The 1,153,433-nt window shown below is 45.2% G+C and overlaps 1 protein-coding gene and 1 long non-coding RNA gene across 4 annotated transcripts; both read right to left on the reverse strand.

Moving 5' to 3' along the window:
- Window positions 1–58,652: 58,652 nt before the first annotated feature.
- Window positions 58,653–852,071, reverse strand: AHRR (aryl hydrocarbon receptor repressor). 3 transcript variants are annotated; one of them, XM_085606921.1, is made up of 11 exons: window positions 851,763–852,071; window positions 849,899–849,971; window positions 788,892–789,070; window positions 414,119–414,231; window positions 313,382–313,471; window positions 208,704–208,833; window positions 123,067–123,200; window positions 105,793–105,992; window positions 97,660–97,760; window positions 72,338–72,479; window positions 58,653–62,878 (listed from the first exon to the last, which is right to left on the reverse strand). In XM_085606921.1, exons 2-11 carry the CDS (start codon window positions 849,958–849,960, stop codon window positions 61,756–61,758), a joined length of 2,274 nt encoding a protein of 757 aa, XP_085463047.1. In that variant the 5' UTR covers window positions 849,961–849,971; window positions 851,763–852,071; the 3' UTR covers window positions 58,653–61,755. The 3 variants fall into 3 exon arrangements, with proteins under 3 accessions (XP_085463047.1, XP_085463048.1, XP_085463046.1); XM_085606920.1 differs by having other exon boundaries at window positions 61,626–62,878; window positions 788,892–789,073; window positions 851,763–852,064; XM_085606922.1 differs by lacking the exon at window positions 849,899–849,971 and having other exon boundaries at window positions 59,304–62,878; window positions 788,892–789,073; window positions 851,763–852,067.
- A 41,933-nt stretch (window positions 852,072–894,004) lies between these two features.
- On the reverse strand, window positions 894,005–918,202 carry LOC146822727 (uncharacterized). Its single transcript, XR_014961826.1, has 4 exons — window positions 917,975–918,202; window positions 912,188–912,558; window positions 911,699–911,758; window positions 894,005–895,175 (listed from the first exon to the last, which is right to left on the reverse strand). It is a non-coding gene; the product is annotated as an uncharacterized LOC146822727 (long non-coding RNA).
- Window positions 918,203–1,153,433: the final 235,231 nt, after the last annotated feature.

A 1,153,433-nucleotide genomic window follows, 5' to 3' on the forward strand; every position in this document is an offset into this window, starting at 1 on the left:
TCTTCAACATTTACATGGAACCACTCACTGCCATTCTAAAACAAGCAAGCATCGCCTACCACCTCTATGCTGACGACACCCAGCTGTACCTCGAGATCTCCTCCCTCAATGACATCCTCCGCCTCAACTCCACTCTTTCAAAAGTAGAAAATTGGCTAACTCTGAACAACCTCAAACTCAAGCAAGAAAAAAACGAAATCCTTGTCTTCTCCAATCACGAACAACCCCCTCAGATCCAAGAACGGTTAAACAACCTTGACTCCCTAAACTGCAAACTCACTCCAGCAAACTCAGTCAAATCACTAGGGATCTCTCTAGACCCAAGCCTCAATATGAGCTCTCACATCAAATTCACAGCAAAAGGCGCCCTCTACAACGTAAAACTACTGAACAAAATCAAACCTTTCATACCTCCCAATGACTTAAAAACTGCAACCCAATCTCTAGTTCTGTCCAGACTTGACTATGGTAATGCCACACTAACCGGGATAGCAAAAACACACACAGCCCCCATGAGAGCCACCCTAAACGCAGCAGCAAGAATGGTCTCCGGTACCAAGAAACACGACCACATCAGCCCTGCATTACAGGCTCTAAAATGGCTACCCTTCGAGCACGCTGCGCCTTCAAAACTGCCTGTCTCACCCATAAAGCCTTGCACACCGGCAAACCGGACTACCTCGCTGCCAAACTCAAAAAAGCTGGATAATCAAGAAACCTAAGAAGCTCCAACTCGCTTCTCTTAATCCCCCCAAAAAGACATAAACAAAAAGCCCTCTCCCGCTCTTTCTCTGGGAATGCCCCAAAAATCTGGAGCTCTCTCCCTACCCACATCAGGACTAATCCCTCCTTCACGATCTTCAAGAGACAACTAAAAGAACTTCTCCTCAACCGCCATCTCAATGCATCTGGCCAATGACCTTGATCTTTTTGGCCCCCAATATCCCAGATGATATGTACTATATTGCTTATGTTTTCTATTCATGTATGTTGTAAAGTGCTCTGATACCCCCGGGTCTTGTAAGCGCTATATAAAACTCTGAAAATAAAATAAATAAAATATAACTATTTGAAACTATGGGACATCCAGGTTGCCCTGCAGCTGGAAACACATCTTCTCCAAGGAGAGGTAGAGAAACTGCGTAGGAGATGGAGAAGGCACATCTATGTGACCAGCTACTTGGCCTATGCTAGGGGCATGCTAATCTGGGTGAGATCAGGGGTACCTCATGAAGTGTCCAAAGCCCTGATGGACAGAGGGCAGAGATATATTAATTACTGGGAAATTAAATGGTCGGGATCTCTCCATTGGCCATGTATATGCCCCCATCAAGACCAAATGGCCTTTCTACATAACCTCTCTGCACAACTGGCAGACCTCACAACAGGACCTTTGGTATTGGGAGGAAACTTCAATTGCAAAGCCGATACGGCACTAGATCGCTCACACCGCCTCTCCCGGGAACCCAGACTCACCGTACAGTGGTAGGGTTTAGAGATTGGAAGAAACATTGGGAATAAGATGACATCTGGTGGGTGCAACATGCAACAGATAAGGAATATTCTTCCCCCCCCCCCCCCATATACCAACTGCATACAAGGCTGGATGTCTTTCTGCGAATACTTGGAGCGGACATTTTCAGACCACAGCCCACTACTCATGATTTATCAACCATCGGAGATGCGTCCCCCAATACCCATATTGAAATGTAATCCTGTAATGCTGGAGGATGTCCCCTTTAAGGAATCCCTGGGCAACTGTATTGACACGTTCACCACAAATACACAGACGGCTTCCTTGCTGTTGATGGAATGGGAGGGATTCAAAGTAGTAATTAGGGGTCACTGTATAGGGCAGTCGGTCGGGGTGCAGAGGGAACTTTATAGGGAGCTGAACGAACTGGAATGACAATTGCGCAAGTTAGACAACCTTCAAGGTATGGATGTCACTGCCCAGACACAATTGCAAACACTGAAAACACAATACAACAAGACCCTGGAACGACTAAGATACCACGACTTTAAGGGCCACCTCAGTAAAGTGCAGGAAGAAGAGGGGAAGGAGGCCGTCGCATGGCTGGTCTGGCCAGAATTGAGAGGAACTCTGATCGTGCATGTTTGCTCAGCTACAGACACACCCATACGTGATCCAGAAGCAATAAATACCCTCTTCCGGGAATATTATGAGGATCTATATAGGGTACCTCCATCAATTAGGCAGGAAGAAATCTGAGATTTCTTTACACCATTGCAGCTTGTCAGTCTGGACAGACCGGCACAAGTGACACTGGGAGACCCAGTGACATTACAAGAGATGCGCCAGGCTATAACTGTCATGGCCTGTGGTAAAACACCAGGGCTTGACTGCCTCCCCGCTGAATTTTACTCAGCCTATGCTGCTAAACTGGCACCCCGTCTGGTATCTCTTTATGCTGTATCTCTGAGACTCGGACACCTCCCTGACTCAACACAGAACGCACTTGTGATCCCACTTCCTAAGACGACAGCCCCGGAAGCTTTTGTAGTGGGTTACAGACCCCTATCTGAAAGAGACAGGTTAGTGATAGATTCCTTACCTTAGAATATCCCCAGGCGTCAGACTGGATCCGGAAAGTTTTTGTCAGCACTACCCTTGCGCGTCAGTAGGTGTCGTACAGCTCCGCGTACGTTGCTGGCGTCGTAGTCGCCGAGATGACGTTGTCGGAGCTACTTGGACTCGCCCACGCTCGCAGACGTCAGTTCTTTTTCCGCGCCAGCAAGCGCAGATCCGAGAGAGAATGGTACTCCTAGTTGATATTTTAACTTTATTTCGAGAGACTTGTTTCTCTTGTTTTGTCGAGTTCTCGACTTCTGGTGCAGTAGAGATGCCCGGGTTTAAGTCCTGTCGGGCCTGCTGTCGGAACATGTCAGTGGCTGACCCACATGGGGTGTGTCTTCTGCTTGGGGCAAGCCCACGACCCCGAGGAATGCCCCGATTGTCGGGCCATGGCGCCGAAGGCTTTGCGGAAGCGTTCCCGAAAGTTGTTGGAGGCCTGGCATTCGGTTCCGCGATGCTCACGATCCCGCGGAAGGTCAAGAGATTGGTCGCGGGGCCGACACCACCGTACGTCGGAATTGGGGACAGGTAAGTCAAAGCGCCATAAAAAATCAAAGAAGCGATGTCGCTCTTCGTCTACCCCTCACCGGTCACGGGACACTGTGGAGGAGGCGGAGGCTCACTCCCCCACAGCTCCGGTGGAACCTGCGTTATTGCCTGCGGCCTACCCGACTTTCCCAGGGCCGTACGCGACTCCGGAGGAGAAAAAGGTATTCGTGTCGGCCATGGGCCGTTTATTTGCCCCATCGGGTCCCTCCGGTGCACCTTCGGGCCCCATGGACCCGTTGGGTGGTTCTGCCCCCGTACCGATGCCTTTGGCCTCGGTTACACCGGCAAGATACCCTGTGGCGCTGTTGGCTCCAGCCTCAGCGTGGCTTCCGGGGCCGGGGCTGGAGCTGGCGCCGGACACGGCCCCGTTGCCTCCAGGACCGGACTATTTTGAGCCTGGTTTGGTTTATTACTCTCCAATCCCTATTCCAGGTGGAGAGTTTACCCCCTTTCTCCAGGCCCCTCGCCCTTACCGGCCTCTTAAACTACCGGTGGACGAGGGAGAGTACTGGGAGGGGTCTGAGGACCCTCTCGCAGCCCAATGTGACGACGAACCGGAGTGGGAAGATGAAGTCGAAGATCTAGGCGATATGGATTTCTCTCTGCACCATGGTACACTGTCTCCTTCGAAAGAATCAGGCAGAGGGCTGTGTTTAACAAAGCAGCATTCCGAGGGGAGCCAATGGTAGAATAATGTGGTGGACTTTAAATTTAGAACTAAAAGGATTAGTCTGAATGTTGCCAGAGGCTTCGCACTATAAGTTGGGGAACGGAAGTCTCAGTGTATGGACAGAGTTAGCACAGCAAGCAGGGAGTTTTCAGCTTGGGCAAAGCAATTCGCATTCAGTTTAAATAATAGAAGTATAATTTTGCGTATTAGAAAATGATTGTGTAATTAATATGTGTGTTTATTATCACTTGTAGTGACCCCTGACGAAGGGCCCCAGTAGCCCGAAATGCATTGGGTATTTTAATAAAAGCTGCCTTTGGATGAATAAGATGCGTCAGTACGTGTTATTGTAAAGAGGTCCGGATGGGCACATCAATGACATTAGAAATCTGGAAAATTGGCATGATACTGCACCTGTGGATCAAACTGGAGTAAAGAGGAAAAATATGCAAGCGAGTGATTACATGTCTTAAAATATGATTAATTGGTTTCAACATTAACTGAGGATTCAAGGATTAGAGTGCTGTGCCTTTGGATTGGGGCGGATGTCGCCCCAAACTGTTATTCACACTGTCTCCTTCTTCCATGGCCACGGAGGAGGTGGGAACTTTTCCTGTGGTGTTTTGTAGAGCTGCTGAGGCTCTTAACCTCAAGCTCCCTTCCGTCCCTGTTAGGACTAATCTCCGGACTGAGGTGCTGCAGCCGGCGACCTCCTCCACGGAGCTGCTGCTGCCCTTTAATGACGCGCTTAGACATTCTGTTAAGCACCTGGGCCAAGCCTAACACAGGGGTTCCAGTGGATGAAAGTGTGGCCCCGGGCGATCGCAGTTTTCTCACGCAACACACAATGCCTGAGAGTCTGGTTGTCCAGGCCTCTGCCTCTCCTAGTGCATTCCCTTCCACACCTCCAGATAAAGAATCTAAAAAACTTGAGCAGTTTGGGAAAAAGATTTTCACCTCTGCCAGTTCTGGGTTAAGGGCGGTCAATACTGCGTTCCTATTAGGCCACTATTCCCACTTTGTGTGGGACACTGTAGCACAGGTGCTGCCTCAGTGTCCGGTAGAAGCTCGAGCGGTACTCTCCCAAGCTATTGCGGAGAGGAGAGATGCCGCAAAATTCCCTATCCATTGTGGTCTTGACACAGCAGACTCCCTAGGCAGGGCGATTTTCACTACTGTGGCGATACACCGTTATGCGTGGCTCAGAACCACTGGCTTCTCGGGGGATGTCCAAAACACTTTGCTGGTCATGCCTTTTGATGGGTCACGCCTCTTTGGTGACAAAGCGGATAGCACCTTGGAATGCTTTAAAGACTCCTGGGCTACGGCCCAGTCCTTGGGTCTTGCCACCACTTGCTCTCCCTCGGGGTCTTTTTTTCGCTCCCTTCGAGGTCAGGGTCGAGGCGCCCAAACGCGTTCCTTTCAGAGCCGCTAGCCAGCGCTGCCGCAGTGTCAGCGCAGCCGGGGTGCCCACCGAGGTGGCTCACCGGGCCAGCGGGCGGGTCGATCCACCACCACCCCTGCCGCCGCTGCCTCAAAACCTTCCTAGTCCGGTGTTTCAGGCCCACTAGACGCCAGTGGGCGGCAGGATTCGCCATCACCTCCCCCACTGGTGCACCATCAGACAGGTGGGTTCTGCAGAGATTCCGGGACTACTCCCTCCCCTTCAAGACTACCCCTTCAGCCATGCCGCTCCAGTTCCACCGCATGTCGGGGGATCACTTGGCACTTCTCCGGCATGAAGTTGCGGCCCTCTTGGCCAAGGGGGCCATCGAGCGCGTTCCGACGCCAGAAGTAGGTCGTTGTTGTTATTCCCACTACTTCTTGATTCCAAAGAAGGACAAGGGCCTACATCCTATCTTAGACCTCCTGAACGTCAATCGCTTTCACCGGAAGGAGAAGTTCAAGATGCTCACGCTTGCTCACGTCTTGTCTGCCCTAGACCCACAAGACTGGATGGTAGCGTTGGACTTGCAGGATGCTTATTTTCATATCCCCATCCTGCCGGCCCACTGGCGTTACCTGCGGTTCACGGTAGGCCACGAGCACTTTCAGTTCACCGTACTCCCCTTTCGCCTTACCAGCGCCCCTCGGGTGCTCACGAAAGTGATTGCGGTGGTCGCAGCTCATCTGCTTCAGTCTTCCCCTATCTCGACCCAGGCAGTCGTCTCCCACCTCCAGACTACGGCCGACCTCCTGCATTCGCTGGGGTTTTCGCATCTGATTCCCTCACAAAAGCTCCTCTTCATCGGAGCGGTTCTGGATACAGCGCAGTTTCGGGTTTATCTTCCCGAACAGCGAGTCCGAGACAAACTGGCTATGATTCAGATCTTTCAGCGCTGGTCCTGGGTTTTGGTCAGGAAGACCCTGAGACTGCTGGGCCTCATGGCCTCCTGCATCCTGCTGATCAATCATGCCAGGTGGCATATGCGGGCTCTGCAGTGGGACCTGAAGTTCCAATGGACGCAGCATCGGGGATACCTGTCCGACTACGTCCAGATCTCGGAGGGCATTGCACAGGATTTGCAGTGGTGGCTCACGGACCAGCGTTGGGTCAGCAGCAGATCCCTCTCCCTTCCCCACCCGGAGCACACAGTGGTGATGGATGCGTCCCTCCTGTGATTGGGGGGCCACATGGGGGAGGCGGAGATCAGAGGCCTCTGGTCTCCGGCGGAGTCCAAGCTCCATATCAACATTTTGGAGCTCAGGACGATCCTACTTGCACTGAAAGCATTCCTTTCTTCTGTCAAGGGGAGTGTAGTGCAGGTGTTCACGGACAACACCACTGCCATGTGGTACTGCAACAACCAAGGCAAGGTGGGGTCGTGGACCCTATGTCGGGAGGCTCTGGGTCTCTGGACATGGCTGGAACGTCAAGGCATTTCCTTGATTGTTCAACACTCGGCATGTTCTCTGAAAGCCAGGGCGGACAAACTCAGTCGCAGGTGCATGTTGGATCACGAATGGCGTCTACACTCTGACTTGGCACAAGGTCTCTTTCAGCAGTGGGGGAGAACCTTGGTTAGATCTATTCGCCACCGAAGAGAACGCTCAATGTCAGCACCTCTGCGCGTTGGAGCTTCCAAGGCGGCACTCGCTCGGAGACGCTTTTCGCCGTGAGTGGAGTTGCGGTCTGTTGTACGCCTTTCCGCCTATATCACTTCTACCCAGAGTGCTGAAGATCAGGTGCGACCGGGCCCAAGTCATTCTTGTGGCACCGGACTGGGCTCGAAGGGTTTGGTATCCCGAGCTACTCAGTATGAGCGTGGATCCCCTAATCCGACTGCCTCTTCGGGAGGATCTCCTGTCGCAACACCAGGGGACGGTCCTCCACCCAAACCTGTCCAGCCTCCACCTCCATGCGTGGAGATTGAGCGGCAACAGTTTATTCCATTTGACGTGCCTCCTGAAGTCTGTAATGTGATTCTGGCAGCCAGGCGTTCCTCAACTAAAATTGTATACGCCTGTCGGTGGAACAAGTTTGTGGCATGGTGCGCTGTGAAAGCTGTAGATCCCCTTTCTGCCCCTCTTTCTGAGGGCCTATTTTTTCTTCTCTCTTTGGCCAAGCAGGGCTCCGCTCTGGGCACTATCAAGGGCTACCTTTCTGCTCTTTCAGTCTTTCTCAGGCTGCCTGATCAGCCCTCTCTTTTCAAGTCCCCTGTTGTCAATAGATATTTCAAAGGCATTACTCACCTTTTCCCTCCTATTGCTTTTGTGATGCCTCAGTGGGACTTGAACCTGGTTCTCACATTCTTAATGTGCGCTCCCTTTGAGCCTCTTCATAACTGTCCTTTCAGGTTACTAACTTTAAAAACTGTCTTCCTGGTGGCCGTCACCTCCGCCAGGCAGGTGAGTTAGCTTCAGGCTCTTTCATGTAAACCTCCTTTCTTGGTGAAAGTAGTCACTGCCTTTCATCTCGGGCAAACTGTCACTCTGCCCACTTTCTTTCCGCCTCCGCATGCTTCAAAAGAGGAAGAGAGGCTCCACCGTCTGGAACCAAAACGTGCGCTTTCATTCTATCTCAACCGCACACAGCAGTTCGGGGTGGATGACCAGCTCTTTGTTGGTTACGTGGGTGCCAAGAAAGGTGGGGCTGTGCACAAGCGGACTATCTCCCGATGGGTTGTCTTGTGCATTAAAGCCTGTTACTCTCTGGCAAAAAAGGAACCTCCGGTTGGGCTGTGTGCCCGTTCTACCAGGGCGACAGCAGCTACTACAGCATTAGGACGAGGTGTCCCTCTGCAAGATATGTCAGGCAGTGACGTGGGCCTCGCTGCATACTTTCACTAAGCACTATTGCCTTGATAGTCCGGTCTGGAGAAACGGCTTCTTTGGCCGGTCGGTTCTCCATGACTTTCTGGTGTGATTTCACTTCGCAGACCTACCACCGGGGTTGGTATTGCTTGGGTATGTATTCTAAGGTAAGGAATCTATCACTAACGTGTCTCTTTCAGATGCACAAGTTACTTACTTGTGTAATGATATATCTGTAAGAGACATTAGTTAGTGATAGATTCCTTATCGCCCGCCCATCCTCCCCATTCTGCAAACTGTTTTCTAGGGTTCAGGTCAGGGCCCTAGTTCTATTGCACCAGTAGTCGGTCTCTGACATGGCTCTGCGTTCCTGGCGTGGAAAAGTCATGTACAGCGCGTGTGGGCGCGTCTAAGTAGCTCCGACAACGTCATCTCGGTGACTACAATGCCCGTGACGTACGCGTAGCTGTATGACGACGCCTACAGACGCGCAAGGGTACTACTGACAAAAACTTTCCAGATCCAGTCTGATGCCTGGAGATATTCTAAGGTAAGGAATCTATCCTAACTAATGTCTCTTACAGATATATCGTTACTGTGAGAAAGTGGCTCTGTATATACTGTTCGCAAATAGGTACAAGGTGCACAGAGTCCACAGTCCCCAGAGGCTTGGCAGAGGCTAAAGTTGGATATAACCTTACTCTCTAAAGTGGTGGCTTGGTCGAGCAGTAAGGCAGTATCAGAGGACAGTGTAAAGCATTTGTTGTACACATTCAGTCAGCAAATGGTCTCACACACTCAATAACTGAACTCTAGGCCAATGGTTTATATATAAAAAATATATGCTTGTTATATTTTAGAACCAACAATTGGAATTAAAATATACTTTCTGAGAATGAGATTCTTTATATAAATACTTTTGCAATATGCAATTGACTTTTGTAAACAGTTACAAGTGGTTGCAATAGGCAACACTATTTTAAACACAATAATGCATTGAGTTCAATGGAAGTTTCATGTTATTTGCCACAGATTACTTTTAGGATTACTTTTGGATTCAGTCCTGGGTCAGTACTTATAATCAAGTGATGAAAGTCGACTTAATTACTGAGATGATTTTTAAACCATATTTAGCTATTTTAAAAGATGACACTTAGAAAATATTTCAAAGAAAACAGTCAATGATTCCCTATGGAAGAAAATTCAAGTTGCAGGTACAGTAGGTTTTCGTTACTTTTGTAATCCAGTACTGGGTGCCTAGACTCAGTACTGGGACCTTTATACAAAACAGGTAAGCAATTACGTTTTCAGATATTATACAATTTTTAAAGAATATTTAAAGATTGCAGAAATTGACACTTAGAAGAAATTTCACAGAAAATCAGTCAATGATTTCCTATGAGAGAAAATTGGGTTACTGTTAAGTACTGTTGTAAGTATTTTCCAGAGTCCGTGCTGGGCATCAAGATCCAGCACTGGGAGCTCACCTAAGAGCAGGTGAGTATTTTCGTTTTTGTTACTCGGCTGATTTTTGGTGAATATTTTAAGATTTGAAAAGTCCACACAGAAGAAATTTCAGGAAAAAGCCAGTCAATGTTACCCTATGAAGAAAATAGAGTTATCGGTTTAAAGGTAAGTACTCGACTGGCATAGATGAGGTTCTGGGCATAGACTCAGGGGTCCCCCAGGGTCAGGTAGGTACAGTTGGTTCACCCTCAGCGACTCTAGGGCGGCCGGGTGCAGAGAGAGTTAGGCCCAATGTTATCCTATGAGGGATAGGGGGCCTTGGTTGGTGGCTGCTGAGTAGCAAGACACGTGGCTGTGGGAGCTGGGCTCCTGGTCACTTACTCAAGGCAAGTGGGGAAGTAGGTAGGTGTAGAGGTTGCACTGCCAGGGCCACTCGGGCGGCTGGGTGCAGGGTGCTTTTGAGCCTTCGGGCGCTCAATTGGTTTCAATGGGAAATCTCCGGTTTAGAAAAAGACTGCAAGCTCGGGGACGAGGATTCTTCAGGTGCCACCACCACTTCGAGAGGTAAGTTGGGTAGTTGGAGGATAGGTAGGTACCCCGGGATTGGGCACAGGGGGCCGCGGGGTGCCGCATGCAGGTGTGCCTTTTGGTGTCGGGGAATCTTACCCTCTGTTGATCGCGGTAGGGGGGAGGGGACCTTGTTCTGAGGCTGCAGGCTTCTTCAGGAGTGTCGAGGGAGGTCCTTGGGTGCCGGACTCGGGGTCACAGTCGCCGTGGGGTCGTCCTCGTGGTCTTTGTTCACTCTGGCACTGGCCAGGCTTGGCTGGTGCAGAGTGTGTTGGGTTCGCGGTTCCAGGCTGCTGCCAGGGATTAGAAGTAGGTTTTGAGTAGAGCCTCTACTCATGGGAGTCCCAGGGGCTTAGAGCCAAAAGGTAGCCAGGTCCTCCGGGGTTTGTGAGGTTGCTGGCCACAAGAGATGCCGGGTTGGAGCAGGAGCAGGTTCGAGGGTCGACAGGCCGGTAGGGCTGGGGCCAAAGCAGTTGGTGTCTTCCTCTTCTTAGCAGCTGCAGGGCAGGTCTTCTTTCTTCTTGCTCTTCTTTGTATGTTGGAATCTGGAATCTGGGGAAGGAAGGTTCAGGGTGCCCCTAAATACTAGATTTAGGGGTGTTACAGGTAGGTGAAGGGCAGGGGCCAATGGGTCCCTGTCCTGGGGTGGGTACACCCCCTATCCTGCCTCTCTCCTGTGGGAGGGGGGCAGGAGCCTAGTCCTGATTGGGCAGGGCTTCCCATCTTCAAGATGGCGAGAGCCCGGAGATGTGCTTCACTTTGCCTCCCCCACCTGAGGGGTGGGGTTGGCAGGCTGGCACATCCCCTGTCCTTATTTGGGGTTTCCGGCCAAGCTTCCCGCCAGAGTGGGGGGTTGCAGCGGCCTGGGGAAGCTCACAGAGGCGGCATGCCTTTGAAGCTTCCCCCTGACTATCCTGGGGGAGGAGATTTAGCACCTTGCCCAGGATGTGCATTGTTGCAGACCCAGGAGATCAGGGGCTCTCCTACCCAGGGGTCCAGCAACATGTCTGCTGTGTGGCAGCCGAGGCAGCCTCAGAACAGACGTGGATTGTAGGTTTAGGTTTCAGGGGGCCTCTCTAAGATGCTCTCTGTGGTGCTTGGTACATTAAATCCCACACTGGCATGTGCTGAGCAGTTTGATACCAAACTTCTCAGTCTTCAGTGCCTCCATTATGGAGCTGTGGAGTTCGTGTTTGACAAGCTCCCAGCACCATATACTCTTAGATGGCAGCACTGCACTTACAGGACCCAGGAATGGACCTGGGTACTGTAGGGGCACAGGGCTCCTGCCTCTGAACCCCCTATAGTTCACTTCTACAGACCACAGCACTACAATGCTGGAAGCAATGCACATCTAAACTGGCTGCGACCCCCCCCCCCTCCCCCCCTCCTTACACACCAGTGATGCCATTGTTCGGTTTGCCGCATGAAATCCCACGATCGATATTCACAGCTAAACAAATGCTACCATGGATGGAAGCTGGATTAGAGACAGTGGGGGACTGCTATCCGGAAAGTGTAGTAATTCTGTTTGAGGAATTGATAGAAACCCATGGTATCCCAACAGGACTGTTCCTTCAGTATGTGGTATTGGTTCGTTCTTTTGGGTTATTATGGGGGAAAGGTCGGGAAGAACCTGAGATGCATAAAGTATTACATGCACTACTTACGCTGGGTACAGCTGACCACCAGGTAAAATGGTTTTACGCAGCCCTGATAGAAGCATCTCTCAAACCACTGAGTAGGCTCAGAGGTAGATGGGACAAGTCCTAACCAGAGAACTTACAGACCGGGATTGGGGCAAAGTTCTGCCCTTCCCCAAAAAGATATCACGCAACACTATACTAAAATATTTATAGATTAATTTTACACACGACCTGCTTGACCCCCCACCATCTCAATGTTGCATACAGAGAGGTCATACGTAAATGCTCGAAATGCAGCCATGAAGATGCAGACTTAATACATATGGTTTGGGCCTGCACTGCGTCCTTTTTGGGATGAAGTAACATTAAAAATAAACACAACATTAGGGCGAGGGTTGAATGCCTCCGTAGAGATATTTCTACTAGGACTCTACCCTCGCCAGCCAAAACGGAAAGTCCTGGAAATCCAGTGCTGAGCCAAACGTAGACAGCTGGAAAAGAGATGTAACTAACTTGACAGGGGCTGAGAGCAGGGCCTCGATGAGAGAAGCGGTAAGAGAACTAAGGCACCGTCCCATAGCTGACCAATGGAAGGAGCTGCTGACGGGCTGGACATCTAGTGAAGATGTAGGGAACCGAAACGCAGAACTAACCAACCACAGCTAAGTTGAAAGAATGTGGGGTCAAATTACGGAGGGCATTACTCCTAGAGCATAGAGAGGGTGCTGGGTCCCCTTAGGGGATGATGTAAGCTCAGTGCAACTGGCGGGAGCGACCCTCCTGGAAGGTTAAAACCCCCCCTAATTACTCCGAAGGAAATTTACTATACCACCTTTGACTGCAGAGTGAAGCTCAAAACGTAACATTCTTTCCTTTTTTATCGTTGTTATTTTTTGTTTCTTTGGGGATTTTTTATTCTAAGTTTCCCTCTAGTTGATAGTTCAATAATAAAACGCGGAACATAGCAGGCATCTATAAATCCCCTGAAAGGCCTGTACCAGTTATCTTTATTGTAGCCATGGCCAGAGACAGTGTACAACCCGGAAGAAAAAAACGAGCGAAAATGAAGGGAATAGATAATATGACAGAGGGCAGAATGCATCTTACGAGTTATAATATACAAGCTGTATAACGTGTATTATGCAATGTCCTCACTAAAAATGTGTACATGAGAAAATGGCAATAAAAATGCGTATCAAAAAAAATCCTCCTACATGAGGATTGTAGTAAGTGCTGTTTGGATTAACTATTGCTCCAAAAGTGTTTACAAAATGTCAAGTATACGTGGCAGATCATTAACGGCGATACCAAATTCGTATTTCCATACCTGGATGATGGGCCAATAATCTGAGGTGGACTCTACCGTGTGATGCTACACTGTTCTTTGAAGAGAACACCAAGGTGAAGGGTAATCTGCAATGTTGCTGGGAACACCAGGTCCAAATAAGATGCTTATGCGCCTGTTCTGTACCAACCCTGATAACAGGCACCAGGACTGGTTGTTTAATACCCATTACTATGGGTTGATCTGTGCGCAGCAGGGAGCATACATCAAGATGTATACCTTACCTCTGTTCACCACACAATGAACCCATCAGAGCAAAAACAATGTTGGATTAGATGCGACAAGTTGCTATCTGTTGGGTTAGATGTGATCAATTGCTCCATAGCGCTTTTTGGAATCCTCAGACCATGTAAACATGGCTGTCTACAAAATGTCAATTTTTTGGTGTTGCTCTTCTAAAACTCTGGTGTGTATTGCATAGCATATATTACACTTTATCCTAACTTCCAACTCAAAGGGCACTGTGTTTAATTGGCATAAAGGTTGTCCAGATAGTAGGTATACACATGCATGAATGCACCCATTCCCACCTTCAGCGACATCCTTGCTACACGCTTGAAGACCGTCTGACATACATATACAACTCTAAAAGTGTGCCCAGGTAGGTCTCAATGTGCTCATATTTCCTAGCCACCAAAAGTAGCACTTAATGCTTGGGCGTCCTATCCCTGCCCCTCTTTTGTTTGAGATTCCCAAATGGTTCAGTCGCAAAAACATAAGAGCACAACTGTGGCTGCCATGCATAATGTCATATGGTATACAGCCAACAGGGTAGGCATGCACTTGTAGCACTGCCTCAGTGTAGCATGCTACTATTCTGCAAATATGCTTCTTTGTTAAATGCTCTATAAATGCAATTAAAATACTCCACTCTGGTGAACTCTTCCTCCACACCCTTTCTGTTTCCTTCCCATCCACCACATCCTTCTTGCTCCAATATTATCTACTCTCCTCACATTTACTAACAAGGCTTCTCACCTATTCGCCCTCATGTTCTCACACCTCTCCCACTACTGACCTCTACACGTCACTCCTCTTTTGATCTTCCACAATGCTCTCCATCTTCACCCAACCTAAGCCCGTTTGCTGCAAATCTCGTCCTGCCTCTCAATTTTCAATACATCTTACTTCCTAGATCCTATTGATGGCAGATGATCCCTTTTCCACACCCTTCTACAACTCCACTAACTCTCCATTTACTAGAAATAGTTAAATTTCATTATATATATATTATCTACTGGCGAACGCCAGTAGATAGTTATAGTTAGGACCTATTTTCCATAGGAAATCCGCAACATTCTATTGGGAATTTCTTTGGCGCCGATTGACGAATCTTCGCAAAATTCTCCAAACGTTTGACCAGGTCTGCTCCGCTCCTACCCTGAAAGTTTCGTGGTGATTCGTCAAGCGGGGGCCGAGAAAAAGGGGAGTCCCAAAACGCATTTTCCCTATGCAATTTCCCATAGGATCTGTTGTCGCAGCTACAGCCCGAACCGCTGAACGGAATGACACCAAATTTGGCAAAGAGGTAGTCCTCAGTTCGGACTCGTGCCTTTTGCATATTTGGTGTGAATCTGTTCAGTAGTTCCTGAGAAAATGAGGGTAAAAAAGTTAGTGATATCTATGGCCGCGGAGGATCTACAACTCCACTAACTCTCCATTTACTAGAAATAGTTACATTTCATTATATATATATTATCTACTGGCGAACGCCAGTAGATAGTTATAGTTGGGACCTATTTTCCATAGGAAATCCGCAACATTCTATTGGGAATTTCTTTGGCGCCGATTGACGAATGTTCGCAAAATTCTCCAAACTTTTGACCAGGTCTGCTCCGCTCCTACCCTGAAAGTTTCGTGGTGATTCGTCAAGCGGGAGCCGAGAAAAAAGGGGAGTCCCAAAACGCGTTTTCCCCATGCAATTTCCCATAGGATCTGTTGTCGCAGCTACAGCCCGAACCGCTGAACGGAATGACACCAAATTTGGCAAAGAGGTAGTCCTCAGTTCGGACTCGTGCCTTTTGCATATTTGGTGTGAATCTGTTCAGTAGTTCCTGAGAAAATGAGGGTAAAAAAGTTAGTGATATCTATGGCCGCGGAGGATCCACGGACCCTCCCCGCACCGTAAGCGAACCCTCCCCGAACCGAGCGCGCACCCTCCCGATCGCGCGCTGAATGCTAATTGGCTGTCGAGCGTCTCTCTACATTCGAAACCAGGAACTGTTGGCGGCCATTTTCTGCCTCGGTAGAAGCGAAGCTGAAGAAGCAAGGGGAATAAGTGCGTAAAACATATAAAGGGGGCAGAGTGGGAATACTCTGACCCTCTAGAGGTGCTTAGGGGGTCCCAGAAGGGCCCCCTGGGGCCCCCCTTTTTTTTAAAAGCGGCAAAATGCGCGCACAGTGCGCGCATCCTATCGCGTTGGATGCACGGATTCTCTCGCGGTGGGTGTGTGGATCCACGGCAACGTTTTTTGAAAAACGACAAGAAATCATTGGTTGTATAACAACTTTTTACACTGAAAGGTAGGGTGTATATTTTTGTTTTTTAAAGGTATGATTCTTATTGGTTAACAAAAACAGATTGTAAGGAACATTATATATGATAAGCTGATATGTTGAAAAGTCAAGCACACTTCCTGTCTTGTGTAGGAACATTGTGTGCTGAACTTGTGACCTGTGAGCTCAGTGCAGTGTTCCATGACCTGTTTCTATGGTAACAGGCAGAAGGCAGATTGGGGGGAAGGGTTGAAATGTATTTCAGTTGGAAAGGGTTGAAATGTTTAACCAATAGAAATGTGTGTTTGCTTTTGAGTTTATGTGCGAAGGATTGTGATTTGATGTTTACATGTATATGTGTGGAAAATGAAAGGGAAACTTTTGCATTCTTTGCTTTTGCTGAGAGGTGCACAGTGCAGAGATTCTGTAAAAGAAAATATGGTGAGTGATTGATATACTCCTTAATCTACAAAAGAACTTGAAAGATGAGTTATTTAATTGTGAGGGGATGTATGTGGACTATTTTGATTTTAATCAGACTAATGTATTTTCCCTGCTAAAGTGTAGGGAGTACTTTTTTTCTCTACAATGTGTGTGCATGTAGAAACCATTCTGTGTTTTTCATGTGTTTGTAGAGAGATAACTGTGCAGTTTTTATATTTTGGTAGAATTAGAAACCAGTCATTGTTTATGAATTTGTTAAATGAGTTATGTTATGTTTCTATACTAAAATGTAGTACTACTTCTAGATGAAGAAATGTGTTTTCATATAGTGCAAGGGATAGTGTTGTTTGTCTAGAACCACACAGTGAGTCTGTGTGCATTTGGGAACCACTGTGAGAGAAGCATTTGGTAATATCGTGTATTTGCTGACAGATAAGTGGTTTAAAACCAGTCAAGTTGTCAAGTTTTAGTAGCATTAGAAGACAGTTATGGCTTATGCTTTCATTAAATGAGTGAGGCATTGACAGTAAATTGCAGTCGTGAAATATGTAGATTGTGTGCAGTTCCCTTACCACTTGCACTGTAGTGAATGAGTTTTGGTAAGCTCATAGGGATAGTGGTGCTTGTCTAGAATCACACTGTGAGTTAGTGTGTATTCGGGATCAGTGTGAGAGAATCATTTGGTAACATCATGTATTTGCTGACAGATAACTGTTTTAAAATCTGTCATGTTGTGAAGTTTTAGTAGCAGTAGAATCCAGTCTTTGCTTATATGTTGATTAAATGAATCATGCTTTGACACTGATGTGTTGTACTTAAATATGTAGATTGTGTGCAGTACCATTAACTCTTCCAGACTAGTGAATGAGTTTTGGTAAACTCCTAGGATAGTATTGCTTGTCTAAAATCACACTGTGAGTCTGTGTGCATTTGGGTAAGGATTGTGAGAGAAGCATTTGGTAACATCGTGTATTTGCTGACAGATAACTGTTTTAAAACCTGTCATGTTGTCAAGTTTTAGTAGCATTAGAAGCCAGTCTTTGCTTATGTGTTGATTAAATGAGTCAGGCATTGGCACTAAAGAGCAGTCGTGAAATATGTAGATTGTGTGCAGTTCCCTTATCACTTCCAGTGTAGTGAATGAGTTTTGGTAAACTCCTAGGAATACTGGTGCTTGTCTAGAATCACACTGTGAGTCTTTGTGCATTTGAGAACCACTGTGAGAGAAGCGTTTGGTAACATCGTGTATTTGCTGAGAGAAAACTGTTTTAAAACCTGTCATGTTGTCAAGTTTTAGTAGCATTAGAAGACAGTCTTTGCTTATGTGTTGATTAAATGAGTCAGGCATTGGCACTAAAGAGCAGTCGTGAAATATGTAGATTGTGTGCAGTTCCCTTATCACTTCCAGTGTTGTGAATGAGTTTTGGTAAACTCCTAGGGATACTGGTGCTTGTCTAGAATCACACTGTGAGTCTTTGTGCATTTGGGAACCACTGTGAAAGAAGCGTTTGGTAACATTGTGTATTTGCTGACAGAAAACTGTTTTAAAACTTGTCATGTTGTCAAGGTTTAGTAGCATTAGAAGCCAGTCATTGCTTATGCTTTGATTAAATGAGTCCGGCATAGACACTAAAGTGCAGTCGTGAAATATGTAGATTGTGTGCAGTTCCCTTACCACTTCCACTGTAGTGAATGAGTTTTGGTAAGCTGCTAGGGATAGTGTTTGTCTAGAATCACACTGTGAGTCTGTGTGTATTTGGGAACCACTGTGAGAGAAGTATTTGGTAACATCGTGTATTTGCTGACAGATAAGTGTTGTAAAACATCTCATGTTGTCAAGTTTTAGTAGCATTAGAAGACAGTTATGGCTTATGCTTTCATTATATGAGTCAGGCATTGACAGTAAATTGCAGTTGTGAAATATGTAGATTGTGTGCAGTTCCCTTACCACTTCCACTGTAGTGAATGATTTTTGTTAAACTCCTAGGTATAGTGGTTGTTGTCTAGAATTACACAGTGAGTCTGTGTGCATTTGAGAACCACTGTGAGAGAAGCATTTGGTAACATTGTGTATTTGCTGACAGATAACTAATTTAAAACCTGTCCTGTTGTAAAGTTTTAGTAGCATTAGAAGGTAGTCTTTGCTTATGCATTGATAAAATGAGTCAGGGTTTGACACTAAGGTGCAGTACCATGTACTATTCTGTTCACGGTCGCAGAACTGAAAATGTAAAAGTTTTACCTAAGCACTGTCCTAGAAGTAGTCTGATTATTTAGTCAGTTTCTAAGTACCAAATAGATTGCTTCAAATAAAAGTGTTCTGACATACTATACACTTGTCTTTTACACCTTCAATTCCCTAGTCAGTATCCATACACTTCCAGGAAACATCCTGTCACTTCCTTTGCAGTCCTCTAGAGACCCATTCAACAGCATGTACTAATCCATTGACTGTGCCAAAACTCAAACACTTATAAATTCACCTAGACACTCTCTTTCCAGTACTCTAATGATTCAGTCACTGCCTAAGTATTCATGCACTGAGCCAGTTCTTAGCACATGGACTACGTCAAACCCATATCCACTGTGCATGCAGTCCTCTAACCACCTACACACTTGCCTTTCACACCTTCAATTCCCCAGTCAGTATCCATTCACTTCCAGCAAACACCCTGTCACTGCCGTTGCACTCCTCTAGTGACCCATTCAGCATCATGTACTAATCCATTCACAGCGCCAAAAACTAATAAATTCACCCAGGCACACTCCTTGCAGTACTCTAATCATTCAGTCAGTACCCAAGTACTCATCCAGTGACCCAGGCCTTAGTATATGGACTGCTTCAAACCCCTATCCACTATGCATGCAGTCCTCTAACCACCAACACAATTGTCTTTCACACCTTCAATTCCCTAGTCAGTATCCATATACTTCCAGGAAATACCCTGTGACTCTCTTTGCAGTCCTCTAGTGACCCATTCAGCACCATGTACTAATCCATTCACTGTGCTAAAACCCAAACACTTATAAATTCACCAATATACTATCTTTGCAGTACTCTAATCATTCAGTCAGTGCCTAAGTATTCATACACTGAGCCAGGTCTTAGCACATGGACTGCTTCAAACCCCTATGCACTATGCATGCAGTCTTCTAACCACCTAGACACTTGTCTTTCACACTTTCAATTTCCTAGTCAGTATCCATACAGTCCAGCACTTGTCACTGCCTTTGCACTCCTCTAGTGACCCATTCAGTACCAAGTACTAATCTATTCTCTATGCGAAAAGCCTATCACTTATAAATTCACCTAGGCACTCTCCTTGCTGTACGATAATCATTCAGTCAGTACCCAAGTAGTAATGCAGTGAGCCAGGCCTTAGCACATGGACTGCTTTAAATGCCTATGCAGTATGAATGCAGTCCTCTAATCACCTACACAGTTGTGTTTCACACCTTCTATTCCCTAGTTAGTATTCATACTCTTCTAGCAAACACCCTGTGAGTGACCAAGTGCGTCTCCTTATACTACTGTAATCATTTAGTCAGTTAGCATGTAGTGTTTTAGTGAGGTAGGCTTTAGGGCATGAACTGCTTCAAAGTAGTATGCACTGTGCATGTAGTTTTTTAATGATCGTCACACTTGTGGTTCAGGGCTATAGTTTCATAGTCAGTTTTTATATAAAATGTGTTAGTACAGTAATGGAATAGTATAAATTTGAAAGTTATTAATATACATTTATTTGTGATTCTATTTTACAGATACAGAACAGGAGTGTTTCTCATCTGTTTGCACTCTTCTTGTGCAAGATTGTTTGGATGAAGGGTCCTTAGGTGTTTCATCATACTTGCTGTGCCGCACGGGTATTTTTTGTTAGGATCTCCTTGTAACAGAACTCTTTGGCAAATCTTGCGAGTGGCGAAGGTGGCATTGGTCTTTGTTTGCTTTTTGGAAAAAGTAAAAAATTTCCTCACCACTGAAGAAAAACGTTTGTGGGGTGCCTTCTGCAAAACATTTTCTTCAGATTCGGTAAATATTTTAAAGCGGCAACATTTACAGTTTTTGTAAGTTAAACTTATAAAAAATTTTGTTAGCAGTATGCATTTTATATATCTGTGATTTGTTTCTTGAGGTATTTTGTTGAGAATACCATGTTGTTGTTTTTTTAACAATCTTTCTTATTTTCCAGGTATGTCGTCGACATCCATTGTCCCCACAGTAGTGTTCCGCCTTGTTGTTTTTTATTATTGTTGTTACGTTTTGTTTATTAGTTTATTGTTCATATATATGTTAATAAAAAAAAAGTTTGAAAATAGTTTTTCGTTTATATATTTATTATTATAAAAAATAAAGTTTGAAAAAAAAATTAATAACGTGTTTGGTTGTTCTCTTAACTGCTGTGTGACTCTTTCTTGTTCTTATTACTGTTATTTGATGGAGTCCACCATGGTGTTATATTTTGGGGGAGTTATCGCTGGAATACTGGTGATATCTGCAGTTTGCACTAACTTCTGAATAGTGTGTTAGATTTATCTCAACTTTACTTCCGTTAAAGTGCTGATAATGAAATGGAGAGTAGCCGTTCCCGTGCAAAAGGACACGAGGTGCACCTTTCCAATTTATTCTAAATACTAAAATCCTGTATTGAATTGCACTGAGGTATTGGCTGCAGTTACAGTGTACACACAAAATCTATTAAGAAATCTCATTGTATTTATATTGATTGGGAATAGTGCGTCAGGTGCTGGATCTTGATGAGATACACTGCTGAGTTCGTATATTGTTCTGCACACGAAAAAATCACATCACAACTTTCACACCAATTGCAATGCGAAACAAATTCCGGCGATAAGACACGTTAGCACCAGGGATTTTACACATTCTTTCTGCTGGTGTTAAGCAGGACAACTACCTGCACCATGAAAGGGAACACAGCCAAGAGCCACACCAGAACACCCACAGGTACCATAGTCTATGAGCATGATACAGGGATACCCATGAGGGACAGAAGACTCATCTCAACAACTCCAGGACCGCCAATGCCCCCCAAACCCACATCTTAGTAAGTGTGTCCCTGTGGTCATTGTCTTAGCATGATAGGCACGAGCCCTGCAACATCACAGTGTGCTGTCACCTCAGCGTTGGCAGTGAGCCTGGATGTGTAGCTACGCACGCATCCTCCTGCATGCACAACTGACATGTGCTGGTCTGGGGTTCACAGGTCAGTGCAGGGGTGTGCCTATCCGGCAAGGGGAACGGGGTGTCTCGGACATGTCCGTGTACATTAAGTGCGGTAAGTGTGTCTCTGTGTTCTGGTGTGGCTTGCTACAAGAGCCGCAGCAGTTGATGTTGTAAACTGGCATGCACCACCTCCAAACGGCACTGTGATGTTGTAGTTGGAATGTAGCAGGACATGCGCAAATAGGCATTACAATGGTGTGCTGTACAAGTGCACGAGATACAACAGCGCACCGTACAAAAGTGTGGGGGCTTGTGGGAGGGAGGTGCAGCCGTTTGGCAACATAACACACAGTGAACTCGACCATGTGCCACATGCTGGGCATCTCATCCATGATGACCACGGTCGCAGACATCCCACAACACCAACGACTGGCCTTTGTACACATGCTGTATGAATGCAGCGTGGTTTTCACTTCTATGCTCGTTCAGTGGTGTGATGTTGTCAGGTTGTGTGACTTGTGCTGCTTGTTGGTGTGTTTCATTTTGGCCATTGTTAGTCTATATGTGTGTTGAACTTAATTGTGCATGTGTGCCATTCTGCCCATCTCCCCCCCTCCCCCCACTCCCTGCTTCTTCCTCTTCCTACTGCTGTTGTGTCTATAATTTTGTTGCTGCACACATAAATACATGTAAAGAATAAATTAGAATAGTTCCTTGATTCTATTAGGTTTCAAAACTTCTCTATTGGTTTCTTTTTAATTTTCCATATGAACCGTTTTTTAAATATTGAACAACACATAGAAGTCAGAAGTGCAACATATTCTATCAACACACTTTCTAGAACATTCTACAACACGTGCAGGTTAAAAGTTCATAAATTTTTTAAAACTTAACGATATTTTTTGTAACATTTTCTTGAATATTTAACGACACATGCAGGTTAAAAGTTGACGATTGTTTTAAGTTCGAACAGTGCCTTTCAAATGCAAGTAGCAGGTGCGGTTGATCTGAGCAAATTTTATCCTTTGATATGTACTCCACGTTGAAACTGCTTTTTCTTAACCAATCACAAAGATGCTTTTCCACAAAACTAATGAGCACCCTACTTTTAAAAAAGAATGCTTTTCATGATATCTTGAGAGATAAGTTATAGATAGGAATTAGCATTTAAAAAACCTTTGAAATTCACTGAAAAAAATATAGGTTTCAGGGGCGTTATAGTTAGGAATTTGCATTTAAAAAACCTTAGAAATTCACTGAAAAAAACAAAGGTTTCAGGGGCGTTCTAGTTAGCTGGACATTTCCCTCGTACAAAACCCTAGAAATTCCCGTTATAGTTAGTTCAGCTAACTATAACTCGCGCCCCCGCAATGCACTGCTGATGACGTCACATATTACATCACTCATGACATGGTCAGTGACATCACTGATGACATCACTGATGACATCTCAAATGAAATCACTCATGACATCACTGATGACATCATCCATGTGATAAATTAGTGCATCTTCTCACACCCTAATATAACCTTTTATACACCAACTCAAAATTTCAGACGGCCATTTTGAAAATCATAGATACTCCAATACCAATAACTACATACCCACTCATTAACTCTTAGGTCTACATACACCGCCACTCACTCACCTGTACAGTCACTCATACTTACAGTCACTCCGTACAAGACTATCATATGCATTTATACACCTATATAGACACTCACACACCGCCAATCATCCATTGAGGTACTGACACACCTAGTCAGTCGAGCAAGTAATTAAACACAGTCCAATTTACTCACCTACACAGTTAAACACACTCAAGTTCACGTACTCATAAAAATAGTACCACATTCTTACGCTCTAATAGAATCATTGATACAAGCACAAACTCATCCATACAGCCATTCTCACAATCACACACTCTCACATATACCCACTTATATACTCTTACACACATATATACTGCCTTTCACATATGTAGTTAGTCACACATGTACCACTGAGATATACATTCAATCCCTAACACACCCATACATACACTCACCCAACCATACAGTCCATCACAGATGCACTCTTAAAACCATGCACCCATAGAATCACCCACTCACACATCTATGCATAGTCACACACACCCTACCCACACAAACACTCAGGCACCCATACAGATACTCAGACAACGAATCAATAACCCATATAGACACTCATACAGCTATTCACAAAACCATGCAGCCACTTATACACCTACACACAGACACATACAGACATTCACACAGTTTAGTCACTAGTCTGCAGTAAGATACATTTAATGACTCACTTAAAGAGTCAGTTACGCACCTACAAAATCATCCATTCACACACTTGTACACTCACTCATTCTTCAACAGACCTTTCCCTATATATATTAAACATATTAAAACTGTACAGAAACACATACCTACTGGATGATGTCATCAGTGATGTCATCAGTGATGTCATTTGAGATGTCATCAGTGAGGTCACTGACCATGTCATGAGTGATGTAATATGTGACGTCATCAGCAGTGCATTGCGGGGGCGCGAGTTATAGTTAGCTGAACTAACTATAACAGGGGAATTTCTAGGGTTTTGTACGAGGGAAATGTCCAGCTAACTATAAAGCCCCTGAAACCTTTGGTTTTTTCGGTGAAAAAAATAAATAAATATATATATATAGGAGGGCTGAAACGCGTAATGGCGGCATTGGTGTTGGGCACTAAATAAACGCTGGCACAAATTCATATTGGGTACGCTTCGTCTTTTGCCAAGGATTTGGTTACCTGAAGGCGTTTTCTCTTCATATATATATATATATATATTACCTACTGGCGGTCGCCAGTAGGTAGTTATAGTTAGGACCCTGTTTCCATAGGAAATCCGCAACATTCTATTTGGAATAACTTTGGCGCCGGTCGACGAATCCTCGCGAAATTTTCAAAATAGGTGGGGCGCTACGCTCCGCTCCTACCCTGAAAGTCTCGGGGTGATTCGTCAAGCAGGGGCCGAGAAAAAAGGGGGGTCCCAAAACGCGTTTTTCCCATGCATTTTTCCATAGGACCTTTAGACACAGCTACAGCCCGAACGGCTGAACAGAATTACTTGAAATTTGGCAGAGAGGTAGCCATAAGGTCAAGGAAGTGCCTTTTGCAGGTCTGGTGTAAATCTGTTCAGTATTTCCTGAGAAAATAGCATTTAAAAGCATATATATATGTGGGCGGAGCCTAACCACACATCTCATCCTGAGATCTGATTGGCTGTCAGCACTTCATCCAAGAAGTGTTGGCAGCCATCTTGGGACCAATATACATGATAGCACCTCATTAAAAAGCATTGCAGTTAATAGAAGGTTTTAAGACTTTAGTTACATTATAAATCATTTGTTGATGGTACCATACACATTTTAGGAATTGTGGTATGTTCTAAGGTGATTTCACCATGTGAAAAGCCTTCTGCTGGGATATCATGATTGAGAGAAAAATATTTTCTCATGCTTTTACCACAGAGGTTTGGAAGGTGATCTATAAGCTAAACTGAGAGCTTATTTTCTGTAAATTCACATTATCTTACTCAGTCATGTGAGAATGAAGTCTGACATTCTCAGTAAAACATGTACATCCAACAAGGGCAGAGACTGTCAGTTGATTTCTTTGTGTTCTACTGCAGCTTCCCAGAGTGTTCCAAAGAACTACTAGAGCGCTAACAGTCCTACTTATGATAAACGTATGGCACACCTGAAGCCATCTTGCTTGGTTTAAAGTGGTAACTCTTAAAACATTTAATTTAAAAAGGAACAAAATGAGGGGGTTCATTTTTCCATAAAAAGTATGATTAGTGCTGCAGAAAGAAAAATTAGGGCACATTTTGAGTGACTTCTCAAATCCTCTTCTATTTCATTTTCTGACATGCAGACTGAAACATGCACTTTCAATACCAGCAGCAGTTTTCCCTGGTGAGCAGTAGCTTTACTACAGTGATCTAATGAGCAAAAAGAGTGCTAACATTCTGAATTTATGGCAAATGTGTGACACATCTGAATGCTTTCTTGATGGAATCAAAGTAAAAAACTGAAAGTATTTCCTACTGAGGAGACTGCAGTAAATGAGGAAATTAGGAAACTTCATAACAAATAAGTCTCCCAAGATGGCCACCAGAGACAAAAGAGCCCAAATGTAGCCCAAATATCACCCAGATGTAGCCCAAGTATAGCCCAATGACAGAATGTCCCAGAATGTTCTTAAAAACAACTAGAGCGCTTACTGTCTTCATTATGACAAAAGTATGGCACACCTGAAGCCATCTTGATTGGAATAAACTGGTAACACTTAAAACATTTAATTTAAAAAGGAACACAATGAGGAGGTTCATTTTGCCATAGAAATTATGATTAATGCTGAAGAAAGAAAATGAGGGCACATTTTGAGTGATTTCTCAAATCCTCTTCTATTTCATTAAAAAATTCTGACATGCAGACTGAAACATGCACTTTTAATACCAGGAGCAGACTTCCATGGTGCAGTAGTTTTACTACAGTGATCTAATGAGCAACTAGAGTGCTAACATTCAGAATTTATGGCAAATGTGTGACATATCTGAATACCTTCATGAAGGAATCAAAGTAAAAAACTGAAAGCATTTCCTACTGAGGAGACTGCAGTACATGAGGAAATTAGGAAACTTCATAACAAATAAATCTCCCAAGATGGCCACCGGAGACAAAAGAGCCCAAATGTAGCCCAAAATCACCCAGATGTAGCCCAAATATAGCCCAATGACAGAAGTGTGCAAAACACTTATTATTTTGTGTTTTTGCAGTGTTATATAGTGCAGACTTGTCAGGTATTGGAGTGCTTTACATGAGCATTGGTTACATCACACAAGAACAAATTCATTTTGGTTGTAGACATGGGGAGACTAAGTGATTTGACCAGAATCACAGAATGTCGAGCTGAAGCAGAAACTTCAACCTGGTTCCCCAGTTGCAAAGTCTGCAGTTCTGGAAGTAACACCACATCCTCTCCCCTAAGTGCAACATTTAATCAAGTGGTCAACTGGATAAAAAAACATAAAGATAACAAATAATTTAAAAGTGCTTTGTCGCTATTTGAAAACTCAGAAAATATGTCCTTATTTTAGTCTTTTAGAGCACTAACCATAATTTTGATGCCAATAAGACCCTCTCATATATGTAATTTCTAAAGGAAATGCTCTAGGTATTACAGTTTTGATTACATCAAGATGATGTCAGGCGTTCCACACTTTTGTAATAAATATAGAATGTTAGCAATCTAGTTGTTCATTAGGATACTGTTGAGAGGCAGAGGCCAGGGGCACGGACTCTGAAAATTGAAGGCAGGTAGGAGGGTGCAAAGGCAACAATTTAACCACACTGAGCAGGCAGGAAGGGCCGTGGAAGCACAACAGACTATGGAGGGCAGTGGAAAGGGGGGCAGGGGCAACAAACCAACAATACAGGACTTGCAAGAGAGGCTGTTGGAGGGAAGATCTATTACGGGTCAAGGAAGCTAGGGGCGGTCCCCAGATCCCCGGGAGCCACCACAGAACTGAGCAGGAGAGTGAGTCAGGGACAAAAGGGGCACCTTAATTTGAGCCGGGGTGCCTAGGAACGCTTGCTCCAAAAATGAAGAAAACAGACATATGAGACATGGAATTGGAGGCAGAATACAATGGCAGTTTAATGAGAAGATGCAACTTCAAAGAAACCGCAGAATAGAGACATAAAGTACAAAATACAGAATCCAGATAATCATACAGCTGTCATAATATTCTCTGTATCTCAATTAATGTACTGACAGAGAGAGAGAGAAAACACATCTATAAATGCATCATGAAAAACAAGTTACACCAAGGAAAATGTTACCTAGGAACACTCACGTTTACTCTTAGAGCAAGCATTCCTGCAATTACAATACAAAATCTTTTAAATGCAAAAGTAAAGAGAACAATGGTTAAACATAACATGACATTTCATATAGGTAAAATAGAATAAGATACTTCAAGCAAAGCAGAGCAAGACATTTTAAGCAAAGGAAGACAAGAGCTCCCAGCTCTTGGGGAAAACCTGCACTGCCTGTTAACCTACATACAGACGGCGAGGTAGTCCGTCGATATCTGTGGGTGCTCCCTTTTTATATCATTTTGTGGGCTCCTTTGCACGCTACATCTACCTACGTATGCTACCCAAAAGCTTCGTCTGCAGATTTTACCAGACATTTCGTCATTTACCCACTTAATGCTGACAATGGACTGGGTGAAAAGGTCAGTCTCTCAGGCCAATCGCTTATCGTAAGTTCCATAGAGCAAGCAGAAAATAATGGGTATTGTACGGGAATTCAATATGTTCATGTATGAAATCTCCTCAGTTCTCCTAACTTGACGCTCTGCGGTTGCCACTTCCTTAAAAGCGGGAAACCTGCCCAGGAAGCAAGTACCAGTCCAGGATGCAGCCTACTGTATGTCGACAGCTTCAGGGGGATGTTGAACTTTGATACCGAGCACGGAGCACTCAGGTAGGGTGGGGGCTACTAGTTTGGATCAGAAGGCCTCGCAGACCTGCCTTCAGACTGCTATACACTAAAATTGCAGAGCTATGGTCAATTTAACAAAGAGGCCTACATATTGAACAGAAGGGCCTACACAGGGGTTTTATGCTGGCTGAGTGGTAAGGATGTCTCAGGATAATTATATAGCAACACAGGACCCGCTGGTCAATTTAATACGGCCTACAAATGCAGCTGGCAGGGCAAGGACAAGGGTCTCATACTTCAGGTGTGGACAGAACGGGCCAGGGGCCCCCTGTGATACAAAATCTACCCTCCTTCAAGGCTGTGGCAATGTAATAGACCATTGTGGGCAGAAGGAAGAGGCAATGGTAGTACAACCATACATGCCAACAGACCCGATTCAGCCAGGAAACGTCCAATGTTTTTAAGCTCAAATGGGCTTTATTTGATCTGTCTCCTGTCTACAATATCCTCTTTTTCAATGTAACTCAAAGGGGAAAATCAATACCCCAGTTTTTTTTCAAAATCTCCCTCTTACCAAGTTCAAAATGTTCGCAAGTATGGTACATTGGATCATGGAAGGAAATGGGATAGGGACATGGACTTGGATAACAGAGGACAGGAGGGACATGGAGAGGTGCACCAAACTGACCCTGCAGGGCAGGCATCAGGGTTTGCAGCAGCACAATACACCACACAGGGCATGCAGGACGGGAGTGCAGCACAACAATCCATAGAAAGCAAGAGGGAGGGGACAGGACCATGCACATGGACAACAGAGAACAGAGGGGCAAGAGGCAATGGTAGCTAGCTGACCATAATGGACAGACAGGAGAGAAAGCTGCAGCATAACAGACCATAAAGGGCAGGAGGGACGGATCAGGGGCATTACAATGGAACAGACAAGCCAGGAGGGAGGGAGTAGGGCTGGGGGCAAGGGGGCAGGGCAGGAGCAGCAAGATAGCCATGGAGGTCAGGCAGGATGGGCACTAGAAGCAAGACACACCATGAAGAGCAACAGTGAGACTGTGATGGCATACACACAGACCATGGAGGGAAGGTGGGAGGGGGTCAGGGGCAGCTAACTGACCACACAGGGAAGGTGGGAGGGGCCATGGCAGCACAGAAGACCATGCATGGCAAGTGGGAGGGTTAGTGGCAGCACAATGGCTATGATGGGCAAGAAGGAGGGTGGAGGGGCATGCACAAAGGACGATGGAGGATAGAAGGGAGGGTCAGGACCTGTGCACAGACAAGAAAGTTCAGGGGAAGGGACCTCACAACAGACCACACGGGGCAGGCAGGAGGAGCAGTTGCAGCACAACAGACCAGGGAGGGCAGAAGGGTGTGGCAGTACAATGGACCATGTAGGACAGGAGGAAGAGGATAGGGGCATGGCATGTGGACAGGCAGGGTGGAGGTGACCGGGACAGGTTACAGTCATCTGACAATGCTAGGCAGGTGGGAGGGGAGTGGCAGCTCAACAGAACACTCAGAGTAGATAGGAGTGGCAGGTCCATGGGACATGGTGGGCAAAAAGGATGGAGCAGGGGCATGCACAAAGACATCGGAGGGCAGGGGGAAGGAGAATAGGGGCAGCAAGCTAAGCACAGAGTTTAAGCAGGAGGTCAATGATGGGGCATAGAATTGGGCAATGGAGGGCAGGAGGAGTGGACTGGTACATCATACTAAATTGAGGGCAGTGGCAGCACATCAGACCATGCATGGCAGGAGGGAGGAGGCTAGTCCATGGATTCACACAACAGAGGATAGGGAGGAAGGGGATGGGGCAGCAAGCTAACTGTTCAGAGAAGGCGGGTATTAGGAACTTTATTGTTTTTAAAACATTGTGTCTGTGCGAACTACTTAAAATATGAACAAGTATGCAGCATAATCTCACTTTTATTCAGGAAGAAGAGGACGTTTGTGACTGTGACTCCGGGCTCACTTGGCAGGAACACCCCCTGACCCTCCACCCCCTATCGCAAAATGTAATGCCCGTGAAAAGGGTAGGTGAACACAGTGTTATATAGAACATAGTCCTGAGAGCACGATTGAAAATGAAAACTAGATATAGTGTATGGTATAAACTATGCACCAAAAAGTGTGATATAAGATGAACCGGGCGTGAAATATAATATGCAATACATTGTGCGCAATGACAGATTCATTGGAGAGCGCAAGATAGCACAGGCACTAGCGCGTGCTATGCGATATGCGCCTTGGAGTGTAATATGCACAGGGCAGTGTTGTGTAACCTAACTAGTCTCTAAAGTTGTAATATAAAATATGTGCTGGGGAGTGTAACGTTGCATATGCACTGTGACAAAGATATGGATCCCAGATTGTAATATGTATGGCATAGCACTGTGTGTTATAACATAGGCATCGAGAAAGGCACGTTAGATGGGGCAATATAACCCGTGCGAAGACAAGTGTGGCATGACATATTCACGGGGTGGTGTTACAGTGCACATGGGCTAGAGAGTGTCATAGCATATGCACTAGCTAGTGGAATACAACACAGAGGTGTGTGGCACTCGGCAGGCAATGGTGGGTGTAACACAGCATTGGGCTCTGTCAGGAGCACGCTGTGACTCTCAAGTGATGTTCGTCCCCTTTCCAGAGAGTAAAATAAAAAGTATTACACATCCGGCAGTGGATGTGTGTTTTATTAACCGTGAGGGGGGTTTCTTGCATAGTTTTGGTCGAATTTTTGTCGAATCCCCTTTGAATGGCTTGGTGTGCATGTGTATTAAATGTGCCCGTCAATAGCTACCCATGTTTGTATAAATAAACGACAAGGGTGTCTACCAGGATTAGGCACGGTAGGGCATCAGACATGTCAGAGCTTCACTAGTGGTGTAAATACATTCCACGTGGATTCATTGCATGCATAGTCGCCTTTTAATGAATATCACGCAAATCGTCATGGTGATAGGTACGTACGGTTTGTCCAGCATGTCCTAGGTGTGTCTATAAATATATATTTTTTAAAAATAATAAAAAACAGTGGCCGGCCCTGGGGATTGGGGTAAAAAAAATATAATTAGGAGACTGGCCCTGGGGGATGGGGTCATCAGGGCCAATAAATTAGAATAAGAAGGGGAACCAAACAGCCCCCCTTCTTAAAAAACTAAACTAAATAAAAGACTGGCATCGTGCCGGAGGCCATGCCCCCTCCGTGCAGCACTCTGCAAACGCGCCCCCAACAGGCATCTCCAGTATGCGCAAGGGAGCTGCGCTGCAGCCAGGTGTTCTGAGGCCAAGCCCCTTTTTACACCTCTCTGCAACGCAGCTCTGTGGCGCTTACTGGAGGTACCTAGTGGTCTAGTTTGACCCTAGGGACCCTTAGGATTCAGGGGGACTTAATCTCTCAACTTAGAACAGCCACAGGGCGCGTTTACACAGTGGTGAAGGGAGTTGGCGGGGCCTGAGGTGACGTGTGCAAACACGCACTATGGCACGTTTTAAATTGGGGATATAATTTCCCTTCAATACTGAGGGCCCCTGGGGGCTAACTAGCCCACCAAGTGCTTCCAGTAAGCGCCACTGAGCTGCATTGCAGAGAGGTGGTCCAGGCCGTGCCACTTTTTACACCTCTCTGCAACGCAGCTCTGTGGCACTTACTGGAGGTACCTAGTGGGCTAGTTGGACCCTAGGGACCCTCAGGATTCAAATGAACTTAATCTCCCAACTAAAAATGGACACAGGGCGTGTTTACACAGTGGTGAAGGGAGGGGACGGGGCCTGAGTTAACGTGTGCAAAAACGCCCTGTGGCCTGTTTTAAGAGGTAGTTTTAATCCCCATGCCCTATTATACACAAGGGGCTTACAGAGGAGGTCATGCTAATCACAGGGGGACCCCAACGCATAATGTTCCCTAGTGTATGTAGGTGTTTTCACTGTATTCTAAGTGTCTTTTAACATAGCACTGGCTCTAGGACTGGTTAGTCAGACTCAGTTACCACCAGTATCCGTCTGAAAAAGTTGAGGGTACAGGATAATTTTGCAACAAGGCTTCTTTCTGCTCTTCTTTTTGTTCTTTCTGCACGTTATCCTTCTTCCTGCACTTATCTTCGTATTTGAGGACTTCTGTTGCTTCTTTCTGCACTTCTTTTGTTTCTTTCTGTGCATTTTTCTTCTTTCTTCACATGTCCTATCTCTGTAGGCATAGTTAGAAATTAGCATTTAAAAAACCTCTGAAATTCACAGAAAAAACCATAGGTTTCAGGCACGTTATAGTTAGGAATTAGCATTTAAAAAACCTCAGAAATTCACTGAAAAAACCATAGGTTTCAGGGGTGTTATAGTTAGCTGGACTTTTCACTTGTACAAAACCATTGAAATTCCCCCGTTATAGTTAGTTCAGCTAACTATAACTCGCGCGCCCGCAATGCACTGCTGATGACGTCACATATTACATCACTCATGACATGGTCAGTGACATCACTCATGACATCACTGATGACATCTCAAATGACATCACTGATGACATCATCCTTGTGATAGAGTGGCAGACCTCCTCTCACCCTAATATAACCTTTGATACACACATTCAAAAATAGAGACTAAAATTTTCAAAACAATGGACATACCAATAACAGTTACAACAACCTCTTCAGTAATTCTAAGATCCACATACACATCCACTCATTCACCAACAGTCCTATACAGTCACTCATACATGTACTCACTCATCATATGTACTCATACACCTATACATCCTGTTACACAATGCCACTCATCCATAGAGTTACTCACACACATAGTCACTCATGCTAATAAAGAATCAAACATACATTTACTTGCATATACAGTTATACACACACCACCATACTTACTTCTACGGAAACTTACACATACTTAGTCTTTTAAACAATCACTTATAGAAACACATACTTATTCATACAGGAACTCTTTCAATCTCTCACTCTCACATATACTCACATATATACACCAATAGTCACATATACTAGTTTAAAACATATGTAGTTTCTCATAAAGACACTATTGAGACAGTCATTCACTCACTAACACACCCATACACACACTCATCCACCCATACAGTCCTGCACACATGCTGTGTTCAACACATACAAACAGTGAGTCACTCATTCATGCACCTATGCACTACGTAATACCCCCCACCGAACCATGCAGACACTCAGACTGATACTCAAAAAACCAACTAATAACCTATATAGACACCCATGTAGCTACTCACCAACCCATGCAGCCACTTATACACAAAGTGAGAGACTGATACAGATATTTACATATTTAAACATTACTCACTAAGCCATGTATTCACTATGATACACTTAATCAGTCAGTTACACAATCAATTTTTCAAAAACAAATCATCCATTTAGACACTTATATACCCATTTATTCTTCCATCGACCTTGAGATATACATATATAAAACATATTTAATTTTCAGAAAAACACACATTCACTGGATGATGTAATCAGTGATGTCATCAGTGATGTCATTTGAGATGTCATCAGTGATGTCATGAGTGATGTCACTGACCATGTCATGAGTGATGTAATATGTGACGTCATCAGCAGAAGCATTGCGGGCGCGCGAGTTATAGTTAGCTGAACTAACTATAACGGGGGAATTTCAATGGTTTTGTACAAGTGAAAAGTCCAGCTAACTATAACACCCCTGAAACCTATGGTTTTTTCAGTGAATATATATATATATATATATTCACTGAAAAAACCATAGGTTTCAGGGGCGTTATAGTTAGGCATTGGCATTTAAAAAACCTTAGAAATTCACTGAAAAAAACATAGGTTTCATGGGTGTTATAGTTAGCTGGACATTTATCTTGTACAATAACTATGTTACAAAAAGTGACATATTTCAGTTTTTAAATTTCCTTGCGAATGATAAAAGTAAGCACAGAGTTTTGTCTGCAAAGATGTTCAAAGAAGAATGATTGAAATGATTGCGGTCCTTCAACACTTAAAAACCTGAAATATTATGAACCCCTCAAATCTCTTTTTTTTCAGGTTACATGATATCTGATTATGGTCAGATTTCAAAACTACACAAACAGAGTGTTTTTAGAAAAGTGTTTCAACTTTGTAGCTTCTTGCAGGCCTCTTCATTCTGCAGATTGAGACTTAGTTAAACTTACCTTCACAGTAATAGGAATAAAAAATGGTATTCATTTTTTGCTGTTTTTCATTCAAATATAAATTGTTAAAAATTGCTTATTTTAACATTTGGATCTGTGAAAGAAAAAAAAAACAAATTATAACATATAATAAATTTTTTACAACACAACATAATTTCCACAAAGTAATTTGTTTGCCTTTTTTGCTGTTCTCAGAATATATTGAATTTCACTAGAAATAGTGATTTCAATGGTACTCATCACTTAACAGCGGGCAAAAAAAAAACAATCAGAAAGATTGTTAAAAAAAAAAAACCATACTATTCTCAGTAAAATACCAGAAAATACAAATCATACATATATGAAATGCTTACAGATTACAAAATTGTATAACTTTAACTTATAAAAACTGTAAATGTTGCCGCATTAAAATAATCACCGAATAAATGACCACCAAAAAGTCCATAATTCAAAAATATACCTTTCCTTGAGGCCAAATAGAATTTTTTCACTTCTTCTTTATGTAAATTGTCCAATGGTAGTCCTATTAAATTATAATAATAAATTCCTCAGAGAGTGAATTATCTTCCTAAAACTTTGGATTTAAAAATATTAGGTAGGAATTTTGAAATTCCCTAGGCAAACGTGAAAACCAACTGGGCATCATTACAAAGTGTCCAGCCTTTGTCACATTTTAGATAGGCATTGTAATGTCCAGACGTGGTGGAAGGACCATCATGGAAAATTATTGCAATTGCTACAAAAGTCCTTCCTGATATTGATACTTGTGTTGCTACAAACTGCTTCCAATTTTCTTCCATCAGCTGTACAACGTTGCATCATTAAAATTATGTATTTTCCATAATTTGTTAAGAATAATGTGGATAACATTTCTGATTTACATTGGCTACACTCCATGTTTTGAAATGCACCTTTCACTAATTTATTGAAAGACACTGATTTACAGTCTGGTAATGTTAAATACAGAAATCTCTCAGTGTCTACATTGGTGCTACATGTATACATGCAATTTTCACAATAATGTTCCCATTTGTAAGAAAGGCCAAAAATATTTTCTATTTCTACACCTTCATTTTCAAACATTGTAAACATATACATTAAAAATTCCTGAGCATCTTGTTGGATATTTTGTGTAAATTGTGTAGAACCAGAACACACATCCAAAAGATTACGAACATCTGAAACAGATTGTATTTTACTTCTATCTGTTGTCAATTTTTCATAAACCGAATGCAACAGAGAACAAAATCTTTTTTCCCGATTCTGCATAATTTGTGCTTGCAAACCTTCCAGATATAAAACAACATTGACCACTACATTAGCATAGCAGTTGACACCAGAACTATTTTCAAACTGATAACCAACAATCTCTTCAACAGTGTCCAATTTCTTTTTACCAGCAATCGCAACATTATCTTGTTCTTTTCCCTTCTTGACATCTTCAGTACAAATATTCTCTAACCTTCTTTTTCGACCAACCACACGCTTTTCAAATACAGGATATTGACCTAAATTTGGAGCATACACCCTTCTCAACCTATTATACTCTTTTACACAGTTTGCATCTGCAGTAACCTTTGTCTCATCAAAATCAATCAAAAACAAACCAGATAATGTTCTGACTTGCGAAAAAGCAACATATGCCATACCCTCTTTAAATACAGTAGATTCAATGTTCACCAATGAACTGTCTACACTTAATCCTTGAGTTTATGAATAGTCGCTGCATATGCCAGAGAAAATGGAAATTGTTTCCTACGGACATATAAATCTTTAACAAGCAAAAAACGAACTGAACAACGACCAATATCTTTAACGTCATCAATCTGATCAAATTTAATTTTTTTAAATTCAATTCCTTCTTTTTTCTGATAATTCACAAAATCCACCACTTTACCCATTGCACCATTAACGAAACCTTTCTCTACATCCAAATTACGCCGACAGTTCACACACACATACAGTGTCTTTTCCAAACCAGCAGTTTTAGATATTTTTTTTTCTAAACAATCTAGTTTTGATCTCAACTTACCCGTCAAAATAATAGTGATTCCTTCATGTAGTATTTTATCGATGGCTTCCATTTGAACAATTTCTTCATTTTCCAATTTTAATAATTCTTCGTTGAATATTGAACACTCACGCAGTGTCGGCATTAAGCAAATCACTGACTTATTTTTAGCAATTTCCACGTACACTTTTGCAGCAACTGCATTTTCATTTGGAAAGACATTGCAAAGTAATCGACTCTCCAAAGCTTCTTTCCCTTTTTTTGAAAGAATTCCAATTCTTATATCTTTAAGAATACTTCCATATTCAGCATCATTTGCCTGTCGCATATTTGTTGTCAGTTCTTTGTATTCAAAATTACTCCAAATGTTCACATTACCAACACTGCCAAGAGACTTTCTGGTATCTTCATGGGCAAGTGTTTTAAATACCGGTTGTCCTTTTACCGGTGTCAGTTGCAGTAGATCTCCAAAAACTATGACGTGTTTTCCTCCAAATAACACGTCATACTCTGTTTTAAGAATTTGCTGCATTCTTAAATGCACAAAGGCAAGCATCAAGTTTGAAACCATGCTCACCTCATCAATAATGAGAAGTTTCATTTTCTTTAGCACTCTTGAAACTTCACAACAAGCTTCTCCAGATAGCTTGTGGTATTCCAATTTGTTCTCATGCTCTACTGGAAGCATTAGTAAACGATGTAAAGTAATTCCTTTAATGTTATGTGCTGCCAACCCAGTTGGAGCAGTGACAACACAAGACAAATGCGACTCAGTTGTTTTTTTGCAGATAACTTGTAATTACTTTAATTAAGACACTCTTTCCTGTTCCAGCTTGACCACTCACATACATTCGGATAGGTTGAAATGATGTACATGAGCACACTCTCTTTTCATGAAGGAATCCATGGTCAATCTGCTCTTTCACTTGCTGATATATTTGTTTCTGTTCAACATTTAGTTGCTCTTCCAAGTTTCCTAACTGTATTGCATCTTCTTGTGCTTGATACATTGCTGTTTCCACCTCATTCATTGCAATCGCTGCTTCATTTTCAACAATTGGTTGTCCTAGTGGATCTTGACTCAGTGCAGCAGAACTTTGACTGTCTTGAGAACTGTCTCTAGCAATCTCAGCTGCAATTGTAGCTTCTTGATCAATTTCATCATTCAACATTTTCACATAATTTGCGAAAGCACTGCATTGTATGCTATCTTTACAAGCATTAAATGAATCTTCATAGCTGGGAAAATCGCCAAGTAATTCCAGTTCAGAACGCCATGGTTTGAACATTTGCAAAAGGGCTAAATAGTAAGATTCCATTTTGTCAGCAGTGTCGCAACTCAGTTTTCTGTGATTAATTAAATTTCCTTTCCTTTGTTTCACCAGACATCCTTTAGAACCAATAACTCCATATTTTCCATCGTTGATGTTCTCTGTAATATTCCGTTTGAAAGTGTAGTTTTGCAGCACTTCATAGACACACATGTTCTCAAGATGATGACTTCTCTTTGGATAGTATGTGTCCAACATATTGGTTTTCAAAATATCTGTACTTTCAGGGTCATTTTCTGCTAAATATTCAATTTCTTGAACAGATTTCAGTACCCGATTTCGCATTCCCGCAAGACCTAGACTCACCCAAATGATTCTTCTACTTTTGGAATACAGACTTGCAGATGATAACCGATCTGAACATTCATATGCTCCAATTTCACGATACTGAATATTCATGTTAGCGTTCCACATGGATAAAATAACTGGATTGTAGTCATTTATGTATTTTGATTCTTCGCTTCTTCTTAAGTTGTAGGTGTTTTTCGGAGACTTTCTTGTGATGGTATGTCGTACAGCTGACATAAAACTGTTCACTCTTCCTTTGGCTAATACAGGACATGGAAATCCAAAACGACATTTGGTATAGAACTTATCCTTTGACTTGTACTTTCGTCAACAGTATTTTCCACACCTATGGCTTTGAAATCGTAAGACTTGTTGTTTTAAGTTTTTCTCTTCTCTGCTATTTGGAAGAGCACATGTAGCATAATCTTCAATGAAAGACAAAACAGTTTCATCTGAATCTGTTCCAAATTTTGGGGCGTCCTTGACCCATAACAACATATGTATGTGAGGAGCACCTCTTGCTTGATACTCCTTTCTCGAAAAGAAATCCACTACTTCTCCAAGAGGAGGATTCTTTTTATTGCAGATGAAAGACATCATAGCTTCAAATCAATGATTGAAATATCTGCATACATTGACAGGATCCAAAGAGCACAATTCTCCAGGTGTCTTGTATTCAATATTTTTTATATTGGAATTGCCTCTCGAAGAAATTCAAGTAAATCATCCCAAGCATACTCAGCACAGCTTAGTGTAACAAACCATGTAGGAGTTCCCTAGTTCCGTAGCATGCATTTCAGTTCTCCATGTCGACGGTACCAATATTCATTAGTCCCACGCTGACATACCATCAGATTAATCAACTGAGATTCTAAATGATCATCTCTCTGATGCACTTTATCCATAAAATCCTTTGCAGTTACATTTTGAAGATGCATTCCAGTTTTTAAAATGTGATTTACTGCATATGAAAGTCCAGACAAGTCACTTTCAAACAGAAGATGAAACATATAAGGGATACATTGTCGAAATCTTGGATCTTCTGCATATAATCTTGTTGTCCGATATTCAGATGCAGGAATATGCACAGGACGTTCATCATTTTGTGCACCTTTTCCTGTTGGAAACAACTGTGGGAAACAACGAGCTTCCAAGCTCTCTTCCCATACACTCATGGGACTTCCTGTTGCTTTTTTCATTTGAAACAACACAATCTTATTCCCCATCACTTCTTTGGAATGAAGTGGATGTACACTGTAATGGTTATAGATCTCTTCACATCTGGACATGTCCACTTTTTCAATTTGTCCACTTAATGTTTCACTATCTTCTACTGAATATATTTCTTCTTCTCCAACAAACACATTTCTATAGTACTCATTATTTTTTAACAGATACAATGATGCCTTTTGCACTTTTCTAACATCCACTAACTCTTGCCAGATTTTCTTATTCTTAGTAGGAACACCATTAACTAGAATGACTAGTGGCTCATTTTCTGCATGATCTACACCAATAGTTTCAACATTTTTCCTTAAATCCAATGGTAAATACACTCTTCCTTTCAATCCTCTTTGCAACTCTGATGGAGGTAATTTACTTGTTTTGGGCTCCATCCGAACAATAGCCTCAAACGGGTGAACACATTGTATCAGAATAGACTCATACGTATTTAAATCAATCAGCTCTGGAGGAATAGCAACCAACTCTAGATTATTATGAACAGCTCTAGCAGGCATTTTATTCTCATCTAAATTATTATAACAATATTTGCAAATACGCTGCTCACATCCCAAATCAAAACAATCCTCTACCAACAAATAAGTTGCAAATTCCATCCACTTATCATTATCTTCTATTTCACTTTTTAAATACAGATTGACACCCCTAGTCTGATTTTTATAGTGATTTCGCTGACAACAAATACAAGAAACATTTGGTCTTTCACCTGAAATTACCTTAAACTTTGTGATTTCATCCTCAAAATTTTCTGTAATTACAGGTTATACATTGTCTTCAACATTTTGTTCTACTAATGTGTCAGTTTCTTCACTCTCTTGCTGAGGCCCAAAGTAACAAAACTCAATATCCTCACAGACCTGCCTCACATCTGAAACTGACCCACAGAAAAGAGCACTGTTCAACTCACTTAACTTTAGTGCTGGACTTTTTGCATAATACAACCTTCTCACTGACTTCCGCATTTGAGTATGATGTACTGCCAGCATTCTGAAATGGTGAAAAACACTTTCACAAACTTTCCTAGAAAGACAAGCCAGAGAATGACCTTGCAAACCAGTATGTTTTCTCACTCTGCAAGGGTCTAGTCCTTGCAACAGCTTAATCTTTTGTTTTACACTTTTTTTAGTATAGACTCGTAAAAAACTACATAGTTTTTCAATAGATTCCTGTCGTACACTACAAACACTACTGTAATCCCAAGTGTACACAGGGTTTTTAGCACGTCTCCCTAAAACTTCATCAGCTATCACTTCTTCTGCATTTCTTTCAACCATTTTCTCTTTCTCCATTGGACAACCATCACTAACCTCATAATCTCTACCACTGGTGTCAACTGCATACAATAATTTTTCACTTAGTGAATAACTCTCTTCATTAAAAAAAGGCTCTTAACTAGAACTGTTTCCATTCTCCATTCTAGTGATCGAATTCTGTTTAACAGTAAAATAAACAGTTTCCTTTTTACTTCAAAAGCCTTTTCCACAATGCTTTCAACATGCTTCTTCTTTTTATAAAATAAAGCTCTCTTTTTATATTTCTTCACATCTTTCAGCAAATTATGCACTACTTTCTTGTAAAATATTTTTTTGCGTAATTCCTTGTACTGATTTTGTCTTCTTTTACCATACTTTATCTCCTTTGACTGAACATTTGCTTTTTTACTTTTCCTCCTATTTTGATTTTTTTCTTACTTAAAAAAGTTTCTGAAGTTGCAGCATTCTCTACATTCTGTTTGCTCCTACAGACATTTTTAATAAATTGCTTCGTGATCTTACCAGAATTTTTTTTCCTTATAGCCACATTATCTTGTTCATTCAATACTTGTGGTTGATGTTTCTTCAAATAATCCTCCTGTCTCTGTTCTTTTCTTTTTCTTTTTTTTTCTGGCATAATTTCTCAATTTTAACGTTGAAAAACAGTATCTGCAAAAAAGAATCACAAATAAATGTATATTAATAACTTTCAAATTTACAGTATTCCATTACTGTACAAACACATTTTATATAAAAACAGACTAAGAAACTATAGCCCTGAACCACAAGTGTGACGATCATTAAAACACTACATACATAGTGCATACTACTTTGAAGCAGTTCATGCCCTAAAGCCTACCTCACTAAAAGACTACATGCTAAGTGACTTAATGATTACACTACTAAAAGGAGACACACTGGGTGAGTACCAGGGTGTTTGCTAGAAGTATATGAATACTAACCGGGGAATTGAAGGTGCGAAAGACAAGTGTGTAGGTGGTTAGAGAACTGAATGCATACTGGCTAGGCATTTAAAGCAGTCCATGTGCTAAAGCCTGGCTCACTGCATGAGTACTTGGGTACTGACTGAATGATTAGACTACAGCAAGGAGACTGCCTGGATGAATTTATAAGTGGTAGGCTTTTCGCACAGGGAATGGATTAGTACTTGGTACTGAATGGGTCCTAGAAGTGTATGGATACTGACTAGGGAATTGAAGGTGTGAAAACAACTGCGTAGGTGGTTAGAGAACTACATGCATACTGCATAGACATTTGAAGCAGTCTATTTGGTAATGAATGGTTCACAACATAAGTACTTAGAAACTGACTAAATCATCAGACTACTTCTAGGACAGTGCCTGGGTAAAAATTTTAAATTTTCAGCTCTGGTGCAGTGAAGACAATACTACATGGTACTGCACTTTAGTGTCAAATCATGACTCATTTTATCAATGCATAAGCAAACACTGGCTTCTAATGCTACTAAAACTTGACAACATGACAGGTTTATAACAGTTATCTGTCAGCAAATAAATGGGGGATGGGAGCACACTGCCACACCTCCCAGCACAGTTCGCCCCTTAGCATTGTGGTAAATGCAGTTCACAGTGATTTCTTACTTGATTTTTAGCTGTAGTGGTTCACCAAAGGTGGTGCAGGTTAGTGCTGTGAATCTCTAGACACATGTGTTTCTGGATATTATCCGTCTTCAGTAGAGATAAAAAACTAAAATTCTTTCTGGGGTTGCTGGAAAGGCTGCCATAGTCTCTCAGGTCTCAGTACCTCTCTCTGGCGCACAGGTGCATCGCCATGAGCTCGTCAGCTCAGTGGCTCAAGGGAGCCTTTTCAAACAAATGGGGGATGGGAGCACACTGCCACACCTCCCAGCACAGTTCGCCGTCGCCACTACATTGACCACAGTTCCTTGGGGCAACTTGCTGGTGTGACGAGCAGAGTGCGACCAACTTTTATTCATTTATTACGGCTCCCTTGAGCCAACGGGCTGACGAGCCTTGGACCTGCACCTGCGCGCCATGAGAGGTACCCTACCTGTTTTAATTACATTTTGGCAGTCCACGCGGCACCCCTTTACCCTGACCTGCTCCCTGCTGACGAGAGGCAACTACCTCGAAACACGTGTCCAGGGATGGCTAATGCGACACATACTTTTCTACATACACCGTGGCATAGGCGTACTCGCCGTCGCCACTACATTGACCACAGTTCCTTGGGGCAACTTGCTGGTGTGACGAGCAGAGTGCGACCAACTTTTGATTCATCTGTCAGCAAATACACGATGTTACCAAACGCTTCTCTCACAGTGCTTCCCAATTGCACACAGACTCACAGTGTGATTCTAGACAAGCAGCACTATCCCTAGGAGTTTACCAAAACTCATTCACTACACTGGAAGTGGTAAAGGAACTGCACACAATCTACATATTTCACAACTGCACTTTAATGTCAATGCCTGACTAATGTAATCAACGCATAAGCAAAGACTTGCTTCTAATGCTACTAAAACTTGAAAACATGACAGATTTTAAAACAGTTATCTGTCAGCAAATACACAATGTTACCAAACGCTTCTCTCACAGTGGTTCCCAAATGCACACAGACTCACAGTGTGATTCTACACAAGCACCACTATCCCTAGGAGTTTACCAAAACGTATTCACTACAGTGCAAGTGGTAAGGGAACTGCACACAATCTACATATTTCACAACTACACTTTAGTGTCAATGCCTGACTCATTTAATCAATGCATAAGCAATGACTGGCTTCTAATGCTACTAAAACTTGACAACATGACAGGATTTAAAATAGTTATCTGTCAGCAAATAAACAATGTTACCATATGCTTCTCTCACATTGGTTCCCAAATGCACACAGACTCACAGTGTGATTCTAGACAACAACCACTATCCCTACGAGTTAACCAAACCTTATTTACTACTATGGAAGTGGTAAGAGAACTGCACACAATGTGCATATTTCAAAAGTGCACTTTTGTATCATTGCCTGACTCATTTAATCAACGCATAAGCAAACACTGGCTTCTCATGCTACTAAAACTTGACAACATAACAGGTTTTAAAAGAGTTATCTGTCAGCAAGATATTACTAAATGCTTCTCTCACAGTGGTTCTCAAATGCACACAGGCTCTCTGTGTGATTCTAGACAAACAACACTATCCCTTGCACTATACCAAAACACATTTCTTCATCTACAAAGAGTACTACATTTTACTGCAGAAACGTAACTCATTTCACAAATTCATAAACAATGACTGGTTTCTAATTCTACCAAAATATAAAAACTGCATAGTTATCTGTCTACAAACACATGAAAAAAACAAATCCTTATCACAAAATGGTTTCTACATGCACACACACTGTGAATAAGATTGTAGAGAAAAAAAAGTACTCCCTACACTTTAGCAGAAGAAATACATTAGTCTGATTAAAATAAAAATAGTCTACATACATCCCCTCACAATTAAATAACTCACCTTTCAAGATGTTTTGTAGATTAAGAAGTATATCAGTCACACACCAGATATCAGTCACACACCAGATTTTCTTATACAGAATCTCTGCACTGTGCACCTGTCAGCAGAACCAAAGAATGGCAAAGTTTCCCTCTCATTTTCCACACATATACATGTAAACATCAAATCACATTCCTTCCCACATAAATTCAAAAGCAAACACACATTTCTATTGGTTAAACATTTCAACCCTTTCCAAATGACATAAACTTCAACCCTTCCCCCAATCTGCCTTCTGCCCGTTACCATAGAAACAGGTCATGGAACACTGTACTGAGCACACAGGTCACAAGTTCAGCACACACAATGTTGCTAATCAAAACAGCAAGTGTGCTTGACTTCTCAACATATCAGCTTATCATATATAATGTTCCTTTCACGCACTTTTTGTTAACCAATAAGAATCATGCGTTTAAAAAACAGGAACATGCACCCTACCTTTCAGTGTAGAAGGTTGTCAAACAACCAATGATTTCTTGTCTTTTTTCAAAATTGCATCTTAGCCACCATTTTAGAAACATCTTACTTTCCAAACTGCCATTTCATTTTCAGAGACCATCTGAGTGCATCCAGACCTCCTTACAAGATGCTTACAGTGTGGATTGTGGGACACAGCTACATTTTCTGGAGCCAAAGGTATGCAGAAAACAAAGGCATTCACAAAGACCTAGGTTTGCCAAATGTAGACATTAAATGGATTGGACAGAGAGGGTTAAAGTGGCACCAATTGATGCCATTGGTGAAATCCTTCATGCAAATCCAACACCCTGACCTCATAATAGTGCACTGTGGTGGTAATGACTTAGGCACTTTGACTGGGGTAGTTCTGGAAATGCTTATGAAGGACACCTTTGCAAAACTGATTTCACTTTTCCCTAAAACTGCCTTTGTGTATTCTAACATATGCCAAAGGCAGAAATGGAACTGGTCCGATCATTTTTGTCCACAGATTGAGAAAGCTAGGAAACATGTGAATAAATCTGTTTCTGCTTTTCTCCGAGACTACAGAATGGGGTCCATTTACAATAACAATCTGCGCTTTCATATGCAAGAGATGTATAGGAGAGATGGAGTACACTTTACTGATGAAGGAAACAGAGTCTTCCTCAACAACTTTAGACTCTGTATAGGTACTTACTTATAAGTACCAAAAACTCTCAATGAACACAACGGCTCTTTTTAGAGCCACTCAATAACAAAACACTTAAGCTTAATCTTTATCTCCCAACAATTACATTTTTTTTCCCTTGGATCCGCGAACCCACCGCGAGAGGATCCGTGCATCCAACGCGATAGGATGAGCGCACCGTGCGCGCATTTCGCTGTTTTTTTTTTTTTTTTTTAAGGGGGACCCAGGGGGTCCTTCTGGGACCCCCTAAGCACCTCTAGAGGGTCAGAGTATTTCCACTCTGCCCCCTTTATATGTTTTACACACTTATTCCCCTTGCATCTTCAGCCTCGCTTCTACTGAGGCAGAAAATGGCCGCCAACAGTTCCTGGTTTCGAATGTAGAGAGACACTCGACAACCAATTAGCATTCAGCGCGCGATCGGGAGGGTGCGCGCTCGGTTCGGGGAGGGTGCGCTTACGGTGCGGGTACAGTCCGCGGATCCTCCGCGGCCATAGATATCACTAATATTTTTACCCTAATTTTTTCAGGAACTACTGAACAGATTCACACCATATATGCAAAAGGCACGAGTCAGAACTGAGGACTACCTCTTTGCCAAATTTGGTGTCATTCCGTTCAGCGGTTCGGGCTGTAGCTGCGACAACAGATCCTATGGGAAATTGCATAGGGAAAACGCGTTTTGGGATCCCCCTTGTTTCTCGGCCCCCGCTTGACGGATCACCGCAAAACTTTCAGGGTAGGAGCGGAGCGGAGCTGGCCAAAAGTTTGGAAAATTTTGCGAGGATTCGTCAACCAGCGCCAACGTTATTCCAAATAGAATGTTGCGGATTTCCTATGGAAAATAAGTCCTAACTATAACTATCTACTGGCGACTGCCAGTAGATAATATATATATTATTAGAGAGGGGGAACTAATTCCCCTTGAATACTGGGGGTCCCTGGGGGCCAACTAGCCCACCAGGAACCTCCAGCATGTGCCAGGGGGCTGCGTTGCAGAGAGGTGTAATGAGGCCACACCCCTTTTTACACCTCTCTGCAACGCAGCTCCGTAGCGCTTACTGGAGGTACCTGGTGGCCTAGTTGGCTGCTAGGGGGACCTCAGGATTCAAGGGGACTTAATCCCTCAACTTAAAATGCGCCACGGGGCGCGTTTGCACAGTGGTGAAGGTAGGGGGCGGGGCCTGAGGTGATACTGTGCAAACACGCCCTGTGGCGCGTTTTAAGTTGGGGAATTCATTCCTCTTCAATCGAGAGGTCCCCTAGGCGTCAACTAGCCCACCAGGTACCTCCAGTAAGTGCCACGGCGCTGCGTTGCAGAGTGTTGTAAAAAGGGGCGTGGCCTCTGAACACCGCTCTGCAACGCAGCTCCCTGAAGCATACTGGAGGTACCTGGTGGGCTAGTTGGCCCCCAGGGGACTGCAGGATTGAAGAGGAATTAATTCCCCAACTTAAAACGCGCCACAGGGCGTGTTTGCACACGTCACCTCAGGCCCCGCCCCCTTCCTTTATCATTGTACAAATATTCCTCTAAAATCAGCCGAACTACGAATTCCGATTTACTCACCTGTAATCAGGAGAGAACCCAGGGCTGCATCTTTTAGCCCAGCACTGACCCTGAAAAATAATTTTAAGCGTACTTACCAGTAACTTGTATTTCCTTCCATAGGAATCCATTGTGTGGTTTTCAGCAGAAAAGTTTCTAAGTGTCCATTTTTGAAACGTACAAATATTCCTCTAAAATCAGCCGAACGACGAATTCAGATTTACTCACCTGTAATCAGGAGAGAACCCAGTGCTGCATCTTTTAGCCCAGCACTGACCCTGAAAAGTAATTCTAAGCGTACTTACCAGTAACTTGTATTTCCTTCCATAGGAATCCATTGTGTGGTTTTCACCAGAAATGTTTGTGTCCATTTTTGAAACGTACAAATATTCCTCTAAAATCAGCCAAACTACGAATTCCGATTTACTCACCTGTTATCAGGAGAGAACCCAGGGCTGCATCTTTTAGCCCAGCACTGACCCTGAAAAGTAATTCTAAGCGTACTTACCAGTAACTTGTATTTCCTTCCATAGGAATCCATTGTGTGGCTTTCACCAGAACATTTTCAAAGTGTCCATTTTTGAAACGTAGAAATATTCCTCAAAAATCAGCCGAACTACAAATTCCGATTTACTCACCTGTTTTCAGGAGAGAATCCAGGGCTGCATCTTTTAGCCCAGCACAGACCCTGAAAAGTAATTCTAAGCGTACTTACCAGTAACTTGTATTTCCTTCCATAGGAATCCATTGTGTGGTTTTCACCAGAAATGTTTGTGTCCATTTTTGAAACGTACAAATATTCCTCTAAAATCAGCCGAACTACGAATTACGATTTACTCACCTGTTATCAGGAGAGAACCCAGGGCTGCATCTTTTAGCCCAGCACTGACCCGGAAGAGTAATTCTAAGCATACTTACCAGTAACTTGTATTTCCTTCCATAGGAATCCATTGTGTGGTTTTCACCAGAAAAGTTTCTAAGTGTCTATTTTCACAAACTAAAAATATTCCTAAAAAATCGTCTGTATGACTTAAACACATTCTTTCAACTGTTTACAGGAGGTTGGCCAGTGCTGGATCCAGGATCCACCACTGAGTAAGAAAAAGTAATGATAACACTACTTACCTGCTAAGTGAATTTTCTGCCATAGGATAACATTGGTGATTCTATGTGAAAACATTTCTAAGTGTCAACTTTTAAAATACAATAATATTCCTTAAAAATAACTACTGTAACCAAAGCGCTTTTACTCAACTGTTTACAGGAGATGTCCAAGGACTGAATCTAGGATCCAGTTCTGTAGTTAGAAAAGTAATCCATAAAGTAACTAATTGCATTTCACTAGAAATTCACATTGAGCTCAATGTTGCTTTGTTTTTGAAATTGTGTTGCCCATTGCAACAACTGTAACTACTGTACTTAAAAGTCTGTTGCCTATTTGCCAAGTATTTAAAGTAATTCATATTGAGAAAGTATATTTTGTATTGTAATGTATAATGTAATTATAATGTAATTAAAAAAATATATCTAAAAATAAATAGTTTAAAAAATATAGTAAATCAGTATAAAAAAAATCTGTATAACAATTAATACATTCAAAATTGTCATTTACAAAACCTTTGAAATTCACTGAAAAAACATAGCTTTCAGGCCTGATATAGTTAGGAATTAGCATTTAAAAAACCTTTGAAATTCACTGAAAAAACCATAGGTTTCAGGGGCGTTATAGTTAGGAATTGGCGTTTAAAAAACCTTAGAAATTCACTGAAAAAACCATAGGTTTCAGGGGCGTTATAGTTAGCTGGACATTTCCCTCGTACAAAACCCTAGAAATTCCCCCGTTATAGTTAGTTCAGCTAACTATAACTCGCGCCCCCGCAATGCACTTCTGATGACATCACATATTGCATCACTCATGACATGGTCAGTGACATCACTGATGACATCTGAAATGACATCACTGATGACATCATCCAGTGAGTGTGTGTTTCTGTAAATTTTAAATATGTTTAATATATATATAGAGGGAAAAACCTATGGAAGAATGAGTGGGTGTATAAGTGTGTGAATGGATGATTTAGTAGGTGCGTGACTGACTCTATAAGTGAGTCATTAAACGTATTTTGCTCCAGACTAGTGACTAAACTGGGTGAATGTCTGTATCTGTCTGTCTGTTGGTGTATAAGCGGCTGCATGGTTTTGTGAATAGCTATATGAGAGTTTCTATGGGTTATTGATTGGTTGTCTGAGTATCTGTTTGGGTGCCTGAGTGTTTGTGTGGGTGGGGTGTGTGTGACTCTGTGCATACATGTGTGAGTGGGTGAGTCTATGGGTGCATGGTTTTAAGAGTGCATCTGTGAAGGAGTGTTTGTATGGGTGTGTTAGTGATTGAATGTATATCTCAGTGGTACATGTGTGAGTAACTATATATGTGAAAGGCAGTATATATGTGTGTAAGAGTATATAAGTGGGTATGTGGGAGAGTGTGTGATTGTTAGAGTGGCTGTATGGATGAGTGTGTGCTTGTATCAGTGATTGTATAAGAGTGTAAGAATGTGGTACTATTTTTATGAGTAAGTGATCTTGTGTGTGTATAACTCCATAGGTGAGTAAATGGGAGTGTGATTAATTATTTGCATGACTGACTAGGTGTGAGAGATGGTGTGTGAGTGTCTATGTAGGTGTATAAATGCATATGATAGTCCTGTACTGACTGACTGTAAGTATGAGTGACTGTACAGGTGAGTGAGTGGATGTGTGTGTAGATCTAAGAGTCAATGAGTGGGTATGTAGTTATTGGTATTGGAGTATCTATGGTTTTGAGAATGGACGTCTGAAATTTTGATTGAGTATATCAAAGGGTGTGAGAAGATGCACTAATTTATCACATGGATGACGTCATCAGTGATGTCATTTCAGATGTCATCAGTGATGTCATCAGTGATGTCACTGACCAAGTCATGAGTGATGTAATATGTGACGTCATCAGCAGTGCATTGTGGGGGTTTTCTCTCAAGCATGAATCATGATATCACAGCAGAAGGCTTTTTCACATGGTAAAATCACCTTAGAATTCCTAAAATGAGTATGGTACCATCAACAAATGATTTATAATGTAACTAAAGTCTTCAAACCTTCTATTAAATGCAATGCTTTTTAATGAGGTGCTATCATGTATATTGGTTCCAAGATGGCTGCCAACACTTCTTGTATGAAGTGCTGACAGCCAATCAGATCTCAAGATGAGATGTGTGGTTAGGCTCCGCCCAGATATATATGTGATTTTACTTTTGATTTTCTCAGGAACTACTGAACAGATTGACACCATTTAAGCAAAAGGCACATGCCTGACCTGAGGACTACCTCTTTGCCAAATTTCAAGTAATTCTGTTCAGCCGTTCGGGATGTACCTTCGACTAAAGGTCCTATGGGAAAATGCATGGGGAAAACGCGTTTTGGGACCCCCCTTTTTTCTCAGCCCCCGCTTGACGAATCACCCCGAGACTTTCAGGGTAGGAGCTGAGCGGAGCGCCCCATTAGTTTTGAAAATTTCGTGAGGATTCGTCAACCGGCGCCAAAGTTATTCAAAATAGAATTTTCAGATTTCCTATGGAGACTCGGTCCTAACTATAACTATCTACTGGCGACCGCCAGTAGATAATATATATATATATATATATATATATATATATATATATGAGCAACCACTGCTCTGGACATCGCCATCCCTGACGGCTACACAATCAGCTGCAAGGACCTCCCTGACCGTCCAGGAGGAGGCATTGCCTTAGTCTACAAAAGCTCACTTCGACTCACCACGCACTCTAATGACCCAACGGTGACCATTGAACACCTCCACTTCCAGATACGGACCAACACCACCCTCGTCTTCAGGCCCCCCAGGCCATGAACCCACAGTCAATGATGCCATTGGAAACCTCATTGCACCCCAGGCTCTACCATCCACCGACTACATCCTGCTCGGAGACCTGAAGTTCCACCTGGACAACTCCAATGACCAGAACTCCAACCCCCTCCTGTGGAACCTCACCAACATCGGACTCAAGCAGCTAGTCACCGCACTAACCCAAATAGCCCGACACATGCTTGAGCCCATCTTCTCCGCCAGCGGGAACTTCAACTACAGCCACACCACCGAACTCTCCTGGACCGACCATCATTGTATACAACACGCCTTCACAATGCCCACCATACACTACTGCCATCATCGCCCCCACCCGTCTCAGCTGAATCAAGGCCACAGAAGACCTTCCCATCAACTCCCTCAGCACCACCACTCCGTCAACACTTACAGACGACAACATCGCAGCACTTAACATCCACTGATGGATCTCCAACTGCGTCAACACCCTGGCAACCCTCTAGTAAAGACTAGGCAAACAACACTCCAAGAAGGCCAACTGGTCAACTCCCGCTCTCCACTAGTCCAGATGCACCTTCAGACGTCGCGAGAAGAGATGGAGCCACAACATTACCCTGAAACTCACACAACCTTCAAATCCGCCGTAAACGCACACTACAGTGAGGAAGAGGAAATCCCCTGGATTGATAGGTTTTGTGTAGGTAGGTGGCCCTTCCTGCACAACATTAATCAACTCCGCAACACCATGGCCCAAGGGTGCTGGCGTTGGCACATGGCAGCCATTGTGTGTCAATTCAGGGGGAAAATACAGGGGGGCTCATTAATGAGCCCCTTCCCAGTGTTTAAAGCCGCTAGTGCGTCATTTTCTTGACGCACTTGCAGCATTAATTTTGCACTGCGTTGCGCCGTATTTGCAAAGTGACGCATCTAGGCATATGCTTGACCTTTTGAAGCCCTGTGCCACATTTTACCTGCGTCAGGCATGATGTATGCAGGGTGGGCGTACCAACGCAACAAAGCCTCATAGAAATGGGGCAGTGTAATCCATCAGATTTCACTGTGACAATTCTAGGATGCCACAGCGACAGAACATTACGCCTGCCTCACGACTGGCGTAAGGTTGACGCAGTGCCACAAGGATAGGCTGGCCCCATGCATTGCTGGAGTTGCGTCATGCTTGTGACACAACTGCAGCAATGCGTGGCTTTAGCGCTGACAGATGCGTCAGGATTCCAGACGTATCTGTCATTAATTGCAACATGGAGCGCCGTACAGTGAATACAGTGCATCCATGGTGTGCTAGAAAAGGGCAGTGAGAAGTTTTGCAACATTGTTTTGTCGCAGCGCTGCAACACGTTTCATGGATGAGGCCCAGGAATGCGCCCTATCTTTTCTTCCTGCCCTTTTGTTTTGTCGCATGGCAGCATTCCTTGCAGCGCTGTCCAGCACCAAAACCATCTGAAATGAGGCCCCAAGTGTTTGCACCAATTTTAAGACCAGCTATTTTCTGGTCTTAAAAAACTGCCTCTAGTTAGAGGCAGTTTTTTGGGATTTGCACCATACAAGGAATTCCTTGTAAATATCGCAAAGTGGAGATTGTGACAGTTTTTGCACAGGAACGCCCACCTTGCATTTCATTTTCGTTAACTCCCGCTAACAGAAGTGGCGATCTTAAAAATTCACGTTTACGCCGTAAAAGTCCTGCTAACTGCAGTTAGCGGCAACTTGTAAATACAGCGATTTAAAAAAAAAAAAAAAAAGCCTCTGTAACGTCAAAATATTTACGCTACGGCTGCGTTAAGTCCTTTTTAGGTCTCGCTGAGTCAGCGCACATGCGCTGCTCGGAGAGACTTTCGTAGGTGAATTTTCAAAGTGCTGCTGGCTGGCGACAAGCTTGTGTGCACGCGAGCGTGCACGCGCGAACTGCCAGCTTTCAGCAGCACTTTGAAAACTCACTTACTAAAGTCTCTCCGAGCAGCGCATGCGCGCTGACTCAGCGAGACCTAAGACATGCTTTACTTCACCTACACCCACTTTACACCCCCCCTCCCCCTACCTCCACTTAGAAAGGTTCAGGTTTTCTTCTCCTGTCGCAGGAGACACTCACCCACGTATCCTTGGTCAATCTTCCTTTTATTTCCTCGCAGTCTCACAAACTCCAAATGCTCAGGAAGCAGCCGTCTCTGCTGCACACGCGCGCTGCATGTCACACAACTGCTGGCTCGGCAGCGAATTGGTTTGCGATTGAACAACGCACCACGTCAATCATCACGAGGGGCTAGTTTAAGCTGTTTTACCCAATTTACGGGGGGGGGGGTGCCGCTAAGGCAAGCCAAGAAGAACAGTTCATAATCAAACATAGAAGAAGGACCACTGCAGTTAGTTTAGTTGGCATTGCTAAAACTGCTTCTAGTCTCAGGGCCTAGAACGCTAACCTCCATTTTCAGTGTATTCAAAAGCGAGGTCTCGCGAGACCAATGTTGTTGTATTTATTATTTAGTTATGTGGTTTTATTTGGCGCTGCTATTACCTATAGCCGCCAGAGCCATTTAAAATAGAAATTGCACGTTACATAGGAATACTTCATTTTGCAAGCGTTGCATTTTGCAAGCGTTACATATTGAGTGATAAAAGATAAAGCAGTTACGAGTATCATGCAATATCCGTTAATTTATTGTATTTGCAGTTTTACATAGCTCAAATATGGCCCCTGGGCATTCAAGCGCTTTACAAGAGAACGATTTGTGGATAACTATCAAGAATAATATAAGCAAAACAATGCAGAAGTGGTGAACAGGCAGACACCATGTCCATGAAATTTAAGTTTAAGGGCGAATATAGTTTTAGCAAAATTGTCTTTTGAATTACTTTTAAATGTTGCCTGATGGTGTTGTGCAAAGGGCTAAGGGGAAAGAGTTTCAAATCTTTGTAGGCTTTTTGAGTAAGGGGCGTGGCTTAACTACCAGAGCTCCTGACTTTGGAACAGGGTCCAGGCCTCCACTCAACATCCTGTGATTGTTGGCAAATCACTTAATCTCTTCAAGTCTAAAAATGTCTAATGTAATCTGGCTCTCATGTAAGGCACTCTACTGCCCTTTGACCATGTTTGCATTACATAAAACTGAAGGAAAAAAAGTTCTTGCTTGAATGTGGGATGCCAGAAAGGATTCTGTGTTTCTTGAAGGGCGTTGATCACCAGACATTTTCAGTATTCAAGATAAATAGAAGGGAGTCTTTGTGCTGATACAAACAGTTTTAAACTGAGCTCTGGCTTTAATGGGGAACCATTCAAAGGTAAGCAAGATGGGAATGATGTGGTTAAAATCCTATGGCCTTTAATACAAGCATTGGCATAGCCAATAGGTCTCGCCTTTGGGACCTTATAAGTGTTTAACCATGCAACAGTTAATGTTGTTGCCCCAAAGATATTGTGCTGCATAACTAAATATTTATAAGGTCCCTAAAGCGAGACCTATTGGCTATGCCAATGCTTGTTCATTTATGCCCCTAAGTTCCTATAATGACCTCAGCTCTATATCTTGTGATTCTGGGCCTAGGGCAAAAAATGTAAATTTAGAGGACAGCAAATGTGACAGAGTACAATGTCTGCCAAATTAATGGTATGCTCACTCTATTTAGGGTGAGGAAGACCTTTCCACTGACAGATCCCCCGTTGGCTCCATGGATGGAAAGCTTCCTCTGACAGCCCTACAGAGCATTTCATTGCCTGTCCTGTTTAGGGAGGACACGGTTATGCCAGGTTTTATGTTGCAGTGATGAACAGAAACAAAATGCCCCCCCTAATCCCAGGGAAATAACTCCCTGGGTGAATGGGTCATTCGTTTTTTGCTCTTTAGTAACAAACTCCTACCGTGGGAGTTTATTTATTTATTTATTTTTTTTTTTAAAGATCTTTTTATTAACTTTGCTCACGGTCACCAACAGAATACAGCCAGCGTTACAATGCATAGTGACTAATTCCCGTGCATGGAACCCATACAAGTCTACATAATAAACCAGGGACATGCTCATAACTGAACCCCCTCTGCCCCCCCCCGAACACCCCGAAACCTCTTCCATGGTCCCCACACCCTTTGCCACTTTTTTGCACAGCCCCAGGCCTTATATATGGTTTCTTCAGCCCTCTGACACCAATCCAAGTCCCTGAGCCATTGATCCCACTGCGGCGGCTCCTGCGCCCCCCAGCAACTGGCAATGTTACGTTTCGCTACTCCGGCCGCCATTGCAAGCCACATTTCGTGATATCTGGACCAGTCTGTGGGGCCTTTAATCATGAGAAGAAGCCATTTGGGCTCCACCGGGACCTGCGAACCCACCACGTCCGACATCGTCCGAGCGACCTTCGTCCAAAAGGGTACTATGTTTGGGCAGTCCCAGAGGATATGATAAAATGACCCCTCCTCCTGACATCCCCGCGCGCATAAAGGGGACAAGCTCCTACCCCATGCGAAAAGGTGAGTACGCGGGTAATACACCCGATGCAGGATTTTAAGCTGCACGAGGCGGAATCTTACCCGAATGGCCACCTCGCGCGGGCTTTGCAGAGCATCCTGCCAGTCATCATTCTCGAGGCGACCAATGTCTACCTCCCACCTCTCCCGCAGGGACTCCAACGGATCAGGCATATTGTTTATGAGTTTACAATAAATAGTAGCCGTAGGCCTGCCTAAGATGGGATCTAACAAAAGCCTGTCCTCCATGGGAGAATACTCTGGGATGGAGGCGTCCGGGCTCACATGGAACCGCAGGGCATGCATAAGGCGAAGGTAATGAAACCGCGGAGACTCGTGCATTTGGAATTCTCGTTGGAGGTACTCAAAGGATCTGGGGTCCTCTCCTTTCCAGACATCCCCTAGATACTCTATTCCAATCAACCTCCAGCCCTTAAAGCCCACGAGTCCCTTAACCGCTGGCAAGTGATCCTCCACCCACAGAGGGGTCCTCCCGGTCAGAGCACCAGCCCACCCCAGGAATCGATTCGCCTCCCACCAGCGCTGCAGTACCACCCCCGTATGCGAAGGCAGGGCACCATGCCAGCGGCGCGAGTAGAGGAGTGGCTCGCAGGAGCCTCCCGGCATAACATACCTGTCGACCCGATAGGCAGGTTCTGAGCCCGGCGCATACACCCAATCATTGACCACCTGCAGTTGGGAAGCCCAATAGTATAATTGGACATCCGGGAGGGCCAACCCCCCATCGTACACTCCTCTTGTGAGTTTACACATCGCTATCCTCGGGCTGCAACCCTCCCACAGTAGTGTGCGGACCGATCGTTGGGAGTTTATTTTTGATAACATTTGTTAAGGTTTGGTGGACTTTTATCAAAATCAGCAGCAGCCATCCACCAAACCTTTTGTATCTTGACAGAAACTGCCATGAAAGCAGTTCCTGTCAAGGGACAGAGACCACTGAAGGGCCAGATGTGATCTCTACATCTGTCAAGACGATAATCCGTCAGGGTGGAGGATGAAATGTCTTTTGCCACTGTGACAGATGGAGTACTGTCCACCACACTTTAAATCTGACCTTTAATCTGCCTGTGCTTATACAAAGTGTAATGCAATCCCATAAATGTATCAGTCTGTGTTACATAGTGGCAGCTTTGTAATTCGAACAAACAAGTCTTATTGTGGGTTCGCCCACGATTACATATATATCTCAACTTTTTACAAAATAGTGAATTGTTCAATCAATCAATCAGGGACTTGTAAAGGGCGGCTACTCACTCGTGAGGGTCTCAAGACGCTTGAATTATATGTTGCAGAATTATATTTTACCTTCCTCCAGAGAAAGTCTTTAAAAGTGTTTCATGGCCAAAAATAGACATGATAAATAAACGCTTTGATTAGTTAAATAAGTTCATAGCAGATCTAACTCAGAAGAGGTGCCATTGACCTCCACTGCTGAGACATTTGCTCTACAAATAGCCCATTCTGCCTCTAAGATTCTGAAACATTTGCAAATTCAAGGGCATATTTACAACAGAATGGAGAAGAGTGACCTTAAGCAAACATTGCTAGCGCCAAGCTTCTACATTCTGAAAACGCAGGGATGTGCCGTATTCACAAGAATGTAGTGCATCCCTGCATTTCCCCCTGTGCTGGTGCTGAGATCAGCTGCCTAGCGCCAATGCAGGCACCCTTACACTATGGTGCCTGCATTTGGGGAAAGGTCCCTTCCTGCAAATAAACAATCATTAATGGCATTTTGAAACTTCTATGTGTGCTGCTAAATGCAGCACACAGAGAAGTTGCAAAAGTTAATTTTTCTAATTGTTTATGTGCAGGAAGGGTCTCCTTCCTGCACATAAACGATCATAGGCAATTTGCTGTTTCTATGTATGCTGCACAAGGCAGAACACATGGAAACAGCAAAAACGGGGAGCAATAAAGCATTTCTGCTTGTTTCGCCTGCTTAAAACCAGGTTTTCCCCTGCTCTTAAGTTTGGCGCTGCCTCCTATTTATGCCACCCTTGTAAATAGGGGGCAGCATCAACATCAATGGGTGTTGCGGTGGAACGCCCACCACAACACCCATTGCTCTCCACTTTCACGATAAGTACGGCATGAAAGGGTGCCTTATTTACAAGACAGTGTTAAGCCATGTTAAGTGGCTTACCGCTGCCTTGCAAATAAGGGGATGCCCCTATCGCCAGCACAATGTCACTAAGAGTGATGTTGTGGTGGCGATAGGGGCTTGCAAATATGCACCTCAGTTGCCAACGCACTTTCCTGATCTATTGCACACTGTGTTTCATGTTCAGACAAAACTAGTATTATACTTTTTTTTGTTTTTGCAACTATTTGATCTGAATTATTTGACAAGCTCCAACCCTATTTTTGAATCCATTCCTACCTTACTTGTATTTTTATTTTTCAACCCTGCTTTGTGAAATATCAATAACTATTCTTATCATGAGGCATGCAACTTTTATTTTTATTTTGCTTAAGCAATCGAGATCAACATTAGCAGCAACACACCCTATCCGACTGAATGTCAATGTCGCAAAGCTATTGCATTCTATCTCGCTGGAGAACTGTGAGACCAGTGTTTCAGTGTTTGAACTGTTTTCAAACTGTCATCTTAAACATTTCATTGGAACAACAAGCTGTGCTTCCTGTTGATTGCTGGGAATTAACTCGGCCGATCGGACAACATCAAGCATTTTGCAAGGCATTGTAATGCTGCTTCCATTGAATTTTTAATTTTGCTGACAAATGTTAACTTGTCTGGAACTGACAATCACACCATTTACAGATGCACTCAGATTCACGTCACAACACGACTTGATTGCTGCAGCTGCAACTTTGACTCTGCCTCTGACGCCATATTCCTCTGTGCCCTCAACAGCTTCCATCTTTGATCGTATTCTGGCTTCACCATCATGTACAGCTGCTGAGTACTAGTTTCACTGTCACCAGTCCCAACATCTCCAATTTTCCTGATGGAAATGGGACTTGTTAAACATTATTGTCTCTGCCAATGGATTCTCTCTACAATGCGGTAGATTTGTAGATGTCCATCTGTTTTCAGAATTAAATCAATTTAATATTTAATACCACAAGAGAAAGACAATCAGTAGTTGCTACTGTTTGTAAATATGCCGTCTTGATCCAGCTTTTTGCTTTTAATCCCTTTTCGATTCATTTTTGATTTCTGTACCATGCGGCTTAGTCGAATTAGGCACAAGGGCCAGACGTACTAGGAACTAGCCGCAAAATACTGGCCGCAATTTGCAACTGATCTATGCACTAATAGGTAAGTCTGAAAATGATTGATTCATGCTTTGTCGCAATTCAAGCTACCTCATAAATATTCAAGAGGAAGGTTGCAAACTGCAACCCACCAGGAATCACAGATATCACAGGGATGCTGGATTGCTGATGACCGCAGACATTATGTCAGTGATCGAGTTTAAATTAAGTAAACACCACCACCCTAACAGACTACTGTCTGCCAAATTTAGAGATCACTGTCGGCCATTGGTTTTGATGGCTATTCAACAAATGTTTTCAGAGTTTTTTTTTCAGAAACAAAGTTGCAAAGCATGTGTTTGTTTCTAAAAAGCAAAAAATGGATAACCCCTACACCCCTGGGCTTTACTCCCTGGGTGTGAGGGTCATTATTGTTTTATTCTTTCCCTCATTGATAGGGCTTTCCTGTCGGGGATGGATAGATTAAAAATACATTACACCATCCACCTTAAATAGGGCAGATGGTGTAGTGTCCTTACTTCTACGGCCCCTACTCCGTCGCACTGTTGGAGGAAGCTTTTTGTCAATGAAGTCAACGGGGGCTCAGCTGAAGGAAAACTCAAGGTCCACCCATCTCTAAAAGAGGCAGACAGTCCGAGGGTTTGGTGGACAGGGTACTCCGTCACATTTATAACACCGTACCCTGTCCGCCAAACTCATCAGGCCATAGGTATTGAATTAGGGGTGTTAATAAGGTGTTCCCCCACCATAAAATGAGAACCAAAAGCACAACAGGTTATTCTTTTATTTACAATGGATCAACAATCTGAAATAACCCACACATAGAAAAGTCCTCTTCTGTTCCCTGGCAGACTTCTTATAGCTGTACATTTTGTTGCTAAACAGTGACTTACAAAATGCTAATTAAATGTGATAGCATATTCACGGATGAGAATGGTACTATCTCAGGCTAAGTGGTTGAAAACACCTCTGATGAATGGTCAAGGCACATTGGATAACATAGTTTACACACTAGCGCTATTGTGGTACTGGCAACATTGCATTTCTTCCTTTCTGTAAAAAAAAGTAAAATGTTCAGCATAAAAAGCACTGTGTTTTCGTAAATGTGGAAAATAGCACTCTGTTACACCGGAGTGCATCTATCCCAATGAATGTACACATACAATGTTAGTGTGTGTTTTTGAAGAACAGTGTCTTCTTCGAGAAAAAAACATACACACCAATATACAATTTGGAGATTGTAACTATTATTCTTCTGTTCCATGTACGAGTCAAATGTCACAACTGTAGAATAAAAAAACATAATTTACACTTCGTAATATGTATATATTTTGGACCACATTTTTTTTTTAATTCACTCCTTTAGACTGTTTTTGTCTGGTGGCTTAACTGTCTTCTCAAAGACCTGATTCATTTAGGCTTTTTTTTTTTAAATCATTTTTTATGGGCTCTTCTGTATTTATTGGATTAAATCGGGAATCAGACAAGGAGAACAAGAAAAGAATCAAAAATCACAGTAAAGCAACATAGCCTTCAGCTGTAACTGGAAGGCAGTTGAAATGTTATGAAGCCTCATGCAGCAACCGCAGGGCTTTAATCCGTTCAAAAATAAACATTTATGTGCCACTGGCTACAAGAGGCCTTCAGTCATATGGCTCACAGGAAGAATACTATGGCCCTGATTTAGAGTTCAGCAGATGGGTTACTCTGTCATAAACACGTGACGGATATCCCGTCCGCTGTATTACTAGGGCATAATTTCCATTCACACTTGTAAAAAGGCAGATGAGATATCCATCACGTTTGTGACGGGGGAACCCGTCCGCTGAACTCTAAGATGCTTATTTACAAGCCCCTTGCGCTGTGAGTGCGTCTCTTTTTCCCATATAAAAAAGTGACGCACTGGCTGCGCAAGGGGCTTGTAAATAAGCCTCAAAATCAGGCCCTATGCCACGAGGTAGGATCTCTTTAAAGGCAACATTTCAAACACACAAAAGTAATTTGATGTAGCACTCCTTCCTGTTTGTTTGCCTACGCTAAGCGCCGTAGACAAAGAGTGCACTGTTTAGTGTCTCTCGATGTGCCTGGCTGCAGTGTGCACTTGAGGCAGATGTTGTTCTTAAAAGAAAGACAAACAGCGGTGGTCCGTACAGGTAAGCGTGGTGGGGCGGTCGTGGGGTGGAGCGGAATGGGAGGGGGGGAGTCGACAGATGATGGAATAGGGAAAACGAATAAATAAGGGGCATATCAGCAAGGGCCGGCGATAATTATCGCTCAGCACTCTTAGCGTGAGGATAATTATCGCCGGCCAATTCTTAGCAACGCATATCTCCAAAGCGATAAAATTCAGAGCGCAAGCTGCCAAATGTGCGATTATCGCTGGAAATCCAGCGATAATCACACAACTTTTGGCGATAGCTTGCTGATAGGGCCGCACATACTTCGCCATGATATCCACCTTCCATAGGATATCATGGCTAAGTCAGTTTCAAAGCAGGCATAAGGAAAGTAGCGATAACCTCTGTTTTCGCTACTTTTCTTGTCACTATGCTGCTTTGCGTCAGGCTTGATAATAGGAGAAATGTCGCTGTTATCTTGGGGAGGAACACCCACTTTGCATCTCATTAGAGATGCAAAGATGGGCGTTAAGGGAAATGGCGATCAGGCAAGGTTTCACGCGATAACGTGACCTTGCTGATCAGGCGATAAAATTAATCGCCGCTTTTCGTCCGAAAACGGACGCAAAAGCCGCGATAATTTTTTATCGCCTGCTTGCTGATATGCCCCCAAATAGTTCCTATTCTGAAGTCTGTCGACATCCCCCCTGCCCCGCCCCACCGCGCTTACCTGCACGGACCGCTGCTGAAGACAAAGCTAGTCTGATTGACTTTGACAGCGATCGTTTAGAAATAATCTGCTGTCTTGGACATAAATAAATATAATGTAAATGACAATCAGTTTAGGTTGACAGCTTAGGTTGACTGGTTCTCCTACCATAATTGTACGTTAAAATGTTTTGTATGCTGGTTGTACTCCATATATCAGGAGATTGTTGCTTTCTGTTGGAAGTGCCTGGTATCTTCCAGACCGCTTGTTATGTCTGACATGCTATAATTTAACACGTGCCCCCACTAAAGCTATAACCTGCAAAGGCTCTGCGGAGCACAGTATGGGGAGAGACTGAAAATGTCTGCAATACTTAAGATATCAAATTACACCCCTGGAGTGTTGGGTACAGGGACCTTATTGAGTCAGTCTTACCTTAATAGTTCATTATTGCAATACAATGGCTGCATTAATTTCAGGTGCAAAGTGGAGCTTGTGTTTGGATGTGTTCTGGGTGCCACAGGAACACGAATATCTTAGCTGAGAATGCAGATTCTGCAGCAGCCATCTTGTAAAATTCAGTCACTGACATTGACACAACTGGTACTAAAGTTGCAAGTAACTAGGAAGCGGGAAGGAGAAGCAATTCAGCTCTTCTGTGGTTTGGCAGTGGTTACGGAAGGTAGCCACCAACAACAGCCCCAAAGATGTTGCTAAGACACAAAAAAAATGTTTCGAATTTCTGGTGTTGAAATTCTCCTGCTTCTTCCATCAAAGACCCAAAAACTAAACACAAAAACTAAAAACTAGCACAAAGGAAGCACCGTCTAGTTCTTTTGGTGACCTTTGCATTAAGACCGATAGTATTCCCTTAAGGCAGTGTTCGATCAACATGGAAGAGAATTTACATGGTAGATATTGCTAAGAAGTGTATAAAAACATGGTGTTGGGGACCCAAATGAGATTGCATAGGAATGTGATCTCTACATAGCTAAAATAGTGCAATTTCTTTCTCTAAACAGGTATTAAACCCCTTTATAAAAACGCTACTGCAAGAAGGCAAACTCTGTGGCCTTGTGGTGCATGGAATTCTGCAGGTAATTTGGAAGCATGTGTTTTGCAAAGTTTGTGTGCACAGCATTCGGTTCTCTGTCAGGCCATGGCGGCGAATCCAAGGGCTCTCTCTTGATGGTCTGAACCACGCCATGACCTTTGAGCTCATACTGCAGCTTGTAATTTGGATCGCCCAGAGATTTCTGCGTCATTGAACCAGACCCGTAGAATTGATTGTTGTAACAGTCCGAACTTGAATGGGTAACCATGCTATCTAGAAAGGAACATTTCTGAAGGCAAAATGGAGTCACTTCCTTGTGAAATGTTCCTTTGATCGGCCTGCAGATGTTTACGCTATTGGAATGCGAAGGTGTGGATTTGTAGTGTCCGTTGTGTGGGAAGTGGGGCAAGTACTTTGGTCTTTGACATGCAGACTGGTGGTCACTGTGGTCTGGTTCAGTCTTGAGATAGAAGCTTTCTGGCAAATTTACTAGCTGTTTCTTGAACACACTGCACTGTCCTTGCCACATGTGGTTCTGTGGCGAGCTGTACAGATCAGGTCCACTTTCTGAGTCAGAATCATTCTCAATTTTGATGGGTAAGTCTAGAGGCAGCCCAGAATCGTACATAGAGGACATCAATGCACCCTCTAACTTGACACCCTCTGTGGCATAGCCCTCCGAAACAAAGTGCTGTGGACCTGCGTGCAGCGGCTCCATGCTTCCTCGCTGGACCCGGCAATTGGATGATGGATTTATATCACTCTGGTCACCACTGTAGAAAGACTTGGCTGTTCTGTTGGGAAACTGGCTGATGTGCTGACTGATAGGCCGAGAACTGGTCGGCTTCATTATGGTGCTGTTTGTTGTGCAGTGGTGTTGGCTGCCAGAGAATGATTTACAGAAGTTAAGGGGCTCTTCTTGTGTGAAGCCACTGCTACTTTTGTTTAGTTCAAACTTGGCTTTCATTTCTTCCCTTTCTTGTTTTGCCATTGTCCAATTTAGTGTTGTTGTCAGTCCAGCTCCACTGGAGGGGCTGTTGTGCTGCATCTCCTGGGTCTCCCTGGCCCCAAACACAGGGCCTGACCTCTTCAGCGCCTCCTCTTCTTCCCTGTCACTAGGAAAATCAGAAGAATCAGTTACAAACCAACACGTCATGATTTTTACATGTATTCATATGTGTTGTGTATTTTGATCAGTTTTAGGTCATTTTTATTTAGCGTATATGATCGGCTACTGTGCATTTGTAGGTAAAAGTTAATTTCTTTCCAAAGTTTATAAATACATTACATTTAACTCCGTAACTCATAACACTGGCCTTGAAGTTCTAGAGGTATTTGACATAGGAGTAATCCATGGTATAAGATGGCATTAATTGCAAAATTCTGACACTGGCCAATTGTAGGTAACGTTTGGCCCAAAAGTGCACCCATGGCATTCGAGGGGGCACCTATGACAAAATGCTGTCCCTGGCACAATGGGAGCATCCATAAAACATTGAAAACAATAGAGTCAACTCCTCAAGGGTGTTAGGTTTCATTGGCTTGGCGCAGAATGGAAGGACTTGAATATGAACAAGTGTCCTTTCAGAGCATATGGCTTTTTAGCAAATATATGTTGAGATTGTGCTTTTTAATTTGACTCCATTTCTTTCCAAAGTTTCCTGGGGGAGAACCCCCAAAGCCCATCTAGAAGGGGTCTGGCTCACTACAATTCAGAGTAAGTATTACATCCCAACACTTTCAAATAGAATGTCAGCGCCTTAGTATAGGTGGTTTCTAAAATTGACATTTGTCTCTTTTGTATTATACTAGTTATGCAGTTACTACATAACTTCAGGGGAATATGCCTCCTTTTAACGCATGCTTTTTTCCCACTGGCAATTACAACGTGGTCGTTACAATGACCACGTTGTAACAACACATACCATTACCCCGCAAGTCCTAACACGACTTGCTCTGGGGCGGTGCTGAATGTTGGAATAGTATAATTTACTATTCCAACTCCAGTACGTCAACAGTATGGAAGGTGTTGGATAATGGAATGCGTTGTTACAATGCGGTCGTTGTAACGACCATGTTGTAATTGCATGCGGAGAAAAGGATTTGTGGCAAACAATATTTACCCTTCAGGGATGTCAATTACTCAGATGACTTCGGGATTAAGGCCATGTGACACCTGGAGACATTTGGGGTCAAAGATCACATGATGGCACTTCCTGTGATGTCATTAAGGTCAAAAGGTGTGTGATGTCACCTCCGCTACCCCTTGTATTTTGGTGAATCGATGTCCATGCTGACTGCTCCAGGAAAGGAAGCTGAATGTATTTCACCAAACATGGCACGCAATTATAACTAAGGCGCCCTGTTTTTACAGAATTTTACAGATAAAAACAGAAACATTTATTTTCTTGTCTGTATTTATTTTTAAATGTGGATGAAAATAGAAATAGGGTGTTTTGAGTGATTCAAAATACACTTTGTCATGACTGCCAGGCAAATAACTGTGTGGATTGATAGCTAAGGGGGTTAAAAAAAACCGCAATTTTAGTAAAGAGGCTTAAACTGCAGTAGATATGCACAAGGCTGATACTGAAATGTGCATATTTTCATATAAATGCATTGATTTATCTTCTGCGGGTGCTCATATCACAGAAACCTGGCAGGCATTCAATGCGGAAATATACCAGTTTCGGCTTGATTTTTTTTCTCACAAAACCCATAATAAATATGGATAAATACAAATAAAGTTGACAAAAACATAAATATGGATAAATACAGACGGAAATGTCCCAAAAATGAATACCATAAAACCGGGAGCCCTAATTCTAACTTTACTCAGAAAGCAAGTTTTTTGTGGTTTGGTGTAAATCCATTCAGTAGTTTTTGAGATATTAGCATTTGAAAAAGTTTCCTGGTGGCATTAAAAGGTTAACACTTTTGAACATCTTGGCTATTTAAAATTGTGATTTCCAAAATCACTATTTCTTATGAAGATGATTACAGTCAAGCACGTATACCCACACATTTCTGTAAGACAATAGCAGTATCATCTAGCGATCAGCGGAGTAAAGAAAGACAGCAAGAATGCAATCAAGACATATGCATCAACGTGAGAAATTCGGAGAGCTGGGACCACTCTCACCATGGTTCCTAGTCCCTTTTATATTTGGCAACATATACTCTGCAATTATAGACATTTACTTCAGCTTTGGCACAATGATCAATCCCCATAGTCCACTCACTGAGATGGGAAGGGGTGGGAGGATCACTGCTTCTCCAGTGAGCAGTGGCACACATTATTATTCTTTGCATAGAAAAAACTATCTCCAACAAGGTACAAGCAGATGTGGGACCACCCCAGTCATCTACCATTTCCAACAGAGCAATCTTGGGATCTAAAGGTATCGGCCTCCCAAGGAGTCTGTCCATTATTGCATGTATCTGTGTACAGTAGTTATGAATCGTTTGGCAATCCCACACAGAATGATAAAATGTTCTAAGAGCTTCTTTACATCTTAGGTAGTTTGGATTTGGGGATTTGCACATTCTCCACAGTATCACTAGATCGCGGCACATCCTGTGGAAATAGTTCAACTGAATAAGTCTGGGTCTACACAAAAACAACGAGAGAGGAAGGGAACACAACCCGGCTACTCCCCTCGAGGGATAAATCTAAAAAAACAACGAAGTCCGTGTGGTTTATATACAACCTCTTAGGGTCAAAGGAGCACAAGTCTGCTGACTCAAAACAACACTGTATGTTGTTTAAGGAGTGAAAACCTAAATAGGTTTTATATAAAGCCCTCACTCACCAACCTGGTTGGTGACATGCTTCATCATCGGGCTCCACTGGGTATGGCCGAATGCCATCCCAGTGTGCTGCAACGCCAGGTTACTGCGGAGCGGGGTTCGTGTGAGGTGACAGTGAATTTAAAAGCTTCCAATTGAGTCAAAAAGGCAATTTTATTTGTTTTGCTAATTGGAAATATTAAAAAGGGAGAAGAGTGAGGGTCAAAAATTAGACCAGATTCACTCTGTGGCGGTCAACATGTTTCTGCCTTAATGTGTGGTATACAGGCTTTCGTCGGGACCAGAGTGGGGGTGCAGAGTCCCGGTGGTATGAGCGCGCTAAGGCTCACCCTGCCGAGGACTGTGAGTGTGAAAAATTATATTAAAATTTACCCACCAACAATTATAGTGGTGGAGAGAAACAAGTTTATCCTTGTGACCGACAGACACACAACAGAAGACAAAAAATGAAAGCATTATAAGTATTAATGTCCATACTGTAATCAGTCGCTGCCAAGTCAGCCAAGCAGCAAACAAGGTGCTCATTCGGTGATGTGCCATTAGGTTGTACCACTGGTGCACTATTTGTGCTTGGCTGACTTGGCAGCGACTGATTACAGTATGGACATAGCTTAGCGCATTTTGTCTATCGCTGAATTACATCGCCGTGTTAGCGGCGTATTAGCAACGCTTTGCTAACAGGCGATGTTCAAACCAGCGATAGACGGCGATAAACATCATTAGCGTGTGAAATCAAGCTATGATTTCACAGCGCTAATGAAAAGCTTGCAAATATGGGAGTATGGACTTGATTTGTCAATCCACCTCCCATTAAAAAGATAGTTAAGTCAGGATTTTACCTGACGTTAGATTCCTGCAATAACCGCGGTTAGCGCGGCTATTTTTATCGCATCGCGTGTCCGTGTCCGGCTTGTTAATAGCGCGATGTTGTCTTTGTGACTATTTTGCTGTTGTTTTGTGAAGGAACGCCTACTTTGCATCTAATTAGCGATGCGAGGCGTTAGTAAAACTGATGCTAACATGCGCTAATGCATGTTAGAGGCGCATTGATGATATGGAGATAAATATATCGCCACTTTTCCGGCTGAAAACGGCTGCTAAAGCGGCGATGTTGGACTTGATAATATGCCCCTAGATATTTAAAGTGATCCCTGGCTAGATGTAGTTAGATGCATATCAGACAGTGTGGAGGAGCGCTGGTAACTTGCCCATAGGTTGACTTTCACCAGTATACTTGTAATCCCAAATGCATCCCTAGAAATATGTAACATCAGCATCAACTTAGGCTGGTCACTGAATGAGAAGCAACATGTCATCTGCATGTAATGAAACCCTGTCCTCGGCCACATCTCTCCACTGAAAGTTTGTGAGTTGGGCGTCTTTCCTGACCCACTCTGCCAATGGCTCTATGATCAAAGCGAACAATATTGGAGATAGTGAACACCCTTGCCATGCACCTCTTCCTATAGGGAAAGGGGGGCTGAAGAGCACCCGGTACACCCAGAGCTGCACTCACAGGGTATTGTATTAAATCTTTAAATCCATCACCCCCCAATTCCCTCTACATCCTATACTTCCTACTTAGAGGCATCTGTCACCCTAAAAAGTTACCCAAAGCACTCTAATCTTGGTAAATCGATGGGAATATGCGCACTGTTCCTGTTCTATACTTTGTCTGTCATGATAAGCTCCTGATAGCATTTCACCATTGCCTTGCATGAGTATAGCCTTGGGTCAGAGGGTTGAGATTCCATGATGCAGTCTCCATTATTGCAAAGAAAGTGCTTCACGAATGACAAATGAAATTTGCAGCTGTTGCCTCATTGCAAAATCATTTTTATAATTGTTCAGCCCAAAGCCTAGCAAAGAGGAAGACATACCATTAACAAGTGCTCCCGTGGCATTTGCATGTTTAAATATTGTGCAACACCAGTGTGTAATAAACAATTTTCTTCGGGAAAAAACTCTAGCGTCGGTCCCATGACCATTTTTGCATATACATTACATTTTTAGTTAGAATGATGCAAATCATTTGGAAATGATCACTGGACAATCTTGGGAAGATACAGAGGTTTGTGTGGCTGGCTCAGTACTAATATTTATGTGGGATCCTTCTACAAAGGGTTCTCAGAAATACATTTTCCAATAAACAAATAAGTTACTTACCTTCAGTAATGCTCTTTCTGGTGGGTATCAATGTGCAGATTCCTCACCTTTGGTATCCTCCCAAGCTGAGGATTAGATCCAGTACTGTTTCAATAGCGCTTACATGAGAACAAGAAGCTGCATATAGGAACTACCCCTGCGTGCTGAATTCATATGTCCTTCTTTTTCAATGCTCTCAGACACTGAAACGTGACTGAAGATACTGATGTGACAACTGGCAATGAGCAAATGTAACTTGGAACCTCATTAATTCCGGAATGTCTACAGAACGGGAGGCAGGCAGCCAGTGGGGAATCTTCTGGTAGATAGAGTTACAGAAGGTCAATAACTTATTTTTGGATGGATACTTCTCAAAAAGATTGCTTACCTTTTGAAAATACTAAAACATTCCCTCTCCCCGAAAGTAGGTGGGCCCGAGGAGTGGACCTACACCAGGAAGTTCTACAGGATTGAATGGGCAAATTGGCCAAATTGGCATTTCACACGAATCTAAGAATCGATAAAACAGAAAGCATGAGCGGAAGCTCATGTAGTGGCCTAGTGGATGTCCATGACAGGAGCATCCAGGCCAGGGCCATAATTGCAGCCTTTACTCTAGAGGAGTGAACCCTGCGGCCTTTGGGAGCATCCAGAGCAAAGGACAATCCAGTGGGATAAGGTTAGCTTTCAGACCGGCTTAACCTTCCTTACCACTGGCAAAACCAATGAGCACCTAATCATCAGTGGGGCGCTTCTTCTTCCTATCAATATAGAAACAAAGGGCACATTGGCAGTCCAACCTGTGTAATCCTCCTCCTCCTCCTTGGATGGGTATGGGGGAGGAAGAAATATAGAAGTGTATGGATCTGAAGAACTAGCTACACTGGGAAGAAGGTTCTACATGAAAGATGGACCGACAAAGCTTGAAACTCACTAACATCGCATGTGGAAGCGACTGTACTGAAGAATAGTTTTTAGGGAAAAAAGCTGGAGACATGCATTAGTGTGGCATCTGGTTTAAGATGTCCTTTCAGCTGGAATAAAACATTCGTTCTTAAAGAATCTTCTGCTTCGGATTGAATATTGCACACTTTTGAATTAAACACCAGTGAGACATGAATGATGTATTTGTCCTGCCACTAGGTGCTAATATTTGCCCAAGAATGAACTTAAACAATTTTGGTGCGCTGCCATGTGGGGACTGATGGTGCCCGTTTGTACCTCGTCAGACCCATAGGGCCTGCAAATTCTGCAATAGATCACAATAACAGAAAACTAGGCACCTGGAATAACCTTGAAATACCAATAATACTGGTGTAATGCAGATGCTGTGGAAGCAGGGTCCAGAGAATGCATGATATTATGACTACTTTCAAATTTGTCAAGAACAGAATCAACTTTTTCATCAAAGAACCAGGCGCCATCAAAAAGCATGACCATCAGAGAAGCCTCGATGTCTCCAGAAAATCCTGTAGAGTGCATGCAGGTGTTTCTGTGGGTGATGACACTGGTTCCAGTGGGAAAGGCCAGAAAATATGAAGGATCCAGACCAGAGTGTAAGATTTACTTGCCATCATCTGCCCATTCTGAGTTGTCTGCGAAAAGAATACGTGGAGATCATCTGGTAACACAGGTAGGACATCCCATGCCATGCAACCAAGTAGTATCCCAATAGCAAGCCAGCAGGCAAGAAGCATTCAGGTAATACAGTGCCAGGTTCCCATGGAAACAACATTCTTGCCCATGGCATTCATTTGCTTAGACTCTGTCTGGAAGAGTACAAGAAAATAAATTAGCCTATGCCACAAAATCTTCAGGTGTTGGGTGTTGCGTTAGAAAGTTCTAGAATCCGGTTTCTGGTATATGACATCTGGCAACAGGGTGGTTTAAATTAGGAGATGAAAATGTCTTAGATCAAGCTGCCTTTCGTTAAATGTGAGGAGAGCCTCAGAGTTAGCGAGCCCATGCTAGAGGTAAGCATATTGGCCTTTGTCTCCTCTGAGGGAAGAGAAAGTTGCAACACCTCCCCAGCTCTGCAGATGTCCACTGCAACATATGCATTCTGTGTGGGAGGGGGATCTCCTGGAGCATGTAAAGCTGACTCGGATGAGGCGTAAAGACCACTGGTGACTTTAAATCTACGTAAAGGTCAATATCTGTATATTGTGGGGATCACATTGTCCTCATCACGACCATTTGAGGCATCTGATTTGTATCCGAAAGGAAAGGGCCTCTGTTCTTATGCAAAGATGATGTTGTGAAAGAAGAGCCATCAGAGGAGCTATCTTCAACACGGTTGTGGTTTAGTAATGGTATAGCATCACATAGTGTGGAGTCTGATTCCACAGGCAATACCTGCTAATCCAGGACTGATGTCTCTGGAGCAGATGGGGTGCTGGTGTGATGGCATAAAGTGAGGCCTTTGACGAAGGAGCTGGCGCACGGCCCGGCGCTGAGGGTGAATCAGGCAGACTCTGACTGGGATCAATCAGGATTGGGCAGGGCCCTCTCAGGGTAAGGCTCTCTGGGGTTGGAAAGTACAATGGATAGAGGTGGAATCATGAAATGCTTATGATCTGAAAACTCCCCAGGTAACTCAGAGTGTCCCTTTTCCAGGATCGGGATAGGCGGAGGAAGAAAAAACGAGAGTTGGGTCCCATGGATGCTAACTACTCAACTTTATCCGTGAAATGGCGCATCTGGAAGTTGACGAGTCTCACTTACACATTTTGGGCCTTATTTACAAGGAATAAACGCAACGCGGTGCCACAAGTTATTTGGCTGCGCTGCGTTAATTCCAAAGCAAAGGGATGCGTCATATCTACAACGATCTGATGGATCCCTTTGCTCTTCCCTGCGCTGGCACACAATTAGCTGCCATGCACCGACGCAGGCATACTTGCACCATGGTGCAAGGGTGCCTGTGTCACGGGGATGATTGTTTTTGTACAGGAAGGGAAACCTTCCTACACAAAAACAACAATCACAAGAGGTGATTTCCCCTTCCTACGTGTGCTGCAGAATGAAGCACACATCTCCTCGTTGCACCTCCCTACATCTCCCCTGGGGAGGCATAGCATTCTGACACACTTCTAGGTTTACAATTTCTTGTAAATCTGGAAATGTGACGGGAGCCATGGGTGTTGCGTGGGAACACCCACAGCAACACCGATGGCACGTCCATTTCAAGCATAGTGCTACATGTAAAGGGGCCGTAATTACAAGGACACGAAATGCCACGCAGGGTGGCTTTACGTGTCCTTCTAAATATGGGGCAGCAAGACGCACTGCCAGTGCATCACAAAAAGAGACGCACGGGCGGTGCACGGGGCTTGTAAGTAAGCCTCAAAGTGCTTCTTCTTAGACGCACTGTCCCTAGACTTTGACTTAATTGATGGAGGAGACCTAGAAGGACAACACTCTTGTTTATTGCGTTCAGTCATGTATAGTTCCCCCTTGCCCTCATCACCCTCAGATGCACAAAGGAGTTTTTGTTGCAGGATGTGGGAGCCAGGTTTGTCCCGCAGACACCACCGCCAAACGTTGTGCTGATTTGTGATTTACAATATGCCTGTGACATGTAAGACAGGCTTTTAAACCTGTAGTCCTCAGTGGTCAACATCTCTGCTACACTGCCAGAATATATTTATTTCAATATTTGTTGTTGAAATTAAAAGACGGGAACTCCGGATCTGTGTCAAAGGGCACTTTAAAAAAATGCACTGATGTCAGTGTATTGGGGAGTCCCAGTGTTGTCAAGTCCAGGATGAGATGGAATCATACCGGAGGCCTACGACACCACTTACCGGTACTTAGGACGTTTTAGGGGCCTCATTTATGAGGCTCCTTGCGCCTCCTGAACGTCACTTTTTGTGACATTCCATGGTGCAGGAGCCTGCTTCATATTTACGAGCCAGCACTAAGCCACTTTTTTGGGCTTACTGCTGCCTCGTAAATATTGTTCCCTTTAACACAGTTTTCTGCATTAAAGGGGCGTGCAATGGGTGTTGCTAGAGGCGTTAGCAGCAACAGCCATGGCTTTTTGACACTGCCCAAAGTTTACGAGAAATCGTAACTCTGAGGCAGCTCCAAAAACATATTCCACTTCAGGGGAGGCGTAGGAGAGGCACAACGAGGAAAAATATATTTATTTCTCCTCATTTTTCCTTTAGATATGTGTGCTGCAGAATGCAGCACACAGAGAGTGGAAAAATCCCCTTCTGATTGTGTTTGTGCAGGAAGGTTTGCCTTCCTGCACAAAAATAATCATCCCTGCAACGCAGGCACCCTTGCACCATGGTGCAAAGGCGCCTGAGTTGGCGCACAGCAGCCCATTGTGCACCGGTGCAGGAAAGAAGGACAGGAATGCATCGTATCTCATTGATACAGCACCTAACCTGCCCTTTACATTTGCTCATAGGGCCGCGCAGCAGGAAGGCATGAGGCACTGCCCTACTGCATAAACTCATAAATGAGGCCCTAAGTCTTTTTTGGATGCTGCTTCACACCTAGGAGGATTAGAAATGTGGGGAATCTGCAGATAGAAGTAGCCATCATGAGGAACTGGATTAAGTGAAAAGTTATTATTTACTATTGATTGAGACAACAGGACAAATTACCTTTGAGGTTGCTGAGGAACGATGACATACTCTGAGCATCCATTTCTGTACAAATGTTGAGTGTTGGCTTCCACCCAGATCCACTGATCATCATTTGTTCGAACCTTGAATAACGAGACGCCATTTTCTCCGCTATTCATCACTGTTAGAAAGGCCAGAAAACAAACTGTGAATTCATAATCTATACCATTACTACTAAATGTCATTTTGGCTGATTACTTCTGATTACATATTTTCTTAACATCAACTTATTTTCTATGAATGATATTAAACATTTATTTTGTACACATTTGCTAGATCCATTTTCACTTTCCTTCATAACCTTCTGTTTTATGAGTTCTTCTAATTCATCAATAGGTTTTGGGTGGACTAATTAGAAAGCTTTGACAGAGACCTCTTTTATACAGTGCATACTGATCTCTTGCCTTCATACACCATAAGGGAAGGTTAACAAATATGACAAGCTATTCTCCACATTAGACATTTTTCAGTTTACTCTTCTATTAAAGTACATCTTCTCTTATCATCTTTAAATATTTTTCCTCTCACCCTGTTCCGATTTTGGAGAGATTAGATTGATTACATTCTTTATTGCTTGATTAACAAAAATTATTGAAATTAAAACATCTTAAAAAACAAAACAGTATATAAAAACATTATCACATTCCCATAGATAGTAGGCGCCTATAACACAAATCTATAGTTACAGGCCATACGATAACTATAAAACCATTTGTAAGCTTCTATTTAAAACAACCATACAAGTAGCCTCAACAGTTTGTAATTACATTCATAGTTATACATTAGAATCCAATGAACCTTATAAATCAATATGTATATCATCTGTAAAATCTATTAAGACATGGACTGGATCATTACACATGGAAGTGCAGTAGTGCGGTAAACAATAATTCCATTGTGCAAACAAGCTATAAAACTGCATCAGTATCTTCCATTGTGCAGACAAGCTATAAAGGTGCATCAGTATTTTTGTTATTTAAGTTTCTAATAAATTGCCATAACAGCATAAACACTAAATCTTTCGGGAGGACGTAGTGTGCAAAACAAGTAGTTAAAATGCATCCATGTATTCAATATTTCTCTTAGAATTATTTAATTTAATTATAGTATATCTTAAGCAAACAATCCCAAACATTTTTCAACAGCAACTAAAAACGTTATCAATTGACATAGCAGTGGAATTGACTCGCCAGATAGACATAAAATAAGAGCCTGATGTGACAATCTTACCCCAAACTTCAAAAATGAAGGTTTTAAAAGAATGCAACGTATTTTAAGCCATTTTGGGCGCACGCATACTATATGCAATAAAGATTTGTGTGGCCACCCACAAAGTCTACAGTTGGTACTAGGCCACTGCTGAATCCAAGTCTGTGTGCCTTCCTTGGGTCTAATCCCAATCTAATTTTTAAAAATGTTTTTTTTATTGAAGCCGAAAAGTGGGCATTGAGGTATTTCTGAATACGCAAAGACTGATGTGAATTGATCACAGTCCATGCATGAGTTTTTGCCGCTAAAATAGTTTTATCCGTATTAATTAGTTTTGATGTGTTTTTTTTAGGATCCATTTATAATTGGGCATAATCAGTTCGTTAAGCCCAATCTGTAAACCAATTTCATTTAGACAAGTTAAAATATATGATCTTAAGGTAGCAGTATAAACAGATTTAGTTATTTCAAGCCAGCAGTTGTTCGCTAAAGAGACCGGGTCGGATAAAAACATAGAGAACATGCATTTAAAAAATGCCCCATGTGACCAGCCGCGGTCCGTGCAGGTAACGGGTGTGGGCGGTGGGGCCGGGTAAGGGGGGATTTCGAGGGACGATGCAGAGGGAAAATTAGTTATTTATTTAATTTTCCCTCAGCATCGTCTCTCGAAATACCCCCTTACCCGGCCCCACCGCTGTTACTTGCACGGACTGCGGCTGCATGTGACACTGTTGGACTTGGCCCTTTTTACAGGGTCATCCCAGAATGTTTTGCCTTCCTCCGGTATTTTTTCTGACCTGTCGTTGGTGGTTTTAGGACTCTGAGCACTTTATCACTGCTGTTCAGTGCTAAAGTGCATTTGCGCTCTATGGTAAACTTGTTAAGATTGGTCTACACCTGTTTGGCATATTTAATTTACCTATCAGTCTCTTGTAAAATGGTATCTCATATACCCAGGGCCAGTAAATTAAATGCTACTGGTGGGCTTGCAGCGTTGCTTGCGCCACCCACCAAAGTAGCCTTTCAAACCTATCTCAGGCCTCTGCCATTTCAGGGCCTGCGCACACAGTTTACTGCCACTGTAACGTGGCACATAAAGTGGTTGCCAAGTCTGTGACTACCCTTTTACTACATATCAGTCACCCCTAAGGTAGGCCCTAGCTAGCCCTATGGGCAGGGTGCGGTGTAGGTAAAAGGTAGGACATGTGCCTTAATGTGTGGCATGTCCTGGTAGTGACAAACAGTCTAATTGGTTTCTCACTGCTGTGAGGCTTCCCTCTCTTAGGAATGCATTGGGGATTCCCTGATATGTGCTTCAGTGGTAATTCCTGACATGAGAGGGGTAGCATGATCAAGTTTAGTATGTTTGGAATAGTGGCGATAAATGCTGCGTATTAGTGTGTGCTGATTTATGATCACTATTTTAGAAATGCCACTTTTAGAAGTAAGAGCAAATGAAGGGCAAACCCAATATACCCTTGAGGGCTTGGGCGGATGAATTGAAAAGGTAAAAATGCCAACAAGGGATTTTATTTGAAACAAACTAATTAGTTGTATATTTCAAAAAATTCATTGGTAGGTGTATTTAAACAAATGAACACCGTAAGGATATCAATCAACTGATATAGTCGTCAAATATAAAGAGCACACACACGGGAATTCTTTTTGTGAATTGAACACAAGTCTTTTTATATATAAATCAAAGTAAAAAAGGAGTACAGGTAAACCATTGGTTTGAGCAATACTTCATGAAAAAAGGAGGTTACATCAAATCCGCATTTCATCAAGAGACATCTATTCCAATGCAATTAAAACAGAGACTAATGTCATTCTTGAGAACATAATCAACTATGTATAGCAAATAATCTGAAAATAGATGATAGAGTCGACGTTTCGGTCTTGGGTGGTGTCAATCCGTCAGACCATCTTCAGGACAATTATTGCATAAAAAAGACCCTTCATAAATCACAGAAATTTCACGATACTCGTTTAAAAAATCGTGGTATAGGCGTTTCTAGTTGGTGCGGATAGTCTTCAACATTTCTGACAGCAAAAAGTCTAAGCGCGAGGGAATCCTTCCTCGTATGATTTCACAGATGTCTTGTAGAGAAATACGGACGCGTGAAGGTCTGTCCGGGTCAGGAAAGCCTGAGCTCTTTATATTTGACGACTATATCAGTTGATTGATATCCTTTCGGTGTTAATTTGTTTAAATACACCTACCAATTATTTTTTTGAAATATACAACTAATTAGTTTGTTTCCTATAAAATCCCTTGTTGGCATTTTTACCTTTTCACTTTTAGAAGTAGGCATTTCTGTGTGCTATGTGTCTTTGTGCCTGCCTGTTGTGTATTGACTGTCTGGCCTTGGAGTGACAGGGGCTGGGGAGGTGCAGTGGCATCAGAGAGTCTGGGTGAGTCAGCGCTAGGCTGAATAGGCCTGATCTGCATCTGGAGTGGTGGGAGGAGTTGCACCTGAACCTGAATAGGGCTGTGTCTGCCTTCCACAATGATGGCTCCGCCCCCCTGTGGTGTGTCTGGGGCCAGGGCCTACACTGACAATAGAGGTGATTGTGTACTTGAAAAGATATGTGTAAGTGTCCGCCAGAACTGGTTTGGACTGGGCACAGAGCCCTGTGCAAGGGGGAAGAACAAAGACACTTGGTACTATAAGTATTGGGGCTGTGATCCCATGTCTGTTGAACTCAAACTGACTTGGACATGGAGGAAAACTGCCAGGAGGAATCGCCGTGGGGCTCAGCCCCCGCCTGCTGGAGGGTTGAAACAACTGCCCTCTGCCAAGGGGCTCTGTGCGCTGGCCGGCCTGTGCCCTGTTCTCTGCCCCCTCCTGCGCTGGGGTGATCATAGCGCTGGTGAGCGCTTTCTAAAAGGAACTGGCTTGCACAGGACTGATTTGGGGAGGAGCGCTTTTTGGACCTGCGGCATGGGCAGCGCCCTGCCCTCCTCCTCTGCGGCCTGAGCCCCAGGTGTGGGCTCACACTGCCCGGAAGCGTGTGGGCCGCTTCATTGTTTTGCGCTCAAAAACGATGTGCCCCACAGCCAGTTTCATCCCAGAATCCGGCCGAGAAGGAATGTGTTACAATGAAGGAAGATACGCAGGCAGGCTTGTAGATAAAAGTTATAGATTTTTTTTCAAGTTACTTCATAGGTTACAGGAAGATGGTAAGATCCATATTATGCCGCACCAGGAGCAGCCTCCTTGCTGCTCAGCCCATCCACTCCAACTGATTCTCCCTTCAACACAAACACTCAGAACATTCTAAATTACATCACCATTGGCTGAGCAGCAAGGCAGAGAACCACAATAGAGAGGATGCATTAACCAACAAGTAGATTATAACACATATTCCCCCTTATAATGATTATAGAAAATCAAATGTATGCAAGATTTTAAGACACACTTTCAACATATTCAATAAAGTGTTACATTCTTTAAAACAGTGGATGCTCACCCACATTAACTCATTCCCCATACACAACTTAGCATAAGGAATAACTCACTCTTGAAACTACGGGTACCACACCACCACACAACACAGAGTACCCATCTCACCTCACACTCAAGGCACAACACTACGTCAGGACCAGGGACTCGCACACCTACTACTGCACTTACACACTGTGTAGCATCACAACCCTAAGACAGTGGATACCTAACACCACCTTGCTTCACATTCAAGGCACAATACTAATGGCAGAACCAGGAATTCCCAACCCTCTGCTGCACTTATGCTGGAGCGGGTCATACAAAATTTTGTATACCTCCCCATTCTGCATGTTTATATTAATCAGAATAATTAATTAATTGTAATATTATTAATCCGTTTGAAGTGATAACTCACCAATTATATTAACAAAAGAATTACACGTGGGAATTGCACCTTGCATGGCTATATTAATTGTGAACTAACTTGAGTACGCATATTAATAGTAGAAAACTAGAATATTGCATGTTTTGGTGACGTATTTGTGATTTGTGCTTTATTCAGTGAGTGTAAACTGCTCTGAGTATTGCTTCTGCTAGATAAATACACACACATATGGGTATTAGCTTGGGAATAACATTTTATTAGCCATTTCTATGTTTTAATTACGTTTTTGTGTTTCTTTTGCTTAAGTTGACCATTTCGGCATATACAAGATGGCTGAATGAGACGTTAAATGTGACTGCCCTGACAACACGAGGTTCTGGGTGAAGTGCGCAGGCGTCACTGCCAGCAGCAGTGGCCTGGACCTGACCCCGGGAGAACATGTACCCTTCAAGGACGCTCCGGGAACCTATCCAATACCAAAGACAATGCTCGATTTAAAAACTGGAACTAGCAAGTTTGATGACTTCATCGTTTGACACACTGAGAACTGTACCTCGCGACCCCAAGTAGACCAATCAGGACTTTCTAAACCCCGATCTTGATACTTTTTGACATTATTTTCATTATAAAATTAGGTAGGGAATTGAACTATTTGTTCTTGCTCTTCTTTGACGAACTAGATTTCCTGACGTTATGCTGACGGAGAGGACGGGGACACTACTGGACAGCTGTTATCCTGAATCTTTGAGAGACTGAATCGCGGCCTAACTTAGCTGAATAAAATTCTTCTTGACTGACTGACTTAGAGGACGACTTTAGCCAGAATAGGTAAATATGACGCTGTGAAATGCTGATGATGATTTCTAATGTTTCTTGCAATATTCCTTAGATAAAGAATACTTGATTAATTGACAAATGTGTTGTGTCGATTATTTTAATAAGAGAATAACGGTAAAGAAGTAAATGTGTAGATAGATGAGTTTAGTCACTAAAATCATGGACAACAACTAAATGATCCATCTCCTTATGAGAGGGATATCTTAGGTCTGAAGTCTGATCCATGCAAGTCATACTTTGAGAATTCCAAATCCAGTTGACTGTAAAGAAAAGGAGTATTTTGGTGAATCAGAATCCAGTACTGAGTCAGATGACGGAGAGCCAAAAGATAAAGAAGGAGAAAACTCTGAAAGGGGGGAGACAGAGCCAAGGTTAACTTTGGTCCCCAGAAGTAATTCCCTGAGGAAAAGGTTACAGATTTCTGATACCAGTTCAGACTCAGAGACAGAACAAAGAGCACATTCGTCCAAGAAAGAACAAAGGAAGAACAAAGAAAAGGACAGTGGAGAGACAATAAAAGAAATCCGTGAAAAAGAAGTGCCAAATGAAAGATTAAGAGAAATTCCACCTAAAACAACACCTTTAGATGGACAGGTGCCAGATACAGAGAGAGAGGGAAAGATTATTGCGGAAGACCCCCGAGGAGGTGTAGGGAACTCCAACATCCAGTTAGGAGCAGGGACAAGTAGTCAGCAGGAAGATTGCGTGACGTAGATTCGAGGAGGGACAGAAGTAGGGAAAACAAAAGAAGAAGTGGAAAAATAACTCATTGAAGGTAAAAAGCAAGTTGAAACAGAGTCTGAGGAAAGCGAAGATGAAATACCGGAAGACCGAGTTCTGAGAAAGAGAGCTTGGAGAACTGAAAAGAATGATAAAGGGAGTAAATTGAAAAGAGCGGCAAAAGACGAGGTGTGGACAAACAAAATAAGGAGACTGAGATATCGACTGACACGTGTAAATTCGCCAAGAGCTGAACAGGTGAATGAAGTAACGAGTCAGGAAAAATCGAAAGAAGAAGAACAAACAGTAATCAAAGAAAACAAACGAACAAGAAAACCTAACCAGAAGTATAAATCACCGGAATGGACATATGTGGCCCTGCCTGAAGTGATGGAAGAGGCGGATAGCCAAGGAAATCCAGAGGTGGTTGTACCGGAAGTGGTTGAGGAAGACGAAGAATCGGAAATCCTGAGAGTTATCTTGTCCAATATTGGAGAAGAAGCGGATGTTCAGGACAACCTGTATGCTGAAAACGAGAGGAAAGTGAAAGATGATGAGACTACAGTGGATAGCCCGCTGGTTAGCGGATAGGGGCCGGGAGGATACCGCGACAATGCTGCCGCCATACTCGCTTGAGCAGTTACTGGTGCTTTTCCACCCGGCCACTAGGACTGCAGTGCCAACCCCGCTCCTCCTGGCTGTGGCGTATCGCTGCTTCCGCAGGAGTCTATTCCTCACTCGGCACGTGACCCCATATGCGCCGGCACTGCCGCTAGAAGGCACTCACAGGGTGGCGGGACCGCTCACTTCCCGCGCGCTTCTACAATGGCGAGAGGTAGATATTCAGACCCTGGGAGATTTGTACCGAGATGGAGTGCTCCTCTCGTGTGACTCGCTGGTGGAGGAGTGGGGACTACCACCGGGACAATTCCTGACTTATCACTCCATAGTTACGACCTTGGTAGCCAGATGGGGAGATATGGCGGCGGAGCCCAACCAGCACCTCACCATACAGTATCTACACGTTATGGGGAGAGGCCGGTGGCTGATTCATTGGTTTGCAGCGTCATTGCGGACACACACAGTGATCACCCTGGAACCGCTTAGGGGCAAGTGGGAAACAGATTTGGGGAGACAGCTGGCAGACAAAGAGTGGGAACGCATATTGAAAGGCCCAGTGCGTATACCTAGAAATATGCGCCTCCGACAGATACAATTGTTTGTACTGCACAGGGCGTATCTCACCCCTGCGGCTCTCAATAGCTACTTTCGCTGTACTGATGCAAAATACCCTAGGTGCGCGGAGTTGGGGGCTGATCTCATACACATGTTGTGGGGCTGTTGTAAGTTGCACTCCTACTGGAATGCGGTCCATGACTCCTTGTGCGCTATAACAAACCGTGACATACCTTTTGACTGGGTGGTCCACCTGCTGCATCACTTTCGCAGAACGCCGTAAACTAAGGTGACGTCTCGATTCCTAGACCTGGGACTTGCGGTCGCAAAACGCCTCATAACTAGGAGGTGGAAGGCACAGGACCCACCTCACCCGTGGGCATGGAGGCACTCGCTTGCTGCATGGGCCGGAGCGGAGGGGTCGGCTATCAGACGGGAGGAGACATTAGGGCTGAGGAAGACGCCATTAGCCACACAGTGGGAGGAGCTACTCCGGGCACTCAGACATGCTGAGGAGGTGGATGGCGAGGGCAAGACAGCAAGTGGGGAGTTGACTCCAAGACGGGCGCCGGGGAATCCGCCGGAGTTACTTCGTGGTGTTCCACATATGCTTTACATCTAGGCTAGGCACTACGAGAATACGCATTTAGATACAAGACTGTGAGTCACAGCTGAGCCACAGCACATTACCATGAGAGATAGGGAGCAGACGGGTGGCAGGGACAGGGATATGTACAATGGAGCTGGTCCAGGGTTGAGGTGGTTGAGGTTTTACAGGGGGTTTTTGTTTTATTACTATTTGTTGGAAGTAGATACAGATTCGGCTGAGGGACACAATGGGGCAATACATAGCACTGCTTAAGATCTGCACTGTGTCAGGGGTTCCGAGTAACTGGACAGAGCTATCAGTCTATAAACTGTTATATGACTATGTCCCTTACATGTGCGATGTATAATGCTATCGATAAGAAGAGTTCCGACACCGGAATGCATATGCCAGTGAGCTGAAAGTTTATAACTGTGTTTGAAAAATCAATAAAAACAGATTTTATAAAAAAAAAAGAGGAGAAACGAGTCCAACTATGGCTTTAATTGGCCTCAGAAAGGAATATAAGAAGGAATCAGACGGCGTATGACAATTATTTCCTAGGGAATAGTGAGTGCCATGATACATACCAAATCATGAGAGGATAGGGATTTAAAGGTGGAAGAGATCCATTCTTTCCAGGACTGTATTTCATTTGTGGGAACAAGGCATATTATCGTTTGCCAGACCATTGGTATGGCACATGTTATGTTGGCCTGGTTTTTCCAAAGATTTTCCACATGGATAGAGGAGAAGATGGTGTACATAGTCTAGGTAGTTATTTAGCACATAGCAAGAGAGAATCTTGGACTGAAATTGTGGGTGACATTTTTGGAGCACTGATACCCGCAGTGGGAATATCTCTGAATGCAAATAAAATTAGAAAACTTTCAACAGTAGTGGATCACTTGTCAACAAGCACCGCTAGAGGATTCTAATTGGTAAATACAGATATGGTTGCCATGCGTGCTATGGTAATGCAAAATCGACTTGCCCTTGATATTTTATTGGCAAAAGAGGGTGGAGTCTGTGGAATGCTGAAAGTTCAACATTGTTGTACTTACATTCCTGACGAAAGTAGAGATTTGAAAATTTATATTAAAAATATTACAGAATTGCATGACGAAATTGTACCACTGGAAGTTGAAGGTGTCTGGGAGAAGATTGGTAAGAAAATATCAGCTATTAAAGACTTTGTAGTAAAATTAGGTAGTACATTTATAGGTAAGATATTATTTGCATTAACTTGTGTGATTTCCTTAGTATTAATAATTAGACTAGGTTGTATTTGTTGTAGGAAGAATAAAAATCAGAAAAGAATAAAAAGAGGAAACTTAAGGAGAAGGGATAAGAAACAAGAAAGAGAATTTGAAGAAATAGAACTGGAAGAGTTAAAGGATAGCATGTATAAAACAGCAAAAAGAGAAGAAACAGGGGAAACTGAAATATGAACGAAACAAGAAATCAATTTCAATTTCCGTAAAAGGATACACAATTTTCAATTAGTGTGGTGATATAATCACCAAAGGGGGGATTGCTGGAGCGGGTCATACAAAATTTTGTATACCCCCCCATTCTGCATGTTTATATTAATCTGAATAATTAATTAATTGTAATATTATTAATCCGTTTGAAGTGATAACTCACCAATTATATTAACAAAAGAATTACACGTGGGAATTGCAACTTGCATAGCTATATTAATTGTGAACTAACTTGAGTACGCATATTAATAGTAGAAAACTAGAATATTGCATGTTATATGTCGTTTTGGTGACGTATTTGTGATTTGTGCTTTATTCAGTGAGTGTATACAGCTCTGAGTGTTGCTTCTGGTAGATAAATACACACACATATGGGTATTAGCTTGGGAATAACATTTTATTAGCCATTTCTATGTTTTAATTAAGTTTTTGTGTTTCTTTTGCTTAAGTTGACCATTTCGGCCTATACAAGATGGCTGAACGAGACGTTAAATGTGACTGCCCTGACAACACAAGGTTCTGGGTGAAGTGCGCAGGCGTCACCGCCAGCAGCAGTGGCCTGGACTTGACCCCTGGAGAACATGTACTCTTCAAGGATACTCCGGGAACCTATCCAATACCAAAGACAATGCTCGATTTAAAAACCGGAACTAGCAAGTTTGATGACTTCATCATCTGACACCCTGAGAACTGTACCTCGCGACCCCAAGTAGACCAATCAGGACTTTCTAAACCCTGATCTTGATACTTTTTGACATTATTTTCATTATAAAAGTAGGTAGGGAATTGAACTATTTGTTCTTGCTCTTCTTTGACAAACTTGATTTCCTGATGTTATGCTGACGGAGAGGACGGGGACACTGCTGGACAGCTGTTATCCTGAATATTTGAGAGACTGAATCGCGGCCTAACTTTGCTGAATAAAATTCTTCTTGACTGACTGACTTAGAGGACGACTTTAGCCAGAATAGGTAAATATGACGCTCTGAAATGCTGATGATGATTTCTAACGTTTCTTGCAATATTCCTTAGATAAAGAATACTTGATTAATTGACAAATGTGTTGTGTCGATTATTTGAATAAGAGAATAACGGTAAAGAAGTAAATGTGTAGATAGTTGAGTTTAGTCACTAAAATCATGGACAACAACTAAATGATCCATCTCCTTATGAGAGGGATATCTTAGGTCTGAAGTCAATGTGTTTAGTGTAAGGTAAATGTATTCCTTTCATGTCAGCGATTGGAAGCTTATTTCCCTAGGAAAGCAGATCAACGGAGTGTAAGTATTGGTGTTATGAGCCCCACCAATGAATGTATATGAGTGAATTTGATGCTGAGGTATTTGGTCTGTGACGGAGGGGGAATTTGATGTTCCACGCTGCGTCACTTACACACACAACTCACAACAGAACAGGCCAAACCTCAAAGCAAAAGGCTATGACCCAACCCATACTATAACAGGGTACCTTTAAACCGATCCCAATCAGAGGGTATCACTAAACTCAATACATTCCCACTAACACAAGGAAATTCTGAAAAATGTAGTACCCAACGCACAGTCTGAACACGTCACCCACAGGGTATTTAATAACCCCTAAACAGAGTGTAAATCTCCTGAAACAGTGGTATCCCCCTGTCACAACAGCATGACAGAGACACAAATCTCCTTCTCCGGTGAGCGACCATCTCACCCGAACAATGTTTCCTCAGTATCCCCGATTCCAGTCAGCACAACATCTCAGAACATTACAGTCTTGAAAGTGAAAGACATTCACATTTGTCAAATGTACCTTGTCTTGAATCTAGGGAAACTTGTAGAAACTGCCTCCAAAATGTCCAAGAAACGAAGAACAGATGAGCACTGTCAAGGCTATCAAAAATGATGGGGAAAAAAACCGAAAATGAGACAGTGCCTGCTGGTGTAACGAGCACTGCAGTAGAACGGATTCAAGGCGAAGGTCAGACAGAGTTGCAGCTACGTGAAAACGTGAACATCACCTAAGATGGCCGCACGTAAACAACGCTGAGCCGGATGGCTCTCCGCACGTCCTTGCAGCAGAGCGTCCCTAGGCAGCTCAGGAAACGAGTTAGTATCCAAAGACGTCACAGTGAACAACTGCGGCACCGCACGAGGACATCACGCCAGGTAAAGTGCACGTGCACAGTTTTGGTTTTAAATTTGAACTTATCAGATAAAACAGCTACACAGCAGCTGTGATTATAGAATAAATTGACATCAATGGACACTTTTAAACCTACTCACATGGTGTGAAAACAATGCCAAAACAAGTCGGCTGCTCTGTGACAGAATTAGGCAGCTACATTTCAACGTTATGCCTGTAAAAACAATTCACTGAAACTATGAGAAAAACTTGTCAAGTCGCTCCTCTGTACAATCCTTTTTCTTTTAGCACAGCGGCGTTCCCAAATCTCACGAGTCACTCCACCACGCACAGACTGCGGGACTCCTCCCCCTTTCCTCAGTACCTATTGACACATATTCAGGGGACACATCATCCAATGGTACTGAAGAAGACAGGCTCAGGGGGCTCCTCTTATTTTCTCCTCTTTCTGTTTGCTCCTTCGTGACACGGAGACTGGGGACTCCTTTACATGACACACAGTGGGCTCCTCTTCCAAATGTTGCTTCAAAACACAGACACGGGACTCCTCTTACATAAGAAACAGCATGAATTGCCACAGCTCCATTGATAAAAGAGCAGGAAGACAGAGCAGAAACTGGCACACCCGGGTTGGGGCCGACCGGTCATGTGGTCACTGGTGGGGCTCAGGGCTGCCAGCTAGCTTCTTCCAATTCCGCTTCTTCAGTTTCTAGTGACTTTAGGTTTCATAGGTACCAGTCCATTCAAGTAGCACACGCAGGTTCTTTCAGTATCGTCGCCACTGTTACAATGAAGGATGATACGCAGGCAGGCTTGTAGATAAAGGTTATAGATTTATTCTTCAAGTTACTTCATAGGTTACAGGTTACAGGAAGATAGTAAGGTCCATATTATGCCCCACCAGGAGCAGCCTCCTTGCTGCTCAGCCCATCCACTCCAACTGATTCTCCCTTCAACACAAACACTTTGAACATTCTAAATGACATCACCATTTGCTGAGCAGCAAGGCAGAGAACCACAATAGGGAGGATGCATTAACCAACAAGTAGATTACAACAGAATCCCGACGCTGGGATTCCTCTGTGTTGCCTGGTTGTCGGCGGGCCATTAATCCAGGAAGCCTGATCCTGGGCGGTGCTCCCGTACAGAAGAGGAGAGCCCCGCGAGTTTCCTCAGCCTGGTTGGAGGCGGTGCCCAGACGCACACGGGAGAGACTGGAGTCTCTCGGGCTCCATTCAGCCACACCGGGCGGCCCCTCCTCTCCAGCGAGGGAGCACCTGTAGCCGCTGAGAAAGGAAGAAGGCGGGGCCAACCGAAAAGAGGAATGCGAGGCCGCAGTACCTTTGCCTTGGACATCGGGAGGCCTGACAATGTCCCAACACCCAGGGAGGACGGTGCAAGGCCTCCCCGCTAACTTGGCAAAGCTTTGGTGGAGAAGAGTTCTGTGGGGATACAAGGAACTGCAGCTGCCGTGCCGGTGCACTGGTAGCTATACTTCGTTCTACAACCATAAGGGAGGTACGTGGTTGTCCTCCACCTCGACAGGCTGCATTTGCACCTGGGCCTTTGGGTGCTGGTCGTGTGCCCTCACAAGGGGCAGAGGGTAGACCTAGTTCTGGGCTACTGGCGCACCACGGAAGAGGTGTGATGTGCAATAGTGCCCAGCTGATGTTCGCCTGTATGCTGGGCTAAGTACCAAGATTGGCAACCTATGCATTACAACGGTGACCTGCATATGCCTAGGAGGGGCATGATGTGTTTCTGGAAGTAACCTAACTACCTGCCCTACGTTCAGGCCCTGATTATGCTGCAAAGTTGTTGTGCATAGCTGGCAAGGGTCAGCAAGGAGGGTGTTCGCTCACTGAATGGTGATTACATGTGCACTGTGGCATGTGTTTACTGTGGTGCATTGTGCTGAGGATGTACATGTGTAATGTGCTATGCTGATTATTATCACGATGTTCATGCCTCATGCTTTGTGCTAAGTGCACTCTTACCAGTACTTACTGGTTGTCCTCCCTAATGGTCTTTACGTACTGATTATGGCAGTGGCCCAATTGGCCTGGTGATTTATGCTAATACCTGTAAATACATGACAAGTGCCTGGTGGCACAGTGTATATCTGTGATATGTTCTAATGTGTTTTATGGATAATACAAAGGCTATTTTTGATATAACCTTGTGTGGCGTTTCTTTTGTGATATGCCTAGTGTGTCGCTGCTGTGTGAGTGTGTTGCTCAAACGCTTTACACATTGCCTCTGGGATAAGCCTGACTGCTCTGCCAAGCTACCAAGGGGGTGAGCAGGGGTTATCTTCAGTGTGTAACTCTCTTGCCCTGACTAGAGAGGTGGTTTCTGCCTGGCTTAGGCGCATGCCCTAGCCAACCAAAAATCCCATTTTAACAGACACCATGCACTGTCTTTGGAGACCAACCTCTAATCCTATTCACTGACCTGGGGATCCCAAATGTTGCTTGATAAGCCTTGATTACTAATAGATCCAATAGCTTCGCATCTTTTTCCCTGGTGATCGGTGAGCCGTATATAATAGTTGGCTGGAGCTTTGCTCACATGACTTTAAGAAGATGTTTATATGGTTAGCAGTTCAGTGATTTATGCAGGTATTTAAAAGCATGAATATTAAAGTTACAGTTTTTGCCCTTAGACCTTTAAGATGATTCTTAAACGACACTGTATTTTCAAATAAAATACCTAAATATCTATAGGTTTTTACAACTTTAATTGGCCCACCTCCGGCCCTCCATGAGTTAGTCTTTAATTTTGCTAGACCAATTTTCATAATTTTAGTTTTTTTCACATTCAATTCCAGGCCATTCATTAATATATAATCATCAAAAGCATTTATCAATCTTTGTAGACCTACTTTTCTAGAGAGCTAAGTAGCTGCCTCTGTGCTAATGTATGCATGAGTGCATACATGTTTTACCAAAGTTTTTATTGTACAGCTACATTTTACAGACCCTTTAGGAGTTTGCAAGTTCACGACTAACAAATCAAAATCAAAAACTGTGATTTTTTTAAGATCCTGCAACATCTGAAACAAATAGTTGGTTCAACTCTCCCTTTATTGGCCACTGGGCCAATACAAGGAGTGTGCCTGAGAAAGGTCCTTTCTTCCCTTTTCTACTGCGCTACGTGGCCAGTGACACCATTGCGAGTGTCCTGTGAAGAAGGAATCCTAATTCTGGGAGCTTCACACATACCACCAGCACAACCAGGGCGGAAAGGATGCTGAAGGCTGGAACTCAGCTGGTATGTGAACACCCCAACCTCCTTTGACAACCAGCCCCGTCCCACCTCCCTCAGCTACAGCATCCAGTGTCCATCTTGCCTCATTTACTTTGGCCAGTCTTGCTAAATGGTAAAAAGTAGGCTTGACTAGTACTGCAGCAGAATCCGCTGTAAGGTGCCCAAAAAACCCCTAGTTGCACATTTTACAAAATTACAACACTTGGGAAATTATCTCAAGTAGAAAGTAGTTGAGATGGTCAAGACCAGACTCAGAAGTTGTAATGTTGTAAAACTCCTCTACAAAAGAGAGCTGAAATGGTTCCACTGCTGCAACTCTTTTAAACTTAAGTTTAATACTGCAAAGAGCTAGCATTCTCTTGTATAATCTCTAGTAAGCACTCTAATTAACAAATTACTTTGGTACCCACATACCAGCTTCCCGACACTGCTCTCTTCGGTAACAATGCACTCGACCCTCAGTTGATTCTATCTGGCATGCCTCCAGGAATTATAAAATTTGCACCATGGAAGAGTGGTATGATTTGATGACATTTCCCTCCACCAATGTTAATCTGCTTGTACCATTATACTGTATGAGATATGATACCCTCAGAAAACCTATTTACTGCAGTGTACTTCCTCAGCATGACATACTCTAAAATGCAACATATACCAGTATGTTGTTAATGACTACCTGCTTTGGGCATGTGATTTCTGGATTTATTAATACTATGACTCTCCTGAGCTGTCTAATACTATCAGTGTTGTGCACCTATTTACAGCAGTGCATTTTTCAACTTGATGTACCTCACATCATGACATTTGAAAATGTGTTTCAATGGACTATCAGATTTGCTTAAGTGATCACTGGATTTACTCACAGTGGAGGCCAGTCACAAAGGTAAATTTATATGTGAGTAAATATACACATGTAAATTTACTCTTACACTTCATAGTAAATGTACTTCTTTTGACTATTCACCATTTCTGATTGTACTACAAATGTACTCCATGTCCCTAAATTCCGAGGGTGGAGCCTAATTTGCACATCCAAAGTTACTACTAGTACCTTTTCACATGTAGGCAGAGATATCTGTCACCAGAGGGGGTGTTGGACAAGGGGGAAATTCTCCCCAAGGTAAAATATAGGAAATATTAAAAAGTAGATTCAACTTTTAAAACACAAGTAGTAAAAATATGTTTATGATAAATATTACTCAATATTAATTTTATATATTTATTTTTAATCTGGAAAAATATTTAATAAACATTACAGCACTATTAACTTAATTTTGAAATAAATATACAATTAATTTATATACAGTAAATGTAACTACCATATTTTTTAAAGATATATTTTAAGAAAAAGCCCACCTAAAGTAAACTGTAATGGACTGCAATTTACTAAAAGTTAAGTATAGAATTAATTTAAATGAATTAAATTATTTAAATATTAAAGTAATATTTATTTTTTTATTTTCCATGGGTGGGAGCCGCAGTACCAGTAGCTGGCCATGTGTGGTGCTGGACTTACTCTAGGTTTTAGCTGGTGTACGTTTATGACTGTTTTTGGTCTTTTGTGGCAGTGTGACTTTGGAAGTACGGTTTGTGAATTACAATGGATTAACCTTTTGTGAGTGGGTGTTTGTCCCTCCCTAATTTCCTAAACCCCACCTTAACCCCTCTTTACCTATCCCTAAACAACTCCCGTTTAGCAGTAAATATTCCCCATTTCCCAGACAGTTCACCCGTTCCTCCCACATTTACTACTAAAACATAGGCATATGTGTGCTGAGATCTCTGCATATAAAACATAGGAGAGGTAGAAACCTACGCACATTGGTTAGTAATTAGCATTTTGTAGTAGTACTCTAGTACTCGTAACATACTACAAAATGCAGTTTGTGAACAGGCCTTTAAGTGTGCACCTCTTTCTCCTGCTTCCGTGTTCCCGCCCCCAATACCCTGTGGGATCCTTTTCTTTCCCACTCATCCACACACAAACCACAGCATTTAATATTTGAACGCAAGCTCAGCGCTCCACTGTCCTGTCGCCCGTACTGCTTCTCAGGCAGGTTGTGCTCCTCCTGTTCCTTTTTCACCTTCTCTTGAGTGGTTGATGCTTCCTTGCAGCTGCTTATTTACCTCAATCTATGCCTTTAATTAGATTTGGTGTAACCCCTTATTCATTTAGCTCCCAACACTGTACTGTACCCCTGGTTACTACGAGTAAAGTGCCCCTTTCAGATGATACTTTCTTTGCTCCTGCAATTGTGTTTGTTTTTACTGAGTTTCCTTTTCCTTCTCCCCTTTTAAGAACTCCATTGCACAGGACGTACCTCTTTCCCACATGTATTACCTTAATAGTGTGCTCACTCCCACGCTAGTAACCACCGGTTTCTTCCCTCTCATTTTTTCCGGATTCTGGACCTGTATCCTCTCAGTAAGTACCCCCTTCTCAGGGTCCTGGCTTTTCTTTTGCTCTCTGCCTGTCAGTTATTTGTCTCTTGTTTCTCTTTCCGAAAACAGCCTTGTTCCAATTAGCCAATTCGTTTTTCGTCGTAATCAAGACTTCCTCAGGGCTAGATGTCTGTGCAGGCGGCGTAATATGAGAGATTACCAGTCCTTCTGACGTATTAGCTGTCAACCTAAATCTTCACATACAACCTAGTACGATGTCCCGTTGACAGTACTACTCCACGTGATAAAATCAATTTTGTTTTATCACAGAGTAATATTCAATCGCATTCTAGAATCTGAGCCAAACATCCCGGATACGGGTCGGTGTTATGTTCAAGGGAACACCCCCCCGCTTACGCGAGGGTGGTCCCGTCTGTGACCCGGAAGGGCTTAGGTCAATAAATGGGGGCTGGACCGGATGATCCGGGTCAGTGCACCGAAGCGCAGTACGAAGCGTAGGTGTGTGTTTATATTCTCCTCCCCGATCCCGGAGTGCATGCTGCCCGCCTACCTGCCCGCTGTCCTTCTCAGTCCTGCACAGGACGTAACAACTGGCGACGAGGGGGTCTCTCCGGACTCTCGCAACACGACGGCTGGATCCTCGCTGCCTGACCCGCTCCGGTGGCGGCCGCCACACGGAGCGCTGCTGCTCGCACGTGCGTGCGTCTACACGCGGCCTGTCCCTGCCGCCTCTCTGCCTTCTCCCAGCTCCCGGTGCTGTGTTCTCTTCCTCCTCGGCCCGCATCGAAGCTGCCGTCGTGCAACAAGAGCACGTGGGAGCGCTCTCATCGACCGGCCTGCTGCCTGGCTGCCCCATCGCATGTGCCTGTGTCCTGGCGGTGCTGCATTGAAGGACGCCCCCCCTACAGCCTACTCTTCCCGGTCAGTTTGCTGTCTGTGTCTCTGCTGTGGTTTGCTGACTGTGGTGGCGGCATCGGTGTGACGCATAGGCTGCTGTGAGGCGGAGGGGTGTTCGTGTCTGCTGATTCCTGCCCAGGGGGTCTTACCTGCCACCGCCTGGTGCCACGTGGGGGTGCTCTCCGACGCTCGACGCCCGGTCCCTGTGGCCTGGATGCTGGGTGCCTGTAGGCCGCATCTTGCCGCGGCCTGCGCCGGAAGTGCAGAGTTTTGGCTGTCTTGACTGCGTCCATCCCTGAAGCGCCTCCTCTGTCGTGTCCAAGTCTGCCTACACCTGCTACTGTGGTCCTCCCGCCCAGTCGGCGTCAAGATGACGACGGTCCCCCCGGTGGAAGCGTTCATAGTGGACGGCCCGCCGTCCGCCCAGGTGGCCAAGTGGAAAGAGTGGCTGGAGCGCCTGGAGAATTATTTTGCCGCAGTCGGCCTCAAGCCTGAACGACATCGGCCCATGCTCCTGCATCTGGGTGGTTCTGCAGTTCACCGATTGGCCAAGTCCGTGGTGGAAACCGGCCCTCCCTACACCTATGCCACGCTCAAGGCGGCCCTGACCGCACATTTTGAGCCCTTAGCGAATCCAGATTACGAACGTTTTCTCTTACGTCAAGCAAGGCAACAACCGGAGGAATCAGTTGACACCTTCTATGCTCGTCTGAAAGAACTGGCAAGCACCTGTACTCTACCGGACACAGATGACGAGCTGCGGGCGCAGTTCATCCAAGGCTGTTCGTCCGTGAAGTTGAGAGAAAGGGTCCTCGACTGCCCGGAATCTCCATGGCTGACATTCTCACCATGGGCCGGTCCAAGGAATTGTCCAAAGTGCGCGCCGCACATATGGAGACGGCCCTCCAACGTCAAGTAAAAACAGAGCCAGTAAACGCGGTGGTGGCGACTACCCCGAAGAAAGCGTCTACGAAGAAGCCGGAACACGGAAAACCACCACCCTCGTCTCGTTCCTGCTACATGTGCGGAGGACCGTACCCACACCAAGGTCCATGCCCTGCGCAAGGAAAAAGGTGTTCGGCGTGTCGTCGTCTGAACCATCTAGCCAAAGTGTGCCGCTCGGCGGGACGTCAGCGGCAACAAAGTCGGCAGATCAATGCGGTGGATGCCCCTCCACCCGAAACTGAGGAAGACGACATGGATGACGATGAGGACGAAGGCACGGTCCATGTAATTCACGCCCTACAGCCTGATGGATGTCCGAGACGAAGGGCACCGAAGTGTCACGTCAAGATTGCAGGGCATCTGACGCCGGTGCTGATCGACACAGGTGCGTCCATAAACATAATGGCCCAGTCCATGCTGAAATCCTTCCCGACTCAGCCCGTCCTGAAGCCAACGTCCATACAGGTGTTTGCTTATGGCTCCGGCACACCACTCACGGTGGTAGGCGTCTTCACCACCGACATCGCCCACGAGGCCAACTCCGTCCGCACCAAAGTGTACGTCACCAAGGAGGGTACGGGGATGCTGTTGGGCTGTCGTACGGCGGAACATCTGCAACTGGTGGTTTTTGCATTCGCTGTGCACCTGGAGGATGTCGAGTCGTTGGTGGAGGAATTTCGAGACCTGTTCAACGGAATTGGATGCCTGAAGGACCACCTGGTACGGCTGCATATAGACCAATCAGTACAACCAGTTGCTCTCAAGCATCGGAGAGTAGCGTTTCATCTGCGGCCCAAGGTTGAAGAGGAACTAAGAAAATTGGAGGCCGCTGACATCATTGAGAGAGTGGACGGACCAACACCTTGGGTTTCCCCCATTGTGATAGCCCGGAAACCAAAACAACCAGGTGAAGTCCGGATATGCGTGGACATGCGTTTGCCGAACCACGCCATCAAGCGGGAACGCCATCTGACACCCACAGTCGACGACATTGTTGCGGAGGTCAGCGGATCGCGCTGGTTCTCGAAGATGGACCTTCGGGCGGGCTACCATCAACTCCTGCTGGATCCCGAGTCAAGGGCCATAACCACCTTCTCCACCCATGTGGGCCTGCGCCGCTACAAGCGCCTCAGTTTCGGGGTGTCCAGCGCGGCGGAAGTGTTTCAGGATACCATCAGAGGGGTGTTGGCTGGCCTCAGTGGAGTCATAAATGTCAGTGATGACATTCTTGTACATGCGCCGACTCTGGAGGAACACATGAACTGCCTACGATGCGTGTTCCGGAGACTCCAGGACAGTGGCCTCACGTTGCATCGCGAGAAGTGCGAATTCCTAAAAAAGGAGATAGCGTTCTTTGGATATCACTTTTCACAACAAGGAGTGTCGCCCGACCCTGCCAAAGTTCGTGACATCCAGACAGCACCGGCCCCGACCACAGTCACCGGAGTGAGAAGCTTCCTGGGCATGGTCACCTACTGTGGTCGATTCATCCGGAACCTCACGAATCTAACAGCACCTCTACGGGACCTCACGAAGAACGCCGCAACCTGGGAATGGGGCCCCATTCAAGAGAAGGCTTTTCAGGACACTAAACACGCTCTGTCCGCCGAAACCACCCTAGCGTACTTTGACCCCACCCGGGAGTCCGAACTGTCGGTGGATGCCAGTCCCATCGGTTTGGGTGCTGTATTGTCCCAGAAGCAACTGGACGGGGAATGGGCCCCGGTTGCCTACGCAAGCCGGGCTCTGACAGAAACTGAGCAAAGGTACTCCCACATCGAAAAGGAGGCGATTGCGATACATTGGGGGTGTCGTCACTTCCACCTCTACCTATATGGGCAGCCATTCACGGTTCACACTGACCACAAACCGCTGATCCCTCTCTTCATGGGCGTGTCGTCGAAACCACCCCCAAGAATCGAAAAGTGGATCCTGCAGCTGCAGGAATATCAATTCAAAGTGGTCTACCGCCCGGGGACGCAAAACCCGGCGGACTTCCTCTCCAGACATGCCCGGCCAGTTACCCGAGAAGAGGAGTCGGAAGCGCAGGAGACGGAGGAGTATGTCAAACTGGTGGTGGAACGCTCTCGGCCCCTGCCTATCAGGCTCGAGGACATCCTGGAGGCGACCAAACAGGATGACTGCTGGGAGTTGGTGATATCAGCGATTGGATCAGGAAGGTGGCACTCCCTGTTGGAGAACCTGACACACCGCACAGACGATGCACAACTGGCGTTAAGGGCTCTTCACAACGTCCGGTCCGAATTGGCCGTGTCCCCCGAGGGATGTCTGATGAGAGGCACGCGTCTGGTTATCCCCAGGTCACTACAGCAGCGAGTGGTGGACTTAGCTCACATTGCGCACCAAGGGGTAGTCAAGACAAAATCACGTCTGAGGAGCAAGGTGTGGTTCCCTAATCTGGACAGTGTGGTGGAGAGGACTGTCCGGTCTTGTGCGCTCTGCCAAGCGGTAGGCCCAGCGGATCCGCCGGCCCCAATCCTGACGGAAGACATACCTCCTCACCCGTGGCACCGGGTGAGTGCCGATTTTGGGAGCCTACCGGATGGCCGACACATGCTTGTCGTCATTGATGACTTCTCAAAATACCCCGAGGTTGAGATACTGGACTCCATTACTGCGAGCAATACCATACCTCGTTTCGAGAAAATTATGGCCAGCCATGGGCTAATCAAAGAGCTACGCACAGACAATGGTCCGCCATTCGCCAGCCATGAGTTCTCTGAATACCTCCGATCAAGAGGTGTCCGTCATGTGAAGATCACACCACGGTGGCCACAGGCTAATGGTGAGGCCGAGCGTTTCATGCGCACCCTAAACAAAGTGCTCCGGATAGCAATGTCTCGAGAGCAGAACATGGAGTGTGCCCTGTACAATTTCGTAAAAGAATACAGACTTACGCCTCACTCGACCACCATGGCCAGCCCTGGGTTTCTGTGCAATCAACGGGTGCTGAATGATGTGTTTCCCCAGGTGACACCATCCTTGCCTGCGTATCGTCAAGTATCCGAACGCCTCCGACAGAGGCGGGCTAAGAATGACCGAATGTCCCAGAGGCGCCATGCCATGAGCAAAGCGTTGGTGGCCGGTGACATGGTGCTGGTGAAGAATCGACATCCACGAGGGAAGTTCTCCCTTCCGTTTGAACCGGAGCCCTGGGTGATTCAGACAATTAAGGGCACGATGGTCACTGCCCAGAGGGGCCACGAGACAGTCACCAGGAACATCTCCCAATTCAAAAAGTACCGGTGTCCGGCACAACCAAGTGAGATGGTGCCAGAGTCTGAGGGTGGCGAACCGACGGGCGACGCTCTCGATGAGGAGAGTGGTTCACCTGGGCCAGTCCCCCCACTGCCTGGGGCAGTTGTGGAACATTCACCAGGGGCGGCTAGAGCTGAGGGCCGTAGAGATGGGAGCGACGGTCGAGGTGGACACAGATATCATCTCCGAGCCAATCCAGCGGTGTCGTCTCGACTGAGAGGTTTTGTAATGGACTAAGGAAAAGAAATGCAGTGTTTTTCCCGTTCTTTTGTTTCTCTCTCTCTCTCTCTCTCTCTCTCTCTCTCTCTCTCTCTCTCTCTCTCTCTCTCTCTCTCTCTCTCTCTCTCTCTCTCTCTCTCTCTCTCTCTCTCTCTCTCGTTTTGAACTGGAGCACCCTTCCAACCGGTGTTGTGTTTGTTTTTGTTGTGCCATGATAAAGGAGGAATGTTATGTTCAAGGGAACACCCCCCCGCTTACGCGAGGGTGGTCCCGTCTGTGACCCGGAAGGGCTTAGGTCAATAAATGGGGGCTGGACCGGATGATCCGGGTCAGTGCACCGAAGCGCAGTACGAAGCGTAGGTGTGTGTTTATATTCTCCTCCCCGATCCCGGAGTGCATGCTGCCCGCCTACCTGCCCGCTGTCCTTCTCAGTCCTGCACAGGACGTAACAGTCGGCTCATGCAAATACTGAAAGTCATTACGCCCGAATCCCAGTAACAGTTCCCAGTCAATGCACGAAAAATCTCCCGTAGCGAGTACCCAACGGTTCACTGCGTTCTACATTACAATACCCAGACTGCATTGCAACAGCCTACATAAAATACTCATCCACGATGTCCTCCGTTTTTTGGCCAAGCGTACCAGAGATTTGCGAGAGCCGAAATTCGGCAGGCGCCTGAATGCCTGACTTTATGATGCTACTATGCACCTCTACAGATGTCCGTTCCCTATCATGCCGAATCGTTTGTCCCCACTAGGGATGGCTTTGCAGTGCTCCCATAAATAATGCTTGCAGCACATTCCCTAAATAAATGGTGGCGTGTGCTATGTGTTAAATACTTTTATTCTCTTCCTACTTACTACTGGCTCACAAAAATTCTAACCATACCCACTGAAGAAAGTCCGTATTTCTTTGTGTTGGACAAGATCCCCATTGCTTATGGGGTTACCATTGCCTGCTCATACACTGTGATTTAGCTCTGCAATCCGGTTCCCATTCATGTCTGTTTTGCCTTCTGAAGAGTCAATAAATTTAGGGGCATATCATCAAGGTCAGGTGATAATTATCGCTCAGCGCTCTTAGCGCGAGGATAATTATCGCCGGCCAACGCAGAATTTTATCAGCTATCAGCAACGCTTATCTCCAAAGCGATAAAATTCAACGCGCAAGCTGCCAACTGTGCAATTATCGCTGGAAATCCCGCGATAATCGCACAACGTTTTGCGAAAGCTTGCTCATAGAGCAAGGCAGACTTAGCCATGATATCCACCTTCCATAGGATATCATGGCTAAGTCAGTTGAAGAGCAGGCGTAAGGAAAGTAGTGATAACCGAGGTTACCGCTACTTTTCTTGTCGCTCTGCAGGTTAGCGTGTGGCTAGATAATAGGAGAAATGTCGCTTAACGACATTTCTCCCGTCATCTTGGGGTGGAACGCCCACTTTGCATCTCATTAGAGATGCGAAGATGGGCGCTGGGGGAAAGGGCGATAAGGCAAGGATTCACAGGATAGCGTGACCTTGCTGATAAGGCAATAAAATTATCGCCGCTTTCCGTCCGAAAACGGACGTTAAAGCGGCGATAACTTTATCGCCTGGCCTTGATGATATGCTCCAACGTGTACAAAGAAATATAGAAATTTGCACTGTGATTGTAACATGATGAAAAATGGCTGACGGAATTTACTAAACTTACTAAGGGCTAGTCGGAGGCTTTCCGCCTGACACCAATGGTTTCCCTCTGACCGTGGTATTACATTACATGCAGTCGGAGGGAAACTGGTGGGGATTCTGCTCCGCTTCAGACAGGCTCACAGAGACCGTTGGGGAGGCAGGCGGAAGGATAATCCAGAATTAGGATTTCGCTTTCCACCTGCCCTTTCATGGCGGTCTGCCCGCCATGAAAAGGTAGGTGGAAAGTGACTTTGGGGGCCCCTAGCTGGGCCCTCTGCTATTGGGCCTAAGAGGCACCTATGGTGCTTGCCACTCCGTGCAGGGATGTTTGCAAATATCCATTTTACAATTGTAGCTTGTGCTGCAGGCCTTTTCCGCCCACCGCACAGCCTGCAATTGTAAAATGGATGTTTCCGACCGCCCTTAAGGCGGTCGCATCCAAATTCAGAGGGTGGAACTGCCGACCTATGGTCTGGCAGTTCCATTCTGCTATGATGTCGGTCAGACGCTTGCCTGACGAACATCATAATTAGGCCTTAGTAGTGTTGTAGGCGTTAGTAACCTCTTAGAGAGGGTGGAGAACAAATTACATTAAGAGACACGGGCTAATATACATAAACATCAGTATACATATAATATGCTTACATTTAATCTGATTTTCAGCACTGTGCAGCTTTTCAGAGAAGCCTTGGTAACCAGCCCGTCCTTCAAGCTCTGCGTCGCCCAAACCTAGAACCGATTTCGATCTGAGGAAAGGAAGAGATAGGTTTTTGTTATTGTGATTCAGAGTTGTCATATTTTACAAGAGCTCTCTCGTTCTGAGACTGCCATCAGGAAAGAAAAAGTGAGAGAAGCAATGGGCATACCGCTCTTATAGAGAGGATTTAGCGGACAGGACTGTCTTCAGCATTCTGCAGCACACGTAGGAAGAGGAAATCACCTTCTGTGATTGTTTTTGTGCAGGAACGTGCCCCTGCCTGCATAAAAACAATCATCCCTGTGACGCAAACATGATTCAAGGGTGCCTGTGTTGGCGCATGACAGGTAATTGTGCGCTAGTGCAAGGGAGAGCAAAGGGATCCGTCATATCGTTGTAGATTTGACACATCCCTTTGCTTCAGAATTAACGCAGTGCGGCGCAACCAAATGGCTTGTGGCACCGCGCTGCATTAATTCCTTGTAAATAAGGCCACAAGTGCACAAAAGAGACGAAGCAAAAAGAAAGGTAGGGTGAAAGAGTCAATGGACAGGGAGAATCCGAGAAGGAGGTAGAGAGTGCTAAAGTGTTAGGTGTCTCCCTCAAAAGGACACACAGCATTTAAACAAGCATTGACAAAGCTAATAGGACTGGCTTACTTTTAAAGAAAGTACTGACTAGTTGATGGATGAGTTTGTGGGTGTGCTTTTGATTGATTGTCTGGATGGGCGAGTTGTTGATTCCATAGATTATATAAGTGGGTGAATCTGCGATACTATGAAGGTGTAGGCTTCAATGCATGAAAATTGATTTCCAGAGTGCTGCTCTTACCCGCAGGGGATCCTGGCGCTTTGAATAATCGCCTTACATTCGGGAAACGCTGTCCAGTTTGGGAGCTTTGAAAGAGCCACGCTTTAAGCTTTTATTTTCCAAAACAACAGGTTTTTACTGCTGCTGTGATGTATCGGGTTTGCAGGAAAAGCAACCTTGAAATGTGCCTTCTTCCTGTGAGACAAGGAAGCTTGTTTTACTGCTGTCAGGTTGTCATTTTCTGTAAGGGAGGGAAGCTTTACTGCTGAAGCCTGATCTGTACCTGTTCTGTGGGGTTTTCACTTACGCTCCCCAAAACTTTGGCATTCTATAGGAAAAAGGAAAATGCCTTAAAAGCATAGTTTTTGTACAGGAAGCGACCCCTTCCTGCACAAAACCTATGCTGAGTACAACGCAGACACTCTTGTACTTTGGCACAAGGGTGCCTGTGTTGGCGAATGGCTGCCAAAAATGCGCCAGTGCGGGGAGAGAGCAGAACAACGCCATTTCTTAGTAGATATGCACAGTTATGCTCTCTCTAGTTTGTGCAACACAGCGCAGCAACTTTACTTGCTCTGCTGCGTTACGCAAACTCTTTGCAAATCTGGCTCCAATTCTGTAACTTGCACCTGCTGTGCCCCGCCTGTTGGCTGCACCTCAATGTAACCAGCCAGCATATATAGACTGCCGGTGCAGGCACCAAGCAGCTGTCGCCTGCTCCTACCTACACTTGGAACCTGTGGCCTGTCGCTAAAAGACCAGTGCGCCTGTGCTTGGCCATGCCGGTGCTCTGGAATGGTGGCCCTCTATTCCTGCAACTGCTCTTGGCTTCAGCCACTCGAACTGAACATATGGACCTGCATATGTGAGAGAGACACCCTCTGCAGGAAGGTAACTGCATAACATGGGGCTCGGCAGGGGATCTGCATGCCCATAAGCCTTTGCTGAACTTGTGCATACCCACCTCCCTTGGTATGGATCTTGCATTTGTGAACAGATGTGTGCTTTATATATGAAGTCCTATAATTCAAGTTCAGTTTGCCAGCTGAACCACACAGTCATGTTTGACGTCCTGTTTCATTTAACCCATACAATTTCTTTAGGGTCTAGGTGTTCACTTGGTCTTAAAAAAATAGGTTTGGTGGCAAATACCAGCTGCGTTGGAAGAGCACCGCCACCATATGTGTGCGCTCAAATCTTGATGCCTACAGCTTTTTGTATGGGGCCTGCATTTCTGGTTCCTTATTCTTGTGAACAGTTTTGGCTTTTTTTTTTTGCAGCACTACCATTCACGCCGTGATTGCCCCATAACACATCATTAAAGTGAACGGCATAGTAAGATTTACAATTCTCCTTCTGTAAGTTATTCATTTCACAAAGACTAAGCAACACATTACTTTCATCTACTAATACAGCTCTGTTTCTCACTTGCAGTTTGTGGTAGAGCCACAAAGCAGCCCATATTGTTTACACCCAGCCGTGTTTTCATTTGCACGCTTCCACACCCACTGCACCAATAACAAGCATTGGCATAGCCAATAGGTCTCGCCTTTGGGACCTTATAAGTGTTTAGCTATGCAACAGTTGCATAACTAAATACTTATAAGGTCCCAAAAGCGAGACCTGTTGGCTATGCAAAGCGGCCATGCGGCCGCGAAAGTGATCGCAATCGCGATCACGATCAAACATCAAAGCGGCCGTACGGCCGCGAAAGTGAAAGTAATAGCGGTAAAGCGCGGCGCGCGCTCCCGCGCTCCCGCGCACATGCACTGTACCTCTAGGCTGGCCTGGTAGCACTTTTTGGAGCCCTCTCAATAAGTCTCGCCAGCCCAGCGCATGCGCTGGGTCAGGCGAGACCTAAAAATCACTGCAATCTGTGAAGAGAAAATACTCACCTGGTCTGATCCAACATGCGATGAACTCTTTCAACAAGCAAAGTCTGTAGGAGGCTGAGCCCCTTTACATTATTTTTTTATGTTGGTGACATGAACTCTGGCAGAGAACCGAAGATATCTGTAGTCAGATCTTTAAGAGGACAGATGAGGAGTAGTGGAAGGTGGGGGGCAGAGTAGGGCACAACGAAAAGGCAAGGGAAGTCCCCAAATGGGTTTTGTGGGGGACATAGGAGGGAATGGAACAAAGGCAAGGGAAGACACCATACTGACAGCTTACCACCAGAAAAAGGAGCAGGGAATGCATAAGTGGCAAAAGAAAACACAAACATGCAAAAAGAGATAATAGCATTTGTGACTAGAAAGGGGACCTCTGGGCAGTATTTAATTTTTTTTCCAAAGTTCTGTTTATCGAAAAAAAAAGCAACGAAAATTGCATTGACAATAGGCAGCATATATCATAAAGGTAGGAGTGGTGGTTGCTACGGAACAGAAGTGGTGAGGTAGAGGAGGGGAGAGAAAAAAAGAAAAGAATACTTCCTGCCAGCCGCCACCTCTCCTCCATCCTCTTCTGTTCCTGTTGCATCCCGGAAGCCCACAGGCTCCCAGACTTCCCTAAGCCAATCACAACTCTGCAGTCATGTTGGTAATAGTATTACCAGCATGGCAGCAGCGTCATGATTGGTCTGAGGGGCCTGATTTGTCACTCAGACAGTGTCTGGGAGCCTGGGACTGTTCTCCAATTGCTTATACAGCCGGGTGGAGAAATGCTAAGTGCGCATTTCGGTTTGGCCGTCCTAAGTCGGCCAGCCAAACAGTCATGCGCACTTATGGTGCCCACCATTCCTCCTCCCTGCTCCGTGATGACAGCCCGCCCTGCCCTAAACTGGCTCAGTGCTGAAAAATAAAATAATAATAACATTGTGCTATTATCTTTTTATTTGTCCTTTTTGCGCTGCTCAGACAGCAGTGGGGCAATGCCCCTCTGCCTTAACGCAGGAGCCGCCGCTGGAGACGAGGAGGGGATGCCTTAATAATTTACCAGTAATAGCATTACTCTTAGTCCTTCCCTCTCTTTAATTCATTACTTAGTTACTTCCCTCCCGCTCTATTATCACCAGGCTAACTGATTTGGTCTATGGTTTGGTAGAAACAAGATGACATGGGGGGTGGGAGATGACATGGGGGTGGTGTTATGATTAAAATATGTTTGCCGATTGGTGTTGCCTTCCAGCGTTGACAATGGCAGTACCAACACAATAACTAATTATCACACTCTTACATGTGTGACAATTCAGCTTACTCTAGGCCCCCCAAGCTATAAGAAAGGTATGGGCGGCAGTCAATAGTCATTTTTAACAGCGCCACCATGTGGCAGACTGGTACAAGCCGAGGTGTTGATAATTAAGTGCCGGTTCTGAGCACCGGAACCCACCAGCTCAAATTAAGCACTGCTACTCAGGCATTGAACTCATGCATGAACCCCATTTTTGAGCCCACCAGGTCCCTGGACTGAAGCACTATAGTTGCTAAAGCTGGAGACGCAGAGCAGCACAATGCGCTGCAGCCCTTTCATAAAACAACTTGTCTGAACATTGGCAGAGATGCCCAATATTTCTGTGCAGCACATTCTTTATGAGGCAGCAGCCTAGTGTAGAGAAAATTATGCGAACAGAATCCCCATGTCCTTTTTAATCGAGCATCATATACGTGTGCTCCTCTCCATCCCTCTGCCTTGCTGAAAGATTATGCAGGAGACGACTTATAATGGTTGTATGATGGAACAACGCAGGGAAATACTCTGCATGCCTTTACCATGCATTTTTAACCCCACATTTTTTTTTAGATCACATATGCTTTTACAACGCATGATTTTATCACGCATTGTTTATAAATATATTTATATATATAAACAATGTATTTGTGGGGGGAGACCCCCACACCCTCGAACTTACCTTAAATGCGTAGTAAAGGCATATGTTGTAAAAGAATATGCGTCCTAAAAACATGTGTGGTAACAGATGTGTGGTAAAGGTACAATGTGTTAAAAACCTCGATGTAAAGGCTGTTTTCCCGTTATAATGAGCCTGTCCGGGCTTGTTCTGCAATGAAAGCAGCACAAATTAGACTTGCCATGTGCTATCCATCACTTACTGTCTGCAGTAGGACAGTACCCTCGCTCAAGACTGTATGGGCTGTTCCAATCCAAGGAGACCGTTCCCTCTGCATTTATTGATTAATGGCTCCTTGCACTATCTTCACGTGAGGCTAATGGTCAGAAAACGAATTCATGTCTCCTGCAGCAGCAATCAATGGAAAGGTAATTGCATGCAGACCCCTTAATACTTTCATTACAGTTCCGTTTGTATTACAGGTTGCTTGAACAGAACTAGTAACAAATGGAGCCCGCATGCTTCTTGTTGTTCTAGTTGCAACTTCCTAGTCAAGGAACAGAGCCAAGCACACAGGCATTTAAAGGCCTTTACCTGTTAAAGGAAGATTTCAAGCATCTTTCCACAAGCCACTCCGCAGAAAACAGCTGCGTCAGTGTTAGCCCGGGTACCTTATTTTAATACATTTAACTGTACTCTAGAACATTTGTGTGATTATTGCTACAGGATTCTGCCTTCGAAATATCTGGGGTCCAGTGGCGGCCGGCATGTCCTGAGGGTGGTGGGTTGGTGGAATTTTTTTTAAAAAAAGATTTAATTAAAAGTACTTACCTGCAGCGTGACGTCCTCCTCGATGGTCTTCTCTCTGCGAGGCAGGCTCCAAACTGCCAAGCCAGTCCTGGCGCTGCTTTCACCAGCATGAGAGCAGCCCAGCATTGGTGGGAGCGGCCTCTAACAGCGCTAACAAGAGCACTGGAGGCCTTTGCTTCCTCTAACCCTGCTGTCTTAAGACAGCGGGGTTAGAGAGGTTTAAAGTGTACATGTGTGGTTGGCCGTCGCAAGATGGCCGGCCAAAAAGACAATTTAAACTGAATGTGCCTTGCTCTCTCTGTTGCTGCCCCACCGTCCTGATGCGCCGTTCGGGATGGGGTGACGGTAAAAAAAATTATAATGAATTAACTTCATTACCATTTTATTTTTTGTGTCTGGGTCATTTTTGTGGGGCGAAGCTCCTCTGCTCAAACGGAGGAGCTGCCCCTAAAAGATAGGACACAGGCATTCAGTGACAAACTCCTAACTGTTTTTAAGAGTCCTGCGACCCCAGTTGTCTAGCCAACAATTCACAGAACAGTGGCATAATCCAGAGCTCCCATTTCAACAAAACATTGTGATTAGTACCCACGATAAGAAAACACAGCTCCACCCAATATGCATTTCACTTTCCCCAGATTTTAGTCCATTTGTTCGGACAACCCCTGCTTTCGTAGACTACCCTTTCAGCCTACATACACCAGTCCATGTCCCTCTTCTAATCCCTCAGTTTGGGCGTTAGTCCGGACTCCACATACTTGCAATGTTCCTCTTAGCAACCATAGACCACAATGTGAGCCAAAGGCGGTCCATGAGAACCAGGTCGGTATCAGCCCATATATTTAGGAGGCACCATTTTGCTGATAACCTCAAGTCACTCCCACAAATACTGTTAAGACACGCAACCACTGCTACACAATATTGATGGAGTACAGGTAAGCCCTTTATCATTTAAAACCAAGTTACCTCCTGACCACATCCCTGGGACACAATGCAGTCTTCATTTTTTTCATCCCTACCTTCTCCTTTTCTCACAGTTTTTTCTATCTTTCTCTTCCTCCTTCTTTCCCCTTGTGTATTTTTGTCTCTCTTGCTCTGTGTGGGGCGCACCTACAACCACTGGCTCAAATTAAGCACTGACACTAGGTACATTTGATGTGATCTGAACGAATAAAAGAAACTTGGACATCTTTTACATAAAGGACAACATTTACCAAGTTATTTTCAACAACAGCGATGAATGTCATTCATTTTGAAAAATTTGTGATAACTAGGTGTTAGATAGGTTCCTCCAGAACAAGCTTCAACTAACATGCTTGCCTTCTTCAGATGCAAAAAACAACAAAGTGATGGTAGGAATGCTTGAATTGTTGAAGCCACTGGCCATCACTTGCGCCATATTACAATCCCTTCTACAAAATACACTGGACAAAAAAGTCTGTACTCGGTGGAAGGGAATCTGAGGTTTATAGCCATCCACAAACAAGTGCATTGCATTATTTTTAGAATCAGTCAGTCTCCCTGGTTCAAAAAGAGAGCATCAATACATTTGAAATTCCGAGCACACTTTCAACATCTTGGTTCTATATATCTATATTCTATATACTATATTCTATCTATCTATATATTTGTTGAGCACTGTTCTAAACCTATTGGGGAGTTTCATGCTCGATTTTTGAAATACTACAATGCTACATGAGATGCTATACTCCCTGGTATGCTTTGACCAGGCACCACACAGTCAAGCCTGTTATAGCTTCCTCTGTAAGGAACGGTATGGGCCTTTTACGGGCAGATGATACTAGTTGGAGCATCTCTGCTGGCCCATTGGAAATGTTGTTCTTGAGCCAAATGAGGGTAAAACCAAAAGAGGTCCTAGTTGGCTCTTTCACTATATCCTGAATAGGAGCTGGAAAGCTCAGTATTCCTGATGCTCCTGGTGCAAAAGTGGCGCATAGCTGGGGTGTGTCTCAAAACAGACGCAACTCTAGCAATCTGTTGTTACATATGGGCAAGCCCCATGTGAAAGGGCCTGCATCAGTCTTATGCCAGCTGTGAGGAAGGCATTGGGATCTGAAGCTTTGGTGTCCTAAAAGTGCTGCAGTGAAATCTCATAGACTTCACTGCAACACTTCTACGATCCTTTGTTGCGATGGAACGCCCACCCTGACGCAGGTATAATGTACCGCAGGGGTTTTCAAAGTGACGCATCTGCTTAGATGCATCGCTTTGTAAATATGTCGCAGTGTGGTCCATATTTTACGCTGCCGGTGACGTACCGGCGGCGCAAGGAGCTCATAAGTAAGCCGCCAGATTTTTAATGCCTACATAAAATAGCTGAAATAAAATAATCAGTGTGCCAGTAAGGACACAAAATACCCACGAACCCTAAAGCCATGGAAGAACAGCTGGTAGACGCCTACTTCAGTAATTGCTGTTACTATCATGTTTAAAATCACAAAAATTTACTTGTATCTTTTATGTTTGAAGATGGTTGGACTCTTAGTGGGTACTTGTTTGATGTGCAGTACAATTATGGCAATATATCTATGGTAACAATGACGCAATGTGGCGTGTTACTTTACTACCTGGTTCAAATAAAAATAATAAAAAATAATAATCCGGAAATAAATTGGGTACGTCACTGAAAAGCAAACATTTTTAGTAAGATATTTACTTGGTGTCCAGGGTAGGTGAAGACCCAGCTTTGAACGTTGCCCTCAGGAGCATGCTCTTCATCTTCAGTTCTGTCAGAGAGGGGATCAGGAGTGGTACCGCAACGCAGAAGAGGGCCAGCTGAGGAGGTACCGAGGCACCCGAGGACGGCTTCTTCTGTTGCCCAAAAAGGAACTTCAGTTTGCCTTGGAACTGCATGGTCTGCGGATCAAAAGGAAATGTCATGATTGGTGCAACCCAGAGAAATAGGGATAAAATAACAATTACTTCAATTTTTTCCAAAGAAATCCACTGACTGCCAGGTTGTGAAGAAGGTAGGGTGAGCTCAGTGGCCATTTGACAGAAACATTGTAAACCTCTAAAACTTACCAACGTGGAGATTTTTAATGTTTGCTTGTGTTATAAAATGGAAAAGTATACGCTTGAAATGGTTACACATTTTGTATGTTTCCTGGTGCATGCATCTGTACAGTAATCTTACGATTGCAGATTGTCTACTCTACAGACATTACTCAGGAGTAGCGTTACAATAAGTTTAAAATTTTACATCTTTTCTTTACATAGAATATACTTTTTCTTCTGAAGACTACCCTATCTTTTGTACCAAGAGGTAAATACAGGATGTTCCTCGCTTGAGATGGAGAAAACGAAATGTAAACACGTCTATGCAGATAGAGGGTAATACAACAATTACAGGCGCATTCATTTTTCAAAATCGTTGAATTGTTGGGTGTACCACATCCTTCTAGAATTGCAAGGGTATTCTCTTGCACTGGTATATTGAGAAGAGAATTTAGGGCCTGATTGCGATGCATGCGGTCAGACCGCCGCCTGTCCTCCGGTGGCAGTCTGACCGCCAACAGCCCATCGCTCCAACTGCCGAATTAGGATAGTAGTGGTCGGACCAATAGCAGCCGGAGGCCACACGGCTGCCACCACCAGGATCCTGGATCCCGACAGTGCCGCAGCCGGAACACCAGCAGGCAATGGCGGTGGTGCCAAGGCAGGCATCGCCATCGGAATTACGAAGTCCCTTTCTGACAATGTTTTAATGGCGGGGTCCCTGCCATGAAAAGGTTGTCTGAAAGGGCCTCAAACAGGGCTCCCGGGTGTACAAATGTGCCTAGTGCCCCCCTAGCATGGCACTGTTGTGCGTGCTCTGTGTACCATGCACGATATGGTGCATGGCACATGGTGCACGCACGTATGAAGGCGCTGTACGGCAGTGGTATGCGTTTAAGCCTCACCTATGGGTCAAACATACCGCTTTTGTGACACCACGGCACATCGAGCCATGGATTACACTCGTAATCCAGAAGGCAGGAAACTGCAGGCTTGTCGGTTAACATCCCTACTTTGCGTCAACTGCCTTGCAAAATCCTGTCCACGCTCCAGATTGGCCATTTCTAGAACTACATTGCACTTTTATAATTTTCAAAGGTTTGGAGCATTCATATTTTTCTGTTTGTTTTTTTCAACACATTCCATGACAAGATCCCTTTCCGAAGAAATGCAGCTGTCTATTTCCGTCTACGACGGGGTCATTTTGTTTGTTTCAGGTATCTGTCGTCTAGGGAGACAGAAGGAAAAATTCCTGTGATGGAATATTGAGTGGTACAATAAATCCCAGCCGTATCTTGAAGAGCTTTGTACTCAGGTATCACATTCATTTTGCTAAACTGCAAACACTCTATTACCATTTTGTTAATTCTTTCCACCAATTAATTGGCTCTTGGGCAATGAAGGATTGTCTCTAAATTAGTGGCAGACATTTATTTTAAGAAATAACTCATATCAGTGGAGTTAAGTTGAATATTATTGTCAGCCACAAGAATTTCTTATATTATCACTCTCACAAGAAAACATGTCCTAAGAAGTTAATCAAAAGTTTGCAATGATGTTGCATACAGATCTTTACACAAACCAAGGAGAATGATAGACAATCAGAACAAATACAAATCAACCTCTTAATCTGATACAGTTCCGTGGACTGAAAATGTTCAATTCAAGTTTATTCCACAGTTTGGGGCAGCTTCAATGGTTAAGAAAGGTTTATTTTTGCTCCTGTTCTGTTTTATAGTGTCTAATCCAAGTCAAACGTACCACAATCTTACTCTGGGCTTAGTTAAAGTATGTCCTGAGAGTCATTTGTGGGCAATTTTGGTAGTCTTCTCAAGCAACATTCTTTGGGGAAGAAATGATTTGCTCCAAAAGAACATAACATCAAGTAGACTCAAAGATTCAATTATTTTTATTACCTCCAAAAAATGTCTTCAGGTTTTCATGTACCTCATTCTTGAATGGGCAACTTTTTAATACTGTTTCTTTGATTAAATTGCACATATTCTTCGTATGATCAATCTCAATTTGCCCGTCTAATAAGCTTCAGTAACACAGTTAATACCACCCACTTATTAGATCCTTCAACAAAATCATTATTACTCAGAGGCATGCAGAAGAGGTAGTCTCCAGCCATACTTCTTAGACCTGGTAAGTATGTTGGAATTTTTATAAGTGGCCCAAATTGTCTGAAAAAATATTGTGGAATTCAGCACATATATCTTCTTAACACAGAGATCTTTCAACTAAGAGGACAAGGCCCGCTTCATTGTGGTCAAGTTTAATTCCCAGCTCTCACAGTGGTATCCATCCATGGAGATTGGATTCCTTCCTTCTCTGTTATGCACACATAACCAACAGCAGTCCTCACTTTAAATGAGGTATGCTTTTTTAGCATTCCTTCCAAAGGAATATGGTAGCCAGATGTACGACCATTGACTTTTGCGACTCGCAAATTGCGCCAAATTGCGAGTCGCAAAATTCAATGTATAACAGTGTCTGAGACACTGTTTGCGGTTCCCAATGGGGTCGCAAATTGCATGCCTCATAAATATTAATGAGGCTGTCGCAATTTGCGACCCCATTGGGAATGGCTGGAATGGTGGTATGCTGGGGTCATCAGACCACAATTTCTGGGACTGCTTTTAAATAAAGCAGCTTTTTTCTTTCAAATGCAGCCCGTTTTCCTAAAAGGAAAACGGGATGCATTTAAAAAATAAAAATGAAACTTTTCTGTTTTATTTTTTAAAGGCAGGCAGTGGTACCCTAGGACCACTGCCTGCCCTTAAAAAATATTTACGCATTCATTCACAAAGGGAAATGGGTCCCCTGGGGAACCCTTCCCATTTGCAAGTGCTTTACCACCCTTCTGAGAAGGGTGGTAAACTGTGAGTGTTTTGTGACCGCAATTGCGGTCGCAAAACATTCTTACATAGGGTTCAGACCCGCTATTCGGAATGGACGCCCTCAGAACGCCCCTTCCTAATAGTGAGTCGCTAACCCTATTTTGCGAGTTGCTATTTAATTAGCGACTCACAAAATAGGGTTAGTATATGGCCCACAGGTTTTTTGCATGCGCAAACTGGTCTAAATCCCATTTGCACATGCAAAAATCTGTCGTACATCTGGCCCATGGTCTTTATTATATCCCCTGGACTAATATCACATTTTTCGTAGACATATCATCACTGCCGAAAATATCTGTGACAATTGAAGTATACCGCAAGCAAGAATCATCTAAGGCTCTAACCACTCAGTTGTGTACTTTTATCTCACAGCTAGGCAAATCAACACTGTTATTTTCAATCACTTGGAATTCAAATTCGTTTACTCCTTCTTCAATGTCCTTCCAGAAACACTTGTTTCTTGCTAGTATCGCCAGCAAATGTCCCATTTTATCACTGCTTCTACAAACTGCATTTTTGGCATAACAGTAAGCACTGTTGGATAAATGACCAGGATTGGCACAACAAAAACAGTTTAATTTAACATTGTCAATACTTAATTTTTTTGCCAGCTTGCTGCAACTCCTTTGCCCTTGAAAGATTTGTCTCATTTTTTGTTTTGTTTAAATTTGATTATTCAATTTCAACAATTTTGATACAATTTAACAAGAGTCGCGTACATGCACACATTGCACAAAAAGACATATAGCATAGGTAGTCTGCATAGGGAGGGCATGCATGCCATACTTGTTTGCGCAACTCATAGTATGTATTGAGTGAGAATGTTTTAAGAAACAGGCAATATATGAACTGGGATAAAGTTGTGTTGTACCATTTTGACTCATGTGACAGCATCTACATGGTGTTCCGCCGTTTCCCCCGCGAGAGATTTGTCTCCTTTTTAGGTATATTTTATTTCATACACAGCTTGCTCTGCTGGCATTTTAATTTCCTTTATGCAATTTGCCATTTATTCTATACTTTTGACAATTTTAGTAGCTTCCTTTAGGTTGGGGTTCCATGTTAGAATCATTTGAACAACGCGTTCCTTTTAGGAGAGTCACACCAACCACCAGATTGACATGATCTAGAGAGAGCTCTTGATAGGGCAATATAGCTTACACATTTTCATTTTTCCTTTTGTATGAGCGAAAATGTCTCTAAATGTAGGTTAATGTTACCCCCAAAATGTTCCTTTAGGTTTTTTAATGTAATTTGGTGTACATCACCGGGTTCACCTTGACCGGCTTTTTCCAATGGTTAAGGCACATTTTTGTTGACTGTTCTAACTTCTATATCAAGATTAGGCTACTGAATATATTGTCTCCAACTTGTGTGATTAAATAGGAATCAAATTATATAACCCATTCATTCTAATAGAGAACTGGTTCGTTGGAGTTACTTAGGAAAGCATGCTAGCTGCACGCATACCTGGAGGGAAATGTACGGTAAAAATTAAAATTAACAGTAAAATAATAAGCTAAAAGAAGGACCTAAAATAATGAAATGTTCTTATGTATTATTAATTTACGGACTTCTGAGTACATTCCATAGAATAAAAACAAAATAATAAATATTTTGTGATTTGCACACTACAAAGAGAAAATTGTTCGAAGGGATCACTTCAACGCATATTCACTATTGCATAACATGCCAGATTGCTCAGAAGCATGACATAATTCTATTAATATGACTTATTCCCAATGAAATGTGCTTTCCCACTAGAATTTTTTTTTATCTCATACCAAATGACTATGATCCTAAGGCACCAGCATGTGAAAGACAGACACATTCTGAAGGAAAGAGATGTGCAACAATGTGGGGGGTCTAGAGGCTGGGCAGATGATACCAGATTGCCACCTAATACCCATTGGAACGCTCTTGGTCAAGGCAGTGTATTGGGTACACCAGCCCTGCAGGGAGCAGTAGCGGCCCGTGCATGGAGTGCCGTGGGGCGGTGGGGTGGGGGAGGGGCAGGCTGGGAATTTGGCGATGCAGCGCGTGCAACGAAATTAGTTTTATTGATTTAATTGTCTACTTACTTGCATTCATCCATATCCCAGTGTTTACTACCCCCACCCTGCCCCTCCCTCACCCCGCCCCACTGCCCCACGGCACTCCCTGCACAGGCCGCTACTGGCAGGGAGACAGTCTCACGTCTTGCAAGTCAAAAGACCCCTCTTGTATGAAATGCACCATTGACAGGCAGACGAGGTGCACAAGGCACATAGAAGAATAATGATCCATACTCCCAATCTATGGCTGTTGGTGATGACCTGGTAATGTATATTGAGCATAGAACTGATCGATATTAAGAAACAGTCATGGCTAATGGAAGCAAGAATCCTCTTGGGAGAATTATCTGTCTAGGAGGATGAGCCTGATTACTAAGTCACTGTTAAATGTGTTCACAAGAAAGACAAGTCCTCATCATTAACTTTAAAAATCAAGACATTAAGGGGCTTATTTATGAGAAGCTTGCGCCATTGGAGCATCACGTTGTTTATGCTGCAGTGGCGCAAGCCTCTCAATCATATCTATGAGGCCAGGAAAAGCCACTCTGCAAGGCTTTTCATGGCTTCATAGATATGGAGTAAGACAAAGCAGCACAAGTTACTGCCTTGCCTTACTCTGTGTCAAGGAGGTATCCATGGGCTTTGCGGTGGGTTTTCAGACACAACACCCATGGATTTTGACTCTGTCCTAGATTTACAAAATCATGTAAACCTGGGACTGCACTAAAACCTCACGCCTCACAAGAGCAGGCGTAACGAGGAGAAATATTTTTATTTATGCTTGTTTTGTCCTCTTTCCATGTATGCTGTATTCTGCAGCACACATAGAAAGAAGAAAACACCTCTTGGGATTGTTTTTGTGCAGGAAGGTGCCCCTTCCTGCACAAAAACAATCCTGCCTGCAACAGAGGCTCCCAGGCACCCTATGTTGGCGCTAGGCAGCAAAGTGTGCGCCAGCACAGGGAGAAGGGACAGAATGCACTGTATTTCAGAAATACAGTGCATTCCTGTCCTCTTACATTGCTGTAGGGTAGCGCAGCAAGAAGACTTACAGCGCTCCCCTATGACAATTCCTCATAAATGAGGCCCTCAATTTGTAAAGAATATCAAACACCATACAGAGTTCCAACTCAATCACTTTAACCTCCTCCATAAGACCCACTGGCACCAGTATCAGGAGCACTCTATCCAATTACTAATGCTGCAGACTAAATTGATGCTCTCTTAGTGTCCACAGAATGAGGAGACATACAAAGAGACACATTTCTAAACTTAAACTTTGTGACCGAATTCTGGAGAAACCTCATGCTAAATAGACAAGGATATTGGAGTCCCCTTCAACTACAATCTCTGTTGCTTAGTCATGAATGGCGGACCTGCAAATCATACTGTCAATTTTAGATTCTCACTATGTTGCCATCCTCTTCCTACTGGCCCCTAGGCAGCGCTTGCGCGGTGTCTTCGAGACATGCTGTATCTAGGATATGGGCTTGAAAAAACGCCCATCTTTTTGATTGGTTCCTGTTGTTGCCCTTAGCAGTCCCCCCTTTTGGAACTTCGTAACCTCCCATCAGGACTACCCCTCTTACATGTGTTCTTACTGCCAAGGCTATTTATACTTAGAGAAAACTTTAGTTGGCCTGCCTCTTTGCTCCTTAACTCTTCTGTTTACTTGTGCAATGAAACTTCTGTCGCATCCTTTGCTTGCCGTCCCTTTATCTCCCCATGCCTGCCCCTACCCCTCCCACAACACTGCTTTAGTTGCTTCATATATATCCCTTAATCTCCCTGTGCCTCCCCCCTCCCCCCTCCCAGAACACTGCTTTAGTTGCATCATATCCCTTAATCTTCACCTCCCTCTACCCACAACACTGCTTGCAGGCCTCCACCACCCCTCTGAGGCCGCTGCTATTTTGCTCATGATTTTTGTTCCTTTACAAACACTCCTATCTATATAGCACACCTAGCCATGGGCTCGGGGAAATTAAACAATAAGCTCCTATCACAGGATGTTGAGCCTAATAGCAGACTTGAATCGGGATCCCCAGCTCACCAGTCGGCAGCTCTCACCACTACGCCATATCCTTTGCCTAGCCATGCTGCAGGGTGCAGTACCTTATGTGGTCAAAAGAGGTCCCAATGGGGGTTCATATTGGTTCACTACACCCTGCAACATGGCTAGGTAAAAAACATTGGTATTTATAATGCCAATAACTCCAACAAATGCGAGACCTGTTGCATTTCCAATGCTTGCTTCAAATTACTAACCTGCAAATGGCCAGCACCTACAACAACAACACATGGACCTTGCTACAGAGCACACATGCACAAAACAGCAACCCATGTAATAGGCGATTACGCTGAGCAATGGTCAACTACACACAACAGCCGAATGAAATAAATACCCAAGTCCTACAGCAAATACATTAACATTCATGCGCATAATACAGCAGGCTCTCGTAGCTGGAAAGCTGGTATGATAACCTCAGCATTGGAATTCTTCTCCAGCCCCTGAAGCAGTGCATTTAACACTTTGTACATAGATGGTGAATGTTCAGCTGAAAGTGAGTAACTTTATTTTCTTTTGATGTCTTCATCTCTATATAAGTACATGCACTATTAAAAACATGGCCTGTATTTGGAAACAAAATCAGCATTTTTTTGCTAATGTGCACTTTTTAAAGTTCATTTACAGAATGGAGGAAATAGGATGTGGCGTGGGTGTGAGTTGACAAGCTTACCACATTTGACGCGTTTTTATTTCGGTTTCAGTTAATTTAAGGTGTTTAATTTTTGGGAGAAAAAAACATTCTGCAAATCATAATTTTCATTAAACACCATGGTTTTTAGTACACTTTTCAGCAAATGATTTCTATTAAACAATTTAGAACAAAAAATAGTGTAAAGATATTTGACTCAACGCCATATATGCAATACGTTTGTGTGCCTTGGTCTTAAATATTCTCACACATACCTTATAAAACATTGTATTTTGTTGTATTGGAGAATTCGTATTGTGCTTCATACCCCTGATGTCGCAAATACACGTTCTAAATAAATAAAACTGTGACTAGAGGTGTATTTCTCAACTATATTTGGGACGCTCTATTACTCCCTTTAATGACCAAAAAGTGTAATTGATTCTATCTACTTTCTCTAGTGCTTTCCCAAGAACACTTCAGCATTGACCCTCTCTATCTGATCCTATCACTGGGTCTGAATCATAGTTCTAGGAGAGATTACTTCATAGTAAAGTTTCAGAACTACCACTGACTATGTAATTAAGTTACATTTAAGGTTGTTGTATTTAAACCGTATGATGTTGAGATCCTAAAAATCTGGCATTCATTCATTCATCCATTCATTCATCCATTTTTGTTGTGTGTTGAAAAACCCTTCTATAACGCATTTCTGCTGGTATAAGATACCCTGAGAGCATTACCATTCCAAGATGGCCACCACATTCAGAATCAGGTGCCATGTCAGGCTTTGACAGTTGCTATAACTACCAAAGTCTCAGTTAGTGCCACAAAACTCTGCGTCTGTTGCCATACCCTCTTGGTGGAAGCAGCAGCTACATGGGGTTTCTTCATCTGAAGTGAATGTGATGCTGCAGGCAGTTGCTGTACACACTTCTCACAAACTGCACCCTCTTATGGGCATCAGCACTGGAAGAGTGCATGGGTTTCCACTGCTGTGAATGAGCCCACAACTTGAAAGCTGAAGCCGCCAAACTGATGCCAGATCTAGGGAATGGGTGCACCGCACAGGAGCATTCATGCCCACTACAATAAGCTGACCACAGGTGGTGCACAGTCCTTATATGTCCTTAATTCTACCTTCCCCAACATTATGTTGTCCTAATAGGAAAAACACTATTGGCGCATTAGCATATGCATTAATCTCTCTTTGGCAGAGTGCACAAACTTACAGACAGCATTGATCTGCTGAAAAGGCTCATTTCATGAATAAATAACCATTCCTGAATCCTCAAACTCTAACACCTGATTCTGTGTGCATAGGTTCCCCTGCATGGTTTCCTTCCTTACTTATGCGATAGGATTAACTCCGTCAGCACACATCATCTTGCTATTGATCAACATCTACTAGAGATCCACACATAAGCACTGCATCTCTGCTCCTTCTGTCAGCCTTCCTCAGGTTTTATACTTGTAATTTTGTCCATGAACAGAAGCTCCCAATCTCCATCCAGCTCAATGATCACATGCAGACACATCCTCTAAAAGCCATTTGTAATATCCTATTCAGTCATACATAGGTGTAAACACAACATAACCTTTTCCCTAGCCACAATCATCTCTCTCCTTGCCTACGCAGACTGGGCTTAGGGGGCTGAAATCTATCTTTATCCAAATAAATTCCATTTGATTTCAGCCTCCCTTTCAAAAGTTGAACCAACCAATCAAGAGTTAGGTCATCACACTGTAAATGAATGTGATTGAGTGAATGAATGAAATGTACCTATAGAGAACACTGTTACCCTCAGGAAAGTGTTGTGGCACTAGGGAGAAATGGCAATGCAGATAAGTACATTTGATAGCTGGTAAAATGTTTTAGATAATTGTGTGAAAGATGATAATTAGATAAATTGTACTTGTAAAAGGGTAATGAATGCCTATTTTGGGAAGGTAGGTAGACAAAAGAGTGACCTCTCGTCCTACGACCTACCTCATCGGGTCACCAAATAGACTTCAGAGAGACCAGTCCTCCAAAGATCAGAACTTCTGTCTTGTCACTGTTAAGCTTCAGCGAGTTGAGCTTCATCCGAGCTTTCGCAGCTGACATAATATTAAGTTTCTTGAGTTCAAGGAAGAACTCTCTGGTCACTGCAATGGTATATGAGCCTCTTTTCTGTTGAACGCTCCTAGGATTAATATAAACTTATACAAAGTCTTTCTTGGAACAGATCAAGAACATACTATTCTAACACACTGCTTGATATGTTAGAGGGAAACCCACAGATATGAATGCTGTAGAGTCAAGAATAAATGATATGCCTGCTAAGACAATTAACTTTTTTGCTGTTGCAAAAACAGAATGTTGTTCTATGCACCTACCCCTTCCCTGACCTGGTCACTGGCATTAGCTTCAAGATCAGTCACTGCACCAGATGTTACTGCTTCTTTTAGCAACCTCACTTGAAAATTCCAGAATGTTCAGAATGCCGCTGCCAGACTACTCCTCTACCTACCACGCCACTTCCACATCAACCATCACCTACGGACACTACAATGGCTCCCCGTTGAGAAGAGAATCACCTTCAAGCTTCTAACCCATGGCCACAAGGCCCTCCACAACACCGGACCCACCTACATAAACCGCCGGCTCTGGTTCCACGCACACAAAAGATCCCTCCGCTCAGCTCTCTCTTGTGACAGTACCAAGCATCAAGATGACCAGGACAGGAGGACGATCCTTCTCCCTCCTTGCGGACAAGGCATGGAACGCCCTCCCTCTTCCCCTCCGACAGACACAACACTCTCCAAGTTCTTTTTTTTTTTTTTTTTTTTTTTTTTTTAGCTTTGTTTAATATTCTTTTTTTTTTTTTTTTTTTTTTTTTTTTTTGAAAAAGTTTTTATTGAGCAACAATTCGGTCACAAGTATGGGCCTACAACCACCCGGGCCGGCCGCTAGGTACATAAGGAAATATACACATATCAAAGTTGCAATCCGTTCCCAGGGCACTGCCCCGCAGTGGCTCAAGATAGTTCTCGAAGAACAGCAAGCGTCAGTCCAACAGTAACAGAAACAAAAGAAAAACAATAAAAACAAAAGGCGAGTTACGAGGGATACCAGTGCGGTTCAGGCTCCCCCCGGGAAACTCCAGTCAGAACATTTGAGCAATCCGCTAAAGAGAGGAGTACCGGGAGGCCGGGGACGGAGGGGGGGGGGGGAAAGGGGGGTCAAGGAAGATGAACGTCCCTATGTAGTTGTTACAAAAAGCGCCAGGAACCGTCGAGGGTCAGGGGGACATGGCGATATCAGTGTCTACCAGGGGGGGCGTACAGATGCCTCCGCGATACGCATTCCATTGGCCCCAAATTCTACCCCATGCCCCCGGCTTGCCACGGGCCACATACACTGTCTTCTCCCGAAACATACACCAGTCCATATTCTCCTTCCATACTGACACGGTGGGCGGCCGTTGAGCGCCCCAAAGTTGCGCTATATCCCTCTTGGCAATCATGTTCCCTAGGGCCGCCCACCGAGTCTGAGCCGCGTTGTAGTCATTGGGCTCCCACACATTCAGGACACAGCGACGCACCTCCGGCAGCAGTACAACCCCGGTGACCTGTCCCATAACCGTGTGGACCCGGCGCCAATAGTCCGCCACCTCGCGACACTCCCAAAGGATATGAAGAAAGGTGGCGCTGAGCCCGCAGCCTCGTTTACAGAGCCCGTCGTCGGAAAATCCCATCGCGACCAAGCGCGGACCCGTAACATACACCCGATGGAGAATCTTGAGCTGTACCAACCGGAGACGAGCCGGAATGGCAACCTCCTTGGGGGACGACAGTGCAGACTGCCAGTCTTCGTCATCCAATTCGACCCCATCCCCAGTCCAAGCCTCCCGAAGGCGCACCAGGAGATCCGCCCGGTGATTAATCAATTTTTTATAAATTAAAGAAATAGTACTATCAGGGACATGTCCGTCAAGTACGCGGTCCTCGAGGGGCGAGGAAACAGGGACCGTGGTCCCCTCCCCGAAGACCGAGAGCAGGGCGTGTCGAACCTGGGCGTAGCGGAAGAACTCCCTGTCGGTCAGCTCGTATTCGGCCTGGAGCACCGCGAAAGTCTTGACCGCGCCCTTGTGCCACAGGTCTCCCACTTTGCTGATACCAATCGTGTCCCACTGGTCAAACCCCTTGGTGGTCCACAAGCTGCCCAGGCGGTCGGAGGCAAACAAGGGAGTAGCACATGTCATTCGCTCACTCCAGCCCGTGGCCGCAGTGGCAGCCCTCCAGGTCCGCACAGCAATCTTAGTAGGACCCGTAAGGGTCCGGTCAGCCAGGCGGGAATAAAGTGCCCTGTTGTAGTTCCCGCCGGGAAGCAGGAACTTGTCCATCTCATACGCCGGATTCAAGCCGGGCGCATACGTGGCGTGGTTAATGGCAGATAGCTGCGAGGCCCAATAGTACCTGCGAATGTCAGGAAGCGCGATGCCCCCGTCATACCAGGGGAGAGTGAGCTTGGCAAGAGCAATACGCGCCCGGCCGTTCCACACCAGTCTCCTCTGCAGGCTCTCCACCTCCCGAAAGTAGGCCACTGGGATAACGTCAAAGGAGTTCTGGAGTGCATAGAGGAACCTGGGAAGGGACATCATTTTAAACAGCGCTGCCCGACCCAGCGGGGACAGGGGCAGCCTGCACCACCGGGCCGTGTCCTCCCGCAGCCGCCGAAGTGGACGCAGAAGATTCTGCTCGTAGCGAGCCACCGGGTCCAGCGAAACGTATATCCCCAGGTACTTAAAGCCGCTCAGAGATATTTGAATCGGGAGCCGAGGCGGCAGGAGAGGAGGACCACCAGCGATGGGATAAACGCAGGATTTAGACCAATTGATCGTGAGACCCGAATTGTTCCCAAAGGAGGTCAGAACGTCAAAGAGGACGTTGAGTGACTGCCGCGGTGAGGTGAGGTACAGGAGAATGTCGTCCGCATACAGCGAGACCCGATCTTCAAAGCCCGGGCCCCACCGGATCCCTCTAAGCGAGGGCTCCCAACGGAGCCAGGCAGCGAGTGGCTCCAGGGCGAGAGCAAAAAGCAACGGGGACAACGGGCACCCCTGCCTCGTGCCCCTGCCGAGGGCAAAGGGCCGAGAGACCCGCCCATTCACCACCACTTGAGCCATGGGTCCCGTGTAAAGGAGCCTCACCCAGCCAATAAATCCCTCCCCAAAGCCGAATTTATCCAAGACGGCCCAGAGGAATGGCCACTCAATAGTGTCAAATGCCATCGTGGCATCCAAAGAGACCAGCACGGCCGGCTCGGTGAGGAGCTCCGCCCTGGCGAGGACCCCGCGCAGACGCCGCAAGTTAAGAGCGGTGTTGCGGTGCGGGATGAAGCCGCATTGGTCCGGATGAATAAGGTCGCACACGACACTCAACAATCGATTGGCCAGGACTTTCGCCAGGATTTTAGGCTCTGCATTGAGCAGTGAAATAGGCCGGTAAGAGGTACAGCGGTCACGCGGCTTGCCCTCCTTGGGGAGAACGACTATAGTGGCCAAGCGCTGGTCGGCCGGAAGGGAACCCGCCGCAAGAGAGTCGCGGAACATGCGGCCGAGGAAGGGCGCAAGCTTATCAGGACGCAATTTGTATAGTTCAATGGGCAGACCGTTAGGACCCATAGCCTTGCCCGAGCGAAGGGAACGAATCGCGGTCGCTATTTCATCCGACGATAAGGGGGCGTCCAGCCGCTCCCGGTCCTCAACGGACAGGCCGGGCAGAGCAATATCTCTCAATAGGAGGCGAGAGTCATCTTCGTCCCTGTCAGTCACCGGGGAGTACACCGCCCGGAGGTGGTCAGCGAAGCATTCCACAATCTCATCCGGTTCAGTCACACACCCACCATCCGCAGCACGCAACTCGGGGACCACGCGATTCACTCTCTCCTTTTTGTCCAGCCACGCAATCAACTTTCCCGCCTTGTCCCCCGCGTCATACAATCGGCCCTGCTGCTCCCTATACATAGTTTTGGCCGCGTCAGTGACCAGGGACCTATATTCGAACTGTTTCAGGCTAAGGGCATGTAGCCCGTCCGGAGTAATATTCGCCTCCAAGGCCGACTCCAGCCCCGAGACGTCAGTCTCCAGCTTCACCACCGCCTCGCTCCTAACCTTCTTGGCCACCACTATCTGGGCGAGGGCGTGTCCGCGTATAACAGTTTTAAAGGCTTCCCAAAGAGACAACGCAGACGACACCGACCCCTCGTTTTCACTGAAGTATTGGTCCATGGCCTTAACCAGGCTGTCACGAGTCACAGGGTCCCGCAGGTACCAGGGGTTAATGGGAGCTATCCGCCCTGCGGACCGCGGCCCGGTGTCAAAGAGAAGCCACAGCGGAGAATGGTCGGAGATACCACGCGCCAGGTGTCTGACCTCTCGAATCCGACCAGTCTGCGCCGCTGGCATAAGGAAGTAGTCTAACCTGGAGAGACTCCCATGCGCCCCCGAATGAAAAGTGAACTGGCACTGGGTCGGATGCAGTAGTCTCCAACTATCCACCAAGCCGAAGGTCTCCAACATCCCACCCAGCCATGACTGGGCAGCGGGGAGGGTCCTCGGTGGGTGACGATCCAGTTCACCCGAAACCACAGAATTAAAGTCCCCGCCCATGAGCAGGAGGCCGTCCGGGAGGTCAAGCAACATTCGACCCAAATCAGCAAAGGTGGAGTTCTGGAGGCCCGGGGGGACGTAGACTGAAACCAGGGTAAGGGGCTGCCCCTCCCACCTCCCAATCAGACACACATAGCGCCCTCTGTCATCCGAGACTATCCTCGTGATCTCCACCGGAAGGGAGGTTCGCAGGAGAATGCCCACCCCCCTGGAGCCAGTCGTGAAACCAGAATGGGCTACGAGGCGGTATCCCCCTCTGTGCATCGCATGGCAGACATTGCCGACCAAATGCGTCTCCTGGAGAAACACCACATCAGGAGTCAAACGGCGCAAATATTGCAGTACAACACCCCGCTTAATACGGTCCCCCAACCCATTGACGTTCCACGACATAAGCCTCAACCCGTCTCCCCCCATCCCCTCCAATAGAGCAAGAAGCCCCCAGCCCGCAGCACCGCTCCCAAATATGGATAAAAATCAATTCCTCGCCCTGTAAATAAAAAACACACAACTAAACAACCCCTCTTCCCCCCCAACCCCACCCCAAGTCCACCGCCCCCCACCCTGCACCCCTGCGGGCCTAAGACCCCCCCCAACTTGCAGTGTGCCTGTCGCCCCGCTAACCCCATTCTACAAAAAGACCCCGGAGGAGGAAAGGGACCCGAACCCGCCCGCACCCCTCACGGGTCCTGGTAAAACACAGTATGCAAAAGAAGTAAGACCCAACTGTACAGTGCAAAAACGCAAAAGCAAGGACCAAAGGTCAGTCTAAGGGGACCCGTCACCTGCGGTGCCCCCAGAGGGCCCGGGCCGGCCACCCCCGTCCGGCAGCGAGTCCAGCCAGTCACTTGCGGCCACAGGAGTGTCAAAAAAGACTGTCCGCTCTCCATGCTCCACTCGAAGTTTCGCCGGGTAGAGCATCGAATACTTCAGGCCTAGCTCGCGGAGACGGCGCTTCACCCCCTGGAATCCCATCCGCTGTTTCTGGACCAGTTGCGTGAAGTCCGGGTAAAAGTTGACGATCGAGTTCTCGTAGCGGACCGGGCCACGGGTCCGTGAAGCCTGCAGAATAGCATCGCGGTCCCTGTAGTGGAACAGTTTAGCCACGATAGGCCTCGGGGGGGCCCCCGGCCGCGGCCGGCCGCCAGGAACCCGATGGGCCCGCTCCACAGCGAAGAATTTACTTAGGCCAACCGGGGACAGCTGCTGCAGGATAAGTTCCTCGACCACGAGGTCCACCGGGCGGCTGTCGGAGGACTCCGGTACCCCAATGATACGGATATTGTTGCGTCGGGCCCGTCCCTCGAAGTCCTCAAGCCGCCGGGCCATGTGGTCGTTGACCACTCTAATGTCCCCAAGCGCGGCCCGCAGATCCGACACCTCCGCACCCAAGGTGGAGGTCCGTGTATCAAGGGCCTGGACCTTCTCGTTGGTTTTAGAGAGGTCGGCCCGAATCAGGGTGACGTCGATCGCGACAGTGTCGATCTTACGGGCCAGGGCCTCATATTGCGTCGCGATAGTTTCCCTGATGCCCTCGATGGCGCCCATAATGTCCTGTAGGGAAGGTTCCGCAGCGACGGTCGTGCCTCCCCCCGCAGCATCCGGGGAGAGGCCAGCAGCGCCAGGGGACCCCCTGCCCTGGGTATAGCGGTCCATGTTGTTGCTCTGGACCGCTCCCCCGCGTAGTGAAGCCTTGGTCTTGCGCCCCTCCGGTCCCCCTTTGCCCGCCATGTGAGCGCCGTCACTCAATGGGACCTCCGATCAAGGGGCGCACGGGTGCCAGGGAAAGGATCACAAACTGTCGGTGTAGGGGTCGGAGGCGTCAGACCCGTCCGTAGCAGATGGAAGCAAACCTCGGGCAGAGGCCCAAGAGGCACCCCGCCACCTTGAGCACGCACGCCAGCTGATCTCCTGAAGGCCAAAATCGAAACCGAAAGTGCTGTATCGGTGACTGGCACCGCGCTGAGGCCGCTGTTGTTCAATTGCAGCCCGGCCCCACGGGTCACCTCCACCCCGGCCTCCTCCGTCGGGTGGGTCCCAAAAGTTCCGGCGACGATAACTCAGGATTCCCAGGTCCGATTAGAATTTTGGAAAGAGATATATAGTCAGCTGGTCTTCTTCTCTCAGATTCCATACACCAACTCAGGATAGTCTCAGGATTTATTCCGAGGAGCAGAAAGGGTCCGGGGAGCCCTGTGCTCACGCGACCATCTTGGATGCGCGCTAGGCTCCTCCTTCACTCTCCAAGTTCTTGAAGGACATTAAGGCCTGGCTCTTTGAAGAATCCCAGTGAACATCAAGGAGTGACCCCCTCCAACCCCCCAGCACCTTGAGACCCTTTAGGGTGAGTAGCTGCGCTTTACAAACCTCTGATTGATCGCTTGTATAGCAACTGTCTTGTCTGCACACTTTTTGAAAATATGTATGGGATTCCTTACTGGTGGTGTCCCTAATATCAAAGATGTTACATCTCAAAACCAGGATAATTGTTTTTGGTGACCATGAGTCGCATCAAGAAATGAGGCAATTAGGACTCATTAGACAGATGAATTTTTAACCCACAATTCGCTCTGTTGTCGCACCCATAGAAAGGATTGTTTAGTTCCCCTTACTTTACTTACCAGGAACCCTGAAGTACTGTCTAACAGACACCGCACTCGACAGATGAAGCATCGGTTCAGGAAGGGCGAGTACTCGGCCGGCGTGCTCTCAGACTCCTGTGCGTTAAAAAGCTTGTTAAGCATGTATTCGTCACCTATAGACAAAACAGAAACACATGATGTTTAAATGGGCTTTGGAAGAAACAGTTCTAATACATATTTTTATTTTATTTATTTATTTGAAAGGTTTTATATAGCGCTGGCTAGACCCGGGGGTATCAGAGCGCTTTACATGTGCAAAGACAGGAGGATTACAGGAGTTGTTCAAGGGCACAGTATAACAGTGGTAAAAAACATCACTCCAATTAAATGTGCAAAGACAAGAATTACAGAAAAAGTTCTCGGGTACAATATAACGATAAGTAAATACAAACACTCCAATTGAAGACTAATAAACAGATATACAGCTAAAGCAGATACATTTATATATATAGTGGCTGTGGTAGGAACAGGATTCTGGGTAGAGCTGTAGGTGAGGCAGGAGTAGGAGTTAGGAGGGTGGAGGGAAGGGGGTGGGGGTACAAGGGGGAGAGAGGGGGGGAGAAGTGATAGGGGAGAGAGAAGGGGAGGCGGGTAGGGACAGAGAAGGTACGTAGTCCGAATTAGGGGCCCCAGTATTTGCAGAGGAGGTGCAGTTTAAGGTCTTTTTTTAAGGCAAGGTAGGAGGGGTTGCAACGCAGTTCCTTTGGAAGGGCATTCCACACGATCGGTGCGTTTTCAGAGAAGGCCTGAGATTGAGTGGTTTTCTTTTTGAATAAGGGGGAATGAGGAGGAAAGTGTTAGTGCTCCTCATCGTTCTGGATTCACCCACTTTTTTGAGTTTATTTGTGATCTGAATCACAAGTAAATGGCATTGATTGCAGCAGCCAATCAGAACAGTGCAGGTTCTCCTTGCCTTGTGCTCATTATTTAACCGAAAGTAGCAGGCAGAGGAAAGTTAGATGGAAAGAAGCAATCACAGTAAAATAAAAATATTAATAAACCACACAGAGAGTCCGAAAGGCAGTATCCCTGTAATGTTTGTATTTTATACCTCCCTACAGTATAGACTAGCTAACGTATGTCTCAATGTACAAGGCAAGACTGCCACTAGCCAGGGGCTCAGCTTTATCATAGACAGGCGGCTCATTTGTAAATCAAATGTAGCTAAATAAAGTTAGTCGAAATTGTACCAGCAGTTGCCCTGGCAGCCTTCTGTAGAAGTCTATTGCACGGTGTCCTCTAGCTTATTTCTATGTACTATCTTCCATGCTACAGACAAAATGGTACTATGTTTAAGGAATAAGCCTATTACTCTTTTAGAAAAGTAATGAAAGCGTCATTTTTTATTTCAGATTCTCCCGTGTTGAAAGTACAAGTGATTGTAACAAGTACAATCGTTCTCTCCTTAGCCTCTCTTTCTGAATTATGATCTGCAATGTGCATTTGGACAGATATTAACACGTAACCCCCTTTCTTGCACTCGACCCGACAAAACCTGATCAAGAACACATCTTATTTCAGCGGGGCTTCAGGGCACGCAAAGAATTGCCCCAAAACAGATCTGTCTTTTTCTTACAATCTACCCCATCTGTGAAATTGAAAATACACTGGAAGTAAAGGAGCTAAAATTTGTAAGAGAATTTAGAGGTTGTAAAACAAATCCTGACACCTGCTTCATCGCCAGATCATGACTAACAAAAGACATTACTGATGGCCCATTACATAGTGGCTCACGACTGCTTTTTTGCTTTCTTTTTTTTTTTTTTACTAAATCAGAGTACTGTTTTTCAGTCTGATGTCTGTGTGAGTACCCCTTCCAGGACAGGCTGAGGGAGTTATTTAGTGTGTGACCAGTGTGAAACATCAGTCAGATTTTGGTGCCAACCTCCCCTGAACCTACTTAGAGTGTATACAAATGCTTACTCACTAAGGGGCATATCAGCAACAACCGGCGATAATTATCGCTAAGCGTACTTAGCGCTAGGATAATTATCGCCGACTAGCGTGGATTTTTATCGCTGCGATAGCGTGCTATTAGCAATGCTTATCTCAAAAGCGATAACAATCCTAGCGCTAACTGGTAAACGTGAGATTATCGCTGGAAACCCAGCGATAATCCCACAAAGTTTGGCGATAGCTTGCTGATTGGGCCTCACATACTTAGCCATGATATCCACCTTCCATAGGATATCATGGCTAAGTCAGTTTCAAAGCAGGCGTAAGGAAAGTAGCAATAACAGAGGTTATCGCTACTTTTCTTGTCGCTATGCTGCTTTGCGTGAGGCTTGATAATAGGAGAAATGTCGCTTAGCGACATTTCTCCCGTTATCCTGGGGTGGAACGCCCACTTTGCATCTCATTAGAGATGCAAAGATGGGCGTTAGGAATTCAGGTGCTAAGGCAAGGTTTCACGCTATACCGTGACCTTGCTAATATAGCGATAAAACCGAAAACGGCCGCAAAAGCCACGATAGTTTTATATCACCGCCTTGTAGATATGCCCCAAAATAAGGCGGATGAGGCATTCACAATTTTTTGACAAATGATCTATATTCGTCAAATTCTGAACTAATCCCCAAGTGCTCTTCTTGGCTGGAGCCTCAAGCACCCCTTGACATCCTTTCATACCCCTTGGTCTGTTAAATTGTGATTCAAAGGTTGTTTACTCCCAACTCACAGTGCAATATGGGGCAGGGGGTGGGTCAACTTTACCCATTGGCTACTTTCAATATGAGTGACCTCAAACAGCTTGCGCACATTATTCACATCCACCTAATTGTAGTTCCTTTCTCTTTGTGAGAAATGTGGTTCAAAGTGTGTTTTGTTTTATTCCTTTCCTATACTGAATTTAAATACTAGCTATACATTTTGCCTGCAGTTTGAGTGCTCATCTACAAAGTGATTTATTTTCTTTCTCCTTTAAAAAAAAAGGCTGTGAAGTGTGCAAGTGACGTTGAAATGTTGTAGATTCCTTTGGTGCGAGGGCTTCATTAGTCATTATTTATTAATTTATCCTTCACAAATAATAATAATAATAATAATAATAATAATAATAATATAAAAACATACTAAAACAGAAGGCTTGTTACTTAAAAACAACACTTTTAAAAGTCACATAATGAATGTTTTTTCAATGTTATCATTTTTAATGTAAACATATTGCAGCCACATTTAGATGGCTGCATGCTCCCCTTTTTTTCGATTGTTTTGTGTCTTGCAATAAAAAATAAATAACTTATTGGCTTTTCCAAATCTTGTTGCTGTAGACACTGAGCACAATTAGAAGGTCCTGGACAATGTAGACTCTATTACCGACATTACCAGACAAACACGTGTACATTTCGATTGTACTAATGGTATCTTTCCGCTGAATGTAAATTTGCTGTGCTATGACATTTCTCACTCAGGAGTTATGTTAGTTCTTGCTTCTCCACGCAAGGAATAAATGCTGACCCCAAAAATATGTTTATGACGCTGTATTTTTTCAATAAAACTTTTTCTAGTTCAGTTTAATTCTGCTTTTTCAAGACCAGCACGGATAGCAAAAGTTGTGTGTTATAATAAACCAGTTTAATTCATTGCTCATTTTTCTTAATTACACACATGCGACATGCATTAAAACTAAGAATGTTCAAGTATGTTTAATGTATAGATATCTCTCATTTTGTTCATTCATGTTTCAAACTGAAGGATTAAGCGTACATCAGTTGGGCCTAGTTGCCCATATATGTTATCCATGTATATTCTTAATAACAAACATAGTTCTCTCCAGCCAGCATTGAGCTGAAGTAATTTACTACTGTTTTGGGTCACATTTTGGCTCTGGTAACTTTAGAAGTGCAGTTTGTGAATAGCAGTGGGCTTGCTCTTTTGTGGGTGGATGCATGTTCCCTAAACGGCTCTCTACCCCTCTTGCTATTCCTCCCTAAACAACTTCAATTTAGTAGTAAGTGTGACCCTTTGTCCAGTCACTCCTCCTGATCCATCCCACTTTTACTACTAAGTGGTCCATTCCAATCTCGGTCGGAATTGCTCCGAATCGGAATTGCCGAAACCGATTCGGAGCCTATGTTTCTGACCAAATCGTACCCCGTTCCGAATGACCAAGTATGTTGTGAAGATCTCGTCAGCGTCGACCAAATCGTTTATGAACCTGAACCTGTCAGTCTGACTCGTTCTGAACCAAATTGTGCCGCACAATGGACCCATCTTTCGAAAGAGCAAGTATGATGCACGATTCGGACAGCGGTATTGACTCGGTCTCAGTGAGACGAAAAGGCTGTCAGAATCAGACTTCGGGGCCGTAGCAGGCCCCCCTTCAACCCAGGCCCTCTGAATCGGTCACAGGGGGGGTGCCCATGGGTCCCCTTAATCCAAGCATGCACAGTGTGGCAGTCACCAGGGGTGCCCGCCACAGGGTGTACGCTTTTCCCCAACCACCCCTTTTTGCTATGGGAGCCTGTGTACGCAATCGGTATACAGGCTCCTATAGAGCTCAATGGGAGTCCGAGTGAACCGAGCCCATCAGCATACAAATGCATCGTACTCGTTCGGTTAGACTCTCACAGCGCGATTCGCTAGGAAATCCCTCCAGATCCAAGTCGTACGGAGGGCTTTCCTAGCGAGATCGGAATCGGGCCCTTAGCAGTACACTTATATGTATGTGGATCCCCCATAGAAAACATAGGAAAGGTGGAGGTGGAGCTTTACACTCATAGATTTGTGAATAGCATTTTGTAATACTTTAGTAGTACGTGTGTAGTAATACTAAACATGCAGTTTGTGATAAAGGCCCCCATATGTTTAAGCTTCACCCAACTGAGCTATTTCTCAGTCTAACCATGGGAAACGGCCACTACAACGCGGCTGTTTCCACGCATGACAATAACCATGCATGCTGTACAACGCATGCGTGGTTACAACGAATAGCCTTTACCACGCATACCTTTACTACGAGATACGTAGTAAAGGCATGTGTGATAAAGGTAAAAAAAAAAAAGAGGGGGCTTTGGAGGGGTCTCCCCCCCCCAAAAAATAAATAAAAATAAAGCGTGGGTTTAAAAAAACGCACCAGTTTCCGTCGTTTTAAGTTAATGAAGAGAAACGATGTGGAAGCAATCAGCGTCGTTAGAGGAAACGGAAAGACACTTCCGCTTCCTCTTAACGACGTAAAATGCAAATCAGAAGTGCTTGGAGTGGAGAGGTAAGGGGAATGGAGGTGGTGTCGTGCAGGGGTAAATTTTAAGGGTACATTAGGGTTAATTTGTAGGGATAGGAGATATCCTTTAACATGAAAATGCAATTAACATGCATAGTTTAACAACGAAAAACGTTGTAAAAATATGCATGTTAATGGCATTTTCGTGATAAAAGATATGCGTGGTGATGGCATTCCCGTTGTAACGCATGCATGGTAAAGGCATGCGTTGCAACGGAATGCGTTGTAACGTCATACAACCTCTAACCATAGGTCAGGTAGCAGACATCTGAGCTATATACTCCATCGAAGATCAAGAGCCACAAAACATAATTTCTACTCGATTTCCTCAAAAACTGCCACCTGCTCAGCATTTAGTGAATAAAGGCACCCACTAAATATATTGAAAACATATGCATGCAAGATATGAGTGAGTAATTGGTTACCTATAAAGTGCAATAAACGTCCTTGGGCATCTTGGCACTGAGCTGACTAACAACAGAGAGCACCCACAATACACTTTGCATAAGGCAACAATTGCATGGGATCAGAAAAGCGGAGTGGCTTTGAGGGCTGGGGCATCAATTAGAATCATTGATAAAACCTGATGACAGAATATACAATCTTTTCTGTTTAAATAGTGCCTATTGATATCAATGGTTTCAAAGGATTAAGAGAATAAAACAAAGCAACGTTAGTGCCATATCGGCAGGGCCGGACTGGGAACCACAAGCGGCCCTGGCAAAGTGCTCGCCCGGCCCCCCTCCGGGGGGGGGGGGTGTCGCCGAGCTCTTTGCCATTGCCCGGCCCGATACGGCCAGTCCGGCTCTGCATATCGGCACTTAGAGGTGCTCAAGGGATGGTAAAGTGCTAACCAAATGACGATACAATATCACTGTCTCTCTTCATTACATTCTGATGGATTCTTTATTTCTCTGTATTTTGTTGATGACATTCCCTACCTTTTGTTGAAGATAAAGTGTGGTTAGGTACCCCTACTGTGCATTTGTAGATGCGGTGGGATCTGACAACAAGGCCTTGCAGCCTGCTGATCTACCGCCGGGCACTTTAGGTAGTCCATAATGGAACAATTACAAGTGGCACCTTACTAGCAGGCTGCAAACTCCGTACCAGTAATTTTCAGTACTTTACGGTAACAACTTATCATTATTGTGCAATTACAAGTTAAACTCCATGGAATGGGGATCACTGTGCGGACCTGCATTTTCCAGGTAGGGTTCTGCATGGTATACCCGTGATAAAGAAACCACGCTCGCCAGCTTGTAAACATCATAATGATACTAGTGATCTACTAAGCTTGGGGGAATTATGGTCAATAACTGTAAGTCAAGATCAATTAAAAAAACTGCATAAAAATCTTCCAAATCCTTGCATCACTTGAAGACAGCGCCACCCTAGCCAAAAGGTAAGATGGCTGGGTCGTGCTAAACAGTTTCACAACCTTGAAACCTCGGGATTACCTGGTAAAGCACTAAATCCCAGCATTAAAAGGAAATTTCTGACCTGTCCACTGGGAGAACTTCTAACACTACCGCCCAGTAAGCCCTGGTTGAGGGCACCAGTGGAAACAATCAGCAGACTATGCGGCAAGGCAACAGAACCTGGTTCACACCATGTGCCTTTGCGATAACACCTTTGGTATCTGGCGCAAACTCTCACAGCCTCAATGGATCCAGCAAGGGGCACACACCTACAGGGAAGCCATTCTGTCCTGCTTCAATGCATCAGATAAGGGATCTATTGCCAGAACCGTCAAGTATTTACAAGGGGTCGAGAAGGCCCTTAAATTGGGAGAACAATAGAGCGGCCACATACACAGACCTATCCCTATAATCAACCTACTTCAACTCGGTTTTGCCCTAATTTTACCTTTCAGCTACCTGCTCTCTCCTCCTGATGCACAAAAACCTTTAAACGCCCACTTGCTCCTCGCATGGTTTGTTTTTACTCCTGGTCATTTTACCCCAAAAATATCTACAAAACTTTTGTATGTCTCCACCTCGGTTAATATTCAGTCTAGCTATTTTATTTTAAGAACTGTATTAACTGCTGCTCCTTACTTTTTGCACATGACTTTATACCTGCTATTTTTATAAGATTGTTTTTGAAATTGCTCTACAGTAAAGATTTTAAATAATCACACAATAAACTTAAACTTACAACTTACAAGTTAAACTCCGTGGAACGGGGATCACTGTGCGGACATACATTTTTCCGGGTAGGATTCTGCACGGTATATCCTTTTCCAAGGAATTTAACACACACTTTTATCACCTGCTGTGAGAAGACGGTAAATGAGCACGGGGCTCTGGTAATAGAGTACAAGGGGCTGTTGTAAGGCAGGGGTTCGTGAAGGGGTTGAGGAGGGTGAAGAAAGGAATGGAGAATGTTGGCTGGTAGGGAGGAGCATATAATGCACCCCGGTGCCTTGTCTAAGGTTTGGGCAGCAGTTAAAGAAGGGGTAAGGGCTGCGATGCATCCTTTTCTTGCAGGGATTTTACCTGCTGGATTTTCTGGCCAGTAAAATTGCTTTTGCTTTTTCATGAAGTATTGGAGTATTTTCAGAGTAATTTGGAAGTGATAATTGAAATTAGGGGACAAGTGAAATGAAGGAAAAATTGAATAGATTGTGTGAATGCTATAGTCTCATAATCTATGAGCATTATTTGTATCCATAACACAGAAGTATGCGCCAAACGAACCCAGCCCCCACCTGTTTTTTGTAACTGATTCTATATGTAACCATTTACTGTACTCCAGGGGGCGGTAGTCTCTTGTTCCACCCACTGTGTCCTGTACATGTTGTTCTCACCACTGCAATGTTCTGTTATATAAAACTGAAAAATAAAGATTGGTGAAGCGAGACATTGTGAGGGCCTGGAAGGACACCTCACTGCCATCCCTTGGGGCCTGGAAAAGGGGCCTAGATTTTTTTTTATGGGGTTAGAGATACCTGTATTAGCTGTGCGGGGCTGCCCCCAGAAACACCCCACGATATGGAGGAGATGGGCAGACTTCTGGGGAATTTACATAGAACCTATACCAGATCGTCCGATAGACTGATGTTCCTCATGCCTACCATTGGGTTGGGTGCTCGAGGTATTCATGACCTAATTCTTCACTCTGGGGTTGACTCGACATGTAACATATCACAGATGGGATATATGACACTTCAGTTGATTGTTAATGTAAAATGTTGTTATGCATATGATTATTTTCTGCATAGTTGGACACAAAATGTCGACATCAATACTTGTATTATGTATATTTCGCTGCTACGATATATGGCCTTAATGGGCGTACTCTGGCCGTTGACAATAAAATTTTGGTTTGAAAAAACTAAATAAAAACAATGGTGGCTTGTCCACTTCTGCCTGCTCTGTGTAGCCAATAGAGAGGCAGACAATGAAAGAGGAAACAAGTCTTCTCGCCAGGATGACTGCTACCTGAAAGAAATGTATATGTGTGCAATTGGTTAACCAGTAAATCTAAAAGCTTAATGGGAGACAGTATAGGGCTTTAGTTGATGGAGTAATTTGAGGCCTCATGGTACAAGCATTTATTATTTTGAGATGTAATGTAACAGTTTTATCAGTTATTATTATTTTTTATTTATATGGCGCACGAATCATCCCCAAGGGGATCTCTCGGCGCATGGGAGGCAGGCTTCTGAAAGCAGAGCGTATCAGTTGAATAGCCAGGTTTTTAGGTGCTTCTTAAAAATAGTCAGCGAGGGGCAGGAACGCAGCTCTAGAGGCAGCGCATTCCAGTATTTGGGAGCCAGATAGGAAAAGGCACGATCCCCCATCTTAACTTTTTTAATTCTCGGCACTTGGAGAAGCTTTAGGCTACTAGACCTTAAGAATCGCGTTGGAGTATACCACTCCAACTTCTTCGAGAGGTATTTAGGTCCCTGTCTAGAAAGTGCTTTAAAAGCAAGGCACAAACGTTTGAAAAGTGCCCTCTTTCTTATGGGCAGCCAATGTAGATCTCCTAGTAGTGGCAAAGAAGGCATACGAGGGGGTTTGTTTAAGGCTAAGCGGGCAACCGTGTTTTGCACGACTTGTAGCCTAGAAAGCAGGTCTTCCCTCAACCCCACCAGCAGAGCATTCCCGTAATCCGGTCTGCTGACTAGCAGCGCCTGGATCAGAGCCCTTCTAGCGGAGAGAGGAATCCAAGGGAAGGTCTTCCTTAACATGCGTATCATTTCATTTCATCATCATCAGTTGATTTCTTGATCATGTTATTCTAATGGAAACTTATTTAAAAAAAGGGTTTGTAGTAGGTACAGTCTGATTGTGCATTACTAAAATATATATTTTTAAAACACTTGTTTTATCTTAAAGAGAAAGGTATAGATTTACAAAAAACTCATGCTGTGCTGTGTGAGAGGAGCAGACCAGGAAAGCACCATATCTACTAAGATATAACAATGTCCTATTCTGTCTCTAGCACTGGGACACAATCAGCTTGCCTTAGCACAAAACCTTGTCTACTATTGTTAGTAGATAAGGTTCTGCATCAAAAAACCAGGGTGATTGCCTGGGAACGCCTATGTAACTCCCATGAAATGCCCCCTTGATGCACAATAATGGAAATCTGTGCAATACTGTGTTGCTTTCAGGCAACCTTCCAGGGCAAAGCAAGATTTGTGCTGGAAAGTCAATTAAAAAAATTGCTTTTTTACATCACTTTTGTGATGTAACCCAGCGCAAAATATTAGTAAATCTGCCCCTACATCTCTCTGAACATTTTGAGGCAGCATATCTCATACTGTATGTAATACAATTTTAGAATAATTACTTGCACATTCACAGTGCTTTCAGTTGCAGGCTGGGACTTCAGAGCAGTATAATGAACTGAGCATTTCTAACCTAAAATAAGGCATTTAGCACGATTACTTTAACTTGCGTTTTTTTCATTGACGTTATGCCGTTCACGTTATATTTTATATATATTTACAAAAGGCGAAAGGGCAACAAAATTGTTACAGAATGTTTTGTCATTTTTAGTCACTTCTGTGGACCCTCCCCAACTCCCTGATCCTGACCATATTTTACTCAGGGTAACATTGTTAGTCTCCATATGTTTATTTTATTTTATTTTTATTTAAAATATTTTTTTATTTTATTTTCACCATCACTTTTTTCCAATCATCATTACAAAGCAACATCGTACAATATTATACAAAATTTTTCTCAGGCTCCAACAACCTGACGAGTAGCTTTATCTTCTTCAGCAAAACTGCGGCGAGGCTACCAGAAAGTTCAATAAATCTTCTATGTTCAAAAATACAACCTCCAATCAATAAAACATATGCAATTCTTTTTTTCCCCCCTTTTTAACCAAAACAAAACCAAATATTATAATTAAAAATTATGGGTGGGGTCGCTCCAACCTGGCCTTCCAATCGATAACTGGGGCCCAAATACGTTTACCCAGTTTCTTAGCCTTCCACCCTTTCTTCTCGTAAAGGGCTTTTTCCAAACTATAAATAGCTAAGAGCCGTGATACCCATTGTTGGAAGGTAGGAAGATTAGGATCCTTCCAAGCTGCTGCAACACAGATCCTAGCAACCGCCATAGCTAAGAATAAAAACTCATAATGGGCTACTTGGACACCAACCCTACCTACGCCTAAAACCAACAGTTCATTGGTTAAACTGATTTGGATCCTCAAGGTTTGTCTCATAAACTGCTCAATTGCCCTTTTTAACGGATCCAACCTTGGGCAGGAGGCAAACATATGTACCTTGTCAGCCTCCGTGCAGCTACAGCGCGGGCAGCAAATACCCATTGTCCCTCCCCACTGAGCTATTCTTGCGGGGGTATAATAAAGTTCAAAAATGGTTTTAAAGTGCTGAGCTTGTAAATTAGCTACCTTCAATACCGTGCATCCTAACTTAAGAGAGACTATAAACTCGCTCCCTTTGATACCAAGCTTCTCCCGCCACTTCTCAGAGTATTTATCCAAATCATCGTTTTGATATTGGCTAAGCTCTTTATAAATCTGGGTTATAGAGCACCCCTCGGGATTTTGCACCCTATCCATAACTGTGTCTCTGTTAAAGGCTCTTGTTCCCCCACTTTTCTTTACAAGATCCGAACGAATCTGTAAGAATTTAAAGAATTCCCTACGATCCAAATTAAACTGGGTTTGAGCTCTTTCGAATGTGATTATACCATCAGGATCTATAATGTCGCCAACTGTTTTAACACCCAGCCCATCCCACCGCCTCATTACACTATCATGAAAAACCTCGGATAAGGTTGGATTCCCAAATAAAGGAGGGTAGTGGTTCAGTCTTCCCAATCCCAGCTTATTCCTGACAGAGGTCCAGACTGATATTGCTGCTCCTAAAGTCTTAAATTTAACTTTTTTGTAATAGCTGGCCTCACTAAATTTCAGAAGCCAATTACGCACTTCACCGTCTATAAGTAGGTCGTATACATCCGGTACTACCGGATCCTCCCTCCACCTATCAATAACAATGCCTCCCAGCAGCCCACGCAAATATTGTAATACCGCGGCCCAGTAATATACTTTTAAATCATGCACTGCCCAACCTCCTTTCTCCCTGGGAAGTATCATGAATTTAAGAGCCCTTCTCGTCTTCCCTTGTGCCCAGATAAACCTGTTTATCATTCTTTCCATTTCTTTGAACCAGGAGTTGTCAAACTTCAGGGGTATGGTTCTAAACAAATATAAAACTTTTGGAAGAAATATCATTTTGATAATATTACATCTTCCCACAATTGAGAAGTGTAAATTATTCAGCCTATGAAGATCCCTTCTTGACTTCTGGATCACAGGTGCCAAATTCATTTCAACAACTTTTGTTAGGTCTGACGTAATAACAACCCCTAAATAGGTAGCCGACTCGGTCACTCGTGAGTCTTCCAGATTAATCCTTGCGTTAACAACAATTTGCGTCTTTACCTGGTTAAGTCTGTAGTCAGAAACTACCCCGAAACACTCTGCCTCATGTTCTATTTCACCTAGCGCTACAGAGGGATTAGCAGTCGTAATTGCAAGGTCGTCAGCATACACCAAGATCTTTGTCTCAAATCCGTTAAGCCTTATTGGGGAAATACCTTTATTTAGCTCTATTCTCCGAATAAAGGGATCAATATAAAAGGCAAAAAGGAGGGGCGAACACAGACACCCCTGCCTGGTTCCTCGCTTAATGTCTATTGAATTACTCTGTCCTCTCATTAGGCGAAGTCGAATCGTAGGATTCTTATACAGCGCCTGTATAGCCCTTATACATCCCTTGCCAATATTTACACTCTCCAGTACCGACCAGAGAAAGCCCCACGAGACCCTATCAAACGCTTTCTCCGCATCAAGCAGTATAAGCGCCATAGGGTCTCGTGTGGCTGATGTACCATCAAACAGGGCGCAGACTCTCCTAATGTGCTCCGCGGTCCCCCTCCCAGGGATAAAGCCATGCTGGCGGGGCGAGATCACCTTCCCTATAATTATGCTAAGACGGTTTGCTAAAATTTTAGAATACATTTTTGTATCACTATTCATTAGGCTAATAGGCCTATAAGATCCTGGCTCATTTGGGGGTTTACCTTTCTTTAAAAAAATAATCATGCTCGCTTCTCCCCAAGATTGCGGAGGAGTTTGTCCATTCTGTACCTGGCACATTAAACAACATAGAGCTTCCCTCAAAACTACAAAGAAAGTTTTATAAAATTCTATAGGAATAAGATCAGGGCCTACCGCCTTGCCCGACGGTAAATCTTTAATAGTTCCCTGGATTTCCTCATCCGTGAAGCTAACATCCATGGCTATAGAATCTCCTGTAGAAAACATTTCAATAGGGGCTAACTCTAGGTAATCCCTTATATCTTTAGGATCCCTGGCAGTATCCTCACTATATAAATTTTGATAAAAGCCATAAAATACTTTACAGAACGCTATAGGGGTAGTAGCAACAGTCCCCTCAGATGTTTTAATTTCAATGATATCTCCCCTAGTAGCTATCTGTCTGGTCCTCACTGCAAGGATGTGACCAACTTGCTCGCTAAACTCATGGTGGGTTTGTTTCCAAGCTAAATATTTTCCAGCAGCTTTGGCAGCCATAATATCCCCTAAGGTAGCTTTAGCTAGTGACAATTTCTGTGCAATCTCTTCAATATTAAGATTAGAGCCAATTGCACTAACTAATACTTCTTCTAAGTCCGCAATATGTCCTTCGATGGCCTCCCTCTCCAGGTTTTCAATCTTATTCCTTTTCAAAGAGTAGCTCATGGTTTCCCCTCTAATGCCTGCCTTGAGAGGGTCCCAAACTACCCCAAGGCTGGCACTCCCCTTGTAAATCTCAAGAATTTTTTTAAGCCAGTTATTCATATAATCAATGTATTTCACATCCTGCAATAAAGCACGCTCAAACGTCCAGCTTGCTGTTCGTATAATCATCCCGGAATACTGAATCTCTAAGATTATGGGGTTATGATCTGATATCAATCATGGTAATTTTTTTATTTTACAAAGGGAGAGAATAGAAGAGGAAACTAGAAATTAATCTAAACGAGCAACAGCCCTATGAGGAGCTGAATAATACGTACTACCAGTTCCCAAGGGGTTTGACTGCTCCCAAACATCTATAAGCCCGTTATCCTCCATCAATTGAATTACGGCTCTATGACCTTTCTTTTTGCGGCCTAAGAATTTCGCTGGGTTCCCCTTCCACAGCCCATTTAAACCATTAATATTAAGATCCCCACATACAATAATCGGGAGCGGCCAGTTAGCCAATTGCATGTTAACGTGGCTAAACATTTCGGGATCATCTACCGTGGGTCCGTAAACTGAGCAGAGCGTAAAGCTACGTCCTTGCCATTGACACTCAGCTATTACCCAACGGCCATATTTATCTGATAGCCATTTTTTGGTCATTAAACCCCCTCTTTTAGCGAGTATACCCACCCCCCGAGTCCATGGCCCTTGCGAGGTACAAGCTATTGGATAAAATCCAAGCTGATCTAAAAGAATCTTTCGCGACCCCTCAATATGGGTCTCCTGCAGACAAACAATATCAACCCTGAGGGTTTTGAGATATTCACCTACCATCCTTCTTTTAGCTGCATCATTTAACCCACATACATTAATAGTTACTATTCGCATATTGTGTGAGATTTGTCATACTGCCGATTGCCTGCCACTTAGTAAAGCTTTCCCTGTCCCCCCCCCCCTTTTTTTTTAAGTGCCTGGATTCCAATGTTGCATTCCTTACTAGATGGTAAATTTTTTCCCCAGTGTTCCCCCCCTAAAACTCCCCTCTTAGTGTCGCCCTGCCCTCCCTGTCCCTGAACCCAGCCCCCTCTCTCCTCCCCCATCTATAATGTGGAGCAAGCAGACCTAAGGTCTCTGTGATGGAGTCTGAGATTTGGCCCCCCTTGCTGCCCTCCTGTCTAGTTTTACTGTCTGATTTACTGAATGCCCAACTTTTCTCGCTATCATCTTTGTAGTTATTATTATTTTTATTTACATTTTTTTCCCCTTTTAAGCTCCGCCCATCCTCCCAATCTCCCCCCTGCAAGCTTTCCCCCCTTATCTATTTTTATTGCAATATTTAATTTTTAAACAATTCTTTTTCCCTAAAAACTCAAATGACCCATTTGTAATCTCCTTCCGTATTTCAAGCCAAGAATATCCAGTTATCCATCTCTTTAGGGTTTCAGTGAATCCATATAAGATTTAGCTTGAACCTCAGAAGTAAAAACCCTAGATATATTCTTGTAGATAATCTTAAGCCTTGCAGGGTTCATCAAATATGCCTGTGCTCCCATGGCTTGATCAGCTCTCTTAATCGCCAACGTCTTTCCACGGTAACATGGCAGTAATGTGGTCTCGTAAAAACAGACTGGTTCTCAAAAACCCGTTTGGCATTTGGGCGTGCTTTGGTATAGACCTCTTCTTGAAGCAGAAAGTTTCCAAAATAAATTAAAATTGCTCTTGGCATAGCAGTTCTATCACTACTAGGGTGTGGTGTTTTCTTAATCATCATAGGAAAGCGGTGAACACGCAGAATCTCAACCTCCCAGTTCCATTGGTGAAGTTCTGGAAAGGCGCCCTTCATCAGCCTCAAAATATAAGCACTAATATCATCACTTCAATGCCTTCTTCAATACCTAGAATACGGATGTTGTTGCGTCTTTGTCTGTTCTCAAAGTCCTCCATTTTCCATTGGAGATCTGTAAACTGCTTATCATATGTCTCAGCATGTACCTGAGCTTTCTCCATGCAATCCTCTAATATACTTGTGCGTTCTTCCACATGGGTCAGCCTGGTATTTATATCTGTGCAAGCTTTAGCCATTTTCCTTACTGCGCCCTGAAGCTTCTTTGTTGCCAATCTATTTTTCTTTCCATCCTTACGGGTCTCCTCCTGCAATTGTTTGATTGAATCAAAAATCATTTTTAGAGAGGGTGCCGCTTCGTCATCTTCCTCACCCCCCTGGCCAGTTTGATCGAGGTAAATGCCCCTGGTGGCGGAATAATCCCATTACAAAGCGGTGTCCAAGCTTCCTCTGCTTTCTCTGCGATCGCACTCCTCGCTTTTCTCCAGCGCTTGACCTTCTCTCTGTTTTTTCATAAGTTTCCTTTTTCTGACCACTGTATCTCTCTGTGGCATGCTGGAGCAGGCTGAGGAGCTGGAGAGCTGAATATAACTACTCTCCTCTGCTTCAGAAAGGCTAAGTTCAGACCCATAAGTGACTGAAATTTTTTTATCCCCTAGGTCTAGCGTGTCTTCAGGGTCATCATTTGCTACGATCTCCTCTATTAGTTTGCTCGTATTCAGCTGATCCTTGTTGGTTTGAGTTCCTTGCACTAGGTGAGCATGCACCGGATTAGTATTATCTGGCAAGTTGCTATTTACGCCAACTTGACTAGTATCAGCCAAAATATCAGCTTGAGTCACATTCGCTACTGAATTCGCTGGAGGTACAACCAGGATAGGACTGAGCTGGCAGGGCTGCGGTTGAGCTTGCATCCCATGTATTACCTTAACCGCAATTTGCCCGCTTTCTCCTATGGGAATGCCATTTCTAATAATTGAATTGCCACAGAAAAAGTCTACTATGCTATTTCGCATTCCCACATCTTTAAGTCCAGTTCTTGTCCCTTTAGCCCCCGCACCGCTGCCACTTATTCCACTTGTTCCTCCCTTATTATAGGCATCACTGCTCTCACCTTTCCTTGAGACTTCCTGGGAGACCTGGGTAGCTAATCCCCTGGTGCTGGCAGAGCTCGTTACTCTGCCTCCCTTGGCCACCGTTGCCCCTGTGTGATCCCGGGCTTCTGCCTGCGCATCGGGTAATCCCACGGACTCCTCGATTGGACTTTGGAGGCATCTTTCCGGCTTTGGGTTGTTTGGTGCACTGTGCATGTGCGAGCCGCCCGACCCCTCCAGTAGAATCTGCCCCTTCGTTCCTTCGCTCACTCGCAGACTGGATCCGGCAAAGTTCCGCTAGCACCAGCCGGGCAGACGCAGCGACCATAGCCAGAAGCTCCGCCACTAATGCTAGGAGATCGTAGTCGGCACTCCTCGATCGGTAGGTCATCGGGGGACACCTCTAATCACTTATTGGGGTGTGCCGATCTGTTTAGGCATTCGTTAGACAGCTTAAGAAAAATCCGGCAGCAAGGGGTGATTGCCGCGGCCGTCAGTCAGGCGCCATCTTGCTCCTCCATATGTTTATTTTAATGTACTTTTTTTATTTTCAATGTACTTCAACCTTCTATTGCAGCAGTCCGGGCTAAGACTCACGATAGGGCTTGGAGGGGGGTATGAAACCCTTTTAATCCAATGGGCGTTGCACAATTGCTCTAATGCAATGTTTAAATGATGCAGCGTGTCTTACAGGGCGTTAAACTAACAACTTATATATTCACAGTGCCTTCTTTCACAGGCTGTGACCTAATTGCACTATAAATGCACATCACTGCATCAACAAGGATTCAAAGTAGGGAGGAGACACACACGCAAACACACAAGCACGACGAGAACATTCTAAATTAACAGGCGTTCAGTCCACAACATTCAAGGATAGTTTACATAATGTGCACTAGATGGCGCTAACGCGCTAGAAGCTCAAAATAGTCATCCTGTGCTGGATTTATGAAAGGTGCATAAAATGGAGATGCCAATTATTACCAGCCAATAGTAATTTGTAGGCCGAAATGTCTGACTTTATAAAACGGGGACTACATTGCGATTGTGTACTGTAGTAAGATTATTTCAAGCTAAAATAAAAGTCTCAAAACCTAAATGATGTTTATTCAGAAACTAAATTAAACATTATTATAGCACACGTGAAGCAATGCATATCTATGCAATGTGTTTTTAGAAATGGCTACCTTCAGAGCAGAGACAAGAGCAAGCAATTTAGGGGAATAATCCAAACTATTGTGTACTCTTAAATAATCAAAAAATAAATGATCTGAAACTTGTTAGATTAGCCCTAAACAAATACATAATTTTATAATTGAGAAGGAAACATGTCAGCCAAGAAACAGGGATTTGGGAGACTTTATCCATACGGATAGGGAGTCATAGTAAGATCTAATGTATCTAATGACTCCAGGGAGTTGGTAAACATCGTAAAACCAAAGGGGATGATGGACGGAATGTTGAACATTGCAAGCACTCACCTCCAGTCAACTGATCCATTTTTAATCCATCATCATTCTTTAGCTCACTCCGCCACCCCAGTTCAGACATGGCCATATGCAAATCAGTCTGACCCTGTGCCTCATGGGAACAGTCCAACCCGAACTGCCAAGCCATGTCTTCCCTGGACCAGAAACAAGCATCCAGGGACCGGTTTCGGGTTCATAACCCTCATCAGCCAGGCTATCTTAAATCCAGTGGCAGAGTGAGCAAGGGACCCACGTCTGAGCATACCCAGATGTGGCAGTTCAGGCTAGAATGTTCCCATGAGGCACAGGGTCAGACTGATTTGCATATGGCCAAGTCTGAACTGGGGTGGCGGAGTGAGCTAAAGAATGATGATGGATTAAACCCAGATCAGTTGACTGGGGGTTAGTGCTTGCAATGTTCAACACTCCGTCCATCATCCCCTTTGGTTTTGCTTTGTTCGCCCTAAATTGGTAGGGTATGTCCAGATGTGGGTCCCTTGCTCACTTTGCCACTGGATTAAAGCTAGCCTGGCTGATCACAGCTGGTTAGCCAGAAACCTTTGCCACTGGATTCAAGCTAACCTGGCTGATGACGTCTGGTTAGCCAGAAACTGGTCCCAGGATGCTTGTTTCCGGTCCAGGGAAGATATGCCTTGGCAGTTCGGGCTGGACTGTTCCCATGAGGCACAGGGTCAGACTGATTTGCATATGGCCATGTCTGAACTGGGGTGGCGGAGTGAGCTAAAGACTGATGATGGATTAAATCCAGATCAGTTGACTGGGGGTGAGTGCTTGCAATGTTCAACACTCCGTCCATAATCCCTTTTGGTTTTGCTTTGTCCATCATCCCCTTTGGTTTTGCTTTGTTCGCCCTAAGTTGGTAGGGTATGCCCAGATGTGGGTCCCTTGCTCACTTTGCCACTGGATTAAAGCTAGCCTGGCTGATCACGGCTGGTTAGCCAGAAACCTTTGCCACTGGATTCAAGCTAACCTGGCTGATGACGGCTGGTTAGCCAGAAACTGGTCCCAGGATGCTTGTTTCCGGTCCAGGGAAGATATGGCTTGGCAGTTCGGGCTGGACTATTCCCATGAGGCACAGGGTCAGACTGATTTGCATATGGCCATGTCTGAACAGGGGTGGCGGAGTGAGCAAAAGAATGAGGATGGATTAAACCCAGATCAGTTGACTGGGGGTGAGTGCTTGCAATTTTCAACACTCCGTCCATCATCCCCTTTGGTTTTGCTTTGTTCACCCTAAGTTGGCAGGGTATGCCCAGCCGTGGGTCCCTTGCTCACTTTGCCACTGGATTCAAGCTAGCCTGGCTGATGACGGCTGATTAGCCAGAAACCGGTCCCAGGATGCTTGTTTCCGGTCCAGGGAAGACATGGCTTGGCGGTTCGAGCTGGACTGTTCCCATGAGGTACAGGGTCAGACTGATTTGCATATGGCCATGTCTGAACTGGGGTGGCGGAGTGAGCTAAAGAATGATGATAGATTAAACCCAGATCAGTTAACTGGGGGTGAGTGCTTGCAATGTTCAACACTCAGTCCATCATCCCTTTTGGTTTTGAGTTGATAAATATCATCTTTTCGAAGTCATACAATTTGTACAAAAAGCAGGCACAGTAAAAAAATCCCAAATGTCTAGAAATGGGTACTTGATGAACAATCAATAATTAAATAGGGACCTGAAATGTACCACCAGGATTATGTGACTCCTAAAGGAAGGCTTCTAATTTAACTGATCAGTCAGAAGCTTTTGTGGGGTTCACGGCAAACTTAGTTGTTGGGCCCCACCCAAAGAATGTGGTTTTAATTGCGGCTTCCCAGTTTGACCAAAAAGTGTCCTGGGCAAATACTTTTCTTCTGTATATCTCCTTTTCCACGACCATAACATTTGAAAGCACCTTGAAATAATTCAGTTTAAGGTGCACACTGTACAAACTCCTCTCTTGTATATGGTTTCATAATGTTGCTTCTCGCATAACAACAATAAAGAACACTCGGTGCAGTTATATAATCTAATGTGATATTAAGAGAATCCAAAATACACTTAAAAAAAAAATTATGAGTTTGTACTTCAGCCGTACATCAATCAGAGCAGAGTGGTGGTCTAGACTGAGCTAAAAGCTGTTCTGCTCAGCTCCATAGTAATACTAATCCATACAGGATGCAACACAGGTGGGATGCAGAGAAATATGGGACCTGGTCATCAGTGCCTCACAACACCTGCTGTATCGATGCTGGTAGGGAGGTGGGTGATGTTTAGGATTTCACCATGGTTTTAAGACCTATGCATACCTGCCTGTTTTATAGTGTGAGCTCTGGTGCAGACAACCCTACCCACAGAGTGCCGCTCAGGGCTTCTTGAAGGAGCATTGCCTGCTGGAAATTGCCCCAGTCCCCGTCTGAAGGTGCTGAATTTATAGGCTATTGAGGGGGAAGTCCAAATCAACATTTTATTCTGTAAGGTGTTACTAATACGACTGATAAAATGGTTTGAAAAGAGGTTTTGATATGTTCCCTCAGTAAAGGAAATCCTTATGGTACAGTGGAAGATTTGTGTAGGAAGCAAACAGTGCCTTTTTTTAAACATAGTTTTATTGTTTTAGCCATTTTTCAATCACAAGTTCCGGCTTAATGTATTTTCTTCTACATTTTATGCACATCTTTGAACCTGTGTCGGCTGAAGACCTTTAAAAGTGGTGGGGGGTAATCTATGGCTCGAATGCCAGTGAGCGAGCCTGACTTCTCAGTGGGTTCGGAGAGGCTCACTTAGTCCTACTGTGACTCACTCACTCTTACTCAGTATTACTCTGTTTCATTCACTCTCACTCAATCTATCTTTCTCTTACTCACCTATCACTCAATCTGACTCCCCTAGTCTTACTTATTCTCACTTGATTCCTCTAAGTCCTACTTATTCTGACTCACTTAGTCTTACTCTTTCTCTGACTCACTTAGTCTCACTCATTCTTAGCCAGTCTCACTAAGTCCCACTCATTTTCGCCGTTTGCAGTTAATCAATCTTACTCTGATTCATTCAATCTCATTGGCTCACTAAGTCTCAATCTTTCTCACTCACTCCTACTAAGTCCCACTCATTCATGCTCACTCTGGCAAAATCAGTCACACTGATTCTGACTCTGTCTCACTCAGTCTTGCACACAGTATCCCTCACTGACATTCTCCCTCACAGTAACTAGCACTCCCTGCCATTGACAGTTACACTCATTATCATTCTCCCTCACAGCTACACTCACTGGCATTCTTCCTCACAGTTATACTCACTGTTATTCTCCCTCACAGCTACACTCACTGCCATTCTCCCTCACCATTACACTCACTTTATTTTCTCCCTCAGTTACACTCACAGTTATTCTCCCAGTTCCACTCACTGTTATTCTCCCTCACAGTAACACTCACTGTCATTCTCTCACAGTTCCACTCAGTCAGTCTCTGTCACTCACTATCATTCACTCATACTCACTCTTCCTATCACTCATTGTCCCTCACTGACTCCCACCACTGATTCTCTCACTTTCACTTAGACACACACAGACAGCCCCCCATGCTATTTCTCACAGATGCAGTCTTACTCACAAGAACACACACTTGCCAATATGCACAGCACACAACATTTAAAAGCTTTCAAACTTTTTAATTATCTTGCAACAGGTCATGTTTGGGCTTTGCTCTTTTCAGCTTTCTGAGCTGGGACATGAACCCTAAACTTCAAACCTGTGCAGTCACAAATTTGGGGTTAGTCTCTGCTCTTTCACCCCACCCTTTCCCAACACAGTGACCAGTTGGGAAAGGGTGGGGTGGCATGCTGATGGGCATGTAACCTTGGGCACTGCAGGGCTTAAGCCTACAGCACCCAGGTCTACTTTCAGCTGTGACGCCTAGCACGCCACAAATGGGGGAGGGACAGAGGTGTGCCAGGGCCCCAAGGCCAGGGATGGGATTTCGCTCACTGTAGTGATCTCTCTCTGATGGCTGGTGCAGACACCTTCGTTTGACTGCGCCAGCCATTAGACAGAGACTGCTGCCAGACCGAAGGAGGTTGGCATTTGCATTATACTAAGAGTGAATAAAATATTATATTAAAAACAAACAGGCCAGCAAACAAGGGCAGTGTGGCCCCTCAGTGCGTTTAGAGGAGCCGCCACTGCTTGGAAAACATTTTAATTAGTGTGAGTTCTTTTGAGAAGGATCTTACTTGTAACTCTTTCCAATCTGACGGTCATTGCCTTATACAGCACAGGCTGGACATTATTATCAGTATTTTCTAGATACCATATGCACAACTAGGAAAATAGGTCAGAAAAAAAGAAAAAGAACAGTAACCAAAAAACTATTGGCGCAGCGTAAAGTTGTCCACTCTTCACACGTCACAAGATATAATAAAAAGTGTTCACAGAGATGACATGAACGAGCGCCTTGCACGTTTCTTAATTTGTTCAATGATTTATGAGAAAGGTTACACTCAACATCATTAAAAGAGTATATTTATTGTAGAATTAGAGAATTTACTTGTGAGAATATGTTTAACCATGCCGATTAAGATGTTTTAACAAAGCTTGATTCATGTAGAAACCATTCTCGTTTAAAGCTAATGTACTTTCATCGATGAAGTCCGACTTTCCTAAATGTGTGCTACATTGTCAGTATAACATGTAATCATTTGCAAATCGTTAACAATCATCCTTACATGTGTAAAAGACTTCTACAGGTGAAACGAAAAAGAAAATGTAATGTGTGCACTAATGTCACATGTATGCACATTCAAAAGTAGTTCTCAGTCATACTTATCTTTGACTACTTTGGATTATTTACAGTATGATTTATCCAATATGAACTAAAATGTATTAAATAATTTATGTTTGTTTATGATATATTTAATGGTTAACTTAACATTATATTTTAAGCCTGTATTTCACTGTGCTGCATAAAGCTGATTTAATTTTCTGTTAATTTGGCTTTCTTGCAGGTATTCACATGCATTGTTAGTTTAGAATAGAAACATTTCTGTACTATATATAGATACATAGGCTGAGATACAGACCTTGACAATGGGTGAATGGGAAACCTGCAGGCGAAGGAAAGGACTATTCTATGTGAACCTGAGTGTGAGAAAGAGATGTCGTTCCCATGTCTAGTGTGGAACTTTGCATGGTTGTTGCAGTCTACAATGTGGAGAATGAAACAAAGACAGTGGACGTTTGTCAATAATGTGACCAAAAGGGTGTCACCTTCGAGCCTTTGGATATAATTTACAGTTCCTCCTGGCTGACTTCAGAACTATCGGATTCCTGCTCCTTGAGGACCGTTTGCGGACTCAGTTGCTAAACCCCTTTCTGCAGACCCAATGCAGAACCTTCCTTGGACTCCTTACTGGCCCTTTTATGATTCAAAGCTGCCCCTTGAATGGACTTTGAGAGGTTTAGACTTCTATGTTCCTTTGACTTTTACCCTAAGTGTGGCTTACGGTAACACTTATTCCTGACCTACTGAAGACTCTTGACCGAGCTTCTGAGATGCTAACGCTTGTCCTATGTATACTCATGAGCCTTATCTCTATTTCTTACATGGAACTCTTTGATTCATGAAACTCTGAAGAAACTCGAAGCATTCCTGTGCCTTGGACTGTGCTTCAAAGACTTAGATTACTAATGTATAGCAAAGACCAATTCAGATTGCTTTCTGAGAATCAGACCTTAATGTTATTGTTCTGTATTGCAACTACAGAATTGCTTGTCTGTTTAATTCTGGTTCACCTCAATTTCTTCAGGAGACTTGGCTTGCTTGTTGTCATTTTGTACCTTTATAGCATGATCTTAAGAGTGATTTATTTGAACCTGATTACTAATTTGTAATAAACATTGTGGTAAATAAAAATTCCTTTTCCGGGACTGAATTTGATACAGAAACATTATAAAATAGCTCAGTAAAATGAGAGGCAGAATCCGTGATATTAGAGTTTCGGAATGGGCTTTATTCCGGTGATCGATTATAATCGGATGCTTCAAGTTCCATCACCACGGGGGTTCAGGAAGTGAAGTACATACTTTATTGACAAGAAGTAACTTTTATAGTACATACATTATAATGAAGTGAATACAGTAGGCGTAACAATTGATAAGGACATTGACGTTTGGTCTGCGTAACCGAAAATGGGTGTAATAATGAGTAAAAAGGAACATGATTGGTTATGATGTAATACATAGGTGGATCTATAACATAATACTTGGCATAGATGCGCGCGCAGCAGTATGACGTGTAATTGACGTGTAACTAGGGGGTGACGGGGACTTGACATTTAGCTCTGTATGTGGAGACGAGAAGTCTGGGGGGTCAAGTCAACCTAATCCCAAATCATATCTAACATCCTATGTTTAAAGAACTATGTTATCCATAAAAGAGGGACTCTCGGACAGAATCTATTCTATACTGACTGTGCGTGCGTGTACAAGCGTCTAAGTGTCTACACTGAATGCGAGGGGGTAGGAATATTCCATGGTAACAGGGCTATGAATTACTTGCATGAGGACAGAGAAGATGGGCCTTTTTGCTTGGTAACTGGAAGAATGTTTACTTAAACTACTAGGCAGGAATGCATCGGCTGAGGGGGAGGCAGATAATTCGAAGGTGAAATACAGTTCTTGGCAGAGAGTAGGCTGATGTCAGGCTTCGTGAGCCGCGCAGAGAATGAGACAAAGTTCATGGTCACAGATGCAGGCTCGGACTGGAGCTTTCAGAGGCAGAAGGCAAGAGGAGTTTTGATGACAGAATCAGGGCCTACTTGCCTGGACTGTAAAGTGGCATAAGTGAACCATATAAAGCCGGTGGCCTTTCATATTTAGGAATGGAATATCCGGCCTATTCATGGCGGATCTGTCAAAGGACATGTTGACGGTGGACGCACATGTATTTGCGTCTTCATAACTGGAACTGGAGGGAACATACATGTACTTGTGACATGCACATGGAACCGTTGGGGTCCAAGATAGGGGACATAACTGACCAGAAAAATCCATATTTCCACATTCCCTCCTTGTCCCCTACTTGCCCTTCAAGAGATATCAATCTTCATCAATCCATTGATCTGTTCATATAGCATCATTTGTTCTTCTTTCTTCTTCCGGGATCTTGAATGAAAATCTTGATGTGGAATGCACGATGTGGCACACAGACCACAAATCGCTGGTCCACATTGTAGACATAGACAGCAACTGAATAGTATGAGAAGGCCAATACCTAGGAAGGATAAAACTCTCCATCCCCAGGCTCATACCGCATTCCAAAACCAACTGGACCAAGTCCAAGTGCCTGGGTTCTGGTGTATCTGGCTTACAATCTTATGAAGGCGAGTGATGGCTTTATATACAGATGGCGAATTTTCTGGTATGAATACGCAGCAGCTTGATCCGATGACCCTACAAGCTCCGCCCCTATCAGCCAGGATGACGTCAAGGACAAGACGATTTTGAAGCACAACAATCCGCATAGCAGACTGCTCTTCCGTTAAATTGCCTAAGGCGGAAATAGTCTCATTCACTACTGCTTCAAGGGTTCTAGTTAATCTACGTATCAGCTTACTATTAGTAACAGTACCTATATAGGGAAAGATGCCTTTATTAAAATCTACATACTTGTCCCATGCCGTCTCAGTGTAATCGACAATGGGGAGATCTCTCCGTTCTCTGTTGTGTACTAAATGAATATTTCTGTAATAATCAGGAGGAGCTAGGAAAACAGGTGGCAAAAGGAATGCAATGTAGCAGGTACCATCCCAATCTAGAGGTAGACGCATATATGCAGTCTGACCACATATAAAGTAGGAGTGGCGAGAAGCTCTAAATGAAGATTTTCCTTGATCACTGAATTCTACTATAGTAGTGCATTTACTATGGCCCATATGTATGGAACCAACCTTTCTTACACACAATTCACCCTTCGCTGGGAATACTGACATGGTGGGTAAGACTAGTTCAACCTCGGATACGACATTTAGAATCATGAGATTAGGTGTAAAATTTCCTAATCCATATACTTCATTTTCTAGATCAGTTCCTGTTCTTTTGGGGCGACCCTCCTTGTCAGGGTAACAGACCTTGAGTAAAGCTAGGTTCAGATTTCCCCATACCCAATGATCTTGGTAAACTGCTGTGTCTGAGTCTATGGAATTAATTAAACTAAACCATGCTCCACAGGAGCCATTATGTGTAAATGGATGTGGAAAGAAAGGCAGGACTCCTTCATAATTCTGATAGGGAGGGAGTCGGCCACACACCCAACAATTGGTGGCATTACTAGTCTGATGGGAATGATGTAACATACTAATGAAAGTGTTATTGCGCAGCGCAAGTCTATAAGACAATTCATGCGGAGGTAAATCACTAAAAGAATGTTCAGCAGCAACATTATAAACATGTCTAGAAATAGGGTAATATATGTGCAACAACATACTTGTAATGATTATTAAAAGACTCAATAAAAACAAAATTAATAATGTCACTATGCAGTGGCTACGCAGTGATTTACAATACGCCTGTCGTTTCAACATTTTTCGGGTATTTTCTCTACTCAGGTCCAAGGGATACATGTCAGAGACAATTCAACCGCTTCACCTTGGAGAGGACTTAAACAATCAAATTGCTCGACTTGGTGGGCCTAAGCTTTAGTTTGTAATTTTCAGATTTGTTCGGTTCAACAAAAGGGAGTTTTGTATCAGTCTGTGAGGGAGTGCAGGGCACAATGTCTATATCCGAGGATAGTCCATGAAATTTCTTGATGTGGCTTGAATGAATCCAGCCCTTGCGGCCCTCGATCTTCACGGCTGTTCTTGTGGTCAACAGGACCAACTTGGGTGCTTTCCACCTGGGCTCCAGCTGAGTCTTTCGGTCGAAATTCCTCACAAAGACAAGATTACCCGGAACAACGTCATGGGATTTCACCTCAGTGTTGTCGGGAAAGGCTGCAGCTACCTGTGAACGAGAAGATTGTAGTGCAGACATCAAGGAAGCCAAGTAATCTGTCAGCATATTACAGTCAACATCAGTTATTTTGTGTGGTATAGGCGTCCCCCACATATTTGGTGGTCTACCGAAGATCACCTCATACGGGGATAGCCCTGTTCGAGAGTGTGCTACCATTCTCATGTAAAAGAGTGCAACTGGTAACGCTACTACCCAGTCGACACCTTTCTCTCTGCATATTTTGGACATTCTAATTTTCAGTATCTGGTTATGTCTTTCTACGAGACCTGCTGCCTCGGGATGTCGGACACAGTGGAATTTCCACTGATATCCTAACAGAAGTGAAACGTGTTTCATTAATTCGGATGAGAACGGCTGGCCGTTATCTGAGTAAACAGCACGTGGTAAACCGTATCGTGGGAAGAATTCTCGAACCAACTGTTTGGCAGTAGTCGGGGCAGTGTAATCTGAAACGGGGTATGCCTCCGTCCAACGGGACAGAGCGCAAACAACTACGAGAACATATTTGAATCCTCGACATCGTTCCATCTGGATATAATCCATCTGGAGTACTTCAAAAGGATGATTAGGAGTATGAAATCCACCCTGTTCTACGGGAACGCTTTTTCCTGGGTTGAACTGACAACAGATCATACAGGTACGGACCTTTTGTTTTGCTGCTGCTCGTAAATGTTTATTGAACCAAATGTGTTGAATGCTGTCTAGCATAGCTTTTTCTCCTAGATGTGCTGGACTATGTATAGTGTTAATTATAACTTGGACCATTGAATCAGGAAGGAACCATACAGACTTTTCCTTCATCATCCATCCTTGGTCCGTTTGGATCCCTCCTAATTCAGTCCATTTCTTTATTTCGTCTGGTGTAGCATGTGTCTGTATGTCAATTACGTCAAGAGTAGGATCTTTAACTGTCATACAATGTGTCGGTGTTGGGACTATTGTCTTTGTCATATCGGGGGTTTGAGTTTGAGCAGTCAGTTTAGCTGTTCTGTCGGCTAGATCATTGCCTTGGGAAATGATATCAGTAACCTTTGTATGGGCCTTACATTTCATAATTGATATTTCAGTGGGTAGATGTATTGCATCTAATAATGCATGAATGAGGGGTCCGTGCTGAATGTGGGCACCGTGGGAAGTTAAATAACCTCTCTCTCGCCACAGCACGCCGAAGTCATGTACAACTCCGAATGCATAACGTGAATCAGTGTATATGTTGACTTTTTTATTCATGGCTTGAATACAGGCTTGTGTCAGAGCGATAAGTTCTGCGGCTTGAGCTGACAAAGTATTTATACGATTAGTTTCAATGACCTCAGTATCTGTTGTGACTGCGTAGGCGGCTACTAACTCTCCTGTACTTGTTCTCATGCATGAACCATCTACATACAAGGTCAGGTCTGGATCTGACAATGGGACATCTGTCAAGTCTTGTCTGGGTTTTGTCGTTATAGTAATAACTTCAATACAGTCGTGGGCTAGTGGGTCTGTTCCGACTACTGGTAAAAGTGTGGCAGGATTCAATGTGTTACAGCGTCTGATTTCTATATGTGGCTGAAACAATGTAAGCTCGTATCCTGTAAGTCGCGCTATAGTCAAGTGTTGTGTTTGCGTTCTATTTACAAGAACCTCTACTGCGTGTGGTACTTGAACTGTCAATGGATGTCCTAACACTATGGCATCGCTTTGTCTGATTGCTAAAGCTGTTGCTGCTACTGATTTTAGGCATGCAGGCAAAGCCTGAGCTACGGGATCTAATGTACTAGAAAAATAAGCACATGGTTTGTGTGCTCCTGCTTGTTCCTGTGTGAGTACTGACAAGGCAGTACCTTCGCGTTCTGTAACAAAGAGTGTAAACTGTTTTCTGTAACATGGCGTTGCTAAAACGGGTGCTTGACATAAAGCTTTCTTTAAGCTTTCAAAAGCATGTGTGTGTTCCTGAGTCCAAGGGAGAACAGTCGGTGTGGCTGCCTCCTGTGTTGTCAATTGAATGAGTGGTTTTGCTAGAAATGCATACTGAGGGATCCACTGTCTACAATATGAAGTGAGGCCTATGAAAGCCCGCACCTCCTTTTGTGTCTTGGGTATTGACATGTTAGCTATCAACTGAATGCGGTCGGGTGTAAGCTGCCTTCCCTCCTTGTCCAGCGAGTGTCCAAGATAAACAACTCGCTGGACACAGAATTGCAGCTTAGAAGGGGACACCTTGTGCCCTTTTTCGGCTAGAAATTGTAAAACTGTCAGTGATGCTTTTTCACATTCGGGTTCGCTTCGGGCGGTGATCAGCAGATCATCGACGTATTGAAGCAAGGCGGTGTTAACTGGCATGTGGATACTGTCAAGTTCTCGTTTCAGTGCTTGGCTATAGATGCTGGGGCTTTCTGTAAATCCTTGAGGTGCGCGGGAGAATTTAAAGCTACGCCCATTTAAACTAAATCCGAACAAATATTGACTTTCCGGATCTATTGGGACGCTGAAAAAGGCATTTTTGAGATCAATTACAGTAAAGAATGTTGCTTCGGAATCAATAGCTGTCAATAATGACGAGATATCTGGGACCACAGGAAATTGTGGCACAATGCATTTGTTTAACTCGCGCAGATCAATAACCAATCGATATACTGGCGGCGCTGTAGGATCTGTTCGTTTAAGAATCGGAATTATCGGTGAATTACATACATTGGAGTCTGTTTCTACAACTACTCCTTGGGCAATAAGCTCGTCAATGATTTGTAGTAAAGCCGTTACAGCATCTGGTGGTAGCTTGTATTGTCGCATTCGTGGTAGCACCACTCCTGCCTTTAGGGTGATTCGATATGGTGTAATATTCATGCAACCAACATCAGTAGGGCCTTGTGCCCATAGATGTGTAGGTAAAGTCTGCAGTCGGGGATCCATGTCTCTAGATACATAGTGACCTTTAAAATCACGTAAAAACAACCTTACTCCTTCCGGAGAACAACATATTATGGCTCCTAGGGCTTTCAACGTTTTTATTCCTAACAAGTTTTCTGGACATGATTTAGTAAGCAATAAATCTGTAGTTCGGGTCAGAGGTCCTATCGTAAGTGGAAGAGGCTGTGACACTTCATTAACAATAGGTTTTCCTGAAAAACCAAGGGAAATATTCTGTGAGCCTGAGAGGGGTGCCCCTGGGACTTCACTTCGTTTTATAGTTGTTCGACTTGCCCCTGTATCGAGTAAAAATTTTCTATCTTGACCTAATAATTCACTATGTACATAAGGTCCTTCTTGATCTACAGGAATCTCGATAAGGGGTAAGTCAACTTCCCTCTCTAGGCTAGTTCATGCGTAACGTTGATACTCCGGATATTCATACTGTGCAGTCTGATACATTTGTCGTGTTGTTGTCTGTGTGGCAGCAGCAGGCAACGGTGGTGCAGCTGGCACAAACTGTATTGGCTGTTGTGCGGCTGGCATGGCCTGGGCATGCTGCGTAGCTCCTTGTTCATTCTGATCTTGTCTTAGTGGCCGTGATCTTTCTTGTGTTTTACCTATGGCGATATTATGTTTCAGCACTGGACAATCGTGTACGTAATGACCTGGCTTTTTACAATAATTGCATGTCCCTTTTACAGGTCCTGCTGAATCGGAATGTGTCATACCCTTTTTATGTCCTTCAGCTGGAACTGTCTGGGAAACTAGCATTTTCATTTTCGTGTCTCTCATGCGTCTGTGTTCATGTTCTTGTTCCTCTTTAATTCTATTGTGGTGGTACTGTAACATTTGTAACATTTGTGTTGGAGTATTACCTTGCCAGGTACTCTCGAATTTTAATACTCTATTCTTTACTGGGGGCAGGGCATTTTCCACTAATTTTGTTACAAACAGATGCGGGTATGATTCGCTACTTGCTCTTATGCCACTATTTATACCAAAACATTTCTCGAACCGGGCATAGTAATCGCTAGTGTCTTCATCTTGCTTCTGTTTACAGGCTGAAATTGTACCCCAATCTTCCTTTTTCGTAGTTAATAAACGTGGCAGTACCTGTACTAGTAGACCTGGTAGTGCTTTAGTTTTGTCCCCAAGCCCCGAACCTGGACCTCGGGCCCTTTCTTCTGCTTCTAATGCTGACCATTCTATCTTTTGATCACCTACCTCCCACTCTTTTTCCTTGAGTTTCTCATAAATGCCAGCAGGCATCAACACCTTTAATATTGTCATGATGTCGGGGTAGGTATACTCTCCCATGAGTAACATGTCTTTAATTTCTCGGTGAAAACCCGCTGGGTCTTTGTCATGACTGGGTACCACTTTCTTCATTTCTAACAATTCTATTTTCGATATGGGCGTATATACAAATACGCGTTTAAACTGATTGTCCTCGCCTTTTATTGGGTGTACTTCTCGTAAGGGATTCTGTCTATCCAGGTGATACGTCGTTCTTTCCTTGACAGGCAATGAGACATGCTCTGAGCATACAAAAAGAATATACTGTTTTCTAGATACTAGAATTTCTTTAATTAATTTGGTACCTGGACCTCTCCATTTATTCATAAGCAATTCAGTCAATATGTCAGGTAAGGGACCAGGGTCCGAATGCTGACTCTGATATAGTATAATGAGTTGTTGAATCATATAAATCCCAGCTAACCTCTGCTCAGCTGGGGTGAGATTCAAAAATGTGCGTACTACTGTCTCATCACTATATTTTCCGGGACTGTCCACCCAATGAACAGCTGCCCTTGCTAAATCTTGTTCATCCATAGAATAGAGAAAATGATAACCCCTTCGTTCTCGGAGTAGTTTGTCGGCGGTTTGGAACGAATGCTCGTTAGACCTTATGTTAATTATAGGTATTTGGAAATTCCTGTCATTATCTGGACATATTGGACGTATTGAGTCAGTATGACATCTAGTCTGATCCCTATTACAAGATCTTCCTCTACCTACATAGGCTATGGTGTCCGACTGTCCTGCGGGCAGTCCTGACCCTTCTTCCTCGCTTTGCTCGAACTCGTCTGTCTCTAATCTCTCTTCGTGTAGGCGTTCTATTTCTTTACGGATCTTTCGGCACATGGCTATTATACAATTTTGCTTATCGTGTCTCCCTTCTGATATATTCTGGCTCCATTTTGTAAGAATTTTCATTGCTTCCGGATCTACCCCCGGTCGGTCTTGATTTCTGATCACACAGTTTATGAGGAAACGTAACAGTTCCCCCTGTATCTCTACTTTCTGCTATTCCATAGCTCTGTTAATACATTCTGGATCTCGCCCTGTTTGAACAAAATGATATATTTTATCTAGATGCGCAGTCATTCCTGGTAGCTTCGCTAAATACCCTGCGGCTCGTCTGATACGTAATGATGCCAGGATCATTTCGTCCTCTTTACCGAGCACCGGGTCATATCTACAATCTATAAGAAGTTCCTTAAGCGTACGATCACTTACGAATTTGGGTGTACGTGAATGCGCTGACTCTTGGAAAATAAGTTTATTTATTCTAGGTGGCGTAGAAAAAATATTGGTAGCACCTCCCGTGGCCCCGTCTGGGGCGTCGGGTGTGAAAGGATTCGTCGAACGTGACACAGCAACTATAGGTGTGGACTCAGCTATAGAAGTACCTGTAGGAACAGATGCAGAAACAGATGTGCTTGCCGGAACTTGTGACTCGATTTGTTGCTGTAGGGATACGGGTGCTGGATCTTGGCGTTGGACCTCCCTGGTATGCGGTCTACGTGGGGCGGAATTAGCATACTCGGGAGCTGCGTCATCTAAATATGAGGAAAGAAAAACATCCTCTGCGGTTCTAGGATGCCCCTTAGGATGTACCTTGATTGGGAATAATGGGGGTGGCAAGTCTTTCGGTATCTCTGGAGTAGCCTTAGGTAATCCTTCGGCCAGAAGGGGATACATACCATTCATAAGGGCATTTCTTTGTCTGTCTACTTGTTCTGATTTCACTCGGATACCTTCCTCAATTAATAGATTCTCTCGAACTTTATTGGAATTCTCTTTACTCTTCTCTTCCTGTCTACGTGCTTTTTCTGTTCGTCTATGTGATTCTTTACGCCACAATTCAACGGCGTCTTTCTGTGACTGTCTGACTTTCCTTTTCCATAACTCTTCCTCGACTTTCATGATGCACTCTGCATCCCAGGTCCCCGCTGTGGGCCATCTCTGACTTTCTGGTAATCCCTTGGTGTAGTCTACCCATAAATCAAGAAATAATATAGCGTCTAAGCCATGTTTGTGATACATGAAGTGCCCTGGAGTATCCCTAGGAGGAATAGGGACGGCTTCTTCAAGTACCCCTTTTCTAGTAGTGATCTGTCTTAATTTCGAAAAGAGCGGCATGTTGACAACTGATCTGATACTTAATCTTGAACACACTTAATAAAAAAACACACTTAATGGACAACCATTCATACCACAATATGCAGGACGTTTAACACATTTAACATTAAAACATTAAACCTTTAACTGAAACAACAATGATGATCGTCTGCATAACTAATCACCATGCTTAATTCTTGACAATAACTAGATACTTCGGAATACTTGATATACTGCTAAACAGTACAGATACACTGCTAAAACAGTGCAGACCGGATTTGTGTACCCAAACCCGTCTTGACCGGCACAACCTATGTGCACGTCAGAAATGCCTCCCCAGTAATGGTACTCACCGGGTAGCTTCGGAAACGGAAGGCCTCAGTAACTTGAACTTGACTCGGACTGGACTGGACTCGACTCGACTCGTCGGACACTGGGCTTGACTTCGGACTGGTGGGTCTCTGTATACCTCGGATCTTGCTCTCTCAGCTAGGCTCTGGTCGGGATACTTCGCACTTCTCACCGCCTCGTCTGGGTGTTGATCGCAGTCTCAGTCGCCCCCGCTTGACCGGAGGGAGATACAGGAAATCCTGCTGGTACGCGTTATTGTCCGTCCAGCTGTGGCAGGAGACCGGGCCTGCAACTCACCGCCGGCGCGTGAGATGAGAAAGTGTCCCTGTTCGGGCGCCATCATGTGGTAAATAAAAATTCCTTTACCGGGACTGAATTTGATACAGAAACATTATAAAATAGCTCAGTAAAATGAGAGGCAGAATCCGTGATATTAGAGTTTCGGAATGGGCTTTATTCCGGTGATCGATTATAATCGGATGCTTCAAGTTCCATCACCACGGGGGTTCAGGAAGTGAAGTACATACTTTATTGACAAGAAGTAACTTTTATAGTACATACATTATAATGAAGTGAATACAGTAGGCGTAACAATTGATAAGGACATTGACGTTTGGTCTGCGTAACCGAAAATGGGTGTAATAATGAGTAAAAAGGAACATGATTGGTTATGATGTAATACATAGGTGGATCTATAAGATAATACTTGGCATAGATGCGCGCGCAGCAGTATGACGTGTAATTGACGTGTAACTAGGGGGTGACGGGGACTTGACATTTAGCTCTGTATGTGGAGACGAGAAGTCTGGGGGGTCAAGTCAACCTAATCCCAAATCATATCTAACATCCTATGTTTAAAGAACTATGTTATCCATAAAAGAGGGACTCTCGGACAGAATCTATTCTATACTGACTGTGCGTGCGTGTACAAGCGTCTAAGTGTCTACACTGAATGCGAGGGGGTAGGAATATTCCATGGTAACAGGGCTATGAATTACTTGCATGAGGACAGAGAAGATGGGCCTTTTTGCTTGGTAACTGGAAGAATGTTTACTTAAACTACTAGGCAGGAATGCATCGGCTGAGGGGGAGGCAGATAATTCGAAGGTGAAATACAGTTCTTGGCAGAGAGTAGGCTGATGTCAGGCTTCGTGAGCCGCGCAGAGAATGAGACAAAGTTCATGGTCACAGATGCAGGCTCGGACTGGAGCTTTCAGAGGCAGAAGGCAAGAGGAGTTTTGATGACAGAATCAGGGCCTACTTGCCTGGACTGTAAAGTGGCATAAGTGAACCATATAAAGCCGGTGGCCTTTCATATTTAGGAATGGAATATCCGGCCTATTCATGGCGGATCTGTCAAAGGACATGTTGACGGTGGACGCACATGTATTTGCGTCTTCATAACTGGAACTGGAGGGAACATACATGTACTTGTGACATGCACATGGAACCGTTGGGGTCCAAGATAGGGGACATAACTGACCAGAAAAATCCATATTTCCACAACATTCTTAAACTAAGCTACCGCTTCCTGGTCCTCACTGTGTAGCCAAATGGTTTGCACTGTAAAATATTTGATTAAGATTAGACACTGAAAAGACTAAGGGCCACATGTATCAACTCACAATGGTTTGCACTGTTAAATATTTGATTAAGATTAGACGCTGAAAAGACTAAGGGCCACATGTATCAACTCAACCAATTTTGCATTTGCAAACGGGCCCATTCACTGAATCGGTCCGTTTGCGAACGCAAAAAAGGCTTTTTACAGGTATCAAATCTTATTTAATGATGCAGTAACCTGTTACCGAATCACAACATGGGTTTGCGATTCGGTATTTGGAAGGGGTGTGTTCAGGGCGTCCCTTCAAAATACCGAATGGTAACAGTATGTATGAAAGTTTTGTGACCGTGAATGCAGTCTAAAACATTCGCAATTTACCACCCACTTCAAGTTAGTGCTAACCCATTCACAAATGGGAAGGGATAATTTTTTTTATGCGCAACCCATTTTCCTTTAAGGAAAATGGGCTGCATTTAAAAAAAAAGGATGTTTCATTTAAAAGCAGTCACGGATATGGTGGTCTGCTGACCCCAGAATGCCACCATGCCCATGGTTTTGGCAATTCCTTGGGGGTTGCACATTGCGATCTACTACATTAAAATTAGTGAGGTAGGTCGATTTGCGACCCACTAGGAGTCGCTATAAGAAATCATGGAGTTTCATATATTGCACATAGCGATTACCTAATTGCGATTCTCAGATAATCGCAATTAGGTAATGCCTATTTCCAAGTTTGATAGGGGAATGAGGCATGCCCAGGACCAACCCTTATCAAAGGTCCCTGTTTGAGGCCATGGACCAACATCAGCGCCGACTTTGGGAGCCACCCTGATGGTCAGGTAACGCTGGTGCAAGTAAACAGTCACTCCAAGTACCCATTAGTTGAATTAACAGCCTTAACATCATCCCACAGTGAAACCCATTTTCGAAAATATTTTTCGCCACATTCAGCCTCCCCATGGAGATAAAAACTGACAATGAGCCACCTTTACAGGGGCTCGTATTTAAGGAATGTCTAGAGATGCTAGGCAAATGCGCAGTGGTGGCTCCTCCACTATGGCGAAGGAGCGTCGCCCCACTGCTTTCTCGCACTGCGAGAAGCAAAAACATAAAATGGTAATAACTTTTAGATATTACCATTTTTTGTTTACTTTGTGAGCGGGCGGGGCAGCTCTGCTTACATAGCAGGGCTGGGGAGGAGTTGTTTACACACTCCTGAGTGCGCAATGACTGTTTGGTCGGCCGTCTAGGGCTGCCCAAACCAGTCATGCGCACTTTCCCCTTCTCCACGCAGGCTGCATTGCAGCCTGCATGGAGAACATGCCCACCCTTCCAGCCACTGCTGAGCACCGTGTCACAGCGCTAAGACCAATCACAAAGCTGCATTGCAGCATTGTGATTGGCTTAGGGGAGGGAGCCTGGCTACTTGCTTCCTGTTCCTGTCCGAGTCGGAGGCAGGAGAGCAGAAGTAGGGAAGACGCGGGACCCGGCCTCAAGGTAAGTGTTTTTTATTTTTTATTATGACCCTCCCGCGCGACACCCCACGACCCGCATGCCCAACCCCCACCCGTAAGCCACGCTAGCCCCAACTGCAAACACTACAAGTAGATAAGGCCACAATGAGAATAGGCGAACAGCGAAGTAGAAAGATTCATAAGAATATTAAACAAAGCCCTCCGGATAAGTGTTGACCAAGGCTACAACCAGGAGTGGGGTTTGACTCAGGCCTATTGGCACATACCACGCAGTGAACTGTGTGCATCCAATGTATTGATGTTCCAGCAACCTGTCCGTGGAAGACTTCCAACTGAGCCGCCATGGCACATGACCATGCAGGACGTCAATGCACAACAAAGATGCCAGGCCAAGAATGTTTGCTCCAGTCGGGCATGAAGAGCAGAACTTCTGCTACTTCGAGCTGGGGTCTTTGTCATCATGGCTGGAAGTTCTGAACGCTCTTTGAAAGAAAACCATGGCACGTACAGGAGGTACAGGGCAGCACAGTGACGGCTATTTGGTGGCCAAAGAAAGTAATCAAGAATGTTTCCTGGATCAAAAGATTGGCTGGTCCAGCAACCCAAGGTGATAAAGAGTGAGAAGATTTGTCAGAGAGTTGGGACATGGCCGTCACATCCTTGAAGCAGACTGGACACAGCCAGAGGTCCTGTCACACCCCGCCGGGAGCGGAGGGGTGCTTGTAACCAAGTTCAGGCTGATGACACTAAAAGTTCGAGGGGGCAGGCCAGTGGGAGCAGAGATGTCCGGTGGAAGGTCTACCCAGAAATCAGAGATATAACCTATGGCCTAAAACGGCTCTTAGCAAAGCCCTCAAGAAGTGGGACAGATTTATAAGCCCCTTGCGACACTTTTGCGCCACTGTAGCGTCACTTTTGTGACGTGGCGTAAACAACGTGGCCAATATACAACATGACACATCTAGGGAGAAGTGTTACGTTGTAAAGCCCTGCGTCACATTATACCTGCGTCAGGTATAATGTATGGAGGGTAGGCGTTCTCACGCAGGAAAGCCTCGTAGAAGTGACGCAGTGAAATCTACAAGATTTCACTATGCCACTTCTAGGATGCCACAGCGTCAAAAACATTACGCCTGCTTGAAGCAGGCATGAGGGACGCAGTACAATGTGTATAGGCTTCCCCATGCATTGCTGAAGTTGTGTCGTGCTTGCGACACGACTCCAGCACTGTGTGACTTTTGGGCCAACAGATGCGTCATAATTTCTGACGCATCTGGCAATCCTTGCACCATGGTGTGCTGTATTGTAAATATGGCGCATCCATGTTGGCGCAAGGGTATCGCAGGCTGGCGCAGGGACACTGACGCATCTCTACAGATGCGTCAGTTTCTTGTAAATCTGCCCCTATGTATGCACCTTCAGACTAATGCCCGTCCAGAGGCTAGTGTGCCACCCAAATAACGTAGAAAGGGATGTAGAGTGCCACCTGGCCTCTACTGTCCCTGATGTGATGCACCATGCCCTCCGAGGCGATAAATAAAGGGGTCGTGAACCACTCGTGGCCGCTCCCATATCAGTCATCCAGTGCGTGGTGTATGTTATTGGTGCTGGTGGCCTAGGGTAGGTCCTGTAGTCTAGGGCCTGGCCCTGGAAGTCTACACAAGCTAAAGATTAAAAAGCACTGACAAAAGCTAGTCTCTGTTTATATTTAATCACGGTTGGTTTATTCACTGTCACCCATTAAGCAGTCAGACTTTCACAATGGTGACCTACTGTGCTCAAGCAGGGTTAGGAAAATGGGGACAGTACCTCAAAAAGTGGTTCTGAGGAGGCAGCATTGAAAAATTGGCTTTGAGAATTTCCCAGGAATGTGGCCAAAGAACCTCCCACTGACCAGAACCTTCTGTTATCACTCTGTGTTCTGCTATGGAGGTCTAAGGGGATTACTAATGTCAGGAAAGGAGGTAAGGGGGGAACTACTGTTCATTGAAAAGGCATCCAGTGAGGAAAGATGGCAGACGCGCCCAGATTGCTTCACTTTGACAAATACCTGCATCCTCTCAGTGTCAAGTAGCTGGTCCAAATCTTTAACTGCACAAGAATACACACACTTGATAATGTGTGTCTTTTGTTAGTGTTAGGCAGTGTAAGCCAACAGTTTGAAAAGTGTTATGAGGCTGACTGTCACAGCAGGTTTATGCTGATGTAACTCCGGTATACATTAGCACCAGATGTGTTGGTTTCCAATTCCCCGTGCTCTCAGGGAACCGTTTGCATAAGGTACACACTGCGTTAAACCACGGTGAAGCTTTCTAGATATTTCTCTTAATAATATCGCCCCCTGTTGACCTACAGGTGCATCAATGACGTCAGCTTTTAAATGTCGTACTGCACCCCGCAAGAATGTGTGAACGAGAGGATTAGCACACAGGGCCAGATGAGTGTAATAGTTCATGGGTGTTTTTTCATCTGATAGCCAGCCAATTCAATCTAGCCTTTTGTTTTAGTTTATTTTTAAACGTAAGCTCCAAACACAACCCCAAGAGCTTAAGCACATCTGTGCGCAGTAATTGCAAAGTTAAATGAAGTTAAGGAAAAGTAAAAACTACAAGAAGAAACTGGAATAGCGGGTCGTGGGACCAGCTTTAAGCACTGGACTATCTCTTTTTCAGCACCCCGCCCAAATTCACTGCCAATTTTCTCTCTAGTTCTGACCCACCACAGTTAGGCCACAGACTTCTGGCCCATGCACAACTTGACCCATCCAATCCCAGTCAATTCAATCTAGCGCCCCCTTCCTGCCAATACACTGAATTTCCATAAGCTCATTAATATGTTACCAGTTGCCACTAGCACATACAGGGTGTAAATAAAAGTCCCATACTGCAGCGAGTGAGTGCAGCCTGCACGATTGAGCACGATACATTCCCAGATGTGCTAGGGAATGTAGGATGTAACTAGTGCATTCCTCCAATCGGCTTTTCTAAGGTGCCCCAGGCCCTCCTCATGTAATTCCAGACCCCCCGAAGGGACTTTACTCTGGGAGGGCAGACAACTGGTGGTGGGATACTTCAAGAGCGTGCTTTGACCTGGGCTACCTAAACATTTTAATTATGAAGCTTGCACTATTCCTTTAATGCTGTGAAGCACTTCACACTATTCCCATACCATAAACTATCCAATGTGATTCCATATCTTAAATACTTCTTGCGGTGCCATGTGCCCTGTCCAGTTCAGATAATGCATGAAAAGCAGTGTGTCATCTGTGTAAACAGAAGTGCACTCTTTAATGCTTCCCCCCATGTGAATCCCTGCACTAACCCATCATTTCTAATCAAGGCTGCTATTGCTCAAGGGCAAATATCAGAGGGGAAAGATGGCATTTTGGCCCTGTGCCTCTAACAATGCAGAATTTTGATGCTCCGGGCTTCTACCAGCCATTAGAAGCCCAGCGCACCCGATTGTCTTCAATGGAGCGCTCAACATTCCAATGTTTTAATAAAGAAGTAAGCATTTTTTGTGTGGTTGTAAATGGGCCACGGCCAGCTTTAAAGCTTTCTCCATAGCAGACTTAAACCACTGTGACTCTGGCACCTTCTAGTGACGAATGATGGCTTTGATTTACAAAGTGATTATCTGACTTCATCAGTCATAAGACTGTCATTTCCAATATGTAAAAGGTTTAAGATTGTCTTGCGCCAGTGGAAAGCCTCAGCAAATCACTTCTGTGCTTTTTGAGTTCGAATGATCTTTAACCAGGGAAAGTCTGTCATAAATAAGGGACTCCAGGTTTTGGAACATCCAGTGTTTAGAAATCATAGCATACATGTAAGGTTGGAGGCAATATAGTCAAGAGTCTAGACGGTAAACTATTGAATAAGGAAACCTGGGCTGAAATTCCTGCGTCCACCACTTGATCAACCTGGGCGATTCAGGGAAAATCAACTTTCTTCTATATGTCCTTTTATTTTCAACGGGCAAAATTGGGATCAGAAGTTATGAATTTCAGATAATGTGCACTGTAAACAAAAACCTAACTTTTATATAGGTCAATGTACTCTCAGTGACAGATTTGAAAAGGTCTGGACACACTATCAATCTCAGCATAGGGCCTTATTACGATGTCGGTCGGAAAGCCTCCAACCACTGGTCGGAGACTTTCTGACCGACATGGTAGGTTTACACTCCGACCGTCGAATTTCAGTGTCGACGGTCAGAGTGTAAACTGGCCAGGGAAAACAAATCGGTTTCGACGCAAGGCAGAATTGGCACATAATCCCTTAAGGACGGGGTATCCTCCATTGGGATTATGATGTCGGTTTCCCACAGCCTTTCCATGTCGGCCTTTCTGACATTGAAAGGCTGTCGGAAAGCGACTTTGGGGGCCCTTAGCAAGCCCTCATCCTCTCTGGCCGTCCAATTGTGGCTCTCGGAGGCACCATTGGTGCCCACTTTCACATCCCTGCACCATGTGGCAGGTACCATGAGAGGCCTGCCACACGGTGCAGGGATTTGCAAAAACTTACATTTTACAATGGTAGTTTGTGCTGCGGGCGGTTCAGACCGCAGCACAAGATTTTATTGTAAAATGGAAGTTTGCAACCACCAAGTGCGGTTGCATCTTGATTGCGGTGTCTGGACCGCCGACCATAGGTCGGTTGGTTCAGCATCCGCTGCGATCTCGGTCGGAGGCAACTCCCACTGACATCGTAATAAGGCCCATAGTGTGCTGCCACCACTACTATATGCATTATACCCAAGATTGAGACTGGAGTCCTCTGTCTGCTATAAGGACCTTGCATATTCAGGGAGGGGCCTAGGCCTCGGTGCACATGCTTAGATTAGTGTGACAAAACAAAAAGTCAGGATACCAGATATACACGCAGTCGGGCACTCGGGGCAGGGAAAATCACCTGTATACCATTCCTCACCAACAACAGCCACTTAGGGATCACCCAGTGAGGATTTATCATAAAAGGACTCAGTGGATGTAGCGCCACAAGGGAGAAGTGCCATCACAGTCATTGGCTTGTGTCCTAAGTTGTGTGAGTTAACATTGCTATATGGTCAAAAAATATTTTCTTTTCCTAAAAGACGAGCACTGGGCTGAACACTAAAGTTATTGAGGCTGTTGGTTGATTGTTCAGTCTTGAGCTACTGTGATTCACACTACCTGCCTGAGAAGCCTGTAACTGCTCGCCTTTACTACCCTGAGAGTCAAGTGTGGAAGGGATTGCATTTTGCAGACCAACATTAGGACTGGCCCACCAGTGGAAAACGACCTCAATCACCAAGGTTAGGGCCCAAAAGCCCCTGATCACTCCTGTGACCCCCTGAATGTGGCCTGACACCCATAGAGAAAGGTTAGTGTGAAATTGCGACAGAAATAAACGTGAATTTTCTGATAACACCTCATCCTGATTTTGAGTTATAAGCAACCCAATATACTGAAGTTTAGGTATGGCACCACACTATAGTTGTTAGAATATCATCTAACTAAACTATCTTGTCCTAAGTATTGTTTATAAAAATAGTACCCCCTTGGAGTTAAAAATAAAACATCTTTAACAAATGGGATAATTTTTTTCAGAAGGATATTTAGGACAGGATATTTTCGTCAGATGATGATATTCCTGCAACATTATTCTGCCATTGAAATGCAGCTCATCTACCTCTTTGTTAGTGTCTTTGCTATCATGATTCCCTCATGTGTGCACTGTTTTCTCAATATTAACTGTGTAATTTGAAAAATCGAACATTGTACCCATTTGCCAAAATGTAATCCATTCCTGAACATAATTGACAAATCAAAAAATACTTTTTCTGCCTACATCACATGTTTTTTCTTATAACTGTGCCATTTTAATCCAGTAACATATCTGCTGGATCTCAGTCTTACATAAAAGGTTCTGATAAACAAAAGAACAAAATAAAGAGTAAAATGGACAATCCTACCTGGATGCCGCTTGTACTCTGAGCCCTCAATACAACAAATTATTCACAATCACAGTACTCCTGGGTTTCTATGGAGCTCTTGAAGATTATATGTAAACCTATCTTCTAACCTCATGCCCCTTAGGACATCCCACGTAAATTCCTTTTATAAGCAGTGTCAATCAGGACCACAGTTAAAGACTCAAAATTTGCTAGATCTACAATTCTTACCTGAGAAGGAGTTTGAGTCACCTCATCCCTACCATAGACCTTCCTGTGTTGCTCAAAATGTATGGATGTTTGAATGAATATACTCTTATATCACAAATATAGCCAAAAACTAGCAGAGCGCTTTACCTAGTCAAAGGATATGGTAGAGATAATGAATGATTGGAAGAAAAGTTGGGTTTCGAGATCCGTACAATGCATGTATCAGTCCAGGGAGCCACCAGACATGGCTACTTTAGTCTGTATGGAACTACAAAGAAATTAATGTTCTTCCCCCACCTGAGAATACAAAACATGTATGGACAATGACATGCCAGACCAATCATCTACAGGTAACAAAAGAGCTACACTGTTTTAAAAAAATTCTTACAAGACAATATAGACCCCTATTTCAATGATTATTTCTGTAATTGTGATAAGTCACACCTCAGAGATGGATCTGACGGATGCTAAATATTTTTCTTTTTTGGCAAAGGAGGCTAGAAGTGTAGACTGTACATTGGTAAGTGGTTAGTAGGCACTTTCACACAGGTACTTGCTGTTCAATTCAACAATATGTTTAATTGTTACTAGTGCCTTTACTCAGGACACAGAAACCAGTCCTGCCTGATTGATGGAAGTATCAAAGATTCCTCTAACTGAAATAAAACTATTTAAATTACATGTAGATCATATGGCTAGCACATCAATTTTTTAGGCTACTTTTCAATCACCCTTTTTGCTGTCTCACTACATCATACCATAATGCATCTTGCTTTTAGTAAACCGACCCCTTCTCAGCAGGCCTAAAAAGGTAGACTTACGACTACTAGGTTTACGACTGTGGAGACTTCGCAGTCAGGGAGGAGAACTCTGTGCATGAAAAGATAGGCCTGTCCTCTCTTTTTATGTGCAGAGCTCTTCGCTCTGACTGCAAATCTCCACAGTCGTAAACTTACTATTCACTTGGAGTTTGTGATTAGCAAAAAAAATTGTAAACTTACACTAAGTGTAAGTTCACCTTTGTGAATTAGGCCCGAAATTAATAATTTATAATGTAGTAGATGGCTGAGGGGTTTGTAGGGGAATATGGCAGGAAGTTATTCAAACAATAATTTACTGGTTTTTATTTTTTATTTATTTTCATGTTAACTAAATATTTATTTGATAATTATGGTCATTAGTTAATTGATTAAATGTCTTTTAAATTCTTTAACTGTATTGTCATTTTCAATCTAATTAGTTTCCTATATAGTTTATTTACATATTTATAATTTAGTAGTGAGATGTAGTGTTTGTGAGATAGGAAGTTATTTAAATTATGGTTTATTATATTACATTGTTATGTAACTTAAATATTGATTTGGTAATTAATTGTGTAAATTATTTAATTGAGTAATTGTTATCTTAATGATTTGGGGCATTTTGTAATTTTGTATGTATAGTTTATTTTTCTATAGTTTCATTACTAGTTTATATTTTAGTAGCAGCTTTCTGGGGTTCTAGGGAAATAGGATGGAAAGTTATTTATATCCTTTTTTTTTACAATTCTTTATGTTACTTATGTATTTATTTGATAAATAATTTATTATATTATTTCCACTGTTTCTTGGATTGGAGTAGGAATAGTAAATCTAACCCCTCCAAATTCCTATACTTTCCCTACTATTGTATAGATTGGCGTGGGAATAGTAAATGTAACCCCTCCAAAGCCCAACACTTTCTCTAATTGTGCTTATGTTTGAGTGGGAATAGCAAGTCTATCCCCTCCAAAGTTCAATTCTTTCCCTACTGTTGCTTAGATTGGAGTGACAATATTAAAGCTAATCCAGGCAATGTCAAAAAATGTCCCTACTGTTGTGCAGATTGTAGTGGAAATTGTAAATCTAACCCCTCGAAAGTCCAACACTTTCCATAAACATTCCCTTCTGTTGTACAGATTTGAATTGGAAGAGTAAATGTAAGCCCTCTAAAGTTCAACACTTTCCCTACTTTTGCTTATGTTAGAGTGGGAATAGTAAATCTAACCCCTCCAAAGTGCAACACTTTCCCTTTGTTTATTTATATTGGAATTACATTACTCATTTTTGCTAATGCTGTTTAATTGTAATTTTTGTTTTAAATATTTTACATTTTTTAAAGCTTATATTTATTTTGTTAAATGTATTATGATTAGTATTTTTTTAAACACATATTTTACTGACACCATCAGGATATCTGAAAAAGCAGTGCCCCAACAGTTCAAGTATGTCTTTTACATCACATAACAACATAAACAGCAGTCAGACATTGTACCCTCCTAATCATCTCATTTCTCCCTCCATGAGCCCACCCCCCGAAATAGTTTTGTGCAGGATGGAGCGTTATGAAGTTCCTCCCTATCAGCTCACTCTCCATAGTTCCTCATTTCCATTTATAGATGGTCAACCCCTGACAGTATTGGGTCTAAGCGTAGTCCCCTGTAATCCGCCCACGCCTGCCAAATGTTGTTGTATTTACGGGTACAGCCCCGGGCCACGTACACTGATCTCTCTGTCCCCATACAGTGGTCTGGTCCCTTTTTCCACTCCCCCAATGACGGGGGAGCAATGGCGGCTCCTCCGCTAAGGTGGAGGAGCGTCGCCCCACTGCCTTCAAACAGGAAAACAAAGTCAAAAAGAAAATGATAAAAACGTAATGTTATTATCATTTTATTTTTTTCGTCCCGCTGCGGCAGCTTGCATGAGGGGGCGGGGCAGGGCTGAAGAGCAGGGGAGGAGGGTACAACCATCCTAAATGCCCAATGGCTTTTTGGTCGGCCCTCTCGGGCCACCCAAAACAGTCATGTGCACTTTCAGTGTTCTCTGTGCAGGTTGCATTACAGCCTGCATGGAGAACATGCCCACCCTACAGCCCCTAGCTGCAGACCAATCACAACGCTGCATTGCAGTGTTGTGATTGGTCAGGGGAGCGAGACTGGCTTCCTGCTCCCTGTTCCTGGAAGACGAGAGCAGGAGCAGAGACACGCGGGACCCGGCGTGAAGGTAAGTGGTTGAAAAAGAGAAATCGTGACCCGTGCCCCCCCTACACACGCCCGACTTCACCCCCGACTCCCTCCTGCCCCACCACCAGCGAGCTGGGCTGGCCACCACTGCGGGGGAGCCATGTCTTTCCAATGTTGAGTTATTTCTTGTTTTTCGACTAACAGCCCCAGTTGAACTAGTGCCCATTTGTATCTATTCTTATCTAAGTCGTCGCTTGTGTGCAGTAGAACGAGTTTAGGGTCCATCAGGATATTTCAGCCCAGTACTGAGCCTAGTCAGGAGGTGACACTCATCTAGAATGGGATCAGTCTGTCGCATCTCCAGACTATATGTGTGAAATCACCCTCATCAGCATGGCAGCCGAGGCAAGAGGGGGACTCGATCACCCCCATCCTCCACAACCTCTGTCTGGTGAGGAACATCCTTTGGAGGTAGTTTAGTTGTATTAAACGGAATCTGGCTGCTATTACCGAGCCCTGGGGGTATGCCCTAGCCTCCGCAAACTCCTCCTTCATAAGTTACCCTATGTCTGTCTCTCAAGTGTTGAGCAGTGCTCTGAAGGGGTCGGGTTGATGAGGAGGCGTGAGTGAAAAATCTTCCTTAGTTTATGGTCCTCCATCTCTCCCATAAGTAATTTGCCCTCCAATTTGTTGAATTCAGGGAGATCCCCTAACTCTGAAATGTAAGGATTTAAGCATGTCTGAGTTGTAGATATTGATCAAATTGCATCCGGTGTAGGGCGTATTCTGTCTGTAGGGTTTGGAATGATTTAAGGGTAGTGCTTTCCATTACACCTCCCACTGTAGAGATCCCAATGAGATCCCATTGTTTGAACCCCTGCAGTGCTGACATGCATCGCAGCCAAGTCCCCCACCCACGGAGCTGTCTGCTCCTTATGTCTACCCTCCCATCCCATCTGTTTCAGGGTGGACTTCCATAGCTTCAATACCACCACGGTTGCCGGCTGTAGCGTCAAACCCCTCTACCCTCCGTATAGAAGGAAACGGAATGGGATGCTTCCCAGGATGTGTTTCTCTAATGCATACGCTAGGTCACGTTGGGTATCACTCCACCATTCATTGACAATCAATAAGTGTGATGCTCTAACATTTAGGCTGCCAAAAACTCGTCCAAGGAGCTTTTTAAATCAGTCCAAGCCCTATCTAAGCGTAAGCAGGCCAACCAGTTGAGGCCTGACCAAGCCTTCTGTAATAAGATGGCTAATTTCTTTCAAACGAAGGAGCAATTAATTTACAATGACCTCCTCAATACAGCCCCAAACGCTGCCAAATCTAATAGGCTGCCCTTTGAGGAGAATGCTACTCAGAGCAAACTAACTAGCTTTCTGACCCTTACACACTAGAAAGTAAAAACCTCCTTCTAACAACTAAATCAGGATCTCCCAACCGTCCCTGCCCCCCCCGCCATTCTACATCTGGTCTCAGAAAAGATTAGCTCCCATTTAGCTCCCCTCCTAAACAAAGTGGTTAAGTCAGGGATTTTTCCCTGTGCTTGGAAAAAAGTTAGTATCAGGCCTATCCTGAAAAAGCCTGCCCTGGACCCGACTGAGGTCAAAAATTATCGACCGATATCATGCTTGCCAATAGCAGCCAAAAGTCTCGAAAAATCAGTAAACAGCGAGTTAACTCAACATCTTGACTCCAATAACCTGTTAGACTCCAGCCAGGATGGCTTTTGATCACAGCATTCTATGGAGTCGGCTCTGATAATGGCTATGGAGGAGATTCGCAGACCTATCAGCAACATTTGACACCGTGAATCATACGGTGTTAGTGCGGTGGCTGGAGGCTGTGGGTATTAGGGAGATGGCTTTGGCCCTCCTCTCCTCCTTTCTAGCCTTTAGGGAGCAGAGTATACACTGGGACAATCTATAATCTGATATCTTCCATCTCCCTTGCGGTGTACCGCAGGGATCAGCCTTATCACCTACTCTATTTAATATCTATGTCACTCCGCTGGCCAGACTTATCAGAGAGCACGGTTTCACTTTGGTCTCGCACCCGGATGACTCTCATATTGTCATATCCGTATCTAAACACCCGGAGGCCACTGCCGTCAGCATTCATAATTGTATGACCGAAATCATGAGCTGGATGAGTCAACACTTTCTTAAAATTAACATCGATAAAACGGAGGTCATGGAGTTTGGCAAGGGCCTAACCCTGTGGAATCAAATGTGGTGGACAACAGAGGCGGGTGAGTGTCCCTGCCGGACAGCTAAGGCCAGGAATTTAGGAGTGATCCTTGATAATCAGCTAAATTTTGCAGGTCAGATCAACCGCCTAACTTCTTCCTGTTTCTCTTTATTGAAGATTATACGCAAGATTTTACCCTACATCCCACAGGAACTCAGGAAAACTGTGGTAGTAGCCCTTATCCTTTCCAAAATAGACTACTGCAATGCACTCTTCCTGGGCGCAGATGACTAACTTACAATCTTTACAAAATGCCGCTGCACGACTGCTATTAAACATTCCTAAAGGTCATCCCACTTCTGCTGGTATAAGGTTACTACATTGGCTCCCTACCCAGCAACGAGTGTAATTCAAGGCCCTCTGTCTGGTTCACAAGGCACTACACGGAGGAGGTGCTGTTGATATTCAGAAACTATTTTTATGGTATTCACCCACGAGAAATCTCAGATTCACTAACAGGGTCTCGTACAAATTCTCAGGATTCGTAGAGCAAGATGGGGAGGCAGGAGTCTATCCCATTGTGCAGCTAAACTATGGAACAAGATGCCAGCTGATATGAGGCTGCAGCCAAATAGGCAGCATTTCATGAAATCGCTCAAATCCTGGCTGTTTCCTTCCAACTAAGTTGCAGGATCTTACGGAGCAGCTCCCCCTCACCCTTCTTAGCACCAAGACGCCGCAGCCATCGAGCGCTTTATAAATCTATTTTATCTTTATCTATAATATGCTTCAACATTTAGAGCCGCTATTCCTCCAAGGTATGTCGATTGATAGCATTTGGCGAGAGCAATGGGGGGGAATCTCTGATTCCACAGGAAGCTGCACAGCATGGAGCTCAGTTTGTGGAAGAGGCAACAGGGGACCTCGTAGGGGTAGTTCTTAAGCTGATATATGAATCCTAGCAGAGATATCATCTTGAAAGTGGCGGACCTGACCAGCAGCGATGGGCAGAGGGTACCATGTTTTAATGTCTGAGGCTAACCTCTCTATGAGTGGTTGGATGTCATACTCCCAGGCCAACTTTGTGTACAATGTGATATACACTCCTAGGTAGGGGAGCCCTTGGCATCCCACCTGAAGATCTGCTGCCCAACTAAGGTATTGGGGTAAGAATTAGCTGGGAACACTGAGGATTTTTCTTTGTTAAGATGCAGAACTGAGGTCCGGCAGAATATCTTAAGGATTTGGCTCTCGGACTTGTGACTTCGGAGTCGGTCAGGAAAATCAGGATGTCATCTACGTATAGCGCCACCTCAAACTCAAACCTGTGCATCTGGGAGTCCATCCAGAGCCATACTACCAGGGGTTTGACTGCTTGAAATTATTTTTTATTTTAATGTTTTCTATTTATGTACTTGTTATATGTTTTTGTTAATGTTTTATATTAAAAATTGTAATTATTGTTAATATTACTGTCATTTTTCAAATGATAATAATTTTGTTTAAATACTGGTTATATCATACTACATACTAGTTTTACAGTAGTAATTTAAAATATATTTTACTTTTTCATTGTAATATTTAAAGTAGGTTACACATATGTGTTTGTTATATATTGTTATATGTATGTTTGATACTTTTTACTTTTAAACTACTGTTAATATTTTTAATTTAAAATATTTAAAAGAATTGTGTCATTTTTATATTTTTAAAGAAAAAAATATATATATTTATTTTTTCTCCAGAAAAACGTTATCCTCGCTTGAAGGCACACATAGCGTCAGGTTTAAATATTTTAATAAGGACTGCAGCAGGGACAGCTAATGGCCACCAGAAACATCAGGCGAAAAGCGTTTCGGGCTTCCCGGCCCTTGATCACTGGCCAACATGACGAACAGCGAAAGTTGCAAGGCACTAATTCCATAATTTAAATAGAGTCCGCCCTCAAGTGGGCCTCCTGTGAGTCTCGGTGCATTCTGGTAAGTATAGTCCAGCAACTCAAATTCACCCCCAAGTGGGTTCGCTGCTCACAGCATGTCCAAAAACAAAGTTCAATGCCCTCCAGTGGGCTCTCTTGTGCCCCATTTAGTCAGCTTGTTTTGTCCTTTTTTGTAATTCCTAAAATCGTGCTGATATTTTAGCACAATATTTGGACGGTCTTCAATACCAACTCTATTTAGATTTAGTCAGACTGTGAAGTAAGAAGTAGAGCAGGAGAACGCCCTATGTGAACCCAGTTTGTTAATCACTAAAGACTTTATTGGCAAAATACATTTCTTAGCAACAAAAGCCTGTGCTTACACCTAATCCTATTTGCAAACCCAAACCAGGTTCACAAATGCCTCAGATATGCTTCATTCATAATTGTTCATAATTACAGTTTTATATGCATTATTTTTTCCTTCACAGCTTTCCATGTAAACATTTCAAATATGGCTTTGTTGTATGAACTTTCACACATTTCAATGCGCTTTTTAAGTCAGCCTGAATGAGCCAGGCATAAGTTTCAGAAAGTGCACCAAATTTCCCCTATTTTAAGGGGATGTTAACGGATATGACTTTTTATCGAAATTCATTTTCCATATGAAGGTTAACAATTTCATCAATCTAAACTTCAAAGACAGACTGTTAGCGAAATGTATAAAATATCTTTTTCTTCCTATATTTTAATAGAAAAATTATTTTTCTTTAAGCGTTTCTTCTTCACCTATGCATATTGAGGTAAAGGAAATTTTGATACACGTTCCCATCAAACAACTCTTCCTCCAGATTCATTTAAGTGTAATAGATGTGAAGTTAAAGGTATAGTGGCTTAGTAGAGACATGTCCTTGCAGCAGACTCACAAGATTACCTTAAACAGAGCAAATGAACAGTTGGCTAGATTAGTGACTGCTAACCTTACGTAACATATATGGGTGCATAGTTACAGATACACTGATGTTTATGACTGTTACTTTCAGCTAAAAAACGTAGAAGTTTAAAAAATAGAGCATTGATAGAGTGCTTTTTAGTTTTGTGTACATCAAATTAAGTAATTAATATGACATATTTTGGTCTTCAGCTGTACTTAAAATATGTTCCCATCAAGTAAGCCTGAGTGAAAATGTAATTGCATTTCTTTGTCTTCAGTCAGATGGTGTCTTGGCTGTGGATGTGGCAAAAGCCACTGGAACTGGTAAGCTTGTCCTCTACATAGGTGGGGTTGCCGGTTGTGATAGCTTTTTAGATGATATCGCCAGTTTAGAAGATCCTTTGCATGAGAGAGTCACTAACGATAGCGAGCAGGGGTGAAGGAGCTTCTCTGTAGTGTGTTTTGATGCGGAGCAAGCATAAGACATCATCTTTATAGGTGGTGGTTTTGAGAGAGCTGAGGATGTGGGCAATGCATGATCTAAAGGATGATCATTATGCAATGCAGAACAGAGGGGTGGGCTTCAGAGTAGATGCAGGCTTGGTGTTGTCTACCTTTTGTTGAATAGTCTGCATTTGTTCACTGAAGAAGATGACGAGGGAAATGCACTCGCTTCTCATATCAGCCTGCATCAAATTCAAGTCCTTATGCATCATGTACAAATAGGTGACCACTCACAACCCTGTTGGTCTTAAAGGTGAACCAATCCTAACCAATGAGACTCTTGCCAAAGACAGCCCCAATCAAATGATCTGCCAAAGTCCAAACACCCCGGAAAAGAATACAAGTAAAAAAGCTTTCATCTGCTTTTTTACTTCCTTCCGGAACAATGATTTTCTCAGAAAGGTATGTAAACGCCTGACTTTCATGAAAGAACAGAAGACCCTCAATCAATCAATCAATCAATCATGGAATTTATATCGCGCACTACTCACCCGGAAGGGTCTCAAGGCGCTTGGGGGAGGGGGTCTGCTACTGCTCGAACAGCCAGGTCTTGAGCTGTTTCCTGAAGGCGAAGTGGTCCTGGGTCAGCCGCAGGTGGACGGGCAGGGAGTTCCATGTCTTGGCCGCTAGGTAGGAGAAGGATCTTCCTCCGGCGGTGGCTCTCTGGATGCGAGGGACGACGGCGAGGGCGAGGTTTGCGGATCGTAGCTGTCGGGTGGGCGTGTAGAAAGTCAGGCGGTCGTTGAGGTACCTTGGGCCCAGGTCGTGGAGGGATTTGTGTGCGTGGGTGAGGAGTCTGAACGAGATCCTCTTGTTGACAGGGAGCCAGTGCAGGTCTCTCAGGTGGCTCGAGATGTGGCTGCGTCGGGGGGCGTCCAGGATGAGACGGGCAGAGGCGTTCTGGATACGCTGAAGTCTTTTCAGAAGCTTGGCTGTTGTGCCGGCGTAGAGGGTGTTTCCGTAGTCTAGTCTGCTGGTGACGAGGGCCTGGGTGACAGTCTTCCTGGTCTCGGTCGGGATCCATCTGAAGATCTTGCGGAGCATGCGGAGGTTGTGGAAGCAGGATGAGGCCCCTCCCCTGCTCAATGTATCTCCCTGACCCCTGAATCCTATGTTCAAATTTTCCAGTCTGTAATTGACAACAAAACGTTCTGCAGATGCATCCCCTCTTTTGAGATTACTCTCATCTCTTACTGGTACCACACACTGTGCCTTTGTAACCAGCTTGCAATGCTGGATAATGTCCAGAAATCTAGATATCTGTAAATCACTCTTCTATCCCGCCCTCTCATTCATTAGCAGTGCCAGGTCTGTGCTATTTAAATACCTCCAAAATAGAAATAAACCATCGGAGTACAGTTGGCCATAGCCACGGCATCCATTTGAGCAACTGCATTTCTCGTTTAAGTTTGTGATTGGTATTGTGAAAGTCAACCTTGCTTTTTTATGAAAATTGTAGACAATTGCATACGCTCATTCAAAAAAAAAAAAAAAAAGTAGTAAAAAATGTCAAAACTGTGAATAAATGACTTTTTGGGCGAAGTAGATGGATTAAGTTTAATTTATTTCAGGCAAAATTAAAAGACTGGCATTTGGATGTAATTTACACTTTCTTATTGATTATATTTTAATCTTAGATTTAAAAAAATAGACTGCAATGTTATGCAGGATTAGACTTTGTATTTAATACAACAAATTAGATGCTATCCATGATCCGTTTCAGCATGTTAGATCATTTGTTTTTACTTTGATCATGTTTTATTTGGTTTAGCGATACTTGCAGCATTTGTTCTGCTGAAAGTACTCCATCTCTCCAGTTTGATCAACCCTACAAGGCTTTGAGTCAATAAAGATACATTTGACTGGAATTCAACCTTAAGCATGCACTTCTTGTGAATTTGCCACTACAGATATACCTGTTAATCTGAAGTTTTTTTTTTATCTTTTGAAAAGTTTTTTGTCATGCTGTGTTTTTATGCAAAGCATGTGGGCTAATGCGAAGAAGAGCCATCGGGGATGATGACTTAGGAACTGGAGATCAGACACTGATTAGGGTAACTGACAGGCTCATCCAATCCATGCACAATAGATCCCAGCAGGATGACATTAAGGAACTAAAAGCAGGTAAGCTACCCTGAAAGTCAATGACCTGCTGCATAGACCGCTCTGATCTGCTTTTAAGAGTTATTAACGTTATAGAATGTTGTCCTTAGTGTGAGTGAAGACTGCCTCCATTGATCCATGGCTTCCTTCTACTTTGGGCTAGAATTTGTAACCTCGTATGTGTTATGATAGAGCCCTGTGACACTGTGTTCTTGTGTAAGAGTAAAACTAAATCCTTGAAAATTGTAAGAATATAAGAATGCCCCTTCCCTGAATCATGGGAACTTCCACTAAAACTGCACTGAGGGCCGATGTCTCACTTTTAATTTTCTTCCTCAGATCTGTCATTACTTATCTCATGTTTTCTGGAAAAACAAACACAATGAAACTTTTCAGACACTCACCCCCAGTTAATATTAGATCTGGGTTGAATCCATCATCGTTCTTTTGCTCACTTCGCCACCCCAGTTCAGACATGGCCATATGCAAATCAGTCTTGACCCTGTTCCTCTTGGGAACTGTCCAGCACGAACTGCCAAGCCAGGTCTTCCCTAGACCAGAAACAAGCATCCTGGGATCGGTTTCGGGGTAACACCCCTCATCTGCCAGACTGAATCCAGTGGCAAAGTGAGCAAGAGAACCACGTCTGGGCATACCTTGCCAACTTAGGGCAAACAAGCAAACACAATAAGATGATGGACGGAGAGCTGAAACATTTCAATCACCCCCAGTCACTATTAGATCTGGTTTGAATCCATCATCGTTCTTTTGCTGACTTCGCCACCCCAGTTCAGACCTTTGTGTTAAAAGCCAGATACAGAATCACACAAGTCTAGTGAAGTCTGCAACTAACATCCATCTCCAAGTTTCATGCCTTGATAGGTAGTTTATCCGTTATGGTACTGTGCCCTTGGGATCATTTTGTCAATTGCTTTGGGAGTGCACTGTGTGCTTGTGTCCTTGCATGTGCAAGTTTTCACATTTGTAAATTCCTTAACAATAGCAGCATGTTTCAGCGTGGAATGGCGACTTCTACATGCTGAACCTGTAAGTGCATTTACATGGTCTACAGGCTTGCTGTTGGTAATGCATTTTGAGAGGAAACATCCTTTACCACGCAGTCATTACCACAATCTGCCTTTACAATGCAGTCACTACCCCAACTGCGATGTTACCACGCAAGTCATTACAATGACTTGCTTTAGAGGGCTCATTTCTGGTCAGGTGTTGGATTTTCAGTCCAACACCTTTCCCACTGTTGTTTATACTGGAGTTAGAATAGTAAGTTATACTATTCCAAAGTCAAGCGCCCCTAAGGCAAGTCGGTGTAACGACTTGCGTGGTAAAGGAACACGTGATAAAATCGCAGTCGGGGTACAGACTGCGTTGTAAAGGCATGCTTAGTAAATGCATGTGGGGTCCTGTCACACATCACATTTTGAGGAGTGTGTTGACAGGCTTGTGGTTGTTCTGTTATTGCTAAAACATTTCTATGGTTTTTTTTGTATATACTTTACTTACACTTTGTCATCCTAACATTTGTTGTCCATCCTGAAGTGTATTTTCACCAGTTCCTAATGACTTAAGACTCTATGTCATCAATTGCTTCATCACACCCAAAATAACCTCTACTTCTGGCAAAATAGTTTGGATGAAAATGGTGAATCAGACTGTGGAAGAAATGTCTCCTTAACAATCCACATCTACAAAAATATAGGGATTCTAACCAACCAGCAGGCCGTCTAATCAGGAGTACACTGTACATAGACAGCTGAATTGTAAATCTGTGGTCACCTGTCACTTTTTCAGGCACTGTGTCCAGAAGAACCTGCAGTATATTCAAACCCCCTTCCAGATGTGGTAAGTCTTGGCATGAAGTTAAGAGATTCAGAAAGACTTGTTATTATCACATTTATTAAAATTGTCTGGGTGTCAAAACATTGCATGATTATTACTTAAGAAATATCAACATTTTAAGTTATACTTTTTTGCTATACAACGTTAACTGTTTTTCTCCTGCCTGTAAATGTATTCCAAAATACATTAAAATTTACAATGAATCCGTAGAATCTTTAAAAAATTTTTTTTTACAATGTATCCTATAAGCTATGAGTTAATTCTTTTTTCCACAACCTAAAATCAGAATGATCAGAGAACTGAGTGAAGTCATTGACGCGGGGAAATAACAATCAGTAGAATTAGAAGACTTTTGAGAAGAAAGCAATGAGTAATGTGTTATGATGATCGACAGGTTAAAGAAACGATATATAAAGTTCTCAAAGATTTCATAGAATCCTATTCACAAAGTGAGTGCAACCTACTTACTCTTGAATTTCCATGAAAACAAGTTTGTGAATAGGACCAATTGCAAGGATGCTTGTGGAACAACTAATTACACGCTTTAGAACTGTTTCCATCCCCTCTGTAGGGCTTTGGACACACTGGGGAAGGATGTGACAACGTGGTACCGATGTAGCTATAGATATTCCTCTGTCCTCATGTAAACCATACTTCAGCACAAAGATAATGCATTGCAGCACAGCATAGCGTTATTTCCTCCCATGACAATCAAAGTACAAAGAAGGGGAAATGATGAATACCACATCCGTTAGCACGTCTCGAAAACTGTGATCTTGTGGTTTCCCTTTGGAAACCGCAATCCCGTCGCAATGGTCGAAACTTGTGAGAGGTGGGTGGAGCAAGGAAAGGGGGGATTCAATCACACTGTGGTAGCAATGTCCTAAGGTTTCTGGTACACAGCCAGCATTTTAAGGCAGACTTTTCTGTTTATGGTCTGCAGCAAGAACACGTATTTGCCTCCTGTCAAATAGTGTTCCTTGATGCTTAAAGTTAAATTAAACAAAAAGTTGTGGTCAGTTCTAATGTTTAATTATTTCTGAAAGCATCCTCAAAAATCTAATGCTGAACTGCAACATGTTTGTGAATCTATTTACAGCTGTACCGATAAGGAGCATTCACTCCGCACAAGGTTAGAGGATGTGACAATTAAGCCACTATTTTAGTCAATGGCCACTTCCCACGTCTTATAGATGGCTCCTGAGTCAATTGAGAAATATACAAGGGGGCTTATTTACAAGCCCCTTTGCGCAGTCGGTACGTCACTTTTTCCTATATTAAAAGTGATGTACCAGCAGCGCAAGGGGCTTGTAAATAAGCCACAAAGTGCGTAAGGATTACCTCACACAAAGCTTGTGACTGATGATGGTCTCAACATAAAATACATCTGTATTGGCATTAGATTTAAAAAAAAAAAAGACAATAGTGGAAATATTTTATTTCATAGTTTATCCATAAAAAACGTCTTGTAAAAACCATGCAATAAATACTATTAAAATGCCACTGGGATCCCACACATGCAACCTCAAGGATCGTGTTTCATGATCAAATGTCTTAATGCCATGTACACCTCTTGCTGTTTTAAAAAGTGTTAGTAAATTAGTGCTATCAGACAGACTCTGTTGTTACTCAGTGGCGTTAAGTGCACAGTGGGCTAGGAGTCCCAGTTAGTGCAGCTGGCACTTCTTTATAGCAACAGTCTTAATGTTTTAGTAGCATAAATGTGAGCATTAGGTGGAGAGGATCTCCATTCATGAAGAACCAAGCCCACCTTAGACACTTCATGGTGCAATTGCAAGTTCTGCTGATGTACACAGATGTATCCCCTCCCAATGGTGTCTCTAGTGGTTTTTAGGTGGGGGCCACAGATAAAACTGATGGGGCCAAGTACAATAAACAATTGTGAAGCTACGAAATGTGTGCGAGTGCGTTTTTTATATATATTCACTGAAGAAAAGCAAGGGGAAAGGCATACTTATCTTTGGTTAAAACGCCTTAACACCTGCTAAAAAAAACCTCAGAAATGCACTGAACAAACACAGTTAAAGTGAAGTTATGGTTATGAATTAAAATCAAAAATATTCAAACGCTAATGTGTCAAAAAGTAGGGAATGGATTTACATCGAATCAAGCAAAGGCACTTCCTTGAGTAAATTTCTACTTTCATGCCAAGTTTGGCGTAAGTGCATTCAGTGACTTTTTTGTATTAAAGAGCGAATATTCCTATGGGAGTTAAATTGGGAATGTCACTTTTTTTTACCCCTGCAATGGAGTTGTAAGAAACTTGCTATGCCAAACTCAAAATGGAGAAGCAGCAAAAGGCACCACAGTTATCAAGAAACAAAAAATGCTTTTTAAATGGAAACTCAGCACTAACCATAACAACACAGTTTACAGTGCGTTGACATTCACAAAGCTTTTTACATTGTTGCACCTGTTTCTCTCAACATCTTTATTTGTAATTATTCCCTCCAACATGACGGTTATGCAATACATCAACAAACCTACAAACTAATGCTCATAGATAAGGGATACTTTCTTATTAGCAGTATATAACAATATATAAATTTCAAGCATGAGTCCCGATAAACCTTCTACCAGTCGCCAAATATTCCATTGAGTACACATGTGGACCTCAACAGATTGAAGCCACATTTGTATATGACGTTTCGCAAGAAGTAGGCCTAATGTGAATTTTTGTTTCATTGCCCCTGCTAGGGTTTGGGTACAATACCTAATGGGAAGTGACGCATTGATGTTTGGAAGCAGACATGAGACACTTGTTTAAGTTATGCCACAACCTCATCCCAGTATCCTACCAGTGTTCTACATGTCCAGGTCATACGAAGGAATGAGGCCTCTTGCTCTGCACATTTTGGACAAGTTCTAGTGGGCGCCAGATACGTATGAGAAATTAAATTAAAATGTGTCAACTTGAATCTAGCGTAACAAGCCACATCTTGAACCTGAACCCAAGCTTTCATCCAACCTTCATTATTCACGGGAGACTGTAGGTCCTTTGTCCACGCCTGCCTTCCCTTCAACACCACTGGCAGTCTGTCCTCTTTCAGTGCTTTGTAAATTCACTGACACTAGCCCCCTTCCTCTCTTACCCTGCAAAATCAGCTCCAAAGTCAGGGAGGCCAATGGTACCTCCGGGAAGCCAGTCCAAACCTCTCTAGCTTTGCGTGTCAGCTTAGCAAATTGCAGAAATTGTCCTGCAGTCACTTCAAATGTTTCTCTAGCCGCCTCAAATGTTAAGTACACCTCTCCAGGGTCGAAGTCTCCCACGGTCAGAGAACCACCCTCCCTCCAGGCTGCTAGTGACATTACTTCCCTTTTTTGGTGAAACAGCTGTAGCCATTGAATTGGAAGACCTACTGAATGGTGGACGCCTCACCTAATCGCCCACCCCCATGTCGCTGCTATGTGTTTAATGACCTGTGGGTTTTCCACCTACTGTTTTGTACCTCACATCAAGCAAAGAGATAGTGTACACTCCTCTAAGGTACCTTCAGAAAACCGGAGTTTCAAATTCGATTCATCATCACATCACTAAGCTGCACGCTGCAGCTGTGAGCCAATGTAGTAAAGCTCTAGGTCTCGTTGGCCCAGCCACCACGCATCCTATCCCTTTTCAGCAATTCCAGCTGGAACCTATTCCTTTTGCCTGCCAACACCTATGATACTAGGAGGCTATTCAATTCCCCAAAAGTCCCCTTGGCATCACGTACATAGTGTTTTGTAGTATATAGAGGCAGCACCACCGTCTTTGTTAGCGCCATGCTACTACTCATTATCCTGAGTGGAAGTGAATTCCAAAACTTTACGAGGCCCCAAATCCCTGCAAGTTGGTAATGCAAAGCAAGAGTACCAGTCAAGGGTACCTGTCACCCAGATTCCTAAATATTGTAACATTCTCTGCCCCCAATGTATTTTGATGGCTGGCAGAGCTGTCTGGGAGCTACCTCCTATGCTCGCACTTGGGTAAAGTACAGTTTTCTGCTTATTTACATGGCCGGCCAACATCACCACAAATGAACGTAAATCCTGTATAAGGACAGGGACAGACTCCCAAGGCTGTGTCAGATACACCAGGGTGTCGTCTGCATACATTGAAACTATATGCTGGGGGTTTCCTACCCTCATTCCCTAGGGTTGCATTCTCAAGCAACATTGTATGGCCAGGGGTTCTATTGCCAAGGCAAAGAGCAGCGGAGATAGGGGGCATCCCTGCCTCGTACATCCCTCTACTGTCCATTTTCACGAGAGTGTGCAGTTTGATTTGACCTTCGCAGTTGGACTCTTATGTAAGAGCCGCGTCCATTTCAGAAAGTTTGCACCAAAACCCATTTGAGCCAATACCCGAAATATGTACTACCAGTTGATTGAATCAAAGGCTTTTTCAATATCAAGCACCTCGAGGGCACCCTCCAATGGTGAATTCTCCATGCATGCCATGACATCACATAAGCACCTAAGCTTTGTCACTGTATTGCGCCCCGGAGTAAAGCCACATTGGTCCTCGTGTATTAGAGCCCCCATTATGGACAGGAAACTGGTGGCTATCACCTTGGAGAGCACTTTTGTATCTATTCGGAGACCTATATGAAGCACTGAAAAAACTCTTACCTCACTTTACCTCTTACCTCTACCTGCCGCTGAACCCCAGAAACCCCTTACTTCCTTTCACGTCTACCTTATCCTGAACCCTAAAAGCACCTTATCTGTCTCTACCTCTATCTGCCACTGAACCCTAAATTCTCTCTTTCCCACCTTTACCTCTGCCCATCATAATGTTCCTCACATGCCAGCCCAAGTGTCTCCCACTAATAATAGTGAGATAAATACCCACCTGGGCCTAGGCCAGGCAACTCCTTTATGTCCTTGGTACCTCTGTGCCCTTGCAAAGACTGTTATCCAACTTAGACCGCCTAAGGCTTGCAATCTTGCAAGGGCTCCTACCTGCGCAGTTCGCTCATGTGTCAGGTCTGGATCTTCCACCAGGGAATAGAAACTTCACTCTCACAAGGTATGATGCCATTCTCAGCAGAGCTGACAGTGGCAATGAGCACTACACCCTTCTCTTCACAGAGAGGCTATGAACTTCCCCCAACTAATGGAAAGTTTCAGTCACTCATACACCTGGTATCTGCAGCGCAGCTATTCAGACAATGGCTACCTTGCAAGTTGTTATGGAATAAGTTACTTTACCACAGGATGGACCATCCTATCCTCATGAAGGAGATACACTATTCACTTCTTTCAAGGACTGCAAATAAATGACTTGCTTCATGGTCAACTAAACAGTGCACATGCAGTAGTCAGGCCACTCCCTGCTTGCACACTCCTACATAATTTTAGGGAAGATGGTCCTAAATGTAGTTCATATGGATGTATGTCGTTACAACGCACACTTTTACAACGCATGCACTTACAACACATTTTTTACAACGCAACATCCACTACAACGCATTCCATTACATAGCACGACACTACAACGCATGTTTAAAAACTACCTTTACAACGCATTCCATTACATCGCATACTACCTTTACAACGCATACCATTACAACGCATAATATTAAATTGCATTTAAGGTAACTATTGGATAGTATAGGGGTAAAAATTACTATTCTAACTCCAGGGGGTGCAACAGTAGGGTAAGTGTTGGATTGCGTTGTAATGGTATGCGTTGTAAAGGTAGTATGCGATGTAATGGAATGCGTTGTAAAGGTAGTTTTTAAACATGCGTTGTAGTGTCATGCTATGTAATGGAATGCGTTGTAGTGGATGTTGCGTTGTAAAAATTTTGTTGTAAGTGTAGTGCGTTGTAATAGTTGCGTTGTAAAGGTTGCTCACCAGTTCATATTCCTATTTGCTCTCTTCTGTCTACTTGTTTTACTGCTATTGTAAATACCCTGCAGACAGTCAGTGCTATATGAATACCACCAGGAAACAAACATACTTAATTTCTGAAGTACATCCTTGGTTTTAGTGGCATCTTCTAAGTTAATGGTTCCCTGTCACTATCCCATGGAAGGATTCTGGGCATTATGGGTGTCACTGCAAAGGACAGTCTCCTTTAGAATTTTTTGATTTTTCTTTTCTCTTGATGATAAGCTCTGACAAATGTATTAGGGCCTCCTGGCACACACCCCAAATCAAATAAATCCCTTGGTGATCCGGTTACTCTAGTATCCTGATGCCTAAAGTATAAGAAATAAGGTTATCCCATAGGACTAAGGACATCCATGAAAGGTCTTGGATAGGGTGGGCATGGTCTTATAGTAGAGGGGCTACTTCATTCATTTCCAATGTAATCTGATATCACTTGTCATTTTAGAGCATCGTGGCCCGTCCATACTCCACGGACCAAGGACATACCCATACAAAGCCTTGACCAGTATTCTCATGCTGGTACAAGAGCACATCAATACCAGAGGGACTCGGACCTCTGGCATCCTACACCTTTAATGCTCCTGGACACTAATCACTGTCAAACCCAAAGGTTCTCTGCAAGCTAGTAGTGATGAATATTGTACTCCACATAGTAATCAGATATTCACTTGCTATTGCACCAGAAAAGGGGAAGGGCCTCGACTACAGCACTAGACACACATACTTTAGAAACCCAAACAAAGCTCAGGTACAGCTTTGAGCATCTTTCCTAGAGGAAGGAAACAAGTTTACTGCCAATGTGGTCCTCACCTTTTCACACGTGTAAAGAAAACAGAACAGGCCTGGCCTGTTTTGACTATCTTTGTCTGTTGTCTCTCCTGACATTGGGGTTGCATTATAGGATTTATGCATAGCTTCATGCACCTGACAAGGCCTTGAAGTGATCCTCATCATGCTGCTACTCCATCAAGGGAGTGCCGTGCATTGGGGCGTGGCTTAAGGGCCGATGCGGATGGTCGAGTGAGCTAAGAGCTCCGCGCCAACCCCGGCATTTCTCCTGCTTAGGGGCCGACTCTGCCCCTGCAAAAAAGGTGCTGGCGGTGTGCGGAGCCGCCCTGGTGCTTGCTGCGGTGCCTAAGGGCGACGAGATTGTCGCTGAGGGAACCGGAGGCGATATGGTGCCGGGATCCTGGGCGCTCAAGATGGCGGTGGCGGTGGGTACGGAGGAGCGCTGAGCCGATCTCAAGTGGCAGCAGCTGGCTGTAAGCTGACCGCTGGGTAGAGGAGCCCTAGGAGTGGTCCCAGCGGCAAGCAGTAGCGGAGGTACCGGGTGGCGGCGGCTGCCGCGGAGCGCAGAGCTCTCCATTCCCCCGCCCCCCTCTGGCCTCCGTCCTCCTGGTGCAGCGCGGGGAGGCTAGAGCGACCGCAATAAGAGAGGCACGTTGCAGTGGGGCGCAGCAGGACATGGATACCCTGTGAGGTGGCGCTGCAACGCGCATAGACTGGGAGTGGAGGTGGGTGCAGACAGCCTATGGTGTGCGTTCGGCCACCATTGAAAGACTCACGCATTGTGACACCATTGAGGGCCAGGAGGCAGGTGAGAGGTCGGCGCTTGCCCTGGAGGCCTGCAAGTAGGGGGTGCACCCCCTGTGGGAGAATACTACCTGAGATGGACCCTGAGATGTGGCGGGACTCACATGGTGCCTCATTGAGAAGCCTGGGGTGATGGCTAGGTGAGCTGCTGACTTGGCGACTGGGGGGGTGAGAGGTGGTGGCGGAACCCTGCGTGTGCTCCCCGGATTGGTGGCCTGAGCGGCCCTGGGGCAGTGGAAAGCTGTGAGTGGAGGTTACCCGGGTGTCCTAGTGCTTATGGTCTGCAATTGACGACAAGAGTGAGCACATGGATGGACTGCCCCTGCTGTTACGACAAGGAGGCTGAAATCTGTGGGGACGGCACGGCGGGCAGGGACTGAGCCCTGGGCGACGGTGTGCGGCAGAACGACGGCGGCCATGCATGTGGTTAATGGCCGTGTGCCCAGGATTTGAGGTGGGACTGCCGGAGATTGTTGGTCTAGGACCCAGACCATGGTGATGTACACTCAGGAGCGTGATGGCCTAGGGGACCAAGTGGACTGTTGAGCACCACACTGTGTGGCACCGCGAGCTGCGAGGAGCAACCAGGGGAGTGACCTGGATATATTGGGGGCTGAGTGGCGGCTAGCTCTCTACGGCGGAGGACGTGCAGAGCACTCCGAGGCGTGGACCATTGCGAAGACTCTCCGGCGAAGGAGGAGGACGGGGGAAGACGTAGAACGGCACCGGCTGGGAGTTTTTAGGCCTGCAAGGAGGACGATCATGGGCAAGCCACGGGGTAAACAGGGGGGGGTAACCCCGGAACAAGAGGAAGAGGCGATGGATCACCAAAAAACGGAGGCATCAGAGTCGCATCCAGAGGGGATGATGCAGCAACAAGTTGAGGTGATACTTAAAGCTATCACGGACACTAGAGATGCTCTTCAGAAGGATATAGCACAGGTGTCCGTGGGGCTGGTCATTCTCCGTGCTGATCACACAAAACTGGCAGACCGGGTGAAATTAACCGAAGCCACGCTGGGAGACCTGGAGCCGGCGCACAAGGCTCTGGAGACACAGATGGGGGACGTGCACCGACGCCTGCAGGCTTTGGAGAAGAGGGCGGAGGAAGCCGAGGGGAGGAACAGAAGAAATAATGTACGCGTGGTGGGCCTGCCCGAAGGAGTGGAAGGAGACAGTATGGTGGACTATCTAGAGGCCTGGTTGAAGACGGAAGTTGTGCCAGAGGGACTGTCCTCTTTCTTAGCCCTGGAGAGTGCACATAGGGTGCCAGCACGCCCATTGAACCCTGGGAGGCCGCCCAGGCCTGTGGTGGCACGCCTATTACACTACAGAGATAGAGGCCTGCCTCTGAATAGAGCGCGCACCGTGGGCCCCTTCAGGGTGGAAAATGGTACTGTGACGTTGTTTCCGGACTATACTTTCGAGGTGCAGTGACAGCGGGCCTCCTTCCTGGAAGTAAAGAAGGCATTCCGTACAGAAGGGTTACAATATTCCCTGATGTTTCCAGCGCGATTGAGGGTGGCCATGGACAACAAGACCTTTTTCTTTAGCACCCCTGAGGAAGCATGGGACTGGCTGGAATCCTACAGGGCAGGACAGGGAGAGGCTGGCCGCAGATCGGAGGCTGCTGGGGGGCCCCGCGCCCTCCCCCACCAAGGCGCACTGGAAGGTGTAGGCTCATATCCCAGAAGCCGAAGGTCTCTCAGACGGAGACGGAACGCCTAGAGCGCTGAAAGCAGTGACAGAGATATCTCATGAACAAGAGCCGGAACAGAGGGGAGTGACTGACTCCGAGAAGGGATCGGCTGGGACGGCGTCTGAAGAATCGGACTCGGCGAGTGTTCCTGTGCCTCATGTCACTCCAGGGACTGCTGATGAGATTACTGATGCATAGTACAGTAAGACTCTCTCCGGGACTGGAGGGTGCTTTTGGTTACAAACATTCTTCCCCTTTCTATTTGTTGCTGTTTTCTAGGGTGTGATGTGGTGTGGGTGGGGGGGGGGGGGAGGGAGGACTTGGGGAGGAGTTCCCTTAATCCAGGGGGCTACAGTGGTGCTGTAGCATTAGCGGGGACGGGGTAAGGCGTGGGATGGTTGACTGAGTTGGAATCGGGGCCGTCTGGTTCTTGGCCACCTCCCCTCTATTGTGAGTAGAGATCCCTGGTAGCTACCGGGGAAACTGTTTAGTTGAGAGTTTGGATGGGTGCTGCTTTGATGGGGCCTGTTCTGGGGTGGGGCTGTTGGGGACTGTTAGATGGTTTGTTTGGGGTTGTAGGAGCTGCCGGTGTGTCTGTAGGGAAAGTGCAGAGGTGCCAAGGGGTAACGGATCAACATGGGGACAATACTTGATTTTAAATGCCTGACTTGGAATGTGAGGGGGATGCATACGATGAGAAAGCGCCACAGGGTACACGCCTATTTGATACGGAGGGGGGTGCAGGTGGCCTTTCTGCAGTAAACCAACATTAACAAAGCGGAGGTCAGTGCGTAACAACGTAGATGGCGGGGGCTAGTTTATTGTACAACATATTCTGCGTTTGCGAGGGGGTGGCTCATATGGGTTAGGGCGGGAGTACCCTTCCAATTTGTTGACCCTGAAGGGAGGTGATGTGGTGGTGGGGGGGCGGCTGAACGGCCTGGATGTAACATTGTGTAGCATATACGCCCCTAATGTTGAGCAGATGGCCTTTTTTGAATGGTTGTCTGGAAAGTTGGCGCCTTACCTGACAGGGTCTATGATATTGGGAGGGGACTTTAATTCGATAGCCGATGTTGTTATGGATCGGTCACACCCACCATTGCCGGAGGCTCCGATACACAGGATTGCTAGGGCCAGGAGGGAGTGGCAGGAGAAGTGGGGGCTTGTAGACACATGGAGAATGCAACACCTAGACGATCATGACTATTCTTTCTTCTCAGCCTTACATGTCTTGCATGTGCGCCTGGATGCAATATTGTGCACTCCGGATGTACATGCAAAGGTCCTTCACAGTGAGTATTTGGCGAGAACGCTCTCGGATCATAATCCGCTATTACTAACAATTAGCTGGGTTCGGGAGAGGCCTGCAATACCAATGTGGCGATTACGCCCAGAGATGTTGGAGGACGCGGCCTTCCGTAAGGATATAGAAACGTGCATTGAACAGTATTTTACAGAAAATGGGGGGACGGCATCTAATATAGCGATGGAGTGGGATGCCTTCAAGGCGGTGACGAGAGGATTGTGTATCGCCAAATCGGCGGGAGTGCGAAGGACGCTGCTAAGTGAGGTGGAAGCAGCAGAAAACAGGTTGCGCGAAGTTGAGAGGGAGAGGCCTGAGCACCCCGAGCAGCAGGAAGAAATGGTGGGGGCTAGGGAAGAGGTGGCGACTCAGATAGAGAGATTACGATGCTACGATCACAGGGCTTATCTGGCACGGGCGCATGCGGAGCGGGACAAGGCGAGCACGTTGCTGGCTTGGTTAGCTAATCCGGCGCCTCGGGGCCCACCTATTTTGGCGTTGAATTCATCGTTGGGAACACCGGTCTATACCCAGAGAGGGATTAATGATCTGTTCTTAGAGTATTACGAGGGCTTATATAGGAGTCGGTTTGGGGGCGCTGGCAAGGACCTGGAAGACTTCTTGGCTGATATAACCTTGCCCCAGTTGGAAGATGAAAAAGCGAAATTGTTGGGGCAAGACATTACTCTGGGGGAAATACGGAGTGCCATTAAGCACATGGCACGTAACAAAACACCAGGCACAGACGGTCTGCCCATTGAGTTTTATTCCACTTATATTGATTTACTTGCTCCACAATTGGTGGCGGTCTATCAAGAGGCGCGGGCAGAGGGGAGGCCATCGTTATCCCACTTCCGAAACCAGGAAGGGACCCATTAGACAGATCGTTGTATCGCCCGTTATCTATTCTGACATCTGACTATAAGATTTTAAGTAGAATTCTGGCGACTCGGCTCCTACCCCACATGGTACGACTGGTCCACTGTGACCAGGCGGGTTTTATCCCGACCCGGAATACGGCCGGTAATGTGCGACGCTTACTTCACATACTGGACGCAGATCACGGGGATGCTCCAAATGCTGCAGTATTGTCGGTGGACACAGAGAAGGCATTTGATAGCCTGGAGTGGCCTTACTTGTACCGAGTGTTGCGCGCATTCGGCCTTGGGGAGGCGTTTGTGGGATGGACGGGGTTATTGTATAGCACGGCTACTGCTAGGGTGCAGACGGGGATGGTGATATCCTCCCCCTGCTCAGTAGAACGAGGAACACGACAGGGATGTCCGTTATCGCCACTGCTGTTTGCGTTGGCCATCGAACCGTTAACTGAGCATGCTAGGAGGGGGGCGGTACTATAGGGGCCTGACCTTGCGGGGCGATGAACAGTATATATCTCTGTATGCTGACGATCTCCTTGTCTTCTTGGCTGACACTGGAGAGGCGCTGGAGGGGGCGACAAGCCTGCTGAAGGTTTTCGGGGGGATCTCGGGCTGGGAGTTAACTGGGGGAAGACTTGTCTTTTTCCGGTGATCCCTTCAACAGCGGGCTTGGCCCCGGCACCGGGCATTCGGTGGAAGCCGAGCTGTTTACCCTATCCGGGGACCAACATATATCATGCACCTGCTGATCTACTGGAAGGGAACGTGGGAAGGGCTTTACGGGGACTGCGAGGTAACTTGGCTTTTTGGAGCACTCTTCCACTGTCTGTGGCTGGCAGGGTGGCACTCCTGAAGATGGTGGCGTTCCCCCGCTTGCTATATTATTTTAGGACATTGCCGTTGTGGATACCGGGGGCTATTTTCAAGCAGATTAGATCCATTGTTGGCGGCTTTATATGGGGACACGGGAGACGGCGGGTGGCTTTGCCTACGATGATGAGACCAGGGTCGGATGGGGTGTTAGCGATACCGGACATTGAATTTTATTACTTGGCTTCTCAGCTGCAATGGCTTACTCAGGCGGTGGCTCGAGAGTTCAGGGGCCCTGACGGTCCAGAGGGCCGGTGGATACAGCACCACGTGCTATCGTTTACAGTACTACAGCAGGGGCTGCGTGTCGGGTCACTAACCGCGGAAGAGCGGACGCTGAGACAGTGTTGGAACAGGAGCCAGCGTAGAGCGGGAATTAGTTGCCCGTATGCTCTGGAGATACCCTTGGGCATGTGTACTGCTCTCCCACATGGAGGGGATTGGTCGGCACTGGCAGACTGGGAGAAGATGGGAGTCCAGGTAATGGGGGATTTGTATGAAGATGGGGTGTTATTGCCTTTTCAAACGCTACAGGACAGGTACAATCTGCAGCGAGGAGATTACTTATTGCATGCAGCCCTGGTCTCAGCGATACAATGCCACTGGAAGGGAGGACTATCAGAACCACAGACCTCTATGGCATGTCAATATGTAGTGATGGCGGCGGGAACGTTTAAGGCGGTCACTTGTATTTACAAGCGACTGGTCACTGAAGGCCTGCAACCTTTGCAAGACCTGCAGAGAAAGTGGGAGGTTGACCTTGGGAAGGAAATACCGGACGCTACATGGGCGCAGTTGACCCGGAGGGCTTGGAAGAGTTCTAGGAACGCTAGATTTCAATTAATACACTTCTTTATACTGCATAGGGCCTATTTGACGCCGGCTAAGATTAATCAGTATTTCCAGATAGGAACGGCCCAGTGTCCACACTGTAACCTAGAGGGTGTGGAGCTGCACCATATGTTGTGGAGTTGCGGCCAGTTAGGAACGTACTGGCAGGAGGTGGTTGGCCTATGTGGGGTCACGGAGCGACAAATAGAGGCTGACATAGGCACCTGTAATTTGCATTGGTTTCCTCATACTCCCAAAACGAAAATCACGAGCAAGTTTATAGATCTAGGACTGCTACTGGCTAAGAGAGAGATCACCGCCCAATGGAAGTCACGACGAGGGCCTAGCATAGAGAAGTGGAAATCAGAACTACTTATGTGGGCTAGGAGTGAGGGCACAGTTAGATTGCAGCAGGCTATACGCACTAATAATGAGAAGGCGATGGAGGCAGCAAGGGTGTGGGAGGCACTAGTAATAGCGCTGCAGATTCCAGAGACTGGCTCGGAAGGGGGTCCTGTTGGGGAGGTTCTGATGGGCTCCCCATGAGGAACCAAGAACTGAGATAGGAATATAGGACTAGCCCTGTGACAATGGAATGGGGGGTCAAGAGGAGTACCGGGACCAAGAGGTGATGTCTCCCGATCGTCCTGAATCATGACGCGAAGGAACGGATGCTGTTACTATAATAAGGTGAACAGGGGTTCGGACACACTGGCGGCAGTGGGAGGGGGGAGGGTGTTTGATTGTGATGGCTTATAGTAAAATATACGACTTGTGTTGGTAATTGCCGGCATTTAAGAATATAACACCCTGTATTATTGTAGAACTCATGAGCCCATTGGGAAGATTTTCGCAGAGAGGATAATACTGTATTAACATTGTAAAACAATAGTGGCTGAGTAAGGAAGACCATGAGGGTGCTGGGATTGATAATGTGCTGAGAGTTATGGAAGTTGATCATTGCTGTAAATTGGCCATGTGTTGATTTGTAATTTAATTTAAAAAAAATTAAAAAATGTTTTTAAAAAGGGAGTGTCGTGAGTTCCCTTCAGGGCCCACTTTAGCCTAACTGCAAGTTGCAGGCTGCTTTGCTTTGCACACACTGCACTCAGCATATACAATTTTGTGCCACAATATTATTTTAGCAAAACACTGCACATGTTTTTGGTATTGCTTCTTCTCTCTGGGACACAGTCTGAACATCTCAAACATCACAGTGCTCGGTTAGCAATGCAGCTTGGCATGTAGACACAACATAAGTTCACATCTGCTAAAAAAAGACACCCCGTAACGTATACACGGAGGCGTGCCATTTGAAAATAGAGAGAGGAATTCTTGCAGGGGAAAGGTCCTGGAACGAATGTGCCAGCCTTACGCAACCCGAGATGCAGATTACCTAACAATAATATAGGAATGGGGTTCGATTCTAATCCCAGAGATCTATGATATATCACTGTGCTCACGTAGTGAGGATAAGCGGAGGCAGATATAGCTTTAAACATAGTAGGGCTTCTCATTGCATACAGTTTACTTGTGATGTTACTCATTTTATTGGCATGCATAGGTTTTATAGTTGCAGCGCAATTGTTTTATAATAGAGCACAACAGTTTCAATAAATATTGTAAACTGTTCTTGTGTCTTTGTTTTGTTTATTATGGACATGCATGAGTGAGAAAACGAAAAGGTGACTATCTGTTTCCACGGTTCCCTGAGGGAACTAGAGTGTTGTGTTCTGGGGTGCCAACTTACCTGTCATTCTGGGAAGGTTAGGAGGGCAGGTAAGACACAATGAGCTAGTCAGAATTTGGGCCCATAGATACTGATGTGGTATGGTGACTCAGTCCCTACATACTGACGTTCTGTGATCCCAGGCATAGTTCTGTTTACACAGAATCCCTGCAACAGGCGAAGGTGCTTCCTGAGTTAAGCTCTCCATGCATTAGCCTGACCTGCCTTCTATGACTGTGATGTGATGCGCCCCTCAAAGATGGCAGGGGCAGAAGAGATTTGTATGACTTGGATATTTACCATTGAGATGTATTTAGATGTCTGAAGGGTGATTTTGGGGGAACGGGATCTCCCCAGTTTGTTGAGGTCTGCCCATGGTTGTATGCCAGAATATCATCTACAGGAATATCGTCCGACACAAATATTGTGTCGCAAATGTCCTTTATAAAAATAAAGTCTCAGTGGGTGTAGATTTTCAATTATTATCTTCAGTTGGATCATATTTTTTAACATTATTTAGGATAAAACACTTAGAAGAAGTTGATTGCCACAAGTAAGTGCATTAGCTGAGACTCACTTTGAGAACTTGGCTCTCTAGTCATCACCCTGAAGGAACAGCTTCTTTCCCGATCTAGCACTGATATCGTGGAAGCACGCTTTTTTCCTGGGTAGTGTGCTCGTTCTATTGGTTTAATCCTGTTGGTTTCCCTAAAGTTCACGGGTCTCCATGGGTATATTTGACTTCCCTTAAGTTTGCCAACAATAAAGGCCATATTGTGCCCCACCAGACAGATGGAAAATAAAGATACAGAATGTTCACTGTGGCAAATCTCTTAGAATGACAACTGCAACAAACTGAGGCCTGCCATGAGCGAGTTGCACATTATGTATAATTACAGGCCAAGCAAGGGCGGCTCCTCTGTTTGAGTCCCAGAGATGAAAAATAAAATGGTAAGAAAGCTAATTTATTACCATTTTATTTTTCATCCGCCCGTCCTGACTCCAGCGTCAGGACAAGGAGGGGTGGAGTCTGCTGCATGACAGCAGCAGGGAGGAGGGTGGGCTGCCTGGGCACTTCATTTCACAGTGCGCATGTACATTTGGCCGGCCGTCTTGTGACGGCCAGCCAGACATACGCGCTTTGAAACATCTAACCCAGTTGTCTTAAGACAGATGGGTTAGACCAAGTCCATGCCTCCAGTGCCCTTGGGAGCGGCGAGAGAGACCGCCCCCTCCAACCCTGGCGTTGCTATCAGCATTGGAGCAGTGCCAGGATTGGTTAGGGGAGTTGTTGAGGGTCCCGCATAAAGGAGAATACCGGACCGGAGCGAGGCGGACGTTCCTTCAGGTAAATGAGTATTTAGGGGCATATCAGCAAGGCGAGGCGATAGAATTATTGCTGCTTTTGAGGCCGTTTTCGGATGAAAAGCGGCGATAATTTTATCGCCTAATTAGCAAGCACACGCGTGAAAACTTGCGTTAGCGTAGGAATTCCTACCGCCCAGCTTTGCATCTCTAATGAGATGCAAAGTGGGCGTTCCTGACCTGACATGACAGGAGAAATGTCGCTAAGCGACATTTCTCCTATCATCAAGCCCCACGCTATGAAGCATAGCGGCAAGAAAAGTAGCGATAACCCCTGTTATCGCTACTTTCCTTACGCCTGCTTCAGGACTGACTTAGCCATGATATCCTATGGAAGGTGAATATCATGGCTAAGTTTGTGAGGCCCTATCATCAAGCTAACGCCACATTGCGTGAGATTATCGCTGGGTTTCCAGCGATAATCTCACGTTAGGTAGTTTTGAGATAAGCGTTGCTAATAGCACGCTATCTCAGCGATAAAAATCCACGCTAGCTAGCGATAATTATCCTAGGGCTAAGTGCGCTTAGCGATAATTATCGCCGGTTGTTGCTGATATGCCCCCAATCTCTTTATTTTATTTAAAGTGTTACTCACCCACCACCCATTTGCCCGCCCCACCACTATTTAGTGCAGCCAGCCACTAACTACTGATGCCAAGGGCTCACAAAACGAAAGAGCATTTGCATGAGAACAAATGTCAACAGATACAATGGCACACTGCCAACAGGCTCGCATGGTGGAAAAAACATGAAATCGTTACAAAATCAAAGGAAACTTGAGGCATTGCGCGGAATCATGTCCCTTGGCCCAGTTGCCAACAAGCCCCTCTTAGAAGGCGATAGGAATGTCTCAGACCCGGCTTACACATGTGACTGGACGCCATGGCAGCTGCTTGGGACTTCGTTGGTGGCGCATGTGAACACTGTCGGTGGTCTCTGGACGGCTTCAGCAGCAGAAAATACGGGCAAAGTCAAGAAAGGCCCTTCGCAGAGGTGAAAAAACTGTAAACAGACTACTTTTTTAAGGTTTGTACTAGCTAGTAATGAAGAGCAATGAATGAAGGAATCAAATACATAAAACCCTTTTATTTGTAGGGTGGGTTACACTTCAATAAAGAAAAGTGCGGTATCTGCTCGCTTCATCTTATGGTGCCCGCACACATGGTAAACCGCAGGGGCGCAGCTCAATAAAACAGATGTTGAACTTGGATTAAAAGGTCTGAAAAACAGTAAATTACATTTTAATAGCGCGTAACGAAAAGGATAGGAACAAAAGTGGCAAGGAAATATACAAAGGGGACATCACATGACGGCCGAATAAAAATAAACATTAGGTAGGGGGATATTAGATTTAAGGTTCAACCTATTTGATTTGCTTTACATTTAATGAGAGTGAAAGGATGAAACAATCCAAAAGCCTGGCCGCTAAAGCCAACAGTCAGAGACAAAGAGTGGAGAAAGAGCCCTGTGGTGTGTAAAAAAGGTGATGATAAAACACACAAAATTCAAACAAGTTGTGTGAAGAATGTACATGGCTAGTGTTAAAATAAAAACAGCAGAAATGAGGTCACCGCAATCACCAATTCCAGTTTGCATATCCTATCAAAAAATGTATCATGCTAACAAAGAATATGAATACTTGGCTACTTATAGTGCAGTACATGTGCTTATCATATTTTCACGATTTTAAGGCCAAATCACAAAACATTTTTGGCAGGTGCAATTTCAAGCCCTCTGTGGTAACTAAGGCAGTGTTTGGTGCAAACACCTTTTACTACTGTGTTATGAAAGCAGATTTGTGGCAGTGGTAATGTATGACAAGAATTTTTTGCTTATTTTATTGTGTTGCACTTTGTTGTGGGGTTGAAGTGGTGTTTAATTTAGGTTTTTTTGTTTTGTGCTGCATTATTAAATTGTGTTACTGTAGAACTGTTCTGTGGTTGTTGTGCTTATTTCTGTTTTGCCTACTATTTTTGTGTTGGGCCCTGTGTTGTTTTTCTTGTATTGTAATTTGGCTTTGTGTTTTGTTATTGTGTTGTGTCCTGCCTTGTAATTAGAGATATGTTGCTACACTCCCAGCCAAACATTTCTTTTAAACTCCAGAGACAAACAACCATTTCCCACTATCAATGGTGGTAAAATACCACTGCTTCAGCTCTTTAACTATTTAAGACACCAATCAGCCCAAAACTGACTGACAGGCAGCAGACCTGTCTTAAATTACCACTTGCAGTAGTCAATTGTGTGATAATTTCAGCTAGGCAGCAGCAGAAAGCAGTGATTGACAGGGCACTTAGGTTTAAAGAGTGCATGTCTTTTTTGCCGATTGTCTTGCAACGGCCAGCCAGACATGCGCAGTTTAAACCTCTCTAACCCAGCTGCCTTATGACAGCTGGGTTAGAGACAGCATAGGGCTCCATTGCCCTTGGGAGAAACAAGAGAGGCCGCTCCCTCCAACTCTGGCGCTGCTCTCATGCAGCATGAGAGCACAGCCAGGATTAGTTCCTGCAGTTTCTTGAATTTTTTTGTTTATTTTTGTCCCCCCCGACTCACCACCCTCCTTCATACCAGCCGCCACTGAACTGGGAGGAACTCTAGGACTTTCCACGAAAGCTTCCACAAATACTGCTCAAAGGCCTTTTGGTTATCTTTGCGCCTATGTTGATAATGTGGCACAGTTCTTTAGGAACAGTTAGTCCATTACTTGCTTGAAGCTATACCCCTGTTTAAATAGAAAGCTCACATGACATTGCACGGACACTAATTTGTACATACACAATGCACATTGCAGAAAGGGCAGCACAAGCATCTGAGGCCCTATTACCATGGTATGCCGTGAATGTTAGATAAAGGCCCAAAGCTTCTCTAGTTCGTGACAGCATTGCTAATACTGCTCTCAGGGTTTGCTCCTGCTTCTACCTATATCATGTATTTGGCAGAACAAGGGCCATATTTACTAGAAACTGGCGGAGCGCGGTGTTACTCCAAAAACCCCAAAACCTTCAGTTTCAAAATGCAGGGATGGCCCGTATTTACAAACAACGGAGCACCCCTGCGTTTTCCCTAGCAATGGTGCTAAAGAAGCTGCTTAGCACCAGGGCAGGCACCCTTGCACCATGTTGCATATGTGCCTGTACTGCAGGGGTGATTGTGAATGTGCAGGAAGGGATATCTTTCTGCACATAAACAATCTTTATAGGTGAGGTGCGGTTTCTATGTGTGCTGCAGAATGCAGCACATATGGAAAGAGCAAAATACGAGGAGAAATGAAACATTTCTCCTCATATCGCCTGCTTAAGACCAGGTATTCCCTGGTGATAGTTTTGGCGGTGCCCCACACCTTGTAAATATAGGGGAAGCATCAAAAAGCAATGGGTGTTCTGGCGGAATGCTCACTGCAACACCCATTGCACGCCCTATTCACGCTAAGTGCTACGTGAATAGGGGCATTATTTACAAGGTGGCGTTAAGCCAAATTAAGTAGCTGAACGCCGCCTTGTAAATAAGGTGAAGGACATAACACTACCAGAATGTCGGAAAAAGTGATGTTCTGGTGGCGTTAACTCCTTGTAAATATGCCACCAAGTTTGCTGCAATTCGCATTGGGAACATTTGAGCACCTTTTACTTTTGAATGGACTGGGTTATTTATTGGCTAGCCCCTATCAAACGTTCCCATTGATAACCTGGACTGTGAACAACCAGAGGATATCTATTCCCATGTCTCTCAGTTTCATGTACAGGACTCCTCTATCAACTAAAGTGAAGTCTGTCTGGAGATCCACAATGTCCACTTTAAGGAGTACTCCCTATAGATGGTGTGTTTTTCAACTGCTAGCAGGAGCACTTGTTCATCAGTGCCAGTGCCTTCTCTAAACCTTTTTTGATGTCCTTGATAAAACTCGTAAGTGTGAGTGACATGCCCTTAATAAAATGACTCTGAACACCATGCTAGGCCACTTCAAGGCCCAGGAAGGAAAGACATCTATTTTTTAAAGCCTTCGGGGTACGATTTACCAACCCTGTAATCCACCCTCACAATGGAGTCTGCATATGAGGGCCCTCCCATCAACTATGCATCCAGGTGAAGGATTGGTTGTTAGCACCTGGCTTTGGACCTGGAGCCCTTTTTAGGTCTCGCTGAGTCAGCGCGCATGCGCTGCTCGGAGAGACTTTAGTAGGTGAGTTTTCAAAGTGCTGCTGGCTGGCGACAAGCTTGCGTTCACGAGAGTGTGCACGCGCGAACCGCCAGCCTTCAGCGCCATGTCTTTCCTCTTGCATGCTCCCTGCCTCCTCCCCTCCCGCTGCTGCTGCGTGCGCATCCCTAGCGTGCTTTAGCGCGTCATCGCGATCACTTTCGCTTTCAGAGTGATCGCAATGACGTTCGCTTTTACAGCTGCACGGCGTTACTTTTACTGCCGCGCGGCCAATGCTTGTTTAGATAGTCCCAATGTTTGTAACTGTGTGCAAAGCTTCACACAGAATATCTTTATAAGGAAACATGTTCGAGTCTTGATCATGTACATGACCAACATTTATATCTGGGCTAACATTCGAGCACCATATCTTTCGTACTCTAAATAAACATCAGCCAGCTCTTCCCATCAGATTCCTATCACCTGCTTCTGGTGAAAGGTATCCTTGTGATCTAACTCGCTCAATGGAACAAAATGTTTAATTTCTCCTTATTTATATTAAGCAGGGGCAGGCGCCTGCTAATAATTAATAATTGTTTTGCAACTCTTTAAAAGCACTTTCTATTTCTGTACTCTCTGCTTGCCTGAAAGAAACCCTGCTTGTCCGAGCGTCACCTTCCCAGGCCACGCCTTTGACAGCTGATTTGATAAGGGTTCCCCCAGACATGATGACGCAGCCGTTCACACTTGAACTTATTCCACACATCTTTGCAATAGCATCTGCGCGCACAAGATGCCTGTGTTTCTGTCGGCCACAAAGAATTTAAGAGGAACAAAAGAAGGCAGGACAACGTTTCTGATGTTTTTGTTACACATTGGTCCTACCTTCCTCCATTGTGCTGTATGGAGATCATCTCTTTATTTGGCAAACTGTCATTTTCTTCTCTACCAACCAAACCCGCCCTGCTGCTTTGGAGGGCTTGATAGCGCTTGCATGTATGGTGCCTGTTAAAGTCTGGCTTTGAGCAGCTGTCACATGTTCAATATACTTAGGGGTGCATTCAGCCAGCTCTCATCAACCAGTCACCTGTTATTGTGTCATTCACATTTCGGTATGCCACTGCAGATTAAAACATGGCAAATGGGTCAGCCCACTTCAACTATTGGCTAACTTCACAGCGATTAACTGCATTTTGCCCTTCTACAAAGTAAAAAATAAAGGGAAAGCAGAAGGAGAATTATTATAACTTTTCAACATGCTGCACAGCACCCATTCTGCCATACAATATACCTTAAAAACATTAGCAAAGCCAATCCTCTGGCTAAACACTTAGAGGGTCCAGAAAGCGAGACCTATTGGCTATGCCAATGCTTGTTATTATAGCAACTACTATGGCTTGTGGCCATGATTCTGAAATAACTCATCTGCAAGGTTAGCCCAGCGACCTTAGGGGGTGGAAGATGTTAAAAAAGGTTTAAAGGTGTGATGTTGTGAATCTATCCTCGTTGTGAATCTTGTCTTAGATTCTCTCCTGCCCTGTGTTCTTGTTTTCTCTTTCTCTCGACCAACTGTGCTGTTCTTCTTTGATTTTTGCTTATTGTTGTACAATCTTTGGAAGATGCTCTTTATATAGATGCTCTGCATCAATGTTGTTTGCTTGTGCAGCGTGCTGATACTCCTGGTTTGTTTGCTAATCAATAATTCAATAAATATATGTCCGATCCTGGGGCCATATTCAATTTTTGCACCTAAAGGACTTGTGCTATCTCCTCATTGGAGAATAGGGGATGAGTCTTGTAGGAGACTGGCTTAGTATATGGTGCACACTTATTTAAGCGAAGCACCTTGCACTAATCCAGACAACCCTTCTGGTGATATATATAGGAAGGTAGGATCTTTCTAGCATGGTTACCAATACCCCCACTTTTTTCCTGGTGTCAGTGCATTTTTGACTATTCTGACTGGGATCCTGCTAATCAGGACCCACGTCACTGTGCTTCTTCCCCAAATTTGACATGGTAAGTACTTCTGTACCTCCACAATTGGCTACTGGTGTACCCCTATAGGTCCCTAGTACATGGTACTAGGGTACCCAGGGCATAGGTACATGAGGAATCTCCCAAGAGCTGCAGCATTATGCCACCCATTAGAGATCACTCAAATTGTGACTAAAGACCTGCCATTGCAGTCTGTGTAAGCTGGTGACCACTTACGACAGATATAAGTTTTCTTATATCTGAGATCACTACACTTAAAACCTATAAGTCATTCCCAAGGCAGGCCTTTCAATGCAGAAGGCAGGGAACTGGGTTATAAGTGTATGGTTGCCCCTGCATGGGCAGGACACCCCTACAAGGATTCCCAAGGCTTTATAAGTGTGGTCAGCCATTTTGATACATATAGTGGCCATCCGTCATTACGCGATGGCTAACTATATAGTGGCTGTGCCAAACCTGGGCATGTTTGATATTAAACATGTTGGAATCATACGCCAACACCATTACTGGTGTTGGAGGTATAATTCTATGCACTGGGGGGCTCCTTTGGGAGGCACCCAGTACTCCAAGTAACAGCCTTCCAGGGTCTGCCAGCAAGCTAGTGCTGTAGAACAATAGGTTTCCTGTCATAGGAAAGTGTGACCACCTCCCAGACAGGAGTTAGTGTATTTGGCTGGGGTGCTTGCCAGCGCCACCAGACTGCTTTGAAGGGTAGATTTGGTGCCCTCCTTGCATACTCCGGTTTGAGCCAGTTCATGGAGCCCTTAGCTCCCACTCTGGCACAGAACTGGACAAAGGACATGGAACTATCCTCCCCTCTGTCCAGCCCCTCCTCTAGGAGAAATCCCTGAGTCATCCTAACCCCTTCCTTAGGGTATAAAAGGGCTTACCTGTGGATGGGTCCTCAGATTCTTCATGGGACAAGATTCAAGCCTAAAATCATGCCACTCTTCGACCGTCTGGACACTTGGACTTCGCCTGGACCCGAGACTGCATCATGGAAGACTGCTGCTGCTCCTGGTCTCGCTGTTCTGCAAGTCTTCTTCGTTGTCTGTGATTCATCCAGGATCTTCAACCTGCTTGTGGGCCTCAAGGACACCCAAAGTAATCTTCCTTGGCGTGAAGGTGTCACTCCCCTGTATCTACAGGCACCACTACGAAGCTGACTGGTCTGCTGCTCCTGACTTCCTACGGCTCAGCAACACAGGTGGTGGTGCTGGATCTCCCTCGAGGCCTGACCTGTCCTCTCAGCAAGTTTGAGGCCAGTAGCCCTCGTCAGAACTGCTTGAACCGAACCCCTGTGCACCGCGTCGACTTGCCGTTGCCAAGGCTTGTTGGCTCTACACTCCAGAGGTCTTCGGGCTACTAGAATCTCCAGCCTCCAGCATCTCTTCCTGCCAAGATGATCATCCTCCGCACCATCGGCCTTCATCTTTGCTGAGCTGCTTGAGGTCCTCTTAGGACTCCTCTGCTTTGGGCCTGTGGGTCCTCTTGAGGTTCTTCTCATGTTTCAGTGGGCTCCCCTACTTGTTCGGGGCCTGCTCTTACTCTCCTGCACTTGGTGAGTCCCTTGGACCTTGCTGGTCTCAATGTTGCTCCTTCTTCGCTTTCTGCGCTTGTTAAAGCTGCCAAGGCTTGTTGGTGCTCCCGCTCGACACCGACCCCATGTTTCAGGACTTCCTCCGTGAGACAGCTTGTGTATTGCTCTTACGTGCCTCCTGGTCCGCTCCGAGTGGCATAGACTCTGTCCCCTCTGTTTGCAGGTTCTTCTCTTCAAGAATCCATCCTTGGATTTCACCAGACTCTTGCACAGTCTTCGCCCGCGGCATCTTTACTGAAGTCCTCAACTGTGGTCTACGGTGGTTTCCGACATCACTTCGCAACTATCCGCCCAGCTTCCCTGCTATAGGTATCCTGGTTCCTGGGGTATCCACGGGTGGGGTGACTCTCCAACCTTCTGTCGTCCATGGGCTGCCTTCAGGGTCCACTGGGAAGGGTCCTTCCTCTTCAAAACTGCAACCACGACTTTCCCGTTGACTTCTATTGAGTACGCGGCTGTGTTTCCACTCTGCACACAGCCTCCGTGTGGTTCCTGGGTACTTTGGGTGGTTCCTTGTGAACCCACGCTCTTCTGAGTCTCCTGGTCCAAGTCCCGACTTTGATCACAGTTAGCATTCCTCTTTTTTAGTACATGGTTTGGTTTCCCCCTGGAGACCATTGTGTAATGTGCATACTTACTTGCCAAGCCAGGTCCTCCCTGTACCGAAACAAGCATCCTGGGACCAGTTTCTGGGTATTCCCCTTCATCAGCCACGCTAGCTTGAATCCAGTGGCACAGTGAGCAAGGGACCCACGTCTGGGCATACCCATCCCACTTAGAGTGAAAAGTGCTACGCAAACAAATGATGGACGGAATGCTGAATAAATCATACATTCACCCCCAGTCAAGATATCTGGGTTAAATCTATCTTCTTTTGCTCACCATGCCACCCCAGTTTGGACCCAGCCATATGCAAATCATGGTATGCCAAGACGTGGGTCCTGGGCTCACTGTGCCACTGGAATCAAGCTATCCTGATTGGAGAGGGGTGAAACCCCGAAACCAGTCCTAGGATGCTTGTTTCCGGTCCAGGGAGGACCTGGCTTGGCAGTTCGGGCTGGACTGTTCCCATGAGGCACAGGGTCAAGACTGATTTGCATATGGCCAGGTCTAAACTGGGGAGGCATGGTGAGCAAAAGAATCATGGATTTAACCCAGATATCTTGACTGGGGGTGAATGTTTTGATTTGTTCGGCATTCCGTCCATCAATTGTGTGTCTTTTGCTTTCTCGCCCTAAGTGCGCCAGGTATGCCCAGACGTGGGTCCTGGGCTCACTGTGCCACTGAAATCAGGCTATCCTGGCTGAAGCGGGGTGAAACCCCGAAACCGGTCCTAGGATGCTTGTTTCTGATCCAGGAGGACCTGGCTTGGCAGTTCGAGCTGGACTGTTCCCATGAGGCACAGGGTCAAGACTGATTCGCATAAGGCCAGGTCTAAACTGGGGTGGCATGGTGAGCAAAAGAATGATGGATTTAACCCAGATCTCTTGACTGGGGGTGAATGTTTTGATGTGTTCTGCATTCTGTCCATCAATTGTGTGTCTTTTGCTTCCTTATATTCTACAGCATGCCTAATCTCTTAACTGCTCTTTATGTTTTTTTATTAGCATCACTATATATTAGACTTGTGAAAACAGAAATGGCATGGAGTTCTCTGGTCTTTCCTGTGTATTCATGGCCAGCGTGCTGTCTTCTCCTCTTTGCTCTTCTTATCTTACCAGCCTCACTGCTTCTGGGATCGTTTGGGAGTGGCTGCATTTGTCAAATACAGCAACATACATGTAAGTGACCACATTTTTAACAAAACGTTCATCAGTCTTCATTTTTGGCCTCTTCGATTTTGTAGGGAAGGCAGGGCCTTCCATTCACAAAAAATAGTCTCAAATTGCAAACAACTGTTTGTCACCTGAAAAAGAATTTTGCCACCATAACCAACTCAGACAGACTGTATTTGTTCATAAGCCTTCCCACAAGGCCCCATCAGGTATACCATAATAAAATTACAAATGCATACAAAACAGAGTTGTCAAAACAATATCAAATCCCTACCAATAGAACCAATATAACTATTATCATAGTGCAGATTATCTGTCCCCATGGTTTGTTTAGGTGGGCCACCAACACCAAATCTCTTGCCTGCCTATAGACTTTAGCACAATATAATAGCAGTTAATCCTTAAACGCCTATTGTCTTTAACCCATGCTTTTCGCAATAGGTAGATCAGGCCACTGGCTTTGTCATAATGTTTCATAAATAACAGATCAAACCTATGAAATCTGCCATGGCTTTTTCCAATTAACTCTTTACCCTTTAAAATTGGCTTTACACTTAACACAACACCGACCTATTCAAGTGCAGATATAATGGGAAACAACATGCATAGTTATAAAATGACAAATATGTAGCAAAATACATCTTGCAAAACAATACACAACAGCACTCAACAGAGCCTAGTAAATCTCATCACAGTGAAAAATCCAAGGGTTTGTCAGAGTGGGTGGCAAATGTTAAAGCCCTTGCCTACCATGGTGATCTGTGAGATTACCTCTAACAAAATATCTTGCTAAAGCCTGTAACACAATGTGATCATAAACAACTGTTAAATGCCTACTGGCTTAAAAATATGCGTTTCTCAATTAGTAAACCAGACCAATTTCTTTGGTCAAAATGTTTCGTAATAAGTAGACCAGACTTATGGTATCGGACATGTTTCCAGTGCACCAAACCGGCATATAGCTAGCTTGTAACCATAACTAACTCAGGTTTTGAGTGCAAGCGTTTCCACAAGGCAACCACCAGACACACAGTCTTAAAATTAGAAAGGTGTACAAAAGTACAGTTAGTTAAGCCAAATACTATCTCTCCTAAGAAGACATAACAAGGATTCTCACAGAGCAAATCTTCTGTATTCATGGTTTGTCATGCTGTGTGACCAATAGAAAAACCATTACCTACTATGGTAATCTGTGCATTCGATGTCACAAAATACCTATCTGTAGTCTTTAATCTAGTGTAGTGAATCACCCATAAATGCCTTAAGACTTTAACATTTGCTTTTCACAATCAATATGTCAGCCTTAGTGCCTTTATCATAACATTTCATAATAAACAGATCGGGTCTATCTATAGTCACGATTATTGGCTTCCTACCATAACCAACTCAGTCCTGCTGTGTCAAGTATAAATTTTGCCACAAGCCAAATAGTGCAATACAAGCAGTCTGCTTCGATCAAGCACACACATCCGGCCCAATCAATCCTGTACTCAGTGGAACTAAGATGTGGTTGAAGCCCAAGAAACTCTCAGTATGACTCTGAAAGCTCAATTTTGTTGCTCGCATAAGGTCAGGCGGCAGTTGCACTGTCAAGCCATAAATTTAAAATCCGTGTTGATCAGTGTCGCCTACACAAAACTGCACTCAGAAGTCTAGAGTTAATTACTGCCGTCCCACCTCGCTGCTGTCAGAGTAAAACAAACACTAAACTATCCAGTTATCTAAGACACTTCATTAGCTTTACACAATGTCATATGTGTGCCCCTGGAGGTTAAAGCTCAGGCAGCTGGATAAATAAACAAAATGATCACAGGTGCATGGGAGCAAGCACCTATTTTGTGGAAGCACACAACTTCGGCCCAATCAAAACACAAACCTCTGGCTAACAACAGTGGGCAAGCCCCTCTCCTTGTAGTGCTTCTTGAATTAATTTTATGGATTAATCACATAATGTCAGGTAATAGCTGCACTGTCAAGCCAGACCTAAAAATGGCTCAACAATCTTTTCCCACAGACTAGATCTGAATTGTTGTGGTGCAAATTAAGGCTGATATTCAGGAGTAGAGTTAAATTTCCAAACAATTTACCAAATGATCAAACCTGAGAACCCTTTGCAGGGTTGAATTCCTCTAGACAGTTGATGGTTCCTTTGAGCCTTTTAATTTTTCACACCATATTAAGGTTCAGAGCAAAGAGCCTGATTTTCTAAACCTTTTGCACCACCATCTCATTTAGTTGCACAAAAGATTTGAAGCATTTGTAAACTGCAAACTAGATTCCTAGAATTAAGATTTGCTAAGTCTCTGAATGCAAAATTAACGTACTCATGTTTAAAAGTGTGTCTAACGGGTCAACATTTATGCATATGTTCGTCTGCGTCAGAGGAGACAGTGGTAAGTAGCCATATTAATGCCTACCATGTTGAAACTTTGTGGCCATTTTCAACTGTTAATCTAGGAGTTTCCCACCTTGGAAGCATACCAAAAACTACTACTGGAAAAGGCATAGAAACCTTTGTTTCCCAGGGAACAAAAGGGAGAGAACAACAACATTGTTTTGGGGAAGTGGGAGAAGGCATTTCTTTATAGTGAAAACGAATTCAGAGTGGACAAGAAAAGATGCAAAAATTTACAGGTGAAAATGGATATTTTGGCTGTGTGTATAATATGAATTATTCACCAAGGCCATCATTATGAGTTGCTCGGAATATTACCCATTACTGCCCACATGACTACTGATACCCCGAGTGCCAGCCAATCCAGGAGGATGGAAGAGGGTATAACTGATTCGGGAATATGTTTTGCTTTATTTCATCTGGATACTACGTTCGGGTATACTTGGGACACATGATATTTCGGTAAATTGGAATTTCGATCGGACTGTATTTGCCGTCACTAGCCCCATTTGTATTCCTGTGCCACTTGTAACGAGGGCTCTAGTGGAAAATCAGCATATCGTAAAAAGAAGCACTGACTACCCAGTTGGAACGTTTATTGAATTAATAGTTGAATTGTACTAAATATAGAAGCAAACCCACAAGGAGTAGATTTACAACTTTTCCCAAGAGACTTTTGAATCCTGCAAAAGCATATGTCTGGCATTTTGGGTACTCAGCATTTATTTGTGTGAGTAAATGGGGTGCAGTATATGGTTTGGTTGTGCAACTACACCGTGTGAAACACCTACCATTCCCTTTAGGACCAGTAGGTTACGTTTGTTCAACCCTCTAGCTCAACCCTGGGTAGCTGTGGCTCTGAGCAGCAATGCTTACACAAAGGAACAAATGTAAAGCATGTTAACAGCACCAAAACAATTGAAGAAGAAATCGAGACAATCAATAAATCAACACCAATTTATGAAAAATTAACTGTATTTTTGGACACCACAACGAAAAAGATGCACTTTAAGGTTCCAGAGGTCTAGAATTTACAAAGTATAGTTAATCAAATCATTTCACTCAACCGTGAACAAGCATTGACAAATTCAATGGCTTTGACACAGAAACTTTTTGAGCAAAAACTTTGGCTAGTTGTATTGCAGTTGGTTCAAGTTATTTTGAGCGGCCACCTCGGACAGTGAGGCAGCCAGGAGGACCAGGAAGGCCCTCAGAAACAGTTGATGCAAGGGATATAGGATGCTGAAGATGCTCAAGGATGCGTTACGGTAACTGGCTTCTTCTGTGGCTACTCCTCAGTCCACGAAGCAGGTGAGGTGGTCCTGGCCATAGCGTTGACATGCCTTAAGGTCCTCTGGATCTGGGTAGAAGTCCAGTAGCCACTGGGCCACCAGTCGCCCTGCGGTATCATGGTCAGAGCTAAATACTTTCCTGGGCGATAACTCGTCTTCTGGGTGACCAAGCTGCACTCCAAAGACTCCCAGGCTCAGCCAACCTGGGTGCAACTCTGAGCGTCGGGCCCTGCACCATGGTCTACACAGCAGTGGTTGGCTACATTTTAAAAATTCTGGGCTACCAACTGGCATAGTACAATGTACTCACCGACAGCACATAGACAAGCACGTAAAAGCAATGAGGTAATAACTGAGGTGCAGAAAAACAATATTTGTTTTTTTATTATTTAGAGCATTTTAATAGTCCAAAAGACTCAGTTGCTCACTTGTTAAGTCAATCAACGCTTGGCCTCTCTGTGATTAAAAATCTAGGGGTCATCATTAGGGACTCATTGAGCTTGTCTGCAAGATGTGCAAAACGACCCGTGTATGCGGGTCACAAGGATCCAAACCAATTGAGTTCCCAAATAAAGGGTTTTAGGATTCTCTGTATTCTGGGTCATATAGCCCAGTCAGGTTGATTATGCACAAACAATTGAGTTAATTGAAATTTAATTATTAAAAATATATAAATTTTGCAATAACTGTGCATTTCTGGTCTACGGGTCTGCTATCCAGGTGCATTTCTGGCCTTAATGGTAATTGTATTGTTCATGTTTAAAATCCCTATCTCTTTCATATGAAGGAGCACCACACCAAGGATGTAAGAGGTTTGTGGGAAGGGTGTATGGTGTAACCAGGTATTATTAGGAAAAAAGTACCTCCGCCATACTTTATACATTTTGAAAGTCACCTTCATTTTCTGTGACCTTATAAAGAAATGTGGCCTCCAGCCTCATTCCTCTATGAGGTCACGGAACTCCTCTGTGACTTGCAATATCTTTTTAATGTGTTCCGGGGGTGCGTTATGTCATATATACACATACATTTATAATGAATCCTACCTGCTTCAGCCTGTGGTTCATGCCCAGGCTCCAACTGCCGTGGCTTCATGGCCCAGTGAAGCTGCTTGCAGAACTCCTGTCTATCATCCACATGAATGTAGTCATATACATTTTGGTGCATCACATCAGTCTGCAATATGAGAAAAAAATGCAGATTTAGAATCAGTTCCAATAAAACACGTTTGCTTTGATGTCCTGCAACGTTAATGAAGAAGTAGAATTGTAATCACATATGGCACAGTTCGACAACAGACCTTCCATTATTCCTTGAAAACACCCCGAAAGTGGGACGCTAGATATCTGACTTGATTTTATGTAAATTGTTTTTTTTTTTTTACAAATGATTGGGTTCAGGACTGCAGATCAAAGTGAGCAAAGAACTGGCAAACAAAACCAAAAAGGTTACATGCAGAGAATCCTTTCTTTAAGTGTGAAGTATGCCAAGATAATTGGAGATTATATATAGGGCTCCCGGTTTTATGTTTTTTTTTTTAACATTTCACTCTGTATTTATCCATATAATTTTTTTGCTCATCTTATTGGTATTTATCCATATTTATTTTGTGTTTTGCGAATATATGGAGTCATAAATTGGTATAGTTCCACATTTATTTAACTGATAAACATACACTCCTACTTCACTGCCTGTCGCGTTGCAGCTAATTAAGCAGCCAAATTTAGCAAAACACGACACCTTCAGGTAAATATGAGCATTATAATACAAATATATGTTACCATACATCTGCATTTAGGGAAATCTGAACCTATTTATAGCTTCTCATGCTGCCTATCTGCTCAGCTGTTGTCTTAAAAATCACGAAAAACAGCATGGAGAGTCACCCCCAAAAAGCACACTTTTCTGCATTTTTCCGTTTTTAAAAATAATTACAGACAGGAAACACTTTGTTTTCTGTCTGTAATTATCTGTAAAAAAACCCTAACAACGGAAAACCGGGAGCCTTAATTATAAAGCAACAAGGTGAGTAAAATGCCTCACACAATATCAACTTATATTTTTATGATTTTCAAACCACATTTGGGGTCAGATGTAAAAAGCATTTTTGCGGTCGCAAATGGCCCCATTAGCAGAATCTGTCCGTTTGCTACTGGAATTATTTTTCTCCAAATGTCCAAATGCAAAAGGTGATTCAGTAACTTGTAACCGAATCACATTTTGCATCAGTATTTGGAAGGGGCGTGTTTAGGGCATCCGTTCCAAACACCGAATCAGCATGCGACTGCGACTGAATTGCAGTCGGAAAACAGTAATACTTTACCACCAGTTTAAAATTGGTGGTAACCCATTCTCAAAGGGGAAGGGGTCTCCAAGGCACCCCTTCTGCTTTAAGAATGTAAATAACATTTTTTAAGAGCCCCACATACCTAAATTTCAAGTTTCACTTTTTTCTTTTTCAACACATCCCGTTTTGCTTTAAGGAAAACAGACTGCATTTAAAAAAAAGATTGCTTTATTAAAAAGCAATCACAGAAATTGTGGTCTACTGACTTCAGCCAGCCATCATCCCTGTGATGGTTATGATTCCTAACAGCTCTCAAACTGCGACCTAACACATTCATATTCATGAGGTAGGTCGATTTATGACGCACAAGGAATCCCTAAATGAAACTCAATGAGTTACCTAATTGCGATTTGGAGATAATTGCAATTAGGAAATCGGTATTCCTAATGTTTGTCCATCTGGCCCCTGGTTTCCAGTATTTGCTGCTATGGTCTAGGTTGGGTGGGAAATGCCAAAGGGTACCTTGAAAGGGGAAAGGTAGAAATGTCTTAATGTGACCACAAATAGAATATTGGTAAGTCTTTTTTGTATTGATTAAGGCACTGTTAACCACTCCATGAATATTAACCTGGAAACATCTTTTGCCAAATAGTTTTATTTCGGAGTCATATTCAATAGGAAGAATATGCTTATTAATCTTGCTACATAGCAGATCAGAATCTGACTGAGTGTCTGGTTGCAGATCTTTAGGTAGGTGAACCACTGTTTATGAATAATCGAGACTACAGCATAGGTAGCCCCTGTAGAAATGACGAGAAAGCAATCACATAAAAGTGCACTATGTATTGACCTCAGCAAACTCAACAAGATAGCATGTAATTTACTGGCACTTAATACAGAGACATTGTTGATGTTACTGGGTAAAGTTGTGGTGTTTGAGACTTTGGATCGCACTCCAGTGTACAACCAGGTAGAATTGCACCCAGCTTGATTCTGTTCTTCATTTCTGGAGAATGCCTCTGGCTTATTATCAACAGATTAGGTGTAACTGTTCCGAGAAAACCGACTTTTTAAAATAATCCAAAATATTAGCCTCAAAATTATTGGCAAGAGGAGATCCACATAGACTTGTAAAGAAATCCCTAAAAAAACCATGGTACAACAAGAATAACTGTTGAAAATCAAGCATACAAAAAAATCAGACACATGGTTGGTCTGTGTTATTACCTTTGGTAACAAATCCAGCAAAACGAACAAAAAAATCTTGAGAAATCGGCATTTAACAAACTTAGGGGCATATTTACATGCCCATTTTGCCACAAGGACGTCACTTTTTATGACTTCAGTGTGGCGATAGGGGCTTCGCCTTATTTACAAGGCAACGGTAAACCACTTAACGTGGATTAACGCCGCTTTGTAAATAAGACACACTTTCACGGTATACTTAGCGTGAAAGGGGTGAGCTATGGGTGTTGCGTTGGACCTTCCGCTGCAACACCCATTGATTTCGACGCTTCCCCATATTTACAAGGGTGGCCTAAATATGGGCAGCGCCAAAATTAAGACCAGGGAAAACCTGGTCTTAACATGGAGAAACGAGGAGAAATGCTTTATTTCTCCTCGTTTTTGCTGTTTCTACATAGAAACAGCAAAATGCCATGAATTATTGTTTATGTGCAGTAAGGTGTCTCTTCCTGCATATAAACAATAATTACAAAAATGATGATTTGCAACTACTATGTGTACTGCACAATGCATATGCATATGAGTTACAAACAGCCATTTGTGATTATTTTTGTGCAGAAAGAGACACCTTCCTGCACATAAACAATCATTCCCCCCAACGCAGTCACCCTTGCACTATGGTGCAAGGGTGTTAGCGTTGGCGCTGGGCAGCTTAATTTAGCACCAGCACATAGGGGTGTACAATATCTTTGTAAATTCAGTGCATCCCAGTTTTTTCAGAATGGCGAGAGTGGCGTTAGCAAGTTTTGCTCAATGCCACACTCTGTTATTCTGTTGTACATATGCCCCTGAAGATTTGTTTATTTCGGAAAAACTCATGTTTGCATTTCAGAGAGCGAAAAACCTGAAAGACAGACAAGTGAGGACACTTAACCCAAGAAACAATCTCTCACGTAACTTTGGGGATTGACTCCAGTAATTGGACACAATAGATGTGGAAACTGCATAGCATGCAAACTACACAGGTACTGTCAAATCTTGTACATTAAATGGTAGAGAATGGACATTAAAACTCTTCCCAAACTGTGCTTCTAAAATGTTGCATACTGTATTGAGTGTCCTTGTAATAATTGGAAATAAATAGAAAAAAACCTCACAGGAAGTACGACCCCAAATGTTACAGCATCAATCACGTGCCAGGTGTTTGAAATGCACGGTTGGTTGAACTTTCAGAACGATGAACCATACTTTTGAGAATTGAGAACACTTTTTTTTTTTTTTTTTAAAACCTTTATTGACAGTTCAATAAGAACAAGTATGGGCCTACAACCCCCCAGGGCCGGCCGCTAATCAATCAGAGCAATAACGACAAGTATAAACACAGGCGGCACTTCGGGGAGCAAAATCGTACTGCTAATACTGTGAACAGCGTAAGTAGGGCACCAGGAGAAAGAGGTTTTCATTTTATGATGAAACAAAGCAGAAAGATCAGGTGACAAGCAATTTTAAAAACAACGATCACGGGTATGCAGAGTAATGAACGTTAGCGATTTACAGCAATCTATTCGGTCAATGGCGCAAACACAAGAACATCAGGATGGGGAAAAACATAGTATACAGTTGCGCCCGCAGTCCCCCGCCAGAACTCCCCAAGAACACCCCTGAAGTTGTGAACACATGGAACGGCAACGAGGCATAGCAAAAGGAGGTGTATCACGCTGATCCCAGAAAAAGAAAAACAAAAAGAATCAGAGAAGAAAAAGGAGGCCATGGAAAAAAAGGATGAAAGAATACAGAATCCCTTCCCCCAACCCCCCACCCTGCACCTCTGCAGATGAGTACGGCCCCCCCCCCCCCAGCAGTGTGCCTGTCGCCCTGGAACCAGACCCGAAATGTAGGAGAATAGGGAAAAAGAAGTAGGAAAGGACCCCCACCAGACGGGGGGGTAGAGAAAGTATTTATAAACTGGAGGAGGGCCTTCATAACAGACCCCCGGCTTCTCCCTCCCGCACGGTAAGGTTCCCCTAAAGTGAACAAGGAACAGCACAAAAACAATCTTCTCAAACCACGATGGGGAGCATTATGCACCTATTGTGCCAGTAGCCATGTCAGGAGAGCACACCACCCCAAGCCCGCCCGTCCACTAGGCGACCACCCCCGAGGGGCCAGCCTCATCCCTGACCACTCTGTGGAATTCTGCCCATGCCAACCCCTCGACCCAGCACCATACCCAATGTTTCTAGGCAGAGGAATGTCCAACAACGACAGAGAAGTGACGCACACAGGCGGGGTGGAAGTCTCTGAGCATCAACACAGTCCGCCGCGTGAGGAAACAGGCTTCCCAGTGCTGCCCCAGGATCTGCACTGCACGCAAGGTTCAGGAAGGCAGAAGCAGCCAAAGCAGACATTAGTTGCTGGAGTTGTCTCTGGGTCGCAGGAGGGCATGCACGGGATGAGGCCACCACATCCCACTCAGGTCCAACGCCTCCGGGACAGATCAGGCCCTCAGAAGGTCGAACACACTGTAGCACACTGGCCGGGGCGTCCAGTCGTGTACTAATCTCAGGGGTGGCCGCCACAACGTCCTCCTGCGCGCAGTGTGGGTAAACTCTGTGTTCGTGCGGACAGGCGGGCCGCCACTGCCCCAACTCCGACGCCACACCATCGAGCTTACTCCCCAAGATCACGAAACCATGAACCAAGGAGGAGTGAAGAGTACCAAGAGCCTCGAGGAGGTCGCCGTACCCCAGCTCAGCTCTCTGTGATCTCGCCGCCACACTCCCAATAATCGTACGCTCACAGGCCCGCTGCGGCCCAGCGGACAGGATGGTAGGCTTCATCGACCCAAGATGGCCGCCAAGTATGCCCGACCCTCACCGGGGCCGGGACAAGCGTCGCGATGGCCACGTCGCGGGTGACCGGGTTCCGGGGGCAGGCAAAAAACTATCCGTGGTCACGGGCAACAGTCGTCCCCACCACGGACCAGCTCCCGTAGAAATCCGGGGGTGGCCCGCAATGATCGGGGCAGGATACGGACGGCGGCCGGGCAGCTCACCAGCAAGGCAGGGGCAGTCACCGGAGGATCTAAGATTTGCACCCCCGGTCATGCACTCGGTCAGCTACACTGGGCAGTAGAAGCGAGCACGCTGAAATGTAGGCCGAGTTTGGCACCGCTCCGGTGGGCCGACTCCACCCAGTCACCACCGGCCGCTGTTGTCGCACTGCCACCCGGCCACGGCGTCCACTCGATGTCCCGGCTCCAGGGCCGCACAGGCCGTAAAGTTCCGATGCAGTTTTCTCCGGCGATAGCACGGCTAGAAACCTCGGAGTCACACAGTCGGGAGCCCCTCTCCTTCAGAAACACGACCACGTAGCACAGGTTGAGGATCTCAGGCAGGATGTCCGTGCGGGATGCGGAGGTTCACGGAGCCGGGAGTCTACGCTGCCGTCTCGGTCGCCATCTTGGCTCCTCCCCCCGAGAACACTTTTTGATGAAATAAAGTCTTTATTTAAGTATGTTCATAGGGACCCCCAGAGTCATCCTCTCAGCTCCTCTGCCAAGCTTCTTCTGTGGTTTCTACAATCCAGATTCCACAGAAGAACCTTGTTGCTAGGTGCTGATAGATCACCTTATATGAATGAGAATACAACACATCTTCCTTTCTATAAATACAATAAAAACACATCTAAAAACAAACTTAAGAACATACATAGTCATTCAACTTCTTAGGTCTCATTTTCAAACGTTCACTTGGAACTCTTTTCGCAATTTCGTTGGAATTGTCAAAACTAGAATTGTCAAATGCTTCTGTATTATTTTCCAACCAGTATTTCGTTTCAGCATCATTACACTTGGTAACCCTAGAAATGTTCCACCATTTCCCATCTGAAGTTTTAATTAAATTACCATTGACTTCTAAAATTTTCTTAGGCTCAGATAACTTTGAGTGTCCTTTCCTTACAATGTTGTTAGGACAAACTCTCACATAGTCACCTTTTAAAAAAAGTCTCTTGCAATTTGTGATTTTATCATTATGTCTTAACTGATAGTCTTCTTGATTTTTGATTACTTTTTTCCTTATTTCATCTTCTTTTATCATTTTCCTACCACTCCTACCCATCCAAGCAGGTACAGCAGCCGAACAAGGAGTCCTACCTTTCAACAAACAAAAAGGAGTTTCCCCAGTCACCGAATTTGGAGTTGTTCTGTAATTCCATAGCATTTTCTTTACTTGTGTTTTCCAGCACCTGTTCATAGATACTGCCAATCGAATGCTTTCTCCTAAAACATGGTTGAAGTGTTCAACCAAACCATTTCCCCTAGGATGGTACTCTGGTGTTCTTAAATGTTTGACACCCCATTTATTAAGAAATTCATCAAATTCATGTGAAGTAAACTGTGGACCATTGTCTGATAATAGTTCTGCTGGACAACCTTCCCTCCTAAAAACTTCTTCACAAAAGGAAATGACATTACTAGTCTTAACTTCAGTCATAAAGGCTACCTCAGGCCATTTCGAATAATAATCCATCATGACTATGGCATATTTTCCCACTGAACCTAAACCTTCAAACGGTCCACAAATGTCAATTGCAAGCCTTTCCCATGCCCTTTCAGGAAAACTCATAGGTGTTATTGGTGAATCTCTCATTACGTGAGATTTGTCGCTGCACATACAAGATATACACTCCCTCACAAACCTTTCTATATCTCTGTCCATGTTAGGCCACCAAAAATCCATTCTTGCTTTTCTTTTAACCGCAGACATGCCGCCATGACCTTCATGTAATAAATGCATTAACTTGGATCTTAACGTCATAGGCACCACTAATTTGTCACCTCGTCTTACTATTCCATTAACTACAGACAGTTCTTCCCAAACATCTTTATACATGGCAATGTCTACATCCAGTTTGCCATTGATCAGAGATGGCAAATTTTTAATTACCTTAACTAAAGAGTCATCAGAAGTTATAGCATCTTTCCATTCTTGTTCATTAATAGAATGATGAAGATCATCAATATTAGCAATTAGGAGATCTTCATCATCATTTTTTCCATCCAACTTATTATCCACTGGTAACCTTGATAAGCAGTCCGCATTAATGTTTCTCACACCTGGTACATATTTCAAATCAAACAAATATTCTTGTAATCTATAAATCCGTTTGGCTATGCGTGGAGTCTCTCTACTTGCACCCGTGGTTGTGAATATGTCTAACAAAGGTCTATGATCGGTGCGAAGTTCAAATCTTGTACCCCAAATATATACACGGAAATGTTGCACACCCCACCAACACGCTAATGCTTCCTTCTCAATTGTGGAATATGACAACTCCGCACCTTTAAGCGTGCGTGAAGCAAATGCAATCACATTTTCCTTACCATCACATTCCTGCATTAATACAGCTCCTAAGCCATATCCACTAGCATCCGTTACAATAATTGACTTATTTTGAGGATTAAAAGATTTTAAAGTGGTGGCATTGGCCACTGCTTTTTTAACAGTTTCAAAAGTAATTTGACATTCCTTTGACCATTGGAAACTGACTCCCTTCTTCATAATATCACGCAAAGGTTGTACAATATCAGAAAAATGATGCACAAATTTTGCATAATACTCGGCTAGACCAAGAAACGATCTTAACTGATCTTTGTCTAAAGGTGAATGAGCCTTTTCTAGATCCTCAACCAAATTCAAGTTAGGTTTTATACCTTTGTGAGATAACGTATGTCCCAAACATTCAACTTCAGGTTGACAAAATTTACATTTTTGCAAACTAATGGTAAGACCAGCAGCTTCAAGTTTAGACAATACTTCTTTCAAAACATTGTCGTGATGATCTTCACTCTTACCCCATACTAGTACATCATCTTGAAACACCATAGCATTTTTAACATCTTTCAATATCTTTTGCGTTATCCTCTGAAACACCGCAGATGCCGAGACTAACCCAAACGGCATTCTGATAAATTGAAATGCACCTTCAGGAGTGATAAAAGATGTTAGATGTTTGGATTCTGATTGTAAACGTACTTGGTGAATAGCACTTTACAAATCCAAAGTTGTGAAATACTCCCCACCGTCAATACAAGATAGCATTTCATTTATACGGGCAGAGGATACCTGTCCACCCAAATACACTCATTTAAATCTCTTAAGTCCACACACATGCAGATTTTGCCGTTGGGTTTGTGCGCGATCACAATTGGACTTAACCATTCTGATGCTTCTATAGGTTCAATGATTTTTTCCTTACACAATCTTTGCAATTCTTCTTTCAATTTCTCTCTAAAGGCCAAAGGTACATTACGTGCTTTATGCACTTTTGGAATTGCGTCTCTTTTGACTATAATTCGCTGCTCGAATCCTTTGAGACATCCTAAATTATCACTAAATAGTTTGGGAAAATCCTTAACCCATTTGATTATCTTGTCAACGCAAGTTAAAAGTACTTGTGAAGGATGATTTGGATTAAGGATTATACCCAAACCTTTTTGCTCCATCCACCCCAAAAGGCACCTGCCGGATTCTACCACATAAATATTTGCAAAGTCTCTCGATCCTTAAAATGAATTTTAGCATTAAAATATCCTATAACTGGTAATTTTTTTCCACAATATCCTAAAGGTTCAATATCAGTAGGAATTAATTTGGTAGATCCCAAACTTTCCCATTTAATCTTATCTATCAGAGTAAAAGGGGAACATGAATCGGCCCACATTTGTATCTCTGAATTATTGATAGATACTGTACATTTGGGAGGAGAATAAGATGTTGATTGACTGTTCTGCAATTAACTAACTTGTTCAATTACCATGACTTCAATATCCCTTTCATCTTCAACATCCTCACTATCTTTTACATTTGTCGTGTAAGCATTGTCTATTGTGTTTAGCGTTTTTTTGAAATTAGGAATGTCATTAGCTTTACAAGCTCTTGAAAAATGACCTATTCTTCTACATTTATAACACCGACTTTTGACAGCAGGACAATGTGTAGCATCGGCATTGTGTCTATAGCTCCCGCACCTATAACAACACTTCCTGCTATTTACCTCTTGTTTCCTTCCAAAATTTGTCTTGTCCTCACTATTACTTTTGACTATTTTTTTAGAATTATAATTCAATGCACATATCTTTTTAGAGTCGGTTTCACACTTCGAATTACTTTCAGCCAACTCTTTCACATATAGTGAAGTGTTTTCTATGCGTCTAGCAATTTCAATAGATTTGTCTAAGGATGGGTCTTTTAAATCTAGTAATTTCTCTTGTATCCTTTTGTTGTTGGTTCTGTTTATGTGCTGGTATCTAATGATTTCATCCCTAAAATCCTTAAATTTGCAGGTAATTGATAGTTTTCTTAAAGCAGATACGTATTGCTCTACTTTCTCCCTGCGACACAGGAATGGTGGACTCATCACACTCTTCACCGGCGCAGAGATGGACCACGCACTAGCTTTATCTTCCTTGTGGACACTTCGGTAAGACGCGCGGCCCAATTCGAACAATGCCATGGTTGCTTAGCAGGCAGTCACGCTCAGGTAAGATTATTTTTTGAATGGTAACAACCTTATGCTGGGAGTACGGGCAAATCCAATTAAGTTTACTTAATAAATAACTCTCTCTTCAGTCAAGCTTATCAAATAACAGGACTAACCTTCCGAGAAGATGTATGTTTAGCTGGGGGTCCACAATTCCACCTTAATTAGTGTTTCCAGGCGTTTTTCAGTCTTTTCCAATTAAATGACGCAGAAAATTCAATTCTTCTTCTGATAGGTTCTTCCTAGACAGAGCATCCCATCCTCGTCGCCATTTTTGAGAATTGAGAACACTTTTTGATGAAATAAAGTCTTTATTTAAGTATGTTCATAGGGACCCCCAGAGTCATCCTCTCAGCTCCTCAGCCAAGCTTCTTCTGTGGTTTCTACAATCCAGATTCCACAGAAGAACCTTGTTGCTAGGTGCTGATAGATCACCTTATATGAATTAGAATAAAACACATACTACTGATGATATTAGGTGGTTTATACAGGGTGTGGCTATGGGGTCAACAAAGAGACATGAGGTGGATTGGATACTCGTAATAAAAGAAAACAGATGGATTTGGGTAGGTGACACAGTAAGAAAAGGTATGAAGCAACAAATTGACTGGCATATATTGTACTTATTATAATCTATGAAAGCTAGACTCTTTATTCTTCCCTAGCAATAGCGGCTAGGATGGCTCGCGGGTGGGGGGATGGGTGCAAGGGGTTGCAGGGGGGTGGTATACACAGGGGGTTTCATGGGGGGATCACAGGGGTGTTGAGGGGATAAAAAAAGAAAGAAAAAAAAAGAAAGAACATAAACTTAGCTTTCCGCCGGGTCCCGCGTCTTCTCTGCTCCTGCTCTCCTGCCTCCAACAGGAACAGGAAGCAGACAGCCACGCTCCCTCCCCAAAGCCAATCACAACGCTGCAATGCAATGCAGCGTTGTGATTGGTAGGGACGGCACCCAGACAGGGGCTAGTGGGGTGGGCATGTTCTCCTTTGAAGGGCAGAGTGCGCATGACTGGTTTGGGCTGCCCGATAGGGTCGACCAAACAGTCTTTGTGCACTCAGGAGTGGGCAGAGCAGCTCCGCCCGCAATGCGCAAAGCAAACATCAAACGGTAATAACTAAACTAAACTAAAAGTGATTACCATTTTATGCTTTGGCTTTCTCGCATTGCAGTGGGACGATGCTCCTCCGTCCTAGTGGCGGAGCCGCCCCTGCTCCCTAGCAAGGGCATCTTTGCCTTCTGTGTTTTGTTTCCTGGATTCAGAGTAATATGAGTCTAGTCAGAAAATATTTTGAGGTGGGCAGTGCCCTTTTAACCCCTTTAACATAGCCTTTAGAGGATGAATTATGCGTCATATACAATAAAAATCCCAGAAATATTATAAAGTAAGATTGTAGGTAAATGCAGTGTTTGTAAACCTATTTGAGTTTTGTGAATTTACATTATCTCTATGGAAATGATTGCAATACTTCAACACTTCATTAATTCTGCATTGCTGCTGGTGCTTCGTTATAAAATGTCTGCTTTTCAATTAAGGCTCAAGGACCCGAGTTAAAGATGTATATTGCCATACACAATAGTTTATGGTTGACAATCTGTGTTTTTCACAATATACTGTTCACAATTTCCCAATGAGGAAGCTTTTTTTATTTGTAGAAGTTATACCTCTAATATTTTCCATTAACAATTACTGTCTATTAGATCCTAAGAGTTGTTGCACTTGAACACCGCTACCAGAACTTCCATTGGTTCACTCTGGCACTTCTTTCCCTTTCCCCCCACCCCGGCTACCCCCGCTGCATTACTTTACTGTTACTTTACCACTCCATTATGTTACAGGTACTGCTCCTCTCGCCATTTAGCGAGTACCCTGGACGTCACAGTTGAGGCCAATAGACCCCTCCTTCTAGGTGAGTCATTCTATACTCTCAGGCCATGGACTGGCTTGAAAGCGACACATGCTGTGGTATACTCCTGCGGTGGAACATCCCCACCCCCACCGCAGGACAGTCCACTATTACTGGACACATAGCTACGTGGCATAGCTACCGCATTACCAACAACATGCATGACTGTTTGATGTGTGGAACTGCATGCACTTGAACTTTCTGTCCAGTTTTTGAATTTGCACTAAAAAAAAATTATATCATGTCCTGCACAGGTGTCCTTCCCCGTCTTTTCCCTCCCCGGGCACTAGAATCTCCTGACTACTTGTAACCGTGGTTGTCTAACCATTTTTTTATTGTGCTTTTTCCCCCTCCAGGTGTTTTTCCAGAAGGTATAGATCACTTTACCTCGTTTTAATCAATTTTTCACTTCCATACAGGACTACAGCACGAGTCCAGCCTATAGGGGACATGACCTCTCTTTACACACACCCATTCCGTCCCCTTAGAGTAGATGAGGATCCCCTGGTCCTGATGATCCGCTTGGACAACATAGGACATGAAACATGTCGGCCTCCTGCACACCTTATACATCACCCGGAGCTGAAGCGGGTATAATTTTCCCTCTTCAGCCTCGACTTTCTAGTCTGGTTTTTTTACTCATTGCACAGGAATCCTGCTTATAAAATAATTTTCGAAATTCCTGTTGCTATTTTTAAATCAAACTCACATTCAATCCCTTCTACTCACTACACATACGCCCCAATATTATCTTTTAGCTTCACATCGGCAACCAGAGAAGACCTCTGACACAGAGCCCCCCTGCAGGGCCTGTTGGGCATTGCAGCGCTGGCCCAACGAGGAGCTGCCCAATGATGAAGCATGACACCCTCCGGGGTGTGTGAGGGCCCTTGCTCCTAATTGGAGCTATTCTTTCCTCTCTTTTCTCCTTACCAATACCTGGTTTCATCACATAGATCCTCCCCACTCCTTCTCCTTCCCTCTATTCCACTGAGGAACAGCAAACCCTGCTTTTTTCAAAGTTAACCCTCTTGCCAGACCCGAATCTTCCTTTTTAATACATATAACTCACCCCCTAAGGTAGGCCCTGGGCAGCCCCCTATCACATCTTATAAGTGTCATTTCCAAATGGTAAGAGATTGGAACCCAACGTTTGGTGTCTCTGGAATCACAATTTAATATCTTAACTTATGGTGAAGTGGGATTTTAAATTGTAATTCTGAAAATGGCCCTTTTGGAAAGTTAAAGACACTCAGATGATGGACGGAATGCAGAGAAAATCAAACATTCACCCCCAGTCAAGAGTTCTGGGTTAAATCCATCGTTCTTTTGCTCACCATGCCACCCCAGATGAGACACAGCCATATGCAAATCAGTCTTGGCACTGTGCCTCATGGTGACAGTCCAGTCCAAACTGCCAAGCCAGGTCCTCCCTGGACCAGAAACAAGCATCCTGGGACCGGGTTCAGGGCATCATCCCTCATCAGCCAGGCTAGCTTGAATCCAATGGCACAGTGAGCCCGGGACCCACATCTGGGCATACCCGGCACACTTAGGACGAGAAAGTATAAGAAACACAGATGATGGACACAATAAAGACCAAATCAAACATTCACGCCCAGTCAAGAGATCTTTGTTAAATCCATTGTTCTTTTGCTCACCATGCCACTCTAGTTTAGACCCAGCAATATGCAAATAAGTCTTGACCCTGTGCCTCATGAGGACAGTCCAGCCCGAACTGTCAAGCCAGGTCGTCCCTGGTCAGGAAACAAGCATCTTCGGACCCGTTTCAAGGCATCACCACTCATCAGCCAGGCTAGTTTCAATCTAGTGACACAGTGAGCCTGGGACCCACATCTGGGCATACCCGGCGCACTTAGGGAGAGATAGTAAAAGACACACAGATGATGGACGGAATGCAGAGCAAATCAAACATTCACCCCAGTCAAGAGATCTGGGTTAAACCCGTCATTCTTTATCTCACCATGCCTCCCCAGTTTAGAACCAGCCATATGCAAATCAGTCTTGACCCTGTGCCTCATGGGAACAGTCCAGCACGAACTGCCGCACCAGGTCCTCTCTGGACCGGAAACAAGCATCCTGGGACTGGTTTCGGGGCATCACCCCATATCAGCCAGGCTAGCTTAAATCCAGTGGCACAGTGAGCCCGGGGAACAGTGTCAAGACTGATTTGCATATGACTGGGTTCAATCTGTAATGGCATTGGGAGCAAAAAAACGAAGGATTTAGGCCCAGATCTCTATACTGGGGTGAGTGCTTGACATTGATCAGCATTCTGTCCATCAACTGTTCTGTTTACTTTTAGAAAATTGGCATTTTTTACTTTAAAAAATCCCTGAGTTCCTCCCTCTCAGAAAGGGGTTGTAGCCCACACTATGACTAGGTTCATAGTGCAAGGAGGTTACGCTATCATGAAGCATGCCACCTTCTGGTGGGTGAGGGAAACCGTCCTTTAAAAGTGACACCCCATTAGCATTTTTTCAGTTCTATAGGGCCAGGGTTTCTTTTGTGTCATTAATCCTTTTACTATAGCCATTCGGTGCTTGCTGCTTGTCTCTGAATACACATCTGGGCAGCAGCAGCTCCTTCACTAAGGCGGAGGAGCATCACCCCACTGCTTTTGAGCAGTGCAACAAAGGAAAAATAAAATGATAATAACAGATGTTATTATCATCTTATTTTCCTCTACGGAGCAAGGTTGGGCGGGTTGGGGCTGAACTTCTGTCATAGTGCCGGAGGAGTGCTATATGCACCTTAAGTACACAAGACTGTTTGGCCGACATCCTTTGGCCAGCTAAACATTTATGCGCACTTAGCATGTTCTCCACTGGGCTGTATTGCACAGCCTGTGTGGAGACCATCCACAGGCTCACATTCCCAGAGTGAGCGCTGACCCAGGATGCTCAGACCAATCATGACGCTGCTGTCATGTGACAGCAGCATCGTGATTGGCTTTGGGTAGCCAGAGTGTTTCCTGCTTCCGGGAGCGTGGAAGAGCAGAGGAAGCCAAGAAGCTTGTGTCGTGAACAGGTAAGTGATCTTTATTTTCAATCCCCACACCGCCACCCCTGTTTCACAGCAGCCACCACTGTGTCTGGGGAGGGTGACAGCTGGGCTTTGTGGATTTCTTCCAGATGGCCACACAAAAGGAGCTTAGGCATGACCTGATGGTACATCTTGGGAAGGATGGGAGGGAGGAGCTGGGCACAGCCCCACACTTACAACTGAATAGGTTGTATCCTGTCCCGACTAAAAAGGCTCCATACTCCCCTGTAGTGAGTCTGGAGCCAGGGCAGGAAGGGTAGGGACTCGGTCCACTTCAAAGGCATATCTTTGACGTTTCTCCTACTTCAAAGGCCAAACTGGGGTATAAGTATTAGACCTCACACATCACCACTTCAGTACACTTCTGGACCTGTGGATACTAAGCCAGGAAGGACTGCTGTGCTGCTGAAAAGACACTCTGCTGAACTGCTTCTCTGAAGGAGCTGCTGCCTTGAAGTGCTGACCTGCTGCTTGGTGTCCTCTTGCCTGGGGAAGAAGAACTGGACCTGGAAGCCATCTTGAACCCAGGACCCCAGACTGACTCAAAGGGCTCGTCTGATGGCCTCCTGATCTGAGCCTCAGGGACATGACAGGCTCCTCGCAGCTCCGAGAGCCGTCTTCAACATGCTTCTGACCCCAGGAGGCACCTCTCGGGTTTTGAGCCCTTGAAAGTGTTTTTTGGCTCCTGAATTCAATCTTTGGGCCTGTTTGCTTTAGAAGTGCACAATTCGCACAAAGGATCAGTGCAAGCAGGTGCAAGTTCGTCTTTTCGCACAGCACGTATTGCCACTCAGGACTGCAAGGCTCCAGCCCGTCCGTCCATGATGCCCGGTGGATCACTACCAGTGACGCTCTCCTTGCTCCCAGTGTACTTCTTCTCCGCAAACTGAACTCTTGGGACAGTAAAAGTTCAGTGGGACTTATATGGGACTGTAACCAAACCACGCTCCATCGCAGTTGGCTTGAACTTTTGGACTTGACCTGGTCTAGTGCAACCAGATATCCCTCTGGCTCTTTAGGCTTCTAAGCACTATATTCCAGTTTATTCTTTAAAAACTCATAACACCGGTTCTACTAATTGCATTTTTATTGTTTTAGTCTTGTTTTGTTTATTAAATCAAATTCTATTTTTCTAACCAGGTGTGGTATCATTTTGTGTTATGTTTTCACTGTTTTACTGTTTGAAGTGTTGCACAAATAATTTACACGTTGCCTCTTAGGTTAAACCTGACTGCCCTGTGCCAAGCAACCAGGGGGTGAGCACAGGTTAATTTAGGGTGTGTTTGTGACTTACCCTGACTAGGATTGTGGTTCCTGCTTGGACAGGGGGCATACCTCTGCCAACCAAAAACCCAATTTCTAACAGTTGTTGTTATTGTTTTGCAGCACACCACCAAATGTAATATCTGTAAATGATATGTATGCATTTAGCACTCAGGAAAGCAAAAATGAAGCACATTTGTTTTGTGATTCAAAACAAATCAAGACATTATTCATAGTGATGCGCAAATGGTAAATATTTACAGAATCCTGATGTCACACATTATTATTTGTATGCTATATAGTTTTATCAGTAAACCTGTATGCCTGAGCAAAGTTAGTGCCCATTTCAATTTAAAAAGGGCTGCCAGTGAATAACAATACTTTACCACAAGAAGCTTTAGTTAGATTGAAATATCACCCTTCCTCATGCCCCGTAAAAGGTAGGTAGGTAGGTCGCGAAAGTTTGTTGTTCTAAAAAGTGGGTTGTGGTTATAAAAATTTGTGGAGCCGCTGGATTAGGGTTTGGTATATTCCTCATGGTTAATGGTTTACTGGCGTGCTTTCTCCTTTATAGTGATTATATACATTTGGCTGCAATTAAAAGTGGGTAGAGCCCCTAGTGAAGTGTTTTCTCCTATACACAGCAATCAGAGGATTAATTTGTTTGGTTTTCGGTACATTTTAGGTGGTATTGGTTAAATGGTAACTAGATTGATGCAAGAGAGCTCTTCCTGTAACATTGGATGAGCCTTTTTACGTTTAGCTCCCTATCTTTAAATTCTTTTGACTTTTTTATCCCTGAACTATAGTGTTGGCTATTCACAATGGCTTTTGGTTTGGCCTTGGTTTATAGCATGCGGTTTGAAGTAATTGGTCCACATCATAAGTGCATATTGGCAAATGTTCTTGTTTTCTAAGCAGTTTAGATTTTGGATTGAGGTTTTACGTTTCCAAATTGGATTTTGAGAATGTGGGTCTTTTATAAATACTCTCTCCTGAAAATGGTCTTATGTAGTATAAGCTACCGAAACGTCTACATCATTCCACTACAACAATTTTTTAATGGAATACAATTTCAGTCCTTCTCAATACTGATCACAAAGGACTGTTTCTGCGACTGGTCAAGGGAAATTTTATGCTGACTTTAGTCACCACCATGTAGTATTTGCTTTTGGTGTCTACTGGGTCAGTTGAGTGTGTCTCTTATATGACCCGTGGTTCATTCTCTGATGTATAAAACATTTTCTTACTGTGATAAAAAAAAAACTGCTATAATGAATTAAATATTTATAACTGTTTATCCTTTTAATACGCCTTATTGTCATTTACATATGATAAAAAATTACAAATATAAAATGAAATTGTGTAAACAAAATGTCTCGTGAAATAACTACATGTGATCCTGTGATAGGATACTTTGGCTACCACTTACTGTAACTAATCATTTTTCTGATGGTAAATAATTCCTTTACAGGGCATAGTGCGCTTATATTAGTATCAGCAGCAACAGGTTTCCAAAGGATTATGACTGTGTTATTTGAGGGTTAAAAGTATTGTCAAGTGAGGACAATCAGAAGACGTAATTTACAGACATATCTGTAAAAACAATGTGTTTACTCTGGTTCGTGTCTATACATATATTTATATATTTTATTCTATAGAAGGAATTATTTATTGAATTCTCTTGCATCTCCAACACCACTTTTTTAATCCCTTTAACAATCAAACAATGTAATGCACTCATACTGTATGTTTTCATTTCATCTTGTTTCCTTATTTCTTGGGGTACTTCTTACATATTTTGTTATTCACTCAGTTCGAATTTTACTTTCCTATAATTATATTGGGCAGATTTACTAACACTTTGCGTCGGTTTACATCACAAAAGTGATGCAAACAGGCACAAAGTTTTGTTTTTGGATTTACTTTGCAATGCAAATCCTCATTTGCATTGAAAAATAGCCCTAAAGTAACACAAAGTAGCGCTTTGTGCTATTTTCATTTAAGGGGGCGTTCAATAGGTGGTACTTGCGAATCGGTATGCAACCACCCATGGATTTTGACCCAAAACCATATCTATTCAAAAGAGTAGACAGCTCTTTGTGCCTCCTCGAGGCTGACATAACTTTTCAGAAAAGTTTCCCTTTCTCAAAACTATTCCAACTTTGCATGTGTGCTTCACTGTACTTCACACATTCAAAATGCCAAAAAGTGTTAAACTATGTTAAAGCACAGTATTTTGAACTGGACGGGTACCCTCCCAGTACAAAGCGAATGCCTGCCGTCACACAACACCTTTGCCCTATGGTGCATGGGTGTGTGTTCTGGACCATGGGAGCCCACAGGGTGCTAGAACATGGGGAGAAAGAAACAGGTTGGCTTTTGGGAGCCCTTTGCCCCGCCCGCCGCTGGAGGACGTTCGTCGCCGCGCTCGCTATTCTAAGACAAGATGAGAATGGCCTGATTTGAATTTCCGCCTGTGAGCGCCCCGATCCACGGATACTGGACCTGAGTTTCAGTGTATTGTTAAATACTGGAGCCTGAGGAGCCCACCCGTCCATCACACCCTCATTATCACATTGATCTGTTGGATTGAGCTGGTCTCAACCAACCTTTCCCTAGTAAAGTCTATTTACCTGAATGACCCGCATTAAGGTGGTTCTTTCCTTGTGTCCCACATTTGATCTGGTCGCCCTAATGAAGGTGTGACCCACATTGGGTTAGACACCGAAACGTGCGTTGGCGCTGGATAACCTCGTGCCCCCAAATATCTCTACAACCTCCCACTGAGAGGACGCACAATAGTTTTTTTGTCAATATTAATCCCTTGTATAGGACCCTTAATTGCTTTGGATTTTTGACGACATTTCTTATGATAAATTGCTCTTCAGTGGTCAGAGTGTATGAGTATGTGTGTATTTGCGGATGTGAGTTTGTTTTGAGTGTATGAATGTGGGACCCTATTTATCTTAACAGATATGCCGCTGATGTGCCCCCTCTCTTTCACGCGAATCAGCTCAGCAACTCTTGTTGTTACATTCATTACGTGAATACTTAGCAAGCTGTCATATATTTTACTATATTGCCTCTACCTCATAACGACTAACACTGTTTCTGATTCTGTGTAATACTCTCTAATGGCGTACAGCATACTAGTTTGTGTTTAAAAAATCCAGTCATTTCAAATTAAATAAATAGCAATTCCCACTTCTGCGGTTCCTTGTTGCATTATCCTGATGCTAGATAACGAAGGCTTCTACGTTAATGATTCGACTCGGCCGGTTTCAGCATAGGCAGGGCTTTAAGTGGGATGAAAAACCTGGGGGGTCTCTCAAAGGGGCGTGGTCGGTGCAGTTAAGGGCATGGTTTAAAATGCGTAAGCGTAAAATCTCTGCCAAGCATAGTGTGCCGCCTGACTGGCATTTTGCTGCTTCGGTGATTAAATCCAGATATATAATACAATAAGTAAGATTCCCTACAACAAGCTAGGGCTATTGGCTTTGTCAATAGCTGTTAGTTGTATAAGATACATAAGTAACAACTATGGCTTTGTTGCATATAATACTGAAAATACTTCCGTTCCGAAATGACGAGACTGTTAAGGAACTATAACGAGTCTCTCGAAGTTACCTCAAAGGCAGGAAAGAGTGGCACTGCTGCAGAATTAAGATTTATTTCCCACCCTGAGGGCGAGGCAAAGATTGACTCTCAGAAGGATTCTGCAATTTCAGCATCTCATTCCTTTCAGCCAGGGGTTGGTTCATCACAATGGGAGCCTGGGGGGCAGCCGAGCACCGCGAGGTCTGCCTCCCGGGCAGATTGGGAGGGGGGAGGGGGGGGGAGTGGCCGAACGGCCATTTTGTAATAATTGGGCTACATTTGGGGATAGCCCAAATGTAGCCCAAATCCAGGGAAAGAGCCCAAGGGGTATTTAGGGAGTTTGCGCGCCAGCCCGGCCACCATTTTAGGCTTGGTGACCTGGTGGCTGGGCGCGCGAGTTTAAAGTTTTTCCCACCCTCCCTCCCTAAGGTTTGGGGTTTCGAGGGGTTGTGTTTCTAGGGGTCTTGGATTGCATTTCGCGGGGTTGTGGCAGCATTTGTTGGAACAGGTACATAGGGGCAGTTCGATGTATTGTCGCTTGGAACAGGTGCAAGCGGGGTGGTTGACAGTTGGCCGGGATTGGCTAGAGTTCGTTGTTAGAGGTTTGGTAATTTGGGTCCAGGGACAGGTAAAGGCTATACAGGTTGGATAAGTTTAGATTAGAGGTTGGATAGTTACAGTTGCACAGAAGGCAGGTAGGGGTTACGGTCAGGGGAGTTTGGGAGTTGGGAAAGGTTACATGGTGTAGGATTGGGTTATATGTTGGTTATGGAATGTTATGTTGTATTTTGGGGGATGGGGGAAATGATGTGGGGATCGTAGGGGTGGGGGAAAACACAAGGGGTTAGGAGGTTATTGTATAGCGAGGTGTTAGTTTTGTAAGGCGGTGGCCAAGGAGTTCAAATTGTGATATGCACCTGTTTCAATAAAGCGGCCTTTTTCACACACAAGAAAGTGGTCTGGTGTCGGCTTGCCCCCCCTCTCCCCCCTTAATCTCCCAAGCTCAAGGCAGCGGCTGCCTGGCTCTCAGGCCGGGAGCTCAGTGGATTCTAGGCATTCGTCCTAGGCGCCCGAGATGTTTATTTCACTTTTGCGATATAGGCAAGCACATCATAAATAAAACCCTGGCTTCCTGTTTCTGTCTGGAGGAGTCACCTGAAAACGTTTCCTCGTGCTTTCAGCAGTATTCAGTCATTAATAAGTGATGCTTTTTCCTCAACAGCGAACAAAATTCACTTCTTTCTGTTGTCTTACATCAAGCCTTACAGGCATGGGGAGGACAGCCGAGTGGGGCTAGCGGGGAGTTTGGGGGGGGGGGGTGAGGGGGGGGGGTGCTTTTTGCCCAAGGCACCGCTCTTTGTGGGCCGGCCGGCATGCCTGTTACGAACCGTTTCAATCGACCAAAGAAAGTAGGCCTGGCCTGCGCTTTTACAATGCAGCTAGCGCAGCCAAGCCACTAGGTGGTGCCAATTACTACGTTTTCTATCCCTAACCAATGTATCGACTAAAACCAGAGTGAGCCCCGCAAATGCCGCCGACCGCGGCCCCCGCATTGGGCCACTAGAGTGGTCGGCGCCCTAGTGCCGCCGGGGCACTGGTCACCCTTCCCCGCCCACGGAGGGGGCGGGGACGCCGGCCGGTGTCTCCCTCCCCTCTCTCTCGCCAGGAAGTGACGCACAAGCGCGTCACTTCCGGGCTCCTGTGGGGAAGGGGAGGCTATTTAGCCTTCCCCCACCCTCCTGGCGACCTCTTTGTTCGCCTAGGACGCCGCATGGCATCCTCTTTGCCCACAAACGTGACGCGGTTGAGGATCCGCTTGGCGATCCTCCTGGAGCGGCGGGTACCCCAAGAGCGGCAAGCGGTGAGTGTGAACACCCCCCACACCCCTCTCCCCCAGCGGGTACTTAAATGAGCCCGGCAGCCACCGTTGTGGGGGGGGTTAACTCAGCTCCCGGGGACACGGGCCTGGGGCTTTCTGGCCCGGCGCCTGGTACGCCGCGGCCTGGTCCTGATCCTAGTTTCCCAGCGGGGCTCTCTTGCAGGCCTGGGGGCGTGGGTAATGGGGTAGGCGGGGGAGCCACCTTCGCTGTGCCCGGTCCCTCCCTGTACAGGGGCTGGGGTTTCAAATCCGGGCCAGGGGAGGGGAGGCGGACACATGAGACAGGGCAAGCCCTTGAATCGTTGCGGCAGGGGGGGTGTGTGGAGGGCCTCACGGGGCTCCCCCCCCTCACCGCCGATTTGTCACCTCGGTTTTCGTTGGGATACCACCAGACGGGGATACTCACCTATCGCCCGCGTGTTCTGGTCTGATCTAAAGTAAATGCGGATTAAACCGCAGGGTGGCCCCGCACCGAGGGCTGCTCTCCCACAGCACTGCCCGCTGTCACCTATATTTCATGGGGAGGGGATGTGGTCCGTCAGCCGCGCTGCCGACTTGGGTGCAGGAAACCAGGGTTCGAGCCTCGAGGTCGCGTCCACACCCTGTGATTCTGAGCAAATCACTTAATTTCCCCGTGCCCGAATATGTATGTAAATACGGGGCTCATTGTACAGCGCTCCAATACCTTCGGGTCAAGTTTGCGCTGTGACTCTGGGCGAATCACTTAATCTCCCCGTGCCCGAATATGTATGTAAATACGGTGCTCATGTACAGCGCTCCAATACCTTCGGGTCGAGTTCGCGCTGTGACCCTGGGCAAATCACTTAATCTCCCCGTGCCCGAATATGTATGTAAATACGGTGCTCATGTACAGCGCTCCAATACCTTCGGGTCGAGTTCGCGCTGTGACTCTGGGCAAATCACTTAATCTCCCCATGCCCAAATATGTATGTAAATACGGTGCTCATGTACAGCGCTCCAATACCTTCGGGTCGAGTTCGCGCTGTGACTCTGGGCAAATCACTTAATCTCCCCGTGCCCGAATATGTATGTAAATACGGTGCTCATGTACAGCGCTCCAATACCTTCGGGTCGAGTTCGCTCTGTGACTCTGGCCGAATCACTTAATCTCCCCGTGCCCGAATATGTATGTCAATACAGTGCTCATGTACAGCGCTCCAATACCTTCGGGTCAAGTTCGAGCTATATAAAAGATAAAGCCCCTCTCCACTTTGCTTATGGCAGCTCACGCTCTTCCCAGCTCGGAGGTCGGCAGCTGTGGCCGTTAGGCCATACCCCCTTTGTCGATGCGGTGAGGGACGATTGGGGGAAGGGGGTCACTTAAGTTCGCAACCCCTAGACAGCAAACGCCGTATGATTACTGCTGCTATCTCGGGCGCCGGTTAAGGAGGTGAAATTTACCTCCCGCGGGGCAGCGGGTTCCATGGGAGCCCTTGTCCCCGCGCGCCCGGGGTTCGCCTGCCGATCGGGCACAGAGGGTTTGCCCTCATGAGCCACCCCACTTCTCGGCACATATCTATTGCCAGCAGCAGCTCCAACTTCGGTCCGCTGTTGGTAGGGCGCTTTGTGGGTTTAAAAGGGGCGGCCATCTCGGATTACTTGTTGTATCCCCAGCGAGGGCAGGGGGCACCGGCAGCCGCTACGGGTCATGGTGTGGGGGCGCTGAAGTGATTACCGGGTGCCCGATTAAAGTCTCTGGGCCTCCTGGCTTGTGCCGATGGGGCCGCTTGTGTGCCTCTGCTTTCCCGTAGTGCTGGGGCGCACCGGGCGCCCTACAAGGGTCCAGGGCTTACTGGCTTTATCCGGATGGGATAGGGGGCTCGCCTTAAACAGTGTGGGGAAGGTAAAAGGCTGGCAGAGTGCCAGCCGTCCAGGCTGTATAACCAGAGGAACTGGTTCAGAGCTGGTCTTCGCCTCCTCCATTCACGAGGGGGAAGGCGTTGGGCCCAATTATTCCCCCCCCCCCATTACACAAAACAAACATTTGCAACAGCGTCTTTGCACAGCAATGGCAAGGCAACTGGCTTATCTGGAGGGCTTTCGGTAATTGATATTGCAGTTCTTTATTAAGGTCAAAAATCAACTTATTATGATCAACACTTTGTAGTGCCCTGAAAAAACTTTACCTGACTGGGTGTTGTAGGTAAAATCCAAAACACAAAGCGGACATAATCCTACAGTCTATACCAGCAGAGCATGTATGTTATAGAAATACTGACATCACTTCCGACATCCAATATTACATCATGGATCAATGAATGAGGAGGATGTGTACAGTAGCACAAGCTTTGGTCCGAACCCATGCATGACGTCCCATTATGTCGTGTCAGAACGATGACCATGGCCCGTGCGTAGCACACTCTTCATCAGGGTTGGATTGGGATAAAAAATCGGCCCGGGCACACCAAAAAAAGATGCCCACACTTGCGTATTGCCTTTCTGCAAAACACTGCTTCGGCGAAGTTTTATGAAAAGAAAGGGTGTGGGGGGCATGTTTTATTAACTTCTTAGATAAAAAATGCACAGATTCGTTCACACTGCTGAGCCACACCTGAAAGCAAGTGAGGCCACTTCTGCCCAGGCCCCCTGCCCCGCTCAATCAGCATACATTAATGGGCCGGCCCAGGGAGAGAAAGGAAGTGATACTTCCGCCCATCAGCCTCTATAAAGGCCACTCAGGCACCCACTGGGCCGCTGGTGGCATCCTAACAGCACAGATAGCTCCCAGGCTGCCCAAAAAGGCAGCCCACAGCTAGAACTCGGCTACCAGCCCTTCAGCCATTTCCCGAGTGCCCGCGTTATCAATCCAACCCTGCTCTTCATGACTTATGACAATACCTATACCACAGTATATGTGCGGGAGACAGACATATGCAGTCACTGGCCATGGTCTTAGAGTGTTTGGAACACATCATAGCTTGTGTACGTGCCCTGCATACAATTCATAAAAACCATGTCCGACGTCGATGCCCTGTGCATGGTACATGTGTGCTGATATGTAGCTAGATAGACCTGTGGACGTTGTACAATCAATGATGTGATTGGTGGTGTCACGAGCTTATGCGTGATCTCACTGATGATATCATTTCTGATTTTAGCTGTGAGGCCATGTGAGGCTATGAGCAGTGCATGGGGTGCAGCGAGCTGTACCTTACCCAATTTGCTAATTTTCATGATTTATTGGTTTTAGATTGTAACCATAAGATATCTTCGGCCAACGTTTTTACGGGACATTTGAAAACCCAGTGCAAGGCTTAAGGCCTGTATCTGTGTTCTGTGCACACTGGTACTAGCCACATTGCATACTGGGCGTAGTATTGGCAGGGCAGGGTCTGTGGCATGCCCTTTGGGGACTAGGAGGGGCAGCACAGACCACCGACACATAGTTTGTGTAAAAATGGACGCCTTATTGAAACAGGTGCACATCACATATAATAGACCCTTGGCCTTTCGCTTTCCAAAACTAAAGCTCAGCCAGGCGTGCGCTTACCTAACCATTCCCTTTCAACCTTGATTGCTGCTGTCAACAACAATAAAATTGGCTAACCCATGCAAACTTCTCGGCCAACCGCCCATGCACCTGCTTGAATCTACCACGTATATATTCCATAACACCCTTGTACACCTGTTCCACCAAAGCTGATCCAAATAAGTCAAAAAATTGAGCAAACCCTAATCTCCTGAGCTTAGGGATGAGAGGGTGGGGGAAAGCTTCGCTGTCTAAATGCCACATGTACTCGGGAGACAGACCTCCCGGTGGTCGGCTGCCCCGAAGACCCAAATATCCACAACCTTCTCAAGCCCACTGCATGCCGCCGGAGAATCGGAGGAATAATGCTGCTACGGTAAGGGGCATGCTGGTACCTTGCACCAAGTACATATTGTGGATAAATAGGCCAACACCTGCACCCATGCCACATATGTACTTTGACCAGGGCATAACCCATATGTACCCAGTGGTCGAACAGCTTTAAAAAGGTATGGGACAGGGAGGAGCCTAGCGCTTGACCAAGATGGCCGCGTGAGCTTAGAGCTCCCGAGACCCTCGCGCGCTCCGTCGACTATCCTGACTCTAATCCTGATGGTATGCATGGCACCGTGTTGCTGAGTTGTCAGGGAGGCGATTGATGCTACCCGCGGTCGGATCGCCCATCGGGAACCGGACTTATGACTGGCGAAAGATTGCGGCCTAACTCCCGGAGATGCCAGGGGCTAGAGTTGGCAGGATGCCCGACTCCTAGTTGATCAACAACGGCCTGGTGAGGTGTGAACTACCGGACGGAGGCCCTCGCTCTTTCACTTTCGGTTTCGTTCCCTTTGTCTGCCCGGACACTGTAGTGCTCTGGGTGGCTCTAAAACCCCAGGGACGCTCGGTGGGCTACTTTGGCAGAACAAGGCGGACCTGCTCACTCTTTATACCTCTCACTGAGAGGGGACGGTCCTCACTGCATTGGACTGCCTGGAGTCCATTATGTCGGGCAAGGCAGAAGGAGATCGGCTGAAGACTAAGTCCACCAGGCGGGGAACGTACTCCCAAGTCAACAGTATGGACCGCTACGCCCTCCTGAAGACATCGCCGAGTGGATCGACACAGGCGCCGGATGCCCAGAAGGAGGACTCGCCTGGGACCCCGGAGCTCTCCCTGCAGGATGTCATGGGCGCGCTTGATGGGATGCAGACTTCGATGGGGAGGCAATTCGAGGCCCTGGCGCATAAGGTGGACGCCATCCTGGTGGATGTCAACTTGATCCGCTCGGACCTGGGCAAGACAAACGAGCGCGTTAAGGACCTGGACCACAAGACCACGGGCCTCACTGATGAGGTTGCGGACCTGCAGAACGAGGTCCGGAAGCTGAGGGCCGAGAGTGACCTCGCCGCCCGCCGGCTGGAGGACTTCGAGAGCCGGTCCAGGCGCAACAACGTGCGCGTAATCGGGGTCCCGGAGTCCTCGGATGAGGCTTCGGCGGACCTGCTTGTGGAAGATTTGGTCCTCAATCATCTGAAGCCTAAGGGCCTTGGGAAGTTTTTTGCGGTGGAAAGGGCCCATAGGGTGCCGGGCGGACGGCCCAAGGCGGGTGCCCCGCCGCGGCCGATTGTCGCCCGGCTCTTTCATTTTCGAGATCGGGACGCTATCCTGCAAGCTTCGAGGGTGACGGGCCCAGTCCCCTTCCAGAATGCGTCGGTGAATTTTTACCCGGACTTTACCCAACAGGTGCAGAGACAGCGACAGAGCTTCCTGGGGGTGAAGCGAAGGCTTCGGGAGCGGGACCTAAAGTATGCCATGCTTTTCCCCGCCAGACTACGGGTGGTGCATGAAGATCGGACATTCTTTTTTGACTCTCCTGTTATGGCCGATGAATGGCTGGACGCTTTGCCCCGGCGCCGGACCGGGGACGACACAGCTGAGCATGGAGACAGTGGCCGGGATGGACAGGGCTGACAACTCAAAGCCGGCCTGACTTGATTTGACCATATTTGAAGATTTTAATAGAGTGCAGTAACTGTGGAGGGTTGCGGGAGGACGAGGGGTGCTCTTTTCCTCCCTTGGGGTACTTTCTGTAGATTTTTGTTTTTGTAGGGCGACAGGCACACTGCAAGTTGGGGGGGCTTTTTAAGCTGCAGCAGGGGTGCAGGGTGGGGGGAGTTACGGGGAGTTTGAGTTTGTTGTTGGGGGGTTTATTTCTGCAAGGCATGATGATTATCCTCAGGGCTATTCCACGGCGGCGCCTCGGGTGTGGGGTGGGCCTCTTTCCGTTTGAGGATGGGGGGTAGAGGCCTAAGTGTTATAAGCTGGAATGTTAATGGTTTGGGGGATCGCATTAAGAGGGGGATTGTTTTGCAATTTCTGAAACGCTCAATGCCAGACGTTGTACTGCTGCAGGAGACGCACCTCATAGGCAATACGTGCTATGCCCTGAATAGGAAGGGGTATAAATTCATTGCACACTCTGGATTCTCTTCTGGGTCCAGGGGGGTGGGCATCCTCGTTAGAGTATCGCTGCCTTTTGAGGTGGACTCCACCATTGTTGACGATAGGGGGAGGTTTGTGGCGGTGGCGGGGCGGTGGGAAGGAAGGACTTTGGTTTTGGTTTCGGTTTATGTCCCGCCGGCCCTGCAGGCCTCCACATTTGCTGAATTGGGCAGGGTTTTGCTGACTCTCCCGGGGGGCATGCTGGTAGTGGGAGGGGATTTCAACGCTGTGGGTTCCGGACAGCTGGATAGATACCCGCCCAGGGACACAGGGGGGGCTCAGAAATGGCTTCCAGACCTCCTAGACACGTTTGGCCTGATAGACTGCTGGAGGCTCCGGCACCCCACACAGAGTCAGTACACGTTTCACTCCGGGGCGCATGGTAGCCTCTCCAGGATTGACTACCTGCTCACTCTGGCCGCACATGCCTCGTTGATATCCGAGGCGAGGCACATGGCACGTGGTATCTCTGATCACTCGCCAGTGTGGATCCGGCTGGATCTAGGTCGGGAGGGAGGAGGGAGGGTGGCCCCCATTAACCCTTGGTATTTCCGAGACCCCAAGATGCGCAGCGCCCTGGTAAAGAAGGTAGATAATTACTTTAAGGACAATCTGGGATCCGTGGACTCGGCGATCTCGCTGTGGGAAGCTTTTAAGACCGTGCTTCGGGGGGAGGCCCTCTCCCTGGTGGTGACCGCCAAGAATCGGAGGGATTGCGAAGTGCGGCAAGTAGAGGAGGAGATTGCGGCCCTTGAAGGGGATATGGAGGAGGAGGTCACAGAGTCCTCATTGCATGAGCTTTGCTTGAAGCAGGCGGAGTATAGGGACCTGGTGACGGACGCCGCCAAGACCCTCAGCAGGGAACAACAGGGCCGTCTGTATGATGTTGGAGATAAGGCAGGGAAACTCCTGGCGTGGCTGGACAGGAAGGAACGGGTCAATAGAGTGGTGCCAGAGTTGATTGGAGAGGGGGGAGAGGCGATTGTGGAACCTGAAGGGATTGTGGAGTGTTTCGCGGAGTATTTTCATAGGGTTTATTCCTCTGTGTCGGACAGGCCGCCCGAAGACTCGTCTGATCTCCTCCGTGATATCGAGTTGCCCTGCCTCTCTGACATAGATAGGGACGATTTGGATGGCGACATCACGGTTGACGAGGTGGCGGGGGCGATTCGCGCGTTGAATTCGGGTAAGGCCTCTGGACCGAACGGACTGCCGATCGATCTGTACAAACTGTTCCCGGATAGGGTCGCCCCTCACCTGCGCGCCATGTTTTTGGAGGCGCGGGGAGATGGGATCCTTCCGTTGGATCAGCGGCTGGCGTCGATCGTGGTCATACACGAAGAGGGTAAACCCCGAGATAGATGCGCCTCCTATCGGCCCATTTCACTCCTCAACGCTGAGCCGAAAATTCTGGCCAAACTCCTGGCTACCCGACTGATTAGGGTACTTGGCGATCTGGTCCACCCGGATCAATCTGGCTTTATCCCGCACCGAAACACAGCATTGAACCTTAGGCGTCTTCATGGCGTCATCGCCAGGGTGGGCACGCTGCGTGAACCGGCTGTTGTGGCATCTCTCGATGCCACGATGGCCTTTGACACGGTGGAGTGGGCATATTTATGGGCCGTGCTGGCCAAGTTTGGTTTCGGTCGCGGGTTTGTGAGTTGGGTCCGGTTGCTGTACGAGGGGCCACTAGCGAATGTTGTGGTGAATGGTCGGGCATCTGTTCCGTTTCAGCTTGGAAGGGGTACTCGGCAGGGCTGCCCCCTGTCGCCTCTGTTGTTCGCCCTCGCCCTTGAACCGTTGGCTGCGTGGATACGTTGGCACCCGGATATACGGGGCCTTCGGTGGTCGCCTGATCACGAGGACCGTATTTCGCTTTATGCCGACGATATCCTGCTGTATCTTGCCTCACCAAAGAAGTCACTTATAGTGGTCTGTGACGTACTCGCATCGTTCGGTAGGAACTCGGGGCTTGTGATTAATTGGGGCAAATCGTACTTGTACGTTCTTAGTGGCGAGGTCCCACCGATCCCTAGAACATGTTCGATACAGGTTGCCCAGCAAGGTTTTGTGTATTTGGGGATTTTTATATCCATGGATCCTGTTGTGCGCTATGAGAGGAACCTGCTCCCCCCCTTGGCACGCTTGAGGCGTGATGTTGAAGGTTGGCGGAGGCTGCCGCTCTCCCTTGTTGGGCGTGCGGCCCTGTTCAAAATGATGTCTCTTCCCCGCTTCCTCTACGCCCTCCAGAACACCTTGGACTGGGTACCGGCTAAATACTTTCGGGAGGTCGAAGGCCTCCAAAGGACGTTGCTGTGGGATGGGCGGCCGCGAATAGCTATCTCAAAGTTGACGCTCCCATGGTACGATGGGGGCATTGCGCTCCCAGACATCCGACGGTACTACTGGGCCACGCAGTTGAGCGCGATCAACCATGGGTTTTACGGCCCTGCCCTCAGCCCTGGGTATGCCATGGATAGGTGGCTGCTGCGCGGCGGCAACTACTACAGGGCGTTGTATTCGCGGTCCCTAGACTCGTCCCTCACGGGGCCCACAGGTGTGGCGGTGCGCGTATGGAAGATGGCGACCGACTCGCTGGGCTGGAAGGACAGGCTAACCCTCGCTACCCCATTGTTTGAATCGGAAAGGTTGGGAAGACTCTGGCATACGAAGGGCTTTGATAAGTGGGATCTGATAGGGATATCCAAGGTGGGGGATGTGCTGCATAAGGGGAGAGTGAAGTCTTTCGAGGAGTTGCAGACTGAGTTTGAGCTAGGGCCTTCAGAGTATTTTAGGTATATCCAGCTGCGTCACGCCCTTCGATCAGTCCTAGTGGAGGGTGAGAAGGTGCCGGAGTCCTCTCCCCTTGAGGATCGAGTCCTTGACGGTCATATGCCCGAGAGCACGATTTCGCTCATATATAAGAAGTTGATAAACGTCCGGGCAGACTTGCTATTGGGGCTGAGAGAACAGTGGACCAGGGATGGCCTCGAGTTGGATAATGAGGACTGGCAGTCAGCGGTTTCTTCGCCTAAGGAGGTTGCGATCCCGTCGCGTCTGAGGCTGGTGCAGCTTAAAATACTGCACCGGGTGTATGTTACGGGGCCAAGGCTGGTCCACATGGGATTCTCGGAGGATGGCCTGTGCAGAAGGGGATGTGGTATGGTGGGTACTTTCCTGCACATCATTTGGGAATGTGGGGTCATTGTGGAGTTCTGGAGGAGAGTCCATGCAGTTTTGGGGGAGGTGACGGGCATTGTGGTACAGCCGGAGGCGCGGTGTTGCCTCCTGAACGTTTGGGGGCCCACTGATCTCGATGAGGCACAGACCCAATGGGTGACTCTGGGTAACATGGTGGCTAAGAGGGATATCGCGCGATTATGGGGCTCCTCGGGTCCCCCTACACTGACCGCGTGGAAGGAGAACATGGATTGGAGCATGTTTAGGGAGAAGACGGTCTACTGCTCTAGAGGTCGCCCCCGGAAGTGGCATGCCATCTGGGGGCGGTGGAACCAATACAGGGGGGGAATATGTCTTGCCCCGGATCTGGAACCTCCCGAGGAACAGCTTTCCCCCTGACCTACCTTCCAGCACAGTTTGGTTTTGGTACCTGTTCTGGGCCTCTGCTGTTCCCCTTCTTCCTCCGCACACAGTCTTATACTTAGTAGATGAGTGGGGTCCTGCCTCCCCTGGGGGCTTTCGCCATGGGATTTCAATGTTCTGCCTTGCTGGGGTTTGTTGTGTGTTTTTTCTGTGTTTATTTAAAATTGGACCTTTGCATTACTCTTCGTACTGTATCCGGGACGCATTACTGTATCTAACTTGCAATGCTGCCGAACCTTCGGGCTGTCGGCTGAATAGCTGTGTCCTGACTTTCGAAATAAAGGTTTTCAAAAAAAAAAAAAAAAAAAAAAAAAAAAGGTATGGGAGTTGTGAATCTGAGTGTAATGTGGGGGGGTGGATTCGATGAGTATGAGGGCGGAGTCAGAGGCGTAGCTAAAAAGAGCAAATTACAGGGTAAACAATTTGTAGTTTATTCACCTACATATAAGTGCATACAAAAATATAAACAATTAAACACTTAACTGATAAATAGAAAAATGTATTTGATTTCTGCAGCATAGATTGTTTACATTTAAATACATGATGTGAAAAGGGTACATTTTAATGGTGGCTGTGCAAAGATATCTGAAGTAGGTGTGGTACTCCACTATTCTATCTCATTATGTTTGGAACACGTGACCAATGCGTGAACATACATGCCATCCACTGAGTTTGCATGCTTAAATTATAATCTGGGCTCCAGGATACACACAAATCTCTGCAGTAAACAGCAACCACTTTACTGAATTTCCTGGCTAGGCATGGAGTCTGTGACCTGAATCTACACCCGGTCTCTGCAGTTAGAGACAATGGGGGGAAGGAAGCTTGTGGCTGAAGACAGAAGAGTATGTTGTTCAGTAGATATTTAGTGAGAGCTGTACCAACTTCAGGTACAGTTTCCAAAAAGGCTACTGCGGCCTTGGATTTATATTTACTTTAAAGTTATTTCCCACAAGAAGGGCCACTGGAGGGGAAAAGTGAAGACCTTGTTTATTAAATTCCATATAGCATCCCCAATAAATAACTGAACCAACTCCGGTTAAAATGAGAAATAGTGTTCGGCCTGGTCCTTTCGGCAGGATTATCCCCTGCTAACCAGTGCTAAAGTAAATATGCTTTGTACTCTAAACATGGTAATATTGGCTTTTCCACAATTGGCAAATTTAATTTACTTGTAAGTCCCTAGTAAAGTGCACTATGTGTGCCTAGGGCCTATAAATTAAATGCTACTAGTGGGCCTGTAGCACAGATAGTGCCACCTACTCAGTAACCCTTTAAACATGGTTCAGGCCTGAAATTGCAGAGCCTGTGGGTGCAGTTTTAAACTGCCATTTAGACCTAGCAAGTTAACCTACATGCCAGGCCAAAACCTTCCCTTTAATTACATGTAAGTACCCCATACGGTAGGCCCTGGGCAGTCCCAAAGGCAGGGTGCATAGTATTTAAAAGGTAGGGTTCGCCTGCCGGTCGGGCACAGAGGGTTTGCCCTCATGAGCTACCCCACTTCCCGGCACATATCTATTGCCAGCAGCAGCTCCAAATTCGGTCCGCTGTTGGTCGGGCGCTAATATGCAGAGCCTTGTGGGTTTAAAAGGGGCGGCCATCTCGGATTACTTGTTGTATCCCCAGCGAGGGCAGGGGGCACCGGCAGCCACTACGGGTCATGGTGTGGGGGCGCTGAAGTGATCACCGGGTGCCCGATTAAAGTATCTGGGCCTCCTGGCTTGTGCCGAGGGGGCCGCTTGCGTGCCTCTGCTTTCCCGTAATGCTGGGGCGCACTGGGCGCCATACAAGGGTCCAGGGCTTACTGACTTTATCCGGATGGGATAGGGGGCTCGCCTTAAACAGTGTGGGGAAGGTAAAAGGCTGGCAGAGTGCCAGCCGTCCAGGCTGTATAACCAGAGGAACTGGTTTAGAGCTGGTCTTCGCCTCCTCCATTCACGAGGGGGAAGGCGTTGGGCCCAATTGTTTCTCCCCCCCCCCATTTCATCCTGCCCACGGTCAGGAACCGTACAGACTGGGGGCACGGGTCAGAGCGAGGGAGAGAGGATGGCATGAACCAGTGTGGCAATTGGTTTTCGGTCGCGTCCTCCTCGGCGGGCATTGTGGAGATCTAGCGCCGATGCCACATCTTTGCCTAGCAAGCGCGACTCTGGTGCAGGAAACCAGGGTTAGAGCCTCGAGGTCGCGTCCTGTGATTTTGGGAAAATCTCTTAATCTCCCCGTGCCTGAATATGTAATGTAAATACTGTCCTCATGTGCAGCCGCCGACTTTAGTGCAGGAAACCAGGGTTAGAGCCTCGAGGTCGCGTCTTGTGATCCCGGGGAAATCACTTATCTTCCCGTGCCTGCATATGTAATATAAATACGGTACTCATGTGCAGCCGTCTACTCTGGTGCAGGGAGCCAGGTTTCAAGCCTCGAGGTCGCGTCTTTGATCATGGGCAAATCACTTAATCTCCCCGTGCCTGAATAGGTAATGTAAACACGGTGCTCAATGTGTAGCTCAGTCAGTCAATTATCTTTATTCGATTAATAAAAATCATAAAAGAGCGAGCAAAAGTACATGTCATCATTTCATCAGATCACAAAATTTGACAAACAATCATTATAAAAAGACAAAATTTTACAATAAAATATGCATAAATATTAAAAAAATTAAAAAGAAGGGTTTCTTAAATCACGAACTCATTTGGGTAAAAAGAGAAATCATTAATCAGTGATAAAGTGCCTGTGCCTTATACGATGCTTGTTTAAGCGTGCTCCTGCAACTAGAAAAATAGCAACTGAAAAAGCTACTTTTGTGTTAGGAAGAAGTTGCAAAAACAACAGGGCTGGTTTAACCTGAATAAAGCCCTGATTACGTAAAATAGGGAACAAATATCTTTTTCTAATCTCAATATAATGACCGCAAAACATAATAAAGTGCATTGTGTCCTGTGTAGAAAAATGGTCGCAATCACATGGTTCAGCATCATCAGGTCTAGCCCAGGTTCTAAAATCGCCCAGTACAAAATGGATTAAATCAAAGCGAAATCTTGTTAAGAGAAAGCGGTGGTAAGGGTTTGTAACCGACAAAAGGTAAGGTTCCATTCCTGGGACAGAGGAAAGCATACAGTGTTTCCTTGCCATGATTTTTTTCAGCTCTGTTTCTTCCCTCTCCTGAGCATATAAATTTAATAAAGTGTTTTTGACTGGATTTAAATCTTCATGGGTTATTCCATCCGGAGATGAGAAAAGCTCCGGACGACCTGCTAAAGTAAGCTGGGTTTTCACGTGTCTTACCCATGGAATATTAAGGGCTCTATCCAGGGCTAAACAATCTTTTAAAATAATATGATTTAAAGTAAGCTCCTGGTTGAGCCAAGTTTTTAACCAGCCAATCACTGGAGCTAATTTTAGGGTGTCAGATATGTAGCCCAAACCTAACTCTGTATGCAATGAAAAAGTCGGAGTTGATTGGGGAACAGAAAGCAGAGATCTCAAAAATTTATTTTCTACGTTCTGTATTTTGGCAGAGCTAGTGTATCCCCAAATAGCAGAGCCATAGTGGGCAACTGACAAACATTTTGCTTTATAAACTTTGATGATACTTTCCATTGGGCGGGCGCCCAGTTTTTTAACGAAACCTAGCAGCCCTGCGGCCGCTCTAGCGACAGCGCTGCTTTTAACCAAAAGCTGGGGGCCCCATGTGCCCTTTTCATCAAAGGTCACGCCAAGGTATGGAAAAGAGGGGACTCTCTTAACCTCCTTCCCTGCGCAATAAAATGTTAGCGACTTTCTTTTCCTACCTGCAGGTCCAGCAATCATTACATGTGATTTTTCTGTATTAATTTTCATGTCCAAAGATGACATGAAAACTCCAAAGGAAGTAAGAAGTTTGTTCAACGCAACTCCGGAGCGTGCTAAAAGAACAGCGTCATCCGCGTACAGGAGGATGGGTATCTTTGTCTCACCTGCACGCGGGATGTCACTATGGGATTTTGACATTACCGCCTCAAGGTCATTTATATATAAAGTGAAGAGGAGGGGGGCGAGTATACACCCTTGCCTAACCCCCCTCTCTGACCTAAAATGACGAGTGCATCTTCCTTCCCTAGTGACTCTAACTGAGGTCATAAGATCCTTGTGTAGCTCAGCTAGGTATGTGACCAAAGGGGGGTCGAGTCCCGCGGCCAAAAGGATCCCCCACAGCTTTGACCTGTTAACCAGGTCAAAAGCTGAGGAGAGGTCCATAAAGGCCATGTATAATGAACCCCCCTTGGCGATTACATATTTATTTAAAATTAATTCTAAGTTTAGGCACTGGTCTAAAGTTCCCCTATTGGCTCTAAAGCCGTATTGTACATTTGATAAAATACCCTTACTTTTTAAAATCAAGGTCAATCTACCTAATAGGACTCTCCCTAAGATTTTAACGCTCGAATCAATAAGAGAGATTGGCCTATAACAGGCCGGGTCTGTCCTTTGTCCTTTCTTGAAGATTGGCACAATGGTCGAATTTGCCCAGCTAGGGGGGAAAATAAATTCCCTTGTGGCATTAAAAATATTAGTTAAAATGTTTGAGCTAAGTTCAGGAGCGCTCTTAAAAAAGTCTGCAGGAACCCCATCTGGCCCCGGTGCCTTTTTAGAGAGTGTGTCTTGAATTGCTTGTTTCACCTCTTCCTGAGTAAAAGGAGAGATTTGAGTTAGCGGTTTTAGGAGAGGAGTTTCGCGTTCTGTAGTGGTGTGAGTATAGCTATAGATGTTACTAAAGTGTGTCACCCACTGTTCGTCTGGAATTATACAGTCAGCTCTCTGATTATCTAACCCCACATAATATGGGTGATTTATAACTGCCCAAAATTTAGCGCTATCTTTCTGTGTCTCGGGCAGTAATAAATCATTCCAGGCCTCGTCTTTTATCTCAGATTTCCTCTTCCTGATAGCTAGATTGTACTGTTTCCTCAGTAGCGCTATCAGCGCTCTATCTCTAGGTTTAAGTTTTAGGGCCTTAAGAAGTGTTGAATGGGCCCTGGAACAGTTTGTATCAAACCATTTAGGACCTTTTATTTTGTTGGATTTTGCCTTTACAATTAGATCTAAATTAACTTGGTGGCAAATAACACTAAAAGGCTCAACCATAGTGACACTGAGGTTTGTATTGTCTAGACAGATAGCAATTTCGCCGGCGACTTTAGGCAGAGTATCCTGTAGGAAAGTTAGTGGGATAACTTGTTCCCATTTGAGCCTCCGATTTTGGTCTCTTAGCACAAGGTCTGTCGCGCACAGTGTGTCAATCTTCCTAGTTTCCAAGACGCCTTGAGCTAAAACCTCTAAAATCACAGGGTTGTGATCGCTAAAAACAGAAGTTTCTACCTTATAAGCAAATATGTCAGGTAGAAAACTTAAAGAAACAAAAATATAATCAATGATTGAGCCAGAATCGTTACCCACGTATGTCGGTAACCTCGGATCATTTGAACAGGTACATGATTCATAAAGATTGAGGGTAGCCAAGAGCAATTCCAAAACCTCTCCACTAGGTGTGTGTTCGAAATGTGGCGAGGGGGAATACAAAGAAAATTTCTCAGCTTCCCTCTGACAACCCGCCAGGCAGGGATGAATATTAAAATCTCCCATGAGGATCACCTCATACCCATGACAACTGTTTTCAATATAAGTGGATAAGAGGTCCTCAAGGGATGATAAGTGCTTGTTAAAAAATTGACTGGTCGGGGAATTATAAAAATTAACAAGTAAAATAGGATTACAATTTGGTGAAGTCAGTTCTACCGCTAAACAGTTTTTAGATTTAGACTTGATATGCCTAGGTTTACCTTTGATGTCAAGTGAAATGTATACAGCCAAACCGCCCCTTGCTCTTCCTGCTTTACTTGGGTCTGCAGGTACAAAGAAATGAGCATAGCCATCTAAGGCCAAACAATCTAGCGTTATCCAAGTTTCCTGGAAAGCAAGAATATCATAGTTCCTGATTTTATCCAACCAGATCTTGTCTTTGAATTTGGTTCTAAGCCCAGCGATGTTCCAGCTCATAATTTTGCAGGTCCTGGCGCCTGCAAAGGACTGTGCTGACGAGCCAAAAGCAAGATGTGGACCCTCTACATCATTTTCGTGACTTGTCAAAAGTCAGTCATTTTGGTCCATAGAAGATAGTGGCATGAAGCGGTTAAACAATTCCAGAGGCTGGGTATCAGGGTTAAACATAGAAGGATAGTGGCGAGGAGCTGGTGCGTTATTCCTTGAAACTTGTCCCCATCTGGGTTGCGAGTCCCAATTAGTGTTCCACCCTAGGGCAGGAGTCCTTGGGATAGATACGTTCTGCTGTTCACCATAAAAGAATTTCAAAGTAAGGGGAACCACAGTACCTTGTCTTCGTTGGGGAGGAAGGATATTTGCAAGAATGTTAGGAAGAACGTGTTGGTTTGAGAAGCTCACAGCCACACAGTCACCTTTGAGTTTTTTTGGCCGATTTCCCAGCCAGGGAACCCTAGTTGCTGATCTGATTGCGTTTGCCAGATGATGCTGTCCCCCGGGAGCTAACCGCATATTACTAGTTAGCCAATGTAGGGCTTTGCTACACAGTGAATTTGAACTTTCCGCCAAGCCTCTTTCTAGCGGAGGGACATTTGCGAGCACTAAAACCACAGGTGTAGCTTCAACGATGAATTGCAGGGGATCCGTAGTAAAAGTTTGGGCTTGTGCTTGTGTTTGCGCTGGGGGATTTCTAGCCGGGGGGGTTGGGTTTGTTGGGGGACATGATAGTGTAGGGCCGTCACTGATGGCAGACAGGGTTGGTGGCAATAAGTTCTCCCCAAGTAATTCACTTCCTTCTCCAGCCCCCAAAGCACTTCCGGTGGCAACTCCCCCAGAATTATTGGGCAAACCAGTAACTAACGTGGTTATATTTTCAATGCCACTTGCAACTGTATTTTGAGAAGCACCCAGCTTTTTAACCTCAGCTTGCAGTTTGTCAATCTTAGATAAGAGAGGTTTAACAATGGTACTGATTTTAGTCTCGATAAGATCTACAATTTTATCAAGAAGAGCTTCTTCAATAAGACAAGTAGGGTGATCCTCAACGTGAGTCACTTGTATGCGTTTTGGGGTGATAGCCTTCTTCCGCTTTGTCCCTGAACGTAAACCACCCCGCTTAGGGGGAACCTTTGTACAATGTTTCTTGTGTCTAGCTACATGACCTAGAGGAGATTGGTCAAGAGCAGAGGCCTGAGTCATTGTATCTTGATCAAAGTCATTTTCACTGTAGTTATCTGCATTGCCCTCAGCGGGTAGACCCTCAAAGGCCGGGATAACCTTATCCGGGGAACCAGATAAGATTTGGGGCGAGATATCAACGTACGTAGTGGTATTTTGCGTAATGATTTCATCTGTCAAAGTAGTATCTAGTGCGGGTGGGGACAGACAAAGCAAATCAGGAGATTGGCTCAACCCCAAGGACTCCCTCCTTTGCATATTAATTTTCTGTACAGTCTGGACAAGATAATTATTAATCTTGTTTTGTTGGACTTCACCAAGTTTTTTTGGCATAGCTTGTAATAATTGTAATTTATATTTCAAACAAACGTAAATGCAACTATCAATTCAGTCTTGTATAGGCTCGCCTTACTTGGGAAATGATGATAGAGATGGCTTGTGTAGCGTTTCTGGCCCTGCCCCTGCCTCCTCCTGCCGATGAGGGCCGTAGAGGGCCCGCCCTTTGCCCGGGCTTAGCCCGGCGCCACCCGCGCGCGTCCCGCGACGCGGAGGAAGGCGCGTGTTTTTGAAGCGCCTCCGGGCGCGTTGGCGGCGTCAGCGGCCACAGGGGTGCTTGGGGGCTGTAGTCTCCCCCCGCTCTCGACCGCAAAGTATGGTAATGGCGGTGGCGGGGGAGACAAACAGCAAGGAAAGCCCAGGAGCAACGGTGGCAGCAGCGCTGGCGTAGGGATGTCGTGAGTGGTTCCCTCTATTGCGGCAAGTTGTAGTGTCTATCGGCTCATTCCCCCGCTCCACCGAGGAAGGCGCGTGTTTTTGAAGCGCCTCCGGGCGCGTTGGCGGCGTCAGCGGCCGCAGGGGTGCTTGGGGGCTGTAGTCTCCCCCCGCTCTCGACCGCAAAGTATGGTAATGGCGGTGGCGGGGGAGACAAACAGCAAGGAAAGCCCAGGAGCAACGGTGGCAGCAGCGCTGGCGTAGGGATGTCGTGAGTGGTTCCCTCTATTGCGGCAAGTTGTAGAGTCTATCGGCTCATTCCTGTGATTCTGGGCAAATCACTTCATCTCCCCCTGTGCCTGAAGATGTAATGTAAAAGCGGTACTCATGTACAGCGTTCCAATACCTTCGGGTCGAGTCCGCGGGCCTTGCTGACTGAATGTCTAATCTAGAATGTGTGCTTCTAGTACACAAGACAGTCACTAGTTCTAGGCTTGCCCATGTTACAAATGGTATGCCACCGGTTGGCACTGTGGCTATGTTGTACCATCACTAAGCCTGAAAGAAGTGGTATATGGAGGAGATATGATGGAATTAATTTCCGTTGTCGTGTGCTGCACTGTTTGACTAATATTAATCATAGATGAGCATGTCTATTTAACAACAGTCCCACAGTATCGATGTCAGCACAGTCTACTGCACTTGTTTGAGCAGCTACGACATGAACCATGCTTCGCAGACGCCTTCACACATGCACACAATTTGTTAAAATTCGTTATAGGACCACTCAATGTAAATACAGTTAGGGGTACAGACCAAGTGGGAGTTCTTTCCAATTATGGGGTTGACTGTTGGAGCCATCGAGAGAATTCAAACTATATTGGCAGATTGCATCACAGGTCCCGCTGCCCTAACCTTTTGCTGAAATGTGCATGGGTAGGCTGTTATTGTTGTTGTTTGCTTGACATCCAAACCCCCAATGCTTAAGGCCTCGCGCTCCCAATTGCATTAGTCCTTGGGCAGGGCGGACCATAGTGGGGATAGTCCTAACGTAAAACGGTCATTGGGCTATGTTAGGAAACAGTTAAACATGGAACGCTGCCTACAGTCTAAAAGAGGTTTGCTATAAGTCCGCAACTCTGCCCCTCCAACGTGCTTATGTTGGCCTTTATCTGAGCACGGTGTTAAGATGGGATTGACACCTAAAGGAGCAATTTACAGCTGTGGGGCTACTGTTAGCCAGGCCTATCAGTAACGGTCACCATTGTCCAACTAGTCAGAGCTACGAATTGTATGGCCTAGAGACTACCGAACACGGGTATGTTTGTGTAATTACTGATATCAATAGGTCTGCTGCATCTGCATGGTTTGGTTTCGCTCGCAAGAAAGTGCCAGTCATAGGCCTTTAACTGTCCCTCATAGTTGCACAGATATGGTAAAAATCACACATAGCAAACTGAAACCTAGCCACCCAGGTGGGTGGCTAGCTCTTGGAGGGCAACACAACCGAGATAGAATGGTGGTTTATTATCTAATGCAAATGGAAGCATTGATTAAGCCAATAGATGGGTGTAGCTTAGTGCCCCAATCGTATTGAAATACAGGGATGCATTGACATAGCGGCAAAAGACTAAGTGCTCACTATTTAGCACCCACTAAGGCCAAAATCACAGCACAAAGTTTACCGGTGGAATTTGACCAAGTGGTTGCGGGTGCGCCGCACGCGAGCGAATTGCAAACTGGCGCTGGGGACAGTCTGCCACAAGTTAGTGCTGTCTGTATATTGTAGAGATGACCCAACAGGCATGGATCAATGCATTTGGCATTAAAATCACTGTTGCCAGCTGAACAAGCCATTCGTATAGTTTTGGAGGGCTTGGAACAGGCGCTAGTATCATGCCTGCGCGAGTATCAAGGTTGGTTGTGGTATTACTATGATGGACAGCACGGCAGGAGCAAGGTGTGGGCGATAGGAAGTGGCCGCCTGCCATGAGTCCTGGCATGTAGTCGCACAATTGTCAGGTGTTCCATAGAAATGCCTTGCGGCAGGAAGCGCGCGCGTATGCCAATTTCTAGTTTTGCGCAATTCGGTTCTCTAGGTACATTTTGCCGTGAATGGCTCTAGGTCGGAGATTGTGTGTCACTCTGCCTACAGTTGGCATTGCGGTACGTCTGCCTTGGTGGTAACCGGACGGGTAATTTGTCCCTTGACTTTGAGGAGCGATTCATTCAATGCTTTTCTTCATAGAACTATTCTCACCGTTGTGATTTCAGTGTTTTGGAGTGTACCTCTATCTCCAACCCACCATTAGTTCATTGTTAATCCGATGACTTGCTGTCCACCGGTCCTTGTTCAAGGCCGCCTCATGGCGCCCGAGTTAAACATGGACCATGTAGGTTTCAATTGTTCAATACCATTACCTACCATCAATCTGCATTACCGAAGCCCAACTAAAGGCTCCTTACAAGCCCGTCCAAGGGAGTAGGCAGTTTACACAAAACAAAAATTTGCAACAGCGTGTTTGCACAGCAATGGCAAGGCACCTGGCTTATCTGGAGGGCTTTCGGTAATTGATATTGCAGTTCTTTATTAAGGTCAAAAATCAACTTATTATGATCAACACTTTGTAGTGCCCTGAAAAAACTTTACCTGACTGGGTGTTGTAGGTAAAATCCAAAACACAAAGCGGACATAATCCTACAGTCTATACCAGCAGAGCATGTATGTTATAGAAATACTGACATCACTTCCGACATCCAATATTACATCATGGATCAATGAATGAGGAGGATGTGTACAGTAGCACAAGCTTTGGTCCGAACCCATGCATGACGTCCCGCTATGTCGTGTCAGAACGATGACCATGGCCCGTGCGTAGCACACTCTTCATCAGGGTTGGATTGGGATAAAAAATCGGCCCGGGCACACCAAAAGAAGTGGCCCACGCTTGCATATTGCCTTTCTGCAAAACACTGCTTCGGCGAAGTTTTATGAAAAGAAAGGGTGTGGGGGGCATGTTTTATTAACTTCTTAGATAAAAAATGCACAGATTCGTTCACACTGCTGAGCCACACCTGAATGCAAGTGAGGCCACTTCTGCCCAGGCCCCCTGCCCCGCTCAATCAGCATACATTAATGGGCCGGCCCAGGGAGAGAAAGGAAGTGATACTTCCGACCATCAGCCTCTAGAAAGGCCACTCAGGCACCCACTGGGCCGCTGGTGGCATCCTAACAGCACAGATAGCTCCCAGGCTGCCCAAAAAGGCAGCCCACAGCTAGAACTCGGCTACCAGCCCTTCAGCCATTTCTCGAGTGCCCGCGTTATCAATCCAACCCTGCTCTTCATGACTTATGACAATACCTATACCACAGTATATGTGCGGGAGACAGACAGATGCAGTCACTGGCCATGGTCTTAGAGTGTTTGGAACACATCATAGCTTGTGTACGTGCCCTGCATACAATTCATAAAAACCATGTCCGACGTCGATGCCCTGTGCATGGTACATGTGTGCTGATATGTAGCTAGATAGACCTGTGGACGTTATACAATCAATGATGTGATTGGTGGTGTCACGAGCTTATGCGTGATCTCACTGATGATATCATTTCTGATTTTAGCTGTGAGGCCATGTGAGGCTATGAGCAGTGCATGGGGTGCAGCGAGCTGTACCTTACCCAATTTGCTAATTTTCATGATTTATTGGTTTTAGATTGCAACCATAAGATATCTTCGGCCGATGTTTTTACGGGACATTTGAAAACGCAGTGCAAGGCTTAAGGCCTGTATCTGTGTTCTGTGCACACTGGTACTAGCCACATTGCATACTGGGCGTAGTATTGGCAGGGCAGGGTCTGTGGCATGCCCTTTGGAGACTAGGAGGGGCAGCACAGACCACCGACACATAGTTTGTGTAAAAATGGACGCCTTATTGAAACAGGTGCACATCACATATAATAGACCCTTGGCCTTTCGCTTTCCAAAACTAAAGCTCACTATACAAATGAGTTACCTACTTTAAACTACCCCACTCCTAAAATGTCCCTCCCACTAACTAAGGAAACCTGTTAATGAACCTTAAACTTCCTGCATCAGCCAGGCGTGCGCTTACCTAACCATTCCCTTTCAACCTTGATTGCTGCTGTCAACAACAATAAAATTGGCTAACCCATGCAAACTTCTTGGCCAACCGCCCATGCACCTGCTTGAATCTACCACGTACATATTCCATAACACCCTTGTACACCTGTTCCACCAAAGCTGATCCAAATAAGTCAAAAAATTGAGCAAACCCTAATCTCCTGAGCTTAGGGATGAGAGGGTGGGGGAAAGCTTCGCTGTCTAAATGCCACATGTACTCGGGAGACAGACCTCCCGGTGGTCGGCTGCCCCGAAGACCCAAATATCCACAACCTTCTCAAGCCCACTGCATGCCGCCGGAGAATAGGAGGAATAATGCTGCTACGGTAAGGGGCATGCTGGTACCTTGCACCAAGTACATATTGTGGATAAATAGGCCAACACCTGCACCCATGCCACATATGTACTTTGTACAGGGCATAACCCATATGTACCCAGTGGTCGAACAGCTTTAAAAAGGTATGGGAGTTGTGAATCTGAGTGTAATGTGGGGGGTGGATTCGATGAGTATGAGGGCGGAGTCAGAGGCGTAGCTAAAAAGAGCAAATTACAGGGTAAACAATTTGTAGTTTATTCACCTACATATAAGTGCATACAAAAATATAAACAATTAAACACTTAACTGATAAATAGAAAAATGTATTTGATTTCTGCAGCATAGATTGTTTACATTTAAATACATGATGTGAAAAGGGTACATTTTAATGGTGGCTGTGCAAAGATATCTGAAGTAGGTGTGGTACTCCACTATTCTATCTCATTATGTTTGGAACACGTGACCAATGCGTGAACATACATGCCATCCACTGAGTTGATTTGTACTCTAAACATGGTAATATTGGCTTTTCCACAATTGGCAAATTTAATTTACTTGTAAGTCCCTAGTAAAGCGCACTATGTGTGCCTAGGGCCTATAAATTAAATGCTACTAGTGGGCCTGTAGCACAGATAGTGCCACCCACTCAGTAACCCTTTAAACATGGTTCAGGCCTGAAATTGCAGAGCCTGTGGGTGCAGTTTTAAACTGCCATTTAGACCTAGCAAGTTAACCTACATGCCAGGCCAAAACCTTCCCTTTAATTACATGTAAGTACCCCATACGGTAGGCCCTGGGCAGTCCCAAAGGCAGGGTGCATTGCATTTAAAAGGTAGGACATGTACATTTGAGTTTTACATGTCCTGGTAGTGAAAAACTGCAAAATCTGTGTTTCACTACTGCAAGGCCCATCTCTCCCATAGTTTAAGATGGGGATTGCCTTAAAACATCTTATAAGTGTAACTTCCCATTGGGAGCAGATAGAAAATTGGAGTTCGGTGTCTCTGGACTTACAATTTAAAAACATATCTTTTAGTAAAGTTGGTTTTTACATTGCAGGTATGAAAATGCCACTTTTAGAAAGTTGGAATGTTCTTACTTTAACCATTCTGTGCCTCTGCCTGTCTCTGAATACACACCTGGGTTAGGGGACAGCTGGGTTTTGTGCATTCCTTCTACCCAATACACAAAGGGAGCTGGGGTATGATATTTGCATCCTGATGGCCCATCACTGGGCTGATGGGCCTTCCTGTGGTAGATTAGGAGGCAGGGGCTGATACCTGCACCTGAACAGGGCTGTGTCTGTCCGCACACAAACAGCTGCATACTTCTCTGTAGTGCATCTGGATCCAGGGAAGGAAAGGCAGGGACCTTCTGAGGATCAAAGACCTCTTTTGTTGTCTCCTCAATTTCAAAGACACATTTTGCTATAAGTACTGGATCTCTGACATACCCCCAAACTAGTTCACTTTGGGTCCCGAAGAGACTGCACCTAAGAGGAGCTACGCTGCCAGGAGGGACTGTCACTTTGTCACTTGCTTTGCGGTGTTGACCTGCTGCCTGCTGATTGCTGTGCTGCCAGGAGGGACTTCCACTTTTCACTGTGCTCTGCTGTGTTGGCCTGCTGCCTGCTACCTCTGCAGTGAAGGAGGACTCAACCTGCCTTCTACATCCTCTATGGCACCCACAAACTCCAAGTGCTTGTTGGCTTGCCCCCAGTTCTCTTAGAGGGCTTCAGGACATCAAAGATCTTGTGTCCCAGCTCACTGCAACCTGTGCACTCCAAGTTCCAAGTGCGTGCCTGTTCGGCAATACAGGATCTGGTGTAGTTCTTCATTCAGCCTTCACCACCCTACTGATAGTGAGCCTGCCTTCAGTAATTCCTGCTTGACCATGTGCTCCCGTTTAACCCCTTCCATGCTGCGCAAATTCCGCCGCTGTGCTGACGGAATCTTGCGCGGGCGTGGTCATGACGGAACGGTTCCGTCATGAGCACAGCTCAACCGTGGCTCATGACGGAACCGTTCCGTCATGAGCACCGAAGGGGTTAACAAGGCCAGGGAGAAGAGCCTCTGTTTGGGGACAAGCGGCGTGGACTATCGCTTTCTCTCAAAAACTCTGCTGGGAGTCCTGAGTGGAATGGGGGCCTTACCTGGTTGCCTGGCAACCTCAACGCCCTGGGTGCACACTCATCGGACTTCCCTTGGGGCCAGAGGACTGTCCGTGTCACCCAACCTCGCTGTGACCCAGCCCTGTCTGCACCTGTGCGGCATGTTGCAGCGTGACGTCTTCGTTACTTCTTGCCAATGCGGGCCCCGTGTGCGAGGCCCGACGACATCATCGTAAATTGCCCAGACCCACCTGCGTCTTCACAGCCATGCTCTACTCCCTGCAACACGGGCCCCGTGTGTGAGGCCTACCAACACCTGGAGCAGCACCTCCAAATCCCAGGTAAGGTGTCTCAGGGCATACATGGCCTGTTCTCAAACCCCACTGCACCACGGATAACCGAGGGAAAAAGGTATTTTACCACATTCCGGTGTCTCCATTTCCGAAGTGGAGGTGACCATTGTGACAATATGAGGATTCCTGTAAAGTCCTGTATAGAAGTGCACAGGCGCTTCCAACATTGTGCTAATCCCTTGTTGAGAACTTTGCCAAGGCCCCGGCATACTGTAATGTCCTGTATAGTAGTGCACAGGCTCTTCAAATGCGCACTGGTCTGCATGCCTGTCTTTAAAACCCATACCTCTTAGCAAATATGAATTGGATACCTGTCATTTGGATCTTGGTTTGTTCAGGGGCTGCCCGTGGCTAGACATATCTGAAATTATTTATACTTCAAACTCACGTTAACAGTTAATTTGCCTTCTCTGTTCGTACAGTAGAGAATCACAGATAAACAAATCCAGTTTTGACACTGTGGTTATGGTTTTCACGCATTTGATGTAATACTTTACAAGCATATACCTTTAACCCTGTGGTAGTGTTTATGCACTTCCCTTGACACTGTACAAACGTAATGACCTGAAAAGTACATGTATGATTTTTATCGTTTTGGTTGCCTTGTGATATATACAGTACAGTAAGCCTATTTTTATGTAAAACTGGTGTGGAGTCATTTATGTTTATTATTAACTGTGTTATTGTACTTAGTGTGCTGCACAAATACTTTACACATTGCTTCATTGATAAGCCTGCCTACTCTGTGTCAAGCTACCAGAGGGTGAGCACAGGTTATCTTATGTGTGTATCTGACTTACCCTGACTAGAGTGGTGGATTCTTCATGGCTTAGGTGTATACTCTAGCCAACCAGAAATCCCATTTCTAACTTACTGTAACTGTCTGCTTAAAAGGTACACATACAGAACAAAATAATGTATATACAATACAAAACTTTGTCTGCAGGGCATTAAATCCCATATTTGGAGAGAATATTAAAATTAACCGCTTTGCAGAGCTATCTTATGACTGCAGAAAGATCCTAGATACAGACACTGAAATGTATAGGGCCAAGATCTCTCTCCCTATGTGTCAGAGGCAATACACTGTTAGCAAAAAAGTGCCCTTTTCAACCCTCTCAAGTGGGCACTTGCACAGTCTTCTGCTATGGATAATGTGTCTCCAACAAGCACACCACACATTTTTTTCCCCAAAATTGGATTTTGCGGTCAAGTTCTACAGACCCCCAACGAAAGATTGTGAAAAAACAAACTCGGGACTCTGTAAACAATCCAAGTGCCTCAAAAGATTAAAAAAATGTGTCGGGACCATCCTAGAATTATAGCCATTATTTTATTTGAATTATTTTAAGCACTGCTAAGCAGATCATATCAAACTAAAACAGTGTCAGGCTCCAAGGGGTGCCTCGACAATAGTGGGCACAGTGTTGGGCGGAAGTCATTGGCCAGGAGGAAGAATACGGGCCAGAGGCAATGGCTGGACCAGGCTGAATCAGAAATGGAATCTAAAGATGGCCGCCGCTTTCTAATCATCGCGGCGGTCTAGTTTATTTTTTCCCCACAGGTGTTCAGAGGCAGTTTGAGGTGCGCGCGCTGGAACAAACGCGCACTTCACCGAAGAATTTACGAAGTACGCAGGTTTAGACTGTTTTACCTCGTCGGGTTTCGTCCGGTATTCATTCGCTACCTCCGTCGGAAGTAGACAGAAACAGAGTAAACAGTTAAGGTTCTCTCCAAGTTTTTTGACAGAAAAAAGAAGTTTGCTGAAGTATCAGTTGGTGGCGCCTCTTCCCTAGCAATCAACTATCAGCTGGTGAAGGCAGCTCACCGATGAATATCCAACGCTGACAGAACCAGAAGGAAGAAAGAAGATATAAGCTAAGTGACCAAAAGAAATGATTAGAACATGTCAGAACTAATTGTAAATCATTGTATATAGTTAGAGACTTAAAAACAATATCTATCTGAAAATAAGATATACCGCCATATTCCTGCAAGGCAAGAAAAGAACGTTAAAACACTCAAGAGACGATATTACAGAACAGCTAAGAAAAGACATAGACTACTACAGGTTAGGAAATAGATATAATATACGAAGAGTTCCTTCAGAAGTAAAGCACTCACACTCTCAAGTAAGTAAGATAGGCTTACCCCCAAGAACAAGAAAGCATAGGGGTAAATCAGGAAATAATTACATTAAGTGATATCTTGTTGACAGGTGAATTCCAGGGGTGCTTTTTCAAAAGAAAAAAGAAAAGAGAGGCAGTAACAAGAATAATAGAGGAGAGGCACAGTACTTGGAACTATGGGTAGGTAAGGAACATAGGAGGGAATAGAATGTTGGAATACAGTTAAGTGTAAAGATTATAATTTAATGCTTGATTTCTAGATTCTCTCAGTTGACCATGCAGTCTACAGATTGAATGAAGAAGCAGACGAAGGAGAGAAGACAAGTTTCAGGACCAGTCTCTTCTTGTTTATTATTTTATCCACTCCCCCTTCCCCCTTAGGGGTAGATTTGAGGGTCTAGATATTTAGCTGGACCACAGAGATATCCTTGAAGGGGAGTTGGGAATTAGCGTCTCTGTTCCCGTGCAAGACATCTGAAGAATACTCTTGAACCCTTGACAGAGTGAAGTGCCCACGTTTAAAAACTTGCACCTGAACAGAGATGGCTGAAGGAATAAACTTGCAAACCTTAGGAACAGTTTTAGAGACAATACAGAAGGAGTTGGTGGCAGTAAGAGAGGAAAATCAGAGTCTTAGACAGGAGGTGGTCAACTCTAGGAAGGAAACAGCAGAATTAGCTCAGAGATTAAGGCAACCATTTAGTATAGGACGAGAAACTTTAGACTCTCCCATTGAAGGTCCAAGTAGAATAGCAACACAAGTGATTCATTCTCTGGCCCCAGTTATTCCGTTAGCCCCGCCAGAGTGATTTAGCGGAGACCCACAAAAGGCGCAGATATTCATCACTCAGTGCTCACTACACTTCATGTGTCGCCCTTCGATTTTCCCAGATGCGCAGTCAAGAGTTGCCTTCGTGTTGTCATACCTAAGCGGTGATGCAGCGTCCTGGTCTATGCCCCTGGTTTCACGTGATGACTCCCTACTGCATAATTACGAAGCATTCAAACAAGAATTTCTTCGGATCTTTGACAGACGAAGAATCTCTCAAGCAGTTGATAACGAATTACTTGACTTAAGACAAGGAAACCGAGATCTCGTGGCATACTTAGCACAGTTTAACAAGCTAGTAGTGGAGACTGACTGGCCGGAGAGTAAAAGAGCAGCAGTCTTTTATAGAGGGCTAAAAGACGAACTCAAAGATGTGTTTGCGCAAATTCCAAATCGGCCCACCGAAATTTCAGAGCTGGTAGACCTGGTCTTAGAAATAGACTTCCGTCAAGGAGAGAGAAAAGGGGAAAAGAGAAGAGATTTTAAACCAATGGCCCCAAGGTTTGACAGGGCTCGGTCAGAAGGCGTCAAGATGGCGGACGGACAAATGGTTTCGGAACCGATGCAAATAGGAACTATAAGGGGTCCTTTGACCAAAGAGGAAAAGGAAAAGAGAAGGACAGGCAATTTATGCATGTACTGCGGCTCCAGTGGACACTTCGTTAGGGGTTGTTCAAAGAAACCAAAGACTTCCTTCAAGCCGAAGGAAAACTTGCAGCACCACCTGTAGCGGGAGTTGGACCGGTGGATGCAAATCAAAAATCAACTCCAACAGAACATCAAGTAGCGAATACTTTGCAATCGTCTGCCCCACATTTGATTTTATCTATGGTAATTAAGTTTCGGCAAGTAACATTGACCGAGGTTTCGGTAATGATAGATTCCGGAGCCACCGGAAACTTTTGTGATTTAAAATTTGCAGCCAAGGTAGGGTTGCGAGCAATATTAAAGTCTAGGAGTGAACCCGTCCGGGCGGTGGACGGAACGAATCTCTCCTCCGGACCCATAGTGAGCCATACGGAGCAAGTGCAACTAATTTCCAGCGACGGACACCAAGAAGTGATTCAATTCAATTTAATTGACGCACCCCAGTTTCAACTCATCTTAGGCCTACACTGGCTTACAGAACACAACCCAACCATCAATTGGAGCTCCAGGACAATAGTAATGGATTCGGAGTATTGCAAGAAGAACTGTTTTGAGACGAAAGAAAAAACCAATGGGTGTAATCCAGCTCATGCATTGTGTACGACTGCAGTATCTGTTTGCGTCATCAATTCCCAAGAAATTCCACAAGAGTATTGAGATTTTGAGGATGTGTTCAATGAAACGGAAGCAGAACAATTGCCACCTCATCGGGTGTATGATTGTAAGATAGACCTGGAACCGGGCTCTAATCTGCCTTGCAGTCGAGTTTATGCTTTAACAGAAAAAGAACATCGTCACCTGAAAGAATACTTAGATAAATATCTGGCAAATGGTTTCATCAGGCCATCGCAATCTCCAGTGTCTTCGCCTCTATTTTTTGTGCCAAAGAAGGAAGGTGATTTGAGAACTTGAATCGATTATCGCGCGATTAACAGGATCACCAAGAAAAATCGGTACCCGCTTCCACTCATTTCCGTCCTATTGGATCAAGTGAAAGGAGCACAGATATATACCAAACTCGACCTTAGAGGAGCTTACCATCTGGTCCGAATGCGTGAAGGAGATGAATGGAAGACAGCCTTCAGAACGAGATTTGGGCTATTTGAATACCAAGTTATGCCGTATGGTCTCTGCAACGCTCCGGCTGCCTTCCAACATTTTATTAATGACATCCTCCATGAATACATTGATCAGTGTGCAATCGTGTACATTGATGATATTCTGATTTATTCATCCGACAAGAATAAACATCGAGGGGAAGTGAGAGGAGTTTTACAGAAGCTCCGAGAAAACAAGCTGTTTGTAAAACTAGAAAAATGTGTGTTTAACGTTTCCCAGGTGGAGTTTTTGGGCTTTGTCCTCTCACCAACCGGAATAAATATGGACGAAAGGAAAATCAAGGCAGTGGTCGATTGGAAGTCCCCCGAAAGTGTTAAGGAGGTTCAGAGCTTCATCGGGTTCGCACATTTTTACAGAAGGTTTATAAGTGAATTCTCACGGAAAATACTTCCTCTTACAAAACTACTCAGGAAGGGAGTTCACTTTGATTGGACAGAAGAAACTGAAGAAGCTTTTAAATCTCTGAAGAAAGACTTCACCACTGCTCCAATACTTTTACATGCAGATCCCTCGGAACCATTTTATGTGGAGACTGATGCCTCCGATCTGGCAGTCGGGGGAGTGCTATCCCAACAACACAAGGAAACGGGCCAGTTGCATCTAGTTGCTTACAGATCAAGAAAACTGACATCTGCCGAAGTAAATTACACTATAACGGAGAAGGAGTTATTGGCCATTAAAGACGCCTTTAAAGAGTGGCGACACTACCTCATGGGAGCTCAGCATCTAGTAACGGTTTTCACAGATCACCGAAATTTAAAATTTCTGAAATCAGCTAAGACACTAACTCCAAGACAACTTCGATGGTCTTTGTACTTTGCCGATTACGACTTTGTAATCACCTACAGACCTGGGGCTCAGAACGGGAAGGCTGATGCCTTATCCAGACTAGGAACCAATAACCAAAAGAGTAACACGGAAAATCAAACTATAATACCAAGTACCAGAATTATTGGCGCCACCACCTCAACTGACCTGAGGGAACAAATAACCGAAATCATGAGTCCAGAAGAAATGCAAGGTTGGGTCGAAGAGGGCGCTGGAAGAGAGATCCAACATCAGTTGCCGTATTTCAAAGGAGCCTTGTATTTGCCTACCAAAGAGTTACAAAATCAAGCGCTGTACGAGTGCCACAATGCTCTTTTAGCGGGACACAAAGGAGAAGCTAAGACCGAAGAATTAGTTAAAAGACTTTATTGGTGGCCTCAAATGACCAGAGACGTGGAAAAGTACGTTAAGACCTGTGAAATCTGCGCTCAGGGAAAATCAGAACGGCAGGCTCCTAAGGGGTTGTTACAACCTTTGCCCACACCACCCTTTCCATGGCACACAGTTACGCTAGACCTCATTGTAGATTTACCTCTTAGTCAAGGTTTCAACACCATCCTAGTGGTAGTGGACACATTTTCTAAGATGGCAAATTTCATGGCTCTAAAAGGGGTTCCCACAGCTGAGCAATTAGCCAGACACTTCAGTACACAAGTAGTGAAGATTCACGGAATTCCGAAAGTTGTTATTTCAGATAGGGGTACACAATTCGTATCTCATTTTTGGAAAGCTTTTCTGGAAGGTCTGGGAATCGAAGCCAGGTATTCAACCAGTTATCACCCAGAGACAGATGGGCAGACAGAGCGGGTGAACCAAGAATTAGAGCAGTACCTAAGGTTGTTCCTGTTGAAACAAGATGGAGAGTGGGCAGATTATTTATGGGCTGCTGAGTTTGCACATAACAATGCCAGGAATGTCTCTACAAGCTATTCCCCATTTTACCTGAACTATGGCCGACATCCAAATTTCACAATAGGGCAGACTGATATTCTGGTCACAGCAGTAAAAGACTTTGTATCTCATTTAAAACAAGTCCACCAGACGGTCATACAAAATTTAGAACAGGCTAAGAGAAAATATAAGACCTATGCAGATAAAAAAAGACGAGAGGGCCCTCCCTTAGAGGCAGGAGATTGTGTTTGGTTGAGTACAAGGAACCTTAGGTTAAAAGGCAACAGAAAATTCCAACCTAGATTTATAGGGCCTTATCGGATAGAAGAAAAGATGTCTCAAGTTACCTATCGGTTAAAACTGCCCACCAAACTGAAGGTTCATCCAGTGTTCCACGTGTCCTTGTTGAAAAAGGCACCACCAGAACTGCGAAAAAACTTGCCTCCGAAACCCATTCCATTAGAATCTGGAGTAGAATTTGAAGTCAAGGAGATTTTAGATTCAAAAGAGGTAAAAGGCAAACTGTACTACTTAGTGGACTGGAAAGGCTATGGGCCTGAGGAGCGATCTTGGGAACTGGAGTCAGATGTTCATGCTCCGAGATTAGTAAAATCTTTTCATCAAAGATTTCCTACAAAGCCACGATTGAGAGGACCTCCTTTTTTGGGGGGTACTGTCAGGGCTCCAAGGGACCCCTCGACAATAGTGGGCACAGTGTTGGGCGGAAGTCATTGGCCAGGAGGAAGAATACGGGCCAGAGGCAATGGCTGAACCAGGCGGAATCAGAAATGGAATCTAAAGATGGCCGCCGCTTTCTAATCATCGCGGCGGTCTAGTTTATTTTTTCCCCACAGGTGTTCAGAGGCAGTTTGAGGCGCGCGCGCTGGAACAAACGTGCACTTCACCGAAGAATTTACGACGTACGCAGGTTTAGACTTTGGCTCCTCAGAATAGGGCAGAGTATTACCTCGTCGGGTTTTGTCCGGTATTCGTTCGCTACCTCCGTCGGAAGTAGACAGAAACAGAGTAAACAGTTAAGGTTCTCTCCAAGTTTTTTGACAGAAAAAAGAAGTTTGCTGAAGTATCAGTTGGTGGCGCCTCTTCCCTAGCAATCAACTATCAGCTGGTGAAGGCAGCTCACCGATGAATATCCAACGCTGACAGAACCAGAAGGAAGAAAGAAGATATAAGCTAAGTGACCAAAAGAAATGATTAGAATATGTCAGAACTAATTGTAAATCATTGTATATAGTTAGAGACTTAAAAACAATATCTATCTGAAAATAAGATATACCACCATATTCCTGCAAAGAAAGAAAAGAACGTTAAAACACTTAGGGGACGATATTACAGAACAGCTAAGAAAAGACATAGACTACTACAGGTTAGGAAATAGATATAATATACGAAGAGTTCCTTCAGAAGTAAAGCACACACACTCTCAAGTAAGTAAGATAGGCTTACCCCCAAGAACAAGAAAGCATAGGGGTAAATCAGGAAATAATTACATTAAGTGATATCTTGTTGACAGGTGAATTCCAGGGGTGCTTTTTCAAAAGAAAAAAGAAAAGAGAGACAGTAACAAGAATAATAGAGGAGAGGCACAGTACTTGGAACTATGGGTAGGTAAGGAACATAGGAGGGGAATAGAATGTTGGAATACAGTTAAGTGTAAAGATTATAATTTAATGCTTGATTTCTAGATTCTCTCAGGTGACCATGCAGTCTGCAGATTGAATGAAGAAGCAGACGAAGGAGAGAAGACAAGTTTCAGGACCAGTCTCTTCTTGTTTATTATTTTATCCACTCCCCCTTCCCCCTTAGGGGTAGATTTGAGGGTCTAGATATTCAGCTGGACCACAGAGATATCCTTGAAGGGGAGTTGGGAATTAGCGTCTCTGTTCCCGTGCAAGACATCTGAAGAATACTCTTGAACCCTTGACAAACAGAATGAAAATCGCAAAATTTCTGACATCACCTCAGATTTTTTGTTGGCATGTGCTAATGCATAGGAGTCAGGCCCCCTTTCTTACAATTACAGTGCAACCCATTTAGTTGCACAGTAAAGCTCATAGTCGATAAGTAGATTTGAGAATAGATTTATTACAAATTCAAAGCCAAAGTAATATAAATCAGTCTCGGAAACATAGTATAGCATTACAAGATTACCAACAGAAAGCCAAATTGGCGCACAAATGTTATCCTCAATAGCACGTAACAAATTAGGGATTCCGTAGTAACTGTGCAAAGTATAAAAAAGACTGCTTGATGGTTAGATTGAAAGCTTCGGTCCTCCTGCCTATGATGCATGAGGAATTTTAATTTGCCCTAAATAACCCACACTGAGAAATGTCAATGTCAATGTCAGAGATTTTTGTATAGCGCACAATTCACCAAAGGTCTCATGGCGCTAGCAACCAAGACAAAGAAACCGGGAATGACTGAAAGTGCTCATGCAACAACATTTATTGGGAAAAAAGCCAAGTTTTCAGCTTTCTACGGAAAAGAAAATGATCATGTATAGAGAGCAGATCCAAAGGAAGTTTGTTCCAAAGCAAAGGGGCTAGGTATGAAAAGGAACGACCACCATTGCGGACTGTCCGGATGCGAGGTTGAACAAGGAGAGGTTTGGAGCTGGACCGCAGGGGGCGTCCAGGAACATACCATTGGAGTTTTTTTGCCAGGTAAAGTGGACCAGTGCCATGCATTATCTTATGCGTGAGACTTAGAAGTTTGAAACGCCCTCTTTGGCGGATCGAAAGCCAGTGCAAAGTTTTTAAGGTAGGAGCAGAGGGGGTGCGGGAAGGAAGATTCAGAACAAGTCTTGCGGCCGTGTTCTGAAGGATTTGAAGCTTGGAAATTAAATCCTGGTTGAGTGCGGTGAAAAGGGCATTGCCATAGTCCAAGCGGCTAACTATAAGACCCTGGACCAAGGGTTTTCTTGCTTCAATGGGTAGCCATTTAAAGATCTTGCGTAACATACACATTATCCCAAAACATGTCCCAAGCACTTGAAGTGCTAAGTGAAACCCTAATTAGATCCAATAAAGTAGAAACGTGTCAGCATGGTAGAAATTTTGTAGAAGTTCTTCAAAGCAAGAATATCGCATAACATAAAGCCACACATAATAATAATAGCACATGGAGATCTATACATCTCCTAGTCTTAACAAAGCTAAAAAGCGTTGCCTGGATATACCCACAGAAGAAACCTTCTAGAATTCCCTATCAAAGGTCTCATTAGTGTCCAACTTCAAACAATGCTCTTTGGCAGTCACACTCGTAATTCTTCTTCTTTCATCCACATATTTGAACCGACCTTGGATTCTATCTCTTCATTCTGCACAGAGTGTAGTCCTCCCTTTGCTCGTTAATTTTATCATCCTCGCCTAGAGTACTCCTGTTAGACTTGGCATTTTAGGCATGGTTTTCCCTGACTTTTTGCCTCTACCACCTGTATTTTTGATGCAGTGCTGGATTTTGTTTTTGCTGGCTTAGATGCTTTGGGCACTTTGCCACTGCTGATCAGTGTCAAAGTGAAAGTGCTCCTTGTGTAAATTGTTATTACAATGGGTTCTCCCTGATTGGTATATTTGATTTACTGGTAAGTCCCTAGTAAAGTGCACTGAGTGTGACAGGGCCTGTAAATCAAATGTTTCTAGTGGGCCTGCAAAAGACACACAGATGATGTACCTGCAGCACTGATTGTGCCACCCACATGAGTAGCCCTGAAAAGGTTATTCAGACCTGCAACTGCAATGTTTGTGTGCAGTTCTAAACTGCCATGTCGACCTGGCAAGAGCACCCACTTGCCAGGCCCTAACCTTCCCTTTTCTTACATGTAAGGCACCCTTATGGTAGGCCCACGGTTCCCCCATGGGCAGGGTGCAGGTTATGTAAAAGTCAGGATATGTACTGGTGTATGTGACTAGTCCCCATAGGATAGAATGGGAGATACTTTGTAACATCTTACAAGTATAACTTCCCATTGGGACGAGATGGAGAAATACTGTTTAGGCTCTCTGAACTCAGAATTTTATAACACATCTTTTAGTAAAGATAGGTTTTAAATTGTGTGTTGGAAAATGCCACTTTTCGAAGTTAGGCATTTTATTTTTTAACCATTCTGTGTGTCTCTGCCTGATTGTTGATTGACTGTCTGGTTTTGGGGTGACAGGGGCTGGGGATGTGTATTCACTGTAGACAGCCACTGGGGGGGTTGAGGTGTGCCTGGTCCTCCCTGGATGGCTCAGAGCTGAGCTGAATAGACCTTGGCTGCATTTAAAGAAGTGGGAGGAGTTTTCCTTGCACCTGAATAGGCCCTTTCTCCCTTGAACAATGCTGTCTCCACCCCCGGTGGTCACACTGCACCAGTAACGACAGAACTGGATTGGACTGGGTTTACAGATCCTTGCACAAAGAGAACCAAGACAAAATGGGGTATAAGTAGTAGACCTTAAACCCCAGAACTTTAGATCACTTCTGGACTCAAGAGGAACCTTTGCCAAGGAGAAGAGCTGGAGAGCTGTGAGGAGGAGTACTGCTCTTTTGCATTGTGCGGTGTGGGGTTGGCCTGCGGTTGCTGCTTCTGCCAAGGAAAGGACAAAGAATACAACTTTGCTGTGAACCTGCTTGAAGGAGAATCTCCAAGGGCCTGTGTGTGCTGGCCTCTGGTGCTAAAGTCTCAGGGACACAAAGGCTTCACCCCCAGCTCCTCTGAACTCTACTTCAGAGAGTTCTGACCTGCCAGGAGGTGCCTATTCCAGTTTTGGGCCTCTGGAGTTTGTTCCTGCTGTTGGGAGCTAGAAGAAACCTAAGAGAAGTAAGAAACCCTGTCTCCGACGCCATCAGCGACACCGCTGTTACGGAGGGATCTGCACTGAGGCCCGGGAAACCGCTTGTGAAGTGCACAATGCACAGCCCGGCCTGCATCGCAGCTCGGATGCCCTTCAACGCCTGCTGATGCCTGCAGTTATCAGTATTTCCAGACGCCAGCGTCGCACCAACTCCGTCATCGGCACCGCATGCATCCTGTTATTGTGACGCCGATAACAGCCGAGGGTGACTACACAAATTAGCTGACTTCGTATCATCACCAGAACCAATGCCTCACAGCCGACGCAACTATCTTCCCCTGTCCTGGATTCGACACGTCGCCTCTTCGCAGACACGACGCCTCGCCTCCCCTGTGGCAGCCAGGGAGCTGCCCTCGGCACCGACGCCTCACCTCCACGGCACCGTGCATCATCATAGACTTCGTGTCCAAGGTACTGTTTGTTTGGGGGTCCATGTGACTTAGTGCCCGACACAGCGCTCCTTGCGGACGGCGCCCTACTTTGGATTTATTGTTGTCACGATGTCGCAATAGCCCCAGGTGGAGCTATTTGTTTTCTACAAACTTTATTTTTGGAATAATTCTGGGAGTGATCACAGATATGGAAGTGGCTGATTGCAGTGTTCTTTTTGGAAAATACCAGTGAGATTTACTTTTCAGATAATGTGGTCTGGATCCATGCAGTGCTTTATGTAACAAGCATAAAACCTTAAAGGTAATCCTTTTCCTGACAGGGAACCAGTGGATCTCCGCCAACGCAGCCATTTCGGACTTAAGCTTGGAAATTTTCTAGAGCAAGCATCAGGCTGTGTCCTGTAACATCTGAAGCTTGTTCAGTGGTCTCTGTTTAATGCCCATATAGAAGGCATTACAGTATTCAAGCCTAGATATAGCTTGGGAGATGACCACTTACTTTTGCAAATTGGGTGGGATAAAGGGCAACACCTTCCTTACCATTCTTATAATGAAAAAACATGATGATGCCAATTTGTTAATTTGTTCCACAAATGACAGCTCAGCGTCAAATAAAGCCCCTAGGGCCAGATGTAGAACCGTTTTATGTGGTCACAAACGGGAAATCGCCCCGTTTCTAACTGCAAAAAAGGGTGGTGGTATGTACAAACACTATTTTGCGAGTCAGTGACACATGCCAAGACGTCCCTTCCTAACAGCGAGTCGCAATAGTATGTACCATTATTTTGAGACCGCATTTGCAGTCGCAAAGCACTTGCAGTTTCCGACCTACTTCAAGTAGGTGGTAAGCCACTCACAAATGGGAAGGAGTTCCCAAGGGATGCCTTCCCCTTTGTGAATGGATCCAAACATATTTTTTTAAGATCAGGCAGTGGTCTTACAGACCACTGCCTACTGTTAAAAAATGAAATAGAAACGTTTCATTTTTTTTTTTTAAATGCAGCCCGTTTTTCTTTAAGGAAAACGGGCTGCATTTAAAAAAACTGCTTATTGAAAAAGGACAGGCCACCCTCCCTGTGAGTCCTGGCCATTCCCAATAGGTCGCAAATTGCGACCTGCCTTACGAATATTGATGAGGCAGGTCATTTGCAACTTGCAAAATGGAATGGTCGTACATCTGGCCTCCTAGATTTTTAACTTTAGAAACTGGCAGGGGAGGGAGGACAAGCAAATGGGTCCACCAAGATTTGTTCCAAAAGGTAACATCTTTCCCAAAAAGATAAAATAAGGATTCTTATTTAAATGTTTAAACATAGGAATTTCTGAAAGAACTAAATCAAAGTTTGAAAAATAATATTGAAAACTATCATGTCTATAGAATAAGCACAGCAAAAGACTACATGAGATTACAGGAGTCAAAGGAATATGATAGTATGAGATGCCCTCAGCTACAGACGCAGGCAACTGAGTGCACACATCTCTCGCATTCATAGTGTCAATCTACTCATAAAGCAGCCTAAATAAAAAATGGGAGGCATAGTCTCCTCTTGATAAATCTGTAGTTTACTATCAACTAAACTACCCCACTGGTACTCCCTAGTTGTCCTCGGCCAGGACCAGGCCCTAGGCCATCCAGATGGGTTTAGACCCTAGGTTGGGAGACTACTTCATGATCAAGAGGAACCTGTTGCCAAAGAGGACAGCTGAACAGACTGAGAGGACTGCCCTTGCTATGTGATCTGGAACTGACCTGCAGTTTGCTCTTCTGCAAAGGAGAGGACAAGGGACTTTGCTGTGTGCTGTGCCCCCCTGCTTGAGAAAAAGGACTTTGCTGTGTGCTGTGTCCTGAAGGCTGTCTACAAGGGCCGGAGTGAGCTGGCCTCCTGTTAGGAAGTTTCAGCAGGTGGGAGAGTTGTGTTCTGACGGCGCCTCTCCAAGGATGTGGGTACGGAACCCCAGAAGAAGAGGTAGGGGGAGGAGAGCCTCGCCCATGACTTTCGGTCAACCTGAGGGTGCGGACCCGAGGTTGGAGGATCAGTGACAGTTTAGAACTGCACTGATGAGGGGTAGAGTGGAGAATGGGTACTATGTGCCTGGGGTTACTGCCCCCCACTGTGTGAGATGGCAAGGACCAGATACATCTGGATGGCACACCAGGACTTCTGGGGACTCACACAGTATCCCCCCGAGGGTAACACATGACTCATGTGTTGTGTGACAGTCTGCCTAGGTGCAGATCTCCCCACCCCTGTCCATCTGACAGTGCGTGAAGATCCCCCAGGACAGAAGTGGTGTTGCCATGGTCACTTCTAGGAGACTCAACCCTTCTGGCTGGTCCCTGACCCACTGGTTCTCCCACTGGGGAACACATCCCCTTCTCACCCCTCAATCTGGACTTCTGCACCCTCCCAACTGGAGCGGCACCGCCAGACACCATAACCAATGGAGCTCCATTTACAGACGCTCCAGGTTCTCCTGACCCTAGGAGATCCTCCTCAAATGGCCTGCAAGGAGAGCCTAGGCCCCCGACCTGGCGCACCCTTAGGGAATGCTCCAGGCCCTGAGACTGGGTGTCTGGTACCTTGGGACACAGCCCACACTCACTCCTTCTCCATTGAGACAGGACGTGAGCCCCTACACCCCTCCCACTACACTGGGACCTAGCTGGCCTACTCTGAACCTCTTCTCCTGCACAGGACCGGAAGATACCTGAGCCACTCCTTTTGGGATCACTCCCCAATGCCTCTTCAGACCCTCAGACAAAGCCAGAGGTCTGCCTCCCGTGCAAGCTCCCTGGGATCAGAGAACTCACACTCCAACAGGTGTTGACGTAACCCCAGAAAACAAGTACTGAACATGTGCTATCTGACAACCAGATTTAACAGCCCTTCAAAATCATTTGCTGTGCTACTCATCACCCAACCTTTCAGTGCATCACAACATTCATCCACATACTCCCCCCAAGACTGGTGAGACAGTTTCCTACTGCCCCTGAACCCCAACCTATACCCTTCAAGTGTGACACCCTCTTCCTGGGAACTAGGTACCACGCTCTGGGATCAGAAAGTGAGACTTCCTACTCAGGCCTCCATATTGCTACCACCACTGGACACCACCCTTACTGGTGAATCCAGACAACTCAAACTACACTCAGGGGATAACCTATCCTCCAGAGCTAGCTTTTTCTCCTCCACACTCAGCAGCGCTAGCTCCACTTTGAGCCTTTCCAATGACAGCTGATGCTCCCTTTCTTCCCTCCTATCCACCCACTCCTCTGGGGTTTATGCTTTAACAGAAAAAGAACATCGTCACCTGAAATAATACTTAGATAAATATCTGGCAAATGGTTTCATCAGGCCATCGCAATCTCCAGTGTCTTCGCCTCTATTTTTTGTGCCAAAGAAGGAAGGTGATTTGAGAACTTGAATCGATTATCGCGCGATTAACAGGATCACCAAGAAAAATCGGTACCCGCTTCCACTCATTTCCGTCCTATTGGATCAAGTGAAAGGAGCACAGATATATACCAAACTCGACCTTAGAGGAGCTTACCATCTGGTCCGAATGCGTGAAGGAGATGAATGGAAGACAGCCTTCAGAACGAGATTTGGGCTATTTGAATACCAAGTTATGCCGTATGGTCTCTGCAACGCTCCGGCTGCCTTCCAACATTTTATTAATGACATCCTCCATGAATACATTGATCAGTGTGCAATCGTGTACATTGATGATATTCTGATTTATTCATCCGACAAGAATAAACATCGAGGGGAAGTGAGAGGAGTTTTACAGAAGCTCCGAGAAAACAAGCTGTTTGTAAAACTAGAAAAATGTGTGTTCAACGTTTCCCAGGTGGAGTTTTTGGGCTTTGTCCTCTCACCAACCGGAATAAATATGGACGAAAGGAAAATCAAGGCAGTGGTCGATTGGAAGTCCCCCGAAAGTGTTAAGGAGGTTCAGAGCTTCATCGGGTTCGCAAATATTTACAGAAGGTTTATAAGTGAATTCACATGGAAAATACTTTCTTTTACAAAACTACTCAGGAAGGGAGTTCACTTTGATTGGACAGAAGAAACTGAAGAAGCTTTTAAATCTCTGAAGAAAGACTTCACCACTGCTCCAATACTTTTACATGCAGATCCCTCGGAACTATTTTATGTGGAGACTGATGCCTCCGATCTGGCAGTCGGGGGAGTGCTATCCCAACGACACAAGGAAACGGGCCAGTTGCATCTAGTTGCTTACAGATCAAGAAAACTGACGTCTGCTGAAGTAAATTACACTATAACGGAGAAGGAGTTATTGGCCATTAAAGACGCCTTTAAAGAGTGGCGACACTACCTCATGGGAGCTCAGCATCTAGTAACGGTTTTCACAGATCACCCAAATTTAAAATTTCTGAAATCAGCTAAGACACTAACTCCAAGACAACTTCGATGGTCTTTGTACTTTGCCGATTACGACTTTGTAATCACCTACAGACCTGGGGCTCAGAACGGGAAGGCTGATGCCTTATCCAGACTAGGAACCAATAACCAAAAGAGTAACACGGAAAATCAAACTATAATACCAAGTACCAGAATTATTGGCGCCACCACCTCAACTGACCTGAGGGAACAAATAACCGAAATCATGAGTCCAGAAGAAATGCAAGGTTGGGTCGAAGAGGGCGCTGGAAGAGAGATCCAACATCAGTTGCCGTATTTCAAAGGAGCCTTGTATTTGCCTACCAAAGAGTTACAAAATCAAGCGCTGTACGAGTGCCACGATGCTCTTTTAGCGGGACACAAAGGAGAAGCTAAGACCGAAGAATTAGTTAAAAGACTTTATTGGTGGCCTCAAATGACCAGAGACGTGGAAAAGTACGTTAAGACCTGTGAAATCTGCGCTCAGGGAAAATCAGAACGGCAGGCTCCTAAGGGGTTGTTACAACCTTTGCCCACACCACCCTTTCCATGGCACACAGTTACGTTAGACCTCATTGTAGATTTACCTCTTAGTCAAGGTTTCAACACCATCCTAGTGGTAGTGGACACATTTTCTAAGATGGCAAATTTCATGGCTCTAAAAGGGGTTCCCACAGCTGAGCAATTAGCCAGACACTTCAGTACACAAGTAGTGAAGATTCACGGAATTCCGAAAGTTGTTATTTCAGATAGGGGTACACAATTCGTATCTCATTTTTGGAAAGCTTTTCTGGAAGGTCTGGGAATCGAAGCCAGGTATTCAACCAGTTATCACCCAGAGACAGATGGGCAGACAGAGCGGGTGAACCAAGAATTAGAGCAGTACCTAAGGTTGTTCCTGTTGAAACAAGATGGAGAGTGGGCAGATTATTTATGGGCTGCTGAGTTTGCACATAACAATGCCAGGAATGTCTCTACAGGCTATTCCCCATTTTACCTGAACTATGGCCGACATCCAAATTTCACAATAGGGCAGACTGATATTCTGGTCCCAGCAGTAAAAGACTTTGTATCTCATTTAAAACAAGTCCACCAGACGGTCATACAAAATTTAGAGCAGGCTAAGAGAAAATATAAGACCTATGCAGATAAAAAAAGACGAGAGGGCCCTCCCTTAGAGGCAGGAGATTGTGTTTGGTTGAGTACAAGGAACCTTAGGTTAAAAGGCAACAGAAAATTCCAACCAAGATTTATAGGGCCTTATCGGATAGAAGAAAAGATGTCTCAAGTTACCTATCGGTTAAAACTGCCCACCAAACTGAAGGTTCATCCAGTGTTCCACGTGTCCTTGTTGAAAAAGGCACCACCAGAACTGCGAAAAAACTTGCCTCCGAAACCCATTCCATTAGAATCTGGAGTAGAATTTGAAGTCAAGGAGATTTTAGATTCAAAAGAGGTAAAAGGCAAACTATACTACTTAGTGGACTGGAAAGGCTATGGGCCTGAGGAGCGATCTTGGGAACTGGAGTCAGATGTTCATGCTCCGAGATTAGTAAAATCTTTTCATCAAAGATTTCCTACAAAGCCACGATTGAGAGGACCTCCTTTGTTGGGGGGTACTGTCAGGGCTCCAAGGGACCCCTCGACAATAGTGGGCACAGTGTTGGGCGGAAGTCATCGGCCAGGAGGAAGAATACGGGCCAGAGGCAATGGCTGAACCAGGCGGAATCAGAAATGGAATCTAAAGATGGCCGCCGCTTTCTAATCATCGCGGCGGTCTAGTTTATTTTTTCCCCACAGGTGTTCAGAGGCAGTTTGAGGCGCGCGCGCTGGAACAAACGCGCACTTCACCAAAGAATTTACGAAGTACGCAGGTTTAGACTTTGGCTCCTCAGAATAGTGCAGAGTATTACCTCGTCGGGTTTCGTCCGGTATTCGTTCGCTACCTCCGTCGGAAGTAGACAGAAACAGAGTAAACAGTTAAGGTTCTCTCCAAGTTTTTTGACAGAAAAAAGAAGCTTGCTGAAGTATCAGTTGGTGGCGCCTCTTCCCTAGCAATCAACTATCAGCTGGTGAAGGCAGCTCACCGATGAATATCCAACGCTGACAGAACCAGAAGGAAGAAAGAAGATATAAGCTAAGTGACCAAAAGAAATGATTAGAATATGTCAGAACTAATTGTAAATCATTGTATATAGTTAGAGACTTAAAAACAATATCTATCTGAAAATAAGATATACCACCATATTCCTGCAAGGAAAGAAAAGAAAGTTAAAACACTTAGGGGACGATATTACAGAACAGCTAAGAAAAGACATAGACTACTACAGGTTAGGAAATAGATATAATATACGAAGAGTTCCTTCAGAAGTAAAGCACACACACTCTCAAGTAAGTAAGATAGGCTTACCCCCAAGAACAAGAAAGCATAGGGGTAAATCAGGAAATAATTACATTAAGTGATATCTTGTTGACAGGTGAATTCCAGGGGTGCTTTTTCAAAAGAAAAAAGAAAAGAGAGACAGTAACAAGAATAATAGAGGAGAGGCACAGTACTTGGAACTATGGGTAGGTAAGGAACATAGGAGGGGAATAGAATGTTGGAATACAGTTAAGTGTAAAGATTATAATTTAATGCTTGATTTCTAGATTCTCTCAGTTGACCATGCAGTCTGCAGATTGAATGAAGAAGCAGACGAAGGAGAGAAGACAAGTTTCAGGACCAGTCTCTTCTTGTTTATTATTTTATCCACTCCCCCTTCCCCCTTAGGGGTAGATTTGAGGGTCTAGATATTTAGCTGGACCACAGAGATATCCTTGAAGGGGAGTTGGGAATTAGCGTCTCTGTTCCCGTGCAAGACATCTGAAGAATACTCTTGAACCCTTGACAAACAGAATGAAAATCGCAAAATTTCTGACATCACCTCAGATTTTTTGTTGGCATGTGCTAATGCATAGGAGTCAGGCCCCCTTTCTTACAATTACAGTGCAACCCATTTAGTTGCACAGTAAAGCTCATAGTCGATAAGTAGATTTGAGAATAGATTTATTACAAATTCAAAGCCAAAGTAATATAAATCAGTCTCGGAAACATAGTATAGCATTACAAGATTACCAACAGAAAGCCAAATTGGCGCACAAATGTTATCCTCAATAGCACGTAACAAATTAGGGATTCCGTAGTAACTGTGCAAAGTATAAAAAAGACTGCTTGATGGTTAGATTGAAAGCTTCGGTCCTCCTGCCTATGATGCATGAGGAATTTTAATTTGCCTTAAATAACCCACACTGAGAAATGCTAAGTGAAACCCTAATTAGATCCAATAAAGTAGAAACGTGTCAGCATGGTAGAAATTTTGTAGAAGTTCTTCAAAGCAAGAATATCGCATAACATAAAGCCACACATAATAATAATAGCACATGGAGATCTATACATCTCCTAGTCTTAACAAAGCTAAAAAGCGTTGCCTGGATATACCCACAGAAGAAACCTTCTAGAATTCCCTATCAAAGGTCTCATTAGTGTCCAACTTCAAACGATGCTCTTTGGCAGTCACACTCGTAATTCTTCTTCTTTCATCCACATATTTGAACCGACCTTGGATTCTATCTCTTCATTCTGCACAGAGTGTAGTCCTCCCTTTGCTCGTTAATTTTATCATCCTCGCCTAGAGTACTCCTGTTAGACTTGGCATTTTAGGCATGGTTTTCCCTGACTTTTTGCCTCTACCACCTGTATTTTTGATGCAGTGCTGGATTTTGTTTTTGCTGGCTTAGATGCTTTGGGCACTTTGCCACTGCTGATCAGTGTCAAAGTGAAAGTGCTCCTTGTGTAAATTGTTATTACAATGGGTTCTCCCTGATTGGTATATTTGATTTACTGGTAAGTCCCTAGTAAAGTGCACTGAGTGTGACAGGGCCTGTAAATCAAATGTTTCTAGTGGGCCTGCAAAAGACACACAGATGATGTACCTGCAGCACTGATTGTGCCACCCACATGAGTAGCCCTGAAAAGGTTATTCAGACCTGCAACTGCAATGTTTGTGTGCAGTTCTAAACTGCCATGTCGACCTGGCAAGAGCACCCACTTGCCAGGCCCTAACCTTCCCTTTTCTTACATGTAAGGCACCCTTATGGTAGGCCCACGGTACCCCCATGGGCAGGGTGCAGGTTATGTAAAAGTCAGGATATGTACTGGTGTATGTGACTAGTCCCCATAGGATAGAATGGGAGATACTTTGTAACATCTTACAAGTATAACTTCCCATTGGGACGAGATGGAGAAATACTGTTTAGGCTCTCTGAACTCAGAATTTTATAACACATCTTTTAGTAAAGATAGGTTTTAAATTGTGTGTTGGAAAATGCCACTTTTCGAAGGTAGGCATTTTATTTTTTAACCATTCTGTGTGTCTCTGCCTGATTGTTGATTGACTGTCTGGTTTTGGGGTGACAGGGGCTGGGGATGTGTATTCACTGTAGACAGCCACTGGGGGGGGGGGGTTGAGGTGTGCCTGGTCCTCTCTGGATGGCTCAGAGCTGAGCTGAATAGACCTTGGCTGCATTTAAAGAAGTGGGAGGAGTTTTCCTTGCACCTGAATAGGCCCTTTCTCCCTTGAACAATGCTGTCTCCACCCCCGGTGGTCACACTGCACCAGTAACGACAGAACTGGATTGGACTGGGTTTACAGATCCTTGCACAAAGAGAACCAAGACAAAATGGGGTATAAGTAGTAGACCTTAAACCCCAGAACTTTAGATCACTTCTGGACTCAAGAGGAACCTTTGCCAAGGAGAAGAGCTGGAGAGCTGTGAGGAGGAGTACTGCTCTTTTGCATTGTGCTGTGTGGGGTTGCCCTGCGGTTGCTGCTTCTGCCAAGGAAAGGACAAAGAATACAACTTTGCTGTGAACCTGCTTGAAGGAGAATCTCCAAGGGCCTGTGTGTGCTGGCCTCTGGTGCTGAAGTCTCAGGGACACAAAGGCTTCACCCCCAGCTCCTCTGAACTCTACTTCAGAGGGTTCTGACCTGCCAGGAGGTGCCTATTCCAGTTTTGGGCCTCTGGAGTTTGTTCCTGCTGTTGGGAGCTAGAAGAAACCTAAGAGAAGTAAGAAACCCTGTCTCCGACGCCATCAGCGACACCGCTGTTACGGCGGGATCTGTACTGAGGCCCGGGAAACCGCTTGTGAAGTGCACAATGCACAGCCCGGCCTGCATCGCAGCTCGGATGCCCTTCAACGCCTGCTGATGCCTGCAGTTATCAGTATTTCCAGACGCCAGCGTCGCACCAACTCCGTCATCGGCACCGCATGCATCCTGTTATTGTGACGCCGATAACAGCCGAGGGTGACTACACAAATTAGCTGACTTCGTATCATCACCAGAACCAATGCCTCACAGCCGACGCAACTATCTTCCCCTGTCCTGGATTCGACACGTCGCCTCTTCGCAGACACGACGCCTCGCCTCCCCTGTGGCAACCAGGGAGCTGCTCTCGGCACCGACGCCTCACCTCCACGGCACCGTGCATCATCATAGACTTCGTGTCCAAGGTACTGTTTGTTTGGGGGTCCATGTGACTTAGTGCCCGACACAGCGCTCCTTGCGGACGGCGCCCTACTTTGGATTTATTGTTGTCACGATGTCGCAATAGCCCCAGGTGGAGCTATTTGTTTTCTACAAACTTTATTTTTGGAATAATTCTGGGAGTGATCACAGATATGGAAGTGGCTGATCGCAGTGTTCTTTTTGGAAAATACCAGTGAGATTTACTTTTCAGATAATGTGGTCTGGATCCATGCAGTGCTTTATTTAACAGGCATAAAAGCTTAAAGGTAATCCTTTTCCTGACAGGGAACCAGTGGATCTCCGCCAACGCAGCCATTTCGGACTTAAGCTTGGAAATTTTCTAGAGCAAGCATCAGGCTGTGTCCTGTAACATCTGAAGCTTGTTCAGTGGTCTCTGTTTAATGCCCATATAGAAGGCATTACAGTATTCAAGCCTAGATATAGCTTGGGAGATGACCACTTACTTTTGCAAATTGGGTGGGATAAAGGGCAACACCTTCCTTACCATTCTTATAATGAAAAAACATGATGATGCCAATTTGTTAATTTGTTCCACAAATGACAGCTCAGCGTCAAATAAAGCCCCTAGGGCCAGATGTAGAACCGTTTTTTGTGGTCACAAACGGGAAATCGCCCCGTTTCTAACTGCAAAAAAGGGTGGTGGTATGTACAAACACTATTTTGCGAGTCAGTGACACATGCCAAGACGTCCCTTCCTAACAGCGAGCCGCAATAGTATGTACCATTATTTTGAGACCGCATTTGCAGTCGCAAAGCACTTGCAGTTTCCGACCTACTTCAAGTAGGTGGTAAGCCACTCACAAATGGGAAGGAGTTCCCAAGGGATGCCTTCCCCTTTGTGAATGGATCCAAACATATTTTTTTAAGATCAGGCAGTGGTCTCACGGACCACTGCCTACTGTTAAAAAATGAAATAGGACAGGCCACCCTCCCTGTGAGTCCTGGCCATTCCCAATAGGTCGCAAATTGCGACCTGCCTTACGAATATTGATGAGGCAGGTCATTTGCAACTTGCAAAATGGAATGGTCGTACATCTGGCCTCCTAGATTTTTAACTTTAGAAACTGGCAGGGGAGGGAGGACAAGCAAATGGGTCCACCAAGATTTGTTCCAAAAGGTAACATCTTTCCCAAAAAGATAAAATAAGGATTCCTATTTAAATGTTTAAACATAGGAATTTCTGAAAGAACTAAATCAAAGTTTGAAAAATAATATTGAAAACTATCATGTCTATAGAATAAGCACAGCAAAAGACTACATGAGATTACAGGAGTCAAAGGAATATGATAGTATGAGATGCCCTCAGCTACAGACGCAGGCAACTGAGTGCACACATCTCTCGCATTCATAGTGTCAATCTACTCATAAAGCAGCCTAAATAAAAAATGGGAGGCATAGTCTCCTCTTGATAAATCTGTAGTTTACTATCAACTAAACTACCCCACTGGTACTTCCTAGTTGTCCTCGGCCAGGACCAGGCCCTAGGCCATCCAGATGGGTTTAGACCCTAGGTTGGGAGACTACTTCATGATCAAGAGGAACCTGTTGCCAAAGAGGACAGCTGAACAGACTGAGAGGACTGCCCTTGCTATGTGATCTGGAGCTGACCTGCAGTTTGCTCTTCTGCAAAGGAGAGGACAAGGGACTTTGCTGTGTGCTGTGTCCCCCTGCTTGAGAAAAAGGACTTTGCTGTGTGCTGTGTCCTGAAGGCTGTCTACAAGGGCCGGAGTGAGCTGGCCTCCTGTTAGGAAGTTTCAGCAGGTGGGAGAGTTGTGTTCTGACGGCGCCTCTCCAAGGATGTGGGTACGGAACCCCAGAAGAAGAGGTAGGGGGAGGAGAGCCTCGCCCATGACTTTCGGTCAACCTGAGGGTGCGGACCCGAGGTTGGAGGATCAGTGACAGTTTAGAACTGCACTGATGAGGGGTTGAGTGGAGAATGGGTACTATGTGCCTGGGGTTACTGCCCCCCACTGTGTGAGATGGCAAGGACCAGATACATCTTGATGGCACACCAGGACTTCTGGGGACTCACACAGTATCCCCTGAGGGTAACACATGACTCATGTGTTGCGTGACAGTCTGCCTAGGTGCAGATCTCCCCACCCCTGTCAATCTGACAGTGCGTGAAGATCCCCCAGGACAGAAGTGGTGTTGCCATGGTCACTTCTAGGAGACTCAACCCTTCTGGCTGGTCCCTGACCCACTGGTTCTCCCACTGGGGAATACATCCCCTTCTCACCCCTCAATCTGGACTTCTGCACCGTCCCAACTGGAGCGGCACCGCCAGACACCATAACCAATGGAGCTCCATTTACAGACGCTCCAGGTTCTCCTGACCCTAGGAGATCCTCCTCAAATGGCCTGCAAGGAGAGCCTAGGCCCCCGACCTGGCGCACCCTTAGGGAACCCTCCAGGCCCTGAGACTGGGTGTCTGGTACCTTGGGACACAGCCCACACTCACTCCTTCTCCATTGAGACAGGACGTGAGCCCCTACACCCCTCCCACTACACTGGGACCTAGCTGGCCTACTCTGAACCTCTTCTCCTGCACAGGACCGGAAGATACCTGAGCCACTCCTTTTGGGATCACTCCCCAATGCCTCTTCAGACCCTCAGACACAGCCAGAGGTCTGCCTCCCGTGCAAGCTCCCTGGGATCAGAGAACTCACACTCCAACAGGTGTTGACGTAACCCCAGAAAACAAGTACTGAACATGTGCTATCTGACAACCAGATAGAACAGCCCTTCAAAATCATTTGCTGTGCTACTCATCACCCAACCTTTCAGTGCATCACAACATTCATCCACATACTCCCCCAAGACTGGTGAGACAGTTTCCTACTGCCCCTGAACCCCAACCTATGCCCTTCAAGTGTGACACCCTTTTCCTGGGAACTAGGTACCACGCTCTGGGATCAGAAAGTGAGACTTCCTACTCAGGCCTCCATATTGCTACCACCACTGGACACCACCCTTACTGGTGAATCCAGACAACTCAAACTACACTCAGGGGATAACCTATCCTCCAGAGCTAGCTTTTTCTCCTCCACACTCAGCAGCGCTAGCTCCACTTTGAGCCTTTCCAATGACAGCTGATGCTCCCTTTCTTCCCTCCTATCCACCCACTCCTCTGGGGACAGGGTAAGGGATGGGGCACTGCCCCCGGCACAGGACCCAGCAAGAGACTCCCTATCTATGGGATCCTCCCCACCTACTGGCGTCCCCGCCATTGTCATTTACTCTCTCCTCCCGGGTTACTCCAAAAGGTCATCCTCATTATAGGTTAACCCCATCTTGGCAAGATACACAACCTACAGTGCAATAGGAGAACACAATAAAAAAAATGACTCTTTAGGAGAAAAACAAGCAGTAGAAACAATCCCCAAACCTATGATTCTCTAAATGCAGTGTTTGTAGTGCAACTAGTTGTTGCTGTGGTACTGCAAAAACGCAAATCCTATCCTCACCGCTGACAATCAATGGTAGAAATGGGATTTCTAGTTGGCTAGGGCTTGCACCTGAGCCATGCAGAAACCACCACTCTAGTCAGGGCAAGGGAGTTACACGCTGAAGATAACCCTGCTCACCCCCTTGGTAGCTTGGCACGAGCAGTCAGGCTTATCCCAGAGGCAATGTGTAAAGCGTTTGCACAACAAACACACACACAACAGCAACACACTAGGCACACCACAAAAGAAACTCCACACAAGGTTATATAAAGAAATAGCCTTTGTATTGTCATAAACACATTAGAATTATAATCACACAATATACACTGTGCCAACTGGCACTAGGCAATATTCACTGGGGATTATATACAGGACCAGGCCAATCTGGCCACGGTCAGAACCATCAGAATGCAGGTAGTAAATATGAAACACAACCAGTAACTACTGGTACCATAATGACCTAAGCATCATCACATTAACATTAGACACCATCCTAAAATATCATAGCATGACATTAGGTGTAAATACATGGTTCAGTGACTAAATATCGAGGGACATAATATAGAATGCCCAAAATATCGACGCCAAAATATAGAAGGACAGAATATCGACTCCCTATCTACAAACAGGTAAGTACTAAAATATTGATTCCAAAATATAGAATGTTAAAATATAGTTAGCTAAAATATCGAATTTTTTAAATGTATTAAAAATAATATAAAAGTAATTAAATATTAAAAACAATTAAATAAAACATACAGTATATAATATAAAAAAGCTTAAAATGTAAACATAATAAAAGTAATGTAAAAAAAGTAGAGCTTTTGTTGGATAGTGAGAGCGTAAAAATTACTATTCCCACTCCAGTGAGTGCAACAGTAGGGAAAGCGTTGGATAGCGTAGGGGTAAAAATTACTATTCCCACTCCAGTGAGTGCAAAGGTAGGGAAAACGTTGGATAGCATAGGGGTAAAAATTGCTATTCCCACTCCAAAGAGTGCAACAGTAGGGAAAGCATTGGATAGCGGGAGAGTTAAAATTACTATTCCCACTCCAGAGAGTGCAACAGTAGGGAAATCGTTGGATAGCGGGAAGGGAAAAATTACTATTCCCACTCCAGTGACTCCAACAGTAGGGAAAGCATTGGATAGCATAGGGGTAAAAATTACTATTCCCACTCTAGAGAGTGCAACAGTACAGAAAGCATTGGATAGCAGGAAGAGAAAAATTACTATTCCCACTCCAATGAGTGCAACAGTAGGGAAAGCGTTGGATAGCGTAGGGGTAAAAATTACTATTCCCACTCCAGTGAGTGCAACAGTAGGGAAAACGTTGGATATCGTAGGGGTAAAAATTACTATTCCCACTCCAAAGAGTGCAACAATAGGGAAAGCGTTGGATAGCGGGAGGATAAAATGTACTATTCCCACTCCAGAGAGTGCAACAGTAGGGAAAGCGTTGGATAGCGGGAAGGGAAAAATTACTATTCCCACTCCAGTGAGTGCAACATTAGGGAAAGCGTTGGATAGCGTAGGGGTACAAATTACTATTCCCACTCCAGTGAATGCAACAGTAGGGAAAACGCTGGATAGTGTAGGGGTAAAAATTACTATTCCCAATCCAAAGAGTGTAACATTAGGGAAAGGGTTGGATAGCAGGAGGGTAAAAATTACTATTCCCACTCCAGTGAGTGCAACAGTAGGGAAAGAGTTGGATAGCGGAAGGGTAAAAAATACTATTCCCACTCCTGAGAGTGCAAAAGTAGGGAAAGTAATGATTTAATTTTAAAATAAGATTACATTAATTATCAATACCAATAAAAAGTTCATTAAAAATAAGTACCAATTAATAACAATTAATTACCATTGAAAAAAATTAATTAGCAATTCATAAAAATGAATTACCAATTAATACAAATTAATTACCAATTAATAATTAATTATCAATTATCAATACACATGAATAAAAAAAATAATATTTACTTTATTATAATTAATTTACTTTCCACCCAATTCCCCTATAATCCCACAACCCACTCCCAATAATAAAAAATACAATTAACATTATCAATTAATCAATTATTAAAAATAATTTTGCAATTAATAAAAATAAATTAGCAATTCATACAAATTATTTACCCATTAATACAAATTAATTACCAATTAATAATTAATTATCAATTGATTATCAATACACATAAATAAAAAAATAATTATTTACTTTATTACAATTAAATTACTTCCCACCCAATTCCCCTACAAACCCACAACCCGCTCCTAATAATAAAAAATACAATTAACATAATTATCAATTATTCAATTAATATAAATTAATTACCAATTAATAATTCATTATCAATCAATTAATTATCAAAACATATAAATATAATTAATATTTAATTAACCATAATTAAATTACTTCCCACCCTATTCCCCTATAAACCCACAGCCCGCTACGGAATTAAATTACACAAAAATTAAATTACATAACATTCATTAGTTTAAATAAATTAAACATACATTACAGAAATAATACATAATTTTAACACATATACTACCATACATAACACAAAAAAAAAATCGATATTATAGATATCTATATTTTTTAATTCGATATTATGGTAATCTATATTTTAAAATTCGATATTATGGAATTCTATATTTTTAAATTCTATGTTATGGAAATCGATATTTCGTACCCCAATTTTGATATTCTGACCTATCTATATTTTGATAATTTGATATTCTGTCCACTCTATATTTTGAATTCGATATTCTGGGCAGTCGATATTTCTGAATCGATATTTAGGGTGTTCACCTAAATACATTAGGCCCAAACCTCATTAGCATAAACACATTACGCATCAGGCCTCACCAGCATAAACACATTATGCAATAACCTCATAAGCATAAACACATTATGCATCAGGCCTCACCAGCATAAACACATTATGCAATAACCTCATAAGCATAAACACATTACGCAAATAGGTATCACCTTGAGGCAATAACAGTAGGCACAAATCACATTAGCCTAAAACACAGTAGGACCTCAGGCCAACTGGCCTCTAAAGGGGCGGGCCCCAATGCCCTCTGTCCAGAAAGTCAGGGCGTAGCTGCCAATGCAGCGAAACTACTGCGCAAATGCACTGGGGCGTGGGGTGCAACTCACCCCCTGTCTCCTCACCAACAAAATGCCCCCAGACGTTGCAGCTCCCCACTGTCCGGCGGGCAGCTGTGGAAATGAGCCCTGGCACTGCCGTGCCTCCTGAGCCCCTACTGGGACTCTAAAATAAGATTGCCCAAAGATAAATGGCACTGGCACCAAACTGTGCCTCCAGGGTCCCCACTGGGACGTCCAAACCAAATTGCACCAACGTTGCAGCTGCCCACTGTCTGGTGGGGCAGCTGTGGCAAAATGAGCCCTGGCATTATCTGAGTCTTGGGAGCCCCAATCTGTGACTCTTAAACCAAATGCCCCTCTCTTGGCAGCTTCCCCCGCTGTTGCGGTACAGCTGGAGAAACTCCTGAACTGGCACTAACTGCCTGATGGGCACCATGCAATGGGGGGCCTGGGGTGCATCTCACCCCCTCCTTTATCATCACACCAAGCCCCCAAATCCAGCCGCACTCACCAGGCTTTTCCCCTGCTGCTTCTCATGGCGCCACAATGCTGGATGGCAGCCCCACTCACCGGGGCAGGCTTGGAGGCTTTGTCTAGTCTCGGGGCTCTTCCTGGATGTTCCGTCTCCTCGTGAAGTCCTTTGGGACTTCCCTTACTCCTCCGGTCTGCACGGGCAGATCCCCAGGCACCGACAATTTGCCTTGACAGGTCCCGCTCTTGGGACCTCTCCTAACTTCGCCTGGTCCCCCTCCTGGGACGCGGGACTTCGACGTGGAGCCCGCGAGGCTCCTGGACATGCGAGAGGCCGCAGGCCCCACCCAGAACCAGGCAGTTTTGCCTGACTTCCGGGTCGCGCTGGCAGCGGCCCGGCGGCACCTTTTCTCGGCAGCTTGTCAGTGCGGGGTGGGCACCCGCCCGTAATTAAAACCAAAATCGGGGTGGGCACCCGCCAAAGAGCATGCAAATGTGGGGTGGGCACCCGCTCTTAAAAATAAACACCAGTGCGGGGTGGGCACCCGCCAGATAGGCACTAATGCGGGGTGGGCTCCCACTTATCAATGAGCCCAAATGCGGGGGAATCCCCACGTCGGGATTCCCTCTGAGGATGTCGCAGCTCAGCGCTACACGACACACGCGCTCCTTCTTCGCCTGCAGTAAAAAGATGGGGCTCACGAGGCGCTAAGAGTCCTTTAAGGTTCAACGGGCATAGATGGGCCCAGGGAGGCCAGCACACCCTCGTGGCGGTTCCTCCTGGGCCCCAGCAGCAGCAAGCCCCAGTAAGCACAGGAACAGCACAACACATGGGGTCACAGCCCCTATATTTATACCACATTTCTCTTTGTCTCTAAAGCACAGGGCTTGGGGGAACCAATTCCAACTGGTTCTGGAGCACTCTGTTTACAGTGCTCACACCCTTCTTTGGGAGATGGGGGCTCTGCCATCAGACACACCACAGGGTGGCAGAGCCAGCATTCACTCAGGCAGGCACAATCCCATTCAGGGTCAGGGGACTACTCCTCCCACTACTCCAAATGCAGATGCCCTATTCAGCCTAGCACTGACTCACCCTGCCCCTTCTGGAGCCACACACACTGAACCAGCCCCTGCCACACCAAAGCCAGATATGCAATCCGCATCAGGCAGGCAGACACTTAGCACACAGAAATGCCCACTTCTAAAAGTGGCATTTCTAAAATAGTTATAATAAATCTGCACACACCATTGCATAGCATTTATTATTACTATTCCAAACATACCAAACTTGACCACACTGCTCCTCTCATATCAGGAATTACCACTGAAACACTTATCAGGGAATCACCAATGCATTCCTATGGGAGGGCAGCCTCACGGTAGTGAGAAACCAAAATGGCTGTTTGTCACTACCAGGACATGTCACACACTCAAGGTACCTGTCCTACCTTTTACCTATAATGCACCCTGCCCGTAGGGCTAGCTGGGGCCTACCTTAGGGGTGACTGACATGCAGTAAAAGGGGGTCACAGACATGGCACACCATTTAGGTGCCACGTCACAGCGGCAGGAACACTGCGAGCACAGGCGTTGCAATGGCAGAGGCCTGAGATAGGTTTGCAAGGCTACTTTGGTGGATGGCACAACCAGCCCTGCAAGCCCACCAGTAGCATTTAATTTACCAGCCCCGGGTATATGAGATCCACTTTACAAGGGACTGACAGGTAAATAAATAGGCCAAACAGGTCTAGACCATTCTTACCATGTTTTACCACAGACAGCACACGCACTTTTCACTGGCCAGCAGTGCTAAAGTGCTCAGAGTCCTAAAACCACCAACCACATTTCAGAAAAAAAGGCTAGGATAAAGGCAAAAAGTTTAGGGATGACCCTGCAAAAAAGGCCAATTCCAGCACTCACCAACACAAGCGGCAAAGCATCAGGCCATTTCAAAGACGTAGAAGCACACACTTAGGCAAGTCTCGATTTCAAAGTCCCATTGACCTGCTCCACCAGACCCGAAGCTTCAGGTCTGTAACTACAATGCAGTTTCTGTTCAACTTGCAAAGCAGTGTATTGCATCCTCAAGATTTCATTATTAAAGTGGGTGCACAGGTCAGATTCCAACGAAGTGGGGAAGCCAAACCTTGGTATTTACTCCCTCAATAATAATTTTGCTACTTTAAGACTGTCATTCCTTCATGTAGGGTATGCTTCAACCCAATGTGAGAAAATACACACAACTAGCACATACCTCAATCCATTACACACAGGCATGTCAATGAAATCCAACAGCATACTATTGTAAGGACCAACTAACCTTCCTATATGACTCAGTGTGACTGCAGTCCTTCCCCACACATTATTATGTTGACAAACAACACATCTGTGACATAGTGCTCCAGCCATCTACTAAATCCTGGGATTAAACGAGGTTTGTTGAAACAACCTAACCATGGCATCTCTCCCTACATGAGTTGGACCATGATAATGCCTTGCCATTGGGGGTAAAAGATTGTTGGGCAAAACTGGTCTTCCATCTGCCGAAACCCAAATCTCATCCTCATCCCTTTTGTCACAACCTGCCTTGATCCAACTCAGCAGTTCTGCCTCTGATACTTCCTCCTGCAACCTCTTGACTTCTTTCCAAGTATTAACTGTTGTTGTTGTAGTTGGTCTCATCTGTTCCCTCATTAGTTTATTCACCATTGAAGGTACAAGCATTGTAAGCACAGTATTTATCAACCTCATCGACATATCTATTGCCAACTGTCACGTAATCGTCACCCTTCCAATGTACCGGACACTTAACAACGGAAGCTTGTGCAGGAATTTGCAATGCTACAAGGAGTTTTTGGACTTGCCCCCTATTTCGAATGGGCGAGCTTGAGGATGTCATAAACACTCTCTGGGACCATAACTATCCAAAGTTGTGAACAACACCAAAGACGCATTTACTATCTGCGAAAATGGTCACCCTCTGCTGTTCTGAGATACGGCATGCTCTGGTAAGAGCAATCAATTCAGCCACTTGTGCTGAGTACACTTCTTCGAGCGACAAAAATTCAGCTACTCCTGAAAACTGTGCAAACTGCATTAGCAGCTTGCAAATTTCCTTCTTGGCCCCGTAAACATGAGCCATCCACAAACAATTAAAAATCAGATTCAGGTAGTGGCTCATCTAGAATATCTGGTCTCGGCTTGGTGCATAGTTTAATAACATCGAGACAGTCATGCTCCACCTCATTCTCTTTGTTGTAACTTTGATGAATCTGAAGCAGAGTGGCAGGATTTAGAGCAGAACACCTCTTTCATTTAACAATTTCAACTGCAGTGTGATCTGCTCATACAGTGTCAGGCGACTGCTTGTCAAATGGTGTGTGCAGGTATGCGTCAACAGTGTTTCCGGAAAGTAAGGCGCAAACACCGTTAAAGGATGAGCCATGAAAATGCTTTCACACCTCTCAATGCTGACATCAGTTGGATCTAAAGTAGCCGAGAAATAGGCGACTGGTGTACGGGCACCCACTTGTGTCTGTGTAAGCAGTGAGAGAGTGCAGCCCTTCCCCTTACTGCAGAAAAGCAAAAACGCTTAATTGTAATCAAGCATTCTTAGTGTCAGGTGCGGCAGCAACTTTCTCCCAACCCTAGGAAGGCAACCAAAAAATCATTATCCCAAGACACTGGATCTGACACATCATTGTGTGTCAGCCTTTGCAAAGGCTTGGCCACTAGTAACAAGTTGAATATCCACTGAAGACAGTAGCCACCATTTCTAAGAACATCCTGACCTTTTTCTGAGCATCCAATAACTGTGACACCTCAGAAGCTTTAGGTACTGCATTCGCACTAAGGTGCCGATTCCGATCCTGTAAAACCCGGGTACAAATGGTCGTACGGAGCGTTTTCTCCATACGACTCGTACCCGGGAATTCCACCGTACAAACCAGCAAGTATGATTCGTACAGAAATACCATTTCCGTACGAATCGTAAAAAACACCGTACGGCTAAAAAAGACATACAATTCCGATCCTGGACAGCGCGTACGCGACGTCCGCACGAAGTCAGGCAGCGTTTTACGGACCAGCAAGTACGATTCGTACCCACAGCACTTTGCACGGCTATAATTTTACGGGAGCCAAAAAGTGCCGGACAAGCTAAGTACGCCATGATGCACGAGGAAAAGGGGGCCCGCTACGCAATGTACACGCCATCACCCACATTGTACGTGTCATCATGTACGGTGCGTACCCCAACATTGCATATGTACGGACCGTACCCCCCACCCCCCGTATGTACGGACCGTACCCCCAGCCCCGTATGTATGCGCCGTACCCCCACCCCAGCCCCGTATGTACACGCCATACCCCCAGCCACGTATGAACGCGCCGTACCCCCAGCCCCGTATGTACACGCCGTACCCCCACCCCAGCCCCGTATGTACGTGCCATACCCTAGCGCTACGAGCTGGGGTTACGGCGCGTACATACGGGGCTGGGGTGGGGGTACGGCGCGTACATACGGGGCTGGGGTGGGGGTACGGCGCGTACATACGGGGCTGGGGGTATGACGCGTACATACGGGGCTGGGGGTACGGCGCGTACATACGGGGCTGGGGTGGGGGTACGGCACATACATACGGGGCTGGGGGTACGGCACGTACATACGGGGCTGGGGTGGGGGTACGGCTCATACATACGGGGCTGGGGGTACGGCGCATACATACGGGGCTGGGGTGGGGGGGCCGTATGACTCGTACCCCGGGCACAAGTGTACCCAGGGTAGGGGTCGTACACAGTTCGCTCTGTACGGGACGTTTTCCATACGCTTGTGCATTCGGAACGCCAGTACGGATCGGACTTGTGCGCTCGGACTTCAGTTTTACGACTCGTACGTAAAACTGTCCGGGAACGTCTCGTAGACTTTTCCCGAGGCGATTCGTATGTATTTTTCCCGTACGAATCGTACTTCACCATTTGTACGGTACTTGTACGATTCGTACGTAAAAAAATACGGATACGAGTCGTACAGGAAAAAAAATACAGGATCGGAATCGGCCCCTAAGTGTACTACTATGCACATTCAAAGACATTTACCATACAAATGAATCTAATTCTGACAATCCCGGAAATTACCTTAAAGGTACAAATCGTCCCTTTTTCACTGATGGATCTGCATTTGCACCACCAAGAGGAACTCACATTCATTGGGACAAAGGGAATAAACTTCACATTTGATTTGGTATGAGCTTTCTCTGGGACACTTGTCTCAGTCGGACTAGTCAAATCGCACGTAATGCTTCCTGTGGAGCTAGGATTATATATTCGTATTACAGGACCAACAGTAACCGGGACTGTAAGACCATCTGGAATACACAAGGCTGTAGAAACATTCAGAGCTATGGGGTGGCAAGGGACACAAATCCACAAACTTCCTGGTATTGTATTCTGATTCGTATTCATAGGGGCAACCCCCACTGCATTGGGGCTCACACTCATTGGTGCAGTAGCAATCCTGGAACTTCCACTAACATTTAAAATTCCACCTTCCCTTGCTTGTGTTTCATTGTACGGAGAAAGTCGCATCTAAAAGACAATCACTAATGTCACTGTCATCAGTTTCACCTCCCTCAGCTGATTCCTTTAGCCCACTTCCTCTCACTCTCTTTTTCTTCTCTTGTCCTTTTTTTCCCAAACTCCCCACCAGTCAATGCCGGATATAATTTAGCTCCCTCTATCATGTCTGTCATCCACCTCTTCTGTTCTGCATCCCATCTTGCGTCTGCATAAAGGCACAATGTCTTTCTAGCTCTTCCCTGATATCTCTCATTCTCTCTAGCATGTGCTGCATGCTGCCAAGCATTGAGCACTTCAAACTGTGTAGGTCTAGGTTGTGGATTCATTTCATATAAAATCCTTCTCAAGGTTTCAATAATCTGTATTTTAAATGTGCCATAGTGAGGAAACGCCAGTGCACCTCCCTTCTCAGTGATCTTGTGTCATTGTTTAAGGTAAATACAAGCATGATGCCCTACATTTATCACCATATAATGACCCGCAGTATCTTTAGTTGGCGCCTCTTCTTCCTCACTGACACATATTGACACATCTCTCCTAAAATTCTTAGTTTTTGGTTCAATGTGCCAACAGTCACAATCAAATTGTTTGTTTCAAACAGAAAATAACACTATTCATACACCTTGTGTTTCGAATCAGCAACCAGTACCAGTGCAACACTCTGAGATGTATCCAGCCAATAAAAGCGCAGCTTTACACCAACCTACGAATCCCAGTGCGGCGCACTGTGACGTCAATCTCACTCCTTGCAGCGATTCACCCTCCTTCACAATTTTCACAAACACACTTTCTTCAACAACTAGCATACAACAAAATGCAACAAATAATGACTGCCTGCTTTACTAAAGAAATAAACAGAACACAATCACACAAGAAAATACTATTCTATCACACATTCGAACTAAACTCCGACCTACAGGGACTAAACCAGATCAGTACAGTATCCCTCGGTTCAAAAGGTCTACTGCACTAATCATATCACTTTTATCACACAGAGTACCTATCTCAATTGGGCTCACGAAAAACCCACAAAACTCTAGCAGACAATTACAATACTGTGTTTGTTTTCTACACTTGAACATCATTCTGGGATCTTAGGCCATGTCGGACCCGTTCACAACTTCTCCACATTAAACACCACATTCACACAACATTTGCTACACCTCCACCAGACATCACACAATTATTACAACACTGTAAGCTAAGCACAAGCCATACAAACAACCCTACTGATACTCACTCCTACACTGCTATTACTCCACCACCGAACACTAGAACATCGCCGATTCTCTAAATCGAACCATAGACTGCGGAACTGGGATTATACTAAAACTGGGACTTTTATAACTATTATTTTGTAAAGAAACCTAACTATCTCAAGACCCAGCCATCCTCTGCTATCATTTTGCTAAAGCATAAGAGTCGGGCCCCCTTTATTACCCCCTGCATTAGACCTTTCTGGTGTGGTTGAGGGATAAAAGAAGTAAGGATCAATTTCAATTTTCAATTACAGTGCAACTCATTTGGTCACACAGTGAAGCTCCAGAGTCGACAAGTAGGATTAAGTATAGATTTATTACAAATTATTTTTATTGTTTACGATTTATCGCTACCAAACAAGAACAGAAACAATCTAGCTACATTATCTTTCCTAAAAACACATCAACTATAAAGATATTTTTTCCCTGAAAATCTACACGATAACGAAAACTCACTTGCAGCAATATGGACAGACCCAAAAGCTATGGGGTACAAGAAAAAGAATAGTAAAGAAGGTGAATGAGTGTCTTAGTAAGACTAAGGATGCAGTTCACAAAAAGCAACCCATACTGTATCATAACTGTCTTACAAGAACACTTTATGTTCACATCTCGACAAGAGTAACAAATCCTCAATCCAAACCTCAACAGAGAGTGGATATTTAGATTCCAATGCTTTAAGATAAGATTCTTCGCTACCATCAGGGCATTACACATCTATCATTGCTGACCATGAGTCAGATGAACATTAAATGGAAATAGTTAAAAATGTGTGGTCACCAATGGTCTTTTCACTATAACAGCAATGATCAGATCACTCTATCCAACACCACCATGCAATAAGTTCTTGATATTATTACACAAATATATTATGTGGCCTTAAGTATGTCTTTCTTTATTACACACCGCGTGAAGATCAGGTAGTAATAATCTAAGTTTCATCATCTAAACAGGTGTCTGTTAGTGAGGTCATATATAAACTTCAGAAATAAAAAAATAAAAACAGACATCTTTAACCATCACAGTTCAAGCAACAGGCAGTATTTCCAAAAGAAGTAGTTGTGCTCAGCTTCCAAGGTGGATATCAGGAGGCTTCTACGGCGGCATTTTTCTTTGATGCTCAAAAAGCATTTGACTTCGTAAACTGTGAGGTTTGTAGCTGGCTTTAAACAATTTCAGCTTTTCTTCTCAGATTATCATGTAAATTGCTAATTTGTATTAGGGAGTTTAGCAGGCCTTGACATAAAAGGCATTAGATCAGGGCAAATTGAGATTTTGAGGGGCACCACATAAAGGCTGCCTGCTCTCACGATTCCTAATTGAATTATCGATACAGCTGAAGGCAAATATGATATAAGAGCGGGCTAGACTTTCTAGGACCGACAGCACTCCCTATGGTGGTGAACATATGCTAATATGAGGAGATGATGTGGTATCCTACCTTGAACAACACAGATACATTTAGACAATGTCTTGATTTGTGCTTGATTTTAAATCAATGGCCCTGTGGAAATCACACAGTCCAGTGTGTTCTTTTTGTATGCACATTTCTCCAGGATTTTACCATACAGCACTTTCGGTGGCAATAAAAGCGCAATAGGGTAAAAACTGTTAAATAATATAAATAGCAGAGGTTGTTACTGCACGTTATTCCCTGTTGCATTACAGAAAACATCTAATTGGGTGCAGAAACTGCACAGGCGAAATATGATAAGAGTTCAAAAACGGTATTGTTCCCGAACACTGTAGTTTCAGGTGTATGGAATCTACAAGGTGAAAATAAACACGCTGATATATTTGCTGCAAAATCATTGTAACGTTTTTATATGAGACACTTTCAAATCCGTCCAGAATGCGTTGCAGCAATGCATATTGCGTCACCCTTTAGTGTAATGAACTCCAGCAGTAGAATGAATGAACGAACATACTGTTCTGGATTTCCTCTTTTTTCTAAAATCCGAATTTTACATCAAGGCCCGGAGCCCAATATTATGCATCATCCCTTTTATTGCTCCCCAAACAGCAGCAACAAAAAAACACTAGAATTTAGAATCCGAATAACTTCTAGAACTCTGAACATGCACATACACTTAGAACTAGCAGCCATCTTCCTCTTTTGTTGCTGCTCAGACACAGATAAGTCACGTTTTAAACTGTTAAAGTTTTATTATGATTAGGTATATATAAAATGTCTATTTTAGCATGAAACAATTTTGGGTTTATGTAGACTGTTTAGGAGTGGACTGTAAGTACGTTATTTAAAAAGAAAGTACATTTATTTTAACGGTATAAATTTAGAGGCTTTGGGTAATGTTCTAAATGGATTTCTTCTTTTTTGCTAAAATCCGAATTTTCAGTAAGCTAATTGTTCAGAAAAAGAGAACTGAAAAGCCAATTGTTTTGATTGTACACGCAGCAACTGTATTTCCGCGTATTGGCCTGCATTCAAGCTGTCACGCTGTCTCTGGCAGCAGTCATTGGGACATCAGAGACTACTGCATTACATAATGTCATGCACATTATTACAACACCGTTGTGATGTCAAGTTCTTATTACAGGCGAGTGCAGATAGCTCACTTAGACTGAAATAAGTAAATGAGATATATATACAGTTTTTAGAAACCTAGGCAGGCTCTAAAATATCACATTTGGTATAATTCGGTGCAAAATGTAAATTCGAGTATTATTTAGAGGAAAGCAGATTTGGAGTTCAGGGTGCAGTCAGCGCCTTTGAAGCACTCGATTTTAAGTGACATCGTTTTAAATATTAATTGCTCTGCACCCCAGTGCTCCTGCATTGGGCCCAGCACTTAAGGGAAAAAATACATTTTCCATCTCACCGCGTTGTAAGGTTACGAAGATGAAAACAACATGTGCGTTGCGTGCAACGCTCAAGAAAGTTTTCTCGTCCAAATCTAAATAAGAAATCCTCAGTTTAGACAGACATTTTTTACAGCGTGAGTCTGTGCTTTCTGTCATGAATGACAGATTCCTTTTCAAATATTTAACCTCTTCACATTTTCCAGCTCGCAGGCACGCAAAGGGAGCTAACACATGCTTTATAAAACAATTCAAGAACAAAACACCACGGCACCGCCACCAATTTAAAACAGTTCCAAATTTACATCACCAGCTGGATCGAGTGACTTGTGGGAAATCGGCTGAGTGTGAAAAAAAGCAAAGCGAGAAAAAACACAATAGGCGCTGTTTGTCCAGGCCTTCTCGTTCCTTCTCTTAAAAGAGTAATTAGCCCAGCAATTAAATTACCTAGGGGGCAGTCTGCGAGCGACATATCCTTCCTTCCCTTGTATTTCAACCCACTATAAGTAAATGTGTGGTAATACCACGCAGGAGTAAATAGATTTGTGAGTTCACGGTATCCTTTTGTGAATATCGTGCACTCACACATACAAACTACTTGCGCTCCTGACGTTGACTTACAAGCACATATGACTTTTTATATCAATCCCAATGTGCTTCTGAAATAAAATTCCGAAGAGACGTGAAAAACACCTTACACGTGCGCGCTTGCACATGTTTGCATCTGTGTATGTAGTCTTAGAAGAGTAGCATGTGCAGAACACGCAGATGAAAAGGGAGGGACGCTTGCTATGCAGAAAGCATTACAATCAAAGAAAATAGCTGAAGTACAACAGAGGAAAAAATGAGCATTAGCCTCTGGCACTTTGGGAACAGGGAACAGTCAACAGCACTTTCGTGTAATTGTGAGCAGATGCTCACATTCTGTACATTTCCAGATAAAAGGATGTGTCGAAATAACATGCAAGGGAACATTTTAATACATGGAAAACTGACATTTTTCCCTATCAGCAGCAATTAGGGCGCACTATGTACATTACTCTGGCATAATGGTGCTAATCCCTCCCCTCCTCACAATTTCACTTCATCATGCCAGAGTCACATGTACATGCCCTTCTAAAAAACAAGGGGTTTACTTTGATTACAAGCAGACCTTCGCGTTTATTTGTGTCATTTTTCACTTCCTTATACATAAACCATAATCCGGCTAAGACTTCCTTGTCGGCTGGTAGTAAATCACCTAACCTCATTGGTCCAGAAAGCCCGATCCACGCCACGTTTTCTTGATAACCACTATGTAGATGTGTTGCATTTAGATGTATGTAGTTAAATCTATGTAGGTAACCTGAAACTCAGGCATGGATCAGCTCCCCTGACATTGTACACCTTTGATTTAGAATAAAAGGCAAACATTGCATGATTCTCTCTCTCAGATGTCCATGTTTTTAACATAATCACCAACCTACTTTGAACTCTACACAACATAGAACGTGTTTGGTATTTTGGGTGGGTGTCTCCACAACTGCTTACTCTTCAATCATGCTTGAGTCTTATTTTTGCACCCCTAATTACTCCTCAGTCCAAGGAGAACATTTTATTTCCCCACCAGTTAAGTTACTGTAGGGATTTAAGTCCTCACAAATGTCTCACCCTGACCTTTCACTTGACTTTCTGTGAAATCCTTTGCTTCCCCAGGGGACTTAACATCTTGGAGCCCTCTGGAGGTGCCTCAAGTGTTTTTCTGTAGTCTACTTTTGCACCTCAACTAATTAATAAGTAAGGGTTTCTATTGCTCCCCACCAGGCAATAAAACATCTTGCAGCTCATTGCAGCTGAGAGTTTAGTGAGGGTCACAGGCCTATTAACTTGTATCATGGAGAAGAGTCTATGGAACCACTCTGAGTAATATCCATTCAGTCTCCCATGACCAGGGACCTTTTCTTCCACGAGTGCATGTTTTTGCTTAAATGTACATGGAAATCAAGTGTGGTATTAATCATATCATGCAGCACAGGTTAGTGGTTCTATGCTAGGAGTAATGTCATTCTATCTTCCTTTTTCTTGAAGTAGAACCTGAGTGTGCAGCAACACTGCAGAAGTCACCAGGCATATTCTGGTGTGGCTGGTGAAAGCCTACAATACCTCGGGATGCCTTACTTGCAGGTGGCCCAATGAATACATTTTGGGCATCTGCAGCCTCTAACTTCTGTTTTCTGGCTGGAAAAGGCATTCCCTCCCTACGAAAAGTTGATATTTTTGTAAACAAAATTTAGGACACTATATTTTTGTTAAAGAAATTTAGCAAACATTTCTTTAACAAAGACATCAATATTGTGTCACCACACCCTTGCGCCTTCAGATTCAGAATCTTAACCATATGTTTATTCTTTCGAGAAAGGTGTTTTTTTGTGCCTCAGTCATCTCTTGCAAAAGAAAAAATTGATGGACTGAATGCTGGAGTATGCAAACATTCACTTCCAGTCACAAGGATCTGGGTTAAATCCACCATTCTTATGCTCACCACACCACCCCAGTTTGGACCCAGCCATATGCAAATCAGTTTTGACCCTGTCCCTTGTGGGAACAGTCCAGCCCGAACTGCCAAGCCAGGTCCTCCCTGGACCAGAAACAAGCATACTGGGACCGGTTTCATGGCATCTCCCTTCATCAGCCAGGCTAGCTTGAATCCAGTGGTGTAGTGAGCACGGGACCCACATCTGGGCATACCCTTCCCACTTAGGGCGATATATGCAAAAGAAACAATTGATAGACGGAATGCTGGACAATGCAAACATTCACCCCCAGTCACAAGGATCTGGGTTAAATCCATCATTCTTTTGCTCACCACACCACCCCAGTTTATTTATAAAGTTTTATATAGCGCAAACAAGATCCCAAGGGATATCAGCGCGCTTTACAATATGATGAGAGGAAGGATATAAATGCAATATCCACATCAAGTAGGAGAGAGAAAAAAAAACCAGGAATGGTCGCAGATTACAAGACTATTGCTCCCAGGAAGGTTATACAATAAACAGGTGTAAGCGGGCAACAAGGGGGGGTCACAGTATGCAGTAAAGAAAAGCCCTATCAAATGGAGGTACAATGGTAGTAGGAACAATGTCAGCGGGCACGTGAGCCTATCCCTCTTAGGGTAAGAATTTGTTCATTACGAATCTTTTGGCTTCCAATTTGAACGCCGTCGTTCAAGAGATTCTGCGTACTTCCGGTGGAAGAGAATTCCATATCTTTGGGGCAGCACCGGAGAAGGCTCGGTGACAACTTCTCTTTTTGTTAAGGATGAGTGGTTTCAGGAGGAAGGTAGAGGCGCTTCTTGAGGCTCTGACACAACAGGATAGTTTATGTTTTTGCACAAGGTACATGGAAGTATTGAAGTGAAGGGCTTCTTGCATCAGAACAGCAATCTTTAAGTGAATTTGTGCTTCGTAGGACAGCCATTTGAGAGATTTTAGGACTGGGGATATATGTTGATTTCGTTTGGTGTCTGTAACCAGTCTACTCGCAGCGTTCAGTGATGCCCTTAGTGGAGCCAGAGGGTAGCACTGCCATAGTCTAGCCTCGGCAAGACAAGCGCTTGGACCACCTGCTTGAAATCATTTAGTGGAAGGAAAGGTTTGATATTTCTGAGTGACCTCATAAAGTGGTTTGCTCCTTACATACATTGCTGATATGATTTTTCATATTCAGGTGCTTGTCCATAGTGATTCCGAGAGACTTGGCTGAGTCTATGATGAGAGGAGTGCGGTTGAAAGCAGTGAGGTGACTCAGCCAGAGGTCTAGCTTGGGGATGTGGTTCGGAGGGGAGATGAGCAGGAATTCCGTTTTGGAAGTGTTGAGCAGGAGATGGTTCTCTGTTAATCAGTTTTGAGTAGACATTAGGGTAGTGTTGAGTGAGATGAGGTTTTCCGGGGATGAGATTTTCAGATATAGTTGCGTGTTGTCTGCATACATGTAGAAGAGAATGCCCATGGAGTTTAGTGAGTTAGCAAGAGGTTCCAAGAAAAGGATGAAGAGGATAGGAGATAGAGCAGACCCTTGGGGGACCCCCATAACTACAGGTGAGGTCTGGGAGAGAGAGTGGTTTGCCTTGACTCTTTGTGATCTGTGATGTAGGAAGGACGAGAACCATTGTAGCACCTGATCAGAAAAATCCATTCTGTTTTGCAGGATGGATAGGAGGTTGTCATGATTATCCGTGTCAAATGCGGAGGAAAGGTCAAGGAGGATCAGGAGGCAGGATTTGTTTTGGTCAAGCATTTTTAAAATGTCATCAATAACGTGAGTGAGAGCCGATTCGGTGCTGTGCCCCTTCCTAAAGCCGGATTGATGCTGGTCTAGGAGTTGGTAATTCTTTAAAATTATTTTTTTTGTAATAACTTTTTATTGAAAGATTTGGAACGTATTCCAAGGCCCCCAAATTTGAGACCACTTCTTCGGGCATCTCCTGGAAACAGATATAGGTATCCCAGTCACCATACACCAGCCCATGTCTTTGGCCCATTACGCAATACTCGGTGATGTCGGAGCTTTCCACAGTCTTGCGATATTCCGCTTTGCCACCATGAAACCCAATGTTGTGGAAAATGTATTCTTTATCTTGACACTCGCTCAGCCATTTTGTACTCTGTGGAAAAGTATGTCTGTTATCTTGCCATTCGCTCTGCCATTTTGTGGATTCACCCTTCATCACTGATCTTCTCTCTGTATCATGAACGCTCTGGGGCATCACTCTTGACTTGCCTCATTCCTGCACGGACGCCCACACCCTGTTCATGCCCCGGCCTGACCCCAAACTGACCAACACATGCTCAACCAGTCGAACAGGATGTTTCCCAGATGCTTATCGTCTTCAGCCTGCACACTACGCCCTGCAGGGACCCAACAGCTACCATCTGCAGACTTATCAGATGGACCTCTACTTGTTGTGTAATCATGCTTTTGGCCTATGCCCTGCAGGGGCCCAACAGCAACCACCTGCTGATTTATCAGATTGTCCACTGCTTGTTGTGTAAATTATTGGTTTTTGTTTGCTCTCCTTGCACGCACAGGGTGGGGATGAAGGGTATATAAGATGTGGAACCAAAGTACTCTGCAGATTGCCTCCTCAGACATCTATGGGTGCCTGTTGCCGATGCTCTCTTTCGCATGAGATTGCAATAAATATCTTTTCTCTCCGTGCTCCGGTGTTGGTCTCATTTTGTATTCCAGACCCGTGGACGATAGGGAGATCCTGCACCTCTGAATGGTCTTCCAAGGAGACCCCCAAATCCACAATTGGTGCCCAACGTTGGGCCCCATCAGTGACGCGGCTGCCCGGTCGAGGGGTCCCGACAAAGAAGTTGAACGGACGGTGGTGGGGTATACCTACGCAAAAAAGACCTTCATCCCTGTAGCCACCACTTGACCTTCACTCTATCTGAAAAGACCCCCACAAGTGGTGCCGGTCCTGACTGGGGCCCTCGATAGATTTGGACGATTTCTGCAGTAAGAGACCACCTGGAGGACAAGACAAAGGATTCTGGTAGGGTCACTAATTTGTGACACCCTTATAGCTCTGATTCGTTATTGTATTGATTTGTTTGGTTCACTCTTTGCAAAAAGTGAAGGCAAGCAGGTAATGTGGACTTTTTGTCCAACACAGGATCTTTGATAACAAGAAAAAGGTTTGGTAAAAAAAAACTATTGTAAACATGCCCGTGTGTAGTAAATTTGTAGGGATATGCTGTTGTATATCTCAGTCCGATATTTTGGAAGAAAGTCAACCAGCCCCTCCGGAGGGTACCCCGAATAAAGAAATGTACATAAAGTACGGTATTTCTCCCTTAATGTACAGCACATTGTGAAACAAATACACGTCAAAGGCTAGGGATAACACCTGGCCAAAATATGGCTCTTTTGACCCTCAGAAAATAGAGGCAGTAGAAGCCCAATTGCATAGGCACAGATCTAGACAATCCATGTTTGATTCCTTGGGGTTATGGAAGAAGGAAATTATAGAAAGGGAGAGGAGAGCTCAGGCTCGATCCCAGAAGGCAGTATGGAAATCAGAGAAACAAAAATTGGCGGAATTACAACAAGAAAAGGTGGCTTCACATATTGCCTGTCTAGATAGAGAACACCGGCTAAATGCCTCTGGCCAGTATCCTATGCAATATACCCCCTTAGCACAGTCATACCCCCATGAAGACAAATTACTCCTACACCCCCGCCACCACCATATCACGTACCTCCCCCTCTACTTCCCGCTGACGAACAACAACTCCCTGACGCTAACGGACAACAACCTCCCGATCCAGAATTGAGTCCCGACCCTACAGCTCCACCCCCATCTCTCTCTGGTCCCGAACCGGGTTGATTGCAGATTGACACATTTGTCCAAAGTGCGGAGAGATGGACGCCCCCACATTCACTTGGTGAGGTTGTTCTAAATGCATGCTTGCTCAATTGATTGAATTGGAGACACTTGTCATTTTGGGAGATTGGAGACTGGGATTATTAGTTACCTCATTTATTGAGTGTCTCAATCTTTGGGGACAATGAGTAAACTAAGCAAATGTATTTCTCATTCATTGTTATGTTGTTTTGGAAGTCCATATTTGGACAAATTGCTCCACCCCCCCACCCCAAATTGGAGGCTGTAGGTGAAATTTTGGGTGAATCTTTGGAATAGGGTTTTTTTGGTATAAAATATACAAAGGACAATGAAGATTTGAGTGGCTGCTGGACAGCTCCTTAGATTTAAACAAAAATACATTATTTATGTTTTTTTAAGGAAAAAAAGAAGGTAGGTAAATGGAAAAAAAGGGTGAGACAGGCAATATGGGAAAGCTTTCAAAAATGGGAAGAACATGCACCACATTAGCAGGTCTTGAAAAAAGTCCACTCATAATGTCGAGCAAGATCTAATATGGACGAGCTATTTTAGGGATTACCCTAGCGAGTTGACAACGGGTGTTCTGCTTACTCAGCAAACTGAATAAGAAATAACAATGCTTTTAAATATTGTTATCTTGCAACATTTGCGCAGCTTTCAGAAACAGAGGTCAAAAGTCAGTTTGTTTTTTGTGACTGAAGTTAAAGGATTTTGTAAAGTGAACTGAGTGACAATTGCACTGTGAAATGAAAGGCTGTAACATGCCAGGTTTCTTTCTTTTTCTCCAACACAGCACTGAAATAGCTAATAAGTGAACGATTCAAACATTTCAAATATGCTTCACCAATTACGAAGACACACTTTTGTAAATTTGTGGTGAAAGAAAAAAATATTTTGATAGGATCAGAACAAATTAGAATGGTTTGCTTGGTGATGTGCAAATTTTAGGTATTTTTGCTGAATGCCGATTTCCAAACGCTGTTTTTGCACTGTTACTGATGTATCTCTATGCTAATATCACTCTTGCTTTATTTATTTGTATACTCTTTATAAGTTCTGATTGACATCATTTGTGCCTTATTTATTAGGATAGGTAATCTTTTCTTTATGGAACGTACTGTGTGCAAATTATGCTGTTTTTTTGCACTAACTTTCTTTTTCTATTATCAATTTCTGAGACCTGATTGATATCTGACTAATGAATAACTCCTTAACAAAAATACTCACAAACTCATTAGTAACTACAATATATATTTGCATTTGGTTACTTGCCTGTGTTTATGAAGGAGCTTTTATGGTCAAAATATGGTAGCAAAGATTTCCGCACTATAAGCATACAAACAGACAGAAGCTTCTAATCTACAATGATGACTACTGACATTTGATTATAAGACCTTTGAATACCCTTCATAGGGCTGTCTAGGAAGGACAGAAGAAGGTTCATGATACCAGTTAATAAAGCTGGCCCCTATGTTTCTGTACCGCTGGGGAAAGGGGGGGGGGTAACATGAGTTCCTGGTGCATACCGGTGCTCCTTGTTCCTCTAGTTCATAAACCCTTTCCCCTAGGTCTCCCCTCTCAGGTAAATTTAATACATCTGTGGGATTTTCTGGCATTCTTGTTCAAAGTACAATTTTATATGTCTATCTAAAAGAAATAATGTGTATGTATATTAATGTTTTTATTTCTAGATTCTTCAGAGTTGAAGAGAATATTGTTGTAACAAATTACATTGTAAGGTGGAATGTGCTAAAATGCATTCTAAATGGAGTGCATTCACCAGGGACTACAAAGGATGGATAATATATAGTAGGATTACATTTATGTATTGAGGTTTAGTAATGAGAATATGAGTATATGTAAATACAGAAGGACAGTGTGCATTGAATAACTGTGCTTCATATTATACTGTTTTGGGATACAGTGAGTATAGATTTAAAATGTCTTTCAGTATACAGGTGCAGTCTTTAAAGGTGTTTGCAATTGGATTTCAAGGTATAAAGGATTGGCACAGTATGACAACTACGAGTATTTTGATTCCCAGAGGTGTTACTATGACAGAGATTTTCAACTGTATTTGCTGTTGGGACAAGCTATAGTACAATGTTTAAATCTTCTTTTGCTTTTGGAGATAATGGATTTCTTATTAAGCCAACAAATACAGCATGCACCATGAATAGCACAACTATTGCAAGGCCTGTTGCTACCAAAGTTTCAATTTTAGAATGTGCTGCACACACCTCCTCCGAGGACTATGTATCATGGGTGTGAGTACACAATGATTCAGGTTGCTTCTACTACACATATCATGATATAAAGATAAAGGATGATGATCTGTACTATGACCCTAAGTATATTATTGAATGGGCTGGGCGGAAGAAAGGGAAGAAGGAAACAGGGGAGAATGTATGCAAACAGAAAAGGAATATGGATTGGCCCAAATGGAAAGATATGTTTACAAACGATAATGCTTGCTCCCATGGCCCTACTTTTTCATGGTTCATCACTTGTAGGACGTGATGGAATGATCAGACGGTTTTCCTAAATGTTGGTACAAAGTTTAAATTGGAAAGGGTACTTCCACTGCCCCAGACCATTTCTCTTCCCCACATTAAATGGACTTCCTCAGCATGCCCCCTACTCAAACTACAAGTACGTGTTGGTTATTGTGTGCATGTTCAGCCCATGGACTGAGGCATACCGATCCAAGAACTGCAATGTACAAACAATTGCCAAATGCCTCCTGAAAGAATTCATACTGCGCTTTAAAGTACCTATGCTTCTGGGTTCTGACAATGGACTGGCGTTCATCTCACATGTGATTGAGGGGTTGTGCAAGGGGATAGGAGCTACACAGAAACTACATGTGTTCCACAGAAACTACCAAGTGAGAATGGTAGCCCAAGCTCATCCTGAAGGGTTGCACGTGCTCCACACAGTAGAGAAAGGAAGAGTGTGTGTAAGCAGACCCCAAGCATACATCAACTAAGAACGTATGGAAACATCAACGCCCCAACACCTCAGTCTACAAGGTGTGACAATGAGACATCTTTACCTTCTTCATCCCCTTTGTTTTCTTCATATTAAAAGTGCCTAAGTAATAGAAGTGCTAGTAACCTCTCAAATTATGAAGACAGGCACCAACGGTTACTTTTTCTGTTTACAGGTATGACCACTGAGGCTCTGCATTATTCCTCAGGAAACTTTTGAAAAGAGTAAAAGTACAGCAGAAGATAAGACAGTCTTCCAACTAGTCACACTAGCCACACGTACCAACGATTGGAACAATACCTCAAGACTTTCAGCATCGCTCCTGTCAAGAGGAGGGACTGTGGAAAATGTATTCTTTAGCTTGACACTCGCTCAGCCATTTTGATCTCTGTGGAAAAGTATGTCTGTTATCTTGCCATTCGCTCCGCCATTTTGTGGATTCACCCTTCATCACTGATCTTCTCTCTCTATCACGAACGCTCTGGGGCTTCACTCTTGACTTGCCTCATTCCTGCACGGACGCCCACACCCTGTTCGTGCCCCGGCCTGACCACAAACTGACCAACACATGCTCAACCAGTCGGACAGGGAGTTTCCCAGATGCTTATCGTCTTCACCCTGCACACTCCGCCCTGTAGGGACCCAACAGCTACCATCTGCGGACTTATCAGATTGACCTCTGCTTGTTGTATAATTATGGTTTTCGCCTATGCCCTGCAGGGGCCCAACAGCTATCACCTGCTGATTTATCAGATTGTCCACTGCTTGTTGTGTAAATTATTGGTTTTTGTTTGCTCCCCTTGCACGCACAGGGTGGGGATGAAGGGCAAATAAGATGCGGAACCAAAGTACTCTGCAGATTGCCTCCTCAGACATCTATGGGTGTCTGTTGCCGATGCTCTCTCTCTCATGAGATTGCAATAAATATCTTTTCTCTCCGTGCTCCAATGTTGGTCTCATTTTGTATTCCGGACCCGTGGACGATAGGGTGACCCTGTACCTTTGGGTGGTCTTCCAAGGAGACCCCCAAATCCACAATGTGACCCATATCCTCTCTTTGGCCGTAAGATCATTGGGGTCCCATACATTTAACAAAATCAATTTAATATCACATTGTATTTGTTGCCCCAATACTTCCCCCATCATTGCCACCAACCCTTCCCAGAATTTCTGAATCATCTCACATTCCCAGAGTGTATGGATAAAGGTACCCTCCTGCCCGCAGCGTCGTGTACAACCGAGCTGGTAATTCTTTATGTGCGCACAAAGTTGGGATTGTACACATTTTTCTAGGAGTTTCGCTAGGGTGGGGATGTTGGAAATGGACGGAAGTTATTGAGATCAGATTTGCCAGCGTTATTTTTTTTTAGTATAGGTGATACCTGCTTTTAGGAAGTCAGGGATAGTGCCTTGTGATAGAGAAGCGTTTACAATCCTTGTCCAGGTGGGGATGAGTGCATTCTTGATTTCTTTGAAGATGGAGGGGGCAACTGGTCACTGAAGTGGTTGGAAGGGTTGATATTCTGAAGAATTTTGTTGATGTCATTTTCACTAAATGGGGTAAAGGTGCCCCTTGACGCATTGTTCTTGGTGTTCGGGGTGGTCGATTTGCGCTTTTCAAAGGAGTCAATGGGTGAGGCGACACTGGAAGAAGGTAATAGAGCCTTCTTAGAGGTGAGGTCAGTGGAGATAAATCTTGATTTCTCAGTGAAGAAAGCGGCAAATTCGTCTCATGAGGGTGTTTTGTCACCAGGATCATAGTGGTTAGGACCAATGACTGATTGCTGTTTGACCAATTCGAAAAGTTTCTACGGGCGGTTTGCTGCATCATCCAGTTGGTGCCTGAAGTAGCCAGCCTTAGCACTCTTGATTTGTTTGTTGTAGAGGCTCCTGGCATCTCTAAGGAGTTTTAGTTGGTCCGAGGAGGGATTGGCTCGCCAGGAACGTTCAACTGCCCTAAGGTTGCGGCGTTCCATGTTTAAGTTTTCGTTATACCACGGTTTGGATATTTTTGTTGAGGCATTTTTTAGTTGGAGTGGAGCAATGTTATCCATGATGTTGGAGATGGTCGAATTGTACGCGTCGGTGAGTGATTGCACCTCGACCAGGTCAGCTTGGGAGGAGAGGGCAGATTTACAGTGGGCAGCTAGTTGGTCAGAGTTTATTTATCTGAGGTCCCTTTTCCATATCTTTGATTTCATTGGTTGAGCCTTCCTCATCAACACTTCCCTGTTAATATAAAAGAGGATGCTTTGGTGGTCAGACCAGTCACACGGGGTAATGGAATCTAGGGTGATAGTCTGCCCTTTAGAGATGATGAGGTCTAGAGTTTCTCCTTTAATATGAGTTGGCTGGTCACAGTGCTGAGTCAGTTCTTGATCATTTAAGAAAGATTTAAGGCAAGATACAGCGGGGTCGTTGGGGTTAGACCAGTGAAGGTTGAAATCACCAAGGAAGATTTGGGACACCGCTGAGTCGAAATTGTTAGAGATGATTTCCATTAGTTGCTCAATGAAAGGGAGATTGCCTCCCGGGCAGTGGTAAAAGGTGTGAAGTTTGCAAACCGGTAGGTTCATACTTGAGATGCTGAAGGCATAGAGGACTCTAAGTGAGAAATTGAGAGTGTGTTCCTGTGAATACAGGCTAGGCCACCACCCAACTTCAGAGCTCTATCTAGCCTAATTATGTCATGAGTGGGCGGTACTAGGAGGTCTAAGATAGGAGTGGAAGCGGGATTTAGCCAAGTTTCAGTGAGGATGATAATGTCTAAATCATTGTGTTGGATGAGGTTGAAGATATCGGAGGTGTGTTTACTGGCTGATCTGTACTGAAGTAGTACACATTTAAGTCATAATGGATTGGGGGAAGGGGTCTGGATGACGTTCACACAAGTGAGGTTGTCAGTATTGCTACATCTAAGATTGCGAGGAGGTTCTCTGTTCGGGTTCGATAGGATGGAATGTATTTGCCTCGGCGGGAACATGTTAAATTTGGACCAAGTAGAGCTAGAGTTGTAAGGGTCATGGAGATCAATGGACACCAGGAGGGACTCACATCCTCTGTGGCTGGTGGGGGCGTTGGGGAGGGGAATGGATTTAGAGATGGAGGGGGCTAAAGGCTGACCCATGTAATCACTGTCCCTAGTGGACGCTCTAGGCCAATTTGCAGAGGTGAGGAGAGAGCTGATCACGGGGAAAAGGTCATTTGAGAGGGCTTTCAGGCCATGTAGCTCAGAGGTGAGAAGGTGCAACTGTAGAGATATATCATCAAGGCGCGCAGCCAAGTCTGAGTGTTGGGCGAGGGGTGGAGGGTCTGGGGGAAAAGCGAGCGTTGACGGGGGGACTCGGTGTAAGCCTGTTGAGGCCTGTGGGGAGGATCAGTGCCCGGACTCTAGTCTAGCATGTGGCAAAGTTATAGGGATGGGGGAAGGGACATCGTCTGTTAATCGAGAAGACTGTAGGGCTTGAGGGATCCTCTCAGCTCGAAAGTCATCCTGTATCGGACTGACAGTCAGTGAAGAGACTGAGCCCATAGAACCGCCAACCAGCTGAGAGGGTGTTCTAGTGGGTTGACATAATCCGACTGGGGACAAGGTGGCTCTGGGATCAGCAAAAGGAGGTGTGGGGTTTAGGGAGAGTGGGGTACTCACAACTGTTAAGGGGAGAGTACTGGTTAAACCCAGCGGAGACATGGTGGTTGAGTAGGGGTCAGCAGAGTTGCCGTAAACCGCTTTTCTGAGAGTGGGGTAAATATTGGCCATTTTAGCTAGGTTGATATTAGAGGCTTGGATTAGGATGATACCATTATTGTAGAGGGTGATAGTGGTGGTGGCTTTGAGGGTGGACAAGGGAGACGTTGTTAGTTTGAGGCCATGTGAGGTTTTCTTAGATCCTGTTATTCGAAGCATGGAGTAGAGCACAGTTCACCAGCAAGCCAGTTTTCTGGTATAGAAGATGAGGTCATTAACCAGAGAACCTTTGTTGGTGCAGACGTAGGGGTCTGAGATTAGGGTTTCTGGTCTAGCTTTGAGTATGCGATGTTTGTATTTTTTTGCCGCATTTTTGGAGAGGTCAGTTGGGTAATTGATGATGAAGGCGTTTGAACCACTGGGGTCGGGACTTATCTCCATTGTGAAAAAGAATCTTAGTGGGGATGGGAGCCCAGAGAGGAGAATCAGGAGGTGAGAGAACATGATATCACTCCTGGGTCTCTCAGTGGAAAGGTGAGGGGGCGTAATGATAGCACATTGGGAGGTGCAGAGATCTAGCTGTGCAGTGTCAGTGATTAAGGTCCCCTAAGTCACTGCAATCGTGGCATCCCGTAACTCGTTTCGGCTCTATAGACTGGCACTGGATGGCCCACAGGGATGCCCATCTAGGATGATATAGGCAGAGAGCAGAAAGAGGTCTGCTCTGCGACCTGGGCACAAGACTGCGAATATAGTATGAAAAGTACCCAATAGACGCCGTTTTGAGGACAGGCAGTAAGGCCCCAGGTCTTCTGCAATCGTTGTGGGTTTGACAAAAGGATCACCCTAGTAATGAAATCAGTAGCGTGGTGGAGTGCTCCTCATGATATGCAGGCCTAGCATCAAGCCCATTGTTTATAACTAAGCATAAACCTGAAGGCACCCGACCAAAGCCATTTTAGGCTCCAGCAGTCGGTTCCTAAGGCTCTATCAACCATTATGTGCTTGACATAGGAAACCCATAGTAAAGAAATCAGTTGTGTAGTGGGGCGTTCCACATGAAATGTAGGAGCTGCAACAACACCACTATTTACAAGCCTGGTTTGCCACTCTCGATATAACTAGAGAAGGTACAGTAATCATGATAACTTTGTAACACCGCCATTTTAAAGTCAGGCAATGTAAGGCTATCACGATGTCTTCATATTGCCGCCATTTTAAAGTCAGGCAGTGTTCAGCATGCTAGACATATGGGCACTGTAACTGTGTGGACCCAGCCATATGCAAATCAGTCTTGACCCTGTTCCTTGTGGGAACATTTCAGCCCGAACTGCCAAGCCAGGTCCTCCTTGAACCGGAAACAACCATCCTGGGAACGGTTTCAGGGCATCACCCTTCATCAGCTTGGCTAGCTTGAATCTAGTGGTGTAGTGAGCACGGGATCCACATCTGGGCATACCCTTCCTACTTAGGGCGACATATGCAAAAGAAACAATTGATGGACGGAATGCTGGACAATGCAAACACTCACCCCCAGTCACATGGATCTGGGTTAAATCCATCATTCTTTTACTCACCACACCATCCCAGTTTGGACCCAGCCATATGCTTCAATCATCTCTTATGCACAGATAAGAAGACACCGTGGATGTGGAGGCAATATGAAACCAAATCTGGCCTTGTTTTGGAAGACCAGTAAGTCTATTATAAGTGTATCATTCCACCTGGTCACTCATTCTCATACTTCCACCACACAAAAGGCACAACAGTGAAGATGTGTTTTCCAGCAACATCACATCATTTAGCTCATCCTCGATTAGGTTTACTTTAGGCTTCTTGAACAGCAACTGAGTCCAAAACACGTCAGAGGAAAAAAAAGAAATCACTGAGAGAAAGATAGAATGCAGCCCAATTAAAAAGCCAAAGGTGATGGTGTTCTCAAATCTATCAAAAGCAGACTTGAGTGAATTGAAACAGAACTTCGTGCCTGGGAGCTTTGTTACGAGGAACATAAGAATCAGAGCCTTTTGAACCCTACGCGCATCTTCCTGCTGGAGTTCCGAGATGTGACATTTTTGAGTAAACTCTCCCAAGCTTGGAAATATGGGGAGGATGATAGACTGGGGCATGCACTGGCTATGCTGCTTAAACTCAGGTTGACTGCCAACCATGTCTACACTATAGATGACTTTGAAGGCCACCCTGTGCACGACCCTGATATGATCATATATGAATTTGTCACCTTTTACCAAAGGCTATACCCCTCCCACACTCAGGCTACCTCCGTTGACGTGACTGAGTATTTAAGACATCTCACCTTGGCATGGTTAGATCAGGAGGAAAGAGAGAGATCCTTTGTCAACCCCCAACAGTCACCGAGATCAAGCTGGCTATTTAGCAATTAAACAACGTCAAGGCACCGGGAAGTGATGACCTCCCAGTTGAGGAGTTGGCTCCTATATTATTAGAGGTGTATGTAGAGACATTCCAATCAGGCACCTTACCCTTAACTATGAGGGAGTACACAATTATTACTCTTCTCAAGCCAGATAAGTTTCTGAATACATGTGACTCCTATCATCCCCTCGCCCTTATTAAAGTTGACTGTAAATTTTTTAGTACATTACTGGTGAATCGGTTGCTTCCTTTAATGCCGCGGCTGATCTGTCCGGATCAGTCCGGCTTCATACCAGGATGCTTTACAGCGGATAATCTCCTTTCCCTGTTTTCCCTTACACATCAATTAAATAACCCCAGTAAAGAGATGAGAGTTTATATGAACTAGTTTTCTGCTCTGATTGTATCCATACACCCAATATGGTCCCAAAGATCACCCTCATACATGTTTACAGGGATTTAGAGGCACAAAAGTTTGGTCACAGGCTTTTAAGGTAGCCTCAATATGATAACCACCAAATTTGAAGTGGAACATAAGCTGCAGGTGCTGAATCCCAGGTGAAAGATATCTGTTGCTTAAGACCTGATTTTTTAACCTAATACCTAACTTCTCTGCCCATGGCGTCTTGATAATTCCCGCTGTTTTTGATCATTACTGCCACCCTTGAGCCTGTAGGTTACATTTGTATGGACTTCAGGAGAAGCTCTGCTTCACCAGCACAGTGGGCATCAGACCATGAAGAAGACTATGGAAGCTCTTTTTCTCTCAAGGCTGGGAACAAGGCAAGGACTAAGGACTGTTGCTGTACAGAGCACACCTACCTCCTGACCAGGAGCACAAGAAACAAGGACCAGCTGACTGACGCATAAGTAATGTCGACTCAAGAAAGGTATCCATCCATTACCCACGACTACCTTGCAACGGAAATAGCACTGTTAACTGCTCAATGGAAATTGTCACTTTAGACCGTTTTATGGTAAAATTTAAATTATGCATCACATCATGTGGCATTATTATCTAGTGAATTTCACAATTTATAACACAATTATGCAAAAGGATTGGTGGTGCTGCAAAAATGCAAGGGTTTCCTAAGAAATAAATTATAGACACTCAGAACATCCTTCAAAATAGTATTCACCACTACTTAATAAATTTGTCCAGCATAAAAGCACAGAAAGTCGTTGTTTTACCCTATGCTTTCTATTTCCCAGAGTAAAATAGAAGGTGGGAAAGTTACAATGTTGTACTCAGCAGAAAAGAAGCCCACATGTCTGCACCTCTTTCAGTTTAGAAGTAGAATGGCAGAATGGTCTGGAACACTCTTATATATTCTGTACATGACTCACTTGAGGGCAGGATAAGATTGAAACGAGTGGACTTTAGAAATGGGGGCAACTTGTTTTGGATTCTTCTACAGTCTGAGTTTCCCCTTGAAATAACATTTACTCTGAGAACAGTGCCTGTGATGTAAACATAAATTCACATGAATAGCAAAATGCAACATTATGTGACTCAGAAGAATCAGTCTTTTCCACCCTTGCAGGAGAATATTTCAGTGTTCAATTTTTTTTTCTGCTGTAACCAAAAATACTTTGCATTGTCCATCAGTTGGAGTATTTAACACTATGGCGCCATTACAAGTTGGGTGAAGCAGAATTTCCGCATAAAATTCCACTCTGCTCAGTCGCATGTGGATTAACGTTTCCAGCTAGCGACATTGGTTCTGGTGTTACACAACCTGGAACAATGGGTGCGCGTACAACTGACCCGATGACCGGCTGAAAATACTGGCCCAACATCACTTGAGGCTTTGGTTGCAATAGCAGCCAAGTGTGTGTCCCTGTTAAGGATTTTTTCGCAAAAGGTGTGTTCATATACTGCTTCCCCCTGCCAGGAGACCTTTCTCCATCCCCCCTACCCACTCAATGCTCCACCCTCCACTTCAGCCCAGGACCAACCCACGATATCGGGGGTGGGTGGGAGGATGTGGGAGGGCACGGGTGTGCTAGTGAGAAGCACTGCTCCCGCTTTTGTTACAGGGGGACGATATTGCAGCATTGCTGCGGAACTGGCCCCCAGTGTCAAAACTGGCCCTCACGGGTCCAAAACTGGCTCCCACACTTCCGGTTCACCGAGAAAATGCCCTGTGCCGACTACGGCCAGTCCGGCCCTGGACCTACCACCCGGCTCTAATTTACCATCTGCTGAAGGCAGATGTTAAATGTGAATGTTAATCCCTCTCGGAACAGGGAAAACCACGCAGATTTATGCCTGGTAAAACTGGGTCCTCACGGTTATTTCCGATTACAGGAGATGAACTCATAAATCCGCAGAACTGGTGGGGTATTACCATACTGTCAGTACAGTGCAACTCATAATTAGATCTAAAATAGGCCAAACTGACCCTTATGTAGGTGACCGGAAACAGCAGTCACCAGCTAAATGTAACCGGCTAACTTTTGTGAATTGTTCGGCACAGTGCGGTCCCTGTGCAGTATTTTAATAATGTTTGATCCGTTTGTCCTAGAAACCTTTTTGTTAAAATCTATATATTGTGCAGCAATTTTGGGAATATATGGTAAACACAGCAAACTCTAGTTTAAAAAATAGAAAAGCAGCAGCCACAGAATGACATTTTCTTGTATCCCTGGCTAAAAGCGTCATCATGTTTCTCTCCGCATGAAGTGTAGCTCACGTTTGGCTGTGGACTTCTGAACGTGGAAAAAGGTTTGATGGATTGTCAGATTTTTGGCAGATTCTAGATTGCCTTATTGCAAACCCATTGAGTATTTCATACCTTGCACCAAGCACTGCTGAGAATCTTTGACAAAGGGTAAAAGCCTCACAGCATATTTCATACAATGTAACATTCTGTCTGCTACCTTTACTTCCATTTGCATTTACTGAGGACTGTAATTAAAGTCGTATTAAGGGAACTGAGATCCAATTTTTTCCAATAAAGTTGAGATGTCTCCAGCCTCCCACCAGAGGAGGGCCTCATCTATAGGCTCCAAAGATATTTTGAGGTCAGCCTCTTAGCACCATAAGTAGTGGTGAAATCCTGACTTCAGAACTTGCTAGAATCATATGGTTAATTTTTCAGACAATAATACTTTTAACTATAATACATTACCTATATGTAAACACAGAAATGTTGTTTTTAAAAATATACAGTTCTTACTGTGCAGCACTGTATTTGAGCTACAGACCTTAGCTGCTCTACCAAGCTACTCTAGTCAAGATTACACATGAATTTACTTGGTTATTCAGCTGAAGTGCATTAGTATCTGACACTGAGAGGCACCAGTGGTAGGTAACAGTAGACTTTCATTTAGAGCCGATGACCAATGGCAGTCCTGGGACCCAGAGAACAGGTCGCAGAATCACTACATTCCAATCATCGACTTTCTGTTCTCCTTCCTACACGCATAATGGTATTTGTCACTCTCCCCTCTTGGTATCTTCAGAATGTAGACCATACATAATCTCTCTAAATCTGCATGGAAGCGATTGGATTTTGACTGTAGGTTCACTTCACATTACAATTGATTAAAGTGAACACTATAAACTTTCTATTTTGCTAAGGCACAATTTTGAACTCCAAAGATATTGCGAGAAAAACTAAAGGCTTCAAGCTTTGCCAACAATCTACTGACGCAAAAACAACGTCTGGGGTTATATATCATGAAGGCCACTATCTTGGTTCACACCACTGTCTAGTTAAAACAAAGTAAAATCTGCTTTGAATTTAAAAATACCTTCATCATTTTTGGAAAAAAAACGTCATAGGCTTATTAGGAATGCATATCTGGTTTCTCTAAAAGAAAATGTTAAGTTGTGAAGGGTAAATAACAACGGCAGAGTTTAAACAAAAACAGAGTAATACCACTCTGTACCTTTAGGTACGAAGGGCCCGATTCACAGAACTAACTTAAGACAAAATCCTAAACTTACTACCATTTTGGTATTCACAGAAGGCACTTACTCATTTTGGTATTCACAGAAGGCACTTACTCATTTCGGTTTTCACAGAAGTTAGAATCTGTTGCTCTATTCAAACTCAAACCAGCCGATAGCAAGAATACATAGATTTGCTTAGGTATGCCGGATCACCTTTGTAGGTTCAAGAGATATGACGGTTAAAAGGCCTGACAACAATCGGTATCTGCCACAAATATAACCAGACAAAAATCCAAACAAAATATCTGAGGTTGTTACAAATAACATTTTAATGCAGATGCCGCGCTCCACACCTATTGAATGTAATGAGGAACTTGATTCTGCACCTGTGTGAAAAAGTGCATGCACTTCCTGTCGCTGTTGCCATCTTCTAAATATTTTAACTATGTGAGGCAGCTTCAAGATATATGCAGGTTTATGCAAAGAAGTATAATAAGTAAATTAACTCATAAACGAAAAAATTAATTCTTGCTGGGACTACTCAGTTGATGTGCTAAAGGTAAGAGGGAGCAGGACTGGAGGTGGTCGGGAAGGTGTCGACATGAGTTAAATTTATGAACACATTTGAAGATCGGAGTATGATTTCTGATAATCCTATTAAAATACATAACAGAAGAAAATGTCCAATAGGAGGGCCACTGGTGATTCAAAGCTGTACACAGACATAAAAGCCATACTGTAACAGTGATTTTAAAGAAAGAATTGATGAATACTATATAACTTTCACTTACCTGATGAAAGCCAAGGTACTCAACAATTGTTGAAGATGCATAAAATATCATCCCTTCTGCGCTCACCACCAGTGCGAAACCATTGAGGGACTAAAATAAAAAATGTAAACACGTTCAAAATAAAATATTTATGCTATAAAGTACAAGTAGATATAAACGTATTTCACACATCGGACTTTCAGCAGTGGCACACAAATAGGCTCCTTTGGGAGGGTCAAGCAGATGGATCAATATAGGGGTTATTTTCACAGAAGTCTAGTGTAAAAAGTGCACTGAAAACAAAACAAGTGGCGGTGTGCTAAGTAATTGTAACAGTTCAATATTTTTGTTCACTGTGGTGAGTCAATACTTCAGCAACAGAACAAGATCTTTGTTGGGTCATACAGTACCTTCAAGGAAAGACTAAAATCCCGCCATTGCACGCTTACTACTTCTTGCTAAGCAATAACAGTCTGGAAAAGGCTTAAAGATATCTATAATCTGGCAGCATCTGCACCCAATCCTAACACCATAAAAAAACTTATTCAGAAAATAGATTTTAATTGTTCAATTGCCCAGCCGATTATTAGTGTTATACAATCCTACACTGCGAATTAAACTAACTCTGTTCTCATTAATGTAATGAGATATTATAATACATCCTTCTCTGTTGCAATATTTCCTGCTGTCCCCGTGCAGGTAAGCTGAGGTCTTAAAACCATGCTTCTCTGTAAAATTCGGTGATGTTAAGAATGCTTTTTGAGCAATCGTTCATCACATCATTACTCACTTTTCTTGGAATGCGAGTATAATCGCATACTATTTTCCTAGACATATTTAATACATTTCTGTAAGACTAAACGTAAACACAAATTAAAGGAAAGAATGAAAGACACTGTGTGAACAGCCAACCCTTCTTTCTAGGAAAACACAAGACCAGCCCAATTAGCAAACTATCTCCGAGCAAAGAGAAAAAAAGTGAGGTGGAAGGGGCAGAGAGAGAGACAGAGAGTGAGAGACGGAAAGAGAGAGAAAGCACAAGAGAGATGGAAAGGGAGAGAGAGAGAGAGAGAGAGAGAGAAAATGGTTAAAAGTGAATGAGGCCAGAGAGAGGGAGAAAGAGACGGCCAGCATACAGTACATAAAGCATTGCATGACGGATCACCTAAAGCTCTGATCTGTCATGGAATCCGAGAATTGGGTGGTGATTTAGCCACAGGGGCTAACAAGGCCATATAAAAGTAATCCACTGTACATTCAATTACGGTCTTATGTCAAGTCAAGTTATACTGCTGTGTCTTTTAACATAAGTCTTTCTTCCTTGGATCCCCTCTCCCTCCACTTTTCTTCAGTCCACCCTCATGCCCAACCACTACAAGTGACCTACATGGTCCAACACATCAGAAACCATGGATGTAGAGGATTACAAAGAGCTAGTATTATATGTGACTGTTTCTTATTGGAGGCATATAATGCGGCCTACTCTAAAAGGTGAATTTACACATGTAGATTTACTCACAGGTACACTTACTTCTGAATCTAGTAGTAGGTTTACTCTTTTTTTGCTAATCACCACTTCTGAGTATTAATTTATTATAGGTGCAGACATACATTTTCACTCCCTCAAAACAGGAGGTGGGTCTGCAAGAACAGGATTTTACAAGTGTAAAGTTACTATTAGTTACTTTTCACATGGAGGTGGAGAGCTCAATCACAGAGGCAGAGATTTCCATATGGTAAAGTATAGGGGGAAAAAATTAAGCGTCATCATTATTTAAAGAAAATTAAAGCTCATTTGTTTATTTCATTTTCAATAAATATATTTTTACTTAAAAGTTAAAAAGTCCAGTTTCATTAATTTTGAGAAAATATTAATCTACATTCTTTTAAATAAAATAACTTGAAATTGAATATAACTTTTAACAAGTTAAATATATATATATATATATATTCACTGAAAAAACCATAGGTTTCACACATGTTATAGTTAGCGGAAATTTTACTGATAAAAAACCAATGAAATTCCCCCGTTATAGTTAGTGCAGGCAACTATAACTCACGCGACCGCAATCCTCTGCTGATGCTAATACTGTTTTTAGACACTTATTTGCCCATGTCTTCTTCCATAAATTTTTAGCTATACATATATTACAAATATTTTTTTTTCATAAAGACACATATGTCATCAGCAGAAGATTGCGGTCACGTGAGTTATAGTTGCCTGCACTAACTATAACGGGGGAATTTCATTGGTTTTTTATCAGTAAAATTTCCGCTAACTATAACATGTGTGAAACCTATGGTTTTTTCAGTGAATTTGCAAGGTTTTTTAAATGCTAATTCCTAACTATAACGTGTGTGAAACCTATGGTTTTTTCAGTGAATTTGTACGGTTTTTAAAATGCTAAGTTACTTTACGCCATTCGTGGCGTGCGCGCCCACTTAACGCAGTTCGTTCCGTGCGCGCACGGTGCGCGCACGCACGGTGGGCACGCGGTGCGCTACGCGCACCGCGTGCCCACTTTACGCTAGATGGGCCATGTACGCACGATGCGCTTCGCGCACCGTGCGCACATGGAGGACATATGATGCACTTCGTTTTGAAAGGTACTATTTTAGTTTTTCATAAGCGTATTCAGCCATGCACAAATGGTGCACTTTGGGCACCATTTGCACACAGGGTGGGGAGAGTGTGGATAATTTTTATTTTTTAATATTTTTTTACCGTACGCGTACGGTAAGCGTAATCGGCGAAATTAGCGAAAAAATAAAAATTCCATTTTTGGCCTTGGGGGATCTTTGGGGACTCCCTCAACATGGCTAGGTGTTTTGGAGCTGCCCAAACAGCCCCTTTACATGTTTTTGTGCTTTGTGTTTTAATCCACACTATCAGTGCGAGAGAGAAAATGGCGGACGCCGCTTCCTGGTTTCGGACGATTCGAATGTTTACTAAGATCTAAGAGCCAATCAGAATCGCGCTCGCGCACGCCACCGTACGCGTACGGTAAGCGTACCGTAAGCGCACCGTAAGCTGGCTCAGATATATATATTGATTTAAAGGCTATTTTCTCAGAATCTACTGAACAGATTTACACCAAAGCTACAAAAGGCACTTCCTTGACCTGGGGACTACCTCTCTGCCAAATTTCATTAGATTCTGTTCAGCCGTTCGGGCTGTAGCCCTGTCTAAAGGTCCTATGGAAAAATGCATGGGAAAAACGCGTTTTGGGACCCCCCTTTTATCTCAGCCCCCGCTTGACGAATCCCCCCGAGACTTTCAGGGTAGGAGCGGAGCGTAGCGCCCCACCTATTTTGATAAATTCGCGAGGATTCGTCGACCGGCGCCAAAGTTATTCAAAATAGAATGTTGCGGATTTCCTATGGAAACGTGGTCCTAACTATAACTACCTACTGGCGACCGCCAGTAGGTAATATATATATATATATATATATATATATATATATATATATATATATATATATATATATATATATATATATATATATATATATATATATATATATATATATATATATATGTTAATTAACATTTAAAATACATTATTTTATTTAAAATCGTTAGTATTCTTTCAAGTCTATGCCTCAACTGTTTTCTATAGGAGTGCACTGTAGTATCTGAGTGGCCATGTGCGGTGTTGGACTTTCTCTAAGGCTGGGTTGTAGTACATTTTTTGGCTGTGGCAATTTTAGCAGTGCAGTTTGTGAATAGCAATGGGCTTACACTTTTGTGAGTGGGTGTTCATATTTGCATGTCCTTCCATAAACCACTACTTATCCCTCCCTAAGCCTCTCCCATTAGTAAGTATTCTTCATTTTCCAGCCACTCCGTGAGGTTTATCCCATATGGACAACTAGATCACATTCCCACATGTACAGAGATCTCTGCAACCGGGGAGGAGAACTCCACATAGGAACGATAGGAGTAGCAGAGGTGAAGATCTCTGAACATAGGTTTGTGAATAACATTTTGTAGTACTTGAGTTGTATTATTGCAATACTACTAAATGTACTATAAGGTGCAATTTTTGAAAAGGTCCAAATATGTTTTTTTTAATTGCAGAACCGAGGTCTTAGGCTTTTTCATCAGCTTTCTATGACATTTACTACAGTGATTTTAAAGATACTTCTTGCTAATGTAGCAGCTCAGAATTCTGGGAAAATAAGTAGCGAGCCAGGGTCTCATTTAGAGTTTGCAGATGTGGAACTTCTGCCAAAAAGTGGAGGATTTTGAATAAATCAATAAGTGCACTGGACATCTGCTGCTTTTTGGCAGATGTTCCGCGTTCACCAAACTCTAAATCCAGTCCAAGGAAAACTTTCTCTACTCACTATATCACATATTATGATGATGACAAACTTACCAAGTGCAATAATCAAATCATTTGCAGCCTAAATTATAAACATTATTAACATTACATGACCTAGAGACAGTTCAGACCTAGCTAAATACACCTATTGAGACAACATATAGAGGGCACATTTTGTTTGCTGCTGGATTACAAGATAAGTGGTCTGTAGATTGTTTTTCAATATTGTTTTTTAAGTTTGAATTAACTCTATTGATATAGGACGTTGGTGATTTGTTCTGTGTATTTCAGTACTGTAGGGTTTTCTTGCGCAGCCCATGGTACTTTGCCACAGGTTTATTTTATTTTATTGTATTTGAAGGTTTTATATAGCGCGAACATGACCCTTGCGGGTATCAGAGCGCTTTACATGGGTCGAAAGTAGGAAACAAAAAGAACACAGGAATACATAATTAAGTCTTGTAATACAAACATCAGATGAGGGCCATATGTACAATGTTTCATGAGAATTCTTTAAAAGTAAGGTTTTTACTTCTTTTTTAAAAGAGGTAAAGGAAGGGTTCCGTCTGGTTTCTGGGGGCAGTGCGTTCCAAATCCTAGGAGCGATTCCAGAGTAGGCACGGTTGTATGTTTTCTTTTTGGCAAAGCGGGGTTTCAGCAGAAGATGGCTGGTACTTCTGGAAGATCTGTTGCCACAGGAGAGCACCAATTTCTGGGCCAAGTAGCTTGGAGTATTGTGATGTAGGGCGTGTTTGAGTAATGCAAGCAAATTTTAATTGAATTCTGGCTTTGAAAGGAAGCCAGTTAAGAGCTCTAAGGTCGGGGGTAATATGACAATTTCTTTTTGAGCCCATGATGAGCCTAGCCTCTGAATTGAGCGAGGCTCTTAGAGGGGCCGTTGATGTGCTGGAAAGACTGCACAGCGTTGCACTCCCATCGTCTAGTCTTGGTATTACTAATGCTTGAACTGCCAATTTGAAGTCATTTGTGGAAAGGAATAGTTTTATTTTTCTAAAGCTGTTCCTCTGAATATTTGCGCTTTTTGTTGCAGCACTAATATGTTTCTGCATGTTTAGATTTCTGTCAAGTGTTAATCCCAGCGATTTTGCTGAGTCAATAATATGAGGTTGGCAGTTGAGCGCTGTTAGTTGTTTAAGCTATTCTTCGATGTTGGTAGTTTGGTTGGGAGGAGTGATTAGGAGGAATTCAGTTTTTGAGGGTGTTTAGTTTAAGGTGGTTGTCTGCCAGCCAAGTCTGGTTTTTTGTTGTTGTTGAATTGAGAGTTGTGATATTATCCAGAGAGGTGATCTTTAAGTATAGTTGAGTATCGTCAGCGTACATATAATAGTGGATGTTTGAGGAGCTGAGAATTTCAGTTAGTGGTTCCATGAAAGGGTTGAAAAGTTTGGGCGAGAGGGATGAACCCTGTGGTACTACTAAAGTGACTGGGACGGCAATAGACAGAGAATGATTGACAGGATCATTAAAATTAGTCTCCCTGATCCTCACATTTCCCTGTTTTAACCCACATGGCCTACTAGAACCTACACTTCTACACTTTTAGGGCCCCTTACACCCACTGCACCATACGGCAAGGAATAATAGATCTCCGCCAAAGAGCCCCTACATAGGGTGCCCGTCGGGTATTGCAGCGCCAACCCGATGAGGAGCATGCCCTGTGATGAAGCATGACACCCAGCGGGCTGGGTGTGTGAGAGCCCTCATTCCAAAAGGAAGGATCCCCTATCCTTCCTCTCGTTAGCCACCATTGGATCCCGCCTCACGCCTATCAACCTTTTTACCCCCTTAGGAAATCCATACTCTATTTGTTTGGCAGCAATAGGTTGGTACTAGATGATGAAAGTAAGTCTGTGCTGGCACTTTTTAGGTTCCTGTTCCATATTTTGGGTTTCATGGATTGGGCTGAGTGTATTTTTACTGATTCATTAATGGAGAATGTGATGCAATGGTGGTCGACCAATCACAGGGGAGGATCTTGTTTAGTTGAATGGAGTCAGCATTGGAAATGACCAAGTCTAGGATGGAGCCCTTGTCATATGTGGGGCTGTTGCAGATTTGGGTGAGGTTTAGATCCATGAGGATGTCTTTGAGGCTACTGATTATGGGGTCATTCCAGTGAAGATTGAGATCTCCGAGGAATATTTAGGGACTCTGTAGAGCAGTGTTTGTAGTCACAATATCCATGAATTGTTCGAGGAAAATGAGGTTGTTGCCTGGCGGGTGGTAGAATGTGTGCAATGAGCAGACTGGTTTGTTGTTGCTTGTGATGTCAATGCGGAGATATTCACATGATGATAGTAACGGAGAATGTGATCGGTTCACTAATAGACTGTTTCGGTGAATGCAGGCAATACCTCCCCCTGGTCTATCAGTTCTGTCTAGTCTGGTGATGTCTTGATTTGGGGGGACCAGAATGTCTAGGATAGGCGTAGGTGATTCATTTAACCAGGTTGCGGTCAGTTTTAAGAGGTCTGGTTCATGAGTGAGTATGAGGTCTGCTATATCAGCTGCATGTCTTGAAGCTGATCTACAGTTGAGTAGGATGCATTTGAGATGTGGCTTGATGATAGTTTGATGTTCTTGTGTGAGGGGGACTCGCATAAGATTGTCTTTGGATATTCCTCTAGGGTTGTGTTTAGGGCTCTGTGTGGATTAGAAGGGGTGGTTTGGATTAGGGAGTGTTTATTTAGGTTGTTGTTCGAACACTCCGTGCTCTGGGCGGGATAGGGGAGCTCACAGGAGCGGAGTAGGGAGTGTATATCATTGGATGATAAAGGGTCATTTCTACGTACAGGTCGGGTTGTGGCATTTGGGTAAGGGACAGTTCTCCATCTTGGGGGCAGACACTTCATGGGAGGTGGATGCATTTGGTGTGGTGAGTGCACTTGGTGTAGATGTGGGGGTGGTTACTATGGACGTATGTCGAAGAATCTTGAACCGGTCTTCTGATGTTCGGTGTATGGAGAATCAGGTCTTGTAGGAGTTGGAGGTCCTCTTTGACTTGTTGCAATGAAAGTATAATTTCATCAAGTCTGGTGTCCAGAGTGGGTTGTGAGTTTATTGTACGGTATGGGTGTAGGGGGGGAGGGTGGGTCCGGGTTGTGGCTTGGGGGGTTAAGATAGCCTGGGTCGGCATAGTGAGGTCTGCGTGGATGGTTAGGGGGAGAATGAAGGGGATGAGTGAGGGGAGGAGGAGGGGCATGTGGCGAGTGGATCTGAGGAGGGGTTGGGGCTGTGGTGATGTTCAGGGTAATTTGGGTGAGAGTGGGAGGAAAGCTACTGATTTGGGTGATAGGTGTAGACTGCTGTTGGGTTTAGGGATATGGTTATTGTAGCCTAGGGTATCTGCTGGGACTGGACTGTGTGAATATGAGAGATGGGTCGTAAGAGGAGATTGTCTCAGGGGTGCTTCAGCACAGATGTTCAGGGGCGTTCTGGAATTGGGGGAGCCAGGGGAAGGGGAACAGGATCTTATGACTTTTTCCTTAATTAGAGGAAAGATATTGTCAAATAGGAGTAAGTTTCGGTCTGAAGAATGTACGAGTATGATTCCATTATGAAAGATGGTGATAGTGGCTGCAGCGCTATAAAATAGAGATGGGATGATCGAGATCTTGAGATCTTGAGAACCAGAGTTTGGCTGGTTGACATGCTCCATTCATTACCTGCACCTTGAGATGAACTTTCATACCTGTCACATTCTTCCTGAGGCATGGCAAGGGATCAGGGGTGCACTGGGGGAGACCAAAGTGAGCATGTCTGGCACAAACACCTTCAGAGACCTGTAAACGGGACATTTGCACTGTGCTCATGTAGGTGTCAGTCTGATAGCAGTGTTATGAAGCCAGTAGACTGATTGAGGCTGCTCTCAGCAGAACATCCAGCCAACATCTTAAGAAGCTGTCCTGACGCCCATGCAACCTTTAGACATTCCAGAGCAGGTAGGGAGCACATACTGTGGTGCAATAGGATTGTTTAAGGTGTGGCTACATTAAGCAGATCAGAGACAAGCGTATCCTAGTGTCAGGCTTGATGTGAAGACACTCAGTTAATGCATGTATACTCTAGCCGTAAGACAGGGATGAGTGGCAGGAGGGTAAAAAGACTGTCTCTAATCACTGATTCCCATCACTGATTCCCTCCTAGTCTCTACTGTCCCAATCCAAATGAAAATAATTAAAATAGAGCAAGATGTTAACACTGAAGACTTATGCCGGATCTCAGTGGTCTAATGAAACTGAGAGTATGTCCAAGGGCAGAAGACTCATATTGACTTCCATTGAGATTTATCTGAAACTATTGATTTTTCACTACTGTGGTCTGTGTGTAGTATCATTATAAAAGCAATTCTCCCTTTCAACAAGCAATTCTAGGAAATTTCATACGCTAGGCCTCGGAAAAACACCCAGAATGGAAAGGATACCAGTAGGAGCCTCACTCGATACTTGTGTTATAGCAAGAGGTAACGCCCGAGTGCTGGAGGAGGGGAAAAGTACAAGCAAATGAAATTGAAATGTATCAGCATCACCACTAATAAAAGAACTTCGAACTATAATGTACTGATTAAGTGATACACCAATTGTGCGATAAAAGGAGCAGCACAGGTAAAATGCTTCAAAGCTGGTTGCTCACTCCAACTGTCCATGGTATGAACATCCTACTAGATTCTATATTCTACTTGAGTGGTTCCACATCTACATTCAGGTATTCCTTCACTCCACATTTCTTTCAAGAACACTATCACTCCAGCTAGTGACGATACGACTAGGACACTACATATCTTCCAAATTTGAAATTGATTAAACAAAATGTAAAATAAAAGATTGGGAAAAGAGGAAAATAGGAAGGTGATGTGACAGAGCTGGTTCTAAGACAATTATAGGTTAGGAAGCACAAAGTACTTGTTTACAAAGTTACTTCTTCACTGAAGTTATTAAACATTGGATTTCTCGTTAAAATTGGCCTGTGAAAACTGTATAGACAATGCCTTTTATTCATTTTGCTAGCATTTTACCAGGCAGAGATTTTAAAAAGAATAATATTTATAATTATTCTTTGGCCTTCTTCTGAAGAATACAGTCTTAATCTACACAGCAAAAACAGCTTTTGGGGCCACTGTCGCTGTGAGGTCACCTATTTCATTTATTGCAGTGTGCCCGTTTTTACATATTAGGAACCCTGCCCTCTGGGCTTGCAAGGCATATTTTTAGGATGACTTAATATATAAAAGTAGGGTTTCTTACATAGAACAGCACTTTACCTTTCCTTGTGTAACTACAGTGTTTTTAAACTGAAATCCAGCTACAACACAATGGTGCACCTGGCAGCCATTAACTTTTGTCATATATGTGGGTGGAGTAAATACACACTGCAGACCACATATGACATTTAACGTCTAAACCACTGGTGTAATTTTCTGAGCCATGTATAATGGCATTAGTGGAAAGTTAAATAGACCAATTTGGTGAAACTAATTTTAACAGTACAACTTTAGGACCAAACCACATGCATTGTAGCACTGGCACAGGGTACTAACACCAGCAAAAATGGGGTCCAGAAATAGGTGAAAGATCTGGGGTGACCATGTACAAAATGCACATTTCCTGCACTCACCCCTAAACAGTTTTTAAGTAAAGAATATTTTGATCCAGGTGTACAGTAATTTCCTTCTAATACCTCAACGTAAACTAAACACATCATCCACACACCTCACTTTATAGGTGGTCCTCCACACAAGATCATAGAAAAAATTGTGTTATTAGGATACTTAACGTTAAGTAAATACACAGTATGAATGTAAAGTGAAACAAATAGCAACAATCCTTAAGTCAATTGTATAGCAAGCTAAATACTGTAATTCATAACATTGTCATTTGGATATTTTATAATACAATTTCAAGAAATCGTGCTCCTTCCAAAACATAATAATAATAAAAATAATGCAATCTATAAAGCACATAGCTACATCATGTGGGGTGTCCCAGCACTACTAGGTACAGGCTCACAAGCCTATATGCAACTATTAAACCTTCATGAGTCCAGAGCTAAACAACCAGGTTTTGAGTTTATTCCTAAAAATATCTTCCGACTGAGCCTGATGGACCGTCAGGGGCAAAGCATTCAACACCACATAACTAAAACATCTCCCACCTGAGCACACTTTCTTTACCTTGGTAACAGTCACCAACATCTCACCTATTGATCTCAAATTTCTCAATGGTACATATGGTCAAAACTAAGATTGAAGTTAATGTGGCCCTTTGTTCGAAAAAGCCTTGTAACAATAACACAAGGCTTTGAATGAGGATCTCTGCTTCACTGGAAGCCATTGCAGCTTCTAAAGCACAGGCCTAATCGATGCGCGCTTATAAACATACAGTAGAGTTCTGCACTCTCTGAAGTCTCATAACTTGATAAAATGGTTCACTATTGTCTCATTTCGAGGACAATAAAGTTGATAAGCAGTAACACAGTTTCAAAAGCAATGAGCTTATGTATATGTTAAATGACACGTTTCCAGCCTTAAAAATTTTAAACACACCCTTTTATTTCAAGTTAGAAGAGTTTAACATGTGTGCTAGACAGCCACAGGACACACTTAACTGCAACTTGAATGAATATAAACATATAGAGAGGCAATTTTTAACAAAAATACATTATTCAGCACATTGCTGTGTTCATAGCAAAGGGGTGACACACCGGTTGTCTGTGTCACGTCATGTGCAGAATACGGGCATGTGGATTGAGTAAAAAGGGGATTTGACTTCGGACTACATACTCAATTTACATATTTAATGGAATAATTAGAGATTCTGACGACGGAGTCTTAATTTAAAGTGAGGTACCACCGTGGATGTTGAATCAAATGGGAGAAGTTGTGGATTTCTAGACACAACATACTGTGTTTGTTTCTGGCTCCGAGGAAGCCCAAATGCTGGGCAATACGCAGTGGCGTAGCTAAGGGGGGGCGGTGGGGGTGGTCCGCCCCAGGCGGCACTATTTTGGGGGCGGACAAAGGCATTCAGATAAGGCTCGGCTTCCTTTCGTGGACGTTCGGGGACGGGCAGACAGAGAGGGAATAGGACTCGGGCAATGTCCTCTTCTTTTTTGTGCTGGCAGCTGTCCCCCCCTCTCTTCCTATTTTTCCCTCTCTTTCTGTCTTGCTCCTCACTTACTGAAAACCGTAACTTGAAAAAACGGTTCACAACCTCTTTCCTTCTTTCATTTAGTTGCTTCCCTGTGAAATGGATCCAAAAAAGAAAAACACTCTTGCGGGAAATGCCCTTTTTCTGACATTTTTCTATTCCAAAGTGCAGCGGGATGGAGAGAAATAGAAGGTTTTAAATATGTAAAATAAATACATAACCAAATAAAGCAAGACAGAGGGGTTGCAAAGTGGCCAGATTGGTTTTATTCACATCCAAACACATCAGCCTCACTTGACAGACTTTGCAGTGAAGCGCTACTTTTGTTTTCTCGTCTTTCTTTGAACAGCATTGTTGTACCCAGGTGGGGAAGTGCATCATTCTTGGAGGTACTGCAATACCTGGTTGATGGATGGATTGGAAAACAAAATGTGTACCATGGCCCTGTTTATGGATGTGGTCTTTTTAAACCATACTGCTTACGTTTATTAAGGATATAAGCAATGGACATTGAAACGGTTCCCTTCAGGGCCCTGTAGTCATGTCCTTAACTTTTCAGGTAAAACCACTCGCTGATTTCTGAATAGTGAGTGATCGTTAAGGTAACCATGTTGTTTCTCCTTACATTTCACATGCTTTACTTAATTTTGCATTCCCTATGAGTGTTTGCTTTTACTTCAAGTGCATAATTTGAATTGAGCCACATCCAAGTGTTTATAGCGGGCACAATTATGTTGTAGCTGAAGGCAGTGCAAGTTTCTCTCAGTGGGGCAGTATGGTGTTCAGTGGGGGAGAGGATGTGACACTATGGCCAGAGCTGTCGAATTTGGAACTGGGAAACTGGGTTCAGCCTTCATGACCAGTCCACCAGACCACTCTACTGAGGGAGCATATTCCCATGCTAGACCTTACAAGGCCCCACTAGACCTTAGAAGGCTTGATGTCTTAGCACAAGCAGGTGTACCCTAGTGGTGTCAATTGTGAGTTAACCTTGAAGGCCTGTCCACCACAATCCATACTGAAGTTCATCTCCAGTCTTGCGGGCAGGCCTACGAAGCAGCACACCCTAGAGCATGGGTACTCACAAACTTTCTCTCGGGGGCCAAATTTACAGTGTGGTTTGTGGCTGAGGGCCGCACCGGTGGGGGTGGGGTCAGAGCGGGAGGGGCGGGGCTAAAGCAAAAAAAATTGTGACCGTGAGGTTGAACACAGGTGCCTGCAGCAGACGCCTTCGTCCACTGAGCCACCAGACCCGGCATACACACATCTCTCTCTCCCTCTCCCCCTCCCTCCCCTTCTCCTTCCTCCCCCTCCCTCTCCCTCTCTCCCCCTCCCTCCCTCTCTCTCCCCGTCTCTCTCTCCCTCCCTCTGTCTCCCTCCGTCTCCCTCCCTGTCTGTCTCCCTCCCTCCCTGTCTCCCTCCATCTCCCTCCCTCCGTCTCCCTCCTTCCCTCTCCCTCCCTGTCTCCCTCCCTACCTCTGTCTCCCTCTCTCCCTCTCCCTCCCTCTGTCTCCCTCCCTCCATCTCCCTCCCTCCGTCTCTCTACGTCTCCCTCCCTCTGTCTCCCTCCGTCTCCCTCCCTGTCTCCTTCCCTCCCTGTCTCCCTCTCCCTACCTGTCTCCCTCCCTCCCTGTCTCCCTCCGTCTCCCTCTGTCTCCCTCCCTCCGTCTCCCTCTCTCCCACCCTCTGTCTCCCTCCATCTCCCTCCCTCTGTCTCCCTCCCTCCGTCTCTCTACGTCTCCCTCCCTCCCTCCGTCCCCCTCCCTCCGTCCCCCTCCATCCCTGTGTCTCCCTCCCTCTGTCTCCCTCCCTCTGTCTCCCTCCCTTCGTCTCCCTCCCTCCGTCTCCCTCCCTCCGTCTTCCTCCCTCTGTCTCCCTACCTCCATCTCCCTCCCTCTCTCCGTCTCCCTCCCTCCGACTCCCTCCCTCCATCTCCCTCCCTCCGTCTTCCTCCCTCCCTCCGTCTCTCTCTCTGTCTCCCTCCCTCTATCTCTCCCTGTCTCTCTCCCTCCCTCTGTCTCCCTCCCCCTCTGTCTCTCTCCCTCTGTCTCTCTCCCTCTGTCTCCCTCCCTCTGTCTCCCTCTCCCTCCCTGCCTCCCTCTCCCTCCCTGCCTCCCTCTCTGCCTCTGTCTCCCTTCCTCTCCCTCCTTCTGCCTCCCTCCCTCTCCCTCTGTCTTCCTCCCTCTGTCTCCCCCAGACTGCGCCTCTCTGTCTCCCTCTCTCTGTCACCCTCTGTCAACCTCTGTCTCCCTCCCTCTCTCTCTGTCTCCCTCACCCTCCCTCCGTCACCCTCTGTCATCTCACCCGTGTGTGTGTCAGCCCTCAGCCCGGGCTGAGACAGCTTCCCAGCGCCCGCACACACAGCCGCACCCGAGTACTTCACAGGTCTTTAAAAGACCATTTACATGTTAATAAAGCTTTGTTGTATTTCACCTCTTAGGCCCCTGCATCTCCACTGTGACAATCACTGGAATCCCCCGGCCCCCACAGAGCAGAGTCTCAGAGTCCGGGCTGCTGCAAACGGCAGTGTTTGCTAACACTATTTTTTTTGTTTTTTAAAACACAGGTAGGATGTCTGCAAGGTCCGCGGCCGCCAAGGAAGGCTTGCCGGGCCGCTGGCGGCCCGCGGGCTGTACTATGAGTACCCGTGCCCTAGAGCAACAGTGATCCAGTCACTGTGACTCTGTCACTGAGGTCACATGAACCTGAGGGATAGCCCCGGGCGCCTCAAGCTCTAGCTACGCCTCTGGCAATACGCGTTGGCTGCGCTGAACTGTCGGTCATAAATAAGAAAATGTTGAATAAAAGAATCAATACAAGCAAAGAAAAGACCTCTCGTATCATCCTTTTGCTATGAATACTGCAATGTGCAGAATAATGTTTTTTTGTTAAAAGTTGCCTCTCTATATGTTTATATTTATTGAAATATGAAAGGTTATCATTGGCAGCTAGCTTTTTGAGGTGGGCAATTATCAAAAGTTCATCGTAATACTTACTCTTATTCAAAATATCTAACACACATAGTGGTGTGGTATCCAGGATCCCTTGCTGCCAATACTTGTTCAGTCTGCAACTTGAATGAATTCAGAATCCAAGACTAACCCCTACCCCATGCATGAAATAAAATCCTGTCTATAAGAGCACTAAAATAAAAAATAAATACTGGTAGGCTCCCACTCAAGTTCTTTCATTACTGATACTCTTCATTTGGTGCATCTGATCAGCAATCTGGAGTGTTACAACGTACTGCTTAAGTGTCGTCATGCGTTTGACCCCAATCATATGCGAGGCAGCAGTACCATGTAAAGGCTGGGCAGCATGACATGATATAGTCAAGCTGTCTTCTAGGTAAAGCCCTGTAGGTACAAAATGACGAAATTCATAGTGGAACACAAAGCACTCCATGAACCACAACTCTATTACGAAAGATTACAGAAGACCAGAGACAGGTGATAGATTTAAGAGGAAAACCCACTCACCTCTGTCATTATGGAGATTGGGAAATGTGGAGCTACTCATGTGGGGCCTTATGTAGGTAAATTACATTGACCGATTCTTAAATACCGAATTTTACCGATTCGGTATTTATGAATCGGTAAATGTAATGTAGGTAAAAAAAATACAGATTCGGTAAGTGTCGGTATTTTAGAATCGGTATTTACCGATTCGGTAATTGTAACCTGTATCTCATTGATTCCTATGGGCCAGGAGGCCCATAGGAATCAATGGGAAGCCAGTTACCATTACCGAATCGGTAAATACCGAATCGGTAATGGGGGGAGCTCAATCAACGGTGGCAGGGTGTCACATTGACACCCTGTTGCACCCCTGATTCCTGCATGTGTGCACATGTGGCACACATACATGCCCTGAGGGCATGTGTGTCTGCCACATTGCACACATCTAAGGGCCAAATAATGCATTAACAGAGACATTCGTCATTTACCACCAACTTTCAGTTGGTGGTAAATAACGAATCCCCACACCCACCACACACTCCCCCTACATCTCATTTCTGTATTCGGTATTTACCGAATCGGTAAAATTACCGATTCGGTAATTTTACCGATTCGGTAAATTACCGAATACAGAAATCATCCCCCTACATCTCAAAAGCCTAAATACCGGTCGGTAACGGTATATTTACCGAAAATCGGCCGTTACCGACCGGTATTGGGCTACCTACATATGGCCCTAAATGTCTTTCCACATTGTCCAGAGTATGACTCCATATAGTAATAGAACCACGAGGCCGGTGCCCTTGGCTTTCCTAGGAAAGTCATGCTAAAACCAGAACATCACAATCACCCTAGATGCTCTGCTGAGAAGAAATTCAAGCCAGTAGGCAACAAGACAAAGTCTGTAATGCCAGTCCCTATTTGATTAATGAGGGTGTTGCAGGGATTCTGTTTGAGAACAAAACTATGACTGGGATCACAGAACGTCAGTATGTAGGGATTTAGTCACCATACCACATCAGTCCCTATGGGCCCAAATCCTGACAAGCTCATAGTGCCTTACCAGCCCTCCTAACCGTGCCAGAGTGTCTGGTAAGTTGGCAGCCCAGAACACAACACTCTAGTGCCCTCAGGGAATCATGGTAGCGGATCATCACCTCTTGTTCTCTCACTCATACTTGACCATAATAATCAAACGAAAGACACAAAGTAAGTTTACAATATTTATTGAAACTATAGGGAACTATCATTTAGCAACTGTACTGCAATTAAGAAACATATGGAACTTAGTAACGCAATTAGCATTATCAGTAGACAGTACACAATGAAAAGCTCGATCATGGTGAATGACTAATTTGCCGAAGCCCAACCTCACTAAGTGAGCACAATGATATATCACAGATCTCTGTGATTAGAGCTGGACCCCATACCAGGCATTTGCCATTAGCCGGTCTGCATCTCAGACTGTGCCAAGCTGGTACTCTTGTGCCGGGACCTTTCCTCTGCTAGAAAATCCTCCTCTCTCTTTTCAAGACGGCAAGTCTTGGCTTATTTGATATAAATTGCCGTCTAGAAAACAGCAGCTCTATTATGTCTAGGTGTTAGTGTCCGACCACATAGAAAAATGGGGCACAATGTTGTTTGACCTTGTACAAAATATTCGGACTGAATCCCAGCAGAAGGACCAAGTAACAAAACATGTGCAGCTTATTTCATAAATAATAATGTGGAACAAAAATAAACGTGTTTCATCATAACATTTGCAAAGCAAAAGCAGCCTATGACCTTGACTGCCTTTATAACCCCTTTTGGAACTTACAAGTTCACTCGCCTCCCTTTTGGCTTGAACTCCGCAGCCTCCATATTTCAAAGACTCATGGAGGATGTGTTGGATGGTGTGGAGGGGGTTAAGATTCATCAAGACAACTTCCTGGCTCATCTCAACAGGAACATGATGAAAGGCTTAAGGCCGTTCTCGAGAGGTTTAGTGCGAGAGGCTTAACCTTGCGTGAGAACAAATGCAAGTTTAACCTCTCAGAAATTGATTATCTGGGCCACAGATTGACTGAAGAAGAAGTTAGACCTAGAGATCGTCTGGTGAAAACCATTGCGGAGCTCTCACAGCCACAATCCAGAGATGACCTAGTCACCTTTTTCGGGATGGCAGACTACTATAATAAATTTGTTACCCAGTTCGCGAGTCGCACCTTCGCGTTAAGGTCCCTCCTAAAGAAGGGAGTGAAGTTTTCTTGGTCTCCCCAGTGCCAATTGGAATTTAAGGACGTCAAGAAGGCCCTAAGTCTTGCTCCCTCCCTTCAGAGCTTTGACACTTCTTCAAGCTAGATTCTAGTTACCAACGCCAGTTAGAAGGGTTTGGGCACTGTCCTTAAGCAAGTAAGGGACGGTAAAGAAGTAACCATCATGTTTCTTTCACAAACACTTGTTGGTCCAGAGGTACAATACTCTGTGATCGAGAAAGAAGCACTGTATATCTTCTGGGCCATCAGGAAGTTAAAAAAATTCCTCTGGGGTAGTTCGTTTGTTGTCCGTTCCGATCACAAACTGTTAAAGGATGTGTTCTGTAAGAAAAGTCTAGATGCTGTCTCCTCCAGAATATGTAGATGGGTGATTGCCCTACAGGATTATGACTTTGTTGTAAGCTACATACCCAGGGCAGAGAACAAAGTCGCTGACTGCCTTTCTCGGTTAGTCGCCAAACAGTGTTGGGGTGCCCCAGATGACCCCGACGATTCATGGGAAGATGATAACTACAAGGTGTGCGAGATTGTGGAAGGGGTGATTTATGAGGTAGAATGGAAAGACGCTATGAAGGATGATGTAGTCATGAATGAAGTATGAAAGTTAGTTACTGAAGGTTGGCCTGGGACCATGAATTTGAATGAATGTGTCCCAAAGTTCTGGAGCGTTCGAGATGAACTCTCTGGGCCCAATTCACAGAACTATATTCAATATTGTGAAAGAACTTTCCAACCCGAGTCGTGTGACCCCACCTCTCATAGCCACTCAGGAACTTTGTAACAATCTTAATTGCTTTTTTGTGGAAAAAATTTAAAAAAATCAGAATTTTATTGACTCCATTAATAACAATTTCAAAAAAGACAGCATGGTCGATTCTAATTCCTCCTCTCTTGTCACCTTTCCAAAGTTGGACAAGAAATGTTTTCTGGATCTAGTAGTGAAGGTCAAATCTGGTTCCCCTATGGAAGAATGCCCTATCAACATAAAGAAAGAAATCTTTTGGGCCTTCCCTGATACCTTTCTTAACTTGCTTAATCTTTCCCTGTCCCTTGGCATGGTACCACCAGCTTTCAAGGAAGCAGTGATCATTCCACTTAAAAAAAACCAGGGAATGGATCCTAAAAAGCTGGAGAATTATGGACCCATATCATTACTACTGTTTCCAGCAAAACGTCTGGAGTCTCATGTAGCAGCCTGCCGTAGTTCCTTTTTAGAAGCGTCTAAGTTTTTGGACTCCTATCAGGCAGGTTTTCGTCCAGCACACTCAGCTGAATCTGTGGTTTTATCTGTCTTAGACGATCTTAAAGGACAGGCTGACATTGGCCGTTCCCAGGCCCTCATCCTCCTAGACCTGTATGCGGCTTTTGACACCGTGAACCACACAATTTTATTGGATCGCATTGCCACTGCAGGCATCGGAGGTTCGACTCTGGACTGGTTCAGCTCCTTTTTAGAGGACCGTAAACAATCAGTTTGGCTCTCACCTTTTAAATCAAATACTGTTGAACTGAGTTGCGGGGTCCCACAGGGTTCCTCTCTCTCGCTGATTCTGCTCAACATTTATATACGTCCCCTTATTTCGAATCTCCGGCAGTTGGGGATTAAAATCTTCAACTATGCTGATGACATGCAGCTAATTTTTAGTTTGGAGTACACTACTGAATCGAATTATTTTATCAGGAGCTCCATGCGGCATGCAAAAACTTGGATGGACAAGAACCATTTGAAACTCAATTCTGAAAAAACTGAGATCCTCATTCCTAGCAACAAACTGACTCTTTAGACACCCTCCTACTGGCCCCCTGAGTTAGGTGTGGCCCCAATTCCTAAACCCGTGATAAAGAGTCTTGGTCTCCAAATTGATTCAGACCTCTCTATGAGCGCTCAAATTAGTTCAGTTACTTCTGCCTGTTTCGTTCAGCTCCGCAAATTGCGCAAGATCAGACGTTTTTTTAGTAAAGAGGCCAGTATTCAAATTGTGATTGCCCTTGTTCTCTCAAAAATCGATTACGGAAACGCCCTTTACCTTGGTATCCCACTATATTTGAGGCATCGTCTTCAGTTAATTCAAAACTAAGCAGCAAGAGTAATCCATCTTAAGGATAGAAAAAGCCACATCACTCCACTGCTTAAATATCTCTACTGGCTCCCAGTGGAGCAGCGTGCGATGTTTAAAACTTTTTAAAGCCATTCATGAAACTGGCCCATGGTTCATTTCCTCTTGCATTAGTAAGCATCTGCCCTAGCGTGCTCTGAGATCAATGCATCTGAATCTTTTAACAGTGCCTAGAATCAGACGTAAACGCATTGGTGGGACCCGGTTCTCCTTTTTGGGCCCGAAGCTTTGGAACTCACTGTCTACCTTTATTAGGCTTGAGACGGATTATGTGCAGTTCAGGAAACTGCTTAAAACGTGCTTGTTCACCCTGGCGTACAACTAGCTTCTCATTGCTTGCTTTTTCTCTGTCTTTCTCTTTGTCTACCCTTTCTCCTCTGTGCCCCCATAGCGCTAATGGTGAACAAGCGCTCTACAAATTACCATGTAACATGTAACATAACATAACTAACTTAAGACAAAATCCTAAGCTTACTACCATTTTGGTATTCACAGAAGGCACTTACTCATTTTGGTATTCACAGAAGGCACTTACTCATTTCGGTATTCATAGAAGTTAGGAGTCCTAACTTTAGGACTCCTAAATGCCTTCTGTGAATATCGAAAGTCTTAAAGTTAGGATTTTTCTCAGTTTAGGAGTAGAAAAGTTAGGACTCCTAACTTTAGGACTCCTAAATGCCTTCTGTGAATACCGAAAGTCTTAAAGTTAGGATTTTTCTCAGTTTAGGAGTAGTAAAGTTAGGAGTCCTAACTTTACCACTCCTAAACTGAGAAAAATCCTAACTTTAAGACTTTCGTTATTCACAGAAGGCATTTAGGAGTCCTAAAGTTAGGACTCCTAACTTCTGTGAATACCAAAATGAGTAAGTTTAGGATTTTGTCTTAAGTTAGTTCTGTGAATCGGGCCCACAGTAATTGGGGGGCTTGCTTTGGAAGGGCACCAGACCCATCCCTCTCTCACAGGACCTGTGAGAGAGACAGCAAAGAAATGCGCAGCTAGGAGAAGCCTGCAAGGAGAGACAGAGAGACTTGACTCAAGCTGACACCCATTTCTAGGATGGTTCTTTCTAAGGCCAGTGACACGGGCTCCCTAATGCTCCTTGAGAAACAGCTGGGGTAATTGACCTGCTGGGGGCCTCTGGGGGTTCCCTGAGACTTCTGTGAACTGGTTCAGCAGCTGGGTAATCCCCATCAGGAAGCTTACCATTGACTCAGCTGGCACACAGGTGTCATGCAAGATAGCCAAAGTCATGAGAGATGGGGTATGCAGCAGGGAGTTGCAGCCAAGTATTCCTGTTTTCGCCTTGACTCAACATGGGGCAGTGGAGCAGAATCGTCAAGCAGTTAACGCATAAGAAGTGACAAAGGCTTAGAATACAATGTTAAAAACATGACACAAAATAGTAGCACTTCATGAACCTTACTGTCCCAGCAGAACTATATATTTAATAGAGTATACGTCTTCATTAACATCAGAATGTAAAACAATCAAAAATATCATAAACACAACAACAAGAAGTATCCATGCGCCTTCTCAGCTTGAGATACAGCCCAAAAATCTCCAAAGTGCTTACGCGATTAGACACAATAGCCACAATAATAAAAACATTAAAGTCTACCAGCAATATTGTCCTATAGGCTGGAGATCACATGTCCTCTGCAAACTATGCATATCCTTGGGTCCAGTGCTTAATTCTAGCCAGTGGTTTCTGGTAGTCAGCACCTGCACTTGTTTTTGACTAAGGGGCTCTTTGGGTCTCCCGGGTGTGGCAGCCCCAACAATGGAGAATGATGGGGCAGGCCGGGCTACAGGTTGTGCACATAGTGGTTCGTCTGTGTGGATGGGATGGCCCTGCTTGCATTGCCGGGCATGCCTCTGTCTGCTGCCCACTTGCACTGCTGTTATCTTCGTAACTGTCCTGCTGGTCTGCATCTGGCTGCAGGACCTTGCCTCATGACAGAAAGTCTAGGCTTTTTTTTTTTTTTTTAAATGTTTCTTTTTATTAAAAACAAGGTATCACAGGTAAAAACAATGTACAAGCATATCCTTCCGCAGTACTTCCATCAACACTGTTCCCACTAAGCACACAGTTCACCAATCAGTGTAAAACATTGCACCTTATGTCCAACTGGGAGCATATTACTCCGAATCATGCCTTTGTCTAGCCAGCGGCGGTTCACAGATCTCTCCCCTGTAACTGTTCCATTTGTTCCATATTTGTGTCCACTTGTTGGGGCAGCCTCTTGAAACATATACTGTATTTTTGGTAAACATACAGTGGTCCATATCATTTTCCCAAAGTCTCAAGGACGGCAGTTCCTGTGCCCCCCACAACCTTGCAATATTCCACTTAGCAATCATCATCCCCAAGGCCACCCATATTTTATCCTTGGTATTTAAGTCAGTGGGACCCCAAATATTCAAAAGACACAGTTTTATATTGCAATCAGTCGTGACACCCATTACTTCTGTCATACAACTCGTCACCCCCGCCCAATATTCTTGGATTGGTGGACATTCCCAGAGCATGTGTATGAACGTGCCATCTTGCCCACATCTCTTTGTAGAACCTGCATCAGTCCTATAGCCCATCTTCACAAGCGTCGGCCCTGAAAAGGTAAATTCTAGGCAGTATTTTGAGCTGTACAAGCCTGAGCCTGGAAGAAATAGCTGTTTTCCTGCGAGAGGCAAGAGCCTCAAGCTATTCCCCGTCATCCAGTCCCGCTAAATCATAATCCCATTTGGTTCTGAGACGGAGGAGGAGGTCAGGCATGTTGTTAACAAGCTTTTTGTAGATTAGTGGAATTGCCGTCTCAGGAAGGTGCCCATCTAGTATCCTGTCCTCTAGCGGGGATGACTCTGGTGGGGTCTCTCCCCCAGGTATTGCCACCTGTAGCGTGTGTCTAATCTGTAGGGATCTGAATAGTTCTGTATCAATTAGTTTGTGTTATTCCTTCAGTTGGGCAAAGGAAATTACCACCTCCCCCGCCCTCTATAGGTCCCCGACCGCAGAAATACCTATTAAGTCCCACCGGTCAAAGCCTTTAGTAAATCTTAGAGTGCCTAGTTGGGCAGCATCCTAGAGTGGGGTGGCCAGTGTGACCTTATCTTTCCAGCCCAAACTCAATCTTAGAGTGCCTAGTTGTGCAGGATCCCACAGTGGGGTGGCCAGTGTGACCTTATCTTTTCAGCCCAAACTCATCGTGGCAGTCTGCCACACCTGAACGGCATGGTCAGAAGTCTAGGCTGTTTTGAAGAAAAGGCAGACACTGAACAGCCAAGTGCTCTAAAGTTTAGTCTAAACCTGCAGAAGGCCTGGCCAGCAAAAGCTTCTGACTCAGTAGAGTGCACTTCAGCTTGTCCCGCATCTTCTGGCTCCTGGTAGACATTAAGCTAGAGCAGTAAAAGTGGCACCTGAAATCGATGTACTCAATAGGAATCTAACTCCATAGAATATTATACTGGCAAATCAGTCTCCAGAAGCTTTCAGCTGAGCTTCATAGTACTTTATGTAGACATACAGTGACTCGACCTACTCCCAGTAAGTGCACAGATCACACGATGTGCTTTATATTGGTCATGCTGTAATGATCAGATTGGTTCAAATCCGGAAACAACCAATATTATTACCAACCATCCCAAATGCCCCCATTTACTGAGATGAAAGACTGTGTTGGGGTTTCAACATGAGACCTGAAGGGTTACCCGAATTTTGACAGCAGCTGCATCTGAAGAAAAGCCACATGCTGAGGTAAGAAAAGTTTCAACCTGCTAGTACCAATGATACTAGGTAACAGGGAAGAAGGTTGAAGAATGAGAGGTGGAAAGTTCTGTATGAAGATGTGCATGAGACAACATGAAGAACAGTAGTTGGACCTTGGTATCCAGAGGCTTTCATTGATTTTAGTGTCAGCAGTAGGCTACACCCATGGTGCAGGTTTGCTATGCCATCGATGGAAGTGGTTGGGGGCTTCTTTGGGGAGATTTTGGGCACCAGCACTTGTGTTTTTACTTATTAATTACTGGCTGGGTCACTGATCCCTATCTTCGGTTTCAGTTTCATGAACATAGTGGCCAAATCGAACACTACAAAGTATCTTGTGTTCTGTGATAGTGTGGCACAGACCAGTCAGGCTTTACTAGAGGAACAAGTGTTACGCATTTCAGAGTACAAACATGGACAATAAGTAATTGAGATGGCTCAAAAGAAATTTGACACCAATTTATAAAAATAAAAACAGATTTTTATATAAATTTAGACACCAAAATGAAGACAAACAGATGAGAATAATCAGAATTATGGATTTTTAAAGGGAAAAACGCTAATGTTGAGGTCAATGGGAAATCACACAGTGAATAAAATCACATTAGTGACAATCAGCCATTTGCAGGTCGAGTTCAGTGGAAACCACTGGTTGGTAACATGATGTAGGTCCCAGGACCAGTGTCCAATAGTCAGTTGAACTTTACCTGGCTCGTAGAGCACAGGTGCACAGTTGTCCTAGATGTCCCTGGTGCTGAAGCAAGAGTCGCATGATTACTAGTTTTACAGCTTAGATGGGGCTGGTGAGGAAACAGGAGCAAAAGCTTGATAATGGGGCCATTGAGGCGGCGGGTTGAAGATGCTGCAGGGTTCCCTCATGGCACAGTGTCAAACAACGGTAGTAGTAGCGGGACTGGCCACCAACAAGACTTGGTAGCCTTAAGGTAAGCCATGAGCTATTTCACATCCTGGAGTCCAGAGGAAAGCAGTAGCCACTTGAAACTTGTTGGAGGTCAGGACTACATTCCCACAATGCACTGGACCATTTAGTTTTGGGCGATCGCTTGGCGGGCCCAATGGCCAATGATTCTTTGGCTCTGGGAGTGTGCTTTACCTGCAGTCTGCAGGGGGCTAGCACCTCTAGTCCAAGGGAGTTCTGGTGTTACATTTGGCTCTCGGAGAGATTCCTCTTTCCTTTGGAACCAGTCTCTGTTCTGGGACAAGTCACAGTCATGCAGTTGCAGGGTGGTTGCCACTGGCGCAGGTTATTGTATTGCGCCTTTGCTTTGTGCAGGTCCTGAAGTCGCAAGCACTGGTCTCTTCTTTGTACTTGGTTGCAAGACAATCAGATCTGAGGTTCTGATGCCAGGGGAGCCCCTTAAATCCTAGGTGTAGGGGCATTAGGGTTGTGGGGGCTACTAGGCCCAGGGGCTAATCTACCCCTGAGGTGACCACTTCCTGTAGAGGGTGGGACCTTTTCTACCCAGAAGCCTCTATTCTACCAATATTAAAAACTGGCAGAACCCTTCTTTGGCTGAACAGACCAGGGAGCCCACCTTAGGAATATGGCTAGCCTTCTGAGGGTGTACACCTCATGACTGCCTAACTTTCCCACCTTTCCATGTTGCAAATGTGCTTGGATGGGGGTTGGCTTATTCCTACTCTGGGAGGGATCTGGGAGATCTCTGGGTTGCATTTCAGAGGCGGTGAGGGCTTTGGAAACTCACAGCCTTAATGTCCCCCTTCACTAGCCATGCTGTCAGGTAACACCTCCCTCGCAGACAGGCCTTTGTTTCTGCCTCCTGAGGGAGTTCACACCTCTTGGAAGGTGGTCAGATTCCAGTCTTGGAGGCAGCAGCTGCAGGCAGGAAAGGCTGGGGCAACCAGGTGGGCAACTTCGAAGGTAGCCAACTGGGTGCATGTCACAATAAATTCGACTTTATAAAAAGGTCAGGTTTGATGAGAAAAGTTGTTTGATACCAAACGTGACATATTTTATTGGGAGCATAAAAGAGCTGGCAACCTCGGGATGCCCAAGCGCCAACCCATGTTATCATATGGCTCTCTGAATACTTATAGTAGCCCTTAATAGAAAGAGGTTACTTTAGGGACATATAAGCTTATAATTAACTGGCCACACCTTGGGCTCAGGAGGTCTACTTTAGGGGAGATTGGTATATATTATAAATAGTGCTGTGACCTTGCCACTCATGGTGAAGGCAAAGTCGGATGTGAACCATTTGCATTGCTCATGCAGTCTACAATGGCGTGAATGCTGTCCTCTGTTTACTTGGGTCACTCAGGGTGGCACAATCAGTGCTTCAGGCCCTGCTGCCACCTTAAACTCCCATGCCCTGGTTACCACTGGTACCATATTCTAGGAACTTATAAGGAGGTTATAATGCTTTTCAATCGGGGTTACCAATTTACATTCATCATATTTTAGAGAGACAGCACTGACACTGAGGCCCGGTTAGCAGGTCTCAATGTACTTTCAGAGTCAAAACTATCAGCATTTCAGTAAAAACCTTTTTTTTTTAGGAGGGGGGGGGGCCTGCAAAAAAACTGTTTCCTTACAGGCCCCAAAGACAGATCACTTCTTTGGGTCAAACTGTGGGATAGATCATGACGTATGCTGTAAAGTAAGACTTGGATAAAAGCATGGTTGAGGAAAACCAGCAGTCCTACCATGCAAGTTCCAACTAGACACTGTTTAGGCAGGCAGCATTGGATACCTAATATCAACACTCACCTTTGCGGACTTCATAGTTCTATTAGCTAAAACTTCAAGTGCTGCATAAAGCAAGGGACTTGTACGTGAAACTTACAAACTGTGAATTCAGAAACCAAAACAAATTGTTCAAATGCATACTGGAATACTTTCACTGGTTGGTGTGTGGAAATGTGGATTTTCCTGGTCAGTTATGTCCCCTATCTTGGACCCCAACGGTTCTATATGCATGTTACAAGTACATGTATGTTCCCTCCAGTTCCAGTTTCTAAGACGCAAACATATGTGTGTCTACCGTCAACATGTTCTCTGTCAGATCCGCCATCAATGGGCTGGATATTCGATTCCTAAGTATAAAAGGCCACCGACTTTATATGGCCAAGTTACTCCATTTTTACAGTTCAGGCGAGTAGGCCCGATTCTGTCCTCAAAGCCTTTCCCTGCTCTCTGTCTCTGACAGCTTCAGCTTGAGCTCGCATCTGTATCCATGAACTTTGTCCTACTCTCTGTGCAGCTAACGGTGCCTGCCTCGGCCAGTTTTCGCCTGTCTGCCAAGAAGTTGTATTTCACCTTCGAATTATCTATTTTGCTCTTCAGCCGATGCATTCTTGCCTAGTAGTTTAAGTAAACATTCCTCCAGTTACCAAGCAAAAGGCCAGGCTTCTCTGTCTTCATGCAAGTGATTCATAGCCCTGTTGCTATGGAAAGTTTTCTGCCCCTCGCATCTCATATAGACACTTAGACGCTTGTACACGCACATAGTCAGTATAGAATAGATTCTGTCCGAGAGTCTCTTCCTTGTGGATAACATAGTTCTTTAAACATAGGATGTTAGATATGATTTGGGATTAGGATGACTTGACCCCAGACTTCTCGTCTCCACATGTAGAGCTAAATGTCAAGTCCCCTTCACCCCCTAGTTACACGTCAATTACACGTCATGCTGCTGCGCGCGCATCTATGCCAAGTATTATCTTATAGATCCACCTATGTCTGATAATTCTAACCAATCATGTTTCTTTTATTCCTTATTACGCCTAGTTTCGATTATGTCACTGTTACGTCATTTTTCTTATCAAATGTTACGCCTTCTACATTCGTTTCATTGTAATGCACTTATTATAAAAATGTATGTCTGTTAATAAGTTATTGTACTTCACTTCCTGAACCCTCGTGGTGACGGAACCTGAAGGCCGCCACTCGAGTCGGCCATTTTGAATGGAATAAAGCCCATTAGAAAACCTCTTATACCACGGATTCTGCCTCTTGTTATTTTGAGCTATTTTACTTTATTTTAAGACTCCGTACGAAATTCAGTCAGGTAATATTTATTTTATTTACCACATAATGGCGCCCGAACAGGGACACTTTCTCATCTCACGCGCCGGCGGTGCGTTGCAGGCCCGGTCTCCTGCCACAGCTGGACGGACCATAAACGCGTACCAGCAGGATTTCCTGTAAGCTCCCTCCGGTCAAGCGGGGGCGACTGAGGCTGCGATCAACCCAGACGAGGCGGTGAGAAGTGCGAAGTATCCCGACCAGAGCCTAGCTGAGAGAGCAAGATCCGAGGTATACAGAGGCCCACCAGGTTTTCCGAAATTCCGACGTCCAGAGGGTCCGATGTCCGCAGTTATCGAGTCCTGTCCATTCTCTGAGGCCTTCCGTTTCAAGGAGCTACTCGGTGAGTACCATCGCCGGGGAGGCATGTTGACGTGCACATAGGTTGTGCCGGTCAAGACGGATTTGGGTACACAAATCCGGTCTGCACTGTTTAGCAGTGTATATGTACTGTTTAGCAGTATATCAAGTATTCCGAAGTATTCAGTTATTGTCAAGAATTCAGCGTGGTGATTAGTTAGGCAGACTGTCATCATTGTCGACCATTATTAAATGTTTAATGTTTAATGTTTAAAGTATTCAGAAAATGTCTTGCATATTGTGGTATGAATGACTGTTCATTGTTCACTGTTCATTATTGTGTTTCTCGTATTAAGTAAGTTCAAGAGTAAGTATCAGATCAGTTGTTAATATGCCGCTCTTCTCGAAGTTAAGACAGATTACCACCAGAAAAGGGGTGCTTGAAGAAGCAGTTCCTATTCCTCCTAGAGACACTCCAGGACATTTCATGTACCATAAACATGGCATAGATGCCATATTGTTTCTTGATCTATGGGTAGATTATACCAAGGGATTACCGGAAAGTCAAAGGTGGCCCATAGCGGGAACCTGGGATGCAGAGTGCATCATGAAAGTGGAGGAAGAGTTATGGAAAAGAAAGGTCAGACAGTCACAGAAAGACGCTATCGAGTTATGGCGTAAAGAATCTCATAGACGAACAGAAAAAGCACGTAGACAAGAAGAGAGGAGTAAAGAAAGTTCAAATAAAGTTCAAGAAAATCTATTAATTGAGGAAGGTATCCGAGTGAAATCAGAACAAGTAAATAGACAAAGTAATGCTCTTATGAATGGTATGTATCCCCTTCTAGCCGAAGGATTACCTAAGGCTGCTCCAGAGATACCAAAAGACTTGCCACCCCCATTATTTCCAATTAAGGTACATCCAAAAGGGCGTCCCAGAACCGCAGAAGACGTTTTCCTTTCCTCATATCTAGATGATGCAGCCCCCGAGTATGCTAACGCCACACCACATAGACCGTCTGGCGGAGGGGTTCAACGTCAGGATCAGGTATCTGTCCCCGTGCAACAGCAAGTCCCGACGCAAGTTTCGGCAAGCACATCTGTTTCCGCATCTGTTTCCGCAGTCGACTCTACAGGGGTATCGACACCCATAGTTGCTGTGTCACGTTCAACGAACCCTTTCACACCCGACGCCCCAGATGGGGCCACGGGAGGTGCTAGCAGTACTTTTACACCACCTAGAATAAATAAACTTGTCTTTCAAGAGTCAGCACATTCACGTACACCTAAGTTCGTAAGTGAACGTGCGCTTAAGGAACTCCTTGTAAATTGTAGATATGACCCGGTGGTTGGTAAAGAGGATGAAATGGTCCTGGCATCATTACGTATTAGGCGAGCCGCAGAGTATTTAGCAAGGTTACCAGGGATGACTACGCATCTGGATAACATATATCATTTTGTTCAAACAGGACGAGATCCAGGATGTATTAACAGAGCTATGGAATTCCAGAAAGTAGAAATACAGGGGGAACTGTTACGTTTCCTCATAAACTGTGTGATCAGAAATCAAGATCGTCCGGGGGTAGACATGAACGTAATGCTTACTCTTACAAGATGGAGTCAGAATATATCAGAAGGGAGACACGATAAGCAAAATTGTATAATAGCCATGTGCCGAAAAATCCGTAAAGAAATAGAACGTATTCATGCAGAAAGATTGGGAACAGACGAGTTTGAGCAAGATGAAGTGTCCGAATCAGGGGACTCTGCAAGACAGTCAGAGACCATAGCCTATGTAGGCAGAGGAAGATCCTGTGAAAATACTAGATGTTTTTCTGATCCCATACATTCTGTATGTCCAAATAATAGCAGAACGTATCCAACGCCTGTAATAAATCTGAAGTCTCCTGAACATTCGTTTCAAGCCGCAGATAAAATACTACGAGAACGAAGGGGTTACCACCTCCTCGATTCCATGGATGAGCAAGAATTAGCCAGATCAGCCGTTCACTGGATCGTTAGTCCTGAAAAATATGGTGATGAGACCGTAGCACACACGTTTCTCAATCTCAGTACAGATGAACAACGTTTAGCTGGAATCTATATGATTCAGCAACTCCTCATATTATATAAGAGCCAACATGCTGACCCTGGTCCTTTACCTGATATATTAACGGAACTACTTACGTACAGATGGAGAGGTTCTAGTAACAAGCTAATTAAAGAGATATTAGTGTCACGTAAGCAGTACGTCCTTTTTGTAAATCCAGATTCTCTCTCCCTGCCCCCCAGAGAAAGAGCACCGTACTACATGGATAGACAAAATCCTTTACGAGAAGTGCACCCAATAAAAGGCGAAGACAATGAGTTTCACCGTGTATTTGTTTACACACCCATATCAAAAATGGAATTATTAGAAATGAAGAAAGTAGTACCTAGCCATGATAAAGACCCAGCGGGTTTCCACCGAGAAATTAAAGACATGTTACTGATGGGAGAGTACACCTTTCCTGATATTATGACGATATTAAAGGTGCTTTTGCCTGCTGGCATTTATGAAAAACTGAAAGAAAAAGAGTGGGAAGTGGGAGACCAAAAGATAGACTGGACAGCATTAGCAGAGGAAGAAAGGGGCCGAACTGCAGGTTCGGGGCTCGGGGATAAAGTTAAACTATTACCAGGTTTACTAGTACAGGTACTGCCACGTTTATTAACTACAAAAAAGGAAGATTGGGGTGCAATCACAGCCTGCAAACAAAAGCAAGATGAAGACACAAGCGATTATTATGCTCGATTTGAAAAATGTTTTGGTATAAATAGTGGTATAAAAGCAAGTAGTGACTCATATCCACATTTATTTGTTTTATTTTAATGCATTACCTCCAGTAAAGAATAGAATATTGAAATTCGAGAGTACCTGGCAAAGTAACACTCCGTCGCAAATGCTACAAATGTTACAGTATCATCACAATAGAATTAGGGATGAACAAGAACACGAGCATAGACGCATGAAGGATACAAAAATGAAAATGCTAGTTTCTCAGACAGTACCAGCAGATGGTCACAAAAAGAGTGTGACACATTCTGGTGATTCTGCAGTTCCTGTAAAAGGAACCTGCAATTACTGTAAACAACTGGGCCATCATGTACACGATTGTCCAGTCCTGAAACGTAATATAGCTACAGGCATTACAAAGGAGAGACCACGATTAGTTAGACAAGATCAGAATGAACAAGGAGCTATGCTGCATGGACAGTCCGTGCCAGTTCAGCAACAGTCCATGCCAGCCTCACAGCAACCCATACAGTTTGTGCCAGCTGCACCATCGTTGCCTGCTACTGCCACACAAACCGCAACACGACAACTGTATCAGACTGCACAGTATGAATACCCTGAATACCAGCGATACGCATGAACCAGCCTAGAGAGGGAAGTTGACTTACCACTTATCGAGATTCCTGTAGATCAAGAAGGACCTTATGTACATAGTGAATTATTAGGTCAAGATAGAAAATTCTTACTCGATACAGGGGCAAGTCGAACAACTATAAAACGTAGTGAAGTTCCAGGGGCACCCCTCTCAGGCTCTCAAAATGTTTCCCTTGGTTTTTCGGGAAAACCTATTGTTAATGAAGTATCAAAGCCTCTACCACTTACGATAGGACCTTTGACACGAACTACAGATTTATTGCTTACTAAATCATGCCCAGAAAATCTGTTAGGAATTAAAACTCTGAAAGCACTAGGAGCCATAATATGTTGTTCTCCGGAAGGAGTAAGGTTGTTTTTACGTGATTTTAAAGGTCACTATGTGTCTAGAGACATGGATCCCCGACTACAGACTTTACCAGTACATCTATGGGCACAAGGCCCTACGGATGTTGGCTGCATGAACATTACACCCTATCGAGTCACACTGAAAGCAGGAGTGGTACTACCACGAATGCGACAATACAAGTTACCGCATGATGCTGTAGTGGCTTTGCTGAAAATCATTGATGAGCTAATTGCCCAGGGAGTAGTTGTAGAAACAGACTCCAATGTATGTAATTCACCGATAATTCCGATTCTTAAACGAACTGATCCTACTGCTCCACCAGTGTACCGATTGGTTATTGATTTGCGTGAACTAAACAAGTGTATTGTACCACAATTCCCTGTGGTCCCTGATATATCATCGTTATTGACAGCAATTGATTCCGAAGCAACATTCTTTACTGTAATTGATCTCAAGAATGCCTTTTTCAGCGTCCCAATAGATCCGGAAAGCCAATACTTGTTCGGATTCAGTTTAAATGGGCGCAGCTTTAAATTCTCACGCGCTCCCCAAGGATTTACAGAAAGCCCCAGCATCTACAGCCAAGCACTGAAACGAGAACTTGACAGTATCCACATGCCAGTCAATACAGCACTGCTTCAATATGTCGATGATCTGCTGATCACCGCGAGAAGCGAGCCAGAATGTGAAAAAGCTTCTCTGACAGTTTTACATTTCCTAGCCGACAAGGGGCACAAGGTGTCCCCTTCTAAGCTGCAATTCTGTGTTCAGCGAGTTATTTATCTTGGTCACTCGCTGTCCAAGGAGGGAAGGCAGCTTACACCAGATCGCATCCAGTTAATTGCTAACATGTCAATACCCCAGACACAAAAGGAGGTGCGGGCTTTTATAGGCCTCACTTCATATTGTAGACAGTGGATCCCTCAGTACGCATTTCTAGCAAAACCACTCATTCAGTTAACCACACAGGAGGCAGCCACATCGACTGTTCTCCCTTGGACTCAGGAACATACACAAGCTTTTGAAAGCCTAAAGGAAGCTTTATGTCAAGCACCTGTTTTAGCAACACCATGTTATAGCAAACATTTTACACTCTTTGTTACAGAACGCGAAGGTACTGCCTTATCAGTACTCACTCAGGATCAAGCAGGATCACGCAAGCCATGTGCTTATTTTTCCAGTACATTAGATCCCGTAGCTCAGGCTTTGCCTGCATGCCTGAAATCAGTGGCAGCGACAGCTTTAGCAATCAGACAAAGCGATGCCATAGTATTAGGACACCCATTGACAGTACAAGTACCACATGCAGTAGAGGTTCTTGTGAACCGAACACAAACACAACACTTGACCATAGCAAGACTTACTGGTTATGAACTGACATTGTTTCAACCACACATAGAGATCCGACGGTGTAATACATTGAATCCTGCTACACTATTACCTGTAATTGGAACAGACCCACTAGCTCATGATTGTGTTGAAATCATTGAAATAAAGACGAAACCTAGACAAGACTTGACAGACGTTCCATTGCTAGATCCAGACCTGACGTTATATGTAGATGGTTCGTGTATGAGGACAAGTACAGGAAATTTAGTTGCCGCATATGCAGTCACAACAGACACTGAAGTTATTGAGACAAATTGTATAGATACTTTGTCAGCCCAAGCAGCAGAACTTGTTGCTCTAACACAAGCCTGTATTCAAGCCACGGACAAGAAAGTCAACATATATACTGATTCACGTTATGCATTTGGAGTCGTACATGACTTCGGAGTGCTTTGGCGGGAGAGGGGTTATTTAACTTCTCATGGAACACATATTCAACACGGGTCCCTCATTCATGCTCTGTTAGACGCGATTCATTTACCGACTGCAATATCCATTATGAAATGTAAAGCACACACGAAGGTTACTGATATCATTTCTCAAGGCAATGATTTAGCTGACAGAACAGCCAAACAGACTGCTCAGAATCGCACATCCGACATGACAAAGCCAATAGTTCAGACACCAACACAGTGTATGACAATTAAGGATCCCACACTTGATGTAATTGACATACAGACACATGCCACAGCAGAAGAAATAAAGAAGTGGACTGAACTAGGAGGGATCCAGACAGATCAAGGATGGATGACGAAAGAGAAATCTGTATGGTTTCTCCCTGATTCCATGGTTCAAGCCATTATAGCTACAGTTCACAGTCCAGCACATTTAGGAGAGAAGGCTATGCTAGACAGCATTCAGCACATTTGGTTCAATAAACATTTACGAGCAGCAGCTAAACAAAAAGTTCGTACCTGTATGATATGTTGTCAGTTTAATCCAGGAAAGAGTGTTCCCGTAGAGCAGGGTGGATTTCAGCCTCCTGACCATCCTTTTGAAGTCCTCCAGATGGATTATATTCAGATGGAACGTTGTCGAGGATTCAAATATGTCCTCGTAGTTGTCTGCGCTCTCTCCCGTTGGACAGAGGCGTATCCCGTATCAGATTACACTGCCCCGACTACTGCCAAGCAGCTAGTTCGAGAATTCTTCCCACGGTACGGTTTACCACGTGTTGTATATTCAGATAACGGCCAGCCTTTCTCATCCGAATTAATGAAACATGTCTCACTTTTGTTGGGATATCAGTGGAAATTCCACTGTGTCCGACACCCCGAGGCAGCAGGTCTCGTGGAACGACATAATCAACTTTTAAAAATCAGATTGTCCAAAATATGTCAGGAAAAAGGTGTGGACTGGATAGTAGCCTTACCAGTTGCGCTATTCTACATGAGAATGGTAGCACACTCTCGAACAGGGCTATCCCCGTATGAGGTGATCTTTGGTAGACCACCGAATATGTGGGGGACGCCTATACCCCGTAAAATAACTGATGTTGACTGTAATATGCTGACAGATTACCTGGCTTCCTTGATGTCTGCACTACAATCTTCTCGTTCACAGGTGGTCGCAGCTTTTCCTGACAACACTGAGGTGAAACCCCATGACGTGGTCCCCGGGGACTTTGTCCTGGTTCGGAATTTTGATAGGAAAAGCCAATTGGATCCTAGGTGGAAGTTGCCTAAGCAGGTCCTGCTGACGACCAGAACAGCTGTGAAGATCGAAGGACGGAAAGGATGGGTGCATTCCACCCATATAAAAAAATTTCATGGACTACCTTCAGATATAGACACTGTGCCCTGCACTCCCTCACAGACTGATTCAAAACTTCCTTTTGTTGAACAAAATGACTCTCAGTGCTATAAACAGAAACTCAGGTCCAGATCTAAACTGTCGGACGATTTGATTGTTTAAGTCCTCTCCAAGGTGAAGCGGTTGAATCTGTCCCGACATGTATCCCTTAGGTCTGAATGATGCAGAGTCCAGAATCATAATGAAACGACATGCTTATTGTAAATTACTGCGTAACCACTGTATTGTGACATTATTAATTTTGTTTTTATTGAGTATTTTAGTAATTATTACGAGTATGATTTTGCACATATATCATCCTGTTTCTAAACGTGTTTTCAATATAACTGATGAACATTCTTTTAGTGACCTACCGCCACATGAGTTGTCCTATAGACTTGCGCTGCGCAATAACACATTCATTAGTATGTTACATCATTCCCATCAGACTAGTAATGCGACAAATTGTTGGGTGTGTGGCCGACTCCCTCCCTATCAGAATAACAAAGGAGTTCTGCCTTTCTTTCCACATCCGTTTACACGCAATGGCTCCTGTGGAGCATGGTTTAGTTTATTAAATTCCATAGACCCAGACACAGCAGTTTATCAACAACATTGGATATGGGGAAATCTAAATCTAGTTTTATTCAAAGTCTGTCACCCTAATAAGGAGGGTCACCCCAGTAGAACAGGAACTGATTTAGAAAATGAAGTGTATAAATTAGGTAATTTTACGCCTAATCTTATGATTTTGAATGTCAAATCCGAAGTTGAACTAATTCTGCCCACTATGTCAGTATTTCCAGTAAAGGGTGAATTATGTGTGAGAAAAGTTGGTTCCATACATATGGGCCATAGCCAATGCGTTACTACAGTAGAATATAGTGATCAAGGCAAATCTTCATTTAGAGCTTCTCGCCATTCTTACTTTATATGTGGTCAGACGGCATATATGCGTCTGCCTCTAGATTGGGATGGTACCTGTTACATAGCATTCCTTTTGCCACCTGTTTTCCTAGCTCCTCCTGATTATTATCGAAATGTTCATTTAGTACACAATAGAGAGCGAAGAGATCTCCCAGTTGTCGATTATACTGAGACGGCATGGGACAAGTATGTAGATTTCAATAAAGGTATCTTTCCCTATATAGGTACAATATCAAATAGTAAGCTGATACGCAGACTCACCAAGACTCTTGAAGCTGTAGTAAACGAGACTATAGCCGCCCTAGGCAATCTGACAGAGGAACAATCAGTGATGAGAATTGTTGTTCTCCAGAATCGTCTTGTCCTTGACGTCATCCTGGCCGATAGGGGCGGAGCTTGCAGGGTCATCGGATCCAGCTGCTGCATTTTCATACCAGAAAATTCGCCATCTGTATATAAAGCTATAACACGCCTTCATAAGATTGTAAGCCAGATACACGAGAATCCAGGCACTTGGACGTGGTCCGGGTGGTTTTGGAGTGTGATATCAGCCTGGGGATGGAGAGTTCTATCCTTCCTAGGTATTGGCCTTCTTATGCTTTTCAGTTGTTGCATATGTTTGCAATGTGGACCAGCGATTTGTGGTCTGTGTGCCACATCGTGTATTCCACATCAAGGTTTTCGCTCAAGATCCCGGAAGAAGAAGGAAGAAGAAATGATGCTCCATGAGCAAATCAATGGAATGATGAAGATTGATGTCTCGTGAAGGGCAAGAAGGGGACAAGGAGGGAATGTGGAAATGTGGATTTTCCTGGTCAGTTATGTCCCCTATCTTGGACCCCAACGGTTCTATATGCATGTTACAAGTACATGTATGTTCCCTCCAGTTCCAGTTTCTAAGACGCAAACATATGTGTGTCTACCGTCAACATGTTCTCTGTCAGATCCGCCATCAATGGGCTGGATATTCGATTCCTAAGTATAAAAGGCCACCGACTTTATATGGCCAAGTTACTCCATTTTTACAGTTCAGGCGAGTAGGCCCGATTCTGTCCTCAAAGCCTTTCCCTGCTCTCTGTCTCTGACAGCTTCAGCTTGAGCTCGCATCTGTATCCATGAACTTTGTCCTACTCTCTGTGCAGCTAACGGTGCCTGCCTCGGCCAGTTTTCGCCTGTCTGCCAAGAAGTTGTATTTCACCTTCGAATTATCTATTTTGCTCTTCAGCCGATGCATTCTTGCCTAGTAGTTTAAGTAAACATTCCTCCAGTTACCAAGCAAAAGGCCAGGCTTCTCTGTCTTCATGCAAGTGATTCATAGCCCTGTTGCTATGGAAAGTTTTCTGCCCCTCGCATCTCATATAGACACTTAGACGCTTGTACACGCACATAGTCAGTATAGAATAGATTCTGTCCGAGAGTCTCTTCCTTGTGGATAACATAGTTCTTTAAACATAGGATGTTAGATATGATTTGGGATTAGGATGACTTGACCCCAGACTTCTCGTCTCCACATGTAGAGCTAAATGTCAAGTCCCCTTCACCCCCTAGTTACACGTCAATTACACGTCATGCTGCTGCGCGCGCATCTATGCCAAGTATTATCTTATAGATCCACCTATGTCTGATAATTCTAACCAATCATGTTTCTTTTATTCCTTATTACGCCTAGTTTCGATTATGTCACTGTTACGTCATTTTTCTTATCAAATGTTACGCCTTCTACATTCGTTTCATTGTAATGCACTTATTATAAAAATGTATGTCTGTTAATAAGTTATTGTACTTCACTTCCTGAACCCTCGTGGTGACGGAACCTGAAGGCCGCCACTCGAGTCGGCCATTTTGAATGGAATAAAGCCCATTAGAAAACCTCTTATACCACGGATTCTGCCTCTTGTTATTTTGAGCTATTTTACTTTATTTTAAGACTCCGTACGAAATTCAGTCAGGTAATATTTATTTTATTTACCACAGGTGTTAGAAATGGCATCCTTTTTTTTTTTTTAAATGTTTTTTATTATTTTCAATTTCCCTCTCATCATCATCTCATCCACATATGTTGCATACAATACATAGTTATTAATTGCTCTCCCCTTCTCTCGTACAAAGTTGTTATTCTGTTCAACCATAGGAGTGCACGTTATTATCCATGCCACTGTTTGCTACGTCCCGTGGTCTCTCAACATTTTTTACACACTAATATCTGCTTCATTCAGCCCTCTCCAACCACAAAACTACTGCCCCGCCCCCCCCCCCCCTACCCCTCCCTCCAGTGTGCTCCCCCATTGTTAGAAATGGCATCCTTGGTGTGGTTTCCCCTGACTTTTTGCCTCCTGGCCTTCTGTTTTGCTAACTTCATTTTTGCTAGCTTTAGGATTCTGGGCACTTTACCACTGCTGATCAGTACTAAAGTGCATTTGCTGTCTACGCTAAACATGGTAACATTGGCTTATCTAGAATTGGCATATTTAAGTTACTTGTAAGTCCCTAGGAAAGTGCACTATATGTACCCAGGGCCTATAAATTAAATGCTACTAGTGGGCCTGTAGCACTGATTGTGCCTCCCACTCATGTAGCCCTTTAAACATGGCTCAGGCCTGCCATTGCAGCGCCTGTGTGTGGGGTTTTAAACCGCCATTTAGACCTGGCAAGTAAAAGTACTTACCAGGCCCAACCATTCCTTTTTATTACATGTAAGTCACCCCTAAGTTAGGCCCTAGGTAGCACCATGTGCAGGATGCAGAATGTTCAATAGGTAGGACATGTACGTTTGAGTTTTACATGTCCTGGTGGTGAAAAACTGCTAAATTCCATTTTCATTACTGCAAAGCTTATCTCTCCCATAGGTTAACACAGTGATTTATTTATTTATTTATTTTATTTATTTACGGGTTTTATATAGCGCCAGAATCATTCCATACGGGGTATCTCTGCGCTTTAGACTGCTGATTGACCACTGAGGAAGTGCGATTAGAAAAGATGGGTTTTCAGTAATTTCCTGAAGACCCCTAGGTTGGTACATTGACGAAGATGTAATGGGAGGAGATTCCAATAACGGGGTGCCAGATAGGAGAACGCCTTACCTCCCATCCGGGCAAATTTGATGCGAGGGGTTTGCAGGTATGCAAGTTGGCTGGATCTCAGTAGTCTTGTAGGAGTATATCTAACAAGTTTCCGAGCAAAATAGCCAGGACCCAAGTTGTGCAGGGATTTAAAAACCATGCAACAGATTTTGAATCTGACTCTCTTTTTTATGGGGAGCCAATGAAGGTCGTGAAGCAGAGGGGCTGACAGGGTCCTGGGAAGTGCGTTGTTTACTAATCGGGCTGCGGTATTCTGGACCACCTGCAGTTTGTATAAAGATTTTTCTTTAGCTGCAATTAGCAAAGCATTGCAGTAGTCCAATCTGCTGATTGGACCAAGGATTTACGGGTGGTTATAGGAAGAAAGGGGCAAACCCTACGCAACATGCGGAGAGTGTGGAAGCAGGTGTTGGCGGTACTGTTAACATGTTCTTCAAGAGTAAGATCATTGTCCAGGCGCACACCCAAGTCCTTTACAACATCTTTAGGGGACGGGGCAGAGCCCAATTCCTCTGGCCACCAGCTAGGGGACCATCTTAGTTTTGCCTCTCCAAACAGCATGATTTCTGATTTATCAGAATTTAGTTGTAAAAATTTTTCCCTCATCCAATGCGCAACATATTTTAAGTGTAATTTCCCATAGGCAGCAGATAGAAAATTGGAGTTTGAGGTCTCTGGACTTACAATTTAAAAACACATATTTTAGTAAAGTTGTTATTTAAATTGCAGGTCTGAAAACACCACCTTCAGAAAGTTAGCATTTTCTTACTTTAACCATTCTGTGCCTCTGCCTGTCTCTGAATATATGTCTGGGTTCGGTGATAGCTATGCTTTGTGCATTCTCTCTAGACAGTCACACAAAGGGAGCTAGGGTGTGGCATTTGCATCCTGATGGTCCATTACCAGGCTGATGGGCTTCCTGAGGTCGATTGGAAGGAAGGAGCTGACACTTGCACCTGATTAGGACTGTACCTATCCACACGCAAAGAGCTGCATACCCCCCTGTAGTGTGTCTGGAGCCAGGGGGGGAAAGGCAGGTACCTTGTGATCTTCTAAGGTCTCTTTGATGTCTCCCCCAAATCAGAGGCACATTTGGGTATACATACTGGACCACTGACATCACCAAATTAGAACTCTACAGCCCACTAAGTGAAGCTTTTGGGCAGTTTGCGACTGCGAATGGGCCGGTTCACTCCAAAACCGCATCGCTCACTCGAAGGTTCAACGCGCAAGTTCGTCTCTTTAAACAGCAGCCTCACCGCTCGCGACCACGAGACCCGAGTCCATCTGTCCACAACGCCCAGCAGCCCTTCGCCACCCAACGGACCATCACCAGTGGCGCTCACCATGCTCCCTGCAAACTCTTTCCCTGCAAAAGTAACTCTTGGATCAACTTGAGAAGGTAAAACTTCAGCACGACTTGTTTGGAACTGTATCCGACCCGCGCTCCATCGCAGTCGGCTTGACTTTTCAGAGTTAGCACAGTCTAGTAACCCTTTAAGACTATTTTTGGATTTCATCTTTAAAAAATGTATATCTCAACTTCTACTAATTGTCATTTTGTGCTTGTTTTAATAAGAAAGATATTCTCTCTTTTTCTAAACTGTTGAATCATTTTGTGGTGTTTTTACTGTGTTACTGTAATGAATGTGTTGCACAACTGCTTTACACATTGCCTCTGAAGTTAAGCCTGACAGCTCTGTGCCAAGCTACTAGAGGGTGAGCACATGTTGATTTTGGTTGTGTATCTAGCTTACCGTGACTAGGATTGTGTTCCCTTCTTGGACAGGCTGCATACCTCTGCCAACTAGAGACACCATTTCTAACCTTTTCTTGTAAATGTCTCCCAGGCATTTTAAGTACGATATGGAATATAGAATATGAGCTGGATGGAGATGGAAAATCCTCCAGTTTCTGAAAAATGGTATATCTTGAGGAGAATCCAGAAGTAGAATTCCACTCACTGCTGAGATAGTCTAGTCTGAGGGCAGAACTTTTGCTGGTGAACTCAACTCTGGCTTTAACGTTTCCTCCCAAAATTGGAGGATTTTCTTTTATCAAACTCTAAATCAGGCTCTTGGTAATCCGTTGCCTTATAGAAACGCAAATTAATTCAGATACTCAACTCCCATTTTATAGATACGTATAGGTCAAGTGCATACATAAAGTGAACTCTATGGGCCGGACTCTTAAAGAAAGCCTTAAATCTGCACCTGCATGTCTGTGGCCTTGTATGGGTGCAGGTTTTTGGGTTTCCGGGATTCGCAAAACATTCCAGATGGACGTCTTTAAACCTGTGGCCTGCGTAGGCTTCCACGTTTGTTCCTGTAAACATTTTATACATTTTATATTGCACGAGCAAAATGTTCTAGTTATGCTCACCAGAAAATCTGTTGAACAAATTGAATTGCTAACGTTCTTTCTGTTTTTTCTTTTACATTTGTAAAATATGTCTCGATGCGAAGAAGGCAGGCGCGTAGCTAGGGGGGGGCGGTGGGGGCGGACCGCCCCAGGCGGCACTGTTTTTAGGGCGGCCGCTCAGCACTGGTGGCCCGTTGCGGCTGCGGCGGCCTTTATAATTTATTTAGGGACAGATTTGACTGTCCCTAAATAAATTATAAAGTCAGCCGCGGCCGCAACAGCGCGCGCGGCCGGCGGCCCAGTTAAAAGTTAAACTTGTCTTCAAGCAGCGCGGTGAGCGCGCTGCGCACTGCACGCACCTGACGCTGACCAGCAGACCTACTTGTTTGTGGTGGCCAGTGCGTCAGCGCCTGCTGCAGTGCTGCCTTGCCATCATGACGTCGGTCGGTTCCGGTTCGGCAAGACTAGAGCCAGGACTTCGTATTGGTCACCCAGCCTGCTCCAGGGCCTCGCGATGAGAACGTTACGTAGTGGTGACGCGTCACGCGCTTCACCACTACGCACTCGTGAGGACCCAATTCTGTGTTGCACAGGTCGGAGTCGGATTGTCGGAGAAAATAAGTTTGTTTATTCCTATTCCCCTTTCCTGACCCCTGCAGCTGCTTATCGCATCAGGCTGTGACACAGAGTTCGACTAGTAGGTAAGAGAATGTGTTACTATTTTTTTTCTTTTAAAAATATGTGCAGGCCCAGCAGGACACATACTTCTGTGCACGTCATTTAAACAGTTTTTATCCTTCTCATGGCCGATGCAGGACACAATATGACAACGCAATTCAGAATGCCCAGATAACGCTAGTGATTAATGATCCTGCTGGAGAGCAATCGTTTGTCTGTTGGTAGTTTTTAAGTGCAGATGAACTGTATTTTATGTGGATAGCTCAGTGGGTTACTGCCTTTGTCACAGAGATCCTTGTGTTACTTGCAGTTCAGAAGTTACAATCCTAACATAGGACAGTGACCAATGAACTGTCATCAAAGAGCTGCATACAAACATGAATGGTATCGTTTTTTTTGTTTTGTGATATAGTTAGAGCTTCCTCAGTCTTTCATCATTCTAATGTTGCTAAAATGAGTATGTTTGAGCAGAGATACATTTTTATCAGTAAAGCTGATCCCCATGGAATACTCTTTTAAATCCTAAGGTTGTGTTTCCCCAGACCAAATCCTCTCAAAATATACTGCCCACCAGTATGGATGACATGTGATTCCTACACCTTGTAATCCTCATTGGCTTATGTGACATTCCCTGTAGACTGATTTACATACTTGTATGATTGATTGTCTCTGTATAATGTGTTTGTGGTGTAAAGTGCTGACACACTACACTACACTGATATGAGTAGCGCTAAACAACAAATGCATATGAGAGAGGGGCTACGGAGCGATGAGAGGCACTGGTGGAGGGTGGCAGTGAGGGAATCTGAGGAGGAGGTAGTTGGAGGGGCTGTGGAGCGATGAGGGGCACTGGTGGAGGGTGACTGCAGGGCTCGAGTCGGGGTACCAGGCGGGTGGACGGTGTCCCCTCACTTATTTTAACGGGAGCTCGATTACTGGAGCAAATGGAGCCACACATTTACTCTTTGGCCTCTCTGGGGCGAGATTGGAGCTCATTCAGAACGCTGCTCACGCGCTGGCTTCTCTGATGCAATGGCATCTAAGGGGTGAGCGAGGGGAGGCAATGAGTCTGATGGTGCAAGCCACTTTCGTCACATTACTTCCTGTTGTGACGTCAGCGTCCCCATACTTCTTTTTTTAGGACTTGTGCCCTGGGTGACAGTGAGGGAATCCGAGGAAGAGGTCATGGTGTGGAGGGGGAGCTAGGGTGAGATGAGGAGCACTGGTGGAGGGTGGTAGTGAGGGAGTCTGAGGAGGAGGTCATGAGGGGGAGAGGCTGCAGAGAGATAAGGGGCACTGGTGGATGGTGGCAGTGAGGGAGTCCAAGGAGGAGGTCATGAGGGGGAGGGGCTATGGGGAGATGAGGGGCACTTGTGGCGTGAGGCAGTGAGGGAATCTGAGGAGGAGGTCACTAGGGGGGCCATGGAGGGACGAGGGGCACTGTTGGAAGGTGGTAGTAAAGGTATTTACAGAGAAAGAGGTTATTAGTGTGGCGCCAAAAAAGACTTTTGCATCAGCGCTAAAGCCGGCCCTGTCATGGCCTTTCTGTTTTTGTTTATTTAATTAGCAGTCGGGTCATAAGGGCTACTGTGGAACATGCTTTAAAGTGCTGCTAATTATATTTACTGCTATATTCAATGTTTTAAGTTTTAAGGTGATTTTACTAATGTTTTTACCGGGAAAAAGCAAAGTGGAGCTCGATAGTGCCTGATATGGGGCTGGGGCCCAAGGACAGCTGTGAGAAAAGGTGCACTGGAGAGAGGAGTAGTGGATAATCAAGCCTGTAAGGGAGAGCGTTGCCGAGTCCGGGGTCAGCTGGAGGTAGTAATGAAGAGGGATCCTCCATGAAGGCTCAAACAGATGGAGCCTGAGTAGTATCACTTGCCTGATACTCCCACCTCAAAAAAATCCTCTTCCCATCAAAGGAACATTACATGGAAAAAGCACTTTTTGTGAGTGATAATATTTAGAAAGAGATTTGGAAAAGAGTGAGTTTTACTGGTCCTTATAAGGCTAAGAAGAGATAAAGGAGGGCTCTGAAGCAGGCCTGCCCAGACATATATGCGACAAATCGAGCCCGCAGTGGCCCACCCAAATGCACCCTTGGCCCACCCAAATAAAAATTCCTGGAGCCAGGCCTGATGTGTGGCAAAAATATTTGTGCATGTTTGTTATGTGGCATTGCTCTGTGGTGGTGACTGTTTTTAAGCTGCCTCATCTGGAGGCATCCGACTGGGCCTCAGTGGGTTTATCCTGCTGGCTACGATGCATGCTAGTATTTTACAATGAACATTTATGTGCGATGGGGATAGTGATATGTATGGTTAGGGTTGAATGGCCACACAGTGTTAAAGATCCTCAACCCTTTACGTTCAAAGAATGGGTGAGCACAGCTCTAAACGGTTTGAAGCTGAAAGGCTCTCCACAGAGAAGAGGCATGGGGCTTCAAAAAGCATTCCATAAGCGATCAATGACTGGGTGTATAATAATGTTAACAGACAAATCTTGTGGTTCCAGCATCTGAGCAGTACTTCCAAAATTAAGACCCATTACACACATTAAAATCCCACTCCACATTGAGGAAGAATGTAACAGCTTGGACCCAGGGGCTTAGTTGATCCTCGACCATTTACATTCAAACAATGGATGTCTGGAGCTGACAGCATGGCACTCCACAGAGCAGCCCTGCCCTGGCACTGCCTCCCAGCCCGTGTCTCTCTCGGCAGTGGCTCCCTTCCTGTGTCCTGGGTAGACTTGGGGGTAAGTTACAGGCTCAGCCCACAGGACAGGCGGCTCTCAGCTTCCCACCATTGGCTGCACTTCCAGCCCATTAGGAAAATGAAGACCCCTCTCCGGTTGCCCGAGCGGCTAATGCCGTTTTCTGGAAACCCTCCTCATTCTCTTTATCACTCCCTGGCCTCTCTCCCTCACACTGGCCCTCCTCATTCTCTTCCTGTCTCGCCTGTTGGTCGCCCCCCTAAGTATGTGCATCTACAGTCCCTCTACCAATTTGCCTGCCTCTACTCCTTCATTACCTCCCGCTGCTCTCTGACACAAGCCTGACCATGTAATTGCACGTTCTTTTTTCTTCCTGCATCGCGTCCTCTTCCATGAGGTTCCCTCCCTGTCCGGAGTGTGTCTTGCTGTGCATTGCCCTCCCAGGTTCTTTTGTGTCCTCCGTCCCCAGACGTGAACCAACCCCTGCCATAGAGACCCTGGCTCTGGCTGCCACCACTGTGGAGTGCTGCTGGAGGCTGAGTGAGGTAAGAGCTAAACGTTTTCAGAGGGGATATTTAGTGAGTGGCAGAGTGGCAGCATAGCTGCCAAGGTTTCAGATGTGTGACATTTTCTCATAACTTCAGTGTAATTATGATTGACATTTCAACGATTATGAGCATAGCTCCCAAGGTTTCAAATTGCTATGTGTGACATTTTCATAATTCAATTGTAGTTGTGAGTGACATTTCAACGACTATGAGTGACACTTCTTTGCGAGCAAAACTCAAGCAATGAAGACGAGGGAAACATATATATATATATATATATATATATATATATATATATATCAGTAATTACACCCATTTGAGCAATGAGAAACTCTAAGAAGACTAAAACTGGTACAAATGTCTGCGGCGGCGGACTCATAATTGCAATAAAATTATGAAAATATCACACCCAGCAATCTGAAAGCTTGGCAGCTATGCACTTTGAGGCTGCTATTTACCAACTGACGTTGGAACTACTCAAAACAACAATGTACAGTAGAACTCTTCTTACTGTGTATCATCTGTGACTTGTCCATGCACATCAAGGGTTGGATCTCTTTGGCAGTACCCCCATATAAGTCATATAGATTGCACAATTTTCTTCTCTAATGTATAATTCAGATGTAGCTTACTCAAATTATTTTAACTTATGTTGGTAATAGATTTTAATGGGCACATATAACAGGGGGGCACAGTAGTATAGCACAATACAGCCCATCCCATAATCTCCATGATTATCTCATGTACATCCAGGGTTCGATTCCCTGGCTTTACATCCCTTAATTTTCAGTTTGATTGTTATTGTCTTCTTTAATTTAGCCATAATGTATGTGTGGTATTAGTTTGGCAATATATTTAAATAGACACACCTAACAGCATCTCATGTAAGTTTAGCATAATGCAGCCTACCTGGTATGCTCAAGACTCACCTCTGTACATCTACTTCCTTTAATCTAGATGTATTTCACTTAAATTTTAGCAGCTGACAATCACACTTAACATGCTTGATGTCGTCTTTGTCTTGTATCTATTTATTTGCCCTGCACATTTCTTTATTTCGAAACATTGACCATTCTTGGCCGACATCACTGTGGTTTAATATTTCTTGTTTCTTCTGAATATTCAAGGAGTGCCGCAGCGCCGGAACAGTTTGTCCCGGGTCTTGGATAGAGTTGAACAAGTCCCCATGGCCCCCACAACTGTGTTTAAGGATTGTGATCATAATGTGTCGGCCCTCCCTGTATTTTAGCTTTGGGCCCCCAGGCAGGCTGTGCACCATGTGTGTGCTGAGGCTGCTGTGAAGGAGAGATGCACTATTACAAGCTGGTTTTGGGTACCAAGAGCACACGTCTTTTCATTCCCAGGGAGTTGGTTGCTGCTGCTTTGAAGTAATGACAGGGAGCGGCCCCTGGATGTTGCCTTTGGGCCACCAGAGTGGGCTTTGTATCTGGTCTGTGTTGGCAAGGTGGAGCTGACTGACCCCTTTGTGCTGCGTTTAGTTTTAAGGGCACACAGTGAGTCATTCCCTGTGAATAATTAATTTGCTGTTTTTGAAAGATAAAGAATCACAGGCTTCGACACTGTTAAGTTGGTTTTGGGTCCCCAGAGCACATCACGTTCGTGCAGGTCCCCACTGCTTTAATGGTGGGACCATGATGTATGGTCATTTAATGTCAGCTGTAGATGAAGGTTACATGAACAGTGTCATGTGTGTGCATGTTTGCATTGTGTTGAGGGGATTACCAGGTAATTGTTCACGCAGCTCTCTGATGGATGTCATATGAGGTTTTTCTGAGTCCCCAGATAGATCATGCAGTCTGTGTGTTCTCTTTTGTACTGCCAGTCACCGGTGTATTCAACTGTGTAGCCTTGGACCGTGTCATGTATGTGCATGTAACTTGCATGATCAAGGTAACTATTCGAGGCGATATTACGTTTTTTTCGGACCTCTTTGAAGTGCATGCCCTCCCGCCGGGGGGGGGGGGGGGGCGGCAATCTGAGGGATAGCCCCGGGCGCCACAAGCTCTAGCTACGCCACTGGAAGAAGGCCCTTTGATATGGTACCACCTACTGTGGGAGTATTCCAGCCATTTCCGACAAGCAAATTGATTTACCGCTGCCCTGATCAGAAGTATATTTCTGAACTTGTCCAGGATGGGATGGGGTAAGGAAGTTTGGTGGGCAAAAATAAAATGCACATTGCATTCTGACCCTGGATAAAACATTCTCTACCTATGAGAATAAATGTATTCACACAAAAAAAAAATCTTTGTGCAAGTAAATCCTTTTATGATTCCAAAATCAAGCGGTTTCACACTTTTAAAGAATGGCTATGTAAGTCAAACTTAAAAAGACAAACAGTTTTGTGAATCAAGCTGTTAACCTGTTAACTCATAATGTAAGATCAATAAAACCAGAGAGGGTGAATGGAACAGAATGAGAATTCCCACTAAGGCGCCATCTGTCATCAATTACTGCGATTGCAAGCACTTGCGCAACTTGTAAGAGTGCACGAAAGAAATGTGTTATTGCAGTGGAGATTAATGTACACCATTAATGTCTCCTATGCACCGTTGCTTTTACATATATTGAAGCATTTGAAATGAAACTCCTGCAAAACAACTATTTTAGCTCAATCAAAATAAATTCCTTTCAACAGAGTGGGAAAAATACCACCTTCTAATTATGTACAATCCCTAATCCATAGAAAAAAGGAAAGAGCAATAGCAGTAAAGAGAATATTTAAATGTGGTACTATATATATATATAATCCATAGAGAAGCTTCAACATCCTTTTATGTTAAAATTTTGAGCAAACGCCCAAACTAACCAGATGAGTTCAGCTCTCAGAGCCTATCAAAAGATCACAGATAGCTAGGACAAAGAAAGGAAACGCATGAATTGAGAAATTCAACCAAGGCACACCAATAATGACCACAAAAAGCATAAGGTACATATGCCTGCACCCCAGAACAGACAGCCTAAAGAGGGAACAGCCACCTTTTGGATCTGCAGTGTGGGACAGTTTCAGTTGTCTCACAGACCATTTTAATAAATGCATACATAATGTAAATACATAGAATGGTTTTTGGTCAGTCGGCTTCATCCATTTGTTTAATGAATCCTCATTCACATTTTCATTTCGCTGATGACCATAGCATACAGCGGGAGACAATGAGTCACCTCACTACACTCATTAGCTCCCTTGGATTTGAGTGAGTCACTGATTGCACTTCAGTAGTTTAATGAAATGGTGATTTATTTCCTTTCTGCTTTTTAAAGCAACTTTTTTATAAAGTGTTTATAGGACAATGAGCCGTTGTAGCTAGCTGAAAATGTAGTGCTTTGTTCGGTGATGGTTTCTTGTGTCACCGTCATAAAAATAATGGTAAAATGCATGGCACAACTGAAAAGCTTGTTTTTTTCTTTTAAGAAAATCACTAGTAAACGAGACACATCAATAAATGTTATTTTAAATGCAACATTTTTATTGAAAGCATGGCCGCATGTATGTGGCGGTCTGTGTTCTTTTCTGTGGCATATGCTTGCAGTAAAAAACATAACCTTTGCAGCAGCACAAGGCCAGATCTATTGACTTTGTCAATGCTTATTTCACCATTGTACAATCACTCTGACCACAGGAAACAGAAACTTCTTAACTGACAAACCTCAAAGGGAAGTCAGACAACAATAAAAAAAAATGAAGAAAAGGGATGCAGATAAATAAACCAGTTAGACCATAAATCCTTGATTTCCTCTAACTGTGACCGGTTCGGATCTACATGCCTGAGCATTTGCCCATCATCAAGTTTCAGCGCCTGGACTCATGAAATCAAATACCTGTAGTGCTACCTAAGAACCACCGTCCCTGAGCGCTCTCACCAGAACCAGCAACTTCACTTCTAAAGGTTGCACTAACCGAAGTCTAAGTTTGCTGCAGAAAGGGAGATGACTCGTATACGGGGATTTGGAAAATTCCTTTTTATTCATCCCACTTTTCAACCCACTCTGCAAGTATGTCTATATGACGACAGATGGTAACAGCACCAATTTTTCATGAGCTCAATCTTAGTTAGACTGATGGCCTCATTTAGAGGTGGGTGGTCATGGAAAATTTGCCAAAATGTGGTGGAAATGCTAAATAATTTGATGATGAATCGGTTGGCAGGATTACTAATGCCAAAGGCATAGTGTGGTTGAGGTACGTTCCCCAGTGGTTTCTCCACCAGAGGAGAATCCTACAGAAGAATATCTTGCACAGCATCCACAAATCATGGGGCCCGATTCACAGAACAAACTTAAGACTAAATCCTAAACTTAGTACCATTCTGGTATTCACAGAATGCACCTAGTACTTCTGGTATTCACAGAATGAACTTACTACTTTTGCTATTCACAGAATGAACTTAGTACTTTTGCTATTCACAGAATGGATTTACGACTACTAAACTTACGTCCGCACTCGGGCCGGAAATTCCGGCCCGGAGGCGGAGCTTCCGGCCCGGAGGCGGAGCTTCTGGCCCGGAGGCGGAGCTTCCGGCCCGGAGGTGGGGATTCCGGCCCATTTAGCTATGGCCAAAATATCCACCTCCAGGCCGGAAGCTCCGCCTCCGGCCCGGAAGCCCCGCCTCCGGGCCGGAAGCTCCGCCTCCGGGCCGGAAACTCCGCCTCCAGGCCGGAATTTCCGGCCCGAGTGCGGACGTAAGTTTAGTAGTCGTAAATCCATTCTGTGAATAGCAAAAGTACTAAGTTCATTCTGTGAATAGCAAAAGTAGTAAGTTCATTCTGTGAATACCAGAAGTACTAGGTGCATTCTGTGAATACCAGAATGGTACTAAGTTTAGGATTTAGTCTTAAGTTTGTTCTGTGAATCGGGCCCGTAGTATTTTCTGTCACCAGTCAGGTCTGCAGGTCTCAATGCAGACTTGCCAACTTCAGCCTCGAATTCTTATCCCTAAGTCCCCACCTTCTCAATTCGCAGCTTAAAGTCTAAAGGAACTCACTAACTTAAATTGCTTACTTTGCTTCGCGACCAGCTAAAGTCAAGGCTGGGCACTACTCAGGGAACAATTCTCATTGTACCCCAACAGAGTCCAGGAAAAATCCTATATTAGGATTTGGATCACTAACTGGAAGTAAAAGCAGCTAAGAACCACTGATACTGACTGGTCAGACCCCAATGTTATTGGCTTTTGTTATCTACACAGTTGAAAATAAGCAACCTAATACAATGTAGTAAAAAGATGATGATGTATTAATGTACAATGTAATAGGGAACAAATTAAAGTATTTTTAATAAATAAGAAGAAGGCTAACCATGCATGGGACAGGAGGCACGTGGATGAGTTCCTGGGTCAGGACCTCCTGAATCCCGAATATTTTTCAATAATCATTGAGGAAGAAAGTTATAAATTAGCTGATAGATTACCCTTGGCAGTGATGGAGAGGAGAAAGGAACCACTCCCCAGGGCCATCGGACCGGAAACACGTAAAGAAACCTGGGATGTAAGAAGGTCCCTAAAATGGCAGCCCTGAGGAGAACTGGAAGAGACAATGAGGTCAGGGGATGAAAGTTGCATTGAGGGGGCTGTGTGGATACCTAGCGACTGGGCAGAGCAGAGTCCAAGGAACTGGCAGGCATCACCAGGAGGTGGCCTGGTGACCCAAAAATTGATTGGCCAGTGAAGAGTCTGGGTCCGTGAGCTGACAACCTGCAGAGTGTGCTGCGTGGAGTATAATGGGATGAGTAAATGGCACCCAAGCAACTGGGGGGTATGTGCTGGACCTGGTTTGGTGCAGCAATAGGAGAAATGCCGAGCGGCATAAAAGACGAGAACTGCACAGTGACTTTGAGTAATAAGTGGGGACCGCGTGGTAGCATGTGTATTTGCCAAGTGTGCCCTTGTTGGAGTGGATGTCTGGAGCACAGGGGAGCCAAAGGCTTGGCACACCAGTGGATCTCTGTGGATGCCTGTACCGACTTGATGCTGCACTGAGGAGGCCAAGACCTGGGTGCTCAATTACAGCATTTGTATGGGGTGCGCTCCCTCCGGGTGCCAGTCTCTGAGGTGATGCATTTGATCTGCTTTAAAGTGGGTGGTCACAACTATACTTGTGTTTTTCTTCCCTGAATGAAGAAGGACTGACAGAACTTGGCTATAGGGGCTTTTGAAGCACCCCGGGTGGGACTACCTATAAAGACTGCCCATTGGAGGCCAGGGCAAGGCTTATCACCACAGGAGATTTCACAAGTGGCGTACTGTGAAAGCACCCCTGCACAATGGGTAACCATGGCACATCAAAGAGCCAGTGAGGGTGAGGGGACAAGGGATGTGACCCGAAGGTGGGATAAGGTGCCACCAGATCAAGCATTGCTCCCTAAACTCCTCTAAATGGACTTGAAAAAAGTACTGGTGACAATCAAAACTTTGAAGGTTGCATTAGGAACCAAGAAAGACCCTGTGACCTTGGAGGTATGGATGCTCAGGGCTGATCAGCAAGGGAGAAGTCTACGGATGAGAAATAGCTGAACTGGTACTGGACTGTAAAGCAACAAAAACACAGCGTGTTGGAGAATGGTATGAAGTACGCAAAGGGAGAAATTGTTAGAACAATGTGCATGTAGTGGGACTATTGGATTAGGTAGAAGGCCCTCACATGGTGGATTTCTAGAAAACAGGATGAGCACAGAGGTGGCACTCCAACCACTGCCAAATTTCTTTTAACTGGAGAGAGTACACAGAGTGCTAGTGTGGCAAATGCCTCCTCTGCCCTCCCAGAAAGTTCGCCCAGAACAGTCATAGCCAAATGCCTACACTATTGTGAAAGAAATGTCCTCCTACAGAGGACCAGAGAGGCTGGCCTGTTTAAAGTTGGGAACACATCAGTGACGCTGTTTCTGGACTACACTACTGAAGTGCAACACGGAAGGGCCTCTTTCATGGCCGTGAAGAAAGCGCTTAGAGAGGAAAATTTGCTGTACCCTTTTCTGTTTGCTGCCAAATTGAAGGCCCTAGTTGATTGCAAATCCCTGTTCTTTGTGGCACCAAACGAGGCCAAGGACTGATTAGAAACCTACAGAGCTGGCTCAGCCCATAGCCTAGCCAGCTCACCCATGACTAAGTTTCTGCAGGAGAAAAGGCAAAAGAAAAGACAAGAATTGAGGAGTGTCCAGAAGCCATCTGGGTTCCAATCCGAAAGAGACAGACCTGCTGCTATCCAGGTGGAAGGTAAGATCATTAGATAACAACAGTCAGATGGCGATAGTTGTGTGGCGTCTGGTTTCAAAACTTCAGAGACTGACTCAGAGGCTCCTTCCACGGTGGGGGAGAATTTGTCACTCATCACTCCCAGAGCTGCAGATGACTTCTGACATACCCACCCTCTGGAAGAGGTGGGTTGATACTTGGAGAGAGGGGCAGCCACTGCAGATTGGGATGGAATGGACCAGCAGAACTCACACAGACTTGATGATGTATATCCGGAGCCAAAGATGCAGGTTTTGTCTTGGGGACTCCAGGCTCTTTCAGATGTTGACTGTCGATTGTGAATGGGTGGACCCGGTACACAAGGAGCGTACTTCCATTCTTCTACATGCCCCTTGGTTTGCCTAAATTATAAATTGGGTGCGATAACCCAGAAACGTTTATCGCAGTTCTTGTGTTTGGGCAGGAGGCTATTGCCTTGTCGCTCAGAGATAATGGGAGTTGGGTTTACAAGTTCGCACACAAGGTCATTTCATGAACACCTGATAACAGAACTGCTGTGGGACTGGGGGAACGGAAATAACTGGGGGTGGGAGACTTGGGAGGGTCACTCTACACTTTGGTGGATGATGTCAATTTATAGAGGGACCGGTACACTGTACACTATACAAGTTACCATGGATAAGCATAAACATTGTTTCTTCCTTATTACTTGGAATGTTCGAGGCTTAGGCTCTGCAGTCAAAGAACACTGAGTTAATTTCTACCTTAAAAAGAGAAGAGTACAAAGAGTACATATATTGTGTCTAGAGGACACAAACGGAACCATGGTGAAGGGTACACAATCACAGCATGGATGGACATGATTACAGCACAGATGGAGACGACAAATATCTGCAATTGAATATTCTGCACTTGCAAGAGGGACATTGATTTGGTATGACCTGGAATCCCTTTCTATGCCTCACACATTAGGCCGGATCGAGAGGGCAGGTGGGTAATTGTATCTGGTAGATTAAATGGACAGGAGGATTTACTAGGCAGCATTATTGCCCCCCAACCAGACCAACTTAAATTCCTCAACTCCTTGTCTCTAGAGCGGGAAACATCCTTTACCACGCAGTCATTACCATGATCTGCCTTTACAATGCAGTACTACCCCAACTGTGATGTTACCACATGCTCCTTTATCACACAAGTCGTTAAGACTTGCTTTAGAGGAGGCGCCTTGTTGGACTGGTGTTGGATTTTAAGTCCAACACTTACCCTACTGTTGCGTAGACTGGAGTTGAAATAGTAAGTTATACTATTCCAAGTTCCAGCGCCCCCCTAAGGCAAGTCGTTGCAATGACTTGCATGGTAAAGGAACACGTGGTAACGTCACAGTCGGGGTCATGACTGCGTTGTAAAGGCATGCGTGGTAAATGCATGCGTGTTTCCGTCATACATCCCTCTAGAGCTGGCCCAGTTGGGGGTACCCCAGTTACGGCTGAGTGAGGATTACAACTGTGTGAGTGATACAGGAGTTGACCGCTCTGTCCCACCAGTTCCAAGCCCACAGTCCAGTAGTATAACAGAGGGATTTACCACCTAGATGAATTATTGGGACTAGATGGTTATATGGAGGATGCTCCACAGTACGACTACAGATTCTTCATTTTAATCTAGTCCATTGTTTCCCAAACTGTTGGTCCAGGGCTATTCCTGACTTATGGGGCACTAACCTGGCCGATGTAAAAATTGTGGAACACAAGAATCTGCACACCGCAGGGTGCTGCAGTTGCTTCTGGCAATGGGAGATAGTAGACGCCTGATAAACTTGTTCTATAGGGCACTTGATGGGATGGTATGAAAACATCTGACTAAAGCCAGGGAAAGGTGGGAGAAGGACGTGGGCCACGATTTTTTAGATAAAGAATGGGTCAGGATATTGACTAATACACAAACAGTGTACGGAACACTAAATTGAAATTTACACAGTTTAATTTTATGCACCAAACATGCCTATCTCCTGATATCTTTAAGTGGGGGTGGGGGGGGGGGGTGTTGGACTTGGCCCTTTTTTGCAGAGTCATCCCTGAACTTTTTGCCTTCCTCCTTTATTTTTTCTGACCTGTTGTTGGCTGTTTTATTACTCTGGGCACTTTACCACTGCTGATCAGTGCTAAAGTGCATATGCTCTCTATTGTAAATTGATGTATGGATTAGTGACTCCATGATTGGCTTATTTGGTTTACTTGTCAGACCCTAGTACGGAGTACTGCATGTGCCCAGGGCTTGTAAATCAAATGCTGCTGGTGGGCTTGCAGCACTGGTTGTGCCACCCACCAAAGCAGCCTGTAACGTGTGTCTCAGGCCTGCCATTGCAGAGCCTATGTGCAGTCTGGTACTGCCATGTTGACTGGTCAAGTGCACCCACTTGCCAGTCCCTAAACCTTCCCTTCTCTTCATATCAGACACCCCTTAAGGTAGGCCCAAGGGCAGGGTGCATTGTAAGTAAGAGGTAGGACATGCCCAGGTGTGTGTGGCATGTCCTAATAGTGAATTACAGCCATTTTCGTTTTTCACTATTGCAAGGCTACCTGTTCTCCATAGGCCAGAATGGGCAGTTTGATTATAACACCTTATAATCCTAACTGACCTAGTGAACATGGTGGAAATTCAAGTTTAGTATGCCTGAACTCAGAATGATACAATACATATTTTAGTGAAGTTAGTTTTAACATTCTGTGTTTGAAAATACCACTTTTAGAAAGTAGGTATTTTCTTGCCTAACTATCCAAGCCTGCCTTTGCTAGGTTATGTATTCCTTGTCTGGAGTTTGAGTCACAGGGGCTGGGGGATTCCAGGAGACAGGGTGAGTCAGCACAAGACTGAATAGAGAGATCTGCATGTAGAGTGGTGGGAGGAGTTGCACCTGGGACCTGAATAGGGCTGTGCCTGCCTTCCACAATGCTGTCTCTACCTCCTGTGGTGCGTCTGATGTCCCTGGACCACACTGTCAAAGGAAAGAAGGAGTCCTGTAAACAAAGTGCTCCAAGACTGACCAGAACTGGTTTGGACTAGGCAAAGGCCTCTCTGCCTTCAGAGAACAAAGAGAATAGGAGTAAAAATACTGGGGCCCAGACCCCAAGACTTTAGATCACTTCTGGTAAACAAGAAGAACCTTTGCTGAGGAGAGGAACCAGAGAGAGAGACTGCAGGAGGAGACTATCCCTATGCTGTGAGCTGTTTGAGGATTGGCCTGCGGTGGTTACCTGATTGCCAAAGAAAGGAGAAAGGACTTTCTGCTACTTTCATCAACTTGTAAGAAGATCTCCAAGGGTTTGAACTAGAGCTTGCCTCCTGCCTGAAGTCTCAGGGATACAAGACTTTACCAACCAGCTCCCCTGAGTTCCCTTACTGGGAATCTGAAGTGCCTGCTGTTGAGCTGGGCCTTCTGAGAGACTGCGTGTCGCTGGGAGCGCTACTCAAGACGAAGAAGCGTGTCGTTGCCGCAGCAGTTGTCGTCGCATCGCTGAGGAAGCGTGCCACCGCTGCCGCCATAGCATCGCCGAAGCGCCCCGCATCACTGAAGAAGAGTGTCGCCGTCGCAGCAGACGCTGTCGCATCACCAGAGAAGCATGTCGCAGGGCCTGTCGCGGCTCAAGAAGATTCACCGAGTCGCCGCACGGCCGTCGGGCGTGCACGCATTACCACTTTGTTGTCGCAAAATCAAGAAGACGTCATTTTTGTTCATTGCACCAGGTCGTCATCGCATCGCGGCATTGCTAGTCGCATCGCCACAGAAGCACAGTAAGAAACCGACGCATCACCTCCCCACACGGCGAAGAACCGACGCATCACCTCCTCTCCGGTAAGGAACCGACGCATCACCGTCTCCTACACAGCAGTAGGGAACGGACGCATCACCTCCCCCAAAGCAAGGAACCGACGCATCACCGTTCTTGCGTGTAAGGAACCGACGCATTGCTGGAGCGGGTAATGCAAAATTTTGTATACCCTCCCCAATTTGCATGTTTATTACTAATTAGATTAATTAATTAATTATAATCGTATTAATTGTTTGAAGTGAAAAGAACTAACAAACCTTATTAATAATTGTAATACACGTGGGATTGCATTTGCATGGCTAAATTAATACGTAAACTAAATTATGTACGCATACTAATAATAGACAATTAGAATATTGCATGATATATGTTGCCTTTGTGATGTATTTGTGATTTGTGCTTTATCCAGTGAGTATAAACCGCTTTGAGTGTCGCTTCTGCTAGATAAATACACACACATATGGGTATTAGCGAGGGAATAACATTTTATTAGCCATTTCTATGTAATAATTACGTTTTGTGTTTCTTTTGCTTAAGTTGACCATTTGGGCCTGCCACAAAATGGCTGTCTACTGTACCTAACGTGACCGACGACGCTCCACGAGTTTTTGGGTGAACTGCGCCTGCGCTAACGCCAACAACAGTGGCCTCGTCTTGACCCTAATCAGACTGTACCCACCAAGGTTGCTCTGGGAAGCAAGCCAGTTTTTCTGAGAACAATGGAATGTCTCTTAAAACCGGAACCAGCAAGAGTAATGACAACGTGAACCAAAGACTCATGAGAACTCTGTAGGACGATCTCTGATTATCTAATCAGAAGAGCCGAAAACCAATATTTGATACTTTTTGACAGTGATTTTACTATAAATTATGGTAGAATAGTGAGGTTGGGACTGACGCTGATTGCCCCGATCGAGAGCTTTTATTCCTGACGTTATGCTGACGGAGAGGACGGTGACGCTGCAGGACAGCTGTTTCCCTGAATCTTTGAGAGACAGAACTGATGCCCATATTTTGACTTAGAGGACGACAATTAGCCAGAATAGGTAAATATGATGATTGGCGGCTTGAATAAACAAATGATTTAACTTGCATTAATTAGATAAAGATTGAATTGACTAATTACCAAATGAGTTGGGTTGTTTATTCATAGAAAATGTATTAATTCAAAGTAAATAGAGAATTAGAAATTAACCTAAACCAGCAACTAGCAGATTCATCGCCAATTTATGAGAGGAATACCAAAGGTGGAATTCAGGGCCTAATGAGTTGTAGAAGGTTACGTAGATTTATTGCTCATTAGGGTAAAGAGGTATTTCCTTTCATGTCAGCGTTTGGAACAATCCTCTCCCGCGAAATACAGACTGATGATGAGTGAATGTTGGCACCAGCAAATGTATTGATTGAGTGTGTTCGTGAAATCTTTGGTCTGTGACGAAGGGAGGGATTTTGTATTCCATGCTGGAGCAGTTTTTCTGGTAGAAGAGTTATGGTTTGTTATTATTTTGGTTTGGTGAATTATTGCTTGTACATTGCTTATTGATTATTTGTTATTGATTAGTATTGATTTATGTACTAACACTCTATGTTGAGTCGCGTCAAGTTTTATGTCGTTAGCACGGCTTCTGGGAGGTAGGAAGTCGGAAGTTTGTAACTGTTCCGTAGTAAAGCAGAGGTAAGCGCTGTTCTCGGGAAAGACGGAATTGTTGTTGCCCTGTAGGTACACAGGGGAAACGTGTAACAATTGAAGTTGCATGACGCATTGTCTGGGTTCGATTCGGTAGCATCGTCGTGTGTTGCCATTAGAGACATTTTCTGTGTGAGAAAAGAGTGTAGGATAGCGAAGGTTGCCTGTGAAATTTTGGTCTTAGGTACCAGGGATCCAACTGGCATTCCGATAACGCTTATCACTGAAAAGGTAGCAGGTGTTCTCTGAGCTTGATAGAAGGACAAAGTAGAGGGAAGCGCTGCTTTGTTAACGAGTGTTATAATTCTGTTGTAGGACAGACTGGTCGCTGTTCTCGGGAAAGACAGAATTCTGTGTGAATGTACTACATTTTCTGTATGACAGTGTGTGTATGAAAAGGCATTCCGATTAATTGCGAAACTCTAGTTTTATTTCTCAGGAGCATTGGGTCTCCAACTAGGTGTCTTAATTCTAGAGAAGCGGTTGGTTGATGCTTGCTAGAAGGGTAAGGTAGGGGGATGTGCTACTTTATCAACGGAAGTAACGATTCTGTAGTAGGGCAGAGGTAAGCGCTGCTCTCGGGAAAGACGGAATTCTCGTGAGAAAGGTCTATTGCTATTCCTTGGTTAGCAAAGCGGACAATAATGGCGTTTTTATGTTGTTACTAACAGAATTGTAGAAATTGAAACAAAAGATTTATTGAGCGGATTTGTGAGGGATGGGTAGACAGGAGCAGGAGCTGCCGCAGCGGCTGCTGACGTCAGAACGACCGCGCTGGGATTGGACAGTCGGTCAGAATTGTAAAACGCCCTGGATTGGTGCGTTAGTGTGAGTCGTGCTGGGATTGGAAAACTACAGAGTTGACGTAGATGCTCCGGATTGGACAGAAAAGAGTACAGTTGTACAGAGAGACTAGAGATACACGGAAGACAGGAAAATGTATTACGATCCACCAGAAAAGGAGAAAAAGTCATGGTTTGGTAAAATTAAAAGGTGGTTTAAAAAGGACAAACCGATTGTGACAAGGGAAGGACAGTTACTTCTTCCACCGAAAACCCCCGCATCCTTTATGGTTGCGAAATATGGATATCATACTTGTATTTGGTTAGACAATTGGGTAAAATATACAAGGTACGATGGAGTCCTAGCTTTCCCAGAACATGGTTCATTTAATTTGGCAATTTTGAGAAACTTGAGAGAGAAAATGATGAATTTAGAACCAAGACCTACACCAACACAATTTGAGGCATTGACAGAATGGGAAGATGAGATGCATGAACGAGAGAGACAGAGAAGTGGCGGAAGATATAGGTACATGTTTGGTCGACAGTATGGACATGAGACTCATGATGATCGAATGAGAAGGTGGCGGAATGCGAGTATGACTGAGGGTTTTTTTCCCGTAAGCACTGCAGGAGAGAATGAAGGAAGAAAGTGTGTGGAAAAGAGGCATAATGTGGAATCGAGAGGATATGGAGTAAATGAATCAGAGGATGATGTTCTTGATGACATGTTTTATAAAAATCCACCACCGTTTCGACCAGAACCAGAAATATTAACACCAAGTGCCCCAATGAAAGAAACATTACGAATTATTAAGACAGAACCAATGTCACAAGATTTAGAAAAGAGTAACTCTATTAGAGAAGTAGAAAGAAAATCAGAAAATAGAACAAATGGTGAAAATTCAGCAGATTTGGCAAAAACTACTTTAGAATTGACAGAGAAAATAAGGGAATTGAGTAAAAATTTAGAAGCTGTAACTGTTCCAGTAATGATAGGTCCAGTAATGCCCATTTTCTATAAACAAAAAGATAGCGAACATTGTTTAACAGTTCCTTATAAGAGCCAGAAACAGATTGAACAGCCACAACCGAGTCAGAATGAAAATCCATGGAGACAGACGATAAGCATGATCGAACCAAATGTTACAAACAATCCATTCATAAGTCAGAATTTCCCTGAAAAGAGTAGAACGACAGTAGAATCATTATTAGAACCCCAAAAGAATTCAGAACAAGGTAGCATAGAGAAACCAGTAGGACCATCTACAGAAGAACTAAGTGAGTGGTTAAGAAGCTTGCAGAGAAAAGACAAAGAATCCCAATCAATTGATGTGGCCAAGTTACGAATGGTATTGGAAGAATTAATAGTAGGGACTATCCCCACAGAGAAATAAAAAAATTACCAGGATGAGGAATTACTATTTTTGTGCAAAAGTGTGACATGGAGAGCGAAAAACCTACATGAGAGGTTAGAAGAAGTAGCAAATGAAATGGGAATAGACATTGAGAAGGTAACAGCTTTGCAAAAACCATATCGAATTGATTTCACTGAAAAGGATATTGAAAATCTGAACACTACAGGACAGATAGGTCAGATTAAGGAAATAATTATCTTATTGAGAAAATGGGGAGATGTGGATAAATGGAGAAGTAGGTGGTATCGAAAACGAGATGATGCCCCAGATAAGACATTTGCAGCATTTCCTGTAAGAGAAAAGGAAAAGGTAGTGACAGTATGCCCTATGAGAGAGATTCCAGGAGGAGGATGCGTACATGTCCCATGGACAAGACAGGATATTTTGTCCTTTACAAATGATTTCCCTCGATTGCGCGAGAGGCACGTAGACAGATTTGTAAAATTGTCTAAAGTACTATGGATTGATTTGAATAGTCTATTTGACATAAGAGTACCAGCAGATTTATGGACCGAGTGTAAATTAATGATTAATTGGCCAACTCAGGAATACCCTAGAGATCCAAAAACAGGGGCTACAGACCCCGAGGTAATGAAGAAATATGAACAGGTTATGGCATTTTTGAAAAACAAGGTACCCCTAAAGAGACAGATTGGGTAAAAATTGACCGAATACATCAAGAAAGTAAAGAGTCAGTACATGCATATTATGAAAGGCTAATACTAGCTTTTAAACAGTTTAGTGGAGATGAAAATCTGAGTGAAAAGGATTTGAGTCATTTTGTATACAGATTTGTATATGGTTTATGTCCAGTAATTAGTGAAATGATTAAACAGCATCTTGTTGATTGGCAAAATAAGAAAATAGATGAAGTACTGAGACATGCTAAATACTTTAGTGATGAGATTGAGGCAAAACAGCGAAAACTGAAAGAAAAGGCTATGTGGGCACAGGTAAAGGTAGCGGAAAGACAGGAAGCTCAATTAGTGGAACAAGCAAATAACACAGGAACAAGACAGAAATGTGGTCCTGGGAAAGGAAAGGGCAATATAGAAGAAGCTAAAAAGAAGTTTCAATGCCATAATTGCGGTAGGATAGGGCATTGGAAATCCGAGTGTAAATTTCCCCCAAGTACTAACAATGAAAATCCATCATTGAACCCACAGGTACAGCATGAGGTGAGTGGTTAACTGCAGCAACAACAGCAGGTTGTTACCCCACAGAATCAGGTGCCAAAACCGCCTTTTCCACAGAGCAGAAACTCACAGAAGTATAGTAGTGAATCGGGATTCTACAATGAAGAACAGGTAAATAAGCTGCCACGCGCTAGCGCTGTTTCGCAGTATTGGCTGCAACGCGATGAAAGTGACTCAGAAGAAAGCTATTGACGGTGCCGAAGGGAGGAAGGAGAGTGCGTACTTGGCGCAACTCTAGAAGTAGACCAGACAGGACCATTTGTAGATGGGAAGGTTAATGATGAAAATATTACTTTCCTAGTCGATACTGGTGCTACTCGATCAACTGTTAGATCAGCTGATGTTAAGAATCTTCCTCTCTCGGATGAAACAATCCAAGTAGTTGGTGTATCCAACAGACAGATTAAAATTTACCTTACAGAACCAGTGAAAGTTAGCATAGGGAAATTTTCAGAAATGCACCGCTTTGTTGTGTGCGATACTAGTCCTGTGAATTTATTAGGTAGGGACCTGTTGTGCAAAATGAATTGCACTATATTCTGTACTCCGGATGGAATAGCATTTGAAACACCAGATGATAATGTACTGTATAAGATGACCATAGCTAACAGAGAAAATGAGGTTACTGAAACATATGCTGTATTCAACCCTGATGAATTACCTAAAGAATTAAAACAGTCTGTAAAAGCGAAAGTTTGGGATTTCACTGGAGAAGATGTAGGATTAATGAGAAATGTAGATCCAATAAAAATAACAGTAAAGGAAGGAGTAACATACCCAAATGTCCCGCAATATAAATTGACACCTGAGATAATTGAAGGAGTAACTCCCATAATAGAGAAAATGATCAGGCAAGGGATCCTCAGAGAAATAATGAGTAGTCCATGTAATTCACCAATAATGGGACTGAAAAAGCCTAATGGGAAATTCAGAATAGTGCAAGATCTGAGAAAGGTGAATACAATTGTTGTATCATGTTGTCCCATTGTACCAAATCCATCAGTGATCTTATGTCAGATTCCCCATGATGCAGAATGGTATACAGTGATTGATCTGTGACATGCTTTCTTTTCTATCCCATTGCACCATGACAGTCAGCAAATTTTTGCGTTTCGTTTTGGCGATCGTATTTTGGCATGGTGCCGAATCCCACAGGGGTATACAGAAAGCCCTTCGATATTTATTCAGCTATTGAAGAAGTGTTTGGAGAGTTTAGAAATGCCTGAGAATTCAGTGTTAGTTCAATACATTGATGACCTTTTGGTGGCGTCGAAAACACGTGAAGCTTGTGAGGTAGACACTATAGCTTTGCTGAATCATTTGGCAAATGGAGGACTTAAAGTGTCACCATCGAAATTACAGTTTTGCATAAAGGAAGTACAGTACTTAGGACATAACATTGAGAAAGGACTAAGAAAAATAACCATAGACAGAATCAGAATCATAAAAGGAATGAGAGCTCCCATGACTCAAAGAGAGGTGAGAATGTTTTGGGAATGGTTGGATACTGTCGTCAGTGGATTAGTAACTTCTCTCTTTGATTGCAAAACCGTTGGTACGACTGACGAGAAGTGATGTGAAAGACCCCATTGATTTAAGCAAGGAAGAATTGGCAGCATTTAAACGATTGAGAGATGGTTTGTGTGAAGCACCCGCATTAGGTATGGCTGACTATGAGAAAGAGTTTGAGTTGTATTGCAGTGAGAGAAATGGATGTGCACTTTCTGTGTTAATACAGAAGCATGGAAAACTGAGGAGACCAATTGCATATTTTTCATCAATGCTTGATCCAGTAGCTGTAGCTTTACCTGGATGTTTGAAAGCAGTAGCTGCAACATGCCGAAGTTTGGAGCAGAGTGAAGGAATTGTGATGGGATATCCATTGAAAGTGTTTGTACCTCATGATGTGGCGATCCTTTTAACAAGGAGTCGTACTCAGTATATGACACACAGTCGGCTGACTAAGTATGAAAAGGTCATATTAGGTGCAACTAATGTGAGTCTTGCGAGATATTTGAATGTAAATCCTGCAACATTGTTGCCTGATGCTGAGAATGTGGAAGTAAGAGATGAAGTGGATCATGATTGTTTGGATGTACTTGATTTTTGCACAAAACCACGACCAGATATAAAAGATGTACCTTTGCCAGAAAGTGATTTTGTGATGTTCGTTGATGGGTCTTGTTTGAGAACAGATGAAGGAGTGCTGAGTGCAGCATACGCAGTGTGCACAGTCGCAGCAGTAATGGAAGCATCCTATCTGAAAGGAGTAAAATCAGCCCAAGTAGACGAACTAGTGGCTCTAACTAGAGCATGTAAAATTGGGAAAAGTGTGAGAGTGACGGTGATAACTGACAGCCAGTATGGCTTCGGAGTCGTCCACGATTTCGGCCAACTATGGCTACAAAGAGGTTTCCTAACCTCGAGTGGAACTCCTATTAAGAATGCTGAAGTGGTTGGAAAATTGCTTGAGGCGATACAGCTGCCTAGACAATTGGCTGTTGTGAAATTTGCTGCTCATAGTCAAGGTGGTGATTATATCGCCACCGGAAACAGATATGCAAATGACATGGCACAGTATTGTGCACGAAATCAGAATTCGGTCAATCGGGCTAAGGAAAGACAAATGTCTTCTTGCTCATTGATGTTCACTAACATTGTGGGAACTTGGGAAGAAGTAAGACAGTTGCAAGAAGAGGCAGGAGATGAGGAAATGAAACAATGGGTAAAAGCAGGATGTGCACCAAGGGAAAAGGATCATGTGTGGGTCTATCAAGATGGAAGACCAGTTATGCCTGATAGCATGATGTCTACCATGGCACGGATGTATCATGGCCAGGGACACATAGGGAGAGACGCCATGATCAGGTAATTTAAACAGACCTCGTACAATGCAAAGTTCAGACTTCTGGCAGAAAGTCTTTGTCAAAGATGCCTAATATGTCAGCAATACAATCCTGGGAGAAAGACAGTAGTGAGTCTAGGAACAATAGGCCGAGAAGGAGGGCCTTTTACTAGAATGCAAGTAGATTTCATTGAGATGCCTCCCTGTAACAGACTGAGGTATGTTTTGGTTATGGTTTGCCTATTCTCTAGGTGGGTGGAAGCATTTCCAACAAGGAGAAATGATGGGATGACGGTAGCCAAGCTACTGCTGAGAGAGTTCATCCCTAGGTTCGGGTTCCCAGTGACAATTGAATCAGACCGAGGAGGACATTTCCATAATGAGATCGTAGGATTAATTTGTGAAGCATTGAATGTACAACAAAAACTACATTGTGCCTACCAACCAGAGGCTTCTGGTGTGGTCGAACAGATGAATGGTACTATCAAAAATAGAATAGGGAAAATGTGTTTGGCCACAGGTATGAAATGGCCTGATGTCTTGCCTCTGGTACTCATGACTATTAGATCAATTCCAGACAGAACTACAGGGTTAAGCCCACATGAAATAATCATGGGACGCGCCATGAGACACATATTTATACCAGTCAACAAGCTGATGACTATAACTGATGACATGGTGTTGGAATACTGTAAAAGCCTGGCTGACGCAGTTCATTCTGTGTTTCATCAGGTGGGAGCGGATGCCACCACCCTTGAAAAGAAGCCAGCCCATGATCTGAGCCCAGGAGACTGGGTAAGGATAAAGGTCCACAGAAGAAGAAATTGTTTGGTTACAAGGTGGGGAAAACCAAGACAAGTCATTCTGACCACGACAACAGCTGTGAAGTTTGCTGGACTGAAAAACTGGATCCATGCAAGTCATACATTGAGAATTCCAAATCCAGTGGACAGCACAGAATAAGAATATTTCGATGAATCAGAATCAAGTACTGAGTCAGATGACGAAGAGTCAAAAACACGAGAAAACTCTGAAAGGGGGGAAACCGAACCAAGTTTAACTTTGGTCCCCAGAAGTAACTCTCTGAAAAGAAGATTGCAGATTTCTGAATCCAGCGATTCTGGAAACGAACAAGAAATGCAAGGTTCCAGAAAAGAACACAGAAAGAAAAGAGAAATAGATAATGAAGAAACAATAAAAGAAATTTGTGAAAAAGAAGTACTTGATGAAAGACTGAGAGAAATTCCACCTGAAATAACCAATTTAAGTGAACAAGGGACAGGTACAGAGAGAGAGGGACAGATTTCTGCGGAAGACCCCCGAGGAGGTGTAGGGAACTGCAACATCCAGTTAGGTGAAGGGACAAGTAGCCAGCAGGAAGATGGCGTGCCGGAGACTCGAGGAGGGACAGAAGTAGGGAAAACAAAACAAGTGGTGGAAAAAGAAATTGTTGAAAAGAAAAAGCAAGTTGAGACAGAGTCTGAAGAAAGCGAAAATGAAATACCTGAAGGTCGAGTTCTAAGAAAGAGAGCTTGGAGGAATGAAAAGAACGACAAAGGAAGTAAGGTTAAAAGAGTTGCAAGGGATGACGTTTGGCAAAATAAAATAAAGAAATCGACTGACACGAGTGAATTCGCCAAGAGCTGAACAGGTGAATGAAGTGACAAGTCAAGAAAGATCAAAAGAAGAAGAAACAATTGAGAATAAAGAAAGTAAAAGAACAAGGAAACCTAACCAGAAGTATAAGTCACCGGAATGGACGTACGTGGCTCTGCCTGAAATAGGAGAAGAGGCAGATAGTCAAGGAAATCCAGAGGAGGCTGTACTGAAAGTGGTTGAAGAAGAGGAAGAATCAGAAATCCTGAGAGTTCTCTTGTCCGACATTGGGGAAGAAGAAACGGAAGTTCAGGAAATTCTGTATTTGGATGACGAGAGGAAAGTGAAGAACGATGAGATGCCAAACTGAATAGATCCTGAAAGCTGTCGATGAAGAAATAATAAATTAAGTCAAAAGATAGATACTGGTAGAACCAAGTAGGTGCTTAGAGCCTTGGGTTAGAAAACTAGTTGTGAAGTAGAAGAGGCTAAGTCAAAAGACACGGTCCATTTTAACGAAGATGGCTAACATAGATAGTAGCAAAGGTAGATGTACTTTCATGAAAAGATGGTGTAAAATGTGTTGTTGTTGTACAGGATTATTAATGCTTCTGTGGAGCATACTTGCTCTTTTAATTTCTTTTAAGGTGACTATAGACACACTAGAAGGACATACTGAAAACCTAACTAATATAGAAAAGATTCAAAGGGTAGTTCCGACTAGAATAGATAATAATTATTTACATAAAGACAGGTCTATAACTGATTTTTCTAATAATGTGTTTTCAAAATTATTGTACGAATATGTAAAGACAATGTATGTAAGGGACTGCTACGTATGCATGCAGTTACCTGCCTCTGTTGCAGAAGGAGTGACTTATCATCACCTTCCTAACATGTAGTGTAATAGCTAGTTTATTTTATCAGACAGGAAAATTAGAATATTATTTTTCAGATGTAGATAACATTTTTGCGTACGTGCCTGCCATTAACAAACTAAACAAGGTAAAACCTGCTAAGGTGAATTTTTCTTAGAAACTAAGGAACTAACATTAGAATATATTTTTAGAAACAATTTGACTTGCAGTTTGAAGAAAGAGGAAAAGACATTCTTAGACATGGTTGAAGAAAGGAGACTGAAAATGCAAAGAAATGCAGCAGAAGGAAAAGTGGAGAAAACAGTTTGGGATGTAGAAAGGGAAAAACATTTGAAAGGAGAAGCTAGTCCAACTATAGCTTTAGATTGGCCTCAGAAAGGGAAATTATGCATTAGAAGGAATCAAACTGTGTATGATAATTATTTTGTAGGTAATAGTGAGTGCCATGATACATACCGAATCATGGGTGGAAAGGGATTTAAAGGCGGAAAAGGACCAGTCTTTCCTGGATTATATTTTATTTGTGGGAACAGGGCATATTATCGTTTGCCAGACCATTGGTATGGCACATGTTACGTAGGCCTGGTTTTTCCGAAAATCTTTCATATGGATAGAGGAAAAGATGGTGTACATAGTTTAGGTAATCATTTAGTACGTAGTAAGAGAGAATCTTGGACAGAAATTGTGGGTGACATTTTTGGAGCATTGATACCAGCAGTGGGAATATCTTTGAATGCAAACAAAATTAGAAAATTATCAACAGTAGTGGATCGCTTGTCAACAAGCACCGCTGGAGGATTTTTATTGGTAGACACTGAAATGGTTGGCATGCGTGCTATGGTAATGCACAATCGACTTGCCCTGGATATATTATTGGCAAAAGCGGGTGGAGTCTGTGGAATGCTGAAAGTTCAACATTGTTGTACATACATTCCTGACAAAAGTAAAGATCTGAAAATTTATATTAAGAATATTACAGAATTGCATGACGAAATTGCACCACTGGAGGTTGAAGGTGTTTGGGAAAAGATTGGGAAGAAAATATCAGTTATTAAAAATTTCTTAGTTAAGCTAGGTAGTACATTTATAGGTAAAATATTGTTTCCACTAACGTGTGATTTTCATAATATTAGTGATAAGGTTAGGTTGTATCTGCTGTAAAAATGATAAAAACAAGAAAAGATTAAAAAGAAAAAAGTTGAGAAGAAAAGACAAGAAACAAGAAAGAGAATTTGAGGAGATAGAATTGGAAGAGTGGAAGGAGAGCATGTATGAATCAGCAAAAAGAGGAGACGTAGGGGAAACTGGATTATGATTAAGAGCAAGAAAGCATTTAAAATTCCGTAAAAGAAAGAACAACATTTTTGTTGGTATGGTGATAAAATCACCAAAGGGGGGATTGCTGGAGCGGGTAATGCAAAATTTTGTATACCCTCCCCTATTTGCATGTTTATTACTAATTAGATTAATTAATTAATTATAATCGTATTAATTGTTTGAAGTGAAAAGAACTAACAAACCTTATTAATAATTGAAATACACGTGGGATTGCATTTGCATGGCTAAATTAATACGTAAACTAAATTATGTACGCATACTAATAATAGACAATTAGAATATTACATGATATATGTTGCCTTTGTGATGTATTTGTGATTTGTGCACTATCCAGTGAGTATAAACCGCTTTGAATGTCGCTTCTGCTAGATAAATACACACACATATGGGTATTAGCGAGGGAATAACATTTTATTATCCATTTTCATGTATTAATTACGTTTTGTGTTTCTTTTGCTTAAGTTGACCATTTGGGCCTGCCACAAAATGGCTGCCTCCTGTACCTAACGTGACTGACGACGCTCCACGAGGTTTTGGGTGAAGTGCGCCTGCGCTAACGCCAACAACAGTGGCCTCGTCTTGACCCTAACCAGACTGTACCCACCAAGGTCGCCCTGGGAAGGAAGCCAGTTTTTCTGAGAACAATGGAATGTCTCTTAAAACCGGAACCAGCAAGAGTAATGACAACGTGAACCAAAGACTCATGAGAACTCTGTAGGACGATCTCTGATTATCCAATCAGAAGAGCCGAAAACCAATATTTGATACTTTTTGACAGTGATTTTACTATAAATTATGGTAGAATAGTGAGGTTGGGACTGACGCTGATTGCCCCGATCGAGAGCTTTGATTCCTGACGTTATGCTGACGGAGAGGACGGTGACGCTGCAGGACAGCTGTTTCCCGGAATCTTTGACAGACTGAACTGATGCCCAAATTTTGACTTAGAGGACGACAATTAGCCAGAATAGGTAAATATGATGATTGGCGGCTTGAATAAACAAATGATTTAACTTGCATTAATTAGATAAAGATTGAATTGATTAATTACCAAATGAGTTGGGTTGTTTATTCATAGAAAATGTATTAATTCAAAGTAAATAGAGAATTAGAAATTAACCTAAACCAGCAACTAGCAGATTCATCGCCAATTTATGAGAGGAATACCAAAGGTGGAATTCAGGGCTTAATGAGTTGTAGAAGGTTACGCAGATTTATTGCTCATTAGGGTAAAGAGGTATTTCCTTTCATGTCAGCGTTTGGAACAATCATCTCCCGAGAAATACAGACTGATGATGAGTGAATGTTGGTGTTATGGGCCCCACCAGCGAATGTATTGATTGAGTGTGTTCGTGAAATCTTTGGTTTGTGACGAAGGGAGGGATTTTGTATTCCACGCTGGAGCAGCATCACCTTCCCTGCAACTCTTTTGTTTGTATCGCGTTACGCATCCAAAGGCTAAGTGTCGCATTTACCATCTAAAGAGAACTAAGCTATTTCTACCATTTTTAAAGTACAGTATTGCGGATTTTTGACGTTTGTGGTCTTGTGTTAAGCCTATGTAAAGATACTTATTTTTTATAATACAACCTGTGTGGTGTCCATCTATAGTGTTGTCACTGTATTACTGTCTGTGTTCACAAATGCTTTACACACTACCTCTGAGATAAGCTTGTCTGCTCGTGCCAAGCTACCAAAGGGGTGAGCAGGGGTTATTTTAGGAGTGTACCCCCTTACCCTGACTAGATGCAAGGGCCCCTATTTGGTCAAAGGTACCTACCACTGCCAACTAGAGATTCCCAAATCTAACATTTGGCTGAGGCCCTGTTCAAGACATATGTCACTATGAGCGCTTTTCTTCCATAAGATGTGGAGGTGCCTAGTGATACCGCCTTATTGGGTGCAAATAGTCAGACACCTGAGCAGAACCCTGAAGTGAGAGATTGAGTAGTGACACCAGAGGTCTGCATTTTGGGAGGTTTTGCTCAACTGAAAACCAGGCAATAGGTTGTTGGATCTTGCCCTAACATTAGTCATGAAGCAGATAGCTTTGACTTGGAAGACGAGAATGGGCCCTACCTATACTAGATGTTGGGAGGAAGTGGAATTCTGGGCAAGGGCAGAGGAAGGCCAGCAGGATATCCAGGTGTCCTGTGTCAGACATGGAGAGAGGTGTCCCAGAGCTTCATTCAGTACTCTAACACACTAGAGATGCAAAATGAGACTGCCACTGAGTCTGTGAATGGGGTGAGAAAAACTCCACCCGTTAGGACAGGTGGAACTGTGGGAACAACAAACAGTATACACTCTGAACACATCAGATACTAGTAAAGTCAAATCCTACGACACAGCAGCCTTGTGGATGAAACTGAAGATACTTGACCTTGTGCTTGTTTCTTTGTTTCAATGTTTACACAACAGCAGAACCTCACTTATTTCATGTACATGTATATTTGCTACAGCTAGATATTTTGATAGATCATGTTAAGATGCATATGTACTCCTTTAACTTATACACCTAAACTAATGAAAATATATTTTTTTTAAATACAAACTACATTTCACTATTGATGCCTCAATAGAAGTTATAGTGAACAATTATACCAGCATTTTACTATCATTTCTAGAGAAATGTGCTTCACAGGGGATAACAAAACAAAACCATCTACCTAAAGCAAACATCTGGTAATATGACACACTAAAGAATTTGAAGTTTAAGCTAAGAAGTAAAGAAAGAACCTGGCGTAAGAATCTATCAATTGAGAATGAACAATATGTGAAATTGGCTAGAAAAAACATACAGACAGGCAAAACATATTAAAAATGTTTAAACAATTAAGATTAATAAGGGAGCAAATCTATTCTAGAAACATATCAAGCCTTGAAATATATAGCTGACCTTACTTACAGACCACTACAATAAAACAAGCTGGATGAATAGCCACAAGATGTTTTCAAGAAAACAATTCTCCAAGAAACAGAACATTTTTACAATATAAATTGTGTAAGGATTCTTCTGTAGGAGACATATTAGGACAAATGTGAGAGTAACTGCCTCCAGAAAATCACTGATTTCAGAGATGTCTATATAAAGGAAGTAGTGTATTTTTTAAGCAGGTTAAACTCTGGAACCTGTGAAAGGGTCCTCTATTCCTCAGCGCTGCTGCAGTAATAGTGTTAAGAAGAAATATACAAATTATTATTTTTGACACTTCCAGAAGCCTCGGCAACTCGTTTCTTACATAGTTGTGCCTCTGGTGCATAACACTTTTCTAAGTGCCTTAACTTGAGTTGACATGGGATTAGTCTAAAATAGAGACATGAAGAGGTAAATATTTCTTGACTGGAAGAGGTAAATGTTTCTTGGTTCTGAATCACAAAGCTTGAACCTAAAATTGCAGATTACACAACTCATTGAGCAACTAAATCCCCTCCTTAACACCATAATGATTTTGTGGCTGGAAAGTGACATATTACACGTGTGGGGTTTGTGGTTGGGAGAAACATTTCTGGAATGTGAAGAATGATGACCAGTGGTGAATGATGTCACAGGGCCTAATTCCAAGCTTGTCAGAGAAGCAGGTGCTTTTTATCGCACCTGATGAATAACGATACTCAAGGATACGCTAGTTATCGTGTGTGATAAGTAGCGCTTGGTTTGGGGGGATTTAACACAAAAGCAACTTGGGACGGTAAATAACACACACTTTTCCCCCTGTTACGTTTTACAAGGCCAAAATTTCACCTGGCAAAATGTAACGAAAGCTGAGATATTTAACACACTGCGTTATTATCAGGTACATTAAATACTACCCAACACAGAATTCCAACCTCTTTACAAACTGGAGTTTGCACAGGGGTCAGAAAATACAGACCGACTCACAATCAGGTCCTTAGTGTTTAACGCTTGCTGTCAATTTATTTCGCTATTATAAATATTAATGTTTTGTTCTTCCTCTGCTATTTCCTATTAAAATCAAAACTCCTTTGTACCGCAGCTGAAAGCAATGTATGAAGAGAGCCTGGAAGTAGGTAGTTTACCAGAAGATCAGCGACTAGCTACCATAGTGGTCATCCACAAACAAGGTAAACCGGTTGATCAATGCAGCTCCTACAGACCAATCTCGTTGATCAACGTGGAAGTAAAGGTGCTAGCCAAAGTCTTGGTTAATAGATTGGTGACAGTTATCACATCACTGGTCTACCCGGATCAATCGGGTTTTATGCCAGGGCGAAATACGGCCCTCAATATTCGGCGCCTACACAATGTGATGGCTCGCCGAGATTATATTGAGGAGGATGTGGCAGTGCTATCTCTAGATGCCTCAATGGCATTTGACTCCATTGAATGGCCATACATGTTTGAAGTACTTAAAAAGGTGGGTCTGGGCCATAAATTCGTGGCCTGGGTGCGGCTCCTCTACACTGGAGTTCTGGGACAGGTGAGGGTCAACAACTATGCCTCCCGGAAGTTTGAGCTTAGGCGGGGTACGAGGCAGGGATGCCCGCTCTCTCCGCTGATATTCTCGCTTATGCTGGAGCCTCTTGCGGCTTGGGTGCGAAGAGACGTTATGGTGAGGGGGCTGCAATGGGCGGACGGAGTTGAAGACCGCATATCCTTATATGCAGATGATATACTGCTGTATCTCGCATCCCCGCATAAATCGATCAGAGCGGTATTGGACATATTCACTAGTTTCGGTAAATATTCAGGATATGCCATTAATTGGCACAAATCTACACTGTATATGTTGAGGGGCTCGCCCCCCGACTCCCACCGGACTGTAGTGTGGCAGTGGCTAAGCAGGGGTTCCGATACTTGGGAGTCTTTGTCACACCAGACCCAGGCGGTTTCTATAGCTCCAACTTGGCTCCCCCTCTGGCTAGATTGCGAGCGGATGTGAAGCACTGGAGGTCGCTGCCCCTAACACTGTTGGGGAGGGCGGCACTCTTCAAGATGCTGGCCCTTCCTCGTTTCCTCTATATTTTACATAACTGCCCGCATAAAGTCCCGGATTAGTATTTCAGAGCTGTTGAGGGTGAGATTCGAACGCTGCTGTGGGATGGAAAGTCCCCCAGGATCGCATTTCGAAGACTGACGAGGGGTTGGTACGATGGAGGCATCGCACTCCCTGATTTGCAACGCTATTACTGAGCGGCGCAACTGGTCGCTGTCAACCATTAGATGTACCACCCCCTAGATGACCCGGCGTATGCGCTTGACAGATACCAAACAGACCGGTCCGGATATCTTGGTGCCCTATACACGGTCGATAGGAAAAGAAGGGAGAGTTTTTTCGGTCCTACTCAACACACCCTAGAGATCTGACATCTAGTCAATTCTAAGATGGGGTGGGCGGGAGCCCTCTCACGTGCCACACCGTTGTGGTTCTCCCAGAGGCTGGGCATGCTGTGCCATCAGCCAGGGTTCGACAAATGGGATCTTATCGGGATTTCGGCAGTGAAGGACCTTGTGCAGAAGGAAGAAATACTTACCTTTGAGGACCTAAAAAGGCGCTACCAGATGGCGCAAGGAGAAGTGTACAGATATTTGCAGATAAGACACGCGCTTATGGCGGCGTTTCCGTCATTCAAAGATATACCACAAATGTCGCCTCTAGAGGATCGTCTACTAGATGGACCTCTAACCTCAAAAGCGAAATCCCTAACTTACAAAAAGCTGAGCAATAACTTGCCGGACACATTTTCAAGGCTTAGAGAGACGTGGCAGGTTGACTTAGGCCCTATAGATGACGAAGACTGACAAACAGCTCTCATGTCCCCTCGAGAAGCGGCCATCACACAACGATTCAGACTGATTCAGCTGCGCTTATTACACCGATCATACATCACCGGGAAAATTCTGGCGCGAATAGGGGCCAGACCTGACGACTCCTGTGTGAAGGGGTGCGGACACCAGGCTACATTTTATCACACGGTGTGGAGCTGCCCAGAGGTAACTACACTTTGGGAGGGGGCCTCAGAGCATATGCAAACCTCCCTGGGGAAAGATATCGTACTGACAACGAGACTGGGACTTCTGAACATATGCGAGGAAACAGACCTTACAGAAACTGAGCAGCACTTCGCAACCCTGGGGTATACACTGGTGAAGAGAGAATTGGCTAGAGGATGGGGGGGGGTAGACCCACCACGAGTCACCTCGTGGGCTAACGAGATGGACAGATGCATGCTAGCGGAGACCGCAGTTTTTAAGGCTCGGGGATGCCCCAAGAAGTGGGATAGAAAATGGTCGCATTGGAACGCATACCGAGGAAATCCCTGTACATCGCCTACTGTTGAAATGGAACTGAATGAGAAGTTGGGAATTGGGGGGGGGGAGTATAATATGTACTGAGAACCAATGACTGTCCCTTACTATGCCTATATATCTTGGTTCTGTCGTTCCACAATGTATGCATGGCTGCAATGGAAAACCAATAAAAAAAAATAATAAAAAAAAAAAAAATCAAAACACCTTTAATCTGAAGATGTCAGTTCTATGACAGTATTAGTTTACTACTTAAATTGTGGCAGTTAATGTAGCTCTTCAATGGGCGAATGTGATTAAGGGGGAGAGGAGTGAAGTGCAGGTAATATTATTTGGTGGTAGACCTTTAGAATATTTGGTGGATAAGTTTTGCACAATAAGAATACTTTTTTTAAAAACTTTAATTTCATTGCTTTACAGGACATTTAGGACGTAACAGAGCCACAACATGTTGTGACCCATTGAGAAAGCAAGCAAATCTTTTGCCATTTTATATGCGATACACAGGAATTACCCCCACAATAGCAATACTTATGACATAATATGACACACCGACGGTTATTATGTGCAAAAGATTGCTTTAGTGTAGGATGCAGCAAAACTGAATGGCCGCTGGACATGTGGTAAATATGTCGCGTACAATGCTCCCCTTTTTTTCTCACAATGTATTTATGGTATGCAGATGCCACTACTACTGCTTGAGCCTACTACAGAAGGTTCAAGCATTACAACTAGATTTTACCGTAGCCCCTGGTTCCTGCACCAACAACAAAGTCGTCTCAGGCAAAGACAGACTGACTCTACAAACGTTTGAGCCTATTAGCCTGGACCAATCTCGCCAGGCGATTCTTGCTATTAAATCTGGCTCCAACTTCGACCCCTGTTCTCCCTCAATTTTACACGTTATAATTGATACTGTAAATCCAATCATAAACGAAATAATTAATGCCTCCCTGTCATCAACAAAAATCCCTATAGTATGGAAGCTTGCAGCAGTCACACAGAACAATACTCGTAAGATGGTGCTTGTCAGGTACGCTACCAGAATGATGTGCCCCAAGATAGGTACTGCGAACGCTGTTCGGTGTGCTCTCCAACAGCCTCACACAGGCTATGAATATATTTAATAGCGAGGATATTCCTGAATAACAACAAGCATTTGATATCTAGTTGTTCGACATATGCTACGTTAGAGTCTATATTTGGGCCTAGTATGCAGCATTACACTTTCACTGCTTCAACTTGGAGTCTTCCGATAGAGAGTTTTGCTATCTGTGGTTCTACACATACTGTGATCAAACTGACCTCGTGCCTCTTTTGGTACAAATAATTAAGAAAGGCCTCAACCAATTGGTATACCATACCTGGGCTACAAGAAGATGACAAGCAAATCGTGTTTTTGAATTTATTACATTATTTAGGGCAATACAAAACTTTACACACCACTGCCCTTAGCTGCTCAAATGCCTGTTACAAACCTATATTCTAGGTAGAATTGAGAAATTCTTTGGAGGAAACGAATAATCAGAATCGAAAAGTGGCAGACCAATATTATATGATTCCAATTTTAGTACATCATAAATCATGGTACAATGTCATAAAGACAACACTAGTGTGGATAACATGCTTAAGACGTTTGCCTTTAAATGCCACATTTTTTGGTATATTTGTATGTAACACACTAAATTTCTGTGTAAACTTGTTGACAGTTCTTGGACTGTTTGATGTAACACTGGTATTCTGAATTGGATTTTAATTCAGTTGTATTATTTTAATTGACAGCCCTCAGGAGTTGGATGTCTTTGATTAAATTAATAAAGAATTGCTTTAAATAATAATGAAAGCTCTTGAGGAATTAAACTGCATGAAATGATAACATACTTACCAAGATATATAAGAAAATCCTATCAGGAAGTTAACATTTATTCAGGGACTTAACAATAATGGCGCATGCTTTTTTAGTTCCCGAATAAACTCATGTTTTTACGGTCTTTGTGACGTTGACCCGAGGAGGTGGACATTGGAAACTTACAATATTTTTGATTGACTGAGGGATGCAGCATTCTCGTTAGAACAGTGGTTTCCAAACTGGGGTCCGTGGACCCCCAGGGGTCTGTGACACATTCCCAGGGGGTCCGCAGGCAGCAGTTTTAAAATCAATGCAAAGTTCCTTGTATAAACAGCAGTTTTTGGGCAGCATTAAAAGTGTCAAGATAACTCCGGTGATTAATGTACCTGCTGGAGAGAGATGGGGGGTTTGTCCAGTGGCAGCTTTGAGTTATCTTAGGAAGCCCAGATGGTTAATATGCCTGCTGCAAAGAATGTCTACCATGCATTAAAAAAACAGTATTTGTTTTGTGCATAGCTCAGTCAGTTCCTGCTTTTGCCACAGAGACTCTTTTGTTATTATGCAGTTCACAAGTTCCAATCGCATTTAGCACAGTGAGCTATGCACTGACATCAAAGCGCTGCAAGCAAACTGCATGGTACAAGTTAGTAAGTTATGCTTTTTTCCAGTCTTTCATTATCCCGATGCTGCTAAAAAGGTTTGTTTGAGTAGAAATAAATCCTTATTATTAAAGTCAATGCTAACCCCTGTGTTATGTTCTGAATCCTGAGTTTGTGCTCTCTAGACCAAGCACTCTTAAAAAATGCCTACCAGTATGGATGACTTGTGAATCCTACACCATGTAGTCCCCTTTGCCTTATGTAACATTTTCTAGTCACTGATTTACAGACGTATGATTCATTCTCTGTATGTGTGTGATAAAAAGTGCTCTGACACCCTACAGTGGTATGAGAGGTGCTATAAAACAAATTAAATACATGTGACAGTGGGGCTATGGAGAGATGAGAGGCACTGTTGGAGGGTAGTAGTGAGGGAATCAATGAAGATTGACAAAAGATTGTTGTATGCTGGTGAATAGTAAGGTCATTATTTCAATTAAATATATAATGACAAATGTGTTGTAAAATGCACCATTTTCCCCCAAATTTTCGTGGGGGAAGAGGCCGCCAATGCCCCCTTTGTAGTGGTCAGACTCACTCGCTGCACTTGGTGTGCACTGTATGGGGACTAGTCTGACAACATTTGCCAGATCAGCTTTAAGTTTCCGGTCCAGCCTTGGCAGGAGCAGGAGCCCTGGGCTGTGAAATAAAACCAAACAATGAAAGGTTAGTCACGAGATGCACCAACCTTCCCATTAGGAATTTTCTATTTTTACAAAAATTTTAATATAAAAATACTAAAATCTTTAGTAATTTAAGTCTAGTCTTTGTTTGATGTGCACAAGTGTGTTTTTTTTTTTTCGAATTAGTTTTAATGTTTGACATTTAAATCATACAAATTGCCTGGGGGTTCCCGGCTGCCAGAAGTGACTCAATGGGGGTCCTCAGGAGTGAAAAGTTTGGGAACCACTGCGTTAGAACCCTCCTTTGTTAAATAGCTAGGAATATTACCTTGTTTTTCAGTTGTTTGTTATGCTGTTTCTGTTGGTTGGGGCATGTCTATTACTTGCATCTAATTTTTAGGTTTCTTTGGATATATCACTTCAAGGGTCTGCATTCTGCATCTCTTCTACTGGATCTCGTCTATCGCCGTGGTGTGATGTCCCTTCCATGCTGTCCATGACTTCCTCTTTGACATCTTTTGTGTTGCTCTTGGGAGCTGCCTATCCTTCGTCCTCATCTGATGTTTCGGAGTCCCTTGAAATGTGAGCTGTTTCTCGTGATCCGGTAGGGGCCTGACGTAGCTGTTATCATGGGCCCTTTGACATTTGTTATCATTAGAGGTTCACGTAAGAAAATGCTGTCAGACTTCCTGGCTTGCCTTTGACGCACCAGTGCTAGGTCTAGGTCCCCTTGCTTCAGTGTTGCTGACGTGGGATGTCTCCGTGTGTCCGCGTATACTTTCATTTTCGTCTTCGCCTCTTGGTCTATTGCGGCGATGCTGTTGTGCTGTGGCGGCGCTTTTGCCTCTAGTTGGGGTAATCTCATCCTGCTTGAACGTCCTAACACCAGTTCTGCTTGGCATTTGCCCGTTGAGCCGTGAGGGGTGTTTCGGTAGTCTCTTAATATTTGAAAGAGTGCCTGGCCCACGGTGATCTGTGCCAGTTTGGCACATTGGACTGCTTTATTTATTTTTCCATGAATCTTTCCCCCATGCCGTTTGCTTGTGGCCACAGAGGCGTTACCTTCCTGTGGTGGATGCCCAAGTACACCATGAATTTGCGAGTAATCCTCAATTACTACTAGCAGTTAGTTGCCAGTGTCTAGTGGCCCGTAGAAGTCAGCAGCCAGTGTTGTCCACACTGCCCCGGGAAGGTCGGACATTCTCAGCTGCTCAGGCTTTGCTGGCCTACCCGTTATTTGGCATTGGTAACAGTTCATTATTGTGTCTTTCACCAGTCGAACCAGCCCCAGGAACCATACGCTTTCCTGTAGCATCTTCTTTGTATCTACTATGCCTCTGTGGGCCTCGTGCGCCAAATTCACTGTTTGCCGGGTAGCGTTTTTGGTATTATTCTTGCTCCTCTTAGAAGAACTCCTTTTTCTGTTTCTGACAGCTCTTCTTGTATCTGTTTAAATGTTTACACTTCCTCCCTTCTTACTCCTTTACCCATGGGGCTGCTATTGTTCACATGTCTCTGTTTTGTTGTTATTTTTACTGCTTGAAGAGTGGCATCACCTTCTGTCTGTCGCTCCAGCTCCGCCAGTGTTATTGGAGCGGGAGTTTTTTGTCTTAACACGAAGTTTAGGTAGTCTTCCGCCATGGAGGTGATCTCAGGTACTCTCGCAACGGATGTCGTGACATGTAGTCAGCTGGGTTGTGTTCCTTTCCAGGTTTATGCACTATCTTGAAGTCATAGTCCATCAGTCGTATTCCCCACCTTTCAATGACCGGTGGTATTTTTGCGTTAGGGTTTCCATATATTGGTACTAGTGCTTGGTAGTCAGCTACAATGGTGAAGTGTTTCCCGTATATGAACATGTGGTAGTGTTTACATGCCCATACCACTACCAAACTTTCCTTCTCGGGTTGTGAGTATGCCCTCTCAATGTCTGATTAACTCTTGCTTGCATACGCAACAACTTCCCTGGGCGAGTCTCTTACGGGTGTGTGTTGTGCTAAAATAGCTCCTAGTCCTATTGGGCTGGCATCGACAGTGAACTCGATGCATAGTGAAGGGTTGAAGTATGCGAGATGATCAACTGCTGCGACTGCGTCTCTGATGGCCTCAAACGCCTTGTCACATTCATCGGTCCAGAGAAATTTCTGGCCTTGCTTTGTTAGGTCTCTAAGAGGGGTGCTCACCGTGGCAAAGTCTTTTATGTATCGGGCGCAGTAGCTCACTAACCCAAGAAATGACCTCACCTCCGCTACATCTACTGGAGGCTTTGTTTTTTTCAGTGTCTCCACTTTGCTGGGTTCTGGCCTCATTCCTTTTTTTGAAAATATGTGTCCAAAGAACACCAGTTCACCCTACACCAGCTCACACTTGTGCTCATTTAAGGTCAGGCCTGCTTGTTCCAGTTGACCACAGACCTCTCGCAGGCCGTTGTCATGCTCCTCGCCTGATAGTCCGAATACCAGGATATCATCACTGGAGTTTAAACTGTTTTTTACTGGCCTGATCACCTGTCTTATTGTTTCTTGAAATATTTCTGCTGATGATGATATTCCAAAGCTGAGTCGCTTGTAGCGAAAGAGACCCATGACAGTGGAGAATGTCATAATATATCGTGATTGTGGATCAAACTCTAGCTGATGGTATCCTTTGCAGGGATCTAGTTTTGAAAACCGGCATGCTCCAGTGAGACAGCTGATCATGTCATTGAGATGAGGCCCCGGGTGTCTTTCAATTGCTATGTTGGGGATCCTCATGTCAACGTAGATGAAAATTTTTAAGTGTTTTTTTTTATACTGCCACTATTTGAGATACCCATGGTTTTGGTCCATCTGCCGGTTCTATGATGTCTTGCTAAAGTAGGCTTTTTATCTCCTCTTCCACTTGTGGCTGAAGGTGTATGGGCACTCTTCTGTGATGCTGAGCCACTGGCTTGACTTCTTCATTTATGTGTAGTGTTATTTGTTTGTCTTTCATTTTACCCAGTCCCCGTAGTATGGCCGGGTGTTCTCTCAAAATGTATTGTCGTTCTGACTTGTGATAGGTCATTGCTAGGAGACCCATCACCTGTGCTGTGGCATTGCTTAGGAGGCATGGTGCTGGGATGTGTGCACGGTGATAGCGGCGGTGATAGCGGCGGTTTCTGTTTCATCTTTTTATATTCTGACATGCACATGGTATTGCATATAGCTCCACTGTCTAGTACAAAGCTGGTGTTATGGTTCCCTACCTCAATGTTCACCGTCGCAGTCTTCTTTATTTGTTGTTTGTTCACCAGTTTGGTGTGCTCTGGTGTGCGACCTTCTGTTGATACGTCCGACATTAGGTACAGATTTGTTCCATCTGAGTCAGATGACGGACAGCGATTTTGTGTGTCCAAGTGCCTTGCATATCTACTTGTCGCTGTCCGTTGTCTTGCGGGTCTTCCTCGCTCACATTTGAATTGACCACTCATGCAGGCACTCACAAAATGGTTTTACCTGTTGCATTTCCTACACTTGTGACCCATCGCTGGGCAGGCACCAGCATGTGAGAATTCAAGCCCACAGCGATAGCATGTTCTTTCTTGTTTCTGCTTCCGGGGCCGCGGCTTTTTTTTGCGTTTTCTGGCATTCCCAGTGATGCGATTAGCTCTTCCACTGACCTTGCTTTTCTGTTTTTCATTAGCCGGACAAGTGCTGTTGCTCTGGCTTCTGCCCGGGCCATTGTTAGTATCTTCTCCAATGTATATGGTTCTTTTAGTATTCGGGTACGGAACGCCACTGACTGACAGCCTTCCAAGATGCACAGCCTTATGACCTGCTCGTTGTCAAATTTGTCAAATTCGCAGCATGTGACCAGCTCACGCAGTCTGGTTGCGAAATCAAGGGACTCCTCTGCCAGTTGGCATGTGGTGTTAAATGTGTACCACTCAAAATCCACATTTCTTTGAGGGACATCGTCAGTCCTTTGTATGTTGAGGTTTGTTCTGGGGGAAACGTCACAAGCAGGTCCTCGACCTCATCGCCCACGAAGTTTAAAAACAGGTCAATGCTCTGATGGCCTGTATACACCTTGCATGTCGTACGCATGTAGCGTTCAAATTAGCTAATCCATCTCTCCCAGCGAATGCCTTTCTTCTGTGAATCTGACATGCTAAATGGTAGTGGCCTGCGAAAAATTGCATTTGCAGAGTTGCTGTCATTGCTTTCCTTTGTCATTATTGTTGCAATGCAGGCTTGCATCTTCTTATTTGTTTGCCTGCCTTTCCTATTTTCCCAATGCTCTCTTTATTTGCCTTTTGTTTTCCTTTTATTTTTTGCCTTTTTCCTTTTATTTTTCAAGTTCTTGTGTGCCTTTTTGATTTGCCTGACTTTAAAATGGCCACCGGACCTTCCTCACTGCCTATTCGCTCTTGGACCTGACTTTAAGATGGCCGCCGCAGTCTTGCAAGAGCAAGATTTCCTTGTTCTTGACTTCGCCTGACCTTAAAATGGCCTCTGGGCCTTCCTAGGGGCTGATTGGGCTGATCCTGCCTGACCTCAAAATGACCGCAGTGTTCACATGAGATTTGGCTCAAAATCTGCGCGCGAGGCTCGGGCTTTTTCTTTATATGGTGGGCTGGGGGCACAGTCTGGAGCACCGCTTGCTGTCAGTCGGTCCCGGGGGAGCCTCTTGCCACTTTTTCTTCATCGCGGCTGGGGTGGGCTCCCGCCGTCGCACCGTTTTTCTCCCTTCTTGGCACTCGTACCAGGGTGAGCTCCTGACTCCGTCCCTTCCTGCGACCGGGGTGGGCTCCCGATGTCGCGGCGGTTCTTCTCCTGCAGCAGGCGGACCAGGGTGAGCTACTGGCTCCGTTAATGAGTCACATGTGACCTGGGCACGCGCGTCTGGTGGCGCTTTGTAATCCCATCTTTTCGTCGCCAGTTGTCGTGTCCCTGCAGCACCCCTGATCCCAAGGAAACACCAGGACACCGGTAAGGGTTTTCTGTTTCTTTATTTCGTGCTCCCACCTCGTGCTCGCAGTCACTTCTCCTCACATCTCTGATCGGCCACCAAGTCTGTCGTCCTCTCCAGGTCGTGTGCAGGGTCCTGGTGCCCTCTGCACCACATCGCTATAGGGATTGGGCCTGAATAGGATAGTGCAGGGCTGTGTCGTAACGATGGGGAACATAAGTATGGCCACACACTGGTTACTTGGTTCGGTCTGGAGACCACGCCTCGGATCCATTTATTTATAATTTCCCATGCCCCCACGTCACAGTCGTGACCATCAGGAATTGTGTAAAGGGGAGGAAACTAAAACACCCCTCCACGGATTACAATGGTGGGTATGGTCCACCCGCATGAACATAACAGTGCTGTATCTTTTTGCCCCAATGTTGTGCTTGCATTGAAGCACAAGGGGGACTTTTTCACAACTACGGGCACCTGTCCGCTCCTCATAGCTCGCCCCTTCTCCTTCCACATTCCCTCTAGTGGCCACACGTGGTTGCTCTCTCCCACCATTTTGCCTTAATTTTGGGTGTAATTCTTCTTTCCTTCAGCACCTGCCTCTTGTTTGCCCCTCCCAACTCTCCCTTCTCTTTATTCCAGCCTGCACCTAAGTCTGGTTCCTGCCTTTCCTCCTTCCTTTCCGTGTGCCACGCTTTGTTCCTTCTGCACTACCTCTCTTTTCTCTTGCAGCTTTTCTGATCTCCTAATTTTTCCAGTACCTTTCGCTGCCCTCACACCTCCCCTCCCTCATATCCCTCACTTTTCCCCTATGTGATACTCATTCCCCCCTCACCTGTCACTCCTTTTCCCCCGCCCACCCTTTCTTTTTTAATTTCCTACAAATTAAAGCCTGCCTGCATCGAAAACTCTGTCGCTTTCAATAGGAACTCTTTTTGTTCAAATGTCAAATGAAGGTCGAGTAGTAGGGGGACCTTCATTACAGCCCTTCCTTTTTATCTACGTTACAGAATACAAAGTAGGAGTATAATGAAGGCTACCTTTGCTACCCTACCTTTATTTACGTGGAAACAAAAACAGTACTGAACAAAGGCAAGGAAGCCCCCAATGTAGACAATATGTTGTTTCTTTTTCTGGCTTTAATGTGCTAACGCTGCATTCTGTAGTACACGAAAAGCAAGCCCTACTGGCTTTGCCAAATCTTTCTTATTCTGGGGTGACTATTATATAAATGTGAGTAGGTCTGAGGCATTGTTTCAGAAATGACAGTTGAAAGTGGGTTCCTGACATTTTCTGCACCAAATGGACTAGAATCGCCCAACAATTTGTGCAGTTCCTGGTGTGTAGAAGACTTCTTGCTCTGGCTTGTTTCTGTGTTTTTAGCAGCTCAATCAATATCCCTTAAAAGTATTCCCATAAAGTAGGAAGAAGCTCTGTGTTCATGTTTACCTTATTCAACACTGACAAGGAACGTGATGAGCCAACATCATAATTTTTGACTATTATGCAAAAGACACCATCTGACTGTGAACCTCAAAAACAATTACCAGCATTGGCAATGCCAATAGGTCTGGATTATTAATGCACTGTAAAACAAGACCTAAAAATTCATGTACGTTAATGATTGTATCCTCCTATCTGTGCTGCTGCCGGTACAAATACTGTAAATTATCTAGTTATCTAAGACACTTTAATAGCATTACAATGGCATGTGTGTGCCCCTTAAAGTTCAAGAGCGGGCATCTGGATAAATAAACAAAATGATCACAGCTGAGTGGAGGGGATGCATTTTTTTTGTGGGAGCACACTACCGCTGCCCAATCAATACATGTATTCCTGGCTCCCAACATGTGGGTGGAGCCAAAGCCCCTTTTCTGGTGGTTCTCACATAACTGTCTGGCTAGAGCTGCACTGTCAAGCTAGACCATAAACATGGATGACCTGCTCTACTTACACGCTAAGACACACAGCTTTACCTTCAGGTAATCTTGAAGTGATGGCCAGGCTAGTTCTAGCTTCTCTCTCTTGTCTGTTCTATTACCCAAAGTCTGATCCCCATTCATACATCTGACACGCCTATCCCACCATTTTGAGGTCTCGCCTAGGCAGTGCTTGAGCTATATCTCCGAGACATGCTGTATTCAGGATAAAGAAAACACAAGTAGCAAAGTGAGCAAGGGACCCACATCTGGGCATAGCATGCCAACTTAGGGCGAACCAAGAAAACACAAGGAGATGATGGATGGAGCATTGAAACTTATCAAACACTCACCCCCAGTCATAGATCTGGGTTAAATCCATCATAGTTCTTTAGCTTGCTTCGCCACCCCAGTTCAGACCCAGCTATATGCAAATCAGTCTTGGCCCTGTGCCTCATAGGAACAGTCCAGCCCGAACTGCCAAGCCAGGTCTTCCCTGGACTGAAACAAGTATCCTGGGACAGGTTTCGGGGTGACAGCTCTCATCAGTCAAGCTAACTTGAATCCGGTGGCAAAGTGAGCGAGGGACCCACATCTGGGCATACCCTGAGGGCGAACAAAGAAAACACAAGTCGATGATGGACGGAACGCTGAAACTTTTCAGACACTCACCCCCAGTCACAGATTTGGGTTGAATCCATCATCGTTCTTTAGCTCACTTCGCCACCCCAGTTCAGACCCAGCTATATGCAGTTCGGACTAGACTGTTCCCATGGGGCACAGGGTCAAGACTGATTTGCATATGGGCAGGTCTAAACTGGGGTGGCATGGTGAGCAAAAGAATGATGGATTTAACATAGACCTCTTGACTAGGGATGAATGTTTTGATTTGTTCTGCATTCCGTCCATCAACTGTGTGTCTTTTGCTTTCTCGCCCTAAGTGCGCCGGGTATGCCCAGACATGGATCCCGGGCTCACTGTGCCACTGAATTCAAGCTATCCTGGCCGATGAGGGGTGAATCCTCGAAACCGGTCCTAGGATGCTTGTTTCCGGTCCAGGGAGGACCTGGCTTGGCAGTTCTGGCTGGACTGGTCCCATAGGCACAGGATGAAGACTGATTTGCATATAGCCAGGTCTAAACTGGGGTGGCATGGTGAGCAAAATAATGATGGATTTAACCCAGATCTCTTGACTGGGGGTGAATGTTTTGATTTGTTCTGCATTCTGTCCATCAACTGTGTGTCTTTTCCTTTCTCGCCCTAAGTGCGCCGGGTATGCCCAGACGTGGATCCTGTGGTCACTGTGACACTGGATTCAAGCTATCCTAGCTGATGAGAGGTGAAACCCCGAAACCGGTCCTAGGATGCTTGTTTCCGGTCCAGGGAGGACCTGGCTTGGCAGTTCGGGTTGGACTGTTCCCATGAGGCACAGGGTCAAAACTGATTTGCACATGGCCAGGTCTAAACTGGGGTGGCATGGTGAGCAAAAGAATGATGGATTTAACCCAGATCTCGTGACTGGGGTTGAATGTTTTTATTTGTTATGCATTCCGTCCATCAACTGTGTCTTTTGTATTCCGGATCTGGGCATAACGTTCTGCCCACTTTCCGCCCATCTTTTAATTGGCTCATGTCCCTGTCCTTTGTAAATGGTGGCTTTTCATTGGTCAATAGGCTTAGTAGTCCCTCCTTAGTACCGCCTTGTCTCTTCTTGTAACCTCCCATGAGGACACCCCCTGTTACATGTGTTGTTATTCCCTATGTTTTCTCTACTGCCTCAACCGCACTATTTTCTTAAAAGGCTTCAGGCAGGACACACACTTGGTCCTAAACTAGGCTGGCAGTGTTTACTTCCCTCACTAGAACATCTGACATTTATATGAGACTGTCTATACATTTCTCTTCATCAGCTCCACACAGAGTACAACCTAATCCAAAATTAATGTAATAATTATTTTGTCATATTTCAAAGCTACTGATTTTATATATGGACATAGCTATTTGAATGTACTCGTAGTACTGTCTTGCATGCGATGCATTTTGAGTAGGGTGGATTTACCATATCTTCGGCAGAGTGCAGTACCATATGTGACCATAAGAGGTCCCTTTTTGGCCACATATGGTACTGCACCCTGCAACATGGCTAGGTAAAAAACATTGCCATTTATAATGCTACTAACTCCAACTTTGTAGACATGCAGTGCTGGTGCCTTGCTCACTAGGGACCTCTAGGAGCAGCTTGCGGTACTGCACCGAGTCATGCAGTGCTGGTGCCTTGCTCACTAGGCACCTCTGGGAGTAGCTTGCGGTACTACACCCAGAAATGCAGTGCTGGTGCCTTGCTCACTAGGGTCCTCTAGGAGCAGCTTGCGGTACTGCACCGAGACATGCAGTGCTGGTGCCTTGCTCACAGGGGACTTCTAGGAGCAACTTGTGGTACTGAGACATACAATGCTAGTTCCTGGCTCACTACGCAAGTATTTGCAATGCACTAGGTGTAGCATTACCGAAAGTATGAGCTTTTGGCATTGCTTTATTATTTGTAATGCCAATACCTCAGTAATGTGAGACCTATTGCATTGCAAATGCTTGTTATTTGTTGGTGCCTCGTTATCCCACAACACTTATAAAAAAGCTTATGGGTCCAGGAGTTGGCCACATCTCTAGAGCACATGTGCACACTCCATTATGACATCAAAGCCTACCATGTACATGCCAAACAGAACAGACTCTCAAACTCTGCATGTTGTTTGAAAACGCTCCCCCCAGTGCCATACTGGCAAAGAAATTTGCTTAAACTTCAAACACTGCTCGAGACATCATGCGACTAGAATTCGGTAAAGCATTGAAAAAGACAAATTCTGCGAGGAGTCAGCTGTCCTTTATTTCCTCCATAATTTACATGAGGCTGGGGATAACAGGATGATGTAAACTAAGTCTTTCATGCGGGAAGAGATCCTTACACACTTGTGGGGAATTTGCTTTGTTTTTAACAAAACAGCAAAAATTGGCTTGACAAATGCTGGACCAAAATAAATATATCCACAAATGAGTTCAAAAATAATGTAAAATATAAAATAAGAGTCACTAAACTTTAGTCATGATTACAACTTTGCCTTGCTTACTCCCACATACTCCAGTTTAACCCCACAAAGGTATCTAACAATAGCTATGTCTTAGAAAATGTGTAATCATGGTTTATGCTACAATTTTCATTCTTTCACATAAAAAATGAAGGTTTGATGTTTGGTCACATCAAAGAATTACTGTCTATGAGGAAGAGATTTTTAAAGCACAAGTTCAATACACATTCTCTTTGGATGGCTGAACTGGCATATCTCCTCGTTCTTCAAGGACTCTCCAACAGGATTTTACTTGTATTGCAAAAGTCTTACTTGTTGCTTCCAATCCTTATACTCTGTAAGAGTTGTGGTGCCCTAGTCGAGACCATTTAGATTGTGTATGTAAGGACTCATCACCATTGCAGAATGGATTTGCATGTTTATATTTTAACTTGTTATTTTTCATATATTTTCTTTTTACTTCTGTAAACAGCATCATATTTTCATAGAATATGCTAACAAACTTGAAATGTATGTAGAGCCAAGGGATATTAAGAGAAGCCTGTAAAGTGTACATCAGAGGAATCAGCATTGCAAAGTATGTTGGTTTCCTTAGAGCGGTTCAGAACCACTCAACCAAATTAGAGTGAGACATAAGGAACAGAATCCAAAATAGTATCAGACTCCGTTATTAACCAGAAAAAACCCGTTTGACAAAGTTTGGGAAAGTATTGAAGAATTGGAAAGGGCGATTAGTTACATAAGAAAATAAGCATCATCAGGCGTTATAGAGAGGGCGAGGGTCTTGGTGAATCCCTTGGGGTGATCCTGAAACCCAGGGTCTCCACTGTCATAGTTGAATTACTTATGTCTGAGGGTGGCAAAATCCTAGGAGACATGACTATATTACACACATTCTCTTATTTCTATATTTGGCTATATATATCAAATAGCTTATCCATACATGAGGAACTAGATACATATTTTGATTAAATAGTCTCGACCTGGATGGCCGACTCTCACAGTATGGGCACAGCCAATCATAGCTTAAGGTATATTGAGCACCATAACAAGTATGAAGGGTATTGAATACCCTGGCAGTGGTGGCCTCCCTACAGAATTCTACAAAGAATATTCTGCTATTATCAGCCCACACCTATTAAATACAGATTAGGAGGCTTTCAAAAAAGGGTGTTTTCCCATGAGTATGATTGGGGCAATGCTCATTATCTTATTAAGGCCGGACAAAGATCCAACTAGTTGTGGCTATTACTGGCCAATATGGCTTATCAATACAGACAGTAAAATACTTACTAAGCTGCTAACAGACAGACCGCTTTACATATGCTTGATGGCATCCTCACGGAACAATCAGGCTTCATCGATGAGAGGTCAACTGCACACAATCTTTTCAATGCTCCATCATATTAACCCCGAGGTAGAGGCTGCTGCAGTAGTACTGGACATAGACAAAGCATTCGACTCCAGTACACTGGTCCTGCTTAGGGTAATGAGACGCATTGGGAAATCAGTCCAATGTTTATGACATGGATTGAAATACTACACACTAACCTTGTGGCCCGTCTCTGAATCAATAATCTGTCCTCCAAATCACTATCTCACATGGAACTAAACAGGGGTGTCCTCTTTTCCCCCTGCTTTTGCTATAGGCATAGAACATACTGCCTGTTTACTAAGACAGGCACCACTTATGCTTGCAGTATAGTATTCTTTGTAAGATCCCTCCAGAAAACCTCTATTCCATTATCAGATCATTTTTTACAATAGAAGCACTGTCTGGATTGACAATTAAGTAGAAAAAATGTATGCTGTATCTACTGACAGATGGTATGCATTTGTGTGCCCTGGAATACCCTCTGAAGTGGTGTGACTACTCCGCTAGATACTTATAGCATCTATCTCCACCACAAAAAAAATGTGGGCCTTCAAGACAACTACAGCACTACCATCGCCAAATTAACTGAGCAAACAGACCGATGAGTTAGGCTCCCACTGTCGATATTTGGTAGAATTGCTCTATTTGGTTGAATTGCTCTAATACAAATGGTGATACTGCCAAATGTTTTATACCCGTTTGAAAATTCTTGTCATGGCACTTTTATAAAACCCTGAAGTCATTACTAATCAAGCTAATGTTTACCAAGAGACATCTCAGAGTAAATATGATATGCAATGAACATGCTGTGATTATGTGGTTTAAACAATTTTGGCTCTCATGAAGCTGAATATTTCAATGGTTGGAAAAGTTGAAAATATTTTTATTTTTTTTAAACTTGTATGTTCAAAGTTCGGACAAACAGCTCTAAAAGATGGAGGCTAGTAATGGAATGTCCATAATTCCCACTGGACATTTTGCTTGGGTTGCCTGGACGTCATCCGGAGAATGGGGTTTCCTGTTATGGTGGAATTGGCCACAGAGGACATAAATAAATGTTTAATGGAGAGATAGTTTTAAAATCACAGATAATTAGGATTCATACAATCTCTACAATTAGAGACTATCCATGATACTGTTATATATGGTTACCAGTCAAAAGATATTTTCGGAAGTTCGACTCACAACTTCGATAATCAGGCTCTGTTTGATTGTACCTCTGATGTTTTTGGCAAATATTGGGAAGTAAAGGTAAATAAAATTTGCAATGATATCAGTTAGCATCAAGCAATACCAAATTCTGGCAGTCTTCAAATAATATTGAAGGTACACTGATGTTTTGAGAATGTCCGATGTAATTATCTACTTTATCCATACCTGACTCTGGATTTAGCATAGTTCAAAGTGGCCTCAACTTTTAGATTGGGGCAGAAACACATTAGGTGGAGAAGTGTGGCTCAATGGTTAGAGCGGCAGACCCTGATGCAGAGGTCTGGCCCGAGACTAGGGTTCAATTCCTGCCTTGGCGGGTCTTGGGCTCAATTTCCTCGGACCTGTTAATTCTCGCCTTGGTGCCTACTCTAATCATGGGTGCAACTCTGGGCAATAGCTTGCTTAATCTCCACAACGGCCCCAACAGTGCTGGGATGCCTGGCATGACCTTGGGGGTGCCCAGGAGTGGACATTTCACAGGGAAAAGCCAGGAAGGGTTCCCAGCGGTATGAGTACAACGCCAGGACACCCCAGGGTAACAGTGCACTATACAAGTACAACACATTTACATTTAGGAGCATGACATTTTCTCACTTAGGGAAGCTGGAGATATAACTTGGGGGGTAGCTGAGCAGGCGCTACTGCCATCCAACCATGGTTTTTAACTCCTTTCAGCAAATTCCCAGACCAATGGTTTGCAGCGTTTATCAACGAATCCCACTGGCCACCATAACATGACTGAAAAAGAGAGTGTGAAGCATTACTGAGTGATTACTGCATCACCTTCCAGAAAAAAGGAGCCCTAGTTAAAGGGAGTGGCACTTTAAAGAAGTACTTTGTTATTTTTCATGATCAACTGAGGGAGTGGCCAATAAGTGGAGAATGACTTCACAGTTAGTACTTTAATGCTATGTCAATGCTTTGGTGTCCAGCATGAATGAGTACATTGGGGGAGCATTATCGAGCCTCAGCTGATTTGGAGGAGGACACGCTGACATTAACTACCTGCTTGGCCACTTGGTAACATTGAAGCGGAGCAGACCAAGAGCCCTGTAGTCGTGGTCGCACCCGCCGCCGTGCCCTTACATCGCGCGGCCGCGGAGTGGTGCGGACTACAATTCCCAGCCTGCCCAGCGACTCCGCCCACTGCCTGCTTCCCGCGCCGGAGGAGTTGAAAAGAGGGCAGCTCCCACTGGGGAGCGGGGGAGCATTATCGAGCCTCAGCTGATTTGGAGGAGGACACGCTGACATTAACTACCTGCTTGGCCACTTGGTAACATTGAAGCGGAGCAGACCAAGAGCCCTGTAGTCGTGGTCACACCCGCCGCCGTGCCCTTACATCGCGCGGCCGCGGAGTGGTGCGGACTACAATTCCCAGCCTGCCCAGCGACTCCGCCCACTGCCTGATTCCCGCGCCGGAGGAGTTGAAAAGAGGGCAGCTCCCACTGGAGAGCGGGGGAGCATTATCGAGCCTCAGCTGATTTGGAGGAGGACACGCTGACATTAACTACCTGCTTGGCCACTTGGTAACATTGAAGCGGAGCAGACCAAGAGCCCTGTAGTCGTGGTCGCACCCGCCGCCGTGCCCTTACATCGCGCGGCCACGGAGTGGTGCGGACTACAATTCCCAGCCTGCCCAGCGACTCCGCCCACTGCCTGATTCCCGCGCCGGAGGAGTTGAAAAGAAGACAGCCCCCTCCGCCTCGTGGACGCGCGCGGGCGGCGCCGGGCTGAGCCCGGGCAGAGGGCGGGCCGTCTGTGGCCGTCCGGGGCCGGAGGAGGCAGGGCCGGGCCATATCCCTTATCGCGCTCCCTCCCTCTACCAGGCACTATCCTGCAAGGCAAGTACACAACCAGTGATACGGGACCCGGGACATTGAGACTGTCGCAGCGGTCGCTGCCATATTGGTTGTATCAATTGCTTATTGTTGACTGTTTCCTCCTGTTGTTAAAGTTCTGTATCCACCTTGCCCCATACACTGGTCCGAGGTAGTGGTGGGAGATCTCGGCCGCGCGCAGTACCGCCCCTTTGGTCCTCATTAAATCAATAGTTGGTCCACTCATTACATTAATATCATGGTAAAGAGTAAGAACCCTCAGCCCAGGGTGGAGGGAGGGGTAAAGGGGACCCTGGACGCCTTTATTGTAAGAGCGGAGTCCCTGCTAGCCCACGAAATTTTACTGATGGAAAAGCGGCTCTCTCTGGACTCTTTAATAGCCAAGAAACGGTCCTCCTTGGGCAACTTAACCCTCAGCGTAACGCCAGGTGGAGTTCTCCCCAACTTCCTGCTGGTGGCTGACCCTAGCCCACGAGGGACTCTAGATCTAGCAAGCCCGTCTGCTATAGTTATCTCCCCCACTCTCAGGGCGCCGCAAGTAGCTGGCTCGCTACACTCTGACACTGTGTTAGGAGAAGCAGAAAGGGGGGGACCCAGCGAACTTTTAACAGCACCAGACACTGAATCTAAGCAATCGCCCACCAGGGAAGTGGTAACTCGATCGAAAAGATCTCAATTGCAGGTAGACCCATTAACCATAGGAGGGACGCACACCTCTAACCCCTCGAGTAGGCCTAGCCGCAGAGGACCAACTAAGGCCACCAAGAACCTCGAGTGCTCTAAATGCCCAACTTGCAAAACTACAAATGGGTCGACAGGGCTGCATGAAATCATTACAGTACTGGAAGGGAAATTGGAACAGCTCCTAGTTCAACATCTAGGCCCAGTATTAGCAGCAATTTCTAGTTTGGAATGCACATTAAGGAGGTTGGCAGATCCAGTCCCTGAAAAGCCAGTTGGGATCATTCCACAGAGGAGGCAAGAGGGTGGTGGGAGCGAAGAGGAGTCACATAGGGTTGCCAGTGATAAAACGGTCACCATTAATACCGAATTCGAGCCCAGAAATTGCAGGGAAGCCGTTTTAGAACAAACAAACACAGGTAATAGGCACTCTGGACAAAAAACTAAGGGTAATATGCAGACTCCCCCTGATCCAAAAACCGCTCCCTGTGGCCCAAAAGAGAACGCAGTTTGGCCCAATATTAGTAACAATATTGTCTGCGCTCAGAACACCCCAGGCCTCCCGATATTAGATTTACCCCCCGCATCCAGTCCTTACACGCTAGTGTTAGTAGGTGTCCCGGGCCTTAATAAAGATGTCGAGGAATCAACTAGCACGCTGATAAATAAGACCTTACACTGGGTGCGAAATAAACCACATGGGATGAGGCTCCAACACAGGCACATCTTAATGGCCAGGAGGGTGGCCTGGATTGGGAATAGCGCAAAAAGATTTACAGGTGACTGTATTATAGTTAATTTCAAATACCCCGAGATGGTGAGAGACCTACTTGATAACCGACACATGGATGAGGGTTTTGGGTCAAGTATAACGATGTTACCCCTGCATTTCTTCTATAGGAACAGTGCACCTGAAACTGGGCAGGGATGGCGGGGGCACTGGGATCCCAAAAATCGGAGGGAGATGGCACCTGTTCATGACACAAATAGATTTGCTCTGCTTTCTTGTCCGTCCGTATTGGATGAACAGGACTGACTGATGGAAATAGGGAATATGGAGCCTGAGTTGGCAAATCCTACCCCGGGTAATACCGTAAATTTCAAGGGGATCTCAGAGCAAGCAGCAGCATCCGTCCCCGTGGTAGAGCAAGGGACGGAAATGGAAGCCAGGCCGAATACGCCACACGGTCTGGACAAGAGCCCCCCCCCTAAGAATGACGCCTAGCACGATTAGGGGTATAGCTCCAAACCTTAGGGATCTGGGGATTATTTCCTGGAATATTTCAGGACTTGCAACCAAGATCCAAAATATTGAATGGTTAGCCTTTATAACAAAATTCCAAATCATTTGCCTACAGGAAACATGGGAAACTAACAAAACTGTCCCATTCCTGGAAGGATATAAATTGTTTTTTGTGCCAGCCCGGAAATCTAATATGGGAAGAGCCAAAGGCGAACTAATAATGTATGTAGCACTGTCATTGCAGGGGAAATGGCAAGATCTGGGGTGGGACTCCGGCTGCCTTCAGGGCGTAAAACACTCATCGGTGGGCCTAAAGCTCATTTTTATAAATTTTTATAACGCGGGACAATCCTTAACAAACTTGATGGAGTTAGAGGAAAGATTGGTTACCCTTCAGAACTCAGGGGATGAGGGCTATCAGTTAATTCTCATGGGCGATTTTAATTGCCACCAGTGCCCACATCTGAAATGGGAAGGTGGCTCTTGGGATAATTGCCCTTCTATGAAAGGTTGGCACCTGGAGCACACCAGAGAGGGTCTGTCCCTGAGTACAATACTGAGCGAGTTTGCCCTAACCCAGACAATGGATCTGATTGATCGGGGGAAGTCTGATAACATAGCCCCTTCCTTTAAGGGAAGAGGCTGTAACTCAATAATAGACTATATTTTCATTTCCACTGTCCTAATAACTAGAATAGGCCAGTTTACGATAGTACCCAGCGCGTTTAGCGATCACAATCCCTTGGCCATGTCACTAGTGGACATCTTTCCAGGTACTAAAACAGACAGAAGGACCACTACGGGTGAATTTAAGGCAAAGGATCAAGGAAGAAGAATTAAATGGGAAAATATCGATGGGGAATAACTCCATAGAGCACTCCTTGCCAACGCCGAGAATCACTTGTGGAGATGTTTAGACCTCACTGTTGAGGGGACGGACCTGATTGCAGCGTTTGAGGGCACCGCACAGCATATAGACACTCTCTTAAGAAGCAAACCAAGGCCCCAGGTAGATCTCTGCCCTAGATGGTTCGACAAGAACTGCTCCAGAGCCCATAGGGACCTAAAATTGGCACTATCAACTGCCCCTAGGAACAGAGGAGAGATTGCTGATTGTAGGGCCCGGTACAAAAAGGCAATTAAGTCGCGAAAAATACTCCTACAAACAGAGGCCTGGGAATCCTTGAGAGAGGCCGCGGAGCTCCATGATATGACCAGCTTTTGGAGGATTATAAATGCTCCTTGCTTTCAACCCCCGAATAAGCCTCAGGTCGCTTCCCACATCTTGCCAGATAAATGGATGGCGCACTTCAGTGGCCTATACAATCGTGGCGAGCCTGAGGAGCTGCCAACTATCGGCACAGAATCCCTTGGTGGTGATTGGTCACAATTTACGGTCCAGGAGGTTAAACTGGGAATTGAGGGCTTGGTGGTGAGGAAGGCCCCAGGGACAGATGGGATACCCCCCGACCTCTTCAAAAGCCAGGTAGACCTCTGGGCCCCGATACTGACCAGGGTGCTGAACACAGCTATTGAAGCAGGCATGCCCAGATCCTGGTCCACGGCCACTATCATACCCATATTCATAAAGGGCAATAGAAACGACCCCCAGTGTTATCGCCCAATCTCCCTCATTGATGTCTCGGCAAAAATTTTGGGGAGAGTTGTTTTAAATCGTCTGTTGACTTGGGCCAATGATAATAACATCATCACGGATGTGCAGTACGGGTTTAGAAATGGGCGTTCTACCACTGATCAGTGCCTCAATCTGTACCTCCTGGTAGCAAAGTACACTGTGGCCAGGGCAGGCACTGTTTACCTGGCTTTTATGGATCTCTCAGCAGCATTCGACTGCGTGAACAGAAGAAGGCTGTGGGAGATCCTGGATGTGCTGGGCGTTGAACCGGGCCTGATCCACATCTTACAAACACTTCATTTAAACACCACGGCACGGGTCAGATTTGGCGAGAGGGGGGAAGTCACAGAGGACTTTGGGTGCAGTGGAGGGGTGAGACAAGGGTGTATCCTTGCCCCTTTCTTGTTCTCGCTCTATATTAATGGGCTTGATAAGGCACTTAGAGAGCTGGAGGCCGACTGTCCCTGCATCGGGAGGAGAAGTATACCAGTCCTCCTTCATGCAGATGACGCGGTACTCCTGGCGCGCACAGGAAAGAGCTTGCAGACTCTCATCAGCGGCTTTGTACGCTTTATGGCAGATTTAGACTTAGTTCCCAACCTTTCAAAGTCTTATGTCATGGAAGCAGGCAAAACTCCTTCAAGGAATTGTACCTTCTCTATAGGCACCCATAAACTTGAGAAGGTAAAAACCTTTAACTATCTGGGGATCATGTTTGACAAGGACCTCTCCTTTAAACCCCTTGCAAAGCATAAATGTAGTCAATACCCGAGAGCAGTAGGGTCAATCATGAACTATGCAAGTAGACTTGGACGGTGGTCGCCTAATGAAATAGTAAAGTTATATAGGTCAGTTTGCTGTGCTAAGACTCTATATGGAAGCGAGTTATGGGGTTTCATAGATGTAAGTAAAATCCAAGTGGAAGAAAATAAGTTCCTAAGGAGACTCCTGCAAGTGCCCCAATGTATCCCCTCATATATTGCCCATGAGGAACTGGGCATTCCCCACCTCAGTGACAGGATTCAGCTCAACCCCATAATTTGCTGGATCAAGATCTGGATAAACCCCGAGGCATTGCTAACTAGACAAATCTTGGAGGATTGCATGAGGGGGGACAAGGGCTTGCTAATACCCTGGCTTAAATACGTCAGGGATGCACTAGATTCATTGGGCCACGTACCTTTTTTTAATAACCCATCCACATTGGCCAAAAAGGACCTGGGCCTTGCAAAGGCTGACCACCTACGATATATAGCCAGGGTCAGAGAAGAAATAGAAGGGCGAAAACGTAGTGTCTGTGACTATCAGCTCACAAAAACTTCTGTGGGGATGGAATTCTACCTGTCTAACACATATAACAAACAGGATAGATTCCTGATGACTAGATTTAGGTTAAATCTTTTGCACCACATTCTGTCAGTCCCCGCCGGTTTTGTAAGCGATGCTAGGACAAAAGGGTGCTGCGGCTGCGATCTACGATCTCCGCAAGACACCCTACACTTCGTCCTACTCTGTCCCTTTTACGCACTCCCAAGGTCTCGGTTTCTAAAAACTGTCTTAAAACGAGCCAAAATTAGACAGGCCAAAGTGGCCCTCTTGTTTCTTAAAATGTCGATCGATCCTTTTGTCTTATTTAGCACTGTGCACTTTTTGCGACTCGCAATTAAATTAAGATTGACCAAAGGAGAGGCCCACTGAAGTAGACAGTGCAAAATCTCTGGGACTGATTGGACGCATATAGATACATTTTACTTTTTTTTTTATATAAATGACTGTCGTACACAAAGGCTTACTGTATTCGATTGCCTTGTTTTATTCTTAATTTGTTTGTATATAGGGATTTTTATATCACTGATTTTATAGGGAATGTGTATAATTGATTTATATTACTCTTAATGGATTGTACGATTGTAGCATGAACTGCATCTTTTATGGATATCTTTTTTTATCCGAATAAAGATTATTGACTTGACTTGACTTGAGTACATTGGACAATATACCATTCGAATGCACTGGGTTTCCTGCTGGCAACAGCAGAAAGTTTGATAAGTGATTGCTCCAAATATGATATTTGTGGGCAAGAGTTTGATGGTTAAAGGCAGAGAGCAGATCCAAGAATCATGGCGGTACGTATCTTTTTGATTAATACGCATGCATATTGTCCAGTAGATGTAAATGGGTGAGAGTTAGCTTGAGCCCGTTTTTGGCTATCTTAATTGCCAGTTTATTGCATATTTTGGCTCTGCTGTATGTATGCTCAGACTGCTGAAGTAAAAAGGTCTGTTGTCGAATTTGGTGTGGTATATCTTGCTGGATCATCCTGTTTTGATCTTGGTGATACCAAACAGTTTGCAATATCTGAGCTCTGCTTGGAGTGTGTAGTTTTAGTAGACCACTACATAGATGCCCGGGTGCTGTCAACTTGAAATAGGGTGAAGTCGATGTAGCCACTCTGACCATCAGGTTACGTTTAAACTACAAAGAATGCAAAATAAAACAGAACTGGCAATTCCCAGGTGACATTCTGTGGCAACAGTGGTAGAGCTTTTGGCTGAGTAGTAGCAAGTGGGTGAGCAAGCACTGGAGGCCATAAATCCTGGCTCCAAAGTGTGTTATCAATTTCCATTTGAGTCCACCGCTTTTTACACTAAAGCCTTTTTCCTTGCTCTATTTGAAGCCATCACTCCTCACTCCAAAACAGGTCGCTTCATTCCCCTTATGCATGGCTCTTGATCCCAACACCAATTGCCGCACCTCACTTGAAGCTGTGAATCCTGACTTCAAACCCTATTTTCTCACTCCACTTTAAGCTGCGATTACTGACCTTAAAACCTCTTGCCTCGCTTCGACTTACGCCCTGACTTCTGACTCCAAATAGTGTTGTCTCACCGCAGGTAGAAGCCAGGAGTCCTGGCTCCAAACCCTGTTGCATCACCTCACTTACAGGTGTGACTCCTGACTCCAAGACCGACAGCCTCATCCAAGCTGTGACTCCTGATTAGAATAACCAGTTGCTGGAAGCTATGATACTTGCCTCCAACAGCTATTCCCTCACCCCACCAAAACAGTAACTCATTTCTTTAAAAACCTTTTGACCTCACCCCACTAGAAGGTGAGACTACGGACACTATAACTTCTTTCTTAGGCCCAAGGTCACACCTCCCGAGGCAAGCTGAATTGCACTGTGACATTTGTTATACCATTTACTGCTTTTTTTTACACATATTTAGTTCAGATTTTACAGCATCACATAAATCAATATGTAAGGAGCAATGCTGCGCCTACAAAAAATCCACCCCACGGGTCATAAAAAGTACAGAGAGGTATAATCATAGAATATAAAGTGAGTGTGACACAGAGAACAATCTGACAATAAAGAGTCAGCACCAGTTGACACATAAAGTAGGGCAGGATATGCAAGCATGTTAAATCGAAAAAGAAAAACTGGATTAGACGGATGTTTGTTGTGAGTTCAAAGATAGAGGGCAAACATCAGGCTACTTCTTCCGACAAATCCCTGCTTATTCCTTTAACATGGAGATTGGCCTAACAATGTGTGAAAGGCATGCCTGCCGTTTTTTGGGCCACACAACGTAAAAATGTTAATTCCTGTAAATTAACTTTACAAATATTCCAACATATATCAGCAGTTTGGAAAGCACAAAGCACATATTTTGTCATTCTGAAGTGTAATGAAACAAAGATTGCAATAGGATCAAAACAAATCAAGACACTTTACTTGGTGATGTGCAAATAATAAATATTTGCTGAAGCCCTATTTTCACACATTAGAGCTCTATCAGTCAAACTGCACGTCATGCAAATTATTTGCCCATTTTAATGGAAAATAAACTGTCTATAAATGGCACTGTTTCCACACCATGTTTTAGTAAAATATTTGTGACAGTGTGCTCCAAAATGTGCCACTGGCTACATACGACACATATACCATTCTCCTGCTTTATGCACCTGACTCATTTGCTATATAGTTATTCTTTGTGTGAAGCTAGGATTTTTCACAATCCCTATGACTTCAGAGATGTAACATTGATGGCAGCACCCCCACTCTAAAAATTGTTCTATCACTACTGGCAGCGCCCCAATCGATCTCACTTTAACATTTCGAACAGACATGGCACTCACCCCCCTCTGACTGGACTCTAAACGACACTCCCTTGTTAATCAAACTGTTCATCTATTATATCTCCCAGCGCTTTAAGTAATTGAAAAGAACATGTAGCACTTTATAAAAGCATATAAATAAATGTCACACAAAACGGGAGTAGCAAGCTAGCCTCGCACTGTGTAGTTCTTATGAACTTTAGTTTGTTGTGTGTTTCTGTACCATCCAACTGCCCCCTTTTAGCTCACTGTTAGGGATGCCATCTAGCCAGTATTTTACAGGCATGGCCAGTAATTTATGTAAAAATATTGAGCAAATCAATAAAAACTGCAATTATCCCCCTTTAATAACATATACTTAAAATAGGAAATATAGGAAGAAATAACTACAGATGTGTTTTGGAGCTGCCAGTGCTTTAAACTTAAATATAGATGGGCATGCCCTAACTATCCCAGAGTAACTCTTTGCTAATGAGAAGTGCTGGCACTCACTCTCCCATTAAAAGTATTGCACCAGTGCCGAGAAGTGCAGGTACTCTTTCTTTCAAATGAAAGTAGTGCAGGTATTCAGTACCTGAGAATACCTGCCTATCTGAAGCACTGGAGCCATTCCTTAATTTGTACAAGAATGAGTGGCAGTACCCAAAGCTCTGCTCACAATCTCATGGCCGCTGCTATTAAATGCCACATGCTGAACACCAGTACTGGAATCCACCGCATGCCTCTTTACTCCACTTCCAGACACTCGCTGCCTCTTCATCTCACTCTTGCAAGTTCTGCGTCCCATTTTTTAGACAGATTTTCAGTTTTTCTCTTTCATGTTTGTGTTTTTCCCTTTATTGGGCTCGGGAAATGTCTGATGTGGTAAAATAATGGTCGTTACCCAAAAATGAGTGCCGGTGGCCTCTACCCGCAACCACCGGCTCAAATAAAGCAATGACTGGAGCTGTCTAAACCATTGCTATTCAATTATTAAAGCAAATTGCGTAATTATTACCTTGTCAAATAAGAATACAGAGGATTTAACACAACAAGTTACCGTGCCCTCCCAGAACCTCAAAACTTAACAAAATGGCAGTGTTTTTTTCTGGTAGCTAGTAGGGTACCATGGATGCCATGTGCCCTAGTGCAAGCCAGAAAAATTATCCTCTTGACGGCTGTTACGGTGCTAAAGTACAGCAATTATTAAAGTTCAATTGGTCTCTCTGAGCTTTCAGCCCCGGTGCCACTGCACCCTCAGTGCTTAATTTGAGCCTGTGGTATCCGGTACTCAGCACCGGCACTTAATTGTCAGCACCAGGGCTTGTGACCGTCTGCCAGGAGGTGGTGCTGTCTGATTAATTCCGAGGTGACCACAACAACAGTTAATTATTTATTCAATATATATTAAAAATTACTATTATCTGCTGTACAAGCCAATCGTATAGCTTTGGGGTCGAAATAGTCCAAACTGTCACACTTGTAGGAGCGTGAATGTTAGTAATTGTGTTACTATCATTGGCAGCATGGCATGGGTGGTACAAGCTGCAGTGGCCTCTTGACGAGAGCCCTGGCACTTATTTTATTTTTTTACATATTAAGCACTGCTGCACCTGTTTCACTAACGGTAGGTACGGCCGGTCTGAGTCTTTCACAAAGCGCTTCATGTTATTAATGACCATTTTGTCACAGACACACACACACACACACTACAAGGTAAGACGTGGGGATGTTGCAACAGAGCTTTAATACAGGCAGAGAATCTGGGTTGGGCGCCGCGGGTTGCGTGCACTCCACAGAAAGAGATGATGGACTTTTATCACTCACTTCTTGCAGCAGGTCTCCTTCTGGCATGGCGTCCCCAGCGGACGGGGCGGGGCCTGGGATCGCGTGACCGGCGGGCTGGCAGAGCTGCTTCCTGGCGCGCTTCTCGTGCAGGGCTGCGAGACAAGGTGTGCAAAAAAACACGTGTAAGAGTCGGGCATGCTAATCGCTTACTCGAGTGTTACAACGAGCAGGTCAGAGAGAGGACGCCATTAAACATTTATACCCCGCACGCCGGGGGCTCGGGTATTTAAAAGACTGAACGGGAACAGGGGACTGGAAGAGCTGAGTATTTTGGCTGCGCCACTGAACTGGAGGTGACGAGTTCACACGCAGCGCATATTGCCGATGGGAAAGATGAGCACGTGTGCCCTGGTGCACTTCGCCCCTTTTATTACGAGAGACTTCAAACAACGTCATCCACCAAGGCTTGGAGTGAGCCGATAGAACATACATAATGCTATTCCTTTTTACATCTTCACTCCCATGTACCCACATACACCTGTGCGTGATTTATTTTTTATTTATTAATTAATGTAATGCGTTTTTATATAGCGCGGACTTTGCCCGAAGGTGTCAGAGCGCTTCACAATAGGAACAATAATGATACATAAGTGAGCATGTTACAAAATAACACGTTACGTTACATGAGGCAATAGTGACAATTGTGGAAGTATCAAGAGCAAACAAAATACAAGAGGTAGCAAACGATACGTTACAAAAGGAAATAGTGACGTGTGCAGGTTACAAGAGCATACAAAGTACACGTAGAGGTAAAAAATTGCAATAAATTGCAGACACTCAAAACACTAAAACAAAGGTTACGTTACATGAGGCAGTTGTGCATGTATCACAAGCAAAAAAATACAAGAGGTAGCAAACGCTACAAAAGGAAAGGTGACAAGAGGTAGCAAACGATACGTTACAAAAGGAAATAGTGACGTGTGCAGGTTACAAGAGCATACAAAGTACACGTAGAGGTAAAAAATTGCAATAAATTGCAGACACTCAAAACACTAAAACAAAGGTTACGTTACATGAGGCAGTGGTGGCCGTTGTGCATGTATCACAAGCAAAAAAATACAAGAGGTAGCAAACGCTACAAAAGGAAAGGTGACGTGCATGTTACAAAAGAGTACAAAGTACAAGTAGAGGTAAAATACTGCACTAAATGGCAGACACTCAAAACAAAAACACACTGGGAAGGCACTTCTATAGGCATGGAGAACAGAATTTCCTATAATGGAAGGACTTCCTTTAGAAAATAGAGGGCGTGAATTAAATTTGGAAGTGTCTTTGAAGGAGGAGAGCTTTGAGGTCAGTTTTGAAGGCCTGGGAAGAGGTGGTGGTCCGGAGCTGAGGCGGAAGTGAGTTCCAGATTCTCACCGCGTTGCCTGAAAAGGATTGGGCCATTGATCTTTCCTTCTTGAAAGTGGGAGGTTCAAGCAATACATTTTCTGCATTACGTGAAGGTCTGGAGCCTCCAGAGAGTTTCAGTTTATTCACCAGGTAGCGAGGGGAGGAGGAGTGCAAGGCTTTGTGGGTGATACAGGCAGTCTTGTAGATAGATCTTGCCTCTATGGGAAGCCAACGGAGGGTGGATAAAATGGGTGTGATGTGGTCGCTTCTTTTGGCCCCATATATGAAACGAACTGCTAATTGGAGAACAGACTTCAGGGGGGACAGGTGGGATTTGGGGAGGCCAGTAAGAAGAGAATTGCAGTAGTCCAATCTAGAGAGAACCAGCGATTGGACCAGGGTTTTAAGGTCATGCTCCGGGAAGAAGCGACGAATCAGCCAAAGAAGGCGCAGTTGGTATCGAGCAGACTTTGCAATGGAATCAATGTGGGGGAGTAGATTGAGTTTTTTGTCGAGTATGACACCAAGGGATTTTGCGCTCTCGACAATGATGGGTTTATTGTTCAGTAGATTAATCTGATCCATCCATGATTTCACTGGGGGAGGAGAAAGTGAGGAGGAGAGGAGGAGAGGAGGAGGAATTCATTTTTGGAGGGATTCAGGATCAGTTGACGAGTTAACATCCAGTTTTGAATGGAGTCGAGAGTAGAGCTTAGGAAGGAGAGATCGTGAGAGGAGGCCACCTTAAGGTAGATTTGAGTGTCGTCCGCATATAGATGATAGTGGATCCCGGATTTACTCAGGAGATTTCCCAACGGTTCTAAATAGAGATTGAACAGTGTGGGTGCAAGTATAGAGCCTTGAGGAACACCTTGACCGACCGCTAAAGGAGATGAAAGACTGTTCGCTATTTTGATCAGAGAGGAAGGAGGCAAACCATTTAAGCACAGTGCCCTCCATGCCCATTCTCTGTTGAAGAGTGTTAAGGAGAGTGTTGTGATTGACAGTGTCAAAGGCTGCAGAAAGGTCAAGAAGAATTAGAAGACAAGACTTCCCTGAATCGAGTATCCGCAGCGCGTCATCAATCACTAGCAGCAGGGCTGTTTCAGTGCTGCAGTTTTGAATGAAGCCGGATTGGAAATTGTCAAGAAGATCATTGTCCTTGATATGGCGAGAGAGTTGTTTCGCTACACATTTTTCTGTGATTTTCGCAAAAAAGGGTAGGTTAGTGATGGGACGGTAGTTGTTGAGGTCGTTCGCATCAGCGGTGGGTTTTTTAAGCAGAGGGGTGACCTGCCCAGTTTTGAAGGAAACAGGAAGGGAGCCTTGACTGAGGGAGAGGTTGACCAGAGTGGTCCAATAGGAAAGAGAATGGGTATAGAAGTCAATGGCAATGGCACTAGGGATGGGGTCAAGAGAATGGTTAGAGGGCTTTGTATTGAGGATGCATTTAAGGAGGGCATCATCAGAGATGGGGTCAAAGTTTTGCCAAATGGTTAAGGATTTGCGCTCCTCTGTAGGGGTAGGATGAATGACCTGATCTACAAGTGATTTCATCTTTTCGTCAAAGAATATAGCGAATTCCGCTGCTTTCTTTGTGGAATCCTCCAATTTGGAGGTTGGGGGAGAGCTGTTTGGGTTCTTGATGAGGTCGAATAGTTTTTTGGGTCTATTTTTGGCTGAGTCAAGGAGGGATTTGAAGTGCAACGCTTTTCCAAGGAAGATGTGCTTGTGGTACTTGGATCTTACTGAACGAAGCGTTGCCAAATTTTCGGTGGAGGGCGCTTGTCTCCATTGTTTCTCAAGGACTCTTAGGTACTTCCTTTCTTCATAGAGGGATTTATTGAACCAAACTGCTGAGGGAGTCGGCCTTTTCTTTTTGCTTTGGAGAGGAGCGTCATTATTGATTTCGACTGCAAGGACTGTGAGGCATTGGGAGGTGAGTTCGTTAACATCTAGGTCCAGGTCTAGCCTTGGAAGGGATAGCAAAGCAGATTCACAGAGGGTACTGAGGTCAATATTTTTAGTGTCACGGAACCAGGAGGTAGCCCTCTTAGGCTGGCCAAGAGTTATAGAGTGTGATAGGTGAAGAGAGAATGGGATGAGGAGGTGGTCAGACCAGTCTACATGAATAGGGGTAGCGATGGTCAGCAAGCCTGCTTTAGAAATAACAAGGTCCAGGGTTGAGCCCTTAGAGTATGTTGTTTCAGTGCAGTGTTGGATAAGATCGTTTGCAGAGAGGAAGGTGGCCAGCAAATTCGCATAGGTGTCTTGAGGCGAGCCCCAGTGGACATTGAAGTCACCCACGAAGATCTGATTGTCACTTTGCGAGTATTGGTCGCTGATGCAGTCCGTGAGTTCCTCCATAAACGAAGGGCTGCTACCAGGCGGGTGGTAAAAAACATGGCATCTGAGAGGTGAGTGGTGGTGCAATTGAAGCTCAAGAGATAGGCATTCAAAAGTGTGGAAGGAGCTGTTAGGAAGAGCCTTAAGTTGAAGGGAGTTTCTAAAGATGAATGCAACACCTCCCCCAACTTTGTCAATTCTGTAATTTCTAAGTATAGAATAGCCTGTGGGTACAAGGAGATCAAACATAGAGTGAGAGGTATTGTTGAACCAGGTCTCTGTGAGGAAGAGCATGTCAATATTGTGCAAGTTGATGGTATCGGAGATTTCAAGTTTGTGTTTTGTTGCAGATCTGCAGTTGTGGAGCATACAGCGCAGCTCTGTCGCAACTGTTTTGGTGACGGGGGCACTTGGGCTATGAGGGGTGATGAGGATATTGTACTTATATGAGGGTGCTCGGGAGGGTTTAGGTGGATGAGTGCTTCTGACAGAGGAGATGGTCGGAATAGTGTAGATAACAGGGTTACTGGGAAGTGAAAGTGGAAGAAGGGTGGCGTTCGAGTGCTTGTGTGAATATGCAGAGGACAGGCTATGCTTAGCTATTATGGGGTGTGGGGGCGAGGTGTATCTCGTGGGAGGGTGAGTATTTTCCAAAGGAATTGAGGTGTATGGAAAAGATGAAATCTTGGAGCTTAAAACTAAAATGGTAGCTTCAAGTTGGGAGAATGAGGTGATTAGAGAGCCTAGCTTATTTTCCAGAGAGAGTAAGGCAGAGCATGGCATGTTGGGTGGCTCGATGGAAACAGGAGGGGTGCACTTGGCGGTGGAAGGCAGGGAGAGGTGGGGGAACGGGAGGGGAGTAGGGGTATAGGGTTCAGAGGTGGGGAAAAGTTTTGGATGAGAGCAGGAGTTGGTGCACCAGGGGTGGGAGGAGAATTGTCTTTGTTGGCATTGCAAGAAGGAAAGGAATTAAGGACAAAATTAGGGGGCGATAGGAGAGGAGCAAGGCGGTGGGGCGGAAGGAGAGGGGAGGAGTTTGTGGAGTCATAGGGATGAAGGAGGTTTTGGAGGAAGCGAGGGGAGGGGGCTGGAGAGGTCCTGGCAGCTAGGTGAGGTGGCTGTGAGGGAGCGGGTATCAGGCAGAGTGGGGGAGATTGGGAGATAGGGAAGTTGAAGAAAGGAAGTGGTTCTGCTCGGTCCGAGGGAGGGAAAGGGTTACCAGGGGGGGAAAGGGGGTAACACAGCATTGCTGGAGGAGTGTGGGGAAGGAGAGAGATTTCACGTTTCCACCACACCACACCATCATATTTATGAGTATGACCCCATTGTAAAGCTCCTAGAACACAAGAACCATCAGTGTGAGTTGCCCCAGCCAGTGGCATAGCAAGGTTGCTCGGGGGTCTCATGCAAACAACTAATATTTGGGCTGCTTGTAGTGGAGTGGAATAGACTGGAGTGGGTTGATTGAATTGGGGTTGAATGGGGTGAAGTGGAGTAGACTGGGAGGGAGTGGGGTAGATTGGAGTGCAATGGGTTAGACTGGAGTGGGGTAGATCGAGGTAGAGTAGAGCGGGATAATTTGGGGTAGACAGGAGTGGAGTGGGGAAGAGTGGAGTGCAGTGATTGCAGTAGATTGGAGTGGGGTAGATTGGAGTGGAGAGGAGTAGATTGGAGTGGGGAATATTTGGGTGGGGTAGATTATGGTAGGGTAGATTGGAGTGGAGTGGGATAGATTGGAGTGAGATAGATAGGAGAGGGGTAGTTTGGAGTCGGGGAGATTTGGGTGGAGTAGATCGGAGTAGAGTTGGGTAGAGTGGTGTGGGGTAGATTATGATGGGGTGGGATAGATTGGAGTGGGTAGACTGGAGGGGGGCGGATTGGACGGGCAAGATTGGAGTAGGGTAGAGTCAGGCAGGGTAGAATGAAGTGGGTTAGTCTGTACTAGAGTGAGATACATTTGGCTGGCATTTGGTAGATTGGAGTGAAGTGGAGTGGGGTAGAGTGGAATAGAGTGATAGAATGGGGCAGCGTGTAGTGGGGTAGATTGGAGTGTAGTTGGCTAGATTAGGGCGGAGTGGAGTGGGGTAGATTGGGTGGATTAGAGTAGGGTAGATTGGAATGGAGTGGGTAGATTACAGTGGGGTAGATTCAAGAGCGATTGGAGTGGGGTAGTTTGGAGTGTGTTGGATTGGAGTGGGGTAGATTGGAGTAGAGTGGGTTGGATTGGAGTGGGGTGAGGTGGAGTTGGGTAGAGTGGAGTAGTTTGCAGTGAAGTAGACAGGTAGATTGGGGAGGGTTATTTCGGAGAAGGTAGATTGGAACGGGGTGGGGTAGATTGGAATGAAGTTGAGTGAGTTAGATTAGAGAGGAGTAGGGTAGATTTGAGTGGTGTGGGGGTAGATTTGGGTGGAGCTTAGTGCAGTAGAGTGGAGAGGGGTAGACTGCTGTGGGATAGATTATGGTAGATTAGAGTGGGGTACATTATGGTGTAGTGGGGTAGACTGGAGAGGTGTGGGGTAGATTAGAGTGGAGAGAAGTTAGATAGGTTGCAGTGGAGTTTGGAGTGTAGTAAATTGGAATGGAGTGGGGTAAATTGGACAGAGGAAGATTGGAGTGGAGTGAAGTAGAGTGGAGTGGGGTGGGGTAGACTGGAGTGGAGTTGGGTAGATATGAGTGGAGTTGATTGGGGTAGCTTGGAGTGGAGTTGGGTAGATTGGAGTGGAGTGGAGTGGAGTTCCGTCGATTGGAGTGGAGTGGGGTAGATTGTAGTGGTAAGGGGTAGATTGGATCATAGTGGTGTGGATTGGGCTGACTGGAATGAAGTGAGGTAGACTGGATTGGAGTGGGGTGGGGAAGATTGGGATGGGTAGGTAAATTGGGGTGGGGTAGATTGGAGTGGAGTATATTGGGTGGTGTGGAGTGGAGTAGTTTGGAGTAGAGTAGATGGGTAGATTGTAGCGAAGTGGGGTGGGGAAGATTGGGGTACTTTGGAATGGAGTGGGATAAATTGGACGCGAGTGGGTAGATTGGAGTGGGTGTAAGTGGTGTGGAGGGGCATGTTGTGTTGTGGAGTGAGTAGTGTGGGCTTGAGTTGCGTGGCGTAGAGTGGAGAGGAGTGGCGTAAAAGGGAGTGGCGTGGAGTGGCATAGTGTGGAGAATGCATTGTATGGTAGCGCACTGCCGTTGAAGACAACACGTTTTCAATTGAAATGACCATTAGATTTGCACCCAAATATGGTTTTACTGCACAAAAATGATAATATGTGCACATGTCATCACCTAGTGTATTGATGTATTTTAATGGTATTCAAATATTTGTTTCCACCACACTTCAGAATTACAAAACAAATGTGCTGAATTTGTATGAATTCTGATATATTCTGAAACATCAGCTCAATCAATTTTTTGTTGTGTGCTAGAAAGAAAAAAAACATCCTACACCCTCTCCTCTTACATGGATACTCAGCAGGATTTCCACATCAATTCTCTCACTTCGAACTCCGAGAAAGAAAGGTAAACACCAAGTTCCCTTGGAAGAGATAGCCTGCCATTTGACCACTGTCTTTGAATGCACAGCAAATGTGACAAGATAAGACCAAGATTTAAAGGCCTGTTTACAAAATGTTTTGTGGAAGAATACAGTAAACGAGGTTTGGTCAACGGGAGGGACAAACTCAAGCAGGAAAGCGTAAAGTAAATAAAGCCAGCAAATAGAAAGCCAGAAATGTGAGTTACAAACTACAAAGCCAATGGTAAGCAATGCGCTGAATGCATTCCTTTTGCAGCTTTCTGAATGTGCCCAAGAAGTCTTTAGAAAACCAAACAGCAGTGCTGTCTGGTAGGCTGCGACCTAAAAAAGAGCTGGTAGTCTCAGTTGGGAGTACCTCGAGATAAAGCTGGTAGTTACAGCTTTTGTTGCTCCTGGCGAACCTGTGATTCTACTTTGGAGTTTGCTTGGATTATGTGCTGACAGTTCTGACATGAATTTCCTACAAAAGGAGCTATCCATTTCAGGTGGTACTACGAGGACCGAGCTGCCAGTCTAACCTGAGTGGCTATTGACATTGCTGACATGGGTATGCAACTAACCTCTTCTCTCTCTATAAGAGCACCGTACAGGCATTGTAGGGCAGACGGCATTGGCCCTGCCCATGAACATGCTCCAGTTCCAGAAACACGCTCATGGGCATGAGTGCATGCAAACATGACTACATGCTTGCACGTATATGTGGATGTGTTTGCGTAGGTGTGGGTATTTTTTAATAATGACAATTTGTGGCTAAAATTCAGGGATCATGTTTTCTACTCCAGAAAGAGCAGTGGCATTTAGTTCTGCGCACAACAGGTCACTGCCCTAATGTGCACACAGAGTGCTAGCATTTTGTTGTTGGCAGTCTGCAATGCCAGGAAATAACTGTGCATTAGTGAACCAGGAAGATCTGGTACATGCAAGAGTGGCTCTACCCATGCTGCGCTGCAACCCAGGGAGGCACCACGGTATCAATGATATCGAATGCGGACGTTCTAAGGCAGGTAGTCTGGATGGAGCAAGAACAGAGCAATACCATCATCATAAATTACAATTCAGTCAGATTTTGTGCAAATAAACAGTTCTCTTCATCACTCTAACAAATAGCACACATTGAACATATGTACAGTGACGACAATGAGGTTCGTGAATCCTGCTTTCTTGCGTGGCTGGAGTCAACGGGACAAAATTGAGTACATATTTGAAAATGGGAGGCAAGTCTATCCCATGCTGTAGACCCAAGTTCTTTCATCTCGAAACCTCACAGTTGTATCCAAGGTGTGAAAGCAAAGTATTTTGCTGGCTTATTCTGACTCTGTAATATTCTGGCACCTTCAGAAGCTTCAGAGTTAGGAAAGATTTTAGGCTAGATCAGGGAAAAGTTCCAGCGCTGGTCAGGGCACAGCTTCAAGAATCAACCTCCAAACACCACCCAAGGGCCTGCCTACTGGGCCTTGGGCCTGTGCCATTCAGCATTGCATCAAGTACACCACCAGGTGAGACCAGAGATCGTCGGCAGTCTGTGCATGGCAGTCCCAGTAAAAGAGGATGCAGGGTCAGCCTGTGCCTCATATATTATTGCTTGAAGAAACCCCAGCCCTGGATGGAATGTCTTTAGTCCACTCCCACTAGCCCCAACCTCCAATCTATTTGTCATTTACAGCTGCAAACTCTGCACAGGACACAATCTGACTCTTTACAGAGAGTGCGAAAACAGCAGTTGATGGACAGAATGCAGAACAATGTCATACATTCACCCCAGTACAGAGATCTGGGCCTAAATCCATCGTATTTTTTGCTCACCATGCCATTCCAGTTTGAACCCAGCCATATGCAAATCAGTCTTGACCCTGTGCCTCATGGGAACAGTCCAGCCCGAACTGCCAAGACAGGTCCTCCCTAGACTGGAACCAAGCATCCTAGGACCAGTTTCGGGGTTTCACCCCTCTTCAGCCAAGATAGCTTGATTCCAGTGGTATGGAGAGCACGGGACTCATGTCTGAGCATACCCGTCCCACTCTGGTTGACAAATGCAAAAACAACAGTTGATGGACAGAATGCAGAACAATGTCATACATTCACCCCGAATCAAGCTATCCTGGCTGAAGAGGGGTGAAACCCCGAAACCGGTCCTAGGATGGTTGTTTCCAGTCCAGGGAGGACCTGGCCTGGCAGTTCGGGCTGGACTGTTCCCATTGGGCACAAAGTCAAGACTGATTTGCATATGACTGGGTCCAAACGGCATGGTGAGCAAAAAAACGATGGATTTAGGCCCAGATCTCTGTACTGGGGTGAATGTATGACATTGTTCTGCATTCTGTCCATCAATAGTTCTTTTTGCATTTTTCACCCAGAGTGGGACGGGTATGCTCAGACGTGAGTCCCGTGCTCTCCATGCCACTGGAATCAAGCTATCCTGGCTGAAGAGGGGTGAAACCCGAAACCGGTCCTAGGATGCTTGTTTCCAGTCCAGGGAGGACCTGGCCTGGCAGTTCGGGCTGGACTGTTCCCATTCGGCACAGGGTCAAGACTGATTTGCATATGGCTGGGTCCAAACTGGAATGGCATGGTGAGCAAAAAAACGATGGATTTAGGCCCAGATCTCTTTACCTGGGTGAATGTATGACATTGTTCTGCATTCTGTCCATCAATAGTTCTTTTTGCATTTGTCACCCCGAGTGGGACGGGTATGCTCAGACGTGAGTCCCGTGCTCTCCATGCCACTGGAATCAAGCTTTCCTGGCTGAAGAGGGGTGAAATCCCGAAACCGGTCCTAGGATGCTTGTTTCCAGTTCAGGGAGGACCTGGCCTGGCAGTTCGGACTGGACTCTTCCCATTGGGCACAGGGTCAAAACTCATTTGCATATGGCTGGGTCCAAACTGGAATGGCATGGTGAGCAAAAAAACGATGGATTTAGGCCCAGATCTCTGTACTGGGGTGAATGTATGACGGGGCAAAACAGTCATCTCCACCAAATAAAACTCTACACACATGAGGCAAATGCTTTAACATCCACGCATGAATTATCAGTGCACACGTTCTAATAGTTGTATAGCGGGCACCTACTGCATGTGCACTCTAGTAACATGTGAGGGCTAGGTACTGCGGCTACGTCTTGAAGCACGTGTGATGTCAGCCCGCAAGAATGACTGTGACATAAGGTAGCTGAGTGCACCGAGCATGCAGAAGACTCATGAAGTGTGTGGAGTAGCAGGGGCTCTTCCATCAACTGACAAAGCTCCCATCCTGCCAAGTTCATGGTTCTCCTGCCTGAATTAGAGGTGTGGGATCGTTGAGGGGTTTCCAAAGGCGGAGCATAGTCTGCTTCTCCCTCAGTAACCCTTGGCCTGATGTCCCGTTCACCAGGTCATACTGGCAGTCACATTTATGGAGAAGCCACTGCCCCTGATTTCCTTGCCCAAGTCCTCCTTGTGAGGCATAGCTGACCCAGGCAGGGAAACAAACAATGGCCCTGACATACCTACCTCTTGTTATTTCTTTTGCCCAAGCCTCAGCTGCTGCACTGGCAAATGTTCTTTCAGCAAAGAGATCCACACTAGACAGGTGGAGATATCTCAATATGGCGGGTGACCCCTCCCACCTGAAGGGTGGAGGCAAAGGCCTCTGGTGACCAGGTGTCTCAGTCACAATGGGCTAAATGACTGCTGCATTTCTTTACTTTTCATGACAATAATTACAAAGAAAGTATGAGGTTTCATATTTATTAGTATTCGATCTTTCAAGCTTTATGTTCTTTCACAAGTTTACATCACTACAGCTGTAGACAATAGTTTTTTCTCCAGGTGAGTGGCCAACACACGCTTGGTTCTACACATGATGTTTTCCCAGGGCTTGTATTTAAATGTAGAAGAAACGTGTCACATTTTAATTCTGTCTGTTCAGTCATACTTTGCATTACAAAGCTATTGTTTTCATTTTGCTCATACTGTGTACATATACTTTTTCACCCCTATAAACCCCCTTCCTAACTGTTCATTAGTGCTGAAGACGTTGCAATCTACACATTCACATTGGGATAATAATGTATAATGAGCGCTTCTGAGTTATATATACTTTGAGCAACAGTTTATTCTGATGTCATTAGGTATCATACATATCTAAGAGAGTGGTGATCTATTCATCACATTCTATATCCGATATTTAGTTAATCAGTGTCTCAATATGCTGATATCCCTGTTATGTGTCAGAAATAAATCAGCCAAAGCTTGCTAGGTTATATCGCACAAGGCTATTACATATCACATGTCATCTCACATGTTGTGATAGTTTAGTACTCGGCTTGGCTTCTCCGGACTATGGGATAGTCCGGAGACTAATTGCATTGGGATATCTAAGAATATACTCCTTTCTCATATTCATATGCTAAACCATCTGATGTTAATGAGCTCTACATCATTAGGTAGGCTGTCATCTGAGTTCCTCTTAATAAAAACAGAGCCTAAGGCCGAGGAATTCATGGACTTAATTGAACCTCCAGCTGCCCGTAAGCTGTATATCCAGCTAAGACACAGCACCCTTCCCATAAGGTCTTTCACTTCTAAATGGATCAAATCGAACACTGTAGCTTGCCCTGCATGCACCTACAATATTGAGAATATCTCTCATGTTTTGTTTTTCTGTCCTGCCTATTCTGCACTTAGAAAACGTTGGTTGATCCCTAGTTGCAGGAACTTGGGATTCCTGCATTTTACACAGGCTTGCAGGATATTGACTTACGATACCCATCCTCCTATTGTGTTTGCGGTTTCTCGCTTCCTGTTGTATATGTGGCGTAGTAGGCAGAACTTTTTAACTTAACTGTTATATTTATTGTTTTATTTTTTTTAATGTTTCATGTACTTTTTATGGTCTGTTGACCGAAATAAAGTTATTACAACAACAACAGATAGTTTAGAACTCTTCTTACCTTCCAGGTTTAGAATGCAGCTGTTTCCGGAGATAAGACAATGACACCAAAGAGTGAATCCACATTTTGCCAAGGCCTGCTCTTAATGCTGAAGCATTTCACACCACCACCGCCATATCTACCTCAGTTTTACCTTCTGTCAGAACACCCAAAAAAGAAACCCCACCTTCCAGCCTGAAACTGTAGCCACCACGCGGCACCTTTGTCTAGCATTTCTCAACAACTAGGTCAACACAATCATCCAGGCACTTCCCCAGGTAGAAAGTGCTCGTTTCTATTCCACGACCCTAGTGTTGGTGTCCTCCAAGTGGCAAAGAGCACATCCAACAAACTCAACTATGAAGACTTCATAAACGCACTTATGACCATGTCAACCAGCAGACACACCCAGATTTCAAAGCGCCAGAATAACAAAGGTAAAGTTATACTTTTTTGTGTAAGTTTACTATTTATTTGCTACACAAACTGCAAGTTTAGTTTTACTAATAGTAATTTTATGACCGTGGAGACTCCTCACATAAAAAGGGTAGGCCTGACCTATCTTTTAATGTGCGGAGTCTCCACAGTTATAAAGTTACTCTACCTCCTTCGTTTTTATCAAAGTAGGTCAGGGCTGAGTTCAATGAACTGTGAAGAATTTGTTGATGTTGTGGATACTGTATACAGAAAGACCTATCAAAATTAAATGTAACTTTCTAAAGCTTCCTGTAAAGTTAAGGACGTTTAAACAGAGAGACAGGAAGGAGATGGGGCAGCTAGATCCAATAGGCGGGTAGGATTACTGGAAGAGTCAGAGAACAAATACTGTTAAAACAGCAGAGCCTAATAATATTTAAATTTCAGCTGACACTGGAAGAGCAAATATCTTCTTTAAGTGAGGAGTTGAGGAACCTTTAGAGACAAAGGGGAAGAAGAAATTGTTTAGAGGCTGGGAAGAGGGCTAGAAGAGATATTAGTTTGCTGCTTAGGGTTTTTATTATTTTATATGGCTAATGGACAAAGCTGTTTGAAATTGTAAGTTCTGTTTGAATCACTTAAAATAGCATCTTATCAACCAGAATACGAGCCCATTGATCTCTTGCCAATATCCAAGTGAAGCTAGAAAGGATCAAGCTACAGGGGCAGAGGTAGCAACCTGACTGGCCTCAACAAGCAACTAGTGTGCCAACCTCTGCAGCGTATGTTCAAGGTCAGGTGCGGTGTTTTATGTCCACATTGTGGTTGGTACATTCATTCCACATCAAACACGTCCCTTGTTCATCTACTGTCATCATCGATATCATCAGTGATGTAAGCAATAATGTAATTTGAGATGTCATCAATGATGTTATGGATCATTTCATTTGAGTTGGCATTAGTGATGTGCCCATAGTCATCTGTGAAGCTCACTAGCAGGGATGACTTATGGTTTGTGCAGCTTACCATAACTGAGAAATTTCAGTGATTTGTAGGTTTGCTCTGCAACCATAACATCACTTTCAACTAAGCTTTTTGAGGACATTTCTGAGGTTTTTATGAACAAACAATAATTTAATGTAAGCAGAGGGAGCCATAACTTAAATTGTGCTTGCAAACTCATACATGTGCACCTGCAGAATCACTTGTCAGCAGTAATTATCACCTTTGAGTAAGGACAGGTTAAGGTGTGTTGTTTCACAGTCAAGGGAACATTCCTCAAGGCATTTCAATTTGACATTTATTACTGCCACACCTGAAGTCTTTCAGTCATTTTACTCGCTGGGTATGTGACTTTTTGTCAGCCCTTCACAGGCACAGTCTGACACAATGGGGGGGACCGAGCGCAAGTCCAGTAGGAATTCAAGCACTGCCTAAGTCAGCGTAGCAAACACACACCCTATCAGTCAGCCTAACAGTAAGCTCCTGAGAGACGCTTTGGGCCCATCATGTTTTATTAACAAATTAACCTCTTCTGTGCCCATGACGAGATAGTCTTGTCATGGAGCACGGTTGCGCTTTGCCCATGACGAGACTATCTCGTCATGAACCCCACCCACTAATGCAACGCCCGGCACAGGAGGGGGAAAGGGCGTGGCACTGAAGGGGTTAAGCACCGAGCATCTCTGAAAAGAAAGCAAGCATTGCTCCTTCTCTTATGATCGTAAACAGATAGTTTTGGCATTATCTGACAGGGAACCAGTTATGTGTTATCACTTCTGGTTTTATTTACATTCTCTAAAGTTCTAATACAGATAGCCAATCAGCGTTTGCCTGTTTCACACAGTATATTGCCATAATTCAATTTATTTATACACGGCAGATTCAATAATTATCCTCAACATCAGTATTGAAGGGACAGCCTTTTTCAGAGAACCATAACTCTAACTGCTGAAGGTGAGAAAGAAAACTTATAAGGAGGAATAATGTGATATCTATATGTATATGCACGGTGGCAGTAGTTATAAGTTATACATGAGCCAGAGTTACCAAAGGCGTTTTTTGTTTTGCTAATAACTGTGGTGCTGTTTGACAAATCGTCGCAAAACTTGCCCCCCCCCCACCAAAAAAAAGTTCTTCCTCCTCAGCTCCTTTATGGAAAGAAGCGGGGGGGGGGCTAGAAAAAAAGGGGGGGCACATTTTTGTTAGGAAAAATTAGACAATGATACCAATCAAGCTGGGAGAGATGGGTGAACCACCTGGCCCCACTGTATAACTACTGCTTGGCTTCCAGTCAAATCCCAGACTCTTAGCGTGGTGCAATCATACATCCGAATTTTAAAAGTGGTAAAAATAGCAATCCCGCAAACTATCGCCATATCGCTTTGTTAGACAGTGTGGACAAATATATTGCAGGGCTTCATCTCCTAGACCTGAACAGCTGGGCGGAGGACTAGAAGATAATCCATACAATCAGACCAGCTTTCGCCCCGGGATGAGCACCCTGGCTAATTTGACAGTACTAGTCCTGACAATAATAAAAACTCAGAAACTCAAAAGCTTCTTACATGCCCGTTTTGTGGCTCAGAGGGGCGCTTTTGATCGTGTAAACAGGATAAAGCCCTGGTCTAAACTTGCAGCTTGGGGGATCCCAGAGAAACTATTGAACAACACCTACACTGATACGTGGATTAGGATAAAAATGGTGAATGGAATAAGGGTCTCCAGTAAGTTCCAGACCACAACAGGCCTTAAACATGGATGCATGTTCGTCCCAGCATTGTTTAACCTCTTCCATGTGGATCTCACAGAAGTCTTGGACCAGGCAAACACTCATGCACCCAAATTAGGGGGGAAATTCATTGACAAATTTGATATATGCTGACGATATAGTTTATAGTTCTCAGCAGAACTGAGGCAGGCTTACAAAGGCTGTTGTCAAAACTAAGTAACTACATTCTAGCGAATTATTTGGACCCCAACCTTGCAAAAACAAAGCTGTTCACATTCAGCAAAAGAACTAAGAAAGCAGGACCCTGGCATCTAAATAACCACAAACTAATTCAAGAGCAAACCTACAAGTATATGGGAGTGATAATTGATACAAACTACACCTACTCACGACACAAGGAACAAATGAAAGCGAAGGCATGGTCTCTCTTAGTGTTTTGTTATCCCTTCAGAACAGGATTAGCGGCTATTCGCTCCTTCCCAATCTGGAGGTCATTGGAACAAAGCTACTGGCTACTATTTCCTATGGCTGAGAAGCACTTTGCGGGAGAGAATCTGAATGGCTTGAGTCGTTAAACCTTAACATCTAAGGGCAGCTATTCTGACTACCCCGAAATGCCTCTCCAGCACATATCAGAATGGAGTCTGGATTGTGAGGCAAAAATATGCAAGACAATGATGAGCCTTTGTCAAATTTTGCCACAAACTGAGAGCAGCCAAGGAAGACTCATTAGATCAAAGGCTCTGTACTGAATAGTCTACAAACCGGGCACACACAGTGACTATTTATGGTTCAGTATAGTGTCTCTACAAATAAACGAACTGTAGGAAACTCCCCACCTCATTTTTAAGTCTTTTGGAAAATTGTTAATAAAATTACGGGTGAGCTCTGGAAATAACGCTTCTGCGCTTGGGCGACTTCCCAACCTTGGACCTCTGCTCAAAATGGCTTGCGAAAGGAATTTTTAAATCTTGCAGAGGCCTTTCTAAAATGTATTTTATGTAAATTTGCGCTAGTATTGGTTGTATAATAATACCTCTCAATTTTAAATGTCTTTATATTGTAATAAAAAAACTTTTATCTTGTTCCTCTTACATGCAATGTTTTTAATTAACTAAGCATATTTAACTTTACACATTTGAAAAAAAAGAATATGGTAGAACCTACAAGGCTGTACAAAATTACACCAGATTTGGCAGAAAGCCAGATCTTTACCCAGAAAGTATGCTTTGTGTGTTGTGGTGTAATCTGCTCAGTAGGACTACCATTTAGAAACCAAAAACCCATGGAAATTATCCAGTTATACGTAACTGACATAAGTATTTCTTGCACAGCTGTGATGCTCTGCTTATGACCTCGCATATTACAACTCTGATGGGATCTGAAACGAATGGCGACAAGTTATACTTATGTCAGTTATGTATAACTGGTGCATTTCCTTGTTTTCTGTTTTTTAAACACTAGTGCCTTTTCAGTGCATAAGGTTTCATGTAACTTAAGTTAAAATCTTACTACCTTTATTACCATCCTAACTTATGTATCCGAGCATGTACCCACTTTTTAAATGAGAGAAATATTATGTATTTAGAGCGCACCAGAATGTTGATTGACATGATGTTTCTATGTTTGCAAACAATATTTTTATGTTCAATGGAGAACTGTTCAAACAGACACTGGGGACTGCCATGGGCACATGTTTTGCCCCCAGTTTAGCGGGTCTCTTCCTGGGCCTATGGGAGGAAGAGATCAGAAATGAACTCCACATATGCTCCGCATGTTCACACATAGTTTACAAGAGAGTGAACTGCCTGGAGACTAGCGCCTGGCCACAATAGTCGCTATCCACAAACCAGGTAAACCCCCAGAAGAATGCGACTCATATAGGCCGATCTCGCTTATAAATGCGGAACCCAAGATTCTGGCAAAAGTATTAGCCACACGACTCCAGGTACACCTACCGACTTTGATCCACCCTGACCAGCCGGGGTTCATGTCACATCGTAACACTGCACTCAACCTACGTAGGTTGAATGGCATGATGGCACGTAGGGATACAAAAGCAGAAGATGCAGTGATCCTCTTGCTGGATGCTCGCATGGCTTTTGATTTGGTAGAGTGGCCCTTCCTTTTCGCAGTGCTTAGGCGCATGGACTTTGGCCCAAATTTCTGCACATGGGTGGAACTCATATACCAAGCCACTGGCCCAAGTGGTGGTAAATGGGCGTATCTCAATGGAATTTCCACTGAGGAGGGGGACGAGGCAGGGCTGCCCTCTGTCACCGTTACTATTTGCGATGGTGCTGGAGCCCCTGGCGGCCTGGATCCGCCAGGATTTAGTCATACGGGGCCTGCGATGGACAATGGGATGGGAGGACCGCATCTTGCTATATGCAGATGACATCCTTCTTTACCTGGCTACCCCTGCGCGATCCAAACATTTCCTGCTAGACATCTGTGCAGCATATGGGCGTGCCCCAGGATACACAATAAACTGGGCGAAATCCCTTCTTTACGTACTACACGGCCCGGTGCCAAAACTCCCACAACACTGCAGCATACAAATCGCGACGGAAGGATTCAAGTACTTAGGTATATATATTACACATACCCAGGCACGCTTCATGGCAGAAAATCTTGCAAAACCGCTTAAAAAACTCCAAAGCAACGTCAAACACTGGCGCTCCCTGCTGTTGACACTACTCGGTAGGGTGGCCCTATTTAAAATGATGGCGCTCCCCAGATTTATCTACGCCCTGTAAAACACACCATTCCCAATAGCACCCACATATTTCGCAGCTATTAATACGCAGGTGAACAAACTATTGTGGGATGGCAAGACAATTCGGATAGCCATAAGAAAGCTCATGAGAGGATGGTATGACGGTGGGATTGCACTTCCCAATGTCCAACAATACTATTGGGCGACACAACTTATAATCTTAAACCAATGGCTCCATGTACCACAGGACGACCCGGCGCTCCGACTGGATAGACATCTGCTTGAGGGGGAGGGTCTCATGGGAACACTTTATAATAAAAAGCGATGACCCACACTTACAGGCCCTACGGCACATATGGTACAAATATGGTTCGAGGCGCAACGTGCATTAGGGTGGGAAGGGATAATTATGCAAGCCACACCTCTCTGGGACACACGACGGCTTGGCAAACTGAGCAGTACGATAGGTTTCCGACAATGGGACCTAATAGGTAGCTCAAAAGTGGGAGATATTTGGAAAAAGGGGGCGATCATTCCATTCGATAAATTACAAGAAACGTATGGATTAGCACAGAGATAAAGGTACTGATATCTACAAGTAAAACACGCACTACAGAAGGTCATATCTAGAGACACACAACCGCCAGAGGCCTTGCCGCTTGAGGATAGGCTTCTCACAGAGTTCCTACACAAGAAAGCCATCTCCCTAGTGTACCGGAAGATAGTAAACAATCAACAAGACCCCACGATCACTCTTAAAGAACGGTGGGAGGAGGATCTGGGGCCCCTGGAGGAGGCAGACTGGCAAGAAGCATTGGCATCCCCGAGAGAGGTAGCAATTCCCTCGCCGCTGCCGTTACTACAATTAAAAATCCTACATAGAACATATTATACACGCATACTCCTACATAAATTGGGAAACACCAGCACACCACTATGCCTGCGACAATGCGGCCTTCCAGGGACGTTTATACACACCATATGTGGCTGCCCCATCATTCAGGCATACTGGGGGACAATAATGGACACGATCTCGCAGGTCACCGGGATAGAGGTCCTCCCGGAACCAAAATGCTGCCTAATTAATATTTGAGAACCCACAGACGTCAACCAATCAGATCAGAACTGGGTAGCTCTCCGCCTGACATTGGCGAAACGCAATATAGCTCTCAATTGGGGGTCCGGGCAGTCCCCAACCCTGCGGAAATGGTGCCAAGATATGGATACCACATTGGTAACTGAGAAAGCAGTATACGTCCATAGGGGGTGCCCCAAAAAGTGGACCCGTATCTGGGGGAAATGGAACGCACATCGTGGAAATATATGTGAGCCCCCTCAGGAGGACACCGTATCTGATATTAGTGACTAATTAGAGTCTATAAAGGAAAGTTGGTAGGTAGACGATGTAACGATTCAATGGGGAATTGTGCTTTATTGATACTCTGACGACAACCACAATGACTGTGAAAGAACAATCGTGAATATATACAAATGTGTTGGCAGTATTCCTTGTGTGATTTGATTAACAACATGAACATGTACCGTTTTCTTTTATACTGCAAAATAAATAAAAATATTTTTTTTTTTAAAGAAAGTTAAAACTTGGTTGCGTTACATAGACAACCTTTTCTTGATATGGGAGGGTAGTGAAAAAGAAGCCACTGAATTCATCCAGAAATTGAACACCAATGAATACAACATAGTACTGATACATAATATAAACAGAGAAGAAATAGAATTTCTGGACATCAAAGTCAAAGCGGTCAACAACACCCTTGAAACTAGACTGTTTCGTAAAGAAACAGCCGGCAACAATATTCTTCACACTCTCAGCCACCACCCAGATACTCTCAAATTGAGTATTCCGTACGGGGAGTTGCTGAGAGCGAGAAGAAACTAGCACAGAAGAAAACTACCAGGCAGAAGAGCAAACTATGATCAAACGTTTCAGAGAACGTGGTTACCCAGAGTGGGTACTGAATAGAGCTGTCTCTAAACTGAAAAACATTGACAGACAGAGCACATTGAGAGAAAAGGAAAGGAAAACGGACTCTCATGAAACAGGTGTTATCCTTACATACAACAACAGCGGACGCAAAATACAGAAAATTCTCAATGACAATTGGAATATCCTTAAAAGCGATCACATAGTGGGCCCTACCATCAGCGACAGACCAAGAATCACATACTGAAAATTTCACAGCCTGAAGGACATTTTAATGCATGGGGACATTACAGAACGACAAAACCCAGCTATGCACAACCTAAGAGGTTTCTACCATTGCAGACATTGCAAGGCGTGTAAAGCAAGCCACATGGTTAAAGAATTTAGCATACCACACACCAGAAAGAAAAACACCATCTCCCAATTCCTGACATGCAGCACGACATACGCCATTTATATTCTGACATGTCCATGCCGCAAACACTATGTAGGGAGTACAATGCACATGGCCAAGAAAAGGGTCCTTGAACATCTCAGGGCCATAAACAACAAAGACCTGCACTACCCTGTTGCAAGACATTTTGCGGAGTATCATCTCTCCAATAGTTCGCTTCTCAGTTACTTCGTCATTGAACAGGTATTAGGAAGTCCATGAGGGGGGAACAGGGAGCTCAGACTCAGGAAAAGGGAATTCAAATGGATCCTAGAACTTGAGACACAATACCCTAGTGGACATTATTTGGATGAGGAATTAGCCACACACCTGATTGAAGAATAACGGATGACCAGTATCTAAACATGTCTGTATTTCCATTCTTCGTCCTTCGTTTTAGGTTTTAGCACATCCATGATGCTTGATGTATATCTATGTAACTGCTTTAAAGACATGTTTAAACATTTTTACATAGCTACATCACATGTAAAGTGAGTTACAGTCGTACTTTTAATCTAACACTTTTTCTCTTATTCTATTCTTTTCACAGCAGGAAAGGAAGGGGCCCACCGAACACTTGCGGACACTTCATGGGCCACCTACCCGTTTCTTCACCTCTAAGAAGAGAGCACCACCGACGTAGAGATAAGACTTTTTCTTCCTTTTTTTTTGAAAAACCTTTATTAGCATTTCAACCAACAACAAGTATGGGCCTACAACCCCCCGGGCCGGCCGCTAAGCAGTCAAAGCAACAGAGACCCAATGTTGACACAGGCAGAACCTCGGGGAGCAGAACCTCCATGCTAATATATTCTCGGCCAGTGAATGGCGCAAGTAGGACACCAGGATTAAGAAGGCTTTCATTTTATAATAGGGAAAGACGAAAGGATCAGGTGCCAAACAATTTCCCAGCAGCGAAAAATGGCAGGCAGAATAACAAACGTAAACAATAAACGGCAATCTATCGAGTCAATGGCGCTAAAACAGGAAGTGCAGGATGTAGAGAAGTATCATGACCAGTTGCGCCTGCAGTCCCATGCCCTAAAGCCCCGAAAACACCCCGGAAATTGTGGCACACATGAAAAAGCAGTGATTCACAACCAAGGAGTTGTACCACGCTGATCCCAGAAAAGAAAAAACAAAGAAGAAGCAGAGAAGAAAAAGGAGGCCATGGAAAAAAAGGGTAAAAAAGGGTAAAGACTAAAGAATCCCCTTCCCCAACCCCCCACCCTGCACCTCTGCAGATGAGTACGGCCCCCCCCCCCCAGCAGTGTGCCTGTCGCCCTGGAACCAGACCCGAAATATAGAAGAACAGAGAAAAGGGAGTAAGAAAAGAACCCCACCAGACGGGGGGGGGGTAGAGAGAGTATTAATAAACTGGAGGAGGGCCTTCAAAACATGCCCCCGGCTTCTCCCTCCCGCACGGTAAGTTTTCCCCAAGGCAAACAGTAAGCAGCACAAAATCGACCATGTCAAAGAAAGATGGGGAGCATTATGCACCAATTATACTAATAGCTATGCCATGAGAGCACGCAACCCCTGAGCCCGCCCGTCTACTAGATGACCACCCCTGAAGGATCAGCCTTATCCTTGACCACTCTTTGCAAATCTGCCCATGCATACCCCTCGACCCAGCGCCATGTCCAATGTTACAAGGTAAAGGAGTGTCCAAAAACGACCGGGAAGCGACGCACACAGGTGGGGTGGAAGTCTCCGAGTACCAACACAGTCCGCATCATGGAGGGACGTCTTTCCCAGTGTTGCCCCAGGATCTGCACTGCACACAAGGTCCAGGAAGGCGGAATCAGCCAAAGTAGACAACTGTTGCTTGAATTTTCCCTGGGTCGCCGGAGGCCGTGCACGGGACGAGGCCACCACCTCCCACTCAGGTCCAATACCTCCGGAACAGATCAGACCCACAGCCAGCCGATCACACGGAAGCATACTGTCCGGAGTTTCCAACTGTTCACTAATCTCAGGGGTGGCCGCGACATTGTCCTCCTGTGTGCAGTGTGGGAAGTCCCTGTGTACCTGAGGACAGGCAGGCCGCAACTGTCCCGACGCTGATGCCACACCATCGAGCTTACTCCCCAAGACCCCGATGCCATGAACCAAGGTGGAATGAAGGGCACCGAGAGCCTCGAGGAGGTCGTCGTACCCCAGCACAGCTCTCTGCGATCGCTCCGCCACACTCCCAAATGTCACACACTCCCAATCCTGCTGTGACCCGATGGAGAGGATGGTAGGCTTCATCATAACAAGATGGCCGCCGGGTAGGCCCGACCCGTATTGGGACCGAGACCCAGGGACAAGCGCCTCAAGGTCCACGTCGCTGGAAACAGGGTTCCGGGGGCAGGCAAAAATTATCCGTTGTGTGGTCACGGGCAACAGTCGTCCCCACCACGGACCAGCACCCGCGAAAATCCGGGAGCAGCCCGCAAGAATCAGGGCGAGTTACGGGCAGCGTCCGGGCAGCTCACCGTCAAAGGCAGGGGCAATCACCGGAGAATCTCAGAATTGCCACCCCGGGCATGCACTCGGTCCGCTACGCTTAGCGTTAGGAACGACCACGGCGAAATGTAGGCCGAGGTGTGCACCGCTCCGGTGGTCCGACTCCACCCAGTCACCACAGGCCGCTGTTGTTGAACTGCCACCCGGCCAAGGCATCCACTCGAGGTCCTGGCTCCAGGGCTGCACGGGCCGCAAATTTCAAAGGCACATTTCTCCGGCGGTACCGCCGCCAGAAACTTCGGAGTCACACGGTCGGTTGCCACTCTCATTCACAAATACGAGCGCGTAGCGCAGGCTGAGGATCTCATGCAGGATATCCGTGCGGGATGCGGAGGTTCACGGAGCCGGGAGTCTACGCTGCCATCCCGGTCGCCATCTTGGCTCCTCCCCTTTTCTTCCTTTTTTAACCTTAGTTTTTTCACATATAGTCACCATTATTGTTATTTGTCTCCTGACAGTACTGGGGAGTAACTAGGCAGGGCCACTTGGCGCTAGCATTGAGCTTTTTTCGGCACTTAGAGCCCCCCTCTCCTTTGAACAGGTACCGCCACTTGGTGCAAGTATTGTGGCCTAGTCTGCATCGTGCATACCTTGACACGTGCCTGGCTGATGGGGGCACTCAGATACCTCTAACCACCATGGTTAGCTATTTTCTTTGTCTTACTAACCTTGCCATCCCATCAGCGTATTTGCACGCAGCCACATGACTGCCTGCACCTATAACTCCCAGACTCACCTTACCCACTGGGTAATATTACGTCTTTGCAACTCTGTATGTTATGTAATAAGCATACACTTAACAGGATTATCCCACCTTTGGGTACACTAAGATGGCCGCCCCTGTCTCTTCTGAGAGATACACTTCTGTGCATGGCTTCTCTAAGCAGGTACCGCCACTTGGCGAGTACTATTATGATCTACCTGTTTGACCATGATTTAATATGTCTTGGGACTTTTCGTATTATGAATGTTAATAATACAGAATCGATGTAATCCGACAAGCATGGTTAAGAACGTTATGTTTTTATTTATCATTATGCTTTTACTTAGGGCACTCCAAGATGGCCGCCAAATGTCAGCCTGCTTGTATACAGTGTATTGTCCTCTCTCAATTGCCAGTACCGAGACTATGTATTCACAATGTTTGCACTTGGTTCCTTGTGTGAAACTACTTGCGGCAGTCCGGCCATAGAGGATGCACCACCCCGTAATTGGGGGCCATGTAGCTTGGGATTCACCCGGCTGTGATATGGGACTGTAACGAAGGATCTAAAACATGCCCTACCTGCTGAGGCTCTTCTAAGGGCTGGGAGAAGTTACCAGCAGTGACAGTGAGTGCACCCATACGGGGCTTAATTATGACACGGACTACGAATCCCAGAAATCAATGCGAACACTGCATCGGCGGAGCCCATCAGAGGACAGTTAATTATCTATTTAATGGGGGCGTGTCAGAGCAAGCACACCACTGAACTGTGGAGCCTCTGAGGAAGGAGGAATCAACCTCTGAAACGCGTCAGGCTTATCGACATGTAAACTGCCAAACAGATTTGGAATGGTGGTGCACGTTTGTACCTAATAAAGGGCTTCAAAGCTGGTTGCAGTCCGAGTGCGTCCTCAAACAATGGGCAACCTTGGAGCGTGAATCTACTTGCGGCAGTCCGGCCGTAGAGGATGCACCACCCTGTAATTGGGGGCCATGTAGCTTGGGATTCACCTGGCGGTGATATGGGACTGTAACGAAGGATCTAAAACATGCCCTACCTGCTGAGGCTCATCTAAGGGCTTCGAGAAGTTACCAGCAGTGACAGTGATTGCACCCATAAGGGGCTTAATAATTATGACACGGACTACGAATCCCAGAAATCAATGCGAACACCGCATCGGCGGAGCCCATCAGAGGGCAGTTAATTACCTATTTAATGGGGGCGTGTCAGAGCAAGCACACCACTGAACTGTCGAGCCTCTGAGGAAGGAGGAATCAACCTCTGAAACGCATCAGGCTTATCGACATGTAAGCTGCCAAACGGATTCGGCATGGTGGTGCACATTTGTACCTAATAAAGGGCTTCAAAGCTGGTTGCAGTCCGAGTGCGTCCTCAATCAATGGGCAGCCTTGGAGCGTGAAAATATATATATATATATATATATATATTCACTGAAAAAACCATAGGTTTCACACAAGTTATAGTTAGCGGACATTTTACTGATAAAAAACCATTGAAATTCCCCCGTTATAGTTAGTGCAGGCAACTATAACTCACGCGACCGCAATCCTCTGCTGATGCTAATACTGTATTTAGACACTTATTTACCCATGTCTTCTTCCATAAATTTTTAGCTATACATATATTACAAATATTTTTTTTTCATAAAGACACATATGTCATCAGCAGAGGATTGCGGTCGCGTGAGTTATAGTTGCCTGCACTAACTATAACGGGGGAATTTCAATGGTTTTTTATCAGTCAAATGTCCGCTAACTATAACTTGTGTGAAACCTATGGTTTTTTCAGTGAATTTGCAAGGTTTTTTAAATGCTAATTCCTAACTATAACGTGTGTGAAACCTATGGTTTTTTCAGTGAATTTGTACGGTTTTTTAAATGCTAAGTTACTTTACGCCGTTCGTGGCGTGCGCGCCCACTTTACGCAGTTCGTTCCGTGCGCTTCGCGCACCGCGCACCCACTTTACGCAGTTAGTGCCGTGCACGCACGGTGGGCACGCGGTGCGCTACACGCACCGCGTGCCCACGTTACGCTATATGGGCCATGTACGCACGATGCGCTTCGCGCACCGTCCGCACACGGAGGCCGTAGTAGGCACATCGTTGTTAATGGTTATCTACAGATACAGATTTTGTTCGAGTGAAATGTCCAGCTAACTATAACACCCCTAAAACCTATTGTCTTTTCAGTGAATTTCTTTTTAAAAATGTTTTATTAATCCATGAAAGTTATCACAGGTTCCAATATTTATAAGGACGATGGTTACAGATATAATAAAAATGTCTTTAGCAAAGAGTACACAAATTTCATAATACATAGGAAATAATAATGGAATTAAATACAGGGTACTTTAAAGTGCGAGTGCGGATTTTTTAAGCATGAGTATATATCTCCTCTAACTGTGCCATCAATCATTCAAATAAGACACCACTGGGCCCCATTTCTCCATGCCTAATTTCTTTTTTCGTATGCCTTTAATTTCATATAGACTATACTCTATGTTAAATATAGACAAGAATCGAGCCCTCCAGAGTTCAAACGAGGGCACATCTTTCTGGAGCCACATTGAAGCAGTGCACAGCCAAGCCACAGCTGTTGCAAGAAAAATCAAATACCTATACCTATAGGCGAGTTGATTTGGATCCTCTCTCTCGGTTACTCCCAGCAATACCTGAGCGGATGACAGGGTTACCGGGCCCCCCACAATTTCCGTTAAAAATTTCTCTATATGTACATACAGTGTCGCTAAGTATCTACATGCGTAAAAAATATGTACAATATCAGCATTGTCTGATCCACATCAGAAACATTTCCCATCATTTGTTCCCCCCATTTAAAAAGTTTGGCTGGGGTGTAATAAAGATTAAACAAAGTCTTGTAATGTTGTGCATGGAGATTCGCAGATATAAACAATTTCCCTGCTAATTCAATAGATTTTTGTATCCGCATGCCCATATATCGCAGCCTGTCATCCCATTTGGTATTGTGGGACTCTAAATCGCTGTCCTTAGTGTCCAGCAGTATATTATACAATGCCCCAATACGTGCCTTCCACCTTACAGCCTCTACCACAGGGTTTACTCCTAGTTTCACTTGATGTTTCCCTAAAAAATCCAGAATCTGTAAGTATTTAAAGAATTCAAACCTACTAAGATGAAATTTGTCTGATAACATTTCAAAAGACATTAGGCAGCCGTTAGTATATAGGTCCCCTAAATAACAGATCCCTTTAGCTTGCCATCTGTCTACAGTCCTATCCCAAAATATCGATGGAAGAAGTGTTGTAGCTGTAATGGGGGTGTACTGAGATAACCTTTCTAACCCATACTGCCTTCGCACTGCTTTCCACACTTTATATGCTGTGTTCCCAACCTTGAACCTGGTTTACTTGTAGTAGCTTGGATCTACATTAATAAAGAATCGATTTTTGGCCTCACTCCCAAGTAGCATTTGATAAATTGATGGAGCTTCTGCGACACTAATTGGGTTGTCACCAAGTAATAAAATATGCATATGTTGCAAAATACAGACATAATAATAAAAGGTAAAATCTGGTACGGACCAGCCTCCTTTCTCACGAGGGAGAGTCATATAACGCATAGCTCTGCGAGATTTACCTTGGGCCCATAGGAATCTAGCACACACTGACTGTAATATTGCAAGTTGTTTACGGGAAATTTCAAGCTGTACTGATCTAAAAAAATATAGGATCTTAGGTAATATCAACATTTTCAAGACATTACAGCGTCCCACAAGTGAAAGATGTAAACTCTCACATCGATCCAGTTGCCTCCGTACACTGTTTAGTATGCTGCCCCAGTTAACCTCAACCAATAATTTTAAGCACACCCTTAACTTGACACCTAAGTATGTCGCCTCACTCACAACTCGTAGATCTTGAAATACAATATTAGAGCATAGAATCTGTGTTTTTGTCAAGTTAAGTTTGTATCCCGAGGCAGCCCCGAACTCTCGAGCCAATTGTTCAATTTCAGGCATAGCCATACTGGAGTTCGGTGTTACTACTGCAACATCGTCTGCATAAGCAAACACACGATAATATTCCTGGTTACATATTATCGACTCTATCCCTGCACTCTGTTCTAACATTTTTTAAAACGGGTCTGTATAAAGTGAGAACAGCAGCGGAGAACAGGGGCATCCCTGCCTAGTTCCCCGCGAGATGTATAATGGGTTTGATTAGAGACCCATACTGCAGACCTTGGCTAATGGAGAGCGATATAATGCTTGTATTGGAGGTAATAAAGTTCTGTTTAAAACCAACACGGTACAACACGGCCCATAAAAATTCCCATGCGACCCGGTCAAATGCCTTTTCAGCGTCTAAAAGTATCAGGCTGAAGGCACTCCCTGCTACATTAGCTATATCAAGCATGGTTACAACTCTATTAATATGATTGGTTGTCCCACTCCCAGGGATAAAGCCATGTTGTCTCACTGATTCTAAAGGTGTTATTACTCCAGCCAACCGGGTCGCTAGGATCTTAGCGTAGATTTTACCATCTACATTTAAAAGCGAAATCGGTCGATATGAACCAGGTTGATCAGCCGGTTTATCTTTTTTAAAAAAATATATAATGTTGGCTTCATCCCATGATAAGGGGGCAGCTCCATCTTGAGCCTGTTGCACAACGCCTAGCATATCAGTCTTTAAAAATCCAAAAAATGTTTTATAGACTTCCAATGGAAGTTTGTCGGGTCCAGCTGCTTTGCCCATAGCTAAGCCATTAATGGCTGTTTCCAATTCCTCCATTGTAATGGGGGCTTCTAGTACTTCTGCATCTTGCTCGTCCAGTTGGCCACGACAATACTGTAACAGGGATTCCCCTATATGGGAGTCATAGCCCTCACTGGTGTATAGTGCCTCGTAGAAGTCCTGAAACACCTTTAGGATCTCTGTATCCGTTTCTACTATTTGCCCCTTTAGATCCCTCATGGAGCTAATCCTCTGGGCTGCTTCTTTAACTCTAAGCCTCTGCGCCAGACAGCGCCCAGATGCTTCCCCATATTCATAATATAATCTCGTGTTTATGGAGTGTTTCCTCGCTATCTCTTTACTCCAATATAGATTAATTTTTGCTTTGCCCTGAGCCACTGCCGTTTGGAGGTCTGAGATATCCTGCCCTGTATGTATGCCCTGCATAAGTTTCTCCTCAGCTACCGTTAGTGACGCATATAATCCCTGCAATTCTGCTCGTATTTGCATTCGCTTATATAAGCCAAAGCTAAGGGTCTCTCCCCTAAACGTCGCTTTAAAAGCATCCCATACGCTCCCAACCTCGGCTGTATTGCGATTTATAGAAAAAAATTGCTCAATCCATATCTGCATATGGGTCACATAATTGCTATCCAATAATAGTTTCCTATCAAATGAGTAAGATCGCGGTTTAGCCCCCATCCTAGACATTCTCAAATGCAACACTAAGGTTCCATGGTCTGAAGACACCCGAGGGTTCACCTGTATTTTGGCTCCTGAAAGTAGCTGGCTCGTTATAAAAAAATAATCAAGCCTTACAAGTTTCTTGTGTGGATATGAATAAAAAGAGTACCATGGGTCGGTGGCTCTTAACATAGCCCAGGCATCCACCAGTCCATGATCCACCAGTAGTGATTGTAGGGCCTTAAATACCCTTGGTTTCCGTCCTTTATATAATTTATTTCCATCGTGTAGTATGCCAGGATCAAGAAGTATATTTAGATCCCCACATATAATTAAAGGGGTGGGCCACGATGCCAGCTCAACATTTAGATCTTCAATAATAATGAGTGCCTCATCAAAATTCAAACCATATATAGAACATATTGTATGGATCTGGCTTCCCATGTAACATTCAGCTATGGCCCATCGCCCATATTTATCTGCCAGTTTTATTCCTGTCCCTTGTATATAGCTCTTCATAAGAATTGCTACCCCCGTGTAGTAGTTGATTGTTCAGTACACACTAAAGTTGTAAAACCCAATTCCGCCAGCATTTTCATTTTGACCCATGGTATATGGGTTTCCTGTATACAGATCACATCGGTCTGTAGGGCCCTCAATTCATTGGCAACCCGTTGCCTTTTATTACGATCGTTCAGACCGCTTACATTCAAGGAACATAGCCAAATGCCACCAACTATACCACTACCCTCCATCTTTGTGTACATATGCTGCATGCCAATAACCATCAATTTTTCAAATTTCCATTTGCCAACCTTCATGGATTATTTTTACTGCTTTCCAGCCCCCCCTACCATCCCCCTCCCCATTCCACCCCCATTACCCACCCTTCCCCCGCCCACATACAGTTCTGGCCAGAACTGTATCCTCCCCCCACCCTTCCCAAAATATGAGGCTTGGAGACACACGGTCTCCGAGATGGATCGAGCTTTAAAACCCCCAGTCCTCACCCCCCTGGCCCCAACCAAAGTGTTTAGCACTGCCTTCTTAAAGTATTCACCACCCACCATCATATATGCCATGTATGCCAATGAAGCACTCTCTCACAGGGGGAGAAATAAGAAAAACATCATCACTAGTGTTATTTTTTCCCATGCTATCCTTTCTTCTTCCCCTTCTTGTTCCCTCTTTTTTTTTCTCTCTTCTCTCTGCTTTCCTTTTCCCCCTTCTTCTCCCTCCTCTTTCCTTCTTTCTTTCCTTTTTTTCATCCCTTCCCCTTCCCATTCCCTCCTCTTCTTCCTTCACTGCTTTCATTTCTTCACTATCCCCTCTGTATCTACTTTTTAGAGGGATCGTAAATACTCCTTAGCAGCAATCTCTGTGGTAAAGAACCGAATATGCTCTTTGTGTATTATCTTAAGATTAGCCGGATTCAACAAGAAGGCCTGTGCCCCCTTGTCCTGGAAAGGAGTAATAAGTTGGCGTAATTGCCATCCCCTTTCAACAGTTAGGGGACAAAAATCCGGACGCACAAAAAAATGAATCCCCTTCCCTGTTTTTTTTCTATCCGGGCGTGCGAGGTCATACACCGCTTCTCTAGCAAGATAATTATTGACCGATATTAGAATAGCCTTTGGTCTAGAGGAGTTCTGGCCCCGCTTGCTGCGTTGCACAAAAGGAAATCTATGTGCCCATTGGATTTCGCGGTCCCAATCCCATTGGGTTAGCCCAGGAAATGCCTCTGAAAAAAGTTCAACAATAAATTTCCGAGGGTCCTGCCCCTCTGACCCCTCGGGAATATCTAATACACAAAGGTTGTTTCGCCGTAGGCGGTGTTCTAGGTCAGTAATTTTCCAGAGGGTGTCGTCCTTGGCAGAGCGTAAGGTGTCTGTGGTTGCCTTTTGAGCCGCCAGTTCATCCTCTAGGTTCGATATGCGGGTCTCCGCCTCGTTGAACCTTTCGGCAAACTCAGAACAGGATTTAGCAATTCTCCGAACTGCGTTCTGGAGCATGCGGCAGGTCCCTTGTGTGCGCTGGCTCTCTGCACGCGTCTCTTCTCTATGGGCCATAATGCTCTTATAGATGACAGCCAAGGATATATCTTCAGGTTTCTCTGTGATTTCAAAATTGGGCTGTCCCCCACTAGCTGTCTCGGTCTCTGCCATGAAAGAATAATCCCATTAAAAAGAGTCTGCGCTCCCAGCCGATAAGTAACCAGCACAGAGACCATTTGCCCCCTGTTTGCGCACTGTTTTGGGGGTGTCGAGCCCCTTATGCTTTTCTGAGTCAGAATCATCCCCAGATGTATCAGAGGGGTCCGCCATTGAATAAAAAGGCAAGTCTCCAGAATCGCCCTCCTTCATTAATTCCTGTTGCTCCCCTTTTTCATTATTTATTGCCAAATCAACCTTTCCATGACCAGTTTTTGATTTGGTTCCATTTACTTCCTTCTGGACTGTCTGTACAGGGGTTTGTGGAATATCCCTCATCGTGGTAATTTCTGTATTATTCCTAATGCGCTTGTCATCTTGTATCCCATTCTCATGATTCTCTACCCGTTTTTTTTTATGACTGCTGCCTGGGACCCCATCCTTATTAGTCATAGACTCTGGGTGAGCGTCCCCCCTTCCACCAGGTACCTCCAGTATACGTCAGGGAGCTGCGTTGCAGAGAGGTGTTCAGAGGCCACACCCCTTTTTACAACACTCTGCGACGCAGCTCCGTGGCGCTTACTGGAGGTACCTGGTGGGCTAGTTGGCCCCTAGGGGACCTCTTGATTGAAGAGGAATTAATTCCCCAACTTAAAATGTGCCACGCCATTTTCAAGGCCTAGGGGGTCAGGGTGTTTCTACCCTGCCCCCTTGTCGCGTTTTGCGTAGTTTTTTTTGTCTTTCTTGAGCCTCGGTTCTACCGAGGCACAATATGGCTGCCAACACTACCTGATTCAGAGTGTTGGCAGCCAATTAAAATTCAGCTCGTGATCGGGAGGGTGCGCGGATCCTCCGAGGCCATAGATATATATGTACTTTAAACTCTAATTTTCTCAGGAACTACTGAACGGATTTACACCATTTAAGCAAAGGCACGGGTCTGAACTGAGGACTACCTCTTTGACAAATTTGGTGTAATTCCGTTCAGCAGTTCGGGCTGTAGCTGCGGCTAAAGGTCCTACAGGAAAATGCATGGGGAAAACGCGTTTTGGGACCCCCCTTTTTTCTCGGCCCCCGCTTGACGAATCACCATGAAACTTTCAGGATAGGAGCGGACCGGAGCTGGCCAAAAGTTTGGAAAATTTTGCGAAGATTCGTCAATCGGCGCCAAAGTTATTCCAAATAGAATGTTGCGGATTTCCAATGGAAAATAGGTCCTAGCTATATCTACCTACTGCCGACCGCCAGTAGGTAAAATATATATATATATATATATATATATATATATTATGCTGGTATCATGCAGTTTGAAAAACAAAATGTATTGAAGCAGTTATATGTTTTTCCAATGGTAGACATTTGCACAGAACATTGTTAAAAATATGTTTTCGTCGTGGTGAAGTAATATGTATATTTTAATTATTTATACATATTTATTTATTATTGAAAATTTAATGTTTTTTTGTATATTTTATACATTTTAAATTATTTATGTATAATACACACTATGACGATTGTACTCATCACTGATATATGTGATTTGTAATATAACAGAATCTGTTTTCAAATATCATGGATGTTTGAGGAAGCGTTGGAGCACATAACTAAAGAAAGTGTTTCTTCACTGTTTAGCACTATAGGGGTGTGTTCTTTCTCATTTAGTACATATATAAAGACGGCGTACTATAAGCTCTGTATGTGATAAAGGGCACTTGATGCCCGAAACGCGTCATGAAATGAGGAATTAAGAATAATAAAAAGAAGAAATATTGCCACTAACTTGTCCTGGCGGTCCGTTTCTGTCAGTTCGCCGAAAAGGAAGTGCTGAGAGGTGTTTGAGTGCATCAATTTACGGAAGTTTGGTTGCTTTCGTTAAACTGACCCCTCCCTTGAAGTCGGCAGCAGCCCTCAACCTATCGTAGCTTGGAATCCGAAAAGGAAATTTGGCTGTGACCCCCTACGAGCCGGAATAGCAAACACCTGTGGAAAGACGCCGTCGATCGGGTCGGAGGACTCGCGAAGGAACGTCCGTAACTTTGGTGAGTGAAACGGCATTGCTGTAGGCGGGGAAATAAGGACTTTTGGGCATATCAGTTTCTGAACCCGGGAAAGCTACAGGGTAAAGAACTCACTGTGAAATACATTTCAAAAATCCTCAAACATGTCGGAAGACGAAGTACGTATACGAGAACGAGAAGCCATGGCGGACGAGCTTTTCAGTAAAATACCGAAAGCAAACGCCGTTGGGTCAAACATCAAAGCGACAGAAAGTAATTCAGATAACGATGTCAAGATTTTGTTAAAGGAACTAGAAAAGAAAATGAAAAATGAAGTCACCAAGTGGTGGGAGCACAAGTCCCTAACAAAGTATGTAGAAGTCAACAGGATACCACAGGGTTTAAGGATTTTTCTCGCTCCTAGTTTTGATAACCCCAATCCCTTAATGCTCAGAGAATGGGGTGAAAGCAATCTAATAGCGTCTATGAATTTGGTACATATTTTAATTAAATATGCAGAAATAGATCGCCAAGCGCTATTAGTTGATATCGACAACATTAACAAGGAACTAAGCAAATCAGAGAAAAAAGATTTTATCAAGGCAAAACAAGAGGAAATTAAGGAACGGCTTAAAAAGCATGAAGATAAGATCACAGAAAGGAAAATACATAAATTTGCACGCGACCAGGCCCACTATGAACTAGGCCAAATCTATACATTTGCCCGAAAATATGAAAAAGCTAAAAAATTGAAATTCAGTGGCAAAGAGAAACCTAATGTTGTGAGCAGCATGCAAGTAATATCAAGTAATGGCAATAGTTCTAACACAGACAATGAATCTCTAACAAGCGGATCAATTATGGAAGAGTTGAATATGGAGAGTACAATTGGTAGCACAATCCTCAGCCTTGGAGAAGAAATTGATTTTTTAGTGGAGGAGCGGAGGCAAACGTTGAGACCGAGGAACGAACGGAAGCCAATAGAAAAAGGTGGAGCATCAACAGAAGAGCGCGACGCCGTAGGTGTCGGCGCAAAGCCAAAAGAAAAGAAGAAGAGAAATCAATGGCGCAAGTAGGAACCGCGGAGAATGATGAAGAAGAAAAAACCATCATCAATCTATCCACTTTGACACTAACCAAAGCTGAAGAACAACTGCTTGCATTGGGTTTAAATTTCTGTCCAGAAAGCAATTTTAATTATGCGAACACCAGAGTGGATGTGTTCTGCTTTATACGGAAATTAAAACTCAAGAAATTTTTCACTATTAAATCAGGTCTGGAAAAAGCAAAATCAACTGCTTCATCAGAACCAAAGAATCCTACAAAACTGCAAGCATCTGATATTCAAACACTATTAACCATGCATGATCTAAGCAATGAACCAGTTATTAATAATCAACAACAAGATTCTGTGGGGGACACACAACAAAGACTGCGAAAAATCGACTTACTACAGAAAGGGGCTGGTGAAAGCCCTTACAAGCCAAAATCGACGTTCCTTCCAATGATGCCCAAAGACGCAGTTGATATTTACCATGAACGCTTCATAGAAGATATTAGAAAGCTACACCACCAAGTGAATTACAAAAAAAGTAAACTACAATATAACAAAATGCAATATCAAAATCTGATGAAAAAACTAAGTGAGAATGTGGAAATTGTGATTAAAAAATCTGATAAGGGCGGTAACATCGTTCTATGGCCCAAACAGGAATACATTTTGGAAGCAATGCGACAATTAAACAATGAACAATGCTATGAAAAATCTACCATGAGGGAATACAACAAAGCAAAAGATTCCTTGAAGAAGGAGCAACAATTTTGGAAGCGGGAAGGATTAATAACTTCAGAAGAATTTTTATATTTGCATAATGAATATCCAGTTCTTCCTTTTCTTTACCTACTACCTAAAGTCCACAAGAATATCATACCAATTCCAGGTCGCCCCATAATTTCGGCAATCAACAGCATGACTGACTATATGGGCGAATACGTGGATTTCTTCTTACAGGAGTTGGTAAAGGCCTTACCCTCATACGTAAAGGACACAGGTGATTTTTTAAAGAAACTCAATGACATTGTCTGGACAGATAATTTGGTGTTAATAACACTAGACATTGAATCACTGTACACCAGTATAGAGCATAAGTCCGGTTTGATTGCTTTGAATCATTTTTTGGAGTCAAGACCTTGTGAATACTATCAACATAACAAAATGCTGGTAGCTTTCATTACTTGGTGCTTGAATAATAATTATTTCTGGTTTGGCAAAGAAGTTTACAAACAGATACAGGGTGTTGCCATGGGGGCCTGCTTCTCTCCTAGCTACGCATGTTTACATGTGGGCTATTGGGAGGAGCAGGTCCTCATGAAGCAGCACCTGGAGACCTATAAGAACAACATTGATCACTGGTTGCGTTACATTGACGATGTGTTTGTAGTGTGGAATGGGAGTATTGACAGTGCCAATAAATTTATTGAAAAGATCAACACAAACTGTATGAACCTACACTTCACATCGCATATAAGTCATTCTAAAGTAGAATTTTTGGATGTAAATGTGTTCATTAAGGAAGGCAAAATTGTCACCACTGCCTATAGAAAACCAACTGCAGGGAACACAATACTACACGCAACCAGTTCCCATCCCAAGCACCTTATCAGTAGTATTCCGTACGGGGAACTATTGAGACTTAAACGTATTTGCAGTACCCCAGCCAATTATGACAAATGTAGAGAAGAAACTCTAAATCGATTAAGGAAAAGAGGCTACAATAACAAAACGTTAATGGAAGCCGTAAACAAAGCTGAGAGTCGAACTAGAGCATCATTGCTTCCACACAATAATGAGAATGATATAACTCCTGCAGACACAGCCAATGATACACCCAGACTTATAACAGCATATAGTCGACAGGAGAGAAAAATAAGATCTATCATTAATAAAAATTGGCCCATTATTCTCACTGATAATGTCTTAAACTCGAGACTTCCAAATAAACCAGTAATTACTTTCAGGAAAACACAATCTATGGGGTCCAAGTTGTCTAAAAACAGCCCAGAATTGAACAGTAACATATCTTGGTTAAAACCAAGACAGGGCTTTTTTAAATGCACATCATGTAGAGCCTGCAAGTTTGGAGTGAATACAACTCAGTACAAAACTCCCTTTAGAGAAAATGAAATAAGTATAAAGGGTAGTTACAATTGCCGTACTGAGTTTGCGGTATATGTTCTTATGTGCACTTGTGGGCTTAGGTACGTGGGAAGCACCAAGCTTCAAGTGCACGTGAGAATATTGCAGCATTTACGAGCAATCGTTAATAATGATCCGGCTTATCCGGTTGCTCGTCACTTCAAGGAAGCACATGACAACGATGTTAAATGCTTATCTTATTTTGTAATTGATTCAATTCCAGTACCTCGCAGGGGAGGAAATCAGGAGAAGATGTTAAGACAACGTGAGACTAAAACCATCTTAGAACTTGACAGTAAATTCCCGAATGGATTGAATAATACAGAGGATTTACATACGTTTCTGTAATTTAACTCAATACATACATCTCCCAATAGCTTCCGCAGCAATGGGTATTTATAGAAACAAAGATGTACGAAATTAGTTGACCCATGGTAACACTGAATTTAGTAACAAGATGGAAGTCTTTTTAGAAAACTCATCAACATTTCAATTTATTCTATTTTTATACTTGATGTCATGAATATTAAGCACTAGCACTTCTCGTTCATTTAAAAGAAACACCCACAAAAAGTAGCTTTTTGAACCACATTTTATATAAATTTTTATCACATTTTTGGTGTTATTATTTATTCATAAATTGTGAATGTTAAGCATTAAGCACTTTATAAATTTGGTAAATTAATACCTAAAGAGCACTTTTTGCACTAAATCTGCACGAGACACTTTCTTTTATAGAATACGAACAGGTACTCTGAAAAACAGCATTATGCTGGTATCATGCAGTTTGAAAAACAAAACGTATTGAAGCAGTTATATGTTTTTCCAATGGTAGACATTTGCACAGAACATTGTTAAAAATATGTTTTCGTCGTGGTGAAGTAATATGTATATTTTAATTATTTATACATATTTATTTATTATTGAAAATTTAATGTTTTTTTGTATGTTTTATACATTTTAAATTATTTATGTATAATACACACTATGACGATTGTACTCATCACTGATATATGTGATTTGTAATATAACAGAATCTGTTTTCAAATATCATGGATGTTTGAGGAAGCGTTGGAGCACATAACTAAAGAAAGTGTTTCTTCACTGTTTAGCACTATAGGGGTGTGTTCTTTCTCATTTAGTACATATATAAAGACGGCGTACTATAAGCTCTGTATGTGATCAAGGGCACTTGATGCCCGAAACGCGTCATGAAATGAGGAATTAAGAATAATAAAAAGAAGAAATATTGCCACTAACTTGTCCTGGCGGTCCGTTTCTGTCAGTTCGCCGAAAAGGAAGTGCTGAGAGGTGTTTGAGTGCAATATATATATATATATATATATATATATATATATATATATATATATATATATATATATATATATTATCTACTGGCGGTCGCAAGTAGATAGTTATAGTTAGGACCTATTTTCCATAGGAAATCCGCAACATTCTATTCCCAATAAGTCTGGCGCCGGTTGATGAATCCTCACTAAATTTTCCAAACTTTTGGCCAGCTCCGCTCCGCTCCTACCCTGAAAGTTTCGCGGTGATCCGTCAAGCGGGGGTCGAGAATAAAAGGGGGTCCCAAAACATGTTTCCCCATGCAATTTCCCATAGGATCTGTTGTCGCAGCTACAGCCCGAACCGCTTAATGGAATGACACCAAATTTGGCAAAGAGGTAGTCCTCAGTTCAGACTCGTACCTTTTGCATAAATGGTGTGAATCTGTTCAGTAGTTCCTGAGAAAATTAGGGTAAAAAAGTTAGTGATATCTATGGCCGGGAAGGATCCGCGGACCCTACCCGCACCGTAAGCGCTCCCTCCCCGAACCAAGCGCGCACCCTCCCGATCGCGCGCTGAAAGCTAATTGGCTGTCGAGTGTCTGTCTACATTCGAAACCAGGAACTGTTTCCCGCCATTTTCTGCCTCGGTAGAAGCGAGGCTGAAGGAGCAAGGAGAATAAGTGTGTAAAACATATAAAGGGGGCAGAGTGGAAATTCTCTGACCCTCTAGAGATGCTTAGGGGGTCCCAGAAGGACCCCCTGGGATCCCCTTTTTTTTAAACGGCGAAATGCGCGCACGGTTCGCGCATCCTATTGCGTTGGGTACACGGATTCTCTTGCGTTGGGTAAGCGGATCCAAGGGAAAAAAAATTGAAAAAAGACAAGAAATCATTGGTTGTATGACAACTTTCTACACTGAAAGGTAGGGTGTATATTTCTGTTTTTTAAAGGCATGATTCTTATTGGTTAACAAAACGTGATTGTAAGGAACATTTTATATGATAAGCTGATATGTTGAAAAGTCAAGCACACTTGCTGTCTTGTTTAGCAACATTGTGTGAGGAACTTGTGAGCTGTGTGCTCAGTGCAGTGTTCCATGACCTGTTTCTATGGTAACAGGCAGAAGGCAGATTGGGGGAAGGGTTGAAATGTATTTCATTTGGAAAGGGTTGAAATGTTTAACCAATAGAAATGTGTGTTTGCTTTTGAATTTATGTGTGAAGGATTGTGATTTGATGTTTACATGTATATGTGTGGAAAATGAAAGGGAAACTTTTCCATTCTTTGTTATTGCTCAGAGGTGCACAGTGCAGAGATTCTGTAAAAAAAAATCTGGTGTGTGACTGATATACTTCTTAATCTACAAAACAACTTGAAAGGTGAGTTATTTAATTGTGAGGGGATGTATGTAGACTATTTTGATTTTAATCAGACTAATGTATTTCTCCTGCTAAAGTGTAGGGAGTACTTTTTTTCTCTACAATCTTATTGACAGTGTGTGTGCATGTAGAAACCATTCTGTGATAAGCATTTGTGTTTTTCATGTGTTTGCAGACAGATAACTGTGCTGTGTTTATATTTTGGTAGAATTAGAAACCAGTCATTGTTTATGAATTTGTGAAATGAGTTATGTTTCTATACTAAAATGTAGTACTCCTTCTAGATGAAGAAATGTGTTTTGGTATAGTTCAAGGGATAGTGTTGTTTGTCTAGTGCAGTCATGCTTTGACACTAATGTGCTGTACTTTAATATGTAGATTGTGTGTAGTCTCCTTACCCCTTGCACAGTAGTGAATTAGTTTTTGTAAGCTGCTAGGGATAGTGTTGCTTGTCTAGAATCACACTGTGAGTCTGTGTGCATTTGGGAACCACTGTGAGAGAAGTATTTGGTAACATTGTGTATTTGCTGACAGATAACTGTTTTAAAACCTGTCTTGTTGTCAAGTTTTAGTAGCATTGGAAGGCGGTTTTTGCTTATGCTTTGATTAAATGAGTCAGGCTTTGACACAAAAGTGCAGTCCTGAAATATGTAGATTGTGTGCAGTTCCCTTACCACTTCCACAGTAGTGAATGATTTTTGGTAAACTCCTAGGTATAGTGGTTGTTGTCTAGAATCACACTGTGAGTCTGTGTGCATTTGGGAACCACTGTGAGAGAAGCATTTGGTAACATTGTGTATTTGGTGACAGATAACTGTTTTAAAACCTGTCATGTTGTCAAGTTTTAGTAGCATTAGAAGCCAGTCTTTGCTTATGCATTGATAAAATGATTCATGCTTTGACACTAATGTGCTGTACTTTAATATGTAGATTGTGTGTAGTCTCCTTACCCCTTGCACAGTAGTGAATGAGTTTTGGTAAGCTGCTAGGGATAATGTTGCTTGTCTAGAATCACACTGTGAGTCTGTGTGCATTTGGGAACCACTGTGAGAGAAGCATTTGGTAACATCGTGTATTTGCTGACAGATAATTGTTTTAAAACCTGTCTTGTTGTCAAGTTTTAGTAGCATTAGAAGCCAGTTTTTGCTTATGCTTTGATTAAATGAGTCAGGCTTTGACACAAAAGTGCAGTCCTGAAATATGTAGATTGTGTGCAGTTCCCTTATCACTTCCACAGTAGTGAATGATTTTTGGTAAACTCCTAGGTATAGTGGTTGTTGTCTAGAATCACACTGTGAGTCTGTGTGCATTTGGGAACCACTGTGAGAGAAGCATTTGGTAACATAGTGTATTTTCTGGCAGATAACTCTTTTAAAACCTGTCATGTTGTCAAGTTTTAGTAGCATTAGAAGCCAGTCTTTGCTTATGCGTTGATTAATAATGTGCTGTACTTAAATATGTAGATTGTGTGCAGTACCCTTACCTCTTCTAGACTAATGAATGAGTTTTGGTAAAGTCCTAGGATAGTGTTGCTTGTCTAAAATCACACTGTGAGTCTGTGTGCATTTGGGTAAGGATTGTGATAGAAGCATTTGGTAACATCGTGTATTTGCTGACAGATAACTGTTTTAAAACCGGTCATGTTGTCACGTTTTAGTAGCTTTAGAAGCCAGTCTTTGCTTATGCATTAATAAAATGAGTCATGCTTTGACACTAATGTGCTGTACTTAAATATGTATATTGTGTGCAGTACCCTTATCTCTTCTAGACTAGTGAATGAGTTTTGGTAAACTCCTAGGATAGTGTTGCTTGTCTAAAATCACACTGTGAGTCTGTGTACATTAGGGTAAGGATTGTGATAGAAGCATTTGGTAACATCATGTATTTGCTGACAGATAACTGTTTTAAAAGCGGTCATGTTGTCAGGTTTTAGTAGCTTTAGAAGCTATTCTTTGCTTATGCATTGATAAAATTAGTCAGGGATTGACACTAAAGTGCAGTACCATGTACTATTCTCTTCACTGTGCCAGAACTGAAAATTTAAAAGTTTTACCCAGGCACTGTCCTAGCAGTAGTCTGATGATTTAGTCAGTTTCCAAGTACTCATGTTGTGAACCATACATTACCACATAGACTGCTTCAAATGTCTATGCAGTATGCATGCAGTCTTCTAACATACTATACACTTGTCTTTCACATCTTCAATTCCCTAGTCAGTATCCATACAGTCCAGCAAACATCCTGTCACTCCCTTTGCACTCCTCTAGTGACCCATTCAGTACCAAGTACTAATCCATTCACTGTGTCAAAAGCCAACCACTTTTACCCAGGCACACTCTTTGCTGTACTCTAATCATTCCGTCAGTTCCCAAGTACTCATGCAGTGAGCCAGGCCTTAGCACATAGACTGCTTCAAATGCCTATTCACTATGCATGCAGGGCTCTAACCACCTACACAGTTGTCTTTCACACCTTCAATTCCCCAGTCAGTATTCATACACTTCTAGCAAACACCCTGTCACTCACCCAGTGTGTCTCCTTATAGTACTGTAATCATTCAGTCAGTTAGCATGTAGTCTTTTAGTGAGGTAGGCTTTAGGGCATGAACTGCTTCAAAGTAGTATGCACTATGCATGTAGTGTTTTAACCATCGTCACACTTGTGGCGCTCAGCGCGCATCCGCGAAATTGAATTAAAAAAAATTATAGGATTAGATGTAAAAATATATTAGTTTTAAGACTAGTTTAGAGTTTGTCTTCAATTAATAGTCACATGAAATACATATATATATGTTTTTTTAAATGTTAAATATTTAGCGGGATCCGCGCACCTACTGCGTCATAGACGCAGATGACGCATCGCTGAAGCGCGTAAACATCGCGTTACGTACATCGAACGTGTCGCGTATAGGCTGGGAGTCGTGTACCGGTCGCTTTGCGATCGCGCACTAAACACGTACCCAACGCAGTGATGTCAATTGAGATGTCATCAGTGATGTCATCAGTGATGTCACTGACCATGTCATGAGTGATATAATATGTGACGTCATCAGCAGTGCATTGCGGGGGCGCGAGTTATAGTTAGCTGAACTAACTATAACAGGGGAATTTCTAGGGTTTTGTACGAGGGAAATGTCCAGCTAACTATAACGCCCCTGAAACCTATGTTTTTTAAGTGAATATATATATATATGAATATTAAATTGAAGCACTGCTGAGTATGTTCCTCTGAGAGTGCACTTTATTTGTATTGTGTGGAGAATAGAGTTCATCTGGCAGGCACCGCTGGCATAGCGGACCACCTGACTACGGGCCTTGGAGGACGGAAGGTGCGTCCTTGTGAAGAAATACATTTATATTACTTACTAGCGGTCTCCAGTAGGAAGTTATACTTATGTCTGCTTTTCCATAGACTGAACATTTTTTGGTTTGCTAATAACTCGTGCCCCGTCTGTTGAATTTTCACGAACCTTTAAAAAAAAAAAGTCCATCCACTTCACCTCCATCCTGGAAAGTTTTGAAACATAAATTCTCCATGCATTTTACATACACTTCTTTTAGACATGTTTTAGCAAAAAAACTACTAAATGGAATTATGCCAAATTCGTCAGGAAGGTAGATCTTGGTCCACAGATTGTGCTTTTTGTGATTTGGTGTAAATCCGTCCAGTAGTTTTTGAGATTTTAAGGACCAAAATTTTTGTATATTTTAGCAGTTGGCCTCGCTGGAAGCCTGCGAGCCTCCTGCAAGAGCGCAAAATCTAAAATGGAGCCCTGAGATTGGTCGAGAGACCCATCTTCCCAGTAAGCCTTCACGCTCGTGCAGGAGCGAGAGGCTCCTGCGAGTCTCGTGAGAGCGAGCGCTTTGACTGGCTGACTGTTGGAAAGTTAAAATGAAATGGCCGCCATTACTGTTTAGTGTGAAAAATTTAAGGTATTGTGAAAATGAAATTAAACAGCTATATTAGAGGGCATCAGAAAGGCATGCTGTACTCCTAGATTTAGAGAAGAGGTGTCTAAGGGATAACTACTGTGAAGATAATTAATGTATATTGTTTTAAAGTCATTTTTACAATCTCGCGGGATCGCCAATAGTACAAAGGCATAGATGAGTTCTCAATAAACTCTATTGGAAGGAATGCACATTGTGGTGGTTGTTTTTGAGAGGAAGTGTGTAATAGATAATTACTGTCATGATTATAAGCTTAAATCTTTTTTTTTAACTGTTACGATCTCACAAGCCTCGTAGAGGGAAGGAGTATGTAATGTTTGAATATACTCTACTATGCACACTTGTTACTGTATAAAGGAGTCTTACTGGAGATGGTGTGTATCAGACTCTACTCTTTATGCTCATTGGTTTCAGGTGAGTTGTGTGTAGAGTTAAGGCTGATCCAAACAGCCTACTATGCACATCAATCATCAGACATAGGTCTGAAAGGAGAGTCCAGTCCCTCTCCACACCCTATTGCGCACACCGATCATTACAGAGAGAGATCTCAGCAAAGAGACCAGTCCTGCACACACCCTACTATGCACACCCGTCATCTGAGAGAGAGGTCTAAAAGGAGAGGCCAGTCTCTCTCCCCACCCTACTATACACACCTATCTTAACAGAGAAAGGTCTTAACAGAGAGGCCAGTCCCTCCACACACCCTTCTACGGATACTCGTCATCTGAGACACAGGTATGTAAGGAGAGGCCAGGCACTCCCCACAACCTACTATGTACACCTAATATTACAGAGATGGGTCTCAGCAGAGAGGCCAGTCCCTCCACATACTCAATTATGCACACCCATCATCTGAGAAAGAGGTTTGAAAGGAGAGGCCAGTCCCTCTCCACACCCTACTACACACACACCTATCATAATAGAGAGGAGTTCTCATCTGAGAGGTCAGTCCCTCCACACACCCTACTACGCACACCTTTCATCTGAGACCGAGGTCTAAAAAGAGAGGGCACTTTGTCCCCACACCCTCCTTCGCACACCCATCATTTAAGAGAAAGGTCTTGAAGGAGAGGCCAATCCAACCACACACCCTACTATGTATATCTGTCATCTGAGGGAAAAATTGGAAAGGAGAGGGATGTCCTTCTCACATCCTAGTGAGGACATCCATTATCTAAGAGAGTGTTCTCAGTAGAGAGGCTAGTCCTTTCCATATAATACTATGCCCCTAGAATTGTGTTGTGATCCCGCGAGAGTCTCACGAAAGTTGTGTGCAAGCATCAGGGAGTGAAGCTTGCTGTGTGAGACTATGTCGCATGGGAAATTACTGGGCCTGCCACTAGGTGTTTTATGATTTGGCAAGGGTCTTGTGAGACTCAGAGAAATATACAGGAGGCAGGCGTTTGTGTGCTCCTGCTCTCATGAAAGTCTCACAGGTGTCAGTTTCCCAACAGAAAGGAAGTTATAACATGACATAATAATCTAATGTAGGAATAGGGTGGCTCTGACAGGAGCCATAGTGCTTATAGAGTGTATTGTTCAGTTATACAAAGAACTGGATGCATTCCTTGATGTTATTAAGGAAGATCCTGTTCCTTTTTTACAGTGAATTGCACTCCATCTCCCCTACAGACACCTGGCATATCAAAACAGATATTCTTATGATATATAGAGCCAATGTCATGGTCTCTGAGAAGGAATATGCTACTTACCAGTATGCATCTGTTCTTGGCATGTAGAGCTGCAGATCTATACACTGTGCATAGATCACCATCTGGTGTTGGGCCCGGATGTTTGCAGTTTGTTTTTCTTCTTGGACAGTCTTTGGAAGTCACGAGTTCGGTGACTCCTCCTTCGGTCCGTACTGCGCATGGGCTTCGGCTCCATCCTCAGATTGTTTTTCGCCAGCAGGGAAAAGATGGAGCGTAGTGATAATAGTGAAGAAACCCATGTGTGTTTATCTAAAGATAGACTGGAACGGATACAGGTAGCCGGGGAGGCGGGTGGGCGTGTATAGATCTGCAGCTCTACATGCCAAGAACAGATGCATACTGGTAAGTAGCATATTCCGTTCGAGGCATATGAGCTGCAGATTATACACTGTGCATAGATTATATAGCAGTACCCAACCCTAGCGGCGACCACCAGTATCTTTTGCAGTGGTTTGAAACAGTGTCTTTAGTACAGCCTGGCCCACACTAGCTTGTTGTTTGGAGTGCACGTCTACACAGTAATGTTTTATGAAGGTGTGCGGTGTTGACCATGTGGCTGCTTTGCAGATGTCATCTAAGGGTATGTTCCCTAGAAAAGCCATAGAAGCCCCTATCTTTCTTGTAGAGTGGGCTTTAGGTGGAACAGATAATGTTCTTTTTGCTTTGTGATAGCAAATTTGTATGCACTTTACAATCCACCTAGCTATCCCTGATTTTGAAATGGGGTTGCCTTTATGCGGTGGAGAGAAGGAGACAAACAACTGTTTAGTCTTTCTGAAAGGTTGCGTTCTTTGTATGTAGTACAGTAAAGCCCTTTTAACATCAAGTGTATGTAGAGCCCTTTCCGCAACAGATTGAGGTTGCGAGAAAAAAAACGGTAATTCCACCGACTGATTAAGATGGAAGGGGGAAATGACCTTGGGCAGAAATGTTGGATTTGTGCGAAGTATCACCTTGCTGTGATGTATCTGTAAAAAGGGTTCTTGTATAGTGAACGCTTGTATCTCGTACCTTGTACCTTCTAAGGGAAGTGATAGCTACGAGGAAAGCTGTTTTCCAAGTCAGGAACTGTAGCTCACATTTATGCATTGGTTCGAAAGGCGGACCCATTAGCCTTGTAAGAACTACGTTTAGATTCCATACAGGTGAGGGTGGTGCCCTGGGCGGAATTACTCTTTTAAGGCCTTCCATGACGGCTTTAATAGCAGGCACTCTGAACAGTGATAAATGCTGTCTGTTTTGTAGGTAAGCAGCAATTGCTGCTAGGTGTAGACAGATGGATGAGTACGCCAGGTTACACCTTTGAAGATGGAGCAGGTAGCATATGATGTGCTGTATGGATACATCTAAAGGGTTGATTGTATTGTTATGGCAGTAAACAACAAATCGCTTCCACTTTGCGGCATAGCATGCTGGAGTGGTAGGACGTCTGGCTTCCTTGATAATGTTCATGCAATCAGGGGGAAGGTTAAGGTATCCAAATTCTAAGATTTCAGGAGCCAGATCGCAAGGTTGAGCTGAGCTGGGTCCGGGTGCCTGATTTCTCCATGGTTCTGGGTTAGGAGGCATGGGGCCAGGTGCAGTTTTTGATGTGGTACCACCGAGAGCTGTAGTAGTGTGGTGTACCACGGCTGCCTGGCCCATGTTGGAGCTACCAGAATGAGTGTGAGGGAGTGCTGTTGTAGCTTCCTTACCACTAATGGAATTAGCGGGAGAGGTGGAAAGGCGTATGCAAATCTGCCTGACCAGTTCATCCATATCGCATTGCCTTTGGACAATGGGTGTGGGTATCTGGCGGCGAAGCTTGGGCATTTTTTGTTTTTGTAGGTGGCGAAGAGGTCTATCTGAGGATGCCCCCACTTGTGAAAGAATGGGTGAAGAACTTGTGGATGCAGCTCCCATTCGTGCATTTGCTGCGTTTGTCTGCTGAGCAGATCTGCCATGGTGTTTTGTATGCCTGGGACGTGTTGTGCCAGGAGAAAGATTTTTTGTGGGATTGCCCATCTTTATATGCTCTGTGCTAAGCGAGAGAGCTGGGGAGAGTGTGTCCCCCCCTGTTTTTGAATATAATACATTGCAGTCATATTGTCTGTGCGAATGAGGACTGCCTTGGCTGAGATTTGTTTCTGAAACGATTTCAGGGCTAGAAAGATCGCCAATAACTCCAGATGGTTGATGTGGAGTAACCTCTGTTGTGGCGTCCATACACCTTGCACTGTGAGGTGTAATAGGTGCGCTCCCCAGCCGGAGAGCAATGCGTCTGTTGTTAGAATCACCTGAGGAACCGGGTCCAGGAACGGTCACCCTTTGGAAAGGTTTGTGGTGTTCCACCACTGCAGAGATCGATGGGTGCGGCCGTCCACCAACACCAGATCCGTCAGCTGTCCCTGGGCCTGGTTCCACTGGCGTGCTAGGCACTCTTGGAGTGGACGCATGTGAAGTCTTGCATGGGGCACTATGAAGATGCAAGACGCCATCATCCCTATTAGTTTCATGAACACTCTTGTTGGGAGAGAGTGCTGAAGAAGGAATTTTTGGCGCAAGGTTTGTATGCTTGCGATTCTGGCTGAGTTGGGATAGGTTATAGCTTTTGAGGTGTCTATAGTGGCACCGAGGTATTGCTTTGTGTGAGACGGTATCAAGTGGGACTTTTGGTGGTTCACCGTAAAGCCTAGCTGGTGGAGTAGTTGGATGGTAGTGTTTGTATGCTGCACACACTGGTGGTAGGACGTGGCTTTTATGAGCCAGTCATCCAGGTAGGGGAAGACGTGAATGTTTTGTCTTCTGAGGTGTGCCGCCACTACTGCCATGCATTTGGTAAACACCCGTGGTGCGGTTGTGACCCCGAAGGGGAGAACCTTGAACTGATAATGTTGGCCGTCCACCACAAATCGGAGGTACTTTCTGTGAGCAGGGTGTATTGGAATATGAAAGTATGCGTCTTTCAAGTCCAGTGTAGTGAGAAAGTCGCCCTGACAGAGGAGTGGGAGAACTTGTTGGAGAGTTACCATGTGAAAATGGTCTGAATGGATATATGCATTTAGAGGCCGGAGGTCTAGAATAGGCCGTAGGGTCTCGTCTCTCTTTGGTATCAGAAAGTACAGAGAGTAGACCCCTAAATTGTGCTGATTGACGGGGACCTGCTCTATAGCTTGTTTTTGCAGGAGGGAGAGTACCTCTTGTTTCAGAAGTGTGGTATGTTCTTGTGACATCGCACGGTGTCTGGGTGGAATATTTGGGGGGTAGAAGTTAGTTCGAGACAGTACCCTGACCGAATAATTTGGGTCACCCATTTGTCTGATGTTATGGTCTCCCAGGTTTGAAGGAAGTCTTGTAGTCTGCCCCCGACCGGAGTGGAATGGTCTGGGGGGAGCGGGGGAAAGTCATTGTGTGGGCGGTGTGGCAGAACGGGCGGTGTTGGTTTTGCCCTTGCCTTTATTATTGTTTCCTCGATATCCACCTCTTTGATAGCCCTTTGTGAAGGTATTCTGAGGAGGGGACTTATAGGACGTGGAGGCGTTATCGGAAGAGTAACCTCTGCCAGAGCCTCGAAAGGAGGAACGGCGAAAGGAGCATCTAGGGGTGTGTGATTGTAGTGCTCCCATAGACTTCGCCGTATCTGTATCCTTCTTCATTTTTTCCAGGGCTTCGTCTACTTTTGGGCCAAATAAGTGTTGTTGGTCAAAAGGGTGGTTCAATATAGATGCTTGGACCTCTGGTTTAACCCCTTCAGTGCCCATGACGAGCTGAACTCGTCATGGGCCGCGGTGGCGCTGTGCCCATGACGAGTCCAGCTCGTCATAGACCCCGCCCGCCAATGCAACGGCCGGCACTGGGCGGGGAAAGGGGCGGGCACTGAAGGGGTTAAAGCCTGAGATTCTGAGCCAGGCGTGGCGGCGAAGCAGAACACTGGTGTTTATAGCCCTGGAAGCTGTGTCTGCTGCGTCAAGTGCACATTTAATAGAGGTGTTGGTAATAATCTTTCCCTCTTGTATCAGTTCATGAGCCTTATTTTTATATTTCTCTGGGAGATGTTGCATTAGAGCCTCCAGCTCATCATAGTACGCTCTGTCGTACCGCGCCAGCAGCACGTGCGTGTTGGCGATGCGCCACATATTGGCAGCTTGCGAGGCAGTGCATTTGCCTGACGCGTCTAAGAGCTTGGACTCCTTATCGGGTGGCGGAGCTTCACCAGATGACTGAGAATTAGAGCGCTTCCTAGCTGTGTATACCACTAATGAGTCTAGGGGCGCAGGTCCTTTAATATAGGCAGGATCTGTGGGGGCTGCTTTGTATTTCTTTTCTATTCTGGGGTTTAAGACCCTAGCTCTGACGGGGTCTTTGAAAACCTCTGTCGCATGTTTGGTCACCCCTTTAAGCATGGGTAATATAGCGGTGGATTTATCTGCTATGTCAAACGTGTCAAGTAGGAAGTCTTCCTCAACTGGATCACTGTGCAACTCCACCCCATGATAATGTGCCGCCCGTTGTAAGAGGTGGTGGAACCCCAGGGAGTCCTCTGGTGGAGATGGCCTGGATGGATAAAGATCATCCTGAGGCACATCTGGGACATCTGGATTGTGATAATCCTCCCATGGGTCAGGTGTTCCCGGAGGAGTGGGGTCCTGCGGGGCATCTGTTGGATCATAGAATGGATCTCCTTGGTCATCAGGGTCTGGAGACGGGGTTGGAGAGCGATGAGGCAAGGGTGGAGAAGGTGGGGGCGGAGATGGGGGGAGTGGAGGAGGTGGTGGAGGTGGAGGAGGAGGAGGTGGTGGGGAGGGTACTCTGAATGGGGATGTGGCAGAGTCCTTCCGTTTTGGCAGTGGAGGAGGAGTTGGCTTGTCTAAATGTCTTTTCTTGGAAGACAAAGTTAAATGTCCAGTCTTTGGATCCTTTGTTAAAGTCTTTTGTAGAGGATCTGGCGTGAAAAGCTCCCCCGGCACCGATTCCTCTATCGGTGCCGATGTTTTCGGAACCGACGGCTTCGTTGGTTTATCCGCGCCATGCTTTCTCGGGGCCTCCGATTTTTTGTTCGGCGCCGAGGCATGCTTCGACACGGAAGCGTCGGTGCCGAGGGATTTATGTTTGGTCGGCACCGAGAGGCCAGGTTTCGACACCGATGGCTTCGGAACGGAGCTTGTTTTCTTCGGTGCCGAAGGGTGTTTTTCGGCGCCGCTAGGAGGATGGCTCGAGCCCGAGCCGCCAGGAGACTTGTGATGCTTTTTCACCGTGCCCGAAGGTGGGGTGATGGAAGCGGTATGCTTGGTTTTCCCTAGGCCCGGAGGTGAAGGGGTAACCGGAGTCTCTTTCGGTATGGGCGCGGGAGTGGGAGGGGTTAGAGTACTCACGACCCTCTGCGCCGGTGTGATCTCCTCCACGTCGGAGTCGTCGGCCTCGGAAGCGCTGACGACATCGTCCTCCTGTTCGGTGTGCTGCTGTCCCGAAGCTCCGGTGTCTTCTCCGAAGATGTCAAGTGGAGCCGAGGATGATGAGTGCGCCATGGTGCGTCGAGCTCGTCGATCCCGAATAGTCTTTTTCGATCGAAAAGACTTGCAGGCGGGGCAGTCTCGGGCCTCGTGTTCGGGAGAGAGGCAGAGGTTGCACACCTGATGGAGATCGGTGTGGGGAAATTTAGACCCACATTTTGGGCACTTCTTGAAGGGAGTCCTTTCCATCGGCCGAGACCGGAGTCGAGATAGGCCCGAAGGCCGCTGCCGATGCCTGGAATCGAGGAAGTGCCGAAGAGAGAGATGAAGAAGCCGATTTCGTCTGAAGAATCTCGATGGACGAGGATTTTTCGTCGAAGGTCGAACTAGAAAGGTTCGAAGCTGGAGCACGAAGTATTACATCCGAGCCCGATGGCGGAAAAAAACAATCTGAGGATGGAGCCGAAGCCCATGCGCAGTACGGACCGAAGGAGGAGTCACCGAACTCGTGACTTCCAAAGACTGTCCAAGAAGAAAAACAAACTAAAAACATCCGGGCCCAACACCAGATAGAGATCTATGCACAGTGTATAATCTGCAGCTCATATGCCTCGAACATACAGTAACTGTTTTATTGACATGCTTCCAGGACTTCTCAAACTTAGGACAAAACTCTTTTGACCCTTGCCGTTTTTGCCTTTGACATATATTAGAATATACAAATGCAGTGTGAGGCAAAACTGCAGAAATTGTGAGAAGTTCTACTTCATTTGGATTTCAAGTGCAACCCTTGTGATTGTGGCTAGGTCATTACTGTCATCAGGTCTGGTTGCTCACAATCCAAAATGCTCTCACCCATTAGTAACAGCTGATGCTACTTTCTACCCCTATGGCCAATCCAAGTGATGTCCAAGTTTGTGAATCCATGATTCTGAACAATACCACAATTAACAGCATAGTCTCTAGCCTAGCGGATGAAACTGTATCCCAAAATACAGAGGCGAACCATGGTGCAGTATGGAGATGTCAGTAACAAGAGAAATGCTCAGCAGAATGAGTAAGCTTCAGAGGAATATGGACTTACAAGAGAAGAGAAAAAATGGGAGGGAGGCAAAAATATAAATGTAATTGGTAGATTTTTGGCAGTTAGAAAAGTAGTTTAGGTTGTGATCAACTGCTGGTTGTATGGTACAGAGTCACCTGTTAAAGAGGAGGAGTTTTTTCAACTGGGTGATTTTCAAATTGTGCTACCATCCCGCTGGAGTTTTGCGAGAGTCATCATTAAGCTTCTTCAGGTGAAGCTTGATGTGGGGGCTTCGTATGATCCAGCAAAACTCTTGCGAGAGTTGCATGGAAATTAACAGAGTGACCCTTCCTCAATGTCTTTTACTCAATCTTACAAGAGTCTCGCAAGCTTGGTTGTACAGGGAGAGAAAAGAGTGTGTATTAATACAGTACAAGTGCTATTAAGTGGTTAAAGCAACACAAATAAAGCAGAGGTTGTGAATGTTAATAATTAAGTTAAAATAAAAGCTTAGAAAGACCACTGAAGGTGATTATGTTACATGTAGTACTTGTACTCTGGAACAGATACATTTGTTGTGTAAAGAATGCAAGAGTGAGGTTATATTAGGGTCAATCCATCGTTGACATTCCCTCTACAACTTTTTTTTTAAAAGGTATGAAATGATTGGCTGCAAGGCTTGATGGTTCAGACACATTTATCTGTAGCATAATCTTAGACATCTAAGATTGCCTTTGGTGGAGAGGATGTGGCCTTATGGCTACAGCGGTCGACCTCGACGCTGGAGCACAGGGTTCGACTCTCAGCAGGGACGCTCAACACCCTGTGATTCTGGGCAACTCACTTAATCTCCCCATGCCTAACAAAAAATGAATGTGTTTGTCTGGAGCCCAACTGGTGCTCATGTAAAGTGCTCCGATACCTTCGAGTCAAGTTCACGCTTTATAAAACTCCGGAAAAGAGAAAAAAAGAAAAAAAGAAATGTAATCTCTTTGGAGACTTTTGCTCATAGTACATTAGGATATATTCAGTGTGAATGCAAATTCCATTATAAAAAGTACGATCTCCGGAGAGTTTCGTGAGACCAGACCAGGAAGCACTGCCGCTTCAGACTGAACACAAGGGATTGTCTCCCTGGATTTCCTGAACTCTTGCGAGACCTGTGTATTCTGATACCCTTCTCTGGAGCTCGTGATAGTCTCACAAGAGATTTTAAGCAGGGGAAAAAAGGGAAACAGTGCAAACAACGTAGATGATAAAATTAAAATACTGAAATAATGTCTTTTATGTAAACTCACAAAAATAGTTAATGTACTTGAAAAAAATAAACCCTAGAAATTGACTGAAAAAAAACAAAGGTTAACATAACGTTATAGTTAGGTGTAAAAAAATACCAGTTTTCGTTTAAAAAAACTTTCTAGAACTTCACTGAAAAAATCAAAGGTTAAAGTGACGTTATAGCTAGGTGAAATTCTCAGTAACTACGTTAATGTTTTGAACTACAAAAAACACAGAAATTCACCATTTATGAGCAGCACTGTCACTTGTGCCCCACAATGCACTGCTTATGACCTCACATATGACATCACTCATGACATGCTCCATGGCATTATTTATGACAACACTGATTACAGCTGAAATTTCATCAATGGTGACATCGTCCAAGCTTCGTTTTCCCACATATTGCTGTATACATTACTACAGGTTTACACCTAGCATAGTTGACATTAACAATCAACCACAGATATATGGAAAACCCTCATTGAGTACAGTGTTCAATCTGAATACAAATGTTCATAGAAAGCCAAAATAGTGAATGCCAATTCCAAAACAAATGTCCAACTATTGACAGCTTTTATCTATATCAAACCACTATATCACGGCAAACCTACATTAAGAAATGAAGTTGATATCAGTAAAGAACCGAGTACTGTAAACAATGTTTACTTTATGGAGAGTTTGCAAACAGTGAAACTCTCATGAGAAACACACCACAGAGTATTCAAAAGAATCTACTAAGAACCATGTACATTCTATGCAACTGTTGTAAAAAAACACTATTTGCTAAAAATAACCAAGCTTTAACAATGCTAAAGATCATTCTACCTGCACCCTTCATAATGTGGTGAAAACTTTGCAGATATTTATTATTCTGAAGCAAAACAAGCATGCCTACTTAGGTTAGTACCTGGTGGGCACTCTTTCATGTTGCGTATAAATTATCATGCTGACACAATTCTCTCCAATAAGTCAAAGCTGCTGACAAACGTTAGAATCTACTGCATAGAATCTTGCTCCAGTTGGAAACTTGTTCTGCAGAACCAAAAAGTTGTGTGGAGCATAATGAATACAGGTCAACTGTCACTTGCACACAGAGTTACTCTTGAATGCAAACATATGTAACATGTTCAATACCTCTACACAGCTATGGTGTATTAGGAGCACAAGCGTTTTGTAAACACACACCCATTAGCTGCACCCAAGTTGTACAAAATTACATAAAATGAATATGGTAGTTACTCGCCATGATGTAAACTATAAAACAAAATACCACACTCATTGGATGATGTCATCAGTGATGACAGTGTCATCTGTGATCTCATGAAATATGTCATGAGTGATGTCATATATGAGGTCGTAAATAGGGCAGGTCACACCTATACTAAAGAAAGCTGACGCCACTCCATCTGATCTAAACAACTACCGTCCTATAACCAACATCTCCACCTTGGAGAAACTATTGGAGAAATGTGTACAAATTCAGTTATGCAACCATATTGAGAACTACAACCTCTTAGACAGTCACCAATCGGGCTTCCGCCAAGGACACAGTACAGAATCTGCACTCACACACATTATGGATGACATACTACAAATGCTTGACCGCAACGAATCATGCCTATTGATACCTCTTGATCTGTCCTCCGCCTTTGATATGGTCAAGCATGACAACCTTCTGTCCCTATTAGAACGAAGGATGGGCCTCTCGGGCACAGTGCTGCAATGGTTCTCCTCCTTCTTGAATAACAGAACTCATGGAATCAAGAAGAAGAATTCACTCTCGCAACACTCTGTGGTCACCCTTGTTGTTCCTCAGGGTTCTGCCCTATCACCCATTCTTTTCAACCTCCTAATGGAGCCTTTGGCGAACGCACTGAAATCAGCGAACATTCTATATCACCTGTACGCGGATGACACCCAGCTGTATCTGAAAATCTCCACCCAGAAGACTTCATTGCCCTCAACACTACTCTAATGAACACGAAAAGCTGGCTCACTAACAACCACCTCATGCTGAATACCAAAAACTGTGTTCCCCTCATCACTGACTCAGCAAAATCCCTAGAAATCACCATAGACAAACATCTGAATATGCAGTCGCACATCTCTATTGCCGCCAAGGGAGCTAATCACAAGTTGAGTATATTAAGGAAACTCAAACCCTTCCTACCTCAGGCTGATCTAAAAATGGCAGTACAAGTTCTAGTGCTACCAAGATTAGACTACGGAAGCACCACCCTCTGTGGTCTGCCTAAATACAAGCTGGCTCCGTTGAGAGCTTCACTGAATGCTGCGGCTAGACTGGTATCAGGAACCAAAAGAAATAGTCACATCTCTCCAACCTCGAAAGCCCTGAATTGGCTGCCGTACGAGGCAAGAATACACCTTAAAGTGGCCTGCATGACTCACAAAGCAATTCACAACAATACACCCAGTTACCTGGCCCTAAAGCTGGATAGGTCTGGAGGTTGTAGACAACTACGAAGTGCAAGCACTTTCCTTCTCAATCCTCAGTCCTTCCATAAGAAGAGAACTGGCTGTAGAGCTTTCTCAGGGATTGCTCCACAGATTTGGAACTCCTTACCTCCAGTAGTGTGTGGAATCACTTCCTTTATCGCATTCAAAAAGGAATTAAAAATACTACTAATGAACAAATTCATGTCCTGAAGTCTTAATTCTAGGATGTCACTGAGTCATCTTTAACACCAGAATACCATTGCCTATCTCAGGTGGAATGCAACAAGACTATTTTATGTAATACTAATACTACAGTACTTATTGCTCAATAACTGCATGTAGTGTAAAGCTTAGCTGGCCTCGGGTCCCCCTTGGTTATCTATATACTTTATATCCACTGTGAATATTACGAGGTTATAATATGTTTGTTTGCTATCACAATCACCTAATGTTCATTAATTGTATATTGTACAACGTCATGCTGATTCACGGTCCTCTATGTTTGTTATTCATATATTTTATATTTCTTTTGTACAAATTGACACATTTGAATACGTGTATACCACCTCAAACATTTATATTCGTTTACTGTAAAGCGCTCTGATACCCTCGTGGGTCACGTTTGCGCTACATAAAACTTTGTAAATAAATAAATAAAATAAATAAGCAGTGCATGGCAGGTGCGCAAGTTACAGTGTTCATTTTGTGTCTGCAGAAATGGGAGAACATTTTGACAATTTGACGACTGTGCCACAGAACAGCTTTGTATTCACCTCAAGCCAAGGGTTTAGCAGAACGAATGAAAAGATTAGCAAAGTTACATGGGTACATTTCCCATTCTTTTCTAGATTGCTTTTTCACTGTTTCTTTGTGCCATTAATGTTGGCATCTTCTATGTACCATGTTATTAATGTTATATTTACCATTATTTTACCGCACTTATTGTACACAACAACTAGTACTGTTGTTTTTTGGCATATAAGTTTCAAGTTTTGCATTGTTGACGAAGGACAATGTGCGGCATCCCAGTGGAATGTGCATGGAATGATACCATTCACGCTTAGCATTCCACTGGAGGCAGCGGCTTGCGGGTCCCCTCTTAAAGTAACAGCTTTCTTCCTTAGCTGAATGAAATGGTTCTGGAAACCCTACCTGTTTGCTGCTAAGATTATTTGAGTTTATCTTTGTTTCGCGGACTTTCCCACTTTTCATTTATCTGAGGCTTAGAGCACTATTCCCAGCGAACTAGCAATTTTTAGGTCTCGCTGAGCCCAGTGCATGCGCTGGCTCGGAGAGACATTTTGTATGTGAGTTTTCAAAGTGCTGCTGGCTGGCCTAGCGCTTGCGTTCACGCGACAGTGCACGCGCGAACCACTAGCCTTCAGCAGCACTTTGAAAACTCGTGCATCATCGCGATCACTTTCGCTTTCAGAGCGATTGCGATGACGCGTGCTTTACAATTAGACAGAGAATCAGGCTCAAAGAATCTTCTCATGCTAAGGCAGGGTAACATTTTACCAAGAGTTCACAAAGGCAAACATATTGCAGTTAGAAGCCTCTGGCAAAACTGTTCAAGTGAACACTGTAAATTATGTGTGAAAAGGTTTCAGCATTCATTCAGCTCCCAGCCAGCCAAATGTCTCCCTTCTGTCCTCCCCTTGCTCCGCTCTGCCCTTGCACTGTTCTCTGTAACACTGCAGAGCAATCTGCTCCCCCCCATCTATCTCCATACGCTGTCGCTGGCTCGTCAGCAGACCCTCGGAGCCTGACCCCCGCCCCCATTACTTTTGCTTTACTTCTCCTTTTGAGCTTGCGCTTTTGCCCCTGCTGCACTAGATCTGACATTTTGTCTTCCAGAGTGGGCAGGGTTGTTCATGAAAATGTACAGCAGACACACATTAATAGGAGTAGGGTGATAGGTGCAACTGGCTGTCGTGGTGACATGTTATGTCATGTCTTACAGTTGTTGTATTATATAGGCCTGTGCCATTTTTTGTTACACTGGTGTAATGGAATTCAGATATAGCTCCCCACTATATTTACACTACACGATCCTGTATCGTCACCCATTACCCCCGGTACAGTCCTCCGTTACCCCCAGGCTAAGTTTGCATTACATGAAGACCAGTACGTATTAACACAGTATCTAATTCCTACTAAGGATTGTTCTGTTGTTTCGTTATTTAGTTCGGGGTATTTTAAAGGGTGTTCTAAATTCTGCACACACTTGTCCTGAGTGGCTAGGTAACTAACCACTGAATGAAAAATGTTCAAACACTGTCAGTGTAGATCGCAGAGAAGTCTACTGAAAGGGAATGGTCCATGCAGACACACCTAGATTTTTTGGCCTAGTTCCATCTGTCAGTACCTGTGTACCGACACACCGTGGAAAATGTGCCAAGATGGCTGTGTTTTACCAGCGAGGTCCTGAACCTTCATTTCATCGGCAACTGGCACTCTTGCTCTCTGGGTCTTATCTGCCACTTATCTCTGCTCAGACTGCTGTTGGTGCATACTTTTGTATATCACACCAGCTGGAATTTCGAGACTCCTATTACAGAGAAAGCTTTCCTCACATACTAACCAAATACAATACAGTCAGCAACAGAACTACAACAGCACGGGCACCTACCCAACAAAGTACATTACCAGCATGATCAGCGCAAGCTTCCCAGATACAGTCTATATGAAGGGCAGCAGCGCAAGCTTCAGAGATACCAAGTCTATATGAAGGTCAGCGCAAGCTTCCCAGATACAGAGTCTAACCGACAGCAGAAGTGCAAGCTTCTATTACAGAACGTACAGGCACAGTGTGTTGCAAGATTCTATTACGAAGAGAGCAAGTACAGTACAGTCAGCAGTAGTACAAGCTTCCTCATACTCCCACAGAACTAATAAAGTACAAGCAAGTACTGAGCAAGCTTATTTCTTACATGAAAACGGTACTATGCATGTAAGACCAATTTATTCTGGTCCCACACGGATGAATGTTTTGTTCCCCTGCAGTATTGCTTTCTCACGGGTATAGAAAAATATCTTCTTAGCAGTAACATTAATAACTTGGCATACCCTTATAGTAAAGGAATACGACCCTTGCAAAGTTGGAAGATGTTTCAAATACAGCTGTGGATTTTAACAGAATATTTCATATGAGGCCTTTTTTCGAGCTGCCAAGGCAGCTACTTGGCATTCATTCTAGCAATTAATGTCATTTACCACTGATGTTCCCGGTTTACAGTGCTGTTGCACTCCAAGTGGATCGCCAGCTACTCACTGTTGGGACTTGACTTTCAGAGGAAAGCCGGGTTGATCAGTGTAGCTTTATTCTAGATGTGGGGTGGGGTTAGACACCTAGAAACAGTATAACACAGCCAATAACTTGTCTTAAATTCAATGGACAGACAGTTCTCACCTTTCTATTTTAAACAAGCATTGAAATAGCCAATAGGTCTCGCCTTTGTGACCTTATAAGTATTTAGTTATGCAGCACAATATCATTGGTACAACAGCATCAACTGTTGCATGGCTAAACACTTATAAGGTCCCAAAGGCGAGACCTATTGGCTATGCCAATGCTTGTTTTTAAACAAGTCAATTTGAAAGAAAGTGGTGGGTTCCACTTTCGGGTAGGGGGCGCGCACAGGTATACTAAGACCTATTTTAGGTCTAATCCATGTAAAAGCTTTCAAAAGAAATTCTTTCAAAGTCGTACTCTTGAATTGTCATCCTTATGTTTATTCACATATATTTCATTAAATCTCCATTGTAAATTCATTCTTTGCTGTAATATTATATCCTTTACAATTTTACAATCACCCAATGCATTTCGGGTCGATTCCTCAGGGGTCTGTGAATGGAAAAGAAAAAAGGAAATTTACAGGGCTGTTCCGCCTATTTCAATGTTAAGTGAGTACGAAAATACTGATGAAATACTCTAATTGTTTTAATGAACAATCTATTGCTTATAACTCGCTAATCATGGAAAGTTGCACATCTCTAGATTTAATAGCGTTAAAAATAATATTGGGCGGTCTAAGAAAAACAATTTCAATATTCGAACATAAAAACAACCTCCTTAGATCTGGCAAAATGGTAGCTGTTTGTAGAAATGTCTAAACTCTAACTCAAAAACAGTGTATTTAAATCCTTCATATGACTTATGACCTCTTATATAGTGCTCTATATCTGAGTACGTCTAGTTAAAAAGATGTAAAAGTTTTTAAACCCGGTGACCTAGCTATTCTCTGTTCGCGTGTCCTGATCTGTACTTACTTCCTGCTGTAAAACTCTCGCGTATCCGTCTTCCAATGGAAACAGGGATTATGGAAGTTCACATGTCTGTGCTCTTTAAGCGTGTCCTGATTGGTTCAAACCTGCTCAAGTCTGCCAATAAACGACAGGCTTATGGAAGTTCACGTGTCTGTACAATTGTAAACCAGTAGTGATTGGTTTACGTCAAAATGACGTTACTACACTCGCGTGACTCTATCGAAACTCATCTGTGTATGAGAATTACCAAATGTCTCTCTTCCAATAAGGATCAAGTTTATATGTGTTAACATAACTCTGCTTCTTAACTAAACTTTGGTAGGTTCAACCACGCTGAAATATCGCTATAGAACCGGTTAATAGTGTGGTACTACGATGTGATTAAATTATTGGTTGTTGTTAATAACATAATTGTGGAAAAATACACATGCAAAAACTCAAACGTTGGCTGTTCAAAAATTAACATGAACTGTGTCAAGGAGCTTGTCATTATAAATAATAGTAAAAGTTAAATTAAATAAAATAAAAATTAAAAATAAATAAAACAAGATGTAGCATAAAAAGCAATCTTCATGAGTTCAGCCATATTAAAATGGGATGGTGATGTGGTATTCTTGCAGGAATACAATAATTATTCCTCAGTCGGTGCTCAAATAAAGCATGATAGTTCAATCCTATCGTTAATTCCTTTTGATTGCATACTGTCCATTTTCCTGATCCAAAAGTATTCCGCTCTCAATCTTTGTTTGTGGGCATCCATAGTTGGGTCTGGTTTAATCACTTCCAATATCGTAAATCTCAGCTGTGCGATATTGTGACCTGCTTCTGTCCAATGTCTGGACAATGCCGATTTTAAGTTCTTATTTCTGATGTTACTTTTGTGTTCTGTTATTCTTGTTTTTATCTTGCGTTCCGTTTGTCCTATGTAAAGTTTTCCACATGGACATTTAATTCCATAAACTACTCCTTTGGTGTCACAAGTGCTTGAATGTAATAGAGTAATCCTTTTACCAGTCGTCGGATGGGTGAAATCTTGGCCAATCATCACATTGTTGCAATGTATGCAATTTTCACATTTCCTCATTCCTTTGTGAATAATCTGTTTATTATCCATATGTGAACTCTTCATTAGTTCTTTTAAATTTTTTGATCTTTTGTATGCAAATGTAATTTGGTTTGCTACCAGTGGTCGAAGATCTGGTTCTTCTGTAATGAGAGACCAATGTTTTTTCATAATTGTTGTGATTTGACGGGTTTGCACTGAATGTTTCAATACACACACAGTGAGTTTTCTGTCTGTTTTTACCTGTTTATTAAGTAAAGATGCTCTGTCCATGGATAAAACTTTCATTTTTGAATCCTGGAGTATTTTTTTAGGATATCCACGTTTCGTATATTTTTGGATCTGTATATCAATGGTGGAGGACAAATCATTAGGGTCTGATGTGATCCTTTTATAACGAATAAATTGAGACAACGGTAAATGTGTCTTCAATGAGTGGTGATGAAAGCTGTCAAAGTGGAGACCACTGTTTCTGTCAGTGGCTTTAGTATAGACCTTGGTGTTTATTTGGCCATCCTTTATGGTTATTCTTACATCTAAAAATGCCAATTCATTTCTGTCCATTTGGTGAGTGAACTTAATCCTTTCGTGCACTTGGTTCAGTATTTGGATGTTTTTCACAAGATGTTTTCCAGCTCCCTTCCATAATATAAAAATATCATCAATGTATCTTTTGAATACAATGCTGCCACTTGTCCATAGTGGATTATTCAATATGTGATCATTTTCGAACTTTGCCATAAAGGTATTCGCGTAGGCAGGTGCCCCCGCCATACCCATCGAAGTTCCACTGCACTGTTCATAAAATTCGTTGTTCCATTCTAAGTAGCTATGAAATAATGCAAAATGGAGTAGTTCCAACAGAAAAGACTTGTCTGTTCCTATGACCTCGTTTTCTAGTAAGATCCATTCTATGGCTTCTAGCCCTTCATTGTGCGGGATAGAGGTGTACAAAGCTGTTACATCAATAGAACATAACCATAGCTCTTTGTTCATTGGTATTTCAACCATGTTCAACAAATTCAAAAATACGGTCGTATCTTTGATGTAGGTGTTCCATTTCTGTATCAGCGGTTGCAAAAACCAATCCAAATATTGTCCTAAAGGTTCTGAAATTGATCCACAGGCGGACACTATGGGTCTAAAAGGTGGTATAGAGGCATTTTTATGTATTTTTGGGAGCATGTAAAACTGAGGTCTCCTTGGATATTTGACGTTTAAGAATTGGTATGTCTTTATTGTTATCCATTTCATTTCTAGTGCTTTATCTAGGATCATTTTTAATATGCTTACAAAGGCATCAGTGGGATCTTGCTCAAGTCTACGATATGTGTTGGCATCTTGTAGGTGTGATCGTACATTCTCTGTGTAAAATTCTGAATAACAGAACACAAAAGTAACATCAGAAATAAGAACTTAAAATCGGCATTGTCCAGACATTGGACAGAAGCAGGTCACAATATCGCACAGCTGAGATTTACGATATTGGAAGTGATTAAACCAGACCCAACTATGGATGCCCACAAACAAAGATTGAGAGCGGTATATTTTTGGATCAGGAAAATGGACAGTATGCAACCGAAAGGAATTAACGATAGGATTGAACTATCATGCTTTCTTTGAGCACCGACTGAGGAATAATTATTGTATTCCTGCAAGAATACCACATCACCATCCCATTTTAATATGGCTGAACTCATGAAGATCGTTTTTTATGCTACATCTTGTTTTATTTATTTTTAATTTTTATTTTATTTAATTTAACTTTTACTATTATTTATAATGACAAGCTCCTTGACACAGTTCATGTTATTTTTTGAACAGCCAATGTTTGAGTTTTTGCATGTGTATTTTTCCACAATTATGTTATTAACAACAACCAATAATTTAATCACATCGTAGTACCACACTATTAACCGGTTCTATAGCGATATTTCAGCGCGGTTGAACCTACCAAAGTTTAGTTAAGAAGCAGAGTTATGTTAACACATATAAACTTGATCCTTATTGGAAGAGAGACACGTGGTAATTCTCATACACCGATGAGTTTTGATAGAGTCACGCGAGTGTAGTAGCGTCATTTTGACGTAAACCAATCACTACTGGTTTACAATTGTACAGACACGTGAACTTCCATAAGCCTGTCGTTTATTGGCAGACTTGAGCAGGTTTGAACCAATCAGGACACGCTTAAAGAGCACAGACATGTGAACTTCCATAATCCCTGTTTCCATTGGAAGACGGATACGCGAGAGTTTTACAGCAGGAAGTAAGTACAGATCAGGACACGCGAACAGAGAATAGCTACGTCACCGGGTTTAAAAACTTTTACATCTTTTTAACTAGACGTACTCAGATATAGAGCACTATATAAGAGGTCTTAAGTCATATGAAGGATTTAAATACACTGTTTTTGAGTTAGAGTTTAGACATTTCTACAAACAGCTACCATTTTGCCAGATCTAAGGAGGTTGTTTTTATGTTCGAATATTGAAATTGTTTTTCTTAGACCGCCCAATATTACTTTTAACGCTATTAAATCTAGAGATGTGCAACTTTCCATGATTAGCGAGTTATAAGCAATAGATTGTTCATTAAAACAATGAGAGTATTTCATCAGTATTTTCGTACTCACTTAACATTGAAATAGGCGGAACAGCCCTGTAAATTTCCTTTTTTCTTTTCCATTCACAGACCCCCTGAGGAAGGGTCCACTTATCGACCCGAAATGCATTGGGTGATTGTAAAATTGTAAAGGATATAATATTACAGCAAAGAATGAATTTACAATGGAGATTTAATGAAATATATGTGAATAAACATAAGGATGACAATTCAAGAGTACGACTTTTACATGGATTACACCTAAAATAGGTCTTAGTATACCTGTGCGCGCCCCCTACCCGAAAGTGGAACCCACCATTTTCTTTCAAATTGACTTGTTTCAAGACAGTGTTTCTAGACAAAACACTGGGAGGAAGCAGCACAAAGCAATAAGAGCAATAGCCAGAGAACATCACTTACATGAGTGCCAGATGGACCACTGAATTAGAATGCTTGTTTTTAAACATGCTAGTAGGCACTGAAAATCAATGTGCTGTTTTCTCACAAGTTAATTTTAAAATTACTTACCTTTCTACTTTCAGGCTCAGTGAATGCTAGTGATAGTCTTTTTTCACAACAAACTATAAGAGGTACTAAAGACTAGGGGGCATTTTTATGAGTTTGTGAAGCAACTTGGCACAGCAAATCACCTTGCTGCACTCTTTCACTGGGAAAGGACAAGAATGCGCCATATTTAAAACAATACGTGCATCCAGTCCTTGTTCCTGCGCTGGCACCATTTTGGCTGCCTAGCGCCAACGCAGACCCTTGCACCTTGGTGCAAGGGTGCCTGTGTTGTAAGAAGACTTAGGCAGGATTGATTTTGTGCAGGAAGCGGCACCTTCCTGCACAAAAACAATCCTTAGAAGCTTATTTCTCTACGTTTGGTGCTGAATGAAGCACACAGAGAAAGAGAAAGTAACGAGGAGAAATAAAGATATTTCACCTCGTTATGACAGGCATAACTTTTTGGTGCATTCCCAGGTGTACCACTTTTGATAAATCTGGGAATGCATAAAAAAATATGGGAGTTGCGTGGGAACATCCATGCAACACACAGGAATCGCCTTCCCAGGGCAGAGTAATGCAATGCTGTGATTTACAATGCATTGTGTTACTCTACATTAATGAAGTCACTCAGGCCCACGCAAGGTGGCCTTGCGTGTCTTCTCAAATCGCATTTTGGACTTGCGCCGTGCTTGCGCCACGTTACATGGTGCAAGATTGACAAAACTGCTCTCATAAATACACACCCAGACTTTTATGTAAACAGTCACTAATAGAGAACTTCATGACCTCTGGGGAGTTAGTGTAGTATTTGTAAGAAATACGGGAAGTTTGCAAGAGAAAAGCTAAACACGCCCCTATATGTGTTCTGTTTTCAGTCAAATGGAACTCCTGATCTAGTGAACCACCAACTATGATCACATGATTTCTGCCACTCCTCTACCCCGGCTCGGTTTCTGTCATGACATTCAGTTGGTTTTACTCACTTCTCACAAGGCTAGGTGCCCCACAACTCCTCTCTCTGAATTCCATACAAATATGCATGTGTGGTATTTGCAAAGCTCACACCTAGCTGGGGGTAGGGAGACACACAGAGCTGTACATCAAGGGTAAAAGAAGACAATTCAGATTGTATACAGTAAGTAAAGAGGGGAGGAGCAAGATTGGTTGCTTCTGTGATGAGCCGGAATGGACGGTGGGAACTTGGAAGCACTTACTAGATGAGATGCTCCTTAAAAAGATAGGTCTTCAGATCTTTGCTGATCTGCAGAAGTGATTGATAAGCATGATGTGTGGAGAGATATTGTTTCAAATTTTAGAGACAACTAGCCAAGGCTTGCACTTATATGCCCAGACTGGCAATGTTCTGGCTCATTTTGTTACATTGTTCCCCAACCAGTTCAATTTTTCTGTCAGTCCAGGAACACTGATGGTTCATGCTTTACTTCTGGCACAGCAAGTCATGGAGGATGGACTTGGAAGGGAATCCAGTATAGATCAATTGGGGCCTATGGTTGAATTGCTTCATTCACCTAATGAGACATGAAGTGGCATGGTGGGTGCTATTCCGGAGGAGTCAGGGATACCACCGAGCAAATTGAGGAATTACCTTGATGAATTCTTGAACGTATCGTTTAATTTATGCTTTGATAATATGAACTACATATGTATTTATTGATTTTTTGAGCGGACTCACTACTATATATTCCTTTTTAGTCATATTATCCAGAATGACAAAAATACTGTTTAGGACAAGGATATGATTGTATTGAGGCCCAGAAGAAACGATAGTGAGATCGCAAAACACATGTTGCAATGTGGTATACAGGTATGATATATGACAGTTGAAATTTTTACATTTTTAAGACCTTCTCAAGAAGAAGAATTAGCATGGATCAGAAAAATTTATGTTTTGATATATAATAAGTGCATTTGATTAAGACAACTGGACATAACTCTCATCATTACAGAATACGAACTGAGACATAACTTGTGGTGCGCTAAAACCATATGTTGTGGTTTGAGATAGTAATGCCAAAAGCAGAAGAGTTTATATGAATGTTCATCCTACTATTTTAGGTTCCTCAAACAGTAAACATTCTATTTAAAAACAGCAGCATCGACACATGTTGTAGTAACATCTTCATAGTTCAAAAACCACTTTCTTGAGGACAAAGAAACATTTTCCAGTCCTCTCCTAGTCATGCTATAGAAACAATTTCTTAGGGTTTTGTTCTGGTTCAACTTAGATGTAACCGCATTTATTTTGCTCGGTAATTAAAACACTAGATCTCCCTCTATAAATGTCCTATTTTCTTCATATTTACTGAAATGTGTATATCCAACAGCTTTAATATATCTCTCTGGGGACTTTTTGTGTGAGAATCATGACTAGAGAGCTATAGGCAGGCTAACAGCCCTCTAAATCTTATATGATGATAATAAGTGTTCCTCTACTTTTTTCTCTGTATATGAGAAAGACCTCTCTAGACAATCAGCATTCTCTATCCTTACAGGACATTACAGGGCTGCAGTTACATTGTCGGGGTTGGCAACCCCAGCTGTGCAGCAGCTTTATGGAAAACTGCTAATTGAAGTTTGGTTCAACTGGTTGAGTGCCCCGTATGCTAGGGCCTTTTGAGTCTGGAACATTTCAAAATTAACTTAAGCAGAAGTACATTGATTTATTCCCTAGGCTTCACTGGTGGGAGTTGACGGTGCACAGCTAATACCTGCATCCTATCGTTGGTCATTCTTTTAGGGCAGCTGCTCTTTGGATGGCCTTCAGAGATCAATCGTCCCATAGCAATTTTTGAACAAGCATTTGCAATGCAATAGGTCTCGCCTTAGTGGCTGTTTGAGCGATTGGCATTGCAAATGAAAAAATTAAGCAACAAAAGAAATTCCACGAGGCAAGGAAAGGGGGTAGTACCACGGGCTGTTACTAGGTGTCCCTGTGGAGTTGTAAAGGAATTAGCCACATAAGGTACTGCACGTTTAATGCAATTCTCAGCTGCAATCTTTCTGTTTATAATTGCATTAAAGGTGCAGTAACTTATGTGACTAATAGAGGTCCCTTTATAACACCACAGGGACACCTAGTATTAGCCTGTGGTACTGCTCCCTTTACTAACTTAGTACATTTGCGGCTGCCATTAATAAATATAATACGGGCGTGCCCTGCTGCAGATAAACCCTTATATTTTTGCCAAATATTTAGTTGGGTGAGCTGCTCAAAATAAGAGTAACAAGCACACCCGCCATTATTAATGATTAAGCATGCGGCACGCCAAGCTGTGCTGCTTCTGCAATGTAATTAAAGCGTTGGGCGAGCCTCGCAACAGAAAACAAAGGTGCGCAGCCACCATTAATGCTGATAAAAAGCACAGCGTGTAAGGTATGTAACTTTTACAAAATATACTTGGGCCGCGCAAAATTAAATAAAGTCGCATGGCCGGCATTAATAAATATGAAGTGTGCAGTATACCGCGCTCCTTAAAAAAACATACACATACCAGGTATGCGCAGGCCATTGAGTTGTGCCTGCAACCACATTAACAAAATAGTGCTCACCAACTGTATTTGAAAACCAATATGTAACAACATGTGTTCAAGGGGGAGCCCTTATGGTAGGTTACAAAAGAAGAGAGGGAGTTACTAAAGAGGGACAAGGAGGGACTACTAATAAAAAAAAAACAAAGAAATACAAAGATTTCCAAAAGAAACTAACAGGAGCCAATAAAATACAAGGGCGGAACATAGGCGGAGCTTAATGCCCATATCCTGAATACATCATGTCTCAAGAGACATCGCAAGCTCTGCCTGGGCAAGACCTAATTATGAGGCAAGTGTTGCATTACTTCCGGGTCGGCCCCAGTAGCCTGGAGCAATATTCCTTTGCAGCCTTTACTGGATCAGCTCAATCTCCCACCTTTCTACTGTCACCGTCCAGCCTTGTGTTATCAGTGGTGTTGGGACTCTCTACGGTGTGTCTGAGTGACTGATGCAAGGATGGGGGGGATGCTGCCGCGCTGCTGTGCACATGGTATGAAATGTGGTGGAGCCAGTTGGATTGTTCAAGGAACTTATTGGGTAAGGTGTAGGTAAGAAACATTTGGAGCTCGGCTATGTGCTGCTCAGACTAACCTTTGACTTAATCAAGGTATGGTACTTTCACTCAACCTCCTAAGCTGGTTATCTGGAAACAGCCTAGTGCCATCTAAGAAATATGAAAACTGAAAGGTTAGAGGTCGTGGTGTTGTCACTTCTGAATAGTAACATCATGACAACACATTTTTATGTGCTCGCGGTGTTTAATTTATCCCCCAAAAAATAAGTGCCGGGGCTTAACGTTTTTCTCAGAAGTTTGTTGCCCGCGCTAGTTTGTTGCCCGCGCTGCCAAAATGCTGGGTTAGAATTTGATTTAGCAATCACCAGTCACTCCCTGCCCACATATCCTACTTTTGCAGATTCTTTTTCATCCATGCTTTCTCCCTATGTCCATGTTTTCCAGTCATTCTCTTCTTCCTTCTTTACTCCTTTTCTGTCTTTTGCTCTTGTTCTGTCCCAGTTCCAAAAATGGGTTATTGGGACCACCACCTGCAACCACCAGCAAAAAGTAAGCTCTGGAAATGGAAGTCCTGGTGTGTAGGCCTTGATCTTGGCTCTCACTGCCTCGCTTCCTGTTCGTTTTCAAAAGAAAGCAGCCCTCGATATAACTACATATAACCCCAATCAGCATTTATGAAATGAAAAAACGCACACATTTTTACCAGAGATCAGCTGGTATTACTTTGTTAAACACAGTGCTGTTTAAATCACGACTGGGTGGTGCTTTTGGTTATAGCTGTTAGCACCACTGTTATGGAATCAGTGCATTTTTTTAAAATATTGACCTCGTCACTTCAAGAATTTCAGTGGCAAAACTAAGCCAAATCTTCTAACAGCAAAGGACAGATATTCTAGGAGCAAAGAGCGCAAAAACTGGCACTATTATAGGGACAAATAAAGTGTAGCATTTTTTTATTCTGTCATATTCAGTTGTCTCAGTGAAGCCGAATTTCATTTATTTCTTCCTCTCTGTTAACTGAAGCCTCCCAAAGCTACACGACAGCCCTCCACAGATGCCAGTGGGGATGTTGTTTAAGTCCAGTTACTTAGCTGTAGTCTACCATGTCCTGAAGGATGGGTGTGTAGATCTCGAGTAACTAGTAAAGAGAAAGCAAGGAGGACGAAAGCAAAGTAAAGCTATGCACCATTCGCCACCTATTAGGATAACGTAGCATGTCTCATTTTTATCTGACAGGACAAAGCATTCTGGGACTTGTAGTTTAAATCGTGTTGTTTTACTTATGGGCCTAAAAAACACACTAAAATTAGGAACAAGTGAAACATTGTTAAGGGCTGAAGGTCACCTTCATAATGTGTTAGTAAAGGTATTCTTACATTGAGTGGAGGTAGGGAATGCTTCAGAACATGAAGGAAGGGGTTGTGCAGAATGGAGGTGTTTTTTGTAGGGGCCTGGACGGCACAGCAAGATCATGGACCCTGTGGCGTACTTAAAGAAAACCTAAGTAAGGAGGGAGAGCAACAGGAGCCCAAGGAAAGGAGAAAAGCATTTCAGGGTCCTACAGGGAAGGAGGGAGTAAAGCAGGAACATTGTAGAAGGGAACGCTGCTCCATGCAAATGGCGGGAGGGGGCACACAGTAATTTGAAAGGAGAGACTTCTGCAAGCGCCTATAAGAGTGGTGCAGGAATTCGAAGAAAAGCACTGCTGAAGATTCCTGTATAGAAATAAAATAGGAATCAGAAATGTGAATGTGCTTGTGTCAGGGGATTCGGTGGAGTGGGCGCTACAGGTCTCAAAAGGGATGGTAGTGATGTTACAAAATAAAAGACCGTATGATGCTACAGGAGTCTGTGAGAGAGACGATAACAGGATTAGAGTCACTACATGGCTCCATGTCACCGGGACACTATTTTACCATTTACGGCCTTTGTTTTGACATACCAGTGCTTTCTGGGGGACGTAGTCTTTGTTGATTTTAATTGAGCAATTGGACACAACCACCTAATAGTGAAATGTAAAAAGCAAAGTCTCGGAATGGAACAGTAGTGTACCAGTAACATAGAACCACAGGGTCATCGTACACAGGTATCTTATAGAGAGAGAGGGGCTCAACAGGTGCATATTTGAAGTTTGTACACCTGCACGAGCCTTTTAAGTCCTTTTGCTGAAGTCTGGAGAGAGGGAGCCTGCAGGATGAGAGAGGGAGCCTGCAGGATCAGGAGCAGAGTAAGTGCTACATGAATTAGAAGACAGTGAATTAGGCGACAGAACAACAATGCTGCCTTTTTGGGTGTTTTTACACGCTGTGGAATTAGGACCATGCAGAGCTCTGGTATTCAGCATCTGTAATCAGGCCACAGTTATGTCGTACTTGTTGAGTACACAGAAAAGAAGTGTGTGTTGCTATGTTTGACTTCTCTGTGTGCGCTTGTACAGTATTGAGATCGTTGCTAATCGCACTGCGATCAAAAGTGGCTGACGAGCAAGGGCGAAGTGGGGGCACATTTTGCACCAGACCATGCCCCTCTGCCAGGGCTTCTCTCTCTGCATAGCCTGTTGAACGAGGACATGCAGGGGGGGCAAAAACAGGGACACTCCCTAGCAACATTCGCCCCCTTTCTTACCTACCATGAATAATTACCTTAGGAGCATGAAAGTGGTGGTAGTTTGTGAGCACACGGAAAGAAGTTTTAAGAGTACAAGCGGACAGAGAGGCGAGCGTAAATTACGCACTTCCATTTGCTCCCCTAGTGCCTTCATTTCCAAGCTCAGACGTGAGGCAGACCCTACCTATAATTCAATATCCAAGGGGAGGTGGAGGCAGGGTGAGAATGACAGCAACTCTGGAGACGACTTTTGAAATAATACAGCTGCCCCGCCACTGGCATTTATTTTTTTTTAAAAATAGGTGCATCTGTTCTGCCGCATGAAAGAAATCTACAGTACCTGCCCTGTAAAATAACGGCCAGTGCTGAAAAACGGAAACCACCTGCACAAATTAAGCACGGTGGGGCAGATTTACGAGGAAGTGCCGCAGTGCTGCACCGCAAACCCCTTGGCTGCGCTACGCTGCGGCACTTCCAAAGCACAGAAATGCAACATATTTACAATAATATGTCGCATTCCTCTGCTCTCCCCTGCGCCTGGTGCAAGGATGCCTACGTCATGGGGAGATTGTTTTTGTGCAGGAAGGGGCACCTTCTTGCACAAAAACAATCACTACAGGCATTTTCCTCTTTCAATGCGTGCTGTAGAATGCAGCACGCATTCAAAGAGGAAAAAATGAAAACAGTTCTTCCTGTTGCGCCTCCCTACGCCTCCCCTGGGAAGGTGTAGCATTCACACGCATTTCCAGAAAATGCGCAAATCTGCCCCCACTCCATCCCCTCACCAATCTCTCCCCTTCAATCCATCCATTCTTCCTGTCTTTCCCTCCTCTCGCTCTTCTCTCTCTCTGATCACTTTCTCTTTACCTTCCCTCCCTCTCTTGCTCTCTCCCCTGCTTTTAACTTCAGGGAGCAGTGGAAAGAGTGGAGAGCGGCCCCGGGGCTTTCAAAAAGGGCCTCCAAGGGCTGCAGCCCGCCGGGGACATGCCCGGTGGAAACAATGGTCTATTCGGCCCGTGCCCACCTTAAAGGAGGCAGACACACTGTAGATGCATTTTACAGCAAGACCTGCAATCTTTCAACGCCGATGTTAGCGTGATTGCTAAGATTGTTATAATTTAAGTCCGATTTGGGGTTGAAATGTTTGATTTGATAGATCTGATTAAACTAAAACACTATCATTTTGGGGAAGCTCCCTTGCATTGTGTATTTTGTCTCATTTTTCGCTTTCTTTGGGCACCTGTTTCTTTTTTAACTTACACCTGTTTTTTAATGGTTGCTGTGTGCTTGGTTCGAAGGTGGTTGAAGTGTGCTCACATTCTGCCTTTCGGTGCAGCTCCTGTGGCATTAGATTGGCCTGCTATGTATTTATGGGCCAGGCAGTTATACAGTGCTCCTTGCTGTCACCTTAGAAGGTAATAACAGTAACGCTAGCTGCCCTGTTACTAATATTTCATTTATGACATAGGTTACGTACTGTCCACTTGCCTAAAATACATTTGACATGATTACTGTTTTTATGATAGTGGTGACTAATAAGAAATGGGTCACAATGTAAACTTGAGGCTATGTCTGCTGGGCCCAAATCACAAGAAAGACCTCTTTACAATGAGAGGGAAACAGTGTCTCTTTTTCTCTAGCACAGGGTGGATGAATTGAATTGAATGTACGTGAGGACGCATTTCATGTTGGGGAATGGTGCAAAAATCATGAGTACTGCAACAGCAGCCTCTTACATTGTGGTTGTTTGCATTGTTCCTGTGCGCATGCACAACATTTTTGCCAAGCATTTTTGTGTAATTTTGGGAATTTCATGTAGCAAGTGAAACGTAAATTTACTGAAATTAAGTGGGATTACGCCCCCATAAGGGACATTTTACCTCGGCCTAGTCCTTTTCAGCCAACCTGTACATGATATAACAAGCCCAACAGTCTGACTTGCTTGGAGAATCATTGAGCTGCCTGTAAAGTGCCCAGTGCTGTGACAAGACTGATCTGAAAGCTTGCAAGAATTTAAGGACAGGTTGAGGCTCTACACCAGATTTAAATACTGCCTCAGTGAGGGCCACAACAGGACTAAATTGCTCATTTAGAACAATGAACTCTCTCAATCTTTCGAATGACTATAAGCATACTTCTCAACCCAGCGACTTAATCCCATTTAACTTGATGATCAGCACTCTGGCTCGAATTGCACACAAGCCTGAAAGACCTGAGAGGAACCAGCATCCAACCTCAACACTGCCTGATCGTTACGGCCTCAAATCTGACCTGACCACCCTATTCAAATGCAGGGTACATGTAGACTCAATTACTTCTGGATCCGATTCAATTTCATTTCTTGCATGAGCTTTGCACATACCACCTGAGGTCGCAGTGTGCTCTGTACAAGTACTGATTGGATTACAGATTCAACAGTAGTTCGAGGAGATTCTGATTGTTGTATCTTTTATCCATTTATCCTTTCCACTGTTTAATGAAAAATGTACTCAATGTGTCCTCTAATACTCAGGGAAACATTTCTATGATTAGTGTCCCATGATTCTAGTGCTTCATTTGTGAAATAAAGAGTGCCGGTGCCAGAAGCTCTGCTCAGAAACCAGTGGCCGGTGCAATTAAATGTCAGCATGTCAATGCAAGGCTCGTAGTCATTAATATACTACCAGGCATTCCATGCCCCTTTATCTCTCTCTTGCAGGACCCTGCTTCTCCCTTTGTGATGGTTTTGCCGTCTTTCTCTTTCTCCCTCTTTCCGATCTGTGTGATTTACCCTCTTGCATGGCAAATATCTGGTTCAGGAAAATAAGTGGCAGTCCCCAAAATAAGTGCTGGTTGCCCCCACTGGCTCAAATTAAGCACTGCTTGATCCAGTTTTCCAAAATTGTTCCTATTTTTTGTTTTTTCTCTGGTGAAAGGTATTGTTTACTCATAATATACATGCATACATGAACACAGTTACATATACAGAAAGTAGCTTTGGGCGTGTTACTGCCCAGCTGTAAATTACCCTCTAAGTACGAATGCAGGCAAGATGAGAGGAAGTATCTCCCATGGCATAGCCAAATAAGATGATCTTTTCACCAGAATGTCCCGGTGTGTTTGCCTCAGCCAACATTTAGCTTTCATTGGAAGCTACACCCCATACATTGGCAATTTAGTTGCATTTTCTGCTCCATTATTACCTTCCATAAATCATATTTTTATTCTTGCATCCTAGTCAGGTTAATCTAGGGCTGGTTAGTATATTTTTGCTTTCAGTGTAAATGTTAGATGCATTCTTGTTATTTATACATTTTTGCTACAAGTTTCACATTATTTTATTTTCCTACTACATTCAGTTAATTTACATTACTAAACTTCCCTCCCCCCGTCTTCATAAGAGTGAACTTTGTTGTTGGTTTATTTAAACAACAAGCTCCTTGTTATAATTAACTTTGAGCTTAATTGGTGCCAGTGGCTGCAGGTGGTGGTGGGCAGTGGCACTATCTCTGGCAACTGGACTTTTGTTTTCATCATTAGACTTTGACCCACAGCCAGAGAGAAAGGCAAAATGGGGAGAAAAATAGAGAGAAGAGCTAAATAAGAAAACGGCAATAAAGGGAGAAAGCAGAAATAAAACAAAGCCTGCAAGACTTTGATGAATAGTTGAATCACTAAAAGAAGTGGACATCTAGCTGCCCCCTGCATTGACCACAGCAAAGTGAAGACCCACACCTGGAGCAAAGCAGCAGATACGGCTGTTTAGAAGGACGGATGTCACAGGTGCTACACTGTCACAGTGGATGATGAACGGTCTATTTGGCAGGAAAAAAGCGTCCACAAGAGTAAGGGTGGGTGGTGCTTTTTGAGCCAACGGTCCTTGGGATGCCAGATAGTGGGCCCTCCTGGGGGTAAACAAAAAACAAGGAAAGGGACACAGCAGGAGTGGTATTTGTTACCTGGCCTGGGCCAACCTGCCTCTAAACCAGGGGTGTTCACCCTTTTCACTAACAAGAGCTACTTATGTTCAATGAAAATCACACCGAGCTACTAATATTGTTGGTGTTGCACATAACAGACAAGATTACTTTCGTGGCCATCCTATGCAAGATTACCAACCGTGGTCACCTCAGTGCAGGACTGCCATCAGTAATATAAAAAAGGCTTAGTCAATTTAGAATGCTTCTTCAAGGGTAATACATAACAGCCACACATGCAATTCTCCTTGGCATCAGGCTAATAATATTATTAATAATAATCCCAGTGATGCATGATTTATCATTAAAATATCAGCTTTAAATATATTTTGGAAATGATGGGCTCTGAAAATACACACATTTTTATATCAAATGCATACTTTCCAATTTTGGTATACATATAATAATTCAACCGAACAACAGCTTCTAATTTAGGAGGGTGCTATACACACGGGAGAGCTACTCATAGGTAGCTGGAGAGATACCAGTAGCTCATGAACTACTCGTTGGAGAGGCCTGCTTTAAATGGACAACCGGTAGCAAGATTAAGCCTTGAATTTGCAGAAGTTTACCCCACTGAAATTAAGACATTTATGCTATTAGATTAGGAAAGTTGGATGCTTTATACTGCTTGCGGATATCCATGTCTGTCATTGAATCTGGAATAATACAATTGCAACCTATTTTCCCCAGTAGCGACTCTATGTTTTCTATGCATGTGGGGTCAATGAAATGAGGAAAAGGAAAGGGGTTGAGTGACCCGAGTGAATGGGTTAATCCCTAAGCCTGCCAGGGGTTAAAAGTACATACACAACACAATTTGGGAAGCAACTTTGCCCTTTATAATCAAAGCTATATTCAACCTTTATTGTGTCAATCTGAAGCATTTTCAATTCAACTAAGAAGTATTTTGGACTTAAATCATGTGACTGTGGGAGGCGGTAAACAAATGTATCTTTCTGGTGTATGTAAATTAATGGAAAAAACACATTGGAGGAAACGAAATCATGGAAAACCAATTTTAAGGAAATACAAATAAATCAAAAATTAAAGGAAACATTTTAAAGGAAAGATAATTTTAAGGAAAAATCCAAAATTACTTTAAATGTGGGTGGTGTTTAGGACTAGTGAGGGTTATGGGGTCCAGGTATGGTTAATGTCTAGAGGTGATGAGGGGTTTTTAGAGGCCAGAAATGGGTGGTGGTTAGGCATAGAAAGGGGGGTTTTCGGGTTCAGTGATGATTTGATGTTAAGGGTGGTAAGGGGTTTTTAGGTATTAGGAATGGGTTGAGTTTAGGGGTGGTCAGGGGTTTTTTGGGTTCACATGTGAGAGGAATTTAGGAGTCATTAGGAGTTTTAAGGGTTCAGGGATAGATGAAGTGTAGAGGTGTTGAGGTTTTTTTTAGAGTTCATGAATGTGCAGAGTTTTGGGCTGATGAGTGTCTTGAAGGTTCAGTGATGGGTAGGGGTGGAGAGATTTTAGGGTTCAGGATCGGGTGAAGTTTAGGATGGTGAGGGGCTTTTAAGAATTCAGGGACAGGTGGAGTTTAGATGTAGAAAGGGGTTTTAGGGTTCATGGATGAGTAGAGTTTTGGATTGGTGAGGGGTTTGTAGGTGTCATTGATGGGTGGTGTTTAAAGGTGGTGAGTTTTTCTATAGAGTTCAGTAATAGGTGGAGTTTGGGAGTGGTAAAGGATTTTGAAGTGTCAGGGATGTGTGGGAGTTAGGCATAGAAGTGGATTTTTACGAATCAGAAACGAGTGGAGTTTAGCAGAAGTAAGGGGTTTTTGGGTTCATGGAGGGGTGGAGTGTAGGGGTAGAAAGGGCTTTTAGGGTTTAGGAATAGGTGCACTTTAAGAGTCGGGGATGGAGTAGTGAGGGTTTTTTAAATTTCTGGGATGGGTGGAGTTTAGGAGTAGAAAGGGCTTCAGGAATGGGTGTAGTTTATGCGTGGTGAGGGATGTTTAGGGGGCATGAATGGATGGTGTTTAGGGTTTGTGAGGGGTCAAGCTGGATGATTTTTATGGGTGGTGAGGGGTCAGCGAATTAAAAGCATCTGAAGCAATTGTTTGACAATGTAAATAAAAGCTGTAAATCTGAAATGAGCTTCCCTGAAGTAAAGCACTGAAATAAATACCTCCAACAAAACTATTTCTGAAAGTAAGAGCTGCAACTTTTGCATTAGGTAATTCTAAAAAAAATCATAGATTTCCATGTGTGCATCTAAATCGGTAGATTTTACGCTGATATTGGTAGATTTTGAGATAGGTTTAAGCTGCAAATGCACCTTAACTCTTCTTTTGGTACGTCAAGAAATGCATTGCTTGACATGACTGAAAAATTAGGGTGCACTTTGACACCTAGTTTGCACACTTAGATGAGCAGCTTTTGCCACTAAAGTTCGGAGTATAAATTGGGTGTGATACCTGTGGATACCTTAATTCTGGGTTTGTAGGCATTCTCCACATTCCTATTCCCTATCTCCACCTCTTGAAACACACATTTTCACTCCTAACACACTGGACACTGAAGCAGCTGTAGAAGAAAAGAGTATCCAGCTACTATTACAGCGCCGGATCTGGTGTCCAGGCTGGTCCAGTGACTTGTACTGAATGTGCCCAGTTGCTGTTTCCCTACACCTATCACTTAAAGTGGCACCTACACTTTTAGAAACAGCTTGCAAGGTGGGAGGGAGACAACACAAATACCTCACTTACAGGGCCATCACCAACACTTTTTGTACTTCATGTAACCGGTCTTGGAGATGTTGGAGGTCAGAGCATCACAGTTGGAACCTACTGCTTTGCTTCAGACAGATGCCCATCAGAGCCAACAATGACAACCAGCATAACACTTCTCAAATTGCTAAGAAATAGACAGAGATTTGGAAGAGAGATTTTTCAACCTATCTATGAGGTGTTGGTCTGTGCACAGTCATGTAAAAATATCAAGTATATCTGCCTATGTGTGTAATTATGTATAAGGATCTCTGCATCACAAACACTGAGCTGTCTTGCATAAAGTATAGATCCGTGACCTGAAAGTTACACACTGTTTTCCTCAGCAAGCACATTGACCCACCATGCTGTTTAATAAGTCAAATCCATAACCACATTGCATGCAGATCTTTCAAGCAAGCGTTTTACCTACTAGGGTTATTTTACCATTATTATACCTTGAAACTTACTATATTCACCAAGACCTCTGCAGCAAGACGTCTTAACCCCTTAGGACATCTTCAACTACAAGTCTGTGCATGACTCATTAATAAGCTAGAGAGCATCTTTACTATCACACTTGTCATTGTAGCATTTTTTCTGTGACACAATTAAAACAAGCATTGGCATAGCCAATAGGTCTCGCTTTTGGGACCTTATAAGTGTTTAGCCATGCAACAGTTGCATAACTAAATACGTATAAGGTCCAAATAGCGAGTGCCACCATTACTACATAGAAGTAATAAATAGGAAAAAAAAGCAAAGAGAACATCAAAGCGGCCGTGCGGCCGCGAAAGTGATCGCGATCAAAGCGGCTCTGCAGCCGCGAAAGTGAGGCGCGCGCGCCCGCGCACATGCACTGTAGCTCTAGGCTACTGTGGTAGCACTTTTTTGAGCCCTCACAAAAAGTCTCGCCAGACCAGCGCATGCGCTGGGTCAGGCGAGACCTAAAAATATATAAACTGTCATCCACTCCATTCCTTATGACACTGCTCTTCATGACTCACTCCCTCTGTGCTGCTATCCATAGACCCCACAATGTGTGAATTCCCGAGGTACACTGATGACATTTCTGTAGTCCTAGCTGGGATTTAGGACAGGGAAAATAATCAGATCCTGATTCTGTGAAACTGAATTTAGAAGCGCAGACCGGAGAAACCTTACTTTTTGTGCTGTAAATTTGAATTAGGACCACAAAATAAATTGTGACTCAGACCCTCGTACATATCTATGGCATGAGGTTAGCTAGCAATGGTGCAGTAGCACCGGGGCCTAGCAGTGCAAGGCCCTACTTCCGTCGAAGTATGACGGTTTTTCATTACTAAACAGGTGGTGGGAGAGGCATTTTTTAGGTCTCGCCTGACCCAGCGCATGCGCTGGTCTGGCGAGATTTATTGAGAGGGCTCCAAAAAGTGCTACCAGGCCAGCCTAGAGCTTCAGTGCATGTGCGCGGGCGCGCGCGCTGCGCTTTACCGCGATTACTTTCACTTTTGCGGCCGCTTTGATGTTTGATGGTGATCGCGATTGCGATCACTTTCACTTTCGCGGCCACACGGCCGCTTTGCATAGCCAATAGGTCTCGCTTTTGGGACCTTATAAGCAGGGCCGGACTGGGAACCACAACCGGCCCTGGCAAAGTGCTCGGCCGGCCCCCACCCCCCAGCGGGGGTGCCGCCGAGCTCTTTTCCAGGGCCGGTTTTCGGCCGATTTTGTTACAGGGCCGATTTTGCAGCTAAGCTGCAAAAACGGCTGTGAGAAGTTGGCCTGGAATATGCTGTTCACTAGTTAAAGTGACCACCTTGTACCATGCCAAGCAACCCTTATGGTGTGGTTGTAAGTCAACCTTTTCGGACTAGCTGCCCTAGTGGTAGCGTAGGCTAAGCAGTCTTTGAGGCTAAACTCGTTAAAGCGTGTTAAGCAAGCTGTTTTACCATATGTAACCCCCCTTTATACCAATGCAAGGACACCACACAGATATATATTCAAAATATATATGTATTTATTACTCAAAGTATCCCCTAGACTCTTTATGAGCACAGGAGCACAAATCGTCAAACAAGAAAATATTACGATATACAGAAGTTGCACTTTATATGGATAGGCCCTGGTGGCCGATCAAACCATATACTAAAATAGTGGTATAAGTACCACGAACAGGAAAGGGAAAAGGCCTAGGGCCTCTAGAATCGCTGGGCCTACAAGGAGCTAACTTCAGTTAGTGACCAGGAGGTCCACGGGTCGCGTGTGCAGTGAGGAAAGTTACACGTGGGCTCCCATAGGTTTTCAATGGGTGCGTAAAAGTTCAAAAGTTACTGCTAGAAGGGTCTTCTGGATGGACTACGAACTTAAGACTTAAAACACAGACACTAGAGATGTTTCTCTACACTTGGGCACCGGAGTGCCAGCGTTACCTCACCCACAGGAAGCGGGTGCATAGGTCTCGAAGTGCGTCGGGTTTCGTCTATCTGTTCAATGGAGCCTGATGACAAAGATGCTGCAGGCGGTCAGTCCAGAAGAGATGCGGTGGATCCAAGAGTGGATCGGAGTTGTAGAAGACCTGAAAGCAGAGGGGACAGTGTTCACAGTCACTAGCCAGTGACCGGCATGGCACCAGGTAGGTACCAAGCGATGTCGGGTGCAAACAGGTGATGAGGTGTAGCTTGTCTCCGCAGCCACGTGGTCCCTGGAGGTCGACGACGTCCAGGAGTCGGTTCACGAGCTGTCCCACGCAGGCTCTCGCTGTCGGCGGTGTCGGCGACTCAAAGGAAGCAAACAAGCCTTGGCAAAGGCAGAAGTCGTGGAAAGTAAAGAAAGCTGATTGTTCTGACCAGCAAGGTCAAAGGGGCTGCTCTTTTGGAGAGCAGCTGGGGCCAGTCTGGAGCAACCAGACCAGCATCGTTGATTTCAAGTTTCGTCGCCAAAAATGGCCACTAGCCAACGGGCCAGGGACCGGGCAGGCGCGTCGAGATGCAAAGTGCAGAGGGGCCCCACGCAGATCGTGGAGATGCTGGAGGGCTCACCTTTGGTGCAGATGCTGCTCAGGTGTTGGGCTTCTCAGGACCCAAAGCACAACTTGGAGGGAGCCTCTGTTGTCGCGCTTGCAGCTTGTCGTCGGTCTTTCAAGATTGGCTGGCTCCACGTATCTCGGTGCCACCACGGGTTCCTTCTTTTCAGGGACTGTGGATCGGGCTGTGAGAGGTCTGGAGGTCCAGGTCTTGTCAGGCTCTGGGCTCGGGCTCCGGCGGGAGGCGGCGGCAAGGCAGACTTCAAATAGCTGGTTGGTGCTTGCGTTAGCAAGATGGTCACTCCCTGACCATAGGGGAGATTTCCTTCTGTCCTCTGTGCAGCAGAGCGTCGAAGTTCCCGTCTTCTTCTTGTGGTTAAGTTGATTCCAGGATGTCTGAAGTCTTAGGACACAGCTCCTACCTTTAAGCGGATTCTAGGGGCCGGACTACCTGCTAGGTCCCTCCCTAAGGGTGGGACCAGGAAGGGGGGTGGTTACACCCCCAATCCTTTGTCCAGCTCGCCCCAGGTCCGGGGCTGGTGTTCCCCAGGACCGGTTTGAACTGGCATATGCACCGAGGCTCCTTGTGAGCCTCAGGCATGTCTGATTCTATTCAAGCCCTACCTGACCAATACACAAAATCCTGTCTGGGGTGGTGCTCGCACCTCCCCTGGCAGGAAACCCTTTGTCCACGTCTCCCAAGCTGGAAGGACTCCCAGCAGCAGGAGGGCAGACTTGTGTCTGTGGTGGCAGCATCCATTTTGTGGAGCTGAGGCTATGTCTGATTTTACCCGGGTTTCAGGTACTGTACATGTCGTGTCCCTCTAGAAGGGTGGAATGCTAACCGCGTCGCCAGAATTGGCGAGGGGTTAGTATTCCAATTCGTATGACACCTTACTCGACATGTTTTGATAAAGCCAAACCAAAGATAGCATTTAACCGCGAGGTTCATAATGCATTTAAGAGTATATGGTATGACGATATCTGGAAACGGTAGAAGGAAGTTGTTCCAACCACTGCAGACAGGCTCAGCTCATGCCAGAGCACCATCTCACATGGAACCAAGCACTCTGCCTTCAGGATTGTTAAGGCCTGCCATAGGAGTGACTTATAGGTTAACATGTGTCCCATTTAAGGTTAGGTATAGTTATACTACACCTAAGTAAGAGGTGGTTACACCAACTTACCCCAGCTGAGTGATCAGCCAGTTGTGTCAAATTGCTAGGCCAGGCCAGGGGTGGCATAATACATGCTGCAGCCCCTGGTAGGCCTTAGATACACCAATGCCCTGGGTACCTAGTGTACACTGGTACAGGGGCTCACAGGGTGATCCAATTCCAATTGGTTATGCACCTAGGGTGCATAGTGTCAATTTAGTTAGAGAGAACAGCAGGCTGGGGGTCTGATTAGCAGGCCCACAGCCTCATTATGTCAAAAACCAGTGAAGCAAAACGCAAAAATTTGGGGTGACCATAGGATAGCAGACCCTACTCTCCTACAACGGCCCTGTAACAAAACCGGCCCCCAGGGGCCCAAAACCGGCCCCCACCCGTGCGGCGTACCGGGGCATTGCCCGGTGCCCGCTACGTCCAGTCCGGCCCTGCTTATAAGTATTTAGTTATGCAACTGTTGCATGGCTAAACACTTATAAGGTCCCAAAGGCGAGACATATTGGCTATGCCAATGCTTGTCTTTACCTGCGTTAAGACCCATGTCACCCTTACTAGTTACCTCACTGATCTAGACGTGACGCAGTACAGGTGGCTCGTTTGAGAACTGGTCGTATGAATTTGGATTCCCATGGATAGACAATAGACATATGTACAAATGCGTCCCCTGCCAGACACTACTGCACCACTCCTCTTTCTACGTACAATAGCTCGGCGTTGTAAAAAAATAAAAACACATGTACACTGGCTCTGGAGGCGGGAGCTTGGCAGGCCGCCATCCCTTCAGACACAGGAAGCCCCGCCCCGCTCATCCTTCTCTCGGCGGCGCAATTCCAACAGAGGCAAGAAACACCGGAGGGAGAAACCGGCGCTTGTTTCTGCGGGGAGTGGGGCGCGGGGGCGGGAGACGGCCCTCGCTCTTGGCTGCCAGGAGCCTCGCTGTCACGCAACCCAAGCGTCTGTCAATCTTCCCACGTGCCTGACGGGGGCTGGCACCCGTTCAAGACGTTGCGTGCGAGCAGGCCGGCTGCGTTGCCTGACCAAGAATTTCATAATAACAACAGCTGTTAAATATTGATGATTCCTGGCAAGTCTTGAATGCTGCTCGTGAAGGTTAAGCCTGCATGTAATGGAACCTAATTCCTCATTTATATTGTATCGCGTATCCGGAACCGGCTTTTTTTAGGCAAATTGGCCCAAAGCGAAGATCGCAAAAGATGTTTTTTGTATTTGTCTGGGAGGGGATGGAGCAGAGATCAAGGGCTTGGGAACGCAGATGGAAGGGTATTTACACAATGCGGAAAGTTGATGAATATTACCGCCCAGATAGATAATGTTTTCACAGAAATAAAGTCTAACCGAAAATTGCCATGATGACTAACTGGTTCGGTCGCGTTCCACGAGGGATGTCCTATTTTAACCCTTGCAACGCTACTTTCTAGGCATACTATTGTGATTATTCTTTAGATCTGTAGCTGGAGCCCAGTTTAAAATTGGGGCGAGAGTAGCGTAAAATGACGTAGCCCTGTGCAGAATGGAATGCAGCCCCCCCCCCCACCCACAGACTCCTAAATCTCAGAGATGTTCATATGCCTCCGGTTTATAGGGGGCGCTTGAAGTGTTACGCCCTTCTCGTGTCTGTTCTACGATGCAGAAACAGACCAATTATTAACAAAAAAAAGTTGTGATGGATGCAGGCAGCAACGTTCTAGAACATGCTGCTCACCCTCACCTCAACCCTTCAGACTGCATTGTATTTTATTCTAGCAGCTAAATAGTGCTTCCTACCTCCGAAAAGGCCCCGAAGCGCTTCCATGTGATGGAGTTGGAGTAAGGTGGTATTTCATTGACTGTTCCTTGTTGGTAAGCTCCAGCACAAAGCCCAAAGCCACTACATCATTATTTCTGCTGTGCAGTTAGTTAGGGGCATATCAACAACAACCGGCGATAATTATCTCTAAGCGCACTTAGCGCTAGGATAATTATCGCCGGCTAGCGTGAATTTTTATCGCTGAGATAGCGTGCTATAGCAACGCTTATCTCAATAGCGATCTAAATCCTCACGCTAACAGGCTAACGTGAGATTATCGCTGGAAACCCAGCGATAATCTCACGTTACCTTGTTGATAGGGACAGGCAAACTTAGCCATGATATCCTCCTTCCATAGGATATCATGGCTAAGTCAGAAAAATACCAGACGTCAAAAAGCAGCGTTAACCGCGGTTAGCGCTGCTTTTTTTGTCTCTAATAGGGTTAGCGACATTCTTGATAATAGGAGAAATGTCGCTTAGCGACATTTCTCCTATTATTTTACTCTGGAACGCCCCCTTTGCATCTCATTAGAGATGCAAGGGGAAGCGTAGAGTAAAAGGGTGCTAACATGCACATTTGCATGTTAGCACGCTGTTGTTGATAGGGTGCTAGTTTTATCTCTGCTTTTTTGGCTTTTAAAGCCAAAAAAGCAGAGATAAAGCCCTTGTTGATATGCCCCTAAGTTTGCTAAAGCGCTCTAGCTCCAACAACCTTGACGCTCAGCATACCCTAAGAAAGTACATCAAGAGCCACAAACTCAACCACTAGTGACAGCACTGTCAAATAGCCAAGATTTCCTCTTCTGACTACGACTCGCCACTGTTTTTACAAACTGTATGTATGATATATTTACATATATATTCTGTTTATTTCATGGCCCATTTCACTAAGAAAGACATTCACAATTATTTTCCTAAATAGATTTGGAATACAAAACACTTACACGACATAACCCCCCCCCCCTCCCCCCCCCAGAATATTTGAGTGAGCAACACTAAAAAGTCACATCTAAAAAGGATGTAAATGGTTGTAAGTCCTCTGCTAGAAATCCTAAACAAGATCAGAGCTGGATCTGTTAGCTAGGTCTAGGCACCTGGCGGTACGGTAACGTCAAAGAATTTGCTATGTAAATTTCATCTCAGAGGTGAAGAGAAATATATATACCATTTGCCCAGTGCTTTAAGTAGAAACAAAAGGTGGGTTGTCTCAGAAAGGGCCGTGACTAAAGAAGTGTAACTAGGAACCCTTTACAATAGGCCCCCTAAAATGTAATACAAGGCATAAGACGTGTAAACTAGAATGTACCTTGTGTCACCTGAATAGTATTTGAGTGCCTCTTGGTGTGTTTACTTTGAATGCATCAAAACACAACACAACAAACACCCTCTAAAACAAACCAGACCTACTGGCGTTGTCAATACTTGTCAGAGTTAACCGTATTCAATATCAGACAAATGAGTAACAACCAGTGGTGGCTGGTGACATTTGAAAGTGGTGAGCCGTAAAAAAAGGGTCTAAATGTGTTTTGTGTCATAGCGAGCCTGATTGACTAAAGGGGAACTGCAGGACCCTCACGCCAAGGAAATTTTGAAGAACAAAAAAAAAGGCCCAAAGGATGCAGGTTAAACCACATTTCAGAAAGCAAGAATATTTATAAAAGTAGGTAGGATATGTAGACTTGAAATAATTAAACACATTTAAAACTGTCCCATATCGTGCTTCATTCCTGCTTGCACCCGTGCCATCCATTTAGCCTGACTGCATTATTTTAAAAGAATAGGGAACATTGGCGTTAGCCGCCTGACCTTATTGCCAAAGAAAGATGAACTATATGTCACCTCAGGTCTCCAGTAGGGCCAAAGATAGGGTGGCGAAAACAGTGACCAAGTCTCCATAACCACACTCTCTCAGATGCATTGAATTAGTTATATAGCGCCACTCATACCAGTGCAGGGTGTCTGAGCACTTTGCATCACACGCATATTACACACAGACATTCAATCATACATGTGTAAATCACTGTGTAGGAAATGTTACGTAAGCCAAAGGACTAAAAGTGTAGGAGTCACATGTCATCCATACTGGTAGGCAGCATAGTTTAAGAGTGCTTGGTGTGGAGAAGCACAAACTCAGAGTCGAAAAAGAAACAGCATAGTTGGGAGTTTTCTTTAATAATAAGAATCGATTTCTAGCCAAATTAACCCTTTTTGCAACATTGATCAATGTTCTGTACTTTGCAGCGTGTATGCAGTTCTAGGATGAAAGTTAATACCTCACTATTCTATATTAGGACTAAGGACTTTAAATTATACATTGCAAGTAACCTGCTGATCTGTTTACATCTGTAATCTACATGGTACACGTTCTCTGCAGCAGGCATATTAACCCTCTGCACTAACTTCACCTAAGTCAAAACCACAACTATACAAAATGCTGATCTCTCTCTCCAGGAAGATAATTAATCACACGAGTTATCTTGACATTTATGTGAGGCCTGGTAATTGCGGGGTGAAAGAAACGCTGCAGCAGGTGCTTCAAAGGCATAATAAACTTTCAAACACGGCGCCCCCAGGATTCCAGCACCCGGTGAGGTGGCACCGATCGCACCGCACTAAAGCCGGCCCTGACTGGCATTGATACGGCACCGGAGGGTCTAAAATAGTAATGAATGTACATAACTATTTTAGGCCTAAGGAGGGCCTAAAATAGTTTTGTACATTCATAACTTCACAGTAACGGCCGGCATGATGGGGGTGGGGGTCGTCACGGGGGGTGGAGGCGGGTGGGTAAATGAAAGAATATTATAAAACACTTACCATCCTCGTCCTGCAACATCTTCTGGGTGCGTTCCAACTCCCGCTCCGTCCTGCAACACCGCAGCTTCTGGATGCGTCCAAACTGCCGCTCCCGCCGTCCTGAAGCTCTCGTCGTCATGTCGTCATGAATGAAAGGCAGCCTCCCTCCCTCCGCTCTGCCAATCACAACGCTGAGGCGCAGTAGAGAGCGCCCCAGCCGGGACCATTTTCGCTATGTAGAGTGGGCGCCGTGGGCGGTGCTGCTCGAGGGCATGGGGGGAGTGGCTTGCCCAGTGTTGTGCATACGGACTGTTTGATCGGCCCCAGGGCCGGCCAAACAGTCCCTATGCACAACACTGGGCAAGCCACTCCCCCCTGCCCTCAAGCAGGACCGCCCACCCCCGATCAGGCACTTCTGCTTTCTCGCAGTGCGAGAAGGCAGAAACATAAATGGTAGTTATTACCATTTATGTTTCTGCCTTCTCGCACTGCGAGAAAGCAGGGGGGCGGCGCCAAAACGCCCGTATGGAGGCGCCGCCACTGGTAACAACTATGTTTTTGTTGTGAACGATCAGAATTTTAAAAGTTTCAATTTTGAAAAAAGGAGATTCTGAAAATATTAGGTTGTGGCTCAAGCAATTCCAATGTCTACGGAAGGTGAAGGGAGAATCGTTCTGAGTGCCTCAATCACCCTGTTCTCCCTTTCACGTCACTTTCATCTGCAATCTCACTCTCTACGTCAGTCACTAATTAGTTTTTTCTCCCTACATCTTTTTCTAAAGTGCTCCATCTGCATGTCTCCCACTTCTCAAATCTTTCTTTTTGTTGCTGACTTTTTACTCTCTCCTTCTGCATGCACTTCCTTTACTCTCCTTAATTTCACTAGCCGCTCTCTCCCTTCCTCTTTCACACCCGCCCCCCACCAATAAACCATTTTGATCTCCTTTAGTAAATGTAAATTGATACTTGTATAGCGTACTCACCCACAAGGGTCTCAAGGCGCTTGTACAAATACCGCTGTGGAACCCATCCTGGCTTTCCCTGTGAGGTGTCCACTCCTAGGCACCCCCAAGGTGGAGGCCAGGCATCCTTAGCGTTGTGGGGGCCGTTGTGGAGATTAAGCAAGCTATTGCCCAGAGTTGCAGAGTGGGACTCCATGATTGGAATAGGCACGAAGGCGAGAATTGTCAGGTCCGTGGAATTTTGAGCCCAAGACCCGCCGAGGCAGGGAATTGAACCCTGGTCCCGGGCCAGACCTCTGCATCAGGGTCTGCCGCTCTAACCATTGAGCCACACTTCTCCACCATTGAGCCACACTTCTCCACTTTAGTGCTGTCAATATTTGAACAGCTGTGTACTGCTTTTTCATAGTTACAGACTGAATCGTAGTTACAATTGCCATAAGTGTGACCATCACTCCGTGCCCTGTCCAGAGAGGCCAAAGATTGGATGAGCTCACTCTGAATGTGTTTTTACCTAGTGACGTGCATTGTGAAAAATAAATGTGCACTGCTTTAGTAGGCCTTTACTCCAGAGCTCTCAATCATGCCCCTTGATGAATAATCATTCACACAATCAAGCCACACAGACACCTATGAACGACTCATCCACAATATGATCTAAAGAAGACAAAGAAGAAAAACAAAACTATACAAACCCAACGTCAAGGAAACTGATCTGCTCGTAGGAAATAGGGTTACATCTTCCATACAACATGAAGTAAAACATGGGAAATTTAACAGGGACTGCATTACTGACTTGAATTCCATTAGGGGTTCTTGCACACACTGTTCAGAAACAGGTCAGCACTTTTTAATGTTGAGTTAAGGGCTTCACTATAGATCCTGTTAGGTTATAGTTACTGCAAGTGCTGAGCACAGGCAGGACCCACACCACTTAAAGCCCTGCACCTGCTGACCACTTCTGTTCCATTACATAAGAGTCAGGCTCTTTAACCTCCTCCACTCTCGCTGTGAGCACTTCTTGTGTTTCTCTGCTAGCATCTTCAATGTAGAAGCTGACAACACAAGACTTGTGAGTTAAATTTCACAAGTGCTGTACAGGTTTCGGCCTACCTGCGTGCTGCTTGAATGGCCATTTGACATACGAAGCTCGTGGTAAATAATCTGGTACCGACCATTTCATATCATCATCTGCTTGGGAAAATCACATCTTGAAGCTTTATGCTGACATCCAACATGAGCATCCCATCCCCGCCTGTCCTTCTTCCTTCACCTTTGTTGACAATGAGCTCTTCTTTTCTTTAACGGACACAAGATTGGCCATTGAATCTGTACAGCAAGGAAAGGCTCCTGGAGCTGATGCCCTCCCCGGTGACCTTTATAAATCAGAGACAGACATCTGCACCCCTTATTACTTGCCTTTTCAATGGAATCCTACAGGGAGCTGCTCCACCTTCTACCTGGGTAGGGGCCCGTATTAGTCCTATATTTAAAAAAGGTGATAGGAGTGATCCGAAAAACTACAGACCTATAAGTCTTTTAGATAACTTACAAAAAATATTTTGCTCCCAGTTCTTAACCAAACTTCAGAATTGGTTAGATGAAGCAAAAATGTTGTCTCCCTTCCAGGTCAGTTTTCACCTTACGATCAGTACCATAGACCAAGCGCCACATTTTTGTCTCATAATTTGGAAATATATTTCCCTCTTGAAAGATCATCTCTACATGACCTTTATCGATCTTCAGGCCGCTTTCGACCTGGTCCCTAGACATATTCTTTGGGAAGTTCTCTGCGATTTGGGAGTTCCCCCTCATTTCCTAGATACACTCATCAGGCTCAATCAATCGAACTATGCCCGGGTCAGATGGGGCCTAGGTGGCCACCTGACAGAGCTCATACTTTTACACAAGACAGTCCACCAGGGGTACAAATTAGCACCCACATTATTCACCATTTTCATCAACAGGGTTGTTGATCATCTTAATACCAGAAAAGTTGATGCCCCGAAGCTGAGAGGAATCAATATCCCTGTGCTCCTCTTCACGAACAACACTCTTCTTCTTACTAGGACCCTGTCCGGTGTTCAAAACCTTTTACTTAAATTCGAGAATTCTGTCTTTCTAGGGACATTGACATTAGAGCACAAAAGACGAAGCAAATGGCTTTTAGACCCCACAGCAATTTTCAGAACAAATTTACTTTAGGCATTACTGCCTTACAGTTGGTTCAAACCTTTGACTATCTTGGGGTAAGGATCACTAACTTTCTCTCCAAGATTCTTAAAATCAGTTTGATTATACCTCATACCTCAGCTGTTTTTCAAAAAATGCATTTATCCTCTCAATTGCAGGCAATTTCCCCAGCCGTTAAGGTTTAGAGGGCCAAAACTCATACTAGCAGCGCTCTACGGTGCAGAGATATGGGGAACAACTAACCTTAACCCTGTTAAGGGTCATGGAGGTTAAGTTTATTAAATCATTGCTCAAGCTACCTCAGACTGCTCCATCTATACCTATAATCATTGACACTGCCCAAAAAGGAATTGAACACTTCGCTGTCATTAAACCCCTTTTATACTCGTTCAGGCTTTGGTCTCATTGCAAACTGGACCTCTACAGAATGGACCTTCTGGTAGTCATTATCTTTGATACAGGTAATAAAATCAAGTGGTTCTCTGAACTAAATTAATGGTTTGATAAACTAGACCGCCAGTCAGTCGACATTTCTCCTGAGACCACCAGCTCAAATTCTAAAGCACTCTTAACCAAAACTTATTGGGACTTTCTAGTGGCCCAGTGGTGCTGCGCCACAGACCTTGGATCTTTCCAACCAATTTTTGACCCATTAACCATTTCCCAAATACGAGGCTTTCCTAGATCAGATTTTTCCCCACCTTGGAAAAGCCTCTACATTAAATTCTGTTTTAGCGTTATACCTCTAAAAGCCTCCACCAACAAATGGTTCCCAGGTTCTTCTTCTTCTTTTGCTGAGTGCAATATGTGTGGGTATAAATCTGAGGACATTGATCATTTTTAGTTTTTTGCCCCTATTACGCGGGCCCCAGGCGGAAATGGATACGTCCTCTATGTCTTAATCTGGGCCTTGACAGTTTTTGGACTGCCCACAGGATCTTTAGCTCCGATTCCTCTAGTATCATAGTGTTCTCGATCAGTAGATACCTGTTTACGGCCTGGTCTATATGCTCTAGATTTTCCCTAACCTAGATTTCTAACTAATCTTGCACTTTTTTTGCCCATCAAGCTAGGAACATTCTTGCTTTCCCTATGATCATGTTACTGCATCATAGTAGCTTAACACGAGCAAAGAACCTCCCCTGGGAACCATGATTTATTATCAGTTTTTAATAACTTTACAGCAAGCCCAAGGTGACACAGAACCCAATTGATTTATGATGGCTCATCCTTATGGACTTTAATTGATTGCCAACTGCGGTTGTTTACATGAAGTTTATTTACACTTCTTGTGTTTTTTTTTTTTAACAGAGTTTTGTATAGCGCAAACTTGACCCAAAGATATCGGGGATCAGAGCGCTTTACATAGCACCAGTTGCGTTACATGAGGACACATTAATTTTTTTTGTTAGGCACGGGGAGATTATCAGGCACATGCATCAAAGCTTTTTGTGATTGCAAACGGTGCAAATCGCAAAAATTGGCCTTTTGCGATCACAAAATTAGCATGAAACAACTTGCCACTCGGACTTAAAAAAATCGCAATTAATTGTGATTTTTCAAATTGCGATTGCATTTAAGGAATCGCAATTTGCGATTCCTTGAATGAAATTCAAGAACCACTTGAGAATAGCAATTTTGCTAATAGGGGCGCAAATTACCATGAAGTTGAATTTCATGCTAATTTGCAAAAACTTTAAAAAATGCACTTTAGTGCAGTTTTCAAAGTTTCATGTTGCGCACACACATGCCCTTAGGGCATGTGTGTGCGCAGCATAAGTGCACAGATCAATTTCAGGGGTGCAACAGGGTGTCCTTTTGACACCCTTGCACCCCAAAATTGCATGCGCAATTTGCGAGGACCTATTGGTACTCGCAAATTGCGCATGCAATTTCCTAGGCCCATAGGAATGAATGGGAAGCCATTCCTTATTTGCGACTCGCAATTTGCGAGTAGCAAATAAGGAATGTGTAGGAATCGCTATTTTTATAGCGGTGTCTACATGCATAGGCTTTTGCGAGACCTTAATTGCGATTCCTTAATAATCGCAATTAAGGACTCGCAAAATCCTACCTTGATGCATGTGTTACTAAGTGATGTGCCCAGAATCACAGCATGTTCAGCGTCATTGCGGAGACTCGAAAACGGTTCCCCAGATTCAAGGTCAACCGCCCTAAGCCGTTAGGACAACTCCTGTATTGTATCCTTTGCTATTGCACTTTGTGATCACATCGTCTGTTTTTACTTGTTTTAAAGATTGTATATCAAGTTTTTACTCTGTACTTTTTGGGCCAATTTGCCAAAATAAAGTTCTTTACCTACCTGGTACTCTTCTACGTATTTGTTGGTGCTGGTAAACATTCTCCGTGTTTTGGAGAGGTATTTTAAAATATTTATTTCGTTTATGGGCCTTAAAACATTTGTCTGCTATCAAATTAATTCAGTTTAAGCAGAATCCTCTTTCGAGAACTGTTTGTATGAATTAAGAAGACATGCCACTGGCAGCAAAACTTGGATTAGGCAAAACATTTTTTACAAAAAATGTGCAGATATCTGGGACAGTTTTGAAGATTTGCATGAGTAAATCTGTATACTAGCCACTTCATTTGCATTGGTCGCGGTTGCCGTTTCCTGCTCCCCTTGTGGTTGTCTTAGTTTTCTTATTGTCCTATATATTATTTGTTTTCTTTTTTTTTTTAAAAGACATTTTTAATGTTGTTATATACCTTGGCAGCATGACAGGAAAATTGGCATAAGCTCATTAGTTAACCCAAAACACTCATGAAACATTTGTGCCATATGAAAGAAAGTAAACTTATCAAAACTAAGTCAAAACAGATAAAGCAAGCAACTATTTCACCAATAAAAGGGAGGCCAAAGATGAGAGAACATAAAAACATGATTACATAAAAAATGTTGATCGGTGCAACAAACACTGCTAGGTCTGGCCTTCGCAACACTGCTATTTTTGGATTAATTTTTTTACAAACATATGCACAATGCCATGGACGTTTAAATGCAGATGTGCATATGTGCAAGAGCAAAATGCTGTCACTCACAGTGAAGACAGCAAATGGCTGACGTGGGCTGACTTGAACCCTCATGCTTTAAGCTGTGGCTTTGGTAAGAACAATGTGAACAACACTTGAACAGACCAATGGATGAAAAGGGCTGACTGGCCCCCTCTCTAAGTTTACATCTATATATGTATTTTTACAGTGATTTTTTTTTTAAACATGAGGTTGGCAAACCAACTAAAGGTGTCTCTAAGCCAGACCTAAACATAAGGCTGACAAGACAGCAAGACCTAAGAATGAAGCAACAGCATCCTTATAGAGATATGTCGAGTTATTTCTATTAGTCAAAATCCGATCATGTTGAGTAATATACATTCTGCAATTCAATCCTTTTTGGCCTAGAAGAGTTGGTTCCAACTCACCTGCAACCTCTAGCCCCTGTCCAACTCACTGAAAGAAAATAAAAACAAGAGGCCTACGTCATGACAGACAGACCAATGATAAGGTTAATTCTTTCCAGAATATGTAGCTTTAAACCCAACATACTCTCAAAGAATGCGGTTGCAAAACGACCTCTTTACTGCATTCCCATTATAAATTGGAGCAAGCAAGGACAAGATTTTCTATTTTAACTAGAGTCCAGTAAATTGTAAATAAGTGCTTTTTCCTGAATACTTCCTAGATTCAGACCTATTTCATTAGTCCCATTACTGTTGCGGATGGATAAGCAGAAGATAGCACACAGGTCTACGCTCAGTATGATGGACCATGCATCACATGTTTTTGAGATGTAAACACATTTTTCTATCCAGCTCATGCACCGAAAATAGCCCAAATTTCCATCTGTAGGCTACCGGTTATTCTTAATAACATGACATAACTTTGCTTCTGACGTATTTCCTCCGTAAACCCCAGATAAATCCTTTCAAGCAAAGACTTCAACTTCTCATATATGGGGGGATTTAGAGGATTTGTATGAGGAAATCCGTCTATTAGGCACATCACTGTTCAAACATTTCTTTGGTTTTGCCACTTATCTCCTTCTCTTCCCTTGTATCTTTCTTAGCTTTCTTTCTTTTCCCTGCTTTATTTGTTTTTGTGTTTGCTTGTGTCATTATCATCTCTTGTACAGGATAAAAGGGAAGGAAACCTTCACTGTCAAAGTCCATAGTAAATTCTTACATTAGTTTGTGTTGGTCTTCAGTTCGTGTCAAATGGTTTGATTGAGATATTTTATTTCTCTATGGGAAGCTGGTGAGTGGCACTTAGGAAAAGAGCATTTTTATTTATTAAATGGTTTATTTCATTGCTTCTCTATTTTCCTATTGTGCTTGTATTTATAGTTTTTTTTGCAAGGGTTGAAATAAAATTAAAAAATAGGAAAATACAAATGGCAAAATACACTAAAATCATCAATGTGCATTTGAATTAGGACATTAACACACTTAAACCCCATACTAAGTTGCCTATTGTGACGTATAATAAAGGTCATGTTTGTTAGGATATAAAAATGTTTTAAAAATGCCCTTACTATAAATTTCTATGTAAGTAAAGGTTAGATTTATTTTGACTAAGAAGGAAAACCAGTATGTCAGTAGCATGCATACTGTCCATGTGAATGAGAGGAGTTCACTGACAAAATATCTACCCTCAAAATATCCCCAAACCAAAATATCGTGACCAAAATATCGATGTCAAAAAAATCGTCATCATATACTTATAGTGGCAAGTACAAATATATTGAGCAACATTAAAACAAACAAAATAACTTGAAAAAAATATTTAAAAAACAAAATAAAGAAAAATATAAATATGTACAAAAAAACTATGAATATATTTAATATTATAAATTTAACAAAATAAAAACATATTACAATGTTAAATGCATATCACAAATAACTGCAAATATTATTATAAATACAATACAAAAAAAGTTCATAATAAATAAATATTTTTTATTTAGAAATTCTTTAACAAACATATATTTATCACATAAATTTAATTTAGTTACGTCCCACCCTGTAACCTCACAAAACTCACAACCTATATACCCCACAACCTACACCTAAAATTAAACTTTAAAAACATTAATTACACTATTAAAAAAATTAAGTGTCAAAATTAATAATTAATAGTATTTAACAACCAATTATTAATTAATTTAAGTGTATTTACTCCCCACCCTTTAGCCCTATAAAACCCACAACCCGCACCTAAAAAAGGTTATTACACAATTAACATAATTAACTATCAAATAATGTTAACAACTAATAACTAATTGAAAATAAATTACTATCCTTTACCCCTAGAAACCCCACAACCCACACCTAAAAACAAAATACACAATTGATATAATTAGTTATCAATTAATTAATTAATTTTAATCAAGAACTAATTATTAATTAATTACAAATAAATTACTTCCCACCCTTTACCCCATAAACCCCACACACTTGACCCTCCAAAAATTAAATTACACAATTAACATAATTAATGATCACTTAATTAATTAATTAATATTAATTAAAAACGAATTATTCATTTACTACAAATAAATTACTACCCATACTTTATTCCTGTAAACCCCACAGCCCGCACATAAAATTAAAATAAAAAAAATAATAGCACTATTAACATAATTAAATATCAATTAAATAAATACTATTAAATAAAAAAATCGTCATTAATATTTTATAATAAAGTTACTTCCCACCCAATACCCCTATAAACCCACAACACGCTACGGCACTAAACATCACAAACATTTATTAAATTGAATTTAATACCTACTAAAAAATTACCAAATATATTAAAAAACATAAACAATAACCATACAATGACATCATAAACATTTAAAATATATACTAAAATAGATAACAATCATTAAAAAAACGATATTTTAAACAACTATATTTTTGCAAACGATATTAATGACTTCGATTTTTAAAAAATCAATACAACTTACCTTAAAATTGATATTCTTGACAACGATGTTCTTACTGATCATATTTCCATTTCCATATTTTAGACACAATATTTTGGTATGGCGATATTCTTTTTCCGATATTTTATCTGAAGACCAACGAAAGGTAGTGTGAAAAATAAGTTTTGCTGATATTTTTCAAAAATAGTTTGTGGTGATTCTGAGGTTCTGGTGGTGTTTAAAATTATGTCTCTATAACTGTGTTTTCATAGCTAATTATAAGTCGTCATATTGATGGTGGACACTGGCATGACATATGTGCGACTTCAAAGCTAGTGTGGTGAGGTGGGGAGCCAGCAAGTCTTGGGAGCAGACATGCTCTTCCGAGGCTCTAGCGCAGCTCCCACACTGAGCCCACCTTCATTAGTGTCAGAATGGGGAGCTGAGTGGAGATGCAACCAAGAGAGAAGCACTGCTGCCTTGGTGGTACAAGGCAGTAGTGCAGAAGGAACTCCAACGTCCGTGAGGAACAGGAAAGGCTTAGTCCTCCTCAAGACAGTGACTTCAGGATATTGCAGTGTGAGCTCAGAGAACTGATTATCATGGCGGTGGGACAGCCACCATCAGCCCGTCGGTGGCTGTTCCACTGCCATTGGACTCTGCCTCACCGCCCACCACATTTTGATAGCAGGCGGATGGTTGGCGGTCGGAGAGACTAACCTCTACGGAGCCAACGGGCTCAAGGAGCCGTCGGACCATTGGAGGCAACCGCAATCCCTACAATGATGGTGCCTGACAGGCACCGCCGTAGGGATTACGATTTCCCTTCCCGCCGGCTGTTTCATGGCTGTTTACCCACCATGAAAATGCAGGCGAAAAGGGACATTGGGGACCCGTAGCGGTCCCCCATTTCCCTCTTGCCCTCAGACAAGAGACCTGGGGGGTACCTTTGGTGCCCCCTACATATCCCTGCACCATGTGCAACATAGAGCATATGGTGTATATCTGTACTGCATGATATATTGAATTGTATTCAGTCTTTCTTGTGGGCTCTCCATTTCCCCCTTCTTCTCCCCCTTACTGGCAGCGATAGAAGATAGTGGTTACAAAGAGTTTCACTTAGAACAGATGGACAGATGGAATTTATTTGGGGGAAACACACCTTTATAGTGGGCGACCTATTGTACTCCATTTTGTGTTCTTTTCTGAAGAAACCCCTTTAAACTTAAAATGCTACCTCAATTTGTGTTCCTAAATACAGCAATGAAGACAGAAATGTAAAGGGGATCAAATTGAGAAGGTAGAAAGAAGGATAAAACCAAAAGATCATTACATAGGTGTAGTAAGCTCTTGATCCTACCTTCACTGCCGCAGCTTGTATTGCTTTAAGTGGGTATGTTTTCTCTTGGAACACGGCTTGGCAAGGTTCCAGAGAGTGGCGGTTGGCTTCAGTCTGTTTGCCTGAAGTGGTCGGGGGTACAGCTATTTTACTTAATCAAAGTATTATCTTCTCCTCAATGTTGTCAGCCACTTACTTGACGTGGCGACGAGGATGGGATCTGAGTACCCCAGAGAGGTGAACCCCTCTTCACCCTGGCTACAAGTCCATTGGGAACATAGGCACTTAACTGAGCGGTTCAGTGCGGGTTTCGCTGTTGGTTGCTTCTACTGGACTCTGCTGCACATCGTGACCTCCGGACAAGGGTCGGTGTGAGTTGAGCATCATCATGATAATGCCCTGGTCAGTGCTGTGCCAAGAGGAGTTAGATCTGCAGTCAATTGAGCCGTGCAGGTGGTGCAGAATTACGTTAATGGCTGCAGAGAGGGGTGCAGACCCTAAGCACGGTCAGTTCACTGGTTGTGACCTTCTACGTGATGCAGCATTGCTTGCGAGGTGATCGGCTGGCGGCTGGAGGAGGCGAAGCACTGGTCCATGGCCCAGAGGGTAAAGCCGACGCATGTGTCGTGGACACACATGAGTTGAGCAAGCCCTACCTCTTTTAGAAACAAGAGGAGGAACATTGGCCGCCATCTTAGAAAATTGGGAAGATAACAAGTACTTTGTTTCTGTATAGAAAGTGTCTAATAACTATAGAAACAAAAAACCAAACCGACGGCCATCTTATGTTGTTGGGTCTACTCTGGTATGTTTGCACTAGAGCACAGCGTTCGTCAAATCTATGCTTCAGGCATTTTATTTAGTTTTTATTTTCCTCTCAAGAAGTGGATGCATTAGTTTTAAGGCGACGTTTAAGTTTAGTCACTAATGGGTGGTTATACTAATTTGGAAACATTTTGTTAATATTTTGTTTTGTTATTCTTGGTGTCTATCAAGAAAATGTATCTGTACATTCAACTTTATTCTTGGTATATTGAGTAGCGCACAAAACAGTACTATGCAGTCTGTAAATCCACCACCAACTTTTTTGGAGACACCAGGTGATCCACCTATTAAACGGAGGCAGTGGCATGATGCCTTTGAAACGTATTTGGGGGTAATTGGTGCAGCAAGAGACAGACCTGAGAGAAAAAATATTTACTTTTGCACTCTTTGGTGCCGATCACGATCCGGCAAAAACCGGGTACGAACCGTCGGACGGAGCATAATCTCCGCCCGACGCGTACCCGGTCGTCAATTTTTACAAACAAGGAATTACGATTCGCACGGGTACACCATTACCGTACGATTCGTAAAAAAGCCCGACCGAACAAAAAACACTTACCAATGCGATCCGGGAAAGCGCCGACCTGACGTCGGGACGCACGCAGCCAGCCATTCACGACCCAGGAATCACGATTCGCACCGACGTCACCCCGCACGGTGAATATTTTGCGGCAGCCAAAAACTGCCGGGAAATCAGGACGACGCGAACAAGGACCACCAGTACGCGACGGACAGACGACGCCGCGAACAAGGAGGACCAGTACGCGACGGACAGACATGGACCCGAACCTACGAGTCATCCCTGCCCTCATAGCAGTCCACCTCCTCTACAGGTTACGACGCAGACGCCGCAGAAGGTCAGAATAACTAAGGGAGGGGAGAAAGTGGGGTGGGGTGGGGGTGGCACGACCAGGGCAGGCCACAAAACAACCACATAAGTCACACACCACACATGGCCTGGACATACCTGACTCCCATGCCCTGGTCACCACGAGGGGGTGGGGGCGTGTCCTGATAAGCCAGCGACCGCCACAACGGAAGTCCGTCACCACGCGAACCGGCAACACAACCAGACAGGTACGTCCCGTACCCACGCCTGAAGAGCGTGGGTACGAGTCGGACCACGCCCACACACGTCACCCCAACAATGGCGGGACGGATCGCACCCACGTGGCAAAGGCCTGGGTACGGGCCGCACAAACATCACATAGCGTGGGGACGGATATGTATGGACCCTACCCCCACCCCGTATGCAAGGAGCGTACCCCCCACCCCAACAGTGAAAGTACGACCCGTACCCCCACCCGCGTATGCATGGAGCGTACCCCCACCCCAACAGTGTAAGTTCGACCCGTACCCTCACCCGCGTATGCATGCAGCGTACCCCCCATGCCAACAGTGTAAGTACGACTCGAACCCCCACCCACGAATGCAAGGAGCGTACCCCCCAGCCCAACAGTGTAAGTACGACCCGTACCCCCACCCGCGTATGCATGGAGTGTACCCCCCATGCCAACAGTGTAAGTACGACTCGAACCCCCACCCACGAATGCAAGGAGCGTACCCCCCATGCCAACAGTGTAAGTACGACTCAACCCCCCACCCGCGTATGCATGGAGCGTACCCCCACCCCAACAGTGAAAGTACGACCCGTACCCCCACCCGCGTATGCATGGAGCGTACCCCCACCCCAACAGTGTAAGTTCGACCCGTACCCTCACCCGCGTATGCATGCAGCGTACCCCCCATGCCAACAGTGTAAGTACGACTCGAACCCCCACCCACGATTGCAAGGAGCGTACCCCCCAGCCCAACAGTGTAAGTACGACCCGTACCCCCACCCGCGTATGCATGGAGCGTACCCCCACCCCAACAGTGAAAGTACGACCCGTACCCCCACCCACGAATGCATGGAGCGTACCCCCACCCCAACAGTGTAAGTACGACCCGTACCCCCACCCGCGTATGCATGGAGCGTACCCCCCATGCCAACAGTGTAAGTACGACTCGAACCCCCACCCACGAATGCAAGGAGCGTACCCCCCAGCCCAACAGTGTAAGTACGACCCGTACCCCCACCCGCGAATGCAAGGAGCGTACCCCCCAGCCCAACAGTGCAAGTACGACCCGTACCCCCACCCGCGTATGCAAGGAGCGTACCCCCCATGCCAACAGTGTAAGAACGACCCGTACCCCCACCCGCGGACGTACGGAGCGTACCCCCCATGCCAACAGTGTAAGAACGACCCGTACCCCCACCCGCGGACGTACGGAGCGTACCCCCACCCCAACAGTGTCAGTACGACCCGTACCCTCACCCGCGTATGCAAGGAGCGTACCCCCCATGCCAACAGTGTCAGTACGACCCGTACCCCCACCCGCGAATGCAAGGAGCGTACCCCCACCCCAACAGTGTAAGTACGACCCGTACCCCCACCCGCGGACGTACGGAGCGTACCCCCACCACACCAGTGTCAGTAGACTCGTACCCTCACCTCGAATGCATTGTGCGTACCCCCACCGTGTATGTGCCAAGCGCACATATCCAGAAATCGGAGGTGTGTGTGCAGAGTCCACCCAGCAGTGCCCTGAGACAGGAGTGGTGGGTGTGGAGTCCTCCCAGCAGTGCCCTGAGACAGGAGGGGTGGGTGCAGAGTCCTCCCAGCAGTGCCCTGACACAGGAGGGGTGGGTGCCTATCACTCCCAGCAGTGCCCGGAGACAGGAGGGGTGGGTTTGGAGTCCTCCCAGCAGTGCCCTGACACAGGAGGGGTGGGTGTGGAGTCCTCCCAGCAGTGCCCTGAGACAGGAGGGGTGGGTGCAGAGTCCTCCCAGCAGTGCCCTGAGACAGGAGGGGTGGGTGCCTATCACTCCCAGCAGTGCCCAGAGACAGGAGGGGTGTGTGCAGAGTCCTCCCAGCAGTGCCCTGAGACAGGAGGGGTGGGTGCCCATCACTCCCAGCAGTGCCCTGAGACTGGAGGGGTGTAACACATGTGTGTGAGGCCAGAATTATCCACATGCATACTGGCTACAAGGGAACAAGTCCCCATGAACTCATGTCAACAGACTCCACACACAAGTACAGTGATCACCAAGGATGCCACGATTGTCGCAGGTGGAGACATGGCCCTGCATGCATGGCCAAAGTAGAAGGGCTCCGTCACACACACAGCTCATGTAGACACAGCTCTGCGCTAAACATTGGGAACACCCTGCAGGGAAGAAAGCTGGGTACACAGAGGAAGGAATACACCCTGGGACAAGTGCACCATGCAGTAACTGCCTACATGAACAAAGAAAGTTAGCCAACACCTTGTGATGGCACACAGATCACAGGGTCCCACCAATGAGCAGTACACTACTACATATCCCACACACCCAAACCCTTACACACCACCCAAAACCATGTAGCAGCCCCACCAACACCAATACCAGCATAGCAGTAGTGTGATAATGAAAACAAAATTAAGCTTTATTCAGCAGGAGCACAATGTCCGTGGATCGCAGGCAGTTCAATCTTCACAAAGCCCATAGGGCAGTCAATGATTCTCAGCTGGATGGGGGACACAGTGGGATGCGTGTCCCCTACCTTGCCTGCACAGTCAAATGGCATCGTCTTCCACACTGGTGAGGGCATCAGGGGGGGGGGGGGGAGCAACAGGCACCGCAGGGACATCAGGGCAAAGGGGCGGCGTTGTGGGTGCAGGGAAGGAGGACTCCACCACAGGGGGTGGGTCAGTGCCAAAGGCGGAGGCCAGGATGGCACTACACACCTTTGCAAGGTCCTCCAGGGAGTCCCCTGCACCCGAAGGGACCTCAGGCCCCAAGGAGGGGGGGGGGTCAGAGGGATGGGTCGCAGCGCCACCGGGGGAGGGTGGAGACAGGGGGGGAGACTCAACCACCCTGACCGGGGACCTCCTTGACCGCTTGCGTGGTGGTGTAACTGTGGGGCTCAGGGACAGAGCGGCCATGAAGGAGTCCTTGGGGGAGATGTGGCCAGGAGAGCTGAGGGGAGGGGATTTGGAGGGAGTGGACTGGGTGGAATGCGGACTCCCACTATGGCTGCGTGTCACACGTTTGCCCCCTGACCCAGTGGGTGTGCCTACCTCACCCTGTGTGTGCGTGTCAGGAGGAGTGCGGTGGACCTTCCCTGCTGGTGTGGTGCCCGTGTCCGTTGATGTGGGTGCATGCCGACGTCTGGGTGTACGTGTGACAGGCATGGGAGTGGGAAGTGTGGATGGGGCAGGGGTAGGTGGGGGGAGGTCGCGCTGCAGGAGACCCACTGCTGCAGTCAGTGTGGAGTCGATGGACCTCAGCAAGTTGCGTTGGTCAGCCTGCGATGAATGAATGCCCTCCAAGAAAGCCTCGATGTTGGTGAGGGTTTTGCCGTGGGCATGGAGGACATTAAGGATCGCAGCCTGACCAACCTGCAGTTGCCGCTGGATGTCCACAGACTCTGCATTGGCGGCAGCAGTGGAGACAGGGGCAGGGGGTGCGGTGCCTGGCAGGAAGGAGACATGCTGTGACCGGGCACGCTGGGAAGGGACACGAGCAAGTGGGAGGCGGCTGGTGGAAACTGAGGGGGCGGTGCGAGGTGTTGTTCCGCTGTCAGCTGCTGGTGCAGCCTCCGCCCACTCGGAGACATCGTCCCCGGACCTGTCAGCTTCGTAGTCTGATGTGCCAGTCGACAGGTCCTCGGCCACACTCTCCTCCGCCTCTGTCCCACTCGATGTGCCAGACCCGATGTCACGGCTGGCACTGGTGCTCGGTCCCTCCGCCTGGTCTGTGTCCATGTCTCCCTCTGTGTCCCCCGACGATGCTGTGGGCAGGGTGGAGAGACAGAAATTATTCAGACACCCGTACACATCTGTCACATGAGTCCAATCTACATAGGTAACATTGCATGGCCTGAAAAGGAAGATCCCTAACATCTACTGAACAGGGTACCGATGTAGGGCATGAAACACACAGTTGGTTGAGCCACCATGCCACTGAAATACCATGGAGAGCATGAGACAATAGCTAAACACAGGAAAAGGAGTCTGACATAGCACCCAGGCCCTGGGGACAATCCAGCACTGCATCTGCACCACACAGCGTTGGCGAAAATACCGATGACCAGGGACCATATCCATGAACTTGAGACACATGCTGCATAGGTAATGCTGAAAACATGCACAACATGACTCGGTCACTGCACATTGCGTGTGTGTCCAGGCACATCACACACTGCCCAGACCCAGCAAGTGGTAATCAGGATTTAACACATAGGCATTGCCCGCCCCAACAAGACCCTACACGAGGCAAATTGTTGAGACACAGGTGGCACCAACATCTCATAGTCTGGGTGATACACACAGGGGCAGGCAAAAAGCAAGATTGGACCCCCCCGACAGTACATGGCATGTGTGTTACACCTGGACGCAATGGCAGAAGTCACAGTCACCACATAGGGACAGTCTGTGGCAGTGGCCTATGCACTCACCTGATAACCTGGTCGCCCATACAGCATGGAGTACTGTGGGAGGATCACATCCAGCAGAGCCATGTTCTCCTCCAGGGTGAATGGCTGTGTCCTCTCCACAGCCCTTGACATGGTTCCAGGGAATCAGTAGCAGCAGCTGGGTCGACAAATGCAAAGATGTGCAGGCAAGTGCTCCCTCATGGGACCTGGCTGCCTTATATGTGCCCTTCTGCCCAGTCTCATGCACAGGAGTACAGAGAGATTGGTCACTCACATTTGCATCCTATGTTTCCACCAATCCCTTCAAACCTAGCAGTCTGTGGGTTCTCGATCGGTTTCATTCTCCTGCATGATGTCAGCCCCACAAACACATTGCAACAAAGTAGACAAATCCCAACTGACTTCTGCTGTGCACCTTCCAGAACTATTTCGAATTTTGAACTTGGTCTCCATGACAACCAGCATGCATGTAGGCCTTAATACTTGTCCCCTATGTAATTTGGAGCATCACACACAGGTACGGTGCGTGTGGGGGCCCTAGGGCACCCCAAATGCATGGCAACGGCCCGTACATGCATGCCTACGCTCTCCATCACTTTTGGTCTGCACGCGTATGCGTACCCGTAGTGGTACGGACCGTACACTCGCATCTACGCTCTCCATCACTATGGGTCTGCACGCGTATGCGTACTCGTAGTGGTACGGACCGTACACTCGCATCTACGCTCTCTATCACTATGGGTCTGCACGCGTATGCGTACCCGTAGTGGTACGGACCGTACACTCGCATCTACGCTCTCTATCACTATGGGTCTGCACGCGTATGCGTACCCGTAGTGGTACGGACCGTACACTCGCATCTACGCTCACTATCACTACGAGTACGCATACGCGTGCAGACCCATAGTGATGGAGAGCGTAGATGCGAGTGTACGGTCCGTACCACTACTGGTACGCATACGCGTGCAGACCCATAGTGATAGAGAGCGTAGATGCGAGTGTACGGTCCGTACCACTACGGGTACGCATACGCGTGCAGACCCATAGTGATAGGGCCGTACACTCGCATCTACGCTCTCTATCACTATGGGTCTGCACGCGTATGCGTACTCGTAGTGGTACGGACCGTACACTCGCATCTACGCTCGCCATCACGATGGGTACACATACGGCAGCACTCCCACAGTGATTTGGGAACATGCACAGGCCCTCTCAGCAGCAGTACGGCGGATTTTACACATCACTGTGGTGATAGGCGACACACATGTAGGAATAGGGCGGACATACTTGTCCATGGATGGACATACTTGTCCAGGAATGGACATCAAGGCATCGTCTGTGCATTACCACATGTGTGGGGCACAGGTGTCACAGGCTGTGATGTGGAACATGCCTCCTGAGTGGAGAAGGCACCAGATGTATGATGAGATGTGTACATGTTTACTGTGTGAGGGTGCAATGTGTGCCAGGCATGCCCTTGACTCCTTTGACATGTGTGCATGTGGGACTGCGCACTTGGGGTGAGCGTCACTGGCATGGCACGGACACCAACACACGGAAGTGTCCCATGATGCCCGGTACAGGGGTCATGACACATGACTTATCACTACCCACAGTGCACAATGTGACTATGCCATATATGTGTCCGGGATTTACATCAGGTTGATGTTGTAGCACCCTCAAAAGCTGCAGCCGTTGCAGCAACCAACATGTGGCTGTGTGTAGATTGTCATTGCACACTGTTCCCAACACCATGCCACATGTGTCATCGGATGTGAGGTGCACATGTATGCAAGGGACACGGAGTAGCGTGACAAGGCCATGTCAGCAAACTCACAAGGAATGTGTGGGGAGTCATGACATGTGCACCTTCATGGCAAGGTGTGTGGGCTGGACTAGTGTAATGTCATGTGACCTGTGGCTCAAGTGTTCCGCTGCCAGTCTCTGCAATCGGCATCACACTTCTGCTGATGTGTGGGTGTATGTCACTCCTGTCTTGCGTCGGGCAGTGCACTTGCACTGGGACACAGCTATTTCCATGGCGTGGCATGGGGAGGTTCTCAATCACCGTGTGTAGCTGGGTCTTGGAAGGAGTGTCACCTTGCATCCATACGTGTCCTGGGCATGTAGCACATGCCTGACTCCCTATGTGGCATGTGTGTATTGCCAGATTTACATGTGCTCAGTAGACATGAGTTGTTCTCGTAGTGCACTCACTCTTCCTTGTCACTTCCAAATTACTGCAGAGCGCCTCCTGTTGCCCGAAGAATTCCAGACTTGGCCACCATGCAGGAGAATGACAGGATCCGGCTCTACCGCTTCACCCAACCGTTGATTCTGGAGCTGACGGCGAGACTGGCACCACACCTGCAACCGCAGCACAGGTATCCTACGGCACTGACACCCCAGCTGAAGGTAATGGCTGCCCTACATTTCCTTGCCACGGGTACCTTCCAAAATACCATAGCTCATGTTGGTGGCATGTCCCAGAGCATGTTCAGCGGTGTGCTGCATGATTTCTTGGAGGCCATGTTGAATCACCTGGATGACTTCATCAAGTTCCCAACCCCTGAGCAGATGACTGAGGTCAAGCGTGGTTTCTATGCCCTGGGAGGGATGCCCCATGTCATTGGGTCCATAGATGGGACACATGTAGGTTTGGTACCACCACACGCACGGGAGGTGGCGTACCGCAATCGGAAGCACTACCACTCCATCAATGCCCTTGTGGTGTGTCTGTCCAACATGGTGATTTCACATGTCTGTGCTCGTTTTCCAGGATCAGCACACAATGCCTACATCATGAGGCGTAGCGGGATGCCTGATATGATGATGCAGCTGCGCAACGAACGGGCATGTGTTGTTGGTGGGTACAGTCTGTCTGTCCTGTATTCTGTTTGGCCGAGCAGCACTACCGCTTCGCCAGTTCTAACGATATCCATGTGCTTTCCATTTAGGGGACGCTGGCTATCCCAACATGCCTTGGCTGCTGACACCTCTCCGCAACCCCATCACGCCGGCCCAGCTCCGCTACAACACCGCCCATGGCCGGACAAGGCGAGTGATAGAGAGGACGTTTGGCATGCTGAAGAGCCGATTCAGGTGCCTCCACAAGACCGGCGGTGCGCTCCCTTATGCCCCGGCGAAGGTCTGCAAGATCTTCATGGTCTGCTGCATGCTGCACAACATGGCAGTTGAAAGAGCTGTGCCACTCATCCTGAATCAACATGACGAGGACCATCCACCCGTGGAGGACGAAGGGCTTGGCAATGGGGCTAGTGATGTGGAGGATGTGGAGCCGCAAGAGGACATCCGGACTCGGCTCATACGCGACTTCTTTGCTTAGTGGTGAGTACCAGTGTCTTAGTGTGCACGCCTTGGTCCCCGTGTGGCATGTGTTGTGATGCGTGTCTCCACCTGCATGTATGGCACGTGAGTCAGAGGTGTGTGTGGGTGTGTCACTGGAGTGATGGTGGCAGTGATGGTAGTATTTCCCCACTCATAATTGTGACCTAGCATGTTGTCATCCATACATGTGTCGAGTCAATGCACATGCAAGTGGCTGTGCTTTTTGTGGCTGACTTCTTGTGTGTCTCTCTTCCCCAGGTACCTGCGCATGCCGTCTTCTGGTTGCATTGTTGTGGCACTGCTATTCCTCATGGACATGGCATCGTGGGCTGACTCAGCGTTACAGGCACGGACACGTTTGGAAGTCTCCATGGGGTAAGGGATGCATCTGGGGTGTATTGGGTGTGGCAGTTGTTCACGATGTGTGCACACTGCCCCGGTCGGGGTTTGGTTCCTCTGCAGACATGTGGCATCCCCATGGGACACGACATGCAGCTGGGTACACCTGAATAGATGGGCTGCCTGGTTGTCAGTCATCAGTGATGGGATAGTGGATTGTGATGAAGGCATCAATGTGTGTGACACTGCCCTCGGACACATACGGTTAACATTGTCTTGACATGGCGTGGGACTTCCACATCAGCGGATGTATGGTGTATGGCAGTCTCTCCGTGAGCAGCTGTGGGTATTTAGCTGTTAGCCGACACTTGTGTGCCAGTTCCATGGCTATCACGCATTTGTGCTGCAGAAGGGGGGTGCCAGTGTTGGAGCCACATGTTACTCCACATGATGTGTTCATGTGTACTTCAAGTTGCCTCTGCAATCCCAAAAACATGACTATTAAAGGTGTCCCTATGCCTCCAAGGTGCCTCTTCTCAGTCAATGCTGGTGTGTTGGCACGGTGCATCCTGCATGTCTGGCATGGTATTCCCTGATTGTGGCTATGTGTCAATGTGTCGAGTGGCAAGATGCAAGCTGTGTGTGTGTGCTGAGACTGTGTATTGGGCATGATGTCCATGACTGTGTGGGTATTGTGACATGTGCCATCCCCATGCATCCAACGTTGTCCATGACCCCATTCTCTGCATCCACCGGACTCAAGCTTGCAGGACATGGTTCTGCCACCTGTCTACACGTACCTGGGTGCCCCCCAGGACACGGGCCAGGATCCCTGACCTCTGCGCATGACTGTTGCTGTACTCAATGTGTCTGTCAGCACGGTTGTTCGGCCACCCCCTCAGCTGGTTCTGACCATCACGGGTGTGTATGGTGCTCCATGTCTGTCTTGCCTAGAAAACTGTGACCCATGTGTCCTGTGCCAGACTCAGGCCCCAGGGTGTGGATGGTTGAAGTGAACAGATGACTCAGGCATGTTTAGACTGTACAAGACACATGTTAGGTAATAATGCTACCAGCAGGCATCTACTCTTAATAGTGTGATTTATTATTGGGGGGGGGGGGGGGGCAAAGTGAGGGGCTTTCCGGGATTAGGGAATCCAAAGTTCAGTAGGGGAGTTGGTGTCCTTGCCATTGGAAATCCTCAGAGTCCATGCCACAGTCTTTGTCAACATTGGTCAGCCAGTGACCAGCAGGGCCATGTGGCAGAGAATGTCTCTTGATGCTGTGATGCTGTTGCTCCAGTGGGCCAGGTGCCAGGCCAGGTGTCCTGGGAGATGGTGATGTAGCAGCCACCCTCACGGTCCTTTCCGTGGACGACCCGGCTTCCTGCGGGGAACCTCAGCAGCAGGCCGTGACGACGTCTGGGATGCTCCGTCGGATGTTTCCTCCTCCTCCTCATGATCCCTCCCTGTGGGTGGTGATGTTCTCCGCCTTCTGGCACAGGGAGGGTCGGCCATGGTGTCGGCCATCCGACGGAGTTCAGCGTGAATCCCCTGGGACGCCGTCACTTGCTGAGCCTGTCTGTCCTCCATCCTCCGTTGGTGTAGCTGTAGACAGGCTATTAGCTCCGCATGTTGCTGGGCCTGCTGGACCTTGATCCCCTCGAGGACGGACACAACCTGGGCCATGCCCGTGGTGTCCTGCCGGTATGAGTCCAGGATGTTACGGACATGGGAAAATACCGGATCCCCAGCCAACTGGTCAGGCTCGCGCCTCCGCCGTCCTCCACTCCCACCACCCCTGCCCACTTGCGTCTGGCCTGCACTTGTGGGCACATCGGGTCTCCGGGACCCCTGAGGGGTGGCATTGGCGTTGTCGCCTGCCTCCTCCTGGGTGCCCGGGACACCGTGTCCCTCCTGGCGAGCCTGGCTGCATTGTGGTGTTGGGGCAGGGATCCTGGGTGTCTCCTGGGATGTGGCAGGAGTGGGGGTGGTAGTTGGCACGGTTGTACCTGACGCAGGTGCTGCAGGTGGTTGGACACCAGAGGGGCCAGGTCGGTCGGGCTCGTCCGCAGAGTGGTGAGAGTGGTCGCTGCCGGTGGGATCGGTCTCCTGCAGATCCGGGTCCTGTGAGTGTTCCCCCCCAGTGTTGGGGGGTGCAGCACGACGTTGACCTGTGTGTGAGAGAGACAATGTTAATTTTGATCCATGCAACATCCATGTTTCATCCGTTACAAAGTTGGCACATTTCCTCTTGGAATTAGGATCTGTCTTGCATTCCACTCACAGTGCACTTGTGCATGTGTGTGTCCCTTGGGCACCAATTTGGCCCCTTTAACTATGTGTGGCACAGTCTTACTTGCTGCGTCAAGTGTGACTGCAGTCAGCAGTGGAGTGTGCATGTGTGCCGAGCTATGCATTTGCGCCTTCCTTGTAGCACTGTACATGTGCACATGGAGTGGATCCACACACTTATATGATGCAGGTGGCTGTCCTTGTGCTCGTGTACAGGTTGTAACATGGCCCTGCGTTTTGCCATGATGAAGAGGGGGGGTTCTGGCACTGGCCACCCTTGTCTACATGCACGCAGTCCACCTGCTGACGAGCAGACATTCCCACACACCACAGGACTGATTTGCTCTCCCTGTGTCTCCCTCCTTCTCTGTCCCCCTCTCCCTCCCTCTCTGTCCCCCTCTCCCTCCCTCTGTGTGTCAGCCTCCTCCCTGTGTCCATCTTCCTGTGTCTCCCTCCCTCTCTGTCCCCCTCTCCCTCCCTCTGTGTCCCCCTCTCCCTCCCTCTCTGTCCCCCTCTCCCTCCCTCTGTGTGTCAGCCTCCTCCCTGTGTCCATCTTCCTGTGTCTCCCTCCCTCTCTGTCCCCCTCTCCCTCCCTCTGTGTCCCCCTCTCCCTCCCTCTCTGTCCCCCTCTCCCTCCCTCTGTGTGTCAGCCTCCTCCCTCTGTCCATCTTCCTCCCTCTCAGTCCCCCTCTCCCTCCCTCTCTGTCCCCCTCTCCCTCCCTCTGTGTGTCAGCCTCCTCCCTCTGTCCGTCTCCCTCCCTCTCAGTCCCCCTCTCCCTCCCTCTCAGTCCCCCTCTCCCTCCCTCTGTGTCCCCCTCTCCCTCCCTCTCTGTCCCCCTCTCCCTCCCTCTGTGTGTCAGCCTCCTCCCTCTGTCCATCTTCCTCCCTCTGTGTCCCCCTCTCCCTCCCTCTCTGTCCCCCTCTCCCTCCCTCTGTGTGTCAGCCTCCTCCCTCTGTCCGTCTCCCTCCCTCTCAGTCCCCCTCTCCCTCCCTCTCTGTCCCCCTCTCCCTCCCTCTGTGTGTCAGCCTCCTCCCTCTGTCCATCTTCCTCCCTCTCAGTCCCCCTCTCCCTCCCTCTCTGTCCCCCTCTCCCTCCCTCTGTGTGTCAGCCTCCTCCCTCTGTCCGTCTCCCTCCCTCTCAGTCCCCCTCTCCCTCCCTCTCAGTCCCCCTCTCCCTCCCTCTGTGTCCCCCTCTCCCTCCCTCACTGTCCCCCTCTCCCTCCCTCTGTGTGTCAGCCTCCTCCCTCTGTCCATCTTCCTCCCTCTCAGTCCCCCTCTCCCTCCCTCTCTGTCCCCCTCTCCCTCCCTCTGTGTGTCAGCCTCCTCCCTCTGTCCGTCTCCCTCCCTCTCAGTCCCCCTCTCCCTCCCTCTCTGTCCCCCTCTCCCTCCCTCTGTGTGTCAGCCTCCTCCCTCTGTCCGTCTCCCTCCCTCTCAGTCCCCCTCTCCCTCCCTCTGTGTCCCCCTCTCCCTCCCTCTCTGTCCCCCTCTCCCTCCCTCTGTGTGTCAGCCTCCTCCCTCTGTCCATCTTCCTGTGTCTCCCTCCCTCTCTGTCCCCCTCTCCCTCCCTCTCTGTCCCCCTCTCCCTCCCTCCGTGTGTCACCCTCTGTCACCTTGGCCCAGCTTCCTGGGCACACACTGTTAGCAGATCTTTGAGTGGCCCTTGGCCTGTTGATGTGAGTTTGTTTCTGATCTCCAGGCACCCATTTTGTCTGCTGTGTGTCTGTGCGCTGCTGCTGTGGTGGTGTGTGCTGCCACTCTTTCACACTGTTGGCTGTTCATTAGCTGCTGGCATGTGCAAAACAGTGCCTTCACCCCCATGTGTTGATGCAAGGCGTCCGCCATTTGCTGGCAAGTCATTCCTGTGTTGGGACACAGTGTTTGTCTGGCTGTGACCTAGGCCATATGGGCAGAGGGCATTGTTGTCTGCTTTGGAGTCGCACTATGTGATTCTTGGTGCCCAGCCTCCCGCCATCCGGGTTACCGTGTCATGTGTTGTTGTCTTCTGTGGCCTGTGACTTGACATTGTCCAGCTGGGTGCATGGGGCATGGTGGCAGCAGTGGCATGTGCCTGCTCATGGAGTGTGGTTGAGTAATGCGATGGCTTGTGGTGGTTGCGTGCCTGTTATTAATTTTGGTTGTGGTTGCAGTTCCCCCCATGTGAGGTGCGTTGTTTGTGTACTCACCCGGGTCTCGGAGTCCTTCTACTCCTTCAACTGCCTCCACCGGCAGTATGGCCATCACCCTCTCCTCCCAGGGATGGTACTGTACGGCTCTGCGGGAGGGCCCTCCTCCGGTGGCGTTGGCCTGGTCGTGTTCCTCCTGTCTCTTGGCTCTGACCCTCCTCCGCAGATCGTACCACCTGTTCTGGCAATCCTGCTTGGTCCTCCTGGTGTCCGCAACAGCATTCACAGCATCGACGATGGTCTGCCACATGGCTGTTTTGGCTGCCTGGCTGGTGCTTCTGACCAATGTTCCAAAGATCTGTGGCTCGACTCTGAGGATTTGATCAACAAGGACCTCCAACTCTCGGTGACTGAACTTTGGATTCTTGGTAGTGGGCATGGTGAGGGGTGTGGGTGGGGATGGTGTGGGTGTGGGGGGTGTGTGGATGTTGGGGGGGGGTGTGGATGGTTGTGTGTGTGTGAATGTGATGAGAGGGTGTTTGTGAGGGTGGTCGTGTGAAGGTGTGCAAGTGTAAGATGTGGTGTCGCTTGTAGTCTGGTTCTGTGGTGTCTGGCAGCAGTGGGTCTGTTGCAAAGGCTCATGGTTTGTGTGTGTGGGCCCTTTTCATTGGTCCATGGGTGGGTGTGGCAGTGTTTGAATTTTGGGTGGGTGTGTTATAAGGAGTGGTGGTGTATTGGGCCTCTGTTTGTTTTTGACAGTTGCAGGTCAGTGATTGTGTTATTTTAGTGGTTGTTGGCCATGTTTAGTGGCTGTGTGCCTTTCGAATGGTGTATTGTTGAGTTGTTTTGTTTTGTCCTTGTTGTGTACGTGCGTTTTGAGCGTGTGTACGGTGTGTACATGGGCCATTTGGTTGTACGATTTGGTCCTTGTGTGTGGCTTTGTACGACTCGTACATGCGGTTGTGATGTTGGGGCATGGGGTGCGCTCCGTACTTAGGCGGTTGTGTTGGGGGTGCGCCAGGAACGTACTGGGGTGGGGGTACAACAGGAACGTACTGGGGTGTGGGTAGACGGGGCTATGACACGTCCTGGGGTGGTGGTGTGGCTCGCACGTACTGGGGTGTAGGTACACGGGGGGGTACGACACGTACTGGGGTGGGGGTACGACTGGAACGTACTGGGGTGTGGGTGGACGGGGCTATGACACGTCCTGGGGTGGGGGTGTGGCTCGCACGTACTGGGGTGTAGGTACACGGGGGGTACGACACGTACAGGGGGGGGGTGTCCATGGACGGTGGTACAACACGTACTGGGGTGGGGGGGTGTACATTGACGGTGGTACGACACGTACTGGGGTGGGGGGGTGTACATTGACGGTGGTACGACACGTACTGGGGTGGGGGTACGACTGGAACGTACTGGGGTGTGGGTGGACGGGGCTATGACACGTCCTGGGGTGGTGGTGTGGCTCGCACGTACTGGGGTGTAGGTACACGGGGGGGTACGACACGTACTGGGGTGGGGGTACGACTGGAACGTACTGGGGTGTGGGTGGACGGGGCTATGACACGTCCTGGGGTGGGGGTGTGGCTCGCACGTACTGGGGTGTAGGTACACGGGGGGTACGACACGTACAGGGGGGGGGGGTGTCCATGGACGGTGGTACAACATGTACTGGGGTGGGGGGGTGTACATTGACGGTGGTACGACACGTACTGGGGTGGGGGGGTGTACATTGACGGTGGTACGACACGTACTGGGGTGGGGGTACGACTGGAACGTACTGGGGTGTACATGGACGGTGGTACGACACGTACAGGGGTGGGGGGTGTACATTGACGGTGGTACGACACGTACTGGGGTGGGGGGGTGTACATTGACGGTGGTACGACACGTACTGGGGTGGGGGTACGACTCGAACGTACTGGGGTGTAGGTACACGGGGGCTACGACACGTACTGGGGTGGGGGGGTGTACATTGACGGTGGTACGACACGTACTGGGGTGGGGGTACGACTGGAACGTACTGGGGTGTGGGTGGACGGGGCTATGACACGTACTGGGGTGGGGGTGTGGCTCGAACGTACTGGGGTGTAGGTACACGGGGGGTACGACACGTACAGGGGGGGGGGGTGTCCATGGACGGTGGTACAACACGTACTGGGGTGGGGGGGTGTACATTGACGGTGGTACGACACGTACTGGGGTGGGGGTACGACTCGAACGTACTGGGGTGTAGGTACACGGGGGGTACGACACGTACTGGGGTGGGGGGGTGTACATTGACGGTGGTACGACACGTACTGGGGTGGGGGTACGACTGGAACGTACTGGGGTGTAGGTACACGGGGCTATGACACGTACTAGGGTGGGGGTTCGACTGGAACGTACTGGGGTGTACCTAGACGGGTGGGGGTATACATATACGGGGGGTACGTGTCGGACGTACGGGGGCTGGGGGGAGTGTTGGGCGCGTATGCGGGCACATGTCTCCATGGTTGCTGTAGGAGTTCGGTGCGGACGGTGTTTTTTCCATACGGTTGTAACCTCGGACGCACGGGATGGATCGTGATTCCTCGGTCGGACTTGGATTTTCACGTTTGTACGGTAAATCGTCCGAGGACGTGTCGGACACATTTTCCGACCCGAGGACGTGTGGGGAATGATTCCCAGTGCGGTTCGTATGGACTTTTTACCATGCGAATCGTGATTGCCAGTTCGTACGGCACTTGTACGATTCGTACGGTAAAAAGACCCGATACGAGTCGCACGGGGGAATTTTTTACCGGATCGTGATCGGCACCTTTGTGTTTTGAGGGAAGATCCACGTTTAAACATCTACCTGAAGTTCAAATCGAAGGGGAGATGGAGCTAGATGTCTATGAAGAAGCCGTAAACAAACTGGTCAATAGGTTTGATGTGGCTCCCAGTTTGGTGGTGTGAAGGCATAAGTTTTTCAAAAGAGAGCAAAAAAAAACAAAGTGAAGATGAGATCACTTACATCTCTGCTCAGCGCAAGTTGGCAGGGGAATGCCAGTTTGAAAATGTTGCAGAGCAGCTAATTCGTGATCAGTTCATCTGCCACTGTACTGATAAATCCATCAAGCAAAAATTGCTTTCTTTAGGTAACCCTTCTTTGACAGATAACATCAGGATGGCTAAGAGTATAGAGACATCTATAAAATCTGCAAGGGAACTAGAGGACAAAACTGCTGATCGTGTTAATGCCGTGTCCACCAAAAATGATAAGGAAAAAGTGTTTAGAACGTCTTCTTCCTCATCTTCTTCGTCACTTTCGTCATTTGTTAATCCTATGCAACAGAACTCTTTTTTTAAGCAAAGTAACATCTGTCTCAAATGTGGTTATTCCCAACATCAAAAGTGGAGTTGGTTGTGCCCGGCTAAAAAGGTTCAATGTAGGCTTTGTGGAAAATCTGGGCATTTCGCTAAGGTTTGCCAATCTATGAGACGCAAAGGTACCAGGGTATCAGCAATCAGTGATGGGTGCAAGGTTGATGTAGAGAATCTATTGAGTGAAGTATGTGATATGGTTGTGGTAGTTGGCGAAGGTAAGGTGGGCTAGACCGAGCAAGAAATGTGCGTTGACCCCTATGTGTATGTTCAAGTGGGTGATAAACAGCATTTTTCTTTTCGTGGATTCAGATGCAAGAATCACCATGATTACACAAGAGCTTTTTCAACTAAATTGGCATGGGCGGTCATTGTGTCCACCTGATAGGTCTCCCTTTTCCTATGAGGGCAGAAGGTTCGATCTCCAGTTTTTTTTAAAGATAATATGATGTTTAAAGGGAGATGCATCTGTGACAAAATTAATGTTGCTGTTAAGCAACCACCAGGGGTTGTTCGGTATGACCCTGCATCGGGGACAAAAGAACAGGTCTCGGTGATTAGAGACTCAAATGATATTGAATTTTTGATAAATGATTTCTCCAGGGTGTTTTCAGGGGCACTTGGAAACATTGTTGGTTTCCAACACAAAATAAAGATTAAGGCCAATGCTGTACCGGTAAAACATAAGTTGAGGGGTGTTCCCTTTAGCGTGCACAGTGATTTAGAGAAGGAATCGGAGGGTTTGCAGACAAAAATAATAACTGAGCCTGTAGAATCCTCTTTGTGGCTTTCTCCCTTGGTCGTTGCCAAAAAGAAGAACAGTGAGTTGAGGGTTTGTGTTGACCACAGAGACCTTAACAAAGAGATATGGGTTGATTCTCATCCTCTTTCCAAGATTGGTGAAATATTGTTGACTATCTCTGGGGCCAAGTTTTTCACGAAGCTAGATTTAGCGTCTGCCTATCATCAGGTAGTTTTGGCAGAAGAATCACGTCATCTCACAGCTTTTGTTTCACCTCTAGAGACATTCCAGTACTGCTGCATGCCGTTTGGGTTGGCGTCGGCAGTGTCCGTTTTTCAGAGACTGATGTCCGAGTTGCTCAAAGGAATTTCAAATGTCTGTTTTTCAGGATGATGTATTAATTCATGCCAGTTTTTGCTCGGAGCATGACCTCATATTAAAGCAAGTGTTAACTGCTTTTGACAAAGCTGGCGTTGTCCTAAAAGGGGAAAAAGTCCAATTTGTTAAAACCTCTGTTGAATCTTTAGGACACGTTGTTTCTGAGGAGGGTGTGCATCGTAAGCCAGGATTAGTTGAAGCCATTCTTGATGCTCCCCCCGTTGCTAAAGCTTGGGTGAAATCTTTTTTTTAGGTCTGTGTGAATTTTATTCACACTTTATACCCAACTTCGTCTCCAGAATCAGGGTCATTTCGATGTTGTTGAAAGACAGGTCAGAATTTGTGTGGAGTGATGAGTGTTCTGCTGCTTTTTTCGACATAAAAGAACAACTAACTAGTGTGAATGCTCTTAAACCTTTTGATCACAATATAAAATGTTGTTTGACTGTTGACGCTAGTAAGTTTGGTTTTGGTGCTGTGCTTACACAGAAGGATGTTCACGCAGAATACACTATTGATTTTGCCTCGAGAGTCTTAAGAGATGCTGAAGTCCACTATTCTGTCATAGAGAAAGAACAACTGGCATTCTGGTGGGCCATGGAAAAGTTCAAGTGCTATCTCTGGGGAAGAAGTTTTGTCATACAAACGGTTCACAAACCCTTAGTTTCTATTCTTAATGGTACTTGTTGCAAAAAGAGTACTCCCAGGATCGCAAGACTTGCTGCCAGACTGCTGCAGTTCAATTTTGAAGTAGTTCACATTTCTGGAGGGAGAAACGTGAGAGCGGATTATTTGTCCAGAAATCCTATTGTCGAGAATGATGAGATGGTTGGTAAAAGCGATGATGAGTGTTGCTTCATTGCTGCCTTAGAGGTCAAAAATTGCTGTCAGTTCACTGAAGAGACGAGGGGAGAAAGTTTGAGTCATGATGAGGTGTTGAAAAAGTGATGGATAAGGTAATCTCTGGGTGGCCTAGAGAATTGTTTTTAGACTTGAATATGCAACCTTTTTTCAAAGTGTCTGAGGGGTAAACCATTGAAGATGGGTTAATTTTGAGAAGTGACAAACTTGTCCCCCCAAGTGAGCTGAGGCGCAGAATTCTATCCAAAGCACATGAAGGTCACTTGGGTTCTACTTTGACCAAACGGAGGGTGCGTGAGTCTTTCTGGTGGCTTTAAATGGATGGAGAAATTGATGAGTTGGTCAAGAGTTGTTGTGTGTGTTCCACTTCCGATAAATCTTTCAAAACTATTACTCCACCATTGAGACCCATTGGTTGTCCTTCTGGACCTTTTAAAAAAACTAGGCATTGATTTGGTGGGGCCATTTAATATTCTTTCACTTTATTTTTGCTTTTTATTAGATCTCATGGACTACTATTCAAAATGGCCAATTGTGAAATGTATTTTAGAGCCGGACTCCAAGGCTGTGATTCTATTCCTCAATTTGTCTCTGGTGAAGTGGAGACATTTTTGAGTTACAGTTCCATTCGGCATCACAAGAGTTCTCTTTACAATCCACAAACAAATGGCCTCGTGGAACGGTTCAATAGGGTGTTTGGTGAGTGTGAGAGGTGGGCATTGGCCAATAAGTGTGAGGTCCATAATGCTGTCCAATCCATGTTGTGGTTTTATTGAACCACCACACATTCCACAACAGGTTTCTCTCCTTTTGAGGCTCTTAAGGGAAGGAAAGCTGCATTGGAATTCAAGCCTGCTTGGATGAGTAGGTTTAAAAAAAATGAAATATCACATTATTGTCGTAATGAACTGCTTCAACGCAGTGTGGAATGTGCCCAGCAGAAACAGAAATTGTATTATGATGCAAGGAAGAAATTCCAACTCTGCCCTTGTAGGGTAGGTGATTTTATGCGGATCAAAACTCAAAGTTTTGTGAAGAAAGTGAGCCCAAGTTTTCTGATCCTTTGGTTATTGACAAAGTGTGTGGCAGTGCTGAAAGGGTCCAAGGTCACAATAGGTGGAACCCTGCTAGGATTGTTAAGGTTTCTAAACGTGATGAATTGGTGTCTCAGTCTGCTAAGTGTGGTCTGGAGAAATCTGTCAATCCTGCGGTGAGTTTGAGACAACCCCTAATGATTTCAAGCAATTCTTGTGATGTTTGTCCTGCACATGTTGAAGGTGTCTTGACTCCTGACGAACCTCTACGGAGGAGCCTCAGAGCTCAAAAGGTTCCTGACAGGTACCGTTAGTACATTTATTCAGTGTCTGTTCGGCTTCACTTGTTTTTTTTCTTTTTTGTGTGTTTCTCTACCTTATTTTTTCTGCCTTTTCTTTCTTTTTAAAACAGGAGAAAATAATGATATGGTATATTTTTTTATTTATAGCTTATGGTTAGCATATGCCATTATAGCTGTTGTTAAAAAAATGTTATTGTTCACTAAGTATTTCTGCTAGTTTTTGTTTTTTTGTTTGTTGTACAAGACATGTTTAAATCAAAAAGGGAAAACTCAATGTAGTAAGGTTTTGCTCCTACCCTCACTGCCTATGCTTGTATTGCTTAAAGTGGGTACGTTCTCTCTTGGAACACGGCTTGGCAAGGTTCCAGAGAGTGGCAGTTGGCTTCAGTCTGTTTGCCTGAAGCAGTCGGGGGTACAGCTGTTTTACTTAATAAAAGTATTATCTTCTCCTCAACGTTGTCAGCCACTTACTTGAACAGGCCGTAAAACAGGGTGGTAAGAACAATGTTATCCTCCGTAAAGAGCAAAACACACTCATGTATCCTTCCCATTTCAGAGAAATGTATATATTTCTTTTGTAGGCCCATGCAGGAGTTTCTACAATAGTGAACTTTAAAAAAGTAATTTATTGTTTTGCCTGACAAACAGCTTGGAGGTCGGTTAATCCTAACATTTAGGCCGAGGTATCTGAGAAAGTATATCTTACACATTTCACAGTGTTTGCATTAACAATTAAGTGTTTGTTTTTATAACCGCCTTAGCGTTACTACACATTTCCATCTATGTTATTTTGGCATTTTGTTATGCTGTGCTGTACATTCTACATTTTAGCTTGACTACCCTACTAAGGGTAGCCTCGATCTGAAGTTAACACAATGAAGCAAGAACTGCAGAAATGAGTGAAGTCAGCCTTTTACTCGATAAAACTGTATCCAACTTTCATGGTCTTTTTACATTCTTCCCACGAGAAGAGCCAGGGACCTGTTCATTAGCACCTATCTGAACTTTTTGTATTTATCAAGTGATCCAGCTTTTATTTATTCATATTGAGAAACAGTGTATAAATGTAGCATCAAAATGTATGGATTTTAACCTTACATGCTCCATCTGACAAGGGGATGAAACTCTGATCTGGTGTTGTGGCATTTGACCTTTGCTCATTTTTATGGTTGCTCACAATGTTTCCATTAAACATCTGCTAAACTTCTATTCACTATCCTTAGTGTTTTCTTTTACAGAATTCAACATTAAAGATATCAATCTTTACATTCTTGACATCTCTTTAAAATACTAGTTATATGACATAAGTAGAAATCAGTATTCATTGAGATGTACCTGCGTTATTCAAGCCTGTGTGATCTTTTTCTCCAGTTGGACACATATTCCTGGAATGCAGTGCACACATATATGGTACTGACACCTTTATCCATCAAAAATCGCAGTATATATCCTGGGTGTTATAGAAACAAATCACATGTGCAAACCATTTATTGTGGGTGGTGGGGGACAATGTAACAGTCAGGTGAGTGCAGCTTTCTTGAGGCTTAGCAGTGTCTAGATCGACAAAATCAGAAGTTGTGTACCATGGCAGATTCTGAAAAAGCCGATCAAGAACCTTAGTGGCATGGTTCAAGCAGCGTTCTACGGTATAGCCGAGACGTCCTGTACAATTCTGTCCCATACAGACAGGACCAGCGGATAGTCCCACACCAAGACGGTGACACTTACAGTAAGGAACCCACACTGCTTACAGGAATATGAGTAGGCATCAGCAATTCCATGTAGTCTGGCTGGTGTGCAGCCTACTTTAAGAGAGAGTGCATTTTTTATATATGACTTCCATCCTGGAGCCCAATGAGATATATATTTATTATAATTTGAATAATGATTATAAAGGTTTCTGCTGATATATCCCTGTGAATGTCAGAGGCCCAGTATAATTGTGCCCTATAGTCTACATTCAATATATTCCCTCCTATACTTTAGATACTTTAGAACACAATGAATGCTCTGTCAGTAATATACAGGGCAACCAGGGAGTTTTTGGCAGTCTGCAGAAGCCTGGACACTATTTTTCTCAAAATTGTACCAGGTCAGTTATTGACTATTGTAACACACGGCAAGATCCCCAATTGACCTCCAAATGATCAATTAATTGAGCGTTGCTAGGAACTCCTCTTAATCAGGATGTCCTTCCAATAAAACACCTTGAAACGCTTTCATGTGTGCTTGAAACGCGTCTCAAACGTCTAATACTAGAGGAGCACCATATCAATAGTTCAATGGAGAACAGGACTGTGGTTCTCACTCTTAAGTTTAGAGCGTGAGGTTCACTAAGTGGATTTCAGAGGGTTGAGGACCAGTAGGGTGTTATTGTGAGACTTATACGTAAGGACATTTTGTAATCCTACAACATATCTTACACTTCTCACCACAAACCAGGAAAAGGAAGAAGTGAAAAAATACTGAGTGCCTGATTCACAAAGGCGATTTACAATTTTGAGTAAGGTTACTACATAGGGGTATTCACAAAAACAGTAGTAAGTCCAACCACTGCTACTGCAACACCTTTGCATAGAAAATAATGGAGGCATGGTATTAAAATAAAACCCCATAGGAAATAATATTAATTTAAATCATTTAAAATAACAAAAAATATAAATAAAAATGTTAAAAAAATATAAACATAGTACGTATTCATTATTTTAATTAAACAATATTTGACCCTATCTTGAATAAAAAACTAATATAACCATAAGTTTTTATTAAAATAGATCTAAAATAATTGTACTTAATACTATACATCCCTTTTAATAGTTATTAATGCATGATACAAATTACTATTTTCTTAATGTAGGAATACATTTTTTAATTTGAAGTTTATAAAAAGAATTTTAATTTGATTTAATTTAACACGCTTTCATTAAATAAAGATTTATTTAAAAATTATGTCAATAGTTCTGTAGCCTTTGCTTTATTTTGTTCTACATTTAAAGTAAATATCTATAATGCATTTACATTAATATTAAATACAAAAATATTTGTAATATTTACTTTCAAGTTAAAGTTGAATAAACTTTTTTTAATTTTCCCTATACTTTACTATGCAGAGATCAGCACCCTGACTGTGTAGTCTCTCTATGGTGACAAGACAGAAAAGGACTCAAACGTACACTAATGAGGAGAACCTACACTAAACATACTGTCTACAAAGATAGTAAAGCAGTGGTCTTGCACACTGTCAAATCTATTGATAGACATCTCGTTTATTAAGAATCTTTTCACATTCCTGCTCAGGCTTCCCATAATTCCATTTGAGTAAAATATAGTTAATATTGAAAATATTAATATCTTGCATCAGTATGCTTGTCTTGATGTACATAACCTATATACTACCTTTTCTTATACATACTCACCTTGATAATATTAACAATTAAAGGAGAAGTGGGCGTTAGAGCAGTAAATCTATATTTACCTATTCATATCTCTGCATAATATATTGATAGGCAAGATTCTGCACTCAATATTGTTGCTGCTCAATGTTAAAAGCTCTACGTTGTACCACACTGGGGAGGGAGCAGTTTTGTATCCTGCAAACCAGTGGAGGAAAAGTATTGATCTGAGCAGCAAATATAGAACTGCAGAGGGGTGAAGGGTTGGGTGAAGTCTGGGAGATAGGGTCAATCATGTGAGTCATCAGAGGCCAAAGGGTCATGATGTCACACCTGCCATTTTGGTGAAATGATGTTCTTGACCCCTCCATCCCCCTTTTACAGTGCTTGCAGACATGCAAAACTTAGTTATCACAGTAAGGTATTAGCCTTTGTAACTGCGACAGAATGTTGGTCACTAAGCTGAGGGCTACATTTCCAGCCCCATCATCAACACAAAGCCACTCAGTCTTAATTGACGTACCCAGATACGCTTATAGAATAAACCTACCAAATTGGAACCAAACATTCCTAACTTTGACAGCTTTTTAACTCCTCAGACAGATGCTTTTCTGCAAGGAGATGGGATTAAAAGCAGATGAGTTGCAGGAATAATTAATGTCTTACACCGACCGATGTTTGATCCCGTTCAGACTCATGGGGGAGGGATCAAAACAATAATATCTATCCTCAAGTGTCCTCATCGCTGTTCAAATGTGAGTGGGAAGCTGACTGCACTTGCTGAACTCTGTATTTCATTGTACAAAAACAGTACAGCAATGTTTAAACTAAAACAGCCATACTAGAACCCAAGCACATTGAAAAGAATTCCCTGGTGTCCTACTATGAAAACAGCAACTGCCCTGAGGAAGACCTCTATTTAAGATTGTGTCGCATGTTCAGGATGTCGAAATGCGTTGGCACTTACAGCTCTTGGAGGAGGGTGACATCACTACAGGACATTCCCCAATTATAAAAGTTTAAACCTTAGCACAAAAGGACTTTGGGGCTTTTTGAATGAGAACAACTTTCCTTGGGACTTCAAAACTGCAGATAAAGCAGGACTAAAGATGTGTGATTCTTTTGTTTCATTTTTTGTGCGTCAAATATTTATGTACTTCTGTTATATGGATTTAAATTGTTTGATTGATTTAGCTGAAAAATTACAATACTTAATAATATAACATAATTTAGTTATATACACAGACATGAGCCCTTATGTATCTGACAAGGTTACTTTGGATTCCATGGCTTCTTTGTACACCAATAAATCAATGTCATCTGATGTGTAGTCCATACTCCTATCACTCGTATTATCCCAATGCGCAACATAATCTGCCTCATCTTCATTTCAACAAGCAATTAATAGAAAGGAGAGAGTCTGCAAATGGCATGCTTCCTTTTTTATAGTTCAAAAATCGGTTTTGAATCCACACCTGCATGTGACATAGTCCCCTCCTCGAAGAAAATAGTGGTTCTTGGACAATGCACTTATATGGAACACAACTCATGATAAATTAAAACAATATGTTGCTCACAATGGTGAAATGGGTGTTGCCAACCCTCACCAGCTCTTATGTCCCTACCACTGCGGTTTCACATCTCAGCTGTTTATGGTTTGCTGGGAGGTTTTCACTGGGGTGAAGGTCAAAATCCTCAGGAACCTATTTGTAAGGGTCTGTAGGTTGTCAAAGACTGATGTGGTATTGAGGTATGTTGGCAATGTGGACACTGAAGTAGTCGTGAGTCCAGGGATGTCAATGACCTTCCATGGTGTGTGGGTCAGGTGCCAATGGATGTGGTAGTGAAAGGGAGAGGGTGGTTAAATGAAAGAGGGCAGCAATATTGTCTGGAAGGCCAGATCAATCACCAGAGGCACTGTGATTGCTCCATAAGATGAGAAGTGTTTTGAACAGTATCTTGTATGTGGAATTTTAAGTGAATAGGATCGCTAATGAGTCAGTGATATAGGGCCATATGTATTTCTATTTACCGATTCATAAATACCGAATTTTACCGATTCGGTATTTATGAATCGGTAAATAGAATGTAGGTAAACATTCGGTAATTATTACCGAATCGGTAATATTCGGTATTACTGATTCGGTATTTACCGAATCGGTAATAATGCATCCCTTCCAATTCATTCCTATGGGCCTGAAGGCCCATAGGAATGAATGGGAAGCCATTCACTATTACCGATTCGGTAAATACCGAATCGGTAATAGGGGGAGCATATTCATGGGTGGCAGGGTGTCACATTGACACCCTGTTACACCCCTGAATCGTGCATGTGTGCACATATGGCGCACATACATGCCCTAAGGGCATGTATGTCTGCCACATGGCACTTTTCAAAAAGCACAAAATTGCTTTTTAAAAGGTATTCGTTATTTACCATCAAATTGTAGTTGGTGGTAAATAACGAATCCAGAAACCAAAAATGCACTCACTTGAGTGCCCCCTACATAGGATTTCAGGATTCGGTAATTTACCGAATCGGTATTTTACCGATTTCTTAAAATTCCGATTCGGTAAATTACCGAATCCTGAAATCCAGCCACCTACATCTCAATTGCCTAAATACCGGTCGGTAACGGGATATTTACCGATTTTCGGCCGTTACCGACCGGTATTTAGGTACCTACATATGGCCCTTAGTGTTAGACAAGCATAGATCACCTGAGTGTGGATGTTACCAGTTTGTTTGACTTGTCAAAACAGGTGAGGAGTTCCCGCTGAGACTAAGGTTGGGGTAACATGGTTCTCTGCTAAGATGAAATTGAAAAGAAATCAGTGAAAGTAGGATTTGTTCCTATTGATAGTTCAATAAGGCAGAAGGAGTTTGTTTACACCACTACAAAACAGAAAGGAGTGCTACAAATACTACAGCCACTTTTCATGACTGGTGAACTAAATGGGACACTATCCCGGTAACACTGGTGGGATTTAGAAAGAGTAATTCTACCCATGGTTTAGTCTCTGCACTAAAACACTTGATTGTTTGCTTTCCCTACAGTCCAAAGGCATTTGTTATGGGAAATACTGGCAGAGCTATTGTTCCTCTCCAATCATATACTCTTCCGTAAGGCTCTAAAAATCTGGTTGTTTTTCACTTAAGCTCCTTTGCCATTTCTGCCTCAATTCCAGTACACACTATGCCTAGGGTTTGCAGTCTATACATACATATTTCTTCATTCATTTATTCAACAGTAAAGACTTAGGGCCATATGTAGGTGGCATACAATTTACCGATTCTTAAATACCGAATTTTACCGATTCGGTATTTAAGAATCGGTAAATTGTATGTAGGTAATAATTCGGTAAATGTTACCGAATCGGAGAAATTCGGTAATTACCGAATCGGTATTTACCGATTCGGTAATGAGGCATACCTTCCCATTGATTCCTATGGGCCTGGAGGCCCATAGGAATCAATGGGAAGGTATGCCTCATTACCGATTCGGTAAATACCGATTCGGTAATGGGGGGAGCACATTCAAGGGTGGCAGGGTGTCACATTGACACCCTGTTGCACCCCTGATTCCTGCATGTGTGCACATGTGGCGGATATACATGCCCTAAGGGCATGTATGTCTGCCACATGGCACTCTTATTTCAGCAAAACATTGCTTTTTGCAATGTATTCGGTATTTATCACCAACCTATATTTGGTGGTAAATACCGAATTCTAATTCCTACACAACACTCATTAGAGTGTTTCCTACATCTCATTTCAGGATTCGGTATTTACCGAATCGGTAATTTTACCGATTCGGTAAATTACCGAATCCTGAAATATGCCCCCTACATAGCAAATGCCTAAATACCGGTCGGTAACGGGATATTTACCGAAAATCGGCCGTTACCGACCGGTATTTGGCTTCCTACATATGGCCCTAAATGAATGATAAACAATACACTTAATGGTTGTGTTGATTTACAATATGGAATTTTTTATTGTAATTTTGCATGATAGAACTTGAAAAAGCTGAATTATTACAATTTTAAGGTGCATGACAATCACTCAGAACTGTTTCCTGATGATCACACATTAACTTTAAAGTCCAACTGATCACTAACTTAGCAGGCTTCCCACAAATACAAAATTTGTCGTAATATATACATATATAATCTGTCTGTATTGAGGGTTAACACCCACATACCGATGCAGGTTCTAATGTGCTCTATGCTGTATGGCAAGGCCCCATTGCATGGTGAATATTGTCTTTATTGTTGCATTGTTTTTTATGTCAAATAACTGCTCAGTTTTTAAAGATATAAAACCTTTAATGTGGGAGCATATTTTTCAATGATATTTATTGATTTTTGTACCAAGGGAACGCCTATTAAAAATAGGAGTTCCTTCATACTAAAGATATCACACATACAACACATCATTAGAGGGAAATTTGACCTGAACCATACTTAATAATGCCATCATATCCATACATTTGTTTTGAGAAAGCAGGTAATGTGCTCAATGCATAGTGCCCAGAAACTGAAATCACCCCCCTGGAGAGATCTCAAACTTAACACAAACTAGTTAATCTTTTCAGAAATCACTTGAATTCTAAAGTCTGAATATCCACCTTCTTCCAAGTCTAGTGATTAATTTGAGACGGTGGTTGCAGATGTGGCCCACCAGCGCTCATTTTTGGGGACGAGCACTTATTTTCCCTCAACAGAGTGATCCAGAGCAAGAGAGAGAAAAACACAGACGGGGAAAGGAGGAAGAGCAAGACAGAAAAATAGCGTTAAAGGGAAAATAGAGGGATGAAAATTAATCTGCAAGAGTGAGATAAAGGGGAAGAGAGTGTGTGGTGGTGGATTAAGGAAGCATCAGTGAATCAAGACTACACAGCCTTGGTTTGTGCCACCTCGGCCATCAATAGTGCTGGACACAGAGTTCTGAGCAAAACCTTGGGCACTGGCACATATTCTTTTGCAGAAGTATCATTGCTTACCTCTCTATATTCCATAGTTATTAAAATTACTGTATACTGTATTCATAAGTAAAGTAGTCTCCTGTTCCACCTGGCAAGGTTCTGGCTGCATACATGTTTGTAATACATAATACATATAAAAATACATATAAATTGGCATTTGGATCCAAATCTCCTGGCTTCAGAGGAAGGTCCCTCATCCTAAGGTCTCTTTTTCTGATTTAAAATCTCACCATGAGAAGCAGAGTTTTTTTTTCCTGACATTGGGATTTTTGTAGATGTTGAGGATGTCAGAAATAGTTCTGCTCTCACAAGGTATTTCAGGTGCTTTCATGTGGATGGTGGTGTGCTTTGTTGCTTACGTTCTCTATGAACCATTGAGAACACTATCCACAGGTCTATATAAATCATGAACTCACGAAGTAAATCTACCCTTATTTCGCTTGCACAACTGCTCTTACAAAAAGTAAGTATGTTTCAGTTCATAATTTATTTTTTATTTTTTAGCAATACTGCGAGCATCTCAGACAGTAGGTAAATCTGAAAAGCAGAACCGGACTGGAGGTTGTGTATTTACGTTTGTGTTACTTTTATCAAAAGTAAATAGTTCCTCTGTACTCAGTAAACGAGCTCTGGTTAAACCTGTTCTTTCACAGAAGTACCTTAACCGCAAGTTATTCCTGGAAAAATTGATTATCTTTTTGTATTGACTTTTTCCTCTCCCTGCTGGCATCATGACAATGTGGAATTGGTTGATCTCTATGCCTACATGTTCATAAAACAGTTCCGGTTTGCACAACTATGTGTGCGTGTATACGTGGTGTCTTTACCTAGGAAAGAAGGAGATCCATGCTCGCTGCTTAACAGCTGTCATGATGTGTTCTATGCTTGGATGAACATGCTAATTTCAACCTCCCATACCTGTTTTTCAGCCCACGTGTGGCACTTCCATCCTGTTGACTGAGCCTACTGAAGGCATTCTTGTAGGTGACATTCAACATCAAACGTCACTAACATCAGGTTGTTCAGACTAACACATTGATTTGGATACTAAAACATGGTTACTTTCTTTGCAATTTGTTAATTCCAAGTACTACAAACTCTGCTGGGGAACTTCCAAAAGACGTTTTAAGTAACTGACTTGTGGTATCCCTTACACACTGCCTCCATCTTTGTGTCATGTGATCATATTTCTTTCTTAACGAAAAAAAGTGAGATGGTTGAAATAGCTGGGTGTTATATTTATCTCACAGACAAAGTGTAGTTTACCCACCCCCCTTTCACATCCACTCCTCAAACAGAACACTGTGGCATTTCTCAGGTGTCCATCATATCACCCATATTAAACATTCCCCCTACCAAATCTGATTAAATCATACAAACTCTTCTTTTACAACTATGCAGATGGCTCCCAAATCATTTAAAAAATGGATAGCCTTAAACACCTCTACAATTCACAACTCGATGACTGCCTTTGTGCCATAAACACATGGATGATGAGTAACCATCTGAAGCTCAATACCACAAAGACAGAGACTATGACCTACAAACAATTCAAAAGTATCAACCTACCACCAAATGGCCTAAGGAACTTCAGGTCCTTCCAACAAAATCAATAAAAGTTAGAAACCTAGAGTGATCATGGATTCAGACTGTACTTGCTCCACTGTCTACCTATAGCTAGAAGAGCAATGTCCAAGGCACTTTGCATTGTCCACACAGCCTCCCGAGGAATAGGACCGCTATCCCTACAAGTGAAATTCAAGCAATGCAAACCAAACTGAACACTGTGCCCCATGCTTGTATCATTTATCATCATCATACCACCTTACCATAAGAAATCTGTAGGAGGCACTGCTTTCTCAGTACAAACCGCTAAGCTCTTGAATTTACTACCAGCCAACATAAGGAAAACCCAGGAGCATATGCACTTCCGAAGACAGTTTAAAACATAGCTATTTCCTATATAACTGCACCACACACATCTAGGCAACAGAGCTCAGAAAACAGCCCAGAAAATAGTTGCACCCTCAAGCGCAGTTCTCAGCTTATAACCCACAAATTGTAACCAACTCCACCAGTACGCCACTTTCGATATGCAGGTAAGCTAAGAAGGGCTGACCTATGGTCCACAGTGGCATTATATAGTTATGTACTAGCATATGTAACAGTTATGGGACACAATAATACTATAATAATACTAAAACCAAAATACGCAGTGGTCAGCAACAAACTATATCTTATACCTCTTAAATTCACATAAGACATATCTACAATGAGGGCTGATCATCACCAGCACTCTACAATGTTTTTTACACAGCCATTACCAAATAATCAGGCATCGCATAACTGAAGACTTCTGTCACAAATAGCTGAACAATTTGGAGAGCTTTAATACAGTCCACAACTGCAGGTCCCAAATATCCACACAATCTGACATTTTCTTTACATCTCACAAAGACACTTGGATATGGGATGATGATACAAATGCCCACCCCAACACATCCCTCCAGTTTTTTCTCCCTCCACCCATGCCAAGTCAAGACCAAAAAAATACACAAAACTTCCGACTGGACAACCCAGTGCAGTACCCAGCTAAGCCAACTATATAATTTGAAATGCCATAAAGGGACCTGCAGAGCTGTTCAAAGCTACCAGCATACTGAAAACCATAAAACTGCACTTCTGTCTCTCACACTTCATCATCCAACACACAGCTATGTTATGTATCCCATAACACGATTACCGCATTTCATGGTCATCCGGCACAACATGGAAATACTTCTCACATAGGTTCAAAACAGAGACAACATCCTTCCAACCACTTTCCTTACACTCTGTTGCGTGATACTTGCGAATACAAGTGCTTCAGTGGCCCAAAGTGGTGGTAAGCGCGATAAATATTGCAATACAAGTTACAACAGTGATTAATAATACATTTGATTTTCAGGAGCATGTACAATACAATATACTCTTGCTCATGTCAAAGCAGCCCTCGTAAGTTTGCTTTACAATTACAGTAGCATCTCAATAGTAGCCTTTTTGAAAGATCCCATAGCGAAAATCAAACCAATTTTAATTTATGGAATTAGTGGCTTAATTCCAGCTTGGAAAGTCTTTGATTTTTAAAAGTTTGAAGGTTGGGTACTTTGACACATTTTGGATTACGATCAACATTGGAGGTGATGCTGTGTGGCTCAGATTATGGATGAGCTAATTGCATTGTAAAAGAGAGATGGCGTGTGTTAACTTTTTAACATGACTGGTAAAGGAGCGGAATGTTAGCTTAGCGACATTAGGTGGAAAGGATAGTTTAGTGGCACAAACACCAATTAACACAAAATAAGACAAGCAATTCAATCGTTACTAAAGAGCTATATTATGCAGAATATTTATTTTGAAATAGTAGCTAGAGAATACACAAAAAAACAAACTAGGGAAAAATCAGTCCTCTCTGAAAACAGTGTAATGAATCTTAGAACACACATTCATTTAAAAAAAAGTTAATCTTAAGCTTGGACTTGCCAATTACTTCTTCAATGTTGTGAACTCTGCATAGCATCAGCACCCGTTTCTAATGCTCCTGGACATTTATAATAACCATTATTATTTTTTAACACAACTTTTATTAAGTTTTTCAGTTGTACATTCAACCAATTGTAACCCCCGCTAGTACATGCATATACCCATGTACACAGCATTTCCCACCCCATTGCTATCAGTATTTTCCTCTGCCCCCTTTTCTCTTCCCTACGTAGTGCAGCGCTTTTGACGAGTCTCCACTCAACATTTCCTCCTTCCAAGCCTCTAGATTTGGCGGCCTTGCTGCCTTCCATCGACTGGTGATGTGTCTCTACATTAGTAGCAACGCCAGATTGGCAAAGCGTTCCTGCACCTTATATCCCTTGGGTTGGGGGAACAACCCCCGAGACAGCTCTTTGCTGTGTTCCAAGTGTTACTGCCCACTACATCTGTCAACACTTGTGCTATCTGCGCCCAATAGTGTGCCAGTGCAGGGCATGCCCACAGCATATGTACTAACCCTGCGTCAGCCTCTACACATCTCGGGCAGTTCGGTGGCAATGTAGGGAACATCTTGTGGAGTCTGTGTGGCATTAGGTATGCCCTCTGTACTATCAGATATTGTATACATTTAAATTGCGCATTATGGGTCACTATCTTCTGGTATGCTAGCATTCTTATCCATTCTTTGTCCGACAGGCCCGTTACCATGTCTGCCTCCCATCTAGCCCGCAAAGCCCCCAGTGGAGATACCAGCGTCCCTCTTATACCTGTGTATAGTACGTTTGTTAGATGCCTGCCATTGCCCATTAAATGCAGCATACAAACTAACTCTTTTGTGGGCAGCTCTCGCCCATCTGGGGCCCACATTTGTTTCACGCAATGAGATAATCCCGCGTGTAAGAGGAATAAACTGTCCAGCAGACCATTGGTATTTGCGAAGTCGGCATGTGACATCAAAATGCCCTCCTGAAACAGAATCCCCACTGTCGTTATCCCCCCTTCCTCCCATTCTGTCATCTGTCCTTGCGTGACTACACCTGTTGGTAAGGGCAGTCCTATGAAAGGGGTATTCGGTGCATAGGCTATACATGGCTGCGTGTATTTGATAGCATATTTCAAGTACTTCAGTGCTATTTGCAATAGTGGAGAGTGTGTTATTGATAGGGTGTTTGCTATATAACTTTGCATGTAATCTGCCCTGTGACAACATTCTGAGAGTGTAGCCTATTTATTGCAAATTACGGCCCGCGAGCCAGTATGCGAGCCACTGTAGCTGACTCGCCATGCAATAGGCCTGGAAATTCGGTGCTTCCACCCCTCCAGCTGTAGTCGGTAGGTGTAACTTCTTTAGCGCCAACCTGCGGCGACCCGTGCCCCACACCAGTTCTATCAGTAGACATTTGAGTACCTGGAACAGTTTCTGGGGGAAAAAGATCGGGATTGTTCTGAAGTAGTACAGTACTCTAGGCAGCATTACCATCTTTGCGATGGCTAGGCGTCCTGTGGCTGACAGTGGCAATTTAATCCAAAACGCTACTTGTGAACGCAATGCAGTTATCGCTCGCTGTACATTACTGTCTACCGTGTCGTGCTGTGTTCTATACTTAAACGTAGTCGGGATATAATAACCATTATAATCCCATCCGCGGATCGTCTAGATGGTTTCATTGTCACTGTTGGAATCGTGCGCCACACACCGTTCTCCATCAAATGTTAGTGTACAACTCAGTACTCATTGAGAGTAAATCATATTTTTATTCTGTGATTAATAAAGCTGTGCTTTGGTCATGTAAGATCTATTTTCAATTATCTTTTATCATTACACTCTAAGAGAGCTGCGTTAGAGGTGGCTCTTTAAAGAAAAATCCTATTAGTAAGTAATTTATGAAATTGTATTTTAATCTTCTCCTTAAGTAGTATGACTGATATTGTGACATCTATTAAAATGTACAGAGCAGCAATGTACGACGGTAGACACCATATTCTTGACCCATTAATGGCAAGTGTTTTTTTGTTGTTTTTACCCAATCAGGCAATTTGGCCTGTAGAATGTTGGGTTCTATTGGGTGAGAGGGATCTTATCCCCATGTAATGTTTCTGGTTACTGATTGGTCTCAAATAACTGTGCTGTTTATGTCTTCCTTCCATTCCCACAATATGTGGTTAATGTATGTTATATATGTTTCTTTAGGCAATTGCATCAACATAAATCAAAAAGGAATAAAGATATATATTTTTAAAAAGTAGTATGACAGTCAATGACATCTGGCATAAGTATTTTATAATGTTTTAGATTACAAATGTTTAAATGTTTATAAGAGAAAAATGTCTAATAAACAATTATTTAATAATAATCTCTTCAGGGGAGGACACTGTTAGTTGGATTTAACATATATTACCAAGCCTCTGAAACTGTATCCACCCTCACTGTTATTCCTCAGTGAGGAGGAACATGTTTTCACTTAGAGGAGGTATTTGAAATCACTGAAGCCTAGATTACATCACACATAGGGCCTCATGTAGGTAGCCAAATACCGGTCGGTAACGGCCGATTTTCGGTAAATATGCCGTTACCGACCGGTATTCAGACAAGTGAGATGTAGGAGTCCAAAAACGACTTTTCGGTAAATATGAGGCGGTAAATACCGAATCATATTTACCGAATTCTAAAATACCGAATCAGATTTACCGAATACATACTTAACGAATCGGTAAATATGAAGTGGTAAATATGAAGTGGTAAAAATTAAAATGACATGTAGGAGCACTCGGTAATTAAGAAATCCAAGAAAATCGGTAAATAAGAGTCGGTAATTAACACGGATTGAAAGCAGGTGGTAACCATCAACAGTGCATATTAGCAATCCCAAAATGCAACAGCGTGGACAACATGGCCGCTATGTATGTCATTGCAAGGCGCCTACGTCTACAGGCAGCAGGACTGAGGGTTTGGCGACGGGAGGAACGCATCTACAGACAGCGCATCACACTATTCCACCTGACTGATGCAGAGATACATGAGAGGTACAGGCTACACCCCGAAACCATCATGGACTTAATCAGGGACCTTCACCCAATCCTGGACCAGCCAATAAGAAGGGCGCACGCCATACCCCCACATGTGCAGGTGCTCTGCAGCCTACATCTGCTGGCATCCGGCAGTTATCAGGTGGTGATAGCTGCGGTGGGTGGTGTATCCCAGAGTTGCCTGTCACGTTTCTTCAGGAAGTTCCTGGATGCCATGATGCAGAGAATGCACCACTACATCAGCTTCCCCAACACACAGGCTGCACTGCAGAAAACAAAAACAGACTTTTATCACATGGCACAGTTCCCCCATGTCATCGGCTGTATTGATGGTACACACATCCCAATCTGTCCACCAGCTGACACAGAGCACATCTACAGGAACAGGAAGTCCACCCACTCCATCAATGTGCAGGTGATCTGTGATGCAGGGAACATCATCACAGATATTGTTGCAAAGTTTCCTGGGAGCACCCACGACTCGTACATCTTCCAGAATAGTGGGATCTACACACGACTGAGTGCCGGAGAATTTGGAGAGGGATACCTGCTAGGTGAGTAACAGTGACGCCCCTTGCAACCTGCAAATCATAGTGTAAAGAGGCATGTGACTGATGTTTCCCTTTAACTCATCTAGGCGACAGTGCATATGCATGCCGGTCATTCATCCTCACTCCCTACCTACACCCAGCAACCCAGAGTGAGAGACGATACAACGTGGCACACAAAACAACACGCAATGTGGTGGAGCGCACGTTTGGACTACTGAAGAGCAGGTTCCGCTGCCTCCACAAGAGCGGAGGCGCACGCCAGTACACACCCATCACCTGCTGCAAGATTATTGCCACTTGTGCAATGCTGCACAACCTTGCCACGAAAAAAGGTACAGATGTGGAACTAACATATTTTGAGGACAACGAGGATGAGTCAGGCCAGCCACAGGGCAACGCAGCTAGAGTGCCAACTGCAATCGATGGGAGAGAGAGACGGGCAGAGATCACATGCAACTATTTCTGAGTAAGTAAGGGGACACAGCCAGTTGTGATTAGTCATGACGTAGTTTTAATGTGGCACCACGCCATGAACACATGAACAAGCCAATCTGGCAATATACCATCTATACAAGGAGTATGTCCAGGGTTACGTCACCCATTGGGAAGTGGCTAAGCAGGGCCACATCAATGTTTGCGCATACGCGCTGCAGTGGTGGATGGCACGGCCTGTGCATCCTTACTAGAGCCAACCCCAAGCCGCCTGCTGCTCCTGCGTGCTTCTGGGATGGGGGGTGTGATGCTGCTCCTGCTGCTGGTGTCGATGCTCTCCGCAGCATCCCCTGCAGCAGTTGTCGACGCCTGACTAGTAAATAGCACCCCTAGTGCACTTGTCACCTGCACCATCCCCCGAGACAGGTCGCTGCAGCAGTGTGTTAGGCCCTCCTGCATCGTCACAGAGCGCCGGCACAGTAGAGAAGTCGCAGTTGCCAGACGGTTGAGTGCCCTGTTGGTAGTGTCCCTTCTCTGCCGTTCCCGGCGCCGTGCCTCGATGTCAGCATCTAATTTGCTGCACAACTGCTGGATTGACTGGGACATGTCCCGAATGCCCGCAGCCATGCCGCTGATGTTATTGTCCATGTTGAGTAATGTAGTTTTCATCACCCGCATGTGCCTCTGGACTGTCATGACTGCCTTTGTTTGCAGGCGCTGTTGTTTCAACATTTGGCCCTCGAGACCCAAGAAGACACCATGGCCGTCAATGGGTGCTGGTGGACTCTGGACACGCGACCTGCGGCGCCCTCTTGCTCCCGTCTGTGCTGCCTGTGAGGTGTGGGGCACAGTGGCATGGCTCCCTTCCTGGGGCCTGGTGAGTTCTTCAGGGCCCATGCTGTCGTCTGACGAGGTGTCTAAGGCTCGTAGCCTGGCTGCTGGACGCCTCCTCATTCCCACACCTGCAAGCGGAGATGTGGCCGGTGATTCAAACATGAGTGGCGATGCTGGCTCTGGGTGAGGTGATGCTGGCTCTGGGTGAAGTGATGCTGGCTCTGGGTGAGGTGATGCTGGCTCTGGCTGCGGCGAGGCTGCCTGTGTTGGTGGTGCGGCTGCCAGTGGGCCTGCTCCCTGGTCTGAACTTGTGCTGGCTAGAGGTGATATTTGTGGCCGGTGTGCCGTCTCTCCTGCAGCATGCCCTGTCCTGCATGATGTCACATCTGTGGACAGAAATACAACATTGGCTCAGTGTCCCCGAAGGGCTGCATTGAAAGCGTCACAATAAATAATTTCACATTCCAAAATGTCCTCTGTCTCCTTGTGCCTCGAGTGCGTGACATGCCTTGTTGCCCTGTAACATTTACGTCATGGTTGGTGTTTCCCTGACTACATCTCCCGGAATGCATTGCCTGTCTGCACTGACACGTGTGGACTGCAGTGTGATTCTCGTTTCACATTGGGGGATGTGGGATAGGGATAGGGGGTGCTACATTGCTGTGCTTTCGTCTTACCTTGTTGTGTGGCGGCTCTGGCAGAGCTGTCGGCGTCCCCAAGACCCACGACGCTCTCTTGCTCGATTGTGGCCCCCACCAGCTCCTCCAGTTCGGTGAGGGCAGGTGCCCTGTTGGTTCCACCTCCAGTCTGGCTGGCCTCCTTCTGGATGTCGCCCATCTTCCTCTTGGTTACAATCCTCAGGTCATACCAGCGCTTCTTTAGGACCTCTATGTCCCTGTGGGTCACTTCCACGGCATTCACATGGGCCTGGATGGCCAGCCATATGTTGCGCTTTTCAGCCTCAGGCACTTGCAGGGATTGCCTTCCAAACAGCTTCTGGTGCTGCTTCACCACCTCCTCCACCAGCACCTGGAGTTCCTTGGGGCTAAATTTCAGCTTCCTCCTCCTTTCCCCTCCGTCTCTCTGTGTTCTCTGGCTGGACATGATGTTCGTTTTCCCGCTCGCACAGGCACCGGCTCCCTGCCTCTCCTCTGCACTCCAAGCCTCTCCAGGGTCGGCTAATTATGTACACCTGCCTGGGTGTGGCCACTTCCTGGTTGGGTGGGCTGTGGTTGCACAGGATTAGCTGTTTCGTCAAGTCATGTGATTTTATTTACCGATTCCGTACATACCGATTCGGTATTTTCCGATTCGGTAAATACCACCTCGGTATTTTCCGATTCGGTAAATACCACCTCGGTATTTTCCGATTCGGTAAATACCACCTCGGTATTTACCGATTCGGTGAATTCCGATTCGTGATTACCGAATGTTACCGAATCGGTAACTGTTACCGAATTTTTACCTACATATAACTTACCGATTCTAATTTACCGATTCGGTACGGCTCGGTATTTAAGAAACGGTAAAATTTATTTACCTACATGAGGCCCATAGTCTCTGCTCTTCGAGTGCAGGCCACACTGTCCCTTTGATTCTGCATTCCTATGCACTGGACATCGCGACAAGTAATGTCCAAGCAGAAAAGCATCATTAAATAAATACATCAGAGAAAACATGTACATTCGGAGAAATAATGAATGACTTCATCTAACTGGGTAAGTTTGACGAAGATGCAGTTGACAACCTCGAAGAGACTAGTACATCAGAAATGTCTTTCACTTCACATCATTCTACTACACAGGACTTTTTAGAAGTTTCCTTTACAAATTCTTGCCAGAACTGACCTGATGAAGACTCTTCTCAACCTGCAACAAAGACTAAACACATGGATGCTGATGCGTATGTTTATGTCTCCGTTAACTATGTTGATAGAAGTATTTTACAGCATGCTGTCATAAGTGTAATAGAACCATACTGACCCAATTCACATTAAAGATCTATATGCACATCATAATCCTTCAAATGATATATGAAGAAAAAGTTATGAGTTGTGCACCAATCCAATTGCAATTTATAAGCCAAAATACCAGCATCAGTAAGTATTTCCTAATGATCTCATTGGATTCCATACACATTAAAACTAAAAGTGAATCTGCGAGGTCAGTGAAGTTCTTTGTTTAATTTATTCTAGGCTCTATTTATTTTCAATATTAGATTCAAGTGGATTTTTCCCGGTAAGACTATTACCTTTGGAGCCTCTGCGCCAAAGGTGAGATTAATTAAGACTCACAAAATGCAGCACTGCATGAAACTCAGCTTTATGTTGTATGAATGGACAAAAACTGCATACCATATTTACTATTGTTCGCATAGTGATAGTGATAGGATCTGGGGATACTTTCCATCACAAAACTTTATTTTTTATGAGTTTTTCTTTTTTTTATACTTCACCAACTTTGTTATACTGCTTGAATTGTCAATAAAAAAAACTTCAGAGAGTGTGTACAGAGTCAAACTTCTTCAACTTCGAACACTCTATGTCACAGACCAAGGCATTACCACATGAGCAGGTGAAACTGCAAAAACATAAAAAGACTGAAAGAGTCAGCAGAATAAATTCCTAGAATTTATGTTAAGGGAGACCAGATATTTAGCATTTCCAGAACTTCAGATGAATAGGATCACTACATAATGGAATAAAAACCAAATTCCATGAACATGATTGATTGCAGCACAACGTAATAATGCTTTAAGGGTTTCAAAGGTATGGGGACACTGACACATGTATTTCTGCAGCAATAGCAGTGTACAAGTATGGGAGAAGAGGACAAATGTGTTGGACTCTTTATGGCCTTGTATGTGGCCTACCACTGGTGCGAAGTCAGAGACAGCACTGGCCAGTCAACTCCTTTCTTCGAGTAAGTGGATAGAGAGAGAAGACACCAACAAACAAACTATTGTCTGCCCCCACTGCTGACTATCAGTCTGCTGCAGGGCTGAGCAACTACTACCTCACCTTGCCCTGTCTGGTTCAAACCAAACACTGCTGAGTGAGTCATATGCACCACGGACAGGACAGCGCCACTGCCGAAGTTCATGCCTACCCAAACCAAACCCTACAGCCGCAGGCTAGAGCCAGACCACAGAGCAACCCGGTAGGTCTACGTGCATGGGCCTGGCAACTAGCACAGGCAAAGTTGCCTGGTGTCTGACTGGCACATTGCGCTTATCATGTCGGATGGCCACTGGGTGACCGCTGGGTTACTTTCTTCTGCTGTAAGGACCAGGCAGATGTCCAAAGGGAGACCATTTGTTGCAAACGAACTCAAGCCAGGAATTTAACAAGCATTTGCAATGCAATAGGTCTCGCAAGAGTTTAAGCTATGTTGTTTTAAAAAACAACACATAAATAAAAGGTATAGTCAAGTCATTTACATAAACTCTTGCAAATGCGAGACCTATTGCATTGCAAATGCTTCGCTTAACAGTGTGATTGATGAGTAAGTGTGAGAAACAGGTACACAGTTTATGGTTTTCGATAAGCTGGAAGCTTTGAGCTGCTCAACAGCTCTGCAGGTTCCCTCTTTGGTATTTCTTAGGATCAAAGTCCACGAAGTTGGATACCACATTGGTCCTGAGCAGGCGCATGTTGGAGGGAGAGAGGTGGGATGGGCCAGCTCTGTTGATGTTTGGTGTTCAGGTCTGCCCGGTGGCGTTCAAGTGAAGAAAGAAGTTTATCTACACTACAAATCAGCCACATTCAGCACCAAGCAACAACACGCGCCGCCTCGGATGACAACACTCAACAAGTCTCTGAACAATAGGGGCAATAACCATCCTGTGTAGGGAGAGGTTTCCAGGGCAGACCGGCTGCACCCAAGCACTGCCAGCGCCGACATGTTATCTACGGCTGCTCCCAATGTGGTTCCAATCAGGCCTTGAATGAATCACGCCAGTGTAGGAAACAGGACCCGGGGGCTGTTTCTTTTATTCACAGTGAGGGAGCGAGGCCGGCCCTGCTGCCACTTGGACAAAGACACCCTGCTCACCAGACCCCCGAAGCAGGACCACTGGGCTGCAGGCAGAGGCGCAACTAGAGCCAAATTTCGGGGGGGGGGGGGCTAAGGAAAAAATTCGGGGGGGGGGGCTGAATCTTTTAAGCCATAGGCAGAGTGGAGCTGCAGGGGCTCTTAGAAGGGGTGAAACAACAGCGAGGCCTCATTAACATGCAAATGGTCTTTTAAAGACCTGTGAAGTGCTCGGGTGCGGCTGTGTGTGCGCCGGGATGCTGTCTCATCCCGGGCTGCCACACACGACTGGGGGGGGCTGAAGCCCTGTGAGTCCAATGGGTGTTGCGTGCCTGGCTGCAGGGGGGGGAGCCAGAAACAGCACAAGGGAGTCGTCTGAAGTAAAGGGGATGCCCTTTGTTTTCAGTGAGGGGTAAAAAAGCATTAGGAAGCCCTTCAGAACATAACAGGTGAGCGGTATCACAGGTCAAGCAGCAAGCACTAAAAGATTTCCATTTGGTTATCGTGGGGGTTTATGTGTGGTTATGGTAACTACTATTATACAGCCGCGGTCGGTAGTAGGAGTAACTGCAGGGCGGTGACGTGGGGAGGGGGAGGGGGAGGGGCGGGGTGGGGTGTAGTAAACTATGGATTACGGAGGTTTACAGGTAAGTTAACATATAAATTAATAAAACGAATTTCGTTGTGTGCACTGCATCCCCAAATGCGATGCAGTGCACGCAACGAAATTCGTTTAATTAATTTATATGTTAACTTACCTGTAAACCTCCGTAATCCATAGTTTACTACCCCCCACCCTGCCCCTCCCCCTCCTCACGTCACCGCCCTGCAGTTACTCCTACTACCGACCGCGGCTGCTATTATACACAAACCCCAGTATGGAGGAGATGGGAGACTTTCAGTGAACACACGGCGTCAGTTACGTAGGCCACATGACCCTGGGAGGTCACGTGATGCGGAAATGCGGCATGACACAGGAAACTTCTTTACCGGGCCAACACTCGCTACTTAAACTCCCGCAAAAGTGCCTTTAACATCTCCGGGTCGGTTGGGATCGTGCAGGTATCACGCAGGCGGTTGACTCTTGCTAAGTAAGTGAGCTTTGTTTTTGTGCCAGTAGACATAATTTAATAATGTGCACGCTTGGAGGCTTTGTAAATATAATGCTTTTGTCCTCCGTTAATTCCTCACAGATTTTGATTAGGAGTCCCGCCACCCACCAGAACCCAAGGAGCGGTGTCACTCAATTTTTAACGTAAGCCCTGTGTTCTTTCATGATTTTAAAGGCTAGTATTCACTTTGATATATGCACAGTCTTCCTTATACCCCAGCATCTTGATGTTGGTGGATTAGTCATGTTCTCCCAATATATTTACCGCTGGTCAGGCGCGCAACACCCATTGGGCTCACCGGGCTTCTGTACCCCCCGTCATGTGTGTCAGCCCGGCTGAGACAGCCTCGCGTGCTGGCGTCCGTCTAATTGCAGCCGGACCCGAGTACTTCACAGGTCTTTAAAAGACCATTTACTCGTTAATGAGGCTTTTGTTGTGTTTTCACCCCTTCTTACAGCCACTCTGCCTATGGCTGGAAGACTTAGCCCCCCCCGAAATCTCTTTCAGCCCCCCCCCCGAAATTTGTCTCTAGTTGCCCGCCTGCCGCTGGTACTGCGTGTGCTGGTTTGCAGGCAAATACACCTGTCATTTTGTAAATACACGTGAGTGTGCAGAAGTAAAGATGCATTCCCCTGTGTCTATTAATAGCGTATAGTGACATTACAACTATGCATGTCATTGGCATAAGTGTTTCACCATTATAAAACAGTACTGCTTGCAACTGCGGCATTTTTTGAAGAGCTTAGGCCTGAGTCTAATCACTACAAGGTTTTTAAAGTGCATTCATGCAAGTGTAACGTATGCTTTGCAAAACTGCTTTCTGTTCTTGTTTTACCGATATTAACGGCTTTTGAGAAATGCTTGAAGGCTGCTATGTAACCGTGAGTTTTTTCGGTTGATTCCACCACAGGTCAGGGTACGCCTTAGCGTGCATATACCGCCGTGGTGTGGCTGGCTCTGACGAATGCTTCAAGTTTTTAAATCACTTTCTGCACTTATTACACTCACTAGTGTCACACAAAAACAACCTGCTCCACTGTAATCAGGCGTTGTTGCACACCAGAGATGCAGTCGGCATCTCTGGTGGGAACCCTATGATGAAGCATGTCACCAACTAGGTTGGTGAGTGAGGGTTCTTCTTTTTAACTAGAGTGACTCTTTTCCTAAACTCTTCCTTTCTTCAGAACGGATACACTCTTTTGTTGTTTAATATAGACAGTTCAGGGGGACTAAGAGTAGCTCCTATCGCTTTGCCCTCTCTCTCTTGTTGTTTTGCTGATAATTACTTTTCTAGACAATATTCTGTTAATGGATCAGGATCCCGTAATCCTTCAACAACAACTGAATTTGACTATCTCCCAAATGCAAAATCTAGGAATTGTCATGAACAAAAGAGACATCAAATCTTCTTCCCTGAAAGCAAATGTCTTTCCTGGGTTTTGCCTTGGATTCAATTTTAATTTATTTATCCTTGCTGATTCAGAAGATTCAAGCCATCAAAAAAAAGATTTGCAAAGTTCTCCCAAAAACTTGAGTTTCATTTAGCTGGGTAGCGAGATTAGTTGGTAGTCTACCTTCATCAATTCATGCTATTTTCCTGTGTCCTTTACACTATTGTGCCCTCCAAAGAAAACTTTTCATTTAATGAGAGGTCTGTCATACTCAGATCAGATCCAACTCTCCAAAGAAGTACGCCTGGAATTATAATGGAGGCTCGATCAAATGGAAGTATGGAACGGCAGAGGCTTTTTTGTCTTGTTCCAGAAATTGTGATCGATTCAGTTGCAAGTAAACTTGGCTGGAGATTTCTATGATCCTGGGAGTATCCCTTCAAATAAGAAGAGAGAAATCAGAAGTGAGTCTCACTTCACCTCTTGGAGAACTCAAAGTTGGTTTCCAGTCCTAGACTCATCTTGCCAGCAACCTTATCGCCTTCCGATTTTTCTTTCTCTTCTACTAGATCAAATGCATCTCTTAGTATCCCAACATCTAATTCATCTACTAGCCTTGAGACATTCTGGAGATACTGGAAAATGCCAGGACTTTCGAAACACTCTCTTAACCTTATCAACAAAGCATGGTCTGATTCAACTCGCAAAAGATATAGTTCATTCTGGAACAGATGATCTGGCTGTTGCTTCAAACTGGATTTGGATCCCATGGCAGTAGATATAACCTTTGTACTAAACCTTTCAGCTTCTTTGGCTTCTGAAGGACTTTCCTATGGAACAACAAATTCAAAAGAGTTATCTTTCATCTATCCAGATGAATTTACTCTGCTACCAAACATATCTCCTATCATGGTTTTCCAGGAGATAAACAAACTCTGTTTAGTGAATTGTTTAAAAACCTATGAGAGTGTTACTGAGGAATACAGAACTTCTCCTTCAGGTCAGTTTCCTATTTCTTTTTCAAATCTTTATGCACGTGTCTCTCGCTCTACTCTGGCTAGATGGATTTAGTGGATTCTGTCTGAAGCAGACATTGACACTTTTATATTTGCAGCTCATTCTGACAGAGCGATGGTTTCTAAATTTTGTGAAGCTGATGCTCCTCTTGCAGGAATTATATGCAGAGCTGATTGATCTTCATTTTCAATGTCCAAGGAGTTCTATTACAAACCAGCAAGTAACCCTTTATTATTAATTGATGAAAAGCTTTAAAAATGCATAATCCAAAGCCTCTGGTCTTGATATAGAGTAAAACAATTTATAACATTCATTAACATACATTTTCAATTCTATTAAGGACACGGAGATGAAGATTATCCCACCCTTTTGCCATAATTTTGAAATATTTATATATTGTCCTTATTAGTTTCTGCTTCATTGTTCATCCTTCCCTAATATGAAAGCAGTTTATGTTATACAGTTTCGTCTTACTACACTCTGTTTCAGTTTCAGACCAAAGCAAGAATCATTTTCATGGATACAACTTCCACTTTGGATCCTCGCAGCAAGATGAGGCAGATCTCTATTGAAAAATGGGAACAACAAGAGAGCGAGGAAAAGAAAAACTTGTCCTCTTCCCCAAACAATTTGACAAACCAAAGTGGACAAGTTTTATGATTCAGAGCAAACTTTTTTTGCTATCATTGTTGTAATAAACGTGAAAGGAGAGAGAGCACAACTGCTGTGAAAGAAACCCCTCACCCACCTACCTAGTAGGTGGCATGCTTCATCATCGGGGCCCAACTGGACTGTCTAGCACAATCCAGTTGTGCTACAACGCCTGAGATACAGCGGAGCAGGGTTTTGAGCAGAAAGTGGCGTGCTATGTGTGATGTGTATAAGAGTTAAAAAAAGTCTCTGGGAATTGCCCTATGGAAAAACTTTAATTATAAGGGTCCCAGGACTAATGTAAAAAAGTTTGGCGGGATATGTAATTAGGAAGATTATTTTCCTGGTATCCCTTGTAACTAAGGTCAACTAGTTTCAGCTTTCTCGATGGTTCTAGAGGCTTTCGTCAGGACCAGCAAAAAAATTGTGAATGGCCATATACACAAGGTATAGGCCACGTGTAAATATCAGCACACACCCTAAAGTGTGCTGTGAGTGTAGTGATACGGTACTCACAGTAACTCCGTTTGAGATTACCTGAAAATGAAGAATTAATTTAGATATGGAGAACAGTTGTGAATCATGCATATACACTAGATGCATGCTCCTTTCAACTAAAGGCAAATGACTTTGTGAGTGTGCATGAACACTATAAAGGCTTGCGTGGCTACAATGTGTCCCAGAGGATCCGTGAGTGAGTAGATATCGTAATATTGGGGCACATGGTGCGCATACTCTTTATCCATTGTAAGCGTGCCTGTGGCGCAGTCATACACATATTGTTCATATTAGGTGTGACTATACAAGTCATGAAGAAACAGGGGGCCAATATGCTAAGTGGCCAAGTGCGCGTGCAATATGGTGATTATTTGTTGATATGGTGGCATATATTAACATGGTGTCCACTGTGTGTGGAGTTCAACAAACAGACACAGATAAATAAAATTGACAGACAAACAACAGCTAAATGACAAACAACATGAAACGCGGTCTCACTTGAATAGAGAGGTTGTTATGCCTCTAGGATTAGAACGCCGTATGTATCTCCGCTTGACCTTAATGGAAACGAAATGGCGGGGAGAATTGTTTGTAAACGCCTACCGGTAATGAGCATTACCGTAATAAATCAAATTAAAGCGGCGTAGCTTTCTGGGTCTAAACGGGACCAAAGGTCGCTCAATATTAACCCGTCCTAGTCATTGTACTCACAGTTGTAAGGGAGGACAGGTCCGTAGTACCTAGAACGGCGCTCGGGTCCGCTTGTTCAGCGCCGATACAGAAATGGGGAGTGGTTAAAGAAGCCGGCAAACAGGAAGTTGTGTGTTGCGGCTGAGAAAGACTAGAACGCCGCGAGTGGTGCAGACGTAGCCTATGTGTGATAGAAAGGGAAGAAATTACTTGATGTCACGTGTTGTGAGTTTATTGTAAAAACAACACGAAATTCAGAAATATGTATATCCGTCCCAATGTGGTGCAGCTAAACAGTATTGGTAAATATATGGCTACATGCGGACTATAATAACAGGCATGTGTCTGTGTGATTGCATACAAGGCGATCTATGCCTGTATGTTAAAAGAGAGAGATTAGAGAAAGGATAATAGCTGCCTCTTAAAGCTGCGTATGGAGTTCTAAATGTAGCGGTACTGTGTACTGAGTGCAGATCAGATGGTAGCTATGGTGAAAAAACCGTAGGAGTCTGCACAGTTTCAGGAATGGGTGCACAAGACTGCGCAAGATATATGTTGCAGGCTAGAGAGTGATCAAATGCAGTAAATATTTGCTGTCATCAATACCGATGTATACTATTCCAGGGTACATTATCATTAAGTCCTGAGATGTGGGTTGAAAGTCTATATACCCAGCGTTGTTCTTTTTCGAACAGACGTTCCTGGATGTCGGTAGGATTGGGATCAAGTTGTTCAATTATGACCCACGACATGTCATTGGTGGTATGCCCCTTGGCTAGATAGTGTTCTGTAAGTTTTGTCGTGCTGCGTTTGCAGCGGATGTTACTGCGATGCTCGCAGATTCTGGTTTTGACCTTTCTGGTGGTCATCCCGACATATCGTAATTTGCATGGGCATGTGATGAGGTAGATGACATTTGCCGAATTGCAGTTGGTATGTTTCATAATTGTCCAGATTTTATCTTGTTCAAGATGTAGTGTTTTCGTGGATTGGGTAAGATGGCAGATGCTGCAGTTGCCACATGGGTAGTGGCCTGTCACTTCTGGTAGTCCCCATGCATTCAGTACTGTGCTAGGAGTGGTCAGAGTCTTTTTTGGTCTGGTCGGCACTAGACTGTCTCTGAGATTATGTGACCTTTTGTAGGAAAATAAAGGTTTTTCCCATTGTAGCTTGCCTGAAGTTACAATTTTCCAGTTGGTTTGTATCAGTTTGGCTACTTGATTAGAGATGGAATTAAAGGTAGTTACACATGTAAGTGGTATGGTAGTTGACAGGTTCATCTTGGGTTCCAGTAGCCCGTCACGATTTTGGTTACGGGCTCTTTTTTGTGCTTTGTGGATAACTTTGTTGGGGTATCCACGGTTTTGGAGTTTTGTAGTTAGTTCATCTGATTGTTTTTTAAAATCTTTAAGTTCGCTACAGTTTCGGCGCAGTCTGAGGTATTGACCAAATGGCAAATTGTCCCTTAGAGGCCTGGGGTGGAAACTCTGGAAATGTAAAAGAGAATTTTTCGCTGTTGGTTTAAAGTGGGTTTTGGTCATCAGTATTCCATTTCGTGCTTCAATCTCCAAATCTAGAAAGGTAATTTTGGTATTGCATATGGTGTGAGTGAATCGTAGGTTTGGGTCAAGTATGTTAATCCAATTCAGGAATTCATTCAGTCTTTGGTTGTTACTTGTCCATATTAAGAATACATCATCGATGTATCTTTTGTAGAAGGTGATATCCTGATTGTATGTTGATTGAGGGTTGAGGATATGTAAATCTTCGAAATTGGACACGTATAGCCCCGCTACACTGGGAGCGAAGGTGCTCCCCATAGATGTTCCGTACTGTTGGAGGAAGAGGGTGCCTTCATATTCGAAAAAATTGTCTTTGAGGGCTATTTCCGCACATTCCATTATGAATGATTTTGGGGTGTTATACTCCCAGATTGTTTTGTCAAGGGAGGTGCGGATGACCTCTAGGGTATCATCTTGGGGTAGGCTGGTATAGAGGCTTTCTATGTCTAGACTTACAAGGATGGATGTAATAGGATTAAACTCTAGGTTGTTAATTTGGTTCAGTAAGTCTTTAGTGTCTTTTAAGTAAGCAGGAGTCGACTGAACAATAGGCTGTAGATAGAAATCGCAGAAGCGGGACAGGGGTTCAAGCAGAGAACCTATTCCAGAGACGATGGGTCTGCCCGGAGGTGGTGTTTTATTTTTATGTATTTTTGGAATGGTGTAGAAGTATGGAATGGTTTTGCCACCTGAGGTAAGGAATGATGCTTCTTGTTTGCTGATGTGGCCATTAGATTCTGCTTCGTGAACCATGATGTCAATTTTGGTCTTGACTCTGTTTGTGGGATCTTCGTCCAGTATTTTATAGTTTTTTGGATCATCTAGGAGGCGTGTGCATTCTAGATGATAAGCATTACGGTTTTGAATGACTATACCTCCACCTTTATCAGCTGGTTTAATGATGATGTCTCTGTTGTTTTTAAGACTTCGGATGGCATTGAACTGTTGAGTTGTAGTGTTGTTGAATACTTTATTCTCATGAGTATTCTCAATGCCTTTGTATATCGCTTGTTCGAATGCGATGAGTTCCGCTGGTGTTGTGTGGGGAGGAGGAATGAAATTTGATTTCAATTTGAGGGTGGTGTCGCCTTTTTCTTCTTGTTGTGACTCCTTATTAGGTGAGTTTTCAAAGAAAGCTTTGAGTTTAAGTTTACGAAAAAATTCTGATAATTCACAATGTAATTTGAATTTATCAAGTCTCGCTGTAGGTGAAAATCCAAGGCCTCTATTTAGGACCTGTTCCTCTGCTGTTGTGAGAATATGGTTTAATAGATTGGTTATTAGGCTCTGCTTGTGCTCGGCTGAGGTTCCTTTGTCCTGCTGCGTGTGTTGGCACTCGGGTTCTGGTTGTCTTCCCAGTGTACTTGGCCTCCTTGTGGGCGTCTTCCGCGTCCCCTCTGGCCTGATCCTAAAAAAGGAAACCGTTGGTTGGGGTTGCCAAATTGGGGATGGGGTTGTTGGAATTGTGGGTTCCAGCCTTAGAACATAGGTTGAGTCATAGGCGGGAAAGGAGCTGGATAGTTGGGTACCATTCCTGGGTGCATGTTGGGCCATGGTTGTTGCCAATGTGTATTTCTTCCTCTCCCTCTTCCTCGTTGTCTGTTTGTATAGTAACCTTTTTCTGATCCTGAGCTCTCATTACTGCCACCGCTGTGTATTGAGGATCCCTCTTCTGAAGATATAGAGTGGTTAGATCTCGTAGGGGTTTTGTAGTCTGCATCTGAATATGGATATGTTTTGACATATGAGAATTTTTTTAGGTCTTTTTGAAATTGTTGAATCTTGGATTGTGTAAGTTCTTCTTTGTAGTCTGCTATTTCTTTATTGACCTCCTCTAGTCTTTTCTTATATGAGGTTAGTGTGGTTTTGAAGTGTTGTTCAGTTGCCTGGATCTCTATCAGGATGGCATCTGAAAGTCTTTTTGCTGTTTGGATTATCAGAATGATCCAGTCTCTTGTGCAGTGCCATGCAATTTGTGCCCAGTCTCTGCGGAATGCTGCATCATCTAAAAAGATGCGTTGCGCGTTAGTTACTATTAGGCCTTTTGGGGCTGTGTTGGAACGCAAATATTCAGTAAGAATTACCCCGTGTAGTATTGTTCTGATGCGTGTTCTCTTTTTCTCGGAAAGATTTTCCCAATCGGCGCTCTGAGAAATTGTTTGTGCCACGTTGAAGTCAGCTAGTAGTGGAGTAGCTGCTAAGATGTTGTATTACGATATCTACTCACTCACGGATCCTCTGGGACACATTGTAGCCACGCAAGCCTTTATAGTGTTCATGCACACTCACAAAGTCATTTGCCTTTAGTTGAAAGGAGCATGCATCTAGTGTATATGCATGATTCACAACTGTTCTCCATATCTAAATTAATTCTTCATTTTCAGGTAATCTCAAACGGAGTTACTGTGAGTACCGTATCACTACACTCACAGCACACTTTAGGGTGTGTGCTGATATTTACACGTGGCCTATACCTTGTGTATATGGCCATTCACAATTTTTTTGCTGGTCCTGACGAAAGCCTCTAGAACCATCGAGAAGGCTGAAACTAGTTGACCTTAGTTACAAGGGATACCAGGAAAATAATCTTCCTAATTACATATCCCGCCAAACTTTTTTACATTAGTCCTGGGACCCTTATAATTAAAGTTTTTCCATAGGGCAATTCCCAGAGACTTTTTTAACTCTTATACACATCACACATAGCACGCCACTTTCTGCTCAAAACCCTGCTCCGCTGTATCTCAGGCGTTGTAGCACAACTGGATTGTGCTAGACAATCCAGTTGGGCCCCGATGATGAAGCATGCCACCTACTAGGTAGGTGGGTGAGGGGTTTCTTTCACAGCAGTTGTGCTCTCTCTCCTTTCACGTTTATTACAGCAGATCTCTATTGTACATTATGGTTTATACGGTCGCCTCAATGATGATTAGTCATAATACATTGGACTACTGGGATTTGTAGTTCACTGTATTCAGTGGTATTGTCGTTTTTACATGAATACATTGTGCTATGTTTATTCATTTCATGAATGCTGAGAATAAAATGTGAAGAGGAGACTGCATAAGCTTTGCCGAGGTGTTCTTAGCAGTATTGAACATTCTTGTTCACAAATGCTGTAAACGTTTTAATTCATATACCAAGCAGGGTGCTGCGTATGTGCCATGTTTGGTGTTCACTCAGCTGACACAGCTACCTAGCCTTCCGAGGTCGGTAAATTAAGTAATATTAAAAAAATGGGTAATAATAACACCTGTAATGTGCAGTGCTTAGAAACGGGAAAAAGTGGTCCAAAGCACTATTTAAAAACAATTATTATTAGTAGTAGCAGCAGTAATAATAATAATAATATATATTTTTTTAAAAACAGCGCTTGAGACCACATGTTTTCTTTTCCACTATTAAAGTGATTATTATAACAACAATAATATTAACTTCAACAATTGTGGGTTCTGGAAGTTCAGTTCCCCCTTTTTCTTCATTTATGGTGAATTCATTTATCTTCAACTAGGGCAGAATGCTAATTAGCTCTTTCCTGGCACAACAGCAGAAGCTGTGTTGCACTGGAATATGGAGCATCTGTCCACCAGATATCCGAGGTTACATTTATAATAACCAGCTAAGTAACTGAACAGTGCACTTGAGATAACCCAGCTGATCCTCTCCCTGACCAACGACCCCGCCGCCGCCAGAGCCAACCTGCACGAAGGGATGAAAGATGTAGCCGAGTGGATGACGACCAGCCGCCTGAAACTGAACTCAGACAAGACGGAGGTCCTCATCCTGGGCCCCTCGCCCTCCGCCTGGGACGACTCCTGGTGGCCCCCCGCCCTGGGCACCGCACCCAAACCGACGGACCACGCACGCAACCTGGGCTTCATCCTGGACTCCTCCCTCTCCATGACCAGACAAGTCAACGCCGTCTCCTCGTCGTGCTTCAACACCCTGCGCATGCTACGGAAGATCTTCTGGTGGATCCCCACCGAGACCAGGAAAACGGTCACCCAGGCCCTCGTCACCAGCCGACTGGACTACGGAAACGCCCTCTACGCCGGAACCACCGCCAAGCTCCAGAAGAGACTCCAGCGGATCCAGAACGCCTCAGCCAGACTCATCCTCGACATCCCACGAAACAGCCACATCTCCGGACATCTGAGAGACCTGCATTGGCTCCCCGTCAACAAAAGAATCACCTTCCGGCTCCTCACCCACGCACACAAAGCCCTACACGATCAAGGCCCGAGCTACCTCAACAACCGAATCAACTTCTACGCTCCCAAACGCCACCTCCGATCAGCCAGCCACGCCCTCGCCGCCGTTCCCCGCATCCGAAGAGCAACAACAGGAGGAAGGTCCTTCTCCTACCTGGCCGCCAAGACCTGGAACTCCCTCCCGACCGACCTGCGCCTGACCCAAGACCACCTCTCCTTCAGGAAGAAGCTCAAGACCTGGCTGTTCGAGCAATAACGGCTGTTCGAGCAGTAACGGCACCCCCCCCCCCCCCCCCCAAGCGCCTTGAGACCCTACGGGTGAGTAGTGCGCTCTATAAATGTATTTGATTGATTGATAAGCAGCGGTGGCCCCTCCGCTATGGAGGAGTAGAGTCACGCCCCCCCCACCCCCCCAGGGGAGCACTTTAAAAAATGAGAAAAATAAAAAAATTATAAAACAGGTTTAAACCCAGTTTTATTATTGTTGCATTTAGCTTGTGCCAATGCTTGGAGGCGGGCTGATGTAGAGACAGGCTAGAGGGGGAGTGTTTTGCACTGCCGTCACTGCACATGTAGGTTTGGCCAGCCCTCTCTGGCCGGCCAAACCCACATGCACAGAGATGCTCTCTCCAATCCAGCTGCAATGCTGGATTGGAGAGAGAGCGAGCACAGACTTCCAGTCCGTCCTGGAGCGCCAATCGTCCGCACTCAGGCCAATCCTGAAGCTGCTCTCGCATAAGAGCAGCTTCAGAATTGGCCGCAAGGCATGCTGGGAGCCTGTGCCTGCCTGCAGTAAAGAGGAGCAGAAGGGCGCGATGCTGGAGGGCAGCAGGGAGGTCTTTTTTTTTCTGGTTGTCTCCCTCATCCCCCGTTTCCTCCCAGCCCCTCCCCCACCCGCCTCTTTTACCCGATACGAGCCGCTCCTGGAGAAATGTGCCGTAATAGCACAATGCAGTACATTGACTGCTGCACTATTTCCTAAAAATGTTCGAAAGTGATTTCAGGGATTTCTTTACTGTGAACTGAATGTATGATGGTATTCTGCATGCATTTAGGACGCATGCATTCAGAATACCGTGTTTTGAACGAATGCGTCTTTAGGACGGATTTGTTCAGCATGCAAGTTGTTTTAACGACTTGCCTTAGGGTGGTGCTAGATGTTGGAATAGTTTAATTTACTATTCCAACTCCAGTCTGCGAAACAGTATGAATGGTATTGGACTTTAAATCCAACACCATTTCACCAATGCACCTCCCTAAATTCAAGTCATTAAAATGACTTGCGTGCTGGAAGAATGCGTGCTAATGTCCATTCGTTCTGTTGCCGGCACTGTGTTGGCACAGCATGATTCCGGCTTCATCCAAAAGGACGTTTCCCCTGTGAACCATGTCTCTCTAGGAAACTGAGTTCATCCAGGGACAGTAGCCAAGTCCTGGAAAGCAATGTTTTCAAAATGGGCGCGAGGGCTTTGAGAGCGTAATGATGCGAAGCCAGCGCGCCACGCAGGAATGAACATTTCTGAATTTGTTGTACTGACACTCAAAGAAACGTGCTGCTGGCTTATCCTTGCTTTGTCATGTTTGCACGCTGAGGATCACTTCGAATCCCATCCTTTTTGTTCAATACGGAGAATGCAAGGATACAGGAGCGAACAATGAACGATGTTAGCCCTTCTCACGTTCTGTTGGGTCTGGGCGCTAGACCCCATATGACCTCCACTCTGCTGCCTAATGGCAAGTTTTGTAGGCCAGGGCAAAATTTCAATAACTCGGGCGCAATCTTGCATCATTTCAGTAATTTCTTATTATCCTTGTTAGGCAAAAATTCCTAAAATGATACTACTCCGCCATGATGTTTAATTTGGCGCCATTTGTGACAAAAAGTTATGATAAGCGCACATGAACAATGCGAACTACCAGAACGCAATTGGCTACCATTTGCGGCGCTTGTTTTTTGGGTCCTTTTTAAAAGTGAAATGTGTCCTCGAGTCCAAAATGCCCGAGACGCATTTTGCGCTAAAATATAGAGCCAAATGCTGGCTTTGCATTTTGCATAGTTACAAAAAATGCCACATCATTTTCATGAAATTTCACGTAATTACACAAAGCAAAATGCGCACATCCCTAAAGTTTTGGAGCACCTGTTTTGGAGCAAAAGAGCCCAGAGGTTGGCTTAAAAATATATGGCAAATGTACTATTATTTCACGCAAGGCAGCACTGCATTGCGTGACAGGAAAAGAGCAGGACAGTACTACACTGCTGCTGCATGATCCCCCTTCGTTGGCCCACATTTTGGCTGCCTTGCTCCACGCACACATCTTTGCACCATAGTGCAAGGGTATGTGTGTGTGATGTCTAGCGTAAGTTTTGTACTGGAAGGGTAGCTTTCCAGTGCAAACTCTATGCTTAGACTGACTTTGAAACTTTTACCACTTTGCATGTATGCTGTACAGTGCAGAACACATGCAAATTTGGAAAGGTTTCGCCTGCTTCAAGGAGGCGCATTTATTTGGTGTAAATCCTCATCTGTAAATGTTTTTCGACTGAGTTTTGCATAAAAAACTATGGGTGGCAATGTGGGAATGCCCATGTACAACTCATGGACACCCCCTTAGCACAACTTAACGCAAATCAGCAGATAGGACAGTTCTGGGTTACTTTTAGGCAAGTTGCACTTCAATACCAAGTTCTGTGATAGAGTAAATAAATCAACATATTCCACTGGCTTGCAACACTTTTAGTGACTTTGCACTGGTGCAAAGTATTGATAAAAAGAATTTTCAATTCTATTCAGGAAACAGAGATGAAGATTATCCCACCCTTTTGCTATAATGTTGAAATATGTATATATTGCCCTTATTCGTTTCTACTTGATTGTTCATCCTTCCCTAATATGAAAGCTGTTGATGTATCTACAGTTTCTTTGTACTACACTCGGTTTCAGTTTCAGATCAAAAGTAAGAATCATTTTCATGGACACAACTTCCACCTTGAATCCCCACAGCAAGATGAGGCAGATCTCTATTGTACATTATGGTTTACTTTATATAGTCGCCTCAATGATGATTGGTCATAATACATAGGACTACTGGGATTTGTAGTTTTACTGTATTACTGTATTCAGGGGTATTGTAGTTTTTTACATGAATACATTGTGCTATGTTTATTCATTTCATTAATGCTGGAAATAAAAAGTGAAGAGGAGACTGCATAAGCTTTGCCTAGGTGTTATTAGCAGTATTGACCATTCTTGTTCACGGACTCTATAAAATCTTTGATTCACAGAACAATGCAGGCTGCTGCTTGTGTGCCATGCTTGATGCTCACTCGGCTGACACAGCCGCCCAGCCTTCCGAGGTCGATAAATTAAGTAACATTAATAGATTAGTAATAACACCTGTAATGTGCAGTGCTTTGAAACGGGAAAAATGTGGTATGAAGCGCTATTTAAAAAACAATTATTAGTAGTAGTAGCAGCACCAGTAATAATAATATATATATATTTAAAACAGCGGTTCATACCACATGTTTTATTTTCCATTATTAAAGTAATAATTACAACAACAATAATATTAACATCATTAATTGTGGGTTCGGGAACTTCAGTTCCCCCTTTTGAGACATGCTTCACTCCATTTATGGTCAATTAATGTGTCTTCCACTAGGGCAGACGCTAATGAACCCTTTCCTGGCACAAGAGCTGAAGCTGTGTTTGTTGCACCTGCGCACCGGATAGATATCCGAAGTTACATTTACAATAACCCGCTAAATACCCCTCAAACTTCACCGGGAAGTTCTCACAAACAATGTACTAGAGAAAAGTGCAGTAATAGCACAATGCAGTGCTGGCGATGGCGTGACATTGACTGCTGCACTATTTCCAAACAGAGCAGGGATTGCTTAACCGTGAACCGTGTCGCTCCAGGAAACGGAGTTCATCCAGGGACAGGAGCCAAGTCCTGGAAAGCAATGTTTTCAAAATGGGCGCGAGGGCTTTGTGAGGGTAATGGTGCGAAGCCTGCGCGCCACGCAGGAATGAAAAATGCTGTGTTTGTTTTACTGGCACTCTAAGAAAGGTGTTGCTGGTTTATCTTTTCTTTGTGAAGTTGGCACGCTGAAGGTCACTTTTAAGCCCTTCCTTTATGTTTAATACGGAGAATGCAAGGATACAGGAGCGAACATTGAAATATTTTGGCCTTTCTCACGTTCTATCGGGTCTTGGCGCTAGACCCCATATGACCTCCACTCTGCTGCCTAATGGCAAGTTTTGTAGGCTCGGGTAAAAATTCAATTACGAGGGCGCAATCCATATCTCAGTAACTTCATATTAAGCTTGGTAAGCAAAAAATCCTGAAATTATGCTACTACGCCATGTTGTGTGACATAAACAGCAAAAGGCGCACCACTTCCACAAGTATAAATAATATCAAATTAGTCCATGTACATGAGATATTTTCTTTTTCAAATTGATCTTCTTTATTATTCATTTGTTAAAATGACATTTAAGAACAGCCAAAGCAGCCGACGCGTTTCGTCCAACTTGGGACTTCTTCAGGGCTGCAAAGTGTATATATAAAACAATGTATAAATACCACGAATGATCACATCAAATATGTACAAATCCAACAGACATAGTCATTAATAATAAACAATTTCAAAAACGTATTACAAAAAATGAAACGACATTATTAACAGTACATAGAAGACATAAACAAGCTAAAAACAGGATTGTGAATGAATTTAACCATTATTGTAAATTCATGTTCATTAATTTTCAATGAGGACAGAGTATCAACTTGCTGACATGTTTCTGGTTAAGTAACAATTTAAGATTGCACATTAATGAAATACAACTGGTTTCTTTAAGCTAAGGCTCATTCCTCAGCCAAGTTTGCATCGACCATAATTAATTGGGTCAGAAAGGATTATGTATATATTCTCAACAAGCTCAATAAAGTTATAATGAAAACAGCAAGAAAAAGGGAAGACTCAAGGTTGTACCCACCGTAAGAGACAATGCATCTGTTTGAGTATGTTTTTCTTGAAATTTCTAAAACGTCATTCAAAATCACTAGAAAAGGTCAAAGTAAAAGGGCATTACTCAATGGAATACCCTAATGATTGTAAATAAAAAAATGCCACAAGGTACGTCATATGTTGTAATGGCCTAAATCTTAACCGGAAGAAGTTAAACAAGGAGATAAGCGTAAAGCAAAAGGTCATATAAAAGATTTCATAGTACGAATAAACAAACGTATAGCTCCTAATCGAGTGTCCCATATATACCCCTAAGGAAACGTTTTCTATATATAAGTCCAAGTGTACATACGGACTGGAAGAGACAACAAAAGTCCCCCTGGGGGTATATGTACTTACATTCATAATATAAATGAAGTGTTGGATAGTTAAACAAGAAGATAAGCGTAAAGCAAAAGGTCATATAAAAGATTTCATAGTACGGATAAACAAACGTATAGCTCCTAATCGAGTGTCCCATATATACCCCTAAGGAAACGTTTTCTATATATAAGTCCAAGTGTACAGACGGACTGGAAGAGACAACAAAAGTCCCCCTGGGGGTATATGTACTTACATTCATAATATAAATGAAGTGTAGGATAGGATACTGGTCTAAATCCGAAAAATGGCAATCATTGGTCCCGTCTTTTTTATTATTAGTCAGTGATATAACACCGGGTCAAAAATTATCCAATGATAAGGACAGGAGTCAAAATCTTTGTAATGCCTAAAAGTGAAAAAACAGTAAACTAATAATCCAAAAGAAAACAGAGTGTGTTAAATTAATTAAACACACTCGCTCATAAGTATGCCCATATTTATAAACGGTAAAAAAACGGTAAAAAACAAAAGAGTATTAAAGGATAACCTAACGAATCAAATAAGATGTCTGATCCGCCTAATTGAAATCCAATTAACAGTCTAAGATAGGATGGTCTAAGTGTTACCATCCGTAGTATTTTAGAAGTGATATTTAAAAGTAAGTGCCAGCGCTGGCATAAAGAATCTGGTTAATGTCATATTGCCATGAGGAAATGTTACTACATTACTACCAGCCCTTAGGTCTATACTCAGTAGAAATTAGATTTTATTAAAATAAAATTTAGCAAATTAGGTTTTCCAAACAAACCCAAATAAGGCACAATCTAAAGTTCCTACTGAACCTACCCGATTCCGCATATTCAAAAATCCTGGACGGGGCCCGATCCTTTGGCAATCTGTAACAAACGGGACTCCCGCTCGTGTGTTTAAATAGTAGTTGACCCCATGCGAACTCAAAACACATGGGTCTCAAGCCTCGTTACCGAGATCCACGGCATAGCATAATCGCTAAGAACTGTATGTAAACCAAGTTGCCATCTTGGAAGAGTAAAGCATATCGAACATTCCTATGTGGCAAACATCCGATGAGAAGTTTTATAGTTGATGAAAAAAGGCAATGAACCAGCGAAGCGCAATTTAATTACCGTAATAATTGTAGTAACATTTCCTCATGGCAATATGACATTAACCAGATTCTTTATGCCAGCGCTGGCACTTACTTTTAAATATCACTTCTAAAATACTACGGATGGTAACACTTAGACCATCCTATCTTAGACTGTTAATTGGATTTCAATTAGGCGGATCAGACATCTTATTTGATTCGTTAGGTTATCCTTTAATACTCTTTTGTTTTTTACCGTTTTTTTACCGTTTATAAATATGGGCATACTTATGAGCGAGTGTGTTTAATTAATTTAACACACTCTGTTTTCTTTTGGATTATTAGTTTACTGTTTTTTCACTTTTAGGCATTACAAAGATTTTGACTCCTGTCCTTATCAGTGGATAATTTTTGACCCGGTGTTATATCACTGACTAATAATAAAAAAGACGGGACCAACGATTGCCATTTTTCGGATTTAGACCAGTATCCTATCCTACACTTCATTTATATTATGAATGTAAGTACATATACCCCCAGGGGGACTTTTGTTGTCTCTTCCAGTCCGTCTGTACACTTGGACTTATATATAGAAAACGTTTCCTTAGGGGTATATATGGGACACTCGATTAGGAGCTATACGTTTGTTTATCCGTACTATGAAATCTTTTATATGACCTTTTGCTTTACGCTTATCTTCTTGTTTAACTATCCAACACTTCATTTATATTATGAATGTAAGTACATATACCCCCAGGGGGACTCTTGTTGTCTCTTCCAGTCCGTATGTACACTTGGACTTATATATAGAAAACGTTTCCTTAGGGGTATATATGGGACACTCGATTAGGAGCTATACGTTTGTTTATTCGTACTATGAAATCTTTTATATGACCTTTTGCTTTACGCTTATCTCCTTGTTTAACTTCTTCCGGTTAAGATTTAGGCCATTACAACATATGACGTACCTTGTGGCATTTTTTTATTTACAATCATTAGGGTATTCCGTTGAGTAATGCCCTTTTACTTTGACCTTTTCTAGTGATTTTGAATGACGTTTTAGAAATTTCAAGAAAAACATACTCAAACAGATGCATTGTCTCTTACGGTGGGTACAACCTTGAGTCTTCCCTTTTTCTTGCTGTTTTCATTATAACTTTATTGAGCTTGTTGAGAATATATACATAATCCTTTCTGACCCAATTAATTATGGTCGATGCAAACTTGGCTGAGGAATGAGCCTTAGCTTAAAGAAACCAGTTGTATTTCATTAATGTGCAATCTTAAATTGTTACTTAACCAGAAACATGTCAGCAAGTTGATACTCTGTCCTCATTGAAAATTAATGAACATGAATTTACAATAATGGTTAAATTCATTCACAATCCTGTTTTTAGCTTGTTTATGTCTTCTATGTACTGTTAATAATGTCGTTTCATTTTTTGTAATACGTTTTTGAAATTGTTTATTATTAATGACTATGTCTGTTGGATTTGTACATATTTGATGTGATCATTCGTGGTATTTATACATTGTTTTATATATACACTTTGCAGCCCTGAAGAAGTCCCAAGTTGGACGAAACGCGTCGGCTGCGTTGGCTGTTCTTAAATGTCATTTTAACAAATGAATAATAAAGAAGATCAATTTGAAAAAGAAAATATCTCATGTACATGGACTAATTTGATATTATTTATACTTGTGGAAGTGGTGCGCCTTTTGCTGTTTATGTCTCATTTTGCCCCAGTATCTGGGGAGGTATTGTGTTAGCGGGTACTATTCAAGAGCGCACACATAGGGTGAAATTGAATTTGTCACCAACCAATACAAGGGGTAATTGATAATCCGGTGCTGTCCTAGTGGGTTACCGCTGACTTCGCTCCTTCTGACTTACGCCATGTTGTGTAATTATGAATGATTTGCGGCAAAAAGTTACCGTAGTCGCACATGTACAATGCGAACAACCACTACGCAATTGACTTCCATTCGAAGGACTTGTGTTTCAGCTCCTTTTAAACGGTGAAATGCGTCCTCGAGCCCAAAATGCACGAGACGCATTTTGCACTAAAATATGGAGCCAAATGCTGGGTTCCCATTTTGCGTAATTACGAGAAATTCCACGTAATTACGCGAAGCAAATGGCTTCCACCCCTAAAGTTTTGAAGCATTTGTTTTGGACCTAAGGATAGGGTGACCAGGCATCCCTGATTTGCCAGGACGGTCCCCGTTTTTCACCAGCTGTCGGGCAGATTTTGAGAAATTTAGCTCATGTCCCTGTTTTTGGAGAGTGTCGACTAAAAACAGGGGGATGTGTGTTTTTTATGTTTTACAAAGCAGGGATAGTTAGCAGTTGTTCCAAGACAGGTCTTGGGGCACAGCTGGGCCCCTGCCTGGCATTGGCAGAAGTACATACATCCTCCGGTTATTACCTGTATTGTGTTCCTCAACCCCTCACCTCAGACATTTAAAGGGAACAGACCCCGGCTCTTCAGCCACTTCGTGCCAGGGGGGCATGCACGCTGCGTAAACACAGAGCTCCAACCATAAGGGTGCCGAGTAGCAAAACCAGTAAATAGGTTTAAGAGGTGTGTCTCTAGCGTTACAGCTGGCGATCACACTACCGTAGAGGTGCGCCCAGTTGAGAGTGGGGCGCTTCTAAGGTTTGGAGGACCACTGCAGTTTGTGGAATCTTTCAGCGGAACCACTGGTAGGGTACTGGAGCTAGCAGGGAACTGGGACCCTAGGATACTGACACTTGTACCTCGCTGGGTGGGGCTGCGGTCAGCCAACATAGTGTGCTGCAGTCCCAATAAGGGGGGTAGCAGCGTGTCCAACACATTGGGACACTATGGCAATAGAACATTTGGCACGCCCAATGCAGAACTAAAACAAAACTTCAACGGAGCAGGTAATTTGTCACCGCTGAGGATGCCCTGGGCGGGCGGGGGGTACCCCCCCCCATGGACACCCTCTTATCTGGGGACATTCTAGGACGGGTAAAGTAGGACTTAGCCAATCCGGAATGCTTGGGCCATGCCGCAGGCAATGCGCCTGCTGAAATCAGACAGATTAGATAAGCCAGTATGCTTGTGGGGTTGTTGTCACCTCGGAAGGAGCTGAACGGGCATAATTCCCATAAGGAATAAGGGACACATGGTAGGGCAGGACGGTCCCTTTCCCAGGGCCACCTCTTCCAGTCATGAACACTCCTGCGCGGCAGGATGTATCAAACAAAGTGTGACACAGGTTAAATAGAATCCCTCTCGCCAGAATAGCCAGAGCAGACAGGCGGGTGGGGGAGTGGTCACCTAGCTAGCGGGCTGCTATCCCATAGATGGGCACGCAGGTTTCAGGTGCACCCGGTGCGAGGAGAATGGCAGCTAGGTGAGATCAGCACACAGACGGGGCCTTGCGAGCCGAGGGGTCGGCAGCCACCCCACCCAGAGCTGGCTCGGGGCTGAGGCAAGTGAAGCGGGAAGAGGTGTGGCGCCAGGGCAACTGGCTCCAGAACCTGGGGATCACGGTTCGCGTCCCTGCGCCTGTGGCAGATTCGCCCAGCACCATGTGACCCTGGGCTACAGCTTGCTTAATCTTTCCGGCGGGCCCCAGCGCCTAGAGACCCTTACGGGTGATTGTTCGGCTTTACAAATGTGGATTATTCTCAGTGGAACTTTCACGCATGGGGGTAATTGGCCTTGGCACAACTATCCAGGCCCGACAGGCCTCTTGTTTCAGCAGACACTATCTGACCCAGGATAGCGTCAAGGGCTTGGGATGTAGATGGGGCCACCTATAACCAGCAGGGACGGTTCTCTTTTATCTGGATTGCAGGAAGCTCCAGACTGGAAAGGTGGCAGGTAAGACTATAGCTGTTTGGGTGGGGGGCTCTGGCGGCGACGGTGGCCGCCTCCAGAACTGTGGCGGAGTTACAGGGCGATCTGGAAGCAGGCCGGTACCAAGGGTACCTCTGCATGGCACCATAGGGGGTGCCAGAGCCAAATCCGAGGAGCCTCATGGGAGGGTCCCGGAAGCCGTGTCAGCGCCCCGATAGTCCTTCGGGCGGTTGTGGGCCTGAACAACCGGGGGTTTGCTATGCTACGCTCCGCCCCGGGTAGGGGCGTGAGTAGAAGTTTCCAACGGTCACGTGATCCTGGAAGAGAATCACTTGGACAGCAGCAAAGGCGGGGTTCGCCCCAGTGCTGCCCGGGTCATCAGGCGGGCAGGCGGCCCAGTTGGTTGCCTGCCCTTGGATCGCCCGTAAGATAACCCACCTATTACATAACGGTGTATGTAATAAACCTGCAGCATTTTGTACCCAATCAAACAGTCTGAGTGTGTGTTATTATTGGGTAATGTATTTGTTGGAGGGGGGACTGAGGGGTGCCAATAGCGATACTATGCCGCTGACCACGGCCCCCGCAGGGGGCCACTAGAGCGGTCGGCGCCCTAGTGTCGCCTGGGCACGGGTCACCCCTCCCCGCCCCCTCCTGGGGGGCAGGGACGCCGGCCAGTGTCCCCCTCCTCTCTTTCCTGCCCGGAAGTGACACGTCGGGCGTCACTTCCGGGGCTCCTTTGGGCGTGGGGGGAGGCTATATTACCCTCCCCCACCATGCCAGCGACCTCTTGTCGCCTCGCACGCCTCATCCCTCCCTGCCGCTTACCCGGCGTGGTTGCCAGGTGGGGGTGACAATATTCTAATATTTCCTTTTTTGTTGCAGGCCGAGTTACAGGGCGATCTGGAAGCAGGCCGGTACCAAGGGTACCTCTGCGCGGCACCATAGGGGGTGCCAGAGCCAAATCCGAGGAGCCTCATGGGAGGGTCCCGGAAGCCGTGTCGGCGCCCCGATAGTCCTTCGGGCGGTTGTGGGCCTGAACAACCGGGGGTTTGCTATGCTACGCTCCGCCCCGGGAGGGGGCGTGAGTAGAAGTTACCAACGGTCACGTGATCCTGGAAGAGAATCACTTGGACGGCAGCTAAGGCGGGGTTCGCCCCAGTGCTGCCCGGCTCATCAGGCGGGCAGGCGGCCCAGTTGGTTGCCTGCCCTTGGATCGCCCATAAGATAACCCACCTATTACATAACAGTGTATGTAATAAACCTGCAGCATTTTGTACCCAATCAAACAGTCTGAGTGTGTGTTATTATTGGGTAATGTATTTGTTGGAGGGGGGACTGAGGGGTGCCAATGGCGATACTATGACTGCTGCACTATTTCCTAACAAAGCAAGGATTGCTTAACCGTGAACCGTGTCGCTCCAGGAAACGGAGTTCATCCAGGGACAGGAGCCAAGTCCTGGAAAGCAATGTTTTCAAAATGGGCGCGAGGGCTTTGTGAGGGTAATGGTGCGAAGCCTGCGTGCCACGCAGGAATGAAAAATGCTGTGTTTGTTTTACTGGCACTCTAAGAAAGGTGTTGCTGGTTTATCTTTGCTTTGTCAAGTTGGCACGCTGAAGGTCACTTTTAAGCCCTTCCTTTATGTTTAATACTGAGAATGCAAGGATACAGGAGCGAACATTGAAATATTTTGGCCTTTCTCACGTTCTGTCGGGTCTTGGTGCTAGACCCCATATGACCTCCACTCTGCTGCCTAATGGCAAGTTTTGTAGGCTTGGGTAAAAATTCAATTACGCGGGCGCAATCCATATCTCAGTAACTTCATATTAAGCTTGGTAAGCAAAAAATCCTGAAATTATGCTACTACGCCATGTTGTGTAATTATGAATGATTTGCGGCAAAAAGTTACCGTAGTCGCACATGTACAATGCGAACAACCACTACGCAATTGACTCCCATTCGAAGGACTTGTGTTTCAGCTCCTTTTTAACGGTGAAATGCGTCCTCGAGCCCAAAATGCACGAGACGCATTTTGCACTAAAATATGGAGCCAAATGCTGGGTTTCCATTTTGCGTAGTTACGAGAAATTCCATATAATTACGCGAAGCAAATGGCTTCCACCCCTAAAGTTTTGAAGCATTTGTTTTGGACCTAAGGATAGGGTGACCAGGCATCCCTGATTTGCCAGGACGGTCCCCGTTTTTCACCAGCTGTCGGGACAGATTTTGAGAAATTTAGTTCATGTCCCTGTTTTTGGAGAGTGTCGACTAAAAACAGGGGGATGTGTTTATTTATGTTTTACAAAGCAGGGATAGTTAGCAGTTGTTCCAAGAAAGCAATTTAATTCACAGGCAAGCTACTGGGTTTAAAAATGGCATCATATGTATGTTCTTACTGCCTGTTTTGTAATTCTCTGCTGAGGAGCGCTGTCATTCAGGGTGCTCGCTTGACGTAAAATTATAGTCCTTCTTCTATTTTTGTGAAATGTCCCAGTTTTTTGTTTTAAAATTCTGGTCACCCTACCTAAGGAGCATAGAGGTTGGCTTAAAAAACGTATGGCAAATGTACTATTTTTTCAAGCAGGGCAGCACTACATTCAGCCGTGGCCCGTGCAGGAAGAGGGGTGGAGTGGCGCTTCCGGGTGTGTGGGGGGGGTCGACAGACGATCATCTGTTGAAACCCCCCCTCACCGGGCCCCACCGCTCTTACCTACACAGGCCGCGGCTGACAACATTGCACAAAAGGAAAAGAGCAGGACAGTACTACATTGCTGCTGCATGATCCCCCTTCGTTTGCACATTTTGGCTGCCTTGCTCCACGCACATTCCTTTGCACCATAGTGCTAGGGTATGTGTGTGTGATGTCTAGCATAAGTTTTGTACAGGAAGGGTAGCTTTCCAGTGCAAACTCTATGCTCTCCCACTTTGCATGTGTACTGTACAGTGCAGAATACATGCAAATTGGGAAAGGTTTGGAGAAAAAACATTTCTCCAACTGTTCGCCTGCCTCAAGGAGGCGTATTTGTTTGGTGTAGAGCCTCGTCTGCAAATGTTAGTAGATAGGGTTTTGCAACAAAAACTATGAATGTTAATGTGGGAACACCTATTGACAGCTCACAGGACACTCCACTGATGCAACCTAATGCAAATCAGCACATAGGACAGCTTTGCGTTACTTTTTGGCAAGTTGCACTTCAATACCAAGTTCTGTGTTAGATTAAAAATCAAGGGTTTGAACCGGCTTGCAACACTTTTGGTAACTTTGCACCGGCGCTAAGGGTTGATAAGTCACCAGACACAACATTTCAGGAGGACGTGCTAATGTTGAAACCCAGGTCTCCTTCCATTTACCTTGAACTCTGCAGCACAAATGTGATACCTCTTCATGGCAAACACACAGCAAGTGATACAGTGAGGGCCCCTGATCTAGAAGTTAACAGATTTCCGTAGTTCCTTACAAATGTACATATTCAATTCAAACAGCCCATTATACATATTTGCGTAACCAACTGTGTCACAGAAACAATGGTTTTTACATTGTTGACCATTCGGACTACAAATACTCATACAACAAAGACCATGAGATGGTGCCGGGAGCTGAACTATGCATTTTACCCTCAGTTGCTTGACTCAGGCCAATTTGAAAGGAGAAACCTATTTACTCACGTGAAGTGAACATTCCCATAATGAAAGCACCTACCCAATCAGAAACTACTACAAATATTTCCAGAATGATTTTGACATGGTCACTTTGGACTGAGGAGGAAATGTCATTGGGACAACAATTTAATAGTGGTCTATCAAAGTTAGTTATTTTGTTGTAACCTGCATCTACATTAGCCCAACAATATTGACTACCAAAATATTGTCAAAGAAAGTAGATGTGGAGTTAAACATAGTAAATCTATACTTCCGTATGATAGCTTTTTTTTTTTTTTTAAATCTTTTTATTAAACAGACTTAACATCAGGTACAGTGCCACAAAGGTCAGTAAAGAGGGTACAGAGGATTCAAATATGCGTATAGATACAATGGGATAGTTCATTGGAAATCACAGGAACAGGGAATCATCGCTGTCCAGGTCACGGGGAGGAGTACAAATTCCGCCACAGTAGGTATTCCAGGGAGCCCACATCTTAGACCACTTCCGGGGGCAGCCCCGGGCCATATACACAGTCTTTCCTCTTAGCATACACCAATCCAGGTCTTTTTCCCAATCAGTAATCGTGGGAGTATGTGAGGCCCCCCAGAGCTGCGCTATGTTCCTCTTGGCGATCGTGCAGCCAGTGTGACCCATTGCGTGGTATGTGTGTTAAGGTCGGTTGGTTCCCAGATGTTGAGGAGGCACCTGGGTGCTTCTGGCTTAATTTCGACCTCCAATGTTTCGCTCATGACTGTGTGGATTTTACGCCAGTATTCCTGGATTACTTCACAATGCCAAATAATGTGCATGAATGTGCCCGTCTGAGTGCACCCTCGTCTACAAGACCCGTCTGTCAGCCCACCGATGCGCACCAGTTGGGGACCCGTTATATAAGTCCTGTGCAGGATCTTTAGTTGCACTAGGCGAAGCCGCGCCGGGATCGCAACAGTCTTGGGGGAAGAGAGCGCCATCTGCCAGCCTTCGTCGTCTAATTCGACGCCATCTCCAGTCCATTTCTCACGTAGTGACAGTAAGCGGTCATCCATGTTATTGATGAGCTTTCGATAGGTGAGGGAAATAGCCTTTTCGGGTAGGTGACCATCCAATAGTCTGTCCTCTGGAGGGGAGCTATCTGGTAGAGAGGAGTTACAGGGCAGCGTTGTCTGGAGTGCGTGACAGATTTGGAGGTACTGAAAACGCTCTGTCTCCGTGAGGGAGTATTGATTTTGGAGAGTGTCAAAAGGCTTCAAGCCCTCTGTGCTCCATAGGTCCCTAATGTGAGAGATGCCAATCAGCTCCCACTTGTCGAAACCCTTGGAGTGTCCCAGGTCTCCTAGCTTTTGCGAGTCCCATAGGGGAGTGGCGAGAGGCAGTCTATTGCTCCAACCGAGTGATTTGGTTTTGGCATGCCAGATTTTAACTGTGTGATTGGTAGGACCAGTAAGTGGGTATCTGTCTGGTTTGGAGTACAGTGCGCGGGTGAAGGTCCCGTTCGGAAGGAGCCATCGGCCCGTATTAAATCCCAGGTCGTCAGGGCGGCCATAGGTGCAATGATTGATTGCCGTAAGGTGTGCTGCCCAGTAATATTTTTTAATGTTGGGTAGCCCGATACCACCGTCATAACAGCTGAGCGTTAATTTTTGTAGGGCAATACGCGGTTTCCCACCCCATAGAAGGTCTCGCTGGAGCCCTTCAATCTCTTTAAAATATGAGTTCGGGACAGGATCGGCCAAATTTTGTAGGGCAGATAGGAAACGGGGTAGGGACATCATTTTAAAAAGGGCCGCCTTGCCCAATAGTGAGAGCGGGAGCATCTTCCAATTCATGATATCCCTTTTGAGTCTCTGCAGGGGGGGGACAAGGTTACGGGCATATCTGACCGAGGGGTCAAGAGAAATAAATACGCCTAGGTATTTGAAGCCCTCCGAAACTATAGATATGGGACAGTTTCGGGGTAGCGGAGGGAACCCCCACAGAGGACATATAGGAGAGATTTTTGTCAGTTAACACGGAATCCGGAATATCTGCCAAAAGTGTCTAGGATGTCAAACACGGCAATCAGGGATCTCTTGGGGGATGTGAGACACAAAAGAATATTAACCGCATATAGAGAGATGCGGTCTTCCCAGTCTGCCGACCATCGCATCCCTCGAATCATGACATCCTTACGGATCCATGCTGCAAGGGGTTTGAGGGCCAAAGCGGATAATAAAGGGGAGAGAGGACATCCCTGAAGGGTCCCTCGGCTAAGCGTAAATGTCTCAGATTTTTTATTATTTACGACTACCTGGGCCATAGGCATGCTGTATAGTAGGCGCACCCATTGACCAAAAACCGGTCCAAATCCCAGTTTTGCAAGTACGGCAAAAAGATAGGACCATTCAAGTGTGCCGAATGCCATAGTGGCATCTAAGAAGAATATGACTGCATCTTCACGTATAGTCGATGCCCTTCCCATCACTCCGTGCAATCTGCGCAGATTCAGAGCAGTGTTCCTTCGTAGCATAAACCCTGATTGATCAGGATGCACTAAATCCCCATTTACCTTGATTAGTCTATTAGCTAGTACTTTAGCTAGGATTTTGGGTTCTGCATTCAGCAACCAAATGGGGCGGTAGGAGGCAGTCTGTTTGGGGTTTCTTCATACATGGATTTCAGATATGGGGCTAATTTATCGGGCGGAGCTTGTACAATTCAATTGGGATTCCGTTTGGGCCAAGGGCCTTACCTGGGTGGAGTGCTCGTATCGCAATTGCTATTTCGTCAGTGGTGAGGGCACTATCCATAAACATTCGGTCAGCTTCTGAGAGTGTGGGAAGGGAGATATCTCTGATATCTCTGATAAGGTCTGAGGCATCTGATTCTGTGTAAGGCGCCACTGAGCTGTAGACTGTGTGGAAGTGGGTTGCAAAGTGGTTAACTATGTCATGGGGGTCTGTTATGGGAGAGCCGTCTCTAAGTGCTGGAACAAGCCTGCTGGCATGCTTTTGTTTATCAAGCCAGGCAATTAACTTTTCAGCTTTGTCTCCCCAGTCATAGATTCGGCCCAGTCTGTCCTGCCCCAATATCTTAGCACGGTCGGTGACCAGGGCCCGGTATTCGTCAAGACATAAACGGAGTGAGTGAAGGGCTGCAGGAGTGGCGTCAGAGTTTACGTCTTGTTCAAGACGGTAAATTTCGTGCTCGGCATCGGAGATGTCCTTGAGCCTGTCCTTTTTTGAGCCTGCTATTAGTGAGAGGGCTTGACCTCGGATCACAGTTTTAAAAGCTTCCCATAACACCTGGGGGGACTCGATGGTATGTTCGTTTTCCAAGAAGTAGTTGTCAATAGATTTGTTAAGGTCTGTACGTATTTTTGGATTTTTGAGGCACCAGGGATTTATAGGGGCAATGCGCCCTACTTGTGTATGATCAAGGACCATGTGGACCCATAGAGGGGAGTGATCAGAAATACCTCTTGCTAGATGTCGGATCTCATGAATATCTGTGACTTGTGGGGCCGGAACAATTATGTAGTCAAGACGGGAAAGGCTGTTGTGTGCCCCAGAGTGGAAAGTGTGCTGAATCTTATCTGGGTTGTAAGTCCTGCACCCGTCCACTAAACCCATTGCCTCTAAAAAACTGGAGAAGGAGTGCACGGCCTGGGGTATCGTACGAGGAGGGTGTCTGTCGAGCGAGCCCGACAAGACTGAGTTGAAGTCGCCGCTGAGCACTAGGTGCCCATCAGGCAGTGTTAGCAGCATAGCGCTGAGGTCGGTGAAAGTTACGGATTGTAGCCCCTGGGGGTGCATATATTGACATGAAAGTAATGGTTCGGCCCTCCGAGGTACCAGTGATCCCAGTATATCTCCCTCGTTCATCAACATATGTGGACGTAATAGATAAGGGGAATGATTTCCTTTGCATTATACCCGCCCCTCTTGAGTTGGACGCAAAGCCAGCGTGTACCACCATTGAGTATCCCCATCTGTGCATTGCCTTGCATACATTACCTATAAGGTGAGTTTCCTGAAGCAATACAATGTCCGGTGAAAGTCTCTTGATATATTGTTACACCACACATCTCTTAATTTTGTCCCTCAACCCGTTAACGGTCCAACTTAAGATTTTGACTTCTGTGTTTCGCTGTGTACCCATGGACCTGCGTATGTAGCGTGACAGATTACTTTGTAAACAGGGACTGTACCATCGAGATAACATAAGAAATAATAAACAAAGAAAAGGAACAACAACCCCTCTCAACAACCCCCCACGCTGCTTCCCTGCACTCTGGGCTCAAAACTGCCCATTAGTAAAACAAATGCAGAGAGCCTGTCGCCCAACAATGTGACTAAAAGAAGAATGTGGGGGGAGGCCTTAGTGCCCCATCGACCCCCCCCCCCCCCTATCGTTATAGTTTATAGGTGCATTATAAGGGAGAAAGCCAAAATACGGAATATTGGATGCTTCAGTAATCTGGTGCCCAGTTAAGCGTCTCCGAGTGCCAAGAGACCACGGACTGAGTCCAGACCATGGAGAGAAAAGGAGGTCAGGAAGCAAAAAAGGCCATCCGAGGCCATCCGAGTAGAGTACACTTTCCGTTTCAATGGTCGCTGGGGCTTCTCCCCGGCGATGGTCTCCAGCTGTCCAGCCAGTCAGATGCTACCTCTGGCAAGTCGAAGAATCGGGTTTTCCCAGCAACCTCAACACGTAAACGCGCGGGGAAGAGCATGGCATATTTAAGACCTTTTTCCCGCAACCATTGTTTAAATGACAATTTATTTTGATATGTTGGTGGGTGAGATTTCAAATCTAACCAAGTTGCTGTAACCTGCAGGGTCCTGCAGGTCTCATCTCTTATCCCTACACTTTTCAATGTGTACACGGCTCTGCTTGTTACGCTGATCAGATCCTTTAGCTTCAATCTCATGTCAGTTGCTGGTGACATTCACATCATCATATCTCTCTCTAATAACATGGAACAAATAGTGATAGCTGGTATCTCCTTCACAGAGCAACTGCTGGAGTAAATATGAGCGGTGTTTGCCTTTCCAAAATACTCTCTAAGCACTTAAGAAACCCAAGCAATTAATGATACTCAGTGACACTGTATTTGTTGATACGACATACCTGGTCCTTGGTCACGTGATTAAACTTGCATTCCTCACTGGCCTTGTACTCAAAAAAGATGCTATCATGTACTATCACTCGCCATACAGATTTGAACGGAGGCTCAAAGGTGCAGCAGTCTGATGTTGAGAGTTCATTCAAGTGTGTTAAAACAGTGTGGGTGCAACAGTGGTATTCCATTTTTTAGGCGTCGCGTTAATCATATTACAAAGTGGCAGTGTTTTTTGTGATCTGGTATAAATCTGTTCAGTAGTTTTTCAGCAATTAATGCCCAAATACTTTGTATATTTCACACTGCAGACAATCCCAACTGGCTGCCACCACATCAACAATGATGTGGCAACAGCCATCTTAGGACTCGGGACTCACTCCTGAGTCCTAGGAAAAAACATTACAAAAGTACATAAGGGGCATGGTAGGGATATCAGAACGCCCTAGGCCTGGTGATGGGTTCCCTCTAGCCCCTTGCCTGGGGCCAAAAACGTTTGACCGAAATATATAATAAACGTGGAAAAGGGCTATAAGGCCCCCTCACCAAGCCCTACAAAAGGCCCCGGGACCCCATCACAGGGACTTAAAAGATATTAAAAGGGAAGGGGGCCTGGTGGCCACTCCCCTTTATAATTGAATTTGGCCCCAAGGGATGGAGTCCTAAAAGTTAGCTTTGGTAACTATAGCTCGTACCCAAAGGCAACTATAACTTGTGCCCTTGCCATGCACTGTTATTTACCCCACATAGTACATCACTCATGACATTTTCTATAACACCATTGATAATATCACTGCAACATTTGCAATTACATTATTGAGGCAAAAACTGTGCATTGTCCAGCACCAAATCAGCCTTCCGTATTGTCTTACACGACTCGGAAGATGGTACGGAAGGCTGTTCTGGTGTCCAGGATAATGTACCTTGAAGTGAGGCGTCGTTGGATACTTAATGATGGGTTCCTGATCGTTGCTGAACTCATATTGGATAGAAATTAATTAGATTTGATTTTTGCGTGGACCCCGGAATTAAGACGCATTTTACTTTTTTTCACATATGCAGGATATATGATACTAAGAAGTCTTAGACGATAGCCCTCATACGTTCAATGTTGTCTTCAGGATTCAAAGTCTGATTTATTGTATTTGTAGGTTCCATTTGACCTTAAACTTAGAAGATCCCTGTGACCTCCAGTGGATCAGATTCTTTGCCCTGATGAAGCCTTGGTAAGGTGAGACACGTTGGCTGTACTCTTTTTGGAAACACACAATAAAAAGGAAACAATACACTGATATTTAAGTTCGACAAGAATCTGTTTTATTTTAGTGTCATTTCTCAAAATTGTTTCTGTTGCCTCTCTATTGTTGTAAAAAAAACTGTCTCTAAAGAATCAGCCTGGGTCTCTCTCCCTCACTGCAAAATGTGTGCATCGAAGTTTACGTGTACTTCTTCCCTCACAGATCAGAGCTTCTCTAAAATTGATCTTATCCATTAGCAGCTCTTCCTTCTTAAGGAAGTGAGTTCTTGTTATAATATCTAGATCTCTCTGGGGTCTAGAACCACTCATCCAGTGTGAAAATTCAAGCTGAATCGAGGGACTTTCAGGTTTGATGCTGATTGACTGGAAGAGGTACTGACAAACACTTGAATGTCCTGTCCCTCCGCATTTGTAGATACTCCCTAATACATATGTTATTGCATCAGGATCTGTTTTCAAGAACGTCTTGCTTCATTACTGGGTCCTCATATTTTTCTTCTAATGACAGCATATGGTATGCTATGTGGTGCTGTTCTCCGGTGCACTAGTCCATTGTTTTCTATGTCAGCCACTCCGTTGCCTAGTGTATTCACGTTTCTGCAGCTCATGAAAATGAACTTTTAGGTCCGCCTTGATAGTGTCAACTTCTGCTTTAATTTCTTGCTTGAATTGTTGCAAATAATCTTGAGTGATGGGTGTAATTGAGACCCTCTCGGGCGAGGATCTAGAGTAGCCAGGTTGCTAGTAGCTCTTGTCACCTTTGCTGCTTTTGGTGGCATCATATCCTTTTTGATGTGTCCCATCTTCCTCTGTTGGTGGCCATCATTTTTGCACTCTAGTGTCAGTTGATCGAGGGCTATATCAGAAAACATTTTGTGCAAAGCCCCCGCAAGAATGGGCCTACAAGTCCTACCATCACCGATTGGGGTCTCCGAGCTGAAAGACTGCCCCACCCCAGAGTGTGGCATGATTTCCAACCAGGCCCTATGCAGTGTAGCTGGGTAATTTCACTTAATTGTGGATACGTAAAGGGAAACCTGTTCCAGGAAGTGGCCTTTCCTGGCATACTCAGTGATAACAGTAGGAGAGCAGGTCTTCTTCTATCCCAACTTCATGACCCCGATAGTCAGAGTCCACCCACCTGCTGCTGTTACCATGTGCTGGAAAGATGAAGAACCCCATCCTTGATTAGTTTTAAGTGCACACCTGTGAGGTACTTATGTACAGTTCTTGGTCTCAGTGGTGGGAGGCCAATTTCTTACTTGTCCCACAGAAATATTAGTCATACCGGAGACAACAGCAGTATCTTTAATGTCACTACAGGCCCCTGGCAGCACAGTTCTTAATGCTGGTCAAGCCTGTTGGACTGTTTTCCTCTACCATGGGGTCCTGGTGCACGAATATGTCTTACTTCAGATCAGGGTTACAGAAACTACAAGGCCAGGGACGCAGGCTGAATGCCGTGGGCCAAAAGTGCAATCAGGGTATCTCTCACACCCTTTGGGTTCAGGCTACCAACCCCCTATAAGCCTTGCAGTCTACACCCCAAAGGGGCCAAGGGATGTCCCCCACCTCTAACGTTTTTTGTGGGGGGGGCTTTCCTTCTGCCCTCGCGTCTTCACTGCTTGCTGTTTTCAAGTGTTAGACCTGTGACTACAAAGCCAAGATGGTGCAAGGGTGCCTGTGTTGGTGCATGGCAGCCATTTGTGCACCAGCGCTGTGACAGAGGGCAGGAATGCACTGTACCCTATAGATAGGGAGCATTCCTGCCCTTCTCTTTTGATTCAGGGCAGCGCAGCAGGAATGCTTGCAGCGCTGCCTTACGCCAAAATATTGTACACGTGGGCCTAAAAATCTTACCTGACCACGTAGGCATATTGGCTAAATCCCAACGAGCTCCCTCTTAAGTCTGCATCCAGTTCAAAAAAAGGTCTTAACTCTCCCTTGTAACCTCTTATCTCTTCTTTCTCTAGTAAACCGCCCAGAAGCAGCTGTCAGGCAGTGTGAGCGCTACACAAGAACACAAATTAAAATGTGTATCCCACATGCAATGTTCTTTTGAAAGCTGTCCAAACTTTTACGAGTCAACAAAATAGTTAGTATGTGTAGCGTGATGATGAAAGGGCACTATTTAAGTCCTTTGTCACGCTACGGATACCCTGAAAATCAAAACACGCGAGATTAAAGATTGACAAAAAAGCTTTTCAACAAAGAAATCTGAGCTCCACAAAAGTGCACCATCATTAAATTGCAAGCGAGATAAATCTGAAATACCTTAAAACATCACTTAACACATAGGCATTTATCACTTGTCCTTCGGTGCCCTGGCACAGCTAGAACCCACCAGCTTATTTCGAGTATACCATATGCACATACAGTTCCGGTAGTCTTTAGAAGGAAACTTAATTCTTTGTGTGAGGGAATGTCAGTTGTTGCATTGTGGTATTTAACATGGTGGTACTCTACATGACTGTATTTATTACCACGGTGTAATGACTGCAATGTAATACACAGCATACTATGTGAGGAGCACAACAGTGCTGCCTCCAATATCTGTCAATAGCATGAAGAATAGCAACAGGCAATCAGCACACTGTACTCCTTGATATCAGCCCCCTCCTGTCATCAGCTCCACTTCACTCCTCTTCATGCTATTCAACTGACCCACAAACATCCCACGCCAGTGTAAAACATTGTTACAGTCTCTAAATTTAGACCCAACGCGTACAGGGATATTTGTTATAGATCTATGTTATTTTTTTAGTATTTTTACTAAATATGTGTCTAAGAGGCGTGGACAAAAATACATTAATGGAACTGTGTTTACGTCCAGATTTTATTTTCATAATGTCAAATTAATTTAAGCAAACCAAAGCTTGGATTCAGTTTTTTAAAATGGAGGTTGCAGCTCTTTTGCCGGGTCCAAGTCCTCCATTCTTGACCTATAGGAGGTGTCATTCTGAAGTAAGCATGTCTTCTCTTTCATATTTGGTTAAGACTGACATCTTTATGAGGGTGCCTTTTTGCAACACCAGAGAAAACACCATCATGTTTTGATGAGAGGGACCATTCCCCATGTATAAAAGAGTGATATGTAATAAGGATGATGACATTTACTCTACATACAGGACCAGATTATGTTATTTTTAGGTCTAGCTACGGACAGCGTTAGCCGTCTAAAAGACTAACTTCTAAAAGGCCTCGTCTTCTATTGTTCAAAAAGTACTATAGGAAGTAGAGAGATAAAGAGAGGGTCAACCCCTTTCACCCATTGGCTTTTATGTGTTTTTCTCGGCTTGTGATTGAATGGATGAGCTGGTCATCAAGGCCATAGCTTTTGATAGATGATATATTGTCCCATTTGTGTAGCCATTAGGTTTTGATGATGAGGCTCAAGTAGTGCTTTTATTGGATTGTGTGCTTTTTAATGTAAGTACTTTGTTGGCATAACATTTTAATGTTGATGTTAGTCTTTTTTGTTTAGGAAGTGATTGATGTTGGGATGCCTCAGCCAGCTATAAAGACTAGTCAGTAATCGTGCCCAACAGAAATGAATGTGTCCTCATGTAGCGAACTGGTGCTATGTAAAGCGCTCTGATACCCAATACCGGGTAAAGTCCGCGCTATATAAAACTCAGTACAAAAAAAAAAATCATCCTTGGTTGCTCATTTATTTTACTATGCTGTAATGATAACAGGTTGTCAGATTAGCATTGTTTTGGATTTTAAATTAAAGACATGCGCATGCTTGAGCTTTTGATCTTCCTTAAAGTTGCAACAAAAATACTGACCCTTTATCAGTAGCTACTTTGCAATATTTTGCTGTTTAAGCCTTTACATTATTTTACCTACAAGGCAAACTTCATCTTCTAACTCGTTTTCATTACATTCTTCTTTGGACATTCAACTATAGCAGCCTGCGGAGGAACGAGGCTCCAAACCTACCTTCCAAATTCTTATTCCCCGGGATGTTGCTTCATTAAGTAATTTTATTTCATGGTCAGCAGGGAACAACAAACACAAAGTCACCCAACTGTTAACAAATACTTACCCTAACACAAAGCCAAGCCTATTGGCTTTCCCAATTCTTGTTTGAACGTGGCCTACAACTCTTCCTTAGTAAAAGTGCAACAAACAGACCTCTTACCATAAACAACAAGACCCAAAGTGTACACTCAAACAGATGATGAATATAACAACTGCTGAAAAGAAAGAGTGACGGACACAGATCAGAACACAACTTTAGACAGGGCAGAATGTGCCATCAGTGCTTACTAGGAGATACAATGAAAGACTGCCCCCTCCTCTGGTTCTGCCCTGATTACAAAAACATTCAAGGCACTTCATTTTCATATTTTGTGATGGAAAGTCTTTGCTGTAAATCCAAAAACAAAAACACATCCAACTAAAAGACTCACCAAAGACACTGGAGTGGGTAGTAAGATCGGTGTATGTGTTTGTCTATTCAGTCACCAAAAGAGAGACACTGCTTGTGGATGTGATGCTTCCTGGGTGGAGGCTAGGAGAGTGCCTGCCCTGCTCAACACTCTCCTGATTTCCAAATCATTACGAGGTCTGCAACAACTGCTCGATGATTTAACAAGCATTTGCAATGCAATAGGTCTCGCATTTACGCAAGTTTGAGCTATTTGCATTGTAAATGACAATGCCTTTTTTTAAGTTTTGGTTTTCATAGCATACATAAAAGGCATTGTCATTTACAATGCCAATAGCTTAAACGTGCGTAAATGCGAGACCTATTGCATTGCAAATGCTTGTTTGGGACTGCACGAGGGTCGAGTTGTACTGCAGTGTGCTCATCTAAAAAAAAAAAATGCCGTTTAGCTTGTGCTTCTCACCCGTCAAGGAGTGAACGGATTTGCTACAGTGGTAGTGCCGCTTGAGGAGCTGAGGTAAAGGGGCACTATTTAAAGGTGGGCTGGTTGGCTGTTCGACCACGCATGCTTGCAGTGCTTCAACTCTCTAAATCTACTAAAGCATAAAATCACATTAATTGACATCGCAAGATGTGATATTTTAGGCAACAACAGGTGTCATTTTCACGACCTAGGTATAGAACTCAATAACAAGTTTCAGGAAATGTACGGTGGCGTTACGATTTCCTGCTTGTAGGAATCCCGTGGGTGACAAACTGCAGGCTGCCACTTGAGGAATAAAGAAAACTGTGCCATCGGGCAGGCCCCTCTGAAGGCCTAGATACAGGGCAAACAAACACCCCTGTTGCTTTTAGTATTATACACAGGCAGTGCGTTTCAATCGTCATCAGAGCACTAGTGTAGAGAGCAATATATGTAACCTGCTGGTAACAGATCGCAATCTTAATTTGGTATGTGGCTAAGACACATTTGCATGGAACCAGTCGTACACAACTCTTAAATCATGCAGGTCCATTCCATAGGTTCGTTAATCTAAAATCAATTATACGGGTTCCATTGAGTTATCATTAAACACCAAGAAACAGTTCATTTTGCAATATTTATAGGTACTTGTCATTAATATTCGATTAACACAAACCCTCTTGCACTGCATATAACGGGTACTGAGGAGATGTGTTATAGGCCTTCCCAAAATGAAAGCAGGATAAAGCTAGTTTTGGAAATGTCTGCTGCATTGTTTTTATATCTATATATATTTGCTATGTTTCCCTTTTTATGTAGAAATCTGATGTTTTCAATAAAAAACTACACCACTTTCATATTTTTTGGCTCGTCATTCCGCTAGCTAAAGTGCGAACACAACAGAGTTTAGGTTCTTCCAAGCGAGCACTGGCTTTTCACCGCCAGTAGACAAATTATCCTGTAAAATGAACAGAAGGAGCTACTTCCCCATATTGCTCAACACGTATATTTCCACGCTCATTCTTGTGGTGCAACGTGAGCCTGGCACACGCGAGTAAACTTGACTTAGAGTCAAGCCCCCCGCCATTCTTTATCGCCCCACCTCCTGGGCGTTACACTAGGCATCAAACGTAGCCACTGAGAAATAAGCTTTCAGGCTGAGACTTCACAGGCGGTTCTCCGTTCCTTCCACTCACCTCCAGGTCTACCCAGACCATTCTGAGAGCCGCGCTGTTCCCAGCCATGGTGCAGTTCCTGTGCTGCGCCTTGAGCTGAAGAGACCGCTGCGCAGCCAAAAGGGGTGCGCTGAAAATACACAAAGTTTCCCCAATATGCCGCTGGCCCCACATAAAAGTAAACAAAGGAACTTTCTAGAGTGTGTTTTCTTGGAATTGCTACCAATTTTCTCTACTCTGGATGGTCCCTTTAAGAGTCGGGGCACTGACGGCATCCGTGGAGAGTGGGAGCCGTGCGGCAGGTGGCAGCCTGGTGGGGTGCGAGCGCAGTGTCTGGGGAGAGTCTGATAACTCGAAAAACCTCCCGGACGGGCAGCGCGACGATTACGCATTTGTAACCCTCAGCCTGACGCTGTCCCTGTTCCTGAACACGTGCCCCTGGCTACACCGGTCTTCCTCCTCAGCTGGAAGCCGGAACTTCTGAAAAAAAGTGCGCGGTGGGAGCCTGTGAGCGCGGTGGGAGCGTGTGAGACAGAGAGGAGACGCCATGCGCGTGCACATCGCCTGTCCGTGCACGCACATGGTTTGTCTCCCTTCACACACCAAACCCACAACAATAGAGTCTCGCCAAGGCGAAGCAGCGCATGCGCTGCGTTCGCTAGGCGAGACCTAAAAATGTTTTGTCTAGAGAGGGGATTAGAACTTAACAGTGCGAAAACTAAATGTTTGGTCTTTAACGCCTCTAGATCTAAATCTTACAGCTGCAGACTCTCTGTTGATACAACTGCAAAACAGCAGGTATCATACTGAGATTACTTAGGGCTAAGGCTAAAGCCAAGCCTAGATTGGTCCATGCACAAAGCTGATTGTTCATTATTGCATTATTCGTCTCAACCGCTAAAGGCATATAATAACATGTTTTCGAAGATGGTGCTGCTCCAGCAATTTAGATTTATAATAGCAAGGCTCTTGGAGCAGCTTTATACGCATCAGAGATTTGAGGCTGTGCTAACTGTAGCGCCCTCTCCCACTCCAAGAATAGGTTTATCAGGCACCAATTTGCTCTCCCAAAGAGCACTCCATTGGTCCCACTACACTTAGGTCTGGCATTCAAGAACATTTCTTGGAAGGTTGATCTTGGTCTATTACTGTATTGGCATAGGATTTGGACCTGATCTGCCTTGGATGCCTATAGATACACGCTAAAAGATATTTTAGTCCTTCCCGGCATCCAGCAGACACCGTGGATCCTGCACATTAGGTCCTTGTTTAGGAAGTTGTGCCTGGAAGGTTTCTGGGATACACCAGAGGACCTCACTCCTGGCTACAAAATGTTAATTAAAACGGCCTATTGGCAGATAGTACACCAAGAGGTCTTAGGTAACAGTAGAGGCACTTCGACTCTGGATTTTATGGAGTTCAAGTTGTCACCCAGCTCTGAGTATACAATCGATGAGATCACTCCCGCGTACAGAATGCCCAGCGTGTAAACCTATCTCACCTCTTCTTCTGCCCAGCTTATGATGCCCAGAGGAGAAAATGACTATCACCCCTGGGTAGATCCCGGGGTGTAAGGAGTTACTTGGTTGCCACCAGGCTCTTAAAATCTGACACCTCTAGGCTGGTGGTTTTTGCGGTTGCAAGATTCCTCTAGGCAGCCTGGATATGGCAGTCCAAGTGCATTTGTGCCACTGTTGTTAGTACACCCAAGGAGAAGCATTGAGGGGGGGCCGGAGGTCTCCAACTGTGTCGGAGCTACTCAGCCCAGGGGATTGGGGAAACAGATTATGCTATTTTTTATAAATTGTGTTTTACTTAATTTTTTTACATTGTTTCTAGTCATCTTAAATATCATTTTTAGCTTAAATCTTTTATTTACTGTGTTGCTTGACAATCTGCACTACGCACGATAATGTTTTGGTGATAAAAAAGGTATATGCACCCCCTCCTGTTGGTTTTATTCCTGTTTGCTGGATGGCATAGCGGGCCCATCTTGAGCTACTTGGGGCTTTTTTTTAGGCTTTTGCCTTCTGGAAATCAGTTTATTATGCAGTTATAATATTGAGGATATTTTGTTAGATTCATCAGCCATTTGGGCTAAAGGATGTCATTTGATTTGGAACTTACACCAGTCCACTTAACTGTATTGTCGCAAATTGAGCTTGCAACATTTATTGTCTGTTTCTGAAATTATTGTATTTGTTCTGATCTGCTTTTATGGGTCTTCGAACCGAAATAAAGATAAAGATGAGATGAGACACTGCCTGAAATAACATAGAATGCTGGAGCTGGTTTGAGCATACGCTGTAACTTCAGACACCATAAAAGACCCATCAAATTACTGGACGAGGACTACTATCTTAAGTAAATTGGAACTGTAGTGTTGTGACTGCCAGTATTTACTGAGACTGTACATTGATAATGCCAGTCTAGTCTCGGGACACATTTCCCAGCTCTGGCTGCAAAAATACTCGTTCCCCATGGAGACGATGGTGAAGTCGGACACTAAAATGCCTGCCAACCATCTGTAGCACAAGGGCCAGATGGGTGGCAATGGAGGTTGGCAGCTAATGTGGGGTGGTCATTGTGAGATGTGTGCAATATTTGTATTGCATTATTGTTGCATTTATGTAGTGCTTTATACCTCTGATGAGGCGCTTAAGGACTGTGTCAGTGATCAGCTCCCTGCTTTGTTGAGTGCGCTTGGATGGAAGGGTGTTGGTTTATAGAGCGGCCTATGTGGGAGGTGTTTTAGTGTTGCGAGGCTGACTAGAGTTGTGCTGCTGTATTCACTAGTTTTGTTAAGGCGCGTACAGCTGGCTGCACGGGTTTTCAGGTGTCACCGCCTGGTCTGGGGAAGCAGGGAAATCTGGTTTAATGTATTCACTGCTGTAGCTAGGATATGCAGAGCAGAAAGGTCCTCGTCGATCTTGGAGGCTTATTCCTTCTTCAGGGCTTCACCTGCTGCTTTCGGAAATTAATGCAACATTGGTTCACTCTTGTATCATTGAAATAATCTTTAGTTTAGACAGCCCAAAATACGTCACTCGCGCTGTCTATGTTTTCTCGTCTCTCTCTCTCTCACAACTCTCTTTTCTGTCTTTTACTCTCATGTTCTTTAAGAGTAGGACACGTTACAACGCAAACTTTTACAACGCATGCCTTCAGAACGCGGTTTTTACATCGCAACATCCATTACAATGCATGATTATACAACGCATGCCAAACAACGCATTTTCAGAAACTGCACTTACAACGCATTCCATTACAATGCATACCATTACAACACATACCATTACAACGCATAATACTTTTAGGGCAACAGTAGTGTAAGTGTTGGATAGTGTAGGGGTAAAAATTACTATTCCCACTCCGGTGCGTGCAACAGTAGGGTAAGTGTTGGATAACGTAGGGGTAAAAATTACTATTCCCACTCCAGTGAGTGCAACAGTAGGGTAAGTGTTGGATAGTGTAGGGGTAAAAATTACTATTTCCCATTACTTACCTTATAATACGTTGTAATGGCATGCGTTGTAGTGACATGCGTTGTAATGGCTGCATTGTAATGGCATGCGATGTAAAGGATGTTGCGTTGTAATAACTGTGTTGTAAAGGTAGTGCGTTGTAATGGTTGTTTCCCGTTCTTTAACTTTCTATCACTGACTCTAAGATTTTCTTTGCAGCGCCCTGTGCAAAGTAATTGACAAGAAGAAAACTGTGAGAGTAAGGCTGTTGCGGCCTTAGTATCGGTCATAAACACTGCTTTTGAAGGTAGCTTAGGCTTCTTACACAGCTGCCAGGGAGGTCCATGTGTGATCTTCTGGTCACAGGTCTGAATCATTTTAAAATATCATAGAGGATTAATGGGGCCTGCTGGAGGGGGGCTGGGGGAGACCTGTGGTCACAGGTTTGTATGTTTGTAATAAAGCACAAAAGGATAATGCATTTAATAAAGACATTCTTGTGTAACCTGAAGATTACAAGTCCCAATCCTGGTTAAACATTAAAGCCTGGTGAGTTATGTGTTCACTGCAGACATCTTCAGGGCCATACATTTGAATCTCTGTAAGTGTTAAGTAAATATTTAATTCTTCTATGTTTGATAAAATGAGTTCCATTGAGTTAGATAGTGATTACCACCTAATGGTAAGTGGCAAAATCATTCCGATTGCTGAATAAATGCTCATTATTGTTGTAATAACACAGATACATGCACACTTATACCTACATATGCTACATTAATTCAGAGCCTGAGAAAGTAAACTGTTTATCTCATGAATGACTTGTTGAGTTACCTGCCAGGTTGTATATGTGATTAGCAGCAGAGTATGGAGGGTGGGGGGGGGGGAGGGGCCATGTGTACTCCTCCTGACTAATGACACCTTCTCACAGCCAGGACACAACATAGACAATGTTGTTACCGATTGCTTCTGAAGTGAGGCATTTGGAGCTGGGTCCTGTCACCATGAGAGACTCCAGTCCCCCGGCGGGCTGTGGCATGTTGCTCAGCATAGCACAGCCCCCGTAGAGTGTGCTCATTCTCCACTTGTTTCTGTGTCCTGGTGTTGGCACGCTGCACCGGGATACAATCTGGAGGAGTCTCAGGGCTACCATGGAACCAGATTAGAGCTCAAGAATAGATCTTAGGAACAGAAACCTAATGGTAACACTACTACTCCAGCCCTGAAGACAATCATAGATAATTCAAGAATAAAGAAACGATAGGTTTCGGCCTGCATTCATTTTGTGGTGAGCTGTTCCAGAAGCATGCTAAACAAAACAAGCTACAACATCATTTGAAGTGACCCAGTCCGCTGTCCAAACTTTATTTTGTAAACAATTTTTGGAGAAGAACACTGTCTATGGCCCCCTATTCTCGCTGCCTTGAGGGACGGTACTCATTGTGCACTTTCCTGCCTCATTTTTCTTTTCCCCATAAATGGATGCCAATCATCCCGACTATTTTTTTCTGACTAAAATCTAGAGCTGTATTGAATAAATGCTGCTACAAGAGGTTCTAAGAACATGATCTAGCAGCAGGTCAAAAACAAGGAACTCAATGTTTAGTGAACTCTACGGTGGGCCACTAAGCTATAAGTACATTCTGTCAAACAAGGCCAAAATGTACACTGTTTAAACATTTTCTCCACTAAATTTTGGGCACAACATCTTCTCCCCTCTCCTTCTCCAGTGGTCAAAGTTTTTAATCTAGGGTTCCAGATTGATGCAGAACTCTCTTTAAACAGTCAAATGAACCATATATCATTGGTTTGTTTGAATCAGATGAGGATTTGGGGGAAATAAACTGCCAGCTAAGCCACCCCAAATAAGCTGGCAGTATAGGCTCAAATTCAGAGTTGACTGGATTACTGTAACGTTCTTTTCCTGGGAGTAGAATCGGGTCTTTAGTTCCAGTGACAGCGTATCTTGAGCACTGCAGTAAGGCTTGCCCTTCAGTGGCCATGCAGTTCTTCGACCACATCAGCTCTTCAGCCTTTGCATTAGCTGCTCGTATGAACAGGGGCGTAACACAGGCCCCCGCAGGCCCGAGCTGCAGGGGGCCCCCTCCGCACCATACTCAGTCCTGAGAGATCCATTGTAAATACGGAGTGGAAGCCCCTTTATGTACCTTGAAAGGGGCCCCCTCAACTTTCGTTACGCCAGTGGGTATGAACCATGCTCACATCAATCTGCCATGTGTTTGGAGCTGTTCACCAATTCGGCCTCGCATATTTGCAACAGAAAGTTTCTAAATATGTTCCTTCATGAAAGCTTAGATCAGCTTCTGCCAATTTCTTGATAGTACCTCGACTGTGCATCACTAGAATTTGTGGCCACGTATTTTCCATCACTGCAAGAGCACTCTGGAACCAACTCTCTACCCAGTTGCAATTATGCATCCAACTGTTGTTTTTCAGAAAAATGTGTGAAAAACTGGTGTTTATTTCCCAGTAGATAAATTTTGCTTTTATTGACTGAATTAGGATCGCTTGGTGTCAGGACACCTTCCTGGTTAACGAGCAATTAAGAAATCTAACCTACAAACTACATTACACAGGAAGAGGCTGGACCTGTGAAGGCCTCTCCTTCTCCAGTTCTGCATCTCCCACTGTCACTCCTTAATAGAGGCAAAGAGAGCTCAGAGGGGGTAGCCCTCTCCCTCTTCCTACTACAACGAGGCTGATTACAATGCCAGTGGGACCGGCTTCCACGGTCCTGTCGGATGTGGTCGGACCATCGGATATCTCTTTGGAAGCAGTCGGTCTGTCTACTGGATTACGTTGCATGCATCGTGTACTGAAAGACAGTTGACTCCAAGATGGCATCAGGAGACAAACTGTATCCATAGAGCTGTACAAAGATCTCCGACTGCCATCCGGATTATGATGTGGGTTTCCATCAACCCGACCGTGGCTGTCCGATCGGCTGCCTCGAGTTGTCGGAAACGAAGGATTTGGGGTGCATATCCGCTTCTCTCCAGCAGTCTCTGCCGTGGACTCTTCCTCCAGGTCTCTCCTACACCCTGGAAGCTGAACCCCGATGACAACGATCCTGTGGGTGCTGGAATCCAGGTAAGTCCTTCCGCGGTATGCATCCCCATTGACTGGACTGTGCACATTCTGCCCCGGTCCAGCGATGGGGTATGGACTCACAAGGCATATCCCCACATATGTTATACATGTGTGTACATATAAGATGGTTTCTGTGAGTTTTGTACACATTTGCAGCAACATATTAGGGGATATTTTATCTGCCGTAGCTGCGACCGCCGCAATAGCAGCAGGTGCATCGTAATACAGTGGGGCCGTGGTTCCCAAACTGTGCGCCACGGCAGCCCGGTGCGGCGTTATGAGTTGCCAGGGGCACCGCAGCACGATGTGGGAAATTGCAGCCGCAGCGCTAGAAATGTAGAAATGCCACCTGCATAATCGTGGAAAATGGTTTGGCCCAAGAACGCACTGCCGCCATACGTGTGTACGTACGCACGCGTCGTATGTGCTTTCAGAGGCGTAGTCTCCGTATTAATGGCATACATATGCCATACGCAGCTCTGACCATTGTTTGAGGAGCGTTATTGTTGCTGTGCCTCGTGGGACCCCTTCACAAGGAAATAGGTAAGTAAGAAAGTCAAGTCCGTTTTAGGTAACACTAGGGCCGCTGGAGTGTTGGTACTGGGATGGGAGGGATTCCTGTGTGGGGGGAATTCCTGTGTGGTCCATAAAACAGTACGGGAGTAGAATGTTGGGAGCCCCGGCATAAAAGCAAGAAGGCCAAGATCGAAGCTCAGGCCACTTACTGAGCAGTTTTAAGCTCCTCGACCTCGGCGATGATGCATTCATACGACCGCTTTAGTCTGTGACTGTGTACTTGCTGAGTTGCAATCCGCCGCTTTAAATTAATAATATTGGGAGCCCGTTATTCATTTTTGAATGTTCCAGATGCATGGCGTTTTTATTTTATGAGTCTGAAATAATTATTAGTGCTGCTTTAAATTCAGCTGCTGCAGAGTTCGTAATGGCGCTAAACAAAATGAGGCAACTTTCATAGCTACAATGCTCGGACACAATTGTACACAATTTTGAAGAATTTTGGTGAAAGTAATTCTGGGCCAGCCCACAACCACAAGCATTTGCGAGAGTTTAATGGGGTGTATTACATGAATTTCAGCGTGCGTGTTTGCCTGTTGGGTGCATTTTTCCTCCAGTATGCAATGATAACACCGAGTGGCTCCGTCTTAACTAGGTGGAATTTAACTCCAGATTAACCGAGAGTTCTACTGGGTATGGTCTAGAATAGATTAGAAAAATGACGATGGCCCTGTCTGTAAACGCACATTTGAAGATGTTTTTTAAACAAAATACACTTTTTTTTTTTATTTCATTGTAAATGCATATTCCATATATTCAATCTGGAATATGCATTTACAATTAAATTTAAAAAAGTGTATTTTGTTTAAACAACATCTTCAAATGTGCGTTTACAGACAGGGCCATCGTCAGTTTTCTAATCTATTCTAGACCAAACCCAGTAAAACTCCCGGATGGTCCCTGAAAGGGCAATACATTCAAATATTACTGAAACATCAGAAAGGTCACTGGCTTCAATACAGACTTCCACGCCTGAGTTCACGCCGCAATTTACATTCTCGATGAGAGAAAACGTATCAGCACATAAAACAAAAGTTTGTTTTTCCCCTTTTACAAAAGAGCTAGTACCGATTACAAATACATCTGTGCGCCCTTCAGCCACAAAATAAATCGTGGCTTTGGCATGCAAGGGGAGTGGGTGGTCAGAGCTCTGTGCCCCATATAGTTGTGAAGAGAAGAGGTGTGGCGCCGCGGCCAGGGCGACTGACTCTGGAATCTGGGGATAACGGTTCGATCCCTGGTGCCGGAGGCAGATTAGCCCAGCACCATGTGACTCTGGGCAATAGCTTGCTTAATCTTCCCAACGGCCCCCAGCGCCTAGAGACCCTTATGGGCGATTGTTCGCGCTTTACAAATGTGGATTATATTTGTTAGAAAACTAGTGCAAAACAGGAAAAGTGATGCAATTCACTCGCAAATATGATTAAATACTGTAATTGCATCCTAATTAATTTAAGGAAGACAACAGGAAGTACTCCCGAGGTCGGGCTTACATCTCCCCCCACCCGCCCACCGGTAAAAAAAATGGTGGGGAGCCACGGCCAACTGCCAATTAGGTCAAGGGAGCCACGGGTCAAAAAAGTTTGGGAACCACTGCAGTGGGGGGAAGCTTTCTAGCCTCGGCTGTCGGAAAGCGCTTGGGAAGACGGCTGTCGGACGGTCAGTCCGACCAGCATTGTAATAATGCCCAACATTATCAGGCTCCTCCTCTACACTTCACAGTTCCTGATAAAGGCAGAGGAGAAGGGTGCAGGTAAGGCAGACACTGTACTTTAGGTCACCAAAATTATGATGAGTCACCTACACCGATATACAGCCCAACTGCCTTCATATGAGTTCTCAATAATTCTGACGTTCTAATTATGTTATTACTTTTTTCTGCTTCTCCAATCCACTAGTTAAAGCTTACAGAGGGCGCTTGCATATAAACATGTTTTCATGCCAATGTAAACTTGATATACACATGGCCAGGCCACAAGAATGTGGTCCTTAAATAGTTTCAGCATGTTTTATCTGCCATAAAACTTAACTGATGTACAAACCTACACGGAGTTTGGGAAAATGAATTCCGTAGACAAACAGAATATGTAGGCATTAAACGTGAAATCGTAAATTATGCCTAATTACCTTGACAGCAACTGCTTTCTTAAAATAGCTTATATTGGAGCCAAATGTAATGAAATATTCTATAATGCAATCTGATAATGGAAATACTAATGCTAAAATCTGCCATTTAAAGTTGGCACGAATGCCTGCATTTGCGCACAAATACACTGCCACCCACCACATCAGAACCATTTAAATGTATATAAAAGATAAACAGTTTCAGCTGTGGCTCATTCAGAGAGAGAGCTACACACACTGCATAGCTAAACTAAACAATCGAATTAATAGTTATCATTAAATGTATTGACAACAGAGAGATCAGGTTGATATGCACCCATCAGTGCAATTATATAGTCCTAAAACTGAGAATGTGGGCCAAAACGTTCATTTGAGTGAATACATTAGCACCCAAAGTCTTCTTTCTGTAAAATAACCAAGTCACGACAAGTGACTAATATGTGACTTTCACGAGAGGACATGAGAACATTAAGAGCAATGTGCACGTGGAGAAACAAATTAAGTTAACTTTGTGTAACTCAGATGTGCTGTAGAGTTGACAGCTCCTGGTGACGTGTTTTGACGTGGTGGTCTGTGATAGGAGGGGAATTGTGATTTCAATTATGCGGTACCACTTCCTTTGAATGTGCTTGCTCTCACATGACAATATCTCTCTATCATCTTGGATGTTGTTGTTTTGATACAAACCGTCTCCATGTGTAGTTAGTTGTTAGGCGCATGCGTCTGGGTAGCAACGGGTTTCTAATAAGACTCGATTTTTTCTCCACAACTCAAATTTAGAAACCTCACTAATTCCCCAAAAGCATTCCCGGGCAGTGAGAAGGTCATCAAGTCACATTTAATTCACAAACTCATCTGATAATTTAGCAATAAGGTTGTAATTGTAGGAAAAAGCCCGATACAAGACAGTTCGAGGAGCAACTGTTCAAACTAAATTAGAAAACTGCAAAAGACATGCATGCAACTGTTCAGTGATGATGCAAGAGATTACAATGGCTACTAAATGTTATTCAAAACACTTGCCCTAGACATCAAATTAAATGCTGACCTCAAGAACACTTTATCTAGCAATCTGTGTTGATAAACAGGAGGATTTATGAAATTCCTTTCTCCGGAATGAGCGTTTTTTCTGCTAGGTACATTGGTTGGTACAATGTTGCATACAAGCAATCACAAGCATGCAGAGTGCACCTCCCAACATGAGAAGCAGCTCATTATGGCTAACCAAGGGCAGAAAATTGCGTCACTGCAAATGCACTACTGATTCTGGACCTTGCATTTGGTACCTGGCACTGTGGGGTGGAGTGCGCCTCCATGAAAAGGTCTAAATACTGCGACTGAAGACTGTTTCAGCATCTTCTTTCCGGCAACCACCCACCGCTGAGGTGTAGTGTTTGCCACCTACAAACCGCTGCTGTCCCAAATGGCGGTATTCGGCTGCATGACTTCTTGCCACCCACACGTCCTCCTGTTTTAAGTGAGAAGTGTGATTAATTGTATTTTTACTTCTGGTTTGGCATTTTTTTCTCTTTTTGAATGGGATGTGGTTGCTCTGGTTGTATTGACGGCTACTGGCTTGTGGGTAGACTCATGTGGGTGATTGAAAAGAACATTACTGAGCAACAAAAGACATCCAATGTTAGTTGGACAGATTTTCCCCCATGTTTCATCTGCAGAGGGTTTACTGGTAGTAGAAGGCAGTTGCTGCCTCTGCAGATTTTTCACCCTTTAGACAATCTAGCATCTACAGTACACAGGGTGGAAGCAAATGAGTCTGCACAAGGGGCCCAGCATGTGGCCCAGTCGAGGGTGTTTGAGGGTTTTGAATAGGACTCATGCATGGTTATTAAATCATAAATATGCAGGAGCGGCCCGTGCAGGTAAGAGCGGTGGGCCAGGTTGGGGGGTGGGGGGGATTTCGACAGATGGCGAGGAGGGAAAATCAACTATTTCTTTAATTTTCCCTCATTGTCTGTCGAAACCCCCCGCCCCAAACCGCCCCCACCATTCTTACCTGCACGGGCCGCTCCTATAAAAATGGCCTACTGGGCCCGCTCTAATGGGACAGCAGGGGTGAAGAAAATTATGCAGACTCAAAAAGGGAAGGGTTTCCCAAATTAAGAAGCGATGCAGTGAAGGTATGTGATCAATGATACTAACTTAAGTGCACTGGAATGTTCTTATTATTATGTTACACATGTTTTTTAAGGTCACATAAGTGCACTGGAATGTTTTTAACATTATGTTACAAGAGTTTTTTAAGGTCACACGATTTTTCCTGACGCGTCTTTTCAGAGTACCATCACTGCTCAATGTGACCTGGACCTACTAAACTGGTTTTTGAACAAGTGGTGTTTTGGTTTACATTTTATTCTTAGTACTTGTTTTGACCCAATATGGACTCGTTTTAAGTTCATAGGGGTGGACCTACATTTACACCCGAGGCAGAAATGTTCAGAATGTGCAGTAAGTAGTACTTGTTCCAATTATGTGCTGTACACGTGCCACGGCAGAAAACAGGAAGTCGGACCTTTCAATCATGGTGGTAAATATTCTTAAAATATTTGCCCATCCGTTTGGACGAAAGGCAAAGATACTCCAACCAGTCAAGAGACATTGCCTCCCAGGAATGGTTGGAAAATTCATGTTCCATGTTCACTGGAGGCAGAAGGGTTTGGTTGGCAAATTCATGTTCCATGTTCACTGGAGGCAGAAGGGAATGGTTGGCAAATTCATGTTCCACGTTCACTTGAGGCAGAAGGGGATAGTTGGCAAATTCATGTTCCATGTTCACTGGAGGCAGAAGGGAATGGTTGGCAAATTCATGTTCCATGTTCACTGGAGGCAGAAGGGAATGGTTGGCAAATTCATGTTCCATGTTCACTGGAGGCTGAAGAGAATAGTTGGCAAATTCATGTTCCATGTTTACTGGAGGCAAAAGGGAATGTTTGGCAAATTCATGTTCCATGTTCACTGGAGTCAGAAGGGACATACATTTTGTATTCTGTTCTTCTGCTAGGCAGGACGGAGCTGGGCGATTGCCCATGTCCCCATTGATCTAGTGCCACCTTATCAAACATAACATGGTGGTGTACCAGGAAGTTTTCTTTACATGTGTGTGTATGGCTGTAACTTAATAATAAGGGTTTCATATTCCCTTTACACTGAGCTTTTGTATATTTCTGAAACTATTACGTTATTACAGTTACTGATGCACAACTAACAAATGGTGTAAACAGCATTTTAAAGAGTTTTTAAATCGTCCCAATATTTAATTGCCTAAAAAACAGTGTTTGTTCCAACAGGGTTTTTGTTATCTGTTTTAATTAATGGCTCATACACTGGGGTATGTCCATACATCTGGAATTATTAGAAAATGAAGTGTCCATAACGATCACATCCACCCTACAGTACCTCATCTCAACAGATATCTTACTACAGCTCCCGATGTATAGCACTGATCCCTGGAGTGCTGTTGATCACCTGTGCTTAATTTGAGCTGGTGGTTTCTGGTGCTCGACACTGGCACTTAATTGGCAACACCGGCACTTATGACAGTCTGCTCCATGGTGGTGCTGTTTATCTAGTTTGGATACTAGCACAACAACAGTGGTTTATTAATTCAACATACATTAAAAATTACTAAAACCTGCTGCCCAAGCCATTCTTATAGATTTGGGGCCCTGGAATAGTCAGAATTGTCACACTTGTAGGAGAGTGATGGTTAGTAGCTTTGTTGATACTGTAATTGGCAGCACTTTCAGCGGCAATGGGTGGTGCAAGTGGACTCCTGACAAGAGCCCTGACACTTCTTTTCTTTTTTTACAAATCAAGCACTGCTGTTACAGCGTCACTAGAGAGACATGGAGTGGTTGCTGCACTATAAAGTGCCCATGACGCTTTGGCCGGCAGTCTTGGCCTGGCCAAACCATCATGCGCACTTTGCATGTTCTCCACCCAGGCTGCATTACAGCCTGGGTGGAGAACATGCCCAGGCTCCCTCTCCCTGTCTGAGTGCCAAACCATGGTGCTCAAACCAATCACAACACTGCATTGCAGTGTTGTGATTGGCTCAGGGGAGCCTGGGTGCTTACCAATCTCAACGCTGCATTACAGCATTGTGATTGGCTCAGGGGAGCCTGGGTGCTTCCAGGAAGACATGTGGAGGAGACACGACATGGGATAGACGGAGGAAAGATGCAGCGATCAGGTAAGTTACTTTTTTTTCCCCAAGCCCCTCACCCTCCCTCTGCCAGCCACCCCCATACTGGCCACCATTGCATAACATGGCTGCCTTTTGACACCCTCTAAACTGCAGAGGAGACCATTCGATTGGCTAGGGTCAGCCACAGGATTTTGACACTGGATGGCAATTTATCCTCTTATGCTTAACTGCTGTAAGAGTGAACTCACACACAATCCTGCAAAGTGGGAACTCATACTTCCACTCTCTATACTATTTCACTTAGACATCCTCAAGCCTACATCTTCTGCCAGAGACCTTGGTGCAACTCATGGGCTTGGAATCCTTTGTTATATTTACTGCTGCCGGAAACCAAGAACTTGATATTCAAAAAAATCTGCCCCCACATACCCTTCCACATGGCAAATGCTCTGCAAGTTAGATGGCTGCAACCGCCTAATATTCGGCTGTCCTCAATACTCATTCCTTACAGTGCACAAAGTTATAAACATTCCCGCAAGAAACTTTAATTTGCCTTCCCGGAAACACTCAAACATCCAGTGCAGCTGTCAAACAGATATATTGCTAGCAATATACACAGAAGGAGCTTTGGATCTGTCCCTTTCAACCATTTGCTTTCTTCGACCAGCCTCCTTCATTCATTGACTGAAGTAGTTGTCAATCACTTCTTGGCTCAACCCAGTGGATCATTCATCTCTCATCTGTTTAAATGTGTTGTGCTGCTCACACTGGAGCCCTCATATTGAACTGCATGAGGGACTACTTTACAACTGCAGCTCTTTTTGCCCACTCCTACTAGCTCCCTCCTCTATGTGTTGATCCAATGTGCTTGCAGCACCAGCATCAGCACATGGAACTCAGACCTATTGACTTTCCCAATGCTTGTGTCTCATGAAGTAAAGGAAGGTGTTGAAAGCTGTGATGTACAAGCTGTGCACATCCAGGCATCCTATTTAAATGAGAGGTGAGATGGAAATTTGAAATTGACTGCCTTCTTTTTTAGTAAACAATTTTTTTTACATTTAATAAACTTGACATGGCAAAATACATCATAAAACCAAACATTGTAGCAGTGAGACTATTGACACCTATCCTTTTGCACTTAGTGTAACAAACATCACAGTGTATATTTACTTGCTTTGTGCTCCCCATTGATCAGCCGCTGTCGGGCTTCAGGTGCATCCAACTGGCGTCCTGAATTCTCCGCAGCAGGTCCTAGTTAGTTATCGCTCTATAACTCTGCGGTCCATCCAGTCTTCCGCAATTCTGGAGAGTCTATGTGGGCAGCCCAGTGGATTATATATCTGTATCTCTGGAGTTGCAATGATCCATCAACTGAGCCAGGGACATAACGCAGAGCCCCGTAGCCCCAGCGTTGCAAGTGGCCCCCAACCCCCCAGGGGGCCCCAACCTTTCATGGGAGTCCCCTATTCAGCTGAGGGCCAATGAATATCTCTAAGAAATAGAATAGGAGACTCAGGTGTCTCGCATCACATTCTGCAGAAGGACCCGCCATTTTGTGTCAGCTGTTCTAATGTGTGCATCACCTTCTCACAAAAGAATTTAAAAAAATGCCAGTCTTGGCTTCAATGCTAGGAATTGTAGCTCTCTAGCTTATCTTGTGGCTTAAGGAAACAGCAAAGCGGGGGGCGTGGCTTGGACGCCGTTCAAGATGGCCGCCTGAGTCCGGGGCTCCGCCGCATCGGGATGACCTCTCCTGCCTCGCGTTGATTTACGCGATGTTTCCACACGTTCTCCGCCGGTTCCTGTAATCGGAGCATGTACTGCACATGGTGAGCCCAAAATGAGCGCGCAGGGACTCTTAAAAGCTTCGTTTTTATACCGTTTTGTGAGCGCCTCATAGCGGCCGCCATTTTGTTTTTCGGCGCGATGACTCCTACGCAGCTGTATTTCTCCTCATGAATATGGAATATTGGACTGCGACCATGCTAGACATTGCATAACCCCTCACTTTTTCTCTTCTTTTTTACTTTTTTTTATTTAACCCTTCATGGTCAACCTTCAAAGGTGTTTTTATTGACAAGGATGCACAGTTCTTATTCTTTCCTCGGTCTGCTTGCGGTTTGAGGATTACTGTCAGATGCTGTTCTCTGCGACTTTATTTTTCTACGTCAACTCCTTCGGAGGCCTTGGTTCTTCTTCGTGGCAGGTGGAGGTGGCTGTGGGGTCTTTGGGTGGATCGTTGTGATCCCGTTAATGTGCCTATTAAAACTCTTGTGACGACGTTGCGCGCTCCCCTGAAGTGCGATATTTGTGGGGATTTGTTTGGAGGGCACCTATGGGCAAGCTTCGCAACCCGAAGTTTGTTTTTGTACCTTCAAAGGGCTCTTCCACGGCTCATCCTTCCTCCTCCTCATCAGTTGATCCTTCTTCCAGTCCTACGGATCCAATGGCGGCAGCGTCGTCCAGTCGTCCTCCCTTGTCACAATCAACCTCCAGTAAGTCCTCTTCTTCTGCTACGTCAACCAAACGATTAAAACAGGACTCTCCTCCTCCGGATCAACCATCACGCCCTATCTCCATGGAGTTAATACTTGAGGAAATACGGGCTTTACGTCCGTTCGTTGAGGAAACCAATAACAAGATGCAACTTTTTGAAGAGAGATGGTCAACTATTGAGAGCAGAGTGTCGGTGGTGGAACTTCAGACTTCGGAGATTCAATCTCACTCTCAGCGTATCACCTCGCTGGAGAAATCTGTTCTTGCTCTTCAGCAACATACCGAGGATTTAGAAAACCGGAATAGGAGGAACAACCTGCGCATTTATGGTCTGCCGGAGTCTTTGGAGAGTGATGACCCCGTCTCGTTCTTCTCTTCTTTCCTCCCGAAACTTCTGGACATGCCTCCTACCACCTCTCTCACCATTCAAAGGGCTCACAGGCTTGGTCCTCGTCTATCAACTGCAACTAAGCCTCGAGGAGTTATCATTCTCTTTCTGAAGTTCACTGACCTACTCCTTGTCCGTTCCGCGGCTAGAGCCAAGCGCCAAGTTTCCTGGTTGGGCCAGAGAGTTTTCTTTGCTCAGGATGTTTCCAATGCTACTGCAGCAAGAAGAAAGGAGTTTTTGAGCCTTCGTACACCTTTGCGCTCTCTTGGTGCCAGATTTGGTCTTTTCCATCCTTGTACCTTCAAAGTCACTCATCAGAATAAGACTTGGACTTTTCAAGATCCTGCGGAGCTTAAAAACTTTATTCACATACAGTCCAACGTTGGCATGGATACTTCCACTTCTACTAGTGGCTGAATGCTCCCTCTCCTTTTTTCTTACAGGTTGTTCCTGATAATGTTTCTGCATTGCCATGGTCTGTTATGCTGTTGGTTTTTCTCATTCTGTTTTATTCTTAAGAGTTTTGATATGTTATCTTTCAATGTCCCTTATTAACCCTGCTGGTTACTCTCTTTTACGCAACCTTTGTCTTTCCCATTTTTATTATTGCCCACAATTCTGGGCTGTTTGCATTCCATTGTTTATGCATCTATTTACGTGTCCCTTTTTCTTATCAGCGTTTTTTATTCTTGCGTTTGTTTTCCTTACCCAGATCGACTAAAGTATTCCCCTCTTCCCTCATGTGAGTCGTGTTTCCCATTTCATCCTGGTGCGGTCGGACTGTCCTCCTGGTTTCGGGAGGTCATGCTTGTCTTGTTGCGTCATCCACTGCCCCGATATCCTCTCCATGTTCCCTTCAGGTATGTTACTTTCAGTCGTCCTTTATGGATTTGTACTGTCTCTTCTTGTATCTTTTTCTCTTCACCTTTCCCCTCTCTTCCCTTCTTTATTCTTACTTTCTTTATTCTTCGTTTCCCTTACCTTGCTTGAGCTTTCTTTTCTTGTATCTATTCTTTTCTATTTCTATCTTTTACAAATGTTTTACTTTTTACCCGTTGCTGTAGATATTGTTCCTGATAATGTTATTCAGTGTTTAAGTTCAGAGTAATTTCCTGGAATGTGAAAGGTTTTATTAACCCTATCAAACGCCAGAGAATTCTTTCCCACCTTGCTACTTATAATCCTGACATAGTTCTCTTACAAGAGACGCATCTTTCGGAGACTGAGTCTCTCAAATTAAAGCGTGGATGGGTGGGTACGGTTCTATTTTCCCCTTCTACCAACAAGAAGAATGGTGTGGTTATTTTGTGTCATAAAAAGTTAGTATGTAAAGTCTTAACACAAGAGTCGGATTCTGATGGTAGATGGATTCTAGCTAAATTGTCAATTAACTCTATCCCTTTAACTGTGTTTAATGTTTATGGCCCTACGCAACCTGATTTACTTTTTTGGCCTTTAATTACTAGCAAATGTTTTCAATATAAAGATGACCTCTTCATTCTAGGTGGCGATTGTAACCAGATTGTGGATCCCTTTATTGATCGTAAGTCAAGTGTTCGTTTCATACCTCACAAACCCCACAAACAATTTCTCTACACCATTTCTCAAGCATCTCTCACTGACTCTTGGAGGCTTTCGCACCCTGACACTCTTGATTATTCCTTTTTCTCTCCTCCTCACTCCTCTTTCTCTCGTCTTGATTATATTTTTCTTTCTCTTTCCTTGTCGCAAAATTTGCTGTCGTCTTCTATCGAACCTATACTTATCTCTGACCATGCTCCTATTGTAACAGATCTTGACCTTCTTTCCCCTCCTCCCAGATCCTCTTGTTGGCGCTTTAACAACTCTCTCCTTACTGATCCCTTTTTCTCCTCTTCCTTCCGCTCTTTTGCTACTGATTTCTTTCTATTAAATGATGTTTCTAACATTTCCCCTCATCTTCTCTGGGACTCCTTTAAAGCCACCGCTCGCGGATTTGTTATTGATTTTGTTTCCAAGAAAAAGAAACGTTTTCTCCAGAAACGGAGAGATATATTAGCCCATATTAAGTCTCTGGAGCGCCAGTTCTATTCTTCCTCTAAGAATTCCGTTCCTCCGGAACTTATTCGTGCCAAACTAGATTTTAACAAATCAACTACCGATAATGCCTCGTCAATGCTTCTTCGTAGTACTGCCCGGTTTTATGGTGGCCGTAACAAAGCAGGGAAGCTTTTAGCCAATTATCTCAAATCACGCAAAGAACGTTCATCCATTGACTCCATCTACTCCTCTGATAATACTTTATTGCATAAAGCTCAGGATATTCTTGAACAATTTCAATTATTTTATCGTACCCTTTATACACCTGAGTCTTCTCCCTCTCCCTCTCTTGTCCAAGCTTACCTAGACAAACTTCCTAAGCCCTTGACGTCTCATCTTCATTTCCCGGATCTGGAAGTTGACCTTTCTTTACATGAGCTCTCTACGGCGTTGACTATTCTTACCAAGGGTAAAACTCCAGGTCATGATGGCTTTTCAGTTGAATGTTATCTACATTTTTCTGACCTGTTACTTCCTAAACTCCTGTCTCTTTTTCAATCGTTTCATTCATCGGGGAGAGCGGAAGGTACGTTTCAAGAAGCTACCATCTGCCTTATCCCTAAAGACGGTCGCGACCCTAAATACTGTAAGAACTACCGTCCGATTTCTTTAGTGAATGTTGATTATAAGCTGTTTGCTAAAGTATTGGCTCTACGCCTAGATCCCTTAATGCCCCATCTCATCGGTAAGGAGCAGTGTGGCTTTGTGAAGGGTCGGTTGACATCTGATAATTCTCGTCTCTTCCTTAATGTACTAAATAAAGTTCCATCTCTTTCTATTCCCTTAGCGGCTATCTCTGTTGACGCAGAGAAAGCCTTTGATAGAGTTGACTGGTCTTTCCTATTTGCTTCATTGCGCTGGCATGGCTTCGGTCCTCGCTTCATCTCTCTTATTTCTTTGTTATACTCTGCCCCTAAGGCTTCAGTTCTGGTCAATGGTCAAGTTTCTTCGTATTTCCCTCTTCAGCGAGGGGTTCGTCAAGGTTGCCCTTTATCTCCCTTGCTTTTTGTTCTTGCCCTTGAGCCCTTTCTGTCTTCTATCCGTAACAATAATGCCATCACTGGTTTTCCTTATGGTGACAATCAACTGAAACTCTCTGCATACGCAGATGATATTCTTCTTTTCATTTCCACTCCATTCCCCCACTACTGTCCGAATTTGAGTCTTTCTCACAGGTTTCTGGTTATAAAATCAATTCGGATAAAACTGAAATTCTTCCCCTTACGAAATTTTGCACTCCTCATGCCTTTTCCCCCACGGGCTTTGCTTGGAATGGCTCTAAAATTAAATATTTAGGAGTATGGTTTTCTAACTCTATTTCTTCTTCAATTGCTCTTAATATGTCAGCGTTTTTGTCCCGCATTGAACGATTATTTTCTTCTTGGAATCCCCTTTTCCTTTCTTGGTGGTGGAGATTAGACTCCATCAAAATGATGATAGCCCCCATTTTAATCTACGTTCTTTCTATGCTACCTGTTCATATCCCCGCAATTTATTTTAAACGTATCGATTCTTGTTTGTCTAGTTTCCTTTGGAACAAGAAAAGATCTAGAATCTCTTTGGCATCGCTCCGTAAATCGAAGGCCAATGGTGGGGTCAACTTTCCAGACTTCCGTCTTTATCATAAATCTTTTTCCTTTCGCCAGGCATCTAGATGGCTTGCTTCTGTCCCCTCTGCTTTTGCTCCTCTTTGGCTTCGCATCGAACATATATTATTGTTACCCTTTTCTTTTGGGGAGGTTATTCGCTTCTCTGCTAGGGTTCCGCACTTGGCACTTCCCTTATTTAAGCATACTTCTTCTCTTCTAAAACCACTTTTCAATCCTACGCCTATTACTCGAGAGTCCTTCTTGAATTCCACTGTTTGGCATAATTCCCTTATTCTTATAAGGAATAGACCCATCTTCTGGAAATCTTGGAGATCACTGGGCATCATCTGGGTGAACCAGTTTTTTGATGGAACATCCCCATGTTCTTTTCCCCAGTTTCAGATGTCCTTTCACTGTCCTCGTTCCTTTCTGCAGAAGTTTGTTGTCTTGATGACGCTCATCCTTGATGTTTTTTACTCTCTTCCCCCCTCCCCTTCTTCGCTCTCCCAAGCACCTCTTCTTAAAATTCTTTTAACCTTACCTAAGGCATCTCTCATTTATAAATTCTTTTCATCCCCTAATCCAGAGCGCCTTAAATCTAAGCTAGAACTTGCTTGGGAGGAAGACCTGGGTTGTGCTTGGTCCGTCGCCTTGTGGGATAAGCTTTGGTCTAGATCTTTGAAAATTTCTCGTTCGGCCTCCCTTACTCAATCTTTATTCTACTTATACCATAGATTATATCTCTCTCCACTCTCTCTAGCCCGTTTTTCTTCCTCTTCTGATTCTAATTGTTGGACTTGTTCTGCCCCCAAGGCTAATCTCTTTCACCTCTTATTTTTATGTCCTTCTGTCTCTCAATTCTGGAACTCTGTCTGGCTCTATATCTCTCGTATTTTCACTCTCCCTTCTCCATACTCAATTTCTACTCTTTTTTTAGGCAGCTTATCTGAGTCTTTAAGTCTCCCTCTATGTTCTCGAGGTCTTTTTGACCTCATGCTTGCTCTCGCCTTTCAACACATTTCCTCTAACTGGAAAACCCTGTCAAACCTTTCCATCCGTCACTGGTGGAATTCCTTGTGTCACTTTCACAGACTAGATACTGCTTTTGCTTCCTTCTATAATCCTACACATAATAGGGATCTTTTTTGGCTACCTCTTACTACATACTTAGATCGGATGGTCCCGAGGAATGTTTCCGCCATTACTTCGGAAAACTTCAAACCACCTTGAGGGAGTTACTCCTTCTTCTCCTACTTTAATAATATCAGATTTGTTTATGACTCTATTGGATTTGCTATGTAACATTTTGATTGTTGTATTGCCTACAGCTTTCATTCCTTCCTTACAGCAAGGTTTTAGGATCTTTTATTATATAATATGTTTTTGCCGTTTCCCTTTCTCCCCTTTTTATTTTCCTGTTCCCCTTTCCCTTTCTTCCCTTCCCATTTTTCCTTAAAACTCTATAAAATGCTTTTGTCTGTTTTTTAATGATATTAGCTTGTTCAATGCCATTTCATTCCGTTTACCTGTCTCTTATATTGCAGCTGATGTCTATGTATTTATTTCTTCTTGAATAAAGCTTTTCAAACACTAAGGAAACAGCAAAGCACTCAGAAGCAGGGCCATGCTTCGGTCGAAATACGGTGATTGTAAATCCGTATAAAATGCCGCATTCTTTTTCAGGTATTTGTCTCATGTGCTCCGAAATCCTTTTTGCAGTTTAGAAAACAGTTAAATAATGTACTTGTAATGTTTTATTAGCTCTCTTGAGCACAACTGTTTATCGCCTTGCGATGTTTAGTCCAAATGATATATATTATATTTTTAAGTCCTGTGTTTAGCATGGTTTTGCCCGTGCCAAAGGGCAGGAGAACCACACCTTGGTTTCGGACTGAGTTATTGTGAGCACATCACCCCTGTCTTGGAGGAACGCCACTGGCTCGCCATTACTCAATATTCAGGTTTCAAAGTTCTTTGCCTGATACCTACAGGAGTGCAGGCATCACACCTGGTTTACCTTAAGAAACGTGGTCATCCCTTTCTACCATCCGCCGATCTGCCCCTTCTGGGCACACCATCGCTGCCGGGGCAGTGTTGCAAGCTCGGGCGGAAGCGGCCGGGCGAGCTCTATCTACACTGTCTACAGTCGCATTTTAAATCACAACTACAGGATATATGCAGGAAGGGGTCGGTGACCGTCTTTAGCCCCAAGAGGTGAGAGGCTGCTTCCTCTCACCCCCACCAATATTATCAATAATTAACACTACCAAACAAAGCTTTCCCAGATGGCCACACGTATTACAGAATTTCGATTATATGAGAGCTGAGCACATAAAGCGCTAAAGACATCCGTCCCCCTCCCGCAACCTGTCTGCCTCCAATAAAGTTCCTGCGCTGTTAGCAGTTCCCTCCAAGTTCACTTACATGGAAGCTCTCCCTCACAGCTCCATCATGAAACTCTGTAAACGCATAATTGATGCAATGGGGCTTATTCCAAAAAGCTTTTATAAGTATGGGATGAAGGAGTACAGGAGCAGTGGCGTAACAAAATTTGAGGGGGAGCCCTGCAAAGTACACAGAGCGGGCCCCCCTTCCCTGGCCCACCACCTACAACTTTTGCTGAGAGGGCCCCCTGGAATTTAGGGCCCCCATCCACATCACTGGGGCTGCGGGGGCTTATGTTACGCCATTGTACTATAGTACTCCTTCACATACTCTTACATGCCTAATATGATTAGCCTTGAAACATCAACTCCCTATCAGAGGCGTGCGAGAAAAAAAATGAACATGGTGAGCTGAGCTGAGCCAAGGGTATTAAACATGAAGTTAGAACCATTCCTGCCCCCGCCTTGGCGACAATGCCATTAGTAAACTAAGAGGCAAGTCAGTTGTTGTGCATCCTGTATGTGGCCCACAGTCTTATAGATGGAGCATCATTATAGTCTATTAAATCATACAAAAACGTTGTTCAGTTGGTATTTTGAACACACAAATGTGAAGGTGTGGTGAAGGCCAGCTGTTAGTGCCGGGACACTCCTGCTGGAGCTGCCTGCTCTCCAAATGCATGAATGATGCAGATGCAAGGTGCTTTGCGTACGATATGGAACAAAAAAGGAGATTAGTGAAACACAACATATTTGCTTAAAATTACATTGGCCCTTACTATGATGTCGAGTAGAAAGCCTACTACCTGCTCGTCTGAGGCTTTCCGCCCAAAATCATAGGTTTCCATCTGACCGCGGTATTATGATACTGGTGGTCGGAGGGAACCCCGCGGAGGAATTCCGCTCTGCACTGACGGGCTCACAGAGCCTGTTGGGGCGGCGGTCAGAATTGCACTTCCAAATTGAGAGTGGAGCCAGCCTCGGCTCTGAGTTCGGAATTACGATGTCGCTTTCCACCTGCCCTTTCATGGCAGTCCACCCGCCATGAAAAGGCAGGCAGAAAGCCTAGCAAGACCCCTTCACCCAGGCCCTCCGCTATGGAGCCTAGGGGGCACCTATGGTGTCCCCCTAATCATCCTTGCACCGTGTGGCAGGCACAGCATGGTGCCTGCCACACGGTGCAGGGATGTTTGAAAACATCCATTGTTCTATTGCAGCTTGTGCTGCGGCCCTTTGCCCGCCGCTGCACACAAGCTGCAATAGAAAAATGGATGTTTGTAACCGCCCATAGGGCAGTGCATCCTAATACTTCAGGTGGAACCGCCGGCTAATAGTCCGGAGGTTCCATCCCCTCTAGGGTGTCGGTCGGACGACATCGTAATCAGGCCTATAGTTTGGGTACGCTGGGAAGCCGCGATTAACCCAAGGGTTTCAGGTTTCACTTTTTTACGTCAGCCACTAAATGGGCATTTATTTAGCTCTCCTTTTTACATCAAATGTTAATGCTTTGTTTTTAACTTTATGCATGAGGTAAGAGCGTGGGTGACATTGGTGTAACAAACGCTGAGAGGGCCCCATTGCAAAGTACATGAGGGGGCCCCCCAAGCTCTGGACCCAGTCAGCAGCTCTCAGGCCGGGGACTGCCGCACCTGCACAGTGCTGGAGGCGGCCTCCTGGAGCTCAGGATCCCCACGCACCGCAACGGCTGCAGGGGCTATTGTAACGTCACTGGTGGGTGGCAGAAAGAGGATACTAGAAAGCCCGGCTTGCTTTGGTCTTGAGGTTTCACGAGGACCTCGAGTTGACCCTGGCGCCTTGCATCTGACTTGAGCTTTAAGTAGCTCGCTCAGCTCTACTCCCAAGGGCTAAAAGTGCAAAGAGGGCACAAGACCATATATGTATACTAACTGTATATGAATATTTCCCACTTTTTCCCATTTTATATGTTTTGGGTCATCTCACAAAGACATGTAAACGTAGGAAAACTAGTACTACAGGTGTACTACTTTACGTACTCCAAAATGCCTTTGTTGACGTGCTCCAAAGTTGCTGCGCCACTATAGCACTAAATTTGCCACAAAACTTCTACTTCTGTTAAGCTATTCTACTTTTTAAGACAAACGTCTTAAAGAGGCGAGAAATGAACACTACACAAAAACACAAAAAACGAAAAATATAAAACCGTCTATTAAAGTTATCCTGCTACACAGATTTGTGAAGAGGCCATCAGGTGGAATTAATACTATACAAATAGCATGAGAAGAAAATAAAAATACAAAATTGTGTAATATAATTCAGTTTTTTTTAAGTCTAATGCTCTGAAGACGCCACGAGCTGGAATAAAGCCCATACACAACAATAAAACATGTAAGCTCCTTCAATAAAATAAAAAAAATGAAATAAAGAACCTGCTGCGACCACAGCACTAGAAATCTAAAGCAAATTGTGGCTACCCGTGAAGCGTCTGTGTGATCTGGTCCGGCTCGGTCTCTGCCCGTCCGTGGCTGGTTGCTGGCAACAGAGACATTGTTTATTTGTTGAGTTGGACAAGTTGAATCCAGAAAGCCTAGGATAACTTGCAGAACAAAAACTGGAAAAACTCAGAAGATCAGATCTTCTAAAAATACCATTGTTTGCAAGTCCTGTATGAATCACCAACAGTCATCAGGAGAACAGAGAAAACCAGATGTCAGATTATATAGTTCCATTGCATCGTCTGAAAATATGCGGGCCAGCCCCAGGAATATGCCACACCATACAAAGCCAATGGCAAAGCCAATAGGTCTGGCACGCTGATATAAATGGTAATTTTACATTTTTTTTTACTACAAGCACATGCCACAAAAATAAAGAGAATGAAGAAATCACACCGCCTAAACGTGGTGGCCATGTGCATTCTATAAAAATGTCAAACTAAAAAAATAAAACTATTGCAGATAATTTTTTAATAGAAGTTTGAGGGCTTCCTACCAGGCAGGTGTACTTAGAATAGGAATAGAAACCCTATTTAGGTTTAATGCACATCACCAAAACATAATTTGTATTGGCACACAGAAAAGGACTTTTGACACTGAGGTACTGTAACCCGAAGGCATGGTTTACACATACATGGATAACTAAAAAAAAAAGAAAGGACAAAGAATAGAAAGAAAAGTTTGTCAGCAAAGTACTGTCCCACCAGCCATGGCACAGAATGGGCATTACATTTTAGGGAGATGTGCATGCAACCAGGAAATGCTGGCACTGACAGTGAAAAAGAACCAATGGCTTAAAGTTCACAAATTGCCCCATGCTGCATATGTTGTGAGGAAACGCAAAAAGAGATGATGGATGGAATGCTGAATTAATCAAACATTTACCTCCAGTCACAGATCTGGGTTAAATCCATTGGTTTTTTTCACGCCATGCCATTCCACTTTAGACCCAGTCATATTCAAATCAGTCTTGACCCTGTTCCCCATTGCAACAGTCCAGCTCGAGCTGCCTGGTCAGGTCTTCCCTGGACCAGAAACAAGCATCCTGGGAACGGTTTCAGGGTAACACCCCTCAACAGTCTGGCTAGCTTGCAACTGGTGGCGAAGCGAGCACGGGACCCACGTCTGGGCATACCCTTCCCACTGAGGGCGACAAATGCAAAAAGAACAGATGATGGACGGAATGCTGAATTAATCAAACATTCACCCCCAGTCACAGATCTGGGTTAAATCCATTGTTTTTTTGCACGCCACGCAATTCCAGTTTAGACCCAGCCATATGCAAATCAGTCTTGACCCTGTTCTTCATGGGACAGTCCAGCCCAAACTGCCAGGTCAGGTCTTACCTGGACCAGAAACAAGCATGATGTTGTGAGGGGGCAGGAAGAAAATGTGAATAACAGTTGAATAGACCAATGAATACCGGGGGCTCATCCAAAGCCCCTCCAAGAATGTATATATGTATTTTTTTATGTGGGCATTGGTAATATCCTGCTACCGAACCCTTTATGTATCCCATACAAAGAAATGAACCAATTAACCACATGCCAAAAAGTAGAGTGGCTACCATCAGCACAGCATGTGCAGTGGCACCAGGGCGCAGGGTTGTGAGGGATGCACTGCTCGCCAATAGTACATGTTTTATACTACTGAAGAGGGCATACGGGGACTCATTGTTCCATAGACAATAGAAGTAGAGGTGTAGGGGGTGCATGTAGCACCCTCTAAATGCCCATGCTGGAATTCCAAAGATGAATGAGCAATGTATTTGCCTTTACGTTTTGCTTTTTTCTTGTCATATTTGCTGTGAGTTTAAAAACAGAGGTCAAATTTCACACTATGTCTTCTCACAATTTAATGCTTATTCTTTTAATGTGTAGATAGGTGTTTACTTTTCTTTCTGTGACAGCAAAGTTAGAAGATTTTGTAAAGTGAATTATGTGACAATCTTGCTGGCCTACAGGGAGAGCGAAAGGAAAGACCTTTGGACGTCACTTTTTTTTTTTCTAGCACACAAGAACTTTTTAAACTGTAAAAATATTTCAAAATATATAAGCAGTTTGGAAAGCACAAATGAAGTACATATTTCTTGTAATTTGGAAGGGTGATGGAGACAATGATTTTAATACGATCAAAACAAAACAAAGAGAAGGGCTAATTTGACTTTATCAGGCGTCATCCACAATGCTCCTAATTATCATCTATTTTGGAAAACAAATGATGGTTATATTGCTTTACATCTGTAAATATGTTTTACTAATAAAGATTAGAAGTTTTTATGTATGGGTATATTGGTTACATTTAGTAGCTCTATTAAGAATTATTTGTATTGATGATTCTATTTATTCCCTTTTTCTTTTTATTGTATAATTATAATTGTTATTTTATAGGTACTTTATTAATCTGCAGATAATATGATCTTACACTTTAGTTTTATAAGCTCACTTATTATGTTGATGTAATTTTCTATGTACCTTTTTCAGTGCTCATTTATGTATGGTCTCCTTACATTTATCTAAAATGTAAAAAAAAATTGGAACGTGAAAACAAATCAAGACACTTTACTTGGTGATGTGTAAATAATAAATATTAGCTGAAACCTGATTTTCACCCTTAATCGTATGTTTGTGATATAGTTTTATCACTCAAACAGCATGTCAGTGAGAATTTTGTGGCCATTTTAATGGAACATATGCTATCTGTAAATTACAGTGTGCTACCACACCATGTTTTAGTAATATCTTTGTGAACAGTGTGCTCAAACATACATAACACACCCATACCACTCCCCTGCTGAATGTACGTGAGACGTTTGCTATATGTTGTTTCATCACAAACCCTATGACTTCAGGATGTAACACTGATGGCAGCACCCCAGTCATGGCTGGTCCCGCGAACCAGTAGTGGGGCAGGGGGAAGAGTGGGAGAAAAAAAAAATGACTTGCGTGTCGGCCAGCCGGCTGGTCGGCCGCCGCCTCTCTTCAGTCCTCTTGATGGCTTCTGCTGGAACAGGAAGCAGGATAGACTCCCCTGAGCTAATCACAACACTGCAATGCAGCGCTGTGATTGGTAAGCACCAAGACTCTCCTAAGCCAATCACAACAATGCAATGCAGCAGTGTGATTGGTCTGAGCGCCGTGGTTCGGCGCAACACTCAAATGGGGTATGGAAGCCTGGGCATGATCTCCACCTGGCTGTAATGCCAAAAATTCATGCAACACTTTGGAGGGTGTCACCACTCCTCCTCCCTGCGCAGCTCCACCCCACAAAAATGACACAGCAAAGAAAACTAAAATCATAAAAACATTATAATTTTATTTTAGCTTTTTTGCCGTGCTGAAAGGAAGTGGGGCGACGCTCCTCCGCCTTACCGGAGGAGCCGCCCCCGCGAGCAACCTCACTCTGATAATTGTGCTAGCCCTTTGCATTGTTCTTATCTGCGTTGGGGCCCTTAGCACTCGTGCTATGACACTGCCAGACAACATATAAACAACAAGTCTCAAAAGCACCTTAAAAGAAGTAATGCCACAAAATACGTTTTGTGGGGTGTGGGCCTGCTGCTATTGAACGAAGGAGTAAACAGTTTATAGACGCTCTTAAAACCCCTCAATTCAAAGCTGGATTTCTGCAAAATGTTGTCAGAAAATGCAAGCCGCTTTAAGTTCGGTAGTATACAGAACAAGGTAGGCCAATGCGCGCTACATTTGCAATAAATTCACAAGTTCTTGTAGAGGGGGCGGGGGAGTTCTGCTATAACAGAGCCATGAGTCATGACGCAGAATTCTCCTCAAATAACCCCCGGCATTTTCCACTGTTGGTTTCAGAGAGCTAATGCCCCGTATAAAATACATTAAAAAATGACCCGTCGGAGAAAGTATTTACAGTATTTCACACGACATCCAGGCCCCCAGAAAGAGCGGTCTGCGGACAGAGCAGCAAGGAGGGGCTCATTTTTGCCTGGCTGGTCCTCCGTCATACGCTGAGAGCCGATCCTCTGATGGAGAGATCGTTTTCATAACCACTTTACGGAGCGCTCAGCTGGGCCGGCTGCAGTCACGCAATCCCAGCCCTGCAGGGTTTTTACTATAATAACACAGCTTCGCCCGGTCCTCTTAAAGGGGCAGTGCGCAGAAACTGGCTTGTATAGATCCAAACATACATTTCACAGGCATTCCGTGCGTACCTTGGGTAGGCAAATACATATATATTAACTTAACTGTAAAGTGTTTTCACATAGCTTAAACTACACAATTAAGAGCATCTGAATAACAAGCAATTTTCTGCACTTCTTTGGATTTAATCCTCACAAAAAGCTGGTGTTGTTACCACCTGATTAATTGATCCCCTTATAGCACACTTCCTTTCATGCTCCTACTCTTATCTCGCCATTTGGCATTATTTTTTACTCATTTGACAGTATCTCTCGGGAGGGGTAGTGAGACCTATATAAATACAATTTATAATTACAGTTTTACTATAATTTGAATTACTTGGCACTCTTTGACCAGTCCCATTTTCGTACTAACACACACAGCATCAGGCTGCCCTTCTGGCTAGATTGGTGTGATGTAGCTGCCTATATGTTTTGGTCAGGGCCGGACTGGGGACACATATCAGCACTGGCAATTTTATCGTATTCGCCCCTGGGGAATGGAGTGGGCGAGGGTGCAAGTGTGAAACACAGCTGCTTAACTAAACCTGCCCCCACTCCCCAGCACTGCTTCTTTTGTTACTGGGGGTCGATATTGCAGCACTGCGGCCCTCACCGCTCATAAACCAGCCCCCACCCTTCCTGCCTCCCGGAGAAACGTCCGGTGCCTGCTGTGGCCAGTCCGGCCTTGGTTTTGGTCGCCATAGACCATGCACCCACACTAGATAACCTTGCGTTCAGGTGGTTTAACAGTGATTGTTTGCTTATGGATGGGCCCCGCACAGCACATATACACAGGTTGGTTTAAATGTGCTTCGAGGGCGGGAGATGATGTCAACTGTGTGTGTTCTACCTCTTCTTCCCACCAACACACTATACAACCCAAGAGAACCTCTCTGTTCACGCATGCAGGACGCTGATATGCTTCTCACACAGGCTCACAACAATGCACAACACTCTTCCCATCACACACCAAACGAGTATCTTGCTATCTATACTGGTAAACGTTCCAGCACCTCGCGTACAGGTAGTAATCTCTATATAAATGCCACAGTACAATAACATTATGTTTGAATGTAGGAAAGTGGGATATTATGTGGTATTACCATACAATATTATCACCATGCCTCAAAGATGGTCCTTGGATTCATAACAATAATCTTTAGCTCAGTCCTGGTAGTGTGGCAAAGGGCAGTCAGGCATTTATAGAGGAACATGTGCTAAGTATTTTACAGTACCATAAGAGTTCATAAGCAACTGACAAGACTCGGGAAAAACCAACATCAATTGATAAAAATAGAGTATATTTTTATGTCAATTTAGACACCAAAACAAACTAAATAGCATACATATAACCGAAGATATGAATTTTAAAAGCATCCGAAAAAAATGCCTCAAATAGTGCAGACATTTAACATTGCGGTCAATCATAAAAAATCTGCTAGTGATAATCAGTCACTTGGGGGCCGAGTTACATTGTAACCTCGCAGGGTAGAGGTCCTTGGGGTCACAGGACCAGGGCCCAACAGTCAGTCCAATTTTACCTGGCCCATGGAGTGGTTTCCTGGCTGTCAGTGGTCTTTAAAAGGGAGTCAGGCCCAATGTGCTTTTAGCATACAGACAACGCCACCAAAAAGGGGTTTCAAATAAACAAGAGTGGGGTAGTTGCTGACATCAGTGTCAGGTGTTGTGAAGTGCCCCCTTAATGTAGCGTCGAATTAAGAGGTCAGTTACCCGACTGCTGACCAATAAGCCTTGGTAGCGGTAAAAGTAATGAAAAGGAACTTCTACGTCTTGCGGCCAGGGGAGTGTGGCAGTGGCTGGTAACATTGGTGAAAGCCAGACTACAACTCCCAGAATGCACTTTACCATTTACTTTTGGCTCAAAGGCCTGCAATTCTTAGAGACAGAGCATCGTGTTACATGCACTTTACAGGGGACTGGTACCACCAATCCAGGGGAGTCTGAGGGTTCTTCTGGCATCCACATGGGTCCCTTACTACGGCAACGTCTAGTTTTGGCTGAGGGTCGCTCACTCAGTTTCAAGTCTGTTGCCTCAAGGACATAATATCCCTCCTTTTCTTTGTGCTGGTGGGCTAAGTCCTATTGTCGGTGTCACAGGTATAGTGTTGATCCTTCTTTAAAGTAATTAGTTCAGATCTGAGGTTCTGGTGACAGGGGTGTCCCTTAAATAGTTGATTTAGGGGAGTTAGGGGTGTGGGGGCTAGTAGCCAATTGGTAGCTAGACCCTGCAACTTGTCCGCCCCTGGGGTGACCACATCCAGTGGTGTTGGTCACCTTTTCTACACAGAGCATAATATTTCTGCCTTCCTAAAGGTGGCAGAAATGAACTTAAGGTGGACAGATCAGGATGCTCATCCACCCTGGAGGTGTGGTCAGCCTTCTTGGAGGTGTACACCTCCGGCATATCTAATTTCCCGCCTTGCCAGGGTCCAAGCACGCCTAGGGGCAAAGGGAGGGTTAAGTCCTCCTCAGGAGGACAGCCCAGATGCATATCAGAGGCGGTGAAGCCTTTGAAGCTCACCGCTCTGATGTGTCACTTCACTAGACCACTTGGGAGGAGGGAGGTGTGACCTACCTCCCAAGCCTTTGTTCTGACTCCTGAGTGTGCTCTCTGCCTGGTAGGAGATCAGAAACCTGTCTTGGTGGCAGCTGAGGCGGTAAAACCCGGGCTTGCCAGCGAAAGCACATGTTAGCTAGGTTAACCAGGTGGGCAACCACAAAGTAGCCACATGGGTGCATGCCACCCTTCCCTTGGAACCAGATTCGTGTCAGGGGAGATAAGGCATGTTGTTTGACACCAAACTCGACATATTTAGGTGGTACCATAATGGAGCGAGCAACCCGGGTATGCCTGGGGGCAAGTCCCATGTTATCCTATGGAGCGCCTTTCACTTACAGTCTACTTTAATGGTAAAGCCACTATAGAGACATATAAGCTTGCACTTACATGTTTACACTCATAATATATTGCACCCTGCCTCCTAGGCACAAGAGACCTTCTCTAGGGGTGACTGACATACTTAAGAGCAATTCTGTGACCTCGTCACACATGGTGAGGACAAAGTCGAAATGGAGTAGGGAACACTGTTCCTGCAGTCTGCAATGGCAGGTCTGCGGTCATCTGTTTTACATGGGTCACTCCGGGTGGCACAACTAGTGCTGTACGTCCTGAGTACCTTTTTAAGACCCATGCCCTCGGTACCACAGTAGCACATACCAGGGGACTTATAAAGAAAGTATGGTCTCTGTCAATTGGGGATGACAATTACACATGTCACTTTTAAGGAGAGAGCACTGGCACTGGAACCTAGTTGGAAGGCTTCAGTGCACTGTCAGAGCTGAAGACCAGCATCTGGTAGTCCAAATGGGGGCAAAAAACCCTGTTTTCTTACACTTTTGTAGAGCAATAAAACAGGCTACTATGACTGTCATAACCATGCATATAGTTGAGGGTCATTCCTTGCAAAAAGGCAGAGAGACTGTTACGTAAGACATATTTCAGGAACCATCCCTTTCACAGATGAAACTGGTAGAGCCCACTTGGAATCTCAAGTAAGAGATTCCTGCACCTTCCATATTTGTGGCAAAGCAGGTGAAGAGAGTGCGTGGGAGACATTTCAAGATGCTAGTTAGGCAAATTTGGATACATGTTAAATTGGAAATCTGGGATTATCCATCAGATTTCTTATGATATCCGGGTATTTGCCAATAGATTAATTTTAGTGACCTTGATATGGTGGTAGGCAGAGTTGGCGCTACTGAGATTGAAAACAGTGTGATAAGACAGATGTCTTCAGCAAGTGCTCAGCTCACGAAGATACCAGCACTTTGGACTATTATGGGCATTGCTCAACCTTGTTAATGATAATGCCATTAAATAACCAAGGCTTAAACATTCCATTTAATGAATGAATCAGTGAATAAAAGGGAGCTTGATAGTGTGCAGCAGTGACCTCAACGAGATATTCTGGCACAAGATTGCAAATGATGTCACACAAAGTCAGCTATAAGGTTGATATAGACGAGAAACGACAGCTTTTAAGGGCGTTTCAGATGGCAGTGTGAACAGCCTTTTTCCAGATACGGAGGGACAGTGTTCTGTAGCTTAGGTGTAAGACACCAGTAGGAACTGCCTCTCAATTAGGTACATCGGATCCTGTGGGGAAGCATAGGATTATATCCTTTGAGTGAAGATAGTGGGTGACATAGGGTTTCAAAGACTTTGGAGAGGTGGGGTCCAAAGGGGCACCTGATGATATATAGACATAAGCTTGGAAAAGCTATAATTAGGGTTCCCTGTTTTACATTTTCACTGATTTTTACACATAAATACAGACAGAAAACATTTATTTTCATGTCTGTATTTAGTTTTTAAATGTGGATAAACACTGAAATCGGGTTATCTTTTGAGCAATTTTAAATTCTGTCTGCCATGAGTGCCAAACCAATAGCTGTGTAAGTTGATAGGAAAGAGGGTTAAAAAAGTAAGGGATTTTAATTTCATATAAGTGCATTGATTTAACTTCAGCGGGTGTTGACAGCACTGAATCCTGGCAGGCATTCAAGCATGAGTGCATATTTTTTAAACATGTGGTTTTATTTGTACTTTTATGGTTGTTTTGTTTTAATAAGCGAATAAAGTTACAATTGAATTGAATTGAATTGAGAGCATATTTATCCGTTAAATAAATGTGGAAATGTACTATTTTCAGCTTCATTTTTTCACAAAGACCAAAATAAATATGGATAAATACAGATAACAATTGAAAAAAAGAAATATGGATAAATACAGACGGAAATGTCCCAAAAAAATCAATAAAACCGGGAGCCTTAACTATAATCTTCAGATAGAGGTTTGAGAGTAGAAAGGCAAGTAATACTGATAAGGTAGACGATGGGAGTAGTTGGCTGAGGTGGCTCATTTTCAGTACTGACAGAAAAAGTAATGTAAATCTTTTAGATCTTTGTTGAGAAAAAAATCAGCTGGAATCTAGGGAATTTGGGAAGAGAGAAAATTTGCTCAGAAATTACTTTGAAAGTTTCCTATCGAATTGTTCCCCTGATCTGCTCGGACGATAATATCGGTAAATGCTACGAACATGGACGCTTTAAGGACAATTGGCATGATAAAGTAAATTAGCGAATAGCACTGCGTCTCTATGACATGCCCAGGCATCTAAACCGAACCCTCTTTTCAAATAAAAGAGCCATAAATCAGCAATTAAAATGTCATGCCAACTATGTAAAAACATCAAAAAACACATACCAACTCTTAATCACAGGTCTCAAGTCATGTAACATCTGCTAAGAAAAGGACTACTTGGCGCCTCATCATCAAAGCCTAATTGGAACACAAATTGGACTATGTAACAATGCACAAAATACCATTGCCTTGAGGGACAGATTATCTAAGCACTGGCAAGCTATGAAAACACATAAAACAAATGAAAGCCAGTGGCAGACCCAAAGCCCACACTTTTCTGTACTTTTTTCTTAGCATATGTTTTTGAACTATTGCTAACATGAGGTCCACAGACAGCTAAATCTAGTTTAGCCAGGCCTAACAAGGAAGGAACTACTGGGTGCACTCCACAAAGGGTTGTTCCGATACTTGTGAGGCTGACCCTTCAAAGAGGTTCTGGAAGTGTACCAGATGGTGCTGAGCTCTGGAGTCATAGGAGCAGCAGGACACCGGCTACCGAAGAAAATGTTTTCACATTGATGACACCTCTGGCAATGTACTTACTTGGGGGCATATTATCAAGCATGTTATCGCAACTTTTTTTCAAATTTTTTAACGGACTATCAACAAGGCCCGGCTAACATGCATTAGCGCATGTTAACCTGCGATAGCAGCCTATCTTGAAACTCAGCGATAAATATCGCTAATTATATGCATAGTAGGCGTTCCCTACATGAACTGCATTCAGAAAGTCGCTATCACAACTTCGCCGTATTAGCAACACGGCCCCGGACCCACGAAGCGATCAAAAATGCCGTGCTAGGTGCGGTTATCGCTGGAATCTAACACTTATTTGAAACCTGACTTACCCATCCTGTGAATGGGAGGTGGATTGGATGGTTAAGTCCACACATGACTATCATCAAGCTGTTCACTATCGCCGCATGATTATCGCTGGAATTCCAACGTTAATGCAGCTTATCGCCGTCTAGCACTGGTTTTGGCATCGCCTGTCAGCAAAGTGTTGCTAATACGCCGCTAACACGGCGATGTAAACCAGCGATAGACTGCGATAAGAGAAAACTCGCTAAATGCGCATTGCGATAATTATCGCATTCTGTTGTTAATATGCCCCTTGGTATGGTAACAGAGCAGGTGGGGGTAAAAATTGCCCTTTTTCTAGGTGCACCATAGGCTGAATTTGCCTATTTACCTGTTCCTGTGGGCAGTGTATGGGCAGGGCCCACTCTACCCTGAAGCTGTCATGTGAAGTTTACATAATAATCCGTGAAGTTGGCGATATATTTGGTTCCCTAGAAACTCTCAAACATTGGCTTCATAAATGCTGAGTATCAAGCTTTGACATTGATCACTGTACTGTGTTCCTATCATCTGTTCCAAATCACCATCTCATTCAACCTACCTTTGACTTATAAATCATGCAAACTAACAGGGTCTAGGACTGCTATATGTACCTGCCTATATGTGTAGCTCTTGATTTCCAGCTTTAGCAATTTTAGGGCCTATTCGAAAAGGTACATTTACACGTGAATAACTCTACATGTGAAAATGTACTTTAACTCTTTTTAGTAAATGTACTACTTTTAGCTATTCACCTTTTCAGAATGTACATTTTCTACAAGTAATTTTCAAATGTAAGTGGCGCCCTTCTCAACATGCTCACCATATAAACACACCACAGAGATTTGAGACTTCAACTCCACCCTCACACCTGACGTCCTCTTCCTCACTGAGACCTGGCTCAACCCCACTTCCGCGCCCGACATCACCATCGCAGTACCCTAAGTATAAAAGATCCCCCCACTGCATCAACAAGACCTTTGGAGGAATTACCATTGTTAGACCTGGCATCTTTTGGCATGATTTGCCCTGTTTTTTTGCTTCTAACCTCCTGTTTTTGACTCTGTGCTGCATTTCGTTTTTGCTCATTTTAGGACTCTGGACTATTTGCTTATGCTGACCAGTGCTAAAGGGCAAGTGCTCTCTGTCTAAATTGTATTGGTAAATTGGTTTATCCATGATTGGCATATTTGCTTGACTAGTATGTTACTAGTAAGGTGCACCAGAGGTGCCCAGAGCCTGTAAACCAAATGCTACTAGTGGGCCTGCTCCACTGATTGTGCCCCCCATAAGAGTAACCCTGCAAACATGTCTCCGACCTGCCACTGCAGTGTCTGTGTGTGCAGTTTTAAACTGCCATCTCGACCTCGCAAGTGCACCCACTTGCCAGGCCCAAACTGTCCCTTTTACAACATGAAAGTCACCTCTAAGGTAGGGCCAAGGTAGTCCCTTGGACAGGGTGCAGTGTATTTAACAGGTAGGACATGTACTGGTGTATTTTACATGTTCTAATAGTGAAATCTGATAGTTTCATTTTTCACTTCTGCAAAGACTAGCTCTCCCATAGGGTAACATCGGGATTGCCTTGACATATTTTTCAAGTGTAATTTCCCATTGGGAGCAGATGGAGATTTGGAGTTTGGGGTATCTGAACTCATTATTTAAAAATACATCTTAAGGTAAAGTTGATTTTTGAGTTTTAGAAAGACCACTTTTAGAAAGTGGCTGACAGTTGGGCTCCTGTGTATTCACTCTAGACAGCCACACAAAGGGAGCTGAGGTGTGCCTTGCTTATCCTGTTGTACCTTCACTAGGCTGATGGACCTTCCTTAGCTAGAGTGGTATGAGGAGTTGTAAATGACACCTGAATAGGGCTGTGCCTGTCCTCGCTCAAAGCTGTCTCCACCCCTGTAGTGTGTCTGGAGACAGGTCAGGGAAAGGCAGGGTCTTGTGCACTACAAAGACTTTCCTTTGAAGTTTGCCTACTTCAAAGGCAAAAAGGGGTATGAGTATTGGACATCTGACACTACAAGATCAGCACACTTCTGGACTGAGGACATTCTGCCAGGATGAAGAGTTGGATGCTGTAGGAGGGACTGCTGCTCTGCCTGCTGCTATGTTGTTCTGGCCTACTGCTTGCTGCTTCTTTCCTGGGAGTGAAAGAACTTGACTTTGCTTCCTGTATCCTGCTTCCAAGGTTCTCCAAGGGCTTGTGTGTCTTTGCCTCCTGCTACAAAGTCCCAGGGACATCAAAGACTTCAACTGCCAGTGCCTGGGCTCTTCTGCTAAGAGTCCTGACTTGCCAAGTGGTGCCAAATCCAGGTCCTGAGCCCTTGAAAGTGTAACCTTGCGATCTTAAGGAGAAAATCGACCCACCGACTCCCAGCGCCTGTTTTCTTGATGCATCGCTGAATAAGATTGACGCTGCCTGCCCCAAAGTGTGGATCCCGCTTGACCACAGCATTCACAGGAGGCCTAAGCTTGCCTTCTCAGTGCATCAGGAAAATTGCTGCAGCGTGAGTTCCGAGCACTGTGTCACCAACCTCTGTGGCACCGACTCTGACGCAGAGCCTGCTTCCTAGCTGTGAAATCAACGCAGCGTCTGCATCGTTGCTGTCGCATTGACGCTGCACATCTGGATTTTCGACGCATTGTCCCTGGATGCCGATATATCATCTACACCGCAGTAAGGAACGGAGGACGCGTGTCCGGAAACCGACGCATCACCTCCCCTGTCAGTGAGTAACTGATGCATGACCTCCCTTGCCAGTAAGGAACCGATGCATCACCTCCCCTGCCCAGCAGTAGGGAATCGACACATCACCTACTCTGCCAATAAGGAACCGACGCATCACCTCCCCTGTGTAGTAAGGAACCAACGCATTGCCGTGCTTTTCTGGCAGCTCACCTCCCCTGCGCTTTGCATCATCGTTGACTTTTGACACATCAAAGGCACTTTGTGATAAAACGAAAGCATCCATTAATTTCTAAGGACTAAACTTGCTTAATCTTTTATAGGTGATATTTTAACATGTGTATGTTGGATTTTTGTCATTTTGGTCTTGTTTAATTCAGGTAAATATTGGCAATTGTTCTAAACTGGTGTGGACTCCTTTTGTAGTGTTTTCACTGTGTTACTGTGTGTGTGGGTACAAATGCTTTACACATTGCCTATGTGATCAGCCTAACTGCTCGTACCAAGCTACCAAGGTGGTGAGCAGGGGTTATCCTAGATGTGTGACTCCCTTACCCTGACTAGAGCGAGGGTCCTTAATATGACAGGGTGCAAACCACTGCCAACTAGAGACCCGATTTCTGCCAGCCATCATACTCAAGGAATCCATCCAATGCACGCCACAAATGATAAAATCACCGCAGCCAGGGAACACCTCTACTTCCGACTTCAAACAGATAGCATACCCACCGTCAGGGACACAGTGGCCTATCATCCTCCAGAACCATGTTCAGTCTTCTGCAACTTCATTGATGACTTCATCATGTTCCCTCCGCCATAGACTCCAACAACTGCATTTTCCTCTGCAACCTCAACTTCCATCTTGCTGACCATAATGACATCAACACTACCAACCTCCTTGACAGCATTAACAACATCTGACTCACCCAACTCGTCCATGATGCCACACATACCGCAGGCCACACGGTGGACTCCATATTCACCTCCAGCGACCACATCAGGTACAGCCACACTACAGAACTCACTTTTGCCGATCCTCCATCGTTCACTTCAACATCACCAGCTCCCAGACCTCCACCCCCAGTGTACCCATGCGCTCTCCACCGCTGATGAAACAAAGTCTCAAAGGATACATGGATCAACGCCCTCAACACCACCCACCCCATCTCCTCCAATAACCTTCACCAGAACGTCAGAAATGTCAACAATTGGATCACCAACTGCATCGCCAGCATCGCTCCCATCAGCAACAATACCCACAGAAGGTCCACCAAGCAGGCTAGCTGGTACACTGAAGCTCCAATAACAGTAAAGAGCTCTTTGACATCGTCAAAGAATTCTCCAACCCTTTCGCTGCAACAAAAAACATTACCCCTACATAGGAACTCTGCGACAAAGTCACAGACTCTTTAAACGACAAGATCGCTAACATCTACAGAATCTTCAAACCCCAGCCCAAGGCCACAGACTTCTTCAAGCATAACAACAACCACGCTACCACCACAGACATCCTACTAACCTAATGGAGCCAGCTCGCCCCACAGGACAACGCCTCCATCATGAACGCGGTTACACTAAGGGGCCCCAACCAATCTATGCTCTCACCACATCTTTAACCTAGGCAAAGGCAGAATCAGCCACGTACTCACCAACTTGGTCAATACCTCATTTGCCACGGGGAGCTTCCCCGAGGACTGGAAACAAGCAGGAGTCAACGCTCTACTAAGAAACCGTTGGCAGACACCAGCAAAACAACTACATACCGATCTCCCTGCTCCCATTCCCAGTCAAAGTATTAGAAAAAGCCATCTACTAACAACTCTCCTCACATTAGAACAGAGTATCCTATTCGACTCCCGCCATCTGGATTCCGCACAGAGCCGAGACAACCCTCATCTTGGCTGCTGATGACATCAGAGCCCTTCTTGACCGAAGAGTGACTGTGTCTCTAATCCTCCTAGACCTCTCGGCAGCCTTCAATATGGTCTCCCACCACACACTCATTCAAAGGCTTCACAACATAGGCATCCAAGAAGCCGCTCTCAGATGGATCGCCTCCCTCCTCACCGTAAGAACACAAAAAATCCACCTTTTCCCCTTCAACTCTGAGCCCAAGGAAATCATCTGTGAAGTACCCCAAGGATCCCTCTTCAACAATTATATGACACATCTGGTCAGCATCATCAAAACTCATGGACTCAATATCATATCCTTCACCGAGGACACACAACTTATCCTCTCACTCCCCGAAGACACGACCAACACCAAGACCAACTTCTACAACTGCATGACAGACGTCGCCAACTAGATGAAGGACAACTGCTTGAAGCATCAACACGGACAAGACAGAGGTACTGATTTTAGGAAAAAAGAGCTCCCCATGGGATGCATCGTGGCGGCCCTCAGAACTCGGACCTACTCCTACCCCCAACGACCACACTAGGAACCTAGGCATCATTCTGGACAACAAGCTCACCATGATGACTCAGGTCAACTCCGTCTTCTCCTCCTCCTTCTGCTTCATCCTCTGCATGGTTCTTAAGATATTCAGATGACTTCCAAAAAGCTCAAGACACACCATCAAATAGGCCCTCATCTTCAGCAGACTGGACTACGGCAACACTCTCTACACAGGGATCGCAGCTCACCTCCTCTGACGACTATAGACCATACAGAATGCCGCAGCCAGACTCGTCCTGGATCTCCCTAGATAAACTCACATTACCTCCTTCCTCAGGGAACTCCACTGGCTCCCTGACAGAAAAGATGCCAGTTCAAGCTCCTGATATGCATACAAGGCACTACACAACTGTGTACCCGCCTACTTGAACCAGCGTCTGAACTTCCATCAGCCACCACATACCTTTGCTCTGCTTCCCTTTCTCTAACCCTCACCCCCCATATCCAACGTAGCAGATGCAGAGGTTGCATCTTCTCCTACCTAGCAGTGAAGACATGGAACTAGATACCCATGCATCTACGGACCTCCCGATCTCTTACAGAGTTCCGAAAGTCCCTGAAGACCTGGCTATTCGGCTAATCAACTAGACCCTGACAGGGCCTCGAGAATTCTACTGATTCATTTTGATTAGTTCTCCGCCACTGGAACGGAGATTTCCCTATGGTATAGCATAGGGACATTCTAAATAGTTAATTAAACTTAAAAACAAAATAGAAAAAATATTTTTATGTTAAATCTTAATGTAATGATTATGTAAATTAATGTATAAATTTATTTTAAATGTACAGAAAAATAAAAAAAATCTACAGTACTATCAACCTGATGTTGAATTAAACATTTAATCAATGTAGATGTATTAAATAAATTAGTTTTTTAAAGACATATAAAAATAAAAGCTAAAAAGTAAAATAGCTATATTCATTTACTATGTATTAAATTACTAAAAATTATATTTAGAATTAATTATAATTAATTAAAATGTAATTACTTCCAAAAAATAAATTTACATTTGTTTCTAAATTGAAAAAGTTTATTACAATATTTTATAATACAATCTTAATTTATTTATATTTCTTTTTTTTATACTATATTACCTATATATAGTTTTTTTTAAAGTTGAAATAAATTATTATCTTTTATCATTATTTCATGTGGTGTTCTATTTAAGTCTCTTCCTTCCATAATGTTCTGTGGGAGGGTGTTGCAGTACAGTGCAATGCTGAACTAACTCCTGGATAGAGCTGGAGCACATTTACTACTATTTTGGGTCCTTTTTGACTGTAGTAGCTTTAGAAGTACAGTTTGTGAAGAGGAATGGGCTTAACACTTTTGTGGGTGGGTGTATGTTCTTTATCGATCCTTTCTTAGGCCTCCCTAAACTCTTCCTTACTTTTACCAAAACCACTCCCATTTTCGTAGTAAGTATTCCCATTTTCCAGCCACTCCATCATCTTTCCCACATTTACTACTAAAACATATACAAACGTGTGTGGAGATCTCCGCAGTTGGGTGGAGATTCCTGCACATAAATGATAGGACAGGTGGAGACCTACACATGTGGGTTAGTGAACAGCATTTTGTAGTGCATAAGCAGTAATGCTGTAGTACTGCTAAAAATACTACAAAATATAGTTTGAGAATAAGATCTCTTTAAATTTTGCTCCTCACCTCAGTCTTCAAGGATCAAACGTGATCCAGAAGAAAGACAACAGCCTGAATGCAATGTAGACAAAAAGATACACATCACATTATTTCATAATCCCACTGAGAGTAATTTGTTACTTTTGTGTAAAAGCCACCATCCTTAGAAGGAAGGAATTGTACAAACAAAACTAACTTCTTTAAAAAAGCCAGCAAACTGGTAAAGAAACAAATGAACCGAGATTATTTGAAAAGCTTAGTTAGATAAGCAATTAAAAGAGCAACACCACAGTTGTTATTCAAGCCATCATATGTCCCTGTTCTAGAATGTACATAGGGCATTACACAGAAATGGGTAAACAAAGAATCTCACTACACTAACAGAGAGATAGAGGTCTCAACCTAGCATAACCTCCAAGATCCACTTAACATAGGCACATAAGGTGTTATGGAATGGGGGCAAACTTCTTCTTGTTTGTCCCTCTATAAATTCCTAGAATTATCCAATATAATTGGATAGGTCACTTCACCCACAGTATTGTGGCATGCTTCATCACCGGTAATCTAACCACACCATAGTCGAAATGATGCCATCATGGTGGAGTCAACCTTATAAAGGAAGTTATTGATGATGTGGTTCTGGATTTTGAAAAGGATCCAGTTCTAAAACTATCTTAAGTAATCCTTTGGAGAATCCCTTTATTGATTGGGCTCCCAAGATATGGTTGAAAAGGAATTGATGAAGTAGATAGGTATTTATATACAATGTATGTATCTTTATCTACTAATTTTAACACTACTCTATACAAATAGCCAACATGTTTAGGCCTTTCCTTGCCCTAATGGGTCAAATGGCCTTCGGCAGGGCTATACTACATGTTTACTGATGACGACAATACCAACACCTGTCTGAAGAAAAAAAATCAAGATTTTATGCCCCCGCAGGAACTATTCCATATGAGTTACTAGCTTTTGAACAAGCAGTAGAAAGTGATATTGATAAATGGAATGATGAACGTACCCACATTTTTCATAATCTTAAAAAAGCTCAATGGGAGCCTCTTAAAGAACTAAGGGGCTCATTATGATGGTGGGCGGACCAAGTCTGCCCGCCTTCATAGTGGTGATTGGGACCGCCCGCCAGACATGCGGCGGTCCCACCACTGCTATTAGGATGCACCCACTGGGCCTTTATCATTGCGGGCGGTGCTGCTGGCTGCAGCACCGTCCGCAATGATTAACGTGCATGCCCCACGTTTCCCTGCACCACGTGCCTGCCACTTGGTGTATGGAACTGCAGGGGGGTACCATGGGTCCCCCCCAGTGCACCCCCTCTCACACACAGCAGGGGTCCGCATTGGGCCCCCAAAACCAGTCCCCACCTGTCTTTTTGCAGCGTGATATCTGTCGCTAAAAGACAGGCCTAAAGGGATACCGTAATCCCTACGGAGGTACCTGCACGGCACCGCCGCAATGTAGCCCAAGTTCCGGATTCCGCAAGGCGGCCGGAAAAAGACCACCTTGCGGAACCATGGCGGACGGACTTTCCGTCCGCCGCGGAACCATTGTGATTCCCACCGCCATCCTAATTTGGCAGTGGTAATTTTCTGTATGATGACTGAAGGACCGCCTCCACCAGCCCAGTGGTGGCGGTCCTTCTGCCATCATAATGAGCCCCTAAGTACCCTCCAAACAGTAATAGTAATTGGTAATGCCAATACAGATGTCATGAGATGAATGTAAAAGACTTCGATCTGATTTAAGGTAAGACCTTGACTCCGGTCATAGACCTGCACTCTCTCCGCAGCTCCTGCTCGCCGTCGCTGCCTGAGGAGCCCTCGGCCCTGGGTGTTTGAGGCTGCTGCCTCCAAGGTTTTTGTGATCATGTGCTGTGCTAATTGTGATTTATCTGCTGCCTGTTACTTTTGTTTTCTTCTATGCCTGCTTTTCCAGCCTCTGCTTTGTTTTTATTTAGTCCGTGTTACTTAAGTTTTCTTTTCTGTGCCTGCTATTTCCAGCCCTTCCCGCCACTGCTGCCCCGGCCCCGCCCCTCTACCTGCGCCCGTTCTCCCGCCTCCCAACTGACCCTCCCTCCCCTCCCCTATATTATGCAGACTGCTGAACCGCGGGCGCGCCTAAGGCAAGTCCGTCTGCTCCCGTCCGCGCCTGGACTGTGCCCAGTGCCCGAACCCCTGGCCTCCGTGAGTACCACGGCACCCGACGACACTACGACGCAGACTTCCTCCACGGACTCAACTCTGGCTGATCATCTAACTGCTTCCAGGCCAGCCTGACTCTCACCCACGGACCCTTCACCTGCCGTGACTGCAGCTTCACCAGCCGCCGAACACCCGCACGCCCCATCCCACCCTTCAGAGCAGAGCACAACCACCTCAGATGCATACTACTCAACACCCGCTCCATCCACAGGCATGCCGTCGAACTCTGGGACCTACTCGATTCAGCCTTCCCGGACGTCGCCTTCCTAACAGAGACCTGGAGGAACCCCTCCTCAGCACCGACATCGCCACTGCCATCCCAGATGGTTACAAGATCACCAGAAGGGACCGCACCAACAAACCAGGAGGAGGAATTGCCATCATCTACAGAAATACCCTCAGAGTCTCGACCTGCATGACAGATACCTCCAGCGCCGCCGAACACCTGCACTTCAAGATCCACACTGACCGCAACACCACTCTCAGAGGAACAATCGTCTACAGACCCCCTGGCCCCCGGCCACAGTTCATCAACGACATCTCTGACATCGGCAGCACGCACGCCCTTGCGTCCGTAGACTACATCCTCCTCGGAGACCTGAATTTCCACCTCGAGAATGCCGACGACAGCAACTCCGCCGCTCTGCTTCATAAGCTCGCCAACCTCAGACTCAAACAGCTCGTCACGACCTCTACCCACACCACCGGTCACACCCTCGACCCCATCCTGTCAGCCAGCAACCACGTCACCTTCGGCCACACCACAGAACTCCACTGGACCGACCACCGCTGCGTCCACTTCACCTTCAAGAAACCCACTGTGCACCACCACCCGCTAAGGATCCCCTACCGCTGGAACAAGGTCAAGGAAGACCAGCTCATCACCACCCTCGCTCGAGACCCACTGACAAACACCACCGGCACCGATACAGCCGCCAGCAACCTCAGCAATGGATCGACGACTGCACCAACACCCTCGCCCCGATCAAAAACCCTCAAACAGATGCAACGACAGACAGGCTAGCTGGTTCACCACGACCTCCAGGAAACCAAGTGGACCTGCCGAAGACTCAAGAAAATGTGGCGCCACGAAAAGACACCGGAAAACCACACAGCCCTAAAGAGCGCCATCCGCAAGCACCACCAACTCATCCAAGCCACCAAAAGGACCTCCTTCAAGGAACGCATCGACAACAACTCACACAACAGCAAAGAGGTCTTCAAAATCGTGAAGGAGCTCTCCAACCCCAGCTCCAACTCCAACGACATCCCGCCGTCGCAAGACCTCTGCGACTCTCTAGCCACCTTCTTTCACCGCAAGATCACAGACATCCACGACAGCTTTAACACCCAGACCCCCCCAATAGCTGCCAACACTGCAGAACCACAGCCCCCCAGCCTCACGAACCACCTGCTGTCTTGGACCCACATAAACGAAGACAACACCATTAAGACCATGAACACCATCCACTCCGGCTCACCAACCGACCCCTACCCTCACCACATCTTCAACAAAGCAAACCGCATCATCGCTCCCCGAGTTTGGAAAATCATCAACAGCTCCTTTGAGACTGCCACCTTCCCGGAAAGCTCTACTCAAGAAACCCACAGCGGTCCCAAAGGACCTCATGAACTTCCGGCCCATCTCCCTACTCCCGTTCCCGGCGAAAGTCATTGAAAAGATCGTCAACAAGCAACTGACCCACTTCCTCGAGGAGAACAACATCCTGGACCAGTCCCAATCTGGTTTCCGTAGCAACCACAGCACCAAAACCGCCCTCATAGCTGCCACAGACGACATTAGGACCCTATTGTTGCCGCCAAAACCAACCTCCACGAATGAATGAAGCCAGTCGCCAGCTGGATGCAGACCCGCCGTCTGAAACTTAACTCGGACAAGACAGAAGTCCTCATCCTTGGATCCACCCCCTCAGCCTGGGACGACTCTTGGTAGCCAGCCACACTGGGAGCCACACCCACCGACCACGCACGCAGCCTAGGAGTTATCCTGCACTCATCGCCCTCAATGACCCTACAAGTCAACGCCTTCTCCTCCTCCTGCTTCAACACCCTTCGCATGCTCCGCAAGATCTACAGATGGATCCCCACGAAACCAGAAGGACGGTCCCTCTGGCCCTCGTCAGCAGCAGGCTGGACTACAGCAACGCCCTCTATGCAGGAACAACGGCCAAACTTCAGAAGAGACTCCAACGTATACAGAACGCCTCCGCACGCCTCATCCTCGACATACCCTGCCCCACCCACATCACTGCCCACCTGAAGGACCAGCACTGGCTCCCAGTCAAGGAGAGGATCACCTTCAAGCTCCTCACCCACTCTCACAAAGCACTACACAACACTGGACCAGCATACCTCAACAAGTGTCTCACCTTCTACACACTGACTCGCCAGCTGCGCTCCGCTGACCTCACCCTTGCCGCCATACCACACATCCACAGGACCTCCACCGGCGGCAGATCCTTCTCCTACCTCGCGGCCAAGAAGTGGAACACCCTCCCCACATGGCTGCGACAGACCCAGGACCTGCTGACCTTCAGGAGACTTCTCAAGACCTGGCTGTTAGAGCAGTAGCTGCACCCCCACCCCTCAGCGCCTTGAGACCCTCACGGGTGATTAGTGTACTCTACAAATATTTGATTGATTGATTGATAAAAAGCTTGGAAGAGATCCCAGGGAGGAGATTAAAGAAGATATTGCATATATTATTAAGAAGCAGAGTTTCTGAGAGAAAAAGAGCCCAAAGTACCATACTTTTATATACCACTGAAGTACATAAGGGAACCCCCCTCCCTTTCCCAGGAGACCAGCTGTCTCCGGTATGGGTCTCTCCTTGAAACTCTCTCGGAGTTCACTGACCATTTCTTAAAACCATTGGTTATGAATATGCCATCCTAGGACAGATACAGTTTGACATGTAGACGGATATCCTTGTGACTCTGGATGTAGAATCCTTATGCACAAGCATCCCCTAGGAAGAATCTCTGAATGTCATGGAAACATTATTACAGGCAATACCTTGGAATTTTATAACCCCAAATGAATTTATTTTAGACTCCACCCACATGGCATAGACCAGAAATGACTTCATGTTTGAATTAGAATTCTATTTACCAGTCAATGGAACATCAATGGGTAGTACATTTGCACCTGATCGAAAAGAAAAAGTAATTGGATAGAGGACTACAAACACCATGGATATTAAGGAACCACACAAATTGCAATAGATCAAATCTAGTATACATAATAAACTGCAATTGCAAATTGAAATATATAGGTATGAGCACCAGGAAAGATAAAACCAGGCTAAATAAACACTGCAGTACTTTTCATTGCAAAAAGGTAACCATGAAATTAATCAGGCATTTATTCGGAATTAATCACACAGAAGATGATTTCAAATGGTACAAAATTGCTAATATCAATAATTCCAGTAAAAATACAGAATCTAGGTTGCTTTACTTGGATCAATGTTGGATCTATCGATTAAAAATCAGCTCCTAAGGACTGAATGATGAAGTCTTTTGGAACCAATTATGAAATGGATGAGGATAGATAATATAACAAAAAACCCGCAGACACGTATACATTAAGCAATAATAAAGTGGGCAGGAATATTGATTTAATGTATCCCTCTCATAGAGAATTTCCTCTCAAATTGCATATTTTCTTCCAATTACATTCTTTTAGACAAAAATGTACATATTAGGGTTCTCCTAAAACACCTCACCGCAATGACAACAGAACAGCAAGTTTAATACCACTCTTGAAATAATAATCATCATAAAAATAGAATAAATTAACTATTTGTTCTTTCTTCTTTCTATTCCAATGAGACGCATGTGCAAAATTCCATTTGAACCTTACTTACAGCATAACGTGCAATCAAAACACTGGAGGTTCTCAATCTTGGGATATGAGAAAATATAATTCTTTTAAAAAAAATGGTAACTAGGAAGACATATTGACAGGGTAAAACCATGCACTGTGAACCAGCCGCTTTGAAACAATTCTGCTCTACAAAAGAGATCATATATTCTAGGATCCCCTCTGACAGTCACCTCAATGAGGTCATATGTAGCCGACTTAAAAACCAATAACTAACACTCAACGAAAACACAACATTGTGATTTACGGCGGGACAAGGTTGGCCCTTTACTATTGACGAGTTAAGACCCACTTTGTGGGTGCTGTGTCTTCACAGCTTCATTCCATCATTTAATTGCCTTATACACTACACTAACTTTGCGCATACAAACAATATAAAAAGGACACGTTTTTAATTACGTTGCTTTCTATTTGATTGCCTGCGTCACTAACATGGTGCATACAAATAGCGTTACGAAAGACACAGTGGGAGTACCTTGAAAGACACACATTCCTTTGCCTGACTTTCTGTTTGACCGTCTGAGTAATTTACTCGGCGCACACAAACAGAATTGAACAAGCATTTGCAATGCAATAGGTCTCGCAATTATGCAAGTTTGAGCTATTGGCACTGTAAATGACAATGCCTCTTATTTATGTTTTTGTTTGTAAAACATAAATAAAACGCATTGTCAATTACAATGCCAATAGCTCAAACTCCCGTAAATGCGAGACCTATTGCATTGCAAATGCTTGTTTAATTTCCCTCTGTGACAACCCTCTCTTCGTGCCTATTTCCTCCTTAATTTCTGGGGTTGGGCACACACTGAAACACAAGGCAAACATGAGCAGGAAACAAAGAAAGGACACGCACCGACATGGGAGGAGGTGGAAGAGATGAATGCTTTAATAAACTGCTCCAAATCTGAATGTATCCGCACACAGATTTTGAACGGATCTCGGAGACCAGCCAATCCTAAACATTGATACGAATGATTTACGGGGAATCAAAGGCCAATAGGGGTACAGAAAGGCCAAAATAATGCCTGCAGCGATGAGTGCCACAAAGGAGATTCACGATGCCTTTGCGCTGCCACGAGGAAGATCCTCTCCTGGCCCCACCCACATGGTGGCAGTGTTCAGTAAGAAAGACTGTCTTTTTAATCAATTTCACGCTCTTTGGTGTTGATTAGAGCGAGATACTCTTGGGAGAAGGGACCGAAAACAACAGACTGAACACCTAGAGATAAGTGTTTGCTTAATATGGATGTGGCCACAACGCTTCATTCTTTTGATGGAAGTGCTGGCAACAGTAGAGGCCTGATGCGCTCGTAACAAAGGCAGAGCGATAAATGAGAGACACGCTCGTGAGGAGACGCGAAGTCTCTGATAGTAGCACAGTGTAGGCACGAGAAGAATGGCACGGGCAAATGCGCAATAGAAGGTGGCGCGAGTTCTGAGATGAGCTGTGAGGAGTGCGCGGTCTTCGAAGACAATGCAGAGCGTGGCAGACGGCAGGCACAAGCACTCATAAGGCAGTTGGTGGCATACGCGCGAGGCGAGCGTAACCGGCAGCTTGCTTGGACTAATAAAAAAAAATAATAATAATAAAAAAAAAATGCAAAACAGCAGCAAGGCAAAGTGGAGGTTAAGCAGGGCAGCAGAGAAATGGCAAACGGCAGGCACGAACAGTTGAAAGGCAGTTCAATCAGCGCATGGCAAACGCGTGAGACAAGTGTAATGGGCAGCTTGCTCTAATTAAAACAAGACAAGCCCGGCGGAGCGTGGCGCGCGCGCTTGGCGGGGGCGGGGGAGCGCATTCCAGGTGGGGGAGCGGACCCTTTGAAGTGCGATGCCAAACAAATTGCATGGCGGCACGATGCGCGTGATTGTGCGCGTGCTCGCCATGCAATCCGCTTTTGGGAGCACTTTTAAATCCCCCTTACAATAGTCTCGCTTTGCGATCGCTTACGCGATAGCAAGGCGAGACCTAAAAACAGTACGGGACAGCAAACACTTATGCCTGGGAGTGGGCTGCATGCAGTTGTTTGAAGTGGGCATGCAACCCACTGAGTTATTTTACAAGGATTACTCAAGAATCTTTGCAACAAGCACAATCAGCGACTGCGCTACTATGCTTACAAATAATGCTCCACAGCAGGCACATTAACCCTCTAATTTTTTTTTTTGTGATAGGAACCTATCACCACAGATTATACACACAGATTACTCCAGTAAATGCAGTAACACCTGACCTACGTTACCAGTATCATACCCACAAACCGTCGTAATCTTTCTAGCAGGTTCTCTGACCCTCTAACACATCTAAAAAGTCAATCAATCTGTGATCATTTTAGAAAGCCAGAACAGATACGCCATCACCTTTTGATTTGTAATTTATTTGCAAAAAGAATGTTTGATTTCCACCTGCGCTTCCCTTGGCCCTCATAATGAACCCCTAAGGTGGTGATTTATGACCTGAAGTAAGAATTGCACTGACTTTTTGTGAAAGGAATAGTATTTTTAGAACCAATCCAAATCGCAATCCTACTTGTCGCATCAATATTCAAGAAGTCGTTTGTAAAGGGTGCCTCATTACACCTGAATGCCATAACAGGAATGGTGACCTGCTGGGGTCATCAGACCACAATGTTGTGTCCACATTTTAATAAAGAAAACTTTTTTTTAATGTAGACCATTTTCCTTAAAGGAAATGGGACTACATTTAAAAATAAACATTTAGTATGGGTTTCTTTTAATTCAAAAAGGGAAAGGGGTCCAAAGGGGATCACGGGCAATTCTCAAATAAACTTACAAAAAATAATAAACTTTTCTTTTTAAATTCAGTCATCCATTGACCCTGTTGTTCTTGCTAGGATCGATAAACAGAAGAACATACTAGCGGTGGGTGGGTGGGTGGGTGGATGGATAGATGGATGGATGAGCGGACAGACGGGTAGGTGGGTGACTGGATGGATGGACCGGCGGACAGACGAATGGACGGACTGACAAACATGTGGGTAAGTGGATGGATGGATGGATGGACAGACGGATGGATGGACAGACGGATGGACGGACAAGCGTATAGGTAGGTGGGTGGGTGGATGGATGGATGGATTGATGGACGGACAGACAGACGGATGGACAGACGAGCATACGGGTAGGTGGGTGGGTGGATGGATGGATGAATGGAGGGACGGACAGAAGGACGGGCGATTGGGTACATAGATCACCAAATGCAGGTAGGTATATAGGTAAGAGGCAGACAGGCAAATAAACTGCCATGCAGAGAGACAGACAGCAATCCCATCCATGGAGGGGGGACCGAAGAGGGGCCTGCAGGGGACGTGTCTGATCATAGGAACGCACAACTCAACGCTGAGCTGGGTGAGGGGCGCGCATCGCGGAGTGACACGGGAGGGGGCTGAGACCTGTTCTGAACAGACCGCTCCTTTGAAAAGGATGAAAAGACACAGAGCTAATAAAGGGCACACACAGTAATTGAGAGAAATGGGAAAGTGGCGGAGCCCCGGGTCTGGCAGAGATCCCATAATGAGAACCGTATGTCTTCGACCCCCCGCATGTGACCCCAGGGTCCCTGAGGGCCGAGGCTGCGAGCACACCGAGTCCCAGGGATGAAAGAGCCTGTATCCCGGCCTTCCTCCCTGCCCCTGGACAGCTCTGGCGAACGCAAACAGGTGTGGGCTAAACAAATGACAAATGACGAGGCCGAGGCTGGCCTGCAGCACAGAGGCGTTTCTATCAGCGGCGGCTGGCAGCGGAGGGAGGGGTGCTGCGGGGACCTAGGCACCGCACGGAGAGGTGTCAAAGACGGGTCTCAGTCATACGGTGAATTCAGGCACAGGGAAATGCAATGCTCTGTTAAAGGTTAAGGAGAATGTGGCCTAACAACCAGAGCTGCCGACTTTAGAACTGGGGAACTGGTTTCGAGTCTCGGCGTCCCCTCAACATCCTGTGATTCTCGGCAAATCACTTATCTCCCAGAGCCTACAAACATGAATGTGCCGTTGTGTAATGTAATTGGTGCGCATGCAAAGCGCTCCAACACCTTCAGGTCGAGTTAGCGCTACAAATCTGCAAAAAAAAGATTACACCGTTGTTAGGACCTGGGAATGCTGGTGTGAGAGCAGTCATTTACTGTTCCAGCCAGGAAGGAAGCCATCGGAGGGCTACAGCTGCAGAAAACAGTCCCCGAAACACATCTGTCCACCAGAGCCACGGCGCGAGGGTGGGTTTCACTGGCACGCTTTTGATTCTCGGCAAATCACTTATCTCCCAGAGCCTACAAACATGAATGTGCCGTTGTGTAATGTAATTGGTGCGCATGAATGTGCCGTAGTGTAATGTAATTGGTGCGCATGCAAAGCGCTCCAACACCTTCAGGTCGAGTTAGCGCTACAAATCTGCAAAAAAAAGATTACACCGTTGTTAGGACCTGGGAATGCTGGTGTGAGAGCAGTCATTTACTGTTCCAGCCATGAAGGAAGCCATCGGAGGGCTACAGCTGCAGAAAACAGTCCCCGAAACACATCTGTCCACCAGAGCCACGGCGCGAGGGTGGGTTTCACTGGCACGCTTTTGATTCTCGGCAAATCACTTATCTCCCAGAGCCTACAAACATGAATGTGCCGTTGTGTAATGTAATTGGTGCGCATGCAAAGCGCTCCAACACCTTCAGGTCGAGTTAGCGCTACAAATCTGCAAAAAAAAGATTACACCGTTGTTAGGACCTGGGAATGCTGGTGTGAGAGCAGTCATTTACTGTTCCAGCCAGGAAGGAAGCCATCGGAGGGCTACAGCTGCAGAAAACAGTCCCCGAAACACATCTGTCCACCAGAGCCACGGCGCGAGGGTGGGTTTCACTGGCACACTTTAGGCAGCAGTGCACCAACTGCGATTTTTGGCCCGGTGCATGCAATAGAAAAGAAAAACTAAAAGTCCTGACATGCCCCTGCGTGGTTAGTGCAGGAGGCTGACAAACTAGGTCTGCTGAGTGACGCGGCCGCGAAAGTGAAAGTGATCCGGAGGGCGCGCGTGCACGTTCACGTGCACTGTAGCTTTAGGCCACGGCAGCACTTTGAAAAAGCCTGTTTACAAAATGTCTCGGCCAGATCAGCGCAAGCGCTGAATCAGACGAGACCTAAAAAGGAGATGAAAAGTACCTTTCTACTCATTCCACCGAAAAACGAGCATTCACAATAAAGGGACATAAAGACCAAACTTCACCATTTGAATACAGACAAAAAAGATTAAACTTAAAACACTGTCGGAAGTATGCACCCGAAAATTGGCCAACGGTCCCAAACATGTAGGGCACTGCTAAAGAACAAAATTATATGATTTCTCTCAATATAATTTTTGGCTCCCAAAAAACAACATCACAGAACACCAACTATTTGGATATAAAACGGGCAATCAACCGTGAGGTTGTTGACAACTAAAATGTTCCAATTTATTCAGTGTGCACCCTCCGTACGACCATGACATCTCACTAACTTGATAGTGAGTAAGTCAGTATTGTGAAGGGAGTGTATTGACCAGGGCTGGACTGGCTGTAGCGGGCACCGGGCATTTTCCAGGTGGGGCGAAAGGGTGGGGGCCGGTTTTTGACTCGTGAGAGGTGGTTTTGTTACTGGGGATGGATTTTGCAGCAGTGCTGCAATATCAACCCCTGTAACAAAAACAGCAGCGGTGCTTGACACTAGCACTCCCGCCATCCCTTTTCCCGGGAGAACCCCCCACTCCCCAGGGGCAGGTTGAGAAGAATTGCCTGGGCTGGTTTCCGTACCCAGTCCAGCCATGGTATTGCCACACATGCATGAACACTCTCTTTTCAAAAGGGAATACAATTGTTTTGCAGTGTGGTATGCTCACAGATTATAGCACGATATTAGTGGTGTCGATAGATAATGGTTTGATGTCTTTGTTTACATATACCTTGCATTAAAAAGTTTTAGCAATCATTTTTACAGGTGATCTATCAAGAAAAAGACTTTAAGTATGAGAGCTTTTGCCTCATGAATACCATGGTTTGAGTGTGCTTAGAAAGGAGACAGTTAGTATAGTCCTGACAAAGGCCATTTGACTCATTAGGGCAAGGAAAGGCTGAAACATGCTGGCTATTTGTATAGAGTAGTATTAAAATGAGTAGATGAAAGCTACATATAAATAACTATCTACTTCAGTGACTCCTTTTTAGCCATATCTGGGTAACCCAATCAATAAAGGAAAACTCCAAGGGCTTACCCAAGCTATTTTTACAACTTGATCCTTGTCTATATCCAGAGCCCCATTATCAAGAACTCTCTGTATGTGGTTGAGTCCTCCATGGTGGCATCATCTGACCATGGTATGTTAGGTCACCGATGATGAAGAATGCCACAGTACTGTGGGATAGGTGATCTATCCAAATATAGTGGATACCTGTAGGAATTTAGAGAGGGACAAATAGGAAAAAAATGTTCCCCCATTCCCTAGCATTTTGTATGCCTAAACAAAGAATCTGCGAGCAAAGGAGTAGGATCTGGTGCTAAATTCTTACCAGTTCTCTGGTAGACCACTATAAGTTGTATGACCATACAGCGAAAGACTAAGAATGCCAGGTGACTGAAGATGCCAGACAAGCCTCCAGAAGAAGCAGCATGAAGCACCTACTGAACATTCATGTGTACAGATGGACAGACCTCCTACATACTACAGTGGAAGGACATAATGACATGTGTAAGCCCATGAGTGTGGCTACTCACAAAACCATTTTCACATGGTGACTTAATTGTTCATTATAGACACCAGCATCAACTGAAGACAACCATGGGGCTTATCATTTGTCTGGGTGTGCCGACTAAGCATTGTCATCCATACAGAACTCATGTACTTTATATTAGAAATACACTGTTTTGAGCAAATAGTTTGTTTGTAGTGTCCTCCCCATCCCGGGAACATGCACAATGAATACGCCACACATGGAGCTCTGTAGTAGACGTCTTTATTCCTCAGCATACGATCACACTCTGCTTTCTCATTACATCATAACAGTTAATAACCACACCGTAACACCTCGCAACAAGTTATGTAATTCCTTATTGAGCCCACCCAGAACGGCAAGGGTCCTAGCTCACATAGTCTCACGACACTACATCTCCCCCCCTTTGTTAAATAAAAAGTACTAGCAACAGTCACATCGTATTTCTTCAATAAGTCATTGCGGCTCTCGCACTAGTCAGGCAGATCAAGTGGTCGGAGATGGTTGAGTGACACTCTGAGTGTGCACTGATGTCACAGGTTCTGATGCTTGATCTATTGCCTCATTCATGATTGCATTCAAGATTGCAGGAACTAGCAATTGTTGAGGCAAGTGCTTGAAGTGTGGCGAGTCCTGTGTGATGGACTGTCCGGGATGCTGCATCATCACCATATGTTCTTTGCACATTACAAGCCTCAAAGGATCAACATAAAATGGAATGTCTGTTTTCTGCTTCTGTTGCTGCTAAACTAGAACCAAGTCACCTTCATCCAAAACTGTTTCCTGAGCTCATTGATGCAGATTGGCATAGTTCTTTATTTAGCATTTTCGAGCGGTGTCTGTGACACAAACTTCATCCGCAGTCCGGGTTCGGTCGTCTGTCCACTGTAGTAGCTTGGTTCAGATGGTTGTCCCGAATAGCAAGGTGGCAAGCCTTTTACCAGTTGTGGAGTGAGGAGTTGAACGATAAGCATGGAGGGCTTAACACAGGGCCTGGTTTAACTCGATTCCCTCTGTTGATGCTTGCTTAATTACCCGTTTGAGGGTACCCATAAATCGTTCCACAACGTCATAGGCTTGGGGCCACAGAGGTGTGCTCTTTTGATGCATGACATTTAGTCTGACCAAAAATTCCTTGAATTTTTTGCTATTGAACTGTGAACCATAGTCAGATTTTAGAACAGCAGGGATACCCCACACTAAAAAGATGGTATTCAGCCGCTCGATGACCTTGTCATGGGTAGTTGATGACAGCTCCTCCACTAGAGGAAAGTGTGAATACTCATCAGTGACTCCCATGGGATGATGTCCGTTCCCTAAAGGTGCAAAGAAATCGACTGGAACTCTTTCCCAAGCATGTGCAGGAGGGTCAAACATTGTCAATGGACGTGGCAGCACTTTGGGGAAAAGGCAGTTGCAAAGGTGGTACTCCTTTAGTTCCCTTTCAACATCCTCGTCTAGGTGCAGGAACCACACTCAATCTCTTAAGACTCTCCTGGTAGCTACAATGCCACGATGTCCTTCATAGGCTAGTTCAATGACTTTCTGTCTTAGGCTCTCAGGTATTACGATTATCGAGCCTCTCAATACAACACCTTCCCTAGTAACAGACAGTTAATCTTGCACATTTTCGAATTTTTGAAATTCAACTTTTTCACCAAACGGTCGAGCATGCTTCTTTGGCGATTGAGCTTCAATGATGTCTTTGAGCTTAAGCATGTCCTTATTAGCATTAGCAGCAGCAATAATTTGTTCAAGGGAATCGCTGATGGCTTGCTTGGACCTCACAATGAAGTTAATGTACTCCTCAGCTGTTTTGGATATTGAACTGTGCCGATGTAAGGGTACTCATGAGAAGTAATCAGCAGTATTCTGATCTTTACTGGGCTTGTGTACAGTTGAGTAGTCCTACTCTTGGAGTCGCAACCCCCACCTCTCAATTCGAGGGGACGTCTTGTCTTTCGGTTTCCAACAAATAGTGATCAGCGCTTGGTGGTCTGTAACAATTGTGAAATGTTTATGTATAGAAACACATTAAAATGTTCACAGACCCACATGACAGCTAGACTCTCCTTCTCCGGCTGAGAATACATTCTGTTTCAGATAGGCTTCAACTGGCATAGAGCACAATGTGTCTCTGAGCTTTCGGAAGACAATTATGTTGAGCAAGGATTGTTCTCAGCCCCACCGGGCTCACATTGACTATGATCTCAGTTTGACTATGATCTTAGTTTGTATCTTCGGTTCGAATAGGCCATCTCTGTTGCATTCTCAATTGCGTGCTTTATTCTTTTGAAGATTTGGTCACAATCAGAAGACCACTGGAATCTCATTTTTTCAAGTCTCTCAACGGGGCACTTATAGACGCAAAGTCACAAATGTACCTTGAGCAGTAACTGGCCACATCTAAGAAGGATTGTAGCATGGTGACATCTTATGGGGGCAAGTAGCTGATAGTGCTTGTACTTTGTCTGGATCAGGATTCATCCCACATCAGAGAATATATGCCCAAAGAATTTGAGCCTGGTCTGGTGAAACGCACAAATTGCTGCGTTCAGAGTGAGACCACATCAGCAAGTAACTGGCACTCTTGTGTAGGAACCTTATCATGATCCTTCTGTGTGGCTCCAAATACCAGTATGCCATCACTGTAATTAAAAGCATGCATGAAGACTTGAATTATGTGGTGTATAACAACCTGAAATATTTCTGCAGCTTACAACACTCCAAAACTCAACCTTTTGTATCCGAACAAACCAACATGAGTCAAAAAAGTAGTAATGTACCTACAGTTCTCTTCCAACTTGAGTTGATGGTATCCCTTGTTTATGTCAAGACGGGAGAAGACTTTGGCACTGTTCAATTGCATGATCCTGTTCACTATGTGTGGGCAAGGATATCTTTCTCTTTCAATTGCTTGTTGGCCTGGCGCATATCAACACAAATGCGCTAGGCACCTCCACTGTTCCTTTTTGGAGACCCATGGCGTAGGACTTGTAGAGCGCTCAATGGTTTCATGCTTCAACAGTGTTTCTAGTTCTTTCTCAACAGCTTCTTGCAAGTAAAAAGCAACTTGCCGGTGCCGATGAGCAATAGGGAGAAGGTCCTAATTAATATGAAGTCGCACTTGCATTGTCTTGATCCTTCATATGAAATAACAAAATAAACTGACTCACTGTGCTGCAGCAACAAATGATGGACGGAATGCTGAATGAATCAAACATTCAACCCCAGTCAAGAGATCTGGGTTAAAACCATTGTTCTTTTGCTCACTATGCCACCCCAGTTTGGACACAGCCATATGCAAATTAGACTTGACCCTGCTCATCATGGGAACAGTCCAGCCCAAACTGCCAAGCCGGGTCCTCCCTGGACCGGGAACGAGCATCCTGGGACCGGTTTCTGGGTAAAAGCCCTCATCAGCCAGGATAGCTTGAATCCAGTGGCCCAGCGAGCTATGGACCCACCACGTCTGGGCATACCCATCTCAATTAGGGCAAAAAGTGCGGCGGCAATAAATGATGGACAGAATGCTGAATGAATCAAACATTCACCCGCAATCAAGAGATCTGGGTTAAATCTGTCATTCTTTTGCTCACTATGCCACCCCAGTTTGGACACAGCCAAATGCAAATCAGTCTGACCCTGTTCCTCATGGGAGCAGTCCAGCCCGAACTGCCAAGCGGGTCCTCCCTGGATCGGAAACAAGCAAGCATCCTGGGACCAGTTTCAGGGTAACACCCCTCATCAGTGGTTTTCTTTTCCACAACCTTTACACGTCTGTACCATGGGTGGACATTTGTCTTCATGGGGAAATGAAAACCTACATCGGAAACACAACTTTTTCTTCTTTGGAGAGGTCGACTTACGTGTATCTACCTTGTGCTTGTGTTTACTTTTCGTGATCAATGCTGATTCATTTTTCACTGTTCTTGCTCTTACCTCTCCATCCAGGATTGAACCAGACAGTATCACATAGTGCTGAACAGACACACTGATTATTTCTAAGAGGGTTGAAACGTAGACTTGAGCTGACAGAGACTGTTTTGTTATGCGTGTTTGAGTAACAATTTGGACTCCATCTGTTGCTAATGATGAAACAAAACATCAGGTAGATCAGTCTTATTTAGCTATCTGCATGAATCTAGACATTTTGCCTTGCTTTTCTTCGAGCACTGCACTGTCTGCACTTTTTGACATTTTGTTGGGTGGTTTTGAATGTAGGGGATAAAATGACCCTAAATGGCTTTTAACCAATGTTGGCTACTTTTACTTACCTTTTCTTAAATTGTGGAACGTTGTCTTGCAGCAAACTGATTGCAGTAAGTGGTATATTGATAAGAAATGTTTTTATCAAATGAACCCATAGGAACCATTGTTAAATTTTTCCATAATTTACAGAGGTTCCTTGGGTACAACGAGATATTGCAGCCATGCACAACACTACAATGGATACACAACTACTTCCATTGTAGGACTTTTCGTCGTACGAGAGGGTGTATAACGTAACATGTGCCATAATATTTACACAACTAAAACACCTCTACAGGAGACCACACATGTATAATAATAAAGGTTATGTTACTAACTGTATGCGTTCTCCTACATGTAAGTCAGATATCAAACAGAATTTAGTGGATAGAACATCTCACATACATGCAACAATGCACCTAGCTGTTGTTTCTAAAACCTGCTGCGATTTGTGTTGTTTGCTGTGCCACATCAGGAGCTTTATGTTGGTAAATATAACCGCACCGGTCTGTACTGCTTTTCCTAAAGTGCTTCGCTCCCACAGAATAATGCATATCTTGCTTCTCACACTTTGGATAGAGTAGACAATCTTTATATCATGCAGTATTCATACAATATGATTTAATTACTTTACTTTTTCCAACTCTGCAGTCATGATCCTAAAACTGGCCCTGGTCAAAATAATTATCGACACATGGCGGTCCAGAAGACATTGCCTAGTTTGCTTCTTCCTATGAGACTGGCCACTGACCCTTCAGAAGACTTTGCTTAACATCACACTTGTGTACAAGGGTTATCTAATTTTTGACAACAATAACAATTCTTTGAGGCTGCACTTATCAACCAATACACCAAACAGCCGCCCCGTCAATACATTTTGGACATTCCTTACCATACGCACCCAACAAACCATCGCCAAACCATATTTGTCTTTTGTTTACGGTGCAGATGCACTTTCAACACAACAATAGCACACCAGAAGATAGTTTTAGTTGCACATACAAATGCTAATTTACAGACAGACTCCTTATCCGTCATGGTGACAACTAAGCACCAAAGGAAAATAGTTGGTTAAGGTCCACCAAATCAACACAACGCTCACACACCACACTAACAAGCCCCCTAGAGTAGAAGCCTTCATTCCTTTCCATATAAGGAGTTACTTTACATTAGTGAAAATCATCATAAGCTATTAACAAAAATTATTAGCGTTACAAGAGTGACCAAATCAGACAAGATTACATTAGCGGCTATGCCATGGACGATTAAAAGGATTGAGAACCCATGAACCTCAGGATTAGCAGCAGTAATGTCATAAAAAGATTTACTGGCATGAATAAGTTATGAAATATGGGCATAGCTGCTAGTCCCCTCTGAAACCAAGAAAATAACATTACCAATAGGTGTCCCAAACGTAGCATAAATTATCAATCAACTGCTCACTCCAAACATATTTTGGAAATGCAATCATCTTGTCTTGAAACCTCAGTTTGTTGGTTTTTGAAAATGTACACATTTTGTCCAAATACCTGCTTTTTATTGTCATAAGGATGCTCCCAAAGATTCTCTCAAACACAAACCTGGGGAAATAAAATTATTTCACCACAGAATACCAGTTTTTATTATTAGTACGTTTGGTACCAAAACATAAACTTGCTATTTTCATCTAGTGCGTCCATGTACAACTGTCTCCCATGGTCAGATTCTGTCTCACTTTCCCATGCTCTAACAGCACATCGGCGTTGGCTACCAAAATGTAAAGGATGCCCACAATATGCCAAGCATGGCCACTATTATGCCATGACCACCAGTTGGCAAGAGATGGACACCCTAATGCCATGGATGCCAAAAATATATAAATGCCCATTTGTATTATGCCTGGCATGTCCACCACCATTTTTTTTACAGAGTTTTATATAGCGCGAACTTGACCCGAATCGAGTATCAGAACACTTTACATAGCACCAGTTGCGTTACATGAGGACACATTTATTTGTTGTAAGGCACGGGGAGATTACGTGTTTTGCCCAGAATCACAGGATGTTCAGCGTTGTTGCCGAGACTCGAACCCAGTTCCCCAGATTCAAAGACGACCGCCCTAGCCATTAGGCCAACTCCTCTACCATGCCATTGGTGGTACGATTAAGCCAAAGTTGCCTTCTGAATGCTAAGAGTGACCAGCATAAGGTTGGGGCTAGATGACATACTGCCAAAATGCTTGCCATATGAAGAATAAACATTATTACGATAGGAGTTGCCTCCAGTATGTTAAGGGAAATCTAAAATTGTGACAGGGGAAATCATTATTAGGTTAGAAACTCTCAAAGTATGTCTAGAAAGGCAACCATTATCACAAAACAGCTAATATGTAAAGTGCTATCACCATTACGCCAGGATTGGTCATCACTGTGTCCGAGATGACCCTTGTTTGCCTGGTGGCTTCATATACATGGCTTGCCAACTTATAGAAACGATGTCAGGCCAAAGAGCCCTGCCCAACCCCACCACCCACACACACACACATACGCACTCTCTCTCTTACATGTCCCACAGCCAAATAAATCCATACCCGCCTCCAATCTCTTGAGATACTTCATACTCGGCTTGTAAATTTGTATCCTGACTCCTGCCGTTCTGCTCTAGTCTGTCAACTCCTGGTATTGTTATTTCCTAGCCCACACACAAACACACACACTGTCACTGACGGCGCATGCGCCTGCAACATGGCCAATCAAACGCGGATTCGTCCCACCGGGACTGGCTGTGCTGTAGCTCTTATGATGTCAGTCACAAAGTGTTTGGCAGTGTTCGACTCTGCCATTGGTTTGTCTCAATGATATACAGAGGGTTTGACCTTCAGCGATACTGGATGATTGGAAGATGTGTCTGTCGCCGAATACTGTTCTTCTACAGAGCCTCTGAAAGACAAACCGAGTTGGGCTCCATGCCAGTGAGCTACTTACTATTTCCAATGGTATTCTTTGGAGATCCCTGCCCGAAAGACACACTAAGAAAAGTAGCATAAACCTACCACTCCCTCACATGCACATTTTGCATTATTGACACCTAGTTGGTTTGCGATACATATTTTAAAAGTCCTATGCCCTGGCTAAGCAATGGACAAATGACCATCTAATATATAAACAGAAAATTCAAATGGCACAGCCCTCAATACTATCAGAACATTACAATGCTCTTTCCTTGATCTTACCCATTTTCCATTCACACTAACTTGCACAAACAGACTTTTAAACTAAACACTGAACACAATTTTCACCAACCACACTTGCCGAATACAAACAAACAACATTCTCATTTGAATGACTGAATTCGCAGTTCTGCACAAAAGGGCTCTCAACTTAGTAAAGTACAAGGGTGCCATTATAATGCAGAAACTGATGTAAAAATGCCAATAAAATAGCATACCATTTAAAAACGTGATTAACTAGTTATAGGGCAGCACCACAGTAAACAGTACCCAATGGCTCTACCATCATGATTGGCAGCACTAAGCTTCTAGATGTCATAGGCATCCTCCAAATCAATCCCACAAAGAAATGATAAACAAATAGCACACGCAGATCACGCTCGCAAAGCCTGTTAGTCAAGACCAAAAAAAAATGGATGGCTACTTTAGGCCGGATGTACTATTTATTGTACACAAAAAACTGGTCGCAGTTTGTGACCAGTATTTTTGCGACCAGTAAGTAATTTTTCAAGCCGACCTATGTACAAATCGGTGAGTACAGATAATTCAAATTTGGAGGGGGTAGCAATCCAACTTAACTCGTTAATATTCACAAGGTAGGTTGCACGTTGCAGGCCATCACAGAGATGGTAAACATTTTTCTAAAAACATTCAGGTTTCCTTAAACAAAATGAGGCTATGTTTAAAAACAAAGGTTAACTTTTCTTTGTTTATTTGTGAGCTGGCAGTTGTCCCATGGACCCATGCCTACTCCCCAACAAACTATATTTTTAAATTCATTGTAAGTGGTTTACCAACCCAACATTGGGGTCAATAAAATTAAAAACTTCTGTGACCAGACCAGATTTGGGTCTTAAAAAATTCATACTTATGATACTGATTCGGTATTTGGAAGGGAAACCTATGACACGCTCCCTCCAAACAACAGGTATACATTTGCAATCCCATTATAGGAGTTAGACCATAGCAAAAACACATGTTAAAGGTTTTAAACATTGAATCGGACCATTTGTGACCATTAAAATGCTTCGTACACCTGGCCCTAAGTTCCAAAAGTATAGCGCTCACCACAGAGTCCAACAACAAACTTTGATAAGCACAACTACGGAGGAAAAAAGATCTTTCTCTTACATTTTTTTGATAATGCATATGATTACACAAATAATTTGTTTACAACGTTATATTATTACTAACCAGCAGAAATTACTATTTCTTTTCCTTTAACAGAAAATCTTGGCAGAATTTTTAAGTATTTTTTCAATAGTAACACTTATGGTTTTAGGAAGAAAATGTGCCTGATCGCTTCCTACTCCACTTGTCCACTAAATAAAATTCACCTTCCATCTTGACTCGATATTTTCAGGAATTTTTTCTCAGTAAAAGAGAAAGCTTCGGCACCCTTCACTGTTGAGTCAATGCCCAGACAGGATTTCAAAACAGTGCAAACTTTGTTAACTGGATTATTTAATGGACTGACCCTTTAAGAAAGCTATCCTCACCCTCTTAAGCCCACCAGGGTAAGGTTCTTCCTTCATTCTAAACTTGACCTTTCAAAGATGGCTAAGTACAAACCAATTTGACCTACTTTTGTGTTCAAAGGAATTGATGGTAATCATTATGCAACGGAGGTAAACAGAGACCCTTGGTATTTTCCACACCTTTTTATCAGGAATCGGCTCGAGACGTATCTTTGACATGCCTGAGTCAAAAGGCCATGAGAGTAGCTCAGTTGTTTTTAGACTGCTTGGTGTCTTGGCTGCCTTTGGCACAATAGTTCCCAGGTAGCTGCTGGCCAAGAGATTAGAGAGATGGCGGAAACTGAAGAAACGATGCTGGATGGGATATATAATCCTTTTTGTAAAACCTAATTCAACTAATAAAGATGCACAGTTGGTTCCAATAATGACACCGAATCAGTGTACTACACATCCTCAGGTCCACGCTCATCTAAGTATCAGATGTCATTACGATCAATTCAACTCTCAAAAAAAAAAAAAAATCTGAAATGAAAAGGTTATTAAACAAAGCCATCTTTTGCCAGTCCCGCTCATCTTAAAGATCAGAATTACATCTCTCTCAGCAGGCCAAATCCCTAAGATCCTTAAAACACAGTTGTCACCTCTTTTCTCAAAAAGATGAATGGCGACTATTGTCAACCGATCTAACTGCAGGTCAATAGCCAGCCAATCATTCAGTGGCCAAGCCTTAAATATGGAAATTCAACTCTCAAATCTCCTCACTGCTGGTGAAACAGCATTTGCGAATATGAGTCAGACTTTCAATCTCAAAGAGCAACCAAAACTATCCTCCTAAAAATCAAAGCATTCCTGATTGTCAAAGAAGGTGGCTATACCTGCTTACACGTGCTATTGGGCCACTGGAGTGGCCTCTGATTGCATCAATGCCAGCATGCTGATTGGCAATTTAGGAGCCTCAGCAGGTACTCAGGGTAGAAGTGTCACCTATGTCTTGGAACACTGTATACCAAGCCAAAATGGGTCTGTTCCTCTGCCATACTCCCAGCAGGACTTGAGATGATGCCCAGGAATCTGGGAATGTACCTTCTTACCAATCCTTTATAATGACCACATGAACCCCCTGGCTGACATCATTGAAACCTATCACCTATTCTTTTGGCTGAAGCGCGCTGTTTTGGCCGATGACCATCTGATTGCATCTGATTGCTCTGCATTTAACTGTGGGGCTGTGAAGCCTAGTAGCCAATGGCAATTATGTGCTTGGCTAACAATAATACCAAATTTGCTAATTCACTTTTACACTTCACCAACCCTGTGTGTGAAAAGAGCCGCAAAGAGAATATTTCAGGAAAACTATCTATTGAACAAATTATTTACCTCGTCTAACACCTTTCACCAGCAAGTGAGCAATACTGGATTACTACGTACCATGGGCAGGTAATTTGGATTAGTTGCAGGAGAGAAGTCTGAGCCAAGAACAAATGTTTGATGCATTTGGTAGGTTTAAGATAGATTTGATGGAGACAAACTGTATTAACGTGAACCTTCTATTCTAGCAATGTGATAGGCCTGGTGAATGAATCAAAAGTGTTTAAATGATGGCCTGTGAGCAAGAGTGATGAAGTAAAAGATGGTCTTGTTCTTAGAGGTTGAGTGCACCTAGCAAGGGCACCACATTACAGATCACATCCCTGGCCCCAGCGGGCTATACATAATGAAATGTTCTTGGGCTTTTGAAACGTGATGGTTCACCAGCTCCTCCTCGATGGTCCCAGAAAGGAATTTGGTAAATCAACCGAGTGCCGTTTAGAGTCAACTGTGATGTATTGATATCACATGCCCTTTTTTGTCTTTCTTCTGCCCCTTACCCTCGTGAAGACCTTACTTCAGACTATAGATCCGAAAGTCATGCCATAATTCTATCATGTCAGTCTGTTAAAATGTATATCCATGACTTGTTCTCAAGCAGCTGGTGGTATCTGGCATTTAGATCGATTTTGTAGAGCCACCTTGACCCATTACCTTCCACCACCTCGCCTTTGACAGTGGGTGTTACATGCCATTCTGTATTGGTGATCAGATTGAGCCTGCAGAATTCGAGAAATATTCAACTTTCCCCCTGCTGTTGGGCGACGAATAGTGATACGCATTGGGTAGCTCCATTGTCTTTCTCAATTATTCCAGCATTCTCTAGCTTTTGCAACCCCGTCTGTACTTGAGAGCGCACATGAAAAGGGATTTGCCTGTGCCACAGGGCTAGAGGCTGTTTGTGCAGCTGACACGTTTCTCTTTGCCATCCAGCGCCCTCAAACATATGTCGAGCATATCCTTCATTTCAGAGGACTACATACCAAAACATAATTAACCGAAAGGTTTGTGGTTGGCTAGCCACTGATGAGGATTCCTCGATTCATGCTAGTCATAAATAACTTTTCCTTGATGGTGTTCTGCTCCTAGGATACATCAGTGAAGAAGGTGCCAGCAATCTGAAGCGGCGCTCTGCTACCATATGCACAGATTCTGGTTATGAATGACCCTCAATTTTGGCAAAGAGGTGGTGCTTCAATTTCCTTTTTATTGACACAAATAAAGGAAAGGCACCAGCTTTGATTAAAGTGACCCTTGTTGATCCAAGGATATGTAGTTTGCACTATGGGCTAAGGGTTATATTTTATACCTTCAGCATCAGCACCCAGAGCAGATGTACCATGCCTGCATCCTCCTCTTTTTCATCATCCCAACCATATCCTGCTTTGTGTTCTTGTCCTGGTGAACACTTCTTACTGACTTGAGAGAGGTAATCGGCTGTCGTTAATCTACAAGAGATACTTGAGATGTTCTGCGTAACTTTGAAAACTGATTGCCCTTGACACATAAAGAGCATGTCTTTCATCTCGCAAGGCACAAGAGGAAGTGTTCCACTACAGTAGCCACACAATTTTTCTGGGCTTTCAGATCAGCAGCTTTTGGGGTAGGTGTCACCATTAATCCCTTTTTTAGCTGGGTCCGACATCAGAAGGCGAGGGATGCCTCCCTAAGAGAAGCATGGGCTTCAGAGCTCATGCAAGCGGGCTAGTGCAAGCATGGCCAGTAGTGTCACCCTACTCCGTCAGTATCAATCTTTTGAGCTTTGCAGATTTTTAACCAATATTTGAGCATCTATTTCTCTTTCATGATGCGTGCTGGCCAGCACCTACAGCAGAGCGTGGAACCCATCAATCATTTCTTCAGAGCCCTGTTTGGCTTGTCATCATGTAAATCACTCCTAATCAGAACCAGATTGTGCCAAATTGCCATTTCGGAGCAGCCAAGGCTGCATTGTAGTCTTCTGCTTGACCAGGGGCAGGATCACTTTGTGACATCCTCTCAAACGCACCAGCATGGACCTTTCCTTGAAAGAATCCATCTCTTCTACTGCTGATAAGCAATCCACTAGCATTGCCAACCACAACCTCCACCTCAGAACCAGACAGGATGGAGCAGACACCAGGCCAAAAGAAAGGATTGTAGACACTGGGAATTGCAGCATAATAGTGTAATGAATGACACTTTGCCAAAATTTGGGGAGAGGATGTGGTCTGACGGCTAGATTGCCGACCGTGGAGCTGGGAAACCAATGTTGGAGGCTCGGGGTCGCATCCACATCCTGTGATTCTGGGCAAATCACTTAATCTCCCGGTGCCTAACAAAAAAATCATTTTTAAAAATGAACGTGTCCTTGTCTAACGTAACCGGTGCTCATGTAAAGCGCTCCAATACCTTCGGGTCAAGTTCACGAAATATGAATCTGCAAAAAAAATGTTTTTTAAATCAAAGATGTACTGATTGACCATGATGTATAGGGAGGAGAGGTTAACTTAACAGAAGACAAAAAATGCCCCTCAGGTGCCACTACTGCAGGCAACAAGTCAAATCTGTTTGCAGGGTACAGAGGCCTCCACACCACACTGGCTAGGATTGCAGGTAGGTGCAGCTTTCAGTCACCAGGATTAAAGAGTTTCCGTTGACTCACTCTCAGGAAATAACAATGACAACTATTGCAATTGAGAGGGAACAGTAAATTCATGGCCACAAAAGCAAATGGGCACGAGCCTCGAGACCGGCAAACATCAGGCCAGCAGATATCGTGGACAATTCAGTGATTGGTTCAGCCAACAGCAAGAGCCGCAGTACTGCAAAGGAAGTCGGCAGGTACTCAGCAGAGGGGCAGTGAGAACCTACAGGCCCAAAGGCACAGTCACCGGTATGTGTAGGCCCCATGACACACAAGGACAATGCAGGGGCTGGTCCTTAAATACTGCCAGGGCTGCTTTGGGTTCCCAAGCAGGCCCTGACTGTCATGGAGGATAAACAAGGTATGGGAGTCACGCTTCGTCCCCATTGTTCCTTTTCAAGTAAGGCACGCACGTGGCACTCTCAGAAGTCCCCTACTACCCTAAGAATCAGAAGCATGAACTGGTTGCTGGGGTGTTTCTCGGAATCCTCTAAAACACACTGCTATACATTGTACACCACTGGTTCCTTTTACAAATGAATGAGCACCGTGGCTTGTACATATAATGCGTGGCGAGAAATCGCAAAAAGGTCCCAGGTTCCCATGCTGTATTCCCCGCTACTCCCTCTACTCGACCAACACAACCTACCAGTTACGCGGGAAGGGATATGTAAGCGCATGCTTCTAAAACTAGGCATACATACCTAGGGAGACATGTACCATCAGGGGCAGTTCAAAACTGCGGCCCAATTTTTAGGCGACACCCCACCTACCAAAAGGGACCGTTTTTTATATATTCGCTTGCAACAAGCTGTCAAAGCTGCTACCCCCGCGTTTCAGGGGGAACCTTCCACCTTGCTCCGTTTGCAACAAACGTTACAGGCAGTATCCCGCATATACAAGGCCTCCATAGGAGTGGGGACACACAATACTCTGAGAGCAAAACAGAGGTGGGAAGAGGAACTGGGACATCCAATTACGGAAGAGGCCTGGATGTACAGCTGCCAACAAACTGAACGCATCACTGCTAGCAGCAGGTTTAGAATTATTCATTTGAAATTCCTCCATAGAATGTATTATACCCCGGTAAGGTTACATAAACTCCAACTACGAGAAAGCGACAGATGCGACCGCTGTCGGCAAGAGGGGAAGGGTTTTCTCCACATAGCGTGGGAATGTAGGACCATAGCACAATATTGGGCTGAAGTGGGAAAAGCCTTGGTGGACATGATAGAAGTGCCGCTCGCGCTTACACCAGAAATGGGTCTTCTGGGACACCTTCCAGGACACAAAGGTCGCGTTAAAAGATTTCTGGGGATAGGCTTGCTGGTGGCCAAACATAGAATTGCCTGCCGATGGGGGAGGGGCAGAGCACCAACATTCAAGGAATGGTTGAAAGATCTTACTTATTGCCAGGAGCAAAACAATATTTACGCTGAGTTGCTACCCCCCCTCCCCCCCGCTCTTGACTCTGGGATGTCTGGGAACCACTCACTAGTTATTTGCTAAGACTAGGTACTACAGACACGGTGGAAGAGGCTGCACCACCGCACACCGCCCACCAAACTGAGAATGATAAATCGCAAGGTTAGGAGATTGAACACTAATGTGATTGTTGTGATATTTCGTCTCCCACTCATGTCCATAACGCCTACTGTATGCTGGGCTATGTGTATTTCCATTTAATCAATATAGTATACTGAAGTACTCATGGACTGCTAATGTACTGTCTACTGCACTCTGTAACTGTGGTGTCGTTGTACCAAACAAATGCCAATAAATAAAGTAAAAAAAAAAAACGCTTGTTAGGAAACAACTTTTGTAGTGCACTTTTATCGGGTTCTGGCAGCTGTGAGAAATCATTATATATTCCTGTCAATAAGGCATTCCAGCTAGGCTCACCAGATTTTCAAAACCAAAAATTGGACAGTCATAGACATAGACAAAGGACTAAAAGTTGGTCTCGGCCATGATCTCACACGGCCTACAGTGACAACACCCACTGACATAGAAGACCTACTAACATAGAAAAAGGACTATACTGGCACATCCAAAAGGCCTATAAGACTGATTAGTTAGAAGAAAAACGAAGAAGATTAGTGTTTCAGGGGTTGTTCACTTTTTTCTATAGTAGAAAGTTTTGACTACACTAAAGAGGTATCGGACATCTCCCATTTCAAATGTGAGTAGCTTAATTAGTCCCGTTGCCGCTGCATTATGGGAGGTGTAGTGCTGCTAGTAAATATTAGAATGGTGCTAACCTCTATTAAATGCTAGAATGGTGCCAACATCTCTTAAATGCTGGTAAACAAAAAGACTGCACAATAATGTGATTTAATTTGTCTGCAGCCTGAAGGAGTGCACGTGCAAAAAATGAATGCAAAAAAATGCACTGCATGTGTGTTCCACTCGTGTATATCCTCTGGTATAAGACTCACTGATAAAAATACTGCCGCACTGAAGTTTAAAGTAGAATTTTTTGAAGCATGGATTGTAGCAAACTTGAAGCTATCATATGTAATAGTAATTCATTGTGTGCCACACCTCTCTGCTGCAGTGTTGTTTCTAGGAAACATGCAATATCATGTGTCACTCAAACAGTTTCTGCTTTGTCTGGAAGTAAATTTAAGCTAAGCCTTTTTGTACTCTTGCCAATACGAGTCTGTAATTCAATTGTGTAACAGGGATAATAAAAAAGACAATTTTTTGTTTGCTTCATTAATTTTCTAAGAAATGTTAGATAAGGGGGTGTGGCCAGAGAAGAAACCGGCCAAGACAAGTCTCTCCTGCGCTCTGTCTCGGAGCCTCTACCTACACCTTAAAAATGGATCGAAACTCGACAAAACCAGCGAAGAGACACGCTATAACTGGTCCTGCTGTCGGCTGAACCAGCAGAGGTCTCATAGACTCCACCGAACCACAAAACCCAGTAACCGTGAGACCCCCCCAAGAGCAGGCAAGATGGCGGCTGCCAGGGGGCAGGAGCGATGTTGTGCCGTAGGGCTTATCCGGAGGCGCCTGACCAAGAAATAAGGTGAGCCAGGTGCCCAGCTGCAATCTTTCAACAAAATGAGCAGGAAACAAGCGACTGGGGCCACAGAAGCAGAGGCGCCCATGGGAACAACGATGGCAGACCTGAAGCCCGACTGGTCTTGGGCACAGCGGGCAGAAGGGCAACACGGACTCAATCCAGGCGAGTCCGGCATGGGAGCAGGCAAGTCCGACATGGGAGGTCCAGTGGGGACCCCGACCTCCCGCCCACCTCCCTGGAGTCCATAAACTGGAAGTCACAAGGTGGGTGGCCTCTAGGGGGGTAACCTCGCAGCGATTAGCATGGGTCAGAAGAAATACACCATCTACCATGAGAGGCCCAACTGATGCTCAGAGGGGCGTGAAGTGAAGTGACTACACACAAAGGAAGGAAGGTGGCATAGCTGCGCTTGGGGGGAGAAGACAACTCGCTTAAGGAAAACATAAGACCTACAGGGCAGAGAGAGTGGAGAGCACCTGAGGGTGATGGCAGAAAGTGAGAAACCCATTCTTAACAACAATGGCAGCGACCAAAGCGAAAACTCCCTTTTCCTCCTTCATTAGAGACCTGCTCCAGAAAACAGATGCCTCACACCCAGAGGAAGGGAACACTAAGACTGCAAGCTCCAAAACCAACAAATCCACTAACCCACAGGCCTCATCAACCAAAGAGGACATTCAAACTTTGTTGTTGATCGAATTTCGCAAAAGACATTACCTCTCTGAGCCTCGACTATAATTATGTCCTGGATCACTCCCTTCGACAAACTGAATCTTTTCTGGAGTGCGTAGAAACTACAGTAGTGGACCACAAACAAGACAATGCGGACCAAACAACAGATCTTGAGAAACTGGAGCAAGACCAAACTACACTACAGGGTAAGTTGGATGACTTGGAAAATCAATGCAGATGAAACAACATAAGAATAAGAAGCATTGCATCGACTATTCCGATAGTGGTACTAGAAGCTCATGTACTGGCACTCTTTGCCCACGTTCTCCATTGACTAGGGGACAACCCAGTCCCCCTACACAGTACTCATAGGGTCTATTCCACCTACCAACAACAGAAAAAACTCCCCCAGACGTCCACACTAGAGTTCGTTACTTCCAGCAGAAAGAAAAACTCTTACAGGAATCTCACCAGCAGGAACCTAGAGTATACAAGGGAGACACCATAGTGTTCTTCCAAGATGTTTCAGCCAAAACGTTGGCACAGCAGCGGAAACTCTGAGAAATAACTCAAATGCTACAAACGAAAATGATTCCATACAGATGGGGATTCCGTTCCTGCCTTCTCTGTACCCTCAAAGACGGGAGATATGCTGTGCGCAACCTTGAAGAAGCCCAGGAGGCCCTGGGTCTTTTGTCCTCAGCTGAGGTGGGGGAGTCCCAGAATTCCGCAAATACTGGCCAAGTGGATTACGGTGGAGGCTGATGCTTCCAGACCATGCGTTCTGCCTGCAAGAAGGCTCACCAACAATGCCACAGAGAGGGCCAAGAACATCGCTCATCTATATGAGGAGACAACAACTAATTATTTGTGACCTCGAAAAGAGAGACAATCATTCCCAGGCAAACACCCCAAAGATTACGAACTGATCATTGGTTTTGCTGAACAGGACTGAATATCCCTACGAGAACTGATACATAGAGGTAGGGTCTCTTATAATCAACTTCAGAGCATGCCCCTGCTACTTCTTGTTTTCTTATCATTCAATATCTCCTATAGATTTACAATCCCATAATGTGGCAACAGGTTCCAATCCTTTTAACCCTCTTCATAACTACCCTGTTACAGTTGTGTCTTCCCTGAGAACTCCAGAGTATCCTTAGATCCAGAAAACACAAGCAGAGTGCATCAGAAGTAGTTTCTAACCCACTACATGCCATACCGTACACATCCAACATAGGATGGAAGACACCTACAGAGCATACCATGCCGCCCTTGAAGGTAGTGTTGCTTAATGACAGGATTTGAACTCCCCAATCAAGCATTGCACCCTAACACTCTGGCTTAGACGTAAAGAGGGAGATGTGTCACTCTTACAGGAAACCTACCTTACCAAAGCTGACACTAAACATTACGTTCAAACTGGTATCCAGTGCAATTCCACTCCTCATACATGTGTACGATTCATGGGGTTGCTATCCTCATATGCAAAGACCTCTCTATACGCATCGACACCTCATATACCAATCGGAGGGCCACCAAATAGGTATTCAGGGAGCCATAGTAAATATCCAGATGACAATTATTTCCATATATGGTCCTCAGGAGGATAAAGAAAACTATTATCGGAACTTATTCCCCAGACTGTCCCATTTTGTGAAAGACAACATCATAATGGGGGAGATTTCAACACCACACTTAATCCAGAGCTAGACAATTCCCACCCTAGACACAACAAGCCCTGACAACCAGCCTCACTGACACTAGGTATATGGGATATAGACATGGAAGACTCCTAGCATTCTCCCACACCCAGGTGAAAAGGACTACACATTTTATTTAATGTCCAAAAGAGATACTTTCGGCTCGACTACTTCTTGATCTCCCAGAACCTATTGGCCAGAGTAATGGATTCAACAATAGATATCCAATCATTATCAGACCATGCCCTGGTCTGGAAGCTAGTTAGTAGACATCACACCCTCACAGAAGCCCTACCTCAAACCCTGGGTAATAAACAAGATAGTGATGAGAGACCTATTGTTAAGAGAACGCTTCAAGGATACTATAGAAAACTACTTTACCGAAAATGGTAATGGGGAAGTATCCCTGTTGGACCTGTCAGCCCTAGGGTGGTCTCCCCTTCTATTTTTGTATCGTGCCTCATTTTTTCCACCCTCATTTTTATGTTGGACTAGGTCTACGGGCACCTTTTCATTGCCAATCAGTGTTAAGGTGCAGGTGCTCCCTTCTCCCAAGATGGCTGCCACAGACCCCTGCTACTGCAGGGTGGTCGTTTTTCATAGTAGCACCCTAGCTGCCAGGAGCTGGCTGGGACCCACAACAATGTTGCGACACCAGCCCGCCTTTTTGTCCCATAGGTAGAGTGGGGAAGCTCCTGGAAGAAGCTGGAACCTTCTAGAAGGGAGGTGGGGTTTTACTTTTGCCGCCTTGGCTAGAGGTCACCTGACCTAGGGCTACTTAAGAGTGGGAGGGAAACTTTTGTGGTGAGTTGGCCATTGGGGTGAAGCAGAGCTGGAAGAATCCACCAGGAGTGTAGGCGGTAGGGCCTAGCCAGGGACTTATGCCTCTGAGAGTGACAGGATTTAGGTACTGCCTCTTAAGTGAGTGAGGTGCCCTGTGAATCCCACTGATCTTGCCCAGTAGTAGGAGGACCCAGAGACTCTCTGCCAACCTGACTAGGAAGGACCTAGTCGCCCTCTCCATCCCTACCCCTGTAACAGAACCCCTTAAGGGCGCCAGATACATCTGCGCCAAAAGACTTCATCTGTCAACTGAGAACTGAAACCTAACTTTAAGAACTGAGACTGCATGACAAGAGCGAGCTGTAAGCCTTGAATGCCAGAGCTGAGACTGCGTGTCCAAGCTACCCTCTTGAACGAAATACTAAGCCGATTGCCAAGTCACCGGGGATCGACCAGGTACTAGCGCTGTGACCCCCGCGCTTCCTGCCCTGGTCTGGGACCCCCGGCAGCGTGCTCCGCTGAGCACTTTACCCCCATCCTTAATTTGAGCCCCCCCCCCTGCGACGACGAAGCCAGCGCGCTCACCGCCGTGGCCTGGAGGCCTGGAGGAGTGCCCTGCTGTGTCGCGAGGCCCAGGCGAAGTCCGGGGCCCCGTCGCTGCCGTCGCAGCCGTGTGAGGAGGTGCGCAAGGTCGGGGCCGAGTTCCCCCAACGTCGTGAGGACGGACGCCTGCTGACGCCGAGACGGAGGTAAGCCCGGAGGCCGAGATCCCCCCTGGTGCGCCCCCTGCTGGTCTGGAAACCACACCGCACTTGGCCCGGGTTGTCCCCTCCGTGGGAGTCCCCTCCCCTGCCTGCGCGACGGAGAGACCCCGCCGAGGGATCCTGTCCGTGTCCCCCTTTTGTAATACTGAGCGCGGTGCTCTGTGAACTGCACCGGAGCATAGGGACCCGCTCCTCAAGTCCGGTCACCCTCCCCGCTGGAAGCCGCCCAAAGAACTGACTGACATTACCCTCGTGTGGCGCTTCACGCCACCGACCCTGCTTCCCCAGCCGGAGAGACCGGGACTGCGAGTAGCGCACTGTGTTATATGCTCTGCTCGAAAGTAAATTACATGCCAAGGACTGCGAGTAGCGCACTGTGTTATATGCTCTGCTCGAAAGTAAATTACATGCCAAGGAATGCGAGTAGCGCACTGTGTTATATGCTCTGCTCGAAAGTAAATTACATGCCAAGGAATGCGAGTAGCGCACTGTGTTATATGCTCTGCTCGAAAGTAATTACCTGCCAAGGAATGCGAGTAGCGCACTGTGTTATATGCTCTGCTCGAAAGTAATTACAGGCCCAGGAACGCGAGTAGCGCACTGTGTTATATGCCCTGCTCGAAAGTAATTACATGCCCAGGAACGCGAGTAGCGCACTGTGTTATATGCTCTGCTCGAAGGTAATGATATGCAACTGATTACGAGTAACGTGTTGTGATAACTGTTCTACGCAAACGTTTCCACATGCAACTGATTGCGCGTAGCGCTGTGTTTTATATGCCTTGCTTCACAGTACTAGGGGCCAGTGGTCACGAGGAGCGCTCAGTTCGACAGGCGCCATGTTGATGAACCCAATGTTCCCCCTTACAAGTATTACGCTGTGTTAGACGGCCTGTTCAGGGACAGACTTTACATACGCGCGCACCGCGCTAGAATCTCCCGCATTTAACCAGCGGGCGTGGGTACATGAACGAGGTTAGGCACTGCATAGATATCACCAAGAGTGTCGCATGTACTGAACAATGGTATTATGATTCATGTATTACCTTGTTATTTCCTGAACTGCAACTGACCAGCTATACTTGGATAAACTTGAAGTATTTGCATAATTTAAACGGTGTGGCGTCCCTTATTGTGTGTGACTCTAGTCCATGAGAAGCGTGTGGTGTATGGTTGCTTAACACATAGCCCTCTGGTTGCCCGACCGGCTCGCGCCACGTTACCGCCCTTAGGGCCTGGTGACCCCAGGTTCCTACATTGTTGGCGAGCGGTGGGATCCTTGGGACTTGTGACCATACAGCACCCTTCCGTGAGGCGAAGGGCGCCACAATTAAACGCCTATCCTACATTTTTTTGTTCCACAGCTCAGAAACCATTGTTGCTGGATCATTAGTTCCACTGTCCAGGTAGAGAGTGCAAGAAACCTGGTTAGCCACTAACTGTTGCCTACACCCTAGGAATTTTCTCCTTAGAGTCTAGGTCCCCACCTGCCAGAATGGAATCCCGGTTAGCTGACCTCGAGGGGTACACAGCGAAGCAACTAAGGGAGTTCGCGCAGGAGTTGGGGGTGCCTGGGATGCGGAGGGCCAAAGCGCCGGAACTCCGCACCGCCATTAGGGCATGGGTAGAAGCCCACCCAGAAGGGAGAGGGGATGAGGGACAGGGGGCGCCAGAGGCACCTCAGGAGGAGAGCGCCCAAGAAGTCCTAGACATCGTAAACATAGAGGAGTCTGAAAATGTGCCCCCAGGGAGACGTTCTGGGGCCAGTAGTAGGACAGGGTCTAGTAGGAGCGCGTCTCCAAAGGAGTATGAGGACAGAAGGGAAGAGAGGCAATTAAGATGGGAACTAGCCAGATTGGAACAAGAAAGGGAGAATAAGAAATGGGCAATGGAGGAGAAGAAGCTGGCGCACGAGCTTCAGTTAAAAGAGCTGGAGTTACGCGCCCTCCAATTGAACGCGTCTAACAAAGACAATGGTGGCAGCATACCCAGGGAACCTCAAGAACCAAAATTCTACCTACCCAAAGAAGTCATAGCCAATTATACATTAGGGGATGACATTATGAAGTGGTTGGAGGCATACGAGGTAGCCTTAACGGCCCATGGGGTACCCGAGAGTAACTGGGGAGGTGGTCTCTACCGGTATATACCTCCCACTGTTAGGGACACCCTGTTATATTTGGCCAAGGCGGATCAGGTTAAGTACGCCCCCATGAAAGAGGCCTTGTTAAAGAAGTTTGGCCTTAACCCCGAGAAGTATAGGCAGAAGTTTCGTGGCAGCCATAAGCTGTCCACCCAGACATGGGTAGATTTTTTTGATTATGCGAGGAAGGCACTACATGGTTGGGTGCGTGGCAGCGAGGTACAGGACTACCAAGGGTTGTACGATCTTTTTTTAAGGGAGCACCTCTTGGATAAGAGCTTTCCGGAGCTGCGCCAACATCTGGTGGACCGCAAGCTGAAGGATCCTCGAGAGCTTGCGGAGGAGGCAGATATTTGGGTGAGCACCTGGGTGTCTCACAAGGGCCCCGGGGGAGATGGCTCGAAAGGCGGACAGGGTTTCCCCCAGAAGAAAGAGGGGGGAGATAAAAAGGTGGAGTTCTCGAAAGGTCCCCAAAATAAGTTTGGGAAGGGAGTAGGAACCCCACCCCCGTCCAATTCCACAAGACCCACTTACCCTGACAGGAGTCAGCAGCCAAGGATTGTGCGGTGCTACGAGTGTGGGGAGATTGGACACTACAGAGGAGATCCCAAGTGTCGCAAGCGACCACCAGCCCCATCGGACGTGAAGAGTCCCGGGGTGAGTAGTATAGCGCTTGGGTTGGAGCTGCCCTTAGATAGGGAAGGGGAGTGGACAGGCCTGACACTGGTTTCACTCGGGGATAGAGAGGTGGTCCCCGTAGTGTCCCTGCCCCCGAACACTGCTAAATATCAGCAGAGGGTGAGAATTAATGGGGAGGAGGTGGAAGCTCTGAGGGACACAGGGGCCAGCATGACCACTGTCGTGCGGCGGCTGGTGTCCCCAGACCAAGTAGTCCCCGAGGAGTTTTATCCGGCCGTATTGGCTGACGGCAGTTTGAGTCACTATCCAGTGGCTCGTGTTCCATTCGAGTGGGGAGGAGTCAAAGGCCTACTGCGAGTTGCTGTGAGCCCTGCCTTGCCTGTGGGGTGTTTGCTAGGGAACGACCTGGAGCACACCAAATGGAAGGACGTCGAGTTTCACGCTCACACTGAGATGCTGGGATTACCAGGGTGGACTTGCGTAAGCACGCGGTCCATGGCTGCCCGGCATGGAACTCACCCGGAGTTGGAGCCTGGAATCATGGCCCAACCCAAACCCAAACGTGGGAAGAAGAAGGTGGTGGAAGACATGCCCCGTGAGTCGGATGGGGAGGCCGCAGAGGTGCCCCCGGAGTCCGCGGAGGTAGATGTCGTTCCTGTGGAGGACTTGCCGACCCTTGCTGACTGGCAAGTGGAAGGAGGGCCTACCCGGGAAGAATTTTGTCAAGCACAAAGGACGTGCCCCACTCTTGAGGGTATGCGGCGGCAGGCCGAAGCTCAAGTGGCTAGTCAGGAACTGGGAGGTTATCATGTGTATTGGGAGGATGGTCTCCTATACAGTGAGCCCAGGGTGCCGGTACATGGATCTTCGAGGGCCATAGTGGTCCCCCAGTGTTACCGGGCCTTCCTGCTGGAGTTAGCGCACGAGATCCCCTTAGCTGGACACCTGGGCCAGGACAAAACCTTTGCACGGTTAGTCCCCCATTTTTATTGGCCCAGGATGAGGATCGCCTCAGACGCCTTTTGCAAGACCTGCAAGTCTTGTCAGGCTAGTGGCAAGACTGGGACAAAGTTGAAAGTCCCGTTGGAACCGCTCCCCGTGGTCGGGACCCCTTTTGAGAGGGTCGGTATCGATATTGTTGGGCCATTGGACCCTCCGACCGCAGCGGGACACCGGTTTATCTTGGTTTTGGTGGACCACGCCACAAGGTACCCAGAGGCTATTCCTCTGAGGACCATCACTGCACCGGTGGTGGCGCGGGCACTGTTGGGAATGTTTACCCGAGTGGGATTCCCGAAGGTCGTGGTGTCGGACAGGGGCACCAATTTCATGTCGGCCTACATGCAGGCCATGTGGAAGGAGTGTGGAGTGACCTACCGGTTCTCCACCCCTTACCACCCCCAGACTAACGGACTTGTAGAGCGCTTCAATAAGACATTGAAGGGGATGATCCGAAGCCTTCCAGAAGGCTTGAGGCGTAAGTGGGACGTCCTCCTCCCCTGCTTGTTATTCTCCTATCGGGAGGTACCGCAGAAGGGAGTCGGGTTCAGCCCGTTTGAATTGCTCTATGGCCATCCCGTTAGAGGTCCCCTCAGTTTAGTGAAAGAGGGGTGGGAGAAGACTTCACAGAAGCTTCCCCGTGACATTGTCAGCTACATGCTGGCGTTCCGCAGCCAGATGGCCAAGCTGTGGAAGGCAGCCACAGAGAACCTGGAGGCTAGCCAGACCGTGATGAAGGAGTGGTATGACCGCAACGCTCGGACGGTCGAGTTAGACGTTGGACAGAAGGTGTGGGTTATGGAACCTGGGGAGCTGTGTGCCCTCCAGGACCGGTGGACTGGCCCGTTCGACATTGTGGAGCGGCGAGGCCAGACCACATACGTTGTGGATGTAAAAACCCCCCGTCAGCCCCTCAGGGTGCTCCACGTCAACCGCCTGAAGCCGCACCATGAGCGATCGGAGCTTGCTCTCCTTATGGTGACGGATGGGAGCGAAGAGGAAGAGAGTGAAGCTCTTCTTGACCTTCTTGCGGTACAAGAGAAGGATGGTTCGGTGGAAGGTGTAGTCCTCTCCCCATCCTTGACCCCAGAGCAGCAGAGGGACTGTCGCCATGTCCTGGGACAGTTCGCTTCGTTGTTCTCCCTCACGCCTGGAATCACTCATTTGTGTACCCATGATGTGGACACAGGGGATAGCCCCCAGGTAAAGAACAAGTCTTACCGGCTTTCTGACCGAGTGAAGGATAGCATCCAGCGTGAGGTGGCAAAGATGCTGGAGCTGGGGGTGATAGAACCTTCCAGCAGCCCGTGGGCTAGTCCAGTGGTGTTGGTGCCGAAAGCAGCCCCACCGGGTACGACGCCAGAACTTCGGTGCTGTGTGGACTACCGGGGGTTGAACTCTGTCACGAAGACAGATGCTCACCCCATCCCACGTGCAGATGAGCTGGTGGACCGGCTGGGAGCAGCCCGGTACCTCAGCACCATTGACCTGACGTCCGGATATTGGCAGATTGCCATGGCCGACGGAGCACGGGAGAAGACAGCGTTCTCCACCCCAGAGGGCCACTACCAATTTCGAGTGATGCCCTTTGGGCTCAAAAATGCTCCGCCCACATTCCAGCGGTTAGTGAATCAGGTACTATCTGGCCTGGAGTCCTTCTCAGCAGCCTACTTGGATGACATAGCTGTCTTCAGTAGCAGCAGGGAGGACCATCTGCAACACCTCCAGGAGGTATTGCAGGCGCTGCAACGCGCTGGCTTAACTATTAAAGCCAGCAAGTGCCAGATTGGACAGGGATCTGTCGTGTACCTGGGACACCTGGTGGGCGGAGGTAAGGTGCAACCCCTCCAGGCCAAAATTGAAACCATCTTGGCTTGGGAGCCCCCCAAGACCCAAACAGAGGTCCGAGCTTTCCTCGGCCTCACTGGGTATTACCGCCGGTTCGTCAAGGGATATGGTACCATCGTGACCCCCTTGACGGAGTTGACCTCCAAGAAACAACCTCGCAAGGTCATATGGACAGCTGCATGCCAAGAAGCCTTTGATACGCTGAAAAATGCGATGTGTACAGCTCCAGTACTAGCAACACCCGATTTCAGCAAGGAATTTATTGTACAGACCGACGCCTCAGAGCACGGCATAGGTGCGGTGCTCTCGCAACTCAACACCGAGGGCCAGGACCAACCTGTGGCCTTCATATCTCGAAGACTCCTCCCTCGGGAACGGCGATGGAGCACCATTGAGAGAGAAGCCTTCGCGGTGGTATGGTCTCTGAAGAAGTTGAGGCCATACCTCTTTGGCACTCACTTCCTTATCCAGACCGACCACCGCCCCCTTCGCTGGCTCATGCAGATGAGAGGCGAAAACCCCAAGTTGTTGAGGTGGTCCATTTCCCTACAGGGGATGGACTTTCGGGTGGAACATCGGCCCGGAGTTGACCACGCCAATGCTGACGGTCTCTCCAGGTTTTTCCGCCTTAGTGAAGAGAACTCCCTAGAGGTTGGGTAGCTCTCCCCTCTTTCGGCTGGGGGGGACGCATGTTGGACCTGTCAGCCCTAGGGTGGTCTCCCCTTCTATTTTTGTATCGTGCCTCATTTTTTCCACCCTCATTTTTATGTTGGACTAGGTCTCCGGGCGCCTTTTCATTGCCAATCAGTGTTAAGGTGCAGGTGCTCCCTTCTCCCAAGATGGCTGCCACAGACCCCTGCTACTGCAGGGTGGTCGTTTTTCATAGTAGCACCCTAGCTGCCAGGAGCTGGCTGGGACCCACAACAATGTTGCGACACCAGCCCGCCTTTTTGTCCCATAGGTAGAGTGGGGAAGCTCCTGGAAGAAGCTGGAACCTTCTAGAAGGGAGGTGGGGTTTTACTTTTGCCGCCTTGGCTAGAGGTCACCTGACCTAGGGCTACTTAAGAGTGGGAGGGAAACTTTTGTGGTGAGTTGGCCATTGGGGTGAAGCAGAGCTGGAAGAATCCACCAGGAGTGTAGGCGGTAGGGCCTAGCCAGGGACTTATGCCTCTGAGAGTGACAGGATTTAGGTACTGCCTCTTAAGTGAGTGAGGTGCCCTGTGAATCCCACTGATCTTGCCCAGTAGTAGGAGGACCCAGAGACTCTCTGCCAACCTGACTAGGAAGGACCTAGTCGCCCTCTCCATCCCTACCCCTGTAACAGAACCCCTTAAGGGCGCCAGATACATCTGCGCCAAAAGACTTCATCTGTCAACTGAGAACTGAAACCTAACTTTAAGAACTGAGACTGCATGACAAGAGCGAGCTGTAAGCCTTGAATGCCAGAGCTGAGACTGCGTGTCCAAGCTACCCTCTTGAACGAAATACTAAGCCGATTGCCAAGTCACCGGGGATCGACCAGGTACTAGCGCTGTGACCCCCGCGCTTCCTGCCCTGGTCTGGAACCCCCGGCAGCGTGCTCCGCTGAGCACTTTACCCCCATCCTTAATTTGAGCCCCCCCCCTGCGACGACGAAGCCAGCGCGCTCACCGCCGCGGCCTGGAGGCCTGGAGGAGTGCCCTGCTGTGTCGCGAGGCCCAGGCGAAGTCCGGGGCCCCGTCGCTGCCGTCGCAGCCGTGTGAGGAGGTGCGCAAGGTCGGGGCCGAGTTCCCCCAACGTCGTGAGGACGGACGCCTGCTGACGCCGAGACGGAGGTAAGCCCGGAGGCCGAGATCCCCCCTGGTGCGCCCCCTGCTGGTCTGGAAACCACACCGCACTTGGCCCGGGTTGTCCCCTCCGTGGGAGTCCCCTCCCCTGCCTGCGCGACGGAGAGACCCCGCCGAGGGATCCTGTCCGTGTCCCCCCTTTTGTAATACTGAGCGCGGTGCTCTGTGAACTGCACCGGAGCATAGGGACCCGCTCCTCAAGTCCGGTCACCCTCCCCGCTGGAAGCCGCCCAAAGAACTGACTGACATTACCCTCGTGTGGCGCTTCACGCCACCGACCCTGCTTCCCCAGCCGGAGAGACCGGGACTGCGAGTAGCGCACTGTGTTATATGCTCTGCTCGAAAGTAAATTACATGCCAAGGACTGCGAGTAGCGCACTGTGTTATATGCTCTGCTCGAAAGTAAATTACATGCCAAGGAATGCGAGTAGCGCACTGTGTTATATGCTCTGCTCGAAAGTAAATTACATGCCAAGGAATGCGAGTAGCGCACTGTGTTATATGCTCTGCTCGAAAGTAATTACCTGCCAAGGAATGCGAGTAGCGCACTGTGTTATATGCTCTGCTCGAAAGTAATTACAGGCCCAGGAACGCGAGTAGCGCACTGTGTTATATGCCCTGCTCGAAAGTAATTACATGCCCAGGAACGCGAGTAGCGCACTGTGTTATATGCTCTGCTCGAAGGTAATGATATGCAACTGATTACGAGTAACGTGTTGTGATAACTGTTCTACGCAAACGTTTCCACATGCAACTGATAGCGCGTAGCGCTGTGTTTTATATGCCTTGCTTCACAGTACTAGGGGCCAGTGGTCACGAGGAGCGCTCAGTTCGACAGGCGCCATGTTGATGAACCCAATGTTCCCCCTTACAAGTATTACGCTGTGTTAGACGGCCTGTTCAGGGACAGACTTTACATAAGCGCGCACCGCGCTAGAATCTCCCGCATTTAACCAGCGGGCGTGGGTACATGAACGAGGTTAGGCACTGCATAGATATCACCAAGAGTGTCGCATGTACTGAACGATGGTATTATGATTCATGTATTACCTTGTTATTTCCTGAACTGCAACTGACCAGCTATACTTGGATAAACTTGAAGTATTTGCATAATTTAAACGGTGTGGCGTCCCTTATTGTGTGTGACTCTAGTCCATGAGAAACGTGTGGTGTATGGTTGCTTAACACATAGCCCTCTGGTTGCCAGACCGGCTCGCGCCACGTTACCGTCCTTAGGGCCTGGTGACCCCAGGTTCCTACAATCCCCCTCCACTCTTTGGGATGCAGCAAGAGCAGTCTTATGAAAGAAAGTTATCTCTCACATGGCGACATTTAAACGCCTGGCCAGACAACTTAAGGCCAACGTAGAACGGAGAATCTCCCAGACGGAAGACCAAAGTAAAAAAGAGGGTATGAAGGAAACCTTACAAGACTTATGTAGACTGAAAGGAGTTCTGGATCAAATACGGATGAGAGAAGCAGCTAGGAACCTGATCTATGCTAACCAAAGTTATTATGAAAAGGGCAATAGGGTTCTTGAACCACAAGCTCAGGGTAGCCGTCACACAAAACTATATCATAACCAGTGTAGACATCACAATAACATATTCCTACTGTCTTCCAACAATACTTCTCAAACTTATACCAGGCACAGGAACAAGATATGAGTGAACAAGAGGAATATATTCGTGATTACTCACCCCTAAACTTAAGAGATCGAAATGCGCCTCTAGGAAGAAGACATCTACCATGATGAATTCCAAACGGCGATTGGTAGACTGCCAGCCCAGAAATCCCCAGGTCCAATCGACTTCCATGCCTCCTTTTTCAGGGCATTTGCTTCCCTACTAATCGAACCTCTCGCAAAAGTATTTAACTATTTCCAATTTTTTTTTGTTTAAATATCTTTATTGGTATTTTATATATATATATTTTTTTTTAAAAACATGTTTTTTATTGCAACATTTTCAGCAAAATAACCATCGGGGCAACCGGCACCCCCCTACAATCGCCGAGCACACCCCTCGGTTTAGCATGTCACACAGCCATTTAGCCCACATCCCGGGGGCCGGGCGGCATATATAGACAGTTAAGCAAAGTAACATAATTATCGCCTCATAGCGGTGCCTGGTCCATGCCCCATGGGAGCCTCTGCTTTTCTGTCCAATCAGATTCATTCCCCATCCAACTCAGTATAACACTACCCTCCTACCTCAGGAACTCCCCCCCCTCCCACCGCCCCCCCAACTGCTGCTGATGTGGGCCCCTCCAGTGGTCCCTAACTCTAAGTTGTGCCATCCGTCAGAGGTTACATCTAGTTTCCTCAGCCTCAAGGAACTCCGCTCTCCTCGCGCTCTCGTTCCGCTCGCTCGAGACTGCTATCCTGCAGGGCCTGCCCGATCATCTCCCAAGCCCTCACCCACTCTAACCCTTTTTCATTGTCCGCCTTAATCGCCTGCCGCCGTCTAACTTCACTCACGCATCTAGACCATTTTAACAACTCGGATATCCACCGCCCGATTGATGGGCCCTCCCGGGACTTCCAGTGCCACGTAATTTCTCTCTGTGCTAACATGAGCCCCAAGTCAATAAATGTACTCGTCACTTTCGTCTTCGCTGTGTGAGGGAACCAGAGCAACAAGCACGCCCCCATATCAAACTCCACCTCCCGGTCCGTTATAGTATTCAAGATCTCTCCCACCTCAGCCCAGTACGACCCAAGCTTCGGGCACCCCCACAGCATATGATCTAGTTCAGCTTCCAGTGTGAAGCAGCGCGGGCAAGTGGCCTCCTGCACCTTAAAGTACCGGCTGATCTTTCCCGGGGTCAAATAGGCCCTATGGAGGATGAAGAAATGCACCTGCTGAAAGCGGGCTTTCCCGCTACCCTTCCATGTCCTCCGCATAATGTGGCTCCAGATCGTGTCCGGAATGGGTTTGCCTATGCTTTCGTCTCACCGCTCCTTCAATGCCGCAAGCGGCTCGAGCCCCTCCTGCAGCAATCTAGCCTGTAGGCATGTCACCGCCTTAATCGTTCCCGCCGCCATCACCACGTACTGACAGGTCAGTGCCACAGAGGGTTCCGCCAGTCCCTCTCTCCAGTGTTTTTGTATCGCCGCGCTCACCGCCGCGTGCAGGAGATAACTCCCATCCGGGAGGCCAAACTGCTCCTGCATAGCCCCGAAGGGGGCCAGCACCCCATCTATGTAAAGGTCCCCCACCATCTGCAGCCCCAGCTCTTCCCACTCCGCTAGCGGGGACCAGTCGCCTCCATGCGGCAGTGCCGTCAGCATCCCCAGCGGGATCTCCGGTGCATAAGGTCTCACCGTCTTTGCTCTCTTCATGCCCCTCTGCCAGCAGAGCCGGAGAGTCCGCTCCTCGACGGACAAATCTCTCAGGTCCAATTTCTGCTGCATGACTATGTAGGACAGGACATGTCTCTGGATGCCAGTCCCTCGTCCCAGCTCCGGGCCTCGGAACACTCTGGCAACATTCTGTGTCAGCACTTGTAGCTGCGCCGCCAGGTAGTATAATTCAAAATCGGGGACCGCCAGTCCCCCCTCTAGTTTAGGCCGCATCAGAGCCGTCAGAGCTACCCGTCGCCGTCCCGTCCCCCATAGGAAGCCGATGATCTGCGACTTCAATTCCTTGAAGATCCTCTGCGGGATCCAGATCAGCAATGTGCGGAAATAATAGAGCAGTCGGGGCAGAGCCACCATCTTCAGCAACGCGGTATTTTATATATTTATCATGACTGACAGTTCGAATCTATACAGGGAAAATCTTTTGGTTATTTTCTGCTGCGAATAATATAAATGTGAATCTTAGATGCCGAATAGCATTGACCGTCATAACAGTTTAGAAACAACACATTTCTGCTATTCCTGAATGCTGACATGTAGAGCATATTTGAGCATACGCAGGAGTACTTCTGTGTACTATTGCCCATGATCGAGCTACATCATAGAATACCAATTAATGTCATTGCTATCAATTGCATACTCTAAAAACACATCCTAGCGATACAGTCTTAACAGGAGCTTACGTGCGTGCACCAGGTACATCCAGTGCGTAATCGGTTAGATCGTACCGGCAAGTCACTTTTTAATAGGAAAAAGACCTTAAATGATTGTAAAACACACATACCGATCACTAGTCAATCAATCAATCAATCACAAATTTTGTAAAGCGCACTACATACCCGTGAGGGTTTCAAGGCGCTGGGAGGGTGGGGGGGGGGGAGGTGCTGTTACTGGTCGAAGAGCCAGGTCTTGAGTTGTCGCCTAAAGGACAGCAGGTCTTCGGTTTGTCGTAGGTCGAGGGGGAGGGTGTTCCAGGTCTTGGCGGCGCGATGGGAGAAGGACCTGCCTCCGGAAGTGGTTCTCCGGATGCGTGGGACTGTGGCCAGGGTATGGTCAGCGGAGCGGAGGTTCCTGTTGGGTACGTAGAAGGAGAGTCGACTGTTGAGATAGGCTGGGCCGGTTTTGTGGAGTGCCTTGTGTGCGTGGATCAGGAGTTTGAAGGAGATTCTTTTGTTGACGGGGAGCCAGTGTAGGTTCCTCAGGTAGGGGGTGATGTGGTCGTGGCACGGGACGTCGAGGATCAGGCGTGCGGAGGCATTCTGGATTCTCTGTAGTTTGCTGATGAGCTTGGGCGGGGCCCCGGCGTAAAGGGCGTTTCCGTAGTCGAGTCTGCTGCTGACTAGGGCCTGGGTGACTGTTTTCCTCGTGTTTGTCAGAATCCATCTGTAGATCTTGCGGAGCATGCGGAGGGTGTTGAAACAGGTGGAGGAGACTGCCTTGACTTGTTTGGTCATGGAGAGTTTCGAGTCGAGGATAACTCCCAGGTTGCGTGCGTGGTCGGTGGGAGCTGGGGGGGACCCCAGTGAAGTGGGCCACCAGGAGTCATCCCATGCGAAGGGGTTGGGTCCGAGGATGAGGATTTCCGTCTTGTCTGTGTTCAGTTTGAGGCGGCTGTCCTCCATCCATTCGGCGACGGCCTTCATACCCTGGTGAAGGTTGAATTTGGCGGTGAGGGGGTCCTTTGTGAGGGAGAGGATCAGCTGAGTGTCATCGGCGTATGAGATTATGTTGAGGTTGTGCTGTCGGGCGATGCGTGCTAGTGGTGCCATGTAGACGTTGAACAGTGTCGGGCTGAGGGAGGATCCTTGACGGACGCCGTAGATGATCTTGGAGGCCTCTGATCGGAACGGGGGGAGGTGGACTCTCTGCGTTCTGCCGGAGAGGAAGGAGGTGGTCCAGTCCAGGGCATTGTTACTGATCCCTGCGTCGTGAAGGCGTGTGCGTAGTGTGAGGTGGCAGACGGTGTCGAAGGCGGCGGAGAGGTCCAGGAGGATGAGGGCAACCGTCTCGCCTTTGTCCAGCAGGGTCCTGATGTCGTCTGTGGCGGCGATGAGGGCTGTCTCGTGCTGTGGTTGCTGCGGAATCCTGATTGGGACGGGTCTAGGATGTTGTTGTCTTCGAGGTGTCGGGTGAGCTGGGTGTTTACTATCTTCTCGATGACCTTAGCTGGGAATGGAAGCAAGGAGATGGGCCTGAAGTTCTTGAGGTCGCTTGGGTCCGCCTTGGGTTTCTTCAGTAGGGCGTTAATCTCTGCATGCTTCCAGATCTCAGGGAAGGTGGCGGTCTCGAAGGACAGGTTGATGATTCTGTGCAGGTGGGGAGCGGTGGACTTGCTGGCTTTGTTGAAGATGTGGTGCGGGAGAGGGTCGGATGGGGATCCGGAGTGGATTGTTCTCATGGTCTTGATTGTGTCCTCGATGCTCACGTTGGCCCAGGTTGTCAGGGTGTCGTGGGCAGTGGGGTGCGGTGGGTTAGGTGCGGTGTGGTCGGCAGGGGTCGCCGGGGTCTGAAGCTGTCATGGATGCCGGTGATTTACGGTGAAAGAAGGTGGCGAGGGAGTCGCACAGGGCTTGCGATGGTGGGATGTCGTTGGTGTTGGAGCTGGGGTTGGAGAGTTCCTTCACGATGGTGAGGAGCTCCTTGCTGTTGTGTGCGTTGTTGTCAAGGCGGTCTGTGAAGGAGATTCTTTTGGCGGTCCTGATGAGGTGGTGGTGGTTGCGGATGGCGTCTCTGTGGGCAGTGCGGCTGTCTGGCGTTTTGTCGTTGTGCCATATGTTTTCTAGTTTCCAGCATGTGCGTTTGGAGTTGAGGAGTTCCGGGGTGAACCAGCTGACTTCTGCTGGTGTCTGTGTTGGTGGGGTTTTTCAGTGGAGCGACGGTGTTGGCGCAGTCGTTCATCCAGCGTTCGAGGGCGAGTGCCCCTTCGTCTGGGTTGGTTGGGGTCGTCGGGGGGTTGAGTGCGAGGTTTGTTTGTAGTTGTTCTTCAGTGATTTTGCCCCAGCGGTGGTGGGGGGTCTGTAGGGTGCGGTGGTGTGTGGGCGGTTTACGGAAGGAGAAGTGGATGCAGTGGTGGTCTGTCCAGGTGAGTTCGGAGGCGTGGCTGAAGGTGACGTGGGGGCTTGAGGAGAAGATGACATCTAGCGTGTGGCCGGCGTTGTGGGTCGGCGTCGTTATGAGCTGTTTCAGTCCGAGGTTGGCGAGGTTGTCGGTTAGGGTGGAGGAGTTGCTGTCGTTGTTGTTCTCTAGGTGAAAGTTCAAGTCTCCGAGGAGGATGTAGTCGGTGGAGGTCAGCGCGTGCGTGCTGATGAGGTCGGCGATGGAGTCGCAGAATTGAGGTCGGGGTCCTGGGGGTCTGTAGATGAGGGTGCCTCATAAGGTGGTCTTTGGGTTCGTGTGGATCTGGAAATGCCTGTGTTCGGCGGTGCTGAGGGTGTCGTTGGTGATAGTTGAGATCTTGATGGTGTTTTTGTGGACAATAGCGATTCCTCCTCCGGCCCTGTTGGTGCGGTCTCTGCAGGTGATCTTGTACCCGTCTGGGATGGCTATGGCGATGTCTGGCGAGGAGGTTTCGTTCATCCAGGTCTCGGTTAGGAAGGCGACGTCCGGTGATGTGGTTTGGAGTAGGTCCCAGAGTTCGACGGCGTGTTTGTGTGCGGAGCGGGTGTTGATCAGGATGCATCTAAGCTGGTTGGCTTCCGTTGTGGTGGGTGTCTTGGCGCTTTCGTGGCAGGAGAAGCTGCAGTTTCGGCAGGTGAAGGGGCCGTGGGTGCGCCTCGGGGTGGCCTTACAGGAGGTGTGGGTCCTTCCTGGGTTGAGGGCGATGAGGGTCTTGGCGTCGCAGCGGAGGTGGTCGTCCAGGCAAGTGCGGGGGCAAGGGGTTCTGGCGCTGGGCGCGGTCTGGGCGCGGCTGCGCAGCGGCCGCCATATATGGGGAGGAGGGGAGGGAGGAGCAGCTGGGAGGCGGGAGGCAAGTGACGGGTGTGGCGAATGGGCGCAGAGGGGGCGGGGCCGCAGGGGAGGCAGCGGCGGGTACGGAGGACGGGAGACCGGCGCGGGGCACGGAGAAACAAAAAGTGTACAAAGCAGAGGGGCACAGAGCAGGCGGCGATCAGGATACAGAAAGCAAAACACAGGGGCACAAGCAGAGCGGCGAGCGGGGGGCAGGGGGCACAGAGCAGGCGGCGATCAGGATACAGAAAGCAAAAACAGGGGCACAAGCAGAGCGGGGGGCAGGGGGCACAAGCAGAGCAGCGATCAGGAAACAGAAAGCAAAAACAGGGGCACAAGCAGAGCGGCGAGCAGGGGGCAGGGGGCACAAGCAGAGCGGCGATCAGGATACAGAAAGCAAAAACAGGGGCACAAGCAGAGCGGCGAGCGGGGGGCAGGGGGCACAGACAGAGCGGGAACAAACCAACGGCAGCAAAGTAAACAGTGAGAAATAAACAGTGAAAAACGAAGCAGTGAAACAAACGAACCTAAGGGCCACCACTGGCCAACAAAGCATCTTTTTCCCAAAATATTCTAAACATAACTAAAACTTAAAACAACTAAAGAAACATGTGCCGCCCACTAATCTCAGTTAGCTTTAACTACACAGGACCGTACATTAATACGCATTATCAGTGCACTTCCACGCATCCGTACACCCAATGAATAGTAGACACAATACTCATAGCAGGACAGAACCATCATTGATGAGGAGGGTCTGTGTGTCTGGGGACTGAGGGGGGGCATATGGGGAGTAATCCGTGACAGACTGGGGGAAGCGGTATAAATCTACTTTATAGGCTCAGAGGATTGCAACTCCCCATTGCTGAGTAGTGGGGGACTAGGTAAGGCAGTCAAGGATTGGCTAACAGGGTGGCACCTGGTGCTGTCCAATTATCAGTCTGGAAGGCGACTAGCAATTCGTCCCAGTCTTGTGCAACAGGAAATTTACGAAGCCCAGCTATCTCCTCTCTATGCAGTGCTACGCTTTCAGCCTGAGACCACACTATGAATGAACGCCTCCAGCTAATTACCTCCGGGGGGACTGCATCTTTCCATTTCTTGCTTATGAGACGCTTTGCAGTGATGAGACCTAGGTCTCGAAATTTCGAAGTAACTCTATTTTAATTAGATCTGACATACAGCCCCAAAAAGCATACCTCCCATGATAGTGGCATATCTGTGTTTGTGCATGAAGCTAGGGTTGTAACTACCACACGCTATATTTAACTATTTCCTAATATCTGGGGTGGTGGCGGATACTATGTTGAGCTCCCATCAAACTTCCTACTGAAGCCAGACAAGCTACCTACGAAGTGTTGGTCATTCCAACCGATCGCACTTCTTAACTAAGACGATGTGAACATATTCATGTCCATCCTAGTAACTAGGATTCAACACATCTGGTCTTTTCTAGTCACCCCCCAACAATCAGGATTAATTATAAACAGGTAAGCAGACAATAATACAAAATTGTCTGGGGCACTCATGAAGGCTGCTGAGAACTGACAGCAACCTATGGCCCTTCTCTTGCTCGATGCTGAGAAGACCTTCAACAGGGTTAACTGGCTGTACCTGTCTAGGCTGCTGAACAGAATCCATATTAGCCCGAGATGAAAACATTTACACTAGCGAATTGCCAGAAACCAACCACTCGGCTTAAAATTAATGGGGACTACACAGCAGACATCCCACTCATACGTGGAACGAGGCAGGGATGTCCCTTGTCCCCCCTTATATTCACCTTAGCTGTGGAACTTCTTTGGGACAGAGTTCCAAAATTTTAAAACACATGGCACCTGTTTGTCACCTACGTGAATCTGGAACAAAGGATAGAGGGAATACAAATGACAATGTCCACAGTTTTGCATGTCTTGGGCATTTGCGAGATGCCATCCCCAGAGACTGACAACTGGGCAACTGCCAGAGTATAAGAGGACTGAAAAAAAGCTACAAGAGAATACTTTCACTGAACTGGGGGGAAGGGCCAAGACCAGGGCAGAACAGGCGGGTGCAAGTTTTGATCTCTTACGTGTTTGTTGTTGTTGATGTTTCATGATTCATATAATTATGAACAATACACTGTAAAACAATTGAAAAGGTGATGCATAAGTGTGTGTACCCCATCCCATGAGCCAATAAAACCTAAAATAAAGTTGGAAAAAATATTAGCAAAATGTGTGTGACTAGGCAGAATACCTCTTACACCTGCCTACACTTTTTCTACAAACAAATGTTACTATAACAAGCAAATGAATAAACACTTAATCTAAACGTCGCCTTGCCCCTTAGACAAATTATCCCTCCAGCTGTTTCACTCTAATGCCCCTCCTAGAACCCTTTTGCTAAAGTATTCAACTCATTTTGTAGGAGTCTTGAATTTTGTTCCACTAACACAGTTTTGCGAGTTTGCATTTTCAGGTCTGGCATTAGCCAAGACCTTTTGATTTTACTAAAATAAAATGTATTAAAAACTTACCAAAAGAAACTTTCAACTGTCTCTCTTCACCCATTAGCTTGTTGTTGTGTCATATCCATTTTACTTGTGCCCACTACAGCATACAGCATGGGGCAGTGGGTCAGCCTACTTGAGCCTCTGGTTAATTTCACTTCGAGTGACTACATTTTGCTCTTTCACAAGGTACACACCTGCACACAAGGAGTTCCCAGCGTTACCTGATGTGATAGCAGGACATATTTGAAGTGAGCACAGGGCACATTCTAGCTTTATCAGTTCCAGTCTCCTTCCAATGCTATTGTAAATTCCTTTTGACGTGGGCTGCTGCTATTTCACAGCACTCCATGTTGTGTTCTAGTCCTCAGTTGCACCAATGGTTATTCAATAATCTTTGCCCAGGAAAAAAAAAATGTATGGTTTTTAGTTTGCAGCACACTTTTAACGGGGTGTAATTTAGGTTACAGTATCCTATCTTTTATACTGTGAACCATTTCTCCATCCTTCTTTCTTTCTTTCCTTTTTTTGTTTGTTCTTTCTTTTTTTCTTCTTTCCATTCTTTCTTTATTTCATTCTTTCTTTCTTTCCTTCTTTTTTCTTTTTTTTGCCTTCTTCCCCTTTTCTTTCTTTCTTTCTCTTCTTCTTTTCTTCTCCTCTTGTTTCTTTCCTTCCTTCATTCCTTCTTACATCTTTCCTTCTTGCTTACCTCCTTTCCTTCTTTTTTCAAGTTTTCTTTCTCTTTTGCTACTTTTTTTCTCTTTTGCCTGCTTTCATTCTTTCCTTCCTTTTTCTTTTTGCCCTCTTTCATTTATTTTCTTTTTAACATCTTTCTTTTTTCCCTTCTTTATTTCTTTTGTTTATACTTTGCTTTCTTATTTTTATTTTTTGCCTCTTTTCTTTCTTTCTTTCCTCCCTTCTTTCTTTTGCCTGCTTTCCTTTTTGCCGTTCTTTCACTTTTGTCCTCTTTGCTTCTATCTTTCTGCCTTCTTTCCTTATTCCCTCCTTTCTTCCTTTTTGCCGTCCTTCCTTCCCTTTTTGCCTCCCGCCCTTCCTTCTTTTTTTGCCCTTATTCCTTCCTTTTTTCTTCCTTCCTTATTTTTTCTTCTCTACATTACTTTCTTCCCTTCTTTTTTAAGTTATTTCTCAAAGGTGAGTCTAGCGGCCAATGCCAGACCAATGGCTTTTTTTAGTAACATAGTTACTTATAGGGGATTTCAGTCAGACTTCATCCATTAGTCTTTGATTGAGTCACTTACATTTCTCATCCACCCACTATGAGTTATGACGTGCTGCCCTTTCACAAGGAGCACATCCACACACAAGGTAGTTGCCTGCAGTGCCGGGTATACCATGTGCACTCATGTTTTTGAGATCTGAAAAACACTTTAGCCTTTGTGGGCCCAGCAGCTTTGTGAATAATAATGTTTTGCAAAAACCATGACAAAGCAAAGCAAGATTTTCCAAAAGGTTGGCGACCAATGCCAGACCTATTTGCTTTCCCATTGCTTTTTACATTTGATAGCAATTGCGAAGTCCCATGACTTACTTCCGCCTTCAAATCAGCAAAGTTTTTTGCATTGCAAGGTCATTTATACTGCACAGGGTACTAATGATCGTTTTAATCAAATTGAGTCAAGCTGAAAAATGCATGTAGAATTTTTATCTGTAAGTGTACTTTTGCAAAGGTTTTCTATGCACAGTAGCAACTGTTTGCAGAATTTTCCTCTGGAAGTTTACCTTTTGCAGCGCTTTACCATACATAACGAAGTATACAAAAAAGTGATGGATGGAATGCTTGAATTAATCGCAGCCACTGGTAATCACTAGAAGCCGCAACCCTACCTCTCGGAGGACGAACTTCAAGCCCTCCTCTTATCCTATAAGTCCTCTCCTAATGCCCCCTGTCCTCCAGACAAGAAAGATGAATACTTAATTCACACAGTTGCAATCAACTCTATTAGAGCATCAACTCTACGTAACAGAGGAGTAAACAGAAAAAACTTAGCGCAAGTACCCTTATCCTCCCTAAATCACATGACATGCACCGACACTCCTCTCTCCGGCCTACTAATTAACAGCTGTTCAGCAACAAAGCATGCCTCTGACACTGCCGCTCTCATCCTGAACCAAAAATCTGATGTAGCAATCCTTACCAAATCATGGCTCAATTAATCATTGTCACTTTACCTAGATTTCACATTATAGCCTTGTAACACGTGATAGGCAATTAAAAAAGGGGGAGGCATTGCTTGCATTTACCTCTCAGACCTCCTCATCACTGAACTTCAAGCTGACCCGACGACTCCTGCGACTATCTTGCGGTATCTAGGGAAACCTACCAAACCCACACATTTCTGAAAACTAGACACCCGGGGGATTCCAGGGAGGTATGGCTTGCGTGGATCCCCCAACGTTTCCTTACGCAGAATGCCCTGCAAACCTCAAATTTAGCTGAAAAAATCACTTTTTTCACACATTTTTGTGTGGGAAAGTTGTGGCATCATCGGGCTGACACAAATTTCCTACCACCCAGCATTCCCCCGGGTCTCCCGATAAAAACGGTGCCTCACTCGTGTGGGAGGCCCAAGTACCCGCGACAGGCAAGGGCCCACAATGTAGTGAGGCGACATGAAAATTGCCTATCTCAAAACTACCTGGTTTTGCAAGCGGGGTCACTTGGGTTTTTGGCCCGGTGCTCGGCGGCCACCTAGGGTAACCTACCAAACCCACACATTTCTGAAAACTAGGCACCTGGGGGATTCCAGGGAGGTATGGCTTGCGTGGATCCCCCAACGTTTCCTTACCCAGAATGCCCTGCAAACCTCAAATTTAGCTGAAAAAATCATCTTTTTCACATATTTTTGTGTGGGAAAGTTGTGGCATCACCGGGCTGACACAAATTTTCTACCATCCAGCGTTCCCCCGGGTCTCCCGATAAAAATGGTGCCTCACTCGTGTGGGAGGCCCAAGTACCCGCGACAGGCAAGGGCCCACAACGTAGTGAGGCGACATGAAAATTGCCTATCTCAAAACAACCTGGTTTTGCAAGGGGGTGACTTGGGTTTTTGGCCCGGTGCTCGGCGGCCACCTAGGGAAACCTACCAAACCCACACATTTCTGAAAACTAGACACCCGGGGGATTCCAGGGAGGTATGGCTTGCGTGGATCCCCCAACGTTTCCTTACCCAGAATGCCCTGCAAACCTCAAATTTAGCTGAAAAAAATCACCTTTTTCACAAATTTTTGTGTGGGAAAGTTGTGGCATCACCGGGCTGACACAAATTTCCTACCACCCAGCGTTCCCCCGGGTCTCCCGATAAAAACGGTGCCTCACTCGTGTGAGAGGCCCAAGTACCCGCGACAGGCAAGGGCCCACAACGTAGTGAGGCGACATGAAAATTGCCTATCTCAAAACGACCTGGTTTTGCAAGGGGGTCACTTGGGTTTTTGGCCCGTGCTCGGCGGCCACCTAGGGAAACCTACCAAACTCACACATTTCTGAAAACTAGGCACCCGGGGGATTCCAGGGAGGTATGGCTTGTGTGGATCCCCCAACGTTTCCTTACCCAGAATGCCCTGCAAACCTCAAATTTAGCAGAAAAAATCACCTTTTTCACACATTTTTGTTTGGGAAAGTTGTGGCATCACCGGGCTGACACAAATTTCCTACCACCCAGCGTTCCCCCGGGTCTCCCAATAAAAACGGTGCCTCGCTCGTGTAGGAGGCCCAAGTACCCGCGACAGGCAAGGGCCCACAACGTAGTGAGGTGACATGAAAATTGCCTATCTCAAAACGACCTGGTTTTGCAAGGGGGGTCACTTGGGTTTTTGGCCCGGTTCTCGGCGGCCACCTAGGGAAACCTACCAAACCCACACATTTCTGAAAACTAGACACCCGGGGGATTCCAGGGAGGTATGGCATGCATGGATCCCCCAATGTTTCCTTAACCAGAATGCCCTGCAAACCTCAAATTTAGCTGAATAAATCACCTTTTTCACACATTTTTGTGTGGGAAAGTTGTGGCATCACCGGGCTAACACAAATTTCCTACCACCCAGCGTTTCCCTGGGCCTCCCGATAAAAAACGGTGCCTCACTTGTGTGGGAGGCCTAAGGACCCGCCACGGGCAAGGGTCCAAAACGTAGTGAGGCGCACTACGTTTAGGACCCTTGCCTGTTGAGGCGCACTACATTTTGGACCCTTGCCTGTCGCGGGTACTTGGGCCTCCCACACGAGTGAGGCACCGTTTTTATCGGGAGACCCGGGGGAATGCTGGGTGGTAGGAAATATGTGTCAGCCCGGTGATGCCACAACTTTCCCACACAAAAATGTGTCAAAAAGTTGATTTTTTTCAGCTAAATTTGAGGTTTGCAGTGCATTCTGGGTAAGGAGACGTTGGGGGATCCACACAAGCCATACCTCCCTGGAATCCCCCGGATGTCTAGTTTTCAGAAATGTATGGGTTTGGTAGGTTTCCCTAGGTGGCCGCTGAGCACCGGGCCAAAAATCCAAGTGACCCCCCTTGCAAAACCAGGTCATTTTGAGACAGGCAATTTTCATGTCGCCTCACTACGTTGTGGGCCCTTGCCTGTCGCGGGTACTTGGGCCTCCCACACGAGTGAGGCACCGTTTTTATCGGGAGACCCGGGGAAACGCTGGGTGGTAGGAAATTTGTGTCAGCCCGGTGATGCCACAACTTTCCCACACAAAAATGTGTGAAAAAGGTGATTTTTTCGCTAAATTTGAGGTTTGCAGGGCATTCTGGGTAAGGAAACGTTGGGGGATCCACGCAAGCCATACCTCCCTGGAATCCCCTGGGTGTCTAGTTTTAAAAAATGTATAGGCTTGCTAGGTTTCCCTAGTTTCCGGCAGAGCTATGGTTCAAAAACTACAGCTAGGCCAAAAAAGGGTCATTTTTCACAGCGAAATTGAGGTGTGTCCACGTTGCGTTTTGCGCCGTTTCCTGTCGCGGGCACTAGGCCGACCCACACAAGTGAGGTACCATTTTTCTCGGAAGACTTTGGGGAACGCGGGGTGGGTGAAAATTTGTGGATCCACGCAGATTCCAGAACTTTCCACCAGAGAAATGTGGGGAAAATGTGTTTTTTTTTTTTGGCAATTTTTTAGGTTTGCAAGGGATTCTGGGTAACAGAACCTGGTGGAAGGCAGTCAAGTCACCTCATCCTAGATTCCCCTGGGTGTCTAGTTTTCAAAAATGTATAGGTTTGCTAGGTTTCCCTAGGTGCCGGCAGAGCTATGGTTCAAAAACTACAGCTAGGCACTTTGCCAAAAAAGGGTCATTTTTCGCTGTGAAATTGAGGTGTGTCCACGTTACGTTTTGCGCCGTTTCCTGTCGCGGGCACTAGGCCGACCCACACAAGTGAGGTACCATTTTTCTCGGAAGACTTTGGGGAACGCGGGGTGGGTGGAAATTTGAGGATTCATGCAGATTCCAGAACTTTCCACCAGAGAAATGTGGGGAAAATGTGTTTTTTTTGGCAATTATTTAGGTTTGCAAGGGATTCTGGGTAACAGAACCTGGTGGGAGGCAGTCAAGTCACCCCATCCTGGATTCCCCTGGGTGTCTAGTTTTCAAAAATGTATAGGTTTGCTAGGTTTCCCTAGGTGCCGGCAGAGCTATGGTTCAAAAACTACAGCTAGGCACTTTGCCAAAAAAGGGTAATTTTGCATTGTGAAAATGTGGTGTGTTCACGTTGGGTTTTGAGCCATTTCCTGTCGTGGGCACTATGCCTACCCCTACAAGTGAGGTACCATTTATATCGGGAGACTTAGGGTAATTCAGATTTGTAAATGTTATTACCTATTGACTTTCGATGCATTTCTGCCTTCCAAATGAAAGACATTGTGTAAAAAAGAAGTCATTCTAAAAAATGACTGATAATTCTCATGCTAGTATGAGTATTCCCAAATTCGGAAATGTGCAAATATCTACTGTTTCTAAACTCTATATTTTGTTCCCATTTCAGAATTGCATAGGTGTCTTTCATTCCGATTTTTCCATGTACACATTTTTACAGAATAATTACTAGATACCCGGTACATAATAAAAAACCATTGCAAGTTGCTGCTCAGTTTTTGTCTCTGGGTTCATCGGGTTCTTGGTGAACCTACAAGTCCTATATATCCCCACAGCCAGTAATGTCCAGCGGATGTAACGGTATATTGCTTTCAAAGAGTTGTCATAATTAGAAGAAGTTACAGGTGAAAACGTTGACACAAAAGGTGCTTTTTTTCAACAAATTTTCAATTTATCCTATAACTGTTAGTTTCTATAAAGAAACCTTGATGGATCTACACAAATGACCCCTTGCTGAATTCAGAATTTTGTCTACTTCTCTAAAATGTCTAGCTTTCCAGGATCCATTATTGCTTTTGTACCCATTTCTACCATTAACTGGAAAGAGGTCGAAAGCACAAAAAATAGCAAAAATAGGCTATGTCCCAGAAAAATGCCAAAACTGTGTAAAAAATGTTGGGTTTCTGACAAAAGTCTGGTATCCCCTAAAATCTGGGAAAATGGTGATTTCAGCCCCACAAACCCTTTTTGATAACACTTGCAGGGAAAAACCCAGATGCTTTCATTTGCAGCCCGTTTTTCCCATTTTCCCCCCAAAAAACTAAATTTTGCTGTATTTTGGCTCATTTCTGTGACCCCTCCAGGGGAATCCACGAACCCTGAGTACCTTCAGAATCCCCATGATGTTGTAAGAAAAGGACGCAAATTTGGCGTGGATACCTTATGTGGTCAAAAAGTTACAGGGGCCTCAGCGCGCACTACCCCAAATAGCCAAAAAAGGGCAGGGCATGGCACAGGAGGGGGGAAAGGCCTGGCAGCGAAGGGGTTAAATACAAGACCTGCACCACATAAGGTCCCCACAGACTTCATTATTACACTACTTAAGATTGCTATGACTATGAATTGCTTCACTTTCCAGGGCAATTTCTTTGTACAAACCAAAGGCGTGGCGATGGGGCAAGCTTTGCCCCTAATCTGGCCATCATTTATATGAATGAGTATGAGCAACGCTTTGTCTTGAGTGAGCTCAACCCACATAGGGCTTGCATAGCACTCTGGCGACGCTACATTGATGACGTCTTCAATATTTGGCAAGATAATGAGGAACAGCTTAAAACCTTCCACCATTGGCTGAACACATGTTCAATTGACATTCAATTCACTATTGACTTCAACAGAGAAGCCATTAACTTCCTGGACATCACCATAAAATCAGAGTCTGGTACACTACATACTAGCCTTTTTAGGAAGAGTAGTGAACGTAATACGCTCCTGAGATATACTAGCCACCACCCTCGTAACCTCAGGGATAATTTGCCATTTGGCCAATTTCTGAGGTTACGTAGAAACTGTTCCAAAAAAGAAGACTATTTTGAAGAATCGGCAGGCCTTCTAGTCAGATTACTGGAACGTGGTTATCCTATTAGACTCTTGAAAAAAGCACGCAAACGCTCCTGGCATAATCACAGAGAGTTCTTACTAGTCCCCAAACCTAGAACAAATAACAGTGAAGAACGTCTAGTATGCGTTACCACCTTTAACACCAAAAGTAACGCCATCAAAAAGGGCATTAGCCAACATTGGCACTTAGTAGCTGATGAATTGGGTAATATGCCAACCCCCTTACATGCCTTTAGGAAAGGCAAGAATATAAGGGATCACTTGGTCAAGTCCCTATTACCTACATCAAGGACCCCTTGCCAAACCACCCTATGGGGCATCCCCCCTATCAAGGGACACCATAAATGTGGATCATGTAAAGCCTGTTCATTAACTAAAGACATTACTGAATTTTCACACAACAATCAGACATATACACTTAAGGAATATAGCAATTGCAACACGACAGGCGTTATTTATGCGATTGTCTGCCCATGTGATTTCATGTACGTTGGTCAGACCATTCAGAAAGTTAAGTGTCGCATCCTACAACATTGCAGCCGCATACGTTGTAAGATACAGAGTGCACCTCTGGTGGAACACTTTACCACATTTGAACACACTGCGGAAAGTTTAAGGTGGTGGGTTATTGAGAAAGTTAAGCCCAACCCCAGAGGGGGTGATTTTGCTCTTATACTCAATAAACGCGAATGCAGATGGATACATGCTTTGGATACGATTGCGAGAGGCCTTAATGAATTTGAAGAAATTAGTAAGCAGGTCTCCATTATGAGTAATGGATGAATCCACTACTAAGGCCGAATATCATGTCAGTAAGTTAGCTGCTGCCCTTTATGGGCACTGATCACTAGGGCTCTAGTGCTTTGCACTTACACATTGACTGGTTTTGGCCCTCCCACATGAGATTGTCAGTTAACCCTATCACATGAACACCTTGGCTTTTAACCTCGCATCCATACTGTTTTGCAACGTCTGTCATTACTTTCCCTCCTTATAACCGAATTGTCTATTTGTTACAGTGAAACCCTTTTAGTTTGCAGTGCAGCATTACTTACCACAGCGGCGAACGATACTATATCATTTGTAATACCCTGTATCTGCATAATAATCATATGGTGTTTTTTGCTCTTAATTGGTAATACATACTGCATTGTTTTGTCCATCACTGCTTTTAACTTTTCCACTACTCTGTAATCAACAGATTTGTTCGTACAGTACAAGGCACCGTTGCCAAATGTGCTGTTAGGAATGCTTTATCAACCTTTTGGAATCGTCAATATATGTTGTCTTGTAAATACTTGTCACTGCTTTTCATCTTTTTTCCATCTTCCATTTATTGTATTACCTGCACAATATATTGAATTGTATTGTCATAATAATTGTAAACCATCTAGCTCTTAAACATGTATCTCTCCTCCATCATGGGTTTTCCGAATAACCTGTCTCCGATTCGCATTAGTCTGCCCGGTTGAGTCTTTTAACTCTGTCTCCTAAAGGTACCGGAGCCGTCAACTCTACGTTGACGCTCCATTCGTATTTAACGTCCTCGCGCTGAACGGCAATTCCGCTACCAGCGTTTTCCGACATAGCACACGGATGCCGAACTAGAGCGGTCCTAGGTAAATAACCCCCTCTCCCTTTACACTTTCACGGCTCTACATACTCTGATGCCGAGTTAGACCTTAGATTCAACTATGCCTCTTTTTAATTCAATTCCAGCTTGGCTTGAACTCCAGCTGCCAGAGACACCTACACGTCCTTCAGTGGACCCTGTAAATTATCTACCCGCAGGTAAACTGTTTCCCTCCCCCTGCCGCCTGCCGCCTGCAAGGAACTTTGGCACGCATTATGTACACCATGGAATTGACTGTGCCTTTCTTCCTTAGTTTTCAGCCACTGATCCAATAAAGTTTCCAATAGCGGATTTGAACGCTTGTACACAGGAACTATGATCCCTATCCCCTATGTCCTACATTGAGGAATCCCGCACCACGATCAACAGCGGGTAAGCCCACTTGCAGGCCCTCTTTTTAACTAGTAGTTTTTAGTGCAACATCCTTATCACCACTTCTCATCATTTCTAGGCACACAAACAGGTCCTGCACCTATCCAGGTTGCCCCATTCGTCCTGATGAAGATCCGCACGGCCAAGGCTTAAACCACCGTTAAGGCCACAAAGACGGGTCGAAACGTCGACGCCCCCAGTTCATTAGCCTGAGACACGTCACTCCCCTACGTGCCATACTAGAATTGTCTTCTAGTTCAATTTATAAAAGTACAATTCAGTCTGTATAATTTGCTACGTGACCAGGCCCTATAGGACGGTGATTGATAACCAGTCCAGTATTGAATGATACTAAGTTTCCTTATGTCACTACTTTCTGAATTCTCTCTTCCTTCACTCATTCACTCTTAAGCACCCTTGCTACACGCACGTTCCTTCTGGAGCAACCCTGACAACAATTACTGTTAAAAGTAAAAATTACTAGAACATAAATGTATGGTGATTTATATTTTGTTTTGTTGCACTCTTTTCTTTGTTGATGTTGAACATTGTATTTAATACCGAGAGCTACCAAATTTATTCATTTTAGCTAATAATTAAGTGAATGATACCACTGAGTAAGGGCCTATAGCCCCCTCTGATAATGAAGGTCTAGGACCATTGTTTTTTGTACCAGAATTGCACCCAGGTCCTTGACTATTGGGTTACCCCATTTTTGTAACGGCGAGATCTCCATGGAAGCATCGCTGACAGAGCTTCAGAAATGCAAATCAGGGTCCCCGGGTGACCCATGGCCAGCCAAACTATAAAGTTCCCTCGATGAGTGTCTCAACCCTCACTTAAATACCATCTGGAATACGTCTATTAGACAGGGTGTCTATCCCTCAGCTTGGAAGCACACGTTTCTTCTTCCAATCTTGAAGAAAGCCAATGCCGACCCCGAAGTCACCAGCAACCATAGGTCGATCTCCCTGCTCCCTGCCCTGGCGAAAGGTTTAGAGAAATTAGTACACCAGCAATTGGCAGCGTTTATTGAGTCTAATAACCTCCTACATGAGTCTCAATCCGGCTTTCGCCCTGGATTTAGTACAGAATCTGTTCTAATTGAAATGGCGGTTTCTATACGCTGGGCTGTGGATGGAATTATAAACAACAAAAAGTCCCTAGGAAGGAATGAATGGAAAAAGCAATCAATAAGGACCCAATCAGCGCTTATTTTTAAAGACTTGTCCAGCCGGACAGTGGTCATAAATTTTACTGATATAGTAATGAAGCAAAATTATCAAAGAAATTCTCAAAGTGGGACACAAGCCTGTGTCCTGTACAAATAATAAGGAGAAGAACAGAAACAACAAAAAGGTTCAGGCAAAAAACGTTTGTTGCAAATGGCAGGAATAGAGAGTGAACCAACAAACATTACATGGGACACCCTTATGTATCATACTTAGTATTGCTAAGAACATATAGGGTGTTTACAAGTGTCGACAGCGTTTCGATCCTATAAACGAAATATTAGGATCATCATCAGGACAACATTGATTATGCCTGTACAGTTTAACCTGAATAGCCTTAAAAAAGAAGAGGGAAGAAGAGAGAGAAAAGGGAGATAACAATTAGAAAGTAATTATTCAATAAACATGATTAAAAAGGGGTTAAAAAGTCTGATCAAACACAATACTGTACGTCATCTTATATCAAGGAGCAAAGAGTAATGAAAAAACTAATGAGAAAGCAAAAAGAGGCAGATATACTCACACAATAGAAAATGTACAAGGTGTCAATAATGATGCCAAGTATCTTACGAGGTGTATTTGGGATCTGTGTCCAAAATAACCATGCAGACCAGTGAGAATGTAAATTCCTGACAGTTAAGTACAGAATTAAGTGGCGTTAGGAAGAAGAAGGTCACCATAAGACCTTAATCAATGTTCGAGAAATCAGAGGTATACTGTGCATAGTGACAACCAGGTAATTCAACCATCGATGCAGACAATATATGTAGCAAAACAAAATTGTTAGGACAGAAGGCTGTCCGTTAAGTATACATGCCAAGGGGAGGGAGTACGAAAGACTAAGGTTAAGAGTAACCTTGTGACAGAGAGGCTGTGATAAAGAAATTATGAGGACGTGCGGCGGATAAGGAGTGACTATCCCGAATATATAAGATGAACCAAATGTGAGGACGGGCGGTGATGGCGAGAAACAAGTAGTGACGGATCACGAGCGGGTTCTAGCAAGTAAGACTAACCGCAGGAAGCAGTGCCAATGTGGAGTGCTCTGTGTGCAAATAGAAGGTAAAGATTAGGTGTAGTCCGAACAAGGGGGGACAAGGAAAAGTAGAATGACAGGGGAGAGCAAACTCACCGTTAACGTGAGTGAGAATAAGTACATAAGAGGAATTGGAGGCGGTTGGAGCCGTTAATAGAAGGAATCGTCAGGAGGACTTGGAGTTAACATGTGGGTACACTGTGGAGAGAAGAAGGGAATTAAGAGCCAAGGCAAGAAGTGGCGCCAGCAGAGTGGGGTAGGGAGAACGGGAGGGCTCACCGGGGTAGTAGAGTAATGCACAGGTCCGTCAATGCTGGGTGCGCGATCCGAAGTTGCGGCAATAGCCGCGAGGGGAAGCCAGGACTGTAAGGATAGCCTGATTGCCGGATCGTCAGGAGGGCTGGAAATTATCCGCGGAATTGCGCTATTAGGAAAAAAGGGGGGATTAGGGGCCAACGGCAAGGAGTAGTGTCATCAGAATAGAGTCGGGAGGGCGGGAAGGCTCACCGGTAAGATAGAAGATTCGTTACTTTCCGTCAATGCGGGGAGCGAGGTCCGGTGATACGGCTGCTGCCGTGGGGGGAAAACCAGGACTGTGTTAAGGGCAGGGAAAGGCCGCTGGTTGGTCGGCCCGAGCAGGGGCGTTAAAAGAGAGAAAGGACAAGATGGAAAGATGGTTGCTATCTTGGAAAGGGCTGAAGGAAAAGAAAACAGTGTGGTAATAGAGAAAATAATAGAGAAAAATGGAAGTATTGCAGTGAGGGAAAATAGGAGAAGGAGTAGATGACAGGGTGGGTGATTGCGTACACGGTGACAATAAGGTGCTAGTTATAATTCCAAAGGAATTAGAGAAGGTAAAACAAAGTATTTGCAATAGTTGCAAAAGGCCAGGAGGCAGTAGAAAGCCAGACATGGAAACAATTGGACAGACTGGAGTTAAAAGAAATACCAGTAATTACTCATTGAATTGTACAATTAATTTCTTAGTCGGTGGGGAGAGCAGAGTTACAGATCAAATAGTAGTGGACCAGTCCTCATGTCTGTTCAATCTCGAGTTGAAGCTATCTGTCTTCAGAATCCATTTTAGTTCCTCTCTGTTCAGTGTTTTCACGATATCACCTCCTCTTGGAGGCAATTTAACAACAGAAATGACAGTCCACCGAATTTCATCCTCGGAGTGTTTCTTTTCCAGGAAATGTTCAACCAATGGTGCTGTGAGGATTTTACATCTAATTCTACTGCGATGTTGAGAAATCCGTAGGCGGATCTTTTGTGTCGTCTGGCCAATGTAAATCTTATTACAGGGACAGAAGATCGCATATATGACATTAATAGAATTACAATTGGTGAACATTTTTAATTCATGTCTGATGTTGCCAAAGACAAAAACTTTACACTCAATGGTCAATGCACATACTACACAGTTACCACATTTAGCATGACCTCTCAATGTTGGAAGAGACCAGATATCATTTAGGGTGTTGATGGTTGTCTTATTGGTAGTAGTGGGTAAGGCTGCACGAACCAGGTGGTCCTTAATATTTTTATTTTTATTGAATGCGAACAAGGGACGCTCCAAGCGGAGATTACCAGCATTCAGAATTGGCCAATTATTAAGTATGCTTTTGCGTATGGAGTTAGACACTGTAGAAAAAGTGGTAACGCAAACCAATCTGTTGGTTTCAGACTTAGGTTTGGGTTCAAGGAGTGCTTCACGGGGACAGTACCAAGCACGTTTCATGGAGTTACGTACTAATCTCTTAGGATAGCCCCTTTTGGATAGTTTGGTGCAAAGTATTTTAGCTTCATAAAAGTAGTCCTCCTTTAAACAGCAATTTCTGCGAATTCTCAGAAACTGCGAAAAAGGAAGGGAATCTCTCAAGGCACGTGGGTGACTGCTGTTGTAACTTAACAAGGTATTCCTTTCAGTGGGTTTACGAAAGAGACCGGTAACAAGATAGCCATCCATGTGCTTAATGGTAAGGTCAAGGAAGGGAATAGAGTCCCTTTGATGAGTCAGGGTAAATTTAAGGCCCCCACAATTGTTATTAAGCCAATGGAGGAAAGGAGCGAGTAGATTTTCATTTGTCTGCCATATCATAAAGATATCATCAATGTATCTTTTCCACTTATAGATACAGGATGAAAAAGGATTAGTAGTGGTAAGGATACAGTTCATTTCTAGTGCATCCATGTATAGAATAGCCAAATTTGGGGCAAAAATTGCACCCATGGATGTGCCTTTGACTTGTTGGTAAAAAAGGTCTTCAAACATGAAAAAATTCCTAGTAAGACAAACTTCTAATAGTTGCAATATGAAGTTTGTAGGGACTGTATGGGGTGGAGGTCTTTGATCAAGGATGGTTTCCATCACAAGCAACGAATCCCTTTGCAGTATATTAGTATAAAGGGACTCTACATCCAAAGTGCAAAGATTGTTAAGTTTGGGGTCATAGGGGTGGTTCTCGATCAGGTTAATCATAGACATACTGTCACGGATGTAACAGTCAGTAAGGGGAACAAAGTCCTTAATAAAATGATTAACATAATGGCTTAACGGCTCAAGAATAGAGCCACATCCAGAGACAATAGGTCGTCCAATGGGTTTCTCAAGGTTTTTATGAATCTTAGGGAGCGTATAGATTACTGGCATCCGAGGACTTTTGATATTAAGAAATTGGTATTCAAGTTTAGAAAGGAAACCTTGTTGTAGGCCTTCATCGGTGATCTGTCTAATGAGGGTCTGAAGTTCCTTAGTAGGGTTGGTATTTAATTTACAATAATGGTCAGTATTTGCCAATTGGTGATTAACCTCATCTCTGTAGTCCTTTAACTCTTGTAACACAATTCCACCACCCTTGTCAGCAGGTTTGATTATTAAGTTGGGATTTTCACGAAGGGAAGAAATAGCTGATTTTTCTTCTCTGGTAATGTTATAAGGGATGTAGTGGTGTGCGGCAGAAATGTTCGTAAGTTCTTTAAGTACAAGTTTTTCGAATGTAATAATCTCACTTGGGATCATATTGTGGTGTGGTGAGAAAGTGGAAGGTGGTCTTAGTGGAGTATTTGATTGTTTGGGTGTCATTGGGTTCTGTAAAAAGTAGCTATGGAGCCTAATTTTACGAAAAAACCTTAGAAGTTCCGTCTGGAGATCAAGGAAATTGGGGTATGTTGTTGGGACAAATGAAAGCCCTTTACTGAGTAGTGATATCTCATAACTAGAGAGTACATGTGTAGAGAGATTGAACAAAGGAATAGTTAAACTGGGGTCAGACATGTTGTGTAGTTCAGAGTCTACCAACTGTAGAATTTCTGGAGTGTTTGGCGCTCTCCTGGGGGCTTGTACCAACGAAGGCGTTGTCTGCCCCTTCCTCTCCTTAGTGGATCTTGTAGGTCCTGACCTAAAAAAAGGGAATTGGGGGTTCGTGTGGTGTTACTTGTGCCCTCTCCTGCGTCTGAGTTATCAGAGGACTCTGCAGATGTATCAGAGAACCCTACTAGATTCTGGCGTCTGTTGAATCGGCCCCAAGGTCTCGAATTTTGGGGATTGTTATAGGTCCGATTAGTGTAAAAATCTTTATTTAAATAAGGGTAGGCTCGTCCTGGAGCAAAGGATTTAATATCCCTTTTGACCTTGTTTGATTTTTTGTTTTGTTCTATCCGATGGAATTCCTCGGTTGTTTTCTGGACCTTTTCCAACAATTTTTTGGCGTCTGGGACTGTATTGTTATCCTTGATATTTTTCTCTATATCCTCGATCACCTTGGTGAGTACCTGAAGTTCCTCAGTGGCAATATCTATGCCAAGTACTAGCCAATGTCTAGAACAAGTGGTAACAATGTAGCTGAAATTATTTATATATTTGGGGTTGTCTGTGAAGACGCCTGGAATATTTCTAACTATTAGGCCTTGTGGGATCGTGTTAGATTTAAGATACTCGGTTAACATACGTATCATAAGTTCCAAGCGTATGAATTTCTTTTTTTGTTTCTCTAATTCATCAGAGAAATTAGTCGTGTTACTGCTGGCACCTGAGATGTCATCTGTATTAGAAAAAAGCGAAGGGCCTTCTAAAATCTTTTTGATATAATCATCCGAGTACAGTGGTGCGTTGTCAGACATAGCACTGAAGTATTCAGTGTGTGATAGAGGGGAGAGGGGAAAAAGGGAAGGGGGACAGGGGAAGGACCCACTTTGGAGAAGGGGGTAGAATGGAACTTAGCTCTTGCAATCAAGCGATTGCGCTAAACATATTTAAATAACAACAAGAGCAGCCATATAAGGTCTAACAGGGACCCTGGGAATTACGTAATTATAAACAACAAAAAGTCCCTAGGAAGGAATGAATGGAAAAAGCAATCAATAAGGACCCAATCAGCGCTTATTTTTAAAGACTTGTCCAGCCGGACAGTGGTCATAAATTTTACTGATATAGTAATGAAGCAAAATTATCAAAGACATTCTCAAAGTGGGACACAAGCTGTGTCCCACTTTGAGAATTTCTTTGATAATTTTGCTTCATTACTATATCAGTAAAATTTATGACCACTGTCCGGCTGGACAAGTCTTTAAAAATAAGCGCTGATTGGGTCCTTATTGATTGCTTTTTCCATTCATTCCTTCCTAGGGACTTTTTGTTGTTTATAATTACGTAAATATGTTTAGCGCAATCGCTTGATTGCAAGAGCTAAGTTCCATTTTACCCCCTTCTCCAAAGTGGGTCCTTCCCCTGTCCCCCTTCCCTTTTTCCCCTTTCCCCTCTATCACACACTGAATACTTCGGTGCTATGTCTGACAACGCACCACTGTACTCGGATGATTATATCAAAAAGATTTTAGAAGGCCCTTCGCTTTTTTCTAATACAGATGACATCTCAGGTGCCAGCAGTAACACGACTAATTTCTCTGATGGATTAGAGAAACAAAAAAAGAAATTCATCCGCTTGGAACTTATGATACGTATGTTAACCGAGTATCTTAAATCTAACACGATACCACAAGGCCGAATAGTTAGAAATATTCCAGGCGTCTTCACAGACAACCCCAAATATATAAATAATTTCAGCTACATTGGTACCACTTGTTCTAGACATTGGCTAGTACTTGGCATAGACATTGCCACTGAGGAACTTCAGGTACTCACCAAGTTGATCGAGGATATAGAGAAAAATATCAAGGATAACAATACAGTCCCAGACGCCAAAAAATAGTTGGAAAAGGTCCAGAAAACAACCGAGGAATTCCATCGGATAGAACAAAACAAAAAATCAAACAAGGTCAAAAGGGATATTAAATCCTTTGCTCCAAAACGAGCCTACCCTTATTTAAATAAAGATTTTTACACTAATTGGACCTATAACAAACCCCAAAATTCGAGACCTTGGGGCCAATTCAACAGACGCCAGAATCTAGTAGGGTTCTCTGATACATCTGCAGAGTCCTCTGATAACTCAGACGCAGGAGAGGGCACAAGTAACACCACACGAACCCCCAATTCCCTTTTTTTAGGTCAGGACCTACAAGATCCACCAAGGAGAGGAAGGGGCAGACAACGCCCTCGTTGGTGCAAGCCCCCAGGAGAGCACCAAACACGCCAGAAATTCTACCGTTGGTAGACTCTGAACTACACAACATGTCTGACCCCAGTTTAACTATTCCTTTGTTCAATCTCTCTACACATGTACTCTCTAGTCATGAGATATCACTACTCAGTAAAGGGCTTTCATTTGTCCCAACGACATACCCCAATTTCCTTGATCTCCAGACGGAACTTCTAAGGTTTTTTCGTGAAATTAGGCTCCATAGCTACTTTTTACAGAACCCAATGACACCCAAACAATCAAATACTCCACTAAGACCACCTTCCACTTTCTCACCACACCACAATATGATCCCAAGTGAGATTATTACATTCGAAAAACTTGTACTTAAAGAACTTACGAACATTTCTGCCGCACACCACTACATCCCTTATAACATTACCAGAGGAGAAAAATCAGCTATTTCTTCCCTTCGTGAAAATCCCAACTTAATAATCAAACCTGCTGACAAGGGTGGTGGAATTGTGTTACAAGAGTTAAAGGACTATAGAGATGAGGTTAATCGCCAATTGGCAAATACTGACCATTATTGTAAATTAAATACCAACCCTACTAAGGAACTTCAGACCCTCATTAGACAGATCACAGATGAAGGCCTACAACAAGGTTTCCTCTCTAAACTTGAATACCAATTTCTTAATATCAAAAGTCCTAGGATGCCAGTAATCTATACGCTCCCTAAGATTCATAAAAACCTTGAGAAACCCCCTGGACGACCTATTGTCTCTGGATGTGGCTCTATTCTTGATCCGTTAGGCCATTATGTTAATCATTTTATTAAGGACTTTGTTCCCCTTACTGACTGTTACATCCGTGACAGTATGTCTATGATTAACCTGATCGAGAACCACCCCTATGACCCCAAACTTAACATTCTTTGCACTTTGGATGTAGAATCCCTTTATACTAATATACCGCAAAGGGATTCGTTGCTTGTGATGGAAACCGTCCTTGATCAAAGACCTCGACCCCATACAGTCCCTACAAACTTCATATTGCAATTATTAGAAGTTTGTCTTACTAGGAATTTTTTCATGTTTGAAGACCTTTTTTACCAACAAGTCAAAGGCACATCCATGGGCGCAATTTTTGCCCCAAATTTAGCTATTCTATACATGGATGCACTAGAAATGAACTGTATCCTTACCACTACTAATCCTTTTTCATCCTGTATCTATAAGTGGAAAAGATACATTGATGATATCTTTATGATATGGCAGGCAAATGAAAATCTACTCGCTCCTTTCCTCCATTGGCTTAATAACAATTGTGGGGGCCTTAAATTTACCCTGACTCATCAAAGGGACTCTATTCCCTTCCTTGACCTTACCATTAAGCACATGGATGGCTATCTTGTTACCGGTCTCTTTTGTAAACCCACTGAAACGAATACCTTGTTAAGTTACAACAGCAGTCACCCACGTGCCTTGAGAGATTCCCTTCCTTTTTCACAGTTTCTGAGAATTCGCAGAAATTGCTGTTTAAAGGAGGACTACTTTCATGAAGCTAAAATACTTTGCACCAAACTATCCAAAAGGGGTTATCCTAAGAGATTAGTACGTAACTCCATGAAACGTGCTTGGTACTGTCCCCGTGAAGCACTCCTTGAACCCAAACCTAAGTCTGAAACCAACAGATTGGTTTGCGTTACCACTTTTTCAACAGTGTCTAACTCCATACGCAAAAGCATCCTTAATAATTGGCCAATTCTGAATGCTGGTAATCTCCGCTTGGAGCGTCCCTTGTTCGCATTCAAGAAAAATAAAAATATTAAGGACCACCTGGTTCGTGCAGCCATACCCACTACTACCAATAAGACAACCATCAACACCCTAAATGATATCTGGTCTCTTCCACCATTGAGAGGTCATGCTAAATGTGGTAACTGTGTAGTATGTGCATTGACCATTGAGTGTAAAGTTTTTGTCTTTGGCAACATCAGAAATGAATTAAAAATGTTCACCAATTGTAATTCTATTAATGTCATATATGCGATCTTCTGTCCCTGTAATAAGATTTACATTGGCCAGACGACACAAAAGATCCGCCTATGAATTTCTCAACATCGCAGTAGAATTAGATGTAAAATCCTCACAGCACCATTGGTTGAACATTTCCTGGAAAAGAAACACTCCGAGGATGAAATTCGGTGGACTGTCATTTCTGTTGTTAAATTGCCTCTAAGAGGAGGTGATATCGTGAAAACACTGAACAGAGAGGAACTAAAATGGATTCTGAAGACAGATAGCTTCAACTCGGGATTGAACAGACATGAGGACTGGTCCACAACTATTTGATCTGTAACTCTGCTCTCCCCACCGACTAAGAAATTAATTGTACAATTCAATGAGTAATTACTGGTATTTCTTTTAACTCCAGTCTGTCCAATTGTTTCCATGTCTGGCTTTCTACTGCCTCCTGGCCTTTTGCAACTATTGCAAATACTTCGTTTTACCTTCTCTAATTCCTTTGGAATTATAACTAGCACCTTATTGTCACCGTGTACGCGATCACCCACCCTGTCATCTACTCCGTCTCCTATTTTCCCTCACTGCAATACTTCCATTTTTCTCTATTATTTTCTCTATTACCACACTGTTTTCTTTTCCTTCAGCCCTTACCAAGATGGCAACCCTCTTTCCATCTTGTCCTTTCTCTCTTTTAACGCCCCTGCTCGGGCCGACCAACCAGCGGCCTTTCCCTGCCCTTAATACAGTCCTGGTTTTCCCCCCACGGCAGCAGCCGTATCACCGGACCTCGCTCCCCGCATTGACGGAAAGTAACAAATCTTCTATCTTACCGGTGAGCCTTCCCGCCCTCCCGACTCTATTCTGATGACACTACTCCTTGCCGTTGGCCCCTAATCCCCCCTTTGTTCGTCATAGCGCAATTCCGCGGATAATTTCCAGCCCTCCTGACGATCCGGCAATCAGGCTATCCTTACAGTCCTGGCTTCCCCTCGCGGCTATTGCCGCAACTTCGGATTGTGCACCCCGCATTGACGGACCTGTGCATTACTCTACTACCCCGGTGAGCCCTCCCGTTCTCCCTACCCCACTCTGCTGGCGCCACTTCTTGCCTTGGCTCTTAATTCCCTTCTTCTCTCCACAGTGTACCCACATGTTAACTCCAAGTCCTCCTGACGATTCCTTCTATTAACGGCTCCAACCGCCTCCAATTCCCGTTACGTACTTATTCTCACTCACGTTAACGGTGAGTTTGCTCTCCCCTGTCATTCTACTTTTCCTTGTCCCCCCTTGTTCGGACTACACCTAATCTTTACCTTCTATTTGTACACAGAGCACTCCACATTGGCACCGCTTCCTGCGGTTAGTCTTACTTGCTAGAACCCGCTCGTGATCCGTCACTACTTGTTTCTCGCCATCACCGCCCGTCCTCACATTTGGGTCATCTTATATATTCGGGATAGTCACTCCTTATCCGCCGCACGTCCTCATAATTTCTTTATCACAGCCTCTCTGTCACAAGGTTACTCTTAACCTTAGTCTTTCGTACTCCCTCCCCTTGGCATGTATACTTAACGGACAGCCTTCTGTCCTAACAATTTTGTTTTGCTACATATATTGTCTGCATCGATGGTTGAATTACCTGGTTGTCACTATGCACAGTATACCTCTGATTTCTCGAACATTGATTAAGGTCTTATGGTGACCTTCTTCTTCCTAATGCCACTTAATTCTGTACTTAACTGTCAGGAATTTACATTCTCACTGGTCTGCATGGTTATTTTGGACACTGATCCCAAATACACCTCGTAAGATACTTGGCATCATTATTGACACCTTGTACATTTTCTATTGTGTGAGTATATCTGCCTCTTTTTGCTTTCTCATTCGATTTTTTATTACTCTTTGCTCCTTGATATAAGATGACGTACAGTATTGTGTTTGATCAGACTTTTTAACCCCTTTTTAATCATGTTTATTGAATTATTACTTTCTAATTGTTATCTCCCTTTTCTCTCTCTTCTTCCCTCTTCTTTTTTAAGGCTATTCAGGTTAAACTGTACAGGCATAATCAATGTTGTCCTGATGATAATCCTAATATTTCGTTTATAGGATTGAAACGCCGTCGACACTTGTAAACACCCTATATGTTCTTAGCAATACTAAGTATGATACATAAGCGTGTCCCATGTAATGTTTGTTGGTTCACTCTCTATTCCTGCCATTTGCAACAAACGTTTTTTGCCTGAACCTTTTTGTTGTTTCTGTTCTTCTCCTTATTATTTGTACGGGACACAGGCTTGTGTCCCACTTTGAGAATTTCTTTGATAAGTTTGCTTCATTACTATATCAGTAAAATTTATGACCACTGTCCGGCTGGACAAGTCTTTAAAAGTAAGTGCTGATTGGGTCCCTATTGATTGCTTTTTCCATTCATTCCTTCCTAGGGACTTTTTGTTGTTTATAATTACGTAATTCCCAGGGTCCCTGTTCGACCTTATATGGGTGCTCTTGTTGTTATTTAAATATGGGTTGTGGATGGAGGCGCTAAGGCCATTTTGGTGCTGTTAGATTTATCTGCTGCATTCAACACTGTGTCTCATCCCATCTTATTAGACCGCCTGAAGGACATAGGCATCCAGGGTACAGCTCTGAACTGGTGGACATCTTTTTTGCATGGCCGAAACCAACAGGTCCTGACCCACTCCTTCACCTCGCCCACCAAACCTCTGAAATGGGGGGTACCCCAGGGTTCGGCTCTGAGCCCGCTTCTCTTTAATGTTTATTTAACACGCTTGGCGGACCTTATTACCAAAATGGGGATTAAGGTGACTTCCTACGCTGATGATACTCAGCTGCTGTTTTCTTTTAGCGGGGTATCAGATTCCACCTTTGACCCGCTAAAAGAATGTCTCAAAAACATCGCTGACTGGATGAACCGCAATTTCCTAAAACTTAATGCGGACAAGACAGCGGTTTTGTTTTTTAATCAACCGACCCACCCTCCCGTCCAATGTATGGTGGCTATCGGAACTGGGTGATGCTCCCACCCCGAAGGACTCGGTCAAAAATCTGGGTGTGAGGTGGGACAAAGATCTGTCCCTCACGGCCCATGTACAATCGGTTTCGGTGGTTTGTTTTGGCAAAATTAAAACCATCAGGAAATGTATAAACCTTCTGCCTGACTCAACCCGCAAAACCGTGGTCCATGCTTTAATCACTTCCCATCTTGATTATGCGAACGGCCTGTACATGGGTCTGCTGCATGGACTGATCCATAGACTCCAGATCATTCAAAATACGGCAGCCCGACTAGTCTGCGGTGTCCCGCTCCGACACCGCATCTCTCCTTACCTCAGACAACTGCACTGGCTACCGATAGCCAAGCGGATTGTATTTAAGGCACTGACATTTGCCTTTCGAGCAGACAATGGGAGAGGGCCTATCTATCTGAGAAGGAGACTCCGCCCCTATCAACAAGACAGATCTCTAAGGTCCAATCACAAACGCCTCCTCTCCACACCGCGCTTTGTGAAAGCAAGAATGGGAGGCAGAACATTCGAAGTGGGTACCACCAAATGTTGGAATAACCTTCCCCCTCACCTACGCATGATGCCGTCGGAGCAGGAATTCAGAAGGGCCTTGAAGACCTGGCTTTTTAATCGGAATGACTAGTCTAGCACTGTCCTCTGCCTTGATCACTGTCAATTATAGCGCCGGGACACCCCATTTGGGGTAGCGGCGCGCTCTACAAATGCCTTTTATTATTATTATTTTTCAGTCGTTTTCTATTGGACTAGTATTTCTGGAATGAAAATACTACAGTCTTATATGGTGCTCTGTAAGTCGGATAGAACTTCTAGCATTATCATTAATTTTGCAAATCGACCACCACACAAGGGTACTCCTTTTTCTTTGGATGGGTGTCAAAAAATTAACACAAGACATTAGGGGGCAGCGGTTAAAAAAGACCTTATTGAAACCCACAAACGATGAAACTCAAGCATTCCTGTTTTTTAATAAGCGCACTAACTAAGAAGTCACGCATAGAAATAAAACATAGAGGGCCTCATTTATGAAAAGTGATGCATCGCTGTGTGCGTCGCTTTTCATTGAGCCCCACTTGTGACAGGCTGTATGCGACACATCGTGTCGCAAGAAATTAGAGATACGTCAGTATTTCTGACGTATCTGTAGGCGCAAAAATTATGCAGTGCTGGAGCGTGTCACAAAAGTGACGCAATCCCAGTAATGGGTCATTGCGCAAGGGCAAATCCCATTTAAAAAGTGACGCAACTCCAGCAATAGGTCATTGCGCAAGGGCAAGTCCCATTTAAAATGTGCCTGCGTCAGTCTTACGCCTACTGTAAGGTAGCCGTAAGATATTGACGCATTTGCGTCCTAGAAGGGGTGCAGTGAAATCTCATAGATTTTACTGCGTCACTTCTACGAGGCTTACTTGTGTCGGAACGCCCACCCTGCATACATTATACCTGGCGCAGGGGTTTACAAAGTGACGCATCTACCTAGATGATTCACTTTGTAAATATGACTCAACGTGGTGCATTTTTTACGCCGCTGGTGCATCACAAAAAGTGATGCACCGGCGGCGCAAAAATGACATTAGGGCTCATAAATAAGCCCCGGAGTGCCTAACTATAGCTAATAGTCCTTCTTAACTTTCCATCACTCCATTTTACAACTAGTTCACTCGCTCATGTGGCGCCAGCGTCCCAACATCAACAAGATTTTTTTCCCATCAGATAGACTTGCATGATTCTCCCCTTCCACTTCACAGACAGGGGCGCATACTAGACTTTTTGGAAGAAGAGTCTCTGGAAACTCAACACAATTCTACCTGGCACAAACTGAAGGGCAGCGGCGGCCATTATGTTTATTTTCCATATTAGTGCTCCTGCGAATAATGGCGCGGGTCAGCCAAACGTTTCCTTCATCCAACTTTCTTTGTGTGCTTTAGGAAGCGATGGCAATTTGGCTGGCCTATAAAAAGCGCTCCTGAGAACCTAGATGTGGAACTCATAAACGCGTCTCTGACAGACTCTCTGTCTCCACTAATCCACATTACAAACATCAAAAGTTGCCATGCAGGGATAGTTGTGTACACGGGTACAGTTGTTCGTGTCCTGTAAAGCAAACAGTGCGATTTCATTAAAATACCTAGCGACCCAGGCACGCACATGTAAACTCTTAGGAACACCAACCCCGCCTCTGCACCAAGAAAATATGATGCCCTTGAGGGAAACAGATTTATTTAGCATTCTCTGCTTTGAAGCTGTGGGTTACCTCAGGACAGTTATAGCTGCTAAGTGAGTCATAGAATGCTGTGTGCTTTCCCTGAGGGTTTTTCCCCTAACAGCAACCTATGATAATATAAAATCATTTTGTGTCACCCTATAAGAAATACCACGGTTTCCCGCATGACAATGAAACTGCTTCACAGCCGGCTTGACAGGGCCTCTGGGTTCACTAATATGTTGCCTGTTGAACTGTGTTTCTGAGACAGCATATATCTCACTTCACATATTTAGCCTTGTGCAGCTTTTACTAAAGACCTAAATGTCCTTGGTCCATCGCTGCCCACAAACAGTAGGAAGCATATATTTTCTGCCTAACAACGTTGGGCTTGAGCACCGGATTTTAAACTGAATTTGTTGAGTGGATTTCAGAAATCTGTGATATTCAGATGATGCAAAAGACTGATGAAAGGGGGAATCAGAGAAAATGGTTTTAAAACAATAAAATGGTATTACCAAATTAACTTTTTAAGCCTTCTTGCCCTCAGATGAGTGCAATGACATCTGATAATTGCCCACCCTGCAATTATAAACCTCCAGCTGAAGCTGATTATGCACAATTGGGGCATTCGACCCAAAACAACTATTAGCACCTGTCCCCGTAACCACACCCTCATTCCCGGCTGCAGGCGCACATATAATTGAACCCATAATTTAAGAAACAACCTTGCCAAGACTTCTGAAGTAGGTTGAGGATATGGCCAACGCCATTTAAATTATTAATTTTGAATGGTGGCGTTTCTGTGGATGTGGACTCATTTTTTTGGGGTATCCATTGCAGTGGGGTGATATGAGGTAGTCTATCTACTATCAAAACAGGAGGATATTAGGTGTCATGCGAGGAGTTCTTTTGAGGACGTTGTATCAGTGTGACATTTAGAAAAAAGATCAAAAGAAATCTGCATCCTATTTTAATTTGTATACCAACATGCCAAACAGCGATGAAGTATGTTAGACCCGATACTCTTGAGGTAGTGTTTACCTATAACTTTTAGCTTTTCCCTCCTGGGTTTTGCTGGTTCTCTTTTAGTGGCCTTAGGGCTCTAGGCACTTTCCCACTGTAAACAGTGTGAAAGTGTGTGCGCCCTTCCTACACATGTTTGGAAGGGATGCTTACCTGACGTTTTAAAACATGTGTGAAGCCTACTAATGCGGGCCTGCTTATGCGCAATTGCACTTATGCTCAGGTTGGTCTTTCTAAACCACTGGCCCATCCTGAGGGTACCTTTCACTACCACTAGAGTAACCCTAGGGTACGTCTTAAGAGGTCTTAAGAGGTAAAGCGAGTGGTACGTGAAAGGCAGGGCAGGTACACATGTGTGTTCCCTGCCCAGGTAGTGAAGAATACCCATGTGTGTATACACTACCTATGAGGTTTACTCTGCCCATAGGTTAACATGGAGGAATGGTTGAAATGACTTCAAGCTGCAACAGAGGCTTACAGTGGAGCAGCCTCATATTGTTACTTATCATTGGATTCACAATGACAAACCCCCTCCAGTGGTAAAAGTGGATTTGTCATTAAAAGTTTAGAACTGCCACTTCTAGAAAGTGGGCATTTCTCTGCTCTAAAACTTTTTGTGTGCCTTTTAGTTGACTCCAGTCCACACTGGAGGCTGGGGGAACACACCTGTGCATTCCCCAGTGACAGCTATAAACATTATACATACAACTGGAATGACAGACCTCTGCCATTTGAGGGCCTAGTAAGATAGATTGGCGGGAGAGGCTTTGACACTTGGCCTCTGGGAGCTAGACCATGGCCCCTCTAAACATTAAAGTCTGCATTCCATGCCCTCCTGGCAGACCGGAGGGAAATTTAGGAGAGACATCTGATGTTCAAAGAGACACCCTCTGAACCACCCCCGACTTCAAAGGCACAAAACAGTATAACTACTGGTGCCATGCTTCAGGAGGGCAGAGATTCACTGGTGGGGACGTGGGACCGGACATCCTGGAACTGCGTGGTGCACAATGACAGAATAATCTGTTGTACACAAGGAGGATCACTGCCATTGGAAGGGACCATGCACCCTCCCTGAATAGTGCTGGACTGGCTGACTGTCTGCTGCTGTATGGCACCCTGAAGTGTGCTTTCAAAGGGATTGTTGGCTTGCCCCCTGTTCTCATGTGGAGGTCTCAGGGACATCAAAGACCTCCCGCGAGGGACACACGCAGTCTACTTGTGATACATGGAGAGCAGTACCCTGTTAAGTGCTCACATCGTCTGCTGGAGCCCAACTTGTGGTGCGACGTGAGTGTGGAACTAGGTATTGTGCCTGGAGACCAGATTGCCTTGCGTGAAGCCCCAAAAGTATTGCCCGCATCTAAGGAGTGTGACCCCTGCATCGTGGGGGCCTCAACATGTATAAGTGTCTTGTTGGTGGTGAGTGGATTCACCGGTTGCGTGATCCAGCGTCACCCGCTTCGTAGATTGTGCCGTATCACTCGAGTGCGATACACCAAGTGCATGCTCCTTGTGTGCGGTTTCCGATTCACAGGTTGCGATCCTTGGAGGGAGGGTTTACCTGTAGTAATGCCTCATTCTATTTTGTGCGGCATTGCTAAACTTGCGCCTGTGTGTGTGACCCCAATTGTGTGGTGCAACCCGTATCAGTGCACACCAGGCATTGTGCCTAATTTCCAGGGAAGTACAGAATTTGCAACTCTTTGTGGTGTGTGACCAGAATTGTCTGGTGCGAACTGTATCAACGGGCACCAGGCATTGTGCCTCTTTTCCGGGGAGGTACGGAATTTGCAACTTTTCGTTGAGCGTGACCCGAACTGTCTCGTGCGACTTGTATCAACGCGCAGCAGACGGTGTGCCTGATTTCCAGGGAGATGCAGAGGAGCGGATTTGTGCTTCGTTGTGACCAGATTGCCTGGGTGCTCCTTTGATCTATTGCGTGTCTGACGGGGTGCCTTTTTCTTCCAAGAGGCTCCCCTGCTTTATCCTCCATTCATCGATTGTTCCTTTTGTGCCCTCAATGTGGCAGATCAACTGCACTCTCCTCACCTGGCCCTGACGACTTTCTGTTGCCAGGTAGTATTGCCCGGATCAGGGTGCAGAGAGTAATTAACTTGGCTGGGGTATGCTTCTGAGAGCAATCGGAAGTGGGTCAAGAGGCTGCGTGACCCCCCTGGCTTTGCAGAGCTGGGCTGTTACCAGAAGGCACATGGTGGAACCTTTTGATTGAACGACTATTGTTCTCAGCCCCCTTCTGCTCCACATCTCATGAGTGAACTTCCCCATTGGTGGCCAATTCCCCATTTGTCGACTGCCTCCTAATTAGCTCTGCTACCTGACCCCACCTTCTAACCTGGGACCCTGACTAAGTGTGACTCTGGCCATCACTGGCCTAGTATCAGGGGGAGGTTGGTTTATCTCCAACCCGTGGACATAGGGTAGTCCAGGTTAGCTAAAAGGTGGAGTGGGCTTGGGCCACGGGGTCTGTATTTGTATTATCAACTGACCTGTCTCGGTAGATCAGTGGCATCGCATTATGGTGCTGTGTGCGTGTGTGCTCCATACGGACCTGCCTTATATCTGTGGTACCGCGTATGAGTGCGGAGTGAGTGTGTGGGCGTGACTACATAAGGACCGCCTGTTATTAATGCCACTGCATTACACATTGATTCCTTGCCAAAAGAATACTGCGTTTGACATTGGTTTTTACCTGTACGGCCTTTGCCCACAGTGCTGTTTAAAAGTGTTGTAATTATCTGTGTGTACACATTTTTTATATTGTTGTGCTCTGGGGTGCATCCTATAACTGTGTGGTATTGAATTATAATAATTGCCAGGGTGGGCCTAGTTCTGACAACGTTTTGCACCGCATAAGGGGGCTGGGGAGTAAAGTAGGCTCTTTTCCCAAGTGTTCATACTACTGATGTCATTTCAACACAGTTTGGCCTAGTATTGCTAGTAATATTTTTAAATGTGATTTATGCCCAGAAATACATGATGTTCATGATGTGTGTTGTTAGAAATGGGGGTCTCTAGTTGGCAGAGGTAGGTACCTTTGTCCAAGTAGGGACCCTTCTTCCTAGTCAGGGTAAGGGGATACACTTCTAAAATAACCCCTGCTCACCCCCTTGGTAGCCTGGCACGAGTAGACAGGGTATTCTCAGAGGCAGTGTGTAAAGCATTTGTGAACACACACAGTAATAAAGTGAAAACATTACAAATGGACACCACACCAGTTTAGAAGAATAAGCAAACTTTCTCTAAGCCAAAATGACCAACATACAACACTCTTAAAAATAGTTACTGAGCAAAAAAAACCTTTAACTTGCATGAAAAACGTGAAAATACAGTTCCTCTGACTCGGTAGCTCCGTCCGGGGCTACCGCAATACTGAATATGACAGAGTCTAACAATTCCAGCTAACTGTGTCGATACGGGTTAGCAAAAGCGTCGGCAGACTCGGAGACAGTAGCTTTTGTTGTTGCGGGTGACACGCTGGTATGAGCCGGTCTGGGGCAACTGTCGCAGTTGCGATATGAGATGGAAGCGTTGCAGCATGCGGTGTCCTTACAGCTCAGTGCAGGCAGCGGCTCATTGATGGAGTCAGTGAGACCAAAGCTTATGTTGCAGGGTGAGGCGGCAGGTCACAATGCGGCGATGGAGCCGGTCGGTGTTCGAGTTGATCAGTGAAGGAGTCGGTGACGTCAGTGCAGCGTGTAGTGAAGGGTTGCGGAGTGCAATGTCCACAGGAAGCAGTGGCTCATTGACGGAGTCAGTGAGACCAGGGTTGCATTGCGAAACAAGGCGGTTTCCTCTATGGTGCCTTCAGGACACGGAATCCTGCGACTGACTCAATGACAGAGTCGGTTACCCTTTTCTTCTCCAGGCAACTGAAACCAGCGGTTCCAGAGACAGTGCCCAGAAGTTTGGTGAGGTCTTTGATGTTCCTGAAACCTTGTGAACAGGGGGCAAGCTCTATTCAAGCCCTTGGAGATCTTCCTCAAGCAGGGGACACAGCAAACAGCAAAGTCCTTTCTCCTTTCCTTGTCAGCAAGTAGCCACTGCAGACCAACCCCAGACAGCAAACAGCACAGGGGCAGCATTCCTCCTCAACTTCTCTGGCTCGTCTCCTTGGCAAAGGTTCCTCTTGATTCCCAAAAATGATCTAAAGTTCTGGGCCCCAATATTTATACTACAAAATCCTTTGTTCTCTGGTGGCAAAGAAGCTCCATTCTTGCTCAAAACCGGTTCTGTCCTCTCTGGTGCAGCTTCCTGGCAGGAGGTGGAGGCAGACCAGGCCCATTCAGGTGAAAGGAAATCTCCTTTATAAAAGTGGAAGTTTCAAACACAGACTGTAAAAATCACCCTCACTAAAAGTTGCATTTTAACATTCTCAGTTCAGGCAAATCAAACTTTATTTACCTACCTTGTTTTCAGGTGTAGTTATGTTTATAAGATGTTATAAACAAACTCCCCATTCTATCCTGTGAAAATAGTGAAAAACGAAATTGGCAGTATTTCTCTATCAGGACATGCTACACACACCAGGGCATGTCCTACCTTTCACATACACTACACTCTGCCCACAGGGGTACCTTGGGCCTACCTTATGGGTGACTAACATGTAAGAAAAGGGAAGGTTAGGGCCTGGCAAGTGGGTACACTGTCTAGTCGACATGGCAGTACTAGACTGCACACAGGCTCTGCAATGGTAGGCCAGAGTTACATTTACAGGCTGTTTATGTGGGTGGCACAATGAGTGCTGCAGCCCATTAGCAGCATTTGATTTACAGGCCCTGGGCACACACAGTGCACTGTACTAGGGACAGACTAGTAAATCAAATCAGCCAATCATGGAAACACCAATCCATAACAACAATTTACAAAGGAAGCACTTGCACTTTGGCACTGAATAGCAGTAGCAAAGTGCCCAAGGCATCTAGACCAGCAAAACGGAGTCCAACACACAGCGAAAACACAGGAGGTAAAGGCAAAAATATGCAGGGGAGACCCACGCCAATGGTGCCAGGTCTAACGTGTGTCGAATACAAACTTTATGTACATACACCACAAGTGAAGTCTCTTTTGTGATGCTCAGTGTGTTTATTGTGTGAGAGTGCTGTGCCAGTGCTTTACACATTGCCTCTGTGATAAGCCTGACTGCTCAGTGCCAAGTTACCTGGGGGTGAACGCAGGATACACAGTGAGTGTAATCACCCATTCCTGATGGGAGAGGTAGGTTCTGCCTGGCTAGGGCACTGTCTCAACCAACCAGATAGTGCCAGTTCCAGCACAGTACCACACCATAAATTTAACAGAATTAACCAGCAAACTTCATATGCTGCATGCCTACTTAGAATTTGTACTCAAGTGGATTTATGACAGCTGTCTCTTTTTGAATTCTTAGGTGTGTCTATCATGTTTATGTGAATAAAGTACTTCAGTGGTTCCCGTGTTGTTTGCACAAGCAACAAATCCCTTCTTTTTTGTTTTTGTGCTTGTGGATAGGGTTCTCCGACTGAGACTGTCCTTGCATTTCAGCATAGCCTAGTGTAAGGTGGAGCACAGCCTTAGCTAATAATGCATGCCTTTACTCACAAACATTTGTTGTGAACACAAGCATGATCACAACAGTAATATGCCATGCATCTTAATAAGTATTTATAAGACTTATAGGGCAGGAGGGGAGCGAGTCTTGAAATCGCAATAATCCACACTGCTTACAAATTTTTGGTAAAATCTGTAGTATTGGCGGAAAGTATGTTTTCAGTGAGAAACAGAGCAACTCGGATTATGTTTCTGATTCTATAAAATGTTCGGCCCCCTTCAGTATAGTATAAACGCCAACACATGTTTCGCAGCCTGATCTTGTCTTTTACTCAGGGAAAATTATCAATGTATTCAATCCAATAATCCACAGAAACACTCCAAGCAGTCCCTTTAGATAATCCCATAGGAACGGTATAAATTCTCTGGTAGATCTGCAATAAAAGAAATGTCACAGAAAACATCTCTTTCAGCTTGGGTTGGGTCTGGGTTATGGTGACCCGAGGACTGTTTATAATGCCTGATTGCCCAAGCGAAATTGGAATGAAAAACATACTCAGCTTTCATCTTTTTAGTAATTAATTTAAGAGATGAAAGGAAACCTACAGAAGGATAACTTTGAAAACTAAAGAATGGCAAGCCAGCCCTGGCACTGAAGCATATACTAATTTTCAGGTGGAGATGCATATGTTTCAAGTGAAAGGCAGTTGTCCAGTGCAGAGCAATAGAGTCAATGGCTGAAGTGGGTTGACCCATCCCCCTCTTTAAATAGACAGCCAAGGACAGAACCAGAATATGAATGATACTCCAACAGACCAATAGCTGTAAAGGGATGACCTAAATCCCCTCTCCATAAGCATGTATAGAGTTTTTAATGTATTTTATACAAAGAGCCTGACAAACAGCTAAACAGTGAGAGAGATCCCAGTCAAAAATTCTCTCAGGTACACATATTTATATGCTATTGCTTGAAATACAGCAACGTTTGATGCAGCTGTGCAAAGAATTTTGAAATACCAAAAACATCAACAGTTTTTGTTAAGGCAATGTTTAAAGAATGTACAGCAGAATCATCATTATCAAATTATTCATAGATTACATTTTGTGACAGATCCACGGATTGTTCTTTGTAATAGGTACCAAGTTGTTTAAGCCTTCCCCATAACATAAAAAACTTAGGCCGCACCCCGTAGATCCTGTTGAAGTGTTTCCATGGATACATCCATCCTGATGGCTAGGCTTTCCAAAGCTTCCCCTCAACTCTTCCCAATGGAACCAGGGCCTGTAATTTCTGGTATTTTAAGCCACATAACAAAATAGAGTGACTTTTTTGTTGCTGTTGTCCTCCTTTGCCATGTTGTTTCCGACTGAAATCTCCAAGTTTCCCTCCTGTCTTCGTAATCTACCCTCCAAGGAAACCTTAGAGACGACAGCATTTTGGAAAGGGGATGTTGACTACTATGTCCTCTCTCCAAATGGCTGTAATCATCGGACTCATTCGACTGTACCAGCTCATTCTCTTCATAAATAGACTTAGGAATTATTATCTTCCATCATTCCTTTCCAACCAGGTAATCAATAGGTCCCATACCTTTACCACTTTTTTGGAGGAGGAGCGATTTAGGTCTATCCTATGAACATAAAATACTGACTCGAGCCATTCATCTTCTGAGGGGGATGCTGAATTAATCCAATATTTACAAATCTACCTTCTTCCCAATAAGATTAAAAAAACATCAGTTTAGTGCTATACTATAAATGATCTCCAACTTCTGGTGGCAACCCAAAAAATTATTAATTCAAGGCTTACCCCATGTAAGTCAGTGGAAACTCAAGCTTTCCATTTAATAAAATAAAACTTCAAATTTAAAAACAATGCCTCTGTTTGATGCAGACTCTCAAGCTCCACTCTCTTAATTTTTACAGTAACCAATAAAATATGGTGACAACTGCCCATCTATGGCATCATTTTAAGATCCCCTTGGATTGAAAACTAGGAGGAGCCCCATCACCAGCCGAACTCTCCTCTGTTATCTCCCCGCATATTGTCATTCTAAAATGGCTGAATTGAGATTTAGGGGCCACGGCAACAGCAAGCGTTTCCTCTTATTTGCTGAATGATTTAATACTGAGGGAGAATCGACCTCCCCATACTTCATCTAACTGGCATAAATCTTTTCAGTGTAAGGCCTTACTGCTATAACCAGGGTTACAATCGCCTACCGGCATAATCTGAAAGGATTTTCTGTTTTATATTCTAGACATGCTTTTGATAATAAAGGATAGATATGACATACTAGGAGGATCATAGAGACTGTGCAAAATAAATGTCGAATACTGTTTTGTCTTGGTATACGTTTCAGGGCAATCACTCATAAGGTTGTGTACAACGGGTACTTTTCGAAATGACCCTATGAGGGAAGCAGAAGGTGCTGTACCTCAGATCATTACCAGAGGTCCTCCTTAAGTCAGCAGAATGTGTCCAGCACCTCAGGTTGTTACAAGAGGTCCATCAGAAGTTAGCAGAAAGGGTGTAGGACCACACTTCATTACCAAATGTCCCTTTGAAATAAAAAGGGTGCTGTGCCTTGGGACATTGTTGTGAGAACAACAGGAGTATAACCCATAGACCAGGTTGAGATCTGGGTAGGTATGCGAAAAGAAACAACAATATCTCAACTGGTATCATTAAGGGAGTCAATTAAACGAGTATGTGCAATACATTACAAGGAAAGAAGAAGGGAGACACTTGATACGTTTTTGAAATGTGCACATGGCATCATATATTTAAAGTAACAAATGAACAAGGGTACAGTTGTAACAGCACTGTAGGCATAGAATGCAAAGGCAGCCCGAATTGGATTCGGTGCACAAATGTGATCGTGACACAAATAAGTGGCGACGCAAGTGACAATGTGAAATCAGTGAAAAGGCGCAAGGTGATAAAAATGTGAAATATGTACAGTGAACTTTGTGGTTCAATGGAGCGATTTACAATATTAAGGTGTGTAATTGCTGAGAGATTTAATTGAACCACAAGAGGTTTGGCTCCATTAGTTGTGCTGAGGAGTCGACGACGTTTCGACCCTAGTGAGTCAGGATCATCTTCAGGACCGGGTAGCCGGATGGGCAGTGCTTGAGAGTGAAAACACAATTGCCACAGGGTCGGGGCTTCCAACCTCTGGGCTCTGGGAAGTCGTGAGTGGGGTCCGGCGTGGACGATTTTAGAGCCTCGACGTGCAGCAGGAATTGCGTGCTGGAGGGGGAATCGGTAAGTCTAGTGTTAATCCTGCCCACTCGGGTCATTTGGCAGCAGCTGCCACTGCACCCACCTCATCCTCAGGAAATACATTGCCAAAAAAGCAAAGAGGACCTGGTACAAGATCTAAAGAAAGTAAAACATTTTTTTCCGCCCGAAAGCGATTTCATAACATCCAGCAGTTCCTCTCATTGCCCTCATCACACATCACACTGTTCACTTTTGCAAAATGTACAACAGCTCAATATTTCTGTGAGTGATGAAAGCTGTGAAAGGCACACCAAACAAGCAATGGTTGAAGGAGGGTGACTAAAAGCCCACCCTTTGTGTATTTGTGTCTGTTGAAGACATAAGCTTTTGGCGACAGGTGTGTGTAGAAACCTAAAAAGGACTAGGTACTGAACCTATATTGGTTTGTTTTATACTAGTTTGCCTTCTCAAAGAACCAAACGGCAACAAGTATTATTTTAAATTTCATCTAATAATTAATTTTACACACTTGATCTCTTTAACTGCGGATTCACCAACCTATTAGAGCTCTTCCGTCCAAGTGAGGGATCCATATAACAGCGTTTGTGAGGGAAAAACCCTTACCCTAATCAGGAATGGTGGGATTATGCCCTTCTATGTGGGATTTGTGCACACATGGTGTAAGATGAAATTTCTGTTTAAACAAATATGGTCCCAAGATCGGCAAATGGAAGTAGAAGTTGGAGAACACCCACAACCTCTCACGTTTGTGTGCAATGCCCAAAGGTATGCAGGTATGTTCTCATCCATATCCACTCGCATGTTTAATTCTGTTAAGGAAAGGAGTATAAGTATTTTGAGTAGGGGAATGAGTGAAAATGGGCCTGGTGGGCAGTTTTGGTTGGAGTGTTCAAATTTGAGCAGATCAAAGGCTGATATGTTTATAGCTGGTCTCTGTCTGGAGTCGCATAGTGGGTGAAAAATGAAGGAGTGCAAAGTGGTGACTTGAGTTATTAGTAGTGTTGAGAATTTTGTGTAAACATTCCCCCATCACCTTTGTGTTACCTCAGTGGCTCGCCATAAGTGCAACATGCATGCCCAGATGTAGATCCCATGGTCACTGTACTACAGACTCAATCTATGCCTATAACATAACATAACACGTGTATTTGTAAAGTGCACGTTCACCACTACGGGTATCTTGGCGCTGAATAACAGATGTTTATTGTTACCCAACGGTACTCATTTTATCGACCTCAGATGGATGAAAGGCTGAGTGGACCTGCCGGGATTTGAACCTGTGACCATGAGGTCGAACACAGGCCACTGCAGCAGACGCATTAGTCCACTGAGCCACCAGACCCGGCTGATGAAGTCCTAGTAGGCTATAACTGGGCTGAGGTTGCTTGAGTTCCTGTTCAGTTAGGACCAGCCTTGGCAGCTTGGGCTGGACTGTTGCCATTATTGCAGGACCTAGGCTGATCTGCATAAAGCTGGTCTCTGTCTGGATTGGTACAGTGGGCAAAGAATGAGGGACTGGAATGCGGTCCTGAGCATTTTCCGGTGGTTGGGACTTTTTTCAAGCATTCTAGCCAACATATTGTGTTTTCTTCAGTGCAGCACCCATATGTGACGGGCATGGCCAGATGTGGAGCCTGTGCTCTCTGTGCTACAACTTTGAAGCTATATCTCGCTGGTGATGCCCAAGAAGGCTGAAACTAGTCTGCGTTTTTTTGTGTCCCCATTCATTCATTCTCAATGGAGCAGGATCAAGGTTGATTTGCATGTAGTTGGTCTTTGAAGTGTAATAGTGGATGATGGACTGGAATGTAGCCTAAACGCTTTCCCGTGGCTGAGACTTTTTGTAAGCATTCCACTCATCGTATTTATGTGTTTCTCAGTGCAAAACATTAAGTGTGACAGGCATGGCTAGACTTGGGACCCTTTCTCACTGTGCCTCGGGACTCAAGATAAATCTCGTTGACGAGCCCAAGTAGGGTTTCCTGATTTCCTGTTAGAGGGGACCTGGCTCGGTAGCTTGAGCTGGACTATTCCCACTGGAGCAGGACCATGGGTGGTTTGCATATAACTGGTCTCTGTCTGGAGTGGCTTTGTGGGTAAAAAACAATTGACTGGAAAGCAGTCTGAGAGACTGTAAATAGCAGAGCTTTTTTGCAAGCATTACACCCATCACCTTTGATTTTTTGTAGTTTTATATAGCGCAAACTCGCCCTGAAGGTATCAAAGCACTTTACACGAGCACCAGGTGCATTACAGGCAGACACGTTCATTTTTAGGCACAAGGAGATTAAGTGATTTGCCCAGAATAACAGGATGCTTGAGCATCCCGCCAGACTAGAACCTGGTCCCAGCGTCAAAGTCAGCCGCTCTAGACGTTAAGCCACATACTCTCCCCTTTAAGCCACATCCTGGGTGTAGGGGAAGTGGTTCTTCCATATGTAAAAACCTCTCTGTGTGAAAAGAAAGATTTTCAAGCACAAATGCACTTTCGCATTATATTTCCATTTGCAAGAATATGCATCTGTTATATTACCAATACCATATGAGTTAATGATTTTTAATTTGGGTGCTCAGGGATGTCTATGACTTGCTTAGATATCCAGGGTAATTCAGGAATTAGGTCACCAGAAGTACATATCAATATACCATAAATAACAATACATTTATAATTTCAAACATTAGTATCCTATTATAGTTGTGAATGTACTTATAGATATCATTATTTTGTATCCATATGTAAATGTGCAAATCAATGTATATACCATATATCATGAAAATAGATTGGCTCAAAAAAAGAGCTAATATATATCATGTAATGAATGTATCTATCTCTATAAGACCCAAGACTCGTATGAATCTCTGAAATAGGATACGTCAATATCTATTTAACATAGGCTTCAACAGGAGTACATTTCTGAATATTTCCCTATAGCTTTTGAGGATCAGGGCTGAAATCTGCAAACCAAAGAAGATTTTGTTTGGTTTGGTGGATACCCCCTACACTGGATTGGCAATTTGCTTGGCATGGAAAAAGAGAGGCCTCGGACTCCTGAACTTTTTTTTCTACTGAATCCAATAAAAGTCTCAAAGTTTGGTCTTATCTTCTTTGGTTCTCAGTTTACTGCACAGCACCTGGCATAAACACCTGGAGTCTGCAAAATAGACTTGTGTTTGAAACAAAATGGGAGAACTGGAGAGCAAGAGAAACAACTTTTGCAGGGCAGAGCAAAGCAGCGCCCTTTTGCAGTAGCCGATAGTGACACTTCGCCCTCCTCATACAGTACACTGACCCTTTCTAATTAAAGTTGTTTTACTTTTGTTTCCTTTCACCAGTTTTGCTTTATTTAACCACACATCGGTTTCTGGCAGATTTGAGGGTGTAGCTTTTCTAGGGCTAGCCAGAACAGTCTTCATATTAAATACGAATGCCCTTGAAGCAGGCGTAAACAAGAGAAAATGGGTTGATCTAGTGGCGTAACGAAACTTGAGGGGGCCCACCTGCAAAGTGCGTCCGACCACACTCAGAAGCTCTGCTGACAGGGTACTGGGCTAAAGGGGCCCCCTGGAGCTCGGGCCCCCCCCCCGCACCGCAGGGGACTGAGGGGGCCTTAATAACGCCCCTGGGTTGATCTGTTTAAAAAGAGATGTATGCCATATGTGCTGCAGTGCACATCACACATCCAGTGATTGGGAACTTTCTGAGTTTATCTACGCATAAAAAATTTGAAAAGAAAGCGTATGCTTCTAGAACAAATACTGTGCCAAACAAGTTAGCCTTTTTAGAGCTCCGGCACAGGGAATGATAGAAGCAGCCGGCCAACCTTTGTTGATAATGCAACACAGCAACTTTTGCTGCTACACTGCATTGCATAAAAATAGTAAAACCGTATGAGGTGTTCACAGAATCCTTTCCAGGCAATACATTTATCTAATTTATTTTCCACTTTGCTGGGAACTTCTTTTTGCCCGGTGGCATAATCCGAACAGCCCCCTTGATCGCTGTGTTGAAATTTTGACACGTACAACTGAGTGAGGGCCAGATGTTGTTTCTGATGTTTATTAGATGGTCCTCATGGAACTACTCTTGTTACCATCAAAGCCCTCACCAACTGAACAATATTATATATACACGTATGTGTTCACTCAGCACATTCTTTTTGATCACTTTGAGCATTTAGCAATAAATGTTCAAAATGTATCTTTGTTAAATATCTTAAGTAAATGCTGTGTGAAGCATCTTGAATATTTTCTATAGGTTAGCTTTGGCAAACATATACGATTAATGACTATTATTATGCCACACTAATTATGTAAGCAAAACAGTCTATCTTTAGTATTTACTGGAAGTATTCTCATTCAACGGATCCTGGCTAGGTCTATTGGGTAGTTCTTCATGATTATTTGTTTAGGATGAAAAATGACAAGGATTTTTTTTGAAGATTGGCGAATGGCAGTTCAGAAGTAAATGAAGAACATGTTGAAAGTTTAAAAAGTGAACATTTAGAAGCTATGCTTTGAAGCCATTTAGTTAAACGTTGCTGCTTTCTATACCCATGAGAGTGATTTAGAAAATCTAAACATATCTTGAAACTGGTGCTGGAGAGAAGTTGACCTTAACTAAATCTTGGTCTCATCAGCACATGCTTGAAGGTGGAGGTCAAGGTCACTGGATTTTCCTACTCTTTCCTGCTGAAAAAGAGAAAAAAGTGGGTTTGATCCCTTTGATTTCTCAAATATTCCTGTAGCGCATGGTGTCAGTGGAGATTACCTATGTTCCCCTTCCTTTTTCACTTACATTGGTAACCCCTTACATCATGAGTTTTAATTCCAACAATGATCACATAGAGATTTGCCTATGCAAATCAAAAAATGCAAAGCCAATTTTCCATCCTGTCAAAATCTTCAGTTGCTTTTGATCCTTCAATGGGCTATATAACACTATAACATTTAATGATAGTAGAACTGACGGCCTGATTTAGAATTTGGTAGATAGGAGACTCCTTCAAAACATAATGAATACCCTGTCCACCGGATGACAAGTGTCATAGGCTATACTGTACTTGCAATACAGCATGCTATGGCGGTCGGGAAAGCTGCCATATTTGTGTTAGATTTAAATCCACCAAACTCTAAATCAGGCCCTAAGATTTTAGTCATGGGCCTAGGTCCATATCGAGTAACATAGGTATATAATGCTTCCTGTCCCACATTTTAGGGCTGTGGTAGCTACAAAAACGGTGAAAAAATAAATGAGGGTCTTCTGGATGCTAAGTTTTAAATAACTTCCACATAAATTCCATAGTGAAATCCTTTGTAATAAATAATGTTACAGACTATGTTTGAAATACATTACACCTTTAATTCCCACTGAGGATTATGCTACAGTGATCGCAGTTTCAGTTAACTTCCCCTGGTTTATCCACATTCTTTTATTTATTTACTTACAAAGGACAGCTGTGGTACTTTCTTTTGTGAACCGCACTCCCTTATTAGTGCCAAATCAATACACAGCAATGATGCTACAACCCCTGGACTTAGCTGATTACAACCACTATTTTTTTGCAAACCAAATCTTAGAGCATTATTATGTAGGTGGGGAAAGCATTCTGATACTGTAGTTGTCTTCATTTTCAAATATCCTCAGTAATTGTTGTAGTCAACATTTAAGTTCAGCTCTACATTCTTTCTCACAAGCAGTGGTCCAAATTCAGAAAGAGGTATTTTAGTTCTTGGTGCCACACACTGCTAACTTTGGAGTGTACACTATTCACTGAACTGCCAAAGACTATCAAACTATACAATCTGAGAGGACGAGAAGAAAATGGACAATACTTTAAAGACATTATAATGATTATAAAAGAGAAATTCAACACAAAAAGATGTTGGCTTGAAAAAATTCTCCAGAACAAAATGCACTGGCTGGTTGAATGTTATCCTTCGGAATGTTGAAATAATAAAGATTTATTGAATAAGAAGGATACATGTGGCCAATACCTTTTTCTAAATTTGGACCACTGCTTGTGAGAAACAACCTAGAGCTGTACTTCAATGCTGACTACTACAAATACTGAGGATATTTGAACATTAATACAATTACTGTATCACAGTGATTTCCCCATCTATTGGATAATGCATTACCTTTATGCACGGCACTCAGGTTTTAAATTCCAAAGTCACCAAAGAGTTTAAATGATTGTAGGCTCATGGATTTTAGAGTGCACTAATTATCATTATACTCATGCTGTTTTGTCATATCTTGTTCCAGTCACACACGTTTTAAGATTTTATGTGATATGTGACCGTCTTCTAATCTGGTTCTTAATTCCATTATCGATCACAAACCTGCCTCATTTAATATTTGAGTACTTCACACAAATGATAGTGTCTACTATGCTAACTATATACCAACAGCTCCTTTTTATACACACATCTTTACACATTCATGCCAAACCGTGATTTAGATTTGCTTTATTTTTCAGGGAAAAGAAAACTTTTAACAGTACAGTAATAAACAATTCATCAATGAATTAGTTGATGAAGTAATTAAGAAAGATGAATGTTAATTGAGCCTCAGAGCTTCAATGTGTCCCAGTTTTATTAACCACTGTGAGAAGTTGGCCTGGTATATGCTGTCCACTAATTAAAGTGGGCACCTTGCACCAGTCCAGACGACCCTTATGATGTATGAGGTCAAAGAAAGCTAATCTAGTGGTAGCTGTGGAGAGCAGCCTTCGGGCTTAATCTTGAAGGACTGTAAAGCAGCTTGTTTTACCAGAATATCACCTTTAGTATTAATCAAATGAAAGGAGAACCACACAGTACTTATAAAAATATGTATTCATTGATATAACACTCTCTAGTATCCTCTACACGAGGGTACAACACAAAGCACACAATACTTTAGCAAAGAAACAGTTGTAAGTAGCACAATACACAGTGGGCTCCAGGGGGAGACCAAACCATATACTAAAATAGTGGTATAAGAACCACGACTGGAGTCGAGACAGTGTCTAGAGCATGTAAAATCACTGGCACCCCAAGGAACCACCCCAGGTGAGTAGAAAGGGACCCCAAGGAAGACGGGTGCAGTGTGCTAACACGACCGCGGGCGCCATACAATTCTATGGGGAAGTCGCGGTTACAATTTTAAAGTTTAAGGACCCTTCTCGGTGGACTTCAAGGAAACCCTTTGGAATTTAGAAGGTTGGAAAGCCACCCCATCCGTGGATACTGGAGTAACCAAGTTACCTATCCCAGAACAGCCGGGTGCATAGGTCTGGAGTGGTGTCGGAAACCGCCATTGTTCTCAATGGAGGACTTCAAAGAAGAGCTGCTGCCGGGAAGGAAGATAGTGTCTGTTGGAATACAATGGTGGATTTGTGATGGGAGGAACCTGAAAACAGAGGGGACAGAGTCTGGGTCACTTCAGGGTGACCAGGGGGTCGGTAGACGAATGCCCGCCGATGTCGGGTGTTTCAGGTGCAAAGAAGGGATGCTTGACTCTGCAGGCATGAGGTCCAGGAAATGTCGAGGATGACCAGGAGCCAAATGCGAGCTGTCCCACAAAGGATGTCGAGTGCTGAGGGGTCAGTGACCAGTGGGAGTACCAACAAGCCTTGGCAACAGCAACCCACACAGGAAGGTTAAACAGGTTACGGTGTGGACCAGCAAGGTCCAGGGGACTCACCAAGCATGGGGGAGTCAGGGCACGGCCAGAGCAACCAGGAAAGCTCAATAGAAATCAAGATGACCCTCAAGAGGACCCGCAGGTCGAATGACCAGGAGTCGCGAGGGGACCTCGAGCAAGATCACAAAGTACCAGCCCACAGAGCATTCTGTGCAAGGAGGCCAGAGTTCTTTGGAGGAAATACTGCTCAGGGTCAGGACTACACGGATTCCAATGCACGAGCTCGGGAATTGCCAACAAGCATATGCACTTGCAAAAGTATGCAGTGCAGAGGGGTTCAGGTTATGCGGTCCCCACGAGGAATACTGGCCCCAAACACGGCGAGAGGGCAGCTCGACCTCAGAGAACTTCAGAACCCACCTCCTGTGTTGCTGGAGCCTTCGGAGTCCACAGGAGCTCAGGATCAGCAGACTGGTCAGTTGCATTGCGGTGCCTGCGAATGCAGGGGAGGGACTCCTTCACCCCAAGGGAGATTCTTCAGGCGTCCTTAATGCTCCACAGGTCCCGCACAGAACCTGTATGGTGCAAGGGCACAGACAATGCTTTGGACGGAGAGGGAGACATAGTAGGGCTTAGTCGAAGTCCAGCGAAGTCCAGAGTGTCTAGACGGTCGAAGGTCAGTGGTTTCTTGTTACAGAATCTTGTCCACATTAAATCTAAAGTCTTACAGCCAGATAAACCCTTATGTAACCACGGGAGAGGGTTGGACAGATTCAGGGGGAATCACTGACAGAATATCGAGGAGCAAAATATCGACCTGCAAATATATCTGTGACAAAATATCGACTACCAGAATATCGAATTCCTATCTACAAACAGGTAAGTAGAAAAATATTGAATCCAAAAAATCGTTGTAAATAATATAGCTTGTTAAAATATCGAAATTTTTAAATGTCTTAAAAGTTATGTCGAATTAATGAAATAATAAATATAATTAAGTAAAACATACTACTTAAAAATACTTAAATGACCTTAAAATGAAAAAATAATTAATGTAAGTTAAAAATAAAAATAAACATGCATTTTTATTTTTAATACATATATATTAACTTAATATTATTAAAAAATATTCAATATTTTTAGCGTAGGATAGCGGGAGGGTAAAGTTTACTATTCCCACTCCAGTGAGTGCAAAAGTAGGGAGAGCGTTGGATAGCGGGAGGGTAAAAATTACTATTCCCACTCCAGTGAGTGCAACAGTAGGGAAAGCGTTGGATAGCGGGAGGGTAAAAATTACTACTCCCACTCCAGTGAGTGCAACAGTAGGGAAAGCGTTGGATAGCTGGAGAGTAAAAATTAGTATTACCAATCCAGTGAGTGCAACAGTAGGGAAAACGTTGGATAGCGGGTAGGTAAAAATTACTATTCCCACTCCAGTGAGTGCAACAGTAGGGAAAGCGTTGGATAGCCGGAGGGTAAAAATTACTATTCCCACTCCAGTGAGTGCAACAGTAGGGAAAGCGTTGGATAGCGGGAGGGTAAAAATGACTATTCCCACTCCAGTGAGTGCAACAGTAGGGAAAGCGTTGGATAGCGGGAGGGTAAAATGTACTATTCCCACTCCAGTGAGTGTAACAGTAGTGAAAGCGTAGGATAGCGGGAGGATAAAAATGACTATTCCCACTCCAGTGAGTGAAACAGTAGGGAAAGCGTTGGATAGCGGGAGGGTAAAAATTACTAATCCCACTCCAGTGAGTGCAACAATAAGGAAAGTGTTGGATAGCGTAGGGGAATTATTTAATATACCCACTCCTGCAATATAATTAAAATTAATTATAAATTAATTATTTTCTAAAAATTAATTTACCTCCAACCAATTTCCCCTATAAACATCACCTACAATACTGTAACATATTAATAAATTAACATAATTAATTAAAAAGTAATGCATTAACTAATTAGAATTAACAATATCATTAATTAACATATTTACAAATTAATTGTTAATAGTTAATATCTAATTAATTGCTAATTAATAAAAAAATAAACAATTAACATAATTACCAATAAATTATTAATTGTTATTACTCAATTATTAATTAATTAATAATACATTAATTAACTTAATTAACAATGTAAATTATTAAATATTAATTTATCAAGTAATAAAATAATAAATTCATTAATTTCAATTTAATTACTTCCCACCCTATTCCCCTCTAAACCCACAACCCTCTACAGAATTAAATTACGCAAAAAACTTTTTAACGTATAATTAATTACTTCTAAATAATGCTAAAAATATATATTATAATTAAATTACTTCCCACCCTATTCCCCTATAAACCCACAACCCGCTACGGAATTACATTACAAAAAAATTAATTAACATAAAATTCATTACTTTAACAAAATTCTAACATACATTACAAAAATAATACATACTTTTAACACATATACTAACACTTAAAACACACACAAAAAATCGATATTACTAACTTTGATATTATGGAAATCGATATTTCTTACCTGCATTTCGATATTCTGCACCACTATATTTTTGCAATTCGATATTCTGTAAATTCTATATAAAAAACTCGATATTCTGTCCAATAGATATTTTTTTGTTAGATATTATGACTAGTTACCATTCAGGGGACCCTCCTAGGGGAGGGTCAGGACAGAGGGGTGGTTACACCCATGTTCTTTATCCAGTTCCGCGCCAGAGCAGGAGCCAACGGCTCCCAGAACTGGTTTGAGCTGGACTATGCACAGGGATACCAAATGTGCCCCAGGTGCAGAGTTTCAGGTACTGTGGCAGTGCCCCCACCCAGCCCCAATACACTAAATCCTGTCTGGGAGGTGGTCACACCTTCCTGTGACAGGATGCCTATTGAGCTGCCTTCCTCTGCTCAGGCTTGGCTCAGCAGCAGGAGGGCAGAAATGTGTCTCTGGTCAGCAGCATCCTTTTTGTGCTGTCCAGGTCGAGAAGGCTGGCACCGGGCAGACCAGTGACCCCACGAGGCTCACTTCAGAAGGGTGGAATCATACCTCCCACACTGGTTACGGGTGTGGAGGGTATGATTCCAAGGTGTTTGATACCAAACACGACATGGTTTTTTTCAGCCGTTTTCGAGATACCATTTACCGAGAGGTTATAATGCACCTCTACCTATATGTCAGGCTGAGTCACAGACAACCCGGGAGAATGGTCTCCAAAGGCTGCAGAGGAGCTCTGCTCATGCAGGGGCACCCTCTCACGTAAAACCCAGCACCCTGCCTTCAGGATTGTTAAGGCCTGCTATAGGAGTGACTTATAAGTTTTAAGTGTAGTGACCTATAGATATAGTGAACCTATATCTAAAGTAAGTGGTGCAAGCACCAACTTACACAGGTTGCAATGACAGACCTGTAGTTCCATTTTGCATTGCCTCTCATGGGTGGCATAATACATGCTTCAGCCCATGGGAGGCCTCTTGGGTACCTATGCCCTGGGTACATGTGTACCATATACTAAGGACTTATAAGGGTACCCCAGTATCCAATCTGGAGTGTACCAAAGTACATGGCATAACATTTTAAGGAGAAAGCAGATAGACTGGGGTCCTGATTAGCAGGATCCCAGTCAAACTAGTCAAAACAGTGTAACATCAAGCAAAAAGTGGGAGTAACCATAAGAAGCAGATCCTACTTTCCTACAACCACACCTACAGAAAGGGTCTGCTCTAGATTAATGAGTTTCTTTTTAAAATATGTGGTGCACAGTTACTGGATACACGAACATCATATACCAAACATGTAAAAACAAATTAATCATCCATTGTTATACAGAATGCATGCAATTACAACAACAAATTACACACAATTTTAAATATGTTTGTTTATAAATGTAGCACCTTCTTTTCACAGTCTGAATCGTTTATGAATTTTTCACTAAATCAGTTATTCACCTATAGGTTATTTACGAAAGAATCTGCAATGATGAAGATCTAGTTAAGTTTCAGTTTTCTATCCCATTACAAAAAACTATTTCATTGTTAGTAACATTGGGTCCTCTTGACTAATATGCACCAAACAGTACAAATGATTAGGTTAACTAAAAATGTTTATTTCAGTTTTGATGAATACTCATCACCGGGGACAAAGTTGTATTAGAGTGGAAAATATTTTTTCCATTTTTTCAATAGGCTTCGACTGGGAAGCAAGAACAAATCTCTGCCAAAGTCACCTTTCAGTCAAAGCGTGCTGTGCCCTGTGTGGTTTTTATGACATGGTCAGATTGTATTCGGTTTTGAAAGGAACACTCTCAATGTATTTAATGTTGTTCAAGTATATTTATTTTCATCCCCAGATCCATACGATCCGATTATCACTATTCATATTCAAAACTAGAATTCGGCATCTGAGAGACTGGATCTGTCTGAAAAAATTCAGAAGAGCGTCATGGTGAATGTTCTTTGATCGGTGGGAAAGTGAAACAGTCTGTCACAAAGAAGACTGGTGGCTAGTCCACGGGACACTACTGCCAGCCATGGTGCAAGAGCAATGTACAAGTACCTTATAGGGAAATAAGATTGGTAGCCTGCCTGGAATGTACAAATGCAAGTCAGAGACACTCTTAACATTTGTAAAGCTTCATATGACACTCTGAGTTAGAACAAACACACCACCAATGATTTGCAGGTCTGGTAAGCATTTCCTAATTCAACTGAGAAGCAGTTAGTACATTATTTTGTTTCTGCGAGTCAAACAGCAAGAATACAAAACCAATCATTGTATGCGAAGGAGAGGCCATGATTGGTATACCTGTGTGCTGCATGCAGACCACAACCACATGTCTACAACTTCACAAGATCTTAATAACAAGATGCTTTGTGCGCTTTACAGAATGAGAGATGTTGTTGGCCTTCTGATGTTCTTAGCTCACAGCCCACTGAACTAGGATTGGGTAGACCTCTTCAGTCAGAGACATTTACTGCAGAGCTTCTGAGCATGGGTTACTACTCCTATAGGTCCAAAAGAGGGTTTGGTGGCAACTACTTCCTGGTTTCCCAGAATAGGAGTATCTACAGATATATTCACTGATCAAGGAACTTATCAAAAACCTACTAGAATTGTTAAATGCGTTTGTCTGTGGCTCTTGAACTAAACTACTATGTATGCTCTGATGCTGTGCCATTGGCTCACTGCAGATAGGTAACAGAGATATGCTAATTATGTCAAATGCATTTTTCAGGTAGGCAATCTGATGTGCCAAACACATTCAAACTAGACATGGTACAAGTTGTCATCTCTGTGCACACATCATATGTAATACGAGACAATTAGAGAGGGTTCTACAACATCCATGGTTTCGTACTCATGATAGGGGCAATTAAGTAAACACACCTCACTATGAAGAGGATTGTAAGGCAGATTTTAGGATTCTGTAATTTTCGAAAATTGACAAACCTGAACACTGAATTCATGCTAAACACCAACCTGCATTTTACTGCCTACAGCAAGTATAACCCTGGGTAATGGCATGCTCCTGTATAGGATAGGATAGGATAAATACTTATATAGCGCACAAATGCTGAAGCGTCTTGGCGCTGGTGAGCACCGAGGGAGGACGCAATCCTCAGAGGCGGTTCTCAGCAAAGAGCCGTGTTTTTAACAGTTTTCTAAAAGCTTGATGATTATCTGTTAGTTTTAGTGAACAGGGAAGCTTGTTCCAGAGACCAGCAGCACGGAAAGAGAAGGCTCTACCTCCCCATCTAACTTTCCTGACCCGATTTATCTTGATAAGACTTTGAGTAGTGGACCTAAGCACCCGACCCGGACTATAGGGGATGAATAACTTCTGAACATCCTTGGCTCCACCCCCAAACACAGCCTTATGTACTAAGCATATAGACTTAAAGTCTATACGCTGCTGAACCGGGAGCCAATGTAGTGTTTTGATCCCTGCAGAGATAGATTGATCTCTAGGGACATCTAGCAGAAGTCTTGCTGCAGCATTCTGAAGAGTCTGCAACCTATTAATCTGAGTCTTATTTATCCCTAACAGCAAGGCGTTGCAGTAGTCCAATCTGGACAGCACAAGGGCAACTACAACGGTCTTGCGAAGGTCAGGTTCAATAAAAGGAGAGATCTTCCGCAAGGTCCTTATTACAAAGGAACAGGATGACGCCAGGTTATTGACGTGCGCTGAAAAATTGAGCTGGTTATCAAACAACACGCCCAGATTTTTAACTTTGGGCACAGGACAGGGGCACTCCCCTGCCTCTACTGGCCACCATGATCCGTTCCACAGGGGACTTCCCTGGCCAAACTCAATAATCTCCGTCTTCTCGGTATTGATTTTCAAGAAGCTATCCCGCATCCAGCTCATAATTTCAGACAGGCAGCTATGGAATTTAAAAGCCATGTCCTTAGATTGTTCAACAGCAGAGACTATGATCTGGGAATCATCAGCATAGGAGATTATCGTGAAACCATGCTTCCTAATGAGCCTGGCCAGAGGAGTGACATAGATATTAACCCTTTCCATGCGCATGACGGAGCGGTTCCGTCATGTGCATCGGTCGCGCTGTGCGGATGACGGAACCGCTCCGTCACGGCCCCGCCCGCACAACGAACCTTCAGCACGGCGCGGTAATCCGCGCCGCGCTGAAAGGAGTTAAATAGCGTCGGTGATAAGGCTGAACCCTGCGGAACACCACATGGCAGATGAAAGCTGTTTGACTGCAGGCCATCCCATAGCAAACTCTGCTCCCTGCCTTCCAGAAAAGAGGAGAGGAGGGACAGTGCAGCTCCCTGAACACCAATTTCCTGAAGCCTCCGAATCAAAACCGCATGGTTTACGGTGTCGAAGGCAGCCGACAGATCTAACAGCACAAGGACTGCCCTGCCTCCCCCATCCACTATACTCTGAATTTCCTCAGCTGCCACAAGAAGTGCTGACTCCGTAGAGTGTTGAGCATGGAAATCGTGCTGAGAGGAGTCAAGCAGATCATGGGAGCTTAGATATTCCGTCAGAGATCGATTCAACTCCCTCTCCAAAATGTTGGCAGCAATAGGCAATGCGGCAATTGGGCGGTAGTTCTTTAATATGTGGGGATCCAGTGTGTTTTTTTTTAGCAACGGTCTAAATATTGCCCTCTTCCAACTTAAAGGGTAACTGCCAGACTCGATTACTTGATTAATTTACGGGGACAGCTCCTCTGCAACCAGCTCTGCTGCAAGATGCAAAACTAAAGGGGGGCAGGGATCCATGAGCGAGCCTGATTTTGTTAAAGTGATCAGCCTACACGTTTCCTCTTTTGTAATGGGGCCAAAATTCCTAAGGCCAATATGGCCCTTGGGGTTCGTTGCCTGCATCTGGCCACGACTCTCCAAGTTGGAGTCCGAGCTCATAAAATCGTTATAGATTGCCTGTACCTTATCCTGGAAGTACACGGGAAGCTTTTGGCATGTTTCTTGGTCAGGCCGATAGGTGTTATCCTGAGGGGGCTTGGAGAGAGCAGATGTAGTCTTAAAAAGCTCCTTAGCCGAGTTACCGGCTTCCCTGATCTTAGTCGCGAAAAAGGCACTTTTAGCTTCAATTATTGCCTCTCTATAGGCTATTAGAGCGCTGTTATAGTGTTCATTACCTCAACGCTGTAGTCCCCTCTCCACAGACGCTCTGCCCTCCTGCGTGTACACTTCAGGGCCTTGAGTTCCTTGTTATACCATGGCGCGGATGGTTTAGTTCTCCTAGTGCCCAGCAGCTTCTCCGGTGCTACCTTATCAACAGCGGTCGCCAGCCATCTATTGAAGAGCAGTGCCGCCTCCGAATTATCTCTGCTATGGGAGGGACGCGAACCTCCCAGAACAGAGATGAGATTGTCCGCAGTCACCTGTGACCATGGTCTAATCTTTTGCTTCTCCGATAAGGGACAAAGGGGGAAAGCTAGTACTCCAGTCATAATATTGAAATGAACCACCCTATGGTCAGACCAAGGAAGAGTCATGATATTGACAATCTCCAGATCCATATTGTTCATAAAAATACCGTCTAACGTGTGGTCCAATCTATGAGTAGGCCCCTTGACTATTGGTTGAAGCCTAATGCTGCTAGATTTTCAATCAGCAAGGCCACTTCCGGCTGATCCGTGAGTTCAAGATGGTAATTAAAATCACCCAGAATCATGAAAGGATGGTGATCCATCCGAGATTCTAGAAAATTCATAAGCATTAAAGCGAAGGTAGACTTAGGCCCGGGTGGACGGTAGACTAATACTCCTTGGAATTTAAAAGAGTTCTCTACATAGATGGTGAAAGAGAGTGCTTCCGCGGGAAGATCTAGATATGTTTCCACTCGAATTTTTAAAAATGCTAAATGGGCGACCGCTATACCCCCCCCCTCTTACCTATTCTGTCCTGAGAGGTGACCACATACCCACTTGGTAAGGCAGTGTTCCAACCTGGACTGGATGTATTATCCGTCCAGGTCTCAGTTAAAAAAATTATTTCAGGCGCGCCACTCTCAATCAGGTCCCCAATTTGGTACCTGTGTTTATGAAGGGATCGAACGTTTACAAGGATACAGCTTAACATTTGGGGCTGATTAGTTCTAGTCACGGAGTGCGCATTAAATCCACCATTATTCGCTGCACCCGCTACGTACTTCCTGTCCAATAAATTATTTAGACCCACCCCCTCTCGATGCCACTTGTTCTGATAAGCACATCTAGTACAGGTCCAGAGCTCTGAGACTCCGCAGGATAAATTCCTGTCCTGAGGCATGCATAGGGTGTTATCCAGAGCCAACAACTCACCTCTACTGTAGAGATATGTGTGTGGAGAGGCAGGGGTCCGGGCGCTGGGCGCTCCGGGCACGGACGGGCGCAGTCGGGCTTGCCTTTGGCGCGCCGCTGGCGCGCCCGCTGCGTACGCCCGCTGCGCACGCCCGCTGCGCGGATGTCCCAGCGCCGCTTTTGTATTCATTAGGCCACGGCCCCCCACTGACGCGTCAGCTCAGGTGCAATGCGGACCCGCCTACAACCGGGTCCGCTTGGGTCGATCGTCCGAGTTCACCAGCCAAAAGCAGGACAACAAGTAAGAAATCTCCCCCAATATGGCAGCCAATTTAAAAATGAGGCAGTATTTATCACTCGATCAGGAATGTGCAAATTACGCAGTGTGCAGACGTTTAGGCAGCAGTTTTCAGTTATCAAAAGATGCCAGTTTAAAAACAACCAGCTAACAATGATTAAAAATGATAGTGCAATTTCCGTTTTAAAAATTTTTGCTACGTGTGTGCCATATTTAAATATTTCCAAACCTTAACACTATTATAGCTATTGTGAGAATGATCATGTATGTCTTAGCACATTTTAGAACTGGATTGTTTTGTATGTTTATAGCAGCAGACCACTACATTTATAGTTTGCCTGCTCCGTTACACATTTCTGATGTCCTGCAGCCATTTTATTTGGTGTAGGACACTTGCACATTTTGTGCACTGTGTGGTAAGCATAACTGCGTTCTGGGGATTGGCACCACGAAGTTTGCATTTTGGAAAGCAGTGAAGTCAGCGCTTGTCTCTGAATTAGTCTGTCAAGGTCTTCCCACATTCTTTCACTTAAGAACGCTCTGGCACCAGCTCACTCCTTATTGTCAGTTTCACCGAATGTATGGATTTTAGCATTACATTCTCCAACTGATTAAGGGTGGGACCTCTGGTCTGTTAAAATGGCAATTGCCGGTGTTATTTTGCTCGCATATTCACGATTTTGCACTGAACGCTTGTTAGACATTATAGGTTAGCCCAATTGTTATGTTTTTCTTCTACAATACAGCATACACACCAGACTACACAGCAGCTCTACAATGTTTGCAATTTTTTCGTGACAAACTATCTGGGGCATATTTACAAGGGCTTTATCTTTTAAAGCCAAAAAAGCGGAGTTAAAACTATCGCCCTATCAACAAGAGGGTGCTAACATGCATTAGCGCATGTTAGCACACTTTTACCCAACGCCTCCCTTTGCATCTCTAATGAGATGCAAAGTGGGCGTCACTGGGCAGGACAACCTTGTAAATATCGCTGATGTTCACATCGCGATATTTACAAGGCTGCCCCAGCATTTTAGCACACGTTAGTTTTTGGAGAAAACCGCTGTTTTCTCCAAAAACTAACGTCTGCTAAAAAGTAGACTTACCTATCCCTAACATTGGGGTGGATTATGCTGATAGGACCCGGTGGGTCGTATCAGCAAGGTTATCGCCGTTTTGCAGGGAGAAAACTAGTGATGTTCCCTGCAAAACCGCGATAACCTTGCTATCTCTGGAATTGTTATTGCCCTGGAGAAACGCGTTGTTAATAACGTGCTACCAGGGTGATAAATTCCAGAGATAGCCTGCGATAACAAAAATATCGATAAGCACGGCCAGCGATAATTATCGCTGGCCGTTGATAATATGCCGCTATCTGTGCTGATTTCTTTACCTCTTTTATCCAACACAAACGTGAACGGTCCTTCAGCACACCCATACCTACACATAAGACACAGCAAGGTCTCCCTGTGTTCTACTTGCAGACTAACCTGCACAAATAACTTCTTAACTAAACATTTAATAAACTCTGGACTAACATGGTACAACCAAAAACTAACAAACTTCAAATATGACCAAATGACAACACTCCTAAACCTGCCTTAAAGGTTGCCCAGATTGAGAATGAATGAACTACAATGCTATATTAATCTTAGTATGCTCTATATAACTGGCAATAATATAATAATAATATAGCAATCATATTTATGCACATGTTTAAAACACTGCTCAGGGTGTTAAACAGGACTTAAAGCCTCGTTCCATGTCTGTCGTACAGATGAAAGATTATAGCAGCATAAGTCATGACACTATATCACAACCGCCCAATTAGGTACCAGAGGAAATGTAACACAATCCACAGTCAGACACCAAGTACCATTGAGGGTGTGGTACGAACCCACCAACAACATTTAATACACTTGCATTAAAGGCCAAGGCCATCTGCTTAAGGCAGGTGACCTGTCCAGCATATATATGTTATTTCACACATATTCACATATCTATAGCTAGAATACCATTATGCATACTGATGCAGGTGACAGCTGCTCAACAACCACAGCTGAAGTGCAGTTGAAGAGTGGATGCACTGCAGACACACAAATACCTCACTTACCCTCCCACGTGGAGGTATGAAGCTAGCATGGTGTTCCAATGAAGGCACTGTACGAAGAAAAGTCAAAACTGTAATTTTGGAGAACACAGTATTGTGCATAATTTTTGGCTGTCATGCAACTAAGATTAACCACAGGATTAAACTGGATCCGACCCGAAAATCGATTACAAGGAAAGTGACGTTTAGCGTACTTAGGGGCATATTTACAATAAAGTGGCGGATTTTGCTCCAAAATAGCTAATGCCGCTCCGTCACTTTAGAAATGCAGGGGTGTGCCCTCTTTACAAAACTACGATGCACCCCTGCGTTTCTCGCAGCTCTGGAGCTACATTAAGCTGCCTAGCGCCAACGCAGGCCCACTTGCATCATAGTGCAAGAGTGCCTGCATTGAGGGAATGATTGTTTATGTGCAGGAAGGGACACCTTCCTGTACATAAACAATGATTCATTGTGTTTTGCTATTTCAATGTGAGCTGCACAATGCAGCACACATAGAAAAAGCAAAAACTAGGGGAAATAAAGCATTTCTCCTTGTTTCGCCATGTTAAGATCAGGTTTTCCCTGCTCTTAATTTTGGCACTGTCTCCTATTTACGCCACCCTTGTAAATAGGGGGCAGCAGCAAAATCAATGGGTGTTGCGGTGAAACGCCCACTGCAATACCCATTGCCCGCCCCTTTCACACTACGTATAGCGTGAAAGGGGGCCTTATTTACACGGCGGAGTTAAGACATGTTAAGTGGCTTTACGCCGCCTTGTAAATGAGGCAAAGCCCTTATCGCCTATCTCAACTGCAACACCCATTGATTTTGGCGCTGCCCCCTCTTTTCAACGGTGGCATAAATAGTAACTTGTAATAACATGCATTAGTGGCATTGAGCAACATAATTTGAAAAAGTAATTCGTGTTAAATACATAAGCAAGAAACTATTTAAAACAATGTGCACTATATTTTATTGCCTAGGCAACAGCTGTAGCCCAGTATTAGTCTACAGGTCTGCAGGTACCTGAACTTACTGTCTCTTAAGTGCAGCTCTCTATTATTCTCTCTTTGTAATTGACGGTCTGGCTGACAGCTCTTGCCTGTTTATGTGCTACAGTACACACACACATATATATATATATTTCTAAATCAAGTGACTCAGTGAGACTAATAACTACGTATAGCAGCCATGAAAAACAAATAAGGAAGATCATATATAAGTATTGGCCAATAGTTAAGACTGATCTCACTTTATCTCAAACTTTGCCTGCACTTCTGTAGTAGGGGATCTCTGTGTATAGTCATAATCTAGTGAATAGTCCCGCCCATGTGCGCGGACCCCGGAGCAATAAAAAATAATCTCTAAAAGGTGACAAATCATGCAGACCTGCATACACCTTTAAGAGAGAATTTAATTTAAAGACAGATAATGCAGCCTATACCCACAGGCTACACTGTCCAGTACTTCAACTAGAATTCCACCAAAAACCACAAACAGCACTGCCTGTCCAGTTTTTCTCCACATAGGAAAAAACCCTGCCTCTACCAGCAAAAGCCTCTGGAATGATAGAGAGGAAGGAGTGGACAGACAAGCCCCATAGGCTGCCATTATGTGGCTTGGAACAGGATACTGTGCCTTTAAGAAAACTTTCCAGTTTTCCAGAACTTTCCCCAGTATCCCAGAATGCCCAGCAGGTCCCATTTACTTTCAGTTCTTTTTTCCGGCTCCTGCTAGCAGGACCCTGGAGCATTGAGCTCTACCTTTTTCAAGGTTTTCATTGAGATTTTGGCAATTTTTGTCACTTTTTCTTGTGTTTAGTAGCTGGTACTGTCAACATGCCTGGCTTGTTCGACAAGTGCCCGGAATGTGGTCGAAAGAAGGCTAAAACTGACCCACACGAGGTGTGCATAGCTTGCCTTCCCCAGTCCCACGTGCCTGAAAGCTGTACCATCTGCCACTCGTTTTCAGCAAGAACCCTGAGGGACAGGATGAAGAGCAGGCTTCAAGCTCTGGAGGAGCGAAGACTGAAGGCACCAGGTGGGTCTGGAGGGGCTGATTTGGCCCATGCTGAGGCCTCTGGGGGGCTCCCCAGGGGCAGGAAGACCAGTAAGCGCTCCCGCTCCCCGTTGACGTCGAGGGCGTCGACGGCGACGTCGAGGAGGATGACCACCGTCTGTTCGCCGTCTCCCGAGGGCTCTGGGGAGAAACGGCGTCGACGATCGCCGTCGAGGGACCTGAATAGGCCGCCGTCGACTACATCGGCGTCGTCGGCGACGACGCCGTCTTCGACTGCGTCCAGCGGTCGACGTCTAGAGAAGACCCGGCGTCGGCGTTCGGCGTCGAGGGATCGCAGCTCGCCGTCGATGAAGAGAAGGAGATCGACGTCGAGGCGAAGGTCGCCGTCGAGGCGAAGATCACCGTCGAGGCGGAGATCGCCATCGAGGCGAAGGTCGCCGTCGAGGCGAAGGTCGCCGTCGAGGCGGAGGTCGCCGTCGAGGCGAAGGTCGCCGCCGAGGCGAAGGTCGCCGTCGAGGCGAAGATCGCCGTCGAGGCGAAGGTCGCCGTCGAGGCGAAGGTCGCCGTCGAGACATAAGTCGACGCCGAGGAAGAGATCGACGCCGAGAAGATCGCCGTCGAGGCACAGGTCGACGTCGAGGCACACGTCGACGTCGAGGAAGAGAGAGTCGCCGGGATCGGTGTACTCGGTGGTGTATACCCCGCCTCGGAGGTCTCCGTCGCCTCCTCCTCTCCCACCTCTGCCACCGCCTCCACCACCACCGCCACCTCCTCCACCACCGTCTCCACCTCCTCCACCGCCTCCTCCGCGGCCTCGGACTCTGTCTCCGCCACCCCGGCCTCTGTTGCTGCCAAGCACTCCTGCGGTGCCGCCGCCGGTCCCCCCGAGGTCGGTTTCCCTTCCACGGTACCCGACTCCGCCGCAAGGGACCCCGAAGCCACGACGCCCACGGTCGCCTGGACCAGCGAGACCGGCGGACAGGCCTAAGCCGAAGAGGTCGCGCTCCCGCTCTCACAGGAGGCGACGATCGCGGAGCCGAGGGCGATCCTCGTCAGACTCTAGACGACGCCGCAGAAGGTATAGGTCCAGGTCGCGCTCCTCGGACAGGGACCTTTCCCCGACGCTGTCGGACTCCCCGGGGACTAGGGTGTCGCCGGTGGACGACTTGGTCTCGTTCCAGGAGGTGCTGTTGCGAGGGGCTGCGAAGCTGAATATCACGGTGACGGTTCCAACACCCACGACGTCCGTGATATTTGAGACGCTTCATAAAAGACACTTGTCTCGCCCCCTCCTGCCTCTCGTGCCTGGACTGGTGGAACCAGCTTTGGAACTGTTCCTCACTCCCGCAACAGCGAAGGCCGCTCCGTCCAGGCTCATGAAGAAATATAGGGCCCCGGAGTCGGATCCGTCATTCTTGAGAGGGGACCCGAAACCGGATTCGCTTATCGTGACGGCGGCGAGAAAACAACATGCGACCGCCCCGGCCTCCACGGTGCCACCGGACAAGGAAAGCCGCTGGCTGGACTCTGCGGGCAGGAAGGTGTGTGGTACCGCCGCCACCACGATGAAGGCGGCGAGTGCAGGGGCGTTGTTGGGCCGTTACGACTGGGCCCTGTGGGAATCCCTGCAGCAATATGCGGACCTCCTGCCACGAGACAAGAAGGAGGACTTCTTGGAGACGGTGCGCGAAGGCATGCTGGTTTCTAACCAAACGATCAGCGCAGCAGCGGATATATCGCTATTGGCCGCCCACGCCTACTGTCATGGCGTCCACCAGCGGCGCCATTCCTGGTTGCGCCTGACGTCCCTCAAGCCGGAGGCGCAGCAGAGAGTGGCCAACCTGCCCTTCTCGGGGGAAACCCTGTTCGGGAAGCATGCGGACGATGAAATGGCCCGCATGAAGGCTGAAGCGGAAACCCTGACGGCCGTCGGGTTAGAGAAGGCCGAGAAAAAGAAACGACCGTTCCAGAGGAGGTTCGGGTCGTCGGGCCGAGGGCGTGGGCAGGGCTCGGGACAGCAGCAGCCACAACAGCAGCAGTTCCGCAAGCCCTTCCAGAAGCGCCAGAGGGGTAGAGGTGGCCAGCAGGCTACTACCACAAACAAGGGCCCGGCCGGGTCTCGGCCCTGAGCTGTTACTTCCCCCTCAACCGTTACCCACTCCAGTGGGGGGAAGCATTCGATTTTTTCCGGCAGAGTGGAGAAAAATTACTCAGGACAAGTGGGTGCTGAATATTGTTTGCAATGGATACAGTCTTCGGTTCATCAGCCCGCCTCCAGCGATTCCGCCGGTCAGCTCTCGCTTCCAGCTGAGGGAGCTCCAGGCGGAGGCAGACATCTTGTTGAGAAAAAAGGCGGTAGAAGAAGTACCTTTTGTAGGAAGGTGGATATCTGACTATGGTTACCCCCAACTTTTTGCCTAGTGTCTAGCTGGTTTTTCGACTTAGTTGGCCTGAGATCCTGCCATTCAGGGTCTCAGGCTGTCTGCTCTCTCTGTAAAATGGACTCCATGTACCCTAGGTACATAACCAATTGGTAAGGATCACCTTATTGGACCCTGTACAGTGTACCCTAGGTACCCAGGGCATAGGTGTACCCTAGGCCTCCCAGGGGCTGCAGCATGTATTATGCCACCCCTGGTCTGGCCTTCCAATCAGACACAACTGGCTGATCACTCAGCTGGGGCAAGGTCGTGTAATCACCCCTTGCTTAGATATAGTATATCTATATCTACCTTATATATAGACACATGTGTACCTATCAGTCACTCCTATGGCAGGCCTTAACAATCCTGGAGGCAGAGTGCTTGGTAACATGTGAGATGGTGCTCTAGCATGAGCTGAGCCTGTCTGCAGCTTTCGGAACCATGTCCTTATAGCTGTTCTATGATATAGCCTACCATATACTCTTAAAGTGCCTTATAATCTTAAACGGTTATGGTAACTATGGTTGGGCTGTATCAAAACATGTCGTGTAAGGTGTCTAACACTTTGGAATAATACCCCCATACCATTTCTGGTGATGAGGATATTATTCCTCCCTTCTAGAGGGAGAGACATGTTAAAATCCTACTTTGCTGTGTAACCTCTGACCAAAGCCTCAGCATCACAAAATGGATGCTGCTGCCACAGACACAAGTCTGACCTCCTGCTGCTGGGAGTGATCCCAGCCAGGGAGGCCTGGACAATAGGTTTCCTGCTTGGGGAGGTGCTAGCACCTCCCCAGACAGCCTTTAGTGTATTGGGGCAGGGTGGGCTGAAAGGAATGAGACATGCCTGGGGCACACAAGGTGTTCCTTGCATAGTCCAGTTCAAACCGGCGCTGGGGCACTCCAGCCCCAGCTCTGGCGCAAACTGGACAAAGGGAAGTGGGTGTAACCACCCCCTCCCAGGTCCCACCCATAAGGCGTGACCTAGCAGGTATCCCAGCCCCCCAGATTAGTATAAGAGTGGGAGTTGGGCCTCAAGACTTGAGATTATCCTGAACCTGCAAAACTGAGCAGAAACTCTGGACCTTCGACATTCGACGAAAGAAGAAGACTGAAGAATCTCCCTTGTAGCCAAGGAGTGGCTACCCTGTGCAAACAGGCACCATCAAGTGACTACCCTTTGCTTTGTGAAACGTTCGACGAGGAACCGATTGCAGAGCCCGACCAGAGCCTTGATTTCCAGACTTCTCCGACCCTCATCCACATCTGCAGCAGAGCTGAGATCCGTGGAGGCGACGAGCGACGTGGGACCGGCTACCTGGGAAAAGTGGCTAGTAACTTACAGCGCAGCTTCTGAGGTACCCTCGAAGTTGTGCACCGGGGATTGAGAAGCCCCAACCCCAAGCACCATCTGCACCGAAGACCAGCCCCCCACACTCCACGAGTCCTGCGTGGGGCCCTTCAGCATTTTCCTGCTTGCCGCGTCTGTCCGGTTGCTTGCCCGCTGGCTAGTGGCCTTTGTGACGACGCTCCCTGAAATCTTCTGCGCTGGTTTGGCTCCTCCAGACTGGCTCCCGCTTCTCTGCAAAGAAGAAGCACCCCAGACCTTCCTGGTCTGCACCAGAAGCAAGTCCCTTGTTCTTCGTGGGTTCCGCTTGCCAAGGCTTGGTGAGTCCTAGTCCAACTTCGACGCCGCCGACAGCAAGAGCCTTCGTGGGACAGCTCGCCTCCTGGTCCTGGTCGTCCTCGACGCTTCCTGGTCCTCCTGGCTGCAGCGACAAGCTTCACCTTCACCTGCAACTCTTCACGACATCGTCTGGTTCCTTCCTGGTTCCACGTGGTCACTGGCTAGTGACCTTGACTCTGTCCCCTCTGCTTGCAGGTTTCTTCTCTTCTTGATCCCAGGCTTGGGATCCACCGGACACTCTCTCCTGACTGCCTGTCAGCATCTTTCTTCAGGCATCCATAGGAGTCGACGACGAAAACGATGCATCTTCACCCCTATGCACCCGCAGCCTGTGGGCTAGGTAACGTGGGTACTCCGGTGCTCATCAGGATAGTGACTATCCTAGTGTCTAGTTTTCAAGTCTCAACTTCCTAGCTACTCCGGAAGTGTCCTAAATCTATCTATTTCTAAACTGTAACATTGCTATTGACTTTTACGCATTACGCGTGAGTGTTTCCACTCTGCACACGAATCCCGTGGGCCTCCCACTTCCTAACTAACGCTAGTGTAGTGTAGCCCCAGCGATTCCCTAGGCCTAGGCCTATTCTATTTCCGTGACAGTGGTTCTTATACCACTTCTTTAGTATATGGTTTGCGTGGCCCCTAGGGCCTAACTGTATTACTTACCTGTGTGACTTACTGTATGCATTAATAAGACTGTGTTGTACCTACCTCTAAACTCATAAAGAGTGCTGAGGGTTTGCTTAGAATAAATACACTTTATTTTATATATATATCTGTTGTGGTGTCCTTTCATTTGGTATTCAAGGGATTATATATGGTATCACAGCTGGCTTCACATGCCATTCAGAGTTTAGCCTAAGACTGCTCTTGTCCATGCTACCACTAGGATAGCTGGTCTATAAGGTTGACTTTACAACCAATCACCATAAGGGTATTTGGACTGATATAAGGTGTACACTATAACTAGTGACATCATACATCAGGCCAACTTCTCACATTGGTGAGCAGCGGTTGGGATCTGAGCTTGCTGTTGTAATGCCATTGTAATCTTGAGATACTAAATTGGAAGATCACACAGATATTGTCTAGGTACATATAACATAGTTTATAATACTTAAGTCCTACTGGACTTAGTAGTTGTAGGGTGAAGGGAGTAACACACCCTGACTACAACTACTAGAGAGGTTTAGTAGATACAACTAGTGTAGGTAGGTGCACACACCACACCCTCACTAGAATCATGCCCCTGGATGGAGATCACACTGATGCTCCCTCAGGAGAGGAGAATCCTAGACAGGTTCCCTCTAGGTATGATGCATTCACATTCCAGGAGATGAGACAATTGTGTACCTCCAGAGGAATAAAACAGGGTGCAAACCCTACCCTTAGACAGCTAGTGGAGCTTCTGGAGGCCTATGATGCTGAAAGAGCTGCCAGGGATGGTGCCATAGCTGTAGATAAGGGTCTACCCACCACAGATGAGTCAGGTGGGACTTCAGAGGAAGAGGTAGACAGCCAGAGCCAAGTAAGGAGACTTAGCCAGGCTAACTTAAGCTTACATGGGAGTTTGCATGGGGTCCCCCCATACAGACCCACAAGTAGGCATTCACAGAGAAACAGGAGGGACAGATCCCCTTCAGGGGAATCCATCCACTCCCATGTCTCTAGCATCTCTAATGCTTCCTCTCACAGGGGAATGACTTCACCTGAGAGAAAGGAGCATAAAGCCAGAATGAGGGAAGCTAATCTGAGGATTCAGAGGGAAGAAATTGCCCTTGCCAAAGAGAAGCTTGCTCTGGCCAGAGAGCAAAAATTGTGTGGGTCAGAACCCACTGGTGGCAGCAACATCCCTAGAGATAGGGATAGGTCTTATGACCATAGAAACCTAAGCAAGATAGTCCCCCCATATCAGAATGGGGATGACATCCACAAATGGATGACTGCTTTGGAGAGGGCCTGCAAAGTACAGCAGGTACCCCAAAGTCAGTGGGCAGCTATCTTGTGGCTCTCCTTTTCTGACAAAGGTAGAGACAAGCTCCTCACAGTCAGTGATGAGGATGCAAACAATTACAAAGTCCTGAAGAGTGCTCTGATAGATGGGTTTGGCTTAACCACTGAGCAATATAGGTTGTTGTTCAGAGACACCCAGAAGACACAGACACAGGACTGGTCTGATTTTGTGGATTGTGCCACTAAGGCTTTGGAAGGTTGGTTAACTGGCAGCAAGGTGCAGGACTATACAGGATTGTACAACTTGATTATGAGGGAGCAGATCCTTAGTAATTGTCAGAACCAGCTTCTCCATCAACACCTGGTAGACTCAGATTTGACCTCTCCCCAAGAATTGGGAAAGAGGGCAGATAAATGGGTCAGGACCAGGATTAGGCCTAAAAATCAGGGTGGTGACCAAAAGAAAGATACCACCAAGCCTCAAGAGAAGGGTGGGGATAAAGCAAAAGAGAAATCTTCCTCAGGGCCCCAAAACTCCACACAGGGTGGTGGGTCCCAAGCTCCCTCCTCTACCACAGTTAAAAAGCCTTACTGCCATGTGTGTAAAACACCTGGGCATTGGAAAACTGACAGCAGTTGTCCACAGGCTAAAAACAAAACTGTTCCTCCAACTACTCCTGTCACACCACCTATTACTGTCAGCAGTAATCCCCCAGGTGGTGGGAGTGCCCCCAAAAATTTGGTTGGGTTTTCTTGGGGAACACAGGGGGATCCTGGCTTAGCCAATTCCCCTGCAGCAGCTACTCTTGTCTGTGATGGTGGCATGGGGTTTGCCAACTTCACTGCCTGTCCCAACACTTTGGGTAGGTACAGACAGGAACCCTACATCAATGGTAGAAAAGCTGAGGCCTACAGAGACACTGGAGCTAGCATCACTATGGTGGCCCATAGGCTAGTTCCCTCTGAGCAGCTTTTGCCTGGTTTCTCATACCAGGTAACTAACATTGATGGCAAACAGAACAGTCATCCCATGGCAGAGGTATGTCTCAGCTGGGGAGGTGTCACTGGCCCTAAAAGGGTGGCAGTGTCTCCAACCTTGCCTGTGGACTGCTTACTGGGGAATGACTTAGAACTCTCAGCTTGGGCTGGAGTTGAACAAGACACCCATTCTAAAATGGTAGGCCTTTCCAAAAAGGGTAGTGGGGTTGTGCCAGTCACAACCCCTGTCCAAGTAGCTTTCCTCCCTGAAAAGGTTGGAAGGGCAGTGGTAGCCACAGCCCAGGCACAGACAGACTTCCCTGTAGAAATTGGCAGAGCTGTGACAGTCACAGCTCAAACACAAACTGAGTGCCTTCCTGAAAAGGTTGGCAAGGCTGTAATGGTCTCAGCCCATACTCAGACTGATATAGGTGTAGTGAAGCCTGAAACTATGGATCACTCCACACAAACAGAGAGTAGTGGGGAGGAAGAAAAGTCTCCCTCTCCCCAGACATTAGGAAAAGGTCAGCCTCCTCAGGGATCTGACCTCACCCCTTGTGAAGGAACTGCCCCAGAGGTGGCCAGGCCTGGCCTGGCAGAGCCTCTGATGTCAGTGGCCCCTTCCAAGGTGGGACCCAGTCTGGTGCAGGTAGCCTGCCTCTCTCTACCCTGCCTCAGTCAGCCCAGGGCTGCAGAGGTCAGGGAGGCCAGTGGACCCCAAAAGGGCCCCTGTCCACAAGAACCCCCCAATCAAAAGAATGAGGATTGCCTGGCTAGTAGCCCTAGCCAGGTGATGGGTAAAAACATTCCTGAGGGATCCCCTTTACAGGTAGTTAGGGACCTCCCCCAGAGGGATTCTGTTGGGCACAGGCAAACCTGGGACCTTAGGGCCCCAAACCTGACCTGTCCCTCCAGTAAGCCCACAAAAGGGACCCAGCCTCCAGCTTTAGGTAGCCAGAGGCTGACCCTGAGAGCACAGTGCAACTCAGTTAGAGAAAGAAAGGCATCCATGGTGGAGGATGATTGGAGGAAGCTGAGGCCTCACTTTGAGGGCACTCACTTCAGTACTCCATCTCAACACCAGCCTTTTACTTTGCAAAGACACACCAAAGGTAGAGATTCCCTATGGTGGAGACCCTATGATATCTTTAGGATGAGGGATTGCTTAGTGGACCATGAGACAGGGGGTAACCATGCCAGTGCTGGTTCTTCCTTATATGGCCACTTAGGCAATAGAGGCTTACCTTGTCAAGGCCAGCCTTATCTCCTTTCGTTTGGGGGGGGGGTTGTGTAGGAAGGTGGATATCTGACTATGGTTACCCCCAACTTTTTGCCTAGTGTCTAGCTGGTTTTTCGACTTAGTTGGCCTGAGATCCTGCCATTCAGGGTCTCAGGCTGTCTGCTCTCTCTGTAAAATGGACTCCATGTACCCTAGGTACATAACCAATTGGTAAGGATCACCTTATTGGACCCTGTACAGTGTACCCTAGGTACCCAGGGCATAGGTGTACCCTAGGCCTCCCAGGGGCTGCAGCATGTATTATGCCACCCCTGGTCTGGCCTTCCAATCAGACACAACTGGCTGATCACTCAGCTGGGGCAAGGTCGTGTAATCACCCCTTGCTTAGATATAGTATATCTATATCTACCTTATATATAGACACATGTGTACCTATCAGTCACTCCTATGGCAGGCCTTAACAATCCTGGAGGCAGAGTGCTTGGTAACATGTGAGATGGTGCTCTAGCATGAGCTGAGCCTGTCTGCAGCTTTCGGAACCATGTCCTTATAGCTGTTCTATGATATAGCCTACCATATACTCTTAAAGTGCCTTATAATCTTAAACGGTTATGGTAACTATGGTTGGGCTGTATCAAAACATGTCGTGTAAGGTGTCTAACACTTTGGAATAATACCCCCATACCATTTCCGGTGATGAGGATATTATTCCTCCCTTCTAGAGGGAGAGACATGTTAAAATCCTACTTTGCTGTGTAACCTCTGACCAAAGCCTCAGCATCACAAAATGGATGCTGCTGCCACAGACACAAGTCTGACCTCCTGCTGCTGGGAGTGATCCCAGCCAGGGAGGCCTGGACAATAGGTTTCCTGCTTGGGGAGGTGCTAGCACCTCCCCAGACAGCCTTTAGTGTATTGGGGCAGGGTGGGCTGAAAGGAATGAGACATGCCTGGGGCACACAAGGTGTTCCTTGCATAGTCCAGTTCAAACCGGCGCTGGGGCACTCCAGCCCCAGCTCTGGCGCGAAACTGGACAAAGGGAAGTGGGTGTAACCACCCCCTCCCAGGTCCCACCCATAAGGCGTGACCTAGCAGGTATCCCAGCCCCCCAGATTAGTATAAGAGTGGGAGTTGGGCCTCAAGACTTGAGATTATCCTGAACCTGCAAAACTGAACAGAAACTCTGGACCTTCGACATTCGACGAAAGAAGAAGACTGAAGAATCTCCCTTGTAGCCAAGGAGTGGCTACCCTGTGCAAACAGGCACCATCAAGTGACTACCCTTTGCTTTGTGAAACGTTCGACGAGGAACCGATTGCAGAGCCCGACCAGAGCCTTGATTTCCAGACTTCTCCGACCCTCATCCACATCTGCAGCAGAGCTGAGATCCGTGGAGGCGACGAGCGACGTGGGACCGGCTACCTGGGAAAAGTGGCTAGTAACTTACAGCGCAGCTTCTGAGGTACCCTCGAAGTTGTGCACCGGGGATTGAGAAGCCCCAACCCCAAGCACCATCTGCACCGAAGACCAGCCCCCCACACTCCACGAGTCCTGCGTGGGGCCCTTCAGCATTTTCCTGCTTGCCGCGTCTGTCCGGTTGCTTGCCCGCTGGCTAGTGGCCTTTGTGACGACGCTCCCTGAAATCTTCTGCGCTGGTTTGGCTCCTCCAGACTGGCTCCCGCTTCTCTGCAAAGAAGAAGCACCCCAGACCTTCCTGGTCTGCACCAGAAGCAAGTCCCTTGTTCTTCGTGGGTTCCGCTTGCCAAGGCTTGGTGAGTCCTAGTCCAACTTCGACGCCGCCGACAGCAAGAGCCTTCGTGGGACAGCTCGCCTCCTGGTCCTGGTCGTCCTCGACGCTTCCTGGTCCTCCTGGCTGCAGCGACAAGCTTCACCTTCACCTGCAACTCTTCACGACATCGTCTGGTTCCTTCCTGGTTCCACGTGGTCACTGGCTAGTGACCTTGACTCTGTCCCCTCTGCTTGCAGGTTTCTTCTCTTCTTGATCCCAGGCTTGGGATCCACCGGACACTCTCTCCTGACTGCCTGTCAGCATCTTTCTTCAGGCATCCATAGGAGTCGACGACGAAAACGACGCATCTTCACCCCTATGCACCCGCAGCCTGTGGGCTAGGTAACGTGGGTACTCCGGTGCTCATCAGGATAGTGACTATCCTAGTGTCTAGTTTTCAAGTCTCAACTTCCTAGCTACTCCGGAAGTGTCCTAAATCTATCTATTTCTAAACTGTAACATTGCTATTGACTTTTACGCATTACGCGTGAGTGTTTCCACTCTGCACACGAATCCCGTGGGCCTCCCACTTCCTAACTAACGCTAGTGTAGTGTAGCCCCAGCGATTCCCTAGGCCTAGGCCTATTCTATTTCCGTGACAGTGGTTCTTATACCACTTCTTTAGTATATGGTTTGCGTGGCCCCTAGGGCCTAACTGTATTACTTACCTGTGTGACTTACTGTATGCATTAATAAGACTGTGTTGTACCTACCTCTAAACTCATAAAGAGTGCTGAGGGTTTGCTTAGAATAAATACACTTTATTTTATATATATATCTGTTGTGGTGTCCTTTCATTTGGTATTCAAGGGATTATATATGGTATCACAGCTGGCTTCACATGCCATTCAGAGTTTAGCCTAAGACTGCTCTTGTCCATGCTACCACTAGGATAGCTGGTCTATAAGGTTGACTTTACAACCAATCACCATAAGGGTATTTGGACTGATATAAGGTGTACACTATAACTAGTGACATCATACATCAGGCCAACTTCTCACACCTTTGTCTCAAAGGGGAAGAGGTCTGTACTCTCGGTTCTTCCTCGTTCGCAAGAAGGACAAGAACGAGTTCAGGCCCATTCTGGATTTGCGACAAGCAAACAAGTGGATTCGCAGAGAGAAGTTTCGCATGCTATCGTTGCACCAGATTTACCCTCAGCTGCAACGGGGAGACTGGCTCTGTGCCATAGATCTACAGGATGCGTACTTCCATGTGCCCATAGCACAGAAGCACAGGAAGTTCCTGCGATTCCAAGTCGGCGCCAATCACTATCAATACACAGTACTGCCATTCGGGCTAAAGTCTGCTCCCAGGACTTTTTCGAAGTGCATGGCGGTGGTGGCGGCACACCTGCGGAGGAACAAGGTGTTTGTCTACCCGTATCTGGACGATTGGCTGATCAAGGCGTCATCCTTCGAGGAAGCGCAAGAACACTTCCGTTGGACGTGCGAGCTCTTGAACAAGCTGGGGTTACACGTCAACATGTCCAAATCGGTCCCATCTCCGGTACAGTGCATACAGTACCTGGGGGCCTCCATAGATACGCGGTCAGCAAGCGTGTCTCCTTCGGAGGAGAGACGGTTATCACTCCTTCGGAAGGCTCAGGACCTCAGGACTGCTCCATCGACGACTGTGAGGAAGGTGTCGTCTCTACTGGGATCGATGGCCTCCTGTATCTTCCTCACTCCGCACGCACGTCTACAGATGCGACCACTGCAGGAGTGCTTGGAGGATCAGTGGGATCAGAAGACAGGCTCTTGGGACGACAAGATCCGACTGTCTCTACATGCTCGTCAGTCTCTGAAGTGGTGGTGTTCGGCGGAAAACCTCCTCAAGGGGGTTCCCTTCCACAAGGACATTCCCACGACGAATGTGGTGACGGATGCTTCTCTCCAGGGCTGGGGTGCGCATTCCGGGGACCTGCAGATTCAAGGGAAGTGGTCTCCTTTGGAATCGACGTACCACATCAATTTCCTGGAACTCAGAGCTGTCTTCTTGGCACTGAAGGCTTTCCTTCCGTCCTTCCAGACCAACTCGCTGCTGATACAGACGGACAATACAACCACGATGTATTACCTCAACAAGCAGGGGGGGTCGAGATCGCGCACTCTGTCGCAGGAGGCGCAGGCGATCTGGCGCTGGCTGCTGGCCCGAGGACTGACGATCACGGCCACGCATCTGCCAGGGGTGCAGAATGCTCAGGCGGACGCCTTGAGCAGGCTGATTCAGGAAAACCACGAATGGGTCATAAACGACGAAGTACTAGGAGAAGTCTTCGCAAGGTGGGGGACTCCAGACGTAGATCTGTTCGCCACCGCCGAAAACAGCAAATGCCGAGACTTCGCATCCAGGTACTACCAGCGGGGGACGCTGGGGAATGCGTTATGGATCGATTGGTCGAACAGCTTTCTGTACGCTTTTCCACCCATTCCCCTGATTCCGGCGGTGCTCATCAAGCTGTCCCAGTCCAGGACGCGGATGATCCTGATCGCCCCGGAGTGGCCCAGGCAGTGGTGGTTCACGGACCTTCTTCACCGGTCTCTCCTTCCTCACATGCGGTTGCCGTGCAGGCCGGACCTTCTCACGAAGTTCGGGGGGCGGATGGTGCACCCCAACCTCTCGTCTTTGAGTTTGGCGGCATGGCTCCTGAAATAGTGCAATATGGTCATCTGAATCTACCAGACGATTGTATGGACATTCTGAAGGAATCTAAGCGACCTTCCACTAGGACATCCTATGCTTACAAGTGGAAGAGGTTCTGTATCTGGTGTAAGTCCAAGAACTTTGATCCGACAACATGTAAGGAAGATGTCATCCTTCCATACCTTTTGCATCTGGCGCAGTCTGGCCTTAATTTCCATTCCATTAAGGTTCATCTGGCTGCTTTGACTGCTTACAGGAAGTGCCCTTCACAGACGTCCTTCTTTCAGATTCCTGTGGTCAAGGATTTTTTGGAAGGCTTGAAGAAGGTGTTCCCTCCTGTCAGACTTCCCTCGCCTTCTTGGGACTTGAATGTGGTGCTGTCCAGACTGATGAGAGAGCCTTTTGAACCTATTCACAAGGCTTCATTGCAGCACCTATCCTGGAAGGCGGCGTTCCTAGTGGCCATTACATCGGCCCGCAGGGTGAGTGAACTTCAGGCATTATGTTGTCAAGAACCTTATACTGTGTTTCATGCTGCTAAGGTTGTGATGCGTACTCACCCTAAGTTCCTTCCTAAGGTTATCTCTGACTTTCATGTCAATCAGACCATAACTTTACCTACGTTCTTTCAGAATCCCTCTTCACCAGCGGAAAGGGCTCTCCATTCCCTGGATGTCCGAAGGGTGTTGAAATTTTATCTGGATAAGACCAAGGATATTCGTAGGTCTGACCAATTGTTTGTTAATTATGGCTCAGTCAGGACTGGTCTTGCGACCTCTAAGCAGTCCATCTCTCGGTGGATTGTGTCCTGCATACAGTTGTGTTATCAAAAGGCTAATAAGGCCTTAGGGGGTAAACCTAAGGCTCATTCCACAAGGGGCAAAGCTGCCACGACGGCTTTGCTGCGTAATGTTCCGATTGCGGAAATCTGTAAGGCGGCCACGTGGAAGTCGGTCCATACCTTTGCTGCGCATTACTGTCTGGACACGGATGCCAGGGCAGATGCTCAGGTTGGGCAGGCTTCGCTGCGAAATTTGTTCGCACAGTAGTGGTTGTGTCTTATGTGTTCTCCACCGCTTTTTGTTGTGTGGGGATGGGCTTGCCATTCTATTCACTAGATTATGACTATACACAGAGATCCCCTACTACAGAAGGAGTAGTTTCTTTTCTGTAACTCCAGTTCTGTAGTAGGGGTATCTCTGTTATAGTCATAAGCGCCCGCCCTCCTCCCCGGTGGAGAGATACTTATTCATATGTAGAATGCTACAGGTCTGGCGTGCTACGCCTTCAAAAAGAACTGAAAGTAAATGGGACCTGCTGGGCATTCTGGGATACTGGGGAAAGTTCTGGAAAACTGGAAAGTTTTCTTAAAGGCACAGTATCCTGTTCCAAGCCACATAATGGCAGCCTATGGGGCTTGTCTGTCCACTCCTTCCTCTCTATCATTCCAGAGGCTTTTGCTGGTAGAGGCAGGGTTTTTTCCTATGTGGAGAAAAACTGGACAGGCAGTGCTGTTTGTGGTTTTTGGTGGAATTCTAGTTGAAGTACTGGACAGTGTAGCCTGTGGGTATAGGCTGCATTATCTGTCTTTAAATTAAATTCTCTCTTAAAGGTGTATGCAGGTCTGCATGATTTGTCACCTTTTAGAGATTATTTTTTATTGCTCCGGGGTCCGCGCACATGGGCGGGACTATTCACTAGATTATGACTATAACAGAGATACCCCTACTACAGAACTGGAGTTACAGAAAAGAAACTACTCCTTCCATCTGTTACATTCAGACGTGCACCCTCGATGAGGGATGCACTTGTCAAAACTAGCCCAGAGGTGACCATGTCGAGTAACTGGCTATCTAAAAGGACAGGTTTTTTCAAATGCAGCTCATGTCGAGCTTACAAATTTGGAAAAAATACCACGGACTACATCATTGCTTTTGAATCTCAATCCATTAAGATAAAAGGGATGTTTACCTGTAAAACAGAATATGCAGTATATGTATTAGAATGTTCATGCCATCTGAAATATGTGGGCAGCACTAAGCTTTAAGTATTTAATCATATACTGCAACATCTCCGTGCAGTGGTGAATTCAGATTCCAGTTACCCTGTTGCTCGCCATTTTAAACTTGTACACAATAACAATTTAAATGACTTGAGCTATTTTGTGATAGACTCAGTACCTAAGTCACCCAGAGGAGGCAATAGAGAGAAGAAACTTCGCAAGTCAGAGTGACACTTTATTCTTTTATTAGACACCAAGATGCCGAAACACATAACTTGTAATTGATTTATCTGTGCCTCCATAGTATTCCGTTGGACATATGGAGTGTTTGGTTTTAGGATTACAGTCTTTTAGCCCTGTTCTTTTACTTGGTTTTTATCCTGGTTTTGCTCGGTGTAACCTGGTTTTTACCTGGTGCTACGGGGTTTTGCTTGGTTTTAACCGGTTTTAGATTTTTTTTACTGTACCTTAGATCCTTCTCTTATCCTTGTACTGTATGCACATTGCACTTTCCATGATGAAATCTATTCCGTTTCTGACATCTAAGCATATGAACCAGTATCCTGCTCTTATAACTTGTATTTTGCACTTGCAAGGTAATTGTGTATGTAGGTTTCTGGTTGCAAATATGATTCTGTATATATTTACTGGTCCTAACCGTTATACCTAAGCCATATATTTATGGTGCACTTGCATTTTATTTGTATATCAAGCAGGTATGCCACTGGCCTCTGTCTTTTATTCATTAGTTGCTAACTATGATGGTTACTAGTTGAGAGCTATGATGAATTTTAATTTTGCACTTGCACTTTATTGGTTTGCACTTATTCTCCCTTGTTCTAGGAGCCATAATGAATGACACTTTATATATTGCCTTTTAACATGTATTTTAGATTTTTACAATGTATTTTTAGCCTGAGATATATTGTGGGTAAAGCCGATTTTTAACCATTTGATTTTAAATATACAACTTTGCTTATATATATGTAATCTCTTTGGCTCTTATTACACTTTGTATTTACTGTATTGATCCATATGTGTTTAATCATGGCAAAGTAACGTTAGGAATTTAAAACACCAAGTTGGTTGTTTTTAACCATTGAATATGTTCAGTATGTCTTCTAGCTTTATTATACAAGGGAGTGTCTCAATTAAGGTCACCTGTTTAGTATATAATGACGTCATGAGGTCCAGCGCGTTATGTGATCAAGACCGTGGCAACGCGGTTGAAACGCGCAATGCTTCGCACTTGCCTGTGTATTTTGATTCAATGCCATTAACACCGCAATAAAGCACATGCTGTGGTCCGTACCTGATTTTCACCAAGCCGTCGGTGTTACAGGATTGTGGTTTATATATATATATCTATATATATATTCACTGAAAAAACCATAGGTTTCAGGGGCGTTATAGTTAGCTGGACATTTCCCTCATACAAAACCGTAGAAATTCCCCCGTTATAGTTAGTTCAGCTAACTATAACTCGCGCCCCCGCAATGCACTGCTGATGACGTCACATATTACATCACTCCTGACATGGTCAGTGACATCACTGATGACATCTCAAATGACATCACTGATGACATCACTGATGACATCATCCAGTGACTGTCTTTCTGTAAACTTTACATATGTTTAATATATATAGGGAAAGGGGTATTGAAGAATAAGTGGGTGTATAAGTGTCTGAATGGATGTTTTAGTAGGTGCGTGACTGACTCTATAAATGAGTCATTAAACGTATCTTACTGAATGCATGGGTTAATGACTAAACTGTGTGAATGTCTGTATGCGTCTGTCTGTTGGTGTTTAAGCGGATGCATGGTTTTGTGAATAGGTACATGAATGTCTATATAAATTATTGATTGGTTGTCTAAGTGTCTGAGTATCTGTATGGGTGCCTGAGTGTTTGTGTGGGTGGGATGTGTGTGATTCTGAGCATAGATGTGTCAGTGGGTGATTCACTGGGTGCATGGTTTCAACACTAGGTCTGTAATGGACTGTATGGGTGGGTGAATATGTGTATGGTTGTGTTAGTGTGTGAATAGATATTTCATTAGTACATGTGTAATTTACTACATATGTGAACAGCAGTATATATGTAAGTTGGAGTACAGAAATGACTATAACTGAGAGTGTGTGATAGTGTGAGTAGCTGTATGGATGAGAGTGTGCTTGTATCATTGATTGTATAAGACCATAAGAATGTGCTAGTATTTGTATCAGTAATTGAGCTTGTGCATGTATAACTGTATAGGTGAGTAAATGGTAGTGTGATTAATTATTTGCATGACTGAGTATGTGTAAACCTGGTGGTGGCGAAACGGGACATAGCCAGGTACTGGTGGGTACAACACCTTCCTACACTTCCGGAATGGAAATCCAATATGGATTTATACATGGCTGCGGAAAAGTTAGTTTATAAGGCAAGAGGCTGCCCACGTAAATTCAAGAAAATGTGGTCCCCATGGTTAAAGCACTACACGATCGATTTAGAGGTGGAGTAGGGGGACCCAGTACTATCACATACGACAACTGGCCCGGGCTCATAAGAACTGTCTTTCCACCCTGTGTTTTCAAATAGGCTCTTTAGCAGAAAGGTCCTATGTATTAATCGGATTGCCACTGCTGCTACTCATGAACGCTATCCCCTAAGTAACCCTGTTGCGGGAATTACTAATCATTGTTATATCTCCGTGCTTAAAGTTGACTATGCACTTTGTACTGATGACTTCTTATCCCATCTGACAGCAATATTGTTATCAATTTGTGTAAAATCAAAAATAAAGTTATTAAAGTGACCTACAGGCACCAGTTGCAGTAAGAAAGACCGCGCCTGCAGCCACGGTAAACGAGCGCACAGCACGAAAGACGAAACGCTGGTAAGATAAACATTGCAGTATCAAGATCGGCCGGCGTGACAGCCCTTTGTGCACGGCGGCATTTATCCAGCTATTAGCCCATTCAGTCCCGACAGAGAGAAATTAAACGGATTCGATTAGACACAGGCCATTTTAAAGGCACTGTAACAATGGTCTTTTTGGTGGAAAAGAGCGAGGCCGAAAACCCAATCTCGGTCACTTCTGAGGGTAACATTATAAGCCCGGCTCCCACCTTGTGCCGGACTGCTAGTGAAAGGCCTATTCATGGCCTTCAGCAACGTGAGGCCTCTAAACCCCAGCGTGCCTCCAGGCCCCCAGAGACTGCTGCCTTATCTGTCAGCCGGCAGTCAAAATATTCCCACCCCGAATTGGCCGATAAATTGCAGCTAACTGGACGTTTCTTCTTGGCTTGCAATGCACGGCCTCTGGGAATCTTGGGGTGTGGCTTTCTCAAAGCAGCCTGCCGCCTGTTACTGGCCTTCGGCCCAGGCAAGACTAACTCCAGATCAAACTTTTCTCTTAGCTGGCTGGGGTTTTCAAGGGTTCAAGTGAGTCTCGGCGGGAGGCTCACCATCCTGTGATTCCGGGCAAGTCAGCAAGGTCAGATTTAAGTGATTTGAAATCACTTAAGTTAAATCTCTCCGTGCCTAACAATGAATGTGCCCATCTGTAATGCTGTGCAGCAGGCCTGGGGCTCATGTAAAGTGCGCAGATACCTTCGGGTCGAGTTAGTGCTATACAAATAAAAACATACAGCATGATTGACCCCCTGGTTTGTTTCTGCTGATGGTGTGCTGCTCTCTTTGTCGAAGAGACTCTTCCTTAGCATTATGCCGTTTGCCACCACCACGGCATTCCACTGATTGCAGTGAGTCAGGGAGAGAAATGCAAAGGGTGATCGAGGCAGCGAGGCGTGTAGGCAGGGCCGGACTGGGAACCAGAACCGGCCCTGGCAACGAGCTCGGGCGCGCGCCCCCCCACCCCCCAAGGGCTGGGGGGGTGCCGTCGAGCGCTTTGCCAGGACCTGTATTCGGCCGATTTTGTTACAGGGACGATTTTGCAGCTATGCTGCAAAAACGGCCCTGTAACAAAAAACGGCCCCCAGGGGCCCGAAACCAGCCCCCACCCGTGCGGCGCACCAGGGGATTGCCGGTGCCCGCTACGGCCAGTCCGGCCCTGCGTGTAGGAATAGCTCGATGGCAGTGCCCATGCTAAATGACATTGCAACGTTAACTAAGCCTGCCTGTTTGTGTTATCCGCTTATTATATCTGTGCCAGTGAGAGGTGTTGGTACCGGAATACCAGAGCACTAAGGGAGCTAACTAGCACAACACAGTAACTGGAGCCCATCAAGAGTTCGGTTGGCATATGACGTGCACCTTGGGTATATCATGCCATTAACTGGATTAGGGAAAAATATCTGTAACACGTTATGACCATTGATTACCTGGAGCATATCGCGGCTTTAAACGCCATTTCAGGCTAACGCTGGCACATTATATCCATAGAATGGTTGAAAGGTGATCCCTGGAATAAACTATGGCTCTAAGTATTGTAAGTCAGAGGTCTGAGGCACATCATGGCACTAAATGGCAGACAGGGTATGAGGGGCACATCATGGGGTTGATTGGCAAAAGGGAAATCCCTAGAGTACATCATGGCATTGGCGGAAAATGCAGGAAATATGAGACGCATGCTAAGGCACTGAATGGTCTGTGGTGGTTAATTAGTTACATGAAACGTATGTCTGCCATATTATGGGGTAACTGTGCATATGATGACAATGACTGGTGTGTGATGTGACACTTTAGCATATAAAAGCAATGGCAATCATTGATACAGCCTGTAATTTGAGTGTATATCCTAGAGAAAAGTGATGTCATTCTGTGGTTATACTGAATAAGCACCTACCTATATCATTTTCATGTGAAATCTTTTTTATTGATGTCATAACTACGCTTTCACAAGTGCCTTATTAACCTTCTTACTTTCGCAAATTTGCTTGAAAATGCAGCATTTGCCCAATCTTTTTTCAAAATGTTCTCAGGAGAAGACACTCCCCCCCCCCCCCCCCCCCCCCCCCCAGCCAGACTTTAGGACAGTTGGGCTAGCTTGCTACGCTCGCTTCATACACATCAGTCATCCGATTTTTTTTTTCGGCACACCACTTTCAAATGTCACCAGCCGCCCCTGGTGTAAATTCTGATATTTCTACGTTTCCCTCGTCTTCATTGCTCGATTTTGCTCGGTAGAAAGTGTCACTCACAGCCCTTGAAATGTAACTCATAATTAGACTGAAATTAGGAAAATTCACACACAGCAATCTGAAACCTTCGCAGTTACGCTTTGCACCACCATCCAGCACTAGTTGGCGTTTTGCTTCCCAAGCGTGTGGCTTTATTTTCGTCTGCGTCAGCAGTGCCCACCCCTCTCCTCCCAACACACGGAAAATACAACGTGGCGTAGATCCACTGGCGTAGCTAGGGGGGGGCGGTGGGGGCGGTCCGCCCCAGGCGGCACTATGTGGGGGCGGCGGCCGTGCGGCTCTCGTGGCCCATGGCGGAGGCCTTTCTAATTTATTTGGACACTCGCTGACACTACTGTCAGTTACTACAGTAGTGTCCGTGTATTCAAATAAATTAGAAAAGCCGCCGCCATGGGCAGCCAGTGCCGCGCGTGTGAACAGCAAGCACACTTAGGCGTGTGAACAGCAAGCACACTTAGAACACTTAGGACCTACGTAACCCGGTTGGCCAGCCCTCGCGCTGAAACGTAGCGCAGCACGGCAGTAGTGATGCGTCACGCGCACGCACTCGCCTCTCGTGAGCGCGGCCCTCAGCACGACTATTATCACCGGAGGCGGGCGGCAAACTCAAATTGCCGGCCCGCTGTTTTTCATGGCCTGAACCTGCCTGCAGCCAGCCTTGCTTGCACCTTTGCAGCCTGGAGCACCTGAATTGTCACAGTGACAGCGCACAGCAGCGGCCTAATTAAGCCTGCAGCCACTGCCTTGAGAGAGGCAATTCTTGGAGCGCCACCGCCACACTCCGACCTCCGGACTCTGCCTAAGTAAGTGCCACCAGCCTGTTGAGAGTGGGGTAAAAAATCTGGATTAGTGCTCTGGGAAGGTGGAGGGAAATTATCCTGCCTCAAGAGTGAAACTTGCACAGAGGGCGGAGAGGGGGGGGGAATGTGTGTGTGTGTGTGTGTGGGGGGGGGTGTCTAGGAAGGTTCGGTCCTGGGTGAGGGGCAGACGCCTACAGGCACTAGGGGAGAGTCGGGGGACCTGCACGGTTGAGTAAATTCTGCGGCAAGACCAATTATGAAGCTTTATGCGGCACATTTTGTAACAGTATTACTTCATTAGTTTTTTCAAATTGGTAACACTGTCTAGGCATTGGCTGCACCACATTAGTACCAGTTTAGTACAGAAATATAGCAATAAGCAATAGGAAGGCGGCCAGTCCTGCTTTGTAAAGTGCCTTTCACTACGCTGCAACATTTTTAGTAGCTTTTGAATCATTTAAGCAAGAAACAGATTCTGTTAAAATCTGCAGATTATGCGGAAGATGATGGACTGTGTGACAAACATGGCAAATCTAAAATTATGGAAAAGTTTCTGCGGCCGCACAATAGCATAATTCCAGTGTCCCTGCCTTTAGGGCAATCTGGCAGTGCCCAATGGTCTGGTCTGATTGGTCAGTGTGTGGGCTGGCTTTTTGTTTGTGTCCTGTTTTATTGTCTTGTGGGCCGGTTTTTACTGTTGATTTCCCTGACAGTACCATAAACATGGTCTTCAGAAAACACAAATAGTTGCAGTCTACTATATCTTGCAAAACACACAGCGTGTTTTTACAACTTTAAAAGTGTCCCAATTTGCATACATGAGAGACTTTTTTAGCTTTCTGATTCACTATCGGGGCAACTTTTTATTTTTATTTTCAGGCCTGGGTCTATTTTCCTCCCAGTGCAACACTGCAGAGCTGCATTGATAAACAGTGTTAGTGAAAAACAAATTTGAGGCGAATTTCAACCTGCACCTGGTTTTAAAAGGGGACCCCTGAGGTGCAGGCTTGCTGTACTTTGGGGTGCCGCTGTGAATGTTAAATTAGCATTGTCGATTTCATTGAACAATTTTAGTGCCTGCCGCTCCGAGTGCACTACGAGAAATAACGACTGGTGGAGAGATCTGGGAAGGCAAGCTGAGGGGACGGAAAGGGACGGTGGTAGGTGGTGGGGGTGCAGAACGCGCCTGTGAGTCGATGTAGCACTGAGAACGGCATAGCAATAAGGCAGTCATGGCTTTGGCAGCAGGGAGGTATCTGGGCAAGTACACAGTTGCAAGATTAAACGTTTTCCGGGACAGAAACATGCACAGAGCGGAAAAACGACAAATTTTTGGAGTATCGAACGCTGCATCAAAGGGAGAGCGGAACATAGGGGCATATTTACAAGCCCTTATCGCCCAGGAACGTCACTTTTTCTGACATTCCGGTGGCGATAAACCCTTCGTCTTATTTACGAGGCAGCATTAAACCACTGAACTTGGCTTAAAGCCACCTAGTAAATTAGACCCCATTTCACACTGCATTGTGCAGCACAAATAGAAACAGCAAAACACCATGAATCATTTAAAGAAAATGACAATTTGCAACTTCTATGTGTGCTGCATAATGAAGTTACAAATCACGATTTGTTTATGTGCAGGAAGGGACACCTTCCTGCACATAAACAGACATTCCCACCAAGGTAGACACCCTTGCACTATGGTTCAAGGTTGCCTGCGTTGGCGCTAGGCAGCTAGATTTAGCACCAGCGCCAGGGGAAACACAGGGGTGCACCGCATTCTTGTGAATACGGTGCATCCCTGCATTTTTAAAATGGCGCAGCGAGGCATTAGCAATGTTTGTTTAATGTCACATTTCGGCATGTAAATTTGCCCCTTAGTACCATGTTCGTAAGATATGGCGCTGCTTCTCTCCACTGCTGCTGGCGCATCTAAGTTCCCTTCCTTTCTGGTGCTTTGCAGCTGTTAGAGTTTCTCTTTGCTCAAATGGGAGTAATTTCTGATATTTATATGTTTCCCTTGTCTTCTTTGCTTGATTTTGCTCGGGAGAAAGTGTCACTCTTAGTCATTGAAATGTCACTCATAATTACACTAAAATTATGAAAATGACCCTCATAGCAATCTGAAATCTTGGCAGTTATGAGTTGAGTCTGGGGCAGTGGCAGTGCTGGGCGATAGACTGCAGCAGAACCAACCCCTTCGGTAGAGACCCTGCCACCACTGTGGCGTACTGGAGCCTGAGGAAGGTAAGAGCTAAACATTTGTCACAAGGGGAGGAAAGGATCTTTGGTGAGTGGCAGGGCAGTGGGCACAAGTCCTATAAAAAGAAGTGGGGGGGACTAACCAAGTTAGGCAGTTAGCAAATGACATAATGACACGTGCCATCCATAGCTGCCAAGGTTTCAGATTGCTATGTGTGACATGTTCATAATTTCAGTGTGTTTATGAGTGACATTTGACACTTTCTTCCGAGCAAAAATCAAGCAATGAAGATGAGGAAACATAAATATCAGAAATTTGACCCATTTGAGCAACGAAAAACTCTTAGAAGATCTAAAACTGCTGCAAATGCCTGCTGCAGCTGACTATAATTAAAATGACAGCTATGGACCTCTAGAAAGCAGGTCACATGGCTTCGCTAAAAATTAACACCGAAAAGAGCAAGGACCTGCGGTTAGGCTGTAGAACCACTGGAGCGAAGCTGTGCAATAAGAGCCACTGACAATACAAGACAACAGTTTAGTAGAGAACACAGATCTTTACTGGACCCCACTAATGTAGAAGGGGTATTGCTGGGTGCATATGAGGCATTCAGAGTTGTAGTGGCATGAGCATCACCAGAGCCTGCCTTGATGTCCTGGCATAAATATTTCTAGTGTCGCAAAGCGAGTGACAAGTTACACACCAAGTATAAATACACCAGACGCCACTTCAAGCAAAGATTGAAATTTGTTTTTGGCTCCCATGGCTCATTAGCAGCTTGGTCTTCAGTTGGGTATTCAGTCCACCCTGCATTGCTGTTTAAAGCCTGCAGCACAGCAGGTGTCGAAAGACCCCTAAATCCAACACCCCACCTTCAGATCCAGATTCACACAGGTAAGTGCAAAAGTAGTCTGTCTCGAGTGACAGTCACAACGCACACTGATGAGAGTACTTGTCTGTGAACATGTGGCTGTTTGGAGAGAGCTCAAATAATAAACCAGGAGAGAAGAATCACTAAACTCCATGCTGCTCTCTCTGTCCCACATGGGACCTGGGCCCAGACTATATCAGGGCGTGAGAGGCCCTAACTCAAATCTCAATTGCCTCAGGCCTATACCATAAATTCATTAGTCAGCTGACTCACGGACTCCGGCCACCACAGTGAGCATGTGCGTGATACCATGATTGCTGGGCAAGCCTCAGGAAAGCCTGTGAGAGACCCATAGCAGTCACAGTCAGGCAGGATGATAAATATGTTTGAAAGTATTTTAAAAAAATCACACCAGTATATTTAAGCGAGTGGCCCCGGGGTGCTGTGCGCAGCCTCTACAACTGCAAGTTCAGATAGTTAACACTTACTTGCACTAGTTATTAGACCAATGTAAAACTAGCATTCCAATGATACATGTGAGAAGAATTTATGGCCGAAATTTGACAGTAGGGTGAGATTCAAAATTCGAGTCCGAGACTTAACCTCACACAATCACAGGGCTACGTATGCCAGGGGCGGCAATCTGAGGGATAGCCCCGGGCGCCACAAGCTCTAGCTACGCCTCTGCGTAGATCTTAGGGAATCGGCCTCCTCATACTTCAATATCTTCAGGCCGCCCCTTTCGCCTCGTGCACATCCCGTGTTTGCGAATTTGTTCTTCTCCGAGTCGCGCCCATCGCCTGAGGTGCAAGTGGCGTGCGCAGGGTGTGGCGTCTCTAGGGAATAATGTCAGAGATAATCTTGATTTTGCTCGTAAGAATGCCTCCCTCGAATATAATTAGCGACAATGACTGAAATCTATAAAAGGAATCTCGTAAAAGAACAAATTGTGGTTTACGTCTCTTAACTCTAAAGCGGCTAAATTTACAAATATTGCTGACTCGAAACCCGCGAGAGCGCTATAGCAACCAGGCCGGTTTTCAAAACTTCTCTCTCGTGCAGCCATCCTTCCTGTGCAGTTTTAAGGGCCTATGAGTCACTGTTAGCGCCGCACAGGAAGCAGTATGTCGAAAACAAGTCTTATTTGGCATTATTTACAAGTGCGAACGCTCAAACACTGTGGAAATCCAGGATGCTATCAAAGTGTAAACATACCGGCATTCATATGCCGAGAATTCACACCCCTTGGTCATTAAGGAAACCCCACGACCGTGTGAGCTTAAAAGCGCTACAACAAAGTATCCAAATCGCTACTTTCTGAGATCTTTAAAAGCCCCTTCTAGGACCAGGCAAATTGATGCAAGTATCAACATGCAAGTTCTCAAACTGTTGCAAAACACGATAGATTTTTTTATACTAACCATTTGATGAAAATGACCATAAATGAAACTGAACATATGCTTAACTATGAAATCAACGTACTTCAGAGTTTAATACATTTTTTATTGTATTTTTATCACACGGTCTGAAGAAGCACCGTGTGTGTGGTGCTTGATTGGTAAAGCACACAAGAAAAAACACACAGAAACAAAATATTAACCCCTTCAGTGCCCATGACGAGCTGGACTCGTCATGGGCTGCGGTGGCGCTGTGCCCATGACGAGTCCAGCTCGTCATGAACTCCGCCCGCTAATGGAAGGCGCGGCACTGGGCGGGGAAAGGGGCGGGCATGCAAGGGGTTAAGTGTAGGGCTCTATTGTTTATGTTTAGGAACCCTTGAGTCCTAAATGCCATGGATACCTATTCTTGATTCCACCTCATTTCTCTTCCACCACCATCCTACACTTCCTCGCTCCTTTAGATCACTTTTGACGGGTTCATTTTCCTCCCTCCCTTCACCTTTTGTCACTGTTTTCCTATTTTTCTCTTCCTTCTTTTTCTGCCTTTCTCTCTCTCTCTTGTTCTGGGTTAAAATGTTATAATGAAAAAAATATATGGTCAGGTTCCACAAAATCAGTGCCGGTTCCCAGGAACTGCAACACAAGCACAAATTAAGCACTGCCTGTGTGACTTCAGTAGCACATGCATTGTACCACTTTATTATTTTTAAAATAGTTATATCAAGGGTACCAAAAGCTGTGTTTTGAGGATTTTTTGAATGGGCTGACACAATGTTAACCATTTCTTCACGCACAAGCTATGATGAAATATAACAACAGAAAACATCCCATTTGAACAGAGAATGTGTGTAAGTACGGCCATAACCTGTCCTCTATGAGTAGTCAGTGGACAGCGTTTACTTCTGGCGGCAAACAAAAACAGTTTAAGAGATTAGCCATGGGCTATAAAAACAGCCCTGGCCTCTTTGTCGCACGTGTTGTCTCTCTGTTAGAGAGCATTGACCCTGATGCATACTCGTATGTTGATGATATCTATCTCACAGACGACGAGTTATGGCCGCATCTGTGTCGCGTTGATCGCAGTATTGTTATGTTTGCAGACTTCGGTTACAAATTCAACTTTGCGAAGTCTCACATTGCAGAGTATACAGTGTTGTTTTTGGGCTACGAACTCAACAATGAAGGTCGAGGGCTAGCTCCTCACTTTCTGGAGAAGTGCGCATGCTTGCGTGCTCCTACAACACTGAAAAAATTACAGTCTTTGCTGGGCTTTCTGAATTTCAGTCGTACTTTTATTCCCGATTATGCCCAGCGTGTCAAGCCGCTATATGCCTTGGTACAACCTACTTTTTCCAAATCGAGCTGGTTGCCAGAGTATTCAGCTATTTTGCAACCCTTGCAGGCCGATCTTCTTGCTTCGAAATACTTACTGACACGTGATAACCACACTAACCTGGTAATGAGAATTGTGCCGGGCGCAGTGGGTTTCACGTACTTAACGTTCAATGAGGGCGATACAGTCCCCATTGCCTACAAATCACACCTGTATACTTCGGCGGAACTGTGCTTTTCCACGGTCTAAAAAGTTTTGACTGCGGTGCAGATGGCGATTCTTAAAGAACGAGCGCTGTCGCAAGGAAAACGCATGTTGGTGGTTACACCATATCCTGCTCTAGAGGCAGTGATGAAAGCCAGTGTGCCTAATTCTAAAGCTTTGCATCCACGTTGGATACAATGGGCCACTTCTTCTTTGATGCCTCATTGCAGACTCAGGAGTACTTGCAGTATGAAATCGTTCATCCAGCTCCTCTGTCTTTGCGCCCGCTTAAAGATTACCATTGTGTCATTTACACTGACGGTTCGGCGCAACCAGCGACGGCAACGAAGAATGCCTATTCAGCGGCCTGCGCAATTGTAGCGGGTACTTTCGTGAATGGAGAATTCAAGTCTGATGTCGTGCATACGCAGTCATTGGGCGATTGTACCGCACAGTTGGCAGAGCTCCGTGCTCTGGTGCTTGCACTGGAGTTTGCTGATCCTCGGGTTACTACTCTTATAGTGAGTGACTCATTTTACTGTGTTCAGTCTTTTCACGACAAACTATTATTTTTGTCTCAGAATGAATATTGCGATTCCAAAGGTAGCACAATTAAGCATAAAATGCTTTGGGTTCGAGTGGCAGAACTTAAACAGCATCTGCCTCTCGTGAATGTAATTCACACTCTTGGTCACCAGCGAGTTGGTGTCCACGCTGTCGGCAACAGCTTGGCTGACGAGGCAGCGAAAACAGCAGTGGCAACATATCTAGTTGCAGCAGTTACAAGATCCAAAAGTAAGATCGATGATGATATCTTGACAGCTATTGCTGCTACAGAGAAGGGAAGTAATTACCAGAGAGGTTTCCCTTCTCGGTACTCTTATCATTTAAGTCCTGATAAAGTCCCCTATGTGAGAAATAACGACGTTGGTGACAGATTGATTCCCAACGCGGACTGCAGACCTTCCTTGATAACAGCGGCTCACGAGGGTATGGCCTCTGCCCATGCCGGCGTTTCAGCTACTGTTACCCTTTTACAACAGCGTTACTGGTGGCGCGTGTTGTATAAACAAGCTCGCACTTATGTTATTTATTGTGACATTTGCCATCAGATTAAACCTTCGACTGCTGCGCGCCCACCACAAACTCAGTTGTACATATCTAATAAACCACTTGGGTGTGTTTATTTAGATCACTGCGGTCCTTTCTCCTCTGATACTGTGTATAAGTACATCTTAGTTGCAGTGGATTCGTGCACACGTTTTGTTTGGGTATGGCCACAAAGGAGTGCTGATGCCCGTACTGTCATCAGGGATTTGCGTGTCTTTGTGGGAATTTTTGCATGTGGTACCTTTCATTCTGACCAAGGCCATGCGTTCGCCTCTAAGGCGTACAAAGAAGCCATGAGATCTTTGGGGGTCCAAGTCAAATTTTCGTCTCCATACCGGCCTGAGGGTAACAGTGTAGTGGAGCGAATGAACCGTGACTTAAAGCAATCCCTGACAGCTAGGGTTTTAGGCACTGAACGGAACTGGTTAGGCCATCTCTATAACGTTCAACATGCACTTAATAATCTCCCTAGAAGGTCTCTGGGTGGGCGGACGCCATACATGATGCTCTTTGGCATAAAAATGTTTGTCCCGGACCTTGATGGTCTAGACATGGCGGCGTCAGCTGCCCCCTTTGACGTGGATGATCACTGTGCTGTATTGCAGAATCTACAAGAGACCAGAGACAGTCTCGCAAAAGAACACTTGCCCTCCACATCTGATGCTGCGCTTCAGATTCCGGTAGCCGGCTGGCTACCTCGAGTTGGAGACCTGGTCCGTGAGAAGGTGGAGAACAAGAAGGAGTTCGGCCCCTCTTATCGTGCCCCGGTTCCAGTGCTTGGCGTACAGGGTACAAGAACAGTCAGTTTACCTCCACTTCCTGCTCGCAAGGATAACAGGTACATCTCCATTGACAATGTGAAACTACAGCGAGTGGATGATTCTTCTTAGTATGACTCCAGTGGTTTCTTGCCCTGCGATGCTGAGAAATTCTGTTTTGGCTCCGGCTTCTACCACCATGCCTGACATTGCCATCGAGATGCATACAGTTACTAATCCTTTGTTGCCACCACCGGCTGGTGGTCCACCTGAAGATACTGAGTATGCTTATCCCACAGAAGTGTCATTGCCTGTTTTACAATCAACCGCAGTTAACCGCCCCATATAAATTCCCTAGTGCCCCTGAGAATGAAAGTTCTGATGAGGAGCATTTTTCTTCAGAAGAAAAAGATGAAGATAAGGAAGTCGGGCGGACAACTCGCTCTACTTTCACTACTGAACGCAAGGCCACTCTTAGATCCTCTGCCCGTAAAGCAGCTCGTGGGAGTGCCTCTGCTCCAGAAATCCTAGCAATGGTTCAGCAATGGACAGATTTAGAGCAGTTATATTTTGTAGAGATGTTTACTTGGGAAGTAATACTCAGTTTTAGACAACATTCCGGTGCTCTAGAGCCCTCTGCTATAAATTCTGATTATAAACAGTTAAGTGATGGCACCTTTCTTTTTTCACAGGTGTCCGATCTAATTAGGCGAGTGGTTAAATTGCGAGTTGACGCATTCCGTCTACGAGAAGAAAAAAAGGCAGCTGGTAAAGCTACAGCTGAGCAAACAGTTCAGATCCCAGCGCAGCAAGAAGAAGCTACAGGGACAGATAAAGACACTAGAAATCCTGTAGTTACTATGAAACCGATGCGCGAAGCTGCACCTTTGTATGTTCCTCCAAAGGGAGCGGGAACAAGTGACGATAAAACTTCAGATAATGCGAAGGGATTTTTTATTTATAATTGGGTCTATAACCCTTGGAGTAGAGCAGACGTTATGGCTCTTAAAGCTGCTTTGCCTGATCCGCGCAAAAATCCAGCCGCTTTTTATGAAGAAGTAAAAGGAGCTATTAGTTCCAGCACTATGACGTTGCCTGATATTGACATGTTTTTTGGACTTATTTTACCCCCTGATATGTGGAGATCAATTCAGAACGTAGACGATAATGTAGCTTATGGTGATACTTGGATGCATTAAGAGGAAATAGATGCTGATAGAGAGCCTGCGCAGAAACAACAACAGGTGATATTAGATCTTCCCAAAGCCATTGTAACTATGTTGAAAACTCTTATAACCCCTAAGACAATAGATTGGACTACATTAGCGTCTTGTAAGCAGAACGTGGATGAGTCCGTTTCTGATTTTTTTACACGATTCAAAGAGACATTGCATGACTTTAGTGGGCAGTCTTTGACAGATGACACGGGTAAGCATCTGTTCGTCGACAAATTTGTCGCTAACATGTTGCCAGAAATAGCTAGTCGCCTAAATGCCAGCAAGAGTTCATGGACTACGTCTTCCCCTGTCTCTCTTTTGACTATGGCCCAGTATTATGAGCGTCAGGAATTGGAAGCAAAAGGCAAGGAGGATAAAAAGGTTAAGGATTTAAAAACGAAAGTTATGTTGGCTCAAGTCTATGGTCCCTCATTTAGAGGCGGTGGTAGAGGTGGATGTGCGATGTATCACCCCGGTGTACCCCCTTTCCCTCGAGCAACTTTGTCTTCTGATCAGTGTGCGTATTGTAAAGAGATTGGACATTGGCGTTCTGAGGGCCCCCAATTGCGAGGTCAGCAGTATCAGCGGGGTAGAGGAAGTATGAGAGGCCGCCCAGGGAACACAGAAAATAGGGGAGGCATGGATGATCGTACCAGAATTGAGACAGTTGAAAACAATCCTAATTCTTTTAATACCTTTGATAGGCGAAACCAATACCAAATGTCTGATTATTTGGCTGATGGTCCTAAGGATTCTGATTATGCATAGGAATGGCTAGGTTAGGGTAAGGAACCGGTTGAGGTCTCAGTAGATCAGAGGGGTCCCTATGTTGATGCAAAAGTCTTGGATTCTACTTATTGCTTTCTGGTTGATACAGGAGCTACACGTAGTGCTCTGTCTAAACAATTGGTTCCTAGGGCTCCCCTGTCTGGCAGAATGCTAACAACGATAGGATTCGATAGGACACCTTCCCTTAGCCCACTGTCACATGCAATTGCATTTAGTCTTGATAAATTCACTTCAACATGTCCATTTTTACTTTCCTCTAACACGCCGGATAACATCGTGGGTATCGATATGCTTAAACATTTTCGTGCTACAATACGTTGTTTCCCAGAAGGTGTGGGTGACATTTTTAACGATAACTATCCAATGGTTGAAAGGTCTTGCCTTATTAAAGAGGATATTGCTTTGGCATCGCTACCTAGTAACTTGTGGGCTACATCAGATACCGATGTGGGTCAAATGGTTATCCCACCAGTACATATTCAAGTGAAGGAAGGTGCTTTGTTGCCCCGATTGCCCCAATATAAAATCTCTTGAGAAGGTGAAGAAGCATTGATACATATTGTTCAGGATTTCATCAGAGTGGGGGTTGTGGAAGAAGTTCCTTACAATACCTGCAATAGCCGTATTCTTCCCATTTTGAAAAAAGACACTGATTCTAAAAATTATAGATTTATCATTGACTTGAGAGAGGTCAACAAGATAGTAGTGCCCCAATATCCGGTAGTCTCTGACATCACAACACTTCTTACTATGGTTCCTCCAACTGCAACTACATTCAGTGTGATCGATTTGAAGAATGCTTGCTTCTCAATACCTATTCCTCCTGATAGCCATTATTTGTTCGGCTTTCACTTTGAATAATCGCTCATTTAGATTTTGTAGAGCTCCACAAGATTATACAGAGAGTCCTAGAATTTATAGCCAGGCATTGGAAAGTTAACTTCATTCTTTCCCTGTGCCAAAAGAGGTGGCTCTTATTCAAAATTTCGATGACATCTTGTTGGCTGATGATACCCCTGAACAGTGTGAAGAAGGAACACTGTTATTGCTATCATTTCTTGCATCTCATCATCACAAAGTCTCTCGGAAGAAATTGCAATATTGTAGACAGCAGGTTACCTACTTAGGTCACCTCCTGTCTAAGGAGGGACGTGCACTCACACCAGACCGCATTCAAGCTATTTTAGACACGCCTGTGCCCCGTACTCAGAAGGATGTTCGTGCACTGATTAGTCTTACTTCTTTCTGTAGGCAGTGGATCCCTAGCTTTTCCTACATTGTTAAGCTCTTGTTAGCCCTTTTGACTAAAGACACTCCCATGCCCCTCCCATGGACTACTAAATGCCAGAATGCTTTTCAAGAGTTAAGTCAAGCTCTTTGTTCTGCACCAGTATTAGGCACTCCAGATTACACTAAGGCCTTCACACTCTATGTACACGAGAGGGACGGTTGCGCTCTCTCGGTTTTAACCCAGATAAACGGTGATAAGCAGCTTCCTTGTGCATATTTCTCAGCTGTCCTTGATCCAGTCACTCGTGCGTTGCCTGGGTGTTTGTGATCGGTAGCGGCGACAGCTGTGTCCATACGTCAAAGTAAGGGAATAGTCTTGTCACAGATTGCTTGTGCTAGTGCCCCATTCAGTTGATGCCCTTTTAAATCAAACGAAAACTCAACATTTCACTAGTGCTCGCTTGACAGGATATGAATTTACACTTTTGGCCCCTCATATCACACTGAAAAGATGTTTGACTCTGAATCCTGCTACACTCTTGCCATTTCCAGCTACTCAGTCCCAGCCACAAGAGTCACATGATTGTATATCCCTTACTGAAGAACAAACAAAGGGTCATGTTGACCTACAAGATACGCCCCTTTCTAGTGTTGATGGGGAATTGTGGGTCGACGGGTCCTGCTTGAAATTGCCCGATGGCACGACATCTGCTGCCTATGCAATTACAACACTTCAGACAGTAGTTGAGACAGCTCGTATTCCACAGAAGTCAGCTCAGGCAGCTGAGTTGATAGCGCTAACAAGAGCATGTGAGCTTAGCACTGATCTACTTGTTAACATCTATACCGATAGCCGATATGCTTTTTGAGTGGTTCACGATTTTGGGAAACTCTGGAAGGAAAGAGGCTTTCTTACTTCACATGGGACACAAATAGTGCATGGGGAATTAGTACACAATCTCCTTACTGCCTTGACATATCCTAAGAAAGTGGCAATTGTCAAGTGTAGCGCACACAAGAAAGTGACTGATAAAATAGGGCAAGGCAATGCCTTTGCGGATCACACAGCTCATGAGACTGCAATGCAACGAAGTACTACATCTATGTATGTGGTCAAGTCACAAGCTGAACGTTGGCATGATGCCAGGCAAGAAGTACTGGACATGCAACGATCTGCTTCTGTTGATGAAATAGACCAGTGGTCTAAGGAGGAAACATTGGATGATGAGGGCTGTTGGAGGAATAAAGAAATGACAAAATGGAAGTTACCCACAGCCTATTTACATCCTATGATTCACATGGCACATGGGCCGGCACGTGTTGGAGCGTCCTCAGTGACGAAGCAACTTATGCAAGTTTGGGATCATCCAGATATTGCCGGCACAGCTAAAAAGATAGTCCAGTCTTGTTTGATTTGTCTCCAGTATAATCCTGGAAAGGGAACACGAACTCCAACAGGAGGGTTTACAATACCTACTGCACCTTTTGAGGTTCTGCAAATGGATTATATCCAGCTTGAATGCTGTAATAATCTGAAATATGTTCTAGTGGTGGTCTGTGCCTTCAGTAAGTGGATAGAGGCATACCCCATGAAAGATAATACAGCTCTCACTACAACAAAGGTGCTCCTAAAAGAGTTTTACCATAGATTTGGCATTTGTCAAGTTTTGTGGAGTGACAACGGACCCCATTTTATTGGGCAAGTTGTTGAGTATCTCATGAAAGGATTGGGAACTAAGCAGAAGTTCCATGCTGCTTTTCACCCACAATCAGCAGGGCTAGTGGAATGATACAACTCTACCCTTAAGCTAAAGTTGGCCAAAATACAGGCTTCCACATCTTTGAAATGGCCTGATGCACTGCCCCTAGCTTTGTTATCTATTAGATCAATACCACATACACGATCTGGTCTCACACCCTATGAGGTGGTTTTCGGGACGCCAATGAATATTTGGGGGATTCCTAAGCCACGCCCTACACATGATGTACCCTATGTATTGATGAACGACTATTTGTCTCAGTTGACTGACAGTTTGTCTTCTATTTATCAACAGGTTCCGGAAACGCTTCCAGACAGGTCGCAGGGTGGGGGCCATAATCTACGGCCCGGGGGTCTTGTTCTAACGAAGTCCTTCCAGAGAGCTGTCTCCCTAGCACCAAGGTGGCGTGGACCGGAACAAGTGCTTCTGGCCACCAGGACTGCAGTACGAGTGACCAACCGGAACAACTGGGTCCATGCAACCCATTATCGGAGGGTTCCGCATGACCTTGTGAGCCCAGCTGTGTTGGCGGATCATCGCAACATCCTGGACACAGAGAAAGAACAAGCCACATCACCTGAAGACCCTGCGGAAGTCTTTCCGGACCACACGATCCCTGGTACATCGCGATATCAGCTGCGACCCCGGAAGAGAGACACGTCGTTGCTGAAAAAGACTGTTTGAGCCACTGCTCTGGGTTAGTGAAAGGCTGAGTTACAAAGGGGGGTACTCTTTAGTGGCTACTCGTCTCAACCTCAGAGAAGAAACCAATGTCTGCCTAGGACCTTAGGGCACCATCTGTTCTGTTGTTCAATGGAAAGATGAACATGCCTGCAGGGAAGAAATCAACTGCCGCAAAACTTTGTGATCGAAAGAGTATGTTCATTATTGGACTCACTTCAATTGTTGTTCTGATTGGTACAATCACATGGGTTGTAGAGGGAATAACTCCTGCTCGAAATCTATTGACTGTTACTACTCCTGTCCCCATTGAGCACATCTATTACACTCTTCCCTATTATGAGCAAAATCACAGGATGTCTTACCTCAACAATACGTTCATTCAAATGTTGCAACACACCCACAATACTACGAACATCACCAACTGTTGGGTGTGTGGAATGATGCCAGTTCATCAGAAAAAGGGAGGAACGCCTTTCATTCCTCTGACGTTTTCACACAATGGTTCTTGTAGGGCCTGGTTGGCGCTGCTATGGACTACTCATGTTGCTAACATTACTAAGTTTGATTTAGGTGGACTGAATGCCCAGCTGAATAGAGTCTGTTAACCTGATGAGGAAGGAGATCCACAAGCTAAAGGAACTGTATGGGAAATGGAGGAGTATCGCAGAGGAAATTCCTCCACGCACTATGTTTTCCCAAACACTCGAACTGTCAAGGGTAATGGACCTCCTGTTATAGCTGTTACTAGAGCTCGCGCAGACCTTTGTATGAACAGTGTTGGTAGCATCCCTGTGGGAAAAAGTGACTGCACTAGAACTCTGAACATTACTGGAATAAACAATAGCATTTTTTAGCAATCACACAACATCTTTTTTATTTGTGGAAGTAAAGGGTATTACCACCAACCTATTGGGTGGTCTGGAAGCTGTTGCGTGTCCTTTTTGCTACCACCTGTGCTTTTGGCACCTGCATCCTACCACAAAGACTATAAACTATATAATGATATTTCTATGAACCGATATAAGAGAACAATAAATCATGATGAGGAGGATCAGACTGATACTGCACTGCAGCAATATGTTGACTTTAATTTGGGGCTGTTCTTCTTTGTTGGTGCAGCCTTGAACAGTAGGAAGATCAGGCACATGTTGTAGAGGCTGTAACCAATCAGACAGCTATGGCCCTTGGGAATATCACGGAAGAACTGCAAATTGCGAGGATTGTGGCGCTCAAAAACAGGATGGTTTTGGATGTAGTCCTTGTGGACTGTGGTGGAGCATGCCGCTTCATCTGGAGCAGTTGCTGCGTCTACATCCCTGACCACGCCCCTTCTGTTTTTGAGGCAATTTCTAAGCTGCACAAAATAGCCACTGAAATCCATCGGTATTCAGGAACATGGACTTTGACTGGATGGCTATGGACTATGTTTACTGTCTGGGGCTGGAAACTATTATCAGCCCTATGTATATTCGTTGTGATCCTTTTTACCTGCTGCTTATGTATCCAATGTGACCCGATGCTCTGTTTCCTTTGTGCTTCTACCTGTACCTCATGTATACCAGTTAAACGAAATGTCACAAATGTAAATGCTTGCTTGGCAATGGACCAAGAAATTACTGAATTAATGCAGATAGATGTGCACAATGTTTTCCGTACTCCCTCGAAAGTATAAGAAGATGTCTTCAGCATATGCTAAAAGGGCCATCTGTGGAAATCGTAAATAATATCTGTTAGCATAAGCTGAAACCATCTTGTTTGTGGCAGCCATTTTGTCAGCTATGTAATTCTTCCATCCTCTGCTGCTCGTCTTTTTCCCTGCCTGTGCTGTCTATTTTAGTTAACTTCCCGACTCAGCTAAAAGCAATATGCATGCTAAAGAGTTTGTAGCTGCCAGAACACCTGGTCTCAGACTCAACTGTCAATCTTTTAGTGCTGCCATAAGCTCCCCGCCCTCTTTGCTGACTAAGTGATTTCCCATTTGCCCATGTTTGTCGGTAGTCATTCCTGTGTAGGCCTGTACCTTCTATTTGTAACTACATGCTTACCAGTCCAGAAAACTCAGTATAAAAGACCCATGGTCTGTGTATTCAAGCCACTACCTCCTGGAACACTTGAGGGTGTTGTATGGACGTGGTCTCACTCATGAGCGAATAACTCTCTAATTTGTTGGTCTAAGGACCCGTGGAAAGATAAGGGTGAACCCCTGCACTGGTTGGCCCCTAAGAAGGCTCATTTCCACAAGAGGAGGGACACAGGAGCCATCAATGTGCCAACTTCCCCTGCCTAAGGAGCCCACTTTAGCCATGCAAGGTGCTATGGTCCTGCATCATGGTCAAATGATAGGTCCCCATTCCAGAGTGGTACTCCTACTTTCTGGTCCTTTTCTCAACGCTGGTCACAGTGTCTTCTTTTTTACCTTTTCCCCTCTTACCAGACACCAGCAAGTGTCTGTTAAAAGTTGAAAATGATTATAAAAAATTGATATTGTAGTCCACAAACTAGCCAAACCAGTTCACAAACTCACCATCTATATTTTGAATTTCTTCTGGAAAAAACACACATGCACTTGTATACCCCTGGGCTTGTGACATGCTCACTGTGCTCGAACACGGTACCCATAAACAATATTTCCGCAGTACGATTTGTAAATTAATATGCCAATTCATTAGCCACTTGTGCACCAATTGTGGGAGCTCGATCACAAATCTTGACCTTTAATTTTCAGTTTTTTTTAGTTAAAATGTTTTTGGAATTCCACCCTTCAGAGCTGTGTCCAGCACCTTAGGGTTGGGAGGAGCCCACCCTCCAGCAAATTCTTGGAAAGTAAATTGGAGCAAACGCTATCTTCTGGTCCACGTATGGTGTAAATCTGTTCAGCAGCATTTTCTGTGTCACTAAGCAAAAATTCCTAGGTGCAACGCAACTATGAAGGAAGACACCTGCCATGTTGGCCAGTTTATAAATAAACATTGTCCTGTCAGCATTTAGCTTGCAACCACATATGTAAAACACCCATACCCTGTGCTAGTTTCCACATTGCATTGGTATCTGAAGTGTCGTAGTCGTGCCGTTGCCTATTCAGCGCCACATTGTTCCAGTATGTAAAGTACCCTTGCCATTTCAGTTGTCACATTTCCCTCAGGAATATTAAGTACACATTGACCATACCAATTTCATGGCAATAGCAACACTGCTCCCTAGTATGTTAAATCACACATTGCCAGTGTCAGCTTTCACTTCTCCGGGTCTCATCCGTGTTACCAATGAGCACGCCTTTTGACTTTGTCACCTTTTTGTTTTCCTAGATTGTCATGGTGAATGCACTAACCTGTATGATAGTGAAAAGGAGTCATATTGGAGTCCTTTTCCTTAAATCAAAAGCATTCCAAAATGTCTTACTAGTGTGCACACATGCACATGCATGGGCAGCCATCTTGGAACGGTTTTAAAATCACTGAAAGATGGTCAATGGCAAACAGAGCGCTGGGATTTGAAGTGGATAAGTGTGTGTTAGGGGAAGAAAATACTTAAATAAAGAAAGAGAGGGTGAGAATGAAGAAGGAAGTAGGGAAAGCAAGCACAGCAAGGTACGAGAGAGAGAGATAAGGATAAAATACTCCCTTATGTAGTGCAATGCAAGGTCTGGCATCAGCGATGGAGGGATGCAACTCATTCAATTAAAACGTTTCTCCTTGGGTGGGACAAAGCAGTGAAATGAGATATACAAGAAAGCCATCGAATCCTGAGCAAGTGGTAGACGCAAGGCCTAACCTAATTCTATATCGGATACCGGGATACTATAGACCTGTTGCCAAAAGACTGTAGGTGAGACCTAAATATTAAGGAACATGGATTGCAGACAGCTGTTAAAATAAAACAGGTAAGGAAAAGTAGCTGGGTTTTGGGAAAGAGGTTGACAGAAGAGTGTAGGAGATGGATCAACAAACTAAAATAAGGCAGGAAGGAGGAGGCTGAGAATAGGGAGAAGGAGGAGGAAGAAAAGTGGAGCAGTAGTAAAGGGGAAAAGGAAAACGCCTATAAGTGGCAAATGTGGGTGACTTCCCAGGAGGAAGGGAAAGAAAAAAAAACAAAAGGAAAAGGTGGGTGCGGGAAGGTAATGGAAAAAAAGAAATTAATTATTTGATCCTTTTTTAATAAAATTGCAAAAGGCAATTTGGTCGAAGGCATTCAAACAAATTTAGTGAACCAGGTTTCCCGATGAGGTATGCTAAAATGTGTGTTTTCTCAGCAATCATCTTTAACTCTCTACAACATTTGTGAGGAGGATACCGGATGGTTTCAATGCACGGATAACTGGGCATTACTCACCACCCATAAAATACTGCAGGGAAAAGATTGCTTTATGATATTTCTCCTCTCCCTCACCTGGGTCTGTAGTAAAGTGGGGGCCGCTCAGCAGTTGGTTTTGGGAGCCGATCTTTCATGTTCGACTACAGCTGGATTGGCATGGGCTCATTGAGACCTGCTGCCACCCTCAAGGCTGCCAGCTTTCATGGCGGGAATGGGTTGTGAGTCTTAAATCTCTCCCCAGCCAGGGGTATCCTTCAGTGTCGTACCCAATCAGTCCAGTACTGGCCCAAGACCCTCCTGCACCGCACCATGCCCTCACTTGGATGCTGTGTTTAAATGTGGCATTCTGTGTTGTATGAATCTCACAGGGGGGAGCAGTGTGATTGTTTTGTGTAGACACATTTTGTCTGGGAAATTTGCCACGATCTGAAAGTGAAGTTTAAAAATATGTCCAAGCCTATCCTGGGTGCACCAGGAAGTTTAAAACAAACACAATTACATATTCTGCAGCAGAATCAAGGGATGACAACTTAGATAATAATAATAATAATAAAACTGTTTGCAGATATGAAAATAAGATTTATTTTTAACGTGTAAATATTATCTTAGCGTTTGAGCTCTGTTTACGTAGTGCTTTGCCTGTGTTTGCTAAGGGAGAGAGGGAAATACATTGCTTCCTGGAGGCATTACACTCCTTCTGCCAGCCATCTTCAATATTTCTGCTGCATGACGTCATGTCGTGCTAAAGGTGGATGAGAAGAATGCTATGAACGCGAAGTAAATACATGAGTGCACTAATCAGCTGCAGCTGGCAGTTTAGAAAATGCCAGCTGGGTGAATTGAAAGGATGCCAGGGGTGCAGCAGGGTTTCATGTGTAGGTGGGCAGAGCCAACGGTGATAACATTTGTGATATCTGTTTTGTAGTTGTGCAACATGCGAAGTTCGCAAACTAAACGCAGCAGTGCCTAGCATATATCTATCCATTGTGAGAGAGTCAGTGCCCATCACAGCTGAAGTGATGCCGCCAGCCCTGTGCCCCGCACATCCGATGTGAGATTGGAAGATTGGCAGCTCTGTGCTCAACACAAGCCTGTGAATTGTGGGACTGGCAGCCCTGTATTTTGGAGATCTCAGTGTGATGTGGGATTAGGAGCCCAATGCCCAGCACATCCGATGTGAGATTGGAAGATTGGCAGCTCTGTGCTCAACACAAGCCTGTGAATTGTGGGACTGGCCAACCCTGTATTTTGGAGATCTCAGTGTGATGTGGGATTAGGAGCCCAATGCCCAGCACATCTGATGTGTGATTGGAAGATTGGCAGCTCTGTGCTCAACACAAGCCTGTGAATTGTGGGACTGGCAGCCCTGTATTTTGGAGATCTCAGTGCGATGTGGGATTAGGAGCCCAATGCCCAGCACATCTGATGTGTGATTGGAAGATTGGCAGCTCTGTGCTCAACACAAGCCTGTGAATTGTGGGACTGGCAGCCCTATATTTAGGAGATCTCACTATGATGTGGGATTAGGAGCCCAATGCCCAGCACAGCTGATGTGAGACTGGCAGGCCTGGGTTCCGCGCACTCCATTCTGATGTGAAACTGGCAGAACCCGCACATCAGATATGAGATTGGAATTCTGCCAGCCATGTGCCGCGCACATATAAGTGCGGTGATGTAGGCATCCTGTGTTCTACTGTGATGGCCAGTGATATGTCAAGTGTACCCCAGACCCTTATACAAGGTGGAAAAATAGTCTATTTCCTCTGTTGGTAATAAAAAAAAATCCATATTTGGAGTGCAGAGGGCCTCTCATATCGTGGCACCCGGTGCTACTGCACGCTCTGGATTCCGGAGTAGTCAGTGAGTGTGGACTTGTGAAATACCCCCATGCTGAGTATTTTGCAGTGCTGTAGATAAAGGTCCCACCTATGGCCAGCAGATATGCATTTGTGAGGCTGAGATTTGAATTCAGGCAGAAAGCTGGCTAAAATCCAGAAACACGGGGGCTTATTACAAGCCCCTTGCGCCACCGGTGCGTCACTTTTAAAATGGGAAAAAGTGACACACCGGCAGTGCAAGGGGATTGTAAATAAGCCCCATAATGTATAAGTGTGTTGCAGAGTGCAGAGTCGAATGCCGTTTTTTTTAGCAGGTGCAGAGGCGATTGGCTGAGTAGCTGGCATGGGTTGGCGAAGTTTATTGTTGTTGACAGCAGCAATCCAGGCTGAAAGGGAACAAGTGGACAAGCTCACGCCTGGACGAGGCAGGAAGTTAAAGGTTCATTAGGAAGTTAAGTTAATTAGAGGTTAACAGATGCAGTAAAGATCAGCACAGAAGGATGTAGACTTGCAGAATTAGGTTTTGTGGGGTGGCGGGACATTTAGAGGTGGGAGTAGTTTAAGATAGGTGAACATCTTTGTATTGTGAGGTTTTAGGGGCATATCAACAAGGGCTTTATCTCTGCTTTTTTGGCTTTAAAAGCCAAAAAAACAGAGATAAAACTAGCACCCTATCAACAACAGGGTGCTAACATGCAAATTTGCATGTTAGCACTCTTTTACTCTACGCTTCCCCTTGCATCTCTAATGAGATGCAAAGGGGGCGTTCCAGAGTAAAATAATAGGAGAAATGTCGCTAAGCGACATTTCTCCTATTATCAAGAATATCGCTAACCCTGTTAGAGACAAAAAAAGCAGCGCTAACCGCGGTTAACGCTGCTTTTTTACGTCTGGTATTTTTCTGACTTAGCCATGATATCCTATGGAAGGAGGATATCATGGCTAAGTTTGTCTGTCCCTATCAACAAGCTAACGTGAGATTATCGCTGGGTTTCCAGCGATAATCTCACGTTAGCCACTTAGCGTGAGGATTTTTATCGCTATTGAGATTAGCGTTGCTAATAGCACGCTATCTCAGCGATAAAAATCAACGCTAGCCGGCGATAATTATCCTAGCGCTAAGTGCGCTTAGCAATAATTATCGCCGGTTGTTGTTGATATGCCCCATAGTTTTTTAAGGTGAAGGGCCCAGGGTTTATATGTGATGTGCACCTGTTTCAATAAAGCAGTGTTTTTTTCACGCAAAACCAGTATCGTTGGTCTGTGCTGCGCCCCTTCTTCCCTTTCAGGGTTCTGTCGGCATAGGAAGGCCCGGTTCGACATTCTTCAATCACGTCCCTTCATTTGTGAAGATATCAGGTAAAAGCGGCCTAGAGCAAGGCCTTGGCTGTGCCCTCACAGTGGGATTCAGCGCATTCACAGAGCGCAGCCCATTCATTCCTGCGATCTCCCGCTGAGGTTCATCCTTTTGAACACTCGTTGAGACTTCCGGTTTATGAGCACAGGTTTCTTTTTGGCATACAAGGGTTTTGGAGGTATACTGGTCTGTTGGCATTTTGACCTTCTAATAATGACAAAAATATTATTAATACTAATAGTTTGAGAAAATGAATATAAAGTAATGTTTATTTTATTTAAAAGAAGTAACGAGCTAGGAAACACTTAAGGATAGACAGTACATATATGCAATACAGTGAAGTATCAGTGTAGCTATTTTGTGATATATTGTGCTATCAAACAATAAATAAAGTGATGCTCATTTGGCACCATGTACAAAATCAGTGATTTGACCAAGAAAAGATGCGTGGACCAACACTTATTATTTAAAAATAACAAGAGAGGAGGAGCATAAAGAGGAGGAGCCAGTTGATCATCTCGAAGACCCATCCCTGTGAGGCGAATGGCATGAGACTCCTCCGGGTAAGTACCGGCAACAGGCATTAGCGATCCTCTGCTCAGTCAATTACAGAGAAGCTAAATGATTGCAGATTCATTGGGGGTTGGTGTGCCTTTGGTGCCTGAGGAAGTTCTTCCCATTAGCCATCCTGGTTTAGTGGTAGGGACATGGTATGAATGGGAGGAAGCCATGTTGTTTCGAGACATTGAGGAGTCAGACACCAAAGGAGTTTCACAGTGGAGAGTTGCATGGGCAATAGCTGTGAGCAGAAAGTACTGTGGTGAGGTATATAACAGAATATTGATAACAAAAACAACATCTGACATAAATATTGTGACCTACATATTATATGCAAAAATAATGCTCCTTTTGGTGTCTATGTTCTACTATTAACTTAAAATGGAGTGACAGCTTTATAAACAATATTTAGGCCACTATATTTTTATCAAACAATATTTAGGCCACTATATTTTTATCAAACAATATTTAGGACACTATATTTTTATCAAACAATATTTAGGACACTATATTTTTATCAAACAATATTTAGGCCACTATATTGTTATCAAACAATATTTAGGACACTATATTTTTGTCAAACAATATTTAGGACACAATATTCTGCTACAATACAACTGTGGTGTCATTGCTTGACGTTACACGTTATGCAACACCTATCCCCAGGATGCTGCAAAGCTGGGAGTGGGATGAACTGAATGTTGTAGTTCTCTGTAGCTCTGCCATGGGCACAAGATGATGAAACGTTTCCCAGATTATGTAGATTGTGGAGAGAAGACTGTCGCGCAGACTAGATGATGTCAGAATCTCGTCTAAGATAAATCTTGTGTCCTAAATATCAATTACAAAAATATCCCCTTGTTGGACTTAATAATAGAAAATCTACATCCAACTGGACAACATGTTTGTACATGATAATTAGAACGCAATATCAACATCAGATGATATTTCTGTGCACAAAAATCTGACATATACCTGACTAAATGATATGTCCCAATTTTGGTTGTGGACTTGAACTGGGTATCCATGGGCAGTCCTCGACTACTGAAATGAGGTATTTATGATAAGGGAGAGCCCCTGCGGCCTATGCTATATGGGAAGAATGCAGCTGAACATTAGTGCCCTCTCAGAAGACCGGGGTGGCCAAAATGGCCCATACTATACACATCCTCGCTAGCTCACAGAATCTGTGGCAGGACGTCCGCAGTGGAGTAAGTGATGAGGAATATTAGTGGTTTTCAGATTGGGGAATATAGCACTATTTTGAACAGAAGAGATCCTAAACCAAACAACATAAAGATCAAGCCAGAAAAGCCATATTGGAGGCTTGGCGGGAGAATCCTGCAGAGAAATGCCCATTAAGAATATTAGCCTGATTCACAAAGGTAAACTGACACTTTTGTGTACGTTTACGATTGTCACAAAGGTATTTCACTTGTAGCACCTTTACGACTGCTGAGTCTCCCTACATAAAAATATAGGACTGTCTTTAAAAGTGTTAAAGTTGTTAAAGTGTACGTTTACCATTGTGAAGCAGGCCCTATGTGTCCCAGGCCATCCTAGAGTGGAATTTAAGATTACAAGAACCTTAAACCACAGCACAGAGAATATATGGATGGGATATTTGAACATTGCATACTAAAAGAGATAAGGCCAGAAAAACTGAGGTAGTCAACTTGTGAATGACAAGGTTTTAGATATGAACTGCATCTTTAAGTTAATGATTAATCACAAACAAATGTGAAACAGAAAAAGGGACGAGTGAGAGAGAGCAGGGAAATTGAATCAGTCTGCATGATTTTCACACAACATATAATATTTTTTTTTTGAAAATTTTATTGACAATAAATCAATTACAAGCATGGGCCTACAACCACCGGGGCCGGCCGCTAGATTCAGAAAGGCTCATACAGTACTTAAGGCAGTAGTCGACTCCCGGGGCCCAGTCCCGTACACGGCTCCGGATAGTTCTAGGGAAGCAGGATACATAGGTTTAACATAAATAACAAATAAAAACAAAAGGCGAGGCATAAGGACAAAAGAGTGTGGGTCAGGCTACCTCCGGGGGACTCTACTTCAGACCTTCAAATAGCTATCAGGAGGAAGGAGTACTGATAGGTCGGGGGGGGGTCACGGGAGAGGAACGTCTATAGTCGGTTATTCCAAAAGTCGCAAGGAACCATCAAGGGTCAGGGGGACAAAGCAATATCGGTGTCCACTAGGGGGGGAGTACAGATACCGCCACGATACACGTTCCATTGCCCCCAGATTCTACCCCATGCCCCCGGTTTACCACGAGCCACATACACAGTCTTCTCCCTGAACATGCACCAGTCCATGTTCTCCTTCCATACGGACACGGTGGGAGGCCGCTGGGAACCCCATAGCTGCGCTATATCTCTCTTGGCAATCATGTTCCCCAGGGCCGCCCACCGAGTCTGAGCCGCGTTATAATCATTGGGCTCCCACACATTCAGGACACAGCGACGCACCTCTGGCAACAGCGCAACCCCGGTGACTTGTCCCATGACCTCATGAACCCGGCGCCAGTATTCAGCCACCTCGCGGCACTCCCAAAGGATATGGAGAAAGGTGGCACTGAGCCCACATCCCCGCTTACAGAGCCCGTCTTCAGAAAATCCCATCGAGACCAAACGGGGACCCGTCACATACACCCGGTGGAGAATCTTAAGCTGGACCAGGCGGAGACGGGCTGGAATGGCCACTTCCTTGGGGGACGACAGTGCGGACTGCCAGTCCTCGTCGTCCAGTTCCACCCCATCCCCCGTCCACGCCTCCCGGAGGCGCACCAAGAGGTCAGCCCGATTATTGATAAGTTTTTTATAAATTAAAGAGATAGTACTGTCGGGGACATGACCATCAAGTATGCGGTCCTCGAGGGGCGAAGAAGCCGGGATCTTGGTCCCCTCCCCAAAAACCGAGAGCAGGGCATGCCGAACCTGGGCGTAGCGAAAGAACTCCCTTTCCGTAAGTTCGTATTCGCTCTGGAGCACATATAATATTGTTGTTCTTATTAATATTTCATGTTGCTGAATCCCAAAAGAGGAAATACAAAGTATTTTGTTTATAAAATACCAAGAAATAAAAAAAATGTCTCAAGCATGAGTTTTATATTTTATTGTATTTTTATAATACATTGTTTTATAGAGTGCTCTTACTACACTTCTGCCATTTTTCAGTGCTATATATAACAGGTGGTAACAGGTGGGAACATCCCTAAATTTAATGATACTCAATTTACCGGCCTCGGGTGGAAAACACAGCCTGGATTCAACCTTTTGGGCATGTAGATAACGCATATTTTTCAGCAGCGAGAATTTAGCTCACTTTCTGAAAACAAAACAACCTGCATTACCCACAGCACTCTGTCACCTTTGATTATGCTGCAAGTTGTGCTGCTTGTGCTACCGAGTTTATAAATAACACAGTTATCATATTTTTTTACGATGATCATGGGAGACAATGTTATAAATGAAACCCTGCAGCATGCATTGTTCTATCTATCGTTTTATTGAAGTTATTTCTAGTGCACTGGTCCAAGGGGTGAAAATATATTTTAAGAAACAGAATAATTTCATACACAAACGGTGTTTAAAACACTTTTCTTACAGGTGTTTTCTAAAAACCAGGACTTGCTTTAAAATACACACAGGGAACTATGGGTAAATCGTTCTCACCTGTGTGTGTGTAAGTCACGCCTGTTTGATTTCTTCACAAAACTTTCTGACTTTTGCAGGTGCATTTTACTCAACTCTAAGTACTCATATATAAATCACTGGTACTTAAGGAGATAATTCCCTAAGTCCTGTTTTCCTAGCCCCACCTATGTGTAACTTTTGAACTTATTTTTTTCTTTTAGTTTAAAAAAATCTATTAAATGTCCACTGCAAAAGGGTAGATTTCTCACTTTTAGCAGCACTAAAATAAGTACACCTCCAGCATACCACAGCTAAACTGAAAAGCCTTGAAACTGCATGGGGACAGGTTTGGGAATACCAATAGGTATTCACAAACATTTCAATAGGATTTCCAAGATGACTCCTCTATGTCAGTGGCCTGAAAACAGTCACAAGTCTAAAATTGTCTTAAGACTATAGGTCTGATTTAAAAAAAGAGGTAAATCTGTATATACAGAGGTCGATATCGGTGACGGTGTAGATTTACAACTTTCTCCTATTCACAAAACTTCCCTAAATGAGCTTGGCAAGCTAGTCCAGTCACAACTTGCCAAGCGTACGCCTGGGAAAGTCATATGATGCACTTTTTGTTTCTGTCAATAACCCCCTTTCCCTCGCACCCTCACCATTCCCATGGTATATTGTTCCGCTTCTGTTCCTGAAAGAGATTTACTCATTCCCTTGCCAGTAGTAAATCTTAGGCCGTTTCCAGTGTGTGAAAGGGTCAGAGGAAGTTTGTGAATGGTGCAAACTCTATTTTGGAAATGTTAGAAACTGGGTTACTGGTTGACTGGGGTGTGAGCCCTGGTCAAGCAGCAACCGCATTCCTAGATGGGGTAACGCACAAGCAAACCCCAAATTAACCTGCGCTCAACCCTCTGGTAGCTTGTGATAGAGCAGTCAGGCTTAACTTAGAGGCAATGTGTAAAGTTTTTGGGCAAAACCTCAAACAGTAAAACAGTGAAAACACCACAAAAGACCCCACAGCAAGTTAGAACAACAGAGCTTAATTTAATGAATAAAACAGGACCAAAACGACAAAAATCCAATCAGTAGAACCGGAGTTATGAATTTTTAAAGAATAAAGTGTAGAATAGCACCTAAAAGCATAAAGCTCCAACCGCGGCTTTTTGGGCCACGTCAAAGTCAAAAGTTCAGGCCAACCGCAATGGAAAGCGGACTGGATACAGTCAGGGGTGTGGCTTCAGGGTGGTGTTTGGGGTGTTACACCCCACCCTAATAAATGTATTTTATGGTGAATTGTTGGGTACAGGTGCTTTCAGTTGGATATTGTGAAATGTCAGTCGGATTTCACCAGGGATGTTTACATGCACACAGACAAATATGCACACAAGCTCTCTCCCTCTCTGTTTTGAAAGTCCTCAGAATATTAAATATTTAACAAAATATTGTGTTTTCTCTCTATTTGTACTCCTATCAAGCCGCATTCTTCTCCCTTCCCATCGCCCCATAGGCCCCTCATGCACACTGCTTGCCGCAGAATGTATTGAAACATTCTATGCCAACCTGATTGTCAGAAAATCTGAAGCTCACAACCCCGCCGTCCTACTGACCAAGCTGCACCAGTGGATATAGTCCCAGATTCATCCCACTGAAGGTTTACCTTCTCAAGTTTTGTTTTCAACTGTTTAACCCTTTCCATGCGCCCGTCGGCCAACGCCCGTCGCGAGCACTACCTCCGTAGTGCTGCGCATGTCCGTTGGCCAACGCGGCCCCGCCCGCTCAAGAATTTACGCGCACCGTGGCGGATTTTACGCCGCGGTCAACGGGTTACAAAGGACCACGATTGAGAGCTTTGGCGTTGAGCCTAAGGGTACTGCTATTATTTTTTTTTATCAGTCAGTGGGTTAAATATTTGCCACACCAGTTTTATTTGCCGCTGGCCGCCACTGCTGAGAATACCCTTCATAATTCAGGACCCACTCAATCACTAACTATTACGATTAAGTTAGACGACTATTTTTTTTAATAAACCTTAAACCCAACAGAAGGGGGCGCTGCAATGCAGCGCCGAAAACTGTTTCATAGATGGGATCTGTGGACTAGTGTACTGGCGCGCCAAGGCCACCATCCAAATAAGAGACAAAACAACCCTTTATTTTCCGACCCTAAAGCTCATGGTCTGGTTTGAAAACAGAACCCCCTCCCAGCCCCATCGTAGGGCCGAGTTAGTTATGGTCTCTAATTCTTTGTTCCCTGACCTTTACTATAATTGCGCCCTCGGATTCCGAGCTCGTGAACTCCCCGCCTGCTGCAACAATGCCGCCAATCAAAAGCGCGCGTTCTGCCTTCCACTGCCACGGGCCCTGTGAGCTCGCGCACACCACATATACGAAAACAAACTGACTCATTGGTAATTCACAAACAATCAACGCGAAAAAAATGAATCTTGCAAACGTTTGTATTCTCCTGGCTCGGTGATGTATGTCATCATTTTCATTTAGCTTGATTTGTTACGGTGAAAAATCAAATAATGTGTTGTTTTCATGCCAATAGAGTGAACTGCTGTTTTGTTACATATTTCATAAGGATTTTCCATCTTTCCTCGACGGCGAAGCAAATGGTTCGCTGCCTCCTCCCTGAAGTCACAGCCCGCCCTCTGTGCATCTGGTCTGCAGCTATTACCAAGGTTTTTGGACTCTGTAATTAAATACACACGCCTTATGCAACAACCACCGGAGAAGAGCTGGCCAAGATCTTGTATTTCCTAGATGTCAACAGTCCACCATGGGAGGAAGACATTTGGGGATCATAGGCCCAAACTGTGGAATACATAGCATCCCGTGAATCTGTAGCTAAAATTAGCTATTTTACTATGATATTATTACATAGCACAGAACTGTCAAGCTAGAACATTTTCCGGAAGTGCCGGCCGGGTCAGGGGTCAGCCTTGGCCTTAGCTGAGGCACAAGCAGAATCAAAGAGAAATCGGCCTCGATTTACTAATAAGATAAAATCTCTTTCAAACTAAAAATACTTTCTCTCTTAAAAACGTGTCTTTCACTTTAGTACCTATGATTTTATCACTGCATTGACTTTTGTTAAAATGAACAGTTTTTAAACATAAACTCCAGCCTCAAATGCTCTAATCTCACTGCCATGAGTGAACGACGAGATGTCAGTTTTTCATGTACACTTTATGTACGGCCACTACTGTGGTAAATGGAGTATATTGTCCAGTACACCATATAAAAGCAGAATTTGATACAGCGCACATCTTGAACTACGGACCGGGTGCACATTTATCATTCTTTCACACAGCGCAACGCTTCAAGCCACCTTGCTGCGCTGCGTGAAATTGTAGGAATGCGTCATATTTACCATAATATGGTGCATTCCTGTCCTTTCCCTGCGCTGGCCCTCTTTTGGCTGCCTGGCGCCTTCACAGGCACCCTTGCGTCATGGTTGCCTGCGTTGTAGGCAGGATTATTTTTGTGCAGGAAGGGACACCTTCCTGCGTATAAACAATACTGAGAGGCATTTTTTCTACGTGTGCTGAGAAACGCAGCACACGTAGAAAGGGGAAATTACAAGGAGAAATAAAGATATTTCTAGTTGTTATGCCTCACCTGGGGAGGTGTAGCATTTTAACATATTCCCAGGTCTACCACTCATGGTAAATCTGGGGATGCGCCAAAATCCATGGGTGGATGCGTGGGAACACCCACACTCCACCCACGGAACGTCTCCCTGCCGCAGAGTAACACAAGGCAGTGATTTGCGCTGCCTTGCTTTATTCTAGATTTATAAAGCCACGCAGGTCCACGCAAGGTGGCATGATAAACCTCCTTTAGGTTTTGTGTGGAGCAAAGGCGACGCAAAAACTTTTATAATCTGGCGCCAGATGTACTAATAATTGATTCACAAAATTTGTCATAAATTGCACACCATCATTTTACAATCTAGTTTGATTTAGCAAACCAAACTATGCACTAATAGGTCAGTTCGCAAAATAGGGAATTATAGTAAGCCAAAGACCAACCTTCCTAATGAATATTAAGTAGGCAGGTGGCAGATTTGTTCTCAGGCCTCCATAACATGTTCTGTATGTAGGTAGCTGTGCCTACAAATGACAAGTGGTGAAGCAAGTTTGTCAAATGGAATGGTATAAAGTGCCTCTTTAGAGTCTTCAACATTAGTATAGTGATTTTTAGTAATGTGTGGATATAGCAATTTTAAGCTTGACCCGACATATACTGCTTCGAATCGCATAATTTCATTGGCTCTGGCTATACTCTTTTTACATCTGTGTTAGAAAAGACCTTCTGATTCTTCTACAAAGGAAAATGGCCTGAACAACGCGAGCAGAGTCAGGCGTGCCTTTCCAACACAAGCTTAACCACGCATATGCCTTAACCACACATAGGCGTGGTTACGGCAATGCGTGGTTGAGATGGGCGGGCCCAGGAACAGGAAGGATCAGGAGAGAACGCGGTGAGGTAAGTAGGGCTAGGGTCGGGTTTTGGGGGGCTGGGGGTAGTTTTAATGGTTGGGGGTAGTTTTTTGGGCTCAGGGTTAGGGCAGGAGTGGGGTTGTTTTTAGGGCGGGGTGGTCGGGTTGCTTTTAGGGCTCATGGGGGGTTGGGTAGTTTTGAGTGGGTGGGGTAGTTTTTAAGCCTCAGGGTGGGGTTGAGGTACTTTTTATGGCTCAGGGGGTGGTCGGGGTAGTTGTTAGGGCTTAGGGGTATCAAGTTAGTTTTTAGGGGCCAGGTTAGTGTTAAGGGCTTATGGTGGGGTTAGGGTACTTTTTAGGGGTCGAGGGTCAGGTAGTTATTAGGGCTAAGAGGGGAGTCGGGTTAGTTTTAAGTACTCAGGGTGGGGTCGTGGTACTATGTAGGGCTCAGTGGAGGGTCGGATAGTTGTTAGGGCTAACAGCAGGTTGCATATGGTGTGATCATTACCACACATTCCTATACCAGTCATGCCTTTACCATGAAATTGTGTGGTAAAGGCATGCTTGGTAAAGGCATGCGTGGTAAAGGAATGCGTTGTTCAGACGCATTCGTGGTTTAGGCAGCGTAGTAGAGGCACGCATGGTTTAGCCATGGTAAACAGAGGTACTGAGATTGTTTCCTTATTGGCTAATGATCAGTAATGTACTACAGTAGAGCAGTGATTACATTTTCTTATTACGGATGAGTTGTAATATGTCAGAGGTCCTTGATATGCTAACTCAAGCTTAGATCACCACACTTAGCGTTTGTTTTAAAAGCAATTAGTGAGAAACTGAAAGTTAATAATTTTTAAAAAGAACGTTTTGGAGTAATTTGAATAGTAAATAGCAATCAACAATTTTAAACAAATGGCAAATTTGACAGCTCTATGAAAACAAATAAAAGCAATCACAGCCTCATGTACAATCGAAGCATGCAATCAGGCACTTAGCTTCTGCTAACTAGAATTACCTCTACAACTGAACAATGAAACAGGAACTAACCTATTTGCACAAACAAATTCACTTCAAAATACAACGGGCAGCGTATTCTTCCCATTTAACATTAAAGTCATTAAGCGATGTAGTAAATGCACGAAACAAAAAACAGCATGTAACTGCACTCTATCAATCAAGGCAAAGCCCTTAACTAAAGAGATCACCACAGTAAAGTACCCAGTCACCCTGCTAGTAAAAACGACACATTGTGTTTTAGTAGGATCTGGTAAAGCTGATCCTATTAAAAAACGTAATAAATAAATAGTGCCCAAATGACTAATTAAACACTTTCCACTACGGCCACAAACATTATTTTACTTTGCAATACTACAAATTTCATTCACGTTAAAAAAGTTTTAAAAATGTGTACTGCATGGAAAGCTCTGTTTTGCGTCATGCTTGATCAATGAAGGCAAATCACTCCGGCCCGGTCTCGTGTTGTTTCTAGCAATATATGACGATTAGAAAGACCAAAAAAGCTTTTTTTTTAACAATTCCTGAAGTACACCCTTTCGATTGTGTGTCTAAACCCAAAACCTAACTATTTTCAGCTGAGACACTTGGGGCCTCAATCAGAGACTCACACTAATCCAAAAATACAAAACATGGTAAAATTTGAGCAGGAAAAATACTACATGTTCCAAGTTTTGCACCATGAATGGGTGAACAATGTGCTATTGCTGTGTTAACCAACATGCCAAGCAGCCGAACTCGGAATAGGGAGGTAATTTCTCATATTTTAAATATTGCACCTAGCGGTACCAATATTCACTTGATGAGGTTTTACCTCCCAACATACCAGGGCCCTCAGGAAGTGACTCATAATAGTTGCGAACATTTTTGATCCATTTTGCAAAAAACTATAGATAGGTCTCAAAATGGGGAATAGAGTTTAGCTGTTAATTTTTATACATTATACAATATTTTAAAATGAGCCAAAGGCATGGCTTTAGTGAGCACCTGACACGCCCACTGTTTCGAAGTGTGGCTGAATTGACATGCCAATCCGACTACATGAGGTGAACCACAGTTTGTAGCCCGCATGCGCAGTTGCAATTACTGGCGGGAAGTATCATCGATGCTGTGTTCCATGTTGGGACCCTACCTTGGAAGAAGCTCTTCACCCTGAGGTAGCTGACGCTCAGGCGCAGCACGGACAGCTTATCCAGCTTTGAAATGCTCTCCGGTGGTAGGGGAAGAAGGCTGGCCAGGTGATCCAACTCCGTGTTGAGGCGATCTCGGTGGCGTTTCGAAGGATTGGACTTCCCGTTCCCAACCGCTGGCCTTCTGTTGAAAAAAGAAGAATTAACACATGCCGGATTGTGGCGAGTCCTGGTTCTACAACCATTCCAAATTTAATGTCGAACTGCAATCATGCACAACTTTTCTACACAAAGCAAATCAGTGACAAGAGTTTCTTGGAAACTCAACAAGGGGATTTCCTCTTGCAGGACATGGTTCACTGACCACTGCCTTTGAAATAGTAAGACTAGGTATCTCACGAAGATGATTTGTTCTGATCATCCTGTGCTGAAGCACGTCAGTCTCACTAAGGGCAGTTACACCTTGATTAAATGAAGTGCATCCCCAAACACTGTGACCAGCAAGGTTTTGGCAATCTATGAGGAAATAAATCCTCATGAAAGTACTCGGGCTGAAAAGAATCGCTTAGACTACAAGAAGACTGTGGGCCCGATTCACGAAGGTAAACAGAGACGAAAGTCTAACTTTACGACTTTTGGTATTCACAAAGGGCATTTACTACTCCTAAATGCCCTTTGTAATTACCAAAAGTTGAACTCTATGAATTTCTGTATTAACAAAGGGCACTTAGGAGTAGTAAATGCCCTTTGTGAATACCGAAAGTTGTAAAGTTAGACTTTTGTCTCATTTTACCTTTGTGAATCCGGCCTAATGGCTCTATGACTAACTTAAAATGAATCACTCTAGTTTTACACCTTGTTCCAGTAGAACACAATATTGTAATGAGATATCATTAGGGTTAAGCCATACAAAGGAAGCAATCTCAGGTTTGGAAAGTGTTTTAAAAGAAGCAACTATTTACGGGGCTCACTTCGGCCGTTCAGGACTGATGATACTAAGGTCACCCATCAATGGCTCAAAGACTTAGTCTCATGACCTGGAACGTTAACGGATTGGGAGATCAAATTAAGCGGAGCATAGTGCAGCACTACATACACCGCCGTCGTATTGACGTAGTGTTGCTCCAAGAGACACACCTTATAGGCAACGCCTGTCATGCCCTTGACCGAAAAGGATACCGCATGGTTGCCCACTCGGGCTTCACCTCGGGTTCCAGAGGGGTGGGAATTCTCCTGAGAAAGAGCTGCCCATATGTAATGCAGACGACCTACACTGAGCCCCAAGGTAGATATGTAATCTGTTCAGGAAGCTGGGAAGGGAGGGCCCTTAATTTGATCTCGGTCTATGCACCACCAGGTCTGCAACGCCAGACCCTGGCAGACGTAGGAAAGATTCTGCTGACCCTGTCGGAGGGCACGGTGATTATTGGCGGCGACTTTAACCTGACGATGAACGATACGGTGGACCGTACCCCACCCCGGGCGGGCGCGCAGAGGGGCTCGCAACTGAGCAAGTTCGCGGATGCGTTCGGTTTGGTGGACGTCTGGAGGTGGTCGCACCCCCGAGACACACTTTACACTTTTCACTCCGGAGTGCACGGAAGTCACTCACGGTTGGAATACCTGTTTACGCTCGCACAAGATATTCATAATTTCACTGACTCCTCGGGCCTGGCAAGGGGGATTTCCGACCATTCTCCGGTCATAGCCTCTTTTGGAGCCAGCCTGGATCGTCAACCGGGCCCCATCCGGATTCAGCCATGGTTGCTGAGAATCCCGCACATTAGGGACTCTCTGCGACACGACACTGATTGCTATTTTAAAGAAAACGAGGGGTCGGTTGCTTCGGCGGTGACACTATGGGGGGCCTACGGGGCCGTTATTAAAGGGCGAGCACTGTCATTGCTGGTGGGGCACAAAAATGAACGGCGACGCCGGGTGAGCGAGCTCGAGGCGGAGATACTTCAGCTCGAACAGGGAAATGCACACACCCCGGCCCACGACGCGCCACACTTACTCGAAGTAAAAAGACAAGATTATAAACAGTTGCTCTATGAGGAGGCCAGTCGCCGATCCCTCGCCACCCAACATAGAATTTATGAGCTGGGAGAACGCACGGGTAAACTGCTGGCATGGTTGGAGCGGAAGGAAATGGCGGCGCGCTGGGTGGGTGCGATCAAAGGGTCGGACGGGACGATGGTCACTGACCCTCAAAATATAGCTGAGGCTTTTGCTGCTTACTACGAAAGAATCTATACCCCGCCGCAGGACTCACAGGCCGGCTGGGCACCAGACCTCCTCGCAACCATTGAGGTACAATGTCTCGCCCAGCAAGACCGGGAGACGTTGGAGTCGGACATTTCGCTGGAGGAGGTTCAGACAGCCATCCGAGAGACACGCTCTGGGAAGGCTATGGGTCCCAATGGAATCCCGATAGAACTCGTGAAAAGCATGTCGCTGCTGGTGGCACCCCATCTGCTGAATCTATACAATGAGTGCTTTGAGACTGGCACTCTTCCGGCTGAAATCTGCATGGCCACGATAGTGGTAATCCGCAAACCCGGCAAACCAGCGGACGAATGTGCCTCATACAGGCCCATTTCCCTGATCGCAGTGGAGGCCAAAATTCTGGCTAAGGTGCTGGCCAACCGACTGCTTCCGTACCTTGCGGCCTTGATCCACCCTGACCAATCTGGTTTCATGCCGGGCCGTAACACCGCCCGCAATCTGCGTCGAGTCCATGGCGCCCTGGGTCGAGCGGCGACAATTCAAGAAGATGCGCTGCTACTAGTGCTAGATGCCAAAATGGCGTTTGACACAGTGGCGTGGGAGTACTTGTTTGCTGTTTTGGCCCGGGTGGGGGTGGGCCCTCGGTTGATGAGATGGATCCAACTGTTATACACCATGCCTACGGCCTGTGTATCGGTCAACAACCACCGCTCGGCCCCCTTCCCTCTGGGTCGCGGCACTCGGCAGGGCTGCCCCCTGTCACCACTCCTGTTTGCTCTGGCGCTGGAGCCCCTAGCGGTCTGGATCCGAAATGACCCCGAAATTCGGGGCCTCAAATGGACAGCTGACCATGAAGACCGCATTTCGCTGTACGCGGACGATGTTTTACTATACTTGGCCTCCCCCGCGCGATCGCTTCGTAGGGTACTACATATCTTTCATATATTTGGGGCCCACTCGGGATACCGGATCAACTGGTCCAAATCCCAGATGTACCCACTCCGGGGTGATCCACCGCTTAGCCCCAGGGTATATACTATACCGGTAGCACTACAGGGCTTCCAATATCTAGGAGTTTTCATAACCTTAGACACCGCAGTGTTCTACGAGTGAAACCTAGAGGGCCCTCTACAGAGGTTCAAATCAGATGTGGTCCATTGGAAGTCGTTGCCCCTTACACTCCTGGGCCGAGCAGCCTTTTTCAAAATGTTAGTGCTCCCCCGTTTTCTCTATGCCCTTCAGAACACTCCTATCCCGGTCCCGGAAGCCTATTTCCTAAAAATTGACGCAATGCTGCGGGGATTGCTGTGGGATACTGGAACGCCGCGTATAGCAATGCAGAAACTAACTATGGGCTGGTACAATGGCGGGATTGGCCTGCCGGACCTACGCCTCTACTACCAGGCCACTCAACTAATCGCCATCAACCAGTGGGTGTTCGGGGCGCAGGAGGACCCTAGCTTCCGAACCGACCGATGGCTTCTGGGTAAGGGTGGATATAACAGGGCACTATACTCGAATCCGAAGAAACTAGATCTTACGGGACCCACGGCCAGAACGGTGGAGATTTGGCATCTTCTCCAGAAGCGAATGGGGTGGTATGGGCGGTTGACTAAGGCCACTCCGTTATGGGAACCGGACTGTCTGGAACGGCTGAGCACTTACACGGGGTTCGATAAATGGGACCTCATTGGCATCTCTACAGTGGGGGACATATGGGTTAAAGGCAGGAAGGCAACGTTCACGGAGCTGCAGCTTAAATACCAACTTGCTCCCTCAGAACAATTCCGTTATCTACAAATAAGCCATGCAATCGACGGGGTCCTGCCCGCCGAGACCCCCCTTCCAGCTTATTCACCCCTGGAAGATAGATTGTTGCTCGACCCCATGGACCGCAGGGCGATCTCCCTCACATACCAAAAGTTAGTCAACAACCGAGACGACCCGATGGAGAAACTCCGGGATAGGTAGGAGTCGGACGCAGGCGAGATGTCTGACGAGGTTTGGCGAGATGCGCTAGCCTCACCTCGGGAGGTGGCGGTATCGATGCGGCTCCGCCTGGTCCAACTCAAGGTGTTGCACCGTGTATATTTTGATGCGGTCCTCTTGTGCAAACTAGGTCGGCGACCTAATGAACTATGCGTCCGTAACTGTTCCCACGTAGGCACGTTTACACATATTTTATGGGCCTGCCCCTCCATACAACACTATTGGAAAGAAGTCACCCGCCAGATGGCACGGGCCACCGGAAAGTCGGTGGTCCCCTCCCTTAAGTTATGTCTCCTGAACGTGTGGGAGGATACGGACCTTACCCCAGCGGAGCAGGAGTGGGCGGCGTTGGGTTGGGCCCTAGCTAAGAGAAACATTGCCCAGAAATGGGGGGTGGCTGCTTTGCCGTCCTTGAGCGCCTGGGCCAAAGATATGGATTTCTCGATGGTGGCGGAGAAAACGGTTTATAAGGATAGAGGGTGCCCCCAAAAATGGGACCGTAAATGGGGACGGTGGAATAAATATCGGGGGGACATTTGTATATCTCCCACTGTGGAACTCCGGCGTGAGAGACAGGCTCTAATGGATAATTTGGGAACAGAGGGAAAGTCCGGAGCCTTGGGAGACACTTAAGCATGCACTATGGGAATCTGAGCCCCTGGGACTTGGGCGAGTCAGTGGGTTGTCTGTATGGCGCTCTATGTTGGGTTGGTCTCTGAGCGAAATTACCCTTGATGTGATGTTGATTTTGTCTGGTGCCCTTACATATACCTTGTATACTTACAGTCTGTGCTGGGGTCGTGACTGCTGTAACTGCTGCAGAGTTAATGTTAATAAAAAGTCTATTTAAAAAAAAAAAGAAGCAACTATTCTTGCCCTCTGGTAATGGAGAGGTGGCACAAAATGGACCTTCAGGCTAAACTGGACTTGATACTTTGAAATCTGCTGGACTGCAGCCCTCTGTTAAGAGCATGGACATGAAAATGGATCAAAGCATATATTGGACAGTGCAGCTAAATGCGAATGTCCTGCACATTATGACCCTGATAATGAGCTGGCCTGAGCAATATCTAAGACCTGGATACCACTCCATCCGATCACACCTGGCCCAGTGCATCTGAACCTGGAATTTCTGGCACTGGAACATCTAACCTAATTTTACTGTCCGGAAAAGTAGACCAGTAAAATTGTGTGTAGATCAGGCAGCAGCAGTGGGCACAAGCGCAGTGAGGCCCCTGCCCAATCCTCTCATTCAACATGGCAGAAGCATGGGTGGCAGCCCCCTACCAGGCTCCTTCCTCCCCTACCACTGGCTTCCTCCTTGCCACCCCCAACAACCTCCCCTCAGTCCACAGCAGTCCCCCTCTGCCATTTACCACCTGTTTTAAGCAGGTGGTAAGTGGGAGCAGGAACGTCTTGTTATTCTGAATGAGGAATCAATTATGGACTTAGGTGCAGGATACCAACTGCATCCACTAGTTCCAGTGATGCGGTGTGCCCTCACATGAACCTGAATCCCTCGTAACCAGACCTGATGTTTCCTAAGCATCAGTGTGACCCCCTGTCAAAGTTTCAAGCCCAGCACCTCACACCTATGGCTTTGAAATTTGAGGACTTGTGTGAGTTTATCTAACAGGCTGCTCATGTTCAGCTGCCAACTTCTTCCTTCTCTCTCTTCTCTCTCTAGGCTTAAGGATATAGGTTTTCCTTGCTTCTAGGCATTTGGTTTCCAACAGCAAAGCAATTACTATAATCCCTTTCCTTCACAAGGCTGTGAGAAGAAGCTAACCCAATACAATTTGCCTTTCTCTCTTCCAAATCCAAGGTCTTTTTTCTGCCTGGAAACATAGTTTCCTGCAGGGCATGATGGAAAACTCACAGTGCCAAACCATGCTTCCCTTTTGGGACAACAATAGAATCTGAACACAATTGTACCAGATTTTTTTTCAGGTCCCCTTATACAATAAGTGATAAGTTTGTATAATATTTCTAGAAGTGCACCAAAGTTAGCACAGCTGGTATAGTACAACTTCTTATTATATATTAACAGTTTTGTACATGATGATCGTCTTATTTTTTATCTTATTTTGCCAATGAGCTAATGCCAACTCTGGGTTGGGTGTAAGAGCGGTGCCTAATTTTAAGAATTTATTCATTGCGCCTTGATGCCATCCACAGTTTTTCAGAGCTAAAATCTCAATGTAGTAATGTGTCCAAAGGGACATAAGTCTGCACGGGCCACTTTGTAACTAGATTAAAGGCGATGGGCCTGATGTACTAAGATTCCATCCACAAAATGCGGCTGCGAATTGAACACAGACTTTTTGCATATAGAATCTGATTTTGCGAACCAACCTATGTAAAAATAGGTTACTTTACAAAATATGGAATCATGGAAAATCGCAGACCAACATTGCTGATGAATACTGATTAGGAAGGTCACAATTTGCGACTCGCTATGTATAACCACAATCACAGGAAAGGTTGACTGTTAGGTTCAGCAGACCATCATGTCTATAACTACCTTTAAATAAAGTAATTTTTTTTTACATGCAGTTTGTTTTCCTTAAAGAAAATGGTGCTGCGTTATTAAAAAAAAGTTTACTTTATCTTAAACGTTTGTTGGGGAGTTGGCAGTGTTGCTCTTGACCACCAACTACATCCAAACACACATTTATTTTTTGTACAGTCATAAGGGGACCACTTCTCTTTTCGGAATAGGTTACCACCCCCAACTCAGGAATCAGTCGCAGAGCACAGATCAATCTCATACCAATTCCCAATTCCATTATAGGAGTCGGTAAAAGTTTACTGACTCCTAAAATGGGATTATAGGATAGCAAAACCCTATTTTTCAATCGCAAACAGACCTGTTTTGCAAATCGCACTATTTGCACCCTCAAAGTAGAATGATATATCAGGCCCGAAGCAACATAGAAGGGCAGTAGACAGAAATGCATAATAAAACATTGAATTTGATGTGTCTTACAATGTATGACAAGGGCCGTGTGGATTACTTTAGTATTTTCCAGAAATAAACACATAGCAATGCTTCTCATTTTTTTTCCTCCATAAAACATGTGAGAATATGGTAAAAGTGCAAAGTTCCCATAACTTATATTAAATAAAAAATTGTAGCACAAAAGGAAAAAAATATGCTCATTAGAGTCAATATGGATTGTCTTCAATGCACAAGACACAGTGATTTAAAATGTGTCTTCAGGTGGATGAAAGCCAGACTTTTGGTTTTGTTTCCTGTCTGTGATTTAGTCCATACACCATCTATGGACTTAAAGTGTCCAGATATTAAAATAACTTCACATTATGGCAAGTGAGCAGACGTCTTCCTGGCCAAGGCATGAAGAATGTTTGTGGTCTTGGTTTCTCTATGAATGCTACTCTCCCCTGATTGTAAAAACAAATAAAATTGAGATTTTTTAATGAAAACGAGTGGCTACATATTGTTTTTTTGCTATCCACAAAAGCACAGACATGTTTCTTCACTTGTTCACGTCAAAGCTTCCTCGGGTCCTAGGGCTTTTTCTCTTGAACAATAGCGCTAGATTACTTTTGGGTCCACCATGTTCTGCCCCAATCTCTTCTCAACTGGCCAGTCTACATTAGCTCCCTTTTGCCATGCACATTGCCTTTAAAGTTTTGGCTCAAAACAATTTTGGTGGCAGTTTTTTTTTTAATGCATAGCCGGTTTACTCCTCATATTTCTGCTCTGCTGCTTCGCTTCTCCTCTCTGGCCCTCTTAAAGGAGCCTAAGTCATTTGAGCCCAAATTTGGGGAGATCATTTTCAGTCACCAAGGCGAAGCTGAGTAGTGAAAACGTGTAACCTTGATCCCATTTGAGATATTGTAGGAGTGCATCATACTCTACCATAGTCAGCACTCAAATATATTCTATTGTAACTAACGTCACTAAAGGAGTCGAGTATTGCATATCGAAGGTATTCCAGGCAAAATATATGTGTTTTAAATGTGAATATTAAAAGGTTTATGTGATACTTACATATTAATGTAAATGAATACGCTAAAATAAATGTGTCTCATAGTGAGTTCATTAAATTAAAATGTTACGCCAGCTAAGGTTTAATGTTTATTGTATAATGTGAATTAATGTAAGTGCCTAAAACTGACATCTTTGTAATCCTTTTCTATATGTATTAGAAGCTGCATTTATTTTATTTTTTGTAGAACTGGGCACATATTTGTAATCTAGTGTACTAGCCAAAGTCAACAGTTAAATTGATGCCTAATGCATATTTTAGCCTAACGTTCTTTTTTTCAGTGCAAGCTTGTGTTGTAAGCTTACATTTTGTCTGTGTTAAGCCTTCCCTGCAGAATGTTTCGTCTCATTTTGTTTCCACTGCAGGTGTGGATAAGCCTCATTAGTTAGAATAAAGGAGTTTTGTCTTAATAGATAGCAAGGCCTAAGAAGAAGGAGTCGGACAAGGAATTGGGGTAACAAACGAGGGAAGGAGTTCTCATGGGAGAGGAGAGGAATGACCAAGGACAAGAAAAGATTATAACTTGTTGCTATGGGAAAGGTGGTGAACGTATCCAGTTGTGCCAGAGCATTGAAAAATTACTAAAGAAGTTGTCCTGTGGGAGTGTGAGCTCGACTGTAGTTGATATTATGTGCTGTACTTGGTGAGGGAGAGTCCTTTCAGGTTTTCATGGAGAGCAGACTTATACTTCTGCTTATGTGGCTTTAGGCTATTTGACCCATTACTGGAGTGCCTTCTACTGAACACTCTGACAGCTGACACCTTTCTTCCTTTTTGATCATGCCCATACCCAAATTCTTTTAATTTAGAGCTATCTTTGCTAGGTTGGTGTAGGGAAATATAGTTTGCCCATGTTCATTAAAGAATATTATGTGATGCATTTTAACCTTTTTTTCTTTTTCCTGTTCCTCTGCATCATCATTATAGAGTTAGTCATTTGCTTTGTATTATACAGGGTTAATGTCTTCAAGAGATTTGGACTTTTAGATGATTATGCTGAGATTGGTTTACATTGACTTGGTTCTGAATCTGTAATTAAATCCTACTAAGCTCAGTTGAAATAGTCGAGTGGATTAATGTGTTGCCCAATTGGTTGCACTGTATTGAGATGATAACCAGTGATTATTTCCCTTCACCGCTCTCTCTTCTAGAGAGGCCCGTTCCTCTGGAGAATATTTGTGTAAATGGGCCCCGACTTTACCAGTAACTATCTGCATTTGACCTATAGCTCTCTCATAACTATCTACCGTTCCCTAAGCAATTCAAAGCTTGCTTGTTTACCACTTCTCTTTTATGTATGTTGGTTTGCTTTTCTCATGGTATAGGTTTGCTCAGTGCCAGGACACCCCTTGGGTATTTGCATGCTTTACAAATGTCTATCATTGACTTACAAATGCATGTTCATTCATTCCACATAAAATGCTGGCCTTTTACTTATAGAAATGAGAACTAAAACATTTTGAAATTTCTCTGTAGCCACTGGTGGTGTGAGTAAATGCCAATGAAGAAGTGAGATTGTTGGTGTTTCACTTAAAACCGTTGATTACACCACCCTAACATCAATATTAATTTAAAATGAGGATGCACCAAATGAGGTGTCATCATGGCTTGCTTCTTCCTTCAGCAGCAAAAAATCATCTATAAACAAACACTAGATTAATACTCCATTGTCATCAGTCTTGTCGATTTTCCACAGTCAGCAGTATTGTCACCTCCTCCATTCAATATTGACATATACCGCTCCCTCATCAACTTTCTCAAATTCACTACGAGTGTGTGAGGGAGGGTGACTTGTCTGTCATCACCCTGAATAAATGGAATATGTTTACAGCACACAAGTGAAATGAGACCAACACACCAAAACTTTACAGCATTTAGAAAAAAAGATTTGTTATATATGGCTCTCCCTCAGCCCCATTAGTGTGAATGCCAGATTCTAAATCTGCTTATTTAGTGTTATGACATAACAACAGCCTTGCTACATCAAAAAGGAAATCCAAGCTGCTCTGAAATGGCTGTCAGACAACCTGTCAATGTAGCACTCGCTCTATGCTTTGATGGAGAGCAAAATGGCGGCTTTGAGAGGGGAGGAGGAGGGAAGGCACAGACAGACTAGTGGGGTTTGTGGCAAGAGGCCAGGTATTATTGTTTATATTTGTGATAGGGAGGAGAGGCCATGTAACGGGTGGATCACCCATTACTCCTCTGCTCCTGCGTAGCAGTCGGAAGTAGGGGCAGATGCTTTTTATCACCATATAACGTAAAATTATAGATTGGTAAAAAGTGAATAACAAGGATGTTCTTCGTCTTGGAGTTGTGAGGGGCATCGTAGATAATTCAAGCTTTGCTTTTGCTGTGTAATAGATGTCACTGTTAGCATCCCTCAGTGATACACCTCTGGATGTAGTGGTTTGACCAGAAATCTGGGGATTCTCTATTACTACCCAACTCTAAGCTGTAATCGCCCTCGACCGGGTCTGTGTTTGAATGTGGGAAAACCAAGACCGTGGTGATGAAATGGTGTCTTCCTATAAAAAAGATCATTTAGAAAAGGTGTACTCTTTCGGCTACCTTGGCTTGCTCTTCCACCATAACTTTAATTGGTGTGATCACATAGAAAAATCAATAGTTAAGTTTAAAGCAAGCTGCATCAATGTATTAAGGGTTGCGAGGAGAATAGGTAGCAAACCAACAACTGTCATTTTAAATGTTTACAGGCAAAATAAGACTGTGGCAGGACTTTACGGTGCCCAGATTTAGGGCTATTATAAAGCCTGGTAACTCCAAATGGCTGAAAAACTTTTTTTATATACGCTGTCAAAACTAGAGCTTGGTACGCCATTAATACCTCTGAATGTGCAGCTGGCCATTTGGCCTTTCTCTGATACTGCTGCTCTCTATCTAGTCTTGTATTGGATTTGGCTGAATAAAAATTGCTCAGCAAGTTTATCTTAACTCATCTAAGGAAGAAATAACCTTGAAGGATGGAAAAGGCTGCAGTTGGCTAGGGCGGGTAAGCAAGATAGGTAATGATCTAGGTCTAAATCATCTATGGCAGGTCCACAACCAAATTAATGCTGGGAGTCCACATGTTCTTAAGAAGGCCTATTAGCGATGAAGTCTGTCATTAACATTTAATAACATACATTTTTCTTTTATTGACACTGTTGTAATGCTAATGTTCTAAGGAGTAGCCTCGTTTATTACATATTCAAATTCTATAATTGTACTGTTTTTAAGACAATTGCAAACCTTTGATATTTAGATATTATTATGACAATTTCTATTTTTTTAACTTCACATTAATATGTTATATATACCAACACTGTATCATTTATTGTTTTGTGTTTGTCTGCAAAAAACCTAATAAAATATTTTGAACACAGAATAAATAGTTCTATCTCCCTGACTGCCAACTATTTCAAACACTATGCGGAGGTCAAGTGTTGTACATCGATATGATATACCCGGAAATGAAGGGCTAGTTATATATAAAGTTTAGATTAGGGATGAGAGTCTATCGTGCCAAATGGGCAGTCCATTGTCTCAATTTTGTATGTGCACATTGAATGGTGAATTAGCTCATTTCCATTGTTAGAAACAGGGGAATAAGAAGTTACCAGGATGCCTTTTCACTGTGCTGTAGGATAGATGATATCAATAGTGTTTGTTGTGTGACCTCTTATGTTTGGTCTGTCTGGCTTATTTTAAGAAATGAACCGGAGTGAGTTCTGTATGAATTTTTAGAACTGCAACAGCATAAAGGCAAAAACGATTTTTTGTCTATTCCTGTCCTATACAAGTTTGTTATCTCTTTTTGAGACTATTATGTATAAATTAATTAGATAGCATTGGAATGCCCTTCAACTTTATTTAAGGCTGACGGATGTAAAGAGGCTATTATTGTTACTTTTAACGTTTTGTACAAAGGGAATGGAAGGAATTTTTTTATAAACCATTGTAATATGGATTGTTTCAAACTTTTACATAGTGGAATAAGTATTTAGGGACCTGATTTGTTCCTGCAAAATTTGCATTCTTTTTTGCTGTTTGACATAAGGTTGACATACTGTTGGTAGTGTCAGGAGAGGTGATGTATTGAGTCAGTGGGGGGAAATCTGTCACTCCTCTGGGAACAGTGTTATAAAGCTGCACATAGATAACAATTTTTATTGTTGTGGCTGCTCCCCTAGAACAGAAGGACTCTAAAGAGTGGAACTAGCCATCAGGGTATAGGTGGCTGAACTCTGTAAGGGCCCTCTTTGTGAGCATGTTTTGGACTGTGCATTCTTTAGTCAGGTGCAGTAAGGGGTTATGTTTATGTTTTAAGGGCAGTGGGGTAAAGAAAAATCCCATCTGCCCTGCATTGCAGATGTTCACACCCAGCAGGGGGTGGCAACAGTTTTTACCACATTTTGAGGTTTAGGCAGGCCATTCGGTAGGAGGGAGGCAAGTGGAATCCATTTTCTCTGTGCTCATTCTGGGAGGGAGTAAAATAGGCCTAAGTGACACTGTGTAGAGGAGTACATTCCAGGGTCAGGTACCTCAAATCCTCCTTGCGAATATGAAAGCACCATTGTGCGCCAGGCTATTCTGGCTGGCTTAAGGACTCAGACCAAGGTATTAAGCAGAGACCTGAGGGAGGTGATTTAGATTCAGAAATACTTTATTTCCAAGAAATATATTCTTATAGAAATATTACACACATTTCAAACTCCTAAAATCGACAATTTGAATGCCCTAAAACAACAATGCATGGTTGCATCATTCAGCCACGCCTACTTATAAATTATACAATTACATAATTAAAACTAAATAAACATTAAAATTGTTCTGTACCCAGACCCAATAGAATTCACCACCCAAGGTCTCACATGTATTTAAAACCTTTCATTAAAAATAATATTAAGAATTTGACAAATAGAAAAACAATTCATTCTGCCCCAATCAGCGTTTTAAGTGCAATATGCATTTAACCAATAGCAAACAATACATTGTACCCCAATCAGGATTTTAAAGTGCAAAGTGCAAAATAGCTTATCACAACCTTTCTATAGGGACATCCTCCCATTTACTTGGCATCACCGTATTAACTATAAACACACCCATACCGACCTAGATCTTAAACACTAATGAGAAGATAGAACCAAGTGAGTCTTTATGCTTTTACACACATATTGGCCAACTGCAATAGCTACATCTCTGAATCTAAGGCTATGAATCAGCTCTAACCCCCTTTCCCTAGGTTGAATCCCATATTTTTTAAACACAGGCCGAAGTACCCTTTTCTTTGTCTCAATAAAAAATGCACAGTCCAATAATAAGTGGCTCACTGAATATTTCCTACCTCTTTTGCAGGGGCACTAGTTATTGTTCTTAGCAACCTCTGTTTTTAATTCCTTAATGCGTCCCTAAGGGTCAATTTTCACCCTCAAGCGCAGTACTTCATTCCGCAAGCCTTTATCTGGGATATTATAAAGATATGGGAACAGATCCATGCTCTCCTGTCATGATAGGAAATTACAAACTGAACTGTTAGTTTTGAGGTAGAAGAAATCCTCTGTACAACTAGTTTCTGTGGCGCTTTGTCTAAGTGTACCAAGTTAACTAAAACCACTTCCCCTCTTTCGGTGCACATCTTGGACGTTCAAGCGCTTTGAAAATTATTGTCACCGGGTTCCTATTACCAGAGAAAGTTTACATTATTTCCTGTAAAATTTACTCCGTCAATTTATCGCCAGGGTTCTCATCTTTAAGAGACAAATAAAACTGCAGGGCTCTGGCATCGGCCAGCACACTCCAGGCTACGGCTCTCAACTCCCTCTTTACAGCTTGGATCATAGCATTTTTAAGGAGATCAAGAAATAGTTTTAGGGAATTATTTTCCATCCCTTCTCATACCTATCCTAAGCCAACACCTCTGATCCATTTGAGCCTGTGGGATTAGCTTACACTGTAAAACTTTGCTCAGAGGCTCAAAGGTATGACTACCAAACTATGAAACATTTCCACCCCATTCACTACTGCAGATAGGCAAGCTTCCAAATAGCCATTTGTTTATCCTACCTCAAATTGTCTGAAAAGGTGAGCCCCAAAATACTTATACTCTTTAACCTGCTCTAATCTTGCGTTTCCTAGGAACCATGCAAATTTCATTTTCCACCTAGCAAAAAACATTGCTTTTGTCTTATCGACATTTATCATTAATTTTTTTTCTACCCAACAAACATTTAGGGCATTTAATTTCTGAGAACCGGCATTCGGCAACTCTGCTCTGCGATCTCGGCGTGTGACGTCAGTGCATCCTTGCCTCTCCTCATCAGTGCTGCCTCCTCCTCGTCAGCCATTCCTGTTGTGCAAGCAGTGGAAGTGTGTATCTTACCAGTTATGGAAGCTGAAAAAGTGTGCGTAAAGCAGTATAGGAATGTTTGTGAAAAAGTATAATAACTTAAGCAGGATTACCATCTTTGTTAAGGCAACCCAGCCCGCCAGGTCTAACGGGAGGTTTAGAAATGTATCTATTTAATGTAACAACTTTGATTTCATCATCGGGCCATAATTTGATTGTACCATCTGGGCAGGGGAGCGGTAGATAGTGATCCCAAGATATTTGACCGAGTCGGTGGCGCAGGAGACTAGATATTCCAGGGAGAGAAGGGTTGTGGTGTCAGTGAGTGGGAATAATTTGGACTTGACCCAATTGATAGAAATGCCAGAGGAGCCCCTTAAGTGGATGATCTCACGGATTATCGAGGAGAGGTTTATCTCTGAATTTTGGATGATAAGTAGAATGTCATCTTCATATATGGACATCAACGACCTACTGTGGTGAAATTGCAAACCCCTGTGAGCATGGAGAACTTGTAACAGTCGAGCCAGGGGATCACTGAGAAAAGGTAAGACATCAAGCCATTTACATATACCAGTGCAACCGGTTTTGAGTATAGCAGCTTTGTCATAAGTATTATGTCAATTGAAATGCCATACCACCTCAAAGTCTCCCACAAAAAGGGCCACTTTAGGGAATCAAATGCCTTTTATGTGTCAAGCAGTGTGGCAATTATATTGAGTTCTGGATTGAGCTGATGGATAACTGCAAACAGTGTATGCAGGTTTAGTGTAGTAGGTCTCTGTCGGACAAAGCCTACTTTCGCTGGGGTGACAATGTATTCCAGCAGGAGAGACAGCCTGGTGGCTACAACCTTGGTCAGAATTTGTCACAGTTAATAAGAGAGAGTGGGCGATGGGAAGAACATTTTGTGGAATCCTTGCCAGGTTTAGGAAGGATCCTGTAGAAAAGCGATATTTACAGCATGGTGTTTAAATATGGCAGCACTCTAGTACCCTTGTGGCGATTGTTAAGCCCTGTATATTCCATGTGAGGCAGGTTAATAGCTTATTGTGGTGGGACACGACGCAGAGAGAAAACAGAAGCATGGGAGGGCATGTACAACCAGTATAGAAGATCAACATTAAACTACAATTCAACAGACAAACCCCCCTGCCACACTGAATACCCCAATCTTCAGTACCAAATCCCCCCAAAATTCCTCAAGTAGAAAAGTTAGGGATAGGGAAAAGGAAGCAGCAGGAAAAGGAGAGATATCATCTGATGAGCCACACCGTGGGATGTAACAGTGTTCTAGGGTATGCTGTGTAATAGAAATGCCATGTCACCATGGAATGGGGTGTTGGGTGAAATGTAGCAACATGCACCAGAGGGCACAGTCCAGGGCAGCCGAAAAAAATGTGAGTGCGGCTGCAAAGGCATCATGTGAAGGAGAGAAGTATCCTGCAAACATCAACGGCAATCGCTGCAGAATCGTGTGTCGGACCAGGCGTCTAAACCTGTCCTGTGGGCTCTCATTTGATGGAGTGGTACTAGCAGAGCGAGTCGACGAGGTAACAATGGACTGTGTCTTGCAAAATGCCATCACCTCAGCTGGGTTTCAAAATACGCAGGTCTTCCCATTTAACTCAATCTTGAGCCCGGCTGGGGCCAACATGGAATTCTTGAGGTGGAGTCCCTGAAGAGTTTGTTTCACGTCGGTGAAATTGTGGTGCACCTCCTGTACCAGGGCTGTGATGTCAAGGAAAAGGGAAACAGTAAAGCCTTGGTACCTCAGTGGCCCTTTCTCCTGGGCCAGGAGTAATGTCATGGTCTCGGAAATGTAATAACCAGGCTATGATTGGGCGAGGAGGCGCGTTGGGCGGGTCCTAGGGAGCAGTGAGCATGTTTTGCCCAAAGTAAGTCTGTAAAACTGTCACGGCCAAAGAGATCAGTGAGTGGGGCTTTCACAAAAGGGTCAGACAGGGTGCAGATCTGTCTCTCGCCACCCTCCACTTTTCCTCAATGCGTCTTCAAAATGCTGCAGCCTGGCTCCAGGTAATCAGGGTAGATGCTCCCCCCATCACTTAATGCAAGCAGGTCCAAAGGCCACATACCCTTTAAGTGCCGGTGCCTGAGATCTTGGAAGGGGACTCACTGTTGCCAATGTCTCCACTCTCCACACCGTGTGTTCTTCACTCAGCTGCTCCGCTCCAGCCAGTGCCCAAAAACAGGTCCTGCACGGTCTGAAGGTAGTTCTCGTAACCCCCGCTATGCGACTGATTACAGTAACGGCGGGCCATGCACTCACCATTCGCCTCCTTCTTGCAATGTCTAAAGGCAATCGTGGACAGCAGCAGCATGGGATCGAGATATCTCCTGAATTATCTCGACTGTGTCTGCCATATTGCTTTTCCCCTCTGACTGTGCCACCACTGTAGGTGGATGATTACTCTGCATGCATGGGGTCGACAAGGTGCCACAAGGGTCTTCCATATATCAGCAAGCAGGAATCCATCCTGCCAGGTCATTTTTGCTTAGGACAGCAGAGAATGTGTCATTATAAAAGATGGGAGCCCAGGAGCACCAAATCAGTGCATATAGTCAGTCATCATGTTGGCCACGGCCCCCCCCACCCTCCTCTTACCCTTGTCCTTTAGACTCTTTGAGTTCATTGCCACAAGCCCATATCTAGATTTGCAGAAGGTTTTGTATGAGATACAAACACTCCAGATCAGCAGATAGGGAAGTGGCCAGATGGTTGTTAAGTACATGGCATAAAGAACTGAACAAGGTATTTAATACGAACATCCAAGGGACACAGGAAGCGCTCTTGTAACAATTTGTGCACATATGTATGTGGCACTAACTAAGTTATAGGATTCATTATGTTAGCTAGACTTTTCTTCATTGATCACCTCACATTAATACTTATTTGTCACATTGTTGACATGATCCACTGTGAACTGCACGCAGACTTCAAAAGTAGCATTGGCAAAGCCAATCAGTTTCATCTGTTAAAAGAAATGCAGACCTACTGGCTTTGCCAAATGCTTCTTTGCCAATGCTAAACACCACCGGCCACAAAAAGAGTAGTGTTGTGTACATGTGAATGCGTTATGACGCATGTGTGCTTATGTCTTGGTTACAGCATGATGTGATCATCATTGTGGTTTTTTTTAATATACCAAACCAGAATAGCAGATGCCAACCTAGAAGTTGCATATAAGAAAAAAAGATTAAAGTATGAGCGAAAGTGCATGTTGAGAATGGAGCGCCTTGCAACACATTGTAGCTGCTTGGCACTCCGAGAAAAAGAAGAAAATACTGAAAAAAGAAAAAGATGGTGAGGGGTGAGGTGGGCGAGATGCTGAGGAGCTAGTGGTAGGTTTGAGGAGCAAGTCAATGAGGCAGCGGGAGAAGTGGGATTAGAGGGTGGTTGGGTGCAAAGAAGCTTCAGAGGAGTGGGTGTGTGGAGGAGTACAACACAAATTCGATCCAGCAGGGGGAGCTATAGAAACATTGTCAGAGGTGGGGGCGAGCAACACAGAGACTGTAGGGTGATCTGATGAAGGAAGCAGAGCCCTAAGTAGAGAGCAAGAAAGCACATGTACTCCCATAGAGGGCTGAAAGAAAAAAAGAAAAAAGTATTTCCCTAAATACAAACAGAAGGACACAAGTTATCCAATCCAAAGAATGTAAAGAAGAAATGCAACGCAGTGCAAGAGCGAAGCAAATTAAAAATGAGATTTCTGAAGCCCATGCAAGGCCACCTTGCGTGGCCCTGAGGGGTTACATACATCTTGAGTAATGCAAAGAAATGCAAATCGCTGCATTGCATTTCTCTGCGCCAGGGAGGAGTTTCCAAGGGCGTTCACATGTAACATCCATGGATTTTGATGCATTCCCAGATTTGCCAGAAGTGGCAGACCTGGGAATGTGCCAAAAACCTACGCCTCCCCAGGTGACGCATAAACGAGGATAAAAATGTTTATTTCTTCCGTTTGTTCCTCTTTCTACTACATTCTGCAGCACACATAGAAAGAGGAAAAAGTCTCAGTGGATAGTTTTTGTGCCAGAAGGTGCCCCTTCCTGCACAAAACCAATCCTCTTCACAACACAGGCACTCTTGCACCATGGTGAACCATGGAAATATGCGATTTTGTGTCTGGTGTGTTTTTCGCACAGGTCATGGATTTGCAGAGTGTGCCACATATTCCATCATCTCCTGCAGATTTTAACAAAAAAATTGTTTCTCGCTCAAATTAAAATTGATTAAAAATTCAGTGACGTGTTGCTGCGCAGTGCACGGCCCGTTGCAAATGTTGACTGTTCACCATTCTGTTACTTATTGCTGTATTTTGGGTTTCAATCTGCTACCAATGAGGAGAAACAATTGCACAGTTAGTGTTAACGTGTAAAAATGACAAAATAATGTGGTTATACTATCACAAAATACGCTCCATTATGCTACATAATTTGGCTTTACTTGCAACATGATTTACTCAACCCAGCCATATAATTTGGTCCTCTACTTTCGCATAATTCCAGTGGCCATATTATACCTGTATGTAGTACAACACCCAACTGCAGAGTTGTTATTAATGGAAGGGTTTGCTCCCAGAAGCCCATAGTGTAGACACAGAAAAAAACTGAAACTGAAGACCACTTCTAAAACATATTTGGGATGAACAGAATAGTAGAGACACACTTTTTATTATAAGCAATTAGAGCTGGTAGGTTTTTTTCCACTCAATGAAATTTAGCATGCTTATTACAATCTATTCCCCTCTAGGAGTTAGAGACGACAGTGTAAATGTAGGGTTTTCCATTGTTTTTTTGTTTTTTTAAATATGTCTTTTTTGGTATTTTTGTATACTGACAGTTACATAAGTGAAAGAGCACATGGGAACCGAACTGACTTTTTTCATACTTCACATTATATATATTAAATCCCGCAGGAGATTTCTAGACAATCAGACAGTCGTTCTCAACAAATAATACACCATAAAATATCACAAAACTCTTTTTCTACGTAATGCTCTTGGGTAGGATTTTCCATTGTTATGTGCAAGATAAACTTATTATTTGCTAGAGAAACAAGTTTGCATGGATCAGCTAAATGTTTATGGGTTCTTTCTTTGTAAGAAACCTTTGTATTTTTTATAATGTTTAGATCTCCTATCTAACAATATGCTAAATGTCAAAACATCGAGATAAAAATGCCACTAAAAGTGGCTTATTATTCCCTTTAATTACCACACAATATAGCCAATCCTATCACATAATTTGTTTCTTCATTGTCCCATAATTATTTTGTACCCGATTAGAACAGCAATCTACCATTAGTTCGAGGGCATTTCTACGTATTACTATAACTGCGCATTTTTTAGTTCGCAGGAACTTTTAGTACGCATGCTTATACATTCATTAGAACCCTTCGCAGACTCTTTACCTCTCCATGCAAGGGGTTGGCACTAGCAATACATTTTGGATTTTTCCTCCAGTTTGTTTAAGCTCCAACTTTGTAAAGCTATTGCAAGTTTTCATACCATATGAATCTAATACAGCACAATAGCCCCCTATTGAGGGCTACAGTAGTTGTTAATGGCAGCTTGGGCCTATGAAAGGGTGAAGGACGTTGACGTGTAGCCTGAGGCATAAGGGCTACATATTAGATATAATACCCCCGGCTGTACAATATAAGGATATTGCAAGTCACCGAGGAGTACCATGGAACTCTTCGGTGACTTTAAAAAAAGCTGTAGTTCAGTATGTGTAGAAAGATGCAGAAAGACTCTTTTTTTAATAAGTTTAATTGAGAGTTGACAGTAGTTAGTGAACCACTGCCAAACCTTGAAACTTTTTCCAAGATTCACAAACAGGAATGAGTCCAAAGAAGATTCCATCCCTTTGGAAATCAGTTACCACCACAACTTTGGAATGGGTAACCTTTCAATGTTTTGCGACTTGATTACGGTTGCAAAACATTGATATATCAGGGTCAGAAACACTATTTGGAAGGGATGCCCAAAACACAACCCATCCAAATAGCGATTCTGATAGCCTTTTCCGAATTGCTACATGTGTTTAGTACATTTGGAAAAAGTGTTTTAGTGTTTGCAAACGCTCTGATTTACCCAATCAGAGGGTTTCCAAACGCTAAAACTCTTTGTACATAAGGCCATGGGTTCCTAAAAATCTTTACTGATCACAAAAATACTGATTGCAATATGTGGGTTGTATTTTGCGACCAGATATTCATACGTCTGACCCTTACGTTGGAGTCATTGAACTATCTTAGTGCTAAAGGGATGTGGTTGCTGTTTCACAACCGCAGAGGAAGCACAACATTTTGTACTTTTGCAAGCAAATTTCTGATTTAGCCAGAAGATTACAGAAAGTGTCTAGTTGTTATCAAGAGTTGCTTTCCAAATGGAAATTCACTAAATCAGATCCAAGCTTGAGATGCAATCACTCAACACTACTCAAAATTTGATTCTTTTTTAATTTCAAACTTTGGGATGCATGCCATTTCAGTAAGCTTTTTTTCGTTATTTCGTCAAAGTTAAACATGCCAAAGTACTTGAGGATGAAGGGAAAAATGTATTTTCTGCAGCCCATCCAATATTTGTTTATGATTGGCATTTATATTGTAAACCTTAATTTTCAAAACACATTCCAAAATGAGTAGAACTAGTGAAGAAGTTACTGAATCCTACGTGCACACACTTATTCGTGTTTTTGGGCATGGACTCGTGTTTTTCTGTTTAATCGAAATGGATTTATTAATTCCACTTCTAATGAGCAGGTTTGAAATCCCATTCTGACATGGCGCAGTGTATGCTGTTATACAGGAGTAAATACGTGCAGTTTTCTTTCAGTCCCTCAGCAAAGAGCACATTGCCTCACAAATAAGAGGCAGGTTCTGGGGGCCTGGGGACTATTCCTTTCATGAACCAGTACAAAACTTCACTCATCTTGTCCAGGGCCGGCTTTAGCGCTGGTGGCGCCCGGTGCGAGAATCATTATTGGCGCCCCACATCCCATGACTGCCTCCTCGATCCTGTCACTCCCACCAGGCATAAAGGCCCCTCATCTCTCCAATCATAAGTTATGGCTAAACAAATGCCCCCCTTCCATGAGGTCGGCGCCCCCTCCACAGGTCAGCGCCCAGTGCGGCCGCACCAGTCGCACTGCCCTAAAGCCGGCCCTGATCTTGTCTTTTCTGCTCCAGGAACCATGGTGAATGAGTTGATTTGTTCCTCCAAGGGAACCTCCCGATCTCAAAGATCGAGTCAGACAACCTAAGCTCTGTGCTGGTGGTTTGAGCCCCTATGAATGCAACTTTTATAAAACGGCTATGTTCTAATTAATCAAATTGCTTTCACTTTTTCTGAATCATATGGTCCTATATCCACTGTAATCATGAATTGACTTAAATAGCCCGTCACCTTCTAGATTCTCCAAAGCTGCCCAATTTGTTTCACGGTCTAATCAAAAGGCTTCCCAAAAATGTATCAAAGAAACAGCAACATGGGATATTCAAGGTATAGGTTGAGGCCCTAATCACTGACCAATACTACTGTACAAGAGGATGATTCCTGAAAATGGACAACCCATCTCGCTGGTCATAGCGCTTCAACGATTCATTTCAGGATTCTTAATGCTTCATGGGAATGCCAGGGCGACATAGACTTTCCATCTCACCCTTCAACCTCCCTAGTGTTGATCCAAGACAACCAGGAGACGGCAGATAAGCCTGGGAGAAAGGAGCGTGGGAAAATAAAGCACAGGTCCAGAAGGTCGGCTGCTATGCTGCAGTCTGGCCATTTTCACCATTCTATAAACAATATTTCTGGACGGTTCTGGGGGTTTGCTGTCAGAGCTGCTTTTAAATGAGGAAGATGTACATATTAGACTACATAGCAATGGAATGGAATGCTGACTTCACTGTTATTGTGAAGTATCTTACTATTTGTCTATCCTCTCCTACTGTCATCAGTAAACTGTTGGTTTCTTACATTACATCTTCTAATATTATCCTATATAAGAGGGGAAGTGTCATACCCTATTCAGGGACAACAGGGCAAGCAGTGGCTATTGAGTATCAGCCTTAGGGGCTGGGGTCATTTGCGTCTGATATCCCGCGGTCTGTCCTGCTATGACTCTGCAAACTGGGCCAAGTACATCCCACTCAGCACTTGAGTCTCAGTGGAAGCCCTGGCAAGTAGTCACAGGCTTCTCAGTGAGGTCGAATGGGGGTGGTCAAGCTTGGCGCACTACAAATACACATAACTATAGTAAATGAGTGTTCATTTCAGTGCTTTATTTATTTATTATTTTTTCATGCAGGTGGAACAAACAGGCAATGAGATTATACAAATCTATACGTTCCTTGTTTTAGGGGTACATCATCATATCTTTTTCCATTTATAGTACAGCAGATGTATTGGGGCTGTCTCGCATGTGTTCTCAAATGTCCATAAGGTAACTCGCCCCATCTAATTGTTCATTTCAGTGCTTGACGTTGATAAAGAAAAGTATATGAATCTACACTCTTAAAATGCAATAACAAATAGGCACGATTCTTATCTGGGTGCTAAAGCTACTGTGCCTTATAATCTGTACTACCTCACCCCTCTCTGTGGGTGTTCCCTCACTTATATGAATTTAAGCAGGCCTTCTAACCCTAGGTTAAGTGTATCCGTGGGCAAGGCTTAGGTGCACTTTACCCTGATGTTCACTCTTTGGGCCCGTTTCACAAAGGTAAAGTGAGACGAAAGTCTAACTTTACGACCATTGGTATTCACAAAGGGCATTTACAACTCGTAAATGCCCTTTGTGAATACCAAAAGTTGTATTTTACGACTTTCAGTATTCACAAAGGGCATTTACAAGTAGTAAATGCTCTTTGTGTATAGTGAAAGTAATAAAGTTAGACTTTTGTCTCACTTTACCTTTGTGAATCGGGCCCTTAGTGTTTAGAGCTTCTTGTACACTTCCACTGTTTTCGAAAACATCCTTACCTACATCTTGTGCACGGGAACAGGTGAGGGGCTTCCAAGATGGAACCTGCATTTCTCTGGTTTACTCCAAACATAATGCATGTAGCAGACAGGCTTCACACATGCATAACATACACTGGGGATGTTAGCACATAGATGTAGAACTTTGCACATGTGGACCAGTACCCTTCACTCCTGTGACACAGATAAAATGGTCTGTCACAACCACTGATTCACAAAACATGTATGTTGCCACCACCAGTCTACATGATAAACCTAAGACAAGGAGAGTACTTCGCTACCAGTCAAATGAGAACATGTTTGGTACACCCTTGCAGGCCACAGGACAGGTCCAGGGCCTCTTTGATGTTAATGGACAGGTCTAGGTCTTTGGAAGCGCGCACACACAGAGACACACACAGACACACATGCTACATTAGCATGAAGCTGGAGCCAAAATCCAAAATCTGGGTATCCAATACTCTCTGTCAGGCACTTAGGGCAGGGGGAACAAGACTGTACACAATGCCAGTGACATTCCATCCCAAAAAAGAGATTAATACTGCACACAATATAGCGATCACCTAAGTGTCTGCAATTGCTTAATCCTCTTTAATTCATGCCATGAAATGATATGTAGCGTAAACGGTTATAGTGCTTCAAGTGTTGACTTCACACCTTCAGGAACTTCTTTGGAAGTTTTAACAGATGCAATCAATAGTTCAGTGTTCTACTTGACACTGGTGTCGTTGTAAAAATATATTCAGATTTTAGAGTCCCAGGTAATTCCTTTAAGTACTCAAGTAGCATTATGCTGCCTTTACATAAACAAGGTTTAGAGTACATCTCAGATTCCTGGAAAATTCAGGAACAAAATAAATGTGCCAAATCCAAGGCACCTCTTGCATGGAGATGGCTGCCAGAATCCAGAAGCTGAGCTTAAAAAATAGAACAGGTTCCACTTGCAAGGGGGTGGCATGAAGACATTGGGATGCATAGGTTGATCATTTGGACTGAGTTTTTATTGTCTGCTTGGTCAAGATGGCTGACCGTGAGTTTCATGCAGACTCTTTCAAGAGTTCATAGCTCGTTTCTTAGGGCAATAGTGCTTGTATTGCAGAGGTTTCTGGGAATGTTTCTTAAGACAGTTGGGATTATATCACTGACTTGTAAATTGCCTTCACAGTTTGTCATGAGTTGGAATTTAAATACCTCTTCTCTCAAATTCCCTCAGTACCAATCTAATGCCTTCCCTCCAATTCCCTACGAATCCCTATTTATGAAGCCCTCAGTATGACCATACAGCAAATATTGGAACAAACAATCTATCTCCCCTTCTCCTGCATTCAAGGCACAAGTGGCTATAGAAACAGTAATGTCATGATTCAAGCCACTAGCTATAACCTGAAAACCTTCAACCTACACTTCTTGTCATATCTAAACACATGTAAGTTTATGATACAAAGCTAGTCTCTGTCTCCCTTTAATATCCATACATCATGTTTCAGCTTTCAGACAATAATACAACAAATACTAGCTTCGCCCCTACCCTCTCCCCATAAAACACTGCTCCTCTATATAAACTGTAATAAAATGACAGTTTGATCCGTCTTTACGATCATTGATGGCACAGCACGCTCCTACTATTTTGACGTACTATCAGACCCTTCTGCCTCCAGGTACGGAAATCAGATAGACTGTCCTTACTAACTTTCGCCGCTATATCCAGTGGAAAATTGCAATAAAAATACTGAAATAGCTGGCATTAGAAGTGCTAGAATTTATCTGGCAACCTTGGCAACCCCAACGCAACTCACTAAACCGGCACCAAGAGTTACAATGTCCTTCATTCGACTCTATACAAAGTAAGGCATCATTCTGAGAGATCCCTATTAAGGTAGACAACCTCTGCAGATAAATCAAAGACATTTCTTCTGATCTAAGGAGCATAAGAGTGCCAGCTAAATGTATGGAAAATAAGTGAAATTATCTCAGATCATTGGATTACAGCCCAGTTGACCCTAATTTACAGCATCATCTTTCAGCTCCTAGGAACAACAAAGAACCTCACACAAAAAGGCCTAGCAACACTAACGGGATGACATTGAGAAGTTTCTCACTTACTATATACAGCTCTGCAAGTACAGCAAGCTAATCAGCAGGCCTCTTCAACATGCCTGCAATCCTAGGTTCCAGAAAACAAAATGTCTGCTCGGCCAGACAAAGATCTACTTTTAACAATTCTATAAAGGTTTCTATCCTCTCAGCGGAGACACTGATATAATAAACCAGTGTATTTGAAACTGGTTGAAGAAAGATAACTACGTATGTAAACACTCAAGGATAATAAGCTGTTGGAAATAGAGTATTTATGGATCGTTAATAATTAAATTTGGGGGCCATATTTCTTGATATCAACACAACAAATAAGATAAGCTGACAGTCTTTTTGTGACACTAAGGAGTGGTTAATATCACTAATAGAACATTTTACGACAAAATAAGACTTAGCCCTGAATAAGGGGTTGAAAGTGACGCCTCGAAACACGTGTTGGCTGTTTTGTGCATGGATTAAATATGCTTGACTTGGCAAATTACTCCTGCATGTTGCCTGCATTAGTTTAGCTGCACACATCAATACATCTGGATCACTTAATTTTAGATCTTGAACTAAGTTTATGAATTTATTCTGGAAATTATTTTTTTATGTATAGTTTGATTTTTTGATAGATCAGGATTTTTTTATGTGAATTAATTCATGAATAATAATAATTAAGGAATGATGTGTTCTGCTAATCAAGAATTGATCTATGAAAGATGTAAGACTATATTAAAAGAAAGTTGTAAAAATTGTATTGCGATAAATTTGGAATTTGTACAATGTGTATGTCAGACTGCCATAATTGTTTTAAGGACTCTTTGTCGAATGTAGCATTTATTGTTATAGAGGAAATTGGTAAATACACAATTATTCCTCAAAGTTTCATGCTCAGATGACCTACTCGTTCTAGGGCACATGCCTGGAAAAATTCTGTCATGGATCGCTTTTCACCACCTGAAATTAGGCCTGCTTAAAACCAATTACCTTTTCATCTCTAAAGTTTGGGGCTCCCTCTTTGTTCAAGAGAAGGCTAGACTCACACAATATGCTGAAACCTAAACCTCACACCAACGCATGCAAAACATTTCTTAGCTTCACTCATAGACATACCCAAGGCAGCCCTGCAAATCTCATTGATACTGGCTTCAGGTTTGCAATGCTTTGATCACATCACCACAGTCCTTTCTACCCTCCAATAGCATCCTAGCAATGCAGCAAGCGTGTTCAAGCTGCCCTCTATCAAACACAAAGCAGTGCACCCTGGCACTCAAAAAATACCATGCAAAAAATTACTAATCTTAGGGGGCACTGCTCTCTCTGCATTGATTAAAAAACACAAAGAACCAAATTCCAATCATCCTCAGGAAATGCCCGAAAAATGTAAATATTATCCTTCTGATATACACCCAAACTCCACTTTCGAGTTATCCAAAAAAGGAACTCAAGCAAATAGGGGCTGATTCACTGAACTAATCTGAGATAAAATCCTAAACTTACTACTTTTGGTATTCACAGAAGGCATTTAGTGGTAGTAAAGTTAGGACTCCTAACTTTACTACTACTAAATTGAGATACAATCCTATACTTATTACTTTTGGTACTCACAGAAGGCATTTAGTAGTAGTAAAGTTAGGAATCCTAACTTTACTACTACTAAATGCCTTTTGTGAATACCGAAAGTCGTAAAGTTAGGATTTTGTCTCCGTTTAGTAGTAGTAAAGTTAGGAGTCCTGCTCTTCTGTCTTTATATTTCTCATTCTTTTCAAGCCCCCATTGAAAATAACGATCCCTTCAAGTGTTAAATGTTCTGTGTTGTTTCTCTTAACTAAAAATAAACAGTTGGAAGCCCTGTTACACTTCTGTTTGTGTTCTTAATTTAATTGAGCGTTATTGCTCGCACCTGCGGCCGATAACAAATGTAAATTAACCACAGTTATGGGTCCAAGCTAATTAACAGCTGTTATTATTTGCACTCTTCATCCCCACCCAAGACAGGGAGCGCTGCGGGAGCGAGGGCATGCCGCACCTAGATGTGGCATAACAGCCAGAGCTGCCGACTTTGGAGCTGAGGAACCAGTTTCGAGCATGGCGTCCGCTCAACATCCTGTGATTCTGGGTAAATCACTTAATCTCCTCGTGCCTACCAAAAATGAATGTGTCCTAGTGTAATGTAACAGGTGAGCATGTAAAGCGCTCCAATACCTTCGGGTGTAGTTCACACGATATAAAACTGCAAATAGAAGCAAAAAAGATAGGTTAAAAAAGGCTTCATTCTTCCGCAGCGCTGCCTCAGTCTCTTCTGAAGCTGGACATTGAGACATGTCTCCTCTCCTTGTTGAGAAGAAAGCCCAATCAGCTAAAAAAAAACGTGGAAACACGTAACTAAAACAAGGGGCCTATTTATAAAACAGTAACGCAGCACAGAAAGTCACCTTGCTGCGCTGTGCTGCGTTATAGGGAAATGGCAGGAATGCGCTGTATGTAACCAAATATGGACCATTCCTGTGCTTTCTTGAGCACTGGCGCACAATGTGCTGCCTAGCAACAATGCAGGCACCCTTGCACAATGGTGCAAGGGTGCCTCCATTGCATGCAGGATTGTTTTTGTGTAGGATGGGGTGCCTTCCTGCACAAAAACTATCCTGAGAGGCATATTCCTCTTTCTATGTGTGCTGCTGAATGCAGAACTTAGAGAGAGGAAGTAACAATGGGAAATACAAATATTTCTCCTTGTTACGCCTCACCTGAGAAGGTGTATCTTTTGGGCGCATACCCAGGTCTTCCAGCGAAGGTAAGTCTGGGAATGAGTCAAAACTCATGGAATACCTTTCCAGTGCAAAGTAACATAATGCAGTGATTTGTGCTGAGTTGCATTACTCCTGATTTATCAATCCACTCAGGGCCACACACATCAGCATTGCGTGGCTGAAAAAATCGCATTTCGGGTTTGCGTCACGCATGTACCACATTGCATGGTGCAAACGGAATGCAAACCCCTTCATAAATAGGCCCCAAAGTTTATAAATTGTCTTCCTTTCTTTGGCTGAATATGCTTCTCTCTCAGCAAAATCAAAGGGAGGAGCCCAAATATGTACATCTTACCCAGCTGCTTTAGAAGAGCCAGAGGAAAGCATGAGGAAATATGACAATTTTTAACTAATCTATCTTTCAGGTGAGAGGTAGCTCCTTCCCCTGCAGCGCTCCCAGCGCCCACAGCACACCTGTGGGACGCCGGGGGCTAGCAGCATAAAATACTTCTTTCATAGCTGCCAAGAATGATTGTGTGTGACATTTCCAGGATTTTAGAGACATTCAACAACCAAAGGTATGACACCTAGAGTGACACTTTCCTGTGTGTAAAACCAAGCAATGAAGTGCATAAAAAGACCTATATAATTACACTCTTTCCAACGATTACAAGCTCTAAAAGGATCTTGAAACTGCAGCAAAACACCTGACATGGAAGAGTATAAACTCTGTGTGATAACTGCCATGAATACTACCTAATCCTTTTTGGGAGAACATTTATTCTGCATTTAGTACAGTGTACTAGACAAACCTGCCACGTAGACAGAAAAAAGAAAGTGGCAGTTCTACCAGCCAGTCACTAAGGTTGCCACCTGACTGGTATTCTCAAATCATTACAAGTAAAATAATGGGGAAAAAAGAACAGCAACAGCAGCTGGGAAGCAGTTGAAGACAACAAAATCATTGCAGAGAATCTACACATCGTTGGCCGAGAATCTTCTGGCCAGGCCATACATAAATGTACTGCGCTGCCACGCAAGACAGAGTCATACAATATACAGAGTGATACAGTTGAAAGCAGATTCAACCAGGTTTTCAAAGAGCAGTCATTGCTAATCAAAAATTGCAAAATAACACTGCAGAAGAAGCGCTGAAAATATATCAGCTTGGTGTCCGAAAGTGCAAATTGAGATTTAGAAAAGAAGAGATAATGAATTCATCAAACCCATTAAAGAGAGTCATCTTACCGCTGCACTTGATGAGTGACCCAACGAGATGTTCCCAAAGTTGTGCTTACTGAGTCATTCCTACCCAAAGAGGCTAATCACAAAAACTGCTGAGTGGGGCTCAGAACAACTTCAGAGCTCTTCAAGGAATAAAGGGCAGAGAGCAACTCTCGTAATAGTGACATGTTCAGATGGCAGTTTAGAAAGTCATGTTTCCAACTATCATTAAAGATGATCCAGAGGCCAGTACGTCGGAAGGCCTCACCAATGAGTTGCCTAAACAAATTCACAGTGATAGACCAGTGGTGTCATTAAGTTACACATTGGTCTACACCACCATCTTTTGATACCGCCAAAAAGCAAAATATTGGCGATAGATGGATTGTTTGGCTAGAGACATCGGAAGATTTCATCTTGATGCACATGAAGAAACTGATAACAAAAAGTCTATCAAATACCTCAAACATCTTGATGGTGATAGTGTAAAGGAAGCCATAAGGAAGATGCTGTGAACTGACAAAAAAATCTCATACCGTCAGAATAAAGAAACTTTGAATCTCAAGTTTAATTTAATGGCCAATCTAGATTACAAAAGAAATACTTTCAATCAAGAACGACAGAAAGTTGGTAGAACCATTGAAGAATTTGTGGAGAGACTCAACACACATCAGACAATGTAATTTCAATATATTTAATGACAAAGAAGCTATACTTCTTAGAGTTATTGATGGATGCTTGTCTGATTCATTCAGACGGCGAATGCTGGGAGAAACTCTTGGTCGGGAGTGAATGTTAGTGTCTGCCAGAGCATGCCGATAGACAAGCTGACACATGGAGGCTGGAGGTGCCCAGAATTAATCAGTCATAAGTGTGAAAAGTAAGCCAAAGCAAAAGACTGAAGGGCACAATGTAATGTCTGCATATAAAAAGAAGTGTTTTATATGTGGATTTTTGTTTCCACATCTAAAACGAAGGCAAATGTCCTGTCATTGAACAGACATGTAAAGGCTGTGGGAAGGAGAACCATTTTGGGATGGTTTGAGAACGGAAAAGCGAGTGCATTATGATGGGAAGACAAAATGGCCACCAGAAAGTTCCAGAAACAGCGTTCAGCGGGCACCCACAAGGCTTCCTGGCGACATCAGTTAAGACAAATCAACACTGATCGAAGTCGATTGTCATCTAATTCATCGTCATTGAACGGGTTGAAAATGAACTAAAGGCATGTCATCTATGCAACAGCCTTGCTACAAAAGTTAATCAGCATGCCTTAAACATGTCAGAACTCTCGAAGCATGTCTGGGAGAGAGTAGCCATTGACTTTTTTGGTCCACTTGACAATGGACCTCACCTGATGGTGATTGTGGATGAATACTCTGGAATTCCATTAATTGAGGATCTGTCATCTACAACTCAAAACCGAGTCATGGAGAGACTAAATGGCATCTTTGTGACATGGGGTGTTCCAGTCATATTGAAATCTGACAATGGCCAGCCTTTTATTAACTGAGAGTTCAAAGATTTCTTAAAGCATCTGAATATAAAGTATCAGAAGAGCACAGCTCTGTGGCAGCAAGCCAACAAAGTTGTTGAGAGTTTTATGAATAAGCTGTGAAAGTAGTGCAGCGTGCTAATCTTGAGAAGCTCAATCTAAAAACGTTATTAAAATCTACCATAAGAGCTTATTGTTCAACACCTCACTCAACGGCAGGTGAGAGTCCTGTGACACTGATGTTCGGGAGAGCAATGACAACCAAAATACCTCAGTGGACCAATCAGAGAGAGAAAGACGAGAACGCAACTTGTGAGAAGGACTTGGTTCATATCAAAAGATGAAAGTGTATGCTAACAAGAGACGACATTGAAGAACATCGTCTTTAAGAGAGGAGATCAAGTGCTCGCATGTCAGATGTGAAAAAGAAAATCTAATGCTTCATTTGATGCAGAATCTTTTCAAGTGGTGTCTACCAAGGGACACATGGTGACTCTGCCCAGCGCCCTGGGAAGCCTATTAAAAGAGACTCTGCTCACTTTTGGCATTTAACTTCTCATTCCTCAGATATGTATGTTGAAAGAGGGTCTCATTTGGAAGTACTAGTGACCGCTGTTCCTTCTCCACCATAAATCCGGATCCTGGACATTAATGGTGACAGTTCTTAGTTTCCAATGACAAGATCAGGTTGAACAATTAAAGCACCAAACCAATTGACTGAAGATATCTAAGTGTATATATATATATATATTTTTTTTTTTCATTTAACAGAGGGGGAAATGTGGTGTCTTGCGAGTTAGCAAGGTGAACAACCTTTACAACGCAACTATTACAACGCACTACACTTACAACGAAATTTTTACAACGCAACATCCACTACAACGCATTCCATTACATCGCATGACACTACAACGCATGTTTAAAAACTACCTTTACAACGCATTCCATTACATCGCATACTACCTTTACAACGCATACCATTACAACGTAATCCAACACTTACCCTACTGTTGCACCCCCTGGAGTTAGAATAGTAATTTTTACCCCTATACTATCCAATACTTACCTTAAATGCAATTTAATATTATGCGTTGTAATGGTATGCGTTGTAAAGGTAGTATGCCGATGTAATGGAATGCGTTGTAAAGGTTGTTTTTAAAAATGCGTTGTAGTGTCATGCTATGTAATGGAATGCGTTGTAGTGGATGTTGCGTTGTAAAAAATGCGTTGTATGTGCATGCGTTGTAAAAGTGTGCGTTGTAACGACATACATCCGTTAGCAATGATGGAACCCTTTTGGCTCCTGTTAGAGCAGAATGCAATGAAGGCTGATTTAAAATGTTGAGTTCGCAGTTACACGCATAACAATAAAGACGTGTAATACTAAGTTTCATGTGTGGCATTGTCATTGGCGGTTACCCAGTCTGAGGAAGACGCTACATAAATGACAAGCAGAATTCACATTGTTTGAAGGTTTTATAGCACAAAATGTGTTCAAGGTTAAACTGTCCCTTCCTAGCTGCCACAGACTACATTACACCTTTACCTTTCTGCTGTTTAGATTGGGGAACCTTGCCTAGGGGAAAAAGAGCGCTTCATAACTAATACAGATTACATTCCATGTTCATTTGACAGTGGCTCACCCACCTCTACAAGTGACAGAGCTCATGTAACCAGGCAGAGCTCTCATCTCCGCGAGCCTAAGGACAATGCTGGTCCGTGTGGCTGACAGTCGAGTCATGCAGACGGGTGCCAGTCCTGCGAGCAGCTTGTAGAACAAAATCGCCACCTCCTTTGCTAGGCACCAGAGCAAGGGCATCATAAAGGTATTAAAAACACTGCACTGTGCAGCCTAAGTAAAGCAAAGGGCTTTGTCTGCCATATGATGTCAGGGGAAGCTGTGAGCCAGGCAAGGTAATCAAGTGGGGCCACGCTGAAAGTATCCATGACAATCAAAGTCCCCTCTTCGACACTGGGCCCGGTTGACGCACAGGCTCCCTGCGACACACACACCAGAGCTATTGAGTTGGGCTCTAAAGCTGCCAACAAGAGTTGCAACGCTTTGAGCAATTAAGAGCATGACTAATGAATGACATTTCATGCCAGTGAGGTGATGCAGGACTAGGCATTAAAATGCGTTAGCCTGACCCGTGATGCATGGCACTTGGGAGGGCTGTTCCTTTGTCGGTCTCTGACACGAGCTATAGCCAACAGAGAGAACATTCTGATTGGCTGACCAACTACTAACGTTCTATCCAGGGTGCTAATATCCCTTAAAATTCTGTATAAAGCACAGTTCTCAAATTCTTATACAAAATTGCCAATGTATGTTAGACCGTGCTTTAAAAATGCTTATATGATTGCTAACGTGTTTTGTGACTATCCTGTCACTGTCACGAGGCAAAGATTAACTCTGTAGGCCTCATATTTTAGAAGATAAGCCATTTCATAAATTGCATATGTGTCAAATTATAAACTGACTTCATCCAACATCTTAGCAACTTCCTATTATCAATCTCAATCTTTATCTAGAGTTGAAATGATTAAAAACAGAAAGTGGCTGGCTGCAAGCATGTTATAATATTTGTGTAAGACCTCTGCTGGACTTAAAACCATGATACTGATTAATGCCTATATATTAGCAGGAGATAAGCAATTTAATGCGAACCACATGCAGCTATTCAAGGTTGATTTACGCACAATTTGTAATATGTATGTACATACATTAATAATATTAATGGGTGACTTTAACCCCGGCTTGAATCCAACTTTAGAAGATTTGGCACAGGGGGATATGTTGAAGGTGTACTCCATTCCAAAAGCTCCAGGTGTTAAAACCCAGATGGGCCAGCAGAGGCAGAAGTGCTTACTAGACTCTGGATTCATTTGGCTCAACGGTCACTTGGCAATGGACTCCCATGTCAGGCAAACATTTACACAGGGGCACCAGAATGGGCCAATAGACTACAGGCATATTTATCAAGGGCTTTGCGTCACCCTTGCAGCGGTAACAAGGAGAAATATCTTCATTTCTACTTGTTTTTTCCTCTTTTTAGGTGCGCTACATTCTGCAGCACACTTAGAACAAGCATTGGCATAGCCAAGGGACCGTATAAGTATTTAGCCATGCAGCACATTGTCCTGAAGTTTCTTTCCCTTAAACTTCTAAGTGCATTTTACAAAAAAGTGTCCCCAAGGCTAAAACTGTCTATCTAGAATTATAAAGAAAATATTAATAACGGATACCAAACAATGCTATAATTTACAGGTAAATAGAATGACTGCAGTGAACCTACTAAGATCTTGGTTGTTAACTGGTCCCAGGCAGGGTATCTGATAATGAAGTTATCCCTCAGGCCACTCTTGCCTTATGACAAGCACTGGCTTGGAAACACCAACACACATCTTAGAACCTATCAGACAAAATCAGAAAAAAATACCACGCACACGGCTCTGCATCAGAGACACCCTCCTAGATTGTAATATTTACTTAGAAAAAAATTACGACATACTGTATCAAATTACCATAGTCTCAGAATGAAGTGACAAAATAACTCTGAGAAAAAAGAGCAATTATATTAAAGGAAAGGTCGATAGCGCTATATAAATGCACATACAATAGCGTAACATATACAGGAGTGGATGTGGCCTAACCGCCAGAGCCGCCGACTTTGGAGCTGGGGAACCAGGTTGCAGCCTCGGCGTCAGCTCAACATTCTGTGATTCTGGACAAATCACTTAAAATCCCAGTTCCTACCAAAAATTATTGTGTCCTTGGGTAACATAACTGGTGCTTAGTAAAGCGCTTCGGGAAGAGCCCCGTAACAGGGTCGAGTTCGCGCTAGGTAAAACCCCAAAAAGTGTGCGTGAATGTGTGTGTCACACGTGTGCCGACTTTGACAGCTCTGCTGGGTTGGGTCCTGTGAGCCGATGGCTGCACTTGTCTCCTCCCCAGCCTGCTCTATGAACTGGGAGGACACACTTCACCCCTGAAGGGAGCACACACACTTCACCCCTGAGGACAGACTGAGGACTGAGAGCCAGATTATGAGGCAGAAACTCCCCTGAACCTGTGTAGCCCTTCTTCCGACATCTGCAGTGAAAGCGTGTAAGCTGCTGGCACGATATTAATCAACGGTTTGTGGAGGGCACAAGTAAACGGCAAAAAAATAAACGGAAAATCCCTTGGATGTGACAAGGATCTGAAATTATGACGCGGTTTGCGTTTCCATGGGCTGAACCGTACCATTTTATTTTCAATTAGACTTAAAAAAAACAAGTGCGGCCGCTGTAAGGAGTAAACGCAAGTAAAAGCAAAAGTGAAACCGTGTATTATTTTTCCTGCACGTTCTGCAGGTTTGTTTCTTCACATAGAAATGGTTATCGATGCACACATTGTTCAACTGCTTTACTGTACCATTGAAGGGCTGTTGCCCTGTGTATCGAAATATAAAAGTATAAAAAATAAAATTTGTTTAAAAAAAAAAAAAAAAAGTGAAACCGTGGCGCGTTGGGTGTAACCTGACCCACCAGGAATGCAGCTGCCACCCTGCGTGCTGCTGCTTGCTCCCGAGAGCAAAACGCCGTGGGAGTGAAACATTGGAAAGGAGGTAGGACATGCACCTGCCTTTGACCATTTGCGTGCTTTCATTATTGAAAGACACACGCAAAGGCCAATCCAATGTGTGGGAGGAGTCAGACCCGTATGGAGAAGTTTAGCGTGCTTACAAGAAGCCTCCAATAGGTCCGTGCATGCGCGCTGCGCTAGGCTCGACCTAAAAAGGAAAAAGCCTCAAAGGATTGTTTTCGTGCAGGAATGTGTCCCTTTCTGCACAAAAATAAGCCTGCCTTTAAAGCAGGCATCCTTGCTCCATGATGCAAGGGCACCTGTGTTGGTGCTAGGCAGCAGTTGGTGCGCCATTATATTAAATAATATTTAGCGCAGGAATGCCCCATATCTTGATGGATATGGCGCATTCTGCTCTCACCTTTTGCGCAGCGCAGCAAGGTGTCTTGCCGCGTTGCATGAAATATTGATAAATATGGTCCTACATCTTTACGCAATCCTTGAATTTTTTATTTTTTAAGGATTCTCAGGTGATTATAGTAGGGGAGAGCCTGGGTGGTTATAAACCTGAAAATAGCTGCTGCCCTGATGATTTGCCCGCAATAATAATTCAAAGTAATATGGATTGGTGGATTCAGTTTTCTCATTCCAACATTTGAATTATTTACGATAACAGGTAAATTACCAAAATAGCAGGATTGGGGCAATCATTAAACCAGTATTTAGGAAAAACAAACCCCCTGACCCGAAAAAGTATCATTTGATAAGCCTGATCAACGTAGGGGCTAAAATGTATGTCAAAGCAATTCTTGAAAGCCCAGATTGATACGAATAGCATAATCCTATTGAGCAGGGAGGGTTCAAAGAGGTGTGTTAACACAAAAGGGTACTGGAGGAGATCCAAGACCCAGGAGGGTGCAAGAGGTAAGTATTACCGGAGTATGTCCTCCCTACAAAACACGTAATCACGAAAAATACTCGAATGGACCACAAAGTGGTCGATGGTGCTAGTGAGCTAACTGTGCCCGAAGGGAATCAAAAGGAATGAGTGTGAGGTTGTACCTAACCCAACCATGAAATGTGGGGAAAAGCACTGTTTTTTTCTTTAGTTACCCTCACACACCCTAGTGGTGTCATGCTTCATCATTGGGTCACCCTGGCCCCTATAAGTCAGGGTGGGCTCAACCACAGTGTTGGGAGCTCTTTTGATATATAACAGGCAGGGGGGTATAAAGATAAAATGCCTCAGACAGATCCCTGGTTTACCTTTATTCTTGGATCTGTCTGGGTAATTAAAAAATAGGTAAAAGGGTTCAAAGAGGGTCAGTGGACAGTTGACCACTGCTTAAGTCTCTGGGCACTTACAGAGAACCTCATATTAACTAAGAGCAATTTATATTGCTGTTTTGTAGATTTCTGCTCAGCCTTTGACCTCGTAAATACGGAAACCCTTTGGCGCAAGTTGGAAGATATGAAAATACCAAGAGGTCTCTTAATGAGTCTAAGAGAGCTACTTAGAGGGAAATGGGCTAGATAGAATAAGGTCCCTGTCACGTGAAATATTGATTGAGAATGGGCTTTGTCAAGGATGTGTATTGTCACCCTCTCTTTTTGTACTATATCTAGCAGACTTCTCAGCGGTAACATGGAATACACATTCCTTGTCAGATAAAATAGGGGGACTTCATGTTCCATGTTTACTGCATGCCGCTAATTTGGCAAGTAGGGCTTCAAAGGAAATTATTAGCCTTCGGTAATTATTGTAAGGCAATTTATCTAGACATTAATATGTAAAAGACAGAAACATTAGTCACACGAAGTGGTGGAGGAAGTCTTGCATCAACCCACATACGCACATGTTGAGCAACACAGTGTTGTGTGGCTCTTTAGTCTCACAGTTGTTGAAATCACTATTGTTGTGTATATTGGTTATCGTTGATCTATTGCTGGTGCTACTTAATCATGTTTCTGAAGCAAGTTTCTAGTTTACATTTTCAGTTGACAAACTGCTACTAAACTGTGATGACAAAACAGTGTTAACCATGAGGCATGTGCAATAAATGTCATGCTGTATGCAATACATAAATGCTAAATAAAGATCAATTTAAAACAAAAGTATGTAATTGCCCAAAATTTCTTTGGTCTGGGGATTCTCCAACTAAGTATGGTTTGTCAATATAGGGCAACGTCCTACAATAATTTTTTTCCAGATTTCAATTCAAGACAGACCTAGGTTGCTTTCTCTCTAAATTGGAGAGTTTTACTGAGAATAGATATTAGATTGAAGACTTAGTATGACTACTTCCTCATGGGTATCCCTCAAACACTTCTTCATTCAGCATCTGAAACAAAATTAGCCTGGCTTAGATACTCTCATAGGACTTTCTGTACCACCAGTGACTCAAAGGTGCTTCCCTGCAGCAGCACTCGCCTTCAGGGACACCCCTAGTTCCTTACCCACATCAACCTATACATGAAAAGAATGACAAAGGTGTCTCACAGCAATATTTGTATAAATCACACATCTCTGCTGCTCCTAGATGAACAGAAGACTCTCCTATTCAAAAACCTCACACCCTTCATCACTGCTAGGCACACAGGGCTTTTCTTTCCAATGATGTCCCTGAATCCATGCACACAACAAAGCAGGGTCATGCAAGGGAATCATAAAGGTATTAAAAACACTGCACTGTGCAGCCTAAGTAAAGCAAAGGGCTTTGTCTGCCATATGATGTCAGGGGAAGCTGTGAGCCAGGCAAGGTAATCAAGTAGGGCCACACTGAAAGTATCCATGACAATCAAAGTCCCCTCTTCGACACTGGGCCCGGCTGACACACAGGCTCCCTGCGACACACACACCAGAGCTATTGAGTTGGGCTCTAACGCTGCCCGGGAACAAGAGTTGCAACGCTTTGAGTAATTAAGAGCATGACTAATGAATGACATTTCATGTCAGTGAGGTGATGCAGGAATAGGCATTAAAATGCGTTAGACTGACCCACGATGCATGGCACTTGGGAGGGCTATTCCTTTGTGGGTCTCTGACACAAGCTATGGCCAACAGAGAGAACATTCTGATTGGCTGACCAACTACTAACGTTCTATCCAGGGTGCTAATATCCCTTAAAATTCTGTATAAAGTACAGTTCTCAAATTCCTATACAAAATTGCCAATGTATGTTAGCCCGTGCTTTTAAAATGCTTATATCATTGCTAACGTGTTTTGTGACTATCCTGTCACGAGGCAAAGATTAACTCTGTAGGCCTCATATTTTAGAAGATAAGCCATTTCATAAATTGCATATGTGTCAAATTATAAACTGACTTCATACAACATCTTAGCAACTTCCTATTATCAATCTCAATCTTTATCTAGAGTTGAAATGATTATAAACAGAAAGTGGCTGGCTGCAAGTATGTTATGATATTTGTGTAAGACCTCTGCTGGACTTAAAACCATGATACTGATTAATGCCTATATGTTAGCAGGAGATAAGCCATTTAATGCGAACCACATGCAGCTATTCAAGGTTGATTTACGCACAATTTGTAATATGTATGTACATACATTAATAATATTAATGGGTGACTTTAACCCCGGCTTGAATCCAACTTTAGAAGATTTGGCACAGGGGGATATGTTGAAGGTGTACTCCATTCCAAAAGCTCCAGGTGTTAAAACCCAGATGGGCCAGCAGATGAAGAAGTGCTTACTAGAATCTGGATTCATTTGGCTCAACGGTCACTTGGCAATGGACTCCCATGTCAGGCAAACATTTACACAGGGGCACCAGAATGGGCCAATAGACTACAGGCATATTTATCAAGGGCTTTGCGTCACCCTTGCAGCGGTAACAAGGAGAAATATCTTCATTTCTACTTGTTTTTTCCTCTTTTTAGGTGAGCTACATTCTGCAGCACACTTAGAACAAGCATTGGCATAGCCAAGGGACCGTATAAGTATTTAGCCATGCAGCACATTGTCCTGAAGTTTCTTTCCCTTAAACTTCTAAGTGCATTTTACATAAAAGTGTCCCCAAGGCTAAAACTGTCTATCTAGAATTGTAAAGAAAATATTAATAACGGATACCAAACAATGCTATCGTTTACAGGTAAATAGAATGACTGCAGTGATCCTACTAAGATCTTGGTTGTTAACTGGTCCCAGGCAGGGTATCTGATAATGAAGTTATCCCTCAGGCCACTCTTGCCTTATGACAAGCACTGGCTTGGAAACACCAACACACATCTTAGAACCTATCAGACAAAATCAGAAAAAAATACCACGCACACGGCTCTGCATCAGAGATACCCTCCTAGATTGTAATATTTACTTAGAAAAAAATTACGACATACTGTATCAAATTACCATAGTCTCAGAATGAAGTGACAAAATAACGCTGCTGGGTTGGGTCTTGTGAGACGATGGCTGCACTTGTCTCCTCCCCAGCCTGCTCTATCAACTGGGAGGACACACTTCACCCCTGAAGGGAGGACACACACTTCACCCCTGAGGACAGACTGAGGACTGAGAGCCAGATTATGAGGCAGAAACTCCCCTGAACCTGTGTAGCCCTTCTTCCGACATCTGCAGTGAAAGCGTGTAAGCTGCTGGCATGATATTAATCAACGGTTTGTGGAGGGCACAAGTAAACGGCAAAAAAATAAACGGAAAATCCCTTGGATGTGACAAGGATCTGAAATTATGACGCGGTTTGCGTTTCCATGGGCTGAACCGTACCATTTTATTTTCAATTAGACTTAAAAAAACAAGTACGGCCGCTGTAAGGAGTAAACGCAAGTAAAAGCAAAAGTGAAATCGTGTATTATTTTTCCTGCACGTTCTGCAGGTTTGTTTCTTCACATAGAAATGGTTATTTATGCACACATTGTTCAACTGCTTTACTGTACCATTGAAGGGCCGTTGCCCCGTGTATCGAAATATGACCAAATAAAATGTGTTTAAAATTTTTTTTAAAAAGTGAAACCGTGGCGCTTTGCGTGTAACCTGACCCACCAGGAATGCAGCTGCCACCCTGCGTGCTGCTGCTTGCTCCCGAGAGCAAAACGCCGTGGGTGTGAAACATTGTAAAGGAGGTAGGACATGCACCAGCCTTTGGCCATTTGCGTGCTTTCATTATTGAAAGACACACGCAAAGGCCAATCCAATGTGTGGGAGGAGTCAGACCCGGATGGAGAAGTTTCATGTGCTTACAAGAAGCCTCCAATAGGTCCGCGCATGCGCGCTGCGCTAGGCTCGACCTAAAAAGGAAAAAGCCTCAAAGGATTGTTTTCGTGCAGGAATGTGTCCCTTTCTGCACAAAAATAAGCCTGCCTCTAAAGCAGGCATCCTTGCTCTATGATGCAAGGGCACCTGTGTTGGTGCTAGGCAGCAGTTTGTGCGCCATTATATTAAATAATATTTAGCGCAGGAATGCCCCATATCTTGATGGATATGGCACATTCTGCTCTCTCCTTTTGCGCAGCGCAGCAAGGTGTCTTGCCGCGTTGCATGAAATATTGATAAATATGGTCCTACATCTTTACGCAATCCTTGAATTTTTTATTTTTTAAGGATTCTCAGGTGATTATAGTAGGGGAGAGCCTGGGTGGTTATAAACCTGAAAATAGCTGCTGCCCTGATGATTTGCCCGCAATAATAATTCAAAGTAATATGGATTGGTGGATTCAGTTTTCTCATTCCAACATTTTAATTATTTACGATAACAGGTAAATTCCCAAAATAGCAGGATTGGAGCAATCATTAAACCAGTATTTAGGAAAAACAAACCCCCTAACCCGAAAAAGTATCATTTGATAAGCCTGATCAACGTAGGGGCTAAAATGTATGTCAAAGCAATTCTTGAAAGCCCAGATTGATACGAATAGCATAATCTCTATTGAGCAGGGAGGGTTCAAAGAGGTGTGTTAACACAAAAGGGTACTGGAGTGTTGGACAGGCCACACGAAGGGCTTGCTCCCTCCCCGCCTGACAGGGCCCAAGCCCCGGCCCACCAGGCGTGACCCACGAGAATCACCCGCACCCCGTCTCCCGACGGGACTCCTGCCCTCGGACCTCCATGTATCACGGGCCCAAGCCACCACCGGCTCCCTCGGCCGGGTCAAGCCGCCATCTTGGGCCCTGTGCCACGAGGCCGCGTGGCCTCCCCCCGACCCTAACCCTGGGCCTGGCCGGTCCCGACATCCCGACACCACCATCCACCCAGCAGGTGAGCGGACCACTTGGCAGGTCAATGGGAGAACGAAGCGCCAAGGACTCTCCCCCGCCAGGTGACGATCGCCTCCAGCTTCCCCAGGCACCGGCTCCACCCCCCCGCTGGGTGTCTGGACACCTTCATCCCGGACCCTCCGACCTCCAAGTGCGAGGGTCCGGACATCAAAGGGCACCTGCCCTATAACTGGAGCAGCCCCGGAGCAGGAGGTAGTTGTATCCTGGAGTCGAGAGACACCGAGAGAACTCAGCCTTGACGGACTACTGGCGCTGCCGTAGCCCTATCTTGTGAACTATCGTCCTGCCTGCTGGCGCTGCCGCGGCCTTCTGCAACATCCATCCTCGTCGGGACCTGCTGGCGCTGCCGCGGCCCGTTGTAACGACCATCTTCACCGGGACCTGCTGGCGCTGCCGCGGACCGTACATCAACCATCTTCACTGGGACCTGCTGGCGCTGCCGCGGACCGTGTATCGACCATCTTCACTGGGACCTGCTGGCGCTGCCGCGGCCCGTACCAGCTAGACCACCAAGCTCGAGGATTGTGAGCTTCCCACCATACCACCTCAACTACCAGACTGGTAACCAGACTATCCCGCTACCCCCTTTTCCCACCTTGAGAGACTTGAATCGAGGGGACCCCTGAATCCAGACCTCCTTGTACCTTTCCATCGTACCGTAAGAAGTGCTTATAAAGAACGCTAACTCATCTCCTTGTGTGGTATCTGTCTGTGGGGGGGAAGTTATTTATCTGTACGATCGCTGGAGACGGCTCTCCTCGGAGACCTCTCCCCTTGTCCTCGGCCGACCCTCCCGGTCCGTCTAACATTGGTGGCCAGCGGCGCGATCCGAATCAACGCGTAATCGTACAGAGAGTAGCTCACCCCACGACAAAACCACGATGTCAGCCAAAGATAGCGGTTCCACTGAAAAGTTCCAAATGGATAAGTTGGAAGAATATAGCCACCGCGAACTTAAACAATTCTGCATGGAACTAGGCATTGCTACCACCGGCCTGAGTACCAAAGATGATTTGAAGCGCGCCCTTGAGTCATGGCAGAAACTGGGATCACCGGATCCTCCGACCAAAACAGTGTCGCACCAGAGGGGAACGCCACGGCTCCAGAGGAGCGGGGAACGGGCCTCTCGCAGGAGGAGATCCAGGAAAGAGAAAGGAACAGATTACACGAGTTGGAAATGGCACGACTCAAGATGGACGGTGAACTAAAGTTAGCCGAGCAGAAACTAAATCTAGAGCATCTGCGGCTCCGAGAGGAACGAGAAGAAAAACAGAGACAGAGAGAGCTTGAGGAAAAAAGAATAACACTCGAACACGAGCGCAAACTGGCGGAAATAGAACTTCGGAAACAGAATAAAGAACCGGGGGTGCCTGAGCGACCGCACACCCCAGGGGCAACCGAGAAAAAAGTCCACATCCCCAAGGATGTTGTCCGAGAGTATGTCCGAGAAGACGACATACAGCAGTGGTTCAAAGCCTACGAGATCGCCATGACCTCCCACCGGATCGACCGGAGTGATTGGGGAGCTGGACTATGGGGGAGGTTCGTCAACGAAGGTCGCGATGCCCTGTTGCAGCTCCCAGATCACCAAATGTCGTCCTACGACCACATGAAGGCTGCCCTCCTCACCCGCTACGGCCTCACACCCGAGATGTACCGCCAGAGGTTCAGAGACTGCACCCGGATCCCGGGTACAACTTGGGTGGAGTACGTAAACTATTTCAGCCGAGCCTTCGAGGGTTGGATCAAGGGGAGCCATGTAACGACCTACGAACAACTCTTTAACCTTATGGTATGGGAACACCTGTCGAACAACTGCTTCGTCGAGCTCAGGCAGCACCTCCTCGACAGTAAATTGACTGACCCCCGGCAGCTCGCCGCTGAAGCTGACCGATGGGAGAGCACCCGAGTGGGCCGGAGAGGACCACACGAGCAGAACCGAAGCAACCAAGGCCAGCACCGTCCTCGGGGAGGAGGAGGAGGCCAGGGGCGAGGGAGAGACCCCCTCCCGGCAACCCCCGTGGCCAGCACCACGCCCCCGGCCGGACGGGGAAACCCCCCGATGCGTCCAGGGTTCCGAGCCAATGTCACGTGCCACCGATGCCAGCGAGTCGGCCATTACGCCAATGACCCGAGCTGCCCGCAGAACCAAACGCCCAAGCCCCGCCAGGTCGCTGCCGCCGCCCTGGGGGAAGAACGACTATCAGAGGAACAGGAAGAGTATGAGCCGGCCCAGCAAGAGTGGGAACCGGCCGCCATGGTTCTAGCGTGCCTAGGGGGAAAAGACATAGTCCCGCGGGCTCCCCTACCCGCCAACACCAGGAAATACGGTCAGTGGGTGACCATTAATGGGCATCGGGCCGAGGCCTTACGTGACACAGGCGCCAGTGTGACGGCCGTCCGCTGTCACCTGGTGAAACCCGAGCAGATCCTGCCGAACATTCTCTGCCCCGTCCGCTCAGCCGACAATTCCGAAAGTCTGTGTCAAATGGCCTGCGTCCCCTTCGAATGGGGAGGGGTCTCCGGCCTGTTGAAAGTGACGGTCCGGGATGATGCCCCCGTGGACTGCCTCCTGGGGAATGACCTTGAGAGTTCCCCGTGGGCCACCGTCGAGAGAAGAGAGCACCTGGGGATGCTGGGCCTCCCGGACTGGGCCTGCGTCACCACCCGGTCCATGGCCACCCGTGCCGTTCCCCGACCAGAAGAACCGGAATGGCCAGCACCTCCGCCCCCGGTCGCCCCAGTAGAAGACAACGACGAGGCCAACCCCCCGGAACCAACGACCAAAGGGGACGCGCAACCCCAGGACGTCCCCGGCCTGGCTCAGTGGCGTCAAGAAGGGGGGCCCACCCAAGAACAGTTCCGCCAGGAGCAAAAGACCTGCCCCTCCCTCGAGGGACTCCGCCAACAAGCCAGCGCCCAGAGCGCAAGGGACTCCACCGGAACTCACTGGGTCTACTGGGAGAACGACCTGCTATACAGCGAACAGAGAATCGCAGAGCTAGGGGCCGGTCGAGTACTGGTGGTACCTCTCCGCTTCAGAGACTTCCTGCTCAACCTGGCCCACGATGTCCCCCTGGCTGGTCACCTGGGCCAAGACAAAACTTACAGTCGCCTAGTGACCCACTTTTTCTGGCCGAAGATGCGGAACGACGTCCTGAACCACTGCCGGTCCTGCCCCACGTGCCAGGCCAGCGGGAAGAGTGGCCGTAAGCTGAAGGCCCCTCTACAACCCTTCCCAGTGGTCACCACCCCGTTCGAGAGGGTAGGAATAGACATTGTGGGGCCCCTGGACCCCTGCACGGCACAAGGACATAGGTTCATCCTGGTACTGGTGGATCACGCCACCCGCTACCCCGAGGCGGTGCCTCTACGAACTGTAACAGCTCCGGTGGTTGGCCGGGCCCTAATGGGGATCTTCTCCCGGGTGGGCTTCCCCCGAGAAGTCGTCAGCGACCGAGGCACGAACTTCATCTCCAAATACATGAAGTCCCTCTGGCGACAGTGCGGGGTCACCTACCGCTTCACGACCCCCTATCACCCCCAAGGGAACGGACTAGTGGAGCGATTCAACCGCACTCTCAAGGGGATGATTGGGGGATTGGAAGAGCCCCTCCGTCGCCAGTGGGATGTACTACTCCCGTGCCTCCTCTTCGCCTACCGAGAAGTTCCCCAGAAGTCCCTCGGTTTTAGCCCTTTCGAACTCCTGTACGGGCACCCTGTGCGAGGGCCCCTCAGCCTAGTCAAAGAAGGTTGGGAGATGGCCCCCCCAAAGACCCCTCCAGACGTCTTCAAGTACCTCCTGGCCCTGCGTAATCAGACCCGGCGCTTCAGGGAAATGGCCAAGGCGAACCTCGAGGCCAGCCAGGAAGACATGAAGAGATGGTATGACCACAATGCCTCCTCCATCGAGTTCGAACCTGGTCAACAAGTGTGGGTGATGTCCCCCACCGAACCATGTGCCTTGCAAGATAAGTGGACGGGGCCCTTCAAGGTGGTCGAGCGCAAAAGCCCCGTCACTTACCTCATCGACATGGGGACCCCCCGGAACCCCCTTCGGGTCCTCCACACCAACAGACTCAAACCACACTTTGTGCGCTCAGAACTCAGCCTCCTGATGGCTACAGACAGTGGAGCAGAGGAGGACTCCGAACCCCTCCCGGATCTCCTGAAGACTCGGGAGAGCGACGGTTCCGTGGACGGGGTCCGGCTCTCCGATGCCCTCACCCCAGAGCAACGCCAGGGCTGCCGGGACCTCCTGCTGCGGTTCGCTTCACTGTTCTCCCTCACTCCCGGGGTCACCCCTTGGTGCTTGCACGACGTGGACACCGGGGACAGTCCCCCTATCCGACACCGGGCCTACCGCGTACCAGATCGGGTACGGGCCTGCATACAAGAGGAAGTGGCCAAAATGCTCACGATCGGGGTCATCGAGCCCTCGGACAGTCCCTGGGCCAGCCCGGTTGTATTGGTCCCCAAAGCCGCTGCCCCCGGCACCACACCTGAACTGAGATTCTGCGTCGACTACCGGGGCTTGAACGCTGTCACCCGAACCGACGCTCATCCTATCCCCGGAGCGGATGAATTGATCGACCGGCTGGGGGCCGCCCGCTACCTCAGTATCTTCGACCTAACAGCGGGCTACTGGCAGATCGGTCTCACACCCCGGGCTCAAGAACGATCCGCCTTCTCTACCCCCGATGGCCACTACCACTTCAAGGTCATGCCCTTCGGCATGAAGAACGCCCCCGCTACATTTCAACGTCTTGTGAACCAGGTCTTGGCGGGGCTCGAAGAGTTCAGCGCTGCCTACCTGGACGATATCGCTGTATACAGCCGCCACTGGTCCGACCACCTCCTCCACCTCCAGGAGGTCCTACAGGCCCTCCAGCGGGCCGGCCTCACGATTAAGGCCGGCAAATGCCAAATTGGTCACGGGTCCGTGACCTACCTGGGGCACCAGGTGGGGAGCGGGCTGGTGGCCCCACTGCAACTTAAGATTGCTGCCATCCAGTCCTGGCAGCCCCCCGTCACCCAGACCGAAGTCCGAGCCTTCTTGGGGCTCACCGGCTACTACCGGCGCTTCGTGAGGGACTACGGCAGCATTGTGGGGCCCCTCACGGGTCTCACGTCCAAGAACCAACCGAAGCGGATTAACTGGACCCCCGATTGTCAAGCGGCCTTCGAAAAGCTGAAGGCCGCCCTGTGCACCGCCCCTGTGCTCCAGGCCCCCGATTACAGTCGGGAATTCGTAGTACAGACAGACGCCTCCGACCACGGCATCGGAGCGGTTCTTTCCCAAGTGAACCCCGAGGGTCATGACCAGCCGGTGGCCTTCATCAGCCGACGTCTCCTGGCCCGAGAACAGCGCTGGAGCACAATCGAGAGGGAGGCCTTCGCAGTGGTGTGGGCCCTCAAAAAGCTCCGGCCCTATCTCTTCGGTACCCACTTCCGGGTACAAACCGACCATAGACCCCTGCAGTGGCTGATGCAGATGCGGGGGGAAAACCCAAAACTATTGCGCTGGTCCATCTCCCTGCAGGGAATGGACTTCACCGTGGAGCACCGGCCGGGCCAAGACCACACCAACGCAGATGGCCTGTCACGCTTCTTCCGCCTCGACGAGGAGAGTCCCCAAGAAGATGGGTGACTCTCCCCGTTTTCAGCTGGGGGGTCGCATGTTGGACAGGCCACACGAAGGGCTTGCTCCCTCCCCGCCTGACAGGGCCCAAGCCCCGGCCCACCAGGCGTGACCCACGAGAATCACCCGCACCCCGTCTCCCGACGGGACTCCTGCCCTCGGACCTCCATGTATCACGGGCCCAAGCCACCACCGGCTCCCTCGGCCGGGTCAAGCCGCCATCTTGGGCCCTGCGCCACGAGGCCGCGTGGCCTCCCCCCGACCCTAACCCTGGGCCTGGCCGGTCCCGACATCCCGGCACCACCATCCACCCAGGAGGTGAGCGGACCACTTGGCAGGTCAATGGGAGAACGAAGCACCAAGGACTCTCCCCCGCCAGGTGACGATCGCCTCCAGCTTCCCCAGGCACCGGCTCCACCCCCCCGCTGGGTGTCTGGACACCTTCATCCCGGACCCTCCGACCTCCAAGTGCGAGGGTCCGGACATCAAAGGGCACCTGCCCTATAACTGGAGCAGCCCCGGAGCAGGAGGTAGTTGTATCCTGGAGTCGAGAGACACCGAGAGAACTCAGCCTTGACGGACTACTGGCGCTGCCGTAGCCCTATCTTGTGAACTATCGTCCTGCCTGCTGGCGCTGCCGCGGCCTTCTGCAACATCCATCCTCGTCGGGACCTGCTGGCGCTGCCGCGGCCCGTTGTAACGACCATCTTCACCGGGACCTGCTGGCGCTGCCGCGGACCGTACATCAACCATCTTCACTGGGACCTGCTGGCGCTGCCGCGGACCGTGTATCGACCATCTTCACTGGGACCTGCTGGCGCTGCCGTGGCCCGTACCAGCTAGACCACCAAGCTCGAGGATTGTGAGCTTCCCACCATACCACCTCAACTACCAGACTGGTAACCAGACTATCCCGCTACCCCCTTTTCCCACCTTGAGAGACTTGAATCGAGGGGACCCCTGAGTCCAGACCTCCTTGTACCTTTCCATCGTACCGTAAGAAGTGCTTATAAAGAACGCTAACTCATCTCCTTGTGTGGTATCTGTCTGTGGGGGGGAAGTTATTTATCTGTACGATCGCTGGAGACGGCTCTCCTCGGAGACCTCTCCCCTTGTCCTCGGCCGACCCTCCCGGTCCGTCTAACATGGAGGATATCCAAGACCCAGGAGGATGCAAGAGGTAAGTATTACCAGAGTATGTCCTCCCTACAAAACGCGTAATCACGAAAAATACTCTAATGGACCACAAAGTGGTCGATGGTGCTAGTAAGCTAACTGTGCCCGAAGGGAATCAAAAGGAATGAGTGTGAGGGTGCACCTAACCCAACCATGAAATGTGGGGAAAAACACAGTTTTTTTCTTTAGTTACTCTCACACACCCTAGTGGTGTCATGCTTCATCATTGGGTCACCCTGGCCCCTATAAGTCAGGGTGGGCTCAACCACAGTGTTGGGAGCTCTCTTGATATATAACAGGCAGGGGGGTATAAAGATAAAAGGCCTCAGACAGATCCCTGGTTTACCTTTATTCTTGGATCTGTCTGGGTAATTAAAAAATAAGTAAAAGGGTTCAAAGAGGGTCAGTGGACAGTTGACCACTGCTTAAGTGTCTGGGCACTTACAGAGAACCTCATATGAACTAAGAGCAATTTATATTGCTGTTTTGTAGATTTCTGCTCAGCCTTTGACCTCGTAAATACGGAAACCCTTTGGCGCAAGTTGGAAGATATGAAAATACCAAGAGGTCTCTTAATGAGTCTAAGAGAGCTACTTAGAGGGAAATGGGCTAGATAGAATAAAGTCCCTGTCACGTGAAATATTGATTGAGAATGGGCTTTGTCAAGGATGTGTATTGTCACCCTCTCTTTTTGCACTATATCTAGCAGACTTCTCAGCGCTAACATGGAATACACATTCCTTGTCAGATAAAATAGGGGGACTTCATGTTCCATGTTTACTGCATGCCGCTAATTTGGCAAGTAGGGCTTCAAAGGAAATTATTAGCCTTCGGTAATTATTGTAAGGCAATTTATCTAGACAATATGTAAAAGACAGAAACATTAGTCACACGAAGTGGTGGAGGAAGTCTTGCATCAACCCACATACGCACATGTTGAGCAACACAGTTTTGTGTGGCTCTTTAGTCTCACAGTTGTTGAAATCACTATTGTTGTGTATATTGGTTATCGTTGATCTATTGCTGGTGCTACTTAATCATGTTTCTGAAGCAAGTTTCTAGTTTACATTTTCAGTTGACAAACTGCTACTAAACTGTGATGACAAAACAGTGTTAACCATGAGGCATGTGCAATAAATGTCATGCTGTATGCAATACATAAATGCTAAATAAAGATCAATTTAAAACAAAAGTATGTAATTGCCCAAAATTTCTTTGGTCTGGGGATTCTCCAACTAGGTATGGTTTGTCAATATAGGGCGACGTCCTACAATAATTTTTTTCCAGATTTCAATTCAAGACAGACCTAGGTTGCTTTCTCTCTAAATTGGAGAGTTTTACTGAGAATAGATATTAGATTGATGACTTAATATGACTACTTCCTCATGGGTATCCCTCAAACACTTCTTCATTCAGCATCTGAAACAAAATCAGCCTGGCTTAGAAACTCTCATAGGACTTTCTGTACCACCAGTGACTCAAAGGTGCTTCCCTGCAGCAGCATTCGCCTTCAGGGACACCCCTAGTTCCTTACCCACATCAACCTATACATGAAAAGAATGACAAAGGTGTCTCACAGCAATATTTGTATAAATCACACATCTCTGCTGCCCCTAGATGTACAGAAGACTCTCCTATTGAAAAACCTCACACCCTTGATCACTGCTAGGCACACAGGGCTTTTCTTTGCAATGATGTCCCTGAATCCATGCACACAACAAACCAGGGTCATGCCATCATTCACACTTACACTCATGAAATAACACATGACACAGACATTCAGACGCATTCCACTGCTGGATGAAGGAATTCTGTCTGTACCTCAGCTGTGCACAAGCACAATTTGTGCAAAAACAACAAAGTGATGGATGAATACTTTAACTAATCTCTATAACTGACAGTCGTTTGAGGCAGTGTCCCAGTCCATCGTTTTTTTGCCCAACACACCTCCTCAGTTTGTACACAGCCATATGCAAATCAGTCTTGAGCCTGTCCCTCATGAGAACAGTCTTTCCCGAACTGCCAGGCCAGGTCCTCCCTGAACCGGAACACAGGCAACCTGTGGTCGGTTTCGCCATAGTTAGGCTTTTTCAGCCAGTTATAGCTTGGCTCCAGTGGCACAATGAGCCCAGGACCCACGTCTGGGCATACCCGGCATACTTAGGACAGCAAATGTAAAAACAACAGGATGATGGGTGAAATGCTAAAATTAATGTCAACCACTGGCAATCGCTAGGGCTGCTTCCCAATTCATTGTTTTTTGCCCACCATGCCACCTCAGTTTGGACCCAGCCATATGCAAATCAGTCTTGACCTTGCGCCTCATAGGAACATTCCACTCTGCACTGCCAAGCCAGGTCCTCCCTGAACCAGAACACAAGCACTCAGGACCAGTTGGAGCAGGGTCAAACCTGATTTCCATATAGCTGGACCCAAACTCGGGTGACATGGTGTGAAAAATACTGATGGTTTGGGATACGGTCCGAGTAATTACCACTGGCTGAGATTCATTCAAGCATTCCATCCATCACTTTTTTGTGTACAAACACAGTTAGTGGCATCACAGCAGAGACCTCTCCATGGCGTTCTGAAACGAGGCGAAACCAAAGTCTTCATTCATTAAGTAATAAATTATTGGTTCTTCTTAGAAAAAGACATCTTTTTGCTTTAACACACCAAATAACTGCCTCACAAAATATCACTAACTCTCAGCCTATACTGGTAAAGAGGATCCTTCCACCCCTGTGGACAAAGCGCCAGATGTACTCTAAGGCCATGCAGCACCAATCAAATCACTCGATCAAACTTGAACACAGGAAACAGAGGGAAATAACCCTCTAAGGCCCTGATTATGAGTGGTGGAATAGTACTTGAAGTGATAAATTGAGGTGGATTTCTGACACTCCCAATTCTGAGGGTCTTCGGGCGGGGCCACATTTGCTAATTCCATGCTCAGACACCAGGACCTTGTTAGAAGCAGCAGGGGCTGCAGGCATAATCACACACTGACCCCTGCAGCATCACTGAAAGAGGCAATGCTCTCCTGGTCAAACTTAAGTGTGCCCTGACCCCCAATCCCACCAGCCTACTATTGCTCTCCAGCTGACACTACACATTCTGAGAACAGGTGGAAAAGTCAGCGGTTTTCTCCCCAGAAATGGGGAAACCATGCAGGGCTAGTATCTCTGTGTCAATTTGTTTTTCTTCATTCAGGAGGAATTCACTATCAGTGTTTTTGGTTGCTGGGTTGCAGTTCAGAATCAGGTATTCTGGCACTCCAGTATCCCACCATCAAAAACTGGAACATTTGTACTGGACCCAACACTAGAAGGTACCTAACCTGTCCCCAGCATGCTGTCCTTCAACACTGATCTGAAGGCAAATCTATTTCACCCAACCACTTTTGAGACAACTTCCACCAGTAAAGAAGAGATTGGATCCTATCAGCTGCAATCAGGAACTCAAAGAAGTGATTGGACCATATTAACTGTATCAGGAACTCACAATGTTTTAATCCGCCAACTGGAGCAGCAGTGGTGGTGTTCGTTTACCAGTCCCGATGTGGTCCTTATGATTTCTAGCACACCAATCCAAAGAGAGCAGCTTCACAGTGAAGTCTTTTTAAGTCCCTCAGAGCTCAATACCTCTGATATCCTTCAATATCTGCTACCCGTGACGCCACTGTCCGCAATCCTAACTGCGTCTGCTGCCAGAGGCCACTGCTTAAACATGTGCCTTACCTTTCTGGTCTAGGAGAGGCCAGCCTTAGACCCCAAGGTGATGGGAAATGATTCAATTTGGGAACAGCCAACGGACTTTAGGTACACTGGTAAATCATTGAATTTCACTCAGTGTACAGGAGACACATGCGCTTCCATTCTTTATTAGTAAGATCTTGAAGAACATCAAGCATATATCAGATGTACTCCAGATCTCTTGAAATAAGTGTGTGGGACCCCTTCTAGAGAGAGGATCGTTGATGCAACAGCTATCACCCAACTACTAATGTTCTCCTTGTGCGGTAAGTATTGTGAAAGAGGACACAGTTCAACTAAAGGATATTTAGAAATGAACGGTAACCTCGGCAAATGGCTTCAGACCAAATCAGTGGACAGAAATATCATCAATGGATCCCAGTTCCTCTACTCCAGATATTCCACATGAAAGTTCTGCTGCTCTGGTGATCCTGTTGACCCATTCGGCAGCCTCCCACATCCTTGAGCACTCCCTCCTGTCTAGGATTGAGGAGGATAGGGGCATCTCAGAGGTGACTAAGACCCAGTTATTTTCATGAGCAACATCTGCTTTAGAATTTGTATAAGTAAATTCAAATCAATAGCAACTAAGCCAACATGTGAAGCCTTCAGTGCTACTGTCGACTGTCCCCTCTTTTTAGCAGATGTCAAATTCCCTTAAGGAAAGTAAATAAAGAGAAAGTCTAAGGGACAAGCGAAACTTTGTTACTCCTATGTCTACAAATTCCATGGAGCATTAAGGGATAAACATCTCCCCGACTTGTTCTAGGAGGGTTCACTTCGGATAATTGACACGTTCGAGAGACTGGGTGGTACCTCACTATCGCCACTGCTTCTATATTATACAAAGCATAGCACCTTCAAAGCACTATATGAGTTGTTCCACTCCCTCTCTTCCCACCCACTGCCCTGAGATACTCACCATAGCCCAAGCTTGTACAATAACAAGACACAGGTCTGTTGGCGTCACTGATGTAACTGCTGCTATATATGCTGGACTATGTGATGTTCCAAGAGCTTGAGGAGCCAGGAATCTGAATTTGCTCTTGAACATTCAGAGGAGCAATGGCTGTATTGTGTCTGATGACCAAAATAATCTCTTATAATAAAAACACAGTCTGGTTTGTTTCAATTTTCTTCAGTAGGCTTACTATACATCGATGAGGTGAGGAAATCTAAGCCAACGTTGAAGGCAATGTGCCTTTGCTGTAGACTGCTTGTGGCAGAATTAATTCAGGTGGACCAGGGTGTGCCCAAACATTGAAAATAATTGGGAATGGATGTCTGCAATGCTAACCGAAAAGCCAGGGGAAAGTACGGAGAGTGTGTACTAATTGTCACTTTTGCGATACGTGAAAGATACCCATTCTGAAAGATGGGTTTCATGTTAGCTCAAGAGAGAGAAGTGGTGCCCTGGATGCTCATTACCTCCCAACCACAAGAGTATAGATGCTCGGCATGATGTATTGAGGATAAAATGGTGGCATTGTTCTTGTTCCCACTACCGGTGACTATATGCCTATGAGAGGTTTTGTTTACCTTACGCAACTATCCGCTCAAGCTCAGTGTGGATCCGAACGCCACTTTCTCAACTAATTAAAGTTGGGAAGAGAATGTCTCCTGCATGGTAAACAGGTATGCCTCCCTGCTCTGAGTGACCTGACTTCATGTGAAACTGGCCCAACAAGCCTATACTAATCTAGCGTGTGCACTGAGGCTTAGGCCTCTCTGTAGTGTTTTCAAGCTCCAGTACCTGGTCTGTGACCAGGAGGGTGCACCAGGAGTGCAAGAGTGCACACCTTGGCATGGAACTATGGGCGAATTTGTTTGGATTACACACAGCTGTATTAGAAAGCATAATGATGTGACCTCTTTGGCTACAATAATATTGAAGCTAGGAGTAGGGACCCTTTGCTGAACAGACTGCATTAGCAGATTTAAGCTGTAACCTTAACGAAGAGCATTATAAAATGAGTCAGATGATGAATGGGCATATTTACTAATAGTGAAAGTAGCACTACAGCAAGGCAACTCACTGCACTGCGTGGATGAGAGAGAGCTGAATAGTGCCATATTTACCAAGAGATGGCACTGTTCAGCTCTGTTTATGTGCTGGCACACTTGTGGCTGCCTAGCGTTAACGCAGGCACCCATGCACCAGCAGCGGCTCGTGCAGGTAAGAGCGATGGGGCTGGGTTGGGGGGAATTCGACAGACGACAACGAGGAAAATTATTCATTTATTTAATTTTCTCTCGTGGTCGTCTGTCGAATCCCCCTCCCAACCTGGCCCCACCACCCCACAGCTCTTACCTGCAAGGGCCGCACCTGCCTTGCACCAGAGTGCAAGGGTACCTGCATTATGGGAAGCATTGTTTTTGTAAAGGAATGGATATCTTTTGGCACAAAAATAATCCTTAGAGGCATATTCCTCTTTTTATGTGTGCTGAAGAATGCTGCCCACATGGAAGGAGGACGTAACGGGGCGAAAAGAAGATGTTTCTCCATTTTGTGCTTCTGTCACGTAGGTGCATCGTGTTGCCGCATACCCAAGTTTACAAGTCTTTGTAAGTCTGGGTTTGCATCAAAATACATAGGTGGATGCCAAGAACACCTATGATCCACCCATGTAATGCCTACCAAACACAAAGTAACGCAAGTTGCATTAGTTTGAAGTTACTAAACCATGCAAAGCCACGCAAATCTACTTTGCATGGCTTAGTAAATGCGAAAAGGGATTTTGCATCAGACTTGCACCGCAAAAATGTTGCAACCCCGATGCATAATCTTAGTACATTTCGGCCGGAGTTTGCATCATAAATAGCGTACTTAAAGGGAATACACTGCAAAATATTGCTTAGTAGACACTTATGAAAAATCAGCATTGCATCTTTCAAAATGCCTATGTGTGCTGACGTCTTAACTTTGTTATCAAAAAATCTGTACACCAACAAAACGTTATCATGACAGCAAAGTAAAACAAATGAATGGAACACAAATAGGGCAATGCAACCATCTTAAAAATGTTGTGGCCTTGGTGGACAGCCCATTCAAGCCATGACAAACCATGAAAACACATGAAAACTCATGGCTGAAAGGGGCTCGCCCAAGGCCCACTCTCTCTATGCACCTCTTACTGTACTCTACCATTGATAATAAGAGGTACACCTGATAAGCTGGTTGTAGCCAGACATAAAATATGTTATAGTATAACATATTTAGCACTGTGTTTGTTAAGGTTACTCAGATGTGTGCTTTAAAAAGTGCCTGTCCTCTTGTTTGAAGCCTGGAGACTCCCTAACCCCATAGGCGGTCCCAAATTGCTGAGGAAAGCAACGTTTCAGGAAACAATAAAGGTGGCTTTCCAGCATCAATGCCAGTTCCTATCAGGGCTGAGGGATGTGGTCCTGAAGTGATAAAGTTCACAAAACGGACACAAAACATATAAATATTTGGACAGTTTTATATCTTTGTGTGTATTTCCATCAGCAAGGTTATTCTCTAATGATGGCTGTGTGTAACCATTGGCTAATGGTGGTTGTGTGTAACCATTGGCTAATGATGGCTGTGTTTAACCATTGGCTAATGATGGCTGTGTGTAACCATTGGCTAATTATGGCCGTGTGTACCCATTGGCTAATGATGGCTGTGTGTAAACATTGGCTAATGCTGGCCGTGTGTACCCATTGGCTAATGATGGCTGTGTGTAAACATTGGCTAATGATGGTTGTGTGTAACCATTAGCTTATGATGGCTGTGTGCAACCATTGGCTAATGATGGCTGTGTGTAACCATTGGCTAATGATGGCTGTGTGTAACCATTGGCAAATTATGGCTGTGTGTAACCATTCGCTAATGGTGGCTGTGTGTAACCATTGGCTAATAATGGCTGTGTGTAGCCATTGGCTAGTGGTGGCTGTGTGTAACCATTGGCTAATGATGGCTGTGTGTAACCATTCGCTAATGATGGCTGTGTTTAACCATTCACTAATAATGGCTGTGTGTAGCCATTGGCTAATGATGGCTGTGTGTAACCATTCGCTAATGATGGCTGTGTGTAACCATTGGCTAATGATGGCTGTGTGTAAACATTGGCTAACGATGGCTCTGTGTAACCATTCATTAATAATGGCTGTGTTTAACCATTCACTAATAATGGCTCTGTGTAACCATTCACTAATAATGGCTGTGTTTAACCATTCACTATAATGGCTGTGTGTAGCCATTGGCTAATGATGGCTTTGTGTAACCATTCGCTAATGATGGCTGTGTGTGACCATTGGCTAATGATGGCTGCGCGTAACCATTGGCTAATGGTGGCTGTGTGTAACCATTGACTAATGATGGCTGTGTGTAACCATTGGCTAATGATGGCTGTGTGTAACCATTGGCTAATGGTGGCTGTGTGTAACCATTGACTAATGATGGCTGTGTGTAACCATTCACTAATAATAGCTGTGTTTAACCATTCACTAATAATGGCTGCGCGTAACCATTCACTAATAATGGCTGTGTGTAACAATTTGATGGCTGGGTTCCTACCTTCCAGGATGTTCAAAGCCCCGCAGAGTTTGATATGCTTTACAAGGTGACCTGTTAATAAAAAGCAAGGCACGTGCACCATGTCACAATAGTACACTTCTGCATTTGGTACAATTAGTATATGTTTGTGGTGTGTTATCGTGTGTGTAAAGTTTCGATGTGGCAGCCCTTGCATTTCGTTATGTTGTTTTATGTTAGATTGCATTGCTATATTATGCCATGTTAATTTACAATAACTTGTGTTATGTTGCACCAAGTTGTGTTTTGTTTTGTTGTTTTATGTATCCTGTTACGTTGTATTTCTGTATTCTCTTCTATTATGTTGGGTTGCATTGTGTTGCATTGTGTTGCGTTATGTTATGTCACCGTGTGTTGTACCATTCGTGTTATATTGAGTTATATTTCATTAGCTGTGGTAAGGTAAGGCATAATATTGTATGGCGTGGCGTGGTTTGTTATGGTATGGTAGGGTGAGTTTTGCTCTGTTGATGTGCGTTCTCCTGTGATGTGTCATGTTGTGATGTTGTCGTGTGCTGTGTTGTGGTATGTTATATTATGTTGTTATACTGTGCAGTATTTTGTGATGCTGTCATGTTATGCTTTGTCTGTGATATGGTATGTGGGCTTGTGTTGTAGCATTTCATGTTATGCTATGTTGCGATGTTATGTTGTCTTGTGTAACTAGTGAGAATTGAATAGGTAAGATAAGGGTCAATTGATTAATTATTTTTTTTACATTAATGAACTTCTTTTATTGATCGTGATTTTAATTGTATCTCATGCATGTGGGCTTTTATAGACATCTCTTTTATCTTATAATCCTTTTTTAATAATCTCGAATGTACATTTTGTAGAATACTATTAATGCCGTCGTTCATTTGGCGAAATAAAGTTATTTTGTTGATGATGTTGTGTTGTGTTAAGTTGGTTCTTACATCCACTTGCAGAACCCTGCATGACCCATACCTTAACCCTCCGCCCACATTACTTGCCTTAGAGAGCGTGTTAAAGTCAGAAAGTTAGATTTATCACACGCATTTACAATGACATGCAGAACTCTGCTCCCCTGCTGCAGCCAAAGGCCCTCCAGGCGTGGAACGCTGACGTGCCAGCCCCAGTTACGGAGGTTCAGTGGGCCTAGCTCTGTCCCCCAATTACAAGCTGCGCTTGATTCATTTTAAATGTCTTCACAGATCTTATAGGACGCCCTCCCAACTACATCGCAAGGGGGTCAGGGAGGACGACAGGTGCTGGAGATGTGGCCTCGCCCCGGCTCCCTTCCTGCACATGGCGTGGAGTTGTTCACGGCTGACTCCATGTTGGTCTGGCATATTCCCCACAATCCATGATATAATAGATACGGTAGACGATGCGGACCCCTTGCGGGGATTACTGGGATATGTCAAAGACACGCCAGTTGCAAATGGTAAACTACACGCTATGCTTTTACTCTTTGACAAGCGTGGGGGGGCATGCATTGGGGGCGGAGGGGGGAACCGTTTCTGAAAGAGTGGATCCAGGAGGTAACGTTTGGCCACACGGATTTAACCTTTTGGGAGCTGATGCCGACTGCATCCAGGCCTAGGGACATATGGGGGCCGTTTTTGGAGTGGGCACGTGCACGTCAAGGTTAAAGGGGGGTGGGGGGGGGGTCCCCAAGGTCGCTTGGTAATTCGTAGATATGTTTAGTTCTGTTGGGAGGCGGGAGGTGTGTTATATTAGGAGGTCCACCACACACAAGCTACACATCGATATATGCAGGTTCAGCGGGCCCAGCCCCTTATGGAGATGGTGGGAGTAATGTGATGGGGGTTGCAACTCTGTGGTCTCCTGCGGTATTGTGTTGGTTTGTTCATCATTTCTGTCTCTTTATTCACAGGTGGCACTGCATATTTGATTTTTTTATGTGTAACTTATTGATGCACGCAAGTGATCGGTTTAGATGTGACTGTAAGCAACTTGCTGGTAGTTTGTAATGTTTGTTGTTTTATGCAAAATGCCAGTAAAGAAATTATTTTAAAAAGTTGGTTCTTACGCCATGATATGCTATGTTAAGTTACAATATATGTTACACGTGGAATGTTGAACTACACAGTATTATATTATGATAAGCTTTATTATGACATGTTATGTTGCGCTCAATTCTTATGCTGTGTATCGTTATGTTGTATAATGTCATGTTGTGTTGTATTATACCATGCTGTTGTGTTATGTTGCATTGTGTCAATCAAATTATCTTATGCTAAGCTGAATTGTGCTATACAGTCTTCTCACAGTGAGTTAGTTATGGTATGGTATGATACGGCATGGCACAATACAGTATGGTGCACTGCACTGGGTCGTTCAATGGTGTGGTGTCAGGTACGTCATGTTGAGGTATGCTGTGCTATGTTCTGTTACATACTGCTGTTAGGTTATGCTGTGTTCTGCGGTGTTATGTCATGTTGTCTAATAGTATGCTATGTCATGTTGCTTTGCTTTCTGCTGTATTATGTAATGTTGAACCATGCTATACTTTAATGTGTTTTGCTATACTGTGCTGTGCTATGTCATGTTGTCTAATCTGTATTATGTTGAATCATGCTATACTTTAATGTGTTATGCTATACTGTGCTATGTCATGTTGTCTAATAGTATGCTATGCCATGTTGCGTTGCTTTCTGCTGTATTATGTTGAATCATGCTACACTTTAATGTGTTATGCTATACTGTGCTATGTCATGTTGTCTAATAGTATGCTATGCCATGTTGCGTTGCTTTCTGCTGTATTATGTTGAATCATGCTATACTTTAATGTGTTATGCTATACTGTGCTATGTCATGTTGTCTAATAGTATGCTATGCCATGTTGCGTTGCTTTCTGCTGTATTATGTTGAATCATGCTATACTTTAATGTGTTATGCTATACTGTGCTATGTCATGTTGTCTAATAGTATGCTATGCCATGTTGCGTTGCTTTCTGCTGTATTATGTTGAATCATGCTATACTTTAATGTGTTATGCTATACTGTGCTATGTCATGTTGTCTAATAGTATGCTATGCCATGTTGCATTGATTGCTTTCTGCTGTATTATGTTGAATCATGCTACACTTTAATGTGTTATGCTATACTGTGCTATGTCATGTTGTCTAATAGTATGCTATGCCATGTTGCGTTGCTTTCTGCTGTATTATGTTGAATCATGCTACACTTTAATGTGTTATGCTATACTGTGCTATGTCATGTTGTGTAATAGTATGCTATGCCATGTTGTGTTGCTTTCTGCTGTATTATGTTGAATCATGCTACACTTGAATGTGTTATGCTATACTGTGCTATGTCATGTTGTCTAATAGTATGCTATGCCATGTTGCGTTGCTTTCTGCTGTATTATGTTGAATCATGCTACACTTGAATGTGTTATGCTATGTCATGTTGTCTAATAGTATGCTATGCCATGTTGCATTGATTGCTTTCTGCTGTATTATGTTGAATCATGCTATACTTTAATGTGCTATGCTTTACTGTGCTATGTTATGTCGGTTGCGTGCTACACTTGTACTTGCACGACAACGGGTGAGTTTATCCTAAAAGGAAACTCCCAGGGATAGAGAGTTTTCAGATAGAAACGGAAAGGGTCCCGGCATGCCGATGACAGGCTCGCTATATTGAAAACATGTATTTGGCACACCCGTGCTGGCATGTGGAAGCCATTCTTGCCACAGTGCAGCCCTGCAGGCCCCGCCCTCCAGGAACGTCACGCCTAGGCGCTCCCCTCAGCGCTACGCGCCACCTGCTATCGCTCTGCAGAACTTTGGACGTGTTTTTTCAGAGCATGGAAAAGTAAACGGCTTTTAAATGTATAGAATGAATCCATCTTTCTGCGGGTGGAGCGACCGAACCCGTCCCCACCACCTCTGAACAGAAAAGAAACCAGAAATAAAAGGTGTCTGGGACTTAACTGTTTCTGCACCGGCTTCCGTCGCTTCCGGCCGGCGTACATGCACTCTCCCGGAGGTATCATTGTGTGGAAACCTGGAAAGCAGAAGCGACAGGTGCGCGTTAGACATCGCCGCCTGTCAGACCTGTAAGGGGGGCGGGGGCGGGAAAACTGAACTGCCACACCTGATTCACACAGTGGGCATAAGTAATGCCCTCGCCTTTATTTTATTCATCTGGTGTGCAGCTTGTGAGGGTACAACATTAGGGCCAGAAAATGAATACACTTTATCAGCTGAAGTTTCATTTTGTGAAACACCAGTGCATGGACTAACGTGTTTTTTTTTTTATAAACAAGAGCCAGTACTTGACTGACACCAGCCTTAATCATACACCATTAAAAAAAAGTTATAGGCTGACTGAGTAGTCAGTCAAAGCCGAACTTTGGTGGACTCCTGGTGCTTACCGTGTATTTGTTACCAAAAGACCTGTGATACAAAAAAAAAATCACTAACCACAGAGAGTACTTTGTTAATGGCTCCTGGACCACAATGCACGCGCTACCCATTATTTGCTCGTATTCTGCCTATAGAAAAGAAATTATTGTAAACTTCCTTTTACTTGAAATCTGCAATTCACATGAATTGTTTCTTGTGATTTAAGTGTTTGTAGAATAATAGTAACAAAATGTATAATCTATCTGTGCATTTTGTCTACGGTATGGCCTACAAGGCTGGTTGCCCCGTGGTCATGAAGCATAGCCACGTGCCAAGAGATTAACAGATGCTACTTATGTATGGACAATGAGAATGACTACCTAAATTAAAAATAACATTGAAAAAGAAACAAGAAAAATATTTTAAAAGAAAATATCAAGTGAAGCATTTAAAAAAAGGCCTCATCACCGTCGTTTTTTTTAGTATACTTTATAGTATCTAATGTAATGCATGTAAAATGTTATTTTTTATCTAGTGTTTTAGAAGTGTGACTTCAACTCCTTTGAAAAGAATCATAGGCAAGTAATGATAAGTGCTACCAGTACACCAAGATGACAATATAGGACCATCTTACGCATTGGCATTTATGTTTTTTTTATATTTCACGTTTATTTTAGGGTAGTTAGCTTTAAAATACTGTCTTCTTCAAAGTGTCAGTAACAATGGGCACTGACTGGAATTAGAATGTTTGTGTTTTCTCTACCTTTCATGAATAAAATTGTTTATCAAACAATGGACAACGGGGTGGGTCAGTGGATTTATGTGATTCTGTGGCAGCAGTGATAATTTCACAATTATTGATTTACTGCGTTTGCCACATAATTTGCAAGATAACTAGCATCATTTGCAGATTTCACAAAAGTGTTGTTTCTGGCTCCAATGGCGGAATATAATATTGCAAGAGAATGTGCCGCATAATTCGGGGGTTTGCTGCATAATTTAGATAATAATAGCACCTAGTTTGGTCTTCCATGCCGCACACTCCTAGTAGCACTGGCAACTGGAAAGCTCTTGCAGAGTAGCATGGGGGGTTGTCATTATGATGAATCCATATTTCAGCGGAAACTGTGAAATATGATCCATGTTTCACGGTTCCCTGCGAAACATTGGTTTTAATACCACAGCATTTTGTGGAATAAAAGATGCTCATCAGTTATCACACACACACACGCACACTGGTGACTGGGATCAATGTGCTTTAAGAAATCAAGTGATATACAGTTAGCAGTTAAACTTAAGTCTGTCATGAAGGGGCGGCGTGCAAATACGTTTCAACATCAGCCATTCCACATCCTTTCCATTTACTCTCTTTTAGACTCAACATTTTAATTTGGTTGAGAGGCACTTGTCTTCGCGCTTGAGTCACACAAAGGGGCATGCATAAACTTACCCAAAGTGAAGGCAAACAACCTGAGGCCCAAAGTATCCTTCAGAAGATGAAAAACTGCGCTCACACAAAAAAGAAAAGAAAAGACAATGAATGAACGTGAAATCCTGGAAAGGGGCTCCTGCCCTCGAGCGCAGGAAGGGGTTTGTCTAAGGGTGCTCCAATGGTGCCTGCTGCTCTCCCTGCACAGCCGTCCTCTCCTCTTCCCTGGGCTGCCCGGGACGGGACTGTGTGTATGTGGCAGTTACCATTGCCCAGCTGCACAGTGCACTGATTCTCATCTCACTGCTGGGTTTGCTTTTTTCACTACTCGATGAGTCGCTCTCACTTCCTTGTAATTCAGGTGACGGATTCCAGAGTGAATGACAACCGCAAGCTGTTCGCACGCGATGCTCTGTTTATCTTTGGACGGCGTTTGCGGGCAGTGGGCAGCAGATGGCGCTGGAGGGCCAGAGAAGAGTCAGAAACTTAGGAAGGGAAACACTGCGGCGAATGCCTTCAAAAGACTGGCGCCGAGTTCTTAATTTGTACAGCGGTCTCAAGCGGCGTACGCCGCCTGTCATTGTTGGGGACATGGTTTTTTACCATTATCATAGTTGGACTCGGGGCAGAAAAGAGAAAGAGAAATTGGAAGACAGAAAGAAAGCAATGATAAAGACCCTGAGGGATCTGGACTAACAGGGCAAGGTGGTGGAAGAAAGAGGCACGGTGTGAAATCAAGACTAGGCGGTCGTGGTATTCGGCAGTGCTGGGCTCATAAGAAATCTTAGACCCCCTGCACTTTTTTCATTTGTACAAATCACGCGCTGATTTTACCGCGTGCTCGCTTAACAGCTGCCGAGTCGTCACAGCCTCACCTCTCATAACCACGACTTCTTACACAGCACTTTCTGTTTCGCTTCGTCCGAAACAGCGTCAGCGCTATATCACGCTGCGTGTAGCCAGGGTGCACCCTCGTTGGTGTCACTTTATGTAGTTGTGTCGGCTGACGGTTTCACTTGAATTGCTCGTTTATTATAGACTTATAAGTTTTGATGTTAGTGATACAAAACGTATATGTATTATGCAGAAATGGAAAAACAGAAGTGCAACTGAGAAGTGACGGTACTCTCCACTTACACGCTTTACGGTTCTATTCAGGGCTTTAAGTGGGGTGAAAAAACTGGGGGGTCTCTCAAAGGGTCGTGGCCAATGTTTACGGCGCGGCTTAAAAACAGGTAAGCTAAAAATCTGTGCTTAGCATAGTGTGCCACCCGACTTGTATTTTGCTATTTCTGTCATTGCATCCAGATATATGATACAACAGTTCAATTCAATTCAATATGACTTTATTTCGGATGTTTTTCAATCCATAAAAGTACATAACAATAGACAGTACATAATAAAAACATCACGTTAATTACAAAATCAATCACAATAACATACAACACATAAATTCCTTAAAAGAGTGCAAAGGCAGAAGAGTGCAAAAAAAGTGCATTAGTGCAATTGACTACTGATAATTCATGGTAAGTTACAGTTACTCATCTAAGCATTTTCTAAATCTCAATGTCAATTTTAAGAATTCTAGCACCTGGAGAACACTATCCGAGTGGAGCAGCTGTAAATACATAAAGGCAGGTCTAATTTGTTTAAAATTTAGTTTCTTTAAAAGAGTAACAAGGTATCTCCTCCGGGGATATTCATAAAATGTACATAAAAAGATAAAATGCAGCATATCCTGTGGAGACTTCCCGTCGCAGCCACAGGGAGCTGCAGGTTTCTTAAAAATATCTGACGTGGGTCTAATTAAAAGATGATGAAAGATATTAAACCTAAAACGAGTCAGCAAAAATTTCTCGTGGGAGGTAAAGGAGCATGTTAGATACTTTTCCATAGAGTCACAAGAATTCAACATAATATACTTTCTAACATTAGGTTTTAAAAGCTCAACTTCATCTCTTAAAGCAATACAATTCTGAGAAAAAGCTTTCTTAATTGCTGCAACATCACCCTTAACTATTTCCCTTGGTTTATCAAACAGATTCAGGCGGCCAAGCTTCAAAAATTGGGACTTCAAATATTTAAGCCAGGGTACACACATGGCATGATCAAGTGATATAAGGTCTTCCACTATTAAATGTGTTAGAGGAATTTCAGCACTTAACCATAGTTTTACCCAGCATAACAATGGTTTTAAACCAACAATGTCGGATAGATACTGGCAACCAAGTTCTTCATGTGCAATTAAATTCGAGGTGCTACCTGGAACACATAACAAACGCTTTAAAAAATTATTTTCAACTATTTGTAGTTGATCATCATTTGTGTAGCCCCATATCTCACTACCATATACTACAGTGGCTATGGATTTAGAGTTATATAGTTTCATCATAGCCACATTTGGCTTATTCCCTAATTTCGAAGCAATATTGAAAATGGAGGCATTGACTCTGGTCATTTCCCCCTTTTTCTTGGCCAAATGTGGAGCCCAGCTGAGTTTCGTGTCAAATAAGACACCCAGATATGAAAATGTTTGGGTGATGGGAATCATGACATCATTCAATTTAAAATTGAACTTCTTTTTTGGTTGACGGCCAACATGCATTATATAGGATTTCGAATTGTTGACCATAAGGTCCCTATCAGACATAAAATTGTTAAAAGCATTCAGTAATGCCTGGAGACCTACTTCTGGTCGAGAAATTAAGACCGCATCGTCAGCATACAATAGTAAAGGAATACCCCTCGCACCAGCTCTAGGGCAATCTGATTTTACCTCTTGTAGTACAGCCTCTAGATCATTTATATAAAAATTAAAAAGGAAAGGGGCCAGAATACACCCCTGACGTACTCCTTTATTAATACTGAAACTTCCTGTAGTTTCCCCAGTCGATGAAAACCTCACATTAGCTCTTGTGTCATTATGCAGATCCGCAAGGAACTCCACAATCCCCTTATCAATACCTTTGTCCCTCATGGTCTGCCACAGCCTCAACAGTTAACATCATACCTACAACAAGTAAGACTGTTGGCTTTGTCAATGGTTGTTAGTTGCATAAGATAAATAAGCAGCAACTATGGCTTGTATATAATATTGAATAAGCTTCCACTTAAAGTCCTGGTGACACCACGACGATGTTGCTGATCCTGAGTTTCAAAAAGCGAAGGGAAATCCAGAGGGAAAATGACTCTCTTTAAAGGATTTCCTGTAATGATGTAGGTCCCCTTGCTGTGATCTCAAGTAAATAAGGAGGCTACACGTGGTTGCATAGGTAACGCACGTTTATTATACAAATATCTATGCTAGCGGGAGCGCCGGCAAGGAGCTCCGATCATATTGAAATCAGCGCGCTAAATGCGACCCCAAAATGGCCGCCCCCGGAAGTCCGCTGACGTCACACGCAGTGTGCGTCGCAGACTAGACCGCTACACCACATCTCCCTCCTTCGCAAAACATGAATTACAGTACCCATCTACAACTAAGAACAGTCTTACTTGTTGTCCATGCTGAACTCCTCGAACCTCCTTGGCAGCATTACTTTCCTACCACAACGTGTCCTTCCTCTTCCTTCGCCCGGGGTAGGGGTGGTGTCGACCCCGTCAGGGTAGGAAGTTTCCCTCTCTTCTCCGAGTTCTGTCCCGCTCCGTCCTGTCTCCTCAGGCGTCTCCTGGGTGTCCTGTTCTTGCTCAGGGCTTTCTCCTCTTCCTCTGCCCCTTGTCCCCGACAGGGAACCACCTTCTTCTCCGCCTGATCTCCTCCGTGCCGTCCTCGCGTCCGGCGTGACTCTGGCATGCCCTGTGACGTTCTGCTCCCTGGCGGGCTCCGCCCCATAGGTCCTGGCGCATCTCGCCATGCGATCTTGGGCCCATACCTTCCCGTCACTTAGTAGGGCAGACCTGGAGTATGGCTCCACTACTTGAAACGGAGGTGTGAACTTGCTGTCTCCTTTCTTTCCGGGTGCTGGTACTTTGACTCTCACCCATTCCCCTCTCTCAAGTGCGACTTCCTTGGTGTTGTGCCTTGTGTCGTAATAGTCCGTGTACACTGCTTGTGCCCTCTCCAGGTTCCTGCGCACTACTGCTGGAGACCAGTGACTTTGTACTGTGAGCTTTTTCCAAGCCACGTTGTCCTAAGTGAAAGGCTCTCTCCCCCTCAGCACTCGGAACGGACTGTACCCCGTGGAGGCAGGAGTTATCCGGTATGCCCATAACAGCCGCTTCAGCTCCTTTTCCCAATTCATCCCTTGGCTGATCGCTGCTTGTAGCGACCCCATAATCACCCTGTTGAATCTTTCCGCAGCTCCGTTTCCCGCAGGGTGATAAACCGGCGTGTGCCGGGCCGTGATTCCATTCCTGTCCATGAAAGTTTGCCACTTGGCCGAGGTGAATTGTGGGCCATTGTCACTTAGGATCCCTTTGGGAATGCCTTCTCTTATGAATACCTCAGTGAGGAATTCCAGTATTGTGTCCGTCTCCGCATTCTCATCCACGTGGACTTCAGGCCATTTGGAGTAACGGTCGATGACCAGCGTAAGGTACTTTTGGACTCCATTGGCGTCTTGTATGGGACCCAGGACATCAATCGAAATTTCTTCCCATGGGTTCTCGGGACACTCATAGCGCCCCAGGGGTGGACGTAGCACTCTTTGGGTCTTATCCGCATTGCTGCATTGTTCGCACGCCCTCACATGGCGCTCCACTGCGAGGTCCATTCCTGGCCACCAGTAGTCTTCCTTCGCTCTTCCCTTCGTTTTCATTATCCCCAAGTGGCCTTCATGTGCGATGGCCATGTTGCGTGGTCTTAGCGTGTTTGGGGGAACTACTTTGCTGCCTCGTAACAGGAAACACGGGTTGTCCCCTACCGACAGTTCCTCTCGGACCTCCCAATACTGTTTTAGCTCCTCCTCTAGTAGTCTCTTGTCCGGCCATCCCTTGGTTACATACGCTTTAACTGCTCTCATTTTTCCGTCTTTGTCGTATTCCATTTCCCATTCTTGTCCACTTATGGCCTTCTCGTGGTCGCCGGTGAATGCCACCGCATACTCTTCCCATCCACCTTCTTCCTGGACTTCCGCGACTTCTTTGGACGCGGCTCTGCTTAGGTAGTCCGCTACCTTGTTCTTGTGCCCAAGTAGGTACTCCACGTCGTAGACGTAGTCTAAGAGTCTCAGCGTCATCTTGGCTATTCTCGGTGTAGCATGTTCATGTCCGCTGGAAGTGAGGACCCTTACCAGCGGCTTGTGATCCGTGCGCAAAAGGAATCTTCCTCCCCACAGGAATTGCCGGAACCTCTCCATCGCCCACACGACTGCCAGCATTTCCTTTTCGATGACGCTGAATTTGCTTTCATTGGGAGCCAACGTGCGAGACGCGAAGCTGATAGTGGAGGTCCTCCCCTCTGTGGATCTTTGGGTAAGGACTGCGCCGAGTCCCCTGTCGCTGGCATCCATGGTTAGAACAGTAAGCGCTGTCGGGTCAAACCCTTGAATGGGCACCGCCTCACAGATATCGTTCTTCATCTCTTCGAATTCCCGCTGTTGTTCTTCCGTCCACCTTAACGCTGTTTTGTCCTTTAGGAGCGATCTCATGTGGAGGGTCTTGGAGGCAAAGTGTGGTACAAACTTGCTGTAAAATTCAGCCATGCCCAGGAACGTCCGGACGTCTTCTTTACTTGAGGGCGTAGGTGCGTCTTTAATTGCTGCCACGTTGGCCGACTTGGGTTTTATGCCCTCTTGGCTGATCTCGTGTCCTAGGTACGTGACCTTGTTCATGCCAAATTTGCATTTGTCCCATTGGGCAGTGAGCCCGTTCTGCCTTAACACTGTTAGCACTTCTCCCAACTTCCTGTTGTGGTCCGCCACGGATGTGCCCATCACCAAAATGTCGTCCTGGAAGAATTGGATGCCCTCCTTCTTGTGGAACAGCCGGTACGTGAGCTTTTGGAAGACGGCTGCTGCTGAGGCTAACCCAAACGGCATCCGCAGGAATTTGTAGCACCCGAACGGGGTGATGAACGATGTCAGGTGGTTGCATGACCTGTGTAGGGCGATCTGGTGGTAGGCCGACGTCAAGTCTATTGTGGAGAACCACCTTGCCCCTTGGGTCTTAGCCAACATCTCGTTGATTCTGGGGAGGGGGAACTTGTCCACTACAATGTTCTTGTTAAGCTCCCTGAGGTCCACACACAACCTCACCTTCCCGTTGGGCTTCTGCGCCACGACCAAGGGGGCCAACCACTCCGCGTTGTCTATTGCTTCTATTATCCCGTTGTCTTCCAGCCTCTGCAATTCCTCCTGCACGGCCGCCCTGGTCCGGAATGGGATGTTTCGCACTCTGTGGGACACCGGCCGGGCCCCTTCCTTCAGGTTTATCTTGTGTGTAAATTTCGCTAAACGACCGATGGAGTCTTTGAAGACTTCTGGGAATTCTTCTTTCCACCATTGCGCCTCCAGACCCGGCTCCTCCTCGGTCAAGAGCACTTGCGTGCGTCCTCCCGGGTTCAATTTTATCCCTAGCTCACCCTGGTCCTTCCAGCCCAGTACTGATGGTCCTTTCTCCGCCACATATAACTTCCCTTTGCACCTTCTGCCTTTGAACTCGAAGGTTAGGGGGCAATATCCTACCATGGGTATGGGTTCCCCTGTGAATGTTACGGGGTGGATGTCCGTGGGCCTCAGCCAATATTCTGTTCCTGGTGCGAAGTCTTCCTCCCATATCTTCCTTCTGATGATCGTGTAGGGCGATCCCGAGTCCGCGACCATAGTGGCTCTCACTCCCCCTATGCTCATCTCGCACTTCGGCTTCTTGTCCACCGAACTCTCTATGCCCAGTATCTGTTCTTCTACGATCAGGATCTCGTCTTCCTCTTCCTGGTTCTCGTCTTCTTCCTCCTTGCCCGTGTCTTGCGCCACGTATTTCACCTGTTGCCTCGGTGATTTCCTTCGGCATACCCTTTCGTAATGTCCCAACAGTCCGCAGTATGCGCACTTGGCTCGGAACGCCGGGCATCCCTTGTCGTTGGCGGCATGGCCGCTACTGCCGCATCTGTAGCATGCATTCGCGCTCCCTTGCCTCTGTCCTTGCGTTTTCGTGTTGCGGGCGTTGTACCTTCTGTAGTTCCGCATGCCTTGTTGTCCTGCTGGCGCATTTCCATCATTGACCTTCCGATCCTCTATCTTGCACACCGCCTGTTCTGGTAGGCGTTCCCGTTTGGCCGCCTCCGCACACCTCCTGGTCAATTCCGCTTTCTTCACCATGGATACTACGGTCTTTAGTGGTGCGTCGCCGTTTGCCCATAACTTCACCTGAATGGAGGTATTTACCGTGTGCATGATGATCTGGTCCCTGATCAGTTCCTCTTGTAGGGTCCCGAACTTGCACGTCAGGGCCAGTTTCTGTAGTGCTGCTACATACTCATCGACCGTTTCCCCTTTATTCTGTGCCCTGTGGTAGAAGTTGTACCTGTCGATGGCTGTGCATATGGCCGGGCGATAATGGGCATCTAGGTCTTCTATCGCGTGCTGGAACACGTTGTCGTCCGCAGCTGGCCTCACTTCCTTCACCAGGTCTTCATACACCCTCTGCCCCGCAGGACCTAGATGATGAAGGAGTATCTTCTTCCTCTGCGAGCTCGTGAATGCTGTCTCGCCCTCTTCCTCCAGTGCCGACAGGTAATTTAGGAAATACCTTTTCCAATCCTCCCACGGCATCTCCGGCTCTCCAACTTTGGTTAGGAAAGGCACGGGATTCGTCAAGGAGAACGTCTGGGAACTCATCTTCCTCCTAGTTCTCCCTCGTCGTGCTCCAGGAGTGGAAGTGTCAGGTGCACTGGTCACTCGGGTGCTTCTGCCCCCTGGTTCATCTTCCTGGCTGGACTCTCCGCTCTCCGCGTGGTCCTCGCTATCCCCCTCCAGGTTTTCGGGACTCCGCCCCTGTTTAAGCCCACCGGTGGCGCTCTCCCTGCCGTTCCGGGTCACCTGGGGTGCTCTCGCTCCTCCTTTTCGGGCACGGGGCTAGGGGACCTGCTCTGCTCCAGGCTTCCCCTCAGGGCGCTCTCCGTTGCACTGCCACTCTCCCGCCTGTGTGTGTTGTGGTATCCAACCGGTCACTTGCCACCACGTGGGTCCTGGAAGCAGCGCTGGGCACTTTCACCTCCTCGTCGCCATTGTAATGATGTAGGTCCCCTTGCTGTGATCTCAAGTAAATAAGGAGGCCACACGTGGTTGCATAGGTAACGCGCGTTTATTATACAAATATCTATGCTAGCGGGAGCGCCGGCAAGGAGCTCCGATCATATTGAAATCAGCCCGCTAAATGCGACCCCAAAATGGCCGCCCCCGGAAGTCCGCTGACGTCACACGCAGTGTGCGTCGCAGACTAGACCGCTACACCACATTTCCCTTCCCCCACAACGCTCACCTGGAATGACGTCATGCCATAACTTCTCCACCGATAAGTGAGCAGTGTGAGCACACGCACACTAGTGAGAAGTTAGCAGTGAGAGCATCGACGTGCCCGCCGTCACTGCAGTCCGGGGAAAAAACCGGTTCCGCCTGTGCCAGGGCACAAAACAGAGCCTCAGCCCAGTAGAGACCTGTTTCGAGGCCCCCCCTTAAAAACTGCCCTTTGAGACCCTGCCCACTTAAAGCCCTGGTTCTATTGAGAAGTGCCAGTGCTCTCCCTCTCTAAATAAAAAAGTGCTGGTACTCCATACCGGACAATACCGGCCCATTTAAAGCAGCACTGATAGTATGTTTATTTGCGTTTCTACATAGCTAGTGAATAAATAACTGACACAGAGATAATATTATTGGTTCTCCAACATGTAATTAAATATTTTGTAATTTACATATGGGTTTGGGGAAGGTATATGTACTGAAATTTTACAGTGGGGATGTTGATGGTAATGTAAATATGTATTATTGCAATCTACTATTTGCTCCCTATTGTGAAATGTTGGAAATATCCGATCTGTATATTGCAGAAATGGATGTTTTTAATTGTAAATATCTATTCAATCAATCAGTTAAACTGAATTTATATAGCACGCCTTATCACCCGTGAGGGTATCCAAGCACTGGGTTTGTGGGTCTCAGTCGAATAGCCAGGTCTCTTGAGTCCCTTCCTAAAGTCTGCCAAACAGGGAGCTGTTCGAGGGGGGAGGGGAAGGACTTTCCAAGCTTTTGTGGTGAAGCAGGAGAATGATCGTCCTCTGGTGCATCAGTGGCGGATGCGTGGTGTTTGGGGGAGGGCAAGGTGAATGGAGCAGAGGTTTCTGGGTGGATGGTGGAAGTTTAGGCGGTGCTTCAATGTATGCCGTTCCTTGGTAGTGTAGGGCACTTTAGGCATGGATCAGAAGCTTGAATTGGCATCCATCTCTTCCAGATGGGGAGCCAGTGGAGGTCTCTCAGGTATTAGGAGATGTGGATCTTTTAGGGCAGGTTGAGGATCAGTCAGGCTGCTGCGTTTTGGATAGTCAGGAATCTTCTCATTTGTTCGCCCGTGGTGTCTGCATAGAGTGTGTTGCCATAGTCCAGACAGCTGGTAATGAGGGCCTGCGTCACTGTTTTCCTGGTGCCAATGGGTAGTCATTTGAAGATTCTGTGAATCATGCAGAGCGAGTGGAAGCAGACTGAGGAGATGGCGTTGATCTGTCATTTCATGGAGAGTTCCCTGTCTAAGATGATGCCGAGGTCACAGGAGTGATCTTTCGGAGTGGGTCTAGGTTCCAATGGCCACCAGGAGTCGTTCCAGAGGGAGGTGTTACTGCCAAAAGTCAGTCCTTCGATTTTGTCTGTTGTGAGTTTCACACTGTTGTCTTTCATCCAGGCTTCAAATGTGTTTCTTTGCAGCCCTGATGAAGTCCTTTTCAAGGGATGAAACGCATTGGCTGGGCTGACACACTGATTGTAACAAGAAATTTGAAGAATAAAATCAGATTATTTTTTGCAACAAATGGTGATTGGAACTTATTAAATGGGATTTACAAGAATTATGTTGCCACAAGATCATGAATAGTTGGAAATTCAATGAATTGTATCTGGATAAAATGACCAAGGATTATACTAAATCTTGAGTGCTTCTCACTGTTCTTATTTTGTGTTTTAGTGACCCTAAACTAAACTTATCAACGATTACTTGTGAAAAAATAAAGTTTTTGTTCTTAAAAACTTCTCAGTTTAATTTTCCCTCGTCACATATTTTTAAGTGAAGTTATCATTTATTTGCTAAGGCACACATTTTCTTTAGGAGGCTGGTGCCTCTGCTGACCATAGCCACCACCAACACCAAACAATGGCAACCCGTTTGGTGCTCGAGTAACCCCCATAAGTTAGTGGTCTGGTGAAAAGGGAAGCGGTGTGGCGCCGTGGCCAATGCGACTGACTCCGGAATCTGGGGATCACGGTTCGATCCCCGGTGGTAGATTAGCCCAGCCCCATGTGACTCTGGGCAATAGCTTGCTTAATCTTCCCGATGGCCCCCAGCACCTAGAGATCCTTACGGGTGATTGTTAGCGCTTTACAATGTGGATTATTATTATTCTCTAAAAGTGGCATCAACTGTACAAAAGCGACATTCTTAGAGTTTTTATTGTGAGATTATTTCACACATCTTGCTAAGCCCCTACTAATATTAAAAAACGCCTTATGTTCCTGCAGTGTTAAAATGTACGCATAGAAATTTTGACAATGCACGTTTCTAAGTGAAAATGATTCAAGCAAAACATCCTTAACTCCTATTGACTCCTTAAATTGGACGAAATGCAAATTAAATATCAATTATCAACAAATCAGCCCCATGCTGCGGAGTCATGTCTACGTTTGGTGTACAGAAAGATGACGTGTGAATAGCCAGGTGGGAAGTTAATTTCCTATTTTATTTTAAAACATGGTGGTGTGTCAATAAAGGTATAACTTTTCATGACTTCTTAAATCAGGTTACATTGTTTACCTCTGCAAACTTTAATGCAACAGCATGTAGAGAAATACAATAAACTGGTCATGAACCAGCTATTTCAGCACATAAATCATTCAGTGCTCTGCAAATGTCCCTCCATCCTCTCAGTGATTTAAATGTGCAGGTCATGTCACTGCTAAGGCTTGGCAAAGCAAAACAAGCATTGGCAAAACCGTCAGGTCTGGCTTTACTGTGCTAAAGCATGCAATCAAAGGCATGCACGAAGGCTGTTTACGTGTATTGCGAGCACATTACTGGACATCTGGGATAACATCTGGGATAAGATAGCTTTGACAAACCATGTCATGTCCTTCCTTCCTCCACTGACACCTATTCTAAATAATCTAGGTTTTACACTCTCTCAAGGGCCGTCAGCTTTTCATGGCTGGAAAAAGTAGACTGTTTGTGAACCTGTATATTATTGGGAGTCCAAACAATTCTGATACCAACAAGCTTATCAACGGGTTTTCCAGTGAGATGTCAAGAGGTAGCAACGTGACCGTTGACTCAAGAGGAAACAGGGTTCACCACATATGTGGGTACCAAGAGACGGGCTTCCACCCTAAATTATCCTCGGAAGGAGAAACCCTGGAAGCACATGGCTAAGCGGGAAAGGATCCAAATGTAGAGATACCCAAGGAGAGGTGGGAAACCCTTTGGAGGGCTATCCATAAGAACAGTTTATCAGTCCAACACAGAGTCAGCCTTGAAAATCATGAAGAGATGGACTCGTATTCCTGATAAGCTCCTGTCCCCACCTCAACACCCACCTACCAGAATACAGGGCTTCTGAATGCCCGACTGAGAGGAAGTTCCCCATGGGAACTGGAAGCCGATATAGCAATTGCTACCAATAGCCAGACTTACACTCACCAGATAATGGAGACAAGATAACCCCACATGACACACCTGGTGCTGGAGAATCCGTGAGCCAATAGCAGTGGAGAGGTTGTCTGCACATGTAACCAAAGGGATAGAACATTTTCCTAACAGTTTGGGATTCTATTTTAAGATATATGGAAGAAAACCAGAAAGAGGTGACCTGTCCTCTAAAGTTACTGCTGTCACAATGTTCAGTTAAGTGGTTGGTTGTGGACCTGACATAAAACTTCAAGAGCACCTCACTGGGTTTGAGATCTCAGCAGAAGCATGTGCTATGTTTTGTATAAGATTCCCACTGCTCATGTGAGAAGGGAATTGGGAATTGCGATTTTGTGTTGATTTTCTTACTTTCAATTTTAAGCAGTAACACCAGCATGACTGCCAAGACGGTATGTCTGATTCTTCTTGCAATTGACTTTTTGCAGTAGTTGGTGTATGTTGCTGATATCTGTGTACCACATGAAATGCAAATTAGATTTTTTTTTTATGTGCCATTCTTTGTAGGCACATGCACAGGAATGAGGTCAAGGAGCAGTCTAGAATGTCAAACAACTGCGTGATGACCGCTGACCATAACTGCTGTATCGGCCTACAGTTCCACCTGATTTGCGCGTGGGTCTTACATTTAGTGCAGCTGAGGCTATTGTCAGGTTGAATCCTGTGCATTAATTGGGAGTGTCATATATGTTTTTGCGTCTGTAGCAATAGTGTCTCAACTTGAACCTGGCATTTATAGTTACTGATATGAATTATTGGGCCAATTATTGTCCTCTATGGCAGTGATTCTTAACCTTTTGACTTCTGTGGACCCCTACTTAATCATTACTGGAATCTGGGGGCCCCAATGAATCATTATTGGAATCCGGGGACCCTCTAGGAGTCATTGCTGGAATCAAGAGACCCCAGCTTAAGCAATTTTGACAATTTGAACCGCAAAATAATAAAAAAAAATACAGAAACATGCATTCATCAAACAAATACATTCACTTTGAAATATTGTATTTAATTCACAAATAGATATAAAAAAATCTAAGTGTTCATTTTTATTGGAATGTGGGGGCTTTTCTAAATTCAACAGAGGCCACCCTTGTCCACACTATATTCTGTTTGATGCATTTGCACTGCTCCCATGATTAAATCTAAGAAGAGCAACTTAATTTTTAGCTTCCAGTTTCAAATTCCGTCACTTTTATGGAAAGTTAACAAATGCTCAGTTTTATATTTTGTTACTTTATTTATATGCAATTTATTAACTCATTAATATTATTTAATTTTCTAAGGAGTCCCTGACCCCCTGAGTAGGTGTCGCTGACACTCGTAGGTCCACAACCTTTGATTGAAAATCACCGCTGTAGTGGGTCTCCCATCTGTAAGGCCTCTGGACCCAAAGGACCTAATTCAGTTCCCATTTTGGGAACATGGTTCATCAAATGTGGCTTCAGCTCATGGTTTACTGCATTTTGCTCTGTGGTAGCCAGCATGTTGGCAGCGGAACTCTGAGGAGGGTCTCAGTCAGTGCTTTATTTGTAAAAGGATAAGTGCCGGGGCTCTTGTCGGCAGGCCACTGCAGCTTGCACCTCACATAACCCATGCCAGTGCTGCCAATGACAGTACATACACAGCTACTAACCTTCACACTCCTACTAGCTAGCGTGACAAGTCAGACTATTCCAGGCCCCCAAAGCCAAAAGAATGGCTTGGGAGGCAGGTATTAGTCATTATTAATGTAAATTGAACAAATAATCTGCTGTTCTTGTTTTCATACCGAAATTAGCAGGACAGCGCCACCATGTGGCAGACTGTCATAGCCCAGGTGCTGACAATAAGGTGCCGGTGTGGCGCACCCGAGAGCACCGGCTCAAATTAAGCACTGGTCTCAGTCCTGGGTAAATAGCACCACCATGAATTCATCCTCCTTCACTGGATGCAGAAGCAACATTGCTTTTTCAAAGCTCTGGTATCAGGATTGTGGCAACAAGGATCATTTTGTATACATGCCTCCCGGATCAATGTCCTCATATGAGAACTCCAGTTCTCACTTTTACTTTGTGATGGCCTGAAAATCATGCCTGTAGGTGACTGTGAGAAAGTGGCTCTGTATATACTGTTCCCAAATAGGTATAGTGTGCACAGAGTCCACAGTCCCCAGAGGTTTGGCAGAGGCTAAAGTTAGATATAACCTTACTCTCTAAAGTGGTAGCTTGATCGAGCAGTAAGGCAGTATCAGAGGACAGTGTAAAGCATTTGTTGTACACACTCAGTCAGCAAATGGTCTCACACACTCAAGAACTGAACTCTAGGCCAATGGTTTGTATATAAAAATAGATGCTTGTTTTATTTTAGAACCAAAAATAGGTATCAAAATATACTTTCTCAGAATGGGATGCTTTAGATAAATACTTTTCAATAGACAATAGACTTTTGAATGTAATAGTTACAGTGGTTGCACTAGGCAACACAATTTTAAACACAATAATCCATTGAGCTCAATGGGAATTTCTAGTTAAATGCAATTAGTTCAATCAATCAATCAATCAATCAATTAAACTTTATTCGGATATAAAAATATCCACAAAAGAGCATGACACATAACAAAAATAAAACGTATCATAATTAAAACAAGTTATACATGGTTAAAAAACATTTAAAATATTTCATATCGTCAGGAGTTGGCCAAAGCAACAACATTAAATCGTGAGAAACATGGGTCACTTAGTTGACAAATACCCCTAAAATAGCAGCATAATATAATATTATAAAGTGCAGGGTTTTAACAGATTTAAAACAGAGTGCTCCAACATGGGCCAAGCCTTTGTAAACATCATGACACGCCCTAATAACAGTAAGCCAGCCCTTACATAAGGTGGGCGAGTCCTTGGCTGGGACGATGTTAAGAAAGGTGCAAAGAAATTGCATAAGAACAACCACATTTATAAGGCCCGCCCATCCCTACCCTCTAAGACCAAAGTATCTACACCTCATTTCTGGTCTTCCTTAATTTTGCGGCTAATCTTACAAAATTCACGGTGCAGAACAACGTGAGTGGGTCAGAAGAAACTTTCAAGAACAAGAGTGCCACCCTAGCCTGGGTAAATTTATTATTTCTTAAAATGGTTTTTAAAAATAATACCCTCGGGTACTCGTAGAAAGGACAAAAAAAGACAAAATGGAGGGTATCCTGCGGAGATCCCAGATCGCAGCCGCAAGGACCCTTTGTGTCAACATCTACTGTGTACCCTACGGGAACAGATAAAATATGGTGCAAAAGATCTGAATCTAGTCATTAAAAATCTATCATTTTTATTATATATATATACGCCAGGTAGGGTTCTAGGCCCGATGATGACTTTGTTAGCAGGTGGCCTCTCACTGAAACTTTCAATAGTTCACTGTCTTCCCTTACACAGGCTAAACGCCAAAGGCATTTAGACTTTATGACACCCTTGACTCGAGGCGTAAGTGTCAAGGGCTCATCAAAATAGTTTTCAAATCCCAACCATTTCAGGGTGTCCTTTACATATTTAATCCAGGGTATCCGATGGCCTTTATCTCGATTAATACAGTCCTCGAGTATTTGTCTACTTAGACTAGCCTCGGGATTGGTCCAAATTTTTATCCAACACATGATTGGTTTAATGCTTCACCTATCACTAATATAAGGGAGGCCTAGCTCCCCATGGACAATAAAAGCAGGCGTACTTTGGGGCACTTGCAAAATCCTTCTGAGGAACTTATTTTCCTCAGTTTGTATCAAAGAAGTGTTTCTGAAGCCCCATACCTCACTCCCATACAGGGTTTTAGCACAGCATATCGAACTATACAAATGCAAAATTTCATTTGGTGACCAACAACCTAATCTCGTAGCACGATTCATGATTGAACCCATCGTACTAGTTTGTTGACTACATTTGTCAGAGATCAGTGTTTTAAAATTGAGGTGTTTATCAAATATTATCCCTAAATAATTAAAAACCTCAACCTTTTCTAATTTGTGAGCCCCAATTTTAAAAATTAAGTTCGTTGTCGGTCTTTTCCCTGTTGCCATTATATATGATTTGGTGAGATTGGGAGATAAATCTAAATCCGCCATGAAGCTACCAAAACCATCAATGAGAGACTGGAGTCCCCTTCCTGTACGGGACAAAAGAACCGCATCGTCCGCGTATAAGAGGACAGGTATACTTCTCTTACCTACGCGTGGGCAGTCTACCCCCAGCTTTACAAGTGCCTTGTCTAAACCATTTATGTATAACATAAATAGAAAGGGCACCAAAATACATCCTTGTCTTACCCCCCTGGTACACAAAAAATGTTCCGTGAGATTCCCCTCATTGCTGTATCTGACCTGTGCAGTTGTATTCAGATGTAGCATTCTTAGGATATATATCAATCCTGGATCAACGCCAAGGAGCCCTAAGATTTCCCACAGTTTCTTACGGTTTACCCGGTCAAAAGCCGCAGTTTAGTCCATAAAGGCCAGGAAGACCGTCCCCTCACCTGCCAAGGTATACTTGGCCACCAGGTGGTAAAGATTGAGGCACTGATCCGTTGTGGAACGGCCATTTCTAAACCCATACTGGGAGGCAGTGATAATCTCGTTTTCCTTAGCCCAAACCGTCAGACGGTTTAGAATGACCTTTCCTAATACTTTCACTGTCACATCTATTAGTGAGATCGGGCGATAGCATTGCGGGTCGCTCCTATTACCCTTTTGAACAAAGGTACAATACTAGCTGTTGACCATGACCTGGGCATTCCTACTTCCACTGCGGTATTGAAAACTCTGGTGAGTATAGGAGCCCATAGATCGACCTGGAATTTAAATAGATCTGGGGGAATCCCATCCGTGCCTGGCGCCTTATTTCGTGTCAGGGCGTCTATTCCTTCCTTAATCTCGCCCACGTAAAAACGCATCCACGTACTAGGTAAAATACCAACATCTGGAGTTTGTCGGTCAACAGGGCCGCCATGATTATACAAGTTTTTAAAGTGTAACACCCAAGCTTCAGGCAAGATGTGACAGGCCACCTTCGAGTTATTCGGTGCCTGAAAACAGGGATCGTTAATCACCCTCCAGAAACTAATCATATCCCTGCGCTCGGCTGCCTCCCTCAAGTTCTCCCATGCCTCACGCTGAAGGGTATGTTTTCTCTGTTTTGTGGCCGATTTATATTGGGCCCTACATTCCGCAACCCTACTCCTGTCCTTAGGGACCATTTTAAGTGCCAACTTCAGATCCCTTTGTGCCCTAAAGCAAGCTTTATCAAACCATTTTGGGGATGGGTTGGACAGGGGCTTTGTTTTGCCCCTCAGTAGCCTGTCAATGTCCAATGCCGTGCCCTCAAATGCGCTGATCAGATCTCTACCCTCCACTGCGTGGTCTAGGCACCTCCATGTCCCACTTTCCGGATTTGTAATAAACATTCTATAAAACGCTTCCCCGTCTACATTACTCCATCTTATTCTCCTGCCCTGGTCTACCGCTTTCAATAAGCCCCTAGTCATCCTGTTCCCTGACTGGGTGGGTTGGTTAGCATCCCTCAAGGACAATACTAGAGGGTTATAGTCACTAAAGGCACTGATATTTATACTAAAATCTATGATCCTACATTTGAGTGCATGTGAAACATAAATAAAATCAATAATTGTGTCCTTACCCCTGCCCTTAAAAGAAGGGTTAATTATGATGGACATCCCACCCCTGATTAAATCCATCGTGTAGGTTAAGTCATAAATGCCCAGGATCTTACTTAGTTCACTGGCTTCTCTAGTGTGCTCTAAATGCCAGTCCTTTGTAAATGGGCTGGAATCCCATTTTCCCCCGCCCCATTTCAAGTATGGGCATTGATGGCAATTAAAGTCGCCCAGTAGTATCAACTGGGGACTTGTGTCTTCTAACTCTTGTACGCCTGCCAATTTTTCGTTAAGCTCGCTCAACCTCTGCATCGATTGGCCCGCATTATAGAAATTTATCAAGATGAATTTTAGGCCCTTCTTACGGTACCTTATGCCTTGAATATGGTCCGAACTCCAACCCAAGTCTTCCCAGGACCCTTGGGAAGACAGCGACACATAGGTTATTAGACCACCCTTGGCTCGACCCATAGTTGTTTTGCGAGCAGGGACAAAGAACATTTTATAACTCTCTAAATGTGAGACGCTACTATCAGTTTCCCACGTTTCCTGAAGACAGATAATGTGGAATTGTCTAATAAAATCTAGCCATTCCTTATTTTGTATTTTGGCTGAAATCCTTGCGGTATTCCACGAGACCGCTCTAATCTCTTTGGTTGCTGGATCATCCACACTTCTATCTAAACTAACCTTTTTGTTGGTGATTTTAATTCTGGCCTACTTACAGCTAATACCTTACCATTCCCCCCCTTTTCTCGCAAAATAACCTTGTGATGTATAATGGCTGAAACTGGATCTCCTACCGGGCCATCAGCATTGATCAACGATAAACTCTCTGGTGTTATGACATTCGTCATACTCACTCCTGGGCCCAGTCAGTCCAGTTCGTCCATTACTGCTACATCAGAGAGCGGGGCAAATCTGTTTGTTACTAATCCGGGTCTATTCGCCCGGCCGTAAGTGTTTGCCCAGCTCCAATGAGCCACTAAGCCTGCCTCTTTCGATTTATCCCTATAGAAGAAATTCAAGGGTAGCATTTTTATGCTGGTCCCCCTATCAAAGTCCCCATAACGGGAATTGAGTAGATCTTTTACCAGCTCTGGATACCTGAAATTAACAATTACACAGTCTCCTGCGAACTTTTTCTGGCTGGCCCCAAACCAGGCCACTCTCCTCGCCATCAGAATGTGTCTAATCTGCGGTCTGCTCACCTTTGTGTTGTTATGCATCCAGTGTATAACCTTGTTAATCAGGGATCTTGTTGTCTCTTCTCTATCCTGAGTAAGTGCTGGTACCACTACTAATACTATCGTATAGGGACAAGAGGCGGGAGGTAAATCCAACGTCTGAAGACCCGGGGTACTCTCTACCTGGTCAGCTGTATTTCTAGTGGGAGCATTAACAGATTTTTTGCTTCCTTCACTATGTGACCTGTAAGTGGCAGGGGCGGAGGTTGTGCTTAAGCCCTTACTGTCATTGGGTTTAGTACCCCTTAAATTTCCTTCCTCCATATTCTTATTGGCACATGATAAATCAAGACATGGGGCAGGCCCTGTCCCTTCCTCTCTCACGAATAGTGAGGGCGCTGGTATTCCCCCCCTGTCCTGTTCTAACAACCTACTTACTTTCCCTTCCACTCTGTTTATTTGTTCCATTACAGGCCCCAAATATTTAGTTATAAGCGCTTCCAGTTTAGCCTCTAACGCCTTGATTATCTCCTGTGGCCAATCGGCCCCGTTCAGTATTAGGCGATTTTGGCAGTTTTGACATGCTGTACTGTCGACCCCTTCCCCTACAGGTTTGGGCGCTTTCCTAGTCCCTCCTCGTTTGGGTTTGGTTACAGGTCTCGTTTTAAGAGCCCCGCTATTTTGTGAGATCCCGGTGACCCCTATTGCTTCTAGTGCACCGACTGCGGGGGGAGTCGGTGTAACTAATAAAGATTTTTTCGAACGTGTGACCACTTCCCTGCCCAGCCTCGGTGAAGAGTCTAGCTCGCTCTCTGCTCCTAGCGGGGCACCCCCCTGGTCCGAACCTCCCATCGCCCTGGTCATGGTCATACCAGCCACCGATCCTTCCTCTCTACTTAAAGGGAGTTGATCGGGATGAGGCATGGTATTATCCACCCCCATAGAATTAATTAACTCCGTATCCCAATGTGCTGGAATGTTAGCATGGACTTGTGCTTTAGTGAGGCAAGGGAGTAAAGTGTGAGCTGAGTTACCCTGATCTAATAAGGTATCGACTCGAGGCGTGGAACATTTAGATATTTTACTCAGCGACGAGTGTTTCTGTGCTATAATGGAGTCAAATTACAATCTCTGTTCAGTCAGCTGAATTTCATGGGTTAACAAAGATTCTGCTCTTGTAATAAAGGCATCTAGGGTTCCCTTAATTCCTCCCCCCACCCTATTAGGAGTTTTTTTAGTTTTGGCCATGTTAGGTATATAAACTAAGAGTAGTATTGTAATATGCGCCCCCTTCCTTGGCCCCACTAAATGGGGAAAGTTTTTGTGCAAACAACTGGGCTTAGATACAGTGAAAGTCACAACAGACCCAGCAATAGGACCATAAGCAGGGCCCTCTAGGATTTCCTGAGTGCTATTAATGTGTCGCTACGAGATGAACTACAAGCAGCCTAGGCTCAAACCTCACTCAATTACACTCTGTATGCCCACTAACATAACAACCCTATGGTTTACACCTGTAAACTGACCAAGAGGTGCGGCCCAGCCCGGCCTCCCTCGGCCCCTGACGGGCACAGACGGGCCCGCCCTTGGCCCGCGCACGTCCCGCGCAGCGGGAGGCGCTCGTCATTTTTATGGGCTTCGGCGCCCACTTGTGCCGCTTTACGTGACCCTCGCACAGCCCCCTGGGAGATGTGGTCCAAGTTCAAGCCGTTCCCCTCACGGCGATGTCGCAGGAAGCAAGGAGACACGAAGACCACAGCAACAGGGAAGAACTCCAGCCGCTCCCCTCACGGCGTGTACAGATGCAGGTAAGGCGCGTCCCGCGCAGCGGGAGGCGCTCGTCATTTTTATGGACCTCGGCGCCCACTTGTGACGCACTACGTGACCCTCGCACAGCCCCCTGGGAGATGTGGTCCAAGTTCAAGCCGTTCCCCTCACGGCGATGTCGCAAGAAGCAAGGAGACACGAAGACCACAGCAACAGGGAAGTACTCCAGCCGTTCCCCTCACAGCGTGTACAGATGCAGGTAAGGCGCGTCCCACGCAGCGGGAGGCGCTCGTCGTTTTTATGGGCCTCGGCGCCCACTTGTGACGCTCTACGTGACCCTCGCACAGCCCCCTGGGAGATGTGGTCCAAGTTCAAGCCGTTCCCCTCACGGCGATGTCGCAGGAAGCAAGGAGACGCGAAGACCACAGCAACAGGGAAGAACTCCAGCCATTCCCCTTACGGCGTGTAAAGATGCAGGTAAGGCGCGTGCAATTAGTTACTTTGAGGATTACTTTTCTTACCATAGGACTGGATCCTATATTCAGTCCTGGGACAGTTCCTGTAAACAATTGAGTAAAAGTGTTTTGGTTACAGTTGTGATTTTTAAGCAATATTTTACTATTTTTAAAGTTGACACTTAGAAACCTTTTCTCATAGAATCACCTATGTTATCCTATGGGAGGAATTTCACTGAGCAGGTAAGTGGGGATATTGTTTCTTTTTCCAACTCAGTGTTGGATCCTGGATCCAGCCCCGGGGCACCACCTGTAAACAGTTGAAAGAATGTGTTTTGGTTATACAGTCGATTTTTAACGAATATTTGTAAGTTTGCAAAACCGACACTTAGAAACTTTTTCAGCAAAAACCAGGCAATGTGATCCTATGGAATGAAATTCAAGTCACCGGTAAAGTATGTTCTCGTTACTTTTTGTAATCCAGTGCTGGGCTCCTAGGTTCAGCACAAGGACATCTATTTAAAACAGGTAAGCAATTACGTTTTCACAGTTGGTGCGATTTTGAGAGAATATTTGTAGTTTGCAAAAATCGACAGAAGAAATTTCACAGAAAAACAGTCAATGGTTTCCTATGGAAGAAAATTGAGTTAGCGGTAAGTATGGTTGTAATTACTTTTCAGGGTCAGTGCTGGGCACCAAGATCCAGTACTGGGATCTCTTCGATAGCAGGTGAGTATTTTCGTTTTCGTTACTCGGTTGATTTTAGGTGAAAATTTTAAAGTTTAGAAACTCCACACTTAGAAAAATTTCCAAGTGAAACCAGTCAATGTTACCCTATGTAAGAAAAGAAAGTTATCGGCTTTTGGGTAAGTACTCGACTGGCAGAGTTAAGGCTCTGGGCATAGACTCAGGGGTCTCCCAGGGTCAGGTAAGTACAGTTGTTACACCCTCAGCGGCACAGGGGCAGTCGGGTGCAGAGTGAGTTAGGCCCAATGTTATCCTATAGGAGGCAGGGGGCCCTTGGTTGGGGGCTGCTGGCTAACAGGCCACGCGGCTGTGGGAGCTGGGCTCCTGGTCACTTGCTCAGGGCAAATGGGGAAGTAGAGTAGGGTAGAGATTGCACTGCCAGGGGCACTCGGGCGGCTGGGTGCAGGGTGCTTTTGAGCCGTCGGGCGCTCAATTGATTGCAATGGAGAAGCTCAAAAACGAACAAAGGCTGCAAGCTCGGGGACGAAGATTCTTCAGGTGTGACCACCACTCCGAGAGGTAAGTTGGGTAATTGGAGGATAGGTAGGCACCCAGGAGTTGGGCACAGGGGGCCGCAGGCGCCGGGTGCAGCGGTGCCTTTTGGTGTCGGGAAATCTTACCCTCTGCTGGTCGCGGTTGGAGGGGTCCCTGGTTCTGAGGTTTGTTAGGAGCATCGAGGTGGGTCCTTGGGCCCTGGATTCGGGGTCACAGTTGCCGGGGGGACGTCCTCGGGGTCTTTGTCCACTCCAGCACAGGCCAGGCTTGGCAGGTGCAGAGTGTGCAGAGTTCGTGGTTCCTGGCTGATGCCTGGGGTCAGTTACTTGCTTTGAGCAGTACCACTGCTCGTGGGAGTCCCAGTTGCTTAGAGTCACAAGGTAGCCAGGTCCTCCGGGGTTTGTGAGGTTTCTGGCCACTGGAGATGCCGGAATTTAGCAGGAGCAGGTTTGAGGGTCGACAGGCCGGTAGGGCTGGGGCCAAAGCAGTTGGTGTCTTCCTCTTGTTAGCAGCTGCACGGCAGGTCTTCTTGTCTCTTGATCTTCTTTGCTGTTTCGGAATCTGAACTGAGGAAGGAAGGTTCAGGGTGCCCCTAAATACTAAATTTAGGGGCGTTACAGGTAGGTAAAGGGCAGGGACCAATGGGTCCCTTCCCTGGGGTGGGTACACCCCCTATCCTGCCACTCTCCTGTGGGAGGGGGGCAGTAGCCTAATCCTGATTGGGCAGGGCTCTCCATCTTCAAGATGGCGAGAGCCCGGGGATGTGCTTCACCTTGCCATCCCCACCTGAGGGGTGGGGTTGGCAGAGGCTGGCACACCCCCTTTCCTCACTTAGCTTTTCCCGCCGATCTTCCCGCCAGAGAGGGGGTCAGAACCGGTTGGGGCCAGTTGCTGAGTACAGCAAGTGGCCTGGAGAAGCTCACAAAGACGGCATGCCTTTGAAGCTTCCCCTGCCCATCCTGGGGGAGGAGATCTATCACCTCGCCCAGGATGTGCATTGTTGCAGGCCCAGGAGAGTGGATGGCTCTCTACCCAGGGGTCCAGCACCATGTCCGCAGTGTGGCAGCCTAGGCAGCCCCTCAGACAAGACGTGGATTGTAGGTTAGGTTCAGGGGGCAACACTAAGTTGCCCTCTGTCGTGCATCTTACAGTAAATCCCACACTGGCATCAGTGTGGGTTTACTGTGCTGAGAAGTTTGATACCAAACTTCTCAGTCTTCAGTGTAGCCATCAAGGTGCTGTGGAGTTCGTGTTGACGACCTCCCAGCACCATATACTCTTAATAGCAGCACTGCACTTACAGTGCCCAGGAATGGACCTGGGTACTGTAGGGTCACAGGGCTCATGCACCTGTGCCCACACCACTGGCATAGGGCACCCAGCTAGAGGGGTGACTGAGGTATGCCGGGGCAGTGGGTGTTGTGGGCATGGCACACCGGGATGTGGGCCATGTCGACTCTTAGTTTTGTTCTGCACCCAGACACTCAGCCTGCAAAGGCAGTGTGTGTGTGTCAGGGTACAGGGCCTCTAAGGGTGGCACAATTAGTGCTGCTGCCCTTAGGGGCCTTCTCTGATCACAAGGCCCTGGGTACCTAGGGTACCATTTACCAGGGGCTGACATGTGACCAGAGATGCCAATTGGGTTTTGGCTTTTAGGCAGCTTTTAGGGAAGGAACACAGGCCCTGGGCACCTGATTGGCAGGAGCCCAGGGCACTCCAAGGAAAAGTGTATCAGTTATCAGGCAAAAAGTGGGGGGGGTTACTGCAACAGAAACCCACTTCCTTACAGTGACACGTTCCCTCTTACAGAAGGATCAGAGGCTATATCATGAACACATTTAGCACCCATGTGCAGGCCCAGAAGGGGTCACCCTGTCAACTTTGCTAAAGATGCACTACCTACACCAAAAATATTAAATCAGAACATTTTTAGTTGCTGTTTGAGCTGTACACAGTGCACTGCAGGGTTTCCTAGCTTATGCTGTTGTGAGTTAGTGCAGTGACACCGAACGTGTTCATGATGAAACAGCCCAAGGATCACTGTGTTCAATATTAATCCCTACTGCCTACATGTCAAAATTAAGAATATAAATTATAGTGCCAAAACAAGGCTTGATATTCAGCAACGTCACCCTTACCAACCACTGTGACCACATTTTGATGCAATCATGTTGAGCTGTGCTCATTCTTTCTCTCAAGACAGGAAATGCACTAGATTAGTTAATTCTCATACACAAAGTTAAAGAGCCTTGTACATCTCTCCCACAGGCCGGGTAGGAGCACTGTCCCCGTACTGCTTTCAAGTAAAACAGGCATTTGCAATGCAATCGGTCTTGCCTCTGGGACCTTATAAGTATTTAGCTATGCTGCACATTATTGTGGGCGCAGCAACATTTACTGTTCTATGAGCATTAAGTAGTGAAAGGGTGCAGTACCACAGGCTGTCACTAAGTGTCCCTTGGGACCTCTTTTAACCAAATAAGGGACTGCACCCTGCAACATGGATAGGGAAAGTAAATGGCACAGCTGTGAGAACTGGGTAGCTGGGGATTTGCGTTCGAGTCTGGGGTCGACTCAACATCCTGTGATTATGGGCTGATCCTTTAATTTCCCCCGAGCACCTGGATAACTGCTCTATATAAATGAAAGGTACTCATTTAAAATAAAAATAATAAATGAATGCAGCAATCTCAGAAGTGAGGGCAGGCAACCAGTGTTGTGAGGGTGCAGTACCAGTGGATGAACTGCCTAGGCGTGACCTAAAAAAGGCATACATGCTTGTCAAAAATCAATGCTTAGGAGTCCTTAGAGTGGCTTCTAAATAAGCACAGCCAAATAATATAACATATTTTTCATTCATGGTGCGGTCTGCACAGGCAAACAATCCAAGGCATGCTGCAGGCTATCGAGTTTCTTTATCATGTTAGAGGCTGCCTAACAAAGCAGCACAGTTTGCTGTTCCCAAAGGACCTATAGCCAATAGCATTCATATTATTTCTTAGCAGACTTCTCTCTTGTGACCAGGCAGGGAAGGTTCACAACCATATTATTCAGTAATACTGCATTTATTAGCCTACTCCTGTATTGGTATATTGAGACAAAGAACAAGGCGGGGCCACACTGCTTTGCAAGAACAGAACAATGAGCAACCCACAGTAATTGTCTCATGCCCTAAGTACACAATCTTCTAATCCTCTTTCAGATGAGTAGAGCAGCAAGAAGCTGTGTTAAATGCCCATCATTAGCATTTTATATGCTGCAATCATACCTTATTGAGGGGCTAACGCACAAACATATGTCCATCGATGCACGACCTTAAATGAGGTGGGACTGGACCACTCGAGAGAGATGTCTAAAAACTGGGAAATAATAGGCATGGAGGTGAGAGAAACAATGAAACATTACTTTAAAGAGCAAATTCAATTAATCAGGAGAAGCAATCATGCCACAATAGAAGAAAAGTAGAATTGGCAATAGGAAATAATGATGAGAGAAAGGAAATAAAAGCAGCATTGATTATAAGCATTGGAAAAACATGAACCCTGGGATTTTGTTTTATGGAACAAAAAAAAGTTAACACTAATAACCTCTAATTTTTAATTTTTTTGCAAACGTTGAGAAACACTGAAAAAACACCCCACCAGAATTCGCAACAAATTGAAAGTGAAAATAAGCCAAATTGTGTCATCTCCCACAAATATAATAGGAAGAGATTCATATTTCTGATAGAGACTTCTTGCCACAGATTCCTCACCTTTTGAATATTCGCCAGGCGTCAGACTGTATCTGGAAACTTTTCAGCAGTACCCCCGTGTGACTGTAGGTGGCGCCGTACAGCTCCACAGTGATGCTGTTCAGCTCCTGAAACGCCTATGTAGGTGCAATTCTCACTGATTGAGTCACTTAGTTTCTTTCCACGCCACCAGTCGCAGATCCAGACCTACCGCTCGTCTCTTTTGAGAACTTTATCTCGATCAAAACAAAGGACATGACACCTCCCAACACAACAGGTTTTAAACCCTGTAAGGAGAATCATAAACAAGTGTCTGTGACAGATCCTCATCCAATTTGCCTGTAGTACCTCTGGTCAAGCTATGACTCTAAGGCCTGCAGTGACTGCAAGAACCCAAAGGCCATACGAGGCAGCATGTCAAAACTTATCATCATTAAGCACCGGAAGACTCACAAAAGCGGATCAAGTCAAAAGTTTTGTATGTCCTGTTCGAGATCCAGAAGTCACTGAGTTGCTGCAGAGGTCAGCTATATCAAAGTTTTTATGTAAGTCAAAGAAAAACAGATGAAATATAAGTGGAACTCGGCCCTTTCCCGCAACTCACACTCCCCTGAGAAGGTGCGAGGGTGGTGCCATGCATCTCGATCTTGCTCCCAATGGTGTTTGACTTCTGAGCCCATCCTGCAAATTGATCCGGCACAACCAGAGTTTCTGGGGCCATCTGCATCTAAACAGATCAAAGAATTCTGTGAGGCCATGTTTCGACTATTTTGATCCTTGTTGACTCCCTCTCACATGCCTTTGGACCCCAAGGAGCCAAGAGGTTATTCACATGGATTATTGCAGGCAAGTTCACCCTTGGCACTAGCTAGACCCTCCAAAACTCCCCTCGGACCATCTCTGGCTTCACTCTCGACCCCGCCTCTGGGGCTGTGGTTCATGCTGGTTCCTGTTGCACCGGTGCCGGAAGGCGAGGACCCAGTTGTCCTTTCTGAAACAGAGTTGCTGCTGATTTGACCCTGACCAAGACCAAGCTCGGCTTCCATGTAGGTCCCACTTCCTACGCTTGATCTCGCTCTGCTAAGACAAATGCACACCCTGCATTCCTTGCTTGGCACAGATTCACGCAATGTTAACGAGGCTGATGAGACTGGCCAACCTTGTTACGATGAGAATTGGTATGACAATCTGCAGGAGGCAAGTGACCTCAATACCTCCCCTGAGTTGGGATGCCTATCACCCTGTAGTCTGGCCACTGAGAAAAGTGCCTCTTATGCCATGGTTAGGCATAGGGCGGCCAAAGTCTTGACTTCCAACTTCCCTGGGGGCCTGCTCCTGCTACTTTTGCAGAATTGATCTTCACACAGGTCTTCCCATCCCAGTCAATAGACTTATCCCAACAACGGCAAAACACAATGTTCAACTTAAGGGGGGATTAATCAATGCAAGATCACTGAGTAAACACTGCCAAGACGTCAGGGATCTAATTATAGATATACTTCATACTTGAAGTTTATCAACTAAAGAGAACCAAGGGGAGGAGCTTCGTTTTATTCTATAGAAGCTGCAGACTCCATAAGAAAAGAGATCAATTCCTTCTCCATTATACCCAAAACAAAAAGGCATACCTGGGTGTACAATTTGTACGTGTACCATAAGAAAATTAAATAAATGGATTATCAAAAGATTTCCTCCATAAAAAATTGAAAATTAAGGAGCATCACTGAAAGGTATCCTATGGTGAGAAGCAAGTGTATACCAACATCGATTATTTTAAAGAAATAAAAGTTACCATCTCTAATTACAGGGTAACTGTAATAACCAATCCAGTGACTAACAGAGAGATCCAAATTGCTAGTCTTGATAAAGATGGATAAATAATTCAATACCATCGAAACGCGTCGACGCCCTTTGTTTCTGTGTGGCAGAATCTGTGGAACCACTCTGACCTGCAGTTGAAATTATATAACTCATCCAGGTCGTGTGTATATACCTTTCCATGTGATCTGTCCAATTGATGACAAATTATAGTGTCTTTTTTCATAGGTTTTTCTCTGTGTTAAAATTGTGATGATTGAATAATATTGTAATGCTTTTATATTATTGATGTAATGTTTTTTAATGTAAAATTAATTTTTTGTTTTAAAGAAAATTGTATTACATGTTTATGTGATTAGGTTTTTAATGAAAAGAATGCAATAAAAATATTTTGACATAAATGCTGGTTGTGATAAAAAGAATGTTTTTAACGTAGTATAGTACAATATGTGCAGATAACATTGTTTCGCGCTCTAGCACACAAGGGATACCTTTACTTAATCTAATTATAGATCAACAGCTTGATCTTCTATTTATCACCGAGACATGGTTGAAAGATTGGTGTAACCCCGACATTGCTGTCGCTCTCCCGCCCAGCTATATAATCCACAGGAAAGATAGAAAGGATGGCAGAGGAGGGGGTTTGGCTATTATCTTACGGGACGTACTACACTGTACTAGCTTTGATCTCGACACAATCAAGGGAGCGGAAAGCCTCGGCTCTTGCCTCTCCCTTAATGCCTCTTTGTCCTTCTCAGGAGCTCTAATTTACCGACCTACAGGCCAGAGCTCCACCTTCGTAGACTCACTTGGGGATGGCTTGAGCCATCTCCTGCTCAGATACGCCAATTTCACTTTGTTAGGAGATTTCAACCTTCATTTGGAAGGTAGAACCGAACCAGGAGTAGACAACTTTCTTCTATTTACTGAACTTTTCACTCTGCCCCAATTGGTGGAGGGCCCAACACACCGAGCGGGCCATACTTTGGACGGGGTTTGTTCCAACTTTGCCCCATTATCAGTTGACACCCCCTTACCTCTGATTTGGTCAGACCACCTCTTTGTGCCCCTCACACTCAGGGTTCCACAGATGAGCCGCCCATTTAGGCCACTGCCTGAACCCCGAAGTGGACGTAAATGGGCACAATTAGCTGACAACCCTAGGCTAGCAACCACTGCCCAAGTTCTAACTCTCATTCTAACAGGGAACACTGGGTTGGACTCACGCCTCTTCCACTCCTGGCTCACCACAGCATGCAACGAACTTACTCCCTTGGAGAGACCTGATAAGCACAAAAAACCTAAAATTCAGAAAACCCCCTGGTTCACGCCCACCCTGGCCCAAGCTCATCTGCTATGTAAGCAGCACGAGCGCAAATGGAGAAGATCGTACAACGCTGAAGAAAGACTAGCTTTTAAAAATAGTAGAAAGCTCTATCACCACCAGATCAAATGCGCCAAAAAAGAGTACTTCTCCAGTAAAGTTCAGGAGGCTAATCAAGACCAAAAAACCATCTTCTCGGTCATAAAGTCTTTCACAAACCCCAAAGTGCTGCAGAAAGAATTACCCACCTCACAAAAACTCTGTGACAAAATTTCAGTGTTCTTCGAAGAAAAAATAAAAGAAATTCAAAAGGACTTCTTAATGGCCCTTCCCTATGACCAGGATGCCAGCTCCGAGCCAGCCTCTGCCCACTCTATTCATTCCTTCAAACGAGTTTCATTAGAACAGACTCACAAGGCCATAAGAGCATGCAAATCAGGCTCACCCTTGGATGCCTGCCCTCCTATGATTCTCCACAGAATCATAGATATAGTTAACCCAATTAAAAATGAGATAGTTAACTCCTCCATCGGCCCAGGCATTGTGCCAGATGAATGGAAGCCTGCACTGGTTAAACCACTGAAAAAGAAACAAAACATCGACCCCTCTGTGCTTTCAAACCTCCGCCCTATTTCCCTACTCCCACTGCTAGGCCAAGTCACAGAAAAGTTGGTTCATAAAGAACTATCCAAATTCATTGAAGACAATAATATCCTTCACCCTCAACAATCTGGCTTTAGCCCCAAGCATTCCACGGAATCGGGTCTACTAGAAATAACTGATGCACTAAAAACTATAGCTGACAAATGCAAGAAAGTAGTTCTGATCCTACTCGACTTGTCGGCCGCGTTCGATACCTTCTCGCACAGCATCCTCCTGAAGCGACTCGAACGTGGCGGCATCTCCCGTACCGCCCTGGATTGGATAAAATCTTTCCTCATCAACCGCAGACAAGGGGTTCCCCTTGGTACTTTCCTCTCAGCAGAACGCAACATAACAACAGGAGTTCCACAGGGCTCATCCTTGAGCCCACTGTTGTTCAACGTTTACATGACCCCACTCATCTCCCTGATAGGCTCCTTTGGGATTGAAGTTACGTCCTACGCAGACGATACCCAAATGATCCTTTCCCTGGATAACAATTCCACAAAGACCGAACTTAGCTTCAAACACTGCTTAACCGCAGTCATCCAGTGGATGAGAGATAACCATTTTAGATGCAACACAGACAAAACTGAAATTCTCCCCATAGGGAAAAATTTCCTATTCCAGCCTTGTAAATGGTGACCAGAGGGAACATCACCCCCGCCTGATACAGTCAAGGTAGCCAAAAATGTAGGAGTAAAATTTGACACTGCACTCTCCTTCTTTCCACACGCCACGGCAGTAGCAGGGACCTGCTTTAGCCTTATTAAATCTCTAAAAAATAGTTTTGACCTAATTCCACTAACGGCAAAGAAATCAGTGGCAGTGGCAGTAGCCTTGATTCTCTCGCGTCTTGACTACTGCAATAGGAGGCAGGAGCCAACAAATCTACATTAAAGAAGCTACAAGTTGTCCAACATGCTGCGGATCGATTAGTTCTTAAACTCCCACGAACATCTTCGGCATCTGCGGCATTAAAAGCCCTTCACTGGCTCCCAGTGCATAAAACAATTATTTTTAAAATCCTCTTAATCACCTACAGAGCCAGGCATAAACTAGGACCCAAGTATCTCTCGGCACGGTTCACTTCCTATATCACAACTAGAACTCTTAGGTCCTTATCTGCCAACCTCCTCAAACCACCTACTTTTAAATACAAAACTAAAGGCGGTAGAACAGTGGCTGTTTTGGGAACCAAAGCTTGGAGGCTACTACCACCCCATTTGAGATTGCTGAATACAGAAACACAATTCAGGAGGGCCCTGAAGACTTGGGTATTCGGCACCCCAGACAAATTGTGCCTTTCTCTTATTTAGTAGCTTTAGGGCCCCCCTTACCTCCGACTAACCAGCGCCAGGATGCTCCTTGCAGAGTGGCAGGATGCGCTTTATAAATACCACCTTACATTACATTACACCTCAGAGGTCAAGACCAATGTTCTTACAGAGTCCTTCAGCCAGGGCAAGCTGCCACTGAGCCCCTCTTGGCTTTTAACAAGGCCATTACAGATACTTTGTTGAGGGAATGCAACAAACCTTGCTTTGGCTTCGCCGGTCAACCGCCATGTTACACTATGCCACTGCCTGGCCCTGGTGACCTTCCATTTTTATCCCAGCACCGCTTTCCTGCAGGTTTGGTGTGGCAGGCGTCTGCAAGTAAGACCAACTCCAGCACGTTCGCAACTCATCACGCTGAACAAGAGTCAAAATGACTGGAGACATTCAGGTCGTCAGTCTTCTCGCTCACCAGCTTGGCGCTTTGTTAATTAAATTCCAGTTGCCTACTGTGGCACTATCTCCACACTCCTTGGGATTCAGTTGATCAAATCCTCCCAGGGATCCCTGATGAACTTTGACCTGTCCTCGCCCAGTCCATACCAGACTTCATCGGGCTGTCCATTGGCACCAGTGTTGCAATTCACCACCATTCTTGGCTGCGGTCCACCGTTTTTTCAGGCAATGTCCAGTCATCCCTCATGGGCATGCTTTTCAACAAGACTCACCTGTGCACAACAAGTCAGACTACACTTTTGAATTGTTCAAAGGAAGCAGGGTCATTGCACTTTGCCTAGGCTTGTCTGCCCAACCTTGCCAAGCGCATCAGCCCTAGCACTCCTTTTGCGCCTTCAGCAAGGGTGCTCCATACCACCTGCCAATCCAACCTCAACAATGCACCCAGCAGTTTTGCAGTCGAGGCGAGGGTGCCCATCACCTCTACAGTCAAGGTCAACCGGCTGCCCAGCCCATTAGCGTCAAGCAGCCACACCTGCCAAACCTCTATATTATGCCCTTTGCAGAGCACAGCCACCCCATGAGAGGCAGGATCTGAAGATTTTTGTTGGTTTAGCAACAGTGCTTTAAATCTGCCGGTATTCACCAGTACTGAGTACCTGCGCTTCTGAATTTTCACCCCTTCAGTAGTGGTGCTTCTCCTTGGTCAAGGAAAGTACCAGTACTCATACTGGCCGCAATGCAAACTCAGTGGAATATAAAGGTGCTGCTGGGAAGCATGTTAGTCTCAGAGGTAGAATCTGCTGCTTACAGTGACTCGCAGGAAACCTAAGCGATGACAACATGATGTTGAAGTAGGCTTCGCCAGGACATCTCTATAGCCAGGCTGAAGTGTGACAGTAAGACAGAGCGAGTGGTAATTGAGGCACAGCAGAGCGGACATCAGCAAAGATAAATACTTGGAACAACAAATGTATCGACTAATATGTAAGCGTGTGTGAGTGCCACTATGTTCCTGTGCATGTTTGCATGTGTAGGTGCTGTTGTTTCCAGTCACCTTCCCTGGTATATAGTTGCCAGCCTACAGTCCTTGCATCAGACCAGCCTGTTCTGTCTCTTAATCATACTCATCAGGGTTAGTTAGTAGCAGTTCAGGGCCTACCTACATCACCAGTGGGGATCTGCTTTTCTCTGTGGGGAGGCCGCACTGGCTCAAAACAAATGTACATTTGCAAAGGTTATAACAGACTTTTTCTCCTAGTAGGGTTTAAAGTGGTTAAACATTTCTAAAGCATGTTAAGGTTTGTACAAACCATACAGTTTAAAAGTCACATGTGGGATACATAGTAGATCTGCTCTGCAGGCATGCATTTAAAACTCCCTGTGAGAAGCTGGCCTGCTATATGATGTCCACTAATGTAAGTGGGCAACTTGCACCAGCCCAGACAACCCTTATGGTGATTTAAGAGGTCTCAGGCAACCTTAGAAAGCTATCCAAGTGGTAGCTGTGGAGAGCAGCCTTCAGGCTTAGTCTTGAAGGAGTGTAAAGCAGCTTGTCTTACCAGAATGCAAACTTATAGTGTAGCTTAAATTAAAAGGAACCGCACAAAATATGTAGAAAAATATGTATTTATTATGTAACCCTCTCTAGTACGTTACAGTATCTCCTACACGGAGATAGACACAAAGCACACAATACTTTAGCAAGAAATCACAGTAAATAGCACTAATACACAGTGGGCCCCAGGGGGAGATTAAACCATATACTAAGAAAGTGGTATAAGAACCACAACTCGAGTCAGGACAATGTCAAGAGGACGTAGAATTGCTGGAGACCTACAGAACCACCCAAGGTGTAGTGGGTGAACACGACTGTGTGCTCCGTACAAGTTCATGTGCAAGTCGCGGTTGGATTTTTAAAGATTAAGGACCAACCTTTCCCAGTGGACCCTGTAGAATCCCTGTGGAAGAAAGAAGGTTGGAGAACCACCCCACCCATGGATACCGGGGTACCCCAGTTATCTATCCCAGGGTAGCCGGGTGCATAGGTGTGAAGTGGCGTCGGAAACCGCTGTTGAATCCAGTGGAGGACTTCAGGAAAGTGCCACTGCTGGAAGAGGAGAAAGTGTCCGGAGGAATCCAAACATAGATTCTTGAAGAGGAGTACCTGAAAGCAGAGGGGACAGTGTCTATGTCACTCTGGAGTGACCAGGAAACTTGGAAGACACATTCTCTCAGATATCGGGTGCTTGAGGAAGGAATCACAGTGACCTTGTCTCTGCAGCTGCCAGGACCAGGCTATGCTGAGGACAACCAGGATCCAGATACGAGCTGTCTCACAAAGGATGTCAAGTGCTGAGGGGTCAGTGTCCGGCGGGAGCAACAACAAGCTTTGGCAAATGCAACCCACGCAGAAAAATCAAGAAGGTGCATGGTTCAATCAATCAATCAGAGGTTTACAGAGCGCCCTACTCACCCGTGATGGTCTCAAGGCGCTGGGGGGGAGCAGCTCCGGGTCAGTCGAAGAGCCAGGTCTTGAGGTCCTTCCTGAATGTGTGGAGGGTTGGGGAGTGTCTGATGTTAACTGGGAGCTTGTTCCAGGCTTTGGCTGCGATGTAGGAGAAAGCTCTTCGCCGGTTCTGTTTCTGTGGATGCGGGGGACCCCTGCCAGGACGAGGTCAGCGGAGTGGAGGTTCCTCTTGGGTAGGTGGAAATATACTCGGTCGTTGAGGTATTTGGGTCCGATGTTGTTGAGGGATTTGTAGGCATGGGTGAGGAGTTTGAAGGTGGCCCTCTTCTCGATGGGGAGCCAGTGGAGGCTATGTAGGTGTTGGGTCATATGTTTGTGGCGTGGTTTCCCTAGGATGAGCCTGGCTGAGGCGTTCTGGATGGTTTGGAGCTTGTGTAGAAGAGTTTTGTTGATTCCGGCGTAGAGGGTGTTGCCGTAGCCTAGGCTGCTGGTTATGAGTGCGTGGGTGACGGTCTTTCTGCAGTCAGGGGGGATCCATTTGAAGGTCTTATGGAGGATGCGGAGGCAATCGAAACTGGTGGACGCGACTGGCGGTTCATGGAGAGGGAGGAGTCGAGGATTATGCCCTAGGATGGCGAGGTTCTCGAGGAGTGTGGTGGAGTCAGGGTCCTGGCTGTTTTCGGGGTGGAAGTTCAGGTTCCCGAGCAGTATGTAGTCCGTGGAGGTGATGGTGTGGGGTGCAGCTGGCTTGGCGATGGTGGTTGCGGGCTGGGCGTGGGGTCCTGGCGGTCTGTAGATGAGGGTGCCGCGTAGCGTGGTCCTGGGGCTGGTCTGGATCTGGAAGTGGAGGTGTTCCGTGTTGGAATGGGGGTCGCTCATGCTGGAGGTGGAGAGTCGGAGGGGGGTCTTGTGCGCGATGGCGAGTCCTCCTCCCGGGCGGTGTGGGCGGTCCTTCCTCTGGATCTTGTAGCCGTCCGGGATTGCTGTGGTGATGTCGGGGCCGGAGGTGGCGTTGGCCCACGTTTCCGTGAAGAATGCGGCGTTGGGCGAGAGGGTGTCGATCAGGTCCCAGATCTCTACTGCGTGTCGGTGTAGGGAGCGCACGTTGAGAAGGATGGAGAAGTCAGGGTTTCTGTGGGTTGTGCAGTCGGGGGCCCTTCGGCGGCTGCGAGTGTCTTGTCGACGGTGAAAGATCTTCGGCAGTGTCCGCATGAGAACTGCCCATGGGTCGTGTTGGGCGAGGATCTTACACAGTCGGCGTGGCCTCCGGGGTTGTGAGCGTGGAGGGTGGCTGAGTCGTAGCGGAGGGGACCAGGAGAGCCAGGGTCCCTGGCGCAGGTCTCGGTCGGGTCGCGGACAGGCGCAGACGGGCTTGCCTTAAGCACAGCTTCGGTGCGCCCGCTCCGCGCGTCCGCAGCTCAACCGCACAGCGGTCGCCATTATGCAGGGGAGGGGGGCGGGAGTAGAGGTGGAGGCGGGAGTGGGGCTGGGTCGGGGGGCGGGGCGGGAACTGACTAGGAACGGTGGCGGGGACAGCGGAGGACTGAGCAGGAACACAGCAGGAAAACAAAAGACAACAGCGGGAAAAGGCTACAGTGGCAGAAGCGCTAAATCAACAGAAAATACACAAGAAATCACAGCTCAAAAAATTTCACAAAAGGACCTGAAGCAGAGGCGGGCGCGAGGCTCAAACTCTGCAGGTAATGGACTGCGGGCGTGCGAACAACCGGCGGAGCTGCCGGGGAGAGTGCTGCCTGGACCGCAGGTCAAGGCTTTACACGCGCTCCCCCGCAGTGGTCGCCATTATGTAGGGGAGGGGGGCGGGAGTAGAGGTGGAGGTGGGAGTGGGGCTGGGTCGGCGGGCGGGAACTGACTAGAAGTGGCGGCGGGGACAGCGAAGGACTGAGCTGGACACAGCCGGAAAACGAAACACAACAGCGGGAAAAGGCTACAGTGGCAGAAGTGCTAAATCAACAGTAAATACACAAGAAATACACAGCTCAATAAAAGTCGCAAAAGGACATGAAGCAGAGGCGGGCAGGGGCTCGAACTCTGCAGGTGACGGACTGCGCGCATGCGAACAACTGGAGCAGCTGCCGGGGAGAGTGCTGTCTGGACCGGAGGTTCGGACCAGGAAGGTCCAGGAGACTCACCCCAAACTGGGGAGTCAGGGCAGGTCCAAGTTATCAGGGGAGCCCAAGGAAAACAAAGGCGACCCTCAAGTAGACCCACAGGAACGAGGCCCTGGAGTCGCAAGAGGACCTCAAGAAGCTCACCAAAAGATGCAAGCCACGTTGCACACGATGCGGTGTGGCCATAGTTTCTGGTCACTGGAGGTGCTTGGGGTCGTGGCTACTTGGAACCCGGAGATCTTCTTGCAAAGATGTCAACAAGCCTTTGCAACTGCAAATGGACGTGATACGCAGGGGTTTGGTTATTGCAACCCCCACAAGGACTACTGGCCTCAAACTTGGTGAGAGGGTAGAGCAGGCCTCAGGGGCTGAGGAAAACTACCACCTGTGTTGCAGAGCCCACGGAGTCTGGAGGAGCTTGGGATCTGCAGACCGGTCATTTTCGTTGCGGTGCCTGCGAATGCAGGGGAGTGACTCCTTCACTCCAAGGGAGATTACTTCTGTTGTCCTTGATGATTCACAGGCCTTGGTAGATTCCTGTATGATGCACAGGCACAGACGATGCAGCAGACTGGAAAGGAGATGAAGTCAGGCCCAAATGAAGTCCAGCGAAGTCCAGAGTGCCCAGATGGTAGAAGTGTGGTGATTTCAGTTCCGAATCTTATCCAACGACGAATCTAGGGACGTACACTCAGGTAAGCCCTTAAGTACCCTAAGGAAAAGTTTGGGAAGATTCAGGGGACCCTCCCAGGTGGGAGGTTACTCCCATGTCCTTTGTCCAGTTTCACGCCAGAGTGGGAGCCAACAGCTCCCAGGACGGGTTTGAACTGGACTATGCACAGGAACACCAAATGTGCCCCTCATGCAGACTTTCAGGCACTGGCAAACACACCCAACCAGCCCTAATACACTAAATCCTGTCTGGGAGGTGGTCACACTTCCCTGTGACAGGATGCCTACTGTTCTTCCTTCCCCTGCTTGAACTTGGCTCAGCAGGAGGAGGGCAGAAATGTGTGTCTGGTCGTCAGCAACCATTTTGTGCTGTCCTGGTCTAGATGGCTGGTACCGGGAACACTGAGAGCCTAACGGAGGGCTCTCCCGGTGCTTGGAATCATACCTCCCACACTGTTTACGGTGTGGGGGTATGATTCCAACATGTTTGATACCAAACATGATGGGATTCATTGCAGCCATTTTCGAGATGGTCACGATTACGCGATGCCCCTCTATATAGTATATGGCTGCTTCACTGACAGTCCAAAAGGATGGACTCCATAGGCTGCAGGGGTGTCCTGCTCATGCAGGGGCACCCTCTCACTTAGAACCAAGCACCCTGCCCTCAGGATTGCAAAGGCCTGCTATATGGGTGACCTATAGTTTTTAAGTGCAGTGACCCTTAGATATATTAAACCTATATCCTTAGTAAGTGGTGCATGCACTAACCTACGCTGGCTGCAATGGCAAGCCTGTAGTTCCATTTTGAATGGTCTCTAATAGGTGGCATAATGCATGCTTCAGCCCAGGGAGACCTCTGGGGTACCTATGCCCTGGGTACAAGGGCACCATATACTGAGGACTGACAAGAATACCCCAGTATCCAATCTGAGATGTACCTAGGTACTGAACACAACAGTGTAGGGAGAAAGCAGATAGTCTAGGGTCCTGATTAGTAGGATCCCAGTCAGGCTAGTCAAACACAGCATCACGCCAAGCAAAAAGTCGGGGTAACCATAAGAAGCAGATCCTACTTACCTACACTACCCATTTTGTTTAACCTACCCTCCTGCTCATTGCAATCTACTGCTTGTATTAAAAGACACCTATTGGCTTATACTTTGAGGCTGTAATGCTGTTAGGTTTGTAAATATATTTACATTTCATCTTAATGAAAAAAATGGGCCAGGTAATTCTTGGAAGTGAAAGTGTGGTATAGTAATGGGTTGGGGTAAACCATTATTTGCAAAGAGCCTTGTTTAATTCTAGGGACAAGGCCAGTGGTATCCCCTTACTTTTTCCTACAGTTCACTATCTTCAATGTATAGGTCATGGAGTAGAGCAAACTCTGTAAAAACAGTGTGGTCGGTGTAATGTGGTTTGAAGTTTTTAAGCACTGTAGTGATAATACATTATACATTAGAAAACCACAGATCATAGAATGAGCTCATGGTATATAATTTGTCAAGTTTTCTTTCTTAAGTGCTCACACTATTCGTTACTGTGCATGGTATAGAATTACAAATGTTTTTTGTGTCTCATGCATTGAGGTAATCTGTAAACATGAAAAATCTGAAAGAAAATATTAAATTTAGACTTTTTTACACATATGGACAAAAAGAATACTCCAGATACCAGAAATGCCTCTTTAAAGTCGCGATCCATTTAATTGTTTACCCTTTCCCACCTTTCCCACCTCTTAGCTCTGCTCAAACCCACCCCTTGATCAACAGCTCAATTTAGTGAGTACCTGCATGTATTTTTTCCCATTTAAATCACTGGTTAGCAAGCCATTATATCGGACAGGCGGATCCTGCAAATTGTTTGGAGGGGCTATGCTCTGCCCCTCCTTTCCACACAGCCACATCGTCCACTGCCCCCCCAGCGACTGATGGAGAACAATCTCTCTATTTTGCAGCAGGAACTGCAAACCCTTTTGGCCAGGGGGCTATAGAGAGGGTGCCCATGCCAGAAATAGGACGTGGTTGTAATTCCCGCTACTATTTGGTGCTTATAAAAGGATTCAGTATCAATGTGCTAAAGTCACACCTGACTCCTCAGTCATTCCCCTTCAAAAAAACATTCTGGACGGGGTTCAGTTTTGTGCCTTTCCCACAGGGGCGAGAGTCCAGGACATTCAAGCTATGATTCAAATCTTTCGCCTTGGTCCTGGATTTCAGTGATCTCGACTATTAGGCTGCTGGGACTGATAGCCTCCTGCATCCAGTGATCGAGCTCGCCAAATGGCATATACAGGCTCCTCAGTGGGATCTGAAGTCTCAGTGGGCCCAATATCAAGGGGACCTCTCTGACCGCGTTCAGATTTCGGAGGAGACAGCAAAAGCTCTGCAGTGAGGGATATTGGATTGTGATTTCATCAGCACCATCTCCTCTCCCTTCCTCACTCATAGTTGTCCCATACATCACTTCTGGGTTGTAGTGGCCATCTGGCAGAGGTGGAGATCAGAGGCCCCTGGTCTCTGGTGGAGTCTTGGCTCCATATCAACCTTCTGGAGCTGAGAGCTTGGTGTTTGTTGGATCTGGACCTTTTTGCAGGGTTATCCCCAAGCGTTTTGCCTTCCTATTTTTCTGAACCTCTTTTTGTTGGCTTTAGGACTCTGGGCACTTTACCACTGCTAATCAGTGCTAAAGTGCATTTACTCTCTCCTTTAAACATGGTATGATTGGTTTACACCTATATGGCATGTTTAATTTACTTGTAAGTTCCTTGTACAGTGGTAACCCATATACCTAAGGCCTGTAAAATAAATTCTACTAGTGTGCCTGCAGCACTACTAGAGCCACCCACAAAAGTAGCCTTTCAAACCTGTCTCAGGTCTGTCACTGCAGGGCCTGTGTGCCATTTTGACTTGACAAGTAAAACTACTTTCCCAGCCTTAAACTCCCCTTTTTCTACATATAGGTCACTCCTAAGGCAGACCATAGGTAGCTCTATGGGCAGGGGGCTATGTAGGTAAAAGGTATGACATGTGCTCTTAATGTATGCGATGTCCTGGTAGTCACTAACCGCCTATTTTGTTTCCCACTGCTGTGAGGCCTACTCCTCTCATAGGTTAGCATTGGGAATTCCTTTATACATTTTTAAGTGGCAATTTCTGATCTGAAAGGAGTAGTGTTGCCATGTTTGGTGTGTCTGGAATGTCAGTGAGAAATCCTACTTACTGGTGTAGTTGGACTGTACATTACTATGTTAGAAAGGCCACTTTTAGAAAGTGATTAACAAAAAGGTGGTCCCTATGGGGGAAGTGTAGTCCTTGTGTTCCACAGCAATAATATTAAACCAGGGATAGAAGAAAACCTCTCAAGTGAGTATGTTACAGTTATGTATTTAGTGCACTTATTTATACATATTCCATTTCTGAATATACAAATACATTTTAGTAGTATAATGCAATATTTATATTTTTCTAGAAATGAAGGTGCTCCTAAAGGGTGACGGTGCAGTGAAAGTAATGCATGGTGAATAAAAAGTGCATACGTGATATATGCAAAAGCATTTACATGTTGCTAATAGGGTTAATAGGGTTAATAGAATATTTTAAGTCAACACCCGTAGAATGAGTGTTGATGGCCACCATCAGATTCTTAAAAACGCAGTCCACATATGTTATTTGTCGATGTTTCAACCTCTGACCATAAGTAGAAGGATCACTTTACACAGCCTAACTAGCGCTAGCTCATGATACCACAGTATTGAACTTTTCTTTCTTTGCTTCATTACAGTGGTTTAAAACTGGTTTGAGGTTGTTCTTTGAAGTGATGTTAGACACTTTTTTGCCACAGTCTCTTGGTATGTAACAAAGGTTTACTATACCTACCATCGAAATTTGAAATAGGTGTTAACTTTTTTTGGGCTGATACCTGTGCTGTTTCATTACAGTGAGCTAATAAGCACTTTGAAGTTACTTCAAGAAATTGTGTTTGACATTCCCTTGACTGTGGGACTTCTTGCCCCAGTCTTTTGGTATGCAACACAAGCGTGCTATATCGGTCATTGCAATTTGATTAAGAGACAAATGTATACACAAATTGATACATTCATTTTTTACTTTTATGTGTCTACTGTAGATATTTTGCATCCTGATGATGACCCTGCTCTAAATACTTATGCTCAGGAGTTGAAACCTCGACTCTAACATATGTGGACTTTGTTTTTAAGAATTTGATGGGGGTCATCAACGCATGTTCTACGGGTGTTGACTTAAAATATTCTATTAACCCTATCAGCCACATATATATGCTTTTGCACATATCACATATGCACTTTTCAGTCACCATATATCACTTTCACTGCACCTTCACCTTTTAAGAGGACCCTGTTTTCTAGAATAATATCAAGATTGCATTATGCTGCGAAAATGTATTCGTATATTCAGAAATGCGATATGTATAAATAAATGTACTAAACGCATTACAGTAACTCACTCATTTGAAAGGTTTCCTTCTATCCCTAGTGTTATACTATTACCATGGAAGTCAAGTCAAGGGCTACACTTCCCCCATTGATACCACCTTTTCTTAATTATTATCCAGCCCAGGTCCCTGGGTTACTGGGTAGCCCCTTTGCACTAGACAACTTTTAGATGTGGGCATTTCTCTGTGCTTTTAACTCTGTGGGCCAGATGTACGACGAGAATTAGCATGCGCAAACGGGTTTGCGACCCATTTGCGCATGCTAATTCTGATAGGGCCATATACAAACACTATTTTGCGATTCGTAAATAATTTGCAACTCGCAAAATTGTGTTTTGCGACTCGCTATTAGGAAGGGGCGTTCCCTTCCTAATAGCGAGTCACAAGCAGTGTACCAATGTTTTGTAACTGCGGTTGCAAAACACTCGCAAATTACCACCCTCTTCAAGAGGGTGGTAATGCAGTCGCAAATGGGAAGGTGTCCCTAGGGGACCCCTTCCCCTTTGTGAATGGCTCTGAAATATTGTTTAAGGGCAGGCAGTGGTCCGAGACATGGCTGTCTGCTGATCGCAGCAGGCCACAATCCCTGGGAGGGCCAACCACTCCCAATGGGGTCGCAAATTGCGAGTGGCTCATTAATATTCATGAGCCTCGCATTTTGCGACCCCATTGGGAATCACAATCAGTGTCTCTGACACTGTTGTACATTTCAAATTGCGACTCGCAATTTGCGACTCGCAATTGAGCGCAAATTGCGAGTCGCAATTTGCAATGGTCGTACATCTGGCCCTTAGTGAAATACAAAACTAAAATAACAGTTATATAATTCCTACAAATAATTATGTGTACATTTCAACAGTTACCTATTTCTTAATTCAGAATTATTAAAAAATAACCTGAAATGTTATTGCATTTCTGTTATTTGTTGATATTTCAAGTGTACTTCACTTTTTTCTTTGTGAAGTTAATGTGAAATCTACATAACTGTACATGTCCTTATCATGGCAGAATTTGCATTAGAATAACATATTTAAAGAGTAAAGAAAAAAAACTTTGGCATTTCAAAATTATATTTGTTCCCAAAAACATATTCAATAGATTTAAAAAAAATAATAATATATATATTGACCATGGGATTGGGCAAAAGGAAAATAAATATTGTTTTTTCTCAGAGGGAAATGTTAAACTTGGTTTGAGGGTAGAGCAAATCAAAAAATGCCTGACAGTGTCAGGGACTAAGTCGAGTTACAAATGAGAAATGTTTTAAATATATAAGTATTAAGCAATGTTCAATATAAGCAGTCCACCATAAAATAGTTAAACATCCTAAAAGAATCTCAGCTGTCCAAAAGAAAGTCTATATTTCAACATCCAAAATAATAATAAAGTCAGACCTCCATGCCAGAGGGAGTGCCAGAGTCATGTCTCTGGCTTGGGAAACAAACATTTCTGGCCATCCTCTGGCTGACACTTGATTGCCACATATCTAGCTCCTTTCATGAGATGGTTGTAACATCAATGGTTGTGACAGAACTGGAAACTGGCTAAGAAATTCAAAACACCAGGCTTGTTGGCGAAACAAGTTAAAGGGGCAAACTGGGAGACATGACTCGAGGATGTGGATTGGGGTGGGTTGTGGAGGCATACAAGATTTAATGTCAGCAATCTGGGTCATGAGAGTACATAATCATCAAAACTGTTCAGTTATTGACTCTAGGAGTATCCTTACCTCTCCTACTAAATCCTGGACATCCCAAGAAATCTATAACTGAACCTTTTCAATGACCTCAGGAACTCATTGATGGCAGCTATAGAGCCATAATAAGAAGGAAGGGAGTGTGCACAACCTATGAAATTGGAGGTCAGGACAAAAGTAGCCTTCAACTGCTGGTCTTCTTCTGGCAAGTCAATTGGAAGATGATAAAGAGTAGAGGACGGTGGAGCAGGGAGCACCATTGGAGGCTCAATGTTATGGGGGCTTCTGAAGTTATGGAGGCCATGGCTGCAGCCTAGATGTTGGTGGAGGCTGCTCTTCAGACACCATAGGAAGTATTTATTCAAAGTCTGGAGGAGCCTAATTATTCATCTCTACCGGGCTAGTAATGCCCACCTCTTACACCTCTGCAATTGGCTCAACAGCCATTGCCTGGAGTATTTTAGTGTTGGAGTTTGTTTGTCTCTGGATGGGCCCACTCTCCTAGCTGATCTGTCGTTTCCCCACCTTGCTGGTTCTGGAAAGCTGTGTGTCTGCCTTGCAGTCAAGGTTGCTGATGGTTGTCCCAGGTCCTATTCTGATGTCCCTCTCTGGCCACTGAAAAGGAATGAGTACAAAATAAAAAAGATGCTTGCATTTGTCCAGCGCTTCATATATAAAGTCATATGTGCTTTTCTTGGATATAACAACCCTATCTCAAAGTTAGATTGACATCGTGTAGACTTCCACTAACTCGTGCCATGGTAAGGTGTAAGTCAAATTTCAAGTTTAAAAAACAAATATTTTTTTGGAAGAAGTAGGTTTAAAACGGTAGGTAAGAAATATCATGCTTACTATGCAAGACTTATTTTTGTAATCATATCAACGTGACATAGAATGAAAAAGAAAATCTGTCTAATTTTTTTTTTTTTTTTAAAACCTTTATTCGTGCATATTAAAAGAACAAATACGGGCCTACAACCGTCAGGCCGGCCACGATACGGTTAAGCACTGATACAAACATTACGGCCCCTGTGCTTCAACGGTCAAGATTAGCAACGATTTATGAATTATACACTGGAGAGATCCTTGACCCCAGGGAAAGGAGAAGTGAAGGTTAATTTTAAAGTTTTGCAAAATAATTGTATCAGGGAAAAAGTCAGTGAAGAATAAGAACCAAGGAGATTCGAGTCCGCACGATATCTTCACCACACGGGAGAGCAGCAGGAAAATCTGTCTAATTAACCTTAGCATGCTACCTATCACAGAAAAAAAAGATTGAGGATTTTAAAGTAAAGCCTTTTAATTGTTACTCTGATTTTTAATAGAAAATAAAAAAAAACCTTCAAAAAGCATTGTAGGTATTTAATGCATTTAAAGAAAAATATAGCATTTTTTAATTGAAGCAAGTTAAAGGTACGCATCAGCCTTATGTACACATAGTTTGGCAACATGGAAATGTAATATAAGTAATTTTAAAATATGTTATCAGATATATTCTGGACAAGAAATATGAATCTACAAACACATTTTTGTTGGGCTAACTTCAGATGATTATTTTTCCATACAAGAATGTAGCAATTAAAAATATATTTTTTGAAACAAAACATTAATTCCATTCTTTAACCTCCATAGCTGATACCCACTGATGAGCTCTTTTTTTGATGTGTGGGCACATACTACGTCAGACTCTATTCATAAATTTGTTTTCACCAAAAAACTATCCAGGTCAAATTTATGTTTTTTTCCCCACCTCTTGGGGATTCTAAAGGGAGCCAGGGTTATGTGGATTTCCATGGAGGGGACTGAGAAAATAGCCAAAATATACAAGATGTATTTTTATTTTTTTTGAGAAATGGGAAAATGTACTGAGCAAGAAAGCTCATGTTTTTTTCTAAAAATAGCATCAACAAAACATTTGCTGTGCTAACATAACCATCTTCTGAGCTTATATAAGTAAGCAGTGTTGTAAAACAAATCCATTTTTTACCACAGTTTTTCCATTTTTCTTATGGGGATCCTAAGACCCAGTTGAGCACAGCAGAACGTGCTCAAATTTGGAGGGACATTGGCAGGCGCTGCAGTGCTGTGGGCGTCCACACTTGAGTAGGGAAGGAATGCTGCAAGGGCCTTTGTTGCTGGGTCAAGTTTAAGGCCCAGTACATTCTTGGTGTATCCTCCCAGCAACACTTGCAGCACCCTAGGAACACCCCAGGAAGACAACACTGCACAGGAGGCTCCTAAGAACAGCTTGACCGGCCATTCATTCTGAACTAGAAGCATCTGAGCAGCAAAGTGATGGTAATGCTCTCCAATTTGTCCCCCAGGTGCAGAACCAGGTGCAGAACGACTGCTGGAGCTGCCTTGGGCTGAGGATACTATCCAATACCAGGGTGGGCCTCCCCCACCCCTCCTCTATTTCCCCCTTTTTTACATATATCCCTGGTGGTTCAATATGGTTTTAACCCCCGGATTACTTTCATTGTTTGAATTTTTGTTTTTTGTTGAAATATTTTTATTATCATTTTTACAACAAACAAAAGCCACAGCTCATCTCATTACACTTATGTAATCGACAGTAGTTATGCTGTCCAGTTGTAGGATATGCATCCTGTCCTCCAAGGGGGTATCTGTTGTTACAGTCCATATATCTTCTCTGTAATGTGATGCCGGAGGGGGGAACCGGGGGGCTTTCATTTTTTGAATAACCATACTTCTTTTGACTGTTCAGAAAATCTGAGTGTAATTTACTAATAAAAAAACGAATTAAAAAGCTGTAGTTAGTCCAGCATTAAACATGGCCAACCACAGGTACTGAAAAGCTCTCTCATAAAAAATAATGGTGGTAGATATTTAATATAAAAGCCCATAGGAAATTATGTTAAATTAAATACATTATTCAAAATAGTTAATAATGTAAATAAATATAATTTAATATTAAATGTATATATAACAGTAGTGCATATTTATTATTTATTTATAAAAAATTTCAGTTGGGATATTGATTTGATAAGAGTTAAATATTTGTAAAGTGCAGCTGTCGCTCCGAAGGGAGCATCCTGGCGCTACACAGAAGAAGCCAGATCGATTAGGTAAGTATGAGAATGATCCTACTAGACCAGTGAGGAGCAGAATGCATCCATGAGCCCGAATATCCAGGTTTTCAGTGATTTTCTAAATTGGGTCTCTGATTCTATCCCCCTTAGGTGTGTGGGCAAAGATTCCATGCTCTTGTTCCCAAGACTGTGATGGATTTTCCTCCTTTGGTTTTATACCTAAAAGTGGGAGGCCTAAGAAGGTTCGCCGTGGAGGATCTGAGGGTCCTAGCCGTGAGATAATGAGTGAACTTGTCTGCCAGGTATTTTTGTCCAATGTCTCTCAAAGCTCTGAAAGTATTCACCAAGATCTTAAATAAAATTATTTTCTGTATGGGTAGCCAATGCAGCGTCTTAAGAGCTGGAGTGGCCGATGAATAGGCATTTTCAGCACCAGATGGGCCGCTGCATTCTGTACGATCTGTAGCCTTTTTACAACTTGTTTGTTGGTTCCTGAGAAAAGGCTATTGCAGTAGTCTAATCTCGAAAGGATCAGTACCACTTTCTTCCTTGCAGAGCAGGAAATGTAAGGGAAGAATTTGAATGAGGGTTTTTATGAGGTTGAAACACATTCCTGTCACTGCAAGAGCCTGTAGCCTACATGAGAGAGAAGCATCAAATTTTAATCCCAGATTCTGGGCGATTTCCACTGTATTATTTGGAGCAGGTGCATCTTCTGGCCACCATTGAACCAGGTTGAAAAGATTGTCGTTCACTATCAATAATATCTCGATTATTTTTGTGTTACATTTGAGGTTGTTTAGTCTCATCCAGCGGATGACCTCTGTCATACATTGCTTAAAATTTAGCTCTGTTTTGGTCGTGCCTTTATCCAGGGCCAAGATCAATTGTGTGTCATCTGCGTATGAGGTTGTAATGATATTGAAGAAAGGTATTAACAAGACCAATGGAGCCATGTAGATATTAAATAGGAGCAGGCAGAGAGAAGAGCCTTGTGGAATGCCTGAGTTAATCTGGCGTTTGTTTGCGAGGAAATTAATTTTAGACAAGCCAGGGCTATTGAGGATATACCGCTTTGTTTGATTCTAGATAAAAGGATGTTAGGCGAGATGGTATGAATTACGGACAACAGATCTAATAGGATCAGTACCTAATTTTTTAAAAAGTATTTTGGCTTTCTTGAGGAAGCCAGTAAGTTGTCTATTGACAAGTCTTTCAGTAATTTTGCCAAGAATGGGCAGTAGTGATATAGGACTGAGATTGGAGAGAGTAGAGGAGTCTATTATCTGTTTTTTTGCAGTGTTTTGACAACTGCTATTATCCACACTTCTGTAATTATCGCTATAGTTAAAGATGAATTAATTATCTTGTTAGCTACTGGATTAACAATGACTATATTCTTATGAAGAACCGCAGGGGGACATGCGTCAAATGGGGATCCTTGATTTACATGCAATGATGGCTTGGCGTGACTGTTCTGGTGAGATTTCCTCAAAGGCTTAGAAGGACAGGGCTATAAAGGTCCTAAAAAGGTAGAATCGGGTTTTAGGTCTATTTAATGTTAAGGATTTTCTCTTTAAAAAATACTGAAATCTGGTCATATAGCATCTGTGATGGTGGGATCTCCTTGCCTAGCACTTTTGGGTCAGTGAAAAATGTTACCACTGTAAAGATCATGTTGGTCATTACAGGCCTCTAAGACATCATCTATTCTTGAGAAAAAGGGAAAAATGGAAAGCATAGCCGACCGGAGGCAAGCACCGTAGACCTCCAGCCCACCCACGTGATACAGGTGCAGTGAGAAGTTCTGACCTTCCGCACCTCAGGCAGATATTCTCCCCCTCACTCACCTGAATTGCCGGCTCCCACTGTACGCCTCACTTCTGGCGATCGGCTCACCATTGAACACGCCGCCGACCAGGGAACAGCAGGCAGATAACCAGGAGCCATGAAAACCCGTCCGTACAGTCTCCCCAATCCCACCTGCACCACCAGGCAGGGAATAGAGTCACTGAGAGCCGCTGGAGCTAGTGTGCCCATTAATTGGGCACACAAAAAAGGAACAGGAAGTTAAAAGAGGGGGATGCATTTTATGTGTGGGAAATGTCTGTGATTGGAGTCACAGGCGCCTCACTATGGGGCCGATTCACAGAACTAATCTGAGATAAAATACTAAACTTACTACTTTTGGTATTCACAGAAGGCATTTAGAAGTAGTAAAGTTAGGACTTCTTACTTTACTACTACTAAACTGGGATAAAATCCTAAACTTACTACTTTTGGTATTCACAGAAGGCATTTAGTAGTAGTAAAGTTAGGACTCCTAACTTTACTACTACTAAATGCCGTCTGTGAATACCAAAAGTCGTAAAGTTAGGATTTTGTCTCAGTTTAGCAGCAGTAAAGTTAGGAGTCCTAACTATACTACTACTAAATGCCTTCTGTGAATACCAAAAGTAGTAAGTTTAGGATTTTATCTCAGATTAGTTCTGTGAATTGGCCCCTATGTGAGTCAGCATGGCGAGAGGGGCAAAGGGGTGAGGGGGATTGTCATTTATCAGGGTGGTTGATGACTGGAATGTTGTGAGTTCTTGTTGTCTGGTAAGTGGGCTACTGGACAGTGTTCGTTTGTGCAGAGTGCCTTTTTTATAGAAATTACAGATGACACTCTAGGCAGTTCTGTCTTCGGGGTGTTGTAACTTTTGCCAAGCATATCGATGTGTTTACATTTTGATGTAAATTACTGTAAATATCGATCAAACCAGTTCAGTAAGAATGCCACAGCAAACAACATGCAAATTAAAACCTTAATTCAAACAGTTTTAATATGCACAGTCTCTTGCCACATTAACAAGGCGAAACCTATAAGTACAATTAGAATAAACCTTCTACTGACTGGTAATGTTTATTACCGTGAATAGGAGTCCTCCTCGTCCCAGTCACTTCCCTTCCTCCCTAATTGGACTCTACAATTTTTGATTACTTGTTATCGTGACAGGAGGTGGGGGTAAGGGGGAGGAGATGCTTTATGTTAGTCATGAACATAAAGATAGTACATCCAGGTCTTAACCTTAAAATCAAATGCTATTTACGTGTGATGGGCTGTCATGGAGGCAGGGATGCCTTATATTTTTAATGACTGGGACAAGAAGCACCCCTTGAGGGGGTACTGTCCTTATGCCTGTGTGCTTAAGAAGCTTCCATTCACCATGCTGAGGCGCTCATTGCCAGTGGCCTGAGTAATTGTTATAAGTGCCACACAGCGGTTACTGCAAATATCGAATATATAATACCAATTTCAAGGCTAGTCTCTTGCCTCCTGATTCCTGTATGCAAAAACCCTCTGCGGGCTTTTGCAGACAGGGCCTGGTCTTGTGTAACTCGGATTATGCCCTGCCAGTAACCTACTCCTTCAGGCCAGTGCACAACATATTTGTCACGCTCTCTCTGCCTGCTTAAGCGCCTTCTCCGTGCTCCTGACAGGTAAGGAAAACATTTATATGCACGTTCAGTTCCATACATGAAAATAAACCTGATTGAGACCTCAATAGAAGTCAATGGGAGAAAAACATTCTTCTGATCATTTAAAAAAAATCTCCCACTTTCCTTTTCTAAAATGTTGGCATGTATGCTGATATATGAGTTCAAACTGAATTTTGCATGTTGTATATATTTTTTTAAATATTCTCTCACAATATATTTCGTCAGGTGTCAGGGGAAAACTGTGGGGAGGGTTGCTGTCGAGAGGTTTCCTCATACGGAAAAATATTTGTTCTATGGTGAAATGTTTTTTAAAAACAGTTGCTCCAATGCTGAACTATTTTTCCATGTGCAATCGCATGCGATGTGTAATTACAGATGCGCAACGGCTTACACATACTCATAATAATCCCAGCCACCTGATATACCTCCATAAAAAAATTGTAGTCCAGAGATTTTCATTTTCGATTTGTGTTTTTGGATCATTAGATAAGTAATTTAGCTTGGGTAGACATTGCTGATCCAGGCCAAATTTTTCTGGACAACATTTTTAAAAATGGCGGATGTGTTGCAGTGATGATGTAATATCTCAAGAACCATGAGACCTATAGACTTCATTTTGGTGTCAAAACATAGGTTTTGGTGGGTCAAGTAGCCGGATAGAGACAGAAAATAACTCCTCAGGGCAACCCTTATGCCATTTTCCAAAATGGCGACTATCATAGAGGAAGAAGAGACATATATAGAAATTAAACAAATAATAATGTTTTTGAAGGTCAGCTTCCTACAATTTGCTATTACGTTCTTGAACAATATGGCCCATTACTTTTGAATATGTCTTTGCAGGCACCAACTACTCATTGACAATCAATCCACTTGCAATGATTGGAAATGTAGAGTTCACTGAAGCATCAGCAATGTTTTGGTGAGCTAATATCTCCAAGTTTATCTTGTTTGATTCTGATGACCAGAATTTATCAAGTTGCATATGTATAGGTTTTGAATTTTTGATGCAGGCAAGGTATATTGTTCCACTTGTAGATGTTTGTCTGATTCTCTCACATTCTGTGACAGATAGTTCAAGATAACTGTCAAAGACAATGTGCAGTTCTTGTAAGGTGCAAACTGACTTTGATATCTGTAGAACAGTCTGAATGACCTCTCCAGTGTTTTGCATGGATGAAATCTTGATCATTCGCAACTGTGACATATAGTCCACAACAAAAGCAGTTTTCAATGAGGACACGTTTTTGAATGGAAATTTTTCAGGTGAAAGTTTTATATTCGAGCTCTTGGGTGAGTTTATGCTTTACTGGTTTGGATGCAGCATCTCCATCAAATAATGCATTTGTTGGAAGAAGATAATGCAACAGAACGTCCTTGATAAATTCACCCCTTTCTTTTGCTACATCCATTTCATTATGTGCTTGCGAAAGTTTTTTTTTTTTAATGTAAACTGTTTTGTAGTGGCTGGTTGGACAAAACTCTTACTATGACAATTAAAGGGTGAAAGTTTAGCTTTAGTGATTATGTCAAATAGATTTTTCTCTTTAAAAAAAAAATCTCTCCTGCTTCAGTTCTGCGTATAGTTTTGATCTGTGTTCCAGGACATCTAGTAGATGTGTCTTTTTATTGTTATCCACATATTGCTTGGCTCAGTCATTTCAAAGGGGTTTCCTTGCTACTGCTTGAAATGAAGAAGTTTGTAAACATGTTTATTAAAACGTTCCCCTCTCTTTCCCACAAATTTGTGTCGAGGAAAGGCTTCGCAATGGGCCATTCATTTTGAATTTGTCTTCTCTCTGAAAACATTTCAAATAGAAAGGACTTCATGGTAACTAGCTGCCATTGAGCAACATATTCACTTTTACGTGTCTGACAACAATTTGCTTGGAACTTTTCTGTGATTTCTGGATCGTCTGTTCTAGTTTCATATCTGTATCCACAGCAGTGACCCTTCCCTCTCTGTCTTTCACCACAAAATGTCTTTGGATTAATTTTCTGTAGCGGTATTGTTTTTCCACCTCTAGCTTCTTCACTCTTTCCAAATACCAGGACCCATATCTCAGTAGTTTATGCAATTGAATTCGTGAAACACTGTAATCAGTGACTCCACATTCTTCATGTGCAGCTCGGAATCACCTTCCCAGTCAGCATGTACTAAGTTTTTCACTATAAGTATCATGTGTAAAACATTTCCCAGTACTTGCATAGTTCTGATTTTTCTTCACATTCTTTGACAAACACTACGAACTTGGTTTTCAGGTTTTCTGATTTTGAACAGAGTGGATTGAACATTGCCTGGCTTTGCACTAAGTCTTTTGAATGAAGCGCATGCTGTGCCTTGTTCACTTCTGAGATAAAATATGCAAAATCGAATTTGTCATTCTTGTTCCAGAAAGCATTCTAACGCAATGTTTCTATAACCTCAGATATGATGAGCATTCCATGTAACGGGCAAACATAATGAGTTCTGCTCAATACTGACTGGACAATTTTGGTTCTGAAGATTTCCACCTGGGGGCGTGTCCAAGATGGCACCCTTGCAGTAGTGCCTCTGCCGAGCTCTGCCGCACCAATATTGCATCTCAGCAGTTCCCTGGGGGGTGGCCGCCCTGCAGCACGGGCACAGACAGTGAAGCTCATGAGGAGTCGCTCCGAAACATTTACAACACTCCAGGACTGAAATTACAGCCCCAGCCAGTGTTTAGTTTCTGGCCGGCCAGCCGCGAGACAAGATGCCGCCTGAGCGGTTGAGACAGGGCCGCCCGAAGTGGTGAGGCCTATATCGGGACGACGGAATACACAGCACAGGTGCATGAGACTGGAGCATTGGTGGGCGCACTGGAGGTAGCAAGGCGGAGGAGCCTCCAGCACTAAGGTAGACCGGCCAGAGTGCATGGAATGGCGGAGGAACGCCGCCAGTGCCCCATTTTGGCATTAAGTTGGATGCTCGGCAACGGACCTGACCTCCACCCGAACAGACGATGGGGTGGAGGTGGGCGACCACGGATCAGGAGTGCACGACAAGGCCCCGGGTCTCGGCTGAGTTGCTGAACATGAGACCGCGGTAAGCGGGCCGTAGTGCGGGTGGAGAACCCACCAGAGAAAGCTGGGCAAGCAGTGACTTGCCCCCTGTGTCTCTCATCCCCACGGAGTGAAGCTGACATCCCTGGGGCATGCCGCCGGATCGGAGCGGAGTCCGGAGTTTGGAGATACCCGGCCAATGTGGCTGATACCAGGACGGCTGTGCACAAAACACAGGTGCGTGTGACAAGAGCGCTGGTGGGAGGCCCTGAGGCGGCGAGTCTGGGGACCCTTCCAGTGCCAAAGCGGGCCGGCCAGTGTGAGTAGAGCGGTGGAGGGACGCAACTAGGGCCCCATTTTGGCATCTAGCAGACCGCCCAGCCAGGCGACTATGGCCTGACCTCCGGCAAAATAGGTGCTGAGGTGGAGGTGGGTGACCTCAGACCGGGAGTACAGGATAAGGCCCCAGGACCCGGCCAAATTGGTGAACATGGGACTACATCAGGCAGTCCAGAGCGCAGGTGGAGAGTAAGCCAGAGAACGCTGGGCCTGTTGTGATCAGCCCCCCCGCCTCCCCCATTCCTGCAGAGTGGAGTTGGCTGCCACCAGGCCAGAGCGGAGCCCAGAGTTTGGAGCTGCACAAGCAAACTCCAGCTTGACAGTGGAATCAACTGTCTGAGCCCTCAACAGAATGTTAGATAAGGAATTGTTTGCTAAGGCCTCTTCCACAGGGTCGGAGGATACCGCGTGGAGAGGAGGCGGCAGCGTGCGACGTGTTGCGGAGGGCCCAGCCACCACTGCATAAAAGTCTGGCTATTTCAGACACCTCCCAGAGCTAGCGATGGAGAGAGCTCCAGTAACGGTCCCAACACAGTTGGAGATTGCTTACCCCACACCTGACTCTATCCGCTGGCGTCATCCTAGAGAGTGAGAGGGGTCAGCGGATAGGCCTCCAGAAGAAGGCGGTGACATTAACACAGGAACATACCATAGTGGGACATCAGAACTGGACACAATGGCCTCTCCCAGAACCCAAAGGGACACTGCCACTATCAAGGACCTCCTGGCCAAGGGCTCTGCCAAGAAGACGGAGGCTACCCCGAACTCGGCCTCCCTGACTGAAGAAGAGGCAAGCACCCCAAAGCACAAGGAAATGAGCATGGAAGCCCTTTTCAGTACACCAAGAGACGACATAGCGGCCTTACACACGGAGGTGGCTAAGGAGGTCAAGGACTCACGCCATAACATTGGTGACTTGAAACAGAGAGTAGACTCGGTGGAACGCTCTGGTGACGCTAGAGAGGAAGAGCTGGAGGAATATCACAGAGAACTACTAGAACTCAAGTATTGCAATGCCAACCTCAATTTCCATCTGAGGATTTGTAAAACATTAAGGGTGTTCCGCTGCAGGACGCCTGGAGGACTACGTTCTGTGTCTCTTCCGCCACATAGTCCCGTACCTAGAAGGAAAGGACCACCCGCAGGACCGTATGCATAGAACGGGGTGCCCGTCAGCGACACCGGGCACCCCACAGGACATTGTCACGTGCCTCCTCAACTACAGGCAAAAGGAGACAATAATGACCACAGTGCGAGACCAAGCTCATGTTTTATTTGAAGGAAATAAAGTCCGCCTTTACCAAGACCTGTCAAACATCACACTACAAAGAAGGCGTGCAATGAAGCCCATAAAAGAATTTTTGAGGGACAAAGGAGTGAGGTACAAATGGGGACATTCCATTCGCCTGGTTTTTGAGTGGGAAACCCGGGCGGTCCGCACACCACCAGAGGCGGCAGAGATCCTGGGTATAGAGCTTGAACAGGGGCCCTCATCCCAACAGACCCTTGCCCAGTTGCCCCCCGAGAATCACACCGTAGAAGACACTCCAGAAACCGATCACAACAGCAGTTAAGCAAACCAACTTAGACCGAAAGCATCAGACAACGTTTTGCTTTGCTTCAGCACTTACGGAGCAACACCAATCCCCGGAGAGTGACCCTGAGTGACTGTGAATGGGCCTAGACTTGCGTTGAAGATGGGACACAATGATGAACATCCTCACTGCAGAGGCAGAGAAATCAGTGCCTCGTGATGCCCGTCAGGGTCTGCAACGGAGGAGCAAGCACCCCCAGGCATGCCCTCATTTCAGTAAACATTAGCCGGTGGCGGCGGACGCCATGGAACTCGCCACTCTTTTCTTGGGTGCCGGCAGAGGCGGCAGACGACATGGACCCTCACTACAGAACTGCAAGTTCAGCACCTGTTGGTGCCAATGTTTTGTTAATTTTTAATGTTTGTTCAATAGTTGTATGTTATCATCCTCGGCAGTTGGATATGTTATCACACCTCACCCCGCTCTCTGGGTACAAGGCCACAACTCGCCATGCGCAGGGCCCAGATAGCTATGTCGCTCACTCTAAGGCATGGTGCATATAGTTAGCTTGAATGTGAGGGACCTAAATTTGCCAGCCAAAAAAATAGCGCCATTAGCACATCTTAGAGCGGTCCGCTGCAATATATGTCACCTACAGGACACCCACCTCCTGACAAGGGGCAGGAGCAGAATGTGCTCCAAATGGTTCGACCGGCAGTTGTGGTCTTCAGGACTGGGAAAGAAAGCAGGAGTCGCTATTCTGGTGGCCACACACTTTCAAGGGAAAATCTTTCAAATACACTCCGAAATCGCAGGCTGCATGATAGCCTTGCATATATCCCTCTCCAGTCAGACACTTACAATAGCTTGCATTTATGTCCCTAACAACCACCAAGAGCCATTTATACGCCAGGCAATTAGCACCATTCTCACTACCCCCAACTCCAATCTAGTGATAGGGGGTGACTTTAACTTGGTGCAGGATGCCTCTTTGGATAGGACGCCCCAGAGACCAGTATCTACTGGAATATTTACCCCACAGGGAGCTCACTGGCCAGCAGAGGCGGTATTGATGGATATATGGAGGACACTCCACCCCACCACAGGGTCGTACTCATTTTCCTCAGCCGCACACCATTCGTACGCCAGAATTGATGACTTCGTAATCTCCTCACCAATGCTTCCAAAGGTAACACAGGCAGATATTGATGTGGCATCTATATCGGACCATGCCCCCATTCAGCTTAACTTGCACTTCCCGACCACTGGCCAGGGATGTAAAATGTGGCGTCTCAACCCTAAATTGCTGTCCTATGATCCAGAGGTCCAAGAGGTGGAGAAGGCTATTGTAGATTATCTTACAATTAAAGACACCCCGCACACAGCAATAGCGACACTATGGGAGACCCTCAAAGCAGTAGACAGGGGCACGGATATAGCCGTAGCTGCGCGGCTCAACAAGGAACACGCAACGAAACGCGCAGACCTGGAGAAGGCAGGTAAGGACTTAGAAGAGGCTCACCAACGTACAAGTTCGAAAAGATCCAGACGCCAAATGACCATAGCGCAAAAACAGCTCAGAGCCCTTGACATAGATGCTGCGGAGCATGCATTGTTGCGCATGCGAGAGAAGTACTACACAGGGGGAATAAAGCTGGTAAATTACTGGCCCATAGATTACGAGTTCAGGTAATCTCCCAACATGTGCATGTCCTCATAGATAGAGCTCAGAGGCATATAACACGAGATGAAGATATTACGTCTGAGTTCAGCCAATTCTATGCACAGCTGTATGGGGCAGATGGGCAATCACCGGAAGACTGCACCCCCTACGTCACACAGACCCCACTGACGACACTACCGGAGCACACCGCAGCACCTTTAGAGGCCGACATAACCGAGCGGGAAGTCCTAGATGCGATAGGGAGACTCAAGCTAGAGAAGATGCCAGGACAAGATGGGCACACAGCCGCCTTTTACAAGCAATATACAACATTATTGTCCCCTGTGCTTGTCCGGCTGTACAACTTTTTTAGCGCATCTGGGGCGCTTACAGAGTCAATGCGCACCGCGATCATAACTGTACTGCCGAAGCCGGGGAAGGACCCCCAGCACTGTGCGTCCTACCACCCCTTGTGCCAAAATATTTACAGGGATACTGGCATGCAGACTAGGGAGATATATGCCAGGGCTGATTGATCCTGCTCAGTCCGGATTCAAACCGGCCGCAAATGCGGGGATAACACCAATTGGCTCTTCCAGTTGCTGGACAAAACCCAGCGTGCCCAAACACCGACATTGTTTCTGTCCATTGATGCCGAAAAGGCCTTCGATCGAGTGCACTGGCCATACTTGTGGGAGATATTGTAGGCTGTTGGCATGGGTCCCGCTTCCGACAGTGTATTTGGGCTTCCTATGCAGAACCGAATGCACTGGTCCGAGTCAACACTGCGCAGTCCCCGACCTTCTCCATCTCCAGGGGGACGCGCCAGGGATGTCCGCTTTCGCCACTCTTATTTGCACTCTATATGGAGCCTTTGGCGGAACGCACCTGAAACCATCCTGACATAGAGGAAGTTTGGATGGATGGTCAAACACATAAATTAGCCCTATATGCCGATGACGTGTTGTTGACCATCACAAAATCACGACAGTCACTGCCTCTACTTCTAGAGGAACTCACTACGTTCAGCAAGGTCTCTGGATTTAAGGTGAACACGGCCAAATCCCAAGGACTTAACATCACTATCCCGCATGATGAACAATCACATCCTGCAATGGAATTTCCATTCATGTGGGCAAAACGGGGACTCCTGTACCTGGGTATCCACATACTACCTAGTATAGAGGGTTTGGTATCTAATAACTACTCTGAATTATTAAAAACAGTGTGATCCCTCATCCAGTCTTGGCACGGTGGTGCCATCTCCTGGCTGGGACGCATAGCAGCTGTAAAACTTACTCTGTTGCCTAAGATTCTTTATCTTATGCAGGTAATACCATTGGTGCCACCTGCCTCTACTCTAAAGAAGCTACAATCCACCCTCAAGGCCTTCATATGGTACGGCAAACGGGCTAGGATGGCGAAGGAGCAGACATATCTTTCGGTAGACAAGGGAGGGCTGGGTATACCCAACATAGCACAATATTACCAAGCCGCGCAACTGCACTTTCTGGTCGAGTGGCAACCCCTACTAACCAAGAAGCACTGCTGCTTTTAAGATCAGGCAGTTTCCGGGAGACATATCTGGAAAATACTATGGCTCCCGCGTAGAAGTCATCCACCGGGAGTTTATATCTCCCCAGTGGTCAGGGCCACAATAGAGGTTTGGGATAAGATTTACTCATTTAAACAACTCGCGACAATGATTTCCCCGCTCACACCAATCATAGGCAACCCAGATTTTTCGCAGGCACTGCAGGAGCAGACTTATTCATGTTGGCAAGAAGCCAATTGTAAACACATTGCTCACTTGTTTGACTTACAGGGCCTGTTAGACTTCTAGACTGTGCAACAGGAATTTGGGCTTCCAGATTCTGAATACTGGCATTATGTGGCAGTCCGGCACTGGGTAACTCTTCCCACCGTTCGGCCCCATGCAAGCAGGCAGCTGACTCTTTTTGAGCGTTGGCTTTTGTCTAGGAAGGATAACTGTCACATTTTGTCAGACATACACTCATTCCTAAACACTGTAGCCAGTCCCCTACAAACGCCCACCAGGAAGCGGTGAGAGACAGAATGTGAAAGCAAATTTATCGACAATGAGTGGACTGACATTCTGCATCATGCTCGCACATCAGCCACCAGCGTCTCAGGCAAAGAAACACTATTGAAGATAGTCCATAATTTGTACTTTACCCCAGGACGCTTTGCTCAGTGGCAGAAAGGGAAGGATGACACATGTTGGCGTCACTACACTCACTCAGGTACACTCTCCCATTTGCTATGGCATTTCCCCAAACTCCACCGCTATTGGACGGACATTCTGGAGGATATTGATAAGATGTTTAATACATAAATACCCCGCTTCCCTAGCTATGTTTTGCTGGGACTGTCCAATGTCCAAACCTACCCACTACACTCTAATAAGGGGAAGGCCATCACCCTAGCACTATGTACCGCAAAGCAAGTCCTGCTTTCAAAATGGTAGTGTACCTGAGGTCAGGCGGGTAACCAAATTTCGCATTTTTACTAAAAGGGATGCTACATAATGTTAATGAGATATACTGAATAGTAGCTTGATATACTATGTACATACATTTCTCAACATTACCAAGCATGTTGAATGTTGGTTGAGCTGATGAAAATGGCAATAAAATTTGTTTACAAAAAACTAAAATGTCAGCTACAATATGGAAAACACCTTAATCCCAGAAGATTGACAGGATAGGCTGGTCTTCAAGCTGAGCATGCACATTTTGGATTCTTTTTAGAGCTGTGTATACTGTTGTATCGTTTGTGACTGCAGATGGTATTACTGGTAAAACCCAACCTTCTTCAGTGAAACAGTATTCTGGGAGATCAGAGCAGAATTCCAGCCCACTGAGAACTGGCTTTTATTCCTCCTTCAGTCTACACCGAATAAGCGATAGGATAAATTCAGCTAAATTAGCTTTGTGGACTGCAGTATCAGGTAGGAGAAGATCCATGTTCTCAGCCACTTTGAAACTTTCTGGTAGACTGGGACGTGTTGATGGCTTGCAGTGATTTTGCACACATTGGCAAGGCAGTTGTGTTATAAATTTAAAGGTTATTTGCAGGCTTGTTTGTTTATGCCTACAGCTGACACAGCTTTTTTTCCACAGCTACATCATTGGTACAGTCTTGAAAAAGCATCATGGCTGTATTGTGCGTGCTGGATATTCCAGACAAAGAAGAGCTGTCGTCAAAATCAAAATGGCCAAGAGCAACAATTGTAAATCCTTTCCTGGTAAAGTGACTTGGAAGTGGGGTGCTGTCGGATTCACAAGATTTTACAGCATGAGCTGCTAACAAGTTCCTTCTCCGTACTATGTCATTATAACTTGTTGATACACCAATTCTATTCACTGAAGTGACTAGATCTTTACTTTTGCACTAGTCATAGGTTGCGTGGGCAGTCATCATGTATAACTGATTTTTTTTTTACTGTGATGTAATTCATAAAACATGATTTGGAAAAGACAGTATGTTTGCACAGCATAAGCGTGTTGGTTCATGGGATTGTCTTGCACTTCTTCGCTTATATCTTTAAAGCCATCATCAATGTTGTCGGCTTCTGTAACAAACTCAAGAACTTTAGTTTGTAACAGTTTTGCTTTGCTGATATTAAACAATGATGTAAAAAACGTCGGGCATTCTTCTTGACTCCCATGATTTGCGGAACTCTGGGGCATCACGAAATTTGTCACAAAGTCTAAAATCTAAATCTTTCCAGACGTTTCCTAAAATGGTTCCTGATGATTTGACTGCATCTTGTAATCTTATTTTGGCATTTAGAACTTCATGAGTCAAAAATTATCCTTGCCCTCACCATCCTGGTTAATATGACCGCATGCCTGGGTGGTAGAAACTGCACATGCCTGAATATCAAAATCACTTGCCCATATGAGACCACTTGTTAGAATTGGCGTTAAATGATAGCTCAGAGCGGTCTCAAGGTGAGTTATAATTCCTTTATTTAGTACATGCAGCTATTTATGTGTGAAATGAGACAGTCCTTACTGATGTACTTTATGCGTCTTCCTCTCTTCCAGGTTCACCGGAGGCTCTCCCCACCAGCACCTTCGGCAAAAAAAAACAAAGAAGCAGGTGAGTCTCTGCCCTTGTTTCTGGGTTTAGTGTTGTTTTTCTGCTAGGGAAGGGATAGGCATTTACAACTCCTAGAATGTGGAGTACTATACAGAAAAAAACACAAAAAAACAGACTGTGGTGCGTCAAGGGACTGACGTAATATTTTGGGCACTCTCTCTCCCTTTCTTTTATCGGATTGTGCCTTCTTCTTTATTCTGCTTTTTTATTCTCTCTTTTCTTTTCTTATGGGGTCTATTTTGCCTCTTTTCTTTGGTTTACCCCTTTTTTCCTTTGTGCTCTTGCTCGTCTCCCTCCCTTTTCTTCTTTTCCTTCTCACTTCACCCTCATCTTCCCTTACGCTCTGACCTCCTCCCCCCTTTCTTCTTATTACTTGTCTTATTGGAAAAAATGGTCACGCACCTCACGAAGCCACTCCCCTCCTGGGACACGGCGGGTATCCTTCATCAGCTGGCGGTGATGCTGCTCCTCCTCAGCTCAGGCTTCTCCTTCCCCTCTGCACGGGACGGGATCGCTCTGCGTTGCACCTCTCCGTTCTTCCTCCCGGAGTTCCTCTTTGGTTCGGCTCCCTTCTGCCACACGTCTTGGCTCTCCGTCTTCGGTTTCTTCTCTGATGACGGCCAGTGCGATCTTCCGGTCTCCTGTGGTTCCTGGTCTTGCGTGACAGCGTGACTCCACCCAGATGCCTGACTTTCGGGCCAGGCAAGTATAAATGGGCTGGCTGTTGCGTTTTCGTCACCTACTGGGTGACAGATCCCCATTCCTGGATTTTCCTGATCGGGAAAAAGGGGAAAACATGATAGGAAGTCTGTCCCTATAAGGTTTTTTCCTGATTTATGAAGCACATCAAACTGGAAAGCCTGTAACGAGAGAAACCTCCTGAGTACTCTGGGGTTATTCCCTTTGTTTTTGCTTAGCCAAGTGAGAGGTGCATGGTCTATATACAACACAAAAGGTTTACCCTCACGGTAATACCAGAGTTTTTCAAGTTCCCATTTATGGCAATTTTCTGCTTCTTTATTATCTTTTTGAGCGAGTACAGCTCCTATACCTACATTGGAGGCATCCGTTTGTAAAATGAAATTTTAATTGAAATCTGGCGCAACGAGAACCGGGGGGAGAGGTGATACTCTTTTTCAGGGTACGGAAAGCTTTTAGGGCATCTTTCGTAGGTCTTTGAAACTTAGGCTTAGATATCTCCCTTTTGTAGAAGATCGGTTAAAGGTGCTGCTAGGATGGAATGAACCTGCGATAATATCCTACCAACCCTAAGAAGGATCGGAGTGCTCTTTTGTGGTTTGGGAAGGGTATTTCATTAATGGCATTGATTTTCTCGGTTTGGGGTTAATTTAGCCCATTACCCAGTAAGTAACCCAAATATCTGACTTTGGTCAACCCTACTCTTGACTTCTTTGCTTTTATGTGCAAGTTGGCCCTTTCTATGTCTGTTAGGATGGAGCGTAGGTGTTTTAAATGGCCGTCCCAGGAACGGCTGAATATTATGATGTCATCTAAGTAGGCAGAGGAGTATTCGAGATGAGTTCTAAGGATAACATTCATTAGCCTTTGAAAAGTGGCAGGAGCCCCATGGAGTCCAAAAGGGAGCACTGTAAACTGAAACAGACGAAATGGTGTGGAGAAGGCTGTTTTCTCCTTATCTTATTTTCTCAAGGGAACCTGCCAGTACCCTTTGTAGGGTCGATCGTGGTGATATACTTGGCGTCTCTTATTCCTTCAATTAACTCATCGACACTTGGAAGGTGATAGGCGTCTAGTTTGGAGATTTTGTTGATTGCCCGTAAATCTATGCAAAATCTTATACTGCCATCCAGTTTTTAGAATTAACACAATAATCCAGTTTGGGAATTAACACAATGGGGGAGGACCAGTTGCTCTGGGAGGGTTCTATCACTTTCATTTATAGCATCTGTTCTATTTCTGCCTGTACTGCCTTCCTTCTAGCTGCGGGAATGTAATAGGGTCTTTGTTTTACTACACTCCCTTCGGGAGTTTGAATAGAGTGTTTGGGAAAGGTGAGTCTTCCCGGGGCTCTCGGAAAAGAGTGATGTAAACGATTGTAATACCCTGTTTAAGTCTTCTTTTTGTTCTTCAGAAAGGGCATCGTTGATGTTTAGCTGATCTAAGGTGGATGGAAGACTAGGCTCTGGGCACGCTAGGGGTATACCCTGAGGTAAAGGACCAAGCCATTTTTTAAGAGGTTTATATGGAAGGTCTGTTCCCTATGTCTTCGCATTTTTAATTTATAAGAAAGGTTACCAACCCTGGCTATGATTTTATAGGGGCCCTTTCATTCGGACTTTATCTTATGGGAAGAGGTAGGCAAAACCAAAACCCAGTCACCTGGCTGGTATACTCGTAATCTTTTTCCCCAGTCGTACAGTCATTTTTGATTTTTTTTTGGCTCTTCTCTAGGTTCTTTGTCACTAACTCTTGGAGTTTCCCGATATTTGATTTTAATTGCTGGGTGTATTCCAGCAGTTATCTGCTTCGGGCTGTTTGTCGCTCTCCCAGGCCTCCCTAGTGATTTCTAAAAGGGTTCGGGGTTTTCGGCCATAAAGCAATTCGAAAGAAGAACTGCCTAAGCTGCTCTGAAATTGGCTTCTTAGCTCAAAAAGAGCTAGTGGAAGCATTTGGTCCCATTGTCTTCCTTTTCCTGACAACATCTTTTTGAGAAGCAATTTGGGGGAACCGTTATATCTTTCAACCAGTCCATCGGTCTTGGGGTGGTATACGGAGGTTTTTAAATGTGTGATACTCAATTGTTTACATACTTGACTCATGAGTCGTGATACAAAAGGAGTACCTCGGTCTGTGAGTATCTCCTTTGGAATTCCAACAATGGAAAACAACTCTATCAAATGTCTTGCGATGGTTTTGCTGTTAGGGATGTGAAGAGGGAAGGCTTCTGGATAACGGGTGGCATAATCAACTATGACGAGAACATATTGGCATCCTTTATTAGTTTTTAGCAGTGGACCTATAAGGTCTAGCCCTATCCTCTCAAAAGGGGTACCTATTATTGGTAGGGGTTGAAGGGGTGCCTTGGGAGGTAAGTATGGGTTTCTCTTTTGACATTCTGAAAAATATTTGTTATATGAGCAAAAATACCAAGCCAGTAAAAATTTGCAAGAATTTCTTTGGTTGTTTTCTCAGGACCCCAGTGTCCAGCTAGTAAATGGGAGTGAGCATAAAACATTATCTGGTTTTTGAACTCTTTGGGTACCATTAACTGAGGAGGATCCGTGGGTCCTGGGATCTGATACAAAAGCCCATTCTTTATCTGAAAATGGGGAAACACTTGGGTGCTATTCTGTCGGGCTTTTTCCCAGATAGGTTCTAAGAGCATATCGTGCACCTGAGTGAAACAAAAGTTATGGTCAGTCACCCATGGTTCAGGGGCTAGAAGGGCGTTTTTTTGAGTATTGCTTCTTGTTTTTCTTGTAAATGAGACAACACGGTATAAAACATTTCTATAAATTGGGGGTTATCAGTCCCTATGATCAGATCTTCGGGTAAACTCAGAAGTACCCCTACTTTACGATGGTGGACTTATAGGGTGTGGAAATTTCCAGTCTGGCCATGGGATACTGTTTAACATCCCATGCACACATCTAATATGTACATTCTTCTTAGGTAGGATCTGACATGGTTCTATAGGGTCTGCCCTTACAACAGATTGTTTGCGGCCGGAGACTAACAAAGCAATTGTTGGTTTTTGGTTAATCCACACACTTACAAGGAACGCAGGACCCATCTCCTGGGTATAGTACACGGGGTTTGGGGCATAATTCATCTCCATTGGTTCCTCTGACATTTTTTGGTTTTTACAAAAACGGGCAATGTGGCCCCATTCGCCACATTCAAAGCATTGGGGACCAGATGGAAGTTGGAGATCTGGTTTATTCTGGTTGGCTCTTCTGCTATCGTTGAATGTTCTGTTTTGTTTCCGTTCTGATGGTTGGTTAGCGAGTCTAAGGTTAGTTCTGTGGGGTCTTTCTACCTCGTGGGAGGATAGACAAGGCTGAACCCGTGAGAATGAGGTGGCCATTTCAACAGCTTGTTCGCTATTGAGTCCTGAATGCTGTCGAAGCCATCGTGGAGTCTGATGAGGGAGAGCCTCTATAAACTGTTCTCGACATATTTTATCCACAATCTCCTCCTTTGTGTGGTTATGTGGTTTTAGCCACTTATCAACAGCTGTTCTCAACTTGAAATACAGAACTTTAGGGATATCTCCTGGCTTGCCGCTCTCTTGTCTGAATCGAAATCTTTACACTTCTGCGTCCAGACCTATTCGGTCTAGCAGTATTCTCTTTACTTCTTCATAGGTAGCAGTTCCCTGAGGGTTGGCAGTTTGATAGGCTGCCTGGGCATCTCCTGATAACAAGGGGGAGAGATAAAAAGGCCATCTTTCTAGGGGCCATGCACACGCTCTCACCGTACGCTCGAAATTAGTTAAAAAAGCATCATGGTCGTCATTAGGCAACAATTTTTGCAGGGTCACCATCAGGGCATTGGGTGGGATTGTTTTGTATGTCGTTGGGCCTGTGATCCGAGAAGACCGAGGTCCTCATCCCCGGACCCTGCACCTCTGCCTGGGACAACACCTGGTGGCCCTCCGCCCTCGGGATCCCACCCACCCCGACAGACCACGCTTGGAACCTCGGCCTAATCCTCGACTCCTCCCTCTCCATGAACCGCCAGATCAATGCCGTCGCGTCCACCAGTTTCAACCGCCTACGCATCCTCTGTAAGACTTTCAAATGGATCCCCCCGACTGCAAAAAGACCGTCACCCACGCACTCATAACCAGCAGACTAGACTACGGCAACGCCCTCTACGCCGGAATCAACAAAACTCTTCTACCCAAACTCCAAACCATCCAGAACGCCGCAGCCAGGCTTGTTGTAGGGACACCACGCCACGAACATATGACCCAACACCTACGAAGCCTCCACTGGCTCCCCGTCGAGAAGAGGGTCACCTTCAAACTCCTCACCCACGCCTACAAATCCCTCAACAACATCGAACCCAAATACCTCAACGACCTAGTATGTTTTTATATATCCAAGAGGAACCTCTACTCCGCTAACCTCGCCCTGGCAGAGGTCCCCCGCATCCGCAGAAACAGAACCGGCGGGAGAACTTTCTCTTACATCGCAGCCAAATCCTGGAACGAGCTCCCGGTCAACATCAGACTCTCCCCAACTATCCACACGTTCAGGAAGGACCTCAAGACCGGGCTCTTTTACTGCCTTGCAGCTGCTCCACCCCCCCAGCGCCTTGAGACCCTCACGGGTGAATAGTGCGCTCTATAAACCACCGATTGATTGATTCATTGATGGTCACTTGTACCTGTTCCTGAGCCAGTTTAGCCAACTGGTCTGTCTGGGCTTTTAGCGTGTCCCGGAGTAACTCTTGGTCAGCCTGGGCAGAAGTCATTTGGCTTTCCACAGCCCACTCGAGCTTTCGCTGTCCTTGCACAAGATGCTCAATTAGGGCTTCCATTTGTTTCAATGGTATGCCTGCATTCTCCACCAATTTGTGACTACTTGTTAGAATTGGCGTTCAATGATTGCTCAGAGCGGTCTCAAGGTGAGTTATAATTCCTTTATTTAGTACATGCAGCTATTTATTTGTGAAACGACACAGTCCTTATTGATGTCCTTTATGCATCTTCCTCTCTTCCAGGTTCACCAGAAGCTCTTCCAGCCAGCACCCTCGGCAAAGAAAACAAAGAAGCAGGTGAGTCTCTGCCCTTGTTTCTGGGTTTAGTGTCGTTTTTATGCTAGGGAAGGGATAGGTATTTACAACTCTAATTAGTATGTGGAGTACTTTAAAGAAAAAAACAAAAAAAACAGACTGTGGTGCTTCAAGGGAGTGACGTAATATTTTGGGCACTCTCTCTCCCTTTCTTTCATAGGATAGTGCTTCTTCTTTATTCTTCTTTTTTTTTGCTCTCTTTTCTGTTCTTATGGAGTCTATTTTGCCTCTTATCTTTGGTTTGCCCCTTTTTTTGGACGTCGCTTCTTTCCTTTGTGCTCTTGCTCTTGTCACTCTCCCTTTTCTTCTTTTCCTTCTTACTTCTCCCTCATCTTCCCTTACGCTCTGACCTCCTCCCCCCCTTTCTTCTTATTACTTGTCTTATTGGAAAAAACGGACAAGCACCTGACGAAGCCACGTCCCTCCTGGGATGCGGCGGTTATCCTTCGTCAGCTGGCGGTGAGGCAGCTCCTCCTCGGCTCGGGCTTCTTGTTACCCTTTGCACAGGATGGGATCACTCTGCGTTGCTCCTCTCTGTTCTTCCTCCCGGAGTTCCTCTTCGGTGCGGCTTCCTTCTGCCACACGTCTTGGCTCTCCATCTTCGGCTTTCCTCTCCGACGACGGCTAGCGCGATTTTCCAGCCTCTTGTGATTCCGGGTCTTGCGTGACAGCGTGACTCCACCCAGATGTCTGACTTCCGGGCCAGGCAAGTAGAAATGGGCTGGCTGTTGCGTTTTTGTCACCTACCGGGTGACACCATACTAGTACAAAATCCAAATAAAGCAAAGCTATAAAGGCTTCAAGGCCATGGTCAAGGGCTGTAGCCATACTGCTATGTGTTGAATCAAATATATTATTATAAAAATGTACAATTACTAGGTCTCTCCTTCCTTTTTTATTCTGCCACACTATTCGGGAAAGGGAGCCCACTGATGAAATCTTCTTAACATTTACAGCGATTTTATTAGAGATAAATATCTGTAGTCCCCCTTTTGCCCGCCCAGCTTGCGATGCTAGTGCATCTAGAAAGTATAAGGAAAACCCTTTTATCTGTACTGGGCCCCCCCTTAAATATTACTAATGGAGAAGTTAATCTGGCTATACAGTCTGGTGCTGGGGGCCGGGCACCAGGCGCAGACGGGGTACCAGCTGATGTTTTTACATTCGCCCGTGAATTGTAGGGGCCTATTTTAACCAGGTTGTTTAATTTAGCCGCAATAGATATGATTCCATCTTCTTGGGGTGAATCTACTATTGTACCCAAATTTAAAAAAGGGGATAAAACAGACCTATTTCCCTCCTGGACCCCTCCTTGAAAGTAATGAGTAGAGTCCTGTTATTAAAATTGGAGGAATGGGCGCAAGAGCAATCTATTTATCCCCATTGCAGTTTGGGTTCAGAAAGCAGCTGGGGACTATCATCTTAGAGCTACTTATTGGTAAATATACTAGGGCTAAGGCAGGCACACTTCACTTATGCTTCACTGATTTAAGTAGTGCCTTCGATCTGGTAGATCGTAACTTAGGGGGTCATTACAATGGCGGTCGGACTTTTGTCCGAGCGCCATAGTTGTGGTCCCGTACATGAGATTACGATGCGACCGCTACCATGGCGGTTGCATCGTGTATCTCTAAGCCCAGAGCAAACAATGAAAATCTACCCTATCATGATGAATGTGTTGCCCCCAGGGCAGCTGGGAAATCATGCTGCCCCCAGGACAGACTATTCAGCCGCTCTCTTATTACAGCGATGACCCACCTGCACTTTTAAAGGGAATTAGAGATCCCCTGGAAGACGAGTGCAGTCAGTGATTGCACCCGCCTGCAAGAGAATGTCTGGGGGGTCCATGGGACCGCAAAAGACACAAGGTGATGGACGGAATGTTGCACATTGGCAAAACATTCACCCCCAGTCACAGATCTGGGTTTAATCCATCGTTATTTTGCTCACTACGCCACCCCAGTTCAGACATGGCCATATGCAAATCAGTCTTGACCCTGTGCCTAATGGAAACAGTCCAGACCAAACTGCCAAGCCATGTCTTCCCTGGACCGGAATCAAGCATCCTAGGACCGGTTTCTGGCTATCAGCCGTCATCAGCCAGGATAGCTTGACTCCAGTGGCATAGTGAGCATGGGACCCACGTCTAGGCATACCCTTCCGACATAGGGTGAACAGCAAAACACACAAGGTGATGGACAGAATGTTGCACATTGGCAAAACATTCACCCCCAGTCACAGATCTGGGTTTAATCCATCGTTATTTTGCTCACCACACCACCCCATGCCACGTCCATGGGACCCCCTTTACCTCCTGCAGAGGGCTGCCCTGAAGTATTTGCCATAAGTACAAACTGTTTGGCTACGAAATGACATCGGTCCATGGCGCCCAATTTCAGCGCTAAGCTATATTAAAAGTTGCTTCATATAGCCTGTTTCTTCACCAAGAATCTCTACTTGGAGACTGCCTAATTTCGGCAGAAGCTCTACATATTTTGGTTTAGCACCTGAATCTTGGGGCCCCTATGGATCAGGTGGGTCTACTTACACATGTTTTGCTAGGACCAGTGGGTTGTTCTGCGCAACAGGGATTGTATTAATGCCTGTGCTTCCCTGAGGGTGGCTTTACCTTTGGTCAAATGTTTATTATTATTGTGTCAGTCATTGTTCACCTTTATGGTGAGCCCCTCTGTCACAATGTTGGCATTGGGTCCCCTTGCATTTTACCAACCTCCTACTTAATGGTTCTCCCACTCTCCAGAGACTAGGTAGCAGTTTGTGTTTGAAGGCCCCTAAGTATAAATGGACATTTGCCTAGTGGCACCTTTGTTATGAAAATTCCTACATTTCCGAGCTTCAACCTGTGGGCTTACATAGCTCTGCAATCTCTCAACAACTCCTGACTCTCTTCATTACCTATATAGGTGTCTGAAAGAAAATCTACAAAAGATATTTCTCTTAAAAGAGACCTGGAGAAAAGATGTGTGCATGCACGTTGAATTGTGAGGCTAGTCTGCATGAGCTCTGTGGTGTGACATAAGGGCCATCTCTCAGAAATGTTGGAGGATGCTGTCCAGGAGTCTTCTCAAAGGCAAGGTTAGAACTTACAGTTGCTGCCTTATTGCCTCTCTGCCCCTAGATTAATGGTTGATTTAGTAGTATTTATCCTACTCGTTCTTTCAGGTGTAGTGAGGGTCCTTGGTGGATGCCTGGAGGGGGGAGAATCATGGCCTGCTAATCAGACTTTGGCCTGCGGAGTGTATTGTTCTTCTGATTAGTGACATAGCCAGTGTGTCACCGGCCATAGAGGAGGAAAGAATATGGACCCCTCGGCCCTGTTTGAAATGTGAAATACAGCAATAATCATGGTTCAGAGGGCCCCTTAGGCCTCTAGGGATCAATGGAAGCTACGCTCCTCCTCCTGATCCTCTCCTGGTTTGCTGCTGAGTTCCTGTGCGGAAAATAGGAAAGCCTTGTTCGGTCATGGGAGAGCTGCTCACTTTACAATGCAGTGCTCTCCTTCTCTTTTTGTGCCACCTGGCCAAGTTTTTAAATGTTGCTCAGCTTGTTCTTGGTGCAACCGATCACAAAAGCTACGCTGATGTCAAAGGGTTTAGCCCTGATCTCCTCAGGTGGTCAGTCGCCCTGTGACAGATTTGCAGTTACCTTGTTTAGAGCCTGCTAGGTGTGTGCAACAATCTTCTAGTGTACCTTAAGAGAAATGTTTGGATGCTGAAAGCAGTCCAGCTGTTAGCTCATCAGGTCTTTTTTTCACTTCACAGTCAAGGGCCACTAGCTTAATGGAAGTAGGTGATTTGCTGTGGATTTGACCAGGGAGACTCCAATGCCATGCCTGTGCCCATGCTTCCAGGGTGGGTTCTCTAGTATCTTCCTTCACTCTGGGCAAGCAATTAACTAATTTAGAATGAATCAGTGAATGAAATTGGCACTTGTTAAGCACAAACATATACCCTAAGGCTTCATGGCACTCAATAGCTCTTTAAGACGTCAGAAGGCATATTTGCTAATGTTCCACTCAACGCAGGGCAGCAAGCAAGCTTGCTGCGATGTGATGTATAAAAAAGGGAGAGAGCAGAAATGCACCTTATTTACAAAGATATTGAGAATTTCTGCTCTCTCCTTGCACTGGTGCATTGTGTGTAGCACATATGGAAAGAAGATGTTTCAAGGGGAAATACAGATATTTCTCCTTGCTATGCTTCATTGGGGAAGGCGTAGCATTTGGCCGCATTCCCATGTATACTAGCTTTAGTAAATTTGGGAATGCACTAGAATTGATGCGGGGATGCATGGGAACACTCATGATCTACCCATGGAATGCAAAGCAGTGCAAACCGATGCATTGTGTACGTTTCTCCACAAAGCCACACGAGGCAGCGCAAATCACGACCTGCATGGCTTAGTATCACTAAAGCCTTTGCGCTGTCCTATCGTCTCATTGTGCGATGCAAGGACAACGCAAAGGCTTGGTAAATCTGGACCAAGGTATCCAACTAGCCACTACTGTAGAAGAAGAAAAAAGTTTTAATCTCTTTTCCAAAAGAGCACAAATTGTTAGTTTGAAGAAGGACATTAGGGAGGACATTTCTCAGCAGCAGGGGCCATGACAAAGAATGCTCCACCTATGATTTTGATTTCTTAACCCTAGGGACATGTAGGAGAGATAATTTCACTGATCTCAGGGATCTATTGCAGGAGTTCTTTGGACATAACTTCTGGAAGAATTATGTTTGTCTCATATGAACAGCTTTATAGCAGAAGCATAGGGTTTTAAACTTGATTTGTCTCCCTACAGCAAGCCAATGAATGAATCAATCGTTGTGCCTTTCAAATCGTATCAAACTTATGCATATTGAAAATTACCCTTACTGTCGCATTTTGAATAATCTGATTACGCAACTCAGTTCAAAGTTTTTCACCCTTCTTCTTAACTCAGGCAACAAAGTATCAAGTCCACATGGCAGAATCTTCTCAACAATCCAGCCTCTTGTTCCAGCTGCAGGATAGGCCTTGCTTTCTCTTGCTGGTTGTTGTTGCAGTTCTAGTGGTACATCAGGTGAAGTTCATGTTCCTGACCTCGTTGCAGCAGCTTTACTTTTTGTGGAACTGCTGGGTGCATCATGCCTGGGAAAAGGGACTGCTGAATAAAGTCAGTGTGTCAGGTTTACACATTGGCACATGTTTTTGGAAGTGGCAGCCTTTCCAGCCAGGTGCAGATTGGTCCTTCAGCTCAGTAGCTGTGGCTTCTGCGGTGACGCATCTGGCATATTTTGTCATGAGTAGTTATAACCTCGATTTTCCTTTCTGAACAGGTTTCTAGGCATTTTACTTAGACCCTCAAATTCTCCAACAGAAAGTGCAGACTTCGGGTTATGGCCCCTCAACTCTGGGAGACTAGCTGTCAGGTAAACACCAGCCCTGGCTACACAGCTGCTCTTCAAGTACTCTGCAGAGCTCTTCCTTTCTTAATCTAGAAGAAAGTGGGTTGGATCCCGCTTTTACATACATTTCCTAGAAAGGGGGTGTGGATCCACTGCCTAAGGCTTTAGAACCAATTTAGGCTGGTTCCCTTTTTAGCTGTTACCCAGACAGAATATTTTTGTAAAGTGATAGCTCTCACAACAGGTAGCAATGGGGTGGCTCTAAACAGTAGTATCCAAAAGATGCTTTATCAAACAAAGGGGGGAGTGAAGAAGTAGTGTCCAAAACGAACACTGGGGGTGGATACTCCCTCCTCTTGAAATGTATCATAAACAACAGGATCCACCCTAAGGAAGTTCACTAGCAAAATACTTTACTCAAAGGTCATGTGCATTACCTACAATGTTTGGAAGCACATAGTGTTTCTTTAAATACCCCTCACACACCAAAAGGGCCCTTGGTGTCATGCTTCATCATAGGGGTCTTCCCGCCCGCTGCGGGACGGGGCGTGCTCGACCTACGGATATACGGGAGAACTAGTATTACAAACTATGGGGCATATCAACAACAACCGGCGATAATTATCTCTAAGCGCACTTAGCGCTAGGATAATTATCGCCGGCTAGCGTGAATTTTTATCGCTGAGATAGCGTGCTATTAGCAACGCTTATCTCAATAGCGATAAAAATCCTCACGCTAACAAGCTAACGTGAGATTATCGCTGGAAACCCAGCGATAATCTCACGTTAGATTGTTGATAGGGACAGGCAAACTTAGCCATGATATCCTCCTTCCATAGGATATCATGGCTAAGTCAGAAAAATACCAGATGTAAAAAAGCAGCGTTAACCGCGGTTAGCGCTGCTTTTTTTGTCTCTAACAGGGTTAGCGACATTCTTGATAATAGGAGAAATGTCGCTTAGCGACATTTCTCCTATTATTTTACTCTGGAACGCCCCCTTTGCATCTCATTAGAGATGCAAGGGGAAGCGTAGAGTAAAAGGGTGCTAACATGCAAATTTGCATGTTAGCACCCTGTTGTTGTTAGGGCGCTAGTTTTATCTCTCCTTTTTTGGCTTTTAAAGCCAAAAAAGCAGAGATAAAGCCCTTGTTGATATGCCCCTACGTGTGGTGTAGGAATGAGTGAGGGGAAGGGACAGGGGTGAGTAGAAAGTGAGTTTAAAAAATACCTAGCTCCAGTGGACTAGAAAAAATAATATTCCTTAGAGCCAGTATTGCTAAAAAATTGGGTCGGAGGTATATTGCTTTTAATGAGCAAACCCTCCTGTGTGTGTCAACATGTTTTGAGGCGTGCTGCTTCTTCTTCAGGACAGGTTACTGATCCCTTCTGCTCTCACATAACTATCTTGACAATGTTGATTGTTATGAAAGTGGTATATGTACAGGTAGTGAATACTACGTGAATAAATGACAGACTTGTCTTGCTCAATATACAATACCAAATGGATTATCCTAAAAGGCAATTTGTTTCCAGAAAGGTCAATGCCCCATGAGCCTTAGAATGAGGGGGACAAGTGCCTGTAATCGCACTATGAACCAGGACACTGCCTCGCCCGAATGTCTCCTTCCGCTGGGCAGTGCCCTGGTTCATAGTGCGATCACAGACTACTGTGTCCTTAGTTCCTTATCCGTGTCCAGACAAAAGGCTCAGTAGTGCAAGTTTCAGCAATGGGCCCGTCTTGCGTTCTGAATGGGCGCCACATTGTCCGTCTCTTAAATATAAGAGCATCTTAGAAAGCAAACAAGCTAATTGTTAGCCTGTCAGTCTATCTAACAATACTCTTCGTTGTTCCAGCATATGTGAATTTGGGGCTATACTTTCCAATCCAATCCAAAAGGATTGTATTATTAACTATATCTAAATTAAAGTTCAGATAATTATATTCACAAAATTACAAATTATCCCAGTATTTGTCTCGGTCAGGCCATATTCCGTTTGACACCACAGACACACTGTTGCCTAAAGTAAGTTCCGCCATCCTAGACCATGTCAGTATTTGTGACCGTATAGTCATCTTCGGGCTGTATCACCAATCCACCATATTATGTATTGAAACTATATGACTATATCTATCTAATAATCATATTAACACAGGCATCAATTCCTGAGATTTTGTTCATGTTCATCATGATACAAACATTAACCTAGTTCAGATTGTGTAAATTATTATAGGCACCCACCTGTGCAAGATTTTCTTATTCTCTTATTTGAACTGAGATCATTATAGTAGGTATGTAGTGGCAAGGAATTACAAATTTCAGTATCTCAATACAAAAAGTAATATATATGTATTGCTTAGTGTGTCACAGCGTCTCAACACAGATATTTGCACATCTACTAGCACATATCATTATACAAGGTATATATTGGCAAACAATTATACATTTCTGTATCTCTGTAAAGAAATCATGTCTATGCATTGTTTTGTGTGTCACAGTATCTCTACTCAATTTGCACAATTACTAATACATATACTGATAAATGGTATTTTAAGTCACCCATTCTAAGATTTATACAATGTAATGAAAAGTCTATGGTCATCTTTGTACAGTAACTGCATATCAAAATATGATGAGCTATATTGGATATCTCCACCTACAGTCTTAATCCCTAAATGTATGCAGCGACTTTTGTAGTACTTGGTAAAGGTGATCTACTGTATCAATCACCCAAAACATTGTGTAATTCCTGGTCCATATTGAGATCATATTCGACAGCCTGTAGTTTCATGGTCCACATGGCTTCTCTTCTTCTCAAGGACAGTTCCCTATTACCACTTCTGGGGTCTTTGGGCACATGATCAATTCCATAAAACAGAAAATTCCTATGCAATCCTTGGAATTGACATTCATTAATATGTACCGCCACCTGTTTTTACTGCTCTCATATGCGCTTCAACTCTGTTTTTAAGAGCGTGTACTGTGCTTCCTACATACAAATGGTCACACTTGCATACAATAACATATACCACAAACTTTGTGTAGCATGTGATGTTTATGCATATAATATGTTCAACCATATTTCTGTCTCTGAAAGCTTTGGTTTTATCCTTGGCCCACCTGCACATAGCACAGTTGTCACATTTAGGGTTTTTGGCCCTGGGCTTAGCGGCCATCTTGGCAACCTACCAAACAGCCCAAGGCCAAAAAATTAGGTGCCCCCCCCAAAACCAGGTAGTTTTGTTATAGGTAATTTTGAAGTCGCCACAGTACGATTTGGGCAATTTCCTGTTGCAGCAACTATGCCTACCCACACAAGTGAGGTACCATTTTTATAGGGAGACCTGGGGGAACGCTGGGTGGTTGGAAATTTGTGTCAGCCCGGTGATCCAACAACTTTCCCACACAGAAATGTGAGAAAAATAGATTTTATCAACAGAATTTGAGGTTTGCAGGGGATTCTGGGTAGGGAAATGTTGTGGGACCCACTCAACCCATACCTTGCTGGACTATCCCGGGTGTCGCCTCAATAGGTCTTGGGCCCTTGCCTGTCACGGGTACCTGACTCACCCACATGAGTTAGGTACCATTTTTATCGGTAGACCTGGGGGAACGCTGAGTGGTAGGAAATTTGTGGATCCACGCTGATTCCAGAACTTTCCCACACAGAAATTTGAGAATAAAATGGTTTTTTCAGCTGTATTTGAGGGTTGAAGAGGATTCTGGGTAGGAAAACATTGGGGGACCCATGCAAGCCATACCTTGCTGGACTCCACCGGGTGTCTAGTTTTCAGAAATGTGTGGGTTTGGTAGATTTCCCAAGATGGCCACCGAGCCTGGGACCAAAAACACAGGTCACTCCCCTTGCAAAACCAGGTTGCTTGTGATAGGTTATTTTGATGTCTCCTCAATATGTTTTGGACCCCTGCCCATAGCGGGTACTTGGGGCACCCACATGAGTGAGGTATCATTTTTATCGGGAGACCTGGGGGAATGCTGGAAATTTGTGGATTTACGTCGATTGCAGAACTTTCCACCTCAGAAATGTGAGGAAAATGTGGGGTTTTTTTTACAAAGTTTGAGGTTTGCAAGGGATTCTGGGTTGCAGAACCTGGTGAAAGCCAGACAAGTCACCCCATATTGGATTCCCCTGGGTGTCTAGTTTTCAAAAATGTATAGGTTTGCTAGATTGCCCTAGGTGCCGGCAGAGCTAGGGTTCAAAATCTACAGGTAGGCACTTTGCAGAAAAAGGGTCAGTTTTCACAGTGAAAATGTGGTGTGTCCACGTTGCGTTTTGGGCCGTTTCCTGTCGCGGGCACTAGGCCTACCCACACAAGTGAGGTACCATTTTTCTTGGACGACTTTGGGGAATGTGGCGTGGGTGGAATTTTGTGGATCCACGCAGATTCCAGAACTTTCCACCACAGAAATGTGAGGAAAATCTGCTTTTTTGGAAAATTTCTGAGGTTTGCAAGTGATTCTGGGTATCAGAACCTGGTGAGAGCCAGACAAGTCACCCCATCCTCGATTCCCCTGGGTGTCTAGGTGTAAAAAATGTATAGGTTTGCTAGGTTTCCCTAGGTGCCGGCAGAGCTAGGGTTCAAAATCTACAGGTAGGGACTTTGCAAAAAAAGGGTCAGTTTTCACTGTAAAAATAAAGTGTGCCCATGTTGCATTTTGAGCCGTTTCCTGTCACAGACACTAGGCCTACCCACACAAGTGAGGTACCATTTTTATCGGGAGGGTAACACAGAATTGTAGAGCAACTGTTATTACCTAATGACTTTCATGCATTTCTGCCTTCCAAATGAAAGACAATGTGTAACAAGCATTTGCAATGCATCGGTCTCGCCTTTGGGGTCTTATTTGCATTTAGCTATGTAGCACATTAGCCTGGGTGCTGAAACATCTATTGTTTAATATGGAGGGAAAGAAAGCACCAAACTGTGTGACACGCTAGGTATGGGAAAACATGTAGAGAAATATTGCCTTTCAGCGGGGAATGGTATAGGCCAAAGCTCTGTTTTTAATATAAAAGCAGGGCCTTTGTTGGTCGTATCACTGAAAATACAAGATTTGAAAAAACTATTATTGTCTATTTGTGCTTTGGGGATAAGCCTGTCTGCTCGTAGCAAGCTACCAAGGGGTCGAGCAGGGGTTATCTAAAGTGTGTATTCCCCTTACCGTAAGTAGAAGCAAGGTCCCTACTTGGACAAAGGTATCTGACGGGAAAACGAACGGGAAATATTCTCTCCTACAAATTCATGTACCTCTCAATGTTAATTCGTTAACTGTGTTAGTAGATATAGTTCCCATAAGCCCAGTGGTTGTGAAGGTAACTTTAGAATGCACTATTAGAATTTGCAGAAAGGAAGCACACACACAAACACCAAACCGCATGGTGCTCACCTGACAAAGAAGGAACCCTACAACCACGAGCACCCATCCAGTGTACACCATGTTGGGCCAAATCCTCGCTGGACCACCCTCGAAGAGAAGCCAAACCTGTTTCTCTAACAACATAGATCATTTATTGTTTATTTTTTTAAAGCGTAGGGTAGTGCCACTCCGTTCCGAGAGTTTTTTTAAAATTAATTTTAAATAATCGACGTACCTAACCCCTCTACATTTGTCCTGCCCAATGCATGTTTGGGAGGAAGTTGTCTGCAATATTGTGGGTTCTGTAAGAGCCCTGTCCGGATTCCACCGATGTTCTAAGACCACACAAGAGAGACAGTGACAGACAGGCAATAACGAGTAAACGCAGCCATGGAAGAACAACAAGTCCCACTAGACCAGAGGTCTTCAATCTGTGGGGCGTGACCCCCACGGGGGTCGTGGAGTCATGGAAAGGGGGTCGCACATTTCCGGGCCTCATTTCTGCCTGGACTCTGGGGGAAAAAAAGTCCCCAGACAGTTCATTGTGAAATTAAAATACTAAAAGCTGCAATTCCATTCAGGGAGTGTTTTCTTGTGATGTGAAACTGGAGCTGATCAGACAGCTATACAAGGTTTCCTTCCAAGATGCCTGCTTGCCTGAGAACAATAGAAATATGTGCTACGAGTTAATCTGAAAACGTAAAGTGCAATTTGCACCTGTAAAGAATGCTTGGGAGCCGGTACTGGCTTTCATTGATCAAATCACTGAAAACTTTGGGATGAGTTGTGAAGTGCGTGCTTCTAATTGTAAATATATTAACATAGCGATTAGTATCCCGGAGGAGGTGTTGAAGGCCAGTAAGGAGCAAGAAAATCAAGCATTTGCACTGCAATAGGTCTCGCAATTATGCGAGTTTGAGCTATTGGCATTGTAAATAACAATGCCCTTTATTTATGTTTTGGTTTTTAAAACTTAAATAAAAGGCATCGTCATTTACAATCCAATAGCTTAAACTCGCTTAAATGCGAGACCTATTGCATTGCAAATCTATTGTAAATCATTGTGGCCAGTTTATTCTCAAGCACATTTCTGTCAAGAAATTTTCCTCGAGTATATTACTTACCAACTGTAGCAGTTCTTCGAGTCTGAAATACCATATAATTAAAATAAATAAAAGTACTCCCAGTATTTCAGAAATCTGGGTGGACAGCCAGAGCTTTGGGTGTTTCTAAGTCTGCTGTCTAGGCTTAGGGAAGAGATGCATGGTGTCTTGCATGTCCTCCAGTGCGTCACCCATCTGCTCTGCTCAACGTGGAGCATAGCATCGTGTCAGACGTCACACATGGGGCGGAGCACTACCATATGTGTCAGTAGCAGGGATGCCTGGCAGTGAAGTTGTGCTCAGAGCTAGTGCAACACCAAGGACAGGGCCACTGGAATTATGTGATTACACAGCTGCAGCGATTTTCATATAATTCTACTTTTGCCACATAATCCATCATCATCTGCATATTATGCAGATTTTGCCATAAAATGCTTTCAAGCTCAAACGGTTCAAAAGTTATTAAAAACAAAGCAACAGTTGTTGCTGCGCAGTGGAAGATCCTATGTGAAGGTTGACTGGTCATAATTCAGTAATTTATGGCTGTGTTTGGGTGTTAGCGTGATACTAATGGGTTGCAACTAATGCCCAGACAGTGTTAACAAGTTTAGAAATGTCGAAATAATGACTTGATACTTTCCCAAAATTTGCTGCATAATTTGCCTTTGCTTGCCACATAATTTATCCTACCCTGCTGCATAATTTGGGCCTTCCCTGCTGCATAATTCCAGTGGCCCTGACTAAGGCCACTGAAAATAGCTGCCTTACGGCCTGCATAAACAAATGACCCCAAAAGAGGGCCATATGACAACAGTATCCTCAAAAGCCCTTAATAGGTAAAAATTAGCACTCAAACGAGAAAATTTCATTTTGCGTAGGGCTCCGCAGATCTGTGCAGCGAGGCTGTTTGTGCTGCTCTCGGTAAGGCACCATTTATAGTCAGTATACGTCATAAATACGAGGCCTGCTGCCTAAAATATGAGGCAGATTAAGGGACCATGCGCTACTGCTACAACACTGAATCAGTGAACACTTTTTTACAAAACAAGCAAACCTTCAAAAGACACACAGTCAATCATCTGCCAAAAAAGCTGCTGATTGTAAGAAGAAAAAATGTGTTTATAGCTCAACCGGGTCACTAGTTACTAAAAATCAGCGACACGTGTTGCTGTGCACAAAGGGCCCTTGGCAGAGTGGGTCTGGTCACCGTTTTCTTGTTTATTGCTATATTTGGGTGTTAAACTTGTATTTATAAGGTGCAATCATAGCTTGACCGTCTCTCTGGAGAAAACCAAGCACACGCATCACTTTAGTTCAGAAAGGTGTTATCATCCAAATAAGTTTTGCCAAAATAAGTTTTATTTGTAAAAAAAGTACCATTGTGAATTTTTGGGTAATTATTTTTGAACTGTGTAATAAGCCTCTGATACCAATCCACAGTCACCCACAAACGTTTGGTTTGCTAAACACTGTTTAATATTGTTACCCCACCATAAAATTGATTTGCTGAGTGAATTGGGGACGTTTATGGTTGTCAAGGATGAAGAATACCAGGTTCCAGAAATATTTGTCAGGAGGGGGTGCTTACGCCTACAAAATTTTGACAGGGGGGTCTCGGCATCAAAAAGTTTGAAGACCTCTGCACTAGACCGACCATGTGAAACAGAAAGCGTTAAAAAAAACACAAGTATAAAATGGTCAAATCAAGATAAAGCATTCTCGCATATGGGTATGTCTTGTTTGGTTCCCATCTGTGACCCCATGTATGCCCTCTCTAAAAATTTGAGACACCACTGGTTCAGTAACCTAGAAGTAAGTTAAAATTATACCTGCAATGCTTTACCTAAAAGTATGTTATTAAGTCGAGGTGCCGAATATGCAAGTGTTAAGCTCCAGGTACCCCTTAACGTGTTTTACATCTCCTTCTTGATTCCACTTGGGCTGGTGTTTTGAAACGATGAATGATTTATCCTAGCAGCTTCCTATAACTGGAAAATAAAATGTAAGTGGAAAGCTAGCTGCTAAAAAGTGTGCTGGGGAAATGAAGATCAGCTGTCTTGATAAGTATTGTATTGTATTGTAATTGCATTTGTATAGCGCTTACTACCCCTGACAAGGCATCAAAGCGGTTTTAGGTGGGTAGCGCGCTACTCCAGGACCCATAGAGGATTAGTGTTGAATTAGTATAGTGAAACATGCAAGTAAATTTTAAGTGGTGGATATGTTATTCAGAAATTTAGAATTTGGAAGGATAGAAGAGGAAAAAAGGTTTGTATTTATATAGCGCTTGTTACCCTTGATGAGGTGTTGAAGCAGGCTACTCTGGAAACCATAAAGAATTAGTAGTGAATTAGTATGGTGAAATACGAAAGTAATTTGAGTGGTGGATATTAGTCAGTTATTTCGAGTGAGAAGATAGCGGAGGGATAGAAGGAGAAGAAATGCTTGCATTCATATAGCACCTGTTACCCCTGATAGGCACTGAAGCGCTTTTCTGGCGAGTAGCACGCTACTCCAGAACCCATAAAGGATTAGTGTTGAAAGTTAGTATAGTGAAATATGAAGTAATTTAAGTGGTGGATATGTTAGTCAGTTATTTGGATTGAGAAGGGTTAGAAAAGGGAAAAAGGCTTGCATTTATATAGCGCTTGTATTCCTGATGGCGAGTAGCACGCTACTCTGGAACCCATAAAGGATTAGTGGTGAATTAGTATAGTGGAATATGGAATTTGAGAAGTGACAGACACGGTCAGCAAACATTTTATAGGGATGAAGATCACCTCTCAACTCCTGAGGGCTATTTAAACACGTTGCCCCTTAACTCTTGAACGAGCACTAGCAAAGCCAATAAGCCTAGCTCATAAATAAAATTGCCTCTTTGATCACTGATGGTTTAGGCTCCCAAAGTCATCCTTGAACACATTCATTTATTCATCCCCATGACTCATTGTTGTATTTACCCAAATAAAACATATGCAAGCTAAATTAAAAGAAGAAATTATATCTGTCAAAATATGGCAGGCATATGCTTGCAATAACAAAATAAAAGTCAAATCAGCTGTTGCCAATCTTTGAACAGTATGGCAAACAGTGTATCACTGTTGTAAAGTTCTGGCATTGCATGGCCAATACTATTCCATGATGGCTGTAAGATGTTTAGAGGCAGTGGCTGCGAGCGACAGCAGATGAAATGAGCAGCAAGCAAATGTCTTATTACCACTAGCAGAGGACATGTAGTGCGCATCCAATAAAAAATTACAATGAATTAAAGGGGACTTATTTATTTATTGTTTTTAAAAGGGGGAAAAGGAAAATTCCTTTACTGGCACACCAGCCATAGTACGAACGTGCATTAATTTCCACACAGATGCACACGCAATCAAACGCATTTACTCAAATGGAAAGTGAATGTTTGTATGGTTTCATAGATAAAGTGTAAATGGCATCCATATGGGGGACCATTGGTTGAACTGAAGTGCGTGTCTGTCCTGGTGGACAACTTAGCCAGTCAGGTTTTCCTAAGAGTGCAACAATAATTATTACAGTGCAAATCTTGTAACCCTAATCTGCTACAGTAGTCTGACCTTTAGTAGTAATCTATCAACCCATGCCATAAAGCCACTGTCCAACGCATGCTCTTCACAATAAGTCAGGCCTACTGTCTTGTCAAAACTATTCATAATAAACAAATGTAATCTATGAATGGTCATGGCTTCACCCAGGGAGCCAATAAGGTCTATAGCCTTTACACTGATGTAATGCCATAACAGGCCTACTCATGTGCGGGTTAAATAGCAACTTCCATGCGTATAGCTATAAGACTAAAAATATATACAAAAACAGTTGATATTTGTATATTTTCTCTCAAAATGGTGTAGCAAGGATCACAACGAAAATCTTCTACTCTCCCCACCCACGGTTTGTTAGAGGGCGACCAACACCAAATCGCCTGCCCTTATTAGCCCGTGCGAGTTCAAGCGACAACAAAAAAATGCATGTCTACAACTTCTAACAGTACGATAATCTGTGTTGGAAGACCTATTGGCTTAAACAAGTGTTTCACTAAAAATTTGCTAGAGCTACTTCCTCTGTCACAACTTTCCATAATAAACCATGCCTACGACAGACATAGCTTTCCAAACCGGCCCATAGTCTTTACCATTGGTTTGTGAATGTAACCAACGCAAGCTTACTGTATTTTGCACAAGCTTACACAAGACAAGGCACCTACCAGGAATATTAATACAAATTACAAATGTAGATAATATTACAGTTGGCAATAAAAAATACTCTCTCTCCTCAGAGGGCCCAACAAAGATTAGCCCAGATTTATTGCCGCGGTTTGTCACAGGGAGCAAGTAACACCAAAAAGCCCTTACCTACCACATCAGTGACCGGAGTAACAAAATATAGGCTTCCAGCCTTTAAAACCGAATAATAACATCGCCTTAAATTGTCACTGACTTCAATGCTTTTATTAATAAATGTCAAGCCTACAGCTGTCATCATTACATAATAAACAGACCAGACCCATTGCCTTGATAATTGACTATAACCACGTTCTGCAGTATTGGGAACCGAATTTTTCCACAAACCAAAAAGTTACTTCTGCATAATTAAATGCTGCACTTCAGACAAGACGTGGGAGGAGACAAAACTCCTTTCAGTAGTACTTTTGAAAACTGATGATCACAATGTATGACAGATGCACAGCTAAACCAGACCTACAAATGGAGCGGTTACCTTGCATGTTTACAGTTACCGCTAGTTGGACCACCTATGGGCAACGATTTCCGGACAAGCCTCCAAACAACCACATTACAACAGGTTTACGTGGGACCACAAGCCCTTCCACATCTATCATCCTATATGCAAATAGAAGCGAAACAAAAGGAGCACATCTTCCTTTGGTCTTCAAGCGAAGCATCTAACTATTAAAACTAATACCAGCTGCAACCTTTTATTTCTATCCTAACAGAAGTGTAGAACTTGGGACTCCATCTCACCTCTTCCGGACACATCAAGCTTAACCAGGGAGAGGGTGTGGTCCGTCGGCTAGACTGCCGACTTTGGTGCAGGTAACCAGGGTTCGAGCCTCGGGGTCGCGTCCACATCCTGTGATTCTGGCAAATCCCTTAATCTCCCCGTGCCTAAATATGTAATGTAAATGCGGTGCTCATGTACAGCGCTCCAATACCTTCGGGTCGAGTTCGCGCTATATAAAAGGTGCAAAAAAAAACTTAAGACGAAACCCATCACAACACAATCAGAGCGCATCTCTATCTCGCATAACCTACGCTTAGCAGACTTCAGACAAGGCAACGTTTAAGAATTAATTTGCTATACACTACATATTACTACCCCTTGGCGAATGGTCATATTAGTTAAAAGTGGTCTTCAGGATATTGGCCCAAAAATGTGACGTGTCAATGAACAAGGTAGCCACCATCTAATGAGCTAAAATTGCAAAGAAATCTAAACTTCAGCAACTGCCAAGCTCAACCATACCAGTAGTAAACAAGGCAGAATGCTGCCACGCTTCCGAAGGTGATCATGCGCTTCACACTTACTTCCAGGTAGTGACTTTCTTTTGATTCGTCGCAGGGCTTGGTAATCAATCTGTTGCTTTGTGATGAATCAAAAGAAAGTCCCTACGTGTTACCTAATCAGAAGTTCCCGTGCTCTTACTATGCAGTCATTTCTCTGCCATTAGAACTGCACCAAACACGTTAATAGTTCAAAAAAAAACATCGGCCCATCTGTAGAGGTTATTCATTACGTGAGTAACTAGTACAGCGTTGAGTTCGGAGACATTGCCAGTGGCTCAACGATCAAATGGCAGAGAAATGACTGAAGGAAATTTACAATTAGCTTCTTCCATCCTCGCCCTTACTTCTGTGGTGCAGTTCGTGTGCAATTAAAGCTTACCTTAGTGATGGGCGTCCGCAGGAGAGTCCATGCGCTCTTCCTCACCAGCACCTTTAATGGCAGGCTACATGACACGGGCGCCGCCATTCTGTTTTTCTCCGAGCCGATGTCAAAGCTACGCGCACGCACACTGCAGCCAACCTGCCTTCCCTGAACCTGCCCTACCCGGAAGTAAGTGTGAAGCGCATGAGCTTCACCTTCAGAAGCGTGACAGCATTCGGTTCATGATGCTAGCGCACTACGAGTGCGTGACATTTAACGCTCTAGGGCAGCAGGTGCAATAGGGACAGGAGAACAGGGCCAACGTGCGGGGCTCTCCTTGGCGTGCGGGAGCCCCGCCCACACCGAGGCGCGAGACGCCTGACTTCCGGTCTTCGCGCACTACTTTAAAACAAGCATTGTGCAATGCAATACAACTCGCATTCACGCAAGATGTATTGTAGTACAAATGTGAGTGCGTTTTTTAAGAAGGTACGAACGGGAGTGAGAAAGGGTGAGGGGGGTGCGATAAGTCAGAACTGCAGATGGGGGCTAGGGGGGGGGAACACAGGGCAGAAAATAGTGTTGGAGTAAAGGGGCCAATAGTCGGGGAAGGATACAAATTACAAGATGGCCGTCAGGAGGAGGGACTAACAAGCTGAAACCCAATCAGAATGCAGCATTTAGGATGTAAGCCAATCCAATAGATGGGCGGAGAGTGGGCGGAGCTTAAACGAAGCTTCCCCTGCTATAGTATATACTGCATGTCTCAACGAGACAGCGCAAGCGCTGCCTAGGCGAGACCTAAAAAAGAAGTCACTTTGAAAAATGTCCTATAATTCTCATGCTTGTATGGGTACTCACAATTTCGGAAATGTACAAATATCTATTGTCTCTAAACTCTATATTTTGTTCCAATTTCAGAAATACATAGGTGTCTTTCATACAGATTTTTCCCTGTATATATTTTCCCAAATTAATTGCTTTACCCAGTACATAATAAAGAAACATTGCAAGACGCTGCTCAGTTATTGGCTCTGGGTTCGCCGGGTTCTTGGTGAACCTACAAGTCCTATCCTCACAACCAGAAAGGTCCAGCGAATGTAACGGTATATTGCTTTCAAGCATCTGTCATAATTAGAAGAAGTTACAGGTGAAAACGTTGGCACAAATGGCTGTTTTTTTCAACTGATTATCAATTTTTTCTATATTCAACTGTTAGTTTCTATAAAGAAACTTTGAAGGATCTACACAAGTGACCCCTTGCTGAATTCAGAATTTTGTCTACTTTTCTAAAATGTATAGCTTTCCAGGATCCATTATTGCTTTCATACCCAATTCTACCATTAACTGGAAGAAGGTTGAAAGCACAAAAAATTGCAAAAATAGGCTATGTCCCAGTAAAATGCTAAAACTGTGTAAAAAATGTCGGTTTTTTTTACAAAAGTCTGCTTGTCCCTAAAAGCTGGGGAAATGGTGATTTCAGCCCTACAACCCCATTGTTAACAACATTTGCAGGGGAAAAAAACGGATGCTTTAATTTGCAGCACTTTTTTCCCATTTTTCAAAAAAAAAAAAAATTGCTGTATTTGTGTTACTTTCTGGATCCCCTCCAGGGGAATCCACAAAAACTGGGTATCTTTAGAATCCCTTTAATGTTGGAAGAAAAGGACGCAAATTTGGCGTGGAGACCTTATGTGGCCAACAAGTTACAAGGGCCTAAGCACAAAATACCCCAAATAGCCAAAAAAAGGCTTAGCACAGGGGTGGAAAAGGCCTAGCAGGGAAGGCGTTAACAAAGCCAATAGTTCTGGCTTGTTGTATGTGTATTGTTACTTGTATTATATATGCAATGACAGCAACTGCAAAATTCCAGTTGGGCGGCACACTAAGCTAAGGACAGATTTTGACATTAAGGGCATATTATCAAGCCTGGCGATAAAATTATCGCCGCTTTAGCGGCAGAAAACTGCCGCTAAAACGGCGATAATGGGCTTGATAATATGCTCTATGCGATTCCAATTGAAGCCCATGTTAGACGTCCTTCACATTTAACATGGGCTTCAATTGGATTTGCATAGAGCATATTATCAAGCCCTTTATCGCCGTTTTAGCGGCAGTTTTCTGCCGCTAAAGCGGCGATAATTTTATCGCCAGGCTTGATAATATGCCCCCAGGTGTCTTTAAGCTACCCCCTTAATTTCAACGGCCACGCCCCTTTGAGAGATCCCCCCAGGTTTTTCATCCCATTTAAGGTCCTGCATGCATACATAGATAGCAATGGAAGGATTCCATAAAAGGAGGGACGATACACCAAACAGCCAACATTATGAGACGAGTATTACTCTCCTCCTGTATGTGGGACCAGAAGTCCCCTGTATGTGTTTATTAAAGAATCTGTAACAAAATGTGCAATCTTTTAAACTTGACTGTTGCTAGACCCAAAATACAGATGGCGCATTAGCATGGTGCAGTTACTAACCTCCATTTGTGACCCATGACGCCTCATACCGCTTTTATTGAACTAGTCATAAACCCTTCATTTCACATAATACAACCAAGCCTATAATTATTTTATGTCCAAAAGATTTCACATACCTGGAAACGAAGGGTTTGTAGTAGAAGAAGCGAAGGAGTTACCAACTCTGATAAACGTTTTTTTTTTTTTTAAATGTTGTTTGTTATGTTGGAAGAAATGGAAAGGAACACCGTTGTTAGGGTTCGAGGCAAGCAAATATTTGGCTAAAATGTGAATGAAGCATTTTACTTACAGACGAGGTCACAGAATACAACGAGCCTGTTACTTGAAAGTGATGAGCATTTTGCTTTGTACGAAATATGATTAGAGTAAAAATGTAAAGGAACATTGTCATCTAGTGGACAATAGTTAAAGTGCAACAGATTGGATATGAAGAAAAGTCCAAATAAACAAGCATTTGCAATGCAATAGGTCTCGCATTTGCGAGAGTTTGAGCTATTGACATTGTAAATGGCAGTGCCTTTTATTTATGTGTTGATTTTCAAAAGAGATAAATAAAAGATATTATCATTTACAATGCCAATAGGTAAAACTCCCGCAAATGTGAGACGAGTTGCATTGTAAATGCATTTTTTTTAGTGGTTGCCATCATGTAGGCGCAATGCAGCAGCCATTTTGGAAGTATAGAAAATAAAACTTTCTATACATTAATTTTTAAAGATGGCTGGATCCTACTTTTGCCTTTACCAATGCTGGTGCAATTTTAAACACATCAGTTATTGGCAAAGTAGAGAGTGGCAGGAGGGGAAAGCGCCGGAGGAGGCGAGCGAGCGCCTGACACCGACCCTACAGCATTTCAGTGCCAGAGGGAGCTCCCGACCCAACACGAATGGGGAGGTCGGGAAATAAAATAATCTGTGCTTCTCCACTGTACAGAAGCAGTAACAGTTGGTCATTAATACTGGGTGATTTACCTTTTTATATCAGCTTTTTTTAAAATTTTTATGAAAGATAAAAAAAGTAAAAGACGGCTGCTGCAGGGGCTGTGTGTGATAGGAGGCAGGGAGAGGGCCTATTGTTTGTAGCTGCTAAGTGCCCGGAACCAAGCATTTCAAAGCCAGCCTTCTCCCACGTCCACTCAGCAGTGCATGTTTCCGTACCTTCAGATCAGCTTGCTCAGCAATGCATCACATAGCGTTTTATTTCCCTTTCTGAAAAGGTCAGGCCGTCGCGCAAACACTGCAGAGCAATATGTAGCCTTGTACTCTGATCACATAACACAGGCTCCAGAAAGCCTTATGCAATGCTACGCCACCTGATATCACAGCGACGGGGCCTAAGAAATGTAATTTGTAAGTCAGGGGATGAGAAAGGCAGACAAGGAGATAAAAAATGCATACCCTCCTCAGGTCACTCACCATATTGGGAAGGAGGCGGTACCTGATTCCGAGACGTGCTGGGCTGCCGTGGTGGAGCTTCTGGTGACCTGCATTGGTGCTGTGGCGGTATTTCTGGTTGAGTGTGGCAGCCACGACGTGGAGCTGCAACCTTTGGGAGTTCTGCAGGCAAGGTGAGGAGGTCACGGGGGACCGTGCTGCTGGTCGCTCCGCACGTCGGTTTTAGGATCTAAGCCATGTTGCCGCAATGGGGAAGCCGCGGTGGTAACTCGCTGCTTGACTTTTCCCCGAGCTGCCATTGTAGCCGGTGTTCTAACTAGAACACGGGGAGCTGGGACCGACAGAACACCGGCGCTTCCAGTGCACCATGGAACGTGAGCACGCCTGGCCCCGGCAACTGTGGTCAGAAGCAGCCGTGCCAAAGCCTCCCAGCTATTTTCGCCGCGGGTGTACGGTCTGTGCCCGGTCCAGCCTGAATTTGATCGAGGCCACTGCAAGTTGTATTTATCCACACATACCAAATGGCACAACATGGGAGGAGAAAGGCGTGAAGCATGTTGGTGCTGGGGAACTGCTGCCAGGGCGGGCTGTGAGCACCTGGAATCGCGCTAACACGCGCAGAGCACCGGGGCAACTACAGGCAGTGCACGTGCAGAGTGAGCACATAGCCGGCAAAAGAGACTTTCAGCCCGGCTGTAGTGGGTGGAGCAAACAAATAAACAATTAGCACACCGGGGCTCGTGACGAGCGCCGCGCTGAATATGTATGGAAATAAGCATGTTCAAGAAAGTTCTCTGCAGACGAAAACAGTAGTTAGGCACTGCTGCTTCCGGACTAAACGAAAGTTAGTATGAAATCAAGAACCAGTAAAAACACAGCTAACAGAAGCTATGCCAACGTTAATCAAATGGCAAGCAGCAGGAGAAACTACCGGCAATAGGCGGAGTTTCACCCAACACATACAGATTACTTGATGCCTCGTAGAGGCAGCGCACTATGCAAGACCTAAAAATGAGTGTATTAGAAAACAGAATAACCCCAGCACAATGATATCCATGAATAGTTTAAACAAGCATTTGCGGGTGGGCGTGAGAAGGCATGAATGGGAGTGCATGGGAGGGGGGCGGGGAGGCCCAAGAAGGCATTGGACTGCGGGAGGGGGGAGGGGAGGGACAGGAAGAAAATAGTGTTTGGAGTAAAGGGGCCAGTAGCCATGAAAGGATACAAATGACGACATGACTATCATGGGGAAGGATAACAAGCCTAAAACCATTCGGAAGGCAGCATTTAAGACCTAGACCAATGACAAAGATGGGCGGAGAGGGGGTGGAGCTTCCACGCTATACTGAATACTGCATGCCTCGCAAAGCGAGCAGCGCATGCACTGCAATGTTAGGCTCGACCTAAAAAGCAGGATAGTGTATTTGCACACTGCGACTCAGTGCTTGTACAACAACAGATCTCCTTCTTCAACTTTATATCTTTATTTTTAGATTCTTCAGATTGTGTTTCAACTGTAAGGCGCAATTCTAAATGGGTTTCATTTCTCAAATTCTACTTAGCCGTTAAGTGTGCTTGTTGGTATTTGTGGAAATTCAATCCAGCGTGTTTAACGTGCACGGGAATTTCGCTTTGTGCTTTTCTCTGAACTATTTGTTAAAACTGTAAATTGATATCCCATCGGATAGTGATGTGTTTGCATCTCAATTGCTGGTGCTATAAACTGTAAACTGATTTAAAAAATGGCAAAGTCATGGTTAAACACTACTTCGAGTTCAAACATTTTCACTGTGATAGAGGGTAGGTTAAATTCCGTAAAACAAAATTAAGTGAATAAAAAGTAAGCAGGAGTGATAAACTTTGTATAAATTTCCTCTTTTACTGATGCGCTATTCACAGTCAACCAAGTTAATTTTGGGAAATCAAAATAGCCACATGTTAGTTCTCAAACTGCTCACATTTGTATTTCAATTTAAATAAAAATCTTTAAACTTGATATGCAGCCTAAAACAAACATGATATAGTCATCCAAAGCTTATGAATACCCTTACAAGCTCTCATGGTGTCACCCATATCTAAGGCTCAAAGTGGGACTACATACTGATTTTTGATGTACGCCGTGTCTCTGTTTGTGCTTGGTTTATGGACACCGTGATGGATCATAGGTGAAAGCCTGTGCTGACATTCACTGTGGTCTTCTAGATCCTCCAATTTGAAATAAAAAAAGAAGTGGATTTAATATACGGGGAATGGGGAAGGTATGTAAATATAGCTGAAATGAAGAAACAGACAGTCACAGACAACATATGCTTACACACACACACACCCAACCCTCCACCTCAATAACATACAAGTATTTTTTTTAAAAATCTTTTAACTTACCTTTCTCTGACTGGCTGCATGGCTCCTGTTCTAGCTCCTTCACTTCTCCTTTGGTGTCTTGATGCTCTGTTCAGACCCCAAGCTACTTTCCTATAACATAACAGGCTTGCCATGACATGTACAAGATTATTGAAAAAAACAAAAGGGGAGTAGAGAGGTACTACTTAACAACAGTAGTTGGAGGTGGATATGTCCTCCTTCAGTAACTTGTAAACCATAAAGATCCACCCTCAGAACAGGTTTTCAAAAGGATATCTTAAACGTCCTCCTGGGTAGTGTGTGTTTTCTACGATGGTAGAGAAGAAACACACAGTGTTGTTAAAATACCTCTCACACACCAAAAGGGCCCTTGGTGTCATGCTTCATCATAGGGGTCTTCCCGCCCCTCTACGGGACGGGGCGTGCTGCAACCTACGACTACGTGGGAGCACCTTTTGGTCTGTGAAAAAAATGACTATGTGTTTTGTAAGGGAGTGAGTGCAAGGGTCAGGGGTGGATGGGTAGGTGAGGTTAAAAAATACCTGGCTCGTTGGTTATAAAAAATCTTTAATATACCTGTGAGCTGGTATTAGTAAAAATAGGGGGGCGGAGGTGGTTACGCCTCAATGAGCTGTGCCTCCTAGGTGTGTCAACATGTTTCGAAGCTCCCCAGGCTTCTTCGTCAGGACTTGGATGATCCCTATCTACACTCACGAATCAAATGTGTGCTGCAAAGTTATGCTAATAATCATAAGAGTTAAAGTGCATTTAGATTCCCAATGCACTAGTTGGATACCTGATTAAGTATCATCAATTAATTCATCTGAAATAGAGAAAGGAGGTACAAGAGTTTTAATGCGCGACACGTAATATAGCCAGCCATGGTGAACGTAAATATACCTGCAATAAAGAAGTGAAATGAGTGACCATGTATGTCTTTATCATTAATCTTAGTGCAGTTCAATGGTGGCGTGTCCCGCTAAAGTAGTAGGAGGAAAAAGACAGACAAAAACACACATACATTGAACATAAAGCAAACACACTATGTTAAAGGATCAGATCTCGCGATCCCTAGGGTTGGGTTAAAAGATGCATTTTTTTTTTAAAAAGGGGGGGTGTTGGTTAGTTCCTGTATTGAAGGAGCGCAGTGATGAAAAAAGAGTAAACCTACTCGAATTGAGAGGTAAAATTGCCCCATGAGCCTGTAACGGGGTGCCTGTCTTCTCAACCTAGAGAGAAACGGATATATGCAAAGACATCAGTGTGCCGGTAGAGGGTACTCCAGCGTACCATCGTACTAACTGGTCAGAGGTGGTCACCGGCTATGCCGTACTCACTGTTACTAGGATAATGCCCCGTTGTGTCTGGTCTCCCCGCGGCTCCGCTGGACAATGGAGCTTAGTGGGCGGGGGTTTAAATACGACCGTTGATTGGAGTTCCCGCTGTGGCAGGAATAGCAGATAGCAAACACCTACGCGAGTCAGAAGATTGAAGGCTGGAGTGCTAACCGGCAGTGTATTCCAATTTGGTTTCCGGTTTGAGAGTCATCCGGATACAGAGTACGTGTCCATATGCGTGAGGAGTGAAGGCGGCGCGTAGAGCGCTGTGAGTACGGAGCGGGTGCACACGTAATGACGTGTGCACCGGACAGAGAGGCTGGGGCGCTGGATTAATGAAGGGGGCGCGTAGAGCGCTGTGAGTACGGAGCGGGTGCACAGAGGCTGGGGCGCTGGATTGATGAAAATATATAGACAATAAGAATAAAAAATAAAAAATAAAGCGAAGGTGTGTTTATTGTCTTAGCCGCGCTGGTCTTAATCCATAAAAAGGGAAATCAAATTGAAAGATGACACAGGGAATGGCCCATCAGTAAACTGAGGGTGAAGGGACAGAATTTTGGGGATGGTATAAAAAACCTTATTAGGACAATCGAGTGGGGGGGACTCTAATTGGATCAGGAGCCACAACTGGATGAGGGACTTATTGGCTGATTATTAGTATACTTCTGTTAGTACCAGAGTAATGGGTGCATGAGGGTAGTCCTGATGGGTAGCTTCGCCTGATGGGTAAAGGCATGTGGAGTTATTTTTCAACACAAAGCGGGTGGTTGAGGGAATCTTATATGGGCGGTTCATGAGAATTGATTCCACGGTATATCGTCATTGAGCCCTTCGACTTGTGTACCCAAGCGGAATACCCATCTTTGTTCTTTCTCAAAGAGGCCAGTTTCACTATTCACTTGCTCAATGACAGTCCACTTCAGGTCATTCGTTCCATGATTATTGGTTAGGTAGTGGGTGGCCATCGTAGTTGTGCTTCTCTTGCAATGAATGTTTCTCTTATGCTCCCCAATGCGGATCTTGACAGGTCTTGACGTCATTCCAATGTATTCGAGGTTGCACGGGCAGGTGATCATGTAGATGGTGTTCTTGCTGTTACAATTCGTGAAACCCCTTTGTTCCCATTTACTGCCATTTCTGAATTGCAAAAACCTGCTTTTGCAGGTTAGGTGGCATGTGCTGCAGCTACCACAAGTATGGTGGCCCTGGACCGGGGGTAGAAGTTGGTCCACAGGTCTTGTGGTTGGCGTCTTTTTGGGTCTGGTGTTCACCAGCATGTCTTTTAAATGTCTCCCTCTCTTATGAGCGAACATGGGTTTGGGAAAATTTAATTGGCAAATGTTGAGGAGTCTCCAATGTTTGTTCACCACTTTTGTGATCTGGTTTGAATGTGTATTTAAGGTGGTTACACAGATGGGTCGTTCATGTTGTTCATTGGTCATTCTATCTTCCAACAAAGAGTCTCGATTATTATACCTTGCTCTTTTCATGGCTTTGTCAATGACATCTTTGGGGTAGTTTCGTTGTAGCAGTTTGGTTCTTTAATCTGCTGCTTGACTTTTGTAGTGGTTGAGTTCAGTACAGTTCCTCCGGAGGCGGAGGAATTGTCCGTACGGGAGATTGTCCCTCAGATGGCGTGGATGAAAGCTATTGTACATGAGCAGGCAGTTTTTAGCTGTAGGTTTGAAGTGTGTCGTGGTTTTAAGGGTACCTTCATCAGGGTAGATGTTTAGGTCTAAGAAGACCAGATTAGTGCTTGAGGTGGTACTAGTGAATTTCAGAAAACTATTCTGATCATTCAGCCATATCATGAAGGCTTCGGTGGAGGGGGTGTCCCCTTCCCAAATCACTAGTATGTCATCTATATACCGTTTCCATGTTTTAATGTTGTTAAAAAAAGGGTTTGTGGGGTTCAGGATTCTTTTAGACTCCAGATGGTGTACGTAAACACCCGCTAGACTTGGAGCAAAGGTGCTCCCCATGCTGGTACCGTGTTTCTGTAGGTAGTATGTGTCTTCATACATGAAGTAATTCTTGGTAAGTGCCAAAGAAACACACTCCATCACCACATGGCGTGGTGTCTGGTATTCCCATTCTGCAGAGAACAAAACTTCCTCAATTATAGTTAGTGTTTCGTTGTGAGGAAGACTCGTATAAAGGCTCTCAACATCGAGTCCTATTAGGATGTGTTTAGCCGTGTCAAACTCTATATTGTGGAGTAATTGGAGCACTGCCTTGGTGTCCTTTAGATAGGTATCTGTCAGTTGGACCATTGGGCGGAGGAATGCATCCGCAAATTTGGATAAGGGTTCCAAAATGGAATCAATCCCTGAAACAATAGGGCGTCCTGGTGGTTGTTCTAGATTTTTATGGATCTTAGGTATCGTGTAGAAGTATGGGACTCTTGGAGATTTATTTGTGAGGAATTCAGCCTCCTTCTTTGATATCCAGTTGTGGGCCGAAGCCTCTTCAACCATGGTAGCTATAATGACCCTGATGGATTCAGTGGGGTAGTTGCAAATAATCTCATAGTTCCTAGTATCATCAAGAAGTTTCCTGCATTCGTTTTCGTGGACGGCGTTCGTCTGAATCACGATGGCACCGCCCTTGTCAGCTGAATTGATGACAATGTATCTATTAAGGGATAGTTGGTGTATCGCGTCCCTCTCTTTGTTGGAGGTGTTCTGGAAGGCAGTATTTTCTGACACAGATAAATCTTGCATTTCCTTCATTACAGCCTTTTCAAAGGCCAGTAATTCCCCAGGTAGAGCCGAATCTGGGGGGACAAAGGTAGACTTTAACCGGAGACCAGTGTCCTGGTCCTCTCCCCTCGGTTTACCTTTGTCTTTAAAGAAGGCTTTTAGTTTCAGTTTACGGATGAATTCTTTCATCTCAGCACACGTTCTGAATTTATCAATCCGATTCGTGGGTACAAACCCTAAGCCTCTCTCTAGGACTTGTTCCTGTGTGGGTGTCAGTTGGTGATCAGTCAGATTCACCACTAGATTTATCTTTTGCTGGTAGAGGGTTGTGTGTTCGTTACGTTGGTCATGCTTCTTGTTGATACCCGTGACGTCTCGTCTTCCGTCGTGGACCAGTGGACGTTGTTGCCTCTCCGGTTCCGTCCACTCCGAGGGCCCTGGCGCGACCCTAAAAAAGTAGTTATAGTCATAGTTTTGAGGTGGGGGAGCCCAGTGTTGATATTGGCCCCCCATCGGTGCTGGTCCATATGGGTAGAGTGGGAAAAGGGGTGGTCCCTGATAGTTGCCCCATCCCCTCCTTCTTGGATTATAGGGTCGTTGGTATTGGTTACCACCTCCGCGGTTGTAGCGGTGTCCGCTGCCTCTGCTTGAGTTGGAATTGTCAGACCCCGTGTCTGATGATTCACCATCTGTGCTCTGGTCTTGGACTCTTTGGACATAGTCATCTCGTGTATATGGGTAGACCCGTTCATGACTGAAGCGCGAGGTGTCTTTTTTCAGTTTGTTAAACTTACTCTGCTTCAGTGTCATCTCATAGTCTGTTATTTCTTGATTTTTCAAGACATTGGGAGCTATATAAGCTTTTAATTGTACCTCTAACTGTTGGATCTCAATTTTGAGCTCTTGCGTGAGTCTGGTCGCTGTTTTGATTATAAGAACCAACCAGTCATTTGTGCAGTGCCATGATATTAGTGACCAATCACGTTTGAACACCTTATCGTGTTGGAAAATATAGGGTTCGTTGCGAACAATAAGGCCCTGTGGAGCCGCATTTGCTCTTAGGTACTCAGTCATAAGTAACCCGTGTTTAGCAGTCTCGATCTGGGTTCTTCTAATGTTTGCCAATTCATCCCAGTCTGCGTTGTTGGGGCCGGGGTCAGTGTTGCTTAGTCCCTCAAAAGGGTTTATGGCTGCCAGGATTCTGTCCACCTCTTCTTCTGCGAAGGTGAGGCCAGTGTTCTCGGCCATGTCTGAAGATTGATGTCAATTCAATATCTAGTGGTGTGGTGTGCTAAAGTTCGGACGTGTGCCTGTGCGGTGTCTCTAAAAACTCCTAATGATGTAATATAGAGTGGTGGCATTTCAAATTATGTAACCAACCTAATGTACTTAGAAAACAATGATATCTCCCACAGCTGTGCGCTGTCTAGAAATGAAAAAAACAAAAGGGGAGTAGAGAGGTACTACTTAACAACAGTAGTTGGAGGTGGATACGTCCTCCTTCAGTAACTTATAAACCATAAAGATACACCCTCAGAACAGGTTTTCGAAAGGATATCTTAAATGTCCTCCTGGGTAGTGTGTGTTTTCTACAATGGTAGAGAAGAAACACACAGTGTTGTTAAAATACCCCTCACACACCAAAAGGGCCCTTGGTGTCATGCTTCATCATAGGGGTCTTCCCGCCCCTTTACGGGACGGGGCGTGCTGCAACCTACGACTACGTGGGAGCACCTTTTGGTCTGTGAAAAAAATGACTATATGTTTTGTAAGGGAGTAAGTGCAAGGGTCAGGGATGGATGGGTAGGTGAGGTTGAAAAATACCTGGCTCGTTGGTTATAAAAAATCTTTAATATACCTGTGAGCTGGTATTAGTAAAAATAGTGGGGGCAGAGGTGGATATGCCTCAATGAGCTGTGCCTCCTAGGTGTGTCAACATGTTTCGAAGCTCCCCAGGCTTCTTCGTCAGGACTTGGATGATCCCTATCTACACTCATGAATCAAATGTGTGCTGCAAAATTATGCTAATAATCATAAGAGTTAAAGTGCAATTCGATTCCCAATGCACTAGTTGGATACCTGATTAAGTATCATGAATTAATTCATCTGAAATAGAGAAAGGAGGTACAAGAGTTTTAATGTGCGACACATAATATAGCCAGCCATGGTGAACGTAAATATACCTGCAATAAAGAAGTGAAATGAGTGACCATGTATGTCTTTATCATTAATCTTAGTGCAGTTCAATGGTGGCGTGTCCCGCTAAAGTAGTAGGAGGAGAAAGACAGACAAAAACACACATACATTGAACATAAAGCACACACACTATGTCAAAGGATCAGGTCTCGCGATCCCTAGGGTTGGGTTAAAAGATGCATTTAAAAAAAAAAAGGGGGGGTGTTGGTTAGTTCCTGTACTGAAGGAGCGCAGTGATGAAAAAAGAGTAACCCTACTCGAATTGAAAGGTAAAATTACCCCATGAGCCTGTAACGGGGTGCCTGTCTTCTCAACCTAGAGAGAAACGGATATATGCAAAGACATCAGTGCCGGTAGATGGTACTCCGGCGTACCTACGTACTAACTGGTCAGAGGTGGTCACCGGCTATGCCGTACTCGCTGTTACTGGGATAATGCCCCGTTGTGTCTGGTCTCCCCGCGGCTCTGCTGGACAATGGAGCTTAGTGGGCGGGGGTTTAAATACGATCGTTGATTGGAGTTCCCGCTGTGGCGGGAATAGCGGATAGCAAACACCTGCGTTCGGACTACACTTCATGACTAAGGTTGGATCAGGTGAGACTGTGCCTTGAGAACAGGAATTCAACACACGTGCACTCTCTTTCACGGCCAGAGCCGCGAATACTCTTTTCTGGAGGCCGGAGCCGCAAACGATACCCTTTAGCGGCTGGAGCCGTGAACACTCTTTTCTGGCGGCCGGAGCCGCAAGTACCTTCCCCAGCGGCCAGAGCCCGTGAACGCCTGACCTGGGCAGCCTTACCTGGGCGGCCGGGAGATCCTTTGTTGCTGTGTTGCTGTTTTGCTGTGTTGCCGCCGCCGCGTGGATTGGCGGTCCTCCCCCGCCGCGGCTGCCATTGCCGCTTTCGCTGCTGTCGTCTTTCCCGGCTTTTCCCTGGCGGCTGCTGCCACGGGCCCTGTGCTTGACTGCTGCCGCTGCATTGCCGTTGCCATTGCTGTGTCTCCCCCGCTGTTCTGCCTTTGCGGCTGAAGGTCTGGGCGGTTTGCGATGTCTTCGGAGCCCGGTGCTCGGCTCGGCGCTGGACTTGGGGCGGTCAGGCCTGGGAGGCCCGGGAGGTGAGCTGTAGTGGTGATAAAAGTAAAAGTAAAAGTGGTGGCGAAGGGCATCCCCCAAAGTATAAGTGGACGGGGCCAAAAAGAGCAACAAAGATCAACAAAGGAAAAACGGGTCCTGGTTGGAGGTGTGAGGACCCCCTAGACGTCATTGGTATAATTTAATCATAACTTAATCATCTCTTATTATGTCATTAAAACTTGTTGAAGTCACATCAAGGTGGTGGTTAACGATGAGATCCGGTCGCCAACGCGGTGCTCTGCCGAAGTTAAAACAGCGTCAGAATCTTGATGCATTAACCAAAGTGGGGACACAGTCAAAATCAGATGAAAAAAAGGAGGGGGCTACTGCATCAAGGGACTGCTTGACTGAATCAGCTGAGCTGAGCGTACCACCTTTATCCCCCGTAGTCCCAGGGAAGATTCAGAAGATTGCCAACATTGACGCTCAACCGTCAATTAAGAGTTACTTTTTAAGTACCATACTCAAAAGCAAGCTAGAACTCAAAATAAGAAGGATAATGGCAACTCTGGTGTCGATTGCAGGTCATCTTCATTTACTTCTCTTGTATCGTCACCATGTTTAAATAGTGCTCAACTGGGTGAAGATCATGAGCCCAAATTTGCCCCATCTCTACCAAGGCCCCGGTATGAGACGGTGTCCCTGGTTTCGAACCTAATTGTTGGCCATTCATCCCCATTGAAAGATCCTAAAGCTATTTCGGGTCAATCTAAGGCATTGGAAATGAGTAGCCCTAAGGAAAAGCTTCCAATGCCGGTTAAAGACTCACAAGACCCAGCACTTATCCTGTCGAAAACTTTTCCAGTTTATACTGGAAGGCTGCAAGCACAAGCACAAATTCACCGTGATAATATGGTGGATCAGCTAATTGAGCAGCCTACTGATCTATTTGTGATGGAGAACCAACAAAATTTAGGAATGGAAGAGGCGAACAAAAGATCTACAGAAAGTGGAACTGTTGTATGCTTGGTAATTGAAATCTCTTCGGGTTCGAATCATAACATCAGTGATGTGGCCCTAGAGGCTGATTATAACGTGTTTAAGCCACTTAATAAGGGTGGCGGAGATGATTTAGTATTAAGCCCCATTGAACATCTTTCCTTAACTGGGGAGGCTCGTCCTATTAATTTGGATAAATCCAGTATAATTTTGGAAAATAGCTTTTGTATCAATAAGTCTGTATTGATTCCAGGTGTGGCTAGTAGGAGTAATAAGGTTAAGTTGGATATTAATGAGAAATGTCAGTCTTTTAACTCCGCAGATTTATCTTTTCTAACAAAGTTTCATGGAAATTTTCAGGTAAAATCAGATACCTTGGAAAATAATGTTAGCAATTCTGAGTGTGGAGTATGGGATTGTATGCTTAATACTATGGATTCTATAACAAAAGCCCTTAATTTCCACTCTGGTAAGCTAGACATTCAGGTAGGTATTTTAAATACTTTAGCAACTCACGTTGTAGGAATTGACGCAAAGCTTTTTCAACTAACTAAGCTGATTTCTAAAGTTCAAGCTGATAAAGAAAATCAGTTAATATCCTGCACGTGTGCTCAATTGATCGATAAAATCTCTGATCTGCCATCAATTGTTAGTTCTATGGTCCACGAAGTAAAACTATTATCCGGTAGGGAAGTTGGGATGGGAGATGATATAAGAAATACTGGAACCATAGAAAAAAATCCTTTGGTCCTAAAACTTTCTTCCCCGCGGAAGGCTAGTGTTAAAAGTGGGGCCCCTGGACCTGTAGCAGGTAATACTGAGGTACCCTTAGAGGCATTACACTCCCCTAATTTAAAGATAAATTTGGAGTCAAATAAGAGTAGCTCAATTGTAACTACGGTCACCGAAGTAACAGGAGTACCTGAAGTATTATCAAAAAGGGTGAGGAAAAGATTGAGAAAAACACATAACAAGGCAGCCCGGGATAAAAAAATAGCTAATGGGGTTGCAAACAATAGCGGCCCATTAAACTTGAATTCTGGTCCTGCAGCTCTCTTCCCAATTTTTACACCTTCGACTGCACCTCAAGCCAATAAAAAGGTTAAGCCATGCAGCAAAGCTGGAAGTGAAGGGTCAAAGGAAGGGTATATTATAAATGTGGGGGACTAAAACCCAGATACTGTCAATCCGAGAGAACCAGGTAGGTCAAGATAAGCCTATGCAAGATTCACACTTTTATCAGTGTACTGAAAACTTTTTCCAGAATGAGATTATCCCAGTTCAAGAATTAATAGAGTCTAATAATAATATACACACCTATTCAAAAGAAATAGGGTCTGTTTGGTCCAGAGACGAAGGAGAAGTCTCAAAAAGTGAGCAACATATGGCCGTTGAAACAATTGTAAACCTTTCCCTTACGCACAGGGACCAGATTAGTCAGAGAATACAGCCCCGTGTACATGACCAGAAGCTGCCTCATGGAAAATTAGTAAATCCCCCTCCTTTGCATCCTAACAAGAATGAACAGGTTGAGGGTCCCCGTATTCTGGTTCAATCTAAGCCAGGGCAGCCTGATCGTTTAAATCAACTGGATAATCCCCTGTGGGTGACTGTTGGGAATATGGATCGATCGGACTCAGGGTTTAGGAGTAATACTGATCGATCCGGTCCGGGGCTTAGGAGTAATATTGAATCCCCCAAATTGCAGGATAGTTCCCTGTTGGTGACTGCTGGGAATATGGTTAGATCGGATTCAGGGCTTAGGAGTAATACTGATCAATCCGGTCTAAAGCTTAGGAGTAATATTGAACCACCCAAACTGCAAGTTGAAAATCGAAAAGTGGTGTTCTGTCCCCAATACTCGACTCGCAGTTCACATGATATTTTGAATAGAGGGAACATTCTGAAATTACTAAAAGCAACTCCTGATCTTAAGGATGTTGCAACCGAAGACCTGGATTCTGTAGAGTTTAAGATAGATGGTGGTAATAGGGAGACAACCATCACAACTTGGCTAAAGGATGATATTGTAAAGAAAATATTAGCGAATTCTAACAACTTTGAAAGTTGGGGGATTAAAGTATGGAGACTACACGGTCTGCAATACCCTATCTCACTAATACCTATATTGAAGAAGGAGGCTCCAAAACAAACCGTTGTTAACCAATTTAGAGTATTGAAAGGCGCTTCAGGTCCATCCTCAGCACTAAATAGGCTAGGTGGCATTAAAATCAAAAGCTGTCAGCCAGGGTCACGAGTGTGTGAGGAATCAAAAGGGGTTCATGCGGCAGCTGATGATTGGAGTTGGCTCCCGGCCATTCTATCTGGAAAAAATTCAGCAAATACTGATTGATGTTGGGGTACTTCGTTTAATGCTCCAACAGCAGTCAGAATTTGTTCTTGGAATATAAATGGTTTTAATACACTTGTAGAAGACGTCAATGTTGTAAGTTTTTAAAATTTGTTTGATATGTTACTTCTGCAAGAAACGTGGAATTTGGCTAGCACGCCGCTGATCGGCTATTACGAATATTTGAATACAGCGTGCAGGGAAGCTGCATATGGTCGACCAAGTGGGGGACTCTCAATATATGTTTCATTAAATCTTAATGTTGAAAACTATGAAATAGACCTTCAAGTCAAATGGATTCAATGTGTTAAATTAATAGCCAGTCAATCGTTGATCATTTTAAATGTTTATTTAAGTTCGAAAAAAAAGGTGCGATCACTTCAACTTATTGAGTTATGGGAGATGGTGAAAGTGCTATATTATGATCATAGGGATGCTCAGATGATCATCTCGGGAGATTTCAATACTCATCTTTTATCCTATAAAAAGCGTGAAACCCACTCATATCTTTTATCCCAATGGTCTAATTGTGAATTTATTAAATACAATCTAACGATGTTGTATGATAGGGAGCATTTTCCAACATTTAATAAAGCCGATTGTCCTTCTATAATTGACTATACGATATTGTCAGATAAACTTGCAGAACGAGTTCAAAGTTATGAGGTTGTGCCAAGGATTGAGAGTGACCATAATCCGCAAGTTATTACGATTAATTTACCCTTCGAGTATTTACCAGAGACTAAAATATTAAGAACGGCCCCAGTCGCTTTAAATTTAAAAAGGTTAATATGGAATGAGAAAACAGAGAAAGATATTATTTACTTTCTCACTCTTCTAATCCTTGATGCGCGGGTCAAATACTCTGACGGAACCTCGATGATTGCCCTTTGGCCCACCATATGTGAATCCCTATTGAATAAATTCCCCAATAGGGGACCATCTGGGGGTGGAATTTTGAATCCTAGGAACCCAGGTTGGTTTTCCCATCGCTTATTATATCTGAAGCGGTCTCTTAACAAATCAATAAGATCAGTGTACAGAAAAGCAAAGGGTTCTTTCTACTTTTTAACATCGCTTAAAATTAGAAATTTAAAGAGGGGTTACAAGAATGAAATCTGGAGGGCTAAACAATTGTATTATGAAGAGACCTGGGCCAAACTCCATTACGCATGTATATCCAAGGATCTGAGAAAGTTTTGGAGCATAATTAATAATTTAGAAAATGGAAATTTTAGAAATACAAGTGCCAATATAGATGAATTAAGCTGGATACACTTTTTTAAGAATAAATTAAATTCCCGAAGCCAACTGATAGAGGAGCTTGAATGTCTTTACCCCATATGTAAATTGGAGCCAGTTGAAGGGTGTGACCCTCTTGGTGTACGGGCTACACAGGGCTCTACGAATACTAAGTTATGGTCGGTAGACAAAGTTAAAAAAGTTTTACTTAAAATTAGATCAAATGGAGCACCTGGCCCTAATGGAATGCCGAACGCTATTTTTAAAGTCAAAATTGAGTATTGGCCAGAGTTATTAACGGTCCTCTTCAATGAAATTCGTAAGACATGCTGTATTCCGGATTCATGGAGGGGAAGTATAATACAACCGATCTACAAAAGTGGGCCTCAGGAGAATCCTGCAAATTATCGTTTAATTACCCTCACAGACGTAGATGCTAAAATATTTGCAAGTTGTCTATTAGAGGAGTTGGAGTCTTGGGCGGAAAGAGAAGAATTGATTCCAAACTTTCAGACAGGATTTAGGATGGGAGAATCGACTCTTACCAATTTGATTTTATTGTCTTTACTAGGAGAAAGAGCCATATGTAGGAAACAAAAATTGAATATTTGTTTTATTGATTTAAAAGCCGCATTTGACTCTGTACCCAGAAATATTCTTTGGAAAAAGCTAATGAATTGGGGTATATCAGAAACTCTTTTAAAAATGATCAAATTATTGTACTCAAATACTTGGGTGCAGGTCAAAATTGGCAATGGTAGACATACTACCCGCCGCCTTGAAACAAATCTTGGCTTAAAACAAGGATGTGTGCTTGCTCCTTGTCTTTTTAATTTATTTATGTCTGATCTCCCAACCCATTTTAATGACGTAAATTCACATTCCCCTTCTGTAATGGGTAAAGAAATTAAATACTTACAGTATGCTGATTATACTATTTTACTTAGCCAAACTATGATAGGACTAAAAAGATTAATACATTCTTTTAATATATATGTACCCCAAAATGGGTTAACAACTAATATAAAAAAAACAAAAATAATGTTAATAGGAAAAGGCAAACTTGGGGTAAAGGACTTGTGTTTCAATGGTTTGTCTGTGGACTGTGTAAAAACTTATAAATATTTGGGAATTACATTTGATGATCGACTATCATTCAGACAGCACTTCAATAACTTAGAGGCTAAAGGTACCTCACTTGCCTTCGCATTTCGAAAATTAAGAGATAAATTAGTATGCCCTAATTATGATCATCTACTTAAAGTCATGAAAGCAAAACTTATTCCCTCCCTGGACTATGGGTCTATTATTGTTAAGGGTAGAGACGTGAAAGTATTAGAGGCCATAGTTGCAAGGACATATAAATCAGTCTTTAGGATTCCTAGGCAGACTTCACGTGCCAATTTAAGACTGGAATTTGGCTTACGGAATCAGCTCTTGGTGCGTAAAGCATCATTTGTAAAAACACTATTGGCATTATCTCGAGCCAAGGAGGGCACGCTGGCCAATATGTGTTGGAGCGAGATTTCGACCAGTGAATACTCTAGAAGCTGGCAGGATTATTTAGCTGAGTGTCTCCTAAAATTCGATTGTCCCAAATTGGAAGACGAAACAAGGAGTAAAATGGATTATAAAAAAATAATTAATTCAACCGTCGCCTTGCTGTCAGAATTGTTGGATAAATATGAGCTGAGAAAAAAAAAACACTTTTGGTCTATTGCCAATTGCTTCGACAAAATGATGGCCCAACCTTATTTACTTTTTCATCACCAAAAACCCTTAATTAAGAAGAAATGTATGTTATTAAGGTTTGGAATTTATCCATATTATACAAAAAAAGGAGTTTAAGAGGGACAAATCAACCAGGCCACCCTCCACTCAGTCAATAATACACACTACAAGACCTGGAGATATCAAGCACTATTTCAAAATAAATGGGATTGGGAATGGGGTAATATAAACAATTATTATACCCTCAAAAGTAGTTCATAGCATGAACTATCAATACCATCCCAAGTGCCTCAAAATTTGACATTTAAAACAACCCAACATGTGCAAAACATTCCATCAAAAGCATAAACCAGAAAAAATGTGTGGAGAATGAGAAAGCATCTCACGTGCGCAACACCAGAGGAGCTGCTGGCTGGTACTCGCCAGTGTGCTCACGAGTTTCTCATCATCGATGTCTTTCTCATGAAAATAATGTGAAAAAGAAATGTGTAAAATATTGTGTGAAAAAAGTACACCAGGGAAGGTGTATTAGGCAGCCCAAAAACCAATCAGAAAGAAAAAAGTTCTTAGAAAAAAGACCCGTGTGGTCTTGCAGATAAGATTAGGTATGACCCACGTCTGTATTTCGACCCGTTTTATTCCACTTTGTGAGTCACCCCAAGGTTAAAAACACGGTCATGTTCAATAACCACATTTATGAATGGCCAACATGTTTCATTGCCTACTTAACTTTGCGGCAAATTCATCAGGGCGTCATGGAACTGCGATCACCTCCCTGGGATAGATCTGTTTTGAAACAGAAATCGCTGCGTATATGCAGAGAACATAAAAACACATGTGAGGTTGACAGAAACACAAAGGAACCACATTATACCCCCCTTCAAGCCAAACGACACACCATTTCACAGGGGACATTACCTCGTGAAAGCCAAGGGCCCATGTACCAGCTCTCACGAAGTCAATGTTTTTAAATGAGCACTGTCAGTTGCTCTATTGGTCCTAATGCCCACACACATCCGTTATTTTGTGGTGCTTAGACCGTCATCTGTCGAGACAAATCGAATACTTTAGGAGGTGCCCACATGTCAAAAGTCGTGCCTCAGATTAACCCTGTCACTACCCAAAAGTCTACTCATAAAAGATAGTTGGCAAGCATCTATTTCACCCACTTCATCCTGGTTATCCCGGTTCGCTCGTAATTAATAGTGCTCTCTCACTATCATTACATACTGATGCCTCGCATACTCTCAGTCATAAAATTTCCAATGCGCCTCTACTGTTATAAAATGGTCTGCCAGGGGTCGCCGTGTGGTTGAGGAACTCTATTTAACGAAGTTCACCCTGGTTATCCCCGTTAACTCAACATATTGATGCTCTCTTGCTGTAATTGCGTATTATCACCCCGCATCCAATATTAACGCTAACCAGCCCAGACTCACCGTACGGTTGAAGAGCTCACGCCGTAACTCATTCCAGGAACAACCCGGGGAATGCGCGGCCGAGATTTAAGCCGGCGGCGCAGCACTAGTACTTCCGGGTCAGGGCTGATAACCCGGATCATTACGTGAATGGCAAGGACGCGTCCAACAAGGCGGCCATCTTGTAGTGGCCAGATTTAAGACTAAATGCATACATAGTGCGTTAGTCTTTCACCCAGGCAAAGGTATATTTAAGGGAAACGGCATTCGAAATAGGATTTTGTAAAAAACTTGTACAAATGTATAAATAAAATACCATTTCCAGGAATCGGATGTGGAGAATAGAAAACTTTTCTTAATTATTTTTTACTCACTGATGAATATCACAGTCCCAAAGGCCCAATAGAGATCCTCACATAGAATATGTCAAGCCACATGGGGACAGATGTTTAAAGGAAGCGGGCAACCAGTACATACAAGGAGTGTATACATCAGAATGTCAGGACCTGCATAAGTATGTGACCCCTGTTTTCATCGTCTGGAAATCTTATTCCACTCAATTTGATCATTCAGGCCAACTTGATCGACCTTTTCGGAATAAATCCAGCGAGCTTCCTTCACTGCAAGAGTATTCTCGATCTGATTCACATTGCCCATCACTCTTTCCAACACCAACCATTTAACAGCCTTGTAGTTGTGCTGGTGGTCTTTATAATGTTGAACTAATTTCGTAGTTAATTTGCCGTTCTTGATGGTACTGAGATGCTCTTGTATCCTCACCTTGATTTTTCTTGTGGTGAGGCCAATGTAATGAAGCCCACATGGGCAAGTAAGCCTGTAAATCGTGTTTGATGAGTTGCAATTACTGAACTTGTTTAAGTACCAAGTTCGTCCATCCTGCAACTGAACACTAGTTGTCTTTTCAGTTAGTTCACAGACAGAGCAGCCTCCACACGGGTAATGTCCCGGGGGAATGGATGTGTTGGTCACTTGTAATTGAGGCCTTGTATGGACGAGCCTATCTTTAAAGTTCTGAGCTCTTCTGAATGCGAACCGGGGGGCGGGCATTTTGTAATCGCTGGTGGATAATAAGGACCAATGCTTTCTAATGGCCTGGCGAATTTTCGTCGCAAGAGGGTCAAATGTAAGCACTATGGGTAGACAATCAGAGCTCTCCCTCGAATTCCTTTCCAACAGTGCTTCACGTGGGATGTTATGTGCCCTCTTGCGAGCTCTGTTGACAATTTTTCTTGGATATGCCCTTTGCACCAGTTTCTCAGTGAGGGCCTCAGACTGTTTCAAAAAGTCAACAGTCGAGGAACAGTTTCTGCGGTAACGCAGAAACTGTCCCACTGGGAGATTATCCCTCAGCGCTCTTGGATGGAAAGATTGGTAATGCAAGAGGGAATTTTTGTTGGTAGGTTTCTGATGAACAGTCGAAGTTAACCTGTCACCAGTCACAGTGATGTCCAAATCTAAGTATGTTACCTTCTCGGTGCTCATGCTCCATGTGAACTTCAAACATTTGTCCCGATTATTGAGCCATTCCAAGAACTCACATAGATGGCTACGTGTACCAGTCCATATACAGAAGACATCATCAATATACCGCTTCCAGAGGCTGATGTGCCCCTGGAAGGGATTGGATGGATGGTATAGATGATGCTCTTATCCAACCAAAGATGGAACCCCTAAATGGGAGTCCAAATGGGCATCAAATATTTGTCGGCTTTGTGGGCAGTATGACGAAACCTTGCTGCATATGGTAACACTATGCCCAAAAATGATGAAGGAACGGAAAATAATTTTAAAACCTATTTTTAAAGAAATGGGACTTAGGACTTGTAGATCGGCATTAATATTTTGCCTAAGTGGTGTCAACGTTTATATTATACACCAATTTGTAAAATTTATGCTTCTAGTAGAAAATAAATTATGTAAGGTTGACACCCAAAGTATATGTTAAATTTGTTAAGGCTGTGAAATGATGATGTTGCTGTTTTTAAGGTGATGATGAATAATTTTTATGGCACTTTTTAATTGTTTGCTTTTATAGTACTACTTAAAAATGAAATAATAACTTTGAATTATCCCGAACTGGAAAAAGTTAATTGATTGTGGTCAAATTTTATGCATTGTATCCTGGAATGTTCAATTAAGTAAAGTGTTTGGTTTGTATTTATTTCTGTCCTTTCTTGTAATGGTTTTAATTAATCAACAAGTAAAAAAAAAATCAATCAACCTGCACGAGTCAGAGGATTGAAGGCTGGAGAGCTAACCAGCAGTGTATTCCAACGTGGTTTCCGGTTTGAGAGTCATCCGGATACAGAGTACGAGTCCTTACGCCTGAGGAGTGAAGGCGGCGCGTAGAGCGCTGTGAGTACGGAGCGGGTGCACACGTAATGACGTGTGCACCGGACAGAGAGGCTGGGGCTCTGGATTAATGAAGGGGGCGCGTAGAGCGCTGTGAGTATGGAGTGGGTGCACACATGATGACGTGTGCACCGGAAAAAGAGGCTGGGGCGCTGGATTGATGAAAATATATAGACAATAAGAATAAAAAAGAAAAGAAAAGCGAAGATGTGTTTATTGTCTTAGCCCATCATTGTCACATTGTCAGACTGGGGCGCTGGTCTTAATCCATAAAAAGGAAAATCAAATTGAAAGAGGACACAGGGAATGGCCCATCAGTAAACTGAGGGTGAAGGGACAGAATTTTGGGGATGGTACAAAAAACCTTATTAGGACAATCGAGTGGAGGGACGCTAATTGGATCAGGAGCCACAACTGGATGAGGGACTTATTGGCTGATTATTAGTATACTACTGTTAGTACCAGAGTAATGGGTGCATGAGGGTAGTCCTGATGGGTAGCTTCGCCTGATGGGTAAAGGCATGTGGAGTTATTTTTCAACACAACGCGGGTGGTTGAGGGAATCTTATATGGGCGGTTCATGAGAATTGATTCCACGGTATATCGTCGTTGAGCCCTTCGATGTGTGTACCCTAGCGGAATACCCATCTTTGTTCTTTCTCAAAGAGGCCAGTTTCACTATTCACTTGCTCAATGACAGTCCACTTCAGGTCATTCATTACATGATTATTGGTTAGGTAGTGGGTGGCCATCTTAGTTGTGCTTCTCTTGCAATGAATGTTGCTCTTATGCTCCCCAATGCGGATCTTGACAGGTCTTGACGTCATTCCAATGTATTCGAGGTTGCACGGGCAGGTGATCATGTAGATGGTGTTCTTACTGTTACAATTCGTGAAACCCCTTTGTTCCCATTTACTGCCATTTCTGAATTGCAAAAACCTGCTTTTGCAGGTTAGGTGGCATGTGCTGCAGCTACCACAAGGATGGTGGCCCTGGACCGGGGGTAGAAGTTGGTCCACAGGTCTTGTGGTTGGCGTCTTTTTGGGTCTGGTGTTCACCAGCATGTATTTTAAATTTCTCCCTCTCTTATGAGTGAACATGGGTTTGGGAAAATTTAATTGGCAAATGTTGAGGAGTCTCCAATGTTTGTTCACCACCTTTGTGATCTGGTTTGAATGTGTATTGAAGGTGGTTACACAGATGGGTCGTTCATGTTGTTCATTGGTCATTCTATCTTCCAACAAAGAGTCTCGATTATTATTCCTTGCTCTTTTCATGGCTTTGTCAATGACATCTGTGGGGTAGTTTCGCTGTAGCAGTTTGGTTCTTAAATCTGCTGCTTGACTTTTGTAGTGGTTGAGTTCTATGCAGTTCCTCCGGAGGCGGAGGAATTGTCCGTACGGGAGATTGTCCCTCAGATGGCGTGGATGAAAGCTATTGTACATGAGCAGGCAGTTTTTAGCTGTAGGTTTGAAGTGTGTTGTGGTTTTAAGGGTACCTTCATCAGGGTAGATGTTTAGGTCTAAGAAGACCAGATTAGTGCTGTAGGTGGTACTAGTGAATTTCAGAAAGCTATTCTGATCATTCAGCCATATCATGAAGGCTTCGGTGGAGGGGTTGTCCCCTTCCCAAATCACTAGTATGTCATCTATATACCGTTTCCACGTTTTAATGTTGTTAAAAAAAGGGTTTGTGGGGTTCAGGATTCTTTTAGACTCCAGATGGTCTACGTAAAGATCCGCTAGACTTGGAGCAAAGGTGCTCCCCATGCTGGTACCGTGTTTCTGTAGGTAGTATGTGTCTTCATACATGAAGTAATTCTTGGTAAGTGCCAAAGAAACACACTCCTTCACCACATGGCGTGGTGTCTGGTATTCCCATTCAGCAGAGAACAAAACGTCCTCAATTATAGTTAGTATTTCGTCGTGAGGAAGACTCGTATAAAGGCTCTCAACATCGAGTCCTATTACGATGTGTTTAGCCGTGTCAAACTCTGTATTTTGGAGTAATTGGAGCACTGCCTTGGTGTCCTTTAGATAGGTATCTGTCAGTTGGACCATTGGGCGGAGGAATGCATCCGCAAATTTAGATAAGGGTTCCAAATTGGAATCGATCCCTGAAACAATAGGGCGTCCTGGTGGTTGTTCTAGATTTTTATGGATCTTAGTATCGTGTAGAAGTATGAGACTCTTGGAGATTTATTTGTGAGGAATTCAGCCTCCTTCTTTGATATCCAGTTGTGGGCCGAAGCCTCTTCAACCATGATAGCTATAATGACCCTGATGGATTCAGTGGGGTCGTTGCGAATAATCTCATAGGGCCCGATTCACAGAATTAACTTAAGACAAAATCCTAAACTTACTACTTTTGGTATATTTGGTATATGGTCATTCATTTCACTTCTTTATTGCAGGTATATTTACGTTCACCATGGCTGGCTATATTACGTGTCGCGCATTAAAACTCTTGTACCTCCTTTCTCTATTTCAGATGAATTAATTCATGATACCAACTGGCACATGCATCAAGCAAAAATCCAGTCGGTAAAATACCGAATCTGTAAAATCAGCCGTTAGCGAGTGTCAAAAACCGAATCCCAATGCATCAACACTAATCGGGATAAAATAAAGAATCGCTAAATAATTACCCTGAAAAATAACGAATCGCTAATAACCAACCCGCTAAAATAAATAATCGCAAAATACCGAACTCACTATCACTGAAATCACTATTAGCTCCCGGCAAGTGCCAATGGCTAATAACGAATCGTTCCTCAATGCATCAAAAATCGCAAATACCGAAAATCCCAAAAATCGCTATTTAGCATGAGCAGATTAAGGGGAATCAGAACCTGGAGGTAAAGTTACAAAAAAATAAAAAAAGCAGGAAAAAAAAGATACATGTGCCACAGATGGTACCAATCAGTAAGCCCTTAAATTTGGCCCAGGAGACCCTGTTGGCTTGCGTAAAATGGCAGCCCTCTACGTGCTTGCAAGGAGGATGCGAATCAATGCAGCAGGACAGCGCAGGAGAAGGGTCCAGGAGAGAGTCTTCAGAGTGCGCATCACATTGCTGGGACAGAATGAGGATGAGGTGTACGACAAGTATCGACTGAATCGTGCCATGATCATGCGCCTAATTGCAGACCTCGAACCACTACTGCAGCACCAGACACATCAGACCAATGCAATTCCTGCGCATGTCCAGGTCCTATGCAGCCTGCACCTACTGGCCTCAGGAAGTTTCCAGGGGGTCATCGCCGTAGCCGGAGGCGTATCGCAAAGCGCACTCTCACGCTTCTTCCACAAATTCATTGATGCCATGCTGACAATGAAATACACCCACATCAGCTTCCCCACAACCCCACAGCAGTTGGACTGCAACAAACAGGCATTCTACCAGGTGGCCCATTTCCCCCATGTCATTGGATGCATCGACTGCACGCATGTCCCCATCTGTCCACCCTCTGCCAATGAGTACACCCATCTGTCCACCCTCTGCCAATGAGTACATATTCCGTAACCGGAAGTCCTACCACTCAATCAACGTGCAGGTTGTGTGCGATGCCAAGCACATCATCACGGACCTAGCGGCACAATTTCCAGGGAGCACACACGACTCCTACATATTCAGACACAGTGGCATCCACAGGCGCCTACTCAACGGAGAATTTGGAGAGGGACTCCTGCTTGGTACGTACACATACCTCTTCCAAACATGAGCACCACACATGTATATACATCACTGTTGCTAAGCCTTTGCTTCCATCTTGTAGGTGACAGTGCATACGCCCTGCGGGAATATATACTCACCCCCTACATCAATCCGGCAACACCACAGGAGCAACGATACAACGCGGCCCACATAAGCACCAGGAATGTAATAGAGAGGACCTTTGGGATTCTGAAGAGTCGCTTTAGAATCTTACATAAGACTGGTGGTGCCTTGCAATACAAACCTGACACCTGCTGCAGGATTGTAGCTGTATGTACCATGCTGCACAACATCGCAACCAGAAGGGGGATACCCATAGAGGTGGACAGGAATGACGACTACCGGGATGACCAACCATCCGCACACCACCGACAGGCACACGTCCCTAACACAGCTGAGGGGCAAAGGAGGTGGACATACATCACGCAACATCATTTCTGATCCAGGTAAGAATGAACCATGACGATTTCATTTGTGGTGCAACTGTTTAATGCACAGGAGCACTGAGGTATGAGCGGGCACACATGAAAGAAAATAAGAGCTCCCCAAAACAAGTGTAACAAAACATGCCCATTGTAGTCACGGGTGTGCAAGTGTCAAAAAGGAGAGGACCCTGGTTACCCCACCATGGTCATGGATGGCTTTCAGTATGTCTAGTGGCCCAGCCTCCTTTCAGGTGTCTCCTCAACCTCACCACGGCCTGTCCCTGTGGCTGTGGAGCAGCGCGAACTGCGCCTCCTGGTGCTAGCCTCCGCCACCGAAACACTGCTCACACTTGAGGCAGCCTCACTGCCGTCCTCCCCTCCCAATGCGCTAGCACTGAAAGTACCGCTCTGCAGGTGTTCCACTGCAGCGGTCACCTGGCCTAGGGCCTTGGCAACATCACCGCAATAATGGCCCAGGTCCACCTGCAGTGACACCGAGCGGCGTGACAAAACAACAGTGCTGTTGCACAGCCTAGTGATGGCCTTCGTAGAGGCTGCGGACCGGAGCAAGTTCTGCCGGTGCCTCCTTCTCTCGCTGTCATGGCCTGCTCTCATGGCACGGGTGAGTTCCTGGATGTCCTCCCTCAGGTTCCCATTACCCTCTGCCACCACAGTGGTCCTGTCCCTCACTGCCGCAGTCAGGGTACGCATTTCTTTTGCTAGGCGCGCTATGTGACTGCTGATGGTAGCCATGTGTCTCCCCTGCAGGCGCTGGACACGCAGCATCTGTTCCTCAATGCCACCATTTGGGGAGCTTGCATCTTCGCCTACATTTGGTGTACTGCGCAGAGACCTGCGGCGCAGTGGGAGTCGGACACGTGCTGGTGGTGCTGCAGGCGGTGGGACGAGTGTTGGACTTTGGCCCAATGGTGTTGCAGGTGTCTGACATGCATCCATCACCTGCATGGGTGGGACTTGTGACTTGTGACCTGCGTCTCCGCTGTTTTGTTGAAGTTGGCGCAGCAGCAGGTGGTGGTGGTGGTGGTGGTATGGTTGCTGGTGGAGGTGGTGATTGCGCCTCTGCCGGAGTATCGACGTCAGAATCGGCTGGTGTCTCTGATATGATTAGCCGGCCGCTGTCGTCGGAATCGCCTGGAGATGCATCTGTGTGTGAAACAGTGCATGGTTAGTGGTATTGTTACTACTAAGGTGTATTTTACAACATACATGTCCTTCTATGAATCACTAAATTAAAGTCTATTTCTAGCTTCTACTGATGTTGAGAAATATTTATTTTTTTCTTCCTGTACATGCACACCGTGCTGACATGACTACAACTCCCATGATGCACTACTGTTATGAGTGAAGATGTGTGGGGCAATTCTGCATGCACACTGTGATCGTGCTGGGGGGGTGGGAATGGTTGTACGCAATGCTGGGTATGGGCACAGCCATGCATCTTACCTTGGGCACTTGTGGCTGCGCCGGAGGTGTCCATCTGTGTGACTCCCACGACGGCCTCTGGCTCGATGGTCCCTTCTACCAGCTCCTCCAGGGCAGTGTTTGCTGGCACTGTTGATGGTCCCCCTCCTGTTCTAGATGCCTCCCGGAGCTTTTCAGCGATCCTCTCCTTGGCCCGCTTCCTGAGGTCGTACCACCTCTTTTTTAAATCGTCTATGCTGCGGGGCGTCACTCCCACCGCATTGACCCTCTCTCTGATGCGCAGCCATATGCGACGCTTTTCTGCCTCTGGCACCTTTAGGGACAGCTTCCCGAACAGCCGATCGTGTTTGCTGCTCACCCCCTCAATCAGGTGCTCCAGCTCCCGGTCGGAGAACTTGCGCTTTCTCTTTCTCGTAGATTCAGCGCTGGCTGGTGCATCTTTCTCCATCCTGGTTGGGTAGGGTGGTAGTCCTGTCAGTGGTGATTCAATGGGCTCAGGCTGTCTCCAGTTCCTGCTCCTGTTAGCTCCTCTGGCGAGTGAATGAGGGTGGGGCTGCTGTACTTCCTGGTAGTGATGTCATAAGACCGTTCCCAGAGCGACCCGTTTTTTGCGAATTCGCTATTACCAATTTCGCTAATACCGATTTCGCTATTACCGAAATCGCTATTAGCTAATTCGGTAATACCGATGTCGCTTTTTGCTAATCGGTGTTTGCTATACTTGCTATTGTTGAATCGGTAAATATTAGCGATTTTTAAAGAATCGCTAATTTTTACCGAATCTGTTGATGCATTCTGAAATGCGATTCCTTAATAACGATTCCTTATTTATCGCTATTAAGGAATCGCTTTTGGATTTGTTGATGCATGTGCACCCAAATCAGGTATCCAACTAGTTCATTGGGAATCGAAATGCACTTTAACTCTTATGATTATTAGCATAATTTTGCAGCACTTATTTGATTTGTGAGTGTAGATAGGGATCATCCAAGTCCTGACGAAGAAGCCTAGGGAGCTTCGAAACATGTTGACACACCTAGGAGGCACAACTCTTTGAGGCATATCCACCTCCGCCCCCCTAGTTTTTACTAATACCAGCTCACAGGTATATTAAAGATGTTTTATAACCAACGGAGGAGATATATAGACGATGTTCTATGTATTTGGACGGGCACTCAACAGCGCCTTTGTGAATTTCTGGAATGGCTAAACTCGCTCGACACATGTTTAAATTTCACCTGGCAGTTCAGTAGAGAAACGGCAACGTACCTTGACCTTGACATCATTGTGGTTAATGACAGACTCAGTACCAGCGTTCATCATAAGCCTACTGACAAAAACTCCTTATTGCATTACCAGTCGTATCACCCTAGAGCTCTAAGGGATAACCTCCCGGTTGGCCAGTTTCTGAGATATCGTAGAAATTGTTCCTCTACAACAGACTACCTGCATCAATCAGAGGTTTTGAGCATGAAATTGGCACAACGTGCTTACCCTAAGAGAATCATCACTAGAGCTCGCAAAAGGGCTCACAATACACCCAGGGAGGCCTTGCTTGAGAGGAACAAAAAGGAAGCAAGGGAGAGTTTGCCAGTAGTTCTGACGTTTGACCCTTTGTCTAACAAGATCAGACAAATAATCAGGCGACACTGGTCATTGCTATCGACTAGTGACTTTCAGATGCCCCAGCCCAGATTTGCGTTCAAAAGGATGCAAAACCTGAAGGACAGACTGGTGCATACGAGACCTGTGCATGGTAAGAAGAATGTAAGCCTGCCCCCAGGACATCATCCCTGTGGTAGTTGCTCTGTGTGTGGACTGACGGAGAAAACAACTGAGATTCTACTAGGTAGTGGCAGAACCTGGTTTCTCCGTCAGTTTACCTATTGCAATACATGTCATGTAATTTACACACTGACATGCCCATGTGGCTTACATTATATTGGTCTAACATCTAGAAAGGTCAAGGTACGCATACAGGAACATCTGAGCACGATCAGGGCCGGCAAGCTCACTACACGCTTGGTACAACACTATCGAGACCAGCAACATCATTTTAGATCTTTAAAATGGGTCATTCTGGAGAAAGTTTTTGGCGACATTGGTGAAATAGACAAAAAATTGGCTGTGAAGGAAGCTCGCTGGATCTACTCAGAGAAGGGGGATACCATTGGTCTTAATGACCAAATTGAGTGGAACAAAGTGAGCAGATAGGTGGTCATTTGTAAGTTTAGTATAACATCATGCAAATATGACCCCACTACCTGCGCCAATCCCTGACGCTCTATGTGTGGCATTTTGAGTGTAGTCTAACACATAAAAGGTCCAGCCTTATGATCCGAATTGATTAATTTGGGGTCGATGTTTTCTCCGATATGGTCTCTTCTGGGCCCGTGGGACAAATCTCTTTTGATTGCTGAGGCCGCCTTTTTTGCAATATATCATGGTGCCCACGATCGTGCCCTCTAACCCGTGAGTGAGCTTTGTTTTATAGTCTGGAGTACACTTTATTGAAAGAAACTTGAGCTGATTACATCCTCCGATACCCAACATACTGTCAAGATGGCTGCCCCGTTTTTCACCCTATGGTCGATATTCGTTTTTTCACCTGATGGTTGATATCGGTTTTTATAATGAATATGTCCATAGCATGTTTGTTTTTTAACCCGCTTGAAGCGGGTGAGCTGGAAAGTCAAATGGCGCACCCACAATGATCCTCCTGTGGCTGGGAATTATCTTTCCAATAAGGTCTGTACTATCTGTAAATAGGACCAGAGACAGCTCTAAAATGGCCGCCGCATTTCCTATGAGCATACCATTACGAGCCGGGAAACCGTGGAGTCTCGCGAGATGGGGCTAGAGTCGTCTTGAAAACAGACACAGCAGGGCTGTAATCCGTTCCAGTGCTGAGTTTCCGCCTGGCTGTAAAGTTACAGGGTAAGCTGGGGGTATACGAGCCACTGAGAGAAGGCTGCCCGTATTCTTGAGTGTTGCGTGGATGTTTGTGGTATGTAGAACCCGAGCTTATTTTTAGCATGGCACGTGCTGCAGGGTTGTTTTTAAGCCAGCTTGGGGATATAGGAAGATCTAGTTACGAATTGGGTAGCCTTGCGGCACGGGATACAAATGGGTGAATCGCCCCCAGTGTGCGCGGTCGAGTAGAACTTTCGACCCGTTAGGTGAAACATCTATGAGAGCTCTAGGAACATTAAACGATTAGGGATCGTGCCTTGTTGGGTTAGGTATATATGACCGATATACTTTTTTCACAGGTGCAGGCACTAACTACGGTCGTGCTTTGCAGAGCAGGAAGGCGAAAGTAAAGAGGTTAGAACGCCCCTGCGACTGGTTGGTTGCTGGTATGTGAGCCCATAGCCCCAACTAGGTAATGGATCTGAGCTTATAATCCTAACCATTTTTGGGATGCACAGTGTATACATCTCCCGCTGAACTAATTAAGCTGTATGTTGTCTTCTTGTGTTTGTCAGTCCGTTTTAAAGGTGTGTGTCCAGAGAAGGTGATCTTTGACCCCTTCTTGCCCTGATGAATTTGCCACAAATCAACTGGCAATGAAACATGTTGGCCGTCATTACTAAGGTATGCAACATGCTGTGTTTTTAAGCAGTGGGATAGACTCTTAATCAGAATAAACAATTATTTGAGTGTCTAAAACCCCTCCCCATTTTTTACTGTTTTTGTCCACACAGTTTGTGTGTCTCTTTGTTTTCACACTACACCGTCTTGTGTTATGTGTTTTTTCACTGGACACTGCACACTTTTTTCTTGAGAGAGAGTTACCAATGATGAAATTGACGTGGGCAAGCTGGTGAGAACCAACCAGTAGCTCCTCTGGTGGTGCGCACGTGAGGTACTCTCTCTCTCTTTACACATTTTTTCACCTCTTTATCATCGAGGGTTTGTGTAGAGTTCTTCAACTGTAGACGGACTTTACATTTCTTTCATTCTGACTTTACTGACTTACACAATTTTTAATTTTGTAGCTTTCTGGATGGGGTGATTCCATGTAATATAATGAGCATTGGTGGTTTGTGATAAAGCACACTCCCTCCACCCATTCCAGAGTAAAAATAAATGTTTGCTACAGTGTGCCAGTACTTTTTGTGTTGAAACTAAAAGTGATGTCATAAGACCGTTCCCAGAGCGACCCGTTTTTTGCGAATTCGCTATTACCAATTTCGCTAATACCGATTTCGCTATTACCAAAATCGCTATTAGCTAATTCGGTAATACCGATGTCGCTTTTTGCTAATCGGTGTTTGCTATACTTGCTATTGTTGAATCGGTAAATATTAGCGATTTTTAAAGAATCGCTAATTTTTACCGAATCTGTTGATGCATTCTGAAATGCGATTCCTTAATAACGATTCCTTATTTATCGCTATTAAGGAATCGCTTTTGGATTTGTTGATGCATGTGCACCCAAATCAGGTATCCAACTAGTTCATTGGGAATCGAAATGCACTTTAACTCTTATGATTATTAGCATAATTTTGCAGCACTTATTTGATTCGTGAGTGTAGATAGGGATCATCCAAGTCCTGACGAAGAAGCCTGGGGAGCTTCGAAACATGTTGACACACCTAGGAGGCACAACTCTTTGAGGCATATCCACCTCCGCCCCCCTAGTTTTTACTAATACCAGCTCACAGATATATTAAAGATGTTTTATAACCAACGAGCCAGGTATTTTTTAACCTCACCTACCCATCCACCACTGACCCTTGCGCTCACTCCCTTACAAAACACATAGTCATTTTTTTCACAGACCAAAAGGTGCTCCCACGTAGTCGTAGGTTGCAGCACGCCCCATCCCATAGAGGGGTGGGAAGACCCCTATGATGAAGCATGACACCAAGAGCCCTTTTGGTGTGTGAGGGGTATTTTAACAACACTGTGTGTTTCTTCTCTACCGTCGTAGAAAACACACACTACCCAGTAGGACATTTAAGATATCCTTTCGAAAACCTGTTCTGAGGGTGGATCTTTATGGTTTATAATGTACAAGATTATTGACAGCATAGTTCCAGATCGGATCCTTCATGGGAATCACCCTGTAAGTGAATCAATGATTCGATGACAACGTGGCATTAGGCGATAAGGAGCACTGATTACATAGCTCAATTAGAGAGGTGCCCGGTAAGGGCCTCATTTACAAGGCCATTGCGTAGCTGGTGCATCACTGGTTTTGACCCACCGGTGGCACAGTGTGCCTGCCCATATTTACAAGGCCATGGAAAGTCACCCTGCGTGACATTTTTTGGCCTTGTAAATATGGGCCCATTTCACGCATTACTCTGCGTGTTGCTGTGAGTTTTCCCACGCAACATCCATGGAACCTGACACATTCCCAGATTTACAGGGCCTTATTTATGAGGCCATTATGCCGCTGTTGCATCACTTTTTGTGACACTGCAGTGGCGTAAAATATGCACCACACTGCGCCATATTTCCAAAGTGACACATCTAGGCAGATGCGTCACTTTTTAAACCCCTGCGCTACAATATAGCTGCGTCAGGTATAATGTATGCAAGGTGGACGTTCACCGGCAAGAAAGTAGGAGAAGGGGGTGGAGTGGCAGTACCTATTTAATCCTTGGCTTTTACATGGACATATCACTTCTAGTGGGTGGTGAAAGACCACCCACTATACCAATCTATTCCCTGCCCTCTTTGTAGTGATCATCTGTCGCTAACAACGCAGTTCATTTGGCATGCCCATTCCATTGTAGGCATCTTTGCTATAATAATGTACATGTAGCACTCAAATTCACAACCACTTCTCGGTAGGTTTGCTGCGTTGGAATTTCCTTTTACAAATCAGTATTATCAGGTGTGTTACTGTTCTTGGTTGAGCTTAAGCCAGTAACGACTTGATTACCCTAATGTATTGATTTGTTAAAAGAAAGCCAGAGAATACAAGTATAATGTCTAGCATACATAAAGTAATGTGACAGATGCACTTATGCTTTAATTAGGATCCACCTCTAACACAAAACATATATTTGAAATGGATGATGCTGATTATTTTACTTGTATAATTTCTCTTCTTACAAACAAAGGACATGTTTTCCCATGTGTGATTTCTCAACTGCATAATAAGACAATTGGTTGCGCCTATGTGAAAGTTATTGGCTTCGCCAATGTCTTTTAGCCATGTTGTAGAGCAGCATTAGTGCTGTGCAGCATGGCTAAACGTTTTTTAAAATGGCTTTGACTCAACAGGAGGGAGCTAAAAAAGTGCTATGACACAACCAGCGCTGACCATGTCGTATTGCTTTTTTATGGTGGATTGGGGCGACAGCAAAGAGAAAGGGAGGCTGGAGATAGGAAAGAACGGGCAACAGGGACAAAAAGAGGGTGGTATTGGGAGAGCAGAAGCAACACAGACAACAGGGGTGTGTGGGTGGGAGGGAAGAAGCAACATGGACAAGGAGGGGTGCAGAAAGGGGGGGAAGAAGCAACAATGACAACAAGGGATGATAATAAAGAAAAATAGTACCTCAATCACAGAACTAACAGCAGAAATAGCTTCATACTTGGTCCAATGCTCCACACAGATTAAGAGGAAGTGAAGCCGGCACATGCTGCCCAATTACAAGGCAGCAAATGAGGGTGACAATGAAGCCCACGAATGGTAAGCAATGAGCGAGCTAAAAAGCCCCTTCTAGTAGACAATATCTCTTGCAAGCACTGTCACAGGCTAGACCTATAAAACAAGCAAACTTGCTAAAAATGGATTTATTTTCCTTTCCTGGCATCTCATTTTCATTGCACTCCGTTCAAAATTCCCTAAAGACATAGGGGCTCATTACGATGGCGGAGTGACCACCACCGCCAGTCTTGCGGTGGCGGGCCCTCTGCCATCTGGCAGCAGTTTCCCCCCATCAGAGTATGATAGCAGGGGGAGTCCTCAGAGAAGCGTGGCAGGCGCAAGGATCTGTCCGCCACAGTTCCGCAAGGCGGTCCTTCTCTGCCCACCTTGCGGAATCAAAACATGAGCAGCATTGCTGATTACGATATCCCTTTCCGCCCGTCTTTCGCGGCGATCCTCGCGAAAAGACAAGCGGAAACGGATTCGGGGGTCTGTAGCGAGCCTCCCTTGTGTTGGGGGGAGGTAGCTGTGCACTAGAGGGGTATCCATGGTACCCCCATATATTTCTCTGCACTGCGTGGCAGGCACCGCGTGGTCCCTGCCACGTAGTGCAGGGATATGCACAGCATGGCTATTTACCTTTGCGTACGGTGCTGCAGCCAGCAGCACCGTCCGCAATGGTAAATGCCCTGGATGTGCCCACCAGTATGGCGGGCGCATCCTAATTGCACTGGTGGGACCGCCGCATGTCTGGCGGGCAGTCCCAAACACCTCAACGATGGCGGGCGGACGCAGGTCCGGCCGCCATTGTAATGAGCCCCATAGAGAGTCAAATGTAATACATTTTTCAAATTGGACTTTCAAGACAATTAGGTAGATTAGCGGAACCAGTTTTTTCAGTAGGTCATTACAGCAATATGCGCAAAGGAAATTACAGCAAACAACTGGATCGAAAATATTTTCAACAAAGACAGGATTTTAGTTTTAATAACATCAACAGTAAAAAATCAGTGATACTACATTATCATGGTGCAACTACTAACCTCCATTTCTAACCCGTGAAGTTTGTCTACTACCCCTTTTAACGAAGAAGTCACAAAACCTACAATCCCACCTAACACCATTAAGGGGCTTTTTTACAAGCCTATTGCGCCGCCAGTGCGTCTCTTTTATTGACGCACCGGCAGCGCAATGGGCTTCCCCATATTTACAAGGCCATGTAAAGTCAACTTGAGTGACTTTTCATGGCCTTGTACATATGTTTCCCTTTCGTGCATAACTCTGCGTGAAAGGTGCATTCCATGGGTGTTGCTGTCAGTGTTCTCACGCAATATCCATGGAACCTGATGCATTCACAGATTTACAACATTTTGTAAACTGGGAAGGCGTCCGAATCCTACGCCTCCCCAGGGTAGGCGTATGGAGGCGCAACAAGGAGAAATACTTTTATTTCTCCTGCGCCAGGTATAATGTATGCAGGGTGGGTGTCCCCCGGCAAGAAAGGAGTGGCGCAGCGAAATCTATGAGATTTCGCTGCGCCACTTCTGGGACACCAATGCGTCACAACCTTACGCCTGCCTCATGGCAGGCGTAAGGGTGATGCAGGCCCTTTCTCATGGGGCTTGCCCCATGTGAAAGGAACATTGCTGGAGCTGCGTCAGGCTTCCCACACAACTCCAGCAATGCGCCACATTTTGCGCCGACAGATACGTCAGTTATACTGCCGTATCTGTCCTTCCTTGAGACATGATGCGTCATACTGTAAATATGACGCATCACTGGTGTCGCCAGGAGGGCGCACAGAGAAGTGGCGCATCGCTGCTTTCACGCAGCGATCCGCCACTAAATGAGGCCCCCCGTTTTTTAGGGTTGGAGGCAAACATATATTTGTTGTAGTGAAGAAGAGTTTTTCCTCAATTGTTAGGATGTTATGATGTGTTACAGTTTCTTGTAGAGCTCATAGCTACCCAGAAACGGGCTTCCCAGCGCTGATTGTGACAATAAAGATGGGTGAGGAATACTGAGCCTTCTCAGATCACCCCTTTTTATGGAGTACATGTATGCAGCGCCCCACTTCCCCTCTGGCTAGGTTGGTGCTGTGTAGCTGCTTATATGTTTTAGTTCCCCAGCCCTACAGACTGCACTACCTATAGCAACGAGCATGTAGATAAATGCCTGCCTCAGCATAATGAAACCATGGAACATAACACGGGAATAGCAGGATAAACTATGACGATCAAATAATTCCAATTATATTTTGAACAACTATTTTGCCTCTTCCTCCATCACTCTGCTGGGCTCTGCCCTCCAAGTCAGGATAACAGCACCGCACTGGTTACTTATGCCGGATACCAAAACGCTTGCTACAACCTATACAAAACAAAACTACATAAAACAAAAATACGCATTGGCGCCCCACAGCGGGGTATGAAGCGCTATATAAACGCTACACTACCGGGAGTCGTAGCCAGATGTAAGTCTGTAAGCACCGTTTGTGCTGAGAACGAAACAGGATTACAGTTAAAGTAACATTGCCATCTAGTGGAAGACGAAGAACGTCTCGTACATACGACAATAACTAGGTGAAAAAAAAAATCTCACTGCATGAAAACATAAGAGGAAAATTGAATAATCTATGCACGTTTAAAAATGCATGAATGCTTAAAAAACATAAATATTCTTGGCCTCAAAAAGCACACATTGCCATAGAAGTCCCTGAAACTGAAGGGAATGGCTGTATGGGCCCCCAGTTATATGGCGAAATGCTGTCACTCACAGTGTAGTTAGTCAATGTCTGATGTGGGCTGACCCTTTGCCCCATGCAGTATGCAGTAGTGGTTGGACGAAAAATGTGAATGATACAATTACAGATAATCGATTAAGACTGCTGGCTGAAAGCCCCTGTAAGCAAGCCTAATTCAATTCATTTTAGCAAAGTGAAAAGGTTTTGGCTAACACCAGACATAAAAAGTAACCAGGCCTAATAGTCTAAGGGGCTTATTTATGGTATTTTGGTGTAGGACAGTGCAGCAAGGCAGCTTACTGCATTGCCCTACACCAAAGTGAAAGGGCAGGAATGTACCGTATTTATGCAATACAGTGCATTCCTATTCTTTCCTCCTTCGCTGGCGCCGATACGCCAGCCTAGCACCAATCTAGGCACCCTTGCACCATGGTGCAAGAGTGCCTCCATTGCATGCAGGATTGTTTTGTGCAGGAAGAGGCACCTTTTGTGCAGCCACATAGAAAGAGGAGAAAACGAGGAATAATAAACATATTTCTCCTTGTTATGCCTCACCTTGGGAGGCGTACGGATTTGGCGCTTCCCCAGGTTTACATCACTGTAAATCTTAGGCAGCGTCAAAATCCATTGGTGCTGCGTAGGAAAACCCACCACAATGCCCATGGAACGCCTCCCAGGCACAGAGTAAGGTAATGCAGTGATTTGTGCTGCAACGCCTAACTCATGACTTATGAGGCCACTCAAACCCACGCAGGGTGGCTTTGCGTGGCTTCATAAATCAAAATGAAAGCCCTACATGCCACGTGTGCCGTTTTATGTGGTGCAAAAGTGACACAGAGCTTTCATAAATAAGCCCCTAAATTTCCTCCCACCACAGTGAAACAAATACATTTTGGGGCATTCATATAGATATATTTTGGATTCTTATATTTCTAATATTTTTAGATCCTTTTAATTAAAACAACGTTATGTTTACATATTACTCAGCGTATAACTAAACAAGACCATCTATCTAAAGCAGTGATACTCAAAGTACTGCTGGAGGGCAGCATTCGCCTCTTCTTAGCTTTACGAGCCCCTGGTCAACAGCAGCTCCAGGCTGCTGTTTACTTGACTCAGCACTAAAATGCTAAAAATGTAAAATAAAATGGCAACATCTATTTCATGGTTAGTTAAAGGTAAAGAAAGGAAGTTACTAGGGTGTCCTGTACCGCGTAACTTGAGAAATGCCTTCCTTTTTAAAGACATCTTGCAGCAAATGTGTAAAAATATGAGAGTCTCTTCAAAGTTTAAAAAGTGTATTTAATTAACATGAAGAATCGTTCCACCCTAGTACGTCATGTCAGTGGATTTAAGAGTATTTTTTTATGAAGTGCATTGAACACTTGTTTTTTTATGTGATAGTTTTCAAACATGAATTTAAAAATATTCATGCTTCTACCCACCCTTACAACAATGCCAATAGTGACCTAAAAGGCAAGTCAGTTGATATGTGTGCCCTTTTGGGTGGGCTGTCTTGCGATTTATTGTACATGAACTACATTATAGTTTATTGATTGAAACACAGAAGAAGGTTTTGTACAGCACACAGCCTGAAGTCATGTATTTCTAAGTCCTCTTATAATAATGAAAAAAAGGAGGGAAATTGGTCTAAATTAATTGCCTAGGAACACACAATTTGGCCAGGTAGAGAAGCCGGGATTGAGCCCGGGTTTTTTGGTTTCACATTGAGCCATTCAGCCACCAGAGGTTCATGATTTGCAACCCCAACACTCATGTTACACTCTTGTGCCGACCGCCACCCAGCTGGCATCAGTGCGGCCCCTTGGCCACACCACAGATAAACGTTTTGGGGACCAAACATCTATAGTAATGGAAACATTGGTGGATGCCCATTCTGAAAGTCTGTGTGGGATTCTAGATCTTCCATCAGGTCTGATATCAAAAAGGAGATGGGTTTGGTGTAGGAGTGTAGTATTCCATATTATATTGTAATATGTGTTGTCTCTTTAATTGCATGATTCTACGTTAGAACCATGTCTAGGTCATGGTTGGTGGGGTTCTGGGAAGGCAGTTATCTACTGACCAGGATCTGTACAGGACGTTTCTCTGTCATCACATGTTTCTCTATATTGCTTATATATATATATTGGATGCAACACCAATAAATCTACTTTGGATTTATCTCGACGCTTGCTACAATTTGGTACCAGGAGTGGGGTTGACGTTGTACAGCAAACTGATCTTCAGAACTTCATTGGACTACCCACTTTGTGATACAGCAGTGTTTTAAAAAAAATTTGGGAACGGAGTCGCGAAGATTTGATCCGATGTCTACTGGATGTGACTCTGTTTGAGGAAGCTATCGACGGCTGCTACAACTCACACAGCGAAGGATTTGAACTTTAATATCGGCTGCCACTACAACTCACTCGATGAAGGGTTTGAACGCTAATGTCGGCGAACTACACTAAGTAGGTGTTACTTTACGCAAATTTTAAGACTTTGTCCTGCTCCAGTTGCATTGTTTCACGAGGAACTGTTGAAGCTAAGCAATTTTTTAAAATACACCATTGCTCACCTCGCGACACCGTTCGGTAGGAGGTGATTCCAAGCAGCGCTCTTGGTTCCATGTTCCAGCGCTCTTCTTCTTTCTGTGTCACTGCGGTGCATTCTGGGAGACGCGCTGACGCACTGACGTCATACGCACGTTGGCGGCCATCTTGAATTGGGAGAAATATTTGTTCGTTTATTTAGCACTTGGTTCAACGAGAGCGACTTCAATTAAAGAACCGAGAGAAACTACACGGAGGAAACAACGCCCTGCCAGTGTGACACGGTGATTCACACACCACAATTCAAAGAATTAAGTACAGTGAGTCACGGAACATTTACATAAACGGGGGGGGGGAGTTTTTATTGACTTTTGCCCTTAAAATTACCTCTCCTCATTTCAAACATAACCAACTCAACTGTCGTCAATAATAACAATTAGACATTCACCTTTTATCAATGGCGTCCAGTCAGGGTGTCATTCAACCAGCGGCATTTCTACTGAAAGCAGGCAAGCCTGACCTAAAATGGGCAGAATGGCTCAGAGATTTTGAAAATTACCTCACAGCCATTGATGCAGACAATTACTCGCCAAAAAGGAAATTAGCTCTTTTGGTCAACCATTTAGGTACAGCAGGTCGCAGAGTCTTTGATAATTTACCAAGGCATCCTGCTCCTACGGCTGAAGACACAGTTTGGAATGTCTACACCGAAGGGAAACTACGCATTGCTAAACAATATTCTGACACTTCAAGCGTCCTTCTTGAAAGATTTAATTTCGCAATGTGCAAACAATCCAGTGAAGAATCAGTAGAAGATTACATAGCGACTTTGAGAGTACTAGCTGAAAAGTGTGAATTTGGACCTGAGATTGATACTTACATTAGGGATCAATTTGTGTTCCATTGTTTTTCAAAGAAAATTCAAGAAGGGTTACTTACTTCACGTACTCCTTATTTAGCTGAAACAATTGACATAGTGAAAAGCATCGAGAGGTCGATTGTTACATCTAAAGTGTTGTCTGGCCAGTCAAATCAAACGTTAGGTTCTAATTTGCAAACATCTGTACAACCGGTGTGTGCCTCCAATGTAAGTCTGGTTTCTGATGAGAATGCTGTGTGTGCTATCACTAACAGACAGTCATATAACAAAAATAGAATTTACAAGAACCAACCTTCGAGAGGTCAATTGGTTTGCTTCCGATGTGGTTCAAGAAGCCACATCGTGAACAACCCCAGTTGCCCTGCTTTGGGTAAAAGGTGCACTAAATGCCAAAAGATTGGTCATTTCCAAGGATCTTGCAAGAGTAACATAAACTTTAATCTAAATAGAGTCAGGGTATCCAATATTTCATTGGAGGAACAAGAGGTTCAAGATTGTACGACAAAATTTGAAAATATGGTAGTCACCATTGAAGTACCGGAGTCACTTGGGAAACCTATCAAAGGGCCATTAGTTGATATGAGTATAGGTGGGAAGATAATTCCAGCAATGGCTGATTCTGGCGCCCCTGTTACTATTCTTGCGGATTGCACATTCTATCAGTTTTGGCATAATAATATGTCACTTACTGCTCCTGATATCAACCCCAAAGCTTTTGGAGAGCAAGATATAGAGCTTTTGGGTTATTTTCTGGATAAACTAGAGTGTCTAGGAAGAGCTGTTAGGGCAAAAATGTATGTGGCTGTTAAAGGAAGAGACATCATAGGTTGGAAAGATCTTGCTTTACTGGGTATTATATTACGGCCTGGTCAAGACCCTCCAATTGTCCTTGGTGATCTTCCTTCGAGCATTGTGGCAAGTATTCAATCTGATATGGAGGTGGAAAACATCATAAAGTCTTTCCCTAACGTGTTCAAAAATACAGTGGGTGTGGTAAAAGGGTATGAACATAACATAAGGCTTAAAAAGAGCCCTGTACCAGTAATACACAAGGTCAGGCCGGTACCCCTTACCATCAGAAAGGACCTAAAATCTCTACTGGATAATTTAGAAACTGAAGGAATAATATCGCCAATTGACTCCTCAGAATGGATTTCTCCGGTGGTTTTACGAAAAAAAAGGAGTGGGGATCTTAGGTTATGTGTAGACTTAAGGTCTTTGAATCAAAATATTTTAGAAGACTGTCACCCATTACCCCTTATACATGAGATGTTAGCAAAGATAGGGAAGTCAAGGTTTTTTTCCACTATAGATTTACACTCCGCGTACCATCAAATTAAACTCACCCCAAATTGTCAAGCCCTTACTGCATTTGTGACTCCCTTTGGAGCCTACAAATATTTAAGGTTGCCATTTGGATTAGCATCGGCGGCAAGCGTTTTCCAAAAACTGATGGATGGTTTGTTTGGTGACATCCCACAAGTACAAGCATATCAGGATGATGTATTGATACATACTGAAACTGAAGAGGAACACATTTTGATTTTAAAGAAAGTATTGTCCATTTTACACGACAGGGGCATAACAGTCAAGGCCAATAAATGTAAATTGTTGGTCAATGATGTTGAATATTTAGGCCACAACATTTCACGAGAAGGCATCAAACCTAAATTTTGCAATGTGGAAGCAATACGTGATGCACCACCTCCCACAGATAAAGATGCTCTGCGCTCATTTCTGGGCCTGTGTGAATATTATGCTAGATTTGTACCAGGGTATGCACAAGTGATTCAACCATTAAGGCATCTCCTTAAAAAAGGTATAAGATTTGAATGGAGTGACACTTTACATGAAGTTTTTGGGAAAGTGAAATTGTGAGTTATTATTGCCCCAGCACTACACCCATTTGTCTCAAATGCGAATTCCTTCATATCAGTGGATGCCAGTCAGAAAGGCCTTGGTGCAGTTTTTGGGCAATGGATAAATGGGAAAGAACAAACCATTGCCTTTGCTTCTCGCACCTTAACTCCAACCGAGTGCAACTATAGCACAATCGAGCGTGAGGCACTCGCTATTGTTTGGGCGGTACAGAAATTTAAAACGTACATTTGGGGTATTCGTTGCGAGATTTTCACAGATCATAAACCTCTAGTCTCTTTACTATGTGGCAATGGTCTGGGGAAATCCTCAGCAAGACTAGTTAGATTACTATCCAAACTGCAAGAATATAATCTTAACATCATGTACATTCAAGGAGGTAAAAATATTCGTGCCGACTGTTTGTCTCGAATACCCCTGCCTGATTGTAGTGAAGGTGAGGATGATTTCCACAAAGATTGCGTAGTTGGTCTTATAGATGCTGTCGATAAATGTAATGGAAGCATTTCTCAAGAGGAGTGGGCCGCTGCAATGGAACTTGACGAAACGTTCAAGAAAGTGGAAATTTTCAACAAGAGTAAATGGCCAGCTAATAAGGGGTTGAGTAATGAGTTAAAAAGTTTTGCTCAAATCAGTGAACAAATTTCGTTTGAAAACGGGGTTTGTGTAAGAAACGGTTTGTTTGTTCCTCCTATATCATTAAGAGACAAGATTATAGATATTGCACATGAAGGCCATTTAGGGATTTCTGCAACATGGAAGACTCTTAAAAACATATTCTGGTGGCCATGCATGGACAAACAGGTAGCATTGTTTGTAGACAATTGTCCAAGTTGTGTCGTATCAGATAAACATTGGAAAATTCACACAAAACCTTTGATCACTGTTCCTTTTCCAGAATTTCCTTGGGATAAAATTGCATTAGATTTTTCAGGACCTTTTAACATACTACCCACAGACAAAAGATACTGCATAGTGGCCATAGATTACCATTCTAAATGGTTATATTATTCACTTGTTGAAGCAGCCAATTCCATCAATGCTGTTTCATTTCTTCAAAACATTTTTAAAATTGAAGGCACTCCCAGTTATGTCATTACTGACAATGGCCAACATTTCACCTCACAGCAGTTCACCAATTTTCTTGAGAGGACTGACATAAAACACTGTCGTGTCGCTCTTTATAGTCCTTCATCTAATGGGTTAGTTGAGAGGGCTAATCGTTTCATTAAGGAAGGGATACAAACGGCCATTGCAACAAATGTTGAGGTAGGTGCTTTCTTACAAAAGAAAGTATGGGCATATTTAACAACGCCTCATTCCACTACTGGAATCACACCTTTCAAAGCACTTAGGGGTAGGGAAGCTAGATCTAAACTGGTGCCACAATGGTTCACGGATCTGGAAGTTGGCTCCTCGTTGCTTAACAAAAGGAACACCATGACGAATTATCAAGAGGTGAAATCTAGAGTTGCTCACAAGCAATTTCTACAAAAGAAAAACTATGATGGCACCTCCACTCATCATGTTCCTTTTATCAAAGTAAATAATTGGGTTATTATCAAAAAATCTTTTAAAATTTGCAAAGGCCAATCTAAGTTTACTTTGCCGGTTAAGGTAGTGAAAGTTACCGAATCCTCTGTGTTCCTAGGGAACAGAGGGTGGTGGAATAAAAACAGTGTGGTGAAAGTTTCTGATGATCAAGTTAAGATTTTTGACAAAGTTTATTCAAATGCATGTAATGAAGATGATGATGGGTTTAATTTTGGTCCTGATTTGAATGACAATTTTAATCCAGATAACATTATCACCTACCCTAATTTGGATTTTACAATAGACTCTTCAGGTCAATCCACTATTTCCATGGATGGGCTATCTACACGTGATCATCGTGTTTGTAAGATGCCACAAAAGTTCAATGACTATGTACTGTATTGATTATTATTATTGTAAGTTTTCTTTTGTTTTATGGGGGGAGGGTATGTAGTATTCCATATTACATTCTAATATGTGTTGTCTCTTTAATTGCATGATTCTATGTTAGAACCATGTCTAGGTCATGGTTGGTGGGGTTCTGGGAAGGCAGTTATCTACTGACCAGGATCTGTACAGGACGTTTCTCTGTCATCACATGTTTCTCTATATTGCTTATATATATATTGGATGCAACACCAATAAATCTACTTTGGATTTATCTTGACGCTTGATTGGAATTTGTATGGCAAGGAGCTTGCTACAAGGAGGCTGGAATAAGCACTTAATGGGAGACTTTTATCTCTGTTTCCAGATATTTACCTTGTAGTGAGCCTTGTGGTATCCTCCGTTACGGAGGGATCCTTCTTGAGCCACCCACCCTCTCTCCTGATGTTCTGTTGGTTCGCTCCACTGTGATAGTCATTAGAATGTCACAGTGGCCAACGATCTAAGGCGAACTCCCTGCATGGAGGAGCGACTAGAGCGGTGAGCGGATCACAGCTGTGGCTGGGGTCCTCCTGTGTACTTTTTTTTAATAAAACATCTTAGTTTCACCATTTCCGAGTCTCCTTGTTCCTGCTTTTCTACATTGGCGACGAGTGACAGGATCAGTGACCAGAAGTACCTGTGAGAGGGGCCTCAACGCGCTTACGAAGTATCCTGAAGTGTGACTGAAGGGAATCATGAGTAATACAAGGAACAGTTTTCGACTACATCTTAAGGGAAGAGTTTACAGTTAAGGAGCAGCACTCACTCAAGGTCTGATTTTATTAGAAAACTCTTTGAAAAACCTATGTGCAATTCTACTTACTCTTTGCGGTTGGGACTGCCTTCCCCCAGACTGTCCAGGGTACCTTCCGTATCCAATTGTTATTCCTGAACATCCAGAGGTCAAGGGGACGTGTCTTTCACCCCGTCGGGTGTCCTTCTTCAGAGACACTTCGCCAGCTATGCGAGTGGTGTAGTGACCTTTAGGAGGAGTTCGAGCACAGTTTTGGCTGGAGTAATTTGTGTGCTATTAAGTCTCTATGGGGCATATCAGCAACACCCGGTGATAATTATCGCTCAGCGCTCTTAGCGTGAGGATAATTATCGCCGGGTAACGTGGATTTTTATCGCTGAGATAGCGTGCTGTTAGCAACGCTTATCTCCTCAGCGATAAAAATCCTCACGCTAACTGCCTAACGTGAGATTATCGCTGGAAACCCAGCGATAATCTCACGCAATGTGGCGTTAACTTGCTATTAGGAACTCGCAACCTTAGCCATGATATCCACCTTCCATAGGATATCATGGCTAAGTCAGTCCTGAAGCAGGCGTAATGAAAGTAGCGATAACAGGTGTTGTCGCTACTTTTCCTGACGCTATGCTTCATAGCGTGGGGCTTGATGATAAGAGAAATGTCGCTTAGCGACATTTCTCCTGTCATGTTAGGTCAGGAACGCCCCTTTGCATCTCATTAGAGATGCAAAGCTGGGCGTTAGGAATCCTGATGCTAAAGCAAGGTTTCACGCGTTAGCGTGGCCTTGCTAATTAGGCGATAAAATTATCGCCGTTTTTCGGCCAAAAACGGCCGCAAAAGCGGTGATAATTTTTTATCACCTGCTTGTAAATATGCCCCTATGGGGCATATTTACAACTTCCGGCGATAATTATCGCAAAGCGCATTTAGCGCTAGGAATATTATCGCCGGCTAGCGCGGATTTTTATCACTGAGATAGCGTGCAATTAGCAACGCTTATCTCAATAGCGATAAAAATCCTCACGCTAACTGGCTAACGTGAGATTATCGCTGGAAACCCAGCGACAATCTCACGTTACCTTGTTGATATGGACTCACAAACTTAGCCATGATATCCACCTTCCATAGGATATCATGGCTAAGTCAGTCCTGAAGCAGGTGTTAGGAAAGTAGCAACAACAGGTGTTATCGCTACTTTTCCTGACGCTATGCTTCATAGCGTGGGGCTTGATGATAGGAGAAATGTCGCTTAGCGACATTTCTCCTATCATGTCAGGTCAGGAACGCCCACTTTGCATCTCATTAGAAATGCAAAGCTGAGCGTTAGAAATCCCCACGCTAAAGCAAGGTTTCACGCGTTAGCGTGACCTTGCTAATATAGCGATAAAGTTATCGCCGCTTTTCGGCCGAAGACGGCCGCTAAAGCGGCGATAATTTAGTATCGCCTCGTTGTAAATATGCCCCTAGGTTACTTAGGTAGCGACACTACGAGCATTTTCTGGGCCTGTTGGGAAACTGAAGTGAGCGGATTAATCCATACGAACAAAGGTAGATTATGAACATAAGTTTATTGATCGTACTCCACCCATGACACGGAGTATCCCTTTACAATGAAGATCCAAACGGTAACTGACTCGTATCATTCGAGTCTCACAGAACACATCTTTGAACATATGCAAAAGAGAACTAAACACATTCGGATGCGCGAGGACCGCATCATGTGAACGAAGCATCGCGCGCTTGCCGCGCGATGCATAACCCTTCACACCATGTCGGTACCTAGCGCCAGTTCAAGTAACCACCACATCACCTTCCCCCTTATAAAAATGAACAAAAGAAAACATGAAAATACACATTCTCTCTTTTTTTTTTAGTATCTAATGAATGAATTAAATCTTGCTGGTGCTTTAATCGTACGCCCTCGAGAAGAGCGTGGATAAACCCTAGAAGTGTTCTGGCTAACAGAAGTGTGAGTACAGGGTGTAAACGATGGGGAGTAGTTAACAACCCTACCAGGAGGTTCCATACCCCTACCAGAAGGTTCCAACCAGTGACTCCAATGGAGATCCTCCTCATCTCTTCCACGCCTGTCCTGCATAATCCCAACTTGGCGTGTGGACACCTTTACCAAATGTATTTTATTCCACCAGCCTTTTCCATCAATAAACGCAGCCCCTCTACTAACTTTCATAACTTGGACTGGTTCATAATAGATAGACTCACCCTTTCTCACACACTTTGGCTTCTTAATAAGGACCCAATCTCCAACTAGGACATCCTCATAAGACCCGCTCTTTTTATCAAAATTAGTCTTCATCTGCTCTTGTCTCATATTTACCCTTTTACGGATTTCATCTAAGTTAATCTTTTTCACCCCAGCCATATTTTGGAGCCAAGTTGGTAATAACGTGGAATGTACCTCCCTGCCTCTTAACAAACTAAAGGGAGAAACCCCTGTGGTGCAATGAGGGGAGGTGTTATAGTTCCAAACTTTCTGTCTGATGAACTCCTTCACATTAATCTTTGCTGACAAAGCAGTTTGGATCCCTTCTTTGATTATTTTGTTACCTCTCTCAACCAAACCATTCGATGAAGGCGAATACAATGCTACCTTTAATTGCTTAATGTCCAGGGGGCATATCAACAACAACCGGCGATAATTATCGCTAAGCGCACTTAGCGCTAGGATAATTATCGCCGGCTAGCGTGAATTTTTATCGCTGAGATAGCGTGCTATTAGCAACGCTTATCTCAATAGCAATAAAAATCCTCACGCCAACAGGCTAACGTGAGATTATCGCTGGAAACCCAGCGATAATCTCACGTTACCTTTTTGATAGTGACAGGCAAACTTAGCCATGATATCCTCCTTCCATATGATATCATGGCTAAGTCAGAAAAATACCAGACGTAAAAAAGCAGCGTTAACCGCGGTTAGCGCTGCTTTTTTTGTCTCTAACAGGGTTAGCGATATTCTTGATAATAGGAGAAATGTCACTTAGCGACATTTCTCCTATTATTTTACTCTGGAACGCCCCCTTTGCATCTCATTAGAGATGCAAGGGGAAGCGTAGAGTAAAAGGGTGCTAACATGCAAATTTGCATGTTAGCACCCTGTTGTTGATAGGGCGCTAGTTTTATCTCTGCTTTTTTGGCTTTTAAAGCCACAAAAGCAGAGATAAAGCCCTTGTTGATATGCCCCTAGGGGGCATATCAACAACAACCGGCGATAATTATCTCTAAGCGCACTTAGCGCTAGGATAATTATCGCCGGCTAGCGTGAATTTTTATCGCTGAGATAGCGTGCTATTAGCAACGCTTATCTCAATAGCGATAAAAATCCTCACGCTAACAGGCTAACGTGAGATTATCGCTGGAAACCCAGCGATAATCTCACGTTACCTTGTTGATAGGGACAGGCAAACTTAGCCATGACATCCTCCTTCCATAGGATATCATGGCTAAGTCAGAAAAATACCAGACGTAAAAAAGCAGCGTTAACCGCGGTTAGCGCTGCTTTTTTTGTCTCTAACAGGGTTAGCGATGTTCTTGATAATAGGAGAAATGTCGCTTAACGACATTTCTCCTATTATTTTACTCTGGAACGCCCCCTTTGCATCTCATTAGAGATGCAAGGGGAAGCGTAGAGTAAAAGGGTGCTAACATGCAAATTTGCGTGTTAGCACCCTGTTGTTGATAGGGCGCTAGTTTTATCTCTCCTTTTTTGGCTTTTAAAGCCAAAAAAGCAGAGATAAAGCCCTTGTTGATATGCCCCCATGTTCTTTAAGAATGAGCACATCTTCTCAGACGCAAAATGGGCACCATTGTCGGTAACTATTACTTTTGGAGAGCCTTCCACTAGAAAAATCTTATTTAAAAATGAAATAGTTGTATCAGTGTCAGGTGAGTTTACAAACTCGCAATACATCCATTTTGAATGGTAATCAATTAGAAGAACAATGTACTTGTCATCCTGATCCAAAATAGAATAAGGCCCCGAAAAATCAATCCCTACTTTTTCCCAAGACGAGTGGGGAAACTCTGTAGGATGAAGTGGAACCTTAAGTGTTTGCCAGTGCTTATCGGACAAAAGGCACTCAGGGCAATCATTCACCGATTTTCTTACTTGACTGTCCAGAGAAGGCCACCAATAATGTTGTTTGATCCTCATAATAGTCTTGGTAACCCCAAGATGCCCCTGATGAGCTTTGTTTATAATTAACTGACGCAAACTCGTCGGGGGAACAAATGTGTCCCCTCTACGAACAATCCCATTCTCCACCGAAAGTTCCACAGCCATTTGGGCGAAGATTCTAAGCTCACCATTGAGACATCTAGAGTTAGGCCAATTTCTAGTAGAATTCTCCATTACTTTTTGAAGTACTCCATCCTCCCGGCCTGCAGAATTCCACTCATCTTCTGAAAAAACTGAACAAAATTCGGAAACCGCGTCTACAACTGTGACACATTCGATGCCATCAGGTACAGACTCGTTGTCATCATCCTTGATCATCGATAATCTGGACAGACAATCAGCGCGGAAATTCTTCCCACCCTGAATGTACTTCACTGCAAAATGATATTCTTGCAAACGGGAAACTAACCGCATTAACCTTGCAGACATTGAAGCTGAATTGACTTTCTCAAATATATAAATAAGTGGTTTGTGATCGGTGACCAGTTCAAATTTTCGTCCCCATATGTACATCTTAAATTTTTGTACGGCCCACACACATGCTAAAGCCTCTCTTTCTATAGTACTATATTGCTGTTCAAACGATTTGAGTGATCTGGACGCAAAGGCCACTGTTTGTTCCTGGCCGTTAACTCTTTGTGTGAGCACTGCGCCTAAACCAGAGAGGCTCGCGTCTACTGTTATTATTGACATGCAATCATCTCTAAACACGTGCAAGGTTTGTGCGGAAGTAATCATTTTCTTTACGTTATTGAAAACATTATCTAGTTCCGGAGACTAATTAAAGCTAGAGCCCTTCCTTAAGAGTAACCTCAAAGGTTCTACCATCTGGGCATATGCAGGTACAAATCTGGCATAATACTCAGCCAGTCCCAAAAATGATCGCAAAGAGTCTTTATCAGATGGATGTTTTGCATCTGTAATGGCTCTGATTACCGAAAATTTGGGTCTGATTCCATTCTTTGAAACCGTATGGCCCAAGTATTCCAGTTCCTGCACCGCTAATTTACACTTATCCGAACGGACAGTCATGTTCCTAGATGAGAGAATTGATAAAACTCTTTTCAAAATAGTGTTGTGCTCTTCAAATGATTTTGCAAAAATCAAAATATCGTCAAGGTACGCTTGTACCCCGCTAATTCCATTAAAAAGCGTATCCATCAATTTCTGAAAAACGCTTCCTGCCGACGCCAAGCCAAAAGGAAGACGTAAAAATTTAAAGGCACCAAACGGTGTAATGAAAGTAGTCAATTCTTGGGACTCTTTAGTTAAAGGGACCTGGTGGTAAGCTGATCTCAAGTCAATCAGGGAAAACCGTTCTGCCCCACCAAGGTTTGCAAGTAGTTTGTGGATTTTAGGCAATGGATGACAGTCTATTATAATATTTTTATTAAGTGCGCGCAAGTCCCCACAGAGCCTAACCTCCCATTTTTTTTTCGTGCAACCACAATGGGTGCGACCCATTGCGAGGAATCGGTTGATTCAATAATACCATGGTCGCATAAAGACTTTAACGATTCTTTCAATTCCTTTCTCACGCTTAACGGAACAGAGCGTACTTTCTGACAAACCGGCTGAGCTCCAGGTATCAACCTAATACGGTGTTCAAAATCTTTCACTGACCCCACTGAACTGCTGAAAACTGATTTAAACTCAGTGATGATCTCATTCATAAAGCTAGATGCAAAATTGATGTTGTCACAATCAACATTACACACTGGTAGTTCACGTACTTTAATCGGTTCGTCATCCCCTCCTGGAACCAAATACAAGCCCATACGAGCAAGGTCCTTCCAACCAATAATATTTTTTCCTTTCTCAACAACATATATCTTAGTCATAGTCTGCCTACCCAGACACTGTACTATACCTGGAAAATAACCCAGCATATTGATATCTTTTCCCCCAAATGCTTTTGGGTTAACATCAGATATCCATAAATCATTTTTCCCGTTCCATAACTCGTAAAAAGTTGAATCCCTCAATATTGTAATCGGGGAACCAGAATCAGCCATTACCTGTAAGGAAACGTTATCAATTATGGCAGAGCATAGAGGACCCTTTATATGACTCGTATGGTCATCGCAATCTAAAGTTACCACAATGTTGTTCAAAGAATTGGTACAATTGTCAACGTCAGAATCAACATAGTTCACATTGAATTGTTTTCTAACATTCCTACACCCCCCTTGAAAATTACCAATCTTCTTACATATAACGCATCTTTTGTTAATGGCTGGGCAATTAGGAGCATTGCCGATGTGGTTTTTCGACCCACACCTATAACAAAACATCGGTTGTCTCCTTTGAAAGTTTTTTTGTGGTCTGCTGCTGACATTCACTGCGCATAACGTGTTGTCCTTGTCTAACTCTGGGGTTGAAACAATGTTGACACCGCACTTAGCACCATCTGTTACTTTGCTGGAAATAGTCGAACGTTCTATGCTTAGAGCCAGATCAATTACTTCCGTCAGTGTTGGGTTCTTGCACCCTAGAATTCTTTGCTTAATTTTCTGAGAAGCACAGTTGAAAACGAATTGGTCTCTGATATAATTGTCTGACAACGGCCCAAAGTCACATGTAATAGACAATACTCTGAGTGCAGATATGTACTCCTCTACTTTTTCCTCTTCTTTTTGTTTCCTACTGTAGAAATTATGCCATTCTAACATTATATTAGGTTCGTCTGAAAACTGCTTTTTTAACCTGGCTACTGCTTCTAGGTACACGTTCCATTGACCATCCCCTGCATGAGATGCTGGTGGTGGAATAGGTACATTACTGTCAAAAATTCTTTGTGCGGCTTGACCCAAACACCCAAAGAGAATAGTAAATTTTCTGTCAGGAGAATAACCGACAGCGTCAATAGCTACCAAATGGTTTTGAAACAGTCTGAACCATTCGGACCAAATAATCTCAGGGGAACCTGGTTTGCTGAGGAATGGAGGTGGTTGAGTAATTTGGGTGATTTGTTGAACATTAGACATGTTGAAAAAAAAACAAATGTTAATACTTCATCAATGTATTATGTAAAACGAATACGATACTTAAATATCACACTCTATGACAATGTATATAAATCACCACAACGTTTCAACCACCATCGAGAAAAATGCTTAAACAATAACTTTTAATAATATTAAAATGATGACATGTTAAATAAAACAGTATAAGAATAGACTAATATTACAATGAGATCACACATTAGAGGGAATTTAAATGATCCAATTTTAACAGAAGCGTGCGCATCGCTGGAAAACAAACGAGGTGCTGGTAGAAGACCTGGATTAACTAATTCAAATATGTGTTAGCGTGCGCGTTGCTGAATAACCACAGACGAGCAGGCAATTGTGATCAAGCGTGCGCGTCGCTGAAAAGCATATCGACGCTCTGATTAAGCCCGATGTAATCTTTATCTTTGGCCGTGTCTTAATCAAGTGTTAAATAGCTGTTGCCATAATGTATGCGTTTTAAACTGAAGCAAAACCCAATTGAACTTTCTCAAGCGTGCGCGTCGCTGATAATCAGATCGACGCGCTGGTTAACCTCCACGGAATTGACACACTCAATCGTGCACGTTGTCTACAACATCAGGGGAAAGCTGCAACAAAGTATCTAGTTTTTCTTTTTTTTTTTTAAACACGGGATCAAACGCCGAATGCAAACAGCCAAACGGAAGGTGTCTCACTGTACGCTTGTATAAGGCGTACGGGCCAATGGGACTCCGTGTCAATCAAATTAAAAACGTACCTCTTCCGGGACAAACCCTGATGTACGTGGGATCCGGCTTGAAATTTGCCAGAATGTCGTCGTAGGAAGAGTCTTCAGCGTGACAAATCAGCCGAAATAGATCCTCGTCTTGAAAAGCGTGGGTATGGGTGGAGTCTCCCGATCGTCGCCAAATGAAGTGAGCGGATTAATCCATACGAACAAAGGTAGATTATGAACATAAGTTTATTGATCGTACTCCACCCATGACACGGAGTATCCCTTTACAATGAAGATCCAAACGGTAACTGACTCGTATCATTCGAGTCTCACAGAACACATCTTTGAACATATACAAAAGAGAACTAAACACAGTCGGATGCACGAGGACTGCATCATGTGAACGATGCATCGCGTGCTTGCCGCGCGATGCATAACCCATCACACCATGTCGGTACCTAGCGCCAGTTCAAGTAACCACCACAGAAACCTCATGTGATGTTTAGTGCTGACTGCAGGAAGACGAGGAACCTGTACACTTTCTCGCTCATGCTGTCACGTGTTGGTGTGAAGCCGGTTCAGCGAGTGACACCTGCCGTGTTTTGTGTGGCAACACTAACAAGGAAAAAGAAAGAGCAGGTCATCCCCATGCTAGTTCTGCTGACTAGCACAGCTGGTGTTGGTTGTGGGGAGTGTCGCCTCTAAAATTCCCCCACGCAACATTTTGCTGTAATGGTGTGTGGCACGCCCGATGTTAAATAAGAACACAGTCCGTGAGGAGACTGTTTTCAATGCTTCACAGCACCGCCGGTCACACTGACTGGCACAGCTCCAAACATAGGGAAAATTTGGGTGCAGTCTCTGTCCAGAGGAGTTCAAATTGCGGCCTGTCACACTGATAGGCACAGAGTTTCCTCTCACCATTTGTTTGTCGTCTATTTCCTCACAGGCATCTCCCACTTGGTGAGGAAAAGAAAAGTGCTGGTGCTATCACGCTGGTAATAGTAATTGTGGCGTATAAAAAAAAGTGATTACAATGTGAGTCACCGATCTAGGAGGGTGATCCAGGAGAAGGACAATCCTATTCCTTTCCTATCCACTATAAACAAGCATTTACAATGCAACTGTCTCGGCATTGTTAAAGTTAGAGCTATTGGCATTGCTCATGACATTAGGGAAGTGACGTCACGAAAGGTGGCTTGCACTATCAGTTTCATTGCCTCCCTTCGCTCACCCCGTTAGATGCGATTGCATCAGAGAAGCCAGCGTGTGAGCAGCGTTCTGAATGAGCTCAGATCTCGCCCCAGAGAGGCCAAAGAGTGAATGTGTGGCTCCATTTGCTCCAGTTATCGAGCTCCCGGTAAAATAAGTGGGGGGACGCTGTCCACCCGCGTGGTAGTGGTAACCCGACTCAAGCCCTGGGTGGAGCTATATGTAAAGATACATTAAAGGGCACACTGACTGGGGGCGGGGAAGGTAGTTGTAAAGATATTTTCTAACTGGAATACAATATAACCAGACAACAGATAGGCTAATGGCCAGAGGAACGAGGGGGGGGGACGGGGGCGCTAGATAAAAGATCCTTTGTATCCGGGACACAATATAACAAGACAGCAGATACAGCGAAAGGCACGCTGATGGGGGTGGGAGGGTGGAAGGTAGATGTAAAAATACTTTGTATCTGGAATGCAATTTAACTAGACAACAGATATAATACAGGGCAGGGCACTGCCAGCCACACACAGATCTGAAGATACCCCGTTTCTGGGAGGTGCGTTAAGATTAGCTACATTGATGTTCAGACAGCCTGGCACCGAGGGGCACCATTCCAAAGTGCTCTCTGTGCGTCAGGATACATGGACACCAGGGCCCCTCCTGGCCCCGCCTCCCGACTGGCAGGGACGCAGAGCTGTGTTTGCTCGTCATGTCTGTGGACTGCTCTTCACACACCGGAGCTGTGGGTCTGTGCGCCGCACCCACCAGAACAAAGGCTCGACAGACACCGTCACCTGCCCCGGGCCCCACAGCCTCGCAATAAAGGCTGCAAGGGAACGCCCTGCCGTGATTCACCCCTCCCGGCCCAGGTGCGCTGCAATTAGCTGAATTAAAGCGCCTGGGGAGGAAAACGACGGAGAATTGAGGGGAGGGTGGAAGGCCCCGCCGGCGCATCGCCAGAATGGTGCACACGTTGTTCTTGAGACCCGATACTTCCACGCCCACGGAGAGTTCACGGCGCTCTGGAGTAAACAAGGCATCAAGGCGCCATTTAATTTCTGGAGCCCGTTTTAAGGTTTTCATATAGCGTTATCTGCAGCTCGCTTACAGTTGGCCCAAAGCGCTTGGTTTCAAGGAGACACCGAGTGGGGAGGGGGGGGGGTGGTCTGGCTTCTGCTGGTCATTGGCCCATTCACTGGAAGAGCCCTGGTGTGGCCCTCGCGATGGTGATGGGATTGGGAACCCTTGCATGTGGGGCGCGCAGTGGGGGTTTCACCATCATAGTGTGTGTTCCTTCAGTGCCTATGGGAGAGGGCGGCCTCTCGGCGCTGTGCCGGCCAGGCAGGTCGCAGCAGCCACTGAGGCAGGTTATTGCGCTGATGATGCAGTGAAGCGCTTCATGGCACTTTAGCAACAGAGCCGGACAGTGAGCATGTTCACGCGTGGCTTTGGAGACTTGCCTGTGTGTGAAAGTTTGTTTTGCGAGCAGTAGTCGCTGTTGAGACGGGTGAAAGTGTCTCACGTCCCAGCGCCTTACCTGGCGAGAGCCATGAACACCGCCGCCTTTCTCCGAGGTCAAGCAGAAATGCCTCGGAGAAACGCAGCGGCATTTTTAGATTCGGGGGCGTGTTTTTCTTTCTCTCCTCTTGCCATTGGCTGGAATGTTTACATTCCAGAGGAGAGAAAGAAAGTAAAAAACACGTCCCTGAATCCGAAAAAGACGGGGCTTGTTTGGAGAGACAAAGCTCTTCTCCAATGGCTGATCAGCATTTAAGAGGCCAGCCAATGGAGAAGAGGGGAGAAGAGGGGCGGGTTCAAGCCCCACTTCTGAAAATCATTAAATCTCGCCTTCGCTAGCCGAGACCTAAAAAGGAAATAAGATGTACATTTTACACGTGACGAGAGAGTAGTGAGAGGAACTGTTGACTCGGGCTGAAACCAATTCTCAAGCACATACTGCCACCTAGTGTTTTGTACTATATATTCCCCACACTGTTCCCACTTGCTGGATTTTCTCATTTCACCTGGTCAAACTGGAGTTTATTGGGATTTTCTCCCATGTTAGTTGTTTCTCTCAGCTTCCTACACAAAATTGTTATGTAGAAAGGGTGTGAAAGCTCTGGAGTACAGGAAGATTTGCAGTTGTGAGCTTAACATCAAGAATATTTTAATTCTTACTATTGCGCACTGTATTTCCATTATTTAGCTATATTACCCTGTAGACAGCATGCAGAATGTTACTCCTCCACCTTTTTTCCTATCCACCCCAGGGGAGCCAGTTCTAAAATGGAACAAGTGGAAAAAGGTCTTCCAAAACTATGCAGTGGTTGTGGACCAAACTTGGGGTTGAAAAGGAAAGTGGCATTACTTTTGCACTATTTAGGAGCAGAAGGGCAAGAAATATTGGAACATCTTCCTGAGTTGAATGCTAATGACGCGAGCGGGTTGAATGAATATGAAATCAGTCTTAAAAAATTAGATATCCATTTTCTGCCAAAAATTAGCACGATAATGGAGCATTACCATTTTGGAAAGAGAGGGCAGAAATAAGGGGAAACTGTAGAAGAATTTGTTTTAGAGTTAAGAAAACTAGCTGCCACGTGCAAGTTTGGGGGTGCATGTGAAGAGCAGATACGAGATCAATTTCTGTTGAAGTGTAAAATTGAACGTATGCATGAAGAGTTGTGGTTGAAGGATGACCCGCCCCTTGGGGAGGTACTCATCATAGCGAAACAAGTAGAACACATGATGGAATGTGTGAATGAGATAAAGCAGGATTGCGAGGTAAAAGCCAAAGTGAGTGAAGTCTCTATTGAAAGTGAGAATGTACTAGCAGTCAAGTCTCAGAAGAAAGAACAAAAGGAGGGTAAAAGCGTTTGGAGTTTCAAAGGAAACTGTTATAGGTGTGGAAAACAGGAACATTTAGTGAATGACAAGGAGTGCCCTGCATTGAAAGTTACTTTCAATGCAATGCTGTAGAAGCAATCCAAATGACAGGAAACCATTCAAGGGTGACTCCACCCGTGTTTGTGACGAAATTGTGTTACAAGTTAAGAGTGAATCTGTTAACAATCCTAAAGTCTTTATAGCTGTGGAGGAGACAAAAATTGAAGCGATGTTTGACTCATGCTCAAAACTGACTATAATATCTGCAGAAGATTTTGAGAAGATCTCCAAGGGAAAATTGATATTACAGAGAATGGATTTAACACCGGGAGGCTATGGAAATGAAGGGTTACTTCTGGGGCACAGTAGGCTATAAAGACAGGCTGGCGGTTGCTAAGATTTACGTGTCCAGAAAAGGAGATAACATCCTGGGTTGGCAAGCACAGAAATATTTGGGAATATAACTCAATCCCAACAAGAACCCCCAAATATTGGTACAAGAAGTGGGTAGAACACTTGAAGGGATAGAGGAAGAATTCAAGGACGTATTCACAGACAAATTAGGATGCCTACATCACTATGCCCACAGAATAAAACTCAGAGAGAACTGTAAGCCTGTCTCAGCCAAGGTCAGGAATCTTCCCATTGCGATACAGGAAGCGGTGAAAGAAGAACTTGAGAAGTTATGTGAGTTGGGGGTGATCGAACCAGTAGAGGCTACTGAGTGGTTGGCACCCATTGTCGCAGCCAGGAAGGGGAATGGTGCTGTACGCTTATGTATCGACATAAGGGCTCTGAACATGGAAGTCATAGTTGATAAGTACCCTCTACCAAACATTACACAGATGATGAGCAGGTTAGCGGGGGCAAAAGTTTTCTCCACTCTTGACCTAACATCTGCCTTCTACCAGGTCAGACTCCACCCCGATTCACAAGAACTCACAGCATTCATCACGCCCATGGGAGCTTATAAATTCAAGTGAATGCTGTTTGGTCTAGCGTCTGCTGCCGCGGTTTTCCAGAGGATCATGAACAACCTCCTTAGTGGCATCCCTGGGGTGGTGTGTTACCAGGACGATGTGTTGATTTTCCGAGAAGATGTCACACAGCATGAACTAAGACTCAGACAAGTCCTAAAAAGGTTCCAAGACCAAGGGCTCACGGTGAAGAGAGAAAAATGCAAAATTGGGTGTGCTGAGTTGGAGTTCCTGGGACACAAAGTGAAGACAGACGGCATCCACCCCAAGGCCGATCTGCAAAACACCATCATCAAGCTTACAGCACCCAAAAGTAAAGATGAAATCAAATCCTTTATGGGCATGGTAGAATTTTATAGCAAGTTTGTGCAGAACTTTGCCAGACGCACTTATGCCATCCGAAACCTGCTATGGAAAAGTGTGACGTTCGAGTGGAGTTCAGAGTGCCAAAAGGAGTTTGAAGACACCAAGAAGGCGCTAGCTGGAGCCCCGAACCTCAAATCTTTCGTTCCGGGAAGGAAGACCGTGCTGACTACCGATGCCAGTTCCAAAGGTCTTGGGGCAGTCCTGACGCAAATAGCGGAAAGTGGGGAAGAGACAATAGCGTTCGCATTGCGCTCACTACGCAAGGCCGAGTCAAACTACTCGGTGATCGAGAAAGAAGCCTTGGCGGCACATTGGGCGATAAACAAATTCAGAGACTTTGTATGGGGAATGAAGTTCCACTTGAGGACAGACCATAAGCCTCTCATCGGAGTATTCAGTAAGAAGGGGCTTGACGCCATATCAAGCAGGATCAGGCGATGGGTTGTAAGTCTGCAAGAATACACGTTTGAGGTGGAATACGTTCCTGAGGTGAGGAATTTTGCTGCTGTCTCTCTTGCCTGGTGGGTGAAGATTGCAATGAAACTGTTGAAGTAGAGTTTGACGAAGAGCCGGACAAAGAGATACAGGCGGAGAATGTGTGCGCCATCACCCAGGGCGCCATTGATGAGGAATGTTGGAAGGAAGCTTTGAGTGCCGATGCGCTCCTACTGAGAGTTTGCGAGAAGACCAAGAACAGTTGGATAGACCAAGACAAGAAGGAAGAGACTCTAAGGCCATACTGGGCAGTCAGGGACGAACTATCCATTGCCCACAGTTGCCTGTTCAGGGGCACAAGGCTAGTCTCCCCTGAGATATTGAGAGAGAGCCTGGTCATCCTAGTCTATGAGGGACATTTAGGTGTCACCAAAACTAAACAAAGGCTGCGGTTAGACTACTGGTGGCCCGGCATGGACTTGGAAATCGACTGGAAAATAAGAGACTGTGGGGCCGATTCACAGAACTAACTTAAGACAAAATTCTAAACTTACTACTTTTGGTATTCACAGAAGTTAGGATTTTGTCTTAAGTTTGTCTTAAGACAAACTTAAGACAGACTTTAGACAAACTTAAGACAAACTTAAGACAGACTTAAGACAGACTTAAGACAGACTTAAGACAAACTTAAGACAAAATCCTAACTTAAGTCTGTCTTAAGTCTGTCTTAAGTCTGTCTTAGTCTTAAGTCTGTCTTAAGACAAATTTAAGACAAATCCTAACTTCTGTGAATACTAAAAGTAGTAAGTTAAGGATTTTGTCTTAAGTTAGTTCTGTGAATCGGGCCCTGTGTGCCATGCGCTACGAGTGACAAGGTCCTAAAACAACACACACCCCCTATGCATTGTAGGTCCCTTCCTGTGGGTCTCTGGGTGGATGTGGCTTTAGAAATCGTAGGTCCCCTGACAGGGGAACATCGTACACCCTACATATTGGTGCTTATAGACCTCTACTCCAGGTGGCCTGAAGTGAAATTTGTGTCGGAAATCACTACTAGGGTAGTCATAGATCTCTTGCTAGAAGTGTTTATCAGGGAAGGTTTACCAAGCAGTTTGTTGACAGATAATGGGGTGCAGCTTTGCTCAAAGGAAAGAAGAGAAATCCTAGAGTGCAATGGAATTGTACACAGGCGCTGTGCACTTTATCACCCAGAGACTAATGGGATGGTCGAACGTTTCAATAAGACTCTTAAGGAGGGCATCCAACTAGCAAAGGCCAGTGGGTTATGTTGGAAAGATGAGGTTTTGAAGCGTCTGGAAGCCTACAGACTTAACACCACACCAAACCACTAGTATGACACCTTTCGAGTTGCTTAAAGCCTGAAAACCCAACTCAAGGTTAGTACCAGGGTGGATGAAGTGGTTTTAAGGGTGGACAAGTCTCAATAGGGAATCGCAGTGGCAGGACAGAGTACGAAAGGCCATGTTAGAGAGGAAAACCAGTTTTGACAGTCGGCATGCGGTCAAAGACGTGGAGTTCCGGGTGGGAGACCTAGTCAAAATCAAAGCACCCACGGGCAGAGCAAACTGGTCCGAGTACATTGAACCCACCAAGATTGTGAAATTGTTTAATAATGCTGTTAAGATACAAGAAGGGAAAATATGGAACCTGGATAGGGTGATTAAATACACTGCTCCCACCGTAGACACTTTCAACACCTCTATGAATGAGAACACTACCCTGAGCAGAGAAGGTGGGCCAGAGCAGGGATTTTCTAGACTGGTTAACCCTTTTCCCAGGGCGAGTGGCTGGAAGATTTGCCGCCCCAAGTACTTGGAACAATAATTTGACAAATAGTCTGAGAATTTGTTCTAACTGTATCTACAATGCACTTCAAATGTGTAAGGAGGGGGAGGTGTGGTATCCTCCATTACGGGGGGATCCTTCTTGAGCCACCCACCCTCTCTCCTGATGTTCTGTTGGTTCGCTCCACTGTGACAGTCATTAGAATGTCACAGTGGCCAACATTCTAAGGAAAACTCCCTGCGTGGAGGAGCGACTAGAGCGGTGTTCAGATCACAGCTGTGGCTGGGGTCCTCCTTTGTACTTCTTTGAATAAAACATCTTAGTTCCACCATTTGCGAGTTTCCTCGTTCCTGCTCTTCTACAAGCCTTAAGCCTGTTTTTTTTTTATTAAACTGTGTATTGTGGAAATGGTAGTCTTTGCTGAAGAACTCCTAATGCTCCTTATCATTTGCTGATTGGTTGTAGGGCACCTCAACATCCTGTTTGGCCAGCCGAAATGTCAGTGCCACCGCCCCCTGATTACTCTTCCCTTGTCATCAGTGGACCTACTGGTGTTTCATCGTTTGATGTGGCACAGCCTACTGTGTAGCTCTTCCTTCAGCCCTGACCTTGATTGCTTTGTGACTTGAAGAAACCCCTTGGCCGGCAAATGCCTCAGCATCCTGCAGCATCGCAAGTGAGGTGCCCTGGAAGATCATCAGCAGGGCACTCTTTCTGAAGGAGGACCTCGCGGAATTTTCTGGTCCCTGTTAGGTCTCCAGATTCTCTCATGTTCCCCTCTCCTTCGGCAGCTCCTTTCCTCTCCAGTCCCATTTGTGGTGCTGTGTCTGGATCCTTGACAATTGCGGTTCTAGGGCCTAAGGGTTCTGTGTGTGTGTTCTCTGCAGGCACCGTGTTCAACAATATCTAAACACTTTCATCAATCTAGTGGTTTCTTCTGGAGTCCCCAAGACTTGAGTTGAACGCTCATTGACTCTTTCAGCGCTGGGTTGTCCTCGCTTGTTTCTGGGCCGTCTGCCTGTCCTGTACAGATACATCTTGTAACTTGAATATGGGTGTTACAAAGATGAATAGTAGGAACTCCAGACGTAGCCATGAGGTATAAAAATAGGTGAAGGTTTATTTAAGCTTGGATGGAAGATTGTAGTTACAGGGTAGTAGTTAAGATAAATCAAGGCCCCACCTGGAGCAGCATCCTTGCTGCTCAGCCCACAGTCTCCAACTGTCTCTCTCACACACAACCAGGCGTTCCAACATTCTGCTCACTCATCAACATTCTAACATTCCACATTCACATCACATTCATACTGGCTGAGCAGCAGGGAAAGGAAATCAAGGTACAACACATCCCCTTCCCTTGGGAACACAATAAATAACAAAGGTTACACCATTGCACCATAAAAGTACAATACAAGAGAAATATGCAATGTACATATGGAGATAACTAAATAAAGATCATACAGTTAGAATTACAGCATTAAAGAGAAAGAAACAAAGTGCCAATGATAACTGCAAATATAAGAGAACAGCAAAAAGTAGTATGAAAGAGAAGTATGCAATAAACAAATGAAAACTCCAAATATGCAAGAACAAAGAAAGGGAAGAATTACACACAACAATATTAACAGAAAGTAAAAATTCGAAAGTGGTAAAAATGTGCAGGACTGGGAGAATGGAGGACACTAAAGAAGTGTAAATCCCTAACCACTCACCCCCTTCTACACACCACAGATTCTAGATAAAACTATTCGCAGTGGTATGCATTGTGCAGGACTGGGAGAATGGGGGACATCAAAGAGATGTAAATCCCAAGCCATCATGGTAATGTAGTGCAAGGCTGGGAGAATGAAGGACACCAAGGCGGTGTAATTCCCTCACACTCACCCCCTTCTACAAACCACACCGCACAAAGGCACAAAAGTATAGGACACACAACCCATCGCACAAAGGCACAACAGTATAAGATACACGACCCATAGCACAAAGGCAAAAAAGTATAGGGTAAACAACCCATCGCACAAAAGCACAAAAGTATAGGGTACACAACCCATCGCACAAAGGCACAAAAGTATAGGGCACGTGGCCCATCGCACAAAGGCACAAAAGTATAGGGTACACAACCCATCGCGCAAAGGCACAAAAGTATAGGGTACACAACCCATCGCACAAAGGCACAAAAATATAGAGTGCACGACCCATCGCACAAAGGCACAAAAGTATAGGGTACACAACCCATCGCACAAAGGCACACAAGTATAGGGTACAAAACCTTTGCACATGAAACACGATGCGCATCATCAAGAAGAAAGAAAGAACAACTTTTTGAAGCACTCTTCCAAAAAGCACAGAATGGATAAGCACAAGATAACACATAATATAAGCATTAACACACACAGCCACACGACCAGGCAAATACAGCAGTGAGCATAAAACCAATCAATAATGCTAAGCAAAATACTTGGAAAGGCATGAGCATGAAATATACCTGTGATGACAAGAAAAGTTGTGATAAAGTACAAGGCATCAAGGCAGCAAGTGCGTAAAAATGCATGACACACTGTAATAGATCGAAGCAAAAGCAAGAAATAAAAATAATAAATAAAAGTAAATGTTTCACTCCGAAACTCATACATAATTGACAGCCACATGGTCCAAAAGTTGACATAGTTGAGATTGCCCAAAAGATTGTTGCACCATTTCAGTAGGTCTGTTGATGGGGCTGTGCTGTCTTGCTTTCACACGTCCAATGTCAGAAATTTACGCTGACAGCAAAGCGCTGTCGAATACCAGAAAGCCACCAAAAGTGCACATCGCAAGGGCACAGGAGTATGCTGGCCAAGAAGAAAATGCCGTAAAGCTTGATGAAAAAACTGGAGGATGTCTGTGTTGAAGCACGCATCAGGCCCATAGAAGTTGCCAAATGAATAATTAATTAAATATTACAATCATAAGGGCCCACGAGAGACCAACAGCATTGGCGCGCCCCGATCATGACAGGATCAGCAAGTGACCGGGAGCAGTGCTGACGTCACATAAATATTCTCCGAACATTCGGAGATGACAGCTCGTGACGTGCACCAAACATAAACAACAGACTTCGCTGGAAGTCGTAAAAGGACTATAATTCATTTCAATACATCCTCAACATCTCCCTTTCTCAATCTAACAACAGCACATTAGTACAATACATATTCATCATAGCATTTGGGAAGTTTGATTTCCCTTCTAGGCCTCCCCTGAAGACTAGTTCCTTGACCTTCCACTTGTTCTTTGACCTCTGTTATTGCATTTTTGCTTCCACTACGTTGGCTTATGCCAACTTCTTTTCCTGAGCTTGGTCTTGTCTGATTGTTGGCATAGGATGACTCCTTGCTGAGGGTGTCCTCCATTACCACACAACTGGTTCTAGTTCCCTCGTTATACAGTCCACTCCACCTTCCATCAGGTTCACCTAGACTGTGATTTGCAGACGCATTTTCTTCCCAATGCAAAATGCTTTCATTGACATCTCCATCTTGTTGGTTTTTTCCTTCCGTTCATAATTCTCTCTTGTCCTTTTTTCAGTTTTATCACATTGTCCTTGCTTCGCCACCCTTTCCTTTCCAACCACACTGCACCTTTTGATGCTTGATGTACACGAATAGGATCACTGAACACAGACTCCCCTTTCGCCACCTTGTAGGGTTTTTTTACAATTACCCAATCTCCTTTTTCAATGTCTTTTTCTTTCGCCTTATTTGTAACATCGGCATATGCTTTTGACTTTTCTTGTTTTGAGACAATTTTCTGTTTGACTTTTACCACGTCGTCCCTTGTTTCCTCTGACATCTCGTTTCCCTTGTACCACCTGTTGAACTTTGGTGTAATTTCACTGTTACACTCCCTTCCCCTCATCAGATAGAATGGAGTGTGCTTGGTGGTTTCATTTGGAGTAGTGTTGTACGTGTCTATTTTGTCACACATATAATTTTTTACATTTAAATTTGACGCAATCGCAAGTTGGATGCCTTCTTTTATGAACTTGTTCATCCTTTCTACTTGTCCATTACTTTTTGGGCTGTATAGCGGCGTTTTTTCCTGTTTGATTCCTAATTGACCAAGGAAATCAGTCATTTGTTGAGACACCAGTTGAGTTCCATTGTCTGAAACTATGATTTTAGGTTGTCCTTCTATTGAGAAGATTTTTCTCAGAAACTTTATCACACGTTCAGTGGTTATGCCACGTACAAACTTGTAATGCACCCATTTTGAGTAATAGTCAGATTGCACAATTATATACCTGCACTCTTCTTGTAATAAGTGGAAAGGTCCTGCAAAATCGATTGCTATTTTTGTCCATGGTCCACTTGGTATCTCAACCATTTGTAGTTCCCCTTTGCTTACTTTCCAGTGTTTGTCTGCTTTTAACCCCTTCAGCGCGGCGCGGATTACCGCGCCATGCTGAAGGTTCCGTGCGCGGGCGGGGCCATGACTGAGCGGTTCCGTCATGCGCACAGCGCAACCGACACGCATGACGGAACCGCTCCGTCACTCGCATCGAAGGGGTTAAGCACTGTTCACATTTCTCAATGTACCTGTTCACATCACTTGTTATTCCTGGCCACCAGTAATATTTTCTCAATATGTTTTTTGTTGCTGTGCTTCCTGGGTGGCCTTTGTGAGCAATTTTAATTAGTTTCAGCCTCATTTTTGCGGGCGGTACAAACAGGTCGCATCTTTTTAAGAACCCACTTTCGATTGTTAATTCTTCACTTATTTGTTGGTAGCTTTTTAATTCATTTTCAAGGTTTTTAATTGGAGGCCATTTTGATGTAAGATGACTCATAACCTTCTTCAATATGTTGTCCTCCCTTGTACTGTCCAACCATTCCTCTTCAGTAATTGACCCGTTGCACATCACCATTGCATCAACTAATGCCACTACACATTCTTTGTCTTCAAGGGAGCCCTCTTCCTTTATGTGCATAGGCAACCTTGACAAACAGTCTGCCCTGCAGTTTTTGCCTCCTTTTATGTGGCTTATGCTGAAATTGTACTCCTGCAGCTTGGATAACAACCTTATTAGCCATGAACTTGCTTTGCCGTTACCACGTCCTCTACCATCCATCATGTACGTCAATGGTTTATGGTCCGTGACAATTTCAAATTCTTTACCCCATAAATAGTTTTTCAATTTTTGTACAGCCCAAACACATGCAAGTGTTTCACGTTCTATTGTGCTATAATGTCTTTCTGCCTCGCTCAATGTTCTTGATATAAAAGCAATAGTGTTCTCCGTTTTTCCATCAATTTGGCAGAATACAGCTCCAACTCCTTTCGCACTTGCATCTACAGTGATGACATTTTTTAAATTTGGGTCGTAGGGTTTTAGTGCAGGCGCTCTAGCAATATCGTTTTTGCTTGGCTCAAATGCTCCTTTTTGTTCATTCAACCATTGGTACTTCACATTTTTCCGCAACAACTTCCTTAAAGGTTCCTCCTTATTTGCATATCCTTGTATGAATTTCGCATAGTATTCGCTGAGGCCTAAAAATGATTTTAAGGAGTCCTTATATTCTGGTTCGGGTGCATCCCTTATTGCTTGTATCAAGTCATCCTTCGGTGTTACTCCTTTTGAAGTTATGGTATGCCCCAGATATTCTATTTTCTCTTCCATGAATTTACATTTTTCCTTTGAAACTGTCATTCCTTTGTTTCTTAATATTTCCATCACTTTACTCAGTAAGTCTAGATGTTCTTTCTGACCCTTTAAATGTATTAGAATATCGTCTTGGAATGCCTCGACACCCTTTATGTTTCCAAATAGTAAATCCATTAGTTTTTGAAAAACTCATGATGATGAGACAAGCCCAAATGGCAGTCTTACATATCTGTAGGCTCCAAAAGGCGTTATGAACGTTGTTAATTTTTTAGATTCCTCAGTTAGGCACACCTGGTGGTAGGCAGATTTTAGGTCTATCAAAGTGAAATACTTTGATCCTGCTGTAGACGTTAGTATTTCCTGTATCTTAGGAAGTGGACGGCAGTTTACCAAAATATTTTTGTTTAATGATCTGAGGTCTACACACAGTCTTATATCACCAGTTGTCTTCTTTTTAGAAACTACAATCGCAGACACCCACTCAGAAGCATCTGCTTCCTCAATGACTCCTTCTTTTTTCAGTTTGTTTAATACTTCTCTCAATTCATTTCTCACAGAGAGTGGTACCGTTCTCACTTTATGCTTTACTGGTATTGCCCCTTCTTTTATTTTTATATCATGTACAAATTCTTTTACACATCCAATTGTACTTTTGAAAATATCGTCAAATTGTTCCAATACACGATTTACTCCCATTCTACCATCGTCAACATGTACTGCATTTACCATGTCTTCTCTCAACAGTATTGGTTCATTAGCCCCTGGTACAAGGATTACGCCTAGTTTTGCTAGGTCTTTCCATCCCACCAAATTCCTTCCTCGTTTTGCTACATATACTTTTGTATTGATATCTCTTCCTTTGAATGTGAGTTTATCATAGAAATAACCCACCATATCAATGTCCTGCTCCCCAAATGCCTTTGGGTTTACATCTGTTTCTTCTAATTTTACCTTTTGCCACTTTTCTTCAAATATCTTGTCAGATATCAATGTTAGGGGTGACCCTGAATCTGCAGTGAATTGTAAATCCACATCACCAATTAATACAGTTCCTATCGGTCCCTTAATCCTTCCATCTACAATATCTATTGATAGTACAATGTTTGCACACATTTCTTGTTCTGATTCACTTAATGCACTTATTCTCATACCTTCCACTGTTTTTTTTGTTTTACATAACGCTGAATAGTGACCAGATTTTTTCCATCTAACACATTTCTTATCAATTGCTGGACACGTTTTGCAATCCGCTAAATGTTCCTGTGACCCACATCTGAAGCAACACAAGTTTTTTACTCCTACCTTTTTTCCGCCCCAACTTTTATCGACACCTCTATGTTCTAATTTTCTTTTGTCCTGTAAATAAAATACGTTAGAATTACTGCATGTACTTGATAATTCCTTTGTTGATATTAGTGACCTTTCTATACCCTTGGCAATATCCGTCACTTCCTCTAGTGTCGGATTTCTGCATGTTAACAACCTCTCTTGTACTTTTTTAGAATGGCAGTAAAACACTACTTGATCCCTTATATAGATATCTGTCATGTCTTCAAATTCACAATCCTTTGCTAGAACTCGCAAACATGCTATATACTCCTCAACAGTCTCACCCTCTTCTTGCCTTCTCAATGCAAATTTGTGCCTTCCTACCATTATATTACTTTCTTCTGAGAATTGTTTTTCAAGTCTTTTTAGGGCTTCTTGGTACTCATTTAATGGTATGAACACCCCTGGCGGACTTTCATACTCTGGTAGACTATCGAATACTTCTTGTCTTGCTTTTCCTAGAAGACCAAATAATAGCGCTTTTTTCCTTTCAGCATCATATTTTTTCCCATCAATTGACACTATGTAATTTTCAAACGCCCTATGCCAACTTTTCCATTTCATTACTGGCCTCCCTGGTTCTTCTAGGAACAGTGGTGGTACACATATATTGTTACTTTGCGCCATGTTGTACAGTTATGTACTTCCGCTTATTTCTTCTTCCACCTCTGTTCTATTCTTCCTTTATTTAATATTTATCCTTTCTTTTTTTTTCCTTAATATGTTGGTCTTGTTTCTAGCTTGTGCACCACTCTAACCAGTATTATCCTCTTTACAGCGGTCCATTTGTTAATGAATTATTTATTTCCTCAGTGCGCTTCACTTTTCAAATGCAGCTGCCTACAGGCACCTATTTATTTCTTTGCCAGCACCATTTAATTTTCCTCTTATTAATTTATTGCTTGCTTATGCGGGGCATAGCGCATTAGATCTTTGCAGTGCTTGTTCGAGTATTTGTGAGAGTACACACAGTCAACCTTGTATTTATTTAATACGCGCTGCTTACTTCAGTCAATTTCCATGTACGTGTTACCTTCCTCACAGGCAAATGTTCGACACCTAAAATGGCGGCACGTTCACTACGTCAGTCCGACGTGTCTGGCTTTGCTCCAATAAAACCCGGAGCTGAGCCATACGTCATTCCCAACCTTCAGGTTACTTTCTGACAGGATTTTCCACCAACGGCCACCGCGTTATTTCTCCATGCAACGTTCCACTTACTTTCTTATGTCGATCGTTGCTTTACTCTAGGCATTAATTTACAGTTTTCATTTCTTCCGACTTTTCCTCCGTAATGTGTTTCCTCTTCACAATTTTCATTTACTCGTGAGCCCGTTTCTTCATCCCGTCCCTCGTCGCCATTGTTGAAGCACGCATCAGGCCCATAGAAGTTGCCAAATGAATAATTTATTAAATATTACAATCATAAGGGCCCACGAGAGACCAACAGCATTGGCGCGCCCCTTTCACGACAGGATCAGCAAGTGACCGGGAGCAGCGCTGACGTCACATAAATATTCTCCGAACATTCGGAGATGACAGCTCGTGACGTGCACCAAACATACACAACAGACTTCGCTGGAAGTCGTAACAGGACTATAATTCATTTCAATACATCCTCAACAGTCTGGATGAAACAGGAATACTGCGGTCACGATAACTTTATTGACAAGCAACGATAAACAAAGGTGATTGACCTGGAATGTACTGAGCAAGAAGTTGCATCCGACTCGATGGAGCGCGTAAAACACAAAATGGCTGCACGCACTGGTGACGCCGCGCCGCATGGCTCCCGGCATCACAGTGCACCAAAATGTCCGCTGCAGCCAGAATCCTTGAGAGCACTCGCACAGAAGAACAGATGTAGGCAACGCAGGACGCAGGTAAGAATGCGTGCGCTGGTGCTTACACTGGGCTTGAGGCACTCATTTAAATGTCGTGGCTCGTGGCGCCCATTCAAATGTCGCACGAAACATAGCAAACGGCTCACACCTGCTCAATAACAGAAAAAGAGGCAGACATCAATAAAAAAAAATGTTCTAAACAGTTTCCGATGCAGAAATTAGTGATGCCGTGATTCACTGCGTGCTCATAGAAAATAACATTTACACACGCAGTGACAGTTAACGGTGCTAAGAGTTAGTTTTCAAGAAACATAGTACCGCAGCTTGAAGCCGCCATAGAACTCCACAAATACCAGTAATTGACGTCCCACGCAGGTTAAATGGTGACGGTTGATGTCAAAATGATGTTGCCAGTTTTCTCTTGTTGCCAGTGTTGTTAAATAAGAGTGGCCAGTTTTCTCCCAATGACTGCTCAAACTGTAGTCCAAAACAGGATGAGCACATGTCTTCAACTTACTTCTGTAAATGTGAGATGACAGCAGATTACACCGTAGGTTGTTTGAAGGCTGTCTAGTTTGAGGCCACACAATGTCCTTTCAGAGGGCAGTAAATCATTAAAGCACACAGATTAGCGCCCAATAGATTTTCACATCCATGGATGCAAAGAAGGAGAAGCACCCTGGGCAGGCTGTCCAGATGGCAGAGGACACTGGTGGGGCTAGAGGGGCGTTCTTCTCATTATTTTCAAATTTATTTTCTTCCTGTACAAAAAAGTCTTGTTTTAAATTCAAATATCTTTACCTCAGGTAGACAGGAAGCCAGTACACGCAGAGTTTTTTCTCCAGATCGTCGCCAATGTTACAAACATGAATAGTAGGAACTCCAGACATAGCCATGAGGTATAAAAGTAGGTGAAGGTTTATTTAAGCTTGGATGGAAGATTGTAGTTACAGGATAGTAGTTAAGATAAATCAAGGCCCCACCAGGAGCAGCATCCTTGCTGCTGAGCCCACAGTCTCCAACTGTCTCTCTCACACGCAAACAGGCACCCCAACATTCTGCTCACTCATCAACATTCTAACATTCCACATCCACATCACATTCATACTGGCTGAGCAGCAGGGAAGGGAAATCAAGGTACAACAATGGGCTACTAAAGAATAGACCTCAAAATAAGGGGCAGCCATTCCACTTTCTTGTACAGATAGCTGAACCTTGGTGAGTGCCGCTCTGTGTGTGTTGACGCCACAAAACAAATCCAACAATATGGTGCCTATTTATATCCGGCAACAGTTGTTTCAATAGTCTGATTGGTAAATGTTCATACATGAAACAAGAGTCGTGTCAGGTGGACCATTACCACATAGTTAACTACGAAGACTGGAAAGAGAGATACACCTTGTACTTACCTGTTTGGTGGCATTTTTCTAGGTTTCCACAGTAGGTCACACCCATGTTTATCTTTAGTACAGCTCAAGAGACAAGTGAAGCTGACAAGACTGCGAGAGCAGCAAGAATCTGCTGTGTCCAGTGTTTTACCTTCTTTCTCCCTTCCCTGTTTTTGACTTCGTCCTTCAATGAGAGTCGTGGGGTCGCTGACCTGAGATATGTTGTATGGTTTTCTGTAGGTCTTCAGCAGCTGTGGGCATATCCAGACAACACGTGTTTCTCAATGGTCCATCTGACGGAGCAGGACCCTAACAGCCTTGATGGGTCTGCAGTGCATGGGACTGTTTGGGTGACAGGGTGGCTCTCACATGCAGCAGTGGTCATGGTGTCTTTTGTTGCCACAGCCTTCATTGTGTATGGTTCAAACTTCAGACAGAGGTTGCTCTGCTCCTGCGGTACCAGTACCTTAGAGTAAGCTGTCGATCACTGTTACGGTTTGGCCCCTTTTCGTTCTGTGCTGTATTGTGGTTCTCGCGTCTAATTTGCTTGGACCAGTAGCTTCAGCTTGGTCACGCAAACATGGCGGAGCAGGTTACGTACACTGTGGAAGAGTGCCGAGTCACCCAATATCCTAACACAAATCATGTCACTACAATCTTCCTGTGTCCGTGTGCAATTACAAGCACTTTGTACAGCGCCCATGTGATTCTGTGGACGTTGTCATGCGCTCTGGTTCAAAAGACGGCAATATTCTGTTGAACAAGGGGGGTGTCTGCCCCCCGGGCAGATTGGGAGGGGGAGGGGCGGGCAGAGTAGCGGCCATTTTGTAGATTGGGCTATTTTGTGTATAGCCCAATTACAGCCCAATAGGTGATAAATGCGGGCTCGGTGCGCTCCCAGCCACCATTTTAGGTTTGGTGACCTGGTGGCTGGGAGTGGTGAGGGTATTTTAGCGTTTTTAAGGTAGTTTTTGTGGTAGGAGATAGTGGTGGGCAGTGCAGGCACTTTAGTTTTGGAAATTGCAGGGTTAATATGGCAGGTGAGGATTACCGTGTGCTCGAAGGGGTCAGGCTCCTGAGCAAGGCCGGGCGGCTGGATAAGTTGCTGCCGAAGGCCGCGGGAAGTGTGCGATCCCTAAGTCACGAGTCCACGGGGGTGGCGGCTGCCGTTGCGGCTTGCACCTCCCTGAAGAGGGACAAGAAACAGGAGGTGAGTGAGCGGGGCCGCTCTAATGCCAGGAGAGCGGCCCGTTCATGCGTGCTGAACCGGAGCCTCGCGTTCGCATGGAGGCTCCAGCAAAGGTGCAGGGGGGCGGGGCCCGCCGGAGGAGCGCGTCACGTGTTCCTCCGGCTGGGTTGCATTCTGGCAGACAGCTAATAGGGAGGAGCGAGCGGAGCCCACCCGAGGCCTCGGGTTTTGATGAAAAGAGTAGGAGCAGGGAGGGAGGAAGAAGAAGGGCATTGGAGGAGGACCCTCCCTGTGTTGAAATGTTGGAGCCTGGGCCTTGGTTGCGTGGGGGGAAGGCAGGGTGTGGCACACTGGGCCAGAAGGCAGACAGTGGTGTGGCACAGAGATCTGAAGGGGGGGCAGGACTGGTCTCATGGGCTGATAGAGGAGGAAGTGGAAGGGGGGTCTGGACAGGTGGGTGGGGGTTCGTGGGGGGGCATGGAGGGGTACCTTTGGTTGGAGGATGGGGAGGTGGGTCTCAGGCCCTGGGTAGTAGATGGGGAGGGGGACAGCATGTCAGATGGGCTGGACCCAGCGGGGGGAAGCCAGGACTGGGAGGGCCTTGACATTTTTACGTCTCGGCATGAGGAGGTGAGGGGTTTGGACAGGGTGGGACAGGTTGATGCCTACGTGGCACAGGAAGGGTCTTTGGGTGTAGAGGCTAAGGGGCTCGGGCAGAGGGGTAAGGGGGTGTCAAGAAGGAGGGGTGGGGTCAGTGTAGTGTTTTCCTGAATCTGGGTGCGGTACCCAGCCGGCCACAGGCTGAGGAGCCAGCGGGGTTGGAATGGAGTGAGGGTGAAGAGGAAGGGGTAGATGTGGGGAAGGCATTAGATTTACATAGGGTGGGGTGTGGGTGGGCGGAGTGTACATTAGCGGTAGGAAGGAAGAGGAGTTGGGTGGTAAAGGAAAGGGAAAGTAGGCCCAGCACATCAGACCAGTCCTTTTTATTTCAGGTAGCGGACCCACGACAGGGGACAGACTTGGCAGAAATGGGAGCGGCTCAGAGGCGCTGAGGAGAAGGGAGGGTGGAGCCTTGCGTGGCGTGCCCAGTACCGGCGCGGGATCTTGACGCAGCTGGCAGAAGTAGGCCCCGAGCGGTCTCGCTGGCCCCAATACCCGACGGACCTCAGCGGTCCGCAGGGCAACAAGGACACGGGATCACAATTTTCAAAGGTGCTAGTGGAAATAGGAGGGTGCAGTCAGCACCTCCAGTTCAGCGACAATGGGAGTAATTGGGGCAGCAAAGTGATTGTAGGGTTGGGCAAGAGGAATTAGATTATGAGGAAGACAGCCTGGAAGAGGCCCAGTTAAGAGAGGTTGACGATGAGGGCAAGGGAGGGGTGAGTAATGTTTTTTCTAGTATGTTACAAGAGTCACGACGGCTGGCAGAACCTACGAGTCGGACATCGCGAGTGGCTAAGTCTACGGCTCCCATCGCAAGGCGGACTACAGCACAACGGGCACCCTCTTTAGAGCCAGGTAAAAAGCGGGAAGAGTGGGGATACCAAAAATGGTGTTGGTTGGGATTGAGGGAGAGGACGAAATGGGGGGGGGCAGGGAGATTGCAGAGCGGCAAGTATGTATTTGACGTGGGTGTGGGCATGGATAAATCGGGTAAGACGTCCTCAAAGGCATTAGAGGACACTAAAGTTGAAGGGACGGGCGACGCAGGGGACAAGAGCGCAGCAAAGACAAAAGACAAATTACAAAGCAAAAAGTTGAAAATTAAAAAATTGCCTTACACGGGGGTGACAAAACTGCTGGGGGCACACTTAATGTTGGCAACCAAAGAAAGGATATGGAAAGGCGAGTACGTTGAGATGCTCAAACTACTGAACAGGGAAGTGCGCACAAAGGAGGGTTTGAAAGAAGAAGAGTAAAAATTGGCCAAAGGTGCCACTCACCATTGAAAATTGGACAGTGGGGAGGAGCCTAGCGCGCACCCAAGATGGCCGCATAGGTGCGAGGCTCCCGAGGACCTCCGCGACCTCCTGCATAAATCCTGACCGAATCCTGTCCTAGATGAGGGGACTGTGTTTGTGAACCCGAGTTGAGGTGACGCCCGTTTTCCATTTTCAATTCGGACCTCGGACACCGGCGGGAGCACCGATTAAGGTTTGCGGCCTTCTCCACGCCGGCCCCCCGTACTGGAGTTGTGGGGCGATCCGGCGACAAAGTGAACAGCAGCGGCGGGCAAGGCTGGGCGACTCGCGCGCCCCGCACTTTCACTTTCGCTTTTGCGCCCTCCTTGCTGCCAGGCGAGGTAGGGTCGCGAAGCGGTGTGCGGTGGTGTGGCCTCGTTGGGGTGCCCTGCCGGCCCGCCGGCTGCGGTCCGTCCTGCGGAGCGGTGGTCGCCCCCCCCCGGAGCCCTTGAACGGGATTGTCTACCCCCTTTTTGAGGAGATTGGCTCGATTTGGGACCGCGACCATGGCCACAAAACAAGATGGCGACCGGGCTAAGGTGAAGTCGACCCGTCGTGGCGCGGCCCATCAATCCAACAATATGGACCGCTACACCCTCCAGAAGGGATCTCCAGAGGCGCTGCGTAGATCCCCTACGGGCCCGACTGACGCTCCTGCTCTGCCCACGGACCTGACCCTCCGAGACGTCATGGGCGCCATCGCCGAGATGAAGGCCTCGGTGGACCAGCGCTTTGACACTCTGGCGCAGAAGATCGACTCGGTCCTCGTGGACGTGGGCCTCGTGAGAGCCGATCTCTCAAAAACAAATGACCGGGTCGATTCTTTGGCCCACTCTACCTCGGGCCTCACATCCGACGTGGCGGCCCTCCAACAGGAGGTGCGCAGGCTTGGCCAGGCGAGCGCCCTGATGCATCGTCGACTGGAGGATTCCGAGGGTCGGGCCCGAAGGAATAATGTCCGCATTATCGGGGTACCGGAGGGACGCGAGGCAGAGGCAGCGGATCTGTTTGTGGAGGACTTGGTCCTCACCCATCTCCAGCCTCGGGGGCTGAGCAAATTCTTTGCAGTGGAACGTGCCCACAGGGTCCCCGGGGGTAGGCCTAAGGCCGGAGCCCCTCCGAGGCCTCTCATCGCCCGGATTTTCAATTTTCGGGACAGGGACGCTATCCTGCAGACCTCCAGGCTACAAGGGCCGGTCAGACTTGACAATATGGATATCAATTTCTATCCTGACTTTACTCCGGCGGTCCAAAAGCAGCGACTGAGTTTTCTCGGTGTCAAACGTCGCCTACGGGACCTGAATCTCAAATATGCGATGCTTTTTCCGGCTAAGCTGAGGGTGGAGGTGGATGGCCGCACGCACTTTTTTGATCGTCCCGAGGCGGCCGGGGACTGGCTGGACACTCTGCCCGGAGATCGGGGCCGGGGGGGTGGGGGGGGAGCGGTTGGTGGGGAGGGCCCGCCGGATCAGGACTGAGGGACTAATGGTAGGCCTTGCTCTGGACTGTGTTATTGTCACCATTGACTGTTAGGGTAAGTTCCCCTCCTGCGGAGGTCGTGTGGGGTCTCTTGGGGGATCTCCCTCCTCCTCTGGGGGACTAGTTAGTTTTCTTTCCATGGGGCGACAGGCACACTGCACTTTGGGGGGGCTGTTTGGGCTCATGCAGGGGTGCAGGGTGGGGGGAGTTCTGTTGGGATGGGTGGGTTGGGGTGGGGTGTGGTTCGTTTCTACCGCAAGGCAAACCCTTTATTGTATTGGATTTTTTGAGATGCTCTCGGGGGGACAAATGATGGCTTCTGTATGTGATGGGGGGTAGGGACCTGACTTTGTTGTCCTGGAACGTTAACGGACTGGGTGATAGGATTAAGCGGGGTGTGGTCCTGCAATATCTGGAACGGATTTCGCCTGATGTGGTCTTTTTGCAGGAGACACACCTCATTGGTAACTCCTATTGTGCCATGAACCGACGTGGTTATCGTTTGGTGGCCCACTCGGGCTTCACATCAGGCTCACGAGGGGTGGGCATTATGGTCAAGACCTCGCTCCCGCTAGAAATAGATGAGGTGCGCCATGATGAGAGGGGACGCTACACTGTCTTGGTGGGGAGAATGGAGGGCAAAGTAGTCGTCTTTGTCTCAGTGTACGTCCCGCCGGGGTTACAGTCCACCACCTTTGCGGACCTGGGACGCCTCCTGCTTGACCTTCCGGGGGGGCTTCTGGTGGTTGGGGGGGACTTCAATGCGGTGGCTTCTGGGACTCTGGATCGCTATCCCCCTAGGGACCTCCCCCGGGCACAAGCGTGGCTGTCTGGCCTTTTGGACAAGCTGGGATTGGTGGACTGTTGGCGTCTAAAGCATCCCGCTCAGCTGCAGTACACCTTCCATTCGGGGGCCCATGGTAGCCTTTCGCGGCTTGATTATGTCCTTGTCCCTGCGGCCTATGCCGGGAGAGTGGGGGAGGTGCGCCATCTGGCGCGGGGTATTTCAGATCATTCCCCACTCCTGTTGCATTTTGATGTCTTCCCGAGGGGGGAGGGCAGGGTAGCTCCAATCAATGCCTGGTACCTGCGCGACCCCACTATTCGTGCTGACTTGATTAAATCCTTGCAACGGTATTTTGAGGAGAATGTGGGGTCTGTCCCGTCTGCCATTTCCCTGTGGGAGGCTTTCAAGACTGTGCTTAGAGGGGAGGCCCTCTCCTTTATTTCCCATGCCCGGAGGCGCGCACAGGAGGAGGTGACCCGGGTGGAGGCCGAAATCACTGAACTGGAGGGTGATCTGGGGAGTGGGGTGACTGACGCTGCGCTGCACGTTCTACACCTTAAGCAGGCGGCCTATAGGTCCCTCGTCACGGAGGCGGCCAGGGGCCTCAGCAGAGAGCAACAGGGGCGATTGTATGATGTGGGTGATAAGGCTGGTAAGTTGATTGCATGGTTGGATAAGAAGGAGAGAGCTAGTCGTGTGGTCCCGCTGATTGAAAGAATGGATGGTGTACGTGTCACTGAGCCGGAAGGCATTGTCGCTTGCTTCGCGGATTATTTCCGCGAGGTATATTCCCCGGTTTCTCCCTGCCCGGAGGAGGATTCCCATGCCCTGCTGCGTGACATCGCGCTGCCCTCCCTCTCAATGGAGGACAGGGAGTTGATGGATGCCGCCCCCACCTCGGACGAAATTGCCCTCGCCATCCGCTCGGTCGCTTCTGGCAAGGCCATGGGCCCGAACGGCATTCCTATCGAGTTGTATAAATTGCGACCGGACGTATTGGCACCCCACCTCCGCGCGATGTTCCTTGCGGCTCACTCGCGGGGCTCCCTCCCGCCGGACCAGCGTCTGGCTACCATCGTGGTTATCCACAAGGAGGGCAGGCCGCGGGACTGGGTTACATCCTACCGGCCTATCTCGCTCTTAAACGCGGAGCCTAAAATCCTCGCCAAGGTGCTCGCTAACCGGCTGGTCGGCGTGGTGGGCGATTTGGTCCACCAGGACCAGTCCGGCTTCATTCCCCATCGCAATACGGCCCTTAATCTGCGGCGCTTGCACGGGGTGCTCGCGCGTGTTCCGTTCGTGCGGGAGCCGGCCATCCTGGCGTCCCTGGACGCCACCATGGCGTTCGACACGCTCGAGTGGCCCTACATCTGGGCGATGTTGGCGAAATTTGGATTTGGCCCGGGATTCATCAGTTGGGTCAAATTGTTGTACTCGGACCCATTGGCACAGGTGGTGGTGAATGGTCGAGTCTCGGCCCCATTCGTGCTGGGACGGGGCACGCGACAGGGTTGTCCCCTGTCGCCGCTCCTTTTTGCATTGGCCCTGGAACCCCTGGCGGAGTGGCTGCGGTGGCACCCTTCTATCCGAGGTCTCCGTTGGACCCCCGAGTATGAGGACCGCGTGTCCCTCTACGCTGACGATATCCTTTTGTACTTAGCCTCCCCGCGCAAATCACTGATTGTCCTGGTCGATGTTCTGCGCTCCTTTGGCCGTAATTCAGGCCTTGTCATCAACTGGGCTAAATCCTGTGTCTATGTGCTTTCCGGGGAGGCTCCTGTCCTCCCTCGGGGCTGTCCGATCCAGATTGCCTCGCAGGGATTTCGATACCTGGGGGTCTATATTACGCTGGACCCGGTGGCCCGCTACGAGCGAAACTTGCTTCCCCCCCTCCAGCGCTTGAAGGAGGACGTCGCGCGTTGGCGGCGCTTGCCGCTTTCGCCGCTCGGCCGGGCGGCATTGTTCAAGATGATGTCATTGCCGCGCTTTTTGTACGCTCTCCAGAACACTATGGACTTGGTCCCGGCGCGCTACTTCCGTGAGGTGGAAAGCTTACAGCGCCGTCTGTTTTGGGACGGGAGGCCGCGTATAGCCCTGGCAAAATTGACGCTCCCGTGGTACGACGGAGGGATTGCCCTCCCGGATATTAAGCGGTATTACTGGGCCTCCCAATTAGCTGCAATTAATCACGGCCTCTATGGGCCCGCCCTAAACCCGGCATTTGAAATGGACAAAATGCTCCTGCCCGGTGGCGACTACAATCGAGCGCTCTACACTAGCGTGCCCGATTCCCGCTTGACGGGACCCACGCGTGTCATGGTGCGAGTATGGCACGCGGCTAATGCAGCTATGGGATGGAAGGACCGTTTGACCCGGGCGTCACCGTTGTATGCATCGGAGAGGCTTGGCTCTTTGTGGACCTCGAAGGGCTTCGAGAGGTGGGACATGATAGGCATCAGTACAGTGGGAGATCTCTGGACGAGGGGAGGATTCAAGACATTCGAGACGCTGCAGGCGGAGTTTCAGCTGCAGGGCAGTGAATACTTTCGCTGCCTGCAGGTCCGTCACGCACTGGGTTCCGTCTTCCCAGACGTGGCCTCCATCCCGGAGTCCTCCCCCCTGGAGGATAGAGTGCTAGATGGCCACGTTCCGGACAGCACGATCTCCCTCATTTATAAGAAATTGATAAATGACCGCTCGGGCTTACTGACTGGCCTCCGCGAGGCTTGGGTTGCCGATAGGCTGGAGTTGGACGACGAGGACTGGATTTCCGCGGTGGCCTCTCCGAAGGAGGTGGCCATCCCGGCTCGCCTTCGCTTCGTCCAGCTTAAGATACTCCACCGGGTGTATATGACGGGGCCAAGGCTTCAGCGTATGGGCTATGCCGAGGATGGATTGTGTAAGCGTGGGTGTGGTGCTTTGGCGACTTTTTTACACATTCTGTGGGAATGTCCGAGGGTGGAGCGATTCTGGCGTGGTGTGCATGAGGTCCTGCGAGCGGTTACACATGTCGCGCTGTTGCCTGAAGCGAGGAGATGCCTGCTGAATGTGTGGGAACCGACTGATTACTCGGTTCCGCAGACGCGATGGGTGACTCTGGGATATATGATAGCTAAACGTGACATTGCTCAGCTGTGGGGATCTCGGAGACCCCCGGCGGTGTCGGCTTGGAAAGAACATATGGATTGGTGCATGTTCCGCGAAAAGGTGGTATATGTGGCGCGGGGTAAGCCTGGGGCATGGGTGAAGATATGGGGCCCCTGGAACGCTTACCGCGGGGGTATTTGCGAGCCGCCGTTGTTGCCTCCCGCTTCACCAGCTCCATCCCCATAGTTGACCCCCTCCCTCAGCCCTGGGCACATTGTTCTCCCAGTCTTGGATCAGTTTCCCTCCCCCTCTCTGGATTTCTTTGGATGGTTGGGGTTCCCCACTTGAGGAGCACATGTCGTCATTTTCGATTGTGGGTTGCCTTGCGGGTGTGGTTTTATGTTGTTGTGTTGTATAAAACGAAACCGTATTGTGGGTTCAGAGTTATGTGGCCCACGTCGTTGATACCTCCTGCTTTATCGTCTATGCAAAGCTAAGTGCCTTATTGTATGTATGTCATTTGCTTTTGTCACTTTAGCGGCCGGCCGGAAGGTTGTAGGCCCATACTTGTATATATTTGAGATTGCAATAAACGGTTTCAAAAAAAAAAAAAAAAAAAAAAGAAAAAAAGAAAATTGGACAGTGGCTTTTTTAATACACGCAAGCGTGTATTGCAAGAAGTTTGCGGAGCGTTGTGTAGCACTGTTTAAATACATGGATGTGATCAGGAAGGCACAGATAACTGGGGGGGATATGCGTGGGCACAATATGATGAGGAATTTCAGGCACGCATGGCTTGGGACACCGAGGCAAAGTGGGGGAGTTAGATACAGACCTTTGGCAGCACACCATGGGGGTCGGGAAGACAATTTTCACGGCCAGTGGGCTACCGATAGTTTATCGGACCTTTCAAGGGAAACCCACCCGGGGAGGGGTGGGTGGAACAGGCAGAGGGCAGACAGGAGCGGGAGGGGCATGCTGGGATTTCATTAAATGCATGTGCACCCGGGAGTTTTGCAAGTTCAGGCATGACTGCTCGAAATGTGGAGGCTGGCATGCATTGGTCAATTGCTTTGGGAGAGGGCCAGGACAGCAGCAGGGGGGCCAGCAGTGGCAGCAATGGGGGTTTAATGCAAGAGAGCGGCAACAGCTGCCTTTCATGGGTGGAAGGGGGGCTAAGAGGTCTGGGCCAAAGGGCTCCTACACCGGTTAGGGTGGATAAGCCAGTAGGAGCCTTACAGGGTCATGGCAACCAGAAGGCTGCAAAGATCTTGCGAGAGTGGTTTCAAGAGGGTTTTAGGCTGGGGTTCGGGGTACCTAGAGTCAGGAGGTGGGCAGACAACTTGCAATCAGTGAAAGAACACTCTGAAATAGTGCAGGAAAAATTGGACAAAGAAGTGCGTAAGGGTCGCATGGCGGGCCCATTCGAGGATTGGCCTTTGGAGAATTTGATTCTTTCTCCTATTGGAGTTGCACCAAAGAAGGAACAAGGTCAGTTCCGCCCAGGGCTTAATTTGTGCCGCTGCTTTCCGGTGCTTAGCACCGGCACTTCTATGACAGGGCCGGGTCTACACTCTGCATCTGCAGCACTGCGAGCACGTCACATTTTTCAATAATTTAACTTACACTACCGAGTAGTGTGTCTCTCTGTCAGACTCTCGTGCTGCAGCGTGTTTTTCGCATCGCAATCGCATCTCCGAGGAGTGAGTCACAGTCACACTGTAGTCTGTATCAGATTCTGTATTATTCATATATTTAATAAATTGTGTTGATTAGCCACTTACTTGTTGCTGCTGGGCGGGCCCCGGCCGGAGGAGGACACTGGTTTGGGCGTTTTTTGGGCTGCATTTTGGTTATGATGGGGTAGGGGCTGTGCGGCAACGTGCGCAGATTTGTTATACATTGCCACGCCCCAGCATAACCCCCTCAGCGTGCAACAGGCAGCTCACTCACCACGATGAGTCAGTGAGTCATCGCGTTCAAGTTGCCCCCACCTCCCGCCGCCCGAGGCCAGGACCGACAGTCATGGCGCTGTTGAGCTGGGCATCGATCAGTCAGTGCGAGTAGTACTGTTGAGTGTCTGGTTGGTACAAGTAAGCAGCAGAATTAGCACCCGTCCAGGCCCTAAGTAAGTTCCTCGACCTTAGTTAAACCAATGCCAATCGTCAATCATGTGATTTTTTCAATAGGGGGGGGGGGCGGGAGCTAGCCGCAGTACGGACCTGCCGGGGTTAAGAAGACTCGCTTAATAGTACTCAGTAGTCGAAGTGTGAGGGATCTCAAGGGCACGGCGTGCCCCTACTTTAATTCCAAGGATTCCGTTCCCCTACTTATTTATTTTGAAAATGCGTCCCAGGTAAAGCTCGGAGTTCATTGCGTTCGTGACGGGCGGGGCGGCAGAGAACAGTAACAGGACTCTTCCCTCTCTTTCAGTGTAGCAGTTCTGGTCTTACTGAAAACCGTGACTCCAAAACAGGGTTCTCACTCTCTTTCCTCTCCTTTCTTTTATTTGCTCCACTGTGAAGTGGATCCAAAAAAGAAAAACACTTTTGCAGGAAATGTCGTATTTTTCTGACATTTTAATTTCAAAGTGCAGCATCGGTAATAAAATGTTAAAAATATGAAAATTAAGTAAATAAAGAAAGACAGAGTGGTAGCAAACTGGCCAGATTGATTTTATTCACATCCAAACACATTAGCGCCACTTTTACAGAGTTTGCCAGTGAAGCGCTATTTTTGTTTTCTTGTCTTTGTTTTCCCTGGGCTTGCAACTAGTACACCAATCCCGGAGGTACTACAATGTGTGGATTGGAAAACAAAATGTGTACTGCGGCTCTGCTTCCAGGGATGTGGTCTTTTGACCATACTGCTTACGTTTTGTAAGGATATAAGCAATGGATATTGAAATGGGTCCATTCAGGCAAAAGCACTCACTGATTTCTGAATAGTGAGTGTAAAAGCGTTAAGGTAACCATGTTGTTCCTGCTTACATTTCACATGGTTTGCTAAATTTTGCATTCCTTATGAGTGAGGATGTTGTTACTTTTTCTTTGTAGGCCGCATATTGCTCTTGTCTAGTGCGTAATTTAAATTGAGCCGCATCTAGGTGTTTATAGCCATCAACAATTGGGTTGTAGTTAAAGGCAGTGTGAGTTTTTCTCAGTGGGGCAGTATGGTGTTCAGTAGGGGAGAGGATGTGGCACTATGGCCAGAGCTGCTTAATTTGGAACTGGGGAACCAGGTTCAGCCTTAATGACCAGTCCACCAGACCACTCTCCTGAGGGAGTACAATCCCATGCTAGACATTAGAAGTCCTCGCAAGACCTTAGAAGGCCTTGCAAGACCTTAGAAGCTCTCGCAAGACCTTAGAAGCTCTGGTGTCTTAGCACCAGCAGGTGGAACCTAGCGTGGCAAATGTAAGTTAACCTTCAAGGCTTGTCCACCACAAACCATACTGAAGTTCACCTCCAGTCTTGCAGGCAGGCATATGAAGCAGCACACCCTAGAACAACAGTGACTCTGTCACTAAGGTCTCAGGACCCTTGAGAAGGGCCAGCTCTAGAGCAGTGCAACTGGTGTGACCGCACCAGGTGCTGACTTTGGGTGGAGGCATTATGTTTGCAAGTATGTTATGGTTTTAAAAGCGCTCACTGCCTCCTTCCTGGCCTCCAGGAATTTTCAGCAATAATAAAAATGTCATGATGAATCTGGTGATTAATATTCTTCCTAGAGAGAGATCGGAATGTTGTCTAGTGAAAGTTTTGACTCATGGAAAGGTAGCTCAGAGGGTTAATGTGCCTGATGCAAAGAACATGTACCATGCAGATCACACAGTGCACATAATGTGAATAGGTCAGTGGGCTACTGCTTTTGTCAGAGAGATCCTTTTGTTACTTGCAGTTTATAAGTTAAAATCCTAACATAGAACAGTTAGATATTAACTGTCATCTAAGAACTGCATGTATAAATTAGTGCATTATGTTTTCCCCCATCTTTGATTATCCTAATGTTGCAAAAAGTGTACTTTTGGACAGATATCAATTCTGATTATTAAAGAGAACCCCCAACCATGGTATTACATTTTAAATTCTTAGTTTGTGTTTCTCCAGACCAATCACTATTAAACTATATGGCCTACTAGTATGGTTGTCATTTGACTCCTACACTTTGTAATCTTTAGTCTTATGTAACATTTCTTATACGCTAATTTACACACGTATTGATTGTCTCTGTGTAATGTTTGTGATGTAAAGTGCTCTGACACCCTAAAATGGTATGAGTGGCGCAGTAAATCATCAAATTAAATGCATCTGAGATAGAGTGTGGTTATGAAGACTTAAGAAGTACTGTTAAAGGGTGCTAGTGAGTGGATCCATGGCGGAGGTGGTCATTGGGGGGCACTAACAAACATTGTTGCACAGAGTGCCAGGAGCGCTAAAGCCGGCCTTGCCTTGTTTCAGCAGTAGTAGCTGCAACTCACCAGGGATTGGCAATGCTGGATTTGCAAGCACACCAAACTAAGTTCGAAAACTTCACAGTCTCTCTGCTTCATTCACTAGCACTTTTAACATGTGCTGCCTGCTGTGGGGCCACTGGAATTAATTATGCACCAAAGAAGGACAAAATTATGCTGCAGTGTTGACTAAATTATGCATTAAAAAAAAAAGGCTGCAGCGTAATGCAGTATATTTTCTGATATTTTATTATTTTGACATTTGTACACATGCTAACAGTCTCTGGAAAGATTTTGCCTCATTAGTACCAGTGTAACATACAAATGCAGCAGTGAGAAAGTTGATCAGTCAACCTTTGCAATAGGCCATCCACTCCGCAGCAACACAAGTCACATTTTTTATTAACGTTTGATACGTTTGAGCTATAAACAATTTATTAGTTTAAATGGTCAGATCATGCAGCAGATCTTGCATTAGGATGCATATATTGCAGAGCCATTATTATATAGAAAACATTTGCAAACTAGGATATTTTGCCATTCATGTTTGAACTGCTGTTGTGGAAAAAGGGAGAAGTGCTGATGACAGAAACTCCATGGCTCTGAGACAAATGGCTTGTGCTTCCACATTGTATTGTATTTGGGACATTCTGTGATTGGAAACGTATCCCACTTTGTGAATGTATTTTAATGTCAATAACTCATTATAACCTTAAATAATCATGTGTATCCATTGGTTGATTAAACTGGGCAGTGAAATGCCAAACAAATACAAAAAATTGAGATGGTTGCGCATTCTGGCCACACCTCTGGCTCCGCCCACTGATTCAATCCTTGGGTTATTTCCGCCCTCTAATTCTCTGCCCACCGTTCCCCTACTTTTTTCCCCCCACTTCGACCACTGATAGCACTACTGTATATGTTGTTGTTGTAGATGTAGAGAGAAAGCCAAAGCCCTGCCCGGTGTGTACCACAGCCGCTTTGTTTTCCAAACTTGGCGCGCGCGCAGCAGCCACGGCCACACAGGAATTAGTTTCACAATCACAGCACTTTGTCTCGACTCTTCACTTCTTCTCGGGCCGTTCCCCACGAAATGCAGTTTGGTTTGGTTTCACTTTTTGGTGGTCTCTCACTTGACTTAAGTCAACAACAAATGGCTGGGTCACCCACTAATACATTCTACAGCAACATTTTCTACATACAATTTCTGTAAAAGCCATTGGTTTCATTGACATGCAAAATAATCTACGTATAACATTTAAGATGTCTCTGCTCATTTTTAGAAAGTACAAAACATATACCGTTGTCTTTATTTCTGTTTTCATTTCCTTTGATTTTCCTTATGCACATTCCATGTAAAGTCTGCGTTTATATCAAATGCTTTTAGAACTATTTAGACAGGCAAAGATGCACCTGGGCAGTATAGATTTTTTCTGGAGTTGCATACTCTGGGCTCCATACATGCAGGGATATATTTTTTTCTTGAAGTTGTTTTTGTTTTCACAATATATGAACGATCAGATTGTTTAACACTATTCCTGTTCTCAGACGTGCCTGCCAGCAGTGCTCTGTGATGCAGAACAAACTAGAGAAGTCCTGAAACAGGATGTGTGCAAGGTAAAACATTACCAAGTATCTAAGTTCTAGAGTCCCAGGGTCAGCAGGTCAGACCTACCTAAAGAGTTCTCATTCAAAACGGTAATGTGGCAAAGTACTGTTTCATGAAAAAGGAAAGGAACTGGGTGGGTACCGTGGGTTACTGGGTACCGATGCTGGGCATGCTGCTCTGAACTGACATCAGTAACCCTCCTACCACCTCTCTTCCTTCCAAGCAATGTATGCGAGATTGCAAGTTACTCGCTCAGCCGCAGGCTCACAGTCAGAAAATCCAGTACTATGCTGGGCGGGTCGGGGACGGACCGGGTCCGGGGTCCTGTTAAAATAACACTCTGAGGAGTCTGACTGAGTCCTTCCGAATTTCTGAGGACAGCGGCGGCGTCACAAATCTTAAAAAAGTATTTTTATTCTGATTCTGCGTCAGCGTCGCGCTCACTCGCCCAAATACTTGGCGGCATCCTGTTATGGGTGCCAGTGTGGATTTGAGTTTTTAGCCAACCCATCTGAATGCTGGGGCTTGTAGGACAACAACGTCTTTTTAACGATGGGGCAAGTGCAACATTCTGAAAATGCTGACAAATGGTGACGTGACAACAAGGGCTTGACCATCATGATGCTACAGCACATTTCTCTTGTTATATATTCAAATGTGGTAGATGGATCACATTACTCAGACTCGCATGGTAGCCATTAATTAACTAGTCTGTACACCAGCCAGAACTTGAAGCAAGCGTCATCGCATCGCACATTCAAACTGTGGTGGAAGAAACTACTTACGGCATAATGGCAGTCGAGTGAGTCTGACTGCTGACCGATTCAGGCTCTGAGTCTGGCTTTAAAGTTGAAACCGTTGTGCGCATCTGCAACCCATCATTCTAAAAACAAAAACAACACTTTTTGCAAGCATGCTGCTCACTGATGCTGCTGCTGACTGAGCATGACTGGATGAATGGAATATATATGCATATATATGCAGCAACACTGGCGCAACAGTAACTCACTGTTGTTCCTTAGGGTTTCTGTGAGAAGTTGGCCTGGCATATGCTGTCCACTAGTTATAGGGGACACCTTGCACCAGTCCAATTCGACTCTTAAGGTGATAGGTTAAAAGACAACCTTTAAAGAAAGCTATCCTAGTGGTAGCTGTGGAGAGCAGCCTTCAGGCTAAGTCTTGAAGGAGTGTTAAGCTTATTGTTTTACCATGGATAACCTCTTGAATGACCAAATGAAAGAGTAGTCCACACAGGTATATATTCAAAATATATGTATTTATTCTAAGAACAAATCCCACTAGTCTCTTTATGAGGCTGGAGGTAAAGATACAATTCAATAAAGCATTAATAGTTACAATAAATAGCACTGGAATCACAGGGCCCCGGGGGGGACCAAACCATATACTAAAAAAGTGGTATAAGAACCACAACAGTTCTGCACACAGTGCCTAGGGCACTTAGGGTCGCTGGCCCCTTACGAAACCACCCAAGGTAGTGAGGAAGGGGACCCACGGAAGACGGGTGCAGTGTTTAAACTACCGTCGGGATCTCTATTAAACCCTAAGGGACACGTCGCGGTTGGAAATTGCAAGAATCTAGACACTTCTAGCAGGAGTTCGAGTTCAGGAGTTTTAAGTTAAGCTCTTGGAGGGCCCACACCCACGACAGTACCGTGGTACCACTGTTACCTGCCCCAGGGAAGCCGGGTGCATAGGTCGTTTTCGATGTCGGGTCGCAATCTCCTTTTCAATGGAAAAAGGTGAAGAACTGCTGCTGGCGTGAAGCGTCATCGATGTCGTGCAGATTGAAGATGTAGATCTTGAAGGAAAGGACCTGGAAGCAGAAGGGAGAGAGTCTGGGTCACTAGCCAGTGACCAGGGAGCTCAGGAAAAAGAGCTCTTCAATGTCGGGTGCTTCTAGGTTGAAGACGGGTAGCTTGGATCAGCAGCCACGGGGTCCAGGAGGCTTCAAGGAAGGCCAGCTGCTGGAGGACGACTGTCCCACAAAGCATGAAGGCCGCTGCGGTGTTAGTGTCTGGATAGGATCCACTAAGCCTTGGCAACTGCAACCCACGCAAGAATCAAGAAACAGCTACTGGTGCAGACCCACGAGGTCTGAGCGAGGTCTCCAGTGAGGAAACTGTAGAGCAGGCCTGGAGCAACCAGGGGAGCTCTTGGAAGTGAAGATTGACCTCCGCTAGGGCCCACCAGTCGAGAGACAATGGACCGCGGGAGGCAGCAATTTGGCATGCGTAAAGATGTGCCCACGAGTTGCCGGAGCAGGCTAGGGCGTCGATCTTTGGCACAGATGATGCTGAGAGGTTGGCTCAATAATGGGCCAAAGCACGACTTCCCCACTTGTCGGGTTCGTGTGCTGTGCAAGAGGTAGCCGGTGTCCTGGGGTATTGGGGATCTCGGCACCCACGGGGTCCACGGTGCTCATCCTTGCTGTGCACACTCACTGGCCTCTGGGATGCTTGGAAACCCACCTCAGGGGTATGATGTCCGTAGGAGCAGCGGAGTTCCAACCGGGTCACTTGCAGTGTTTCAGGGGGCCTGCCAAGCAGGGGGGTAACTCCTTAACCCCAAGGGAGATTTCTTCATTCAGCTGTGCGGCAGCTCGTCGAAGGTTCAAGTCTTTGAAGTCCAAGATTAATCTGAGGCTCTGGGGACCTTGCACCCACCTTTATCCAGAGATTAGGGGAGTGTCTGAATCAGAGCCCACCAATGAGAGTTCAGGCGGGAAAGGGTGGCTACACCCTCTCCCCTTTGTGTGTTTTCCCACCTGGGCAGGGGACAGGATGCCCCTGAACCGGTTCAAGGCGGTGTATGCAGAAGTAGGCACTGGAGAAGCCTACGTGCAAGTTTGAAAGACATCCTATGGTGCACCCACCCAGTTCCAATCCACATAGTCTGTCTGGGGAGGTGGGGACACCTCCCTGCAACAAGATCCCTATTGACCAGCTGCCGTGGCTGGAGTTCTGCCCAGCAACAGGCAGCCAGAGTCGTGTGGGTGGCGGGTAGCATCCATTTTGTACTACGTGTGCACTTTTAAATTGGTGTCTAAAATCTGCCGCTTTTACCATATCACCCCTCTAGCAGGGGGGAATCATGCCCTCACTCCCATGGCTGGATTGGGGGTATGATTCCACGATGTTTGACACCAAACATGACATGGTTCTGTGCAGCCACTCTCAAGTTATCACGCTATCGCGATTACTTATAATGCGGTTAAGAGTATATGGTATGGCTGCACTACAAACAACCTCGCAATAGTTTTAACGAAAGTTGCAGAGGGGCCCTACTCAGGTAGGGGTTCCCCCTCACATATATCTCAGCACCCTGCCTTGTAGGATTAGCAAGGTCTGCCTTAGGGGTGACCAATGAGGATATATGTGTTGTATGTAAGTGGGATACAGGGTACCTATATCCCTGTAAGAGGTGCAAGCACCACCTTACCCAGACTACAGTAGTGGTCTGGTGGTGTCAGTTTATATGGCTGTCCCAGTGGTGGCACAATAAGTGCTGCAGCCCCTGGTAGGTCTCTGAGGGACCCATGCCCTGGGTACCTAGGGTACCATCTACAAGGGGCTAATAGGGTGTCCTCAGTATCCAATTGGTATGTACCTAGGGTACTCACATCAGTTTAGAGAGGAAGCAGATAGGCTGGGGTCCTGGATAGCAGGGCCACAGCCTGGCTAGAGTCAGAAACCATTCAAACACCAGGAAAAAAAGTGGGGGCAACCATATAGTCAGATTCCACCTTCCTACAGTTTCTCTATGTATGATGATCCATGAGTACAGGAGAATGCACTCCATAGCTCCGTTTCTTTGCATTGGAGCTCAGAGCCTCTATTGACAAGCTGCAGGCAGGCCATATTCCTGTCCATGCTCACTCACTACTCACCCACACACTGCAGTTCTGGTGTCACGACTCACAAGAGACCTAAGTAGGGCAGGCAGATGCCATTAATGCAATCTAGCCTGTGCCTGAATGATTGAATAACTGAATGGAAAGCCTTGGGATGGGAAGGAAATTAATGTATTATTATCTGCATCAGTCTACTGATCAGGTTTACCTTCCAGAATGGTGTTTCCCCCAAATCATAAGTTCACAGACGCCCGGCATCCTGCGGACCTCTCTGCCATCATCCTGTCTTGCTGCTGTGGCAGTCCTGGAATGCCCGCTATTGGGGGATGGCACAGACAGGAAATTAGAACCACTAACTGTGGGTGACACGTGACGGCCTTGGCTCCATTGCCTGACATTTGAGCACTTGCGAGTTTTTTTTTGTATAAATCCACATATTTCGGGTCTTGTATGAAAAGATCCGTGAGAGGCCTGTAGAGCAACAGATTGAGGTTCCTGCTTGCACTGCCTTGGAAGACCTTTAGCACAGTTTCCTTGATATGTATGTAGTATGTGTGTTTATATATATATATCTAATGAAAAGCGGGATGTTAAATAAACTGGTTGCCTTTTTTCCTACCAGTGAGTAGTTGTACACCCAATGAATGAGCCCATAGTCTTAAAAGCTCTTTAAGCAAGCGGCGTGTCATGTTTTGTGCTTGTAAATTTGTAATGTAATTGTGCCGTGCTTTAATATGTATTACATTTTATGTGCAAAAACAACTGACAGGAGTAGGTCAGCCTCGCAGTGTCCTCCATTAATTTAATTCGAACTTCAAAGCAATCTATATTGCGCATCACCTGAGCTGCAGCATTTGATTAAAACAGGCAGGCCCGTGGACTCTTCGTGCCACTGGCTTTTTTTAGTGGCTCGTGCAGATTTATTTTTCCTAAGAATTGTTTGCTTTAATTTTTACGGCGGAGGCCAGCAGAGCTGCTGCAGTATGTGTCTACTTAAGGAAATGCCTGGGGCTTAATGAAGTTTGTTTATGCCTCTACTTTCTTCACTTCATTATTACTACCAGTCGCAGAAGCATGGTAGCAAGAGGGAGGTGAGGTGAAGAGTAACTTTGACGAGGAAAGGGTAGGCAGCAGAAACAGAGGTAAAGAGGGGTGAACTCTGAGCCGTAAGGTCAGATACCACGAGAGATGACAGAGCAATAGTTAAAAATCTGTTAAAAATGGTATTGTCCTTTCCAGAAATCGGCTCATAAAGCACTGGAATTGTCCCTTTTCAATGCATTAGCGATTTTAGCTAATTTATTTCAAAATTGTGCTTTAAATGCACTTTTGGTTTATTCTTTTTCAAAATGTTCACAGGGCAGGGGAACCTCCTCTCAAAACCTTACTATAAGGAAGGCTCCCTTGCTGAAATTCAGATCGATTGGGTATAACATCTAACTTTGAGCAGTGCCAGTTGAGGATGTGGGTGGAGCTAATAGAGTGGGTGGAGCCAGTGGAGGAAATGGGTGGAGCTGAAAAAGGTAGGTGTGGCCTCCAAAAACATTTGAGCACCTGCACTTCATATTTTGCAAATTAAGCTACATTTATGGTTGAAGGTTGCTAAAAGTCTTTTCAAGATTGGCTATGTACTCTTGCGAGGAGGCCTTGAAGTACAGCTGTGTGTTTTTCGTAGAAAAATAAAAGGAGATGTTAGATTTTCCAAGGAGAGACCTAACGGATTCCATGTTCCAACTGTAAAAGGGTTCAGGAGCTGACTGTACGCTGGGCTTTTATTTGGCGAAGAGGTGAACGGTGGAGAGTTTCGCAATTTTATTTGCTCTGAGTGGTTTGCAAGATAAAGTTCATCCCATCTCAGTACCAGTCCATTGGTCCCCATCCATTTTTCAAGGATTTTCAGAAGCTAGGTGTGACTGACTGTGCCAAATTCTGAGGAACAGTCAAGAAATAAGAGTATGACAAATTCTCCATTGACCTGGATGAGTAATGGATTATCCACTACTTTTAGCATTGCTGTCTCTGTGCTGCAGCTACCTGTATATACCAACCTGCGGCCACCTAGGAGATGATTTCCTTCTATGTATTTTGTTACCTGTTTGCCTACACAACCTTCACATCCTTATTCTAGGAAGGGAAGCTTGGATATTGGACAGAAGATGTTACGGCCAGCATAGTCAGCATCTTTTTTTTTTTTAATTAGCGGGGTGACTTGTCCTTTTTTGAGGCAGTTAGGCACGACACACTGACTCAGTAAGAGATAATTATGCGGGTCAAGTAGGGAATGAGAGATGATGATATGTTCTTCAGAGTCATAGCTGAAACGGGGTCAGGTAATTGAGAGGATGACCTGATAGCAAGAGTTTTCCACAAAACAGTTTCAGTTATAAGTTCAGAAGAGGTGGATTTGTGGCACAGGACCTTCGGAGATAAAGCTGTTTTTGCTATTGGGAGAGGGAGTTCCGTTTTATTTTCTTCAAAAAATTGGAAAACATATAACAATTTTTTGGGTGTTGGTTGTATCAAGAAAGGACAAAGATTTGGCAGATCTCTTGACAAGGTCAAAAAGATGTTGGGCCTATTTTTAGCCCTATTGATTTCAGTTCTGAAAAATGCCGTTTTTGTCTTAAAAATATGTGTTTTGTCCTCTTTGCATTTGAGTTGCAATTTCGCATGGTTTTCCAGTGATGGGCATTGGCGCCAGGTGTTTGCAATTAATTTAAAGGTATTCTATTCTTGTAGGAGTTGTTTTAAAAGCTATCTTGAAGACTTATGTTTGTGCTGATTTAGTTTTAGGGGAGCAAGATGATTTGCAACCTCGGACATGACTATAAGGGCCAGATGTATGAAGATACCATTTTGCGATTTCCTAATTGCAAATCACAAGGATTCGCAATTAGGAAATCGCAAAATGGAATGTATGAAGGTCTGTAGTACACATTTTGCGATTCCTAGGGGGTCGCAAATGACCTACTTCAGGAATATTAATGAGGTAGGTCGCACTTTTCGACCCCCTAGGAATCACAAAAATCACGGGGATGGTGGTCTGCTGGGGTCAGCAGACCACCATGTCTGTGATTGCTTTTAAATAAAGCAATCTTACTTGTTTTGTAAAGCAGCCGTTTTCATTAAAGGAAAACGATATGCTTTACAAAAAGAAAAATGAAAAGTTTTCTTTTCATTTTTTAAGAGCAGGCAGTGGTCCGTGGGACCACTGCTTGCTCTTAAAAAGCGCTGTAACAAACATTCACAAAGGAGAAGGGGTCCCTTTGGACCCCTTCCCATTTGTGAATGGGTTATCACTCACTTGCAGTAGGTGGTAAAATGCGAATGCTTTGCGACTGCATTTATGGTCACATAACATTGATACATACCGATGCAATTCGGTATTAGGAAGTGATGCCCTAAACACGCCTCTTCCTAATACCGAATCGCAAACCCATTTTGCGATTTGGTAACAGATTGCCGAATGGCAAAATTGGGTTTGCTACATCGGAAAAGCATTTTTTGCATTTGCAAACGGGCAGATTCTTCTAATCTGCCCCTTTGAGGATGCAAAAAGGCTTGATACATCTGTCCCTAAGTTGCTATTCTCTACTAGCAGGTTTGTTTCAGATTTGTCATGCAAGTCCATAGGTTTTGCCGCTGCCTTGGTTTCTAGTAGGAACGGGTTAATGTCATTAAAATCACTGTCCCAATTTTTTTTTATTTTCCCAAAGTTTTTTTTTTATTGCATTACAGAGAGAAAGTGGTAATATCAGGGAGTGACTTTCAATGAGGCCGAAGATAGATCCCTTCTCTTGTAGGCGTAGATCATACTTTTTGGAGGTCGTTATTAAGTAGAACGAGGAAGAGTTGTGACACAGCTGTAACTGTCTCATGGCTCCAATGAATGCTGATGTCACTCAGGAATATTTAATTAGAGTTGGGATTAGACCTTCCTGCTATGAGTCCCCTGAGCTTTTCGGGAATGAGAATATTTTCTCCTAGTGCGTGGATAATGGTGCAAAATATAGTGGATTTCAAGTCAAAACTCTTAATTTCAACTGCAAAACATTGAAACACGGAAGTATGAGTTGCTTTCAGGCGTTTGCTTTGTATAGACGAGCTGTGGATAATTGAAACTCCTGTGCCTGGTTGGCCTCCCAGTCATGGCAAATGACTGGTCCAGACCAGAGACGTTTTAAGGCATGGGCAAAGTGAGCTCTGGCCCAGGGCTCTGCCATTTCAGGGGGGCCTGATGGAGCCAACTCTGTTCTGCAGAGAGTCTAGCCCTGATGACCTTTGAAAGAGCCTAGACCTGTGCTTTCTTTACTAATGCAAAACCTGCCTTTGCTTCAGACATGAAAAACTGCACTTGAAAAGCGACATGCAGGCATTTTGTGCCACGAAGTGAAAACATGAGCTTTGTAATTCACAGAGTTTAGTCAGACGCTTTCCATTTAGCAATTTATGTAACCCATGTACAAGCAATTCATAGCTTGACTTGGATGTGTTTAGTTAGATTTTGTTCTCACTATGAAAATGTGAATCTAACTTGTGAAAACTGTTAATATGTGCATTAGTAGAAATAACTTGTATTAGAATTATCATGACATTTTATAATGTAGAAAGTGATTCAGCTCTTGCTCTGTTAGTTTCTTTTGACCTTCAAGATAAGCAAAGGAATCTTTTTCTCCCCCAGTGAAGAGAACAGTGGCATAATTTACAGCTGTGACCTTGGTCTGAGCTTTATCTCTGTAGTTGCTGGAAATGTTGAACAAAGCCTCATTTAATTCTTTGCTTTAGTGAGCGTATAAAACATTTTAAAAGTGCATTACCATGTTTAATGTTTCTTGCTTAATTAAAAAGGTTCTTTTGCAGCTCATGTTATGTATGTAGTTAGAAATAAAATGTATTTTTTAAAAGGAAGGTTAGGAGATGACATTTTATTAAATAGGATGCAGAGTATGCCGTGGGAAGAATATTCGCCTGTCTGAGAGATGACCTATGAATCTGCCCATGGGTGGAGACATCCTTTTCGGGAATGCTGGATTCCAGTTGGAGGGAAAAAAAAGTCACGCCACATGCTTTGTAACATTATTCTCTGAAAAACGCGTTCCTAGTTAGGGGTTTTAGAGAGGACACTTTTTCAGAACACAGGCAGGAAGATGTTAGTGGCCCTTTGAGAGAGACAGACAGAGAGAGATTTAGAGACGCAAGGCTGCAGAGGATTTTCAGACTCCAACCCAGAAATGAAGGGAGGAGAGCAGAAGTGATTTGCAGATGCAGTGAAGGAGAGGGCAAACTTTGATGGAGAGCAGAATGAAGGCATACGTAGGCAGATTAGATGTAGGTTTAGTTCCATTCTAATTTGTGCTTTGACTAACTGGCTTTGCCAAGGCTTATTTGCTCTATGCATTGTTTCCCTTCATGGGAGATTCTGCAATTATTAATTATTGATTTGGCTTTATGCTAACTCACTCTTGCTTCTAGAACCCTTCATGAGTTCTGACTGACATCATTTGTGCCTCACTGTTCTAGACAGGGATTGTTTCTTTATGGAACGCGCTGTTTGCAAATTATGATGCTTTGTCCTAACTTAATTTTTCTGTTATCAATTCTGTAACCTGATTGATACCTGACTACTGAATGAAGAGTCAGAGATTCTTAAATTTTGATTAGAAAATAAATCCCTTCAAAACTACTCACAACTCTCATTATTGGCTAAAATATGTATTTGCATTTTATTAATTGTGCATGTTTGTGTAGGAGCTCTCTGGTCATAAATGGTGGCAAAGATCCATCGACCTTAAGCGCAAACCAGGGTAATGGTAATCAGAGGTAATGGTGCCACATTTCCGAGATTTTCCAAAGCGAGATTACAGTGGGATTTCCGCTCCAACACCTTGAATAATTATTGAACAGATTGTTTTAAATACCGTTATTACCTTAAGTTATTTTTAATGTGGGTGATGTGTGAGAGTCTATGACATCTTTTGTGGCAGAGAAATGTTGTGTTAATGTTTCATGCAGCATCCATTAAAAAAAGTTTCATTTAGATCAATGCAGGACCTAACATATGAGAAATAGGAGGGTGTCACAGAGATTATTTGCAGTAATCGTGAGCTGCTGCTGTGTTACAATGTTGAAAACACACATCACAACCCTGAATATTAGATCTAAACACATTTTGAATTTGGATGGGTGTGCATGTGCACTGTGCCAAAGAGGGCAAGAAAGAGATGAAACTGGATCATAAATTCAAAACAGTTCCGAACAGGGGCCTTAAAATATGTTTGGTGCAGGTCTCCCAAAATCCTTAAACTGTCCCTGTGTGTAGCCTGTAGGAATTAGGAGATCAGGTAACAGACCAGGAGGAGTGACAGAACCACGTCTCTCACAGGAATATCATACCAAGGGAATAAGGCTGGATCAAATCTGTAATTTGGAGACTGTGTTTAGCTGCTGACCTGAAGTTAAGATGCAAGTAGTCGAATGCCGAATGATCAGTTTTCTTAATGGGGTATAGATGATTGGGACCTTTTTGATATTTTGGGTGTTAACATAGGTTTTTGTGAACAGAGTAACCAGGTGCCTGTTTCTCTTGATGACTGGAATAAAGAGCTTCTGTAAGTTCCTGAGAAGTGGGAATGTTGTAGGACAGAGTCAGATTTCAGTTTTGAAAGAAGAGAATCTAGTTTATCTGTCATGGAACAGAGGTTGTGTGCAATTTGAGGAGTTTTTCAAATGGTAGGGGAGTGTGGACGGCAGCTGTAAAAGTTTCAAGGTTTAGACAATAAATGAGGAAGCGTGTCTGGAAAAAGTTGACAAAAAAAGGTGAGGGTTGTATTTGTACTTAGACAGGGTAGGGGTGAAGGAAGAATTTCTCAATGAGTAAGTTGACTCTGGAGTAGAAGCAGAGAGAGAGTATGGGAGTCTGGGGTATCAGGGGCACGTGCAGAGCTTTTGAGTCGCAAATAAGAGGGGGGATGATGCTGATCAGAGTGGTCTCTGGGAGAAAAGCATTAACCGGTTAAACATTTGGTGATAAGGGATTAATGAAAATCTGTGGACAGTTTGTGTCCTATGTCAGGCTCATGTGAGGTTCAGATGTGGCTTAGTCGCACTGAGGAGTAAATATTATGGAGGCTTGTGAGGGGGGTGAGATAGGGGAAGTAGGATGAGGAGGAGAGGAGCGTGAAGAGAGAAGGCGGAGGTCAATATTAGGTGGAGAAAGTGGAGGAAGAGGCAAGTGCCTTCCCTTAATCAGGAGTGCCTAGAATTGGTGGTCAAATTGGGAAAAGGTATCATTTGTTGACGTAATCATTACTGACAGCTTTCCACTGAAAGGTGTTGAAGGGGATACTACTGTGAGTATAACAGCTGACTGAGTGAATGAGGAGGATACATGGTGCAAAATGGAAAGGCCCGTAGATATGTCAAGACGAACAAAACAGGCATACTGCTTGCTAAACTTATGGGAATAAAAGAGAGTACAACCAATATTCCAGGATTCCTGTCACAATGGGTTAGGATGGAGAGCTACAAGTATCTATTATCACCACAGCCAAATCATTCAAAGGTTCTTTAGTAAGCACAATACCGGCTGAGAAGTGAAACCTTCCTTCTACTCTTACCATAAATTGTTCTTCACAGGATTCATATGCTTTGTTAAGATTCCTCTTGAATGGAGAAGACACGCGTGATGCGACCTAAGATGGCCGCCTAGCTACGGAGCTCCGCGCCGCTCCAGACATCGCGGTTGTATTTTCAGCGGTTTCAGCGCTTATCTCGCCAAATGTGAGCACTTTCTTGTATCTGAACACCTTCCCTACTGGAGGATATCGATGCCGCTCATCATGCTCATGGCTAAATAGCAGTTTCTGCAGGTGACTCTTTTGTTGCTTTGCGGCAGCCATTTTGTATTTCATTCTACATCTCTTCTCCTCAAATCTTCAGCGCTCTGGAATGCTATTTTTTGATCTTTTCACTAGTTTTTACACTTTTTCTTTGATTGAGTAGTTTTCTGTATTGGAAGGTCTAACTATTTAACAGAATTTGTTGAAGTTTGTGAGGCAATTTTACCTCATCTTTTTGTGCGTTATTAGACAAGCCTCTTCTTGGTCTCTGGCTGTGTTGTTTTATGGGTAGGATCAAATATTTACTCCACTACACTAAAAGCCAGAAGTCCAGCGAACCAGCGTCTTGCTCTACCCACTCTACATCTCCAAATAATCCCTCACACCCTTCTGAGGATTTGGCGCAAAAGGCTTTTTCTACTCCCACAGCTTTACCGACTATGGCATCCAAAGCACATTTACCTTCATCTATCGTTAAGAGAGTCAAACATGACCTTCCATCTCCTCCTAAATCTGTTTCTCCGGTTTCTTTGGATATTGTTTTCGAGGAAATTCGTGCCCTAAGTCCATTCATTGAGGAGACAAACTCTTGCTTACAGACTATGGATAACAAATGGTCATCTATGGAATCCCGCCTTACTGTGGTGGAACAGCATCTTAGCGATGTACAGGATTCATCTACCTGAATTTCATTTTTGGAAAAAGAGGTTCTACAACTAATCAAGCCTCATAGAATAATTATTTTATTTCTGCAGTTCACTGACCTCCTACAAGTTCTAAGTGCAGCTGAATACAAGAAACAGCTGAGTTGGCATGGCACAAAAGTGTTTATTTCTCAGGATGTTTCAATGGCCGCCGCCAAGCGGCGAAAGGAATTCCTGGATCTTCATCCCGCTCTTCGACCTTGGGTGCATGGTATGGATTATTCCACCCGTGCCTATTTAAGGTCACCTTCTTAAACAAGACTTCTACATTTGAGGATCCTTGCAGATCTCAGAAAATTCATGCAGTCTCATTCCACTGCTTCGATGGAAATTGCTGACCCTCCTCCTGACACTAGATTTTAATATTTCTTCTGTATTGTTCATATCGTTGATTCTGCTTTTGATGAAATAAGTTATTTAGTTCCAATGTTTTTTTTGTTTGCATAACTCTCAGATTCCTATTACAGGTCCTTTAGTACCCACTGTGCACCTGCCTCATGTTCCCGCTCCTGTCTATGTTTAATTGATGTCCTGGCGTGGTGCATTGCCCTTTGTTGGCTGTGCTGTTTTTGTTTGTCCGTTGCCGCCTCTCATTCTTCCCTTTGTTCCCCCCGGAAAGGTACGTACCACAGTCGTCAACTCTGACATGCACTGTCTCCTCTTACTCTTATTCTTCCTTCCCTCTTCCTCTTTCCTCTTCAATGTCTTTTTTCCTTTCATTCTCCTGGTGTTATTGCATTCTTTTTCATCTATGCTTTTCTCTTAACATGATTTCTTGATATTTCTCATCTCTGTATTTCTTCCCTTCTCTTTGACACCACTACAGTTTCTATTTCTCCCTCTCCCTTCCTTCTCTCTTCTCTTACATCATTATTTCACTGTTGAACGCATTGTTCTTTATATATTGTTGATATTTTATATTCAGAGTTATCTCTTGGAATGTGAAAGGTTTTATTAATCCAATCAAAAGACAGAGAATATTATCACATCTTGCCTCTTATAACCCTGATTTGGTCTTTCTACACGAAACCCATCTTACAGAGCCAGAGGCATTAAAATTGAAAAAGGGGTGGGTTGGTTCAGTTTTAGTCTCTCCCACCTACTCTAAAAACAAGCATTTGCAATGCAATAGGTCTCGCATTTGCAGGAGCTTTAGCTATTTTTATTGTAAATGACATTGCCTTTTATTTATGTTTTGGTTTTTGAAACATAAATAAAAGCCATTGTTATTTACAATGCCAATAGGTCAAACTCACGTAAATGCGAGACCTATTGCATTGCAAATGCTTGTTGTTACCGAAAAGACCTTTCCACAGCGCATACTGGCTCCTTTAACGTTACTCACAAAAACAACAAGTACAGGTAAAGCACGAGATGGCTTCATGTTACCAAAAGCACAATGCTCCAGCACTGGAATTATAATCAACATAGTGGCAGAACTTAAACCCCAATGGCAGGAGTCAGGAGGCCTCACAAGGAACATATTAACTTGTAATAAGGTGCTAGAATCTGCTGGAGGAATATGGTTAAAGACCAGTGTGCACACTGATGAGAGGCATGTGAGTCCAGGACAGTGTCTCCTATGAATGAGCAGTGCGGACCCTGAGTAACAGTCTCTTAATCATGCAGTTTTGCCATCTGCACTAGTTCTGTTATCATCAGCGCTATTTTTATTGTTGTCATCGGCACTAGTCTGGTTGTCATCGGCACTAGTCTCGTTGTCATCGGCACTAGTCTCATTGTCATCATCAGCGGTGTTTTCGTTGTTGTCATTAGTGTTTTCATCAGCACTAGCCTCATTGTTGTCATCATCAGCGCTATTCTCACTGTTCTCGTTAGCACTAGTCCCACTGTTATCATCAGAGCTATAGTCATTGTTATCATCAGTGCTATTCTCATTGTTGTCATGAACACTAGTCCCATTGTTATCATCAGAGCTATTTTCATTGTTATCATCACCACTAGTCCCGTTGTTATCATCAGAACTATTCTCATTGTTGTCATGGACACTAGTCCCATGGTTATCAGTGGTATTCTCATTGCTGTCATGAGCAATAGTCCCATTGTTATCATCAGTGCTATTCTCATTGTTGGCATCAGCACTAGTTCCATTGTTATCATCAGTGCTATTCTCATTGTTGGCATCGGCACTAGTCCCATTGGTATCATCAGCGCTATTCTCATTGTTGTCATGGGAACTAGTCCCGTGGTTATCAGTGCTATTCTCATTGTTGGCATCGGCACTAGTCCCATTGGTATCATCAGTGCTATTCTCATTGTTGTCATGGGCACTAGTCCCATTGGTATCATCAGTGCTATTCTCATTGTTGGCATGGGCACTAGTCCCATTGGTATCATCAGCGCTATTCTCATTGTTGGCATCGGCACTAGTCCCATTGTTATCATCAGCGCTATTCTCATTGTTGGCATCAGCACTAGTCCCATTGGTATCATCAGAGCTATTCTCATTGTTGGCATCGGCACTAGTCCCATTAGTATCATCAGCGCTATTCTCATTGTTGTCATGGGCACTAGTCCCATGGTTATCAGTGCTATTCTCATTGCTGTCATGAGCAAAAGTCCCATTGTTATCATCAGTGCTATTCTCATTGTTGGCATCGCCACTAGTCCCATTGTTATCATCAGTGCTATTCTCATTGTTGGCATCGGCACTAGTCCCATTGTTTTCATCAGTGCTATCCTCATTGTTGGCATCGGCACTAGTCCCATTGGTATCATCAGCGCTATTCTCATTGTTGTCATGGGCACTAGTCCCATGGTTATCAGTGCTATTCTCATTGTTGGCATGGGCACTAGTCCCATTGTTATCATCAGTGCTATTCTCATTGTTAGCATGGGCACTAGTCCCATTGTAATCATCAGTGCTATTCTCATTGTTGGCATGGGCACTAGTCCCATTTTTATCATCAGTGCTATTCTCATAGTTGGCATCAGCACTAGTTCCATTGTTATCATCAGTGCTATTCTCATTGTTGGCATCGGCACTAGTCCCATTGGTATCATCAGCGCTATTCTCATTGTTGTCATGGGAACTAGTCCCGTGGTTATCAGTGCTATTCTCATTGTTGGCATCGGCACTAGTCCCATTGGTATCATCAGTGCTATTCTCATTGTTGTCATGGGCACTAGTCCCATTGGTATCATCAGTGCTATTCTCATTGTTGGCATGGGCACTAGTCCCATTTTTATCATCAGTGCTATTCTCATTGTTGGCATCGGCACTAGTCCCATTGTTATCATCAGTGCTATTCTCATTGTTGGCATCAGCACTAGTCCCATTGTTATCATCAGTGCTATTCTCATAGTTGGCATCAGCACTAGTCCCATTGTTATCATCAGTGCTATTCTCATAGTTGGCATCAGCACTAGTTCCATTGTTATCATCAGTGCTATTCTCATTGTTGGCATCGGCACTAGTCCCATTGGTATCATCAGCGCTATTCTCATTGTTGTCATGGGAACTAGTCCCGTGGTTATCAGTGCTATTCTCATTGTTGGCATCGGCACTAGTCCCATTGGTATCATCAGTGCTATTCTCATTGTTGTCATGGGCACTAGTCCCATTGGTATCATCAGTGCTATTCTCATTGTTGGCATGGGCACTAGTCCCATTGGTATCATCAGCGCTATTCTCATTGTTGGCATCGGCACTAGTCCCATTGTTATCATCAGCGCTATTCTCATTGTTGGCATCAGCACTAGTCCCATTGGTATCATCAGAGCTATTCTCATTGTTGGCATCAGCACTAGTCCCATTAGTATCATCAGCGCTATTCTCATTGTTGTCATGGGCACTAGTCCCATGGTTATCAGTGCTATTCTCATTGCTGTCATGAGCAAAAGTCCCATTGTTATCATCAGTGCTATTCTCATTGTTGGCATCGCCACTAGTCCCATTGTTATCATCAGTGCTATTCTCATTGTTGGCATCGGCACTAGTCCCATTGTTTTCATCAGTGCTATCCTCATTGTTGGCATCGGCACTAGTCCCATTGGTATCATCAGCGCTATTCTCATTGTTGTCATGGGCACTAGTCCCATGGTTATCAGTGCTATTCTCATTGTTGGCATGGGCACTAGTCCCATTGTTATCATCAGTGCTATTCTCATTGTTAGCATGGGCACTAGTCCCATTGTAATCATCAGTGCTATTCTCATTGTTGGCATGGGCACTAGTCCCATTTTTATCATCAGTGCTATTCTCATTGTTGGCATCGGCACTAGTCCCATTGTTATCATCAGTGCTATTCTCATTGTTGTCAGGAGCACAAGTCCCATTGGTATCATCAGCGCTAATTTCATTGTTGTCATGGGTACTAGTCCCATGGTTATTAGTGCTATTCTCATTGTTGTCATGGGCACTAGTCCCATTGTTATCATCAGTGCTATTCTCATTGTTGTCATGGGCACTAGTCTATTGTTATCATCAGTGCTATTGTCTTTGTTGGCATCAGCACTAGTCCCATTGTTATCATCAGTGCTATTGTCTTTGTTGGCATCGGCACTAGTCCCGCTGTTATCATCAGTGCTATTCTCATTGTTGGCATCGACACTAGTCCCATTGGTATCATCACTGCTATTCTCATTGTTGTCATGGGCACTAGTCCCACTGGTATCATCAGCGCTATTCTCATTGTTGTCATGGGCACTAGTCCCATGGTTATCAGTGCTATTCTCATTGCTGTCATGAGCAAAAGTCCCATTGTTATCATCAGTGCTATTCTCATTGTTGGCATCGCCACTAGTCCCATTGTTATCATCAGTGCTATTCTCATTGTTGGCATCGGCACTAGTCCCATTGTTTTCATCAGTGCTATCCTCATTGTTGGCATTGGCACTAGTCCCATTGGTATCATCAGCGCTATTCTAATTGTTGTCATGGGCACTAGTCCCATGGTTATCAGTGCTATTCTCATTGTTGGCATGGGCACTAGTCCCATTGTTATCATCAGTGCTATTCTCATTGTTGGCATGGGCACTAGTCCCATTGTTATCATCAGTGCTATTCTCATTGTTTGCTATTCTCATTGTTGGCATGGGCACTAGTCCCATTTTTATCATCAGTGCTATTCTCATTGTTGGCATCGGCACTAGTCCCATTGTTATCATCAGTGCTATTCTCATTGTTGTCCGGAGCACTAGTCCCATTGGTATCATCAGCGCTATTCTCATTGTTGTCATGGGTACTAGTCCCATGGTTATTAGTGCTATTCTCATTGTTGTCATGGGCACTAGTCCCATTGTTATCATCAGTGCTATTCTCATTGTTGTCATGGGCACTAGTCTATTGTTATCATCAGTGCTATTGTCTTTGTTGGCATCGGCACTAGTCCCATTGTTATCATAAGTGCTATTGTCTTTGTTGGCATCGGCACTAGTCACACTGTTTTCATCAGTGCTATTCTCATTGTTGGCATCGGCACTAGCCCCATTGTTCAGTGCTATTCTCATTGTTGGCATCGGCACTAGCCCCATTGTTATCATCAGTTCTATTCTCATTGTTGGCATTGGCACTAGTCCCATTGGTATCATCACTGCTATTCTCATTGTTGTCATGGGCACTAGTCCCATTGGTATCATCATCGCTATTCTCATTGTTGGCATCGGCACTAGTCCCATAGTTATCAGTGCTATTCTCATTGTTGGCATCGGCACTAGTCCCATTGTTATCATCAGTGCTATTCTCATTGTTGTCATGGGCATTAGTCTATTGTTATCATCAGTGCTATTGTCTTTGTTGGCATCAGCACTAGTCCCATTGTTATCATCAGTGCTATTGTCTTTGTTGGCATCGGCACTAGTCCCACTGTTATCATCAGTGCTATTCTCATTGTTGGCATCGGCACTAGCCCCATTTTTATCATCAGTGCTATTCTCATTGTTGGCATCGGCACTAGTCCCATTGGTATCATCACTGCTATTCTCATTGTTGTCATGGGCACTAGTCCCATTGGTATCATCAGCGCTATTCTCATTGTTGGCATCGGCACTAGTCCCATTGGTATCATCAGTGCTATTCTCATTGTTGGCATTGGCACTAGTCCCATTGGTATCATCAGCGCTATTCTCATTGTTGTCATGGGCACTAGTCCCATGGTTATCAGTGCTATTCTCATTGCTGTCATGAGCAAAAGTCCCATTGTTATCATCAGTGCTATTCTCATTGTTGGCATCGCCAATAGTCCCATTGTTATCATCAGTGCTATTCTCATTGTTGGCATCGGCACTAGTCCCATTGTTTTCATCAGTGCTATCCTCATTGTTGGCATTGGCACTAGTCCCATTGGTATCATCAGCGCTATTCTAATTGTTGTCATGGGCACTAGTCCCATGGTTATCAGTGCTATTCTCATTGTTGGCATGGGCACTAGTCCCATTGTTATCATCAGTGCTATTCTCATTGTTGGCATGGGCACTAGTCCCATTGTTATCATCAGTGCTATTCTCATTGTTTGCTATTCTCATTGTTGGCATGGGCACTAGTCCCATTTTTATCATCAGTGCTATTCTCATTGTTGGCATCGGCACTAGTCCCATTGTTATCATCAGTGCTATTCTCATTGTTGTCCGGAGCACTAGTCCCATTGGTATCATCAGCGCTATTCTCATTGTTGTCATGGGTACTAGTCCCATGGTTATTAGTGCTATTCTCATTGTTGTCATGGGCACTAGTCCCATTGTTATCATCAGTGCTATTCTCATTGTTGTCAAGGGCACTAGTCTATTGTTATCATCAGTGCTATTGTCTTTGTTGGCATCGGCACTAGTCCCATTGTTATCATAAGTGCTATTGTCTTTGTTGGCATCGGCACTAGTCACACTGTTTTCATCAGTGCTATTCTCATTGTTGGCATCGGCACTAGCCCCATTGTTCAGTGCTATTCTCATTGTTGGCATCGGCACTAGCCCCATTGTTATCATCAGTTCTATTCTCATTGTTGGCATTGGCACTAGTCCCATTGGTATCATCACTGCTATTCTCATTGTTGTCATGGGCACTAGTCCCATTGGTATCATCATCGCTATTCTCATTGTTGGCATCGGCACTAGCCCCATAGTTATCAGTGCTATTCTCATTGTTGGCATCGGCACTAGTCCCATTGTTATCATCAGTGCTATTCTCATTGTTGTCATGGGCATTAGTCTATTGTTATCATCAGTGCTATTGTCTTTGTTGGCATCAGCACTAGTCCCATTGTTATCATCAGTGCTATTGTCTTTGTTGGCATCGGCACTAGTCCCACTGTTATCATCAGTGCTATTCTCATTGTTGGCATCGGCACTAGCCCCATTTTTATCATCAGTGCTATTCTCATTGTTGGCATCGGCACTAGTCCCATTGGTATCATCACTGCTATTCTCATTGTTGTCATGGGCACTAGTCCCATTGGTATCATCAGCGCTATTCTCATTGTTGGCATCGGCACTAGTCCCATTGGTATCATCAGTGCTATTCTCATTGTTGGCATTGGCACTAGTCCCATTGGTATCATCAGTGCTATTCTCATTGTTGTCATGGGCACTAGTCCCATGGTTATCAGTGATATTCTCATTGTTGGCATTGGCACTATTTCCATTGTTATCATCAGTGCTATTCTCATTGTTGGCATCGGCACTAGTCCTATTGGTATCATCAGTGCAATTCTCTTTGTTGTCAGGAGCACTAGTCCCATTGGTATCATCAGCGCTATTCTCATTGTTGTCATGGGCACTAGTCCCATGGTTATCAGTGCTATTCTCATTGTTGCTGGTCTCATTGTTATCATCAGTGCTATTCTCATTGTTGTCATGGGCACTAGTCCCATTGTTATCATCAGTGCTAATCTCATTGTTGGCACGGGCACTAGTCCCATTGTTATCGTCAGCGCTATTCTCATTGTTGTCATGTGCACTAGTCCCATGGTTATCAGTGCTATTCTCATTGTTGGCATCAGCACTAGTCCCATTGTTATCATCAGTGCTATTTTCATTGTTGGCATCGGCACTAGTCCCATGGTTATCAGTGCTATTCTCATTGTTCGCATCGGCACTAGTCCCCTTATTATCATCAGTGCTATTCTCATTGTTGGCATCGGCACTAGTCCCATTGTTATCATCAGCGCTATTCTCATTGTTGTCATGGGCACTAGTCCCATGGTTATCAGTGCTATTCTCATTGCTGTCATGAGCAAAAGTCCCATTGTTATCATCAGTGCTATTCTCATTGTTGGCATCGCCACTAGTCCCATTGTTATCATCAGTGCTATTCTCATTGTTGGCATCGGCACTAGTCCCATTGTTTTCATCAGTGCTATCCTCATTGTTGGCATCGGCACTAGTCCCATTGGTATCATCAGCGCTATTCTCATTGTTGTCATGGGCACTAGTCCCATGGTTATCAGTGCTATTCTCATTGTTGGCATGGGCACTAGTCCCATTGTTATCATCAGTGCTATTCTCATTGTTAGCATGGGCACTAGTCCCATTGTAATCATCAGTGCTATTCTCATTGTTGGCATGGGCACTAGTCCCATTTTTATCATCAGTGCTATTCTCATTGTTGGCATCGGCACTAGTCCCATTGTTATCATCAGTGCTATTCTCATTGTTGTCAGGAGCACAAGTCCCATTGGTATCATCAGCGCTAATTTCATTGTTGTCATGGGTACTAGTCCCATGGTTATTAGTGCTATTCTCATTGTTGTCATGGGCACTAGTCCCATTGTTATCATCAGTGCTATTCTCATTGTTGTCATGGGCACTAGTCTATTGTTATCATCAGTGCTATTGTCTTTGTTGGCATCAGCACTAGTCCCATTGTTATCATCAGTGCTATTGTCTTTGTTGGCATCGGCACTAGTCCCGCTGTTATCATCAGTGCTATTCTCATTGTTGGCATCGACACTAGTCCCATTGGTATCATCACTGCTATTCTCATTGTTGTCATGGGCACTAGTCCCACTGGTATCATCAGCGCTATTCTCATTGTTGTCATGGGCACTAGTCCCATGGTTATCAGTGCTATTCTCATTGCTGTCATGAGCAAAAGTCCCATTGTTATCATCAGTGCTATTCTCATTGTTGGCATCGCCACTAGTCCCATTGTTATCATCAGTGCTATTCTCATTGTTGGCATCGGCACTAGTCCCATTGTTTTCATCAGTGCTATCCTCATTGTTGGCATTGGCACTAGTCCCATTGGTATCATCAGCGCTATTCTAATTGTTGTCATGGGCACTAGTCCCATGGTTATCAGTGCTATTCTCATTGTTGGCATGGGCACTAGTCCCATTGTTATCATCAGTGCTATTCTCATTGTTGGCATGGGCACTAGTCCCATTGTTATCATCAGTGCTATTCTCATTGTTTGCTATTCTCATTGTTGGCATGGGCACTAGTCCCATTTTTATCATCAGTGCTATTCTCATTGTTGGCATCGGCACTAGTCCCATTGTTATCATCAGTGCTATTCTCATTGTTGTCCGGAGCACTAGTCCCATTGGTATCATCAGCGCTATTCTCATTGTTGTCATGGGTACTAGTCCCATGGTTATTAGTGCTATTCTCATTGTTGTCATGGGCACTAGTCCCATTGTTATCATCAGTGCTATTCTCATTGTTGTCATGGGCACTAGTCTATTGTTATCATCAGTGCTATTGTCTTTGTTGGCATCGGCACTAGTCCCATTGTTATCATAAGTGCTATTGTCTTTGTTGGCATCGGCACTAGTCACACTGTTTTCATCAGTGCTATTCTCATTGTTGGCATCGGCACTAGCCCCATTGTTCAGTGCTATTCTCATTGTTGGCATCGGCACTAGCCCCATTGTTATCATCAGTTCTATTCTCATTGTTGGCATTGGCACTAGTCCCATTGGTATCATCACTGCTATTCTCATTGTTGTCATGGGCACTAGTCCCATTGGTATCATCATCGCTATTCTCATTGTTGGCATCGGCACTAGTCCCATAGTTATCAGTGCTATTCTCATTGTTGGCATCGGCACTAGTCCCATTGTTATCATCAGTGCTATTCTCATTGTTGTCATGGGCATTAGTCTATTGTTATCATCAGTGCTATTGTCTTTGTTGGCATCAGCACTAGTCCCATTGTTATCATCAGTGCTATTGTCTTTGTTGGCATCGGCACTAGTCCCACTGTTATCATCAGTGCTATTCTCATTGTTGGCATCGGCACTAGCCCCATTTTTATCATCAGTGCTATTCTCATTGTTGGCATCGGCACTAGTCCCATTGGTATCATCACTGCTATTCTCATTGTTGTCATGGGCACTAGTCCCATTGGTATCATCAGCGCTATTCTCATTGTTGGCATCGGCACTAGTCCCATTGGTATCATCAGTGCTATTCTCATTGTTGGCATTGGCACTAGTCCCATTGGTATCATCAGCGCTATTCTCATTGTTGTCATGGGCACTAGTCCCATGGTTATCAGTGCTATTCTCATTGCTGTCATGAGCAAAAGTCCCATTGTTATCATCAGTGCTATTCTCATTGTTGGCATCGCCAATAGTCCCATTGTTATCATCAGTGCTATTCTCATTGTTGGCATCGGCACTAGTCCCATTGTTTTCATCAGTGCTATCCTCATTGTTGGCATTGGCACTAGTCCCATTGGTATCATCAGCGCTATTCTAATTGTTGTCATGGGCACTAGTCCCATGGTTATCAGTGCTATTCTCATTGTTGGCATGGGCACTAGTCCCATTGTTATCATCAGTGCTATTCTCATTGTTGGCATGGGCACTAGTCCCATTGTTATCATCAGTGCTATTCTCATTGTTTGCTATTCTCATTGTTGGCATGGGCACTAGTCCCATTTTTATCATCAGTGCTATTCTCATTGTTGGCATCGGCACTAGTCCCATTGTTATCATCAGTGCTATTCTCATTGTTGTCCGGAGCACTAGTCCCATTGGTATCATCAGCGCTATTCTCATTGTTGTCATGGGTACTAGTCCCATGGTTATTAGTGCTATTCTCATTGTTGTCATGGGCACTAGTCCCATTGTTATCATCAGTGCTATTCTCATTGTTGTCAAGGGCACTAGTCTATTGTTATCATCAGTGCTATTGTCTTTGTTGGCATCGGCACTAGTCCCATTGTTATCATAAGTGCTATTGTCTTTGTTGGCATCGGCACTAGTCACACTGTTTTCATCAGTGCTATTCTCATTGTTGGCATCGGCACTAGCCCCATTGTTCAGTGCTATTCTCATTGTTGGCATCGGCACTAGCCCCATTGTTATCATCAGTTCTATTCTCATTGTTGGCATTGGCACTAGTCCCATTGGTATCATCACTGCTATTCTCATTGTTGTCATGGGCACTAGTCCCATTGGTATCATCATCGCTATTCTCATTGTTGGCATCGGCACTAGCCCCATAGTTATCAGTGCTATTCTCATTGTTGGCATCGGCACTAGTCCCATTGTTATCATCAGTGCTATTCTCATTGTTGTCATGGGCATTAGTCTATTGTTATCATCAGTGCTATTGTCTTTGTTGGCATCAGCACTAGTCCCATTGTTATCATCAGTGCTATTGTCTTTGTTGGCATCGGCACTAGTCCCACTGTTATCATCAGTGCTATTCTCATTGTTGGCATCGGCACTAGCCCCATTTTTATCATCAGTGCTATTCTCATTGTTGGCATCGGCACTAGTCCCATTGGTATCATCACTGCTATTCTCATTGTTGTCATGGGCACTAGTCCCATTGGTATCATCAGCGCTATTCTCATTGTTGGCATCGGCACTAGTCCCATTGGTATCATCAGTGCTATTCTCATTGTTGGCATTGGCACTAGTCCCATTGGTATCATCAGTGCTATTCTCATTGTTGTCATGGGCACTAGTCCCATGGTTATCAGTGATATTCTCATTGTTGGCATTGGCACTATTTCCATTGTTATCATCAGTGCTATTCTCATTGTTGGCATCGGCACTAGTCCTATTGGTATCATCAGTGCAATTCTCTTTGTTGTCAGGAGCACTAGTCCCATTGGTATCATCAGCGCTATTCTCATTGTTGTCATGGGCACTAGTCCCATGGTTATCAGTGCTATTCTCATTGTTGCTGGTCTCATTGTTATCATCAGTGCTATTCTCATTGTTGTCATGGGCACTAGTCCCATTGTTATCATCAGCGCTAATCTCATTGTTGGCACGGGCACTAGTCCCATTGTTATCGTCAGCGCTATTCTCATTGTTGTCATGTGCACTAGTCCCATGGTTATCAGTGCTATTCTCATTGTTGGCATCAGCACTAGTCCCATTGTTATCATCAGTGCTATTTTCATTGTTGGCATCGGCACTAGTCCCATGGTTATCAGTGCTATTCTCATTGTTCGCATCGGCACTAGTCCCCTTATTATCATCAGTGCTATTCTCATTGTTGGCATCGGCACTAGTCCCATTGTTATCATCAGTGCTATTCTCATTGTTGTCAGGAGCACTAGTCCCATTGGTATCATCAGCGCTATTTTAATTGTCATCAGCACTAGTCCCATTGCTGTCATCAAGGTTACTCCCATTCACTTAGAACAGGTCTTGAAAACACTGAAATGTGGTGCCTGTTGCGGTTGCTGTTGTCTTCCTGCAGATTTTGAAAAGCCCTTGCCGTTGACTTTACTTAAAGAGCAGATCTGCCTTTCGAGGAATTGGACACAGTCTGGGTATCTGCTACAGGTGATTCTGGAAGGAAGCCAGGCGCTGACCAAAGCAACCTCCATGGGTGACTATGTATATGCTACGAATGTTGTCTGCTGTGAAGCTTAATGATTTCACTGTCTACCAACCACATAAAAATAGGTAGACTTTGTTTCATAAACATCGCAAAAACACTGCAAATATTCAGGAAGGCATAGCCTAGTCGAATGTAGCCTAAAAATAGATTTTTGTTCGTGCTCGGAAGAGGGTGGGGGCACACCCGAAACTGAAAGAAATGTAAACGAATGGTGAGACATTAAGATGCAGTATGTAGGAGGGCAGGGGCATGAGGGGTTATGTGTAAGATCTATACACATTAACCTTAGCCCTCACATTTTTAAGTGATGTTGACTGCTTTTAGTGCTGGTCCAAATGATAACTAGCATATGTGTTTAGTATCTGAATAGAGCGAAAGGCAGCGAAGCGCTAAATGTATATGGCATTTCTACAGTTAATACCTATATAAACGCGAGCGTGTGCCGCAGCGAGCCATGTGGTCTCAATTATCGAGCCCATGTCTGGGCATAATAAAAGAAACCATGTGGAAGCGGTGCGTGTAATAGACACCAATAGGACATGGGCGGAGCAATGCGCCCGCCTTTGGCCAATTGCGTGCTGTCTTTCATAAAAAGAAACACGCAAAGGCCAATAGAGTGGACCAGAAGGAAAAGCACACGCACGAGCGGTCCATTTTCAAACCCCATACAAGAAGTCTCTCACTGCGCGAGCAGTGCTGCTCACTGCAACGCAGGCGCGAGACCTAAAAATTGTGTTATAATTTTATGTCATAAAAAATTTAAATGCAAGGTTCTATCGCAGGAGGTAGATACAGAGGGGAGATGGTTGTTAGCTAATTTGCTCATCAATGATACCTCTTTAACAGTATTTAATGTTTATGGCCCTACTCAACCAGGCTATTCTTTATGGCCTATTGTTACACAAAAATGTATTCAGTTTAGAGGTGATCTCTTTATTCTAGGAGGTGATTGCAATCAGGTTGTTGACCCCTTTATTGACCGTCAGTCCAAGGTACGCTTTATTCCTCATAAATTCCATAAACAATTTCTTAATTCTAGTTTCCAATCACACCTTGTGGATGCTTGGAGGCTTTCTCACCCTGACACTATTGACTTTTAATTTTTCTCTCCACCTCATAATTCCTTTTGTCGTCTAGATTATATCTTTCTTTCACAATCCTTATCTCAAAACCTTATCTCTACCTCTATCGAACCTATTGTTATTTCTGATCACGCTCTGATTGTGGCTGACTTTGACTTGCTCCCTCCCCATCCTAGATCTTCCCGTTGGCGTTTTAATAATTCCCTTCTGCTAGACCCTTTTTTCTCTTCTTCAGTTACCTCCTTTGCTAAATAAATTTTTTTAACTGAACAACGATCATAGTACTCCTCCACATATATTATGGGATTCTTTAAGGCTACGGCTAGGGGTTTTATCATTGACTTTGTCTTAAAAAAAAAGAAACTTTTCCTTCAACAACACAAAGCTACACTTGCAAATATTAAATCCCTAGAGCACAAGTTTTACACCTCACCGTCGGATTCTATTATACAAGATATTGTTCGTGCTAAATTAAACTTTAATAAAATTACCACTGACAACGCATCATCTATACACGGTCACCGCCACGAGGAAGACAGCACATGGACACACGCTATCTATCCTCCCCTCCCTATAATATAAAGCAGCAGCTACAATCACTATCTATCATAATGGAATCATCCTCTTGCAATCATCGGACTGCAACCTATGCCTTCTAGATAGCATCTTTCCTCTCATCAAGGAAAAAGTTGAAAGAACACACTCCCCCTCCCCAGCCATTCACAATCACAGCTCAGCTACAGACTCCCGATCTGACTCCCCTTTAAGTCATGATATCCATGCGTCCCTCCCTACACCTACACATGCACCCAGCTCAGACCTAATTGGCACCAGGGTTGACAACACATACCTTACTGAGCCCTATTCGCACCCTAACACCAGCACTACACACACAGCTCCATTCACTCCCCACTCCCGTATCTCCCATCACCCCGCCCTACCACCCCCACCATCTCCCCGCACCAACCCTCCCACCGTCCCATTCACACCCCATATCCAATCCATCACACACCCTCATGGTGCCACTCATCTCCCCTATTCTTATTGCTCCCCCATCTACAGTAATAGCCACACGGTCCCTACCACTCATTTAACCCTTACTTCACATCATCCCGACACCCCAACCGTCCCTTCCATCCCCACTTCTACCATCACAGTCCCTTACATACCCACATCCAGACCCCCTCTCACCCGGCCTTTACACTCCCCCTCTCCATAGATAACCACACAGAAAGAGCTCATCACAAGGACCCCGATTACGACCCCCCCCAACTACATACAAGACACAACTACACCTCCCTCACCTACAGTCCATCCATTAAATATGGCAACTCTCACTCCAGACCCCAAACAAGTCAAAGCTGACATCCAAACTCTACACAAACTAATTCTTCAATAGCCTAAGCTTTCGTGCACTAAAACTGAATCCAGAACACTCCCACACATCAAAAATGTAAATCGCACCCAACAACCCGAACTAAGCTCCCAAAATCATGAGCCCCCATGTTGGAGTACAGTGCCTTACCCCAACACATTATCCCGCCCAATGCGGATGAAAAACCCCCTATCTCCTAAAGAACTATTCTCCAAACTCCGCTCTTATGAGCGATCATACCTTCCACCTACCGCTGGGCAACCTGATAACTTATCTATAGATTCCCTAATCCAGTCTATCCCTATCAACTCCCACAGAGTTACTAGACACAATCCCAGAGGCATAGTTGAAAACAACATCACGCGAATCCCTCTCACACACAAACCCACCATAGCACCCAACAAGACGAGGCTAAAATGTATACTCCTAAACTGCAGGTCAGCATCTAGACATGCAACCGATATAGCGGACCTTTTACTCGCTAACGAACCAGACATTTTAATCCTGACTGAAACATGGCTAAATGAATCATCTACGCCCATCCTGGACATGCTAGTACTCCCAAACTATGACATCACTAGACTGGACAGAATTGATAGACTAGGTGGTGGGATTGCCTGCATACATCAGAGCAATCTAACAGTGACCAACTCCAATGCCCCTGCACTACCTTCCTGTGAATACCTTTGTGTACATATCTCTAGTAATAACAAACAAATATGCTCACTACACACATTTTACGACCCTCCAGGAGATAACCTCACATTCATAGAACACCTCATGGATACTCTTGCTACAAATGACGGCCAACAAAATCTGTAAATATTCCTGGGTGACTTCAACTTACACTGGGATGACCAAAATGACCCAGGGGTCAATAGCCTCAAAGCTTTCCTCTCAGACCTAAATCTTAACCAAATATGTAACAGTCCTACAAACGACAAAGGCTCAACCCTCGACCTAGTAATCTCCAAAGCTGACTCCACTCAGCTCGGCTCAATCCTCCCTTGTGATTGGTCTCACCATCACATCATCACTTTCCATATCATGGAATCAGTTAAACGGCTTTCGACACAACCCCAAAGCCTGGAGCTCGCACGGACCCGGTCTTTGCATCCAGTTTTCGACTGATGTGAGGTGTCCGGCGCACCTGCCTCCCACACCCTCCAGTTATTGGACTGTCAACACACGGTTCTTACTGGCACCCTGCTCCACTGTGCATACGGCATACCCACCCGACTGCATCCGCCCTGCAATTGTATCCCAGCAGCTTACACCATTTTTTGGTATCAACTATCCCACCAGGGATACTACCTCCTTCACCACACGTCACAGTGAGACGTTCTCATACCCTCGGAAAGCACTCCGAATTCCTTGGGCTTCACATCATCCCATTATTTTTTTCCTTGTTTCTAACAGCTGGGTTCATCAGACCCCTTGGCCGCTCTGGTGCTTCCGCCGGCTCTCTGATTACACCATCCACCTACACCATGCATTCACCAGCCAGCTCCAGCAGCAGCAGGACGTCCCCGGCTGCTGGGCTTCAGGCACCCATTTAATGTCCTGTCGCCTCCTCTAATAAATTGCAACTGCCCAGGCGGATCTAAGCACTGCCCAGCTGCCCAACTTAACATTTGATTGTTTCACAAGTAACTCATTTGGCTTTTAATTAATATTGCCTACGTGAAGCCCCTGACTCCTACCTTGGAGCATTTCACTTGGAACTACCCAAATAATATCGGGCTCTTTATTATAAATACAAATCACTCCGGAACAATAATTCCCTCACCTCTTTCTGACTCACCGCCAGCATCAACGCAGTTCAACTAGCTCACTATTGTCCTGAAGATGAACCCCAATAATTGGGTTCAAAACGCCGTCGACCACCCCACAACCTGAACTCCACATATTATGTATAAATCATCTATGGAGTTCTCTTGTATTGTTGTCAATGCGATGTCTTTTTAAAATCCACTATCACTATTGCACACCACGCTTTCTTTTACTTATTATGTGAGCACCCTAATTTGTTTTTCTCAAATAAAACTCTGTCATCTCTTGACCTACATGACCCTTGACAGACTCTGTCTCTTGCTCCCTTTTTTAATTAATTTCATTTATATAAAAAAACAGTGCCCCTCCCTGGGTCACCCCTTTTTGCTTTTGGACCTTTTAGGCCACACTAGAACCATTGTTCTTTAAATATTCTTTGTAACTTGGTGATCATTCTGTTTCCAGGGCTATGTTCCCTCCAAGGTGTGCGCCTGCGCACACGCACACAGCCTTCACCAAGCGCTCAGAATTAATCTGAAAGCGCGCCGATCACTCGAGGAATTAGGAAGGAGAGAGCCTGCTTATTGTTAGCAGAGCGTCTTTCAGAAAGGCAGTGTTTCTTTTCGCTGAGAAAGATAAAGCGTCCCGGCTGGGAAGGGGATCAGAGGTGTCCGACCCCTGTGGTGATAGGAAGCTGCACATTTGCCTGGGCGTGCAGAGAACACAATGGGGCTACCGAAGGACCGAGCAGGTAGTTTTAACTTACACCGCCTGTTTTACTATTAGCCTGGGGGTGTGAGTTGCGCAGGGGGGCTTTCACAAGGTCTGCCTCCTGCCACATCTGTGTGGTATACAACACAAAATGTCCTGTTTTTGAAAGACATTAAAAGTGACAGAGCTGTGAAGTGGCAGCATTTATTCACAGGGCTGTTATCAAGAAGGAACTGTAGTTAGGGTCGCCACCTTTCAAAGGGAAAAATATTAGCCATTTTTAAGAGTCTGCAAAGGGCATGACACTAAATAGGACTGTAAACAAAACTGAATGTACTCATTAGTAATATGACTTTTCTGCCTTTTTTACTTTATTGTATTTTTAGCGCATTGTTAAATCCGCTCTGGAACACCTTTAAAAGTGTTTTTTAATTATATTTCCTGTTTGAAGTTGTACAGATAAGGGCTAAAAAATACTGGCTTTAAGTGATTGTGCTTATTTTTGTACCGAACGGGACATTACAATGCCCGTGGTAGAAAACCAACCCAGTGGCTACCCTTGCTACAGTCTATCATGCATCGTGCACAAAGAAAGTGCATCACCTGGAAATTATATGGTACAGTATTTATGAAGCCTACTAAACCCCAACGAGGTAATGAAGCACTTAGATGCCACTGAGGAATATAAACTGCTTCACTAAATGGGACAGACTGAGCAAAGTGTTAATGTAGTCCCTGGTGAGAACCACTTGAATTATGCAGCAGGAGAGGGCCAAATTATGCGTCAGGGTTGTCTAACCTATGCGGCACGAAAAGGCAAAATTGCGGGATACTGCTGCACATTTAGTGATAGTATTACCTCAATATTGTCTCTTTGGACATAAGTTGCATCTCATTTGTAGCGGTTTAACACTCACATTTAGCAATAAGGAACAGAAAGTTTCCATGATGACAGAGGGTTGTACCTCCCCTTATGATATTGGGACTATACTCCAGAGTGGGGGGTGGGGGGTTAATCTGTTTTTTTGTTGTTTTTTTATCTTTTAGGTTCTGGTGTTAGGGTTGTTATTTGTACAACTGTTTGTCTCACATAACCAATAATGCTCATTTGTTACTATTATTGCTATCATCCTGAGATCCTGCTTACTTATTTTTGTTCAATTAGAGCCTGCAAAATATGTTTCTTGTTCGAGTATTTCTAGCATGCCGACCCCAAAACAAATATCGTGATTAATATGTGTTGAATTTGGAATTCCTATTTATTTTTTCATGCTTGCAGAGCTTTAGCAGTGGAAAGTGATGTTATGTATTAAACTGGGACTCCTACATTGTACTGATTGTGAAACTTTACCCCAAATCAATAAAGTTTATTGAAAAAAAAGCAAGAGAAAGGTGACCATTCAACCTTTGCAAAAGGCCTTCCACTGCAAGTAACTTGTGCTGTTGCATTTTTATTATCTTTCTGGATATTTGAGTACGAAATGTTGTTGTTGTGCAGTATTAGTGCCAGAGTGCTTGTTTGCACTGACCTAAATGTAGTATGTTTGGTGTTTGGAGGTTTAAGGTGTGCTCCAATTGAGAAGCCATTATTCTGTAGGAACATTTATGCATGGAAGTGAATGTGAGTGAGTAAGTAAGTACGTTTTATTGTATGGTTAATTAAAGCCTGTACAAATCCATAAAAGCAGAATAATGAATGTATGACGTTACAACGCATACATTTACAACGCATGCCTTTACAACACAGTTTTTACATCGCAACATCCTTTACAACACATACATTTACATCTCATGCAACTACAACGAATTTTTTAAAACTACATTTACAACGCATTCCATTACATCGCGTTATACCTTTACAACGCATACCATTACATTGCATTTAAGGTACGTGTTGGATAGTGTAGGGGTAAAAATTACTATTCTAACACCAGGGGTTGCAACAGTAGGGTAAGCGTTGGATAGTGTAGGGGTAAAAATTACTATTCTAACTCCAGGGGGTGCAGCAGTAGGGTAAGTGTTCGATAGTGTAGGGGCACTATGCGTTGTAATGGTATGCGTTGTAATAACATGCAATGTAATACCTGCATTGTAGTGACATGCATTGTAGTGTCATGCGTTGTAGTGACATGCAATGTAATGGCTGCGTTGTAGTGACATGCGTTGTAAAGGATGTTGCGATGTAATGACTGCGTTATAAATGTAGTGCAATGTAATGACTGTGTTGTAAAGGTTGTTTCACGAGAATTATAGCAGCAGGGTTCACCATTTAAACAGATTAAAAAAAACATTTCAAAAACTCCCATTCCTAATATTAGCTGCAATGAAACATATATCAAAAATGATTCATCAAATTGCACATTGGGTTGCCTACACCTCCTGTTACATCCTGTCACCTGCACCTGATGGACCGTTTTTTAGGGAGCAGTTACTTCTTTGCTTTTTGGTGATCTTGACAATTGTTGATTATCCTTATTCATTCCAGGAGTGTATGCCAGAGCTTGAGATCTTCTGAAATTGAACAAGTAGTGGAGTTACGTCAATTCTTCGAATGATTCCACACTGGTGGATCTTAAATATTTCATTGTTCAAGTCCAGAGACCGCTAGAGGTGACAGACCAGTCTACAAATGAATTTAAATAGGTTTGCATCCCTATGGCGACTGACAGGGTAATTGGAATCAAATCAAAACACACATTCAGCACTTGGTAGCTGATACACAGCATTTGCTTGCATAGGGATTTGTTGCACGCTGGAGCATGTAGCATTAACTGTGGTGCACAAACACCCTTCTTTGGTGCACAAACACCCTTCTTTGCCGCACACAGAGGAACAAAATTAGAGGGAACATTGTTTCAGGGCCACTGGAATTATGCATCAGGGGAGGGCCAAATTACATGGCTGATTTGACTAAATTATACAGCAGGAAAAAGCAAATTATGCAGCGTATTGTGGCACATTTTGTGTTGAAGTGTTACTTCATTTTTTTGTCATGTTTACACTTGTAAATATTGTCTGGCCATGGTGTGCACCTAATAAGTACCAGTATAGCACCCAAATATAGCAATAAGCAACAGAAAGTTAACCAGTCAACCTATGCTAAGGGCCTTCCAATGCACTGCAACATGTGTTGCTGTGTTTTAGTAACTTTTGAACCATGTGAGCTAGAAATAAGCTTCTTTGTTAAAATCTGCAGACTGTGCAGCAGGTGACGGATTATGTGGCAAATCAATAACTATGCAAAAAAACACCATGTCACACAGTCTAATATTTGCAACAAGCCCCCGCCCCCCCCCCCCCCCCCACCCACACTGGTTGAAGGTGGGGAGCAACAAGCCAATCCCCTGGCAGTTCTCATCAACCTGGAAAGGATATCTGCATTAGTATAGTCAGTCACAAGGCTGTGTGGGAAATGGGCCACCTCAACAATTTTGGGTTCTCTACCTGTATCTTAACCACTTGAGACTTCTGTAGTCAATCTGAACATGCAAAAATGAGTCCCAAACAAGTAGGGCCTCACTTTTTTCTATGATCAACCTCCCTCTCAATGGCACTCCAATGCTACTTAGTGGGAATGAGGCGTCTGCTGATAAAAGCAGCTGGTTGGTCTTGACCCTCTTCTTTCAGCTGTGACAATACATGAAAGTCCGTTTGCCATGCTCTGAAGCACCTGTCTGTACTAAGAACTCTTTGCTGAAATCTGGTGCCTTAAGTGTTCTTGCTTTGCACAGCGCTTCTTTCGGGTTGTCAAAGGCCTTGTGGCACTCTAAGGGCCCTATAACCTTTTCGGGCTGCTTCTAAGAAGTCAGCTCAGTCAGGGGGGTGCCTATGGTGAGATTACTCTTTGCAAACCTCTACTGTCATGTGAGGTTTAAAAATGCTCTCACTTCAGTCTGGGTCTTAACGGGCTCCCAGGTCATAATGGTTTGGCTTTTGGGCTGGAGAGGTTGAACATGTCCCCTGCCAAATTGGTGGCCCAGCTACCCAACGGAAACTTGCCCTATCTGGCACATACTTACATTGATAGTCAGGTCTGCCTACTGCAGGGCCTGAAGCACTTCACAAAGGTGACTCAGGTGGTCCTGCTAGGTTCAGCTCAAGATAGTAATATCATCAAGGTATACTGCAATATAGTTCTCCAGACTCTTGGACCCTTTCCCAATAGTAAGTAAGCAAGAGTTTACTGTAAATGATTAATTACATTTTTTAGAAATACACACAGTGATAAAACCCTTATACATAAAACAAAGTAACAATTAATTCCAGATTAGGAAAATACGATTGATAAATCCTATCAGGGAGTGCTTGTGTGAACCAAAAAGTGGTAAATTAGGACCAAGCAGTACTTATGCCTACTACCCAAGACAGCTCCACTGTAATTCTTTCTCCCATATTCTAAAAGTCCTTTGTATATGGTACAGAGTTCACAGGACACAGTCGGTTTAAAGTTTAAAATTCAAAAGTTAGTTTTCTTATTGTAATGTTCAAGTAACAGCTGTGTGCTGAGTGGAAGCAGGATGGGTATAGAGGCGACATTCCAGGATCATACCACCAGTGCTCCTTGTCTCGATAAGGAATGTATACTTTTAGACGTCCTGCATCATTCTTGTTATAAAATGACCTTACAAACTATCATTCCTGATCTAGAATGAGTTTAAAAATATGTTAAAAGGTTTGGCATAATGGCCCAAAACCGTGATGTCAGGAGAATTAAAACATAGTGCCTGTCATGAGCAGCAGTTGTAAAACCTCATGCGTGTCCAGTTCATGGACACTGGGGTTTTATATATTCAGGATATTATGTGCTTTGGCTGCATAGGGCAGAAATTGAGAAGATGGGAGGCAAAATTTGTTCAACAGGCTAGTAAGGGGCAACAGTTCTCCAGTTCAATATAGATCACCACCCATAGCCAATTAAGCCTTTGTCTAGTGGGCCAGAGTATGAGCCCCAAACCAACTAGTATTATTCGAGAGTCTCACCAAGGGAATGATAGGGGCAAAGAGGTGTCTGGATGTTGTTTTGCACACACAACATGCCCAGCTTCTCAAACAAATCCCTGCCAAGATGTTTGTTGTGTCTGATTTACTTTTCAGACCAAGCATTGTTACCCCTAAGTCTCCCCTAGTTGACACCTTGCTCATGTGGCCTAGTTTATGGCTGTTAGACCTGTCAGCATTAGGGTGGTATTCCCCACCAAACTTTTTGTCCTGGTCCTCCATTTATGATCTCATTTTGTTGGCCTTAGGACTCTGTGCACTTTACTACTGCTAACCAGTGCTAAAATGTGTATGCTATCTCCTCTAAATATGGTAAAATTGGCTTACACCCAATCAGCACATTTAATTTACTTCTAAGTCCTTAGTAAAGTGGTACCACATGTACTCAGGGACTGTAAATGAAATGCTCATATTGGCCTGTAGCACTGATTGTGCCACGCAGGGGTAAAGTAAGCGTCAGGCCTGTTATTGCAGCCTGTGTGCGCAGTGTTAAACTGCCATTTCACCCATGCAAAATAAATATTTTGACAGGCCTAAACTTCCTTTTTAATACATATTAGTGACCCCTTGGGTTGGCCCTAAACAGCTCAGAAGGCAGAGTGAAGTGTATTTAAAAAGTCAGACATGTACCTTTAACGTTTACATGTTCTGGCAGTGAAAAACTCTTACATTTGTTTTTCAGTACTGCATAGCCTGCCTCTCCCATAGGAGAACATTTGGTTAACGTATTGCATTTAAAAAGTGATATCTTTCAATTGGGAGCAGGTAGGAATGTTGAGTTTGGTGTCTAAAGAATTGTAATTTAAAACCCACTTTAATGATAAAACCGGAATTTAAGTCACAATTCTGAAAATGTCCCTTTTAGAAAGTTCAACAGAAATGCAAGAAATCTAGCTGACCGTTTTCTAATGCTGTTTTTTGATTTAAACAGACTAGGACCAAACTCTCAATTGTCTTGGTCTACATAATTTAATATTTCAATTCTTTGAACTGTTAGACCTGTCAGCCCTTTGGGTGGTCCCTCCTCATCATTATTTATTTTGTCCCACTTTTGCCTCAACCCCTGTTTGAATTTTTCCTTTTTGGGAACCACCAGACTTTTTCGTGTTGCTACAGATTCAGGGAGCCATTTTAGCTACCCCTGAAACTTCTGTCTGAGGGCCTGGAGCACAAAATGGTGGCCACCTGTGACATCACCAGCATCCACTGGAACCTACTAGCACCTTCCAGAGCATTCCAGAACTCTGGGACCGTTGGAGGCGGTTTAGAATGTTGGGAATCTAAGACAGAGAGTTGGCAGTTGGAGCTGGCAGTTGGCACCTGACTGGTGAAGAGAGAGCAGCAGAAACTTGGAGGAGGAAGGAGTGAAGCAGCAGGGGTGGAAACTTGTGCCTGGAGTGGGGTCCATAAACCCACCCTTGATACTAGTCCCTACTGACGGATCCCAGCCTGGAGCCCTGTGTGGGAAGAAGCCAGAAAAACCATCCTAAGGACCTGGACAGCAGGAACAGGCCTTAGAACCAAAGAACAGCAAGATTCTGACCTGAAAACTGTTTTCCCTGGAGCCGGACGTCGAGTAGCCTGGATACCTGGAGCCTGAGGTGGAGAAGCGGCGCTGACTGGCGAAGCAGACGTCGTACCCGGAGCCGCCAGAGGTCGTGAAAGGGCGCCGACGGAGGTCGTGAGGAGTACCAGAGGTCGAGGAGGAAGTCACCCGAGGTCGAGTGAGCGGCGTCATCGGAGGAGTGAAGTCCGCCCTCCGGAGTCGTCGGAGACCGAGGTGAAGCGTGCCGGAGGTCGGGAGTGGAGATCGCACTCCGGAGTCGCCGGAACCTGAGGAGAATCGTGCCGGAGGTCGGGAGTGGAGGTCGCACTCCGGAGTCGCCGGAAACCTGAGGAAAGGAGCACCGGAGGTCGGGAGTGAGGATCGCACTCCGGAGTCGCCGGAAGTCGACATCGAGGCAAGGCCGGCCGACGTCATCGAAGCCGAGGTTGCCATCGGACCGGAGCCGCCCGAAGTCGACATCGAGTAAAGACTGCCCGACGCCATCGAATCGGAGGTCGAGATCGAGCCGAGGCCGCCGACATCGAACCGGAGCCGCCTATCGGCGTCATCAGGAACTGACATTGTGCAGAGGCCGCCGACATCGAACCGGATCCGCCTCACGGCGTCGACACGACTCCAGCGGCGTCGGAACATCAGAAAAAGGGCAGTAAGTGGAGTAGAGGGCGCCAAAGGCCCTGTGGAATCCTAAGAGACTACTCTAGGGGTTAGAGAGGTGCTGGAACCAGCTGGACTGTGCCAGGGGTGAGCTGAGACGACTTTAGAGGGGTTGTGTAGAGTGAGAGAGCCAGGTCTCTGGTATTCCCCCCTTGATCTACCTCAGGTTAGGCCTCAGCCTTGTCCAAGCCAGGGAATAGACACCCTCAAGCCTTCCACCTCCCCACAAGCTGTGCCTGGGCCAATTCAGCCCATAGTAATCTCAACTGTGATCTGATTATATGAGTGTCACTGTATGCTTTTAATTATTTATTGGGGGCACTGTATTTATTGTGTTTAACCTATTTATTGCTTCACTATATTTATTGGTCCACAGGACTTGTTGGTGCACAATATTTATTGGTTACAGTATTTATTGCCTTAGAATATTTAATTGCCTGTATTAACTGCACTTGTATTTATGTCCTTAGTATTTATGATCTCCCCTATTTATTGAATCAGTAAGCCAGTATTTATTTGACCTGCACTATTTAAGAAGCCTTGTACATTGTGATTGTCTTATTTATTTTTCCAATCAGCAACTAAGAGAAAAAGATAAAGAAAGATATTTTCATAATTTTTACGGTGTAGAGTCTTTTTTGGAACGGATGCACGCATGGTTATTGTATGGGTATATTGTATGCTTAGCACGGTGCCTGTTTCCTGACCACTCGAGCCAAGCTACCACAGTGTGTTCGGGAAGTCCACCACCACCCTGCGGAGTGGGAGTGGGTTTTTCCAACATAATTGGTGTTCAGTGGTGGGATAGAGCTGTGCCTACGTATACTCAACAATAACTGTGGGTAGTCCATAGGCCTACACCGGGAGTTTTCTCAAAGCGGCCTTCCTAATTGTGGGTTTTTGTTTTTTCCAAATTTACTCTGGTGGTGGGAGGAGGTATTATTAAAGGTACCCCCCTGCATTGTTACTGCACAAAACCTGTCCTCTAACCTGAGTGGGCGAGATGGAGTTTGTACTAGAAAATCTAGAAACGTACACTGTGGCCCAACTCAGGGAGTTTTGCCAGCGGGAGGGGGTGTACTGTCCCCCAGGAGCAAAGAAGGGTGCACTCCAAACCAGCTTAAGGGCTTGGGGGGAGGCACGCAGGGAAAGCAAGGCTGAGGAGGAAGACAGGGATGGAGAGCCTGACCCCGAGGGGGCTGAGATGTACCAACCTGAGGTAGGGAACCTGTCAGCAGGGCCCAGGACACTTTCTAGGGTGGGCAGCCGTGCCTCTAGCGGTGGCTTATCTGAAGTGGAGTTAGCAGACCGGAGGGAGAAAAGACAGCACACATGGGACTTAGCAAGGCTGGAAAAGGAGAAGGAGGAGCAGAGGATGGCCCATGAATTACGACTGAAAGAAATAGATCTTCAGATCTTGAGAATCGGGGCACAACCTGTTCCTAATGGTGGCAGCCAAATCCAAGAGATCACCAGGGATCCTAAACCCTACCTGCCAAAGGACATAGTAGCTAGCTATGGGGTGGGTGACGATATCGCCAAGTGGCTAGCGGCCTATGAGGTCTCGTTGAGGGCCCATGGGGTTCCAGTGAAGTACTGGGGGGGGGGGATTGTACAAGTACATGCCTCCAGCTGGTAGGGATGCTTTATTGGCCCTCGAAGAGGATGAGCAGACCCACTACCCCACCATGAAACTGGCGCTCATAAGGAAGTTTGGACTAACACCCGAAAAGTACAGACAGAAGTTCAGGGGTAGTCACAAACTGGGCACACAGAATTGGGTGGACTTCCTGGACTATGCAAAGAAGGCACTGGAAGGTTGGATTCAGGGCAGTGAAGTGCGGAACTACGAGGGGTTGTTTGACCTAGTACTGAAGGAACACCTGCTCGAGAAATGTTTCCCTGAACTGCGGCAACACCTGGTGGATAGCAAGCTGACCAGTCCCCGGAAGCTTGCTGAGGAGGCGGACATTTGGGCTAGTACCCGGGTGTCCACAAGGGGGACAGGAGGGGATACTCAAAAGGCCGGACAGGGCGCCCCCCAGAAGAAAGAGGGAGGGGAAAAGAAAAAGGAGTTCTCCAAAGGCCCCCAAAATAACTTCCAAGGAAAGGGAACAGGATTCACCCCTAGGGCTAACCCACCCAGAAACCCTAATCCTGGCCAGAGTCAGCAGCCAAGGGTTGTCCATTGCTACGAGTGCGGTGGCGTTGGACACTATAAAGGAGATCCGAAGTGCCAGAAACGACCACCTCCTCCCACTGGAGGAAAGACCCCCGGAGTAGCTAGTGTAGTGCTCGGGGAGGAGATGCCCTTAACTAAGGGAAGGGAGTGGGCGGGTGTCACTTTAGTGTCCCTGGGAGAACGGGAGATGGTTCCTAAGATCCAGGTGCCCGCAAATACCGCAAAGTATGGGCAGTGGGTCACCATCAACGGCCAAAGAGGGGAGGCTCTGAGAGACACAGGAGCCAGTATGACTATGGTGCGTAGCCAACTGGTGTCTCCAGAGCAGGTAATTCCCGATGTACTCCACCCAGCCACGATGGCTGACGGCAGAACAGGCCACTATCCAGTGGCCGAGGTTCCCTTTGAATGGGGGGGGGTTGCAGGTTCACTTCGAGTTGCCGTAAGCCCTGCCGTGCCAGTCGATTGTCTGTTGGGGAATGACATGGAGCACAACGCTTGGAAGGAGGTGGAGTACCGGACTCACACTGAGATGCTGGGTACACCTGACTGGGCCTGTGTTAGCACAAGGTCCGCGACTACCCGAAGAGGGAGTTCATTTCAGCTGGAGCCTGGAACAAAGGCCCAGCCAGCTGCCAGTCAAGGGAAGAACCGAGGACAGGAGGAGCCTGCCTCGGCGTCCCCACCCCGTAGGACGGATAGGCCACCGGAGGTGGTGGACCAGGAGTCTGCGGTGGGGGACGTTACCAACCTGGAGGACCTACCCATCCCGGCCGAGTGGCACGTGGAGGGAGGCCCGTCCAGGGAGGAATTCTGCCAGGGCCAGAGGGAGTGCCCTACCCTTGAGGGGCTGAGGCGACAGGCCGAAGCCCAGGCAGCAGGGAACGTTGAAGGGAACTACAGTGTTTACTGGGAGGATGGCCTCCTCTACAGTGAACCCAAGGCACCCCTACACGGATCGTCACGAGCCTTGGTAGTCCCTCAATGTTATCGAGCCTTCCTTCTGGAGTTGGCTCACGAGATACCCTTGGCAGGACACCTGGGGCAAGACAAGACCTTCGCCCGTCTTGTCCCACACTTTTATTGGCCTCAGATGAAAGTGTCGTCCGATACCTACTGCCGGACATGTGTGTCTTGCCAAGCCAGTGGGAAAACAGGGGTGAAGCTGAAAGCTCCCCTGGAACCACTTCCTGTCGTTAGCACCCCCTTTGAAAGGGTGGGCATCGACATTGTGGGTCCATTAGATCCACCGACTACAGCTGGTCACAGGTTTATCCTGGTTCTGGTGGATCATGCCACACGGTACCCAGAGGCAATACCTCTGAGGACCATAACAGCACCTGTTGTGGCTAGGGCCCTGATGGGAATCTTTACCCGAGTGGGTTTTCCCAAGGAAGTTGTGTCCGACAGGGGGACCAACTTCATGTCAGCGTATATGCGGGCGATGTGGAAGGAGTGTGGAGTGACCTACCGGTTCACAACTCCTTACCACCCCCAGACCAATGGTCTGGTGGAGAGGTTTAACAAAACCTTGAAAGGCATGATCAGAAGTCTGCCTGAAAGCCTGCGGAGGAAATGGGACGTCCTCCTACCCTGTTTACTTTTTTCCTACAGGGAAGTGCCACAGAAGGGAGTGGGCTTCAGCCCCTTCGAGCTTCTGTATGGGCACCCTGTACGTGGACCTCTCAACCTGGTGAGAGACGGATGGGAAAGAACTCCCAGAAAGCTTCCCCAGGATGTGGTGAGCTACATGCTGGCCTTCCGGAGCCAGATGGCTAAGTTGTGGAAGCAAGCTTCTGACAACTTGGAAGCCAGCCAAGCAGTGATGATGGCGTGGTATGACCACAACGCTCACCCGGTGGAGTTGGAGCCTGGCCAGAAGGTGTGGGTGATCGAACCAGGAGAGCTTAGTGCCCTCCAGGATCGCTGGTCAGGACCCTTTGAGGTGTTGGAGAAGAAGGGTAAGGCTACCTACTTGGTGGACCTGAAGACCCCTCGTCAGCCCCTGCGGGTGCTGCATGCCAACCGCCTCAAACCCCACCACGAGAGGCCCGAAGTCATCTTGATGATGGTGACTGACGGAGGAGAGGACGTGGAAAGCGAGCCTCTCCCTGATCTGTTTGCGTCTCAAGAAAAGGATGGGTCGGTGGAGGGAGTGATTCTCTCCCCATCTCTAACTCCTGAACAGCAGGAGGACTGTCGCCAGGTCCTGGGGCAGTACTCTTCGTTGTTCTCCCTTGTCCCGGGTAGGACTCACCTGTGCGTCCATGACGTGGACACAGGAGACAGCCCACCTGTGAAGTCCAAGATCTACCGGATGTCAGACAAGGTGAAGGCCAGCATTCATAGTGAAGTCACTAAGATGCTGGAGCTAGGAGTGATTGAACCTTCTAGCAGCCCCTGGTCTAGTCCGGTGGTGTTAGTACCGAAAGCTGCACCACCGGGTGCCCAACCAGAACTGAGGTTCTGTGTGGACTACCGGGGACTGAATTCAGTGACCAAAACTGATGCTCATCCGATCCCTAGGGCGGATGAATTAATTGACCGGCTGGGAGCTGCCCAATATCTAAGTACCTTTGACCTTACTTCTGGGTACTGGCAGATCTCTTTGACTGATGGAGCAAGGGAAAGGTCAGCCTTCTCCACGCCCAATGGCCACTACCAGTTCTGTGTGATGCCCTTTGGGCTCAAGAACGCACCTGCTACGTTTCAGCGCCTGGTAAACCAGATCCTCACCGGAATGGAGAGTTTCTCTGCTGCTTATCTGGATGACATAGCCGTCTTCAGTAACAGCTGGGAGGATCACTTGCGTCACCTGCAAGCTGTTCTCCAGGCCCTGAGACAAGCTGGATTGACGATCAAGGCCAGCAAGTGCCAGATCGGGCAGGGGTCGGTAGTGTACCTTGGACACTTGGTGGGTAGGGGAGCGGTGCAACCCCTCCAGGCGAAGATCGAGGCCATCATGGCCTGGGAACCCCCCAAGACACAGACTGAGGTCCGAGCATTTTTGGGCCTCACGGGGTACTACCGCCGCTTCGTGAAGGGGTACGGTACCATCGTAGCCCCCCTCACGGAGCTCACGTCCAAGAAACAACCTCGACGGGTAGTCTGGACGGAGGCTTGTCAGCAGGCCTTTGTGAGATTGAAGAAAGCCATGTGCGAGGCCCCGGTCTTAAGGGCCCCAGACTTTTCCAAGGAGTTCATTGTCCAGACAGATGCATCAGAACATGGCATTGGGGCAGTGTTATCGCAACTCAACGAAGAGGGTCTGGATCAACCCGTGGTCTTCCTATCCCGGAGACTACTTCCCAGGGAACAGAAGTGGAGTGCAATAGAGCGTGAAGCCTTTGCAGTGGTATGGGCTCTGAAGAAGTTGCGGCCATACCTGTTTGGCTCGCACTTCCTGGTTCAGACCGACCACAGACCCCTTCGCTGGCTGATGCAAATGAAGGGGGAGAATCCCAAGTTGTTGAGGTGGTCTATTTCCCTACAGGGAATGGACTTTCAGGTGGAACATCGGCCTGGAGTGGACCACGCCAATGCAGACGGTCTCTCAAGGTATTTCCGCCTTAGTGATGAGAACTCCCAAGGGGTTGGGTAGCTCTCCCCACTTTCAGCTGGGGGGGACGCGTGTTAGACCTGTCAGCCCTTTGGGTGGTCCCTCCTCATCATTATTTATTTTGTCCCACTTTTGCCTCAACCCCTGTTTGAATTTTTCCTTTTTGGGAACCACCAGACTTTTTCGTGTTGCTACAGATTCAGGGAGCCATTTTAGCTACCCCTGAAACTTCTGTCTGAGGGCCTGGAGCACAAAATGGTGGCCACCTGTGACATCACCAGCATCCACTGGAACCTACTAGCACCTTCCAGAGCATTCCAGAACTCTGGGACCGTTGGAGGCGGTTTAGAATGTTGGGAAGCTAAGACAGAGAGTTGGCAGTTGGAGCTGGCAGTTGGCACCTGACTGGTGAAGAGAGAGCAGCAGAAACTTGGAGGAGGAAGGAGTGAAGCAGCAGGGGTGGAAACTTGTGCCTGGAGTGGGGTCCATAAACCCACCCTTGATACTAGTCCCTACTGACGGATCCCAGCCTGGAGCCCTGTGTGGGAAGAAGCCAGAAAAACCATCCTAAGGACCTGGACAGCAGGAACAGGCCTTAGAACCAAAGAACAGCAAGATTCTGACCTGAAAACTGGTTTCCCTGGAGCCGGACGTCGAGTAGCCTGGATACCTGGAGCCTGAGGTGGAGAAGCGGCGCTGACTGGCGAAGCAGACGTCGTACCCGGAGCCGCCAGAGGTCGTGAAAGGGCGCCGACGGAGGTCGTGAGGAGTACCAGAGGTCGAGGAGGAAGTCACCCGAGGTCGAGTGAGCGGCGTCATCGGAGGAGTGAAGTCCGCCCTCCGGAGTCGTCGGAGACCGAGGTGAAGCGTGCCGGAGGTCGGGAGTGGAGATCGCACTCCGGAGTCGCCGGAACCTGAGGAGAATCGTGCCGGAGGTCGGGAGTGGAGGTCGCACTCCGGAGTCGCCGGAAACCTGAGGAAAGGAGCACCGGAGGTCGGGAGTGAGGATCGCACTCCGGAGTCGCCGGAAGTCGACATCGAGGCAAGGCCGGCCGACGTCATCGAAGCCGAGGTTGCCATCGGACCGGAGCCGCCCGAAGTCGACATCGAGTAAAGACTGCCCGACGCCATCGAATTGGAGGTCGAGATCGAGCCGAGGCCGCCGACATCGAACCGGAGCCGCCTATCGGCGTCGTCAGGAACTGACATTGTGCCGAGGCCGCCGACATCGAACCGGATCCGCCTCACGGCGTCGACACGACTCCAGCGGCGTCGGAACATCAGAAAAAGGGCAGTAAGTGGAGTAGAGGGCGCCAAAGGCCCTGTGGAATCCTAAGAGACTACTCTAGGGGTTAGAGAGGTGCTGGAACCAGCTGGACTGTGCCAGGGGTGAGCTGAGACGACTTTAGAGGGGTTGTGTAGAGTGAGAGAGCCAGGTCTCTGGTATTCCCCCCTTGATCTACCTCAGGTTAGGCCTCAGCCTTGTCCAAGCCAGGGAATAGACACCCTCAAGCCTTCCACCTCCCCACAAGCTGTGCCTGGGCCAATTCAGCCCATAGTAATCTCAACTGTGATCTGATTATATGAGTGTCACTGTATGCTTTTAATTATTTATTGGGGGCACTGTATTTATTGTGTTTAACCTATTTATTGCTTCACTATATTTATTGGTCCACAGGACTTGTTGGTGCACAATATTTATTGGTTACAGTATTTATTGCCTCAGAATATTTAATTGCCTGTATTAACTGCACTTGTATTTATGTCCTTAGTATTTATGATCTCCCCTATTTATTGAATCAGTAAGCCAGTATTTATTTGACCTGCACTATTTAAGAAGCCTTGTACATTGTGATTGTCTTATTTATTTTTCCAATCAGCAACTAAGAGAAAAAGATAAAGAAAGATATTTTCATAATTTTTACGGTGTAGAGTCGTTTTTGGAACGGATGCACGCATGGTTATTGTATGGGTATATTGTATGCTTAGCACGGTGCCTGTTTCCTGACCACTCGAGCCAAGCTACCACAGTGTGTTCGGGAAGTCCACCACCACCCTGCGGAGTGGGAGTGGGTTTTTCCAACATGAACTATTTCCAAATCAAGTCATTTTATCAATTCACAAACAACAGATCGGGACAACACTGTATTTTGTCAAACATTCAAACTAACACAACAATCTAAATGAAAAACAACTGACATTAGTGATCCTCATACGCTGAAAAAACACACATAATAAATACAAACACAGTTTTAGAAATTACCAGTCTGAATCAAAAAAGTACCCACGTCATTTCATCCCATTTATGAAACATGTACACTGGGGTTACTGGCCAGAGGAGACAGCCATTCCTGTTCCAACCATTTGGTGCATGTGGCCTGTATCCTGGGTACCGTGACTAGGTGTAGCTGGCAGTTGGTCTTTGTATATTCCTCCAGACAGTGCGACAAAGGTGGAATAGGTGTTGGCAGGAGGGACTATCTCTGACTTGAGGAGGTAGAGGATCTGTCACCTACCACACTTGCACATTACAAAGCCTCTGCCTGAGCACCCTCACAAAGGGTTTGACACTAGTATTTTGTGATCCCAGACAACCTGGGGCCAGGGCAGGGCGGCCCGATATTCCAAACATCCTTGGGAGTGGAAATCTTCAAAACCTTCTCCTACCTCAAAATGGGCAAATGGTATACAAAAATGGACCCTCAGACCCAACTCTACAGTACACCTCTGGATCTGTGGAATACTCATAAGGACTACTGTGCAACTCTGGAAAAAGGACTACTACTCTGCTAATGTGCTGCCTAAGTAAAAGGACTGGACCTGCATCTTGAACAGGAGGCAACCAGAGTGACTTCAAGGGCTTCTTAGTTGGCCTCCTAATAAGATCATCACAGGCAGAAAAGGCTCCAATCAACTTCAACCCTGCTGTGAGTCCTACCCTGCAGGTGGTGCCACCCCAGCCCTGGACCCTTCGAAGGGGGACTGAAGGTGCTCTGCCGGCCCAGCTATGGTTCTGTGAGCGGAACTGATGCATCACGGCTCATCTCTTTGCAGCTCTGCTTCAGAACAGCCACATTTCAATGCATGCCCAACACGCATTGCAGCCCTCTGCTTCCTTAAAACCACTGCAGCAATGCATCCTCGACACAGGCATTCGCATCGCATGTCTCGTCAATGGCATCCTTAATGACGATGCAAGACTTTGCATAGCAGCCCTTTAGTTTCTTCGGAATCGCCGCTGCGTGATGCATCCAAGATACCAGATTTCCCATCACAAGCCCCTCTTTGACGATGATGCAGGACTCCACATAACAGCCCTGCAGCTTCCTCTGAACCACTGCTGCACTACACATTATCGATGACGGAACTCACAACTCTCTGCAAACCAGGATTTAAAGTACTTTTTTCAAGAAGCTTAACTTGGTCCCTGTATCTGGCCAATGCTCCATCGCGGTTGGCCTAAACTTGTGAATTTGTTCCAGTCGGGTACAACCAGAGAACCACCTTTAACGCTTTGTGCTTTAAAATTGCATATCTTTGATTCTACTGACTAGACTTTTGTAGTTTTGATCTAAAACCATTTATTATATTGTAATCTATCTATCTTTCTAAATTGGTTCTGTCTTGTGTTTGACTTTATTACTGTTTGAAGTGCTGCATAACTACTTTACACGTTGCATTTATGTGAAGCCTGACTGCTTTTGTGCCAAGCCGCCAGAGGGTTAATCACAAGTTAATTTCAGGTTTGCCTGTTTTTCACCCTGACAAGGATTGTGGTTTCTGCTTGGGTAGGGTTTCACCCCCCTCAACCAATAATCCAATTTCCTAGAGTGACCAAGCAGCTATCTAACACCTACCTGTCCACTGAATCTGGGGTGCCAAACAATACATTTCATAGTCGGGAAGCCTCAGTCCGCCGTCCTACAACAACAGTTTCAAAGTTCTTAAACAACTCTATGTTGGTCCTTAGCCCAAATTAAGTCCCTCAAGGTGGCCTCTGTTTCTCTGAACCAGGATGCTGGTACCCATATGGGTAGATGACTAAAATAATAAAGAAGTCTTGGGGTTCTCACTATTTTAATCAAAGTTATCCTGATATTGACCGATAGTTGCAAGGACTTTCAAAAGTCAATTCTACCTCTAAAAACCATCTTTGCAGCCTCCAGATTGCCCACCATCAAATCCTCTGAATTTTGATACATTCCTCCCATCCCAGGTAAATGAATCTCTGTGGCTCACACCTGATATCCCGGTCGTTTAATGTTACAGATCCCATAGCTTGATCAAAGAGGTAGGCACATGCTTTTGATCAGTTGGTATGTAGACCAGACAATTCCCCAAACACTTTAAGATGTTTAATAGTAGGGTCCATTCCCTCATTTACATTTCTCAGGAATAGCAACAAGTAGTTTGTGTAATGTGAGACAACATGTGGTCTATTTTACATGGAGATTCCCCTGTCTGTGTTTTCCCTTTGCAACACCTGAGCAAAAGGCTTCATGCCCAGGGCAAAAAGCATAGGGGAGAGTGGACAACCCTCACTTGTCCCTCAATTAAATGGGTAAGAGGATGAAATCATCCCACCAGTTTTAACTCAGGGCCGGGGACTACAGTACAAAAGGCACATTTATCTATAAATGTTTCTCCAATGTGTCTAAGGACCCCAAATAAGGTTTCCCAACTGAGCATATCAAATGCCTTTTTTAAATCAACAACCAGTATCATAACACTAAGGAGTAAGTCGCCTGGTGTTTTGTTCATTATCGTGAAGCATCTAATTTAGGGGCATATTATCAAGAAACTGCGTTAAAATTATTGCCGCTTTAGCGGCAGAAAACTGCCGCTAAAGCAGCGATAATGGGCTTGATAATATGCCCTTGAGAATCCCCATAGAAGCCCATGTTCTGGTGTCAACATGGGCTTCTATTGGAATTCTCTGTGGCATATTATCAAGCCCATTATCGCCGCATTAGCAGCAGTTTTCTGCCGCTAAAGCGGCGATAATTTTAACGCCGTGCTTGATAATATGCCCCCAAGTCTCTGTGCATGAGTGATGTTATGTGCGGGTGGAGTCTCAAAGCCAGTATTTGCTCTAAATGTTCTAGTCAAGGTTCAGCATTGATAGAGGTCTGTAGGAAGACAGACAGCTGGGTCTCTGCGTGATTCGGGATAGGGACAATCAAAGCTTCACTTGTATACTGCAGGAGTTTTTCCATGGTGGTGTCTCTCCCTCACCAGCCTGCCAATACAGTGAGCTCTTACCACATTCTTGAATGCCTCCTAGTAGCCCATTGGGTTCATGGCAGTCCCCTGATTTTCTACAAATTAATTTGTAATTGCCTCCCAGTGTGAGTTTCTGAGTACAGGATCGTCCAAGGTAGCTCCATTAAGCCACTATGTAGGACTAGGTGTTGCCTGTCTTCCCCAGTGGATTTTTAAGAGTAGCAGGTTGTGGTCCGATAAGGTTCTCCTCAACTACTCAGCATAGTGCACGGTTAAGGCTATGCTTGGAGACCCCATGATTCTGTCATGTCCTGCATGTAGCTTGTGTACTGGTGAATAGGAGTATTGCCTAATTGTAGTGTGGAACGGTTTCCATATATCCACCGTCTCCCTACGGGAGAGCCACTTTATTGATCTTAGGGACCAATCCAAAGGTTATGAGGGAAACATTAGTCGCAAAAATCTTTAGTCTACATTCAGGACAAAATTAGTTTCTCCCCCACTCCTATCAATATAGTGGTCTGGGTCCGGTTGACCAATCTGGCAGAGATCACGTAAAAGGACTGTAATTGGTCAAAATTAGGTACATACAGACTTCCCATTGTCACCTCGAGCCCATGCACCAGTAATTATCGCCCCTGAGGATCTGCCTATCTATTTCGTTAAAAGGGCACACATGGCATGATCCATATCAGGGATCCCCTTGCAGAACCGGAGTAGCCTGCAGCAAACACTTAGGACCCGATTCACAAAAGTAATCTGAGACAAAATCCTAACTTTACGACTATCGGTATTCACAAAAGGCATTTAGGAGTAGTAAAGTTAGGATTTTGTCTTAAGTTTTGGTCTTCAGACAAAATCCTAACTCAAGTTAAACTTAAGTTAAACTTAAGTTAGGATTTTGTCTTAAGTTTGTCCTAAGTTTTGGTCTTAAGACAAAATCCTAACTTAAGTTAAACTTAAGTTAAACTTAAGTTCGGATTTAGTCTTAAAACCAAAACTTAGGTTTAACTTAAGTTTAACTTAAGTTAGGATTTTGTCTTAAGACCAAAACTTAGGACAAACTTAAGACAAAATCCTAACTTTACTACTCCTAAATGCCTTTTGTGAATACCGATAGTCATTAAGTTAGGATTTTGTCTCAGATTACTTTTGTGAATTGGGCCCTTAGCCCCTCCATGAGCACTGTAAATGGATTACTTCTGGTTTTAGTCAGGTGTATTTCCTGAAGGAAGATCAACTGTGCCACCTGTCTCCTCAAATAAACAAAAAACGTATACTTTTTGGTGATGGAGCCCATTCCTCTCATGTACTGCGTGAGGAATGTACAGTCATTCTATACGGGGATTACATCACTTCAAGCTCGGGAGACGCTCCCCTTCTGCTGACTCCTCCATCCCATCACTCAAAGAGATGAACCCTTTTATTTGGCCCAGTTCTCAGTTATTGAGTCATTTGGGGATTACATGCAAATTGTCAGAATTACTGTAACTCAAAACATTAGAATCCCCAACTCCCATTTCCTTGCATCAAACCACAACGGAGCTCCTTCCAAACCATTCTGGTGTCAAAATTTCAAACCTGGGGGCATATTTAACTCCACCGCAGCATCACTTTTTTAACACTGTGTCATTTTTTGTTTTAGCGCCATAGTTACAAAGTGAAGCTAGAGCCGTTTATCATCACTTTTTTACTGCTAGTGTCTATTTTTTCAATGCCAGTTCGGCCAGCGGCATTTACCTAAAATGAAGACTCTGCTATTTTTTCAAAACTGCTGCTAGGTCCCATTAGCAACAGTTTTTTACCTCTAGGGAAAAGCTTGTCTTACAAATGATGCTAGCACACTGGAATAAAAGCAGAACAGTCTAAAATCACTTTGGCAAGCTCAACTATGCCAAGGATCTACTGCTGTTGCAGCTTGGAACATCAAGGAGACCACTGCCACCACAGAGGTAGCACAGGAGAAGGAAGCAGACATACCGCCGGAGGATAAACCTCAATGACCTGAGGGAGGAAGAGGTATTTGACCATTACAGGCTTAGAAGGTAGTCCACTGTCCGCCTTCTGCACCAGATTGAGCCAAGCATGCAGCCAGCATCGCAGCGCTGCATCAACATCCCTCCATAGGCCAAACTATTGGCTGCTGGCGTCTGGAACTTTCCAATCCAACACCAGGAGTATCCCTGGCATCCTTCTCCAGGTTCCACCCCACTGTCCTGGATGCCATCATGAGCCTCACGTCCCAGTACCTCTACTTCACCAAAACAGTGCAGAACCAACAGGAGAACAAGCTAGGCTTTTATGCCATTGTAGTATTCCCAAATGTGTTGGGGGCAATGGACTGCACACATGTGCAACTTGTGCCTCCTGTGACTACATCCCATATCTACAGCAAAAGGAAACACACCTATTCTATGAATGTGCAGAGAAGCGTGGACTAAATGGACTGCACACATGTGCAACTTGTGCCTCCTGTGACTACATCCCATATCTACATCAACAGGAAGCACACCTATTCTATGAATGTGCAGAGAATCGTGGACCACTGGGCCTTTTCATCAATGTCCTTGCTAAGTACTCGGACAGTGCACATGACTCATTCATCTTCCAGCATTTCCCCATCAATGAGTGTTTCAAGAATGGGATGTATTGGAATGGCCTGCTTGTTGGTAAGTACATCTCAAGCTAATGACAGACCACAAGGCACTTAATCATATAGGAATACGTTGACATATCAGTCTTGGGTTGAATGACACAGTGCATACCTCGTTGCTAGGGCCCCATATAATTGTCCCATACTACATGGTCTATGCACAACACATTTCCTACCAGTCACACATGTCGACACCGCCTCAGCCACTGTGGCTCACATGTACAAGTCAAATGGGTTGATGGAATATCACCAATCATGATGCTCTGGTGGAGCAGCTACCCAAATGATGTCACTGTGCCAATGCTAAGTGTGTCTGCATGACACTGCAAGGCCTCATAGGTATGGAGTACAGCAAGTCACAACAAATTGAATCTTTTATTCACCCTACGTTAAGAATGTATAACATGGGCCTTGCAGTGGCCTTTCCCATCCAACACCAATGAAGATCACACATGTTTACACCCATCCTATGTATAGGGACCCTGCCATAGTGTGCAACTACTAGTGACTCCCAAGGGGAGGTGAAAATAGTTGACATAATCCCATGTCTCATTCTCATGTCCAATTACAATGTGTTCAGCATTCCGCATGGCACATTAAAGGAGGAAATAGCCTAGATTGTATGTAATTGGTGCTGGAATGTGTCCCTTAAACCATGACATCATGTCTGAACACTTGTACAAGGGGGAAGGTGTTTACATTAGTCACTATTGTGTGAGTTGACAAATGTGGACAAACTGTGGATGTGCTGTATGTCAACTGAAAGGCACATTTCATCACTACATGTTGGATTCTTGTTAGCTCAGCCTTTTCACGTCCATTGATGTCCAGTGGTACAAATTCTACATGAGGCCCTGTGTGTACAATTAATTGTATCAAAGACGGGGGCGCTAGAGGGCGCACGGCAAAATGGCCACACACTTGTGAGGCTCTGCCAAACCGAGCTGCCATCCGCCAAATATCTGCTGTATTCCTCGATCCGGATACCAGTTAGCGGACGGAGGGACCTTCCCCTTGCTTGCTGCACCTGCAAATGCCGATTGCGGGCCCGTGAGCTCTCTTCAACGGGTCAAAGCACACGGACCTCGCTCCGACGCTGTGCTGGGGAAAATGGCGGCTGCCGGGCCGCGGTAGGCCGCGCTGTTGCCTGGGGCCTGGACGTGACATCTGCTGCACGTTTCCCCCCTGCTCATCTGAGGGCTGCAATCTGGGGAGATCTCTGCTGGAGTGCGGCTCGACCTAATGTCGGCGCGGCTGGATGCTGCTCTGTGAGGCTGCTGTCTGTGCGCTGTGAGGCGACTGCTGCGAGGTGGCGAGCGGCAGCGCCTGGGAGACGACTGGGCGGTGGTCCTTATCGGCTGAGGCGGCCCCCCTGCGGAGAAGCGGAGTGTCGCTGGATCTGCTATGCGCCCGTCGGCACTGGTTGCGGTGAGTGGGATCGGGGCCTGGCGGGGGTCTGAGCTGCGGAGGTGGGATCGGGCCTGAAGGCGGACCACGGCTTGCGAGCTGCGACTAGCGCAGGGTGCATTGCGGAGTCTCCTGCTGGGCCTTGTGGTGACCGGGGTGGGAGCCGCTGCTGGGCCTGCTGTGCGACGGTCTTCTGGGGCCCCCGCCACACTGCCTGAATGGACCACAAGTGACACTGCATGCCCTCCTATGCTGGTTCACAGATTTCGGCCGCCTGCCCTGTGCATGGTTGACAAGTCGGCTGTCCAGATGTTGGAGCTACTTCTCATCTAGCCCTTTAAATGGTGCTTCATATTTGCATCTCCTTGGCTTGAGGCGCGCTGCCTCCCTTCTGCTTGCTGTCTTGCACATCTGGATTGCTTGGACATATCCCTGGGTGAGCTCCTGCCAGGGTAGCAGGGGCTAAATTGGTCCCCAGAATTCTTCATTGCAGGGTACTGCTGTGACATTCGGCGCTAGCCACATTGTGTATCTCCGTGGCCTGGGGCGTGCTGCCTCCCCCCTGCTTGCTGCCTCACACATCTGACTTTCTTGGATATATCCCCGGGCGGGCTCTTGCCAGTGCGGCGGGGGCTTCACCGACCTTCAGAATTCCTCATTGCAGGGGCCGGCTGTGAAGTTTGGCGCTAGCCATATAGCACTCTGTGAGTCTGTGAGGCTCTAGCCGCACAACGCCATTTGGATTTCCCTCCTCAACTGCGTGGGTGACATCTACTTTACAAGTATGGGGAAGTCCTTCGCCCAATACTGGGGGTAGGCCGTGACTCCCTGGCCTGGATAGGGCGGACGCTGGCCCGGCCGGCGGGGGGCTGCTGTGTGTTCGCTATTTGGCCCCCCTGAGTGGTGCACGTCTGACTGCACCCCGGTAACTTGCGGCACGCTGCCACACTCCTGACCTGCCACGCATGACGCCTGATCTACTGGGACGGTCTGTGTAATTGGGGCCCCTCCCAGTGTGAAGCCTACTTCCCTATCCACGGCTTGCGCCCCTGAGCCCTGAGGCCTGATTGGTCGACGGTCACTAACAGATCAATGCTAAGAGGTAGTAGTCAGGTTGGACCTTTCCTCACACTTGCCCTTGGCTCTACGTTCATTGACTATTGCCTACAGCTTTTGTGGCGTTACTCAATAATTATGGGGAGGACTGACAAATCTCAGCCATGCCTTACCTTTGAGTCATGTAGGGCCCCCAAGACTCCGCAACCAGCCGCCTCTGACTCGGAGGCTGATGCCCGCGCAGATGGCCCCCCCCACACTAGAATCCACATTGCTGGCTATGCAACGCACTTTGCAGTCTATCGAGGGCACAATGGCTGCTGTGAACCATCGACTAGACCACATATCATCTCAACTTGAGAAACAAACTGCATGAATGGGGGAGGTGGAACAAAGAGTTTCGTCGACTGAAGATGGTCTGAGTACAGTCACGGATAAAACCCTTAACATGGAAAAGGTTTTGGCCCTTATCCAAGCAAAGAACGAGGATTTAGAGGTGCGATCCTGGTGCAACAATCTCCGTATTACTGGGTTACCAGAGTCGACAAATGTGGGCAGAATGGAGGCATATGTTGAGTGTCTTATCTCGGATATCTTTGGCACAGAGCACTTATCCAGCATGTTTATAGTGGAGCGAGCCCACCGCTCTATAGCTGCACGGCCGATCCCGGGGGCCCCTCCTCGCCCTATAATAGCCAGAGTCTTGAACTACCGGGATCGGGACACCATACTGCGTCTGGCAAGAGAGAATGGTACTATTGTCCATCAGGGCAACACATTGGCCTTCTCCCCTGATTTTACAGTGGTCGTCCAGGCGGCTACATGAGAATTTGGCAATGTAAAGCAGTTTCTGCGAAATGAGGGGGTCCCCTACGCTGTGCTGTGTCCGGCTCGGCTCCGTATAGGCACTGCTGAGAACAATAACATTTTCTCCTCCCCGAAGGCCGCAATGGAACATGCCAAGCATCTGAAACGCCAGAAGCGAGACTCTACAGCTGCAACTGAGGAAGAAGAGTAGCGAACCACTATGCCAGCTAATCGGAGCTTACTGACTCTCTTGGTTTTTTGCTGTCTATCTGAGATGCCATATCTTTCTTGTCCAGCTGGCTCTAAGTTTATTGTCTATCTGTGCTTATGATGTCTATCTCCTGCCAGTTTGTGCCCACCATGTTTGCTGCCATTTGCCTGGCTCTGCAGCCTCTTTTTTCTTCTGTTGGGTTTGCTGATCTATGGCTAACTGCTGGCAGCGCGAGCCCTTTATACTGGCTTTAACCTCTTTTTTATGCACCTTCCTGAGTCCTCCATGATGTCATCCCTACCCTGGTTTGTGTAGCTTGGGTCCCCGCGGGTGCAACCTCATAGTGGGGATTGCATATTGCCGGTGGTATGCATTGCTAGTATACTGTTCTTGAGCTCGGTTGACTCCTACTTGTTGGAGACACACGTCTCTGTGCTCCCCAAAAAATGGGTGTAAACCGATTCTGTTTTTTAGTTGTGGGAGTTTGGGGGGGGCTGGGATGGATTTTGGGATGGCTTTGGCATGTTGGGGCAGCTGAAGTGGGTGGGGGGTGGGGTGGGGTCATCGTGGGACAGCCAGAATGTAAAATGTACACTTTCAGACAAACACCATGAATGTTGGTATTTTATGTACAATTACCACATGTTAGACAATTGTTTAGGCGGTCACATATGGAAGATCCTACACGATGAATAGTGTGATCAAGTTCCTTACTTGGAATGTCCGGGGCCTTAACACACCAAAAAAGATCAGATCAGTGTTTGCATGCCTGGACCGTATGGGAGTGCAAGTCGCCCTTCTCCAAGAAACCCACCTTACTGTTGAATCTGCTAGCAAAATGGGCACTAGGTGGGCAGGAGTACGGGTCTCTTCCTCCTTCTCCACCTATTCTAGGGGGGGTAATAGTTCTAGTGAAAAAAGGGGTGCCTTTTACTGTGATCAGGACTGAAGTGGATGATGCAGGCCGGGTCGCGATGGTGCATGGCCACTTGGCTGGAGAGAGTGTGCTGATTGTGAACGTATACGGACCGAATGTGGATGATCCCTCATTCTACTCGGATGTGTGACGCTGGATATTGCTATTTCCTCTGGCACCGATTATATGGGGAGGGGATTTTAATCTATGTTTAGACATCACCATGGACCGAATCGGTGGCAGTGAGGCCAGACCCAAACGCACCGCTAAGTCTTACTGGGGCTTCTGGACACTGGTGTCATTTGAATGACATATGGCGAACTCGACACCCCGCGGACCGCCAGAGCACGTTCGCTTCCTCCGTGCATGGCTCGTGGTCCAGCAAAGACTTCTGGCTGGTCTCTGAGTCAGTCTGCGCCTAGACAACGGTGGTGTTGCACGAGGCCCGAACTCTTTTGGACCATTCTCCGGTGCTTTTGACGCTACAGATACCCACATATCGGACTCCGCCGTTTGCCTGGCGGCTGCAGCCTTCAGAACTCACGGACCCGGTTTTAAAACAGCAGATAGCAGAGGCCATAAAAAACTTCTTAAGGGAAAACGAGGGAACAGTAGACAGTGCGGGGACGCTCTGGGAAGCGTTTAAGGTGACTGTGTGGGGGGCGTGCATCGGGGCCCAGTCGGGGGTTCTGCGTGACATCCGTCGGCGTATTAAAAAATGAGCATCTGACATATCTAAATTGGAACGGGAATATGATTCTGACCCATCCACCGCAAAACTGACCGCCATCCGGGAATTGGTCACGGAGCATAACAAGACTGTTGACCAGGAGCTACTGCACTGTTCCCGGCGTCGGGGAGGGAGGTCGCTCTGGTCGATCGCTGGTGCAGAAAATGTCAGAGCCACGACACCAGGAGCAAATAACTGAACTCATTGACGATCTTGGGGATGCCCACCATTCGACTTCTGAGCTCTGCGACGTAATGTTGCAATTCTATACCCGCCTCTATGCTGCCAAGGCGACCCCATCGTCGGCGGAGATACACGAGTACCTTGACGATGTGGCGCTTGGGTGGCTCTCCGAAAGGCAACTGGAGTACCTTGTGCAGTCATTCAATGAAGAGGATGTACGAGAAGCCATCATGTCACTCCCGACCTGCAAAGCTGCAGGCCCGGACGGGCTGTCCAGCGAATTTTATAAGGCATATGTGGCAGACCTCGCCCCACGGCTCTTGGAGGTTTATGCAGAAGCCTACGAGAACGGGAAGCTGCCCCCTTCGCTCCGTGAGGCCCTACTGATCACAATCCTGAAACCAGATAAGCCATCAAATCAGTGCGGGTCATACCAACCGCTCTCTATGATTAATATAGACGCAAGGATCCTAGCGAAAATTATCGCCACTAGAATGCAATCTTTGATTTCCCTGTTGGTGTTGCTGGACCAATCGGGATTCGTTATGGAGCGATCCACCACTCATAATTTGCGCACACTATTTTCCACTTTGCACTACTTTGAACCCGACTTTCAGGCGGTGGCCGTATTACTTGATGCGGCCAAGGCCTTTGATTCTTTACAGTGGCCATTTATGTTTACAGTACTGGAAAGGATGACCTTCCCCCCTTTCTTCCTGCAGTGGCTCCGGGTGCTGTACAGTGACCCAGTTGCCAGGGTGCGAGTTAATGGGTGGGTGTCTTCATTGTTTCCTATCGGAGGAGGCAGGGCTGCCCGCTGTCGCCTATGCTTTTTGCCTTAGCACTGGAACCCCTCGCCTGCAAACTGCGGCAGCGGCATGCTGCAGCTGCTCTGCGGTTCCGACAACGGCCCTTGATTGTCTCTCTTTATGCAGATGACATGCTGCTATATGTCCGGGAGCCCGAGGTCCACCTCTCTGCATTATTCCGGGAATATGTCCAATTTGAGCACTTCTCTGGCCTGGGGATCAATTGGTCCAAGTCGGTGGTGTTTCCCCTAACCGCGTTCACCAAAGGGGTGGAGCTGGATTTTCCACTGACGTGGACAACTGACCCTGTGAAGTATCTGGGTGTCTGGGAGCATAGAGATCCCTATATCGTGATCTCTGAAAACTACGGCTGCACGGTGTCTCGTTTTTCTGAACAGGTTGCAAGATGGACACACCTGCCCCTTTCTCTGGCGGACAGGATTGCAGTGGTGAAAATTGTGTTTTTGCCTAAATTGTTGTACTTCTTCATTAACATTCCTATCAAACTGAACATTGCGCTATTCCGCACCCTCCAGTCTGTGTTGCTCACATTCGTGTGGGGCGGTAGGAAACCAAGGTGCCAATTGGACCTGTTGGTGCAGCCCTTCGAAAGAGGAGGCTTTGAGGCTCCGGACCTTCGCCTCTACTATCTGTGCGCCCAGGCGCAGTTCGCACATTACCGGCATTTCCCACCGAGGTATCAGCCGCATGTGGCTATAGAGGCAGATGCTGTGCTCCCTGTGCCGCTGCAGGCGGGGACACTTTCGGGGGGATCGGGTAGCCCGCGGACCGAGATTAACCCCACGCAGTGTACGGCGTGGGCCTGGCGAATGCTTGTGACAAGAACGCAGCTCTCTCATCTGTACGCGCCACTATTGGCGTTACTTTCCCACCCTGATATCTCGGCAGCACAGGAGGCGTCTGCCCTGCGAGAATTGGCTGTGGCTGGCATACACCGGCTGGGTGATTTATATGTGGAGGGTAGATTTAAAACGTTAAAAGAGGCGCAGAGCGGCTCCGAGCGGGGCTTCATGTTTAACTTTACATATGTTCGGGTTCGTCAGGCAATCTGCGCGGTGTATCCGGGTTACCCTGCTAAACCCACCACTTTGATAGCCCTGCAGGTGCTGCTGACGGGAGAGAGCCGAAAGAAATTAGTTACAAGACTTTACAATGCCTCTCTGCGTGAACAAGACATAGGGGTACACCCCTCTTGCTCGCGCTGGCAGAAGGCGCTGGGTGCTCCTATCGCGCCGGAGGTCTGGACTGCATGTTGCCAGCTCACTGGCCGCCTCACGGGCAATTGTAATCTTCGAATTATACATTTTAACTTCCTGCATCAGGTCTATTATTCCACCTTGCAGCTATATAAATAGGGTTTAAAGGAAGCCTCCAATTGTGTGAGATGTGGAGCAGCGGATGCAGATTTTTTCCATGTTGCCTGGATGTGTGGGAGTGTGTTTGCTTTCTGGACGGCAGTGGTGGCCATTCTATCTGATGTTGTGCTGGAGCCTGTGGATTGCTCTCCTGAGCTTTGTCTACTGGGGTATGTCAAGTGCCTTAAGCCCTACAACAGGCGAATTGTTGCCGTTTCCACTTTGCTCGCCAAAAGGGTGGTGGCGCAATGTTGGGGAGCCAAAGTGTCACCCACTGTGAAGAAGTGGCTCCAGGACCTGGTGTTTTGTAAAACTCAGCTTCAGACATACGAGGAGGAGCTGCCGGAATCATCTTGTCCAAAGGACTTTTGGGCACCTTTGAAGGAGTATCTGATGTCCCATGCTGCCCTATTATGAGCCAATTAGTAGATTCCCATAGCTACCTTTGAATGGGTGTGGGTCTTAGGCTAACAATTATACGGACCTGAAGGATGGACTTTGCCTAAAAATATTCTTTATTATTCTATACTACCAAATGTAGCATTGCTGTCCAAAGTGTACTGTCATTATGCTACTGTTCTACCAGGGGTGGGTGGGGGGGGACGGGGGGGATGTTGTGGGGTTTATATGTTTCCTTCGCCTTCAATGACTGTATCATTACTTGAAAATTCAATAAATATATATTTTTTTTTATTGTAACAAAGACCTTCACATATGTGAGCAATAGTTCAATGAGGCTTCTAAAAACATTGTTTTACGCCAGGCAATCCCTGTCTCAAGTCTGTGTATCACATGTCAATCCCATGGACAGGAGGCATGAAGATATATCCCACACCTCTGAAACTGAGAAATATGGGTATATGTTAACCTCACTGGATCAACTCAACTATGCTGCATTACATCACACATCATATACACGGTGGTTAGTCTAAATATCGAGTTTTAAATTTCGACCTACAAGTATATCGAGTTGTTAATATCGTAGGTAAAGAATATCGAAGTCAAGAATATCGATGGACAGAATATCGACCCCAAGGTAAGTATTATCGAAGTTAATAATATCGAAGTCATTAATATAGATGTAAGTAATATCGTAATCAAAAATTTCAATGTCAATAATATCGATATTTTATTAGTGTAATGTATTTTAATATGTATTTTATTTGTATGTGAAAGATTATTGTAATGTATTTTAGTACATTTAAAAATAAATGTTTAGAGATTCATAATTATTTAAAATATAATTTAGCGTTTTAGTATCAGAGCGGGTTGTGGGTTTATAGGGGAATAGGGTGGGAAGTAATTTAATTATAATTAATTAATATGTATTGTTTAATTGGTATTTATGATTAATTAATTGTTAATTAATTACTAATTGTAAATTAAATATATTAATTGATTAATTAATTGTTAATTAATTATTAATTGTAAATTAATTTTATTAATTGGTTAATTATATAAGTTATAATTAGTTTAATATTAATATTTATTTATTGGTATTGGTTTTTTTTTTTGGTTTTTTTTTTTTGAAACCGTTTATTGCAATCTCAAATATATACAGGTATGGGCCTACAACCTTCCGGCCGGCCGCTAAAGTGACAGAAGCAAATGACATACATACAATGAGGCACTTGGCTTTACAGAGACGCTAAAGCAGGAGGTATCAACAACGTGGGCCACATGACTCTGAGCCCACAATACGGTTTCGTTTTATACAACACAACAACATAAAACCACACCCGCAAGGCAACTCGCAATCGAAAGTAACAACACGTGCTCCTCAAGTGGGGGACCCCAACCATCCACAGAAATCCAGAGAGGGGAAGGGGAACAGATCCGGGACTGGGAGAACACTGTGCCCGGGGCTGAGGGAGGGGGTCAACTAGGGGGATGGAGCTGGTGAAGCGGGAGGCAACAATGGCGGCTCGCAAATACCCCCGCGGTAGGCGTTCCAGGGGCCCCATACCTTCACCCATGCCCCGGGCTTACCCCGCGCCACATACACCACCTTTTCTCGGAACATGCACCAATCCATGTGTTCTTTCCAGGCCGACACCGCCGGGGGCCTCTGGGATCCCCACAGTTGAGCAATGTCACGTTTAGCTATCATATATCCCAGAGTCACCCATCACGTCTGCGGAACCGAGTAATCGGTCGGTTCCCACACATTCAGCAAGCATCTCCTCGCTTCAGGCAACAGCGCGACATGCGTAACCGCTCGCAGGACCTCATGCACACCACGCCAGAATCGCTCCACCCTCGGACATTCCCACAGAATGTGCAAAAAAGTCGCCAAAGCACCACACCCACGCTTACACAATCCATCCTCGGCATAGCCCATACGCAGAAGCCTTGGCCCCGTCATGTACACCCGGTGGAGTATCTTAAGCTGGACAAAGCGAAGGCGAGCCGGGATGGCCACCTCCTTCGGAGAGGCCACCGCGGAAATCCAGTCCTCGTCGTCCAACTCCAGCCCATCGGCAACCCAAGCCTCGCGGAGGCCAGTCAGTAAGCCCGAGCGGTCATTAATCAGTTTCTTGTAAATGAGGGAGATCGTGCTGTCCGGAACGTGGCCATCTAGCACTCTATCCTCCAGGGGGGAGGACTCCGGGATGGAGGCCACGTCTGGGAAGACGGAACCCAGTGCGTGACGGACCTGCAGGTACCGAAAGTATTCACTGCCCTGCAGCTGAAACTCCGCCTGCAGCGTCTCGAATGTTTTGAATCCTCCCCTCGTCCAGAGATCCCCCACTGTACTGATGCCTATCGTGTCCCACCTCTCGAAGCCCTTCGAGGTCCACAGGGAGCCCAACCTCTCAGACGCATACAACGGTGACGCCCGGGTCAAACGGTCCTTCCATCCCATAGCTGCATTAGCCGCGTGCCATACTCGCACCATGACACGCGTGGGTCCCGTCAAGCGGGAATCGGGCACGCTAGTGTAGAGCGCTCGATTGTAGTCGCCACCGGGCAGGAGCATCTTGTCCATTTCAAATGCCGGGTTTAAGGCGGGCCCATAGAGGCCGTGATTAATTGCAGCTAACTGGGAGGCCCAGTAATACCGCTTGATATCCGGGAGGGCAATCCCTCCGTCGTACCACGGGAGCGTCAACTTTGCCAGGGCTATACGCGGCCTCCCGTCCCAGAACAAGCGGCGCTGTAAACTTTCCACCTCATGGAAGTAGCGCGCCGGGACCAAGTCCATAGTGTTCTGGAGAGCGTACAGAAAGCGCGGCAATGACATCATCTTGAACAATGCCGCCCGGCCGAGCGGCGAAAGCGGCAAGCGCCGCCAGCGCGCGACGTCCTCCTTCAAGCGCTGGAGGGGGGGAAGCAAATTTCGCTCGTAGCGGGCCACCGGGTCCAGCGTAATATAGACACCCAGGTATCGAAATCCCTGCGAGGCAATCTGGATCGGACAGCCCCGCGGGAGGACAGGAGCCTCCCCGGAAAGCACATAGACACAGGATTTAGCCCAGTTGATGACAAGGCCTGAGTTACGGCCAAAGGAGCGCAGAACATCGACCAGGACGATCAGTGATTTGCGCGGGGAGGCTAAGTACAAAAGGATATCGTCAGCATAGAGGGACACGCGGTCCTCATACTCGGGGGTCCAACGGAGACCACGGATAGAAGGGTGCCACCGCAGCCACTCCGCCAGGGGTTCCAAGGCCAGTGCAAACAGGAGCGGTGACAGGGGGCAACCCTGTCGCGTGCCCCGTCCCAGCACGAATGGGGCCGAGACTCGACCCTTCACCACCACCTGCGCCAATGGGTCCGAGTACAACAATTTGACCCAGCTGATGAATCCCGGTCCAAATCCAAATTTCGCCAGCATCGCCCAGATGTACGGCCATTCGAGCGTGTCGAACGCCATGGTGGCGTCCAAGGACGCCAAGATGGCCGGCTCCCGCACGAAGGGAACACGCGCGAGCACCCCGTGCAAGCGTCGCAGATTAAGGGCCGTATTGCGATGGGGAATAAAGCCGGACTGGTCTTGGTGGACCAGATCGCCCACCACGCCGACCAGCCGGTTGGCGAGCACCTTGGCGAGGATTTTAGGCTCCGCATTCAAGAGCGAGATAGGCCGATAGGATGTAACCCGGTCTCGTGGTCTCCCCTCCTTGTGGATAACCACGATGGTAGCCAGACGCTGGTCCGGCGGGAGGGAGCCCCGCGAGTGGGCCGCAAGGAACATTGCGCGGAGGTGGGGTGCCAGTACATCCGGTCGCAGCTTATACAACTCGATAGGAATGCCGTTCGGGCCCATGGCCTTGCCAGAGGCGACCGAGCGGATGGCGAGGGCAATTTCGTCCGAGGTGGGAGCGGCATCCATCGACTCCCTGTCCTCCACTGAAAGGGAGGGCAGCGCGATGTCCCGCAGCAGGGCATGGGAATCCTCCTCCGAGCAGGGAGAAACCGGGGAATATACCTCGCGGAAATAATCCGCGAAGCAAGAGACAATGCCTTCCGGCTCAGTAACACGTACACCATCCATCCTCTCAATCAGCGGGACCACACGACTAGCTCTCTCCTTCTTATCCAACCACGCAATCAACTTGCCAGCCTTATCACCCACATCATACAATCGCCCCTGTTGCTCTCTGCTAAGGCCCCTGGCCGCCTCCGTGACGAGGGCCCTATAGGCCGCCTGCTTAAGGTGTAGAACGTGCAGCGCAGCGTCAGTCACCCCGCTCCCCAGATCATCCTCCAATTCAGTAATTTCGGCCTCCACCCGGGTCACCTCCTCCTGTGCGCGCCTCCGGGCATGGGAGATAAAGGAGAGGGCCTCCCCTCTAAGAACTGTCTTGAAAGCCTCCCACAGGGAGATAGCCGACGGGACAGACCCCACATTCTCCTCAAAATACCGTTGCAAGGATTTAATCAAGTCAGCACGAATAGTGGGGTCGCGCAGGTACCAGGCATTGATTGGAGCTACCCTGCCCTCCCCCCTCGGGAAGACATCAAAGTGCAACAGGAGTGGGGAGTGATCTGAAATACCCCGCGCCAGATGGCGCACCTCCCCCACTCTCCCGGCATAGGCCGCAGGGACAAGGACATGATCAAGCCGCGAAAGGCTACCATGGGCACCCGAATGGAAGGTGTACTGCAGCTGAGTGGGATGCTTTAAACGCCAGCAGTCCACCAATCCCAGCGTGTCCAAAAGGCCAGACAGCCACGCCTGTGCCCGGGGGAGGTCCCTAGGGGGATAACGATCCATAGTCCCAGAAGCCACCGCATTGAAGTCCCCCCCAACCACCAGAAGCCCCCCCGGAAGGTCAAGAAGGAGGCGTCCCAGGTCCGCAAAGGTGGTGGACTGTAACCCCGGTGGGACGTACACTGAGACAAAGACGACTACTTTGCCCTCCATTCTCCCCACCAAGACAGTGTAGCGTCCCCTCTCATCATGGCGCACCTCGTCTATTTCTAGCGGGAGCGAGGTCTTGACCATAATGCCCACCCCCCGTGAGCCTGATGTGAAGCCCGAGTGGGCCACCAAATGATAGCCACGTCGATTCATGGCACAAAAGGAGTTACCAATAAGGTGTGTCTCCTGCAGAAAGACCACATCAGGCGAAATCCGTTTCAGATACTGCAGGACCACACCCCGCTTAATCCTATCACCCAGTCCGTTAACGTTCCAGGACAACAAAGTCAGGTCCCTACCCCCCATCACATACAGAAGCCATCATTTGTCCCCCGAGAGCATCTCAAAAACACCAATACAGTAAAGGGTTTGCCTTGCGGTAGAAACGAACCACACCCCACCCCAACCCACCCATCCCAACAGAACTCCCCCCACCCTGCACCCCTGCATGAGCCCAAACAGCCCCCCCAAAGTGCAGTGTGCCTGTCGCCCCATAGATAAGAAAACTAACTAGTCCCCCAGAGGAGGAGGGAGATCCCCCAAGAGACCCCACACGACCTCCACAGGAGGGGAACTTACCCTAACAGTCAATGGTGACAATAACACAGTCCAGAGCTAGGCCTACCATTAGTCCCTCAGTCCTGATCCGGCGGGCCCTCCCCACCAACCGCTCCCCCCCCACCCCCCCGGCCCCGATCTCCGGGCAAAGTGTCCAGCCAGTCCCCGGCCGCCTCGGGACGATCAAAAAAGTGCGTGCGGCCATCCACCTCCACCCTCAGCTTAGCCGGAAAAAGCATCGCATATTTGAGATTCAGGTCCCGTAGGCGACGTTTGACTCCGAGAAAGCTCAGTCTCTGCTTTTGGACCGCCGGAGTAAAGTCAGGATAGAAATTTATATCCATGTTATCAAGTCTGACCGGTCCTTGTAGCCTGGAAGTCTGCAGGATAGCGTCTCTGTCCCGAAAATTGAAAATCCGGGCGATGAGAGGCCTCGGAGGGGCTCCGGCCTTAGGCCTACCCCCGGGGACCCTGTGGGCACGTTCCACCGCAAAGAATTTACTCAGCCCCCGAGGCTGGAGATGGGTGAGAACCAGGTCCTCCACAAACAGATCCGCCGCCTCTGCCTCACGTCCCTCCGGCACCCCGATAATGCGGACGTTGTTCCTCCGGGCCCGACCCTCGGAATCCTCCAGTCGACGATTCATCAGGGCGCTCGCCTGGCCAAGCCTGCGCACCTCCTGTTGGAGGGCCGCCACGTCCGTTGTGAGGCCCGAGGTAGAGTGGGCCAAAGAATCGACCCGGTCATTTGTTTTGGACAGATCGGCCCTCACGAGGCCCACGTCCACGAGGACCGAGTCGATCTTCTGCGCCAGAGTGTCAAAGCGCTGGTCCACCGAGGCCTTCATCTCGGCGATGGCGCCCATGACGTCTCGGAGGGTCAGGTCCGTGGGCAGAGCAGGAGCATCAGTCGGGCCCGTAGGGGACCTACGCAGCGCCTCTGGAGATCCCTTCTGGAGGGTGTAGCGGTCCATGTTGTTGGATTGATGGGCCGCGCCACGACGGGTCGACTTCACCTTAGCCCGGTCGCCATCTTGTTTTGTGGACATGGTTCCAGTCCCCAAATCGAGCCAATCTCCTCAAAAAGGGGGCCGACAATCCAGTTCAAGGGCTCCGGGGGAGAGCGACCACCGCTCCGCAGGACGGACCGCAGCCGGCGGGCCGGCAGGGCACCCCAACGAGGCCACACCACCGCACACCGCCCCGCAACCCTACCTCGCCTGGCAGCAAGGAGGGCGCAAAAGCGAAAGTGAAAGTGCGGGGTACGCGAGTCGCCCAGCCTTGCCCGCCGCTGTTGTTCACTTTGTCTCCGGATCGCCCCACAACTCCAGTACGGGGGGCCGGTGTGGAGAAGGCCGCAAACCTCAATCGGTGCTCCCGCCGGTGTCCGAAGTCCGATTTGAAAACGGAAAACGGGCGTCACCTCAGCTCGGGCTCACAAACACAGTCCCCTCATCTAGGACAGGATTCGGTCAGGATTTATGCAGGAGGTCGCGGAGGTCCTCGGGAGCCTCGCACCTACGCGGCCATCTTGGTTGCGCGCTAGGCTCCTCCCCCCCATTTATTGGTATTGTTAAATAATTAATTGTAAATTACTAATTAATTGGTGATTTATTTTATTAAGTGATTAATTGATGATTAAATTAATTATGTGAATTTTTATGTGTAGTGGGTTGTGGGTTTATAGGGGAATAGGGTGGGATGTAATTAAATTCAAATAATTACTGATAATTTTTATTTATTTGTAATTAATACTAATTAATTGTTAATTAATTATTAATTGGTAATTAATTGTTATTAGTGCGTTAAATATAGTAAATATAAATAATTTCTTATTTCATGTTATTTGTTGTTATTGTTAATTAATGTATTGTTAATTAAGAATTAATTAGTGAATAATTGTAATTTGGTAGTTAATATGTATAAATTAGTAAATAATAAGTATATTAATTATAAAGAATGTATTATTAATTGTAAATAATAGATAAACTGATATTTAAAAGTATTGTGTATTTTGTATGTGTAGTGTGTTGTGTGTTAAAGGGGGAATAGTGTGGGATGTAATTTAAAGTTATTTATATAAATATTTATTTTAAATAATTGGTATTTAATAATAATTATTTTGTAAATTAATTATTAATATGCTTTTTTTTTATAACTAATTATTTAATTGGTTATTATGTTTATAGAATCCCTATGCTATCCAGTGCTTTCCCAACTGTTTTACTATCTGGAGTGGGAATAGTAATTTTTACCCCTACGCTATCCAGCGCTTTTCCTACTGTTGCACTCTCTGGAGTTGGAATAGTAATTTTTACCCCTACGCTATCCAGCGCTTTCCCTACTGTTTCACTTACTGGAGTGGGAATAGTAATTTGTACCCCTACGCTATCCAGCGTTTTCACTACTGTTGCACTCTCTGGAGTTGGAATAGTAATTTGTACCCCTACACTATCCAACACTTTCCCTACTGTTGCACTCTCTGCAGTTGGAATAGTAATTTGTACCCCTACGCTATCCAACACTTTCCCTACTGTTGCACTCACTGGAGTGGGAATAGTAATTTTTACCCCTACGCTATCCAGCGTTTTCACTACTGTTGCACTCTCTGGAGTGGGAATAGTAATTTTTACCCCTACGCTATCCAACGCTTTCCCTACTATTGCACTCTCTGGAGTTGGAATAGTAATTTTTACCCCTACGCTATCCAACGCTTTCCCTACTGTTGCACTCTTTGGAGTTGGAATAGTAATTTGTACCCCTACGCTATCCAGCGTTTTCACTGCTGTTGCACTCTCTGGAGTGGGAATAGTAATTTTTACCCCTACGCTATCCAACGCTTTCCCTACTATTGCACTCTCTGGAGTTGGAATAGTAATTTTTACCCCTACGCTATCCAACGCTTTCCCTACTGTTGCACTCTTTGGAGTTGGAATAGTAATTTTTACCCCTACGCTATCCAGCGCTTTCCCTACTGTTTCACTTACTGGAGTGGGAATAGTAATTTGTACCCCTACGCTATCCAGCATTTTCACTGCTGTTGCACTCTCTGGTGTGGGAATAGTAATTTTTACCCCTACGCTATGCAATGTTTTCCCTACTGTTGCACTCATTGGAGTGGGAATAGTAATTTTTACTCCTAAGCTATCCAGCGTTTTCACTACTGTTGCACTCTCTGGAGTGGGAATAGGAATTTTTACCCCTACGCTATCCAACGCTTTCTCTACTGTTGGACTCACTGGAGTGGGAATAATATTTTTTACCACTATGCTATCCAGTGGTTTCCCTACTGTTGCATTCTCTGTAGTTGGAATAGTAATTTTTTTCCCTACGCTATCCAACACTTCCCCTACTGTTGCACTCTCTGGAGTTGGAATAGTAATTTTTACCCCTACGCTATCCAACGCTTTCCCTACTATTGCACTCTCTGGAGTTGGAATAGTAATTTTTACCCTTACGCTATCCAACGCTTTCCCTACTATTGCACTCTCTGGAGTTGGAATAGTAATTTTTACCCCTACGCTATCCAACGCTTTCCCTACTGTTGCACTCTTTGGAGTTGGAATAGTAATTTTTACCCCTACGCTATCCAACGTTTTCCCTACTGTTGCACTCTCTGGAGTGGGAATAGTAATTTTTACCCTTACGCTATTCAACAGTTTCCCTACTATTGCACTCTCTGGAGTTGGAATAGTAATTTTAACCCTACGCTATCCAACGCTTTCCCTACTGTTGCACTGTTTGGAGTTGGAATAGTAATTTTTACCCCTACGCTATCCAACATTTTCCTTACTGTTGTTTTTGTTGGAGTTGGACTAGTAGTTTTATTATGTCTGATATTTAATATGTTTTGTATTATTTTAGCTATTGTAATATATCATTAATAAAAAAAATTATTAACATTAAAAATATTGATTATTATTTGCTATATGTAATTATTAAATATTTATTAATGTTATTGTTTTATGTGTATAGATGTATTGGTAATTTTTAAAAACATTTAATAATTTATACGTTACAGAAATTATTATTAAAATTAATTATTAAGTAAGTATATATATTATATATTATATGTATATGTTTAATTAATGTTTTATGAAATTATATATATTAATTATACATTTTAAATATTATACAATATATTTAATTATGTTTATTTAATTTCTAAGTATAATTTGGTTTATTTTACATATATTTTTAAAGTAAAAGAAAAACGATATTTTTAATAACGATATTTTTGACATCGATATTTAATTTTCGATATTTTTGTACTTACCATGTTGTAGATAGGATGTCGATATTCTTGACATCGATATTTTTGTTGCGATATATTTGTAGGTCGATTTTCTGTCTGTCGAAATTATGTCATACAACCCATATACACACATCACATCCAATGTACACAGCATGTATATGTTTTTGTTGCAGAAACCACTACAGCAGTCACCCAAGGTGCCAGCCTGTACAGCAAGGTGCCCCCTCATGCAAAAACGACATCCTTCATGACATCCAAATATACCATTTTCATGGAAAGAATGTGACTGTCATGGAGATATGCTGCACTGTTTATGCCTAGGCAGACACACAACCATGTACACGGAATCATGCGGAAGATACAACCTACACCTTACCAAAGACATGCGGCACTGTGGTGTAAGCAGTCAACCTGTTGCACTGTACAGTGCAGCACTACCACATATGATTAACACTTGTGTACTGTCACTATAGTGGACTCTGTGCACTGCCATGTGTATACTACAAAGTCACATATTCACATACACCCACTATCCATCCCATAGCTGAACTCATAGAAAAATGTTTGCTAAGATTATCAACACAAAATATGTGTGACAGAAGTAAGAAACATCACCAGCTCCTGTTGCTTGTTGTCCAGTCATACAGGTATCATTTCAGGATTTGCCATAGCACCCACAAATTGACAAAATAGATGAATGTGAGACATGTACCTACTCAATGGCAAAGTGTATCTCAGGGGACAGCATACTTGTATGTGTAGCTCTGTGTCAGACATTGCCAAATCCAACTTGCCCCTATGCAGCACAATGTCATACCATGTTCATTACAGTTTGCAAGGTGAATGAGTCAAGCTGGACACAGACTAGAATGGAAATTAATGTTGGACTAACCCTCATCATGAGTCTTGACTAATTCATCACCTCCTTTTTTGCACCAGACCAAGGTAGCGCATAGATGCCGTGGGTCATGACTCCTGTAAAGATCCTGCAAATAGAAGCCCAGAGGACCTACAACCATGCCCTATGCAGCACCAGGCCCATCGTTGAGTACACATTTGGAGTCCTGAAGTCAGGCTACCACAGCCTTTATGTATCTGGGGGCAGATTGCTCTACTCCCCACCTATGGTCTGTAAAATTATCTTGGTCAGCTGTATTTTGCATAATATATGTGTAAGGACTAATGTGCAGTGGCCAGGTGAGATTGGGGATCAGGAAATGCCAGATGATGAGGAGGAGGAAGATGAGGAGCCTTAGCAACCTGGAGCATCAGTTGCACTAATACGACGGAGGGACCATATCATCAATAACTTCTTAATAGAAGCATGATTGTCCAAAATCATAGGAAACTTCCTTGGAAAAATCATACATTGTACATCTATCTATAAATTAAAACATTTGTATTCCATACTCCCACTAAAGCACTAAAATCCCACATTTGATCCACTAATATATGTCACACAAATTATGTACGTAGCAATGTCTATGAAAAAGAACATCATCTGGGACAAGTGAAATAGTGTGCATGCCAACTACCTGTAGCAGATAGTCCTCCATTGCCAGCTGTAATGACAATGGTGTGGTAACATAGATGGTGGGCAGCGACTGTGTGTGTGTGTCTCTCCTGATGCTAGCCATGTGTTAGGTCTCATACTTGTGGTTGACAGTAGAGGACACTCTTTGTATGATGACTTTGCAGTATCCACATAGGATGTGTGTAGGAAAGTAGGATCTGCTTCTTGGTTACCCCCACTTTTTACTTCATGTTACACTGTTTTTGACTAGTCTGACTGGGTTCCTGCTAATCAGGACCCCAGTCTATCTGATTTCTCCCTAAAATGTTATATCATGTACTTAGGTACACTCCAGATTGGATACTGGGGTACCCTTGTCAGTTCCTAGTATATGGTACCCATGTATCCACGGCATAGGTACCCCAGAGGCCTCCCATGGGCTGAAACATGTATTATGCCACCCATGAGAGGCCATGCAAAATGGATCTACAGACTTGCCATTGCTGCTAGTGTAAGTTGGTGCATGCACCACTTACGTAAGACAAAGGTTTACTATATCTAAGGGTCACTACACTTAAAACCTAAAGCAGCCCTTGACAATCCTGACAGCAGGGTGCTTGGTTCTAAGTGAGAGGGTACCACTGCATGAGCAGGACACTCCTGCAGCCTATCGAGTCCATTCTCCCGAGTTGTTAGTGCTGCAGCCATTTACTGCTTTTCTTGGGCTCCCCTGGTTGCTCCAGGCTTGCCCTGACTCCCCTGTGTTTGGCAAGTCTCCTGGACCATGCTGATCCAAACCGTAACCTTTCTTGACCATCTTCATGGGTTGCGCTGTCAAGGCTTGTTGGTGCTCCAGCCGGACACGGACCCCTCAGCACTCGACATCCCTTGTGGGACAGCTCGTATCCGTCTCCTGGTTGTCCTCAACATCTCCTGGTCCCAGTGGCTGCAGAGTCAAGAACCCCCTCAATGCACCTGAAGTACCCAACATCAGTGGGCATTCGTCTACCGAGCCCCTGGTCATTGCTGAGTGACCCAGGCTCTGTCCCCTCTGTTTTTCTTAATCCTGAATCCACCTTTGGATTCCAATGGACACTTTTCTTCTTCCCAGCAGTGGCCCTTCTTTGAAGTCCACCATTGAGATCGACTGCGGTTTCCGACACCACTTCAGACCTATGCACCTGGCTTCCCTGTGATAGGTAACTCTGGTACTACGGTATCCACGGGTGGGGTGATTCTTCAGCCTCCTATGATCCAAAGGGCTTCCTCGTTATCCACTGGGAAGGGTCCTTAAACTTTAAAACTGCAACCTTGACTCTCCCATAGAATTTTACGGCGCACGCGGTCGTTTTCCCACACTGCACCCGTCCTCTGTGGGGTCCCTACTTGCTCACCCTGGGTGGTTCCTTGGGTTCACTGCGATACTACATCCTCTAGACACTATTGTAGTATATGGTTTGGTCTCCCCCTGAAGCCCACTGTGTATTAGTTCTACTTACGATTGTTTCTGTGCCTCAGTATTGGGTGCTTTGTGTTTATCTGCATGTAGCAGATACTGTGAGGTATTTAGAGTGTGATATAATAATAAATACATATTTCTATAACTACTGTGTGGTTCTCCTTTCATGTAACCAATACAATAATTTTTCATTCTGGTAAAACAAGCTACTTATCATTCCTTCAAGACTAAGCCTGGAGGCTGCTTTCCACAGCTTCCACTTGGATAGCTTTCTAAGGTTATCTTTGACCTCTTAAATCACCATAAGGGTTGTTTGGACTGGTGCAAGGTGCCCTCTTTAATTGGTGGACAGCATATACCAGGCCAACTTCTCACAATGTGCTTGGGAACACAATCCAATACTACAGTCTACATATGCTACAACAACAACTGAAGTGAAGTAATGGATTAAGGGAAGTGATGTAATGGATCCTGCATAATGCAAATTAGGAACGGTGAAGTTACTTTCACTTTCACAATAAGTCACAGTTTTACTGTCTGTACTTGGGAGTGGTGGTGTATTGATTGTGCTGGAGAGTGGTTTTGGAGTTAGTGGAGTTTTTGGGTCGTGTCTGCTGTCCCTGTTGTGTGCATTAAGTCCTTATTGTGTGTTTTAGTGCTATATTGTCATTTATTGTCCTGTGTGCTGTCGGGTGTTTGGCTCTTGCGCTATATTTGCTCTAGGGGTATTAGGTTGTTTTTTAGTAGTGGTCGGATTGTTGTTTGTGGGTGGGATAATGCTGGAGCATATCCGTAGTCGCCCCATGAATTCGCAGGAGTTAGGTGCATTCCTGTGGCTGGTCTGCCATTATATCCCAACACGCGCTGGGACACTCTTCGGAGTAACTATCGCGCGTTATAAATATATCTAACATAACATAACATAACATAACATAACATGATAGCTTGTGGGGGCTGTGTAATCAAGAGCTACCCTGTCAAGATCAGGAAGCAAAGATGTGAGAACATACAGCTAAAGATGCAGTGCATCCATTGAGTGAACCGTGACACCCCGCAATAAAAACATCACTGGACAGATGTTGTTGGCAGGGAGCCCGACATACTCCAGTATGGGGGCATCGAAGTTGGCGGACCAACATGTAAGTACACATAGGTGCCGATTAGGATCCTGGAAAAAAATTCCCCGTACGACTCATATCCGGTCTTTTTACCGTACGAATCGTACAAGTGCCGTACAAACTGCCAAGTACGATTCGCATGGGAAAAAGTCCATACGAATCGCATTGGGAATAATTCCCCACACGTCCTCGGGTTGGAAAATGTGTCCGACACATCCTCGGACGATTTACCGTACAAATGTGAAAAGTGAAGTCCGACCGCGCTAGTACGATCCATCCCGTGCGTCCGATGTTACAACCGGATGGAAAAAACACCGTCCACACCGAACTCCCATAGCAACCATGGAGACATGTGCCCGCATACGCGCCCAACACTCCCCCCAGCCCTCCCATGTACGAGTCGAATCCCCACCCGTGTATGTACACCCGTGTATGTACGAGATGTACCCCCACCCGTGAATGTACACCCATGTATGTACACCCGTGTATGTATGAGATGTACCCCCACCCGTGTATGTACACCCCCGTACGTACGGCCCGTACCCCCACCCGCGTATGTATGGAGCGTACCCCCACCCCAACCGTGTATGTATGACCCGTACCCTCAACCGTGTACGTATGGAGCGTACCCCCACCCCAACAGTGTATGTACGACCCGTACCCTCACCCGCGTACGTATGGAGCGTACCCCCACCCCAACAGTGTATGTATGACCCGTACCCTCACCCGCGTACGTATGGAGCGTACCCCCACCCCAACCTTGTATGTACGACCCGCATATGTATGGAGCGTACCCCCACCCCAACCGTGTATGTACGGCCCGTACCCTCACCTGTGTATGTATGGAGCGTACCCCCACCCCAACCTTGTATGTACGACCCGTACCCTCATCCGCGTATGTATGGAGCGTACCCCCACCCCAACCGTGTATGTACGGCCCGTACCCTCACCCGCGTATGTATGGAGCGTACCCCCACCCCAACCGTGTATGTACGGACCGTACCCCCACCCCAACCGTGTATGTACGACCCGTACCCTCACCCGCGTATGCATGGAGCGTACCCCCACCCCAACCGTGTATGTACGACCCGTACCCTCACCCGCGTACGTATGGAGCGTACCCCCACCCCAACCGTGTATGTACGGACCGTACCCCCACCCCAACCGTGTATGTACGACCCGTACCCTCACCCGTGTATGCATGGAGCGTACCCCCACCCCAACCGTGTATGTACGACCCGTACCCTCACCCGCGTACGTATGGAGCGTACCCCCACCCCAACCGTGTATGTACGACCCGTACCCCCACCCCAACCGTGTATGTACGACCCGTACCCTCACCCGCGTACGTATGGAGCGTACCCCCACCCCAACATTCTAAGTACGGAGCGCACCCCAGGCCCCAACACCAGCACCTTCACCCAACATCGCGCATGTACGAGTCGTACCAAGCCAGACACAAGGACAGCACTGTACAACAAAATTGCCGAAGTACACACCGTACACACGCTAAAAACGCACGTACACAACCAGGACAAAGCAAAACAACACAAGAATACACTATTCGAATGGCACAAAGCCACAAAACATGTCCAACAAGCACAAATACAACACATTCACTGACCTGCAACTGCCAAAATCCCAAACAGAGGCCCAAAACACAACCACTCCTTATAACACACCCACCCAAACTTCAAACACAGCCACACCCACCAATGGACCAATAAAAAGGGCCCACAGACACAAACCATGAGCCTTTGCAACAGACTCACTGCTGCCAGACCCCACAGACAACCTACAGCACCATACTTGAACCTTTACTACACCTTACACTTGCACACCTTCACACACCCACCTTCACAAACACCCCCTCATCACATTCACCCACACACCTGCACAACCACACCCACACACCCACAACCATCCACACCCACACCCCCCACAACCATCCACACCCACAACCCTCACCATGCCCACTAACAAGAATCCAAAGTTCACTAGCCAAGAGTTGGAGGTCCTTGTCGACGAAATCCTCAGAGTCGAGCCACACCTCTTTGGAACATTGGTCAGACAGACCAGCATTTCCGAAAAAACAGCCATGTGGCAGAGGATTGTCGATGCTGTGAATGCTGTTGCGTCCACCAGAAGGACCAGGCATGAATGCCAAGCCAGGTGGTACGATCTGCGGAGGAGGGTCCGAGCCAAAATGACCGACGACCACAACCAGGCCAACATCACTGGAGGAGGGCCGCCCCGCAGACGCGTACAATACCATCCCTGGGAGGAGAGGGTGATGGCCATACTGCCGGTGGTGTCAGTGGACGGAGTAGAAGGACTCCGAGAGCCGGGTGAGTACACAAACAACTCACCTCACATGGGGGGAACGTCATCCACAACCAAACTCACAATCAGGCACGCAACCACCCCTAGCTATCGCATGACTCAACCACACCGCACCCAGCTGGACAATGCCAAGTCACAGGCCACAGAAAACACCAACACAAGACACGGTAAGCCGGATGGCAGGAGTGTGTGCCCCAAAAATCACATAGTGCAACTCAGAAGCAGACAACAATGCCCTCTGCCCATATGGCCTAGGTCACAGCCAGACAAACAGTGTGTCCCCACACAGGAAAGACTTGCCAGCAAATGGCGGATGCCTTGCATTAAGACATGGGGGTGAAGGTACGTTTTTGCACATGACAGCAGCTAATGAACAGCCAACACTGTGAAAGAGTGGCAGCACACACCACCACAGCAGCAGCGCAGACACAGACACTACACCCAATGGGTGCCTGGAGATCAGAAACAAACTCACATCAACAAGCCAAGGGCCATTCAAAGATCTGCAAAAAGTGTGTGCCTAGGAAGCTGGGCTGAGGTGACAGAGGGTGACACACAGAGGGAGGGAGAGGGGGAGAGAGAGGGAGGGAGACACAGGGAGACGGACAGAGGGAGGAGGCTGACACAGGGAGGGAGGGAGAGGGGGACAGAGAGGGAGTGAGAAAGGGACACACAGGGAGATCAATTCAGCCTTGTGGGGTGTGGGAATGTCTGCTCGTCAGCAGGTGGACTGCGTGCATGTAGACAAGGGTGGCCAGTGCCTGAATCCCCCTCTTTTCTCCATGGCAAAATACTGGGCCATGTCTCAACATGTGCACGAGCAAAACGCCAGCTACCTGCATTATATAAGTGTGTGGAACAACTCCATGTGCCCACGTACAGTGCAACACGGAAGGCGCCAATGCATGGCTCGCCACAGCTGCTCACTCCACTGCTGACTGCAGTCACAATTGACGCAGCAAGTAAGACTGTGCCACACATAGGTAAAGTCTCAAAAGCTGTGGCCAAGGGACATACCCATGCACAAGTGCACTGTGAGTGGAATGCAAGACATATCCAAATTCCCAGAGGAAATGTGCCAACTTAGAAACGAATGAAACATGGATGTTGCATGGAACAAAATTAACATTGTCTCTCTCACACACAGGTCAGCGTCGTGGATCACCCCCCAACACTGGGGGGAAGACTCACAGGACCCGGCTCTGCGGGATGACGGACCCACCGGCAGTGACGACTCTCACCACTCTGTGGACGACCCCGACCAACCTGGCCCCTCTGGTGTTCAACCACCTGTAGCACCTGCGTCAGGTACAACTGGGCCAACCACCACCTCCACTCCTGCCACATCCCAGGAGACACCCAGGATCCCTCCCACCACCAAAATGCAGCCAGGCTGACCAGGAGGGACACGGTGTACCGGGCACCCAGGAGGAGGCAGGCGACAACGCTAATGCCACCCCTCAGGGGTCCCGGAGACCCGATGTGCCCACAAGGGCAGGCCAGGTGCAAGTGGGCAGGGGTGGTGGGAGTGGAGGACGGCGGAGGCGCGAGCCTGACCAGTTGGCTGCGGAACCGGTATATTCCCATGTCAGAAACATCCTGGACACATACCGGCAGGACACCACGGGCATGGCCCAGGTTGTGTCCACCCTCAACGAGATGAAGGGGACCCTCGAGGAGATCAAGACCCAGCAGGCCCAGCAACATGCGGAGCAACATGCCTGTCTACTGCGACACCAAGGGCGGATGGAGGACAGACAGGCTGAGCTTGTGACGGTGTTAGACCTGACATCCTTGGCGTGGGTTTTTCCCCTATCTTTTGCCTCTGCTGCATGGATTTTTGATGCTGTGCTGGATTTCGTTTTGCTGGTTTAGATGCTTTGGACACTCTGCCACTGCTAATCAGTGCCAGAGTGTAAGTGCTCCCTGTGTAAAATATCGTATTGATTGGATATACCTGATTGGCATATCTGTATCACCATGAAGTCCCTAGTAAAGTGCACTGTGTGTGCCAGGGCTGGTGATGATGGATGCTACTAGTGGGTCTGCAGCGCTGATTGCGCCACCCACCTGTGTAGCCCTAAAACAGTGTCTCAGGCCTGCCGCCGCAGGCCTGCCTGCAGTCTCCGGACTGCCATGTCCTCCTGGCCAGTGTCCACACTGACCGGGCCTAACCCTTCCCTTTTCGTACACATCAGTCATCCCTATGGAAGGCCCAAGGTACCCCCCTGGGCAGGGTGCAGTGTATGTAGAAGGTAGAGCATGTACTAGTGCAGGTAACATGTTCTGGTAGTGAACACCGGCCATTTTGTGTGTTCACTACTGCAAGGTTATCTTGTTCCATAGGCTAACATGAGGGAGGCGGGTGCCAATGGCTATCCGCCTATCTTCTCATACGAACAAGATAAGACATGAGTGTTTGATATCCCTGAGCTCTGTATTTAATAACACATCTTTTAGGAGAGATTGTTTTTAAATCCTGAGTTGGAGAACAGTACTTTTTAGAGAGTAGCTGTTCTCCTGTCTGACCCTTCTGTGTGCCTGGGCGCGCTTGTGGATTGACTGTCTGGTTTGAGAGCGACAGGGACTGGGGATCCCCCGGGAGGTTGGCTGAGTCAGCCCTCTGCTGAATGGCGACAATCGCAAGGAGAGTGGAGGGAGGAGATAGCACCTGGGATTGAATAGGGCTGTGCCTGCCTGCCACTATGCTGGCTCCACCTCCTGCTGGGCGGCTGACGACTCTGCCCCTCGCTCTGAAAAGAATGTAGAGGCCAGGAAAACAAAGTGCTCCAACAACACCCAGAACTGGATCAGACCGGGCTCAGGACCCACTTGCACAAAGACTTCAAAGACTTCTAGGGGTATAAGTACAAGACCCCTGATAACAGATTCTCAGATTCGACCATCGAGAGGAACCTCTGCTGAAAGACGGACCGCCGAAGAACCAAAGGAAGATTGCCGTGCTGTGTGCTCTAAAGGCTGACCTGTTCTGGCGTACAACTGAAGCTAAGGAGAAGAAGGGGTCCTGCTGTGTGCTGACCCTATCCACTTGACCAAACAAGACTTTGCTGTGTGCTGTGTCTTCAACTGAATCTCCAAGGGCCTGAGAAGAGCTGGCCTCCTGTTTCGCAACCCAGGGATAGAAAGGTTGCCAAGAACTCAAGACTCTGCTGTGTCCCACCTGCGCTGCTGTGTGCCGCAGGGACCGTGGACTGTTCTAACAAGCTTCTCAACATCTGCCTGTGAGGTGGGCTGGCTGCTCTCTGTCTTGCTGGAGAGTCCCGCACCGAGCCGGGCCCGACACCGGTTGCCGCATCAAGAAGATCGACGTGCTCATCGGCACGTGCCTTGCCGCGACCCGGAGGCCTGAAGCAGATCGAAAGTCGTATTTCCCTGCTCTACGAAGCCGCGCTGTGAGTGGCTGACTCCGGTGACGTCGACATCGTCACTGGGGGCTCGACGAGGGAGTTGTGGAATCCTTGCACCGAACAACCCGAGGAGCGCTTGTACCACGAGCGCAGCGACACTGCCGGAGCAACGTAGCTGCCTAAACATCGAGAGCCTACAAATTGATTCATTCTCAGTGAGTATCGAATCACTCAAGAGACTAGAGACTATCATCTTACGATCCCGACCAACCAAGAAAGCGAATATTGTGTAAACCTGTGATGCTTGATTCCAACTGCGGAAACTAGATAAAGATATATTATTTTTGATATAACTCACCTGTGTGGTCTAAGTTTGTGGTGTGCGGAGGGGGGATCATTGTGGTGTCTATGTGCAAATACCTTACACATTGCCTTGGTGATAAGCCTGTCTGCTTGAGCCAAGCTACCTAGAGGGTGAGCAGGGGTTATCTACCGTGTGTGTCCCTGTACCCTGACTAGAAGCAAGGGTCCCTATTTGGTCTAAGGTGTATACCTCTGCCAACTAGAGACCCCCAGATCTAACAGACGGTGTTCACGGGAATTCACCGTACACTCCGCCGGATGGCCGACAACATGGGCAACCCTCCCTGTGCCACCAGGCGAAGAACATCACCACCCACAGGGAGGGATCAGGTGGAGGAGGAGACATCCGACGGAGCATCCCAAACATCGTCACGGCCTGCTTCTGAGGGTTCCCGCAGGAGGGCGGGTCGTCCACGTAAAAGACCGTGAGGGTCGGCGCAACAGCACCATCTCCCAGGACACCTGGCCTGGCACCTGGCCCACTGGACCAACAGCAGCACATCAGCAAAAGGCATTCTCTGCCACATGGACTTGCTGGTCACTGTCTGACCAATGTTGACAAAGACAGTGGCATGGACTCTGAGGATTTCCAATGGCAAGGACACCAACTCCCCTAGTGAACTTTGGATTCCACACACCCGGAAAGCCCCTCATGTCATACCCCCCCCCACGTACCCCAACAAAAATAAAAAGTTACACGATAAAGAGATGATGCCTACATTTTGCATTATTACCTTACATGTGTCTTGTAAAGTCTAACCATGCCTGAGTTCTCATATGACTTCAACCATCCACACCCTGGGGCCTGAGTCTGGCACAGGATACACATGGGTCACAATGTATTAGGCAACACAGACATGGAGCACCATACACACCCGTGATGGGCCCAACCAGCTGAGGGGGTGGCCGCACAACCGTGCCGACAGACATATTGAGTACAGCGACAGCCATGCGCAGAGGTCAGGGATCATGTGGAGTGTCCTGGGGGGCACCCAGGTATGTGTGGACAGGTGGCAGAACCATGTCCTGCAAGCTTGAATCAGGTGGATGCAGAGAATGGTGGCCTGGCCAACGTTGGATGCATGGGGATGGCACATGTCGCAATACCCACACAGTCATGGACATCATGCACAATACAGAGTCTAATCCCACACAAACAGCTTGCATCTTGCTACTCGACACATAGACACATTGCCACTATCACGGAAAACCATGCCAGACATGCCGTATGCACCGTGGCAATACACCAGCATTGACTGAGAATAGGCACCTTGGAGGCATAGGGACACCTTTATTATTCATGTATTCAGGAATGCAGAGGCAACTCGGAGTACACATACACAGGTCATGTGGAGTAACATGTGGGTCCAACACTGGAACCCCCCTTCTGCAGCACAAATGCGTGATAGCCATGGAACTGGCACACAAGTGTCGGGTAACAGCTAAACACCCCCTGCTGCTCACGGAGAGGCTGCCATACACCATTGATCCTCTGATGTGGAAGTCCCACACCATGTCAAGCCAATGCAAACCGTATGTGTCCGATGGCAGTGTTACACACATTGATGCCATCATCACAATCCACTATCCCATCACAGATGACTGTCAACAAGTCTGACCATCTATTCAGGTGTACTCAGCTACATGTCATGTGTCCCATGGTGATGCGACATGTCTGCAGAGGAACCAAACATTGACAGGGGCAGTGTGCACACATCGTAAACAACTGCCACACCCAATACACCCCTGATGCATCCCTTACCCTAAGGAGACTTCCAAACTTGTCCGTGCGTGTAACGCTGAGTCAGCACACGATGACGTGTCCATGAGGAATAGCAGTGCCACAACAATGCAACCAGCAGACGGCATGCGCAAGTACCTGGGGATGAGAGACACACAAGAAGTCAGCCACAAAAAGCACAGCCACTTGCATGTGCATGTACTCGACACATGTAAGGATGACAACATGCTAGGTCACAATTATGACTGGGGAAATACACTCATCACTGGCACCATCACTCGAGTGACACATCCACACACACCTCTGACTCACGTGGCATACATGCAGATGGACACACACATCGCAACACATGCCACACGGGGACCAATGCGTGCACACTCAGACACTGGTACTCACCACTAAGCAAAGAAGTCGCGTATGAGCCGACTCCGAATGTCCTCTTGTGGAACCACATCCTCCACATTACTAGCCCCATTGCCAAGCCCTTCGTCCTCCACGGGTGGATGGTCCTGATCATCTTGATCCAGGATGAGTGGCACAGCTTTCTCAACTGCCATGTTGTGCAGCATGCAGCAGACCATGAAGATTTTGCAGACCTTCGCCGGGGCATATGGGAGGGCGCTGCCAGTCTTGTGGAGGCATCTGAATCGGCTCTTCAGGAGGCCAAATGTCCTCTCTATCACTCGCCTTGTCCGGCCATGGGCGGTGTTGTAGCGGAGCTGGGCCGGCGTGCTGGGGTTGCGGAGAGGTGTGATCAGCCATGGCATGTTGGGATAGCCAGCGTCCCCTACATGGAAACCACATGGACATAAGTAAGACAGGAGAAGCGGTCGTGCTGGAAGTCTACGCAAAATACAGGACAGACAGAGTGTACCCACCAACAACACATGCTCGTTCGTTGCGCAGCTGCGTCATCATTTCAGGCACCCTGCTACGCCTCATGATGTAGGCATCGTGTGCTGATCCTGGAAAACGAGCACAGACATGTGAAATCACCATGTTGGACAGACACACCACAAGGGCATTGATGGAGTGGTAGTGTTTGCGATTCCTGTACGCTACCTCCTGTGCCTGTGGTGGTACCAAAGCCACATGTGTCCCATCTATGGACCCAATGACATGGGGCATCCCTCCCAGGGCATAGAATCCACGCTTGACCCCAGTCAACAGTTCAGGAGTTGGGAAATGGATGAACTCATCCAGGTGAAGCAACATGGCCTCTAAGAAATCATGCAGCACACGGCTGAACATGCTCTGGGACATGCCACCAACATGAGCTATGGTATATTGAAAGGTACCCGTGGCAAGAAAATGTAGGGCTGCCATTACCTTCAGCTTGGGTGTCAGTGCCGTAGGATACCTGTGCAGCGGTTGCAGGTGTGGTGCCAGCCTTGCCGTCAACTCCTCAATCAACGGTTGGGGGAAGCGGTAGCAGCGTATACAGTCATTCTCCCGCATGTCAGCCAAGTCCGGAATTGGTCGGGGAAGAGGCGGCGCTCTGCAGTAATTTGGAAGTGACAAGGAAGAGTGAGTGCACTACACCAACAATTTACATGTACTGAGCACATGTTAATCTGTCAATACACATAAGCTACATATGGAGTCAGGTATGTGCCACATGCCCTGGACACGTATGGCTGCCAGGTGACACTCCTACCAAGACCCAGCTACACACGGAGATTGTGAACCTCCACATGCCATGGCGTGGGATTAGCTGTGTCCCAGTGTAAGTGAACAGCCAGACGCAACACAGGAGTGACATACATCAACACATCAGCAGAAGTAGGATGTCGATTGCAGAGACAGGTAGCGGAACACTAGAGCCACAGGTCACATGACATTACACTAGGACAGCCCACACACCTTGCCATTAAGGTGTACATGTGATGACTCACCACACATACATTGAGAGGATGCAGACAGGTCCTTGTTACGCTACTCCGTGTCCCATGCATACATACACACCTCACATCCGATACCACATGTGGCCTGGTGTGCGTAACAGTGTGCCATGTCCATCTACACACAGACACATGTTGGTTGCTGCAACAGCTGATGCTTTTGAGGGAACACCAACATCAAGCTAATGGGAACACACCACACATACATGACATAGACGCATCGTGCACCGTGGGTAGTCACATGTCTGGTGTGGTAACCCCTGTAGCGGGCATCAGGGGACACTTGCGTGTGTTGTTGACTGTGCCATGCCAGTGACGCTCATCCCAAGTGTGCAGTACGACATGCACACATGTCAAAGGAGTTAAGGGCATGCCTGGCACATATTGCACCGTCACACATAACATCTGTACACATCTCATCATACATCTATTGCCTTCTCGACTCAGGAGTAATGTGCCACATCACAGCTTTTCACACCTGTGCCCCACACATGTAGTACTGCCCAGACAATGCCTTGATGTCCATCCATGGACAAGTATGTCAGCTCTATTCCTTCCGGTGTGCTGCCTGTCACCACTGTGATGTGTGAAAGGCACAGTACATTCGCTCTGAGGGCCTGTGTACGTTCCCTATCACTATGGGAGTGCTGCCGTAGGCCTACCCATAGTGATGGTGAGCGTACGCGCGCGTGTACGGTCCGTATCACTATGGGTACGCATACGCCAGCACACCCATAGTGATAGTGAGTGTACGCGCGTGTGTACGGTCCGTATCACTATGGGTACGCATACGCCAGCACACCCATAGTGATAGTGAGCGTACGCGCGCGTGTACGGTCCGTATCACTATGGGTACGCATACGCCAGCACACCCATAGTGATAGTGAGCGTACGTGCGCGTGTACGGTCCGTATCACTATGGGTACACATACGCCAGCACACCCATAGTGATAGTGAGCGTACGCGCGCGTGTACGGTCCGTATCACTATGGGTACGCATACGCCAGCACACCCATAGTGATACGGACCGTACACACGCGCGTACGCTTACTATCACTATGGGTGTGCTCGCGTATGCGTACCCATAGTGATACGGACCGTACACACGCCTGTACGGGCCGTTGCTATGCATTTGGGATGCCCTAGGGCCCCGGAACGCACCATACCTGTGTGTGAATCTCCAAATTACATAGGGGACACATGAGGGACAAGTATAAAGGCCTACATGCATGCTGGTTGTCATGGAGACCAAGTTTAAAGTATGAATTTTTTTCTGCAGGTGCACAGCAAAAGTCAGTTTGAATGAATCTACTTTGTTGCAATGTGGCTCTGGAGTTGACATCATGCTCAAGAAAAATAAACAATAAAAACCCACTGACTGTGCTAGGTTTGAAGGGATTGGAGGAAACATAGGATGCAAATGTGAGTGACCAATCAGTCTGTACTCCTGTGCATGAAACAGGCCAGCAAGGCAGATATAAGGCAGCCAGGTCCCATGAGAGAGCACTTGCCTGCACATCTTTGGATTCTATGACCCAGCTGCTGCTCCTGATTCCCTGGAACCATGTCAAGGTCTGTGGAGAGGTCACAGCCCTTCACCCTGGAGGAGAACCTGGCTTTGCTGGATGTGATCCTCCCACAGTACCCCATGCTGTATGGGCGACCAGGGTATCAGGTGAGTGCAGAGTCCACCAGCACAGACTGTGTCCCTTTTTTGTGAGTGTGACTTCTGGCATTGTGTCCAGGTGTGGCACACATGCTATGTACTGTAGGGGGGGTCCCGGGGGGGAATGCCTGATGTCTCCCAGCCAGTGCATGCTGTGGTGCATGTCTGCCATCCTCACTTGCATTGTGTTTACTGTGACAATCACTGCATGGTGCATGCAACATTCTGCCTGTCTTATCCTCCTGGGAATGTAGCCTCTACAGTCCTCATGTAATTATGTGGTCAGCCCAGTGTGACAGGGGACTGTACCCACAGATGTGTGTTAGTTCTGTGTACCGGTGCTGAGAGTGTCCACATGATGTGTTCGTACCCTGGACATCGGTGTGTGTGTAAGTCCCCTGTCATGTGGGTGTGTGTATATGTGGAGTGTAGCACCCAAGCTGCATGAGGGATGGATATACCCTGCCCATGTGATGTGAGCAGGGATCAGTGCTGTGTGTCTGACGTGCAGAGCCAGCCCCACACCTGTGAGCCTCCCCCGTCTAGTGGCACATGTGCAGAGTGAGGTTTGTAGCAGCATTTGGCAATGGCAGGTGAATGACCTGTGCCTGTGTGTGTCTGTGTACTCTGCTGAGGTAGCGTCAGTGGCCTGTGGCATGTGACTGCTTTGAGGTGCTGCACATAATCCTGGTGTAGCTTGTGATGCACAGTGTGAGCCTGGATCATTGATTGTGTCGTTGCCCTCATTCCACCTGTGTCCTTTCAATGGCACGTACTGCTTTTGCCCTTCCCCAGAGGATCATGTCCCTATGACAAAGGTGCAATGCGTTGGATGCATACTATGCCTTGTTGTAAACAGCAAATTTGTTCTAATATGTGTCTCTGTGACATGTGCCAGGTGTATTGATGTAGTGTCACTTGTTCATCCTCACAGGTAGGCGCCTCTGCCAAGAAGCAGATCTGGATGAACGCCGTCAGTGCCGTGAGGAGCACGGACGGTCGCAAGCGGCGCCTGGCCCAGGTGAGAAAATGCTGGCAGGATATCCGGTGCTGGACGCGGAGGATCGCACGGGTCCTGCTGGGGGACTCACCTGAGACCCATAAGAACCGCGGGCGCCGCCGTCTGACCCACATCCACAAGCGTGTGCTGGCGATGGTCTTTCCAGACTTGGACAGGCACTTACAGGAGAAGCAGCAGCAGGAAGGGGGTAGGTACCTGTGTGTTTGTTGTGTGTCACCAGCATTTGTAAGTGCACAGTTGCATGGATACACTGCCAGGGTTTAAAGGTGCTGTGCAGATCCTGTTACCCACAGTATAGCGGTGCTCTCCTGCCTCCCTTCCCCTCCTTGCAATGTGTTCCCTGGTCTGTGTGTAGTCACTCCTTCACAAGGTTATCTAGGCTTGCTCTTTATCCACGTAAACAATGCCTGTAGCATCATGTGTGGGGGTGGTGTGTAACAGGTTTTGGGACCTTGCCTGTGCCCTGTCCAGTTCAGTACTTGTGGGTTCCATGTCAGTTGGCACTGATGCTGAGTCCAGACATGGGAGTTAGTCTCTCAAGTGTCATGCCTTACAGCACGCATGTCCTATGTTGTGGCCTGTGACATGATGTGCATGAGTGTGCGATACGCATAGTGCAGGGATGGTGGCGTGTGTTGCAGTCATTCCCATTCAGGACCATGGAGTTGTGTGGCCACTACTGTCCCCTGGGGCATATTTTCCTAGGTGTCATGTGTGTCATCACAAAATGTGGACACTCTCAGTGTCTACAGCATAGGTTGTGCTCTGTGCCATTGTCCCCTGGCACCATGTATATTGACGTAAAATGTAGTACAAGTGTCCACTGTACAGCCTGACCTGATTTTCCTTGTTCATACTCACGGTGGCCAGTGCCTGTGTGTCTTGTTACAATCATCTGATGATGACCATTTGTACATGATTATTTGGACAGGCGCACCTTGGGTATTTTGTGTCCAATCTTGCTTTTATCCAGCTCATGTGTATTTCACCCAGACTAAGAGATGTAAGTGCTTCCTGTGTCTCAACAAACTGTCTCATGTAGGGGGTGGTTGGTGCGGGCAAAGCCTACATGTCAAAACCTGATATCTCCTTGCTAGGTCTGGCCAGTGTGTGATGTTTGTCTGGACATACACTCAAGGTGCAGTGAGCCAGTCATGGTGGGCATGTTTTCAGTATTACCTATGCAGCATGTGCCTAAAGTTCATGGATATGGTCCCTGCTCATCCCTATTTTCGGCAACGCTGTGTGGTGCAGATGCAGTGCTGGATTGTCCCCAGAGCCTGGCTCCTCTGTCAAAATCCATTTAATGTCATTTGCTATTGTGTCATGCTCTCCATAGTTTTTCAGTGGCATGGTGGGTCAACCAACTGTGTGTTGCAGGGCCTACATATGTACCTTGTTTTGTAGATGTTACTCATCTTTCTTTTCAGGCTATGCACTGTAATCTATGTAGATTGGACTCATGTGACATATGTATACAGGTGTATGATTAATTGCTGTCTCTTCACCTTGCCCACAGAATCGTCGGGGGACACGGAGGGAGACATCAGCACAGACAGAGCGGAGGGACCGAGCACCGGTGCCAGCGGTGACATCTTGGCTGGCACATTGAGTGGAATTGAGGCGGAGGGGAGTGAGCCCGAGGACCTGTCCAGTGCCACCACAGAATATGAAGCTGACGGGTCCGAGGATGAGCTCTCTGAGTGGGCGGAGGCTGCACCAGCAGCTGACAGCGGCACAACATCTCTCCCCGCCCCCTCCATTGCCATCAGCCGCCTCCCACTTGCTTGTGTCCCTTCCGAGCGTGCCCGGTCACCACATGTCTCCTTCCTGCCAGGCACCGCACCCCCTGCCCCTGTCTCCACTGCTGCCGCCAATGCCGAGTCTGTGGACATCCAGCGGCAGTTGCAGGTTGGTCAGGCTGCGATGCTTAATGTCCTCCATGGCCACAGCCAAGTGCTGAACAACATAGAGGCATACTTGGAGGGCATTTTCTCATCGCAGGCTGACCAACGCAACTTGCTGAGGTCCATTGACTCGACACTGACTGCAGCAGTGGGTCTCCTACAGCGCTTCGTCCAACCCCCTACCCCTGACCCATCCACACTTCCCACTCCCATGCCTGTCCCACATACACCCAGACGTCAGCATGCACCCACCACAACAGACACAGGCACCACACCAGCAGGGAAGGTCAAACGCACACCTCCTGGCACGCACACATAGGGTGAAGTAGGCACACCCACTGGGTCGGGGGGCAAACGTAAGACACGCAGCCAGAGTGGGAGTCCGCATTCCACCAAATCCACTCCCTCCAAATCCCCTCCCCTCAGCTCTCCTGGCCACAAATCCAGCAAAGACTCCTTCATGGCCGCTCTGTCCCTGAGCCCCACAGTGACACCACCCCGAAAGCGGTCAAAGGAGTCCCCGGTCAGGGTGGTTGAGTCCCCCCCCTGTCCACACCCTCCCCCAGTGGCGCTGCGACCCATCCCTCTGACCCCCCCCCCCCTCCTTGGGGCCTGTGGTTCCTTCGGGTGCAGGGGAGTCGCTGGAGGACCTTGCTAAGGTGTGCAGCGCCATCCTGGCCTCCGCCTTTGGCGCTGCCCCACCCCCTGTGGTGGAGTCCTCCGTCCCTGCACCCACGACGCCTACCCTTCACCCTCATGTCCCTGCGGAGCCTGGTCCTTCCCCCCCACATGATGCCCCCCCCTCTGGAAGACGAAGGAGTCTGACTGTGCAGGCAAGCTAGGGGACACGTGTCCCACTGTGTCCCCCACCTGGATTTGAACTTAGGATTGCCCTATGGGCATTGTACATTTTGAACTTTCAAGGGACAAACAGAATTTTGGATGCTGAATAAAGCAATTTATTTTTCCTTCGTACACTACTGTCTGTCTGGTATTGCTGTTGGTGGACCTGCTCCATTATTTTGGGTGGTGATAATGTGTTGGGTGTGTGGGAATTGTAGTCTTGTGCTGGTCATAGGGTGGATCCTGGTATCTGTGTGCCATCACAAGCTGTTGGCTACATAACTTTGTTCATGTAAGCAGTTACTGCATGGTGACATCGTCCCAAGGTGTGTTCCTTCCTCTGTGGGACCTGACATCTTCCCTGCAGGGTCATTCCAATATGTGGTGCTGAGCTGTGTCTACATTGGCTGAGTGTGTGACGGACTCGTTAGACTTGGGCCATGCATGCTGAGCGATGTCTCCACCTGCATCATTCGTGGCATCCTTGGTAGTCACTGTACTTGTGTATGTAGACTGCTGTCATGACTTCATGTGGACATGTTTTCTTTTCGGCGCTATGCATGTGTATACTCCCAGCCTCGCACACATGTGGTACATGTACTGCAGGATCTTTGTGCACCTGACTGACATTTGTGGGCATTGGATCTGTGGGTACTCCACCATTTTCTTTGCAGGGGCACTGCTGTGAGTGTTAGGCACCCACCCCTCCTGTGTCTGGGCACTGCTGGGAGGACTCTGCACACACCCCTCCTGTGTCTGGGCACTGCTGGGAGGACTCTGCACACACCCCTCCTGTGTCTGGGCACTGCTGGGAGGACTCTGCACACACCCCTCCTGTGTCTGGGCACTGCTGGGAGGACTCTGCACCCAACCCTCCTATTTCAGGATATGTATGCTTAGAACATACACGGGTGTGGGTTCGCTCCATGTATACGCGGGTGGGGGTACGGGTCGTACATACACGGTTGGGGTGGGGGTACGCTCCATACATACGCGGGTGAGGGTACAGGTCGTACATACACTGTTGGGGTGGGGGTACGCTCCATACGTACGCGGGTGAGGGTACGGGTCGTACATACACTGTTGGCGTGGGGGTACGCTCCATACGTACGCGGGTGAGGGTACGGGTCGTACATACACTGTTGGGGTGGGGGTACGCTACATACGTACGTGGGTGAGGGTACGGGTCGTACATACACGGGTGGGGTGGGGGTACGCTCCATGCATATGGGGTGGGGGTACGGTCCGTACGTACACTGTTGGCATGGGGGGTACGCTCCATACGTACGCGGGTGAGGGTACGGTTCGTACATACACGGTTGGGGTGGGGGTACGCTCTATGCATACGCGGGTGAAGGTATGGGTCGTACATACACTGTTGGGGTGGGGGTACGCTCTATACGTACGCGGGTGAGGGTACGGGTCATACATACACGGGTGGGGTGGGGGTACGCTCCATGCATACGGGGTGGGGGTACGGTCCGTACGTACACTGTTGGCATGGGGGGTACGCTCCATATGTACGCAGGTGAGGGTACGGGTCGTACATACACGGTTGGGGTGGGGGTACGCTCCATGCATACGGGGGTGGGGGTACGGTCCGTACATATCCGTACCCACGCTGTGGAATGCTTGTGCGGGCCGTACCCAGGCCTTTGCCGCATGGGTACAGCCGTCCCGGCATTGTTGGGGTGACGTAGGTGTGGGCGTGGTACGACTCGTACCCACACTCTTAAGGCGTGGGTACGGGACGTACCTGTATTGTCGTGTTACCGGTTCGCGTCGTCAACCACTTCCGTTGTGGCGGACGCTGGCTTTGCTGGACACGCCCCCACCCCCTCGTAGTGACCAGGTCCTGGGGGTCAGGTATGTCCAGGGCATGTGTGCTGTGTGACTTGGGTGGGGGTTTTGTGGCCTGCCCCGGCTCCTGCCCCCCCCCTTTCCCCCCTCCCTTTGTTGTTCTGACCTTCTGCGGCGTCTGCGTCGTAACCTGTAGAGGAGGTCGACTGCTATGAGGGCCGGGATGACACGTAGGTTCGGGTCCATGTCTGTCCGTCGCGTGCAGGTACTCCTTGTTCGCGTCGTCCTGATTTCCCGGCAGTTTTTGGCTGCCGGAAAATATTCTCCGTGCGGCATGACGTCGGTGCGAATCGTACTTCCTGGTTCGTGAATGGCAGGCTGCGTGCGTCCCGACGTCACGTCGGCGCTTTCCCGGATCACATTTGTATGTATTTTTTCGTCGGTCGGTGTTTTGTACGAATCGTACGGAAATAGTATTTCCGTGCGAATCGTACTTCCATGTTTGTATCTTGTTCCGACCGGGTACGCGTCGGACGGGGAATATGCTCCGTCCGACGGTTCGTACCAGGTTTTTACAGGATCGTAATCGGCACCATAATGTTCTGGTCTCTTATGTTTCTCATGTACCCATTGATGCTTTTTTCAACCATTGAGTATGGTTCACAAGAATGTTTTATCATGTCCCCATGAAAAAGGGTCAAATCCCATGCCTATAGTGCTGGCATTATATGTGCACCAGTGCCATTTGTGACACAGTGTGGACCACACTATTGTCACTGTTAACGTAGGTGACAGAGGTGAGTCCCAGGGAAGCATGGCGTTGATGTATATTGCCATAGACCTTCTACACAAATCATGTGATGACATGGCAGGTAGTGCAGATGTGCTCCAAAGCTGCTATTTTCTCAGCATGCTTTTGTCATGTGCAGTTTTGATGGTGGTTCACAGAAGAAATGTCGTACATAAAGGGGCTTATTTACAAGGCCCTTGCACTGCTGGCATTTCACTTCTAATAACGTCAAAATGTATGCAGTAACTGAGCTAGAGCCTTGTAAAGAAGCCCCATAGCGATGTGCCAATTATACTTTTTTACATTCCTCCCTTGAGTTGTCTGTCATCAATGAGGCCTGCCATGGCTTACACTGCTTAGCTCACCTCGGAATGTTATATGTTGTAATCTGCTTAGGGATGCATGGAACCTTAGTGTACAATAACATGCACTCAGCAGCACTGACAGGTACAGTACTCAAGTTACTTAGAGGATCAGTACGCATAAATCAAGATGTATGTATCTGGCTCATTTACTGGTGTCTGCTTTTCAGAGGTTCTCCGGATACCATTACCTTACTGAATATGGAATGTGAATTGTGTAGGTGCACAGCATCGTCCCAGTCAGCTACATTTGTGCAGTTAGGTAGTGATGCGGCTCAGTACGTGGTTCCGCTAAATGGCCAACAGGTGCATGTGTAAGGCATTCTCATGTATGTTTGACTAAACCATCCTTAACAATGTGTATCATTCAGGCATGTCAACTGTAGCATCTGAACACTTACAACCTGAAGGGCTACATATCCAATAGCCCTGCATATGTACTGTGCTGTTGATGCTTATCAAATCTGTGTAGCAGGTTAATTGATGTGCTTTACTTGTTATGTCTTGTAGCTGGACCCCCCGCGTACACGGAACCTGAGATGGCCAACTTCAGGAACACCACCTTCACCGGTGAACGTCTTCATCAGTGCTATTTGGGTACTGCAAGGAGTGAGTGTGATGTCAGATGATGAGGGAATTGCCAGATACAATGGGCATCCTTATCACAATTAAACTTTTGGAAGGTGAGAAATAGGCCATGGAAAGTTGTGGTGATGTGTTGCATGACTATCAGTGTCTGACTACTGTTGAGTAGAAACACTTTGCCTATCTGAGAAGGACAACATGAAAGTTGATTGAGAGGGGAGCCATGATCCCAGTATCAGACAATGTTATTGTATGTGGTAGTGGATGGACATTAGAAATTGATGTGGCTGTGAATGCTACTGTATGCATGTCAGTGGCACATGCCGTGATATTGGGAGCATGTATTCAGCGGTGGCATGGTCCAATGTTGAGTTGCTACAGGTCAAACATGAGAAGGTTCTTATTCCTCTGTATGATGTGGGGAACTTTTCCTTAATCCATTGTTACATGTCATACCTACAACATTATCAGTATAGGTAGCAATGTGTCCTGATATGGCTCCTTTTCTTAACAATTACTGAATGTTGTGAGGCAAGACATGTGATGTCAAGACATAACACTTCTGAATGTGTTAAATGCCCATGGCATTAAAGTCATTGCAGAGTGTCCACGGTTCACCAATACCCAGTGAAGGTGTAAATCTGTATAATTTAATGGGTACCTAAAATGTGTGTTTCCAAACACAGTCTGTACTGAAATGATCCAAATGAGATCTGCTAATGGTGTTGCTATTGCACAGTTTAACAGTTGGCCTTCCTTTGCAATTTGACCTAATGACATCTGATAGGCTCGGTATAGGTATGTGTATAGTCACTCAAAGCTACAAGATGAATGTAGGGTGTAGGGGCTACTACCTTTATTGTAATGTTTATCATGCGATTTCAATATGTTGATACCTGTTCCTAGTCAGCCACTGAGTGACATATATGCTCATTGTTTCAACAGACATTATCCTTGATGAGCAGCGCCAAGTCAACAAACGTAAGGTGTCTACCAACAGATTAAATGGGTTGCCAAAGCATACAGGGCCAGGAAGCGGCATTACCAGGCAGAAAAGGCCCAGGGGTGGTGGTCTGTCTTTCCGATGGGCCCACCAACCACCACCACTGAAAGCTCTGCCCACCATGGACAAATGACTTCAGGGGCCTCTCAAACAGCTGGCCTCAGTACCTCCACCAGCAGGTCTTCTCAACCACTGACACCCACACCTCAGGGCCCTCATGATTTGAGATTGACACGAGGAAGGACATGACGGACATGAAGCTTCGAATGGCAGTCCTCAAAAACAAGGTGGACTAGGCCTTGTCCCCACTACAGGACATTAAGCAGGCAGTAGGGCAGGCCAAGAGATAACAGCCACAGGAACCTCTTGTGCCATTCATGCAGCTTGACAGGCAGACATTTTTTTATAGGTTAGTTTAGTTTTAGTGATAGTGGTGTTAGGGTAGGTTTAGGGGTGGGTTGGTTTTTTGTTGGGTAAGGGTGCTTTGGGTTAGCTAGGCGGTGGGGGGTTGTTGTGTTTTATATGTAAAAAAAATAAAAATCCAAAAAAGTTAACATTTTAAAAAGTAACAAAAACAGATATGATTGTTGATCTTTCATGTGTAGGTAGTTGATGTGTAGGTGTATTTCCTATTGTCCTGTGTAAAAATGTGAGTTAAGAGGAGTGGGGGGCTCATGCTTAAATGTTGCACTTATTATGTAGGTTAAGCTAAGTTAAGTTAAGGTACTTTAAATAGTTGATAGGCTAAGTTAGTGTAGGATAGGTTAAGATAGGTGATTAGCATAAGGTAGATAGTAATAAGTTAAACTTTTATATTTCCATTAAATCTAATAGTTTGCCACATACAGGTATACATCATAATCTACTGTGTGGTAGTGAGCATGTGTGCTCAGGTGAAGTGTTCTACTTGCGTTAGTCTTTGGTGGCAGTGCCTGGAAACATGTGTGAGGGGGTTTCTTAGATATGGAAAGGGATCTGTCAGGCTGCCCATGACTTTACATGATCTTACAATCAGGCAGTGGATGTGGCATTCATGGATGAATGATGGCACAGTGCTCATCTTGTGTTCAGATACAAGATCAATGTGTGTGTTGCTAATGCAACATGCCTTGAAGGGATGTTGTGCCCTATGACATTTGCACATTAAGTAGGTATTTGGACTCATATACAGATGGCTGTCCCATAACCTCCCACATTTGCAGCGTGTACTTGCCTAACCAAAGTTGTATGCTTACTAGTTACCATGGATGGACCCAACCTTACAGTGTTGTGAAGTGTTGCCTAGAGTGGCTAAAGACGTCGACACTGCCCCAAATGAAACAACACTTATCCCTTCTCTCCGATGACATGGATCTTAGGGATTTTTTGTTAGGATACGAGAAGCCACTTCGAAAGCCTTTCCTATATGCTATTTACAACGAGCTATGGAAAATCTCTCAACAGGAGGCTGCTGAGAGATTGCGTGAAATAGGTAGGGTTAACCTAGAAAAGGCTTTGGCTGCAGGAGACAATGGCATGACCACACTAACATCCAGAATTTATTCACTGGGCAACATTGTGTCTTCTGCAATAGATATAATGGAATAGGATTTGTCTATTTTACAACATGGACAATTGCAATTGCGATTCATTCTATTATTAAGCTGGACGCTGCAATCACTGTGTTCTTGTCACGATGCAGCGAAACAGATTGAAAAACGATTCTGCGAGTGTACGATTGCACTCTAAAAGACAGTGTCCTTGGAAATACCCGCTCTGGAGAAGATTGACTCCCACTTGGAAGACATCGCTTAGATCCATTCTGCTTGGATTGCGATTCCCTTCCACTTCCAGTTAAATTCTGTAGATCATTTCCTGGAAGAGTACTCGGTCTAGTTGTTATAGTCGCGAGACTCTTCACAGGTCTCAATGCGCATGCGCGAGGTTCGCGCGGCGCACTTCAACTGTTGAATCTCAAGAAAACGGTTGCCTTATCTTTCAGAGGCCCGTTCCTTCAGAGAAAATCTTTTGAGAGAGTTATTTTTCGTGGGTTCCAGGTTCCATTTTTCAAAGGAAAGTATTCACAGTACAGTTTGTGTTGCACGGAAAATATTTTCTCACGTGCTTTCTGGTATTTATTATTTTTTCAGTAAAAATTCAGTCAGCAAGTCGACAGTTCGATGAGAGAATCTTCGTAGTGAATTCAGAAGGAGATTCTACGCCACCAGCAATATTTCGGAGAAGCGTCTCTGTGAAGAGAGACCTTCTCCTCAGTCAAGTAAGAGTGTTGTTTTTTCCATCTAAAAGCATATGCAAGCTAAGGAGAAGAAATATTCTGCTGAAGTTCAAGTTAGAACTTATTGATTCTGAATAGCTCTCATTGAGAGAGTTTTGAACTGTGAAGTGACTTCAGACTAATATCAAGGGCGAGCAGTGAAGTTTTTTCTTCAACCGTGCTATGAATTGTACACTATTAAGATAAGAGACATAAAGCTAATTTTTTCTACAATAATTTAATCCTGAATAAAGACATTGAGATTTCAGCCCTTTCACCTGTGGCGCACACAGGTTCACGGAGTAAAACCACAAGTGCTATTAAAAGACCTGCTGCCTCTTAAAGCTGATCAAGTAATCAATAGACAAACAAGCATAGAGGGTGGCTTAGTTCTCCGACACTAAAGGTAAAAGTAGTTCTAGCGAAGAAAGCTTAAAACTATCTATAGAGTTAGGGAAGACTTAATTTGTGTGTTATGTTTTTTAGGAGTCTTCATAAGAACAGAAGATATCATTAGCAGTTCCAGTGTCCGGAGGCAGTCTCTCTTTTGTTTGTCTTCCACTTCCCCTTTCCCCCTCGGCTAAGTCCAGAGGCAGTTGTATATTCCATCTGTCACTGGTTTGAGTGAGAGGGATTTGAGGACCTGTCATCTGCTCCTGGGGAAGTCGCTCCATTGATCTGACAGATTGAAGTGCCAAAAACCTCATTTTTGAGGGTTTAGATTTCCCCCCGAGCAGTATGGCGGAAGGGATAGATTTAAAGACCCTAACTTCTATTTTAGAAGGCATGCAGAAGCAACTTAATTGTGCCTTAGAAGATAATAAGTCATTGAGAGAGGAAGTTAGGAGGTCGAGTCAGGAATCAATTCAGACTAGGCAAAGATTAGACGAGTTAGTTGCATCAGGTTCAGGATCTAAGGGTTCTCAAGGATTATCAGGCAATCTATCTCCTTCAGATATTTCAACTCAAGTTATTCATGCAGTTTCACCTATTATTCCACTGGCGCCCCCAGAAAGATTTGGTGGGGATCCACAAAGAGCACAAATATTCTTAACTCAGTGTTCCCTGCATTTTTTGTGTCGGCCAGTCATTTTTGCAGAGGGTCAATCAAAGGTGGCTTTCATACTGTCGTATTTGAATGGTGATGCTGCAGCTTGGTCCATGTCGTTAGTCTCACAGAATGATCCAATGTTATACAACTTTAACGATTTCAAGATAGAATTCTTACGAATTTTTGATCGACGTTCAGCCTCCCAAGCCACAGACAACGAGTTATTGGAGCTCAAGCAGGGGAATCGAGATTTAGTTGCCTACTTGGCCCAATTTAATAAACTAGTGGTGGAATCCAAGTGGCCTGAAGACAAAAGAGCAGCAATTTTTTATAGAGGGTTAAAGGATGACCTAAAGGATGCTTTGGCTCAGATTCCTAGGAGGCCCACCGAAATATCTGAATTAATCGATTTGGTGTTGCAGATAGACCACCGTTTGAGTGAGCGTCGAAATGAAAAAAGAAGAGATGTTCGCCCGCTTCCACCACGTTTTGATCGAATGAAGACGGAAAGTCACAAGTCTTTAGAAAACTCCTTGACCGAGGAACCTATGCAGATAGGGTCTATACGAGGACCCTTGTCCAAAGAAGAAAAGGAAAGGCGAAGATCTAGTCACCTGTGTTTGTATTGCGGCCTCTCTGGTCACTTTGTAAAGGATTGTCTGAAAAAACCAAAGAATTCTCTGCCGGGAAAAGGGCAGCTTCACCTGTGAAGAGAGTTGCCCAGGGTGAAGCAGATTCAAAGTCAACTCCAAATTTGCAGCAAGTGGTAAATACCTTACAATCATCCTCACCTCATGTGGTAGTTTCCTTTACGGCTAGATTTCGAAATCAGGAGATTAGCGGAGTCTCAGTGATGATAGATTCTGGGGCAACTGGAAATTTTTGTGACATCAAGTATGCCCGTCGTAAAGGGATAAGATTTGTTGAAAAGCAGGTTTTGGAAGTGGTCACAGCTGTTGATGGAACTAACCTATCTTCGGGACCAATCACTCATGAAACAGAATTAATCCAATTGACTGGATTGAGTGGACATTCGGAATTGTTGACATTTAACTTGATTGATGCTCCTCAATTTGAATTAATTTTGGGCCTTCCCTGGTTAACTGAACACAATCCACGCATAGATTGGGCTAGGAGAACCATCACCATGGATTCAACCTTTTGCAAGGAAAACTGTTTTTGTGAGCAATCCCATCAAACGGAAGATTCTCCTGCCCGGAAGTTAGCTGGTCGTCCTGCTTTAATTTGCTCTTTGGAAACAAAGGAAATTCCCGAAGAATACAAGGATTTGTCATCAGTGTTCGATGTAAAAGAGGCAGAAAGGCTACCCCCCCATCGCCCCTACGATTGCAAAATTGACATTGAGCCAGGGGCCGTGTTGCCTTGCAGTAGAATATATGCATTGACTGAAACTGAAAATCAATATCTTAAAAGTTATTTGGACAAACACTTGGAAAATGGATTTATTCGTCCCTCTAAATCTCCAGTATCGTCTCCCTTATTTTTCATTCCGAAGAAAGATGGAGAACTTCGAACTTGCATCGATTACAGAGCCCTGAATCAAGTGACAATCAAAAATCGTTATCCACTCCCGCTAATTTCAGTTTTGTTGGATCAAGTGAAAAATGCAAAGGTCTACACTAAATTGGATTTACGTGGGGCTTACCATTTGATTCGTATTGCCCCCGGAGATGAGTGGAAGACTGCATTTCGTACCCGTCATGGCTTATTTGAATATTTGGTGATGCCATACGGGTTATGTAACGCTCCAGCGGCGTTTCAGCATTTTGTGAATGATGTTCTCAGGGAGTTTTTGGACAGAATTGCCGTTGTTTATATCGACGACATTTTGATCTTCTCTGACAGTCTGGAAGAGCATGTTACCCATGTCAGATTGATTTTAACTAGATTGCTAGAAAATCATCTCTATGTGAAACTGGAGAAGTGTGCCTTTCATGTGAATAAGGTGGAATTCCTTGGGTTTGTGCTATCCCCTGAAGGTGTAAGCATGGATAAGACTAAGGTGAAAGCTGTACAAGATTGGCCATCTCCCAAAAGTGTAAAAGAAATCCAAAGTTTCATCTGTTTTTCAAATTTTTACAGGAGGTTCATTTCAAATTTTTCCCACAAAGTAAGTCCAATCACACGTTTGTTAAGAAAAGGAGTCAAGTTTGTTTGGGATGAGGAAGCAGAAGAAGCCTTTCAATTCCTAAAGAGATCTTTTACTCAAGCCCCTATCCTGTTGCATCCAAGAACTGATGAACCATTCTATGTCGAAGCGGACGCCTCAGATGTTGCCATAGGAGGAATACTGTCCCAACGTCATAAGGATACAGGTCAATTACACCCAGTGGCCTACTACTCCAGGAAGTTATCTCCTCCTGAATGCAACTATTCAATTGCAGACAAGGAATTGTTAGCAGTCAAGAGTGCCTTTTTGGAATGGAGGCATTATTTGCTAGGGGCCTTGCATAAGGTCACTGTTTACACCGATCATCGTAACCTTCAATTCCTTAAGTCTGCCAGGACATTGACGGCCAGGCAGTTACGTTGGTCATTATTTTTTGCAGATTTCAATTTTGTAATCACCTTCAGACCTGGGACCAGTAATGTAAAAGCAGATGCTCTTTCCAGAATAAATACTGATCATTTAGAAATTGATCAAAAGAAACAGGCTATAATTCCGGAAGAGAAGATCATTGTTGCCTCTCTCAACACAGATTTTTCAAGTGAGATCCAAAAGGCCATGCCATATGAAGAAATGATTCTGTGGGCAAATGAAGAATCAGAGAAAGAAATCAGAGATGGACTGCCTTATATACGAAATTGTTTGTATCTTCCGACTAAAAGACTGCAAGATCGAGCCTTGAAACTATGTCATGACGAATCTCTAGCAGGTCATAAAGGAGTTCAAAAGACCTTGGAGTTGGTTGAAAGAAATTTTTGGTGGCCAAAGATGAAATCACAAATACGACAGTATGTTTCCACCTGCGAGAGATGCCTGCAGGGGAAATCTGATCGAAGGGCTCCTCAAGGGTTGTTGATGCCAATGCCTACCCCACCTCACCCTTGGCACACTGTTTCGATGGATTTGATTGTAGACCTCCCTCCAAGTCAGGGTTTTAACACCATTCTGGTTATAGTAGACACATTCACTAAGATGGCACATTTTGTCCCTTTGAAGGAAATCCCTAGGGCACCTCAATTAGCTCAATTGTTTACTCAACACATAGTGAGACTGCATGGAATTCCAAAGGTTGTAGTCTCTGATCGAGGCTCTCAATTTGTCTCCCACTTTTGGAGGGCCTTTACGAAGAGGCTAGGCATTGATGCACGCTATTCCACCAGTTTCCATCCCGAAACTGATGGTCAAACCGAAAGAGTCAATCAAGACTTAGAGCAGTATCTCAGGCTTTATTTGATGGATCAGAAAGCTGGGTGGTCTGAATTAATTTGGTCTGCTGAGTTTGCCTATAACAATGCCAAACATTCCACTACTGGTTACTCCCCCTTCTATTTAAACTATGGTAGGCACCCGAGTTTAATTTTTGAAAAAGATGAGGGATCAGTACCTGCAGTAGAAGAATTGGTAAATAAGGTTCAAGATTCATTACGTCAGGCAGGTGAAAATATCAAAAAGGCTAAAGATTCTTATAAATTTCAGGCTGACAAAAAGAGAAGAGAGAGTCCCGCTTTTAAACCAGGAGACAAGATTTGGTTGTCCACCAAAAATCTAAAACTAAAAGAAAACCGTAAATTCCAACCAAGGTTCATTGGCCCATTTAAGGTAAACAAGATGATAAATCCAGTGTCAGTTAAGATCCAGTTGCCACCCTATCTAAAGATTCACCCAGTGTTCCACGTTTCTTTGTTAAAGAAAAGTCCACCAAATTTGAGGTTCCGATCTACCCCTAAACCCATTAATGTAGGTTCAGTGGAGGAGTTTGAGGTTCATAAGATTCTAGACTCAACCTTTAGAAAAGGTAAATTGTATTACTTGATCAGTTGGAAGGGTTTTGGTCCTGAAGAAAGATCTTGGGAGCCACATTCTCATGTTCACGCTCCAAAGCTCATTCGAGATTTTCACCAGAAACATCCTACTAAGCCAAGGTTGAAGGGACGTCTTTTGGTGGGGGGTACTGTCACGATGCAGCGAAACAGATTGAAAAACGATTCTGCGAGTGTACGATTGCACTCTAAAAGACAGTGTCCTTGGAAATACCCGCTCTGGAGAAGATTGACTCCCACTTGGAAGACATCGCTTAGATCCATTCTGCTTGGATTGCGATTCCCTTCCACTTCCAGTTAAATTCTGTAGATCATTTCCTGGAAGAGTACTCGGTCTAGTTGTTATAGTCGCGAGACTCTTCACAGGTCTCAATGCGCATGCGCGAGGTTCGCGCGGCGCACTTCAACTGTTGAATCTCAAGAAAACGGTTGCCTTATCTTTCAGAGGCCCGTTCCTTCAGAGAAAATCTTTTGAGAGAGTTATTTTTCGTGGGTTCCAGGTTCCATTTTTCAAAGGAAAGTATTCACAGTACAGTTTGTGTTGCACGGAAAATATTTTCTCACGTGCTTTCTGGTATTTATTATTTTTTCAGTAAAAATTCAGTCAGCAAGTCGACAGTTCGATGAGAGAATCTTCGTAGTGAATTCAGAAGGAGATTCTACGCCACCAGCAATATTTCGGAGAAGCGTCTCTGTGAAGAGAGACCTTCTCCTCAGTCAAGTAAGAGTGTTGTTTTTTCCATCTAAAAGCATATGCAAGCTAAGGAGAAGAAATATTCTGCTGAAGTTCAAGTTAGAACTTATTGATTCTGAATAGCTCTCATTGAGAGAGTTTTGAACTGTGAAGTGACTTCAGACTAATATCAAGGGCGAGCAGTGAAGTTTTTTCTTCAACCGTGCTATGGATTGTACACTATTAAGATAAGAGGCATAAAGCTAATTTTTTCTACAATAATTTAATCCTGAATAAAGACATTGAGATTTCAGCCCTTTCACCTGTGGCGCACACAGGTTCACGGAGTAAAACCACAAGTGCTATTAAAAGACCTACTGCCTCTTAAAGCTGATCAAGTAATCAATAGACAAACAAGCATTGAGGGTGGCTTAGTTCTGCGACACTAAAGGTAAAAGTAGTTCTAGCGAAGAAAGCTTAAAACTATCTATAGAGTTAGGGAAGACTTAATTTGTGTGTTATGTTTTTTAGGAGTCTTCATAAGAACAGAAGATATCATTAGCAGTTCCAGTGTCCGGAGGCAGTCTCTCTTTTGTTTGTCTTCCACTTCCCCTTTCCCCCTCGGCTAAGTCCAGAGGCAGTTGTATATTCCATCTGTCACTGGTTTGGGTGAGAGGGATTTGAGGACCTGTCATCTGCTCCTGGGGAAGTCGCTCCATTGATCTGACAGTTCTGGTCACATGTCCTGGTCTTATATCAACAGCACGTCTCTGTTTTCTGTATACAATCTGATGGAAAGACAGATAGTAATGGCACAAAGAGATGCAAAATGTACAATGTTACACATTAAAAATTTGAACACCTACCACAGAATGGTTAATCCATGGTAGTAACGACTTTCCAATTTCAATATGTCTCCAGTATCACCAGGTAGGCAGATATGAAGCACTAGGAGAGGGATTCATACATGAGTACTGGTGTTAGACCCGGAAGGTCCCAGGGACCACACTCCGACGCGGTAGCTTGGCGCGAGGCGGGAAGGCACTCCAGGGGCTATGTGCTAAGTAGTTGTGCAGCACACACTCGCACTGACCCAGTAAAGCACATGCAATAAATAGACACCACTTCCAGTGCATTGGCAAAAACAAGTATCTTTATCTACTTCTGGTCAAGGTAGGTAACACAAGGATCTCGCTTAGACAGGATAACCAGTTTTCATAACCTCAGGTCTCCACAGGTAACACTTCTATCACACATGTTTCCTAAAAGTAACATTTCTTACATCCCTGGCCAACATATACAACATTTCTTATGCACCTTGGAAATAACAGTCCTTATACAGGGGTTAATACAGAGTACACTTCTTATGTGGCTATACACTTCAGAACACAACTTTCATGGAGATTAGCCCTATAGACTACAACGTTTAGGTAGGGCTTGAACAGCAATACTGGGCTCCTCATTGTAAGTAGTCATTTTAATGCCAAGCTCTAGCAGGAGCAAGAGCTGTCAGGTGGGTCTTGGTGCCCTTGCAGGGAAGATGGGGCAGCAGAAACGGGCTAATCTGGCCAGCAGGGCAGAAGTTAAAGCCTTGGCGGGGTGTAGGCCCAAACTCACCCCTCGCACTCACAGGTTTGATGGAGAGTGGTGGCGCAGCAGAAGCCAGGCAGCACCAGGCCTCGTTTACCGGGAGACGCCCCCTCTCCAGGCAGCCCGCTGCTGCAGTTCCTCTGGACTCTCTCTCCTGGGCAACGCCTGCTCACACAGCCTTCCCCGACACAGCGGCGTCCCTCCCCAGGCTTCGGGGGCCGCAGCAGAGATCTTCGTCAGATATTCGTCAGTGCCTCTTCCTCCCTCAGTGCAGCGATGACAGCGCGGCTCCCCAACGTCACGGGGGAGCCCGCGCAGCTCCACTCAAGTCTCCCTGGCCGGCGGCGGTGATCCCGGGCCCACAGCGCTTCTCACAGGTACCCGGGTGGCAGCGGTGAGTTTGGGCACAGCGATGCTCCTTCTTGCGCCCCGCGGGCGGCGGTGATTTCGGCAGGCAGCGCTTCTGGTCACAGCGCAGAAGGGGGGGCACAGTCTGAGAACGCCCGCACAGCACTGGTAGGAGGGGGACAAGTTGGGACAGGGCACAAGCAGGTCCTGTGCACACCCAGCAGCAGCGCCAGTAGACAGCAGCAGAAGGGGCACGGCTAGAGCGCTGACAGGACACAGCGAATTCCTTCAGGGCAGCGCCTAATTAGCCCAGCGCTGGCGGGAGGGCAGCAGATTCTTTCAGTCTAGCGCTTAGGTAGCCCAGCGCTAGCAGCAGGTGGCAAGTTCTTGAAGCCTAGCGCTCAGATGACACAGTGCTTACCTTGGGGAGTTCAAACGCTTCCCAGACTTGCCGCTGGTAGAGGATGGCAGGTGGTAATTGTAGAGGTTAGTTTCAGTGGGGGGAGGATAGAAGTCTTGAGCAGGCACACTGGAGTTCGCGCCCCAGGTTCCCCCTCACACTGGGCAAGGTCAGCAGGCTGGCAGGATCACTCAGCTATCTTGAGGACAGCAGGGCCTCAGTAGTGTAGCTTCCCCCTGGTCGCAGCCTATACTCCAGCAGAGGGTCCCCCAGGTCCAGTAGTGCTCCAACTGACTGTCAGGTTTCCCTCCTTTACCTTTATACCCCTAGGTCAGGTGACCCTCAAAAAGGCGGCAAGTTCTGGCGCCAGCCTGGGGGGGGGGAGATTCTAGAAGGCTCTGGTGACAGGAGGCGGGAAGCTCAAGGTTACAGTTACATTAGGTCACAGCCTGATCCCAACTACTAGCGCGCAGACGGACAGTGGCCACTCCGCAGTAGCAGGGGCCTTTGGAAACCATATTGTTAGGAGAGAGCACCTGCACCTCAGCACTGTTCAGCAGCAGTAAGGCGCCCAGAGTCCTATGTCCAACAAAAGATGGTGGTAAAAAATGGAGGCAGAAAGGGAAAAAAATGCGGGGTTGGGCTGACAGGTCTAACAACTGGGAATTACCGTACAGATTTAGATGCAGGAATGGGGACACTGAAGTTTTTCTCAGTGGTTCAAACTGTAAAAGTTCTTTAAGTGGGTCTCTAGTTTCTAAGGATGTCTCGCTTCATGGAGCCTGTAATGCTTCAGTTGCTAACTTATCCTGTCACTTGAAGGGTTCCCCAGCTGCCGTGATTCATCCAGTATTGGAACTGCTCTCGAATGTGAGCTATTTGATGTTGAATGATCAAGGATGTTGTGGGATGAAACCGGGCATCGCATATCTAGTCACTGTGAGTTCCAGGGTTATTTGTTGTTTGCAAGTATTGTTTCCACAGACCCACGCAGTTAGAGAAGCAACGCTATGCCCTTCATAGGATGTTTCCTTTATACGGTTTGATTCTCTGAACAGACTGAAAGCCATGCTTTTTCAGAAGAATGTGGCCTTAACCTCAGCCCGAGAGCCTTTTGATCTCCAGGTTGCAAGGTCTTCAGCTGAGATACAGGCACTAGTCTGGACAAACTTCCTGCTCCATTTCTGGGAAACGGTTCATCATATCTTTAACATGTCTGATACGAGGGGTATAGTGCACCTATTTAAGATCATAGGTTCTGGACTATTAAGCACCTTTCAGATAATCTTCATAGTTATTTAACCATATATACACTCCGTATTGGGAAGCTTTTTGGAAGGCTTCCGTTGGTCCTACTACTTGTAGTGGGTATTCTTGTTTTAAATTTTCTGCTTCGCAATGGATGTCCCAGGTTCTCGAGAGATGGAAAAAGCACTGCTAGTGCGATGTTGTCGTGAACGCATGGTACTCCATCTGGGCACACCTCGGCTTTGGGAGCTAAGCGAGCATTGGTTCCTATTGTTCAGACCAGTCTGGCTTGACTGCCTCTAACCTGTGCCCCCCTGCCTATTCTGCAGATACGAATGCATGTTGGACAAATGTCTGACTCTTCCATCGGTTGCGCCACCGTACATAGATGTACTACTGGACCCCTTAAGGCCCACGTGTTACAGTGTCCTTCATCGTATTCCCATGTTGATGACAGCATTCTTAGATCCTCCACAGGATGCTTCAACTCCTGTTGGAACGGACACCAGCTCTACAACAGACACCAAGGTATCAAGTGTTTCCTCAGCGCTTGCTGTGGGAACGGAAGAGAATCACCTTTGCTTTATTAACCTGATACAGGAGATGTTACATGGACCATCGTCTGCAAATGCGAGCGACAGTGATGTTGCGTCTCCCTCACAACACACATGAACATTTGGCTATCTGTGTGATGGGAACAATTTGGCCCTTTTTCCAAAATAAGTCAAATTAGAATGCCAAACATCGTTTTGTTTTATTTTTTCTTCTCTGACTGAGCACCATAGCTTTCGGTGTGCTCGGTCAGTCTGATCATTTATTGACTTTTAAGTGGACTTAAAGAGCTTTTTTAATTTTAATCAAGTGTTGTTTTTACATCTACCATGTTTTTAGATGTTTTTAGAGACTGATTTTTATAAAAACAAATTATGCTTTTACCAACCATATTTTAGCATTGGATGAGGAGTGGGTGTTATGAACCCCAATGTACCCCAATCTAGGCCTCTGTAGCTACACAACCTTTTACCTACATTTGTCCTACCTTGCTCTTCATAAAGGTTATTGCACTAACATTTTACCCAGTTATGTGCTGAATAAATGTCGACCAGTTTCCATGAAACTGGCCTAATTTATTATGCATGAGGATTCCTAGTATCACATCTTAAACCCCTGCCCAGGACGTACACATCAGGATTAACATATTCTGCATAATAACTCTAAAAAAGTTACCGCTATCATCATCCTTGGATGACAGGCCCACTGTACATAATGGCAAACCCTTACATATCTGGGTATAAAAGAACCACATTTTCACTGGGTAACCAGAGGAGAAGCTTCCACGCTGACACACGACACCGAGGTCCCTGCACGGAGACGCTCCAGCACGCAGTGGTCTGACATCCCTTGCGGGGTGTCCAATTCGAGACCAAAATGGGGTCTTTCTTTCTCTCTCACCAAGTAACGGGGTTGGCTCTTTCCCACGGAATTCTTGTCTTTACACCCACAAACATGCTAGGTACAGTTAGGTACACTTAGCTAGGGTCTGCATAGTAGGAGTAAGCTTGATTACAGTCATGTATCTATATGCCTGCATATATTCACTTTTGTAGCAACATGGTAGAAGTCAACCTTTTATTTACTATCTTAGACATCTGTTTCTGTCTAATGATTGTCACAGCAAACATGTTTCATACTAGAATGACGCTGGTTCAATAAATGCTTATTGAAAACTTCCCCAACGTTTATTCTGCATATCTCTCTGAGACTAAGTGAGCACGAGTGACTGGGCGAAAAGTACTGCACTGTTTCCACGATCCCTAAAGGATCAAGGGTTGTCATGTTCAATGGTTGCCAGAAACTATTTGCTCCTTGATAAAGTTAGGGGGCGTATAATGGTACAGTGAGCTAACTGGTCTAAAGGCCAGAATATCCTGCGGGGGTGTCCGGAGTCAGTCTTGACACCAATCCCTTAGTTTATGTTGTCTAAATGTGCAGAGCATATATATTTGTAGGAATTACACAACAGACTGATTTCACCATTCACACTGACTGCATTACACCAGTTGGACTAAATACTTGCAACCTTGAGCATGCACTTACTAGTCATCACACCAATGGTGCTTCCAATATATGTTACACTCTCACTACCTAGCATTGTTCCAGCCTCCACATACAAAATTATGTTACTTTGGAAGGTAGTTGGTGTAATAACCTCACTGAATAGCCAATGGTGAACCTTGTCCTGACTCATAGAGACACAAAAGACACAACACACATATTGTGCTTATTGGTACATTTATTTACAAGTGCCGGTGTTGAAGGAGATAACAGCTAAAGTTGATTGGACAACAGCCCCAAATGATCTTTAGTGCCAGTGGATGTCCAGACAGAGTCCATGTGAGTAACATGTCATGGGACATGTTGAGGTGAGGAGTGCTACAGTCAGGCAGATGACCGCAGTGTCAGCGTGATTAGGGGGGATAGGCCTCATTTTCAGTCCAAAAATTGTCAGGGTGAACAGGGAAAAGTCAAAATGAGGATAGTGCAAGCAGATGTTCCCTGGCTTGTTGATCAGCATAGGGCTAAGGAGAAACAGGTTATATGACGCAAATTAATGCTACCGGACACTTCTGTTTTGGAAAGAGGTACCATCCACATTTTCCTCCTCTGATATGTGTGGTGTCTCCTGTGAGGGTGATGCTGTAGACCACCCTAAACGGCCAGGAGGGGGCCTCGCCATCGCCCACAAGAGCACCCTCCGCCTCAACACCTCCAACGAAACCTTCCCCTCCGCCAAACACCTGCACTTCCAGATCCAGACTACCCCCAAAGCCACACTCCATGGAACCCTCGTCTACAGACCCCCCGGCCCCCGAACACCCTTCGCCACCACCATCAATGACTTTATCGCACCACACACCATCGCCTCAACAAACTACATACTCATTGGAGACCTGAACTTCAACTTTGACAACCCCAGCGACCCCAACTCCACTATCTTTTGTGACAACCTCTCCAGCATCGGACTTAAACAACTCGTCAACACACCGACCCACAGAGCAGGACACACACTCTACCCCATCTTCGCAGCAGGAAACAGCGTCCAATTAAGCCACACAACACAGTCGCCATGAACCAACCACCACTGCATACACTTCGCCATCAACACACCCAAGGCACCCAAACCAGCCCCACACCCACCACGAAGGAACTGGAGCAAGGTTACCAACGAGCACCTTAACTCCACCCTCACCCAAGACAACCACACCTGGGCACCCAACGCAAATGACGCAGCCAGAGAACTCCACACCTGGATCTCCAACTGCGCAGATGAGCTCGCCTGCTACGCAACCCTGACAGACAATGCCCCAGGAAAGCTGCCTGGTTCACCACCACTCTCCAAGAAGCCAGACACACCTGCAGACACCTGGAGAAGAACTGGAGAAACACCAAGACAACCAAAAACCACACCACCTACAAGGACACCATGACAGACCACCACAACCATCCACAATAAAATCCTGGCCAACTCCACCAAATCCAAGGAACTTTTCAGTGTCATTCAAGAATTCACCAAACCATGCAGCCACACACATCACCCCATCTCAAGACCTCTGCGACAAGCTTGGAACCTATTTCCACCTCCAGATCAAAAACCTCTGCGACAACTTAATCGACCATCCACCAGGCGCCAAAGATTGCCCCCCGCACCCCAATAACACCAGCGAGCCCACCATCTCCAACTGGACACCGATCAAGGCTGAAGACACCTCCTCAACCATGAAAAGCATCCACTCGGGGGCCCCCGACCCCTGCCCCCTCACATCTACCACAGAGCCGCAGCCGCCATCGCACCCAAACTACAACGCACCATCAACACCACAAAAACAACACCATCAAAACAGGCACCTTCCCAGACAAATGGAAGCGTGCAGAAGTCAGACCCCTGCTGAAGAAGCCCACAGCTGACATCACTGACCTCAAGAACTATTGGCCCATCTCACTCCTACCCTTCACAGCCAAAGTTGCGGAGAAAACAGTCAACTGGAAACTGACCCTTCCCAATCCAGATTCTCTGGCAAACACAGCACAGAGACCGCCCTACTCACCGCCATAGACGACATCCGCACCCTCCTGGACCAAGGCCACTCCGCAGCTCTCATCCTACTGGACCTATCAGCGGCCTTCGACACTGTCTCCCACAGCACACTAGTCGCGAGACTACACGACGCAGGCATGCAAGGAACAGCCTTGGACTGGATCCGATCATTCCTCACCGGAAGAAGCCAAAGGATCAGACTCCCACCCTCCCTCTCTGACCCCACGAAAATCACCTGTGGAGTCCCACAGGGTTCATCACTGAGCCCCACCCTCTTCAACATCTACATGGCCCCCCTTCCAGCCATCGTCCGACAACATGGCCTCAACATCGTATCCAACATCGACGACACCCAGCTCACACTCTCCCTCACCAAGGACCCCACAACTGCCAAACTCAACTTCCAGAAAGGAATGCAAGACGTCGCAGTCTGGATAACCAACAGCTGCCTGAAGCTCAACTCTGAGAAGACAGTAGTCCTCGTCCTCGGTACCACCCCTTCTGCATGGGACAGCACCTGGTGACCGACCACCCTCAGAAGCCCACCTACCCCCTCAGACCACGCCAAGAACCTCGGCCTCATACTCGACTCATCACTCACCATGAACTGACAGGTCAATGCTGTCACCTCCAGCTGCTTCAACACCCTCCGCATCCTCCGCAAGATCTTCAAGTGGATGCCCCCGGAGTCAAGGAAGACAGTCACCCATGCACTCATCACCAGCAGACTGGACTATGGAAACGCACTCTATGCCAGCATCAACAAGTCCCTACTCCGCAAACTCCAGACAATACCGAACACCGCCGCCAGACTCGTCCTCGGCATCCCCCGACATGAACACATCAGCTAAAACCTACGAATTCTCCACTGGCTCCCGTGTAGAAAAGAGTCACTTGTAAAATCCTCACTCACGCCTACAAATGCCTACACAACTACGGACTCAAATATCTCAATGACAGAATCAACTTCCACGTACCCAAAAGAAACCTCCGATCTTCCAACCTCGCACTGGCTAAAACCCTGTGCATTCACAGAGCCAGAGCAGGCGGAAGATCCTTCTCTCATATTGCAGCCAAGACCTGGAACGAGCTACCGGCAGACATCAGACGAACCTCCTCCCTGAACACCTTCAGGTAGACCCTCAGGACCTGGCTTTTCGGCTAAACAGATTTGTGGACCCCCCCCCTCAGCGCCTTGACACCCTCACGGGTGAGTAGCATGCTTACAATTCCCTGATTGATTGATTGACTGATTGTAGATGCAGCAGCAGAGGGAGGCACACCTACATCGGGGGGGAAGATGTGGATGCCGTGTCTGCAGCAGCCTTCATCTGTGCCAATGCATGAGTCATCACTGCAGCAAGGAGGATCTGTTGGTTTTGCAACACAGCAGCAATGTTGCGTGGTAGGTAGCCATGGAAGTCATCTGGGAGTCCTGCTTCCGCACCATGGTTTCCAAGATGGTTCAGCTAGCCCCCAGCTTTCTGGCTTGGCAGGGCAGATGTCAGCCAGGGACTACTGGAGGCCATGGAGCGGAGAGTAGGTGTCTTTGATGGTGGTAGTGTTGTTCCTATTGGGACTGAGGCACCCATGGACCCCCAATGGGGGAGCCGCCAGGGTCTCCATCCCCGCCCGCACCTGATCTGCCAACTCCTGCTGGACTCCTACCACAGTCTGTTGGAAGTTAATAGTTCGGTCCTCGTAGTCCAGGGGCCTGGGTGTGGTAGTAGGTGCTGCCTGGTGGTTGCCTGTTGTCTACCACAGAGCCGCAGCCGCCATCGCACCCAAACTACAACGCACCATCAACACCACAAAAACAACACCATCAAAACAGGCACCTTCCCAGACAAATGGAAGCGTGCAGAAGTCAGACCACTGCTGAAGAAGCCCACAGCTGACATCACCGACCTCAAGAACTATTGGCCCATCTCACTCTTACCCTTCACAGCCAAAGTTGCGGAGAAAACAGTCAACAGGAAACTGACCCTTCCCAATCCAGATTCTCTGGCAAACACAGCACAGAGACCGCCCTACTCACCGCCATAGACGACATCCGCATCCTCCTGGACCAAGGCCACTCCGCAGCTCTCATCCTACTGGACCTATCAGCGGCCTTCGACACTGTCTCCCACAGCACACTAGTCGCGAGACTACACGACGCAGGCATGCAAGGAACAGCCTTGGACTGGATCCGATCATTCCTCACCGGAAGAAGCCAAAGGATCAGACTCCCACCCTTCCTCTCTGACCCCACGAAAATCACCTGTGGAGTCCCACAGGGTTCATCACTGAGCCCCACCCTCTTCAACATCTACATGGCCCCCCTTCCAGCCATCGTCCGACAACATGGCCTCAACATCGTATCCAACATCGACGACACCCAGCTCACACTCTCCCTCACCAAGGACCCCACAACTGCCAAACTCAACTTCCAGAAAGGAATGCAAGACGTCGCAGTCTGGATAACCAACAGCTGCCTGAAGCTCAACTCTGAGAAGACAGTAGTCCTCGTCCTCGGTACCACCCCTTCTGCATGGGACAGCACCTGGTGACCGACCACCCTCGGAAGCCCACCTACCCCCTCAGACCACGCCAAGAACCTCGGCCTCATACTCGACTCATCACTCACCATGAACTGACAGGTCAATGCTGTCACCTCCAGCTGCTTCAACACCCTCCGCATCCTCCGCAAGATCTTCAAGTGGATACCCCCGGAGTCAAGGAAGACAGTCACCCATGCACTCATCACCAGCAGACTGGACTATGGAAACGCACTCTATGCCGGCATCAACAAGTCCCTACTCCGCAAACTCCAGACAATACCGAACACCGCCACCAGACTCGTCCTCGGCATCCCCCGACATGAACACATCAGCTAAAACCTACGAATTCTCCACTGGCTCCCGTGTAGAAAAGAGTCACTTGTAAAATCCTCACTCACGCCTACAAATGCCTACACAACTACGGACTCAAATATCTCAATGACAGAATCAACTTCCACGTACCCAAAAGAACCTCCGATCTTCCAACCTCGCACTGGCTAAAACCCTGTGCATTCACAGAGCCAGAGCAGGCGGAAGATCCTTCTCTCATATTGCAGCCAAGACCTAGAACGAGCTACCGGCAGACATCAGACGAGCCTCCTCCCTGAACACCTTCAGATAGACCCTCAGGACCTGGCTTTTCGGCTAAACAGATTTGTGGACCCCCCCCCCCCCTCAGCGCCTTGACACCCTCACGGGTGAGTAGCATGCTTACAATTCCCTGATTGACTGATTGTAGATGCAGCAGCAGAGGGAGTCACACCTACATCGGGGGGGAAGATGTGGATGCCGTGTCTGCAGCAGCCTTCATCTGTGCCAATGCATGAGTCATCACTGCAGCAAGGAGGATCTGTTGGTTTTGCAACACAGCAGCAATGTTGCGTGGTAGGTAGCCATGGAAGTCATCTGGGAGTCCTGCTTCCGCTCCATGGTTTCCAAGATGGTTCAGCTAGCCCCCAGCTTTCTGGCTTGGCAGGGCAGATGTCAGCCAGGGACTACTGGAGGCCATGGAGCGGAGAGTAGGTGTCTTTGATGGTGGTAGTGTTGTTCCTATTGGGACTGAGGCACCCATGGACCCCCAATGGGGGAGCCGCCAGGGTCTCCATCCCCGCCCGCACCTGATCTGCCAACTCCTGCTGGACTCCTACCACAGTCTGTTGGAAGTTAATAGTTCGGTCCTCGTAGTCCAGGGGCCTGGGTGTGGTAGTAGGTGCTGCCTGGTGGTTGCCTGTTGGTTGTTAGGCTGGGTATGTGGAGACGCCACAATGCTGCTGACCTTCACCGTGTTCAGAGATGGTGTCTCAATGGAGTCCAGGAGCTCTTGGAGGTTGTCATGGTGAAAGGCTTGTAGGTTGTCATCATCACCATCATCGCTGATGTTGGGGACAGGGTGCTGGCCAGAAGAGAAGGGATCATCCTCTGCAATGAGATGGGGAAATGCTATTGGTGATGTCTACTACATGTTGATTAATTTATGTGGTTGGGGGTGCACTCCCTTTTTTTAAAAAAAATTTCTCTTTTGGTTATCCCTGTTTTATTCTTCGGATGCTGCAGCAAAGCAGGGGCTGTCAACTCTTGCTGTATATGAGAGATTAATTTCTAACAAGTGCTAGGACGTGTGTGTGCTGCGCACTATTCACCTGGTGCTGACACCACTCGTTTAACATTCAATATTCGATCTGATATTCATTTTATTCTTTTCCAATTCCAATTCCAAAAATTCTTTATTTCGGCCATATAGACCATAAAAGATGCAATGGAAACATTACAAACATTAAAACATTATTTTAAAACACATTTAAATAGAGTCGACTCTCCCAGCGAGGAGTGATTTAAAATTGCATTTAGAAAGTTCTTTAGAAAGTTCAAGGGGCTTCAGACGATTTTTTCTTTCTGATCAACCATATGGCCATAAGAAATTTGGAAACAGCGAACACAATGTGGCCCAGGGTACTAGTTTTCAAAATCCTGTATGCTTGTGCATACTCTCTGAACCCCAGGTTCTTACAGAGCGGTGCTATCCAGTATTTTCTGGGCCTTTTCATATCAAATCAATTTCTTAACCGATAAAGCAATTTGACTATACATATCATTTGGTCAATGCAATACATACATCAATTCACGGTATATACTTGATGTACATTTTTTTATATAAAAGATCAAAGTTCTGTCATCATAATCATGCTATTTTTAAATTATGCCCAATGCATTTCGGGACATAAAAGAGTCCCTTCCTCAGGGGCCAATCTGTAAAAAACACAAAACATAAATAATTACATTCACTGGCTGTTCAAATGGGCCCAATATCACTTATTTCAACATCATCATTTAAGAAATAAATCTCTTGTTAACTCGTAATACTTGCTTGTGCTTATATTATGTACATTGAGAAATGGAATCTAGCCTTTTTTCTTTATTTGTGTGTGTATTGTTGTTGTGTAATCATACCTTCGACTTCGTATCAAAAGATTCTTGCTTCTAGGAATCTACAACAGACCAATGTCACATATTAAGGGACCGATATTATCTATAACTATGGACAACAATGCCGTCATGCCACTAATGCCTCCGTGTTTCACAACTATGTCTTACCTCAAAATCACCATCTGGGGCCAAAGTCTAAAAATAATAGAAGCATAGGAGTCAGACTATTGCAAATATCCGCGTAACACATTCTCAATAACATATCCGTGTTGTTGTACACCAGAGGGCAAAATTGTACAGCAAGTATATACTGTGAATTGATGTATATATTGCATTGACCAAATGATATGTAAAGTCAAATTGCTTTATCGGTTAAGAAATTGATTTGATATGAAAAGAATTAAATGAATATCAGATCGAATATTGAATGTTAAACGAGTGGTGTCAGCACCAGGTGAATAGTGCGCAGCACACACAAATTCTACATGTTGATGACATGTTTTAAAGCAATTGACAAACAAAGTGTACGATATGGCACTTTCAGTTCCTCATTGATACATAGGAGAGCTGTCACGCTAGGATGTGGATGGAGAGAGCACTGTATTTAATTTCAGATGACAGGACCCCAGCAGTGTCGTCAGTACCACTGTGTGCCTGCTCTGAGTGGATGGGCCCTGTCCTAGTAGTCAGAATCTATACACTGACGTTGATGCCATTTAACCATGACCACATTGGGTCATCTACAGGGTGTCAGATGTCTCTTTAACCTCTTCAGTGCCCATGACGAGATAGTCTCGTCATGGAGCACGGTCGCGCTGTGCCCATGACGAGACTATCTCGTCATGAACCCCACCCACTAATGTAACGACCGGCACAGGAGGGGGAAAGGGCGTGGCACAGAAGGGGTTAATCAGGTCCATGCACTTGTATGTGTCCATTGACCCCTCTGCCTGTTTATAATTTAGTCCTGGGAACCGATTAACTGCCACACTGTGATGGGCCCCTGATCATATAATGACTCTGCAGTGCCTATGCCACCTACATAATGCATGGCCATCTCCAAGGGGCTGACATGGCAGACTGGTATAGAATGACGTGTCAGGCAGCACCCCAGATCGTACTGTTGCTGGGAATGGTGACATGTACCTACTGAGGGGCATGTTCACATTCTAATGGCACAGCACAGCAAGAACTTTATCTATGTAACTGCGTGATTCCACATACACATGACAGCACCGTATTCACAAGGATAGGGCGCACCACATGTGTTTTCCCTAGCGCTGGCTCCGATGATGAAAACCAAGCACCAACACAGTCAACCTTGTGCCACAATGCAAGGGTGCCTGCATTGGGGCACAGCTGTTCTTTTTACAGCAGCACCTTTTGAAAAGTGCGCCGGGCGCAAACAATGCCAATGCGTAATACGGCCCCTGGATGGAACTCTATGTGCTCCATTGAATGTGAAAAACTACTAAGTCCAGATGGAACTACTGTCTCAGATATACATTTTTTTAAAGAAAAGAAACCATTCGTCTTCCCTCAACACCTTTAAAAAGCCACACAACTCTAATATTGTTTCTGCAGATGTGTCCCTCCGAGTTCTACACTCTATATTCGAAGAACCTCATTCTCTCTGTGAGTTCCAGTAACTATACCCAGATTGAGGACACATTTTGCCAATGGCATCCTCCTTAGTTTTTACCATGTCCATCAGTTTCCGCTTGTCCTCACGCAATGGGACCATATTGACAGCATCTTGGTATCCAGGGCGTTGCCGATAGCCTCAATCACACCAAAATGTTCTCTAAGTTGTCTGAGGGTACAGTCGCTGACCCTGTGGTGGAAAGTTTACATGGAGCCTACTCTTGCATTGGTCCTCTAACCTAGGCTTGCACTATTGGGAGTATGAGAGAGACAGACCACACCCGGTACCATAAACTTCTAGTCAATCTAGGCTGCATGGTAGCAAAATTAGATATAGCTTGAAAATGGGGTTCAGGAAATATCGCTCAATACCAAGAATGGAAAAAGGCATCGTCCATTGCAGACTAATGGAGAAGGAAATATACCGGGGAAGGGATTGGCCAAAGAAATTTGAGAAAATTTGGGGTGGCTGGGATGCTGGAATTACTTAGATGGAGTACCCAAATGGATGGTTTATAAAAAAATTCTTTACATTGAGGAGGGACGGAGGATGGTTCTTATGGGTTCCCCGGCTGGAAACAAAGGCACATTGGCCATTCGAACATGGACACCGTCAAGCAACACAATGACCCTGATTCCATATTTGCTACACAAGATACATTGGAACCGTGGTGGGGTGGGAGGGAGTTGAGTTCTACTGTGTGTGTTTGTAAACCTCAAAATGTATCAAAAATATTATTCTTTTTTTAAATTAAGTGTGTGGTAATGCAAAAGTTATAGTAGGCAACCATACTCAAAAACCTATATGCTTGTAATCTAGTAATGAGACCTGGATTTTTAAATTGACATATGTAAAGACACCATGATTTTTATGTGAAGGTCCATTAATACTGAAATGCTTGTTTCTTTTCCTTCAAATGAACCATTGTGCAAGATCATTTTACTCTCTTTGCTTCAGATGTTACAATCTCGGAAGCTGTTGTTTATTAGGTAATGAATAGACATTTGTTGTATTAGACAACGGTTATTGATGTTCTCACCGCAAAAGATGTAGACAACAGGGAGGATGATTTATGGGAAGATGTGCTGGAAAATAGGAAAGGGTGTACCGGCAACATTCATGGACACATGGTTAAAAAACTATTGTACTGTGGTGAGAAGCTGGGGTGTAGACCTGTTCCCAGGACCGTGCTCAAATCTTATTGGTCAACATGAAGAAAAAAAGAATATTAGGGTGGCAACATAGAAAACGTGTGTTTTTAATTGTGCGTATTCTTGGATTAGGCAGGGCAGATTGATTGCACTTTTTCACTCATCCTTCTCGTTAGATTGAGAGTAGCATCTTGTTAGATGTGGGGGTCTCTAGTTGGCAGAGGTAGGTACCTTTGACCAAATAGGGGCCCTTGCGTCTAGTCAGGGTAAGGGGGTACACTCCTAAAATAACCCCTTCTCACCCCCTTGGTAGCTTGGCACGAGCAGACAGGCTTATCTCAGAGGCAGTGTGTAAAGCATTTGTGAACACATACAGTAATCCAGTGACAACGCTACAGATGTACACTACACAGGTTTTATATAAAAAATAAGTATTCTTTATATAGACTTATCACAAGACCACAAACGGCAAAAATCCACAATACTGTACTTTTAAAAATGGTAGAAATATCTTAGTTCTCTTTAGATGTTAAAATGCGACACTTTGAGTTCAATGAACCTTTGTATGCGTAACGCTATACAACGAAAGTGTTGCAGGGAAGGTGATGCGTCGGTTCCTTTCACGCAGGAACGGTGATGCGTCGGTTTCTTACTGCGCATCCGTGGCGATGCGGCCCGCAACGCCGTGATGCGATGAAGATCCGGTGCAATGAAACAAAGATGGCGTCTTCTTCTTGATGCGACACGATGCGTGCACGCCCGACGGCCGTGCGGCGACTCAATTATTCTTCTGAGCCGCGACAGGCCCTGCGACACGCCTCTCCGGTGATGCGAGACGCTTCGACGATGCGATGCGACAGCTGTAGCAGCGACACTCTTCTTCAGTGATGCGACGACAGCAGCTGCGGCGGTGACACGCTTCTCCGGTGATGCGAGATGCTTCTGCGATGCGACAGCAGCAGTGACGACACCCTTCTTTAGTGATGCGATGACAGCGGCTGCGGCAGCGACACGCTTCTCCGGTGATGCGAGACGCTTCTGAGATGCGATGCAACAGCTGCAGCGGCGACACCCTTCTTCAGTGATGCGCTTCCAGCTCCTTGCGACACGCAGTCCCTCAGAAAGCCCAACACAACTTCAGGCACTTCCAAAGAACTCTTGGGGAGTTGGTGGTTGAAGTCTGTTGTCCCTATGACTTCAGCAGGAGGCAAGCTCTTTCTCAACCCTTGAAGATACTTCACAAGTTGAATAAAGTACACACAAAGTTCCTTTCTCCTCTCTTTGACAATCAGGCAACCACTGCAGGCCAATCTCTCAAGCTTAGGGATAGTCTCTCCTCAGTCTCTCTGGTTCCTCTCCTCAGCAAAGGTTTCTTCTTGTTTCCCAAAAGTGATCTAAAGTTCTGGGGTCTGGGTCCCCCTTTTTATACACAGTTTCTCTTTGTTCTCTGAAGGTAGAGAGGCCTTTGCCTAGTCCAAACCAGTTCTGGTCAGTCCTGGAGCACTCTGTTTACATGACTTCTTTTTTCCTTTCACAGTGCAGGCCAGGGACATCAGACACACCACAGGAGGTGGGGCAAGCATTGTGGACGGAAGGCACAGCCCTTTTCAGGTCCCAGGTGCAACTCCGCCCTCCCATCTATATGCAGATCTCTCTATTCAGCCCTGTGCTGACTCACCCTGTCTCCGGGAATCCCCCAGCCCCTGTCACTCAAACTCCAGACAAGGAATACACAACCTAGCAGAGGCAGGCTTGGATGGTTAGACAAGAAAATACCTACTTTCTAAAAGTGGTATTTTCAAACACAAAATGTTGAAAACAAATTCACTAAAAGATGTATTTTATCATTCTGAGTTCAGGCATGCTAAACTCGAATTTCTACCTAGTTCCCTGAGTCAGTTAGGATTATCAGATTTAATAATCAAACAGCCCATTCTGGCCTATGGGGAACAGGTAGTCTTGCAATAGTGAAAAACGAAAATGGCCGTAATTCACTATTAGGACATGCCACACAAACCAGGGCATGTCCTACCTTATACTTACAATGCATCCTGCCCTTGGGCCTACCATAGTGGTGACTAATATGCAGAAAAGGGAAGGTTTTAGGGACTGGCAAGTGGGTGCACTTGCCCAGTCAGCATGGCAGTACCAGACTGCACACATGCTCTGCAATGGCAGACCTGAGACACACTTTTACAGGCTGCTTCTGTAGGTGGCACAACCAGTGCTGCAAGCCCACCAGAAGCATTTGATTTACAAGCCCTGGGCACACCTGGTGCACTGTACTAGGGTCTGACAAGTAAACCAAAACCAGCCAATCATGGAATCACTAATCCATACATCAATTTACCATAGGGAGCACTTGCACTGTGGCACTGGACAGCAGTGGCACAGTGCCCAAAGCATCTATAACCAGCAAAAAAACATATTGGGGCAACAGCAAAAAATGGAAGGGAGACCCACGCCAAGGTGCCAAGTCTAACACGTGTCCCTTCCAAGTGAAATGTGGGGAGAACTACCCTATCTCCAGGGAGTTCTCATCACTAAGGAGGAAAAATCTGGACTGACCATCAGCATTGGCCTGCTCTGTACCAGGGCGGTGTTCTACTGTGAAATCCATCCCCTGTAGGGAAATGGACCACCTCAACAACTTTGGATTCTCACCCCTCATCTCCATCAACCATCTGAGGGGCCTGTGGTCGGTCTGAACCCAGAAGTGAGTCCCAAACAGGTATGGTCTCAGCTTCTTCAGCGCCCAGACGACAGCAAATGCCTCACGTTCAATAGCACTCTACCTCTGTTCCCATAGAAGTAACCTCCTACTGATGAAGGCTACGGGTTGATCTAGACCCTCCTCATTCACTGTGACAAAACAGCCCCCACACCATGCTCCGAAGCGTCTGTCTGAACGATAAATTCTCTGGAGAAGTTGGGTGCCAGGAGCACGGGCGCCGTGCACATAGCAGTTTTCAGTGCCTCAAAAGCTTTCTGACAGGTGTCAGTCCAAATCACCTTCTTGGGCTGCTTCCTGGAAGTCAGCTCTGTCAAGGGTGCAACAATGCTGCCACACCCCTTGACAAACCTCCCGTAATACCCAGTGAGTCCTAAAAAGGCTCTCACCTCTGTCTGGGTTTTGGGGTGTTCCCAAGCCAGGATGGTTTCAATCTTGGGCTGTAGGGGCGCCACCTGGCCGCTCCCAACCTGGTCCCAAGTACACCACGGAACCCTGCCCGATCTGGCACTTGCTTGCCTTGATCGTGAGGCCTGCCGTCCGCAGCACCATCAACACTTCCCAGAGGTGGCGCAGATGTTCTTCCCAACTGGCGCTGAATACTGCAATGTCATCCAGGTAGGCGGCACTGAACTCCTCCAGTCCAGCCAACACCTGGTTGACCAACCTCTGAAAGGTGGCAGGGGCATTCTTCATCCCAAAGGGCATAACCCGGAACTGGTAGTGCCCATCTGGTGTGGAGAATGCTGACCTCTCTCTTGCCCCATCAGTCAAGGCGATCTGCCAGTACCCAGAAGTTAGATCAAATGTGCTGAGGTACCGGGCAGCCCCTAACTGATCTATGAGCACATCAGATCTGGGGATGGGGTGCACGCCAGTCCTGGTGACTGAATTGAGCCCTTGGTAGTCCACACAGCACCGGAGTTCTGGCATGGCGCCCGGTGCAGCAGCCATTGGGACTAAGACCACTGGGCTGTCCCAAGGGCTGTTAGAGGACTCAATCACCCCTAACGCAAGCATTTTGGAGACCTCCTCCTTGATGCAAGCCCTCACCATGTCAGTCACCCTGTAAGTTTTGTGCTTTACAGGAGGACTATCTCCAGTGTCCACATCATGGATGCACCAATCAGTGAGACTGGGGATCAGGGAGAACAGATCAGAAAAAACTGTCCCAGCAACTGGCAGCAGTCATTCTGTTGCTCAGGGGTCAGAGTGGAAGAGAGGTTTACACCATCCACTGAACCATCTTGCTCTGTCGCCGACAGTAGGTCAGGAAGAGGCTCAGTCTCCTCCTCCATTCCATCATCTGTTGCTAAGAGCATGCCCACTTCGGACCTCTCCAAGTGGGGCTTCAGGCGGTTGACACACAGGACCCGCAAGGGGTTCCTGGGAGAACGCAAGTACACCAAGTAGGTAACAGGACTTTTGCGCTCCACCACCTCAAATGGTCCGTTCCACTTATCCTGGAGCGCACAAGGCTCCACTGGGGCCATGACCCACACTTTCTGACCAGGCTGAAGCTCTACCAGAGTGGCATTCTGGTCGTACCACCGCTTCATCTCCTCCTGGCTGGCTTCCAGATTCGCCTCAGCGAGTTGCCTGAAACGCCTAGGGCCCGATTCACAGAACTAACTTAAGACAAAATCCTAACTTACTACCATTTTGGTATTCACAGAAGGCACTTACTCATTTTGGTATTCACAGAAGGTACTTACTCATTTCGGTATTCACAGAAGTTAGGAGTCCTAACTTTAGGACTCCTAAATGCCTTCTGTGAATACCGAAAGTCTTAAAGTTAGGATTTTTCTCAGTTTAGGAGTCCTAAATTTAGGAGTCCTAACTTTACTACTCCTAAACTGAGAAAAATCCTAATTTTAAGACTTTCGGTATTCACAGAAGGCATTTAGAAGTCCTAAGGTTAGGAGTCCTAACTTTACTACTCCTAAACTGAGAAAAATCCTAACTTTAAGACTTTCGGTATTCATAGAAGGCATTTAGGAGTCCTAAAGTTAGGAGTCCTAACTTTACTACTCCTAAACTGAAAAAAATCCTAACTTTAAGACTTTCGGTATTCACAGAAGGCATTTAGGAGTCCTAAATTCTGTGAATACCGAAATGAGTAAGTGCCTTCTGTGAATACCAAAATGAGTAAGTGCCTTCTGTGAATACCAAAATGGTAGTAAGTTTAGGATTTTGTCTTAAGTTAGTTCTGTGAATCGGGCCCCTAGTCTGGTTCCTGAAGGCCAGCATGTAGCTATATACATCCTGGGGAGGTTTCCTGGGAGATTGTTCCCAGCCTTTCTTGACCAGACTCAGAGGTCCTCTCACTGGGTGACCATAGAGAAGCTCAAAGGGACTGAACCCTAGAGATTTCTGTGGCACCTCACGGTATGCAAACAGCAAGCATGGTAAGAGGACGTCCCACTTAAGCCTGAAGAAAATTCCCATCAGTGCCCGTCCCACCACGGGGGCTGTCACTGTCCTCAGACGTATGGCTTCTGGGTACCGGGTGGCATGGTCCACCAAGACCAGGATGAACCTGTTGCCCATGGCTGTCTTGGGGTCCAGTGGCCCCAAAATGTCAAAACCCACCCGTTCAAAGGGGGTGCTGATCACAGGGAATGGCTGGAGAGGAGCCTTTTTCTTCCTCCCACTCTTTCCACTTGCCTGGCAAGTCTGACATGTCCTGCAATGAGTGTCTGAACTCTTGCGCATTTGGGGCCAAAAAAAGTGGGTGACAAGCCTCTCAAAGGACTTGTCATGCCCCAAATGTCTTGCCAATGGCACATCATGAGCCAGCCCCAGTAGAAAGGCTCTGAAGCGCTGGGGTACCACCGGCACACGGGCTGACCCAGGCTCAGCAACCTTAGGCTCACTAAACAGGAGACCATTCTCCCAGTAGATCGAATTTGATCCAGACTGATCACCTGCTGCCTGGCTTGCAGCCTGCTGCCGCAAACCCACAAGAGAAGGGCATTCCTTCTGCTCCTTGCAGAACTCTTCCCTGGAGGGTCCTCCTTCTTGCTGCCAATGGGTCAGCTCAGGCAGGTCCCCCAGTTCAGCTACCTGTTCCCCTGTAGGCTCCAGGGCATCTCCCTCAGGGTCTGCCTCCTCCTGGACCGTGGGAACTTCGGGGGCCGGTTTCCCGCGCCCCGGCCTCTTCTCTTTAAGGCAGGCACCTAGGCCTCCCTCTCAGGCTCCAGGTCATCTTGAGCCCCCGTACTGGCTGCCATGGACCGTGTGGTCACACACGCCCAGTCAGGCAGACCCAACATCTCCAAATGAGCACTTTGCTCCACCTTAGCCCAAGGTGAGCTCTCCAAATCGTTCCCTAACAAACAGTCAACAGGCATGGCTGGCCTCACAGCTACTTGAAGAGTACCAGAGACCCCCCCACTCAAAGGGAACCTGAGCCACCTTGCAGTGGCTCTCTGTGTTGTCAGGGGCAACAACTGGGTAAAATGCATTGGGGACAACCTGCTCTTGAGATACCAGGTGACACTTGACAGCTGTCACACTGGCCCCTGTGTCTCTAACAGCCTCCACTCTATGGCCATTGATGGTCACCCACTGCCTTTATTTCTTAGTGTTATCAGGCAGTTGGGTCCTGGGGACCACCTCACAGTCTCCTAAAGAGACAAGGGACATCTCTGCAGGACCCCACCCACCTTGGACACCCCTCTCCTCCCCCAGGGCTACACTCGCCATCTGCCGGGGTGGAGCACCAGTGGGTGCTGTCTTTCCAAACTGTGGGCACCGGGGATCATTAGACTTATGGCCAATTTCTCAACACTTGTAGCACTTCAGGGGTCCCCTAGGAACAGGGTTACCTGTCTGGGCCCCGTGCTCCTTCTCAGTGGGAGGCTGGGAACATTTCCCTTGGTTCCCTTGAGAATTACATTGGGACCCTCTCTGGAACTCCCTCTGTTTACCCTTGTCCCCCCCACTCCTCTGCTGGGGACCCTGCCCACTCTTGGCTGAGTCTCCCACGTGACCCTTGTGGACCCGGGTGCTCACCCAGCAGTCCGCTTCCTCAGCAAGCTTCCTAGGGTTAGTCAGCCTGCTATCAATCAGGTGCTGGCGTAGCTCTGGAAAACAATTACTTGACAAGTGCTCCCATGCAATTAAATCAAAGAGCCCCTTAAAATCATTAACTTTGCTACCCTTCACCCAACCATCCAATGCTCTGCAAAAGAAAGTTACATATTCTACCCAGGTGCTTGACTCCACCTTCTTGCAATTTCTAAACCTTTTTCTGTACAATTCAGGAGCCAACCCATACATGGACATCAATGCTTCCTTCAGGTGGATATAAGAATTATGGCTTTCAGAGGGCAAGTCTAACAGTGTATCCCGCCCCTCACTAAGGAATCGCCCCCACAACCCCGCTCCCCAATCCTTCTCAGGGACCCGGTGAGAAGACATGGCTACCTCATAGGCCTTAAACCACTGCCCAATGTCATAATTTTTATAAAATTCTTTCACCACATCTTTAGGAATCTACACTCTAGCTTCCACATGCATTGATGGTGTGCTGCCACCAGAGGGAGTAATCTCTAAGCTCCTGGCTTTCAATTCCAGCTCCCTCAAACTTTTCTCATGATCCAACTGCATTCTCTTTTCCTCTAGGGCCAATTTCCTATTCTCTAACTCCAGTTGCCCACCCAGCTTGAGCTTGGCCAGCTCCATTTCATGCATCCTACATCTCTCCCTGTCCTCGAACTCTTCTGGGGACAGGCCTTTGGCAGAAACACAGCTACCTACTGGGGAAGTTGCTCTCCTCCCTCCTGGACCGAATGGCCCATCCAGCTGCCCCTCAGCATCCTCAACCCCTTCCTCATTCTCAGGGGTAGTCCTTGCTGCAACCCAGGCCCTCAGCGCCTTTTGGAACTCATCCTTCTTGGTTAGAACGGTCATTGCAAATTAAATTTCTTGCAGAAGTGCTTCCGCTGTCTCACATTGTAGCATTCCAGTTTCTCCTCTTCCCAATCAAAATCAACAGATGCTATGGATGCTGCTTTCTCCATGGTGGTTAAACTTAGCTGTTCTTTGCAAAAATAGAAAATACCCAAGAAAAACAATCTATCAAAAGTATGTGGTCGCGTTTTGGTCTGCACTCACTAGTAGTGTTCACCAATCACTGTATATGAGTCACAAATGCAAGTTCAGAATCCTCACCGCTGACCACCAATGTTAGATTTGGGGGTCTTTAGTTTGCAGAGGTAGTTACCTTTCACCAAGTAGGGGCCCTTGCGTCTAGTCAGGGTAAGGGGGTACGCTCCTAAAATAACCCCTGCTCATCCCCTTGGTAGCTTGGAACGAGCAGACAGGCTTATCTCAGAGGCAGTGTGTAAAGCATTTGTGAACACATACAGTAATCCAGTGGCAACGCTACAGATGGACACCACACAGGTTTTATATCAAAAATAAGTATTCTTTATATAGACTTATCACAAGACCACAAACGACAAAAATCCACAATACTGTACTTTTAAAAATGGTAGAAATAGCTTAGTTCTCTATAGATGTTAAAATGCGACACTTTGAGTTCAATGTACCTTTGGATGCGTATTGCTATACAACGAAAGTGTTGCAGGGAAGGTGATGCGTTGGTTCCTTTCACCCAGGAACGGTGATGCGTCGGTTTCTTACTGCGCTTCCGTGGCGATGCGGCCCGCAACGCCGTGATGCGATGAAGATCTGGTGCAATGAAACAAAGATGGCGTCTTCTTCTTGACGCGACACGATGCGTGCACGCCCGCGGCCGTGCGGCGACTCAACAATTCTTCTGAGCCACGACAGGCCCTGCGACACACTTCTCCGGTGATGCGAGACGCTTCGACGATGCAATGCGACAGCTGCAGCGGCGACACCCTTCTTCAGTGATGCGACGACAGGAGTTGCGGCGGCGACACGCTTCTCCGGTGATGCGAGATGCTTCTGCGATGCGATGCGACAGCTGCAGCTGCAACACCCTTCTTCAGTGATGCGACGACAGCGGCTGCGGCAGCCACACGCTTCTCCGGTGATGCAAGGCGCTTCTGCAATGCGATGCGACAGCTGCAGCGGCAACACCCTTCTTCAGTGATGCGACGACAGTGGCTGCGCGGTGACACGCTTCTCCGGTGATGCAAGACGCTTCTGCGATGCGACAGCTGCAGTGGCGACACCCTTATTCAGTGATGCGACGACAGCGGCTACGGCGGCGACACGCTTCTTCTTCGTGAGTCACGTTTCCAGCTCCTGGCGACACGCAGTCTCTCAGAAAGCCCAACACAACTGCAGGCACTTCCAAAGAACTCTTGGGGACCTGGTGGTTGAAGTCTGTTGTCCCTGAGACTTCAGCAGGAGGCAAGCTCTTTCTCAAACCCTTGGAGATCATTCACAAGTTGAATAAAGTACACACAAAGTTCCTTTCTCCTCTCTTTGGCAGTCAGGCAACCACTGCAGGCCAATCCCTCAAGCTTAGGAATAGTCTCTCCTCAGTCTCTCTGGTTCCTCTCCTGAGCAAAGGTTTCTTCTTGTTTCCCAAAAGTGATCGAAAGTTCTGGGGTCTGGGTACCCCTTTTTGTACACAGTTTCTCTTTGTTCTCTGAAGAGGCCTTTGCCTAGTCCAAACCTGTTCTGGTCAGTCCTTGAGCACTCTGTTTACTTGACTCCTTCTTTCCTTTCACAGTGCAGGCCAGGGACATCACACGCACCACAGGAGGTGGAGCCAGCATTGTGGACGGAAGGCACAGCCCTATTCAGGCCCCAGGTGCAACTCCTCCTACCCATCTAGATGCAGATCTCTCTATTCAGCCCTGTTCTGACTCACTCTGTCTCCTGGAATTTCCCCAGCCCCTGTCACTCAAACTCCAGACAAGGAATACACAACCTAGCAGAGGCAGGTTTGGATGGTTAGACAAGAAAATATCTACTTTCTAAAAGTGGTACTTTCAAACACAGAATGTTAAAACCAACTTCACTAAAAGATGTATTTTATCATTCTGAGTTCAGGCATTCTAAACTCAAATTTCTACATAGTTTCCTGAGTCAGTTAGGATTATAAGATGTAATGATCAAACTGCCCATTAGGGCCTATGGGAAACAGGTAGCCTTGCAATAGTGAAAAACGAAAATGGCTGTAATTCACTATTAGGACATGCCACACACACCAGGGCATGTCCTACCTTATACTTACAATACACCCTGCCCTTGGGCCTACCATAGGGGTGACTAATATGCAGAAAAGGGAAGGTTCTAGGGACTGGCAAGTGGGTGCACTTGCCCAGTCAGCATGGCAGTACCAGACTGCACACAGGCTCTGCAATGGCAGACCTGAGACACACTTTTACAGGCTGCTTCTGTGGGTGGCACAACCAGTGCTGCAAGCCCACCATTTGATTTACAAGCCCTGTGCACACCTGGTGCACTGTACTAGGGTCTGACAAGTAAACCAAAATCAGCCAAAATCAGCCAATCATGGAATCACTAATCCATACATCAATTTACCATAGGGAGCACTTGCACTGTGGCACTGGACAGCAGTGGCACAGTGCCCAAAGCATCTATAACCAGCAAAAAAACATATTGGGGCAACAGCAAAAAATGGAAGGGAGACCCACGCCAAGGTGCCAAGTCTAACACGTGTCCCTTCCAAGTGAAATGTGGGGAGAACTACCCTATCTCCAGGGAGTTCTCATCACTAAGGAGGAAAAATCTGGACTGACCATCAGCATTGGCCTGCTCTGTACCAGGGCGGTGTTCTACTGTGAAATCCATCCCCTGTAGGGAAATGGACCACCTCAACAACTTTGGATTCTCACCCCTCATCTCCATCAACCATCTGAGGGGCCTGTGGTCGGTCTGAACCCAGAAGTGAGTCCCAAACAGGTATGGTCTCAGCTTCTTCAGCGCCCAGACGACAGCAAATGCCTCACGTTCAATAGCACTCTACCTCTGTTCCCATAGAAGTAACCTCCTACTGATGAAGGCTACGGGTTGATCTAGACCCTCCTCATTCACTGTGACAAAACAGCCCCCACACCATGCTCCGAAGCGTCTGTCTGAACGATAAATTCTCTGGAGAAGTTGGGTGCCAGGAGCACGGACGCCGTGCACATAGCAGTTTTCAGTGCCTCAAAAGCTTTCTGACAGGTGTCAGTCCAAATCACCTTCTTGGGCTGCTTCCTGGAAGTCAGCTCTGTCAAGGGTGCAACAATGCTGCCACACCCCTTGACAAACCTCCCGTAATACCCAGTGAGTCCTAAAAAGGCTCTCACCTCTGTCTGGGTTTTGGGGTGTTCCCAAGCCAGGATGGTTTCAATCTTGGGCTGTAGGGGTGCCACCTGGCCGCTCCCAACCTGGTCCCAAGTACACCACGGAACCCTGCCCGATCTGGCACTTGCTTGCCTTGATCGTGAGGCCTGCCGTCCGCAGCACCATCAACACTTCCCAGAGGTGGCGCAGATGTTCTTCCCAACTGGCGCTGAATACTGCAATGTCATCCAGGTAGGCGGCACTGAACTCCTCCAGTCCAGCCAACACCTGGTTGACCAACCTCTGAAAGGTGGCAGGGGCATTCTTCATCCCAAAGGGCATAACCCGGAACTGGTAGTGCCCATCTGGTGTGGAGAATGCTGACCTCTCTCTTGCCCCATCAGTCAAGGCGATCTGCCAGTACCCAGAAGTTAGATCAAATGTGCTGAGGTACCGGGCAGCCCCTAACTGATCTATGAGCACATCAGATCTGGGGATGGGGTGCACGCCAGTCCTGGTGACTGAATTGAGCCCTTGGTAGTCCACACAGCACCGGAGTTCTGGCATGGCGCCCGGTGCAGCAGCCATTGGGAATAAGACCACTGGGCTGTCCCAAGGGCTGTTAGAGGACTCAATCACCCCTAACGCAAGCATTTTGGAGACCTCCTCCTTGATGCAAGCCCTCACCATGTCAGTCACCCTGTAAGTTTTGTGCTTTACAGGAGGACTATCTCCAGTGTCCACATCATGGATGCACCAATCAGTGAGACTGGGGATCAGGGAGAACAGATCAGAAAAAACTGTCCCAGCAACTGGCAGCAGTCATTCTGTTGCTCAGGGGTCAGAGTGGAAGAGAGGTTTACACCATCCACTGAACCATCTTGCTCTGTCGCCGACAGTAGGTCAGGAAGAGGCTCAGTCTCCTCCTCCATTCCATCATCTGTTGCTAAGAGCATGCCCACTTCGGACCTCTCCAAGTGGGGCTTCAGGCGGTTGACACACAGGACCCGCAAGGGGTTCCTGGGAGAACGCAAGTACACCAAGTAGGTAACAGGACTTTTGCGCTCCACCACCTCAAATGGTCCGTTCCACTTATCCTGGAGCGCACAAGGCTCCACTGGGGCCATGACCCACACTTTCTGACCAGGCTGAAGCTCTACCAGAGTGGCATTCTGGTCGTACCACCGCTTCATCTCCTCCTGGCTGGCTTCCAGATTTGCCTCAGCGAGTTGCCTGAAACGCCTAGGGCCCGATTCACAGAACTAACTTAAGACAAAATCCTAACTTACTACCATTTTGGTATTCACAGAAGGCACTTACTCATTTTGGTATTCACAGAAGGTACTTACTCATTTCGGTATTCACAGAAGTTAGGAGTCCTAACTTTAGGACTCCTAAATGCCTTCTGTGAATACCGAAAGTCTTAAAGTTAGGATTTTTCTCAGTTTAGGAGTCCTAAATTTAGGAGTCCTAACTTTACTACTCCTAAACTGAGAAAAATCCTAATTTTAAGACTTTCGGTATTCACAGAAGGCATTTAGAAGTCCTAAAGTTAGGAGTCCTAACTTTACTACTCCTAAACTGAGAAAAATCCTAACTTTAAGACTTTCGGTATTCATAGAAGGCATTTAGGAGTCCTAAAGTTAGGAGTCCTAACTTTACTACTCCTAAACTGAAAAAAATCCTAACTTTAAGACTTTCGGTATTCACAGAAGGCATTTAGGAGTCCTAAATTCTGTGAATACCGAAATGAGTAAGTGCCTTCTGTGAATACCAAAATGAGTAAGTGCCTTCTGTGAATACCAAAATGGTAGTAAGTTTAGGATTTTGTCTTAAGTTAGTTCTGTGAATCGGGCCCTAGTCTGGTTCCTGAAGGCCAGCATGTAGCTATATACATCCTGGGGAGGTTTCCTGGGAGATTGTTCCCAGCCTTTCTTGACCAGACTCAGAGGTCCTCTCACTCGGTGACCATAGAGAAGCTCAAAGGGACTGAACCCTAGAGATTTCTGTGGCACCTCACGGTATGCAAACAGCAAGCATGGTAAGAGGACGTCCCACTTAAGCCTGAAGAAAATTCCCATCAGTGCCCGTCCCACCACGGGGGCTGTCACTGTCCTCAGACGTATGGCTTCTGGGTACCGGGTGGCATGGTCCACCAAGACCAGGATGAACCTGTTGCCCATGGCTGTCTTGGGGTCCAGTGGCCCCAAAATGTCAAAACCCACCCGTTCAAAGGGGGTGCTGATCACAGGGAATGGCTGGAGAGGAGCCTTTTTGTTCCTCCCACTCTTTCCACTTGCCTGCCAAGTCTGACATGTCCTGCAATGAGTGTCTGAACTCTTGCGCATTTGGGGCCAAAAAAAGTGGGTGACAAGCCTCTTAAAGGACTTGTCATGCCCCAAATGTCTTGCCAATGGCACATCATGAGCCAGCCCCAGTAGAAAGGCTCTGAAGCGCTGGGGTACCACCGGCACACGGGCTGACCCAGGCTCAGCAACCTTAGGCTTACTAAACAGGAGACCATTCTCCCAGTAGATCGAATTTGATCCAGACTGATTACCTGCTGCCTGGCTTGCAGCCTTGCAGAACTCTTCCCTGGAGGGTCCTCCTTCTTGCTGCCAATGGGTCAGCTCAGGCAGGTCCCCCAGTTCAGCTACCTGTTCCCCTGTAGGCTCCAGGGCATCTCCCTCAGGGTCTGCCTCCTCCTGGACCGTGGGAACTTCGGGGGCCGGTTTCCCGCGCCCCGGCCTCTTCTCTTTAAGGCAGGCACCTAGGCCTCCCTCTCAGGCTCCAGGTCATCTTGAGCCCCCGTACTGGCTGCCATGGACCGTGTGGTCACACACGCCCAGTCAGGCAGACCCAACATCTCCAAATGAGCACTTTGCTCCACCTTAGCCCAAGGTGAGCTCTCCAAATCGTTCCCTAACAAACAGTCAACAGGCATGGCTGGCCTCACAGCTACTTGAAGAGTACCAGAGACCCCCCCACTCAAAGGGAACCTGAGCCACCTTGCAGTGGCTCTCTGTGTTGTCAGTGGCAACAACTGGGTAAAATGCTACATCAGATTGGTGGCACACTGCTACACCTACCAGTCGTGTTCCCCCAATGAAAATGGTCCCTGAAGGTCAGCGTCGGCGGATACACCTATGCTCAAGAGTGCGTGCAAGTATGCGTGGCGTGTGCCATCCCTGGACACGTGTTTCGAGGTAGTTGCCTCTCGTCAGCAGGGAGTAGGAAAATGAGAGTGGGGTTGCTGTGTAAGCTGCTAAAAACATAATCAGGTCTAGTACCTCTCTTAGCGCGCAGGTGCGTAACCATGAGTCCGTCGACTCCACCGGCTCAACGGAGCCTGAATATAAAGTTACATCAGATTGGTCGCACACTGCTACACCTACCAGTCGTGTTCCCCCAATGAAAATGGTCCCTGAAGGTCAGCGTCGGCGGATACACCTATGCTCAAGAGTGCGTGCAAGTATGCGTGGCGTGTGCCATCCCTGGACACGTGTTTCGAGGTAGTTGCCTCTCGTCAGCAGGGAGTAGGAAAATGAGAGTGGGGTTGCTGTGTAAGCTGCTAAAAACATAATCAGGTCTAGTACCTCTCTTAGCGCGCAGGTGCGTAACCATGAGTCCGTCGACTCCACCGGCTCAAGGGAGCCTGAATATAAAGTTACATCAGATTGGTCGCACACTGCTACACCTACCAGTCGTGTTCCCCCAATGAAAATGGTCCCTGAAGGTCAGCGTCGGCGGATACACCTATGCTCAAGAGTGCGTGCAAGTATGCGTGGCGTGTGCCATCCCTGGACACGTGTTTCGAGGTAGTTGCCTCTCGTCAGCAGGGAGTAGGAAAATGAGAGTGGGGTTGCTGTGTAAGCTGCTAAAAACATAATCAGGTCTAGTACCTCTCTTAGCGCGCAGGTGCGTAACCATGAGTCCGTCGACTCCACCGGCTCAAGGGAGCCTGAATATAAAGTTACATCAGATTGGTCGCACACTGCTACACCTACCAGTCGTGTTCCCCCAATGAAAATGGTCCCTGAAGGTCAGCGTCGGCGGATACACCTATGCTCAAGAGTGCGTGCAAGTATGCGTGGCGTGTGCCATCCCTGGACACGTGTTTCGAGGTAGTTGCCTCTCGTCAGCAGGGAGTAGGAAAATGAGAGTGGGGTTGCTGTGTAAGCTGCTAAAAACATAATCAGGTCTAGTACCTCTCTTAGCGCGCAGGTGCGTAACCATGAGTCCGTCGACTCCACCGGCTCAAGGGAGCCTG

The sequence above is a fragment of the Triturus cristatus genome, chromosome 5_2 (assembly GCF_964204655.1).
Source record: "Triturus cristatus chromosome 5_2, aTriCri1.1, whole genome shotgun sequence".
Taxonomy (NCBI): Eukaryota; Metazoa; Chordata; class Amphibia; order Caudata; family Salamandridae; genus Triturus; species Triturus cristatus.

Bases quoted from the DNA above. Each gene is read 5' to 3' on its own strand.
- AHRR (XM_085606920.1), bottom strand. From the start codon at position 849,960: ATGATACCTCCGGGAGAGTGCATGTACGCCGGCCGGAAGCGACGGAAG. The intron at 313,472-414,118 runs GTGAGTGATAAA...TTTTTATTTTAG, and splicing joins AAGGAGACCTGCTGCAAGAA to TCCCTCAATGGTTTCGCACT. The intron at 62,879-72,337 runs GTAATTTGTCCT...TGATTTTCCTAG, and splicing joins GTTCCTCAGCAACCTCAAAG to TGACAGGGAAGAAGAGGAGG.